Source organism: Arvicola amphibius, chromosome 12, assembly GCF_903992535.2.
Source record: "Arvicola amphibius chromosome 12, mArvAmp1.2, whole genome shotgun sequence".
In the NCBI taxonomy this organism is placed as follows: Eukaryota; Metazoa; Chordata; class Mammalia; order Rodentia; family Cricetidae; genus Arvicola; species Arvicola amphibius.
In genome coordinates, this window is record NC_052058.2 from 34,584,636 (window position 1) to 35,738,068 (window position 1,153,433).

Below are 1,153,433 nucleotides of genomic sequence, written 5' to 3' on the forward strand. Positions count from 1 at the left end.
TATAATGTTTTCTACTCTTATTGAAACAATACATAAACAAATGCTTTTCCTATTTTCCATCATTTTCAGCACATCATCAAATTAGTATATCATTGGATTGTGATATGTCAGAATGCTCGGGTTTTAAAAATTGCAGTTTGAGGGCTGAGGATGTGGCTCAGGAGAGTGTTTGCCTAGCAAGAATGGCCTGAGTTCAATCTCAGCACCACATAAAACTGGGCATGGTGATATATTTACACCTATAATCCTAGCTAGCTAGCCCTTGGGAGGCAGAGGTAGAAGGATAAGAAGTTCAAGGTTGGCCTAGGTTTTAGCAGATACCATCTCAAAACAACCAAAACAACAACAAAACCCAAACAACAAAAAACTCCCTACTTCTTGAGTGGCTGATTTGAATTTCATTAAACATTTTTTCAAGGGGAGGCCAGCAAGACAGCTAGTTCGACAACTTGAGTTTGCTTGTTGGAACCCAAGTAAAGGTGGAAGCAGAGAACTGACTACTAAAAGCTGCTTTCTGACCTCTGAAACACACCTGTACCATCACCCCGACTCCCCCGCGCAAACTGTTCAATGAAGTTTGGTCTGTGATTAGAGAATTTCCAATAATTTCTGAAATGGCTGTGAACACACTTCTGCCATTTTATACAAAGTGACATCAGCACAGATGATTGTAAAATAAACATTGGAGTCCATAGATGATCCGCATCCTTCAGTGTAAAATCTTTATATAAAAATAAGCACATGCACCTTATTTGGATACGCATTCTCTTTTGTCTTTACTAAATGGTAAAATTACACATGTACCATGGAATTAAAAGAAAAAAAAACATGAGCTATTACCAGCAAATGATTCATATACCATTTTTGTATGACTGTTCATCCAACATCAAATAAAACTGAGACTCAAATATGTTGGGCTGGTGAGATGGTTCAGTGGGTAAAATGCTTGTGGTCAGGCTTGATAAACAGTTCTATATCTGACCCTAAGGTGGGAGGAGAGACTGATACCCTCAACTTGTCATGGGACCTCGACATGCATGCCATGCCCTGTGCATACATGTACACATACATAATAAAGGTAATAAAAAAGATTCTCAGGTGTAAAGAGGTCATGATCAGAGAAAGCTTAAGAAGCCCTAAGCAATTTAGATCATTATAATACCATAATAATGTGAATTCTCCACCCAACCTGGTCTTCTGCACCATCTGTTGGGGGAGATGCTGACTTGGAAATGAGCCCTATGTGGTCCTCTGCTGCTGCAAGTAAGTTTCCTTTTTTAGTTGCTCTTACCATCTTTGCATTCAAGATTGGGTGAGCCCAGTTAGAGTCACACAGGGGCAGAAAGAACCAGGATCAAATCCATAACTGTCTGGTGCCCAGTCTAGCTGGGGTTCCAGCACCCCAAGTCATCCTCTTCCTATACTATTAATTTCTTCTTGTGTCATGGGTTGCCCCCTCCAGAGTTTGTCAAAAGCAGGAAACTGGTTTGTTCATGTTCAATACTCAACATCCTACAAGAGTAGCTTCAAACAGCTTTTTCTTTATTTGACCAGATGCTAAAATAAATTCTAATTCATCTTAGCAAGAAAAAGCTCTTGGAAGGTTTGAGGGAGCTGGGTGTAATGATGTAGGCCTAGAATATCAGCACTTGGGGGACTGATTCGGGAGGATTGTGAATTTAAGACCAAACTGGACAAACTGGTGAAACCCTGACATATATACATGCATGCATGCATACATACATACATACATACATACATACACACACACACACATAAAATGGAGTCCCAAGGAAGCAGTAATTTGAAGCACTAGCACTCTAGAAAGATTGTAGTCAAGGAAAATGAAATCTGAAAGGATACCCCAGGGGTGTGAGTGACTGAGAAGCAATTTGCAAGTCAGGCTGACCTTCATGGTGAGCTAGGGATAGAAAACTAAGCAAATTATTAACTTACAGGTAAAAATTGCACAAGAAAATCGATGTGACTTATTGGGTAATGTTTACACAGCTGAAAGAGTGAATGCTGAACAATGTTGCCATGAAAATAATCTTCTAAGATGAACAGTGGAAAACCTAGGAAAATCAGGGTAAGCATAATATTTGGAAATATAGAAGAGAGAGTTGTAGGACCCAGGTGGGCCCTGGTGAGGGGTTTTCATTGAAAATCTTGTTCCTTTTTTTTTTTCTTCTCTTCTTGACAGAGGGCTCAGGAGCGTTGGGTTGGCCTCCAACTTATTATATATAGAGAGTTCAAGGCTGACCTTGAACTCCTGACTCTCCTTCCTCACTTTCCAAGTGCTGGGTTTACAAATGTGCACCACTATGTCTGTCTCTTCATTGTCAAACTTTTGGCTTTTGAAGGTAAACAATTGTTTTTTTGAGACAGAGTCTTACTATGTAATCCAGGCTGGCCTAAAACTCCTGATCTTCCCACCTTAGTCTCCTGGTGCTGGGGTTCATTACACACTTGTGGCCCCAGCCCTGACACATATGTTGCTTTGACACACATAAAACTGAAGTTCATAGCCATGCCTGGTGATGTGAAAGTGTGATCCTAGCTCCACAGGAGGCCAAGGCAAGCTCAGAGCTTGTTTATACTATAGAGTAAGTTCAAGACCAACCTAGGCAAGTTTTATTAAGACTCTGTCTCAAAACTAAAAGAAAAAAAGAAGGGAAGTCAAAGGGTAGATGGGACTGTATGGCAGTGGTAGAAAGTTTGCCTAACACGCGTGAAGTCCTGGGGTCCATCCTGGTATTGTAGCACCACCTTCTAAATGAACAGTCACAGTTAAAAAAAACTCTGAAGGTTAGGTTTAGACATTTACTCTCCACAGTGACGGCTGCCTTTGGGGTGGAACCCACATCCTGAGTTGAACCTTTAGACCATGAATGGGCTTCTGAACTATTTGAGCGTGGACTTTTGCATGACTGGCCACGTGAGGCTTCAGACGGTATTTGGTGACTAAACTGAGATAGCAGAAGATAAACTTGCGAGGGTACAGCTGTCAGCCTTGCGTGGCATCCTGCCGAAAATGCAGCAGCTTGAGCTGAATCCTGCAGGAGTGCACACTACTTGTCCAGCTTCTTCTGCTCTTACACGGCTGTCATCTGGGATGAAAAACCTAAGCAGCCCTCATAAAAATAGCTCACTTGTCCTGATCACTTGCTATATATACACAACTTGGTCAAACCACATCCTGCACGTAGTCTTCGGCTCACTGAACAGCGCTCAAATGGCAAGCATAAGCTACCGCATGTCCAGACAGAAATAGCACACCCAGATTCACAGTAAAGCCATTTATTTTTAGGTGTTATGGGCGACTCAATAAAACTGCACAGAAGGAAAACTAGAATGGAGGAGCACAAGGTTCCCAGCGAAGCCCCGGCTATTTTCCAACCTCACTACTATGTGACGCTGTCTCTCTCATCCTTGGCTCACATTTCAGGGGAGAGTTCCAAGTAGATTGCTAACACTACATTGGCTCTTGTAATGTACCTGGCACAGCCTTCACTACAGCCCAGGTTGGCCTTGAACTATCTATGGAGACCAGGCTGACTTTGAAGTCACGATCTTGCAGCCTGAATATCCCAAGTGCTGGGATTACAGATTCACGCCACTGAGCCTGGTACAGGGTTTGGATTTTAGGTCCTTCCAGAAGTACTTGAGCATCAGTTCTAGGGATCCAGATCTATGCCTGAGGGTCCATAAAGTGTGAATAAGCCACTGCTTACCTGCGTTTTCAAGGCAACACAGAGGGAAAGCACACGGGCTTACTATGGGCCGCTGTGGAATTTAGTGCTCTTTGTACTGTAGCACATGGGCCTCTCAGGCACAGTAGATAAATGTGATGTTGTTAATGCTGGTGCTATCTGTGCCCCTGGCAAAATGACTCATCAGTGATGCCACTGGCCTGAGGTGAATGACAGGGGTGGGGTCTCCCAAGGGCAACTCTAGGAGACAGCAGTCCAGAAGAGCTTGGTTCAGCTGATGAGAAGGGGGCTGGGTTTCACAATCTGTGGAGCCATGCCACTCCCGTCCTTCCCAGTACTTGACAGTGAGTCCCTCTTCTGCAGCTGTGGGACTGGAGATCTGGAGAGGTCAAGGGTCACAGCTAGCAGACAATAGCTAATGGAGGCTTCACTGCCATTTCCAGTCCTCCAAGCCTGAGCTGTAACCATGCTTGCTCCTTGTGTCTGTCAGCTGCCAACTCTAAGGCACACAGGATACCCTGCTGAGCATTGTGGGTATTTCCAAGAAAACCAGCCAACACAGAGACTGATGTGCACTGCAGGTGCCCTCTTTGACCTTCATTTCTGTTCTGCTTCACCTGTGTTTGCATGGAAGTCTTAGACTGGTGACAATTGGTGACGGATAAACAGAAAACCCGGGAAGAAGCTAGCAGAGGGGGAGGAATGAGTCAAGAAAAGCAACTGATTTATTTGTCTTCTCTGGGTTTTCCCAAGGTGAAGTACACCTCCCTGCTCCTTAACTCCCCGCTCCTCTCACCTATCTTCCCCTGCTCTCTGTTCCCTCATCTACCCTTTCCCTTCTATCAGGGATGGAACCCTGAACCTTACAGTTCTAAGCGTACACTGTGCTTCTGAGCCACAGTCTTTTTTCTTACTAGAAAAAAAAATCAACTGTTTTTAGATAGATTTAGTCCCCTGACCAAAACATGAACAAAATACCCATTCATTTTCTTAAGGATGACTTTGTAGACAAAGACAACCCTGATGTTGATGCAAAGCCCTGCACCTTGTTAGCAAACGATTTGCTTGAGGGCCCCAGGCATGCAGCACGTTTTCTAATTGTTCTTAATAATAAAAGCCTAGAGTCAGATATAGGGGTTAATGTTGAAGATCAGAGAAGCAGCCACTAGAGAGACCTTTTACCTCTACCAAATTCTCAGACTGAAGGGGCGATCCTGTCTCTATGAATCCTCAGACTGCATCTCAGACTCCCTTCCTGTCTCCATCTCCTTAGAGCTGGAATTAAAGACCCGTGACTCCCATGTACTGGGATTAAAGGTGTGAACCACCACCACCTGGCTCTGTTTTTCTCTTTGAGACTGGATCAATATAGTGTAGCCCAGGGTGACCTTGAACTCACAGAGATCATCCGCCTCTGCCTCCCGAGTTCTAGGATTAAAGGTGTGTGCTACCACTGCTGGGCTTCTATGACTAACTAGTGGCTTAGTTCTGCACTTTGATCTTCAGGCAAACTCTATTTGTTAGATCACAAAGAAAATATCACTGTGCAGGCAGCCACTATCTAAAAGCCTTATAAGCACTCAATGAGAAAAGAGAGAGTACTAAACCAACCCTAGTGACCTGGCAGTGTTCTAACAAGGTCCCAGGCTGCAGATGTAACTCAGAGCATGTGCTTGGTAGGCCCAAAATCTGGGCTTTATCTCCAGTGTAAATACATATACATACATATACACATGCATACACTCGCATACATATATACACATTGTTGTGCCCGCATCCCCACAGGACCCCCAAACAAAACCAACACAGAGCCGGCACCCGATGCTAACACACTGGGGTTTTTGGTTACAAGTTAGTTAACTCGGACTATAATCCGTGACTCTGATACACCGGGTATGGGAGAACGACCCCGAGGCTTCAGGGTAAGAGGATTTTCAAGGGAAAACTGCAAGTAGGGTGGCACAGAACTTGGAGTTTCGGGATTGGGTGAAAATGTACAACTTTTGAATTTGTTGGTTGGGGTATAAGGGAATTTCAAAACAGTGACTCTCAGCAGATAAAAAATTCAAAACAGCAGCTAATCAGATACCTACAGGGACTCTTGAAGCGAGCAGATGTTGCTTGGATGCCCTGGTGGGGTCACTTTGACCAAAGCTGGTACAGTTTCTTGGGAATGTTATGACTTTTGCTGGGCTGCATTCACCCCCCTCCCTTAGTTAGGTCCTATCTAAAATGGAGCTCTTTCTCAAAATAGAGTTTGTTCTGCTCCTTCAACATACACACATATACACACAATATACATATACACATACAAATAAATACACATACATGCATATACACACGTAACACACATACACGTACACATATAGATATACACATACATGTACACATAACACACATACATGTACACACATACTTATATATGTATATGCATATATACATATAACACACATACCAGGTTGGAATCATCTTTCCTCTTCCACCGGAAAGCTGGTGTAATGGATAGGCAACAGGTGTTATGGGGCCCACCCAAGGAGGGAGGCCTGTTGGATCCAGCAGGCATTATTGAGCCAATAAACTAGATGAGCTCACATGTAGGACAACCCATGCTCGCTGAGCCCCACCCAGATTGGTGACACACAGAATCACGAGTGACAAAAGGACTATTGTTTTTAAGCCACCAAGCCTTGGTGGGCTTTGTCACACGGCTATAAGTGAGTCAGACAGATGCCAAGCTAGATAGATTTACAGACAACATGATTGATCGAACCCACGTGTTTTCCTAACTTCCGAGTCAGAAGAGGCCCACAGAGGAGAGGAGAAGAGGAGGGGCTGGGCAAGTGCAATAGGAAACTGAGTCCATATGAAGAGGAGGGTCAGTTTGTGGCTGAAGGGTCGTTGGCACGTGGCACAAATTCAAAATGCATTTGTCACACAAACAAACCAACTCAAGCGGTGGCCAGTTTTTCTGTTTTGCTCCTCTACAGCCCGTCCACAAAATCCATTCTTCCCACCTCTGCCTGCTGGTTTCTTGCTTATTGTGAGTCATGTCAAGCTGTGTTTGTTCGCTGTGAGTCAAGAGACTTTCTCAGGGCAAACTGTGAAGGTGGGGCTGAGAAGCTGTGGGTCCATCTCTGTGTGTTAAGCACCCTTAGAGCACTGGTAAAATCTGTTCAAATCACCATGTCAATGGTAATTTCTTCGTGCTTAGATTTTAAGCATTCCTGATGTTTATTTTCCTGGAAATAAGCAAAGACATTGGAGAATGGGTTACTTTAGCTCCCTAATTGGCAGCCGTTGGGATCTTCTCTCTTGTTACCTTGGCTGTCCCGGAACCAAAGAACTGCCAAACAGCTGGCTGAGTTGCCCTAAAGCTGCTGGTCATCTGAATTCTCCACAGATCCCTTGAGAAAAATATGCAACAGTTGCAGTTGGCTGCTTTGGCTCCTGGAGATGCTGCCCCAGTCACTACTGATTCCCTCTATGCCGCGTTTTTGCAATGACAAGCCTCAGTGAGCTCTGAAAAGCTCGACAACCAGCCCCAACCCACGAGAGGTGAAGCACTTCCCCTGGTTGACCAGCAGAGGCGCTGCTGAGAGTGCGACTCAAGGAAGGGGCTGTGTTGATTGGTACAAATGTAACCTTCGTTTGCTTGCGAACTTTGTTCTGATTGGTGAAAACAACCACTTCTCTAACTGCATAAACAGGCTCTTGAGTTTACTTTTTGAGTCAGAAGGGAGAGAGCCTCCCTCCCGTCATGTGGCCTTTCCTGCTGGTTTGACTTTAGGGCTAAAATAAAGGCCTTCTCTTGAGTGGTCCTTTCTTGGCCACTTGCAGAAGTGTGGATTGAGACAGTAACAGGAAAGAACGAACAGCATGGCACAATGCAGAGCTGGCCGTGAAACAGCAGAAGCAGAAACAGCCGAGCAGTTGGCGAGCCAAGCCGCGAGAGCAGCAAGGCAGCCACTGCTTGAAAGCTGAAGAAGAGGCAGCTGAACGGTTTAAGAGAATGGCCCGGGCAGGAACACGGGGGTGGCAAAGAAAGGATCCGGAACTGAGGCTGAAGATCGATCGATGGATGGATCTAAAGAGCCAGAAAAGAGAAACTGTAGGCCCCGGTCACTGGAGGACTTTCAGAGAACTCTCAAAGCTTCAGGGCAACGTGGGGAGGCCCTGTTGGTCATGTTGGTCAGAGATTGCTGTCTACCGTGGCCCGGCAGCCTTCTCCAAGCTGTGCAACCGAAGAGACTCCCTCCCAAGCCAGGACTTCCTGCTCTCTACCTGCTCTTATCTTTAGGCCCTGAGGACTGACCTTATCTGGAGGCTGTCTCTAGGCCTAGACGCCTGATTCTTCTCTAGCATGACCCTTGGCATAGTTTCCTACTAGATGCTTTCCTCCTGCACATATGGTAGCTAAGACTTTAATGCAAATTAGGTGATTCCCCAGTTATCACCCCCAAACCATATATATGTATATACATACATATGCTCTGGAATAAAGTCTAGTTGTCTCACTGAAGCCATTTCCTGGGGGGTTATTGTTAAGTTGGTTGGGAGCTTAGGCCCCAGCCCCTTGCATCTATCCTAGCCCCCTGACCCTGAGAGTTAGCACTCTGGACTCCAAATCCCAGCAGGCCAGGTCCTGACCTCCCGGGGTATTTAAATAAGCTCCCAAAAGAGGAACACGCGGTGGTGTTAGGCTTGCAGGGCCTCCCGGTTTCCCCTGGGGCCACCCCAGAGCACAGAACTCCATTAAACCTGGATATCTTTTAATCTGGCTTGTTTTGATTTGGCTTGATTGGGAATTTGCGTTGGCGGAGAGCTTGCGTTAGGAAATATTCCTAACAATTATCTCCATTGTATCTGTAATGATTGGTCTATCTCTTTAAGAGACTAGCCACGCCCACTCCCTCCCCCATCTGCTGAGACAGGCTGATCTTCAGCATCCGGCCTGGGTTCTCTCTCTTTTCTGTCTCCCTCTTGGAGAGGCAGCTTTCGTCGTCTCTTCCTCCCCGTCTCCCCTCCCTTCCATAACCATTAAATAAATATCCAACCTCACTCTGTATGGCATGCCTATCCATGTCTCTGTCTCTTGCCTGCCACCGCATGTCTCCCTGTCCTGGACCAACCACCGCTTGGGGACCTGCAGCTGTCCCTGCCCGGGACTGGCCGCTTTCAGGGCCCGCTGCCTGCCGCCACATGGCCAGCTGCCGCTGCTTGGGGACCTGCAGCGTTTCTGCTGCCTGCCGCCGCCGTGGATCCTGCAGCGTTTTTAATAATCCAGTTCAGTATCCACAGCTGCTATTCCCAGCTTCTCTTCCCTCCACCCTCGTGAACCGGTGGCCAACAATCCTGAGGAAGGAGGAGACCTGTAGGGCAAAGGGCCTCAGTCTTTCAAGGACTGGGAGCTATAACAGTGGCCAGTCAAAGGCCAAGAAATCCTGCATTGCCTGCTTCTGCCAAGGGTGAAGGAATCCGGTTCTAGTCTTGCACTTGAGCAGTAACACAAAAGTAGGGATCCCACCATGCAAGGCCTGCTTGACACCTCTAGAGGGCGCTGCCTGCTGCTGCTTCCTACTGCTGGTGCCAGCTTCCTACCGTCAAATCCAGAGGGATATGGCAGATGTCAAAGACCAGCACTTGAGTTTCTTGCCTAAGCACAGTCTGGTTAGAGGAAAAGCGTTCCGCTTCTGGTTAGAGGAAAAGGGTTCCGCTAAGCTGATGGATAACAAGGGCCTTCGGAATTCTTACTCAAGACATGCTGTGATGGGAAACCTGCCCGAAAGAGAATGTTAGGGCTTTTCAAAAAAGGATTTGATTTTATAGTTTTCAGTGTGTGTGTGTGTGCATGCATGCGTGCGTGAATGTGTGTGCAAGTGTGTGTGTGTTCATGCACATGCTCACAAGTGCCCCTGGAGTACAGAAGAGGGAGTTGGATCCCTGGCACTCACCTGACAGAGATGTTAGGAACCAAACTGTTGAGCTATTTCTCAAGCCCCAGCTCTTCATTTTTATATAGTTGAGGGTGAAGAGATTGTTAGGATTCCCGCATTGCACTGGCCCCTTCCTGCTCCGGCTGACAGTGGTGACCTGTGCAGTGCCCCCCTCCCTGCCTCCGCCCCCAGTCTCTGTGAATTGAAGCTGGACACCTGGTGGCCTCTGCTAGGACCCTCCGGCCCCTGTTGCCTCCATCGGAGCTGCCTGTGCACTGTTGAGGCTGTGCGTTGGGCCGCCATGTGTTCAGAGTAGCTAGCATTTTTTAATGATGGCTGAAAGCACAGCAACAGGATGCGCACCAACAGTGCTGCAGACTGCACACCAACAGTGCTGTGGGATGCACACCAACAGTGCAGCAGGATGCACACCGACAGTGCAGCAGGATGCACACCGACAGTGCTGCAGGATGCACACCGACAGAGCTGCAGGATGCACACCGACAGTGCTGCAGGATGCACACCGACAGTGCAGCAGGATACACACCTGCATCACAGGATGCACACCGACAGAGCTGCAGGATGCACACCGACAGAGCTGCAGGATGCACACCGACAGAGCTGCAGGATGCACACCGACAGTGCAGCAGGATACACACCTGCAGCACAGGATGAACACCAGCAGCACAGTAGACACACACTGGTGGCACAGCGGTGAGATGGCCACTGGTGTCAGGGTCAGATGTGCACCAGCGGCACAGAAGATGTACTCCAGCGACACAGAAGACATACACCGGCAACCCAGTTCTGCAGCCGCTGCCCTGTGCCCTGGAGGAAACTGCGCACTGTCGCTGGAGTAGATCAAGTGGTGAACTGTCGCCGCCCCTCTGGATCTGCCCAAGCATCTAAGAGGACGGCCTACGCTCTCAGAAGGCTACCCTAGCCAATGCCCAGCGCCGAGCAGGAGTGAGGAGTCTCTGTGACTGTTGGTCCACCGCATTCCTTTCTCCTTATCCCTGCCCTTCCTTAATAAACTCTTGCATGGGTTCGTTGAGCTCTGCAGTTTACTTCTCGGGGCACCCATCTTGTCCCAGGATGTGCGCCCACCCTCTTGTGCACCCATCCTCTTGTATTATCTCACTCCAGAGCCCAAAACAACGGGACCAGCTGACCCCAGACTGAAACCTCTCAAAATAAACCATTTCTCTTTTCATGTTGATTGTCTCAGGCATTTTATTGCAGTAACAGAAAGGCCCATACTGTGCAGGCACAGAAACAAATTGCTTGCTGTTGAACCTGGGCGGATGGAGTCTTCCATAACGCTGTGGAGTATTCCTGGCTTATGGAGGAACAAGATTAACCCTCTGTAGTCTCGAGATCTCCTAAGATCAACAAGAGAACAAAACCCACAGAGTCTACTCATAACTCGATGAGGACGGAGGTAATGGTCTGAACTGTGGAACTTGGTGAGGAGTTGACAAAGAAAGTGGGCATTCGGTGAGGAAGAGAAGGCTGCTGGCTAAGCAACACTCTACCAAAGTGTGCAACTAAAATCTTCTGGAAAAGCTGGAAAAAGAACATACACAGATTCCTGCTGACCGCCTCCTGATGTGTTCCTGAAAGGAGAGAATTCAAGGTATACAAGGAACTATACAGAATAACGGAACAAATGACTCCCCTCCCAAACAACAACAATAACAACAGCAAACTACACAGAGAGACGCCATCCTGCAGAGACAGAAGACTTTTGATCTTTTGGGAAATAGTTTCCTCCTGAAATCTATTTCCTCTCTGAGGAATGGATGAGTGTCTTAATTTCTTTTCCTGTTACTGTGATTTGCCGCCTTAACAAGGGGCTGGAGAGATGACTCAGCACTTAAGAGCACCAGCTGCTCCTGCAGCATACCCAGGTCCATCCCACCACTGTGGTGGCTTGCAGTCTAACACCAATTCCAGGGTCTACAGCCCTCTTCTGGCCTCTGCTGGTACTGCACCCAGATGTGAAACTACCCCATATACATAAAAAAATTAAAAAAACCTTTAAAAAATGCCTAACAGAAGCAAGTTGAGGGAGAAGGGATCTATTTGGACTTACAGTTCCAGGTTATGGTCTGTCACTGAGGGGAAGTCGCAGCAGCAGCAGCACTTCAAGGGAGCTGGTCACAGGGCATCCAGGAACTCAGTGAGACGAAGGCTTGCTTGCGGCTTAGCTCCCTTTCTCAGCGGTGGGTTCTTCTCATCTCAGTTAATGCAAGCAAGACACTTCCTACAGTCATGCACAGAGGCCCATTTCCAGATGAGTCTAGGTTCTGTCCGGTTGACAATTAGCACTCACTCTCACAGGGGTATAAAAGCTCAAATCACAGACGGAACTCCAGGCCTTAGAAATCACTTTGCTGGCTGTGAACATGGTCTTCTCCCTCCACTATTGCAGGCCCTGGAGAAGAGCTGGTAAAACAAAGACAGTAACCCAGTCTCCTACGGAAAGGGTGCAAAAGTGTCTAAATAAAATATAAGGGATGACTATAAGTAAAATATAGTCATCAAGGAAACAGTAGTTAAAAAAAAAAAACTTCAGGACGGAACAAACCAGAAACCTTAAGAACTCTCATTAGTATCAGACGCTGATAATTGTGAGTGAGGGAAATAAAGCAGAGGAAGTGTGGTGAGGATCAAGGCATTTTATTTTAATTAAATGTGATAATTGTCATCTTTGTACCTTGGGGAAAATGAAAGAAATCATTTTTAAGAGAATTTGGTATGATTACCTCTATGGCGCCTGCCTGAAAATGCTTGTGAAAACGTTCATGTTCTTTTCAGATTAAAAGCAAAAACAAGGAAGACAGCCAGCTGGAGGCCACAGGCCTGGCCTGTCTCTGGGTGCCTCTATGATGGGCAAGTAAGCATGTTATGGGGGAGAATGGAGAGAATGAGGAGGGGGGCAGTTCAGGGGCCGTGGAGACAAAGCTGAACTGGAGGTGCAACGGCTGAGAGGCCGATGTCGTGGCCTGCACAGCCACCTGAGGTCATGTGATGTCCAGGCCTGTGCTGCTGCCAGGACCATGTCTGGGTCCATGGCTCTACTGCAGCCGGGGTCTGTCTCATATGGATGGCCATGGTCTGGTCTGCCTCCTTGGACCATACTGGATTGCGGGGGGGCGGGGGGGGCATGCTGCCACTGGGTCATACCCATCTGAGTGGCCTGCGCTGCTACCTGAGGCCATAGTGACAGAGATGTGAAGTCACCGGGTTCCCTGGTTTAACTCCATGTGGTGGCTACCTGAAGCGCACTACGCCCGTCTGTGCTCTATGTGCTACCCTACAGTTCGTGAACGGGCAAGGGGATGGAGACTGAAACATACAAAGACACACAGACAGTGACACGGGTCACCCTTGAAGCAGGAATGTCCCCCTTACTGTGTACCAAAGCCACTCATATAGAGATCCTTAACTGATAGCCACGCCCCAGCCAAACCCACCAGAAACTACTCTCCTGCCATCAGGAACGCCCGAGGGTCTCGTGCTCAGAGCAGCTGCAAGCATTACAAGTTGTTTACTAGTAATTCAGGATGAGGGGAGGTCACAGCTCCCGACAGCGACCTTTGGTTGTCTTTATTGTTGCTTGTCTGTGTACCTCTCCATGTGTGTTTGTTAATTACGTTGGTTGGAGGAAAGGCAGTATTAATCCCAAAGATTTGAGGAGGAAGACCATGGACCCAAGCTTTTTTATTCCTGTACATGGGCTACCTTCCTCTAAGGCAGGGTTCAAGAGGTCATCATTAGCTATGGAGAAGATAAGGTTTTTAATCTTAATTCGCGTGTTTGGAGAAACAACATAAGCACAAACAAGTTGATCATCGTGACCTTTTGTCAAGCAAAGACATGGTTACAAGGTGGTCATAACAAAGTATTCATAACAATAAGTGGTCATAATAGCCTCTTGAAACAAAGACACAGCTGCAGTTTCCTGGAACAGGCAGTACAGGTGGGGCATAGCTCAGTCCTTGAGAAACAGACCTAATCATAAACAGAAATGAACCTAGTTTGTCTTTATTATAAGATGGTTTTCCAGCCCATGATGGAGGCAGGTTGGTTCATCAGGAGCCGCCATGGTAGAGGAAGTGAGCAGTCCCAAGACACCACTGAAATATTTGCTAAAATATTTCAAGGAAGGTTTTGTGGAGGAGGATTGGTGTGGTCTCCGTCTCTTTGGGGGAAACTCTGGACCCCTGTGAATTAGATTGGTCTTCCTTTGGGGTCGGGTGGCCCAAGGACAAATCTCTTAACCTCCAGGCAGCTCAGGCCATTTGCAGTGTGGTGATTACAGACTCTGGCCACCCAAACCAACTTTCTTACATTGACCAGTGGCTTTCTCTGGTGCAAGGCCCACCCCGTTGACTTAAGACCTATGTCCTCTCACTGGGCCAAATCCGCTTGGTTGGCCAGTTCTCCTAGAAGAATCCAAATGTTTGTTCTCTCTGTCCTGCTGGAGGAAGCCGACGTTCTCCCTAATGGCTCAGCATGGCTGGGGAGGGGGAGTGGTTCTCACTACTGTGCTGGGGGGGGGGTGCAGTTTCTTCTACTTGGGGCCCCAAGAATCACTCGCTGGGTTTCTGAAGCGCCTCTGGGAGACATACTGGGTCCTTATCACCCCCACAGACCCAAACATACCCGAAAATCAGCGAGTAACTGACATTGCTTTTGCTATGCAGTTAGCCCCAGAAACTAGAAAAGACTTCAAAAGCTGAAATAGTTTGAGGGTGTGAATAATTTTAGAGATCATTCAAAAAGCTTATAACTGTGACTCTGTAAAAGAAAAACAAAATAAGATTGACCTGAGCAGTAGCATCAGCTCTCAACGAGACTCACAAGAGATCTTAGAGGCTGAAGCCAGGAATGCTGGGAAACAAGGAGGCCAGAGAAGAACTGGTGCGCTTCTTGCAAGCAAAACGGACCCTAGAAAAAGGAATGCCCAAATTGGAAGAGGAATGAGGACACCTGTCCTTCATTTAGGTGAGAAATGTCAGGGTCAAGGCTCTGTTCCACAGAGCCGCCAGGAGTCCAGGGTAAGATTAAAAGTAGGAGGCAAATTTGTTAAATTCTTGATCAACGTGAGAGCAGCCCAGTCAGTTCTGACAGAGCCCCTCAGACCAGTTCATGTACCTCATCAGAATACTGTCCAAGGGGCTCTCTTTCTCTGGATGACCTCCTAGATGAAGGACTTGGGACAAGGTACTGTGACCACCCCCCCCCACTCCTTCTTAGTCATGCCAGACTGCCTCTATCCTCCTAATTGGGAGAGTCTATTACAAAAACTACAGACAACCATATCCTTTGAGGAGGCCGTTGCCTTTGAATCCGACCCAGTCACTACCCAGAATTCCTGTGACATGTGACTTGTATTCTTCCTACCAAGTCCAATATCTGAAATTAACACTCACACTTCAGGCTACCTGCAGGATTTTCAACGGTGACTGAGACTAACCCACCAGGATTGGCCACTCACTGAGCACCCGTTGCCAGCCAGTTACTAAGTACTGCTATCCCAGTATGTCAGACAGTATCCTGTGAGCTGGGAAACCAAGCAGCGATTGCTTAGCACATTAGTAGGCTACCCTTGCCATTCCCCATGGAGCAATTCCTCTTTCTGGTCCAAAAATTGGGCACCAAGGGCTACCGACTGGTGCAGGATCTCAGAGAGGTCAACAAAACATTGGTATTATTCACCCTACAGTGTCTAACTTCTACACCTCCTTGAGTCTCCTGCCACCAGAGAAACAAGTATATACAGTTCTGGATTTGCAAGATGCCTTCGCTTGCCTCCCATTGACACCAGTAAGTCAACCCATTTTGCCTTTGAATGGAGAATCTTGAGCAAGGATTTAAAGACCCCCTGACTTGGACTAAGTTGTCACAAGGGTTCAAAAACTCTCCCACTCTTCCTTGATGAGGCCTTGGGTGTTGACCTCTTGACTTTCTGGCAAAAGTATCCAGAAAGCACCCTGTTACAGGATGTGGAAAACCTCCCATGGCTTCAGAAACCGAGGAGAGTAAGAAGGCCACTGAGGGCTTGCTAGGGACTATCCAGGGCCTAGGATAGCGGGTCTCAGCCAAGAAGGCCCAACTCTGTGTATCCTGCGTCACCTTCCTAGGGCACAACTTGGAAGAAGGCAAGAGAATGCTTTTCCAGAGCCAAATCTCAGCCATCAAATGGATCTCCACGTCCAAGACAAAGACACAGAATTCCCGGAGGCAGTTGGGTACAGCTGCTTGTGCACACATGGGTTTCCGGAGCTGGCTAAGCCATTATACACTTGTACTGGCAGCATCCAGCCACCACAAGGGACCACAGGGGACTACAGGGGACTAACTCCAGACAGCTTTAGAGGCCTTGAAGAAGCCTCCATCTCTGCCCCTGCCCCAGCCCTCCCAGATGTCTCTACTTGTATGCATGAGTGAGGTCTGCAGTATCACAGCTGGGTCTTTGAACAGATAGTGAAACCCTGGAACAGGCCACTGGCATACTAGATCAAAAGACCAAATCCTCTTTCTGCTGGTTGGCTACCTTGTTTTTGGGCAGTTGCCACTATAGCCATGTTAGTCATAATAATAAAAAAAGCTGACAAAGCCGGGCGGTGGTGGCGCACGCCTTTAATCCCAGCCCTTGGGAGGCAGAGGCAGGCGGATCTCTGTGAGTTCAAGGCCAGCCTGGTCTACAAGAGCTAGTTCCAAGACAGGCTCCAAAGCTACAGAGAAATACTGTCTTGAAAAAAAAAAAAAACAAGCCAAAAAAGAAAAAAAGAAAAAAAAAAGGCTGACAAATTGATTATGGGTCAGAAAACTGTTCCTAACAACCCTGCTCTCTGTAGAGGCCTCCTGAGGGGGACCCCAGAGAGGTGAATGTCTAATGCTCAAATAACCCATTATCAAACACTTCTAAACCATCTCCATATCTGATTTTGTAAAACTTCAGTCATGGACCCAGCCAGCCTGCCGCCAGAAGATAACCCAACAGAGTCTCTCCATGATTGCCTGAGGTGACTGCTGAGATCCAACCTATCAGACCTGATCTAACGGATGTCTGGCTATGAGAAGCAGAAGAGGTACTGTAGACTGATGGGAATGGAATTAGGCACGCTGGGGCCAGAGTTATCACCTTGGATGGGGCAGTGTCTCAGCCAAGGAATGTCAGCATGAAGGGCTGACCTCCCGGTGTTAAGTCAGGTCCTCACTTGGGGAAGGACAAAGCCATCGCTGTGTACACAATCAGTATGCATTCGCCACAGTCCATATCCAAAGGGCCCTCTCCTCACCTCAGCTGAAAAGAAAATTAAAAAAGCAAAACACAAATCCTGGCCCGACGAGGGGCCATACGGCTGCCGTTGTCTATTGCAAAGGGCATCAAAAGGGGTTTTCCCTGAGGCCCAAGAGAGGTGGGCAGCAGACTTGGCCACCCAGAAGGCAATCCTAGAACCATGGGGCCTCTCCAGATCTTGGTTATCTTGCCCAAACCTGAACTTCTCCAATGCCAAAACGGCAAAAGAGAAACCAATGGTCAAAATGGAAGATGTCAGGCAAGACACAAATGGGTGGCTCTTGCCAGATGGGAGATCCATACTCCCTGCTACGTCCGGAAGAAGTCCCCAAACTCTATTAGACCACCCAACTGGGGACATCCACACTGCTGTTTCTCAGGCCCAGATGTTACATTCCCCAATCTCGCCAAAGACATCATGTCCAGATGTGCTACTTGCACACATATAAACCCCAAGGGAAAGAAAAAGCCACCAAGGGAACCTGCACCTGAGAAAATAGTGAGAAGTGCACTCTACAGAAATAAAACCCACAGCTCTTGGGTGTATGTATTTGTTAGTTGATATGGGATTCTCCTCTGTATGCTGGGAATACCACTGGTTAATAAAGAAACTGCTTTGAGCCTATAGCAGAGCAGGGTAGTACAGAGCTGGGGAGGGGGAACTAAACTGAATGCTGGGAGAAAGAAGGCAGGTCAGGGAGAAGCCATGTAGCCCCTACGGAGACAGATGCAGGAACTTTACCCAGTAAGCCACAGCCTCATGGCAATACACAGATCAATAGAAATGGGTTAAATTAAGATGTAAGAGTTAGCCAATAAGAAGTTAGAGCTAATGGCCAAGCAATGATTTGATTAATGCAGTTTCTGTGTGGTTATTTCAGGGCTGAGCAGCCAGAAACAAACAAGCGACTTTCCTACTACAGTTAATTTTTATAGAGATCATTTCTAGATGGGTGGAAGCCTGTTGGGAGCTGTTGGGGGCTGTGGACCCCCAGACCCTGAATTTCTTGTAAACAACTTGTTTTCCCTGCTCTGAGCAGCATGCAGCTGCTCTGAGCAAGAGACCCTGATGGCGGAGTGGTTTTTTGTTTTTTGTTTTTTTTTTTTGTTTTTTTTTTTTTAAGATAGGGTTTCTCTGTAGCTTTGGAGCCTGTCCTGGAGCTAGCTCTTGTAGACCAGGCTGACCTTGAACTTGCAGAGATCTGCCTGCCTTTGCCTCCTGAGTGCTAGAATTAAAGGCGTGCACCACCACTGCCCCGCGAGAGTGGGTTCTGATGAGTCTGCAGCTGAAAGATCCTGAGAGCTGGGGCTTGGCCAGAGCCCTATATAAGCTTCCCCTGAGCACAATAAACTTGGCATTCTTGTATCAAGGATGACCCATGTCCATGTCTCTCTGTCTGTGTGTACCTGTGTTTTTAAGTTTCCAGCTTAGTTCCTTGTTCGTGTACCGTCCTGGTGCGTACTGTCTTGTGGGGGCATGGGCATTACAGGCGTACTATGGTAGAGTGTAGGACGGACATTGTGCTTTATAGAAGCCTATCCATCCAAACAGAGACAGCCTGAGTAATACTAAGAAAGTCCTCCAATAGTTAATTCCCAGATTTGAGTCATCTCTCTCCCTGGGGTCTGTCAGTGACCCAGCCTTTGGCCAGTTTCCCAAAGTTTGACAAAGGTCCTAAATACTCATTGAAAACTACATTGCGCCCATAGGTTGCAGAGCTCAGGACATAAAAAAAGATAAATAAGACCTTAAAAAATTAACGAAACGTGTCTTTAAGACCAGCAAAAATTGGGCCAACCTCCTACCATTTACACTTCTAGAGGGCCAGCTATACTCAATGTTGTGAGGGTTTCACCCCATTTGAAATTATGTTTGGGAGCTCCCCCCTTCCCCCGCAACAAACTAAAATCTGTTCATGTGGCAGAAATTACTAACTGTTCCCTCAAGTCCTTACAGGCCCTGCAACAAGCCCGGAGGACTATTCATCAGACAATTCAAGGCACCATGCCCTTGTCCATGTCTGAGCATGCCCACAAGTTCCAGTCTTACAACCTTGTGTGGGTAAAGAGAATCCTGACCTGGAGCCTGGAGCATTTATGGAAAAGCTCAAACCCTGTAGTCTCCAGCACCCCTACACAGTGTCACCCCATGAACCCATCATGTCCAGCTAAAGGAGGCTACAGAAAACCAAGACAGATGGGTCACCACCACTACCAGGTCCTCTGGTCTTCTAAGGCTGAGACTGGCAGGGGCCTTATGACTATGGTTGTCCTATTTTGTCTTCTTTGTCTCCACATAGAAAAGGCCCATAAACCCCATAAGCCAAGACCCTGGGTATAAAAATGTAAAACAGAAACTGGGGAATTTAGAGTTAATCTAACGACTGAGACTCAACCTGCCTTCCAGGTGGACTCTGTAAAATATTACACCCAGAGGCCACAAACGAGAATGCTGAGGGGTGGGTGGGTGTAAGGGTTTAGATAAAAGCTATTCTGTTCCCTGGGGGCAGCAGCAGGCCACGAGGGGGGCCAGTCCCACTAGGAGGCCTCTGTGGGACCCAGGTGAGTGAGAGACCTGGTGGGGCAGCAGGCCCCAGGAGGAGCTGCGGAGGGTGAGACACATGGCATGCCATGCAAAGAAAGTTAGTTTATTTAGTGGGTTATGGAGGGGAAAAGAAAGGGGGAAGGGGAGAAGGGGGAAGGGGAGAGGTAGAAGGGGGTAAGTAGAGAGAGATGGGGAGGGGGAGAGAACAGAAGTTACCACTTTGGGAGAGAGACTGAATGAAAGAGATACTACAGGTTGGAGGAGGCAGAAGGGGAGGGATTGGGAGAGACTGGGGGGGGGGGGTTTGTCTCTTAAAGGGACAGGGTACACAGGTGACAGACCAGGCCAGCAGATCATAACAGTGGATCCACTAATGACAAAACTCTCATCTACCTAATACTGTATCTGTCTTGCTGACAGTGTCCTGAACTGCCAAGAGCTGGAAAAATACCATTGTGCTCAGTGGGGTTACAAAACCCATCTCTCCTGGAGGCACAGTGATCCTTCCTAGTCCTAGAGAAAATCATTACAAAAAGCCTGTTATTTTGCTAGTTTCGGGCATGTCTACAAAGGTTAGCGCCTAGCAGGAAACTGGAAGTCATTACTGGGAAACTGACAAAACCTGGAGTCAAGTTCCCCATGAAAGGTCCGGACCCAGACAGTTTACTGTTTACCCCCCTCTTGTCTAGGGCTATCTGGCCCAACTCCCAAACTGGCCCATCTTGGTACCTCCAGAATATGAGTGCCCTAAAGGTAGAAAGCCCTCCAACTCCAGTTTTTCCAAGAATTCTTTTGCCAACGAAGGGGATAAAAGTCAAGGAAGCAGCAGAAACCAATCCCTCAGTGTCCAGGAAGCTGGAAGGAGTCTCTCAGTTCCTGAACCATTCTTGGCCCAACACTGGTCAGCAGTGCTGGCTGTGCGGGACTCCAAACAATGAGCTTCACTTCCAACCCTAACAGCTGTAAATGAGACCAACCTCAGATCATCCTTGGGGACCTCCAAGGGTAGAGTTCTTGCTTATGTCATCTAGATACTCCCTGGAGAGCCCCCCTGTGCAGATTCCTGTAGCCATACACAGCAGGTTAACCCCAGGAATGGCGTTCAGGTGTATTTCCAGACCCCAGAGACTACCTGGCTGGCTTAACCAAATGTCCATCTTCTGAGTTGTTCACACTAACGGAAACCCTGCTCATTCGCATCCTCATGCATGTTGTGCCATGCGTGCTCCTCTATCAGAGAGAAAATGAATAGGGCACACCTCAATCTAAATTCTGGGCTTCCCTGGGTGAGACCAGCTCTCCCTAGTCTCGAGCTGTGAGGACAGGGTACGCTTGGCTCTGCTACAAGTGTGGCTTCAGTCCTGATTATGAGGGATTAAAAGCTTCCCTCAGTGCTCAAGTAAACACTAACCTATGTCATCTAAAAAATTCTATTTCCATCTGGAGGCCCAGCAGGTATACTCTGTAGCAGAGGTTGGGCTTCAGAATTGAAGAGTTCCGGACGTTCTTGGGAAACAAGGAGGTCTCTGTATGGCACTGGGAGAAACTTGTTTCTTCTGTGACAACCAGTCAGGGATAATTAGAGAAAGTTTAGCCAAAAATAACCTCAAGGGGGACGTAAAAATCTAATAACTGGTACCAAACCTTGTTTTGGTCCCCTTGGTTAACTACTCTGCTTCAGCCATGGCTGGGCCATTAATCCTTTCGCTCCTAGTCTTCACTATAGGCCTTGCTTTCTCAAGTGCATACTTAAGTATGTAAAAAAAAATTCTGCTAAATTATTAGTGCCGAGGGGACAATATAATTCCTCATCGCAAGATGAGTTCATGATTTGATTCAAATCCATTGAACCAGTGGGGAATGCAGCAGGCCCTGAGACCTTAGCACAACAGACACCATGTTAGAGGTACCATTCTTACCTTAGATCCCAACATCAGCCAGATGGAAACAGACCCAACACATCAACGAGTAGTCCATAGCTCCAGGATCTGGGAAAGTCCCTAAACACACTAACCCAAGAGTTTCAGCTTCTGTAGTTTTGCTTCTCACTAACTGCTCTTGCTGACTGAAGTGTGCCGACCAGGATATGGTTTTGTACATAAAAGACAGAAACAGTGAGACTTGAGGCTGCTTGATTTGGCAAAGCTTCCCTAGCTGCTGGCTGGCAATGCAGACTTTCTAATTGGCTTTGAGAGTATCCATGTGTTCTCTGGTGGACTTACTTTGCAACAGCACCAGATAAACCCAAGAGAGTGGCCCAGGCCTGTAATCTTAGCATCTAGGATCTGGAGACAGATGGATCAGGAGTATAAGGTCATTTGGTTATATATCAACTTTGAGGCCAGCCTTGGATATATAAAGCTCTCTCAAGAACAAAAACAAAACCAGGAAAATTACAAAACAAACCAAGAGAATAAAAATAGTGAAACTAAAATATTATGCCATTGAAATTATATGAAATATATATGAAAATATATGATTACATAGTTGATTAATATAGTATTTTTAAAGTCAAGCAGTAATACCTGTAATACCAACATGTGGGAGGTAGATGTCTGTGAGTTCCAGGCCAGTCTGCTCAACACAGCATGTACTAGACCAACTAAGGTTCCAGAGTGAGATCCTGTCTCAAGCCCCACTCTGTCCCCTTCCCCCAAAGAGAGAAGAGAACATTTGTGAATTAGATCCCATAGAGAGAGATGGAAAATAAGAAATTGAATAACATCAACGAGAAGCATATAGAATAGAGAAAGATCCTAATGGAAGTTATAGTCAAGAGGAAATCTTTAAAAGTGGTTTCTATGTGGATATTCAATGGGTTACAAAGATGATGTAGTCCAGTCTGTGTAGCTATAACAAAATACCCAAGGTTGAGTGATATTTAAAGAGAAGGGATTTGCTTAGTTCACTGTTCTGGAGGCTCAAGAGATAGCTGTTATACTCTACACTCTGCTGGGTTCTGCTGAAGGGCTCATGGAAGACGGTGTCACGGTAGCGGCAATGCATGAAGAGGTCACGGGTGAGACAGGAAGCAGGGAGAGTTTAGCAGCTAACCTTGTTTTCTGGCCACCCACTGTTCTGGAGTATCAAGTCCTATGACAAACATGAGCCTCTCAGGAAATACCTTTGTGGTGGCCTCATGGTCTTCCACAGGCCCTGAGCTTCGAAGCTCTAGACATCACCATCACACCAAAGACCAGCCCCCGACTTGTAGACCCGTGGAGGACACACCAAACCCAAACCACGACACTGAGCATGGGGATGCCCTTCAGAATGTTAAAGACAAAAGGAAAGCTGACCAGAACAGGGTGGGAGGTTGGGGGACAGAAAGCCACAGGCAGAGGACAGTGATTTGATTCAAGCAAACAGAAGACTGCATTTCAAGGAGGTGGTGCATGATTGGCAGGTCAGGGCCTGAAATGAGGCATGAGAATCAGGAGCTGAGGGCCAGACTGGGTGTGGAAGTGCACACCTGTGAACCCAGCAACTGGAAGGCAGAGGCAGGAGGAACAGGAGTTCAAGGTCAAGGAGTTTGAGGTCAGCCTAGTTACCCGAGCCTCTGTCTCAGACAAACAGACAAACGACAAGCAAATGAAGAAGAGCTAGAGGCTATCGTGGGAGACAGAGATGGAGAAGGGCAGGTATGCCTTCAGAGTGCCTAGGCTTAAACCCGGAAGTGACTCAGCTTAACGTCATCCTAAACCACTGCCCAGGGGTAAGGATGAAGGGAAAATATCGTCTCGTAAGGAATGATGGCTGAGAGTTGGCTCCTCCAAGGGTCTCCCTGAGAACACAGAGGGGTAGATTCTAGATAGAAAAGCCAGTTAAGTCCAGAAAGGAAAAGCAAATGAGATGGGCAGAAATGAGCAAGCATCCCGAGAAGTCCACACAGTCATCTAGTGAACAATAAGAGCTGTGATATAAACGACAGCAATGGACTGGGGAGGTGTAAAGCGAAGGGAACACGCTAGCTGGGGTGTAAGTGTGGGAGATGACCACGGGGCCTGGAGTTAAGTTCCTCTTGAATCTTTCTACCGTGTGGCAGGAAGAAATCCTGGTTAAAATTTAATTTTGCTAAGTGAACATATTGAAAATTTAAGTATGTTTTACAAATAGAAATATGATTTGTAAGTCACATGAAACACAAAGATTCATCACAGACTACACAACAAACCCCACCCAAAGAGTTGGTAGCATGGCACCCATGTAACTGCTAATATAAGCTAAAAAGCATATTTCAAATTAACATTGGCATCAAGAGAGAAATACCGGTGGGTATCAGAAAGTACATAACACTAAACTTGAGGGTAATGCTCCAACTCAAAGCCTTTAGCATGTGGCCTGAGCAGTGGCTCTGAGGACATTTTCGGAAGGACTAAAGAATAGTTTCCAGATGGGAAGCACAGCTGTAAAATATTTATTAGGAAAATATCAGGAACCATGTAGAAATGACTTCTGGTAAATGCCTCTTGGAACCTGCCTTTAACATTGAACTTTTACCCAAGCTTGTAACCAAGTTAATTATATGCTTTGAGATCATTTGAAACTATGTATTCAATCTGTTTACACACTGTGTTCTCAGCAGCTCGTTTAAATTTAACTTGCCTTTAAGAAAACAAAGTAATCAATCTTATTATGCTTTGGGTTCCCCAAGTAGTCAACATTTTATAAAGTAAGAGGGATTATAGTCACGATTTTAAACAGCTGTCCTATTTCTTCATCAGGACCCTTTCATGTCCCTAACCCAGAATAATGTTTGATTTAGATGTGTGTGCATATGTGGGGTGTGTGTGCGTGTGTGTGTGTATGTGTGCATGTGGGACGTGTGTGGTGTGGGGTGTGTGGGGGCTGAAAACAGCTAAGTTGAAAGTCACTTATCACCTGTGATAAATGTTGAAAGCAACATGCGGTAAGAGCAATACCAGCTGTTTGTGGATGTGATGCTATTTTGGGTTAGTAAAGGTCACTTAAGCAACCTGCCTCTTCTCTTGTAAAACTCAGGTAAAGAGTCTTTATTTTCCCGTTATGTGTATTTTTATTTGATGGTGTTTTGCCTTCATGTGCACCATGCCTGTGTACCATGTGCAAGCCGTATCCATGGAATCCAGAAGATGGCATCAATTCCCTGGACCTGGAGTTAGAGCCGGTTGGGAGCTGCCATTGTGGGTGTTAGGAATTGAACCTGGGTCCTCTGGTAGAACAGGTAAGGGCTTTTAACTGCAAAGCCATCTCTCTAGCCCCAGGTAGAGATGCTTTAAGGCAAAAATTCCTCACACCAGGTTTGATACGCTGTTCCATAAATCTTCTATTGGAGAGAGAAAGTAGAGAGATCAGGTCTGGCTCATTCACTTCCTGCTGATTCACCGGTATGGGACTGGTCCTCTTCTCCAGCCCTCAGTGAGCCATTTCCTCAGCCTCTGCCTCTGCCCTCAACCTGGCTCCATGGACAGTGGAGTTTGTCCCTTTGATGCATTTCATTTCCCCTCCCAGGTGATGACCATCTTTGAGGCCCCGACTCCCTGACTCCTGCACACCACACTGGTATAAGGAGGGCACAAAGCCACGGGAAGCCGCTTCTTCTTCCTGCTCAGGGCATCCTCGATCCTCAGGGACCTGTTCCCGGGCCTCTCCTTTCCCTCTTCTCGAAGCTTTCCCAGGATCCCAACACATCCATGAAGCTTAGTCCCCCTAAAGAGGACGAAATTGAACTTCCTCCCATTTTGAACCGCCTCCTGCCTAAGTCACCTGCTGTAGTAGTCACTCGCTCCCCTTCTAATCTTGCTGGGCACCTTTACAGTGTAAATTTGGTCTTCTCCACCTGGCGTCCAGTGTGCTGAGGCCACAGGGACCCGAATAGGCACCCCAGGCCCTGACTTGGTAGTTTCACCGGGTCTCGCCTTTTCTCCACAGCTTGGGACCCGCTTAGTGTTTTGTTCCGCTCGCAGGGCTATCGGATTCTGTGCCCGCCTCTTCCCGAGTCTGACTTCTAAAATTACAACCTTATCCTTTTCCCCATGGCCTAGTTCTTACCCGGCTCTTTCCTGGTCCAGAAAGTCTAAACGTTTGTAACCGGAACCATTAGAGAAGCTGGAGCGTGGGCGCAGAGGCCCATCAAGTCCTGTATCCGGGTCTCAAAAGTAAGTTGGCAAAGTTCCCGGTGGTTTTAGTCAAGACCTCAAACCGATGACTTCAGAGAGGAGCATCTCCCTCCTTCCTACAGAGATGCGCCTCTGTTGTCAGTGCGATGGCTCCACCTGGCGTGTGAAAAGGGAGCTACTCTAAAAGAGACTAGAGAGGCTGAAGGGGCAGGCGAAGACAGGCGGAGGATCCTAAACCGAGACCAGCCTGGGTTACAAAGTGGTCTCCAAAATCCGAGGGCGGACTTTGTAGCTCAGCGGTGGAGCGTTTGTCTAGCATATCCAAGTGTTAGTGCCTAGCACCTAAAAAAGTAAACATCATTAAAAACTAGTTTATGAAATAAGCCTCGGGTGCTGACGCCTTGCAGCTTTTCCTAGTCAGATCACGAATCGCTGAAGATGGCATATAACTCTGTCGTAGTATTCCCATTTTACAGAAGAGGAAGTGTGTTGAAAGAGGTCATATCTGGCGGCGGAGCTGAGAGTACAAACTGGAATCCGGAGTCTCAACCACAATGCTAGCTTCAGCAAGGCCTGCAGCTTTCGCAGGGGACAGCGACAGGCAGGGGTGTCTCCTCTGAGTGTGAACACTGCAAACAGAGACGGGAGGCAGACACATTTGACCATCGCAACTGAGAGACGGCCCTCCTATGTACTCATGGCTGGCCTGGAACTCATGTACAGACCAGACTGACCTCAAACTCAGGGATCTGCCTGCCTCTGCCTCTGCCTCTGCCTCTGCCTCCCCAGGGTGTGTACCACCACGCCCTGCTGCAGCTGCCTTTAATATCTGCCCGCAGGAGGGAGGGACATTTTATACAGGCCCAGCACCAGCAGAGAGGGTCATCTGTCACCAAACCACAGCATTTTTCAGTCACTGGAGTAAAATCTGCTCTTGGCAATGCCCCTGTAAGCAGTTTCCCCCAGTGACTTAAGTGTGAAATCTAATCAGGCTGGATCTCCTTTCACAGATTCCTAAGACTGGGCTGACCCTGCCCTCCCCCCATCTTTTCATGGATGTCCTAACGTTACAAAAGAGGTAGGGTGACTGTCCAGGTAGTCAGATGTCTCTGTCATTTCTAGAGTTTTTGGAAGTCTTCTGCAATGCACTTTATGTTTACTTAAATAGTATTATATTCTTCTGGTGCCTTTGATGGAGTTGAAGACTAGATCGTTATAGTTGCAGTTTTTCTTAGATATGACAGAAAGTACTTTAGGTACAAAAGTTTGGGGTTTACTAAGATAGGACAGATAATGGGGTCTCTTCTTTAAATGTAACAAACAGATGAATTGGAATTCAGTACATTGTGAATGTAATTTTTACTTGATAATTGTTCTTATTGTACACAGTATTACTATGTTAAAGTTAAAACTTTCATTTTGTTTAGAAAAAAATGAAAATGTTGGGGAATATTATTTTATGTTGCATTTGTTCGACTCTGAAGCTGTGATTCTTGGCCTGTCAAACACCCGATGATCTAATAAAGAGCTGAACAGCCAATAGCAAGGCAGGAGAAAGGATAGGTGGGGCTGGCAGACAGAGAGGATTAAATATAAGGAGAAATCTGGGAGACAAAGTTCAGGGAGCAAGATAGAACAAGGAGAAGAGGACACTAGGGGCCAGCCACCCAGTAACACAGCCAGCCACGGAGTAAAAGTGAAAGTCAGATACACAGAAGAGAAAGGTAAAAGCCCAGAGGCAAAAGGTAGTCAGGATAATTTAAGATGAGAAAAACTGGCTAGAAACAAACCAAGCTAAGGCCGGGCACTCTTATAAGTAAGAATAAGCCTTCATGTGTAATTTATTTGGGAGCTGAGCCGTGCCCCCACCAAAGCCTAAAGAGTCAAAGAGGAAATACAACAACATCAACACTGCAAACTGATGTGGGAGTCCCCTCTGTGTGCTGTGATAACAATTAACGAATAAAGAAACCGCCTTGGCCTGTTGATAGGGCAGAACTTAGTTAGGAGGACAGACCTGAATGCTGGGAGAAAGAAGGGCAGAGTCAGAGACGCCATGGATCCACCGCCAGAGATAGACGTGCTGGAACTTTGCTGGTAGGTCACGACCTTGTGGTGATACACAGATTAATAGAAATGGGTTAAATTCAGATGTAAGAGTTAGCCAATAAGAAACTAGAGCGAATGGGCCAAGCAGTGATTTAATTAATACAGTTTCTGTGTGGTTATTTCTGGGGCTAAGCTAGCCAGGCGGCTGGGAATGAACAAGTGGGCCCTCTCCTCCTAAAGCAAACCACCAGGCTAGCCGGCACTCACAGGCACCATCCTTCCAAACACATGTGTTGCTAGGATACGGGCATGGGCCACCAGGCAGTACAGCTATGCAGCTCTCAGCTGTCTGACACCCAGAAAGGATGGAGTTGCCTGAACTGGAGAAGGCAGAGAAGCAGGTTTATAATTGTCTGACCTCCCTGTTGGTCGTGTTGGGCAGGTATTGTTTAGACATAGGAGACCAGTGTTTGCTGAGGCCTGGACTGGATGTCAGGACTGGAGTGTCATGGAGGCTGTGATGTCATCGTAACTGTGATGGAAGTTGGCAGAGGAGTGGTGTTCAGGAAAGTGTGTGTGGCGGGGACTAAGCCTGGGCAGTCGGGGGGTCAGTTTAGGTGCTGTCCCCAAAGTCAGCCACAGAGGGTTTTTGCATTGTTTTGAGGTAGGGTCTCTTTGTAGTCTAGGCTGTATTCCACTGTGATCCTCCTGCCTCTGTCTACTTAGTGCTGGCATTATGGGACTGCACTACACACCAGGCTCGCAGAGAGGAATGGGTGGCCAGCTGCCCTCCAGGGTCAGAGAAGGATGAACAGAGAGCCTTGGATTTAGTCATGTGGAGGCTGTTGGGGACCCTGATAGAACAATGAAGGAGGGCATGAATTCCTCACTAGAGAGGGGATGCTTGTATGTAGTAGGTCTGGACAAACCGCTAGCTGCTCAACACTTGCAGGCATGTCTAACCTTTTGATGCTGTGTCACAGCTTTGTCCTCCATGGAAGTCACCCTTGAGAACTGTACGACTGAGTGTAAGGAGAAACAAAGATACACATCTCAAGTAAGTTCACAGCTGTCGTGCCGGGCCACAGTCGTGGGTGTCCTAGGGTGCATGGGCTCAGGTTGGACACCCCCGTCAGAGAGGGAGCATGCGGAGTAGTTGGAGGGAGGTGGGGGTGCAGATTCCACTGATGCAGATGCTGAGAGAGAACTGCAGGAGGAGGATCCAATGGAGAGGAGCTTCTCTTTCCGGGAGCATGTGCATGCTGTCCTTGGAAATGGAGGCAGAGGCAGGCTGTGGGCATGCAGGTGCGTCGAGATAGGAGCTAAAGGAAGTGCTTCTTTTTTCCTTTTTACTTAAAAAAAAAACTTTTTTCAAGACAGGGTTTGAAGCATGACTAATAAAAATTCAGAGGTAGAAACCGGGGTTCAACCTGAAGGTCCGAAAAGCAAAACAGCCAGCCACTGGTTCTTACCTCTACCTCAGTCCAAAAGGGCGATCCTGCCTCCAGGAATCTCAGAATGAGAGTCTGAGATCTGCCTCCTCCCGTTTTATAATCCTCTCTAGGGTTAGGATTAAAAGCATGCACTACCCAGTTTCTATGGCAACTAGTGTGGCTCCTGGGATTAAAGGTGTGTGTCACCACTGCCTGGTCTGTAAGGCTGACCAGAGCGGCTGTTTTACTCTCTGATCTTCAGGCAAGCTTTATTTATTAAAATACAAATGAAATGCCACTCCAAGGGTTTCTCTGTGTAACAGTCCTAGCTGTCCTAGAGCTTGCTTTGTAGACTAGGTTAGCCTAGAATTTACAGAGATCCGCCTGCCTCTGCCTCCAAAGTGCTGGGATTAAAGGTGTGTGCCACTACTGCCTGGCAATGTTCCCTTTCTTAAACTTGAACTATCATGCTTTTGTCAAGACCATGTGAAGCATACAAACAATTTTATGAAGATGTATAATAGGTACTTATGCAGCCATCACCAGATTCGCCCTCAAAGAGGACAGGACCAACATAGCACTTCCTTCAGTCCCCATCCTGCCTGCCTGCGATGGATGTCTCTTCTGACTTCTTTGACAACATTTATTTTTATTAATTTATTTATTTTTTATTGAGCTCTACATTTTTCTCTGCTCCCTTTCCAATTTACTCAAGAGATCTTGACTTTTTCTACTTCCCACGTAGATTAGATCTATATAAGTCTCTCCCAGTGTCCTCATTGTTGTCTAAGTTCTCTGGGATTGTGGTTTATAGGCTGATTTTCTTTGTTTTGTGTTTAAAAACCACCTATGAGTGAGTACATGTGATAATTGCCTTTCTGGGTCTGGGTTACCTCACTCAAAATAATGTTTTCTGGCTCCATTCATTTTCCTGCAAAATCCAAAAAGTCTTTTTTTCTGCTGTGTAAATGTACCACATTTTCCTTATCTATTCTTCGGTCAAGGGGCATTTAGGTTGTTTCCAGGTTCTGGCTATGACAAACAAAGCTGCTATGAACATAGTTGAGCACATGTCCTTGTGGGTGTGATTGAGCATCCTTTGGATATATACCCAAAAGTGGTATTACAGGGTCTTGAGGAAGGTTGTTTCCTAATTTTCTGAGAAATCACCACACTGACATTCAAAGGGGCTGTACCAGCTTGCTTTGACGTCATTTGAAAAGCACTTTTAGCCTCTAGGGTGTGGTGCCTGCTTATGCTCTTAGTACTTGGCAGGCTACAGTAGGAAGTTTTCAAATCTGAGGCCAGCCTTTGCTACACAGAATGTTTAAGGACTGCCTGTGTTACGTAGCAAGACTATCTCATAAACCAAACCAAACCAAACCAAAGCTCTACTACTATCACACTCAGCACTAAAACCCATCCAATTTCAGCTAGAGTCCCAGCTCATGGGCATGACAGTTCATGACCAGTTTGGGGCACACAGTGAGACTGGTTACATTTTTTTTTTGTGTGTTTTCTTGGGGTCAGGGTCTCTCTATATAGCCCTGGCTATGCTGGAACTCTCCCTGTAGTCTAGACTGGCCTTGAACTCAGATATCCACCTGTCTGTCTTCTGAGTGCTGGGATTATAGACAGGTGCCAGCACTGCCTGGCTCTGATTTATTTTTTCAGACTGTTTCAAAAAGCAAAAGCAAACAATAACCACAGAAAAACCCACATTACAGAGTTTTACTCTGTAAATCCATGCCTAAGATGTTTGGACTGCTGTTTAATTGTTCTCAAGGGCTGGGGGAATAGCTTAGTCTATAATTACACCAAGCATACTCCAAACCATGGGTTCAATCCAGCCCTGGGTACAGAGGAAAAAAATAACTTACTTTCTTTTGAGCCACATTCTAAGTTCTGTTTTCTGTCTCATTTCAGCACTGTGTTTTCTGCAGTTTTAACTTGTTCACTTCATGGCTGCATAGTGTTCTGCTGTGGTAACCGGGAAGCTGAGAGAATACATCTTCAAGGACGTCTAGAGGGCAGAGAGAGCAAACTGGAAGTGGCTCAAAGACAAACTCCTCCTGCAAGTCTTAAATGTTCCATAACCACGCAAATAATGGCTACAAGAGAACACCAAGTGATCACAATTGCTAGCCTGTAGGAAACATTTCTCATTTGAACCACTACATCATTGCAATCCCAAAACACATCACTTTTTTTTTTAAAAAATTGAAAATAGATTATTCTCTCATACAATATATACCCACCACAGTTTCCCCTCCTTCCACTCTTCTCCTGACCACCTCTCTCCCCCAGATCCACTCTCTCTCTGTTTCCCTTCAGATGACAGCAGGCCTCCAAGAGACAACAGCCAAAACAGGACAAAACAGGATACACTAAGACAATGGAAATGTCCTCATAGCAAGGTTGGAAAAGGCAACTCAGTCAGAGGAAAAGAGTCCCAAGAGCAGGCAAAAGAGTCAGAGATATACCTGCTCTCACTGTTAGGAGTTCCACAAAACACCAATCTGACAGCAATCACATATATGCAGTGAACCTGGTGTAGACCCGTGTAGGCCCCTGTGAGCCCTGTTTAGTTGATTCATTGGGTCAGGTTTTCCTGGTATCCTCCATCCCCTCTGACTCCTACCCTCTTGTTAGGGTTCCCAGATCTCTGAGGGGAAGGACTCAATGCAGCCCTTCAATGTAGACTCTTTCTCTGGCTGAGGGTCTCTGTACCCACTCCCATCTGCTGCTGGAGGACACCTTTCTGATGATGGCTGGACAGGACACTGATCTATGAGTTTAGTAGAATATCATTAGGAATAATTTCATTGATTTTTTTGGTCAGTCGTGTTTGATTCTACTCTGGGTCTCTTGGCTATCCAGTCTCTGGTTCCTGGCCATGCAGCCAGTGTAAGGTATGGGATCCCTCTTGTGGAGTGGGCCTCAATTTAAACCAGTCATTGATTGGTCACTCTAAGTTCTGCATCACCATTGCCCAAGCACATTTTGTAGGCAGGACAGACTGTAGGTCAAAGATTTCTCTTTCACTAGCCTGCAGAGTACTTTCCCACATCAAAGAGACTAGAATGTAGGGGTACCTGCATTCTTTATGTTCAATGAATGAGTCCTCATGTCAGTTTTTGGAGAATAACCCTCTGTTCTAGAATCAGCCTGAGTTGTTTGAGGGATCTCCATGGGATCCCCTTGGCCAACAACTCAACTGAATGCAGTACAGTCCCACCAATGGAGGACTTGCCTGGCTACAAAAGGCAGCCAGTTCAGACTCCATTATTAGGAGTCCTCACTAGGGTCATCCTCATAAATTCCAGGAAGTCTCTGTTGCACTAGGTTTTCATACTACACCCCAAAGGCCTCCCAATTTGAGCTATCCTTACACGCTTCCCCTTCATCCCTTCATTTCACAGCTGATCCCTCCTGTTCCTGTCCTCAGTCTGCTGCAAAAGCTGTTCTTTTCATACAAACACACACACACACACACACACACACACACACACACACACACTATGATTACCATAGCAATTGCTTTATCAAGGTAACTGAAGAGCTGAATGTATGCAGACAAGTGTGTGATCCATAAATTGTAGATGCTGCTTCATACCACTGAGCCTACAGAAAAAGCAAGAAGAGGTATAGACATTTTGTATATACCAGTTTGTTTATAAAAGTATAGCATTTTTGGCAAAGAGATGTCCGGACCACTCACATAATCCAGTACCAACAGATACTCAGTGTTTTTTGTGAAAACAGAATGTGAGCATTTTCTACTAACCAGCCTAAGTGAATGACTCTGCCCAGTCCTTGTAAAGGCAATGGGATGTTTTTTGCTTATGTCATTTAGGCCACTGCTGTAGGAAATCCTTCTGCCAGTAGCCTTTACGTTACCAGCCCACTTGGGCATGGTCTCTTATACTATAAATGCTGATGTAAGCATGTGCTTGCTCTCTCTTCTGGCTGCTGGATTTGGTTGCTGTTCTCCATTTGAGCAGAGGACTGTGATTTGAGAGTCTACCACTAAATAACTAACCCTTTATTATATTTTAAAAAAAGCTGTTCTATTTCCCCTTGGCAGGGCGATCCATGCATCCCCCTTAGAGCCTTCCATTAAACTAACCTCTCCAGGTCTGTGGATTGTAACTTGTTTATCATTTTCTTTTTTTTTTTTTTTTTTTTTTTTTTTTTTTTTTTTTTTTTTGGTTTTTCGAGACAGGGTTTCTCTGTGGCTTTGGAGCCTGTCCTGGAACTAGCTCTTGTAGACCAGGCTGGTCTCGAACTCACAGAGATCCGCCTGCCTCTGCCTCCCGAGTGCTGGGATTAAAGGCGTGCGCCACCACCGCCCGGCTGTTTATCATTTTCTTAACAGCTAATATCCACTTATAAGTGAATAAATATATGTCTTTCTGGGTCTAGGTTACCTCACTCAGGATGAGTTTTTCTAGTTGAATTCATTTGCAAATTTTATGATATCACTTTAAAAAAAACCAACTGAGTAGTACTCCATTGTGTAAATGTACCATGTTTTCTTTATCCATTTTTTGGTTGAGGGGCATCTAGGCTGCTTCCAGTTTCTGGTTATTGTTAATAAAGCTGCAATAAACATAATTGAGCAAGTGTCCTTGTAGTAGGATGGAACATCCTTTGGGCATATGTCCAAGAGTTGTATAGTTGGGTCTTGAGGGAGATTGATTCCCAATTTTCTGAGAAAACACCACAATGAGTTTCAAATGTCTGTACAAGTTTGCACTCCCAAAAAGCAGTGGAGGAGCGTTCCCCTTACTCCACATTCACCAGGATGAACTGTCATTTGTGTTATTGAACTTAAACATTCTGACACGTGTAAGATGGAATCTCATAGTCGTTTTAATTTGCATTTCCCTGGTGGCCAAGGATGCTGAACATTTCTTTAAGTGTTTCTCAGCCATTTGAGATTCCTCTGTTGAGAATTATCTGTTTAGATCTGTACTCCATTTTAAAATATGTTGGGTTTTTTTGGTATCTAGTTTCTTGAGTTTTTAAAAACATATATTGGATATTAGCCATCTCTTAGATATGGAGTTGGTAAAATTATTTTCCCACTCTGTAGGCTGTCACTTTGTCCTATTGATGGTATCCTTTCCCTCATAGAAGCTTTTCAGTTTCATGAGGTCCTGTCTATTAATTGTAGATCTTAGTGCTTGCACTGTTGGTGTTCTGTTCAGAAAGCCATCTCCTGTGCCAATGTCTTCAAGGCTGTTCCCACTTTCTCTTCTATCGGATTCAGTATATCTATTTTTATAGTGAGGTCTTTGGTCCTCATGGACTTGAGTTTTGCAAACACATCACTTTAAAACCATAACATTGCACTCTTGCTCCTCAAGGTCCTTGGTCATCTTAAACCCTCCAGCATCTAAGCAAACTGCACTCTCTCAGGACTTTCTGCCCTGCTTTCTGTTCCCTCATCCTTTACATCTGGGTAAAGACAGTAACCATACCACAATACAACATAAATGTTATTCTGTCTTGAATATTTTTTTCCAAAAAAATGACTCCATTGCTTTATAATTTGGGACCAGAGTGATGGATTCTGCAGTAGAGTATGAACTGCTCTTGCAGAGGACCCATGCTGGGTGGCTAATTTCAGCTCCAAGGGACCTGGTCTCTGTCGGCGTGGACCTGTAGTAATGAGAGTGGCAGGCTGCTTCCCGCCACCCAGCTAGCTTTACCCGAAATAATTACACAGAAACTGTATTCATTTAAACACTGCCTGGCCCATTAGTTTCAGCCTCTTATTTGCTAATTCTCACATCTTGCTTTAACCCATATTTAGTAATCTGTGTAGCACCACTAGAGGTGGCTTACCAGGAGAGATCTTAACCTGCGTCCGACTCAGAGAGGAGAGGCATGGCGACTGCCTGAAGCATCTGCCTGACTCTGCTTTCTTTCTCCAAAATTCTATTCTGTCTACTCTGCCTACCTAATATTCTGTCCTATTAAAGGGCCAAGGCAGTTTCTTTATTAACCAATGAAAGTAACAAATACACAGATGACCCTCCTCCATCAATGGACCCACACTCAGATATGAATACATATCCATAATTAAAATTTAAAATTATTCCATCTCTCTCAGTCCTTAGGAGAGGAGCAGAATACAGCTAGATTAGTATGGATGGATCCCAGTCTGTTTCCAATAAAGTCTTGCTCTCCTCTGAACCTCATGATCATGGTCTTTGCTTGTATAGTTTTGACAACCTTCTGGTCTTCCAAGCTTCCACCAGACAGCCCATCCGGCTTGTGGCATCTTAAGGATTTTTCTAACCTGAAGCTTTCAATTCTTCTACATTCCTGGTGTGAGTCACCATTAGGGGCCATGAGGGGCTGCATGGCCAGGACGTCAGAAGGACATCGCTTCTCAGTACCTATCTTATGTCTTGGTGACCTACCTTGTCATCGTGAACAAAAATTTCACAAGAAGCACCAGGTGGGAAAAAATATTTGTAGTTTGAGTGTGAAGAGATTATAGTCTATCGTGGGAGACCGAGGTAGCAGGAAGTCAGGAAGCAGAAAGGGCCTCTCCATCTTTATCTTAAATAGAGATTTAGTTTTGGAAAGCAACCTGTAGTTGTATTAAGAAACTGTCTTATTCACTGTTGCTGGTCACTTAAGCATTTTTACTTCTCTGATATTTCAGATGCCTATTCATCCTCTGGTATTCTAAAACTTTTTTGGATTTATTGATTTTAAATATTTATTTACTTTATGTACAAGTATGATTGCATCTGAGTGTGTGCATAGACACCATGTGTGTGCAGGAGCCCGTGGAGGTCAGAAGAGGGCATCTGATACTGTGAAACTGGACTTATAGGTGGTTGTGAGCCACCATGTGAGTGCTGGCATCTAAACCTAGGTTCTCTGTAAGATCTGTAAGTATGCTTAACCCCTGGGCCATCTTTCCAGCTCCTAATTTTATGTGTATGAGTCTTTTGCCTACATATTTGTATGTGTACCACATGGGTGTCTGCTGTCCCTGGAGGTCAGAAGAATGTATCATATAGACTGGACCCAGAGTTGCAGTTGATTGTGAGCCACCGTGTGGGGGCTGAGAAACAAACATGGGTCCTTTGTAAGAGCAACAAGTGCCCTTAACTGCAGAACCAGATCTCCAGCCCTAATCACACACCCGTATTAAAAAAAATACTATTTTTGTTTGTCCATTTGCCAGTCTGGCCTAGATATCTTTTTGTCTGAATTCCTTGGATTTAACTACATAGTGTTTTATAATACAATCTCCCTCAGAAGTTATTCAGCCATCCTCTTAATCTATCTCAATTCCCTTAAAGTTAGAATCTGTATACTAGCCAGACATGGTAGTCTGTGCCTGTATTCAACACAGGTATGAGATGAGCTCAAGTTTGAGGCCAGCTTGGGCTACATATCAAGATCCTATTTTAACCCCTCTCCCCAATAAACCTTTGCACACCCAGTTTCCCAACCTCCTCAGTTAAGCAGTGTTCTCCCCACACTGCTGGCCGACGATATGTATTACCTCCTTTTCCATTCCGAGTTTTTCCTCCCTGAACAGATGCTTCCGTTGTGCATTGTCCCTTCATCTGGGATCACGTACTTTCTGCCTGAAATACCTCCTTTAGCATTTCCCTTAGTGAATATTTACTTCTAAATCAACCCTCCAAGCTTTTGTTTACCTGAAAAAAGATCTTTATTTCTTCCTCATTCTTGGAAGGTATTTCCCCTCCATCTGGAGTTCCTTTGGTTTCCTGAAGCTGACATTTCACTGTCTCCTGCCTCTGCGTGTGTTTGTGATGCAGACGTCAGCTGTCTCTCCAAGATACCCTTTCTTCTTCATCTGATTTTAAGCTCTTTTTTTTCAAGTCTTTGGCTTTCATCGGTTTCACCCTGCTGTGTCCAGCTATGAATTTCCCACTGACCAGGAGTCCAGGGCCACAGTTAATGGGTCTCTGTTGGTGGGTTGGGTTAGGGTGACGTAAAAGAATAATGACCTTTGAGCATGCGCTGAATAGTTTGACTTCTAGTCGGAAGCACAGATACTAAATACAACACAGTTTTAATCTATGGGCCGTCTTTGAACTCACGATTCTTCTGCCTCAGCCTCCTGAGTGCTCGGGTTACAGACATTGGCCAATGAGCTCAGCTTATTTTAGGTAATCCACAGTGAGGAATGGTACTGAGCCATAACACATGGTACAACTGTACTCCACCATCCTTTGTTCCCTGCATTTGGACAAGCTGTGGATCTCTGTGCTAGTCTCTTTGATGAGGAGAGTTACTCTTATCTGTGGGTGTAAGGGTAAATATTTAGAATACAGTTAAAAGCTATATTGAGTTGGGAAAATGGCAGTAGTAGCTTCTCCTCCAGGGGCTATGACTTCTCCACCCGTGGATACTTGGTCATGTTGACAGCATACGTTCCTTCCTATAGAGGGGACCTTCAGCTACAGCTGATGGCTATGCATACCATTATTCCATCATTGGGGATATCGTGGCTGCCCATCAGTGCTGTAGTTCTCAGGTTTTACAGCTTAGTGGCGTTATTTTCATTAAGAACAACGGTCCAGTGTCGCCAAGATGAGTCGTCTCTTTCTCAAAGGCCTGCATTTCCAGAAGTGGACAGCAGAGAGCAGCATTGTATCACGGCTGCCTCTGGGCGGCCCAGTTGGTCCAGCTTGGGGAGCTCGAGCAGGCGACTGCTTCAGTGTACTATTATTCAGTGTACTGTATTATTCAGTGTACTGTACTATTATCCACTATGGTCATGGAGGGGCTGGTGGGCTCGGGAGCCGCAGACCACTGTCTCCATTCTCACTGGGCCTTTTCGGTGTCTGGTGCTCCGCCACGTTCTCCCCCAAGTGCTACCAAGTCTCCGCTAAGGCTGTCCTCAGAGGATGCTCGTTTCCATTTGAGGTCAAGTCTGGCTTGCAGTCCTAAAGAACAGCTCATCTCGGCAGGGCGCATCCTATGCTTATGTGGTGTCTTTCTCCTGGAAGTCTCCCCTGATCTCTTTATTCATCCCCGCTGGGGCATCCCCGAAGTATGTCTTAGTCTTTTAGGTCTCTTAGAGCCTGGCATCAGCTGCCCTCCACCCTGCCTGCTTCCAGCAAGGGTCCTCTTTCCCTCTGTACCTACCCAAAGTCCCTCCCACCTCTAAACTCTGGACCTAACATTAAGATGTCACACGTCTGTTCCACCCAGTACGACTGTTACAGGTGACCAGGGAATGGCGCAGCTTCCTTGAAGGATACCTTTATTAGCGATTAAGGTCCTGAAATCTCTTGGACCCCCGGGGTTCTTGTCCTATGCAGCCTTGGACCCACACGTTGTCATTCCTGCGGGGAACTGACTTCCTGAGGGGATAGAACGTTGCCAAGGGACTTCACCATTGCCACCTGTGGCACATCCCTTCCTGCAGCAGAAGACAGGTACGGGAACTTCCTCAAGGGGACCGGCCACAGAACCACAAACTGGCAGAGTCCTTCGGGTTCCGACTGAGCAGGAAAGGTGCTTCACGTCAGTTCTGAGATGTACATATTCACTTAACCAGAATAAAAAGAAATGAATAATACCTAGATTTGGGGACAGGGTGGAGACGGTGTGGAGACGATGCTTTCATAACTGTGTTCGGGAGTATATATTGGCTTAAGAAACAGCATTGGAGGGCACTTTTGCTATTATATGTTAAAATATTTAACTATTTCATAATAAATGTTTAAATATGCATATACTTAATAATTCCAGTTCTGGGCATTTATCCTAAGAAAACAATTGCATAAGAGCAGAAAATACTTATATACACATATAAGTATCTTACAGTTGTGTTGTTTATAATGCTGAAAATTGTGAAAAAATGTTCAATGACAAGTGACCAATTAGATCAAGTATGCTCAATCCCATGGGACATAATATGATCAGCTATTAAAAATTGTGTTTCCAGGAAAACTGTATTAAAAAGCTGATTTAGCACATTCCGCTGCCTCCCGGATGCAGCAGCTACTGCTCCAGGTACTAGAGACAAGGGAAGGGTTTACTGTCTGTTGTGGTGCTGGGTGTGTGTGCTAGGCGAGTGCTCTGCCATGGGAATTCCTTTGGAGCCTGCCCTGGAACTAGCTCTTGTAGACCAGGCTGGTCTCGAACTCACAGAGATCCGCCTGCCTCTGCCTCCCGAGTGCTGGGATTAAAGGCGTGCGCCACCACCGCCCGGCAAGATGTTCTTTTTTTTTTGGGGGGGGGAATTCCTAAAAATGGGAGGTTGAGCAATAAAAAAGCAACAAAAAAGTTAAACAACCGGAAGTTCAGGAAGTAACGCTAGTTTTCTAGTCATGAACACAAGAAAGGACAGGTTACTTGCCATGGTTGGACAATCTTGTAAGCCAAGCATGTGGGAGGCTGAGACAGGAGGATCCTGAGTTTGAAATTATTCTTTCTGTTTACAGATGCCCGTTGTCTGCTCTTTCTCTACGATTTGAGTTTTTCTTTAGGTAAATAAATTTTAACTTCTGTTCCTAGTTTAAACTTAATCTCAATAGGCTTCCACTTGGCTGACAGATGCATCTAAACATCAGTTGCTGACTCCAACCTGCTCTGAATGGTGGAGAGCCCTGGACTTCATGAAAGCTGAGTTGGACCAGTCCAGCTGATATGAACATTCCCTGCTCCTTCAATGAAGTCTGATGAGTGTCCCATTGCCTAAATGTCCCGCTTGGATAGCCTTTTAAACCTACTTAGGCCTGGATAACAATGCCCCAATGTCAGCTTGAAGCAGCTGCAGAAAGAAACACATCACCTAATCCCCCCTTGCCCAAAGTGGGTTAAAAGGCTGAGACAAAGGAAAACTCCTGGCATGGCAGGCAAGATAGCTACCTATAGTGTCTGTTAATATACTAGGTCCAGAGTTGTCAATTAATAGATCTATTAATAAAAGTAGTTCCATGCCTCCTTAAAACCAGGGGCATACAGGACCCAAGATTGGATCCTGTCATTGTTGCTTGTGAAGGGGGAAATGTGGGGGCCAGCCATGATAATCTAAGTCTGGGCAGGTCACCCAAAGGAAGTTCTTTACTTCCAACCATTATCACCTGGGACTCTGGCCATTGATAAATTTAAATAAAAGGCCTGAGTCTCAGTAGTTTACCCTGAAGCAATACCTGGTAGCAGGAAAACACCACAAACTGAGATTACCGGACCCCCACCCAAGAGCACACCATTCAAAGGAAAGGATCACCTGCCAGCGCACCTCACCAGGACACCCCTAGACAAATGTCAGCCAATCAGGGGTCCTGAACTTCAGAGACCCCTCACCCCCACCTTTACTACTATAAAAACCCAATTCTAATTGAGCTCGGGGCTCTGTGGATATTCCAATACATGAGGAGAGATCAATTTTGCAAATTTGATTAAAATAAAGGTTCTTTGCTTTGACATATTGGACTGGGTCTCCTTTGTTGGCTTTTGTTGGGACCCACGGATTTGGGCATAACAGAAACCATCTTGGGATACATAATAAGACTAAAACAAACAAAAACAAAACCCCAAATTCAAACCAGCCAACCCTCAATGAAACAACACTAACAATAGCAACTACAACAAAATCAAGGTGGAAGAATCATGAAGTCACCAGTTGGTGGCATCAGTGAAGGTCAGTGGCGGCTTACACCTGAAATGCCTGTATGGTAGCTAATGCATGCAGAAGCTCAACGGGACTCTGGAGCTGGGACTCTGTAGCAGCGAGCGGCTGGGCTAACTCAGGGTCATCCATGTGTGGCTCCTTCAGGTCTGGACATGACCAGTGCCTTCCAAGATCCTGTCTACATTCCAGGTAGGGAGAAGAGAGAAATCAGCATACAGACATTCATCCCTCAAGTGCCCATCTTTTATTCTTTATGGACGGAGCTTTGGCTATCAAGTCCTGGCTCAGGGGTGGTCACAGGGCCACCACTGGATGAAATAAGACCCTGGCTATGGTGTTATGGGCTACAGGGGTGTTCTTTTCCACATGTTCTAAACCAAAGCCGACACCGAAACAGGCTTTTTCTGAATAGAAAGCGAAAAGGTCTTTCTGTCTTGAGAGAAGTAGGGTGGGGTGACTTGCTTACATGGCTTTGGGAAACAGGGTAAGTGGTCTGTAGCTGATCTCAGACACACTTGTCACCTGGGGGCCAGGCCCAGGGGTTTCTTCTTCTGACTCCTGTCTCTCTTGTCCTTGTCTCCCACCCACAAGGCTAAGGGCAAGTGGTGTGGATCCAATGGGGTTCCTCTCTGAGGGATGTTTAGGTGAAAGCCCTACCATATACAGTCCATATACACCTAAAAAGGTTGGGATGTTGGGGATCTCCAGCTAGGGGCTCCATTCCACGCTCTGGTTTCACCCCTCCCGCACCAAACCCCGCCCCTGAGAAAGCCTGCCAAAAGTCAGCCCTTCCCTGGGACTGCTCAAGACGACGCCTACAGGCTATAGAAGACCTGGTAGCCATATTTGCCATGTGATTCCTCTCCTGCCTGAGTTGCCTTGCTCTGATCATCACACCTGGATTTATCAATTCGGTTTGAGTTGGTCTATTGCATCAGCAGTGGTGGGGAGACCCAGCAACCAGGAATCTAATACCTATCAAGAGATGTTCCCTGCCTTGAGATCTGTTTTCTGATCTCCATAAGTCTGCTCATATGGCTGTGCTTGTGGCTTCTGCAGTGGGGACTAATGGGGTGAACTTTTTCCGGGAGCTAGGGTTTGTCCCCAGGCTTGGGCCCTATGCGCCACACTAAGCTGCTCAAGGTTTGGCCCTTAGCATCTTCATTTTGTTCATTTATGGTAACTTTGTTGTTAAATATCCAAACTTGACACATTTTTCCCCTTTGTTGGTTGGGAAGCTGGGTGAAGTCAGCAGGGCCACCTCTCCTCCTCCACAGAGGCCCTGAGCAGTCAGGTTTTGTTCTTGCTTCTGGTGGCTACTAGAATTCTTTGGCTTATGGGTGCATCATTCCGATATTTGCCTCCAGAGTGACACTGGCTTCTGTCTGTATATCCTCCCTCTGCCTTAAAAAGACACTTATGATTGTGTGTAGGGGACATTTGGACAATCCAGGAGAATCTCCTTATGTTGAGATACTTAAACCTGCAGATTCAGAGCTGGTGGAAGAGCAGGGAAGCTGTGCTAGGAATTGTGACTGGGAAGCTGGAGAGCCAGCAAAGTAATCAGGAGGGGAAACGCCAGTCTTTAGGCTTAGACGGCCTCTGGGACTGTGACCTCAAAGGTCTGAATGGCAGCAGGAGACCCCAGGAGCCTGAGCCTGCTCTGGAGATGACCCAAGCCTATAGACTGCAGAGCCTCTGATTTGGAAGGAAGCAAACGCTGTTGTTCCAGAGGGCTCAGACTGAGATGACAGCTCAGAAGGGCGTGTCTGGGGGGGCCCAAGCCTCACTGCCTTGTGATTCTTCCTTCCAGCTCGACACAGCACTGTGAAAACTCCACTGTTCTTCATCAGACTTTTGGAGGCCTCAAGGATGGGAAGGATCTCCCTGGGTCCAGAGGACGAGGGGGTCCCAGAGTGTTTTTGTGGGAACCCTAGATGGCCCGAGTGGTGGTGTGACCCTGCCGCCCTTCTGGCCAGGGCACCCTTTCTGGTTAGCGTTCTGGGGTTCTAGCATGCTTTTCCCTCCTGCCGCCAGGTAACCTTTGGGACTGGTTGGTTCTAATTGCAGGCTCTTGTTCTGTGCTCCAGGTTGGTGACTGTGTGATGGGCCAGAGGCAGGTATTTTCCTTACAAAGAGGAGGTGCTCCCGTCTGGGTTTGCTCACACGTAGTATGATCTTTTTTTCTCCTCATTGGCCCATGGCATGTGACTCCAACAAGATGAAGCCCTTCCCCACCTGGTCTGCCAGCTGCAGTGAAGCCTGTATTATTGACAGAGCCTTCTACAGGGCGTCAGAGGTGTAGGCAGAAGCCAGCCCAGCGGGTCCTGCCCTAGTGGCTCAGAATCCTGCGATGGGGAGGTTATCCTCAGCTGCACTACCTTCACCTAAATTCTTCTCCTCCATAAAGGCAAAGACTAAATCAATGAAGCTTCAAACCATAGAGTAAGCAAGACCAGAGATTGCTGGCCTGGGAAATTTGAAAGCAAAAACTCGAGAGGACGAGAGGGAAAACAAACAAAAAATTACAGTCTTGTAAAAGAAGATGAGGAAAGAGGCTGGCAAGAAGGGTAGAGGAGACAAAGCAGAGTTGGATCACTGTCACTCAACAGATGTACCAGGCAGCTACAGAGGCAATGGAGGAAATAAACAATAAGAAAGTGTCTCAAAAAAAAAGTCTGGTATACCCCAGTATCCTGCATACACCTAGAATCCCATCTTGGGGGCTGAAGCAGGGGGATCTCAAATTCAAGGGTGGCCTAAGCTGCAATGGTGAAACCTTGCCTCAACAAACAAACAAACAGAAACAAAAACAAAGCAACAGTAGAAAACTGGGTATGGAGGTACTTGATCTCCTGGGCTCAGGCCCATTACCAGTGAGCAGGTTCCTTGGAGCCTGTGGGGTAGCACTCTTTCCTAGATGCCAGCTGACCCCAACATGGCTTGACTTGGGTCTCTTCCTTGCCTCTTTCCTGTACACAAAAGGGATCTGGGTGCCCATATCTAAACCTGTAGATTCCTTGGGCTGGCAGGGGTCTCTGCCAGCTGCACCCTTCCGGGAAGTCTGGCTGGCCTGCTCCAGCCAGCTGTGCTGTGCTAGGAGAGAGATGCAGGATCACAGGTAGTCTGGGCAGCTCCCTAGGAGAGACCATGGTTAGGAAGCCACCTGGGCAGGGTCTGGTCAGCGGTGGCCCTACTTGGGCAGGTAGCTCCTCAGGCCTATGCCAGGGTGACAGGCCACAGGGAGGGCCAGGATTTCAGGTTTCCTTTTCTTAGTCTAGCAATGGGCTGGAATGAGAGACTGGTAATGGACAAAGGAGAAATTTATGTTTCTAGAGTGACCATCACAATGGTTGTGGCTTCCAAGTAAACACCTGTGGCCTCTCTCTTTGCCTGCTCATTTCACCTGCAGTTCTGGTGGCCAACTGTGGGCTCCCAGAAGTACTTTAGTGGACAGACCTGATGGCTACCATCTTTTTCAGTCTCCATGTGTGTAAAATTCTACCCCCTAGGAAGGAAGGGAGGGCTGAGCACAGGTCTTCACGGGACACGTGTTATATAAATGTAGTTAGAATCAGCATCACTGAAGAACACGTTCCCAAAGGCAAGTCCTGAGCTACAAGGAAGTACTGATCCACTCACTCTTGATTTCCATGAATACACCTTTGTGTAGTGAGGAATAACTCAAAAAGACCAAGACAGGCTACTCCTACAACTCGTCCCATGCAAAATATACAAGGATAACACCCGAGTGGGTGTACCCCATGCTCACCCTGCTTGCACACTGCCGTGACTGGAACACGGAGAGGATGGGGCTGTTCCTGACCTGGTGGCTTTTGATCTTTGGAGACTCTAAGGGGTGACAATGCCACACTTACCACCATGGAGTCGGTCCCCACAGGAACTAAACTAAATACTGAAGCCGAGGAGACTTTAGTTCCCACTTTCCTACAGCTTTTCAGCCAGGGAATGCTGGTACTTTGCAGGGCTAGAAACTGGAGACAAGGGGATTTTGGACCAGCAGGATGCGCATCCCCCCTCCCATCTCAGGGTCTTAAGGCTTGTTGCCTGAAGAACTCAGTTGTGTGGAACTACATTCGGCCCTGCATCCCACTCTCCCACCTGCAGCTGTGGTGGTCATTTCTCTCTTCTTGCCCACCACGCCCCCTCATCACAGAACAGTGTTCCTTGCTGTTCCTGCAGCCCCATTTCCCCTCTGTTCTGCTGAGGTATTGCCTAACAGCATCCAGCACCCTCCTGGCCCTTCTGAACAGCATCCTGGTTCAACCCCTTTAAAGCAGAATTTGTCGTCGACAACTCAGTGGCTGGCAGCTTGACACTCACACAAATGTACACTCCCCACACAATTCTTTCTTCTCTTCCTGTTTTGGCTCACTAGCAGCACAGAACGCCCGCAAGCCTCTCCTCCCTTGGTAGCCTTTCCGAACTGTCATCTCCTCCCGGAAGCCACAGCTACCTTTACTTTCAAGCTAGGTCAGGGCCCAGGCCTGAAGCTCCTCTAACAGTCCTCTCCAAATCTTTTTATGGCCTATGTGGGTGTCTATCTTTCCCAAGGTGCTGGGAGCTCTAGACAAGGCTGCAGCCGAGTCTGTCTTGGTCCCTCGAACCCAGCTTATCTTGGCGTCCAATTCTTCCAGGCTCGGCTGCACCCAGTTTCCAAGGGACTCAGAATCCCGAAGGGCTCAACCGTCTCCCTGAAATCTTGGGTATGTTAAGTGGAGCTCAGTCCAACTAGAACCTGGGGAGAGGGTTGTGAGCCCGGCTAGCTCGATCCCTCTCCCTGGCTCGATCCCTCAGCAGTTTCACCCTTTATATGGAGGTTCTCCCAGAGGCAGGGAACCCAGAGGCGGCGGGAGTCCGGCTTGGTTCCCGCGGCTGGCAGCGGGCTCTCCGCCCGGGCTCGCCCTAGAAGGCTTCGTGCAGGGTCGCTGTCTGAGTGCGCCGTCCGCTTGGAAGGCTCCTCACGTCCAGGCGCCGCGGTCACGGCTGCGCCGGTTTCCGGCCATGAATTGGGCTTCAGAGTCCGAGCCTCCTGCCCGACTCCCGGCGCAGTGCACCGCCCTGGGGGCGGGGGATGGATGTCCGCCGAAGTCTGCACGGACAGCTAGGGTTCGAGCCCGCCACCAGCCCGCTAGCATCCTTGTGCCTGGCTCAGTGCCCCGGGCCTTGTGGTCTATCTGCAGGCTGCCAAAGTCGAGGGTCAGGTTCCGAGCGCTCCTGTCCGTTCCGGCCACTGCAGACTCGGCTGAAGTCCCCCATCGCCAGAGAGCTCTGAGACCCCCACCTCCCCGAGGGCAATCAGTGGCCGTGCCTCCTCCGTTTCTACCGCGAACCCTGAGACCAGGCCCGCACGGCCAAGCCTCTTCTCGCCGCAGACGGGCCAGGTCCCCACCGCGGTACAGCCCTCGGAGCATCCCCCGGCGGAGAGCGTGGAGCGCCGGGCGCCCCCTCCAAGCAACGAGCGAGCGAGCCCCGCGCGGCAAGGCTAAGGCTCCGCAGTCACGTGGTGGAGAGGAGGGCGGAGGGGAGCGAGGCGGACGGGAGGGGAGGGGGAGCGCCGCCGAGGGGGAGGGGGAGGGGAGGGGGCGTCCTCCGCAGTTCGCTCCTTGCCTGGGCTCAGACACACAGCCAGCCCTGAGCCGCCGCTCGGGCCGGGCCGCCGCCGCCGCCGCCGCCTCTGCCTCTGCCGCCCCCAGAGCCGCTCGAGCCGCTGGAAGCGCCGCCGCCACAGCCGCGGGCCGCCCCCGCCGCGCCGGCCTGGGCTCGGGCTGCGAGCGCCGCCGCAACCGCAACCGGAGCCGGCGCGGGAGCCTGAGAGCACTAGGCTGGGCTGGGCTGGGGCGGGCGCAGGGCGCAGGGGCGGGAGCGCGGGGGAAGACGCACGGGCGGGCTCGGCTCTCCCGGGGAGCGGCCCGGGACTGCACCGGGACCCGCGCCTCCCCGCTCCGCGCTGCCCTCGGCCTCGCCCCGGGCCCGGGCGGATGAGCCGCGCGCCCGGGGGACATGGAAGCGCTGACGCTGTGGCTTCTTCCCTGGATATGCCAGTGCGTTACGGTGCGGGCCGACTCCATCATCCACATCGGTGAGCTCGGAGGGCGGACGGGCCGAGGCTGGGCGGGGACCCCCCCAATAGAGACGTTGATGCGCGGCGTCCAAACTTGTCGGTTCCCCGGGCCGAAGGGCTCGGCAGGCGGTGGTCCCCTGAAGGCCCGCGCCGCCCCGCGGAGGAGCTTTGCTCCTGCCGCTCCGCACTCCTGCGGGCACCTCGCTGCTCCCTGGGGCTCCTGCCAGTGCGCGGGGCCCCGCGGCCTCTGCCGACACTTAGGGCCGCGGCAGTGGGGAACCCGTGGATAGACGCTTGTCGAGATGCGTGCCACTAGCGGGACCGTCAGCAGGCTGGGCCCTAAGGCACAGCCTGAGCATTGGGACCAGGGGCGGACAGAGCTGCGGGGTAGCTAAGTTGGCAGGGCAAGATCAAAGAGGCCAAAGCGGAACCATGTGTGACTGTGGATGGGTGCTGTCAACGTGCCAGTGTGTGTGCACCTGGCACGATGTTGGTGTCACTGTGAGAGGGCGTTGGGGCTGTGTGGGGCCATCCGAGAGTGTGTTAGTGCGACTACCGCGTTCTGCCAGCCTGTTAGAGTGGACACAGTGCTTGCCTGTTTCCCCGGTGTGTGTCTGTTGTAGCTCTTGGTGTGTGTGTGTGTGTGTGTGTGTGTGTGTGTCTTATTGTGACAACTGCAGTTCAATCCTGGACAGTTTCAGAGTTTCTGCCTGGTCTAAGTCTTGGGGCCAGCATACAGTCTGGGTGGTGGGGTGGAGGGAAGGAGCGTGGGCCGTGGGGTTTGGGGCGCCGAGCAGGAAGAGATAGATGGATAGGAAGGAGATGAAAAGCAAAGGAGGGGACGATCAGAGGGGGGTAGTGGTGGGAGTTAGGAGCAGAATGACTGGGGTCTCGAGAAGTTGGGCACGGTTGGGGGACTGACAGCGGTCGCTTTGGGGGAGCCCCTCCGCAGTCGCCTTTCCGGAAGTTGGGAAAGACCAGGGAACAGGGACAAACTGGGGGTTGGGAGGTGTGAGAAAACGTGGCTGATGTTACCTGCGGGGCAGAAAGAGGTGATGAGGGACCAAGTCCCTACTCCAAGGGCTGCAGCGCTTCCCTCCGGGGCCGGGCCAGGATCCAAACCTGCTTCCCGCCCAGGAGTCGGCGTGGGTCTCGCGGTCAGCATTGCGGCTCGCTCCGGTGTAGTGAGGAATCCAGGAGCTGAGCCCTTCTACCCAGCTCTCAGCTCCAGAGCAATTAGCCAAGCAATAGGACCTTGGCGACCCTAGGCGCTTGGCAAAAGGGCTGGGGTGGGGATCCCAGATCAGACCCAACTGATCTATCTCCACTGTAAGGGCAGGGTCAGTGAAAGCGTCAGGTCAGCGGGAGCTCTGGAGGAGCCGTCCTTGCTTTTAGAATGACCGACTGTTTTAAGAGTGATTTCTTCTGGGACTCTCAACAGTGCTAGATCAGAATGTTTAGGGGTATAGGATACAACCCCACCCCTCCAGACATACAGGAAGAGGAAGTGAGAGACCAGAGCAGAGACACATGCAACATCTCGACCATCCAAGATACTGGTTATCAATTCCTTGTGTATGTCTAAATGAAAAACCCTTGGTGTAGGAGAGCAAACTGTGGACCACAGGATCACTTCTGCATTCATCAGGGAATGCAAAGAAAAAAGGAGCACCACTTCATTACTGGGATTGGTCTGGGGACATTTCCTCTTGGATAATTCACTTTGGCTCCTGGGATGGGATTTTATGGGACCATGTCAGGTGCATTTGAGCGGGAGGCTACCTCAGCATGCCACATCTTCTGTGTGGGGCATGACTGGGGCATGTGATGCTTTGGTTATGAAGCCCATGTGACCTGATGGTAGCGTGAAGGATATGCAGGTATAATTCATGTTAACGGTGTGCACGTGTTCCATGTGGGGAGGGGAGCATATCCTGTTTGGGTTACGTAGGGAGGTCTTTAAATTAATCAGAACAGAATCCTGAACTGAGACCGATGGTGCACGCCTCTAATCACACTACTTGTGAAGGCTGAGGCAGGAGGATTACCGTGACCTCAAGTCCAGTTAGGGCTACTGAAGGAGAACCTGTCTCAAAAGAGTATTATAAACATTCTATCTCAATCCTCTCACCACTTGGTACCTAGTGGTCCAGGCAATACCCCATCCCAGGGCAGAAGTAAGGTGGGAAGGGTTCCTCTCCAGGCCTGGTCTTGACCCCTCTTCTCCCTCAGGTGCCATCTTCGAGGAGAACGCAGCCAAGGACGACAGGGTGTTCCAGTTGGCTGTATCGGACCTAAGCCTCAATGATGACATCCTGCAGAGTGAGAAGATCACTTACTCCATCAAGGTCATCGAGGCCAATAACCCGTTCCAGGCAGTGCAGGAAGGTGAGTGGCCACTGAGCCCATGCATGAGTCACTGGGCTGCAGCCAGTGAGGCCGAGTAGCAATGGGTCCAGGCAGGGTTGCTACCCAGTCGGTTGTGCAGAATCTCCTAGGCGCCTGGTATGCCTGCTGCTATGCCAGGCGTGGTGGCGTGTTCTCCCAGGCCTAGCAAGGTAGGGCGACTCCGTACTGTCAGGGAAGCGAAAAGCCTCTATGTACTTACTGCAAGCGGGTCTCCTGGCAGAACTGTGCGGATGAATGGGCGCGTGTGTGAACCTCAGCTCAGGCGCGTGGCTCAGGGTCGGCTTTGTTTCTCGCGTGTTTGTGGGTGGGTGTGTCTTCATGCCTGTGTCGCGTGCACCTCCCCAGAAGCCTCTCGTGGCCTGCAGCCTACAGGAGCTCGGCTCACGGTGCTCGTCCTGTAAGTCCTGTCGGTCGCAGAGCCTGGCTGGCGCGGTTGCACACCCTGTGGGGCCTCGGAGCTTCTGCCCTGCGGGCCCTCGGCTTCCCTCCTCTCTGCCTCACTCCACTGTGTGTGAAGCAGCGGGTTTCTTTGCCGGGCCGCGTTGCCGGGCTAGGGAGGCGTTGCTGCCTGGACCGGAGGTGGGCGCTGTTTGCTCAGGAAAAGAGAGGAGCTGGACTAGGTCTGATGACAGGAAAAATCTTAGCAGTCTGGCCGCGGTAGCTGTATTTCCCTGCAGTCGTCTTGCTGGGACTCCAAGGCAGGGGCAACAGGTGGGCAGCCAGTGAGACCATCACCCTTTGCCGGCTTTCTCTGGTACCTGCACTCGTGGAGTGTTCTTAACTCCATGCAGGCTAAAACAATGGGGGCTGCTGCTTTCAGCATTGGTAGGCGTCTCTTGTCTGATTTCTTCTGGTGCATCAGTGGCAGCAGCTTCCTCTGCCTTTTCCTCCTTGTGCGTTCCCTCCACTCCTCCTGGAATTGTCCCTTCTCTCTTGCTGTTGATTCCTGGTCAAGGACCTCATGTCTGCTCAGCCACACTCTTCCCTTCCTCTTTGTCTTGTTTACCACAAGTAGGGCTCTGCTGTGGTGCCAGTGCCCTGAAGTGCTGAGGACACAAGGGTACAGCTGGAAGCGCAGCATGCAGGGACTTCTTCCCAGAACTGGCAGGGTTGTGGGGTAGGGAGGGGGTGGGGTGACTGAGAATTCTGCTGTTGGTCTCTCCTTGGACTTGCTGGGCCTAGGGTCCTCCCGTCACCTTGGGGATGCATACTGTCTGCCAGTCTCCAGGTACCTTCAAAAATGAGGTGAGTCGCTGATGGATGCGGCCATAGCTGGTGCTGGGATCTTACTGTAGCATGGAGGGCTCTGAAGGCCTCCTGGCTGTAGGTGCATCAAAGGATGGAAAGGTGGCCAGCGCTTGGGGAGGGACTGCCTGACTGTAAGGCTCAAAGGATGAAGGACATTTTCATTGTTCACATCTCCAGTCCCAAGTGCTGATCTATGGTGGTGGTGGTGACTGGTGCTGTTTATTCCGAAAATTGCTGGGGCTGGTGGTGTGGTTCGGTGGTCAGTAACACTTCCAGCTCTTGAAGAGGACCTTGATTTGATTCCCAACACCCATATAGTAGCTTACAACTGCCTGTAACTTCAGTTCCGGGGGTATCCGATGCCCCCTTATGGCCTCTGCTGGTTCCTGCACTTACATATGTGCAAGCAAAACACCTACACACATACAACCGTGAGAGCTGCTGCTTCTGGTACTGGCAGATGTCTGTTATCTTAAGTCCTCTGAAGTAGAGGCGTGGGGTAGTCCCTGTCCTTCTTGAGTGACCTGATCCCACCCACCATCTGTCTCCAGATGCCCTCTGACCTCAGACTTCTTTTTGTGTGCTGTCCTCATGGTTCCTCAGGGCCCCTGCCTGTGACCTTTATCAGACAGGAGTACCCCTATTAAGGCTGTTGCTTCTGACAACTCTCTGTCTGCTGTGAACAAAAGTGTAAGGCATCCTTTGCTCATTCATTGTGCCCCTCAGTGAAGTACAGCCATCTCCACCAGATGAACCCCAGGGACTGAAGGTACTGGTCTTACGTAGGGTTCTACCCTGAGGCAGGCTGCACACACATTGGTGAACCACCCCCAGGAGAGGTCATCTTCATGTCAAGGAGCCGCTGTAGCACAGCTTCGGTTGAATAGTGTCCTGTTGGCGGGAAAATCTCTAGATTTCTGCATGGATCCATTTTGTAACGCGAAGCCCCCAGTCTGCACTTCAGTGTAGAATTGGATGCTCTTGGGACAGGGCTTTGCTGTATAGCTCAGGCTGCCCTTCTATTTCAGCCTCTTGAATGCTGGGCCTATAGGTGACCCTTACTCCATCACCACACTTGGCCGTCACATTTGGTTTTTAACCTGTTAACCAATGGAACAATTTGAAGAATAAGCAAAGCACAGCTATGTGCCCCAAATAGAACTTTGTCCTGTCAACAAAGGCTCTAGCCAGACCTTTTCAGAACCCCCTTTTTGATGGTTGTAACTGGAAAAATGTCTGTCTCCAAGGATGGCAAGTTGGCAGTCTCAGGAGGGTGTGGGAGTATTTCTGCACATCTGGAATGAGGGAGTGAGATGATGGGGGTCCCTGGTTTCTCCGTATAGAAACACTGGACGGGTGCTGTTACTGGGCTGGCACATGCTGGTTAAAACTGGCATGCACTTTCAACCTTGGGAGTGGCATGGGCTGAAATCCATCTTGTTATCCATCTCATGGCCTTGGATAGCTCCAGGGTGCCCACAAGGAAAGAGAGGAGCTATCGGTGGAGGCCTTGGGAAAAGCTGAGCATTGCTTAGCGGCCTTTCCCCTTTGCCTAATGCTTGTGAAGCAAGCATTCAGTTCATTGGGTCTCCTTTCTTGCTTTTCTATGGGTTAATTGCCGGCTCTTGCTGGGTGGCTACTCGAGCTTTTTCTCCATAGCTTGGACACTTACTGCAAGGAGAACAAGGGCATGCTGGGATTCAGTCTTTATCACAGGTGCCCAGTGTGTCCCAAGGGATCTGGAATTGGAGCGATGCTGCCTTGTTTTAATTTGAGAGGCAGCACCCCGACCCGGGGATGGGGGCCTGATTGCTGGAGCCAAAAGATGAGAACTTGCCTCCCTCACCGCATGACCTGGAGGAATCTTGGCCCTGTGCCGAGCTTCTGTTTCTAGATCTGTTAAAAGGGAATAATTGTAGTCTCTGCCTCCTGGGATTATTGGGAGGATTAAATGAGATGAGACGTGTATAAAATTGCCTATATAAGGCCCGAGGTTGGTGTTCAGTAAACACTAATTCCCTCCCTGTTCTCTGACCCAGCTATGGCTGGCTTTTCCTCAGCATCTCTTAAGGCTGTTGATATTTTCAACTACATAGTTTTTTAAGCTAGTGAATTCCTTGAGAGAGGACCCTAAATGACCTTTTCATTTTCAGCTTTTACTAACCCCCCAGTTAAAAAAGGAATGCATGGCCACAATGAACATGGATTACTTTTAAAACGTGAAAAAGAAAGAGGCCAGTACATGCTCATTATATAAAATGTGGAAGGTGTGGAGAACAGCAAGAAGCAGAGCAGAATCCTCCTGAATCCCACTGCATTATTTTCTTCTAGTCTTTTCTTTTCCTTTGTATTTATGAATGATGAGGGCTCTCATTGTGTTTCATGCTCCATACTATTGGCCTTTTCTGAAACCTCCATGAACTAATTGTAAACATTCCTTCTAGTGCCTGCATGTGCTGACATGCACTTTTTTTTTTTTTAAAAAGAAATGGTACTATTTATGCAAAGACATGCATCTTTAAGTATGTCTGAAGAAAACATGAAACTCTCCTTGGATGGGTGTGCTGACCGTAAGATTTATACCTATGATCTCATCAGAATGATCCTAAAAACTCCTTACGAGCACTTTCTTAGGATAGTATGTAGGATATGTGCTTTATGAAGCTCTAAAATTAATAACCAACAGCGTGGAACAGTTAAGGCTCTAAAATGTTGCGTCTTTTGTTGTTGAACTTTGCATTAACCCGTTCTACAAGACAAATAGGAGAAAAAGATACTAATTTGTTGAAAAAGTCATACTGTTTTTCAGTGCCTGCTCAAGCAGAAGATTATGTAAATGCATAAAAGAACGGGCTGCACCCGAGTCTTCTTTTACAGAATTATCTTTTACTGTGAGGAAAAGATGCGAGACGTTGGATACGCTGTATCTGTCATACCACGGAAAGATAACAGTTTAAGGGAGAGGTAGAGGAAAGGAAACTATGTGAGACGATATTCTTAGTTACCAGAAGCACAAGAAAAAGACAAGGTAAAGGGGCTGGGGGCACAGCCCAGTTGCTAGAGTGCTTGTCTCGCAGGCCCAGAGGCCTGGGTTTGACCCTCAGCACCACACAAACCAGGTGTGGTGATGCACACCCTTACTAAGAGCACTTGGGAGGTAGGGGCAGGAGGATTAGAAGTTCAAGTTTATCCGCAGCTACAAAGCGACTTTAATGCCAGCCTGGGCTACATGAGACCTTGCTTTTTTTCAAAAGAGAAGAGGGGGTGGTGGGGGAAGACAAAGTCAAGAGTGGGGATGTGGTGGGGTGCTCACCTACATGTGAGGCCCTGAGCCCAATGCTGAATACCACATTACAAAAAAATCCCCCAAACCAAAAAAGCTAAAATGTTCTAAGTATAGATTATTGTTGACAGAATGAAAGAATGTAATTTAAAAAGATACAGAACCTCATAGATAGCCATTTCTGAAGGTCTGGCAAGCTTACCCCTTCACCTTCCTCCTGGGTGCCCTGGCCCTCACTTTGCCACACTGGTGGTGTGTTCTGCTAGTGGGCCTCTTCGCTGACCACTGCTTCCTCTTTTACTTCTGCTCAGAATTGCAGGGTTCTCTGAGGCCACATCCTGGTATCCCTGAGGGCATCTTCTTCAGGATACTGAAGGCTTTGCCAGGGGCTCTGAGTGAGTGTGACATTCCTGCCATCAGAGAGGTGTGTCTAGGCCTCTGCCACCATTGCACTACTCAGCTGTATTCATTTTCTCTTGGAACAGAACCCGTTTTCACCCCATGTTTAGTTGGTTAAAACAGCACGCACTTATCATTTGGTAACTCTGCAGGTCCCGAGACTGACATGAGCTCATCAGGCTAAGGCCCAGGTGTTAGCAAGGCTGGTACCCTTTGGTTACCCTGGGACGGAATTGTGTCCTTGCCTTTTCCATGTCCCCGGTGCTGTTTCATTCTTAGCTCTGGGCCCCAAGATCCTTCTCCAAAGCTCACAACAGTGAGCCAGGTCCTCTTCTCGTAATATCGTCTGATTCCATCTCTCTCTTCCAGGGATAATCAAGAGTGACATCCCTATTTTAAGGTTAGCTGATTTGAAAGCTTAACTCTATCGGTAGTCTGTATTCTCCTGTGCCGTATAACCAGTGCAGTCCCAGTTCTGGTGACAAGGACACGGATGTCTCTGTGTGCCTGTTGTGTCCCGAGCGTGGTGTGGCTCTCTGCTTTCTTTCCATCTTGTCTGGTACCGCAGTGCTTGCTGCCTTCTCGCTGTGTCTCTAGTGTCACCCAGACTGGCTTGCCCGGCTTGGGATGCGTGCCTGGATTTTCATTCCACAGAGGTGTTCTGCAGGTATCACAGAGTGGGCCTGTGGGGCCTCTACATATTCCCCTGTGCTCTGGGATGACATGTGGCTCCCCTTCTGGGCCTGGAAGAAGCTGCTTGTAGTTAAGGAAGAGCATGAAGGAAGCTTCTGATGGACTAGCCACGCTGTAGGTCCCTGCCCCCTTTCTACCCGGGGAGTCTCTTTCTCAGAGGCTCACCCTCCAGCTCCCATCTTCCACTATGCCTACTTAAAGGCCTTGCTGTGCTCAGTCTTGCTTTGGTGCCCTGGGCTGAGAGAGAGAGAGAGAGAGAGAGAGAGAGAGAGAGAGAGAGAGAGAGAGAGAGAGAGAGAGAGAGAGAGAGGCTTTTTCTGTCCCCTCAGCACTGTTTCCAGTGATGCTTCAACCCTGAAAATGTATGCCAAGACGGCAGGTGCACAAGATTCCTCGTTAGAGTCTGGCTATGTACCAGAAACCATGTAATCCCCTCCCTGGATTCCTCTAAGGCTTTTCTCCCAGGCTTCAGGGTTATTCTCCAATGTTCACTGGGAACATTTCACTGTATGGGCACATACATCCATGCCAACATACATGTGAGCATGCATATCTAAGTGCATGCATGTGAGTCCATACCCTTTGTAATCTTACAGGCTATGTGTGTGCCCCAATCATCTCCCCACGTTTTCTCCCTTTTCCTGCCCTGCTCTCCAGATTGTCATGTGGGTCTTACCCGACAGCTAGTCAGAGGGGTTCTTATGGCCGGTATGGAGTCGGAGTCCACAGTCTAGCGAGGCTCTCCATGCTGCCTCTCAACTGTTGAGTCCACACGTGTGCGGACATCCTCCGGGCTCACACAGTGACACTGGGGCCATTTCTCCAGGATTTTCTTGGAGGCCTTTATGACTGTCCCTTTGTACTTGAAGCCACATCCTGCAGGAGCAGGCAGGGCAGAGAGACAGTTACTATCTTGTAGTCTCTAGGTCAGGACCCAGACTTTGTTCCTTCAGTGCTCTTGTCTTTCCTCTTAGTCGTTCACTCCTGTTCACAGTTTGCGCAGGAAATGTCCTCCGTATGCCCAGTGCTTCTGGGGGCCCAGGGAACCTGTAAGAAGTGGGGTCAAGTGGGATATCTTCAGTGCTTGAGAGTGTGCTCTCAAAGAGAAAACTGGTTTCTCCTTTCTTTCTCCCCTTTTCACTTCATGTCCAGGAGGTGAGCAGAGTAGCTTCACCATGTGCTCTTAGCCTCATGCGCTGCCTCACCCCAGCTTGGAAAGCAACAGGACAACTGCTGACCCTAGCAAACCCTACTCCTTCTAGACTGTTTACGTCAACTGCGGACCCTAGCCAACCCTACTCCTTCTAGACTGTTTACGTCAACTGCGGACCCTAGCCAACCCTACTCTTTCTAGACTGTTTACGCCAGGCTTTTTGTCACATCACAGAGCTGGACAACTTAGCTCTCTAGAAAATAGTTGACTCAAAAGTTAAAATGTTGGGTCTGCATTGCTTCTGAAACATTTCTAGTCCAACTTAATCCAATACCTAGATGCAACTTCTTTTGAATTTTCTACCCAGGGCCATGCTTGTGAGAGGCCGTTGGAGGAGATGGAGAGATGCCGATGTAAAGAGACAGAATTCCAGTTGAATAAGAAGAGCAGGTTCAAGAGCTCTGGCGTCCAGGGCAGGGAGTATAGTTAACGGCGTCCCATTGTATTCTCACGGAAGGCTAAGTGTTCTCATACAAACATGTTTGTGTAATGCCTCCTTGTGTGATTAGCTATATTGAATCATTCCTCAAGGCATATGAATACAATAACTGCAGAGTTTTATATAACAATAAAACAAAACAAAACACACACACACACACACACACACACACACACACGATTCTGCTCTAGGCCTGACCACTGGAGTGGCCACCATCAGTAACACGTCTGTACTGGACTTTCTACAATCTCAGCCCTTGGGCCTGTCCCTTCTCTTTCTGTGCTGTGATATAATATTGTCAAAGTCAACTTAAGAGGAAAGGGTTATTCTGGCTTACACTCTACAGTCCGTCATGGTGGGGAGGCCACAGTGACAGGAGCTCGAGTCACGTGGCTGTGTGTCAGAAGAGAGCAACAAATGCATGCTGGCTGGCTCGCTCGCTTATATAGCACAATCCCACCAACGACTAAAAAGGATTTCCCCACATCAATTAACAAAATCAAATCAGTCCCTCTCAGGCATGCCCAGAGGCCCATCTCTCAAGTGATTCTAGATTCTGTGAGGTTGGCTTCTAACATTAACCTGCTGCTGCCCAGTGACAGCCCTTTCTCTGGGGGTGCTGGCCTGTCTGACAGCTTGTCGGTGTCCCATTCTCTGGGACTCCCTCTTCCATCTCTAAATGGTTTCTGGCATCAGGGACACTGGCCATGGCCATTCTGCCTTTCCAGGGTGCTGCCTTCACATTGTCTTTGCCAGAGCCCACCCTGGCAGCCAGCGCCTGCAGAGGCAGTGCCACCTGCCCTGCGCCGGTTCACAGCTGTGCTCCGCCTGGCTCTTCTACGCCATCCAAGAAGAGATAGCAGCCTGAAAGCTGACAGGTATTACTCCTTCAGGTGGACCGAGGCTGCCATCCATGCTCAGCCGTGCCTCTGTGTTTTCTACACGGCCCATGTGGTGATGGTGCAGAGGCCAGCTATAGGGTGGTAGGAAATGTACTAAAAGTCTATGCTAGGGGCCAGACACTGTGAGCAGCCGCTGGGTAGAGAAAGGAAGACTGCTGTAGCGGTCCCCAGATCAGCTCTAGACCTTACACCGTGCTGTTTTTGTGGGCTGCAGCCTCTGCCCCATATCTGGTGGCTGAGGCTTGTGGCTTGGGTGTCCCAGGAGAATAGGGAAGGAGGTTGGTGCTGACAACATGGTTCATATGGAGGCAGTTTGGAGCCATCTGTGCAGGCCTGGGCTCTGGGCTCTTGTGGGCTATCTTTGCTTGATATTTTAATCTTACTGTAGCCATGCTTGCTCAGAGTGCAGAGTGTCTAGTATGGGCCTGGCTGTCCCAGCTCCATAGGAGCTGACTATAGGCAGATACATGTTTGTTTGGTGGACAGTGGCGGGGGGGTCTGGATCTGAATCTTGAATGTTAAACCTTGTATCTGAACTCCCCCCACTCCTGCCAGGCTCATACGTGGTGCTTGGTTGTCAGTGCACGATCTTTTGAGAATGACTGAATCCTAAGAGCTGTGATCTTAAGTGTGGATGAAGCCACAGTAGCATGGTGTCCATGGGAGGGGGTGAGAAGGAGAGATGGGCCATTGCGGATGCAGGTTTTGTTCCAACTCTGTTTTTTCCGCCTCCTGCCTGCCTAGAGATGAGCCACTCAGCTCTTCCACACAGTACCTTCCAGCATGCTTCAGCGTACCATGCATGGCCCCAGGAGAGAGAGCCAAGTGACCATAGACTGAGATCTTGAAAATAATGGACTGAAAAAAAAGTCTTTCCTGCCCCAGTTCATTATGCCAGGTGTTTTGTCAGAGCACAGCAACTTGGACCAGTTGACTTGCTGGCCTTGTAAAGGCCACTTCCCTCTCTGGGCCTCACTGTCAGCATCTGGGAAGAGTGCTCCTTCTCCCTGGCCTGGCTTCTGTGGTGGACTCCTGCCCATTGCAGAGGCCGACCCTTAGGCTCTTCCTGGCCTGGGGTCACGCACTTCCTTCTGTCTAGCTGGACAAGGTTGTATGCTGGTGCCTCTGTGAGCCCTGAGCCCAGCTCTGAGTCGGGCCTGGGCTCTGGTCTGGGTGTGTCTCATGGTGCCTTGCAAGAAGAGGCACTCGGGTCAAGAGTTTTTTAAGGATCCGCTGAGAGGTGGCTATTGACCACCCAGGAGAAGGGCTCTTTCAGAATACATCATGCTGGCACGATCTTGGGCTTTGAGCCTCCAGAGTTGTGAGGGAACATTTGCTCTGCTTGAAACATGCAGTCTATGGCATGTCGCGACAGCCACCACAGCCATCCCTGCCCTCCCAGGGCCTTGGTACCCGAATCTCTCAAATGAGACGCTTGGCGCAGAACATCTTTGGAGTGGATGGTCTGTGTCCCCCAGGGGTGGGCGGTGCTCATTTCCCACCCAGGTTTATGCTGAGGTCGTCTTTTTGCCACAGCTTTTGAGCATCTAATGGCTGTTACTATGAGCATCTAATGGCTGTTACTATGATCATTTCAGGTTTTCCTGGCTCAGACCCTGGAGCCTGGCTAGGACTACCAGCGTATCTTTTGCTGACGTGCTATTTGTCAATGTCCCTCTTAGAACACAGTAGTCCTGATGTGCCTCGTCGAGGGACTTAACTTGCTGAGCCGCAGCTTTTGCCTATAAAATGGGGGATAGTGGTACCTTGGTCAATAGGTTGTCTTAAGAACCAAATGAACAGAGAACTGGTTTATTTCTGTCAGCAAGGAATGACCAGTCATAGTTACTGTCCTCCTAAAGTCACCTGACCTCTGCAGAGGGATGAGATGATCCCTGGCTTTTGGGACACTCCAGTGAAAATGATGAAGCTCGTTGTCACCTCCTGCTGCAACTGTGGCTGAGTCTCTAGTTTTCAGGTCCTGGAACTTTTTAAGGAAGGGGGTTGTGCTGAACACCCCCACCTGGGGTGTTTGCAGTTGCTCACTTAGCTCTGAGTGTGGATCGTACTCAGACTAGAGCCCAGTTAGTTTTAACATTGGCCAACCTCACCCTTGCCTTCAGAGCACTGGCTCTCCTTCCAACTTCAAGCTCACCCTCAAGGGAGCCTCTGTTGCCTTCACTGGCCAAGGGAATGGGAATGCTCTGCAGGCTGTGTCTAGGCCCTGCCCTTGTGGTTTGACACCGGGCCATTGACGACAGCACCGTAGACTGCAGGGTTGTACCAGTAAGAGTTTGAGATACACCAGGAGTGATGTTGCAACCAGTAGAGTCTGTGCACTGTGTCTGTCTCTTTATGCTCTCATGTGTATTCCATGGAATCACACAGTACGGTTATGTAGAACCTGGGACTTCAATCACTTTTCTTCATTGCAGAGCCTCATGGAAATTTCCAAGTAGCACTTGGAGCCTATCCAAAATATTACCATGGAAAAGGATGTGGTGGGCAGTGGACTAGTGTGGTTGGAATGAGAATGGCACCCACAGGCTCATATATTTGAATACTTGGTCCCCAGTTGGTGGAACTGTTTGGGAAGGATTAGGAGGTGTGGTCTTGTTGGAGGAGGTGTGCCACTAGGATAGAGGGACTTTGTGGTTTCAAAAGCTCATGCTGTTCCTACTTAGCTCTCTCTGCCTCCTACTTTTGGATCAAGATATAAGCTCTCAGCTACAGCTTCAGCACCCTGCCTCCTGGCCTGATGCCTTACTGCCTGCCATAATGGGTCATGGACGCTAACCCTCTGGAGCTGTGAGCCCCAAATTAAATGCCTTTTTTTTCTAAGTCACTTTGGTCATGATATTTTATTATAGCAGTAGAAAAGCAACTTAGACAGCTGGGTGGCACTTGCTCCATCACGGCCTCTTGGCATGTGCTGTTGAAGGGTGGAGGTGTCTATTTACATATCATGCCCAGAGCTGCATGGGCAGTGAGTGTCTCTGGACAAATGCAGGCAGCACAGAGCATTGCAGAGAGAACAAAGGCTTGGAGCCATGGCCTAACCTAGCAGCCCTGCTCGTCCCTGTTAGCATCTCTTCTGGGTTGTCCCTCCCCATCTCCTGCTTGCGGTGTCCCTCCCCATCTCCTGCAATCCCTCCCCCATCTCTTGATGTCCCTCCCCATCTCCTGCTGTCTTTCCCCCTCTCCGGCTGTCCCTCCCCCATCTCCTGCAATCCCTCCCCCATCTCTTGATGTCCCTCCCCATCTCCTGCTGTCTTTCCCCCTCTCCGGCTGTCCCTCCCCATCTCCTGCAATCCCTCCCCCATCTCCTGCTGTCCCTCCCCATCTCCTGCTGTCCCTCCCGATCTCCTGCAATCCCTCCCCCATCTCCTGCTGTCCCTCCCCATCTCCTGCAATCCCTCCCCCATCTCCTGTGCTGTCCCTCCCCATCTCCTGCAATCCCTCCCCCATCTCCTGTGCTGTCTCTCCCCATCTCCTGCTGTCTCTCCCCATCTCCTGCTGTCCCTCCCCATCTCCTGCTGTCCCTCCCCATCTCCTGCTGTCCCTCCCCATCTCCTGCTGTCCCTCCCTAGCCCCTGCTTTTGCCCCACTCTCTTCATTTTCATCACACTTCTCCCCCTAGAGCCTGGATTCCTGAGCTCATTTCCTCAGTGCTCACACTCTCTGCCCTTCCCGTTAGCCCAGTGTTCATGTAGCAGCTACACTATCTGAAAAATCAGTCTGCTCACCTCTCCCACGGAAACCTTTCAAGGGTTTCTCACTGTCATAAGAATAAAATACAGATCCTTTCCTGGGGCCAGCGCGCCTTTAAATACCCTGGCCAAGGCTGACTTTGCTATTTTCTCCCTTGTCACACTTCTTGACTGTGACCACATTGACCTTTTCCTGTCCATCCAACAGGCCAAGCATGCATCTACCCAGGATCTTTGCATATGCAGTGATTGCAACATCTTCAGTGATAGACACTTCATCAGACTTTAGCTATGCATTAACTCTTATCTCTCTGAAGAGGCTCCTCTTGGTTCTTCAAGTATGAGCTTCCAAGTATGGGGATAGAAAATTGAAGCACGATTAATAAAAACTCAGACAGAGAAATTGGGGTTCGACCTAAAGGTCAGAAAAAGCAAAGCAGCCAGCCACTGGCTCTTACCTCAACCTCAGTCTGAAATGGCGATCCTGCCTCCAGGAATCTCAGAAAGAGTCTGTGCCTGAGAGATGTTTCCTCCCGTTTGATAATCCTCTACAGGGCTGAGATTAAAGGCGTGCACCACTGGGATTAAAGCCATGCATAGAGGTGTTCATGATCAGTTGCCCAGTTTCTATGGCAACTAGTGTGGCTACTGGGATTAAAGGTGCATGTCATTGTGGTTACTGGGATATAAGGCTGGGCAGTGTGACTGTTTTTCTTTTATGATCCTCAGGCAAGTTTTATTTATTAAAATACAAGTGAAATGCCACCACACTACGGGAAATTCTCTGTCCAAGTCTTCTTTTCCTTTCCCCCATGCTCTTCCCCCTGATTAAGTTATTAATTTAGTTGTGAAGAGCATTGGAGAACTGTCTGTTTCATTTAGTGCTAACTATCCCAAGATTCCTGGTTGGGTGCTCAGTGGAGGTCCCTGAGTGGGTGACGGGTCACGCAGACATGGGCTCACTACAGCCTCTGCCAGTGTCTGCCATGATTCTCAGAACCACTTGGGGACCTGTGGCATACGACCTGTGCAGCCTGGAAGCTTGCTGTCACAGACACCTGCAGCCTAAGGTCCATTTGTCTAGACCCTTCAGTCCGGATCTGAGGGGGAGAGGAACTATGGGAGCTGCTTTTGTCTTTCCCAGCTCTGGCTGCAGCTGATGGCTGTTCTTGGAGCTTCATGAGGTCCCACAGAAAGAGCAAAGCACCACAGAGATGACCCTAATCCTCAGCAATGGGAGTGAGAAGGTTCAGGGTCCAAGTACACTGCGTGTATAGGCAGAGAGGGTACTGCTTTGTGGGCCTGTGTGCCAGGAGATGGACTTCATTCTTCTCTCCAGCCTAGTAACCTTTTGGTGGACTTTGGAGTCCTCTAAGCCAAGTAGCTTCAGCCTCTACATATGGCATGTGGCTTGCACTGTCCTGCCTACTCCTCTTAGGTGAGGAGACGGAACTTAGGCTGGGGGTGGCTGGGGAGCAACTGTATATCTGGGCCCAGTCAGCCTGGAAGCTGCGAGCATGGTGGGTCACTGGCCACTAGTTCCCACCAGAGTCTCCCTCACTGGGTGCTCCAGGAGCTGATGAGCTGTGCTCCCACTCAAAAGTCAGCCACCAGTGCCGCTGTCCCCTCAGCCTCTGGGAGACCAGGTGCTGGGACCTCCTGGGGGGTGGGCATAGAGGTGTTGATGATCAATCTTTTCCCTGGAGAAACCTTCCTGAGCATCGCTGGGGCTGTGGTCTGCTGTGATAATCTGCTTAGCTCCTGCCGAGATATTAGCACCATTAAAGAGAAGACAGGGAGGTCTGTGGTATGATGGGCACCATCAAGTGTTCCTAGGTACTGGGGAAGTGTGGCCTCCCTTATGAAACGCTGTTGGCATGGATGTGCCCATACTCCCAGATAGCTTCCTGATGCCCCTGTCTGACTAGGCCTTGTGGCTCTGGCAACTTCAGCCTGCGCTTGGCATTCAAGGCCAAGTGGTCTGTCCCCAGTTGAATGCCCATTTTGTTTCTTTTTTCTTTTTTTTCTCCACTCCCATTTTTTCCTTCGCTCTTCCCTTATACCCTCCCCCTGTCCTCCATGCTCCCAATTTACCCAGGAGCTCTTGTCTTTTTCTCCTTCCTAGACAGATCCATGTATGTCTCTCTTAGGGTCCTCTTTATTGTATTGTTTCTCAGGGGTTGTGGACTATAGGCTGGTTATCTTTTGCTTCATGTCTAATATCCACTTATGAGTGAGTACCTATTAATTGTCTTTCTGGGTCCAGGTTACATCACCCAGGATGGTTTTTTCTAGTTCCGTTCATTTGCCTGCAAATTTCAAGATGTCATTTTTTACCACTGAGTAGTACTCCATTGTGTAAATGTACCACATTTTCCTTACCCATTCTTTGGTTGAGGGGCCTCTAGGTTGTTTCCAGGTTCTGGCTATTACAAATAATGCTGCTATGAACATAGTTGAGCAAATGTCCTCTTGGTATGATTGAGCATCCTTTAGGTAAATGCCAAAGAGTGGTGTTGCTGGGTATTGAGGTAGATTGATTCTTTGTTTTCTGAGAACCTGCCATACTGATTTCCAGAGTGCCTGTACAAGCTTGCACTCCCACCAACAATGGCAGAGTGTTCCCCCTCCTGTTTATTTCTTGATGTTCCCTGACTCTACCCACCTGGACATTGGATCCTGCATCTTCTACTCTGCAGGAAGCTTCTTTGGACAATGCTTTTCCTTCTGCCAGGGCTAAGCTACCTCACTGACACTGCTCTGTCTTCTCTATCATATTTCACCTGGTGACCATCAACTCCTTCCAAGTGCCTTTGCTGTCTCCGAGCACCAGTGCCATGACCTCCACACCCAGGACTCAAGTGGCTCTATACACTGGCATCTGCAGAGATGGATCATATGTCTGTTGCCTTGCTATGCGGCTCTGTCTCTAACGCTTACAAACGTGGGCCTGCACACATGCATTTGTGTGTTTGTGGGACCAGGTGAGCTTACTGAACACCTGCGGATGTGCTAATAACCTAGTGATGATTGAGTATGGCAGGCCATTGCCCCAGAAGCACCCTTCCCAAGGAAGCCTAATTGGTGACATGTTGTTGAGGGTGCCCATCAGGATTATGGGAGCAGGTAGCTAAGCCATGGCATCTTGGGCTGGATGGAGTGTTTGGGCTTCTCATGGTCCCGAAGATCTGAGGATTCCCCTCTTCCATTCCTCCCTTTATTCCATGTAATCTGACAGGGATCTGAAAATACCCCCTTAATCACCCTTGCGTTGCAGTTATCAGGAGCCCTCAGACTGGCCAGGCAAGGAGGGATGTTTATTAGGCTCTGTAATGGAGGAGGCCAGAGACTGTGATCTTCTGGTGTGGATGGATTCAGGGCCTCCAAGCGTATTCATATTCCCACTCTTGCCCCTGCTAGCCCCCGGATGGGCTTCCTTCTAGACATCATCCTGGCTGCTGCAGGCTGCTGTCTACCCAGCTCAGCCTGCCAAGCTCTCATGGGAGGTCTCTCCTCATGGGAGGAAGGGGATTATGGGGGATTATTGCCATAAACCTCCTCAGGCTTATGATTGCTCTTTGTATGGCAAGGGAGTAGTCAGTTCTTTCCAAATCAGTTCGAGTGTTGGAGGTGTGCAATGCTCTTCTTACAGTCCATGCTCAGGTACCGCTCCTGTTCCTGGATTGAGCATAAGAGGATTACATCAGAGCCGGGTGGAGCACCCAAGGAAAAGATGTGCTGGTGGGGCCCTGGAGCAACAGTGTGGCTTCGCCTGCAGTGGTGCACAGCGTGGTCTTTCTCGGACTGGCACTGGGCATAAGCCATGCCAAGTTAAAGGGGAGCAGATGAAGAGTCCTGGGATTCACGGGGCAGGATGTGTCTTCTCAGTGGGCTCTAGGGGACCCAGATGTGCTGTCATGAAACCTCTTTTGGGGTAGGCAGGGCTGGCAGTTAGGGACACAGAGATGCTGAGGGGCTGGAGGTGGACAGGTAAGGATGACCTTGGAGCAGAGACACCGTGATAGCATGTGGGCCAGGAGGCATTGTAAGGGCCACTTGGGGCACAGTCAGCTGAGCAGTGGGGTTGTGGGGGCAGGGAAGAAAGTATAGGGCCCGGGTGCTCACCTGAGAGCCCCAATCTTAGAGTCCTGTATGGGTGGGGTTGCCTGTTGTCTCCGAATCCCAGCTCTAACATCGGACGATCCAAACGCTCATTGCTATCTGGGCTCCTTTAGGGACTCCCGCATGCCAGGGTCTGCCTTGAATCATGAAGCACATGTGAAGTGCAGATCTGTTTCCTGGACAGGACACTGGGGTCTTGGCTTCACATACGGGTCTCTTACTTCATACTGCCTTGCTTTGGGCCCTGTCTTCAGCCTCCCCATCTGGGTGACTTTCCTTTCTCTGCTCTCTCCCCTAAATGGGTCCATCCTGGAAGCTCCCTGCAGATTCTGCACCATAAAGAGGAGCCCAGAGACTAGGTCTTGCCTCTGCTTGTCCTTATGATCCTGAGGATACTTCCAGGGCTGCTGAGAATCCCAAGACAGTGGACTATGGCAGTAACAGAACAGAATGCCTTACTGCAGGGAAGGCCTTCACCCACGTAAATAAACAGATTGAGTCAACACAGAAAGAAAGTGGCCAAGGGTGGGAAAGAGGTGGGGTCTCCTCTGGCAAGTAAGAGGGCAGGGACTGAGAGGCAGCCTCCAGCCTGCAGATCCCACTCTTAGGGATGTGACATATCTAGTAGTGACCAGGGCCAGGTCCTCCTGGTTTTCTTACCTGTCCCCTGCAGCCACAGAGCAGGATATGACACACACAGCGAAGCTAGTCTAGAGAGTGCGCTAGCCCAGGTCCCGTCTCTTTTCTACCTATTGGGCTGCTCTCAGAGTCTCTATACTATGCCTTCTGTGGAGATGGTATTGGCTTCTGACAAGGGACTTGATCAGGCTCTCTAGGTGGAGCCCAGATTCTGACACTTGTCTGAGTACCTGAAGCCGAGGCAGGAGCCTGCTTGCTGTACACACGCCCCGATGGAACAGGCTCAGACAGCCGACCTGTTGTATGAATAGCTTCTTGACTGTTGCTGGCAGTGGGTAGGATCAGTCAGTCAGTGACCATGTTTCCCGCTCGAGAGTCAGGATGCCTAGGGTAGGGCTGGTCACATGGCACCGTTCTCTGGCTCCCTGTTGCTGTGAGGCCTTCGCTTCTCCTTTATCACAGCTGCAGATGTGCCCCCATTTCAGAGTAAAATCACAGGTTTGCTCTACATAGCAGAGCAGAGTCCCTGTCCCTGTCTGGACCGTCGACTGTCATTTGGTCTTTCTCCCTTTGTTGATGGTTCTCCCTCCGCAGAGAGAGGGCTCTGTGGCTCAGTGGAAGATGTGGGCACTAGACATTGGTAACTCTGAGATTGGGATTTCCAAAAGATGCCCTCACATTTGGGTCATGTGGCCTTTATTTCAAGGGCCTTGGCCGCCAAACACATCCAGCGGAGCTCTGTAAAGAGCCTTCACTTCAAGGAGGGCCTCTTCTCAGCGTCTCAGCAATATGGATGAGTGGTAAGGTGTGTTCTAATTCACAACTTTATAGAAATTTTAAAATCCTGCAAGATATTGGTTTTCTTTCCTTTGGTGGGATGGTGCAGGCAGTAAAGCCCACTGTCTCCCTGTAATCGGATTTGAATTGTTTTAATTACACAGCCCATATTCTCCCAGTAACACACTATCTCTGTGAGTTAATGGGCTTTGAAATCTTCCTTTGTTCTATACACTGTAGATACAGAATTTTCTGTGAGATGATTTATTTTATATATAGAAATACAGAAGATGAGCCACAGCTTAAGCTGAGTATTGGGAGGTTCAATTATGTTCAAAGAAGGCAGAAGGGTCTGAAGAAAGTCCAGCTTGGGGATCTGGAGATTGCTGAGCATCTGCTCTTTAGAATGGGATTTGAAGTGCTGTGGTGATGTCTGGCGCATCCATGGGACCAAAGGTGAGTCCTTCCTTGGTCCTTCAGTAATAATACTAGCAGGGAGCCCAGGGCCGGGGAGCTGGCTCAGTGGTTAAGAACTGCTGCCCAAGCCTAAGATCCAGAGTTTGCCTCCACGGACGCATGCCCACTGACACAGTGGACCCGACAGCTGCCTGTAATTTCAGCCTCAGGAGGCTGAGATGGGAGGTAGCCAGAGCAAGCTGGCTTGCAAGACTAGCCTCATCTGTTAGCTCTAGGTTTGGCCGAAAATCCTTGCCTCAGTGAGGAAGGCAGAGAAATGACTGAGGATGATTCCTGACAGCAACCTTGGGCCTCTCCATGTGTGTGCACCCATGCGCACTCTTACCCACATGTATACATATATACACATCCCTCTTCCCCACACATGGGGACAAAAGGAAAGAGAAAGGGAAGTTCAGCTGGATGGTGGCAGAGGTGGAAGGGCTGCAGGAAGTCTGAAGCCTCCTCATGTATATAGTGAGTTCCAGGTCAGCAACATCATAAGACTCTTGTCTCAAAAACAAAAAACAAAGCTGGCAGAGCCTCCCAGCACTCGAGAGGCAGAGGCAGAGGCAGAGGCAGGTGGATCTTTGGGAGTTTGAGACCAGCCTGGTCTACAGAGTGGGGTCCAGGACAGGCTCTAAAGCTACACAGAGAAACCCTGTCTCAAAAAACCAAACCAAATACCAAAAACCCAAAAACCAACCACCCCCAAAACCCCAAAATGAAAACAGCAAGCAAACAAACAATAAATAACCCAAGAAAGATAATTTGTTTATTCGTCCATCTATCCACTTCCTGAGACTCCACAGCAGCCTTTGCCCTGAACCTGGACATTTCTAGGAAAACTATAGTCTTTATTCTTAGAGGACTCATACTTCTTAGAGGAACAAATGTTCATGAGTCACAGACAAGGCTTTCCAGTTGTCAGTGGCCACAGGACTGGCTGCCGGGCAGAATGCCTGGGCTTTCCCACTGCCAATTACACTAGTAAAATGCAGAGGGGTTGCATCACCTCCCCCCAGGATGCCATTGGGTAGGGAAGCAGCATGAGTTCCACAAGGCTTCCTGGAGGTTGGCCTTGGCCTCTCTTAGGTCACCCTCTCCCCTCTTTCCTGGGAGCCTGGGTCTGCCCTGGCTGAGCATCAGATCCATGTCTTGCTGCACCACAGACCATCCCGAGGGTTGCAACTCCTCTCCTCTCTTCTAGGCGGGGCTGTCCTAGTCAGGCCAGCTGAGTCAACAGAAAAGGCTCCTAGTGGCTGGTAGGCAAGGTCTCTCTCTCTCTCTCTCTCTCTCTCTCTCTCTCTCTCTCTCTCTCTATCTCTCTCTCTCTCTCTCTGTCTGTCTGTCTCTGTCTCTCTGTGTGTCTTGGTGAGGAAGATGGGTGAAAATCTCCATCTTCATTGTCTTTGTCCTTGGCCACTGGCTTTGGGTTGAGGCAGCCCATGCTGATGACCAGTGTTGATGGTGTGTAGCTTTAAGAGTTGCTTATCCACACTCGGGAGGCAGAGGCAGGCGGATCTCTGTGAGTTCGAGACCAGCCTGGTCTACAAGAGCTAGTTCCAGGACAGGCTCTAAAAAAGCTGCAGAGAAACCCTGTCTCGAAAAACCAAAAAAAAAAAAAAAAAAAAAAAAAAAAAAAAAAAAAAAAAAAAAAAAAAAAAAAAAAGAGTTGCTTATCCAATCTCGTTACTTTTGCTGACTGTGACATTGTAGAGGACCTATATGCCCCATTTCTGGAGAACATGCCGTCCAGTGTGGGGACCGATCAGTCTTCCCCGTATCCAGCACTCATTTCTTGATCCTCTTCTTAGTCTAGAGCCCTTGCTAGTTAAGGTTTTATCAGTGCTGTGGGGAAAGAACAGAATTTCCCCAGGTTCTCAGGGATAGGAAGGGGTGGTCAAGGTTGAGAAGATCATACTGACCGCTGTGTGGCAATGCCTCCTTTCGTCTCATAACGGAACTAGAATTAATGTCCTGAACTTGGACCCTATTGTGGCTTCGCTATCGAAGACTCCCCAGTGGCAGACTCTGTGACCTAGTCTTCTAAATTGAGGCTCCTTGGGGAAAGAATTCAGCTCAGAGATCTGGAGGCCCCTCACGCAAAACCTCTAAGCTAAGGTCTCTTCATGAGCTGGAAGGGGTAGGGAGTGGGTCTGGGCCTGCCTCCACCTGCCACCCTCTGCTGGGGCAGCATCTCCACAGATGCTGAGCATGCGACGAGCGACCACAGATTGCAGACTGTGAGTGAGGTTTCACCACACTCAGCTTCTTACCATGTGTCTGTCTGGCATTTCCGTCTGGCGAGAAGAGGCACAGCCTTGGAAGAAACTGAGGGGGGGGGGGCTGATGCTCAGGCTGCAGGATTGACATGTGTTGGGACCACAGCAGAGCCGGCATTGCCTTGCTTGCGGGGGGCACTGTGGGCACAGGGTCATGTTCTTCTTCTGGCATCTGCTGCCATCATTCTGTCTTGTTTAGTGGGTGGCAGAAGCGTGTCTGTGGCAGTTGGCTCCCAGTACCGGCAGCAGGATTCTTCTGTTGCTAGTCTTCCCCTTGTGTTTAAGGGGACTGCATGAGAGGGTGGACCTGGGGCCTCAGGGACAGTCCCTAGAGCAGGGACGGAGGCCTAGGGGATAAGTAGGGCTTTGCCAGGGACAGGATAGGGCAGCAGTTGGGGTAGGTAAATAGCACGCGCAAAGGCCACGAAGTGTGTGCCCCTCAGGAAATAAGGCAGGAGTGTGTGTGTGTGTGTGTGTGTGTGTGTGTGTATGTGTGTGTGTACAATGGGGCTTGCTGAGTCTGAGGTCTGTCTGTCCTTTGGGAATCAGAATTAGAATGGTGGCCCTGGGTTTATCTGCTGAAAGTACACAGGAGATTTTCAGGGCCAAGGAGCAGGAGGCCGCTTCTGTTCCTCAGCTAGGAGGACAGAGTTGGGTGGGCTCCCTGGAGGTGGAGTGCTGACTCCCCTCCCTCCCTCCCTCCCTCCCTCCCTCCCTCCCTCCCTCCCTCCGCCACTTCTAGTCTTTCCTCCAGGCTTGTCCCTGCCAGCTAGCCTCCCTAGGTTTTCACTCCTGTTACTCTGCCTAAACACCTCCAAACAGGGAGAGCCTCCTCCCTGTCCTCCCCATCCTCCCGAACCTCCCTCTCCTCCTCTTCCTCCCTCTCCCCATTCCTCTCCCTTCTCCCCGTCTCTCCCTCTATCCTTTCTTCTGTGGTTTTATCCAAATTCTACACAGAGATAGCTTCACGAGTCCATGGCTTTTCCCAAGGTCTAGAAAACAGTAATGTCTTCCCTGCCATTTGCCCCAGAGGTGCACTGCCAGGGAGAGGGTGAAGGCTGTTTTTTTGCCTGCATTCTTCCCAAGGACACACTAGGCTCACACTCCTGTTACAGGTCCTGTCCTAAGTGTGTGATTAGCAGGGGTTTCCCTTGCTTGTGCTCTCCTGCCTCTGCCCCTGCAGCCATCCCTCCTGTCTATAGTGGGGTGTCATTGCCATCTTTTGAGGACTTCCTGGTTTGCCAAGATCAGCACTGTGTGCTTTGTTTGGTTTCCAGCCCATGCTTCACAGGCCTCTCTAGGAAGCCCCCCTCCCCAGGTGTTTCTGGGTGTTGTCCACCTGTGTCTTTATAGCTCACTCTCCTCTGGCCAGTCTCCAGGCAGACCTCTGTCAAATTCTATCCTATTTCTTGTCACCCCTCAACATCACGGTCCCTGCCCTGCTTTCCCTCCGCCATCCCTGGGGTACTTTAGGAAGCCAGGGATTACTGTCTTAGGGTATTCTTTCTCCACCCCTGTGCCAGACAAACGGCAGGCTCTCAATCAATGTGGGTTGCATGGCGGACTGAGTTTCTGAGTTGACTGCCTGGCCAAGGCCAAGGCCAAGGGCATTGTAACCTTGTAACTTTTTGGGAGTTCCCTGATAGGTTTTTGGCAGCTCTACCTAAGTTCGCATTTCCTCAGGTCACCGTCTTCCTGTTGTTGTCTCTTGGTCTCTGGCACAAGGCTGTCTGCTTCCACGTATTCTCGTCCATCCTGTGGGTTCCCCATCAGGGTACAGCTTACTGCCCATCCGGTTGCTCAAGGAGGCCATCCTCAAGTGTCCTCTCCAGCAGGAGCGAAGGACCCGGCTTTCTTCCCTGATAGGCACCGTGTGTGTAGTTTTGCTCCCTGGCTCAGCCACCAGTGCAGCAGGCGTGAGCCCCTGGGAACTGCAAGTTAATTAGCGTGGCTGAAATGGTATAGTAATCACCGAGTCTACTCCCAAAGGGCAGGCACAGGTCTACCTCAGCCTTCCCCTGTGATCCCCTCATGTCTGGCCTAGCTTCTCTAACCTAATGCAGCTTCTTTCTGCTCTTCACATTGCTAAGCATCCCAAAGGATTTCTCTCTGGAATTCTACTCTAGACTCCCAGCGGCTCCTAGGAGAGGTATAGGTATGGTCTACAAGGCTATTGTTTCCTCTCTGAAGGACTCACTGTTGATGCATCTGGGCCAGGCTCATAGTTGGGTGCGGGTGTGCGGGGTAGGACAAGTGCATCAAGCTTGTTTCCAGCTCTCCCAGAATTGGGAGACAGAGAGGCAACGCTTTGAAGCAGCTGAGCTTTAGTATTGCCACATATCAGCTTTTTCTTCAAGACAGGGTTTTTCTGTGTAGCCCCGGCTGTTCTGGAACTTGTTCTGTAGACTAGGTTGGCTTCGAACTCGGAGATCTGCCTGCTTCTGCCTTCTGACTGCTGGAATTAAAAGTACGAGCCACCGCTGCCAGTTAAATTTTAAAAAGTTAAGATTTATTTATTTATTTGTGTTTTGTCTGCGTGTACACCTGTGCACCACCTGCATGCTGAGTGCTGCCTTTGAAGGTCAGGAGGGGCTGGATTCCTAGGAACTGGAGTTCCAGGCGGTTGAGAACCATGAACCACATGAAGGTGCTGGGAACCAAAGCCAGATCCTCTGCGAGAGCAACAAGTGCTCTTAGTGACCAAGCCACTTCTCTAGCCCCCATAGATCAGCTTTTGACTTTGAGTTGTTTGCCTAAAGTCTTAAGCTTCACTCTCCTCATCAATGAGATGGAGATGGACGCAGAAAATGGCCAGGCTACTTATGTGAGCTTTGTGATGCATGATCTGCTATGCCAGGAGGTGCCTCCCCAGGGAACGGCCAATCCACCAGCAGGTACCATTCATCAGACACTGGAGCATGCCAGGATGACATGTACCTGGTTTTAGAGTTCCAAGAACTGATGATAGAATAGAGAAGAGGAAGAGGAGAAGGAGGAGCAGGAGGAAGGCTACACTGGACGAAACAATAAAGGAACAGGACAAGCAGTGTGGTCCCTCCGACAGGGACACCTTTGTGCTTACTTTGAGGGTGAGCTGGGCTTGGGCAAGGAGAGCAGGGAAGTACCTTGTGGGTCTTGAGATGACACATCCCGATGCTCTGATGGTGCCCTGTTATCAGAGCTATATTCCTGGGCCGGAAACTTTATTAGTGAACACTAACCATGACTCCCTAAGTATGTGGGACAAAATCCAACATATCTTGACCTTTGGCAAAAGAGGATTCAGGAAAGGTCCCAGATTTTCCAGTGGAATATTTTTTAAGACTCTATGTGACCTCAGGTTTTGCCAGATTCCCTTCATGGGTCATTCATTCCTTTTGCTTAGCAAAAGTAACTAAGGAAACATAACGTGTAGGTACTCCAAGGGAACTGGTCCTCAGGAGACTGTGATTGACTCAACATGATGGGGCACGTGCCTATTTATGCACCAATTAATGCTATCAAGGCCAGGATATCCTGATTGGTTTATTTGGGACCATGTTTCTATTCAAGACAGCAGCGGGGCTTTTCATTGATTTGCTTGGGCTGGTACCTCTGCTCCAGTCGATGAGGTTGTGGAACTAGAAAGTTCCCAAAGGGAGGGACAAGGCTTTTAGCAGATGAACTGACAAGTAGATGGCCTTTTAGGGCTGTGTGGCCTGCCTTTATGGTAGCAATCACTCCTTGGCTTGTCCGGCCCTTCTTATCCTCCCTATGCTGTGTTCAGGACTCTCTGGTCCTCTCCTTGGATATCTCTGTCTTTTTGGCAGGCCACCATCTGTTACTTTTTTAGCTCAGAGGAGTTTTAAGATCGATGCTTTGTGGTGATCTGCTGGTCCCGGGGCATTTGGGCCCTGACTGCTTTTACAGCTCCCAGACATCCTAGGAAGGAGCTAGCCACAGAGTCATACAGGGTAGGCCCAGAGTCTGGCTCATCAGGGTGAGTGTAGCCACACCCTCTGGAAGCTGCTGTCCTGTGTTGTTGAGGCTCAGTTTGAAGGGGCTCCTGCTCTCTCTGTGTGGGCATCTGCTTGTGGGGGACAGATTGTAATTTAAGGACAGCTTTGAGGTTGCTTAGTTTGTTGGTTGATCAGTTGGCCGGTTAGAGAGTGGGCCAGGCAATTAGCAGGGTAGCGTGTCAGGATCTTTCTAGAAACATGTATGAGTGAATGGGTGGTGCTCTCCCATGAAATAACATCACTGTCGGAAACAATTTACAGGCCCATGGAGCCTGGCCTGGTTATGACTGCGGATTGCCTTCTGGCAAATGAGGTTTGTCACCTAATTATTGAGCTTTAGTACCTGTTAGGGAGCCAGCCCGGGAGCCAGCTGGGTGGGGCACTGCAGGGCTCAAAGTCCCTCGGAGACCTGAGGGCACAGGGAGGTCTGAGGCTAGAAACTGGGGACAGTTTATGACTCCATATTGGATTTCTTCTTCATCTGCGTGGGCCGCAACATTCTATGGTCACATTTTATCTTCTCACTGTAGGGATACCCGTGTTCCCATGCCCCGGATGTCCAGTGTTACTGGACACTTGCCTAGAAGTGTAGTTGGCTTGAGGCCAAGAGCAAGGGATTCTAGTGGAGGTGACATTTTGGCCTACACCTGGCATCCTGTGGGCCCTTGCATGTGTGTCTTATGTGCCCTGCACATCCTATTGTAAGAACAGTTGAAGGCGGGCTGTTGAGATGGTAAAGGTACTTGGTACCTCTTGATGCAGGCCTGAAGACCCAAGTTTGATGCCTGGATCCCATAAACAAATAGAAGGAGAGAATCAGCCCCACAAGGCTGTCTCACATGTCTCCACGTGTGTTGTTCCATTTCCACATGTGTGCTATGGCATAGAACCCCGCCCCCAGAACACTAACTGTCAATGAAAGGAACTATTTTTTAAAAGAACAGCAAAGACGCTTCCTTATCTACAGTGCTGGGCTAATCCAATGACCAAGCTCTTGGGAAGGAGGGCAACCTGGGCTGTCTGGGATGAATGCAAGTTCAGAGAGGCGAGACAGCCCTGCAGTCCACCTGCCTCCAGTGTTGGCGATCAGCAAGTGTAACGGGGTGGGGCCCCATGCATCTTCATTTCTTGGATGGAGAGGTTCCAGGAAACCACACTCGCTGGAGAGAGGCCCCTCAAGTGCTTGCTCCGAGAGAGTCCATCTAAAGAATCCATCTGCCCTGCTCCTTCATGCTCCCCGCAGATGGTGGTGGAGTGCAGAAGGACCCTTTCATCCCCTTTGTGGGTGAGGTGGGGTGGGGAGGGAAGTGTATAGCATCCTGGGTTAGAGCTCCACAGTGCATCCCAGCTCTTCTGTGTGGCCATGCAGATGTGGTTTGACATCCCTTCATGGAGCTCCCTGCTCCCAGTCAAGGTGTCTGCCGAGTGGCTGTTGCTCACAGGGCACAAGAGTGTGTGGGAGGGACACCCTTGGCACTGTTCCATCTTCTCTAAGAGAGGAAGAAAACGAAGTGACAGAAAGTCTCAAGCAGAATTCAGCATGGCCGCCTTTTCATTCTGATAGATGGCTCTGTGGCAGGATAGCCATGACCCAGCTGGAGACTTGGAGATGCCACCATAAACGTCAGTATTTAAGGCCCTGAGAAGTCCCACAGTAAAGAAGCTCCTACTCTCTGTGGACTTAATCAAATATGGAATTTTCTCTGGCCTGTGAGCCACTGCAGTGTATGTAAGATGCCCCACAGAGGCCCTATATGTGGAGGGACTCCTCAATAGCCCTGCCTCTCTGCCCAGCTTGGCACCCCGAAGGAGGCATGGGAACTGGATGGCCCAGCTGCACATCAGCCCCGTGGAGCTGACGGTAGCTGCCACTCAGGTTTAGTGGTTACAGCAGCAGAAGTCAGAACTGAATTTTAAGAGGCAAGGAGTGATTTCTACCATGCTCTGCAAAAATGGGGGTTCATAAACACCGCAGCAGACGGGGTGGCTTGCTGTATCTTGTGGCCGGGCAGTGTTCTGGTGACATTATGGAGCAAAAGGCTCTGCCTCAGCCCCACCTCTGTCCTTTGATTGATCTGCCAGCACAGAAGATACAAGTGACCAAGCAAGTCTGTCCTAGCAGAGGTGGTGGCCCTCTAGCCCCCAGAGCAGTAAGAGCCGAACCCTGGCTGGACTCAGGAGGTCTACCCATGTCCCCAGCCTTTTTGATTGGGTCAGGCAGCCTCCATTTCCTCCTCTGGAACATAGGAGCATCCTGCCCTGAACTGTGTGGCCTTAGAGTAAGGACTACATCTTTATCCTCTGGGTCCCTTGAGCTCAGTGCAGATGAAAATAAGAATTGGGTTTTGAAGGATAGTTAGGAGTTCTCACACAGACAGCAGGAGAAGGGCAATTTAGACAGATACTGCTCCGTGGAAGCCAGGAAAAACCTGGCAGGTGACGCGAGCTGTGTCTAGGCAGAGTGTGTTAGTCACAATGGTGCAAGTGACAGGAACTACTTTAAGTCCTATTGGCTAGGGTTCTGTGCATCAGAAGAGATGCCTGGAAGGGAAGTGTGATGTGTACAGAGGCATGGGCTATCCCCACCCCCTATTCTTGGGATTTTGGGATCTGATTCACTTCATCCTGACAGCCAACAGCAGTGGTAAATGAGGGAGATAGAACGTGTTATTTTAATTATATGCTCTCCCCACCTAATTATAATTTTAATTGACATGTGAGCAGGCACTGTGCTCCTCAGAGCAGTAATGGCAGGCTTTCTCCCTGGAAAGAGGCACAGGTTGCTGTCTTCATTAGTCGGACAGATGGATGGGCAAGAGGCCTGGGAGGATCCCAGCATGGGGGAGAGCCTCACCTTGGGCCTTGTGTGAGTGAAGGGTCTTTCCTGCATGGATGGAGCACAGGAGGAAAGGCAGGAATGAAGGGGAAGGAGGAGGTGGCTCACCAGCATCTGGCCCTGGGAAAGTGCTTTCAACACATCTGTAGTATAGTGTTTGGGATTCCAGACTGACTCCAGCCTTCTCTTTTTCTTTGAAAGGCTTCAAGTCTAGAGGGAGGCTGGTAGATGTGGAAAAAAGTAATTCTGATTTTAGGGCTTTATGTGAAACTAGAAGTAAGCAGCATTGATAATAGGGAGGCTTTTGCTCTCTAGTGAAGTCAGGCTCCCTGGAGGATACAATTTGGGGCTGTAAAGCATGGATAGGTGTTGCCTAGACTCTCCAAGACACAGAATTGAAGGTAGAGGTGGGCACTTTAAAGCAGTGTTTGGCACCTTTGCAGGGGTGTGCAGGGGCAGCCTTGGAGTTCCCCAGAGGGAGGATATGGCAGATGAAGCCGTAGATCTCGGTGGGTGAGTCTCCCCAGGGCAGGAGCCCGACCCCACCCTGATGGCAGGAGGTTGAGTGGGGTTGAGATGGTGGAGGCAGGAGAGTGAGTGTGTGCGTGGAGAGGGGAGAGTAAGGTTGGGCTTCTTAGGTGAGGTTGTGTCTCTGGGAGATCATGTTAGTGGTAGGTGGGCTACCCAGACTCATGGGCTAGACAGAGGTGGGGAGTGAGCTGGGCTGTGTGACAGTATGGTGACACCATGTGAGAACAGTGAGTGGCCAGGTCCAGTACTAGGGTGGGCAAGCCCTGAGATAAGGATCAGAGAGCCTAGGGAGACGTGGATCAAGTTGAGCTATGGGTTGGACTACTGTAGAAGGAACGGCGGGCTGTGTCCTGCCACCAGGCTAGCTTTGCCCGAAATAATTACACGGAAACTGTATTCTTTTAAATACTGCCTGGCCCCTAGCCCGTTATCTGTAGCTTCTTATTGGTTGATTCTCATATCTTGCTTTAACCCATATTTAGTAATTTATATAGCACCACGAGGGGTGGCTTACCAGGAGAGATCTTAACCTGCGTCCATCTCAGAGAGGAGAAGCATGGCGACTGCATATGGCGACTGCCTGAAGTGTCTCCCCACTCCTGCTACCCAGCATTCTGTTCTGTCTACTCCGCCTACCTAATTTTCTGTTCTCTTAAAGGGCCAAGGCAGTATCTTTATTAATAATGAAAGTAACACGTAGACACTCCTCCATCAGACTACCGCAGGGGAGACGAGGCAGGGCCACTTGTCCTCTAGCCACATGCACTGTGGACTCCTGGCTAGTTAGTGGCCTGGGGTCATTCGTACCCATGAAACCTTGTTCATTCCAATAGAAGGGGGCAGGAAGGTCCCTGCAATCCTGGAGTGACTGGCGTGCTTAGAACATAGTGGGGTTACAAGCGAGGCCTTGATAGGTAAGAGGAATCTGGGGTGGGCAGTGGGCACATCTCTGGCTGGCAGTGTGGACAGAGCCAGTGAGCTCCTGTCACCTTGTCATTTCACGTTAGATATGTTAGGAGTGATAGTGGTTTTCTCCTCAGCTAAGAGAAGGGCACCAGCAGAACTGGCCCGGTATTCAACTTTTCCTGAATCTTTGGTTTGCTGGTGTTGTCTGTGCATAGTCACGGGGCTCTGGGGGCTCTCAGACAATCAGTACTTAGAGCTGTGGGGAGGATGTCTCCAGATCAGTCTTCAAATCCCAGGTCCTGTGGTCGTTCTCTTGACACATGGAAGAGGTGGAGGGAAGGAGGACGTAGTGGTGAGGGACGTGACAGAGCTAATGAGCCGGACTCTTACAGCTGACAGTAACTGTGATGCGACTGTGTCATAGTTGGGGTGGGGATCTTGCCAGGCACACAGAATTCGAAGTTCCCTCTTGACCTCCAAACCAATGTGCAGAATGTGGATACAATCTAGAGGGAATCTTGCCCAGTGAAACATGGGTATTGAGCAGACATAAAAATGTCTGGGTTTCTCTGAAGTCGAAGCTGTACATGGGTGGTACCTGAGAATTAGGAACACTCGTGAAGGATGACCTGCAGGGACACACGGACAGGGATCCTGCCACCTCGAGAATGAATGTGCCTCCAGCTTCCCCTTGCACACTGTGTGCCTTGTGTGTTGAGCACGTGCCAGCAGCTTACTTGGTTTTGTCTCCCACCTTCAACCTTTAATGCTTTTATTTCTTTAAATGTCACAAATAATCCACAAATTCACATCTAAGATTAAAAAAGACTTAAGAAATAATTAAAGGGAATAGAAGCTCCATTTCTTTTCTCCAAAGGAAATCCACGATCAGCTTTATTCTTTTGGAACATCTCCGTGCATTTCTGTTTACCTGCATACAGATTCGGGTGGTTTTGCTTTGCATTTGTGTTTCCAGTGCGTGTGTAGTGCTGACTGCGCAGGCCCCGCTGCTTCTCTCTTATTCCCAGACCTCCTGCACTGTCCTTTAAACCCAGGACACGATAAACGGGATCTTACCACACGTCTCCCTGATAATAGACGCTTAATGGATTCTCTTAATAGATACTTAGATTCTTTCTGATTTTTCACAGTTGTGAACCATATTGTGATATTGTGATGGAAACTTCTATGCATGCCCAGGAGTATTTACCTAGGTAGATTCTAAGAGCGGGATTGCTTGGCGAGCAGCGTGCACATTGAGGTTTTAAATAGCTTCTGCCAACATGCCCTCCAGAAATCTGAATCAATTTGCACTCCCACCCACCAAAGCAAGAAGAGCACCCACTTTCTCACGTTCTTGCCAACACTTGATATTATCAGCCTTTTAATTTTTGTCAATCTGATGGCTCATAGGCAGTACTTCATTGTTATTTTAATTTGCGATTCTCAAATTACTATGAGTTTTTTTCCTACCTACACAACATATGTCGTGTTAGCAGATCTTAATTGTTAATAAAGAAGTATTATCTTCTTTGACTTATTTATCCAAATAGTTAGCCACAAACACAATTAGCCATGGTACTCCCCGCCTTTACTCAGAGGAGGGAGCAGTGTGCTGAGCTGACTGTGGTTTGCTGAGAGAACCCCTAGTGCTGCCCTCCTGGGCATTCCTTCTGCTTCTTGGTGCTTTGTATAAATTCCTAAGATGCTGTGGACTGAAGGTGGGAGAGCAGCACAATACAGTTTCCTACTTTGACTGTGGTACTTTGGGGATAGATTGCAGGTGTATAACAGGCAACACAGTGGGACTCTTGGGCCCTCTCAGATCTGGGAGTTTAGGTTACTCTGCTTCTGTCTCACTCAAAGTAATAGTGGCACCAAGCCAGAACAAGTGTAAGGAGGCCTGCAAGGAAGGCATTTGTTTTCTCTGGGTACTACTGGGCTTTTTTTTTTTTTCCTTTTTGGTTAGTTTGAGAGAGGCCAGGGTCATCTGGGAACAGGGACCCTCAATGTAAAAAATACCACCAGACTGACCGCTAGGCAAGACTGTGGAACATTTTATTGATGATGTGAAAGCCCCACCCCATTGTGGGAGGTGCCACCCCTGGTCAGGTGGTCCTGGGCTCTATAAGAAAGCAGGCTGAGCAAGCTGTGGGGAGCAAGCCAGTAGCAGCTTTCCTCTGTGGCCTCTGCTTCAGTTGTAGCCTCCAGGGTCCTGCTTTGAGTCCCTGTCCTGACTTTCCTTCATGATGGGCTACAACTAACTATAAGCTGGAATAAACCCTTTCTTCCCCAAATTGCTTTTGGGCATGGGATTTTAACACAGCAACAGAAATCAAACTAAAATACATATCTTCGGAATCAATTTCCTTTGAAATGTGTTTTGGGGTGCCATTTTGCTGGTTGCCTGCTGGCTGGGTAGTTTCTCTTGAGTTCCCCTACCCTTTTGTTCTGGAAATTATCTTCAGTTGTGGCCACATTGTGTGTTGGCCATCAATGAACCTTTCGGCTTGCTGAGTACTGGAGCGGGTCCCGCCTGCTTGGCTCATTGGCTCTCTGTCATTTTTCCCCTAAGGACCCGTCTTTCTTGCTTCCCTTTATTCTGTGTAGTGTCTTGGTGACACTGTAGTTTAGTTTTGGTTTCCTGGTCTGTTTGAACTGCCTTTGCTAGTTTGTTAACATTTTTTTCTCTGATTTCTCTTGTGATTCAGACCTTTCACCATTCTTAAACCTTTCAACTATTTGGTTAAGTAAATAAATGCTTGAAAATGCACATAATTCTTATAAATAGCCATTAGCTCTCTGTCTCTCACAATTACACACCCAAAGGCATGTATGTCTCTGGATGCTTTGAATGCGTTGCACAGTAAGGCAGATCTGTCACCTTCATAGCAGTGGCAGCGCCATCCAGAGATGGAGCACGTCTCCTTATTTACTGGGCTTCCTTAATGCTTTTAATAAAGTTTTTTTTTGGCAGATCTTGCATATTTCTTATTAGGTTTATCCCGAGGGATTTTATAGATCTTTTTTGCTTTTAATATGAATGAGCTTTCTTTTGGATTACATTTTCTAATTGGGAATGCTGGCATACACGAAAGCTATTGATTTCTGCCTATTGATTTTATATCTGGGAGTTTTGCTGAACTCTCATATGAGTTTGAATAGTTATTAAAATTTTTTGGAGCTTATAGGTACACACTCTGATTTCCTGCAGATGATGAGCTTTCTCTTGCTCTTCTCGATGCTCATCCTCTGGGACAATGCTAAGTACTGACAGAGGTGGGTGGAAGATGCTAAGCTCTCACACACGATACCTGCTGTAGGCTTCTGGAGGTCATCACAGAAGGGCGCTTCCTTTTGGTCCCGTGTTTACTAGGAACTACTAAGTTGTCCTCACCCCACCACCACCCGAGAATGCTATTTTGGTTAAATTCAGCAAGTAATTAAATTTAGTTTTTAAGTAATTTAGAATGTCTGGTGTGTTGAGTGATTATGCAAATGAATGTTTTGAGTTAATATTGGAAGGGGTATTCCTTTAGTCATTTATGTTTATTTCTACTGATTTAAATTGGGTAATTTATAATGCCTTTAAAAAACATTTTATTTGTATGTTTGTTGTGTATTGTGTGTGTGCACATCAGTGTCTGTGTGGAAGTCAGAAAACAACTTGTGGTACTGTGCTCCTTCCTTCTACCACATGGGTCCTAATGATCAAACTTTGGTGGTCAGGTAAGTGCCTTTATCTACTGAGCCACCTCACTGGCCATATATGATGACTCCTTATGCACTCCTTTTGAGCTTTTATTGAGATATGTACTAGTTAAAAGAAAACAGTGTGGAATCTCTTAGGTCTCAGAAGAGGGTGCAGTCTTAGAGCCAGGGAACGACCCCAGTCCTCCGGGATGTGTAATACTGGGCAGGTTTCTGGGTGTCAGTGATACCTTTTGTAAAGAAAAAAGAATCATGGAGTCTAGTTTATAACATGACATAAGGGTTAAATTAGTCCGCATATGCAAAACTATAGTCAGAACTTGGAACATGATGAGTGCTTAATAAAATAAATATTATTTAATATATTTATAGATGAGATGTAAAAATCTTCCATGTTATTATTTTTCATCTACTGCACCTGAAAGAAAAATATTGGCATCCCTTTTCTGTGTTTTCTCTGTGTGTGTATTGGTTTGGTTTATTTTGAAACCTGGTGTCCTGTGATCCAAGCTGGCCTCGACCTTGCTATGTGGCTGAGAATGACCTTGAAATTTGGATCCCTTGCCTTCACCTCCTAAGTTCTGGGATTTTAGGCCCATGCCACCACTTCTAAATTTTGCAGGCTGGAGCAGACCACAAGGCCTGTGCATGCCAGGTAAGCGCTCTGCCTCTGGAGCGATGACGTCTTCATGACTGAAGGTTTCCTCTTTCCTTTTTAATTTTCAGAATTTTTGCTTTTCCATTTTGACTCTGGGTTTTAAAGACATAAACTGTTCTGTCTTGGGTGTGGGCTGTCTTTTATCAATATGAAATGTCTTTGTTCCTTGGCATGCTCTCCACCTTGGAGCCTATGTTGTCTGATAAACACCTTTTTCTGGTTATCTTTTGCCTATGGTGTTCTTCTCACCAGAGTATTTTTAACATTTGTGGGTGTTTATATTTCCATCTTTTATAAGTTGTGTCATGATAAGAGAAATCTGAGGTGTTTAAGGGAGGTTTTAGCAGGAATTTAACCTATTTACATTTATTGAGATCTCTGATGTACTTGGAATTTTTCCCTCAACACTTTATTCTCTGTTTCCTATTTATTATTATTTCTTGTGTTATTTTGTGCCCTTTCTTGACTTTTGTTAGATTGTTTGGGTTTTCTTTGTTCCAGTTTTTGTTTTTAAGACAGTCTTCTGAATAGGGCAATCCAAGGCATGATTGTTCCCCTGGTCATGATGTGTTTTACTGTGCTGTAGGCTATTTAGTGTCCTAGGTCCAGGACCTAGCTGTAGCAGGTTTCACTTGTCAGTGTGGCAACTAAAACTTAGTAAGGATTAAAGAGAGTGCTATGTGTTCTAATGGTTTATATTTTATCTTTTAAAGATATATTTAAGCTGATATTCGTCTCTTCCTATAAGATCGTCTCTCTAAGCAAAACAAACTGTGTACTTTAGTTGCCTCTCATGCCTGATCTTTATCAAAACCCAAGATGAAACAGAATGGGATTTTAGTTTAGATTTTAAAAATTAATAGTGTGTGTGTGTTATTGTTGTTGTTGTTGGGGGTTGAACCCCGGGCCTTGCACATCCCTAGCAAGTACTTAAGCACTGAGCTACATTTTTAGTCCTCAATAATTTATCCATTAATTTGAACTTTGCTCGCTACTATATGATTGTATTCTCTTCCCTGCCTTTGGACTTTTTTAGTTGAAGAGTCTCATGTTTTTAGGAATTCAAAGTCTGCACTTGAGTGACCTTCAGTGCATCTGTAAGGTGACTCAATGGTACCACTAATCTCAGACACTTTGCTCACACCCCCAAGAAGCTCTTGTGTCTGTTAAGCCCTTACCTCACAACTTTCTCCCTTCCCTTCCCCTGGCAATCACTCCTCTGCCCTATTTGCTGTCATTTCTCATAGCTGGAATGTACCATTTGAAAGCTCTTTCCCAGTAGGTTTGCAGAAGGTAAACTTACTGTGTCCCTGCATTTCTGAAAAGGCCTGTTTTCCTCCCCACAGCTTGGCAGAGAATTGAAGGTTCCAGCCATTTCCCTCCCAAGCCCTTTGGAAATTTTGCTTCCTTGGCTGTGTGCACCCATTGTTCCTGGTGACAGCTAAGTGCCGTGGAGTGCTCAGGGCCAGGACTTTCTTTGGAATGACTCACTTCATCTTGTTGTCAGGCCTATGAGGTGGGTTCCGCTTCACATAGAGAAGGCAGGAAAGGGAGGCACACTGAGGAGAGTCCCACAGACACTATAGAGGCTCAGACCCAGGCCACTTGGCTCAGGAACTTGACATTTACCACTGTGTCTTCTGTTTCTCTGCAAGCCATCTGTGTTGTTTTCTTTCTGGATTTTTTCCCGTTTTACTTGGGTTCTAAAATTTCACTACCTTAGACCTAAATACCATCTTTTTACATAATCCTGTTTTGTAAATGTTAAGTTCTGTCAATCTGAGAGACTGGAGTCTTTCTGAATTAAAAACAAAAACAAAATACCTAATTTCCCGTGTTTTTTAACGTATCTCTTTGGAATTCTTCCCATTTGGTTGGAGTTAGCTCCTTCCTTCCCTTTCTTGTTTCATCCTTCCCACCTCTGGGCTTTTGTGTTGCTGTGTTGCTGTCTGTGCGAACTCCTTCCTCTGTTCTCTGGGTCGCAATGTAGTCTTTACCTTTTCCACTCTAAAACTTTAGTAATGAAATAGTCAGTTCTAAGATCAAATTCTTTTTGTGTGTGTGGTGGAGATCAAACTCACAGTCGGGTAAGTGCTCTACCACCGAGATAACGCCTCAGCCCAAGTTAATTCCTCTTTTAATGGATGCAGGAGCATGCCCTATTCCCCAGTGTTTTCTTTTCTGAAGGGGTCTTTTGACTTGTTCTAGTTGGTCCTCAGGTGCACTTCTTGTGATGGGCAGGTCTTGATAAAGGACGATTTCGGGTTGCATACCTTTCTTTGCGTTTTCATGCTGGCCTGCCTGTGAAGCTGACAGTCCCCAGCAATGGCTACTGGGGACACTAGTGTTTGGATCTGAGGTTCCACCTTCTTCTGGAACTTACTTTCACTCTGTGAGAGGTGAACTTCCTCTTTCTGGAGCCCAGGTGCCCATTCTTCCTGTTGTAGGGCTTACTTGGTTTTGAATTTCACTGCTATATCACAGCCAGCCAACCCCCTGTTTGATCTGGGTGACTCTGTGTCTCCATTCCCTTGCCTTCCCTGTGTGGGTGGAGTTGCTGCCTCATGCAGCCCTCTGCTGCTGTGTTTTGGGCTAGGTTCCTGTTTCTGGTTTGCACCCATCAATCAGCCTTTGGCCACCAAGCTTCCATCAAGATTTCTGCCCTGTTAAGCAGACCAACACAATACAATCCCATTCTTGGTTTCTAGTATAGGTGATTCTTTTTTTTTCTTTTTTTTGAGGCAGAGTTTCCCTGTAGTAGGTGATTCTTAACCATCTTTTCTTGTGTTTAATATTACTATTATTATTTTTGGTTGGGAAGAAGCTGATCATGCTTTAGACCGCCATTTTGGTTTAATTTCAACTCATTTTTTATGGATGACCTTGTTTCACAAGGAACTTATAATATGGCACACCATTCCATATAATTACAATGGTATAATTATTTTCTGGGCCATTAAAATTTCTTTGTAATTGCTATTTTAATGACTGTGCTATACAACTTCTGGAGCCTTTACCTTAGTTGATCTAACGGTTTTCTTTTTTCTTCCCAACATTTCACCATGGTAGAAATGTTGCAGTGAGCATCTTGTGCCTGGAATGTAGTCTTCCTCAGGGACTGTGTTCTAAGCATGGGTCAGAGGGACTGGCATGACTGAGTTTGCCGTGATGACAAGTGGAAGACATTGGCTTCAGCACTACTGTCATTGACTCGGGGACTCAGTGTGTTCACACAACATGCAGCTGTCCTTTTGTGACAGATGTGTCAGCTCCTCCAGATCCACCCATGTTGTAGGTGTGCTTCAAATGCTTGTTCTGTCCCTATTCTGTGCTGGGACCCTTTGCCCTCTCCCATGTCCCTAGCCCACAGAGACCTTCTTCCCACATAATTCTGTCATGCTTGTGGTTTGTGATTGATCTCTAAGTCAGAGCCAAATGAAACAGAATTTTCTTTCCAGCAGGTCTGGCCTGCAAGTTTGTATTCATTCTTGTTTTACAGTTTTGACATGCAGCTGCGGTGTTCCCCTCACATCTGCCAGGTGCTAGGATGTGCAGGGAGGCCCAGGATAACATAACATGAGGAGTGGTACTGCATAACAGGAGGAGTGGAGCTGGAATGTGTCAACATGTAGTTGTCTTAGTTTAGTAGTGCTATGATGTGGGAGTCCCCTCTATAGGCTGTGATTACCATTAATGAATAAAGAAACTGCTTTGGACCTATAACAGGGCAGAACTTAGGTAGGCGGGGAAAGCTAGGCTGAATTCTGGGAGGAAGAATGACAGAGTCAGAGAGAAGCCATGTAGCCCCCACTGGAGACAAACACTGGAATTTTCCCAGGTAAGCCACTGCCATGTGATGATACACAGATTGATGGAGATGGGTCAAATTTATATGTAAGAGTTAGCCAATAAGAAGATAGAGCTAATGGGCCAAGCAAAGTTTTAAATAATATAGTTTCTGTGTGATTATTTTGGAGCTAAGCAGCTGGGAACCAACAAGCGGCCCCTCTTCCTACAGTGCTAGAGATGAACAGTCTTCACTTGTGGGCAGAAGGCCTCTACTACCACACTGCATTACTAGCCCTGGGACTGCATTTTGGTGACTTGAGTAGGTTGCTGCTGTTACTAAGAGAGTGGCTTGCCCCTGCAGTCCATGCTGTGATGGCAGATCCTAGGAGGGTGTCTGAAGGGGGAGAAGGTAAGGAAGGGGAGGGGAGAAGGGGGAAACCCCCAAGGGCTTCCTGGACACCAGGCCCAGCAAGTGCCACTTAGATGTCAACCATGCCCATCCTTCCACCATGTCTGTCCTTGTCAGTGATGTTTGCAGATATCATGATGATACCATGATGATACCATGATGATACCATGATGATACCATGATGGTTCATCCTCTAGATTTTCTCATTGAACCTCTGAGGGATCTATTTCCTTTGACCATTCTTTTTAAAATATATTTTCAAGTCAAAGTTTAATTTCTTTGTGTGTGTGTGTGTGTGTGTGTGTGTTTATGTTTGTGGTTTGTGTGGTTTGCAGGAGCCGTGGTGAGCTCATGGAGATCAGAGGACAACTTTTGGGGTTTGGCTGTTTGCTAGGGTCAGCTCTGTTCCTTCCACTATGTGTGTTCTGGGTGTTGGACTCAGGTTGTCAGGTCTAAGAGGCAAGCACATTTACTGTTGAGCTATCTCGTTAGCCCCCCTGTGACCATTACTCAATCAACCTATTTTTAATTGACAAGTGGTAGTTGTGTATTTTGGGAAAACACAGAGTGATGTTTTAGCCTGTGCAGATACTGCAAGCAGAGTCCATCAATCCAGTGAGCATGTCCATCACCTCAGTCACTGACCAGATTTCTAATGAAGACATCCAACATAGATTCTTTCAGCAGTTTTGAAATGTGGTGTTCTTGTGGCCACCCTGTAGTACAGCGCTCACTAAAACATTGCTGACAATGCACCTCCCCTCCCCCATCCCTGCTTCTCCTTAGCGGAGATAGTCTGGATCATACAGGATTTATGCCTCTCCGCTTGGCTTGTTTCCTTTAACGTCGTTGGTTTTGTCTCTGTTGTCACAGACGGCAAGATTTCCTCCCACAGATGGCTAAATGGGATTCCTGGCTTTTAGTTGCAGGTAGGTTTGTTTCTTGTGGAAAGATGGGTCTCCTGGGACAGGAATTCTCAGCAGAGGGAAGACACAGCCTTTGCTGTCTTTCCAGATGCCCTATCATCTTACTCCCCAAGGCCCAGAGGAGACCTGAGGGATGGTGGGGTTAGCTAGCTTGAACATTGCCTTCCCCTTCCCAGGGATCAGCTAGCTGGGGAACGGGCCAGGCCAGTCAACCGAGAGTAGATACTACAGGGCCCTGGAGGCAGCCATCTGCATGCCAGGACTAGCTTTCTGCTTTGGAATCCTGGCTGAGTTCCTTGACATTAGCTTTTAACCTCTCAACCTTCGCTCTAACACCTTCAGATTGTGGCTACTGGGGTGAGGCTGGTGTGTCAGAGTGGTTGCCATGCTTCCTAATCCCTAAAGGAGAGTGTCGTTTCTGGAAACAAAGCAGACGATTGCTTTTGTGCCTCTAACCTGCTGTGGTCATTGTTGCCTTGGGATTGACCCTCGGAATCTCTTGTGATCTTATTTATCTCTTCATGGACTTCACCCCCCCCCCCAACCATGTTCTTTCTGCTCCAGCCACACTGGCCTCCTACATGCTTCTTCAGCACCCTTACATGGTCTAGCCTGAGGGCCTTTGAACTGTCGGGGCACCCTTTGCGAGATTCCCATATGGCTTTCCTGCTAACTTCAGTGTCTATTTTCAAGCTCACCTCGGAGATATTTTATATATATATATATATATATATATATATATATATATATATATATATATATATGTATATATATGTATATATATATTAATGTTGAGCCATCTCGTTAAAAAATATCTTAAAATGTTTTTGTTTTTTCATGCCGGAATGCAAGTTCCACAAGAGTGGAACCCATGACTGTTTGGTTCTCAGATGGGTCCCTGCCATTTGGTTCTAAGTAGGAAGGCACTCAGCTGAGTGAGCGGCAGTGTTTGGCAGTTGTCCTGCCTATGGTTATTCTTAGCAAGATGGGGAGCTTCTTTCCTCTTCCTTGTTCCCTCCATTTGCTCCTTTCTTAGGTCTTGAACTATCCCTTTCCTTAGTCTCAGAACTATCCCTAAGGGATGCACCTCAGACGTGGCCTGCGTGGGTTCTCTTATCTTCCAGCCCCCAGATTGTCACTAGATCATCAAAAGTTGAGTTTTTCATGGCAGGAGGCAGGAATCTGAACCCCATACCTAGCCATCAGCATGCACAGGCAACTGGTGTGGACCAGCCCAAGAAGGAGGAGCTGTTGGAGCAAAGGCCAGCATGGACTGTGGGAAGCACTCGCATGGCTGCTGTGTGATGGTGATGACCATGCCCATGTCTGATGTAATATGCAGAAGAGAGCCAGGGAGGATGCGATTCCTAGGCTCAGCTCTGTTCCTTTACTCACTGAGCACCAGAGACACACCCACCTTCCATGTATCCTTGTACTGAAAGCCCCATCCCGTGCCTCAGCCATCTTGAGGATCATGACACTCTGGGAAACCCGGCCCCTGTTTCTTGATAAAACACAAAGTGATATCTGCAAAGAACAGTCAGATCTGTTGAAAGAGCTATGAAAAGCTGTTTCCCTGGTATATGAGAGAAGCCAGGCTGAAGTGCTGCAAGGGTTGGGGATATCAGGAGACGCTGAGACCTTTAAAAGGACCTGATGGGGGTCTCTCAAGGGATCCCTGTGCCCTTAGTAACCATTAAGGCTGACAGTCTTACCTCTGCCACTGGGACAGTTTATAGGGTCATGGCTGTCTAGTCTCATGTTTCTGAGAAGCCGACAGCAGTGGGCTATAGTCCCTTAAGCACCTGGAACTTTTCTTTCTGCCATCAAAGCCCAGGCTACGGGAGCAGAAGGATTTAACTAGGAGAAGGTCCTTGGATGCTGATCTTCTAATTAGAGCTGGGAAAGGCCCCGTAGCTTCCCCAGGAGCAACAGCTAAGATAGTGGGGTAAAGGCCCCCACTGCTCCCTACCTATCTATACTTCCTTCTTCTGGCAGAGGTAAGAATGCCACAGAGGCTCAGGAAAAGCGATTATGTGGAGAATCTACTTTCAGAAGATAAGATATAATTGTAGGCAATTGAAAACACCATCACACGTGTATATCATTACTTTATAAGTGCTTCGTCCTTGGCTCATTCATAACTTCCTAGGAGCTCACAAACCCGTAGGTACCCAGTCACTCTGTTAGGGGTGGAGATGCAGGCTTGTGGGTAAGGTGACCCAACAGGCAGGAGCCAGGCTGGAGGGACAACCCTGGCAACCGAAGGGAGTTGTAGGGTTGATGTCTGAGATGAAAGAATGAGAACGAGCTAAAGGGACAGCTCTGAAGACCTGGGTCCTGAGCAGGGCACAGGGGTGTTGACTGGAGTATAGTGAACCTTCTTCAGAGGGAGAGGGATGGGCACCCAGGAGGATGTGTAGATAGCTGACTGTTAGGGGCAGGGGTGGGAGAGAGCTGGAGGGTGGGGGTGACTGCCTGGGAGGCTGGATTAGAGATGAAAGGCATGAATAGATGGATGGAATATAGTTGGGATACATATATATATATATGTGTGTGTATATACATATATATATACACACATATATATACATGCATATATATATATATATATATGGCTACATGATTGCAGGGAGATATATGTGGGTGGCTAAAGAAAATACGTAGGGTATGAATTGCTGGGTGGGAGGACAGTTGGATGAAGTGGTACATGAGTGGATGTATAGTGAGATGGGTTAATGGAGGCAGAAGGGTGCATATTGTGGGGTAGGAAGCAGATCAGGTGGGTAACATACTAAGTAATAAGAAAATGACTGTGGCCAGCTATGCAAAAATCCAGTTCGCTGTGTGAGTCAGAGGTTGTGTTGGTTCTAAAGAGCTGCCTAAACTCAGACTCCTTAGAGGAACAGTCCTTACCCCACTTCTAGGCCATAGGATCCATGCTCCTGATCCCTCTGCATGACTTCTGCCACCCTGGCCTGGGTAGGCCTAGCTACCTGGGCTCAGGGAGTACTGGCTGGGATGTGTGGATGTGGCAAGGCTGTGCTGGGATGGGCGGGAGGGCGAGTCTGGCCTTTGCTTTCTGGAGTCCCCGCCAGCCAATGTGCTAAGTGCTTGTGGGCATTGCTCTTTAATTTTCCCCACAACTGGGGAGGCTTAACGTGACTTGCTCAGGGTCATGCTGCTTGAGAGAGGCAGGAAGTCACAACAGATAAGATGCTGGTGGCAGATCTGGGCAGGGCAGGGGGAACAGAGTCTGGATTGCAGGCCCAAGCAGAGGGAGGAGCCCATGATTCTATAATTGGGTAATAATTCCAAGGGGTTTGGTGACTTAGCAGTGGGGTTCTGGGCCCAACACTCATATATGTTTTCCAAAGCTTCTGTAGTAAGTACTAGGACACCAGGTGTGGGTCTAGAATGATAGCCCCGCATTCCAAGCTCAGTGTGGAGATCCAGGACAGCTGGAACTTGAATGACGATATTGGAGCGAGAGAATCATTGGGCAGAGTCAAGGTCAGTCTCATAATGGTTCTGAAAATGGCTTGCTTCTACTGTGTCTTGGGTATTCCTTGCAACCCACTTACCCTTTCCTTCTTGGGAATACTTGTCGAGGTTGCCCAAACACAGCAGAAAATGTGTCCTTAGAATGCCTGAAGCTTCTGTTGCCATCTTTGGGCTAGGCTGGCGATTCCTCTCAACTTCTCCTGGCTGGGTATTCCAGCAAGTGTTCACTCTGAGGTGTTAGAGAGGCAGATGCTACCTGACAGGAGCCCCCGAAATGGGCACTGAGCCATCACCCACCACTGTCTTCTGATATCATAGCTGATGTCTTTTGGGGGCCTGCCCCACCTGTACTCCTGGGGGACTGCTTTAATTCTGGGTGTTTGGCTAAGGAGTCCCCTTAGAAACTCATGCCCTCAACACTAGTTGAAGGAAGTCAGCCCCACCTCTTGCTTCAGAGTCTCAGGAGGGAAGAGCCAGATGCCCTCCACATTGGAGGAGGCAGAGGAAGCTGAACTTAGCAAAGATAAAGCAGAAATCCCAAAAAGTAATTTTAGTGCGTTAGGCTTAGATGGGAGACTGTTTCCGGATCATTTAGTTTACGGATGGCGATAGGTTAGTGGTTAGATTAGCAGGAAGCCAGTCAGCTCGAAAGGAGGGAATTAATTTATGAGATTGCAAAGGGGAAAATTGTTTGCAAGAAGTCTAGCGGTTTTGTTGTAATAGCTCCGAGTTTAGCAGAAACAACAAGCGCTGGCAGGCCTAGCTGTCCATCACAGAGCCGGCTACTAGGAGCGCCCATCAGTGGGCTAAGAACACACAAGTGTTTTGGCATGTCCTAGCTGGAGCTGCAGCCTTCCTCTGGCCTTCCTGATGGGGAGACAGCCATTCCTTCCCCCTGGATTTCCTGGGATCTGGCACTGAACTTCTGGAGCCTGGAATCTGGACCGTAGGCTGGGATTGCAGGAGATTTGGCGACTGACAAGCAAGCTCAGGGACGTGGCAGCATCTTGAATCAAGGTCTTATCAGAGGGGAACTTCTGGAAAGGTTGTTCTTCCTGCTTCTTTGTCATGCTGAAAGAGCTGTGGAAGGGATCTGAGTCTGGAGAGTACCCCGTTCAGTTCACAGATGTCCTCTGTGCTTAGCTTGGGAACCCAGGAGATGTCCTGGCAAAGCCAGAGGTATAGGCCTCCATTTCTTAGCCTGTGAGCTAGTATTTAAGTGACCTAGATAGGTCATGTCTCTCACAGCCCTTGTTTCCTCATCTGTTAAAATCTCAGGACTGTGGTGACGATGACCCAAGAAGATGCTTGCAAGGGACTTGGTATGGTCAACCCTAGGGAATGGTAGCTGCTACAATTGTTATGGTCATTATTAATGACAAGGAAGTTAATCAGAGCCTGCCAAGTCCCAGCTAGTGGTGCCCTTCTACTGCATGCCAGTCCCAAGCCTGGACCCACTCGAGGATGTTCCTGTCCTCTGGGCTCCTCTTCCTCCTCTATTCAAGCCCAGAGCAGTTTCTCTGCCCTGAGTTACTTGTTTCCTCTCAGCCCTGAAGCAGATGCTGCAGCTGAGCTTGGGGCTGGGGTTTGAGTCTCCTAATGGCTGTGTGAGCTCTGCCCTGATGCTTTGTTCCTGTAGCTCACACGACCCTGGAGAAAGTGCCTCTGAGTCTGATGTCATAAAGATCTGCTTTGCTGTTCCTGCTGCTCCTTTTTCCTTGGGTGGGCTACCATGAACACAACCCCCGGGGTTTGTCTGTGACATCCCCTAGTACAGGTGTTCTCTTCAGCACAGACTAGGTGGTTGGCACCTATGGGCATGACACAGCAGTTTACAAAGGGCCTAGCTTTGTTAGTTACCTGGTAAGATGCAATCTATGGTGCTTTCCAGAAAGTGGAACATTCTGCTCGCATTGCAGGGCTGGTAGGTAAAGGAGCTCAGATTGGAATCTTCCTCCTGAACCTCTCTCCATCCATCTGCTCCTTGAAAGGCCCCAGGTGTTTGAGGGCTGCCATCTAACTCCCTGTGGCTGGTCTGTGGGGAGTGGAACAAAGGCTTCTACAGATCCAGCAGGAACACCATAAGTTGGAGCAGCTCGAGAGGGAAAGGGAAGCACCCAGAGTCCCCTCAGTGACTAATGAAGGATGTGCTTGCTTAGGGGGTGTGTAATGAGTGCTCTTGTCATTAGCTCTTGCAGAGAAAGGGGCTGAAGGTCCTTTTTTAGGGTGTTTAGGGTGGGGTTTCCAACTGGAGCTCATTTTTCCAGGTTCCACTTAAGCCTCACCACAGACAGCCATCTCTCCAGGTTGAGGGGCTTTCTGCTTCAAAAATGAAATGACTCTGATGTCGTCTGAGCCTGAAGGAGCTAAGCCATCTGGAAACATTTGGAGATAGGCTCGCTTTGTTTCCACCCACATTTAACTTTGCAATAGCCAAGGCGGTCTGAACTTTGCGGAAGTGCTTGCTCAGCAGAAATGCCTGTGTGGTGGCACTCAGCCACAAGGCACTTTGCACAAATTATAAGTGCTGGGAAACAGGGGCCAGCCCTGAGGGAGAAGTGGGATCCCCAGTTCTGCTGATGGGGGTGGGCATCCGGACTTGACTCATGCAGATGACCTTTGGAACCATGGACCCCAAAGTTTCAAAGCCGGCGGCTTAAGGCAGGGGGTGGTCAGTGGAGTTTTGTTTTAGCTTCTAAATTCCAAGCTCAGGTTGATGGATGGATAGAAGGGGTGTGGTGTATCTCTGTTTGTCCCCATTCAGGAGCCTATGTTCTTGAAGCCAGAAACAACTTCTTTGGGTGTGAAATCTGGCGTGGTAGTCTAGGTGTTTCTGTTGCCTGGCTGGAGGCCCAGATGGGAGACACTCATATCTGTGGATTTGGAGGGAGTGACATATTGTCATGGGGCTACATTTGTAACATGATGGAGTATTATAGGAGCAAGCATGTGGGTGGCAGTTACCTGCTGTCCCTTTTGGGTCTTCTGGCTGCCTGCTGGAAGCTAGGTAAAGCACTGGGAAGAATGTGACAAGAGACAGCTGGAGTACACTCAGTGACATTGATTTCAAAGACATTTCTTTTTAGTTGTATATGGTGTGTGTGTGTGTGTGTGTGTGTGTGTGTGTGTGTATTCAGACACACACTTACCTATGTACATGTGTGTAGAGGCCAGATGTTGGTGCTGGGTGGTTCTGTCTGTTGTTCTCTAAGATTTTTGAGACATAGTCTCTCACTGACCCTGGAGCTCACATTTTTTTTTTTTTAAAGTCTGGCTGATCAGCTGGGATTACAGGCTTGTACCACCATAGTTGCTATGAGTGCTTAGGATCTGAACTCAGGTCTTTTATTATTTCTAATTTATTTTTGCGTGTGTAAGGTCAGAGGAAAACTTAAGGGAGTTGGTTTTCTCCTGCCGCCATGTGTGTCTTAGGGGTTGAAGTGAGGTTGTGAGGCTCGGCTGCAGGTACCCTCACCCAGGCGGCCATCTCCCTAGGCCAGCCCTTGGGGGCTCATACTGGCTTAGCAAGTACTTTACTGACTGAGCTCTTTACCCGGTCCCTTCAAGGTGTTTATTTGTGGGAGCTTGTCCTGGAACTAGCTCTTGTAGACCAGGTTGGCCTTGAACTCACAGAGATCCACCTGCCTCTGCCTCCCGAGTGCTGGGATTAAAGACGTGCACCACACTGCCCGGCCCTAAGGTGTTTATTTGTATCTCTCAGCCCTGGCTTCCTGTTTGCAAAAAGGGGGGTAATACCTCCATGGCAGGCTCTTGCAGAGATGGACTAGGGTGTAATGGCTGATGCCTTGGTTTCCTGGCCAGCAGGGGAGGTGATCACCTCACTCTTTTCTGCCTCCCCTCCTTTTGGCCATGTCTTCCTCCACTGTGCCCCATGAGGCTCTTTGAGATGGAGTGGCTAGAAATCTATCACACTCACCTTCCTGTACCCTCTGCTGTCTGGACTGGAGATCTGAACTTGGAGATAACAGTTATTACTGAGCAGAGCCGGCCAAGTTGTAAATTTCTTTGACTTTGGCTTTTGTGGAAGTTCCAAAAATAAATGTGGGGACATTTCAGTCTCCAGCAGCCTGGGGTTCACACAGCATCTCTGAGCAAGACGACAGAAAGATATCTGTCGAGTCTGGCTGGGTCTCAGGAAAGTAGCCACCACTTCTGGAGTTTCCATCATTCTGCACAAACCACACTCGAGGGCAGTGCGAAGCCAGGAGACTACACTTGCTTACACCATGGCCCTGCATGGCATGAGTTTTTAGCAAAGGCACCTGTAGGCTGAGGCACAAAGCTGTGATTAGGCTCTTTGGGACCTAGGGCACATTAGAACCGTCAGCTACACTGTTGAAATCTGATTAATGTTTTCCTTAAAGCTGGGGAGCACCATGGCTCTGGATATAAACAACCCCAGTGTGGCTCTGTCCTAAGAAGCCTTTTAGAGTATGGTCTACTGGGAGCATGGCATCGTGGGGACTGACTTGGAACACTGTACTCTGCCTAGTGGTCATATGCCTGGCTCAGGGCAACTGCTCTGAAGTTGTTCTGGGTCAGGATAAAGTTGGGCAGGGAACACTGCCTGAGCTCAGCTGTGGAAGCAATAGACATGGTTGTTATCTGTGCTGCTCACGGGGCCAAGGCTTCATGCCCTGGAAAGTGGCCTCAAGCAAGGGAACACGGATTTGAGGGATAGCATAAATTTGGGTACATCTAGTTGTGAGGGTAACCTGGGCAAATGGAAGGCTGCTGTCTGCCCTAGATGCCTGCAGGTGGCATGTGTGGTAGGGAGGGCAGGAATAGGGCTCCAGAGGCTGGGCTCATGGAGGGACTGACTTCAAGAACTGTCACAGGATAGACTCCTAACAACGGGCTACAGAGCAAGAGGGACTTCAGTGTAATCTTTTATCTAATTGCAATTTAGAAGGAAGGTTATTAATTCCATTTGATACTACTGGACTTATTTTAGGTGGCTCATAAATGGTGGTAACCATAGAGGCTGGATGTCACATGCCTGGCTTTGGGTTTCTTCTAAACAAGGATTCTGCTTGGGAGAGCAGATGAGGTGGTGTCATCCTTCAGGTCTTTACTCTGGAGGAAAGGTGAATGTGCCTGTTGGAAACCCAAGGGACAAGTGCCCTGCCCAGGACACCCAGCATGTAGTCTCTGCTCCCCACTGTCTGTCTGTCTGTCTGTCTGTCTGTCTGTCTGTCTGTCTGTCTGTCTGTCTCTGTCTCTCTCACCTTTACATTTATTTATTTAAGAATTTTATACAATGCATTTTGAGTATATTCATTGTTTTCTTATGGCGTTGAATGGGACCCAGGGCCTGGAGCACACTAACTGAGTGCTCTCTACCACTGATCAATGTGCCCAGCTTCAGTCATCCCTTTTTATGCGTGTCCCCATTTTTTGCCCTCCCTCCAGTCCTTCCTTAAAAGGACTTAAAAGAGTATTTGCTAGGTGGCTTGACTTGCTGTGCTTTTGCTAATGATTTTGTCATTAGTGTGAGGAGGGGCCCCTTCCTGGGTGGCTGAGAATGGGACCCTAGGATCTAGTCTCATCTGGATCCTGTTTTCACTCTGCTCAATTCAAACTGTGTTCAGGGCTCACCTTACTCTTGTGGTCTCAAGAACTTTAATACTCTGTAAGCTTCCGATCCCCTTATCTCCGCCACGACTTTATAAATCCCAGGAGCCGAGACAAGCTCTCCTAAATCTACCATTTACTAGATCATCTTTCTGCTGACATGGACAACTTCCCATCATAAATAACAGAGTGACTACGCTCTTAGAGACCCTCCAGCTGGTGTGGTCCATACACTTTCAGTTGGACCTCCTCCATCCTCCTTTTGCCGCATGACACACTTCCCTTTTGATCCCTACTACCATGTAGAACATATTCCCACTGAATAGTAACCAAAGACCACTCAGGCCAGGAGTGTAGGGCTTCTGCCAGTTCATTTGGGCAAAGGTGGCCCTCTCTGTCAACATGCCAGGATGCTGTAGAGTAGTCATGGTGGATTTCAGTCATACAGTCACAGATTCTGGAAGTGGCTTTGGGGTTTTGGCCGAGGATCAGGGCTTCATTTCACAGTCTGGGAATGGAAGAGGAATGTCGTTGAGCACTTGGAGGAGGGCTTAAGTTATGTGCCCATGAAGGTAGAGAAGCTGTTCTGGCAGGGTGGGCTGGGAAGTGAGTGTCCAGGTGGAGTGGCTTAGAGGAGGAAAGAGGCAGGACGCTGGAGTGGACCAGGACCCTGGAAGGCTGGAAGGTGGAATTCCCACTGAGAAGGTGGCCGGGAATGGGAAGAAAGAGTGGAGGTCCCGAGGGGAGATGGGGTGTGGAGCATGATTCAAAGGGTCGGAGGTTATAGGCTGTGCTCATAGCATGTTTGGTCACTTGATACAAGCCAGGGTGATTTGGAAAAAGGGAATCTCAACTGAGAAAATTTCTCCATCAGATTTCCTGTAGGAAAGTCTTTGAGGACATTTTTTTGGTTAATGATTTTTTTTTCATTAATGATTGATATATGAGGGCCAAATGAAACTGAATTAGAATACAGGGATTCCATTCAAGTGCGGTCCAGGTAAAGATGGCAGACTTGTGAGTAAATGTGTTCAAAGGTAGGTCTATATTCAGTTCTCTGTCTCTGTCTGTCCTGGTCTCTCTCTCTCTCTCTCTCTCTCTCTCTCTCTCTCTCTCTCTCTCTCTCACACACACACACACACACAGTACTGAAAAATCAAAGGGGCACTAAAAATGACCTTATTTTTCAGTACTGGGGAACCCAGGCTTTGTATGTGCCAGAACAGTGTTCTGAACTACGCCTCACTGAACTACGCCCATGTCCCATGTTTTCCCTGAGAACGGGATTGCTGTGGACGCTGGGGGTTGAGCTCAAGCTCTCAGTTCTGCTTCTGCTTCTTGAGTTCTAGGATTATAGGTATTTGCTACAGTGCCAAGTGTTTCTTTCCTGTAGCTTTATTACTTATAATTGATGACTAACAATGTATGTATTCTTTGGGCATGATGGCACATGCTCATACTTCCAGCTACTCAGGAAGTGGAGGCAGGAGAAATATACATTTGAGAACAGCTTGGGCAATGACCCTGTCTTACAATAAAAAGGGTTCGTAGATTTAACTCAGTGGTAAAGCGCTACCTTGTTTGCTCTGGGCTTACCTTTTTGTTCCACGAGAAGCACATATTTAAAATGTGTAATATGATGTTCAATACACATGTACTTGTGAAGTGATTGCTGCAGACAGGGTGATTAGCATATCTATTACCTCATATATGTATATGTGTATATATATTTGTGAGAACATGTGTAATTCTATCTGCAAATAGAGTATTACTGAACATAGTCGCTGTGTTGTGCATGAGGTCTTGAGAACATATTTTAATAGAAAGTTTGTACCCTTGACTGAAATCTCCCCAAGCCTCCACCACAGCCCTTGGCTGTGTTCCACTCTCTGTTCCTACAAGTTTGCTTTCTTTAGGTTGCACATGAAAGTGAGACCACACAGTGCTTGTTCCTCTGTGTCTGTCTCACTTCAAACATATTCTTTTCTAGACCATCCACAGTTCAGGAAATGGCAAAATTCCCTCCTTTAAAAGGCTAAATAATGCTTCATTATGTATATGTGGACTACATTTTCATTATTCGTCTGTTGATGGACTCTTAGGTTGTTGGAATGTCTCAGCCATTCTGAATAGTACTGCACTAAACATGGGAGCTAAAATGCCAATTTCAGTCCCTTTGGCTCCCCAGAAGTGGAATTGCTGAATTATATGCTAGTTCTATTTTTAGGGTTTAAAGGATGCTCCGTGTTATTCCTGCAGTGGCTGTACCAATTTACAACCCAGTCAGTGGTGTGCAAAAGTGGTGTGCAAAATATTCCTTCCTCCAGATCCTTGCTGAAACTGGTTATCATTTGGGGACACAAGGGCAGTTTTGGAAGCAGTAGATGTGTTTATCACTTAGGCAATGGTGATGATAACACAAATTGTGTGCTATGTACTATGCTGAAAGCCACACAGTTGTATGAATTGATCACATGAGTTTTCATATGCCCATTATACCTCAAAAAAAAAAAACCAGCCCTCCAAAACAAAACAGGTTAAGAAAAAAGAAAGAAAAGTTAAAAAGAATGGGTAGCCCTCAGTTCTCAGCCCTTTGTGTGTGAGCGCGCTGTGGGTGAGGCAGGTCAGCACCTCGGACAGCACCAAGTGAGCCCAGGGCCTCAAGCGGGCCTAGAGGTCCTGGTTCATCACGTGTTCCGACTGACATGGTTCTCTGCTCCTCGCTAAAACTTGTAGTTTTAGGGGCCTTAAATGTCTTCATATTAACTTGCCCTTCAAAATCTTTGGGCCTGTGTTTCTGGGCAGACCCTCATTTTCTAGGCTGGGTTGGACCTTTTTAACCCCTCCCTTTCGCGCCCCTCCCCCCCCCTCCGGCTTCCAAGGTCTGACTGGTGCCTACTGGAAAGGAGTTCCCTGCAGGGATAGGAGAGCAAGTAAGTGGTAGGGGGCTGTGCCCAATACCGGAGGCTGTACCAGCGTGGAGACCTGGTTTCTTAGCTTAGGTGACCACTGATTTATACTCTTCAGGTTTTTTAGACAGTTTGTTCTCTCTCTAGGGAGTGCTGTAATTAGGGATGGTTTTAAAGTAGTGAGAGAGGCGTGGAAAAGCAGCATCTTTCCCATGGCCTTAGCTTGAAAGATCCTGGACCAATCACCAGGGTTCATTAGCATCCACGGACCTTGTGGACGCCAGGGCCAGACAATGGTCAGCCGGGCCATAGGATTCTAGTGCAAGGACTAAACACAGGGCCACAGAACCAGGATTTCTGTTACGCTTGGAGGAGGCTGGCCAGCCATTTGTGTGCAGATATGCCTACAGTCTGCTGGGAAGCCACGCCCAGGCGTTTCCTCTTCTCTGCATCCCACATCAGGTAAAGGCATCATTTTCCATGGCTGAGACATTGCAGGAAGAGTTCCCAAATGTAGAGTAGACTTTGAAATGCTCCCTCTTCTCCAGTTACAATAGTGTGACCTGAGCTAGAATATTGGGGTGCACACTCTGAAACCCACAGCGCTTCTTTGTGGGTGTCTTTTTCTGAGATTTTTAGCTCCGTGAGCCTCAGGTCCCTTCCCTGTAAAATGGGGACACCGTTGCCTACTTTGAAGAACTGTTGTGAAGAACACAAAGTAGAGAACATGCCTGGGCGAAGAGGAATTGAAGTGACCTATCGTCCCCTTTCTGAGTCCCCAGAGGAAATGGATCCTGGCCCTCGGGAGGACTGTGTTCTGGCCCTAGGGAGCATTGTGTTCTGGCCCTAGGGAGGACTGTGTTCTGGCCCTAGAGAGGACTGTGTTCTGGCCCTAAGGAGGATTGTGTTCTGACCTAGGGAGCACTGTGTTCTGGCCCTAGGGAGCATTGTGTTCTGGCCCTAGGGAGCATTGTGTTCATGCCCTAGGGAATACTGTTTTCTGACCCTGAGCGTGGCGAGATGGGACAGGAAAGGACTGTGTTCTGGCTCTAGGGAGGATTGTGCTGAAAGGCTCAAATCCTGATTCTGAGAGCCAGTGTTTCCTCCCTCAACATGAGAAGTCTGAGCAAGGAGCCCCCCACCTAAAAAAACCCCTTCTACTCCTGCCTTAGTCTTTGGAGCCTCTGGGGTGGATGATGCTCTATTCTAGGGCTTGAGAATGAGAGATAGGCAGTGGGGACTAAAAATCCTCGGCTAATTCACCTACATCTCTGTTCTTTGAGTTTTACACAATCATAAAGCTGGGATCAATGCCTGGCTAGGTCACTTTAAGAGAAATAAAAGAAAGATTTATGGGACACACCTCAAAGCAGGCTGCCTCTCAGCATCTTTGCTCCTGACTTTTAGAAAGAATGAGTACATGCATTGCAGATAGAGGGAGGGAGGGAGAGAGAGTAAGAGGGGGAAGAGAGAGCAAGAGAGATGAAGTAAGAAGAAGAAATGTGTTGAGATTAACTGACTGACTAGTTGGCTGGTTTTAAGGTATGAACTTCCATGGTTGCAAGGCTAGGGTGCTGGCAGAGCAGTCTGGGAGAGAGGCCAACAAACTGCAGGCCTAGGAGGGTTGATTGTGCAGGCGGGAATCAGCAAGCAGCCCTGGGGGCAGAATTCCCTCTGCTTTTCTCCTAAATCCTCTATCTGATTTGATAAGACCCACCCACAGCATGGAGGATAATCTGCTTTCTTGAGTTCTATTGGTTTCAATGTTAATCACATCTGAAAATTCCATAATAGCAGCTCCCAGGCTGCAGTGCATCTTGACTTGTGGTGGGCTTCTTCCAGATAAACTCAGCGTAAATTGAAAGCAGTGCAAGTGGAAAATGAGTTTAACACTCTTGCCCCATCAGTCATCCTAGCTTGGCAGCATAGTGTGCTGTGGAATCTTGGTTGTTCACCCTGGTGATCATCCCGACTGGGATCTGGAGTTCACTGCTGGTGCCTCGTGTTTCAAGAGAGGATGGACCACCTACCATTAGCCTGGGAAAAGAGCCAGGTCCAGAATTCAAAGTTGACAAATTGTAAGCCAAACCATTATAAATCGAGGACCATCTGTAGTGTTTGACCAAACTACTGGCCATGGTAGCTTTGCCAAATTGAGACATAAAATTAATTATCACAGGGACTGGGGAGACAGCTAGTTGGTAAAGCGCTTGCTGTATAAGCATGAGGACCTGAGTTTGGATCCCCAGAACTGACGTAAAAAGCAAAATGTTGGTAGTGCATTTCTGTAATCTTAGCTCTGGGGAGACAGAGGCAGGAGATACCTGGAGCCCTCTGGACAACCATCCTAGCAAAAATTGATGGGCTTCAGGCTCAGTGAGAGACCATATCTCAAAAAATAAGCTGGAGAGAGGTTGAAGAAAACATGAGATGTTGACTTCTGTCTTTCCCGTGCACAGGCATGAATGCACACTAGCATGCACACCTGCATATGTAAACACACGATTCCCTCCTTCCCTCCCTCCCTCCCTCCCTCCCTCATAAATTAGCCATCTCAGGTGGATTTTGTCATCATCCAGCTTCTCACCGTTTTCCCTGAGTTTGTGTGAGGGCCAGATCTGAGAGCATCTCACATTGCCAGCAGAGAGAAGACCATGCCTGCTGGTCTCCGACCTCTCCTTCCGTGTGTCCCTGTCTGTGATGCATTACCCTCTTTTCCTCGTGGCCTTCAGTTTTCAGCCTGTAAAGTGCGACTGAGAGCTGGTGCCTTCCAGGAATGCTGGAGGCTGGCTGAGTGCGTGGATATGACAGGGTGCCGGGTCACGAGTCCTTCCTTTAACCTATGGGCTTCTTCCTACAGCCTTAGCACCTCCTTCACTCCTGGGTTGAGGTCATGGGCAGAAGCAGAGTTCAGCTTTGTGGGTGTCTCCTGGATCCATGTCAGGGCCCATGAATAGGTTGAACCTCTGTGAGACTCTGTCAGCACAGCCAGGATTGAGTAAGATACAGGCTCACAGGGAGCCAAGTAGGGCAACTGAGGCCGGGACATGGAGTGTGCAGTGTGGTAGGAGGAGGTGAGATCTCCTGTTCTTGTCTTCCATATTGTCACCAGGCTCCTGACTCCTTTTCTTGGTGCACATTAAACATGCAGCTTTTTAAAAAGAATGATTTTTTAAAATTTTCTGTTCATTGGTGTTATGGCTGCATGTATGTTTGTGTGTGAGTGTCAGGTCTTGGAATTACAGACAATTGTGAGCTGCCATGTGGGTGATGAGCATCGAACCCATGTTTTCTCAAAGAGCAGTCAGTGCTCTTAACCACTGAGCTGTCTCTCCAGCCCCAAACATGCAGCCTTGTGATCCCAGGAGGGAGAACAGAGAATACCAAGTGCAGCATGCAGTTTGAAACCATCTATTGAGGCTGGCAGGGAGGGGGTTCAGTGAAGGCAACTGTGTGAGCGGAGGACTGTTCCCTTAGAATACTCTGGGCATCCCCTCTGAACCAGATAAGGACAGATAGGTCCATTCTCAGGGCCAAGGGCTCAACAGCAGCGAGTGAGAGCATTTAATAGTCCATCTTCTCATGATAGACTGAGAATGTCCCGTGAGAGCATCTAAATGGATGCGGTGTAGGGAATTGGAAAGGGCAGCATATCAAGAAGAAATGAGCAGAGGCTAAGAAGGGAAAATTGGTTGGGTCTTTTAAAGGTCAGTTAAGTCTAGAGATAACATGCTGAGGTGGATCTTAGTGTATTTAGAAAGGCATGCATTCTGGACAAGCCTCATTGCCCGGACTGCCTACATCTGGGCGTCCAGAAGAGTTTAGGCAGGGCTTCTCAGCAGCTACACATGGAACATCTCTTAACAGCTGGCTCTAGTGGAGCGACGGGAGATGTCCCCATGAGAAAGCCCAGTTGTCTTCTCTGTAAAACAGGGTAACAAGACTGTCTGATGGGACAATGAAGAGTAGGGAAGGGACTTGTGCCTTTTCTTGCTGAGTCAGATCCTTGTCATGTGTGGGATGTCCCAAGTAGTACTAAGTACTAAGTAGGGCTAAGGCCTACTCATGTGATACTATGTCTAATGAATAGAATATTTCTTCCTTTTGCTTCTAGCTTTGAAAGACTTATTTTTATTATTTAAATTATGTGTCTGTGTCTGGGTGTAAGTTTACACACATGAGTATAGGTGCTCTAGAGGAGTTGGATTCTCCAAAATCGCCTCTCTGAGGTACCTGTTGTCTCAGTTGTTTCAAATTGGGGCACTAAACTCTTTAGTGCACCTCTATCTACCCATCATCTGGATTTAACACTTGTTAACATTTTTTAAAAATATTTTTATGGTTTATTTAACTCTTTTTTTTTTTTTTTTGGTTTTTCGAGACAGGGTTTCTCTGTAGCTTTGGAGCCTGTCCTGGAACTAGCTCTTGTAGACCAGGCTGGTCTCGAACTCACAGAGATCCGCCTGCCTCTGCCTCCCGAGTGCTGGGATTAAAGGCGTGCGCCACCACCGCCCGGCTTAACTTTTATTTTATGTGCATTGGTGTGAAGGTGTCAGATCCCCTGCAACTGGATCTTCAGACAGTTGTGAGCTGCCATGTGGGTGCTGGGAATTGAACCTAGGTCCTCTGGAAGGGCAGTCAGTGCTCTTAACCACTGAGCCATCTCTCCAGCCCCATGTTAATATTTTTTTTTGCCATATGTCTGCTCCATCTACTTTGTTTTTGAATTACAAAATAAATAGCAGACATCATGACATTTCATTCATTTTAGCTAATCATTGAAAGAAGGGGGATTACATTATTACGAGAGTGAGAGAATATATTCACATAATCTTTACTGCAGTTTGTTGTGATAATTGTTTTATTTTATTATTATTAGTTGTTTTTAATCTCTTGATATGCCTAATTTATATGTTAAACTTTAGTATGGATACATATAAGTAGGGAAAATATGGTACCTATAGTGACCGGTACTGTGTGGCTTCTAACATGTATTGAAGGTCATAGGTTGGCTAAGGAAGAACCCGAGAGTCTAAATAGGCACTAGACTTGAAGATACAGTTGGAGATTTTCGTAACTGTCAAGATCATAATAATAATTATTAGCTGGGCATTGGTGGTACAGCCTTTAATCCCAGCACTCGGGAGGCAAAGACAGGCGGATTTCTGTAAGTTCGAGGCCAGCCTGGTCTACAAGAACTAGTTCCAGGACAGGCTCCAAAGCTACAGAGAAACCCTGTTTCAAAAATCAACAACAACAACATATTTCTTAGCCTAATCTAACACAATTCATATTCACATTTGAGTAGTTGTCTCCGTCCAAGGCCTCTGGGGCCTCTGTTATCCATTGTCTTGCAAGGGTCAGGTATAAGATTATGATGGGATGTGTCTGAGGGTTCACTGTCTGAATGGTTCAGGACTGGGTAAGAGTGAACCTGTTTCCCTCTTTAGAGTTCGCAGAGCTGAAGAGAAGAGCACATGTGTGCAGGCTCAGGGGAAAGATAATGCTGTATAATTTTATATCTTTTTTTATGCTGTGGCTTAGCCACACACCATTAGCACAACAGGAAGGGAAATGAATGGCAATGAAGGGTGTCCGTGGCGGAGAGAGAGGCATGGAGATGACTGAGTGGAGACATTTCAATCTGAAGTAGAAAGTCGAAAGCCACCCTGAGCAAGGATCTGTTGGGGTCCCTCCCACACCTCCAGATTCAGAAGCATCTGGGTCACAGGCCAGCGTTACCTCTGAGCTTCCTTCTCTATTACCTGTGACTTGGTCTCCATGGTGACCGGGCCAGCTGTCTCTTTTTTCTGAGGTAGGCTATTTTATTTCTCAAATAAAGATTTCTTCCCTTGCTCTTTTTGAGAGTGTGGGAGGACCTTTCAGGCTGCATGCACTTGGTCCGTCCAGAATGGACTAGTGTTGCCGGGAGCTGGTACAGCCTTCTCTCGCCTCATGCCGACCATTGTTCAGCTTCATCAGCCTCAGACCAGTCAGCAGGTGTATGGCAGAGGTGGAATGTGAGCCTCCACAACTGCTGCCCATCTGTCACCTGCACTGAAGCTTTGGGTCTGTCTTCTTGAAGCTTCTCCCCTGTCTATGGTTCTCTGGGCCAAACTCTGGGTTCTAAGCCTGTTTTTCATTTAAAGCTATAGGTGGTCGATTAGGGTAGAGCCCAGTTCCTTCTGCCCCATGGTTAACTACAGCTTCATTCATAAGTTTTGGTGGCTCTATTGGGATTTTGAGAAGGCTGAGTTGTGTGGTATCAAAGGCAGGACCGAGCAGAGATGGCGAGGTATCTCAGGATGCCATACAGGGGTTCCCTGCTGGAACATGAATTCCAATATCCCCAGCTGGTGCCTGAACCTACAGATATCACCAAACTCTGCTATGTCCCATCCTATGCATGTGCCCTTGTGACAAAATTCAGTTTATAACTTAGACAACAACTAAAAACTGTAACATTATGGCCGTATACCATAATAAACGTTGTATGAATGGAATATCTCTTTTTTTCGCAAAGATCTCCCCCCTAGCCCGCATCAGAGTGGAAACAAAGGCCTCAATGCTGGCAAATGTATTGGGGAGTCTTGCGGCTGTGGTGGCAGTTGTCAGAGGTATAGGGAGGAAGGTGAGGACACCAACTCCAGATTGAGTCCTGAAAGTGGGACCTTTTCCAGGGAGGTGGCGAGAGCATCTGTGCCATCCCAGAAGAAGCACAACGCCCAGGCAGAATGGACCCCACTGAGCCCTGAGTTCCGGCTGAGAAGGGCCTGCGTCTGCCCACTACCCCTGCTCCCAGCATGCATTTCTACAGCTCACGGAAGTACACCAGTGAGGCTGACTCCACAGCCAAAGAAGAACGCCTGTGTAACACCCCAAAATGCAGTTCCACCAGAGTGGAAATGACAGAGCGGACCCCACGGTTCTATTTTCATTCTGTAAATTCCCTTCCAGTTCTTGGTCCATGGGCATGTTTTTAATCAAAACACAACTGCAGCTTTGGCTAACGGCTTTCTTTATTATACTGTAAACATTTTTTACTGTTGCTACATGGTTTTCGTAATTATCATTTCAATGGCTGCATAAATTGGCCATTAAGTTGATGTTCTCTAATTTTCTTAACCCCTTTCGTGAGAGGTTCAGATGTTGTAAGTCACACGGTGACAAACATCTCCTTAAAGCAGCCCTTTCTAGCTAATGAATGATTTGCTTAGAAAAAGTGAGATGCCTGGGTCGAGACTTTTTATTTTGGTCCTTGGAATAGTAACTCCAAGTTGTTTTCAAAAAGGGTCGTTTGGGTTTGCGTGTGTGTGAGAAGATGGGTCTTAAGATAACTCAACCTGCATTCAGTGCTTCAATGCTTCAATTACAAACCTTTGCTTTCTTTCTTTTCTTCTTTTTCTGTTTGGGCTATTGTAATAGATGTGAAATGATTTCCTGTTTGATTTCTCGAGAGACAGAACCTTCTCCTCCTCGCGTCACCCCATAGGTGGGTGTTCTGTTCAGCTCATTCATCTGGTGGCATCTTGGAGCCTTTTAAAAAGAACCATTCATATGAGCTTTTTACACTACAGAGTTAGCAACACTCTGCGGCCACTTTGCTACAAATGTTTCTCATAGACTATTTTAATCTTAGCTGTGTTGTTTGTTTCTTTTCCACAAAGCTTTTGTGGTTTTTTTTTTTTCAAAGTCAGTTTTTGAGACAGATTCTCACTAAGTAGTCTAGACTGGACTTGAACTTGGGATCTTCCTGCCTGCTCCTGCTGAGTGCTGGGACTCTGGGCCTGCACTGCCACGCCCAGCAGTTTGGTACTTCTGATAGTATCAAATCAGTCATCTTTTTTACTTATATTCTTTTTGCCAGTATGATACTCAAAAAGATATTACTCTTTTAAAAAGAGAGAAATAATTTTTTCTGTTTTTTGTTATTTGATGCACCTGTTTGACCCTTTTATCCCTCTAGAGTTTATTTTTCAGGGTGTGATTGTACACTGTGTGTCTGAATTAATCATGTTTTCTCCAAACTACCAGCATAATTAATTTATTAATCAGGAATTCCTCTCCCCATTGTTTTGTTGGTGGATACTTCTAATACATTAAATTCTTGGTATAATTGGGTCTATTTCTGGATTTTAAAATTCTGATCCTCATTTCTATTTTTGTGCATTTCTCCAGTACCTTGATTATTATTGCTTTGTAATATTTTTATCTACTTCCCTCACATTTCTTTTCCTTTTCAGGAATTTTAGCTAATTTTCTCATCTGTTTATTTTCAAAATTATCTTAGAATAATTTTGCTTAATCCCTTAAAGAAATTCTTTGGAGATTTTTGAGGAAGATTGAATTAAATTTGTAAATTAACTTTTGGGAAAATTGTCATCTTTATAACATGCAGTCTTGCCACCTGGGGACAGTTATTTTCTCTATTTAGTCAAAGAATCTTTTATAACCCCCTATTAAAGTTTACTGGCTTTATGTAGGTCACACACAGCTCCAGTGATGTTCATTCCTAAGTGCTTGTACCCCTTGTTGCCTCTTTTAGTGAGGACTCCGTTCATTTCCCTGCATCCACAGTACAAGGTAAGTGCTCCTAAAAATTCAAAATCCAAAGTGCACCGAAGATTTTTTTTTGCACACAGACATCACGAAATCATAAGTGGAAAACTCTACATCATGAAACTTTACTTCATGCACAAAATTATTAAAAATGTTATGTGAAATTACTTTTAGTCTATGTGGTACATATGGATCATAAATAGATTTTATGTGGAGACTTGGATTCCATTCCCAAGTTGTCTCATTATGTATATATGCAAAGATTCCAAATCCAATAAAAATCTAAATTCTAAAACCCCACTGATCATGGCTACTCAGTCTGCCTGTGAAAGAATAATTAATTTTTAAAATTACATTTTTATTTATTATATAACCAAAATAGCAACGGCAAACTGAAGTGTTAAAATGAAAATGGAAGAGTCACCCACCTTCTTCCCCCTTGCATAAGGGAAGGGTTTAATTTTTTCCTTCTCGAACTTGTCTGTAAGCAGATGAGGGGCACAGCTGTAACCACAGTGGCAATCCGTTTTATACCCTACAACTCGTCTTACATCATATCATAATCATTTTCTCTCTCACCACTGAGATGCTTTGTTTATGGTCTCATTTAGTGCTGAGCTGGGGGCACCGAATATTGGTTTCCAAGCCTTCTAAGGCGTGAATGAAGGTGTTAGAGTTGGGGTCTAGCTGGCAGCCACTGTGTGGAGGCCTCTTTGATGAACCCCCCCACCCACCCACCGGCTGATAGAGCAGGCTGCTTCCCAGCATGACTTGCTAGAGATGACTATATCCTAGCTCCTGTAACCTCCCTGGCCACTGTAGGAACAGGGAGGCAGGCACAGCATCTGCAGGAGATATGGGCAAGGTTGATTTTGACTCCACTGGTTGGAAACTGTCTCTCTCTGGTGCAGAGGAAGGCAGTGCCTTCTAGTGCCTTCCAGACCCCTTTGGCCTTGGTCCTAGGTAGCCATAGAGGGCCTGCAGTTGGCGTATCTCTGTTCCTGATCATTCTTTTTTAAAAATGCTTGTTCGACATTTGTAGAATGTTGTTAGCTACTAAGGGCGTATATGAACAAGACAAGGGTCAGTATGACCTTCAGTATCACTGGACAGAACCCCAACATTCCAGTACTGGTGGGTGCTCAGTACACCTGTACACTGCCTGGTTTAGCTCCACTCCGTTCTGATGCCCTTCTGCCTTCTCTCTTCATAGCTCTATCCCTTTATCTCCTTCCCACGTCCCACTCCCCAGCAGCAGATCACAGGACTTCCTGTGTTTCTCATTGAGGAGAGAGAGATGCCACCAGAGACCTTTCTCATGCTCCACCCCACCCCTGCCTCTTGGCTTGGCTTGCCATTGTCTGGGATGATTCTCTCTGTCCTGATAGCTTTCCCATACCCTGCTGGAGGCAGCTGTTCCCTTGGGTGCTCTGTACCTCCTCTTCCCTGCTCAGTGCCATTGCTCCAGTGAGTCCCTTGCCTTATTGTCCTCATCACTGAGATGCTTTATCTACTGGATTACTTCTTTGTGTGACAACTACATTGGGATATCATTTTTTAATTACAAAATTTATTTTATTTTTTATTTCATGCATAAGTTTACAAGATTTCCAGTCCCTTTGCTTCCTCCATTCTTTCCTTTGTCCCCCGTTTCCTTTTGAATTCATAACCTTTTACACACACACACACACACACACACACACACACACACACACACACAACCTGCTGAATCTATTTAGCGTTGTTCACATGTACACGTATTTAGGGCTGACCACCTGTGATATCCTCTTAAGCAGCCTGGCCTTGACCCTGATTCCTTTCTAATCATTGGCTGTTTCCTTCCCCCTTTACAAAGATGCTCTCCCCCAACCCCATTTTTTAAAAATGTGGTGTTGCAGAGCCTTGTGCCTGCCAGGCAAGTGATCTGCCATTGTTCTGCAAACCCAACCCTACAAGGAAACTATTCAAAAGAACATCCCAGTCCGCCATGCTGTTCTCCCTTTGGCACCCGAGGCAGCGGCAATGGGAGTGTGCTCTCGTGACTCCATCAGCCACCCTTGTCAGCCACGGGATGCTGTTCATGCGGCTCAGCCCAGAGGTGCACAGCCTTCCTCTTCTCTGACCTGCTCCTCTTCTCTGAGCTTCTCTCACCGGAGCCTGTGTTCGGGCGCACTCCTTTCTGCCAGCTCTCTGGGGCTGTTCTGTGGCTGGGTTCCTCTTTTCTCCTCCACTCTAAACATTAGCCTGTCTTGTAGCTCAGACCTGGATTATCTTCTGGGTGACACTTCTTTCCCTGGTGATGACGTCAGTGTGGCCTGCATACTGATGGTTGTCATGTGGCATGCTCCAGCAGGCCTCTGCCATCTTGTACAGACAGGACTCCTGTCCTCTCCACCTAGTTGACTAACAGATTTCTTACAAAGGTCTGCAACAACCTTGGTCCTTCAGCTGACAGGGCTCTTTCTTGGGTCTTTGTTGGGCACGGAACTAATACTTTGGGTCCCTGTATTTCTCTCAGCGTTTCTTTCTGGCCCAGTCCCCTTAGCCCTGCACAGCTACCACCTGGTCCAAGCTGTAGCGCTCACCCTGACTGTTGGGACAGCCTTTAGACAAGTGGTCCTGCTTCTATCTACCCTTTGCCCTTCTCACAGGAGTGACAGACAGGACAAATAAGTCCTTGAAAGTGCTTGGGTTCTGGCCACACCTTTGTGTCCTGCTCTCAGCCATCCTGCTTTGACTGGAAGCCATTTGCTTCCAGTCCCCCCTGGAGCTGCCCTTCAGCTTTTGCTCAGTGATTCCCCACTATGGCACACCCATTCCCCTGAACCAGCTCGCACAGCCCCTGCCTCAGAAGAGTTTCATTCTCAACTGTGACCGTTCACAATGCATCTTCCCATCCACTGATCCCTTCCAGCTGACTTTTGAACTTTTGGTTTTATCGACGCAAGCATTTTCTTCATCTTTCTTTGTCCTTGGGCAGGTTTCATTTGACTAACACAGTAGTCGCAAGGATGCAGAGGTCATTGTTGGGAAGAATGTCACTGGAACAGTTGCTGGGCCAGAGTGAGCGTCTGGGGGCTGAAGGAATGGTGGCTGCCGAGTGTCTTTGGCCTTACTTCCCTGTGTAGTCCAGATAGCACCAGTTGTCAGCCCAGAGCCCGTGTAGGTCAGCACCTGCAACCCAGAGGCTGGGGCTGGAAATCACAGATTGCTTTGTGGAAAATACAAATGGATTTTGCTCTGAGCACTGATTTGGGCTTTTGTTTGAAATGTAATATACAGAATAATAATAAAAGAAAAAAGTCTTTAACATGTAAATGGCTCTGTCAGGCAGAGCCAAGTAATCAAATCAAACAGCTCCTCTTTTCTATGTGCCCTGATCCCCAAGGCATTGCTGGATGAGAAGTGCTTCTGGGGCTTGTTAATGAGCTGCCGGGTGCCCTGGGGACAGGGTATGGGGAGGGGACTGCTCCCTTGCTGGCATTGGTGCTTGTGGCTCCCAGGGCCATAGAGAGACCCTGCAGGGTGAAGGAAGGAAGGGAGTGGTGGCATGTTGTAGGAAGAGCCAGGCTCCAGGGGGCCACTGGCATGTTGGAGGGGCCTGAGGGAGGAAGTAATTCAGGCACAGATGGCAGACTGGACACAGCTCTGTCTGGACCAGCGAGGAGGTGTGTCTGCCGAAGGCCTCTGCTCTTTGAGGTCTGTGGGTGTTTGTTTTTTGAGCCTTTTCTTAGTGCTCCCCAGGATCGAGGACCATATCCAGCTCATTGCTATTCTATAGATGATAAAAGACATTAGTAAATGCTCACAGTTGTGGCTAAAACTAATTCAGGGCACGAGACCATGAGAACTGGGGCAGGCAGTAGGGGGGCCCATCCATCTGTTCCATCCATTTACTTATTCCAAGCTCCCCCCACCCCTGCACACCTGGTCACCCTCACATGCTCCCAACAGACAGACACGCTCATGCACACTTCCATTGTCTTCCCACACAAGCACTCACTACCACCATGCTGTGTACACACACACACACACACACACACACACACAAACACACACAGGTTTGTTCCTGAGAACAGGGAGGAAGTAGGTGGAGGGAGGACTGGCACCTAGGTTCCTCTCTAGTCCCAGGGGAGCAGATCTCTGTTTGCTCCTACGACTCCAAGGAGTTGCCCGGGGCAGCCACTGCTCTCAGAGCTGTCAATTGGAGTTTACCAACAAATGCCAAGGAGCTGCAGTTCCTGAGATCTAAGGCTTTCTGCTGGGGATTGTGTTGCTTCCCTGGGGCTATTGGCTGCAGGGTGACACAGGAATCCATTCCCTCTGTCACTCTGCCCCCCATTGCTCACCTTGGCTGCTGTCACTCCTGAGAACTCTCAAATGGAGTTTATGGATGAGCAGAGAACTTTCAGGCACCAGCAGCAGGAGCCGTATGTGTGTGTGTGTGTGTGTGTGTGTGTGTTTGTGTGTGTGTGTGTGTGTGTGTGTGTATAGGGTGGGGGTTGGGGATGGAGAATGTGGTACCTCTTCTGTTTCTCCCTGTGTGTAGGTTCCTGTCCAACATAGGCTTCCCTGCAGCCTGTGTGTGCAGGATCTTTCTCCCTTGGCCATGCAGTCTCCCTCCCTGCCCAGGATTGTGTGATTATTTCCAGGCTTAGTTGAGCCTGACAGTGAAGAAAGAGGTCAGGCTGTGTCTGGGAGCCATCTTGGGTTTAAATTGTAGTTTGGGGGCTCTGACTGGGCCACTTGACTCTGTCAGCTAGGAAGGATTTCCCTGATATTAGGGCTACAGGTGAATTGCTGCCATCTGTAAAGGTCAGGAGCTGTGCATGGGGCATAGGGCAGGGTACTGGTGTTTACTGAGTAGTTCCTTTATTGATGGGGTGAGTGTGGCTCTCATTCCTGTTATTCTTCCTCCCAGTGGGACAGACACAGCAGCAGAACCCCAGCACTGAGAACCATGGGCAGTTAGAATGGTTGCGGAAGTACTGTGGATGGCAGCCCTTGGCCAGGAGTGGCTTTTTGTTGGGAGCTTACTGGGGAAGAAGGCTCTGTGGGGTGGGTGGACTGGGCTTGGCTTTGGGGAGTCTCACAAGCCTTCTGCTGAGTCCTTTCTGGGAGTGGCTACACTTTCCCCTGGCTTTCTGGCTTCCCTTCCTCCAGTAGCTTCTGAAAGTTGCAAGTCTGTTATTCTCCCTGCTGCGCTGTGGATCTGGGGTTGCCCTGTGCTTGGTTTCTGCTGCGAGGCAACGCTTCTTGGCTTCAGTCCTGGGGCTCACGCTCATGGCCCAGAGTGACCTCACTCCAGAAGAGCCCTATAGCCCTGGGAACAGAGTGGCAGTGACTCCCATGATCTATGTAGCTGTCCTGTAACATGAAACTGTCTGCCCCTGGCACCATTTCAGCATCTCCAATGGAGTCTTATTGGGACTGGGAACCTGCTAAAAGTTATCGTCCTGTTATGGTGTGTTTCCTCTCTGGGGCTGCTCTCTGGCCTGGCTTCAGGACAGTACGGACTGAGGCAAGTCCTCTCTCGATTGCCTGTGAACTAAAGTCAAGTTCGCTGGCAGAAAAGAAGCCCCTCCACCATCCACCCAGCCTCTCCTCGTCTTCCAGCACCGCCACCTTGCCTCACTCCTTGTTTTGCCCCCCACTACTCTGAAAAGACCCTGTCTTCTCACCCTGTGTCTTTCCTGTTTGCCTACCTGCCATCACCTATAAAGGGCAGCTTGACTCTTCCCTCCCTGTGGAGCACCCCAGGCCCCTCAGTTGACAGTCCCCTGGCCCTTTGTAGTCGGAAGTTTTCCTGTCCTGACCGCCTGCTCCCTTGTCCTGGCAGCTGCTTCCAAATTACCACACAGAGGCTTATATTAATTGTAAATGCTCGATTGACAGCTCAGAATTGTTACTAGCTAACTTTACATGTAACCCATATTTCCATTTATGCTTTGTCACATGGCTAATTGCTTGTCACCTCATTTTCTACACATCCTGCTTCCTCAAAGGCAGCTGGCTGGTGTCTCACTGACTCCACCCTTCATTCCCCCACCATGCTCAATCTAATCACCCCGACTATACTTCTCGCCTGGCTCTCAGCCAATCAGCATTTTATTAACAATGAGCATAATCCACAGTACCCCTCAGTGCTCCCAAGCACAAGTTTCTGTTTTTCTTTTTCTTATCAAGTCCTAGAGAGTCATTTGTTTATTTGCCATTCAGTTTGCTTCTGTCTGTCTGTCTGTCTGTCTGTCCGTCCGTCCGTCCGTCCGTCCGTCCGTCCATCCATCCATCCATCCATCTACCTATATGCATTGGTATTTTGTCTGTGTGTATGCCTGGGTAAGGGTGTCAGGTCCTCTGGAACTGTAGTTCCAGACAGTTGTGAGCTGACATGTGGGTGCTGGGAATTGAACCTGGGTCTTTTGGAAGAGCAGCCAGTGCTTTTAACTGCTTAGCCATTTTCCAGCCTCCCCACCCCCAAATTTATCACTTTTTCCCCCAAGATAGGGTTTCTCTATGTTGTCTGGAACTCACTCTGTAGACCAGGCTGGCTTCAAACTCATAGAGTTATACCTGCCTCTGCCTCCCAAGTGCTGGGATTAAAGGCGTGTGCCACTCTACCACCTGACTAGTTCACTTCTTTTTGTGGATGTAGAGAGATATATTAATCAGGACTTTTGGCTGTAAGTAACAGAAATCCAGGCTAAACTTGCTTAAGTAAAAAGAGATTTTTTAAAAAAAGCTTTCTTTTTCAAGCGTGGCTAGGTCTAACAGCTCCATATGACCATGAGGCCTGTTGTCCTTGTGTTCTCTCTGGCTCTTTCTTCTCAGTCTGCTCACCCCATAGGAATGCTTTCCCTGCCTGGTGACAAACATGGCCACAGAAACCTCCATCTCATCTGCTCTTTGGCATCTGGTATTAACATGAGTGAGGGTCCCAGCTTGGGAAGCTCCAGCAAAGTGAGGTGGAACTGTTTGGGGCAGCATGGCTCTGCAGCTCATCCGTGTGCCCATGGTGTGTAGGACACTTAAGTTGGGCTGGGGCTCTTCTGTAGGTCCAGTGTATTAGAGATAGGCAGACAGGAGATTGGAGAAGAAGATGAAGTGGAGGGAGGGCCGGCTAGAGCAGCCCTGAGGCTTGGTAAGCAGGGAGCAGGGACAGTCAGAACCGTTTTACAAGATTAAGCCAGCAGCCATGGGGAGAGTGGGCAGGCCATGAGATGCGGCATCAGGGGCCTGAGGAAGAAAGGTGGAAATGGCCTGTGCTCACCTACGGGGGCAGTGAGTGAAACGTGGATGGTTCAACTCGCTGCTGTTCTAATATTAATAACTATGATTAGGAAGGTGACATAAGTGATAATACTGCCCCATGGAACTTCCTGTCTCTTTCTCATGACTGACTGATATTCCCGGCTTGCAGATATCGCTTGGTCTTCATTCGGCAGTGAAGGGCTGCGGATACTGTAGCCCCCTGCGTTTCCCCAGGCATCACGGTGGGACCACCAGTTGTCTGGTTGACATGGAATGGTAGAAGTCTCATGAGTCCATTCCTCAAGCTGCTCCTTTGACTCCAAGGTCCCAGGGGGAAGAGCTGTGGGAGGCAGAACAGTGAGATTTGCATAGACCATTGTCCATACTCGGGCAGACGCAGAAGGGGGTCTCACTGCTAAACAGGAAGCAGCTGGGTTCTGGGAGATGGGCAGGCCTGCCCTCCTGTGGATTCACTTGCATTATCTCAGAGTAGTGGTCCTGCAATGCCTGCAGTGCCCATGAGGCTGGGCTCAGTTGCTGACTGTTCCCCAGCGAAGGCCTTGGCCATACACTTGAGGGAGACAAGGGATACCGATACTCATTGCTGGATGGAGCTTCTTTCTCTGAAGTTTGTGCCTTGCTGCTTTGGGCTTGGGAGGCAGTGGTTGCAGTGAAGTTTGAGCAGGAGCCTGACTCCTGAAGTACCATGTTCCAGGGACTCTAGTAACACCATTAAGTTGCTCTTCTTCCAAAAGAACCCAGGAGGGCCTGTGGCAGTTCAACAGAGCTTTTTGGCTCCCATGAAGTTTCATTTTATTTGCATCAATTGAAGATCAAGTTTTCAGTGTGGATGTTGATCACATTCTAGAATAATAGCAGGAATGCTTCCTCATAGTCTTGCCTGTGGGTGCAGCAAGTCTTCACGTGCCCATTGCAAGAGGGACTGTCCTCTCTAGACTGCATGCAATACGGATGACAGAGCCAATGTGATCCTTGTAATGTCCTCCCTGGAAATACTGTCCCCTCTTTAGCTTCCTTAGCTCTTTCTCAGTAGCAATTCTTGTGGAGGGAGCAATTGTGCAGGGGACGTGGGAGTCTCTTGGCATTTGCCACAGCACTTGGCTGCGGATTGGCAAGCAGGTGCATCAGTGGTGATCGGTAAGGATCCCTACCCTTCCTCTTTGTGCACATACTTAGATTCAGCCATATGGCTTGGCCTTTGGCAGAACATCTTTGGACTGCTGTGAGCATAGCTACAGGTGCCTTTTTCTAGAGGAGGTGGCGGAGTGACTCAGAAGTGGGCACGTTTGGTGGAGGCAGAGAGTTGCAGAGCTGAGCTGCCATGTGGGATGAAAGAGGAGGAGGGGACCATCATTGATGAAGGAGGATTTTCCTGGGGTTTACGGGCACATCATCTATGGGTCCTGATTACAGCCACCTTCAGCTTGCATGGCTAGGAGAACTGAGGAAATTCTAGGGCAGTACAAGGTCAGAGCTGAAAGCACACAGCCCAGAGTTAAGCTAACTCTGAGATGTCATCCAGTTCGAGAAACCCACCAGGTGGCTCTCATCTTACCAGCTTTTAAGGTCCTGAATTGTGTGACCTTCTGGCCCCTAGGTGGAGTGGTTACTGTCCCTTTTTAAATGCCCTCGTAACACAGCCAGAAGTCATGCATCTGTTTTTCTTACCCAGCCCCTGGGTCTCCCGAGAGTTCCAATAGCATGGCCTGTGGGAGCAAGCACCGCATGGCTATATCTGTGTCCTGGGGACTGGGATCTGGCTAGAGCCCAAGCAAATGGCTGAATCCCTGTTGATGACTGAAGGCCCTAGTTTCTGCCCTATGTGTGTGTTCCTCAGTCCCTTCCCAAGCCCGGTGACAAGCGTCAGTGTTGATAGACCTCTCGTTGGGTGCTTGAGCGAAGATCATTAGGTTCTTCTCAGCAGAAGATAACATAGTTATAGTCATATTGCAGAGGGGCCGGAGTTTTAGAAGCAGTTAAGTTTCTCATGCCCATGGCCAGTACTTGGCAGGGTTCCGGTGCCTGGCAGTCTGTGGTTTTGGATCCACTCTGCATCTATCTGACCCAGTGCCAGGATCTCAACCACATATTGTCTTCTCTGGAGGGTCTGCCTCAAATCTCACCTACGTTCCTTTGGCCATACTCATGGGAGAAATTGTGGAGGGAGTGTCTGATGCCTATGATGGTTTCCTCAGGTTTAGTGACAAAAACAAGCAAGGAAATCATACAGGGACCTGGAATCTTCCTGCTGCCGGTGGAATCATGGCATCCACCTCCTTTATACTTTCAGTCACCTGAACTGGGGGATGCTGGTTACTCCCCATGGCATCATTTCCAAATCTTTTATAGGGCCTGATTTCTAGGCTGCCTTAGGCTGGTGGTCCAGGCTCTTCTTCATATCTTTCTCCTATTATGGAGGGGAATAAATATCTCTACCATGTAGGTTTGTGGTGAGATCCAAGAGGAGCCTGTATCTATACTTAAACAAAATATCCGTTTCCACCCTAGGTGACTGTATATATGCCTCTATACTCCCATCCCTTATCTAGACACCTGCCTTCCTATTATTTATTTAGCCAGATCCATCCCTAAGCCATACCGTACATCTATAATTATACTTATGCTAATATCTTCATCTCATCTGTACCTACACCCATTCTAACAGCTCAACTTTTATCTATTTCTATGTCTCCCTCATCCCTATTCCTATCCCTACACATCATCTGTACCTATGGCTATATCTAATCCACACTGCACCAACACCTACACCTACTGCTTTGCCAGCTTAGCTCAGAATGGAGCCTGGTATTCCGGAACCACTGAGCTGGTGTAGTTGATACATGTTCACTCTGACCAAAGGAATTGGTCTTTGTTAAGCTAGCTGAGCCCATGCCACGCTGTCTGTCCATCTGTCCTGACTGCTCTCTGGCTTACTCTCCGCCTTACCTACAGATGACATGGCACAGGTTTCATGTTTCTCTGGTCATGTCTGAGGGGTCTGGATCTGATTACTTAGGCATGTTGATTAGAAGCTGACCCCTTTGTTTCTGTGACATGCAGTGGCTCAAGTCTCTCAGCTGCATCCCTTTGTGGGTCATCAAGGATGTCACATTGAGTTTAGGGAAGCATGTCACTACAGAGTTTCACTGTGAACATCATATGCCTAGTGAGCCTGTGTATGTCATCCAGGAACTCCTGGGGTGGCAGCTGGAGACAACACAGCAAGACGGTGTCTGGCCCACATGTTGGGAGCCTTGAGCCACCACTCTCAGCTGATGTTGGTAGTGCCTTGCTTTAGCAAAGCAGGGCCTTGCTACGTTGTCGAGTCTCATGTTGCTGGTATGGGGATGGTGGGTGGGATGGACTAGGGGCATCCTGGGCATTTCCCTTGGCCTAGGGAGCGACAGAGGCAAAGGTCCTTGACTACCGGGAGCACACTGCTTGTTTCTTCCTTCCGACTCCAAGTCTTCACAGAGGGAAGGCAGCTGATGTGTAGGCTCTAAAGCCGTCTGAGCAACCTGCGCCCTTGAAGCATTTGCAGGCTAGGAGGCACGGTTGCACTGCATGGCCACAATGTCACAACAGGTGCAGAGGCTGTGCCACCTGCACTGTAGGTCTGGGTAGAGCTAAGGCTGAATGCCCACCAGTCCTTTTCTTTCCCATTGATCCCTGCCTGTCTGGGCCTTCTCTGGCATCTTATATCTACCACCTCTCTCTGATATCATCTCTGTCCTGCCTTTAGCTGCTGCCCTAGAGTGTGGGCACCTCATAGCAGCTGCCATCCTGATTTCTCCTCAGCGTCTGCCTTTGTTGGGCGCTCACTTGGCCTTTCTTCCCGCTCTGACTGCTGTGTTTAGAGCCCATGAACCAGGGGGCATGTGATTGTCACTTGTGACTGTGCTTTCTCTGAATGGTCTCTCAGCGCAATGGCACCAGGTGGCCTGTTGGTCCTCTAGCTGGGAGCTGGCAGAAGATGGGCTGGCTCAGCATTGCTGAGATTGTTCTAGCTCAGCATTGGTGACAGTGGGTGCTGTTTTGTGAGCAGGGGCTCTGGTTTGGGCAGAGGAGCATCTCCAATCTCCTTAGCTTGGAAACAGAACTCCCAGATTCCTGTTAGCTCCAGCGAAGCAGAGCCTCATGGGAAGTGGCCAAGCTACCAGTAGATCCTCTATCTAGAATGGATGAAGTGGCAGCAATCAGATGGGGTGGGCTCCATGTGCAGATACAGATGTAAGCGTGCCATTGTATGCAGCAATGTGTGCACACACACACATGGATTTTTCTGTGAGGACAGGTGAGGGTGGGGTGGCTCTGTGTATCCAGTGTGACCAAATGTGGGGGCAGGTGTATGTGGGTGCAGGTGTGTGGGAACAGTTGTAGGTACAAGTGTACGTGAAAGGGCGGGTGTATACAAGACAGGTGAGTATGAAGGCAGGTGTTTGAAGATGTGCTTGGTGTGTGTGTGTTTGTGTGTGTGCGCACGCCACATAGGCAAACTACAAAGCCACAGCAATCTCCTGAGCTACTTGCCTTTTAAGCCTGTCTCACTGAACTCTGTGCAGCTCTGCTGAGCCCTCTCCTCCAGCTGGATAAGGTGATATGCTTTGGTCCCTTCTACATGTCACAATCTGTGTGGGGTGGAAGCTCTGGGCCCAGGACACTTGAGTCCTCTGCCCTCTCTTATCTTTGTGAGAAAGGGAAAGATGGCAAAGAGGGTCCTGGAATAGAGCCTCATGGTTCCTTCTGCATGGTTCCTGGAAGAAACTGGCCCAGCTAATATCCCCACCTAAGCTGCTATCCTTGACATCTCCGAGACATTATAGTTTTGTTACTTGAGCTCCGTAGTTGATGGCATTCTTTTGGAGTACCCCACTAAGCCATCTTGGTACCTTTAAAATTTTCTGCGTATGTGTGTTATACATATGTGTGTGTATGTCATGGTGTACATGGGAGGTCAAAGGACAACTTTTCTTCCACCTTTATATGGGTTCTAATCAAATTCTGGTTGCTGGCCTTACTCAGCAAGCACCTTTACCAGTTGAGCAATCTCACTGGCCCCCAGACTTTGGTTGTTGTTGTTGTTGTTGTAAAGACTACGATTCATTCTCTCGTCTGGTCACTGAAGTTGGCTTGTGTTCAGCTAATGTTTTGAATGGTATTTCCTTGAATGTTGTGAACCAAAAGCAACAACAACAACAACAACTACTACTACTACTAGCAAAATAGAGTCCCAAATCTCTGCTGGGAGCCTCCTCAACACTTCAGCTCCACCCAGCCCAGGGATCAGCCAGGGTTGAAAGTCTAGGGTCTTCCCCAATATTTTCTGGGCATGCATTAGTCCTTGTGCAAAATTTTGCTTTCTGAGTTCCCTAGCACAAGTGGACGGTTTGGGGGTCTCCTAATTCCCCAGTGAAACATGCCCAGCTTTCCCTCCTAGGCCTCTGTCTAAGTTCCAGGGTAGCCCCCAGATAGATAGTAACAGACAGTAACTTACTTGTTCAAGACAATTTATCACTATGCAACCCAGGATGGCTTTATGGCCCCCACTCCTTCAGTCTTGCTCACTCTAGAATAGGGATGGGTGTCTCACAAAACACACATAGGGTGTCACTACTTTTTTTTGAGGCAGAGTTTCTTTACATAACTCTGGCTGTACTGGAACTCTCTATGTAGAGGCTGCCCTCAAATTCACAGAGATCTGCCTGCCTCTGCCTCCTGAATGCTGAGATAAAGGTGTGTGCCACCACACCTGGCCAAGGATGTCACTACTTGAAGATGTCACAGTGCTGGTGGCAGAAGCCAGAGAGATCAAAAGCAAGAAAAAAAAATGTTACCATGATTTCTGAGTATTTAAAAATTGTCCCTTTCTTATTATCATTCTATTGCTGAGAAAAAATACCTGAGAAAAGTCAATTTATACGGCAAAAAGTTTTATTCCCCCCCCCCCCCCCCGCATGATTTCAGAGAGCTCAGTTTATGGTTGGTTGATCCAATAACTTTTGGGACTTTGGGGAGCAATGCATCTTGGTGGAGGTACATTGTAGAGGAAGCTGCAAAGAAGCAGGAGCCAGAATCCCAGTATTCCCCCACCAGATCGCTGCAATGATCTAACGCCTACAGTCCCCCCCCCCCCAGTGATCCCTGCAGGAATCTAACTCCCACTAGATTAGCCCCTCCCCCCAAGGCTTTACCACCTCCTGGTAGAACCACAGGCTGGTGTTCAAATCTTCACACATGGCCTTGGGGGACACTCAGCTTCCAAACTCTAACAGGTGCTTTCACAGTGGCTGCAGACCTTTGGTGGTCTTTTGGAACTCTTATAAAGTTTGATTGTGGTAGTGTCTTCTTTGCTTTAAAAATGTTTGGAGAGGAAATCTTAGTTCCACCTTTGTTTTTAAAAGATCCTGTCACCAAGTCTACAGTATCTAGGGTGACATTTTTCTCTCTCGGCTCTCTTGAAGATGTGCTTCAGTCTTTGTTATGCACCTTTTCATTTCTGGTAAGGAAGTTGCTGTGCTTCTTATCTTCCTTCTTTTGAACACAGAAGAAAGTCTGGCTGCCTTTATGATGATTTCCTTTATCCTGCCTGATGCGCTTACTGTAGTTTTCTTCCCAAGTTTCTTCCGCATGAAGTTTCTTGAGATGTTAGGATCTGTGTGCTTATAGTGCTGATATAATTTGCAACTTGTAACAAATTATTTCTGTGAGTATTTTCCTCTTTTTTTCCCACCCGTATTCCTAGTTATATGTCTGTTGGTGAGTAACTGTAAGTTTCTCTCCCGCCTGCCAGTTCCCGAATAAACACTCTGAGGCTTATATTAAGTTATAAAAGTTTGGCTGAGCACTGATGATTAACTTGCATATCACCATAGAACCTTCATCTGATGTTGGATGGAGATAGAGACAGAGACTCACATTGGAGCACTAGACTGAGCTCCCAAGGTCCAAATGAGGAGCAGAAGGAGGGAGAACATGAGCAAGGAAGTCAGGACCATGAGGGGTGTGTCCATTCACCGAGACAATGGGACTGATCTAATGGGAGCTCACCTAGGCCAACTGGACTGGGACTGATGAAGCATGTGATCAAACCGGGACTCTCTGAACGTGGCTGACGAGGAGGGCTGACTGAGAAGCCATGGACAATGGCACTGGGTTTTGATTCTACTGTATGTACTGGCTTTGTGGATTTTGATTCTACTGTATGTACTGGCTTTGTGGGAACCTAGTCTGTTTGGATCCTCACCTTCCTAGACCTGGATGGATGGGGGAGGAACTTGGACTTCCCACAGGGCAGGGAACCCTGACTGCTCCTTGGACTGGAGAGGGAGAGAGAGGGGGATGGGGGAGGGGAAGAGAAATGGGAGGAGGGGAGGAGGTGAAAATTTATAAAATTATATAATTTAATAAAAAATAAAAAAATTTGGCCGATTGCTCAGGCTTTTTATTAACTAGCTCTTACTTTTAAATTAGCCCATTTCTATTATTTTATATTTTACCATGAGGCTCCTGGCTTGTTACCTTTCACATCTTGATTCTCCAGCAGGCTGGATGTCTCTCTCGTCTCTGCCTTCTTTCCTGCATTCAGTTTGGCTTTCCTGTGTAGCTATATTCTGCCCTGCCATAGGACAAAGCCGCTTTATTCATCAACCAATAAAAGCAACACGTATTTGCAGTGTACAGAAGGGCATCCCACATCATTGGTGTACTGGAATTATCCCTGGGTTCATTAATGATATAATCTCTCTCTCTCTCTCTCTCTCTCTCTCTCTCTCTCTCTCTCTCTCTCTCTCTCTCTCTCTCTCTCTCTCTCTCTCAGCAGCTGTTCCATTTTGGACAGTTTCTTTGCCCATGTGTTCAAGCTTGTTAATTTCCCTCTCTGCCCTGTCTACCCTGCCGATCTCGTCTCGCACATTCTCCTTTCATGTGCCGCAGCTGGCCTTTCGTCTTCATCTTCTTTTAAAACCTGTTGTTGCTTCAGTCTTAAGCACGGACATGGTGTAAAGACGGCTTTAATACCCTTCTCTGCCTGTTCCGACATCTGTGTAGTTGTTAGTTCAGTTTTGCTAGATTTTTCCCTTCCTATGGATAATCCTTTTCTTGATTTTTCACATAGCAAGTGGCTTTGACGGTTCTAGACAGCGAGGTAGACACCTCCGTATTCCTAGAAGTCCTCGAGCTTTATTCTGGGACGCATTGACGCGCTTACCTGAACAGTCAGGCTGGTGTGCCTTGCTTTCACTGTTTGTCAGAAGGCAGAGCTGCCGCAGAGGCAGGGTCCGTGTGCGCTCCATCTAGCTCATAGCCTGGCAACTCAGAGGTTTCTCAGCCTCACTGGAAACTGACACTGTCCTGTGCTCTGTGTGCGTGCCAGACGCCAGCCCCTCAAATATTAAAAAAAGTTTGTATTTACTTCTCTGTGTGCATGTGTGCGTGTGTCCACAACACACATTTGAAGGCGAGGAGGAGCCCTAGGGATGAGTTCTCTCCCTTCACCGTCTGGGCTCCAGGCTGGAGAGCAAGCACCCCCTCCTGTGGGGCCATCACACTAGCTCTCTCTCCTTCAGATGTTCTTGGTTATTCTTTCCCAGGATTTGGATTTCTCCTAACTCTGCTGCAGACTTGAATGGGACCTCGGAAAACAAGCTGATCTCTCTCTCTCTGGGGGCTTCTCTTTTTCGCTCGGCCGGCCCTGTAGTGGCTGCCTATCTCCCCTAGGTTCACTCTCAGTAGTGAACCTAGGGCACTGGCTGGACTTTTCCTGATCCTTTCCTTGGGTCTTCCTCTGTGACGACAGAAACTCTTTTCTAATTGATTAGCTGGTTAATTAGTATGTTTTAGCTAACATACAAGATCAAATAATAGGTTTCACGGTGTGTTCATCCATGTCATTGTTCTCATACTTACCCTGTTCATTTCTCTTTCCAGATAGTCCTGCTTTCGGGTCGTGTGTGAGGTGTGTGCGTGTGTGAGGTGTGTGCGTGTGTGAGGTGTGTGTGAGGTGTGTGCATGTGTGAGGTGTGTGTGAGGTGTGTGCATGTGTGAGGTGTGTGCGTGTGTGAGGCGTGTGCGTGTGTGAGGTGTGTGCGTGTGTGAGGTGTGTGTGAGGTGTGTGCATGTGTGAGGTGTGTGTGAGGTGTGTGCATGTGTGAGGTGTGTGTGAGGTGTGTGCGTGTGTGAGGCGTGTGCGTGTGTGAGGTGTGTGAGTGTGTGTGTGTGTAGGGCACAGACTGATTTCAACAAAGGGGGGAAGGAGAAAGCCAGTAGTGTCTGACTGAGCAGAAAGGATGTGGGTTCTTCTCTCCCAGCAGGCCTGTGAGGACAGGAGGATTTATAGTGACCAAGGCGTAGTGCAGTGAAGGCGTGGGGTCCTGAAGGAGTCAAGAATGACCTCCGTGTGTGTGTGTGTGTGTGTGTGTGTGTGTGTGTGTGTATGTGTGTCCGTATGAGTGTCTGTATGTGACTGGGTTTTTGCTTTGACATCTCAGTGATCATGGACCATCAGGAGCATTAAAGATGGTTCAACTGAGTCTGCTCATCCCTTCTAGATATCTCGGAGGAAGTGACAGGTTCAAACACCCTCTGGCAGTGTGCAGTTCCCAGTTCTACGAGCTGTTCTGCTGATCATTTAGTAATGCCCTGGGAAGCATTTATTTTCAGCTCTGGGGTTCACAGAAGTGCAGGGACTTGTCCAAGTTGGATGTGACTTAGCTGAAATTTGAACCCATTTGTTCTGCAAACCCTGATATTTCTAACAGGCACCATTATTTTTTCTTATCCTTTTAGAACTTTTCACTAGCCCCACCCAGGTGGGAGCCAGCTGGGGTGTTGGTAGCCTCCAGTTGGTCCCTGACCCCTGTGCAGGCCTGGCAGCTGCAAGCTCTGCCCTCTCAATGCTGGCATGGTTTGGAATATAGTTCGGCCCATGTTGCAGTAACAACCAACCTGTCGTGCTGAGGTTTTTTGCTTGGGCTGCCTGTATACCAGGGGCTGTTGGTTGCATGTTCTGTTCATGACAGGCAGCTCCTCACTCCAGAAAGAGGATTCGAATCCTGGTGATGGTGCCGAGGAGAGAGAGCTGCAGAGCAAAAACTAGCTCTGACCTTCCTGTTTAGAACAAATGTCATCTTAGCTGCGTACACCACACTGGCCACTACAGGCTGTCTACCAGGCTTGACTGAGTAGTGTCCAGGGAGTCTTTGGGCTTGGGTGCCCATAGCAGGATCAACAAACACTGCACCTCCCTGCCAGTGAGGGCATTCAGGGCTTTATGTGAGGTCCAGAGTGAGGGAGTTGGGACTGTACAGTTAGACAGTCCCTGCCCCCTTCTCCTGGAGCTCACTGTCTGGTAGAGGGACGGTCGTAATACAAGGGGGGGGGCGCTCAACATAACATACCAAGCCCAGGGCCGTGGAGTGCTCTAGAGCAGTGACTCCCTCTGCCTGGTGTCTGTAGCTCCAGTTCAAAGATAGGAACGAGAAAGGAGGAGGGAGGGGATACTGCTGTCTGGGGAACAGACGTGCACAGCACAGAGACCCAGAGCAGCGGCTGGGGCTTTACCAAGGCCTGTGTGTCTTCAGCCCTGGGGACCTATGGCTCTGTGTCAGGAAGGAGGGTCCTAGGAGGGACAGGACTGAGAGCTGAGAGTAAGGCCTTCTTTCTTTTGGGCAAAAAATGTCACATCCCTTTATCTCTTTTGCTGTCCACCCTTTAAGCCACTGCTGGCTGTAGAGTTCTGGCTGGTGGGTGTGGCTGGTGCTAGGAACTACCTGCTGGGCAAAAACCTCATCCTCCCCTCCCCCCAAGTCTCCTAGCTGCAGGCACAGCTAAACCCAGCTCCCCTGCCGGCAGCTCCTGCTGTTCACCCTAGGGGGATGAATCAGCTCCATTCTTGGTGAACAAAAGCTCTTGGGTTGCCTGGGAGATGCAGGCAGCAACCCTGTACTCCCTGGAGCTACAGTTCGGTGTCTGGGAGAGATGGGCACTTCACAGCGCTGAGTATGGAGTCCAGTCCTGCCCAGAGGAGAGCAAACTTGCATGACCTATCAGGACCAATGTGATCCCAGGCAGTAGAGCCCCAAGCTCCAGCAGGATTTGGTTTATCTATAACCCTGCCTGTTGATGGTTACATGTCAGGCCTTTGATCTGTTTCTTGGAGCCTTCTTTGTTGAGCGGGAAATTGGGATAATGACACCCAGCTTAAGAGGCTAAGCTATTTTGTGAGGCACTAGGTGGGAGGCCCCCTCATGTGCTTATTGTACACTACACATTTGTGGCTGTCTGCTGTGGCAGAATCCATGCTCTGATGTAAAGTTGAAACCGGTGTGGCACTGAGCCCGGGTGAGGACTGGGTGGCACTGTCGTCACACAGGGACAGTGATTTCTGTACCATTGCTCTTGAATACAAGGACTCTGCAGGACCTGAGGGAAGTCCAGGGGTAGAGGAGGAATCCCATGTCCCAGATGAGAGGGGTGAGTATGGGACAACCTTGCTGTGAACCTGAGGATGCAGGGACACTAAAGCTTTCCTGAGTCATTGGAAGCTGCTGTGGGTGGCTTTGGGACTCCTGGGTGTTATGATTTATGGCGTGAGAGGGACCTTGTTGGAACCCATGGTGAGTGGGGTAGAAAAACTGCAGTGGGTAATGTTAGAAATATTCTTAAGAAGAGCCTCTCTGCTGATGCAAAATAACTCCAATTAGACCAGATTAGATCAAATCAAAGATGCCCACGTTTAATGAATGCAATGCTCCTGGGTGGTCGGGAGCATGGGAAAGGGAATGTGGGGAGACAGAGAGGGAGAGACCGTGCAACCATGTGTTCCTTTTTCTGTCCTGAGTCTATAGCCTGTGGGTGTGGTCCTGACCCTCCATGGGGAGGGGAGGTGGAATCTAGGCCAAGGCAACTCCCGGGGGAGGGGGCTTGAGATGGGGCTTTCCACTCCATTGGTGCTCCATTGGTGCTCCATTGGCGCCCCAAAGATAGATTCCAAGGACTGGGGTGATGCTTCCACTCAACGAAGACTCCTTGGATATAGGGGTGTTAAAGGCTTGGGGCACTATTGACCAATCATCCCAGAGTCCTTGGATATAGGGTCATTAGAGGGCTGAAGTCTCACTTTTGACCAACCAGGTAGGAAACAGAATATACCATCGGATGGAGATCGAGTGTGGAGTTTTATGAAAGGGGGTGTAGGGAGAAGAAGAGAGAGAAAGAGAAAGGAGGAGAGATAGAGAAAGGGACTAGGGAAGAGAAGAGGGGAGTAGAAAGGCAGAGAGCTGCCTCTTCAGAAGAATAGTTGTGGGGGAGAGAAAAGGAAGAGAGTGGAGACTAGCTTTCCTCTGTAGGAAGGGAGAGATTGGGAATGGCTGGAGCTTGTCTCTTAAAGGGACAGGGTACTGACAGGGAAGGCCAGCAAAATTATAACCCAGTTATAACAAGTGGACCTGTGCCCACATCTTGTTAGCAGGTCCTAGAGCAGATGCTGCAGATTGGGCTGGAGACTCTGGGCTGGACCGACACCCCACTGGAGACCTGGTTCTGGGGGTGAGGACAAGCCAGTGCTTCTCTCATCTGTCCCCATCTGAGAAGCTTGGTTCCCATTCACACTTGACAGGGAAACTGTGGGTCAGATTCGGGTGGAATGAGGACAGGTGCCTCGCCTGGGAGTCCTTGGCTGTGAAGTGGTGTGGGATAATTCTGTTTTCTGTCAATTACGTTTTAAATAAACTCTAATTGTCCAGTAGTCAGGCAGGATGTACAGGCGGGACAACCAGATAGGAAGTAGAGGTGGGTCAATGAGAACAGAAGAATTCTGGGAAGGAGGAAGCCCATTCCTCCGCAGTCCTGTCCAGACACTGAAGAAGGAAGATGTGACCTGCCCCGCTGTAAAAGGTACCGAGCCATGTGGCTAACATATACTAGAATAATAGGCTGATATAAGTTATAGGGATTAATAAGAAGCCTGAGCTAATGGGCCAATCAGTTTATAACTTATGTAGACCTCTGTGTGATTTTCTTTGGGACATGATGAATGTGGGAACCGGCAGGACAGAAACTCCAACAAGCAGGGCCTCATGTTACAATAAAGAAGTGCTAGTAACCTGTGAAGTGAATTTAGGGGCCTGGTACGGTGGTTTGGGATTATTGATCTTCCCCCTGCCCCCGTGTGATGGGTCAGGGATGTCTGTCATGTGTATGAGTGTTTTTTTTTTTTTTAATATAGGGTTGGGCATGATTAGAGGGGCATTCTTGGGAGTGTTGTGATGAGGTTTTTAGTGCTGTGCACTGGGCCTTCTTGACAAGTCCTGGTGTCATAGCCAGGGTCACAGGTGTTTTTGGGAGGTAAAGATCACGGGTGAGGAGGAAGGCTAGGCCATCAGTGACAATCTCAGCAGGGCAGCTCCAGGCTTGTGTTCCATGGTGACTGGGCAGCTTGGGCCAACTCTGCAAGTGGATCCCTGGGCAGGAGGAATCTCTGAGGTCTGGAAGTAGGAGAGGTGAGTGGCATGACATAGAGTTCCAGAGGCTAGGCAGGCTGGGGGGAAGAGAAGCTGAACTGCAGATCGCTGACTTCTCAGCTCTTCGGTCGTTACTTGTCATTGTCGCCAGGAATGTTGCACGATGAAAATGAACTGTTGGACAAGATTGATTCACGTGGTGAACAGCTTTTTACCGCTGGGAGATGTTGACTTCCTCTTTGCCAGGGACAAGTGAAGCTCAGTGGGCTGAAGGAGGACAGCCCACTGATCAGAGTCTGTATCGTGGGTGAGCCTGGCACTCCTGTGTCCTTCTCCATGGACCAGGAGGAGCCATAGCTAACCCTCTGAATGGTCACGAGGGGGGACGAGCAGATCTGTGGATGAGATGGCAGGGCTGAGGGTAAAGCTTGGGCCTCCGGCTTCTGACACATCTGGGTTCAAATCCATGCTGGGCCACTTAGAAACCGTAAGGCTATGCGGGTTAGCCTAGCGTTCTCATCTGCAGCATGGGAGCTGTCTCTCATTCTTGAGTTTTCAATCATGTGACCCAGTGCCTGGCCCAGGTGGGTAGGGATGGTGCAGTTGAAATGACTGGAACCGCATGTAATCTAAGACCTGGGTTGCTTTATAGGGGTAGAGACCTGACCACAATCCAGAAGGAGAGGTGAAGGGAAAGAGAACAGGAGGAGGAGGTAATGCCGGGGAAGTGGAGGGGAGAGGAGTGAACATTTTGAAAAGACGGAACCAGGTTTAAGGAGTACTCTTTGGAAGGAAGCTGGACAGGGTGACCATTCAGACAGAGGCCTGGGCCAGGCGGCCTGGGACAGATCAATGAGCAGCCCCTGCCTGCCTCCAATGTGTAGCCAGGGTAGCCTCTTCCTGTTCCTGCTACTTTAGTTACTTAACTAGTCAGTAAAAGCAAAAGGCCAGGCAAGCACGGGACCCAGGCTTCTGTGAAGGATGGCGCCGCTCAAGGGATTCCTGGGGGTTGCCAAGAAGCACCCTTCCCCCCAGAGCTTCTGGTCAACAGAGTACGGTTGGCTTCAGGGGCGGCCTGCAAAGGCTTCCTCATCCGCCAGGCCAAGGAAGACAGGGCTGTGTGCTGCAACCAGGCCTTAGGAGGTCTCTGTGTTGGGCATCTGTCTGCCCGAGTGCCTGCCTCTCTGTTGTTCTGAAGGAGGCAGGGGCTGGGCCTGCGGCTGCCTGGGCAAAGCAACTCCTGCGAGGGACACACGGCCGGCTCCTCTCTGTCTGGTTACAGACTCACTACTTCACGTCCACAGTCTACCCGACCTTCAAAGTCAACATGGGGCATCACTGTCCCTCGATGGGGAAGACCCTGGAAGTCTGGCACGGAAGGTAGAGTGGGCTTGGGAATGTGCATGGCTGGAGATAGACTTGAAAGTGGTATGATGAGGTTAGTTCGGGTCTCCATGGAACAAAGCTGCATCCAGAGGGCCTCCATCCAGGGCTGTGTGGTAGTGTGCTAGGGCAGGGGGCAGAAGGGACTAGGTGTCTCCCAGTTCAGAGGCAGTGTTTCACTTCTGCGGCAGGGAGGAAGTGGGGCAAGGGGCAGAGGGCACACACGACCCAGAGAGGGCAGGCTGGGAGTTCTGCTATGTTCAGGCCACAGAGATGTTGCAGAGGACCAGAAGATGAAAGGAAATGATGGTGATGGGCAAGTCATTCGTGGGTGGTTAAGCTGCAGTGGAGGACATGGGAGTTGTCCAAGGGGCAAGGCTTTTTTTTTTTTTTTTTTTTTTTTTTTACCTGATCCTGGGATTGGCCTCCTCGCTCCCCAGAGATGCGGCTGCTGGGATGGGAGAGGCAGGCGACTGCCACTCTTCCATGGCTCAGCCTGAGCATTAAGGGGAGAACTTAGTTACATAAAAATGATTTATATGAGCATCCAAGGTCACAGTGTAACAACAACACAAAAGCTTTGAACCTTCTGTAAGGAGGGGACCTGGACTCTGCTCCCAGCTCTGCTGCTAACTTGCTGTGCTCTTTTTTTTTTTTTTTTTTTTTTGGTTTTTCGAGACAGGGTTTCCCTGTAGTTTCTAGAGTCTGTCCTGGAACTAGCTCTTGTAGACCAGGCTGGCCTCGAACTCAGAGATCCACCTGCCTCTGCCTCCCGAGTGCTGGGATTAAAGGCGTGCGCCATCACCGCCCGGCTCTTGCTGTGCTCTTAAACAAGTTTCTTACCCTCTCTCGTTTTTATCTGGATCCTCTGTAAAGCTGAGATCCAGGCATTTTCAGTCAGTGGGACTCTGTTCAAATGCGTCCTTTCGTGATACCTTCTCCACAGAGTCCAGTGGGGTGGGGCAAAGGAGACTCAGTGGTCTACCTGTCTTTGTGTTTAAAGTCTGCTTATGTACACCACTAGTCAGTGTTTGTCAATCACCCCTTTTGAGACTTTCTGTGTGCCAGGCACTGTGCTAAGCACGTGACAAATTACTCCCGTAATTTCTACAGCAGCTCTGGGAGAGAAGCTGGGAAAACCAGGCAGGAAATGTAAGGTGATGGTTCAGCGTCGTACAACCGCAATTCCAGCCTAAACTGTCAGTCCTAGGAACTCATTTGCTCTCTGTGCTCTGACGCCTGGGGCCCCTGGAGATTGCAGGAAGAAGAGAAGAAAGTGGCTTCTTTTGCTGAGCTCAAGAAAGCCCCACTGGTCAGGAGCTTATGACTCAGGGACCCCAGAGGCCCAGGGGAGTTTATAGCGGTAATGTGGTCTGCACGGATGTATAGTAATTGAATGCAGGAGTTTCTCTTCCCAGCACACACACTAACCACCAAATTATTTAAGCAGATAAAATGCAGGGGGTGTAATGTCAGATTAATGGATAAATAACTGTCCTGGGTTTTGGCACGGCCGCGGGGCGCGCCAGTGAGAAGCCTCATTATATGTGGCTCTGCCTCGAAGAACAAGCCTCTCGCTGCCACCCCAGCACCGGGCCCGCGAACAGAGCATGAAATTGTTGGAAATGGCTCCCCTTCACCCTCAGAACAAAGATGTTTTCTCCAGCATAAATCGGCTCCGTCTCAGCGCAGGGGCTGGAGTTCCCACAAACTCCCCCTCTGCTGGTCTGGGGAGGGGGCAGTGGGCCTGGGAACACCAGCTTCCTGCCGGGTGAGGCGTGTTCCTGGCTCTGTCACCCAGGCTTCTGGGGACAAGGAGTGCACACCTGTAGAAGTGCAAGCCGTGTGTGGACTGAGGTTAGAATTAGGGCACGTGGAAAGGCAGTGTAGGGTTGTGGGTAGCGCTGGGTGGTTCTCAGTGAAGCGGGGACCCTGGTAGGGAGCAGGTAATGTGGAGGGTGAGTGAGAGCAGCGGCTCCAGCAGCGCCAACAGCTGCTAAACATGGGGGTGGAGCCAGAGGTACAACCCCGCCTCCTCCCTCTCTGCCTAAGCACTGACAGAAGGACCTGGAGACCAGGGAGGCTATTGTGCTGCATTCAGAATCCAGCTGTCTTGAGAGCCTAGCACAGAGAAATGGATTAGGGCAAACCAGCTGCTGTGACCTTTAGAGTTCTCAGTGGGAAGTGGAACACCTGTGTGTTGGTGGCTGCTGGCTGGATGCAAGTAAAGCACTCAAAAGCACCTAGCAAGGCCTTTTTGGGGTGGCATCCCATGTTTTTTCACACCTAGTATCACCTGACCTTGTGGATAGTGGGTTCTGTTTGCCTTTTCTTTCTCCCCTACTCCACCCAAGGAGTTTCTTGATCCATTTTAGAGGTTGGGAAAAGAAAAGAATGTCCTGTACCTGGGCTTGTTCAAATGAGGCCTGGGGCAGGAGCATGAGGCACAGACCTTTGCTGCTGATGGAGCACCGACTAGTGTATAAGGCTTGCTCCAGGTTCGGGGGACTCATGAAGAGAACCCATGAGGTTCCTGCCCTTCCCAAATGTGCAGTCTTCTGGAGAAGGGCAGTTACTGAACACATGCCTGGTGCCAGGTTTGGGGCTCCATGTTCATTAGATCTCATTCTCAGCATCAAAGGACAGATTGTGTCCCCTCTGTCCCATGCTGGCTACTCTGTTGTGCCCTGTTTGTCCTCCGGGGATCCAGCAAGCCCCACTGGCGGAACCCTTGGCACAGATGATGTGGCTTCAAGCTTGATTCTGTCAGATTATTTTGTAAGTCACCTAGCTTGTTGGAGCCTCAGCTTCCTATGCCAAAGTTGGGATAATAATCCACTACTCCTCAGGGCTGCCTAGGAAGCTCCTGGGCACAGAGCCTGGTAGGATGTAGAACACAGGGTGTGTGGGTCCTTGTGGAGTGGGCTTTGCAGCTCCCTCACAGACCATTCCTTAGATCCGAGGAGCACAGACGTGGGCTGGCTAGAGTGGACCCCCCACCCCCACCCCAGGCAATAGCTCCATCTTCCACCTGCCAGATTTTTGTTTAGCTCAGAATTAAAGGCAAAGCAGAAAACACCAAACATCTCTTCCATTGAAAGCAAGGAAGCTGTCTGTCTTGTCAGCTCTGGAGTGGCTCAGCAGGACTCCAAGGCTGGTGCTGGGCCAGTCTGTCGGTGGGGCCTCCCTGAGGCATTTTCCATCACTGTCCTGTCTGTCAGCATGGTTATCACATTTGCGCCAGATGCTGGGGAAGTGTGACCGATACATTCTCCATGTTTGGAGGAGGTGCAGTTCCCACCTTTCCTTCCCCATTCTGTTACAGCTCAGCTCCTAACAGCCATCCCTGTCTTGAGCCCTGGGATGTCCTCTACTATTGGTGTTCCCACAGAGACCAGGGCTCCTGAAAGCTTTGCTGGAGTCCAAGGACCATTAAAGGGTCCGAGGCCCCTGCGGGACGTAAGGACGGGAATAAAGACTTGTCATGAGGTAATACCCACAGCATGTAGCTTAGCAGGCCATGCATGGCAGTGCTGGCTTAAAAGTGGCATGCAGTCATGTGGGCGGTGCTTTTGCCTCCTGGTTTAAGGTCGCAGACAGCAACTGTAGGACAAGAAAAGTGGTTATTGACCTGTCCACTCCACATGGTGGCTCTTGGTTGTTCCATGACCAGATACTGTCTGATTCACACGAACAAAGCTCACAAGAGGCTGATTTATGTTGAAATTATGCCGGCTTATTACTGAGAACCCACAGCCTGTGCTCACATGCGTCCCTCCAGTGTCCAGAGAGCAAGATCACAAGGTGACAAAGACATTTGTCCTCACCAGAGGTGCCAAAGGGAGGGGCTGCTAGGGGACCTTGTGAGTGGGTATCTGGAGGAGGCTTCTTGAGGGTCATTTAGAATCCACCCTCCACTCACCCCACTTTGCTTACCGGACTCTGGGGTACAGCCAGAGACTATAATCTATACATTGGATTGTGATTATTTTATATAATAGTGGGGATTAAACCCAGTGTTTCACTTGTGTTAGGCAAGCACTCTACCTTACTTTTAAACCGGGAGGTGGTGGCATATCTTTAACCCCAGTTTTATTGTTAGTTTTCATTTTTTTTTACTTGAAATATAGAGAATTTTCCTACAATGTTGGCCAGTTCAGTTTCCCTGTTATTTCTTGATAATTTATATTTTCTAGTTAATATGATTATATGTAACTATATATTACTTGGATAATTTAGCAACATTCCCCAATAACTCAGAGAAGTTTAGTTTTTTTTTTTCTTTTGTTGTTTTTATGAGGCAGGGTATCACTTTGTAGTCCAGGGTGGCCTTAAATTCAGGGTTCTCCTGTCTCAACTTCTTGAAGGTATAATTATTGATGTTTACTACCACACCTAGGTAAAGATTTAGTTTTCTGCATGCAAATATGCACAGAGGGACAGTTACCATATTGTATTAGGTAAAATACATATATATATATATATGTATATATATATATATATATATATATAGGTACATACAGACAGTGTGGGGGGAGAAGCACAGACAGTGAGAGCAAGAGACTTAGAGAATGGGAAAGAGGTCAAGGAAGAGGAGGGAGAAGAGGAAAAGAAAGAGGAGGGGAGGAAGAAAAGGAAGGCAAGAAAGACAGCAGCAGAGAGCATTGAGAAGCACTGCAGAGGTTTGGATATTCTTGTCATTTTTGGGCAGTAAATTACTAGAGATGACAGCTAAAAGATCATACTGGAACATTTGCTCAGGGCTAAGGCACTATGGTCATCCAAAGACTCAAATTTATGTCTTCATGGGTTGTCTGGAGCTTTGAGGCCCAGCCTTCAGCTTCATCTATGAGGTCCTGGATGCTTAGTTCTCAGAGTGCACAACTCAGCAATAGTTTCTGTGCACAAAACTATTTAGGGTGGCTGTGTCCTCTTGATTCCTTATCTCAGCTCTTCCCACAATTCCCTGAACTTTCTGAGATGACTATGGTCAGCTTGGATCTGTGTCTGGAGTCTACTTAGGGAATCACAGATCCTGTCTTTCAATTCTTCCAGTATTTCTTTTCTTCTCTGTGTCATCATTCCTCTTGAGAGAAGTCCCCACTCATTGCTTTCTTGCTGCTATATGTGAGAGATTATTGTTATTGTTCAAAATATCCACAGCTTTTCTCTGTAAGACTTCCTAGCTGCCTGGATGATGCCATCCCTGGCCATGTGGCTGGCCATGCCCAGTGAAAGGGGAGTGAGAGTAGCATGTGGTTTCTCTGAACTGAAGCTCCCAGGAGGTGCACTATGGCTCGGCCACTCAGTTTTACTCCACCATCAGAGATGGGGCCCTGCTCCCTTGGCTGGGTCTTGTAAGGAAGATGGTCTGGTATGGAGCTTCAGCCCATAAACACTTAAGCCATTGAACTTTTGGGGTTGTTGGTTATGGCAGAATATCTTAGCCTGAACTGACTAGTACATTTTAAAATCTGTTTTTGTTTGTGCATGTATACATATGCTTATACGCTGTATTTTTATTATATCTTCTGACGGTGGTTTTATTAAGACCATAGAGAATAGTTTATTTTGAAGCCTATTATTCCATCGATGTAATGTATTTTCTTCACTTTTAAAATGACAGGCAGCATTTAATTCTTGTAAAATCTTGTGCTGTTTTTTGACTTTCAGTGTGTGTGTGTGTGTGTGTGTGTGTGTGTGTGTGTGTGTGTGCGCACGCGCACACCATGATGTATATGCGTAGGTCAGAGGATAACTTGCGGGAGTCTGTTGTTTCCTTCTACTCTGTGGGTTCCAGGGATTGAACTCAGGTTGTCAGGCTTGATGGCAAGCACCTTTACCCTCTCCACCATCCTACAGGCCTTCTTCTCCTGCTTCACAATGAGGCTCTTTTAGGATTGGATGGCCCTCTGATGTTGAACAACTTTTTAAGAACATAGACTGTATGCAGACATATTTGTTTATCTGTTTACTTATCTATGTTTCATCTGCTATTCCATCCCGTGTGGCTGGAGGGTCATTCGCCCAGCTGGGGCGGAAAGCTGACCGCGGTGGGGCATACTGACCAGGACTCTGGCTGGTAGAAGGCTGCAGTGGCTGGCATGGGGCATGTTTCTGCTCATTGCTCTGGTGTTGCTGTGGAGGCTTTTTGTTTCAGTGGATTTCAGACTGTTCTAATTGAATTAGGGAGAGAAAGTCCTTGGTATGTCTCCCCAGCTCTTTATCTTCCTGGGGACAATCCTTTTAGGTGTCTGGAGCTGGCACACATGTCACCTTCACACCCAGTCCTTTCCTGTTTCTCTCTTGGTCCCTCAGCCATGGCTTGCCATTGGAATCTCTGTCTTGTATACCTGGCTGGCTTTGTCCTTCTAGTCACTGTCCCCCCCTGAATGCTGATCCCAAGATAGCTCAGCTTTCAGCTGACATTTTTTTGAGACAGGGTTTCTCTGTAGCTTTGGAGCCTGTCCTGGAACTAGCTCTTGTAGACCAGGCTGGCTCTGAACACAGAGATCTGCCTACCTGTGCCTCCTGAGTGCTGGGTTTAAAGGCGTGTGTCACCACCACCTGGCTTCAGTGACATCTGATGTGGCAAGAGAGCTTCTTGCTTTTCTCAGCTTGCTGTCTCACTGATAATGCACCCAACAGTAGCCACACTAGTCTGTTGTCTCCTCTCCAGTTTAAAGGTGACTGAACCCAAGCCTGGTTCTTCAACTTCTCGACTCTTCTCCCCTGTTCTTAAGTCTAACTTCCCACCTGTCTCTGTTGAGCATTGTGTTGCTCAGTAAGGACTACTGTAGACATCTTTTTGGATACCCAATCCTGTGCTAGTCATCCCTGCAATGGGTTCATTATTAATCAGTGTCCTCTGCATCATAACAGACATTTTAGAGGCTGGAGCCCTGAGACCTAGCGCTGGAGACTTTGCCAGTTGTTAGGAACTGTCCTAGTTTGGACTTTGTTATTGTATTTCTGAATCCACCAAATTGTCCTCAGTCAGGTCACATCAGCTAGGACTATGTGGATCCCTTCCTTGCTGATGCCCAGCCTACATCAATGCCTGCAAGTGCTCATGCGGCAGGTGAATTGATCCATGTTTGGCAAGAACCAGGTCATCCCAGGGAATGATGATCAGAGACAGCAGTTGCAGAGAGCAGAACCATTTGTCCGCCTGAAGACCAGGGCCAGAGGCAAGGCAGGGGCAGTATTACCGAGATAAGGAGAAGATGCTGCAGGTACAGAGGGGCTGCCTGATGAGAGCCATCTTTTTATATGGGAGCACACAGACTAGACAGCTCCCCAGGTCAGGCTGTGAGTGCAGGGGAACTGTAAAAGTCCCCCTAGTGTGTGACTCTCACTTACATATCCTACATATCTGTGTGCATTAAATACTCGCTTAGGGTGTTGCACCCCTGGAATGGAGAGAGCGCTGCCGTTTTCACTTGTGGATGCTCCTGTTATCAGGGTAAGCTTAGCTATAGCGGAGTGGTGACATCCACACTGCCTGTGAAAACTCCCCCAGAGACTGGCTAGTTCATCGCCGAAGGAAGCAGAGCCCAAACCCTGGCCAGAGATGTACCCTTAGGGTGACAGGAACTGGAAGAAGCTGCCTGAGCCCTAGCAGTGGGAGAGGTGAGTGAGTGCCCACAGAGCCATCTGTCTGCTTAGGCTTATCTGGGAGGATAGACAGACAGACAGGTAGGGCTTGATGGGCTGTTGGAGAGACCCACAGTGTCTGATACGCTCCCGCATTTAAAAGAAAGAAGGGAGCGCCATCTGAATGGCCCCATGTCTTCTTCAGCTGCCCTGATTTCAGGCTGTCCAGTGACTACGGGGCAACTGTGTGGTGGTTGTCCTGCTGCCACCGTGGAGACAGAGCATGGTGTAGCTCTTTAGGAGGTGAGATGGTGCGTGTTGATGTTGGGCAAGGGCAGGTGTGGCCCATTGACTCTGTACAGGCAAGTGGGCACAGCTTCTCAATCTGTGTCATCTGTGGCTTTTCCCTAATACCTTTGAGATGTATTCCTCTAGGAAGAGTGTGTGGGACACCCCTAGATCTGCAGGGGATTCTCAGTGCAGGTGGTCTCTGGGGCTCAAGGTGGGGGCATGAGAATTTGTGGTGGCTGGAGGAGGATGGGGTCCTAGGCCAAGCCAGGGACTTACAGAGCCTGGTGAGGTGTGTCCATGCCTTCAGGGGAGCCTAGCCATCTTGGAGAGCATGATGGCTTCCCCATTCCCTTGTGTGGCCTCCTGCCTCCTTCCCTTTTGATGTTGGTTCTAGGCCTGGCATGTTGTATGTCTATGTTGCGGTGCGGATGGTGTTTGAGAAGGCTAAGGGTTCTCCAGGCCTGCTTCAGGGTTGACTGTGTGTGTGTTTCTTGGTCTTACAGGAAGGGAGTTAGGGGTGTGCTTGGAAAGGCAGCCAGAGCTCTGTGTGGGGAAGTGCTTTGCACAATAGAACACAGGCCATAAATAATGCATCTGCCACAGAACCATGCCCCAGGAAGCCCAACTTCCAGCACACACTTAGGAGCACATTTCAATGCAGAAGCCACAGGAAGAGCATCCTCAGCTCTGTCTTTTATCATCAGTTTCCAATCAAGAATCACAGCAGCCCGTGTCCTGGGGCTCCAGCCTGCTGCCTGTGGGGAAACAGTTCTCCAGAGAGTGTGCTGCTGAGCTGAGATCAACTCAGAAACAGGGGACCTGCAGCCAGTCTTTGGAGCTGGCCACATGCAGATGAACAGCCTTTCTTAGGGGAAAACAGAACGCTGTCAGCTGGGCTTGTCTGATGTCCCTTGTTTCTATAGTTACAGTAAATGTAATTATCAAAGAGTAACCCTTTGTGGGTTTCAGTGTAACCTCAGATAGCTTATGATATTTACTGGGTTTCTAGCAATCAGGGACAAAATGCTCATTTTGAATTTAACACGAGTAATGCCATTTTCCATCTTAGTTAAGTGTTTTGTGTCATAAAGGAGTTATCTGTATAGAGCCCCTGGTTCTGTTAGTAAATATATTACAAATATTATCTCTGCTTATTTTTCTGGCTGACAGATCTAGTGAAGCCCCAAAGACATGCTCCTCCTTTGCATCTATGGCTTTGCTTGGAGACTCAGCAAATCCAGCATGAAATCATCACAGAAGGGATTTAGGCCATGCACCAATATTTCACATGCACCAGGGACCCCTGGAGATAATAACATTCTCAGGGAATACAAGCTATGTAAACACATTCTTCCACCACAGCACCCCAGTAGGTATCAGGAGATGTCATTTGCCTGCTGACAAAGGTGACGGATGTTGAGTGTCTTTGGTGTAGAAAAATAGTTGTCATTGACTACAGCTTGTTAGAGGAAGACAAGTTTCCTCTGTTCCTGGAAACATAAGGAATTTGCACACCAAAGTAGAGTTTGCGTCAGACCACATCGTCATTCGTTCATCCATTTATTCATAAATGATCATCGCGGTGCAGAGTGCTAGGTGTGTTCATAGAGGGATGTACCAAACGTGCTAGAGTAGGGGAAGCAGCAGGGGCATATGCTGCCTAGGGGAGTCCCAGAGGGCCCCTGGGAAGGTAAGGTTTGGTCCATGTCTTAAGAGAATGTGAGTGGCTTGAGCATCCTGGTACTGAAGGAAGAGGTGCAGAATGGGTGTGAACTTGAAGCTCTTCTGGACAAAACTAAGTCTCCAGTAGGAAAGAGGTCTGTGACTGCCCTGCTTGCTTCAGAGGTCCCAGGGGCAGGAAGCATCCCAGAAGGCCCTGGGTTCAGCTGGAGCTGCGTCCAGCACTGGCTTTGCTTCTTATTGCTAGAATAATTTCAGGTGTGGTCAGAGCCTCATTTTCCTCAAGTATGAAATGAGGACCGACAACCACACTCCCTCGAGGGGGTAATAAGGATGACAGGAAGCAATGCCTTACAATGCAGGTGTCTTGCTCAGGGCGTGTTTCCCTGGCTCTGGTGATGCCCTTGAGTGGCCACAAAAGCATCCAGGCTATGAAGGGCCTGCTTAGCTCTGGCTAGTGCTGTGACGCCTGCCAATAGTTGACCGACAAATTCTAAAGTCCCAGAGCTTTGGTGGAGGAGCTCCTGTGCCAGGGAGCACAGACATCCCCACACCTGGGTAGCAGGATGCCTACAGCTGAAACATGCTTGTCTGGCTCAGAGCTGCTCACTGCTGGGCTTTTCTGGGATGACTTGTGCCAGGGGCTGTGTGGACAGTTCTATGAATGCTCTGCAGACTAGGTGTTCTGTGAACTAGGACTGTGCCCAGGCAGCCTCAGCCTACCTCAGGGGGTAGGGTGAAGGTGGCAAAGGTGACTGGATGATGGATGGTGCCAATTTGAAGCCATTGTCTGTGACAGCTGCTGGCTGTGCAGTCATGGCTTGTGAGTTATTGGGTGTATTCAATACACAAGGGCTGGCATTGTCTATATTCTAGTAGTGGGTAGCTCCCTTTACTTGATCTCCAGATGCAAGGATCAATTTTTTCTGGGTCCAGAAATGGAGTCTGGTTTGAAACCAGATCTTTGAGGCCCTAGAGCCCCCCCCCCTCAAAGGAGGGGCTCCAGCCCTGTCTATTAGTCTCCCCCATCAATTTTCACCTCTTTCCTCTGCCAAGCTCAGGCTGACCTGGTCTATGTTCCTGGACAGCGCTCTCAAGTGCCCAGTCCCACTGGGGCTTCCTTCCAGCGAGAAACGTGGATTTCTCATCTTTGGAGGGAGGAGGGAAGGTTTGGTTATCAGCACCACATTCTAGACTATCTGGAATACCAGGAGACCAACAACCAATACCTCCTATACAGAAGGCCTTTATAACAGGCTCTAGCTGGTCCTTTCACTATACTTGGACTGCTGCTTCAAGTGATAGGCCTCTTGAGGGGTCACATTGGTCCACCACTCGAGAGTCACCCTTCCTGAAGTCTTTAAAAACCCCCACCCATTTTCTTTCTCCTGCCTAGTGCAACTTGTTCCCTCACTCCCTAATCGCTTTTTCCTCTCAGTGTCTGACTCAGCATTTCAAAGAGATCTTTAGAGGTGGGCCATACTCTAGAGACATTTAGGGTCAGGTTTGCCACTCACAGCTTCTTACCAGAAGCCTCAGAAGCCCCTTTCCTTGTCCTGCTATCCTTGGAGATAGTGCGAAACCAAACACAACATCTCATGGTATTGTTTTATTCTCTTTTGTGAATAGATTGAAAGTTTATCCTTCTATTTCTCTACCATCTATGCCTCCATCATCCATCCATCCATTTAATCACCCATCCACCTACTTATCCCTCTATGAAACCCTTTACCATTCTCACACCAATCCACCGCCATCTGTCTACTTACACGTCTATCTGTCCATCCATCTTTCCACCCATCTACACCCATCTATGATACACCCACCTATCCATCTGTTCATCCATCCTTCCATGTGTTTTTCCATCCATCTGACCATTATTCCATCTAGTAATTGGTCCATCAAGTACTTTGTGATTCCTGTAATATTCCAAGAGTTGTACCAGATACCAGAGACCTGAAAATGCACGAGCCATCGTTAGCTGCAGAGGTGACTGTAGAGGAGATAGAAGGACTTACAATGATTGTTTTTGAAGGTGGTGTGATCTGGCAAGTAGGTGCAGGTAGGAGTTGGGGCTGGTGGGTGGAGGCCTTGTATGGAATATGGCTTTAGAGAGGTTGTTGTAGCAAGGGCAGTAGGCCTTGGAGTAAGTGTTTAGGGTATGTCTTTGGACAAGGTGACGTTCTTATATAGGCTACTAAGAGAGAGAGCTGGGTCTTGAGCAGTGGGAAGGGGTCTAGGGGAATCAGTAGCTGATGAGAGCAGGTACAAGACTGATAGCAGAGGTGGCTGCTGCTGGAGGAGATGCATCCAAGACCCTTGTAGCTGAGAAAACCCTCGGGCTTCTTTCAGAGCCACGCTCCCCTGTACCATGAGCTGCTCTGTCAGGGTTACGGCAGCTGAACGCCAGCTGAAGCCGCTGTCAGGAGCTCTTCTTGCTTGTTTCCATTGGGTTGGGCTTGTCTCAGGCACTAGAGAAACCATCGGTACCACTAAAGAGCACCCGTGATAGGATAAGTAAGGTGAGGTCTCCATGCCAGGCTCCCAGGGAGCCTAGGAGGGCTGTGACTTCTCAGGTATCTTAGGATGGCATGGGTTCCTGTGACCAGAGGGTAAAGGGAGTAGTGGGGCAGACCCTGCCTCACCCTCTAGGCTGCCTCCAAGCCCTGGCTAGAGAGGCCCTGGGATGGTTCAGACTCTGGTTATTTGAGTCCAGAGGCATTATGTTTCTGCCCTGTGGTTTGCCGAGGAGGGCAGAGATGAGAAGTCTCTTTGCACTCCTGTGTTCCTCCCTGTCCCTAGCTTGTCTCAGACCCTAGAACTCTGGCTTCTCTTTTGGCTAATTCTGTACTCTGATCCACCTTCCCCTCCATGGCGTAGCAAAGCTTTTGTTGGTCAATTAATGGATGCTCCAACTCTTACTTCAATAATCTGCAGTGATGAGATTAGAATGAAGATATGACTCCTGCCCTCCACGGGATGCCTTGCCCAACACTTCCCACTACTACCTAATTGTGTCTTATGGTACAGGAATCTTTCCCAGCATCATGTGAGAAAGGGGAAAGATGAGTGAAATTCAATGTTTACCCATTGTACTTCAAGGACCATGGGCAATACCCACTCATCACTTGGGACAACACCGTTGGGGGATTTATCTTTTAGGTTAAGGCCTTTCTGTTCACTGTTGGAGAGGGGGCGGGGATTGGGTCTTATAGGTTAAGGCTTTTCTGTTCACTGTTGAGAGATTCATCTTTTAGGTTAAGGTTTTTCTGTTCTGCAGAGGCCACCTAAAGGAAGGGGCCCTAAGCATCACATATAGGTTGACTAGGTGTTATAGAGTAAAGCTAATGGTAGTGAAGACTGTGGTAATACTAATAAGCCTCGATGATAGCTGATCTGGGAGGAGAATGGTCTTCATCTACCTGCTTAGGTCGGGCAGAAGCTGGAATGTTTATGAGCAGCATTCTGACTTTCCCAGAGCCCTGGGCACTAGGTTGTCTCTGGCCACCCTTGCCTTAAAAATTCTTGGTGCCAGCTTGGGACCAGCAAGTAGATAATGTTTCCTGTTTTCTCTCCCAGGGTTATAGGCAGGAGATGGACCGCCAGCTAGTTGGAGCTGGGCACAGGCCTGACAGGAAAGCAAGCCCCAGGCTCCATGCCAGATCAGGTTTCTAATACCTGAGGTCCCCTGCCATCCCCTTGGGTGGGTGGGGAGAGGAAAAATGGAAACACTGAATCAATGCGACAGGGGTCTAATTACCCTGGGTGGCATCAAGGCTCCAATTTTGGGCCCTGGTGCTCCCTTTAATTTGGGATCTTTAAATATTTACCTGCAATGGAGGGGAAGAAAATCTTTTGGGCTGAAAGACTATCTGGCAGCAATGTGCTGAGAAATTCATTAAACCACAGTTAATTAGTGGATGAAAGATACATATATAGCTCATTAGTTCAACCCACATAATTTACAGCTCTGAGGATACTTGAGTACTATCTCACCTCAGACTCTCAAAAATATTGTGTTGAAACAGCATCTAATGTGACTGCTTCTTGGGATCAACAGGGCAAGAGAGGTAGCTGTGACTGCCACATGTCTGTCCATCTGTCTGTCCAGGGCAACGGGGATTAGGGCCCCTCAGCCTGTCCCATTTCCTGCCAGAGCTGGTGGTGGCTGGGTTGGCTGTGCCTCTGCTGCTGGGCACGATTAAGGAGGGAGGAAACTGCCCCCTTGTTGGTGTACCGCTTAGCATGATCGTGCCATGCTGAGCAGGCTTTAAGCTGTATCCAATCTGATTCCTCGTCGGTGGATATTATCCTTGCTTTAATCTGTAGCAGACAAAGGGGGTCCATGTGTCTCTTACCCACAAGGGTTCCTGTTCTGGGCCTCTGAGATGGGTGAGTGGGAGATCTTGGCTCTGCTGGGCACTGGCGCAGCCCAGGATACCCGGCTGCACTCTGTCCACATGCCACCCCCACCAACTTGACTTCACTGTTCCTAGTGTCAACCCACACAGCTTGGAAAGAGAGACAAGGATAGGTGTGCTCACGCTTGTGCACATGTGTACGTGTATACATGCAGGAACATGGATGCGTACAGGCCTATGTGCGCATATGTCTTCATGTGTAACAGATAGGCATATCTGTGCATACCTAGGCAGTGAGCCTTGTGGAAGACTGGATTATATCTCCCAGAGTCAGTGTGGCCTCTCTCAGCCCGACATCTGTCCTTTCTGTACTGGGGACTGCAGTGGACAGAAGGTGACCCAAATCTGACCGGCAGGTGTGAATCCCACCTAATAAGTAGTTTGGCATTTTCGGTTTCCTCACCTGAACTGGCAGCAGTGGTCCTAGCCCAGAGGAAACTTTTTGCAAGTTAAGACACATGAAATTATTTCCTCTTGGGCCTGATGGGGAGCAGACTGTTCTCCATTGCTATCTTTGTCAAGCTGTTTCTCTGAACCTCAACTTCTCCACATGTTGACTGGGGGACTCACAGGCTGGTAGCCAGGGCTGAATGCCTGTTGGTAGCTGACAATGCAGTATCTCCAGCTGAGTAGCTTTGGGCTCCGTAGATGAAGCAGGAAGGTGGCAAGTCTGGCGTTGCTGGGATCCTCAAGCCTAGCTATGGTAAAGGTTAAGAATAATTGAGCACTCAGCACTAGCTAAAGGAACCCTGGCCCATCCAGGCCTCCTTCAGTAGAGACCACATTGCCCACCAGTACCAATTACTATGTGTCAATTACAAATAAAAAGACATTAATAAGTAAAGTCTGTTTTTGTCTACTAATAAGAATAAAGGCCCCTAGGTTGTTTCCAGGTTCTGGCTATGACAAATAATGCTGCTATGAACATAGTTGAGCACATGTCCTTGTGGCACAATTGAGTATCCTGTGGCTATATACCCAAAAGTGGTATTACTGGGTCTTGAGGAAGGTTGTTTCCTTATTTTCTGAGAAATTGCCACACTGACATGCAAAGGGGTTGTACTAGCTTTCACTCCCACCACCAATGCAGAAGTGTTCCCTTTTCCATACAACCTCTCCAACATAAGTTGTCATCAGTGTTTTTGATCTTGGTCATTCTTACAGGTGTAAGATGGAATCTCAGAGTTGCCTTGATTTACATTTCTCTAATGACAAAGGATATTGAGATTTTCTTAAGTGTCTTTCAGCCATTTTAGATTCCTCTGTTGAGAGTTCTCTGTTTAGGTCTATACTCCATTTTCTTTGGATTATTTGTTCTTTAGATGACCAATTTCTTGAGTTCTTTGTATATTTTGGAGATTAGCCCTCTGTCTGATGTGGGGTTAGTGAAGATCTTTTCCCTTTCTGTAGGTTGTCGTTTTGTCTTGTTGACCGTATCTTTTGCTTTACACAAGCTTTTCAGTTTCAGGAGGTCCCATTTATTAATTGTTTCTCCCAGTGTCTGTGCTGCTGGGGTTATATTTAGGAAGTGGTTTTCTGTGCCAATGCATTCAAGTGTACTTCCCACTTTCTCTTCCATGAGGTGCCCCTCGACTGAAGAATGGATAAGGAAAATGTGGTACATTTACACAATGGAGTACTACACAGAAGAAAAAAAAAACGGACACCTTGAAATTTGCAGGCAAATGAATGGAGCTAGAAAACATCATTTTGTGTGAGGTAACCCAGACCAGAAAGACAATTATCATACGTACTCACTTATAAGTGGTTTTTAAACATACAGCAAAGAAAACCAGCCTACACATCATAATCCTCGAGAACCTAGACAACAATGAGGACTCTAAGAGAGACATACATGGATATAATCTACATGAGAAGTAGAAAAAGACAAGATCTCTTGAGTAAATTGGGAGCATGAGGACCTTGGGAGAGGGTTGAACCAGGGATTGGGGGAGATGGTGAGGCAGAGAGGGGATCAGAGAAAAATGTAGAGCTCAATGAAATTCAATAAAAAATTTATAAAAGACATTAGAGAAAAAAATAATAAAGGCCTCGTATTATGCTGAGAGGTGCTTGGCAGTGGGGGCGGGGGAACATGGAGGGTGGGTCCCTTGCCTGGTCCAGGTTCTTTGATAGAATACAGCAGCAGCAGCAGCAGCAGCAGCAGCAGCAGCAGCAGCAGCAGCGTCACAGGAAGAGCGGCAGCTGCATGATGAGCCCAGGTTGCTCGTATTGTGTGCTGGCCACTGTCCCTGGATCTTCCCAGCCCTGGGAAGTGAGTGCTCTTACACATGAAGAGACTTAGTACAGGGAACTTGACCCAGACCGAGGCAGGCTGTGAGAGGGGCCTGGGTGAGGGGCTGTTGGAGAGCGGTGACCATCAGTGCTTAGCCACAGATTCCTCCTCTGCCACTTGGTACTGTGCCTGTGGGCAAGTTACCTTTGTGTGTCTGAGTGTCTTCACAGCGTACTGGATGCTGCTGCTTGCAAGGATGGGTGGAATCAGAGGGAAGCAGCTAGGTTGGTGTCTGGAGTACTTTGATTATTGGGGCGTGCCCTGATGCGGCGTGCTACTGCCGCGATGAAACAGCACAGCAGAAGTCACCTGGGGAGGAGCGGGTCCATTTGGCTCACGCTTCTGCATCCCTGTTCATCTTCCAAGGAAGTCCGGGTGGAAACTCAAACAGGGCAGGCATCTGGAAGCAGGAGCTGATGCAGAGACCATGGAGGAATGCTGCTTACTGGTTTTCTCATCATGGCTTATTCAGCCATGTTTCCTTATAGAACCCATGACCACCAGCCCCGGGGTGTCCCCACCCACAATGTTCTGGACATTTGCACACCAATCACTAATTAAGAAAATGTCCTATAGGCTTACCCACAACCTGATTTTATGGAGGCATTTTCTCATTGAGGTTCCCTTCTCTCCAATGACTCTACCTTGTGTTAAGTTGACATAAAATTAACCCACACAGGAAGGGTGGGGAAAGGCAGCTGGTGCTCATGTCTGGGGACTGGCATATAGAAGTATTTCAGATTTGCCTTACACATGGCCTCCTGAGCTGGGGTTTTGCTTTGTCAGCTGCATTATAATTGTCAATTTACAGAAGCCCTCTAGGAGGGCCTTGTCAGGGCAAGGCTTCCCCTGGGGAACCCCTCCACCAGTGGGGAGCTATCACCACCACCCTCCTACCCTCCTGGATCTCCCTCAGTCCCCCAGCCCAAGGCCCCTAGCAACCATGGTTTGGGTGGAGGGGCACTCTCCCTGCCACCCCATCCTTAGTCCCCATGCCCTTCTCAGCATCATTGGAGGATCTTTGCCCTTGTAAGTAGACAGGAACTTGGTTTATTTATTAATGCATTTTCATTTCTAATTGACACATACTAATTGCATATATTTATTGGTGTGTAGTCTGTTTGATATCACTATCATAAATAGCTGAGAAAAACAACTTCAAAGGAAGAATTGTTTATTTAGGTTATTGTTGTTTTCATGTCTGAAGGAAGGCAGGGTATCGAGGTCACGGAACCAGATAGAAGAGGCACTCACCTCATGAAATGGATGCCCTGGCAATGCTGAAGCAGGCATGGGCAGCCTGTAGTTGGTGGTTCCGTTGGACTTGTCCATATCTGAAACCCAGTATGGACAAGTTCTTCTCACCTCATAGTGCACAGAAGAGCAGAAACAGGAAGGGAAAGAAGACAAGACATACCCTTCAGTTACATACCTTAGTGGTCTCCTGCCTCTCTGTAGGCCTCACCTTTGAACTTTGTTATTACCTCTCAGTCATGTTATGAACCCATGAATAGGCTAATCCATTCCTGAAGTCAGGTCCTTCAGGTCCAACCATTTTCCAAAACTGAGCATGGGCCTGTAGGGGACATTTCACATAAATCATAATAATTGGGTATGCTGTAACATTTCAACACCGGTGGTCAATGTGTAAATGGCCAGATTGGGGTAAATGGCATACCCATCACTTCAAGTATTTATCATCTCTTTGTGCAGGGCACATTCTGTTTTTTTTTTCCTCAAGTAGCTATGCTGAATATTCTAGTTAATTGTTGCCAGCTGTAGTTATCCATCGGAGCCTTTTATGTAAAACAGTCCATGATCCAAAGTGTAATGGCTTTGGACTGTCATTGTCTTCTTGTCTCCAGACCTTTGTATGCCCTTTCTTTTTGCCTGGAGCTCTTGACCCTGTTGTGGCCTTGGTGAATGCAGCCTAGCCTTCAAAAGGCTTCCTTCACGATTTAGTAGATCTTAGGCCCTACCAGGAAGATGCACAATTTCTATCAGACTCAACAAGGACCTGGTACAGGGCTGACACATAGTAGGTGCTCGGTGAAAATGGATGTCACCTCGTGAGGGTGGGGACTGTCCAGACATCCAGAGTAAGCACTGGCAGGCAGGGTGTTCCTCTTCAATATCTGCTAAGTCCAGCAAATCTTCTTGGGAGCGAGCCATTTGCCTTCAAGCTCTTGCGGGCAAAGGAAAGGGCTCCCAGAGGCAGCAGTTGGGAATTTGTCCCCGGGGGACTTTGTATAGGAACTTGTTCTGAGCACTTAAAACTAATGAATTGTCTTGTGGCGTCAAGACCCACTCCCATTATTTGCTGATGAGAAAATTAAAGATCTATTGATATTGCCGTAATTAATTTGAGAAAAATGTGGAAATGACTATGCACACTCTGTCCGGGATGAAGTCAGTGATAACTAGCTCCCTCCATGGAGAGTCCATGGGGAGAGTCCTGTTTTAAGGGCTCTCTGCTGGCCAAGGCTGGGAAGTTCTCTAGACTGATATATGGTGCTTTTCTAGCAGGATTGCTGCCAGAGGGCTGTGCTTGTGTCTACGCCATGGGAGGTGTTTAAGAGTCTCTCACTGTTAGGCTGCTAGGGACAGAAGGGGTTCTGCTGGTTGATATTAGACACCGGGCAGAACTGTATCCTGGAAGGGCTGGGATAGAGGCTAGGTTAGCAAAGCACCATGGCAGGGGATGCTCCCCAGGGAGAGTGGCTGGGAAGGCTCCAGGAACAGTGCGCTGAGAGATGAGGATGAGGGGGAGTTCAGAGTCAAGCGTGATGCAGGTATGGCTGATGGCTAATTTTGTGAACAACAGGGCCTTGATCCTGAGCGTGGGCTGTGTCAGACTGTCTCCGTGTGAACCTTGGTGAAGAGACAGGTGGGCCCTTCTGGGGGTCCTGACTCAGTCTGGTGAGTGAGGTTTGGAGCTACTTCTGGAAAGAACCTCAACTGTATCTTGCAGTGGGCAGCCTTGCAGGAATCCCTCCTGTCACTGTTACATCCGGGTCCCGGATGCTGGTCTAGGTTCCCATCTTGTTGCCTTTAGAGGTCAGGGATGTGGCAGGCCTCAGGTGAGACATCAGCAGGCTGGTGCTCCCTCTGAGTAGTGCTTTCCCTGTATTTACCCTGGTGTATCAGCAGTTGCTCCACGCTAGGGGCTGGGGAACCCAATCCCATAAGGCCTAGAGCTGACCTGAGAGCCCTTCCTCAGGCACTGGGCTGTGTGGAGACTCCTTCACGACACAGTGGCTGCTCTGGGGACTCTACCTGTGTATCACATTCTACGGATGGACGGTGATTTTTCTCCTCTGGGGTACAAAGCTGCTTTTCAGGCTCCAAAGAGGGAGGCAGGCCCTAGGGTATGTCTTTCCTTCTTGTTTATACACCAGGGCCCAAGGTCTTTCTCCTCATTGCCCTGCCTCTGCTTTCCTCTGGTACCCGAGTCTGTTTGGGGAGGGGCATCAGCAGAGTATTGTTACAAGGGAGGAGACACTTGAATTTTAATCTTCAGATGATCTCGGAGCCTTGGTGTGCCTAGCACAGTCCCAGGTAAGGTTCCAGTCTTCAGGAGGTTCGTGTCCCAACAATGTTGTGTGCTGGGTGAGGTGAGGCGCACTGGACGGAAGCCAAAAGACCCAGACTCACCCGTGAGTGAGTTCCAACCACAGTATCTCTGTCTAAGCCTCAATTTCCTTCTGACCAAGCACCACAGACTGGGTAGTAGGTGGCAGACATTTAGTGTCTCTTCATCCTAGGGGGTGGAAGTTCAAGAGCAATATATCATCAGAGAGGCTGGTTTTTCTTAGGTCTGTTCTTGGCTGGGGGTGCTGACCTCTCACCAAGATTTTACTTGGTCGGTCTTCTGTGTGTGTCTGTGTTCAAATAATGATTCCCCTCATCTTGACTTAGTGCCCCTCACCCCATAACCTCATTTTAACCTGATCCACCTGACAAAACCCCGCAGTCACATTCAGAGATAGAGTGTTAGGGCTCTAATGAGCGCTTTCTGGGGAACGGGGGGGAGGGAGCACAGTTCATTCCTGAACACGAGATGATCTTGCTTCATCATGGGATTGTGGTGATGGGATGGACTGTGTCCATGACACAGCCTGTGACTCAGAAATCTCCGTGATTGCTGGTCTCCGAGGCAATGCCATCTTGCCGTTACATAGTATTAAATATTCTTCATGAATATCTTGATGCTGTATTTTTCCGGTGGGTGTGTCGCAGCAGCGTTGGTCTTTCTAGGCCTCCACAGCACCAAGTTGCAACCCCTTCTGTGACCCTGCGAGCTTGATTAGGTGAGCAGCTTTCCCTGGCTTCCAAAATGTGTTCCACATTGGGTCTCTGTGTTCCTGCTATCTCCTCTAACAGGGTACCTGCTCTCTTGGTGCTTATCCCTTGGAGACTCCCTTGGGTATTCCCTTTGTTCTTGCATTCTTCTGAGTAAGACCCAGGGTTGCTGCTAACATGTAGGGTACTCTGGGGTGACTGAGGACCATGCTAGCACACGTCCTCCTTTGTACCATACCTGTACTGGTTCTTCAGGCTAAAAGCAAAGGTTACAAGCCCTGACTTCCAGAGCCAAGGTGGGGATGGCCATCCAGTATCGGCGGCTGCATTTTAAGAAGTCCTATGTGACCAGAATGCTCTTCGCCATGAGGTGTTATGACGAGCTCCATTTGAAAGCAAAGAAATAAAAGTTGAAATACTACCTAAGAGAAAATATTTGCATGTCTCATATCTGATAATGGAATCATATCTGGAACATAGCTAAATCTTACAACTCAATAATAAAGCAAACCACCCAGTACAAAATGGGCATAGGTAGATCCCTCTCTATCTCTGTCTCTCTGTATACACACACACACACACACACACACACACACACACACACACACACGAATATCAAGTAAACACATGGAAAACTCAGCATCACTGTCAATTAGGGATGGGTAAGTCAGCTGACACCCCTGCATACGACTATCACAGACATCATAAAAAAGACAATACCACCTGTTCAGAGGGTATGGGCAACTAGACCCCCCTTCACTTCTGGTGGGAATGTGAGATGGTGCAGGACCTGTGGGAAAGAGCTTGATTGCCCCTTAAGCAAGTAGACATGTTAAGCACGTTACTCTGCAGGTCCACCTCTCGTCTGTGAGGGAAGTGGATATGGACCGGTGCCTTGCCCGTCGATGCCCGAGACAGCTTATGACAGCCCTACCTGGCTACGTCCAGCGTCCGTGTGAGGTGAACAGATAAACACAGCTCTGTGTCAATTCCACGGAATATTCCACAGAAACCAGACAGAATGAAACATGTGGCCTTAAAATGGGGTGAACCTCAGAAACACTCTAAGTGAAAGAAGACAGACACAAAGGCTTACGTATATCTGCTGTATTACTCCATCTATGTGAACATTTCCAGAAAAGGCAAAACCATAGAGACAGGAAGCGGATTAGTGTTGCCTGGAGCTGGAGATGGAAGCAGGGGCTGATGAGACGGGCGGGAGGGAACTTTGTGGGGGAATGAAATGATTCTGAAACTGGATGGTGATGTTTACATGCCTGTGTATATGTGCAGTATGAGTGAATGTCACAGTGTATTATTTCTGCCTCAGTAAATCTGTCTTCTCACAGAAACCTTGCTGGAGTCACAGCTGGTAAATGGCTATGGCAGAATTCAAAACGAGGCTACCTTTAGAGAGCACCATGCCTCTAGTTCAGGCTACAAGGTTTACAGTGCAGTCACCCCTGGGCGGGAGTTCAGAGATGCCTCTCGGCAAGGTGTCAGCCATAGGAGTGAGCTTGTAATGGCATTTGGTTTGAAGGTGAAAGGCACGGAAGCTGGCGCTGGGTTTTTTGGGAGAAGGGATATTTATTTATCTGTGAAACATGGGCAAGGTTGGGGAGAACGAGAGGGGAGCAGGAAGGCTGAGGGGGTTGGCTCCTGCCCTCACCATTTTAGTTCTGGAGCTTCTGGGAAAATAATCCACTGGCATGCCTGTCCCTGGGACTCTGTCCTTCAGAGCTCCTCCCCCACTATTGATTCAGTTGCACCATCAAGGCCCCTGTAGGTGGTGAGCATTGTATTTCGGTGAACTGCATCTGGGCTCATTAAGGAAGCTCGAGGCTCCCTGGGTCTCCAGAACTCTTGTATTTTGCTGATTGGCCATGAGCTGGTACAACCACGGAGGACGTTTTCTCATCTTCCCATTCCCATCATTAGCACTCCAAAGTGGAAAACAAGCCTGGTGTTGACTGCCTAAATATTGATGGAGCGTTGCTGGGGTCAGAGGACCAGGACAGTAAATGAAATTAAAGATTTATACTGTAGCAACAGCCCAAGAAGGTCTTGGGCCAAGACTTGATGTTGTTTGAAGAAAGGGATTTTCTTTTTTTTTCTTCCAGGAAACTTTTTTATGGTAGATTTCTGAAGCTAAGTGCATGAAATTTTAATCTATTTCTTCACACCGTGTCTTCCTAATGTTTTAGTTACTAAGGAGCCCACAGTGAGGGTCTTTTGGCTCTTTCATGCACCTGGAAGCACACGTGAAGATTTGGAGAAAACAGATACCTTTGTTTGGCTCTTTTTCATATGTCCCCCCCCACCCCCCGGGCAGGGGGTCCTGTGTGAAGTGGGGGGAGCTGTGTTCTGTGGCTATCAGTAGGGATCAAGAACAGAAGGGCCTTATAAGTCAGTTGGTATTGATGTCATCACCATTTTGTACTAAAAATGGTGTTGGTGGAGGGGGCAGAGCATTCTTTCTGAGACAGTCAAGGTCTGGCAAGAAACAGACTGAACTGGGTCTTTAAAAGAACATGAAGGGCAAAGGCAAGGAAATCATCTAAGACAGGTGGAGTGCTCTTGGGGCCTTCAGCTGGGGAGCTGTCCCCATTCCTGGTCCTGGAAAGGCAAAGGGAACTTATTGTACAACAGCCAGTCTTGCCATCGTAGGCAGGAATGGAGGCAGAGAGACGCCTCCAAGGTCTCTGGCTGGCCTTCTACCATCTCCTCTCATGTCTGCTGTTCCCATTGGCTGCAGGATTGGAGGACAAGCAGATGTTGGCAATGTTGTCCATACTGCCAGCCTTCCTGAGCATTGGGAGCGGAAGTAGAGGGCCCAGCACACAGAAGCTGAACCTTGGATCCGTGATGGGGGGGGGGTATGCAGTTGATGGGGAAAGCAATTCAGAGGAGAAAGAGCCAAGCGGAGAGGCAATGTCTTGTAAATCTATCCTGTCTTGGTCTGGGGACTTGAAACATAAAGATGTCCCTTTGGAAAGTCAGAGGGGGAAGCTTCTATATACCTAACCCCAAGGGACATTGATTGTGAACTGAGAGTACCTCTAGAACATAGCACTCCTGACTGGGGGCAGGAGCAGGTGGGTGCATGGAGAAGCCCATTTGTCAAGGCATCCAGGAGGGATACCAGCAGATCCTGTTACCCTGGTAGGGAATGGCATCCACACTGCAGCATGGCTGTGGGCACTGACTGATGTCATGTAGCGGGTGCCTCCAGTGTATAGAACCCGACTCCGTACTTCCTGTCCATCGCCCCAGGAGTTAGCACCCTCAGAGGCAGCTCCCTCCACCCCTGAAGAGGTTCCTCTGGGGGTGGCCAGCACTGTTGGGTAGTACTTTACTTTGCCACTGCATCTGGCTTCCTATTCCTGTGGCATGGCCAGCACTACCTGGACCCTGGTGATGGGCTGGCTGAAGTGTTCCTTTTCGGTTATCTTGAGAAATTATCCCGGAGGGTTCTTGGGAGTGAAGAATTTTAGGTGAGGGTATTTATCAGGGCTGAACATCAATAATAAATGCTGCATGATTTTTTTATTAGAAGAGCCGTATCAGTGTGGCCGCTTCAACTTTTTAACTCTCTGGGAAGCGTGAAGTTGCAGCGCATTCTGTGTCGGAAAGTGCCAGCTAATCAGATCCCATTCATATGCAAAACACTCGCTTAGCTGAGTTCATCAAAATTCAGTCTTTCTTAAAAAAATATTTATAGAACTCTCCCTCCCTGCAAAAGACGGTGAGGAAGATGGATAGTGGAAAATACAAATTGTTAATACTCTGAAAAGGAAGCCTTGTTCTGAGCCCTGCTAAAGCATTCCCTATTCTCTGAGAAAAATCTAAGTGGGTATTTGTACTCAGATTGCCCACTTCCCTTCGCTAGATTCATTCCCTGTTCCAGCTGCTTCTCGGTGTCTTTCTCCTTTGCACTCCGGGCTAGTTCATCCCTTGTAATGGGATGGTTTCTGGGTGGGCAGACGCCTTCATGGGAGTCTTTGCCTCAACTTGTCTCCATTATAGAGTCTGGAAAACTGAGGCTCAAAGGTACACTGGGAACCGCCAGCTGGGGACTCCCAGCATGTCATGTCCTAAAGGAGAAGCCTCCTGAAAAGGCTGTGATATCAGATCACTGGGCTGGTTTCCCAGGGAGTGAGAGCTGGGATTCAGGACCCCATGACTTCCTTCTCTATCTTGACTTTCCCTCTATCTTATCATCAAACACCTCAAGAACAGACCATCTCAATTAGGAGAAAGGGGAAACATCTGGAGATGTTGTAGTATGGGGCCAAGCTTGCTTCTCAACTTTCTTTCCTGTCCCGTTGGGTGGAGCCATGGAGAACATGGTGGCACTCAGGTCCCATGCTGCTTCATTTTGGGGGGGAGGATGTCCTAGACTGCCTAGTTTCTTGAGGAGCTACAGTGGCAAATGCATATTTCTGTGGGGGAGTTGTTGCAGACAACAAACAGTGGGGAGGTATAGAACATCTAATGACCCCGTAGAGGGCTAAAAATAGCTTTGTACCCCTTGCTGCCTTTCATGGTGGTGACAGAGTCTCTTTGGAGAAACTTTGGGTAGGTTATTTATGCCACTTGTCACCTGGGAACAGAGACCTGTGAAGATGCCATGACCCTGGTTGTGGGCATCATGCAAAGCTTTGGATGTGGCATGCTTGGACATTGTCCCATTGCACCTGGGACTTGGTGAGCACTGGAGGGTGAGGTAATGATTGACAGGAAGTCCTAGGGGTGCCAAAGCCAGAGTCACGGTCTGATATGCAGAATGACTGTCTTCTGTGATCTGGTGTGTGTGTGTGTGTGTGTGTGTGTGTGAGAGAGAGAGAGAGAGAGAGAGAGAGAGAGAGAGAGAGAGAGAGAGAGAGAGAGAGAGAGAGAGAGTCCCTGACTTCTTAGGAGTCACTCTGGCAGTAATGAGACTCTTCATTTGGATTTTTGAACTTACTAAACTTATTATGGACAGTTTTCTGACACGTGTGTCTCCTGCTATCTGCGACCTGCACCACAGGCTCCTTCTGGAAGCCTGGCTGGAGAGGTAGCACTTCTTCATTCCTGGCCATCACCCTGGATGTCAGGGTGTGTGGCAGCCACACTTCTACTTAGAGACTTTGGAAAGAACTCCTGTTCTAAAAACTAGATCTCTCAGAGGCTGTGATGGAGCTGGGGAAGCAGGATGTGGCAAATGAAGGCAGGGCTCAGACCTGGCCCTCCTGACTTTGCTCACTGGCCAGAGCAGGAAGCAGGTCAGGGAACACAGGTGAGACCTGGGAGAAATCCGGGGAGGGCTCCTGGAGGAGGTGAGTGATAGTTGAGCAGATGTGTGAGTTATGGACAGGCATTTATTAGTAGTCAGAGGAGAGTTCTGCAGATAGAGAAATGGAAGCGCAGAAGTGCACAGTCTGGAAGCAGTGGTTGTTTTGGGGGGCCGTGAGGAACCCAGTGTGGAGATGACTCTGGGCTCATGTTGACACCCTTCCCTTGTACTGTGTCATGATGCAGTGGCTTCTGGGACTGGAGGTGATGAGGTTCCCAGCAGGGAAGAGCTGGTTCTAGGAGTCTGGACCACCAGGACAGCATGACTATCGTTTGTTCTGTCCACAGACTCTGAAGGGAACTTTCCTAAATGAGCTTCCTGATAGGTTCTGGCATCCTATGGTGAGCCAGGCAGCTGTGGCCATGTTATTGAGAGGGTACTCTGAGCACAGGACATCTCAAAGTGGACATAGCCCAGTCTGAGGCCAGTGTTGGTGACCCACAGAAAGGTGTTAAAGAAGGGACTTCCTGAAAGGGGCTGTGGAGAAGGCTTTTAGGCTGTAGCAGGTGCCAGGCCCATGTGGCAGGGCAGGCCTACACTGTGTTCCATGTGCCTAGTCATGCCCAGGACACCATACCCTGTGTGCTGCCCCAGCCCACAGCTAGAGGAGGGATTGGGAGAGGGGCAAGTGTTTAAAAAGAACAGCACATGGGTTCCGAGTAGCTCAGGGCCTCCCTATGAGGAAGAGGACACAAGAGAATCCTGTGGCCCTGCAGCCGCTGGCCAGGTGTCTGGTATTCATTCCAGTAATCCTGAGTTGGAGCTCTAGGCAGTGACAAACATGCTTAGGAATTAAGCTTCCAGGCTGGGAATGACAGGGCCTGCTCCCTGCTGGAAATGACAGGGCCCTGCTGCCTTCTGGACTTGCCGCCAGGGCCACTCTGGGTCCTAAGGATGGTCGAAGCAAAAGAGCAATGCTCCAGTCAGGCCCAATTCTAAGTGCCTTGTAGCATTTACTCAGGGAGCTCTGTGCTTCCCTGGGGCCATTCCAAGCTCATTTTGCTGGTGAGGAAATTAGCCGCTGAGAGCTTACTATCTCCCCCAAGGTCACATAGCTAGCAAAGTAGCAGCTATTGGCATTGTCCTGGAAAGCCTGGCTCCTGGGTCCTAACACTGCACCCCATATTCTGCTAGCATGGTGGTTTGGAAGGGGGATTGACAGCATTGGCCCCAGACTCTTCTAAAGGGTGGGGGCAGCATTGCTCAGGCTGAAGGGCTTAGGTTAGATTGGGGATACTGGAAGTCTGTGACTGGAGAGATGGAGGGATCCAGCAGTGGGGAGCATTAGAGATCTCATAGGGATGGTTCTTAGACCTTTAAGCAGGTTCTGTTAGGTACTGGGCCCTGCTGTGGATAAAGACATGCTGGTTACCCCTCTATTACTGAACACAGCAGTTACCCCTCCACCTCTGGACATGCCAGTTACCTCTCCGCCACCGTCCATGTTGGTACGCCTATTCTGTCGCCTTTGTTCAGGAACTATCTAGACCTCTCTTCCTGATACAGTGATTGAAATGTACGGTATTTTTTGTTGTTGCTGTCTGTCATTGAAGGCATCACCTCCTTCAGATTCAAGAAGCCCTTAGAGCTCTCTCCTCTAGGTGCCAGCTCTTTAGGACAGTGAATTAGTCGTCAGAGCATCTGCGGGGCGTGGTAGGGCCAGAAGAGCACCCACTGTCTACTCCCTGGGAATATATGGTCTTCTGGGGCCTTCAGGCTCTGCCTTGGACTTTGTCACTGCTGGAACTGGGGAGCCAGGTGATTTGCTGCTAGTGTTGGCCCATCTCCTCCTTCATCCTTCACCCTTCAGATGGCACTGACACCTGGCTGCTCTACGATGCCTCGTCAGGATGTCAGGTGGAATTAAGTGGCAGCAGGGCCAGGTGGGTGTTGATTGAGGCTGATTGCTGGGAGACAGCGGCTCCAGGCTACACCAAGCTATTTCCAGCTGCTCCAATTGTCTCCGCCAGGCTTAATCCCTCTAAGTGCCTTTGTGCTCTGACGCCTGGAGAGATGGGGGCGGGGTGACCAAGGCCAGAGCAAGGTCAGACTTTCTCTGATTCTTTATATTTCCAGGCCCTTTCATTTAGCCACCTATGTATTCGCCCAGATCCCGTTCATCCTCCTGCCTGCCCACCTATCCCCTTGCCAACTTACCTGTCCATCTACCCATCCATCCATTCCCCACACCTGCCCTTTCTTTCTTCCTACCTCCTCTCAAACCACACACACATTCTACACGCTGCACACCACACATACAGGCATATAACATTCATCTGTATATCTACCCATTTACCTTTTCATTCATACTCCACACTCGTCCATCCATCCATCCACTATCCATTCATCATCTACCATTCATCTATCTACCATTCATATAGTCCACATATCTACTCATATTCCTGTCCTCCATCCTTCTACCATCCAACATGATATATCCACTCCCACCTATATACCTTCTCATCACCAATCCACCCTTCTAACAATTCGCCATCCATCCATCCATCCATCCATCCATCCATCCATCCATCCCATCCATTCATTCACTGTTCCCTCATCCATTCACTATCCACCCAGCATTCATCTGTTCCCTACCTGTACATGAATCATCCATCCACCCATCCATCCATCCATCCATCCACCCACCCATCCACCCATCCACCCACCCACCCATCCATCCACCCACCCACCCACCCACCCACCCATCCATCCATCCACCCACCCACCCATCCATCCACCCACCCATCCATCCATCCATCCACCCACCCATCCACCCATCCATCCACCCACCCATCCACCCATCCACCCACCCACCCATCCATCCATCCATCCACCCATCCATCCACCCATCCACCCATCCATCCACCCACCCACCCATTCACCCATCCACCCACCCATCCATCCATCCACCCATCCATCCATCCACCCATCCATCCATCCACCCATCCATCCATCCACCCATCCATCCATCCACCCATCCATCCATCCACCCATCCATCCACCCACCCATCCATCTATCCATCCACCCATCCATCCATCCACCCATCCACCCACCCACCCACCCATCCATCCACCCACCCATCCACCCATCCACCCACCCATCCACCCATCCATCCACCCACCCACCCATCCATCCATCCATCCATCCACGAACCCACCCATTACCCATTTGTCCATCTACATTTATTTATTCCCTACTTAGCTTCCACTCATCGCCCATCTACCTATCTATTCATTCTTCAACGATTCATCCAACTATCCACCCACCACCATTTACCGTTTATAGTCTGTCTACCATTCATTACCCATCTGTTTATCCACTCACCACCTAGCCACCCATCTCTCCATTTATCATCTATCCACCATCCACCACTTATCCATCTATCCATTCATTCCTTACCTATCCACCCACTCATCCACCCCTCTACCCATCCATCCATTCACTCATCCACCATCCATGTATCTATCAGTTGCCCCACCTATCCCTCTGTGGTCATCATTACCTTAGCCTTTACTACTGTGTCTCCTAGGTGTTAGGCTCCATGCTGCTACATTGATGTGGATTGGTGTAGCAGTGAGGTCAGTGCACAGAAATCTTGTGATGAAAGGGAGGATGGTCACTGAAGAAGCACTTAGTCTGCTTGGGAACCACAGGAAGAGAATTCACAGGAGTTTGAGTGAGTAGGAGTTTGACTTGGTACCTTTCGGGAAGAATGACAGCATGGGCCAGGGCTCAGAGGGAGCCCTCAATGTGAGAGAGGCTGTGGGACAAGAAGGGACTCAGTAGGGCCAGGGGTTAGGAAGAATCTGAAGAGTCAGGCCCTGACTATGCTGGAGGGTGGTGGTGGTGTCTTAGGTTGAGCTCGCATCTAATGGAGCAGAGAATGGTTGAGGGTCTGAAACAAGGGAGGGTTTTAGAATGATTGCGTCAGGGAGGGCTGTGCCAGAGAGTGAGGCTGGAGGTAGGAAGGAGCAGAAGATCCTCTTTTGGAACCCTGTTCGCCTCAGTGTGGGGCCCATCCATAGCTTCTGTTGACACTGCTCTGCCAGGGTGTTGTGAGTTGGTACCCCTTAATTCTATGCCTAGGGTCCATGGCAGTGCCTGTATCCCCTCTATCCAAGATGAATGGCTCCTTTGAGTGTGTGTGTGTATGTGTGTGTGTGTGTGTGTCTAGCTGCTACTGTTTTCTGACCCTATGCCCAACCTTTCCTCTAGCACCCTCCCTAGTGGGAGTTTCATGCAGTCATGGGATGGGAGCTTCATTCGGTCTTGGGGGCAGCTGGAGAAACAATGTCCCAGGGACACTTCTCGCAGTCATTTTATGTGCACTTGGGGCTCCACTGATACTACTCAGGTAGTTCCACCTCCATGTGTGGATGATGCAGAGGACAAGCTACAAGGAGGGCAGGGATGCTTGCACTCTGTGCCAAGACTAGGGCCTGGCCATCTCTGCTGTCATCTCCAGGTGTCCTTTAGCGATGCTTCCTCACTGGTGCGTAAACTGGTCAAACTTAGGCGGGGGTTGTCTCTGCTGAAGGGCTGCAGGAGGGGTGCCCAGCTCTGCTGAGCCTGCTCCTGAGCCTGCTGCTGGAGGGAGGGAGAGAAGACTTGGCTGGACTTCGCTCCTGTCCAAAGAGGTTCGATTGCTGCCACTGCCTCACTTCCCTGGGAGTCACAGAGGGTGCGAGGCTCTTTCCTTCATCTCATGTATGATTTTGCTAGGGAGCGATTCCTGTAAATACATGTTGGGACTGGTATATATGGTGTGCTCAGGTGGTGTGTGGTGTGCATGGGTGAGTGGAAGGAAATCCCAGGAGTCTCACATGGGGGCAGAGGTCTCCTTTCTCCTGTCTGGCTCTGAGGGTGGATTGGAATGTCCTCTCCCTTTTATGTTTACCTCTCCTTGTTCCTCAGGTCTCGGTATCATGTTCTCCCAGCCCACCTGTGCACAGCAGGGTCTGGACACAGGTACCGGAAAAATAGTAGACACATTGGATCTGTGGAATCCATAACTTCAATAAGTGGTATGTGAGGAGCAGCTCCCAGCTCTAGAAGGGGTCAGAGGTCAGGACTGTAGCATACTTCAGCTCTGATGGGGGCAGAAGTCTCAGTCTCTTTCTGTCTCTCTGTCTCTTCACACACACACACACACACACACACACACACACACACACACGGTTTGCAGAATAACCACACATTAACTTACTGAAGGCCCTTCAGGTCTGGGTCACGAAGAATGTTGTCAGCAAATGCCGATTAACAACTCTCATCTAGAAGTCACTTGGGAACTTCACGAGGGTCTGTCCTGTCGCTCTAAGAGGAAGGAGAGGAGCTTTTAGTGGCCCTTTCTGCTCTTCTCCGTAACTCATATGCCTCTGTCTTCTTGCTTTTGGTTCAGGGCAGGAAGCCTAGACACTCTTTCTATGTCCCGGACCCTGTATCTCCAGGCAGCTTTCAGCTAGCTTTCTGTGCAGAAATATATGCTCCAAGGAGAGTGCAAATTGCAGGGTGTGATATAGAGTCCTCACTGAACACAACTGTGCTTAAACACTGTAAATGTTCATAATTCTCAGCTGTGAGTACTGCTTTCCTTAGCGTTATACCCTCCTTTTAAAAACCACTCAAAAAGTCAACCATTTAAGGGAAAAAAAAAAGCGCTGAGCAGGCTCTGGGCTGCAGCCTTGGCTGGCGCCACAGCTGGGGAAATGCAGGTAGAGAATGGAGACACTTGGATTCCTCTTGCTGCAGCTGCCTGCATGTCACCCAGTCATCTGGTAGACCCATTGGGATTGGCTCTCCTTCTCTTCAGGTCCCTCCCCTATTTTTGCACCAGGATCTTGAGCTAGACTGGCCTTGCCCACCTGGACTGGATCCAAGGCATGAGCTTTATTACCTCCTTCCATAAGCAGTCCCCGCATACCTAGACTCTGGGGACCTTGAGGTGACTTCAGCGTCGTCTGTGGTGGTTTGAAATGGCCCCCATAGACTCAGGGAGTGGCAAATTAGGAGGTGTGGCCTTGTTGGCAGTAGGTGTGGCATTGTTGGAGGAAGTGTGTTCCACTTCACTTCCTGTTGCCTGTAGATGGAGATGTAGAACTCTCAATTCCTTCTCTAGTACGGTGTCTGCCTGCATGTCACCATGTCCCAGGCTAGACCATGTCCATGGCCTAGACCTCTGAAGCTCTGAGCCAGCCCCGATTAGAAGTTTTCCTTTATAAGAGTTGCAATGGTCATGGTGTCTCTTCTCAGCAATAGAAACCCCAAGAAACCATCCCTTGTCTTCCAACAGTTCATTGTCTAGTGGTATAGACAGAGTGTGTGCATTGACCATTAAGGTTGCTTTCTCAGGTAAAGCTTTTTTTTTCTTTTATGGGGGCTGAGATGGTCCCAGGGGCCTCCCTGGAGGAGAGAATGTTAGAACTGAATTTCAGAGGAAGAGGAAAGGGAAACAGGAAGCCATGGTTGGGTGTGAATATACCAATGGGCAGTCTCGTCTTTATGGCTTACTATCTAGATGGGTAGGTGGAGGGAGCTGTACACTAAGCAAATTGTTGTCTCCTCAGGTGGGGCCAGGGTCCTGGGGTTGAATGGAGATGTAGATATAGAGAATGTATCTTTGAGAGTAATGACCTAGGTCTGCTTTGGGGCTCCAGGGTCATCTCTCTTCACAGTAAGGCCATGGGAGCAAGACAATTCTCTAAGAAGGCAGCCAGGGAAGAGGTCATTAATCCCCTTCTTGATACAACTTTTGCTGAGTAGGTGCTAACACATCGGCCCATTCAGACATTCAGTAGCATCAATGAATGCTGTTGCCCCATAGATAGGTACAGAACAGATGTGATTCTGTGTATGACGGGAGTGTGAGGGTGGGGCATGAGCGTGTAGGCATTCTGTGAGTCATAAGGCGATGGGGAGGCAAAGAAACTGGAGTCCATTCCGAAGGAGCCTGTGCTGGAACAAGAGTAGGCAGACTTACTGCTTTCAGGTGATATGGAAAATCTGGTTGGCATTTGCTGGTGCTTGGTCTTCACTTGGCCTTTCTTGACCTTCACTGAGCTCTTCCTTCATCTTCACCCGCTTGTCTTTGCTCTTGTTGGTGTGCAGCCTTCACCTGCTGGTCCCTTGTCTTCATCAGCTGGTTCTGGTCACTACCTGTTAGTTTTTGGTCTGTTTGTGGGTCCCTGGACTTGACCTGCTGGTTCATGGTCCTTGCCTTCTGGTTCTTGATCTTCACCTGCCTGTCTGTGGTCTCTGTTTGCTTGTTTCTGGCCACTTGACTGTTTCTGGTCTTAATTATCTCCTGGTTTCTAGCCTTTCCCTACTGGTCTTTCATCTTCACCTACTGGTTGCTGGTCCCTTCTCCTCACCTGTGCCATTTGGAAGAGTCGGGAGCTAAAGGTTTGTGGAGTTGTATTTACTTGGATTGAACTCAGTTTCCACTGGGTTCTTGCGTGACCTTGAACAAGTGACCTCCTTCACTTACTGTCTTCCTCTGAACATGGAGTCATGAAATAATCTTTATTTCACAATTGCCAAGTGAATGAAAGAGGAAAGGAAGGGGCTTGCCTGGCACAGGGCAGTTTGCCCAGTAATTTACATCCTTCTCTGCTTTGCTCACTGTATCACTGTGTTTCTGCACACGTGTCACTAATTGGAGAATGAAGAATCGAGCAATTGTTTGGGATGGGGGAGGGGGAGCATCTACCTAAGAGGTGGAGCTAAGCTGCTCCTCATGGTGGTGGAGCATCTTGTAGACAGAGCACACAGGGCGGAGGAAGGCTAGAGTTTTAGCCCCTATCTCCAGAATCATCCCCCACATCCCAACAAGTCTACTGGCTGGGGATGACTAGTACCGTCTGCACCCCATGGGAATGTCTCCAAAGTAGCTGGGTGTGCACATCGTGCCCACGCAGCACGTGTATGTGTGTTGCCGGTACATGCTTGGAGAGCCTTTGGAGGGCCATGACATCGCTGCATTTCCCGTTTCCCTTCTGCTGTGGGTCCTGGCAGCTGTTTTTCTGCCATTGTCCATTTGTCTCTCTCATGCGGGATTCCCTCTCTCCAGAGAAGGTATTGGTATGGGGGGGAGGTGTTGCACTTCTATGGCCAGGCCCATGCTTTCTCTAGAGAAGGTATTGGTATTGTGTGTGTGGGGGGTCTTGCACTTCCATGGCCAGGCCCCTGTTCCACCTACTGTACCTTCCAGCCCCAGCCATTTTGTATGGGGTATATTTTTCTAGAGGGAAAGTGTCTCTTGAGGGGGTGCAAGTTACATGATGAAGGTATGGTGGGTGTCTCAGTGCTTCCCCACCCCGACTTGGCATATCCTCTGCCTTCTAGAAGCTGCTGCCTCATGGCATGTGTATCCCAGGCCTGGCTCTGAATAGGAGTGGACAGCCTGTAACCTGAGCTGTGCCTGCCCTCGGGAAATAGAAGTGGCCGGAGCGTGCATCCGTCAGGTGGTGGTGTGAATTTGATTGTGCACCAGGCACCCACCCCTCTCTCCTGTCCTGTATGGATCTGATGCTTTGGTGCTGACGAAGGGTTGTTTGCCACTCCCTAGCTGGGCCCCAGGGAAGGGTGCAGGCTGTGTCACTTGTGTCGACCAGCTTGGAGATTTTTGTGACACTGTTCTTAGATCTTATGCCCTCTGCTCCTTTCTGAGGCCTTGGATTTGACTAATGCTAGTGACAAGCCTCTGGAGTCAGTCTCCTGGGAGCATTGCGGGGCCACCTCTCCAGGAGGTCTTTCACCATCTCCCCCCCCCCCCCCCCCCGCTGTCTCCAGCTGCCAAGTTGCTGGCATTGTCTGGCCCCTGGGTTCAGCTTGGCCTGAGAATGCACGGCTCCGTGGGACTTCCGTGGGAGCAGAGCAGGATGAAGGCTCTGCTTTTCCTTTCCACCCCGACTCACTTCCACACAACTGCCTGATCCCTGGGCACTCAGACTGGATCCCCCTTTCTCTGAAACCTCTGCACACAGCTCAGGTATTGACCGGAGACTGAAGAGCTGACGTGTTCATTTCAGGTTGGGCTGCCCTCCCTGGCTCCTGTCTTGCCTTGTTCCCCGGGTCTACTGCCTGGAGTGAGGCAGAAAGCTGTGCTGGGGTACCCCTGTGAGCTCGCTTTCCTGCCTTGCTTGCTTTCCTCTGTTTGTCACAAGGGAGATTCATACCTGGGAAGAGACCTCACAGTGCTAAATTCCAACTGTACCGCTACAAATGGGAGATTGGAAGGTGCTGGAAATCAAATGTAAGCTGGGCAGGCGCTTCTGACCCAGTCCTTTTGGCTTCGTGGTGATGCCTAGATTTTTGGGCCGCGGTCCTAGGTCTCCCCTCCTCCCTCAGTGCATCTGCCTGGCTCATACCTCGCTGCTGCCCACCCTGTGCACTCTGCCCTCTTTCTTTTCAGGGGAGGGGGCGAGAGGAGTCAGCTTCCCTGTTGTTTTTCCATGGAGCTGCCTTTCCAGAGAAAGTTCTGAGCATGTCTTCTGCTGAAGCTCCCTGCGGCTTCTGGGATCAGTAACGAAGGCCTCAGCTAAGTGTCCAAACCCTCTCCTACGGAGCTCGTTTACCTTTCATCGAGCAATATGGACTCCCCGTTCACCCTTGTGTGCGTGTCCATTCCCTGCAGATCTGCGGAGGCCTCTGGGCCTCGCCTCTGCCTGTTCCAGCTGCTTGCCTGGCTTGTCCCCTTTTCCTGCTGCAGTCTCAACTGCTGCTCTCTTAGAGCCCCCAAGCCACCTCCAGCTGTGCGACTCCTACCCCTTTCCACTGTTGAATCTGGGCCCATGTTCCCTCCAGTATCCTCTAGACAGTTTGTGGGGGTGTAGGCTGGGAGCTGCATCAATTCTGATTTCCAGCCTAAGCCCTAGACTGGGAACACAGGAAGCGAATGGAGAGATTCCTGGCGGGCTCCAGGGGGCAGTTTGATCACTTGCTGGGAAAGCAATGCTTCCCAGTCTGTCTTCGTAAGGCGAGAGAGGTGTTGGTGGGAAAACCAAGCCTCGCTGGTGGCCAGGTTTCTCTTGTTCTCCTCTCAGGGTGGAGAATTTCATTGTATTGTTTTTCAATTTCCCCCAAGCATCTGCTACTATGAAAATTTTCATTATCACTGGCAGAGATCCCCTCTCATCCCTGCGGGCTGCAGGAGAGTCCTGAGTTCTCTCCCCATCTGCTCCAGAGCACCTGGAGGCTGAGCTGGGTAATGTCCCTGGCCAGCTGGGCACTTTCTCAGAAGATCTCAGAGCTTGTGCTCAGCGGGCATCCTGCTTGGCCAGGGATGCTTTGGCTGTGCCCAAGTCACGAAGGCTCCATCACAGCTGCTTCCATGGTGTGGGTTGGGTCAGGGAAGCTGGCTATGGAATTTGGTTTACCTTGTTTCTGTCTTGAGAGACTCTTCCTTCTGAAGGGGTTCCTTTCAGACAGTCATGTCGACAAGGCAGGCGTGTGTTTTCTCTAACAGAGCACTAGCTCCATGGTTTCCGAGACTGTGTTGCTATGATGGCAGGTGGGATAAAGAGCTGTGAGAAGGAGAGACTGGAGCCCTGGGCCCGGCATCAGCCTCTCACCCTTCACCTTCCTCATGGCACCTGGGCACCCTGCTTCGAAGCAGCCATGACAAGCAGAGAAAGGCTGTAGGCATTGTGTCTTGCTAACCAGACCTGGCTCTGGCTGGTTTTGGTCTCCCTTGTTTCTAGACATTGCTGGGGTTCTTTCCTTGGTGACCGGGATTCAGACTCTGTCATTTGGGTAAGGTGGCCACACTGACAGGGCTGAGACATCCCTGGGATTAACCCGAGTGATTTTCCACAATAACGGAGCCTGGGCTGAGCTCAGAGAGGTGGCTCAGCAAGAGCCAGATCCATGCAGCGTGAGACAAAAGCCCTGAGCACAGGCTGTGCAACCCCGGAACTGGAGTCTTGCTCCTGGCTTCCCCAGTTGTTTGCGATGGGGAGGGAAGCTTCATTCTTTGTGTTTCCACCCTCAGAGGCTATACAGCAGCCAGCCACTCTCGTATCTGTGTTCCCGGTGCCCTTTGCATCAGTGCTTGACAAGTGAAAGACTAAATGAATAATGGACACTCCCCAAGGGGGAAATAGTTTAGAATTTACACAAGGCATATTTTGTGCCCTAGGCTGTCATCTCAGGACCGCTGTACGGTGTTTGTACTATGATTGCCATTCTCGTTTTCCTCCCTCCCTCCCTTTTTACAACATAAGGCTGAAAGCTAAGGTTCCAGTGAGTGTGTGTGCGGGGAGGGGGGGCAGCCTGGGCTGTGGGCTTAGTGCAGAGCTGGGGTGGTGAAATCTCTAGTCTTGTCCTGCCGTGGTTGTCCCTGGAAGAGCCTCCGCGGGCTGGCGGATGGAGCTCGTGTTTAAGAGACACTTCAGCAGTCCCACCCACCATCTGGTCACAGTCCCCCGAGGAAGGGCTTTGGCCAGCAAATGCAAGCACAGCTTGTTTGGGCTTGTCTAGGCAAGATGACTTGGAATGGTGGGGACAGTATCCCTTCTTCACTCTCAGCTCTCTTCCCTCCTGTCTTCCTTTAGCCAGAGGACGTGGGCGAGTGAAAGCGCCATGGGATTCCCTTGCCAGTTGTCTTCCTGGCCTTGGCTGCAAGGTACACGGGGCATAGGGACTGATGGCAGCCGTGAGAAGAGGAGCGGCAGACTGGCAAAGGGAAAGCAGCTAAGCCTGTAGAGGTCCCTGAGGAGGGAGCTGCTGTTCCCATATTTAGGGAGTACCGTGAAGTTAGCAGCATTGAGCTTAAGGCTCACATTTAGGGGACTGGGCAGAGCTACCACAGAAAGTTAGAGGATGGAACTGGGCTACCCTAGTTGGGAAGAGCCTAGTACTGGGAGTGTAGGCACAGACTCCACCTGTTTGAGAAACTGTGCTCACTAGGGAGGTCAGTGCTTCAGTCATGGCCCCACCAGGTGACAGGCCATGGAGCAGAAGGCATAGCCACTCACAGTTAGCATGTTTAGGAGGGAGCAAGGTGTATGGGTATCCTTCTGGATGCTCGTCCTGGAGACAGGCCCACAGGGTGACCTCCAAGGTTTACTTGCTAGGTATAGTCATCTTTGGTTGTTCTCATGATGGCTGGAGTACCTAGTATCATCTTGCTGTACCAGGTGCTAGGGACAGAGATGTCCTCAGGTAGCTCAGCCCAGGAAGTGACACAGATCCATGAGCAAAAAGTGACTGTGAGCTGTACTATCTATTGTAGTGAGGAGCAGCGGGCTGTGTTCCTGCCACCCAGCTCCCAGCCGCCTGGCTAGCTTATGCCCCGAAATAACAACACACAAATTGTATTCATTTAAACACTGCTTGGCCCATTATCTCTGGCTAACTCTCACATCTTGCTTAACCCATTTCTAATAATCTGTGTAGCACCACGAGGTGGTGGCTTACTGGGAAAAATTCAGCATGTCTGACCTGGTGGCTGGATCTGTCTCACTGCCTTCTTCCTCCCAGCATTCTGTTCTGTCTTCCCCGCCTACCTATGTTCTGACCTATCAGGCCAAGCAGTTTTCTTTATTAATTAACCAATGAAAGCAACAGATATATAGAAGCCTCACCTACATTAATCTATAAAGCAGGAAGAATGGTTGGAGGCCTTGGAAAGAAGGGGGCAGGCACTTCCCAGGGTCTGGGGGATTATAGGGCTTAGCAGTGAACCAGAGCTTAGAAGGGCACACTGATGTTAACTTATAATCATGAAGCTGCGGTCACAGGAAGCCACAGGGAGCTGCCACAGCAGAACCTCTAGGTTCCTACATGGCACCTGGGAACCAGGAAGTTGCCCTTAGATGTCTGATGGCCAAAAAGAGGGATCAGTAACAAGTGTTTGAGCTGGAGTTGGCCCTGGGAAGGCTGGAAGGATCGGGACTGACCCACCTTTCTTGGAAGGAAAACTACAGATCTGGTTTGTGGGTGCATTTGGAGGTAGGACTCGGGGCAAGCACTGGATCAGGGGCTCTCAGCAGCAGCTGGCCCAATCTCGGGGAGCGGTGTGAGCACCAGTGGGAAAAGAATGCTTTCAAGGCCCCCACTACACCAGTACCCATGCTTGCAGGTCACACCACACATGTCACACAGTGAGAGAAAGCACAAACGAGCTGGAAGCCATGAAGGGATGACATACATGGAGGGATCGCTGAAGAGATCCTGAGGAAGTCACATATAGGCTGAGGTGGGAAAGGGTGACAGCAACTCAGCTAAGCATCAGTTTCACATCTGGGGGAGCCACTGGGATCTAAAACAAAATTCTTGGGTCAGGATTAAGGCCAGGTGTCTGGTGGTCTTGCCTTTCAGGAGATCACAGAGGAGACATGGTGACTGGAGGTGGTTTTGGAGATTCTTGAGGGAGAGAGCAGGCTGAAGACAGGCTCTGTTATCTGGCTGGCCATGAATGTTTTAGCTCGCGTCTGGTTCCTCAGGCCTAGTGTCCAGGGACCTCCGAATGGTCTGTTGCTAGGAGACCAGGCTATTGCCAGAGTTGCCAGGAGAAGAGCTTGGAGGGCAGGTCTTCCTGGAGCCAGCTAAGGAGTGTGGTGGGCACTGCCTGCAGGGGAGGTGTTGCTTCTGGGAGCTGTATGTCCACAGGCACAGGGATACTGCTCTTCCTTTGAGCTAGGTCTAGACTGTGAATGTCTGGTTGAGAGGGACTTGGGCTTTTCTAATAAGAGCTATGATTCTAGAGGTGTTTGTAACCTCACCCATCTCTTCCCCAGTAGAGCCCTGAATGTGGATAATCCTTCAAAGGCCCCACGTGCAAGTGCTTGGACCTCAGGGTGCTGTTGGGAGGCGCTGGGAACCTATAAGATATGGGGCTTATGGGAGTGGCTTAGGTCACTGGAGACATGATCTCAGAATGCGAGGATGCCAGTCTTTGTGGTCTCCGCTGCTCCCCAATTTCTGCTTTGAAGTCTGGCTCTTGCCAGAGGTTCAGAGGGTCAGATATCAAGTAATTCTCTAGACCCTCCAGGAAGGAGAGTTAAACAACACCCCTTTCTCTATAAGGTTAATTTCTGTGCTAGTGGCTAGTCTCACTCCTGTGTCCAAATGACAGACGAACTACTTACGGGAGGAGTTTTATTTTACCCGTAGAGGCTTCACCTGTGTTTGCTTGGTCTCAGGTACTTGAGCAGAAGACCCTGACAGCAGGAGCATGTCACATGATAGAGGAGATTCTTCACCCTTGGGTTGTCAGGAAGCAGAGTGAGGCCAGAACCTGCCTCCAGCTACGTAACTTCCTTCATCAGCCCCCACCACTTAATTCATCTACAGCCTCCCAGCTGAAAACCAAGCGTGAGCGCAGGAACATGAGAGCAAGCCATGACAATGCCCAAGGAATGTCACTGTAATATCAATTCCTGTGCACACTGAATGGAGTTGGCCCCAGGTCCTCAACACCCCCTCCCAACTTCACTGTGCACATTCTGAGAAGGACACATCCTAACGGCAGAAGGCAGGCCTTTTCAGCACACCTACCACACACCAGACATGGCTTTAGACACTACCAGTTGCCTTCTTTCCTCTGTCTTCTGAAAGAGAAATTAAGCAGCTTGGAAATTTCACCCCTGTGGGTTTTGGTAATGCACTCAGCTTGGCTGCCTGCTCTCAGTTCTCTTGTCTAGAATGGGGTATAGCACCCACCCCCCAGGCAGGCCTACATTTCAATTATCTGTGTGGTGGGTGGGCCTGCAGCTGCTGGGCTTATGGCAGGGATTGCCTCTCTCCTCCACCACCAAAATAACAGCGACAACATTTTCCTTTGCTCATTACACTGGGACTCCTTGGCTAGCCTGCTTGTTTGTGACCACACAGGGGTGTTCTTTGGCAGTTTGTGCTCTTTCATTCCTTAACCCATATCCCCAGAGCTGAGTTCCTGGAGTGTCTGTGCTGCCCAGGTCCTACCTGTCCCCTCTGAGCTAGTTCTTCTGCATTGTTTAGGGTTCCAGCTTTCCCATCTTTGGGCTCTATGGATCCAGTTGTCCTCAGGTTGGGCTGCTTGTCCATCCCTTCCTTTGACAGCTCCAGCACAGCCCTGCTTTTCTTGAGGTTCTCAACTTTGGACCTGAGCAGAATTAGACAAAATAAGTTGTGGAGGTCTGCTTGTCTCATCCACACAGGAACAGGCATGGTCTGGATCCAGGAGATGTGGAAGCCCAGGATCCTTCCTCTCATGGGGTGCTCAAGGCCAGCCCTGCTCTTGGACAAGGCTTGATTTCCTGTTGCCTCTGGTTCTCTGGGTCACCTTACCTTGAAACCCTGATATGTCAAATGATTGGCATGCACACACCTGTGCTTCTGTATACGTGTTGTGTCATCCAGTATCCCATGAGCATCTCTGCATCAGACCCTGAGTCTAGAAAGCCGTCTCTGCCTCAGTCTTTCTACTTGGGACCTTAAAGATCAGACAGGAAACAGTGTAATATATGCTCAGTAGTATGTGAAAGGACAAAGTATTCTTAGACTTACAGGAAAAGGAGTGGTTGATTTTACCCAGCAAGCATAAGTCCAATAATTTCATAAAGGAGGAGGGATTTTTTTTGGAAGGGGTTTGGGGACAAGTAGGAAGCATCTAAGGCAGAGGAGGAAGGACACTATAGGAAAGGCAGCCTGCATGTGCAAACTTAGAACGTTAGTCTAAGCACTGAATGCACAGGCTGAGAGCACAGGGCATATGAGTTTTGGAAAGGGCTGGTGTCCTCCTGTGTGTGGATTGAGGGTGGTGGTGGATGCAATAAGTGAGCTTTGATTCCTAGGCAGTGGGGCCATGGCAGATATTTCAGGGCCGTGTTGGATACTGAGCTTTGGTCTGTAGAATGGAGAGCTTGAAAGGTGCCCTGGCATCGCTTATCCCCTGGCTTGACGGAAGCAGAAGTTTGAGCAGGTGGAGGAGTCCGGGGGGACCCTTGAGCTTGGGTTCGAAGAGAGCTGCAGGAGAGCTTGAGCTTTTGAGGTTCTTGGAGACAAGAATGTGCTATGCTGGCATGCCAGGGACTCATCCTGTCCTGATATAACTTCCCCAGAGCAGGCTTCCGTGTGAATCCCGGCCGGGAGCTTGGTGTTCCATTGGCAGAGCAGTAAAAGTCATTAACGAGGAGCGGGAGAGTTATAAATAAGCCGCACACTCCCACCCAGTGTTCCCTGCCTTTCCAGCCCGCGGGAGCAGGGAATCGGTTTTGATTCATTAATTGGCAGAGGGATGAGGCTCCAGAGACCCTGTGGCACCGCTGACTCTTCTCCACCTTCCTTGTTGGTTCCAGGCAGCCCTCTGCGTTTGCTGCTCACCTGCCCTGGCTACAGTCCAGGGGTAGTCCTGTGGGACCCTTTGGCCTTGCTGCTCTTGGCTCCACTCAGCTGGGTTGGGTTTCAGTTCTCTTGTTTTTGCTACTATTCCTTTGTCCCCACTAATCTTTCACTTGGACACCCCTCTTTAGAGTGGCATGCAGATTGGTGTTAAGAATTCCTGGTCTCTTGCCAGGCGGTGGTGGCGCACACCTTTAATCCCAGCACTCTGGAGGCAGAGACAGGTAGGTCCCTGTGAGTTTGAGATCAGCCTGGTCTACAAGAGTTAGTTCCAGGACAGCCAGGACTGTTACACAGAGAAACACTGTCTTGAAAAACAAACAAATAAACCCCCTCAAACCCCAAACAAACAAACAAGAAGAAAAGAATTCCCGGTCTCTGGGTGGGCTTTTCCTTTGAATGTCATGGGCGGTTTGGCGAGCTGGAAAGCTCTGGCTTTTGCCTGTGCAGTCCCTTACACTGCTCCCGCTTTAGGGTAGGTGGTATTATAAATAGGTTGCTGCTTGCTCTGCAGCATGGGCACCGGCCAGTGTCTGAAAGATTGAGCTGACAGGTGCTTTCACACACACACACACACACACACGCACACACGCACACACACACACACGCACACACCACACACATACACCAGAAGTAAGGGCAGGAGACTGGGAGCAGTGGTCATACACTCCACAGTGGTAAATCTTGGTCATGGTCTGAAGCGAATTGCAGTGCAGAAAGATTGGGTACAGCAAAAGTTCTCTGGAAGGACTGGTTACGTGGAGCAGATGGAAGGAGGCTGGGTAGATGGTGTGTGAAGGAGCACCACATATTTCTTGGGAGTACTTGAGGAGACCCAGAAGGCTCAAGAGCTGGATACTGAGGGGGCTGTGTATGCTCTGGCTCCTTAGGGTGTAAGGCGCCTGGTATGGATTGCACGAGGCTGTGGAGACTCTGATAGGCTTTCCGTTTTGCTTTGAAGATGCTGGGAAGCTAATGTGGCTTTGTATGGGGCCAGCACAGAGTGGTTGGTGCTTCACGAGGACCCAGTTGCTAAGATCTGTTTAAGTGGTTAGATGTACGCAGGGCTGCTGCAGAGGGACTAGGGTGTTGGCCAAGGATGAGGCAGTGGAATGGAGGAGACCCAGAGTGTACTTGGGAGATGAACTATGTCAGACTTGCTGAAAGCTCGGGGCTGAGGGGTATGGGGAGAGACTGGTCAAGAACAGGTGACTGGGGATACCTCGCTCCCGAAAGTGGAGGAACATTCCAACACCCATGGGATGTGTGTTGGAACCTGTCAGGTGTGAGTTGTGAGTTTTGTCAGGTCAGGACTGGTTTGGAGTTAGAAACTCAGGGGAGGGTTCTGAATTGGAACAATCACTATAAAAGCTTCCACAGGGCTAGGGTCCAATGCTCAGATGTAAATGTGCAAGGAGGCCTAATGTTTCCATGTCCTTAAGTATAGGATGTGGGAGAAGGCAGAGACAGGCATTTGTAGGACTGCTCTTGGGAACTTCCTTCCTCAGCCTTGGGTGAAACCTTCAGGCAGGGGGCTGATTACTTTGTGATCATCACCTCTAGTTTGTCTCTAAGAGCAAAGCAAAGTTATTAGCTGAACTGCAGCATGGAGCTGGGTTCCAGGAGACCAGGGAAGGAGGCAGTGATGAATAAGGCAGTGAATGACTGGGGTTGGGGATGTGTGTGTGTGCGATGACTTCATGTCCCATTGGGAGCATTGAGGAAGGACCTGTGTGCTCCAGGGCCACAGATCCGGTGCAAGCCTTCTACAGCCCTGCCTCCAAAGCCCCCTGGCCTGTGGTTTTGTTTACCCTTTCCATGTCTTAATAAAAGATGAAAAATATTTATTCTCCATAGATCAATAATTTACTATGAGTTATGACAATACTAAATTTGGTCAATTATTCATGGGCTATCAAGTATTTATAAATGCTACCTTAATTTAAAGCATTAGCCATTAGAATTCAAATATTCATAAAGCCAGTGCCAGTTGAAAGGAGGAAGGGCAGGGTACAGGTAGCAGGGGTGGCTCTGGAGAGAGGGCATGAGCTGCCCCAAGAGCTCTGCCACTGCTTGTGGGCATGGTGGGGCAGGCAGAGGTGCTGGACTCCCTGTGGAGACCATAGCTCCTGGGTGGGCAGGCCTGACCTGGGTCTGCTTCCAGCCTGCCTTTCCTTTCTGCCACCTGCATAGACCAGTTGAGTCTGGCAAAGCAGTACAGAACCATAGGACCCATAGGAGGCTGCCACTGCTCCAGGTGGAGGCTCTCTTGCTTGGTCTTTCTGGAGACATTCCCTTGCTCATTAATGTGGAACCCAGAGGCCAGTTAATTCAGGGTTGCAGACCTGAGACCTCAGGGGAGCAGGGCCCTTAAGGGCAGATTTGGCTTATCAGGGGGAGCATGAGTGGCTGTCTCTGGCTTTGAGACAGTCAGAGTGGCTGGAAGGCAGTAACACAAGGATGATAATGCCCAGCCTCACTGCTGGGTGAGACAGACCAGATTGGAGACTCTCCTCCAGCAGAAGCCCCTGGAGCATTGTCTTACCCACCTGTGGGCTTGGAGTTTCCTAATCAACCCCAGAGAGTGTCCTTGCCCAGAATGATCTCCTTGCCTGGAGGCTGCTCTTTTTTAGCCCTTGCCTACAGGCAGGTACCCAGGGCTCATTGAGCTGAGGAATTCTGTCAGTGGGGAAGGAAGCCTTATACCCACCTGCCTGTTCCTTCCCTGGAATGCCTAGCTTGCTGTGACAGACATTTCTATCCAAGCAAGGGTTGGATAGTCATTTGTGAGTCTTGGATCCTATTTCAGCGTCTCTTTCCTTCGTTGACTATGGAAGGACCTAGTGGCCTGGTTCTGATTTCCTTAATTGTATGGCCCTGGCCACAGGACCTAGGGTGAACATTACCGAAAGTCTGTTCTGTGAAGTGACGTGTCCTACCCAGATGCTCAGCTGTGGTCATCCTCTCAGGGGAGGCTGCTGGTCGTGTGATTGTGAATTAAGAGCTAGCTCCAAGCAGTCTTTGTCCTCCTCATTTCTGGGAACCTAGTGCTACCGTCTGGTTTGGAGACCTCTGTGGAGACCCTGTGTACCCCCGGACCTGGAACTGCTGCTCATTACAAAGCATTTCTACTTCTTTCTCCCCCCCTGCGGATGAGTCGTATGTGCTCAGGGAGCGCTTACCAATCCATCACCAATCTATTGGACCTGCGTGGTGATCAAGGCGGAAATCAGCTTTATGGCCTGTGATACGAGGAGAAAAGAACGATATCAAAGGCGGTTATCCTCCTGAGACCCGTGGAAGCGCTGCTGAGCTCCAGGTGGAAATCTGGACTGTGGCGTTCCTGCCATGTGCTTGACAGTGTGTGGGACCCTACACATAAAGATGGACAAGCAGAGAAATGTCCGGGCCCACAATGTCCTCCCTCTTGTCCTTACGGCGGGCTGGGTCTCTGGATGTCAGGGCAGGACAAAGCGCAGCAGGCAGCAATTCTTGCCCACCTGGAGTTTGCACTTAGAACCCTCTGTGAAGCAGGTGCTGTCATCTGTACTTGATTTGGGGTGAGGTGTGTGGTGAGGGAGAGCAACCCCTCAGAGAAGGTCAGCCCCACAGCAGGTCCCTGCACGGCAGGCTCGGGGTCTGCTCAACATCTCGGCACAAGCGCTGTATGAATTGTGTAACATCCCGTCTCACACAACCTTGATTAAGCTAATAGCTGATTTGGCTTTGATCTGATGTATTTTGATCTTATTATTTTTATGTTAGAAGCCTCCAAATAATCATCATTTCAACAGTGCCCCAATTAGCCGGCCATTCACAGTGGATTGAAAATTGACTCACACTGGGCCTCTCCATTAGCACCTGGGAGAGACTTCCAGCCTTAATAATCCTCCCTGCTCCAGAGTCTGGGTGCTTGTTTTATACCACAGGTTGTCATAGGAGGGCCCTCCATGCCCCTTGAAGGAAGAGGCTGTCAGCACAGGTGAGAGTGGCAGCATGGCTCTAAAGTCTTATGGCTACTACTTTTGAAAAAAAGAAATGAGTTTTGAGTTTAGCTTATGTTTCATCATGGCATCTGATCCCCTCCCTTCCTTCCTGCAGGTCCCCTCTTTTCTATAGTTTATCTCCTAATATCTTCATGTCACTTGTTCTCTGTTTGCCTCTTCCCCAAAGTCGGGGTGACTTTCTAAAGGGGGGTTCTGAGACAGGGCTCTGCTGTGTAGCTTCGGCCGGTCTGGAACTTACCGTGTAACCCAGGCAGGCCTTGAATTCATGACAATTTTTCTGCCACAGGCTCCAAAGTGATGGGACGAGCCTCCACATCCCTTGGTAACAGGTACTTCTTAAGGTCCTGGGCATGACTTGGGTGCAGGTGTTGCTGGGGGTAGATAGGGAGGGTCCCTGGAGAGAGGAAGGAAACTGACGTCTGTTTGGTACCGTCCTTGTGCAGGGTGGAGAAGGCACTTGCAATTGGCCTTCTGAGTCAGTAAGCGGAGCCGCCCATCTCCCTTGACTAGAACACTGAGGCTCAGAAAGGAGCATGTGCCCATGGCCACATGGCTGCTGACCAGATGCACGAAATGGGAACTTGTGTTTATGAGACTCTTACGCTATTCCCAGCTCTGGTGAGGTAGCTTCTGGTGAGCAGTTTTGCACAGTCCCTGGGTCTTCATCATACTGTACCCTATTGGTTTAAAACTTCATTTGAGATTCGGGTGCCAACCACATAACTACATCTCCTCCATCCTGGAAAACCTACTTTCTCTTTCCTCTTGCCAGACCGTAGAACATCTGTCCTGGGAGGATCCAAAGTGCACAAGGAGAGACATATATGCTATTGGTGTGTTGGGCATTTATGTGAAATAGACAGGAGGGAAGGAGCCAAACCTTGGTGTTCAGTGGCATGTATGTACAAATGGGGAAACTGAGGCTCAATATTCTGTGACTTCAGAGTTTGGTGTATATGGATTAGGGAGCTGGCTTACAATGGAAGTCAGGTGGTAACTTAAGAGAGAGCTGGGGAGATGGGTGATAAGCCAGAAGTAACTTGCTTGTAGGAAGTAACTTGCTTGTAGGAAGCAACTGGCTTGTAGGAAGTAACTGGCTTGTAGGAAGTAACTGGCTTGTAGGAAGTAACTGGCTTGTAGGAAGTAACTGGCTTGTAGGAAGCAACTGGCTTGTAGGAAGTAACTTGCTTGTAGGAAGCAACTGGCTTGTAGGAAGTAACTGGCTTTTAGGAAGTAACTGGCTTGTAGGAAGCAACTGGCTTGTAGGAAGTAACTGGCTTGTAGGAAGCAACTGGCTTGTAGGAAGTAACTGGCTTGTAGGAAGCAACTGGCTTGTAGGAAGCAACTGGCTTGTAGGAAGCAACTGGCTTGTAGGAAGCAACTGGCTTGTAGGAAGTAACTGGCTTGTAGGAAGTAACTGGCTTGTAGGAAGTAACTGGCTTGTAGGAAGCAACTGGCTTGTAGGAAGCAACTGGCTTGTAGGAAGTAACTGGCTTGTAGGAAGCAACTGGCTTGTAGGAAGTAACTGGCTTGTAGGAAGCAACTGGCTTGTAGGAAGTAACTGGCTTGTAGGAAGTAACTGGCTTGTAGGAAGAGTACATGAGATAGAGTTCCTGGACCATCAAGTCTTTCACATTTCAGTTTATTTGAAAAGATCTTAATGCAGTGTCTTAGTATTGAAGAGACAATGTAGCAAAGAGCAACCCATTCACCATCATGGTGCATTTGCCATTTGGGTTTCTTGTCTTATTTGAAGTCATGTTTCTATCACACAGTAGCCTGGGAATGGCCTGGTAGTTCACCTTCGTCTAGCTCCATCCCTTCTTGTGTGGCCTCTCATTTTATTATCTTGGAAGCAGAAGCAAAAATCTGTTTCCTAAGTGGATATAATGAGAACAACATGGATTCATACATATCAAATACTCAACAGAGCTGGCGCAGAGGAAATTCTCACACAGTAGCCCTCTTTCCTCCATGATTCCCCACTTATCCATTATTGGAGGATTCTTTTTGCTTTTTAAAAATCAATTACCTATTCATGTCATGAAATTTTGGCAAAATATAGGAAAATAAAAAGAGAAAAGCATTCCCAAATTGCTCTCACTTTGAACATTTTACATTTTTTTCTTTCTGGTCTTTCTTTCATACATATTGAATTCTACTTAATTGACGTTGTAGAATACATAATACATGTATTTTTGTATGATTTTCATGTACCTTTTTTATGACAAGTACTTACCCATATTGTTATGGTGTTTGGTGCACAGCTGTAAAGGCTGTGTGTGCTTTCAGGGTCTAGCACTTCTATACCCACACACCTATTTGCATCTTTCTGAAGGTTTGCAGTGTTTTCTGGGTTCCACCGAGTGTCCTCTTACATTTCCGGATCTAGCACTGTTCCCGTGGTCTGGATAGGTGCCCAGAGAGGAATGAGGAGCACAGGGCATGAAAACATCAGGATCCACACAGTATCCTTGCACAAATCTTTATGAGCTGCCATGATTTTCCCACGTTGTGTACTTGGGGTATGTGTGTCTGTCTGTGTGTGTGTGTGTGTGTGTGTATGTGTGTGTATGTGTGTGTGGTGAGCGTGGCAGAGATCATTCTTGTCCTCCTTGAGCTTGAGGGTCCAAGGAAGGTCAGGTGGCTATAGAGGCAATATGAAGTGCCATGGCAAGGAAAGTGTGGGTATCTTGAAAGAAGGGCTTGGTCACCTCGGGAGGTTGATTTGGTCCTGAAGCAAGAATGTGTATGCAGCAAGCTGAGTTCCAGAGCTGAGGCAGGTGACTGAGAATGTAGAGATAGAATGAGGAGCATTAAGTGCAGGCATGGTGTGCCGGCAAGGTGTCCCCCAGGTAGGCATGCATGTGTGTGAGTGCATGCAGGGGTCCACATCAGATGCTGGCTTCTGTCACCGAGGTAGTTACATCATTTCTTTGTTCCCTTTCCTCCTTCAAACCCTTTCATGCACCCCCATTCGCTCTCTTTCAAATTCATGGCTTCCTTTTTCACTGATTATTGCTACCTATGTGTGTTTGTGTTCCTGAATATACAAATACAACCTTCTAAGTCTGTATAGTGTTATTTGTATGTATGTATTTTCAGGGCTGACCATTGGTATTGGGAAATCAATTGATGAGCTCTTCCTGGGGAAGACTCTTGTTCAGCATTCCTTAGTTGCCTATAGTTTTTCTTTTCTTTTCTTTTTTTTTTTTTGCAACAAATAGACTATTACAGAAAATCACAACCAATACAGATAGACTATTACAGAAAATCACAACCAATCAAAACACAGAGTTGTAGAGCCCAGTTCCAACTGATAGGTCTTTAACATAACTCCTGTACCTAAGGCTTAAGAATCCTTTTGAAAGAAGACATGGAATGGTTGTAAGATCCAGAGAAATGGGGAGTTTGCTTTGAGATTGCAGCTCTAGGCCTGTCAGAAGCTACACTCTTGAAGTCTCACCAACAGGACTTCGTAAATGTGAGCTGAACAATAGACAGGTTAAGATGGAAGAAGCTCAAAGAACTACAGACACCTAAGGAATGTGTTGTCTTTTGTTTCTGGGTGCTGGGCATCAGAACTAAGATCCTTATGACTGTGTGGCAGGATTTTATGCATGGAGCCATCTCCCTCGTCCTTGCTGGGTGTCTTTAAACAGATAAAATGTGATTGGATTTCTGTGAAACCTGCATGGAGGGGCAGAACATTTGGGTGGCTATGAGATCCTTGAGAGACCTCATGCCCTTTGTTTCCCCAACTCTAGCCCTTGGCATGTGAAGTGGAGGCATCATTGGGAACTGGGCCTGAGTTATCACCTATGATGTTCCCCAGGGTGTATGGCAAAGCCCTGGTATGGGAGAAGCTGCCCTTGGTGCCAGCCTGTAAAGGGAACACCCCCCTTCACATATTTTCCAGCCTTTCACTTCCTTCCACTTGGGGTGAGCGTTCTTGTTTTTCGCCTCCTTCTCAGCCCTGTCTGAAGCATTACATAAACTCCAGGGCTCCCACGAAGGAACTGCATTGTCAAAGTTGTTCAAAGCCTACCGCGTGTAGCAGATGGCTCGCTGCCATCCACAGGCTGTGTTTTGAGACTGCATCTGCTTTCCTATACTCCCGCCATCACACAGAGCATCCGTAAGACAGGCTTGCTTCAAAACTGGTTCAGAAAGTTGTGTTGTGGGGACTAGGGTCTTTGTATCTGCTCTGATGTCCCTAAAAAGTGTGAGCTTATGGCTAGTGGTGGTGCCCCTTGGAGTCACTGGGTGACTTCCAAAGTCCAGGCTCCTGGGTGTGTCATCTCAGAAAGTCTCATTTCTCTGTGCCCTTGGTAACTGCCTGAGCTTCGGGTGCCTCTTCCTTTGTGATTGTCAAGTGGCTTTTGAGCAATCTTGGGCTTCTGGAGCCATCCACTTCATCTGGGATTTGATCCAGTATTCTTGTGATAGGACTCAAGTGGACTTGGCCAGGAGACCGAGGCTCCTGCCCACTTCCATTCCTTGTTCTGGGTCCTCTGGGGGTAAGTATATGTCTTCCTGACATCATGATGTCATCCAGGTCTTGCAGATCCAAGCAGTTCAGTTCAGGCAACAATTGCAGAGCACATGCCGTATTCTTTGCCCATGACACAGGACATAAAGATGAGCTTTGGTCCCTCCCCAGCGTTTTGGCTACTGGCCCCAAGGTGAGAAACAGTGTCTAATTGAGAAGGCTACTGGCCCCAAGGTGAGAAACAGTGTCTAATTGAGAGTTCTGTTTGGTGAATCAGGGAGATTTGGGGTGGATCCCTGCTGTACCACCCTTCTTTGACTAGTCTGGAGTTAGTGACCTTTCTTTTTTTCCTCATCTGTTAAATGGGCCTGAGATTATGTAGCTGGATATTTCACCAAGGTTTTAAGTGTTCATGGTGTAAGGTTATCAACAACTAATTAATGAGAGCAGCTAGCCTTCCTGGGCTCTTGGTCTGTGTGGGGAGACATCACAGGGCCACAGGCGTGAGCTGCTGGGTGGAGCCGTGGGAATGAAGCCTGTACAGTCATGGCCCCCGTGCTGATTTCTTCCTGTCTTTTTCCTCTCTTTCCAGCCTGTGACCTCATGACCCAGGGAATTTTGGCCTTGGTCACATCCACAGGCTGTGCATCTGCCAACGCCCTGCAGTCCCTCACAGATGCCATGCACATCCCACACCTCTTTGTCCAGCGCAACCCTGGGGGTTCACCACGAACTGCCTGCCACCTGAACCCTAGCCCTGACGGTGAGGCCTACACATTGGCTTCGAGGCCGCCTGTCCGACTCAATGACGTCATGCTCAGGCTGGTGACAGAGCTGCGCTGGCAGAAGTTCGTCATGTTCTATGACAGCGAATATGGTGAGTCCTGGTGGGTGGGCTGAGGCTTGGCTTTAGGGACAGCTGGGTGCTGGTAGTTTTAACACCAGAGGCTTCAACCAGGGGGCCCAGAACTGGGGTGCCATCAGGGTATAGATCTATGCTGGTGGTCTGAACGGAATCTTCCTCAGGGTGGTAGGGCCCAACCTTGAGCTTCATGAATCAGAGAAGAGCTGCAAAAACAGATCTGTAGATAGGCACTAAAGTTGCCTAGCAACATCACCTTATCATGACAGCTGAAGTTTGAATCATCTTAGAATTTTCAATAAAATATTAATAAACTGCTGGCAGGGATCTGAAGAGCTGCTTACAGGCAGCGGTGGAGGCTGCCTGCCTGGGTCCTCTTGGCATCTTCTCTGAAGGTTGCCCCTCATGCTGGATGCTGGATGCTGGTCCAGCCTTGACTTATTATTTGCATCCACCTCTATCTGCCCTGTTTTAGGGTCTTGGGCTGTGGCAAAGAATGGAAGGAGGGATACCTTAGCCGGTGGGCCTGGGGAAACTGTGTGACTGTGCACGGCTGCTTTGAAGACCTCTTCAGAGGAAGTAAGCATAATTTACTTGCTAGGAAACCACAAGAGTAGGCTTTGGAGAAACCGCTTCATGTTTGGTGACAGCGACTCTGTAAATAGATCAGCTCGAGTCCGGAGATAAAATGGTTTCCATGATTTGTGCTTCAGAAAGGTTTTTCTTGGAGACCATCGCCAGCTTCATGCTATTATGAGACTCACTACTGCAGAAGGGTCTCCCGTGCCCTTCACCTAGTCTTCCTGAGGCTACCACTTTGCTTAGCTGTAGTGCAGCATCTCAATCAGGATTTGACCCTGGGACACCCTGCAAACTCTTCATAGTTTACCAGTGTCCGTGCAGGTGTCCAGTCCAGTCTGCCGTGGGCAGGGATTCCTGTCTGCAGTGTTTATCTTACATGCATGCTTGTGTGGTTACCAGCCGGGATCCAAAGTGGTTCGCTTAAGAATTGCCATGCTAGACCGTTAGAACCACAGTCACCCCAATACCTGGTCAGAGTTGATGGGCACTTGTAAGGCTTGGAAGTCCCCTTAGCTGAGATTTAGATGGAACTATGCAACACTTTAAAGTCCAGCTTTGTCTCCTGGTGAAATAATCCCTTTGCCAAGAATGTAACTAAGAAAAGAAATCAGCATATGTTTGCATTTGCCTAAAGACTCTGCTTCCCTAAGTCTGGGATGCTGTCCTCTGTGCTTGAACAAATAAACTGTTTGGAGCCTTCCAGGAAGAATTGAAAGAGCAAACAGTTACTGTGTTGAAATCAAAATGCAGTAGTGGTGGGGATAATGGTGGCTCAAGGCTCTAGGGATTTTCCTGTCGTGCCCGGGGAACTGGCCTTTCCAACACCTGCTCAGTCTCAGGTCCTGCAGGGGCTGGAGACCTTGTAATAGTACTAATGTGCCCAGGGTATCTCTGAGAAATCAGGCCTTACCCCAGGAAGCAGACCTGGTGGGAGGTGTGGTCACTGCCTGGGTTGGGGCATGTTATACTCTAGGATGCGCAGGCCCTTTCTGGTCTGCTCCTCTCAGGATCTCTGTCCTGCAGACCCCATTCTCTTTGGGGCCTTTTGAGGAGCCACAGCTGCAAGGGCGGGGACAGGAGGCCAGCTCTGTAGCCTGCTCACTGTCTGGTCTTCTGTGATTCCTGGAGACTGAGTGGTGCCTGAGGCGCTTCCAGACCCTGTCCTTCTTCTCACGATACTTTTCACTTCCATGTAACTCACTTAGCAGACCTTCCAGGAAAAGGGTGCTTCCCCCACCTGGGTCCAGCAGAGCTGGCTTCTTAGTCACCTGCCCACCTGTCCTCAGTACACTTGGCTTAGCCTGTCACTAGTGGGGACTTGTCCCTTTTGTCTACTGGACTCCTGCAGAGGTGGTTCTGCCCAGAGGAGTGGCCATATGCTTTTTTTTTCTTTTTCATTGTAGTTCAGCACTGTGCCTGGCACCATATGAATGACAAATTCATGGATGAAGACGTGGGTGTTTCCAATGTTTTTTGAAAAAGACAGAGGAGAGTTGTGGAGAAGGATGAGGGCACTGGGTGGCCTGGCATCTGCTCTTGGATGGGTAGGGAGCTAGGAAGAGTGGTTCATCTTGCAGAAACACTTCTAGCTCATGTTCTTCATCCCACAGCCCCAAAACTGAACAGCCCCCAAAGTGCACCTCTCTGCTCTGATAGGATGCTCTTCCACCTTTCCTGGAGTTGGCTTTAGTTCTTGGCTAAGCCTGCCCTTTATCATTAATCCCGCAAACATGCCCAGTGACATAGCAGCTTTCACCGGATAAATCACTGTGTTGAGAAGAATGTACGTGAGCTCAGGAGCACAAAGCTATGGTTAGGGTGCCGGGAGGCTTTCATGGTATAGGGAGGGACTGGAAGCCCCTCACCGGGTCTGCTGATTGTAGTAGTGCAGCCTGGAAGTGTGTGGAGCACCTCAGAGCTCACCAAAGGCAAAGTCCACCCCAACCTGCCGATGGTGCTGTCCAGGGTCCTGACCCATGTGGTGTTGGTTGCTCTGGAGGTCACAGCTCTTTTATTGCATTCTGTACAGGACCCTGCTGCTTTTGCCCACCCTGGTCATCAACCTCTTAATCTGACAACCTTTGAAGCTAGTTTGTGTCTATAAAAGTTCCTCTGCCACGACTGTTGCTTCTTGGCCTCACTATTCCCTCACAAATACCCCGGCCTGTTTGCCCCCAGAGTCCCATTAGGTAAGCTAAAGTAGACGACGATCACAGCCTCCTCAGCCCTCAGAGTAGCATGTGGTGGACCCACTGGCACTGGAATCCACTGGCCATGGAATGTCCATGTGCCATGGTGGATTCATGTTGCCAGTGTCCCTGTGGTGGTGTAGTTTCAGATGAGCCCAATTAAGAAGCAAATTGTGTGTAAACACTCTTATTCCTCCCCAAGTTAAATGGAAGCAACTTGGGATCTAGAGCCTTTTCAGTGCTGATCTGTAAGTATCTTTACACATTATTTCATTTATGCTACGTTTTACCACCTAAGCAATATGGCTCAGGAGATGCTGTTTGGTGCTAAGGCCCATGCACTTAGCCAAGGTACCATTCTATTTCTTGCTAAGCTTTAGTTTTCTTTCCTGGTGCCCAGTCAATCATAGTCATTGCCAAGCTGGGACTGTGACTTAGAATGGAACCATGGAGCATGTCTCAGGGAGCAGCCCCTCCTTTAGTGAACATCACATACAGACCCTTCCTTTGTGTGTGTGTATGGGGGGGTGAAGATTGATTCTTCCCCATTTCCCCGTCAGTCTCCCTTTAATCTTAGGAAAGTCTTCCCCTGGTAGAACCTGAGGCCAGACCATCTGCATCAAGTGTGAGATCAGAGCAGGAAAGCCCTGAGGGAATTTGGCAGAAAGGCATACTGTCAAACTGGACTTTGAGGATCCCCTGAATGTCCACATGTGAAAGGCTTGGTCCCCACAGGGGTGGTGTTGGGAGGTGCTATGGATGTCCACATGTGAAAGGCTTGGTCCCCACAGGGGTGGTGTTGGGAGGTGCTATGGATGTCCACATGTGAAAGGCTTGGTCCCCACAGGGGTGGTGTTGGGAGGTGCTATGGATCTCTCAGAGGGTAGGTCCTAGAGGAAAGTCCGTCACTCACCAGAGCAAGTCTCTGAGGAAGACTACGGGAACCCCACCTTTGTGTTTGATTCCTCATGTGTGATACAAGCAGTGTCCCCTGTCCTGTTTTTTCCACCATGACTGCTGCACTTCCAGAGATGCAAAGCACCGAGGCTGCCTGATCTTGAACTTATTGCCCATGACTAGGAGCCAAAGCAAACCTTCCTTTTAACATAGAAATTGCCTCAGGTATTTCACTCTGATGACAGAAGTCTGAGTAATACTGGGTGAGAGAGGAGTCTGTATGCATTTGGTTTACAAAATATGAGAGGTGCCATTTGGTACAATTCCATGGAAAACACTCGTGTGCTTGTTGTGACAGCAAAGGGAAAATAGAAGGGAAACTGACATTTGGGATAGAAAATCCATAACATTAAAATACCAAAAGTTTGGATGGAATAGTGCAGAGAACTTTCTGTCTTCATGCTTCAAATGCTGGTGTGTGTGTGTGTGTGCTCGTGCGAGTGTGTGTGTGCATGCGCGTGCATGCATGTGCGTGTACACATGTGTGTGTACACGCACATGCAGGTGCATGCCATTTGCTGATTCACTTGGTAAATATTCATGGAATCTCTACCACATGACACACATTTTCCCTCTTGTTCATTGTAAAGGAAGAAACAGGGTCACTTTTCTCATGTTGCCTGTAACTGGCTTGAAAGCCAGGGCCCAATGTCTCACTTCTAGCATCTCCAGGGTAGGCGGAGTCCTGGAAGGTTGGGAACTGTGATTCTGCAGAAGCAAAGCCTCAAGTCCCTGCCTGAGGGACTACTACATTTGTTTTAAAGTTACCGTGTGTGTGTGTGTGTGTGTGTGTGCACATGTGTGCATATGCGTGCAGATATGTACACTCATGTTTGTGCACACATGACCTGAGGTCAACCTCAGGTGTTTATTTTTTCAATCAAGGTCTGTCACTGGGACTTAAGGCTTTTTGATTAAGCTCCTAGCTAGCCCAAGGACCTGTCTCTGTCCCCCACCCAAGGCTTTCTGTATTGGTGTAGGGGATGGAACTCAGTTCCTTGTGCACTTTACTGACTGAGCCACCTTGACAACCCCTTACAAATCACCCTCACAACACTGGTAGTTATACACGATTGTAATGCATATTCCCAATTAAAATATTAATAATGATAAAAGGAATTCCTGGAACCTAGAGTCCTCAACTCAGATTGTTTTCTATCCTTGTGAGGGGACTGAACTGCAGTATTAATTGCGTGCTAGCCAGTCCCTGGCTATTTGATCGTTCTAGATCCGGTAATAGATGCTGTTTGTTTGGCATCTTTGTGAACCTTGAATATGTGTAATAATGCTTTTGCGGCTGGTTTCCTCAATCTCCACTAGGGCTCTGAGCGTCATCCATTTGATGCAGATATATTAATATTTTTATTGCCTCACATTATATCTAATTTATCTACCTGATCATTAATGGGCACGTGGGTTACTTCCAGGTTTTGGTATTACAAGCAATGCTGTTAAGAACATTTTCATACTTACCTCTTGGTGGTTTGTGATGAGGTTTGAGGATCTATTCTGAGGAGCAGAATTGTGGGACTGCTGGATCAATGCATGTTTTATGGTATTCACATTTAATGAGTCTGTCCCTAAGTGTTCCTTTCTGTATACACTGCCTTTTACCATGCATGTGACTTCTCTATGTCTGCAGGCTCACTGACATCTCCTGTTGTCTGTATATGGAGGATTCTAGTGCAAAATGTTCTATTACTCGGATGCTAATTTCCATTTTCTGTATACGGTCTCTCCACATCTTCACAGGCTATTTTTGTTTTCTCTTCTATGACACGCTTGTTTGTAACTGTTAATTTTTATGCAGAGCCTTTTCTTTGGTGAGTTAAGTGTGGCAAATACTTTCTATCAGTTGCTTGTCTTCATAAACAGAAGGTCTGTATTGTACTGTTGTCAAATGTAGTCATCTTTTTTATGTTCAGCTCTCTTGCCTGTCTTATTTAAGAAGCCCTTCCCTACCCTCATGTCATAATGATAGTTTCTTGCTGAAATCTCATTCTCTCCTTGGAGAAAAGATATTGTCTCCTTGGCATGCTGCCCACATGCCCTAGCCCAAGCAATGCTTAGGTGCTGATGTGTGCTTGCTTCTCCCTGCAGCTGCAGCCAACATCCCTTCCCAGGCGTTGCTGTGACTTAGGACCCATCTAGTTCTTAGTGGTGACTGAGAAAGGTGCACACCCATTTACCACATTCTGTAACAGGGAGGTTAATAAGGTCTTCTTGAAGGAAGATGCTTAAGCAGGTGCATAAGGACAAGTGGAAGTTAGGCAAACAAGGGGAAGTTGGCTCTGGAATGAGTGGGGCGAGTGTTACAGGTAGAGGGAGACCAAGTGAGAAAGCCAGGGATGGGGGAACACCAGAGAGGAGGGAGTGTGTGCATGAGGGCCAGGGATGTGGGGAGCACCAGAGAGGAGGGAGTGTGTGCGTGAGGGCCAGGGATGGGGGGAGCACCAGAGAGGAGGGAGTGTGTGTGTGAGGGCCAGGGATGGGGGGAGCATCAGAGAGGAGGGAGTGTGTGCGTGAGGGCCAGGGTTGGGGGAGCACCAGAGAGGAGGGAGTGTGTGCGTGAGGGCCAGGGATGGGGGGAGCACCAGAGAGGAGGAAGGAGTGTGTGCATGAGGGTCAGGGGCATGGGGGAGCACCAGAGAGGATGAAGAAGAGTGTGTGTGAGGGTCAGAGGCATGAGGGAGCACCAGAGAGGAGGAAGGAGTGTGTGCATGAGGGTCAGGGGCATGGGGGCACCAGAGAGGAGGAAGGAATGTGTACATGAGGGTCAGGGGCATGGGGGAGCACCAGAGAGGAGGAAGGAGTGTGTGCATGAGGGTCAGGGGCATGGGGGAGCACCAGAGAGGAGGAAGGAGTGTGTGCATGAGGGTCAGAGGTGGGGGAAGCATCAGAGAGGAGATTGGAGCGTGTGTGTGGGTTACAGATTGCATGTCTAGATTGCAGGCTGTGGCTAGGGATGAAGCTAGGAAGAGATTGAGAGACCTTACAGACCAGCTCCAAATTCCAGGAAATTCATAGTTCTAGACTTTGCTGCCTCTGCTATGCTCTTGGATTCTGTTTCTTTATATCCAGTATAGATACGTGAGTGCAGATAAAAGGAGACAGACATCCTTTAACCCAGAGTGCTCTGGACCTTCTCTCTCTTCAGGTTCAGATCACTGGCTGCAAACAAAAGGGAGAAACCTATGGTGGGTGGGAACTACAGTCCCGCTGAGGACAAATCTCAGGTCTAGAGTCCACACTGAATTTCCCAGTGAGCCCAACCACTAATCCTTAGCTCCTTACCTGCATGGTCAAGGACAAGAGGGACTTTTGTCCCAGCAGCCCCGCAGTGGTCTGCCCCCACCTCGTGGTGGGTGTGCGCTGCCCCAGACTAGGCAAGCGAGGTGTGTGCACTTGCTTCAGGATGTGCCCAGTGAGTGGCCCAGCCTGATTTCCAAAGTCTGGACACCTGCCTCAGCCGAAGCTGGGTTCAGCACACCACAGGTGGAGTCCTCATTAGTGCGTGAGGACTTGTCGTAGTGTTGTTGGTCACAGAGAGAGGGGCACGAATCTTAGTGTCACTTTTTAGTTATCTGGTTATCTATTCTATGACGTATACATGCAGTGGAAGACAACAGTTTCAAGATGGCAGTCACCTGACAATAGCAGGGTGCAAACTGGGTAGCAATAGCCATTTGCTCTGCAAGCACAAACTCATTGGTGTATGCAGCTCAGCAGATACACACAGCTTCCGGGTATAGATGGCTATCCCTCCACCCCTTCCCCTTACTACTCATGCTTCCTCTCTGAACCCTTAGTTTCTGCTTTTGTGGAAGGTAATTGGAGTTTCTATGCCAAAAGGTAAAGCAGGCAGCAGAGCGTTTAGCGTATGGTAAGGGGCCGTGTGAAGGCGATGAGCCAGAAGTGTGAACCAGGAGTGGCAGTGGCCAGCATTCTTCTTCTCTCACAGTAGTTGGGGCAGATTCAGGGCCCTCAGCACAGCCTTGGCGTAAAGGACTTGGCTCTTTGTCTCTCTGGCTACAGATAGTCCTGGAGGTTAGCAGTTATGTGCCTAGGTGGGGGCAGTCCTGTTGGTTTGAATCCCAGGTCTTTATAGCCTTGTGACATTGGACAAATCTCCCAACCTCTCTGACTATTTAGTGGATGCAGTCTGTATGTGGCTTGAAGATTGGTCATACAAAGGGCTTGGCCTCATGTTATTGCATGCTTGGGACTCAGTGAGACCCTGTACTCAGGAACCTGATTCATCTGTAGCCCAATTGTGGCCCATACTACCCTGGCGTTCCAAAGGTGTCATGGCAAACCTCAAGGGAGCCATTGAGCTCTGGCTTGACTTGTTATGCAGCCTGGAACAAACTATATGTTGGTAGCATTCTTGGTACTTGGTGCGACAGAGAGAGCTTGGAGTCAGCGCTCTCATCTATAGTGTACAGTCCCTGCCCCAAGCTGGGGTCAAATCCCATGTTCTCAAAAGTGTCACTACAGTGTACCAGTGGCTCTGTGGGACACATCTCAGCTGGACAGCCAGACTGACAGTGGTTGCACCTCACCCTTGGTGCCCTCCCATAGTAAACCTCCCTGGAAGAAAGAGGATACCCAGAATCCATGCTGTTCTAACGGGTGCTTCTTGCCAGCAGTGTCTTCGTGCCAGCCCTGGCAGAGCAGACTGGCGGCTTCAAGCGCAATGGCAAGAGTTCTCATGAATAATACCCCTGATCATTACAGCATTAGTTTAAATTGAAGTAATAAATACTCTTTTTTAACAGAAGAAATGAGCAAGTGAGTTTAATTGCTAGGACACCTCCAGAAGAAGTTGGACGGCAACTTTACCAGGACAAGGGTTTGGCGTTTTGTTCTTTGGTCTAATTACAAAGCAGCTGTACTTTGTGGAGTGTTAATTGCAGTGTTTGCCAGAAGATGAAAGTTCATTAGCTCTGGAGTTTCCTTATCCTCACATCAGGTTCCAGAGTGCGTCTGGGGGTGTGAGGAGACGGCTGCTTCAAGCATGGATCCACAGGGGCATGTGAGGCTGTGCTGGCTCTTGCACACACTCATTACGCATCTAGCCCTGAAGAAGTATCCGGATCATGACCTTGGCCAAATCTTTTGCGTTTTCTCTTTTTACACAGCAGCGCTCTAGATGACACACTCACCTGCCAGACCCTCCTCTGGGTCTCACTCTTGTGCATGGGAAGAAGTGTGGACAAGGTGTGTTGATAAGTGTGAAGAAGGCACCGATTGGATGTCGTTCTCAGTGACATTCAATCCACATTGTGTTGTGCGTTGTATCCAGAGTCAGCCATGCCCTTCCGTGCCTTGCTTCTCATGCCATGGGTGGCAGATAACTTCTAGAACAGGTCTTTGCAAACCTTTTCCACACATGATCTCTTTGTGTCTTAGAAATTTATAGAGGTATATAAAATAGTCATGCAAATCAAATATTTACTGACAATAAACTACAAAGAGATTTACTTTTAAAGCTGTTCTGTGCTATACATAGATTTTTACCATTTATTAAAGATGAGTCCAGTTTGTACCTGAGGTAGATTATTGTTACATGAAGAAATATTGGTCTAATATTAGCTACTTACTACAGGACATAGGATGTTTATTTTCAATGTTTTCCAGAGTTCCTAAGTATTTTCATTTTGTACTGGTTAATGTGGTTACAGCTATTTTACATACAGGTAGTACATAATGGCAGAAGTATCTTTATGGATATTTCAGAAAAGGGGAAAACTTTATCCCAGTCTCAAGCAAAAAAACTCACTTTAATGTTTTAAGAAATGAAACTCAAGTCAGAAACGGCAACAGCAATTTCAAAACTGAACACCCTAATGCTGTTGAATCCAAAGGTATACTGGTTTTATATTACCTGCTGAGGAACGCGGCAGAGGAATGTTAAAAGTCCGGGCTTTCCATTGAGCTGTTGCTTTGCTACAGTCAGACACTGCAACGAGCTACAATAGCCTTGATCTGGGATGAGGTGTTTGTGTGATGGTCCTTGATGATATACAGTGATGGCATGCACAGTGCAGAATGTGTGCGTGCGTGCTTGAGTGTGTGTGTGTGTGTGTGTGTGTGTGTGTGTTCGTGTTCGGAACCAAGGCGTTGGGGATATTGTGTGACTCACCGTGGGACAGTGCTCCAGGAACATCTCGAAGGCTTTACACGTTGGATTTTGAGTTAATTTTGGTTGTTGTACATTTAGGAATCTTTTACCATTGCCAGGTTTTCTTGGAACCCTATTGAGGATAACAACCCCCAGGGCAAGGAGCTGTGTGCTCTTTGGTTATTTTGATTATACCTGTGGCCCAGGCCTGGAGAGATGGTGAAGGGGCATCAGGAAGTCAAAGACAGCTTCAGCTACGTTGCTTGTTTGAGGACAAAACTAGAAATCAAAGCAACGAAAATAAAGCTATGTTGTAGGATGCCCATCTTTTAGCCTAGTACTGGGCAAGAACCTCTGATTTGAGATTTTTCTTCATTTCTTGAGAAAGGATGCCAGCTGATGGCACATGACTAAGAAACGTGGGGTGTCCAGGTTTCTCTTGCTTGCTATTCAGCACTTATGGGACTGAGTAAGGACTGTTAGGCACACTGGATCTTGGTTAGCCTGGGGCAAGACAATGTTTCTTGAATCTCTTTAGGAGCATTGGTTCCTGTGGAGGCAGAAAGCCTGGGAACACCCTAAGATGTTTCCTTGTTTTTCCTAAAGGTCCTTGGTGACTCTCGGAACTTGTAGTTATCCAATGGGAGAAATGGCCGCTATCTTGCCCAGCTCCCTGCCATTTGCTCTCTTCCCTGAAGCACCCTGATACTCCTCAGATACTCCAGGCACACCCTGCCTCAGGAGTGATGTCTGCCTGTGCCTTCTGCCCAGGACACTCCCTACCTACCCACATCCATAGGCAATTCTTCTGCTTTGGGGCTGTATTTCCACTTGACACTCCTTCTCCCTTATTTCTTTATGTATTTACTTTGTTTTCAATGTCTTTCATTATCTAAAATGTGAATAATGCGGTTTATTTTAAAATAGTTTGTTATTTTAAATTGACATGTAATTATACTTATTTGTGGGGCACATGTGACATTTATACACATGTATATGATGTTTTGATGATCAGAATAGAGTAATTGGAGTATCCATTTCCTGGCATGAATATTACCAAAGAAATTATGATGCCATTTATCATTTATTTGTGTTAGGAGCATTAAAGCTCACTCTCTACAAGTGATTCTGAAGTTTACAATTAGTTGTTGTTGACCCCAGTTATTCTTTTATGACAGAGGACAATATTCTTGCTATTCACCTCCATCAGGTAAGATTTTAATATTTTGATGTTGAAGAATGCTGCATTTGTACCATTTAGTACAGCAGCTGAAACTTGGTAGGTGCTCATTAAATATGTAGTGAGTGAATGGATTAATTAGTGTCTTGACCTGGCACACTGTCTTTTTATTTTCCTAAGAAGCATATTCTTTTGTGATGCTGAGGACCAAACACAGAACTTTACATAGTATTGGTAAGTCGTCTAACCCTGAGCTCTGCCCTACCCAGACATTTTCTTTCTTTACTTGAGATTTCTAGTTACAACTATAATACCTACCTTTTACCATATCTGGGGACTTCTGAGGGAAGCACCCTGCCCTACCCTTCCCATCTTCTGCAGAAAAGGACCCCCAGGATGACACCACCCGGGAAAGATCGTCCCCAGTTCCCTGGGCACAATGAGTGGAGAAACTGTCGATATCACAGTATGAGGGCGGTGCTGCTGCTGAGGTCTGGCTGATCAGTGTGGCTACTCTCCCAGGACTTGGTTCCATCTTGACTTGACTTTTTCCTGGGCCAAGCTGATGACTCTGTCTGGTATTTCATTTTCTCATTTTGGTAGTGAGGATAATAAAAATGCCCACCTCAGAGGGCTCTTCTGAAGCTGAAATGAAATGACGGATTTGAGAGTGACACAGGTCCCTGTGGTCACAGACAGTTTCTCATTTTCTCACTCCCCCTCATAGCCAGGCTGCTCTGAGCACTCAGCCTGTGGTTCAGGTGGGCACACAAACACTGAGCAGAGCACTCTGGGAGGCTTGGTCTGGCGCCCTGTCACTTCCCATGAAGGCTCAAGGTGTTCTGAATTACCAGGGTGAGGGGCTGAGGCGATGTCTCAGTGGCCAAAGTTCTTGCTGCTTAAACACAAGGACATGAATTCTGTTCCTAGCAGCCACGTGAAGTCAACACAGTGGTACACATCACATCCACAACCCCAGTTCTGGGTAGGGAGGAATACAAGTGGATGGGAGGACAGGGCTTGCTGGCCAGCTCATCTAGTAATATGAAGCCAGACGTTTTTGATTTTGGTGGCAGCTTCCCACCAAAGTCTGTGTGTAAGCTTTGGTAGGGGTGATGCAGCCACTGAGCACCAGAAGGTAGGGGCCCACCTTGATGAGGCCATTTCTACCTGGGCAGCATCGCGTTTCTTCCGCCAGCCTCTAGGAACCCACTTCCTGGCTGGGAGTTAGCTTATAACGAGTCTGGCCTGGCAGCCGGTGATGTGTGTAGGAGGGCTGGGGCTGGGGTTCGAGGCCAACTTCGGTGGGCCACAGGAACGTGGACAAGTGCCTTTTGAGTTTGTGGGTGACTGTTTTGGTTACAGTCTCCCCTTGCTTGTCCACACAGCCAGAGTTGATCTGTGGGTGCTTCTGACAACGCTGAGAGAGGCGGTGAGGTTAAGACCCAGCACACTTAGGAAAACAAGACTGGCCTCGGCTGGGAGAGGCTGTGCACAGTGTGTTGGCTGAGAGGGTGATGGGTTCACCTGTGGCCACATGCTCAGGGAAGCAGGACAGAAAGTGGTAAGAATGGCAGTTAGAGGGAGATAGTGCGCACGGCAGCCAGTAAAGAGGAGAGTTGGATTCGGCTTTTCTTCAGGCAGACCTCTCATGGCCTTGCCTATGCCGGCCTGGAGCTTTCTGTTGCAGGTGGGGGTTGTAGAGCCCTAGGTGGCTCCTCTGTGTGAGTTTCTCTGCCTGGTACAAACGTCCTGGCATCTGTGCCTGTCAGGCGTCCGCGCCGACATCCATAGCTGCTCGCTGAGCACAGCACCACATGGCTGTGTAGCCCGCTTCCCTTGGCCGTGCAGCCATGGATAGCTGGTGCTTGGGGACTTAGAGGGCGGCAGGCACATAGGATCAGCGCCGCCTTGGCCTGACAACGTGAGCTAGACACTGTCTACGACACAGGCTGTGACATGCGCCACCAAGCTGCTTTGGTGCTCGGCACAGTTTTGTGAGCGTTTAGGGAGCCCTGATGAACTGAAGAGGGCCAATCTGTAGTGGAGGACAATTGGGGATGTCAGGTACCTTGTGTTTCTAGGGTGATAGGAACATGAAGAATATTCTATTTTTTTTTTACTTTTGGCTTTGAAATGGTTTACTGTTTTGTAAGTAGTTCACAAAATTATATATATATTATATATAATATACATACACACAAACACACACACGCACACGCACACACACACACACACACACACACACACACACACACACACACACATTTTGAGACAGGGTTTCTCTGTAGCTTTGGAGCCTGCCCTGGAACTAACTCTTGTAGACCAGGCTGGCGTCGAACTCACAGAGATTCACCTGCCTCTGCCTCCCGAGTGCTGGGATTAAAGGCATGCACTGCCACAACCTGGATCACAAAATATGATATTCTTGCTGGAACAAATTTCATTTGAAAAGTAAGTTCCCTACCTCCTTATCTTCCTCTCCAAAGGGAATAAGGGAACTTCCTGGGCAATGCATCATGGATACATGGGTATCCCCACTCCTAGACATGGCACAGTACACAAATAGGCAAGATGATGTTTCCTGTATTTTAAAAAGATTTGTTTTGTTCTGTGTTTGTGCATGTGTGCATGAGTACCCCCCGGTGTGTGTGTGTGTGTGTGTGTGTGTGTGTGTGTGTGTATGTGTGTCTGTCTGTCTGTCTGTCTGTCTGTCTTTCTGTCTGTGCAGGCTCCAGAGGAAGTCAGAGGAGGGTGTTGGTTCCCCCGGAGTGCCGTGAACTGGACTCCAGTCCGCTGCAGAGCAGCAAGGGCACTTAACTGCTTAACCGTGATGTCTGCATCCCCACCTGTACTGTTTTGAGACCTTTCTGACTTGGACTTCTGGGCTCAGCTCCGCGCCCCTGGCTTGTTTCTCTCCCCTGCTGCATATTTGCTGCTCCGCATCCCGTCAGGTGGACAACTGTGGTCTTTGTCCCTTTCGCTGGTTCAGCAGCATCTCGTTTCTTGCTGGCGCACAATGCCATGGCGCACCCCTGAATAGACATCTCTGTAGCATATGTCTCTGGGGTTAGTTGCTGGATTACAGCAACACTCTTTTCAAAGTAGAAGATCATAATAAGGTGTTGAGATGCCAGTTGCCAAAATAAGGCAGCGGGAGGAGAACAAGCCCTGCTCTTGTTTTTCTGCAGGACTCAAAGGATGAGGACTTTGGGGGTGCCATATTGGTGAGGAGACACGTCACCAGGCAGATTCTTGTTTTTCTCCAAAACTCAGAGGATGAGAACTTTGAAGGTGCTATATTGATGAGGAGACACATCACCAGGCAGAAAGTTAAACACAACAGACAAAGCCTGAGAACCAGATGAGGCGAAATCAAGGATTCTCTGGTCTGAAGTAGCTGGGAGAGAAGCAGGTTCAGGACAGTCACCTGTAGTAGCATTGCAGGTGGTGAGGAGAGGCGGTCCCTGTGTGTCCTACCCTTAGGGACCACATCTCTTTACGATGGTGGAGCCAAACTGACATGAGGTGCTGGAGGAGCGGTGCTGAGGTCTCACACATTGCAGCCCTGTGCTAAGGGCTGATGTAAACACACAGATCTAGACCAAGCTGAGTAGCCCAGGCTCAGCACCCGGACACATGGGGAACTAATGTAGGGAATAGAATCAAAACATGTCCAAGGATGGTTAGAGATAGTCTAAGCTGAAACAACAGGCTTCCTCTATGGGCTGTGGCAGGAAAGGTGCTGAGCGCTGGCCACGCACTGGGGAACGTCTTGGGCCAGTGGTCACATGAACGTCAAGTCCTGACAGAAGGCACGGGCTTTGCCTCGCTGCACCTGGAGGCTTACCAGAGACCCTGGGTTCAGCGTCACCGATGGTTCACAAACAGACGACGTGTCCTGCGGAACAAGGACTAAAACATTCGCTGTGGAGCTGCTCCGTGCCAGGCCCAGCCCGCTCCCCATCTCAGTCTCACAGCCACTCAGCAGGGTGGGCCTCTGCCAGCAGCGCCTCTAGTCTCCAGCTGCCAGTGAGGATTTAAATCACAAACACTTACTCTCACCCTCCTGACTGCACCCCTCCCCGCCCCACGAGCTACAGGTGGGTGTGTTCTGGGCACAGTGCCCCGGCATGCAGAGGGAGGCAGGGGATGGGTAGGGTAGTATCTGAGGGTATGCTGGAGTTTGAAGGGGAGGCATTTTTCCGACTGTCATGCCTTCTTATATTCTTTCTGCCTCTTGTCACCCCACGTTGATCATTCACACTGGGTCAGTCACAGCGCAGAGCCAACGGGCTGAGGCCTTAGGCTTGCTTAGTGTTAGGAGAGGCACATGGCTCTCTGGTTTTGCCAGTGTCACTGTCGACTCTTATCCTTTAGATGGAACTCTGCTAGGCTCTGGAAAATTCCCACTTTTTAGTTGTAAGGAAAATAAGCATGTCGCACATAGGTACATAGATCAGCCGCGATGCATGCACACAGATTGCTCTACAACCATCACTCTCACCCGTCTCTAGAAGTTTCTGCTATTGTCCAGCTGATACTCAGCTGCTCGGTTCGGGCCCTGGCGACTGTCGTTCTCTTTGTCTCTATGCACGTGACTGTCCTAGGCTCCTGCGCTGACATTGGTTCAATCGTCTCTTCTGAGTGACCGATGTGGGCCTGCCTGGGCACCAGGTATTACAGGTCCCTTGCTGGCTCATGAAGGTCTCGGGATGGGGGAGACGAGAGGCTAGGAAAGGATTTGGAATCATATTTGTTCTTTTATCACTGCTTCTTTCATGTAGCATAATCCTCTGAAGCTTCATCCATGTTGCGGTATGTGCCAGCTCCTTTTAAGGATGGACCACACCCAACTCATTCATCTATCCTGCCCTGGACACTTAGGGTGCTCCATCCTTCTGTATACTGAGCTTTCTTAGCCCTTTGAGAGTGTATCTCTAGAGCCTCTTGGGTGACCATGTGGAAGTGCCCTATGTTGGTGTACATGCATGCGCTGTGGATTTATGTGCCACACCTCTTAGAGAGCATCCACTCATTCCCCAACATGCCTTCAAACTCACTTTTCTTAAACTCATTGCCTGATTATACCTTGCAAGGCCCTTCCTCCAGAAGTTCAGGCCCCTTTGTATATCTAATTCCCCACTCTCCCAGCTTCTTTTCTCATCTCTCCTGTGTCCCAGTGATGTAGCAGTGTTAGCTGGAGCTCAAGCATGGAAACAACTTTTATTCCATCTCTTGGAGAATGGAAATCCTGGCAGATATTAGCACAGATGAGGAGGAAGAAATGGTCAAATCTGCATGTTGGAGGGATGAGTGGAAGAAATGGTCCTAGAGCCATTGCAAGAACTGAAACCTCATAGAAGCACCACCTCAAAGGGGGCTGGCAGCAAGAGGAAGACCTAGCCACAGTCCTAGGCACTTAGAGTGGCAGTGAATTGCTTGTTTTCTTCCCTCTTCATGTGGTATCTTTACTTTCTTATTGATGGTTGTAACTGGATGGTAACTGAGTTTAGGGTGTGGAGTTTTATTTTCTTCTTTCTTGGAGCAGAAAAATCAGCATTTCACAGGGGAAGCCAGGGATAGGTGTAGGGTACACTAGCTGAGACTTCTGTTCCCAAGGACTTGCTTTCCAGCTCCTGCTTTGCCCTCCCCAAGTGCCTTACTGTCCGGTCCTCTGTCGTCTAGACTCCTTGTTTGAAAGCCTCATACTTCCAGCTCCCTGCTAGACAGGCTGTCTTTCCTCTGAGCTCCACAGTCCTTTCTGTGTGTCTAACACCAGGTCACTGGGTTATAATCACCACATATATATACACACACCTCTGGGCATAAATCTCTTGTAGGGCATAAATCATAAATCTTGTGCTCATGGCTTTGAAACCCTGGCACTGCATGCTGGACCTTATGCATACAGCCCTCAGCAGAAGCCACTGTATATGGTAACAGATGGGATGGGGATAGAGGAAGTGAGATGTTCAAAGGTCTGGGGAATGCGTGAGTGTGTGTACGTGAGTGTGTGTACACTCGTGTGAGCGTGCGCGTGTGTGTGCGCACACGCACACACACATGCATGCACGCACACACACACATGCTCACACACCTGTGTATTCCCATACACTTCAGGTGCTTGTGGTAATTAAATTCAGAGGCGCAGATGAATGTACTCTGTGGCTAGCTATGAATCTTGCTAACAGCCACGAAGAAAGATCAATAAATTTGTCTCCATTCTAAGCTGACATAGATAACTGGAGGGCCAAGGGCAGCTCAGGGTGAAATTCTTTTCGTGCTTTCTTATTAGCCAGGCTCATGTGGGGCAAGGAGGTTGGGGGGGGGGGGAAGAGTGACACACCGTGTGCCCTGCAAACCTATAGGATAGGGCTGGGACCTGTGGTGTCCTTGGGACTTCCTTGAGCCCTCAGATCTTCTTGTTGTACCCAAGGACCCTGACTGCACCTGACTGCAACAGGAAGCTCTGTCTCAGCTTCACGCAGACTCTTGCACAGGGCACAGACCCACAGCAAGGTCAGAGAGTTAGTGAGATCCATGCTATGTCTAGCACAGTGCCTAGCACACTTGGGTTGAGTGCTGTTATTAGTTATTTTCCCCCCACAGAGTTGCAGTTGTAGGCATAGTGAATATGTGTCCCACAGCCACAGGTTAGTTTTGCTAGCCTGCTGGTGCCTCAAGAGCCAGAGGACTACTCTAAATGCTTGTCTCCATCGTTCCCAAACATCATGGCTTAGTTAGAAGGACAGGTAGTGTGGGCAGCTTGGTAGGGTGGGAGATGTGGCAGGCCAGGCTTAGCAGGTCTCTCTTAGTGGGCTGCAGCTTTCATTTTTTTCCATGTGGGTTGCTTCTTGGTGGGGAGTGGGGAGGTGGGGGAACTGGTTTCCCCCTAGGGGTGGTAGCTGCGTCCTTGTGAACCTAAGGATGGCCATTGGCACAACAGAACAGACGTTCTACCCATGTGAGGCCATCTGCCCCTGCACTCCATGAGCGACCTTGCAGGGGTTTGGTATAGGGACTGGAGTAGGGTTTAGATTCAGGTAGGCTTTTCTGTTTCCTGCCTAGGTACCACTGAGTTATCCTTTAATCTGTGCAACGAGGAATGGATACCCCATTTGCTCTAGCACACATAGAGGTCACACACACTCATTCTTCCGTTTACTTTGTTGTGTTGTCACTTATATGTCACTCATCATTGTTCCTAGATAGTTTTCTAGGCTCTGCAAAGGATGGGCAGGGCCTGGAGTCCTGGTGTCTCTACCTACCTAGCCTGTCTCTGTTCTGCCAACCACCCAACTACTGTTCCTCAGGTGTGGCCGTTCCTCTGGGTTGGGGCTCATTTCCCTTCTAGTAGTTAGGCTGAGGGGGTGATCCTCTTGGCACTGACATCTCTAGCCATGTGTCTTATTTAGCAGCTGTGACAAGAAGCTCAGTAGGAGATGGGTGGTGGGGGCTTCTTGAATTATTCCTCCCCTGGAGCTGTTGTATGGAAATGAACCGATAATGGCCAATTCTGTGTGCAAATCAGCTTCAAGCTTAGCTTAGCTGAACAGGCTTGATGCATCCTGCACTATAAATACCTCTCCGGGAACTAGGGCAGTCCTGAGCATGGCCCCAGCACTGCACAGCTGCCAGGCAGATTCATTCTTCTTTTGTGGACTCCAGCATTCTGGCTGTTCCTGGGCAATCTCACTTTTCCTGGCCTACCTAGCCCAGTGCTTGTCCCCTGGAGTGTATTTATTAGTTCTCACCAGACCCTGGGTAGACACAGTTTCCAACAGTGAGAACAACTGAGCACTCCGGCTCTGGTGCAGCCTCTCTTGAGTTCTAATCTCTCCAGTCTTCCCAGTTATTGTGAAGTTGAGTTGCCTGTGGGCATCTACATTGCAGCCTTCTCTGAAAACGGGAGGAACTGACACTGTGGGAGAGCACTTAACATGGAGAGAGGACCTAACCCAGCACACAGAAGGCACCTAACATGGAGAGAGGACCTAGCCCAGCACACAGAAGGCACCTAACATGGAGAGAGGACCTAGTCCAGCACACAGAAGGTCTGCAACAGTTCTTTGATCTTATTGGTCACTCCATTGTGTCAATAGTGAAGCCTCAGCAAGGTCCAGTAACTTCTCTGAGCTCCCAAATCAGCATGCAGAGCAGATCATCAAACCGCACTTTCCCTACAGCAACGCTCAAGAGAAAGGTCTCAGCAAGGCTCTCTGAGGCCTTGTTCCTGAAAGGCTAAGATGATAGACTCTGGAATATTCACCAAATCTGTGTCTCCTGCTTGTGCATTTAAAGTTAACCCACCCAAACAGGTGGGGGACCCTCAGCTCAGTTTACATTCCTCTAAATAAGTCAATCTGATGTGCTGAACTCTTATGGCTTCATGAACCTCTGAGCTCTGTGTTTGTGGGTGCTTATTTCAAGTCCTGGGGTGTCACTCAGAAATAGGGATAGAACGAGGCACTTAATGAGCTGTTGATGTATGGTACATATAAAATCCCCAACAAAACTTTAGCAATAGTATATAAACAGGACAAGGTCAACTTTGTCCAGGGATGCAAGGATGGTTTGATATTAAAAGTCAAATCCTGTGATTTATCATGACAGCAACATTGAGCTTAGTATTTAGAAATGGAACTTTTTAAATTGTCCTAACAGTCTTTAAAGAAGTTTTTTGGCCACATTTTTTTTTCAGATGGGGAAGCCGAGCTCAGATAAATTATTGAGTTATACTAAGAACACCTGGCAAGGAAGGCAAAAGCTGCTGGTCATGTGGCTTCAAGTTGCATTAACATTAACACTTAGAGAAGCAGAAGGTCCTCAAATTAGTTCCTTATCATCCACCCAAGAAGCTAGAAAAATAGATAAAATGAAATCCAAAATAAGAAAGGGCAGGGTGGAAACAATAAAATAGAAAACAGAAAAGCAATATAAAAAAGAAATGGAAACCAAAGCTTTTGTTCATGAAGACAAAATTGATAAGTCTCTAGACCAGTGAATTAGGAGAAATAAAACGATCTACCCACCCACCCACCAATCAACAGCAATATCCTCTAGAGAGAGAAGACATACTGCTCTACAGCAAGAGAGAAGAGTATTGACACCTCTGTAGATGTCACAGACATTAAAATCCCCAGAAAGGTATCCTATGAAAACTAGCATGCTAACTGATCTGACGACTGACCTGAAATTGGCAATCCTTGAAGGTCATAAGTTGGGAAAACATACTAAATAAGAAATAGAAAACCTGAGGAGTTATATTACTGTTATAGAAACTGGACATGGAGTTGAAAGTACCCCAAAGAAAACCTCAGAACTGGGTGTGTTCCCTGTTGACCTCAGGGTCAAGAAACAGGTATTACTGACATACACATCCTCCAGAAAATTGAACAGAGGAGAATACTTCCCCAAAGATTCCTATAAGACCAGTGTTATCCCTGTAGTAAAATGGACCAAAATATTTAAACCAATCTAGACTGGTCTCCTTCATACATCCCTAGTCATCAGAGAAATGCAAATCAAAACAACCCTGAGATTCCATCTTATACCCATAAGAATGGCCAAGATCAAAAACACTGATGACAACTTATGCTGGAGAGGTTGTGGGGTAAATGGAACACTCCTGCATTGCTGGTGGGACTGTAAGCTGGTACAGCCCCTTTGGATGTCAGTGTGGCGATTTCTCAGAAAATTAGAAATCCTCAAGACCCAGTAATACCACTTTTTTGGTGTATATTCAAAGGATGCTCAATCGTGCCACAAGGCCATGTGCTCAACTATGTTCATAGCAGCATTGTTTGTCATAGCCAGAACCTGAAAACAACCTAAATGCCCCTCGACTGAAGAATGGATAAGGAAAATGTGGTATATTTACACAATGAAGTATTATACAGCAAAACAATAACATCTTGAATTTTGCAGGAAAATGGATGGAGCTAGAAAACATCATATTGAATGAGGTAACCCAGACCCAGAAAGACGATTATCACATGTACTTACTCATAAGTGGTTTTTAAACATAAAGCAAAGAAATCACACGAATCACAATCACAGAGAACCTAGACAACAATGAGGACCGTAAGAGAGACATACATAGATCTAATCTACATGGGTAGTAGAAAAAGACAAGATCTCCTGAGTAAATTGGAAGCATGGGAACCTTGGGAGAGGGTTGAAGGGGAGGGGAGAGGCAGAGAAAAATGTAGAGCTCAATAAAAATCAGTAAGAAAACATCAATAAAACATTTCAGTAGTATCTAGTTTGATATTAAAAGTTAAATCCTGTGATTTTTTTTCATGGTAATAGATTTCTAAAGAAAACCCTCATGATTATGTTGTAGCAAAATACATGTTAAAAGATCTGGCATCTCAGAGGAAAAGATACATAGGGATTTGTAGACTCTTCAACCAGGACAAGAGCATGTGTATAACCTAGAGGTAGTACCATATATAGTGAAGATAACCCAAATATCTTCCCTCAGGATAAGGTACTTAAGAGTGTGTCTACTCTTATACATTTTTGAACATTTTGCATAAGTTTTTTCAGTGAAATCAAGTAAGAGAAAGAAATAAAATGCAGAAAAATTAGAAAGGAAATCCTAAAACATTTACTCTACTGAACATATGGTCATATATCTTGAAGTTCAATGGGATCCATGAAAAAACTATTGGGATTATCAAGTGAACTTAATATCATTGCAGTATAGAAATTAATACACAGAAATAAATTGTGGGAGTATAAATAGATAAATAAATAGTACTATTTATATAATAGCACAAAAATCTGAGCTTCTTAGTGATAGGTTACACAAAAATCAACAAGACCCTTACACATACAAAACTATAAGCCAAAGCCGAAGTTGTAGATGCCCACATGGAGAGGCACACTGTGTTCACAGACCGAGAGGCTTACTACTCTTTAAATGCCATCTGCACCCACATTAATTTCTAGATTTAGTGCAATCCCAGTGAAACCCTGGCATATGTTTTAAGGGGTAGAAATTGATAAGCTGTCTTTACAGTTTGTGTAAAGATGTAAAGCACTTAGAATAGTCAAGACTGTTTTGCAAAAGAAGACTACAGAGAGCTAATGCTCTGAATCTCTGGAACATTAAAATCCTACAGCAACCAAACTGCTATGGTATGAGCGTAGATAAAGAATGGTTAGAACAGAATAGATGGTGTAAAAATCATCTGCCTCTTCCATGAACAATCAGTTTTCAACAAAGTTACAACGGCAGTTCAGTGAAGAAGGAAGTCTTGCAACAAATGGTGCCAAAACAATTGAGTATCTGCACGGATGGAAGAGCACCTCAGTAGCCCCCACACCAGTGTAAACTCAACCATAAAATGACTAGGAGAATACAGAAGGCAATGGTTTTGATCTTTCGTGAGGCAAGTCTTGTTAGACCAAACACCAAATGCACAGTACATGAAAGAAAAATAAAATTGGTAAACTAGATTTCATTACAATTAGGAGCTTCAACTTGTTTGTTGGAAGAAACTATTAGGAGTATAAAAAGAGGGAAAAATATTTACAGATCACATATCTGATAGAGGATGTGGGACATGTTAGTAACTCTTCAGATCCAATAATAACATAATGAAAAAATGAACAGAATATTTGAATAAATACTGTGCCCAAAAGCATATATGGATGGCAAAATACTGCATAGAAAGATGTACATTATTATTACCATTGGAACAAAATTAACACGGCTATGAAATGCTACTATATCGCTCCTCAAATTGCTGAAATAATAGTAATAAAAATAATGGCTATGTCAAGTCCACAAGACATGGAGCAGCTGTGGAGCGGCTGTGGAGCAGCTGTGGAACAATCCTGCATTGTGCTGCTGATTTGTAAAATGACACCACCACTTTGGAGAACAGTTTGTCAGTTTCTTGAAAAGTTAAACATATACCTGCCACATGAGTCATTCAGATCCCAGGTATTTACTCAGGAGGAACGCAAGCACAATTCGCACAGAGATGCTTGCAATTGCTTAACTTGTAATATTTCTGAACCTCAAGCTAAAATGTCCTGGAACAAGTGAATGGGTAAATGAATTGAGTATGTCTTTATGATGGATAAGATGGAATCAGTTACTAGTACAAGGAGTGACATGGGTCATTTTCAGAAGAATTAGGAATGAAAGCAAATAGTCAGAGTACACACTGCACTTACAGAAACTCTAGAATAGCATAATCTTGTAAGAAAGCTACAGTGATAGATTGGAGATCAGTGCTTGCTTAGGGACCTGAGTTGGGGACTAGGTGGGACAGAAGGGAAAAACATGAACACAAGAAAATGTATGATGAGTATGTTCACTGTCCTGATTGTAGCCATTCATATGCTGAAAATGCAATTTACCATGCCCATTACACCTCAATAAGGCTGTTAAACAGATTCCACTGCCTTTCCCAGCACCATACTGCCTGCCACGGGGGCTCTGTTTCTGTACCACAGAAACACCATCATGCTCGGGTTCACTCAGACAACCGCATATCCCTTGCAGTTTCCAAGGGCTTGTTAGAGGAGCTGTGTTTGTAACATCCATCACATACGGGAGCCATGCCAGCATGAAGAATTCCTGTCACACGCCGGAGAGAGAGGGGGCGGAGCAGTCAGGATTATGTTGTAAGCAGGAGCTCCAAATGCAATAAGCAATTCAGCTAATAGTCCTTGACATGGGCTACAAAGGAAGCTAAGTGAATTGTGATCTTCTCAACGCTGACGTCATGGCTTTTGATCTGCATGTTACAGTTTTCTTCCTTTATCGCCCCTCTGCATTTGAGTTGATTAGCAAGTCTCTGGCCCATTTGGGAGCCACCAGGCGGGGGACAGATTAGTGTGTTGGTCATGGAACAGTGGTAGGGAGAAGTCCATCAGATGGGCCCAGACATCCTGGTAATTAGCATGCTCCAAACACCAGGCTGCTGCACTGGGCCAGCCTTGGCTGGTCTCACTGTGGTGCAGTTTGATCTTTTCTACAAAGAAATTCATTTGTGGCGATCAATGGGGAGCAGTGTGGAGGTTCCTTCACTGCTGCCTCATGCCTTCATGGCCCAGAGTCTCCCCCTGCATTGGACACAGAGGTGTCCATGCCTGCTTTTCAGGGCCAGTGGGTAGCATCCTTAGGACAAGGTTTCTTGGAAATGCCCACAAACCAGGAATTTTGAACACCTGCAGTCTCGCCCCACAACTGTTGTGAAGACTGAGGACCTGACTGCAGAGAAAGGATGTCAGGGGCCAGTGCAGAGAGACAGAAATGACTGAGTGAAGCCCGTTACTGGGCCCTTCATTTGCACTCGACCTGTGCCAACAGCTTCTAAACACAGAAGCAAAAGACTACCAATCTATATATGCCCTCTAAGTATTCACTGTGTGCCTTCTAAATGCCAGGCTAGGTTCTAGGCTGTGGGAGCTCACACAAGGCAGGTTTCTGGGCTCATCAACTAGTTAAGGAGACAGAGAGATATGCAAGGAAGCCAACCAGAAAAGTAGCATTAGTAGCTCAGTCTTGTCATTGCTTAATGTCCCCTGGTATGCATGACACCCTCTGATTCAAAGGTTCCTTTACCTGGTTCCTAGTGTCTGTAATAGTGCATTGAAATGGTCTGAGGAGAGAGAGAATGAGAAAGAGAGAGAAAGAGAGAGAGAGAGAGAGAATGAATATGAATGTGTGTATGTGTGTGTGTTCATGCACATGTTTCTGTTTCTTTATTCTTTTTGGTGCTAGGAATAAAGCCAGGGCTTCACACATGGCTAGGCAACTGCTTTGCTATTGGGACACATTCTCAGGCTCATGTTTCTGTTTTTATCTCTGAGGACATGCGCTCTCTTATATTTTTGCTGTGAGCCTAGCCTTTAACGGCCGAGCCATCTCCAGCCCGACATGCACGCTCTCTACCAGATGTCCAGTGTGTCTGTGTTCAAGGAAGGAAACATGGGTGACTCCAAAAGCTTCATATTCTCATGGACACAAATGTCCACTTCTTTCTCTGGACCTTCTCCTTTCTAGAGAGAACATTCATGGCTTAAATCTAGAGCTTGTTCTCAGGAGGTGGAGTGAGCTCTAGAAGTGCTGGTGTCTGCCTGAAGCCCACAGACACTGGACCTTAGGGCAGTGGGAGAAGGCCAGGAGAGGTGTACTTGGCTTCTCCCATGAAGCTCCCATGTACCTGGGCTTCTGCTCCAGCCCTTCTCTTCTGGGATGGCCACCCTGCACTGCAAATGGTTATTAACCACACCTTGACTTCTGTGGTCAATTAGGTTCTAATTACATTTGAGGCATAATCAGTATGGAACCCCAGAGTCTCTCCCTTTGCAAAGAGTGATATTGTCACATCTGCTTAAGCAGGACTCTGGGCCCTTCAGTCATCTTGGTCTCTGTGCTATTCATCAGTTAGTTGGCATGAAGGAGAGGTAGTTGAGGTTATCCCGTCAACCTCTTGGTTCTCTCTGGTGTCCTTCATTTGTAATAGCTGAAATTTCTTTTTGTGGGCTCATTGAATGGTATCCTTGCCCAGGGTCACAACCTAGAATGCCCTTCCTTTAGTCCAGCCGGCCCTGCAGGCCATAGGTACCCACATTGCCTTTGTGCAGGAGCTTAGTGGTTCCTGAGGCCCGTAATTGTGACTCCAGTCCTCGCTGTGGGGACTTCTAGAGCCTGTGAAGCTCCTGTCTCTGTGCCTCATGGGGCCCGGGTGAGGTGGATGTGAAGTTGGTGTGAAGGTGCTCTTCTCCCTTGGCAGGAAGCTGCAGGTGAGGGAAAGAGGTTCCTTCAGGATCTCCCATGAGAAGGATCAGGTCATGGCCTTTCATTGTTAGACCTCTCAATTAAAGATCTTAATGAATGTGTCTGTAGACACAATACACTATTTTTGAGCTGGGGAGAGTTCTTGTAATTGACAGACTCAGTATGAACTCTGGCCCCATAGTGCATAAACACATTTATATAAAGACAATGTCCCATGGCCAGTTGGAATAGTGATTGGAGGATGCAGGGAGAAGTTGACTTGGGACCCTACATGTTAGCCTTGGCTCATGAAATGGTTACATGTGTCTCTCTACTTGCAGATTGTTTGACCTGGACCTGTAAGTAAAACTTTGTGAGCTAAAGCTTCCTCCTCTGAAATCTGGGAAGGACATGAGCCACTGCTGAAGTCACTGTGAGCCTAGCAGGATAATCAGACAGGAAGATGAAAACTCTTCCACTGGGATGTCCAGGAAAGGATGGAGGGGGAGGAGAGGGAGAATGGCTGAAGCTAGTCTAAGGCTGGGGACAGGGTACACAGGGATAAGCCTGGCCCATCTGCTTTTATGTGTTTATGTAGGAAGAAGAAAACAGCTGGGTTATTCTGGATGTCTGTACTTTGGGAGGTTCAGGCCTGGGTCTGTTGTCTTGGGACTTCTGTTCTGTAAGGGTTTCGTCTGTAGACTAGAGGTGTCCCAGCATTATCTGATGGTATAGACTCCCTAAGCTTTCCATCTCATCCTTGGCTGGGATGGATGTCCATCACTCTGGTTCTAGCTTCCATTGGCCCAAGGAGAAATGGCTGGCATGAGACCGGAGGATAAGCCAGGCGCAGCCTTCTGCCATGACTGTGTACCCAAAAGCAGCCTCTTGGCTCAACTAATAGAAAAACCATGTCTATGAGAGACTTTCTACCCCCAGATTTCTGGGCTAAAAGGTGCCATGCTAGAGTTAAGTATCCTGGGTAGAAACTACTAGTTGGCAGAGATAAAAACAAACAAACAAACAAACAAACAAACAAACAAACAAACAAACCAGGCTCTTCAGAGTTAGGAAGTCCTGGTAGGGTTTGTGGTGGCTTCCAGAGTTTGGAATGCAGGGCTTGGGTAGCTGAAGGAGCTTATAGTTCACTATGTGTAGAAACAGTGGGAAAGGTACAGGGATGTATTTGTCACCTGCAGCCATTATATTAGCTTTGACCTCAGCCAACGCCTTCTGTGGTGCCCCCAGTCTCAGTGAAGTGGCCCGAGTCCTGATGTGGTACCATGGAACTGCCCAAGTGTTCTCATCAATAGTCCTTGATGGTTTGCTTTAGCTCAGCCCTGTTTGCTCTTACAGCTGCCATTGAAGATGTGATTTATGTCTCCTCTGGCCTCAGCCTCCCTGCCTTTGTTTCCCTCTCCTGATTTATGTGAAGATGGGTATACAGGGAAGTCCAGAGACCTTGAGAGGAGGGAGCAAGATGAAGAGGAAACAGAAGTCATAATCCTTCAATACAAAGTCATCCACTGGGCATTTTGGGAATGCAGTTTTATGAGCTGGTCACGAGAAGAACTGATTTTTGTCATCTTGGGGACTTTTGATTTTAAAGACATGGCTTTCTGTGTGTGGAGAGAGAACTGACTCCCACCATTGCCATCCGAACTCCACCTTGTCTTAGTCACGGTTCTGTTACTATGAAGAGACACTATGACCAAGGCAACTTACAAAAGAAAGCATTTAATTGGGGGCCTTGCTTACAGTTTCAGAGGGTGAGTCCATGACCATCATGGTGGGGAGGGTGGCCGGGTGCTGGAGCAGTGGGTGAGAGCTCACGTTTGACCTACAAGAAGAGAGCGAGACTGGGCTGGTCTGGACTTTGGAAACCTCAAAGCACCTTCCCACCCAGTGACACACCTCCTCCAACAAGGCGACACCTCCTAATCCTTTCTAAACAGTCCACCAACTGGGGACCAAGCATTTAAATATCTGAACCTATAGGGGCCAGTCTCATCCACACCACCACAAACACCCACACAATACACAGATGTATACACTCATAAATAATAAATGTAAATTAAAGAATAGGACATGATCTTGCCTGTATAATTAGCATCAAATTAATTCTCCTGTCTCAGTCTTCCAAGTCCTAGGATTAACCATGTCAGACAAATTAACTTAATCTTTGAAGTGAAGCATCAATACAGATGATTCCAGGAAGCCAGCTGCCTCCTCACTTGAAAAGTCACACGTCACCCACTGTGCCTCCCAAGGCTGCTGTGACTCAGGTGCCTTCTTGGTTGGGGTACAACACTCTCATCACCATGGTAGATGGGCCTGTTTCTCAGCTTCTTTCTTGTTGCTATCTCTTTTTCTGAGTCTCTCTCTCTCTCTCTCTCTCTCTCTCTCTCTCTCTCTCTCTCTCCCCCCCCCTCCCTCCCTCCCTCCCTCCCTCCCTCCTTTCCTCTCTCTTGTGTGCCTGTGTTTACACACACAGACACACCCATTGTCTCTGGATCTCACCCACAGACATGCACACAAACATAGTAAGGACATGGAATGTGCCTCTTACATACATATGCCTGGAACTTCCAGAGAAGAAAAGCAAGTGTCACGTGGGTGTGCTGGCTAGTTTTATGTTAACTCTCTAGAGTCGTCTGAAAGGAGATCCCCAAAACTGAGAGAATGTTTCCGTAAGATCCGCCTGTAGGGCATTATTTTCTTAGTGATTGATGGGGGAGAGCTCAACTCCTTGTGGGTGGCGCCATCCTTGTGCCAGTGGTTCTGTGTCCTGTAACAAAGCAGACTGACGAGCAAGTAAGTATGCCGCAGCCGTCCATGGGCCCTGCATCAGCCGCTGCCCTCAGGCTCCTGCCCTGTTGATGGTGAACAGTGATGTGAAAGGATAAACCAAATAAATCTGTTCTGCTCACGTCATGACGTTTCATCACAGCTATAGTAACCCTAACTAAGAGGGATTCCCCACAAGGTAGGAGAGCAACCCTAACTGGAGGGAATGGGGTGCAGCACAGGACACACAACACATCTAACCATCCCTTCTCTCCAGTAAGTGCTGGAGGCTGGGGTGCTCCGAGGGACAGATATGGATTTTCCTCCTGTGGCATTTTCATGGCATGGGAGACACTTGTTCCTGAGGCCTTCCCAGGGTGGTAAGGGACTGAGTATTATTGGTGGACGCAGTAGTCCAGATGAGACCCTAGCCTGTAAGATGGGGGCCAGGCTATGCTTGCCTGAGGGCTAATACTGGGTCTGAATGTTCCATTCCGTCTCCAGATCCATCCCATTTTGTCCTGGCTAGTGACACCTATCACAAAGTGATGGACTCCCTCTCCCTGCCTCCCCCACCCCACCCCACCCCACGGTTGTTAGACAGTTCTTCCTGACCACTCTTGAACCTGCTCTTTCTCTACCCCATCACTGCCCCCCCCCTCAGTTTTTCTTGATTCCTGCAGTAATCACATGTCAGAGTTTTCTGCTTCGAGCACATCAGCAGTCTCTAATCCACCTTCATGGACTTCAGGATCTAAGCTAATAATCTTTGGGGAGGGACTCTTCTTTGCTTCAAAGAACAAGCACAAATTTTGCATCCTGGCATCTGAGATTGCCGGCTTAGGACCCAGCCCCTTCCTTCTATAATCCCCATCTTTTTTCTGGTCCTCCCAGATTCTCCAACAGTGCCTGGTTTCTTTGGTCCCTAGAATAGGCATAAGCCGCTCTTTGCTGGTGGCGCCACCTCTTGTAGCCTCAGTGCCTTTGCGCACACCAACCTTCAATTTGCGCTTCGTGGATTTAATAGGCTGTGGAGACCTGACTCAGAGAGCACCTTCGCTGCTTTTGTAAGTACCGTTAGACATCCGCCCCCTGTGCTATTTCTGCTCCTCATGTTTTGATGACGACTGTTGTGCTTCCACACTTAGCTATTATTCATTTGTTCCCATATCTTGCCTCCTCCTGCCCCAGACTGTGATGTTTGAAGGCAGGAGCTGTGCTTTGTCCACCTCTGCGTTCTCAGCATCTGGCCCCAGGCCGGGCACAGACCGTGCTCCTCACTCATCACCGTTCGGTCCCCTCCCCCCCCAGATGCGTTCACTCTGCAAATGTTACCAAACTCCGACGCAGGCCTGTGCTGCTCTAGACACAGACCAGGCCAGGGCTGAGCGTCGGCTTTTGCATTTGTGGCGGAGAGATCTGTGGTGTGCAGGCTTGACAAGATCCGCACAGGAGGACAGCGGCTCAGAGCTGATGGGAGTGAGTTCTAGAGAGGATGGGAAGAGGCTGAGGAAGCGACAGTGGTAGATTCGCTAGAGAAGTTTCCTTGTCATGTGAGCAAAATGAAGTGGCAGCTGCCAGAGAGTTGTGATGCCATGAGGGAGGCTTTAAAAGATGCAGGTCTGACTGAGTGTGAGCCTTGATGTACGGAAAGTACAACGGGAAGACCCAGGCCCTTGAGCTGGCGAGAGGAGATAGAGTTGTTGCTCCAGGAATCTGGATGAGCCCTATCTAACTCCCCCTGGGACCATTAACCGGCTGACTATGGAGAAGCCTCAACCCTGAAGAGATGGCAGGGTTTCTCACCATGTCTATGTGCGATGGTGATGATCTCTAGGATTCTTAGCATGAACAGGTACCGTGTGGAGTTGTCTTAGCTCCTTAGCTGTGGTGGCCATTGGCCTTGGAGTCTGGAGAGCCAGGGCAGGGTGGGGTAGGCAGTGGGGCAGATTTGATAGTGGTTTGCTTGAGAGAAAGTGGGGACAGAGTTTCCCTTTCTTTTCTTTTTTCTTTTCTTTTCATCCTCCTCTTCCTCCTCCTTCTTTTTTAGAAACAGTTTTTTTCTTTGTAACAGCCCTAACTGTCCCAGAACTAGCTCTGTAGACCAGGCTGACCTTGAACTCACAGATATCCACCTGTTTCTGTCTCCTGAGTGCTGGGATTAAAGGCGTGTGTCACCACTGCCCAACTGGCACTCAGGGTTTCTGAGTAGCAGTGGCAGTTGGGATGGGGTTCGCAAGCTAGGGGCTACTACATGGACTAAGTCCAGGGTCACATACAGGCCATGAACAGGGCAGTGGGAAGGAGTCACAGCTCAGTTTATCCTAGGGTGGGTACTATGTGGTGCTATGGGAATTGTGGCAGGAGTGAGGGGGAGGCCAGCTGGGAGCCCTGGTGAGAGACACAGGGCACAGTGTAGGGAGCAGCCTAGAGCTTGCTTAGCAGCACTGTCTGTAACATCCGTCCCAGTGGAGGGTGGGAGGAGGAGCTCACAGTCACTTGTTTCACGAGCGAGGAGCTTGGGAGAGATCCTTTATTCACGCGCCCATTCATTCAGCAAGCATTCTTTCATATCTGTTTTGTTATTGACTGGAGCGGCCATCATTGTTTCTTACAGATGGGGAATGAGGGCTCACAAGAGTTAGAAGGCATTGCTAAAGTCCTACAGCAGCAAAACAATTCAGGCACCGGCTGTAGTCTTCTGTTCCACGTGAGACTATGACCGGGCTTGGGATTGATGAAGTACCTGGAATCTCTGAAGCCTGGGCAGGGCGGGTCTGGGGTCCTGTAGGAGTGTTGTGCTCGTGCATGTATGTGCGTGTGTATGCACTGGCTTCAGCTACAGTGATGGTAAGGCTAAGAGTGAGAGAGGGCGTGCACCAACTCTTCAGGTCATGCCAATCTCTGCTGGGGCCTGAATGGGTGTACTCCAGTGACTGTGTGTCCATTGCGGGCATCATGGCATTTGCATGTAGTTGGCGCTGAACTGTGCCGCCCTGCCCTTCTGCTGTGTGGGATTGTGTGAGACCACAGCATCACTGTGTGCTTGAGCCTTGCCCGGAAGTCTCAATACCTTTGCTGCTGAAGGTCAGCACTTGTAGGGGTTCCCAGTACTGGATGTGTGCTCCTCATGGTTGCAACTTTGTTGAAATTGCTTCTCTCTGGCCTGGTTCTCTCTCTCTCTCTCTCTCTCTCTCTCTCTCTCTCTCTCTCTCTCTCTCTCTCTCTCTCTCTCTCTCTCTCTCTCTCTCTCTCTCTCTGTGTGTGTGGTGTGGTCTCCCTGCTGAATGAGATACAGGATTGACCTGGAAATTACCATGCCAAGAGGAAACCTAACAATCTTTATTTTTTTATTTATTTATTTTTTTTTTTGGTTTTTCGAGACAGAGTTTCTCTGTGGCTTTGGAGCCTGTCCTGGAACTAGCTCTTGTAGACCAGGCTGGCCTCAATCTCACAGAGATCCGCCTGCCTCTGCCTCCCGAGTGCTGGGATTAAAGGCATGCACCACCACCGTCCGGCTCAACAATCTTTATTTTAATTCATCTTCATAGCAACCCGTGAGATAGAAATTATCACTCCATTTTACAAGTTAAGAAACCAAAGAACAGAAATGTTGAGCAGCTTGTTCAAAAGCACATGGCTGATTGGATTCAAAGCTGTCGAGGAGTCACGGCGGCCTGGGATCAAAGCCACAGACGGTTATGGAACTTCCGCTGCTGACCATTAAGCTGTTGTCTTTTGCTAGGTTGGATTGACACAGCTAAAGCTACAAATGCCATCATTTATGGACAAAGGGAAAACCGCCCCTCACAGCTTTAAGCGATGCCACGAGGTAGTGGCTGGGTGAAGGCAGCAGGCTAGGAAGATGTCTGAGGGCAGAGGGAAGAGTGAGGGGGTCTTGTGGGGGTGGGTGCTCTCCTCAGGAATTGAGTATACTCCTTCTCTAGCTCAGCATGTTCAGCATTTGCTTGTAGTTCTTGCCTATTTACTAGACAGTATGTGTATGTGTGTACTTGGCTGTGTGCATGGGCTGTGTGTATGGACATGTGCATGTGTGTAGACCGGCTTATGTGCAGCCAGCATTGAAGGAGATGGCCATGATTCTCCCCATCCGTCTATTTCCTGTGTATTGATTTGCCCATCTTTATCTGTCAATTACTTATCTCTGTATCTCCAGTGCTTGGCAGAGAAGGAGCTTAATTAAATGCCTGCCTCACTCCATCTCAGCACCAGTTCTTACTCATATATTAGTAGTAGTGGTGGCCACCACTCCCCGTGCTAACAGAATTCCCCCTGGGTGCAGTGTGTGTGCGTGCCTGTGTGTGTGCGTGTGTGTACGTGTGTGTGTGTGTGTGTGTGTGTGTGTGTGTGTGTGTGTGTAGGGAATAGGGTAGCATGGCCCTGAAGGGTATAGCACAGTTGAAGATCTGTGGGGTGGAGTCAGTAGGGAGCGGAAGGAACTTCCTTCTTTGAAGCCCCCTTTTGGCTCCTCTTTCTCTGCTCCTGTCTTTTCTTGTGGGAGGTTTTTTTTTTTTTTCTGACTGTCCCTGTCTCCTCCCAGTTTGCACTTTTTGTTTGCCCTCTACCTCTCCTCGTCTTCCCTTCCCAGATGAGTCTGTCTGGACTTTAAGACGCGAGACAGCAACAATTCACCCTGGTTATTTTTTGAAACAGGCTGGCCTTGCCTTGCCTCCCCTTCCATCCCTCCCTGTCTTTTTTCTCGTTGTAAGGAAAGTAGAGGAAATAACCCCCAGGGAATAAATGAGAAGAGAGGACTAGCTGAGAGGATAAACAGGCTGATGTCTAGAGATGTTTTGTTTGTATCTGTTTGTGCCTGTTCCTGCGCCCTTGACTGTAGTCAGACCTGCACTGTACACACATCTCCATTTCCGTCTTGTGCTATGCTCTTATCTGACCTCTATGGCACCAGTGACCATGCCTGTGCCTGTAGCTATTGCGATACCTTATGTGACATATTCCTGACCCATTACTATTGCTATATCCTTGTTTCTGGCTTTTTATTATACCCAGAACTTACCCGAATCTAATTTATATTCATCTCCAGTCTTAAATTTTTTTATTTTACTGTGTGTGTGTGTGTGTGTGTGTGTGTACGTACGTACATGTGTGTAAACTGTGGAGGCCAGAGGTAGTATCAGATTCCTTGGAACTGGAATGACAGGTGGTCATGAGCCACTGAATGTGGCTGCTGGGGATTAAACTCTGGTCCTCTGATAGATCAGCAAGCACTTTTAACCACTGAGTCATCTCTCCAGTCCCTCTCCCTACACCTATTCTTATTCTATGTATGTATGTGTGTACATCTGTCTCTCTGTCCATCACACATCTTCACAGGCGTATCTTTATGTAACCCCTTGATTCTCTAATGTCCCATGAAATCCTGGTCTGCTGCCTTGAAGTTCACAGATGGAGGCAGGAGAAAAGTACAGTCGCAAACGAGACAAACAGCTGCCTGTAGAGATGGACTCTATCAGGAACCTCATTTTACAGAAACCTACTAGAAACCCTGTTTATGAGACCATAACTCCTCTAATCTTGGGAATCCAAGTATTGACTGGGCAGTGGAAGATGATAAGGGACTTGCGTTTTAAGGTATGTTCTTTGTATCACATTTTATGATAAAAGCAAGAATCCTCGACCCGTAGCAATGCAGTCACAGTGTGATGAGTCACAGACAGGCTGCCAGAGTTTTCTTCATGACAGCTTACAGGTGTGGTGGTCCAGGTAGGAGGAGCTGCTGTTGGCCAAGGCACACACAGGCCTATGGCTATCTGGCCAAAGATTTCACTTTATTTAGTCAAAGCTACAATAAAAGTATGTAATGTATTTTTTATCTCTAGTTACAGTGGGAGTATTGTTTATTTTTTATTTTAGGTTTTCTGCCTTAGTTTTTGTGGAATCTTAGGTGCTGTTGTCACTGGCTAGTGAGGGGAGCAGATGGCAGAATGGATGGATAAGTAATGAACAAATATTAATGAGACAGAAATCTATCAGTTGGGCTTCCTGGGCAGCTTGCTTTTATCCCTGAATACTTTTGCAAAATTGCATCCAAGTAATGCATTCATTTTTTTTCTAGAGAATGATTCATACCAGGGGATTAAACAGGACATTACTTAGTGATGGGTTTATAGAGGCTTCTGTTGGGCTCTGGGCAGACTGTCTGGCTCTACTCTTAGTGGTCTTCTGACCTTGGACAGAATGAGAATTAAATAGCACCGATACAGTCAACCAGAGGATGAAGGTAACACCCACCATGTACTCAAGGAAAGGAATAGTATTCAACCACTAAAAGGATTGAAGCCCTGATATGAGCTATAGTGTGGATGAATTAACAAGCATCCTGATAAGTGACAAGTGGCAGATACAAAAGGTCACAGGATTCCATTTAATGGATCCAAGTACTCAGAGACAGAATGTGGTTGCGGAAACTTGTGGAGGGGTGGGCACCAGACATGTAGGGGCAGGCACCAGTGAGCAGAATATTTCTTCTACGGATGAGAGGCATATTCTATAACTGAGTGGTGGCAGTGGCTGCACCATCCTAGCTATGTTAAAATCCATTGACTTCTATACTTAAAACTCAGGGTAAATTTTGTGGTCAGTCAGTCATAGCTCAATAAAAATGAAAAAGGCTGCTCCCATCTTACCGAGCTCAGTATTTCACAGGCTATTGTGTGGAGTGTGCAGAAGATTACCCGACCTGATGCCTGGACCTGATGATCCTCAGGTGCTCCCTGAAGTCACTGGAAGGGCCTGCTGATTCCTAGGTGCTCCCTAAAGTCTCTGGGAGGGCCTGCTGGTCCTCAGGTGCTCCCTGAAGTCTCTGGGAGGGCTTTCTGATCCGAAGGTGCTGCTTGAAGTTGCTGGGAGGACCTGCTGATCATCAGGCACTCCCTGAAGTTGCTGAAGGACCTGCTGATACTCAGGTGCTCCCTGAAGTTGCTGGGAGGGCCTGCTGATCTTCAGGTGTTCCCTAAAGTTGCTGGGAGGTCCTGATCATACTCAGGTGCTCCCTATAGTTGCCGGGAGGGCCTGCTGGTCCTTAGGTGCACCCTGAAGTCTCTGGGAGGGCTTGCTGATCTGAAGGTGCTCCCTGAAGTTGCTGGGAGGGCCTGCTGATTCTCAGGTGTTCCCTAAAGTCGCTGGGAGGGCCTGCTGATCCGAAGGTGCTCCCTGAAGTCCCGGGGAGAGCTTGCTTCTCCACTGTCTCCTTTCTGAAATGCTTGCTATGCATCTTGCTATGGAGACTGCAGTGAGTGGTTTAGGTGCCATCGCTGTAGAGTGTTTAATGATCACACACTGATCTGGAATTAAAAGCCTTCTAAACTGCCCTAAAGCAGATTATACACATTGCTCTACATTTTAGTCTTTAAAAATAAATCCCTCTTGAAACTCGGAAATCCTTTGAACAGTCACTAAGGTGGCATTTGAGGCACAGACCCATGCTTCTTTGCCCTCAGACACCCCCATTTCCCACAGGATTTATGCCTATGCCCCTGTCTTGGTAACAACTTCACTGGTTAGATTCTCACCTCCATTAACAGATATTAAACTAATTAGTACCTAATCTAATTGATTCCCCATTCCCTAATTTATCTCTCTTCCTTCAATAATTCCTTAATTGCATAAAATGTGAGCTAGTAAGAAAGGAAACTGACCTATGAGAGTGACAGCATCTGCCAGATGTTGGGGATCCCTTCTCTTAGCTTTAGGCTTGCAAACCAAGTCTCTGGGCTAGAGGAGAAATAACTCATTTCCAAGCCTCTTCCTGTTCATTTTATTGTAAATGAGAAGAATTAGGTTTTTTCCTTTCACTTAAATAGTTTCCTTACTGGTGGGACCAAAGCTCATCTCTCACAGCCCCATGCCTCAAGGAGTTAAAAACAACTCAAGCCATAAAATATTGGGTGCCCCTGTCCTGCTTCCAGCTGTTCAACAGCAGTCCAGGGAACACAGGTTATTGGGAGCTTCTGGTTGACTCTAATATGTGATGAAGTTGAGGCACATCAGTGCCTCAGAGGGAACACGCTCTGAATGGGAGGTGGCAGGCTGAAGGCGCTTAATTAGTGGGAGAGAAACTACAGAGGGTAAACATTTTTCTTGACTTGTGTGTTGGGAAAAACCTATGAGTAAACATGCTATTTTAAACGCTTTGGCATCCTACTGAAAATGGATGGCAAGCAAAGTCCATTCAGCTTTAGAATGCAGACTAAAATAGCGTTGCTTCTGCTCTGACACATTCCCAAGAAGGGCACTTCCTCCTTTGTCAAGTGAGCATGTCTGCAATTGCCTTCTGGTGTGTGTGTGTGTGTGTGTGTGTGTGTGAAGGTTGTGTACAGTAGTCTGATGTGGGATTCCCCTCTGTATGCTATGAATATGTTTTATTACCATTAGTTATTAAAGAAGCTGTTTTGGCCAGTGGCTTAGTAGAGTAAAGACAGGCAGGAAACCCGAACTGAGATATAGAGAGAAAGTAGGCGGGGTCAAGGAGAGTCCATGTAGCTGCCGAAAGGAGAAAAAATGCCAACCGCCAGCCAGAATCTTACCCATAGGCCACAGCCTCATGGCAATACACAGAATAATAGAAATAGGTTAATTTAAGATGTAAGAGTTAGCTAGAAATATGCCTAAGCTTTTGGCCAAACAGTGTTGTAATTAATACAGTTTCTGTGTTATTATTCGGGTCTGGTTGATTGGAAATGAATGCTCAGTATCTGCTTACAGTAGTCGTTTGCACTTGGCTCTAGGGGAAGAAAAGAGAGAGGTGTGCTCCCTTGGAGACAGGCCAGCTCAGAGATAGGAGCAGGTCTGTCCATTGCAGCAGGGGTTTGGAGAGCTCCCAGTTTTGGAGGGCCCTCTGAAGGTGGGTGCTGCTATGGTGTTATCTCTCTGGGCTTCATACTGTATTCAGGTGGTTTGGGCTACTATTTGGCTCACTGTTTGGGAGGATGGCCTCTAGTCTCGGGGCTGGTTTCTGAGGATCCCTAATGGGGCCTGTTGGAGTACCTTCTGCTTGGAAGTTAGATTGACTTTGTGTGACTATGATGCAGAAGTCCCAGTCTAGATAGTCACCTGCATTCTCTGGAGGGACTGTGTGCTCTTCGGACTCACTTTGATCACCAGCCCCTCCCGCTCATCTTGTCCACATTCTCATTGGCTCCTTGTTGTGAAGGGAGCAGTGGGCTGCATTCCTGCCGCCCAGCTCCCGGCCACCTGGCTAGCTTATGCCCCGAAATAACAACACACAAACTGTATTCATTTAAACACTGCCTGGCCCATTAGTTTCAGCCTCTTATTAGCTAATTCTCACATCTCGCTTTAACCCATATTTAGTAACGTATGTAGTACCACAAGGTGGTGGCTTACCAGGAAGATTCTAGCCTGCATCCATCTCGGAGAGGAGAGTCATGGCGACTGACCCACTTCCCTTCTTCCCAGCATTCTGTTCTGTCTACTCCACCTATCTAAATCCTGCCCTATCAAAAAGTCAAGGCAGTTTCTTTATTAGCCAATGAGAGTCCTCCATCAGCTCCCACCCCCTTATCACCTCAGTAATGTCTCTTCCATGCCTTTGTGATGGAGCTGTTCCCATGTGAGTGCTCGTGTTGGGGTGTGCTGAAAGTTGAGTTGCTTGTATTAGCTACCTCTGTGTCTCCAGGCTTAGTTGAAGTTACTTTGTTTGAAGTATTTAGACCAAATGCCATAAATCAGTGCATTATTTACACTTTTGTCTAGAAAGCCTGTTGCTAAGTTGCATCCAGCCTACCACTATGGGCTGGGGCTGCAGAATAGGCCCAGCAGTGCTGGTACCATCCTCTACCTATCAGCCCACAGTCACCGGCACTCAGCTGGATCAGAGAAATGTCCCCTGAGGCTGCTCTACCACATTTGGTCTCCTGTGACCAAATCCTTAGGCTTGACACAAATCCTTGCTGTAGGTATGACTAGTTCCTGCCTTAGTCCTGAGTTGGCCTGGACAACTGCATCAAGTCATCCTTCCTGTCACATCTACTGGCTTTCAATTCCCTGCAGTGCCAGGATGCTCCTTGGCTTTATGTAGCCATGAGGGGGGCATTTGAATGGAGAGCTGAGTGTTTTGCTGTTGCCAGAGCTTGTGTTACCCTTCCTAGTCTAAGTCCCTCTTCCTGCTGACTGGACTGAACTCATTCATGTTCATGAGTGGCCATACCTTCCATGTCCCTTTGGTCTCATGTACTTATCCCATAGAGGTAAGGGACAGGGTTAGAAGGTCCTTATGGAATAGTTCAGTCTTCTTTGTGTTGCCATAATAAAGACACAAGGCTGGTAACACATAAATTAAAAAGGTTCATTTAGTTCATTTAGTTCACAGTTTGGAGGTTGAAGTCCCAGGATCCAGAGGGCAATCTGGTGGCCTCTGGTGAGGGCATTCCAGCTCCATCACACGTGCTAGAGAACTCAGGTCAACACAAGTGGCCAAGTGTCTGGAGTGCTGTTTCTTTAGAACAACCGTTCTCTTGAGAACTAACTGGGTCTTGGGAGAGCTACATTTGTCCCTTCTGGGGATGGTGACTTCATTCCCTGCCTGCCTTCTACTGTGTGGAAGCCTTCCACCTCTGAATGTCATTACAGCAGACACCACACTTCCACCATCTGAGGCTTTGCGGGCCACATTCAAAGCACAGAGGCAGATATTTCATAACGCAAGTGTATGTTTGAATATGTGAGCATGTCTGTGTGTTGTGAGTAGTGTGTATGTGTGTGTGTGTGTGTGTGTGTGTGTGTGTGTGTGTGTGTGTGAATTCTCCAGGCGTGCCTTTCATTGTGGTCCTATTTCCTGACATGGTCAGTCCTGAGGCCTGAGAGGAAGGACAGCTTCACAGGGCACCGTGGATGCTTGGCTCAGAAACCTTCCATTCCATGCAGAGGGATTTCACTCCTAACTAACAGGCTGCTTCTTGCCCCAAGAGAACCCCAGGTTGACCATAAATAATAGTATCCAGGACTGTGGAATGGCCATTTTTTCCCTACAAGATGGTACAGGGGCTTGTGGGAGATTCTAGAGCTCCAGTGAGTAAGGGGGCTTTCTCTGCTTGACCTGGAAGCTGCCTTTTCTGGATTGGGGGGATGCTACTCTTCCTTTAGCCTCTAACAGGGCCCCAGATTCCTTGGTATAGTAGAAGGTAAAGTCTGTGAAAATACCCAGATTCCCCAGCATAAATGCTAGAAGGTTCTGAGCCTGAGACATGGGATGCTAGGTGAAGAACGGCATTGCTCTAGACAGTGTAGACACTGAGTCGGCCCACCAGGAATGCAGACATGGCTGTGGGGACTGATGGGAGCTGCACCTTGGTCCTGTAAAATCCTCGGTTTGGGACTTTGGTTCCTTCTGAACTTATATATATATCAGCAGGGTCAGCTTCTCCTGTGTGGCTAGGAGTAGTGGTGTCCAGGTTGTAAGTCCTGCTTTGACACCAGACATAGCACTGATTGAATTTATTCACTCTTTCTGAGTCTTGGAAATCTTATTGGCAAAATGGGATAGCAATACAGACCTTATAGAGTTCCCGTGAGGACTGAGTGAGCGGACACCTGTAAAACATCATTAATACGGACCCCGAGGCTCAGTTAGTGGCAGGAAGATGACAGTGACAAACAGGAGGCTAGAGTGACAGAGCTCACATTAAGGAGGCTGAGCACAGGCCACATTTATTCCATCGTTGGCTCAGGCATAATGAACCGTGAAACATCTTCCTGCATCTCCAGCCTTCTGGATTCTCCCTCCTCCCTCTGCCCTGACGTCTAATCAGTACCGCTTCAGCCTCATCTGAGGAGAGAACTGTGCTCCACATAGTATTTCTAGGGATGGTCACATGCCTGATCTCACCCGCATCTCTAGTATTTATCCAGTCCCCCACCTCAAAGTTAACTTCCCTTCAAATCCCCAGCTACAGTCTTCCTTAAATCTAATCCAGACTCAGAAATGACTGTTCAATATTGGATCTCCTCTTTTTTATACACCATTGTATCCCCCTTGACCTGTGGGCTCTCACAGTGACTGGCCTTTACTATATTGGGTCCTGATACTCACCCCTCAGTTGGCTATTTCCAGGAAATCAGAAAACAGCCCGTAGTTCCACCTGTAGGTCCTATATAGCCTTTGAACTCCCAGCCTCCAGTCCTCCTTAGTCTGGCCTCAACTTTCCATAAAAGGGTCTATTGATGTCTTCCCCAGGAGGCTTGAGCCAGGACAATTTGATGACCTGCAGGTTCTTTCAGTGACTATTCCACTTGGGTCTCGATCTTCACCTGCTCTCTTCCCTTCTTGCACCCCTCCAGCCACCCCTCCCCACGTAACAAAGGAGAGGAAGGGATTTGCATTGAAGGCAAAGCCATAGGGTCATAGACTCTTTCCCTTCCATTGCTCATAGCTGAGGTTGACAGAACCCTGGTTGGCTGTTCTGTGGTCTTTCATCTTTTTGGGTGTACAGGCTGCCTTGGAAGAGTGTAGTGTGCAAGGTGGGATCCATTTGCTTGACTCCCCAGTTTCTTTTCAGCCCCACTGCTCTTTGTCCCAACTCCCTGGCCTTTGGGCACCCATGATGCTTCTATGAGTGTCTGTAGACTGCTTTTTCATGGCCCATGCCTCTGATGTGAAGGGAGATGGGCCACCCCCCCACCTTTATTTTCTGCTTCTGCAGCCCCCAGGGGAGGGGCTGAATATATGCTGGAATAGAGAGGAAGGGGGAGGGATATGATGTATGAGTTCACTCAGATCCTTCAGGAACCCAAGCTTCCAGCTTCTCTTCTTGCCCTTCTGTCTACGTGGATGCTGTTCCTTATATGCTCCTGTGAATACCTTCTGCAAGCTTCAATTTAAAGCCAGGGTTTGGAAGCTCTTCCTGACTTTATGGGCAGCTGTAGTCTGCCCTGGTTTTATTGCAAGTCACCTGTTGGTTGTGCAGTGGTTGGCTAGTGACACTTCTGTCCTCACATTGCTAGGTGGGTGCAGGTCTGTCTCGCTATGCCTATATTCAGGCAGCTGCTTGATGTAGTGTCTGTATGTGATCAGAAGAATGTGTGACTGAAGCTGGGAGCCATAGTTGGGGCTTCAGGGCTGGACCTGAGTGTTGACCATATCCTGCAGTGCTGCTTGCCTGAGCATACCCACGTGGGATCCTGAAGTCTCACCCACCCCCAGTCTGAGCCTCCTTCTTCCCAGTTCCTGAGCAGTGTTTCAGGTCATTGGGCTGGAGCCTCCCCCAGATTTTGTCCTTTAAAACTCATTGATTTTTGTGCTGACTTTTACAGTACAAATGTCATCGTTAGATAAAATAATTGAAGCGGGTAATCTACTCACTGAGCCCTCCTGGCCTTGTTGCCTTGCCCAACCCCAGAGCTCGTGTGAGCACTAGAAGGGTTTGGGTTGCCAATGATTGCCACCTGGGCTCCAGGGACTGGCTGGCCAGAGAGAGCAGGTCCAGGTAAGGAAGGGGCCTCAGGATGCAGGCTCTGCTTTGTCTTTCTGGAAGCTTCCAGGAGGCAGTGTGGTGAGGGAACAGGTGAGGACACTTGTCCTCCTCGGTCATTCACTTCCCCTAGAGAGCAGGTTAATTAAGAGACGGCTAACAGATGCCCCATGGTCACTGCCATAAACCGGAGCCTCCACGGTCTCCATCTGACCTGAACTTCCCATATGCATCTCTTCTTTGTGATCCTGGGTCAGAGAATGACCAGAGTCCAGTTGCAGGGCTCAATATCCCAGACCCCGACTCCAGCTTTGTGGCTTCCGCTGGCTGCTGACATGCCGTTCCGGAATGCTGTGGTTCTGTCTTCATCCCAGGCTTACTAGCTAAGAGGCTAACAGATGCTCTTCCAGAAACATGCTGAAAAAGTACTGCTCTGACCCATGCTCAGGGGGACAGTTCTCCCTTGAAGTCCTCCAGTTGTGTCTACTGTGGGTCCCAGGAAAGCCTGGCCCACTGAGAGCCTTTCTATGCTGAGCAGGAGCACCCAGGCTTAGCATGGCCATGGGACTTGAAGTCCAGTGCTAAGAGCTGCTGTCACTTGGAGTGCCATCTGCCTGCCCCAAGCCAGAAGGGGGCTGGATAAAGGCCACTGGTCAGGAGTCCCAGGCCTCCTGTCTTCCTTGCGGCCCTGTGCTCTATATGCTGCTTAAAGTGCAATTCTCCAACACGGCAGTCCCTGAAGCATGAGTTGGGAACCCATGGAAGGCTCATACCCACAGTGTACTCTGCCAGGGTACCTGTCTGGGAGGGGGAAGATCCATGCCCCATAGAACCTACTTGTAGTGGCCCATCTCAGCTATAGGTAATGAGGTGGTGCCTAAAGGCTATTCCTAGGGAAATATAAGCTAGGATGATTTATATTTTCTTCCTAGAGTGGGTCCAGGCCAGCATCTCTGCCTCAGCTGCCCCAGCTTCCTCTCTGGTGTTGGAACAGAAAGGTCTTTACCTCCTGTAGGAGCTGCTTTCCTTTAAGGACTGCTCTCCTGCTCCTCTCCCACTCCTCTCCCCAGCCAGTCAGTGACTCAGAGATTCTGTCTGCTCTATGAAGAGTAGGGTCAGTCGGGACTGAGCAATCTTGCAGAACTCAAAAAAGGGCCTGGTTTCTCTGTGAGGGGGTCAAGGACTGGTGCCAGATCTGATTCCCCACCATAAGTCTGAGGCTCTCATCTGTGGGCTCCCCGGTAGTCAGGCTTATTTGGAAAGTAGAGTGGACATATATCTCACCACTGGGGAGGGAGGGCTTGCTATTATCTGTGTCATACGCATGGTATGTGGCCCTTGGTCAAACCTGCGATCTGCCTCTGGAGCTCTGCTTTGGCTTTAGCCTAGCTTTGGCTTGTCCATGCACACCTAGCCTCTGTTGGCCCGTGCACACCTAGCTTCAGCTTGTCTACACGTCTCTGCACAGCTGCTGAGACTGATTTGGGGTCTAGAGCTGCTTTCCCTATTGAAAGTTGACCTCATTTCTCCACATCTGTCCTCTGCTCTGTCCAGGAAAGTTAGCCTCAAGGGGACACACACACACACACTACTGGGGGGTAGTTAGCTGTTATTTACTGGCCCTTATTATTGGCTCTCCATGCTGTCCTTTATAGGCCAATGAAGGGACACAGCACAGTGAAGCCAGGGGCCTTAGGCACCACAATCTGAAGTGGTAGGAAGTGAATGAATGGCATTGCAGGTTGGTGTACTTGGCACAACCATTACCATTTTCTTGCCTATCCCTGATTCTGGCAAAAGCCATTCAGGTGGATGCAGTTCCGTCTCTGCTTTCTTCTCCCATCGTGACTTTCTGGTAAAATGTCCTAGTATCATTTACAAAGACCCCTTTCTATTATCTAGACCTGTCCTTAGACTTCTTCGCACAGGTGGTGGGAGAAAGAAGACAGTGGCAAGTCAGGGGCTTTTCTTCTTCCCAGCTGCCTGTCTGACAAATGGTTGCACAAATTATCCTTGCCTGCCGATCAGTGCACACCTTGCCAGCCCCAGATCTTGGAAGAAAAGATCGTTGTATGTGTGTGGAAATGTGGCCTGACTCTTCTCATGCACAAGAAACTTGTTTCTGAAGATTAGATTTGCAGAACTGGGAAGGGAAATTGGATTTGAGTGGTTTTGCCTCTTACCCAAAGAAAGCTCCTGAAATCGAAAAGAGATTGGTGATGTGCATTCCTGCAATGGAGCTCTGCTCTGCAGTCAGCCTGCCCTTTGTTTTCCGGGAATGTATGACATACCATGTGTGGCTGTCTGGGCTTTTGGTGGTGGGTATGGAGAGGTGTCAGGCCCTTTTCCTAGCTCTTGGAGGGTGGCGTGCAGGGGCCTAAGTAGGGACCTGTCATTTTACCCTGTGATCATCACGTTCTCTCTCTTTAGCCCCCTGGGGTTTCCTGCTAAGTATAGCACCCACTCAGGGCTCTGAGAGTCTGGAGGCCTCTGTAGTATGTTGCGGTCACCAGTGCACACCCATTATTTAACATTTAGTTTCAATAGAAGCAAAATTCCACCCCACTAACATGTCCCCTCCCAGCCTCACTGCTGGATGTCTGGCTTCCATCATTCAGAACAGACCCAGCTGCAGCTAGCCGTCCTGAGCCCTTCCTAGGGAACTGATGGCATTTTCCTTCTCTGAACAAAGTGTGACAATTGAAGTTCGTGCAAAATAAAACACACTTGTTTTTCTGTCTTCTCTATTGATTTGGGTTTAGCAGGAAGAGCCAGGATGTAATTTTTGTTTGATTTTCCTCCTGGTTTTCTAGTGGATAGAGATGTTGTCATCAATTCCTCCCATCTCCGGCCCTCCAGGTGATCCAGTTTCTTTGCTGATCACCCCTGCTCCCGGCTGGCCAGCCACATGGTGCTGGCAAATCAGCCAGAGGATTATTGCTGCTTCCTTTGCTTAAAAAACCCTGCCAAAATCAAGGGCGAGGGCAGTGTGACTTGGAGCTCGGCAGCATCTAGGGAAAAGATAAACTGACGAAGAGCCTTCCAGGGGCCTCCTCAGGGACCCACACCCTAGAGAAGAGCCTGTCAGGGTTCCAGCCTGAGCCCTGGAAGCTCTCTTCACCCGAAGCTCTTCATAGACCTCAGCATTCCTTACACACACTCGTACACACACACACACACACACACGTACACAAACACGTACATACACACACATGTACACACACACATGTACACACACACACACTCTCGGGATATTTCTTATGGCATAGCTACTTATCATGATCCCAACACCTGTTACCAAGTGAGTTTCATCAATCCCAGTTCTTGTACTTGCTTATCCGGACTCAGCTTCTTTAAGGTACTTCTCCAAGGGTCCACTGTTTGTTTGTTCGTTCCTTCCTTCCTTCCTTCCTTCCTTCCTTCCTTCCTTCCTTCCTTCCTTCCTTCCTTCCTTTCTCTTTCTTTCTTGACAGGGTTTCTCTGTAGCTTTGGGACTGGTTCTGAACTAGCTCTTGTAGACCAGGCTGGCCTTGAACTCACAGAAATCCACCTGCCTCTGACTCCTGAGTGCTGGGATTAAAGGCATGTGCCACCACTGCCCGGCTCACTCTTAGGCCACTACCTCATGAGACTTCAGAAATCCCAAGCTACCTGAACTTGCTAGGATGCTAAATACTAACTTTCCTTCTGGAAAAATCCATGTTCTCAGCTCATTTTCTTATGCCAGCACCTAAAAGTGTGCTCACAGCCCAGTTCTTTGCATCCCTAGGGTTTCGTGGCCAGGATGAAAGGACTTTTATATGGCTTCCTTTTGTGGGTTTTACATTGTAGATTAGCCAGTTGGTGATTACTGATCGCGTTAGCTGAGAAGCAGGCAACCTTGGACCCTGGCTTTCCTGAGAGCCAGCTTGGCAAATACTTAAGTAGAACACCCTCATTCTTTGGGCGCTGATTGCAAGGTGTGACCAAACAGATGTTGCCCAATTGACGCAAGTTTTCATTCTCTAAGGGGAGCGTTTGTTTCTAGTGTTCCCAGCCTGTGCTGACTATACCATTCGTGGGGAGCAGTGTTGGAGCGTGACTCCCCTAGATGCTGTCACTCACTACCACTTACACTTACACTTCACCCCTTTGAGATTTCAGGCTATGGATCTGTGAAGATGGGGATACTTATTCCCCTCTGAAAGAACTGGCACGAGTTCTAAATGAGGTAGTACATGGTCTCTGGGTCTGGTACTAGTAGCACTGGGGTTTGCTAAGATGACACTGTCGTCACTGCTTAGCACATCTGGGCAAGCACCTGGGCTTGAAAATGGCGACCACAGCAGGTAACTGACTCCTGACCTCTGGCCTCTCAGTGCTTTGTTGACCAGGGTACTGTCCCCTCCTGTTCAAGTGCTAGAAGGCATACATTGAGCTTTTTTTCTTCTTCGTGTGATTAGGTAAAGTCTTGATGTCATTGGAACTGAAGTCATTCAAAAATATTAGTTGGTCTTTAGGAGGGTTGGGAACTGGATACCTAATAGGGGCAGGCAGATAGGTGGCCTGGATGGGGGGGATGTATGATTTGGAGAGCTCTACACGGAGGAAGGAGAGGCACCTAGTAGATGCTACAAGGCATCTTAGGATTTAGCACGGGTTGATAAGATAGCATGTACCTTTGATGGTCCTGCTATGGAAATCAGACCCATCCTTCCCTAATCTTCCAGTGCAGGAATTTTATATCCAGAAATACAGGATGGACAATGGCTTGTCTGTGGAGATGATGCTAATTGTAATGGTAGTGAATATTATTATGATGGTGTTGGTAATGTTGATGGCAGTTGTGCTGTTGATGGTAGTGGTAGCCAGTGCCATAGGCTAGGCCCTTATCTACCTGGTTTGCATAGACTAATTTATCTAATTCTCATGAGACTTATGTGAATTTGGCACTGGCATCATCTCTGTTTTACTTTGGACAATTTGCTGACTTCCCTGGGGAGAAATTATAGGGCAGGGAGGCTCAGCAAGTTGTCCACTGTCGAGTTGTTTGTAAGGGTGAAACCCAGTGTTAAATCCTGGCTGCCTTACCCACTGTGCGATCCTACCATTCTCCCAAGTGTAGTGGGTAGCTAGGCTGAGCAAGGCTATGTCTTATGTAGCAGGCAACTGTCTAGGACAACTTTGTATAACAGAACTATAACAGAAACCACACGTATAATTTAAAAGTTAAAAGTGAGAAACAGGTGGAGTTAATTTAATATACTTAATTTAGCTCATTATTGTCATTTCAACATGAAATTAAAGTTAAAAATGAAATATTTGGCATTCTTTGTCTTATAATAAGCCTTTGAAATTCAACATCTATTTTGTGCACACAGCCTATTTCGAGTGGATTGGCTCTGTTTTAGAAGCTTGGTGTCTCAGGCTGATGCTGCACTGGACAGTGTAAGGACCGCTTGTCCTTTGTGTTCTCAACATGCACAGCCAGACTGGAGAGACCTAGCTTGCTTCCTGTTTGACACACACACACACACACACACTCACACACACACACACACACACACACACTCCCCAGCCACCCTCCTGGTATGGATCCCAGTTAGAGCCTGTGATAGTTCCTGTGTCTTCTGTTGCCCTGTGGCTGCCGAGGCTCCTCTGGGTCCTTGAACTCTTAAGATGGGCCTGGGGATGAACGCCATGGCACAGAGGGGATTCACAAGATCAGCAATCAGGGTATTTGTCAGAGGCAGCATAGGATAGGGATAAGTTGACTGCTTCCCGAGGGTAAGGGTCAGGGGACATGTGAATTTTAAATGGCCAGTTTCTAGTGATGGTCTCTGTAGCTGATATTCACTCGATTGCTACCCAACATTCCTGATATTGGTCACTAAGTCCTATGTGTTATAAGAATTTTCTCCCTTGGAAGACTAAGAAATGTTTAGCTGCTCCCTCATAAGGACCCAATGACAAATCAAAGATCAGTTCCACCAGAGTCTACCTCGGGGAACCAATGAGTTTGTTGGGTTTATGGAGTATGGGTGAAGGGTTACTGAGAGGCACATGGGTGACGGTAACGTACCTGTACAGGAAAGTCTAGACCCAGCATGTATGGTAGCTTCTATGGGCAAGAGCTACGCAGAGAGAGCCCCCTCCTCAATATCTTCCCCCAGCTTATGTATTCTGTCCCCTCCCTGAAACCCTGAGACCACATCTGATTAGGGCCGCATTGCATACAACTGGCTGTGAGGCTTGGCTGTTTATTCAGGTGAGGGTCCCATGACCTTCATGCTCCCTCTGTCTATGATGGGATGGTCACAGTCAACAAGCACAGCTGTAATGATCCTTTGCATTCAGAGCTCGTGAGTACGGTGGATGTTCCGCTTGGAGGATAGAGCCTCTCAATGCTTTGACACAGGTATAAGATGAACGGGGCAATATTCTGGCATGACTTATCATAGCAGCAAGTTCTGAGCATCGAGGCTGTTCCTGACGGCCATCTTGGGAAGACTGCTGCTATTTATTTAGGTTGTGCTGGTTCAGTATTCAGGAACCCAGCATCTTTCCAGAGACCCAAGTCAGCCTGCTGAGCGAGCAGCTGGATCCAAACCCCTACAGCCACCTTTGAGAAGAGGATGCAACAGCCCCTGGTACCTGTGAGTAGTCCTGAAGATGCTCCTAATGCCTGATGCTGTGGTGACGAGGGTACAGCACACTTTCATTGACATCTCACATTTATAAGTGGAACCGGCTCCAGATTATCCCAGGACAACCCTGCTTCACTCCACAGTCTTGCCATCTACTCGCTTCCACGGGGATATGACAAGTGAGTCAAGAATGTAAACTCACAGGAATGCTCTGACTTTGGGAGAGGGTTCTGAAAGCAGATACCATCAACCAACCTTCAGCAGAGTGAAGCTCAATCCCAGCAGGACCTAGCCAGCTCCTGCTGGGTGCTGGGCTTCTTGAGGACCCACTGTGTTTATGGGATGACAGACACAAAGAATTTACAGACCCCTGTATAGAGCTTCTTTGCCAGGGATTTGGGAGGCTCAGGAGCCTTTGCAGACTGTTCTTTATTCTAGCTCAGCAGGAGTTAGTGGCAGCTTGATGAGAGGCAGGTGGTCTCAAGGCCACTGGGTGTGGGTGTCTGGATTTCCCTTCAAGTACAGCACCACAGTACTTAGACTATAAGTCCTCCCTTCCTGGGTTAATGTGCATAGCCCTGATTCTTAGCAGGGCTCTTAATGTCTTAAAGCCCTCATCCACAAAATTGGGGTGACTATATCTCTTTAAATTCTTATGGATTTGAAGTCGGTCCACTCTGGTCCTGCATAGCAGCCACTGTTTATCTGGATTGCCTGGTGTCTCTATGGATCACCTGTGTAGATTTTGAATCCTTGTATTAACTTTTTTTTTCCTGCTTCTGACAGAAAATTCAAGCAAATCAACCCAAGGAAAGGAAGATTATTTGGCTCATGTTTCAGAGGTTTCAATCCAGTCTTTGGCTGGACTGAAAGCTTTAAGCACTAGGGGGGTGGGGGGATTGGGTGGGCAGAATGTCAGGGATGGCAGAGTGTTCATTCCGTGGGAGCCAGGAAGCAGAGACTGAGAGAGGATGAGGCCAAGGACAACATGCATCTTCCCAGGCTCCAGAGGCCCCTTCCCTCCAGTCAGGCCTTGTTTTTCTGTTCTTACACCTCTCAATAGGCCACCAAACATGACTCTACCATTGATCAGATCAGAGTCTTCATGATCCAGTACTTCCCAAAATTTCACCGGTTTAGACATTGTTTTGGGAATCAAGCTTTCAATATCGGAACCTTTGGTGGACATATTATATTCAAACCACTTCCTCTATACAGTAGATAGGGTGTGAATTCTCCCTACTGCTCCTGTTCCCCTGCTCTATTCGCTGTCCTTGTCCCAGGACTTCCTGTTTCCTGTCATTTCAGCCTTCTCCCTGCTTCCCTTCCGTTCTTGTCCCGTGACACAGAAGCCTTTAAAGTGTCTTCAGTTTTTATTGCCATTCCTGCCCCTGGGATGCTCTTAATTCTTGGGATGGTGAGTTTTATGTGTCTGCATGGCTAGGCTACAGCCCCCAATTACTCAATCAGATGCTAATCTGGGTGTCCCTGGGAAGGAACTTTACAGATTGGTCAGTAGCTCCAATCAGATGACGTATGTAAGAGAGATTATCTTTCATAACCCAGGGGACACTCATCCATTCAGAAAGGCCACGGGAGGAGAATCTCCCTCCATATTGTACTGCCACTTCCAGCCTGCCCAGCAGCTGTGACCGGTGAGCCATCGCCCATGGGAAGAAGTAAATCTTTCCTGGTTTTGTTTATCTGGAAGCCCGGTTGGTATGACTGTTCATTTCTCATTTGCTACCCTCCTAAATGTCTCTGAGGTGCCATCTTGATCTCTCTGATGCACAGTGCGGGAGTTCCTTTCTGGGTGCTATTTCTGATTCTCAGACCTTATCCAGGGGCGCTTTGTCCCAAGAAACCTCTAACAGAACTACCGTCCTGGCCTTTGGTGCTCAGGCCTGTTGGGCATGGCTCACTATTCTTCAAGTTCCCTCTGCCCTCTTCCTTCCCGATAAATACCAGCCACTACCACATGCCACAAGGTCTCTTCTTGGTATGGCTTTTATTGTTTCTTCTGTGCCGAGGATTCCACAAACTGCATTGTAGCCTTGACCTTTAACCCCAGTTCTCAGAAAGCTGGATTCAAAGTGCTCTGGCACTTCACAGTCAACAGGATCCAAGCATAACTGACGTCATCCTCCCTAAACCTTTCCCCCATCTGCTGTGTTGATTCACTATGCCGTCCTCGGGTGCATAGTGTAGAGGTCCTCCCGCCATCCTGCATATCGGCACCCACACTTCATCCCATCATTGGCTGATCGACTGTGCCCCCAGAGCCCCCCAGCCTCTCTCTTCTACTGAAATCACCCTGGAGTCTGGCTTTGACTCTTTCTTGTCAGGTCCCTTCCTCACACCCCTGCTCAATATATTGTCAGTCCTGCCCTACTTATGTCCTCCTCAGACTTTAGGAGCTAGCTCTCTTTTCAGGGGAGACCTTCAACGGACCTATCATCCTGGCCTTTGTTATTCAGATCACCTGGACCTTTCTCTCACCATTCTTTAAGTCTCTTCTACCCTCCTCCTTCCCAGTGGGTACCTGGCACCACCCCATACCTAACAAGCCACCTGCTTTCTTGATCTGCTTTTGTTCTCTTTTGGCAATGGGTTGCAGAACTGCAGCTTGGACTGTCTCACCCAACAGGCGAGGGATGTCTGAGTTCTGGGTTTGTTGCGTCTGGAACTTCACACTGGCCAAAGTGTCTTCTCTTACAACAACAACAACAACAACAACAACAACAACAGCAACAACAACAACAGAAAAAAAGAGGGAAGGGCTCTGATTGACTTAGTCTAAATCACATGCCCTCTCTTGGTTCAGTGCGCTGCCTCCAGTGCGTGGGGAGCTGGCTGCTGTAGATGGCAATTCCCACTGGTACTAAAAAAAACTGGAATAGAACAGGATGTAGAGGCATCCTTAAACCAGAATGTCTGTGGAAGAAGAGAGCTAGGTGGGACAGCCTTGGGCTACGCATACAGTCATTGGCTGCTTCTTCCTGCCCTGTTCACATCTCCCATGATGGGAAAGGCATCATGGCTCATGAGTCAGAACTCACAGGCTCCCTTGGCTACTTGCTGCACAGTCTCTCTGTGTGATCCCTGCCGCAGCCCAGCAAGGCAGCACCCGCCTCTCTCCACCGCTGTGGTCTCGTGGGTCAGCGGTCTTGAGAGTCTGTTGTGCTCTAGACTTCATATTTGCAACCCTCTTTCCCCCGTCACTGCTTCTACGTGCTTTCTCACACCCCCACTTTTGTATAGACATCTTCATATTTACTGTAGTTTTTGTCTCAGTTCCTAGAGCAATGTGCTCAGTGCTGGGTCATTTATGAGAAACGAGGTTTGTTTTGCTTCTTCTGATGGCTTGAACGTTCAAAGAGAAGTACATGGGAATGACTCCTTCAGTAACGTCAAATGTGGTGGATGGGCCCTGTGAGGGAAGCTCATGAGAGGGAGTTCCTGCGGAATATGTGGTGTGACCTGGGACAGACTAACTTGCTTCTCTTAAGATCTCTTTCTTCTCTCTCACTGACTCCCTTTCTTAGTGTGTGTGTGTGTGTGTGCGTGTGCGTGTGTGTGTGTGTCCTTGCACGTGCGCACAGTGTGCTCACCTATGCATGGATGAGTGCATGGAGGCCAGAGGTGGACATCAGCTGCCTTTCTCTGTTGCACTCCATCTTACATTTTTGAGACACGCTCTCTAGCTGAATCCGGAGCTCACTGATTGTCTAGCCTGGCTGGCCAGTGAGCCCCTCCTCCCCCAGCACTGGGTTAGAGGCACACTGTTTAAAGCTAGAGTCTGCATACGGAGAAAACACACATTGTCTTCTGGAATCTGACTTCTTTCACTCAACATAAAAATTTCCAGTTGTATTCATTTTGCTGCAGATTTACCATTTCCTTTTTCTTTATGGTTGAATAAAATTCTATCGTGCTCATGTTTCACATTTTCTTCGTTCTTCCATCTCCTGATGGACAGCCAGGCCGGTTCCGTTTCTGGGCTATTGTGACTAGTGCGGCAGTTAACACGGAGGTGCAAGGATCTCCGTGCTCTATAGACTTAGCGCTCCAGGTACGTACTCTGGAGTGGCATAGCTGGCTGAGATTGTTGTTCTATTTTTAGTTTTCTGAGGAATCTCTGTCCTGATTTCCATAATGGCTGTGCCAGTTTGCATTCCCATCAGCAGTAAGTCTTCCTCTTCTCTCACATCATTCCCAATATTTATTGTGTCTCATTTTCTTGATGTTAGCCATTTAAAAACTTTTTACTTTATATGTATGTGGTGTGCATGTGTCTTTATATAACGTATGAAGACATACATACATGCTTACGTGTGTATATGCATGTGTGGTATGAATGTATGTATGTGTGTATTGTGTATGTATGTGGCATGTTCATATGGGTGTGTCTGGAATGTGTGTATATGGTATGCACATATGTGTATGGGTATATGTATATGTGATATTTATGTATGTTTGTGCACATGTGTGTGTTTGTATGTGGGTTGTGTGTGATGTATATATGTGTTGTATATGTATGCACACGTGGGTAGCCAATAAAGACCCAAGGTTGATGTTGGGATTCACCATCAATTGCACCTTCACCTCATTCATCGAGACAGACAGGGTCTCTCAGTCATACCATGTAGTGAGGAGCTGCGGGCAGGCCTGCTTTTCATCCTGCCCGGCTCCCGGCCGCCTGGCTAGCTTGTGCCCGAAATAATAATACACAAACTGTATTCATTTAAACACTGCCTGGCCCATTAGTTTCAGCCTCTTATTAACTAATTCTCACATCTTGCTTTAACCCATATTTAGTAATCTGTGTAGCACCACGAGGGGTGGCTTACCAGGAGAGATCTTAACCTGCGTCTGTTTTGGAGAGGAGAGGCATGGTGACTGCCTGAGACATCTGCTTCACTTTTCTCTTCCCAGCATTCTGTTCTGTCTACTCCACCCACCTAAGGGCTGGCCTATCAAATGGGCCAAGGCAGTTTCTTTATTAACCAATGAAATCAAACAAACAGAAGACTCTCCCACATCATTTTCCCCTTTTCTGTTTAAACAAAAAAGAAGGCTTTAACATAGCAAAATTACATATAACAAAACAGTTATCAAGTAAGAATTACAGTTACAATATTTATATCTACTTTATCTTTTTTTCATAACTAAGGAAAACTCTAACTATCTATCTATTCTTCAACTCCATCAAAGACTCCAGAAGGACACAATATTACCTAGGTGAACAAGAAGTAAGCTACTTCCAAAACTCTAGAAATGACTGAGACATCTTGCTGCCTGGACAGTCACCCAAAGTTCTTTTGTACCATTGGGGCATCCATCTTCTGCCTTCAGGCCCATAGTATCCAGCAGACATTTCCATGAAGCCGGAAATTTTGAAGGCAGTTCAGTCACTTTCTGCTGTGTCCTGCAGAATATCTCACAGACTCTTTCATGAATCAGGAACCCCGAAAGACCATCTCACCTTTAGGCAAGTTCAGCAGTCCTCTCTCTGCGGGTTCTCTGTGTCCAGTTTATGCAACAGCAGGCAAGAGCAGTTTCTTGCTCAAATGGCTATCAAACTCAATAAGGAGCCTCTTCGATGCCCATCTTCCTCTTGAAGTAGATTGGTGCTGCCAGGAGCAGATGTGTCTCATTGTCATGAAAAGCTCTAAGTTATTAAAACATTAAAATGCCATATTCTGTAGTCTTTGAAAGATATTAGGAATGCCTATTTAACTAAAATATATCTCTATATATCTAGAAAATCTAACTAACATGACTACAAGCTTAACTATTATTGATGATTATTCATTAACAACCTATATTTCCTAATTATACATTACATTTTTAAAATGAACTACACAATCACAATACCTTAATCAAGATCAGAAATATGCATATATATATATATAATAAAATTGACCTTAATTTAAATCACTAAAGCAAAATCCATATCAATACAAATTATCATATCTATATCATATCCCCCTTTAAATGTAAAAGAACATTTATAAACAATATTTGGGAATATGGACATAGTTATTTCTCTCCAAACTGCTTCCTGCTGAATGGGGGCACTGTTAATCAGATCTTTTATGGTGTAACCTGTTTGCTAGATTCATCTCAGTCGGCAGTTGAGCAAAGTAATTTCTTGAGGGTGTTCATAGCAACCTTTCAGGAGGGCGTGGTCTATCATACCATATTGGGATAGATGCAATCCACAGGGTCTCATCCTCTGTGAAAACAAAAGAAGAATCTCTTTTCCAAAGTATCATATCCTTAGATCCGAATTCTGAAGTTAAGGTATTTTCAAAATATCTATGATGGATTAGTTCAGCAGCATTTATAAACAAATATCTTTTAGCAGCTGTTGCTTCTTCCTCAGCATTCAAACAATTCAAAGAGAGCATAATAACATACAGTATCAAGATTCTCTGTGTATTTTCCATCTTTGTGTGGCTTTATTTTAACCTCAGTTTCTTTTATTTTTACTTTTATTTTTTGAGACAGGTTCTCTGTATATCTTTATCCTGGAATAACTCTGTAGACCAGGCTGTCCTTGAACTCTCAGAGATCTGTCTGTCTCTGCCTCCCAGGCATTGGGATTAAAGGTGTGTGCTACCACACCTTGAAGTCACAGAGGTCAATCTACCTCTGCCTCCCAAGTGTTGGGATTAAAGGTGTGTACCACCACACCCAACTACTCTTTCTTTCTTTTTTTTAAGAACTTTAACCTTTAGCTTGCATATATCTTAACACACTATAAACCATTTAGACATTTTCTTCGACTTTGAATCTTTCTTTTATTGTATATCTCTCTTTTTGTGACCACGTGAGTCTTTAATTTACCAAACAATATTGGTAGGACTAAATCCGTGACTTTGGCGGCTGGATCCAGCCCATTCCTTAGCTTTCCAGCTTCATGGCAGAGGTACCGGCTATAGCCAATTTTATTGCCACCACTCTATGGCATTTCAAGGTTCTTGTCAGCAAGCAAGTTGCAGCTGAAAACCTAAAAGCATGTGTTCAGCTTTTCATTAACAAGTGTTTCATAGCAGGACCTCTTAAAAGAGCTGCAGGGTTTTGCAGCTAAAGCTGAGTCAGGAAGCCTCTCTTAGATGAGAGTGCTTGCTTGCCTCTAGCAAACAGAACAGACCCGAGAAATTGCTGCTACCAAGCAAACATGCTTTACTCTAATCTTTCCCAAGCTTTCTCAAGCTTTCTGTGGATTTAGTTATCCACGTGGGCGCCATTAGAGCTTGACAATATGGCTAGTCTTGCTAGCCATCTCACCTTGGGAGAATTCCTTGTCTCTATTTCCATAGGTGTTACTTACTGGTGGCTGCCACACCTACCTGGGATCTACATGGTTTCTGGAGATCCGAACCCTGGTTCTCCCACTTGGGAACCAAACATATAACCACTGAGCCTTCTTTGTAGTCTCTGTTCTCCATTTCGTTGAGGTCAGAGGGGAATCTCAAAAGCAGTTTAACCTGAATTTCTGCATGGCTAAGGATGTACAAGCACACATTTCTTTTGAGAACTCAGACATTTCCTGAGACTTGACCCATGCTGTGAGAAGGTGTTACTCCCTTGTGAAAATGGCGCTCGTGTGACCTGCTTACTTTCTATTGGCCCTCACCACTGCTCAGCACTGCCAATTACAATCCAGCTCCCAGCACAGGCGCTTTGGAGAGATAAGCCATGCTGAAGCCAATTATTATTGTAATCAACAATGCCATCAACTATTTGTCAAGCAAATTCCAAGTAGTTCACATTTGCTATTGTTTAATCTTGGCGTGGCTGCTTCTCAAATGAAGTATTCTTCTCAGATGAGAGAGTGGATGTTTAGGAAGGTTTGAAGTAACTCCTGTAAAGTCAGTGAAGGGCTGAGTGAGCTGTTTCACACCCAGAAAAATCCAGTCCCGACTCTGGATTCACCTCACTCTGAATCCTGCCCCCCCCCAGTGGGGTCATCAGTAACCCTTCGATGATTAGTGCCTACTGTGTGCTGGCTGTTCTCCTGGATCTGAGAGGAAAGTGGGAAGCAAGACGTGGGCACAAATCCGAGATGATTTCTTCAGGCAAAGAAAAGGGACATGAAGAAAAGCGATGGAGTTGCGGTGGTCATGGAAGGGGTAGATCGAGCACCTGATAGCCTACGTGGGTCTCTCTGAGGGAGCTGATGTTTGAGGTGATAATATGCCACATCAAAGGAGGCGGTGAGACGGCTGTCTGATGTAGCCTTCCAGCAGAAGGGGCCACAGCTGAGAAGTATCTGAGGCCACTGAGCTTGGAGCACGCCACAGAATGATGAGCTGTGTGCCTGGAGGGTATGGGGAAGTGGGAGGAAGCCGCCATGTCGAAGAGCAAGGCAGGGCCAGTCACACCAGGTCTCCTAGGTTCTGGTTGCAGAGTCGCTGGGCTGTTTAAGGAAGACAGGTACCTGGTCTGCTCCATGCTGGAAGTCTCTGCCGGGTGAAGAGCTTGGGTGCATTTGGCTAGGGAACTGAGAGGCCAGGCTGAACCTGTTTGAACAGTTTCAGGGACAGATGATAGTGACATCTGGGACAGCAGTGGGATAGAGATAGGGGTTCTGAGCATTTGTGCAGTCCAGGCAAGGAAAGAGGAAGGGGGATTTCCAAAGAGACATCTTTTCCAGCTAAATGGTTTGTCATGCTACTCCTGTGGATGGTGCCATAGCTTGGGTCTTAAGACATCCGATTATAGCACCAAAGATCCACGTCTTAAAACGTCTTGTTCCTAGCCCATGGCACCAGTGGGCGTGGTGCCCGCTTCAGGAGGTAGGGCTTAGTGTGAGGTGTTGAAGCCATTAGGAGTGTGGTGGTTGCTTTTCTTACTGCCTTAAGTACCACACAAGAGGCAAACATAACGAGTAAAGAGTTTGTTTTGGCAGGGAAGATGCTGGGCAGGGGTGGGGTGGGGCTGCTGGTCACATTGTATCCTTTGTCTGGAAGCAGAGTGAGATGAACTGTATTGCTCATCTCTCTTTCTGTCCAGGAACCCATGAGATAGGTCCTCAGTTAGTTATCAATCTATAGGCATGCCCAGTTAAACATCAAACCTTACCATGGCAGGAAGCATGTTCTTAAAGGGAGATGCCAGTCTCCTTGTTCTCTTTTTTTGACCATGAGGTGAGTGGCTTTGTGATGCCACATGTTCTTGACATAATGTGGGACCTTGTCAGCACCCCACCCCTTGTGGCCACCCAGTCATGAACTGGAATCTCTAAAACATTGAACAAATGGAAATGTTCTTTTTATAAGCCAATTATCTCAGGTATTTATTATCAGCAACAGAAACCCAATTAACACAACCCCTCCATAGTCACAAAACCTGGCACACACCTTGAGAGGGAAGATCTGCTCTAGTAGATGCTCTGAGGTTCATTCTATGGAGATGGCTCCATAGGACTCATGTTCTCCATCCCAGAAGTGGGAAGGCATGGAGATGGCTGCTTATCTCATAGCAGACAGGAAGCAGGGAGGGGCTGCCTGTGCATCTGTGAGCGCCCTCCTTTATTTATTTCCTCTTCTTATATTCAGGCCTCTAACCTGAGGGTTGGCGACTCCTAGCCCACCTTGAAATCCGTCTGTAGACACGCCCAGAGCTTTACAAATCTCTTAGGAGCTTCTCAGTCCGATCAAGGTGAAAATTAAGATGAATCAGAAGATGGGGGATGTGCTTATGGGAGATTTAGACTCAGGAGTTCTGGCTGGGTTGGTTCAACATGTATGTTTCCAAGTAAGTAGAGTCTAGAAGTCCTGACACTGACAGATCCCAGGGTAGATTCAGGCTGGGTGAGGAAGGGGTTTGAAAGGACAGGACTGGAGGCTGTTGCTAGGGTAGAAAAGAAGATACTGAGCAGAGATGACCCCAGAGGTGTTGGCCATTGACTCCTGAATCCTCCATAGCTACAGGTGTCCTGTAGTCAGCTCCCTGTCCTGCAGTCTCAGGCTGGCCCCACGCCTGGAATCCAGTCCTGCCGCACTGCCAAGGGAAATTTTCTAGCTCAAATTGCTAGGCTGCCATCTCTAAGCATTTGCTTCCCTTTTCTGACCTCTTGCCTTCCAGAGGTCAGAGCAGGGACTGAATCACGTCCTGCGTGTCTTGTGTGTGTGTGTGTGTGTGTGGCGGGGGGGGGGGGGAGCAGGTTGATTGCATCTTTCAGGACATCAGTCTTAGATCCGAAGCAGGAGCATCACAGCCATTTCCTCTCCTTCCTTCCGCACATCTTCTCCATCCCCCACTTGTACTGGAGAGTTCTGAGGACTGTGAACTTGTCTCCTGGCTTAGTGCTGGTGTATACGGCTGGAGGGAAGGGCAGGAAAGTAGTGATGGGCAGACAAGACTTCTGCCAGGGTTTAGGACACCTCTAGTCAGAGGTGCCCTTGGATCTGTGCCCAACAGCAGGCAGCTGGCGCTCTTTTCTCCCTGTGGTAGGGATTATGATGAACTGCTAAGGTCTCATCCCTAACAGAATTTATCTGGTATTCCAGAATGGTAGGATTGGTTCCATATGCTTTCTGGGGTGTAATTTCCCTCTAACCTGGAAATCACTGTAATTACCGCGAAAATTCTGACCCATGGTCTGAATCTGCATCTCCAGTTGCTTTTGAGAAGTTGGTGGAGAAGGCAGCTGTGGGTTATGAAAGAACCTGTTTGATGCCCTGATCAGAGGTTGCATGGTTACTTCCTGGGAGAATGGCAAGTTGGTTGTCCACCTGTCTAGGCTGAGCCTGATTCTATGGGTGCTGAGTCATTGGTTGCAGGCTGAGGCCGCACTGTCCCGGGGCCACCAGGAGCATTCCCCAAATCTTCTCCTTTTTGTTTGTTTATTTTTTATTTTTATTATTTTTTAGACAAGGTTTCTCTGTGTAACAGTCCTGGCAGTTCTGGCACTCACTTTGTAGACCAGGCTGGACTCAGACTCGCTGAGATCTGCCTACCTCTGCCTCCCAAGTGCTGGGATTAAAGGCATGCACCACCACTGCCTGGCTTCCCCAATCTTCTGTAAGGTGTGCAGCTAGTGATGCTGGCTTAGGAACCAGAGACCTTGCTGAGTGGTGTTTTATTTATTATTCATTTTTCTGGAAGGTGAAAGAGACTGGCAATCATGAGGGCTTCCATGTGATACACATGTTCCTATAAATCAAAGAGGTTGAGAGCCAATGATCAGGAATCTACTGGCTTGAAGTTGAACTGTGGTGCTGACACTCACCCAGTCTCAGCTTCTATTTGTCAACTAGGGACAATGACAGAACTTGGGCCAGGAAGAGAGGCAGGATGCCTGAGAGCAGCTCTGGCATTTCCAGGCCCTTCTTGTGGTTAGTGATGGATGGCTTCATGTCTCAGCCCTGACTTGTGGCAGGCCTGGGTGGGGGCAAACAAGCGTCGAGCACTGCCTGAGTGTTCCTATGTTATCACTTCTGGTTGTAGTGGACAGAAGCGTAGGCTTTTGGTGACAGCTCTGCTAGCTCTTCCTCTTCAGCTTGTACAGCCCAGCTCTGGTGTGGACTTGTGCACCAACCCAATGGGCTCTTGTTAGACCCAAGCATCTGCCTCTGCACAGAGAACTGATTTCATTAGCTAATTCAAACATGTTTTCTATGTAGCTTTACTGAGCTGCTGCTGTGTGCTGGGGTTAGTGATTGGGACTGAGAAAATGTAGCATTGAATAACACACTTAAGATCCTGGGTCACCAGCTCTACCACTCTTGTGTATATACCCAAAGGATGCACAATCATACCACAAGGACACTTGCTCAACTATGTTCATAGCAGCATTATTCATAATGGCCAGAACCTGGAAACAAACCAAATGCCCCTCAATGGAAGAATGGATAAGGAAAATGTGGTACATTTACACAATGGAGTACTACTTAGCTTTAAAAAACGATGACCTCATAAAATTTGCAGGCAAATGGATGGAACTAGAAAAATATCATTCTGAGTGAGGTAATCCAGACCCAGAAAGACAAACATGGTATGTACTCACACATCGGTGATTATTAGGGGTAAAGTCTAGGTTATCCAACATATAATCCACAGCCCCAGAGAGGCTAGATAATAAGGAGAGCCCAAAGAAGGATGTGTGGACTTCCCTGAGAAGGGGAAGTAGAAAAGATCTTCTGGGCAAACCAGGAGGTGGAGGTTGAAGGGATGGAGGAATAGGAACTAGAGGGCGCTTGTTGGGCAGGCTGGGTGCAGGGAGGCAGTGGTTCGTGGGAGGAGAGGTTGGAGACAAGATGGAGGGGCGAGTAACAAAAGAGACATTTGATGGAGGGACCATTTCGGGGTTAGGGAGAAACTTATACCAGGGAAAACCCCAGGAACCCACAAGGACGACCCCAACTAAGACTCCTAGCAATAGTGGTGAGGGTTCCTGAACTGGCCTTCCTCTGTAAGCAGATCAGTGACTTCCCTAGCTGCCATCAGAGATACTCTATCCAGTAATTGAATGAAGCAGAGGCAGAGATCCACAGACAAGCACTGTGCTGAGCTCGAGATTCTTGTGGAATAAAGGGAGGAGGGATTATATGAGCTGGGGTCGGGGGGACAGGAGGTGGGACAGCTGACCTGAGCTCTTGAGAGCTTATGGATGCTGGACCAACAGTTAGGGGGCCTGCATGGACTGACCTAGGCCCTCTGCATGTGTGTGACAAATCATGTAGTTTGATCTCTTAGTAAAGCTTCTGACAGCGAGAGCAGGACCTCTCCCTGGCACTTGGCTTGCGTTTGGTAACCTGTTCCCCTTGCTGGATCACCTCTGAGGAGTTCCATCCTGCCCCGTCTTGATGAGCCATGCTTTGTGCAAGCCCATGGGAGAATGGAGATGGAGGAGGAGTGGATGGGGAAGGGGTAGATAAGAAAAGGGGTTGACGGGGGGGGGGTGGGGGGGAGAAGGGAGGAGAAACTGATTGGTATGTAATGTAAATTAAAATAATGTTATTTTAATAAAATTAAAAAGAAATAAAAAAGGAACCCGGGTCACTATTTAGAGATGCTTGCTGCTGCCAGGATGGACCCCTGCTGTGTGTTGGTTTGGCTCCAAAGTCAGGGCTCCTCCTGGAGACCCGAGCATAGATCACACTCCCTGGGTCCTGACTTCTGTTGTTTTCATGCTTCTGGAGGCAGCAGAACTGGGTGACATTTGAGTCTTAATGGAGTCCCTGGGCCCCAGAGATAAATATTTTGCATTTAAGGGTAGGCTTGGAGGAGTCAATGGTTGAGCATTGGGAGACAGTCTAGAGAAGCCGCTGTATGAATAGGGGTTCCTCTCTTATCTCCCAAGACCCCAGCTCCTGGCAGGAAGAATAAAAGCCTTGGGAGGAGAAGAGGGCCATGTTCATTCCAGCACCCGCACACCATCTTATGGACCCACACACTGGCATTGATCATCCTATTAGTGCACTTGTCTGCATCCTCCTTTGTGCCTGAGAGCAGCTCTGGCATTTCCAGGCCCTTCTGGTGGCCAGTGATGGATGGCCTCATGTTTCAGCCCTCAATTGTGGCAGGCCTGGGTGGAGGCAAACAAGTGATGGATCAGCCTGAAGATGGTATTTTGGAAGGAAAGTTCAAATTATATTTCAGGATAATATCCTGCCACCCGGCCCCTACTCCACATCCCATTTGTAATCTGACCCAAGAGGTTCTGGCGGGAGGTAACTAGCTTGTGATGAATGGGCTGGCAGTCCCATTAGCCCTGCATATCCCGGATCTTAATTAATATAGATAGAGGTTTAATTTGGGATTTCAGAATGTTTTTAAAGCAGTGCTTCATGGGCCTGTAGGGACCATTGACCACTTATGTTTGCTTCTAAAATGGCCTGCGCACGTGGGCCATCACCCCATCTTTATATACCTCCCAGTCTCAGCTGACCACTGGGTCTGATGATGACCAATCTCCGTCATCCATCATCTTGCCTTTCAAGGGACAGTGAGGCATAAAGCTTCTGCCTCCAATGCTGCACTAAGAGGCAGCACCAAGGACCAGTGGAGGATTGAGGAAGGCAGACAAGCCGGGTGTGCAACTCCTTCCATCCTAGAGCAGTTTGTACTGTTTGTCCTGAGTGTGGGTGCTGCCGATCTGGACATGCTAGGGAGAACGAGAATGTGCTGGTTTGTGTTTAAGAGACAGTATATGTGTGAATGTGAATGTGTGTGTTTGTGTGTGTGCGCGTGCGTGAGAAAGAGAGAGAGAGAGAGAGAGAGAGAGAGAGAGAGAGAGAGAACATACAAATGTACAGCCATCCCTATATATTCTGTATTCAGTTGTCAGTTGAAAATACTCAAGAAAATCACAGCTATAACAAACGCGTACAGACTGTTTTTCTTGTCAGTATTCCCTAAACAATACTGTGCAACAATGATTTACATAGCATTTACAGTGTATTAGGTGTTATAAGCCGTCTGCCGATGACTGAGAACACATCACAGGCTCTGCACAGCCTAAATGCCAGTGCTACACCATTTCATAGGAGGATGTGAGAGTCAGGCTTTGGATCTGAGGGGATTCTGGAACCATTTCTCCAGACACCGAAACACAGCTGTGTGTGTGTGTGTGTGTAAGGCTTGGGGAGGATATGGGTGTGTGCTTTGTGAGCTATGGCATGCCAGCGAATGTTTGGAAACCAGTCTCCAAGAAAAACAAGAAGCCCCAATGTGTAACCCCTGCTGATCCCTGTGGTGTAAATTCTCATGCCATGGCTGCGTTTGAGCTAGTCGGTGTCATTGCATGTAAGCTTAGGGCAAGAAGACACAGGCATCACGGTTTCCTCCTTCAAACACAGTATACACACCTAGCCTCAGCACACAGATAAATAGTAAAACTCAGCAAAATTCCTGGGAAGTGAGGATATTTGTATATTTGTCAGTTTTGCTTGTGAAATAATTTATTTAATTACAGGTTTGTATAATTTAATTGAAGTGCTTATATTTAGAAACTCCCAAATTCTTGAAAATTTAATGATGGGCTCTGGCGAGTTGGTTCAGCTGGCTTCAGCACACAATGTATGTACCAGTGAGTGGGAGCACAGTGGGTATGCACGTGTGTGCGCATGGGTGTGGCTGTGTGAGTGAATGTGACTCGCACACAAGAGTGTGAACACATGGGTGGGAGTATACAGATGTGTCGTAAGGACTGTGCAGTGTGAGAGGTCTTCTTTGCACTCAGCATCACGACTGGGACTAAGCTGCTGTATTTCCTGGCGGGATCTCCTACTCTTCCATTTGTTCCCTGTCCACAATCGCCATGAACCATAAGCCAGCATCTGTTATCCCTTGCTCCTTGTGTACTTAGCTGATCTGCAGGCAAAGTGGCCTCCTGTCTGTCTGAGGGCATCTATCCACCTGTGCTGAGTCTCTATGGAGTCCTGCCCAAGCATGACCCTAGCTTGCCATGACATCTAGACTCCTGCCCCTTTGCAGAACTACCATCTGTGATGGTCTCTCATCGCACCTGCCCAACACTCTGTCCTCCTGTGTGTCACACAGTGTCCTGGTGACGACATTATTAGACCTTTTGTCCTCAGAGGTGTGCCCACCCCATCTGTCTGACCCTGGTGCAACTTGATGTCTCTTCCAGGATGAAACTAGCAGATGACTTTGTCCCCTCTGCCCAACACTGCCCACATCTTGCTTCTGACAGAGCTCTGTCCTTGGTGTGGGTATTTACCTGCCTCTCTACAATGCTGTGTTCAAGGATGGTGGTGCAACTCATGTGGCCAGGGAGTTCTGAGGCTCTCTGGTACTCTACAGTGTGGTTAGAATTGGTCCTTCCTCAGTCATGGCTTTTGGGAAGCCGCAGGAAAGGGGAGTTGTGTCTGAAAGCCTTTCCCCTCAGCCTCACTCCCCACTCTGGTTGCTGCTCCCTCCTTCTCCGAGGTGGGTTCCAGAGGAAACAAATTAAAGCCAGGTTGGTGTCAAAAAGTAATTATGTAAATCACATCTGCAAGTTAAGGGCACTCAACACAAGGTCAGGAGGTTGCTGTGAGGATAGAGCCACCAGGGAGTCACAGTCTTTGCCTTGAAATGCCTCATAAAAGCTGGCCTGGGTTGCACATCTCCGGTCCTGGCCCTGGGGAGCACTTTAACACTGAGTGGACTTCAGGTGACTCCATGGCTTTAGCACCCCCATGCATCCTCCTCCTCAGAGTCTTGACCTGCCCTGGACAGGAGGGCTGGCTTGTTGTGCCTGGTCTGAGCTGCCCAGCAGGCCACCTGATGCCCTTCCTATCTAGAAATGTCACTGTGCTTCGTTAGGCAGCACACCAGGCGTGGCAACCCTTAAACTCACGCGAAATGATTCATAGGTCACCCAGCTGGATCACTGGCTCTGCAAAGCTGGGGTCCCAGGGGTGCTGAGGTCTTCTTGGTCTGGAGTTCCCGCCCCTTGTTTGTGTTCAGAATTCATGCCTATCCTATAAGACCCACTCTCTGCTTTCCAAAGGCTGTTTTGAGACTTTCCTTATGGTAAACTGACCTCCTCATGTAGACGTCTGCCCCCTAAGTGTTTCTTACTTGCCTGCCTTCAGTTAAGTTTCTGGTCCCTTTCGCTGACATCTACCATAGAACATGACCTAGATCAGCAGCAGATAGCATGCTGGAGAAAGCCCGAGTGAGGGCTTGAACTTGGCCAATCTCAAACTGTTGCTCTCTGAGCAGTGACAGGATGCCATGCCGCTTTGAGATTGTTGATGGTCCCAGGAATCAGAGGGGCCTCGTGTGTGGGCAGATAACCCTCTGTAGGTCTGAAGAGGTGACACTCTACCTGGGTTTGCTTCTGAGTCGTCTCAGCTGGGTCTGCCGTTTTAGCAGGACGTTTTCTCAGTGGTAATTTACAGGATTAATGAGGCTGCCGTGTTTCCCCGTGTAATGCCAGTTATTAATACTGATCGCAGATTAGTAGCTGGAAATGGAGTATTCATGGTTTGCATCGTCTTGCCATTCTGCAAAGCTGTGTGGTCTCTTGGGAGCTTTATTGTGCTTTGGGTGAGCACTCGGGAGAACTGCTCTTGGGGTTGCCAGACCCAGGTGCCTTAAGGGAGCAACACCTCTCCTGGGAGGCAGCTGGAGTTGCTCCCCAGCTCTGCTTGAGCCAATGACTAAACTGCAAAGTTGACATCATCCAGTAGTTCTTCAGGGGTGCTCAGACCCAGGGAAAGTCTGGTCCACATGGAGCTCACAGATAAGTATCTGCATAGAATGTGTGGACCTGCCTCCTTCCTGTCACACCTCAGGCACCTCTGGCTTGCTGGAGAATTCTGGGCTTGAGCTTCCATTCAGTCTCTTCCTGGCCAGATCACCTCAGAAGACATGAGGCTGTTATAGGGATTAATGAGGTAGTATGTGCAAGTTACTTAACAGAGTGGCACCAAGTCAGGCCTTAAAAAGTTCCTGCTGCTTGCTAATCATCTCAGCTTGGTATCAAGAAAAGAATTATATACTCCGAGGCTCGTGGCATTTATTTCCATAGCTTTGGGGCTTAGGAGTCCAAGGACAAGGCAACAGACCCAGTGTCTGCAGAGTCTTCATCCTGGTTTGCAGAAATCTGCTTTCTCATCGTGTTCACATGTGCAGCAGGGAGAAGCCAGATGAGTCTGGCCTCTGTGTTTCCTGTCAGGGCACAAATACATCCCAGGAAAGTCCCTTATCACCCAAATGCCCCTCCCCTAATCTTTCTCCTTCTGCTTCTGTAACCACCAGGACTAGGATTTCAACATGGGGATTTGGAGGGATGTAGGCATTCAGACTGTCACATGCAGGTAAACTTATGCCTTTGTTCATTCTGCCATGCCATGGGCACACTATTAAAAAGGGCAATGGCGTTCACTTTAGGCTTCCTGAACATTCAAGTGCAAACATGTGGGCAATCACTGGAAAGTTACTCCTGTTTGGGATCTTACTTAAGTTACTGGGAAATCCAGGGAAACAACTGTCTTAGTTAGGGTTTCTATTGCTGTGAAGAGATACCATGACCAAGGCAACTCTTATAAAGGATAAACATGTAATTGGGGTGGTTTAAGTTATTGGAGGTTTGGTCCATTATTACCACGGTGTGACATGGTGGCGTGTAGACAGACATGGTGCTGTAACAGGGGCGGAGTGAGAGTCCTTTTATCTTGACTCACAGACAACAGGAAGTGGTCTGAGACACTGAATGTGGCTTGAGCATATATTAGATCTCAGATCTCACCTCCACAATGACACACTTCCTCCAACAAGACCACACCTACTCTAACAAGCCAACATCTCCTAATAGTGCCACTCCCTTTGGGGGGCTATTTTCTTTTAAACTCCTACAACATCAGAGCTCCCTCAAAGCACAGAGGTGGGTCTAGACTGTTCTTGTCTGGTGGTTTTGGAGAGAATCAACCTGTCTGTCCTTCTATTTTCTCATTTGGGAAACTAAATGTCTCATTCCTCATTGGGTGGGTGAGTAGGGTAGTCTGGATCTTGGCCCCCACATCCAAGGACCTGGAGGCAGGAACTTGTCACCAAGGCTGAAGACTGGATCCCTGAACTATGGGCTGGAGGTGCCAGTTGGGAATCTTGCCTCAGCCCCAAGGGGACCACTGATACAGGACACAAGGCTACCGAGAAATTCCATGCTATCCCTTACCCAGCAGAGCCAGCCAGCCTTCTGAGTTGAAGGACTTAATAGTCCCTTCAGATTTAGCAGGAAACACTGCTAAAAATCAATCCCAAATGTCTTATAAGTGAAAGGTGACAGGGACATCAAACTTTATTTGTGAAAATTCTGAAAATCATTAGCATATTATAGATTCCATAAAAAATATGATCTCACTCAGTTGACGGGAGGGAATTGCAAATCAAAGGCACTATTTATTGCAGTGGGAATAAGGGGCCTTGCAGATTAAAAAAAAACTATTGAAGAAGCCAGAGATCCGCAACATGAAAGACAGTGACAGATAAATATCACGGAATTTTCTACAAATACTTCTCCACTCTGAACAGAAGTTGGTGAAGAATTATTTTATAAACCCATTTTCATTATAACATGTGTAAAATGCAAATCTTGATCATTATGTAAATTAGTTACTTGGTGTAATTTACTTAATTCAAAGCACTTAATGCAGCGTGGTATGTTTTTTCCAGAGTGCCAGCATAGACGTTTATTTTAAATTGTTTTTAATCTCGATCTTCCATCCTGATTATTTTAAATGCTTTCCCCTTGTGTGTGTGTGTGTGTGTGTGTGTGTGTGTGTGTGTGTGTGTGTGTTTAATGGAAGGGAATAGAGGTTGGTGAGAAGTGGAGTGTGTTCTGATCAGCCGATAGCCTCTGTTGGCAAAACCCTAGGCAGGGCATGTGGGGGCCCTGTGTTTAAGCATGTATGTGGATGCGCTGCCGGAACATGCCCACAGGTGAAGCCTTCGGACCCTCTCTCTTCCCAGAATCTCCCCTCCCCTGGCTTTGTGGATGCTTCTGAAACCTGCCAAGAAGAAATCTCCTGGATATTATTGGCCCTCATTAGAGGTAGAATTGTGTCCCCTTTTCTCAGAGTTTTCAATGACAGCTTTTCCCCTTCAGCTACTTTGCAACTTTGAAATTCCCATTATCACAGAGGGAAGAGGCGACCTTTTTAGTCTCCTATTGTGTCATCGGATTGCCAGGACAGACCTCCTTTCTTGACGAGCCTCTAGAACAAGGGAGATGATTTGCTCATTTGAGAGCCCTTCTGGGGGCGTTCCTTATGCTGATGAGAAGGTTGGAAGGGAGCTGACAGCAGGAACATCTATTTTGCAAGGTGCCAGCTGTAATGTGTGCTTCTCACTGAAGCCTGCCCGGCTCTCCTGAGCAAGGTGCTGTACTTGTTTGCAGAGTGAAAATGGGCTCGGAGAGGTGGCCCTGGAGGTCATCCAGTTTGGGGGGGATGGAATGGAATACAGGCCTATGATTATTCTATGCACCTCTGGTCAGGGATTGGCTGAGGCGTGGGTGGGGTTAGTCAAACTAAGCATCTAGAGCGCTGCATCCCAGGCAACCAGACAAGAGGGTGTTTTGTTTTGTTTGGGGTTAGGTCAAAGTTGTCCATGTTTTGGGGGTATAACTTGATGAGGTAATGCATGTTATGTTACACAGTGTCTAAATCAAGCCATGCAAGGCTATAATTAATTCACGCACTGTCTCTTGGCAAGTTTCAAATATAAAATATACTGCCATTAACTGTAGTCACAATTTGCCCAAAGCGTGTCCTAAATTTATTCATTTTTTTAAAAAGCGGAAGTTTGGCCCTCTCATCAGCCCTCGCAGTTTGCACAAATGCCAGCCATAACAAGGCATATTCCTATCAGTTCAACTTTTTCACACTCTCTATATGAAGGAGATCCCATGGTACTCATCTCTCTATGTTTAGCTTATTTCATTCAACATCATGCTCTGGGATTTTCCTTCTTGTTGCAAATGGCATGATTTCATTCCTTTTTTCTGTGGTACATAGCATTCCATCATAAGCAAATTCATTGGTTTACTGATAGACAAATGGGTTGATTCTGTATCTTGTCTGTTGTGAATAGTGCTGCACCCACAAGCTTGACAGTTTCCATACAGACATTATTATTATCTAGCTATGGCAATGGCAGAAGGCCATGGGAAGACAGACACTGAAATGACAGATTGTCATATTAAGGGAGGAGAGGCGAAGCTGGGACGTGATGGGACAGGGATGTCTGATAGTAAGGACCTTCACTGTGGTGAACAGGGAAGGACTGGTAATTAGGGTAGGGCTGGTGGGTGTGAAACTGGGAGCTCCTTGAGGCCAGGGCTGTGGGGCTTTTGCATTCAAATGTTCTGATGTAGTGTCCTACTACTACGTGTACTACGGTACTATGTCTGTAGCATACCGTCTGTACTAACTGTTCTAAAGCGCTGGAGATTGAAACACACACACACACACACACACACACACACACACACACACACACACAGACAAAGAGACAGAGACATGGGTCACTCTTGAAACGAAAATGCCAAGAATGCCTCCTTGAATCAAGAATACCAACTTTATTGTGTTCCAGGGCAGCTTATATAGGCGTTCCTTGACCAATGGCCATCAACCTAACTCTCAGCTGCAAGCCCACCAGAAACCATTCCCCTGTCTCATGCTCAGAGCAGCTGTAAGCACAGGAAAACAAGATGTTTGCTCAGAGCAGCTGCAGGAAAACAAGCCCTTTTACCCCCGGCAGGCAGGGGTCATAGGAAACTCAGGGTCTGGGTGTCCATAGTCCCAAACACTCTGACATTGATCCCAGGATCTGGCTGAGAGCAGTGTTCAGGCAGGATGGGAGAAAAGGTAGAAGAAAGGGGAAAGAGAGGAAGGAGGGAATGGAAGAATAGAATGCAGAGCTGGAAAGCCATGGGGGAAAATAAATTACAAAAGGATTGTGAGCTAGACAGGACTGCTGCTTATGGGTGACATCACAGCAGATCACTGTAGTCTTGCCTTGGATATGGTGGGTGCTTCTTCACCAGGTTCCTCACACCCTGTTATGGTAGTTACTCTATGCTGGTGACAATGACAAAGAATTTGGAGCTGGTAGTGGGGGAAGGGAATAAGCAAAAAAGGAGTTGAGGTACTGGAACAGGGGGCTTAATAAGGAACTTGAATGGGTAAACTCCATCTGGGAATAAATTCAAAGAAATCTATGTTTGGGATCCCAGATAGGAAAGGACTCAGAGTGGTGTCTCAGCCTTTGGAAAATTTGCCAATAATCTCCAAACTCTGCTATCTGTGAACTCCTCCTGGTATGAGGTGGCAGCCCTCATACATATATATGTGTGTGTGTGCATTACAGATGGTAAAATATTCTTTGTGAGTACTCTCTGAGCTTGGGTCTTCCTCAGAGATTGAAATTGTAGGGAAAGCAATTTGAAATGTGTTCTTTCGTTTCAATTACTTTTGAGAAAGACAGTATTTAAAATGTCAGGTGACTGCCTGATCTTTAAGAAGGAGAGAGACCATCACAGATGTCACCCGAGATTTTTGAAAAGACTTCCCACAGATTCACTTCCTTGCCTGACACAGCTTTGCCTTTGATGGTGTGTGGTGTCTGTATGCTTGCTGAAGTCACCCTGGGCTGCAGGCTAGTGCCTTGGTTAGGCCTACAGTTCCATGGACTTCTGTGGTCCTGTCTTTACGTTAGATGCTGAGCCTGGCATGGATGGAGAGATGAGGAAGACCCAGGTCCTCCTTCTTGCACAGCTGCCTAGTTTTACACCTTGTTTAGTGTTGCTCACTTTGAAGGAAGCATAAATTCCAACTTGGGGAACTGAGAGGGTCTCAGAGGGAAGAGTAGTCTGAATTGGGTCCTAATGGAGATGTGAGGCTCTGATAGTTTCAAGGAAATATGCAGGTGCCCCCCATCCCCCTGTGTGTGCGTGATCTCCAGAGAAGGGCAAAGATCTTCTTTTTCTCATCCATGAGCTCCTGATTTGGTGGTGGAGGTAGCTGATGGAAGCATAGAAATGAAAAGCAGGAAAAGCTATTTGCTCCAGACTGCTTCTTAGTCCAAGTTACGATGCATGAGCTTATTTTGTATACATCGATAAAATCTCAAGAAGGCTTTTTGTTTACATGTATTTTGATTGATTGATACTTTTGAGGTTATTAATTTCTTGGCAACTTTTAAGTAAACTTATATTATTGTATTATTCATGGGAGGTTAGCGGCAAGCTATATTATATACATATATGACCTTAAGAGAGAACATTCTAGCACATTACATTAGTGGGCAGATACAAGGAGACCTTATAGGAAGCTGTTATGGAAGATCCTGAGGAGAACTGGTGGTGACCCCAAGAAGACACAGTGAAGATGAGCCAAGGTGTTTAGCAGAAGTGGAAGTGGAGGATGTAGGCCTCTGTTGACAGAGGAAGGTGTGATGTGAGAAGCCAGAGAGGAGCCCAGGATTAGCTGAGAGAATTACCAGGAGTGTGCAAGAGGAGCCTGGGAAATGAGTGGGCCAAGATGGGACCTTTAGTATCTGGAATCCCAGACCGCAGAGGGCTTTGGGTCCAGTCCCCTTGTGGAGACTTCCATTGTGGAGAACCCGGGGAGGATGAAGAGGCAGAGGGTCACCATTTGCTGATGACTTTGGCATGAGCTTTGGAACACAGTGACACAGTTAGAGTCAGATTTTGTTTAAAGTGATCAGTGGTTCCTAAATGGCAGTACTAGGGCATGCTTAGTAGAGAGAAGGGCCAGGTATGGGCCCTTCAGCCACCCCTCGCCTCTGGTCTTCCCTGGTGTCTGCTGACACCTCTTTCCTTTCCTTGATAGTTACTGTTTTGCAGGGCCCAATTCCAGGACAGCAATGCCCTCCTTCATTTGTCATCAAAGATGCCTCATTGTGTAACTCTCCAGGCATTGCTTCTTCTGTCTTGAGTGGTTTCTCTGAGGGGCTTTAGGAGCCTACCACCTCCTCATTGCTGCTTTCTCACGGGGGACTTTCCTCTCCCCACCCCGACATCTGCTCCAGGCCAACATGGGTTTTCTTCAGAGCTTGTGAGTGTGGAAAATTATCTGCTCCATTGTTCATTTGTTCTAGGCCTGTTCTCAGCTCCCCAAATGTAAGTCATGACAGCAGGAACACTGTAGTTCCTTCAGTTTTATTTCCCAGAATCCAGCCGGGAAATCCCACATAGAGAAAGCTCTCAGTGGCTGTCTGAGGAAGGAGGGCATGGGCAAGCAGTGGCAGGAGGGTTGCAAAGACTTCTGATGACCAGGGCCCTTGAGAACCCAAGAGAGGGTAGCAAATCTGGAGGAGGCATTGCAGGAGGCCTGTCTTAGGCTGTCATATCTGTTGTTTGTATGATGCAATTGTGTCCTTCCAGCCTGCTTCCTCTGAGGATGGGACTCACTCACTGCCCCTGTAGAGTGCTGGTACCTCTTTCTCCTGTTTATTCAGGTTCTTGTTCCTTCAGAAAACAAAGCCCTTTCTGAGTAGATTCTGGGTAGGACTGCTTCCTCTGAGGATGGGACTCACTCACTGCCCCTGTAGAGTGCTGGTACCTCTTTCTCCTGTTTATTCAGGTTCTTGTTCCTTCAGAAAACAAAGCCCTTTCTGAGTAGATTCTGGGTAGGACTGATCTGACCACAGGCATCTGCGTTCCTGGGGTCAATGGTGGGTCTGGTTGGAAGAGGTGACATTCAGGACAGACTGCATGGCATTGCTCTCCAGCCCTTTCCTTAGTCGTCCCTCTTGGGGAAATTCTGCCATTTTGAGAAGCAACAGAACAGACAGCAGGCTTTACTGCAGAATGGAGTATGGTGGTATTGCACACTCTCTTGCAAGAAGAACATGACTTTGGTCAGACAAGTGGCTTTCTCAACCCTCTTCTTGGGCAGCAGGTAGGAAGGTGGAGGAGTCTGCTCGTGGTCAGACTGGTTCTCTGCTCCAGCCCTCCCCTAGTGCAGATGAGCTTAGAACTGACCTTTTCAGCCAAGTGGGAGCCGCTGTTGTAGCTAGGGATGATGTCTCCTGGGAAAGCTGCCTTTTGCAACATCGCTAATACCAGGAGTGAAGAACCTGCTGCTGCTAACAAACTTAAACTCTCCCTGATGGCTCAGTCTCAACGGGAGATGCCTCAACAGAAGCCAGAAACGCACTATCAAGGCATGCAAGAATTCTCGGTGCCTTTGTGCCCCACACATACATGTTCTTGCTGTATCTGTGGGCCCTGACACATGCCACCCATTCATGTATCTTCTGTTCCATAAGGACATGAAATAGTGCCATAGAGTGAGAAGGGACCTTGGCAAAGGGACTGCAGGGAACTTTATTCCCAGGCTGAGATTACAGGTTGTGCTGGCACAACTCATGTGATCATTCATATCACGCCGTGGCCCTACCAGACAAACAAAGCCATGTGTGCTTTGATGCTATACATGCCATGTAAGTGTGCAGAAAGATTCTGTGGATGTGGTCACTCTGCCATTTTACCAACTCATTGTTCTCTTAAAAGGTGTCAAGAGGAGCAGGGTCCCTGGGTCTTTGATGCTTGTCAGTTGTGATCATATCTGGGTCATAGGTAAGGCCATGGGACACTGAGAATTATTGGCATTCTGAAGAAACTTCCTGAGGACACATGGCCTTGCCTGAGTCCATCTTCCATCCCTTGTGAACGGTGCTGCCCACAATCTTTTTAAGGTACAGGTCTTGCTCTTTTCTTTGCACCTTTGTAAGGAGTTCCAGATAGAATCCATCCAATGACCTTGGCCTTTCAGTTAGTCACTGCTGCTAATCAAGCTGTCTCCAAACTTAGTGGCTTAGAACAAGAATCATTTATTATTTTTGATGAGTCCATAGTTCAACCTGACTGTTCTGCTGTGTCCGCACTTGTGTCTGGGTTCTGCTGGTATGTGATTGTAGGGCTTGCTTTGGGGCCATCCTAATTCTTCTGTGTGTCACAGCATCTTGTCAGCAGGCTACCCTAGGGCCATTTATATAGTAGTAGCCAAGCCCAAGGGCAGAAACTGAAACATACAGCCACTCAAAACACTGTTTGTGTTACATTTACGTCTGTCCTATAGGTCAAAGCTGTCTGTGTGGACAAGACAGAGGGATATTCAAAGTGATGGGACTAGAGAGACCATTCCCAGGGGCACAAAAGCAGCCATATACTCCACTTGTGGATACTGTTTATACTACATTGGCTTCTGGGTGCTGAGACGTTCTCTGGGTTATGATGGGTAGCGCGCTTTCTTTCTTCCTTCCTTCCTTCCTTCCTTCCTTCCTTCCTTCCTTCCTTCCTTTCCTCCATCTTTCCCTCCCTCCCTTCATTTTGTAACTTTTTTCTTCTCTTATATACTGTGTTCCAGCCACAGCCTCTCTTCCCTCCACTCCCCTCAGTCAGCCTGCTCCTACCTCCCATCGTTCTGTCTCCCCCAATTCACCTCCTATGTTTCCTTTCTAAAAAAAAAAAATCAGGCCTCTTTGGGCTATCAACCAAACACGGCATAACAAGAAGCAATAAGACTCGGTATAAACCCTCATATCATGGCTGGATGAGGCAACCTAGTAGGAGGAAAAAGGTTCTAAGTACAGGCAAAATGGTCAGTGATAGCCCCATTCCCTCCGTTAGGAGTCTCACAAAACACTAATGTACACAACCATAATGCATATGCAGAGAATCTAACTCAGACCAATATAGGGTCCTTGATTGTCACTTCAGTCTCTGTGAGCTCCTCTGAGCCCCGCTTAATTGACTGTGTGGGGCATCTTCTTGTGGTGTCCTCAACACTTCTGGCTTCTACAATGCTTCCTCCCTGTATTCTGCAGGGTTGCCCTGGCTCCATCTAGTGTTTGGCTGTGGGTCTCTACATCTGCTCCTATCAGTTGCTAGGTGATGCCTCTCTGATCACAATTGGGCTAGGCACCCATCTGTGAGTATAGCAGAATACCATTAGCATTTCTCTTGACACAAATTCATCTAAGTTTATCCATACTTCCACAACTGACAGGATTTCATTACTTTTTATGGCTGAATAGTACTCATTTATATTTATGCCCTGTGTTTTTCTCCATCCATCCATCTGTCCGTCTGTCCGTCCGTCCATCTGTCGATGGATACTTAGGTTGATTTCACATCTTGAGTATTGTGAACAGTACTGTAAAGCCAAACGTGTACACAGGCTATTGCCAAAGCTATTGGTTGATCCCCACAAACTGATGGTAAGCCCCATTGCTGAAGACAAAAACCTACATAACTCATTGAACATGGAAAAGTTGAGCTGGTGCCTACACAGAGCCTTCACCCCTCCTGACTAGTGTTCTTGGTACTGGAAGTTACTTCACATGCTACCAAAGGAGAAACAGACATAAACCTGGCTACAAACCCTTTGATTTATAATCATGACCTGCTTGCAAGATGTGCTAGTGAAAGTTTATGGGTCTAACCAACCAATATCTGATTGTATTTAAGACCCGCTTCATAAGAAGGAACCAGTCCTCAACATTGCGTGGGTGGCCAAGATCTGGAGCCTAGATAAGCCATGGGCCTAGAGGAAAACTAAATAGTACTGTTCAGCAAAGGGAACATAGATAGCAACAAAATGATTCCTAATGACATTCTGCTATACTCATAGATCAGTGTCTTATTCAGCCATCATTAGAGACCTCCTGCAGTAGATGATAAATATTGAGACACATAGCTGGACAAGGCCCCAGATAGGGTCCCAGCACTGAGAGAAGAAGCTGACACAAGCCCATCTCTAACTCAGATGCTTTCTTCAACTGATGCCCATTTGTAAGTGAAAACTTAGTTTTTCTTTCCAATGGAGTCTTATTGGGTATATAAAACAATTCTTTTTAAGTTTTTGTTTGTTTGTTTGTTTTCTTTTCTATTGATTTTATTGAGCTGTACATTTTTTTTCTGCTCCCTTCCCTTCCTTTACCTTCCTCTTCAACCCTCTCCCCTCCCCTTCATGCTCCCAATTTACTTAGGAGATCTTATCTTTTTCTACTTCCCATGTAGATTAAATCCATGTATGTCTTTCTTAGGGACATACATTGTTGTCTAGGTTCTCTGGGATTGTGATTTGTAGGCTGGTTTTCTTTGCTTTATGTTTAAAAACCACTTATGAGTGAGTACACATGATAATTATCTTTCTGGGTTTGGGTTACCTCACTCAATATGATGTTTTATAGCTCCATCCATTTGCCTGCAAAACTCGAAGATGTCGTTATTGTTTCCTGCTGTGTAGTACTCCATTGTGTACATGTACCACATTTTCCTTGTCCATTCTTCAGACAAGGAGGGGCATTTAGATTGTTTTCAGGTTCTGGCTATGACAAACAATGCTGCTATGAACATGGTTGAGCACATGTCCTTGTGGCACGATTGAGCATCCTATGGAAATATACCCCAAAGTGGTATTATTGGGTCTTAAGGAAGGTTGTTTCCTAATTTTCTGAGAAATCGACACACTGACATCCAAAGGGGCTGTACCAGCTTGTATTCCCCAGCAATACAGGAGTGTTCCCTTTTCCACACAACCTCTCCAGCATAAGTTGTCATCAGTGTTTTTGATCTTGGCCATTCTTACCGGTGTAAAATGTCATCTCAAAGTTGTTTTGATTTGCATTTCTCTGATGACTAAGGATGTTGAACATTTCCTTAAGTGTCTTTCAGCCATTTCAGATTTCTCTGTTGAGAGTTTTCTGTTTGGGTCTGTACTCCATTTTTTAAATTTGATTATTTGGTTTTTTTGATGATCAATTTCTTGAGTTCTTTGTATATTTTTGAGATCAGCCCTCTGTCTGATGTGGGGTTAGTGAAGATCTTTTCCCATTCTGTAGGCTGTCGTTTTGTCTTGTTGATCATGTCCTTTGCTTTACAGAAGCTTTTCAGTTTTAGGAGGTCTCATTTATTAACTGTTTCTATCAGTGTCTGTGCTGCTGGGGTTATATTTAAGAAGTGGTCTCCTGTGCCAATGCGTTCAAGTGAACTTTCCACTTTCTCTTCTGTGAGGTTTAGTGTTGCTGGCTCTATGTTGAGGTCTTTGATCCATTTGGACTTGAGTTTTGTGTATTTTGATAGACATGGATCTATTTTCATTCTTCTACATGTTGATATCCAGTTATGCCAGTACCATTTGTTAAATGTGCTTTTTTCCATTTTATATATTTTTCTTTTTTGTCAAAAATCAGGTGTTTTGATTTGCATTTCTCTGATGATTAAGGATGTTGAACATTTCCTTAAGTGTCTTTTAGCCATTTCAGATTTCTCTGTTGAGAGTTCTCTTTTTGGGTCTTTGATTCAGTTCCATGGGTCCTCCTGTCTGTTCTTGTGCCAATACCAGGCTGTTTTCATTACTTTATCTCTATAGTAGAGTTTGAAGTCAGGGATTGTGTTGCCTCCAGAGATCCTTTATTGTACAGGATTGTTTTGGCTTTCCTTGGTTTTTTGCTTTTCCATATGAAGTTGAGTATTGTTCTTTCAAGGTCTGTGAAGAATTTTGCTGGGATTTTGATGGGCATTGCACTGAATCTGTAGATGGTTTTTGGTAAGATTGCCATTTTCTACTATATTAATTCTACCTACCCAAGAGCATGAAAGATCTTTCCATTTTCTGGTGTCTTCTTCAATTTTTTTTTCTTTAAAGATTTAAAGTTCTTGTCATACAAGTCTTCCACTTGCTTGATTAGAGTACTCTGAGTTATTTTATGCTATTTGTGGCTATTTTGAAGAGCGATATTTCTCTGATTTCTTTCTCAGCACATTTATCATCTGTGTAAAGGATGGCTTATTTTTTTTTGAGTTAATCTTGTATCCTGCTACATTACTATAAGTATTTATGAGTTGTAGGAGTTCCTTGGTAGAAATTTTGGGGTCACTTATGTAAACTATCATATCATCAGCAAATAGTGAGAGTTTGACTTTTTCTTTTCTGATTTACATCTCCTTTTGTTGTCTTATTGCTCTAGCTAGAATCTCAAGAACTATATTGAATAGATATGGAAAGAGTGGATAACCTTGTTCCTGATTTCAGTGGGATCACTGGGAGTTTCTCTCCATTTAGTTTGATGTTGGCTGTTGGCTTGCTGTATATTGCCTTTATTATGTTTAAGTGTGTTCCTTGTATCTCTGCTCTCTCCAAGATCTTTATCATGAAGAGATGTTGTTTTTTGTCAAAAGTGTTTTCAGCATCTAATGAGATGATCATGTGGTTTTTATTTTTCAGTTTGCTTATATGATGGATTACATTGACAGATTTTCATATGTTGAACCAACCCTGCATCTCTGGGATGAAGCCAACTTGATCATGGTGGATGATGTTCCTGATGTGTTCTTGGATTCAATTTGCCAGTATTTTATTGGGTATTTTTGCATCAAATTTCATGAGAGAGAATGGTCTATAATTCTCTTTCTTAGTAATGTCTTTCTGTGGTTTGGGTATCAGGGTAATTGTAGCCTTATAAAAAGAGTTTGACAAAATTCCTCATGTTTCTATTATGTGGAATAATTTGAGGAATATTGGTATTAGTTCTTTGAAAATCTTGTAGAATTCTGAGTTGAAACCATCTGGTCCTGGGCTTTTTCTGGTTGGGAGACTTTTGATGACTGTTTCTATTTCTTTAGCAGTTATAGGTTTATTTAATTTGCTTATCTGGTCTTGATTTAATTTTGTTAAGTGATATTTATTCAGAAAGTTGTCCATTTCCTTTAAGTTTGTAGAGTATAATTTTATGGAGTACAGGTTTTCTAAATATGACCTGATGATTCTCTGGATTTCCTCTGTTTCTGTTGTTATGTCCCCCTTTGCATTTCTGATTTTGTTAATTTGGATTTTTTTCCTCTGCCTTTTGGTTAGTTTGGATAAAGGTTTGTCTATTTTGTTGATGTTCTCGAAGAACCCACTCTTTGTCCCATTGATTCTTTGTATTGTTTTCTTTGTTTCTATTTTGGTGATTTTAGCTCTCAATTTGATTATTTCCTGCTGTCTAGTTCTCCTGGGTGAGTTTGCTTCTTTATGTTCTAAAGTTTTTAAATGTTCTGTTAATTTACTAGTGTGGGATTTTTTTTTAGCTTTTTCATCTAGGCATTTAGTGCTATGAACTTTCCTCTTAACACTGCTTTCAGTGTGTCCCATATATTTGGATATGTTGTGTGGTCATTTTCATTGAATTTTAGGAAGTCTTTAATTTCCCCCTTTATTTCATCCTTGACTCATTGATGCTTCAGGTCAGCATTGTTTAATTTCCATGTGTTTGTAGGCTTTCTGGATTTAATGTTGCTGTTGAATTCTAGTTTTAAGCCATGGTGATCTGATAGGTAATGGGGTTATTCCAATTTTTTTGTATTTCTGTTGAGGTTTGTTTTGTTACCTAGCATGTGGTCGGTTTTTGAGAAGGTTCCATGAAGTTTTGAGAAGAATATAAAACCATTCTTAAGGCCAGATCCCAGGCCCAGCAGTAGATGGCCAACACAAAATGAATTTAATGGTAGTTTTGGAATTTTTTTTGTCTCACAATACTTCTCTTGAGCATTTTGTATTTTTCACTTTTTATTTTTTTATTTGTCATTTGTTTACATATTATGATTTCCTATTTTGGCATTTTTATGGGATTTCTGTGTGTTCCAGTGTGTATATCCATGCATCTATATATGTTTTTTGTACTCTTTTATTTGGCTCTTTGTTTTTCTGCTTGTTTGTTTATATTGTCCTGTAAAGGTTTTATCTTATTTATATTATTTATTATTATTATTATTATTGATACTTGTCAGCGTCCTTGGAGGGCTATCTGCCGGCAGTATTGTCCTCACTCTGGAGCTTAGTGAAGAGACCCCTCCTGGTGCCTCTTTGCTTCTTACTCAGGGCCCTAAGCCCTAACTTGTATCATGTCTGTGTTTCAGGGTGAGGTTCCCAAATGTACAGACCAAAGTCTTGGCTAGACTAGAGCACAGGTGACTGCAGGCTTACCTGTTGGTTTGCTTTGCCTATCTCTGAAATGGCCTGTAGGATCCTCCTCAGGGTACCACAGTTTTCTTCTTTGGATCATTAGGAACCTGGCTCTCTGGACTACCATGTGCCAGCTTCTTGGACCCAAGAAGGCCATTGCATAGGAATCGTGTCTTTCAGAGTCTCATTTTATTATAGATGAGCAAGTTGAAGAGTGGAAAGGAGAAATGCTTTGCCTGGGTGTTTAAGGATCTCTCAGAATTTCCAGCAGGGCCTACTCTTGGCCTTTCCCCTGTGGTAGTCCTGGGACTACTCCTGCTATGGTGAAGCTGAGACTAGACTTACTGGTAAGTCTGCCTTCCTGTCAAGATAGGAAGCTGAGGGCCTCTATACCACCATCCTGGACACCCGCTCATGTAGAACTGTGTGTGACAGCCAGGAGGAGGCATTTCCAGAGAAGTACCAGGAAATAAAACCTGTCTAGTTAGCACTACATAGTGATTGCAATCTCAGTGACCCACAGGGCATGGGGACAGTGGCCTTGTGGGACTAGATGAGGTACTCCGAATCCTCTAGAGGAGCTGCCCCTGGGATCAGGAATGTAAGGATAAGGCAGTGTCCTAGGGTTTCTCTTGCTGTGATAAAACATCACGACCAGAAAACAAGTCAGGGAGGAAAGGGTTCGACTTATACGTCAACATTGCTGTTCATCATTGAAGGGAAACAAGATAGGAACTCATACAGGGCAGAATCCTGGAGGCAGGAGCTGATGCAGAGGCCTTGGAGGGGAGCTACTTATTGGCTTGCTTTCCATGGCTTGCTCAACCTGCTTTCTTACAGAACCCAGGATCACCAGCTCAGAGATGGCACCGCCCACCATGGGCTGGAATTTCCCACACTGATCACTAATTGAGAAAATATCATACACCTAGATCTCTTAGAGGCATTTCCTCAACTGGGGCTCCCTCCTCTGATGACTGTATCTTGTTGTAGTGATATTTCATTTGTATTTTAATAAATAGATTTTTCCTGAAGGTCATAGAGAAAAACAGTCACACTGATCAGCCTTACAGACCAGGCAGTGGTAACACACACCTTTAATCCCAGTAGCCACACTAGTTTGCCATAGAAACCAGGCTGTAGCGATGCACGCCTTTAATCCTAGCCCAGAGAGAGGAATATAAGACAGGAGGAGACAGCTCTCAGAGAGTCTCATTCTGAGATTCCTGGAGGCAGGATTGCCATTTCAGAATGAGGTAGAGGTAAGAGTCAGTGGCTGTGTGTTTTGCTTTTCTGACCTTAAGGCCGAACTCCAATATCTCTCTTTGGGTTTTTATTAATCGTACTACGGCTTATATGAAGTTGACACCCCAAACCAACCAGCACAAGGAGGTAATGGAAGTATTCTAGGATAGCAAAATGACTTTCCTATTTTGTGTTGACAATTTAGGTTACAAGTGACAGAAATGAAACATGAAGTGGCTTAGGAAGCAGAGGGAACTCTTGGGAAGTCCAGGAGACAGTGTCAGACACAGATGGACGTCAAGGCTTGAATAGCATCAAAATAGCGGCGGTGTCCCCGGCTTATCCCTGCTTGCTTCTTCTGTATTGGTTCCATTCTTGAGCAGTGTCCCTTGGGGGAAGTTGGATTGCTTGTGCAGAGCTGTTGCTTCATGTTTCGTAGAGTCGTACTTAACAACAACAGCGATGCTGGGCGGTGGTGGCGCATGCCTTTAATCCCAGCACTCGGGAGGCAGAGGCAGGTGGATCTCTGAGTTCGAGGCCAGCCTGGTCTACAAGAGCTAGTTCCAGGACAGGCTCTAGAAACTACAGGGAAACCCTGTCTCGAAAAAACAAAACAAACAAACAAACAAAAAAAAACAACAACAGCGACAACAACAAAAACAAAGAAACAGCTCCTGGCCCCTCACGGTGGTAGGTCAGTGAGGGTATGTCATCTTTCTGGGCTCCAGGATCCACTCTGGACTCCTACCCTCAGGTAACTGATTCAATTGACTTACCTCGTGGATAGATGTTCCTTCCTAGTACTGGGGAAAGTCTCAGTGAAGGACCGTGGCCATCTCTTTATCTCTGAATCAGTTGGAACATGAGCTTCTGATTGGATTTGGGATGAGTCACCTCTTGGTACAAAGCAAGAGGAAGGAAGTTCTAGGAAGAAAATCGGATCCTGAAGCAAGACAAGGCCTGTGGTATTGGCTAGGGGTCATCACATGAGATGCTGACATTCAGAGGATTAGAGCGTACCACCCAGAGTTAGAATGGCCCATCCCAAGACTGGGTCAGGTCTCTTCAGGGTAGTCAGTAGTCTTATCTGTCTCTAGAAGTGTCAAGAAACCTCTGATGTGAGGTACAGAGGGAGATGGGGAAACCCGAGGCAGGGTCACCAGCCTGTTTAGCCTGGAGTACAGAACGGCCAGTCTGTCATGTATTGAGACTACACATGAGAAAAGAAAAGGATTACAAAGGGTGGTTTCTGTCATAGTACCTTTCAGACGGCAGAAAGGATTCCCAATGCTAGATGATAACCACTCTATACCCTAGGGCTGGATGCTGATCAGGATGTTGGGTCTAAGTTGCTGCCTTGCAGCCTGCTTTGAATGAGTGAGTAGACAGGAACCCCGTTTCTGCTGGTGGCTGCCTGGGTTGGGAGCATTGGGGTTAGTGGCCCTCCCGGCTAGATCCCTTCCCATTTAAAGATGGTTCTTCCTTCCTCTTCTCCCATGCTCAGATATCCGTGGGCTCCAAAGCTTTCTGGACCAGGCCTCACGGCTGGGCCTCGACGTCTCTTTACAAAAGGTGGACAAGAATATCAGTCACGTGTTTACCAGTCTCTTCACCACCATGAAGACAGAGGAGCTGAACCGCTACCGGGACACGCTGCGCCGTGCCATCTTACTGCTTAGCCCACAAGGGGCCCACTCCTTCATCAATGAGGTAGGTCACGGGAGCCGAGGCCGCTCATGCCTGATGCCCAGGGCCGCTGAATGGCTCAGGTGTATAAAAGAAACACAGGGAACACATGAGCGCTCCGTCCCCAGTACCTGACTATACAGAGAAAAGCCTTAACACGATTTAGCTACTGATGGGTCCCTAACAGGTGACCCACGTTCTTCTCTGTCTCAGAAGAAGCTATGGGGCAGGTGGGAAGCCTGCTTATAGGTTACTGCCCGGATTTTCCAAGTTGAAACCCAGATGTTTTTCCTAGTAGTTTTCTTTTTTTGCTTGCATCCACCTGTAGGGATAAATTGAGTTTCTATCTCTTTGGAGAAGTGGGCCGGTTTGCCGCAGGATTTGTTGACGTTCAGTGGAGGTGTCTGTGGCGTAGCAAGTGATGCCTGGAGTGAGCGAGCGTTCTTCTTTGGTGCTTGTGCTGATTGGTGTGTGCTCCTTTTAAAAACACCTCTATTAGGGATCAGGACTTCCACAGGAAGGCAAGGGAGGGCCTCCAATTTCAAAAGAATCCAATAATTTGAGATCAGACTAGAAAACTGAGCTAGGAGAGCTGGCTGGGACTGGTTCCAGGGGTCTCATGGCACAGAGGTGGTAAACAGAGAGTGGCTGTCAGTCCCTGGGCCTGAGTTGGTTTGCGTGGAAGAGCTGGCTAGGGGTGTGGTGCGTCTGGGAATGGGTGAGGGCCCAATGGATCGTAGGAGTATAGAACAGTGGATGCTCCCTGGGGTTTCCCTCCTGACCCAAGCCACCTTGCCAGCCTACTCTGATTGCAGGTAAAATGAAAGAGAAAGGCTGAATTATACTAATTTCATCTGATGTACTATGCTTCCTTATTCTGCTTCTCCCCTCTAATTAATTATCATTCAGAATGCTACCTCATGCATCAAGAACCAGCACGAAGCCCACTGCTGGAGAGCGTAACACTGGGAACGCTTAATTTGGTGTAGTTGGCCAGCAGCCCTGACGCTCTCAGCTAATCAGGCTCTGATCATGCTGGTGGTCAGCCAGGCTGTGCTGTCCTGTGGGTTCTCAGCGTCCTCACCAGCGCTCTCTTCCCTGTATGCAGTGATTCAGACTCGGATTAGCAGTGCTGACATGACCGGCCTTTCTCAGAATGCTCCCAGTGGTGTGTTTGCAGAAGGTGGCTCACGGGGTGACTCTTCTCTCTGTTTACTGCCAGACTTGGATCCGTCTACCCTGGGGAGAGTGTCCATGGCTTTTGTCACCAGCTTCCCAGCTTCTCACTTTGTTCTAATTCCTTGGCCTTTCTGCTCATCTTCTTCCCTCTCTGCCATTGATCTTCTAGGACGCTTGGGAGAGGAAAGAAAATGGGACTTGCAGTTCCACAGATTCTGGTCCAGTCTCTGCTCCACTTCCTGTCTGTGTGATGTTGATCAATTTGTTTGATCTTTGTGGACTCAGTTGCTGCAGCTGCTAAGATCATGGTGCAGAAAGAGGCAGTGCTGAGAAGCGTTTGGCTGTGCATATACACGTCTATTTTCCATCTACACGAATCTAGGCCTTTCTTGTTTCTCGGTCCCCGAAGGATTTACACAAGACCACAACTGGCCTAAATGTGTTATTTCCAAGTGAGTGATTATTCAGACTCCCGTGATGCGGGGTGCACCGTGCATGGCTTTAGCCAGCTGCCTCTTCTAATCCTCCAGACTGTGTTGGCACGCTGGGTGTTTGGGGGCGTGGCTACAATGGAGTGGCTCCTTCCCTTGTCAGGCAGCTCTGGCTGGAGTGGTGTCAGGAGACTGAGTGTGAAGACAGTCTCTGAATTCGGATTAGAGGACACACCACCTCTGCTTTTCTTTAAGTTACTCTAAAGTCCTAGTCTCTGGTTCCTGGCCATGTCACCAGACATAGAGGAAGCCATCCTTTTTTGATGCCCATGTGGGTCTGGCCCTAGGTGCTCATTTCCCCCTCAGCACCTGTTTCAGTTGTGATTTTAACAGATGTTAAGTGATTTGTATCAAATCATTGTTACTAAGAGGCAGAATGTAATTCCAGTCGGGGTTTGGCCTGTTCCAGAGTCTTCTCTCCACCACTGCTGGTGACTTCAGAGGACACAGTGGTTACACTTTCTGTCAAAGATGCATGTGGCTGTTGCCAGCGTCCCCGAGGAAGATATGCATGGGGTTGTTCCCAGGCCTCATTCTAAGAGTCTTAGTGTGTCTATTAGGCACAGATGGGAAAAGAATCTAGAGACTGGAGGACACTTCTGTCCAGATGTCTAGTCCTGCAAGTCCCCTAAAAGACGGGGAACTCCATCCTGCACAGTGGTCTTGTTATTGCCTGGGGACATTGCTTGAGCTCCTCAGGCAGACTGACCCACTTTCCTCTTTGTTAGGACAGGACGGATGATTCTCGCGAGGGTGACCCCCTTTCTGAATCTTATGACATTCAAAGCACTGTCTAGAGGAGTAAATGGGCTCTCATCTCAGCCCTCCACTTTAGTGAGAGGCCACTGCCGTGTGGATTGGGAGGCACAGAGAAGCTGTAGGGCCGTGTAGGTTGTGCGGCCTTCCCAGCTGCCGTGTCTTATTTCTCCCTTTTACAAGCATGACTGAATGGGAGTGGGTGAAAAGTCAGCCCTGCTGGAAGACTTGCCTTGCCCTAATTGTGAGTCTGCTGATGCGCTTGACGCGTTCATTGTTGTTAGTACCGAGCCTTGCGCACCATGACCTGCTAGGCTGCCAGTGAACCGTGTTGGAAACTGTTTCTCTGAGTAGTAACCCTGCTGAAGCAGTTCACTGCCCTGTGCCCTTGGCCTGCTTGTTGCATGGTACCACTGGATTATCTGTGATTTAACATCATGAGGCACAGTGTTGCCCGGAGCTAGCAGGTTTCCAAACTCTGATCTTGGTGATTGGTGGGAGGGTGGGTTGTAGGAGACCACCATCCTGGTGCTTGCCTGGGTCCCTGTGGGCTCATGGACCCACTGCTATCCATGACTCAGTCTTTTTTTTATTTTATTTTTTCTATTTAAATAACACTTTTTTCATTTATTTTACATACCAACCAGTTTCCCCTCCCTCCACATTTCCTGTCCTCTCCATTTTCCCATCTACCCCCTCCCCATCCACTCCTCCTCCATCTCCATTCAGAAAGGGGCAGACCTCTCATGGATTTGCACAAAGCAGGGCACATCAAGTTGAGGCAGAACCAAGCTCCTCCCCTTACATGGAGGTGGGGCCAGGTAATCCAGCATGGGGAAGAGGTTACCCAAACCCAGCTAAGTGCCAGGGAGAGGTCCGGCTCTCACTTAACAATGAGAAGCCTTACTAAGAGACCAAGCTATACAACTGCATGACTCAGTCTGAATTCCACATTTTCTCAATGACGTTGACATAGTGTCTTTAAAAGGGCTGGGTTTATGGCTCCGTGTAGGACTGTTGGCTAGCATGTACAAAGATTTGGGTTCCACCTGACATCATAATAAAACAGAAACAACAGCAAAGTAGGGTGGTCAGAAGCACCCCTGGAGTAGCTGAGTTTGGAGGAGAGTCTCCCACCCCCATGCTGCCTAGAACAGCTGAGCTGGGAGGGATTACATATGGTATTCTCGTCCCAGGCCTGCGATCACCATACAAATGTCCTTGTGGCTTGCCGAACAATTTCTCCCTCCGGCAGGACGTGCCGTGTTCTGTTCTTGGCCTTGGAGGGAGGGAGGGAAGGAAGAGGGGGGCAGGGAGGCTCCTTCCAGTCACCTTACCTGGAAGTAGGCTGGGCTCACTGTCTCTCCAGTTCGGCTTTGGCACTGGCTGGTGGATGACTTTAGCGGGCTGTGAGTTTGTCTGTGATGTTATCTTCACTCAAGCCTGTCAGCTGGCTCACCAGATGGGCAGGTGGGCATGGGTCTTTCTGCTTCACTCCAGAGCCTTGCGAACTCAAGCAATGAAGTCAGAAGCTGCTGAGAGGGGCTAAGATCAGGGCCCTGCTCTGGAGAGCCTGCTCAGCAACAGCTTCTCGAGCTGTCTTCTCACACAGTTCCATCTGTCGCGTTTGCAGATTTAATGAGCCCCAGCACTGTGGCTTGCTTCCTGCTTCCATGGGGCTTCCAGCTTGGTCAGGGAAGATGGAGATATGAAAAAGTCCTGTTATCCATAGTGGCAGAAGGGATGGAGCAGTACCTTGTGGCCAGGGAGACAGATAGTGACAGTGTCCAGGAGGCTTCCTGGACGCAGCAATAACAAGGCTAGGCCTAGAAGGATGAGCTGGCACTAACTGAATGGATACAGAGGGGCAGGTGACCAGAAATGTCTGAAACTGAGGCTAAGCTGATGGGAGGAAGGACTCCTGAGTCAGATAAGGGAATCAACTCTAGGCAGGATCAATTGAGGGAGGGCAGTTACAGGTCTTAGAGGCTAATGGTCCACAGTCTTCCTGTCTTCATCCCTCTCCAGGTCGTGTTTGATGGGGGAGAGCAGCTGTCCACTGACAGTTGGCTCTTCACTGGATGTATGTGTCCCATTTGTCACTGACTGTCTTTCATCTATCCCTCCATCTATCCAGTCACCTGTGGACCCAACCAGTACTGTCTGGTGGCTCCTGTGGATCAAGGACCACATTAAATACCAGAATACAGGAACGAGCCAGCCTTCTCCCTGAGGCCAACTGGACCACATACTACAGAACATCCTCAGAAGCTAGCAGAGAGGAGGTGACCAAGGGCTCCCTCCCACTGAGGCTTCTGCTAGCTGTGTGTGAGCTCTCAGATTTACCCTTTCACCTTGTCATTGTTTGGGAGCCTGCTTCTAGCTTTCCATAGTCCCCTCTCTCCTTTGCTTCTTCTGTATTTTCTTCTCTTTCCTTTCCATCTGCTTTGTCTAGTTAGAAATGAAAGCCTAGCCAAACGCTTTGTAAAAGACAGTTGATTGGTGCTCTTCATTCACAATGACAGGCACGGTGTTCCCTCCCCCAGTGTCCCATGAAAATCGGGCTTTCTTTCCCTTCTAGCAGGATGGAAAACCATGGGTTGGGGCTATGTAACATTCACTCTTTTCTCATTTGAGAGTCACCCCAAACCTGGCCATCTTTTGGGGGAATAAGTGGGTGTTTCTTATAGTTCTTGTTTCCTGTAGAAAGGCTTATAGCTGAGGTTATCTCGTGTGTGTTTTGGCTGCATCTTTGGCTGCTCAGCAATTCCTAGGTGGCTTATTAATCCAGGACTTTGGTCTTAAACCTTCTGCTGTTGGGAAGACTTATAGTTAGTTGCCTTAGAATCCTATTCTAGGTCAGCGGAGGTCAGCAAATAGCCTGGTCTTCTCCTATAGGTGGAGTGGTCCTCACCCAGATGTGCCATGTGGTGGGAGCCAGCACAGGGCTCAGAGATGAATATATGGGGCTGGATTGGGAGTAAACATTGATGTAAGCAGGTGTGGGAGACTAGTTCACAATATGTATGTATGTATGTATGTATCTATGTATGTATGTATGTATGTATGTATGCACAGAGACAGACAGACAAACACACATGCACACACAATACTTTCTCCCGTTTTCCACTCCCCAACATATCAAGGATATAACCAAAGACAAACCTGTAACACCAGCCCCTCAAACTGGCACAGTCTGTCAGGCACCAGCACACACACAGACAGACACCCCTAGAGAAAACCCACGTTGCAGTGTGCCCCTGTATCAACCAGAGTGGTGACCTTCTGGCGGCAGAGTGGTCCAGGGTGATCTTTGCAATGTTGAGAAGGGAAAGGCAGTGACGAAGTGACAATGGCGACAGGTGACATTTGCCTTTGTGGTTAGGCACTGACAGACTCTTCTGTAGTGGAAGGATGGGAGAAAGATTGGGGAAAACGGCTGTAGGGACAGCTTCTCATTGCTCTGGGAATATCGGTCCTTTTGCACAGGGTGGGTGGACTATGGAGGGTAACAAAGTTGGAAAGGGTCCCCCCCGCCATCAACATCCCTTCCCAGCTTGGCCTCTCAGGATGACAGCATGGCCAGAGCCCAATTTAATCCTTAATGGAAGTGGGTTGACTCCAAGCAATTTCCTTTCTGGTTCTGCTGCAGTGAGTGAGGCCCCCACAATCTGAATATAAAGAGAGTTCTCTTTATCCTGGTTGTTGCAAAGGTAAATTAAGGAGGCACAGTGTTCTGTTGTCCCACGTGGTATGTGCAAACATCTCTCGCTCCAAAACAGCAAATCTCTAGCAGACGACTTTATCACTCAGAGCTAGTATAATTCCATGCCATTTAAGTATCATTTACCAAGATATTTTAAATTACTAATTAATTATAAAAGATTAATTTTGAAACAAGGCCCCACATTTGCATTTAATTATTTCTCACTGTTTATGGATTTCAAAGCCCTGGCACTTTAACGAAAGTGCTGTGAATTGGAGTTTCGTTGCTTTCCCTCAGACCTTCCCAGCAAGAGCGTGAGGAAGGGCGTTTCCTACAGTTTGTCCTGGCGGCTTAGAACTCAGTGTTTATGAGAGGAAGGTTGACCTCGGGGCCTGCTGTCTCCAGGATCCTCCTCCCTTGATACAGAGCTGGCCCATAAGCTTCCCATCTACTCCTCAACTATTTGCTGTGTTTCCCAGCTGGTGACCTGGAGTGTTTTTGCAGGATCCGAGGCTGCTCATCTCTGCTAATCCCTGTTTTCAGGGCCTAGGAAATGGATCTTAGGAACACTGACTTCTGTTACCAGGCAAACACTGTTTATAGCCTCAGCTGAACATACTAAACGTGTTCTTAGTGTTCTTGCCAAGCAGAATGACCTAAGTAAAACACTACTTTGAAAGAACTTAATCTTTGGTTTCTGTTATTTCAAAGGAGAATTTAAGAAATTAATGGGAGATAGTGTATGAAAGCCCATGTTGTTTCCAGTCTGAGTTACCTCTGTTCTCCATGCTCAGGAATGCTTGAGGAAGCTAGCTGCTTCTCTGTGGAGTCAGAGGGAGAGGGAGAAGGGAGGAGGAGGCAGGGGAACCTGAAGCATAGGCCTGAAGGGACCTTGGGTTCTTTCTTTGTCAGGCTATTAAATATCTGAGCAGAATGTTAATCCTTTCTTGTGTCTTGTTAGCAGCCTGCCCCTTCATCCAGGAGGCATGGGGCTCGATGGGTACATGCAAGTGCAGGCAGCTGAGATGACTCAGTTACCCTTTTCATGCACCGAGGCACTGAGAATTTTCAGATTAGAAGGCCTCCTCTGAGGTGGCATGGACGAAGGGCTACATTGGAAGCCTGGTGGGGACTATAGGAAAGCGTTACACAAGGCCGAGGGGAGGCGAAGCTCGGTGAGTCGTCATGGACTCATCCAACAGGCAAAGCTGTTTGGGCTGTACATATTTCTACGGCAGCATCAGAGTTCCAGAACAGCCAATGGCAATGCTCAGGGCTGCTGCAAGTTTCAGACTTCACTCTGTTGCTTCTGCTCCATTCTCTCAGCCAAAGCGAGCAGCAGGGGCAGCTGAGTGAAAAGGCGCAAGAGTAGAGACTCTTGAGTTTTATGTCTGAAGTTACATGGCAAAGGAAAGGAAGTACAGTGTAGAGAATTGGGGGCAGTCCATCATCATCCCAATGTGCAGATGGAAGAAAACTTTACCACCTGCTGGAAGAAAGAGGTTGGAGGAGAGCTGGGGCCATTACCCTGTTTTCTTGCTTTGTTTCAACATTGCCCAGCTTTGGAGGGAGGGTGGTGACAATGGGGTCTAGGATAAAGAGGGATGGCTCTAGCGTTTCTGGATCAAGTTGACTTTTTGTGGACCTATCAGTTGACCGTGTTGTTTCGACAATGCTGGGAGAGCATGGCTTTGACAGAGCAAGGAGTGTGATGGAATTGGCCAGTAGTTCAGAGCAGCTTGTCACCGAAGCCAGTCTCTTTACACGGTGTGCTTGTGGAAGGAGGCTTGTTACCCATGGCAGATGTAGGGGAAGCCATCTTTCTCCTAAACCTTCACAGAGAGTCCTTGAATACACTATGCAAGAGAAAGTGATACAGGAAAGAACTCTGGAAACTTTGGGGGAGCCCAGCAATGTTATTCATGAGGGGTCAATAGAGTTGGGTCAGATCAACTGACCTAAGAGAGCTTCATCTGAGGATGAGGGACTCCTCCCACTTGCTCCCCATTTGATTGCTGTTTTTTTGGGCCCCGAGAGCATTTACATCTTCCTTCTTTTCATGATGGTGGGGGAAAGACATGGTTCCAGGCAGACCTGCCCTATGCCTGTCCCACTGTCTGACTCTGTGACTCCCCATAGCCTTGGCTTCCCATTTGCGCGGTGAGATTACTACCTTTGACTCGTTAGTTTATTCTAAGAATCAGCAGTTTGCCAAGAGGTGCAGGTCTGCCCCCTTCCTTCTCCTCAGAGTCTGCCATGGTTCTAGGCATCGAGGAGGTACCAGGCACTATTGTATGAATGGAGAGCGAGAATCTCAGAACATGCAAAGCGATGGTGCAGCAGGGGAATGGGGAAACATGCTGGCATCGCTGAGCAAAGGCAGCTCTACAGATCTGGTTGTGTGTTAGTGCTTGTCATCAAGGTTGTGATTGTGACCTACCACTGAGATGGTGGACCTGGAGAGAGGTGGGGTATTTTTGGGGGGCTATCGTAACAGGTATATCTACTATGCAGTCTCCACCCATGGCTGGGGTAGCTCAGCATCTCCCTGTCCCCAGTTCATTGTACTCCACATCTTTAGCATTGTTCCCATGTGCCATAATGTTAGGGGTAGGGTGCAGGCAAACAAAAGGCATTATGGTCCATGGCTGGAGTCATATATCTTGGTGCAAAGAAGTTGCTGGTTATACAAGACAAGTATAACTGTGAGAGAAACAAAACATGACAGCAGAATGTGGAAGTGTTTGCCAGGAGAAACACATACATGTCCCCATCTAAAAAGCTCTGAAACACTGGGGGCATGTAGGCAGGCAGTGGTTTCCAACCACATGGGCAGTGCAGGAAAGGAAATACTATAAGTTAAACAATGACACAGGGCAGAAGACTAAAAACACCCCTCTTCCTTCCTTCCTTCTCATCCATATGACCTATTCTTTTCTTCACCAAAGCAATCTGAGGTGTCTGGATGCTCAGATGGCCATGTGATGCCTCTTTAGGAGCCATTGTGGACAAGGGGCCCCTCCAGTGCAGGATTCATGTAAACTTTCCTTGGGTAGTACTTCAAATGGGAGACTTTGAAGCAAGCTAAAGATTTTGAGAATGAGTAAAATCACCTTTTGTAATGACACTGGGTGTAATAGCACCCGTAGCTCTGCTGTGTAGGGCCCCTAGACAGGAATACTAAGTCATGGAGGGAGCAAGTGGGGGGTAAGTTTACTGTATTAATGGAGTGGGGGGTCAGGCAGTAAACAACAGTAACTGAGGTAATGATGACCACCTTGAAGAGACCCTGGGATATCCCAGATCTGTGCTTGTGGGGTCTGAATGAAAATTGCCTAGAGAAATTGGAACAAGGAGCACCAGCATAAAGAGGAGGGAGGGGACAGCATCCTGTCTGCCTCATAGTGGAGCAGTGTTATACAGGAAGCGGAGGGCATTTGTTATTGTTGTCTATTGCCATGTGATAAACTATCCTGAAACTTAGTTAATAAAATAATCATTTTATTAACTTTCATGCTTTACTTGGGTCAAAATTCATTAAGGGATCAGCTGGACAGTTCTGTCCTAGAGACTGTCATGTGGCCACAGTTACATTCTACAAGAATGAGAAGCTGGTGAAGCCGGCAACTGGGCAATCATCTTCACTTGATACTTATAATATGATGGTTTGGGTGTCCTTAAAGCGCTGTGACCTGGGGACAATATATTTTTATCATGTGGCTGATCAGAGTTCAAATATAGGTGATCTGTCAAGCTAAAGGGAAGCTCAGGCATGCCCATCACTGGGTTCTGGAAAAATGAGTTAGAGGATGGGTCAGAGTGGGGGCACTGTGTCATGCATTTGGGATCTGTGGTATGAGTGTTCATGGTGTCGCCATTTGAGAGCGACCTGAAAGTCACTGACAGGAAGCAAATTTTCCTTCCTTCCTCCCCCATTCTCTTCCCTTCTCTTCCCTTTCCTTCCCTTCCTCTTCCCTCCCTCCCTCCCTCCCTCCCTCCCTCCCTCCCTCCCTCCCTCCCTCCCTCTTTCTTCTTTCTTTCTTTCTTTCTTTCTTTCTTTCTTTCTTTCTTTCTTTCTTTCTTTCTTTCTTTCTTTCTTTCTTTCGTCTTACTATATAGCCAAGGGTAGCCACAAACTCATCATCCTCCCATACCAGCCTCTTGAGCACTTGACTGCAGATGTGTACAATGATATCTCACATGGAATGACAATCTTTGGAGCAATGCCCAAAGCAAGAGCCGTGAGAAAGTTGGAGAAGATGTGGTAGAAAGGTGGAGACTCAGGGTGAGGTTGAGTTCCTCATCCTTTCTCTGACTTGACTATACTGTCTTCCCCTTGTCAAAGCTGCTGAGGGTTCCTTGTTTCTCATGGTTTGCCTTTACTTGATATAATGGAATAAAATTGAAGTCAAGAAAGTTTATTGCTCAGCTGTCTCCCAGGAGACTTGGGAAGATGCCTTGGGAAACCCAGAGAACAAGGTATGGAATTTGCACTGTGAATCCAGAATGATATAGCTGTGGTAGACTCAGCCTGAAGGGCAGTAGCAGGCTGCAGACCAGATGTTCTGCTTGGCATCACACACTCCATGACAAAGGCACTTCTTATCAAAAACAATATTTCTTAGTTGGATAATCATGAAGTTAGAGAGAGTAGTTACACTGAAGGGAATATATAAGTTTTATGTCTAAACTAGTAATACCCAGACATTAATTATCCTGTTATAATTAAATCTAGTAATCCATTACATTGCCATATAATGGGATGTAGTTATATAGGGCTCCAGTGAGGTTAATGGAGTCCTGAAGAATAGGATTCAAAATCTAAAGCATAGGAACAAAGACCCTTCATTGCAGGCAATGGTTTTTCAGTCTCCCTTTTCTTCCCAGTCATTTATTCATTGCCAAGTCAACATTTGTTGAAGTGTGGTGCTTGAAAGCTCTTGCCTCACCTCACAGAAACCAAGCAAGTAGAGACAGCATAGGACAGGCACAAGTGTTGTGGAGACGAGGGTTTCCTCCGTGGTTGACCTACCTGACCCGGGGTGGAGGGAGCTCTCTGTAAAAAGCAGTGTCTGCACTGAGTATTAAAGGGCAGGGAGGGTCCACAAGGAAGACCAGCAACAAGAGGACACTCACCAGGGATGTAGCAGGGCTCTGTAGAAGGTGAGAGCATGAACAAAAGATTTTCTAATATGGCAACATCAAAAGGGACATGTGGAGAAGGGGGAGGAGCCTGGAAAAGACCTTGCCTTGTGAAAGCCTGGAATTAACCCTTAAGGTGACAGGAGCCATTACAGCATGGGTGGGGATCTTCCCAGTGCTTCTGAAAGCTCTGGGTGGCCTCAGGAAGTGGAGTACCTTGCATGGGGCATCTGGGCAGGGATTAAAGGTGGTATTGATATGTTGATGAGCACTGAGCTAAGGTGAGGTAACCAGGGATGTAACTACTTCAGGTAACTATTTAGAAATACATTTTGTAGAACTTAAGGTGAGACTCCATTTCATTTTTGAACAAAATTCTAAATTCAGAAATTTTAACAGGAAAATGGGCTAAGATGGTGCCATTCCACTCCACACCCAGCTTTCCTCATTGTTTGCATTTTGTTTTAGTATAGTTGTCATAATGAACACATTTATACATCATTAATTAACCTTCATAGTTCATTGACATTGCCTTAGTTTTTAACCTAAAGTTATTTAAAACTTTTTGGATGCTTTTATTTCTGGTGTATAATTTTCCTTGTTCTAGTTTACCTAATGTTTTTCACATGATTAGATTTGGGGTATGGGCTTTGAGAGGAAAGGCCACATGGATAGACTAGTGCCTTTCTCATTATATCATCTAAAAGATCTGTACATACTGTCAAGTGTGGCTTGTCACTTCTGATGCTGGACCTGTCCTCTCATCAGTACACTTTCAGGTCCCTGTAGTTTCTCCTTTTCCACACTGAACTCTTGAAGATGACCCTGTGTTCAAGCTACAATTGAGGTACATGGTTTCTGCACAAGTCATGTGGAATTCTTTAGAATTAGGGAGTCAAAGTAGTTTTTGAACGGCTGATAGGTTTAGTATATGAGGTTGATGGCGGCAGTACTGGAAATTGTGGTGGTGGTGATGGTAATGGCCGTAACATTATGTAATGTAATGACATTTTAAGAGAAGTGATTATCAAGATGGTGGTGGCAATGGTGGTTGTGATGCTATTGGTGATAGCCATGGCAACTGTAGTAATGGTTGTGACATAATGAAGATTATAGTAATGGTAATAGTGGTCGTGGTGGTGGCGGCAATTTTGATGGTGGTGATGTCAGTTTTGGTGGTAATGGTAGTATCTATGACAACATTGTTATGACAGCTACAGTAATGGTGTTAGAGGTCAGAGTGGTAAGGTCGTGATGGTGATGATAACATTTGTGACAGCCATGGTGTTAGTAATAGTGGACAGGATAACAGGAAAGGATTTCTTAAAAAATCCTTTTTATTTTATATACTTTGGTGTTTTGCCTACATGTATGTCTGTGTGAGGGTGTCAGGTACTCTGGAACTGGAGTTACAGGCAATTGTGAGCTGCCATGTGATTGGTGGGAATTGAACCCAGGTCCTCTAGGTAGAACAGTCAGTGCTCTTAACCGCTTAGCCATCTTTCCAGCCTTGGGATTGTTATTTTTTTTAACTTTAAAAAAAGATTTACTACTAGGTAGTGGTGGCACACACCTTTAATCCCAGCTCTCGGGAGGCAGAAGCAGGCAGATCTCCATGAATCTGAGGCTAGTCTGGTCTACAAAGTGAGTTCCAGGGCAGTCATGGTGGTTACACAGAGAAACCCTGTCTTGAGAAACTTAAAAAAAAATTATTTATTTCCTGTGTATGTGTGTTTTCCTGCTCGAGTTTAAGAGCACTATGTGCATGCAACAGCCTGTGAAGGCCAGATAAATGCATCAGATGGTTGTGAGCTGTCTTATGAGTGCTAGGAACTGAAGCCAGCTCCTTTGCAAGAGGAAGGAGGAAGTACTCTTGACTGAGATACCACTCCAGGTTCTAGGAAGAAATACTTGACTTTTCTTGAGAATTCTTCTTTGAGCTATGCCTGTTCTTTGGTACCTAGCTCCAAGGGATGGTCAGTTGGTGATAAGTTAAAGACTTTGACACCATCTTTGGCTCCCATGGAGTAATCTCTGTCCCTGCTGGTGAGCCCTTACCCTTGCTTGTGAGGCCTGTCTTGAGACTTCAGGTCTGCTCCTACCCTTATAAAGAAGAGAAGGACCCTGGATTTTACTTAATCCAACTTATATAGAACTCACAAGCATTTTGCATGTGTAACCGGCCTAGAACTGACCTCTGGGTGTAGACAAGTCAGACCTTTCCTAGCCCTCGAGGAGTATACCACTGATGTGGGAGTCCCCTCTGTGTGCTGGATTACCATTAATGAAGAAAGAAAACTGCTTTGGACCTATAGCAAGGCAGAACTTAGGTAGGCAGGGAAAACTAGGCTGAATGCTGGGAGGAAGAAGGGCAGAGTCAGAGAGACGCCATGGAGTCGCTGCCAGAGTCAGACATGCCGAAACTTTGCCGGTAAGCTACTGCCACGTGGCCATACATAGATTAATGGGAGATGGGTTAAATTAATATGTAAGAGTTAGCCAATAGGAAGCTAGAGCTAATGGGCCAAGCATTGATTTAAATAATATGGTTTCTATGTGGTTATTTCAGGGCTGAGTGGCCGGGCGGCCGAAATCAACAAGCAGCTTTCTCTTCTTACATACCACATATGGTGACCACCTCCCTCTTATAAATGGTCTCTAGGTCTTTGGCACCCCTCTAAATCTGACCAAATTTCCAGCCTGCCTTTCTGGATACTTGAGATGAACAGCTCCTCATAGACAGACTCTTCTCTGAGTATCTTTGCAGCTTGGGGACAGGCTAGAGAGCAGCAGCATTGCCATTTGACTGTGTATGGCACATTGTGGGGGCAGAGGCAGATTAAAGAAGTTAGTAATTAAACCCCAACTCATGTTGATTTGATTCAGGATAGCAATATGCATTCAGTAGCAACCGTACTTAGCAGTGACCATGCTGACCTCTTTTTGGGTTAGTGTGGCATGGTAGGGTACACTTGTCATGCTGGTGGCATCATCAAGCCTCAGCTCCCAGCTGGCCATATGCCCAGGGGGAGAGACAGCCAGTATTGTACACTGCAAGGCTACTAAGCCTGAACGGGCAGTAGGTTGGGTGTTCTAAGTGCACTTCTCTCTCATGATGTATTTAACCTGTGTTTGGCATTATCAGGACATAGCATGGTGTGAAGCCTTCATCTGCGTAGTGTTAGCTGTTATCATTCCCAGCATAGGCAGAAGAGTGTTAGGACTTTGGGCACTTAGTGGTGGATTTAAAGTTTTCTTTCATTCATTTATCTATTGTTTCATTCATTGCTAATTCAAATATAAATAGTAATACCTCATGTCCCAGTGTCTGTGTAGCATCACATTAGGAAAAAAGACAAAAAAAAGGCAATGGCATCGTATTCTTTACCATTATTCTCTGAAGAATGTTGAGAGGATCCTTTTCATAGCAAAGCGACACTTTTTTAGAGTACTTTTGTCTTGTCTCTCTGCCCCTTTGACACCCACAAGCTGCTTTCTCCCTGAACTCCCCGGATATGCCACATTTCACAGCCAACATGTTTTGGCTTCTCCTCCTCCTTCCTCTTTCTGTGCCTGCTTTTTACCCTCTGTAAAAGCTCAGGAAGACATGCAGGTCCCCATGGTGGGGCGGGTGCAGTACTCAGACCTGCTTTTCTCTTGCTCACAGGTCATTTGATAAAGCCTTGTATTTTGCGGTTTGCATAGAAACATCTGTTCTTTTTGCATAGAAACGTTTGTCCTGGGTGAGGTGAATGCGGTTTTATTATGGCGCCACTGTAGCCTAGGAGCCCTCTCTCTGCACAAGTTGTGAGTAGGGAATGTGAGGACCAATTTCAGGGACCAGCTTCCCTCTGCACGGGCGATAGGTGAGATGATACAGTAGAAAACCAAGCAGGGCTCTCAGTAGACTTTTACCTCAGATGGTTAAGGGTCTCTGTTTTCTGAAACGATGGAAGAAGAAAAGGTAGAAAGTATTGGGACTGTTTATAAAAAGACAGGTCTGGAATCAGCAGACAGCCCTCACAGGCCTCCGGAGGTGACAAGAATGCAGAGTGTCATCTCAGACTCACTGTGGGACTTGGACCAGCATCTGTATCTTCCTGAGCATTGGGTTCTTTATCTGTGGGACAGGGGTCATACTGTCCCCTTGCAGGGCTGTGGGAAGGACTGAGATCAGCCACGTGAGTGCACATTAGGGTATTGACATGCATTGCCCTTACCTCCTTCCCTGCTGTGTCCCTGGATGGACGCGCAGGCCATAAACTCAACCCTATCTGACAGGTACCTGCCTCTACATGGGGCCCCAAAGAGATTGCCCTAATTGGAGCCTCCAAGTTACCTTAGGAGGACTGCGGTTCATATGTCCATCTCATGCCTCCTGAGGTGGACAGACACCCAACACCCTAGCACACCTCAATGTGAGGTGTCTCTGGCCACAGTAGGAGTCTCTGCCACTCTTCAGAAGGTTATGACATAGCTCCAAGGTAAAGAAGAAGCCAACATGAGTGTTATGGACTTGGGAACTTAGGAAGATGTTCCTCTCTCTGCTCTGTGGTCCAGCAGTGGCCACTGCTGGCAGACCTGCGGAGATGGGGAGCTCTGATTAAAGAATCATTCTTTTGTTGAATGGTTTAATGCTGAGAAAGCTCTACTTAGGTTGGTCAAGTGTGTCCTGTAGCTTTAAATGATGAGCCAACATTCTGGGGCCTCACAAAAATTTGATTTCTTCTTCCCCACATCATCCTCCTACTTATTTGAAGATGAAATATATGTACTTGGTATGCCAGACTCTACTCTTTCCCATACTGGCCTTGAGTAAGTGCTTAGGTCCAGTGGGAAACAAAAGAAGTGAGATGTCCAAACCATGGGCTTACATTATAGATGAGAGAGAGGCAGAGACACAATGTTCTACCAAACGGCGAAGAGTCCCATGAGGAACCCAAACCAGCAATGTGTCCTGGACCAACTGAAGCAACTGTTGGTTGATTGGTGGCCTGTCTGGCCCGTTATCTAATTCCTGGTTCCTAGAGTCAAACCTGTGGAAGCAATGCTTTTCTGAAGGAGACCTTTGCCGTTGTCAGGGCCCCTGATAACGTGGGAATAAAACTTGTCATTTTGTGGGAGCAGAAAGAGAGCATCGGCATGGTCTGAGCTGAATGAAAGGGCAGAGAAAGCCGGAGAGGGAAGGCTACTCAGGGTTCTGCAGCCCAGGTGAGGATTTGTATGTGTGTGTGTGTGTGTGTGTGTGTGTGTGTGTGTCTTTATTTCAAGGGTGATTGGAAGTCACTTAAGAGCTTTTATAGTGTGATGACATGACCCATTTTTCTGTTTAGTGACCCCTCTGGCTGGTTTTTGTGTTAAGAATCTAAGCAGTGAGCTAGGACCAATTTTATTTTATGTTCTCCATGGAGGAGATTGGGAGGCTATGTCTTGACAAGTATTGGGCAGACCAGAAGCTAGTGGTCTGGTCTTGGGCAAGGGCTGTGGCCTAACTGCTCAGGGAGGAGAGTGCTACATGGTACCACATCACCAATAAGCCCCCTCCCCAGGCATCTCAGTGCGGGTGGAGTATTATAAGAAAACACATGCCTGGATGCTGATCTTTCATCTTCATCAGCATCACGTTACACTGTGTCGAAGGCCTGTTGTCATTAGGAACAAGGAAGAGCTCAGTTTGAAGCAGAAGGTCTGTGGCACATGCCCCCATCCTCTCCCCTCCCTGCACCTCCTTTGCCTGTGGCTGTCATTAATCAGTATTTCCCTCCTGCTTTCATCCTTCACTTGCTGTTTGTCATTTGTGGAGAAGGATCCTCTCTGTTAGCACATTTGGAAACCTATTTCATTGCTGAGGAGAAGGGAACAATACAGGTTTTCATCTCAGACTAATTATGCCTCCAATACACTGATGCTAAATAAAACCAAGGCGAAGGTAATTGGAAAATCTTGACGTGACATTCACAGCTTTGAGAAAAACAGATGTTCACTTGAGGAGCTGGGAAGAGAATACATATCCCTGTGACTGGCCAATGAGATCAATTCCAGGATTGGCCAGCCCTCAGCCTGCAGACCCAGCATGAGGATTCTCTGTCCAGGAGTCCATCTGGCCCTGGCTCACCTGGCCTGGTCCAGACCCGGAGATTCTTCCCTCAGCCTTTGACAGGCATCTAATTGGATGCTCTGTCCTTAACTGGACTGACATGAATAGTTCCTGTGATGGTTCAGCCAAAGCACTTAGTGGCAGCAAAGGTTTTGTAATAGAGAGTGCCTGACTGCATCCTCATTTCTGACACTCCTCAGCTGTAGGGCTCCGAGCAGTGCCTATGTTCTCTCTCCTGTGTGTGTGTGTGTGTGTGTATGTGTACATGTGTAGGTGTGAAGCCCTAGATATGCATGTGTGGTGGGTAGATATGGTTGCATGTCTTTCTCTGTTGTTTCCCACTTTTTTTGGAAATAGAATCTCTCACTGATCCTGTGCTAAACTAGGGGAAGTGGTTTGAGCTAGATTGTCTGGCTAGCTGCCAAGTCCCTGAGATCCCACCACTACTGTGTTAAGGTTACAGGTGAGTGCCACCATGCCTAGCTGTTTATGTGGGTGCTGGGGATTAAAAGTCAGGCCCTCATGCTTTCAGGACAAGGATCTGACCCTCTGAGTGGTTTCTTTAGCCCTTTATTTACTGGATGGAGGTAGTGCCTCTCAGCACCTTTTATGGAAAGCTTGGATAAGGCTGTGTTTGTACATGCCCAGGACTAGGAGTGTTATCAGTGGTTCCTTTTTCTTCCCACAAAACGTTATTGCTATCTTTTTGTGGTCCAAGCTATGTCTTATTATCAGTGTTTCTTTTGACTAGTTTGTTTATATTTTATTGCATTTGCTTCTTTGTGCATGTGCGTGCGTGACTCTCTGTCTCTCTCTCTGTCTCTCTCTCTCTCTCTCTCTCTCTCTCTCTCTCTCTCTCTCTCTCTCTCTCTCTCTCTGTCTGTGTGTGTGTGTGTGTGTCTATGTGTACCCATATGAGCAGGGTCAGAGGAAAGCTTGTGGGAGTTGGTTTTCTTTTTTCCATCATGTAAATCCTGGGAATGGATCTCAGGTTGTCAGGCTTGACAACAAATGCCTTCATGTACTGTAATGTCTTTTTAGCTCCAGTTTTTTTGACTGTTTAGCATGACTGGATGGCTAGGAAGACTTTGGCATCTGCTATGCCAGGAAGCCATGAACACCAGATCTACTGCCTTTTCCTATGAGCAATTTCAACAAGTGCAGATCACGAAGATCTTTCAGTACGAGCAGATCATCAAGAGAGCAAATATACCATTGACGAGTCTTTTCATTCCTTAAGTCTCCTCTTTGGTTCCTGTCTAGTGAGTGAGACTCCCTGTCTAATGTACTAGACATGTTTATAGGGAGGCTGAGGGACAGCCTGGGTCCAGAGAAGCTCAGAGATTGGGACCAATCTGCATGGACTGCAGAAGTTTCAGAAATGTTTCTTCCCTGTCCATGCCTGGATGTAGTCTTCAAGGGCAGACGGGGACTGTGGCCCACTGAATTATTACCCCCACTCGTTCATGTCACCCTTTTTCCAGATGCTGGTTGTAGCCTCCTGGTAGGTGGAATATAGTTCTTGTCCCTTTGGCATTGGGATTGGCCATGTGACTTGCCTATGGTGTGCACACAGAGATGACAATGTGCTAGTTCTGAGCACGAGCCGTAGGAGATACTGTCTGTTTCTGTGCATCCCTCTTGAGTTTCTAAGAGTTTCATCTTTCTGAAGAGGAAGAACAAGGCTTTGAAAAATGATTGATCCAAGGAGAATGAGAAACATGCAGAAAGATCAGAGCCACCTAGCTGACCCACATACCTACTGAGAGAAGCTGACCCTGTTCAACCAATCCACATAGGTTTGAGGCAACGTGAAGCTTGTTTCAATCTCTGTGTTTTAGAAAGTTTGTAATGCAGCATTATTTTGGCAATAACTAACTGATACTTTGAGCCATATTTGTTTCTGTGCTCCTTACCTCTAACCAAGTGTGTTTGGCACACAAGAAAGAGTATTTTACTGAGCGAGAAAACACAGATTCGAGTATGAAGCCTCTGTCTTGAGTCTGAGGTGTGCTGGCTGTAAGCAGAGGTTCCTCTCCATCTGTTTGCCTTGTTTTTGGGTTTTGTTAGGATGAAAGTTCTGAGGCTAATCCCCGTCTGCAGTGTCATAGCTGAGGAAAAGGAGAACAGACAATAGGTGGCAAGTCAAGGCGTGGAACCCAAGCTTGGCTATGGGATGGCTATCCTGATGCTAGGCAGAAGAAGACAATACATAGCCCAGGCTCTGTGTAGGCCAGAAGGTCACCGGGATATTCCTGTTTCCTCCTTTCTAGAAAGTGGTTGCTGCCTTGGGGTTAAGAACCTTATGAAGGGCCTCTGACAGGCATTTTCCTCAACCTTTTTCTGGGAAGGATGACCTAGCTCTCTTTGAAAGGCTGTTTGTAGAGGTCAGGTGGGGAAGTTGAGTCTGGGCTAAGAAAGGGATGAGCATGGTAAGAAATGCTAGCCCTGGGCTCTTTTTCCTGTGAGAAATGCTCTCTGAGGCTCGCTCTCTCTCTCTCTCTCTCTCTCTCTCTCTCTCTCTCTCTCTCTCCCTCCCTCCCTCCCTCCCTCCCTCCCTCCCTCCCTCTCTCCCCCTCTCTCTCATAGTTGAGGCCTCTGAGGCCTCACAATGCTGGGTCATTTGATAGAGTTTGTTTGCAGAAATAGGGTTTGGAACGCGGCAATCTGACTCCAGAGGTCTATCTTGGGACTGCCCGGTGGTCTCATGTTATGCTACACATGAGCGTAACCCATTGAGTTTTCAGGGGGCACAGGGTCAGGCCCGATACTGCAAACTAGTCAAATGGGATCTGTCTCGTGGACTGCTGGCATGGCAGGAGGCAAGACACATTGCATTCAGGGGGCTCTAAGTTTAATCCAAAGAACCAACGAGACAAAACCCCAAACACCAAAACCTGCTAGTGAAAAATCTCCCCAGGCAGTCTGAGAGGAAGACTCTCATGGCCTGAGTCCCATGCCATACCCAGCAGGGGGGCAGGGGTTGTCCTGGGGAGCTGCTTTGTGAGAGGGAGCCAGCATGGGCAGAGGGGGGCTTGCCCTTGCTTGAGCCTGTGATCTCAAGGAAGAGGTTAATGAGGCCTCTTGTGTCAGAGACGCAATTCCTGTGCTGAGAGCCCGGTAGCCCCGACTCACATGAGACAGAGTGTGGGTGAGCGTGATGCTCGCTAACCGTACCGAGTCTGATTTTCTTTGCACACTGTTTGTGTGCCTCTTTCTGTCTTTGTCCACCATTCCTACTGGTTGCCCTCGGAGGCCCTCATTGGAGTTAAGAAAATGATTGTTTTGACTTACAGAGGAAGGAAACCACCTTAAAGTGTGGTAAGCAGGGAGGCAACTTCATGCTCTGTAAATATGCTCTCTATAACCACACTGGAGGAGTGCTTGCTTAGAGGAGGGACGTTCAGAAGAGTAAAGCCAGGGAGTCTGAAGAGAAAGTGAAACCGATCCATCCAGAGATTTGTTCTATTTGGGAGGCATTTAGGCTGTGCAGAGTCAAGAACCTGGATAAGGCTTCATATGCTGGCGACAGCATAGGGTGATCCAGGGTTCCTGGAGGAGAGCTGGCTAGAGTAGGCTTGGAAAAACCAGTGCAGCAGGTGTTGCTCAGAAACAAGTTGGTGTAAGCAAGTGATCAAGACTGAGCACTCAACAGATGCCCACCGTGGCCTCTGACGTGGGCTCCTTTCCCTAAAGGTGTTGATGGAAGTTTCCCGTACTCAGAGATTTCTTTTATTGAGTGTGTGCCAGCAAAGTAGAGGGATCAAGGGTGTCAGAAAGACTAGAATTGAGGCAGCAGGTAGGGAGTCCACAGCCCTGATGGAGAAAGGTGGGTACAGCCTGACGCGGGTGGCAGGTATGAGGCTGGAGCCTGCCACCAGCCTATCTATAGATTGGGGTGCTGCTTCTCTGCCGAGATGGAGTTGGGAACCAGAACATTGTGTACATGGGTGGGGTTGTGCTCTGTACGTGGTGCAGACGCCACGCCGTGAGCCGGCTGTAGAGTTCCACGGGTGGAATCACCCACGTGAACGAAGCACAGTACCATTAAGTGCCGAGGTGCTTACTCTGTGGCAGGCTCCATGCATGCGTTCTCTGCCTCATCTGCGAGGAATCCTTTTATTAATCTTCTTTTCACAGCTGAGGACTCTCAGGCTTACAGTGTGTGCATGTTTGTGTACATGTCCAGGATTATATTCAGACATGTGTCAGTACCTTCTTGAATAGAAGTGACCAGTCCCAGAGGAGAACCACAGAACCTTTGCTGACAGAAGCTCCATTCTAAGCAGGTAGCCATGATAACTAGCACCTGTTGAGGTTTGCCACAGGCCACAAATTTTGTGCCTTGCCTTGTTGAGTCCTCTAAATTCTATAAGGTAGTTTTTAAAAATCCCTGTATTTAATTTTTTTTGAGAAAGGGGGGCACAAAGAAACATGCACTGGTATAGATTTTGTTTGGCCATAATCTGTCTTGGGGTGGTCCTCAAGGGCTTCCTATAACACTTACAAAGCCTGTATGTTGTACAACTTAAGAAACATAGTTTGGACTATGGCCACTATGTCTGGATAGTTTTCAAGACACACTTCTAATAAAATGTGTGAACAGAGTAGCTGTTTGGGCTGGGTGGGATTGTGGGACTCATGTCCACTCACTCCAGATTCCTGACCAGAATTGCCAGCATGCAGTGTATGTCCTGGATAGATGTGGGGTATGCCAGCACCCCAGGCCTCTTATGTAGTTTATGGAACTGCCTCTTCAAGACACACACACACACACACACACACACACACACACAAACACACACACCTAGAGAGAGAGACATACATAGACAGACAGACACAACACACTCAGACATATACGGATGGACACACACAACACACACAGACATATACAGACGGACACACACAACACACAATAGAAAGTGACACATACACAGACAGACATACACAATACACACACAGACACACACAACACAGAAAGACATACACAGACACACACAACACAGAGAAACATAGACACACACGACATACATACACAGCACACATACACACACACTTGAATCTACCCACTGGACAGTTGCACATGGGACACTGTGAAGCGGTATTGTGGCTATTTCTTCCTCTAATGGCCCAAACAAGGCTTACTCAATGTCTATGAGAGTTTTGCTCTCTTGTTTTGCTGTAGCCATAGCCATTCTAGTAAAATAACGCATGATAGAAAACTTTTAATGCTACAACAAAGCATTTCTAATGTCTCAATATAATTTTGTGGATTCTCCTCCAAGTTACCAGGTAATTCCAGGGGAACCCCTTGTTTTCATTACACACCCCTAGGCACCCCTAGGAAGCCATCCATGCAGAGCTACAGCTGTTTGACTCTCTGCCTCTGGGAATGTCAGTCAGAGAACTTGGAAGTAACTGGGACTGTCTCTTAAGTTTGGCGTCCTAGCTACCCCAAGACATGAAGAATTGTCATTGACACACTGTGTGTCACCTAGGACAGCAAAACTGATGCTCAGTGAGCTGTCACTAGGCCTTGCACCTGGGCTTCAGGCCTAGGCATTCCTGTAGGGTCTGTGTGGGGGCGCTCCTTGTCCCAGTAATATGGTACTGTATTGTGTTTATGTTCACTGCGGGGTTTCCAAAGGCAGCTATGCCACATTCTTTAGCCTACAGTTCTTAGCCCGAAATCCTTACGTTCTAGAACTCAACTGACCTCTGCCAGTTCACTTTCCTCATTATTTCTGAGCTCCTTAACTTTTCCCCTCCATGCTCCATTTCATTGTACCCTTTAATTCTGTCTGCACCCAGACTTCAACCCCTAGGCCCCCCGTGCCGTTAGCCACCACTCAATGTTCCCATCTGACTCGTATGGCTTCCTCACACAGGCCATTTGAGTTCAGTCAGAGCCCTTTGGCCTCTTCTGACCAATGACACCAGAGAGGCTTGGTCAAGCTTGCAGCTCAAGAACAGAGCGTAGACCTGAACTCAGTGTCCCTCCTCCCATCTGCACTTCCCAGTGCACGTGCCTCCCCCACTGTCCACACATCATATCAAAGTCAGGAAGAACTGCCTAGTGCCTGACGCTCATATTTTCCCTGTTCTTCTCTGACCCCATGTGCTCCAATTTTATGTGTATAAAGACTTGTAATCTAGATACAATGCTGTGCTCTGCTTTTCTAACCTAACTCCCTGCCATGCATGTTTCCTGTGTGGTCTCAAAGCCTTTGTAAAAGTTGTTTAATGATTGCATCTAGATGAAGAATTGATGTTCCGTAGCTTACCTGTTGTTTCCTGTTATTGGACATCATGGCCGTCCTGGCCTTGAGTCAATTGTTTTGGTGAAAACCTACATGAGTAGTGTTTTATTGTTCTCTTTGAATCTGTTCTTGAAATAGTCTTTGAATATTCACTGACAGAAGGTTTTCTGGAGCAGGTCAGAGGGCAGAGGGGGAACTGTGTTTGGTGACTACCACCTTACTGACTGTGTACCTTCGTGTTCTTGGCTCCACAATGGGATGGGGACCATCACTTTCAGCCTGGAACCCAAAACTTTCAGGAATCCCTTTCTCACAAGGACTTTGACCCTGCGTCAGTCTGGACTGCCGCTGCGCCCACCACACACTGCTACCTCTGTTGTCATTTCCATGTCCCATGCTTGCTCAGGCCAGCCTTGCTTAGACAGCTTGCTGTTGGTACTCAAGATTTTCCTTTGAGCTCATGTTTCATACTGCGCTCGCTGATCTATCCATCATATGCTTATTTGACTAGTGTCAGTCTCGCCCACTAGATTCTAATCTTTGCCAGAGAGGGAGTATTGCTGCCTCTCTTCCCCAGTGCTTGGCATGCAGAGTGGGCTTCATAAGTGCAATAAGAATGGGAACCACAGCCTCCATGTGCCCACAACAGCACTGCAAATAGCGACTGCTGCTGCTTTCAGCTCGGCTATCCCTGAAGAATATTCTCTTTCCATCACTGAGAACTGTACCTCAGAGGTCCGGGACTCAAAGCAGAGTTTTGTGTGAAGAATAGGAGGCAAGAATGGCAAACATATTCACAGTGTTCCGGGGAGAGTGGATGCATCTGTAACAGAGGGATTGCTTCTGAGGAACTTAACTCTGTTGACTGGGACCACGGACAGAGCGTCCATTCTCTGGGTCTCAGTTTCCTTATATTTGTGCTTGGTGTGCACCATGTTCTTCTTGGTGATAAAGTTATTCTCCTTCATCCCTTTGTCTTTTTGGGCACGTTAAACTTACCCTGGGCCCCATGCCTTTGCCTTTCTCTTAGGTATTTGGGGGTACTATTTCTCATGAAAACACGTCCCATTCAACTGAAAAGCATTCTTTCAACTTACTGGGGGAAGAAAAGGAGCCAAGAATTTAATCCAGATGTTCAGAGCAATTGGAAATGACTATTTTTTAAAAAAATCCTCCAAATGTGGTTTTAATTATGTGAATAAATAATGAAGTAAGAAGTGGGTAGGATTGGTCTGTCAGGTAGATTAAGCTCAGCAGCCAAGTGCAGGCATGTGGAGGCAGGGGACCTGTCAGAGCCCTGTCACTTGCTGGAGGCCTTGCTTGCTTCCAGCTTTTGTGTGCTATATCTTTTTCCTTCCTGTCCTCGCCTCACATCCCAGGCACCTGCACTCCATCACGCCGTCCAGTTGTGGGCCATGCGGACAGGTTCAGTGTGCTGCCTTAGGTCCCAGGAGATTATGTAGTATGATACCAGTCTGGTTTCAGTGACTCCTGAGTGTGGTACATGCTTTAGTGTAGACACAATTGCAGGGACAGATGTTCCATTGTCCTCAAGACCTGGGGGTGTGGTTTGTCCAGGCCACTGAAGAAGGCATGCTTCTTAACATTCATTTGGCTGAGGATTGCTTCTGATATATGGCTCTCAAGTAGCCAGTGCTCCTTCAGTGACACGTTACCTGTCTGATGCCAGCTGGGGCTGCCCTTTAGATTAGCCTGGTGGCAGTCTGCCTGCCTGCCTCATCCTTGAAGCAGGAATCTGTACTTTGGGAGGGAAAATAGGACTCAGCTACACAGGTGAGTCTGAGTTGTGTTTCTGATGTATTGGGGGATACAGTTGTGAGTATTGAGCCTTCTCATTAGGAGCTTAGTACCCACACACCTGCTGAATCCTTGTTCCTAGAGACATGGTAACTTGCAGAACAAGGGTGTAGCGGGGATAGGGGCCCAGGTGCACCCTGGGCTGGCTGGCAGCTTTGCAGAAGGAGTGAGCGTCTCCTTTCTGCGTGGTTTAGAGTTCAACCCTGTGATGGATATTCTCAGTTGCCAGCTGACTACTATCTGGAATTAACGAAAATCCAAGCAGCTGGGCACACCTGTGAGGGATTTTTTCCAATTAAGTCATTTGAAGTGGGAAGACCCTTCTATACCCAGGATCTTTTGAGGTGGGAAGATCCACCTTTAATCTGGGCCACAGCATCCACTGGAAGCCTACATAAAGGACATGGAAGAAGGAAGCTTTTGATCTTTGCCTGCTTGTTCTTCCTGGTGAATCCATTCCTTCAGTGGCATTAGAGCCTGCTTCTCTGGGATTCCAGGATGTATTGAAGACCAGCTGATATCCTCAGCCTCACAGACTGACAAACTACTGGATTCTTCAATTTTCTGCTGTTAGCTGGCCATTGTTGGACTAGCTGGACCACAGCCTGTGAACATGTCTAATAAACCCCCTTCTTAGATCAATGCATCTGGTCCATCTGGTCATTCTATGAGTTCTGTTTCTCTAGAGGACTCTGACTGATACAAGCCCTGTCCTCTATTTCCCTTAGCCTGTTCTTGCTAACTCTGGGAAGTTAAGAAACTGAGAGAAGCACATTGAGGGAGAGATCATGTCTACTTCCATGTTAGAGCCAAGCATATGTGCAGGTGTGTGTGTGTGTGTGTGTGTGTGTGTGTGTGTGGTTTGAATAGACTCCTGGGTCACTCTTCATACATGGACTACATGTATGAAGTGTCCAGGGGAAGGGGCTGTTCTTCTGGGGCCCGGATAGGTGATGAATGAGTGTCTATAGAGAACCAGGAACACCCTGCAGTGTGTGCCCAGCACTGTCACTGGATGACTAATTTATTTCTGGTGTGCAAGACTTGGCCCAGCTTGCTTAGTAATGACTTTCTGCTTCCTTCATGACATGACTGGGGGAGAGGGAAGTGATCAATATGCCTGGGGGGTGTTGCCTTTGTCCTTACTCTCCTTGGGGGTATAGTATATGTGCGTTCTGCAAGGGCTCCCAGCTATTGTAAACACTTTATATAATGGCCGAGCATGGTGTGATGATGTTAAATGAAGTAGGAACCTGTCCCTATCTTCCAGGAAGGTGTTGCATGAACCAGCTGTAGAAAATGACCTTCTGGCTTGTCTGCAGCGTCAATGCTTCTCCACCTAGGCTATAGCTCCTATTACTGACACTTGTTCTTGGGATCTGGGACTCTGGGCATTGAGCCCTTCAGTAGAGCCTCCCTCAGTGATACATGGAGTGCCTAGCCCCAGCTACTGAACCGAGGAAGGCTCAGGGATGGAAAGGCTGTGGCCTTCACTCAACTTTACATGGATCTACCAAGGGTCTCTGAATTGATTACCTGGGCCATCTGGTCCCCAGCTTCAGGGCAGCCTCAGGAGGCAGAGCGGTATCCGACTCTAGCTGTACCATCGTTCCTGTCATTGTCCTTTATGCAGCTTACAAGATGCAGAGGTCTGTGACCTTCCTGTTGGCCTTCCTTCACCTTGTGCTACTGCTCTTTTCTTCTTCCCTTGACCTCATGACTGACTTTAATTGCCCCATGGGAAGGTTCAGTTCTCTCTGTTTGGGCTTCTTGCTTCAGCCGGGCCCAGGCTGAACCCTTCTAGGACTGCGCACATCTATGTTGCTGGAATCATGTGTGAATTATTTCTCGGCAGGAGAACATTGTTCTTTCTGTAATGTAAAATGAGTAGTATGCGCTGGTGAGCAGGACTCTAGAATGTCACTCCAGACCTGCCCTGCATGAACCTATGCCTTCTTAGTGACGTGGGCCTTCACCTTTTCATTAGTTCTCCATGTCCTGGGGTATCCTTATCAAAGCCTCAGCTTTTCATCAGTTCTGCCAGCTCTAGAATCAGATGATTCTTTACCATCCAGTGGTCCCTCCTCTGCTCTAAATCACCATCGTTCTTAGCTGCTTACATAACAACCCCCTGCTTCTCTCCTTGATCTCTAGAGCTTGGTGTTCTGAGGCAACCAAAGAGATCTTCTTAACATCCTGGCCAATCACGTATTTGCTCTACAATTTATTTTTCTGTCTCACCAGGGCAACAGCTGGATTCTCTATTCCAAGCCATGATGGGCGAACATACTTCCTGAACTGCACAGGATGTACCTCATCCAAAGAATGAATTTTTACTTTCCAAATGTACTGGTTTTCAATTTTAAACATTTATTTATTTAGTATGTATGCATGTATGTAAGGGTTTATGTATTTGTTAGTGGGTGCAAGAGTGTGTGTGTGTGTGTGTATGTATGTATGTATGTTTGTGTGTGTATATTTATAGGGGCCAGAGGTCAACCCAAAGAGCCATTCTTCAGGTGGCGTCTTCCTTATTTTCTTGAGACAGGGTCTCTTACCAACCTGAAACACCCAGAATAGGCTACGCTAGGCTGGGTGGCCAGCAAGCCTCAGGGCTCTTTTGATCTCTGTCTCCCAAACTGGGGTTACAATTGTGCAATACCATTCCCAACTTTTTAAGCATGGGTTCTGGAGGATCAAAATTTAGTCCTCATGCTTACAAAGCAAATGCCTTCCTAACCGAGCTATTATTTACTTAATTGTATTCTCGTTTTCTATAGGCAAATGTGCATGCTATCTTAGTTAGGGTTTCTATTGCTGTGAGGAGATACCATGACTACGGCAACTCTTATTAAGGAAAACTCTTAACTGGGGCTAGCTTTCAGTTCAGAGGTTTAATCCATTATCTTTGTGGTGGGAAGCATGGCAGCATGTAGGCAGACATGGTGCTGGAGAAGGAGCTGAGAATTCTGCATCTTGATCTGCAGGCAGTAGGAAGTGAAAGCCCACCCCCAGTGACCTACCTCCTCCAGCAAGGTCACACCTACTCCAACAAACCCAAATCTCCTAATAGTGTCGTCACTCTCTATGAGCCTATTGGGGACCATTGTCTTTCAAACCACTACACATGTAAGTATATTCAAAATAATACTCAACTAGGAATACCCTGATGTCCTCCTATTAGCAAATGGATTACAAACAATAGCGCATATTTACAATGGAATATCACTATTGAAAGGGAGCAAACATTGGGCACACATGGCACATGGGTACACATGGCACATATGCTGAGTGAAAAGAGCCAGGCTCATTAAAAAGAGCCGCAGACTTACACTCTAATTGTATGATAATCTGGAACCAGCACACCATAGGGGCAACCAACTGCCCAATGTTTCCAAGGCTGAGGCTACATGAATCAAGTACCCAGAGCCACGAGGGAAATTTTGTGAGCGATGACATTGTTCTGTAACTTGATTACGGTGTTGGTTACATCACTGTCTAAATTTGTCACATTCGAAGAACTGTACATGGGAAAGAGATGCATTTTCCTTTGTGCAAATTATGCTTCCATCCTCCCTACGCTCCAGCTGCCAGGCTTTCCTCGCTGTTTCTTGAGCGTGTGACAATGTCCGTGAATGTGACTGTGCACATGTGTGCTCCTCTACTTGGAGGCGCTTCCTGTTCCCCTTACTTCCTCAGAGTCTTTGCTCCGAAGTCTCTGTCAGTTGCTGATGAGCAAGTGAGCCCCAGGACTTGCTTGCTTGAATGTCTCCTAGTCTGCTTTAGGTTGGCTGTGTGCCTCATTAACTGATGACCATGTGATCCTCAGGATTCACTTGGGTGAACATCTTCTAGACCACTTTAGGTTGGCTGTGTGTCTCATTCACTGATGACCAAGTGAGCCCCAAGACTTGCTCGTGTGAACATCTTCTAGACCACTGTGGGTTGGCTGTGTGTCTCATTCAGGGTGGAATCCATGGACCCTGCTTTTAGCATCTTGGCTGCCTATGTAGACTGAAGGAGCAGCAGTTACTCAAGGGCTATACTTTTGGTCTTGGCAAGAGTACAAGATTACAAGTCCTTGCACTATTGTGTCAAGCCTTTGCTTGTGTCACATCAGATAGCATACTATTGGCTACAGCAGGTCAGGCTATAGTATAACTCCCCCGTGGGGTTACACAGTGAATATAAAAAGGGCCCCTGATAGTCCCAGTAAGCCCTTCCCTGATCATGTTGCTAAGTCCTTACTGCCTAGCCTATTGTTTCCTAACCTTCCCCTCTGCTTCTTTCCCTCAACATGTGTGACTTTAATCGCTTATTGTACATTTCATTTATTAATCCTATTTACTTTCTGTTTTCTTTGCTGGAGTGAAAGTTTCGCCTGAGCAGTGACATCCCATCTGTTCTGTTCATTCCCGTATCTCTTACTGCCTAGAAAAAACTCAATAAATATTTGGCTAAGTGATTGAATAGGACCATGCTAAGAATTTATTGTGGTGATCTGTGAGCCGTGTTTTCAAGTACAGTCCTGTACATGGCAAGTGCGCAGTAATTGGTGGCTGTTATTACTCTGGAGTGAATGCTCTTGGCAGAACTGGTGATTCAGCTGTGTGTCTGAAGGTGACTCTTATATGGTAAATCTTTAGTTATGGTCTCAGAGATAAGGCCTTAAGGTCCTGGGGAGGCCATCGCTTGCCTGGAGCCAGAAGCTGTCTGAGTTTGCTCTGACCCACAGCACGCATGTGTTCTCCAGCTCCTTCGTGCCAGGGATCAGGTACAAATTTCTTACCCTATACCAGTGATCTGCCAAGTCTGAAGAACTGATGGCATTGCAAGCCCAGCTCTTTGGCAGGGAGAGGACTTAACTTTAACCGCAAACACCCACTAAGGTTCCTTGGGAGCCAGGTGCAGTGCAGGACCTCTGAAATACCAAAGGCTGCCTCTTGCTGTGCCCAGCGACAGTAGCTCCTGAGCGTGGAGACATCGGGGGCAGCTTTCTGCCCCCTGGAAGCAATCAGATCTTGGGGATGGATGGCTGAGCTTGCGGACAGAGAAGATCAGACACACACTCAGGAGCTGCGTGGCTCCTGCTGTGAAGGGAGGCACAGGAAAGGGCATGATGGATGGGATGTGGGACGATTTGTGAGAGTCATCGCATTTGGTCGGTGACCCCCTTGTGAATGACACTGAGTTGGAGGAGCTGGAGGGTATCAGATGTGGAACTTCAAAAAAATGAATTTGACCTTGAGTGGCAGATTCTGGCCTGGTCAAAACAAAGGGCTCGAGCTGAGCCCTCTCTCACTGCCTAGTGCATGTTTTTGCTTTATCCCTCTACCTAAGAATTTGCTGGGTATCTGTTGGTCTCCTATTCCAGACTCTGAATTCTGGCTCCCCTGTGCATCCCCAGGGCACGGCAGGGTGTTCTTCCCCGGCAGTATCAGCAATTGTTTGGAAAGTAAAGAATTTATAGTGAAGATGCTAGGCCAGGCCCTAAACATGGCTTTCAATCTCCTTTAGTTAGTTGGACCCTTTCTCCTTCCCTGTAGAGTTCTTACCCACTGGGGAGGAGAGCTGCGTTATAGGTCTGGATTCCTAACCGCTGGGTTGCTGCCCTCCTGAAACCAAAGGGCACATTCTGGTCCTCTCTATACTACTTAGGATTATTTGGCTCTGAAATTCTCTCTGCTTTGGGTCTTTCCTATCTGTTCTGTAAAGTGGGAACTACAAGTTTTATTGGCTTGCTGAATAGAACAGTTGTAAACACCCTGTGTGTGTGTGTGCGTGTGTGTGAGTAGCATTATGTAGAGCCAAGATGTTATTGGTAATATTGTTTTACATGGGAGCTAATGTCAGTCAGCAAGGAAGGGGACTCGTAATAGAAGAGTTTAGAGACAATAGAGTTTAGAGAGAATTAAATATGCTGATCATTTCCAGTGCACAAATGTGTAAAGAACATGATAAAACAAACCATGGGAAGAAGTGCGCCTGTTAGCAAACATATGGAAAAACTTCACTTGTAATCAAAGCAATGCAAATTAAAGCAGGGTGGCATTTTCACCACTCAGTTAAAGAACCCCCAGTACCAGCTAGATGTTGGCAGAGTGAAGCATTGTCTGTTCTGTACCCTGTAGAGGCATCCCAGAGGAGGGACTTCAATACACTAGGATATGCGCCATAGAGAAAGTTTGTTCCCTTTGACTTGGAAATTCTGTTTCTTGGAATGTCTCTGAAGAAATTACTCAAACCATAAAAATTTTCTGTATAACATTGTTTAAAACAGTTCAAAAAGAAAAAGGTGATTTGTAGAGCCACATATAATGTGTGGCTAGGGAAACAGTAGTATGAAGCTGTCCTGTCTTGGACATGTAGTACACTTGGCATCAGATGAACGTAGAGCGTGTAAGGGAATAAAAAGATGAAATACCGCATCTGTCATTTTGTTACCTCAGGTGAGGTTCTGTAGGGACATTTGCATAGAACTAAATTTAGAAATGACAAAAACCAAAGGAGCCAACAAGGTTGTGTGCTTTCAGAAGGAAAGCGGCAGCTTAAACACTGTTGTTTTAGGAAACGTGTAGTCTTTTCGAATTGGGATGATAGCGTAGTGACCACATTGACCTAAGAATTCGCGAGGTCCTGGGTGCTTCAAAATCAGGGGTGAACGCCTAGCAAAGTATGTTTCCCGGCTGCTTGAGCAGTGCTTTCATCTGGATTGTTACTGGTAGGCCACCCTGGAGAACATTTGCTCTGCATTGCATTTGCTCTGTACGCAAAGCTGGCGTTTTGTTTCACATTTAGTTACTTATCACGATCTATTTTATTTTTCCTAACAAGTAAGCTGAACGTTTTTTTCCTTCTGCTCACAAACGTAAGAGGAAGTCTTATAAAAATTGTGACCATGGTCAATTATCTCCCATGTTAAGGGATAAAGACTACTAAGAGCTTGTTTCCTATCTGCCCATCTTTCCCGCATCCATGGTATCCCTTAATTGTTGCTTATCCTTTTTATAAAAAGCAGAGGTTGGGTAAAAAAAAACATACACTTCCTTTCTCTCTTTTTCATTTGAAATATATGGTAGACATTTTTGTGAATGCTATATAGAATTCTTAGAATAATGTGTATTTTCATATGTTGCTGGTGGGAATGTAAACTGGTATATTTTGGTATAACAGTATTTCCATTAGAAACATCCCTATAAAGAGGTATCTCAGTGTTCACTTGACAGTAGGTGTTGTAGCCCAAGCTGGCCTTTTGGTTTATGAGAAATTAAGAGATGTGTGGCCCTCATGACCTACGCATCCTGGGGGCAGTTACAGAGGCTGCCTGGGAGCTCATTGTGTGAGACATCATGGGTTGATGGGAGCCCTAGTGACACTGGGTGACCAGGACATGTTCAAAGTTAACACTTGAATCTATACGCTGTACTTTCAGTTAGAGCTAGAAGTTAAAGTTGAGAAGGGACAGCCTGTCTGTCAAGCATCCATCATGTGAAAGTGTTTTACATCGCTTTACTTAAGACAGGTACCATCAGGTGGGACTGCGGTCAAATCATAGATCATTACTTACCAGGTCCCATGAAAATCCTGGGCAAATTCCTCCCCTCCTCTGAGCCTCTGATTCCTCTCTTGTGCCATAACAATGCTAATTAGCTTCCCTTAGTGTTAGAGAGATCTGTGAGCAGAATACCACAATACCACATAGTCAACGATGGATAAAAGTAGGAGCAATCATTTCTATTGTCATTAATCAATCTTGGTACTCACTGCAAGCTCCAAATACATCTGAAGAAATAGAGCAGTTGTACATCTTAAGACCCTGCTTTGGTTCTTTGGCCTAGCCTAATTTGGATATAGGCTTTTGGTCTTTGAGTTATGTCCAATTCTGGTGTGCATTGCTAGAGAGCTGTTTGGCAAGGTGGTGATCTCTTTACCACTGCACATACCCAACTAGGGATTGGTAAGAATTCTTTTGGAGCTCTTCAATCTCATAGAAGTTAGGAATGTATTATAATTGTTGTTTTCAAAACTCATCTTGTTTTAGATTTATTTATTTTACTTTACACATATGTATGTTTTGCCTGCATGCATGAATATGTGCTGTATATGTGTCTATTGGATCCTCTGAAACTGGCATTATGTGGTTGTGAGCCAGGATGTGGCTGCTAGAAATTGAATCCAGGTCCTCTATAAGAACCCCAAGTGCTCTTAATCACTGAACCACATTTCTAGCACCCCTATATTGAAAATTTTCAAAGTGCTTCTTGTCATCTAAATGGAAGGTGACTATTCAGCCTTCTTAGGACCATTATTGAAGATAATCTCCTATCTCTAGTGCCATTCTTCAAACTCTGGCAAATTTCAGTTGGTTGCACATACTTAATTTCTTAATTTCTGAACTCTCTATTCTGGTCATTTAGTCTCTGTGTTGTTTTCTGTACACTGGCTTTACTGCATGTATTGAAGACAAGTACTGGGCTGTCTCCAGCTTGATTTGGGGCTCAGGATTTCTTTGGTTATGATTCTACAAAAGTTTTATTATTTTTCTGTCTCTATGAAAATTTTCATTGATTACTTAATGGGGGAGATACATTAAATCTATAGATTGCCTAAAGTAGGAAGGATGGTTTAATATTCATTCTTCCCATGAGACTCCTCCTCCCTCTTCCTTCCCTCCCTCCTCCACCCTGCCTGTCATCCCTCTCCCTTTCTTGCTCTCTTCCACCCTCTTCAATTCCTTTCCTTAATGTGTTATAATTTTCATTGCAGAGATACTCCACTTCATTGGTTAAATTTATTCCCTAGATAACTTATTGCAAAGGAGGAGGGGAAAACCAGATGTACTTATATAGAATAAGATGAATCCTACCATCTCACTATATTAAAAAAAACCAACTCTAAACAGTAAAGGGCCTAAAGCTATAAAAGTGATGGAAAGGAAAATAGATGACACATCTCAAGGCACTTGGAGCAAAGGTTTCTTAGCATGACCCACAAAGCTTAGACACCAAGAGGAAAAACAGGCAAAGGAGAGTCTAATATAGCTAACTAAGAAGTGTCTGTAGAGCAAAGATCACAGTGAACAGACAGCCTGCAACATGGGTTAAAATATTTACCAATTGCTCATTTATTAGGAATTAAGACGAAGTATATATGGACCTTCAAACAACAGCAGTGACAACAACACCCAATCTGTTTGAAAAAATTAGCATTTCTTAAGAAAAGATATGTAAATTGCCGGTATATGTATTAAAATCTACTCAGCATCATCAGCTATTAGAAAAATGCTAATAAAAATGCAGTGAGATATCATCTCACCCCAGTTAGAATGGCTGTTATCCAAGAGGTAAAAACCGAATACTTGTCATTATGTAGAATATGGAAGCTCTGATACATTGCTGGTCATGGGATGGAATGCGGAAGGAAGCTCTTATACATCTCTGGTCATAATAAGGAATGTGAAAAGAAGCTCTTATACATCGCTGGTCATGATTCAGAATGTGGAAATTTTTATACGTTGCTGGTCATGATGCAGAATATGGAAGCTCTATACATCACTGGTCATGGTACGGAATATGAAAAGAAGCTCTTATCCATTGCTGGTCATGATGCAGAATATGGATGCTTTTATACTTCACTGGTGGGATGTAAATTAATACAATTACAGAAAACTGTAGATAGGTTCTTCAAGGTACTAAAAGGACACTTAGCATGCAATTCAGCAGTCCTGTTACTGAGTACATATCGAAGGAAGTACAAAGGACCTGCAGTCCTGTGTCTGTTGTGGCCCAGGCACAATGCCAAGACAGCAAATCAACTGAGCTGTCCATCAGCAGATAAGTAAATAAAATGTGATGTATATGAATATTTCTTAGCCATAAAAAGAATAAAACATCTGTCGCACGCGGCAACATATAATGGGAGAACATTATATTAAGTGAATGAAGTTACACGTAGGGATACAAATACTACATGTTCCCATTCATTAGTGGAGGTCAAAAAGGTCAATTGCATAGAATAAGAAGGTAGGACAGTGATCATTAGGGACTAAGAAGGGTTGATAGAGGCTAGAGAGAAGATCGAGGGTCTCACAGTACAAGTTGATTGGAAAATTAATTCTCATGTCCTGTAGTACAGAAGGGAAAGCGTTGGTTGTAATTCTTGACAGATCTCAAAATAAGTAGAATCTGAAGATCTCTGTCACATAGAAATGATAAACGTTTGAAGAAATGGGATGTGTGTGTTTGCACCAAATTATCTTTAGGTACCCCGTATGAATAGACATATAAATATTATGAACCAATTTAGCATAAAAATAAAAAAGGAATTACATGGCAACAGGGTTCTTTGGCTCATAAAAATCACAAAATTTTAATTTAAACAGTTAATTAGATTCTTAATTGTTGACTATCACAGTGTGTTCCCCATCCATGTGCACAACAATTTGTTTGAAGGGATGGGAACTGCTTCCTGAACTAATGGGATTGATAAGTCTTTCTCCCAAGAATATCATGGAAACCCAGGTTTTCTCAGAGCATGTCCTGGGCTAGAGGCTTGCTGGTAGCCTTTTCGGGTGTGAGTGTTTGGAGTTTGGAGTGGGTGGAGTGCCCATGGAGTGGCCCAGCCTCACCCTGCTGTTGTGTTCATGAGGCAATGCTGTGCCCTCGCACACCGTGGTACCACTGTGGTCTCCCTCGGGAGAGGGCTCTGGGATGGGCAGCACACACATAGCCTCCCATGGAGCGCCTCTCTTGTCCAGTCTGGACACCTTGGAGAAGGAGGCCATCCATTCTAGTCCCCTGAGTTACTTCATATAGCTCAGAAACCAGGATGCTTGCTTCTGTCATTCCTGAGGGCTCATGCATTTGATGTTCCAGCTTAATGGTTGGCATCCTGGAAGCTAGAATTTCTTCTGGTCTCAACTTAAAAGAAAATAAGCTTAAGACATACAGGTATCAGTTCTCATGTAGTTGTATGGATATAATCTAATGAAAGCCAAAAACCACTTTGCTCATGTTTCCCTAATGATCATCCTTGCTGAGCTGGAGTGTAGTATCTTGACTTTGAGATTATTGTTTATGAAATCAAGATGCAGATTGCCATCACCACCGGGGTCCCTGCTGCCACCCATTTAGAGCAACACCCATTTTCTTTCCAACCATACCCTCTCTTAAACTCTGCCAACCCCTAATTCTTTCTCCATTTTAAGAATGGTTCTAGGAATGGCCCACAGCAGTGGTTCTCAACTTTCCTAATGCCGCGACCCTTTAATACAGCTCCTCATGTTGTGGTGACCTCCAACCATAAGTTATTTTTGTTGCTACATCTTAACTGCAATTTTGCTGAATAGTAACATAAATATCTGTAATGACAATATGCCGGATATCTGATATGTGATTCCCCAAAGGGGTTGTGACCCGCAGGCTGAGACCTGCTGGTATCCAGCAGTGCAGCTTCTGGGTTCCCTGGGGTTCATTCAGGTAGTAGTGTGGATCCATAGTCCATTCATTTTTATTGCTGACTAGTATTTCATGGCATGATGTAATACAGTTAGTCTAGTTACTTAAAAGCTGTCCATTTTCCCCTCAGGCTGTGGCTGTTGTAAATAATGTTGGTGTGGGCATTTATGTAAAGGTTTCCATGTGAACACGTTCTTATTTCCCTGGAACAGATGTTCAGGAGTGTAATTGCTGGGTCATATGGCAATTGCACATTTCATTTCCCTTTTAAAAGAATAAACTGTCAAGCAGTTTCCTGAAGTGGCCTTATACTGTTGTTCTCATCAAGAATCAGCGACAAATGAGTAATCTGGTTTCTCCAGAGTGTTTGGGGGTGTCAGGATTTTTTGTCGTAGCTGTTCTGATAGGCGTATGCTGGCAGCTCCTTCTGGCTTTATTTTGCATTCCCTGTTGGCTGATGATATGGAACACCTTTTCATGCACTCTCTGCGTGTCTCCAAGTGTGATGTCCTTGCCTGTTCTCTAATTGGCTCCTTTGTTTTTCTTATTGTTGATATTGAGTATTCTTCGTGCCCCAGGTCCCAGGCCTTTGTCAGGTGCATCTCTGCAGACATCACTTCCTGTTGTCCTCCTTCCATCCATTTGATGGGGACTTGAAGAGAGGTGTTGTGTGTGTGTGTGTGTGTGTGTGTGTGTCTATCGATTTTAAGTTTTAAGAATCTTTTTATGTATTTTAAAGACATACTCCCATTTCTTACTAGAACTTTCTTAGTTTTAGAATTTGCATATTAGTCTGTGATTTACTTGAGTTGATTGTTATACAGGCCTGGGGCCCACTTTAAGGTTTTTTTTTCTCCTATTCTTATTTTGCCTTATGGCTGTTCAATTGCTCCAGATCCGTTTTCTACAAAGGCCCCTTTCATGAATTCCTCCATGTTTGTGTAAAGCTGAGCTTTCTCATTCTGTCAACAATGTGCTGTTCCCTCTTTACTAACATCACACAGCCTTACTTATTGGCACTGTGTAGGTCTTTTTGTTCAGAGTGTATTTTATTCTGTAGCCAAAATTTGCCCAGACCTCATTGCATGGTCCAGTCTGGCTTTGAACTCACGGTGGTCTGCCCACTGTAGCCTCCCATATGCTGGGGTTAGCCACTCCGGGACATGATGTGCATGCTTTGAAACCTAGTAGGTAGGTTATCTCACTCTATTTTGTTTTAAAAATATTTCTTTTAGCTCTTCTTAGCTCTTTCATGTTTCTGAGTACAATTTAGATTAATCTTGTTTGTATCTGAGAATCATAATCTTGTTGAGGTTTTGGTAGGCACTATCTTAAACCTCTGTGTCAATTTGGATAGAATTTACATTTTAATATATTGAATCTTCCATCTACAAACATCACGCTATTCTTTCTATTTGTTTAAATTTCCTTAATTTCTTTTATCAGCATCATGTACCACCCAGTATACAAGTAAGTCGTATACATTACTAGCCTTCCTTCCTCCCCACCTCCCTGCTTTCCCTTTCCTTCCTCCATCCCTCAATTGCAGATGGCAATTCATTCATCAAAGGAGGTATATTTTAAGACCCCTGATGGGTGCCTGAAATTACAGGTACATAGACTATGTTTTTCCTTCTACAAACATACTCATGATCAAGTTAATTTACAAGTTATAATGTTTCCTATTCCTTCCTTCTTTCAATTGCTACTTTTTATTTGGTTTATTTTTCTTTTTTAATTATAATTTTTAAAAATTTATTTTCTTGTTTTTATATACTAACCAAAGCTTCCCCTCCATCCTCTCTTCCCAGTCCCCCTCCCATCTCTCACCCCCACCAGACACTCTTTCTCCCCTGTTTCTCTTCAGATACAGGCAGGCATCCTATGGATACTGGCCAGCCATAGTTATACCAAGGTACAGTGAGAGTAGGCACCCTCTCCACCACCAAGGTTGGATGAGGCAATCCTGCAGGAGGAATGGGTCCCAAAATCAGGCAGCAGAGTCAGAGATGCCCCCTGCTCTCACTTCTAGGAATCCTACAGGAAGACTATGTTACAGAACTATAACACATGCAGAGAGCCTAGGTTGGTCCCATGCAGGCTCCCTGGTGGCCGGTTCAGTCTCTGTGAGTCCACCTGTCCCTTCCTTTTTAACTGTATATTTAGTGACTTCAAGCACTTTCCATTGCTTGAAGCAGGTATGCTGTAATGAGCATTGTATTAGTAAATTATCTTGTCCTACTCAAGCCACTGACTCTAGAAGTGATGCTACCCAGTCCCATTTCATATAGGCATGCTTGTTTCAAAGTGTCCTCCTGTGTTTGCCTGGGGATGAATTGGCTCCCCCATCTCTGGCAGGAAGGAGAGAACAGCAGAACAGCCCAACAGTAAAAATCATCACTGCTGAAAACAGCCAGAAGGCAAGCCACTTCCAGCAGAGGTACCTTGTTTATCCTCTAGTACAAAAGAGCCTGCAGCAGGAGAGAGGTTGGAAGGTGGGAAGCCCTGCCGGAGGGAAAGCTTCATCCCCAGCCTCACTCCTCAACCTCCCAGTGGGCTTTTGCTGAATGTCACATGTGCCTAATTTGATAATGATGATGTCATCTCCATCTGTTGTACCTGTTCCTTTACTTGGAAGCCTCCCCCAGGAGATGTTCTGCTCTGGCTCTCCTGGGGCTCTCTCTGAGAATCATCAGCAGGCTGCCTTAGAGGGTCTTGCCCAGGTAGATTTCTACAGGATGTTTTGAGCACTTGACCTAATGAGCAAGTGCGCTAGTGCGTGCTCTTTCTCCCCTCTCTTCTCCCCCCTACCCCCAAGTTTTCATCAGTCATTCAAAACCGGAATGTGGCTCCCATTGACTATTCTCCTGATAGTACTAAATTACAGGACTGTAATTTTGTAGCTTGAAATATGGAAACAGCACAAGCTTTGTTTTCTTAACAGTTTAACTGGTAGAAGAATCGCTCTTGCTAGGGTTGCTAGCAACCTGGCTATACATCTTTTTCTTCCTTATTAAATGGAGAGCCTTCTTCTTTTCACTTAAGGGACGTCCTTTGAAGCACCTCTCTGGCTGAGTCCAATCATCCAAATGGGTGATCATGTGTTTGGAGCCTGTTCTTAGTAAGACAAAGGTGACTTGAACTCACATACCATGACAGCTGGTCTGATGGCCACTAGGTGACTAATGGTGGGCTATGCTGGACAGAGGTATGATTCACATCCCAAGAGGAGTGGAGATGGCTGTTGTGAGATTTAACTGCGTGTTCAAAACCCAAATTGGTGCATAATTTGCAACTTACGAATTGTTAGTTGATGGTATATTTCACATAGTAGTCTTGGATTATGGTTGAGGATAGTCAGTTAAGACCATACAAAGTGGAACTACAAGGAGGGAGGGTCACTAGTTCATATAAAAAACATGAGTGATTTTTACATGTACATCTAATACCAAGTGGCCTTTTAAAATTTCTTTCAAATTTTCTTGTGTTTTTCTCCACAGTCATCACATTCATAAATAGGAACAGTTATACTTTTTCTCCCCATCAAACTGCATAATTTTCATTTCAAAATTGTTTTTAGCTTAATCCTCCCACCTAAAATTCTGACCACAAATGAATGGCCAGAATATATATTCTTATATTGTTCTCTACTGAATGAACAACAAATGATGTGGGATTTATGTATGCTATAAATACCATTGGTTAATGAAGAAGCTGCTTTGACCTATGGCAGGGCAGAATAGAGCTAGGTGGGAAAACTAAGCTGAATACAGGGAGGAAGAAGGCAGAGCCAGAGACACCATGTAGCTGCTGAAGGAGAAATATGCCTGAACCTTACTGGTAAATCACAGCCTCATGGTCATACACAGATTAATAGAAATGGGTTAATTTAAGATGTAAGAGCTAGCTAGAAATAAGCCTGAGCCAATGGCCAAACAGTGTTATAATTAATATAGTTTTTGTGTGATTATTTGGGTCTGGGTGGCTGGGAAAATGAATGAGCAATCTCAGCTTACAAACAAATGAATGAAGGACACATTCAGTTTTACTTCATCATGGTGTGATGTGAGCAGCAGCTTCTTGATAGGCACCATTTCACGAGTTGATAAAGCCCTCTTTGCTCCATTTTATCAGATTTTTAAACTCATTAATTGTTACTGAATTAAGTAAAAGACCTTTTCTTCATGGATAGGCATTATCATGTGACTTGTCTTCTTCTTCTTCTTCTTCTTCTTCTTCTTCTTCTTCTTCTTCTTCTTCTTCTTCTCCTTCTTCTTCTTCTTCTTCTTCCTCCTCCTCCTTCTTTCTTCTTCTTTGATTTTATTTATTATGTATACAGTGTTCTGCCTGCAGGTAGACATGCAGGCCAGAAGAGGGCATCAGATCTCATTACAGATGTTTGTGAGCCACACCATATGGTTGCTGGGAATTGTACTCAGGACCTCTGGAAGAACAGTGAGTCCTTTTAACCACTGAGCCAACTCTTCAGCCCCAACTAGTTTTCTTCTTTAGCTTCTTAATATGGTGGAGCACAGTTCTTGATTTTACAAATGGAGCCATCTTTGCATCCCCAGCATAAGGGTGGCTTTACCATGTGGTATTGGGTCTTTTTGTATATTACTGAGTTTCAACTGACAATATTTTGCTAAGAATTTATTCATCTGTATTTGTTAAGATTTAATTTTCTTTTCATTTTGTTTTCACCCTCTTCTATTTTGGGAGATATCGTATAGAATCATTATTATTTGCCTATTACAATTCTCCAGTTAAACCATCTATACCTGGCTATTTATGTTTGAGGAATTTAAAAAAAATAAGTCCCCTTATTAGTAGGGGACTATCCAGATTATCTATTTTAGATTTGGCAAACTGTGATGGCTTTTTTTGTGAGAAAACCAGTCCATTTCAAATAATTTGTCAAACTAAGATGAAAAGAGTTGCTTGTGGCATTCCCCTATCCTTTGGATATTTTCAGAGATACATTGCTGTTTTATTGCTGATACTGGAAGTTTATATTTATCTTAGTTCATCATCAGCATTGTAAACTTTATTGAGCTGTTCAGGCATCTAACTCTGTTTTGCATTTACCTGTTTTTAGTTCCCCCTAGTTTCAGGGTTTATCTTTGCTATTTTCTTCCTTCTGCTTGTTTTGGGCCTAACTTTTCTCTCATTTTCTTCTAGGTTCTTAGTATTGAAGCTTAATTTGTTGCTAGTGACTTTTTAAGATGCATGCTTTTAGTCCTACAGATTCCCTGCTCAATGCTGCCTTAGCTATATTCGACACAGTTTGATATATTGGGTTTTCAGTTGATTTCCATGAAGATTCCTGGATTGTTTTTGAGACTTCCACTTTAATTCTTATGCTTTTTTATAGCACGCTGCCTAGAGATTTTTATTATTGTTTGGAAGTCACTGATTTCTAGTTTGATGTCGCTGTGATGAGAGGACACAGTCTGTAATGGTTGAGCTTTCAAATGGGATCTTGTGCTTGGGCAGAATGTGCATTTTGCTGCTTTTTAAGTGAAATAGTCACAAATGTGTATTAGATGCTGGTGGTTAATGGCATTGACAGGTATTCTTATATTCCTGATGCTTTTCTGTTATGCTCCTTCTGTGTCTGGCAATTTCCTTTGCTCTCAAGTATACTTTACCTGATATTAATGAACAAGTCTTGATTTCTGTGATTCCAGTCTGTTTCTCCCCATGATTTTACTTTCACCTTCTTTATTGCTCATCAGAACAATATTCCTACAACAAATGGAGTCTTTTTTGTATGTAGCATAGCAGCATATAGTTGGCCACTTTGTATATGTCCTTGTTGACATACTCATGCTTATATGTGCCATGTTTTTGGTGTGTGTGTCTGTGTGTCTGTATGTCTGTGTATGTGCATGTGCTTGTGGATGCCAGGCAATCTGGGGTGGTACTCCCCCTGTGTTGTTTACCATTTTTCTCTTCTCTTGTCTTCTCTTCTTTCCCTTCCCTCTGTCTTTTCTCTGTCTCTCTCTTTCTCTCTTTCCCCTCCCTCCCTTCCCCCTGGCTTTTTTTTTAGAAATTTTGAGACAGGATATTTTATTTTCCTGCACTTTACCAAATAGTCTAGGCTGGCTGGTTAGTGAGCCCCAGGGACCCTCCTGTGTTTCTTCCTCAACACTGGGATTACAAGTATGTGCCATCATGCCTAGCTTCTTTTAAGTGTGGGTTTTGGGGAATTGAACTCAGCAAGTACTTTGCTAACTGAGTCATCTGTCTAGCCTGTACACCTTCCATTTCATTTATTGGTTTCAGTTTGATCTCTGTGTTTATGTGTTCTTTCATTTTTCTTGTCTTTTTCTGAGTTACTTGAACATTATCTAGAATTCCATTTTGATTTATCTATAATGTTGCTTAGTATACTTCTTTGTCTAGTCTTTGAAGTTGTTTTCCTCAATTTGAACACACACAAACACACATACAGATGTGCACACAACACATAATTGATGGAGGACTCTCATTGGTTAATAAAGAAACTGCCTTGGCCCATTTGATAGGCCAGCCCTTAGGTGGGTGGAGTAGACAGAACAGGATGCTGGGAGTGAGGCAGATGCCTCGGGCAATCGCCATGCCTCTCCTCTCTGGGAGAATCGCCATGAAGTCAGCCACCAGGTCAGACATGCTGAATCTTTCCCGGTAAGATACCACCTTGTGGTACTACACACATTACTAAATATGGGTTAAGGCAAGATGTGAGAATTAGATAATAAGAGGCTGGAACTAAAGGGCCAGGCAGTGTTTAAATGAATACAGTTTGTGTGTTGTTATTTCGGGGCATAAGCTAGCCAGGCGGCCAGGAGCCTGGTGGGAATGCAGCCCAACGCTCTCATCACTACACATAATCTCATTACAGCCTGTTGGTATTGCCAATTTACCAGTTCAAGAGATGTGCAGAGGCCTTCTCCTCCCTTACTTTGGTCTATCCTCTTTCCTATGTATGATTGTCTTAACATATTTATTGCACTTATGTATAGAACCATATCAGACAGTGCTATATTTTTCTTAAGAGGAAAAAAAGTGTCATCCTTCCCCTTATTTTTCTTACCACGTTCTTTCCTCCTTTCTGATGTTTCAAGATATCTTACTCAACAATTTCCTTTCTGTTTTGAGCACTTCCTGAAACCTCTCTTTAGGTTAAGCCTCCTGACAACAAATTCTCTGAGTTTATTCATGTGTGAATGTCTTTATTTTTCCATCACTTTAATAGGATATTTTCAAGTGAATATAAGATTCTAAATGGCAGATCTTTTTCTTTTTAAATGGTGAAAAATGTTATGTCATTCCAATGGAAAATGTCATGTCACTTCCTCAAGGAAAAAAAGCACAGCACCTGCTTCTGACCCCAGTGGTTCTGATGAGAAATATTTTGCCATTCCAATTGTTACTTTTCCTTGTAAGCAATCTCTTGGTGTTTTTAAAACACGTTTTCTCTGTCTTTGTTTTATCAAACACCTGCCTATATATTTCTTGGTGTAGATATCTTTTGACTTTTTTTTTTAAATCCACTCAAACTTCCCAAATCTGTAGCTTTCCATCTTTTGGAAAGCTAAGTAGTTTGTGTTATTACTTCTTCAAATACTTTTTCAGCCCCGCATTTCTTTCCTCTCTGTCTAGGATTCTGATGTCTAAGTGTTATATTCTTAAAGTAGCTCTATGGTTCATTTAAAGATGTCCAGTTTTTCCCCTTGGTCTTCAGATTGGGTAACTTCCTCTCTTAGGTCTTTGCATTCACTGGTTCGTTCCTCCATGCCTCACTCCCCACCCCGTCCACTAAGTTTTCCATTGCTTTATTTTTCAGTCCAAAATTTTCCATTTGATTTTAGAACTTTTGTTGACGTTTTTGTTGTGTTTTGCCTCATATGCTTTTGGCATATGCTTGTTGAAGTATTTTTTTATGATGCTTGTTTATCAAGGTTGTCAGAGTGTGAGCATATCCATCGTTTATGGTGCCTGCTTATCAAGGCTGTCAGAGTGCGGACATAGCCATCCTTTCATTGTTTAAAACTATTGGTATGTTTTCCCCCACTCAGCTTGACTTTCTGCTGATTCTTAGTGTGAATAATGATCATTGTCTCAAACTGGAACATCTTGGGGAGATTTCAAGTTCTGAATCTTACTTATTTATAGCTTCTATTTTCCCTAATTTTTCCAATGCCGTCTGGGAAATCAGGTTGCTTTCTCATAGTTATCAAATGAGGGTAGATAACTAGGCTGCTCCCAGGATCTCTGTTGGTTTGGAACTGGGGGTGGGGCTCCTTGTTCTTGCTGGGCATGTTTGGGAGTTCTACTTTCCCGCTGTTCTGGGAGAAGCTCCACCTGAGCCCCTGGCACGCACATACCCAGAGAGTCTGGGATGATTAGGTGGAAACCCCATTTCTCCCTCTCTCCCCAGACCCTGCCCCTCCACTCAGAAAGCCTGCCAACAGTTAGCCCCTTTCCAGGGCTGCTCAAGACCATGCCTATAGGCTACTTACGACCTGGCTGTCATATTGGCCGTATGATTTCTCTCCCACCCTCCTGAGGGTCACCCAAGAGTGCTTTGCTCTGTTCATTAAGCCTGGATTTATTAATTCAATTTGATTGGCTTATTACATTAGCAGTGGTGGATATCCAATCACCAGGGATTGAGAACTTATCAGCTACCACTGATACTTCCCACAGGGCTGTGGTATGAAGCGCGTGTATGTCCGTGTGGTCCCTTTATTTCAGGGTAGAGATGAATGTTTTCGTGAGGACTTTTCAGACACTGCCCAGCATGAGCAATGAGGACCCTATTTCAGCCTGGTGAATGTGGAAATCCCAGAGTTTTGACTTGGGCTTTGTGAGTTTGAGTGAGGCCGAACCCACATGCCCTGCAGTGTCTGGCCAGACACCAGAGCAAAGTGGTCATTGTGCGCAACTCTGTTCTTTTGGCTGCCTTTCCTGGAGCTGGGGCCGGAGAGAGCAGGCTTTAACCGGCTCTTGCCCTCACGTTTGAACTTCTGAAGTTTCTGGCATGCAGGACCTTCCAGTGTGAAATATCTCATGCAGAAAGAAAACTCATGACGTCATTGTCTTCATCATGATGTCATTCTTTAGGCCCTGTGGATTCCGGCTGCTCTGCCTTCCTTTCTCCACTGTCAATTCTTTACGCCTTTGGGGATTGTGCTTGGACTAGGAAAAAGACTGTTTCTCCAGAAGCAGATTCTTCTCCTCATCCTAGGACAAGCGCTTCTCTGGGCTAGCATCCCTCTAGCAAGGCAACTCTTGATCTAGAACAGGGATTCCCGCACTCTCTTGGCCACATCCTTCATTCTTTAAGCATAGAGATATAAAATTAGTCAACAGTTGCTCATTTCTCAAGCAGGTTTAAAGATAGAATTCATTTGAATGCCGAACAAGTGAATCTGGCTTCTTAGAAAGTGTTTAAGGAATCTCAAGTGGAGGATATTTATTTAGTTCTGCATTAACACTTGTGATCTCTTTCTCCGTCTCTTCCATATTATTTGCTTTCTCTCCCATTGTTGTCTTTTAATTAAGCAATTCCTTCCCAGGATGTTCTTTCATTGAGAATTATTAAAGATGTAAGCCTTCTTTTATCAAACTGCGCGCTGTGCAATTGTATACACTTTACATTTGGCTCTGGGGAAATTTAGGAATTGTGGGAGAGAAGGTGCTTCGTTAATTGATGGAGCAAGATTGTGCCTTTAAATGGAGACAAAGCTGCGGAAGTGTTGGTGGGGCTGGAACAGTCCGTGGTTGTTGGTGAGGACAGAGGCAGCCAGTGTCAGGGCCTTGGCAGACAGTTGCTCCTTCTGTGCTCTCTGCAGTACGTGCCCTGCATGAATCAAAGGATGGTGGAGGTGGGGAAGGCTTGTCTCCACAGGCCTGACCAGGGCCTGCAGGCCTGATCGCAGGCCTAGAATGTGAGGAGTAGAGCTGCCTTTTCACATGGTGTCAGTTGTCCAGATGGTCAAGGGGCAGGGGTAGGGGTAGGAGAGGATGTGGGGGGCAAGTGGGAACTGTCTCCCTGTACTGTCTCAGCTGGGAGGGCCTATGAATAGGGATCTTGGGACAGTGAGCACTGAGCTTCCCTGGTACCAATGCAAAAATTATTTGTCCATTTGAGATACCCAGGAAGTAGCCAGTAAAAGAAGATAGAGAGCCAACCTAACAGGATTTAGGTCTCCTTACAGTATTTCATAGTCTGGGGTTACAGATAAGAAGTACACACACACACACACACACACACACACACACACACACACCTCACTGAGACCCACAACTACTGAATACTCAGTTTTACATATATCATATTCAGACATATAAACCTAACAGAGGTCCCTGGTGGACAAAGACACAGGCTCCATCTCCTAATATAAAGTCGTTCATAGTAGGTAGGCTACAGGAGGTATAGATGGAAGAGATGTACAAGCATGAAAGAGAAAGGAAAAGCTTGATGACCCTCCCCTCTGTAAGTAAATTTATTTTCTAATCTCAATCTATAGCTAATTTCATCTTCAGAGCCTCAGGTGTGTTCATTGCCCTGACCTACACATACAGAAAAGCAAGGAAGGGAAGCTGTGGTAGTTTACAATGTGCATGGCAGATGGTGTTCTGGAGTTCACGGTTCTGGAGTTCACGGTTCTGGAGTTCACGGTTCTGCGATGTCCTTACTGGTGCTTCTGGTGCTCTCCTCAGGGCGGCTCCTGACCACAAGTATGGGAAAAGGCCAAGTCCCTTCACTTCCCTAAGTACCTATGCTAATGTGCAACTCCATCTAGAGCCTTGGTGTGTATACTAACACACACACACACACACACACACACACACACACACACACACACACATACAGACATACACCTCTATCCAACCGGATTTGTGACTACCTGTGGATTCTGCAGAACCCTCAGACGGCCATGGTTGTGAACTCCTGCCCTTGGCTTCATTTTGGACTCTGGTACTGTTTCCCTGTCTCACTTTCCTTTTTTTTTTTTTTTTTTTAAAAAAAAAAGAATAATATTTTGAAATAAAATTTTGAGAATTTCATGCAATGTGTCTTGAACATATTTACCTCAACTCCTTCTAGACCACAGACCACATACCTCCTTCTTACCTACCCAGCTTCATCTTCTCCCTGTCTCTTGTCTTTCTTTCTCTGTCTCCCCCATTCTCCCACATCGGATACAATTCATGTTGCCCACATACTCTTGGGCATGGGGCCTGCCCTTACAGAAACTGACCTTTTCCTCTTCTAGTAACTACCAAGTGCCAATGGCTCCTCAGCTAGGACTTCACCCCCACCCCATGCTTAGGTTTTATCTGATTGCTGTCTCACTGTCTCTGAAGACAGGGATACGACTTCTAATTTCAAATCTGTTTGTTTGCATGTCCAGTGATCCAGTAGGTGCAAAAGGGCTTGGCAGATGGCCTTCACATGTTTACCCATCTGCAAATATGTCAACAACATTATTTACTTGTTCTTTGACAGTTTCATATATGTATATAATACATTTTTGTTGTTTTTACCCCTGATTGCCTTCTTTCATACTTCCTTTTTCTGTTGAAACTCTTTATTTTTCCAGAATTTCCTACTTGCATGTCTTTTTTTTTAAAAAATGTGTTACTCGCTGAGTTTAATTAGGAGTGCTTACACGAGTGTGGCGAGAAGGCTGTTTCCTGGAGCATGGGTAATTTAGCAGCGGCTACAGCACGGAGGAAAGTGGCGCCCCTTGCCCAAGCCACCATTAACTGTCGGTGATGCCTCGGGGAATGGTGAGGCTTCATTGACACTTTCTGTTCCATGACAAAATGTTGAGGGGCCCAACTTGTGCATGTATCCATGTCTTCAGTGAGTTCAGGTATGCGATGGCCATGTCGCGCTCAGAAGATGTCCTGTTCAACAAACCCCGCTTGTCTTGTCTGTCTTTCTGTCTTCCCTTCCGTGATGTTCCCTGGGCCTTGCAGGAGTGGTATTGATGAGTCATTAGGGCCGAGGACTCCACCATCCCTGTTCTCAGCACTTTGATAAGTTTTGAGTCTCTGCATTAGCTACCACATGTTTAAATAAGAAGCTTTTCTAATAAACGGTAGGCGGGGTGCTAATGTGTGGTTGTAATCTTCAGTATTTAGAGCATGTTCTCATGTTCACAAGAACAAGGCAGCTGAGAGTGTGCCCATTTAGCAAAACAATAAATAGGAATGGGTTCCATTCTAGGGTCTATGACTGCTCCAGCCACCAGCTCTTAACCACGTTTATAGTAGCCGTATATAGGGTGGGCCTCCAATACAACCATGGTTATCCCCATAAGGTTAATGCCATTATTCACTAATGGGTATATCTTGCCACACTGGTTGTTTTTGTAGCTCGGAGGGTTCATATCTGGATAAGGTTGATGACCTTTCTCCTCTAGCGCTCTTACTAGCGCCTTCTTACACTATGAAATCTAGCGATAGGGGAGGAAATTACCATTTCCAATCCAGATTGAGTTTCTTCATGTTTTGTGACCAAAATGTGTGCTCTCTTCAGCAATAGGCTATTACCATCAGTCTGTTGTGGGTAACCAAGAACCTGTATTACTTGGGGGCCTCTTAGACTCTCTGATCAACAACTTGTAGGAGATAGACTATGTCGGACACTGGAATATTTGTTTAATGCTTATGTCTCCCGGGAAGAACATTGTCCCAAAATGTAAGGTACTGCCATTTAAAGTTCCTCTTAATAAGCTTATAAACTAATTGGTTTCCGTATGGCCTTTTCATTCAGTTACTCCCACTCCTGTGTCCTAGTGTGTGATATCATTCCCACTAACCCCTTACAGCCCACTATTCTCATTTTCACTGTAATATCACTTATATTATACTATTACATTATTACATATACTATTTATTATATATACAATATATATTATAACACATATACCATTATATGTTTATAGCATATATACACTAATATATTATATTATACTATTATATTATATTACATATACTATTTATTATATATACAATCTATTATAACATATATGCCATTATATATTTATAGTATATATGCACTAATATATTTTATTATACCATTATTCCTTAAGGTCTTTCTTCCATCCCGTCCTTCCCTTTTAAGACCCCTTTCTATCTAGCTTTTACATGCACTCCAAGTTCATCACAATATTGTAATAACACATAACTAAGATCTGTATATAAGAGAGAACAGCATAGCAATTTTTTTTCTGGGTCCAGGTTACCCTACTTTGCAATGTTTTCCAGTCCTGTTCATTTTTCTGGCAAATTTCACAACTTAATTTTCTTCTCAGCTGAGCAACACCTTATTATGTGTAAATACCACATTTTGTTTATCCTTTCATTAGGTGATGGGCATCTAAGCTGGTTCCATTTTCTGGCTAATGTGAACAGCAACGAACATGGACAAACAAATGTATCTTTAGTGGGAGCGTCTTCTAAGGGCATATGTTCAACAGCGGTATACATGGGTCATGCGGCAGTTCTATTCTAACTCTTTGGGGAAACTCTATATTGATTTCCATAGTGGCGTTGTGAGTCTACATACCTACCAACAGTCAATAAGAATTCTCTTTCCCACTTTGACTCCTATGTGGCTAATATGGAATTTGAGGTTTGGACCAAAAATGGAAGACAAGATTAAGTCTTAGTGGAACTGTAGATCGGTAGAAGGAGAGACAAGAAACAAGTGGAAAAATAGCAGTGCACCCATGGAGAGGTCTGAGTCTGTGCAGACGGTGACCATAGGGTGCAATGGAGAGCGACAGGAGGATCCAGGAGAATGTCTCGGGGATGGTGATGGCTGAGCTAAGGTTTGTAGTGTGAGCACAAGACAGCTCTGTGGAAATCGAGGCGCATACTCTTCATGGAGAGAATAGGGAACACAGAGGCTCTGAGAGTCCCAAGACTTTGGTGAGTTTTGAGAGTTAGAGGGAGGTTCAGTAGGGCTTAGGTGTGGAAGGCTGTGGAGGAGGTGGGCGGAGGGAAGGCTAGGATGCTGCACGTGGCCCACCATGGAGGCCTTGATGGAAGCAGGAGAGAGTCTGGGTTCTGCAGGATTAATCTGCATCTGGCCTTATACTCCAGAATGTGTGATCAGTCAGAGGTCTTGGGGCCTGATGTCCCCTACCTACATGCCTGGTGCAATTGTGGATGCTCAGGTACCTGTCCCTTGTGCTCTCTTAGACTCCTGGGCTTGATTACATGATCTGTGCACACCCCCTCATAGTTCTGCACATCCAGTTGTGCACACCCCTCATAGCTCTGCATGTCTAGTTGTGCACACCCCTCATAGCTCTGCATGTCCAGTTGTGTACACCCCTCATAGTTTGCATGTCCAGTTGTGCACACCCCTCATAATTCTGCTTGTCCAGTTGTGCTCACCCCTCATAACTCTGCTTGTCCAGTTGTGCACACCCCTCATAGGTCTGCTTGTCCACTTGTGCACATCCCTCATAGTTCTGCATGTCCAGTTGTGCACACCCCTCATAGTTCTGCTTGTCCAATTGTGCTCACCCCTCATAGTTCTGCATGTCCAGCTGTGCACACCCCTCATAGGTCTGCTTGTCCACTTGTGCACATCCCTCATCGTTCTGCATGTCCAGTTGTGCACACCCCTCATAGTTCTGCTTGTCTAGTTGTGCACATCCCTCATAGTTCTGCTTGTCCAGTTGTGCACACCCCTCATAGTTCTGCATGTTCAGTTGTGCACATCCCTCATAGTTCTGCTTGTCCAGTTGTGCACATCCCTCATAGTTCTGCATGTCCAGTTGTGCACACCCCTCATAGTTCTGCATGTCCAGTTGTGCGCACCCCCTCATAGTTCTGCTTGTCCACTTGTGCGCATTACAAACACTCAGCACTTATCTTTTTGGACATGAAGGCCTGACTTCAGGAGGTACCAAGGCCATCGAATAACAGGGCTTCAGATTCAGGGATGAGCAACCTGGCCATCCCTGGCTTTGCTGCTCAGGCACACATAGGGATTCTGCGGTACTGGTACGGTGTAGGTGATGCAGAAGCACTCTGGCTAACCCAGAGTGCAGTTGGTGCTGGGGTGGACTCAGGCAGACAGCTGTCCACCAGGTGCTTGTTCACAGGAGGTCGTCAGTGTTGCCGCCCAAGGTGACTGAGATCCTGAAGCTAATGTTGGCAGATTAATCGTCCTCTTCCCAGGGGTGAAGATAATGACATAACTTATATTCCCTGTGATTTAGTGACAGCTCCTTCATTTCTCAGAATAGCCAAGGGACTGACTATGGAGGGAGGATGGCCTTTTACTAGCTCTTGAAAAAGCAGTATAAACTGTAGCAGTCCTAATCTTGGGCAATGTCTGCTTCAGAAGAAAGGTTTAAGTAACACACTCTTGATAGGAAGGGTCTCATTTGTGAGGAAGAAGTGAATAGGCAGAAGTTGAGCACCTACTAAGCCTCAGTGCTATACAGACTGCTACTGAGACTCTGCACTGTGCAAACCACCTACAATGCATCAGCACTATGCAAAAATACACAGTATGCCTCAGCACTGTGCAAACTGTCCACTATGCCTCATCACTGCACAGGTCTCTTACTGTACCTCAATACTGCAAAACCCTGTGTGTACCATTTGAACACAGGACACAGCTCCTCAATGCTGCAAAACCCTGTGTGTACCATTCTAACACAGGGCACAGTGCCTCAATACTGCAAAACCCTGTGTGTACCATTCGAACACAGGACACAGCTCCTCAATGCTGCAAAACCCTGTGTGTACCATTCTAACACAGGGCACAGTGCCTCAATACTGCAAAACCCTGTGTGTACCATTTTAACACAGGACTCAGTGCCTCAATGCTGCAAAACCCTGTGTGTACCATTCTAACACAGGAAACAGTGCCTCAATGCTGCAAAACCCTGTGTGTAGCATTTTAACACAGGACACAGTGCCTCAATGCTGCAAAACCCTGTGTGTACCATTCGAACACAGGGCACAGCGCCTCAATGCTGCAAAACCCTGTGTGTACCATTCGAACACAGGGCACAGCGCCTCAATGCTGCAAAACCCTGTGTGTACCATTCTAACACAGGGCACAGCGCCTCAATACTGCAAAACCCTGTGTGTTCCACATGACCACAGGACACAGCGCCTGTGTGTGCCACCTCCTCACAGAAGTGGCCATATAGCCCTGATGGGGCAGTCTAAGCACACACAGGGGCAATTCCCCTGCTGTCTCTCACTCCCTGTGACAGCCCCCTGTGCTGTTCTCAGAGAGAGCAGCTTGCAACAAGAGATATGTTAGAAATGACTGCATGAAAATATAGTGTTAAAGGGAAGAGGAAAATTTCAATTTCCAATTTCAAGTTCGGCTGGCAGCTGGGTGAGGTGACATTTGAATCCACTTACATTTGCCCTTTCGCTCAGTCACGTCACAAATGTTGCTGAGTGCCTACTATGTATTTGGCTTGGCGCTTGGTGTGGTGACGGGACAACAGCCCGGCGTCTCCTGTTCTCTGCACTCCTGGTTAGTGAGTCAGAGAGGCAGGCGAGTCCTCCCTGCGTCCAGTCGTTAATGCAGGAACAGAGGCAGGAGCCCAGAGCTGTGAGACCTGTGTTTGCGTTTTATCTGCCCTGCAGCAGGGTGGGGTGCGTTGGCACTGGGTTTCAGCAGAGAAGGCGGGAAATGTGAGCAGAGGTAACAATGTGCACAAGGGCACAGGGCCGTGCATAGGGGAGCACTGTGTGGTGGGATGTCAGCGGTGGGGTAGAGTCGGGGAGATGTGACCGGGTTGCCAGGTTGGGCTGGGTGGCAAATAGGGTCTTGCGTATCGTATGTAGGTGCCACATTTTTTCCTATAGGTGATGGCATCAGAAGAGATAGTGAACAGGCCAGAGGCCTTGGGTGAGAGTCCTTTGAAGCTCTTTTTTGGCAGAAACGCTAGCAGTGGATTAGAGTCTGGGGACCAGTTAGAAGCTGTCACGGTGCCCCAGGTGAGATGGCATGGAGGAAGCAAACGGGCTCGTGAGGAAGCGTGATTGATTAGAGGGCCTCCACCTCCTTGACTCCTCCATGCTGCAGCTACACTCCTTCCTTGAAAGTGCCTGCAGGAGCAGCCAGTGCATAGCTGGGCTGCAGTTGGCCCCTGGGTTCATCCAACTCCCTGCCTGGTCACCGTAAGTGTCCTTAGTGTTGCCCCTTGACAGTCCTATTGCATTTGCCTGGGCACTTTATACTGTGTGTTCCCTCTACTCAGATCTCCATAATGTTTCTCTACATAATGTTTTGTGTTTTCCTTTTTTAAAATTTTTTTTCTTTAAAATCAAGTAGGCGTTGCTTTTGGAGTTTCGGGTTTACAGAAAAGGGAAGCAGAGAACACAGAGAGATCCACCTACCCCTTCCCTTTGTCTTTCCTTGTTTCTCCTGTTATTAATGTCTCACATCACTGAGGCAGATTTGATGGCCTGTATCGATGCACCGTTAACCACTGGGGGTATGGTTTACATGAGGGGTCAATCTTGTGTGTCTGTTCTATAGGCCCGAATAAATGTGTATCACCATGCGTCTCCCAGAGTTGTTTTACTGTTTTAAGAATGCTCCACATTTTTCTAGTCATCTCTCTGTCTTCCTAAACCCAGGGCAGCCATGGTTTTAGAGTGTCTGCCTAATTTTGTGTTTTCTAGATTGCCATTTATCAGTGATCATATGTCCTTGTCAGAACTGGCTTCTTTTGCTCAGCGGAAGCATTTTATATCCCTCTGTGCCATTTCATGGCTCGATAGCTCATTTCCTTTAGTACTGAATAATATTCCATTGTCTGGATGTACCACAGTTCATCTGTTCACCTGTTGAAGGACTTTTGGCCAGCTTCCAAGTTCTGGTGGTTTTGATTGAAGCTGCTTGACCTTTTAATTAACCATGGGAATGGGAACAATGAGGACAGCTGATTTTTGTCTCCATTGTCACACTCACTGGCTTCTGTTACTAGTCTCACAGATGCCCCAGTTTTCTGCATGAACACCATTGTGCTACCCCCAAAGGATGCTGAAACTAGTCCCTATCTCCTACTGCTGGAGAGGAACTCTTAAGTGGATCTGGAATATGCTCTCATGCTTTGTATCTTTGCGCAACTGTTGGCATGCTCTGATCCTTGGACTTGCTTGCTCTCTTGGCAGCCTATTCCTTCCTTCCTTCCTTCCTTCCTTCATTCCTTCCTTCCTTCCTTCCTTCCTTCCTTCCTTCCTTCTTTTCTCTTTGTGTGTGTGTCCTCTGGGCCTTTCACAGAGAAGCTTGCTGTGTTCTGCTCTGAGCTTCCTGTAACTGTCTAGGTAGAGCCTACAGGGCTATAGCAGGATAAAACCCTGTCTGCCTCCTGTGGCTCTGGATTGTTCAATAATAGTCTGTTAAATGATTGGATGAAGGGGTGAGTGAATGAAGTTGTGTTTGTTTGGTTTTGTGTGTGTGTGTGTGTACATGCTTGTGCCACAGCATGAGTGTGGAGGTCAAAGGACAACTTGTTGGATTCGGTTTTCTCCTATTGTACTGGTTCAAGAATTGAACTCTTCAGGCTCGGTTAGCCATTTCTTGAATCCCATTTCTGGTGTTTCCTTTAAGCAGAACTCTGAAATAGTTATCCACACCTGCTGTTTCAATTTCATCTGTGGCTAGTATTAGCTGTTACCTTGACCAAAGAGACCATCACCCTGGAGATGGGCCTCTTGGAGCATTTGTGGGAGATTATGAGGTGACTTGTCAATTTAGGGGTGGTAACATTCCCCAGGCTGCTGACCTAGTGAGTTGTAATAATGGGAAGATTGAGTTGAGCGCCAGCACACATGCATTTCTGTTGCTTGGTTGCCACTATGACTTCCTACAGTGATAGACCTGAAACTGTGAGCCTTTAGTTGCTCCCGTCAGAGGGTTTTATATAGCACCAGGTAAAGGAAATAAGGTGCCATCCCTTTCCATTCTCTCCCTCAATGTTGCTGGTGCAGACAATTGCAGTGCCTGGTCCTCACATTCATCTCTGTCAATGTTCCCATTCCTCAGTTCTTCAGCAGGCTGAAGTGTCAGAAAATTAGCATGGGAACAGCTGCCACTCAAAGACTGTGGGTGGGTTATAGATAAACCATCCCTAGTCCCTGAATGCCCGTGTGTCATAATCGCCATTTTTTCCGCTGAAGGAACCTGCCGTCACCTCTGTGTGTTTCCTAATGGCACCCGTCACCACCTGCCTTCTTCCCTTCCCCAGATCACCTGCCTACTCCCTACCAACTGTGTATGTGTCTCACATGGTTCACTTCTGGGGACCTAGACTCAGAACCCTTCAATCAGCTATGTATACGCCCTGCCAACCATTATGCTGAAACAGTTCCATTCAGTCTATCAGTCATTCTCTGTGCGTCCTCTCCTGCCATCCTTCAGCCTTTGCCCTCACTGGTTATGTCTTCTCACCTAGACGTTGGGATTCCGCTCCCCTTGGGTTTCCTCATACTCTGCTGCTGGTCCTTTCAAATGCCTTTGCTGGCTGCCTCTCATTGTCCTGGCCATGGTACCCACTGCCAGGGAGATCATCCAGGTTACACAAAGGAAGGGACACACACTTCAAAAAGAGCTGGAGTTAATTCACCATTGCTGTTAGGTCAAGGGGGAGGTGACACATTTGTCAAGAACCTGATAAGTGCTGGGTACTTTATACCTCTTAGCTTTAGCAGCTTCAAACAGCATTTCTATGGCGAAGGTGCTTTTTTAACAGTTCAGAGGGAGACACAGGCTCAGAGAGGCTTAGTGACTTGGTCACGGCCATCTGTGGTTGGCACCAGGACGCTGCCCCTGGGCTGTCTCGTTCTCCCTGCTTTATGGAGTTTTGCTTGAGATATCCAGCTACAAAGTAGGTCCTGGCTTCTTAATTTTTTTCTGGTTTGATGGATGTAATACTCCCTCTAGGTCAGTGCCCTATGCCCTTAAATCTGATGGAGTCCTGATGTCTTGGAGGAAAAGAGAAGGCAGTACTGAGCTCCAGAAACTTGCAGGTAGATTTTGCCTTCATGGCCAGGAGTGTTCCTGAGCTTACTGGAAATGACAGAGCCAACTTGAGAAGTTTCTTCCTAGAATTGTGTTCAAGGGTAATCAGTCCCCGCAGTCCATCTGCTAAAATAGCGCCAAGTACTTCAGAAAATGACTCCAGACAGCGTCTGTTCTCTGCCTCACATGGTTGAGGGTGAAGATGGGGTGGCCAAGAAGTTTCAGGGGGCATCCCCAGTCACGGTTCCAAAATCTGAAGCAGAGGAGCCGAATGCCAAGGAGGAATCCCTTCCTGCCGTGAGATCAATTGAGCCGCTAGGTTGACACCCATTTCCTGGTGGGGCTGTGTTGTCTGGGACAGCTACATTCTAGATGCTTCTCTGTATCTGTTGAGCTTGCTTCCTTAACTGAGTTGCTATATGTCTGGGCACAGGGATAAGTCCAAGGATGCTGCCAATCATGCTTTCGTAAGTAAGAGTTGCTTTGCAGCTTCCCTCACTGCTACTTAAAATACAGACAGACCCTGGGGTTTAAATCGCAAGGCCAAGGTGCCCAGCTCCTGTTGGGGAAGGCAGAGATCGAATACAGCCCTGTCTCTTTCAAACCTTTATGCTTTCTCATGTACCCCAGCTAGCCCTGGGTCTTGAATTGTATTTGAGGCTTGGTGAACAGCGCAGGGGACACTGTTGAAGACTGTATTCAGTGCTTCATGTCGATCCCATGTCTTATCCTCATTCAGGGGAGATGGAGGCCATGGCATGAGCATTTAAAGGACATGATGGCTTTTAAGGGAAAAAGTGTGACCCCCTGACTTACAGGACAGAACGGAGAAGTGGTTGGGATGCTGAGCAAGGGAGCAACTTGTGCAGAAGCGGGTGTGGACATAAATATTTATGTTCCCTATGTCTGTGCCCAGGTAGCCAGCTGCTGACTCTCTATGGGAGGACATTTCCTATTTATCTATTTTACACTTTGGGGTCTTTGCGGTAGAGAAGCAGTTGTGTATTTTAGAAGGAGAATAGAAGGAGAACAGATCAGTTGTGTTGCCCACTGAAACTGTCCCAGTGCTCTGCCAACCATGTCCTTAGAGTTGTCACTGCTTCTTAGCTCGTGAGAAGTATGCGCTGTGTGATCGTAGCCCTTTTTCTGTGTGAACTTGGAGATAAACCCCTAGGCATTTCCTTGGAGATGTCTTTGGCTGCTCAGGGCCAAGTCAGGCTGGAGAGAGTTGTCATCTCTTGAAAACTCCTTTAAGCATGTTGCTGGATTCCAGCTAGGTCCTCAGATGGAGAACCTTTGAACTTTTATATGAGGCCAGGCTCCTTGTTGGTTTGTCTCACTCCTGAGTTGTCTGCTACCCTTGCACTCTAAGTATGTATCCTCAGAAAACTACATGGAGGCAAGGGCACATCAGGATGGGGGAGACACCTTCCTTCAACACCAGTGAATCCCTGGTCACAAGCATCCAGTGTTTTTGTTAAGTTGGTCTGCAGGAAATCTCATGTATTCCAGGCTTATACTTAACTACATGGCTGACTCTGGTCTTGAACTCTTGATTCTCTCTTGCTTTCGCTCTCTAAGTAGTGGGATTTTAGTGTGTGTCAATAGGCCTGGGAAATGTCTCTCTTTATATTAGCCTCCTCCCCAGTAACAATTTCCATGAAATCATGGATTGGATATGCCGGCAGTGAGTATTTTCCCAGTTAGAAATAATTAAAAACAATACACAACAATTAAATGTGTCTATCTGCACAGTACACAGTGTGACCCGTCATCCAGTTTGCAGTGCCTGGTAAGAAGGTGAGAAAAGAAGCCAACCCTTCCCCTGGCATTAAGAGACATTTTACTTTTATTTTTCACGAGTATCTCCTTGCTTCCCTTCCTCATCCATTACCTTATTAAGCACACACTAGTTGCCAGGCCTAGGGCAGGACCTAGGAATATACATAGGAGTCTTAGTTCTCTAGGGAAGAGAACGACACCAAAAGTTATGACCTGTGGGGAGGCTGGAACATCCATTGATGCTCCATGGTATCTTTTGCCTTCTGGTTTCTTTGACATTCTCCCACATTCACGGTGTGATGGTGGCTCTTGATTGTCAGCATATTTGGCTTGGGAAACATCTACTTAGTGATTAGTGAAGTGCCCCTCTGCTGCCTGGGAGGGTGTTTCCAGAGTCACTTAGATTGTGAAGACTCTGAAGTAACCGATGGAGTCATCTCTTGCTGATGGACTTATAGCACGATGGCATCATTGGGACATGGTGAAAGTGAAAGGATTGGGCCTGCTTGGAGGAAGTAGGTCATTCAGTACTTATCCCTGGGGCTGCATCTTATCCTGGTCCTTTCCCTTACCGCCATTTCCCTGCTTCCTAGCTCTTGTGATTTGCAACACTGCTTGTACACATCCTTCCCGCCACAATAGGCTTGTTCATTCCTTCCCGCTGTGATAGGATTGTATACATCCTTCTCGCCATGATGGATGACTCCTTTGAATCTCTGAAGAGAAACAGTTCAAACTTTAAGTTGTTCTAGCAAGCCTCAAGTCCACTGTACTTTCCCTGGGGAACTTGCAGGTATCTGTCTCTGCCTTGGGAATTGGCTTCCAAACTAGTTGTCTGCATTTTGGGGGGAATGCGATGTCATTAGCTATGTCTGGTCATGTGTAGGGTATCCTCAGAGTAGTCTGTGGTCTTTTCCTATTCAGCACAATTGAGATGCTTTGTATAGCACAAATTTAATGTCTGCTATGGAGGCTGGGAGTCCAGTATTGGGGTGCTGCAGCATTGTTTCTATACAAGGGCACATGTGAAAAGCACATGTCTCAGCTGTCACTGGCATCTAGTACTTAACTCTCACTTTTGAAAAATCACCCCGCCCTCTGTCTCTCCCCAACATTCTCCCTGTGTGTTTCTAGCCCATTCCATTGTGAAAGACATCACCAAAATAAGTTAAGTTCCACCTCGATGACCTCATTACACCTTGATCATTTCTGTTAAGTTCCTACGTCCATTCCTCAAGACCCGCATACACCACTCCTGGGAATCAGTGTGAGGGAGTCTAAGGTAATGTCCCACAGAGATATCTACACACCACATCTGTGCTTACTATAGCTCATTTCACCTTGCTCCAGTTGTGGAATCAGCCCATACTCATCCCACAGATGAACGGAGAAGAAAAATGTAGTGTGGATCTACAGTGAGTGGGGCTTTTCCAAAAGATTGACAGAATGATGACTTTGCAGGCAAATGGGTAGAACTGGAGATCATCTAGATCAGGTGAAGACAAATATCTTCCATTCTTTCTCAGATGAGGGAAAAATGAGACTATGTGGGAAGAGGAAGGAAATAGTAGTAGGTTGAGAGATAAAGAAGGGTAATAGGGAAGTATGGTCAAAGAATATGACGTGTTTATAGGAACATGCCACACTGAAGCTTCATTTTCTATTAAAATTTTAAAAAGTGGGAAGGTATGTAAAAAGGAGAAGATTTTGATTAGATTCTATCATCTCAGACCCCAGGGGTTAGATTCCCGCATATGAATACTTGGGAGTGTGTGCGGCTTAATATAGTCAATGACAGTTTGCAATTGCTGCTTCCGGGTCTGTGTGGCTAGATGGAGGGGGGACGTGATAGAAAACGTTTATGGTGAGCACGGTGGTGAGCTGAGCCCGTGTTCTGTACCCGTGTCTTACTGTGCAGGAGTTAGGCAGAGGCTAAAGCTCACGTGTTCATTTTATGGTGAGCTGAGCCCGTGTTCTGTACCCGTGTCTTCCGGTGCCGGAGTTAGGCAGAGGCTCAAGCTCATGTGTTCATTTTACGCATTTGGACATTCACTTTGTGTGACTGTAATCTTATTGTTCACACGTTCCTCATTCCCAAGGTGATTCCGTCATTCACACATTTATGCACTTTATCCACCCATTCACTCACTCACTCACTCACTCACTCACTCACTCACTCACTCACTCACTCACATATTAGTTCTCACCCCCTCCTTCCAGCATCACACTTCTGCTCTATTTCTTCCACACAAAGACAGACGGAGCCACGTCCTTCTCTGCTCCAGGAGAGGAGGTCAGCCTTTAATACCCCGTCCCACGCTGCTCTCAGCGCTCTTCAGCGTGCACAAAGCTTTCGGCTTTTTCACAGTGAAGCTGCGATGGCTTCTACATTTGTCTGAAGTGGTGTCATTTTTTTCTGGGACTGAAGGAAAATAACGGTTTGGCGAGGAATGGATGTACAGGCCGGCGGAACACTTGACTTCTTCTTGGGCACTTCTGCACAGAAGAAGAATAGGCATGTCCTCTGCCTTCCTCCTTGCTGTCTGGATGAGAGGTGGGAGCTGTGTGCACTTATCTGGTGCAGTGCCTGTGTGCTGCTGACCCAATTGTCCATACCTCCTTGAGCAAGGCTCTCACGCTCTCAGCCTGGCGAGAGTCTGTGCTCCTTTGTCCAGGTCCTGAGAGATACTTCTTTTTGGTGCTGGGCTCAGCTCAAGATGACTTTGGGTGGTGCCTTGCCTTAGGGTTTCTGTGCTGTGAAGAGACACTATGAAGCATTTAATTGGAGTTGGCTTACAGTTTGGAGGTTTAGTCCATTATTGCCATGGCTGGAATCATGGTGACATGCAGGCAGACCTGTGATGGAGAAGGAGCTGAGAGTTCTAGATCTCGATCTGTAGGCAGCAGGAAGAGACAGTGAGCCCCTGGCCTGACTTTGACATCTGAGACCTCAAAGGTCTCCCCCCATGACACACTCCAGTAAAGCTACACCCACTCTGCCAGGGCCACACCCCCTAATAATGCCACTACTTGTGAGCCAGTGGGGACCATTTTCTTTCTAATCACCACATTCTACTCCCTAGCCCCCAGAGGCTTTTTAGTCATATCATAATGCAGAAATGCATGACTTTCAGCTTTAAAAGTCTCTGTATTCTATAAAGTCCAAAGTCCAATGTCTCCTCTGAGACTCGTGTCAATCTCTTAAAATATCCCTCTTATAACAATTCCCTATAAGATCAAAATAAAAAAAAAACAGATCACATACTTCCTTCATGTGATGGCACAGGATTTAAATTACCATTATAAAAGGGAGGAAAGGGAGCATAGTGAGGAAATACTGGACCAAAGCAAGACCAAAAATCAGCGGACAAACTCTAAACTCTGCATCTCCACATATGATGTCAAAAAAAATCTCTTCAGATCTCCAACTTCTTTCAGCTTTGTTGACTGCAACACACTTCTTTCTCTTGGGCTGGTTCTACTCCCTGTTAGCAGCTCTCCTCAGCAAGTGTCCCATGGCTCTGGCATCTCCAACATCTTGGGGTCTCCAAGGTAATCTAGGCTTTATGTTCACAGCTTCATACAATGACCTTTCTAGGCCTCCATATGGGATACCCTGACACTAAATTGGTCGCAGTCTCTTTCTTTAGTCTCAGAGGGAGGTTCTTTTTTCCATCCTTGATTTGAAAGCCAGAACCACGTGACTGAAATTGCCAAGTTGTGCTGCTGGGGCTGCACGTGTTCTTCTCATTTAAATACATCCTCACCAGCTTTCTCTCTCTTTTCCATGGCTTCTTTCACCGCCTAAACTTGCCTGTCCTGAAACTGGATCTGTAGACCAGGATGGCCTCAAACTCCAAGATCTACCTGCCTCTGCCAACTGAGTGCTAGGATTAAAGTCATTAACTACCACACCTGGCTCTAAGCTTTTATTTAATTCCTTTTTACAAGTTGGAACCTCACCTGGGTGGGATCTTTCTCTGAAGTCACTACTCCCTTTATTGCATTTAACATCAGGATTTTCTTTAATCTGTTTATCTCCTTGAACTCAGGACTTAGCTCCTTTCTACTTCCTGGTTTCCCTTTTCTCCTCAAATTGTACATTTTGGAACTTTCCTGCTCCTTTTCATTACAGATATGCATATGTTTGGCCACCGATAATCACACCATACAGTCCACACCAGGCTGTTTTTGAAATCTCCTGTGCAGATGCAATTAATTTAAACCTGTTCAATTTAGTCTTAGGCAGATTTTTTTTGGACAAGGTAGAAAGCAATCACATTCTTTACCGAAATAACACAAGAATAGTCTCTAGGTCACAAACTAACATTGTTCTCCTCAGAAACCTCTTGATCCAAACCCTTATAGTTTAAATTACCCTCAGCACCACTCTCTTCCATGTTCCTACTAAGATGGCCCATGAAGCCCCACTTACTGCTTTTCTACTCCAAAGTCCTAAAGTCTACATTCCTCCAAACCAAAAAATGGTTAGGCCTATCACAGCAATACCCCAGTCACTGATACTAACTTCTGTCTAAGAGTTTCTATGCTATAAAGAGACACTATGACCACAGAAAGTCTTATAAAGTTGTTGGGAAACAGCCTCGACAAAAATACCACTTGCCAAGGTAGAGGCCTGGGGATTGAGAAATATAGTAAAGAATATGAAGACGGGAATAACAACAATAAAACGGAGAAGCATATAGTATCAGGAGGGAATTTCAGTGAGTACTGAAACTCACCCACGTTTAATTTCCAACTGCTTAAAATGTCCCTGACCCCAAAAGGTAGGAGTAAGAAAAAAAAAACTGCATTAATATGATACAAGGAAATGAACATACCAGTTGAAGTTTGTGGGCCACATCCATAGTTAACATTCTGTTGCTAGAGCAAAACCAGTTGCACGCACAACCTAGACTAAAACATTTTGTAGGCAAACCCCTCCCTGGGTGAAATCCAAAGTTATTAGCATAAGAGAACTGGAACTTAGTTGAATCCATAGACTTTTGTTTGAGGTAGAAGCACAATAACCTTAGAGGAACTAGAAGTAAGTACCAACTCTCTGACCTTTGGTCATCGTGGAAATAGACTCATATTTTTGGGCCACCACATAAAGTAAAACATTTAGTTGAGACTGGCTAATAGTTCAGACATCTATTATCATCATAGTAGGAAGTATGGTGGCATACAGGCAGACATGGTGCTGGAGAAGGAGCTGAGGCTTTTACATCTGGATCTGAAGGTGGGAGAAAGAGACAGCTAGTCACTGTCCTGACTTGAGCATCTGAGACCTCAAAGCACCCCCCCCCCCTCCCGCCGTGACACACTTCCTCCAATAAAGCCACACCTACTCCAGCAAAACTGCATCTCCTGATAATGCCACTCCCTGAGAGCCTATGGGAACCATTTTCTTTTAAACCACCACAAGCCACATTGTGACCTAGAGCTCAGAGTAGGCCTGGGGCCCTTATTGTGCTCAGAGCAGGGCAGGCATCAGTTTCCTTTATCCTCCAGGATTGTTCTGGCAGAGGCAAGAAGAGAAGATCTCTGTTTGCCATGCCCCTAAGGTACCTACTAGACAATGCTCTCTCTGGGGTAGACAGCCAGAGGCAGTAGTTCTGTGAAGAAGGCATTGGCTCCTGTCTGAGTGCCATTTTCCCAGGATAGTGTCTCACTTCACCCTTAGCAGTGTGCAGTTGAGAATCAGCAGGGTTTTTATGCTGTGTGGAGCTAGACTTTGAGTGCAGAATGAATCCGATCCATCATCAGCCTTGTGCTGAGAGGGAGCTTGTGTCTCTGTCTGTTTATGGTCTGTATTTGGCTAATATTTCAATGAGACTTTATTTCACTCATTGAAATATCTAGGGGTGTAAACGTCACCTTCTAATGCCCTTCAACAAGCAAAGGTCTCTTTTTCAATTATCAAGACCTTACAAACTAGAAACATGAATGAAAATTGCTATTCTCTATTTAGTCCTCATTCTGAAGCCTCAAAGCCGCCCCCTGGATGAAACTTATTGGGAAGTTTTAACAGTTCTCCTGATGCTTTCAAATGGCCTGGTTTTGGTTTATATAGACAATGCAACAGAATTTGAAAGCTTTTGTTTCCCCCCATGTGTTGCATAGCTGCTGGCATGCATTTTCTCCAGACTGCAGTTGTGGGGGGAGCAAAGACAGGTGAGCCACTTGTTTTCAGACACCAGCAGAGGGGCTCTTGTGTCTCCTTGTGGCAGACTGATGTCCCAGAAAGCACTGATGACAACAGCAAAAACACAAGCTCATAGGGATGAGGGAGTGCTCTGTATTGACCACTGCTCAACCACATTCTTTCAGGTGTGGCTTCACAGGTAGCTATGTGTCTTGTCTGGCTTCTGCCTGTGACTTAGCTTGGAGACTTATTTATTTATGCGTAGCATCCTAGGAATATATTTGCTACTACTTCTGACATTTTCTCTTACATTTTTGCTTTCTTGCTGTTTATTTTGGTTTTATATTTTATTCAACTATAGGTCATTATTTTCCCTGTTATTTTGGAATGGATCTGTGTTGGTTTATGCATATAGTGTTGTCTTTAATTACTTCCACTACTTAAGACCTATTTATATTTCCCCAAACATGCCTATAGTTCTTTATTCAACAGAATAAAAACAAATTGACAGAGTGGCTATTGACTCCTCTGGCTAAAATGAGGAAAAACTTGTTATTGTCTGAGAAAAGAAATGTGGTAAGCTAAAAAAATGGGAAGGCAGTGTCTTTCCCATGAGTCTTCTTTTAGTCTGTAGTTGTTACAAATCGTTCAAGTTTCCCCACACATCAGTTCCTTGGGTAGTGATAAATCTTAGTTTACCATTTTCATCTTTGTCCAAGTCATCATAGATTTTTCTAGAGGGAGGGTGGTTGAGGTATGGATCATGGCTAGACACTATCATAAACTTAAATGTCCAAAATATAAAACTTACCTTGTCATTTCTCTGCATAAACCCTCTCATGGTTCCCAGCTGCCCTGGAGCTGCTCTTCCTTTGCAGCTCTTCAAAGTGCAGGCTGCTCTCTCTCCATCACTCCGCAGTACTTGCACCTTCTCCCCATCTGTCAGGTTCACAAATGATCTAAGGTCCTACACTTAGCCTCTTCCTTGGTCTCTCTTCCTATAGATGTCTCCATTTTCTGGTCCCTTCCACCTTACCATTCCTTTCTCTCCTTCAGCATTTTCTCAGGTATTGGACGTCCTCTAGAAGCCCATTTCTGACTACCTCTTTACAGGCTAGGAAGCTCCCTGGTTGGCTGTCGGGACTTGGTACTCCATGGCCAGCTTCTACCTTAAATTTTGATCTTTCCCAACGTTTGTGAGCTTCTCACAGGTCATCGTTTTGGCTCCCCTCACTATTCTAGGCACTCTGGTAGTCCACCCTGTATACACTTGTAGGATGCTCTGAAAATGTCATTTGTACCCAGCAATAAGAAAGTGGCCATCTTGATGTAGTCAAAAGGGAGGCTTATGGGTCTAGTGCAACAAGGCTTAGGACAGACTGAAGAAGTTGCTTGAATTTAAAGACAAGGGCTGCTTTGGGTGGCCATTTATTTGAATGAATAGTTTTTGAGCATCTTTTGCTCCGTTGCAGTACACCCGAGAGGGTGTAGTGCATCCAGACTCATGTGGGAACTGAGGCTCAGAGAAGGTAAGAATGTTGCAGAGCTTCTGCAGCATTTCTGGTAGAAGTAGGTTACTTCCATGTGTCACCAACTGTTGCACTTGAACTCTGGGCATTTATACAACACTGACATGCTTAGCCACACTAGAGGTCTTCTCTGCCTGTGTGTAGTATGTGTGTGTTCTATATTTGAGTTGAATCCTCAACAATTTTTCTTGCATTTTTAAATCATTCACAATACTTTAATATGTTCACACAAGCTAAATGAAGCAAATAAGCCAGGGGTTTCACTCCTAGAAGACGTCTACCTAAAAATTTTGAATTTACTTGCCTTATGCCAGCGTGAAGGCAGAGTAAGGTCTAGAAATGGGTCCCAGGGATACATAGGAGTGTGCTTTAGGGAAGACTCCCATATGCTGAGACTCTTTGTGGACACTGGCCTTTCAACTGGTTCCCCTGCATTAGCTGTTGAGGTCTCACAGGGTCAAGTTGAGACTGAGGGATTCTTGTGGATTTGTTTGCACAGGGTTGAGTTCTTGGCCTTGCCCTGCCTGTGGATGTTTGTTGAAAGGTGACTTACACACGTGAATTGATAAGAAAGGCAGGCTGTCAGCAATGAGCAAGGAGCGGGAGGCACTTTCTCTGTTATAGTGTGTGGTTGAAATTCTTGCTCTGCAGGCTCTAGGATTCTGGGCAGTTGGGTAAATGCTCCCATATCTGCTGAAAGATGTTCTCTTAAATACTGTTTCATATCATTTCTGTGCAGTAATGGAGGTGAGGTCCCTATGGAATGGGACTCTGGTATCAGGGAAGATGGATACTAGAAAAAGGCCTGGAGTCTGTGCCTCTTATAGCCTGTCCAATGTCTGAGATGATTTCCTTAACTTAAGCATGTATACTCCCAGGAAATAGTCTCCGTCGGGGAAGAGTTGGTCTTTGGAGGAGACTCTTCAGTACAAGAGCAATAATACATGGTGTGACCCACACAGTCTCTCTATGCTCCCAGTGTCGTGACTGCTTTGGTTTCTGCTTCTGGTGTATGCTCTGCCAACATATAGTGCCATCTTTCCAGCTCCATGTCTGCTGCTTCTCTGACTAGCCTGTCTTGGAGAAGCACAGAACTTCCAAACATGTTTCTGAGCCAGACAAATGAAGGAAGTAAGCTAGGTATGCAGGAAGAATAAATAAATAAACAACACTGACTCAAAAGCCTTCCCAGTCTATGTGCCTTCTGGGAGGTGATTCCACAACCACAGTTCTTTCCCTGGTCTTCTGTCTTTCTTCTATTAGCTTAGTTCTTTTCCTAGACACAGAACACGCCCTGGCCAAGGGTTCCTTATGGATCAGGTGGCCACACCCCTCTTCTTTGCCTGCTAACTCTGATGGACTTCCTGGGTCATATGCACCATGGATGACCTTTTCTCTCCATGGTGCCTCAGTGTATGTAGAAAAGAAACCTCTGGACCACAGAAATGTAGATGCTGCTTAGATGTGTTTGTGTAATAACCAACTATTTTTTCCCAGGAGAAAAGATTCAGCACGAACTTTCTAATGAAGCTTCCTGGCTGACCACTTCTTGGGAATAGAAGCTTTCTTGACTGTCTCCCTGTGGTTGCCCTTCCCAGGCCCCCAAATTCAGGGATGCTTATAATTCTGCTTACCCTGGACCCTGTGCTCCCATGGGCAGTCTGTGGTGGGAGAGCAGGTGTTCTGTGGACCTGGCTCAGCTGCGTGGATCCTTGTTCCCAAATGCAATTCTCACTAGGGGATGTAAACACTTCCCACACTCCATCCTTCATGTTTCTGTCCCTGTCTTCCACAACCCTGCCTTCTCCAGCTGGCCACATACATTGCTCCTCCTTGTGGTATCTTTAGGAAATTGTCAGGCCACGTCAAGCTGGGGAAGGGACTGGAGAGCAGATTGATATGTCTGACTGTAGCCGTGGGAGGCTAGACAGCTGAACCTTGGGAAGGGGAACAGTAGATACAGATTGGTGAGCGTGTGAGGGAGGGAGCTTCCCACCCCCAATCCTGCTCACACAGCCTCTGCCTTTTAGCCTCAGGGCACCAACCAATAACTAATGTTTGCCTGGCAATGGTAGCATACTTCTCTGTTGGTTCATTTAGACTGGGTTAGAGTACCTACCTTCTTAGGAATAGCTGTGTCCTTAGGTGACACCGTTGAAGCAAGCTACCTCCCTGAGATGTTCATCACACACAGCTCATTTTAATTAAGCAAGAGGGCATGTGACAGCATCAGCGGCCACTGTCCCTGGCAGGAGATTCTTCACCTTTATCAAAACTGCTGGCTCCTTTAGGCAGGGGCCCCATGTGGAAATATTTGCCTCAATCTGTTATCCAGTGAAATACACATTTGAAATTAAAATAATAAGGTTTGTCTTATAATTGGGAATCAGAATGGTCTCAAGTGGTGTGTTCCTTGCTAGGGGATATGTATAGGCTCCCTCTGGAGACAGCAGTACACAGAATGGCTATTTGACAAAGAAGGGAAGCTCACCATGCTTCCGGCTGGCCCATCAGCTTGTCCAGCCTCATGTTATCTTTTCAGATCTGTGTCTTATTCAACCCCATCCTCTCTTTGGCTTCGCATTGCTCCTGATGAGCACAGTCACAGTGTGCTTTAGGAACATACTCGCTTTGACTTCACCATCAACCAGATGTGGGTGGAGTTTAACCTTTGCTATCGAGGAACCAGGTGACCATGGCCAAGTCATTTCCTGCCCCAGAACCTTGGTTTCCTTATGTGTGAAAGGTGACACAAGGACTTACATAGGGAAGTTTCTAGATTAGGTATTTGGAAACTTGTAAGATGGTACCTGAAGTAGAATGGTGTTCAGAAGTGATTTCTTTCATCTCCTCTCCTTTTTCTCTTATCAATGTTGTGTCCTTCAGATGCAGAGCCTGGCAGAGCCTGCTGTATCTAGGAAGAAGCTCCAGTGAGATCACTGAGGATATGAGGCCATAGCTGAGCTCTGACTTTGCCTGGTCCTAGTGGGAAACCTGGAATGGGAATGGTAGTCAGTTAACTTGAAGCAACGGGCTGAGGACTTCTGTTCCAGGGTGGGCATTTATAAACTATGTGTCATCTTTGGAGAAGGGCATAGGCTCCTTACACTTCTGGGTGAGACAAAACCTAAACTCAGGGCTCTGAGATCCATACCACCAAACAGCTGAGTGGCAGACACACTGGCTGGGGACACCCAACATCTGCTGTTGCCCCCACCCCATTTTTTTGAAACTTTTTATCCTAAGAGTTTTTATATCAACTATAATCATATGCATAGTAACATTAAAGGAAACCCAATGTCTACAGATTATCTAGGGCATGGGAGGTGTTGGAAGTCTTTAGCCCTTCTGGGTGAGGTGTTTCATGCTCACACAGCTTGACACCCTGCTTTAGTATGTCCCGTGCACACCCTGTGTGTACTAGAGATGCATTTACTCTGCTGCCATCCTGGGATCACCTCCAAAGTGAGAAGTTCCCGAGTTTAATTGGCCAGCCTCCCGCTTGTGAGGAAAGAGCGTGGCTCTGGGCTGTCAGAGCCAGTCCAATCAGCATTTGCTAAGGTTTATTAACACCTTATCAGTGCTCGGGGTGGCTCGGTGTACACTTCCTCGTCAGTGGCATTATCTCACCCCAGGAAATCTGAAAACATTAGGCAGCGCAGCCATCCAGTATGCCTCATTAGCTGTTCAAAGCGCATGCGGTTTGAGGGCCGTGGTGGTGGGGGCGGTTAGTCCACCAGCTCCCTGTGGTACTAAAGGAGGGTTGATTGATCGTCAGGTCTCACCTGGAGGGCGTTCAGCTCCAAGGGCATCTGGGCAGGTGTGACAGTGGCCCACTGGACAGCCAGGTGACGTTTGTGCTGAGGCTCCTCTCTGTGCCCTGTGGCTTAGAGACTTCTCGGTTTAAGCCACTCTGCGGTCCCTCCAAGACATATTTCCTTAGAGGGGAGGAGGTGGCTTGAGGCTAGGAAAGAGCGCACAGAAGTTGCCGAGTTAGGAGAATGTGCACTTGAGCTTACAAGTCCCTTACTCGCCCTATCATTATAGGGAGTGTGAACTTGGGTGCATTTCTGTTTTCTCACCTGGAAAGTGGGGGACAGTCCCCAATAGGTAAGCATGAATCCCCTGGCATATGATCTGTTGTGATGTTTCAGACACATTTTAGCAGCTGAACTGTTAGTAACCGTTTGTTACTGTTTCAGTCTTCAGTGTGATCTTGAGGTTGTGGGAGGAGAGCCGTCCATCCGGATGGGAGCTACCTATAGTGGAACTTCTTTGAATTCTCTCAAGAAAGGGGCTACAGGGCTCCGGCCACAGCAAATAACTTCTCTTCAGAATCTTACGTTTCAGTCAGTTTAGCCTCCTGCTGTGTGTGGGCAATTGCACCATCTTAATTCAGCTCTCCCCCCTCTTAAATCTGCCTTTTCAGAATGTTCTGTCATTAGAAAATGCTTGTCAGCTGAGTGACTATTTGGGAAAACAACCTACGTGACTTCTCTAGCACGCGAAGAATTTAAAAATAATGGCAGGAGATTAGCCTTCGAGAGAAGGCATTGTTGAGAAGGAGGGCTGCTGTTCAGGACTGCCTCTCAGTCCGTACGGTTTCGTTAATAACACCCTTCATGCTATAGCCCTGCACATCTAGAAGAATCTTGAGCGATTAGCAGATGCTGTGAGCAGGAATGACTTCATCTTCTGCACAAATGCTATTACTTGTGGAGCTGCAAGCATTCGGTCTTGCCATTCTTGTGTCCATGGAGGACTGAGGCTGCTTTGAGGTTATTTTTCTCTATAAAGAAGCATAGATCATCATTAAGTAAGTCAGTTTAGGTTGGCAGGAGCCCTCGACCCCTGATGGACTGGGTCTGTGCTAGGCACTGGCAAGGGCAGAATCAGAACTAGCCCTGCCCAGAAGGATCTCACCATACAGGAAGATAGTCCACAGGGCATACAGCACAAGGGCAACATGTGATCATGAGCTTCATAGAGCTGAGCTTTGCTGGGAGAGGATGAGGGTAGGTGGGCAGAAGACCAGCTGAGGGCACAAACTACCCAGAATGCTCTGGAGACAGTGATAGTAGGTCTGGGACCAGGTGTAGGAGTCAGGTCTAACCCATTTTCAGGCGCTTTTGCTAGGCCAAGGAGTACACTTAAGGTCAAAACTTTAAGGCAAAGGTAGCAGTCCCAGTTAGATCTCCAGCAGCCTGTGGGGAAGGCTAGGTGATGGCGTGTGTGCCCATGACCGACTGGGAAACACACATCAAAGAGAGCAGCTGCTCCTCAGCCATAGCCTGTGATTGCCACATGGGGACGTGGGATGAGTGTTACTAGATCTTCTGCATGGTCTGGAAGGATTAAAATCTAAATTTTTCTAAATGTAGAATGTCCTTATCTTCACAATCCCTTCCTTTGGCTAGTGGATGCATTTTTAGTTGGTGACCTTTCTTTCCAAGAATAAGTGGGAATGCCAGGTGGCCTGGGTGAGAATGGACGCTTTGTGCAGAGCGGAGTGTGATTGTAAATGTGTAGAAGCAGGAAATAGCCTGACTGGGGAGATGGGAGCCCTTTGATTGGCAGGGGCATCTGGGATCCAAGAGGGAAGAACAGCGGACAGTGTGGGGAGGCAGTAAAGGGCCTGCAGCAGGAGTCTGGGGAACATTCAGATTTAACTGATGACTCCAGCGTGGCTGGCTTAGCCTGTTGACCTTAGTTCCTCAATTCTCTGGAGGGAGAAGAGAAGCAGTTCATCCCAGATGGCCTAAGTAGCAGTCTGAGCCTAGGCACTGTGGACTCAGGAGCCATGCACTGTCTGATGCCTCTCACCTATGGGGTTTGCATTCCATCCAGGATAGCTTTCTTGAAGGGATCCTATGGGTTTATGATGATGCTTCTCGGGAGGGCTCCTTGTCCTGCGTATTCAGGAGAGGAGATGGTGTCCTTCCACCCATCACCCATGTGATGGTCAGAATCACATTTGTCTTGAGAAAAATCTGGGGTTTAATATGAACACTGAGAAAGTTGCTGACTTTCTAAAACTTCGTTCTCAGCTATAAAATGGAGAAAGCTTTCATGAATATGAATGAGATTATTATTATTTAATTAATTTATGTTACAAACTAATGGATGTTATCTTGGCATCTTTCATACATATTTGTGAAATTATTTTTACCATAAATATGCAAATAGGTTATTTTGAAAACTATGTTTTTACAAGACTGAACATAATCATGGCAGAGAAAATAAAAGTATATATAGTCATAAGTTTAAAAAATGGACTTTGGAATATAGCTCATTGGTAGAGTACTTTCCTTGTATATATAAGAGCTGGGGTTTAGTGTCTAGCACTGTCAAAACCAAAAACCAAAAACCCAAAACCAAAATCCTCCACTAAATAAAATGATCTAACTCTCTGCTACTTTCAAATATGTGTAATGAACATTTGGCATCTGCTTTTCTAGATTAAGGACTGACAAACTCTTTCTTAAATTTTTTAAATGATCAAGTACTGTATGTCATCTGCGTACAATTTCTGTCACAATCACTGAACTCTACAGTAGCCATATACAGTTAATAAATTACAAAGTGTGGATATAGATAATAAAACTCCATTCATAAAATAGGCCCTGTAGCTTTAGTTTGCTGACCTACATTTTATTATTCCTGCAAATCTTATGTGTATATGTGAAAGTATTTGTATTTTTCTATAATTTGATTTTTCACATAATAATACTCCATCAACGCCTTTCCTATACACATATGTTAATTTACATTTTTTTCTGAGGGCTGCAAAGTATTCCTTACAATAGTACATGTGGTGCCAGTCATCCTTTATTTGGACAGTCTTGTGCTGTTGGATGCTTTTCAAGTTTGTTCTTATTAAAACACAACTCAAGGATAAGATGTGTATTAAACCTTTTTATACCGACCAGTTCAAAAATCTCTGTAGACTCTGGGCACTGCAGGTGTTCAAGTGCCACTCACCGTCCTCTGGGTCTGTCTTTTAGACGCTGGGTCTGAGTTTTACATCAGCCTCCTTCCCAACAGGCAGCTCACAACCAAACCCTTCCTATTTTACAGTGAGTGATGTGTGTTTCTTTAAGGTCTGTCAGTGCACCAGCTTAGTGTGTAGTTACAATGTCCCTGTCTACACCAGCTTACCGTGTAGTTACAATGTCCCTGTCAGTGCACCTGCTTAGTGTGTAGTTACAATGTCCCTGTCTACACCAGCTTACCGTGTAGTTACAATGTCCCTATCTGCACAAGGAAGCAGATGTCAGTCTTCATGTCTTCCTTGCTTTTGGAGAGTCTGCTCCAGGGCAGCTCTCTCAGTGGTCCTGCACAGCACATACTGCAAACAGCTGGTGGTATTATTTCCCTTAATCATGGCGATGGTGGTGGTAGGCTTTCTCTGGAGGGAGGTAGAGGACTCCAGCCTTTTCTTTTCTGGGCTGTGGTTGTGACATCCTCTTGTACTAAACCTTTTATCATCCAGCCTCACAGGTTCTGGGAAGAACCTTTTTCCACCTGAAGACATTCCAGGAGCATGAGAAATTAGATAGTAATTATATAATACTGTTTGTTCCCAGGGAGCATTGGGAAAGAAATCTTTGGGCACTAGAGGCCTCTTATGTGGCTAGTTACATCCATTGAACCAAACCAGAGTTTGCAGTTTCATTCCCAGTGTCTGGACACAGGGTTTTTGCATGGACCTGGAAGCCATGGCCTCTTTACTTTTAGTTCTGAAGGGGAGGTGAAGCACACAAATAACAAGAGTGTGAACTGAGCTTGAGAACTGTGGTGTAGTGGCTTTCACCTATCCTCATGGTGGGCCCTTTGCCAGGTACTTTGCATGCAAATAAAGACTGACTTTCCATTACAGCTCTGCAAGGTGGGCATTTATCTGAGGGTAGAGTCTCCTGAAGCAGACCTTGAAAAGAATATACAGGAATACATGATTTCTTAAGGAGTATTCAAAAGAGGTTGGAGAAAAATGAACAGGGAGGGAGCAGACATGGAAATGGTGAGACTTCAGGAAAAGTTTCAGAATGACCTCTGACCTCTAGGGATTTCTTGAGGGTCAGGTGTGCATTGGGATATGATTTCCCCAAGGCATAATAATACATACCATCAAACCCACAGCCATCATCTTAGGAAAGTGTGTGTGTGTGTGTGTGTGTTTGTATGCTCTTCTCTCCCTTCCCCTGGATGCGTTTGTGTGTCTATATGTATTTAGCTCATCCTTGGGCCCTTTTATGCCTAGATACTTCAGTTGCCAGTGTGTTGACACAGGTTTCTGTCCTGCCAGGTCCCGCAGTTGTTCAGTCCCAAAGAAACACACAGAGGCCTACATTAATTATAAACTGGTTGGCCTATTAGCTCAGGCTTTTTTTTATTAACTAATTCTTACAGTAACACATAATTCTTGTCTGTATTAGCCAGATGGCTTGGTGCCTTTTATCAGTGAAGCATTCTCATCTTGCTTCCTCTGTGTCCAGGTGACGACTACAGACCGAGCCTTTCCTCTTCCCAGAATTCTCCTGTTCTGGGTGCCCCACCTATACTTCCTGCCTGGCTACTGGCCAATCAGCATTTTATTAAACCAATATAACTGGCAAATCTTGTACAGGGTACAAGACCATTGTTCCATAGCATTTCCCCTTCTTTTTTTTTCCTTTTCAAAACAAAAACTCTGAATCTAATCTCCTTTGTTTAGTTTTTTTCCTGACCATTATCCATAACAACTTGTAACCTGCACTCTAAAGACAGACATCCACAATCCATTTTTTTGGGGGGGGGGAATGTGGGCATAGTTCTTTAAGCTACTTCCTGCTGATTGGGGGCTGTCAATAATCTTATGAGGACCTAAAGAAAATTTAGCACTATGGTCAAGTCCTGGCTGGAATATTCTGTGAGCCTTGAATATCTCAGCCAGCAGTCTTGGGGCTGTTCTGGATGTAGAACTCAGGGGAAACTGCAATAGAGATCCTCTGAAATGTTGGATCATCTGGGCCATCTGCTCCTATCAGAAATATTTTCAGGGGGTCTTTCTTGATCAAATATAATTTTTCTTAACCCAGAATAAATCTATAGTCTCTCATTTCCTGTGGAAGCAAAGCAAAACCCCTTTTCCAAAGTAACATATCTTTTGACTTAAATTTTGAAGTCAAAGCATTTTCGAAATATATATGTTGGATTAATCATTGTAATCAAATGTCTTTAAGCAGCTGTTGTTCCTTCCTCAGTCATCAAACCATTCAAAGACAACATAATAACATACAGTATCCAGATTTTTATATATTTTGCATCTTTACATGGCTTTATTTTAAACTCTATTGCTTTTATTTTTATTTTTAATTTTTGTTTTTTTGAGACAGGGTTTCTCTGTGTATCTTTGGCTTTCCTGGAAATTACTCTGTAGACCACACTGCCCTTGAGCTCACAGAGCTGCCAACTCTGCCTCCCAAGTGCTGGGATTAAAGGTGTGTACTACCACATTTAACTACTGTTCCTTCTTTCCTTCTTTCCTTCCTTCGTTCCTTCCTTCGTTCCTTCGTTCCTTCCTTCCTTCCTTCCTTCCTTCCTTCCTTCCTTCCTTCTTTCCTTCCTTCTTTCTTTTCTTCCTTCCAGACCAGTGGTCAGAGGGATGCTTTTTCTGAGCAACAGTCCTCAGTAGGTACTGGGCAATAGAAGTAGAAACCACAATCTTTCCTTTACTAGAATGTTACCATTCCATCTTTCAGATGACGTAATTGAGGCACAGAAGACTGTAATAACTCATCTGTAGCATGTGGCTTGAGGCTCAGCCTGTTGGGTTCTCTTCGTGCTGCCATAGGAAGGGAGGTTGAACATTCGGTCTTTGAGGAACCAGTTCCTCAAAGGGACAAATTCTTGGAATAGGAGCCATGGTTGGAGCCTGAGAATGACAATGACAGCATTCTGAATTCTTTCATGGGGAGAAACTAGGTGTGACCATAGGGGGCCTGTATGTCCTGTGTGATGAATCCCAGGTAACCAGTAAATCTGCAAGAACAATAGTGGCTTTGTCTCCTCTTGCTAGGCAGAAGGTACCATGGCATCCTCTCACTGGACCTGTGGTTACACATTGAAGACTTGGCATTGGCAGCTGGAAGCAGGACAGATTGCAGGGGCTGAGCCAGATGGTATGGCTGCCATTTTGAAGGCTGATGTCAAATATGAAGTAGCTCCTTTTAGACAGAAAAGGAAATTCTGGACTGAGATGTAGGGACAGAAAGAAAGGAGAGAAAGACAGTGCCAAAGCCTCCTGCTTGTGGGTGACTGACTGCATGACCTGGCAGAGCCAGGCCTATCTGGCAGAGGAGAGTTAGGAATTGGCATTTAATTCTCTTGGGCTCCTACTCAGATTGGATGGTGTGAGCTCTTCAGCCAGAGAAGCCAGTGCTGAGGATATGGACTGCTCAATGCAGCTATGAGAACCCATATTTAGGAGGCAGAAGGGGGAAGAGGGAAGAAAGTGAAGTTACCAGGAAAAGCTGATGCTATGTGTGTCAAAGAAGATTGTGGCACTTGCCGGAAGGGTGATTCGTGCAGCAGGGAGAGCCTTGCAGAGTGGCAGCTAATCCGCCCTGTCCCCCTGTGAAGAGAGTGCTGTCCTGCTAGTGGCTACAGTAAACTCCTGGCTCTGTTTGGAAGTAGCTGTTCAGAGAACCTTGACACTCATGACAGGAGTAGTTGCCAGGGGACAGTGCACAATCCAGTCTGTGGAAGCAGTGACCCGCAGCCTAGAGCAGTGGGATCCTCCAATCCGGGCCAGTGCTGGGTCTCCACTACAAGGTCTGAGTGTGATACAGCTTGGAGCTCTGCTTATCGTGAGCTCAGGGGTACTGTGGGTATGTTCAAGAGATGGCATGCCACTGAGACCAGGCTATAATGTGGGTGCGCATAGGTCCCACTTCTGGAGATACCTACATGGGTTAATGGCACAGCCATAAGTATGAGGCAGATAGGGCCCTGTTCTGGTAATGGTACCCATTATACCCATATGGTTGAGCTGCTTAGCCTCCAAGTATTTCTAGACCAGATTCCTCACTAATAGAATGGTTATGTCTACCCCTCAACTTTAGACAGCTTTATCAGGTTGTCTGGTTTGTGGGGCAAGGTCTGCCTGCTGGGTAGACCTGGGTGAGTTTCCCACTTCATTACACAACTCATTCCCATGAATGATGGACTCCAGAGTAGCTCCTAATAGGAAGTGCATCCTGCAACTTTTCCAGTTGGAGGATCCCATACAGGGGTAGGGGGTCACTTGGAGGTGAACATATAAACTTGTAGAGGAGTAAAGGAGGGAGTCAGATGTCTATTTGTAGCATCTGATTTATTAATTTAGTTGCATACAGATTGAAATTCATATGTTACATAAAATAGTATGTTAATTTAGAAATACCGCATCTTCCTCCTCTTTGCAGTATATAGAGCAGTGTTAGCCAACGCCTTGCCTTTGTCATTACCAGAGTTACTCTGTGCCATGTCTAATCCAGCTTTCTGGGGGCTCAGAATCTCTATTTCCACTGTGGCAGTTTGAGAGCCAGCACTTTGTGCGTCTGTAAAACTCTGTCCCTAGAGATTTTATTCACTCACCAGCCTCATTTACATAACATTAGGAGAGGGTTTTCCAATTCTTCTGTAGGTGTGCACATTTGTCATCTCCACAATGTAACTACTTACGGTATTGCATTTCCAGGTGATTTGTAAAGGGCTTATTTAGAGCTACATCCCCAGCTTGTGATCCTAAGGCCAAATCCACGAATAATTATCAAATCGAGGTTAAATATCTTTGCCTTCTCCTTTAATGATTCTATCAGACAATTTCACAAACACCCAAGAGTAGCATTGATTGAGGGTGTTTCAGGCTAATGTCTTTCTACCTAAATGGTACCTTGTTTGTTAAAATAAAGTAAATGAGAGACCCGAATATCAATTAGAGAGAATTTACCAGGAGTTTGGGTATAAATTCTCTTATTCTTTCCTTAGAGGGTGATTTGAATGTTACTTTGCCTCTGCTTGGTCAGGGAGAGCAGCAATGGTTGAACTGAATAAATAAATAAATCTAATGTTTTCCTGGGCGCTTGCATCTGGCATTGTGCCCAGCACATAGTAGGTGCTCCTTTTGGTGCATGAGAGGTGCTCATAGTGGTCCAGTTTTTCCCCCTTTGCTATGTCTCACTCTACCTTTCCATTTAAGAAGTGGCCAGCCAGGGTGCTTTAACCCACCAGCCCCCTTAGAAGCAAGACCCTTTGACATCTTACTGCACAGTGGGACACAGGATCTATGCAGTCTCCTCTATTAACGCCCAATTTTTTAATTCTCCTTTTTTAGTTCTTCTTGATTTCACTTCCTCAATAAATTGATTTATACTCTACTTTTGGGTCTAAGTGTGCTTCTGAGGGTACCCAATCTCACAAGGAGAGCAAGCGTAGGGCCGTCAGACAGAACTCCTAGGCTAGAGCTCCTACCACCCTTATCTATTCAGCATCCAGTAGAAGCTGAGAGAGTCAAGGTATCTGAAGATCATGGCTAATGGTGTGGATGAAGGCCAAGGTGGCTGGATCTTGTAGACTATATTGGGAACTGTTGTCATTTAAGAAGAAAGGAAAGCCACAGCTTGGTGGCAACCTGAGTGATGACATTAGTTTGGGAACCCAGACTTTTTGCTGGTCATTGAAAGAGATGATCCCAGGACGGGAAAACCTGGCACATCTTAGAATCTTAGAGCTGAGTCTACAAGGGCTATGGAAGGCAGTGCCCTAAACTTCATATTCCCGCCTTGAATCTTGAATGCTCCTAGAAGCCTACTGCTTAGTTTTTTTTTTTAAAGGCTGCTTTATTCCTTTATCAACATACCAGAATTACCTACCTTCTCTGAGCTTTGCCAACTCTATAAAAAGCCCTGTAGGACCCTCACTACCTTATTGTCGACTTCCTAAGGCCAGTACAATACTCTACTCATCTAGTGTCCTCAGAGCTGCAGAACCACAACCTCTGGCTGGCGCTGAGCGAACTCTGTCTTCTGTATGGTTCCACCCCATCTTAAAGGCTGAGGGCAGTGTTCCAGCTCTGAGGGAAGCATGCGGCATCTTGGGATGCTTCGTGACATCTTTGAAGCTCTGTCTCCGCAGAGCAGATGGGCCTTGAGCCCTAGGGGCTCTTTATTGCAGTGTGGCTTGAAAGTCCTCAGAGACAGCTGCCAGGTTCCCATATGCATAGCATCAAAAAAAACCTCAGTGAGCTACAGTCTGCTGCAAGAGGCAGAGTGAGGGGTAAAGAGAGGGAGAGGAGGAATTTTATGGCCTGTAAAGGTGCTAATCCTATCGTGAGCACCTTATCCTCTTGGCTCTTTTACTGCTAATTACCCCCCCCCCCAAAGTTCCTGTCTTGGGAATGTCCAGGGTAATGCAAACTCATTCTGTAGTTAGAGAGCTTCTCTTGTCTCCAACCTGAGTTGACAATAAGAAAGAACACACTTGTGTGCAGGTATTTATTACTATGAGGAGAGAGTGAGACTAACGGTCTGCACACAAATTTGCACAAATAACCCCAGAATAGTTTTCGTGAGTCTGCCAGTTGGCCAAGTGGTTTGGCTTCGCTAGTGTAGTTTTGTTGATCTTGGGACCCACCACTCATGTCTGTGGTTGTTTGGAGGGTTACCTGGATTGGGTGATCCTGGCAGGGTGTCTTTTCTAGTTGTCCTTGCCACACGGGCCTCATTCTACCCAAGGCCAACCCAAGCCAGTTCTACAAGACGTTACAAAATGACACCAGCATGGCAGGCACGTGCAAGCACTCTTGATGTCTAGGTTTGGAGTTGGCACACAGATCATCACTTCTGCCTCATTCTGCCAAGCAAAGAAAGTCTCAAAAATCTGCCCAGTTTCAGGAGTGAAATTTAGCCTTCGTCTCCCAATGGCAGGGGCCATAAAGTTGTTTGTCAGAGAGCTTGTACTAGAGGGGGAGGAGAAGCTGGGCCGCTGTGTAGGGAGTCTTTCCCACTACTAACTACATATAGTCTTATTGATGCACTTAGTTAAGATTGCCTATGTTACAGCAGTGGTTGGTAAGTGGAAAATCGTGGTCGGTTACAGGTGCAATCATGCCATTATTAGATCAGTGAGTTTTCAGAAGTAGACCCAGGACCAGCCACTCGGGAGCCAGGGCTAAGATGAGAAACAGCTGTCAGCAGGCCTGAGCCTTTGCAGACCACAGTACTCCTCTTCCATACCCCTAAGAAAAGCTATGGGCTGATGAGGGCCCCTACTTAAGCCGGGAAATTGGTCTCGACCAGTCCAAGTGTTCATCCCCAGGTACGAGTCCTCTGACGAGATGCAGCCCAGCATAGTCACAGACCAGCCCATGCTGGGCTCGAGAGGAAGGCCCTCTTGCTCTTGCTCCTATCTCTGTTTCTTAGGGTGTCCATCTTGCCTGTGAGATGCGCCAGACCCAAACGCCAGACCCTCTGTAGGGGACAGAAACTCCTTCTTGTCTCCCTATCACTTCTGGCGTGTCTCACCTTTGGTTGGCCAATAGTGTTCTCACATCTGCCTTAGACAATAGCCTTTTAGGCTCCTTTTCTGTGTTCTAAGAAGGTGGCTGTCATATTGACTGAGTTTTCTGCCCTGCCCGGTTCCAACAATCATTATGTCCCAAAGAAATCACACAGAGGTCTACATTAACTATAAACTGATTGGCCTAGTATCTCAGGTTTTTTATTAACTCTTCCAACTTATATTAGCCCATTATTCTTATCTGTGTTAGCCACATGGCTCAGTACCTTTTACAGCAAGGCAGTTACATCTTGCTTGTTCTGTGGCGGCTTCAGGACTGCGGGAATGGGCTCCCTTCTTCCCAGAATTCTCCTGTTCCCATTGACCTGCCTCTACTTCCTGACTGATTGTCCCGCCTCTACTGCCTGCCTGGCTACTCGCCAATCAGCGTTTATTTAAAATATAATTGACAGAATACAGACCATTGTCCTGCAGCACTGTTGTGGTAATGATCACTACGTGAGTTCTGGGAGCCTAGACTAAATAGACTAAAGACAGAGATCCTTGGCATGGTTGTGTTGTGGATTTGTTTCCTTGTGGTTCATGCACTCCTTTACTAAGGTTAAATTTAATCAGGAGGTCTGTTTGTACAAATCAAGGAAGTGGAGGCACTTTGGCTCTGTCTTTGTGTGTGTGTGTGTGTGTGTGTGTGTGCACGCACACACACATATGCATACATGCGCACACATGGACAGTGGTAGGAGGGCATGCAACAGAACTTCTGAGCCTCTTTGTCATGGCCCTTGCTTTCAGCACCCTCAGAGGTAAAGTCTGGTTTCCTCACTGTGATTTGGAAATTATTAAAGTGGAGAGGTTAGACAGGGAGATATCCAATTGGTCAGTTCTCCCAGACACCATTCAACTAAACTGGGACTTTGCTTTTCCACTTTTTCTTTTTTATTATTATACAATTAATACATATTCATTGTAAACATAAGAGAATACACATATGCAAAAAGAATAAAAGTCATTCATGACACCCCTACTAGAGATACTTGTAGTGAATCTGTTGGCATCTATCTTTGCAGCTCACAGGAAACATCTTTTTGGTACTGTTAAATATGTTACAACCTTAATTAGGTGCTTATTTGGCATTGCATTGTATGGAATGCCATGGTTTAATTACTCATTTATTTTTGAACATTTATGTTGGGGTTTATCTATGCACCTCAATCTTTGAATATATTTGTAATGATTTCCTTATAAGAGATTTCTAGTATGAAGGGCATTCATTGCCTATTAAAATATTCTGAATTATGGAATAGACGTATGCACACAGGAGTTTTATTTGACTTATATGAATAGTTAAAGCACATTCTGGGATGTACTTGTAGACGTCATTCCTTCACAGTCACAGTCCCTTGCATCTGTCACCTCCCTTTTGTTTTAGTACCAATCTACAACTATCCTTTGCCCCATTTTCTCTGCATCCCATGTAATTCTAGAGATTTTTTTTTGGTTTTTGCGATCTCTATGATTTTCCCCATTAGCATTTATTTGTTTTTAGCATGTTCATTTAATTTATGATCATGAGTTAATATGTTCAGAAATCAGCAGGCCAAAGTGTGGCAGTTTGCAAGCTCTAGTGTGGTTTGCATCTATCAAATTATTTATTTTGGGGATTTCTAGATCTTTTTTTATAAACATATGGGTGTAAATTTATGTACTTTGACCTTTTAATGCTAAAGGGGATATGTTATGCATCCCACTGTCCTAGTTGGCTATTACTGTAATAAAACCCTGTGACCCAAAACAGCTTGAGGAGGAAAGGGTTTGCCTGACTTGCATGTCTGATCCCAGTCCCTCCTTCAGGGAAGTCAGGGCAGGAATGCAGGCAGGAGCGGAGGTGGGAAACAGGCTTATTGATTTGCTTCCCGTGGCTTGCTCAGCCTGCTTTCTTACACACCCCAGGACCACCTGCCTAGAGGTGGTGCCTTAGTGGGCTGGGTCCTCCTCCATCAATCATTAATCAGTAAATGACTCACAGACATGCCCACAAGTCAGTTTCTCAGCTGAGGCTCGCTCCAGGTCTAGGTTTGTGTGAAGTTGGTAAAACTAACAGCCCATCTACTTATTCTTTGTTTTGCTTTTTCACTTTGAAACATGCTTAGAGATCGTTCTAGATTAGTTTATGAAGGGTTTGTCCATCCTTTTAATCAGCTGCAGATATTTGATTGCATGTTGTGCCTTGATCTTTTAAAACACCTCTCTGATGACAATGTTTAGACCCCATCCAATATTTAGCTATAAAAAAATCGAGGTGCATAGAATAACCTTGCAATTAGGTCAGTTAGCTTGCAGTCCTGAAAGCACATCCATAGGATGAGTTTCTAAAAATGGCATTGCAGAGTAAAAGGGTTTTTGTGTTGGTAACTTTGATAGACACGGCAAAAGTTCTTTCCCAAATGTCTGTGCCAGCGTGGTTTCAGCCTGCAATGTGTTAGTGTGCCTGTTTTCCCATAGTTCTGTCAACAGAATTGTTAAATAACTCTAAGACTTTTGCCAATCCAATGCATAAAATTAGTAGGAAAGCGTCGCTTTCATTTGCATCTCTCCCGAGTGACACAACGCATCTTGCACACGCTCAGGAGCTACGTGTGTCTTGTTTTCTGTCAGCCATGTGTTCCAGGATTTTGCCCATTTTTCTGTTGCTGTCATGGAGATGTGTGTAGCAGGGATTTTTATCTCTTGATCATTGGTTTAGTTGGAAATATTAAACTCGGTTGGTTTTGGTTTTTTATTTTGTTTTTTCATAAATATTTCTATTTATGTATAGTAAATTATTGATATCTTTTATGGTGTCTGAGCTTAGGTCATAGGAAAACAATAATCTTTTCAAAGTTTAGAAAGATGTAAATTTTTTTCTTGTAGGTACTTATTGTTTTATTGAAAATATTTAAATGTAAAGTTGAGGGTCTGGAGACATGAATTAAAAGTTAAGAGCAGTCCCTCCTCTTCCAGAGGACCAGGGTTCGATTTCTAATACTCATGATTCCTCACAACTGACCGTAGCTCCAGTTCCAGTGGATCTGATGCCCTCTTCTGCACATATGTGCACACATACATACATGCAAACATACTTGTATGCATAAAAGGAAAATCTAAAATTGATTAGTAATTTTCCATATGTTTAATTATCTCTTTCTTCTTTGAATATTTCATCTTTGCCCCAATGGTTTTTTATATCATTTTATAATATACTAAAATTTATTTTATTAGACAGGTATTTTAATCTAAATATACTGGTTTATTTTAGTCTAATTTTATGAGTATTTTACTACTTCTTATGCATAGGTTTCCTGTACCCCTGCTATTCTTTTTTATTTTCTTCCATAACTTTTTCTACCATTTGAACTTTAAAAATTAAACACCAAATGCTCCAAACCAGTCTATGGGTATTTTATTGGGGATATATATCAATTTAGGGAAAGCCAAAAGCCCTTGTGATGATCACTGCATAAATAAGCAAATGAGTTCCCATGTTTTCCCTTCTTTCCCTGCTAAGAGCTTTCTGTGTATAGGTTTACATATGTCTAAGCCAGTTTATCCCTAGGTGTTTAGCTTGCTATCTTTTTGTTATTATTATTATTATTATTATTATTATTATTATTATTATTATTATTATTATTATTTGGTTTTTTCAAGACAGGGTTTCCCTGTAGTTTCTAGAGCCTGTCCTGGAACTAGCTCTTGTAGACCAGGCTGGCCTCGAACTCAGAGATCCACCTGCCTCTGCCTCCCGAGTGCTGGGATTAAAGGCTTAGCTTGCTATCTTTTTGAATTGTCTTTTTTTTCTTTATATTAAACCTTTAGTCTTCTTTTGTGTATGTATCTATTGACCGGACAGTTCTCTCTGTGTGTTCCTGTGTTTGAGGCTGCAGGTTGACACAAAGTATCTCCCTGGTATCTATCTTGTTGCTGAAGACAGACTTCCTCACTGGCCCCAGAACTGACTGCTTCAGCTAGGTAGGTTAGGCACAAGCTCCAGGGATTTCCCCATCTCTCTCTATATTCCTAGTTCTAGGATTACAGGTGCAACCTGTAATGCCACCATGTCTGGCTTTTAACTTGGGTTCAGGGATGTGAACTCTGGCCCATATGCAGCAAACTGTTTTCCGGCTGAGCCGTGTCCTCAGTCAATCCCTTCATACTGATTTTGTATTACACACTTAACTCAAATTTCAATTTCTTTCTTACAAGAAGCAAATTGACATTCCTTCATTTACTTCTGAGTGTTCTTACCCAAAGTGAGCTACATTTACACATTTTAAAATGTACTTACTCATCATTAAATGAGCAAATGTTCAAATCGTATAAAATAAATGACTACTCACATAACATATATCACAGTTTTGAGCATGTTAACTTTCCAGTAAATTTTGCCAGCTGAGAAGTTCTGTGTCTTACTCTCAAAGCTCTTGTGTCTAAATATCAGAAAAATGGTCATTTCTTATAAAACACAACTGCCAAGTATCCTCCCATCACCCCCCCCCCACACCAAACGTGTTGACTTGATATCTCAGCGGTGCCTGGATGTGAGATGCTTGGAGAGTGGACACATGTGGGTGGCTAACGCTTACAGGAACACACCTGGGTTTCCATGTGTGCACATATTCTCATTTCCCCCCTGCCAGACGGGCTCAACAAGGGTGGAGCAGAAGATCATCTGAGAGTGCATCCCCTGGCAGGTTCTTAACATGCACAAATACAGTCACGTTCGCAGTGGGAGCAGGGCATCACCTTTTAAAGCTCAGGAATAGGCAACATGGACGTGCCGTTAACAAAGGCTGTGACAGCTTGTGGGGCTTAAGTGATGATGAGGAGAAGGGCAGAAGGGTTGGGGTAGGTTGCAGGAAGGAACAAATTGCAGAGAGCAATTGTGTGTTTCTGAGAGATTTGAACAAGCTAGACTCATGGATGGAATTTGGTCCCAGAGGTACTTGAAACTGAACCATTCCTATCAACAGGTCTTGACCCTCAGGCAATAGGATCTCTAGAGCCACTCCAGTTCTTTCTGGTCAAGTTCCCACACCTGGAAAATGGATGGATTTTTCTGAGTGCCACTGAGACAATTTCTGTCTTGTGTAGAAACCAAGTATGTCTGTGCTTGGTTTGCTCACTGTCCAGTTCCCCAGGATCGCATCAAGCCAAGCTTTTCCTGGACCATCCAGTATCTGTGCCAGCGCTTGTTCTTTTCATTCAGGAGATTATGAGTCTAAGAATTATAGTGGGGATGGTACTAGAGTGCTGGGATTCAATCTTAAAACTATTGTGTAGGATCAAATGTTGGGTCAAATCTAATGGGGCAGAATTTGATATGAATCAGTATAATGTGTGAGAGCTAACTCCACATTGCAGGAATTGAATCTGTGCTGTGGAACCATGATCTTTTATCCTGTCACTTGCATTATTTTTAATAAAATGCTGATTGGCCAGTAGCCAGGCAGGAAGTAGAGGCAGGGCAATGAGAACAGGAGAATTCTGAGAGAGGAAAGCTCAGTCTGCAGTCGTGACTCAGATGCAGAGGATGCAAGATGTGACTGCCTTGCCGAAAAAGGACCCAGCCACGTGGCTAACACAGACAAGAATTATGGGCTAATATAAGTTATGAGTTAATAAGTAGCCTAAGATACTGGGCCTATTAATTTATAATTAACGTAGACCTCTGTGTGATTTCTTTGGGACTTAATGACTGCGGGAACCGGGCAGTACAGAAAACTCAGTCAACAAATCTGTGTCCTGTGGTAGGAGAGGGAGAGCCATGCATCAGGTAACTTAACCATGCCCCTGTGTGCCAGTCTAATTGCCCATATGTGCTTGGCATCCCAGGATCTATTGCCAACACAAATTTACTTCTCACTTTTCCATTTACCAGCTAGTGGCTTTGGGATCAGGTTGCTTAACTTTCTTGAACCCCAGCTGTAAAATAAGGATGCTTTAGTGGTACCCCGCTCATGATCAAGAATGAGGAGGCAGCGTATTTCAAGTGCTTCATATCAGGCTCCTCAGACAGAGGCTCCCTTTTCTATCTTCAGTCTTATATTAGTTCTCTGAGGGAGAGGAACTACTAATTTCATTTTACAGAGAAGGAAACTGAATCCTAGAAAAGAGAGAAAGTTAAAAAATATTCAGATCTATAGGGCTCTTGTGAACTCTCCAGTGTGTCCTCGTATCTTAGCTAGGGTTATTATTGCTACAAGGGGACACCATGACCAAGGCAATTCTCATAAAAAGAAAACATTTAGCTAGGAGCTTGCTTACAGTTTTAGAAGGTTAGTCCTTGGTTGTCATGGCAGGAAGCAGGCAGGCATGGTGCTGGAGTAGTCACTGAGAGTCCTACATCCTGATCAGCAGGGAGCAGCCATATAGAGAGAGACACTGGGCCTGATTGATGTGGGAGGGTCTTCTGTTTTAATAAAGATACTGCCTTGGCCAGCCCTTAGGTGGGTGGAGTAGACAGAACAGGAAAAAGGAAGTGAGGTAGATGGCTCAGACAATTGCCCTGCCTCTCCTCTCTGGGACAGATGCGATGAAGCCGGCCGCCAGGTCAGACATGCTGAATATTTCCCGGTAAGACACCGCTTGTGGTGTTACATAGATTATTAGATATGAGGTAGTCAAAATGTGAGTAAGAGGCTGAAAATAATGGGCCAGGCAGTGCTTAAAAGAATACAGTTTGTGTGTTAATATTTTGGGCATAAGCTAGCCGGTGGCTGGGAGTCGGGCGGCAGGAAGCCGCCCGCAGCTCCACTCTCCTCTGTTGCTTAGGGTCTTAGCTGGCATCATCCTTGTGGATTCCTGGGAATTTCTCTAGTGCCAGGTTTCTTGCTAACCCCATAATGGCTCCTTCAATCAAAATGTGTTTCCTTGCTCTCATCTCTGCCTTTCCTCTGTCTTGACCATCCCATTCCCTCATGTTCTCTTCCCGCCTCTTCTCCCCTCTTCTTCCTCTCTTCTTCCCCTTCTGCTCTCCCCTTTCCCTCACCCCCATGCTCCCAATTTTGTCACATGATGTTGTTTATTTTCTTCTTTCCAGGTGGATCTATATATGTTTCTCTTAGGGTTCATCTTGTTATTTAGCTTCTCTAGGATCATGGACTATAGGTTCATTATCCTTTGCTTTATAGCTAGTATCCACTTATGACTGAGTACATACCATGTTCATATTTCTGGGTCTGGGTGACCTCACTCAGGATGTTTTTTTTCCATAGTTTTATGCATTTGCATGCAAATTTCAAGATGTCATTGTGTTTTTTTTTTACCACTGAGTAGTATGCTGGAGAGGATGTGGAGTAAGGGGAACACTCCTCCATTGCTGGTGGGAATATAAGCTTGTACAACTACTCTGGAAATTAGTATGGCAGTTTCTCAGGAAATTGGGAATCAACCTACCTCAGGACCCAGCATTACCACTCTTGGGCATATACCTAAAGGTTGCTCAATCATACCACAAGGACATTTGTTCAGCTGCGTCCGTAGCAGCATTGTTTGTAATAGCCAGAACCTGGAAACAACCTAGATGTCCCGAAACCGAAGAATGGATAAGAAAAATGTGGTTCATTTATACAGTGGAGTATTACTCAGATGATGAGGGCTTTTGAAACTTCAAATCCCTATCCCAGTGGCATACTTCCTCCAAGAAAACCACATTCCTAACCCTTCCCCAACTGTTCACTAACTGGGGACCACACATTCAAACAAGGATATCCATGGGGGGTCTTTTTCATTTAAACCACCACACCTAGTCTCTCATATTTTTACGATTTTGAAATATTATAATATGTAATATTATCATATGACAAACAGGGTTAGTCTTCAGTGCCATGAGCAAAAGGCTAGCTAATACAGCATCAGGTTATGTGAACCTTCAATACTCCATACTCCTGCCTCCCATCCTGTAGTATATTTTCAAACACAATCTGGCTCAGAAAAGAAGAGGCCTTTGTCATTACCTAGAAATTGCCACAGACTCTTTCCCCATTGAGTCTAGGCCTCAGTCCTGAACCTCCCTCCCACTGACGTTATTTTGTTTCCAGGTCTTTTTGCACAACCCTGCCTGCCTTTGGCCCTGGAAAAGCTACTCTGGGCTACCTGGCAGGTCTTTTTGATTTAGAATATTAGGTCTCAGGAGTTTGGGTCCCATTTTTCTTGAGGTACTTGTATGGCTATGCAAAGTTGTTGTTTGACATTTTGGCTCTTTTGGCTTTGGGGAGGGGCACCACCCACTTCCCAAAGAAATCACACACAGAGGCTTATTCTTAGTTATGAATGCCCACCCTTGTTTCTTGCCAGCTTTTCTTAACTTAAATTATCCCAACTAACTTTTTGCCTCTGGCTCTTTATCTTTCTCTATTTCTGTATACCTTTCTTTACTTCTTTCTCCGTGGCTTGTGGTGTTGCTGAGTGGCTGGCCCCTGATTTCCTCCTCTCTTTGTTTTCTAGTTGCTCCTCTTCTTCCTGATTTCTCCTTCTATTCATACTCTCTGCCTGCCAGCCCCGCCTATCCTTGCTCCTGCCTTGCTATTGGACATTCAGCTCTTTATTAGGACCATCATGTGTTTTAGACAGGCAAAGAATCACAGTCTCACAGAGTTAAGCAAACACAGCACAAGCAAAAGCAACACACCGTTCCGAGGGAAGTGAGTATATTGATAGATTCATAATCTCGGGCAGTGGCTGCGTCTTTATCTTACTTTTGAATAAGACTGACACTCAAGTGACCTTGGTGGGGGGGTTGCAGGAATCATTGTCTCTAATAAAATAAGTATGGTACTTCACTTTGTATGCCTGGGAACTTGAAGTGAATGTGAATTAGAGCCCGGGATTTATGAGCTCTGATCTTGGAGCCTTGAAAAAAGTCTGGCTTTTTCTGTGTTTCCTCCAAGTGCGAAAAATGGACACATGTTCATTTTGGTGCAAGGATGGTAAACTTTAGGTCACAGACAGGAGAGTAGAAAGCAGAAGCCCGCATCACCACGTGGGCTGCTCCTAATGAGTACAGAGCAACCGTTATTTCTCTCCTGGGAAGTTCTAGTTGGCCAGAGAACAACAACCTCTCAAATGCCTTCATCAGCACAGTTCACGCCCAAGTTCTCACTAGCCCCAGAGAACAGAGGCTTGCTCTTGCAGCCAGCTCCCAGCTTGTGGTTCTGTGGCTGTTTCTATCTAATTACACATGTAATTCCATTTCCCAGTCTTGATTAAAAGTCATTTTTCTCCCTGGAAACCACATCTCTGAGTGCTTTTGCTGTGCCGTGGAGGGCATCGGAGTGGTGTGCGTGAGGATGAGAGGCCATGGGGACCAGCGTGGTCAAAAATTACCCCCCAAAATCATTTCCTGCAATCATTGCTGGCTTCTAATTAACCCGGAGTGTCTTTGATTTCCTTAATTCTTAAAGTTTATTTCATAACAATTTGAAAATGTGGTGAGGAGGCAGCTTAGGAATTCTGTTTAGACTGGGTAATGTAGCGGTGCTCCCCCCAAAGTCCTAATTAACCATGAAATTGTACACACCACCCTGTTAGTAACAAGTCCCTTAATGTTCCCATTCACTGGGAGTAATTGCGTCATTTCTCAGGGCTGGCGCTCTGTCCCAGGAAGGGGCCAGCACTATTAATCACCTAATGCAGAATAAGTGATTTTTCAGCTTATGTTTTAATAAAGGGCGATCGGTTTGGGCCTTGAAAGCAGGAGCTGGCTCAGCTCCACCCATGCGGATTACTCTTTTGTCTCTTGCCAGGCTCCCCTCTCCCATCAGGGTCCAGGAACTCAGGGAGCTGAGTCATTTAGTTGAATGAGTTTCCTGCTGGGGTGCTGCCTTCGGTGATCAGCTCAAGTTTGGTATTTTCAGTAACGGAGGCTGAGATTTCAATGAGCTTAACTAAGATTAATTGATTCGGAGTATGAGCAGCTAATTATTTTCAATGTACTCATTCGTTTCGACGAGCGGACAAACAGTAGCAAGCCGAGGCTGCAGAATCACCATCTCTGCAGCACTGGGAGAGGCCCTTGTGGTGCAGACCTGGGTGGAATTCCCACTGGGTCACTTGCTAAGCATGCGATCTCAGCAGTTATTTGATCTCTCTGCACCTTCTTTGTCCTGTTGATGAAGGGAGTTTAACCATTTAAAGCACTTACTGATATAAATACCTTGTTTAGAAGTGATTGATGGCTGGGAGATTTTATGGGGATCCTTATCATAAGATGAGAAAAGAACACCCTCTTCCTTGACTGGGTCTCTTGTCAAGAGACTGATTCTTTTGGCTGTCACAGGGAGAGAAATCTAGGTGGATAAAGGCAAAGTTACGGTTTAATCGTTGTATGTGTTCTTCATCAAACCAACTATTGGGGGAGATAGATTTTGAAACGATAAATGGAGAGGAGAATTCTTAATTGCCTATATGATGTGGTCATGTTGGCTCACAACTACAGTAACAACCTCATTGTCCTATCAATGAGCAATAACAACCTTACATGAGACGGCTAGGCCCTCCTCCAGGTTGGCAGGGTGTTTTGCAATCACTTGGGACCTAGCATTCCTCCTGCCAGCCTGATCTCTCTTCCTTGATCCTGATTCTATATTTTCCTAGGTAGTCTCAAGAGCTCCATACACTCACCTTGCCTTTCCTTTACAGGACAGGCTATGTTCTTTCCTCAAATTCTTGGGCCCATGAACCCCCAGGCTTATGTGGTTCATTTGTTGCTGTAAGAAATTGTCAAATACCCTCATCAGGCAATTCTCGTCATAAGAGAGATCCTGGTCTCACTTGTCAAGGTAATTTCCCCCACACCATTACTCTATTGATCTCTGTATCATATGTTCATTTTGCTCTGCAGCCACTGCTCCGTAATATGTGGATGGAGCTTACAGTTCCTAGACCTCTACCCACCAAGTGCTTACAGTGGTTGGGAGTGACGCGAGGCAGAAAGTCAAGGTTTGAATCCCAGCTCCGCCATTAACAGCTGCAGGTTTTTGGCAGGCTTCTTTGCTTCCGTGCTCGGGTTTTCTCCTGTGGAGGATAACAGTGTCTACTGAATTGGGCTGAGGTGTGGATTAAGAGGGTTAGTATACATACGACTCCAATAACAGTTTCTGGTGCATGAGAATCCTTGCTCACTTTGTGCATAACCCACTTTCACTGGTTTGGAGGCTCCTGGGGAACAAGGATTAGTGTTGCCAGCACAAGGCATTTCCCCTTAATGTGTGATAAATTAGGGTGGTTGTTTCTGGCACTGATGTGGGGCCTAAATATGTCCTTGTTTTGGCCCAGGATTTATCGTTGCAGCATTCACTTCAGCAGTCAAAATAGCATTTACTCTTAGTGCATGCAAGAAACTTACGACCATAAGCTGTCAAGTTCTACCAAAAACTACAGGCTCTGACTTGCCCTTTAGCAGAGAAATGTGACTATGTCAGGCCCCTGGAAGTCTGGAAATCACTAGCCTGCCTGTCTCCTCCCCTCTGCTGCTTACACATCTGAAAGATTTGGGGATTCTGTGTGGGTGTGGATTGCCTGTAATAGCTGTTTTTGTGATTAGGTTTTCCTTTTTTGAATAAGGTTTCCCTTGGGAGGTGAGGTTTCGGGACCTCTGGGAAGACTGACCTTGTCATTTACTCTCCATGCACCAGAGAAGAACAAGAGCAGACGGAGCCGCTTTTATGAATACCTGGTTGTGCTTTTCTAAACAAATGGGATCTCTCGTTTGGATCGGGAGGGTTTCCAGCCTTCCCCCCTAGGCAGCCATAACCCCATGTAAAGTTTATTTGCTGACGTATCAACACGACTTAGGTCAATGCTGGTTTTAAGTGTGGGAGGCGGCTTTGCCTGAGAATTAAGACAAACAGACTTAGGAGCTGTGGAAGGCTCTTGATTCTGTTGCTCTTTCATTCCTCCGGCATGTATGTGACACTTACTATGTAACCAGCACCTGCTAGACATAGTGGACAGAGAATCCAGCATGGCCTTGATCTTTTCTGTCCTTGAGAGCCCTGCTGTCAGGAGCAGTGACTCTGACCCGTGTTGGAAGTAGACATAAACCGGTATAATATAGAACATGGAATCTACTTTCTTACATTTCGGTGCACATCGTAGGTAACGTTTACTAAGTCTGCCAATGATCATCCCAAATAGTTTCATTTTCACTTTCTGTTGACATAGATCAGTCACCTGACATGAAGTTATGTCACCTTGCAGGTAAAGATCTCACTGTCTGAAGTCCTCGAAAGTGCCACTTTCTGTAGCTTGGTGGAATTCGTGATAAGAGCTAACATTTGGGAAACAGAAAGGGAGGATGTGAAAAGTTGGTTTCCTCAGAGTGCTCAGGACTCTGGGCGATGGATTATTTACGATGTAGTGTGCCGTTCCAGAGTGGGTCTTATTGAATTCGGTTGAGCTGAGTTGGCGAGACCGGATGCAGAGCTGAGCTAGGTCACCTATAGCCTGAAGCCTGCTCACCTGTGCCCTCACCTGCCTCTGTGCCCCTGGAGCCCATCCTGAAGTAATGAGGGCCGCATGGAGGGGCCTGAGGCAAGAGGCCTGCAGGAGAGCTGCTGGCTCCGGCCCAGGGCAGAGGCTTCCCACCTCCGATGTCCTTGGGCTCCCTGCTTCCCTCCTCAAGGTTTGGCCCTGCCTCTTCTCCATCTAACATTTCCCACTTCATGCTATAACTATACTACTAGGGTGGAGAGGGATTTTTTTCTAAGTAATGGTCCCTGGGTCCTGTGTTTTCTTTTTCTTAGTAGATATATATTTTTTTAAAATTAGTTTGTAACAGACACTTAAAATATAGAATGTATATTTTGTGGGATACCGTGATGCTTTTGGTATGTGTATATAATGCTTATATCAGGCTAAACATCCAGGAACTCAAACATTTGTCATTTCGTTATGATAAAAATCTTCTCATTTTTCTAGGCCTTTGGAATGAAAGTATAGAGCATTTGTCTAGACTGATTTCTCTGTAGTACAATGCCAGGACTTCTTGCTTCTTCCTTCCTATAGCCCAGAGCCCACTGGTCAGCTTTTGCTCACCCTACCGCTCTCTCCTCTTCTCTTTCCCTCTGGCCCAGCTTCTGGGAGGAAAACCTTCTAAAGGGTCTACAGGAACGACTTTTCTTTCTGCTTGTGGCATATCACCCTTTCCATGATGACCACCAGTTCTCCCCACACGGTCATCTTTTTCTGAGGCTCTTAGGGGAGATGGAGGGAGAGGGTAGAGAGGGAGGGGTCCCAGCCCAGTGCTGAAATGATGATGCCCTGGAGGACAGAAGCCAATTCACTTTTCCCTGGCTGAGGAGAGACTGTAAACATGGAGGCATACCGCCCGCCTCCCCCGTCGGTCTTAGAAAACCGGGACAGTAATCTAGCAGGAAGGGATTGAGGGGGGCACTCTAATAACCCCCAAACTCACAGAACCATTGATAAGACTTAAATGAAGCTCTGTAAGCCTCCTCTGAGTACCTTCACAGCCTCTCTGTCCTTGGGCTGGGACTATCAGAGAAACTTTATGGAGACCATATGGGGTGCCGCCACTGGGCCTTTCCTGGTCCCTTGGATAAATCTGGCACATGGGAAAGAGACCTTACCTGCTCAGGTGGAAGGGCCCTAAGTGGCAGGCTTCAGCTGTCTGGGGCAGAGATGACACGCTCACATCAGGTGAAAAGTGACGAGGACAGTTTGGGCTCCACTAAAGCTTCATCGAGAAGCTCTGACTTTGTATGCTCTTCTGATGACAGAGCCGATGGCCTAGACATTGCAGCGTAACTCCTCGGTCATGGCTTTGGTTGCTTAGTATTCTCCGTTACACATTACAGGAGCTGCAGGCAGAAAACAGATTTTATGGACCTGAAACTGAGGCTTCATGGCCAGTGGTCTGTTCAAAGATACAATGACATTGTCAAGACAAAGCAGGTTGGATGCAGAGCTGGGGAGTGTGACTCTCATGCACTTTAAGATAGCTAGGATGCTTCAGTTGTTCTCAGCTGGCTTTTCCAGCTACCAGCTCCAGGTCCTCACCCTTCAACAGCATTTGCCTAGAGTCCCTTGTTGCCCACTTGAGACCAGTGGTGGTAATGGTACAAGGCACATGCTCTGCTTACTGGTTGTGGTACCTGTAGGACTGCAGGCCTTGCAACTGGTGGGTCCATAAGGATGCCCAGACTTGTCCCAGGACTCATTCTGGGTCCTATCCCATTGCAGGAAATAGATGGCAGGAGAATTGCCGCCAAATAAACGCGTGCATTTCTCAGGAACTTTGTGCACGAGCAGGTGGAGTGGAGTGATCGCTTTCAGTGGGTACACAGTTGATGTCCAAATCATAGGTGACGCGTGCAAGTATGTGAGAAAGTGGCAAGGACAGAGATAAGTATGAAGAAGCTACAGCAGAAGAGAAGGTAGAGAGGGAGGCAGAGCTGCCGAGAGAGCAGTGGAAGCTGCATCCAGATACCCCAACCTATGGCTCAGAGAGCATCTCAGCCCAGCCTTTCCCAGATTCTACCACTTCTGTGGCGGGCCTTCCTGAAGTGGGGCAGATGGACTGTTTTGTTGACTGCCCCACTCAGTGCTTCCCAGAGTGCACTCTGTGCGGTGGAGATGAGACAACCTTGCCTCCCAGTGTTTCTTGGCCCAACTGGGCACGAGGCAGCAGAACCCATATGTGTTTTCCTGCCACCCACATTTTGCTTCTGGGGGTGAATTATTTATACCCAGTTCTTCTGAGAGCACCGGACCTATTTAGAAACATCTGCTTCATTGCTAGACAACATGCTTGTTTGGGTGCTGAATCCAGACGTGAACTTGCTGCTATTTCTCTGGGATGTGCCTCCTTCAGGCTGTACCCAGAGAGATTCAGCTGTAAGTCTGGGCTCCACTTAGCTTCCCCAGTGAGCATTCTGAGAATAGCCACAGCATTACAGCCTTCTCTTAGACCATCTAAAGGATGGTCTTGTTTCTTTAGAATCTTTGAAAACTCAGGGAAAGAGAACAAGTGGCTTTCCCTAGTGAATTGTCTCTCTTTCTACCACTCTCCTTGTATTTCTGGTCCAGTTTCTTGTTCTGTGCCATAAGAGCTTGGGTATTCCCGTAGATGCTCTCTAGACTCTAATCCATGCCTGTATCAGTAAGGGCGAAGGGTGAGGCTGGGTTATAGAACGGTTTAGAAAGCAACACTGGTGGTGCTTTGCTGACTGCTTGCCTTGTGCACGCTACCAGGATGATTTTGGCTTGAAGTAAGGTATGGGATTAAAAATCATCGTGGTGAAGAGAGGGTGGTGCTGTGGCAAGGTGGCACTTCCGGCACTTCTGGCACGTGAGCACTAGGATTGCACTAGGATTGCGTTTCAAGCGCTGCAGCATTTATTAGCACAACATTCTCTACAGACACGCCCAAGAGTCCTGAAGGAGGAAGTTCACAATGGGCTCTTTGAAAGAACCAGGTTGGTGGTTGGTCTGCTAGGAAGCCAAGGTGAAGGAGAGTCCCAGAGACCAGTATTGGCTATGTACACTGACAAGAGGTCCTAGATTCCCGCCTGCTCTTTCCCGGGTCTAGAACACAGCACTTTGATCCCTTCGAGGAAAGAACAGAGCCTGTCCTGGGAATGTGAGATTGTGGTCTTGGGTTTGATTTAACTTAGCCCAACTTGTCCTCCCTTGGGAGAGCCACTCCTATGCACCTGTTCTCATTCTGTCCCTTTAGGGATGTCACACCGGAAACTTGAAGTTAGCCATGGCAGGAATATTACTGTGCTGCCTTGCTGTGTCAGTATACCCAGGCTGGGTGGCTTTAACAGCCGACATTTATTCTCAAACAGTTTTGCAGGTTGAGCTCTGAATCACAGTGCCAATGGATTTGGTTTCTTATGAGGCCTTTTATGACTTAGAGGTAGCTGCACTTCACATCACTGAGGTATGTGTGTGTGTGTGTGTGTGTGTGTGTGTGTGTACGTGTGCATGCCCTAGTTGTCTTTATATCATTGAGGTGTGTGTGTGTGTGTGTGTTCTCTGTGTATGCATGTCCTAATCTCCCCAGTAGTCATTGTGGATTATGGCTTACCTATATAACCCAGTTTTAACCTAAGTTTTTCTTTAAAGACTCCCTTTCCAAATACAGCCACATTCCAAGGTCCTGAGCATTAGATCTTCAACTCATGAATTTTGGAAGTCACACTTTAAAACAATGGGAGGGAATTAATACACAATGCAGGGTTCCCTGCTGCAGAGAGCTGGGTGTTAAACCCTGGCCAGCACAGTGCTGGCCAGAGCTCTCACAGCCCAGTCACCAGTGACCTTTTGGTATGTACACATACTGCTGTGAACTTGGCTAGTCCTCCAAGAGAAACCGTGTTTGAGATTCGGAGCCAGTAAGGTTAAGTAATAAACTCTTGGCTGTCCTCAGAGGAATACATGTCTTTGAGGCATGCATGGACCTGCCTGCAAGGGTGCCAGAGGTCATGCCTTCTTCAGCCTTCTCGGGATGTGCATCATAAAATAAGAATAGTGACTTTTTATTATTTTTCTTTCTTATATTAGTGTATGATGTTTATGTATGTGTGTATATGTGTGTGTGCATGTTTGTGCACACATGTACATTTGCTTGAGTTCAGGAACACATGTCAGAAAATAGCCTTCTATGTCGGTCCTTATCTTCCGTATTGCTTCAGACAGGGTTTCTTCTTTGTTATTATCTTCTGATTAGCTCATGGGCATCCAAAGAGGCTCTCACCCGCTATCTCACCATAGACGTGCTTGAATTACTGAGATGTGACACTGTTTTCAGCTTTGTTCAGCTTGTGCAGACTTCGGGTGCTCATGTTTGCACAGCAAGTGCTTTGAACACTAAGCCATCTTTTTGGCCCAAAGAGTAGTGACTTTTACTAGCCCTTCCTACGGACTAGGCTCTGGCCTACATTCATTTGTATGAAGCATCACCTTGGTCCCTTCAGTAACCCTGCCAGGTATTTCTGTCTTTATTACTACATCCATCCCCCCTCCCAGACACTCGACTAATGCCGCACAGCTAGTACGTGCTAGGGACTCTCGTCTACATGCTTTTGATCATCATGCTCCAAGTCTCTGGGGGTCCAGATTCTCTGCTGCTTTACACATTCCAAGTAACTAATTGTCATTAACTCTCTCCAGAGGCCAGATGTTGGTTCTTGACAGCTTTTCTTCTGCTTCCAGGAAAAGAAGTAAATCTTTGTAGCTTGAAGCTTCGATGGTTGGTTTGATGGTAGCTTTCTCTAGCTGCCTTGAGCCCTTGTTTCATCTCAGAATGTGGTATCAAAAGGGCACCTTTAGAAAATCCACTCTGATTGCATAAGTACTTTGAATAATACATCTGTAATTTGTGACATATATTCTCTAAGCAAAATATAGTAAGCCATGCTTCAGGGAACACACTGTGCTCTTGTACTAATTAATTTGTCAAGTTGTAGCTAATTATAAAATGCACTGTTGCTTATTTTGATTTGCAATGTAGCCTATATTGTTTTAGCCACTGAGTGGGGAGCTGTGGAGTGTGGGGGAGTGAAATGTTTCCTCTAGCTCAAGAAGCTGTGGGCTGGTGTCTGAGCTGCCTGCGTCATGACTGTACATTCCCACCGATCCTCGCTGTGCCCTGTAAAGCCAGAAGCCATAAGTCTCCATCTGTCAGCAGAGCAAGCACCTCACAGGTTGGGCTGAGGCCTTCTGTTTCTAAGCCATCAGGCAGTAGGCTTCCACTGGCCGCATGAGAGTGCTCGACCCCCAGGAAGGCCAGGATGTTGATCTCCAGCTGGTTCTCCTTAGAGCTAGAAGTGACAGTCTCTTGTTGAAATAGTATGGTTGAAGTACCAAGGACTGGCTTCTAAGACACCTCAAGCTTTGGAAGATCCATCATGGTTAGGAATTGAATGGCCTTAGAGCTTGGTTTTGTCAACAGATCTAGAGACACTTTTCTACAAGAGATAAACTCAAAGCAACTATTCAAGGAAACTGCTGTGTTCTTCTGGGCTGCAATTCCCCAGGTAGTATCATCTGGCTTTGGAGAACAGACAGTTACTGTCTCTGAGTGGCCTGCCACCAGTCTGACAAGGGCTGTCTACTCTAGACTTAGGGATTTGGGGGGATTTTTTCTTTTTATGACTATTGCCTGAGTGCCATCACCTTCTGATTCTTTATGCTTTTTTTCCAAGGGGGTATTCCAGGCTGATCATCTCTAAATGGATTATTTAGTTCATTGGCTGAGGTGCCCAATAGCTATGCCCTTTGTGGAAACTCTCAAGTCCACTTGAGGTCATCTGTAGGAGGCTCTGCCAAGTCATCCAAAGGCTCCCACTCTTAGTGTCTAATAACGTTCTGATGATTTTCATATCCTCCCAATCCCTGACATGCTCTTCTCTCAGAGCATCTGCTCTTGTCACTGTTAGTGTGCATTTCACCTTACAAATGTGTTTATTAGCTATATGGATATGTTTATTTTATACTCATCATCTCTTCTTGCTGTGGAATAATGCTCCTGTACACTGTAAAGATTTGTCATTCATTGTGATTTAATAAAACACGGATTGGCCGGTAGCCAGGCAGAAAGTATAGGTGGGGCAACCAGAGTAGGAAAATTCTAGGAAGAGGAAAGGCAGAGATATAGTCATCATCCAGAAGCAGAAGAGAATGTCATACTGAGTAAAGGTACCAAGCCACATAGCTAAACATAGATAAGAATTATAGGTTAATTTAAGTTGTAAGAGATAGTTGATAATAAACCTAACAATAGACCAAACAGTTAATAATTAATATATGCCTCTGTGTGTTTATTTGGGACTGAATGGCTATGGGACTGGGCAGGACAGAAACTTTTGCCTACAAATGGTGCCCAACGTGGGGCAAGAATTTCCCCAAGCCTGAAAAAGCTTGAAAAACAAAGGAATCTAGACAGACAAGAACAGAGTGAAGCACAGCTTCTTGGTAACCATCTTTACTCTGGTGAGCTCTGTTTGCTTGCAGTGAGCAGATGAGTTTAAGGGAGGCTTTCTGATTCAGTGTTAGTAGCAAAAGCTTCACAGCTCTTTTAAGAGGCCCTGCCACAAAATACTTAAATGATGCTTATGAGCAGCTGGTGACATGTTTCTTGGTGATGGCATGGACCAAGAAACTCCACAAAGTTGTGGCAATAAACATGGCTCCTTCCTGTACCTCTGCCATGAAGCTAGACTCTCAAAATGCTAAGAAATGAGGTGGAGTCAGCTATCAAAACTGCCACTTTAATCCTAGCCACATCACTTAGTAGATTAAAGACTCATGTGGTCAGAAAAAGATAGAGATATACAGTAAACATAATCCAGATGAAGAAAATTTCTAAATGGTTTACAGTGTGTTTAAAAATATACATAAGTATGGGAGAGAAAAGAAAAATGATAGAGAAAGTCCTTAAAAAAAAGAAACAGAGTAGTCAAGTGTAGTGGCACACACCTTTAATCCTAGCACTTGGGAGGCAGAGGTAGGCAGATCTCTGTGAGTTCAAGGCCAGCCTGATCTACAGAGTGAGTTCAAGGACAGCCAAAGCTATACAGAGAAACCCTGTCTCAAAAAAATCAAGAATTAAAAAATAAAAATAAAAGAAATAGAGTAAGATGGAAAATGCACAGAGAATCTGGATATTGTATGTTATTGTGCTGGCTTTGAATTGTTTGACTGCTGAGTAAGGAATAACAGCTGCTAAAAGACATTTGACTAAAAATGCTGCTAGATTAATCCAACCTATATATTTTGAGAATGCCCTGACTTCAAATTTTAAGTCAAAAGTTATGCTATTTTGGAGAAGAGGTTTTGCTTTTTTTCTACTGGAAATGAGAGGCTGTGGATTCATTCTGGGTTAAGAAAAATAATGTTTGATCAAGAAAGACCCCCTGAAAAATCTTCAATAGGAGTAGATGTTCCAGATGACCCAACATTTTAGAGTACCTCTGTTGCAGCTTCCTCTGAGTTCTACATCCAGAACACCTTCAAGATTGCTGTCTGAGATGATCAGACCTCACAGAATGCTCCAGTCGTGACTTTATCATAATCCTAAATTTTCTTTGAGCACCAGTACACCCAAATCAGCAAGAAAGTAGCCTAGAAAACTATGCACACATTCTGAAAAATGGATTATGGATGTTTGTCTTTGTTTAGAGTGTTGGTTACAAGTTGTTATGGATAATGGTCAGAAATAAAGCTAAACAAAGGAGATTAGATTCAGGGTCTTGTTTTGAAAAAAAGGACAAATGCTGTATAATAATGTTTTTGTATGCTGTAAAGATTTGTCATTTGTATTGGTTTAATAAAACCCTGATTGGCGAGGCAGAAAGTATAGGTGGGGCAACCAGACTAGAAGAATTCTGGGAACAGGAAAGGCAGTCATCATCCAGAAGCAGAGGAAGCAAAATAATGCCTTACTGAGTATAGGTACCAAGCCACATGGCTAAACATAGATAAGAATTATTGGTAATTTAAGTTGTAAGAGGTAGTTAATAATAAGCCTGAACAATAGACCAAACAATAATTAATATATGCCTGTGTGTGTTTATTTGGGACTGTGGGACCAGATGGGACAGAAATTTCAGTCTTTATTTTCCCTTCTGCACCATCATATTGTATTGTTCTTAGCCTGATGCCTAGACTAACGAACGTTGAGACCCAGTGTGTGTTCAGTAAAATATCCATCGAATCCATGAAATATTTAGCACTACGTGAACTCTGGTCTACCTCACAGACCCTCTCTGTGCTGCCGGCCTACTTTGAACATAACTACAATTCATAGTGGATCCTTCTGTGCCAGGATCTGCAAATATCAGGAGGGCTTAGATACTCCCTAGCCTCTATCAGAAGGCACTTGATGAAATTAGACAGCTGCAAATGTAAAATGGATGTGCAGGAATTCTTTTTTGTCGCTTATAATTAACCACCTTTTGAAGCTCCATCCTGAAGGATTGAATTAATTCATTCAGCCTGATAAGGAGAAGATTGGACAGCTGTATGGATAAGAATAGCATCCGGTAACATGGAAGGTTCCCTTTCCAGAGAAATCCATGTCAGAGCTGTTAGTAACATCTCCCACCCTCCATGATGGACAGGTAACAGACATAGAAGAACCGAAGAGTTGACATAAAGGCTGTTGCTGAGAGTGTGAGTACAGACACCACCTTTTGACCTGTCCACCTTCACCTAGGGCATGTCAGCATCTCATGTCCAGATAACTGTTACATGAAGGCTAGCTATAAGCTCGTGATAATTTTATGTACCCATTTACCTACCCATTCACCCACTAAGTCCCTTATCTGTCATCTGTCTGTCTGTCTGTCTGTCTGTCTGTCTATCTATCTATCTATCTATCTATCTATCTATCTATCTATCTATCACATGTCTTCCTTCTATCATCTTGCAACCATTTACTCATCTAATTATACATTCATCCATACACTTATATGCTCACCAATCTATCCAACCACCTATACTCACCTATTTATAAATCAATCTCTTATCTATTCATCTAACTACTCATGCATCTGCTCACTTATGTATTCCTATCTCTTTAGTTCCTTAACTGATTCATCTATCATCCACCCACCCACTTGCCCATTATTCATCCATTCAGGCCCAGTACTGGGATACAAAGATGAAGAGATATTTGAGGCTCTTGTTCTCAGCAGCTCAGTCTAGCGGGGGAGATCAATGAGAGACTAGATTATCATAATTGTGATCTTACCATGAATGTTATTATGGAGGACTTTCCACATGTCATCAGAGTCCTGGAAAGAGCCTGTGTTAGGAAGTGGATATGAGAAAGCAGTGTAGTAATGTGGAGAGACAAGGTTTGAATACTGGCTCTTCGGTGCATGGTTCCACTGTGGGTAAATCACAGCCCTCATGGAGCTTCATTTTTCTCCCCTCTATAATGCAGAAAAGCTCCTTGAGTATCCACTAACAAGGTCTTGGTGAAAGGTTTGGTAGGTGACTACCATTATGGCTAGGGTGTGTGTCTCAGCTTGGTACCTTTTTTCATTTATTCCGAGCTGAAGTCCTCTTTGGTTGATTTTTTTAAAAAACAGATCCTGTCTGGTGACATTTATATACAGTCTGCATGCTCACACTTGTTCACAAATACAGAATTCAAAACTTTGAAAGCAGCGTTAAGAGTCTCTGTTTTCCTGGGCTCTCCTAAGGACAGCTGTTTCTATGATATCATTAGCTGTGTTAGCGCACCTATAAGGACCTGATTTAAAAATTGAATATTAACAGCAATTCGGGAGCCTTGGGACTTCTATTTGATTATTCTGAAGGGTAAGTTTACTTAGTATAAGCTACTTTACAATTCTGAGATTGTAAATTTGAATACCCTTTCTCGAAGACATTTTTCAATGAGGTCAGGTAGAGAGGCTTAATTCTCATTTTCCACAAGAGAGGCCCCAGGGTAAATGAGGATAAGATAGTACAGAGCAATGACCTTTGACCCACAGCCAAACCCTGCTTGACTTAGCAGGAATGTCCTTAGTGCCTTTAACACTAGGAGCTGCTGGTTAGGGGAATTGGTGCTCATGCTGAAATAGTGATGGTTACCATCTGCATCTTGCCATATCCCCAGGGGCCTATTAGCTCTGTGGGTATAATGAGAGAGGACTACCATTCCTGCAAATTTGGGTACCTGGGTAGCTTGGGGACCTGACTCAGGTAGAGATAGCTGTGGTATGATTCATCAGCCCACAACCTTGTCAAGGACTCAGCAGCGTCTTCCTACCTGGGTGTCCTTTAGGGCTATCCAAAAGCCCAAATTTTTTCAGGGAGAAGCCATAAAAGTCACAAGTGGTTTCCCCATAGGCTTGGGTTGGACCATTGAGAATAAAGTCTGTGCTCAGCTTCTAGCCTTGGACTATTGAAAATGAAGTCTATGCTCAGCTTCTAGCTTTCTCTCACTTCGCTTTTTTTCACATCCATTAGATGATGCGGAAGGCCAAAACATCAGTCACATTAATGGACCTCCTGTTGCCTGCTTTTCTAGCTCTTTCTCCCTCTGAGGAGCCTGCTGAGCAGGGCACCATGTGCTCATGAGCTCTTAATAATTGTTTGATGATGATAATTAGATAACGGGCAATTTATTACCATAACATTTATTTTTCACGTTTTTTTTTCTTGGAAGTGGTATCCATCTTTAGTTCTTCTGCTTGACTCAGGACAGCAATAGCAAGTTCAACAAAGTCTATGGTCTAGAGTGTAGTCCAGGTGGCCCTTTGTTTGTCCCAGCCATCCAGCTAGCTTAACCCCCAAAATAATCACACAGAAACTGTATTCATTCAAATACTGCCTGGCCTATTATCTCCAGCCCCTTATTGGCTAACTCTCACATATTATTTTAACCCATCTCCATTAATGTGTATCACCACTTGACTGTGGCTTATTGGCATGAGTCTAACCAGCCTCCGTCTCTGGCAGGAGAACCATGGCATCTGCCACACTGCTCTTCTTCCCAGCATTCAGTTCCGTCTACACCACCTATCTAAGTTCTGCCCTATCAAAAGGCCAAGGCAGTTTCTTTATTCAACCAATAAAAGCAACACATAGACAGAAGAACCTCCTATACCGCCAGAGAGGCAGCTCACTGTTGAAGAAAGGGAAGAGGCATGTGAATTGGCTACCTCTGGCAAACAGACATTTGGGCTGCTCTCTCTTCTAGCTGTTTAAATTTGGGCAAACTTTCTGGCTTGGAGTATTTGTAATGTTTCTTTCCCTCCCACTTACAACTATTGAATGTGCCTTGTGCCAGTTAATAAGCGACATCTGTGAGCCAGACCAAACTCCCCTTCATCACACAGCTTACTGTCTGATTAAGTGGGATGGATAATGACCACATGACCACATAGACGCATCTTGCAGTTATAAATATCACAAAAAAAAAGAGCCAAGATGGGGAAGGAGGACGGAGAGGCGGGTGAGGGGAGCCCTGCTGGTGTGGAGACATTTGAGAAGTCTGGAGTGGGCATGAAAACGAGCCACTGGAACCTTGGAGGAAGAGCAACCAGGAAGAGTTACCAGTCAATGTGGGGTCAGGGTGCATGTTGGGTATACTCAAGAGTTACCTAGCATCCAGTTGATTAGGGCTCTGAGAAGCTTTCTAGGGAAATTAGATTTTACTGCAAGTTAGAAGCCAGCAGAGAGTTTGGGCAAATCTCCTGTGGCAAACAGATAATAGCAGGACATAGAAAGGAAGGAGGCTTTAAAGAACAACATTGGTGCAATCAAGGGCATGGCCAAGGGGCTAGAAGGAAAGTCTCTCAACAGTGGTCATGTTTTAGGTGCATTTGAAAGACAGATTATAGGAATCTGAGTGCATGGGTGTGGTGCCAAGAGAAAGAGAAGTCAAAGATGCTGCCATCACTTATGACGGAGCAAGAAGAGTGTGTCCATTTGATGGGGTGAAGGGATGATGAGTTGGCAGTGGGGGACATGGAACTGAGGAGTTCAGCTTGGACTTGTAAAAATGACTTGCCTCTGGCATGCTTGTGTGACGTGTGGAGGATACACGGGACTGCAGGCACAGCTGTGGGATTGGCTGCTACGTGACTAGTAGAACGCTGTGGTCACAGATAACTGAAGGCTGGAGCGAGGCGAGAAGAGGTCTGGGCTCGGAAGGGCTGCTGTAGCGCCTGAAGGTGGGAGCCCAGGTCAACCAGCTTTTCTGCTTCTCAGAATTAATGGGAAAGTTTTGACTTTTGTATCTTCTTGTTTGGAAGTCTATTGGAAGATCTGAGACTTTAGAAAAATTTAAGTCTGGCTAATTTGTTCTAGATGGCGAGCTCTTAATTTTGTTATAAACCTTTCACTTGTACTTATGAGTGTGCCTTTTCCTGTAGGTACCTTCTCCCATAAGAATGCTCAGAAACAAGGGCGGGTAACAGACTCTTGGGCTGTAGCTGAGAGGCTTGCTAGAGGGGAGCCCTGGCTGTCTGGAGAGTGTTTTATATGGCAAGTACTGAACCCCTAACACTCAACCTGTCCGAAGTCCAGCTCTGCCTTATGAATATGCACATGAGTGCATTGAGGTATTTTAGCTAAAGGCAATTGAAATTGCTCTTAGAACATTCCAAGCAATCTTCTAACCCCTCTTATTTTCTCAGGAAGGTCAGGATCTGCTCAATGGGCTGGTTCTCCTGAAATTATGTGGTAAATCAGGACACACCAGAGACCCTGGCTCCCAGGTCCTTGATCAGGCTCAAATTCCATAGCTTTGCAGTGTTCCGCACCCTTTCTGAAATAGAGGAAGTAGAATTGCCCCACACATAGTAGCAACAAATAGAAGTTCTGTTTATTTGCAGTTTCCATGCTCCCAGTGTGATGGGGCAGAAGTACAAGGATGGGCTGGGAGCAGGCTCTGCAGACTCGCCATTAATTATTCTATCAAGAAGCATTGGCTGTGACCCAGGAGGCAGCTTCTGAGGCACATACACCTGGTGTCTGAGTGCCAGCTCAGTCTCTCATTAGTGTGATTGGAGACAAGTCACTTCACCTCTCTGAGCTTGAATTTTCTCGTCTGTGTATCAAGGGATGTTATTTCTTACTTGCACGGCTGCTTGTGACGATCCAGTCAGATAACATCCACAAAGGAGCTGGCTCAGAGCAGGGCATGAACGGAACGCTGTGCTCACACCCCTTCTCATCTGTATGCAGCGGACAAGAGATTCATGATGACAGTAGTTACAGGTTAATGATTAACAGTTTCTTTAATGACTATTGTAATATGAGCCTTGGTTTTATGTCAATAAATCAATTAGGAATTCTGAGCCGAGGGGATACATGGCAGTGTTTGATGCAGAACAGATACAGTGTGTATAGATAAAAAGCCAGTGGCTAACATCCTTTCCTGAAGAAATCTTGGTCTCACCGGGACATCAGGAGGCAAAGCTCTGTATTCTCTGTGAATGATGTAGGTTTCTTCTCTATGATGACCCAGGTCATTGTCAACACCTCCTAAAATCTGGAGTGATATTTGTTCCACCCATTAAAATTAGGTAAGGAGTTCATAACGCTAGGCACAGTAACCCACAAATGGCAACAATCCAATGCTCACCAACTCTGTAGTGAATAATAGAATGTGGTACATCCATGCAATGGAATATTACTCTCCCATAAAAGGGACAAAATCCTAATGTGGTTTTGATTGGATGAAATTTGAGCTAACTGTGTTGCATTGAAGAAGAACATTGTGTGTTCTATAATAGGCTAGTTTATGCATACAGAAGCAGCTCAGTGTTTATGAGTGGCTGAAGGCAGGAGGGGTGGACATGGGGTTTCCAATGGAGGTGATAAAAAAATTCTAGAATCGGATGGAGATGTTAGCTGCACAGTAATGTACATAGCATTGTGAATGTCTTTATTCCACTAGAGGACTGTTAGGAATATTTCCTAATGTGAGTTCTCTTCTGACCAAAAATCCCAATCAAGCCGAATTAAAGAATATCCAGGTTTTAATGGGATTCCTGTGCTCTCGGGGGCCCCCCCCCCCCCCCCCGCGGGGAACCAGGAAGCCACCAACGCCACCATCGGGATGGGGGTGGGAGAAGAAGGAAGAACACAAGGGAGCAGTTTTAGTAGACTGGGGGAGTGGCCAAGGTTTGTCAGACTGCTTTAACACACCTCCGGGGAGGAGTCAAGGTTTGGAGTGCACAGTGGGGGTGGCCTCCAAAGATGGAGGCCCTAGACTGGGACTTACAAGGACATGCTTTGAAACGGCTACCATGGTCAATTTCATGTGATGCAAATTTTGCCACATTTACAAGATAACCAGAGGGCTGGGCCAAGGAGGTGTTTTTCATTTTCTCTTGGCACAGAGATTCAAACTGTGTTTGTTTCTGCACTGGGGCAGGTCCTGTCACCCCAAATATCAGTCTCTTGCCTACCACCATAGCTAGTGCCATTTATTGAGCTCTTAACTGCACTCTGCTGGGTCTGAGCTGCCTTCTCCTCATTGGGTTCACTTCTGGGTCCCCAGTGGCGGCCACAGTGACCAGCAAAGGGCAAGAGCTGCGTGTGTTTGTTAAGGGTCATTGGAGTAGATGGCCAGTACAGGAAATGGCTTTCTTTGACAGCCATTTCTGCGGGATTTTAACCACAGTGAGCCCGAGTTCCTGTGCTGCTTGGCATCCGCAGCTCATCAGGCAGTTGGAAATCATTTATATGTTCAGAAATGGACACTTCAGTGTTGTAAATTTTAAAAATTAACAAACTGGCAAAGGCTCAGTGCACTTCAAGTTGTGGCAGTAAGCAGGCATTTCATGTTTGCATACGTGCATATCTTCGATATTACCCATCAAATGCAAGCATATGTCTATAAGCTACCATCTATATGCAAATACTTTTTGCTGTGGTGCTTTTATCCCCCGCAAACAGTGTGAAATGTATATAAATTATGCAATAATGCAGATATTGCACATATGTTAGCTTGAGCTAATTGTTGTCAAAATTCTGGGTTTTCATGGGCTTGTATTGGGCATGTGTATATTCTTGCAAACCTATAGATTGGGGCAGCAATGGTCTCACTGCAGCAGAGTGGGAGCCCTTGGTGGCACCATAGGAGTGGCTTCCTGACCCAGGCCACAGAAGGTTCTAGGCCTAAAGGCCTAACTTTTAGGTCTGTGGCCCCAAGCTCACTTTTATGTGGGTGGGTGGGTTTTGAAGCATAGTTGCCAGTTAACTGAAATCCTTAGACTGTTACTGTTAGCTCACATTTAGGAGTCTAGCTGGTTGCTGGGCTAGGTTCTCTACCCCGAACTGGGTTGTGTAATCTCTACTTGTAGACACAGCATTGAACACAAGTATTAGATTCTGTCTTGGGTTCAAAATTCAGATCCACTTCTTACTAGTTGTGTGACACATGATGAAACACTCAATTCTCTAGGACTTTCTCCCTTTGCACAATAGTGGCCCCTCTGTCAAGGCTTTCAGGACAAAAGAGAAGTGTATGTGCTGTCCTTTAGTGGAGCCCTGTGTCTGTGGAATCACCATAGGAAGGTTACATGGCGGGGAGTCCTTTTTACAAATTGGTATTAGGGATTGAAACTAGGGCTTCATGCATGCTCAGCAAGCATTAAGCTGAGATCCTGCTCTTTCAGCTCTTTACTTTGAGAAGCGGGGGGAGGGGGGTTCTCACTAGTTTGCACAGCTGGGATTATGGGCCTACGTCAACTGGACCCAGCTGGAAAGTGGAAACACTGCTTATTTTCTGCATTAAGCAAGAGAGGCCAAATGTCCGGCAACCAGAATAAGGAGCCGCCTGGTCCTCAGGGTGGAGCATGTGTGCCAACAGCAGACACAGGTAGACCCTGGGTATAAGGAATTACCCTTGCATCAGGTACTACCTGGTTCATGTGTATTTGCTTACTTAGTCCTCACCTCCAAATGCAGCACTGACACTGTTATTGCTGACTATAGCCTTGGAGGGTGGCTGAGACTACCTGAGTGGAAGCCATGTTCCTTGCTCAGAGCTAGTGAGGGAGCCAGGAACTGAGTATAAGCGTATGTGAATTTGAGAATTCAGCTCTTAGGCTAGCTCTTCCAACAGGCAGCCTCTCCTCAAATAGAGGAGACACTCTTATACTGAGACCCTCTTATCACGTGCTTTGGTTTAAGGCAGTTTCAGGCCACTGGCTGTGTTCCTTGTTTTTGATCATTGGGTCTTCAGGACCGCCCTCCCCACGCGCCCCCCCCCCCCCTTTGCTGTAATGAGCCTGGAATAAAGAACTCTGGGGCACAAATACTGTCATAAGATGCTTGGCATCCCCATTCCCCCATTTTATCATTGGATAGTTTTTCTTACTTCTGCCTTGGAAGATGGGGTGAGAATCCCCACCTGCTGCAGGAGGTCCCCAACATACCCGGACTAGCAGTGAGTGATAGTGTAGGGAACAGAGCAGGGAGAGAGGTCTGTTTGTCAGCTGGAGAACTGAGAGGTCCCCAGGGATGCACCATGGGGGAGGGGAAGGAGTCTGGACTGCAGCCAGCCTGAGAAGTGGGGTTCAGAAGTGGGACACCTTTTCCTGGGAGGAAAGGTGCTTAGCTTAGATCTGCTTACTTGGTGGAGCTCGACCCATCACATCATGGTGAGGTTTCACTACAGCCCCTCAGAGAACACTGGGTACCACTTTGCACATCTCACAAACACACGTAACCAAGCATATTTTGGGCTGATTGAAGTTGTAGGCATGTTACCTGGGGGAAAAATAGATCTCTTCTCACTTGATGTGAGATGGACGAGAGCAGCAGAGAGGCCCCACAAACTCTGTCTGCACACTGTGCTCACTGGGGCCTGGGCGCTGCCTGCCTGTCATCCTGCTTCTCATCCTCTCTTCTGAGGCCTTTAAATGGGTCACTCACACCAAATGCCTAGGGGCGGGGGAGTGGAAGGGAGATGGCACAGGGGAAGCAGGCACTTCTCCGTTAGATGCTAACCCCTTTGTAGAAATTGCATGCCCATTCTGAGAACTGGGTAGTCTCATCCTAGACAGTGCAATCGGATCATTGCTCTATTGTGGTTCATGGGCTGCCAGAGTGTAGCGTGCATGCAACCTATCCTCCATCCTCTGATGGAGGTGGGAGCTTTGACTACTGAAAAACCCTCCTTCCATCTTCATCACTTATAGACACAAAGGACCGGATTTCTGCTATGGTTTGGTTTAGTGGTTTAGTTTTACAAGTGTCTCCCATGGTTCATATATTAGAAAATTGAGCCTCAGTATAGTGAGGCTGAGCGGTGGTAAAGCCTTTAAGAGAGCTAGACCAAGCTTAGAAAACTGGCCTCTTATTTTGCTTTTGCTTTCTCTCTGGCCAAGGGATTTCTCATTCTCTTGTACCTTCTCCCATTCCCAAGATGCAACCCACTATGAGATTCTTGCGACCTTGAAACTGATGCAGGTATTATACCTTTGACTGTTCATCACAATGAGCTAAATATATTTATTTTTATTTGAAAGTACCTAGCTTCAGGCATTTTGTGGTAGCAATGGCAATGGGTGCATAGTCTTTGGTTCAGAGGCACTGTAGAGGATGGAATGAGAGGAGGGATATGCTACTAAGTCAGACGACCAGCGAAGACTTGCTTGATATATATATCAAGTAGTTGTGGTTATTTTTATATGCTGCTACCTCCCTGTCTCCCTCCTTCTCTCCCTCCCTCTCTCCCTCTGATTACAGCCAAAGTGAGAGGCGGTGTAGCTCTTGTGTGCAGCACAGAATAGGAAGGAGAATTCATCTGAGTCACGGTAAGAGGACAGATGTCATTCAACTCAGGGAGGCAGTAACAAATATGATATAAAGTGAGTCTGGGATGAGGCTCAGATCCTTGTTTGCATATATTGGGAAGAATCATATAACACATACCAGAAGAATGTCCCAGAAGAGACACTGAATGGAACCTTGGGTTTTTTCAATGGGCTGTGCTTATATGGTATACTTATTCAGGGATTCTCAATAAACAGTTCACATGAAGTGCCAGTGTTAAGTTAGGGGTTTGTATGGGCAATCTGAAGGAGCAGGGGGCAGGGGCAGGTTGTTGGAGACAAAGCTGTTGAAGATAAGAAGAGTAAATGGGATTCTATCAGTACTTAACCTATGGACTTGAGATTTCTATGGCACGGTGCTCTCAGTACTTAACCTATGGACTTGAGATTTCTATGTCGTGGTGCTCCTCAGTACTTAACCTATGACTTGAGATTTCTATGGCATGGTGCTCCTCAGTACTTAACCTATGGACTTGTGAGATCTGTGGCATGGTGCTCTGTGAGGTGCATGTGATGGTTCACAGGGCACAGCTAGGCTGCAGGTCACACGAGTAACTAGTGTGGCTTACAGTGGCTACCATGATGACCCTGCTTTAGTTTTCACAGTGTGTCTAGGGTCATGCCTTTTCCAGTGGCCAGAGTCAGCATTAATTTCACATGAAGGGTCCCTGTTGGCCGAGTCATTCAACTGGGCTAGAAGGATTCTTAGACCATGCAGGAGGTGGGAATGTCAGGATGAAGTCCTTGAGTGTTGCAGGTGGAAGGGGAAAGGGCATCTGAGGCTGCTCTGCACAGGAGTTGGTGACTAAGCTCCGTGGGCCTCCTTGAATTATGCTTGGTGTTTCTAAGAGTAAGGAAACTCGTTTTCATTACCAGCCATTCTCCAGCAGACTGGTGGCATTGAAGTAAACCCTCCTAGATATTATAGGAAATAAAAAGTATTGGCACAGCTTTTATTCCACCTATGAAGATAGCCATTATGAACAGAGGCCTTCATTGGCTGACCTGTGTCCCCCTCTGCCCTCGTTCATGCCCCTCTTTGTTTATAGCATGGGGTCACTAGCCACAGATGACTAGCCAGGGCTTGAAAGTGTCTGCTGTTATGGAGGTCCTGGAATTTTAATAATATTTAATCTAAATAAATTTAAATCAAAAGAACTTGATACTTGATTAGAAAATATTAACTATGTTTGGAAACACTTGATTATGTGTGTCTACTTTTCTAAAGATAACTTCTTTGAAATCTAAAATCAGATGAAGTATTTCTGCTGAAAATTTAGCATTTTGATTGCTGTGTCTTACAAGATTTCAGTACACTGGTTTATAAGAAGAATGTAAAATATCTTACTAGTAATTTTTCATAATCTCCAAAATATTTTTAAAATATTTATTTTTTCTTATTAGTAACTTTTAGATTGATTACACATTGAAATAACGATGTTAATATATTTGATTAAATAAAGTGTCAAATTAATTTTCCCTACTTCTACTTATGGTGACTACTAGGCAATTTTTGATCAAATATATGCATGAAGAGTATTTTCTCCCTCCTTTTGGTGCATATGTGTGTTTGCACATACACATGTGTGTGGGGGTATATATGACATTTGTGTGTGTGTGTGTGTGCATGTACATGTGACACTACTGGGGGGGGCAGAGACAACCCCACAAATCAGTCCTCACCTTCCAACTTGTTTGGATTAGAGTCTCTTTGTCATTTGCCCCAGGGCTGCCAGGCTGACTGGCTCAGGATTCTTCTGTCTCCACCTCTCTACCTCTCTGTCCCAGGAGCACTGGGATTACAGGCATGTACTATAACCAGGCTAGAGATTCCAACTCAGGGCTTCAGGTTTGCACAGCAAGCCCTTTATCGACTGAGTCATTTCCCTACCCTGCATACACCGTGTTTCTGTTGGACAGGGATGTTCTGCCCTTTGCGGGCTCGCCTGTCAGCCGTCACATCCATCTTAGGGTTCAGTTCTCCAAAACATTGGGAGGTAGTAGCTTTATGCTTTACTCTGTGGTGACAACATGTGAAAAAAATGGGAGGACAATCAGGCTTTAACCAGGTATCAGCTGTAGTATAAACTAGATTGTGTGTGTGTGTGTGTAATGTATATGTGTGTCTCATACATTGTGAGGGTGTGAGAGGGGCAATAACAAGCAGGGCACACATATCTGGGGCAGAGAGTATATGGAAATGCTATACTTTCCACTCAATTTTGATATGAGTTTAAAACTGCTCATAAAGGTTATTAGGGAATGATGCTTGATGTTTTTTCCAGAAACCACAGGCTACCAACGAAGTAAACAAAATTCCAATACCAGGTATTGGATCAAGTTGTTGGCTAAAGGAGGGGTGTTTCAAGCACCCTAAAACAATACAGCATATTGCTCTAGTTCCGTGGTCACCCACGAGAACTTCACGCTAAGACTCTCTTGCCAAAGCTACTACACATTTGATCACAGGCTGTGGAGAAGTCAATTGATACTGACTCAGAAGAATCCTCTACTGACTGCCTTTTCTAGTGCCTGAAGTGCTATGCAGGTCTTAGGGGAAAGACATAGTAATAGTTTTGTGACCTCTGCAAACTAAAATAATGACTAGATTGACAAGATATGCACATTGTTCAAATAGTGGCATGAATGTTATTTGTATAATCAACAGCTTTCTATCTGGACAGTAGGCATAGAAGACAGGAGGAAACTCATGTCTAGTACTGCAAACATGGCCAAGAACCCCAAGCTGGGGAAGTCATAGGACCTAGGAGAGGTTCTACTAATATTATTTTGCTAATGCAACATAGTATCCAGCTGTCTTCTTAATACTTATCCTTGCACCCACCGATTGGTGCATTCTTACCTCTCATTGGAAAAGTTCCTTTATGCACTGGAAAGTGATTTACACAGAGAACCACAACATGTCAGGGTGCAGACAATAAATGATGCAAAATATTGAGGCCTAGATGAGACGTCTATATCCTCCCTGTTATCCCACGAGGCTCAGGAAACATCTCAGAAGAGGTGGCAGGACATTTGTAAGAGCCAGAACTTGCTTTTAAACCAATGTGTTCCAGACATGACTGACATGGCCCTTGCATTCTCATGGACCATGTTTCTCCACAAGACCCCCCAAGATGAAATCAGTCAACACTCCAATACGCAGAGGGAAGGGGCTTACAAGATCCCACTTGAAGCTGAGGAGACATTGGCTGTGGAGGAGGAAGAGTCAATGATAGGTTGCCCATGCTTTAGTGGGTTCCCTAGGCTCAGGTGTGTCCTGGCAGCATTAATTGAACTCAGTGGGCCTATTGAACTCAATGGGTCTTTGCAAAAGATAAGACGAGGTGCTGAAGTTGGAAAGGGGAATGTATGGGAGAGGGTACGGGTAGAAGTTGGAGGAAGGGATTAAAGGGTGGGAATGATCTAAATAAATTGTATTCATATATGAAATTACCAAAGGACAAATAACATTTCAAGGCCAATGTCATGAATGGTGGTGCTTATGTATAATCATAGTACTTCGGAGACTGAGACAAGATTAGGTTCAAGACCAGCTGTGTCATATAGTTTCTTTCCAGTAAGCCTAAGATGCATAATGGGACTCTTTCTAAAAAAACAAACCAACAGACTCTAAAACTAAACTGAAATAAGTCCATCCAAAGTCCCCAGAAAACTTCACCAAGGCCGGGTGTGGTGGCGCATGCCTTTAATCCCTATACTCGGTAGGCAGAGGCAGGCGGATCTCTGTGGGCTCGAGGCCAGCCTGGTCTGCACAGTATGTTCCAAGACAGCCAAGACCATACAGAGAAACCTTATCTCAATGTGCCCCTCCCCCAAGAAACAATAAACTTCAACCGGAAAAAAATGGTAAGAAAAAGCAAAGAAGCAAGCGAGCAAACATACCTCAGCGGACACCACCTTTGGGTACCATTCCTACCTTCTGCAGGAGTTATCCCTTACCTATGGGGATGTTTCCAATGTTAAAAGCACATGAGAGCGTCCTCGAGACTGCTCCTTTCAGCCCAAATTGAGCATCAGGGTGGAGCCACCTGGTCACAATGAAGTCTCCCACCTGCCCCCCAGCCACCAAATTCCTCCTGGGGAACCCAGAAAAGCTTAGACAGGGAGAGGGCACCGTTTCTTAATTTGACTGGCTTCTGTCCGACAGATCAAGGCTTCAAATAAAGTGGCACAATTATGAGCACACTTCTCGAACTCTTTGATCAGGGACAGAGCCTTTCCGTGTGGAGTGGCTTTCAGCACTTTTATCCTCTGCCCAGGCAGTCTGGTTCGGGCTGTGTTCACCTCATTTGAGAATCAGAAACAAGAACAACCTGTAAAGTGGTTCCTAAGAGTTTGTGGTGAGGGGGTGGGGGCGGGCTTGCAAATATTTAATTTTTAATTTTAATTTAATTTTAATTTTTAATCTGTGTGTTCACTTGATATTTACACCTTCCTGTATGTGTGTTATATGTCAGCAGACATTTTATTTTTGTAAAGGTCTCAGAATTTTGAGGGTGCTGCTCTCATGAGGGTTTCCCTTCTCCATTCAGGGCTTTTTGGTATCCTTACTATTTCCTTATCCTTTTTTTTTTGTCTCCTAATGCTAGTTGACATGATGCTTTGATAGTTTGCAAATTGTGGGACCAGAGCTGATAATGGTGCATTTAAAAAACACTTTCTTTTCCCTTCCCTGTCCTGTTTCGTCTCTGACTCAGAGTCACCTTAGCCCTCATTCTAACAGGCAGGAAATCCAAGCTTACAGGCCTTTAACGAGGTCACTGAGCAAATTAGTGCTCAAGGTAGGAGCTCCATCAGCATGGTTCCACTGGGTCCTACAGACCAGGCAAACACCAAGCCATAGCATGGGACAGCTGTATTGGCTTAGTGTTGTTGTTGTTGTTGTTGTTGTTGGTGGTGGTGGTGGTGGTGGTGTGTTTGTTGGGGTGGGGGAGGGCACCTGATTCCCAGCCAGCAGGTTCAGTGGCCCTGTCTACCACAGGGCATCCTGGGTAGCCAATGCAGTCGTTTCTCTCCTGTACCTTGCTCAGTTTGGTTCTTCACAAACGTGGGTAGGGTTCCCACGCCACCATCTAACGTAAACCGATTTCTTTTCTACCTGGAAATAGGTTTATCCCTAAGTGGATCGCGACCCGTTTCAGTCCAGCCCAGGATGCTGCCAGCTCCGAGGAGAGCATGCAGAATGTTAAATGAGCGCCGTGGATGGGACACCTGAGACATGTCTGTGTTATAAATGGGTACAAATTGAATTTGGCTGGAGGTGATGTATGACATCTGTCACGTTTTTCCCCCATGGTAGGACAGCTAGAGGAGATTTTATTTTATTTTATTTTTTCTGTGTTGGCATTTGCAACCCTTCAGCGTGTTTGGGCTTGCTGTTTCCTCTGTGTGGTTACTGAAATAGAGCTGGCAGGACACCAGGGCTGCTAGTAACCTCGTCACAGTCGCCAGGGTGCTCTGCCCCAGGCAGGGTGACCCAGGGACTGCCTGCTCAGGGTGTCATATGGTTTTCTTTTGCTTGCTGAAGACAGAGCTTGGATGAGAAAGGCCTCTGTTTGAATTCTGCTCTATTAGCCATCCAACACCTTGACTGTGTGGCTTCTGCTTTATCAGAGAAACGAGTGCTGATTACCCCATAGGGAGCTCCTGGGAGGATTAAGCGAGCAATCTAAAAATCCTTCCGCTGGGTGGCCACTAGTGTGGTCTACTGTTTTGCACGTCTAAACTGAAAGTGCAGTCTGTACCTACTCACCCTGATGACTGGGGTATCCTTGGGATTGGGCTGGGGTGAAGAACAGATAAAGAAGTCCTTTTTATCCTGATGTCTGCCCCTTATCCCCTGCTGGGAGCCTAGGGTTGCTGCTTCCTCATGGATGCCCAAAGGATTCTGGCCATGCTTATGGGAACGTGTGGCTGAGCGTCCTTACCCAGGACGCGTCACCTGGCCTGGAGTGCAGGCATCTGTAACAGAATGACAGAGGAGGGCTTCTAATTTTCAGAACTCGAGAAGGCGTGCTCGAGTCTGCAGAGCCTTCTGTGGCCTCAGTGTGGCCCTGAGTGGGTTTCAAGGCAGCCTCCTTGTCTCGCTGCCTGTTTCTTGCTCTGTGCTGTCCTAGGGCAGGTATGTCTGCACTTTGATCGGAAGTGTGCCTTGTGTGGTAACAGGCCCTGTATACTGCTTCAGTTTGACTGTCTGGTACCCTGTCCTGGGGCCCTGATTGTGCATCCTGACTTAGGAATCACCATGTCCTTGCCCTGTATTCAGAGTAGCTTTCCGGGAGATTTTTGTGGACTGGTTGTACATGTTCTCTTGTGGCTCCCCAACTGTGAGAAAAGGTTTGGTTGCATCCTGGGAAGGAAGAGGATATCATTATGTGGGTGCTGTCAGGACCCTGGGTCTGTGCTGATGACAACTGTGGATCATATGCCAGCCTCCTGCCATTCTGCCTCTGACCCTGCAGGGAGACAAGGCTGCCCCTCTTTAATGGCAGCCAGAGTCATGGAGATGGTGTGCCTTAACACTTGGGCTGTTTGCTTAGGCTGCTGGGCTCCCAAAAGCTAGCGGGAGGTCTGGAAAAAAATCCCCTACAGCGACCTCTGTAGTTCTGGCAGGCTAAGGCTCTGCCCAGCAGAAGGCATGGACACCTGCAGTCAGTCACATGGGCACACCGAAGCCAGCTGTTTGTTCTTGGCTGCAGCGCAGTAATAAAGAACCTAGGCTGTTGGAGTGACAGACAGTTGTCATGCTGCGTGAGAATGCTGGAGACGTATGGCGACAGCGCCACTCCAGACATGTTGGCATAGGCGGCTGTCTGTCTTGTAGCATTTGCTGATGCTTCATGTGAGCCTTCCTCGACTCTCCGCACAGGGCTGTGAGAGGCTAGAGCGTGCGTGGGAGGCTTCATGTATGTCTGCTGCAGGTGCTCACGGAATGCTGGCCACGCTGGTCTGTCTCAGGAGGCAGGCTTCCGATGCCAAGTCTTGGCTATGACTTCTCGTGTACAGGAGCTGGTGAGAAGTCTATGTCCCTGTGGCAGACGGGTGTGGCCCTTGGTTGATCATCTGCAAATGGCAATAGAAGCTGGGAGACTGCCCTTCTTGGACATGGCCATTGTTCCAGATGGATTCACATTGGGGCTGTGGAGTGGACGCACAGCCTTTCAGTGGCTGGGTGATAGGGTGGGTGGTGGGTATCGGTAAGGATGGAGCGGGGATCTGGAGCGGCAGTAGAAATAACTGGAGAATCTGTAGTGGGAGTCGTTGGGACCATATGGGAGGCAAGAGGGCTGTTCATGGCATGGAGTTGGGGTTCTGATGGTTGGTTCAGGGATGGGTGAGATGCTACACAGGCCCCGGGCACTGGAGTGCATCTCAATATCCTCCTGCTGGAACTAGTGCCACCAAAACATCGATTGGAGTCTGTATTATAATGTCACCTCTTGCTCCCTTTCCTCTCTCTGTGGCTTTGTAAAGACCAGGTAGTGCTTTCAGTTTTACTCCCCCTTACTTTCTTCCTTTTTTTGAACCACATAGCTTCATTTGTTACTGTAACATACTCAGAACAGATAGATCACTTGCATTACCGGGGCTGGTTATATTGAATCATAGACATGACTCAAGGATAGAGGACATTGGAGATGTCAACTAGACAGTGTCTTGGATGCTACACACACACACACACACACACACACACACACACAGACACACACCTATGTCTTGTCCTGGATCTACACAGCCAAATGCACAGTGGCTCATTTGTGCCTACTCAAGGTGCCTGAAGAATTCCCAGTTCTACAGATGGTAGTAGGTGGTTTGGTGCCTAGCTTGCCTTGGCAGGCTGATGGTTGCATCTCTGTAACAAAAGTCAGTAGTCTGGAATGGTATCATTGCTTACCAATCTACCATAAGCCCTGTGGTCCTGCCTCCCCCAACTATTCCAATTATGTGTTTAGCCACTTGCTAGGCTCCATTGGAAATGAAGAAGAAAGAGAGCAAAAGTTAGGAAATGTGATAGATGACCCTTGATACTCATGCCAGAAATTTTAATTTTGGTTGTTATAGATTAATGGAAGATCTGGGACTTCAAGAGCAAAGGTCTCATTATAACCAAGTAATAGCTGGGGTAGATTTAGTACTAAGGAATACGTAACAGCAAGTCTATCCATCCCCTGATCTCTGCAGTCATGTTCATGTAAACCTTTTCTGGGGTCTCAGATCCTTTCCATCTTAGGGTCTGGCAGGCAGATTTACTGGCATAAAGCAGCATTCAGGATAGGCTTGTTGGATCAATGCATAAGCCGCTGCTAGACTCAGGTTAATATTGATCTTCACCAGGATACAATTTCCTATGGACATTGTGTGTGGGATCATATCTTCAACTCTGCACTCCATGGCTTCTTGGCTACATGGTTAGAGACATTAAGGGGTTCATTATTTTGTGAAGAGACAGAATAATACACATAAGAGAATGAGGCAGGCTTATAGCCAGTCATTCTTCAGAGTCCTTGCATATAGGATGTCACAGAAGATGAAAGGACATGCAATGGAGCACAGGGAGGCCCATGGCCATTCATTCACTTGATATCGCTGCATACCATTTGAGAACTGTGTGCAAACTGCTGCTCTTGGCTCCTGAGGGATAGAGGAAAGGAGACAGAATGAGTCTGTGTGCATTTTGGAGAGGAGCTGCAGAGGAAGCTCGTTTCTAACTACTACATGATTAAACATGAAGGCTAGCTTCCTTTGATTCCTCAGTGTGCATTTGCTGTTCTAGGCCTCTAGGATTTGGAAACAAAGATGTCTGATACACCCGTGACACACGCTGTTATGTGAGGTCAAGCTGAGCCCTTTGCTGAAGCCTCCTCCTTGCTTCTGATGGTGCTGCTGAGGTTTGGTTTCTGGAGAACTGTCTTCTGTGGCTGCAATGGTCCAGACTTACTGCTGGGTGACTGGACTGTTCTCATAGTGTTCTTAACTGCTATGTTGTCTCATCTCTTAAGCTTCTTGTTTCTAGATCCACCTCCATTGCCCCATCTTCCTTTATCCATAGCCATTTGCATCTTCTGAAATCATTTTATTTCTGTTTATTTTCTCTCCATATTTCTGATAACTGCCTAACACTCCCTTGTCTCCTACCTGTAGGATGTTCACAGCAAACAAGGGAAGTCAGCTTCACCCTGGGCACTGGGAATCTCTCACAATGCTTGGGAAGTTGAGAGAATAATGAGAAAATGGGGGGTCTATCTCCCTGGGATCCCCTCTTACTCGAGAGATCCTTCTCACTTTTCCTTAAAAAAATCTATAGTTGCTCTGGTTTATGAAGAAGAATAAAGCCACAGGAAACAACTAGAGGAGTCTGGGCTGTAGAGAGCACAGTTAGGACACACTGGGCCATAGTTTGATGAGATAACAGGACCGTGGGCTGTTTCTTCTAATCTGCCTCACACACTCACCATGGCTGGACTTGGCTGCATTGCCATGCCATTATTGTGCTTTCAAACCCATTTGTTTGTCTATTTATTTGTTTGTTTGTTCGTTCATTTGTTTGTTTATAGACAGATCTCACTATGTATCTCTGTCTGTCCTGGAACTCACCATGCAGAGCAGGCTGGCTTTGAACTCACAGAGATCTGACCGCCTCTGTCTCCTGAGTGATGGGATTAAGGGCATGTGCCACCCTGCCCAATTCTGAGACTTCTTTACTCTGTCTTATTTTCATCTGTGTTAGAGGGGTAGGCAGTAGGGTTCCTAAAGCATTCCTGCATGGTGTCACGTGACCTCTATAGAGTGTGCTGCTTGTGTCCCTCCCATCCTAATCAAGACTGTGCCGTATAAACTGATGTGGGGTGACAGAGAAGTGTCTACATGGATAGTAAAATTCCATGCACATAATTAGCTTTTTGGTTCAGTGAGTTTGGAAACATCTAGTCTATACTGGGCAGCACACACTGTCCACAAATACGGTTTTCACATGTAGACACTTCCCCACCTTAGGCTGAGTGTCAGGGCATGGATCACAAAATGACCACAGTCTTTTGCCAAAGAGGACATTATTTGACTCCCAAGACATAGGAATAGCTAGCCTGCTTCTTGTGTGGACTCCATACAACATCTTGACTAAGTGTAGTCATTTTGCATCCTGTGTGATTGGAGCTGAGAGTTAAGGCTGTTGAACTGAAGTGTGGACAAGGAAGAGAGCCATATCCCTGTGAAGACCCCACTCACAATTGCCAGACAGCACGGCTTGCTTGGGAAAGGTCTTCTGTCACACCTGATGACCTCAGTTTGACTTCTGGGAGCCACCCACTCGTAAGATCCTAACATTATACGAAACTATGAGTCCACTAGTGTTCACTGTGGCGAATCAATGAGCATGGGTGAGGGGTACCATCAGGGAATGTCCTGAGAGCCGTGGTACTGCAGAGTCTATACCTAGCATGGATGATAATGCCCTGTAGTCTCGTAGATGGAGGGTCCTTCTCCTGGTCTTCTTCTGCCTGTATACTTTAGCCACTCCCCAGGTCCCAGAACTGCTGAAATTGTCTGCTGATTTGCAGACAAATATTTGGGGGTGTGATAAGATGCCCAGGTTAGGGTCTAAGATAACTCCACTCCTGCGTGGAAATGATGTCAACAGTCTGTAAGCCTCATCATGTTGGATTCTATTGAGAGTCACAGCTGATCTCATGAAAATGGCTGCAGTCTGGCTTGGAGGATAGCCTCTTACAACACTAAGATTTATCTAGCTTGTGGCAGAATACCCAGAATAGCATTTTACCATTTATTTTGTAGACTACATTCTGACAAACCTCAGGACTCTGAGACTTCAGAAAACATAGTCAGTGTTGGCGGTTTTCTGTATTTTCATAGAGGTTATTTATGTTTACAATGCACACACACACACACACACACACACACACACATATATGTCTTACCGTGTACTCTGTAGCTCTCTGTCTTTTTTTCACAATGCCATCAATACATTAACCAGCATGACATTTTAGTAGATGGTCAGATCACCACATTTTTATGGCCTATGTGGCTCCAAATCAGAAAAGTGATATTCTGCTCAAGTATATCACTGAAGGCTTGCTATATACCTTTTGGTTAGTGTTATAATGGGGGAATGAAAAGTACTGACAGATCAATAATCCTGTCCCAGTTTCTGGGGTCTGTATTGATTTGATCTAATCAAGAGACCATATTAGGAGCAGAACATACAATGGGAGTTACTACTTAGTTAAGTTTATGACCATCCACTGCCCATCTCTATGAATTATTATTTTGTCCATCTGCCAACCTTGAAGTTACATGGGGCTAGGACTATAGACATCTGCTTTTCACCAAATATTTAACGGTGGGGCTGTTTTCTTGGGTTCTCTAGGGACAGAGCAATGCTTTGTTGTGGTATTTTTGTAGGAAGAGAGAAGGGTTTTCTGTCTGCCCTTTATACTTTCTTGGCCCCTATTAGAGAGTCACTTGGCAAGTTCATTTTACTGCTGAAGATGTCCATTTCAAAATCCACCCAGGGAACAGGACAAACCATTGAGGAGGTTTGAGGGCCCGCTGTACTCATGCTGCTGGCCAAGGTCAAAGCTGTGTTTTACACTTGGCCTCTGTGAGGTGTTGAATGAGAACTGTCTCCCACAGGCTAAGGTATTTGAATATTTGGTTCCCAGTTGATGGTGCTGTCTGGGGAGGCTTAGGTGGTGAGGCCTTGCTGGAGGAAGCATGCCACTGTGTTTGTGTTTGAAGGTGTATGATCTCTTCTTTATGTTTTTGTGTTTGTGTCTGAATGAGTTTATGTGCACAACAGAGGCAAGACAGTGTTTGAGCCCCTGGAGTTGTGAGCTTACTGATACAAGCACTAGGAACTGAACCTGTGTCTTCTACAAGAGCAATAAGCACTCATAAGCACTGAGCTCTCTTCCAAGCTTAATCCTTTTGGACACCATGCCTACTCATTTCCTTCAAGGTGCCACCTCCCAAGGTTTTCTTCCCTTCCAGTGCTACTACACTGGGATGGGCTCCCATTTCTGAGCTCTGGTACAGGCCTTTCTAGTCTCATCCAGGTACACAAATTAAGTGAGGCCTTTCTGGGTCATCTGTCTACTTTTGTTTTGGGGTCTCATGATCAGTTAGCATCAACAAGCTCTTCATGTTGGTAACAGCCTTCTGACAACTTTATTGGCTTTGCTGAGTTTTCTAGGTATGGGGCTCACTATGATTTATGTCAGGATGCTTGCACGTGGCTTTCAACACTCCTCCTCTGTCGAAGTCTGGGGACATTTTCAGTTTCCCTTGACTGCCTGGTGGAGAGAGTGGCCTTCAGGAGTATGACACTGGGTGAGTGGGGGTGAGAAAGCTGTAGTGAATGCAAGCATTTCTTTCATCTTTAAATTTTTTTCTTTTATGTTACATCAAAGACATTCTGACATTCCAACTTCATCTAGCATTGATCACTGTTTGCTAAGTAGCTAGATGAACAATTTAAACCACCCCAGCATCTTGTGTGAGGATGTGGACTGGTGTAGCAGGACCATCCAGTTAACTCAGGCATTTCTCATCCCCTCCTGTGAAGTCCCTCAGGTTCTACACCTACACATCCATCCTGAAATAAATTACCCACGTCCTGCTACACATTTTAGAGAACAATCCTTTCCCTCCCAAGTTAAAGTTCGAATTGGCCCTCTGAGAGACGCTGGAATAAGACTTTACTTACAGAATCAGAGTTCTGTTATTCCAAAGTGGTGGTCTCAAAATGAAACTCTGAAAATGCTCTCTAACCTGACTCCACCCTCCCCATTTTTTCTTTAAGATTTCTGTTGACTTTAAAGTGAAGATCAAAATCTTGAACTTAGTATAGCACTGCCCGGCATACTCTTGGCTTTATTTGTACACACACACACACACACACACACACACACACACACACACACACTTTCTCTCTCTCTTTTTTAACTTCTTAAATTTTAGTTTTCAGAAATCAATATAACCTTTACTTCCTCCTCCCAGCTCCCCTTCCTGTCAACATGATCCAGCCCCCTGGCATCCTGTTTCCCCTTCATCACCTTGACTTTGATTTATAATCAAACGTACAGTGTTCTGACTTCCCAGTGGAAGATTTTTCACCTTTGATAACAAGCAGGCCACAAGAAAGTAGGCACCATGTTGTGCTTGCTTGATGCTGAAATTGAAGTGCTCAGTGTACTCTAGCATGTTGGTGTGTGTGTGTATACCTTTATGCATGTGGGTACATATGTGTGTAGAGGCTGTAAGGGAGCGAATCAGATGTCTTCTTCAGAAGATCCCCCCTCTTTAGAGGTGAGGTCTCTTTCTGATCTTAGAGCTCACAGATGGGCTCTGTCTGCCCAGTTCGGGGTGGCAGATGTACAGTGTTATCCTGACTCTCTCTCACATGGGTGCTCGGTAACTGAACTCGGGTCTACTAATGGACCATCCCGTCAGCCTACTATTGTGGTTGAGTAAGAGATCCTTAAGAATGCCAGGTGCACTCAGCGATGGCTTCCTGGAAGAAGACTGACCTAGGAAATGGCTGAGTTGGTTTTTCTGTGGGTGTTTGAGAGCTAGTTGTCTGGGGTTTTTGTTCTAGATCCTATTCTGGCATGATATTCATGCTGGATGGTTAAGTGTCAGCTTGACACAAGCCAAAGCCATCTGACGGGGACTAGATGGGAGGTGAGGGAGGGAACATGATGCAGAAAGGGAGGGAACACTGTGGTTGGTATGTAAAATAAATGAAAAATGTCATAAAAATTATTTAGACAAAAAAGAAAAAGGAAATGCCTCCACAAAATTGGGCTGAAAACAGGGCATTTTTTTTTTTAAATTAGCGATTGATGGAGGAGGGCCCAGCCTCTTGTGGGCAGTGCCAACCCTGGACTCTATAAGAAAGTAGGCTGAGTAAGCTGTGAGGAGCAAGCCACCATGGCCTCTTCATCAGTTCCTGCCTCCAGGTTCTATCTCTGCTTGAATTCTTGTCCTCACTTCCTTCAGTGGTGGACTATGATGTAGAAGTATGAGCCAAATAAACCCTTTCCTGCCCAACTTGCTTTTGGTCATGGTGTTTTCTCATAGCAAATAGTAACCCTGACTAAGACAATATTCAAACCTGAATCAAGCAATTGTGATTTTAAATCACTGTCTAGAATTAAAGAGGTAGCAAGGTAGCATTTTTCTATTAACATTTTGGAGACTATTGATTTTTCAGACTTTCTTGCCTACTTGTCTTCTGCTATTTATTATCCACCTTTATAAACCTTCCTTCCATTTTCTCCACTGTGATGTTTAGTGCGTAGGTTTTTGGCTATTAAGTTACCCTAATTAGGTTGAGTTAGGGAAATTTCAGATACAGAGCAATAATATTTTATTATCCACAATTCTGTGTACTATGATTTAAGTGTCCATGATCAACCACTGTTCAAAAATACTAACTGGAAAATTTTGGAAATAAATAGCATTAAAACTGCACACTATTTATATGGGTATTTTGCCCGTTTGTATGTTTGCATACCGCATGTGTGTCTGGTGTTGGCAGAGGTCAGAAGAGGACATTGAATCTCCTCGGACTACAGCTACAAGCAGTTGTGAGCTGCTGTGTGGCTGCTGGGAATTGAACTTGAGTTCTCTGGAGGAACAGCCAATGCTCTTAGGACTGCAGCCCCACCAGCCATCCTTTAGCCACAAGCCAGGGGTTCAAGGTCATGATAGGGGAACCCACAGAGACAGCTGGTGAGCTCATGGGAGTGGATGGACTCTGGACCAACAGTTAGGAAGCCTGCATGGGACTGACCTTGGCCCTCTGCATGTGTGTGACAGTTGTGTAGCCTGGTCTGTCAGGCTCCTAACAGTGAGATCAGGACCTGTTCCTGGCACTTAGCTAGTTTTTAGGAAGCTGTCCCCCTTACTGGATTACCTCTCCCAGCCTTGATGCAGGGGGAGGAGCTTAGTCCTATCTCAACTTGATGTGCCCATGGGAGGCCTGTCCTTTTGTGAATGGAGAGGAGGAGGAGTGGATGGGAAGCTGGGTAGATGGGAGTGTGTGGGGGTTAACTGGAAGAGAGGAGGGAAGGGAACTAGCCAGTATGTAAAATAAATGCAAAAAATGTTAAATAAAATAAAATTATAAAAAAGAAAAATTCAATTAAAGAAGTTATAAAAAGAATTACACACTATGAGTACCATGGTGAAATCTCACAGTTCTGCTCTGTCCTGTCTAGAATGTGGGTCACTCCTCTGTTCACAGTATCCTTGCTTTCTGTGCTACTCACCCATTAGTCTTCTAACAGCAATTGCAGGTCATGCTATAGCAGGGATTGTGTTCATGAAACACTCGCTTTACTTAATAATGGCCCCAAAGTACCAGTGTGGTTCTTTTGTACTTTTGTTCCTTAGATCATTGTGACTGTCGTGTGCTCATTGTTAACCATTCACTATGTAGTTTATAAACTAAGCTATCCAATCTGTGTAAGAGGAGCAGCCAGTATATGTAGGCTTCATTGCTCTCTGTGGTGTCAGGCTTCTTAGTGTCTGTGGGTTTTGAACTTATCCTTGGGGTATAAGAGCAGACCGCCACGATGTGTCCATGTCCACAGCTCTCTAAAGTTCTCTTAGGAGTGTGAGAAGCATTTCCAAAGATGAGAACACAAAGGGAAACTGGGAAGGTGAATTCTAGTACAGCTTGCTCTTTTGCTCCAGCTATATTTCCTTGCCTTTTGGAAGTGATGCATCCCCTTTTATCACCGCTGTTTCATTTGTCCAATAAATTCCCGATTTTCCATCTTCAGTAGCATGGCCTGGCTTTATCTCAGGCAATTGGTTCCAGCAGACAGACTGATTAGAAGGCATTTCCTCTCCAAGTTCTGTAGCTCGATATTTGTGTTAACTTTTATCATCAGGGCCATAGAATTCTCTCTTAGCGCTGCCTGAATGCATGCATAAATACAAATGGCTACGGACAAGCCTCCATCCTCTGCCATGTGAATCCCAATTCATCTCACTTGGATGCCATTGTAGAAATTCCATTTAGGTATTGGTCTGAGGAATTTCATAAGTGACTTGCTGTCTTAAAAAAGTTATTCTACAATGGATATTTAATTCATGTGTAAGGATGAGATCATCATCTGTTTGCCCTGGGAATGATTGGTGTCTTAAAAAAAAAAACAAAACCCAAACCAAAACAACTCCATTTTTTTTTAATGTTTCAAACTTTAGAACTGAAGTCATGATAGTCCCCGGTTTGTGGTACGCTCATCGTTGTGGTGTGTGACCATAGTTCATCTTACAGCAATCCGAATATGATACGGTCTGACAATGGGATGCTACTGCAAATGGCGATGGGAGTTGGGCACTGTGCCAGGATGTTCCTTTTCTGAATTCAGAAAGGCTACAAGCCTTTCTATACTTGCATCTTGCCAGCATGTGGGAGAATTTCTAAGGGTGGCATTCTAAAGTGTGGGAGATGCTCTTGATGGACATATTCCAAAACACACGGAGCCTTTTTGTTTGTGTTAACAGAAGCTTTATAAATGGTATCTTTCTGGATTATATTTTGTTTGTTAATTAATTAATATATAATATATTAGACAGAGCTTGCTCTGTAGCTCAGGCTATTCTTGAACTCATTGTGTAGCCAAAGCTATCCTTCAACTCTCCTTCCTCTCCACTTCTGTCCCTGAGTGTTGGGATTTAAGTGAGAGTTCATTACATCCAGACCCTTAGTAGCTTCACCGTCCTTGGCTGTCTCCTTTCCTGGGTGTTGATGGGTGTGCTTTGCTCATTTTCTGCTGCATTGAAGATAGTTTCCTGTCTGTAAACAGTGCCCTTCATATCTTGTTGATAAGAACTCACAGTCAGATCTAAGTAGCGTTTTCCGTTTGTCTATTGTACTTGATAGTTTCAATTCTTGATTTTGAAACAAATTCATTCACTATTTATTTTATCTAATTTTAAATTTGTTTTTTTAAATCCTTTCCACCTCTAGCTCTGCTTTCCTTATTAAATGAGACTAACAGCAGCCACATGTATATCTGATGGCATGGTAATTGGTGACTTTGTTGTGGCTCTTTTCTCTAAACAAGAGATAGGTGTCTCATAGTCAGTCAGTCTACTAGCTCTCTGTCCGTCAACAGCTTCTCTGCCAGAAAGAGCTGCAGGGCAAGTGGATGAGTCAGAACTTTCCAGAAAACTGAACTGATGGGGAGGGGGAGGACCAGAGGGAGAGAAGAGAGGTTTTAAAAGAATGCGATGGGCACGATTGCGGCATGTAAGATCTACGTGGTGGCATTTCCAAAGGGCTCCCTGGCACAAGGTTGGCCAACATCACTGGGCTTTGAAATCCTCTCCTGTCACGTGAGTCTAAGTGGAGTGTTGCTTTAACATGGTTCCCTATCTTTAAGTGTTTGGGCATCTCTTTGGATTCTTGTTGGCTATTAGTCACAGAACTTTCTAGATAGAGTGCTCTCCCTGTGCCAGTGCTTGTGTACAGCAGCCTCTTACCTGTGGTTGCACCTGTGCCGCTGGGTACGGTTAGGCTCACTTGGGGCTCCACAAACCAATTGTCCCACGTCCTGCTTGGTGCTGGTGCCACTGGCATTTTCAGGGAGCTTCTTGAGCACCCAAGGAGTCTGGAGAAGCTTGGCTTCCCTGATTAGTGACTGAAGTAATATTCTAAATAGAGCGCAAATGCCAGAGAATTAAAAATACTTTTTGTTTTTGAATAAGAAGCTGCCATGTTCCCAGGACAGCAGGGCTATATCTGGAGGAGCAGCTGCCAGCTGTCTCATGGGCTCCCCTAGCCAGCTGATGTGCCAAGGGCTCCCCATTTTCCAGCTCCCCAACTTCCCCCCAAACAGGCCTCTGCAGACAAGGGCTGGGGGAGCAGCTGCCTCCTGGAGCTTCCTCATCTCCACGTTTCCACCGTCTAGCTCAGAGCCTGGCATGGTGCAAATGCAAGTTGTCACTTGGGAAATGAGTGTCTCCAGTTGCTCTTGAGGTTCCGGGCTGCTTAGGCTCTAGGCTGCTTGAGCAGGGGGATAGCTTGTGATTGACTTGGTGAAAGGAGTCAGTGTGACTGGAGGACAGTCATCCATTGCTCTCCAGAATGAGTTGGGGGAGCACCAAGGTCCATGGTCTCTTGCCTACTGTTTGAAGGCACTTAAGGCTGAATTCTGATCAGTTTGTCTGCCTTTTTCCTATTTATCTCTGTGTTCTCAGCACAATATATTGATGTGGATGTGTTGTGTGCTCAATGAATATTCTCAGTGTGGTGTTCAAATGCAAGCTTTGTATCTGTATACTTAAATTTTTAATTACTCTACTTTTCTTAGGTATGCATAGCTCAACATAGTCCCTTTAAATAAAAGATCACAGCAATAAGTGTGGCTCCTTCTTCCCTGGGTCTGGGGTGCCATAAGGAGAGAGAGAGAGAGAGAGGGAGATCTGTTTATACTCCTCCCAGGGCCTGTAACTACCAGGATAATTTCATGAAAAGGCCAGGCGGTTAAACTAGGATTTTGCTGAGACTCAGGAAATTGTAACACAGGAGGATACAAGTGGAAAAAAAGCATTAAATTTTACATCTGTGAGCCCTGGTTCTAAAACTTTAAAAAATAAGTGCAGCCTGCCTTATATAAAAATGTGCAATCCCTGGATGGGCCCTTCTGCTTTTTTGAGCAGTTCAGAAGGGTCATAGAGGATAAGGGGAGAGGGTCTACACTGCCAGTCAATGTGTGTGGAGCTAGTTGCTGTTAGTACATGGAACAAATCAGGGCTGACATTGTTGTTGTGCCTTTCCTTTCTTATTTTCTGTGAAATCTTGGTGTTTTAGGTTGACTTGTATCCCCTCAGTGACAAGATGAGAACACAGCCCTGGTACTTGCGGATGTGGCCTTGTGTGAAAGTAGGACCTTTGCAGTTGTACTCAAGATTCCCATGGCCCTAACCCCACCTAACAAGAAGAAAAATGTCAGAGTAGAGACACCCAGAAAGAGAGTGCCATGGGATCCGACACGTTCCAGCCATGGAGCTGAGGCACATCCTGCAAGTGTCAAGGGCTATTTCAGGACTGTTGGCTGCTGTGCTGTGTGGCAGCCACAGGTGCCACTGAAGTAGACTCTGCCTTGCAGCAGGTGTCCTTCCTTTGCAAGACCAAACTCCTTTAGGGAATGTTTCATAGGACTCACAAACACAAGGAGGGGTGGCTAAATAGGGCTCTAGGCTCAAGAGGAGCAATTTGAATATGAAGTCAGGTGAGGTCCTCATGCGTTTACCTCTGCTTCATGCCCCATCAATGTATGTTCCATGTTTTCTAATTAGAATGGGGTGTTTGCTCAATAAGTAAGTTTTGACTTAAAATGCTCTCATTGAAGATTTGACAGCAGTATGTCTCATGTGTGTTTTACCAGTTTTCACTTATATGTTGTGTGTTGTAAAATATATGTAAACGAGGTTGCATGAGTGCATGGGGTGCATGTTATAGTTAGGGGGTGACTCTAGGGAACCATGGAGCCTAGGGATCAAGCTCAGGCTATCAGGCTGGCAATCCCATCTGCCCATGCCATGCTGACTTTCTGTCTGCTTGTCTTACTGGCACTTGCAGGTTGGAGTTTTAAGTACAGAACAGTTAACCCGACGTTTCCACTCCTGCTCCTCTCATGCTTTTGCCATTTTTCCGACTTCGAAGTCCTGCCAGTCACTCATCTGTTCATCATGACAGTGTTATCATTTTAGACTTCTGTATGAGTGCAAGTGAGCAGCCTGCGTGGATGACTGAGCCAATAAAGTGACTTCTACAAAAAGTCAGGGCTTGAGATCCGTGCAGAGCGGCACGTTAAAGTGGGTGTTGTGGACATCAATAAGCTTGGGCTGTGGGAGAGTGGAGACAGGAAGGTTTCCAGAGCTTGCTGGCCAGCAGTCTCAACCGTTGGTGAGGGCTGGGCTCAGTGAGGGACACTGTCTCAGGAAATAATGAGAGAGTAATCAAGAAAGACACCTGGTATAGAATCTCCACATATGTGCATGTACTCACAGAGACACAGGCTCACACACACACTCCACACACACACACACACACACACACTCCACACACACACTCCACACACACACACACACACACACACACACACACACACACACACACACACACACACACAGCCAAACCAGCATCAAAACAGCAAGCCATAGAAACAAGAAGCCATGGATTTGAAAGAGAGCAAGTAGGGGTATATGGGAAGGCTGGAGGGAGTAGGGAAGGGAAAAAATGACATGATTTATATTATGATCTCAAAATAAAGGAAATAAAAAGATTGTCTTCTTTCAGAGTAGTGTTTCTAAGTTCATTTAAGTTGATACATGTAACAGAAGTTCATTCCTTTTTAAATTGTGTTTCAGCTAATAGAACAGAGGTAATATCTACATTCATCTGTTAAGGAATAATTTGGGCCCATTTTGGTTGTGTAGATTATGAATAGCACAACTAAAATCACTTTTGTGTATATTTTTAGTTAAATTTTAATTGTGGTATGTTATAGTTTTCTTTTCGTATAGTTTCCTGTGGACTGTCTTTTTGATCCCTAGGTTATTTATAACTATATTTTCAAGTTTTTCAGCATATTCTTGTTATATTTGTATTACTGAATTCTACTTTGAGCTCACTGCCATTAGATAATGTATTTTTATGGATCATTTTTTTTGTCAGTATCTGTCTTAGCATATAGGCTATGGTATTCTTGGCAATGTTCCTCTTTACTTGGTAATACCTGATATTCTGCTGCTGTGTGAGAAGTATTGTATATAGGCCGGTAAGGTCTTCCATGTAAATGGAAGTATTTTATCATAGCAGTGAGGAAAAGCCTACAAAATCAGTATTAAACGTCTTTAGGGGAACAGAACTGATAAAATTCATATATGCGTGATTAAATGGGATTTATTACACTAACTTACACAAAAGGGGCTGGGTCGCCCTAGAGAGGATGCCTGAATAGTGGAGAGGCCGATCATCTCCTCGGTTCATGAGGCTGGAGGCTTCAGCAGTCTCAATCTGGTGCTGAAAATAAAGACGCTTTCTGGGGAGTCACTGGTACTCGGTCCTTGTCGGAGGACTGAGGAGCCAGTCTTTGAGCACTGGAGTGATAGACACTCTTGGTCACGTGAAGGCAGACAGGCAAGCTTACTTTCTCCCAGACTGTAGAAGGTACTGCCAAGGGCCCTACCTTGTTAATTCTTCCCTGAAGTGCTTTCTTCACAGGCCCACCCAGAGCGATGGTCTTCCGGTGACTCCGGATCCCATCCTGCTGACACAAGATTCTTGGCATCACTTACTTCGTACAGAGAATGTTTACTTTTTGTTCTTCCAGGTTAGGTTCAGACTACAGGTTCAGTTTGTTGCCTGTGTGCCTGTTCCCAAGGCGGGTCAGGTGTTCAGGGCGTTAACAGTTGTTTTCCCCTTCGGTGCGCCACCCAGTGGCCAGTCTGGAACCTTTAAAGTCTGTTCCCAGTTTCTTGATGCTGATAAACGGATCCTGTTCCCGAGTGAGCACCATGCCTTCCTCCTTTCGGTTTCATGGCTACATTCAGAAGACAATCTGCGTGGGATGTTATTACTTCATCATCCCCTGCCGTGGTTCCTAACCAGACATGCACATCCAAGTCAGCTGTTGCACATTTCCCTCTTGAACGGTGTAGATGGAAGAAGGCTTCGCAACCCCTTCTCATCCTCGACCTGGAGACCCCTTATAGTCAGAGAGCAGTGCTTCTCACGCTGCGCTCCACGACCCCCTTGGTTGAATGGCCGTTTCACGGGAGTCACCTAGGACCACCAGAAAACACAGATGCTTGCGTTACAGTTCATCACAGTAGCAAAGTTACAGTTATGAAGTAGCAACAAAAATAATTTTATAGTTAGGGATCCCCACAACATGAGGAGCTGTGTGAAAGGGCCACACCATCAGGAAGGTTGGGAACTACTAGTCAAGAGGGAGGCCTTGGATGCTAAGGAATTGCTATTAGTTGGGGGAGAAAAGACATCGTGCTCCACACTAGCTGGGGACCCCTCCACGCTTTAGGTACTTTTTAGTGGCTTACCCACCACCCCCAACCAATCTGACAGCCGGCCAGTTCATCGGAATCCCATGACTAGTGGCAGGCTAGTCCAGACCACACTATTCCGGAATGATCCACGGGCACTCTTGTTCCAAAGGCAGCTTCAATTTTCTGTGAGTGTGGCATTATTTTCTCTCAGTGTATGGGTTCCATCTCTGGAAAATTACTTTTAACATAAAAATCCCCAAGTCTAACATGAACATAAATGACAAGAATGGAAGAGACAAACACACACCTTTGAAAATATTTTTATAGGAGACCTGTGAAGCCAAGCAGGTCTAGAAAGGGCAATTTTACATTTGCAGTTGTTTGAGGCAGGTCTAAGCTGGAAGAAAGGTTCAAAAAATACAAGCCCAGTGACATTTGTACTGAATATGTTGTCTTCTTCTTAATAAACCTCACATTAGGTACTTTTTATTGCTCTAATAACTTTTAACCGAATTTAAAAGTAGGGGATTCTGGTTGGGAAAGGCAGATCTTTAAAACAGAGAATCACATTATCTGCCTCTACCAGGGAAGATGGAGCCCAGAGTCTCACTGGTGTGTGAGCCACTGTGTGCATTGGGATGGCTCAGCATTAATGCCACTGACGTGCAATTGTGTGCTGAGTAGTCCGGTTTCATAAGTACATGTGTGTATATGTGTGCGTGTGCATGTCTGTGCATGCCTGCCTGTGTACGTGTGCCAGGTGATCCAAAAGGATGGACTGCTGTTTCCTCCTGCCATGACTTCCTCGCACAGCCCTTGGTATCCGAGGAGTCTGCATCTTCGCACTGCACCAACCGCAGATCGGAAGTGAGCGCGAGTCTACGATGGCCCAGTCTGCACTGAACATGTGCAGATGTGTCCCTGTTGTCATTGTCTCCTAAACAATACAGCACAGCAGCTATTCACATCACATTTGCATTATTTAAGTTATTATGAATAATCGGTAGATGAACTAAGGTATACAGAGCGATATATTTGGGATTTATGTAAATCCTATGCCATTTTCTGTATGTGGATTCTTTTTTTTCAATGTTTTTTAGAAAACCTGTGTGTGTGTGTGGGGGGGGGGGGTCTCAGAAATAGTACCCTGCAGATACCAAGGGAAAGATGTATCTTCAGGGTCTGCTCATGTCTATGACTGTCACTGAGCCAGTGGCTGGAGCTTTGTGTGTTCCTCTTCTTCTGAAGTCATGTATGTGGTTTAAGGAAGGGGATAATGGATGCATAGATTACAATGGTGACTGGCTGCATTTTGAGCAATTTCATTGAGTCTTCCTGAGTCTAGATCAGTCTTCACACTCAGAAACCATCCTGAATTACCTCTGCCATCACACAGATGCCAGCATTTTGTGATCCTCGTGGCAGCCCCCACAGGACAGGCTGCCAGCCTGTGGGCCACTGACCAGCTCGTGTAGTCCCAGACACAGGGTCTGTTTCTAGCGTGGGAAGAGCTCTTTAGGGACATTGGGCCAAATCTCCTTCTGGGTTCGGTTTGCTCATTTTTCTTCGCTCCTCTTTGGTGGGCTTGAAAAATTGAAAGCAGCTTGCAGCCCCTGGCCCAGGACATGTTTGATTAGCTGGCTCATTGTGGAAGATGGCTCAGTGGGGTAAGAGTCCAGCAAGGTTAAAAGTTGCAGTGTTCATCTCAGTGGCAGGGCCACCTGCTGTGTATGTGAACTGGTCACTCAGTGGGGCAGCTGCGTGATGGGGCTCAAGCTTACTTTTGTGGCATGCTACCATGCAAGCAAATATTTTCTATGAATCACCAGTCATAACCAAAGCGTCTGCTGGCTTTGACTTTGGGCAAGTCTCATTACTTCTCAAGCCACAATTCTTTTCTCATATGATAGACACATAATATAATATCCACTTTGTGGTTTCGTCATGGTAGTTAAATAGGCGAATGCTTGCAAACATGGTTAGCTGGATGGAATAAATGCTAAATATATCGGACCGATGCCTTTCTCCCTCGTTTCTTTCTCCTGCTGATAATTGTGAGATCCTGGTAAGAAGCCTAATTTCTTGGAATTTTTCCTCATGCGATAAATGGAAATGAACTGTGTCCTCTCCTTTTCGGATTTGTCAGAAGTTTAAATGGGACAAACTAATGTCCTGGGACCCCTAGGCTGTCAGTGGAAATTGCTGGTTATTAATTGCTAACAGCAGATCATTAGTAGTAGCCTCCCTGACCCTGTAACACATCCATACTTCTGCATTTTTTGCTATTAATAACACACAAAGGAAGGTCACTCTTACACAGTGACTCGCTTCAGTGAGGCTGTGTCCTGGGACCCACTATACCATCGACCAGAGAATTCCAGACCTGAGTTACAGAACTGAGTACTCTTTCCCCCTGTGCATCTGTCAATCCCAACTACCCGTGCTCAGTCAGAACTGCTCCAAACCTTCACGACACCCATCCCTGCCTGCTTTTCCCCTCTTATACCTACTTTTTCCCTCTGAAGCTGCTGCTCTGGGACCAGGATGCTCCCCCTTGCCACTTCTTTTCTCTTTTTTTCTTTTGAGTAGAACCCGATTGTGTTCTCGAGTAGCTTGCCAAGTTGAAGGTCTTCATTCCTTCCCAGGATGCCTCTTCCTCTGTCCACACAACTGTCTGCAAGTCATCTCTTTTCGTGCTGCGAGATGGCAGGGCTTTCTATGTTTTGTGTCTAGATCTGTCTAGACTTTGTCAGTTGTTCCTGCTAGCTTCTCCCCATCTTGGATGCCAGTTCACACTCCTCCTTCATTTACCCTCCACTGAACAGCCCGACTCACTCTTCCATCTCAAATCGAACTTGTGCTTACTGACATTCATAGTGTGGCCTCTCATGCGCCCTACCTTCTCATCTGTATAAATTACATTTCCCACCAATAGAACCTTCTCTGCCTGTGTTAGAATCATACCCTATACACAGTCACTTTCTGCAACCACAGCATGTCCTGATAATGCAAAACTTAACAGAACAGCCCCTACCACTTGCAGTGCCCCGCTGAACATCACTCTGTGGGGTAAGACCCAAATCCAACCCCACGTTCTTTTTTTTTTTTTTTTTTACTTTTATACATCTTAGTTTTTACTTAGTATTGTGACAAAAATCACTAATTTATGAAAATAAGCATGAAATACCTGCTAAGATTCAATCAAGTTTTCTTCACATCAGACCTCGATCTGTAATAAGTCTAAAGGCCAAACTGATGCTCATGGTAACATTTTCATGATACTCATGAAAAAGGAGTAGCTGAATCGGGAAAGTCTGGGATATTTTTATATCTCATAAGCCATGAGAAAAATAATATTTTAAGTAGAGAACATTTTGACAATTTCATCATGCTTGTATTTTTTTTAAAAGATTTAAAGATAGCTTCATGTCTTCCTACTCGAAGGCCATGGTGTTGGTCCATAATAATCTCTGCTTTACCCATTTAGTTTTCTGTATCCAGTTCCCTTGTGATATTTACTGGGTAAAACTGAGCTTGGCCACCCTCCTTTGCACAGAGTATCTGAGCATTGCGAAGGAAAATCACAACTCGGAATGCTGCTTTCACTTTGCATTGTTGTTATAAACTGTGCTTCCCACTTAGCTCCCTAAACCCTCAAGCTGCGCTTCACATGCCCTTAACCCCTCGTACTCCTCGCTCTCTTGCTGCTAGGAAGAGATGGCTCAGTGGGTAAGAGCACTGGTGGATCATACAGAGGACCTGGGTTTGATTCCCAGCACTCACACACGACAGCTCACAATCACCTGTAACTCTAGTGCCAGGGGATTAGATGCTTTCTCCCAACTTCTCTGGGTGCCAGGCACATATGTGGTTCATGAACAGACAAACAGGCAAAACATCCATGTTCATAAAATAAACAATCAAAAATACTTGAGAGAAGCATCTTAGAAAAGAAATATTTATTTTGTCTCATATTTTCAGTCCTTCATGGTGGGGACGGCACGGCAGAATTCACAGTGGCTGGGACATGCGGTAGAGTCTCCTCACAGTTTGACGAATCAGGAAGTTGAATGCTGTAGTGAGAACGGGAAGTAGTATAACCTTCAAGGCCTGCCCCCATTGGTGGGCATCAGCTGGTTGGGACTCATGCCCCAGTATAACCTTCCAGGCCTGCCCCCATTGGTGGGCATCAGCTGATTGGGACCCTTGTCCCAGAGGTTGCTTAACCTTTTAAAAACAACCTTCTCTCTGGGGACCAGTTGTTCAAATACAGGCTCCTGTCAGGGACATTTCACACCCAACTCACACCTAAATGCCTCCTCATCTATCTGCGTTGGCTTGTTTACTTTAGTGCTCATTGGCTCTCCACCTGACCTTCATCCACCAGAGGAAATGCCCTGCTTTGCTATAGACAGTTGCATCCTGGGGTCTCAGATACCCCCTTTTCCATGACAATACTTTGCATTGTATTGAAAGACATTCTTTCGCATGTCTTCCCTGCATTGCTGTGTTAATCGATATTCTGCAGCTACAGTAAAGTACTGGATGCAGGCCATTATAAAAGATAGAGAAATTCATTCAGCTCACAGTTTTGAAAGATGGAGGTCTGAGACTTGTGATCCCATGGCTTGGCCTCTGAGGAGGCTGATGGATGCTGGCCATGGTGGGAGTGTGTATGGAACACATTGTCACATCTCCAACTAGGGCAGAAAGAGGATGGTGACTCAGGTTTGTTCCTTTTGTGACAGAGAATTCAAGAGGCTGAAGAACTAGTAAGAAGTCATATGTGAAGCATCTCAGAACGTGTCCTCAGTGTCTGGATGACCTCTCTCTAGGCCCCACCTCCCTGATGTTTTTCAAACCACTTCCTAATAGTAACACCCAAGGGCTCAAGTCTTTGTGGAGTAGATGTACACAATCACCAAACTCACCAGAAGCCAACTTGTCCATTGCTTTTTGCTTTAAAATTTGGTTTTAGAATTTTCTAGCTAAGCAAAAAAAAATCCATGTCCTCAGGGTCTTCCCATTAACACTCGTCTGAGTTCTCTGTCCTTTTGTCTGCTTCTTCACCGACCACAGAGGCTACTCTGTCACCCTTACCTTCTGGAGATGAGCTTGCGCAGACCGACTGTTTCCATCTTTCATGTTCACTGCTTGTTTTATCCTCTTTGCTCTTCCTCGAGTATCTGTCTATGCTGGGAACCACCTCCTTGCCGCCATCTCTTCTTTTGTCCTCTGTGTTAGCATCATACCAGTGCCTGTCCTAATGTGAGGCCATTTTTTGCAATCTTCTTCACAGATTGATGCATTCCATGGAACTGCAACTGTCCCTATGCCCCAAGTGGAGTCCCTGTTCCTTCTCTTGTTTCTGCTTCTTCTCTCTGGATCTCATAGAGACCAAAGGTTCTACTCAAAATGAGACATTCACTGTCACACTTTCCCTCTGAGCCTTAAATCTGCTTGATTGTCACACATATATCTCAGCCTTGACATATGCAAAAGAGAACTCTCCAAACTTATTCTCCCCCAGTGTTTTCAACCTCATACCCATTTCTGGAGTTTCCCAGTTGCTTGAACACAAAAACTGATGTGGGAGGGTCTTCTGTTTTGTGATGATTTCATTGGTTAATTAATAAAAAAACTGCTTGGCCTGATAGGTCAGAACATAGGTGGGTGGAGTAGACAGAACAGGAAGAAGGGAGTGAGGCAGATGCCTCTGCTCTCTGAGTCAGACGCAATGGAGCCAGCCGCCAGGTCAGACATACTGAATCTTTCCCAGTAAGATACCACTCGTGGTGTTACACAGATTATTAGCTATGGGTTAGTCAAGATGTGAGTAAGAGGCTGAAACTAATGGGCCAGGCAGTGTTTAAAAGAATACAATTGGTGTGTTGGTATTTTGGGGCATATGTTAACCAGGTGGCCAGGAGCCAGGCGAGAACGCAGTCCGCAGCTCATCACTACACAAAATAATAATCATGCCTGATCCTGATATTTTCTATGCATTCTTTATTCAATTCAGTGGGTGTACCAACATTGTGAGGAGTATGGGTTAGACAGAGGGTTATTGGAGCATCTCCCCTCACTGACAGCAATCAAATGATTCCTGAAATCTTGCTATACTTGCCTCTAGCCCTGGTGGGTCATAGGGGGAAACAGAGTTTCTGAAGAAGCAAACAGATCATATTAGAAAGTCAAGCTTTCACCCAGAGAAGAAGGATTACCCATGCCATGTTGACCAAGGAGGCAAGTATTAACTGGGAACATAGAGAGCTTGTACTTTTTAATAACTAAAAGTGGCTTTTAAAGTTATAGGTGTCCTTCTGGGACCGGAATATAAAACTTTAAGGAAAGATTTTCTGTTTTGCTTCTTCTGGGTTCATATCGTTCAAGAAAGCAGTCACAATAAACTTGACTCCATTATTTCCTACTTGAGATTTTTATTAAACTTTAAATAAAACCAGAACTTGCATAGAGCTCACCTTCTTCCTGCTGAGGGCTTTGTCTTCTTCCTTGACTCATCCTAGCTCTGGGACCTTTGCAAGTGATCTGATTCATAGCATGATTTTGACTTTTTTTTCTCATTTTCAAAAGACTGCCTTGGCAGAAAAGCCAGCCCCAGAGCCCGACTTGTCTTTCTGCACCTCTCTTTTAGTGCATGTCTCCTGGTTACTTTTTTTGGATTACCCGTTTCACTATGCGCTGTCTCCTTTTAATGACTCTGATGGCAGATGCTTTAGCTAGCCGTCCATCACTATGACAGAATGTCTGAGGTCATCAGCTTGTAAGATGAAGCCTTATATTGGGTTATGGTTTGAAAGTCTGCAGTCCATGGTCACATGGTGCCATTGCTTTGGGCCTCTTGCAGTACCAGCATTGCAGCGAGTGTGTGGCAGAGGAAGTCTGCTCACCTCATGCAGTTGGGAAGCAGAGAGAGAAAGAGAGGAGAAGTCAGAGTCCTATCTGCTCTGTCATGGTCATTTCCCAGTGGCCAAGTGTCCTTCTTCTAGGCACCACCTCTTAGAAAGGTTCCTTTACTTCTGGTAGAGCCGTGGGTAGGGCTTTAACACATTGACTTTTGTGATACTTCAGGTCCAAACTTTTAAGAAGTGATGGTCACTACTATTCTCTCAGCCTAACATAAGCCCTGGCATGTGTTAGAGCATAACAGATATTTCAAAAATTGAAGTATAAAATTCATTTTACTTAATGTCTTACAAAAATTTTAAAGGGCTCTTTCTTTTCTAGTTTAGGCATGAAATAGCAAGATCTATCTATCTATCCATCCACCATCTATCTATCTATCTATCTATCTATCTATCTATCTATCTATCTATCTATCTATCATCTATCATCTATCTATCTCTATCTATCTACCTGTCTGTCTGTCTGTCTGTCTGTCTGTCTGTCTGTCTGTCTGTCTGTCTGTCTGTCTATCTATCATCTGTCTGTCTGTCTGTCTGTCTGTCTGTCTGTCTGTCTGTCTGTCTATCTATCATCTGTCTGTCTGTCTGTCTGTCTGTCTGTCTATCATCTATCTATCTATCTATCTATCTATCTATCTATCTATCTATCTATCTATCTATATTGATGAACAGAGAAAGTAGTAGCTACTGAGAACCAATGACACTTCGTTCAGTGTCATTGAATGGTTCCTTTTAAGACAATATGATTGACAAGCTCATATGCTTCTGAAGCATTTGCAAAAGTGTCTTTATAGGTTTGAGCTATTATAACCAAATACCCTAGACTGGGTAGTTTAAAACCAACAGATACGTATTTTCACAGTTCTGATCAGAGTGGTGACAGATTTCAATGTCCGGTGAAGGGCCATGGCTCACAGATGGCCATCTTTTTGCTGTGTTTGCCCCTGGGTGAAGAGACAAAGGAGTGACCTGGGGCTTGCTTTGTAAGGACACTAATTTTATTGTCATGTTTCCACTCTCATGACTAAGTATAGTCATGAGACTTCTTAAAGGCCGGACCACTCTGAGGATTGGGATTTCTACATATGGATGGGAGCATGAGCAAAGGTTTAAGCCTTACCAGTAAGAAATAGTGTTTTCTTTTTTTTTTCCGAGACAGGGTTTCTCTATAGCTTTGGAGTCTGTCCTGGAACTAGCTCATGTAGTCCAGGCTGGCCTCGAACTCACAGAGATCCACCTGCCTCTGCCTCCCAAGTGCTGGGATTAAAGGCATGCACCACCACCACCCAGCCCAGAAATAGTGTTTTCTATATTCTTCCTGCAGATCACCACTATATTATATGCTTTTTATTATTTATGTGTATACATGCAAGGGTAGATATGTATACATGTTCATGTGTGTGTGCAGTTGTATATGTGTTGTGCAGACATGCACAGCAGAGTCCAACCTCAACTGTCATTCCTTTTCGGGTTCTGTCACATTATTTTGTGAGAGAGGGTTTCATATTAAGACCGGGAGCTCAGTGGTCAGACTAGGCTGGCTGGGCAATGAACCTCAAGACATTTGCCTATCTCTGTCTCCCAGTGCTGGGATTATAATTGTTCTCCACACCTGGCTTTTTACATGGGTGCTAGAGATCAAACTCAGGATGTCATGCTTGCCTGGCTAACACTTTGCAGAATGAGCTATCTCTCCAGTCCTGTATTACATGTTTTTATTTTCTGGTTTTATAACACTTAACTATCTTGGGACCTGCTGATAAGAAAGAGACCGTTAGCAGACATTGCATGTGGGAGCTAATCTGAAGCCCGCACCACAGCTGTCTCTTATGGAATTGTTAATGGTCAACACACTGTTCCTTTACCCTGTTTACTGCGGGGCTGGGTACCAGACAACTTCAACAACCTCTGACTCCCCAGAGCCTACTGGTAATATTCATAGCAGTGTGTCAGTCAGGGGTCTCTGGAGGCATAGAACTAATAAATAGAATGAATATATATATATTCATTAATAAATAGAATTATTAAATAAGAAATAGAATGAATATATATTCATCCTATTAGTTATGTTCGTGTGTGTGTGTGTGTGTGTGTGTGTGTGTGTGTGTGGTTTATTAGGGTGGCATATAGGCTATGGTCTAGCTAGTCTAACAGTGGCTGTTTACCAGTCAAAGGTCTAAGGATCTAGTAGTTGTTCAGTGCATGAGGCTGATGCCTCCACTGGTTATAAGTGTTCACTGGAATCCTGAAGACCAGGTTCAGAAGGCACGGTGAGGGGTTCACATTTTCCTCCTACCCCTCTGCCCCCGACTCATACTGGTCTTCTCAACCCTTGGGGCATGGTGCTCCTGCGGGCAGATGGAGATCTTGAAGAGATCATGTTTTCCTTGCTTGACCTCATTCTATGGCCTGTTGAGCCCAGGGATCTAGGCCGTCCCAGCTGAGGGCACTAAGTTCTAAAAAGTATGAAAATGTCACTTGCCCTTGTAAATAATTAACTTGATAATAGAGCCTCTGCCAGTAGTTACAAATCATCCAGACTGAGGAGCTGAAAGAAGCACCTCTTGTGTCATGTATGACATCACATGCTCAGTGCCCATTCATCCGTAACTTTCATCCATGTAATACCAACCGAAAGTGTTCCAGGCTTTGTGCTAGCAGTGGGGATTACAAAGTCAGGTGTCTCTGCCTCTGCCTGCCAGCATTGGGCGTGCCAGTCAATGACTGCCTTTCCCTCTGACCCTGACGATATGAGGCATATAGAGAGGGCAGAAGAATGGCGCTCCCAAGTCCATTGGGGGTGGTTGGAGGTGAGTACCTGGGTGTGGGTACAGGGAAATGCCAGACATTAATTTCATTGTCCCTAGTATCTTCTATTGTTTCTTCAGCTTTTACTTGGTGCCAGCCTCTGTTATGAGCACAGAGGTTTTGTGGTACGCAAACCCAACATATTTCCTTCCTTTACGGCCTTTTTCAATGTGTGTAGGAAATAGACCTTCAACAAACCATCACCCTCTTACACCAGGGAGTCACAAGTTCAGGTGCCAGTGAGAGAATCAGAGGATGTGAAGGTGTGAGGTCATGCTGTTTAGGGCTCTGTCCAGATGCACACATCTGGTCTGGGGAGGCTCCTGCCGGTATGGCACTTACTCTTGGGTCTGAAGTATGACAGTGGCGAAGTCAGTGATGGAGATGGGCATCTCAGATTAGGCAGAAACAAGGATGAGTGGAAGGACAATAAGGCAGGAGATGAGTGAGGACCAGGATGGGAGTGGGAACAGGGAGGCGGGGCTGAATGAGGGAGGTAAAGCCCCTCCCATTCAGAGGAAGTTCAATCGCCCTAAAGAGACAGCATGGGTGGCTGGGCGAACTCTGAAACCTGAGTGCCCAGGGGCTGCCCTCCCCAGCATTTGGGAGTCCCACAGTCCTTCTTCCTCCATACTGGTTTCTTTTGCAGCAGCCTTATGGGGGCAGGACTCGGAGCATGGGCAGAGGTTCTCAGGCATCAGCACCCCTGGGCAGGAGATGCCACTGTGTGGACAGGGATGTTCCTTTAAAAGTACCGAACGGGAGGAGTGGCAGTGTCCATTTTCCGCAGAATGACCCGACCAAAATGCACACCGTGGACAGTTCTCTTTTCTCAAATGAAACTTTCCAAGAGAAGGAAGCTTTTTCGTGTTGGCTTTTACAGCATCTTCAGTGTAATCCTTTGGACTTACACAGTGTTACACATACACTCATTTAATAAATGAACTGCATTGTGTTTTAGACATAGATTTTGTGCAGACAGTGCCGAACCAGGGAGCAGGGACGAGGTTCAGATGACAGGCCACTCTATCTTCCTCATCTCTGTGGGCCTGACTGGCTCGCTGATGCTTGCTGAGACCTTTCCTCTCTCCCAGCATGGCTGGCAGAAGGGACCAGGCTGCAGTCAGAATTTGGCAGCAACTGTAGGCTTCTGCAAGCTGCTGTATTTATCCAGTTGTTTTTCGAAGCTCTTCCCATCTGGCCCCCCTGCCAGGGCTGTCTCTGCAGCTAATGCTAGTTCTCCACCAGAGTGCACAGCAAATGTCTCTGACAACTGCCTGTGTTATTATTATTATTTCCTCTCTTGGACGGACTGCTTTGGTGCCCACCGAAGGCTCTCCCACGGCATCTCGTCTGGAAATGCTCTGGGCTTGCTTTCTGCAGGCAGCTGCTTTAAGACAAAGGTGGTTGGTCAGAGACAACTCCATTACCTTCCAGGCTTTCCTCCACTGAATTTGGGCTGCCTCAGATCTAGGAGAGTTGCTACTACGGAGTCCTTCGCATCCATTTATGTACCCACTTAGTGTGTCTGTAAGTTAAAAACACCTGGGAGGCATCCAAAACTTTTCCCTTCGTCCTGCTTAGCGGTTCCGAATTTTATTAAACGAATGATTTATTGAGCACCTCGAATGCAATAGACATTGTGCCTGGCACTTAGCCTCCAACATCTTGTTTTATTTCTACCGCATCCCGGTGAGGTGGTATTTCTTCTTTGGGGGAGTAAATTAATGCTTTGAGAGATGAAAATGCATAATTAAATTTTGTCAGGGATTGTTTTAGGATACCAGGCCTTGCTCCTTTCTCCCCGTGAGCTTGACCTTGTGGGCAGTTGAAGGCTGCTAACACTAGCTGGTCTTTTTCTTTTTCTTGGGAACGAGGTAGACAGAGGTAGGAGTTTGAGTTGCATTCCATCTGATTGTAGGACTCCCCCAAGTTTTGGATAAGGACTTGGAAGGAAGAAGGAGGTTGGTAGAATGAAGATGATCATTATGGAGAAGATGTTGGACACAGAGCCAAGGTTTTCCTCACTTGGTGGTGAGTGTGAATGCATGTGTGGCATTCCAGGGACTGAGCTACAGTTCTAGGGCCCTAAATGTTAACTCTATTCTAACAGTGGTTCCTATAAGGGAAGGCCTTTCCCTAACCAGTGAACTTGATATGCCACATGATAATCCCTACCACCTGCCTCTGAAGGCCACTGTCAAGTTAGATGCATAGTAGATCCATCTATTTTATAGTTCAGATTCAGATCTTTGTCTGTTTGACTCACAGATGTGAGAGACTGAGGCAGGCAGTAACTTGATATTGGTACTTGCATCTGTAGAGTTAGGTATTAGAAAGTGCCCTAGACTTTTAATCAGAAAGCCCAAGTTTAAACATGAGCTCTGCTGCTTGTTTCGTGGCCTTGGGCAAGTCATGAGAACCCCTCTGATTCTCTGTTCTCAGCTTCCTGTCCTGCAAATTGAAGTAGCCATGCCTGTCACTACAGTGAGTGTATGTTAGTGGCTCTCACTTGGGGGTAAACCTATCTCCAGGGGAACATCTGGCAATGTCTGAAGCATTTTCAGTTACTACAGCTGAAGTAGATGGGATGCCACTGGATTCTAGTGGGTAGAGCCCAATGATGCATTACCCATCCTATAAAACAGAGGTCAGCCCCTCAGGGAACCAATCTGAAGTGTCAGTAGTGCTGGATTGAGAAACCATGGTGTGAATGGTGAAGTACCACCTAATATTTAGCACCCTAGAGGGTGTTAATTGAGAATAATTGTAATAGACCTAGCACTAGATCTGGAAAGTTCCTTGCTGGGCTCCCACCCATGATTTCCATACGCTATGGCTCAGTCCTGGAAGCCAGAATGGGGCCAAGAATGTGCCTGTATGCTTTTGTCAGAAGTCTGATCCAATGCTGATGGGCAATGTTTCCTTGCCCCTTGTGGTTCTCATTCTCACTGTATTATGTTAAAATCTCTAAGAACTTCCAGGGTCTGTGTGGCATTGAAATTTCTCTTTAAAAATTTTTTCTTTAAAATTTTTCTTTCTTTAAAGTCTTCCTTTCTTTCTTTCTTTCTTTCTTTCTTTCTTTCTTTCTTTCTTTCTTTCTTTCTCTCTCTCTCTCTCTCTTTCTTTCCCTTCTCTGTCTGTCTATCTATCTATCTATCTATCTATCCATCCATCCATCCATCCATCCATCCTCATCCTCATCCTCATCATCCTCCTCCTCCTCCTCATCATCATCTGTCTGTCTATTGTGTATGAGTTCATGTATGGCATATGAAACAGAGTATGCCTGGAGGTTAGAGGACAACTTGTGAGAGTTGACGCTTTCCTTTCACTGTGTAGGTCCTGCGCATCACACTTGGATCACCAGGGTTAGTAGCACGTACCTTTACCAATGAGCCATTTGTCTGACACTGACATTTCTTCCCACATGTTGGGTTATACCTGGACTTTGTCCAGGTGAAGTCGCTGATGTGGAATTCCCCTCTGTATGCTGTGAAAAGTTTTTATTACCATTAGTTAATAAAGAAGCTGCTTTGGCCAATGGCTCAGGCATATTCCTAGCTAGCTCTTACATCTTTTAATCAAGTTTTAGTAATCTGTGTATCACCACAAGGCTGTGGCTTACCAGGTAAGGTTCTGGCTGGTATCTGTCTCCTCTCGTGACTTTGCTGCCATCTTAACTGAGAGCCAGGTCAGATGATCAAGTTCTGCCATCTTTATTGAGGTATAACCCTGGTTCCCTGGTTTACTTATGTTTTTGTCTCTAAACTCCTCTTGCTGACTCTGTTGCATGTGTGTTTTGCACAATGGCATGCCTTTGGTAAAGCCCACCAAGAACATCCATGTCACCCAATTTCTGTTCACTCTGTGTGTGTGTGCTCATACATGTAACTTAAATGCACCTATGTTTACTGTTAAATGTTATAATTGTGTGTTCATTGTATCTCATTCCAGACTAGAAAGCACAGCTCCGCCTTCTTTCTCTCTGCATTCAGTTTAGTTTTCCCACCTAGCTATATTCTGCCCTGCCATAGGCCATAGCAGCTTCTTTATTAACCACTGGTAATAAAACATATTCACAGGATACAAAGGGGAATCCTACATCAGTTGTATATCGTATGCTTGCTGTTATGGGATGACCTTTGGGGCAGCAAGCCCTAGGGTGTCGTCTTTTCTGCATAAATAGCCACTTAAAAGCTGACGGGGCAGGGTCATACCCTCTCTCACTTTTTTGGCTCTGGTAGTTGGACCCCAGCACCCCTGGGCAGAACTACAGGACACAACAGGTAGATCACTGAGGTGTCTAATCTATTCTGTATCAGTGAGTGTTTATCTGCATACCTAATTAAATTCTTGAGACCCTTTAACAGATTCTGGTGGGTTTGCATAACAGCCTGTTTCTTTTTCTCCTCCCTCCTTTCCTGCTTGTCTTACCCCTAGCTCTGGGATGACAGCGTATGTGAGCATGTGTGGCAAAGCCTCAACAGAGGTTTTCCCAGTAGCTGTAAACCCTCCCCACAATGAAGACCTGTCCGCAGGCCATGGCCAGTATGTAAGACCCAAGGTAGGAAGCTGAAGACTGGTATGGCTAAATCACACATGGCCTGGGTCGTCTGTCCCTCTTCTGGCTCATCTGTCCCCCTTCTGGGATGCCTCTGTAGGTCTCAGCAGCACATTTTCTCCTGGCCTCTGGAAATCTGTGTTGTTCTCAGGCTCCAGATTGGCTAATGGGACTGACAGTTGAGGGCTCCAGGAAGAAATGCTACCGGTGTTTCTAAAGTGTTTCCAGGGAGTCATAAAGTGCCAGGTTGTCTTTTTTATGGTGGTTCTTAAGGTCATGATTTAGGAGATTTGTAAGTTTTTCTGTTTTTGCTGTAGGGTGCTCTTGTGGAGGTCTTTGGACCGCCTCTCAGCAAGTCCCCCTTCTAGTGACAACTACAGTGGAGAAATGTTAAGGGACACTGGCAGAACAGGGAAAGTGTCACTAGGGAGGGGGCTGGTATGAGCCAGGTGCAATGAAAAGTCAGTGTTTTCCATCCTTTGCTCTGTTTCAGAAATTCATGTGACAGGAGAGTGCCCTACTGTGCACAAGTAGATGCCAAGCCTCAGAAGTGTCTCGTGTTCCTGATTATGCTGTCGCTGAGCTAGGCTTGCCATCTCCTCCAGTGTGACACCACCTAGCCATGTCCTCCAGTGTAGCACAACCCAGTCATCCTCAATATTTACCCAACTATATACACAGAGCCTTGGATTAACCTTTGACCTGCTGGAGCACCTAGAGCCCTGGTTCTCAGCCTTTGGGGGGTCTAACGACTCTTTCATAGAGGTCACATGTCAGATATCCTACATATCAGATATACAATTCAAAACCGTAGCAAAATTACAGTTATGAGGTAGCAACAATAGAATTTTATAAATTTTTTAAATAATATATTAAAAAAATAAATTTTTTAAAAAATTTTCTTTTAGTTACACACACACACACACACACACACACACACACACACACACACACACACACTGATTGTATTTATCTCACTAGCCTCTCTTAATACCCTTACACTCTGCCAAAGCTTTTGTTTGTTTGTTTGTTTTTAGAGACAGGATTTCTATGTATAGCTCTGAGTGTTCTGGAACTTGCTTTGTAGACCATGCTGGTCTCAAACTCGGAGATCCGCCTGCCTTACCGCTCAAGTGCTAGGATTAAAGGTGTTCACCATCACCACCCAGCTCCTCCTTTCACGCCTTTTTGTGTGTGAACCTCGGTTTTATGAGGGTTGTCTGCCTAAGCATGAGTGAAAAGATACTTGAGCTTTGGCAGCTACCACTGAGGACTCTGACTACCCCTCCCTCATTCACCTTTAATTGCTTATACTTCCTCAGGGAGGGGTCGGTATCATGAATCCTTCTCTATTAGTGATGGGTTATTGACAGTAATGTCTTGTGCAGGTTTGTGCAGGTAGACTACAGCCACTGTGAGTTTCTAAGGGCAACAGCTATGTCATGTTCAGAGGACATCATTTCACTTCACTGTCCCCATCCACTGGCCCCTCTGTTCTTCCTACGCCTTCTTCCAGACATTCCCTGATCCTTGGAAGGGTGATGCAAATGTTCTGTTTAGGTTTGCACACTCAGCAGTCTCTTGCTTTTATCCCCTTGACCCGTTATGAGCTGCCGCATTCATCACCGTGTGCTGCAAATAGAAGCTTCTTTAACCAGGGGTGAAATTAGCACTAATCTATGAGTTATTAGCATAAATATTTAAAAGGCAGCTTGACAACTTGTCTACTTAGCAAAACATGACTGGTGGGTTTTCCTCAGAACTTATGATCTCCCTAGACATGGGCTTCTGGCCAGATATATAGTGCCAACCATGATCTTCCTCTAGTGAAATGGGCTTCAGATACAATCATTGGCTGGTTGCCCCATAGCCATCTTGCCCCTGTTGTACCAATGGGCACATCTTGCATGGCAGGTAATTATTATAGGGTGCAGGATCCAGAGCTAGATAAGCCCACTTTCCTGTTAGCCTAAATAGCACCTTCTAGCACTGGGAAAGGTAGCCAGCAGGGAGGAAGCTTCCCATCTAGTTCTAAATTTGTTTCTCTGTGCTTTGTACCTGAAATTGTGTTTTCTTCAGCATTAGGGTCTTGTCATCTAGTTCTGGTATACAACCAAGAGCAATGTCAATAGCCTGCAGTGTTCGAGGGGACTTTCAACTTCTCTGACCAACAGCATAGAGCTGTATTCCACCCTGGCATTGGGATTTTCATGTTATAACCTATGGCTTCTGAGAAAATCCTCCTACACCTACACAACAGCTCTGTTTTCTATCCTTTTTCCCTCGAGTTTGTCAAGCAAGCTTGTATTTTGCTTGCATTGGCTGCCCCCTCTAAATAGACAATACTTTTTGCAAATGGCTACCTGGCTCACCTCCGTATCTCCTTGGCTCCTCTGTACATCCTTGTATTTTGTTTTTAAAAGTAATACCCTTCTCTTCTCTGGCCTCTATCCTACCTTTCTTCAGTTTGTTCCAACTCATATGTTCATTGGATGGTTTGTTAATTGTTTTTTCAACATGAGACAGTCTATGCGATTTACCCGTATACCCTCCAGTTGACAACAGCACCTGCATGCCGCAGGAAGTCATCCGGGGGAAGGAAGGACTGGAAGAAATACAAAGATCAGAGGGGTGGTGAGGGTAGGGAAATGAAAACATGAAACAAGAAAGGGGAGGCCATATCATGTAGATAAAACCTCCAAGAATGAGCATCCAGGAGTGGGGCACCAAGCTGCTACACAGCCTGGGGCAGGAAAGCTGAGCCTGGAAGAGCTTTGGCACCATCTGAAGGAGGCCAGCATGAAGCTCTTGGCCAAGCTTCCTAGCAGCCTCTGGGCTTTCATCAAAAGCTGGGAGGCAAGGCAGCCCTTGTGAAGTTAGGATCCAGGCCTCCAGCTGGTTCCAGATTCTTCTTCAAAGGCTAATTCACATGGGCTTTTCCCTGGAGTGACTGCGGTTCTTGCCCTTCACTTGCATATTTCAGGGCATAAAATAGAACAAAGCTAAACTTTGTTTTCTTTGTAGCTTCATGTCCAGCTCAAAGCAGGAGCTTGAGGAAGCTGGTCAGACCTGCTGAGGGGGTGGAGGGCAGGCACCTAGGTCACAGTTGGCTGATGGTAGCACATGCCTCACGGAGACTGGCCTAGAATATGGAGTAGTTACCAATTCTCTGTACCTATGGGCTTCTATAAGCAGTGGGCTACCAAGATTGACATTCACTTTCAACTTGGTTCTATAGCTTAAGTGGAGGCTAGTAGCCTTCACATGAGGCTCATTTGAAGGAAGGGAAGAGACCACTGTTTTCCCTGGGTGTCACAATGGCTAGAACCAAAAAGGTATTTTATGATCATTTCTTGAGTCTTCACTCTGAAATGGATTCCACATTCTCTCATGCTTTCTCCAGAGGAAGAAAGTAGAGTTGGAGGCCCTGCCCATTGTAGTGAGAGCTGCGGCCAGGCCTGCTTTTCATCCTGCCTGGATCCCACATGGCTAGTTTTACACCCAAAATAACAACACACAAACTATATTCATTTAAACACTGCCTGGCCCATTAGTTTCAGCCTCTTACTCACATCTTGATTAACCCATATCTAATAATCTGTGTAGCCCCACGAAGTGGTGCCTTACCGGGAAGATTCTAGCATATGTCCATCTTGGGCCGGAGCTTCATTGCGTCTGGCTCAGAGAGGAGAGGCATGGCATCTCTTTGAGCCATCTACCTCACTTCCTTCTTCCTGTTCTGTCTACTCCACCCACCTAAGGGCTGGCCTATTAAATGGGCCAAGGCAGTTTCTTTATTAACGAATGAAATCAACACAAACAGAAGACTCTCCCACATCAGCCCATCTTTTCTGTTGCTAGGATAAAATCCTTCCACAGGAAAATGACAGAGCCCCACATAGGTGCACCTGACTGAGCTCCCAAGGTCCTGACGAGAAGCAAAAGGAGGGAGATCATGAGCAAGGAAGTCAGGACCGTGAGGAGCGCGTTTACCCATTGAGACGGTGGGACAGATCTAACGGAAGACCACCAAGTCCAGTTGGAATGGGACTGATGGAACAGGGGACCAAACCGGACTCTCTGAATGTGGCTGACGGTGGAGGAGGACTGAGAAACCAAGGACAACAGCGATGAGCTTGAACTCTACAGCATGGATGGGCTCACTGTGAGCCTTGTCAGTTTGGTTGCTCACCTTCCTGGACTTAGGGGGAGCTGGGAGGACCTTGGACTTAACATAGTAAAGGGAACCCTGATGGCTCTTTGGCTTGGAGAAGGAGGGAGTGGGGGTATGGGTGGAAGGGAGGGGAGGGAAGGGGGAGGAGGAGGGGAGGAGATGGAAATTTTTTTAAAAAAAATAAAGAAAAAAAAATCCCTCCACAGGAGCCACTTAGGAAGGAGGGGTTCTCCTGGCATACAGTTGATTGTAGTTCAGCAGTGCAGACAGATCACAGAGAAAGAACCTAGGGACATCTGTTTATGTACCAGTCAAAGCCAAGGAGCAGGAGTGGTCAACACTTATCCTCAGCTCACTTTTTATACAGTCTGAGATCTTAGCCTAGGGAATGGAGCCACCAATGGTGGGTCTTTTCGCTTCAGTATTAAATGGTGCCACCATGATGGGTTTTTTTCACTTTAATGGACTGGATCAAGGCATTTCTCCATGGGCATACCACAAGGCTTTTCTACTGGGTGATTTTTGATGTTGATGATTGAAATGAATACTCATCATGAGAATTTCCTAGTCAGTTCTGGCTTCCTTTAAGGATCAGAGGCAGGATCTGATGCCCTTGGTGTGGGACCCCAGACCCAGTGTTCATTGAAAGGGCCACAGGAGTCAGATCCACTCTCTCTGTTCTGCTCATCACTACCTCACAACCGCCTCAATCCAGGAGCTTAGGTAAGATATGGACATGTTTTCTGGGCAGATGGAGGAACATAGAGGTTTGTTTGCTAGTCAGAAACTACCCAGAGCTGACTTGTAAAAGAGGACTTGGTTTTCTCCTGTACAGCTCCCAGCATGGATGTGAGGAAGAGCTCTGCTACTGAGGTTTCAGTATCAGAATCATAAGATTGGCTATGTGCCCTTGGATGATTCATTTCTGGGTTTAGAAAATTTACCTTCTCCTTTATTCTATGGAACTAGAATTATCATTGTAGCTAAATCTCTCAACATGCCTATCCCTTATACATGGTAGGTTTTCAGAAAGAAAAAAGATGTCATCCAAGATAACATAATGCACTTAAGTAACCATTGTTAAGTTTTTCTGTTCTTAAATATTGGGCACCTACTATGAGTCTGGTACTGTCCTAGGAGCTGGGAGCACAGAGGAGAAAGATGGACTTGACCCTCTGCAGGGACCATGGCTTATGAAGGATGGGCAAGAAGGGTTTGCCTCTGTGAGTTGGTGAGAAAAATGGAGTTGTCACCAGGTCTAAGTGAGTCCTGTGTCGGGAGAAAGGCTTAGTGTTCCAGGAACCGGGCAGCATTTGGAGGGAAATGAGGTCAGTGCAGTTTTGTTTCCTGCCTCCCTCAAACATAATGGGCAGTCATCAAGGCTTTTAAGTAGGTTCTGCCATTATCAGATTTGTGTTCTGATTGAAAAGTTCATTCCAGCTGCTGTGTGGCACCTCGAAGGAAGTGACAATTGTGGAAGATTGAGGACCAGCAAGGAGGCCACTGTGCTGTTTTGGCAGAAGATAAAGGTGGCTTGGAATAGGGCACTGATGGATAGGTTCTCTGCCCGGCTCCCTATGTCTCTTTCTGAGCCCTGCAGAAGAGCAAGGACATTGGTGCAGTGACCTCTGTGGCTGATTGAATTGTGCTTCTCTTTGAAGGGTATTTTGGAGTCCAAACCCTGGCACCTCAGCATGTAACCAGATTATAGGTGAATGTGAGGTCATCGGGGGAGATCCTCCTTCAGTGTGACTGGTGACCTTAGTGAGGAAACATTTGGAAACTGAGGCAGGTCTACAGAGGAGATGATGTGAGACAGATAGAAGGCGGCATCTCCAAGCCAAGAAGAGAAGCCTAGAGTCTCTCCTTCATGCTCCTCAGAGAATCTGGCTCCACTGACAGATCTCTCGCTTTCACCCCCAGAGCTGGAAGGTTGTAACCTTTTGTTGCTTTGGCCTCCAGTCCGAGGTACTTTGTTATGGGAATCCTGGTAGAATAACATGCCATCATCTCTTGTAGATCTGCAGGGTTGGATCTCCAACCTCTTAGCACATTCAGATTTCATTACACAGATGCATATATGTGGCCGATGCACATCTGGGTCCCGTTATACAGATGCATAGATATGGCCGATGCACATCTGGGTCCTGTTATACAGATGCATAGATATGGTGCATGTTCTCCAGATAATGCTGAAGAGCACTTGGGCTAGACACTGTGAGCCAAGAGCACAGATTTCACAACCCCATGCCCCCATGACCATCCATCCACAATCTTGGTCCTTAGGATACCAGGAAACTCTACACATGTCTTCATATGACTCTAGACCCCTTTAAGAGCCCATTTTCCGGCTGGGAGTGGCTGTGTACACTTGAACTCTCAGCACCTGAGACTGAGGGAGAAGGGTTAGAAGTCAAGGCCAGCCTTGGGGACATAATGAACTGAAGAGTACTCTGGGCTACACGAGACCCAATTTCAGAATAAAAAAGTCCCCTGACAAGGTGGCAGCTCACAGGATCTTTTAAGAAACTCACATATGGAGTGAGAGAATGGGGCTCTGCCATTGTTGGTTTTGTAAGACACTGATTAATGCCAAGACTGTTTGACACAGGTAGAGAAGAGAGTCAGAGCCACCCTGCCACACTCAGTGTGGGGCTTATAGACCTTCTTCAAAGGGGTATGTTTTCCTAATTTAAATAAAGGAACCCATGAGCTGGAGCTGAGAGAACCCTCTAAATCAGGAGGCTTGTGGTGATCCCAGCTTACAGTAGAGCAAGTGTTTAGTTCCTTCTTGAGCTTACTGCTCCTCATAATATTTGGAAGGCCATTTTCTGAGATTTGGGGGTGTCTGCTTCTCCTCCCTAGCAGTGCCATGGATGCAGCAGTGATGTTGCCTTCCTGTTCTCACTGCAGGAAGGGCAAACCTGTTAATTCCGATGTTTGCATAGCTGTATTCCCCTCCCCTGGGCCGTAGTTTATTATGCTTTATTTATGTTGTTCCAGTTGATTAAATATGTTCTTTATGGTAAACTACCCCAGTCCCTTTAGAGAGCCTTTTCTGAGTACACACAATGATTTCAGGCTTTGGAAGGACATCTCCGGGTTCTCTAAGATTCTGTAGCACTCAGATAGTCAGAGGTAAGGAAAATGTCAAATGATGTTGAGCCTGGACACCAAGGATGTGGGTTTGGGGGATACTTCTCTGATCATGGGGTAGAGGAGGGGGATACTTCATGGATTATAATGCTTTGCACAAATTCCCATTTTGACTAGGAGCACCTGCTACCTTGTGTTTAGTTTTTTTTTTATTAAAAATTTCTGCCTCCTCCCTGCCTTCCATTAACCCCCCTCCCCCTCCACTCCTCCTCCCTCTCCTACCCAGAGAGCAGCAAGGGTTCCCTGCCCTGTGGGAAGTCCAAATTACTCCCCCCTCCATCCAGGTCCAGGAAGGTGAGCATCCAAACAGGCCAGGCCCCTCCCAAAGCCTGCATGCATAGTAGGATCCAAATACAGTGTCATTTTCCTTGGCCTCTCAGCAGCCCTCATTGTCCGCCATGCCCAGGAAGTCCGGTTTTATCCCATGCTTTTTCAGTCCCAGTCCAGCTGGGCTTGGTAAGCTCCGAATAGATCAGCCTCACCATCTCAGTGGATGGGGGGACCCCTCGCAGTCCAGACTTCCTTGCTCATGTTTTCCCTCCTTCTGCTCCTCATTTGGACCTTGGGAGCTCAGTGCGGTGCACCAGTGTGTGGCTCTGTCTCTATCTCCATCCATCACCAGATGAAGGCTCCCCCACGGTCCTGACCTTCTTTCTCATGTTCTCCCTCCTTCTGCTCCTCGTCAGGAACTTGGGAGCTCAGTCCGGTGCACCAATGTGGGGCTCTGTCTCCATCTCCCTTCTGGGTCCTTGGAAACAGTCCATTTCTGTCTGGCCTGTCACATCAGGAAATTTGTGAGGCACAAGGCAAGTTTTTCTGAAGAACATGTGGCACAGGGGCGAGGGGATGAGGTTTCTTCTTAGGTGGTCGCTGGGACATGGAGACTCAAGGCCATCTCTGGGATGTCAGCCTGGCATGAAGAATGTATATATATGGGGATGCCACGGGGAAGTTGGCAGGTGGGCCAGGTTTTCTGATAAGGAAGCGAATCCCTGGATGAGCCAGAAATCTGGAGGTTCCTTTAAGTAGTGGGGACTGAGAAGGAGACATCATTTTTCCTTTTTCTGCATTTACTTTCTGCTGAATTTATTCCTGTGCCATGAGTTTTTGTTTCTTCAGTTTATTCTGGGTTACCTTTTGCTCCTGTGCACCCTCCTCTTCTGGCTGTGGAACAATTTGTTGCTTTCCAGTGAGGATTGTCTAAGGGTGGTAGGGAAGCTCATGTGTGAGGTAATCCAGCCCTGAACTCTGTAAGTTCTTCAGAGAATGCTGGGTTCTCTGTTTCCCGTGGTGGGTTCAGTGACTATAGACTCTGCATCTAAACCCCGAGGTTCAGCGTTACTTGCTATAGTTTTAAGCATGTTCAGTAAAAGTTCAGCATGCATTTTTGATCACAGACTCTGTTTTCCAGTCCCAGTGTTTGGCACGGACACACCTTCTGACTCCACTGAGTGGCACACATGACTTCCTTAAAGTAACATCTTTCCTATACTTAATGGCTTTCTGGATATGCATACCTTTGATGGCTAGGGGGCTTTTAAAAGTGAACACAAAGATTTGAAACTCTTGATTTGCATGATTTTGTAGGCTTTTCTGAGTCAAGGCAAACCGCCTTCACAGGGCAACCCAGGCTCTTAAAGCAGAGCCATCATTCTTCACAGAAATCCAGGAGTGGGCTTGGTGAGCATCTTATAGAATTTACAGATTTTATTTACTTTCTATATGACAATAGGGACAGTCTATCCTTACCCAATCTGGGGCCACCTCTGCTCCTAGGGGTAACAATTCTTTATTGCCTGACGTAGGCCACACTAGAGGTCATGATTCACTGAGGTCAAAGTGTCTTTGAAAAGTCAATCCTGTGTACAGAAATTGATCACAGTTTGATCTCTGTTTGTTTTGTTTTTACTTAACAAAACAAAACAACCCCCCTGATAATCAATTAGAGAAAGTAAATGCATTTATGTTAATAAGAAATAAAATAGAGACAAGGATAGCATTAATGTGTTCCTAAGAAAAATAAAGTACCTAGGCAGAGGCTTCTCTTAGGCCTTTGCCACCAATGGGGACCTGGGATAGTAAACAAAGAGGCACTCGAGTCCCAGGAGAGCTCCCTCAGGGCTTCACAGCTTCTCATAGAGAGCACACACTTTCTCCATGATACCTTTTGGAAGACTAACAAAGGAAATTATACAGATATGTTACTATTGCCTGTGAATAGCGAAGAAGCCACTAGTCTCTTCTGGGCAGCAGAGATTTGAGTCAGGGTGGTCTGTGAGGGGCTGTGAGGACTTGCCGGGCAGTCCCTGACTCTGTAAGCGTAGTAACCTTGGACTGAATGTTAGGACCTGAAATTTGGGGTCCATGGTAGCCACTAAAAGTTGAACCTCACTTACTGTTCACAGAAAGGACACTCGGCTCCCCCTGTTTGTAAATGCTAGGTTCACCCCTGAGATAACTCCAGTGACCGTTACCTCCTCTGAGGGGCTTCATTAAACATCTGAGGTTCATTTATTTCTTTATTTCAGAGGATAAACTGAAGGCTTTCTTTTCTTTGACCTTAAACATGGAGGGGATAAAACAACCCTCTGGTCACATAGATCAGAATGAGGCCCAGACAGCTGTGGGTAAAGCATTTCTTATCCTGGGCCTCTGTAAAAGCCCCCCCCCCCCCCCCCCCCACCAGAGAGAACCCAGGGCTTTTGTCAGAACAAGAGGAGATGCTCTTAAAAGCAGAAATGTGGAACAAAATGCGGGTAAATGGGAACCACCGTATGCAGAAGATGGCAGCTGCCGGGATGTGTGGAAGGATTTCAGGAACTGAAGGGGGTCACTGTTGCTTTCGTGGTGTACAAGCTCTCCAGGTCGTGTACAAAACCGACTGAGTGCAGGGCTCTTAGAATTTGTTTGCTTGATGGATGAGGCTACTAGCTTCCTCCAGCTACAGAAACAATGCATCAGAGGCAACAAGGTGAAGTCTGACACGGAATCATTGAAACTATTTCATTTGAATTCAAAAGGCCAATCACAATGTTTGCTCTGTAATTAAATCCAGGGACAGCAGTTGGCATGGACTGTACTCTGGATGCTATCAGACACAGCGCTGAGCTTTCTTTCCATGTTATGTCACTAAGTTCTCATACAGGGTGACAATCTGTTTCTCAAGGGAAGGAAACTGAGACTTGACCTTTGTGGGAATTTCCCTAAGTCATGGGGGTGTAGAAGACTAATCTTTATACAGCAAATATTAATTTCTATTTCCACATACAAATGGATAAGCTGATTACCATATCTCCTTGATAGCGGACCCGGCCGTACACCTGCTTTGACCAACGCCATGTGGGCCAATAGGCGTGTACAAGTTCCGAGACCCAATCTTAAGTAGTGGGCCTGTTTTATGCTCTTCCACCTCTAACCAGGATGAGAACAAGGCATAGCTATGTAGCTTCACATGTGAGAAATGCATCCTCAGCCTTGTGTTCCACCAAGAGTTTGTGGCTACTTGTCACTTAACAACACTGACTGATGCATATTGTTAGTTAAAAATTGAGCTTGCATTCAAACTCATGTTCACCATCTCTTAAATGAATTTCTTTGGGTGAAATAGGATAAATAATTGAACATATTTCTGATAATGGTGTTTTGAAATAGAATGACCCCATAAACTCATATGTTTAAGAATTTGGCCATCATTGGTGAAACTATTTGGGAAGGTTTAGGAGCTATGGTTTAGTTGGAGGAGGCATGTCACAGTGTTTTGAGAAGTTTGAGATTTCAAAATACACCATTTCAGTTCAGTTCTCTTGTCCCCCCACCCCCCCGAACTTGTGCATCAGGACGTCTGATATCAGTTTTTCCTGACTCCGCGACTCTGCTCAGCTAGGGTCCTCTCAATCCATAAGCGCCAGGGAACGTCTTCTTTCATAAGTTGCCCTGGATGTGGTGCTTTATCACAGCAGCTGCACGTGCCTGGTATGTAGTCCCTGTTATAGCCTTCGTGCACCCGCCTGTCTGTCTGTCTGTCTGTCTGTCGTGTGTGTGTGTGTGTGTGCGCGCGCATGTGTGTGTGTGTGCACGTGCGCATAACAAGCTTGTTCTGTTATTTGCGTGTGGAGGTCAGAGGACAAACTCAGGCTGTCAGGGTTGGCAGCGAGTACCCTTTAACCACCGAGCCATCTCACTCGCCCTGCCTGCTACAGCCTTTCAACTCATTTTCAAAAGTATAATCTCGATTTTTAGTTGTAGCTCAGTCCTTCTCTAGATCTCAATTAGGTTTCCATTGGATTTTTACAAAATGACTAGAAGATAAAACTGGAAATAGGAATCTGTTTCCAATAGAAATCCTCCGAAAATAGGAAATAATGAAGGAAGCCATTATTAACAGATTTGGAACACATAGCCCCGCAGTAATTAAATCAGGGAGCTGCTGCAATGCAACCTAAGGAGGGCAAAGGAGGATTCTATCTGTGGGAAAAGGAAGCCTTCTAGAGTAAATGATGTTGGCAGGACTTATTCATTATCTGGGAAAATTACAAATAAGCATTAGTAATTCTATTAAAGAATTAAATGTATTTAAATCTCAGAAAATAGCAAAAATTGATTAATATTTTCAGGCAAATTTCCTACATTTTCAAATGGTAAAAATATTAAAGAGGCAGCTAGCTGCAACTTTATAAGAATTAAACTTTAAGAAGGGAAACTAGAAGAACATCATGACGGAGTGAAAGGTATTTGTTGCACAATGACAAGCTAAAAATATTTGCCAAGCCTCATCCAAACGAGTGAGACAGCATCAGCACCCCGATTTTAAAATAGATAAAGGTGTTAAGGACGCTGACATCAGAAGAAACAAGTTTCTGTCTCATCTTTACTGCGCCTGGTCTTGGGTTAAATTCCAACATTTCAACAACAAACACCAAGCAGATACCTATTGGAACAATCAAGGAATCACAAAATGTAACAAAACCCATTGACTCATTTCAAATTCACCACAGCTGATGAAAAATTATGATAATATTGTTAAAGTCGATAAAAGTGATACCTTCCTATGGTGCTGGTGATCATGTCAGTTTGAAAAACCATGTTGCAAAACATACTTAAAATTGTTAGCGTGCTCATGTATTTGACTCAGTAACTTCCCTTTGTAGAAATTCATTGTAGCAGCATGGCCTAATGAGAAATGCATAGCGATATAAGGATGCTATTGCCCCGATACAGCTCATACCGAGAAATTAGAAACAACCTACGTGTCCAGTGCAGGGCTAGCTAAGTAAGTTATGGAGCAGCCATACAATAGACTATTCTATAGCCAGAGAAAATGGCTCTTGTAAAGACTACGGGAAAATATTTATGCTGTTATAGTAAACATAAAATAGCAAAACTGTATCTGTGGGATAATTATAAGTACATAAAAATTAAACATTAAGTGTCGGTAGCTTGAGGACCCTGGACCTTGGTGATTGGTGGGAAATTGTCCTCCTCCCAGTGGTGGGATATTGGTGCTGGGATTGTGAAACTGTAGAAACAGGAAAATTAACAGTAGTCACATTAATTTTTTTTGAAGATAAGAAAAGACTGAATGAGAACAGTGGGGCCTCGCCATGTTGATTGTTCCCTGTGCGCGACACCATCAAAATTGTGGGCCTGTCAAAAATTAAAATGGGAATACTTTCTCGCTGTAAAGACATGTAGTGTGAGATGCTTAAGACAGGAGGGAACAGAGATACAGTAGAGAAAACCTCCAGTGTTGATTCCTTAAAAAATTAACTTTATATTATTTAATCTATTTTAATTTTAGCCCTTTAAAGGTCACAGTTTGGTAAATCACGTAAGCGACAGAGGCAAAGACTTCTTTATTACTGCCCATGTGCACAGCCATGTTAGCTACCGCCCAGATTTTTGTAGTCAGCTTTCATGCTCTTGCCTGGTGGTAACCACTGTCTTTTTCCCCTTCTTAACGTGAATAGAACTACACAGTACGTATTCTCCCATGTCTGACTTCTGACTGGCAGTATAATGTCTTTGAACTTGACCTTTTTTACTCTCGCTGTGAGTCCTTCCTGGGTTCTTTCTTGTCAGGTATCTTTCTGTCCTATGAACACAGTGCGGTTTATCTATCCATTCATTACCTGATAGATGGCTATTTAATTTTTGCTATTAATCTTTTTTCTCTGGTGGTTTACTGGGCATCTGCATGCCTTTCTCTTGCTACACTGGATTATAAAATAATCAGTAGATGGGGTCTAGCCTTAGAACCTACTGGCTGGCATTGTCCACAAGCAATTGTGGCAACTTTTGCTCCAGTCAGCAGTGTATGGGGGTTTTAGATACACTGTATTTTCAGCATCGTGTAACGTTGTTAGTCTTTTTCATTTAGTTTTCCTGAGCCGCTCACTGCAGTTTTATTTATTTTTTTTATTTATTTTTTCCGTTTCTTGCTGAGGGATTTCTCACCTTTCTGGTGGCCATTTGGGTCTCCTCTATGGTAAAGCTTTTGTTCACATCTTTTAATTCTACTTTCCCAATTAACTTGATTCACTTCCCATTTTTTTTTTAGTTGGTCAGATATTTTTCTGAAAAGTAACAAATTCTGAATACCAGCATCTTATCTGAAACTTGATGGTCTGGGAATTTCTACGAATGAAGTAGGTCACTAAATTAAGAAAAAAAATTGAGAAAATGACATCAATTTATAACAATACAAAACCAATAATATTTTGATTTGACACTCCACAAATCTTATAGCATGTTACAAACAAAATAATTAGTCATCATAACAAAGATATAATAGCCACCTGGAATATCTAATCTTTCTGCTTGTGTTTTTCATTTTGGCCAGCTACCTTTTGATGGCCAACCGTCATTAATTTTTAATAACGTACTATTGATCAGCATTTTTATGGTTGCTTTGTTTTGAATCCATTTAAGAAATCTTTGCTTACCTTCAGGTCATGAGTCTGTTTTCCTTTAGAAGTTTATTGTTTTAACCTTTTGCATTAAGATCTAAACAGTGAGTTCAGGGAGAAGGAGCCACTGGGGAATCTTGGCCCCATATTTACCTTCGATTTGTTAACTTTACTCCAAGTCTGCATCCTTTTTCATGCTATTGCAAATTGAATTGTTTTATGAATTTCGCTTTTATTTCCATGCTATTTTAAGACATAATAGCTGTTGTGTACCGACTTTGTATCCTGTGGCATTGTTCAATTAATTCCCTGTTGTAGTAGTTATTTTTGTGAATATCTTAGACTATTCTTAAGTAGTAACAGTTTCACTCCATTCTCTCTGTATATCTGGGCCTCTTTTATTTCTCGTCCCTGTATTTTTTCATTGTTTGTAATTGTTATAAATTTCATGATAATGTTGGGTTTTAGAAGCTGAAAGAATGGATATGCCTTTGTTATTTTTTATGGCATCTTATTCCTTGATTCTTCTCTCTCACACACGGAGGACCTTCTGAGTCCTTTATTATTTTCATATGTTGAAATGTTTAAATCTGGAAGCTTGTAATTGGGTCATTTGTCAGGGAGCACATCTCTGGATCACACAGATTTTTTCTCAGTATCCATTGATTGCCTGTAACTCTTTACTTAGGGGCGGAGCCTTGTAAGAATTCCCCCATCTACATTGATTTGCTGACTGATTTTGTATCTCAAAGGGAAACACTGAGTTTCCTCTCAATAAGAATGGAGTTGTCCTTGGATGTTTCACATGTGACTTCTGCCAAGTTGAAAAGGTTTGTTCCTATTCCTACTTTTTGAATATTTCTGGTTTGGGTTTGGCAAAACATGAAAGGCTGTTGGACTTTGTCACATGCCTTTTCTGTATATTTTCAGGTAATTTTGTGGTTTCTATCTTTCTATTGATAAATGTATTACATGGATTGATTTTCAGACATCAGGTTAATTCTTCATTCCTGGACTACATCGTTTTCTTGGCTATCATGTGTATTTCTCTTTATATGCGGTGGGAGTTAGTTTGTTAGCATTTTGTCTTCTTCTCATCTTGCCATCAGGGCACGAGCAGTGCTTTCATCAAGTTAATTGGAAAGTATTCCCTGTTTTCATTTTCAGGAAATGTTTATGGAAGGGCTTTGGGAAACAGGCTTAGCAGACAACCTTGCAGGTCTCCTCTGGGGCTTTCCCTTCACCTTGGCTCATCTCATTCAGCATCCCCTCAACCTTTCCTCTAGGCTTGGTGTGTGGTGGTGCTGGTGGGACATGGTAGGGACTTGGGCACTGAAAGCAGGGATGTAGTGGAGCAAGGCTTTGGTCACTCCAGGGTCCTCCTCACTGCTTCCGTTTGTGCTTTAGTCTGCCTATTTTCATTCTAAATGTTCTTCATTTCTCATGGCAGTTCAGCTTACTGTTTTGTTCTTTAAGTTCAATTTAGAGGGACACCTTTTCACATTGTAGGGCAGGTATGTTAGTAAAGGACATCTACTTGTGTTTGTGAATATCTTGATTTGTATCTTTACTTTTGAGTGATAGTTTTGCTGGGTAGAGAATTCTTGGTGGACATTTTTTTTCTTCTTTCATCATTTCAGATATGTCTCTGAGCTGCCATTGTTTCTTATGAGAAGATGGCAATCTTTGCCCTGTCTTTGATGAGTCATTTTTCTCTTGCCATTCTCTAGAGCCTGATTCTTTTCTTCCTGACTCATATATGATGTACATGTTATTGTGTTTGGTGGTCCTGCAGGTATCTGAGACTCTGTCCCCCAACTTTTTATGTATGTATGTGGTTTTATTTTTCCCTTCTCCTTCCTCTCTCTTCCACCCATTGATTTTAGTGGTTTTTTTTGGATAGAGTTTGCTATATGCTAGTCTCAAATTCCTGATCCTCCTACCTCAGATTTCAAATGCTCGGATTACGTGTGATTGCTGCCACATCTATATTACTCCTCTTCACCTTTAATTTAGTAGGTTGGATAATCTCAAGTAATTTATAATCAAGTTATTACTGATAAATTTTTAAGTTTGTCTGTGCTGTTCAACCCTTGTTGGTTACTTTTTACTTCAGCTATTCTAGCTTTTGAATGCCATAATTTTACTTAATAGCTTTTAATTCTTAAATTTCTATGTCTTTATTGATCTTCTCTAGTTAAAGAGCTACCGTCGTTGCACTTTCTTTAATTCTTTAGACATGATTTTCTTTAGCTCTTTGAAAATGGTTCAATGGCTGATTTGAAGTCTTTGTTCACTAATTCCAACATCTAGGCCCTCTCAGGAACAGATAGTTTCTGTTGAATACAGTTCACCCTTTTCATGAATGTCTCATAAATTTTATTGACAACTGGGAATTATATATATATTACTTTGGGACTTAATTCTTCCCTTTCTAGGCTTATTGCTGTTGCTCCTTTTCTCCTCTTTCCTTTTTTCTTTCTTTTTTTTTTTTACAAAAATAATAGTTTTTGTGGTCTTGACGTTGCCGTATGTATTTATCTCTCTCTAGGGTGTCTCTCTATTCTTTATAGGATGCATTCATCATAATTTCCACTTAGGTAACTTATTACTTGTTGATGACCTCTTAGATCTGTATTTGAATACAATGACTAATAGTTTTTCATCCTTTCCTAAGGGACTTTGTATGTATTGGGGCATGTTTTTTCTGCTCGGACAGGAGCATTACTGCTATGTGGGTGTCAAGGTCAGAGAGAAGGGACTCTGGGCCTTCCTAAGGTCTTTCCTGGGTAGGGTTGCAGTTGGCCAAGTCATGCAGCCTTCTAAGAATGTGTGCATGGTGACCAAAGCTTTCTACAACTTACTCTCCATGTTTTCCTTTTAAACTTTGGCCAGGATGTTGTTAGTCATGAACATTGTTGTATCCCCAGACAATGTGAAGCTAAACAATTGTGTTGACTTCTTCTGACTAATTCCCAGAGATAGAACTTTTCCTCCGAAGTGAGATTCTGCCTTGTTGGGTGGCAGTGGGAGGACCTTGTAGGGAGCTGCATAGCAAACTATCCCAGGGAATGGAACTTTCTCAGTGGCTTTCCTGTTTCCCCTTATGTATCTATAGGGGTGGTGGTTTTCACTGCCACCGGCCTTGAGAAGCTTCTGGCCCTTAAGGATTCTCTGGAACCAGGGAGAAGTTGATGGGGACAAACCAGTTAAATGCCCAGCTGATGTCACACCGGTGTTCAGCTGTTTTCTACAAATAGTGCTCCTTGTGTTGCTTGAAGCTTTTAGTTGATTTCCAGTGTTCTAAAGTGGTAAGAGCCTGATGCCAGAGTTCAGTTTCTTTGAGAGGTGAATCAGGATTAAATGAAGCACTATTAATAAAATCTCAGGACAGAAATTGGAATTCAACCTAAAGATCCGAAAAGCAAGACAGCCAACCACTGTCTTTTACCTTGACCTCAGTCTAAAAATGGTGATCCTACCTCCAGGAATCTCAGAATGAGACAGTGTCTGAGAGCTGTCTCCCCCATTTTATAGTCCTCTCTAGGGCTGGGATTAAAGACACGCACCACTCGATTTCTATGGCAACTAGTGGCTACTGGGATTAAAGGTGTGTGTTACCATAACCTGGCCTGTAAGACTGACCAGTGGGACTTTTTTATTTTCAGATCTTCAGGCATTCTTTATTTATTAAAATACAATTTCAGTGCCAGTATAGAGAGGTAATGGGACTCTTGGCACGTATTTGAGTAGCGGTCTGATTGGAAGGTGCATGGGAAGTGAGTGACCAGAGATGATGCCCTAGAAAACAGCTGGCAACCTGACTAGGCAGGAGGGTGATGGTCAGCATTGAGGAACATGGCGGTGATGGCAGATGAAAAAGGGAAGGAAGGAAAAGAGTAGAGAGAGAATTCTGGAATGGAATCCCTGGGGGCCAGTGGAGGAGAAGGTCTGAAGAATCACTATAGTTTCTGAAGAAGTAGCTTTTTCTCATGAAGAAGGACTTGGGCTCTAGACCTTTAGGAACGTGTGTCAGAATCTATGATGTGTCTGAAGGAGGGGAAGTGGGCAGAGCAGAAACATTCTCAGCTCTGATTTCTTTCTTCCAGACTCCCCTGGTAGCACTGGACACTTTGTGTGTGTGTGTGTGTGTGTGTGTGTGTGTGTGTGTGTGTGTTTGCCCTGCCTCATTTCTCAGTGGAACACTCCTTATGTTATATTAAAAGTTATCTGCCTGGGTGCCTAGCTTTTCCTCTAAAATATGAGTTCTATAAGCCTGGGAACAAACTCTTGCTCTTCATGCCATTACCAGCTTGTCCTAGACAGGCACTTAGCTGCTCTGCATTGAACTGCTGGAGGGTGTGGGTGTTTGGAGGGAAGAGAAGGGGGCAGTCCAGTGCTGAAGGGTTCTGTTAGTTTCTAAATTCCCCTCCAAACTGTGCTTCCTAAGCCTGAGCAGTGTGTTCAGTGTCTGCCCTCCAGAGCTGACTGTCCACAGACGGTGGTCACTGTGCCTAGCGATCATTGTAAGAGTATACAGCATCGTAGATGGATACTGAGCAAGGCCTTCACCTCAGCACGGCCAGGTTACCCTAGGTACACCTTCACATACATCAATACGTGTGTTTCCTTGCTGCTGTTATGTGAACCTTTGATTCCTCTCCCAGTTTCTATTGCCTTTTCCCAGGCTCGGGGGAAGCCTGTGAGCTGATGTTATAGTGGGGAGAGGCCACTGAACCAGGGCTCCCAGACTGCTTAGCAACAGTAATATCTTCCTGGAACAGGGCTCTGTCCTTATGGTTAGGCATGATGTTGTGATAGCCTGGCTCTAATGCTTAACTAGAGCTTCTCTAGAGCAAGGGTAGCCTCTTGAGCCTCACACGTTTCTCCAGAGCCACCATTTGCATTCCACAGCTTGCAGGCAACCCAGACTGGCCTGGACAGAGCATCTGAGATATTTACCTCTCAGTCCATTTGGGAAGCTGATATGGCTTCAGGCAGTAACTTCTCTGGGCAGGATTTTCAAGTGGCACTTTTGAACAGTTGTGGCATTTTCCAGATGCTCAGCAGTGTGCTGCTTTGCTGAGCTGGGACTTTTTCTGATTTTAGAGATGGACAGCTTTAGGCTATGTCCTTAAGTAGAGATGTAAAGTCGAAACAGGAAGAGAAGGCTGTAGGGAAGGACCACCTAGGTTTATCCGTAAGATGCTGAGCAGTTTTGTAGGTATGAGAGATGAACCTGAGGATGCTTAGAAAGAACCTGGAAGGAAGGAGGGAAGGAGGGAGGGAGAAAAGAAGGAAGGAAGGAAGCAAGACAGGGACAACAGATAGTGTGGCCTATGGGTCCTGTGGTCTGTCGCTTCAAGCCATATGCTTCCTTGTGCCTCAGGGCCAGGGTGGAGGACACCCCCATAGCTAGTCTGGGCTCCATTGTGCTCCAAGGGTCACTGGTGGGTGGTGGCAGTTAGTCTCTTTATAGCCTCCAGGCTGACAGAAAGATGAACACTTGCTCGGTACAGCTAATGAGGCTGGTGCTGGCTGAGAGAGGGGTGGGGCAGCCCGTGTGAGTGAGTAGAATGAGTGCCATGTGATAATAAGACCCTACCTTTGGGGAGCAATTTAGTGTTTTCAGAGCACTTTCATATGCATTATTTCATTCTGTCCTCAGAGAGATGCTGAGGACATGTTCCAGCCGCTCCGACTGTTGAGAGGAGGAAATCTGGGCTTACAGGGTCTTGGTACCCAACCCATCTGGGACCCACTGCTGAGATTCTGGCATCTGCCTCCCAGCCCTTTGTTCTTGTACCAGGACAGCAACACCAGAGAGCCATTGGCCAGCTGGTGTGCAGAACGGATCCACCAGGAAATTCCCACTCTCTCGAGGCTGCACTACTAGAAGGCTCTGTGGAAGTACCTTCCCCAGAGGAAACTTGGAAGTCTTCAAAGGGGGAAACAAAAGCGTTATCTGGGAGAGATCAGCACTCAGGTAGAAAACAGTGGCCCAATTTGGTAAGGCAGGCATGGTGTTGGAAGTGACTAAGCCAGTCCCGCTCATTTGTTTGGTTATTCATTTCACAGAACCAGAAATTGGTAATGCCAAGTGTGGTTCATGGTCCTGAGGGATAGGGCAATAAAGGAGAGACAGAGGTACATATAACGTTCATTTTCCTAGTGTAGCTTTGCTGTATGGTTGCATGTCGCCATCCCCATTGGAGATGTAAAGAATCTGCATTGGAGAAGGGGGCCTGGAGAGAAACTCCATACCTGTAAGGCCTGCTATACAGATGTCTGCAATCATCTCTTGTTTTCCAGGCCCTAGGCTGCCCCTGTACACCCGTAGCTGCCCATGTTGAAAGAAATGCAGGGCATAGCAAACTCTTGAGAGATGCTCTTCTTTATTATTAGAAAGATAGCTATAGATGAATGTTCTTACCCAGGGATGGATCCTAAAACATCACATTGCTAGAGTCTTTGAAATTCTACTGTTTGTCAGGTTTTGTTTCACTGTGACAAATATGCAAGCAACACGCACAAACAAAAAAATCCTAAATAGAAAGGGTTTACTTCGGCTCACAAATCCAGAGTCTTAGGTCTACTGTGGTGTGGAAGGCACATCGGAATAAAGCAGCTCACGTATGGCAGCCAGGAGGCAGAGAGGGGAGAGAGGAAAGAGGGGAGATGGGTCTGGAAGAAAGGGGAGAAGGGAAAAAGGGAGAAAGAAAGAACAAATGTCTATGCTGGCTTATTTACTCTCCTTTTTTTCTACCTGGTCTGCCATCCCTTGAATGCTATTACCCACATTCAGCCCAAGTGTCCCCATATTAATCCTTTCTGGACACATTCTCATAGGCATCCCTAGAACCTTGCTTCACACATATACTAGGTCCTTCTCCGTCTAGCCAAGGTGACCATCATATATAAACCATGTGAATCTGATCTGTGGAGATGGGAAGCCCGTCCATGGTTGCCTGGGGGCGGGGTGGGATGGGATGGGGACTGGGCATGCTATAGATGTGATGCAAGATACAGCATCAGGGTGTGCTGTCATGATTAGGGCTGGCAAGTGCGCAGCTGTGTGCACTTGCCCATCCAGGGATTCACTGGGCCACATCCCAGGGAGCCCTGGCTATGCGACGTCTTACTCCACATGTTTGCAAGGCTGTGAGAAGGGAAGCCTGGGGTTTCCCAGAAGTGAGTCTAGTGTGACCAGGGCAGGGCATGGGTCTCACTGGGCAGTGTGGCATTAGTCAGAGTTTCCCAGAGGAGCAGTGATAGCAGAATCGATGCACACACAGGAAGATCTATTGTAAACAATTGGGTCATTCAGCTGCAGATGGCGGGGGGGCATGTACCTTATCTGTGGTCAGTAGCCTGGGGATCCGGTAATTTCTATGCCATCAGCTCTGGTTCCAAAGAACAAAAGTTTTAGTTTGAATCCAAAAGCTGGAAAGGCCAATTTCTTAACTCAAGTACCCAGGCATCTAGGCCTGCTTATTCTGTTCTGTGCATGCCTTTAATTGATGAGCCTGGCTCACACTTCGGAGGATTGTTCACTCAAGATATGCCCTCCCAGACACACACATAATAATGTTTGACCAAATGTCTAGCCATAGTCCAGTCATGTAGACACATGAAATGAATAATCACAGAGATACCAAGGGGAATCGAGACAGTAACTTGGTTTGGTGACTCGGTCCCACACGCTCATTATACTAGGGTGCTTGCGGTTGCATCTAGGCCTGCTTATTCTGTTCTGTGCATGCCTTTAATTGATGAGCCTGGCTCACACTTCGGAGGATTGTTCACTCAAGATATGCCCTCCCAGACACACACATAATAATGTTTGACCAAATGTCTAGCCATAGTCCAGTCATGTAGACACATGAAATGAATAATCACAGAGATACCAAGGGGAATCGAGACAGTAACTTGGTTTGGTGACTCGGTCCCACACGCTCATTATACTAGGGTGCTTGCGGTTGCATCTAGGCCTGCTTATTCTGTTCTGTGCATGCCTTTAATTGATGAGCCTGGCTCACACTTCGGAGGATTGTTCACTCAAGATATGCCCTCCCAGACACACACATAATAATGTTTGACCAAATGTCTAGTCATAGTCCAGTCATGTAGACACATGAAATGAATAATCATAGAGATACTAAGGGGAATCGAGACAGTAACTCGGTTTGGTGACACGGTCCCACACACTCATTATACTAGGGTGCTTGTGATTGAAATTGAAGGGAGAGAGTTTGTAGCAACCCATAGTCCCTGTCTGTGGAGACTGTGCCAGGTGAAAGAGATCATCATAAGTAAAATGTCAGCTATGGAGGTCAAACTAAAATTGTAGTGATGTCTACCAAGGAGCCATGTGTGGTCCCAGGAGATCCAGGTGACGTGAGCCAGCAGGAGCTCAGAAAGGTGGCCCCGGGACTTTGTGTGTTTTCCTGGCTGTCTGCTTGTTGAACCAAAGCTGTCCCCAAGCTCCAGAAGCTTCCCAGCCTCCTTTAGTCATTTCCTTCCTGTTTTAGTTAGCTAGGGGAGGTCCCTGTTTGGAGCAGGGTTTTCTGGAACAGGTGACAGATTTGCAAAGTGACTTTGACTGACCAGTTATCCTGATCACATGAGAGACAGACATCTCGATGCCAGCTTCCTTTTCCTCAGCCTCTTCGTATCACTGAAAGAGGGTCAGTTGGGGAGATGGGTTCATCATCAGGATGGCTCAGGAGTGGGGAGCCAAATCAGCAGCCTTTGGGGTGGGTGGGTTCTAACCACAGCTCGGAATAAGTCTTCTGAGTGGAGCCTGACTGCCAGGGGACTCTGAGTGCTGAGACACCTTTACCTTGTTTTCACCAGGGAATAAATCAAACCTTTCCTCCTTCCAGATGTTCCCTGCTGTGTTCTGGGAGAGATCCTGATTGTTCCTGAGGTCTGGTGTGTGTGTGTGTGTGTGTGTGTGTGTGTGTATTTCCTCTCTAAAAGCCCTGTAGCTACTTCCCATTCCAGCTTCATTCTCTAGCTTTTGACAGCAATTCTTTGAATTCCCAGATTCCTCCCAATTATTTTCTGACTGTACTTAGAATGGATTTCTATTGCTTAAGCAGAAGGACCCAGTGGTGGACGCTTCAGGCTGGAACGGTTTCAGGCTGGCGTTTTCCATTCTACCTCCTCGCACACCGATCACCTCTTGGAGGAGAGGGTGTTTCCAGCTGAGAGCTCAGCGAATATATTTTGCTTAGTTTTTGTCAAGGGGGTTGATCTTGTACTTTCACTGAGTCCTTGGGCAGCTTAGCAAAATCGGACTACAGGAGTGAGCCCAAAAGCAGGCTAAGAGGCTCCTTCAGGGTCCAAACTACACTTAATCCCTGACTGCCCTCATTTGAAAACAGAAACCCTGAACATCTATTTCCTACTTTTTCGGACATGACATTTCTGTAGCTCATCTCTTTGAAGATGGAAATATCCTCATGAACTTTGAGTGTCAGCAGCTTAGAAGTTTCCGTGGAAGAATGTCGGGGAGATTTGGGCTGGCAGGGACTGGGTGTAAAAGGAATTGTTTTGGAAAGTATTTGATTCAGCTAGCTAACGCCTGCAAGTTCCGTGGTGCCTTGTGGTAAGAGATTTCCTGTAGTTGTCTAGAGCCAGGACTGGCTCAGGAAAGGCAGGTCACTGGGAGAGGGATGGTACAGTGGCTTATACTTTGATTCAGGAAATTGTTTTTACAATGAGACTGCACATTTGAGTACTAAAGCCTGGGTATATTGGCTGTTGAAAGACAGAGGCTAGTGAATGAAGCCGCACACTGGCTTGAGCATCATGTACCCATAGTAACCGCACCAGGATTGTAATAGTCCTGAGACTTGGTTTTGCTGGGGTGCTGGGAGGTGACCCCCAGATGGTTTGACTCACCAGAATCTGCTATTCACGTCACATCTGACCTTCTTTCTGATTCTGAGAGAGGGCTGAGGATCTCAGTGACTGTCTCTTCTCTTGGGGAGGCTCAGCTGGGGAAAGACTTGGTGCTTAGAGTTGGAAGGAGGAGCCCTGCCATAGGGCTTCACTCTTCAAGCTGCCTTTGGCAGACAATGGCACAGCATAGGTCATGGAGGGGGATCAGGAGGCTGCTGGCCAAACAAGTGAGTCATGGAGGAAAGGCACCCGGCAGTGCTGCTGATACTCAGGTAGACCTGCCAGTGGCTGGCCGGAGTTTTCTCTCTGTTTATCCCAGGCAAATCCAGGAAGTGGGAGTTGCCTTTCTCCCCCTTCACTATTCTCCATATTTTCATGTAGAAATCAGGGAACTCAAATGTTCCCTGTTGTTCCCGCGGGAAGGCACACATCCTCCAGGGCAGGGGCCAGGAGACCCCTTACCACACCCACTGGTGTCAGCGGCATGACTCCCGAAGGCAGCCCTTCATACAGGTCCCCAGTGCTTCAGCCGTTGCCTGTCATGGCTGCTCTTGGCAGGTGGGGTACAGGCTCTGAAGGGCTTTTCTGCGCCTCCACACCCTGTTTGCTCAGGGTTAGAAGCTCCCCGCTCTGGTGCTGACCACTCATCACCATGTGCCGGGACTTTTGCAAGGAGGCTTTTTGTCCCCACTCCTGTGGGTGAGTAAATTCCTCCTTGTACTACTCCAGGAACAGGGAGATGGAGTCTTTTCTCAAGTCATGCAGTGGGAGTCCCTGAGGGCGTGGGAGTCTAGTGATACCTCTACTGCACAAAGTTAGGAGGCACTGGGAGCTGTTCAGCCATTTCATGTTCTTGTCTCCATAGACGCCAATCCTCTAGAACATTGTAGAGTATTAGAAAAGGAGACAACAAAGACTCAGGGGTCTCAAGGCTCCATCTTCACGGTCTCCTTCAGTTTTTACAGCAGTGTTGGCAGCTGGCTGACGGAAGGACCGACTGAGCACTCTGGATTACGTAGTTTGTGCTTGGGTTCATGCCTTTACGGTTTGTATCAGTACTGCTTAACGACTGCCATTAGAGTTTTGAGTTTGTAAAACAAACCAGCAGCTTGTGATTATTAGCAAGAGGCATGTGACACTGATTTTGCTGTGTCTTGTTGGTTCCAGACTATGCAGTTCATGAGGCAATGCGGGATGTGGTAACATTAGATCTGAGGACAGTTTTCTCAGATATACCAAGGGCCAGCGGTGTTTATCTTGAGTTGACTCCGTTATCAGAAAGGAGCTAGGAAGGTTTTCTTCCTACTTAGAGCGCTGATGAAAGAGCCATTTGTATTTCTCGTATTTATGATTCATGCTTTCATGGATACCTAATTTCTGGAGATGTCTCACGGCTGCAAGTTACTCTCAGCCCATTAAGTAGAGCCCAAGATGAGGAGACTGGCATTTCGAGTCTCCGGCATGCCTGTTCATGCAGTGCCTGGCAGCTGCTGGCTTGCTGTGGAAGCTGTGGTAAGTCCTTCCTGTTGGATTTCAGACTGACCTCTACATCCTTTTCTGTAAGCATCCTCCTGTCTGGAGAGGCTGCTTCTGTATTTATCCTAACACCCTCCCACCCCCTGCGGCCTTTCCTGGTGTGGTTCATTGTGGTCAGCACTTCCCACTGGCTCCCCTTCTCCCCTCTGTGTGCTGTGCCTGCTACAGTCCAGTCAGTTGCAGTGGCACCTGTAAACTGCCGCATGGCCACAGTCTCCCCTTGTATCTGACTTGATTATGAAGTGTCAGATTCCAAGTTTCGAAGGATTTGTTATTTGGAGATTATTTTGCCCTCTTTTGTAAATTAATTTCCTCTCCTGCTAAGGCAGCCAAAGCACCGCAGTGATTTTCTACCACAGAGAGGTAATGAGGCTTAGGGGAAAATGCTTAATAGGAAAACATTGTCCCACACTGCGAATTAGGAGCTCTGGATGGAGAAGCAGCCGATGAATATTAAAACCAGACAGTGTGATGTTTCTGCTGAGGGTGTGTGCGACAGGGCACATGCGTTATCCTGGAAGAGTTTTGTCTGTGCCTTCATGCCTGCTAGGGAGGTCCAGTGAGGGACGGTTAGCAGGCTAGCACAGCCCTCAGGTGTGCAAGCAAGGGGAGGGGGCTGTGCAGAGTGCTGCTGGCAGGCTGGCTTTGCTTCAGTGCCTGGACAGGGTGGGCAGGGTAGAAAGAGACCGTTTTTCATTGCACGTAATCTGGAAGACTCCTCTCACAAAATGTGCCCTCCCACAACTAATGCTTCTCCCAACGTGATAGCCCAGAGAGGTGGATGAGAGAGAACAGGGAAGGAATTCAATTTGCAAGGTTTTCTTTCTTTCCCCTTCTTTCTCAGCCTCTCCTTCTGTCTCTGTTTCTTCCCCCGTTCCTTTGCTCTTTCTGTTTCTGTGTATCTCTTGGTAGATATCTCTCAGCAGAAAGTTTTATTCACAGAGGGAACCAAGTTTTGGAGAAAGTGAACATGAACATCCTTACAATATAGACTCCACCTGGACCCTGTCCTACACCCCACTGGCTTTTCCTTAGCATGACTCTGGATGTCTAAATACATATTTCCTCATGGGTGAGTTCAGAAATTTAGCCAATACTGGAGGATCAATGAAAGAAAAGATGAATTTCAAAAACTGTAAATATCTGCGTCTAAGTTTTCTTCTGGAAATACCTAATAATAATAGGCCCCTCTTGTTGTTCTCTGTACTGTTTTAAGGTGCTAATGTATTCTAGAAATTTCCTTAGTCTGGCTGCTCCTGGCTTACTGAAAGTCCCCTCCCTCCAGCACTCTTTTTGTTTCCGTTCTGTCCCACATGCTTTTGTTTGTTTGTTTGCTTTGCTTTGCTCCTCCCCCTCCCTCCCAGGATGCTTCTTCCATACTGCTCTGTGCTACAGAGACAGGAGAGGAACAGATCCACAGCTGGCATTTAAAAGGCGTGATGGGAAGCAGGGCTGTCAGTGGCCTTAGATGGCTTCTCTGGGGTGTAGGTAGATTCCTGAACAGGAAACTCAGAAAAGAGGACTGAGAGAGGTGGGGCACAGAGAGGGGAGCTCTCCATGCTGACTGAGGAGAGAGATCAATGCTTGTTCCTCAACCTTTTGCTGGGGTTGAAATGCTGGGAACAACTTCTGGGCACCTCTGAACTCCCTTTTGCTCAAAGAAGTGCTGAAGGAATGAGTCCTTAAGCCGCCAGAGAAAGGGGCTCTGGGCTCTGCCCAAGCATCTGCTGCAGTTGTGTAAATAAGTAGCTTTAAATCAAGATAGAAAGTGTGACATGTTATTGTTAGCCGTGGTGAGAGAGTGTGTTAGAGGGGAGGGGCAGATTATGAAGGCTTTGGTAGGGGGAGGTGAGCCCATAGCATCTGGGATGACCACATGGAAGAAGCAACATAGGAATTAACTGTGGAGGTCTGAGCTGTGGCACCCCTGAGGGAAAGGTTCTAAGTGAAGCCTGAAGCCTGCACAGGTAGAAGTGCAGATGGGAATAAGCATACAAGCGCCCTGAGTTAGAGGGTCCAGGGTTGCATGTTTTGCCCCCACCTCCCTGCTTGTCCTTTTGCATGTTTGTTGATCTGTTTCTCTCTTGTTGCATTAATTTATCCATTCAACAAACATGCATATAGAGTCTGTCAAACTCTCACATTCGTTTCTTATGGACCCGAGGTGCTGGTCCTTTTCAGGATAGGCAGGCAGGGTGGTGGCTCGCAGTCCCAGTCCAAGGAGGTGAACCAAGTCCTACATTCATCAAGAAACTCTATTAGAAAGATTTAGTTTGAATGTGCTGAGACTGGGCTCTCAGCTTTGCCCCCATCACTGAGTGGAGGGATAGAATGTTCCAATGACCATTTCAATGTAGAGCAGAATCTCTCTCTCTCTCTCTCTCTCTCTCTCTCTCTCTCTCTCTCTCTCTCTCTCTCTCCTCTCCATCTCTCTCTCTCTCTCTCTCTCTCTCTCTCTCTCTCTCTCTCTCTCTCTCTCTCTCTCTCTCTCTCTCTCTCTGTGTGTGTGTGTGTGGAGGGGTATCTAACCAGAACAGGATGAGGTCATGCCATATTCTTTCCCCATGGGACAGTAGCACCACTCAGGCCTCCAACTGCAGATGGGTGTCTCCCCTATGTCAGGGACTCTGGAGGGAGCACTATCCTGTGATGAAAGTATCGTGTGTGGGATAGGGTGGGGTGGGGGATAGCAATACCAGTTAAGCTGGGATGGCAGTTGAGAACACTGTGAACCCTGGGTCGGACTCCTGGACTCTATCTGTGGGCTGCAGAGAGTGACTGACAACAAGGCTTGGGCAGATCCTTTGTAGGCAGCTTATGGGAGCATAAAGTTAACTGACTTTGAAAACTGATTGACTTCAAGAATGAAGCAGCTGGGTAGTGGTGGTGTTGCATGTCTTTAATCCCAGCACTCAGAAGGCAGAGGCAGGCGGATCTCTGAGTTCAAGGCCAGCCTGGTCTACAGAGAGAGTTCCAGGACAGGCACCAAAGCTACAGAAAGAAATCCTCTCTTGAAAAAAAAAAAACAAAAAAAAAAAAAAACAAAACAAAAAAAAACAAACAAAAAAACGAAACCCAATACTTAGTCATCTCCTGGGCCTTTTGCTATCTTTGTCTTCTCTGCTCCTGCCTTGGGTCCAGAGAGCCCCACCATGTCTAGGCCTGTTGTGTGTAGGAGCCTCAGGTGTGGGGATGCATCTTGCTTTTTTCTGGGTATTTTCTGCTCTCTCTTATTAACACTGGAATTCAGTTGCCCTCATGTTGAATTTTTGTCCTCTCCAAAGTTTGCTGCTAGGATGACTGGGATGTCTTCTCTCAATTCTGTTTTCACTTTCTGAGTCACATATCCTCAGGTCCAAAAGACTAGCATCTTCTCCACTTGAAGTCTACCCTGTGGGACTTCCTTTGTGCTTTGGTCTGCTTTCTGCTTCTATGACTCAGGGAGTTATTGATCATTAATTTATAAAATTCCTTCTATTCTCTGTGAGTGGAGAGGAACTTCTGCTGGTCTTTTTTATTCACCCCCTGCCCATCTTTTTCTATACAGAGAGAGAAGGGGAGAGGGAGGGGGAGAGAAAGTGGGGGAGAAAAAGAGGGGAGGAGGTCTGTTCATTTAACTTCACTCATCAATGTAATTTACAACTACCCCTGTGCCTTAGTTAGGGTTACTGTTGCTGGGATAAAACACCATGGCTCAAAGCCACTGGGGGAGGAAAGGATTTATTTCACCTTCCACTTGCTGGTGACACTCCACTACTGAGGGGAGTAAGGTCAGAAACTCAAGGCAAGAAACTTGGAGGAAGGACCTGAAGCAGAGGCTGTGGAGGAACACTGCTTACTGGTTCAGCCAATTTTCTTATATAACTCAGGATCTCTTGCCCAGGGGTGTGGTACTGTCTCATGGGCTGGACCCTCCCACATCCATCTAATTAATCAAGACAACGCCACAGGGAGCTGACTACAGGTCAATCTTTAGAAGGCATTTTTCTCAATTAAGATTCCCTCTTCCCAGCTATGTCTAGGTTTGTGTCAAGTTGACAAAAGGCAACCAGCACTCTCTATAGCATTGAAATGATTTCCAATTAAAAATGGAGGCACTGAGTTTTAGGCAGGTTAGATAATCTGTACAGAGCCCAGAAGTGGCACCCAGAAGTTCTGGGTGGAAGCAGAGGATTTGATGGAAAGATTGTGCTCAGCAGACCAAGAGCCCCTTGGCAGCCCCATCTGTAAATAGCAAAACAGTAGAAGCAGCGCAAATGAAAATGTATGGAGAACTGGATAAATAATTTAACATTTATCCATAAAACAGAACACAATGCCGCTTCCAAAAGACTAAAATGGACTTATATACACAAAGGGCATCCCATGATCTTTTGCTTCATGATAATAAGAAAGCACATTATATAATATCATTATGATACGATCCTGTTTCTGTTGAGTTTATATTTAGATACTTAAACAACATATAGAGCCCACCTAGAAGAATGCCCATTTGAAAGCAAATGCTCTCCGAAAGAGGGTAGAAATTTTTCAGTTAAAATGTAATCAAAGGTTGTTATACACATGTTAACGATAGCCACTGTTGTCATAGTTCAACAGACTGCTCTTGATGACCCCACCTGATGTGTGAAGGAAGGGTTGGTCTCCCCCTAAGCCCTGCAACGGTAGCAGCCCCTCCCAGGAGAAGCAGCCCTTTTCTTCCCAGGAGGGACACATCCTCTGCTCCTCTCTCATGGCTTCAGGACTCTATGGTTGTGTTTTCTGTGTGAGCTTAAAGCGTCTTTCCGTGTTGCTTCTACCTGCCCTTGTTAGCTCTAGTGTCTTAAGTGCACTGCATTGGATTAAGACAACTTCCCTTTTTCCTATCCTAGGCTCTCCTTTAACCCACAGAAACACTGATTTCCTGAATTTTCTTCAGCTTAGTAGACTTCTTATAAGGTGGCACAGTACCTTCGTTGCCAATCAACACTCGGAACTTCTGTGATAGCCCCCCAGGTGCTTCTCTTTGATTTCTAGTTAGAACGAGGCTTTTCAAAACTCTTCTCAAAACTCTTTTCTTTCCTATTTGGCAAGAAAACTGATTTCGTGGCAGCACTTTCTTCTTTTGCTGGGACTTCAGTTTCTTCTTATATTATTTACTGAGCATTTTAAGAAAATTCTGTGAGGTCAGCACATACACACTTGTGTGTGTGTGTGTGTGTGTGTGTGTGTGTGTGTGTGTCTTTGCTCTTGTGCCTTCCTATAGAAAAATGCCAATGCTTGCCAAGTAGGATTGTTCTACGACACACTGGAGAGCAGCAACAGTGCCCTGGCACAACTAGGGCTTTAATAAAAGATTAAAATATTAAAAAATTATGTGTGTGTTTGTGTGTGGATTTGTGCATATGACCGCAGTGACCACAGAAGCCAGGAGAGTGTGCCAGATTCCCCCCATGTTTTACTGAAGATCCTGGACAGAATGCCTAAAAACCTTGAAGCTAAGATAACTTTGCTTTCATAAAAAGCCATTTCAAGTTTGCTGACTTTTTTAGTGATAAGTTATGCCATTGGAGAACTATGAGGCAGATTTTTTTAATTAAATGTAATAATCTGCCCCATGGATGTTGCAGCAATGCATGCGAGAGTAATAGTTTTGTAAGAGAAGCTTGTTCTGAAAAAGCATTTCAGAGATAGATATGTGGAAATATTTCTGTTGTTATTTGGTTCTTGCTGGAAACTGTATGTGTCTCTCAAGAGTACTAATTATTTGAAAGCCTTGTATTTGCATAGTAAAAAGAACTTCCTGGGAGGTAGGATTCTTAACCTGTATATTAAAAACTCCCACACTGGCGAGGCTGCTGCGTTTTCAAGGTGATTATTAACACTATGAAAATTCCAGACCTGCAGAACAGAATTTTCTGACACCTGTATCAGAAACTTCCAAAATAATTAATTTCAGGGTGCTTGGAGATGAGTCTGTGAACACATGACCCTCTAGGATGCTTAGGTACGTTTGCTTCTAATGTTTGGATAGAAGGAAATGTACATGCCATCTTTTTGGCAAATTCTATGATATTTAAGATTGAGAACCTCTTTAATATGGAGACACGGAACAGAGTTGCCCCTTTCTGCTATGGTAAAAATTAGAATCAAGTATTGAAATAATAAAAAAAAACTTAAGCCATTATTTTAAGCTACAGCATCACAAATGATTAGACACTATTTTTAAGAAAGATTTTTACAATTAAATTGAATTTTTTTAAATAATGGAGGATCTTTGTCTCTGGATGTTGATAACTGTCTGTCATGGTTTTCCTCATTCAGCTCATGTTTAGGTTGTTATGCTGGTGGATTCCATGGGGGTAGCTTCTGACATTCCTTGGAAACACAGTCTCATAGCAAATTTCTATTCCTCTGGCTCTTACAATTTTCCCACTCTTTCTGCAGCAATGATCCCTGAGCCTTAGGTGCTGGAGTTGTGTTGTAGATATATCTACTGGTACTGGATCCCACAACCCTGCATTCCAGTCAGTTGTTGTCTTCTATAGTGGTCTTTCTCTATTGCAAAGACTAGTTTCCTTGACGAGGGGCTAGGGCTACACTTGTGTAGGAATAAGAATAAATTCTTGGCATGTAGTAGGATTTATGGTGATTTAGAGGTGGTGCTCCAAGGTCCACGACCTCACTAGCTGTGGTAGTTGGTTAAATTTCCAGTACTTGGCATGGCATCCCTCGTATTGAGTGGGTCTTAGGTCCACTCAGAGAGCTGCTGGTCATCATCAAGGTGTGCATGCTACTGCACACTTAGGGTTGTTGTACCATGCTGGTCACTTTTGTTTCCTTGTCAGAATAACTGGGTAGATCTCTTGGTTTTTTTTTATAGCATGGATATTTTACTTTTTTTTTTGGAGCCTTTAAAAAGAGAATTATGACCCAAGCCTGCAGGAATAATGGTCCTTCCTGAATGGTGAAGGATCAAGTGGGAGGGCAGGGGAGGAGAAATAAAGATGATGAGGAGTAAAGGAGACGGAAGCAGAGCTGAGACCAGGAGGCCTTGCATAAGGTGATGACTTATGCCAAGCAAGTTTATTAAGAAGTACAACATCATCTATACCATTTGTGGGGGAAAATCTGCCAAGGTCAGTAGAGAGCTAAGTCAAACGAAGTTGGCAAAGAGCACACAGGATACACAGACACAACTGCGTAGGGACTGATGACGATAGCCCAGAGTCAGATCCAGTTAGGTCCCCAGAAACTATGAGGCACTGGCTCTGGCATCAGACAGGCCTTGCTAAGTTTGCTCCCGGACAAGGACACATAACTAAAGTTCCCTTTGTCCGTCCTTCCTTCCTTCCTTCCTTCCTTCCTTCCTTCCTTCCTTCCTTCCTTCCTTCCTCCCTTCCTCCCTCCCCTCTCCTCCTTTTTATTGAGCTTAACATATTTCTCTGCTCCTCTGCCTGCCTTTCCCCTCCCCTTCATGGTCCCAATTTACTCAGGAGATCTTATCTTTTTCTACTTCCCATGTAGATTAGATCCATGTATGTCTCTCTTAGGGACATACATTGTTGTCTAGGTTCTCTGGGGTTGTGATTTATAGGCTGGTTTTCTTTGCTTTATGTACTCGCTTATGAGTGAGTAATATGATAATTGTCTTTCTGGGTCTGGGTTACTTCACTCAATATGATGTTTTCTAGATCCATCCATTTGCCTGCAAATTTCAAAGATGTTGTTACTTTTTCCTGCTCTGTAGTACTCCATTGTGTAAATGTACCACATTTTCCTTATCCATTCTTCAGATGAGGGCGGCATTTAGATTGTTTTCAGGTTCTGGCTGTGACAAACAATGCTGCTATGAACATGGTTGAGCACATGCCCTTGTGGCATGATTGAGCATCCTTTGGTTATGTACCCTAAGTGGTATTGCTGGGTCTTGAAGAAGGTTGTTTTCTAATTTTCTGAGAAATCTCCACACTGATTTCCAAAGCAGCTGTACCAGTTTGCCCTCCCACCAGCAATGCAGGAGTGTTCCCTTTTCCCCACAAACTCTTCAGCATAAGTTGTAATCAGTGCTTTTGATCTTGGCCATTCTTACAGGTGTAAGATGGAATCTCAGAGTTGTTTTGATTTGCATTTCTCTGATGACTAAGGATGTTGAACATTTCCTTAAGTGTCTTTCAGTCATTTTAGATTCCTCTGTTGAGAGTTCTCTGTTTAGGTCTATACTCCATTTTTTAAATTGGATTATTTGTTCTTTTGATGACCAATTTCTTGAGTTCTTTGTATATTTTGAAGATCAGACCTCTGTCTGAAGTAGGATTGGTGAAGATCTTTTCCCATTCTGTAGGCTGTCATTTGGTCTTGTTGACCATGTCCTTTGCTTTACAGAAGCGTTTCAGTTTTAGGATGTTCCATTTATTAATTGTTTATCTCAGTGTCTGTGCTGCTGGAGTTATATTTAGGAAGTGGTCTCCTAGCCAATAGGTTCAAGTATACTTCCCATTTTCTCTTCTATGAAGTTCAGTTCAGTATAGATGGCTTTATGTTGAGGTCTTTGATCCATGTGGACCTGAGTTTTGTGCATGGTGATAGATGTGAGTCTATTTTCATTCTTCTACATGTTGATATCCAGTTATGCCAGTATCATTTGTTAAATATGCTTTCTTTTTTCCATTTGATTTTTTTCTTCTTTGTCAAAAATCAGGTATACGAAGGTGTGTGGATTAATATCCGGGTCCTCGATTTGGTTCCATTGGTCCTCCTGTCTGTTTTTATGTCAATACCAGGCTGTTCAGTACTGTAGCTCTGTAGTTGAGTTTGCAGTAAGGGATTATGATGCCTCCAGAAGTTCCTTTATTATACAAGATTGTTTTAGTTATTATGTGGAAAGAGGACTTTTTAAAAATCTAGTCTATTGGTATTTTGTAAGCTTCTTTTATCTTCATAGGCATATCTTTCTTTACTTTGGGAAAATTTTTGTCTATGATTTTGTTGAATATATTTTCTGTGCTTTTGAGTCTAACTTCTCCTTCTTCTATATCTATTATTCTTAGGTTTGGTCTTTTCATGGTGTCTCATATTTCCTGGATATTTTCAGTTAAGCTTTTGTTAGATTTAATGCTTTCTTTGACTAATGAGTCTGTTTCTTCTGTTGTATCTCCAGTGCTTGAGATTCTCTATTCCATCTCTTTTTTTTCTGCTGTTTATGCTTGCATTTGTGGTTCCTGATTGTTTTCTCATGATTTCTATTTCTATGATTTCCTTGACTTGTGTTTTCCTTATTATCTCTATATCAGTTTCCAAATCTTGAATAGTTTCTTTCATATGTTTTATTTCTTTTTCTTGGTTTTCTTTAAGTGATTTGTTGATGTCTTTCAATTTTTTGTTTGTCATTTCCTCCATTTCTTTGAGGAAATTTTTCATTTCTTCTTTAAGGGCCTCAAACTTTCTCCCGAAGTTATTTTTTAGGTCATTTTTCTCATCTTCATCTATATTTGGTTTTTCAACTCTTGCTGTTTTATGCCCACTAGATTTTCCTGGTGCCATGTTGTTCTTTGTGGTGTTGCATATGTTCTTACCTTGTCTACTCATCATTTCCTCTAATTGGTGTAGTTGGGGCTTTCTGTGATTCTGGTGATCAATCTTCCAGATGCCAGTGGATCCAAGCTCCTCATGGTGCAGTCAGTGCCACAGTTCCAGTTACCCTGTTGGTCATTCTATGTTCCTGGAGGTTGCTCAGCACTCCTGTGGTTTGCTATGCTCCCATGGAGTTCACTGTCTCAGGCCTGCTCTGGCCTAGGTTGCAGGCTCAGACCTGTTTCTGTTAATGTCCCTGGTCTGGATCCGCTCCTGGACCCGCAGAGGTTTCTCGTTCCTGTCTACTTCCTCAGAAGTCCCAGACTCATACCTGGGCCTGCAGAGATTCTGGTTCAGGCCTAGTTCCTCAGAGGTCCCAGACTTATTCCTGGACCTGCAGGGTTCCTGGCTCAGGTCTACTCCCTTGAAGGTCCCAGACTCATCCTGGACCTGCAGAGGTCTCTGGCTCTGGCTCTGGCCTACTCCCTCAGCGGTTCTGCCCCTGTACCTGCTCCTGTGGAGTTCACTGTCTCAGGCCTGCTCTGGCCCAGGTTGCAGGCTCAGTCCTGCTTATCTGGAGTACGCTGCCTCAGGCGTTCTCTGGCCTAGGCTGCTGGCTCAGTCCTACTTCTGTGGAGTTCACTACCTCAGGCCTGGTCTCTCCGTTGTTCTTTCTAAGAAAGGCTTGGGCAAGTTGGGCTCCCCACAATATTAATTTTTTTAATTTTTAATTGTGTGTATGTGAGTATACACATATGAATGCCAGTGCACAAGAAACCCAGAGGCACTGGATCATCTGGAGATGGAGTTACAGGAGGATGTGAACCACTTAATGTGGGTGCTGGGAACCAATCTCAGGTCCTCTGAAAGAGTAACAAGTGGTCTTTAACATGAAGCCCTATCTCTCTAGTCTCCTTTTAGAACTTTAGTCTAACACTGAATTTTTCATATGTAATACACCTTACATAAAATTTATTTATCCTAGAATTATTTATTAAATTTACTTATCGGACAATGTATACTTTCCCCATTGGGTTGTTATTCTAGTTTTGTTATCTATAAAGCTCTCACACATAATTTATTGCTGGGTGCAATTTGCCAATATACCTTGATAGAACAATTCCATCTCTAAACATTTGTTCTCAGCAAAAGTCAATCAAAGAAGCAGGTGAGTCATATATAGGTGTTCTCTATAGCACTAAAGAGTCAAAGATTGAAAATAATGACTCTCTTTTCTAAACAAGTAATTAGATACCCAATAATATCATAGAATGATTTTCAGCTATTACAATGGATATAGATTATACCAGTGTCCCAAAGATGTACTGTTCAGTGCAGAACTCATATTGCACAAAGTCTAAATGGGATAATACATTATTATATTTGTAAACTATGTTTCTCATTCCTTATGCCTATGTACACAATACAGTATCTAACTTTATGAAGAATTACCACATTTCTTTTTCCAACCTGTGTATATCTGATCATTCCTCCATTCTCTCCCTTCCTTAAGTAGTATGTGTGACTACAGCTCAGAAGTTAGTGTTCAGTCTTGAATTTGTACAGTAGACACACTACCTGTGATAAAAATTCTGGTTGGAAAGGAATGCTTTGGCAGTCACCAGAGAATGAGTTGAATACTCCAGGCTTCAGGTTTGTGTTCTAAAGCTTGGACATCCATGCTTGCAGTCTGTTGGGTTCACACAGAGGATAAAGATAATATAGGACATGGAAGAAGAATCCTCTTGCTCCTGGTGTGAAATTGGTATCTGAGAACTGGGTGTCACTGAGGGCCTCCTGGCATGGGCACTAGAGACTGATGAAGGACTCTGCAGAGGCAATACCCTCACTTACATCCCTGTGCCAAGCAGCCTTAGCTTCACAAGCATAGAAGTTGGCAGGGTGGGAGTAGGGGAGCTGCCTAGGCAGATAGGGCCTGTGATAACCTCTTCTGGGTAAGTGTGGCATAACATCCTGAACTTTTAAATGTTCACCTTTATGAAATAAAGGAACTAAGGCTGTTGGACCAGAAGAGATGATACATATGAGTGCCTCAGAACACCAAGTTTGGATTGATGGGTAGATCTTAGTAACTTGTTTCTTGTAATTTGTCAGTTAGGATAGACCCTGAAAACCAAGGGCAGGAAAACAGTACCACTTGGCTTGGAGTGACCGAAAAGACCACAAGTACATGGAGTATCCACCTATACCATGGCTTATCTCAGTGCCATGTGAGAACATTTTCATCCTTAGGATGAAATTCCAGGGAGGAGAAAGGTGAGGATTATGTAAGTTTATTATTTGTTGTCATAACCAAATATTAAAGACTAGGTATTTATAAAGCAAAGTGGTTGTAGGCTTTCAGTTTGGGAACCTGTGAGTCCCAAATCAGATGGTCACTTCAAATCAGTTATCAAGGAAGGTCTCGTAGCAGATGGTATCTCAATGGCAGGAGTGAGGGAGAGATTATTTGGTGAGTCAGGAAGCTGATAGAAATTCCATATTCAGGTTTATGACCTTCACTAGTGAGCCATAATTCCTTCCAAGGGGATGGGCTTCTGTTAATTTCCATTTTCATTGCTTTCCATTAGGACCCCCACTCTTAAAAGTTCTACCACTTCTTAGTCTTGCAACAGTATTGCAATCATTCTGAACTGTTGATGTAGCCATTGAGGCTGGGCTTCTTACAATCTGTTGGTCTCTGCATTGTGTCCAGTTGTGGATTCCTACAGTGGTCTCCATTTTCTGTAAGAAGATTCTTTGATGAGGGGTGGTAACTATTCTTTGTTGTGGGAATAGGGATGTCTTAGAATATAGTAAGGCATTATTCTGGTCTAACAAAGTGCAGCAGTGGATTCTTTCCTAACGTCATGACCTCACTAGACTCAGGAAGCTGGCTAGGTTTCTATTACCTGGCATGATTTCTGCCCATTGAGTGGGTCTTAAGTCCAATTAGACAGCTGTCGGTTGCCACTGATATGTGAGTGCCCCTTCTTGAAGCTTTATGCTTCTCATGCCATGCTTGTCATTGTCACGGTTCATAGGTATTGAAGCTGGGTAGGATTGTTGGAGTGTTTCCATCCCTTGGAAGCCTGCATAGTTTTTTTTTTTTCTGAAACTATCTAAGCCAGACCACAGGGAAGGAAGAGGCTTTTTAGTTCATATCTAGCTGAGTCAGCTGAAGTCCCATGTCTTTTTTTTAAATTAATTTTTTTGTTTATTTTATATACCAACTACAGTTTCCCTTCCCTCCTCTCCTCTGATTTGCTCCCCTACCTCCTTCCTACCCACCTCCTCCCACTGGCCATCCACTCATCAGTAAGGGCAAAATCTTTTATGAGAGTCAACAAAGTATGGCATATTGAGTCGAGGCAGGACCAAGCTCGCCCCGCTGCATCAAGGCTGAGCAAGGATTCCCGCCATAGGGAATGAGTTCCAAAAGGTCAACTCATACACCAGGGACAGTTCTTGGTTCCACTGCCAGGGCTCCCACAAACAGACCAAGCTATACAACTGTCACATGCAGAGGGTCTATCTAGGTCAGTCCAATGCAGGCTCCCTAGCTGTCTGTCTAGAGTTGATGAGCTCCCAGGAACCCAGGTCAGCTGTCTCTGAGGGTTTTCCCATCATGTTCTTGATGCCCCCCACCACTTTCTGAGTCCCATGTCTTATGTGTGTGGTTTCCTTCAGCAATAGGGACCCACCTTCAACCTCGGAGAGGTGACCAAAATTGATGATCTATATTGTTTGGGAAGTCACTTGGACTACTCTGGCTAACCCTTTGAAAAGAGATTTCTTATGCATAGTACTGGGGCTTGTTATTGCGTTTATGGCTCTTATGGAGAGCAGTTGTGTTATTGCAGTGTTCTTGTGGGGAGCATTTTCAGTCCAGTGGCAAAGATATATATGTGTATGTAGTGTTTATGTATGTATGTGTGTGTATGTATGTGTATATATATATATACATACTAATATGCATTGTTTATAATTATATAATTTTAGGTAAATACAAAATAATATGATTCCTTATCACGTTATCAGATAACCTTGGTGGTATTTGTCCCTCCTTCTCCTTCTGTATTGATCTCTCGCTCCTTACTGTTTCTTTCCCTACTTCATCATACCTGGTCCTGTTATTAGATCTTCAGGCTCCATCTCCTCATGATCCCTTTAACCTTCCTGGTTTCTGTCGTTACTCCATTTTAGACACTCACATCTGAAGATTCAGATCCAGGAGTTGCAGATGACAGAGGACATGTGGTGTTTGGGTTCCCGGGTCTGTTACCTCCCTCACTACAATCTTCTCTAGGTTCACCCATCTCCCTGCAGATTTGACTTTTCTTTATAGCCGAATAGTATTTCATTGTATATTGGTGTTGTACTCTGTTTTCCATTCATCTGCAGAGGGGCATTTAGTTTGTCTCCCTTCCCTGACTATCATGAGTAGCGTCTATGAACACGGTTAGGGAAGTATCTGTAGTGTAGGATGTCTAGTCCTTCAGACCTGTTCCTGGAGTGGTGCAGCTGGATCAGATGATGGATTTACTATTTTTAGTTTCTTGAGGCTTCTCTATACTACTTTCCAGAGTTGTTGACTCCAGATTGTGTACCCATTGATAGTGAATAAGGCTTCTTCTTCTCCACAGTCTCACCAGAATTTGTTGTCAGCTGTTTTGCTTATCTTGGCCAGTTTCACTGAGGTGAACTGAAATTTCAAAGTTGTTTAAATTTGCATTATCCTTATTGCTAAGGATGAATATCACTCTTTGAGGTAGTAGCCTTTTTTACTTTTTTCTATTGAGAATTTTCTGTTTGGATCCCTAGCTTATTTTTTTAATTGGGTCATCTGTTTCCTTGACTCTTTGTTTTTTGAGTTCTTTGTATTTTGAATATTATTCCTCTGTCAGATGTATCGCTGACAAAGTTTCTCTCCCTTTCCATGGGTTTGTTTCTTCTTCACCTGATTATTTCTTTAGCTGTACAGAAGAAGTGTATTAGTTTTATGAGGTCCCAGTTGTTGATCGTTGGCCTTAATTCCTTGGCAAACGGGACCCTGTTCAGAAAGTGCTATCCTATGCCTCTGTCTTGTAGAGTGATGCCTATGTTTTCTTCTAGGAGTATTTACTGCTTCAGGTTTCCAGTTGAGGCTTTTGATCTACTTGAATCCAATTTTTGCGGAGGGTAATAGACGTAGGTCTAATTCTTCTGCATGTGGACATACCAACTGTTGAAGATACTTTTTTCCTTCCAGTTTATATATTTTTTTGCCCCTCTGTCAAATATCCCATGGCTATAGTTAGAAGTACTACTCATTGGGCCTTCCACTCTGTTGCATTCATCTGCATGTCTGTTTTTGTGGCAGTACAATTAAAAGATCACTATAGGTCTAAAAAATATCTCTTAAATACAAGTACATTACAGCTTCTGCATCTATGGCTCAGGGAATATTTCAGAAGAGGGGGCAGAAAGACTAAGAGACAGAATGCCAGGAAGAAATGGCTTCATAAGCAAGACTGGAGCAACAGCAACATCAGTGGATGAGTTAATGTGAAAGGGGGATGTGCTCAGAGTCCCACCCCTGAACAAAGGACTGCAGGTAACTGCCGACTGCTGGGAGAAGAGTTACTGTCTCCCAGGAATGAATCTGCATATTAGTTATCCAGTGCAGAGCGGTCAACCTTGAAACCATATAACAACAAAAATAGACTCAGCAGGTCATATGTGTGTGTATACATATATACATATATGCACATATACATATATGCATATATACATATATGCATATATACACATAAACATACACACATACACAAATACAACATATATATGTATTTGTCTATATACCCCTATTGTGGTGATTTAAACGAAAATGGTCCCCATAGGCTCATAGGGCACTTTGAGCAGATATGGCCTTGTTGGAATAGGTGTGGCCTTGTTGGAGGAAGTGTGTCCCTGAGAATGAGCCTTGATGTTTCAGATGCTCAAGCCTGGTATCACTCTCTCTTCCTTCTGCCTTCTGATCTGGATGTAGAACTCTCAGCTACTTCTCCAGTACCATGTCTGCCTGAGTGCCACCATTCCTCCAGCCATTATGACAATAGAATAAACCTTTAATTCCATGCCCAATTAAATGTTTTCCTTTGTAAGACTGGCTGTGGTCATGGGGTCTCTTCCCAGCAATAGAAACCCTAATGAAGACACATATGTAACAAATATAATCAAAGGAAAGGAAGCTCATACTGAGCATGAGAAGGGGTGGAAGGGGTTAAAGGAAGGATATCTTCAAGGGGTTGGAGGTAGGAAATGGGGGGTGATATAATTCTATTTCAATTAAAAACATAAAAATAAGAAACAGATGTTTGTACATGAGCCCTTGTGAGATAATCCACGTTCTTATTATCCAGAGCATACTGTGCATTGCTGGCTGCTTTGTGTCTGTGACTAGGTGCAGTCGAAACTCCGGAGGTGCTCCAGAGGCTTTGGGATTCTGAAGGAGCCCTCTTCTGCACAGCACCTGGCTCTGTGGCCTGTGAAATTCATGCCTTCTGCATGGGTACTTAGATCGGTGCAGCAAAACATCTGGAAGAATTCCTAACGAGCTGTTGCCAGTGGTAGCAGAGTTGAATTCTCTACACTTGAACATGGATCACTTTTGCAATAAAAATGCAAATCTAGAAAAATATTTCTAAGTATGCCATGTTCATTGTAGGCAATTTGCAAAATATGAAAAGTAATTTAAAAATTAAATCATTTGAATTTCTACTATGTGGGAATAACTATCATTAATATCTTTATTTATTTTATCTCATATATATGCATATCTATTTAATGCATATAGATATGCATGCATTCAAAGTATATGTATTTTTTAAATGAAATCAGAATTGTATTGTTTGAATTTATTATCATCATCATGTATATTTTTTCTTCCAATGCAGCTAATGAGCAATTTCCTTTTATTAAATATTCTTTGGATCTGCTTTAGAAGTTCTACATTCAGTGAGGTTTATGCTGTAATTTCTAAATATGGATGAGGAAGTGAGGGTTAGAAAGGTGAAGCAAGTTATCCAAGGACAGGCAGCTGGCAAGCAGTGCACCTGGGATTTGAACCTGTGTTTTTTGCTTATCGAAACCAACCTTGGCAGGGACGGAAGAATAAATGAAGAAATATGATAGGCTGTTGTAAAGTACTTGCCATGTACGGGTCTCTAATAAATTCAGTTCTTCTCCCACACCTTCCTGGTCTTATCCTTCATTTGGAACCCATCCTCGGGGACAGTCTGTGGGTTCAGGAACCCACCCTTGGGGACAGTCTGTGGGTTCAGGAACCCACCCTTGGGGATAGTCTGTGGGCTCAGGACTCTATCCTTGGGGATAGTCTGTAGGCTCAGGATTCTATCCTTGGGGGAAGTCTGTGGATTCAGGAACCCACCCTTGGGGACAGTCTGTGGATTCAGGAACCTACCCTTAGAAGATGATCTGTAGGTTCAGGAACCTGCCATTGGAGGCAGTCTGTGGGTTCTGGAATTCACTATTGGGGGACAGTCTGTGAGTTCAGGAATCTACCTTAGGGATAGTCTATGGGTTCAGGACCCTATCTTTGGGGGCAGTCTGTATTCAGGAACGCATCCTGGGAGACAGTCTGTATTCAGGAACCACTCTTTGGGGGCAGTCTATGCTCCTCCTTGGGAGTGGTCTGTCTCCTAACAACCCTGCTGCAAGAGCTTGTTGGTGGAGCTGCTGTCCCTCAAGCTCCTCTCTCCATGGCCTTGAGCCTTGAGCCTCTGCTTTGGTCTTTTTTTGCCCAAGTTCTGGCTCATGTCTTCCCAGTCAGGTCCTGGCACTGTGCCCCCCAGGTGTCCTGTCATTCCTCTAGACCCATAGTGCTTTTGTTTAGGTCACCCAGTAACACAATGGCCTTTTCTCAAAAGAAAAGATTTAAACAGTACAGTTGGCCAAAGTTCTCCTAACGCCGCTTGTCAGTTTCAATTTGAAGGAATGAATCCAGTGACTTTATTGTGGAAATAGTAACTGGGTTTCAGCTGCGAGAAGCTTCAGGTCTATGAAATTCAGACAAATCATCCCAGGGATCTAGCTAGAGCTATAATTCACCCAGGCATAGATGGAAATAAATGTTTTTTGAATTTCTTTTCTGGAAGCTACCCTAGACTTGAGTACTCAGAATTCACACCATGGCTGTGGAAAAGACTGGAGAAGACAAGACGCCAGGAACTCTTGGGATCTGTGGCGGGCAGAGAGCACTCCTTTGAGCCCGGCATCCTAAGAGAAGAGCTGAAGAGAGCTAAGCAAGATTGTCTACCTTTTGAAGACATCTTCCAGGCTCAGAACAGTCTCAGCCTCATTGAAGGCAATAATTAAACGAAGGCAGATGGCTGGGTGAAGACTGGATTAAGACAGAGATGTCAGAGTTGGGGTGTCTTCCTGAATACACTCAGATTAGTTAAGGGGTTGTAATGGGAATTCCTCTGAGAACATTGCACCCTGTCACAGAGATAGAGTTGTAATAATATCTGTGCCCTAACCTCTGGTCTCTCTGGCTATTTCACATTCCTGGGGCAGGACAATTAAGGCTGAAAATGGAATGAAGGTTGCTAGTTAAAGCAGCTTTTACCATGAAACATCATCATGAACTATTAACTGGACTAGAGACAGTCTAAAGGGTTCTTAAGAAGACAGGTAAGGCACACTGAGAACAGCATAGAAGGAGGGACTGCAAGCCAAGAAATGTGAGCCATTTCTAGAAGGTACAAGGAAGTGGCCTGCAACCTTGAGCTTCTATCTTGGGCTCTTGCTTGGGCTTGTTGATAGGTCCACAAGTTTAGGGTAAACTTGTCCTGATTGGGGCTCAAGTTTGTCCACAGGCTGGCTGGAGAAAAAACCTTCCAGGCCTTTAGGCCTTTGTCTGCAGTCAGGGATAAGAAGCCAGAAGTTTGCCATCTTTATTGTATATCTGTGGCTCCTCTCCCTGTCTGTCTGCCCATCAGGAATCAGCCGGAGTCCTAGTACCCCACATTCTCAGGGGCATGTGGTACTGTCATCACACTGATTTAACCTAGTGAGGCATATACCAGACTCCTATATAGCCGGAAGTGTTGCTGATGCCACTACAGGACGCAACTCCTTCATCATCTAACGCACTAACGTAGATGTTATCTTTTCCATGACTAGTCAGGAAATCTCAGCATCAGGAGGCTCAATAAGACCCACTTCAGTGTGGGGTGGGCTTGGGAAAGCACAGACTAGACCTTGACCTAGGTGTTGCCTCTGGTGGTTCAGCTAAGCTGTTGGAAAGATGGCCCGCAATCTAGTGAATCTGCCTTTGCAAACCAGGTGGCTCTGCCTCTCAGCAAGGGACCTATCTGCTGAAGGTTGGGTTGGCCTTGAGACAGCCATTTTGGGGTTCACCTTGGGACAGCCATTTTGCAAGGCCTAATTTCCAAGGGAACTAAAACTGTCAAAATCCATTTGAAAACCAACTAGCCTCTGAGGTACTTGGGCAATTGTGCTTGAATTTGCTTGATTATATTTTGCTTGATAACTATTTTTATGAACCGTATGTGTGCATGCATGCGGCCATACTTATACTTCAGTACTAAACCCAAAACCTCATATATACTAACTGGTTCTCCACCATTGAGCAATCTCTTGAGGAATCTATGTTTCAAATGAGATTTTCATTAATGTTCTTTCATATGGCTTTTTTGGGTTGAGTGTGTTTTTATTGCTGATATCATCAAGCATTAATTTTTTAGGTTTTTAGGGCCAAAGGTTCAGCAACTATCTGCTTGAGCCCATCTGGGGATGGTCAGAATTGGTTTCTGACTGTTTCCGGTTGTTGATATAGCATGATTAATGAAAACCCAGAGACAGATATTGGGGTTCAACCTGAAGGTCAGAAAAGCGAAACAGCCAGCTCTTACCTCTACCTCAGTCTGAAATAGCGATCCTGCCTCCAGGAATCCTCAGAATGAGACTGTGCCTGAGAGCTGGCTCCTCCTGTTTTATATTCTTCTCTAGGGCTGGGATTAAAGGCATGCACCACTACTGCCCAGTTTCTATGTCAAACGAGTGTGGCTACTGGGATTAAAGGTGTGAGTCACCACTGCCTGGTCTATAAGGCTGGCCAGTGTGGCTGTTTTATTCTGATCTTCAGGCAAACTTTATTTATTAAAATACAAATGAACTATTACTATAGTTGATATGGGTAACATCCTGTAGATGGCTGCTGAATATGACTAGCTAGGACTGGAGAATCTCAATTTCATGGCCTCACTTTTCTCGTTTGTATTATAGGCATTCTAGTCAAAACTGCCCCGTGGGATTGTCAGGCAATTTAAAGTGATAAGTCATATATAATTCTTTGAGCACACTGCATAGTGTATATTAAGCTCTTACGTATAAATGCCCATTTCTCTCATTGTTTCAAAATTTTAGAAACTTTCACACAAAAGGTTGGCTCTGCTGAAAGTTCTGTCAAGAGGAAGGGCACACTCTTACTTTGCTGAGCATTTCGATGCTGGAGATTCAGTGGGGATGGGTGTGATGGAACTTCTCCTTCATTGTTGAATCTTACTGAAAGATTAATGTGACCTAGGCAGTCCAGCTTTCTCTTCCCCCTCCCTCAGGCAAGATCTGTGAAGTCATAATTATAGTGGAGACATTCAGAAGTTCTGGAGGAGTTGTCTTGGTTGGTGACTTTGGAAAATGTAGATTCAAAAGTTTGTCACTCATAGAAGGCTGACAAATTTGGCATGGGGGGCGGGTCTAGGTGCTGCTGGACAATTTATGCTTTCCATGAGTGTTGACTGAGACCCATATGGATGGGTCTAAGAAATTCCTTTTTCATGGGTGCTGATCTCTGCTCTGTGAGATGTTTAGCATGATTCTTGATCTACTAACTAGACACTAGTAGGTGCCATGCCCCACCCCTTTCCCTTTATGGCCATAGAGAAAGTATGTCCAGATATTGCATATATTCCCTAGATTGATCTCTAGTTCTACAGGCTAGACAGGGATATCAAGGAATTTTTTTATACTCAGTTCCCATATAAATATGGTAGCTCAGTAGAGGAAACACCAAGAAAGAGCTGGCAAGGCAGGTGGATATTGTCAGTCTGACTCTGAGCACAAAACAAGGCTGACACGAGCCAAGGGAGGGTTTTGGTATGTGGCAGGACCTCATCATAGTGTCTTTGCTAGCTACAAAGCAGCAGTCCTGGGTTTGGAATGGAAGTCAGTATTCTCAGTACTAGTTTGAATCTGCAGTGGCTAGTCGGGATACTACTTTGCCTCTGTGGCTGATGACTTCAAACTGTTTTTACATTTGGCTTTCTGTGTTAGGTTGAGCAATTGGCCCATCTTAATGCTTACAGTCTACTACTGTCTCTGGGATTTCTGCAATTTCTTTAGATGAATTAATGGTGTCTAGATTATATCCCAGATCAATAAAGCCAGGATTTCTGGGAGTGGGGTCCAGACCCAAAAGTTTTCAGAAACCTTCAGGGTGAGTCAGACGTGCAGGGGATGAAAAGTCTCTGGGACAGTAAGAATCACCTGCATGAAGGTTTGAGTGACAAACTAGGGTATAGGCTAGCGGAATTCTTGAAAGTTGCTTTCTGCCTGGGCAAGGTTCATATTAGGATAGTCAAGAAATGCCCACTTCAAGAAGTCAAAGCATTGTTTTATCTTATAACACTAGCTCCTCATTGAGTTGTGAAAACAACATAAATTAAAACGAACTTATTAGCTGGAATCTGGGTGCCAGAAGAGATTTTATTAATGCTATTAAAAAGTCACTTTCCACTAAGTATGTTTTATTTGCATAGCACAATAACTCAATAAAATATTTGAGGTCAACTTTTGTTCTGAGTTGGCTCTGGCTCTCTGGACTAGATTCTAGACTCTGGGTTTTAAGGTTCTGTGCTTTCATTTTTCCCTAACTGTGAGTCACATTCAACTTCAGCCATGGCAGTTGGTTTAGTTTGGTGCCGAACAGATCTTTGCAGTACCTGTCGTGTGTCAGCACGTCTCAGAGGTCTGGAGGCAGAGAAGTGAGGAACCTGAAAAGTGCGTGTCCAAGCCTCAGGAAGCTCACACTCAGGGCTGCAGGCTGCTCATTCCTCTGACCAAACCCACGCTTGAAGGTGCAGGAGAGAAATGTGAGGTATCGTGAACATTTCCTAAGGTGCCTAACAAAGACAGAGCCAAATGAATTTATAATCCACCACAGGGGATGATGGAATGTCCTTCCTACGGGACCACATGGAGGATAAGGCAGTCTGGAGCAAAGGGATACATACCATGGCAGCAGTTTCAGCAAGGTCTGGATATCATGAAGTCAAGCCACCTAGACTGTGTCATCTGTCATGAGCCAGCAAGGAAGCCAACCACTGACGCTATGGTGTGAACAGAGCAGAGGGAGCAGAGGACAGTTCTGAGTACCCTACATATACCTACTAGGTGATTCTCCTTCTAGTAGTATGTGGGGTTGGGGGGATCTAGGAGACTAGGCATCTGCCAGAGATCAGTTGAGCACAAAGTGACCAACACCTTGTGCTAACACAGTGCTTGTTTCCCTGGTATCCAAAACGGGAGGGATTGTGAAACGGTTCTGGGAAAAAGAAAGGCTGTGCTATTTTTGCACATCTGAGTAGAAGGGAGTTGTAATTTCGTGACTCAGCTCCATCTCATGCCATCTATTCCTGTGTTTGTTTTCACCGATTCATTGAAGCGATGTTTACTGTGAGTGCCTTGGGAGGACTGGGATTTGTCTTGGGCCCTGGGGCTGACAGCATTCCACGGAGTCACGGAGAGTCTTCTCCTCATAGACACGAGTTAACATGAGCAAATGAGGGGCGGGCATTTGTTGTGCTGCTGCTGTCGCGTGGACATCAACCCTGTGAGCTTTATCGCCAGTCTTATCATGAGGCTGAAGAGAAAACTGCACCAGATCCAGGCATGGCGCCACACCTGTAATCTTAGCACTTGAGAGGCTGGGGCAGGAAGATCGTTATGAATTTCTGGGTAGCCTGAGCTACATGATGAGTTCCAGGCTACCCTGCACTACAGAAAAGCCTCTGTCTTAAATTTAAAAAAAGCCTTAGTCATTGTTATGATTTGATTGTAAAATGCTTCCTGTAGGTGCCTGTGTTTGAATGATTGGTCTCCAGTTAGAGGTGCTGTCTTGGAAGGTCACAGACCTTTTAGGAGGTGAGGGTTAGATGCAGGAAATGGCTTAGTAGAGGAAGCTGTTGAGGTTCACAGCTGTTGAGGCTCACAGCCATTGAGACTCATAGCCATTGAGACTCAGATATTGAGGCTCACAGCCATTGAGGCTCATAGTCTGACTCTCTACGCTGGCTAGAGGACTCCCTTGGCTTCCTAGTTGGTACCACATGAGAACATTTCTTTTTGGCCCCTGCCACCCCAGCCTAGGCTGCTCCAGCTTCTGAAGGGCATCAGCTGTCCTTCCCTGTGCACTGAGGTCTCTGAAGCTGGAGCCCAAATAAACTCTTCCCCTCTCAAGTTGCTCTGGCCAGATGTTTCATCACATTGGTGAGAAAAGTCATTAATGTAGTCATGGCAAAGCCTCGCAGTTTGGTAGATTTGGGCACACCCACATGCACAAGCATACATATATGTATAGCACATGCATACACAAATGCACACATATGTGTGCACACATGTACACACATGCATATACATGTACGCACATACACACAAACATATACATATACATATACATATACATATACATATACATATACATATACATATACATGTACACACATTTTCTATCAGCATGATTGCAAGCTTCTCCCATCAGCTTGCCCTGCTGATGCTGAGTCTCAGAAAGCATGTCTTTAGAGCTGACGACCCCTGAGGGGCAGGCTCACTTCTAGCAAGTCCAAGAGGCAGCCTGTGACTCTGAAAGGGTAAACCATGGCATGGATTTTCTCTGAGCATCAGACTGTGGAAATTTTGCAAACTGACCATGTATGCAGCTTTTGTACCAAGCTTTCCCTTCAAAATGTAAAGGTGTGTGTAAGACTAAAAACAAATGAATGATAGGAGAGTTGTAGGTCCCGGTGATCTAGGCAGAAGGACCAGCTCTAAGTCCTGAAGCTACCTGCTTGGCTATTGTCCACTGACTGTACTAAGTCACAGTTGTTTTGATAATTGGAAATGTAATAATGAAAAGATGTAAGGCCAGGAATCCATTAAAATGAATTTGCAGATAACCAAAGGGAAGAAGAACCTCATGCCAGAAGACAGGTGCTAAGAGAAAACTGTCAAGTTGACTTTGGCTCTGAGCTTCCTAGGAGGCAATGCAACAGATAGAAGAGGACAGAGCTCTCAGCTCTCCATGCTCACCACAGAGAATGCCAGGCCACTGGGAGAGGGGTTACCACTTTTTCATCGTTTTTATTTTATCTTATTTTATTTTAGGCTTTGGAGGCATTTATCACATGAGTTTCTAGATAAGGGACAGGGAACAATATAATGGATAGTGTCTTTGCTTGCAGTTTTATAAACAATGCAAATGTGATTTGTATGGCTGCTTCTTCTATCAGCCCTGGATGGAAGCCAAAGCCATAAACAATGTGGTATTTCTGTGCAGCGTGAGTTTAACTGTGGAAAGCTGAAATGGTATCATCCATGGGAGTTTCCTATGGATTTGGCTTGGCACAGGGTAGAGTTTAAATGCTTTAAAAAATTTGGTGTTTCTTAGCTTTTCTAGTTAGCTTAACTTTAAAGATGTAATTCCAACATCATCTCTTTAAAGAAACAGTTCCTGGCTACCTGAGGCCATGTTATGTGCCCTATTGTGCGCTCATATAAGTCTCTGTGCACCCTGCCCCCAAAGTGGCCCTCATCATTATTCTTATTTCTGTGTCTATGTTGAATGATAGGTATGACATCAGTTCTGTGACACACAGTACAATTTCATGGGTGTCAATTTGGCATCTCTCTCTCTCTCTCTCTCTCTCTCTCTCTCTCTCACACACACACACACACACACACACACACACACACGCACACACACACACTCACACCAACAAGGTCTTATGCAGAGAGAACAGAGTTCTAGCTTTGGTACCAGATTGCCAGGTTCAAACTTGAATCTTTATGATTAGGATATAAATTGTTCTCTATCATGTGTGTGAGTACTCAGTCCTTGGCAAATTTCAGTGTTTCAGGAAGCTGCAGAACTTTTAAGGGATGGGAGGGACCTGGATGGATGAAGTAGACAGCTGAGTAGAGGAGCCAGCCCTTAGGGCTACATAGCAAGTCTGCTGCTGGCCCTGTTCTCTCTGATTCCTGGTCTGCCAACATGTGAGGAAATACCACCTGCTCTTCCTGCCATCAAGTTGCCCACTGCCATGGGTTTCTCATCATGATGGACTGTGTCACTTCAAACCATGAGCCAAAACAAATTCTTTCTTAAAGAGAGAACTTCCATTTTTAAATTTTATTATATTATTATCATACCCATTATTTATTATTATTATTTTACCCATAGTACCCCCTGACTCCTTTTAACTCCCCCATAGCTTCCTTTCAAAAGCAGCTTAGGGGAGGCAGTTTTAGTTTGGCTTTCACAGTGTCAGGGAAGTCCTGGCAGCAGACACTTGAGACAGTCACACTGTGTCCACAGTAGGGAAGCAGAGAATGGTGTGTGCTTGTGGGTAGCTAACCTCCTTTTCTTATAGCACACGCTCCTGGCACAGGGAATGGTGCCACACACACTGTGTTTGTCTTCTTACCCAATTAACATAATCAAGATAATCTCCCACAGGCACAGCCAGAGGCTCCTTCTAGCTGATCACAGGTCTCATCAAGTCTATAGTTGAGATCGGCATCACTGCTGGGATTCATGTGTGAGAGAGGTTGTGATTTTTGTCTTCTGAGTCTGGGTTCCCTCTCTTAAGTATGACGGTGTCTAGATCAGTCAATGTTCCTGAAAACTTCCTGATTCCATTTTTCCTTACTGCTCAATAAGACTCTACAGTATCTGTGCACAGCATTTTCATTTACCTGCTGACAGACATCTCTCTTATTGGAGGTGCTTTATCACGGCGATAAGAAAAGGACCTGACACAGAAATGCAGAACAGGGGTGGGTGTTGTTATTGTTGCTATAAAAAGCCTTGCCATTTGGTTCACAGACCTGGAGGGCTGGTTTGTGGATAAACGTGCAAGAGGTTGGCATTGAGGGCTAAAGAAGCTCTAGAATGTTGTAAACAGAGTTTCATAGGCCAGTTTGGTTAGAGTGAAGATCAGAATATTGATAGAAGTGTTGATATTGAAGGGCGGGACTTCTGAGATTTCAGAGAGGAACAAGGCCACGATCAGGAACTGGACTGAGACCTTCACAATAACTTTCGCGGGAGCATCTAGCTATGTTCTGTCAATGCTCCGAAACTGTGAGTGAGACTGAGTTCAAAAGTGAGGGACTAAGTCGTTTGGGGGAAGGGATCTCGTGACAGTGTGTCGTTCAGGAAGCAGCGTGTTTACTGCTCACTGATCTTAGACTTCCAGCAAGAGTGAGAACAGAGAGTTAACAGAAAGGTAAACTGTGAAATCTGACAAAGTACTGCTCAGGGCAAGGTTAACGTTGCAGACGCACTGGGTGCAGACAAAGGGGCTATAGTTGCAAGACTGACTAGAGCTGTGGGAGAGAAAGCAAGTACTTTATGCCATGCAATGGGGACAGGGTCTTGAGGACAGGATCTCACCCATTCAGAGCTCCAGGGTTTAACAATGAAAAGTCACTTGAGAAAAAGTTCAGTTGAAAAGGAAAGAGCGTGTCAAAAGATCACCAAAATTACCTGACACAGCAGTGGCATCCTCCAACAGTCACCGCACGGCTACTGCGGTGATTAGAGGCCTCCTCAGTTTTGGTAAATGGGAGTTGGGTGTTCTGTCAAGCAGGCAGCAGAACTTGGGGATCATTGTCTATGTGGTGCTGGTTTTACAGGCCTGCAAAACTCCTGAGTAGTTCAAGGTTTCAAGGTCAGATAAATTTGACCTGAGGTTCCAGAATGCCACTGAGGGCTAGACAGATGTGCGAGTGTTAGATTTTTAGCAAGGATGTCCTAAGAGGGGCATGATGCTGGGAAGGTAAGGCCCAAGTTGTAATGTAGATCCCAGGACACTGAGATGTCTGGTATATGGGATGCCCCCTGGGAAAAGCTACAGGCACTCAGTGCAGAAAGTCTAAGAGAGACTTTGTGTGCCATAGATAGCAGGGTTGTAGAAGCTGAAACTTCCAAGCCCATTGGAGTCTAGATGATGCTACTGTAAGCCTTGATACTGTACATGGGAATGTGGAGGCTTGATGAGGTCTGATATGATCTGACTAGCCTTTCAGATGCCTGTGTACATTCCAGACATAGTGGACTTCTCAGTGTGTTTTGTACTCTAACTGCTCTTTGCCCTGAAAGCCACATAGAGGTTAGAAAGCAAAATTAGCTACTATTCATGACACTTCGGCCAGACTTGATACTTAGAGTGGGTTTGTTCCAGGCATAGTAAGTAAGGGTATGCCTTCAAGAGTATTCCATTATTCATTTTTGGTCCCTAGTTTGACTTGTGGCATCACCTGAATGAGTTGACTGCCTTTGTGCTCCTAGTTTCTATAGCATGAGATTCTTCTCGTTCCTATTTTGAGCATATTATAGGAATATGGCTGAGAACATTTTGTCCACAATCATATTGTTACTTTGGGAAGTTGGAGATGCCTTACTCTTTGTTACCTTTTAGGACTCTAGTCATATCTGTATTTTTGTAAATCTTTCCAGTCACCGTCCATGTCCCTAAAGCCTTTCCCACTTTCATAGTCTGCTCTCAGTTCTTCCATCACAGCCCATACCCACAGCATATCCCCCTTCCACAGAACACATGCACTCTTGTCCCTCCTCTGTCTCCCCTCATAGAACCCAGTCCAATTGAAGAAAAATGTCATCTGCAACCTCTCTGTACCCTCCAAACTCACCCTGGTAGAAGACAGAATGCTTCCTTCTGTGGATGTTGAAGCATCCCAGGTCCTCTGTTCTGTAGATTTTAAAATCATTCATCCCTCCAGAGAGATGTATTGATCAAAGTGAGTCAGTATGTTTGAACTATTTCTTTGAACAGGCTGTTATAAATCCCCAGCCCCTGTGCCATCTATCTGACAAGGTGTCAGTCCTAAGGTTACTGATGGATCCTCCCCTCCTCTTACCGTGGATAGCCTGACATATGCTCATTTCAGTAGGTTGTTCAATGAAGCTATTGGATAAGAATCTGACATCCTTCCCCTCTAGGAGTGATAAACAGGCCTGAGCCCAGAATGGGCTTGTGGACTTGATCAAGAATTCTCTAGAAAATTGTGTCTGTTCTACTGCTGGATCCCAAGGAACACAGAGGCCCCTGGGCCTCATGGCTGCAGATGAAAGCGAGGAGAGTCATCCCTTCTTCCAATGTCTACGAAAGTCGTTTCACCTTTTTAAGGCTCAGGAAAATGCATTCATGTACAACATTTTGGTGTTTGTGTCTCAGCTGGTTTTCAGGATATGGTGAAAAAAACAACAACATTCTTTTTCAATTTTAACTTTGCTACCAAGTTGCTGTCTTCCATCAGCCTGGTACAGACCATGGAACATCTGCATCCTTCCCATTTCTGACCTCTATGTACAGACTAAACATACATGACTTTCAAATCCCAAACTCTAAAGGTTCTAAGATCCTACTTTTTGAGAGCACAGACATCATATAAACTGTGTAAAATATTCCAAATCCCCAAAGGCCCATAAATATGAAGATCTACAGGGATGTTCACCCTTGACCATCGGGCAACCTTAGTTGCCAGTGTCGTAACCCTGCACTATTTGAGTAAAAAGACATTTATTGACTCTGATAAATGTCATTATTTATCATCTTTTAATTAATCAAGTAAATTGGATTGCCCATTTCTTCCTCTTTCCCTCCCAGAGCATTTTGAAAGGACAGTAAGTAGTTACATTCTTGTGACTAACAAAGGTACATAATAGTGGATGGGAACTTGAGGCCAGATATCAGAAAGCAAAAAGTAGAGAGCCAAGCATGGTGGCACGTGCCTATAATCACAGCACTCTGGACAGGGGATCACTGTGATTTCAGATCAGTCTGGCCTACAGCATAAGACCCTATCTTTAAAAATAAATAAATAAATGAGTAAATAAATAAATACATGAATAAGTATTTAAGTATGAAAGAGAGTGGAGGAAAGCTAAAGCAATGTGAAGATATTATATGTAAATGCTGATAATAAGATGCTTTCGGGTGGGTGTAAACTGATTCTGCTTGTAAGCCTCTGAGATTCTCAGCAGCTGGACCTTGGAAAGTGGGGAAAGGCAAGTGACAAGAGAAAACAGGAAAATAAGCATAGGTTTGCATATTGAAGAATGTGGAACAGAATCTTCTCTTCCTTGTGCACGCTCAGAATGCTGGTAGCTGGAGTATACTTGTTACAGTGTGGACAGGTGCCCAGAAGTCCCCCAGCCTCCATAAAAGACCCATGTGCTGAAAGGCCTAGGTCTCCAGCTCCTAAATAGCGCTACTGCGAGACGTGATAGCACCTAAAAAGGTAGGGTCCCACGAGAGGTCTTTAGGTCCCTGGGTGTGTGCCTCTGAAGTCAACTGGTAGACCCCAGGTTCTTCTTAACCTCTCTTCTACCTTTCTTTTGCTTTTTGAGACAAGAGTTTGCTATGTAGTCATGCCTGAACTAGAATTCCCTCTATAGCCCCCATTTGCCTTGAACTTGTGGCATCCTTAGGCCTCTGCCTCCTGAGTGCTGGGTCTACAGGTGTGAGCAATCACATCAGGCTCCCCTTTGTCTTCCGTTTCTCACGCCTGAGGTGAGTGGTTTTCCTGGTCCTACAGCAATGTGGGTAACTGCTCATGGACTCAGCTCTACAGCTGTGGAGGAAAATAACCTTTTCTCCTTATCAATGATGATTTGAGCACTTGTTGTAGTGGTAGTGATGGAAGGCCGACTAACACAACACCCTTCAGGATGCTGAAGAACACTTTTCTGAAATAAAATAGCACAACTGTACAGAAAGGATATTGTGAAGAAGGGCATCTTTCAAGGCAAAGGATGCTGTTGTCTCCTTGCGGTTTGAATGTGTCTCTCAAAATCTCAAGTGCTAAAAGATCAAACTAAAGCTTATGGTGGTGATGGTGGGTGCTTGGGCCTTGTGGAAGAGATCGGGTTGTAGGGGAGCATTATCCAAGAAAACTGGTAACGCCATTTCTTTCTGAACCATGGTCTATGAATATGAGAGTAAACTATTGTAACAAGAGCAAAGCCTGGCTCCTGATTCTTGCATGCTACTTTCCTTGCTATGTGCCCACTTTTCTTACATGTACTTCCACCATGAGACCACCTGCCATTTTGTGTCACACCCCAACCCCCTGTCAAAATGACAACTACATTCATCTCCAGAACTACAACCTAAACAAACTTCTTTTACTTAAAATATTATTCAGCCTTAGGTATTTTCTTATAGGAAATAGACTAAGACAGAACTTACTGGCCACAAGCTACATCTTATGCCCTTCAATAAACTTTTTAATGTCTCACTTTAAATATGGAAGATTACCAATGAACCATTATATTGTTGGCATACAAAAGGGTTCCACAATAGCTTGGAATGGAGTATAACAAAAGTTTATTTATTTGGGTATAAACTCACAGAAAGAATAGCAATCCACAGTCCTCTGCATGTGTTGGGAAGTGGAACCGAATCCAGCAGCCAAGAGGATTGTGCACACTTTTTGTCTGCATTTATAGTATATGAGACCACACCTAAAGTGGGCTGGTATCTTAAAGGCTATTGCCTTAAAGAGTTCCCACAGCACTTCCCCCTTTTGTCTAAATAAGAGAGTTCTAGGCCTAATACAAAATTATATACAATAAGAGCAAATATCAAATATTGTACAGGGAAAAGAGGAAGCAAAAACATACATAAAAATTAGAATTACAACCAGCATGAACAACATCAAACAAGAAACATATGCTAACTATTTCAATAGTTATCCTATCCTAAGGCGTCTAAGTCTTATATTCAAAATGGCATGGCTAAGTTATAAGAGGAAAGTAACTATGACTATCTAGTCTTCAACCGCATCAATGACCTGAGAAGGGAAATAATATTACTTGAATAAACAGGAAGTGCAATTAAGCAACTCCCAAAAGGTGCAAGAAATCACAGGGACAACCAGCTACCTGGGCAAGCACTCAAAGTCTCATTTGCAACATTTGGTGCAACCAGCTTTGGCTAAGGTCTAGAGTATCTGACAGACAATTTTCAGAGACAGGAAAATATGAAAAGCCATCTTACCCTGTCTTATCAAGGTTTGACAGTTGTTTTGCTTGTATTCTGTTTGTCCATCATGCATTTTGTCAAGGCATGGACAGTTCTTTGCTCAAAGGCCAGTTTTGCCAAGAAGAAAAGAAGCTCCAAGTATCTTCAAACATTCTCTCGGGAATAGATCAGTGCTGCCAGGAGCAATCATATCTCATATCAACAGAATCCTAAGTTATTTAAATGACATATTCTACAGCTCATCGAAGTGTTTGAAGATTATGTATCTATATGGAATGTAATCTCTATGCATCTAAAGAACCTGATTAGTCTAACTATAAGTATGATAAACACGAATAACCTGTAATTCTTAAACCTATATAGCTAAAAACTATGGCTTCATATTAAAAAAATTAAGCAATCTTTAAACAAATGTGCAGCAAATGAGGACAAAGACCTCAAAATGTAAACAATATATACGTATCTTGATCATAGGTAGAAATGTATAGTGCAATATAATAAATATATCCTAAAATTGCATCAATATACAAAATATCTTAAGCAGAGGTAGAAACATGCATGCTTACAATATGACAAAATAACTTTGCATAGATGAATAAATATTGTAAACAGATATAGGAGTATATTCAATATAACAAATATAATTTGAATTTGTATCAATATACCAGAATCTATACCAATGTAAATTGTCTATAAATAATAGCTCACAAGTAATCTCACTATTGCACACTATTATTATTAGTGTGAATAAGCTCTCACTAATCTACCTATTGTCTCATCCCATCCTTTATATATTTTAGAAATACCTCTTATGTGAAACAAAGAAGAAAATCATATTGAGAAAAGAATCTAGGATAAACTGACCGACATGAAAATTTCCAAAACCCTATTAGTAATAGATTTACAGAGATAGAGAAACTAGGAAGTAGCCTTGGTCACATAGGCACAGGAGACCACTTTCTAAAATATAACTTCAGTAGCACAGAAACTGAGAGCAACAATTAATAAATGGGACCTCTTGAAACTGGGAGGTGTCTGTAAAGCAAAGGACACAGTCAATAAGACAAAATGGCAGCCTACAGAATGGGAAAAGATCTTTACCAACCCTACATCGGACAGAAGACTGATCTCCAAAATATTCAAAAAACTCAAGAAACTAGATATCAAAAGAACAAATAATCTAATAAAAATGTGGTACAGACATAAACAGAGAACTCTCAACAGAGAATCTCAAATAAATGAGAGATACTAAGGAAATGTTCATTATCCTTAGTCATCAGAGAAATGCGAATCAAAACAACTTTGAGATTCCATCTTATACCTGTCAGAATGGCCAAGATCAAAAACACTGATGACAGCTTAAACTGGAGAAGGTGTGGGGTAAAGGGAACACTGCTCCATTGTCGGTGGGAGTACAAACTTGTATAGCCCTTTGGAAATCAGTTGTGGCGATTCCTCAGATAATTAGGAATAAATCTACCTTAAGACCCAGCAATACCACTCATAGGCATATACCCAAAGAATGCTCAATCATATCACAAAGACATGTGCTCAATCATGTTCATAGCAGCATTGTTTGTAATAGCCAGAAACCGGAAACAACCTAAGTGCCCCTAAACTGAAGAATGGATAAGAAAAATGTGATACATTTAGAAAATTGTGTACTACTCAGTGGTAAAAAAATGACATCTTGAAATTTGCAGGCAAATGGACAAAACTAGAAAAAAACCCATATTGAGTGAGGTAAACCAGACCCAGAAAGACAAATATATTATGTACTTACTCATAAGTGGTTTTTAGACATAAATAAGGCAAAAAATAACAGCCTACAGTCCACAACCCCAGAGAACCTAGACCACAAAGAAGACCCTAAGAGAGAAATACATGGATCTATATAGGAGGGAGAAAAAGACAAGATCTGAGTAAATTGGGAGTGTGGGAAGCAGCGGGGGTGGGGGGGGGAGATGGTGGAGTTGCTAAGTGAATCTATCAGTTTTTATGATAACCAAAAATCTATCTATATGAAACTCAAAAAAATGTATGAATGTACCTCTTAAAAGAAATGTCTATATGTCAGTCTTCAGAAAAATAATGTCCCACAAAAGGCCTAAAAGTTAGCAATTGCAGGTCCCAGCAGAAGTGTCTCGGGGTAAATGACTGAATTAGAGGCCAGCGCTGTATGTGGGAGGTGGGAAGTGAATGCTGTGGTTGGCTGTTTCCAGGGCTGTTGGATATTAAAAGCCTATATTATATGAGGCAGTAAACATTTTGAAAAAGATATCATAGTGCTTGTGCAAATAAATATAAATCAAGGTAATTAAAAAATAAAACAAATAGAAGGAAAAATAGTATGATCATAATCTACAGCTGAGTTGAGACGCAAATAATGCCAGCATTATGAGGCAAAATTTTAGTTTTATATTAAAGAGTCTTATTGAAATAGAACTCACCCATCACACAGTCGTCCTCACAGTTCTAGTATGATCATAGGGTCCACGCCAGTCCACGCCATCATCTTAGACTGTTTCTCCTAGTGGTTCTTAGCAGGTTTATTGAGCTACGCATCACCATTTCCTGTTTAGAGTATGGTAATGAGACTCTGTAGCCATCAGTAGTCATTCCCCATTTCTCTGTCCAGATCCCCTGTCCTCTGTCCCACATCCCTCTTCTTAGGATCCCTGGCAATCACTTACCTACTTCTTACCTCTTTGTATTTGTTATCCCGGATATGTAACTTATGTGTACATAAAATAGTATGTTTTGACCAATATATCCTGATATCTCTGGTAAATACCTCTCTCTCTCTCTCTCTCTCTCTCTCTCTCCCTCTCTCTCTCTCTCTCTCTCTCTCTCTCTCTCTCTCTCTCTCTCTGTGTGTGTGTGTGTGTGTGTGTGTGTATGTGATATGTGATATGTGTATGTACAGGTGCACGTATGTACCAGAACACACATACATGGAGGCTCGAGGTCATTGTTAGTTGTCTTCTTCAATTACTGCCCACATTGTTTCTTGAGATCGAGCCTCTCGCTGAACCTGGAGCTCACTGACTAACTGGATGGCCAGTGAGCAGTGGAATCTCTCGCCTCTGTATCTCAGCACTAGGATTATGTACGTCCTGACACCCCCAGGTTTTTACATGAGTTCTGGGGATCTGAGGTCAGGCCTTCAGCCTTGTGTAGCATACACTTTGCCCACTTATCTATCCAGTCCCGTTCTTCCTCCCTTGTGAAGCCAGCTTTTTGAGCTTCCATGTCACCTAACATGTTCCCCAGGCTAATCTATGTGGCTATGAACTGAAGATTCTATTCTTTAAGGGTTGAATTGCATGCTTATCCATGTGTATGTGGGTATGTGCATTCTTATCCATTCCTCTCCCGATGGACACTTACACTGTCTCCGCATCTTGACTCCTGTGAATAGTGCTAGCATAAACACAGCAGTGCAGTTTTCATTTAGAAATTGTGACACCACTAGATTGGAAATATTGGGAAGGGGAATGAAAAGGAAGATTTGTAGGAGAGATTTAAATCCTCATTATCATATCTGGAAGATAATACATAATGCTAATGTCTAAAATGGATCATCCATGTACAGCAGTAGGAATATGATTATGTGTGATTCAGAGATATGGAAATAAATCATATAGAAAGAGTTAAGAATTAGAATGTTTGTCTCTACAGACCAGGTGGCAGGCAGACTGGCAACTGTCATTTGTCAGTAGCTGGCCTTTTTAAAATTAAAGATTTCAAAAATACTAGCTTTGTAAATTATGATTTTAGTATAGAATAACAGGTTTATAAACCATTGTCTATAATTGTTACATTGTGCCTTGAAATTACTCAGTTTATTCTCACTTTTAAAAACATTTGATTATGTTCCTACTTAGTACATTGGTATTACCAGTGTTTGATATTCGGGTTTTAAAAATAAGTGTTGTTTTCCCTATTGTTGACACTACTTTTAAAACTCAGTTGGAGTTGATAAATACAAGGAATTTACTCAAATTATTGGGCAGCAAACACAGTGGGTAGAATGTTAGAGAATGAGATCCTGGGGACTGGGGGATGCTGGACACAGTTCTGTCACCCCAGATGTAGTCTGCATAACACAGACTTGGTCTACTTTATGTTGCTGCAGTAATGCCACGGGTTCGGTAGTTGAAAGAAAAATAAATGTATTCCTCACAGCTTGGACATGGGAATCCAAGATCAAGGGTCTTTTAGTCATTGTGGTGCTTCATGCTGTGCTGTTTTTTGGCAGGAGGTTGAAGAGTTAGAAAATAGGTAGAATGTGGGTAGAGAACCAGCTCTTATTAGGATCCACTCCCTGGATAATAACGTGATCTATTCAGTCCAGTCTTTAGGGTCATTTCTTAACACAGTTACACTGGAGATTAAGTTCCTTACAAAACAGTGATGATGTATACACAAATCAAGGATTCTGATTTTAGATATAGCAAACATACTACTGTCATATACATATCCATCATGGGCCTAACCTTCTTTTTCTTTTCAGACCAGTGGTGTTCATTTCTCATACTATTGGGGATATGCCCACAGACTCCAAGACTATACTAAGATCCAGCCATCAATCTTGTCTTTTTCTCAAAGTTTCAAGTTGAAGAGAATGGAGGCAAGGAGATTTGAAAACCAGAAAAAGGAAGGAACAGTTCTCTGGTTGGCTTTATACTTGTTTCCGACCACATACTGTGCTAGCCTCAGTGATGTTTCTGCTGGTGAACTAAGGGTGGAGACATGAGCGGTCCCTGAAATGGTCTGAGAATTTAGAGAGAGCAGTGGGCTGCTTTCAATAGAATGGCAATCACAAGCAACTGAGAAAGAAGTTTTCTGTTAGGCCCGAGAACCTTCTGTATTGGTGCAGGTCATATAAGGGAAGTGTGTGCTCCTGTACAAATGCTGTGTGGAAACCTAGAAGTTAATAAATAGGTCATCTGAGATTGAACATGATAGAGCGGAATATAAAGGGTATCATTGCTGGACTGGTGGCTTGGCAACAGGGAAGTAATAGTGAGGCCACTGTGACCTGTAAAAGTTGGGGGGTAGTGTGGCTCCTGCTCTCCTGCTGTTCCCTGCCTGGCTCTCAGTTTTCAAGGTCACAGTCCCACAGCTAGAGCTGAATGTGTGTGGAAGAAGCCGGACTCTGCAGACGAAGGTGTTACTGTATCACCGGCCCCTGTGCTGTTCATTGCCTGGATTACTTACCATTCTCAAACTTTTAAGATTGCCTTGTCCAATTGCCTGTCTCCTTAGGAAGTTACGTCTGAATCCACCATCTTCCCTGTTGAGCCTAATCTTTCTTTAGATGAAGATGAATATAGAAGTAATGGTAGATTTCTTTTTTTGTATCAAACCCTAGTTGATTTTCTATTAAGGACAACACCCTCTCCATATTCTCTTTGTAACACTTTCAAGACGCATGCTCTCCTCTCCAGCAAATGATCCCTGCCATGCTGGGGCCCCCTCAGCGCTGTTCTAGACCACGGTTACTGCTCAACTGATTTGCCAAATGTCCCTCCTGCCTGTGACATTCACCTTCAAGGCCAGCCTTATCTCTATGGACTCCAAATCTGACTTTGGACTTCCCAGTCTGATTTCTTCCTCTGGGTCTCCAAAGGCTAGGGCTCTATTTAGTCCCCTGTGTTTTGGTAACATTAGTGCCTGGTGCTTCACCAGTGTGTTTATTTAACAAAGAAATCTAATATCCTGAGAGAGAAGTTTGCTGAACGGCAGGCTAAGCCAAGTTTGACGAGTTCTGTGTCATGAGGACTTGCCTGCTAGTGTGCTTGTGATTCTCAAGGTGGGACTGACAGATACTAACCACATGTTTTTATTTTTAAAAGAGACTTTTAAATGTTTACTTTTTATTTATATGTATCTGTGCCTATGCTATGTGTGCTTGCCTGTGTAGGTCAGAATAGGGAGCTAGAGTTACAGGCAGTTGTAAGTCAGTCAGCATGGGTGCTGGGAAGCAAACTTGGGTCCTCAGGAAGAACAGCAAGCAAGCACTCTTAACCGCCAAGCCATGTCTCTAGCCCCAGATCTTTAGTTTTACAGGAACCTTTTTCTATCTCCTAAAAACCTTCCTGATCCCTGAAATACAATTCAGGAACTCCAAATTTATAGGCTCTGTTGGTCAGTGTAAGACCCTGCAGATGGGTCTGACTGTGTTCCAGACTTTTGCTCTTGGCTTGTGCTGTGGCTCCTCCTACCTCTGACTTTGAGCCAGAGGATAATCAGCATTGAAGATGTACCATGTGCACTTTTAATTGACAAACGATTGGGTCTTAGGCAGAGAAATACTGTATCTGTATCAAAAGGTAGCAGGTGTATTGAAGCCTGGAGCAGTGGGAGAGACCCTGTGAGGACAATGCTGTATAATCCCACGGCTTCTTTCCCATCTCCCTGTGCAGCTCCAAGCACACACTTCCTGTCCTCATGTGTGAGGCAGGAAGCAGTTCTAATGTTGTGGAATATTTAGATAGAGCTGTGGCCAGATGGAACAGGCTTGGCAAGTGATGATGATTTAGCCAATGTATCCATAGACGAGAGTGAAGCTCCAGTTGAGGGCCGTGGAGGGTTTCACCCCCTTGAATACTTTAAGAACCAAATCCTTGTTCACAGCTCGTGAACATGACTCAAGGGCAACCCTACAGGACTCAAGGCTCTTCTCTGCCTCCAGGTCTAGTGTGTTGTTTCCTTGGGAGACAGGCATTCGTTTTTCTCTCCAAAAGTAGAGCATCCTTGGGTGGAGCTTTTACAGGTGCTTTGTGGGGACAGTGGAGAAGGCTGCTCGAGCTGGTGGGGATGCCACATAGGACTAAACCTATGCTTATTTAATGGCTGCTTCTGTTCTTATTAGCTCTAGGAGCTGAATGAAGGGTCTTTTAGCTTTTCTGGGTGCCCATAGGGCTTTTGGCAAACCCGCAAGCCGTTCCCAACTCTATAATTCAGTTGTGTGTCCCTTCATATTTTGAGAATGGCTGTGTGTAAAACATTACATCTTTCTATATTGTTCACTCTCAGGAAGAGAGATTGCTCCTTCTCCTGATACTCACTGAATTTGCAAATCTTTTCCATGTTCGTCAAGAAATCTCAGCTCCATCATAGCCTCCTGGTCAGCTTGGCAACAGAAGTTCAAACTGAGTGCCAAGGTTACCTATGTGAACTGCAGTTTATGTATAGTGTCTCTGACCTCTGTCCAGCTTCCCACTAGCCCACAGGTGCCTCTTTGGCTTTCCAATGGCCCAAATTAGAGCCAACTTTTCCTGAGCCAGACAGCTTCTTCCCCAGCACAGTCAGGAAGAAAAACATTCTTGTCTCTAGAAGTGAATATATATATATTTCTTCTATTCTGTTCTCTACAAATCCAGGCTCATAAAAAGAATACAAATTACACCTGGCAACTCTTATCAGCTCAGTAAAGGATTGCTACTTTGCTACTTTCAACTTTATTGCTTTAAAAAGTATTCTAAGGTTTCCATCTTCTAAAAACAACTTGGATCAAGAAAGGAATTAGAGCCATGCTCAGGAACTGCTGCAGTTGCTTGTGGATGATCTGAAGGGCCATGGTGATAGAGACTGATGTTTTAATTGAGCACATCGAGGTTTTCTTTGTAACTGATTTTTTTCCGGTCGATAGCCCCACCTGGGGCCTGGGTCTCTGGAGCTGAAAGCTACACATGGGAGGGCAGGCCTCTGGTGTGTGATGTGGCTCAGAGATGGAAAGTAGGGTTATCTTGCCCCACACATTCCCCTGTGTGCTTCATTAGAAGCATCTGATGCTGCGGGTACTTGGAGCAGCAAGTCTTTGGATGCAAGCAGCGCCCCTGTAAGCTCCAGTTTGAACATGGAACTACCCATGAGAGAAAGAGAGAGATGAAAACATTGCTTATCAGTCTGGACTTTAAGTTGCTTGTTTCTGAAAAGTCATTTGAAGTTGGGAGTTGAAGAGCAAATGTATGAGAAATGGCTCCAAGCCCCACCTGCCACCCAAGGTCTATGTCCCCTGCCCTGGACTGGAGAAGGACCAAGTCATTTGATGGCTCCCAGCCCACACTGCAGAGGTTGGTGGCTGCCCTTGCTAAACCAGATCAGGGCACAAATAAGCTCAGAAGTGATTTGTCTTACTGTAGATTTGGGTCCTCAAAAGGGATTGCATGACAGCATCCATGTGGCCAAGGGCCTGAAAGTCTCTCTTGTTCATCAGTAAGACAAGATTGGATAGAACAGTCAGGCTCCTGTGGCCTCCCCTCAGGATACAGACGAGTGTCAATGGGGGCAAGAGCATGGGCAGCCTTATTTGGTTTTTGTGCCCTGCAGGAGGTGGGGAATTATAGATCACTGATTAAAGTCCAAGCATCCATCAGCCAATACTCATTGGCAGTGCCCGGCTCCACTCTTCCTAGTTGATCTCATTACACAGATTGTGCCTGCAAGCAGACTCCGTGTCATTTTTCTGCTGATATTAGTGTTTCCTCATAAATTGTCCGCATGTAGCATATTCTTTTTATTACAATGAATTCCACATCCGGCATAGCCTTAGAACCTGTCTCTATTTCATCTGAAGGAGCCACAAATGATCTGTAATGAATCTTCCTCCACTGGAGGCTGGGAACTGACACTCCTGTCTCTGTCCAGTACGGACTGGACTGCCTATTTATCTCAAACTTGGACAACAGAGTGTATGGAGTCAGTCGAAAGATAAGACTAGAAAACATTTCACTCTGTTCGAGTTTACATGTATTTAGTCACTTGATCTTTTTTTCCTAAATCAGCATAATAGATATTCTGAGACTTTTACTCTCCCACCTTGCTCTATGCAGGGCAAACTTTTCGTGGGATCAGTTTTCCTGATTCTTGGGTTTCTTTTCTGTGTCCCTGAGATTTCATAATGCTCTAGAAGAAATGTTGGTGAATTGGAAATATGTGACACAAGGTGAGTCTGGAAGGGCTGGTGGCTTGAAGGAGCTCAGGGGATCACCCTTGGAAAGACCACGTGGGTCCATCTTAGAACTTGGTGGAACCAGTTGTAGGAGCCATGAGAATAATTTTAGGATTCTGTTATAGTTTGCTTTAATTTCATTTTCTTTCTTTTTTTTTTGGTTTGGTTTTCCAGAGGGTTTGTGTAACAGCCCTAGGCATCCTGGAACTAGTTCTGTAGGCCAGGCTGGCCTCGAACTCACAGAGTTCCCCCAGCCTCTGTCTCCCCAGTGCTAGGATTAAAGGTGTGAGCCACCATCGCCTAGCTAGCTTTAATTTTTAACTTGAGGCAGCTTTGACAAATCTGAGAAGAAATCCTCTACTGAAGAGTTGACTACATTAGACCATCCTGTAAAATTGCAGGGGGCTGTCTTAATTGCTGTGGGGGCCCCAGCCACTGTGGTAAGCAGCATTCTCTGTCCAGGTGGTTCTGAGCTATGAAAGGGTAAGCATACAGGCAGATTGCAGATGATTTTTGCTGCAAGTTCCTTCCTTGTGTTCGTTCCTGCCCCGACTGCTCTCATTGATGGACATAGAAGCCAAGTAAACCATTTCCTTCCCTCAAGTTGCTTTGGCCAGAGTGTTCTATTGCCACAGAAGGAAAGAAACTAGAAGAGACATTTTCTGTGAAGACAAGATCCAAAGAAGTTCTGGAGACAAGACTTAAGTTAAGTGTCTGGGCCTGAGTCTTTAGACAGCAAGAATTTGGGGGTACAGTGGCTCCAGGTAGTTCATAATATCTGCTCTTTCCAGTCGCCTTATTGTTCTGGACATAGCTTCTCACTCTCAGGATTCATGGTGGCTGCTTAGCTGGTTTTCTTGTAAACGGGCTCCTACATCAATGAAATCACCCATCATCACCCATCCCTGAGTAATGCAGATCATGCTTTCAGTGGGTGATGTTGCATGGGCAGACCTTTTCCTAACAGCGTGCGGCTGTAGGGGCAGCAGTGAGTCTTTAAGCTAGCTCAATGCCTGTCCTTGGGAGAGTGCCAGGCCTTAGGCTCCATGGGGGGAATGTTCTCAAGTGGTAGAGTCAGGTTTTCAAAAGATGCTAATTGCTGACAAGCTTTCATTATCCCGGGCTGCCAGTGTTGGGAAGGGGGGGGTTCCTAGATAAGTGGCCAACAATTAATGCACGCATAAATTATCCGTGGCGTTTGTACTTTGTAAAATAAACCCTGAGCAATGGAGTTGGAAAGCTTCCATGTGGAGTTTTTTTCCACTCCATTTACTAGTCCTATAGGCTAAGATAAAGGGGAACAGGCTCACACCTAAGGAACCAGTGGAATAATGGTCTTGAGCTTACGAGGACAAATTAGCCTGGATACAGGCACTGCTGCATGTAATGGTTTTGTTTCGAAATGAGACAAGCAAACAAATAAACATGAAAATAAACAAAAAAATTCTTATTTTGTTTCCACTGTCGTGGGACATGGGCTAGGTTTTCAAGATAATATACTTTCTCAGACAATTGTTTTGGCCTTCTGGGGAGCCATATGACTGAGGTTTGAGTGTACCGACTCGGGCTAGCATTCAAATCCATTCTCTGTGAAACATTCTTCTACAAAAATCTAAGTCTGCATAGAACAATCCGTTTTCCATTGTGAAATGGGTACCTATTTAGATTTTTAGGAATAAATGACATGCATGGGTTATAAAGTAGAGGAGATGCTGGATTGAAGTGTCCAGGAGGAGTCTCAGAAGTAGGCTCCCACCGGCCTTAGAGATGCCTCAAACTTGGTTCTGTATTGCAGTCTCAGGACACAAGTGTGTCCTGGTGTAGGCGCATCCTACAGTGTGCTGAGCACCTGTGTTCTCTTGCTTCCGTATGGAAGTGATCCTCATCACCTCATGATCAAGGGACATCTGTCAATCCCCTCCAGCCTCAGTCTTGGCATGATGCTTGATACTTGCCATTTCTGCTATGCCCAGGAACTGCTTTCTGCCCAGTGCCTGCTTGGGAGCCCAGAGCTGGAACATAGCCAGAATCTCTTTCTCTATGGAGGCTGCGGATCAGGGTGGCCAGAATGGCATTCACATGTCTCATTTCCGAGTGGGCCCACAGGATGGCGTGTGGGAAAAAAATACTGGAGGTTCACATCAGGCTGCTGCTTATGACCAATGAGACACCTTCCCATCTACCCTTAGCTTTCCCAGGGGTGGGAAGAACAGTTGCTCTCTGCTGTTTTAGCCAGGGTCTGTCTATGGCATTATACTTTCACCTCCAAAGGCTGACATGTTGGTGTCATGTGAATGTCCATACAATCTATACATATATGGGCATGTGGGTGCACACTGTGTACCTTCCACCATCTGTGTCACCTTCCACATCTGTTGGTTTTTTTCTGTTACCACCATCTTCTGCTGCCTCGCTCTGATCTAAAGGGCTAGAAGAAAATGAACTTGATCCCTTTGAAGTCCCAACTCCTCATCTTGTTTTCCAAAATTTTGTGTTTGCTGGTCTTGACAAGACACACTAGTCAGGCACATAGGCTCTGGTCAGTTCGGCAGTGCCTTGTAGGATTCATGACAGTGCACAAGGACTATCTGCATTGGACCAAAGCTTTGAGCCACTGTAGCAATCCCTCTGTGTTCACTGAAACCTAGGACCTGGCTAGGTCCATGTGTAACTCCTGTAGTTACTTAGGTATCTTCCCTGCTTTTTCTTAAGGATGGGACCAACAGTCATGGCTGTTGCTCCAGGGAGAAACCTAACTAACTTGTCACTTGACGGAGGTGAATGAGAAGGTCATCTCTGAGCATAGGCTATCTCACCGACACCCCAAATACACACTTGCAGAATATAGGAGCTACCATCAGTGTATTTGTTTGAGTCAGCTCTTCTCTGTAGATGCCTGCCGTGCTATGTGGCTGGAGAATTCCATGTTGGGCAAGAGAAGGGAGATACCATGCTGGGCTTCTCTGAGGCCTCTGGGAATATGGAGGAGACATCACCTTTCAAAATACACATTGTATTTTTCCCCTCAAATCACGGTTTGACCCTATAATGGCAGAGGCATGGCATTTAGTGGAGTTGTGTGTTTAACAGCATCAGGACAGATGCCAAGGCATGGTTGGCAGTTCTTGTCTGTTAAGCAAAGGAAAGAAAGTATGAGGGATGATGCATGTGGCAGAGGCTCTGGAATGATGATGGAAGAGATCCCAGAGTGACTCCAAGGCAGAAGAAGCAGGGGGACGGAAAGAGGAGGACTTTTGCAACGACTGATCATGTATTGAGCTCCTTTCTAGATTGGTAAAACGACACATAACGTCATTTAATTCTTAACATTGCCCCAGGCTGGAGCTGTTGATTTCAGATTGGGATCCCAGAAGCAGACTTGGAGAGGAGCAATCAGATGACAATTATTTATGGAGTATTCCCAGAGGAATTCAAACAAGAAAGCCAGCGGGTACTTGGAGATGGGGAAGCAGGGAAATGAAGGATGCCAGGTGACGTAGTTGTGACCTCATTCCGTAGCTGGATTCTGGGAACAGCTGAGATGACACTGAGAGACATCCCCACCTGGGGGCAAGGCAGCTGAAATCTGCATCCTTGGCAGCCTCGGTTCTTGGTTAGGGTATAAATTCCCAGGTAATCATGAGTGCCACGAACAGTTCTGGCAGCCGGAGTCTTGGGTGTCTGTGGTTGAGAATTAGCACACCGGCAGTTTGGGTAGTCAAATATCCCACTATGGTGTGAGGGGCTTTAGGTAGCATACCATAGCATGGTTAGTACTCAAGGGCTGTTGGCCACAAAAATGTGCTTGGGGAGGTGATACAGATCACCAGGGAGCAGATAGGAAAGGCTCCCCTGTACCACACTTGTGCCACGATGAAAGAAGGACTTGTTTCTATCTGCCACAGACATATATGGGAGGAGAAGGGAGAGGCTGGCGCTTAGAAGGGGAACCAACAGTGATGAGCGGGACCCTACCCTCTGGTCTGTGAGCAGTTAGGACTCATCACACGGAGCTGGCAGCTCTCCACTCACTGCAAAGGGAGGCAAGTGTAGCTTTGCTCAGTCTGCAGTAGCTGCCCTTTCTTACCACCCATCCCAGTCTCCGTGTGAGCTGTGCCCTCTGGGAAGAAAAAAAGGCTGTATCCAAGTGCTATTTATCTCACGTGGGAAAAAAGAGGCTTAACAAATTAGCTGTTGCTTAATTGGTGAGGGAAAGTAGGACAGGGAAGTTGGCCAGCCTTCCTGCGGGGTTTTCTGATCAATTCTCTCTGCCAGTCTCTTCCATGGCTAAGTCTGCTAGCAGGTAGGAAGACTTCTTAGGAGAGCCGTGTTCCCACACACTCGCTAGGATCTCATAGTAATTGCCCATGGTCATTGGCAATGCTGGAATCTCTCAGCTGTCAAATGCACCTGCACCTTGATATTCAAGGAGCTATAGGTTCCGTGGGAAAGGTTTCAGCGTGTCAAGGTGCAGGTCGGAGCTGGAAAACCACGAGGGTGTTATGCAGGTGTCTGCTTTCAGCCAGTTACAATGATTTAAAACACTCTCTGGGGACTCCTTACTGTAGTCTGACTTGGGGCTCATTGCGGTGGATGTCAGTTCAGCATTGGGTTATGCCTCCCGCTCACGGTCACCCTCCAAGTCATTTCTAACTTTTCCAGCCACTGTTGACATTGCCAACCCTGGGGGACCTCTGATGGGCCTCGTTACGCTGAGGCAGCCTATTTGCCTTATCTGTAAATGTAGAAAACTTTGTTTTTCTGCTGTGTTTATCTTCTCTGATTACTAGTAAATCTACTCTTAGATGCTGCAAAGAGCAACTTGAACTCTTCCCCAAGACAGTTCTTCATTTGATTAGACACCTCTACTGTCCTGCTCAGTAAGGGTTCCTTGTTACTCATGTGGCTGTTGCCTTAAACTGTCTCACTTCGTGCCTGGGATCTAGGGTGAGGTTCCTCCCATCGCTGGGGTGGCTCACTCAGATCAACACCAAGGGTAGAACCAGCACCTCAACTCTCAGCCTTTCCATCGGTCTTTAGTCTCTACTGCTTTCAAATTTTATCTCAGCATTTGCTATTTTCTGTTTTGAGTTCAGCCTCATTGACCTCCCCCTGGTGAGATTCAGTTTAGCATTCCAGCCTTTGGGACCTTATGAAACCCTCCAAGTTCTGTGTCATATGCTAATTTGATATGCAAGTTGCTGATGGAAAAATGAGCATTAAGGAAGTGCGGAAAGGTTAAGGGTTGAATGCAGCAAGGGCCCAGCCATGTGTTCAGAGTATTTAGATCACTGTCCAGTGCGTTTTCTTCTTATCACCAAGGTCTTAGCTATCTAAAGACATCTGTGGTTGTCTGCATGTAGAGAAGAGGGGGACTCTAGGCTGGGTGGCCAAGACTCCACCCCAGGGTGCTCTCCTCTCACCACTCACACTTCAGGGTCCTCAAGAGACGTTGACTCTTGGGTCTTATCGGTGTCTCTTGAGACAGCCTCTCTCCAGACTTGCAGAATGGGATGGGGAATATCTCAGGGAAAAGCACTATGGTCCACAGATGCCTCTGGCCTCCTTGAGGCTTCCTTCCTTCCAAGGGCATAAACTAGTACCAAGAGCTTCCTTCCTGAGGTTGGCGGGGCTCTGTTTATCCAAGGAAATACAATGTTAATTGAGTAAGGCTTCTGGGACCAAAGGATACAGGATAGACGTGAGCACTTGAAGAATGAGGGTGAACCTCTGGAGTGGCCATTCTCTTATCTCTGTTTCCTGTGAAATTCTTGGGACACTTATGAACCTCATTCTCTGAATTTCCCTCTTTCTGGCCTCAAGGGTTACATACTTTTGCAGACAGGTAAGGGGCAAGGGTTATCTGTATTTTATACATGACATCACTAGACAAATGATAATGGGTAGGATTATTTCTTCCTATTTTAGACTCTTGCCTGGGGTTCACAGCCTGGTACTCTCTCACTCATAGGCTATAGAGAGGTCAATCCCTGTTCTTCAACCCCAAGCATACTTTTCTGTTCCCATGGAGCTAGGCCCTAAAGGAGCTCTGTGCTCTGATAGTGTAGGTGCCTCAGCACCACGCATGCCTGAGAACTTTGCTAGCCACACACAGGTTGTAGTCACAGGTGTATGTTCTGACACCACTACACGTACTTTCTTAAGTACAATCACCTCTGTACATACTGATAAGAAAATGTAAATTTGATATATCGATAAGTTAGCAATGAGATTTTTGCCTGATATGCATTTCTTAAAGTGAATTTAACTTAAGCATCTGCCTGATAGGCATGGATAGATATGTATTTGTATGATATGACTGTAGAAGCTTCTGGAAGGGGTCACTTCAGACAGCTTCCAGGGGTTAACTCTGGAAGAATAAATGGGGGAGCTTTTACGACATTAGCACATTTGTTTAAAATGAGAAAGTATTATGGGGTGAGTTTAATTAAGCATCTTAATTTGTCTATATTTTTAAAATCAAGAGTAATAAAAATTACATTACCAAAATGTTAAAAAAAATGTAAAAAGAAAAGGAGTAAATCTGAAAGTGCTTTCCCAGGTTCATAGATGGCTTGGCGCTATGCCCGGTGCTCAGCAAGCTCTTGGCACATGCTCACCGTGAAGGTTCTTGCAGGACATGCTTGCAAATCATCAGTCCCTTCCAGCTCTTTTCGTCTGTTGGCTTTCTAACTCAAGGAGAGAGAAAGTTCCCGTAAACACATGCAAGAGAGCCAGGCACGGTGGTGCATGCCTATAATCTTAGGCCTTTGGAGTTGGAGGATCAGGAGTTCATGGCTATCTTGGGTATACAGTGGGTTTTAGACTCGCCTTTGCTGTATAATACCCTTTCTTAAATAAAAGCAAAACCAAACAAACACCTGGACAAACAAGCTCAAAGCATGCAAACAAAACAAGGGACTGGATTTTGCCTGCTGCTGTCTCTCACTTGTTCATATGTCGGGCTATGTTGATTGAATGCCTGCTATGTGTGGGTGTCAGAACAAAGTTCTGGGACACAACTGTGGCTTGTGAGACTTTAATCTTGTCCCCACCCAACCTGGCGGAGAAAATAGAAACAATACAGTCACAGCCTTTCACACACAACAGCGGTAAGTGCTGTAGCAAGGTAGTGCAGAGAGTGGTGGGGATGGACCCCGTCCTCAATACCTGGAAAGAACCCAGCTCTATGGATCCTAAAGAGAATGCAAAGGAGCTTTACAGTTTAGCGAGGATCTTCTGTTTCCTGGTGTTTCTCAGCACAGCAGGACGAGCTGCCATAAATCCAATCTATCAGTTTTCTAGTTCTGTACTTTTGTGTGTTGATGATGCTATCCTTAAGTGCCCCTCTGGAAAGGAATTTGCATGCATTCTTGGGGAAGGAAGACTTTGACTGTACCTGGGGTCTGTGGTAACTGTAGGACTGTCTAGGGCCTCTAACCTTGCTCCTGGCCATTGCAGGAGAGCATGGAAGGACAGGGGAAAATAAGATATCTGTGTTCAGATGTGTTTCTCTTGTGGCCGAGGCAGCCAAAGTGGGCTTTGGGGGGCTTGTTCTGTGAGGAAAAAATTCTGCAGAAAAAATGGTTATAAAATGTCATCCCAGCCATCGTCTTGTGTGTCTGCCAGCTTCTGCCTTGCTTCTGTTCATGTACGTTCTTGTTCTCTCTGCAGGCTGTGGAGACTAACCTGGCTTCCAAGGACAGCCACTGGGTCTTTGTGAATGAGGTAAGAGCCCCAGAATGGTGATGGGTGTGGGCTGCCTGCTGTCGAGTTTTCCCACTGCCCCATGGGAAGACTCAGAACAATCTTTCCAAGTCTAATCCTGACATGGGGCCTGGAATGGATCCTGGAGTTCCATTTTGCCAAGGCAAGAGGGCAGAGAGCTGGCCTTGGCCAGTCAAGATGCTTACCTGGAGCACATGGTATCCAATAGAACAATCCAGTCCATGAGACTAGCAAATGTCAGAGAAGTGATTTCAGAATTAGGTAAAGGGGTAAGGTGAGGCTGCTAGTCAATTAGGAGCCAGGGCCTTGGAGCTTAGACCAGGTTATAAAATAAATACAGACGGCAGCAGGAAATAGGCATAAGTCCTATGAGTCCCTATCTCATGCAGAATATTACAAGCGTGAGAGATCATTATGTGTCTGAGTGTAAGTAGGAGTGTATATGTTTCTAAGTGTGTACATGTGTGAAATGTAATGGTTTGCATATATATGCATGTACATATATGTGAGGAGCACTATGTGTGTGAGAACATGGTATGGTATAACAGAGTATGTGTATGAATTGTGTACATATGAGTGTTGTTACTGTGCGTGTATATTCATGTGACTGCTTATGTGCAAACCTCTATATGTACAAGTGTGTATTGTGAGAGTTATGTATAGGTTTGTGCATGTGGATATGTGAATGTGCATGTGTGACTGTATTAGGATGTATGTGTGAGTTGTTTGTCACTGTGGGTATATCTGAGTATGAAAGTGTGTCAACTGTGTGTTTGTGTGTGCATACATGAATTGTAAATGTATGTGACTATATGTATATGGGTGTGTATGTATATCTTTAGGTCTGGCCACCCCACTAGTTTGGCCTTAGGGGTGAATGGAAGCCCGAGGCATCAGTCCTGGGATAAAAGGTGTGTGCCACCACCACCCAACTCCCTGAGTTATTACAACAATGAAAACACGAGCTAGCTCTCCCTAAGAAGACCATTTATTATTATATCATCACATTCATCATTCATAATGAGTATTAAGGACCTCAAAATAAAATAATTTTGGAGATTCACAAAAAGATTTTCCCTGTTCACTCTTTAGAGATTGTGTCCTGCCGGCCTGTGTTGAAGCTATTACACGTGCCCCCATCTATACTGAAAAACCCCCTCTGCCCACATACTCTTTCAGGAAGCAGAGTCAGGGCAACCTGTGTGGCCTCCACATGCTGTTCGTTGAGAGCAGATCTGTAAATGTTTCTTGGTTTTGTGTTCAGTGGGGGCACAGCCTACAACTGCTCCTAAATTAGCTGGATCAATTTCTAATGGCTTCATTCTGGGAGATCTAAGGTTTATTATGTGGGTAATTTCTTCTTTTTATGATGTGTATTTCTTTATTAGCTCAGGCCTAATATGGCTGAGATCCATTTTGGGTGGCTGCTGTTAATAATGGCGCAGGTAGCATCACACTCTAACTGCTCGCCAGGCCCACTGCTATGGTTTTCCTCTTTGAGTCCACATCTCATGAGCTCCCTGCCTACATGGACCAGCTGGAGACACAAGGTACCGCCCCTTTCGCTTAGAGCAGTTCTGTAACTGTGCTGGTAAAATTAGGAGAGGGGATGTGACTGCCCCCACCCTGATCTTCAGAACCCGCTTGAGGCTCCATTGATCCTCACTAAGTTTTGATTCTCAGAGCTTTGCTGCTTCTCTTCAGGCTCTTCAAAGCCCAGTGGCCTTTGTTCCAGTGAAAGGAAGCGTTCTGCAAGTGTCCCTGAAGTCAAATGTCTGGCGCTGGTTTTCCTTTTTGGATCACTCCTCCACAGTGAATAGCCAGTGTTTCTCTGTGGCCAGGCTTCAGAAACCTACTATTTTACATTTTAAAGATCCTTTTCTCTTACCTCTTCTGCATCCCCACCCATTCATCCCCAGGCCCTGTCTCTCTAGCGTGACTCCCTCTCCAGGGCTGAACACCAAGTATGAGATGCTTTGGGGTGCCTCCTACCCTCAGGAACCTAGGTATTTTGTAGGCAGTAGCTTGAACCCAGATCTTAGAGTTCCCAGGCGACAGGGATAGAAAGGGGCACCTGTAGAGTCAGCAAAGGAGCAGCCACAGGAGGAAGTCTGTGCTTCACCACAGAGAGAACTCACGTGGGCTGGCCACAAAGCACAGGCTGATCTGAGAGTTCTGAACTAGACACGTCTTTCTTCAGAAGTGAGGGGATTTGGGAAACCCACTGCTCTCTTCAATCTTCTGTCCTTCTCCAGGAAGGCTCTTTCCCTTGAGAGGTACAGGACAGCAGCCAGTGTTCCTTGTCAATCACTTTTCAGCTTTTAACCCCTGGACCTGCTCCCCAATAGCCCCACTAGGGAATTGTCGTCACCCCTACTTTACAGGCAAGGAACCAGAAGTTGCCAGAGTCGAATCAGTTCCTCAAGGCCAGGCACAGATTGTGTGTTGCCCATGAGATTCATTTTCCCCTGTTTTTTTGTGTGTATACACATTTTTGCCCATGTGGATGAGTTTGCACATGTGTGTCAGCATGTGGAAGCCTGAAGTTGCTGTTGGGCATCAACTGCAATTGCTCTTCCACCTTATTTATAGAGGGAGGATCTCTCAGCCAAATGCAGAGCTCACTGATACAGCCTGTCTAGCCGGCTCGCTCTTGGAATACTCTTTCGGCCTTCTGAAGCAGAAATTACAAAGTGGGCTGCCATGACTACCCAGAATTTATGTGTTTTGCCTATTTATTTATTTATTTATTTATTTATTTATTTATTCATTCATTCATTCATTCATTCATTCATTCATTTATTTGTTTATTTGAGAATCTAAACTCATGCTTTCATAGAGATGCTTTAACCACTGGGTCATCTCCACCTTCCTGCCTGTAGAGTTCTTTATGAAGATTGTCTAGCTCCAAATGGTATAAATGACACCATTGTGCTAATGGCTTTTCAAAGAACCAGAACTTGCAGTCAGTCTGTTTCTGAAAAGCCAGTCAGCAGGGCTCAGGTACTCATGACAGTAGGGACACTCTTTGGCTGACCTTTGGCCCCAGAACATGGACATTCTTAAAGACTTCAGTCCACAGGTGGAGGCTCTGCTAAAGTCTTGACCCCAAGTTCAGATGTGGCATATGGTTAATGGCAGAGATGCTCTCTAAATGACGTTTCAGTTTATCCACTGGGCCAGACCCATGGAGAATGTTATTTACTGTTTAAGCGTGGTCCCAAAGAAAACACGAGCCCGACTCTTCTGCTGGCCCTGTTGTAGCATTTTAAGCACTGCAAAATTTAAACTAACCAATACAGAGCCACAGACAAATAGTTTTCAGTTGCTGATCTCTGTATTATGTGTAGTGACAAGTAATAAAATAAGGAAAACAAAATAAAAAGTCAGGGGGGACAAGCATTTGATGAAGACTCACTTCACAACCTCAGCTCTAGGATTTTCTCTCTCTCTCTCTCTCTCTCTCTCTCTCTCTCTGTGTGTGTGTGTGTGTGTTCAAGTGTGTATAGGTCCATGTATGTTCAAGTACACATGCACATTTGTAAATGTTCATGGGAAGGTCAGAGGCCAATTTCAGGTGTTGTTCTTTGAGTCCCATCCACTTTGAGTTTTGGGAGGCAGGGATTTGCTCTGGCTTTGAGCTCACCAAGCATGCCGGACTGGCTAGGTGAGTCCTTAAAAGTCCATCTGTCTCTGCCTCCCCAGTGACAGGGTTACGAGTGTGCCACCACCCTTCTGTATTTGATTTGCTTCATGTATTTTTCTGGATTCAGGATAAGCATTCAAGGATACATGTTTTTGTTTGCATTATTTTTGTGGTGGGTTTCTTAATACATCTTGTTCACTATTGAGTAGTGTTACATATTACAAGCCTTTTTTAGTTTTTGTTTTTGAGAAGACAAAATTGCCTTCTGAATTTGTGCACGTCTCTGGGAGATTCAGTGATGCTCTGGGTCCTAGTATGGGACACTGGCAAGCAGATGTAGTTTTGGCATAAAGTGTATCTTTATTGATTGATTAAGTTTTAAGAACATAGGGAAAGTGAAACCAATCATTGGACAAGGTGGCCAGTATACTGTGAGTCCCTTGAGGACATGGCCAGAACTAGCTTATCAATGAGTCTTTGATGCCTTGTGGAGAAAATAGATTGCCGAAAGGTCGGATTGAAGGTGGGTCAATCTTTACAGTGAAGAGCAAATGGCATTGATGAGCACTTCACAGTCTGTAGCAGAGGAAAAAAAAGCAGTAATTAAAGACCTGAGCCTCAGAGATGGAGATGTTGTTTTATGCCAGCTGAGCCTGGATGTGTTTGGTGGCCTCTGGAACTTCTGTTTCAGGCTGGAGTGAGAGCCTTCTCTCCATTTGGATTTATCAGATTCCAAGTAAAATGTCTTTATGGTTGGCCAAAATACACATGCTGCCCTTAGTGCCGGCTAAACTCTGGACAAGGAGGATAGTGCCTTCCTACGAAGCTTCATCCTGGCAAGAGACAGGTACTTTGTGGTCTGTTCTCTTGAGAACTTTCTGCAGAAAATCCTTCCATGGGATTGTGCAGTGTGATTCTCAGGCTTCTGAAAGACTCTATGTGAGGGGGAAGGTAATTGCTCCACCTGATGCTTAACAGCAGACTTCTTTGGGTGCACTCTTGGAGACATGTTACAACCATTACAGAGTTGGATAGACATGGTTTAAGATGTTTAATAAATAATGTACATGCTTATGGTATTTGAGCTCAGGGATGGTAGGTGGTCAGGGCCCAAGAAAAGGTAGGTTTCCAGAGGTGGGGGAGGGCATAGTTAGCATTACTCTCCCACTGTAGTGTACACCAATGACCCACATGGCCTTGTCCGTTCTAAACCTTGTTCTTAAGCTCCAAACTCAAGAGACTAGCTGCTTTCCTGATCCCCACCCCCCACACAACATAGGACCTTATTGTCCATCTGAAGGTCACTGTGTCTGTCTCAGAGTTCCTGTTCCGCCTCCAAACCTATGTCCTGCTAGTGTTCCTGACCTCGGGCAGCATGCCATGCTCTGGCTGACCCTAGCAGTATAGAGTAGCTCACATTTTGTTGCCTGCATAGCCTGCTGCAGGATGGCTCTTCCCCACCTTTCTACTGTGTTTTACTGCTTAGTCTCCCATTGTCAGGGCTCATGCCTGCAGGGGAATGGTGGCTTCTCTTATTTCCCCAGGAGTATTCCATCTGCTGTTCCCTTCCCAAATCTTAAGCCATCTTAAATCCCTTACAGGGCTCTGCCTTGTTAGCAGCTGACGCATATGCCCATCTCCCTAAGAGCCCACAAGTGAGGGCCTGAATCTCATTCCTGATTCTTTTCTGAAGGAGTCTAGCATAAAGGACTCACCAGAGGAGGCATTTCTGATTAAACCTCCTATCTGTCTCTTGCTTGCTCACCTTGACTCTTCTTGTCTGATTGCCTAAATGCGGAGGAAGAGGCATTGCTAAAAAGCTCAGTCTTCCATGGCCTCAGGAAGCCATGGTGATTATCTCCTTGAGCGACAGCCAACAGCTCCTCTTTCTGCATTGCACCCATTTTTTCTGAGCTTGTATTATGGTCAAAGGGAAGCAGTGCTTCACCAGAGGACCCCAAAGCTCTCCTGGCCTTGGACCAGGTCTCCGGTAGACAGTGGAGTAGTCGGGGTAAGCACTTGAGGAACTTCTTGCAGAAATTCCAAGACGTACGCTGGGGAAAATGTGTTGTTCATCTACAAGAACTCTGTGGGAATAGATTCTGTGATCAAAGGGTGGATCACACTGGAGCTAAATAGTGTGGCCAGACACCCAGGAGGCAGAGGCAAGTGGATCTCTATTAGTTTGAGGCCAGCCTGGTCTACATAGCGGTCTTTAGGCCAGCCAAGGTTTCACAGTGAGAACCTGCCTCAAGACAGATAGACAGATAGACAGCCAAGCAGAGAGTTAAATAGTTAGAAATAGGTATCTCCCATCCAGGCTTGCTGGGGCAAGTGCACACCATACCTTTCCACGTACAATACAGTGAACATTGGCTGCCCCTATGCACTTGATCTCACCACACATCTTATGTGCTTTTGACCTCATGTGCTCACTTTCGCTGGAGTAGGTTATGGACGGGTGGTGCAGAGACCATCTTTAAAGGAAGTCCTGTCTGTGGAGCTGCTCCAACTCGCCCTTAAGAGGACTCTATGCTCCAGTAGGTGCCACATCAGCACGTGGACCTTCTCAGTGCCCTCTCCCTAGGATATTCTTTATGCTTTTCCCTCAGGCCCTACCCCATTTAATTGCTTTCACCGGCTGCTGATCATCATGAGGATCTGTGGAGCAATGGGGGAAACTCTACCAACAGTCAGGAAGGCATGGCTCCAAACTCCCATGACTACCCTACCCAGAACCTCTATGGAGGGTAAACACATAACTGTGGGCTTAGATTACGCTTTGTTAGTGTGGGAAATGATGCCAAGACTAACTGAAGTAAGCAACAGAGGAACACATGAAAGCAGTCCCCTAGCTTTAAGATTTGGGGATGTTTATAACCCTTTGTCTATCTGCATTGCTCAGACGAAGGGGTTATTTTTTTCTTCCTTTCATTTGGAAGACTTTAATTTTGTTTGAGCATTAAGTCCCTGTACTGTTTGCCACCTTTAATTTTAATTTAACATCACTCAATGCCAATTGGTTTGTTGTAATCTATGTACGTGTTTACCTTCATAGCCCCAGTGGGGAGCCTTAGAGAACATGGCCACAGCTTGCCCTTCTCTGACGTTCCAGCTCAGAATCCTGTAGTGAAGAATAGGTGTTGCCATTTGTCAGGCATTAGCTGCAACTAAGAACTGTTTTGATTTTTTTGTTACATTTATTTTGTATGTGAATGTGTGTGTGTGTGTGCTCGTGCGCATGCCAGAGGACAATTTGTAGGACTCAGTTCTTCCCACATAGTTCTTCCAACTTAAATCATCAGGGTTGATGGCAAGGGCCTTCACTCACTAAACCATATCTCTGGCCCAGCACTATTTTCGATTAGTGTTAGTGAAGTTTGATATACAACAAATGGACATATTTTAGTATACACATTAGGTTTGATATAATGCTTCTTTACTCATGAATCATAATTAGTGAAGACAGTTCACATACCCACAACACACAAAGGGTCTTTGTGTGTCTTCGTATTCCACCCTACATCTCTCTGAACTTTTACAACTCTTTAGGCAACTACTGATGGGTTTTTAGTACCATGCTGGTTACTTTGTATTTCTAATGACACAATCTAGAGTTGTATAGAATGAGGGATCCTCAGTTGAAAAGTCACCTCTATCAGATTGGCTTCTGACTGTGTGTGTGAGAGAGATTGTCTTCATTGATGATTATTGCCGGAGAACCCAGACCATGTGGGCAAGGGCATTCCTAGGCTGGCTGGGCCTGGTTGTCTAAGTAAGCTAGCCGACAATGAGGAAGTGGAGAAGCCAGAAAATATGTAACTAAGCAGCATTCCTATATAGATTGTGTTCCATGTTTTTGCCTCTATTTCTGCCTTGAATTCTTGTCTGACTTCTCTCAATGATAGACTGGCCTGGAAGTATAAGATGAAATAAATTGTTTCCTCTCCAAGTTGCTTTGGTCTTGGTGCTTATCACAGCAACAGATCAGGAACTAGAGCAGTCCCTGGTGATGATATCTAACTTCTAGAGATTTGCATAGATAGAACACTTCAGTATCTATTTTTTATTTTCTTTTGATATGGCTTTCTTCAAGTGTAGGTATTTAAAAAATAGAAGTAATTTTCCCCTTTTATTGATGAGTAATATTCAACCGTATGAGTAAATCACATCCAGAGATGGGCATTTTGCATCTCGATTTTTTGGCCAGTATGTCTAATGCTATTAGTGGTTGTCTTAGTCACTGATCTGTGGCTGTGAAGAGACACATGATCAATGCAGCTAATATAAGAGAAAGCATTTAATTCGGGGCTCACTTGCAGTTTCAGAGATTTAGTCTATTATCATGAAGGCATGACGGTATGCAGGGAGATACTAGAGCAGTAGCTAAGAGTTATGTCCTCATCAGCATGTGGAAAATGAGAGTCCTGACTTGGGCTTTGAAATGCACTTGCTCCAACAAGGCCACACCTCCTAATTCTTTCAAATAGTGCCATTCCCTGATGACTAAGCATTCAAATATAGGGAGCCTATGGGGGCCATTCTTCTTCAGACCACCACAGGGATATGCATGAGAGGACTTTGCATGAATGTGTGCTTTTATTTTATAGGGAGACATAGACTGAAATTTTAGTCATTATACTGTTTCATAGTTCACATTGTAATTTTAGTTTGTGTTTGCCTGATGATGGATGATACTGAGTATCTTTCTGGTCTCTCCATCCTGCCTTCCTCACTTTCTCTCTTCTTGTTTCTCTACCTCCTCTTCTTCCTCAGTTGGTGAGGGTGGAACCCAGGACTTTGCACATGCTAGACATGCATTCTGGTGATGAGCTGTCTCTCCATACACACATCTAATTATCTGCCTGAGAAAATTGTTTGCTTAAGTATTTTTTAGTGTGCTAATTATACAGAGCAATGAGTGATATTGATATTTTATGCATGTTTCAATCTTCTTTATTTTTTATTGTGTTTATTGAGCTATTCATTTTGCTCTCCTCTTCCCCTCTTCCCAGCCCCATGACCCCCATGCTCCCAGTTTACTCAGGAGGTTTGTCTTATTCTACTTCTCATGTAGATTAGATCCGTGTATGTCTATCTTAGAGTCCTCTTTGTTGTCTAGGTTCTCTGGGGTTGTGAAATCTAGGCTGGTTTTTCTTTGCTTTTATATCTAAAAGCCACTTATAAGTGAGTATATATTATATTTGTCTTTCTGGGTCTGGGTTACCACACTCAATATGTTTATTTTCTAGGTCTATCCATTTGTCTACAAAGTTCAAGATGTCATTTTTTTTTTTACCACAGAGTAATACTCCATATTTTCTTTATCTTCAGTTGAGGGGCATCTAGGTTGTTTCCAGGTTTTGGCTATGACAAACGATGATGCTATGAACTTAGTTGAGCACATGTCCTTGTGGTGTGATTGAGCATCCTTTGGGTAAATATCCAAGAGTGGTATTACTGGGTCTTGAGGAAGGTTGTTTTATAATTTTCTGAGTAATCGCCACACTGACATCCAGAGGGGCAGTACCAGTTTGCACTCCCACCAGCAATGCAGGAGTGTTCCCTTTGCCCCACAACCTCTCCAGCATATGTTGCTGTCAGTATTTTTGTTCTTGGCCATTCTTTCAGGTGTAAGATGGAATCTCAGAGTTGCTTGGATTTGCATTTCTCTGATGGATGTTGAGCATTTCCTTAAGTATCTCTCATTCATTTGAGATTTGTCTGTTGAGAGGTCTCCATTTAGGTCTGTATCCCATTTTTTATTAGATTATTTGTTCTTTTGATATCATATTTCTTGAACTCTTTATATATTTTGAAGATAAGTCTTTGTCCAATGTGGAGTTGGTGAAGATTTTTACCCATTCTGTAGGCTATGTTTTGTCTTGTTGACCGTCCTTTGCTTTACAGAAGCTTCTCAGTTTCTGGAGGTCCCATTTATTGTTTCTCTCAGTGGCTGTGCTAGTGGAATTATATTTTAGGAAGTGGTCTCCTGTGCCAATGTGTTAAGTTTCTGTCTGGCAGACCAGTCCAGTGGTAAGAATGGGGTGTTGAAGTCTTGCACTATCAGTGTGTGGGGCTTAATGCATGATTTAAACTTTAGTAATATTTTTGTTTTTTGTTCTTTTTACATATGAGGGTGCCTTGTATTTGGGGCATAAATATTGAGATTGCTTAAATATTTTACATGTTTTGTTGAATTATATCTTTTTTCAGTGAGTTTTGAAAGATAATTATATTTTCAATGCCAAATTCTTTACTAGATAAATACTTTGCAAAGATTTCCTGCCAGTCTTTGGCTTGTTTTCCACTATAACAATGTCTTTATGAATGGCAGACCTTTTTATGTTGGTGAAGTGCAACTTGTCAGTTAATTCTTTTGTGGATTGTGCTTTTCGTGCAGTAACTCAAAAACTTCTTATCATCCTATTCTGTTCATATGTTCTGTTTTCTTTTTTTCTAACTTTATGCCAATTGCACACTCTTTGTCTTGTAATTGCTTTATAGTAAGATTTGCAATCACATTTTGCTATACTTCTAACTTCTTTTTAAAAGTTGTTTTGGCTACATGAGGCCATTAGATTTTTTTTTTTTTGTACAAAGTTTGTTATTGGCTTGTTCCTGATTTAGTTTGTCACCGATACAGAAACGATGCCTGCGGTTTCATTTTTGCTTACATTTAATCTACGCTAGAATTTGGAAAGAACTGCCACATTAACAGCATAGATAATTAATAGCATAGATAATTCTTATCTACGATATATTTCTCTCCATTTATTTAAAATTTTTCTCAACAATAGTTTATTGATTTTAGTGTTTGGACCTTTAATATTTTTGTCAGATTTTTATGGCAATATTTTATGTTGTTGATCAACACCACTGTAAATTATTCTTTAAAAAACTTCATTGTCTAATTGTTCATTGATAGTTTGTAGGAATACTGTTGACTGTTATGTACTGATCTTGTGTCTTGGGACCCTAACTTTGATACATTTAGTAATTATAGTTCCTTTACAAACACACTGTGACAGTTTTCTGCATTGAGTGTCATGTCCTTTGGAAATGCAACAGTTTTAACCTTTTCTCTATGTTTGGATGCTTCATGTTTCTTTGTCTTTCCTGATTGTGTTGATTAGCGCCTCCAGTACAAAGATTAAAATGGTGGTAGGATTAGATTTTTTTTTCTCGGTCTTGACACTGAGAAGAAAATGTGGTGCATTGCTGTTGAGTGTCATATGAGATACACGTAGCTCATCAGACCAAGGAAGTCCTTCTCTTTCTTAGCTTGCAGAGGTTTTGTATTCATATTAGATTTTGCATACTACTCCTTCTGAATGTATTGAGATGATTATGTGACTTTATTCTTTTAGTTTGTTAATATACTAAAATACATGAATTGATTTTCTAATTTAAGTAATCCCTAAGATGAAACTTAATAGTTATAATAATTATCTTTTATATTAAATTTCACATTTAATTTAGGAAAATTTTGATTAGAAAGTTTCTCCAGTGTTCATAAGGGATTTTGGTTTCTTATTCTTCCTTCAAATATATTTCTTTAGTTTTAGTATTGGTATAATGATGACTTCAGAATGTGAGGTGGGAAGTATTAAATTCAGCTAGACTTTTTCTTCTTTGACTTCTAGGATTTCTTATGAACATGGCTTAGGCCATATTTACTTTGTAGGAATGTTTTATCTACACATTAACCTTTTGTGTAGCCTTAGAGCTATTTTTCTCGAGTTAGTTTTGGTAATTTGGTATTTTGACTTAGTCAAGAGATTCCCCAAATTTCATCTGAGTTATCAAACTGAGAACTATAAAGTTGACAATGATTCCTGATTATTTTTTCACATTGGTTGAATCTGTAGATATAAGAGCACCTTTATTTTTCATATTCATTATTTGGGCCTCTTTTGTATTTTTCCAAATCTTTCGATTTATTGGTGTTGGTTCAAAAATCATTTTTTTAAAAAATTTCATTGATGGTCTCTGTAGTTGTTTTCTGCTTCCTTCTATATTTTCTCTGTGTTCATAAAGGATTTATTGTTTCATTTCTTCTTCCCTCTTGCTTTCTTTTGCTTTTGTCTTTGTTGTCTCTTTTTCCTGCTGACCTTGGCTCGTTCTCCACAGGAGAAGATGAGGTTGCGGAGGCTTTCTCCGGTGTTATGTATCTCTTTCAGTGACTTTGTGTCAGCACAGACATGTTGATGTATATTATTTCATTAGTCAGCTCAAAATACCTTCCATGTTACTTTTTGGTTTTTTCTTTGACCCTGGATTATTTATAAGTGTGTTATTTTGTTTGAAATATCTGGGGACTTTTCAGTGATCCTTTTCAAATATAATTCTGGCATGATAAGAGAACATAGTTACCAGTGCATGGATCCTTTTAAATTTAGTGAGACTGATTTACAGTGCAGTGTATCATCCATTTATGTATGTATGTATGTATGTATGTATGCATGCATGCATTTATTTATTTATTTATTTTCATGGTTAATGAAAGCTTGAAAAGAATATATAATCCTTTGTTACACTGAATAGTTTATATATGTGAGTCAAGCCAATTTGGTTGATAGTTTTGTTTGTGCTTTCTGTGTCTTTGATGTTATCTTTGTATATCTGTTCTAACAATCATTGAGATACTTATTAAAATATTAAGTGATAATTGTGTTTTATTTATTTTACCATTTTATTAGTTGTTGTATAATATATTTTGAAGCTTTCTTACTAAGGCATAAACATTTAGATTTTCTTGATTAATTGACGCTAAATCATTATTAAATGACTTCCTTTATCCTTGGTAATTTTCTTTCCTCTGAATCATACTTCGCCTGTTGTTAGCACAACCATTCAATAAGACTTCAAACGTGAAAGTACTCCTTGATCCACAGCCTTCCAAATGGCATGGAAATAGCATTAATCTGATTGTGTATCTCCAGCAGGGCTCATGGGTAATCAGGAGCATTGTCAATGACAGTGATATTTTGAAAGAAATTGTTTCTCTTAAAGTGGCTCTTGATTATCTAAATACGCAGTAAAACAAACCAGCAGACTATCATACCATACATGCATATATATATATGTATATATTTGTATGGTATATTCATATATATATGTATATATATATTTAAGATAAATGAAGTCAGGATACCCCAAAGATATCATAACTTCATGTTTTGTGACACACTACTTAAAATGGCAAAGATATGAAATTAACCTAGGTACATATGATTGAATACTATTATCTCATAAGAAAATATGGAATTCTGGGGCTCTGAGATGACTTGGAACATAAAAACCTGCCTCTGAGACTGACAGCTTGACTTCATCTCCAGAATTCATGTGGTAGATGAAAAGAACTGACTTCAAGTTCTTCTTTGACCACCACATGTGTGCTGTAGCATGTGCATACCCCCTTCACAAAACACACATACCAATGAAAACAGGTAATACTCAAAAAATTAAATTCCTTTCATTTGTAGATAAATGGACACATTTGGGAGCCATTAGGTCAAGTGACATGAAGTGGCACATCTGTCTGAAATAAAACGGCAGTTACTAAAGCCAGGGAGCTTCAGGGGTGATGAAAAGGAAAACTGGGCAGCTGATACTAAAATAACATTTAACAGAAGGAAGTTCTGCCCTTCTATAGGCTGAGGGGATGGATGTTCATAATCACCTGCTATTGTTTTATGATAAAGTATGATAAAGAGAGACATTTAAAGACTGTAACAGAAAGAAATGATAGGCAGATTGAAATATTGATTATGCGTACTATTATATGTGTCTAGAATTTACATCATAATTTACAAATTATTACATTTGAATGAAAACTATAATTGAGCTACAACAGTAGATACAACATGCTGCAAACAGATGTGCTATCTTTCAGGGTTTGATGTTCCGTTTTCAGGGTACGGACAGAGTAGATGTAGTATAACTCTATGGATGCTAGTACTTTTTTTAGTGATACATGAGGATGGACTTAGCTTCAAGTCATCAAGGGCATCAGCCCCTAATAGGTAAGCAACATGTCCTGCACCCTCATCTTGCATGTGGATGTTACAGAGATGGCTTATTCCTTCAACTCCATATGGCAGTTTCTGCTTCCAGCCTTTGTTTTGGAACTTGCTTCTCCATCTGATTCTTTATAGAACTGAGCCTCGTTAGGCTTTTTCTTAAGAGGATGTTGGTTTGATCTTGAGTCCCCAGCACTGAAACTTTCTCCATATCACCAATAAATCTGTTTCACTTCATGAAGTGTTATTGTTTGAATGGCTCTTTTAATTTCAAAAATTTGTCCTTTGTATTTATAACTTAGCTGTTTGATATAAGAGGCCTAGTTTTCAGCCTTGCTTGGCTCTCTGTATGTCATTCTCATTAACCTTAATCACTTCAAACTTTTCATTTGAGATATATGTAATTCTTCCTTTTATTTAAATGCTCTAAAGTAGTTGTACTGCTGTTAACTGGTCTGACTTCAATATTGTTGTGACCTAAGGAGAGGGTCACAGACAGTTGTTAGAACAGTTACTTATTAAGTTTGACATCTTAAATGACTGATGTTTTAGTGTCCCAAGTAATCTTCTAAGTGGTATCAAAGCTCATGGGCCATAGACTACTAAAGCAAATATAATAATAAGGAAAAGCTTAAGATTGTGGCAGGTACTGAAATATAACAGAGACAAGTAGGAACACATATTCCTGGGAAGAAAATGGTGCCCAAAAGCTTGTTCTACCTAAACCTTCAATTTATAAGTATTGTCTGATCTTTGAAGCTCAATAAACCAATGTATACTACAGCAAGCTCTGCCTGAATGATAAGGGGGCACAATATGAATATACCACATTATTGGGGGGTAATATTGGGGAAAGAATCTGTCCATCTTCAAAGCAGATGCAAGAATTGCTGGATTGTATCTCAGCAGCAGAGTAATATGTTTAACTGAGATATTCTATTTGCAGTTGATTGACGCTGTGGTGTGGAACCCCAATGTATGGGGGGTAAGTAGTGGCTCTTTAATGCCTCATAATGTACTTTTAAGGTATACTACCTCACATACAGTATGAGGAGACAGGAGCTGAAGCAGAATGCTGCTTACTGACATACTCCTCTTGGCTTGCTCAGTTTGCTTTCTTATACAACATAGGATCACCTGTACACCTTTAATAGATTGTACCTTCCTTTCTACATAGATCATTAATCAATAAAAATGTCCCAGAGACATACCCTCAGGGAAGTCTGATTGAGAGAATTCCTCAATTGAGATTTCTTTTTCCCAAATAACCTGAGTTCATGTCTACTTGACAACAATAACTAACCAGCATGTGAGCAATCTGATGGCAGCCCTTGTTTTTGTTTTACTATTATTAATCTCTGTGGTATTTTAGGGTTTCCTTTCTTTCATTTGAATTTCATTATGTGTATGTGTACCTTGGATTTTTCTTTTCTTTTTGGCCTTTATTGTTTAATTTTGTTCATTATTTTTGCACTTCTTATACTTGTGGTTATATAGTTCCATCAAAACTTTCATAAATTGTTTCTTTAAAACATAAAAATGAAATAATGTATTTCTTCAATTACTTTTTCTGCATTCCTACTCTCTTACTTAAGGATTTCTGTTACACACAAAATAGTCCCTTTGAAGTTGTCCTCCGCATCAAAGATGTTCTTTCTGTTTGTATCTTTGTTATGTGTGTGTGTGTGTGTTGCATGCTTACTACAACATATCTGTGGAAATCAGCGTACACTCTCTGGTCTTGGTCCTTGCCATTTGCCTTGCTTGAGGCAGTTTCTTCTTGTTCAGTGCTGCTTGCACCGCACTAGCTTGCTCCCGAGCTTCTAGAAGTCCTCCTGTCTCTGGTTCCCATCTTCCCATTGGGCACTGGGATTAATGCCATGCACTGCCGTGTTAGATGGATGTGGGGATGGAGGTCTAAGCGTAGGTCCCATGCTTACACAGCAACACTTTACTTGCCGGTTTATTTTCTCAGTCTCACATTCTATTTTATTCATATTTCCCTCTGTTTCTCTTTACATAATTTTTATCATATGTATACAGCTTTACTTATCTTTTCTTCTTCCATATCTAATTTGCCATTATTGCCACATAATGCTTATTCTTCTCTTAGCTGCATTTATTTTTTAATCTCTAGAGCTCTGAGCAGCAACTTTTAAAATCTATATTGCCTGCTCATATTTTTGAACATGTGTACTATAATTATAAGAGCTGCTTACAGATCAACATCTGCTAGACTAATTTCAGTTTCAGTTCTAGGACAGGGCTTATTAATTCGTTGTTTACCTTCCTTTTGCTTACGTGCTTCTTTTGTACATGCCTAATGAACTTTGCTCGAAGACCAAACTTATGGCTTGTACCTTGTGAGTTTCTGCCTGTTCTTATATTTATTTTTCTAAGATGTCTTTCTCAGCAAAGACATTGGTCCTCTGGACCTTGTAATTTATTGGATATTTTCCAAGTTGGCTTTCATCTTGGGCTAATTATTCCACACCTGTGAAGCTCAACTCCCTGGGAGTTTACTTCATGCACACAAAGCACACACTTTTCCAGTGTGGGTACTGAGAAGATGCCCTTTTCCCAGGCCTGTGGAAACTTCCAGACACTGTTCTTGATAATTCTGTGGGTTGGATGTTTCCCCCTCACCCAGTGACTTCCATACAGGCATCACGGTCAGTTCCCTGGTGAGTGTTCCTGGGACTTTTAGGCTCTGCCCGTGTTCTTCTTTCTCTATACACCTGTCTCCTCCTTAGTCTTCAGTCCTGTGAACTCCAGCTTCCTCTGCTGCCCACTCTCTCTGATCCATACACTTAATGCATGCAGCCTCTTGGCGTTTATTTGTTTCCTTTCCCCTGCTTTTCAGTGGTGGGACAATTCCCTCCAGACAGTATTTTCATGGCTTCTTTTCTTTTTTTTTTATCTTGAAAAATTCCTCCTAGACTTATTGCCTATTGTTGAGTATTTTAAAAATGGTTACCACACCAAATATTTTGTGTAGTTTGGTTGGTTATATTGGGAAGAGTGATAAATCTAATTCTATTCTCCATCTTGGTTGAATATAGGAGTCATTCCTATTTCATTTAATTCATATCCCTTTCTATAAGACACGGAATCTCAGTACATTGCCTAGGTGGTCCTCATCATTCTGGGTTCAGGAAATCCTGTTATTTCATTCTCTGATGTAGGCACGAGTACATGTACATGCTTCTGCACTTGCATGAAAATATTTGAATGAGATAAGACAAATGATGAGATACTAGCTAAATATAATTTATTTTGTATTAGATGTCGATAGAAAGCTTCTTGGATGAGGAACGTTTGAGCAGGAGCTGGAAGAGGAGAGAGGATGAGGAAGTTGTGTATATGAGCAGAGGATTAGCACCTGAGGCCTGGGAGAGAATATTAGCCAGGAGATTCTGGGCAGGAGCCTGGCAACAGGCTCTAGAAGCCTCCTGGGTTCTACATTAGCTGGATGGATGAAGAAGTAGCAGAGAGGAGGCCAGATTGTGTAAGTCAGTGTGGTGTCTGTAATACATGTAGCTTTTAATCTATGTGGAATGAAATTGAAGAAAGAGTTTTAAGCAAGATAGAGAACCCAAGATTTAGTGTTTATGGCCACAGACATTTGGACATTATTATTCTGTAGGAACCATCAGCAATCTCTGAGCCCCTGAAGTGGCTCTCTCAGGCTACACAGAGAGTGGGGTTAGTTGGCAGGACAAATATGCCATTAGGTTCTAGCTCACAGTTTTCGGAAATGTGCACATGAGTTTGGCTCCATGTAGTGAGGAGTTGCGGGCTGTGTTCCAGCCGCCCAGCTCCCAGCTGCCTGGCTAGCTTATGCCCCGAAATAACAACACACAAACTGAATTCATTTAAACACTGCCTGGCCCATTAGTTCCAGCCTCTTACTCACATCTTGACTAACCCATATCTAATAATCTGTGTAACACCACAAGTGGTGTCTTACCGGGAAAGATTCAGCATGTCTGACCTGGTGGCCGGCTTCATGGTGACTGGCTCAGAAAGGAGAGGCATGGCGATTGTCAGAGTCATCTGCCTCACTTCCTTCTTCCTGTTCTGTCTACTCCACCCACCTAAATCCTGCCCTATCAAAAAGCCAAGGCAGTTTCTTTATTAGCCAATGAAAGTCCTCCATCAGCTCCAATATTCCCTATTGTTGTGACCTGGGCATGGCAGATGGTTTTCCTTTCTTTCACAGTCTTCCTTTCCTCCCCTGTTTATAAGATTCATAATTGTCCTCTACTGGACTTGGGTGGTTGAGTTGACGCACAGGAAGTAGCTAAATGAGTGTGGACTTGGACAGTTAGCAAATACTCTCAAAAGATGGCTCTTTTCCTTAGCAAGGATGTAATGTCTTGTAGGTAATTTTGCCTATGTACTTAATAGAGTAAACTTATTTCTTAATAAAGTAAACACCCAGTGTAAGGACCTGACTCTAAGTGTGTACATTTCTTTCTCAGGAGCACATGGGGCAGAGACTTGATTCTTGCCTGGATGAATCTGAGCTGCAGTATCAAGCTGTATTCTAGACTTGCTAACCCTAGTTCCATCTTTGCCTTTCAAACTCCTGCAGACCTTTTAAGACTCAACTTCAGTTACCATAGCCGCCCCTAACTTCACTTACTGTGATGCCATCCATGGCTTTTCCAACACCCTGTATGATATTAACTGATTCTTTATCAATCCTTATTCTTTATATCCTGCCTCCCTATCATGACAAAAGACATAGTTCATCACATAGGTATTGAATTGCACTGGGACCCCAAGGCTGCTCCTATGAATCTGTGTTCCCCACCCTCAGACAGCTTGGAGCAAACAGATGTCCATATATCACTAAACTCCAGTGAGCACAAGCTATGGGGTGGTGTAGCTGGTCCTTCTTTCTATGTGTTGCTTATATTAGTTAATGAATAAAGAAACTGCTTTGGCCTGATAGACCAGAACTTAGGTAGGTGGAGAAGACAGAACTGAATTCTGGGAGGAAGAAAGCAGAGTGAGAAGGAGAAGCCATGGATCCTCCACCTGAGACAGACGCCGGTTAGAATTTTACTTGGTAAACCACAGCCACGTGGCGATACAGATTAATAGATATGGGTTAAATTAAGTTGTAACAGTTAGCCAATAAGAAGTTAGAGCCAACAGCCCAAACAGTGATTTAATTAATACAGTTCCTGTGTGATTATTTTGGGGCTGGGTGGCAGGAACAAACAAGTGGCCCTTCCTTCTACAGTGGGGGCCTTTCCAAATCTTCTGCTACTCAAGCTGAAATTCCTTCAGACAGACAACCTACCATTGCTGTAGAACCAGACTCCATGTTTTTAGACATGAGTCAATGGTTCCCAACAAACATATTGCCATTTTCCAGAGTTTTGGCAGAAGAATGCTTGGGAGAGGGAGTGCTGACACTTAGGGAGCTTTAAAAATAGCTTGAATTCCCACAAGCAGCCAATGTATCTGCAAACTCAGGGTTAGCGCCGACCTTTCTACATCCCTATCCATCGCTCTTCCCATCGGCGGATGCTGGCAGATTCAGATGAACTTGTTGTTTGTGCCAGAAAGGCCCTATTATCTGTGCCTTCTACCCTGTTATTACACCTCCTTTGCCATGCTTGATAATCATTATTCGTCACACAGAGAAAGGGAAGCAAGCACGCCTGCAAGCACGCACACAAACATACAAGAGGCTGCTGCCTCACACGCAGTATGGAGAGCACAGGCCCCTGGTGGAGCTGCCCAGGGAAGGCCCTTTTAAAGCTGGAACACAAGCAAAAACAGAATCAGGAGACAGTTCAAACCTCTAGCACTGATCAGTATAAAGTATTTTGAATAATATTTGAGGGCATAGAGAGACGGGGGCCTCAACTTTGGTTCTCCTTTCTTCTACTTCAAACCAGGAGAAATATGTACTGAGACAGCTTGTCTTAAACCTGGGTAGAGAATTCCAAATGAATGCCATGTAGCCTTAGAAAGGGCAGTAACATCACAGCCATATCAGTCTGAACATGGTTGGCCTCAGAAGCTAATTAGGGCCAGACCTGGTTAATACATGGATGGGAGAAAGGGAAATGAGATGATTCTTCAGTTGTCAGGTGGTCAGAGTAGAATGCATTCTCCTGTAGCCCCAGAAAACAGCTTGTAAGTTGCACAGAGGGGCTGCTCCTTTTCTGGCTGCGAAGGAGCTAGCTATTACTACCTTTATGCCTAGCATTCTTCCTGGTTAAGAATTGCTAAGGAGCTTACCATGTAAATCCACTGGTGTCTGAAAGCCCTGTTCTTTATTCTCTATTGTGGGGAGCCCTTCTGTATATGTGTTGCTTTGATTGGTCAATGAATAAAGAAGCTGCTTAGGCGTATGGCATGGCAGAATAGAGCAAGGCAGGAATTCTAAGTGGAGATAGATGAGCAAAGAAGGTGGATTCAGAGAGACTCCGTGTAGCTGATGAAGGAGATATTCGCCCTGGAGCCTTACCAGTAAACTATGAGCCTCATGGTAAAATGCAAAATAATAGGAATTGGTTAACTCTAAGATGTGAGAGTTAGTTAAGAAGAAGCCTGAGCTAATAGTCCAAGCAGTGTTTTAATTAGTATAGTTTCTGTGTGATTATTTCAGGTCTGGGTGGCTGGGAAAGGAACAACGGTCTCCACCTATAACCCTTAGCTTTACACTTCTCATATTATGTGCTCTTCTTTGGATGCTATATAGACAATTTAAAACAAAAAAAACACAAAATGGTCTATGTACTCAGGGAAATGATGTCAAATTTGATCTCTTATAATTTGTTCTGTGATCTCGTGAAAGATATATAAGGTCACCCAAGTTTTAAACCAATAGGAACAATCATAGAAAGATATCATTAGATCCAAGTAGTGGTTATATCTACAAAGGAAAGCATATCAGTATACTGCAGAGGCATCTGCACTCTCAGGTTGACTTTATCATTACATTATTAATAGACAAGCTGCAGAAGTTGCCTAAGTACCACAAACAGATAAACAGATAAAGAAAATGTGGCAAGTAGACCCAAAGGAAAACTATCTGACCTCCTTCTAAAAGAAGGAGGTCTTGTCATTTATGACAGCATAGTTGAACCTAGAGGATATTATGCTAAGTATTAATAACATGCAGAAAGATGAGTGTCACATGATGTAAATTGTATGTAGAATCCAAAAAAGAACTCAGAGGAGAGAGTAGAGCGATGGTTATCAGAGACCTGGGTGGGAGTGGGGTTTGATTAGATGTTGGCCAAAGAATATAAAATATCAGACTGTATGAACATCTCAGGTGATATAATATACAGCATAGTGACTATAGTTAATGACTACATTACATACATGTATATAATATAATATCATAGCTATATATAGTTGCTGAAAGTATGCTGCAATAGAAAATTATGAGAAGAACTGGATATGTCTATAGCCATATTTAGCCATCCCACAATGTATCTGTATAAAATCATGCTATATATTACAACTGTGTAGAACTTGATATACCAATATAATTAAGGTAACAATAGTGATGGAAATACAAAGGAATATCTCTGTGGACTCTATGTGGGATCTCAAGTTATCCAATGTGCTTTTCCTGTGTTTGAAAGACCCTAAGTCTAGGCCTTTCTAAATAGCCATCAATCAGCCTCACCTCTTTGATACCCGATTCTAGGTATAAAAGTCTATAAGGGCTGAAGAAGCCTGTAGACTTCTTCCCCTGACCTCTCTGGAAACATTCTTGGTTCTGTCACTTTGATCACTTTAATTTTCAATGTCACAGTAGATTGCTTAGCTACCTGTCATAGCCACTATTTATTTTTCCTGAGACAATGTCTTACTATGTCACATACTATGTGGACCAGTCTGAATTCCAGCTCACAGAGATCTACCTGCCTCTTCCTCCAGGTTGCTGGGATTAAAGGAATGTGTTATACCGAGCCTTATTTTTTTAAAGAACTGTCTTATGAGAAAGAAGGGCACAAACTTTCTTGAGCATAAATAGTGAATCAGCGAGTGGATGGTTGAAGAGGGATATGGATAGAGGGAACACAAAGAAAAATAGCTCTAAGTTTTCCTGCTTAGTCTGTAACAGTAAAACAAAACAGAAATTAATATATCAATGAATCATCCTTTCAAAAAGCCACATATTTGTAGATTATTCCTCTAATGTAGGAGTTACTTCTGTTTGTGTGTTGCTTTCATTGGCTAATGAATAAAGAAACTGCCTTGGCCTAGTTGATAGGGCAGAACTTAGGTCGGTGGGGAAGACAGAACTGAATGCTGGGAAGAAGAAAGGTGGAGGAGGAGAGAGATACCTTGGAGCCTCCAGAGACAGATGTGCCAAATCTTTCCTTATAAGCCACTGCCACATGGTGATACACAGGTTAATAGAAGTGGGTTAAACTGAGATATGAGTTAACCAATAAGAAGCTAGAACTAATGAGACAAGCAGAGTTTTAATTAATATAGTTTCTGTGTGGTTACTTCAGGTATAAGCTAGCCAGGCAGCCAGGATGAACAAGCTGCTCCTTCCCCTGCGACACTCTAAAGAGATTTCAATTGGCCAGTTCAGTTGTGTGAAATCCTATTGTTTTCAATTAATAATACAACATTAGCATTTTGGCATGTCAGTAAATAGCCTTTTAGATAATATTTAATGGTATTATAGTATACTGTCATTTGAAGGAATAACATTTTATGCAAATCTTCATTGTTTGAAACATGTTCTCTAAGTCCTCTGTCAATAGTCAATAACTTTCTACCTCAATCCCTTGACAGTGTCTTTAGTGAAACCTTCCAATTGTTGTGTTTGATTTCTGAAACAAAACTTGGCTTTAATACTTAAAGTGACAAGGAATTTTACGTTAACTAGGAATAAACAAAAACGTCAACACCGCCAATAATGAAAGGCACGTGGTGTGGTGAACCAATAAAAGGAAATGAGTTGGTGTTTCCAAAAGGTCAGTAGAATTCTATGCTACTTTTGTTGCCTTGGCAAAATATATGACACCAATAAATTAAGGAAGGAAAGATTATTTGGCTTCTGGGTTTAGGGGTTTTGGTTCATGTTTGTTGGCTCCACTGTTCCTGGGCCAGGCTGGGGCACAGCATCATGGGAGAAGGGCATAGTGAAGCTTCTTACCTCACAGTAGTCCAGAGCAGAGAGAGAAAGAGGAAAGGGACCAGGCTAAGTTATACCCTTTGAGGTTGCACCTTCAGTGACCTTCTTCCTGTAAGTAGGCCCCACTTCCTAGTTCAGGTCTGAACTCATTTGCAGGTTTACTTTGTCATGAACTCACAGAATGACATTGTCTGTCAGCACCCAAGACTTTGGGGATGCTTTATGCTCAAATCACAACAAAGGTGGTATAAATAGTCTTTATGATTAAATCCTAAGGATCCTGCTTATGAAGGTTCTATTACATTATGTGTGGCTCCTCAATGGTCTGATCGAAGGCCTTGAAGAAGACTTCCCATGGAAAACAGGTTCCTTCTTCACCCTTACAGAAGAGAAATATTCCATGTTCTTCTTTGGCGAAAGAGATTTCTGTCACAAAATATTTCCCACAGTTTGACTTCTCGGTATTTTCCATATTCTCCTGACAGGTGAGAACTTTTGGAGACAGAGAAATTGATTGTCAGTCATTTTACTTGGACAAGAGGTTTCTGGGTCACGTATGTCTGTGAGATTTCCTATTGTGAAATCTAAGTATCTCAAACGGAAATTTCAGTTTAACGAAGTGGGTCAGCTTCACACGAAATGCCATTTTGTCTTCCCCAAATACCTGCATCAGGAAGACGTCCTCCATCATCCCTTGAGGTTTGTGTCGCTAGGCTCACACCACAGAGCTGTGGTTTGGATTTGATTTGCCTTCTCCGGATTCATGCAGAAAGTTGGTCCTTCATGTGACAGTGGTGTGAGGTGGGCCCAGGGAGGTGACTAGCTTTTTGAAATGGAGTAATCCCTTTGTTCTAGTAATGGTTTCCAGCTCTCCTGGAAACAGGCAAGTTGCTACAGAGCAGGCCTTAGTAACACAATGCCCCTGCATTTTACCCCTTTCCCAAATATGTCTGTTTTCCCCTTCTGCTTTTCATTATTTGTGAAGCAGAAAGCCAGCTGCTCGGAAGCTTACAGGTACTGTCAGCTCTTCTCGACTTCCCTTCCTCTAGAACTAGAAGACAAAACTTAGTCGCCCGTACCAGCTATGCTGTTATAGTGACATAGGATGGATGAGCAGACTGAGACAATTGTGTGCTTCAGATGAGAAGCAGTCTCAGCTCGATGCCACCTAGTCCGGGAAATGTGGTGACAACTAGGGTATGAGATTATCAGATGTTGGGCAATGGCCACAGTGCCAGAGTACTCGGGAGGAAGGGCTTGAGGAGATTCTCCGGGCTCTCTTGCTTCAAAATCTTTAAGCTGAGGAGAGACTGGGCCGCCTGAGTTGAGGTACAATATAATTTCAATTTTGCTTGCTAGGATCACTCTGAAACTTACCTTGAACATAAACTACAAAGGTTATGGTGGGAAAGGGAAGTAAAAGGGGAAAACTTGGAAAGGTTAAAAAGTTCCTTGGTGATGATGGTGGCTTGGACCAGAGTGAACTGGGAGATGTGGGAAGAGTCAGTTATTTTCTGAAATTTTACTGACATTTGATGAGACCAATGTATGGGAGGGGGGTGGGCATTCCTAGAACAAAGGGCAAAGCATCACTGTTTAAAACAAAGTTGGTATGTGTGGGGTGAGGGTCATTTTATATAGAAAGTTTTTTTTTTTATTTGATTACAGTTGGTCTGATTCTAGTGTTAATAAAAAGAATGTCTTTTCCTCTTGGGAGTCTTTGCCAAAAATTAATTGGTCTTCAAATTGTAGACATAATCGGTTCTGTTTGATTTGACCTGTGTTTTATATTTCAACTGATGATGGATACTCATAAGAACTATACATTTTGGTTGGTCATAAAAGTAAGTGGGGTAAGCTGAGAATCTTTAATATTTTGGGAAACTTTGTCTTTAGTCTTCTGTCCCTTTATGTTTCCCACATAACTGGAGTTATGACAAGGTGTGTGAGGCACGCAGACCACAGAAATTTCAGAGGAATTCCTTCTCAGGTTGCTAGTAATTCCTCTCCCTGGTTCCTGATTTGCATTTTCATACACTTTAACTCATCATTTTCTAGGAAAAAGTCAGCTAAGCTTTTAATTTAAATTATGTTGAAACTAGAGATTTTTTTTTCAGGGATAATTGACTTCTTAGTGATACTGACCTGTGAGAGGGAATATTTTCTTATTTATCTCAGTCTTCAGTTATCTGTAGCAGCACTTTATAGTGTTAAGTGCATGCCATTCTGTTAGATTCATCTCCAAGTATTTATAATTTTCAGACCTATTGCTTTTCAATTTAAACTTGCAATTGTATGTTGTTAGCTTTTAGAAATACTCAACCTTGCTAATACTCAACCTTGCTAAACTCAATTATTAGTTACAGAGGTTTTCTTTTTATATATTTACTCTGATTTTATATATAGACTAACGTGTCGTCTGTGATAAAGAGAACTACATTTTCTCTTGAATCTATATCTTTTATTTCTTTTTTGTTTTATTCCTCTTTTGGTTACTTGAACTTCAGTTTAGTGTCAGATAGAAGTAATGGAAGCTTGCTGGATCTGTGTCATCTTGGAAGCTGAGCATAACTAGGACTTGGTGCTCAAGTAAAGCAACAGGAATGGACATATGTGTCTTCCTATTCCTACAAGAAATCATTTCAACCATTAGTTATGCTATAGGTTGAGCACAGATACCTTTGCTTTTTATCAGATTGAAGAAGTTTTTTTAATTCTTAGTTTTCTGAGATTATTTTAAAAACAACTGGATGTTGGATTTAGTTGAATTCTTTTTATAGCTATTGGGATGATTACATGGGTTTTCCCTTTTTAGTCTATTAGTAAAGATAAATAAGCTGATTTATTTGATTAGTGAATTAATAAACTATTCAATAATGTTCCTTTTCAATTGTTGTGGTCAAAATTACTGAGTATATTTCAACATACTAGCTAAATAATTTTGAGTAAATTTTATCCTTTACCTTAAAATTCATTCATTTTCTTCTATTTCTTCATCATGTGCACTTTTCATCTCAGACATTGAATATTTAATTTGTAAGAATTCAATTTTTATCGTCCTCCAAATCACATACAAATTTTACTTTATTTACTTGAATATATAGTATGGATTTATAATATTCATACTATGTGTTTTAAATTCCTATTCTATTAATGCCACCACCTATATTGTTTCTAAATCTGTTGCTATTGATTAGTTTTTCAGTTATGGAGTTGTATTTTACTGCTACTTTATATGCATTGTAATTTTTGATTGAATGGAGAATATTCTATTTTTAATAAGACATTTTATTTATTTTTGAGAATTTCATTATATACTTAGAATGCATTTAAATCATATTTTATTTACATCCATACCTTCCCTCCAACTCCTTTCAGATTTCCCTTATGTCCCCTTCCAACTTTTTTTTTATTTAAGAAACTGACTAAGCACCATTAGTGCATGCGTATGATGTCACCCACGTGTATATGATCACCCAGGGAGCATACATGCCCTTAAAGAAAACTGACTCTCCCTTCGCCAGCTGCCATCAAATGTCAATTGCTCTAGAATTAGGGGTGAGCATTATGTGCCCCACTATTGTCTATATTGGAATGTTAACTGGCTTGATCTTGTACAGGTCTTGTGCTGGCAGCCATGGCTGCTGAGTGTTCATTTGTATAGGAGTATACATGTGTACACAACACAATTTGACCCTAGTCTTCCCCAGTGCTCTCTGACTCTGAAAGTCTTTCCACATCCTCTTCCATGAATACATTGTAATTCTTTGGGATTGGACACCAGATTCATTTTTGTTCCTTTTTATAGCTCCAGTCCTTGGACACAGTTCCTCTTGGGTGTTTCAGTCTTTTAAGATTTACTTTGAACTTTTGTTTGACAGACATATCTCTTCAGTATGTCTAAGTGGACCTATAACTTAGGATAGCTATATCTGCTTCTTTTCGATGGTCCTTTCCTAGACTGAGGTGGTTTCTTCATGCACATGTGCTAATAAATACTCTGTGAAAGATTCAAATAGAATTCTTTACAGATTTCTGAGGGGCCCTTTCTGTTTCTCTCTACATGGTGTTCTGCCTTATTATTCCGAACTGCCCCAAACTTCTAACGCCTGAGCCTTTTCTTCAATTCATGGAGATGATTACGGTCCATTCTGTCTTTCCCTTTCCTGTGCTACAACAAGAAAAGTTTCCCTAAGATACTCAAGCCCACTTCATTGGCTCTTCTTCTCTCGGACATCATTTTCCATCTGTGCTAGTTGCTCAATGTCTAACCAATGTTATTTTATTTATGTTATTTTAGTTGATTAAGGTGTAGGTAGATTCAGTTGACATTAACCCCACATGGACAGAATTCATACTCTTAGTCACCATTCTACACTTTTGGTCTAAGTCACCATCAAACACTTTCCGGTTTGCTTTTGTTACTACCATGAAACACTGACCAAAAAAAACAAGAGAGAATGAAAGAATTTGTTTGGCTTCCACATCAGAGTTTTTCACTGAAGGAAGTCAAGGCAGGAACTCAAGACCTGGAGGCAAGAACTGAAGCAGAGGCCATGGAGAGTACCTGCTTCTCATGGCTTGCTTTATTATACAATTCAGTATCATCTGTTAAGTGATGGCATTGCCCATGGTTTATTGGGCAATATCAATAATTAAGCAATAAAATATACTACAGACTTGCCTACAGGAGGCAGCTCGTCCATTGAGGTTCCCTCTTACCTTATCCAAGATAACTCTAGTTTGTGGCAAGTCAGCAAAAGCTAACCAGCACACACATCTTTACACACTTGCTAAGGATTTTGCAATGTTGCATGCAAACCTCTTAACTTCAAAAACCACACTACAGTAGGGCTCTGGGCCATGGGAATTTATTTTTGAATCATCTTTGGAAAAATATTCAGGGTAATATTTCAGAATTTTAAATTGTAAGTGCAATTAAAATTTACAGTTTTCTATCGACTCCTCAGGGATTAAAGACAACTAAGAAGTATTAATGTGAAGCATAAGGTCTCATTTTCCTAGTGGTTGGGAGGCTTGTGCACAAATGCAAGGAGATTTAAATATTCCCCTGGGACAAACAAATAGGTATTGCAAACAAAATAATTAAAATGGTTTGTAACAAGCCAGCAGATGAGTGCTGTGAAGGATTGGCTGGGATTATATTTATTTTTCTGTTTGAATATCTGCCTGGGGAGTAAGCTGCAAATTAAAGGACCCAACAAGCTTTTAAAATTTTAATGACAGAATGAAAAGTGCTGGCTTTGTGCTCTAGAGATAGTTCCTTAGGTCATAATTTTAAATATTAAAAAAGCGGAGTTTCACTCTGTGTGAGCGTGTCCATAGTAATGAAGAATTCCCTCCAATTGTCTGCGTTTCCTTGCATCCCTTCTTGGCTTGCTCTCTCCCTGACCTTCTCTACTTACTTCATGTGTACCTCCCTGGCCTGGTACTCTGCACTAGGAAGCCAGCAGAGTGTAGGACACATGCTTGCGGAACTGGTCTGTTTGAACTCTAGCCTTCAAGGGATGATGAATTAGCGTCTGTAGTTTCCTTCTGGTTCTGTGTGTGCATGAGAGGAGGCATTGAATTCACAGCATTCCTGAAAGTGCATCGCAGTTCTGGACTGCATTATAAAGGACCCGAAGGAGCATATGGATTTCAGATCAGAGCTAATTGAACTTTGCTTGTGCAACTCTTGAGAGTCCTTTTCTGGGCTCATTTCTACATTGCTCTGCTGGGAGTCAAGAGTGGCAGGAAAGGTCTCCTCTCTGCCTCTGACTGCAGAATCCTATTACTTGAAGGGCTTCCTATTCAGACTCTGTCCTGATGTGTTGGACTTCGGAGACTCTAGATTTGTCCTGCCTTCCAAATGCCAGGTGAAATTATTTTTAGCATGTCCCTGAAGTTATTTTAGTGTTCTTAAACCTTGGGTCTCGACCTGCACAAGTTTACATTTTAGATGCAACTTTGAGCATACCTCAGCACTATTGCATCCGCAAAAGTGAAGACACAGTTAGCAATTGCAGCAGTCCCATTTAGAATTTCTGTGAGTATTTCAAGTATTCGGAACCCATTGCAATGTGGGGAAAGTGCATGAGTAGGGTACCAGAAATTGAGCTAGGAGAATTTAGAATATTCTAGGTTAGTGGGAATAGAAAGTTCATAGAAGATCAAGCCAGAAAAGGGGAAAAGAGAGAAATAAGAGAGAAAGGAAGGAGATGGTAAAGCAATAGAAAAGAAGAAAGTAAAAACAGGAGACAGGAAAGAAGAGGGTTGGCCAGGCTATGCACAAATCTCTTGGCCACATAGGCTTCTCTACAATCCATCCATCCATCCATCCATCCATCCATCCATCCATCCATCCATCCATCAATCTATTCATCCAGGAGATGGCTACTGAGAATCCACAGTGGATGCTGAAGATATGTGAGTCTCATTGGAGGACAAATGTTCACTTTGAGTTTATAATCAAATATAATAAGGACATCCAAGATAAATTCAAGAAGTAGAATATAAGAACTATTCAACATTCAGAGATCACCAATTCTCTTTGTGTATCTCTTACCAGGATAACACAATTTTTAGATACTCTAGCAGATCTTGAAACTTGGTTTCCAGCCATAAGCAGGGAACCTGCTTGGTGGCTACATCCCAGATGTTGGTCTTTAGGAGTGACCCAGTTGCAAGCTGACGGTCTGGGGCAGCCAATGGGTATGTGATGTGGTGTAATCAATGGGACGGGTACATAACTCTGTCAACTCTTTCCTGAGCAGTTTAGGGTAGGGGACAGGCAGAGTTGGCTTTGTAGTAGCAGAGACCATTTATTTCATTTCTATAAATAAGCTGCACTCTATTTTTAACATTGACCCACTTTATTTAGGGGTGGAATGGTTGCCCTATGGATGTGATGTCTTGGCAGAGAGTCAAGGAGATGTATCAGAGATGAGGAACAGGACAAAGCCAAATGCAGTTTGGCGTAGTCTGTTCTGGCATCCTTTGGGAGTTTGATGGAGGCTGCAGGAGCAATGAGGCGGTAAGAGGGAAACAGAGGAGCAAGCTGGGGACATCTCCCTGGACACCTGGGAACCCCTTTAGAGTCTAATCTCTTGCCTACCTTCAAATGGCTCCCTTAATTAAAATATATACTTCCCTTATTCCATATCCACTCTTCTTCCATCCCAACTGTCCCATTCCCCCAAGCTCTCTCCATCCTCCCCTTCTCACTTCTCTCTCCCCATCTCCCCTTACCTCCATCCGGCCCCCACCCCCAAGCTCTCAATTTTTGCCTGGCAATCTTGTCTGCTTCCAATATCCAAGGGGATAGCTACATGTTTTTCTTTGGGTTCGCCTTCTTATCTAGCTTCTCTAGGATTATGAAATATAGGCTCAATTTTATGGCTAGAATCCACTAATGAGTGAGTACATACCATATTCATCTTTTTGGGTCTGGGTTACCTCACTCAGGATGGTGTTTTCTATTTCCATCCATTTGCATGCAAAATTCAAGATGTCATTGTTTTTTACTGCTGAGTAGTACTCTAATGCGTATATATTCTACACTTTCTTTATCCATTCTTTCATTGAGGGGCATCTAGGTTGTTTCCAGGATCTGGCTATTCCAAATAATGCTGCTATGAACATAGTTGAACAAATGCTTTTGTAGTATGATAGGGCATCTCTTGGGTATATTCCTGGGAGTGGTATTGCTGGATCCTGGGGTAAGTTGATCCCAAATTTCCTGAGAAACCGCCACACTGATTTCCAAAGTGATTGCACAAGTTTGCATTCCCACCAGCAATGGATGAGTGTTCCCCTTACTCCACATCCTCTCCAGCAAAGGCTATCATTGGTGTTTTTGATTTTAGCCATTCTGACAGGTGTAAGATGGTATCTCAAATTTGTTTTGATTTGCATTTCTTGAGGAGAGGGGGCCTGAACTGGCCCTTTACTATAGCCACACTGATGATTATCTTGCATATCACCATAAAACCTTCATCTGACGTTGGATGGAGATATAGACAAAGACCCACATTGGAGCACTGGACTGAGCTCCCAAGGTCCAAATGAGGAGCAGAAGGAGGGAGAACATGAGCAAGGAAGTCAGGACTGTGAGGGGTGCGTCCATTCACCGAGACAATGGGACTGATCTAATGGGAGCTCACCAAGGCCAACTGGACTGGGACTGATGGAGAATGTGATCAAACTGGACTTTCTGATGAGGAGGGCTGACTGAGAAGCCAAGGACAATGGCACTGAGTTTTGATTTTACTGTATGTACTGGATTTGTGGAAACCTAGTCTGTTTGGATCCTCACCTTCCTAGACCTGGATGGATGGGAGAAGAACTTGGACTTCCCACAGGGCAGGGAACCCTGACTGCTCCTTGGACTGGGGAGGGAGGGGGAGTGGGGACGGGTGGGGAAGTGGAAGGGAAATGGGAGGAGGTGAAAATTTGTAAAATTATATAATTTAATAAAAAAAGAAAAAAAGAGGGAAACAGAATACTTTGACATGGCTGAAGCAGGTCTATACTGACTTTCAAAGATTATAGACAGCTGTAGATTTTGAGTTGGAAGGATAGGGGACTTGTTTTAGCTCTGTGCTAGCCCCATTTTGTTCCATTAAATAACCCCCCTGAACTGCATTAAGAATGCATGGAAGGATTGTTTTCACATTTTCAGATGAATTTCAAAGAAATATAAAGTTTTGTTGAAGTTATACAGCTCAAGAGCGGTGAAGCTAGGATTGGAGGCCAAAGCTATCTGATTTCAGATCTTGTGCTCTCAGTCCATCACTATACATAAATAACGAGGGCACAGCAGACATTAATGCACCCATGAATCACCTGGGGATCTTTTTATGATGCTGATTCTTATTAGGTAGGCACAGGTCTGAGATTCTGCATTTCCAACAAGTTCCCATAATGTGTTGATGTTATTGGTCCCATGGACCACATTTTGGGAAGTAAGGAGATCACCTGCAATTTTTCACATCCTACATAGAGTGGAGAGATTCATGCTCAGCTCATCAGTTTATAGGGAAGAACTAAGGAGGCAGGGTCTGTCTCAGGTCAGAATAACTCCTTGGAAGTTGTTCTACCCGTTGTCGCTGGTCCAGAAAAATGTACCAGCACTGAGCGCTGGCAGCAGTTCTCGTGCCCTCTCCTCATCAAGATGTCCTCATCTCTCCGGAGCTTCAGCTCCTCCAGACCTAAGTACTCAGCAGCATTCTCAGCAGCACACACATTCCTGAAGCCTTATTGACTTCAGCCAGGCAAACTCTCTTATCACTACTTTATTGAATTCTTCCTGTATTTCCTCAACTTCTCAACAAGGCAGCCTTGTCTGTGAAATTTCTCTCCTATCATTAACTTCAGATTACTGATGCCATGGCTCTTAAGGGGGACATAAACTTTAATTATTCCCCCAGAGATGGAATCATGCTGATATCACACAGCTGTTTGGTAGATCTGGGTCTCTTGGAGGAACAAAACACATAATAATAAGGTGGCTGCATAGTCCAGTATGAGTTTAGCAATTTATATAAATGCTTAATAATAAATTCCCCTGGTATTAGAAGGTTCCAACATTTTGCTATGGTCTTAAAGGTCTGACAAAAGAATATTTATATGTGAATTTTGCATCCAACTTGTCAAAATGCATATTTTGAAAAAAATACATCCTCATTTTAATTGCCATTTAAAAAAGTATCTCCTTATAGCTTTTCCCTCTTTGCTGTGTGTCTTGGCTTGAGTAAGACTTCTGCAGTGATTTTGTCTGGTTTCAGTCAAATGTTTCTAAGAAGCATGAAAAGTTACAGGGAGTAATATAGTGAATACCCACATTCTTGCCTTTCAAATTTTCTAATGTTGCAAACCTTAGACTTTTAGAGACTGACCATGTCACAGACAATGAGACACTGCTTTGTGTCCTGTTACAGATCCTATTGGATTTCATAGTATCCTGGTTGTTTATACATATACTAACAGGAAAATCAAAACCTGCTCTCTTGAGGGTCAGAATTTATCTGCTCATCTTAACAAGGCTGAGTTATCCCAGAAGGTTTCAGGGCATGATGAATAAGAGGCCAGGAGTAGGATACACAGACTAGGTGTAGGGGTACATACCAAATCAAACCCCCAAACTCCCAAAGCAGGGACAGAAAGGGTGTGAGTTCAAGGGTGGTTGAGTGACAGTTGCCCGTTTGTGATACATAATAAGACTCAATCTCAAAAAAAAAAAAAAAACCCAAAGTGAAACAAAACAAAACAAAAACCAAGGGCTAGGCATGTGGTTCACCATTCAAACATTATTCTAGAATACTTGAGGCCTTGAGTTTCATGCCCAGCACTTCAGTGTGTGCATTTGTGTTTATAAATATAAAGAGTGCTCTTAGGGCCTTGCTCTCTGCAGTTTGATGCGTTTGCCTTTAGGTTAAATCATTCGATGGCTCAGAAAGGTCATAGAAAGTGGCCACCTAAGGTAGATTTTGTCAGGGTTTTACAGACCTTCTCAGAATCTATGTAGGAAAAACTACCATTTCCACAATCAGAAATGGAATCAGAATGCCTTCTTGCCTAACACCGCCTAAAATAGGAAGACCAAACAAGATGTGTCTCTGGTTCAGAGTGCAGGTTCACCTTCTACTACCGTAAACTTCAAAGTGGGAGAAAAGCATGCAGTGGAATTAAATGAGCATGGGAAGGGGATGTCTTATAGGCAGATTTGCTATTTTCATCTATTCCTCACTGTTAGCCACTTTCCTGCAGCAATTGCATGTGCTTTACACCTGAATTTCCCTGATGCTATTATTTGTATGCATGTATGAGTGTATGTGTTGGTATGTATATCTTCATGTATACTTTTTTTCTGTTTTCTTAGCTATATTGTATATGTCTATGGATAATAATGCAATACAGTGAGCTTATTCTGTTCTTTTAATAGCTACATAGTAGTCCATTTAAGCTCCATTGCTTCTTTGATTCTTTTTTTCCTGAGGATCACATCAGAGGCCTGAATGGAAGTAAGAAAAGGTACCCGAGTCTGACAGATACTATTTTGTCTCCAGCTTATCCTGTTGGAGTTGTTATCATTTGCATTCTTCCCAGAGTGAGTGACAAGGAGCACTTTAAACACTCTCGTAGCCTCCATATCAGTTGTTGGTGATCTGTGTTTTTGGAGGGAGCGTAGAGGCTTCCTTTCAAAGTCCAGTACAGCCTGAGGGATTTCTCTGCAGGGAAATGCACACAGTGCTCATATATGGCACCTTTTTTCTTAAATAAAAAAATCCTGTCAAGTCAGCCATAGAACCTGGCTGAAGACACATGTTTCTCGGGAACAGAGGCAATCAGATCTCATTCTCTTCCATCGTGTGCTCCACGAGAAGGACAATTTTGCTTTCAATCAGTGAATTAAGTATGTGCCTCCTGGGAAAATGTGAGGATTGCCTTTGCTTTAGAATTCTTCTTACTTTCCTATGCTCTTAACTCATTGAAAGTGAGGTAGAGATTTGTAGAGTTTCTTAATAATTTATTTGACTTGAAATGCATATTTTTCTAAGCTTCTAGTGTGCATTCTTGCAGAATCAGAGACCTGGGTAATTTTATTATTCATTGCATGAAGCAATTTCTCACTCTTTCTCGTATCCATAGACGTTTTCGTGGGAGCATGTTGCAAGGGCACAAAGCAGTCTTGTTTTGCTTCCAATGATTGGCAAGAAGAGCTCAATAGCTGTGTTAGCTGGGAGCTCTGAACCTCATCTCTCTGTACTTACTATAATATTCTTTTTGATCAAACTATAAATAAGTTCTTCTCCTATTGAAAATAGAAAGAGATCTATTGGTATATTTCTTCTCTTTCTCTGTAGCTTCTGTCCATAAGTGTTTTAAAATCAAAATATTAACTATTTCTAAAGATTATCTATCTGCCCACACCTTAGTCCAGTGAATAATAGGAAAGAGAATTTATGGGTGGAACCTCCTAGGTTGTAGGAGAAGATGGTAACAGATGGGTATATTTTGGAAAAAAATATGGTCAGGTAGGACCTTACAATGTTTATCTTCTTGCATCCATGATACAGAGATGAGGGGTAAGCACAAACAGGTTTTGATCAGGTGTGCTCGGTTTACATCCTCTTAAAATAGTGTCAGTATCAATATAGTTAGGAAAGGGAAATCAAATGCAACAAATACGAGTTGTAATACTAAAATGATTTCTCAGCTTCAACCAGCCACACAGCTAGGGCATATGGGGAGCAGTTTGAAACACAGTTGTATGAATCAGAATAAAAGAATAGGTTCACAAACAAAGAGTTTAAATCCCATATGAAAAGTTTAATAGTATGTTTTTATGAAAGATTAGTCTGAATAACACTCCCAAAGGGAAAAGGGTCCCCCAAACAGCTGAATATAGCATATTTTAAAATATTTTTAACTAAGTCTCAAGAGTAATAACCATGAGGCCAAACATAACGTGACAATGGAAACTCAAGAGTTTCTTTTAGTGAGTTGGTCAAACTGTAGAAGTCTTGAGCTTTGGTCCTGAGAGCTCTCTGTGGAATATGAGATCTGAGATCAAGCTAAGGACCAATCAGGTGTGGTGTCTAATGAAAGAGTTCCACCTACAGTTGTAAACAGCTGCTGTCTATCAGAGCTGGTAAGAAATGAAAACATAGAGCAGAAGGAGGTGCAAAGCAGCATTCCCTATTATGATTTTGGAATTGGATGAAGTGAACACATTCTTAAGTCATGTAAGTTTGACCCAATGTCATAACACCTCTGTTGTCCAGCCGAGGTTTGAGGAAAGGTTAGTTTACTGTGGTTGTACAGTAGTTGATAACCCTTTTCTACGTAGAGTAGAAGCAAGCAATGTAAATGCGAGTCTGAATCAAAGAGCTCTGTATCAGTTTCCTTCCTGTTGCTGGGATAAAAATACTCTGAGAGAAAGCAGCTTAGGGGAGGAAGGGGTGTCCTTAGCTCACTCTTCTGGGATACAGCCTGTCACATGGGGAAGTCACAGAGGCAGGAGCTTGGACAGCTGGTCATGTCATAGCCACAGTCAGGAGCAGAAAGTCACTAATGCTCCAATGCTGTCTTCTTACTTGGCGCTTAGCCAGTGTCCCTTATTCATTTGCAGTTCAGGCCCTCCTGCCCTGGGAATGCTTAGATGCACACTGGACTTTCAAAGTCAAGACCTCTGTAGATGTGCCCACAGACCAGCTTGATCTGGATAATTCCTCAGTGGATGGAGACTTTTGAGGTGATTCTATATTGTGACAAGTTGACTTTTAAAATTAATGATTACAAACCCCTAAAGGCATTTTATGGAAAATTATATGTATGTGGAGAGAAGTCAGGAGGATGAAGAAGAAGAGGCAGTAAAGAAGAAGTTTGTATGATGAGATCTAGGAAATACTATGTAACATAGAATAAATATGTTTCAAAAATAGAGACTTATAATCTGAACAAAGAACAAAAGACTCAAAGAAAGCCAAATTCAGAAAGGAATGGACTGGTCACCAAATGTAATAACTAGAAGTTGGAAACCTAAGTGTCAAGTTGTTCAAAGAGAAGTAATTGGTGTAGTATAACTTATGAAGAGGGTATCTGAGGTATAGTCCATAAGTGAGATAGTGACACAGGCATAAGGAAAACAGAATAGCAATATTTAATGTACTTTTGAGAAAAGAGCGGGCGTTAGAGTCTTAAAGTAGTAAATGATATCATGGCTGATTGCTCTTAAAGAGCATTGAAAGAAATCTAGTGTGATCCAGGATCAAGAACTGATTCAAAATAAAAAGTTCATACAGAAGCACATCATACAGTGACAGCATAGGACATCAAAGACAAAGGACAGCCTAGGCTCTATTCAGAGAGCACAGACCATTTGCAAATGACTTTAGTGTCTGTACATGATAAGGAGATGTCCCACATGGAGAATTATCGACAATGGTGTTTCTCTGGCAGAAATGAATATTTTCTAAAGAGACCCTTTAGCTATCAGACTACTAAAAGAAAGGGCCCCAAGAAATAGTAATTTCTCTTGGAATCTTATTATAGGAGGAGAAAAAGCTGATTCAGACTGAGTGAAAACCCTTCTCTTGGAAAAGAGCATTATAGCCTCTGGCAATAATAGGTCTAAGGTAGGTAGGGCCATGCCCTTACCAGGACTACTTAGATGTGCATATTCCTAGTCCTTTATTTGCACTTTGACCTCATTTGAGGACACAGAAGGCAGACTAAAGGTACTTACTAGACTTCTTTGTACCTCTTCAATGTGGCCATATTGAATAAATCCTCCCCTTTGCTATTAACTTGGTTATTCTGATCAGCTTATTGAGGATGGATATCCATATCTGCCTCTTGGGGAACAAACTGGCACCCCAAGCTTGGTAACAGTGGCCATACTTGCAGTTTCAAAAGGGTGATTATAAAAGCATATGACAAACAGTGAAAATAAAAGAATGGGTAACAAATATCAGATAGACAGAAGCAGCAAATAGAGAGCAAATGGTCATTGAATTTGCCGCTTACAACATGTAGCACAAACAACTGGAGGGATCCTACTGGGAGAGGAAGCAAAGTAACACCCTTAAACCAGATGCCTAGGAAACCAAGTAGAAGTCCTCAGCAAAGCCGGAGGAAACCTCCGTGTGCTGGGTCCTTGTTGAGAGGTTTCTAGCACTGTCGAGTGCTCCCTCCACGGATGAACTGGCTTCCTGTTCTCACCAAAGGCATCTTTATACCGTGGGATAAACAACAGTAACCTCTGTTGGGAATGGTTTCTTTTCCAGCTGTTCTCAAGGGTACAATGTCTTAATCCCCCATAGCCATTTGCTGTTTTTCTTTCTTTCTGTCCCAGAGTTAGGGAACCAGTCTGCCCTAGGACAGAGAATTTTGGACACTTGAATTCAACATTCTGAAGTCTGGGACAAGATAGCCCTCTTTGCTCCAAGTCTACTGTCAACAGGTTTAAACAGTGCATGGCAATTTACCAACAAAATGTTTATCACAGTTGAATGATGGCCTGCAGAGAGATTCCATGCCAACCCTGAAACCCGTGAATGTTTCTTAGCATAAAGCCTTTTACTAATGCCATGAAATTAATGATCTTGAAGTGAGGACTTTGGATTATTCAGATGGTTTCTAAATGCCTTCCTTACCTTGCATCTTTATGGGAGGCCGTCAAGGGAAATTTGACTGTACAAAAGAGAAACTGTGATGATTAACCTTAATGACCGACTGGCTGGGATTTAGAATCTCTTAAGGGTCGCATTTCTCAGTATATCTGTGAGGGCATTTAGTGAGGTTTAACTGAAGAAGGAAGAAGGACCCACGCTGAATGTGGGCAGCACTATCCTGTGAACTGGCCTTCTAGAGTGATTAAAAAGGACAAAGTAAATGGACAACATCTTTATTTGTCTCTTGATTTCCTGACTAGGAGAAGTCTGACCTCATGCTTGGTGGACTTTTTAGAAATTATTTTAAGGAAGAACTTAGAAGAGTTTGGAGCTATAGGCTAGAGAAACCCTGGAATGCTAAATGTAAAACAGCATCCATTGGGCTATTCTGCTGGAAGAATGGAAGCTCAGAATGTCGAGAGAAATATCAGACAATGGTGACCCAGCTTATGAGACTTTAGAGTAGAGAAAGGGCTCTCCTAGGAAGACTTGAGACTATTGATGTTACAGTATGGCAAAGAACCACAAGATGTTGTATAATAAAGAACCACAGATATTAGAGACACTGTGTTATTTTCCTTGTTGGATTGGGTCTTGCTTTGGCCTGTTCTTTCTTTGCTAAGCTCCCATTCTAAATGGGAGTATTTGCTGTCTGTCACTGTAAACTGGAAATGTGTAACTTGTATTTTGATTTTATAGTTTGTTTTAGGCCTGAGAAGGGACTTTGGGTTTTGGACTTTAGAATACTGTTGATACTGTTGGATTTATCAACAACAATTTACACAAAAGGGCACTTGCAATGATATACTTTGGACAAAGGAGAAAAATGTCAAATGTAAGGACTAAAGTCCAGAAAAGAATGTGTAACTGATACATACACATAGTCCAATTACACATATCTTATACAAGTACTTTTATAAAACAGTGGGGATATTGTACACTGGAAGATCATAAAGAAAGACAGAATTAAATGCTGGACATTGTTGGCACATTTGCTGGTCTTCTGGAAATTGGGGATAAGCACCAAGGAAGAAAAGTAAATACCGAACAGTTTCACACCTAAGTATATTTATTAAAATAGATAAGAAAAATAATAAAAACTAATATAAAAATCTAATTTTCTAAAACATAAATAATTGGAAATAGTAAAAAAATCATTACAAGTTTGGAAAAATGGTAACAAAGAGCAAAATTTATAAAGCAAATAATATGATAGAAATAAATCCAAATAGTAAATAATCATAATCAGTATAAATGATTATAATTTCTACTTACATCTCAGGTACAGGTATGAATATTTCTAGTGTATTTTATTTACACGTATTCCAACTTAGATGTTGCAAGGAGAAAGGCCGTTTGGTCATTCTTGCCTGCTCAGCCCTGAAATAACCACACAGAAATTGTATTAATTAAATCACTGCTTAACCCATTAGCTCTAGCTTCTTATTGGCTAACTCTTATATCAATTTAGCCCATTTATATTAATCTGTACATTGCTACGTGGCGGTGGCTTACCAGCAAAGTTTCAGCATGTCTGACTCTGGCTGTTCCATAGTGTCTCCCTCTCCACCTTCCTTAGTTCTGCCCTATCAACAGGCCAAGGCAGTGTCTTTATTCGTTAATGGTAATCATAGCACACAGATGGGATTCCCACATCACTCAAACATGAGGCAGATAAAAATAAAAGGAAAATAAGGCTATGAAAAACGTGGATAAATAACCTTTCTACAAATAGTATAGCTATAGTAACCACAGACACAGGAAACTGTAAGGCAAGATGCATTCTTAGATATAAAGAGGATATTTAAATACTAATAAAACCACCAGCTCAACAGGGAGCTAGACTTATAATCTTGTATATAACTAATAACAAATCTTTAAAATATGTCAAGAAAACACAGACAGAATTCAAGAATAAACAAAGTCCTGATCTAATGGACCTGCCAACAGATATTTGACACCAGCAACTGTATAGCAATGCCTTGTAAAGCAGGTATGCACAGTGCCCACAGAGCAAGGCTGTCTAGGCCTAAGCTTAGAAGGGTTTAAAGCCTGACCCAAACATCCCTCTCCTTGGAGAAAAATGTTGGTAGCACATGACAAACCTTATTTAGAATAAATTTAAAAACAAGAGAACCATAAATCACTATGCAAGAAATTTGCCCAATGGAAATTTAACAAACCACAAATACAGGAAAAAAGACATAAATGATTCAGAAATGCATGAGAGATACTCAACCATATTAAGAATTAAAATAGCAAAAACAAACCCAAGCATTATTCCAATCCATACTCATGAGACTGGCATATCTTAGGAAGTCATATAATATATAAGGTGTGCATGAGACTGGCATATCTTAGGAAGTCATATAGTATATAAGGTGTGGGCAAGTAGGCAAGACTAATGCTCCTTTGCCATACATGATTATAAATTGGTACAACTCCATTAGGAATTTGATACTTTCTAATAAATTTGAGCATGTTCCTCCTATTCTTTTTTAAAAAGTTATATTTATTTTCTTTGTTTGAATTTTTGTCTGCATGTAATGAATGTCTGTATACCCATTGCATTAGGTGCCTAGGGAGACCAGAAGTGGATTTAGATTTCCTGGAGCTGAAGTTACATACAGTGAGCCACTATGTGGGTGCTGGGAATTTGAACCCAGCTTCTCTGGACGAGCAGCCAGTACTCTTAACTTCTAAGCCATCTCTCCAGTCTCCTTCCTATTTTCTTATCAGGATTCTATAATCCTAGGTATATGATATATACAAGAGAGATTCTTGCATAAGTGCATGAAGGTGCATAGGAAATTGTTCATAGACGCCAACAAATGAAGCATCCTAAACATTATCAACAATGAATGAATAAATGATGACTTTGTCATATAGTATTGTCACGCACACCTTTGAAAAATTAAATCAGAGCCACTCCCATCGCCATGGATAAATGTCAGAACTCTAATGTTTGGCTAGTTGTTTCATTTTTAAATAATTATTTATTTCTACTTCGTGTGTGTTTTGCCTACATGTATGTATGTGCACCATGTGCTTGCAGTATCTTCAGGTCCAGACAAGGGAATTGGGGTCACCGGATCTGGAGTTACAGATGGTTACAAGTCTCCACATGGGTTCTGGCTTCTAAGCACTGAGCCATCTCTCCATCCCATGAACAAGCTGGTGACTATTGGGGTATTATTTAGAGTGCTCATGGAGAGCCCAGAGTGTTTGCTACTTGAGGTGTATTAGGGCTGGTTTCCTGTACAGTTACCGAGCTCCCAGATGACTCTAAGGTACAACAGCGTATTAAAAACATGATGTTAAAACACGATCAAAAGCATCCATATTGCGCAACATATACAAGCCTAAGCTCCATGGAATCTAGGCTCTTACATGACAGATGCTGCTTGTGGCTAGACGGAAGGAGTGGGCATGAGAAACCATTCAGCTAAGATGTGGGCATCATTTTACTTCTTAGTTTGATCGAAGATACAGTGAATTCATTTTGTTGTTCATATTTAATGTACAAATCGATTAGGCATATCTCACAGTGAAAATTATAACTTACAATATAAAAAAATTCAAGCCTGTTTTGATCCTTTGAACTCCTGCGAGCATCATATGATATATTGCTTTTTTTCCTTTCTCCTCTCCTAGTTTATTCCACAGTGCTGCTTGCATGTTGCCCTGCTGCTTCCCTTCATCAGCAGCACTATGAATATGTGCTGAACTGGGACAAGGGGAGTTTGCCCTCCCACCTGCCCATTTAAATTGGCTGCTTATATTTCCCTCTGTACAGGAAGACTGGAGTTTGGGGTCTCTTACACTGGGACATTAGCATACATTCTGGTAACATCAGGGCTAGGAGGACAGGAGTAGATCCTGGCGTGCAGCTGCTGGAATGAACTGCTCATCTATATTCAGAATTAGGGCAAGGACGGAATTCAACCCTTTTAGCTGTCTGTAAATAACTGAGTGGACTCCCAGGTCTTCCTTGCAGATATCTCCGGATTGGACAAGAAGGATAGTCTAGAAGCACAGGGAGTGGGATAGGAGTCACAGAACCATGCTGTGAGCCATGACCAGTGGAGCAGAACTGGGTGAGAGATTACGGGAAAGTATACAAGGTTCCAGCCGATCCCCACTGCCAGGGAGGCATATGGAAGCTATTAGGTTGCCATAAGACTGTGCCAAGTCTTTATGAGGTCCTGGGCAGGCATAATGGAAGAGGAAGTGTTGGCAAATCAGGGCCGATGGGGCAAGCATTGAGTACCCACCACAGGCCATAGCACAGTATGACTTAGCTACTCACTATAGGTGAAGCAGCCAGTTGGCCTCGAAAGTACTGGGCCACCATGTAGGTCAAACCCATAAAAAATTTCCAAAATGTGCCTAGAGTATGGTGGTAAGAACTGGGTATTTCTGCTTGTCCTCCTGGCGGTTGAAGAAGCAGGAGAAGCTTAGTAAAAGGATTTTTTTATAAAATAGCTGTTGCCTCTATAGTTGCATTTTTCTATCAAAAATATGTGGGAAAAATAAATGGCATGAAACACATTTTTTTTTGATTTGCAGTTGTGTTGTCTCTGACACCTTTATTCACAATTCCACTTTTGTAGTTCATGACACCTGCGTTCCTCATTTCTGCCCTTCTGCTGATTTGTTTGTTTGTTTGTAGAATCTCACTCTAGGCCAGGCTGGCCCATAATTGAACAGGTAGCCCAGGATGGCCTTGAACTTGCAGCAACTCTTCTCCCTCAATCTCCCTAATGCTGGGATGGTAAGCGCGAGCCCCTGTGCCTGGCTAGTATCATGCATTTTCTAGATAGGAAATTTCCTCCCCAAGTCCTCTCTGCTTCTAGTTTAGGCAAAGTCAACGGCCTACTTGTTCCTCTTTCTTACATCCCTCATCCCTTTGAGATTAGGCTGTGATTTCTCTCATCCTCTAGCCAATGATCTTGGAAGGACCTTAGTCTCAGGGCTGCTAGAAGAGAACCGAGTGCGCATGCATTCTGCCCACTTTGAAGCTCTCTGTGTACAGGGACTGTCCCTTCTGACCGATTTCTTCACTTCTGATTCCCTCTTGGTCCCAATCCATCATGAATCTAAATTTCGGTGGCATGGGTCTAGATTCACGCTAAATAGCATTTTGACTTCTTTGAGATCAGTTAGGTCAGTACACTTCGGAACCGACACTAAGAGCAGGTGGATCTTTGTGCTTTGTTCCTCCCAATCTAGCAAGTGCTGTCAACTGACCGGGTTCCACAGATCCACAGCGGCAAACCCAAGACAGACCCTAAATGCTTGATTTAGCGCCTTAGCCCTTAAAATGTTATGCTCTCATTTAAATGATTTTGAAATCCCAACCACTAATTTCCTGCCTGGCTGGCTGCATTTGTACTGCCACAGGGTCTCAAAACTAGAATGGCTCATCTGTAAGAGGAAGATTTAAAGATTATTTTAAAATACCACTAATTTTAGTTAAAATGTTGACTTGGAGCCAAGCATTGATGTAGTAATTTCTCAGAGACAGTGAGCCTGGGATGTCCTTAGTCTGCCTGCTCCACTTCTGGAACACTGGGTGAATACTGGTTTCCATGTCTTTGTTTGTAGTTCAGCTGTGGGCCCAGCCATGAAGCCTTGTCCTCGCCTCTCTGCCTCTGCCTCCTCTGTTTGTTCCTCCCCAATCCTTGCTCCAGAAAACAACCAGAAATTTTCAAAAAGGCCATTTTGATTATAGCATATTTTTTCCCTAAATTTTTTCAAGCTCATTGCTACTGCTATGGAAAATGCCTGCTTTCTCTGTTGCTGTCGTTGTTTGTTTGAAGTGGAATGGATGGACCCTGTTGTTCCATCTGCCTCTCCTCCATTGATACTTCTACATGGAGCCAAGTCTATCTACTTGCTGTAGCCTTTATAGCACCAGGTTCCCAGCTGCACTTTGCCCTCAGCACAAGCACACACTCATACACATGCACGCATGCACACACATGTGCACAGACACAGACAGACAGACATACACATACACTTTCTTTACCTTTGTTCATTCTTTGGCTCAGTTTAAGGCTGATTTCTTGTAGAAGCCTCTTTTGGAGTGGTCTGCCTATAAGCAGCTCCCTTTTCAATTCCTAAGCTTGAGGATGAAATGTCATAATAATTGGATCCCCCTCATCGAATTTCTAGAGTTGCTTTTTGAGTATGGCATTAAAGAATGCATGTAAAACACCTGGTGTGCCAAGATCTAGCAGAATCAGTTTGCTCCACAGTAAAGGATTATATTTGACCTCTCCTATACCTTGGTGACACTATAGACCAGACCTCTCTCGGAGGGAATGTTCAGTAATGCTGTTTGGACCTAAAGGATGGTAAGTATTTTATGTAAAGAATCAGCTAATGAATTGTAGAGCCTGGGCCTAATCCTTTGATGTCTTCAGCATTAACTGTTTGGGCTTTTGGCCCGGATGCCTCCTAGTGGCTTTTTTATTCATGAGGGTATAAGCATGGATCTGGTTATTTCTTCAGGAAATCAGTGACCCCGAGATCCTGGATCTGGTCCACAGTGCCCTTGGCAGGATGACCGTGGTCCGGCAAATCTTCCCATCTGCGAAGGACAACCAGAAATGCATGAGGAACAACCATCGTATCTCTTCCCTGCTCTGTGATCCACAGGAAGGCTACCTCCAAATGCTGCAGGTCAGTGCACATGTCTCCTCCATGCAGGGGTCACCTACCACACCCTTGGTCTGAGACAGGAGACATGCTGGGCCTGCTAGGCTCTAGCTGAACACAGTTACCCACCCACTTTAATGACTAAAATGCTATAATTTGCTGAAATGGAAACCAGTCAGCTGGACACAAGTACCTCATAGTAGCATTAGTGGTAATTAATCCTGGTACCAGCAGGCAAGGCCTGATTAACTCACAGGTTACCTCTGGTATTTAAAAGTTACATGATTGGGGTAGGATAGATTGCTGTCTCTTAGGCCTCTATTCTGAGTGCTTTGTGGCAGGGCTGGAGATGGAGACTTCCTTGAGTTTTTCCTTGTAAGAAGTCACTTACACAGACACCATGCTTTTAAAACATTTGGCACAGTCTTGGCACATTTGCATGATCTCCTCCAAGCAAAAAGGCCAGAGAACAGGTTTAGAGCATCGCCTGTTGCTGTACCTCTTCCTAAACAGGGGTGTAAACATTTTGTTCGTACTTCAGTCATTGTCTTGGTATATGTGTGGTCTTCATCTTCTAGCCTTGTGGCCTTGGCATAGTAGATAGGTATTCTGTGTACAGATACTTTGCTGTGTAGATCTTTGAAAACAGGAAGCTAGTGTGGCTAGTGCCCACTGGTTTCCCTGCATCCACATCAACATTTGGAATATGATGAACAAGAACACTTGATGATCTTTAATCAGGAGTTTGGATCAGTGCTAGCTGTGTCTGCCCATGAGTGTCAGCCTTTCTAAGGACCTTTTGGTGTCTCCACATCAGAGGGTCTTCATAATGGAGAGGGGACCATGGGAATCTTGGGTGGGCTCCAGAAATATTTTATTAGTGAAAGCATAGAATCCAACTTTATAATCTTATGTTGTCAGAGGAAGAAGAAAAACATCTTGTAGATGTTACACATGAGAAACTAGTTCTCAATGGGCAGGAAACACAGGTGACACTGGTTACAGTTGGGGCGCCTTTCCTCCCTTGGTGCCCACTGTGCCAGAGAGCACATTGGCTAAATTGGCATGATAGAACAGCTAAGATTTTCCGAGGTGGTGAGGATTTGCTTAAGAGACTGAAGCATTGGTCCTCAACAGAGCCATGAACTAGAGACTTCGAGCTGTGGGCTAGAAAGGCCTATAGTATAATTTTGTTTTGCCTTCTTTTTCCTGGAAAATGGAAGAGGTGACAAGGGTCAAGTGAGCCCCTATCACTGGAAGCATGTCTGCTTATTCTCCCTTTCCATGTTGATACGTGCGAAGTTGGACAAGGGGCCGGGCTGTATGAGTGTCCCCACTCTGTCAGGGGGAGAGGGGAATGTTTTTGCTGGCTGGACCTAAGTTCATGTCTCTCCTTCCCTTGATGATTTCCCAGGTTCCCGTTCCCTTGATGTGTTTTATTCATCTCCAGCCTATGTCATCCTGGTCCCTTTCCTACTTCCTATCCCTGTGCCTATTTTCCAGTTTTCATTAAGTGAACTACTTCAGTTTTCCCCAAAGGAGGGTCACTTTCAGTCATACAGACAGGGGCAGTACAGGATGTGGCAGAGGAAAGAGGTCTACACTTGTCAAAGTTCACAATGGCTCTCCTTGCTAGGAGTTGGTACCTGTAAGGAGTTCAGACCTGCTAGGTACAAAGAGCCTGCTTTCTGGAAGAGAGAAAGGGGGTTTTGGGGGGATGAGAGGGAAGTTCAGTTGATGGCATACTAAAGTGGTGATTACCCACACTTGTAACAAAGGCTCTGAGCTGCACACTTCAGGGCCCCTCCCTGTCCTTGTTCTTTCTGAGACACAGGTATCACATAAGGAGAAAAAATAAAGAACAAAATCATAGAGACCTGTTTATGGCAGTTGTGCCACCAACACCACCATTACTGTTTAGTCAATTAATATTCATTTGTTATTCTGTGCCTCTGTTTCTTGCATTGTCAATCCAAGACATGAAAATCTGCTACCGTAAAGAATAATTATCAAAAGTAAATGAGAGAACTTGTGGAAATTGTGTAGAACAGGACTGATCTGTTAGGAAAGCCATCAGTATGGGAGAGGTGGCCAGTATAATATAAGTGTCCACAGAAAGGCTGAAGATGCCCACATACCTGTATTTGGGTAGCTGAAAACATCACCTTGTATAGGAGAGCAGTTACATCCCCTCCAGTCCCGGATCAGAAGCTTTGTGCTTCTCACTGCCCACATCCCTCATTCAGCTGCCTTGTCTGAGGAAGACAGAGCATGTTTTAAATCCATTTAGCTCTCCATGAAAGACCCTGAAGGCCATCAATAAGAATATATGGGATGACTCTGCTAATAACCTGGGACTCGAGACCCAAGTTAAATGGTCTTTAGAAGCCTCTTTATAGAGAGATAAGTAAAGCACTTTATTAAAGAAGGATCTCTCTCTCTTTCTCTCTCTCTCTGTTTCTCTCTTTGTCTGTTGTATCTACATTCTTCTGTGGGGCTATGATGGGAGGGGAGAGTGGATTTATTTACTCCTCTGCCCAACACTTGGGAAGCTTGTAGATTCATCTCATTTACAAGCCATTCGCTTCAAGTTTTCTCAGAAACTATTACCACTTCTTTCCTTCCTAATGACAGTGTAGAAGGCAAACTAATTTCTACTAGCCGCTAGCTGTGAGATTTATCGAAAAGACTCTAACATGCTTAGAACAACCAACTAAAGAAAAAAAGTGCTGTCATGGATTATTAACTTTGTCTTGATGAAATTAATGAAAATCCCCCTGGAAATGGAGCTCCCAAGTCCGTTTTAGTTCCTTCCCCAGATGGCTGCCCTTGGGACGATGATCCTAAGAATCCAAGGATTGTAAAAGCATAGGGCATTATTGCAAGGTCATCCATCTCCAGGTTTCTCTACCGAAGTGAACTGGTCTCAGAGACTCTGTCTTCCTCTCTTAGCCTTGTGGTCCGGGATTTCTGTTTTGAAAAGCCAACCAAGTACTATTGCAGCAAATCAATTTGGTTGCTATTTAGTACAGAGAAAGTCCCTTGGAAGAAAAATACCTAAGTAAGTGGCTTCCAGCGACTTCAAAAGGCATTACACTTGCCTGTGTGCTCTTGTTTATTCTTCCCTACAAAGCACTGCCTGACTTGGGTGTTTCTCGTTTTTGTTTTCTTGACAAGTTAGTTTAGGGCTTGGCTGACTCAGCCAGTAATAAAAGTGATAACCAGTCCCTCAGAACCCTGAGAATTTGCTAAGATTTCCCAGGCAGCCTTGCTCAGGGAAGACTTGCTATTGTGCTCTGTCATTAGAACTGCCTCTCCCAGTGATATTAGCTTGTAATTGAACTAGCAGAAGCATTATCCCATTGGCACCCCATGCATTCAAATGTGCTTCCAGAGTGTGGTGGGCTATTATGAACTGCCTGTCTGGTCATGATGCAGTCTGATCTAAGCTGTGGGGGGCCAATATGATATTGTCATAAAATGTGCTCTCCGATTGGAATTTTTACATCTCTGTGTACTTAAAAGTTGTGGGATAGCCTGACAGCATCGCCCCTCCCTCTGGCATTCAAGTTGCTAAAGTACATCACAGACCCGCTAGCCCCCATTTCCTAGAAGCTTCCAGTCTTTCCACTTGTCATAGGTCTCTGTCAATCTGGTAAGAGGAGCTTTTCCTCTGACACACTCCCCAGGCTTCCATCCCAGCTACCTAAGATTTCATGTCACTTCCAGTGCCTTACTTAATGGTAAAGACTCCAGCTGGCAACTGGGCAAGGGCAGTGGGGAAGGCTTTGTGAATCACGCGCATAGGTAGTCTCTGCGGGTCCAGCTGCTTACTGCTCTGGCAGCAGGTGTCCACATGTATGTTTGGAGCCGAGAGAGGCTTGTGTGGAGACAGATGCTCCTTCATCTTCTCTCTTCTGATTCAGTGGTGTACAGCGCCTCCTCCCATCCCTGACCCTGGGCTACCATCTGCTCTATCCTCTGATCTGGCCGCAGTGACCTCTCAAGACAGGTGGGCTTGCAGAAGTTTGGCACAGAGGCTTTGCCTGGGGATAGATTGTTCATGCTGGGGCATCTGGATGTCAGATTGCCCTCCCAGCTGGACCCTCTGTCCACTGCTTTTCTGACATTGCTGGCCAGCCGGAGTCCATCTGCAGATTTGGTCAGAGGTCAGTGCCTGCCGTTTATCTCTATGATGTCTCCACGAACAGCCCACTTTGCTTGATTAATGATAGGGGAAAGAGACCACTGGGCTCTTTAGGAGCCTGGAGGAAATGTGGCCATGCTTAATGAAAATCTTGCATTCCCAGCGCTCTGGATTGTGAGGATAATGGGCCCGCGAGAGATTTCTGCTGGCTTGTGTGACTCTGACCTTGGCCTGCCATTCATCTTCCTCTTCCTTCAAGAATGATTCTCACCCTGATAATGCAATAGACAACCATCTATTCCTAGAGCATGACGGGGACACAGCTGGAGTACCCTAATAAGTCTTGCCTAGAATCTCAGAGTTACTAAGAAGACAAGCACCAAGCGCCAGGAGGCAGACAGTCTGGCTGCATGGTGTGGCACACACATTATCCTGACCTGTTCGAGCCCCTCCTTTCCCAACCAGTAGAGGTGGCAAAGGACTCAGCCTGCTGGCATCCACATGGGCTTACATGCAAGGCCTGTCTGGGGGTATCAGCATATTTTAGGACAGACCCTATGTGGCATGGCCTCAGGTCCCAATCTTTTCAGTAGAAAGTAAACAGGTCGCCTACACCCTCCCTTGTTGGTGTCTGGGTGGGAAATGTCTCCTTTCCTGGTTCCATTAGTGTGAGACATCCATACCTGGACAAGCTGCTTACTGTGATCTCAATGATGTGTTCTCTTAAAATGCCAATATTGAAACCCAGTTCCCAGGGGATTTGGTCGTAGGGCCATGGGAAGGCGATTTGGTTGTCAGGGTCGAGCCCTCACCAACAGGCTGGAGTGCTCCATGAGTGAGGTTAGGTCGGGACATAGGAAGGAGGTACCCTAGGAGCCCGGAACTAGATCCTCAGGAGACACTGACTGTGACAGTACCTCAGTGTGGGAGTTCCACTCCCTGGAAGAGTGATGGCTCCGTGCTATTCTGCAAGAGCAGTGTGGAGGCCAAGCTAGTGTCACCACTGGCTGAGAGAGTGGCTTTGCCATTGCTTCAGTGTCGATCCTTCTCAGGAATACTTCTGATTTCCAAACACTGTTCCTTCTTCCCCTGTGCTCTATTCTCTCCCCTTCAAGCCGGACCCCTTATCTTTCCTCTGTTTGTTCCTCTGGGCCTTGACTATTTAAGTAAATTCTTATTTTTTTCATGAAGATCAATTTAACAATCTTTCTAGTGGCCTTTGTTCCTGCTGACACAGGTATGTTCCCAAATTAAACCTAGCTACTCATGTATTGGGAATTCTGTGCTAATGCCTACGAAAAAAAATAGCATCGATATTTCTTTCATCTTTGGGCCTTAGTTAACTTCATGTAATTGGTCTCTAATTCTCCGGTGGTCAAGCAGGTCCTTTTGGGTTTTTCAAGAGTTATGGACCCCATAGGGATCATGGCTGAGTTCTTTTATCTGCTTCCTGGATATGTCTCCTACATTTCTGGTTTCCTTTCTCAGAACCAAGTTTCAGTACAGATAAAGGAAATCAGAAATTTGTATCTTCCATCATATCTCATGAAAACCCTGCCATGGGTTGTGACAAGCAATGGGGGTGGAGGCTACCCATCTGGAGCTCCCGCACCTTCCTTGGTATAGCCTCTGTCCATCATGCCTCATCGCTAAGAAGAGGCATCCTTTGTGAAAATAACTTCGTAGCTCCTTTATTTCTTAGAATAGTTTTAGAATGATCTATTGGACTTTCATTAACTCAGAGAAATCTATCGAAGCAGCTGTGCGGAATGCTTAAGTCAGACACTTCACAAACATCTTCATGGTGTGTTCTCCCAAACACCTTAAAATTGGGAATCGTGTTTATATTTTTATTGGAGAGAATGTCACATGCAATGGGTCCTAGGAAAATCATGGCTGATGTATGGGGTGAAATTGGAGGGGGACCCACCAGGGCATGACCCTTGGAGTTGCCATGTGATAGGATGTTCGTAAAGGATCAGCTAGGCAGAGTGTAGCAAGAAGGCCTGGGGCTGAGGGACAAGGGGACCAACATCTACCATCTCCTGAGGAAGAAATGAAGGGGCCTGAACCATACTATGTCAGCGGACAGTATAGTGACCATTTTAAATGGTTATTTAAAATTACATCCACTGGTCTGAGGCTGGAGAAGGTTCTGTGTGGCAGAATATAGGACATGGTGATTCCTATAGGTACTGGGTTTCTGCTGACCCTTGTTTTCTCAGGTTCCCCATACCTGTGGCATTTATGTTGAAGGGTCTCTGAGCCATTAAGCTTCTTCATGAAGTGCTATGATGCTTCCCTTTTGGGAACCTGCTCAAAGCAGTCTATAGCCCACCAGAGAGTCCTCTATCTCCATCTGTATGCTCTGGACCTTCTCTTACTAGTCCATCCATGAAACACCAGAGACAGAGAAGTGGTCTTTGCCTCACAGAATGGCCTAGGGCATTCATCCCTGAGAAGCCTGTCTGAGGCGTTGGCACCACGACAGATATGGGTGTGCTGCTAGGAGGAGGTCAGGACATGTTGGCAGGTCCAGGTGAGCAGACACAGGTGGACTTACTGACCAGAGCTGATCTTTGCCTAGTTTTCTGCCCTGTAAGCTACAGGAGTCAGATGTAGCCCCTCCCCCAGCCTTTGAAAAGAGGTATGGCCAGGGAGCCTCAAGGAAGAAGATGCTAGCAAACAGAAGTTAGTTTTCCATGGTCCACATCCCCATAATCTGTGTAACAGATCACTGCTGGGCTGCAGATACTGAGGACACCCTGGGCCTGACCTGAATTGAAATCAGGAGCCTGCCTAGGGCCTTCACTTGCCTTTCCATGTTTTTCTGTCTCTGCTGCTGCTAAGAATGAATATACATAGAAAGATCTTAGAAGGAGGCTGTGTGCACAGGGTTATTACCATCTGCATTTCATGGGCGAGTAACCATGGATTTCACATTGCACTTCTCCATGAGTCCAGATTGTTCTGCCCAGATCCACAAAGTCCCCTCAAAACCAACAAGGAGACTGAGTCCCGTATGTAAAAGCAAAGAGCCTTTATCTTATACAAGCTTGCAAACTCGGTCTCTCCGTGTGTCTAATGTGTTGGAATAATCGAAGAGCCCCGAGCTCAGAGAAAGCTGGGTTTTTATAATAGGAAAGGTGGAGGTGAGAGATTTCTAAGATTGGCTGACTTATGTCTAGGGATGTCCTGGTGACTGTGTGCTGGCAGGTGATCCCATCTACAATGGTTGGAACATCAGGCATTTCCTTTGGATTATCTGTTCTTGGGTGGTGCTCAGGTAATCCCAGTTTGTGGTTCTTCCTACAACCAGGTATTGCTTCAGGGTAAACAACTGAGACTCAGGCCTCCATTAAACCTATCTATGGCTGAGTCCTACACCGGCAGGTGATAGTGGTTGGAAGTTAGGAACTTCCTTTGGGTGGTCTGTTTCTATTAAGCTTAACTTGGCTGGCTGAGTCCTACACAGATCACATTGTACTTTGTTGTTATCAAGACAGATCTATGAGCATTAAATTGTTGGATGTCACCCAGCAAGTGAGTATGAGAAAAGATTTAATTCTGTGAACATTTATTGAGTGTCAGCCACTCTCATTCATGCAGTGCTGTAGACACGAGCAGTGAGGGTCAGGCGGTGACCAGATCTGGCCCAGGTTAACATGCATCCAAACCTGTTGATGATTCTGTCAGCCTTCGAACTGTCCATTCAGCAGCCTGAGAGCTGTAATGCACAATCACAACTGGAAGACGAGCGTGGCATATATCCATTGAGTGGCTAAATGAACATAGTTCATCCCCAGAAGCTTCCTGCCCATTTAGAATAGAGCACCAGGTTCCCCAAAGACCTTGGGCTTTTGTCTGAGTCCGTCTTTCCCCCATTCCAAGTGCACCCTTATTACTACTCTGACTTGGTTCTAGATTTTTTTTTGTTTGGCCACCATGTCTCTGTCATGTCTGAGGCTGTGATCTGTGTGACCTCTGTGAATCTCAAATTTACCCTCATCTGGAATGATTTACTGGTTCCTGTCACTTTGTGCTACAGTGACTGTCCCTAGACCAGTCATTTCCCTGAACCCACTCAAGCATGGCTTTGAGGATGCTATGCTTGTTTTCCCTTGGCTGAGGAAATCTCTGTTTTGCGGACTCTAGCACTAGCCTGAGCTGCTGTTGGCCCTTCATTTCCTATGGGTGAGTATATGTGTAACTGGAAGTCTCTCTGCTTCCAAGCTCTCCTAGGCATGAGTGGCACTGGTAACCTGCCTTGAGGGAAACCTCCTCTTCACTTCCCAGCATCTGAAGAGCGCTCTGAGCATAGTCTACATTTCTACCATCTTCTCTGGCTCCTTATGCACAAAAACTGCTTCTCTGTGAGGGCAGGGCCTTCCAGCTCTCTGTATCCCTAACATGAACCCTCTACTGAATTCTGATAAAGTAGATCACAGAAGTGTGTGTGTCAAGGTTGGAAAATAGATGGTAGATACACAGACCAATATTGGAATGTCAGTTTCTGCCCAGGGCTGGGCAGAGTCCTGAGACCTCTGCACAGGAGAAGGTATACAAGTAAAGTAGGTACGGCTAGCAGTAAGGGATGTGATCAATAGGTTATTTTAGTAGGTTCTTAATGAGAAACAAATGAAGGAAGTTCCCTCCCAAAGTTGGAAGCAGAACATCTTTTTCTCCTAATGCTTTATATTTGAAGAATATAGATGAAGCATTAGTATGTGCATTCTTAATAAAAAAGACCCATCCATTCATCTGATAGCCAATATATCCTCCCACTCCCAACCTCCGTCCTATATCATATGCCCACCATCCATTCATCCATCCATCCACCCATCCATCTATCCATCCATCCATCCATCCATCCACCCATCCATCTATCCATCCACCCATCCATCCATCCATCCATCCATCCATCCATCCATCCATCCATCCATTTCAACTGTCTTATCTATTCATCCATCTACTCATTCATTTATTATTTTTCATCATCCTCCCACCTAGTATTTTATCTACCAACTCATTCATCTTCCCACCCATCCACCCACTCATCCATCTATTTTTCCACCCACTCCTATCTGTCTGTCTGTCTAGCATCTTTCCATCTATGTGTGAGTATATCCACAGGGCATTTACCAATCAAACACTGAATACCCACCAAACGTGTGTCCTTATTTGTGACATGTTCCAGAGATAAGTACTCAAAGAGCTTGGAGTTTAGTCAGGTCAACATGTCCGTGAACTGTCAACATAGAGAAGGCTGTGGAAGGGGGAGGTCTATCAATACCTGGAAAAGAACATTTCTCTAAACTGCTCTTTTAAACTAGACTCTGTTCACTCTCCCAAGCAGGAATAATAGTGGGAGAACTAAAGGCCTTTTTTTGCCTTTCTGATTCCTGTTCTGCCTTTCCTCTTCATTGCAGGCCTCTTGGCATTCCCACATTTGTTGAGTGCCTTGATCTATTGTGATTAGAAGCGTTGGGGGACAGGAGGGTCTACTGAGTGTCAGCCGGGCCCAAGCTGAAGCAGCACTGTAGACTTCTCTCTGATGTGGGAGTGAGTCCACAGATGTGGTCCATGAATGTCTGAAGAGATCTTCATACCATCAAGGACTCTCATCTTCTAGTTAAAGCCTTTTAGAAGAAGAAGAGAAACAAAAACAAAATAACATGATAAAACCCCGAACTCCATTCCAATTCATAGGTGACTCATATTCCCTTGTAAGAGCATCTCCTTTACAAGTTTGTATTCTAGAGGTGGAGAAGAAACATCAACACAACCCTGCAGAGGTAGGTGCTCCTGGGGGCTGTTTTGCTGGTAGAGTTAGGAAGCTGGTCTTGTTCATTGAGAAAACCTTCCTCTAAGCTTGAAATGCTGGCGACATAGTCTTGTTATCACTTTCGCCATGGGACAAGAACAAGTTCCCAGTGGTGAGAGTGCTTGATGTCAAATTTGTGTGCTTCAGCCATCTGAAGAGTGACAGCCATGACCTTGGCATGTAGCTTCGGGCTGGGACCTCTGCTATGGTAGCAGGAACAATCGTATGAGTACATTCTGATCATTTTTCTAGTATCCATCCAGTTTTCACGCTTATGTCATGAAATCCATCGTAATCACAGCAAGGACACAGCGCAGTGGCAGACAGACCCAAACTTTCATTATTGGCTGGCACAGAGGAGGTGATCAGCTCAGTTTAGATGTGTTATAGAGGATGAGCTAGCTAGTTTGAGCTTGTACAGGCCTAATACAGCAGACATTTTTGATGTTCTACATCTCTTTCCTTTGGTCTACTTCTGACTTCAGCTTCAGTTGTGAGGGATGAATCCTGTCCAAGTTTTTATATAGGAATCTGATTCTGTGACTTCATGTTAGGATTAATGACAGATAATAATACATGAGGTCCTGGGGTAGTTAGGGAAGGGTGTATGATGAGGTAGAAGTAGCAGGGGCTCTTCTTGTATTACAAGGAGCCTGTTTGTTCTCAGGAGTCCTGTGAGGTCAACATTGCATCCTATTTCTCTCCATTTATATTCAGTGATGTTCTTCTGAAATATTTTTAACAGGCTTCTTATTACTTAGGGATGCAAAGATTGGTCTCTTTGACCCAGTTTGTCTGATTGATTATGCAAGATATCAATGAAGGACCCCAAACCTGTCCAAGAGTATATGTTCCCCCCATACCACACACATGCAGACACAGTACATCTCTTTACTTTTTCTCTTCTCCTTTGTGCTTTGATGTCTTCTTGGAGAATGAAGTATTATGAGGAGAATTCCTTGAGAACAAGGCTTCTCTCTTCCATATGGATGGGCTCCTTCAGCTTTCCTTAGACTATGGCACCCAGTCTTCCAGCTCATCCAAAGCCAGGGGGTGAGCCAAACCCTTCCAATCCTTGGATTGATGAAGAGGTTGGCTCTGTCATATCGATGCTGCTCTTTACAGCAGTATTCCAGTTTCTCATTTGCCATGTCCATGGAAACCTGCCTGAGATGAGGAGGGAATGAAGAAAGGGCAGGCACACGTACAGAAAAGCTGGGGTCAGGGGCTCTGATGGAGTGGTACCACCTACAACAACAACCTAGAACCCCAGTGCATTTATTATGTACAGCATTTATGATGTTAGCTAGTCAGAGGACAAGGTCTCTGCAAGCAAGGGACTCTCAGACTGTAAACACTGGGAGGAAGAAGCTATAGTTGTTAGTTTTTTTTTTTTTTTTTTTTGTTTTTCGAGACAGGGTTTCTCTGCAGCTGTAGAGCCTGTCCTGGAGCTAGCTCTTGTAGACCAGGCTGGTCTCGAACTCACAGAGATCCACCTGCCTCTGCCTCCCGAGTGCTGGGATTAAAGGCGTGCACCACCACCGCCTGGCTTATAGTTGTTAGTTTTGAACACACTGGTCAATAGTTTGTGAACACTTGTACTTGCACACACACTGCCACATTTGCTCTTGAACCAGAGGAAAGCTTGGTCAATTCTAAGCCTGGCCTGTTTGGGGAGGGCTTTGGCAACTTCCCACAAGCCTGATGCATTTGTCCTTGACATGGCTATGCGTGTTCTGACAATACAGATTTATTTCAGGCTTTATCTGTTTTTTTGTTATTATTGTTGTTTTCTTTACATCCATTCAGGGCTTCCTCAGCTCCTCACACTCATAACTCTCACAAGCTCTGTGCTGGAGCTGTTTCCTGTATGGGTCAGTTTCAATGACATTGGCCAATCTAATTGACAAATCCTGGATGCATCCAGGATGGCACGGCCCACCAGGCATAGGAATCTCTGCCACTTCCTCACTTCTGTACCATCATCCAGGCCCCTAGTCACTCTGGATCTATCAGTGGCTGGGGTGGTCTTGCCTATTTCCAGGCTCAATCACCGGCTTTCTGTGCATAGCTTCATCAGTACCATCTATCTCTCCAGCTCTTCCCTACTGCTTCTCCTTAGCTTATACCAGATGGCTCTGCATGGCTGCATCGTGGCCTCCTCTAAATCCTTTCCGATCATATTGTTAGCACTGTCAGAATGGATGGAGAAGTCAGCCAACCATGGCCGTTGGGCTGAATCTAGCACACTGTCTATTAGGAGCATTTGCTTATGAGTCACCTCTTGATTCTTTCAGGTTTTAACAGCAGTGTTGAGCAGTGGTCAGATGAGACTGCAGGACCTTCAAAGCCTGGTTTTTACTATCTAGTCCTTAACAGAAAAGTTTGGTGGCCTTTAAGACCTCTGTGGAGACTTTGATCCTTTATACTTGTATGCTTTTACACATATTAGGCCATCACTTAGCACATTCGTCTTTATCTTATACTGCTTTGTGTCCTGTTATCTCAACAGGTGATATACCTGCTTGCAAACCTCAATCATCATGCTGATCACACTGTTTTTCCTTGTTGCTGTGTGGATGTGCTCCTACTTCTATTCCTGAGAGAGATTATGTATTCTCTTAGCCTAATGTAACCATTTCTTAGGTTGTGCTGCTAAAATAAAAAAAAGGGAGGGAGGGAGGGAGGGAGGAAGGGAAGAAGGAAAGAAAGAAGGAAGGAAGGAAGGAAGGAAGGAAGAGAAAGAAAGAAAGAAAGAAAGAAAGAAAGAAAGAAAGAAAGAAAGAAAGAAAATACCATGGAGCCAGAGGTTCCATGCACACAAAGCTCACAGAACTGGAGAAGATACTCTTGCTTTCCACACCACCCCAGGCTTTTGCTCCTCACCTCATTCTTTGGAAATGCATCGGAAGAAAGAGATTCACTCTCTTTTTCTTTACAGATCTCCAATCTCTACCTGTATGACAGTGTTCTGATGCTGGCCAACGCCTTCCACAGGAAGTTGGAGGACCGGAAATGGCACAGTATGGCAAGTCTTAACTGCATAAGGAAGTCTACCAAGCCATGGAATGGAGGGAGATCCATGTTAGACACGATTAAAAAGGTATGTGTCGGGGGCACTGCTTTGTAAACTTGTACAAGGCTAGAGACAAGTCCCTTGATGTGTCCTGACTCAGTTGGTATGAAGTTCTTCTGTAGTGTGTCTGTGTATGTGTGTGTGTGAGAGAGAGATTGCCTGAGTCCTCTTCATCGGCTTCTCTTTTTGTCACTCTTCCTTTGCCTTTTTGAAAGCTGATAAACTGTGGTCCAGGGACATGTTCTTCAAATGTTTCTATGTTTTCAAGAGATCTGGCTTCAGAAGGTAAATGACTTGCCCAAAGTCACAAGTAAGTGAAGTCATAGCTGCCCGTCTGCCCAACACCCTTTCTTTCTGCCACTTTTCAGAAAAAGCTCATCTTGGTGGTATGGTCATATGTTGCTTATTCAGGACCTGAGCATGCAGATGTATGTGTGAATGTGCATCCATCCGTGCCCATGTGTGTCTATGCATTCTGCACATGTAGTATGTCTTATGTGATAGAGAGTGGCAGTGTATCAGAGAAGAGGTTCAAAGTGAATTGGGGTAACCCACAGGAGAACTGTTAGAGTAACGGGCTTTTAGGGGCTCCAGATGGGTTTTTAGGGGAATCTACAATGCCAAGAGCCTTATCCAATAGATTGTACATGGCTTTAGTTGCAATGGACATGTCCCAGTGGTGCTTTAAGTTTACTGCAGCTCAGAGAGAGCAAGGCCTCTCCTGGACCAGTGCACTTTATGGTGTTCTCCATGCTCCTCGAAGCCGTAGGCAAGAAGATTGGGTAAGGTCCACACCCTACACTGAAAAGCAAAAGGGAGATCGTCACAACTTGCTCAGTCTCACACTGTCTAATGCTCCTCTAGACCCCACTGAACTGTAGAGAGACAAATACAATCACATTTAAATTTCAAGAGTAGCACAGTGCTGCCACGTAGCAATAGCTGTAAACACACTGCTGTAGTAATGGCAGGTAAAAGCCTTTGGGATTTCTTCTGTAAGATTAAGACATTTATCTTGCTTTGATGTCCTAGGACTGTTAATGGCTCTGTCCTTGCTATAGCCACTTATATCTGTTCCCTTCTTGGTCACTCCATTTTCTACCACACCAAACTTTTCCCACCTCCATTTGGCTTTTCCTCCTCTTCTGCAGGGACACATCACTGGCCTCACAGGAGTTATGGAGTTTCGGGAAGACAGCTCGAATCCCTATGTCCAGTTTGAAATCCTTGGCACAACCTATAGTGAGACCTTTGGCAAAGACATGCGCAAGGTAAGCCCCGAGGTCGTCACATCCTGGTCGTCTTGCCTCCATGTCTCTGAGGACAGCAACAGCTCTAGTTGGTTCCTCCTGTTCTCAGCAAGGGATGCCTGCCAGAGGAAGCCCTTCCCTGTTTCTCTTCTTGGTGCTGCCATTAATGCTGATGTTCCTGAGAAATTTCCAGGAGGAGGCAGAGAAGATTCAGGCAGGAAATGCTAATATCCCAGACCTGAGTCCAGCAGGGTTTCCTGGGAACTATTTCAGAGTCCATTGACTAGTGGGGAGCTGTCTAGATGCTAAGGGGGACCACAGGTTTCCTCAGACTTGAGAAGTCAGCCTAGCTTCTGAGACAAATGTGAATTGTGGCTGAGGATGGGGCCAGAAGGTATAGCCAGGGTGTCTGCCAGACTCAGGGTTGAAACAAAACCACCTAGCGTTCGATGAAGAGGGAAATGAAAGCCAAGAGAGTAGGATGGCTCAAGGTATGGCTTGGCTTTTTAGTTTGGTGCATTACTGACAGTCCAGAAGCATATTTCCAGTGGTACTGATGGACATCTAACATGTCATTATAACAGTGGAGGGCTTGGCAGAGTATTCAATAGACATCCCTCAGATAGGATCTGGATGAGCCTGGCTGGGGCTTATAGTGGGTATGAAGGAAGGGTGGAACCTGATACCCAGTGCCTGGTCTACTCAGCTGCCTTGTAAGCTTTTCCAGAAAAGTTTTGTGCAGGAGGACCGTGTGCTTGTTGGGGCCAGAGAAGCCAGTGTTCATGTGTAGGAACTCAGTCCTCTTGGGAAAGAATGAAAGCATTCATTGATTGGTCTACCCGTGGAACAGGCTTTTGTAATCACACCTAACCTTTGCCATACACTTTGTGTGTGTGGGGGGAGGGATGTCTCCACCAGTGATAGTGCTTCAGAAATAAAGGCTATCCTTGTCAGAAATGAAGCCTTAGCAGGTGATGCATAAACTCTTATCAGAGAGACTTGTAGACAAATTAGGGACAATGCAGAGATAGACAGTTTAGATGATAATGATGCACCACTACCTGGGTAGAGGACTTGAATCTCCTTTCTAAAGGATCGGGGAAGAGGGGTGAACTGTGGAATAGTGAAGAAATGAGATCTGCAGCACACGAAATGGGCAGTGACAGCACCATGGGAGAGCTGATTCTCCGGGGAAAGGCTACTGTGTCCTGGAGTCCCAGCATAATGAGCAGAATAGGGCCTCTCAGCCATCCTGTATTGGAAGATGGAGTTATAATTTGGTCATATCAATCTAGGGGTGGTGAAAACATATACATTGATGACATCTTAGAACCTAACAGTTTATGGTGTTACCAAGAAGGTTAATGACTGTGCTGCCCCACCCAATAGAATTGAAGTGTGGTTGCCAGTGTCATGGAGGCTGAGGCTCGCTTATGATATCTCTGAGGAACTGCCCAAACCTGCGACACTTGGTTGAGGGCGGGAGGTGAATAGTTGGTGCTGGTCTGGGCAAGACTATAAGAAAAATTGCTTCTGGTTGACATTTTCATCTGTTCAGAGGACAGAAGGAGAGGGGACCTCATTCAGCCACTCTGCTGTGATTGAGGAGTATGGTAGTCTCCCGAAACCGCTATTGACATCAGCACAGGACATGGGTACATGCCATCCTTGAGTGCTACGAGTATGTGCCATCCTTCTAAGTTAGGAACTCTAGAGTCTTGTCTGCTAGTTCCTTCAGTATCTCTCACCCCATTCTTTTAGCTCGGCTCCAATCGCAAGGCTCCCAGAGTCTGTGAAGTGTTGACAGTGGGTCTTCTGCTTCCTCTTAGACTGCTTATACTCAAGTCCCATGAGCCCCCTGCTTGTACCCTACCAGCCTCTCCAAGTCCTTGAATGAGGGGGAGCGTGGTGTGCTTCACTCCCCATTTCAGGTGTCTGGGCCTTCCGTGTTGCTAAGGCAACATCCTGTAGCCAGTGGGAGCTGGAATCTCCTGGTTATAAGGAGCTTCGGAGCAGGAGGGCTAGATGTAATTGAGTTGGGAGGGAAGCTGATTTTCAAGTGGGATTTATTTTAAAATGTATTCTTTTGTCATTTTAAAGCCTGCCCTTAATAACTGCATATCCCAGTTGTTATCTCTCTGCCTAGCAGCTCATCATCGGGAATGAGAAGCTATGTGGGAGGCAAGGAATAGGATTTACTATAGCAAGCATTTGCTGATATGCCCCAGAGTGTATACAAGAGTGATGGGATGGGCTTCAGGATGAAGCAAGGAGAGCATATTGGGAGTAGGTGTCCGGGGCATACTGCAGCCTTGGAAGGAAGAGTAGGGCTTCAGTGTCCTGGTAGAAAATAATGGGAAGCCAGAGTGCCTTAGGAATATGATAAAGAATATTGATAGAGGGTCAAAATAACTGGGTGTAGATGGAGCTGCGGGGCTGGGTCCCACCACCTGGCTAGCTTTACCCAAAATAATTACACTGAAACTGTATTCTTTTAAACACTGCCTGGCCCATTAGTTTCAGCCTCTTATTGCCTAATTCTCATATCTTGCTTTAACCCATATTTAGTAATCTGTGTAGCACCACGAGGGGTGGCTTACCAGGAAGATTCTTAACCTGTGTTCATCTTGGAGAGGAGAGCTATGGCGACTGCCTGAAGCGTCTGCCTTCTCTCTCCCAGAATTCTGTTCTGTCTACTCCACCTACCTAATTTTCTGTCCTATTAAAGGGGCCAAGGCAGTTTCTTTATTAACCAATGAAAGTAACACATAGACACTCCTCCATTAGCTGGGAGTGGGTGTAAGACTTGAGGGTAGTTTCGGGATGTTCTGAGCCATCAGTGACAATGTAAAGACTTGTCTTTTGAGGAACTCCATAGATGATACTTTTCTGTGGCCCCTTACTACACATGATCACCAGGAGAGCCAGCTAGAAAGATGGCTGGCCGCTGCTTGCTGGGTGCAGTATGTGCATTCCTGCCAAGATGATGCAGACCACATATATTTGAATTGAAATGCAACAAAGGCTAATAAAAACCAAGAGCTTTCTGAAGATTGAAACTGTGAGGAATCATCTAAGTGAGGGAACATAGAGATATTTTTCTTAGACTAAATACCTTAGAGAGACCTCCCTGGGAGGGTGAGTCACCCAGCCGCTTTAGATTAAGTGGCATAGGGAGGCAGGATTACTCAGCCTCTGTATAGGAAGAAGTGGGTGATGGCTTTTCCCTGCAGGCTACTGGACAGATACTGATTAAATTATCTAAACCAGGAAGAGTGTTCTTGTTGAGGGATCACTGAATGGCCAAATCAAAAGTATATGAGGTAGTTCACAGCCAGCCTGCTGTGAATTACAGACAGGTGTTAATCTTCTGTTACTGGGATTGGCCTGTGTCTGCCAAGGGGGCAGTGTTTGCAAGGAGGTTTGTTTGGCTGGTTTCCACTGTCTATTCAATTGGTGACTTGCTTTTTCAGGCCTCAGAACTATTAAAAGTCCACACATTTTCTCTTGCTGTGATACTCTTTGGCAAACAAGCAGAAATATCCAAAGGACAATAAGCTAGTCTGTATAAATGTCCTTAGGTTATGACATGAGCAGGGACAAATACATTAGAGGCCAGTATGGCAAAATTTCCCAGGATGGGAATATATGGAAATTGCTTGGCAGAGAACAGGAAAGAGTGTAACAGAAACCATTGAATATGTACTGAATACAAGGGTACATTCTAAGCATGGGTCCTTATTGTTGCCAAAGCCTTTGGGTCTTCCTGGTCCCGCCTCTCCTGAGTTTCAATGGCCCCTTTTCCTTGCATGGGTCTTCCTCAGACAAAATTTCTGATAATAATCCTCATCCTCAGGATTCTTTGCCTGTGAGGCACCGTTAGAGTAATTGTCCTACCTGGCTCTTATTGGGGAGAGTGTTCCCTTTGGTTGGTCCCTCAGCCTTAGCCACGGGAGGTCATGCTTCTTTGAGTGCAGAACAAACAGACGCAGCTCCCAGCTCCCTGCTGCGTAGTTTTATGGGCTACAGCATTTTATTACACAGAGTGCCAAAAGCAAGGTAGCCCAGCCCTTCCAGGTATATCTGGGATTGCTCAATTCAGTGTGCCAGGCTTGTGCCTAGCTCTTCTTACATGCCCAGGAACGGATTTCCACGATTTAAAAAAGACCCAGGTGTGAATTGAGGCTTAAAAACATCACTTCTAAATGCGATTTTCTACTGGGGGCTGTATTGGTAAACATGGATATTAGATCCTGCCCTTTGCCCCAAGCATGGTGTTCCTGGATTGTGACACCAGCCGAAGCTCGGAGGACCATCTCCCATTACCCAATCACTGAGAATGCCTGCTATTCTCTACCCTGCTGGCACTGGTGTGGGGCCTTGTTTCCTTCTATTAACACAGGATCCCATGTGCAGCAGGACTCTGGGAAATGAGCCCACTGCCTACAGGTGCTTGGAACTTCATTTCCCTGGGTGGCATCCACTTGATTCATTGGCTCAGTAGAGAGTAGTAAATTTGTTTGCGAGAAGGGTAGGGAAGAAGGAGGAGCATCTACGCAGCCTGTGGGGTTTGCTTTCAGACCTATACACTAGGATTGAAGAGACCCTGGGGTCGCTTTAGAGAACTTGAGGAGAGAATTGAGTGAGAACCAGGAGAGGCAGAGAAAGTGTTTAGCTCAGTGGCATTTAAACTTTTCCTCTGGCCTTGCAGGTCTGGTCAAGCAAGCTCTTACTGGGATCTGATATATTAGACAACGGTAGAGGATACATATTATGTTTGCAGTAGGCAAGGAACTTGGGTAGGGAGATCTGTACTTGGTTTTGCAGCAACTCCTCTCTGTCCTTCATAGCTCTATGGTTTGATGTACAACTTTTTCTTTTTGAAAATTGAGGTTCACAGACTAGAAAATCTTAACAATATCTGTGACCATGCAAGTGCCTGGAAGGCAGAAGGACAAGAGGGGAGGAAGAGGAGGGATGAGGAGGGAGGAAGGAAGAAGGAGAAAGGGAGGGAATGTCTTGGACACGGGGCATTACAGTTTTGTGATTCTGTCCCTCCTTCTAGTTCTTCCATTCCAGTGTCCCTTCTCCCTTAAGCCAGCGCATTAGGGCATTGCCATCCCTTCCTGCTGGCCTGGGCTCACTAGCTTCAATTCCATCACTTCAGCTTGGCTCAGCCTTCCCATTCCAACAACTCCCCAGGGAGAGGGGAAGTCTCCATCCTCCTGTACTGTTTCATGCTGCTGCTTTTATCTTGTCATCTCTGGTTCTTTATGACAGCTGGAGGTAGACAGGAATCTAACAGTTCCACCGTGATGTGATGTCCCTGGGAGGACCTTGTGGCTACTGATAATTCACAGAGTAATAATTGCTGATGGTACAGCAATTGCCACGCCATAGGATCCCAGTTCTCCTGGGCTTCAAAGTGTCTCATTAGCATTTGCTCCCTCTCTGCCACACAGTGTTACAATTTATCCCTTATTTTCAGAGTTCAGAAGTTCCAAGTTGTAAGGGCAAGTTGAAATGGCACCTAAGAGCCGGGGCCAGCTCTGAAGACAAAGCAGACCTGCCTTGATCTGGTGATGCCAGGGTCTGGAAATGAGCACAGCAGAAGGGAGGCAGCTGTGTGCTGAGCTGGGGCTCCAGGGTCTAGCCTGGGCATCCTGAAGTGTCTCTTGTAGTTGCTTCCTAGAGACTTCAGGTCGTGCACAGTGAGAAAAGAAGAGGAGAAGGAGAAGGGAGGAGGAGGAGGAGGAGGAGGAGGAGGAGGAGGAGGAGGAGGAGGAAGAGGAGGAGGAGGAGGAGGAAGGAAGAGGAGAAGAACAACAGCAGCAGCAAACTTTATTCTGTCAGACTAACATTCATGCAGCCTGTTTCCAAGAAAAATGCCAACCAATCTGAACCAGTGTGGGAGACTTCCTTCTGACAGAGCAGTGGACCGAAACAAACGCCACTGCTTCATCCCAATAGAGGCCCAAGGAAGAGATGCAATTAAGTATTTCATTTTAAGTAACATTTCATCAGCGGGTGATCATTTAAGGTAGAATGCTTTGAAAATACAGATAAATGAAATGAAGGATATTAAAGTCAATTATATTCTCTAAACTAAGGAACAAAGAGCTTTGGATTTTTGGTGTCATTTGTATGTGGGTTTTCTCCTCTCCCTCTCTGTAGGGATATGGGGAGTGATAGGTATAGTTTACAAAATTGTTGTTTATTACATACATATTTTAATGCGCTGCCTTTACCATTTAGTGGCATATTGGGAATATTTTCTTATTTCTTAAAATGTTCTTTACAACTATGATTTTTAAAAATGCAAATGTATCACTAAACTTTTGGTAGGCTATTATACATTTAATCTTCCCATAGGACATCTGTTAATGCATTATGACCAGGTTGTTAAAGAATGATATCATAACAAACATAAAATACATGGGATTTTTCATTATATGTATATTTTTTCTTTATTATATGTTTTAAGAAGGGAGTTTACTAAACCAAGGATAATGATTATTTTAATATGCTTCATACATATTTTCAAATTGATTATGGGAAAGCTTAGTAATTTTCACATTCATTCATATAGAAATCTGTTTAATTCTATGCTAAAAATTCAGTGATGCATTAATTTTATATCAATATAAGGATAATGCTACTAAATTTGCATTTTATGGTTAAAATATAATTATTGATCATATATTTTCACATTTTAAAAGTTATCTCTAAAATCCTTTGTGCCTTTATATTGGGTAAGGAAATGTTCTTGTTAACTCATAAAAATCACTTCTCTTTAGAAGGGAATTGGTGGTTATTTGTGTCAGATATTTGTCTCAATAAATTGCTTTCTTCGGGATTAAAGGATATCTGTACATGACAGACACAATTTTATGTGGTCAAATAGATTTCTTCACTCTGGTAGTTTTCCATGTTTATAATTTTATCTGATTTGCACAGATGATTCCATTTACCCAAATTTTCTTCTACTGAGTTTTATAGTCTGATTTTCTTTTTAAGAATATATTAGGAACAAGTTTGGAGTTAACTGTGATGGTATGGCTCAGCATCCATAGTGTTTCACTAAATATATATAAATATGTAAATATATATAAATATGTAAATATATATATATATATATTTACATATTCACAACCCTATATACAGAAAATACTAGAATGGTCATCTTAGTCTGTGCTATTCTAAGTTTGTATCTCCTCAATAGTTGATAATTTATTTTTTGTAGTCATTTTCTCTTCTTCTAGATTAAATTTATTTCATTTATGTACATTAGTGGATGTGCATGTCTGTAGGTAAGGAAATGGCCCTCTCCAGACCTCCCCACACATTAGAAAAGGCATGGAGCTAAGGAAGCTTCAGGCTTGCTCACTTCAGTACCCAGTTAACAGCTCCAGTCTTACTATTTTTCTATTTGGCCAACTCTCTGAACATTGTCTTTAGTCTCCTTAGAGTTTTGGCCTGGCTGTGCCAGTTCCAAGGACAGCAGCCCGTGGAAGAAGGCTGCTGCCTGCCGTTGGTCACCTTGGTGAGTGTGACATGACATGCTTTCCCATGCTGCCCTGGTGTGTGCTTCTCCACCGTGGAAATCTGGGTGTGACTGTGTCTTCCATCATTGCACAGGCTCTGTGCTCTTCTTCTCCAGGGTTTTTTGTTCTGCTTGCATTTAGCTTGATGAGGACCAAGAGAACTTGTTCTTTTTGAGATCTTTTTGAGATCTCTGGACAGAACACAGAAGAGTTGGGGCAGGCGGGGATTTAACCGTGGACTTCTCTGATGTAGCTGTGGGTTGGGAGTCCTCACTATGCTATTTGCAACCATTTTGCCCTGGTTTCCACATTTCATTACATTGTTTTTCCTGTCTGCCTCACTGAAAATCTTGGCAAAAAAGGCTCTACACAGTATTTGCAAACAATTAAAAATTGCATGTTGGGACAGCTCCCTCTCATCCTGCTATTATACACTGCAGTCGGCCTGTAATTCTCCATGAGACCTCACAAAGGTTCTTATATTTCATCCCCATTCGGCATAAGACTAGGTTTGCTTAGTCACTTCTGCCGTGTTCCAATGAACTGATTTATGCTATCTCTCCCGCTGACCAGTTCCTGGTATTTGTTTTACTCTTATTTTTAAAGCTATCATCGGAAATGCTCAATAATTTCCTTTTAGATTGGCATGCTTTAGAATGTTTTGTCTCGAGTAGAGCTGTGCCTGAATCCTAGTTGTTTTTCTAGTGGAAGCAGAAGTATAAATACACTGAAATGTGTGTACCTCTCAAGTGCACCCTTGTGGACTTTAAGAACGCAAGCATGACATTGTCACCAACACTCAGGACCAGACCCCGGATGTCTGCAGCACCCATGGAATATACTTTGTGTCCCTTTCTAGTTACCACACCCACCATTGGTCTCCTTTTTACTTTCTACTATACTTAGTTTTACAGTCAGCATACCATCAGATTCTCTCTGCTCTTGGAACTGACCTCCTTTGTGAAGTGTGTTTTTGAGAGCCATAATCATCACCATAAGCAGTGTTGGATCATTCTTTCTGATTGTTCTTAAAGGGAAAGTTTCATTATTGCTCAGGTATAATGAGACCAACAAAATGATAAAACAAAATAAAAATGACACAATATGAAGACGTTTCTCATCGATCCCAAGAGGAGAAAGGGACACATAATACTGGAGGGTCACATGGTATGTGACAGATGGGTGTTTCTGAGGACGGGGGAACATGGGAAGTTTCCGGTACTGTTTCAAGGTGTATTTGGCTGATCTTGGTTCTTTGTTTTGCATTAACAGTTATAAATAGCATGTTCCTTTATCACAACAAATCTGGATTCATGACTAAGATGTGTGATGGAGAGTTTTATATCAACTTGACAAACTAAGGTCATTTGTGAGAATGGAACCTCAATTAATAAAATGCCTCCATAAGACTGAGCTGCAGACAAGCCTGAAGGATGTTCTCTTAATTAGTGATTGATGGGGGAGGGTTCAGCAATCATGGGTAATGCCACCCTTGGGCTGGCTGGTGGTCTTGGGTTCCATAAGAAAGCAGGCTGAACAAGTCATGGGGAACACACCAAGCATGGTCTCTGCATCAGTTCCTGACTCCAGGTTCCTGCCCTGTTTCAGTTCCTGTCCTGACTTCCTTCAGTGATGAACACAGATATGGAAGTGTAAGCCAAATAAACCCGTTCCTCCCCCATTCGCTTTTTGGTGGTGGTATTTCATCACAGCAATAGAAACCCCCACCAAGACAGGTTGCACTGACTCTCCATCACTGTAGGAGGCACTGACAGCCTCTCAGTACAGAGCAATTGATAAATTAATGACTCTAGCGTACCCTGCAGTCTGCTTACAGCCTCTTTAATTTCTCTCTGGAAGCTGCAGATTTCATGGCAAAGACTTAGATACCTTTTGTTTGATTTATTCCTAGATCTTGATGCTTGCTAGGTACATTATATGTAGCAAATATTCACAATCATTTTTTACTAATTTATTGTATGTGAATAGAAATTTATTTGGTTTCATGTATTAAATTTGTTTCTAGTATGTAGAAGGAGCAGCAGGCCTCTTCCCACTGCCCAGCTCCCGGCCGCTGGCTAGTTTTACCCAAAATGATTACATGGAAACTGTATTCATTTAAACACTGCCTGGCCCATTAGTTTCAGCCTCTTATTGGATAATTCTCACATCTTGCTTTAACCCATTTCTAATAATCTGTGTAGCACCACGAGGTGATGGCTTACTGGGAAAGATCTTAACCTGCGTTCATCTCAGAGAGGAGAGCTATGGCGACTGCCTCACTGCCTTCTACCCTGCATCCTGTTCTGTTTACTCTGCCTACCTAATTTTCTGTCCTATCAAAGGGCCAAGGCAGTTTCTTTATTAACCAATGAAAGTAGCACATAGACAGATGACCCTCCTCCATCACTAGTAGACTATATTTGTTGATTTACACTAAAGAATTGCACATATATCCTTTGGATAAAAACTCAACATTATACCGATTACATAAATTTGCTTGCATTCACTATTTCAGATAAAGTACATTCCCTTAGATTCCAATTTTCTCATAGTTTTAAAAATTAAGATAGTTACATTTTGCCAAAGACAAAAGACAATTTTAGTCTATCAAGGTGATTATATAATTATAAACTTTTAATTCTTACTTTTTCCCGATAGCATGATAAATTATGTTGACTAATTGTTTTTGATGCTGCTCCTTTATCTTTTGTGCATCAGGCATGCCACCCTACTTTGAGGATTTAAAACAGGCTTTAGTATTTACTGAGACTGTTATTCCCTAATTTCTCTTCCATTTCATAATATTACTTGAACTTTTGTTTTGAGGTTAGCATAGATTCTCCTGCAGCTGTAATGAGTGATAGTTCACAACTGTTGTTTTTCCATAACAGAAGAAGAACATGGGCAGGAATGCACCCCATGGATATGGTTCAGACCTCCACTCTCCTGCTTTCATTTGTGTTTGTGTGCACTCATACATAATTTTATTCTGTGCAGTTGATGTGTTTGCTACCGCAATCCAGTCAGAATATTTCTCAAGAAATATTACCATTATGATTCCTCCCATTGCTTATTTATTATTGCACATCTTTCTTCATGTGCCTCTGCTCTGTGTACTTCTAACAATGGACAGCCAGGCCTGTACTTAGATCCTCCATCTCTAAATGTTTGTAATTTGAAAAGTTACATAAACTGAAGCATGCAGTATTGTGATTAAAATTCTGTAACCAGCTTTTGTGATTCAGCATAATGTCCTAGAGATTCATCCCATTGCTTCCTTCATCAATGGTTCCATCGTTCTGCTGTTTAGTGCTTTTCAGAGAGGTAATGGCCCAATGATTGTTTAACCTTTAACCTTTCAACTGCAGAGGACTGTCTAAATTCTTTGTAATGTTTGACTCTTCAGAATGAAGCTGTTATGAAGCTAATGTGCAGGCTGCCTAGGATAAATGCCTAGGATGCTGCTATTGCTGTGTCCCGTGGAAACTGTGTGTTCAGTGCTAAGAGGACAGCTGTCCTGCATGACTGCCCATCCATACTCCAGTGATGCGCTGTGACACAGATAACTTCTCCCCAGCCCCAGCGGCCTTTAGTGTTACCACTATCCATTTTTTTCTTTTTAGCTTATAATGATGAAGAGATATCTTACTGTGGTCTTGATTTAATTTTTCTTTCCTAATGACCAGAATATTCAGCCATTTGTGTGTGCTTAAATCTTTATCTAATTATTTGCCTGTTTTTCTAAGTGGATGCCTTACTTTGTACTATTGAGTTTTGACAGTTCTTTATATATTCCAGATATTAGTCTTTTATTGGCTGTATGGTTTATAAATATTTTACCTGTTTTTGCATTTTCAGTTAGGGATTTTTGTATGAAACTAAAATTTGGATTTTGATAAAATTTAACTAGAGCTCATATTTTTAGTGTCATCCTAAGAATTTTTGTTTGTTTTGGATTATTGGATGTTCTTTTCTGGTTTTTTTTTTTTTTTTGAGACAAAGTTTCTCTGTGTAGCCCTGGCTGTCCTGGAACTTTCTCTGAAGAACAACCTGGCCTTGAGCTCAGGAAAAACTGTTGGCCTCTGCCTCCTGAGTTCTGGGATTAAAGGCATGTGCCACCACTGCCCATTTGTCCTGAGTGTCCTAAAATTCTCTATGTAGACCAGACTGGTCTCAGATTCAGACATCCTGCCTGCGTCTGTCTCCTGAGTGCTGAGATTAAAGGTGCATGCTACCATATTTGGCACCCTAAGAATTATTTGCCTATCCTTATAATCCGAAGATGCTTCTCTCTTATGCTTTTCTTAATATATTAACATTATATGTATACAGTTATCTCTATCATCTATCTATCATCCATCTATCTATCTATCTATCTATTATCTATCTATCTATCTATCTATCTATCTATCATCTATCTATCTATCTATCTATCTATCTATCTATCTATCTATCGTCTATCTATCATCTATCATCTATCTATCTATCATCTATCTATCATTTCTATCAATCTATCATCTAAACTTTGATTTGGGGCACAGCTTAAGACAGCACTCGGGAGGCAGAGGCAGGCGGATCTCTGTGAGTTCGAGACCAGCCTGGTCTACAAGAGCTAGTTCCAGGACAGGCTCCAAAGCCACAGAGAAACCCTGTCTCGAAAAACCAAAAAAAAAAAAAAAAAAAAAAAAAAAAAAAAAAAAAAAAAAGATAGAGTGGGTTTGGTAGACAGAGGTTTCTATTTTCTGTAGTTCTTAAAGGAGAGGAATAGGGTGAAGTTAACTATGACTTTCCTCAAATGTACCTAGAGGTAAAAACTGACTTTTCTCAAATACCGCTATCTACTGAAAATGCCTTACCTGGGCTGTAGCCCATCAGTTATGAAAGAGTTATATACACCGTGCTAACACTGTTACCCACTTTGAGCTGCATTGTTAGTTGTGAAATTTTGGTTGAGGTTTGTTTTTTTTTCTGTTAGCAGTGTCTTCATCTTCATTTGTTTAAAAGGCTACTCCATCTTCCACTGAATTGCGGTTGGATTTTCCCATAAATCATTAGGTATGTTTGTGTGTGTTTACTTTTGGGTCTTGCAGTCTGTCTCACTGTCAATGTGCTAGAGTGTCTGCCACTATCACTGTGTCTCAATTGCTGTAGCTTTTGTTCATTATTGGGTCATATTTGCCATGTTGTATATGTCATAGACTAGACTAGGATTTCTATTCAAAGTCCATAAGATATAATCAGTCTTAAATTTCCTTAGTTGTACTGTATCTCTTTTCGACACTCAGTACTAAATTCATTAAATATGTTTAAAGCATTCATTTGTCTCCCATCTTACGGAGAACACTGTGTATGATTTCTTTAAATTATATACATGTTTGATAGGCATCTTCACTGAAGCCATTAGAGTCTGGAATTTTCTGTTTTAGGAGATTTAAAATTAAAATATTATTCTTGTGTCCAGTTTTATGATGGTTGAATTTTGGTTGAAAATACACACACACACACACACACACACACACACACACACCCCGAATAATTTCTTCCAAATTATTAAATTTATAACTTTTCGTATCATTAAGTAGGTATAGCATATGTAGCAATGTCTTTGTGTTCTTTCTGTGATTATATCTTTTCTATTTTTTAATAACTTAGTCAGAAGGTTTACCAGTTTGGGGGGTGCTTTTTGAGTTACCTCCCACCTTTAATTTGCTTGTTTATTTATTTGTTTGTTTATTCAATGTATGTATGTGTGTGATAAGCATTCTTGTGGAGGTTAGTGAACAATTTGTGGTAGTCAGCCCTCTCTCCACTCTGTGGGCTCTGGGGACTGAACCCCAGTAGGCATTTCCACCTGCTGAGCCATCTCACCTCTTTATGACGTTTTGAAGATATATCCTTCTGTCTTATTTTTTATTTTGTTGTTTCTCCATTTTAAGTTTTAATACTCACTTCTTTTTCAGTTATTACTTTTTATTTTTTTGACCCTTTTGGTTTTCCTTTGTTTTCCCTTTTCCTGAATTCTTGAGGTAGAGTCTTCAATTATTTGGGATTGATGGCATTTTGTAATGAAAGCTGTCAGTGCTATGTATTTCCCTATACTGGAACAATTTTAAACTTTCATTTTAGTATGCTTTTTATTTCATTTGCATTCAATTCTATGTTTTCTATAGATTTCCTTCGAGACTTCCTGTCTGGTGCATGGATTACTTAGGAGTGTAATGTTAATTTTCACATGCCTAAGGAATTTCCATCTCTTCTTTGTAGTATTGAGTTCTTTTCAGATTCTATTACAATGTAAGAGCCTAACCTGTGTGCTATCAATGCCTCAAAATTTGTTGAGTTACTTTAATGACCCAGGACATGGCCTATTTGATGAATATTCAATAAGCACTTGAGGAAGCATATGTTCACCTGATACTTGTGGTGGGTGTTCTGCCTCTGTGTTTAGACAGCATTGACTGGCTGAACTGTTGAGAATGCAATTACCCCGTTGACTTCTTTCTATCCAGTGTTATGATGGGGTTCTTGGCTCCCTACCCCCACTTAATGAACTTATTACTTTTCCCTTGGCTCTAACAGTTTCTGCTTCATGTATTTTTAGGATCTGTTATTTGAGTATATATATATAGTCTTATCAGATCATTAGGTCTCCCTTGTGGATTTATCCTTTTAAGCTTGTGTACTATCCGTGTTTCTTTCTGGTAATTTTCTTTATCTGCTACCACCATAGATACTTCTCCTTTATTTATTTATTTTTTGAGATGGCGTATCTCTGTAGCTTTGGAGCCTGTCCTGGAACTAACTCTTATAGACCAAAATGACCTTGAACTCTCAGAGATCCACCTGCCTCTGCCTCCCAAGTAATGGGATTAAAGGCATGTGCCACCACTGCCCAGCTTATATTTCTCCTTTAAAAATTAATTTCATATGATATATCGTCATATTATGTGACTTTAAGACATCCTTGTCATTGTCTTTAAAGTGGGTTTCTTATGAACAGCAATAGTTGAATAATTTATTAAATACACTCTGATAATATATGTAATTTATTGCTGTATTCATGTCATTAAAAATGAAAATAATTCATCCAGTGAGGTAGCTCAGTGGATAAAAGTCTGTCCCAACAAATCCTGATGACCTGAGTTCAATCCCTGGTACCCACAGGGTGAAACTCTTGTGAACTGTCCTCTGATCGCTACAGACTGTTTGGCATGTGTGCCCCTTCCCCAATATATACACACGCGTGCACACACATACACATAGATGGACATACACTTTTAAATGCAATAAAGTACCTAATAATACTTGTAATAGGAAAACCAAATGTACTCATATCTGGAGAAAACCGCTTCTCCCTCTTTCAGCAGCCATTAATTACCATTAGGGGTGAGACCTAGTGAAATTTCCTTCACCTGACTTAGCTGGTCTATTGCTCTTGTCATTATGCAGATCTTGTTTAGGTGCCTGTATTGTTGAGATTTCATGGATGTAGCTTCCTTGTCTCTAAAGAAACTCCTTCACAGCAGGCATCTTCATCTTCTGGTTCTCACAATCTTTCCACAACTCTCCCATGATTTCCCCTGAGTCACAATATAAGGGTCACTTTGAAGATGTATCAACTGTTGTTGGGCAGCCTTTGGTCAGTTATTCTCAGCATTCAAAAACATTTAAAATTTTTATATCATTTCCTCCTTCTCTGTCCTCTTTTCAATGCCTCCCTGTTCTCTCCTTCCAATGCATGCTCACTCTTTCCCTCTCAAATTGGTAGCCTCTATTTTTGATTATTATTGTTGCATATATTTATGCATTAATACATAGCTGCAATCTGCTGAGTCCACTTATTGTTGCACGTATGTATATAATTTTAAGGCAGACCAGTTGGTGATGCAGAAACCATTAGTGGCTTTATCTTTGAAAAAGACTAATTCTGCTTCCTCAGAATAAATTCCTTAGTAATTTATTGCCTGCAGTTCTTTGTCTAGGGCTGGGGCAATTTCCCTCTTACACATGAACACATCTTCTGGTGATGTTGTTTTTCAAGACTTGCTTAGGGAGTCATATCTTTGAGATACCATGTATGTGGCTTTCCTAGGAGACACACTGTCACAGCATATTTTTTGGTCCTTTGACTTTTCAGTCTTTTCTGCCCCTGATTCCACGATGTCCCCTGAGCCTTAGCTACAGGAGTTGTGTTCTAGATCTGTCTGGGATGTGTGGGCACTGCACGATCCTGTGGGATAAAAAGGCACTAAAGGTTCTCCGGTTCTGTTCACTCTGTTGGTTGTTTATTTTGTATACAGAGCTTTGTAATGAAACTGCCTTTGCCGAGCTTGCTATCATTTCCCCAGATATTGGAGTTCTATTAATGAAGTCATTATCTCTTCTTATAGCTTGAAGTGTTTTCTTTATAGTTTCTTGTAGATCAGTGTTTCTAAACCTTCCTAATGCTGCAGCCCTTTAATGCAATTCCTCATGTTATGGTAACCCCCGCAACCATAGAATTATTTCATTGCTATTTTATAACTGTAATTTTCTGTTGTGATGAATCATAATGTAAACATCTGATATGTGGAATATCTAATAATGTGATCCTCAAAGGGTTCCAACCCACAGGTGCCACTTACTCTTTAAGATCTGATTTACCCTGTTTTTGTTGTTGAATATTTTCTTGCTGTTTTCTGGTGATTCATATTTTAAAATTAGTTCTTTTTTCACATCTTTTATCTTATTCATACAGACTTTCACAGACTTTTTAATTATTCACAGAATTGTGAATAACTCAGATTAAAATATACATTTTGATTCATTATAATTAGGTGCCATTTCCACCCACATGACTAATGTTGTCAACATTAACCTCTTTAAAACTCTACCTCTTTAGACTTATGGGTAAATTGTACACTTGCTTTAAATGCTATAAGATATTGTTATTATGTTTAGTTACTATTATTCAGTTACTATTTAACTATTCTGCCCTAGATACTGACTTTCCAATTATTCTGACTCCTTCCTCCACCGCATGCAGACATGAGCTATAGAAATTACACCTGAAAATACAGTTTTCTTTTGCCTTTTGCCCCATTTTCCTCTGGTCCCACCATCTACTGAAGAACCCCCTTCAGGTTTGCTTCCAGTGCAGATGTCTTCAGTGCAACAGGTTCTCTCTGTTGTGGTCTTCCTTGTATCTGTATTCCACACTCACAGGCGAAGGCTCTTTTCACTAGGTTCAGAATTCTTAGTTGATGCTTTCCTTCCCACATTTTAAAGGTATAATTGTCTTTTCTGTTATCCTACTATTTCTGATGATTTTAATTGAAAGTTACTAATTCGGGTGCTATTAAGTTTTCAGTAACGGTGCCATATCTAGGTGTAGCTTTCCTTTCATTTCTTGGGTATAATGGAATTAATCGATTCTTTATGTTTAAATTAATTATTACTTTTGCACAATTTAAGCCTGAATGCGTTAATTTTAGTGCAGTCTTTCTCCTCTCTCAGAAAATCTAGTTGTATCTGCAACTTGTGTTATTTTTCTCTTTTTCTTTGTTTTAAGTCAACACATGCCATTTATCTTCTATTTCCTTTAACTCATGCATATAAATTATAATTATGTTCTAGTCATCTCTTAAATCATTCACATTTTTCTGTAATTTTCTTAAACAGGATGCCACATAATTTATAACCTTATTTGTAGACTATTTCACCATTTTCCTTGGTGTATTACAATGACATTTAGCAATGTACAGAGTCATAACTGAAACAAAAATTTCACACATACAAATGCACACACATGTATAAGTACACATCTATGTCAATATATACTTGTAGCATGATAATATTTCATTACAATCAGTATTTCAAATCTTAGCATCACCCGAAAATCTCCCTGCCCATCTATCCCACACATTCATTCTCCGTCAACCACCGTTTTATTTTTTACTATGACAAGTTCATTTGATTTCATTTTAGAATTTCATAGAATCTTGTCTTCTCTTTTGTCCTTTTATTCAGATTGAGCATTTTGCGATTCTATGCTATTTCCTTTTGTTATAAAATATTGCCTTCTGTTCCTTACAGGGGGCAAAGCACGATTTATTTATATGGTTTTTCTGTTAATGGATATTTGTGTTGTGTTTAGATTTTTTTACTACACCAATAAAGCTGCTACACATATTTGTGTAAAAAGACTTTGTGTGGACATAGATTTTACTTATTTTGGTAAATATCAAAAAGGGAGAATGCTGGGTCATATGGCAGGTTGATGTTAAATTGTAAAAAAAATTCCAATCTATTTTCCATTCCAACTATTCTATTTTCAGTTTCCCCGAGCAGTTTAATAGAATTTGAGTTTTTATGCATCCTTGCCTACACTTGGCATAGACAAGCTTAAATTTTCTAATCATTTAATTCCTATATAGAGTTATGTCACTGTGGTTTTTTTTAGTGTGTTTAAAAATAATTTCATATTTCTCAGAAGAGTTGCAAAGACAGCACAGAACATTACTGTGTACAGTTGCCCCAACTTCCTCTAATGCATTTGGCATGACAAAGCATGTCAAAACCAAGAAATTAACTTTGAAACAATGCTACTGACTGTGGACTTTAGCCTGATTTTGTCTATATGCATAGTAATGTTCCTTTTCTGTTTCTGGATCTTTTCTACGAAGCTGCATAGTCTTTAGTTATTCTGATTTCCTGGTGTCTGCCATCTAAGACCTTTGACAGCTTTTCCTTGTTTTGTGTCTGTGATCCCTATAAAGAGGAGTGATCCGGTGTTTGCAGAAAAGCTGAAACAATATTTCAGGCCTCTCCACTTTGAGTCTGTCAGAGATTTTTTTGTTTGCTTGGATGGGAACTGTGTGTTTATGGGAAGAACTCCAGGGAGATGAGGTTCTCTTCTTCTCGGTGTATTCTGCCCATCTCCAGAGTCTAGCCTATGTCCTGTCTATCAGATGTCCTATCCAATGACATTTGATACCCATGTGTCACTGGTGATGCTACCTTGATCACTTGTCTAAGGTGATGTCTAAGGCTTCTCCAATGTAAAAATAACTGTTTTTGTTTACATGTGTTAATCATTAGAATCAAATCTGTGTCTGAACCATGTCTGAAGGGAGTTAATATTCATCCTTAGTATTTGTAGTATGCAAAAAGTAGCTACATGGTGCAATCATTGCACTAATTAGTAACAGTCTAGGGGACTACGAGGATATTCTTTCAAACCCTACAAATATTCTGTTTGCCCTTAAAAGTTTGCCTACTGATTTTATCGTTTGTCTGTGTTCTGTCTGAAGCATTCAGGACTGCTGTGTTTCAAGGGTCCTTTATATTTCTTTGATTACTTTCTCATTACTTAATGTTTTTGTATAAAGAGGAGTTTTTTTTTCCTTTTTCCATGTGCTTTTCTAACCTCCTGCCCCTTTGAAGACGTCTTTATTTTCTTATGCTTACAGTACTGAGAGTATGTCTTGGGTTTTCCTTGCCTCTGACATAGACGTAGAAATTTCTCACAGAACTCAGGTTTATTTTATTGAGGACTTGTATTTGAAGACTAAGACCTCAGTGATGGGTATGTCTACAGTTACTGACATATCAGTGCTTTCAAGATCTTTCAATGGACAGAGGAAAGAATTACATGTGTGTATGTTATTCCAGGTAGATTCAGAGGTGTGCATTTCTGTATCCCTCTTATCTGTCATTTATCTATCTGTCTAACTCTCTCTAGTAGCTACTATCTAATTGTCTGCTTGTTGATCTTTATCTGTCTTCATCCTCTGTGTGTACTTTTGTGAATGTTCACAAACAGATGCAAATACACACACATATGCATGCGTACGTAATTGTGATTTCCAAGTCAGTTGTGAAGGCCTCATTATAGCCTTCTCTCCTTGCTTATTTGTTATTTCATTTTCTAACAGCTGACTATATGGTTCCTCTTGCCTGCAAATTATTACTTAGGGAGCCCTTGAATATATGTAGCACCAGATTCCAAATAGGCTTGTGAGAGACAAATTGACCAACTATAGAACAATGTTTAACTACGGTCCTTTTGGTATTTAGCCTCACAGAATCCAAGCAAAACACCATTTCCCAGAGCTCCTTAGTCAACTCCCTTTTCCCTGACTGTCTTCAGTGAGGTTGTGCCTTACATTTATAATGGGATTACATTTGTGTTCTCACAGTTCGTTTTCCATCCTGGGATCTGCTGACATTCTGCCTCTAATTTTTGTCAAATTATAAAGTAAAGCTTATGGCCCGTGGTCTACAGTTCTATATGTGTGATGAATGCACAATGTTGCATATCAACCAACAGGAAAATGTCAGCACTCTAAAAATGGCCAAAGGCTTTCCTTCCACACTTGCCCTCTATCCGCTCAACCCTCTGGCAGTTCAGTGTCTTGTCCCTACAGTTTTGATGTTTCCAGAACTTCATATGAATGTGTTACGCAGTTTGTGGGCCTCTAGAATTTGTCTTCCTTTATTTAGAAAAATCTACTTAATATTCACCAATGTTGTTTTGTAATTTAATGTCTGTTTCTTTTATTGTGTAATGGTATTTCATTCTGTGGGTGTACCAGTTCATTTATTTATTCAGCTGTTGAAGGACATTTTGATTATTTCTAGATTTTGGAATTTCCAAATAAAAGTGTTATTAACATTTGTGTAAATACTTTTACGTGAAAATAAATTTCAGTTCTCTGGAATAAACCCTTTGCTGTGGGATTGAGGGGACATGTGGTGAGTGTGGATTTATTTTCGTAAGGGATGCCAAACCCTTTATCGAAGAGTCTGCACAGTTTTGCGTGTGTACCAGCAATGAATTGATATGTTTTATGCTTCACATTCTTCCTAGGATTCTGCATTCTCACTTTTTGTTAGTATCATTCATTTCAACCATTCAGATTTGTCATCTGTGTGCCATCTTGGTCCTCTGTCCATTTGACTGTTGTGTCTACTTTCAAAGTGCATTTATTTTGGTTGATTGTTGAGGAGAAACTTGATTTTCTGTGTATTCTTTAGAATGTTTTTATCTACTGTCTTTTTTTATTTTATGAGAATGTATACGTGCCTGTGTATGTATATGTATACCACCGCGTGCTGCTCTGGAATCCAGCAAGGGCACTGGATTCCCTGGAGCTGGGGTTATGAGCGTTTGTAGGTGACCTGCTGCAGGTGCTGGAAACTTAACCCAGGTCCTCTGCAGGGGCCAAGTGCTCTCAGCGGCTCAGTCATCTCCCCTACCTGTAAATGGATCTTGACACAGTTGTCCCGTAGCTATGTGTCTTAAAGCTAGTCCCATTTTTCACTTGCTTCTTAATTCCCGTAATAGTTTGTTCTTTAAAGCACGGGTTATTTGAATGTTTGTACATTACAAATTTTGAAATTTTTGATATGTTAGGCTTTTGGTGTCTTATCTATATCCTCTATAAACCTATGAACATTAGAATGTTTTCCTATATACTAGACGTTTGAAACTTTTATGTTCAAGAATGTTTGCTATATTGCATGCACACACACACACACACACACACACACACAGAGAGAGAGAGAGAGAGAGAGAGAGAGAGAGAGAGAGAGAGAGAGAGAGAGAGAGAGAGAGAGAGAGAGAGAGAGAGAGAGAGAGAGAGAGAGAGGAGGTCAGGAGGAGAGGGTGGGGGTGGGGGAAAAGAGAGCCATTTATCCCAGAGAAAGGAATCCAGGCTACCAAAGTAATAAATGAACACAGGTCCAACTTGGTAAACCAAGGTGCTTTCATTGTTTTGTTTTGTTTTAAAATTAGGAATATGTGTGAAGGATCATGTAGAGAAGCAGGGGTGACTCAGACGCAGTTATATCATGGAAAAGTTCACCCCAACATGGGTAGACTCACAGAATACCCTGAAGCTCTCTGCTTGTAGGCAGCTAGTTCACCATTGTAGGAATCCCCTCCAAGCAGCTGGGTTGGGCTGTCTTCTCCCTCAGGAGAGGTTTACTATTTTCATAAGGTTGTGGAGGGCCAGTTTCAGTTCTGTGGAAACTGCCAGACAGTAGTGGTCCTATCTGGGTTGTATGTTGTGACCTTGTCCAACTGTCCTGTTAGGAAAACTGTAGCTTTGCTGTGATTTACTAGGGTTTCTCCATAGGAAATAAATTCCGTCATGAATATTATTCTTTTCTTTGTTTATCTCTCTGTCTTCCTCCCTCCCTCCCTCTCTTTCTTTTCTTTCTTTCTCTTTCTTTTACTTTCTTTCCTTATCTTATATTCAGTCAGCATTCCAAGAAGATGGTGTGTGGAGATTATTACTATTACTATTATTATTATTATTATTATTATTATTATTATTATTATTATTATTTAGGTACCCTTCTCTGCTTTCAGTTTTTTTCTTAGGGAGAAGGCATTTGCTTGACATTATTGTAGGCTTGTTTTCTAGAAACCTCCATTAGGTAAATAAAGTCCCCTTCTGACTTCTACTTTATAGGGAGAGGTTATTTTTTTTTTAGATCATAGTTTGATGTCTAATTTTGCAGACTACTAAGGATTGAGATTATCTTATGTAAATCTTTCTCTGTAGGTTTTCTAGCACTATGGAATGGTGGTTTTAGTGGTTGACTTTTTTGTTGATTTTCTTGCTATGGAAAGAGGGTGTCGTGTATCCCAGGCTGACCTTGAATTTATTTTGTAGACAAGGATGACCTTGATTCTGCCTCTCCCCTGGAAGTAGTAGTGGGGCTTCAATCTTACACAGCCACACTCAGTTGGAACCCAGGGTCTTGCATGTCTATTAAATGAAATGTCCTCCAGTTTCCTTGTAATCTCTGTTCTGTTTATTAGGCTATACTGACCTCATAAAATGAGTGGCTAAACACACATTGTCTCTGTGTATCTGAGAGAGTATGTTTTATTTGTATAGTTTCTTCCCGCCTACTGATGAAGCCATCTGGGCCAGTGTCATCCATTTTTGAAGTTGTCTTTTTTTTTAACTGCACAGTGGTGTCTTTAATCCAGACTGGCAGGATATTTGGACTTAAGCAGACCTTGGCAGTTTGTGTCTTTCAAGGAACTTCATTTGAAGGTCTGTAGTAATTTGCTTAGTTCATTACAGATGTTGGAGGTATTTGTCTTTTCTATTTATTTCTTGGCCAATATAGCAATAGATTTATCAATTGTATTGATCTTTTCTAAGAACCAGCTTTTGACTTCATTGATTTTTCTTCTATTGTTTTCCTATTTTAAACCATAATGATTTTTTTGTTGCCTTTATTATTTTGCCCCACTGTTTATGTTTAATTTCTTCTTATTTTTTCGTTTTGGTTAATGTGGAAAAGTTGCTGACTGATTTGTGTGTTTATTCTTTCTTTAATAAAATAATTTAATTCAATACATTTTCTTCTATATCCTGTTGGTTACATCCACAAATTTTGATAGATGTTACTAGTACTTATCCATTTATTTAGTTACTTTTTAACTTTTATTTTTATTTATTTTGGGGGCCCATTTACTTTTATTTTTAATCTGTCTGATATTTATGTTTTAATTGTGGCTTGCCTAAGCAGCATATGGCCAGCCAGGGCCTTTCTCAACGTCAGCATCTGTCTTTAATGGGAATGTTCTGAATATTATCATTTTATGATGTCATTAATAGGGCTAGATTTTGCCTAGAATATTATTGATATTTTATTTTATTATATCTTCAGTTTCGTCCTCCATGTTTCTTGTTTTGTCTTGGGCTATCTGAATATTTTTATTTAGTTTTTGCTCTCTGGGTGGTTGTTTTATTTATTTATTTATTTTTTTTTTTTGCACTAGTGCTCATGGGATTATCTAGAGTTCATCTTCACACCAAATAAAGAAAACCATGACTCTCCCTTCTCATCCTTACATTGATTATTTGTTATAACATGTTGGCTATATCTCCATCCATTGGAAACTGCTAGACAATGTATTTTGAAGTGCTCATTGGTTGCATACATTTAAAAAGGCTTAAGACAGAAGTCAGAGGTTTTACATATTCACTGTTTACTTTCTTCTTTCATTTCTGATTCCCACACTCTCCTTTGGTATCATTTTCCTCTGGAAGCAATTTATTATATGGTTTTAATACTGTGACATTGGTGGGGAAAACTCCTTTCTTTTCCTCTTTCAGAGAATATTTTAACTTTAATCTTTCTTGAAGAATATTTTCACAAATAAAAAATTCTGCCTATCCTTCCTTTGGTCAGTGCTCTGTGATTCCGAGCGGCTATTCTAGCTTTTCTGGCTTGCGTATGCTCTCCTGAGAAGTGTAAGGTCATTTTAATCTTGATTTTTCTGGATATGATGTGTTCTTCTGGAGATGCCTATAATAAGGTTTTTTTTTTTTTTGGTTTTCAGCAATTTGGATATGTCTAGACATTAGATTTCTTTGTGCTTATGTGTTTTGGAATTCATGAAGTTGAAACTTATAAATGTATATTCTTCATCTGTCTGAGGGAATTTCTATAATCATCCTTTAAATATTTTATCTGCGAGAAACTCTCCCTTCTATAGAGCTGTCCTGGGACATATGTTAGAAATTTAACGTTGTGCTGTAAGTCTGGAGACCCTCTCCATCCTTTGGTCTTTTTGTTAACCCTCTTTTATCTTTGGTTTGAACAATTTTGATGCCATGTATTCACGTTCATTGAATACAAAGAAGTAGACGAGTTTCTAAGGTATCTATGTATAGGTACTATGCTTGCCACCACCTTGATATCCATATGAGACCTCTTAAGGGCAACATAGAAGGAACAGAGGGAAAAAAATACCAACACACCAGTACCATCACAGAGATGGATGAGGGGGAGAAAGAAGAGATGGAGTAGGGGAAAAAAGGGATGGGAGAGAGGGGGAGGAGAGGGAAGAGAGTATATATATATATATATATATATATATGTATGTGTTTTGATGAGGAGGAGAAGGGAGAGAGAGAAAGAAGAGAGACAATGTGTTCATGTGTTTTGGTCAGCTTCACCTCCTACTCCTTTTATTTTAATTCCTTCCCTATTCCCTCATCACTTTCCCCTTCTTTCTGTGCTCTTCTTTTAAACCTACTTAGTTTACTTAGTGCTACCTGTATATGCATGGGTATAGAAACAGCTACTAGACCCTAAGTAGCTTTCAGGAATTCTGTCACTAAAGAAAATGGCCTATCCTACAGCAGTCAATAGCAGTCAATAAACTGTCAGTAGCTCCACAACTACAGGTAAGCCCTTTTCCCATCTGTGCTTAGGTTTTGGTTGGCTTGGTCATATGCAAGTCTTGTACATACAGTCACAGCCTCTGTGAGTTTATGTGTGCAATGACCCTATCATGCCACTCAAAGCTGTGTTTTTTCAGTTATTCACTACCTCTACTTCTTACAGTCTTTTGTTATAGAATATTATTTTAAGATGTGTTAGATTTGTCTATGCTGTGAAACATTTGTTTTAATGATGCAAAGTTGTGTTACATTCTTTTGGGTTGCATTTGTTTAACTCTGTGAAGCTGTGTTACTTGCTTGTCTGAAATACTTGATGGGTCTAATAAAAAGCTGAATGGCCAGTGGCAAGGCAGGAGAAAGGAGAGGAGGGACTGACTGGCAGAGCTAATAAACAGAAGAAGAAAAAGAGGCATCCAGAAGCAAGAATAAGATCAAGGAGTGAGAAAAGAAGGGGCCAGCCGCCCAGCCACACAGCAATGCACAGAGTAAGAATGAGAGTCAGATCACAGAAGTAAGAAAAGGGAAAAACCCAGAGGCGAAAGGTAAATGAAATAATTTAAGAAAATCTGGCTATAAATAATACAGGATAGCCAAAACAATTCTGTGCAATAAAGCAACTTCTAGAGGCTTTACAATCCCTAACTTCAAACTCTACCTCAGAGCTACAGTACTGAAAACAGCTTGGTATTGGCATAAAACCACGCAGGAGGACCAATTTGAACCAAATCAAAGACCCAGATATTAAACCACACACCTACGAACACCTGATTTTTTGACAAAGAAGCAAAAATTATAAAATGCCAAAAAGAAAGTATATTTAACAAATGGTGCTGGCATTACTGGATGTCAATATGTAGAAGAATGAAAATACATCCATATCTATGCATGCACAAAACTCAAGTTCAAATGGATCAAAGACCTCAACATGAAGTCAATCACACTGAACCTCACAGAAGAGAAAATGCAAAGTACACTTTAACACATTGGCGCAGAAGACCACTTCCTAGCTATAACCCCAGTAGCACAGACACTGAGAGAAACAATAAATAAATGGGACCTCCTGAAACTGAAAAGCTTCTGTAAAGCAAAAGACATGGTCAAGAAGGCAAAATGACAGTCTACAGAATGGGAAAAGATCTTCATCAACCCCACATTGGATGGCCGATCTCCAAAATATACAAAGAACTCAAGAAATTGGTCATCAAAAGAACAAATAATACAATAAAAACTGGGGTACAGACCTAAACAGAGAACTTTCAACAGAGGAATCTCAAATGACTGAAAGATATGTAAGGAAATGTTCAATATTCTTAGCCATCAGAGAAATGCAAATCGAAAAAACTCTGAGATTCCATCTTACACCTGTAAGAATGGCCAAGATCAAAAACACTGATGACAACTTATGCTGGAGAGGAAGTGGGGTAAAGAGAACACTCCTGCATTGCTGGTGGGAATGCAAAATGGTACAGCCCCTTTAGATGTCAGTGTGGTGATTTCTCAGAAAATTAGGAAACAATCTTCCTAAAGATTCAGCAATACCACTTTTGGGTATATACCCAGAGGATGCTCAATCGCACCACAAGGACATGTGCTCCACTATGTTCATAGTAGCATTGTTTGTCATAGCCAGAACCTGGAAACAACATAAATGCCCCTTGACCAAAGAATGGATAAGGAAAATGTGGTACATTTACACAATGGAGTACTACACAGCAGAAAAAATAAGGACATCTTGAAATTTGCAGGTAAATGAATGGATCTAGAAAACATCATATTGAGTGAGGAAACCCAGACCCAGAAAGACAATTATCACATGTACTCACTCATAAGTGGCATTAGACATAAAGCAAAGAAAACCAGCCTACAATTCACAGTTCCAGAGAATCTAGACAGCAATGAGGACTCTAAGAGAGACATACATGGATCTAATCTACATGGGAAGTAGAAAAAGTCAAGATCTCCTGAGTAAATTGGGAGCATGGGGACCAAGGGTGAGGGTTGAAAGGGAGGGGAGAGGAAGGAAAGGGACTAGAGGAAAATGTATAACTCAATAAAATCTATAAAAAAAAGATAAAATAAAAGTAAAAGAAATAATCCAAACTATGTTCAAGCATTTATAAGTAATAATAAGCCTTCTTGTATTTATTTGGGATCTGAGTGGCAGGTCCCCGAAAGAGTAGAGTTAAAAAAAAAGGAAATAACAACCAACAACAGTTCTTCTGCATCCTCTTTTGTGATAAGCCCCGAGACTGAAAAGTTTGATATGGTATAACATTTAGAGCTTAGCATGCCACTGTCTTTTATCCTCTGCATATTGACAATTGTAACCCAACTTCTCCAATGAGGGTTGAGAGGTGCACTAATTCATGGGCGTAGACTTAGGGGCAGTCTGTACTATTTCCTTTTCACAGAACAGTAGCATTAGATTCTCCTCTGGGAGATTCTTTTTGAAGTCATCCATTAGTTTATCATTGCTCCTCTTATAGGAGTGCGTTTTTCTGTAGCTGAAGATTTCCTATGCCTCTGATTTTCAATAGTTTGTCCATAACGTATCTAGGTATTTGTGGGTCTGTGTTGTCGTAATGGTCATTGCTACGGTTGTAGGCATCTCAGCTGGGTAGAACTATTGATTGTTTCTTCCCTCGGCAGCTAATAGGTATTTCCCATACTATGAGAGCTGGTTTTCAGTAAGGGGTCATCCAGGTCAGATCCAACTCTGTCCTTTGTGGTATCTTCACCAATAGCAGCCTGTTACCTTCAAATTCTGGGACGTGGCCGGGTGGTGGTGGCGCACGCCTTTAATCCCAGCACTCGGGAGGCAGAGGCAGGTGGATTTCTGTGAGTTCGAGGCCAGCCTGGTCTACAAGAGCTAGTTCCAGGACAGGCTCTAAAAAAGCTGCAGAGAAACCCTGACTCGAAAAACCAAAAAAAAAAAAAAAAAAAAAAAAAACCAAAAAACAAATTCTGGGACGTAACCAAAGGCAATATTGATAGCCTATGGTTGTAGACCAAGAACTTGCAAAAGGAGATTCCTCATGCCTTGTACTAGGGTTTTTGTTAGGTAGCTATGGTTACTGGGGTAAGTATTATCATTCTTTGCCAGGTAATTTACATGTAAGCAACAACATAAAACCTCTGGACCTGCATTTTTGTGTTGGAAATTTTAGACTATAAACTCAGTTTAGAATTCTAATTTTCTATAGTATCAGTTTTGGTAATTTGAATCTGAAAATACTTTTCTCAAATTTATTTTCCAAATTTTGTAGCATACTAGTTTTATAACAGTCATTTAAATTGTTATTTTCCTCTCTGTGGAGTCTGTCATGATTTCTGTCATGATTTTTTTTTTTAGTCCTTAACAAGATTGTTAATGTTATCTTTTCAAAAGCTAATTTATGTTTTTTCCCTTTATGTAGTCAATTTTATTGATTACTCCTTTTAAATATTTCACTAATTTTATTTATTTTGTTTAATTTCTTTTTCTCTTGTCATTTTATTAAAATTTTTGTGTGTACATATTTTATTAGAATTGTGTATGTGTCTGTGTGTGTGTGTACTGTGTTAACTATATCCTCCAAACTTTGATATTCTACAAAATATATACTTTTGGTTGAAAATATTTTCTAATTTTCATTAAAATTTTGACCTATTGAACTTTTATGACTTGATATTTAAATTCTATTACTCAGGTTTATTTGAAAATAATTTCAGCATTGATTTGTCGGTTAATTTTACTTTGGCCACAGAATATTCTCAATGTGATTTTTGTCCTCTAAACTCAATGGAGCTTGTTTGGTAGAAGCAATAGTTAGTTTAGGTGAGTGGAGTGTCTGTATAAGTAGGTGTTAGACTTAGTTAGTGCTCCATTAGTGCCTGCTAGGTAAGGTTATGACTAGTGGAAGACTTCCATGTACTTAAAATGCTTTGACAGTGTTTAAAAAGGCCAATTGCTTAAAAAGACTTAAACTATGTCAGTTTTGGTTTAGTATATTTATTCTTTTATTAGACACAGCTTATTGTGACTGCTTAATGAATTATTGTTATATAAGGAAAGAAAGCCCCTTTTGTTTGCTGTGAAGTGTAATTAATTATTTGTTTAAGGTAATCATTACACCATCTTCAGTGGCTGGCCTTTAGAAGTTCATTGTTTTATCTTTTATGAGCTTAGCCTTTGCAGTATTTTGTGTTATTATGCAAAATAATGGATTTCATCAGGCATACACACACAATTTAATCTTTCTTAGATTGCCAAAACTATTATCTTTACTGTGCTCCCTCCCTCCTCCTGCTGATGTCCTCCCTCCTCCTGCTGATGCCCTACCTCCTCCTGCTGATACCCTTCCTCTTTCTGCTGATACCCTCCCTCCTCTTGCTGATGCCCTCCCTGCTCCTGCTGATGCCCTTCCTCTTCCTGCTGATGCTCTCCCTCTTCCTGCTGATACCCTCTCTCCTCCTGCTGATACCCTTCGTCTTCCTGCTGATGCCCTTCCTGCTCCTGCTGATGCCCTTCCTCTTTCTGCTGATGCCCTTCCTCTTCCTGCTGATGCTCTCCGTCTTCCTGCTGATACCCTCTCTCCTCCTGCTGATACCCTTCGTCTTCCTGCTGATGCCCTTCCTCCTCCTGCTGATGCCCTTCCTCTTCCTGCTGATGCCCTTCCTCTTCCTGCTGATGCTCTCCCTCTTCCTGCTGATGCCCTCTCTCCTCCTGCTGATACCCTTCGTCTTCCTGCTGATGCCCTTCCTCCTCCTGCAGATGCCTTTCATCTTCCTGCTGATGCTCTCCCTCTTCCTGCTGATGCCCTCTCTCCTCCTGCTGATACCCTTCATCTTCCTGCTGATGCCCTTTCGTCTTCCTGCTGATGCCCTTACTCTTCCTGCTGATGCCCTTCCTCCTCCTGTGGATGCCCTCCCTCCCTCCACATGAATCTTCCTTTGGATTTTATATCCACATTCTCCATAAAGAAAACACACAATGCTTCTTTTCCTTGCCCATTAACTTCTCTAGTCTTAGGCTAATTTCTACCTATCACATAGTCCCCCTCTACTTCATGTTCTATAGTTTTGAGAATCTATAGTCACATATAAAAGAAAGCATGTATTAGTCTTTCTTCCTTCCATGACACTTCTTATTAGCCAGTCACTACTCCCTTTAGGTTTTTTTTCCTCTTTTGGCCTAGTCCTCTTTCCATCAGATTCTGAGTATAAGCAAATATATGATATTTGCCTTTCAGGGTCTATCTAGCTTCTTTTATTTAACATGATGATCTGTAGTTCTGTTCATTTTCCTACAAATGATGCAATTCTTCTTTATTGTTGAGTAAAACTCTATTGTGTATATACACCTCATTTTCTTTATCCATTCATCTGCATGTAGGTATCTAAGCTGGTCCATATCTTGGCTATTGTGAATAGTGCCATAATAATGGTACGTTCAAATATCTGTTGCATATTGACGCGGACTCCTTCACTTATGAATTGCACTGTACACTCATGAGTGTTACAGTTGTCATTCACAAGTTCTATTTTTAATTTTGTGATCTTTTTCTTTAACTTTAAAAAAATTTTTATAGATAGCATATTTTGTTTAAAAGTCCCTTTCCAGCAATCTTTATCTTTAATGTTTATTTACATTTAATTTTATTATATAGTCTTATATTTGCAACTTCGTTATATGACATTTTTCTGTTTTGTGACCTAGAATTTTTAGTTTTTATGTATTTCCCTTTTTTACATTATTACATAGCTTTTCATGACTACTTTATTACATATATTTAGTTATCTTGGATATTAAAATTTCCTTTTGTGCCTATTCTAACACTTGGCCTTTTAAATTTATTACCTCCTACCTAAGATGGTTCTTAACCTGTGGGTCACAACCCCTTTGGGGTTGGGTATCAAATATTTATATTATAATTCACAGCAGCCGCAAAATTATAGTTATGAAATAGCAATAAAATAATTTTATGGTTTAAGGATCACCACAACATGAGAATCACACATTCAGAATGTTAAGAACCACTGTAAGTTCAATATATATATATACATATATATATGTATATATATATATATACATATATACAAAATTATAATGTGTAATAATCCTACACACATATATTTTCTGTTTCTACCATACTATTCTTTGTTATATTGTCATTATTTTTTATATTTAGTTTTCAGACCAAGAGAGTATTATTTTAATTTTCTTAATATACTCAAAAATTTTAAAGTGGAAAAGGATATCAGTTATTTCTTCATCACTCTTTATTGCTTTGTTAGCTTCACTGGTAATCTTTTCTACAGCCTTTGCCATTTTTCTTGAACATTTTCTTAACCTTAAAATAACTTTAAATGTCTTACATGTGTATCCACTTACACGTTGTGTAACGTGTGTGTTGAGACAAGAGATTGACTTTAGATTGTGGTCCCCAAGACCCATCTACCATGTTTCTTTGATAGTGTCCCTCATTGACACACAAGTAGTCCAGACTGGCTGTCCAGCAAGTCTTCGGAATCCTCCAGTTGACACTTTCCAGGCAGATGTGGACCACCTTGCCTAGCTTTATATGGGAGCTGGAGATAAGAATCACGTGCTCATTTTTATGAGTCAGACAACTAACAATTAAGCTATCTCCAAGATTTCTCTACATCTTTTGATCACCTTCCCATGTTTATGAGTCACTTAACAATTGAGCTATCAACAAGATTTCTCTACATCTTTTAACGGGACTTTATTTTAATGGAATTTAACATTATTTTTGATGGTAACTTTCCTCCATCTTTTTTTCCCTCATTTTTCTTTTTCTTGGAGTTGTAAATCTGTGGCAATTTTTTTATCATTACTTCTTCGATATTTCCTATTTTGTTCTGGGTGATTCCTATACTTCCTCCAGTTTAGCAAATTTTGTGATTTCTGTATTATGTGTATGTGTCCTCTGTGTGTGTGTTATATAAAAGTATAAATTTGGTACACTTTGGAGTTCTGCTAAGACCATAGATGTGTCCGCATCTATTTATCTTCTAAAGGTAATAATCCTACTCTTCTGTTTTAGCTATTGATTGTTGACACGTTTAGTCCAGCGCTTTGTTTATGCTGGAAGAACTAGGTTAGTAGGACGATTGCTGTGCTGTGGCTATGATTAGGATTCATTTCCAGCAGCGTTTGAAGTTTTTCCTTTAAATGTAAGATATGAAACTGCTGGAGATAACTATTGTGAATAATGAGTTCGTATTTATATTTCACCCCTTATGTATATTTTGTGTCTCTGTTCATGTGTGTGTATATATGGAACTTCATGTTTGTGCATGCCCTCATATACATGGACCCACACACGTGGCTATGTTCGCTCACATGGAACTGTACATTTAAAAGTTATAGGTATAGTATCCCAGTTTCACTTATTGGGAGTCCTTTCCCTGACGATTTATCATATCCCTACCTTCACACAGATGTGTTTCCACATGCATGTGAGTGTGCCTGTGTGTGCATGTGTGTGAACTTCTGAGTTCTCTCTTCTGTTGTGATTGACAATTGGTCTGTCACCCTGCAATGCTGAATTATTTCAGCTTCTATGACTTAACAATAAATAATAAAATCAGAACAAGTTGGGTCTCTATTGCCAGTGTTTCTGGAATGCCTGAGCTGCTGTAGTTTCTTTATTCTTCCAGTAGCTTGTAAACTGATTTTAAAATCAGTGGTTCTGTTTGGAGAGATTAATTTAAAGAGAACTGCCATCTCTACCATAAGATTCCCTTTCTTTCTTTGATCACAGTTTAATATTCATTGTATGAAGATTCTTTTGTGGACTGTAAGTCATTTTATCATTTTTCTCCATGTGCGTTTTGATATCTTAAGATTTATTTATGTTTTATGTTGTTTTAAAAGGCATCTTTCTAATTGGTGCATAAATATGCAATTGGCATATATATTATGCATCATATATACATTATTAATCCATCTTCCTAAATTCCTCTCATAGAGTTACTACATTCTCACAATTTTCCTATTTTATAAATAGATAAACATATAATCTCAAATAATGACCTGTGTTTTCTCATTTATGATTCATAGGTGTTTGTCATTTCTTTTCATAACCATATGTTCTAGAATATCTATGGCAATATAAATACAATAGATAATAGTAATCATCCTATCATACTTATTATTTTCTTTGCTATTTACCCATTTATGATCATGATTATTAAATGTACCTTGTAGATATTTTTAGAATAGCAAACTTTTTTGTATTCCTGATATTGTAATTCCCATTATGAAATACAACAGAAAGCCTTTTGTGCCTATGTGGTAATGTTTTTTTCTCCATTCATTTACTTAATCCAATTTGTATGTTTCTGAACTTAGTTATTTTGAATTATGTTCCAGAGATTTCACTCTATTCTACATCCGCGTGTGAATGGGACTCTGATCCTCATCTGGTGCTGTGTATGTTTCCCCGGGGATCAATTTTATACTAGATTCATAACATGAGTTGGAGTCTACTTCCCTTTCTAATAATTTTAACAGGAAACATGCTTGAAAAGGCAGTAAAAATTGATTGTAAAACTGCCAAGAATTTCCTTGTGGGCAAATTTTAATTACTGCTTTTTATGTCTTTAAAAGCTGTAGAAATTTTCATGTTTTATTTCTTCTTAAATACTTTTTATATTAATCTTTACACATATCTATTTTTTAACTTCCAAAAAGTTATTAGCACAAAGAAGCTAATAATATTCATATTTAGTGTGCTGGCTTGGTAATTGTGTCACTCCCATGATTTAATTAGAGGCTTACATTTTAATTCCTCTTAAATTATTTACTTCTATCTCAAACCCTTTCTATTTTAACAGAACAAATAGCCCGAACTTAGGGGCCATATCCTAGCGCCAGAAATTACTGGCTGTGTCATCTTATCTAAATTACCAAAACCGTGTGTTTCAGTAACTGACTCTGTAAAATGGGAAATAGTAATTGCGCCTACCTCATAAATTGCCACAAGGAATAATGCTTACCCCTCTTCATAGTATGTGCTTGGCACAGGTGATGACATGTAAAATTTGTTTCGTAAGTAGATGTCTTGCTCTTTCTCCCCTTTTTGTTATGTTTCTGGGGTTATTATTGCTCTCATTCTAGATTCTTACACTGTGTTTCTCTTCAAATAAAAGAATTTAAGCTACATATTTGTCTCAAATCATGGTTCTTGATACATTCTGTATGTTTACAGTGTGGTTGTTATTTCTTCAATTAGTCAATTGTAGCTGTCTAATTTCATATTTCTGATATACTTGAGATAATCATATAAAATTATATGATATGGTATGAATCTCAACTCATGTATATATCATACACTGATCATAGCAGGGTAATTAATTTTTTCTAGTTAGTTTTGAATTATTCCATTTCATTTTTCTATATTAAAGATATTTAAAAGCATTTTAATTTTTTCTATGTATATGAAAATGTAATAAGTGCGTTTTGCTACTTAAGTTTAACTTTTTTCCTAATTTAACTTTAATTGATTCTTTGTGGATTTTACATCATGATTCTTAATCCCACTCATCTCCCCATTCCTTTGCATCTGTCCTCTGCCCTTAGAACCTCACTCCACAAGAAAATAAAAGAAAATTTAAAAGAAAAAATGGGAAGGAAAAATCCCATCATGGAAGCTGCAGTGTGACACATGAGTCACACAGTATACCCATTAGTTCATACATCTTTACTTGCAAGTGTTCATTGCAATGAGCCATTGGTGTTATCCAATGCCTCTGGTTTCTGCTACACTACGGACACTGGTCCCTCAGTGGGACTCCTCTTGGATATCCTGTTGTTGTCCTGTGTCATGGAGATCCTGCAGCATTGGATCTGCAGGACCAGCCCTTTCATATGCTCCCGTGGATGACAGATGTGATGGATGTGGGGAAGTGACACTCATAGCCCTAGTTCTGGGGTGGAGTGGCAGCTGGGTTGGTCAGCCTGCCAGCTCTCCTTCATCCTCACTACCAGGGCAAACTTCCCTTCACCACCCCAGCTAGCTTACCATATGCAGTAGGCAGCAAGGGCGAGGGCTGGTCCTCCTGCTCTCATGCCCTCTGGGGCAGCTGACCCACATCAACACCACCAGGGACAGCTCTTCTATGTTGCCCAGGCTAGGTACAGGGGCCACTCTCCTGAGTGCTGCTGATAGTGAGAGGCAGGGCAGCTCTCTCTCCTGACCTCATGGCCAGCTTTCCCACCTGCCATGGGTAGTGAGGGTTGGGAAGGAAAGAGAGGGCCTTTTCTCCACCCACATCACTGTATGGCAGATGAGCAGAGCCAGGTCTCTCCTGCTCACATCACTTTAGCCTGTGAACGGGGTCAGCTCTACTCTGCTTCCCAGGCGAGATGCAGCACCTGATTTCTTGAGTTTTGCAGCTTATGAGAGGCAGGGGCAGCTCTCTTGCCTACTGCAGGTGGCAAGGGGGAAGCCATCTTTCTCTTGCCATCCCTACCATATGGCAGATGAGCATTTCAGGACCAGCTCTCCCACTCATAGGACCTCAGGACAGGCTTCCCCATGCCCGTGCCATCAGGGTCGGTTCTACTGTGCTGCCCAGGTGAGGTGCAGGGCCTGTTCTCCCAAGTGCTGCAACCAGTGAGGGGCAGGACCACCTCTCTAGTCCTCCTAACTTTAGGACCAGCTCTCCCACATGCCACAGGTGGTAAGGGGCAGGGTGGGGGGGGCATCTGTACCTTGCCCATGCCACTCTCTGGAAGAGAGGGGTATGGGAGACCAGTTCTGCTCTCACCCCCTCAAGGCCAGCTTGCCTGCACTCCTGCCAATAGGGTCAACTCTGTCTTACTACCCAGGTGAACTGCAGAACCCACACTCTCTGGAGTACTTTGTTGAGGGGCAGGGCCAGTTCTCCCTAGTTTTGCAGCTAGTGAGGGGCAAGACCAACTCTGTGTAGCCCTATCCTCTTGGCCTTCAGTGGCCATAGGAGCCAGGGACATCAAAACAGACCCTGTAGCTACAGCAAGACCATGGACCCAGACATGGCACCTGGCAGCAACCCAGGCCCAGGACATCACCATGGCCCGGCTGGCAAGCAGGCCACATGCCTTACCCCATTCCTCACTGCTTTCCCCTCTTCAGATCAGCCTCTCTCTGCAGGACATGGACTATTCTGTCTCTCTCTTTCATACTCCGTCATATATTTGATATATTTAATATATTTGCTCACTGTAATAGAGCCTGGCACAGGGCGGGCCCTTGTTTTCTCTTTGCTGCCCAGGGCAGAGAGCCCCAGGTGGGCTTTAAGTTGTAATTTTTGGTCCAGACACTCACAGCTTGGTTTTGTGTAATATGAAATCAGCTTTTGGAAATGAACTCTATGTGTCTGAGAAAGGTCTGGATGTTTAAGTTAATTCTGAGTTATATGCTCATTAAATTGGCTGTTCATGTTTTCTGTATATTTGTCGATTATTTGATTTGTGTGACCAATGATTATGGATATTTCTTAGTATTTACTCACATAACTCAATGAATAATTTTTTCTTAATGCTCACAGGCCATACCCACAGACCTCTTCCATTCTTTCTTATTACCTCTATTTTATGTGCATGTGTGTTTGGCTTACATGTGTGTCTCTGTACCATGTTTATGCCTGGTATCTGAGGAGGCCAGAAGAGGGTGTCAGATCCCTGAAACTCAAGTTACAGATAGTTGTGAACCAGTGTGTTGGCTCTGGAAATTGAATTCAGGTCTTCTGGAAGAGCAGTCAGTGTTCTTAATGGCTGAGGCATCTCTCCAGCTCCTACACATTTTTATTTCAATAGTGCTTCTAACACGGCTGCTTGGGCCAACCTTGTGCTTGTTCATTTTGGTCTAGGCAGTCTTTGAACTTGAAGTTCTCCTCCCTCAGTCTCCAGGGGTATTGAGATTACAGGGTTGTGTCCTCAGGCCTAGCTTTGATTCTGTGGAATTCTTGATAACTTTTGAGGTTAGAGTATCAGGTGTATAATGTTTTAGACACATGGTGTCTTGTCCTTTTTTGTGTGTGTTTTTGGAAATATGAGGAACTTAGCAGCTTCACACCCTTAGCTTCTCCTCACCACTCAAATAACGTTATCTTCATTTCACTTTGTATGTATGTCCTTCTTCATGCACTGTTTGAAAGTGCTCTTAGATTCTTAAAAGAGAAAAGTGAAGAAAAAAGATATGTGTTTCTTTTCATCTACTTCATACACTCTTGGTAATATCTACTAAGTAGTTTCTTATTTGGGAACTTTCTCACAAAGTCTTGTAAAGTGGTTTTCTAAAAGAGTAATCTAATGCAGCTTTATATGTCCAAAGACATATATTTCCATGGCATTTGGAAGACTTTTTGGCTGAATATAAAATTTCAGGTGTCATTCTTTCATCTAAATGTCTTGAAATTTTTTTTCTATTGTCTTATTAAATCCAGTGTTGCTGTTGAGAAGTCTGATGTCAAATTATTCTTTCTCTTTGGAAGCTATAAGATTACATCTTTGCTCTTGTTTGGATATACTTAAATTTCGCTGTGATATCAACTCAAACTTTCTCATTTCTCTGATATATTTCCCGTGATGATCTCTATCCTTCATGGCTAGTTTTATGTCAACTTGACACAAGGCAGACTTATCTGAAAGGAGGGAATCTCAACTGAGAAAACTCCTCTATAAGATCCAACTGTAAGGCATTTTACTAATTAGTGATTGATAGGAGAGGGCCCAGCCCATTGTTAATGGTGCCATCCTTGGGTTGGTCATCCTGATTAATCCTTGGGGTGTAGGTCAGTAAGCAGCACCCTCCATAGCCTCTGCATCAACTTCTGTGTCCAGGTCTATCTCTGCTTGAGTTCTTGTCCTGACTTTTTTCAGTGATGATAGTGTATGTGTCAACACAATAAACCCTTTCCTTCCTGAGTCGCTTTGGTCATGGTGTTTCATTGCAGCAAGAGCAACCCTAACGAGGACACTATCCACAACATTTCAATTCATTTAAGTGTTGGGAATTTCATTTCCAGCTTTCCTTTTTCCTATGCTTTTCTTTCCTCCACCATATCTCTGCTCTTCTCACAGATGGCTTCTCCACTCGTCTTCACCGTGTCCTGCTTGCCTATGATCCAGGAAGGCTGCTCTCATTATTCTGTGCCGCTCTAATGCCATAACCAGAGAGATGGAGGCAGGTGAATCCTGTGAGCTCACTGCATAGCTCAATCAGTTAACTCCAGTTTCAGTGAGTTTCTGTCTCAAAAAGAAACTCGAGATGGAAACAATTAAGAAAGACACCTCCCATCAACTTCTGGATTCCTAATGTGTTTGGATTTTCTAACACACATGTGCATACAAACGTCAGGCAGCACACACAGTACATTTCCTAGTTTGTTTTGAAGATGTTGTCTGCTACATCTTACAGTGTTCTTTCCATAGTCACCTTCTTTGTATTACTACTAAGCAACTGCAATTCATGTTGGGATTTGTTCTCTATCTGTCTCAGAGTTGTGCATTGCCACAAGAAACTACATTTCCCAGGATTCTTTGCTCCATGGCTTGTCTTTATTTCCCCCCCACTTCTTGTTCTATTCTGATACAGAAACAATTTTCCCAGAATGGATTTAGAATATGTCTAAAAATATGTTTCAAGAAACATTAGTTCTTTAGGAGATAGAGTTCTGTTAAATGTAAATTTACAGTCCTTTGTATTCACATGTGTTTGAGGAATGCACTAAATTAAAGAGAACCAAAGCAGGATTCTTTACTGAGTGGCATCTTTTCAGCTATTAGTAGCTCCATAGCTTCTGGAGAGGGGGATAAGCCATCTCTGAACATCATCCTGCAGGACTGATGCTCTATGAAGCAATCTTGGTGATTCATTGACGTCACTGATTGAGGGAAATGTGGAAAGTTACATGGCAACAGGAATCATAGCAGTAGAATCACTGTGTGGCTTTGGTTTGGCATAAAACTTGGACCTCTGATCTTAAGAGGAAGCACGGAAGGGGCAGGTAGGTTCAAATATACACCTGTGTGATTCCAGAGTGGTAATGCTGTCCTGACTTTTGGAGAAAAGAATGGAGGGCCCAGTGATTTAAGTTTCCCTATCCATATCCATCCACTGTGTGCGCCAAAATATTTGTAATAGGACAATGACTAACTAGTTAGGCCTTCATCTGTCTATGTCCTTATCATTTCTTTGTCTTTATAAATATTTTATTTATTTATTTATTTATTTATTTATTTATTTATTTATTTATTTATTGAGCAGGGAAGGTATCATATGTTATTTTATGTTAGAGACCTAAGAGGCTGATAAATCACACTTTGGGGCAGGGAAAACAACCATTTGAAAGCAGCACCCAGTGTATGCTTTGGCTGTACCCAGATTCTGGTTTAGAACTAAAACTTTGAATTCATTACTATTTAACCCCCACCAGCGATGGATTAAAAAAATAAAAACAGACACTTCTATTAGATTACCTAACAGCTATTTGCCTTAGGCTGTTTTCTATTTCTCTAACAAAATATTGGAGGTTGAATTCTTTATAAAGGAAAATAAGTTTATTTTGATTTATAATACGGCAAGCTTAGAGTATGATGCCAGCATCTTCTGGTGGCAGCCTCCTGGTAGATAACATCACGTGGCAGGAACTCCTGATAGAGTGACTGGTGAGCAAACACACGTAGGAGAAACTGAGGCACTGTCACAGGCTTGTTTTGAAGCAGCCACTCTTGTTTATCGTTTCGTTCTGTGAGTGAGAAGTTGCCCCTGAAAGTAAAACATAAATTCCTCTCTGCACTGTTACACTAGGGAATCCAATTTCCACATCTTTTTTTTGTAGAGACAAGCTACTGTACCATTATTCTGTCCATCAATCCTTTGGACACTAATGTTAATAATCAGGTAAAGGGGGTATTCGACAAACATGCTCCCTGTGTGAGAATTGCTTTCTTCCTGGGACACCCATCTCATCAATATTTTGGCTGTGATGTCACAGCCTGTCATTCGGAATGTGCGCAGACACACGCCGATGAAACTCATTACTATCTTCATTGTGAGCGTGATCCTGGTAACATTCCCTGCCAGACATGTTTCCTCTGTCGACACCGAGGCTCCATACTTCAGTACCAGAGATGGAAATAGTGGGGCTTGTGTTTCTCTCGTAATGTTATAAATCATATAAATGATTAGGTTACTGGTCACATTAAGAAGCTAAGATGATGGGTAACAAACTTGATATTTAAATTATTATGGCAGGTTGTGTGGAGGCTAACTAAATAACCTCGGCAGGGGAAAATCTCTAGCCTTCATTTGGGCAAAAACAATCCACCGGAACACCTGTTCTGACGGAGAGATTAATTTGGCTTTTCCAAAAGTGGCTCTGAGCAGCATGGCTTTGTGGAGATGCGTCCCGGAGGAAGGGCCCTGGGGAGAGCTCAAACCGGGAAGCTCCCTATATTCAATCTGTCTTAGCGTGATGCACGTCACACATTAGCACATTAAAAGTCTGTAGTAAAGAAATCAGTTTAATTTTTTTGTGCGTGTGTTTTTATCTTCCTGAGTTCATTTGTCTTGGGGCTTTTGCTGTGGCTGTTGCCCAGTAGTGTACCTGAGCCCCTCTCTGGAAGCCTCACCAGGCTGAATTATCCCAGCCAACATCACTGAGTTTTCTTTCTCTGTATGGATGGTTCCTACTGTAGCAGTGATTTCATATTTCCTCTCACTCCTCACTCTCTGCCTGGAACTTTGCTCTCTTTGCAGTGACAGGAATAGCTAGCATTATAGAGTACGGAATAGGCTCCATCTAATCATGGTTAGTACCCAGGAGCATAATAAAGACGCATAATAAAGAGGTGGGGTCTCTGAGTGAGCAGTAGGCATCACGCACGTTGGAGACGGCATGCAAATACTCTCGGGTCAGGAACCGGACTCTCATCTTTCACTGACATCATTCTTGACCATCTTCCAGAATTGTGTTGGATTTTATGGGTGAAGTCGCACATTTTGTCTCCAAGGACTTAAAATAGAAAGTAGCCATTAGTCCAGTGGAGAAACAAGGGCCCTGTTCTGCACAGGAAGACTACTAAAGATTTTAGGAGAGCAAGTGATTGATAGGTGGAACTCAGGGAGTTTGACCTAGAGAGTAGTACGTCAATACTGTGCCTGGTGGACTGGAGATGATTTCTGGGCAGTAGGCAGCTAATTCCCAGCTGAGAGTTAATTAGGTCCCCACAGCATGCTTCGCAAAGCTCTACTTTGGGATGAAACCATACATAGTTGCTCTGACTGAGGCACTGGGTGTGCTGTGTCGGGATCATGGACTCCTTTTAGATATGCCGACACAAGGTAGGCTTGGAGAGGCCACAGGATCCATTATCCCTGCCAGAACCCAGAGAGCAGGCATATTTCCACTCTTCTGCAAGCAACACCCATGGTTGACAGTGAGAGCCAGCCTTTCCGTTTGCCAGACGGATGCTGGATCTTGTATAAGTTCCCCAGAGTTAGGAAAGGCAGGTGTGGCAGAGATCCAGAGCAGGAGACAGAGTGGGCATCTGCTTTATCCTGCGTCAGCCACGCTGTGGTCACACTGAAGGGCAGGTCCTTCTGTGTTTACCTTTCCTTTCCTTTCCTTTCCAAGCCTCATCCTCGGATGCACACAGACTTAGGATCCCCAAGACTTTGCTGCAGAACTCTCTAGAATGCTATTGCCATTATTCTTTCGGGACCCCAGGAGCAGGAAGCTTCAAGGGGACGATGACTGAGAGCTTCCCTTGTGAAGTGAGTCAGTGAGCCTGCCTTGATTCTCCGCACCTCTGTGTGACACAGAGCTACAGCTGTCAGTTCATATAGCCGGCACCTCTAGGAGGGGAGAGAGCCGAGGGTTTCCGTAACTCTCAGTCGGTGCAGGATATCTAAGCAATAAAGACTGCACCGTACCTGAGGACAGATCAGTACATTTCAGAGCAAGGAAACTGATTCTGGTACCAGTACTCAATGCCTTCACAACGTGCAGGGCCAAGAAGAAAAAAGGGCGCTTAGCAATCACCAAAAGGCACCTGGCCAGGGCTCCCTCCTCTGGTGGAAATGTCAGTTTGGGATTTAATTTGAGTCACGTGGCATCATCCAGACAGCGGCTCTGATGGCTACAGCTTTTTCCTTACTGCTGCTGCTGTCGCCAGTAGGAGCTTTGTGTATCAAGATGGCTTTTTGATGACTTTGATGGCAGAGCATGCTTAACCTTCTGGGGAGTGATGAGTTCCGGGGCGCAGGGATCCATGCTCCGCGGAAAAAGGTTGTGTGCAAGTCCTGCCTCACTGGCTGACTGGCTTGAGTGGAGGTCTTTAGCTCAAGGCTAGGGCCACATTTAGGCTTTCATAGCCCCAGGCAATGCTTCATCTCTGGACGTTGCTCCCTCAGCCCCTCTGTCTGGCTTCCTGCCCCGGACTCAGGGACTAAGCTATACCCTTGCCTCCTAGGCTGCTTCCCTTTCCCTGAACTCTGGCACTAGTCCTTCCTCTGTGACTTCTAAATGGGTTTCTGGATCCTTCGCTGGCTTTGTTCTTTTTCTAAAACCCACTGTTAGCATTTCATCTCCACCCGTTGTTTAATAATCACTTCTTTGAACTCCAGTATCTCTTAGATTTCTTTTTTTCCTTTCAGAGACCTTGTTATCTATAAATTCTTTGAGGTTGGGAACATATTTGTCTAAACTCTTAATCTTTTTTCTCCCTAAGAGATAATTCACCACCATAGTGTTTACATTTCTTCATTTACATTTCTGGTACTCCTTTTTTCCCTGGGCCGGTTTCTCCCTGCAGCATTAATTTGGGGGCGGGCATTCTATTTACATATTTGCTGTTGTCTCCTTCCTGATTATCATCCCATCTCTGAAGAACTATTAGCAGTTGATAGGAGAGTCACTTTTCTTTGGGAGTATGGCCTCTATTAGGTTTCTCATTCCCCAGTGGATGAGCCTACACCTATGGGCATATGGCCAGCATCAATTGGACTCAGTGGGTTAAAACAATAATTAAAAAAAGAAAGGTGGCTGTAGAAGGGGAGCCATGGAGAAAGGCACCCATGTTCTTAGAAAATTAGGGCCCAAGGAGTACCTGTTCTTTCTCTCACAGTGGTGGAAACTGGCTGCTTGCTATCTTGGGATCTTCCATTCACAGAAGAGAGGGAGCTGGGATACAGGGCATTCTGTGTAGCTCAGGACAAGGGCTAGATGATGACAGTGTGGAGGATGAGGATGGCATGGTAGACGAGGGGGATGCTGAGTAAGATGTTCCACACAGCATGTTAAGGCTGGGTGTCAGCAGCCACCTTCTTCTCAGTCTCGGGATGCTTGTTCTAGGAGTATTCTTTACCGTGTACCCTTAACCATGCCAGAAAACAGGCAGGGTCAAAGGCCTGGCCATCACTGCCATGTGGCTTCCGGTCTGTCCCTAGACAAGGCCCGCCCCACACCCAGGTACTCAGCATGTGCTGATTCTCCATGTTGGTGGGTCTTGAACCCTCCTCTCCAATCCATACCATCTGCTCTCCTCTTCTCTGCGCACCAGGGCATCTCTGTGATTCGTGTGTTCCCTGCTAGTTCTGCTTCTCCCCAGTAGTCTCTCTGCAGAGGCATATCTTATTTGTTCTTTGCAAGCCCTGGCCCCCACTTTTTAACCTGAAATAGGCCCTGGGTGTAGAGCCAGTCCCCCTGAGAACAATTGCCTAGTAACACATTGCAGGAGCTTGGCAAACTATATCATATCATTTAATCACTCTGCTCAATCTGTGTTTATTGGGTTTCTGGTCTTTGCCCATCATAGGATTGGGTAATAGGAAATGGTGGGGCATGCAGGGAGATGCAACCTTGCCCTGCCACATAGTTGCAGCTGATGGTTGGTTCGTGCCCCCCTTGTCTACCAGTTTAGTTCTCCTATGTGCTCTGGTGGAGGAGCTGGGTCTATAAGAGAACATGCAGAAATGGTCTCAGCCCCACTTCATAGTTCAGATAGTAAGGAGCTTCAGGTCCAGCTTCCAGACCAAGGATCTTCAAAATCAAGGCCTGAAGCAATATCAGCCTATGGTGTAGGAGGTCCTTCTGTATTTGTGTTGCTTTCATTGGTTGAATAAAGAAACTGCCTTGGCCTTTTGATAGGGCAGGACTTAGATAGGCGGGGAAAAGAGAACTGAATGCTGGGAGAAAGAAGGCAGGCAGAGAGGGATGGCATGAATCTCCGGCCTGAGATGAATATAAGTAAGAATTTTCTGGTAAGCCACAGTCATGTGGAGACCCCTTTTAATAGAAATGGGTTAATCAAGATGTGAGAGTTAGCCAATAAGAGGCGAGAGCTAGTGGGCCAGGCAGTAATTTAATTAATACAATTTCTGTGTGATTATTTTGGGTGTGAGCTAGCGGGGCAGCCAGGACTAACAAGGAGCCTCACTCCCTACTACAAGCCTAAGGAACAGAAGAGGACAGAACTCCCTGCAAATGCAGGGAAAGGCATGAATACCAAGGGCACATGAAGGTGTGATGCTGTCACAGTGCCCTGGTATCTTCAGTGAGGGGAAGTGAGGGTAATGGGTCCTACCCTGGGACTTCTGTGAAGTACACTAGTTGGTCTGTACTTTAAACATACTCTGCCCATGTGCAGGGGTGGGGGTGGGGTATCCACAACTGGCTGAGGCTGTGCCTGGGCCACTGTTCATCTCTTGCCAAGCCTCTAGTTCTCTTTAATAAGCAATTCCCAAATTATACAGGGTCTATCCTTCTCCTGACCATGGGCATTTCTGAATGAACTCAGTTTCCCTCTTATTCCCCTGAAGACTGATTGTTGGCTCTTTCTCTTGTGGCCAAGGAATCACAAGGTCATAACTGAAAGGGTCCTATCTCAAGCTGGCTGGGCAAATATAAGAATTAATCTAGCACAGGGATTGTGCATTAGTGCTTTGTGACGTGTACTGGTCCCCAAAGGGGACAATCTTTGTCCTGGGCACTATAAATTGAGCTCAGACAGGGATGGGGCAACCCAGGATTCCTCATTACCCTTTTGTCTTAGAAGTGCTGCCCAAATCTAGAGGCAGACAGGCCCTTCCACTTTGCCATACCCCCAGCATCTCTCCTGTGGAGGATGAATCTGTACGTAAGCAATGGGGCCTTTGCAGAACAGCAGCTCTGGCAGGTGCCCTGGCTGCAGAGCCAGCTCAGCAGTTCCTGCTTACACAGTCAGAGTCTGTAAATTTGAAAATAGATCATAAATACACATGCGGATGACCTAAATCCAGAGTGGGGCACCCTGGGGGAAGACGGAGCTTGTTTATTTTTATTTATTTAGACCATACCTCATTTCCAGAAAAGGATTAGTGAAAGCTTATCCTTTTGCAGAAATACTTAATGCACAACTGGAGATATTTTTCATGTTTTTCCTAATTAAGAAATGGAGGAAATCAGGGCAAGAAGAAAATGAGGGCAGTTATCCATGATGGAGCTGGTGGAAAGATAGGTAGGCGTACATCATACACATCCCACGCTGTCCCCTCCACTACTGAATTCCCTGCCCATTTCTTTCTATCTGCTGAGTCTTGGCTGGGTGAACAGCCTCCAAACAGCCCAAGCCCTCCTTGTTGGTGTAATCTGGTGCTCATTGGCTCTGGTGACAAGGGTTGTCAGATACTCCAAGTCAGCCCTAGTGAGTCCTGATGCACCTGTATACCTCACTAGCAAAAGTGAGTGGCAAACAGGACTTACTCCAAGGCTCTCTTAAGGAAAAAGCAAATCAATGGCCCAGGGAATCCCAGATACTCCGGCCTGAAAAAGCCTTCAGTTCATGACTTGCCTTCGAAGCATTACCATTTGTCTTTTTGCAGTAGAGAGTAAGTTGAAACGCTCAGCCAGCAACTCTGCCACTAACTTTCTGAGGCAGCACCACACTAGGAAGTGCAGACAGGAAAATGGGAAGATGGACTAGTCTATATTTTCTTGAGGGTCCTGTTTTTTAGGAGAAATAGTCTATAAGCAAGAACACACCTGATCAATAGTGTCCCAAACTCTGACCAGGCAGAGGAGCTCTTGTAGTGATGGGGAGGGCCATGCCAGTGGTAGGATGCTCTTGTATATTCTCATCTGCAGACCGTTTCTGATGGGGCCAACATACAAGTACATACAACAAGTACAAGTAACAACACACAAGTGCATACATCATACAACTCCTAAGTATGGAGTTGCAGAAAGGCACATAAAGAGCCAGGGGAACTTCATTCCAGGCTGGGGAAAGAACAGCACAAAGAAAGCTTCCAGGCATGGCAAACCTTGAGAGCTCTCATAAGAGACGCACAAGTAGCTATGATTGTGTCTGGGGTTTGAATGGCTGAATACAGAGTGAAGATCTCATTTTCTCTCATATGATTGGTAGTTCCTGACAGGACTAGGAGGAAGGTGAAACAGGAGCTAGCCTGGCCTGTGGAAGCCCTTCAAGATTTGAGGATATGAGATGGGACAGAGTACCAACGGCAGGGGAACCCACATCCTCTTAGATCCCGGGATCTAAGTAGTGACCAGGGCCAATAGCTCTCATTCAAAATCTCTCAGAGGATTGGGATATGGATGGAAGTCCACGCAAGGGATCTGCCAGCCATTATTGCCTCAGTTTACCCATCAGTGATCGTCAGGAATTCTCTAGGAAAGATGGTAGTCAGCCCAATAGTGCATTTATGAGATGAAATAAACCTTTTTCTGGTTTCCATCACCAGTGATGTCTGAATGATGAAGTTCAGACATATCCTACTTTCTCCTGTCAGTGAGCCACTGGGCACTGTGGGCCGATGCGCATCCCACGTAGAGAAGCTACCCTCATGGGTCCTGCTCCTGGAGAGACAGGATCTTGACACTCTGACACATTACAGCTTTCTAAGACTCTGCATCCTACAAATGTCTCCAAGGTGAGGGGAGTTACATGTGTTAGGCATGTCGGCCTCTGGATGTCTTGTGATAGGAACTGGGTTCCATTGCGGGACAATGCGTTGATACCGCTGAGGCTCCCAATCTACACAGCCTTCCCCTCTGTATATCTATCATCTGTATGTCTGTTCAGGGCTTCCCCTCTGTATATCTATCATCTGTATGTCTGTTCAGGGCTTCCCCTCTGTATATCTATCTGTATGTCTGCATGTCTCTTCATGGTACACCTGTACTCCAATGCCCTCTCTGGAACACAGAAACCAAAGGGCGGATGTTTGAGTTCCAAACAAAAGCAGCCCAAGTGGGGATCTGGAAAGCTTAGGGAAAATGTTGAACTTGTGTTTGATTTTACTTGGTTGTTGTGAGCAGATTCTTTAGCCATGAAATCGAGACTGGGGTTCCCACCTCTGTGGGGGTGAGGCCACACTGGATTAAAGGGCTGCTGGTTTGTGTCCACCAACTAAGACTGTATCACAGGAGTACAATTGCCTCCTGAAGTCGAGTACCTGTGCTTCAGTGTTGTGCCCAGCTCAAGTGCTTGACCAGAGAAACACAGGGTTCTCCCTCTCCCTCTACTCTCTCGCCACTTCACTAGAACCCATAATACTATCCTCTCTCCACCTAGTACCTACATGAGCCTTGCCTCTAAGAAGACTCCCCGCACCTCCGGCCCCAACCCTACTGAAAAGTTCCCCATCTGGAAGAAGTAAATCAAGAATTGTAAAAGGCCAGATGCTTCTAGGCATCCAATAACTCCTGACTTTTTCATTAATTCATCAAGTCTTAATTGGTGTCTGCTGGGTGTCAGACACTCGGCTAAGGGGTAATTAAAAGGCAAAATAACTTCTATTTTCACGAACTTTATCGTCTCTGGAGGGTGACCAGTGAGCAAGCAGACGCTCGGAATGCGACATGCAGTTCAGAGTACTGATGGGAGACAGGAGATGAGAGCTTCACCAGGGCTGATCCCTGGGGAGTACTTTGGGAGCAGACTCTCCGAGCCATAGAGGACCTTCTCAGACTCCGGAATGGGATGTCGTCATACTTGCCATGGTACCTATGATAAAGAGCGGTGGAAAGGGGCCAAGAAAAGGGCCTTTCCAGTAGACAGCATACTGGGTGTGGCAGGGAGCAATTTGTCGTGGGTTATAGGAAACATCTAGCTAGTGGGCAACTGCTGGGCTGGGCATAGCTTGGCATCGATATGATGTACACTAATGGGTAGCCCTAAAATATTGGGGTATGGAAGGGGAGATGGGGCTGGTTGGGCCGGAGGTATTCCGTACTCTCCAATTAACCTGCTGAAGGATACGAAACAGGCCCCAAGGAAGGGGGGAGTAATAATAGATACCTTGACCTTGGAACCCAGTATGCAGAAGGGGCCTTGCCAGTGACAACCCTGCTGTGCAAATCAGATGGAGGGCCAGTGTAGATGCTGTAGCCAGAGTAAATCGATTAGATTGGGGCAGTAAGAATGAGAGCCCCAGCAGGCCTGGCTAGGCACCAGAATGGCCAGGGCAAGAGAAGGGGCAGACACTGTTGCTGAGATACGCCCCTCCAGGCATTGTCTGCCCTGGACATTGTCTGTGATCTCACTACGTTATCCCATGAATGGGAATGACTTCTCCAGCTGACCTGTGTAGAGAATAAAGCTCCTTACCAATGTTACTGCCGTCCTTGTTAGATACAGGACTGGCAGGTGTACATGACACCAATGCAGACAGAGACCAGAACAAGAAGACAGATAGGAGGACCCCTACCAATCAAGCAGTTATATGGCTTGAATATACCAGGCAGGGCCAGCTTTGCCACAATCGTGGTATATATGTGGGCATGACCTCGAGGCGGGAGGGTGAGAGGCTCTACTCCTTAATGACTGGTTTATTTTCAGGTTGATTGCCCTTCCCTCCTACCACCTCTGCTCCATGACCCTGCCCTTTGCTGTGGGTCCCTAGGAGGTCATAGCGGCATCCAAAGCTCACAGCGTGTTTATTGTGTTCTACACAAATCTCCTTCAATCAGCTAGTCTGTCTGGGGAGGGAGGGAAGGAGTGGTAATCTAATCGGCCCTTTCCCTGTCTATAATTACTGTAATCTATAACAATAATTACAGTCCATTTTATTTTAGTACCACTTATCTAAATGTGGATGTGCACTAGTGAGGCTGCCAGTAGAAAAAAAGCCCCTTGGTGAGGAGGTGGCAGAGTGGAGAGAGAAATGGGGGCGGTTCAGCCTCCAGGCTTGAGCTGTTGTAGTATGGAACCTCTGAGCCCTTTGCTGCCCTCCTAAGGACACCCCACTCTCTCGTAGAGTCCAGCTGCCTGCAAACAGGTAGGTTCCTGAGTGGCTTGGAAGGAAGAAGGGGCTTCAGGTCCATTCTAGACTTCAGCTGCTCTTTGGGGGAAGGGAATACCTCAAGCCTAAAATGAGAGCAGAGAAGGGGCCCACACAGGCCAACTCCAGCCACTACAATATGGCTATCAATCTCTTTGGGAACAGGGATAACATCATCCCCACCAAGCTTCTCAAATGCTAGATGCAGCATCTGGTGTATGGGGGAAGGCTAATGAGTATTTCATGAGCAGTATGTATGTGATATAACAAGACACTGTGTAATTTAGCCTGGCCCTTGATTTGGACAACGTTCTCTGAGTCAGGCCTCAATGCCTATAGCATTTGGGGATAGATCATTGCTTGAGGGAATGACTTAGTTTAAAAAATCAGTTTGTACACTGTAATATAATGGGGACCTTATATTGGAAGGTTAGATGAATGTAGTGTGTGTGTGTGTGTGTGTGTTTGATGTAGATGTTTGTGCACAGTGAATGTGTGTACTGTCTACTGCACAGTATCTGTTTCCTGTGTACAGGCACACACATAATCCTCTCAGTCATCCTTGGTCCTAGACTTGCATGACTTCTTGCCAAGCAATGTAGGGTAAGGATATCTGTAGCACTATTAATAATAACCCAGAGACAGAAATTAAGGTTCAACCTGAAGTCAGAAAAGCAAAACAGCCAGTCACTGCCTCTACCTCAGTCTGAAATGGCAATCCTGTCATCAAGAATCTCAGAATGAGACTGTGTGTGAGAGCTGTCTTTTCCTGTCTTATAACCCTTTCTAGTGCTGGGATTTAAGGCGTGCACCATTACTGCCCAGTTTCTATGGCAAATTAGTGTGGCTACTGGGATTAAAGGTGTGTGCCACCACTGCCTGGTCTGTAAGGCTGACCAGTGCAGCTGTTTTACTCTCTGAACTTCAGGCAAGCTTATTTATTAAAATACAAATGAAATATCACTTTAGATATTCCTTTTCAGCTAAAGTAAAGCATCATGTATCTCCTGGAGGTAGCATGGCTAGGCTTAACAAGTGTCATTTGTCACATCTCATTGAGCAGAACTCAATCACTTGGCTGTGTGAAAGTGGAAGGGAGATTGGCAATGGAGCCTGAGCATATGCTGAGAAACAAAGAGAGACATACACACACCACCATCACCACTGCCGCCACCATCACCACCACCACCAGCTATGTGGGAACCAGCTAAAACATTCGGCGACACATAGATCTCCTGGGCATCACTTAGTGCTTTGCCTTTATTCTTTCAAAAAGCTTGCACACAATGATGTTGTAGCAGACCTTCTATTCTGATCTCAGTCAAAGATTGGACTTCACCAGTTGATGATTAGTGGTGGTAAAAACAGGCAAATCTGAGCCCAGGCTGCCTCCAGCATTGCCCACAACCACCTGAACCATAGTCTAAGAACCAGGACAGAAAAAAAAAATGCAGAAATCACTCCCACTGTAGATAGGAGAAAGGAGAAGTATAGTTGGATTTTTACTCTTAGGGGCCCTGCCACTCAGCTCCCAGATAAATACATAGAGACTTATTCTTATTTATGAATGCCTGACCTTAGCTTGGCTATTTCTAGCCAGCTTTTCTAACTTAAATTATCTTGTTTCTCTTTAACTACATTTTACCTCTGAACTTCTTATCTTTCTTTATTCTATATATCTTTCTTTACTTCTTACTCTGTGTCTGGTTGTGTGAGAAGGTGGCTGGTCCTTGGTGTTATCCTCCTTCCCTCACTCTTCTAGAGACCAGATTTTTCCTCCTATTTATTCTCTTTGCCCACCAGCTCGCCTGTTTCTCTCTCCTGCCTGGCTATTGACTCTTCAGTTCTTTGTTAGACCAATCAGGTGTTAATGGCAGACAAAGTAATACAGCTTTACAGAGTTAAACAAATGCAACATAAAAGAATGCAACACATCTTTGCATCATTAAGCAAATGTTGTACAGCATAAACAAATGTAACACATCTTAAAATAATATTCCACAACAGAGAAGTGTTTCCCTGAACTCTGTACAATGCAGGGCTTCTAGAGAAGCCTCTGTGAGTGCCTCTGCTTTGCCATGGACTCAGCTCTGCTCTCTACAGAACCCCTCATGTTCTCTGTGTCCCTTGATCCTCTCTTTGGAGCTTTGGCGGCATCTGTGGCAGGAGAATGTGCACATGGACTTGTGGATTGTTTATATAGTCAAGGCTTGTGACCCCTCAAATACTCAAACAGATAAACATAACCCAGTGTTATCACGAGAGTAAACAATTACTTAATGAATATCTACCATGTTTCTAACATGTTTATCTACATGATGCCAGGCCCAGAAAACCTCCACAATGATCAATTCTTCCTAGAGAATTCTCATATTTCAATTTTCTCAAAATACGTATTGTCCTATTTTTCCCTAAAAATTCTTGAGTTCTTTTCTCCTCAATAGAATATTTTATTTTGAAAGACTAATATGTTAGAGATCATGTGCCTCACAGTCTTCCATCCAGGAGATTACATGGAAGGTAAACATTGTATGGCCTTGTTCAGATGAGTTTCCCTGTATCCCATGATGCTGCAAGTATGTCTTGCCCCTTAGTCAGCTATCCTGTACAACTTTAGTCTTTGTCTTAGCTTTTCTTGATGTTTTTCTTCCCTGGGTGCTCCCAAAAGGTTTTATTTTGACCTACTTAAGTGTTTTATGATGTTTTTATATTTTCAGAGTAAGATAGCTCTGACAATACTTAATGAAAGAATCCCGGGGATCATAGTCTATGCATGTGTACATACTCATAAGGCCTTGGAAGATGGACTGTCTAAGCCAATGATACCATTCAGATCACCTCCTAGTAAAGGCAGGATTTGGTCATAGTAGAACCTTTACTTATGTAAGAGTTGTCTCTCGGTGGTTGTGGCACATGCCTTTAATCCCAGCACTTGGGAGGCAGAGGCAGTTGGATCTCTGTGAGTCCAAAGCCAGCCTGGTCTACAGAGTGAATTCCAGGACAGGCTCCAAAGCTACATAGAGAAAACCTGTCTCGAAAAAAAAAGTTGTCCTAATACCCTGCTGTGTTAGTGCTGTTCCTTGATGCTATGACAAAATGCTTGTCAGAATATCTTTAAAGGATATTGAATATCTATATTAACACACAGTTTGAAGGGATCCAATTGATTATGATGGGAAAGGCATGACTGTAGCATCCTACATGGCTCAGGAAGCATAGAGAAATTAGACCTGAAAGTAGGGCCATGCTATATAACTCATAAGGCCCATCCAGTGACCTAGTTCTCCCAGCTGGGCACCATCTCCAAAGGGCTTCACAATCTCCCAGAACATTGTCACCAGCTAGGGGCTAACTATTCAAACAAATGAGACTATGGGGCTTTTGCACACAGACCTTGACGTTCCATACCTGGCCCCTGGCCCTATAGGTTTATGGCCATCTGATGATGCAAAATACATATACTTCAGCTTCAAAAGATGCCGTAGTTTTTCATACCAGCACTGCTCAAAGACTCTCAGGAAACTCAACACTGCTCTAAGACTCTCAATGAAACTCAAGACTGCCTCTTCACCGTGATCCCTGGAAAAACCAAGCTGCATATTTCCGGTACTCAGAGGGATAGAGTGAGCAGTCCCACTTGAAAAGAAAAGAATGGAGGCAGAGAAAGGAAAGGCTGGATCATGGGAAGATTGGTACCTGGCATCTGTGGCGGCAGCATCTGTGTTGCTCATTGTGGATAGTCTACCCATCTCTGCTGCCTGTAGCATGTAGAGTTTCCATCTCTTGGAATAGCTCTGTGTTGTGCTTGCAGCTTTCCTGGGTGGGTTTATGATGGTATCGTCCAACATCCTGGAGTCTCCATTACCACTTGGTTTATGTACACACCTTCATGTGATAGCATCTCCAGGCTTTCTTAGGAGGCATCTGTCTTTGCCATATATTTCCTGGCCAGCAGCATCTTTCTGAAGTCTTGGCAGAAGCCTCCATGAGTTCCATTGCTCTTCTGCTTTGGTTTGCCTGTAAAACTAGTGGCGCATGAGCAATGTCGAGGTCTGTTTCCAGCTTGAGATTTAGCCCATGCCTAGTAAAATAAAATGGCCTCCAATGTATAGGCAGATGAACCCATGAAAATGGTTTCCTTGAAGTTGCTTTTCAAGCTGGGAACCCATGGAACTGAATTCTCATCAGGCACTCTCTTTTCATATGAATTTGCTTTTTCTATACTATAGTCTTAGACTGGTAAGATGTTGGTCTCTAGGTGCTGTTCCTATTGTCTCTCTACAGAGTTCATGAGTTTCCTATAACCACACATGTGTAACACTAATAGTTACTGGTACTTTGTCCCTGATTGGTCTGCAGGTTAAATTCCCTCTTGTTCCTTTCTCACCCAACTGTAAACTTCTCATATCTTTCTGTTCCACTTGCTGCTTTCTGTCATTGCAAACCTGAGTAAGACCAATTAGTAGTATCCATTATACAGCTTCCTTAGAGTTTCCTCTGCCAAACAAATTAGTCGGCGGCTTTTGAAATCAGTCACACTCAAACTTTTAAAACATTTGCAGAATATATTCAGGTGCTTTGCTTTAATCTGATACAAGTGACCTCTAGCCTAGGTAACCCGAGTAATAAAAACCCAGAGGCAGATATCTGATTCCTGATGTAGTACTTTGATTTCTCAGGAGCCCAGCATCCACTATCTGTATTTTCCTTGGTGTTGTGGCCTTCCAAGCATCCACAATTAAGCATTGCCTTTAGCAATCCAGGGTTTTCTCATCTGGGGCTCCAAACTCTTCCACACCCCTCCCAGAAACTAGCTCCAAAGGCCTAAAAACTGCACAGCTCTATCATAAAGTCAATACTTTTCGATGTCATTTTTGATTTTTGTTGGTTTTATGTGTTCGTGTGTGTGTGTAAGCAGATAAACATGTATATCTGTATGCATTGGAACAGAAGGTCAATGTTGGACATCATCAGTTGCTTGCCATCTTAGTTTTTGAGACAGTATCTCTCACTAATCCTGGAATTCACTGATTAGGTTAGACTGGACAGCCAGCAAGTCCCAGGAGTCTTCTTATCTGTGCCTCCTTTGTCCCGGGATTCTAGGTACATGCAATCATGGCTGGCTTTTTCATGTGGGGAGATAAGGATCAAACACAAGTCTTTGTCTGGGTGGCTAACGCTTTACCACCTGCGTCATCTCCTGAGTCCCAACTGCCCCACTTCTTGGGATCGATTTTATTTTAATTACTTTGCTCATCACTGTGGAAAGTTAGCTGGCAAAAGCAACTGAAGGGATGAAGGATTTACTTTGGCTCATCATTTGAGGGGTTATAGTCAATTATTCTAGGGCAAGAGTGTGGTAAATAGCTCAGTGGTGGCAGGTATATAACACAGGGTTCCCCTACTTTCTTGTGTCTTAGAAGAAGAAATGGAGGAAGATGATTGGCAGCACTCAGTCCATTCTCTTTCTCTCCTTTGCACTCAGACTAGGACCACACCCAGAGGTTGGTGTTGTCTGCATCTAGGATGGGTCTTCTTTTAGTAATCTCCAGAAATATCTCCTGTACACACCAAAATGTATGCTTCACTAATGGTCTAGTTATCACCCTAATCTAGTCAAATTGACAATCAAAATTCACCATCAAACTTTCTAAATCTCCATGCTTTATATTCCCTGATATAAAGCCATTCTCTAGTAGTTTGTGGGATAGTGACAGCAAAGGACTTAATTTTTTGTTAAATTTCTGTTTTAAAAAATTAGCCCCAAATAACTCCAATTAGTGAATATGAAAGACAAGAAGTCTTTTCTCCACTTTGTTTTTAGTTTTGAGACAATATCTTATGTACTCTGGCCGACCTCAAACTCTTTAAGTAGCCTAGTATTGTCTCTAGACAACCTCCTTGCCTTAGCCTTCCAGGTGCTGGTATTATAGGACAGGACTTACCACTGTACCTAGTTTCTCATTTCTTGACATTACAAAATATGTTTTATAGTCAGAATGTGTTCATAGAAGTCATTCCCAGTGTGCCCAGCACCCTCAGCAGAAGATTTGAATTCTTCATGCTTTGCCGAGTAAGGGGCAGGGATCTGTCTCCATAGCAAGAATACTGTTATGGAACTTGTCCACTAATGGAGTTTGGGTCTATGATGTCCAGGGCATTCTTTGATCATAGTGCTCACATAAGCTCTAATTATTCAGAGTGACTTACGGACATGATGAGTGTATGACTGGCAGGGTTTCTCTGTTCCCAAAGGTCTGACTCTAAGGAGACGCCGAGGGAAAGTGTGGTGCAGTCATTGGAGGCTTTCCTAGTCCACTCCAGTCCCTTTATGTTACTTCTTTTCTTTTTATGACACCATGCCCATGCATGCTCTCCTTGAGTGTTTCAGTGAACATTGTAAACTGCCTATATTCCCTTCTGGAAAAAGACTGAAAGACACACATACTTTGTCTTACACATAAATGTTTCTAGAATTTTCTGAGGAAGCCACTGTGACCATACCAATCCATGCCCTGAAGTAGACACATACCTGGAAGGCACGTAGACCAACAAGGGCAGGGAGACTGCAGTGCAGTCAGGGAGGGAGAGGGTTAATAGCTGTTCTCTTAGCTTGGATTGGTTTCTTTTCAATACTCATTTGTCTTATTTCTATAAGTTCTTTGAGTTTTGCCCAGTTATTCATTTAGTTTTTGGCAGTTCTCCAACTTTATTTGAGATTTAGTAGGTTAGTTCTCATCCACATTGACTGTCTGTAGATTTTTGAATGTGGTAATAGGCACGTAAGTTACCAATGTGTAGAGTTTGTTTGGTGATTCCTCATCCTCATTACGTTTTCTGGACAAACGTACCCGGATACAGTATGGAACATTCTTTATTCCTTTGGCCCAGACAGCTTTATTGAGCTGGTATCAAGCCGCACATCTGGAGTCCCCATCTCCTTCACGGCAAAGTTCCGGATTTCCTTGAGTGCCCTAGGAGCATGCTTCTTGAAGCCCACGCCATGGATGTGCTTTGTGAATGTTGATGATGTACTCTCGGGTCACCACCTCGTTGATGGCAGAACGGCCCTTCTTCTCGCCACCCTTCTTTGCAGGAGCCATTCTGCCGGGCCCAATCTAGAAAAGCCAGTTATTCATTCTTTAATAAGGCAAAAAGCCTTTTTGGTGTCCACTTTACTTAAAATTTCAATGCCCCAAAATGCCTAATATCTCTTATTATATAAACACTCTGAATTGTTTTTTCTTTTTACTATTTTTATTTTATTTTAAAAAATACAAAAACCCAATTTCTTCCATTTTACATACCAATCACAGTTCCCACTCCATCCCCTCCTCCCATCCCCTCGATCTTTTCTCCCACCCCACCCCCCATCCACTCCTCAGAGAGGGTAAGACACATTACTTTGAAGAAGGCCTAAAGCCCTCCCTACTATATCTAGGCTGAGCAATGTATCACTCCAAAGAGAATGGGTTCCAAAACATCAGTACAAGCAGTAGGGATAAATCCTGGTGCCACTGCCAATGGTTCTGTAGTCTGCCCCAGCCATACAACTGTCAGCCACATTTTGAGGGTCTAGTTTGGTCCTATGCTGGTTCCTTCTCTGTCCAGCCAGGGTTGATGAGCTCCCATTAGCTCGGGTAAGCTGTTTCAGTGGGTATCCCCATCATGGTCTTGACCTCTCATATTCTCACTCCTCCCACTCTTCAACTGGACTTTAGGAGCTCAGCCCAGTGCTTTGCTGTGACTCTCGGTCTCTGCTCCCATCAGTTGCTGGATGAAGGTTCTATTGTGACATGTAAGATAGTCATTATTCTGACTACAGGGCAAGGTCAATTCAGGCACCTCTCCACTATTGCTTAGGGTCTTAGCTGGTATCATTCTTGTGGATTCCTGGGAATTTCTCTAGTTCCAAGTTTCTTGCTAACCCTATAATGGTTGTCTCAATCAAAATATCTCTTCCCTTGCTCTCTGTCTCTGTCCTTCCCCCATCTCAACTATCCCATTCCTTCAAGATCTCCCCCTCTCCCCCTCCCCTTTTCCACTCCTCCCAGCTTCTGTTCTCACTTCTCCCTGATCCTCCTGCTCCAAATTTTCTCAGGAGATCTTGTCTATTTCCCCTTTCCAGGAGGATCTATATATATATTACTCTCAGAGTTCTGCTTGTTACTTAGCTTCTCTGGGGTCATGGACTGTAGACTCGTTATTCTTTGCTTTAAAGCTAGTATCCACTTATGAGTGAGTACGTACCATGTTCATCTTTTTGGGTCTGGATTAACTTACTCAGAATTTTTTTTTCTAGTTCCATCCATTTTCATGCAACTTTCAAGATGTCATTGTTTATTTTTTACCACTGAGTAGTACTCCATTGTGTAAATGTAACACAATTTCTTCATCCATTCTTCAGTTGAGGGGCGTCTAGGTTGTTTCCAGGTTCTGGCTATTACAAATAATGCTGCTATGAACATAGTTGAACAAATGTCCTTGTGGTATGATTGAGCATCCTCTGGGTATATGCCCAAAAGTGGTATTGCTGGGTCCTGAGGTAGGTTGATCTCCAATTTCCTGAGAAACTGCCATATCAGTTTCCAGAGTGGTTGTATAAGTTTGGACTGCCATTAGCAATGGAGAAGTGTTCCCGTTATTCTGCATCCAGCATAGGTTATCATTGCTGTTTTTGATCTTAGCCATTCTGACGCATGTAAGATGGTTTCTCAGAGCCATTTTGATTTGCAGTTCCCTGACAGCTACAGATGTTGAACATTTCCTTAAGTGTCTTTTAGCCATTTGAGATTCTTCTGTTGAGAATTCTCTGTTTAGATCTATACCCCATTTTTAATAGGATTATTTGTTATTTTGATGTCTAATTTCTTGAGGTTTTTTAATATATATTTTGGATATCAGTCCTCTGTCTGATGTGGGATTGGTGAAGATCTTTTCTCATTCAGTGGGCTGCATTTTTTGTCTTATTGACTGTGTCCTTTGCTTAACAGAAGCTTCTCAGTTTCAGGAGGTCCCATTTATTTATTGTTACTCTCAGTGTCTGTGCTATTGGGGTTATATTTAGGAAGTGGTTTCCTGTGCCCATGCATTGAAGGCTACTTCTCACTTTTTCTATCATGTTCAGTGTGGTTAGATTCATATTGAGGCCTTTTATCCATTTGGACTTGAGTTTTGTGCATGGTGATAGATAGGGATCTATTTTCATTTTTCTACAGGTTGACATCCAGTTATGCTAGCACCATATGTTGAAGATGCTTTCTTTTTTCCATTGTATAATTTTAGCTTCTTTGTCAAAAATAAGGTGTTCATAGGTTTGTGGATTAATATCTGGGTCTTCGATTTAATTCCACTGGTCAACCTGTGCTTTTATGCCAATACCAGGCTGCTTTAATAACTTTAATTCTATAATAGAACTTGATGTCAGGAATGGTGATGCCTCCAAAAGTTCCTTTATTATACATGATTATTTTGGCTATTCTGGGTTTTTTGTTTTTCCATATGCAATTGAGTATTGTTCTTTCAAGGTCTGTTAACAATTGTATTGGGATTTTGATGGAGATTGCATTGAATCTATAGATTGTTTTTGGTAGTATTGCCATTTTTATTATGTTGATCCTACCTATCTAAGGACATGAGAGATTTTTCCATTTTTAGATATCTTCTTTAATTTCTTCTTCAAATTTCCTTCTTGTTAAATAGGTCTTTCACTTGTTTGGTTAGGGTTACCTCAAGATATTTTATGTTATTTGTGGCTATTGTCAAGGCTAATATTTCCCTGATTTCTCTCTCAGTTTCTTTATCATTTGTATATAGGAGGGCTACTGATTTTTTTAGTTGATCTTATATCCTGCAACATTACTGAAGGTATTCATCAGCTAAAGGAATTTCCTTGTAGAGATTTTGGAGTCACTTACATATACTATCATATCATCTGCAAATAGTATAAGTTTGACTTCTTCCTTTCTAATTTGAATCCCCTTGATCTTCTTTGTTTTCTTATTGTTTTAGCTAGAATTTCAAGAACTATGTTGAATAGGTATGGAGAGAGTGGACAGCTTTGTCTTGTTCCTGATTTTGGTGGAATTGCTTTGAATTTCTCTCTATTTAATTTGATGTTGGCTATCTGCTTGTTAGATATTGCTGTTATTATGTTTAGATATGTTCCTTGTATCCTTAATCTCGCCAATACTTTTGTCATGAAGGGGTGTTGGATTTTGTCAAATGCTTTTTTAGCATCTAATGAGATGATCATATGGAATTTTTCTTTCAGTTTATTTATATGGTAGATTACATTGATAGATTTTCGTATGTTGAACCATCCCTGCATCTCTGGGATGAAACTGACTTGATTTTGGTGGATGATTTTTTTTTGATGTGTCCTGGATTAGGTTTGCCAGTATTTTATTGAATATTTTTTGCGTAAATGTTCATGAGAGAGATTGGTCTGTAATTCTCTTTCTTGGTTCAGTCTTTGTGAGGTTTCCTTCTCAGGGTAACTGTAGCCCCATAAAAAGAGTTTGGCAATGTTCCTTCTGTTTCTATGATGTGGAACAATTTGAGGAGTATAGGTATTAGTTCTTCTTTGAAATTCTGGTAGAAATGTGTACTGAAACCATTTGGCCTTGGGCATTTTTTGGTTGGGAGTCTTTTGATGATTGCTTCTATTTTCTTGCAGGTTATAGGTCTATATAAATTGTTCACCTGCTCTTGATTTAATTTTGGTACATGGTACCTTTCCAGAAAATTGTCCTTTTCTTTTACATTTTCCAATTTTGTGGAGTACATGTTTTTATAGTATGGCATAATGATTCTCTGAATTTCCTCATTGTCTGTTGTTATGTCCTTCGTTTCATTTCTGATTTTGTTAATTTGGATATTTTCTCTCTGCCTTTTGATTAGTTTAGATAAGGGTTTGTCTATCTTGTTGATTTCCTTGAAGAACCAGCTCTTCATTTAATTGATTCTTTGTGTTGTTTTCTTTGTTTCTATTTTATTGATTTCAGCCCTCAGTTTGATTATTTCCTGTTGTTTACTCCTCCTGGGTAAATCTGCTTCTATTTGTTCTAGAGCTTTTAGGTATGCTGTTAAGTCACTAGTGTGAGATTTCTCCACTTTCTTTATGTGGGCACTTAGTGCTATGAATTTTCTGCTTAGCACTGCTTTCATAATGTCCCTGAGGTTTGGATACATTGTGCCTTCATTTTTATTGATTTCTAGGAAGTCTTTAATTTTTTTTTTATTTCTTCCTTGACCTGGGGGTGATTCAATTAAGCACGGTTCATTTTCCATGAGTTTGTAGGATTTCTGCAATTAGTGTTATTTAATTATACTTTAAACCATGGTGATCTGCTTGAGGTTTGCTTTGTTACTGAGTATGTGGTCAGTTTTAGAGATGGTTCCATGAGGTGTTGAGAAGTAGGTATATTCTATTGTGTTTAGGTGAATGTTCTATAGATAGATGTCTGTTAAGTCCATCTGAATCATGACATCTGTTAGTTCTCTGTTAAGTTTCTGTCTGGTTGACCTGTCCATTGGGAAGGGTGGGTGTTGAAGTCTCTTACTATTAGTGTGTGGGGTTTGATGTACAATTTAAGCTTTAGTAATGTTTCTTTTACAAATGTGGGTGCTCTTGTATAGATGAACCTCTTGCATAAATGTTCAGGATTGAGACTTATCTTGATAGATTTTTCCTGTGATGATTATTATTTGTCTGTCTCCATCTATTCAGATTTATTTTTAAATTGAAGTCTATTTTGTTAGATATTAGGATAGCTACACCTAGTTGTTTCTTAGATCCATCTGTTTGGAAAATTTTTCCCAACCCTTTACTCTGAAATAATGTCTATCTTTGTGGTTGAGGTGTGGATCTTGCTTTCATATCCATTTTCTTAGCTTGTGTCTTATGTAGGTGAATTGAGTTTATTGATATTAAGAGATATTAATGACCAATCATTGTTAATTCCTGTTATTTTTCTGTGGTAATGTTTATGTGTTTACATTCTTTGTGGTTTGCTGGTAGGAGCTTATCTGTTGCCTGTGTTTTGTGGGTGCAGTTAGCTTTTTTGGGTTGGAATTTTCCTTCTAATACTTTCTGTAGGGTTGGATTTGTGGATAGGTATCATTTAAGTCTGGTTTTGTCGTGGAACATCTTGTTTTCTCCATCAATGGTGATTGAAAATTTTGCTGAGTATAGTAGTCTGGGCTTGCATCTGTATGCTTTGGGACAATGGTCTGTGCCCTGTCACTTGTATTTTAAATAAATTCTGATTGGTCAGTAGCCAGGCAGGATGTATAGGTGGGGAGACCAGGCAGGAAGTAGAGACAGGGCAATGAGAAGAGGAGAATTCTGGGAAGAGAAATGATGGAGGAGGGTCTTCTATCAATCTGTTGATTTCATTGGTTAATTAATAAAGAAAACTGCTTGGCCTGATAGGTTAGAACATAGGTGGATGGAGTAGACAGAACAGAATGCTGGGAAGAAGGGAAGTGAGTCAGATGCGATGAAGTTTTGGCCCAAGATGGACATATGCTAGAATCTTCCTGGTAAGCCATCACCTCCTGGTACTACATAGATTATTAGATATGGGTTAAAGGAAGATATGTGAGAATTAGCTAATAAGAAGCTGAAACTAATGGGCCAGGCAGTATTTAAATGAATACAGTTTGTGTGTTGTTATTTCAGGGCATAAGCTAGCCAGGAGGCCAGGAGCAGGGCAGCGGGAATGCAGTCCTCAGCTCCTTCTACAGAGAGTCAGTTAGCAGTCATCAACCAGATAGAGAGGAAGCTAGATAAAGAGCAAGCAAGATGTGACTGCCATGCCAAAAAAGGTACCAAGCCACATTGCTAACACAGACAAGAATTCTGGGATAATATAAGTTATAAGAATTAATAAGAAGCCTGAGTTAATAGGCCAATCAGTTTATGATTCATGTAGACCTTTATGTGTTTATTTGGGATTAAATGGCTGTGGGACCTGGTGGGGCAGAAACCTCAGTCAACAAATGGTGCCCAATGTGGGGCTGACCAAATCCACTTAAAAGTCTGAGAGAGCTTGGGAAGTTATTCTAGATAGAAAAGAACATAGTTAAGCACCACTTCTTGATAGCAGCACTTTCTTGGGTGGGCTCTGCTTGCTAGAGGCAAGCAATCTCATTTACAGAGGCTTCCTGACTCAGCTTTAGAAGCAAAAACCGTGGACCTCTTTTAAGAGGCCCCACCACCAAACACTTAAATGTATTTATGAGTAGCCAATGGCATACTTTTTGGTATTGGCAGGAACCTTGAAATGCCATAGAGTTGTGGCAATAAACATAGCTCTGGCTAGTAGCTCTGCCATGAGGTAGACTCTTAGAAAAAAAGCTAAAAATGGGCTGGATCCAGCCATCAATGCCACGGCTTTAATCCTGGCCATGTTGATTAGCAATGAAAGACTCATGTGTTCAGAAGAAGAGAGATATACAGTAAAGATAAATTCAAAGATGAAGGAAACCTCTCTTGTTCTGCTCTGTGCAGTCACAGCCTGTGCTTCAGCGTCCCTCTCATGGTCCTCTTTGTGCAGTAGCAGCCTGTGTTCCAGATTTCCTCTTAGGTCACAGAGGATAGGAGAGTTTGAGGGCAGAGTGGGACTTGTACCTTACAGGGGCCGATCAATGGGGTGTAGGTGTTGGAGCAGCCTACCTTCAAGAAGCTTGCCTGCTGGCTGGCTAGAGAAGCTGAGGCAAGTGAGGAAGGGGCCCAGAGTTTTGCCCTGGTGTTGAGGGTCTAGAAATTGGGGTGCCACTCCATGTGGGTGATCGCTCACTTCTTGGTCCTCTCTGTACAGTTGTAGCTTGTGTTTCTGAATTGTCTTTTTTTGTTGTGTTAAAATGCCATGACCAAGGCAACATTTTTTTAAAAGCATTTTTTGGAGCCTCACAGTTCCAAAGGGTTAGAATCCAAGACTATAGGGGCAGGGAACATGGCAGCAGACAGGAATGGCTGCGGAACAGTGGCCAAGGACTCACATCTCAGTTTACAAGCAAGAGGTAGAAATTGCTAACTGGGACTGCCATGAGCTTTGCCTGTCCCAAGTGACACACGTTCTCTTACATGATCATACCTCTTAATCTTTCCCAAAACAGTTACACTAACAGAGAACCAAGCTTTCAAAACTATGAGCCTATAGGGGCCACTCTCATTCAAACAGCTATGTAACGACACACCTTAGTGTTCTAGGGCGTTACCAGGATGCAAGATCCTATATGAACAGAAGGAGAGGAGGCATGGAGAAGAAATGAAGAGAGATTGAGAATAGAAATGTAGGCAGAACCATTGGCCTTACAGCTTGAAGCCCATGCCATGAGAGGAAGACCATGCCTCATACTGCCTGGATAGCCAGGAGCCGGAAGCTGGGTAGTTCAGAGACCTAGGAAAGAATCAAATATGACTGGCCAGAAAAGGCAATGAAATTATTTCTAATGACATTCTGCTATACTCATAGATCAATGTCTAGCCCAGTTATCATCAAAGAGGCTTCATCCAGCAACTGATGGGAATGGACACAGAGACTCACAGCAGAACATTAGGGGAGGAATAGGAACCGGAGGGGTCTAGGGCACCGAGAGAGTACAGGTAGGGCTCATGGGGGCTTGCAGAGACGGGAGTATCAAACATAGAACCTGCATGGATCTGTGCTAGGTCCTCTATGTGTGTGGTATAGTTGTGTAGCTTTGGGGTTCCTGGGGGACTCCTAACAGTGGGAGTGGGGATGTCTCTGGCTCTTTCACTTACTCATGGGACCCTATTCATCCTGTCAAGTTTCCTTCCCCAGCCGTGACATGAGGGCTTGTGCCTAGTCATATTGTAACTTGTTATGAGTGTTCAGTTGTTATCCCAGGAGATGCCTGCTCTTTTCTGAGGGGACATGGAAGAGGAATGGATCTGGGGGGAGAGGAGACAGAGAGGGGACTGGAAGGAGTGGAGGGAGGGGAAAATATAACCAGGATGTAATATATGAGAGAAGAATAAATAAAAGAAAAAGCAAAATGCAGGCTGGGGACTTTTAAGAACTGTGAGTTGGTGAGCTACAGTCCCTGGAGAGGTAATGGTACAAGCTCCAGTGTAAAGACTTTAGACCCAGGAGGAGCTGGTATTTTGGTTTGATTCTGAAGGCAAGAAAATGCCAGTGTTCCCATTTGAAGGGCATCAGGCATAGAGATTTTTCTTTTACTTTGAAGGGGGATGGATTTCTTGTTCTGTTTTAAGCTTTACCTGAGTGGATGAGTCCCATGTGCATTGTAGAGGAACGCTGCTATGCTGTGTACTGATTCAAATGGCAAACTGATCCAAAGCACCCAGGACAAGGACTAAATATCTGGGCACCCAGTGCCTCTTCAAGTCGATGCACCATGGCAGTCATCGGGCTAACATGCTGTTCATTTTGACTTGTGTGGTTTCTGTCTGTCTCCCCACACGAGGTAGCAATGGAGAGAGCAGTGTAGTGGTTTGGCTTGCTCCAGTTACTGTTTGTCCTCAGGGTTTAGAAGTCCTGCCATACTCAGTAAACATTTGCTAATGAAAAGAAGAAACATTGCTTTCAAGCTCTCAATATAACAACAGCAATAACAATAATAATAATGACAATAAAGGCCACCTGCAGAGGTCTTGTGGAGGCACTGATATCAGTGTTTCAAGAATTTCCTCAGTTAGGGTGTAGAGATTCCTGTGTGCATGTCTGTGCACACACCCCTCCTTCCCCCCACATTGCTGGTCTGAGTGTTAGTTGTTAAGCCTTGTAATTAGTATTGTTACGGTCAGTATCATTTTGTGCTATGCTTGTGGCTCCCCAACCCGAGTGGCTTTTCAGTTTGGGAATATTATGAAATTCTTATGAGGACATTAATTTGGATTTATTATAATTAAACTTTTAATTTGTGCCTTTAGGAAGATTAATTTCGAGACAAAAGACTAACAAAAATAGGTCAAACAAACGTTTAGCTATTGGGAATGACTGATCTACTAAAGAACCAGCAGCATCTACAGGACATTTGGGGGACTACTGATTTAGGTGTTCTTTTAAAGACCACACATCCCTGAGTTCAAATCTGTGCCCGCTTCTTATTGGCTTGTGACTTTGAACTAGATTTTAAAATATGCAATTCATCTCTGTTTCTATGTAGGAAAATGAAAAGAATAGTTTTTACTTATTAGGCTTAAATTGTGATCCTTTGAGGCTGAGCAGATGGCTCAGTCAGTGAAGTGCTTGCGAACAAGCGTGAGGACCTGAGTTTAATCCCTGCACCCACTTAAAAAGTCCAGTGTGTATCTGTACTCCTAGAGCAGAGGAAGGCAGAGGCAAGAGGATTCTTGGGGATTCCTGGCTGACCAGTTTGGTAAATCAGTGAGAAATAGGTAACAGGTTCAGTGGATGAGTTCAATTCCCAGCAACCACATGGTGGCTCACAACTATCTGTAATGAGGTCTGGTGCCCTCTTCTGGCCTGCAGACATACACACAGACAGAATGTTGTCTACATAATAAATAAATAAATATTTTAAAAAATAAAGTAGAGAAGGATTGAGGGAAACATTTGACATCAACCTCAACCCCCCCATTCCACATGCACATATATATAATTGCGCTCGCGTGCGTGCGCGTGTGCGCACACACACACACACACACACACACACACAAATGGAATCCATGTACGTCAATGCAAAGCACAAGTCCAGGCATGAATTAAGTATTTTTTCAAAAGTTTTTCAAGGGGCAGAGTGATGGTTCAACAGTTAAGAGCACTTGCTGCACTGGCAGAGGACCTAGGTTTGATTCCTAGAGACTACATCAGGCAGATCACAACCCTGTGAACTCCACCAATTCGGGAGGGGGGGTCTAATGCCCTCTTCTGACTTCTGCAGGCACCAGGCACCCATGTGGTACACATATGCATCTACTCCCACATAAATGTAAAATAAAGTAAACAAATATTTAAAGTTTTAGTTAAGAGATTTAATGCAATGAATTCATGTGTTCTCGGGCAAGTCCTAGGAAAAGTACCCCACGAGCTAAGGGTTAACTACTTTCCAACATCATGGAAGCATTTTCTTCTCTGAGTTGCTTATTTTCAACTGGTCTGTCACCACCATATAGTGCAGCTTATATAGTTAAAAGTGTCATATTTTACAAAGTAAAAGGTTATGTATTTGTCAGAAATTTGCTATGAAAATAACCATATGGATTTTGGAGGACAAAAGATGTTTTTCTGGCAGTACTTCTAGTGCTCATGGGGCATCACAGGAACATAAGAGGTGTCTCAATATTTGAACAGAAGCGTTCTTCCCTAAATAATATTATGACTCATGAATCCAGGGGATTAGCTTTTGCTTCTTTCTAGTGAAGAAAAAGTTATCCTTGATTTGATATTGATTTTTACAAACTAGTTCTTCTGCTTTCACAGTCCATATGGAAGCAGAGATTCAGGTGCAGGCTCCTCACCTCACAGGTACCTTCCTGCTCATGTTACTTTCGGTGAGGAGCCTGGGGAAGGTCTCAGAGTTCTGCAAGCACTTTCTTATTCTACTCTTCCAGTGTCCAAAGTCGACTAAGTGCTCATGCAAAAGACCCATTGCCTGAAAGTAGTGCATGTTCAGAGCCACTGACCGTCCCTGTCAAGCTCCCATCTTCTCTGACCAGCTGTGTCTAGGCAGCTGCTCTGTAGTGTATTGGGTAGCATCGGGAGTCATTACTGGCTGCTTCCCCAGGAGCAAACTGATATGAGAACATGCCTGAAAGGGGCAGCTTGGACCTCTTTAGACGATATAATTAACCTCCTCACATTTCCGCTTGTAGAGCGGATAACACTGTCAAATGCTGTCCAATCTTTCTCGTGTTCAACATGCTTTAATTAAAACAGAAAAGCCTGGGTTGGGCAGAAAGGAGCGCCCAAGTCTGTCTTTTCTGATTTGCAATAGAGTTGCTCATTCTCTTGGTCTCTGCCTTGAACCACATGGAAGCAGTGTGTGTCTGCTGTGAGCACACAGTAGGTATGTCGAGAGCACACCGCCGGTTGCCCCTAAACACGTGGGAGCAAAGACACACGTTAGGAAAGCTGAGCAGATTGTCATTGTGCTTCACAGATCTCTCTCTCTCTCTCACAAGCAAGTTTGGGAGTTTTCTTGTAAAGTTGGGCAGAAGAACAAAATATGACCATGCCTCTGTTCTCTGTGCTTGCCTGGAGCCTTCAGAGAATACAAAACACCAGCAAAGAAGTCAAGGTGTTCCTGGGCTGGGTCTCTCGAACTGCACATTTCTCTTCCTTGATGGCAGCTGAATTTTTTTTTTCACTTTTTTTTTTCTCCAGCAGCCACTTGGGATTTTTATAAACAAACAGAAGGCAGAGGGAAAAGTATTTTACTTCACTGAGAATATGTTGAAAATGACATCTAAGACATTTCTAGGACTATTCTGTATTTAAGTGGTTGGTATTTTCTCATCCGTCTCTCCACCTTCCTGCTAAGGAAGACTGTTTTTCAGGCATACTGTTTGTTACATCCTCTTCCCTGTGACTATATCAAGCCCCAAGATCATTCATTGACTTCACCTCTAGCTCCTTGCTTCACTAAAACAAATTTCCGAGGTCTTTATTTTGCTGAGAATTCTTGATTTCCTATTGACTCTAAGTTAAAATTCAAATCATTTTCACAGCAAGTGTAGCATGCAGTCTCTGGCCCTGAAGTTATTTTCAAAATGTCACCCACACAGTAGAATCTGAGCTTGCTGAGGTCAGAAATCACATCTATTCATTCAGCTGAGTCTTCTGAGGGTTTCTGACAACAGATAGAGAAGAGAAACACTCTACATATTTCTGCAGGTGTTTATTTTGAGGAGTATTGACAAATTGGGCTCCCATAGCCATATTGCTAGGTGTCATCCACTGTCACCACCCACCTCAGCCTCACTGAGTTGCCTGTTCATTGGCTTGTCACTTCATGGCCCACTCTTTATCTAGGGACTCTATTGGCATTTCCCTTCAGAGCTGGTACTACACGTAAGTGGACCGTAAGACTCCTTTCTTCCTCCATGGCAACAGTGATTGCATCTGTTCCTGATTTTTACCTTCCATTTTCTCAACTTTTGAGATCCATGTGGGCATTTCCTCTTCCTACAGGTCAAATGAGCAACAAAGTCTGACCTTGAGATAATCCAAAACTGGTTGAGTGAGTAGATGTATTTCATGACTGTGCTGTTGGTTTTTTCTGTCAACTAGACATAAGCTAGCATCATCAGAGAGGAGCCTCAGTTGAGAAAATATCTCTATGAGATTCATCTGGAAGGCATTTTCTCAACTAGTGATCTATGGAGGAGAACCAAGCCCATGGTATATGGTACAATTCCTGGGCTGGTGGTCCTGGGTCCTATAAGAAAGCAGGCTTAGCAAACCATGGGAAGCAAGCCAGTAAACTTCATTTCATGGCCTCTTCATCAACACTCCTGCATCCAGGTTCCTGCCCTGCTTGAGTTCCTGTCCTGACTTTCTTCAGTGATGGACTATGATATAGATGTGTAAGACAAATTTACCCTTTTCTCCCCACCTTGCATTTTGGTCATAGTGTTTCGTTGAAGCAATAGAAACCCTAATAGACAATGACAATAGTTATGAGCAGAAATGAACTTGGGAAATGAATTCAACCTGTGCTTATTTTGTTGCCTGCTATCTCACTTTGGGGCAGACGTCAGCACATGAGGGTGTATTATGACAACTAGTGTTCTGTCTCTAATGCTGAGGAGCAGATTGTACTGAGTTTTGGCCGCCAACAGTTCTGATTCTGACTTGTCTGGAATGAAGAGATTTCTTGGGAGTGGGGCTTTAGTTCTCTTATCCTGAGTTATGACCAGTTGGAAAATCTGTGCAGCAGATGAAAATCAAGTCAAGTGGGGTGTTTGCTGCTATCTGAATCTTGGCTGCCTTTTTAATTAGAGCACAATTTTTATGAAGACAGATGTTAAGAATGTCAAAGACATAAAGTAAGACAGCAATATGATATAGGTCTTCAGACCCTGATGTATGTTAGAATCACCTGGGAGTATTTAAAAATCCCCCTTAAATCATACACTTAGGGATGACAGCCAACATCAGTTTACAGTAAAGACTTCTAGGGTGCTTCAGAGTTCACCAGAATTGGAACCCATTTTGGCAGGAGTTATGAGGGCATATCCTAGGTGTGAGCTGATTTGCCTAATGGACAAAATACTTTTCACAAGATTTGAGGGTCATGGAAGAAAGGAAGAACACAAGGAAAGAAGAAGCCTTGGCCCTTGGGAATACCTCTTTAGACCTACTGCTGATTCTCAAAGTACCACCAACTTCATGGTCTAGAGAGTCATTTATTATGAAGAAGGGCAAAGTTGATAGGACTGTTGAGACAGTGTCTGTCTTTGGCAGTATTCTATTAGTGTGAAGCGACACCACGACCACAACAACTCTTAGAAAGGAAAGCATTTAACTGGGGCTTGCATACAGTTCAGAGGTTTAGTCTATTGACATCATGGCAAGAAGCATAGCTGCATGCCAGCCAGATGTGGTACTGGAGAAGTAACCTGAAAGTTCTATACCTAGATCCACAGACAGCAGGAAGAGAGAGCCACTGGGCCTGGCCTGAGCTTTTGAAGCCCTAAAGCCCACCCTCAGTGACACACTCCAACAAGGTACACCTCCTAATACCTGTCAAGTAGTGTCTCTCTCTCTCTAATGATCACACAGTTAAATATATGAGCCTATGGTGGCTATTACTAGTCAAATGCCACCTGTGTTAATATGAAGGGGTAGAGATGCAGAAATGGAGGTGGAACTCAGGCTGCTACCTCTTCTTCATAGTATGGGAGAAATGGTAAATTGTTGATATAATTTACCATGTTTTCTATAGTCTCTTTTGATTTATTAAGTAGTGATCATTCACAATCAGAAATTAAAGGTAGCTGGAATCCTACTAGAAACTGCCTTTCTCAGCTCCATGTGCCTTAACTCTTGGATAAAGACTAGGCCACACAAAGATTAGTGTGCTAAGGCTTTGACAGCATAGCAGGGATGGCAAGATTTTGCCAAAGCATGGTAACCAGTCCCTTCCCTGCCCCACCATACACAGCTTCATTTGCTCAATCCAGAGAGCAACTGATCATGTAGGCCATCCTCCTCTGACAGAACCAAAGCAGAGCATAATGGACTCTTTTCTTACCATGTCCTCTTTTCATTAATAAGACAGATTATTTTAAAAAATGTTTTATGTTAAAATTGTTTTACTATTGTAACATTTATTTACTGTGTTTTCACATTTGTAGTTAACCTACTTCGTTTGGATTTTTCCTTCTAGCACATTCTGTGGTGCCATATTAGTTGATAGGATAGATATAGTTTAAATTTGGAATCTCTTATTTTTTCCAGTTATGAGGACTGAAAGTTTTTCTGGGTATCGTAGTTTGGACTGGCAACCATGGTCTCTTACAGTCTGTAGCATATCTGTCCAAGCCCTTCTGGGTCTTAGTCTCCATTGAGAAGTCAAGTGTTATTCTATAGGTCTGTCTTTATGTTTCTTGGTCTTTTGGTTTTGAAGCTTTTAATATATTTTCTTTATTCTGTATGTTTAGTGTTTTGATTATCACGAGGTGAGGGGACTTCTTTTTTCTGGTCCAATCTGTTTGGTGTTCTGTATGCTTCTTGTACCTTTATAGACATCATATTCTTTAGACTAGGAAAGTTTTATTCTATGATTGTGTTAAAAAATATTTTCTGGACCTTTGAGCTGGGATTCTTCTCCTTCCTCTATTCCTATTATTTTTAGGTTTTGTCTTTTCATAGTGTCCCAGATATCCTGGATGTTTCGGGTCAGGACATTTTTTAGGTTTAATTTAGTTGATCAATGTATCAATTTCTTCTATCATATCTTCAGTGAAGAAGATTCTCTCTTCCATCTCTTGTATTTTGTTGGTAAGTTTACCTCTGTAGTTCCTGAATTTTTAAATTCCAGAATTTTTCAGTTTGTGTTTTCTTTATTGTTTTTATTTCTATTTTTAGATCTTAAATAGTTTATTTCCTTTAATCATTTGTTTTTTCTTGACTTTCTTTAAAGGGATCAAACTGAAGGCTCAAATCAATAAAATAGAAACAAAGAGAACAGTATAAAAATCGATGAAAAATAAGGACTCTGAATCTAATTTCCTTTTTCCTGACCATTATCAACAACAACTTGTAACCAACACCCTAAACAAAGACAAACATCCATAATACACATTTTTAGAATATGGGAGTAGTTTTCTAGGCTACTTTCTACTTACTAGGGATACTGATAATCTTATGGGAAACTAAAGAAAATTTAGGATTATGGTCATGTCCTGACTGGAGTATTCTGTGAGCCTGTATCATCTCAGCCAGCAATCTGAGGCTGTTCTGATTGTAGAACTCAGAGGAAAATGCAACAGAGGTGCTCTGAAACAGTGGATCATCTGGGTCATCTGTTTCCATTGTACATTTTTCAGGGGGTCTTCCTTGATCAAACTTTCTTACTTATTATTTTTCTTTACCCAGAATTAATCTTTTGTATTAAATTTTGAAGTCAAGGCATTTTCAAAATATATATATATGTTGGATTAATCCAGCAGCATTGATAATAAATGTCTTTTAGTAAGTGTTGCTTTTTCCTCAGCAGTCAAACAATTCAAAGACAACATAAAAGCATATGGTCTCCAAACTTTCTGTGTATTTTCCATCTTTATGTGGGTTTTTAAAATTCTATTTCCATTATTTTTAGTTTTAATTTTTGTTTTTATTTTCTTTTGAGACAGGGTTCCTCTGTTTTCTTTGGTTGTCCTGGATCTTACTCTGCAGACCAGGCTGGCCTCGAACCCACAGAGATCTGCCTGCCTCTGCCTCCCAAGTGCTGGGATTAAAGCTGTGGGCCGTCACACCCAACTACTCTCTTTCTTTTTTTAAGGATTTTCTCTATCCTTTTTTTCTCTCCAAGCCTTTGTATATTTTTAAACAACTGTAAACCATTTAGAGGTTTTTCCCCCTTCTGAATCTGTCTTTATTGTATATCTCTCTTTTTCTGACCATATGAACCTTTAATTTGCTAAGCAATATGCCTAGGATTAAAGCTGTGGTTTTGGCACCTAGATCCACCCCACTCCTTGTCTTCCTGAGAGTCTAACTTCATGCAGAGGTACTGGTAGGAACCACGTTTTTTTTTTTTCCCCACAACACAGTGGAGTTTCTAGGTCCATGCTATTTCCATGAAGCATGCTACTGGCTGCTCATAAATACCATTTAAGTGTTTGGTGGCAGGGCCTCTTAAAAGACCTACATGGTTTTTGCTGCTAACACTGAGTCAGGAAGCCTCTCTTAAAGCAGAGGTACTCTGTTTGCTGCCAGCTAACAGAGTCCATGAGAGACTATGCTACTATTAATATCAAGAAGTTGTCCTTGACTCTGTTCTTTTGTCTGTCTGGAATCATTTTTGGAAAAGCTTTCTTAGGCTTTCTGTGGAAATTCTTGCCAAACATTTGTATGAAGAGTAGAGCCCAGAAAGCAGTCAGGAGAGTCAGAGATATCCTCTGCTCCCACTGTTATGAATCCTACAAGAAGACCAAGCTACACAACTGTAACATATATGTAGAATGCCTCGATCAGTCCTATGCAGGTTCCCTGGCTGTTGGTTCAGTCTCTGTGAGCCCATATGAGCCCAGGTTTGTTGGTTCTTGGGTTTTTTTGTGTGGTGTCCTTGACTCCTTTGGTTCTTACAATCCTTTTCCCCCATCTTCTACAGGATTCCCTAAGCTCTACCTGATGTTTGGTTGTGGGTCTCTGCATCTGTTCCTATCAGTTTTCTCTCTGAAGATGATTGGGCTAGGCACTAATCTATGAATATAGAACAATATCAGTAGATATCATCACATTGACTTTTTTTCCCTCTAGTCATGTTTGGTTCTCTTCTAGGCCCTTGTTCATCTAGCCTGTGTGTCCTGGTGCTTCAGTCAGTGTCAGGGGTGGGTTTACTCTTAACCACAGCAACCTTTTAAAAGAAAAACATTTAATTGAGGATGGCTTACATTTTCAAAGGTGTCTTTCATTGTCATCATGGTGGGAAACATGGTAGTATGTGGGTAGACATGGTGCTGGGGAAGGACCTGAGAGTTCTATATCAGGATTGGCAGTCAGAAAGAAGAGACTGCCACATTAGGCCTAGCTTAAGCATCTGAGACCTCAAAACCCACTCTCGGTGACACACTTCCTTCAACAGAGCCACACCTACTTCAGCAAGGTCACATTTTCTAATAGTGCCACTCCCTATGGCTATGGGGCCATTTTTATTAAAACCAATACATGATTCAATATAAGGCAATCAGTAAATATAATTCATGATATAAATAAACTGAAAAAACATATGATTGTCTCATTAGATGCCAAAAAAAGCCCTGGACAAAATCCAATACCCCTTGATGATAAAAGTCCTAGAGAAATTAGGAATATAAGGGGCATACCTAAGCATAGTAAAGACAATTTACAACAAACTGGCAGCCAACATCAAATTAAATGGAGAGAAACTCAGAGCACTTCTGCTAATGTCAGGTACAAGACAAGGCTGTCCACTCTCTCTCTATCTATTCAGTATAGTACTGAAGCTCTAGCTAGAGCAATGACACAGCTGAAGGAGATCAAGGGGACACAAATTGGAGAGGAAGAAGTCATCTCTGTTTGCAGATGATATGATAGTGACCCTAGCATTCCTACCAGGAAACTCCTACAGCTGATAAACACTTTCAGCAAAGTGGCTGGAAATGAGAATACCTGAAAAAAATCGGTAGCCCTCCTATAAACAACACCCTTCACAGTCGCCTCAAATAATATAAAATATCTCCAGGTAACACTAGCCAAGCAAGTGAAAACCTTGTGTGATACTGTAGAATTCAGGATCTTGTGCTGTGTAAGACCACTGATGGATTTTTCTCTCCCAGCTACTTACATAGTACCGTCTGGCACCGTGCCAGCTAGTCAGAAGGCGAGATTTACATTACTTTTGGGTATATGTGCATGCAAGTTTGTTGCCTCTCTATTCACAATAGTTAGGACATGGAATCAAACATGATGTCCGTCAACTGGGATAAGGCAAGGGTGGTCAGTTACATGATGGACTGTTACTCAGCTGGAAAGAAAAGTGAAATAATGAAATGTTCTTGTGAGTGGGTGGAACTAGATAAACTTAGAAGTTACCCATACATGTAAAGACAAACTCCTCATGCTCTGTTATATGTAAGTCATTGCTTTGACTCTACTGTTTTACATGTTTAACCAGGAGTACACATGGAAGCCAGAAAATTATAAAGAGGTCACTGGGAGCCAGTTCTTTAACAGAAGGAGAATTAGTACAATCCAGGCAAAACGAAAGCCTGGAGGAAACCACTGGCTTATTCAATATGGAGGGAGGTAAAGAATGGGGAACCAAAGTGTTGGCAAAAGGCTCAGCCAAAATGAAGGGAGCGTGAAATCATTACATTGAAGCCTATGACCTTTCAACTCAAGAAAAACTTTCAGTTAGGGGGATAGTACATTGAGAAGTGACCACACTAGACTTAAAGAGTTTAGTGGGGATATGGGTTTTGCTGGGAATTGAAGGTTAGCTAAAATTAAGACACACAGAAGCCTTATGGGAGTCTACTAGTTGGCAAACTAGTTAAATATACATGCACAATATATGTGTATTTATAGATTTTAATTTCATTTAGATGCATCTAATTCGTTGACCTTTACAGAACTCAACTCTATTGTATTACATGCACTATTTGAAGAGTGGGTCCCAGTTACTATTTCTCCATGGTTGCCCAGTTACTGTAGCTCCTTGTGTAGGGTAGTTGATATTTTACACGTTTTTAGGGTTTGGCTACTGAAGCCAAACACCCTCTACTTTCATTCTGTCTTAGTGGATTTTGGTTTGAGATTTCCTTAGATGCTAGAACTTTTTGCCTAGCCTCTGGTGTTTGTGGTTACTGTTTTATTTTATGTTACTGTGAATTTCACAATCTGTTTATCAAGCTTTTGTGGTGTGCCTCTGTTACCAACAGGATTCTTGTCTAACAAGGAGCCATGTCAAGGCTCAATTACCTGAATATTTGTGGTCATGGCCTCTATGAAGCAGCCCTCTGCCTTTTGTGAACAGGGAATTCTTTATGAATCCTCATACTTTGCTGAATTCTGCCTGGTGATTCTACTGCAGGTCTGGACGGGCAATGGTAGACTACTGAAGCACCAAAGGTGGAGTTGGGGCCCCATTTGAGAAGGAAAGCTTTGAGAGAGAGGGAAGAAGCCAGTTGTCAACATATAGAAGTATAACTAAAGAAATGCTTCTCATTTCCCTATCATGCCACATGGTCCCCTTCCTTCTCTTCCACACAGCTAGTCTTGCTGCTAAAATGATGAAGTACAGCTAAAATCTCCAGCAAAATGAAAATGATGTGGGACTTTTGGGTTTGGGTTCTGTTAACCTACTTACACATTTTTTCTGAAGCTTATTTTATTTTTGCATAATAAGCATGCTTATTGAACTCTCTCTCTCTTTCTCTCCCTCCCTCCCTCCCTCCCTCCCTCCCTCCCTCCCTCCCTCCCTCCCTCCCTCCCTTCCTCCCTCCCTCTCTCTCCACACAAGTATAATTGCCCATGGAGGGCAGAGGTGTTGTATGCCCTAGAGATGGAGTTAAAAGCAGTTCTGGGATAACAGATGTGGCTTTTGAGAACTGACCTGATGTCCTCCGCAGTAGCAGTACATACTCTTAACCGCTGAACAATCTCTTCAGCCTTTCTCTGAATTTTTAAATGAATTTGATTCACTAAACAATTTGAGTCAATTAATGAAATTGAAAGAAGGATGAGAAAAAACAGTGGTGGAATTGGAGCCTCAATAATGATGAGAGACAAAGGATTAATAAATAAAGGCTGGTATGGATGATGGTGTGGGAGGAAAATAGACTCATATAGATGAAAATTGTATGAGTTTGTGTCCTTGCCACATCGCTCACAAAGCTACCTGTACCTTTCCCAGCAAGCCAAAAAAAAAAAAAAAAAAAGGAGAAAGAAGATGTTGCTTACATCTTTTGCCATACAACCAGTATCTGTATATGAGGAGGCCAGTTTCTTATGATCCTGAGTTCTGGGCCACTGCTCTGTTAAAGAACAAAATTCTCATTATAAAGAAATTTTAGGTCTCACTGTAATTTGGAAGTCACATATGTGGATTTGATTACAGGAAGCAGGGGGAAAGTAGCCAGACACATCCTCACCATATGGATGAAAAAAAAATCCTCTTTCTAACTAGCTTTGCAAGAAAAGAGAGGCAGGTTTTGAGACACAAGAAACATATGCAATTTCAGAAGTTGTGAAACCATGAACATAAAATCAGGTATGAAAGTGAATATTTATTTAGTATGAAGGGAATCATCATGCTAATCTTTAAAGAAGGAAGACGGTGTGGTTCAGAAGCAGTGTGCTTATCTAGACCTAGCTTGTGTATAGTCTTTGATTCATACCTTAGTGTGTGCTCCTGTGTGCACATACTCATGGACACATACATGTACTGCTGGGTACACAGTTATGTTTTATCTCCCCCTCATCTCCTTTTGGCTGCTCATTGAATCTGTCTTCCTAAGATGATCTTTGGGATTTAAGTTCTACAGAGCAAGTAAGAAGATATTTAAATCTCTCTGCTGGTAAGGCAGACTGAAAATTGTCTAGCAGTTCCAAATAGTCTGATTTAGCGTCTCATCATTGCTAGTGTGTTGTCAGTTTGTGATTATTGTAAAACTTGAAAAACCTCCCAAGTTACTTTTATACATGAGGTGAAAGATTTGGTCCTTGCCTCATTGTTAATGTGATTATTCACACCTGGAGCTCTAGTACACCCCCCCCATACTCCCTGGGTCAGTGTTTGCATGCCATGGGCAGCCGTGATGCTCTTCATCTGTGCCCCTGTCTGGGATGAGTCAGGTGAGCCAGGATGAAAGCAATAGAAACAATTTCTAGCTTTCTACCCAGGGACAGCCAGGAGAAGTTCATGTTGCTGATAGGACATTAGGTCATGTCAGTATGCCCCATTAAATCTACACCAAGCATATCCCAATCCTAGCTCCCTGTGTTTTCATTCAAGAAATTGTGGCTAAAAGTAAGTCACCTGGAGTATGGGTTTTCATCAACTTCAGAAGAATCTTTTAAAATGTCACAATAGCAAAGGCATAATGAAATCCATTAGTCAGGTCCTCCCCTTGCTTTCGGCAGGGTTAGGGCTATAGAAGGAGCCTTGAAGACCCAGTCCTCTGCTTTATGCAATCACGCTGTAAGATGAGCCATTTGGGATGATTGAGAACACTGTCCAGGCTCTTAAACAAGGAGTTGGTGGCAGCTGGTGCACCCTAGTGTTGCTATGGACTAGCTATTCAACTTCTTCGGTCCTCAGTTTTATCATTTGAATGTTGAGATATTAATCATACAAGGATAAAAAGCTGTTTTGAATATTAAATGTAAAATATATCCATTGTTCTTTTGAATATCTTACATTCTAATAAATATCAGATAAAAATAAAGGTGTCCTGGGCAATAGCAAAATATGAAAACAAGATTACCACTGAGACTTGTCCTGTCCTCTTTGGCCAAAGGACAATTGTCACTACTATATGTATCTGACAACCCTTCACATTTAGAGACACATTGAATTTTAAAAGTGTATGACACTAGCTTGTTTTCCGTGAGCCCCTTCTTGTCTTTGACTTATGTGTGGTGGCTGATGTGCAGGTGCAGGCTAGCAGCAAAGCAACTGGAGAAGCCCCTGCATTTGTGAGGATGCAGCAGAATTCTTGACTGAGTGCTGAAGATGGTAAACTTGAAGCCGCATCAGACAGAGTCAGGAGAAAAGTCCAGGGGCCTGTTATCCCCGAGGACAAGGGGAACATTAGTCTTCCCCTGTTTATCATCATATCCTGGATCTCTAGGGGACCTGAGAATCACCTGGAAAAGTCCATATGGCTAAACTTCTCTACTCCAAGAAAGCCGACTTTTAAAAGGCTCCAGACAATCCATTCATTCACCCTGGACTTGCTCTGTCCTCACGGTACTCAATGAGGGCTTACAAATCCTGCCAAAAAAGGGCTATTTAGGGTCAAGTGAAGGCCCCAGGTTATTTCTGAAACCTTGTAGTGGATCGATTTGTTAGGTTTAGCAGTGCATCTACTAGAAACTACACTTATCAGGGGGATTCTATTGTTCTTTAAGAAATTTATGCCAATTACTTTGCAACTGGAGCTTGAGGGAAGAACCAAACTGTATATGCCAGGCTTTATGTTTTGTTTTGTTTGAGAGAGGTGGGGATATAAATAGGAAGTTGGGAGAGTAGGGAGTTAGGAGGATCAGGGAGGAGGAGAAAACGTGATCAAAATATATGGAAAGTATTTTAAAAAAACCAAAACCAACCAAACAACAAAAACCAAACCAAAACTAAAAGCCAGGCTGCTCGTCCTGGGCCTGGACAGGACTTAATTAAGCATCGTTGGTCATTCCAGTCTCACCGCAGAGAATGACTCACCCTTTCAGAGCCTCGTTGTCTTGCTCTGAACCTAACTGGATTCCCATGGGCAGAAAATATATTTATTTAACTTTTATTAAGAACTAATGGGGAAGCCTCCAGCAGTCTCCAGAGGTGCCCCGTCTGTGGCCTCCCCTGTAATTTATGCATTATTTAATCATCAGATTCAGTCTCGCAGAGACCAGGCTGGGTTTTCCTCATTTTCCACCCACTCCCCCATGCAGAGATGAAATTATTCCCTGAGTATCCCGGATCACGAAGTGGTACCTTTTGGAAATGAGAGGATAATGCTGTTTATGTATGAGTGCAAGAGAATTACTTTTCTCGTCTGTAGTAACAGTGATTAAGTTGAAATGTCAGTGCTGATCTTACAGCTTTGAAATGTTATACCTATTCAAATCTGCCCAGATACTGAGGATTCTCACAGATGCAGAGGATGTTGTTTAAAATATGGGAGTCGCCAAGTCACTGCATGAATGCCAACTGTGTTCCCCACTTCTGGGGAATGAGGTAAAAATGTGTGTGTAATGAATAGGCTCCATGATGGTAATGGCCGCCATGGTATTCTGTCACCTGGGGTTTCCGTAGGTGATTTGGTACTGGGATGAGAACCTTAACATTTGAAAAATGTTTACTGAAGTAAGTTGTGTTATATAAATCAAAGGGGGTGCAAATATGCTGTATAGGGGAGTCTGGTGGGAAATACAGTGCTTGACTCAAGCCTACAGAGGATCTGTTGACGGGTGGGGGCTATGAGCTGAGTGGGCATCCTTGGGCTTTTGGGTGGGCTGAGTGGGCATCCTTGGGCTGTTGCATGGTTCTGTCTCCTCTTTCAGGGAGTACAGAGAAGAGGGCAGCTAGGAGCAGGGCATAGGGCAGAGATCTGCAGGGAAAGAAGTGGCCAAAGATCACCCACAATAGAGACAGAAACTCCAGCGTGTCCTGCAAGCCTCTTTCTCTGGCCACTGGAGGTCGTTGCCTGTTTGCTGGTCACCCCTGCTTCTTTGCCGTAGATGTTCTGTGTTCTGCCATGTTTTTCGTTTTGTAGGAAGAGATGGAGATTTTAATTCCATAGGTACATTTGTGAATCCTAGTCCTTCCATCTGAGAGGTATATAGACCCTGGGGCATCTCTAAGGTCGTCTATATTAAGCGGGGGTGGGAAGGTTGTAGAAATGCCCACGGCCGAGTAACATTCCGCTTTATCTGTGAGGACATATGCATCACGTTTCCAGCAAGTCGCCAGCTACACACCAGGCACTTTCCCTGTCCTCCATCCTCGGGGCCACCCATCTGCACATTAAGATTAGGGTTCACATGTCATCCACCTCGTATTTCCTCATCGTTTTTCATGGCAGAGTCCAATGCACCTTTCCGAAGGTCAACAAAAAGGGATAAAACAATCCATTTCCTTTCCCCATGGCGTGTAGTGTATAGCCTAGGGCTATGGAGTTATGGAGAATGTTAATGGCAGGATGAGGCATAGCACCTGCATTGGAACCACTCATGGACTGACTTGTATGCTCTAGTTTTACAATGCGATATCTGTGACAGTCCTGACTGTATCTGTGGATAGGAGCTCCTCACCCCAGGGGATTCTAATTCTGCTAGATTTTACCAGCCAGTGACTGTAACAAAGAAAAGATATATTTAAAGTGTGTATTAGGGATTCTGGTTATTATAAATTACATTCTTTGAAGTCTCATTTAGATCCAGGAACCAGACCACATCTGGAAGGCTCTGAGGGCTAATCCTTTCAGAACAATGGAGTGTCAGTGGTCATTTGGAAAAGTAATTATACCAAATTTAATTATCATGTGTGTGCTTCATTGCTGCGCACACCCTGAGTACAGCAGGGGCTGGGCTGTCCCAGCACGAGTTCTGGCCTGAGGACTGTGGTGCAAAATTCCACTTGCACACAGGACTTGATGCATACAAAAATCATAGGTAAAATGTGTGGGAGGGGCTTGGGGCCCACTCATGAGACAGTTGAGACACTTGGAAAGACTTTGCAAGGTTTTTATCACACTGGAGAAGAACAAAGTGCATATTGAGTAGGCTGACAAAGAATGTTTCTCACTTTTGTTCTCTGTCCTTGTGGTATCCCCACATCTTCCGAGCTGAAGAATTCAGTTTGGAATATTCAAGCAGAGTGAGCTACTCATTGGGACTTTTTCTCCAAGAGCCTGTTTGAGGGAGTAGGGGGAGGAGGGTGACACAGGAACTGTTTGATTGACACTTGGACTTTGGCAGCATTTTTCACAGCATGCCCTATTGAATGATGGCCTTTTGGAGTATCACGCCATTTTTTTTCTTGGTTTCCTGACTCCCATTTAACTCTCTCCCTTGGCTGGATCATGCCTTTCAGAAATAACTCTTTTCTTGGGGCTTCTTCTGGTGACCCTGCTGGCAGGCTGCCCTGCACCTATTTGTAATTGCTTGTGTATAAGCCTGTTCCCACTGTGCTCTATGGTACTGGGAGAGCTGTGACCTCACCCTGGCTCAGGATCAGCTCAGACCAGCTCCCACATCCCAAGTACCTGCATTGAAACAGCCCTGGACATATTTGTTAGAATGAATGATTAAAAACCGGAAAGTACAGGAGTCAGTTCCCCCCTTTCCGCTCATCCCTGTTGATGCTGAAGCCCCAAGCAAGCAGTCTTCAAAGCTGCTGTCATTGGTTTGGGCTTTATCTGGAGATAAAAACCATTATGTTTGAAACAGGGCTCTTCCACTTGATCTGTGGCCAGGGGCTAACTGGTGAACCTCTCTGGGGCTCAGTAAGGATTGCAAAACTGACAGGAAGCATCAGTGAGAAGACAGCTGAATAGTGTATGGCGGGTACTCTCTTTTTCCTGACATGCATGTGAAGTTAGTTATTTTTTGTTTATATGGCTGAGCCCGGTCTTTATATTCTTGAGGACCGGTCTAAGAATCTCTATCAAGGACACAGAAACTGAAACCTTTCATGAAAAGTTACAAGTACCCTTAGGTTAACCAAGTTTAAGAAGCCAAAGCCTCATCCGCTAAGTGGGAGGGCTTAGTGAGCTGTCCATGCTGAAGAAATGCTTCTGCCTTCCAGCTGAGAACTTTGCTGATTCCGGTAGAAATGTATGGCCAAGCTGGAATTCAGGACTCATAGTATGGAGCTTTTTGTTGCAAGGGTCTTTTCGCCAAAAACTAAATCCTTCAGGTCGCTACAGTCAATTGGAAGGGTTGCCCCGGGGATGATCCATAATTACCTCTTATGTCATGTTACAGAACTCTTAGGGACTATGAAACTGTAAAGCAGGGAGATTGTGTTTGAGGGCACCTAGAATGTGTTGCAAATGGACACTAATTACTTGAGCTGTTTTACTGGCTAGTGCAAATCAGGGTGACCACCCTCAAATGCTTCTGCAAGACAAAGGCAGACTTAATGATAAAAGGGTTCAGGATATCACATGATGTTTGTTGACTGCTTCCAGCTCATTGGGCAGCAATTAAATGGGATATACCCCAAGTGGGTATGTTTCTAAAGTGGCCTGGGAGCCAGAGATGTAAGCACATTTACTCAGTCATCCTAATTTTGGAAGTAACTTGAGAAGTAGGTGATTGTGTCCCCACTTAGATGTGAGTTGCCCAAGTCATTCTGGCAACAACACAGAAATATTTAAAATTCACGGAGCATATGTTCTGTGTCAAGCCCTTAACTAATTCTAGCTAGGCAACATTGCCATCTGTGTAGGTCAAAAACAATGGCACTTTTCCTATGGATTTCATTTGTAGATGGCTGAACATAAGCATTGCTCGACTCCAAGTTTTAAGTTATAATGCCGTCTTCAGTGTGTAAAATAGAATATACTAAACTGGGTGTCAGAATACTCCTTTATATCTTTATATAAAATAGAGTATACTATAGTGGATGTCAGAATGCTCTTTTATATGTTTGAAATAGCATCGCTTAAAAGTTGCTATCATCAAGGGCTCAACTAAGAAGGCTCTGTAGTGAGGAGGAGCAGGCTGTTTTCCTGCTGCCCCGCTCCCTGCCGCCTGGCTAGCTCAGTTGGTAGAGAATGCGACTCTTAATCTCAGGGTTGTGGGTTCGAGCCCCACATTGGGCACCATTCTGTAGTGATGTGAGAGATGGGCTGCATTCCTGCCCGGCTCCTGGCTGCCTGGCTAGCTTATGCCCCAAAATAACAACACACAAATTGCATTCTTTTAAACACTGCCTAGCCCATTATATATAGCCTCTTCTTGGCTAACATCTTGACTAACCCATATTTAATAATCTGTGTAACACCACAAGTGGTGTCTTACTGGGAAAGATTCAGCATATCTGACCTGGTGGCTGGCTCCATCGCATCTGTCTCAGAGAGGAGAGGCAGGGCATTTGACTAACTTCCCAGCATTCTGTTCTGTCTCTTCCACCTATCTAAATCCTGCCCTATCAAAAAGCCAAGGCAGTTTCTTTATTAACCAATGAGAGTCCTCCATCAAGGCTCAACCATGAGGATTTGAAAATCTGGTGCTATGAAGCAGTGTAGCATTGGAGACTCCTGCTGGTATGAATGCCTTACCTGGCATGGCGGGGAACCCTGGGAAGCAGAAGTTGCTTTTGCTCTATTAGGTTTAAAATGTCATCACTAATTAGCAAGGATTGCAGGAGGAAGCGCTCCCATACCAGGCCTGGGATTTAACTTTATAGACATAAAATTGAAGGGAAAAATACATTTTCCAAGCACACTTTAAAAATAGTTTCCCTTGGAAATTAAAACCATTAAATGTACATTGTTATGCAGATCCGTATTCATGCTTTAAAGAAACAATGTTGCTTTCATTTAATTTGTTTCTCTAAGACCTAATTATGGATTGGATAAAAAACATTATTTTTCTATCACCCTGCAAATCACCACCCAGGAGGGAGCTCTGTTCTGGTTAGCAAGGGTTGTTTCTGAGAAGTTGTTAGTAAAGGAAGTCAGGGGAGGTCTTCTGAGAAGATGCCGGTTGTTCATTGAGAAACTAGAATTTGAGTGGATGTATTCTAGCAATGTGCAATGGTGAGAGCTGGCCAGGGGCCATCTCAGGTCTTCTCTCAGTAGCAGAGGAGACGTTGCAGGGCCCAGGCTGCTGCTTGCTGGTCCCACAGTCACCAGAGTGTCTGAGGCCTGTCGCTCAGCTGCCATGCAGAGAGCACCAGGGTTGTGGCAGGAGGGACAAGCACTAGTGCCCTTGGCTGGTATCCAGGAATGGAAGTGGAAGACAGTCTTGGGAAGTGACTTGATCCATGGCCAACATTCAGTCACTGAAACTGGCTCTGGATACACTACAGACTAGCAACGACTCTGCCATGTTTACTGTGTTGCTGGTATGATCTCCGGCAATGTCAGCTTATTTACTCCTCACGAGAGTTCCCGGAGGCAAATGCTGTACTTATCTCCGTTTTATCGACAAGGGATTTGAGACCTTCAGAGATTAAGGAAGAGGTGAAATTGGATCAGCTGGCAGACGTCTATCCCACCAGCTTTAACCATTCTGTTATACTGCAGGTGGGTTGCTTTCAACTTGACAGGTGCTGTATAAGCATGGATACTTTTGTTTCTGTTAGCAGCCCTCTGAGGGAGGTATGACTCATATTAACTGTTATTCTGGTGGTTCCTGGGAGTTGTGTATCTTACCTGCCTATATAGTTCCCACCCTTTGAACATGGGTTTACCTGTGACTTTGCCTTAATCACTGTCATGTGACAGAATAGGGCCTCAAACTTCAGATCACTTTTCCCAGTGAGGAATGAGTGACATTTGTCCTGTTAATGTCTAGATACCTTAGACCCCTTTGCTCAGAATAGAGCTATGAGGAGGGAAACTAGGGCCCCAGATGAACTCCCAATGGACAGTCCTGCCAATTAATTAGCCTTGCAAATTAGGTCATCTTGGGAGGAGATTGTCTAGCCTTACAGTCATTCTTGGCTGGTGCCACACAAAGCAAAAATGAGCTGTTGTCTAACTTTGCCCAAGTTGCAAAAACTTCAGGAAATAAAGTAAAATGATTAAAACAATTGCTCTCTTAAACTGCAAACTTTGCAATTATTAGGGAATATAGCAAATGTAGTTGAATCAATTATTACCTTCACAGATGAAAAATATGAGGTACAAAGAGGTCTTGGGCTTGCTCAAAATGATATAGCAAGAGAGTGGCCGATGCATACATTGAATTGAGAGATGGGGGCTTGCTCACTTCACTACAACCATTGGTTCCTTCAACTGGAGCATCTGTGAGATTTTGCTCAGTGCACAAAGGTTGTCACTGTATGAGGCTGTGAACTGAGTGCTGTGATATGGACGTCTCAGGTCTGTCTACTCAGCCTTCTTCACTCACCCTGTCTACTCAAGCCTTCCTCTTGTGATTGGAGTTTCCACTCCCTTCTTAGGTTAGTTCCTAATGTAGAAGAACATTGCAGAGAGAGCTGAATTGTCAGAATATCAGATTTAAAAAAAAAGATATCTGTATCCTAATTAATAAAAACCCAGAGACAGATATTGGGGTTCAGCCTGAAGGTCAGAAAAGCAAAACAGCCAGTCATTGGCTCTTACCCCTACCTCAGTCTGAAATGGTGATCCTGCCTCCAGGAATCTCAGAATGAGACTGTGTGTGAGAACTGTCTCCTCCTGTTTTATGTTCCTCTCTAGTGCTGGGGTTAAAGATGTGCACCACTACTGCCTGGTTTCTATGGCAAACCAGTGTGGCTACTGGTCTGTAAGGCTGGTAAGTACTTCTGTTTTACTATCTGAACAACTTGAGGCAAGCTTTATTTATTAAAATACAAATGAAATATCACTACAGGTGTATTGTGTTATGCCATAGTGAGTAGAGAAGATCATTATTCCATATCTACCTTGCAGGTAGAAACACTAAGACTTGGGGATGTGAGGAATTTGCTCAGAATCACCATGCATCTTTGGCTGTACTTCATACACAGAAGAGGGGACAACATTAAATTCTGTCTCCTCTTTGCTGCTCCCCGCAGGCTCAGTCATAATATTTGAGCAGTTGCCAAACTCTATTCAAATCGAGCCTCCTACCCTCCTTTCAACAGCAAAGTCAACAACCAGCATGCCAAGGATGCTTTGAAGACGCGTGAGACCACATGGATTTGGCAGCCTTTTGTTGTGACTGCTGGTCAGGGACCATCATGTTCATTTTTCTGTACATTCCAGCCCTCATAGTGGCCAGGAGGGAAGATTTTCTGCCTTCGTCCCATCCATGCACATATTGGACATCAGTCCCTCTCAGCATTTGGAGGCTTTCACAGAACTACAGCATTTGGGCCAGATGACTTCTTGAAGCTGTATTAGAATTTGCCCCTGGCTGTACCACAAGAATTACTTTTGCACACACAGCACAGGCAATTAGCAGGGAAGTGTTCTTCAGCCAGGTGGTGCCCATTTCTAAGGAAGAAACCACAAAAGACAGTATCTTTGAGGCCATGCCCAATACCAGTAGAGAACAGGTCACTAGATAAGCGAGCCTTCCGTCCCTGACTTTCCATTCTGTTGAGCTGGCCTGTTTCTCTTGCCTTAGAGCCTACAGTTAGCTCAGGCACATCCTAGCAGCTAGCTCCTTGGAGAAGCAGCATTTGCATAGCTGAAAGACTATAGGCATATTCAGATAAAGAGCTACCCACCAACAATTCTTTAGGCTGATCTGTCCTCTTTTCTTGTGTCCTCATTCCTCAATGAGTCAGTAACAGTGCCTACCTCATGTTTTCAGGACTAGAGAAGTACACATATACAGAACTCAGTGCAGCCCCTGGCATCTCCCACGCATATAAATATCTGTTGGACAAACTGATAAAGGGGCAAGTAGTTCAATGAATGAGATTAACTGAGACATTGCTGGATGCCTTTGCATGTTGTGTGAGTGGGGATGGGGAGGGGAGACAACCATAGTTAGGGAAGTTTTTTTTAACTTAGTTCTAATTGCCCAGTGCATGTAAGGTGTCAATACCCTTGAGGCTGTGGGAAGGGTTCTGATACGCCAGAGTTCCACTGCAACATGGTAGAGGTGTGATAACTGAAGCCCTGGCAGAGAGGAAGAGGAAGAGGGAGAGGGAGAGGGAGAGGGAGAGGGAGAGGTGATTCACAAAGCAAGTTCCTTCCGTTCTCACTGGCGTGTGAGATCCTTGGACAGCCTGGATGGCACAGCCATTGCCACCAGAGTTTATGAGCTTTTTTGGCTTCCTAGACTTGGAGCAGAGGTGCCAGAGCCTGGGAGGTGAGAATGGCCTCCTCTGCTGCTCTGGGAGGCTCACTGCTGGCAGTAGAGTTTTTCCCTTCATCTCAGCAGCAGGCCCTGGTAGCAAGGTGTTTATGACCTTTGTTCCTTCCCCAAGCGAGGCGTTTGCTTTTTTGCTAGTCCCCGACTTCTTCAACCAATAGCACACTGCAGCCGTGACTTTGAAGAAGCGTGTAAGCCTCAGAGGTCTACATGGCTTCTGCCTTGCTCTCCTAGACACTGAACACCCCAGGAAGGAAACGGTAAAGAGGAAAAGAGGTTCTTTCACCCCACTGTTGGTCTATCAGCTGATGAGGTCCCAGAAGTGTCCCCATTAGTTCACTGAACTGTAAGAAATACTAAAATGTAGCTATTTCAAGGCACCAAGTTCAAATATTCGTTCATAATTTAATATGTACTGCTGGGAGGTCTTGTGTGTCACCGCTTTGTCATGTCCAGAAGACAACATTTTAAGCACCTTTCTCCTCAATCTGGCTGCTCCACCCCCTCCACCTCCCCTCCCATGTAGCTCCCGGAGCCTTGGAGGGAGTAATGTAGATATGCTATTTATTCATGGACACTCAGTAACCACTTGTTTCCAGTGCTTTGATGAGTTGTGAGTCTCTGCATTCAGTGTTATTACTGCAAACAGGCTGAGAGCAGCCCTAGTTGATATAAATAGATATAAATATTTATAAACATAAATATTTAGGGGGTGGTTTCAGAACATAATCATTTAGCAAAGCAATGGTCACTGTTTTTTTTTTTTCTGCAATAAATAATGGAAACATTTGTCTGCAACCTCCCTGACCCTAAAGCTAAGCCCCTTTCTGCCTGCCCCTCTATTAGCACATAAAGGAGCCACCACAAACGTAATAGTAGTAACAGGAAGAGAAGCTGTGATGAGAGGCAGGATCCCCCTCAGCTCCAGGGTAGGTTGCCTCAGCACAGTGAGCTGTCCCTGTCAGAATGGCTAGACTGACTCAAAAGCATCTTTGAGAAAAACAGTAACAGTCGTGAAAAACAACTTAGTGCCGCCGATAAGCAGTTGTATGTACGGACTATGCTCTCAACAACTCTCTATGGCTTGTAGGCATTAGCTTCATTATTTTTTTCAGAGAAAAACTGGAACCAAGTTTGCCCAATCAAGGTCACATGGTCTATACAGACACGGCATGCTGTTTGAACCAAAGTTGGATTCCCAAGCTGAGTCTCTATCCATTTTGTTCTTTCCCTCAGCCCACTTGATGGAGCTGATGGGAAAGGGTCTTTGAGGGTAGGAGAATTTCTTCCACTCCCCTTGCTTTTCACGTACTGTCCCTTTAACAGCAACGGCCTCTATATCAGTTTCTCCTCCAGAAAATCCTCTGCACATTCTAACAATATGATATAATTTTTCATTATATTCATAATATTTCATTATGTTATTTGTCTTACTTTTCCCCAATCTTGGAGACTCATGGGATAACTTTTCTCCCTGCCCCCTAAAGTACATTCTCTGAGCTTTCTTCTTCCATAGCCCAGGATTTTAATTATGTTCTTCCATTCAGCCTTTCTCCCTTCCAGGCCATAAATTCTCTAGGACATGGGTTATGCTCCATTCATCTTTGTGACCCGGGCCTGTCAGATTCTGTCAGGTGGTAGACTCTAATGAAGGCTTGTTTAATTAACAGCTATTTTGATGATTTAGTAGAAGGAACAGCTCTGTGAGCCATTGCTTGGATTTGGAAAATAACCATTCTTGAGGAAATCCCAGCATCTGTTGATCACCCAAGCAGTCAGGCTAGTGGTGTGTGGGTTTCGCTTCCTGTGGATACTCCACTGCATCACTGATCCCTAGAGTGAGATGCTGCCTTTCTGGATGGTAAAGTAGACAATTAGAATATTAAGTTATAGTTTCCCTTTAAAGCTTGCTCAAGAATATAAGCTTTGCAGTAGCCACTGTATGGATGAACACTGATGCTCGTAGGGAAATGGATCCACCATGAAGCCCTGGCCACCATGATTTCCTGACAACAGTGAGTGTATTCAAGGTGGCCATGTAGGTGATTTAAAGGAGAAATAGTGCCCAGCCCCCATTGGTTCATGGACTTAAGCACTTGGTCCCTAGGTACTAGTAGAGTTTGGGTAGGTCATGGAACCTTCAGGGGATGCAGCCTTGCTGGAGGAAGTATTTCACTGAGGGGTGGACCTTGAGGATTTATAGCCTCACTCAACTTCCTGTCGCTTCTCTCTGCTGTTGACTGGCTATGTGACCAGTAAGCTCTCTGGGTCCTGCTGGCATGCCTGGTCTTTCTCATCACTATGGACTGGATCTCTTGAGCCAAGCCAGATGACTCGTCCCTGAAGTACTTTTGATCATGATATTTTATCACAGCAACAAAAATGTGATTAATGTGGTCCCCTGGGCTGAAATAGAAATCTTGGTAGAACACCATACCACCCTCCTAGAGCATGATGGGAAGGAGGCCAAGAGCTGCTCTGAGACTGAATCCCAGTCTCCCCACCCCCACTCAGTTTACACTTATACTTGGGAGACTGGCCAGGGAATCTGGTTTGAAAAGGTTTGTTGTCTCTCTTAGGTTCTAATGAGGTATGAGGCTTCCTGTATTACTCTCTCTTGTATGTAGCTTCAGGCCTTAAAACCATCTAGGGGAAGTCTAGGCAGATGTATTGGGAACAGAGTATCCTACAGCTTGAGTTAGAATCACTGGACCCTTTTGTTCCTTGTCATCTTTTTGCTGTGTAATGACCAGGAAGTTGGCACATTTGGTTGGTCTATCATTTTCTCCTTTATAAATGCTGTAAGTGGAAACTAAATGTAACTTGTATCTTCACAGTGGATCTCCAGGCCTTGGCTCTGGCCTGACCTGCTGTGTTCTGGATAATCCCCTCACTTAACTGCTGTGTGCATTCCAAATGCCAGTGTTTCTCAACTACATGCCGCAGAATACCATTTATTTTTTATTTTCAATCTGCCACCAAAGCCACATTCTCATGAAGATGATTTTTTAAAGCAATAAAATAAAAACTACAAGATGCAATGGATCTAAGGATATGATACTTTAGAAAAGAGATTCTTCTTTTATTTTTACAGAAAATGAGACCCTGTGGATTGCTTCTATCCCAATATGGTATGATAAACCACGACCCCCTGAAAGGTTGCTGTGAACACCTTCAGAAAATTGCTTCACCCAACTGATGACTGAGATGAACCTGGCACACAGGTTACACCATGAAAGATATGATTAACAGCGTCCCCATTCAGCAGGAAGCAGTTTGGAGAGAAATAACTGCGCCCATGTTCCCAAATATTGTTTATAAATGTTCTTTTACATTTAAAGGGGGATATGATATAGATATGGATAATTTGCATTGATATGGATTTTGCTTCAGTGATTTAAATTTAAGGTCAATTTTGTTATATGTATATGTATTTCTGATACTGATTAAGGTATTATGATTGTGTAGTTCATTTTAAAAATGTAATGTATAATTAAGAAATATAGGTTGTTAATGGATAATCATCGATAATAGTAAAGCTTATAGTCATGTAAGTTAGATTTTCTAGATATATAGAGATATATTTAAGTTAAATATGCATTCTTCATATCTTTCAAAGACTATAGAATATGGCATTTTAAATGTTTTAATAACTTAGGGCTTTTCATGACAATGAGACACATCTGCTCCTGGCAGCACCAGCTACTTCAAGAGGAAGATGGGTATCGAAGAGGATACTTATGGAGCTTGATAGCCATTTGGGCAAGAAACTGCTCTTGCCTGGACTATTGCATAAACTGGACACAGAGAACCCTCAGATAGAGGACTGCTGAACTTGCCTATAGGTGAGATGATCTCTCTGGGTTCCTGATTCATGAAAGAGTCTGTGAGACATTCTGCAGGACACAGCAGATAGTGACTGAACTGTCTTTGAAATTTCCTGCTTCATGGGAAAGTCTGCTGGATACTGTGGGCCTATAGGCCGAAGATAGATGCCCCAACAATACAAAAGAACTTTGGTTGACTGTCCAGGTAGCGAGATGTCTCTATCATTTCTAGAGTTTGGAAATTGCATATTTCTTATTTACTTAGGTAATATTGTGTCCTTCTGGAGTCTTTGATGGAGCTGAAGAAGAATAGATAGATAGTTATAGTTGTTTTCCTTTGTTATGATAAAAGATAAAGTAGATATAAATATTGTAACTAATTTTTGCATGATAACTGTTTTGTTATTTGTAATTTTACTATGTTAAAGTTAAAGCCTTTCCTTTTTGTTTAAACAGAAAAAGGGGAAATGATGGAGGCGGGTCTTCTATCAATCTGTTGATTTCATTGGTTAATTAATAAAGAAAACTGCTTGGCCTAATAGGTTAGAAAATAGGTGGGTGGAGTAGACAGAACAGGAAGAAGGAAGTGAAGTAGATGGCTCAGACAATTGCCCTGCCTCTGCAACCAGATGCGATGAAGCTCCAGCCCAAGATGGACGTATGCTAGAAACTAAATGGTAAGGCACCACTTCGTGGTGCTACACAGATTATTAGATATGGGTTAATCAAGATGTGAGTAAGAGGCTGAAAATAATGGGCCAGGCAGTGTTTAAAAGAAAAAAAACTAAAAGATGCAAAATACAACTTCCTCCGTCTTTCCATTAAAGAAGCTCATATATTCTATCAAAATGTTGGATATTTATAAGCACCCACTTTAGATTCCTCTTCTACCATCTGAAGACCTGGAAACACATTGAGGGCTGGCACTTGCCTACAGAGTGTATGTTCTAAGCAGCACTGTGATGTGGAGTGTGGGTGGGAACCCAAGGGAAAACTGGGCACAATGCAGATGGCTTTGCACAGAGCCTCGGGTTTTATTTGATTTCACTAAACTATAGTGTATTGTAATTCTTGCTTATGCTTATGATTTATGGATAAAATTCAAGTTTTAACTAAAATCACTCATAGTAGAATTGTGTGGGGTTAAAATTATCTGTTAACAGTTGGTAGACTGAAGACAAATATAGCTATCAATATGATAAATGAAGATGACTGTGGACATTCTGCTAGATCTTAATCTGAGCTCCCTGTAATCCTCAAGTCATACTGCTTACATCATATTATGAAGCAAAACAATGCAATCATGTTCTAATATTATAGGGAGATGCTTAAAAATTCTGTATTACCAATAAAATATTTAAAGTATCAAACTAGAATGCTATTGGTTAATTAGGCAGCACCTTGCTTAAAGTATAGTTTAGGCCTGAATATTCACTAATGACAATATTACCTATCAGATCTAACAAGACAGTCATGATGTTATTAATATATTTTACCAGTGTTTCTACTTTTAAAAACTATATTAGATACATATACGTTATGACACATATAATTTATTTGCATATATAAATATATCATTTATAAATAAGCATCTGTCTTTTGTGCCAGGTTTAATATTCTCTCAGAGAGGTAGTGTTAGAATAATCAAAGAGCCACTGATAATGTGCAGTCACCTCCAAGGCTTTCCTGGCTTTGAAGTGTTTAGCTACTTCTCAACTTTTATCCTACAAGCAAAGGCCAGAATTTCAGGACCTCCCCCCAGCTGAGATGTTGAGTTCAGTGCTGTTCCTGAGATGTGGTTCCCACCAACTCTTACTCATAAAGGGACTGAGGGCTGGCAGTGTGTGTACTTTGGTCTTGCACTAATTACAGAGATCATAAAGATACACTCAAGGGGCACATCGGCTCCTTCCACAGTTTATCTATTGCAAGCTTCATTAAAGAATGTGTATTAGGGAAAGGCCATTTGGGGAAGACTGATGTGGGCTGTCCTGACTAGTTAGGGGAGGCCGACTGGCATGAGTGTGTGGCTGACATTTGCAGCCAGTACACACTCCTGGTTACATAATGACATAAAGAAATGCTTTAAAATTATGATCTCGTTTTTCTCATTATAAAACAAGTCAAGCTCATTGTAGAATGTTTTAAAACACATTGCATTTGGAAATATGTGCTGAACATTATTACAAAAATAATAATTGGGGCTGGAGAGATGTCTCAGTTGGTAAAATGCCTGCTACACAGTAATGAGGGCCTACGTTCTGCAGTCACATAAAAAAGTGGTTTTGTGCATGCCTGTGACCTGATTCTGATTTGGAAGGCAAAGACAGGTAGAGTCTTAAAACTCATTGGCTAATTCATCTAGCCTTTGCTGAGCTCTGAGCTCAGTGAAGAGACCCTATTTTAAAATACTAGATGGGGGGCGGGGTCAGTGAGGTGGATCAGCATGTAAAATCACTTGCTTGTATAAGCCCAATGACCTGAGTTTGATTGATGAGACACTCAGGGGAAGAAGAGAACTGACTCCCAAAACTTGTTCTGATCTCCACATGCACACTATTGGATGTGCATGATCTCCTTCAGACATATTCACATCACACACACACACACACACACACACACACACACCACGATGAATCAATTTCTAAAAATGGTGGAGAATAGTAGAGGAAGATACCCAACAATGACCTCTGGCTTCCACATGCATTTGTACAAACATACATGCACATCTTCATGTAAACAAACACACAGGCATACAAACATGTACTCACACATACATATACACACATATACACTGAAAAAATTATTAGGGCTAAGGATGTAGAGAGAGTGATTGCCTGACATGTGCAAGAATTTAAGTTTAATCCATCCCTGGAGAGAAAGACAGCCAGAGCAGATCTTTATTAGCTTAGTAAGTTTGGATCTATGTATATGATCCATTATCTATCTTTCATATCATATTTCCCCATACCTCGTAATACACACACACACACACAGACACACACACACAGACACACACACACACACACACACACACACACACACACGCTAACCTATACTAACCAAAAAAAGCCACTGAGAAATTGAACTGTGCTAAGACCAAAGGGTCTTAGAGTATTTTCTTCCACGTTGCCAAAGGAATCAGACGAAATAGCTGAAACCATACAGATTCACTGATGTGACAGGCACTGTCTCAGTGGGCATGACAACAGCTCTGCTGTTCCCAGGCTGCAGTAGCTATCTATTCTTATTTTGAATGCTATCTTCCTCATGTCACATGTGTCTCCTGCACAAGCCATTCCTAAACTCTTCCCCAGACCTGCCTTTAAGCAATGTTTCTTAGACCCAACCTGAATCTGTTCTAAGATCTTCCTGCTTCATGTGCAGGGCACTTATCTCCTGTAGAGTGTCACTGCTAAGAGAAGGGAGCTATGAGCAAGACAGCCAGGAGCAGTGATGTACAAGGCTCTGCAAGGCTTCCTGCCCCATTTAGTTGTTTTCTTACAAGTTCTTGGCTCTTTTCTCAAGCTTGCAAGACTGTAAGCACCCAGAGTACGCTTTCGTCTTGGGTTCTTTTAGTTCCTAGTCTCTCTTACCCTCAACCCACCAGCACATCCTGTTTTTTATGAACTAAGCATTTCTCCAATAGTTACAAGGTTCCCTTTCTCATTATCACAAGGCATTTGGGATCATGACATTTTCTCATGTTAGTAACTGATGAACTCTGATAACAAAAACATGGCTAATAGACATCCCTAATAATGGTGATTATCTCTAACAATCATTTTATTTTTGAGACAGTCTTGCTCTGTCACCCAGGGCAACCTCATATTCACTGCCTTCCTGCCTTAGCCTCCAAGTGCAGGGATTACTGATGCTCCTACAGGCACTTTTCAGGTTGTTAATGTTATGTATAGGGGGACTGATTTAACCTTCTTAACAATTCTTACACAATTGTATTTTTGGTAGTTCCTCTTTTTGTTTGCTTTTGATATTGTGTTTAGTTCCCTGATGATCATCATTGTGTATATCTTTTGTATTTGATAGTCATATATGGAATTTTTCAGTAGAAAATTCTCTAGAATTGTCAGTACTTGTCAAGGGATGTGTTTGTTGTGCTTTGAATGTCTAGTACCCCCAGTGGAGAACGTTTGCTCAGTAATAAATTGTTCTAATCTCACTGTATCACCACTAGGTGTGACACTCTGAAATAGTTTTGTAAGCTTGCAGCTTGCAAAATGTTTGTTGTTGGCTTGAATGTATTTCTATGTTTGCTAGATAGTTGACTGTTATCTTCTGTGGAAGATTTTATTCTTATTTCCTTTCTTTTCTTTTTCAATAGTTCTATATATCTTGTGTTACAAAATATTTTGTCTAAACTCCTTATTTCTGTAAGAACATATCACAGTGTGTGATCAGATGCTGAAATTCCTAGCTCGCCATGGATAAGAAGGGTATTGCATCCCTCTGAATTTTGGTTGAGGGAAATCTCCATTATTATGTCAGTTTCATGTCAGCATTCCTGCATATCCACACATATCACCTCTCTGTGTATGTATGTTTTTACTGAAATTTGGCTGATAATAGAGATCGGTATGGATACCTTTATTTTCAGTGATAACATTAGTGATAGTTGTGCTGGCTAATTTTTAATCTCAACCTGACACAAGGTAGAATCTTCAGAGAAGAATCTTAATTGGGAAAATGTTTCCATAGTATTGGCCCATAGGTAAGACTTTTAATAGAGTATTGATGTGTGAGGGCTCTGCTTCCAGGTTCCTGTCCTGTCTTTCTTTAACAAAGGGTTGTGACTTGGAAATTTAAGCCTAATAAATCTTTTCCTCGGTGAGTTACTGAGGTTCTGATGTTTTATCACAACAATAGAACCCTAAATAATACAATAACATTAGCTCTTATCATCTGTATGTTCTGTGCCAGGTGCGTTAATAAGTGGGATGGGTACTACTGAAGTGCGTCATCAAGTAACCTGTACTCCAAGGAAAAGAACTTGACCAAAAAGGCATAGAATTTTTAGCAATCAAGTAATGATATGATATGGAAAATTTCTTTAAGCATACTTACTATCAGAAATGAAACAGGAAAATAGAGAGGGACTTCCTAGGGAAATCTGTTTAGACAGGTTTGACAGGGAATTCATTTCACAGAAAGAGAATGGACATACGCAAAAAGACAACTGGTAGTAGTTCTAGGGTAAAATGACACTTGTACATCAGCTGGAGATAGTTCTGGAATGTTCGAGGAGCAGAAGGCAGGTTAGTGCAGCTATTTTTAGTACCTGGATGTGTTGAGATGCAATATATTAGCTTCTGAGACCAGAGCTTGTAGTTTGTTGTAGGTCACATGTAATAATTTGGGCCATATTTTAAATGGGTGCCAAGAGAGCATTTTAAATGAAGGAGTGAGAGGAAATGACTTGCTTCTAAAATGTCTTGCTACCTGTTATGTGGTAGATGAATTATGATCCAGACTGGCCAAGCTGTTATTTTGAGAGTCCTAACACAATAATGGTTTGCTTCTTGTTCACACAGCTTAGCATGGCTAGATGTGTCTCAAAGGAATATCTTCTCCATGCGTGGATCCAGGCAACATCTGTCCTTTGCTCCACCCTATCAACATATAAGCTCCAAGATAGCCACTAAAGATAGAATTAAAGGATAATTGTATACTAATATGTCCTGGGCTCAAAGTTATGATACCGTTTTGCTTATATTTCATTTATTAGAAATCAGGCATGTTTCCTACTACTTCACTGAAAACAGAGCATGCGGATGTCAGGGTAAAATGTTGATACCCAGTGCATAGTAAATGCCTGTAATCATAGGAGGCCAGCAAAAAAATCAAGTAACCGTTATAGAGCAGTTCCAGTAGGCGAAGTGATGGTGGTGACCGCAGCTGGAGAGGCGGTAAATGGGACAGTTCAGTTTCAAGGTGTACCAGAGACAGCTGGCAAGTGGGCTTCACATGGTGATGAGATTGGGGCAGACCTAGAAGTCTTTGGCTTAAGCAACTTGGTAGATGATAGAGTTCATGATGAAGATCTGAAAACCAGTTTACATTCTGAAGCGTGTCTGAGGAATTAGAGAGCCAAAAGTTCAGTTTACAGATTATTGTCTCCGGGTTGTCTGTGCTGTCTCCAACAGAGATATCAAGCTGGAGCCTGAATATTTGAGTCTGGAGCGCAGGGAAAAAATATGAGCCAGCAATGTAAATTTAGAAGCAATCAGAACATTGGTGAATTTTAAACTTCACCGAGACCTCATCAATGTTATTGTGTTTCCTGTTCTTAGTAAAACAAAGTGGCTAGAAAGAGTTCAGTGGTTTCCTCAAGGTCATTGTTAACCTGTGATTGAGGTAGGATTCAAATTTAAATGTATGTTCTATCTCAAGGAGGTATTTGCAAATGATAACTTCCTGGGAAAGGGAAAATCACTTTTCTGCAATGAAATGTCACTGTGTGTACCAACCACACTTCAGGGCAAGCCCTATGCCCAGGAATAGTTGACCAACACAAATGGACTCTATGGGGTGTGTATGTGTGTGTGTGGGGGGGTGTTTAATATTTGTTTTGCTCTGTTTCGTCTTATTGATTTTTTATTTTTGTTTTAGCTTTTTCTTCTTTTATTGAACAACAGAGATAGAGAAAGCATGAAGTTGGGTGGGCAGTGAGGTGGGGAGAATCTGGGAGGAGTTGGGAGAGGCTAAATAATATGATCAAAATATATCATATTAAAATTTTAAATAATAAAATAAAATAGCTAGGAGAGAAAATGGCAAATATTGCCACACAGACAAGTAAACAAAGGATGTATAATATATTAATTAATATGATTTAATTATCCCATTTTTACACATATCAAAAATCATAATGTACTCCACAAAATGTAGTTATGATTTGCAAATTTAAAAATCCGTGAATTTTAAAATGTTTATTAATACAACATCCTCTTTATAGTCCATCTTAGGGCTCTCAGCCTTTTCTCATGTATAGTTTTACGCTAAAGAGATTAGATATTAAGAATCCATACCTTCCTTCTTTCAATTGATGATAATGGGCCATCAGTAAATCCATTGGTTGAATAAGGCCACCTGTTATTTCTCAGTAGTGTAACTACAAGCTACCGTTGTGAGCTTCTTCACTCTAACAGTGAGTTGTGTGTAGCTTCTCGGTATCAGAACTCTGTGAACATTGTGTTTCATTGCATCCTCTTCCATTCCTCATGGTTTGGTTGAAAATGTGCTGAAGTTTGGTGTAGACGTAGGGCTTTGGAGGTCACACATAGGCACACACTCAGCTGCTGGCAGTGGTGGGACACACAAACCGTGGAGCCCATAGTTTTTATTACTGTGACTTATTTCCGGTCTGTCGCCTTATAGTTCAGCAGAATCAAGTCTCCATCACATCTTACTGAAGATTGTGTTCATGCTTTTCTGTTTGTACTGTTGTAGAAAGAAACAGGGTTTATCTTATTCACATCCAAATTATCTATATATCTAAAGAAGACTCACTGGGACTGAAATAAAATGCTATTTATTATTTATGATTGTGAAGTAGAGAATTAGAAATGGGTAAAAGCCACCTTCCACCTCCTACGCAACCTCAGATTATGAGCTTGTTTGTGTTTAATATCTCCTAATATTGTCAAAATTTTTATCTCTTGATTCCCATTTCCCAATGTCACCCTCAGTTTTATATAGTGATCATTCTCAGAATGCATTTTATCTCACTTATTATCACCCTAATTATTGTTATCTGGGTGTACTGTCTGGTTTTATGTCAACTTGACACAGCTAGAGTAATCAGAAAGGAAGAAGCCTCAATTGAGAAAATGCCTCCATGAGATCCAGTGATAAGGCATCAATAGTGATCAACGCAGGGAGGGCCCAGCCCACTGTGGGTGGTGCCATTCCTGGACTGGTGGTCCTGGGTTCTAGGAGAACTGAGCAAGCCGTGAGGAGCAAGCCAGTAAGCAACACCCCTCCATGGCCTCTGTATCGGTACCTGCCTCCAGGTTCCTGCCCTGCTTGAGTTCCTGTTGTGACCTCCTTCAGTGATGAGCAGTGATACAGAGTGTAAACCAAACAAACCCTTTCCTCCCCTGCTTGTCTGTTGTCATGGTGTTTAGTTGCAGCAGTAGAATCCTGACAAAGACACTGGGTAAAGATGATTATCTTATTCTGGTGCTTTGTGGGTAAGAGTCACTTACCTTCAAAAAGATCAAGGGACCTCTGAAAACAAAGCAAAGAGGAAGAGACGAAGGGGGAGGTGCTGAGTCCTGTCAAGTTTCCAAGTTAAACCAGAGCAATTATGTAGCTCTAAGAATGTTAAAATGTGAGGAAAATTGGAGTTGGCAAAATTCTGAGCTCAAAAATTTCAGTGGGTTCTGCGTTTTCTCAGCTGCCCTTGAGTTCAGGTGAGATATTTTGGAAGGCCTTGGGAGTACTCCTCTTTCCCTTTCCCTGCCTACCTCCAGCTCTCCTTTTTCTTTCTTCCTCCACTAAACAAGCATATGCTGATGCAGATTCTACAATGTTCAGAGGGAGCATTAAGTGAGGGGTGTCCAGTGGCCTTACACTCAAAAGTTCTAAGTTCACTTCCAATTCAGATTATTTACTAGAGATAGAAAAAGACACTTGGACCTCAGTTTTGATATTTTTAATTCTTTCTTTATATCCCCATTCTTTTCTGCCCCCTTCCTTCATCTCTCACTCTTTCCTTCCTCCCCACCTGTCCTCCCTCCTTCAGTACTGAGGATAGAATTGAGAACCCCTCTCTTTGAGTTACATGCCCAGACCATCCTCAGTTTCTTACCAGAAACATTGAGGCTAGTAATTTCATTTTTACTTAACTCATAAAACATACCAAATGCTCAGAGTTCTCGCTTGTGACAAGATTTGTGTGTTATAAACATATCCATCATTGTTCAAGAGGCATTATTTTAGAGGCCTGTGAATACAGAAGGGATAAACTGGCCCCTGTTTATAGGATGAGCACAAGGTCAAATACATCAGAGACTGTTACTATCGATGCATGACAAATGATCCAAGCATTTGATGGCTTAAAACAGCAATAATTAAATTATATTATATCCTATTATAATAATTTTATTTTATTTTATTTTATCTTACAGATTCTAAATGCTTGGCTGGCTGATATTTTGCTCCTTGTGACACTTAGTTATACTCAGGGGGGCTCCAGAGGGTTCATTTGCATGACCAGTGCCTTGATGAAGGGTATTGGAAGGTTGAACTCATCTGGAACTGTCTGCAAGGGCACCTGCATTCATCTTTTTCAGCACTGAGACTTTAAAACTGTTGAATTGCTCACGTGACAGCTGGCTTCTCCTAGAGTAGGCATCATGGGAAGATCACATGTATCTTCAGAAGTCATGTGATAGTACTTCCTCCAAAACTTACAAATTATGAATGAAACTAGTTTTAGAATGCTGGGACTTCATTCAATTATGAATTTGGCTCAATGTCCAGAATCTTGCCAGACTGAGGTATGAAGATCCTTGGTTACAGGTTATTGTTGCAGTGTAGGCCCTTCAATCCGAAGGCCTCTGTCTAAAGAATTAAGTCATATGATTCCCTCATGCTCAGCATGCAAGGTAGGGGAATGATGATAAAGGTAATAAATATTCCCATCTGTAAGGCAGGAATTAGGCACACCATAACCACAGGCCCATTGTATTCTGATATCCAGCTGGACCAAGCTGGTTAGCCCTGTGGTTAGAACCTCTTGCTGCTTTGAGGACACTTGTCTCTTGATTCCAGCATTTGAGATAATTCACTCTACTTTCTATGTGATACTTACCTTCCCATTAAAGCTACATATTTTGATTTCTGGTCATCTTCTCAGCCTTTTTTTTCTGCCTGCAAGAGTTTGAGAACAATTTCATTTTGTATTCTCTCAGTTCAATTTAGTAGACTTAGTGCTTCTGCCAATATAAGTCCTTTAAGAACAGGGTGGGCTTATTGTTAAGTTTGCTGATTGATGGTGCACCTATGTTTTTCTTTGAGACAGAATCTTCTATTTCTTGAATTTCCTAAAGGATTCTGTGGAGTTTTAGAAGTTCTGTTGTCTGAGAGACAATCTATGATATACACCCTTTGATATCTCCTTGCTTCACTGTAAGATATCCAAGACACAATCTTAAGTACTTGTGAGGTCTTAGGAAAGATTTTACAGTCAACGCTTACTTTCCTGGGACTGCGTTGTTTTTTTTCTTTTTTTCTTTGAACTCTTCAGGATTTGATTTTGAATTGATACTATTTCTCATTATTGGAGATTTCTATAAGAAGAAACAGGAATAAAAATAATTTTATTTTTGAATCCAACGTATCTTGGGTTCAATATATCATTTTTAAGTTCGGCTTTGAAGTAGACTTTCTTTTCTATTTCAGATGTGAAGTAGCTTTGTATTTGTGCATAATTATAACAAGTAGCTATGAAAAACAAAGGACTATGGAAAATTCTGCCTATAGTTTTCAAATCCATAAATTTATTTATTAAACCTCCTACCTTCCATATTAATGCAGGAGGTATTGTTCTCAACATTTTTATTACTTTGTAACAAAAACAACTTCTATTTCATCTTTCAATATTTTCCCTTGAATGCCTGTAGACAGTTTCTTTGCACTTTGTATTCACAGGAAGTTTTCCATAGCATCCTTCTAGCAATTTCCTCCACTTGTCTCAAAGCAATTGTTCTTATTTTATAATTGTTTCTTATGGTTATACCATATTGCCACATATCAGGTTCTGCTCAAATAATTATAAGCACATTACAAAACTTAGTATCCTAAGTAACATCTTCCTTAGAGCTTATGGTTCTGTATTTCTACAGTTTGGACAAGACTCAGCTTTTTAAGTCCTCTGATGGTGTCAACTAAGGTCGTTTGGTGGTACTCCCTTGGCTTGTGGGCTAGTGTTAAGGATTCAAGATGGATGCCACATTTCAGAGGGCTGTGCCAGAGGTCATTGGAAGGTTGTTCTCACTGGGGCTGTCACCTGGTCTACCGAAGCATGGTGGTCTCAGTGTTGTACTATTTATGGTGTGTATGGAGAACCTAAAGGGTTCCCAGTTGCCAGTTAATTAGGGTAATTCTATCTTCCCGGAGGGTTTTGACAATGTCTGAGATAATCTTATTGACACCCTGAGGGATGCTATTGGCACCTAGTTGATAAAGGTTAAAGATGCTGCAAAATATTTTATAAGCCACAGAATAATAAGTCCTCCATTATAAAAAAGACAAAGAATTGTTTGGTCTGAAATACCAGCCAGTGTGAAGGGTGAAGATCCTTATTGTAGACTGAGTATCTCAACAGGGCAGAGAGTTCCTGGCATTCTCTAGCCACACTTCAAAAGCATGAAGTATGAGGTTCAGACCAGATTGAAAGGAGGGGCATTTGACTATTTTGCTATTATTTTTGTTTGTTTGTTTTGTTTTTGATATAGTGTCTCACCATATACCCCTGGCTAGCCTGAAACTTGCTGTATATACTAGACTGGCCTTGAGCTTACAGAGACTCACTTGCTAAATTCTACTTTTGATAGGATGGAGATGTTACGTTATAGAAGAGCATATAATAAATATATAATCTAGGGGCATAATCCTTATATGATGGAGAAGTGTATGGAATGACCAATGCCAGAATAACCTTTAGAAGATACAATAGGAAACAGCAGCTGATTGGGAGATCTGAATGGGACATATGCCATGAACAAGGTTTAGCATAATGCCTTAAGAATGCAGGAAGACCTGTCACATTTGCTCAGGGGAGAAAATAAGTTTTCTCAAACATGGCAAACAACTTAATAAATGACAAATTAACCCTTGGAAGAAAGATAGCTCTTTGGAAATGTGATCTGACAAAGGGCTGAATATTCAGGACAAAGGAAACAATAGAAATAAGTGCACTGAGAGTCAGGAACTCATAAGTCATATCCACTTTGCATACTCCAACCTACAGTGTCATCAGTCAAGTTCATCAGAACCACTTGGACCTACAGAATATTTCACCATAAAGAGCATGTGACCATAGAAGCCTTGGAAATATATTGTCCAGTCATTTGTGGGAAAGCTTGCTGATCCCTAGGTAGATCTTCAATTCATTCAATGGATATTTTTTAAACTGTGTGCTGTGGCCCAGAAATCATGTCAGATGTTTAGTATGTGACCGTGAGAAAACCAAATATCCCATGTAACGTGAAGGTTGTTTTTCACAATTGCAGTGTTTTAGATTGTGAGGAAAATAGCCAAAACCTGTGCTTGATAATATTGCAAGCACTTAGAATAAATGACCTAGAAAGGTTTTATTCAAAGTAGAACTCATCAGGTGAGAGCAGCCAGATGAAAAAGAGCCAAGCATGGGATGTGAGTCAGAGAGATAAGCTTTATCAGGGATGAGAAGGAAGGCTGTACCAAAGTTCTTTAACAGGGGGGACCTTTGCTTAGTAGAGAAAATGACAGGCAGCCAATGTCACTGGCTTGGGGTGGGGTTAGAGGGACAGGTGGAAACTTAGCATTGATTACATTTAAAGGATTACATTTATATGGGCCACCTCTGAATGAGTCCTTAAAGTTTTGGAAGGATTATTCATATTTAATGAGAGAAGATGTGAGTTTTAAAACGGAGATGACAATAAAATAATCTCCATCTTACAAAATAAACGGAGAGCTCTAGGACTTTGTAGAGGTTAAATAGACAAGAGTATTGGTAGGTCCAAGCTCTAGACAAGATATAATAGTGCTGTGAACCAGTTGCCATGTTCTCAAACTTTACTGGGCACAGTTAGACACTGATTCTGTTTACTTAGGATGGACTCAAGGTGATATTCACATGGTTCACAGACCTTGCAGTGCTGTGGGAGCTACTTTTGCTCCTTCAGCCAATAGCCTTTGAGATTCCAGCCCACCACTGGGGTGTGGTGTCTCTGCTCTCTCTCTCTCTCTCTCTCTCTCTCTCTCTCTCTCTCTCTCTCTCTCTCTCTCTCTCCCCCTCCCCCTCCCCAGATTCCGCTTCTGGCTATCAGATGCTTTTCCTGGTCATGTAGGAAGCTGTTGTCTAGGATGGTGATCTTTAAATTTTTTCCCTTTAAATAAATAACCCTTTTATTAATCATAATTCCAAATTGGTGTGAGATTGTTTTGTGACTTACTCAATTAATTGGTGCCCAATGTGGGGCAAACACCATCCCCCCCCCATCCCCTACCCCATTCGGCTGCCTGCCACCAGGGCAGCTTGGCTCAAACAATGACAAAATGCCTTTTTTTGTTGTTTGTTTTTCGAGACAGGGTTTCCCTGTAGTTTCTAGAGCCTGTCCTGGAACTAGCTCTTGTAGACCAGGCTGGCCTCGAACTCAGAGATCCGCCTGCCTCTGCCTCCCGAGTGCTGGGATTAAAGGCGTGTGCCACCACCGCCCGGCTGACAAAATGCCTTTTTAATGAGCCTTTTTTTGGTGGATTAATTAATTAACTATTCATTAATTGTGGTGCTAAGTAGTAAACCCAGGACCTTGAGAATGCTAGGTCTTTGCTCTTCTACTGAGTTATATCTACTGCCTTAAATGTCTTTTATCTGACCTGTTTTACTAATATTTTCCCACAATTCAAAGTACTAGTTTTCAGCAGAAAATTATTTGGAAGAGAAAACATAGCTAAGAGACTTGGAGTCATAGTAAATAAGTCAGCACTGAAGGAGCCAGCCTTTTGTAGAGCTTCAGATACAGGATATACCACGGGGTTGCTAAAAGCTAGAATTTTCAGGAAACATGATATCACAGGCAATAATGAAGACATGCCCAGGGGTTGATGAAATGCATTAATTTCCTAATAAGATTTTTTTTTTTCCCTCATGGTTTATTTTTTTTTATATTTAAAAATTTCCATCTCCTTCCCTCCTCCTCCCCCCTCCCTCCCCTCCTTCTCCCCTTTCTCTCCCCTCCTTCTCCCCCTTCCCTCCCCTCCCCTCCACCCATACCTCCCCTCCCTCCCTCTCAAGGCCAAGGAGCCATCAGGGTTCCCCACTCTATGCTAAGACCAAGGTCCTCCCAACTCCCCCCAGGTCCAGGAAGGTGATCGACCAAGCTGAGAAGGCTCCCACAGAGCGAATCAAAATGAAGAAGCAATAGTTTCTGTTTTAAAAGAGAGGTAGTCTTTTTCTGAATAGCTAGACATGAAATTTTAATATATCGTGTAGAGCATTACCGCAGCTCTACGTTAGGACATTATAGATTTGGCAAAGCGAGATGCTTACTGCTGAAGATGTGAGGGGATTATAAGAGTGAATTGTAAAGGACAGAGTAAGAATTAAAGAACAAAGGGAAACAGAAGCAGCCAGGGAGAAGAGATGGCCCAAAGTTTAGAGAGTTTATGGAGGGAGAGAACCTGCCTGACACTTTGTCAATACAGAGATTCATAGAACAGGCTGGCAGAAAGTAGCTTGTCAGAAAGAAGACTTGTGACTAATGTGCACAGTAGAGTTAATTCTAGTCAGTGCAAACCAGTGCTATTTAGAATGCTGGTAGTATGGGTTTGAGTGTTGCATAGACATGAGAGAAAGAATTGGACTCTCATGAAAGCTATAGATAAAGGTATTTAAACCAAGAAGAGAGTATATCCAGTTAAAGTAACTTGCGGAAGATCCCAGACTCAAAAGTGGGAGAAATGGGGTTTCAGCCAGGCCTTCTGAGGCACCATTGCTAAACATTCAGTTTATTTGAGGAGACAAAACCAATACACCTAAGGCAATTAAGGAGAGATACAAAGCCAACCTTGCAGCCATAAGCTAGATCACTGTGTAGTTTCAAAATGAAAATCGCTTTATTGTTTTTCTTGTGATTATAAAAGCAATGTTTCCTCTCTGTAAAACAATTCCCACATTCCAGAACTTTGTTGTGCCAGAGAGAATGTTCCCTTGCAAGCTTATTGCTCCAACAATGCCAGAAACAGCCACTTATAGCAGCCTTTGTGTTTAGGCAAATGTGTGTATCTTCTCATGGAATGAAATGAGCATTAGAAAAAGTTAAAACATGCTATTTTAATATTATATAATTACCATCCTCATGGAATTACTTTCAGGCAAAGCTGCACTTAATTTTGTGTGTGTGTGTGTTAGTTTTTTTTTTGACACAGAATCTTGTTATGGAGCCTAGGCTAGCCTTGAACTCATGAAGCTCTTCTTGCCTCAGCCCCCTCCTCAGGTGCTAGCAAACGAAAGTGTGTGCTACTGCACATGGCTTTCTGTTGTTCTTGATCATTTAAATGGGCGCACACCGTTTTTCTAGATGGATGAGTGTATCCATTATATGTCTTGTGCCTGTGACAATACTCTTGACCAAAGCAACGCCATGAAGATAGAGTTTATTTCACCTCACAACTTGAGGTCGATAGATCATCTTGGTGGGAAACTTTGGGATGGTTGCTCACATCACATCCACACCAAGGAGGCAGAGGGGAGGGGGAATGTCTGTGCCCAACTCAATTTCTTCTTTTTATTCAATTCAGGACCCCAGCCCATAGGATGGTGCTGCCCATGGTTAAAGTTGGTCTCCCCACTTTAATTAGCCTACTCTAGGTAATCCCTCACAGGTACATCATACCCAGTGGCCTAAATCTATATAATCCCTCACAGAACTGCCCACAGGCTGCTCTCCTAGATTGTTTCTATCCTGACAAATTGATAGTCTAGAATCATGTCAGGTAATATCCTGGTTACTTGGTACCACCAAGCTCTGTGTAGTTAAAGCACCGTCACTCAACTGTGGCATCATGGGTTGCTTAAGAATCCTTCCCTCTAATCATCCTTGCCAAATGGTCATAGATGTATCAGATGACAAGTTGGTCCCACTCTCTAGCACATGACTTCATCATTTTCAAAATGTTTATATGAGCACTTAGGCAATTAGATGCAATTATCTGTATCCATTTGATGTGTACAGATAAATGCATGTTAGTGTATAATTATCAGGATACTCAAAATTTAGAATATTTCCATCACCCACAAGAACCCCTGTTTTCTATTGCATGTTATACTTTCCTTCTATTCCCAGCCCCAGGCAACCATGGATCTATTTTTTATTACCTGTAATATTGCCTTTATGAGAATGTCATATACATAGAATCATGAAGTATGGAGCCTTTTGTGTCTGGCCTCATTCACTTACTGTAGTGCTTCTGAGCTTTATCCGTGTTGATGCATGTGTCTGGAGCTTGCTGCTTTCTATTTCTGAGATAGTATTTGGTTGCATAAAATATACCACAGTTTGTTTATCCATTCGCCAGTTGACCAGCTTGGAGCCTCTGTTTTATTTTGCTATTCTATGAAAATTCTCACACAAATCTTTTTATGAGAATATTTTACATTTCCCTTATAGAATGCCTAGAGACGCATTTGCTGGGTTGTGTGGTAAGTGTATGTTTATTTTGTAAGAAATTACCATCCTGTCTTCTAGTGTAGCTGCTGTTTTACATTCCAGATCTCCAATGGTCTTTGGTAATATCCATCTTGGATTTGGATTAGTTTAGTGAGTTTTTCATTTTCTTATGATTCAGAAGGAGAGCATACACACTTATTGTATATATTAGGCTTTCAAGTGTGTTCTATGTCAAGACAAATCCTTTCTCTACTTTGGAAAATTAGTGTAAGTTTTGTTTAGATATACCCACTGTGAATTCTGCACTGAGTATATGTAGACTCAACATTGTCCCTTAACTCTTGGGTGCTCTGTTATGATTTTTTTTCCTTCATCTTTACTTAGTGGGAATTTGGTAATATTTGTGATTTTTTTGCCTATGTATGTATCTTAAAGTATTTCAGTTTTGCTGCAACTGCCAGAGGTAAACAAAAAATAATATTTCACGATATACATAGGTCAAAACTTTCTAAACAGGACTCTAGTAGGACTGGAAACGACCCTAAGAATTGACCAATGGGATTACTTGAAATACAGAAAACTGTACAGGAAAGGAAACTAGTGTCAGAGTGGATAGACTATAAAAAGGCAGAAATCTTTGCCATCTATCCTTTAGATGGGGTAGCAGTAGTATCAATAATCTATAAAGAACTACAGAATTAAATGAATAAATCTTCTTGTCAGCAAGTAGAGTAGTGAGCTGAGCAGGTACTTCCCAGGCCAACAAAATTTTTTAAAAAATGTTCCATACCCTTGGCCGTCAGAGAAATACAAGTTAAACCCGCTTTGCCTACTCTGGACTCTCTTCAGAATGTTTAAATCTTTAGCCTTTTAAAACTGCTTAGAGAGTCTATCCCACCTCAGTGAGAGCATCAGGAAAACAAATAGCAACAAGTGATGGCAAGGACGAGAGGAAAGAGACCCTCATTACTCACTGGTAGGCATTGAACTAATGCAACCGTTGTGAAAATCAGAATGGGAGAGTCTCAAAAACTCAAAACCAAATAACAAAGCAAAACATAACATAGAACTACCACATGACACATGACCAAGAGACATCAGTCTTGGAAATTTACTCAGTGACCCTAAGTCCTGTCATAGAGACAGTTGGACATCTGTGTTTACTGTTGCATTGTTCAGAATAGCTAGGAAATGTACTAGATGCCCTTCAGCAGATGAGTACACAAAATTCATGGAACTCAGAAGACAGGTCAGTCAGTAGGGTGCTGCACAGGTGTGAGGGTCTGAGTTTAGGTTTCCAGAACTCATGTAAAAGGTCAGGTATAGCAGCAAATGTTTTTAAGAGGACTAGCGATCCAGAGGCAAGAGGAACCTTGGTACTTTTTGACTAGTTAGAATTTCAGATAAAGATGTTGGTTTCAGAAATAGGACAGAGGATAACTAGGGAAGACATCTCACCCAGTTTTGATGTCTGGCCTCCACATGCATACGTGTGTGTGCACAGACATAAATAAATAAGTGAATAAAAGAACACATGGTAAATAGACATAATGGAATTTTATTTGGTCATAAAGAAAAATGAAATCATGGTAATTTCAAGAAAATAAGTGGAGCTGGAAATTTATATTAAATGAAGTTTCTTAAATTCAGAAAGACAAATAATGCATTTTCTCTCATATAAGATTCTATATTTTAGTTGTAATATTTTTATATATGCATGTATATGTATATATATGTATTTGACACAAACATGTATGTGCATATGCAAGAGTGAGTGTAAGTCATGAGGCTAAGTGGAGACCATGTCAGAGAGGTCAAGGGGAGGGAGAAATTTGATAGAAGGATTTCACCAGTGGCTCTGTTGGTGTTGTCGGTCCTTCCATCCTCTTGAGCTCTTGTTTCTTGGGCTTTGGACTAACAGGCTAAAGTTCTGGTGTACCCCTTTCTTCCATGGTGAGCCTTATGTCCTGGCAATAGTGGTGCTACCAGTTTTTCCCATCTTCCTCCCGAGCATCATTGGACAAGGTGTTATTTCTCTTCTGTTGAAGGTTTGTCATGAAGCTTCTCTACATCATGGTTCTCCTCCTACTTCACTGTTGTTTCTGATTCTGGCAGTTCTGGCCTCTGAACAGGCAGTTGAATTCTGCTGAGGCTCGCTTTAAGATAGAGTAACTTTCCCCAAATGCTCAGTTCCCTGCGCAATTGGCCTTGGTTGAGGGAACTTTTCTGTTCTCCTCTGTTAGAGTCCTATAGCATGTCTCCTCTGTTATGTCCTATAGCATGTCTGGGGGCTATAGGAGGAGTGAGTCCCGTCCTATAGCATGTCTGGGCCTTTAGGAGGTGTTTGCCTGCCCCTTTCTCACTGACTGGTGACTTCTGCAGTTCCTCCACACCCAGTCTTAGTGGCCCTCATGTGCTAGAATTCCCCATGTGAATCCTCCAGTTAGATAATACTTTGGGAATCTTGGTCACCCATATTAGCATTCTGTTCTCAGATGCTAGCATACTGCTTCTCAGTTTCTGTCTTGTTTCTAAGCACGTCTTCCCTGCATTTGGCTTTGTTTATGACTTGTAATTGGCAATTGGCTGAGAATGTAGCTCACTGGTAGAGTGGTTTCTTATCATGTATGAAGCGTTTGATTCAATCTTCTGAACCCCTTTCCTCAAAATAAATGACTTGTAATCAATTTTCTGAAACCATTGCCGGCTAAATGTCCAGTTCAAGCTCGCTCAAGATAATGGACTCTTCTTCACCTTGTTCCCCATTCAAGGCTATGATCCTTTGAAAGATACACCAATTCCATTTGTTTTCCAATACAAGCAGGCAAAAAAAAATGAAAATCACAGAGGTCATGTTACTTTAGGAAAGCTTCTTCAGTGAAGCAATAAACATACTGTCACTAACATCACTGAATCCTCTGTCCCACCTGATGCCAACTTCACTGTGCTGGTAGAAGTTATAGGTTGATAAGAATAGAGTTGATGTAGGACATTAGTTCTGGTGGTGCCATTTGTATGACGTGGCTATAAAATGAGCTCTTCTAGTCTTCTCTTGAGACTTTCCTACAAGATTTGGTAGCAGTTGACAATACAAGTCTTCTGTCTATTATAGTGTTGGATATTATGAACCCTGGGATTTGTGGTTAAGTGAATGAACGTTCTGCCTTCCCTTCCCTTTTCCCTTTCTTTTCCTGGAATCCTCCCTATCCCTGCTCTCCCTCCCTTTCTACTTTCTTGCTCAGTTCCTGGAATGAGCCAGGCTCTGAAACTGATCTCTAGGCTATAAAGTAGTCAGATTGTCTCCATTTTCATCCCACCTCCCTGTGAACAGAGAAGGACACTTTAAGATACCTCTGCAATAAAGCTATAGATCATGAGGTCCAATCTTCCAAAAGAAGCTTGTTCAGTTTAGGGTTAATAGCCCTGGGTTTACAAAGAATGGAGCCACAAAGTCCCAAATCCTCACATCTCACCACTTACAACCTCCAGCATGACGAGCACCCCAATTGACTCAGGAAATCCATTTTTCCGAGACCAGTGACTTATGAAATTTAGTCTCCATCTGACGGATCTCTGGAACAGTTGTTTGTCATAATCAGATTCTGAGCCCATATATCTCCTAGCAGGCAACAACTGTTCCACAACCCCTGGCTCCATCCATGTTTCTGGCCTGGGTAGAGTAGATCTCCGCAGTGAATGAAAACTCACACCTTATCACTTAGCAGCAGTACTCGTCTTGTTTAGCAGTGCTGGAAATTAGTTTTTCAGACGCTGGTCGTGACAGCTCAGCTGTCAGAAGTGGGTGTCTATGACCATCAATTCATCTATCCCATACACAAAACCCTGTCTACAAAATGCAGGCAATGTACTTAGGTACAGATGAAATGGTTGGGAGCTGTGCGACTGAGTGTCAGAGTTTCCTGAGTGAAGGGTCTTTCCTGCTTCCCATTTATCGACTTGGTCAGTCTCATTTGACTCTTACTGGCTAAGACATTCTCCTTGCATTCTGATCAGGGAACATCAGATGCCCTCAGGGTGGAGGTGGGGGCAGTTTCCTCCTAAGTTGACTGACTGCGAGCTTGGGAATTATTTTTAAATTCCATTAGGTTCTCTCATTGGAACTATCTTGATCTGTCCTGGTCTTGTAGATAGGGTGTTCTGAGACATTGCCTCTCACAGAAATTGTGCAAACTCCAGCTCTGGTCCTAAGATTTGGGCAAGAACATATAGCTTTGTTGAAATAGTCTTAGCCGTGGGCACTGGGCTTCTAGTCTCATCTGAGAGAATAATAAGCTTTCTTGCCCAACATGAAGGATCCTGAATCCTGGAACATGGCTGCACTTTGATGTGTTTGAAAGACAGAATTTGTGTTTCACTTTGAAGTAGCTCTTCTTCCTTAGCAGGCTACAGGATGCCTGAAGGCCAAAGAGAGAAAGTTGATATTAAGAAAAGAAAACAAAACAAAAAACCCTTTAAGTCCCGGGCACTTTCAGAGCCAAAGATAAAGATGACAAAAGGCTTGGAAAGTTTTCTCTTTTCCTTTTCTTATGATGTCCACTTTGATTTAAATGTTCTTCCATCAGATTTGACTAAAGACTAGCAAAAATGTTCAATGTCATTCCACTGTTTTTTCTTTTTTAATATTTATTTATTTATTATGTATACAATGTTCTGTCTGTGTGTATGCCTGCAGGCCAGAAGAGGGCACCAGACCCCATTACAGATGGTTGTGAGCCACCATGTGGTTGCTGGAATTGAACTCAGGACCTTTGGAAGAGCAGACAATGCTCTTAACCTCTGAGCCATCTCTCCAGCCCCTCATTCCACTTTCTTAATAGAGAAGGATTTCCTATCTTCGTGGTCTGGGTACCTGTGGTTACTTCTCTGTTTCCAGACCCACCGAGTTTCAGGAGCCCTTCTCTAGCATGGCATCTTTAGGATAGGAGATAATGGTAAATTATCTGTTTGCCTTCTCTAGGAGATGGGGCCCCTTCCCCATAATTCCTTGTAGCCAGAACCTGGATTTATTTGGTTATTTGTTTTAGAAGGACCTTAACTTAATCACAGGTAAGAGTCTAGATGTACCTTTGACTTTCAGTCCCAGAAAAGCACGTGATAGAATTTTGTGCACTCATTGTGCTAGTTATTGTCTATCAAAAGCTCCCTTTCCCTTCCTGCTTACGTAGTGAAAATCTGATTAAAAGAAGATGAGCATAACACAGGTAATAATGGCTGTTTGCTACAACTCTGCCTACATGCAGCACATCTTAACATACTTTGTTTCATTTTTTATCAATACTTTTTTCTGTACACATAATTTGGGTTCTATGGAACACATTTCTAACCCATTGGTGATTCTTAATTAAGCTATTATATGATAGGTTATTTCAAGATTATTTTATTCCTTTAACAAACTCTCAACTTGGTAGGCAGGAAGTACAAATGTATTCTATTTTATAACTAAGAAAATGGAATCAGAGTAAATATATTGAGCAAACACTCATTGATGACCTTCTGTGTCTCAGGTGTTCTGTGGTCTTCCACATAAATGATGAAAACAGCTACAGTATATGGCTCAGTCATAAAACCTGCTGATCTCATACCTTCAAGCTGCCATATTCTCCAAATCCACACCAGCTATAACCGTTCGTTATGGAGAGGAAGCTGCAGTGGTGTCTGAGGCAATGCTGGAACCAAGTGGTGGGAAGGAGCAAGGCCAGCTGCAGCTATGGTCCAGAGAGGAGAGCAGGGAATGAGATCCCACAACTGCCCCAGAGACTTACCCTGAGTCTATGACTCTGGAGGCCAGTTCTAGTGCAGCTTTGCATAAATCCCAGAGACTACGAGAAACATTAATTAGCTGTGATGAATACAACATGCTAATGTATGATAATAATGCGTGCTATGTTTGCACCTTGGCGTCAGGGGAGATGGGTGTTAGGAATGATTAGTGAAACCGCCACAGCTTTTCTGTTATTCTAAAACTATTCCAAAGTGAAAGTGGTTTTTAAAAATGAATCATAATTTATCAGATCCTGAAGGAGAGATATAGCATCCTAGACAGAAAGAATTGAACATAAGGCTCAGGAAGGCACATGAGCATGAAACAGAATAGAATTCCTGGGGTTAGGGTATACATGGCTATCTAAACTGAGTGGGCTAAAGGTCATAGTGGAGTTGGGGGTTGGGAAAGCTGTTCTTTTGGGTCATACTTATGAATATTTGAAGTTACTCTGTAGGAAATGAGAATTTACTAGAAAATGATAATTTACATACTTTGTGTTTTGAATCTTTTTGTTGTTGTTGTTGTTGTTTTGTTTTTTGAGACAGGCCTTCTCTGTAGCTTTGAGCCTGTCCTGGAACTAGCTCTTGTAGACCAGGTTGGCCTTGAACTCATAGAGATCTGCCTGCCTCTGCCTCCTGAGTGCTGGGATGAAAGCATGTGCCACCACCGCCTGGCTTGTTTTGAAATATTTTAAAGATGTATTTATTTGTATAAGTATTTTTGTTTGCATATATTTTTTGTACCATATGCATGCCTGGTACCCATGGAAGGTGGAAGAAGACGTTGGATCCCCAGGAATTGGGTTTAAGGATGGTTGTGACTATCCTTTTCACATGTGGGTGCAAGAAACTGAACCCTGGTCGCTTACAAAAGAAATACGTGTTCTTAACCACTGAACCGTCTCTCTCAGCCTGGTTAATTGGTTTGAAAGATATGTTCTAACACACAGAAGATGGACCATAGGAGAGTTGATAGTAAAGAGACTCATAAGGAAACTGTTACAATGTCTGGGCAGAGTTGTGCTGCCAAAAGTCTTGTTGTGGGGAGAAACAGAGCATGGATGGAACAGCATTGAAAGATAGAGCTCTTGTTCAAATGAGCTAAAACCTAAGTGGGCAAGGGCTTTATTCTGTGCTCCTTTTTGCTTTTACTCTGAATTCTCACACTCAAGTATAATCTCAATAAAAATGAAGCCTTGCTGATGAAGGCTAGGCAAAGTGCCGTACCAGGTGCTCAATCAACCCAGGGTATAAAAGTGCTAAGATGCCTCTTCCCTGTGCCAAGGATGCTTGGCAGCAGCTGTAGAAATCTAATGACAGCATAGGCTAGAATATCCAGTTGACGCATTCTTATGTCCAGATTGTCTTCATCATCACACTGAGTCATTATGATGGTAAAAGTCACCTCCAGACACCACCCACACCCAGAAGCAGCAATTAGGCAGCTCCAGTGCCAGCTAAACAGTCATAGGATGCAGATGCAGAGAGCCAAAATGCACACCTATCCCTGGCCCTTAGGTTCATTGTGTAGCACACAAAGAAAACAGGAAACCACACCCTTGACTGAGTTATTACTTCTGTCTTTGACAAACATTTAATTTTGTTTGTTAAAGATTGTGTTTATTTTTATTCGATGTGTATGAGTGTTCTGTCTCATGTGTGTAAGTTTACCACATGTGTTCAATACTTGTGAGGCTGATGAGGACACTGGATCTCTTAGAATTGGAGATAAAGGCGGTTGTGAGCAGCCATGTAGGTTCTGGGAAAAGAACCTGGGTCCTCTGCAAGGGCAGCAAGTGTTCGTAATTGCTGAGCCATCTCTTTAGTCCTGGTCTTAATTTTTAATCAGCTTCATGAATCTGAGTCTGAGTACTATTTTTTGGAACTATGGTGGGAAATAACCCTGTTATTTCCTTCTCTTTGTTTCTCTTCTCAGAGAATGGTACCATTAAACATCCTTGATGTCTGATTAGAATTCTGGTAATCTCAATTTGCTCTTCACTTCAGTGTGTTATAAGTTAATTAGCAGTTATATGGGGCTCTTTAGAGCCTATGCTCTAATTCAAATTATTTATTCTCTGCTGGCATACATCCTATTATTTAAGATGGAGTTGATATTAGTAGATGTTGGGTCCAAAGTGACACTAAGAAACACCAGACTTCTTTTAGGCTGAATATGGGATTCTATATCTCATTCTGATGGTGTTGTTTTAATCTTGGAATTGTAGTATCTCTCAGCTAGAATGCTTTCTCAACTTCTAAAAATGTTGCTTCTTAGGGTTAATTGTCAGAACTCCAGAGAGTGCTGGGAGAGTAGACATATCTTATGTACAGCTTTGACTGTTCCAGTAGGGCCCCGGTGGCACTTATCTAGAAGAATGCGTCTGGAGTTAAACAGATATCTTGTGCTTTGGTTCATTAACCCCTTGCTATATAAATTGAGGTCAATGAAGCACCAGCAACAGAGCAGCACCTTGAAGCTTTTTAGACATCCATACTCTCACCAGAAAGTACATAGAAAAGCCATGGGACTTGCACATATCTATAGTTCGAGAACTACCAGTTTAATTTACAGTAGTGGCTTGCAATCCTTGCTGAATGTTAGAAACATCAGGAGAACAAACCTATCCATATCTTGTCCACCACCAGCCAATTAAATCAGGATCTCCATAGATGGAGCAAGGTTTTAGCATGTTCAAATCTCCCCATGAAAGAGCCCAGTGAGACACAGCTAAACTAGTGTCTCAGGGTGCATTAATATTCCCCGTGACCAGACCTCAAGTTTCTGATTTAGTTGGCTCAAGATGTGTCTGTTGTCTGTGTTGTTCATTGGCGACACAAGGATTTAGTCATTGTTGTTGAGACCTTGCAGTCATGGTAGGAAGGAAAAGTGACTCTTGAACACGTTTTCTTTACTGTTTCAAAGCCAGAGTCCTTTCTATATCCTTAGCAAACATATCAAAGATGCAACAAAGTACTGGATACAGCCTAAAGCCTCATAGAGATACTGGCAGATACCAAGCAGATATACTTGGCTATCAGCTTCTATCTATATACCATAGAAAGTTATAGAGCTTGTACTACAGCAAAAACAGGCAGAGAGAACTTAGCCCTTGGTGTCGTGGCCGCAGGATGTTACATAAGCCATGTACTGGTGTCTTTGCTAATTACATTATCATTCTACCTCAATTCAACTGGTTGTAGTACCATCAAAGGGAAAGTTAAAGGCATAGTGGGAAACAGAGTGACATCACAGCCATAGAGGACAAAATAAAATCAGGTAGAAACATTTATTCCAGAGGCAAAATCCTACTAATTGTCTTTGTTTGGGGGAATTTTGGAACACTGGACCTCCAGGCGACATGATAGAGGAAGTAAAACTTACTGTTTGATGAATCTCTGTCCTTTTAATGGTTTTGAGATACCTCTGGGTCTCGAAGAAGCCCAGGCTGTTGCCGTCTGCCTGTCTCATTCAAGATTCCAGTTTAGCAAGAGCCCCTAAGGTGTATATGAGACTCTTCCGCCCCTTACTCTTCCCTGTTTTATCCACAGCTGGCGACCTGGGACTCGGAGAAGGGCTTGAATGGCAGTCTGCAGGAGAGGCCCATGGGCAGTCGCCTCCAAGGACTGACTCTCAAAGTGGTGACTGTCTTGGTAGGATCATGGGGATGTCCTGGGAACTTCATTTTCCAGGTCTCTGACTCAGAGGCTACTCTCTGGCTAATGCAGGGTTGGGGAGGGAATGTTGAGGTTTCCAGAGTCCTGTTATTCAAATAATTATGTGGGCCCACCTAAGGGAGAGTGAGAGGGAAGAGTCTCTCCAGGGACTTCTGGGACTTCTAGGGGAGATCCCCAGCATATAGAAGGAGGAGCACTGATGCTGCTCGGCTCCTACAATGTCGATAGCAGGTTTTCCAGAAAGATGCCTGTGGGAGGACCTTCTCCTGCTGGCCAACACTGCTGAGGATAAATGTGATAATAAGTGTGCAGAAAAAATGTTAGTTATATTTTTCTACATTGTTTTTCTAGAATCATAGACTGTTATAATTGTGAGGCTTAGGTTAATATATTTTAAAATTTAAATATAAATATAAAAATATTTATATTTAATTTAAAGTGTTCCCATTTGGGGGTAACCCAGACATGGCTCAACTCCATCATTTCCACCCAGAAAACTCAGAAGCCTTTGTCTGAAATCTTTCTGCATCCCTTATATGTATACCATGAATGAGCCTTAAACCCTATTTCTTTTAACTAAAGGAACTCCATTAGCATTACCAGGGGACACTTTGCCCTCAGCCCCTTCATATTAAATTTCACACAACAAGATATGATATGAGTAGATGTTTTCTAGATGGTCGCCTACCTCCCAGGGCATAGATAGTCTGTAGGTATGAACTCAGCATGGTTGTGGATTCATGATCTTGGGGTTTGACCCTTCCCCATCCGTTGACTTATGGTTTAGCATTGTCCTGTTAATGGGCACTTATTTTCTAGTGCAGCTTGCTGGATGAAATGCTGTTTTCTCGCTGTCTAATATCACATAGTTTTATGTCCATGTATTATTCTACATGAAAAGTGTCATGATTCTTCTGTGGCGACCATAGATGGTATACCCTAAGGACAGAGTCCTGTGTCAGTATAAATTCTATAGAAGAAGGAAAGAAAAGACACCATTTTATTGTGGGGTCTGAGGGTTAGGATAGAGGCTTGGAAGAAATACACAGGACAATTAAATCCTCACTGCCCCATGCTGACCTGCCGGCTGGAGCACTACTCCTGTGCACTGTACCTTGACTGTCCATAAAGTGCTCTTAGAAAAGGGCAGGGGAGTTCAGTCTCTGGGTAGAAATTGGGTAAATACCAACATTACTACTACTGTCATTGCCATTAATATCATTATTATCCACATTGGATTGGAACCTAGAGTCTTATGTATGCTAAATCTGAGGGAACCTCAACAGTAGGACAATGATCTATCCCTGGTGCATGAGCTAGCTTGTTGGAGACCATTCCCTATAGTGGGATGCCATGCTCAACCTTAATACAGTGGGTAGGGGCTTGGTCCTTCCCCAACTTAATGATACAGACTTTCTCCATGGGAGCCCTTTACCCATTGGGAGGAGAGGTTGGGGGTGGGCTGGAGAGGAGGTGAGGGAGGGTGGGAGGAAAAACTGTGGTTGGAATGTAAAATTCAAGAAAAGAATAGAAAAAGAATATTTGCTTTAGCACTGAGCTATGCCTCCAGCCCTAATACTAACATTCTGATGTTACAGTTTACTAGATTTGTCTCTGTACCAATATCCTGGAAATATATGTCAATTAAACTGTTGTTGGTTTAAAGAATATTCATTCTATTTTCTATAGGAAGAGCCTTTTGTGATGGTGGCTGAGAATATCCTTGGACAGCCCAAACGTTACAAAGGGTTCTCCATAGATGTGCTGGATGCATTGGCTAAGGCTTTGGGATTCAAGTATGAGATATACCAGGCCCCTGATGGCAGATATGGTCACCAGCTTCATAACACCTCCTGGAACGGGATGATCGGGGAGCTCATTAGCAAGGTAAGTTCCAAGATTAGGCCCACAAAGAGGGGCATTCTAATACGTCTCTAAGTGATACCTAAATTTGACCCCTTAGGGCTATGCCAAGGTGCCCCTTTCCTCTCTGTCTTCCATGCTGTGCCTATTTCTGATCTTTTATTTTCTCATACCCTGTCAACCCTGACTTTTCCCTTCATGTATATTACTCATTCCTGTCCAACCTGCCCCTTGTAATAAACCTTCTCTGTAATTCACCTTCTAATAAACCTCTTCCATTCTTGGACTGAAGTGGGAAACTTGCTCCCCCCATCCCCCAGTCAATGAGTTCTGCCTAGTGCTTGTTCTTTCATGTCTTACAAACTACAAGTATAGCGTACACTTGTGCAAATGTGTGTGAGTGTGAGTAGACCTGTTCACGTGTTGGCTTTGTTGTGGGTTGAAGGTGTGGCATCCCCACATATATTACATTTCACATTGTGACCTTTCCTCCTATCTGTGGTGTAGTATGGAGGCCTCTAGTTTGTTCCTGGCTGCTTAGCCTGAAATAATCACACAGAAACTGTATTAAATCACTGCTTGGCCCTTAGCTCTATTGGCTAACTCTTACATGTTAATTTAACCCATTTCTATTAATCTGCATATCACTACATGGCTGTAGCTTACTGACTAAAGTTCTGGAATCTGTCTCTGGCAGAGCTACATGGCTTCTCTCAGATTCCACCTCTTTTCTCCTAGCATTCAGTTTCATTTTCCCCACCAAGCTCTGTTCCCCATAGCTCTGCTATAGGCCCAGAGCAGTTTTTTTATTAACTAATGACATTCACAGCATACAGAGGGGAATCCCACATCACCTCCCCCTTTCTGTTTTAACTTTAACATAGTAAAATTACATATAACAAGACAGGTATCAAGCAAGAATTACAGTTATAATATTTATATCTACTTTATTGTTTATTATATCTAAGGAAAACTATCTATCCATTCTTCAACTCCATCAAAGACTCCAGAAGGATATAATATTACCTAAGTAAACAATAAGTTCATTGTAAGTAACTTCCAAAACTCTAGAATTGACAGAGACTTCTCGTTGCCTGGACAGTCACCCAAAAGTTCTTCTCTATCATTGGGGCATCCATCTTCAGCTTACAGGCCCATAGTATCCGGCAGACTATTCCATGAAGCAAGAAATTTTAAAGACAGTTCTGCCTATATTGGCAGTTTTCAGTCACTTTCTTCTGTGTCCTAAAGAATATCTGGCAAACTCTTTTATGAAGCAGAAACCCCAAAGGATGCCTCACCTTCTTTAGGCAAGTTCAGTTCTCTGTGGGTCTTGCATGTCCAGTTCAACAAGAAGTCCAGGCAAGAGCATTTTCTTGCCCAAATGGCTTACAGATTCCGTAAGGAGCCTCTTCAATGTCCATCTTCCTCTTGAAGTAATTGGTGCTGCCAGGAGCAGATGTGTCTCATTGTCATGAAAAGTCTTAAGTTAGTAATTTAAACACTTTAAATGCCATATTCTGAAGATATCTGAAAGATTTGAAGAATACCTATATAACTGAAATATATCTCTATATATCTAGAAAACCTAACATGACTACAAGCATGACTATTATAGATGGCTCTCTATTAACCTATATTCCTTAATTATACATTACATTTTTAAATGAGCTGCACAAACACAATAACTTAATCAAAAGCAGAAATATATATACACAGTATAACAAAATTGACCTTAAATTTGTAGCAATAAATCAGGATCCATGCCAATGCAAATCTTTATAGCATATCACCTATTAAATGTAAAGAAACATTTGTAAACATTATTTGGGAATATGGGCGTAGTTCTCTCCAAACTGCTTCCATCTTTTTATTGGGTGAAGTATTTTGGGGGGTGTTCACAGCAATCTTTCAGGGGGTCTCGGTCCATCATACCACATTAGTCTGGAATTAATCTATAGGTTCTTATCTTCTGTGAAAACAAAAGCAAAAGAAGAACCTCTTTTCCAAAGCAACATATCCTTAGACCCAAATTCTGAAGTCAAGATACCTTTATAACATGCTGGTTTAGCTTAGCAGCACATACAATGAAATGTCTCCCTGTACTTAGCTCCTTCACAGTCAAAAAAATTCAAAGAAAATACAATAATCTGCACAATCCAGACTCTCTGTGAATTTTCCACCTTCACGTGGCTTATTTTTTCTTTACTCCTTCTAATCTATGACTGTTTGTATCTGAGCCCTTGATATGCAGGGAGGATGCAGATTAACCTTGAAGGATGAAGGGTGTCCTTGGTGGGAAGAAGGCCAAGTGCCCTTTTAAATTACACGTCCATTAGTGTTATGGAATTTTGACTGGAAAACACAGGTAGAAGCAAAGGAGATTAAGTTTAGCCGGGTGGTGGTGGCGCATGCCTTTAATCCCAGCACTCAGGAGGCAGAGGCAGGCGGATATCTGAGTTCGAGGCTAGCCTGGTCTATAAGAGCTAGTTCCAGGACAGGCTTTAGAAACTACAGGGAAACCCTGTCTCGAAAAACCAAAATAAAAAAAAAAGGAGATTAGGTTTGCTAGGTGAAATGGTAAGAAAACAAGCAAGTGTAATTTGTTGGAAGTGAAGATACTTAACTGAATTTTATTGTCTCAAAGAATGTTCTAGGAGATCTGGCCTAGGGAGGGACATCTGTGAGGTGAGGGAGGAAATAGATAACAGGGTGTCGGATTTCTTCTCTTATTCTCAGGATTCTCAGGGGTCACTCTCAAATCCATTGCCTCTGAGTAGATCTTTGAAATGGCAGAAGGTGAACCTTGACCTAGGGTGGAAATCAGCAATGACCCGAAGGTCACCTCTTGCGACCTTCTTTGTCTTTCAGAGAGCAGACTTGGCCATCTCCGCTATTACCATCACCCCAGAGAGGGAGAGCGTTGTGGACTTCAGCAAGCGCTACATGGACTACTCTGTCGGGATCCTCATCAAGAAACCCGAGGAGAAAATCAGCATCTTCTCCCTCTTCGCCCCCTTTGATTTCGCGGTGTGGGCCTGCATTGCAGCCGCCATCCCTGTGGTCGGTGTGCTCATATTCGTGTTGAACCGGATACAGGCTGTGCGGGCTCAGAGCGCTGCCCAACCACGACCTTCTGCTTCTGCCACCCTGCACAGTGCCATCTGGATTGTCTATGGAGCCTTTGTTCAGCAAGGTGCATTCCCAGTTTTCTGTTGTCTGAATAGCCCTGGGGGCCTGAAAAAGCTTATCCTTTGGTAAAATTCTCAGATGCATATCACAAAAGTCATTTCAAATGTAATTTTATTTGATCTCAGGACAGTGCCAGTATCAGGTTGTATTCAGGTTTTCTAAACACTATCAGGTAGAAATTAAATAAAGTAACAAAGAACTCAACTTTCATTCCTGATTCTTGATTTTAGATAAAATTTACTGGATTTCAGGGCATTTTCCTCCCCTCTCAAGTTAGGTTGCTTTTTTACGCACATGAGGTTGTCAAAAGGAACTTTGATTAAATATCAACATAGCGTGTAACAATCTGTAAGTGGTATTTCAGTGACTCTTGAAATACAGACTCCTCCCTTCAGGAGGCTTGGTGGCACTTCGGTTCTGTGGTGAGCTTCAGGATTGTGCGATTTTGACCAGAAACAAATTGCAAAGTCCTTAATGTCGATCTCAACTCTGTGTGCATCATGGCAAAATCCTTTCAAGGTTACCTAAGGAGAGTGAGGAGGGAGAAGCTTCCTCTCCCACCACCCAAGGGACCAGAGAGAAATAATTGGCCACAGAGAGGTAGCTTCTCGCTGAATTTTACAAGCAATGCTTTCTGAAAATCCTGGAGGGGAAAAGCATCCAGGGAGGGCTGAATATTAATAAAAGTGAAATGGAGATCTTATTTCTCTGAGTTAAAAGTAAGCTGGAAGACCTCCAGGTAGGAAGAAATTCCTTATTTACAGAATTCCTAAGTGTACTCTATGTGAATTTGAGATTGCCAAAGATCTTACATTGAGCAGTAAGTTCTTGCCACAATGGGATAGAATCTTCCAGCTGGAAGATTCGATGTTATGACAGATTTCTCATTGCTAGATTCCAGTCCTAATTTTTCTGCCTTTTACCATCCTCTGGCCCTTCCCCATATTAGTGGTTTTAATAACATTTCCTTAAAAAAATGTTCAGTGCACAAATGATAGGAGACTTTGACCTTGGCCAAGGAGGGCAGGATCTTGCGGGGAGGGGGAGATATTGGAGTGAGAGGAAGGCACAGCTAACCCCTCTGCATTCTGCAGGTGGCGAGTCATCTGTGAACTCTGTGGCCATGCGTATTGTGATGGGCAGCTGGTGGCTCTTCACCCTCATTGTGTGTTCCTCCTACACAGCCAACCTCGCTGCTTTCCTCACAGTGTCCAGGATGGACAACCCCATAAGGTATGTCTGCTCCTCCTTGACCAGCATCATTTCTAATGTAGTCTTGCTGAGGCTGCCTGATGGCATGGAGAGAGACACGAGGCCGAGAGAGACTGGGCTCTGAAGCTAGATATAGAGAATGTTTAATGTGAGAGGATCCTCCATAGTCGTATTTTATTGTAGTCAGGGTTACATAAATATATAAATTAAATTATATTTGTCTGAACATTTAAATGCTGATTATAAAACTAATAAACTGAAAAACAAAATTAACAAGTTAAATTTCCTCAGACCTTTAAAAATAGATTGTAAACTCATTTAATCAAAATTTTATCAGCATTCATTTAAAATTAATTAAGATCACAAGTCTAATATATTTTCAGATCTCCAAAGATCTCAAAATTATTTTTTAAAAAACATGCCAGTTGGGCTCTGGAGATGGTACAGTTGGTAAAGATGGCAGTTGCCAAGCCAGATGACCTAAATTCAATCCATGGCACCCACATGTGGAAGGAAAGAAACACATCCCCCAAATTGTCTTCTGACCTTTACATGCATGTCAAGGTGAATATGTGCACATGCACACACACACACACACACACACACACACACACAAAACAAATTTTTTTGCTTATATTCATAAAATTATAACAGTTTTATCAAGAGTGAATTCTTGTTTTATTGAATTAAAATATAATTTCAGGTATGACTTTCTTCCTTCATTTTTGAAAAAAATGTTAAAATTATACAATAAAAGAATAAATTCTTTGTCATGAGGGTGCTCTTGAAAATCCCTTGATCATGACCAGATTCTCAAATGCAGTGCAAATTACCAAAATAAACAAACAAGCAAACCACACACAAGGACAACAACAACAAAAAGGTATAAAATAAATGAGTATTAAACCTGAAGGTACCAAGGTAAAGGCAGGCGTGGATCTACCCAGTATCTAGCAGGGTAGCATAATGGTTCCAATATAGCCTCTCTCCTGGGCTCTGCTGTGGATTTCCTGCTTTCGTGATGTTTTTAGCCCACTGTATTCATCATCAACCTATTGGTTCTTTTGTTCTTCTCCCTTGTGGAGTCTTCTGTTGCAACCTGTTTCTTTTGTTCCCAGCTGCCTCTTTAAGAGTTCAGATCCCTTGACTAGGACTCAAGGTTCAGTTTGATTTTATCTGATATCATTATGAAGCTGACATTTTAACTGAGGTAGTTATAGATTCATATGCAGTTGTAAGACATAACACAGAGGTCTCCTATGCTCGGCCTCGTTTTCCCAATGCAAAACTGTAACATTGTATTACAATCAGGTATTGATATTGATGTGATTGACTGGTTTTATTTAGATTTTCCATGATATATGCTATATAAATAGAATCATGCACGTTGACTGTGCTTTTTTAAGTCAGCCCGATTCCTCCGTGACTTTCTAGGTTGCTGGTATAGTCATAGTTTGCTGCCTCTCAGTGATGAGTGCAACATGCACTACAGTTTGCTAGATCATCCACCCATTGGAGGACATCTGAGCTGCTTCCGGCTCTTGGCAATTATGAATAAAGCTGCTATGAATGCTTTTGTAGGTCCTCGTGTAAACACAGTTTCGTTTATGTGTGATCTTTGCACAAGAGTGCAGTTGGTAGGTTGTATGGCCATTGAATGATGAGTTCTCTAAGAAGCTGTGTTGGCATTTAGAGTTGTTCTCACTTTTTATTTCTTTATTCTGATACGTATGGAGTGATGTTTTATTCTGGGTTAAATTTTCATTTTCCTAATGAGCAACAATGAATACTTTCTATATGCCTATTTACTGACACCTCCTTGTCCGTAAAATATCTGATTTTACATTTTACTTCTTTTCAATTGGACTGTTTGGGTGCTGCCATTGACTTTTGAAGGTTCCTTGGGCGTTTCCTATTTATATCTTGTTTACATGTTTTATTAAATGTTCTTCTTCATCTGATGCGTGATTTGCAAACATTTTATTCCACCCTATAGCTTGCATTTTAAATCTTTTAACAGGATTGCAGAGCAAAGTTTTCAATTTTTATGAGGTCTAATTAAGAACATATGTCTTCCTGGGTCATTTATGCTTTTGACATCAAACCTTAGCCTGGCCTAAGACTTTGAAGATTTTCTCCTTCCTAAAACCTTTATAGTTTTATATTTTTTCATTAATTTCTGTATTTGGATTGAAGTTCAGGTTGCAGTGGATTTTTCTGAATTCACTCATCCACGCATCATTTGTTAAACAGTATAGACTAGGTGTGATTGAGAGAAGCTACGACGCAGCATCGTGCTGGAGACCAGCCCCTGCTCTTGAGGGGACAATAACTTAAAAAAAAAGGCATACCAAGAGTGCTGTGGGGAAAGGGAAGGTAGCATGGAGGTGAGGCTGTTTCTTCAGATGGAGCAGTCTGCAAGGCTCTCCCACCCAAAGAGAATGGTGTGACTGTGTGTGTGAATTGTGATCAAGATCAGGAGAGACATGGTAAGCTGTGCTGTCAGGTTTGGAATCGGAGGCTTAGAGGCTTTGTATCTTAATGTTTCCAATCAGAGTCACTCGCTGCTACCAGATATGGACTCAGTGGCTAAGCAACAGATTGGGAGTGTTCATTGACAGGCTTATTTAAAAAAAAAAAAAAAAAAAAAAAAAAAACGCCATGAATGTATTTCCCTTTTAGAAAAGAAAATTTGAAATAAGCAGTTTTAACTTTCATTTGGAAAGGAGTAGTCTCTTGCATAGAACTGTTTATCAGCCAAGCTACCTCTGCCGGGAACACTGCAAGTGCAAAGCCTTCAGTGCTCCCAAGGTGAAAGGCTGTCCCTCCCATTGACTATACTATATATCGATATAATAAAGCTAAACAGCATATCCACAGATGTCAGTTCTCATGATTACCTTGTGGATGTGTGTTAAAATCTCCAGTTCTAGCAGTCAATTATAAAATCTGGTGTCTTTAGCTATAGCCATCATCATGTTCATTAGATCTGCAGAGCATACTCATCATCCCGTAATGAAAATCTGTTCTCATTTGTGCCCAATCCCTACCAGTCACTATTCTTCTCTCTGCTTCCACAAGTTAGACATTTTAAGACCCTGCATCTAAGTGAGATTACAAAGAAATATTTGGCTTTCTGTGTCTGTTTTCTTTGTTTTAACTTATCATAACGCCCTCTAGATTTTCATCAATGACAATGATTCTTTCTTTTTAAATTCTGAGTTACATATATGAGTTATACCAATATCTATCTGTCCTGTTGATCATCCTGCATGTTATAGTCTCTTTAACCATCCTTCCATATGGGAAGTTTTAGGTTGATTCCTTATCTTGCCCATGGAGAAAAATGCTGCAATGAACATAGGAATACCAATTTATCTTCAAGATTGCAACCTCATTCCCTTTGGTCATAAACTGAGAAGTTGGGTTATCAGATCATACAGAATTTCTAGATGGAATTGATGAGAAATCTCTTCACTCATCCATAGTTTCTATACTAATCTGTTTTCTTACCAACTGTGCACAAAACAGCCAATAGGTAGGCTTTGAATTCTATTTATTTGAAATTAATACTATTGAACATTTTATTTTCGTCTACATAGGGCAATGCATGTTTTGATAAGCATTTATTCAGTTCCCTCACTCATTTTGTTGTTTTTTATGCAAAATTTGGCTGTTTAACTGGCCGCAAACTTGCCATCTCTTTGTCTCAGCCTGATGAATGCTGAGATTAGAGATCGTGTCATCATGTAGAAATCCAGCTGTTTGTTTTCTTGCCGTTGAATCATTGTTTATCTATTTTGAATTTAACATATAACCAGATGCATGGTCTTCAGATATTTTATATTCCTCCACAGTCTATTTATTTTGTAGATTGTTTTCTGTGCTAAAGATTTTTTAGCTTGTTATAACTTTATGTGCATATATTTGCTGTTATTATCTTTACTTTTGGGGTCATCCAAATAAAAAATAAAGTAAAATCATTGCCAAGTCCAATAGCAAAAAGCTTTCCCCAGTTTCTTTTGGAAGTTTTATATTTTCAGATTTACAGTTTAGGCTTTATTCATTTTGAGCTAAATTTTACACACGATGTGAAGTGTTTTTCTTCTATGCATGTGGAATACCCAGCTTCCCCACACCAATTATTGAAAAATCAGCCTACTCCAACATGTATTCTTGGCAGCATTGTTAAAAGATCCATTACCTATGACTGCACAGGCTTATTTCCAGGTTCTCTGTTATATTATATTGATCTGTCTGTATCTTCTGTGCCAATATTATACTGCTTAGGTTGACTCCAGTTTTGTAGGTTACTTTGACATAGCTAATGGGATTCCCGCATGCTTGTTTATGTTCCTCAAATTGATTGGGTATTCAGTGCTGATGAGCAGGGATTTCAGGGTTATTTATTTTTTATTTCTATGAAGAATGACTTTTGTTTTTTGACGGGGTTGCTTTTGTTTTATCAGTCACTTTTGGTAGTTTTTTTTTCTTTTCTTTTTTGAGAAAGAGAGAGAATTGTGGTCTAACGTAATTAATATTGAAGAATTTTGCATGTGGATTGATAAAATGTGCATTTTGTTGCCATTGGATTGATTTTTCTGTTAATCCTTTGTGTCTATAATGTTATTTTAGCCTGATCTTGATTTATTGACTTTATGTCTCAATCTATATGTTGTCAAGTAGGGTAACAAATATTTCTACATTTCTTAAATTGCTATTTATCCCTTCAGTTTTATTCATAGTTTCTTAATACACTTATGTATTATAAATTAAGTTATATAAATGTGATACATTCTTGATGAATTTATTTTTTATCATATGATTTTCTTATCACTTGTGACAATTTTTGATTTAACATCTCTTTTGTCTGAAATGAGTACAAATATACCTGTTCTCTTTTGTTTAAAATCTGCATAGAGTCTTTATTCTATTTTTTTTATTTACCTGTCTTTGAATTTATAGAGAGTCACTTATCTATAGCATAAAGTTGGTTAATAGAAAGTTATTTTCTTAACAGTACTTTTTAGTAGAATATTTAATCCATTTATATTTAATATAATCATTGATTAGGAGAGATATTAACCATTTTGCTGTTTGCAGCATATTTTATCATTTGTTTGTTTTTTTCATTAATTTTTTTGTGTTAAATATATTTTTGCTGACAATTTTAATGCTTTTGATTATTTGTATGTATTATATTCTTTGAATATAGTTATTGTACATATGTATGTTCTAGTCTTAGTTTTGGCATAGACATTATAATTAGCATCAAATTTATAACAGCCTAATTTGCATTAATAGTAACTTTACACCTGTAGCATAATAATTATGTACTAGTATGGGTGTGATCTACCCCCCATTCTCTTTATTTATTTATTTATTTATTTATTGATTGATTGATTTATTTAGATGGGGGTCTCATATAGTCCAAGACCTCACTTACACTTACAATTCCAAATTTGTGAGTCTTTTCTTCAGAACCCCATAGTTTAGCTAAATAACTTTTCTTAACTCTGAATGCTTTCACAGTATGCCTTCTTTCTGGAAGCACCAGCTCTTAGCTTGAGTCCTCATATCTCTTGAACTTTCCTGGACAACTTTCAGTTCTTCTTCCACTTCTGTTCATTCTGGGGAATGGCTTCCATTTTTCTGACTGGTTAAGCTATACTTACATATTTTTTATTTCCTATCTGCCTCCCTCCCTCTCTTTGAATGCCTCTCTTATCGTTAGTCACTGCTTTATGGATTTCGTTCTCAAGTGTTGTTATAAAGAGCCCTCTCTCTAAGTAATTTAATTTACTTTCTTAACATTTCATTTTCTCCAGCAGGTGCTTTCCCACACTGTGCAGTATTATGAAAGCACATTGGGTGCTTTTCCTGTTGAGGTCTTTCTTGTGCTTTTTAGGTTGTCTTTGCTGTTTGCTGTCCTTGACCGCTGAGAACCCTTTCCATAGAGGGCAAGTAGGCTTCTCCTTGGACCTTTTAGTAGCACACCGGGCTGCAGTTTGCATTGTACATTCTAGTCTTTGCGGGGAGTTTTTGAATTCAGGTAGAGGGGTATAAACTATAATTTAAATGCCAGCAGCTACTGTGGTAATTTCCTCTAAAAATTTTCTTTTGGCGTTTTTGCCTTCAATGTTTGTAGCATTATAGTTGATCTAGATCCTGTGATGGTTATAAAGTCATGTGTAGCTTTTCTAACTTCCTCCTTGCTGTTACTATTTTCTCCATTTTACTGACAAATTGCTGTTTGTCAACATCAACTGCCCATGAGCTGGGTTTCTGCATACCGTGTTCTGCAGATCTCAGTGGTATCCAGGGGCTTCCTATTGTTCTACTTTAAATGTATCTCTGTGTGTATAAGAGGAAGCCCTCTGTAATGATGTATTTTTCAAAGCAAGGTGGTCCCTCATTAATTTCTGTCCTCTGGAAATGTCTTAGTGCCTGCTAAGTGGGTAACATCCTTACTTGTACATGGTATATCACTCCCTGAAATTGAAAACACGGCCTGGTCAATGGGGTAGGAATGTGTGACAACTGTCTCTTCTCTTCCTATCAACATTTTTCTTATTAATCAAATTAACCTTCAATCTACATTTCAGTCTAGCATATAACAATTTGGCACTTATATTCCATCTGTTCATGCAAAAATTGGTAATTGCTACCCTAGCACTTGGAATTCATGCATTCCTTAAAGGTACACATAGCACTGATACCTAAAAGAGAATAAGTTCCACTTGGAAACATGGATGTATTTGACTACTTTGAGCGGTGGGACCTGTTCATCTGCAGGAAGGCACATTCCTGCCTTGAGAGGACATAGCTTGCTTTTGTTTCACTACAAAAATTTCCATTTTTGTGATTATTTCTATCCCTGTGTCAGTTTGCATATTATCATAATCTTGGCAGAAACATTGGAAATTTTGGACTTGGAAAAGGGTTTCACAGCCCAGCTCCCTTATTTTATCAGTGCCTGTATTCTGGAATGCTTGTCTAAAAGCCCTAGGTGAATAGCACCCTATGTTAAGAGGACTCACACTCCGCCCAGAAATTCCTTTTGGAAAGTATCAGCAGAAGCACCTGCTCTTGAAATTGTGCACTGTGTTTGCCGTGAGCACGGCCATTGATACCTGACTTCCTGGGTTCAAATCCTCTTTGCCCCTCTCTAGCTGTGTGACAATGTGCAAGTCGCTTAACCCTGTGTCACTTCCCACTCTCACCTATATACAGGAGTGACAATTATATCTACTACACGGGGTGTGGAAGGGACTGAATCACCACCTGCTAGAGCTTTAAACTATGATTATTTTTGATGCTGATGCTGATAGGGGCCTTGGTAGCCAAACAGACAGCCTGGATCTGGAGTCCTGAATAGAGAATAACTCAGAGATGTGGGAAAGAAGGCAGCTGTGTAGGAATGTGTAGGAAGTAAGTAACTCTGTTGGCGATTGGTTTGATCCTTGTTTTTGTATTGGTAGATTAGAGAGGCTGGAAATGTAAATGTTCGCTTATCTACTCATTGAATTTGGAAGCATGGATTTGTAAGGAAAAATGATCAAATGCTTCCTCCAGTTATGTCCTTGTGCTTAGATAGTAGACAGTAGGCACATGACCCAGCAATCACAGTCCTCCATGCTTGCCCAAATTAGTGGAAACTACACAGCAACACAAATAAGTGGGTAGCTTCTTGAGACATTTCCTTTTGCTGTATGGCACAAACTGGTCTGGGGATCATGGTCTTCCCGCTTTGGTCTTCTTAGGCCATAGACTTACAGGCCTGTTTCATCATGCTGAGGATGATTGTGGATCTTTGCAGTAACTTCCTTCATTTTTAAGCCTGTGAAGCAACTTAGATACTCTTTAAAAGGTGAATGGATGAATAAGCTGCAGTACATTCCATCATGAGCTGTGATCTATCACTGAACTGAACAGGAATAACAGCATGTGAACTGAGTTAGAGTATAGTTAAGTGCATGTTGGTGAGTGAGCGCATTATGATATGTAGGAATATGTATGTATTTCAGTGATGGCCAAGATGGATTGTTCTATGGACACTAAACTTTATTCGTGGTTCATTTTAGATGTAGATGTGGGGATTCTAGTTCTTAATTATTACATATAAAAACACTGAGTTTGAACCATAGTTAATAGTTAAATATGCACTCATTTTATTTTGCATGCTCTTCTTCATGGAACCATGAAGCTTTACTGCTTTTGGTATGCACTCTTTATGCTGCCTCTCGATTCATAACTCCCTGACACTGATCGTCTACAATGTGGTTACACTCGCATTGCTGTCTTTGATCCTCAAGGCACTGAGGTGCATACGCTTTGACTCCTGTGTGAGTGGATGGCTCTGAGTATTGGTGAGCATCATAAATCCTTTGTCCTCATGGTGAGGTCAGTGACAGCCTCACTGGTGTGAAGTGGAAGCTTAGACCTTGTTACAGATAGCCTGAAGCAGAGCCGGTGTGAGATGAGATCCCCAGTTGACTTGATTCACGTTACAGCTCAGCACTTAGTGCTTCTAGTTAATAAGAAGGAGCGTCTATGTATTTCCAGTAGCATGAGGTGATCAGCCATGTCCAAAAAAATGTATTGTAACACACCTACAAATATTTTCCTGCCTTTGAAACCTGAAAAACCTGAAAAGGAAAGTGACATGCACTAATGGGACACGCGAAGAAGAGATTATAGGTTTCTTCACATGTTAGGGTTGATTAACAGGCAAGAGCCTAGAGCTTCAATTATTAACAACTGGAAGTCAGAAAAATCTAGAAGCTTTTTAAAGCAGACAGGCACAAGTGCATTGACAGGGAGGGAGAAAGACACAGCATGCATCTAGTACGAATAAGAAAGCCAGCAAAGTCACACCATGGATATCGTTATTGGTAGTTGGGGACACTGCATAATGATCACTGAAATAAGTGAACCAAAAAGAAAATGTATGTGGAACATTAAAATTTTTGAAAAAAAAACTTGGGACAGATCTAATAGGAGAAATAGAAAAGTCTAAAACAGTCAAATCTTAACCTCATTCTCCTAAAAGTGCATAAGTAGTAAACTGAGCTCCCAAGGTCCTGATGAGGAGCAGAAGGAGAGAGAACTTGAGGGAGAAAGTCAGGAACGAGAGGGGTGCGTTCACTCATGGAGACGGTGGGACAGAACTAATGGGAGATCACCAACTCCAGTTGGAATGGGACTGATGGATCATGCACCAAACCCACCAAACCCGTCTCTCTGAATGTGGCCAACAGCGGGGGCTGACTGAGAAGCAAAGGACAATGGCTCTGGGCTCTGATTCTTCTGCATGGACGGGCTCTGTGGGAGCCTTCTCAGCTTGGTCGATCACCTTCCTGGACCTGGGGGTTTGGGGAGGACCTTGGTCTTAGCATAGAGTGGGGAACCCTGATGGCTCCTTGGCCTTGAGAGGGAGGGAGGGGAGGTATGGGTGGAGGAGAGGGGAGGGAAGGGGGAGAAGGAGGGGAGGGAAGGGGGAGGAGGAGGGGAAAGAGGGGGGAGGAGGAGGGAAGGAGATGGAAATTTTTAAATATAAAAAAATAAACCATGAGAGAGAAAAAAAATAAAAAAAATGCTCTTTAAAATAAATCCCTAATAGCTTTTTTGTTTAGTGATTCTTTTCTCATAAATAATAGCAGAGCGACAAGACAATTAAACTTACTAAGCCGCTACAATCTCAAGACCACCTGAGGTTTATAGAAGAACCGGGTGACCATTCCACACCACTGACGCAGTCCTTACCAGTTCAAAGAGCAAAAGCTACTGAGCTGAGAGGGAAGGGACAGTGGACATTTCAAACCCACCACGCTTGTATAAACCACTGCACTTGCGTAATCCACCATCTAGAAAGGGAACTGTGAAAGTCAGTGATGGAGTGAATCTTTACTCAATCTCAAAGTAGGTCGAGGAATGGGGCACAGGCTTTTGTTGCTGTGATTGACAGATGAGTGACAGCAAACACACCGTAAGGAACTGCAGAGGTCAGTGCAACTACCGGAGATTTACGACACGCGAAAAGCAAGGTTATGACCACATCCCCTTTTGGCTGAAAAGTTGGATATGCATTGTGAAGAATAATAAATTAGCACAGCCTAGTCTGTAGAGACACCGGAGAAGGCTTGTTGAACGCTACCCGATGGAAACTGACTGAGGCGTCACAGACAGATCCAGGAAAACCAATGCTCCATGCAGCCTCTTGAGCGCAGTGGGAAGGGTCCAGTAAGGAGCTGTGGGGAATGACGGTGTGCCCTCTGTGCCCTGGATTGAAGAGCAATATTACCTGTAAGTGAACCATCGACGTCGATCAGTACCGCTTCATGCTCCCATTGGAAGCCGGCCTTATTTGGGCTGTGAAAATACTGGATGTCGACGAACTTTGTACTCCAGCCTCCACATCGGTCCTTACAGACCCCAGTGATGGTTGTTATTCCCAAGGCCACACAGTCATGACGGTCAAAATTCATGAAGTGTACAGAGGACACAGTCAGACCCCATTCCCAGTTCATCAAGGTGACCAACAATTTTGGCATTTTTAATCACAGCTCCATTGGTTTCACCCCAACCTCCAACATAAGGAGCCAGAATCCTCTTGGTCTCAATCCCAGCCTCGTAGTTATTCACTGTAAGAAAGTTGTGGAACTGCAGAGCCCCTCCATGCACCCACTCGGCTCCTTTTTGACAATTCCAGACAGTGAGTGAATTAAAGACAGCAGGTACAGGCACTGTAGAAGTACAAGATCCTGTTTGCATGGGGAAATATTCTTCAAAAATCCACAGCCCAAACCACCCTTGAGAATGAACAGTATTGTTAAAGAATTCTCCAAGAGGAATTCTTTTTTGGCAAATGTTTCGGTCATAGGATGGGCCATCCGGGTGATCATTCATTCTGTACCAAAAGCCAAAGTGAGTGCCACCAGCAGCCACATTGTGCCGTATTGTGTTGTTAGGGTTGGTTACCCAAAATGCGGCTGGAGTCACATCATCATTTAGGAGACTAGTACTTTGTTGTACAAAGATGGCCAAGTTATACTGTAGAATATTGCCATGTTCAATGCCATCTTCTATGAAAAATGCTCCTCCCTTTATATTATATATAATATTCCTCTCAACAAGAAGGTGATGTGTATTGTGGATTGTAACAGCTCTGTTGTATGTTTGATGAATTGCGCAGCCTCTTACATAAGACTTGAACTGTAAATCTCCAAGTAGGTGCCAATGTATTGGGTATCATCCCAAACGGAAAGCTTGGCCAGCATGGAACACCTGTCATGCCAGAAATAACTGTTCAGTAACTTGCTGTTTCAAAATAATCTCCAAGTTCATATTAAGATATAAATATATTTATATTAATATCCTCCAAAAAAAAAGTAGTAAACAAGTTTATTAGGTTATGTAGATCTAAACAACTCCACTAATTAACTGGACACAATTGGCATTTGTAGGACATTTCAACCCCAAACTCCAAAATCAACATTTTTAAGTATGCACAGGCATTCAGCACAAAAGACTTTGTCATTGCGGAACTAAAGAGTAGTCTGACTTTCTAGAGGGTTTTCTGTCATTTGCAATACCATTAAGTTAGAAACTAATGGGAATAAACAATCTAGGAAATACACAGTGAAATCTATATAACACAATTCTGAATAACCCAAGTGTCAAAGGAAAAGGCACAAAAGAAATCTCTAAAATGTTTCTGATTTAAATAATAATGAAAGCACACTATGTCAACAACTGTGAAGTACAGCTAAAATAATACTTAAAGGTAAGTTATCACTGTAAATGCCTATAAGAAATTTGTTGCTTTGATCAAGTAGAAGATTCTTAGTTTTTTCCTTAACAAGACATAAAAATAAGGAGTAAGCTTAGATAAAAAGAATCTTGAATAAATAGGATTGATATAATAAATAAATTAGAAAGCCTGGCCCCACATCCTTTAAAAAATAAAATGGATATATTGTGAATGAGGCTAAGCATGGTTACACAGGTCTAAAATTGCCACACTCAGGAGACTTAGCAGCAGAAGGATCATGATTTTTTTTTTCTTTTTTCTTTTTTTGGTTTTTCGAGACAGGGTTTCTCTGCAGCTTTAGAGCCTGTCCTGGAACTAGCTCTTGTAGACCAGGCTGGCCTCGAACTCACAGAGATCCGCCTGCCTCTGCCTCCTGAGTGCTGGGATTAAAGGCGCGCGCCACCACCGCCCGGCTAAGGATCATGATTTTGAGGCTGTCTTAAGCTACACAGCAAGTTACTGCTCAGTTAAACAGTGAGACTGTCAAGAAAAAACAAGGGAAGAATCGACCAAAAAAGTGAACATTGTCAATATCACATATGAAAAGAAGACTTTCTAATAAATTCTCTACACAGTAAGAAGATGATAAAACAATTCTATGATATAAAACAAAATTTTATATAAATAGAGATGAGATAAAAGGAAATTTACCCCTTAAAACAAGATGTTAGTTTTGTAAAACAAATGCCATGCTATTTATTAAATTCTAGGACAACGTATTCTCATGGGTGGATTTCATCCAACACTCAAAGAAACAATACAAACCACAAGTTCTTCCAAAGAATCACTTTTAGGAATACATTTAATTAAACTGCCATAACTCGAACACCAACCCCTGTAGTAAGAGGCTGTTTATTCATTTCCAAGCTGCCCAGACTCCTGAAATAATCACATAGAAACTACATTATTTGCAATATTGTTTGGCCAATAGCTTAAGCATATTTCTGGCTAACTCATATCTTAAATAAACCCATCTCCATTAATCTGTGTGTTGCCATGAGGCTATGGCTTACCTGGTAAAGTTCCAGTGTCTGTCTCCAGTGGTGCTACATGGCTTCTCCTGACTTCGCCTTCTTTCTTCCAGCATTCAGTTTAGTTTTCCCTTCCTATTAAGTTCTGCCTTGCTATAGGCCAAAGCAGCTTTGCAATTAATGTAGTTTCTATGTAATTATTTTGGGAGTCCAGGAAACTGGGAAATTAATAAACGGCCTTTTACTGCAAATTGGTGCACCAACATGGGACTGACTGAATCCATTAAAACCTGAGAAAGCTTAAAAAGTGATTCAAATTCAACAGCCACCAGCTTTCGTAACGTCATGGGGGACTTGCTGATGTAGGTCAAAGTGGAACCATGAATCACCAGACTTCAGATGAGCCTAGGATCTGTGTTGGACAAAGCCTTTCAGTGTTAATGCAAAATAGCTGGATTAGGAAGAATGAGAAAAGAAATCTGCATAGGTAACTTGTAGCTACCTCATGGTCACTAAAGTTTGGTTTTGAATACTCTGGAAAAAAAAGTAATTTTAGACACAAAAGAAGAGAGGTAAGCATGGCTTCTTGGTAGCCAGCATTTTGCTGGTGGTGTGCTGCAGCCCCTTTAAGAGAGGTCTTCCTGATTCAGCAGTAGCAGAAAAAAAGCCACATAGTTTTAAAATGGTAGCTTCCTGGGGCATGCTGCCAGTACAAACTCTGACGTGGTCTGACTATGGTACATTTAAATGGGTTTTATAAGCAGAGTACTACATCTTGCTTAATGCTGCAACATAGACCAACTGCATACTTGGAACTGGGGTGGTGTGTGTGGCTTGCAGAGGCAATGAATATGCCTCTGACATGTTAGAATGGGTGGAGCCAAAAGCAATGCAGCCTTGACCCTAGTCACACTGTGACTTAGCATTTTAAAAAGTGCTTCTGGACAGAAAAGGATTTCAAATACACAATAGGACAGATTCAGACATAAAAGACCTTGAAATGAGACACAGTGAGTTTAAAAAAATGTATGTAGGCTTGGGAGGGAGAAGCCATGTAGCCTCACCAGAGACAGATGCCAGAACGTTTCCCAATAAGCCACAGCCACATGGCGATACACAGATTAATGGAGATGGGTTAAATTAATATGTAAGAGTTAGCCAATGAGAAGCTAGAGCTAATGGGCCAAGCAGTGATTTAATTAATACAGTTTCTGTGTGGTTATTTTGGGGCTGATCAGCCAGGAACTAACTAGTGGCTTCCTTACATCAAACCCCAGAAAAAGATAACACAAGAGAAGGCAATATCCACCAACCATCAATATGCTTAGATACGGAAGCCTTCAACAAATGCTAACAGGCCAAATCAGCAATGTATAACAGTGATAGCACACAATGCCTAAGTGGAGTTTTATTCCTTAGATACAGTTCTTTAAACAGTTGAAAACAGACCAATGTAATTTATATAAATAAAATACTGTAGCATATCACATAGCCATCTCAATACAGAAATATATTTGGTAGCATATGCTTGTAATCACTGCCCTGAGAAGGCTGAGGCAGGAGGATTACCAATAGTTCGATGCCAGACTAACCCAATATAGTGGGGGTTTCTGGTTATCTGAACTGAGCATGAGACCTTGACCGAAAACAAACAACAAAAATAACCTAAAATGATAAAGAAACAAGGAGTGAAAAATCCATCCATAGTTTGACGAAAGGAATGAATAGAGAATTGACTCTAATGTCTGAAATATTGTTACTTTTCTCCCAGGATCAGTAAGAACAACCAGAGGTCAGTGCCTGAGGTTCAAGCAATGAAGGAAATAAAAAGGAGGGAAGAAGAGATGACTCGGTAATTAAGAGCACCTGCTACTCTGTAACAGGATCCAGATTTCTTCCCAAGCACCCATATAGCAACTTACAACCTTATCTAATTTCGGTTCCAAGGGAATCAGCTCTCTCCTCTATATACATATATGCAGGCAAGCCACTGACATAAAGAAAATAAAAACAAAATATTCCTTTAAAGTTTATTTTAAAAGAAGCTGGAGCCAGGCGGTGGTGGCGCACGCCTTTAATCCCAGCACTCGGGAGGCAGAGGCAGGCGGATCTCTGTGAGTTCGAGGCCAGCCTGGTCTACAAGAGCTAGTTCCAGGACAGGCTCTAAAAAAGCTGCAGAGAAACCCTGTCTCAAAAAACAAAAAAAAAAAAAAAGAAAAAAAAAGAAGCTGGAAACAGTGGGTTTTAAAGTAAATCTTCATTTCATGGTAGCCTGACAATGTTTGTAGAAATCCTAAAAATCTGCTAACCAAATTCAATAAATTTCATGTTTCAGGAAACATTTGCTGTACAGTGCAACATTCGCTTACATATTCAGGACCAATAGCTAAAAAATAGAGACAAAGAAACCCAATGATATTACAGCAATGTCCCTAAATAAACAAACAAATTTGTAGAGATGTTCTTCATAACATATGTAAGGTTGTACACTGGCTATGAAATGTCACTGATTGAAATCAGTTGTATTTTAAAAATGGACTTCTAATATTCATAGAATATTAGATTGAGAAACGTTGTCGCAAAGGGAACCCCCCATAACTGTGCTATAGATTCAGCTCTCCTCAAAATCAGAGCAGGATTGCTTTAAAAGGAGGGACTGCTGGATGGTTCTTGAGACCAATGATTAGAATGTTGAGCTTCATGTTTAGGAAGTGAAACAATCTCATTTGGTTTTTCAGAGCTTCAAGCACGGTGGTGGCTTTCTTTGTGTCCCATCTCTGATCTGACCTCTCTTGCTATCCCTTTCCTGGCCTCTTTTTGCCCCTTAAATATCACGGACAGCTTCGGGCCCCCGGTCATCACATATTTTGAAAACACTTTCTCTCTGTTTTCGCCTAGCCAGATCTGACTGCCTTTAAGTCTGCTCTTCTGTCACCTCTTCGGCTCTGAAGACATTAAGTGTTTGTTTTTCTCCCTTGTAAACCCTGGAACTTTTCTTTCTTAGTAGTTATGGCACTATGTAACCACATATTTACATCCTTAGTTTTTAAATTTTTGACACATTTAACATACTATTTATTGTCAATTGAGTCTATAAAAAGACAGAAATGTGCAAGTATAAAAAGAAATGACACACATATATAAAAGACATCAAGGTTTATCTACAGAAGAGGTAAAGGAATTATGAAGGATCTAGAAAATAGTTAACTGGGTTTGAACTTTTAATACTCTTACATCGGTACCAAAGGTTCCAGGCATGCACCACCAGGCCCAGCAATGCCTACTTTCTATATTTTTTTTTCAAATTAAGTTTAAAAGATGAAAAACAGTCCTAATTTGGAATAATCCTTAATTTTATACTGTTCAAACACCTGAGTAAACAGTTTTTGTCTTTATAAACGATATACACATACAGAAATCACTTTAAAATAATGTGATAACTTTTATTTTTAATAATTTTAAAAGCAAAATATAGCTAAGTTACTTCCCATTTCTTTCTTCTAGTCATTCCTGTGTACCCTGACCCCTTTGATCTCTCTCAAACTTGTGAGCTCTTTTTATTTCTACATTCATGTAACCATATGGCTGCCCATAGAATTGTGTCAGGTCATTTTGCATCATCATATGTGTGATGATTTTCTTTATATTACTTTTTAAATATGCATCCTTACCTCTCCTTAGTAAGCCCCATGGGGCCAAAGACTTAGTTGTGTTTCCTCTTTGTGTAACTAATGCTTAGCACAGTGTATGGCACAGTGTATACCATGTCAAGTGGATGAATCCATCACCGAAGGCAGACATGTTGCTTTTGGTTCACAGGTAAAGAATTCTGAACATTGGGTAGGATAGTTCAAGACAGAGTTTAGTTCAGGATGGAGAAACAAGTTGGAGTTGAATAAACAGCTCTGGGAGGTGATGAATCATGTACCCCCAAGGTGTGTCTGCAGCAGCTGGCAGAGCATGAGCATCTCTTACAGACCAGGAAGCCATGCTTCTTGTTCTGCTCCTCGGCTTTTCCACCAGTTAAAGCTCTGCACGAAGTGGGAAGCTGATTTGGGTGTTATTTGTTTAGTTTATTCCTTTTTATTTTTAGCTTGAGGACAAATGTGTATGTCAGGTGTATACACCAGAGCCCTGCTGGGCAGCCTTGACAAGACATCTTTTTGTCTAAAGGTCAAATGAGAGATTTTCCATATCTTTTGTGGGTTTTATTTTCATTCTTTGATTGCTCCTGCATCCATGCATCCATGCACATTGTGAAAAGTGTAATCTTCAGTGTGTGTGCTCTTTCACATTGCAACAGTGAGATCTGCGAATGGAAAACACCCAGATTTTATAGCTCGGGTAAGTCATACATATGCACAAACTAGCTGTAAAATTCGTATTCCTGCTTGGACATAAGAATTCATGATATATTAGTAAGAATTTTGTTACTCAGGAAAACTAGCTCCCTAGGGGACAGATGGAGTAGGGAATGCCCCCTTTTCTCACATCACATCCAGAACTATATCATTCAATTGTCCAAGGGTATCCATTACCATGGTTGAAAAAGACTCTTGGTTCTTAAGTCTGCAGACAGACAGAACCCTTGCAGACTTCCTCTGTAGATCATCAAGGTCACTGTCCTTTATGGCTAATTGGATATGGACATGTCCAAGGTGCCAAAGAGCCTCAAGTTACTCTTTCTCCCACTTCCTCCTAGAAACAAACGAATGCATATTATATATTGAGCATTTCAGTAGAAAAATCTGTGTTCCCAAGTTCCCCCCCCCCCTTTCCCTGTTATTAATACCTTGAGGTGCTGCGTTTATCAACACCGCTTAGTCAGTATTGACAGGTCATTATTGGCTCAAGGCCAAAGTGCACTCAGGACTGATTATTTTGAATGCTCCATTCCCTGTGCTTGACATATGTGCAAGGACACATATCCATCATTAGAGCTTCATGCAGTTCCATTGCAAGTTCCTGTGTTCTACCGATAAATCTTCCTCTTATTGGCATTAATTACTGATAAGAAGTTAGGGACCACACACTCTACAAATACTGTCACTAGAGTTCATCCATTCTAGTCCCCAGATCTCTCATGTGTCATTTTATACTCTGCCGTGCCTAGGTCTTGATGACTAGTTTATTACAATAATCTTTTGGCTTGACTTTCCCTCTTCTCTTTTTGTTACTTTAAACCTTTGTTTGTATTGCCAGTAGAAATATCTTGTTTAAACAAATTCCGGGGCTTCAGCGATTCCCTGCAATGTTTAGTATATTGTTGAGCATCTGTAACATCTCTGTTTGCAGCTGCATGTATGTGCTGCGATGCTGCAAACATCCACGTATTGAGTCTGTTCATATTCTTTATAAGTACTCAAGAGGTTGGATTTTCAGTACAAGATTTTTGTTGCCCACCCCCACCCGTGTGTGTGTGTGTGTGTGTGTGTGTGTGTGTGTGTGTGTGTGTGTGTGTTTGGATGTTTTTTATCTTACAGTGCTTTCTTTCTTTCATTGTTTTCTATGGCAGTTCCTACACAAAATTTGATTGATTGGATTTTAATTGTTATTATATATTGTCTGTTGGTTTCCAGCGCTGAGCTTTACAAGTTATTACTCTCAATTTATAGGATTTTCTCCTTCATTAGTCACAACTTCTTAAAAACAGACATTGTGTCATATTTGTGTTAGAGTTTTCCATGCCAAGCAAAGGGCTTGGCACATAGCTGTTCCTTGTGGCATTTAGGAAGAAATGCCTAGGCAAAAATGAATGCGCAGGCAAATGAACTGGTGTGGCATCTGCTACTTCAAGGCAGGAGATGATAATGTAATAGCAACGAGAATGGGTTTTAAAAGCAGGGGTGGAGGCTTGCAGAGAGGTTGTGTAACTGGAGACGCTGCTGAGGTGAGCTGCCATGGTTGTTTGCACCAAGTGGTGTGGAAGCCCTGAGATGGAAACCGTGGTGGCCTGAGGTAAGACAACCTACCATAGACTGTGCAACGGGACCTGGGTCCCAGGATCCTCTGACACGAGAGTGGGCTAGAGGAGCAAGCTGCTCATCTCTGATGGTCGGTGGCTGGGTAGCCATCTCTCTTCTAGAAGGTCAGGGATGCTTGGCCTTTGGTGACTGTTTTCTCACAAACTCAGGTTGAGTAGCTTGGGAAATGGGAAGAACATTTATAACAAATTTTGAGCCTTGTGGAACTGTTGACATTTTTGAAATAAGAGAAAGGAAATAATTTGCTGCTGCTGATGCAAGTAATGGGAGATTTGAGAGACGCAAAAATGGTCTCCAAACTGACAATAGACAAGCAATGAAAAATGGAACAGGCCGTGATTGGCAGTTATCATAGCCTATAGAAAAGCAGAATTCTAAAAATTTCAGAAAAGGGAAACCTTTTCTGTCCAACTGTAAGATTCAAGATTTAAATGCCTCAAATAATGAGGGAACAGTTGTCTGGTCATAAATTATCACAAATCTCAGTGGGGAGGGACAGCAGGCATATGCTAGGGGTCTCAACACAGAGTCAGTTGCCACATGGAAACATGGAAACTGTAGGTAATGATGAAATAAAACAGGGATATCCTCTTGAAACTTTATGCAAATAGTACCCCATTTTGCGTTTCAACTCAGGAAAATCCCTTTAAAAAATACTTTGATAGAATATATTTCTGAATTCTAGTTTTGACTAAAACCAATCACAAGCAGAGAGATCGGTACTTACGGAATACTGGGATGTAATTACCACAAATTAAAACAGAATTAGCACTGTTGATTAAGAACCATTGGGGTCAACATTTGTGTCAGTATAGGGACTTCGTGCCTGTGTAACTTCAGTTGGCTACTCTATGGGTCTGGGCCTTAATTAGCTTTCTTACCTACAAAATAGACACGGTGATACCAATTCACTGTGTACTGTGTCCACTAATTAAATTAGATCATATGGGATCCAGCACGGTGCTGGCATTAAGTTACTGCTCAGTAAATACACAACTCCATCTTCCCTATGGTGCCCCTTCAAGGTTTCTTCCAGGTTCAGCTGAGAAACTATTTCAAGACACTGGGATATTGCAAGTGCATGCAAGTGCACTGTTGATAACATTTGAGAACTGTAATGCTGTCGTAGGATTGGGGAGAGGATATTTAAGCAAAGTAACTTTTTGAAAGGTGGCTTTGACTCCTTATTGAATATTTTATTTGCTAAGCCAGTGAATTGATGTGCCACTGTGCCGACATTTGTAAATGATTTATTTGGAAGCAGATGTGTGAACACCCAGAAAAAGAAAAAATGACCCCTATGTAGTAGCTCCAGTTCCCTGAGAAGAAATCCTCTTATGCTAGGCTCACCTCTCTCAATTTGTGTTTCTTTGATAGGTTTGTTATCTTGAAATCTTAATTGTATCTTGATTTCAACAATGTTTGGTAGTGTCACATAAAATCTTATGGATAGGAAGGAAAATGGAGTAATATAATTAAATACACTTATAACTGGCTTAAAAAAGTCCCAGGATATTGTTAGGTGAATGTTTATGTTAAGATGACAGATGGTTTCAAAGTTGAATTGTAGATAATGTTGTCCTTAGAATATTTTTGTTTAATAATCACCAAATGCATAGTAAGCCAGCAAAAGACATACTGATCAATTTCAGAGATGGCATAATATTTGAAGTACATCCATGTTTTATGTTGAGTGTATTATCGTAAAAGTAAATAGTTATTAAAGATAATTAAATTTAAAGCACCAAAAGAGAAATTTATAAAGTATAGATATACAAGACTGTATATTTCAATATGTAGTTGCATTTTATTGCAAATTTAATTATGGTAAGTTCATATGGGCATAGCTTATAAAACCTTTCTCCAAACAATTTTGTTAAGTTGGGCATTTTTCCAGCTGACAGGTTTTATGGAAAATTTGAAAATCATTTTATGTATTGTTTCTATGTACTTGGGTTCATACCTTTAATTTAATTCTTGATTGGTTTTCAATAGGTATCTTCAACAATAAAATGGGTCTTTTCTAAACTTTTATGTTTCAGTTGATGTATTTTACAGGTGCTTCTGTATACAGGAAGGGAACTTCAGTGGTTGGATCAAGATTTGTAGTCTTTACCATGCAGGAACCCAAGGAAAATAATGAATGCTTTATTTTTCTTTCTGTAAGTTTCTTTCCCTTTCTTAAAAAAGACATTCCTAGAGGATATCATTGACAGAAGTTTGTTGACCTGTGTATAGTACAAATGCTTCTGATTTCTTTTTTCTGGATAGCCTTGTGATGTGGTGAGCATCTTTATTATATGATTGTTTTCTTGCTTTTTTATTGTGCTTGTAATGGTATTTCCTTTTTTAATGATCTTATTTTTGATTATATGTGTCTGTGTTTGTTCATATGAGTGAGTTGCCTGTAGAGGCCAGAGGAGGGCATAGGCTCCCTATAGATGGAGTTACAGGCAGTTGTAAGCTACTTTACATGGTTGCTGGGAACTGAACACAGGTCCTCTGCAAAAAGTAGATGCTCTTAACATTTGAGCCATCTCGTTTTCCTTCAGTAATCACTGGTGATTACTTACGTCTTATCTTGACATAAACCTCAGCTGCTTCTCTCTTCTGGTACTCTGTTCTCTAGACTCTGCAACTGCCCTTTTTAATTTCATTCTCCTTGAATTTCTTTAATCTTTTACTTACGGTTCAGAGTGAAAGTATGTTTCTCATAAAATTTCCTGTGGTTTATTTTGTGTCTCTTCCATGTGGTATATATTTGAGCAATTTCAATACCTGTCCCCTCTACAGCCCCTACACACACAGACACAGAGACACACACACCACCACCACCACATACCCCTCTACACACATACACTCCTACACAAACACATACATACAACCCTGCACACCTTACAAACACACCCCTACACACACACTCCACATACACACACCTTACAAACACACACACCCCTACATAAACACACCTTCATGTGTACACACACACTCCTCCACACACCCCTCTACACACACACCTTCAGACATACCCCTTACACACTCACACACTCATATACACACACACCTCTACACACATACACACACACTTCACACACATTCCTCCACACACACTCCTCCACACACATTACACATACCTTTACACACTTGTACACACCCCTTACACACACATACTCCTACACATACCTACCCACACCTTCACATACGCATGTACACACACACACACACACACACACACACACACCTTCACACACACACCAGCACCCCTCCACTTTATTGATCTTGTTCTTGTGATCCCACCCTGTTTACTTCTCACATCTTACTGTTCTCTTCTTAGACCTTTTGGACCAGTCACAAAACACTTGTAGAGACATGGCACCTTGGCTGTTTTACAAATTTGTAATTTTTTAGAGTTATCCTGGTATTTTTTTTCCTCTTGATATCTTAGACATTAGAATTATCCAAGAGAAAAGGGTGCTAGGGAGAAAACATTCTTGACTGAAGAGCTTGAGATGCTAATATGTTGACTGATAAAAACCAAGATTATAAACGATATCAACAGGAATGGAACAACGTGCTGGAACTAGCAAGGTGAATAAATGAAGTTTGACAGGTTGCCTAAAAATAATGTCCTTTAACTACAGGACTGGGGAAGCCTGCCTTGGTTCATTTCCAGAGCCACACATCCTGTTTGTCATTTCGTTCACTTGATGCCTTTCTAGTGCTGGCCATCTGAAAGCTTCAGTTCTACCAAATGCTGAAAGAGCCACACCTGCTGCCCAGGCCGGCCCCCAAAGCCAGCTGCTCAGTGATGAGCTTGTTAGCTCCATTCCAAACCATCCACCAGCCCTGTTCCCTAGTGTCAAAGTGTTGCCATGCAATGTCCTGGTCATTTAGTCACCCTACCTTAGACCATTCTCATTTCTCTCAGGAGATAATTGATCACCCAGGGATTTCTGTCTTCCTCATAAATATTCTTCAAGATAGCTGCATTTGAGGAGCAAGGCGTCCACTGGCCTTCACGGTTTCCTCTCTGTCTTGCACGTGTTTCGATCTCTTCTATTCCTGAATCCAGCGTCTCCTAAGTATTCTTTAAACAACTGGGTCAGACTGGATCAGATTTTCTCCCCATGCCTTCCCTACTCATAGACTCTCCTTAGAAAGGTTACCAAGGCCTCTCTGCCTCAGCAGGTGGGAAGGAGATAAGACCGCAGCCCTCGCCTGCCTGTGCAGCTTCTCCCAGGCCGCCTCGCACACACCTGGCATCTGGATCATAACAAATTGTCTCCTTTCTGTACTTTCCTTTTCTATCCTGGAATACTTTACTCCCCTCCTCTTCCTTAAATTTTCCCTTTGAGAGAGAACTTTTTCAAGAGCACCATGCTATGCAAATCCTTGGGTACCTGCCAAACTCTGAAAAACCTGGCTATCTGGGCTCTCCCAGAAAGTCTTACATGCTGGCACTAATGTGCGTCCCTCTATTGAAACTTCACTATTGACACATAGTATCACACACACACATGCACACACGCACACACACACACATGCACACTCACACACACATGCACACGCGACACACACACATGCACACTTGCACACACATGCACACTCACACACACACGCACACGGGCACACACATGCACACTCACACACACGCACACACACATATGCACACGTGCACACACACACACAGTCACTTCACTGTCAGTAAGCGAGTCATTTCTGAGTTAGTTTCCACTATTCCACAGCTCCTTTGCTTCCCAGTAAAAACTGTTTTTCTTTCATTCTGTTTTGAAGACTTCTAATGTACTTGGTCTTTAAAATACTTTTTCACATATTATTTTTCTACCATATTGTACTTTATTTTCACATTCTGTTTTAGTATAATAATGGTTGCATGATTTGATGTTAATTTTCCTTACCCTTTTCAAAACATTGAAATTTTAAAAACAACCAAAACACCTTGCCCTCCCTCATTTAATCAATACCCATTTGAAAAAGAACTGAACTGAGGTGATATTGCATGTCCATGAATAGATATAGAGAGGTATTCTAACAGCAGGGTCATACACTAAAGCTATTTTCAGGGAAAATATATTTATTTTTTCTGCCTCGAGAAAAAAATGACTGAATGCATGGACAAGATTGAAGATGCTGCTAACTTTTTATCTGTATTTCTTTGTCACGAGTAGTATTGGTTGCTCAGTTATCCATGCACAGCTGTCATGTCAGATCTGAGAAGCTGACAGAGTTGGCATACTTCTAACTACCTGCTTACATTTTGTGTCTCTCTGCTATGGAAAATAAGAGGATTATCATATTGAAAGAGCTCCAATTTCCTTTAAGTATCACTTCCCAATTTTAGTTATTATATTTACATTATGAAATTCTGAAATCATATTCCCTTTCTGTAAGTACAATTAGCACAGTTTGCTAAACATGCTTCTATAGGTAAATGAATTCTAGACTACTCAATAGCTGTCTTTTTATTATAGTTCATATTTTATTAATTTTCTTAGTTTTCATACAAACATTTAAACACAAAGGTGTTTTGAAATCACAAACACTTTTATTCTGAATCCCACATAACAAATATTAATGTTGCAAATTATGTTTTTGAAAAAGTAGATATTGTTTTCTACATAGTTAAATATACATAGGTGTAATTTTCCATTCCATCTACCTGTTTTTATTGACATGAATTCTATGTATTGAGTTGACAGGATAAATAAATACAAATTTTACCATGTTTAATATCTAACTATAATTAAAATATGTAATTGTGTTATGTATTTTACTGTCAACATCTTTGACATATTTTTATGTGAATATACATTTAATGTATTCAATATCCTAATATTTAATATCATCAAAATGAATAAAATAATATTCAGCTTTATATAACTTTTCTAAAATTGAAAATCATTTGCTTTTGTGATCAATATTTGGTACTTACATTTTAGATGACATTCATTCAGATAATGAGGAGTCTTTACAACCATATTATGCTTGCCCACACCTCTACTGACATTACAGCATCTCAGTGTGATGCCAATGCAACAATATTGACAGGGCTGCAGCGAGCCTTCTAGCCTGTGCCATGGATGTGTTCCTTGGGATACATACCCCGTAACAGAACCGCTGGGTCATTAGGATGGGCCTGTTTAATTTGATCAGATATTGCCAAATTACTCTCTAATGTGGTTTTGTAAATTTACATGGCCAATTCCTATGTATGTGAATACACACTGTTTATCAACATTTTGAATATTTGATGAATTCATAGTTTTAGATTTTGAAAGTCTGGTGGGCACCATGTGCTATCTTCTGACTGCATTAATTTGTAATTTCCTGATTTCAAGTGAGGCCAAGCATTTCTCTGACTTTATTTTACTAGGGCTTCTGTGCTTTCCCTATTTGCAATTTTCCACTTTTGTTCAATTGCATCCATATTGCATTTATCTATTACGTCCACACAGATACTTCCTTCTAGTCTATATATTTTATTTCACTTCCTATACACTTCATTATAGGAAGGTTTATAAATTAACATAGTCAACCTTATAAGTTATTCCCTTTGAGGTTTGTGCAATTTGTGTGTTCTTTAAAAAAAATCAGCCCCACCTCTAAGTCATACAATTTGTTTATAAAACTGTACATTATTGATTTTTGCACACAGGTCCTTAATCTGTCTTGATGATGTTTGTGAGAATATCATTAAACCTATATGGCCAAACAGTTTTAATAGGACTGCTCATTTAAAAGCCCATGATTTCCCTTTTGATCTTTACATTTGGTTAAAAATAACTTACCTTTACAATCATTTATATTTTCACAAACTTGTGAAGATGGAGTACAGGGACCCCCATCCCCCACATGCAGCCTTTGTTTGTTTTCTCTGTTGTGAACAAGTGAAGTCCAGTGTTAATCTATCACGATTAGCAAAGCCCAATAGTTATTTGTATTTTCTTGATTTTTCCCCAATGTGCATATAGAAGAGGCTTCAGTCCAGAATCACACACTCGCCTTAGTCTCCCTGGGTACTGACAGCCTCTGTGGTGCCCCTTGATTTTCATGACCTTGGCAGTCTTGTGGTTTTGAAGAATGTTCCTTTTGGAGTTTATCACTTTTTTCATGCTTAGTCAGGGGGTGTGAGTTTGGCAGGGAGGTCACAAAGGAGAACCACTCTCAACCCATCAGGTCAGGACTACGTGTTATAGACATAATGGTGTTAACTTTGTTTTCTTGGCTAAGGCAGTGTTTGCCAGGTTTTTCTAACATATAAGTACTTTGGCCTATTTGCCATATTCTAATGTTTGTAATGAGTCATTGAGCCCAGGTCTCCAAGAGAGTTAAAATCTTCTGCTTCTCAGAGGTGATAAGGTCTAAATATCTTATTTGTAATTCTTCATTAAAGATTATTTCCCATTCTTTTTCTGCTTATTTACTGTTATTAATTTACATTCATATAGACTGAAGAATATTTTATTCTTCAAATTAAGATGTTGCATTGGTTTTGTATTCATACTGCCTCAGTTTTGGCTGTTGGGAGCTTCTTTGCTTGACTCCAAGGTCCCTTTGATGTTCCTTTATTCTTTCATCTCTTCCTTCCTTTCTAGCACTGTGAGAACTTTATTCATTGCCTTAGCCCTAGCATCAGTGATTTCTCCAAGGAGTTTCTTTTCTTTTCTTTGAAAGTATTGCTAGATGAGAAGACATAGGTACTGAGTATGCTTGCTGCTACTCAGGTATCAGCACTATTGATTTTCCTTAGAAGTTAGAGGAGGTATAGTGACTCATGGAGTTATATCTATAATTTTTAAATATCTCATCTATGCCATTATTAAATTAACAATGAGTTAATACTATTGCCCCAATGCCTCTCCCATACTGCATGCTAGATGTTCCTCAACAGGAGATGAATAAAAGCAGGGTACATTTACACAATGGAGTATAACTTAGCTACTATGAATGAAATCATGGAATTGACAGATCAATGGGTGGAACTAGAAAAATCATCTAGAATGAAGTAACCCAGACATAGAAATAAAATTTAATATGTATTCACTTATATGTGAATATTAGCTGTCAAGTTAATGATAACCAAGCTTCAATCCATAGAACTGCAGAAGTTAAGTATAGAGTATGGGACTTGGGGAGACAGATAGATTTCATTAGGAAAGGAAAATAAAATAGATAGTTGTGGATGAATGGAAGGGAGGCTGGATGATCATGATCAAGTTGAGAGGGAGAAGAGAAGGAGAGGGAAGATGGGGACAGGGAAGGAGATACTGGAAGAAACAACTAAAATTAGAGGCATAGTATGGAAACCAAATACAGTAGAAATTTCCATATATATATATATATATATATATATATATCAAGACAATCTAAATGAAATCAGCAAATAATGAGGGAGACAGCACCCCAACTGGATATTTCTTTTTTTATGTTTTTTTCATTATTTTTTTTCTTTTTCATTATTTTTTTGATCATTTTTTTATTAAAGATTTCCATCTCCTCCCCTCCTCCTCCCCCTTCCCTCCTCTCCCTTCCACCCATACCCCCACTCCACCCCTCTCCAAGACAAAGAGCCATCAGGGTTCCCTTCACTATGTTAAAAATAGTCCTCCCAGCTCCCCCTAAGTCCAGGAAGGTGAGCAACCAAACTAACAAGGCTCACAGTGAGCCTGTCCATGCTGTAGAATTCATGCTCATTGCCATTGTCCTTGGTTTCTCAGTCCTCCTCCACCGTCAGCCACATTCAGAGAGTCCCGTTTGGTCCCCTGTTCCATCAGTCCCATTCCAACTGGACTTGGTGGTCTCCCGTTAGATCTGTCCCACAGTCTCAATGGGTAAAAGCACTCCTCACGGTCCTGACTTCCTTGCTCATGATCTCCCTCCTTTTGCTCCTCATCAGGACCTTGGGAGCTAAGTCTGGTGCTCCTATGTGGGGCTCTGTCATTTTCTCCATCCAAAGCCAGGTGAAGGTTTTATGGTGATATGCAAGATATTCATGAGTATGGCAATAGGATCTGGATGTTTCTGGCACCCTCTCCTCAGCTGCCCAAGGACCTAGCTGGGGGCGTCTTCCTGGACACCTGGGAACCCCTCTAGAGTCAAGTCTCTGCCAACCCTAGAATGGCTCCCTTAACTAAGATATATAATTCCTTGTTCCCATATCCACCCTTCCTATATCCCAACCATCCTATTCCCCCAAGCTCTTCCCATCCTCCACTTCACACTTTTCTCTCCCCATTCCCCCATCCCCCCATCCCACCCCACCCCCATGTTCCCATTTTTTGTCCGGCAATCTTGTCTACTTCCAGTATCCAGGAGGATAACTATATGTTTTTCTTTGGGTTCACCTTCTTATATAGCTTCTCTAGGATTTTTTACGAATTATAGGCTTGATGTCCTTTATTTATGGCTAGAAACCAATTATGAGTGAGTACATCCCATGTTCATCTTTTTAGGCCTGGGTTACCTCACTCAAGATGGTGTTTTCTATTTCCGTCCATTTGCATGCAAAATTCAAGATGTCATTGTTTTTAACCGCCGAGTAGTACTCTAATATGTATATATTCCACACTTTCTTCATCCATTCTTCCACTGATATTTCTTGTCACCAAATGAAGTTTCCAGTACTGGGAATGAGTAACATCTAATTGAGTTGTTGGTCAAAGGGGTCCCATGAGAACCCCCAAACAACACAGGTTGTTGCCAAGACTATAGATAGGTTGCTCTCCATAAACTGGTAGTAAATCTCCATGGCTGAAGACAATACCTACACAACTCAGTGCAGATAGAGAAGTTGAGCTGGTGCCTACCTAGAGCCTTTACCCGTAAGTGTCTTTGGTACAAAAAGATACTCTGAATGCTACCAAAGGAGAAATGTAAACACTAACCAAACCACAGACCCTTTGGTCTACAATGGTGTCATATCTGCAAGATATGCAAAGTACATTGGTGACACAAGGCTTGTGGGAGTCACCAACCAGTATCTGATTTGACCTAGGTCCACTCCATGAGATGGAACCCATACCCAACACTGCTTGGGTGATCAAGAGCTTGAGATTGCATTGCTTAGGTACCCAGGGTAAGACCAAATACTACTGTTCTACTAAAAGATCATAGCAGTAAAATGACTCCTGGTGACATACTGTTGTAGTCATAGATCAGTGCCCTATTCAGCCATCATCAGAGAAACTTCCTCCTGAAGTGTATGGAAACTAATATAGAGACCAACAGCTGGACAATAAACAGAGAAGGAAAGACCATGGAATACTCAATCCTAAAATTGAATGGCCCCATCAAATGTCTTACTCATACTCAGGGAGCCCTGTTAGAGAGAAGACAGAGAGAGTGAGGAGCCAGAGGGGATGGAGAACATTGAGAAAATAAGGCCCTCTACATCAACTGGGTTGATGTACATGTGAACTCATAGAGACCAAGGCAGCATGCACAGGGCCTGCACAGGTCTGTATCAGAGGGGATCCTAGGGCTGAAGTGGGAGAAATGGACACATGTCCCCATCTCAAACCCAGAAACTAAAAATTCTGTTTAATTTTTTCTCTTATTTTGCCCCGTGTGCCCTTTGACTGTGTATTATTGCTTCCAGTTTAGTTTTTTTCTAAAATGAGATTCCTGAGTGTGAGTGGGTATGTCTCTGTGGCTGTATCAATTTCTTGTGCCTTTTCTTGGGTTCTTCTTTTCCTTTTGTATATTTGTTTTGTCCTATTCCAACTTGTTAGTTTTTTTATCTTATTTTATCTTATTATTATCCCTGGTTATTTTCTAAGGAGAGACAGAATGAGTGTGCATCTTGATTGGAAAGGAGGTGAGAAGGAACAGGGGAAACTGATCAGAATATACTGTGTGAAGAAAAAAATAAATTTTCACTAAGAGGGAGAAATGAATACCTAGTTCTTAAGCATTTCATAGACTACTGTGGTTAAGCTTTTAGGCCAAGGGTTTTCAATGTGAAGAAGTCATAAAACATTGGTCTAGTTTCTTTAATACTTGTTTGGCTACCCAACCCTTCTATCATGTCAGATTTCATCAGGGATGATCAATGTTATTCCAAGAATTGTTCATTGCCAGTAAGCATGAAAAGCTAGTGTCCCAAGGACTACTTGATGACTTTTGCCACTTCTGCTTCTTCTAATAAGAAATAAAGAAAATATTTTTTGTTTTTAGATGTGTCCAACATTTTGGCATCATGACGCAATTTTGTCATATACGAAGTTTGCACTCAAGATCCATGAATCCAAGTATAAAAGAAATCACACACACACAAATCCCATGCTTTATGTAAAGTTTAAGAGTTTAGTGTTGGCTGCATTTGGTGTGATCTGTGGGCTTTAAATTGGGCACACTAGCTAGGTTTTATCTAGTAACTTAGTTATTTTTGCTTTTGTTGTGATAGACGTGTCTGACAACAGCAGCTTAAGGGAGAAAGGTTTTGGCTCACAGTCTGAGGATGCAGTTTCTTTTAGTAGAGAATCCTGTGGGTGGGAGCATGAGGATGCTACTCATATGGCATCAATCGCCAGGAAATAAAATGCTTAATACTGGCACTCAGTCCTCTTTCTCCTTGTTATCCATTCCAAAATCACAGATGCCCATGCAATAGTACTGCCTACATTCAGAATGGGTCTTCTGATCTCAGTAATCCTAATCTAGAAGTTTGTTCACAGGCATGCCTAGAGGTTACCTAAATCAAAACCACCTCTCACAGACATGCCCAAGGTTTGTCTCTTAGGAGAATCTAAATCCTATTGAGTTGACAATTAGTATTAATCATCTCATGTAATAAACCTTATATTGTCCGAAGGGTTGTTCTCAACTCATAGTTTTGGGAATATTATCCATACTCTGTGCCAAGTCTTAGAGCACACTGACAATTACTGTAAAGATCCATTTATATTCTTGCCATCAGAACAACACTTCAAGAAATTACCCTCTTCATATCAAGAGATCCATTCTTGAAATGGATTATTTTCATTGATAGAGACAAAGAGTTAACCTTGTCTATACTGACACTCAGCCCTCAAACCATGATTAAAGATAGTCTTTGCCTCTGCCTCTAAAATACATACATAATTGTGTATTTTTTCTTGCCATTCTTAAAATAGACCGTTAGAACTTTCTAGAGACTGATATCCCTATTGGTAAGAAGGTTTTTTTTAACATGGTGAGGAAGAAGATCTGCTGGAATTGCTATGCACCTGATGAGTAGGGTGAGCTGGGTTTGAAGGCCACTGGCCTAGCCTGTTTCCATGGTAATGGAATATTACTTAAGTCCTAATTGTAAAAATAGGTTGCTTTAAGTGAAACACCAAGGAAAACTGAGAAATGAGGTAGAAATGAATCATGAGGGGAAATGCAGGATATGCTTTATATACATAGAAAGTGAGAAAAGGCCACAACAGGAAGGTCTGTCTAGCTCCACGCCGTCTGCCCTTGGGAAGAGTGCCACAAGGCTTATCTTCTCTTCTGTTTGAGGATGGATCTCAGAACAGGTAAGCCTAGGATTTTTGCCAAGTGCCTGCTTCTTGTGAACATAGTGGCACCTCAGAACCAGGTACTCTCTGTGTTCATGGCTTTCTGTGCTGAGACCCTGAAGGCCTGCTCAGAGGAGCCTCAGCCTTTGCTAGGGAAGGGCAAATGAGGCTCTCTTGTCTTCTCCACATGGCGATCAGAAGTCGTATTTGTTAGTTTCCTTTTTCACCTTGTGGAAAAAAATCTCTGTTGATGTGGGGGTAGAGAGAGAGTCAAGAGGAGCAAAGTTCCTGTGACCCATAAGCAGCAGTGTGCTGGAGCTGGCTGGTAATCTTGGATGGTATCACAGGGCCAGCTTAAATTCTTTGGTGGAGTATTTATACCAAGCTTATCAGCAAACTCTCCAATGCAGGACCATTCATTTATATTTCAAGAGTCAGCTGTTGAGGCCTTATCTATTACAGCCCACAGCCCATAATTGATGCACACCATTTACTTTGTAGTAAATGTTTTACCAACACAGTCTCCTGTCTCTTTTTCCAACTCTGCATGGCGAGCAATGTATTATTGCCAGTTCAGTGGAGAGGAAACAAGATCTTGGAAGGTGAGAGACGTGTTCACTGTTGCTGGCGGCCCTAGGGGATCTGTTCCTGGGCTGATCCTGAATCTCTCTAATTGCCGCATTACCCTTTCTGTTTACTCAAAGCCTTGCTTGGGACCTACTGTCACTGAAGGGAAGCCATTTCTTAAAGGGCATCTTTAAGATTATCTTTTTTTCCCTCATCAGTCTCTACTGGTTGCTCTCTGATGCTTCTCCATTCCCAAGAATACAGTAGAGAGGGGGCTAAAGGGTGCTTCCCCACTGTTTACTGTTCTAAACAAACAATTTTGAATGAATCTCATGGGATATGCGTGACTTGGATTCAAGGCTGTCTGAGCTTCTACTGTGTGTAGCCACCATGCTTAGCATTTCCTGGGGGAGTAGGTCAGAGTCCTGTCCTTGGAAAGGCCCCTTTGCAGGCAGCCTGCTGATTAACAGGCATTCAGAACAGTGCAGTGATGTGTCAGATGTGTGGGCTGAAGGCAGCACGGGAGAAATAATTATCCTCAGCAAAGCCTAGAAGGGAGCTGGGTGTGACAAAGGTGGAGGTGTAAGGCTAAGAAAGTGATGGTGAATGGGGCATTCCAGGTAAAGAGGCAATGGATGCTGGGTAAACCAGGAGCAGGGTTACAGAGTATCTTCTGGGGAATCCTTGGGCTGTGAAGGAGACAGGTCTGAGTCTCTGCCCTAGAAATTAACAAAGCCTGAGTACCTTGAAAATTCAAAATCTATTTCATTTATTTTTTACTCCTTTCTCAGAAATAAATTGCAATACTTTTACTTGCTTCAGTGGGCTTATTTAAATTGGAGAATTTAAAAGACCACACTCTTGCAAATGTTGGATGTCCTCCTTTATATAGAGGGGCTGCCTGAGAATCTACTCAAAACTCCTTTCCTGCCTTCCTGACTTTAGATTAGGTGGAAAATATGGGACCAGAGAGCCCAGAGTGATGAACTTGTATGTTAGGTTGTGTTGGGTCCCGGAGATACTTTAATATAAAATGAAGAATTTCTGTGATAAGTGACAGAAAATAGGAGTTGGCCAGCAGCAGCAGCAGCCATGCATTTGAGAGATGCAAATGTTCTGGACAAGATAGGCAAGGGTTGAGGTTGATGTCTCCAAGGTTGCTCAAATGGCTAACAGCGAATGAATAACAGACAGCTAGTTAGTGGACTGACAATGAAAAACTGTAGACTCCAAAATCAAAAGACTTGGGTGGGACCTCGGAAAGGAGTCACTTTTAGGATATAGTAGAGGAAGAGGGGGATCTATGGATATGAGGGGCGGTAAGGTCTGGGAAGCTCAGACATCACGATGAATCAGAGAATAGGTGTTGGAAGGATGCGTAGGTGCAGAGATGGAATCTAGAGGTGATGTCAGAGTCCTCACTAGGCAATGGTTGAAACTAACCCTTCTATATCTCTGAAAATTACTCGCATTATGGGCATAATAGGAGAATGTTCTGTCCCTAGCTGTGATGAGGCATTCAAGGCTAGAAAGAACACGGGTCTAATGTCAAATGAAGTCATCAGCATCTTTTGAGAGCCTTTCTTCCTCTTGATGGTTATAGATTATCAACAACGATGCATATTAGGCAGCTGAATGAAGCATTCTCCTTGTCCACTGGGACAGAAATATTAGATAGAGTCTATGGATATAATTAACCAGAGTTGAGAAATAAGGATATGCTGTTACTGAAAATGCTAGTAGTGAGAGATGACAGGAAGAGGGATTAGCTTGCAGTGGTGGTGGAGGCAAAAATCAGTTAGCGGAAGTAAGTATCCAGCAAGGCTAGGAGGTTGTAGTTGTTTTAAAATCATCAAATGTTTGGACAGAGAAGCTAGAGGCAGAGCAAAGAGCAACTGATAATTAAAGCAAAGTGTCAGGAGTAACAAGAGAAAATAAAAAGAAAATTGAAATTAAAATAGAAAAGAGAAGCAAGGAATCTGTGTGCAGGGGTTCCTTGAAGTGATGAGGTTTCTCCATAGGCTACCAATTCCAAAAGTCCAGTTTTAGGTGCATGTTTGGGTATGGAGGGTTTTAGAATTTTCCTCTGCCGAGGGAAATTATAGTTGCTAACAAGAGAAAAGCCAAAGAGATCCACGGCCTGGGCTGTAATTTTCTCTGAATACATCTGAAGGTACTCAGTGGAGAAGTCTGAGTACCAGTTCCTGGGATCTCGCTTTTAAACTTTACCTTTAGGACATTCATGAAGAAATGTCCTTCTCTGTTGTTACCCTGTGTAAAATGTCCGCCTGGGGTTCTTTGGGCAGCAGGAGGATTCCCCTTAACACCCCAAAGGGACCTGAGCCTCCTGCTCTTTTGAGAGGTTAGTGAAAAAGCCATATTAAGTGGTTCTCAACCTGTGGGCTGAGACCCCTTGGGAGGTCTAACAACCTTGTCACGGTGGACACCTAACATCATTGGAAAACACAGTTATAACAATGTGATTCATAACAGTAGCTAAATTACAGTTATGAAATAGCAACAAAAATAATTTTATAGTTGAAGGTCACCACAACATGAGGAACTATATTAAAGATTGATAGTATTGGGGAGGTTGAGAACCACTGACTTATGTTGATTCAAGTCTGGCCAGAGAGCCTTCTTCCATTCTGTTGAGAGACTTCAGAGTTTTGATGTAGGTTGAATCAGGGAGTGCCAGTGGTATCAAACTAGAATCTTCGGGCTTTGAGTGTCTTACAGAACAATGAGACGCAGCAGCTCTCCAGAGCATGTCCCAGTCCAATCCTTTCTTCTGCAGTCTTAGCCCTTGGTATCTTGGAAGGCTCAGGTTCTAGTACTCTCTCCAGCTTCTTGTCTTTGCATTTCAAGGTGGAGCGCTGTCAGCTTACTTGTCTCACACCTTAGTGTTAGAAGTCGATCGTGTTCTCCTTATGCCATCACTGGTCATGCTGTTGTCACCCACTGAAAGGTCTTTGCGGTTACCTTATTTGAAATATTTTCCATTTCATCTGCAGCTTAGCTCATACGCACTACATTCTCAGAGAATGTCGGGATTAGACCCGAGGTTCACTGCTGCCCCACCTACCTGAGGTTCTTTAAAAGTGTTGAGAGGACAGCATGATGGGGCAAAGAATAAACCCTGCTAATTGACAAATGTGAGTTTGTATCTTCTTAGCTTTATTTCCTTTGGCTCCTAGATAGAAGCATTAGTCTTCTCCTCAGAAGGTTAATGGACAACCATGTGAGTGCCTTCAGCTCATGATAAGGTCATTGTTTAAGCTACAACACCATCTTAATCCCCTTTCCTCCATTCCCAATTACTGATGTGCCCTTGAACATGCTCAACTCTGACCTCCATTATTCTTAATTTAGTCACCTGGCTGATTCATGTCAACCCCCAATCTGCTGTCGTCTGGTCATTTCATGCTGAGCATGCAACCCCAGTTGGCATCCCGGTATGCTAATAGCCATCACACCTATACCTTGATCTCCATTACAACTTCCCTGGACCAGTCCCACCTTCTCTTACATGATGTTGGGCATGTTGGCATTTGAAATTTCATCTTTAAAATAGGTTCTGGATCTAGATGATGGCATGCCGATGTGGGGGTCAAAGTACTGACTCAGAGGAGGTATCTCATTCAGTCTAAAACAGTCGAGATGGCACAGAAAGTGAGTACAGTCTAGACCGAGGAACTAAAAAAACTGAATTGTTAGGTCACCTACAAACAGCCAGTCTGGGATCAGATTTTCTTCTATGCATTATTTATTTTGTTCCTTCTCAAAACAGGAGAATGATGGTTCTGATAACTCTGTCTGCTATTAACTAATGGCAAGTCCAGTGACTAATTGTGCTTGAGTCTGATGAGCAAGTGAGATTAATTGTCCTTGCGAAGACTTGCTCTTGAGGACGTACAGGAGCACAAAACTGCAGGCATGCATAGAGCCAGCCCTGCGGAAATGTGGAGCTTTATCAATCAAGTCAGACATTCTAAGATTAATGAGGGCTTATGATGCGCTCCGGCTTATGCATTATAGTTTTCTGGAAATGGGAGCCTGAGCTTTCTCACTTCATCTGCCAGCCCAGGGATGGAGGGCTCATTGGATGTCATGTCTTCATGGCATGTGGAAGCTGAAGGCCACTGGCTGTTATCTAGGATCCCTACAAAGAAGGCTTCTAAGGATTCTTGCACAGATCACTCATTGGGAAGATGGAGAAATCTCAAGTGAAGCATATTGAGGAAAATGGAGTAAGATGGGAGACGAGTCCAGGAACAAGAGTAGAAGAGTGCAAAGAAAAAGTACATTGGCTGGACACTGTCCAGCCAATACGAGGAGAGCTCTGAAGTACTACGTATCTCACACAGTTGGTCTTCTCCTCTGCTAGGGCAGGAGGCTGTCACATCACCCCATGTCCTTCTGTCACTGGCTATAGGTGATAAACATTTCTAGGGATAGCAGCTCTTTTGGGTGGAACTCTTGCATGTCAGAGGCCACCACTCACAGGAGAGATGGACACATCTTTGTGTAAAGGACTCTAGATCAAGCACCAGTAGTATCTACTGCAGGCATTGCTGATCTGCCTGTCATGAGCTGGGGCTTAAGTTGTACCCATGTTCTTTGTTGACAAGAAAATGCTCCTGATGGACCTCTCCTTGCAGTGCTGTAAAGCTAAATTATTTACTAAATGTGTGAACACAGGTAGGAGAGATATCCCAACTTAACCAGATGCTTTTTGACCAAGCCTAGGATTCTGAGGCTTGGATGCATATCATTAGTTCCCATTAAGAACTTCATGAACAGGTCCCAGCCTTCACACAAAGTAAATGGAATCCTAACACTACCATTGTGTGGTTCCCTGAAATGAACTACCCCCCCATCAAGCCTGTCCATCCTCGTAATGCCTAATTTTGTCTGTGTAGCCCAATACCATCTATGTCTTTGTAGTATTTTTTATCAGAGGCCCAATGGTCATTGCAAGGACACTGTCCTTCTTATCCCTGAAGTTTGAATATTGAACTTATTGTTTTTATGATGTTGCTCTTCTGGGCTAAGAAAATAAGTATGAAGAGTAATAAAGTTCATCTTTCATCCCACAAGCCTTTGAACTCCCTTGCTTTGTCATATCATCAAACAGTGTCCATAATGAACTAGAGGCAAGACTGGGGATCAAAGAACCCTTGTGTGAAGGTGACACATAGACTATGTCATTGTTCCAAACATCTTTTCCCAAGAACCTCAGACTTTCCCTGGAATTGTGATGTAAGTTCACACTCTTGTACCATGTTGCCACAACCTGAGGTCACCAGGGAAGCTGATTAACCTGGGGAAGCTGGAGCAGACGGGAAGGAAGAGGAACTGAAGAAAGCACTTACTTTTAGGCGTTCCGCTTAGGATCAATTGACAGCCTCAGTGCGTTCCATCCCTGTCTTGTGGGCACATATTCTTCCACCCTGGGGAAAACATGCGTGTTCCATTTCTCCCAGGCCTTCCAGTGGTATGAATAATTTTTCAAAAGATTCTGTAGGAATAAGTTCTCTTTTTTTTCTTGGCAATTTTCCTCGGGCTAAATGACACAGACCAGCAGCATCAAGGCTGATGGACAGTCTGTTATCTCCTCTGGAACAGCTGTAATAGCAATGCACATGAACCCAGAAATGAGCTCTAAAAAATAATTTTCAATAAACGCCAATGGAATACATCAGCATGCTAGGCAGCCTGATTCTCTAAATGCCTGAGCCTCAGGCCTAGGGTTTTGTCCTACGTTTATTTCTCCCTTGGATAAAGGACCTAGAATGTCTTTGGCTACGATTTACATTAATAATGAATGAGCTTCCTGGTAGTATACACTGGCTGTGTTAGCAGTACATAATCCATTTGCCTCTGTTATGTATAGATTTGTGCAGCAGTTTGAAAAATTTAACATGTTCACTTTTAAACATTATATAAACACTGTGTGTGTGTGTGTGTGTGTGTGTGTGTGTGTGTGTGTATGAAGATCAAATGACAGTTTTCATGAGTCTGTTCTTTCCTTCTACCATGTGAGCCCTGAGAATTTGACTTAGGTCTTTAGGCTTGACAACATGCTCCTATACCCACTGACCCATCTTGTTGGCTGAACATTGTTCTACCAGCTCTTCAGCTAACTGATATGAGAAAGATTACATGGTCCCCCAAAACACCACCTGTTACTTTGCACAGCTCTTAACTGCTAAGAGCCTCTGTTGCTTATGTATCACATAAGGATAGTTAAACCCAACTGATTTTTATGACAGTCATCTTGATCAGTTGTTGAAATATATATGATGATTTCCAGAATATTCTAAAGTGCCTTGTGAGCTTTTCTTTTCTTTTTATATATTTTTTGTTTGGTTGGTTGTTTTTATTTTTTTAATTTTTAATTTTTATTTTTCAAGTCAGGGTTTCTCTGTACCTTTGGAGCCTCTTCTGGAACTCACTCTGTAGACCAGGCTGGCCTCAAACTAACAGAGATCCACCTGTCTTTGCCTCCCGTGTGCTGGATTAAATGCATGTGCCACCACCGCCTCGCTCCTTGTGAGCTTTTCTAATCCAACATTCCCCGAAATTAGGCTTTATACTTTTTCTTCTTGAAATTGAGGTTGTCCAGTGCGATATGCTAATGCTCTTCCCATCTATTTGGTCATCACTTAACACCCAGTTCCTGGGTGTGTGGTCTGCAGAAGGCTTTCTGAGGGATGCTGCCTTTGTGGTAGACCAAACTGGAGAATGATCCAGAGTGAAAGATCCACACTTAATGTGAAGGGGAATGAACTGGCTTATGATCTGTGACTCTTGGAAAAGTCACAACACAAAATCCAGAAAAGAACCAGGGAGAAGGACAAGTTCACACACCCATGGGGAAGATGATAGAAGGAGAGAGGTAGAGGCCACACTTGAACTGGGACCAGCTCAGCAGCTACAGGAGAGGGGCTACAAAGAAGACCAAACATATTTTAACAAGAATGAAATTTGGAATACATTTGTTGGGAAGAGCGATATGAGTGGAATTCATAGCTCAGATAAAAACTGAAGTAATCTCTTTAGAACTAAATCAGGGGACTTAAATAGTGGAGACCTAAGAGGATCCTATAGTAGCCGGGCATAGGGAAGGAAGTTGAAACTAAAAGATAGCAGTATAAATGGAAGCAGCAGGAGAGTAGTCAGTAGAATCCTATTGACTATGCATGTCAGATGAAGAGAAGGAAATGACCTTTAAAGGATCCAAGACTTCACTTCTTGGCTGTTGAGACTGTGGCAGCATCTTCACAAGTCACATGGAAGTCAGTAAGTAAGCTAGTTCCAGAAAAACAGTGCCACATGGAGAATGGAAACTATTCTTTTGGTACCTGGAGGTATTCTTGCCAAGACTACACGAGAAAGATGGTCTGAGGATGAGACAGAAGTAGTGGTCCATCTAAGTAGAATGAAACAGAGAAGATGGAGAGGTCACAAAATGGGCGAGCAGAGATGAAGAAGAAAAGTGAAATAGTATCATAGAGGTAAGGGTGTTGGTAAGGCAGTTTCCAGGTATGGTTTGTGGAACCCACAGATCTGCCAAGCTCGTGGGCTCCACTGGCAGAAGGTGAGGGAGATAGCTGGAAGTGAGAAGGAGGTAGAGGTATAGGCCCGAGGCTCTTCAAGTGTTTTCTCTGCTCTCTGTACTCTTAGCTATACCTAAGTTGGTTTTCATAGATCCAGGAGACTCTATCTTATTGTTCTTTGTACTTTGCCTTTGAAACCTAGAAACACTGCTTCTGTCTCTTTCTTGGAGAAAGCATTATTTCCATCTTGAAAATCAATATTCTTTGAGTTTATTGTTTAAGATAGAACACAAATGGATTTATGGAACAGACCTTCCAGACCTTATCCATGGTGATGAGACCTTTGTATCACTCTCTTTCTATTGTAGGTCTTGGTTCTTATTAAGCATTTAATGCTAAGTTTGGAGCTCTGGCCACACTGTTACCCAAGTGGACTTGCAGTTGCTCCATTTCCCTGAGACAGACAAAGCCAGTGCAAACCAGTTGTTTTCTTTTAAAGAATGGTGCAGCAAAGTGAATTTCTCAAATATACGTTTATTTTTTTTAATTGATTTTTATTGTACTCTACATTTTTCTCTGCTCCCCCCGCCTCTTCCTTCCTCCTTCAAACCACCATGCTACCAATTTACTCAGGAGATCTTGTCTTTTTCTTTCTATTTCCCATGTAGATTAGATCTAAGTAAGTCTCTCTTAGCATCCTCGTTGTCTAAGTTCTCAGGGATTGTGGTTTGTAGGCTGGTTTTTTTGCTTTATGTTTAAAAACCACCTATGAATGAGTACATGTGATAATTGTCTTTCTGTGCCTGGGTTACCTCACTCAAAATAATGTTTCTAGCTCCATCCATTTGCCTGCAAAATTCAAGATGTTATTTTTTTCTGCTGTGTAGTACTCCATTGTGTAAATGTAACACATTTTCCTTATCCATTGTTCAGTCGAGGGGCATTTAGGTTGGTTCCAGGTTCTGGCTATGACAAACAAAGCTGCTATGAACATAGTTGAGCATATGTCCTTATGGCACGATTGAGCATCCTTTGGATATATACCCAAAACTGGTATTGCTGGGTCTTGAGGAAGGTTGTTTCCTAATTTTTTGAGAAATCACCACAATGACATCCAAAGTGGTTGTACCAGCTTGCATTCCCACCAGTAATGCAGAAGTGTTCCTCTTCCCCCACATCCTCTCCAGCATAAGTTGTCATCAGTGTTTTTGATCTTGACCATTCTTACAGGTGTAAGATGGAATCTCAGAGTTGTTTTGATTTGCATTTTTCTGATGACTAAGGATGTTGAACATTTCCTTAAGGGTCTTTCAGCCATTTTAGATTCCTCTGTTGAGAGTTCTCTGTTTAGGTCTGTACTCCATTTTTTTATTGGATTATATGTTCTTTTGGTGTCCAATTTCTTGAGTTCTTTGCATATTTTAGAGATCAGACCTCTGTCTGATGTGGGGTTAGTGAAGATCTTTCCCATTCTGTAGGCTGTCGTTTTGTCTTCTTGACCATGTCTTTTGCTTTGCAGAAGCTTTTTAGTTTCAGGAGGTCTTATTTATTGTTTCCTTCAGTGTTTAAATATATTTTTAAAAAATAGAAAATATTTCTTTAAAAATAAAAGAGAAAGATAATTCAATAGACTAACTTGAAAAACTTGCTTTCATCACATTAAAAAAAAACAAAACGTCTTTTTTATGATACAATTTTGTCTGTATTCTTCACTGTATGCCAGACCAGAGTAAAATATGTTATTTTGATCTTTCCCCAAGCTCTCGGTTCACTGATTATTCAGGATTTAGACTCATATTCACAGAAGTAAACTTGGTTGAATGATCTTCCCTTTTATCGGTGTGATCCCTCATGAAACAAAGGTGTTAAAGTTGGATTCCAGCAGGGGTGGGATACAGGAAAAGGCCCTAGGATCAGATCATTGTGGGAAACAGAAGCCCAACATCCTTCCTTACACAGTTTGACCTAAGGATTGGGATAGTTAGGATCCAGGAAGCAGGACAAGCCATGAAAAGCAAGTAGGGTTGGGACCAAACTAGAGTACAAGGAGACATCCATGATGGAAAACAGACCAGGAGCTGTAGGAGAGGGTGATGGTTGTGGAGGATGAAGCCAGAGGCTTCCAAGGGTATGAAAATGCTCAGTGTGCCTAGGGAAATATCTTATTTCCCTAGCCGGCATGTCCACATTGGAAATCATTTATCTTTTGTGCCCATCACTGCAACCCCTAAAGGATTCTTTGGAGCCTTGAAGATCCCATTTGTCCCCCCTAAGTTGTATCACACTAGGTTTTCTACAAGCATCAAATGGACCGTGATCCTTTGGAGTATTCTGTACAATTCATGGCATGGGGCATTGATTAGACTAGGAACTTGGCTACCCATCACTGGCTGTACCCTTCACTCTCTTTACTGGTCACCTTGTTGAATTCTCAGAGAACTCAAGGCCCTGACTTTGGGCAGTGGTTATGGAATTGTCATGAGCCATCGAAGCTCAGGTTAGCTCGGTTAGGATCACATGCTTGCTTAGGCCTGGAGAGGTCATTTAGCTGTCACATGATGATAAGGTATTCCAAACATGAACAATACTTTCCCGACACCTGGCTTCACCAGTGCACTCCACGGCAATCCCCATTTTTCCTCTGAGAACTGAACCCTTTAGCCTATACCCCACTATTGTGACTTAATTTCCTGACTCATAGGGAACACCAGGGACTGTTAAGAACACAGCCACCATCAGTCAGGATGGTATACACTGCATCTGAATAAGACTGTCTTTCTGAAGTGGAAGTAAACCCAATCTTTAGGTACTGCCAGGTTCAGTAGCCATTCCTCAGTCACTCTGCAAAGTTCTTGAAACGTGAGATAGGATTTTGCCATGGTCATTCATTATGTGCTCTTAGAAAGTGTCCCTTTCTGGGACTCATGGTCTTGGTCTAAAAAATGAGAGGATTTTACATAGTTTTCTAAAGCTTGCCCTCTCCCCTGACATCTTGTGAGATGCTCAGCAGCTTGGCTCTAACTTTCACTCTCCACAGTCCTCCCAGTGAGAGAGCCCACTCAGCATGAACTGTGGAAGTGGCAGGAAGAAGGAGCCATTTCCTGTGGAGTGGGGAAGCAGGGTCACACAACAGGGCAAGCAACAGAACTCAACTGAACCATTTGTCAGAGTTTATGCTCACGTTCTGCATAGTACTGGGACGTTCTGAACCCACAGTGTTTTTGTGGGCCACTTACTATGTGTTTGTGCTGGGAACACACTGGGAAAGAAACTAGACCATCATGTGCCTTCCTGGGGCTAAGCAAAGGAGCATGGTTAGAAGTATCTGCTCAGGAGTCAGATTCCCTGAGTTCATATGAGGGACCAGTATTTAACAGAGGTGGGAAACCGAGAAAGCTAATTAACCTTTTGAGCCCCAGATTCCCATTCCGTAGATTAAAAATAATGATAAGCCACCTAAAAAGATTGCTCTGTAGATACAGTACTCCATCCATGCCACTTGGCAAGCCCCTCTGATATGTTGTTCCTTTTAATATCCTACTAAGGGAAAAAGCAAGCAAATAAAAGTGTGTGTGTGTGTGTGTGTGTGTGTGTGTGTGTGTGTGTGTGAAAGAGGGAGGGAAGAAGGAAAGGAGAGAGAGAGAGAGAGAGAGAGAGAGAGAGAGAGAGAGAGAGAGAGAGAGAGAGAGAGATTCAGTAAAGGAAGATGATGCTCTATGTCTGGATGCTTCCAACAGTTTGGAGGTCACAGAAGGGTGCTATGGAAGGTTGTCCCAGGAAGAATATTATCATATTCCCCAGTGTGGATTTACACTCACGGTAGCCATGTTGTCCCTTTGGCAACTCTAGGAGCAGAGGATGGGAGTCTATGCTACCTTTCTGCTATAAATAAGATTCGGTTTTTCGCCTTTTATCTCTTGCTGTATCCTAATGATTATTCTCTGCGTTCCCTTAAACTAGGGCAGTGGCACTGATGTTGTCAGAAGAGTGAGATCTGAGAAATATTGTGGGGTCAGTCTGATCATGCCTGTTGGGATATGCCAGATGAGAGAAAGGCTGAAACGAGGGGCAGGCAGCCGAGGTCCTGACTCCGCCATCTGACTGAACGATGATGCTAGTGCCGAGGGAAGAAGCCAGCTCACGTAGGCACAGTAAGACCCAGTGGGGCCTGATCAGCGTTAGATGCTCTTGGATTTTTAGGTAGAGCCCCCCAACAGGTCAATGACTGGTGAGGTGGTCAGGATGAACTGAGTCCGAATCCTCTAGAGTATCTGAAGTCAGGGCATACTCTGGTTCTGTTGCTATAGTTGGCAGTGAAACTAATATATGGATAATAGTGAAATCGACCTACAGAAGACAATGCAAACATGAGCATCTAAACTCATGTAGCCTCCTCTCGTGTCCCTAAAGTTAATCCCAGTCTAATTTCTTACTTCTCTTTCCAGGGTGGCCAAGATCTACACTTCCCTGAAATGGGGGCCTCTTGGCTAGATAGTTGGAACCCCAATTGACATTTTGCTGGTAAATAGACAATGGGGTGGCCTTTCAGAAGGAAGTGCCGAGACTAGAGGAAGGCTTCCCCAACACCTCTCAGGAGAACTGCTCTGATACTATTTCTTTGGTAAATACATGCTTCCTCTCCCCTAATCTAGTCTCTTCTATCAGAACAGTGTGAGAGAGCGCTTTAGTCCCAGTTGTGAATTCTGTCAAAGTCACCTTGACTAAGTCACAATAGGCCTCAGATTTATGACCTGAAAAACGGCATCACTCCACCTTTCTCAGGATGCCTATGCTCCTGAGGATGACCCTGTGTTTCAATAAATCCTTTGAAAGTTAAAGACACCCTGTATTCAAAATTCTCTACATGCTACTGTTGCTCAGCATATTTAGACAGAACTGAGGCTATCATATAGCCTCTTTCTATCTTGGTCATGTTTTCTACTGAACACATACCCTTTGGTATTACTATAAAGTTAAAGAATTGTATGATGAACTGTTATTGTAAGGGCGTCTGTATTCTGAAAAATGGTATGTAGTAATATTTATTTAATAACAGCTACTTCACAATACTATTAGGAGACATTTATGAAAGTGATAGTCTAATTTGTACATATTCCATGTAAAAGCATTTTTATTACAAATATTGTCAACTGATAGTTGTATGAAACCTTAGATAAAATTCTGTAGCTATATAGGGCCAACAAAGTGGTGTGTGTGTGTGTGTGTGTGTGTATGTGTGTGTGTGTGTACGCATACACATAAACACATACATGCATGCATGTCCTAATTGTGTGATATAACTATGGGCTATCAGGTAGTCCTTCTTGTTTGGATTTTGGAAATGTTTGCCAGAATCTGAGCTGTGACCTCCAGGGCTGAGCCATGTACATCCCTCCCACCCTCTCCTTAGAGGAATTATACTGGCAGTGTGCCTTGCTTCCTAAGACACTCTGGAGATGCATATTTATGTATTTCTAGTCATCACCCCAAGAGCTCAGATTTTCCTGTCCTTGGTGTCACTTTAATTAATATACTCCCGTGTGCTGGGTGACAAAATTAGGTTGCAGGGGTGGCAGGCGTTTATATCATGAAAGGAGAGAAAAAGGTGTTTGTACCGTTTTTCTCCTCAAGCTCTGCTATTAATCTCTGCAATCAATACTTCTTTATTTTTGGCTCTAGAAGCCGGTGGGGTAGAATCAGACTGTCAAGCCATTTAAGGCCACATCTGCGTAAGTCATAGAGATGGTTTGTTGCTTTCACTCCCGATGAAAGCATGTGTCCCTGGCCAGATGTGACAGGGACAGTCTCTGTGATTCTCATGCCAACTTTATGATGTTTGATTTAGGTAAAGTGCCTGGAACCTGCTGGGACTAAGTTGTTATTAAACACCATCTGCAGTTTTCCCTTTAATTAATATCCTAAGAATTAGGATCCCATGCTTTCACTGCCATGTTAACCCTTTAGGATTGCAGTGTGAAGGGAGGAAAAATGAAGCATAAACCCAGGTGGTTCTTTAAAGGTCCTAATGCATGTTAAGCCTCAGAGCTCATCTCTAGCCAGGGGTCTCTGAGAATTTCCTTTTGTGGAACGAAACTGCAGAGTGGCCCAACAGTTAAGCCGCTTATTGCAGTATCATTTATATCAATTTCCCTGATCCTTTAAGGGAAATAATCTTAGCAACAATAACAGTATTTCTACTAATAAAATAGTAGTAATGATGACATCAACAATAAGTATCATTTATTGAGGTATTGATGTTATTTGGCTGTATTGTGAAATATACTGTACACTTAAATATGTATTTACTTACACCATTCTCCATTCTCCATTATGTCCCCTGTGGATATGAAAATCCAAGAGCTTTCAAGTCATTTATACAGAATGGTATACTGGTTTGCATATGACCTACCTGCATTGACTTTTGTATTTTAAATACTTTCTAGATTATTCATGATACCTATGCAATGTAAATGCCATTCATGTAGTTACTATTGTATATTGTTTAGGGAGAGGTAACACAAAAAATGTCTGTACATGTTCAGTATAAAAACATATTTTCCAGATTTCATCCACTTAAAGTATGCATTTGGAGAGTCAATAGTGTGTACATATTATAGTTTTGCAATATAACTATGTGCTAGAACTAACTGTTGTCCAAGAATGGTATAATTTGATTTTCACCACACTGAACTGCTATTGCAGATGCAGAGGCAGAGAGCCAGTCCATGCATCTGGTTGGAGACAGATTCAAATGTAAGCTTTTTTTCAGCCAAAGATGGCACTTTTCACCACCATGTATCGCTCCACAAAACCTATTCAGGGTAAAACATTGAAAGAAACATCTCCAGGAAGAGAGGAGGCCTGTTGTATCCTCTTAGATTTCATTTCCTCAGGACATGAAGCCTTAGCTTCTGCTACCAGTGCCTCTGACAACCCCAAGAATTCATGACCCTCCACAGAGCCCCACCTAACTGGACCAGTTCCCCATGTACAGCTGAGATTGGCTGGGTCTGTGCGAATGTGCCGTCTAGCCATGTGCCTCCCAAATCATGCACATACTCAGACAGCTCATGTATGAAAGATGGAGCAGATTGTGAAGGCTGAGCTGGAAGGTTCATCTAAAAGTGAGGCTTCTTCAAAGGACAATGGCGCTGGGCTCTGATTCTTCTGCATGGACGGGCTCTGTGGGAGCCTTCTCAGCTTGGTCGATCACCTTCCTGGACCTGGGGGGAGTTGGGAGGACCTTGGACTTAGCATAGAGTGGGGAACCCTGATGGCTCCTTGGCCTTGAGAGGGAGGGAGGGGAGGTATGGGTGGAGGGAAAGGGGAGGGAAGGGGGAGAAGGAGGGGAGGGAAGGGGGAGGAGGAGCGGAGGGAGGGGGGAGGAGGAGGGAAGGAGATGGAAATTTTTAAATATAAAAAAAAATAAACCATGAGAAAAAAAAAATAAAAGTGATGCTTCTTAAGGGAAGAACATTCTGGAGTCAGGCCCCATGACACAGAATTCATGGTTACCCGGATATCAGCTACAGTACCACAAACAAACATACTTCACAATTGCTTCTCCTGTATGGTTTGGCTTCATTGTAGGGAAGTGGAGATGTTTGTTCCCACCTCTTCTGGAGTTTATGAGGAGTTACAGAAGGCCCAACAAATAGGCATCCTTTAAATAACATACCTCTCTCAATGGAGCTCCTTACTTTCTGATATCAGACTACCATGCAAGGAGTTGAGACCATTGGTCAGGATCTCCCCACCGATCTGTGCCCTGCCCTGTGGCTGTGCTGGACTCTAAGACTATGCAGTTGATAAAATCCTCTTGAGGGCAAGCACTACAAGTGAACTTGAGTTGGAAAGTACACTGGGCATATTTTACTCTCCTAGATACGTCACCTCACAGGGTAATTTGTTCAGTTGCAATTGTTTGTCCACCACACGGTCATTGACTACACTCAGTATCTGGAGTTGCTGAGCACTGGTAAAATAACAATGCTTCAGCAACGTCACCATGTAAATGACTGCTCATCCATTCGTCATCCGTGCATTTCTATAAGGAGATCAATTGTTCCTGTGTAGTCATTGCTGTGTTGGTTCTAGAGATAAAAAGATCAATGGGAATACACATTGTCCTTCAGGAAGTGGCATTTGGCATTCAGAGCTGAATCTGAGTCCCTCAACACGGTACAGCAATACTGCTGTGATAAGGGATCACTCTATCATTTCCAGATGTAGACTGAGTTACTCTTCTGGGATAGCCATGATACAATACCATAAAATGGGTGCCTTAGATAGTAGAAATGCATTTTCTATCATTCCAGATGCTGAAAATTTGAGTTTAAGATGTTGGTTGGTTCTGTCTATTGGCCAGGAGGAATCATGTGTTCTTTACTGCTCCTATAGCTTCTGATGGTTGCTGATCATCTTTGGCTTATTATTCATGAATTACCCCAGTCTCGGTCCTTGTTTTCGTTTTGTGAATTGTAAAATGCATCTACACATATCCAAATCTCCTTTAGTAAGTTCATCAGCTGGGCTTTGGTTTAAATGTGAATGGCTCCAATAGACTCTTATATTTGAATACTTGGTTCCCAGCTGGTGGACCTGTTTAGGAAGAATTATGAGATCTGCCTTACTGGAGGATCTATGTCACTGAGGAGGGTAGTGGGTCATGGTGTCTTATCACAACAGTAGGAAAGCCACAAAGACAAGTTACATTGAAATTCTGTGTACCCAATGATCTCACTTAGGCAGTCCAGATATCAGTGTTAAGTTCAGTTCAACCTATAACATGGGAAGAGATTATCTTCCATGGAAGCATAGATTTGGAGATATCTATGTGGAGCTGATTATAATATGAAGAACTGACTGCATGTTTATAAACACATGTTCCTGCTGGCAGATGGAAGAGACCAGAGGAGAGAGAGAGAAAGAGCTATGAGCTTAGAGGGGAAAAATGTAGTCGGGCTAGAAGAGAAAGTATAAAATAATGCTGGGTGACTATGTGTGACAAGTCCTGCCTGGTGTGAGAAGCTGTACTTGGATGTATAACTTCAGCCTGGCAGCAGTGGGAAGCCATGAAGTGTTTTCAGTAAGCATCGTGGTTGAGTTTCATTCCGCAGAGCATCTTGTCGCTGCTGTATGACAGGATCCTGTATCTCCTTCAACAGGGCACCGCTTCCTTCTGTCAGCTTCATTTATGCCTCAGAAGAATGCTGGCTGCGGTGCATCCTGACATAAGGGAGCCTGGCTTCTTTCTTAGAGAGGAGTCCTGATGTTTGGAAGATGACAGCCTGTGTCAGCGTGCCATTGACCTCCTCGGGGAAGTTTGGAGGGATATAGGGATGGATGGGATACAGTGGTCAGGCTTGAAGAGGCACACTTCCTGAGATGGTCCTGCTTGCTCCTGAGCTGCCTGTCACTACCCCCACCCCCACTGTGTTCACCTTGACTACTGTGTTCACCTACTGTGTTCACCTACTGTGTTCACCTTGCCAACCATCTGAGCCCTCTCCTTGGGACTTTCCTAAAACCCACAGTCCTGGATTTCTTCTAACTTTTCTTCTCCCTAGGAAAGGCATGGTTCAAAATGTAAGTACCCCTGTTTATTTTATAACTAAAATATCTAGAATAGGACATAAATAGCAGGAACGGGAGAGTAGAGACATGGCTCATCAAATTATAAGGAGATGTTTGCTTGATAACTCTTGGGATGTGGAAGTCCAGATCTGCATACATCCTGACCTGGTACATCTGGGAAGCCCAGGAAGCATGGAAGGCAGCATCCATCCCACCTGACATAGATGTCCTGTGACCATGGCAGAGAAAGAATTCTCCAGAAGACCTTGCCTCTAGATGGCAGTGATTCTGGAGGAAAGGCTATTGGGAGAACTTTCCTAGTAACGCAGGCCTGTGTGGAATTCCAGAAGATGCATTGCCTGTCCTGAAGAATGACAGGCAACGCTTGCCAGAAATGGAAGATCCTCTTCAGCTCCGGGGAAGGGTTGGCTTAGTTCTGGCCATGTGATTTGTTTTTGTGCATCCATTGTTTTCCATTCCAAGAAACTGTGGGAGAACCCTATGCGGCTAAGCTGGCCAAGCCCACAGCCGCTGCAACTCATGCCTTTGGAAGTATGAATTTGCTTTGCTCCCTGTGGCTATGGCCTTGTTGTGACTTGGGGAAAAGCTCACAGGTCTCTGCTTCTGGAGAATAGCTGCCAGTGCCCTGCAGGGCAATGCTACCACTGTCTGGAGAAGCTGCGATTTAATTGTTCAAAATCTGTGTGTGATCGCTTCCCTATGGTATGTCTGAGTCCCAACAGACAACACAATGAGATTCCAGTTTTCCAAGAAAACAACCCTGTTTCAGAAAAAAAAAACAGTCCATGATGCTGTCTTGTTAGAAGGAAAAATCCTAAACAAGGTAAGGTTTTTCGTTCCAGCCCCAGCTGCAGGATGATGAAATGTCACAGCGGGAGAACTGGTGAGCATCCTATCCAGTAGTTTCTACTGCAGATATTAATACGGCCAGACAAAGAATGTAAATGTCGTCTACAGGCAAGGGAAGTGCTGGACCCACAGGTGCCCAGAAATCATAAGCCATTGAAAACACCCAAGTCCAAACAAGCACACCCTGTTCTAGCCAGTCAACGAGCCTGTCGCACACTCTGGCCACTTATAACTACTCTAGAGGCTGATCTCTCATTTGCCTGTCAGGATAACTGACAGTCACGGCAGCAGCCAACACTCGTGGAATGTTCCCACAGCTTTGGCTGGATTCACTCAATGCATGAATATCTGTGTTCTGGCTGCAGTGATACTAATATAGCAAAAGACCACAGGAAAGACATAGTTTGTTCAAGGCCACCGAGCTTACAAGTGGCAAATTGATATTCCTAACCCCAACCTGTCATTGCTGCCCACATTCTGAATGCCCATCCTGTACTGCCATCCCATCAGGACACTACTTGGATCATTGATATACTGTGCTTCCTGGGCAAAGTACCAGACTCCCAGGAAGGTAGCATTTGCACTGGGCTATGAGGCTTTCCTAATAATTTCTTGCCTGTCAAGAGGATACCAGAACAGACTGGTTTCCATGCTCAGCATTTTTTCCTGGGTGAGCTGGTATAAGTTAAGGGGCCAATACTGAAGGACTTTGATAGCTCCCAGGATTGCTAGGAGAATAAAAGAGAAAACATGATCAGACTTAGGTAGATCTTGGTGCCTACAAATGTCTGTGCCCTGCCATGTATTTTGCCAACAGTTTTTCTGTGACTCTATATAGTTCTGTAGCTCTGTGTTTGATTCCCTTCAGGCAGTCTGTTGATGGACTCTGGCCCAGTTACTGTCATTGACTGGAGAGAATGCCAGGATATGTCTTAAGGGACTTGTGGAACTCCTGGGATAGTATGGTTTACACTTGGCATGGTGTCACAAGAAACATCCATAACTGGATGGTCCATGACTTGGGCAAAATTCCTAGTTGGAGCTGGTTAAAGATGAACTTCCATTCACCTTCTGTGTGCAGGTTTGAGAAGGCATGGCCTTAGGTTAATCAGCCAGCTCACCTAGATCTTGGCTTGGGCCAGCTCCCAGACCTCATTGATGAGGTGAGAAACTAGCCCATCAGAGAAGGAGATTCTGAAGATGAGTTAGCCTGTCATTGTAAGAGCATTTGTTTCAAAGTTTGGCTCCTTCCGCCCTCTGAACTCAAACGCTGCCTATCAATAGTAAACATACCTCGTGTCTCCTCACCTCATTTCCTGGGTTTGTTACCAGAATCAATAATCCTGTACAGGTAGCTTTTTTCCTGCACACTGATTCAGAGTGGTTACCGTCTCATGGCTTTACATTTAATTACTGCTGGTTTTGTATTGTTCAGTAATAGGCTCCTGTGTGCTAGTGTTTGCTTTCAGGCTTGGCCACAGGGAGATACCTTAATTTGTTTTCTTCCACCATGAGTGCTGACTGCCCAGACCTATGTAGTTTATAAAGAGACCTAAGACTTCTGAGCTGTTATTGTGGCTCCAGCTAGCATGGACATGAATTGGCCTCCTGGGAGTTCCCATTCTGGCATTCCTCCTTTGTTTTGAAATTTCTCATAGGAAATGGCATCCTTCTGGCCAAGTGTTCAGGTCCTATTGTAATACCTTCCTTGCCAGTCTCTTTCTTCTTCCTACTTTGAAGTGTATTCTCATGCCTACAGATACAACTAGACCTGGACATGTGTGTCTGTATGTGTGCACTGCACACCTGTAAGTACAAACTTACTGTTACTCAGTAGCTTTGTTCTAATGTGCATATGACCTGTTTTCTCTTGAACCATGCCCTTTCCATTGCATGGGACACGGCACCTGCTTATCTCTATTCTCTGACCCTCAATTGTCTAAGCAGCACTGATAGTTCATCATTTTCCCATTATCTTTGAACTTCTGCAGTTCCATTGTAACTATCTTCTAAGTATTTTATGGACAATTGTCTCTGGATCCCGTACTTGAAACTCCTTCATTATTTACCATTTCTGTTCTTCTTAATAAACCATTAATGTTTTTCTGAATATTCCACCTTCACAGATACCCATAATTTGAAAACACTGTTACCTCAGTATGGGGCATTTTGAATTGCTCTCTTATATGTGTAAAGTCTATTTTATCTTAAAGTTTAAACCTTGGTCTCTCATTTCCCACTGACCTTCTTTCTTTGCTCCAACCTGTAATACTTTGTTGCCTGTGTGGAATCAGTTCAATTTTACATCCCTGCACCTCTGCGTTTAATTCTAATAGCATGGTGTTTTCCATTATCTGTGTGCTTCCTTGCTCTTTCCATTTGCATTAGGCTACTTACTATTGCCGTTGGATGGTACTGGAGGATACAAATTTTTTCCCCAAGTCATCTTGACCTACTAGTTCTACCAGTTCCTGGATGTCTCTGGGCTTCCATCTCTTCGTCTTTAAAGTTGGGGTTGGGTTGTAATAATAACTTCATGAAAGAGATACTGCCAAGGTTAAATGAAGCAATGCAAATAAAGTATTAGTAGAGAGTTACTGGGAGTTGCTGTCATTAGATTGTAGATGGAGCGGCGGGGGCTGCGACCCGCCACCCAGCTAGCTTTACACCTGAAATAATTACACGGAAACTGTATTCATTTAAACACTGCCTGCCCCATTAGTTTCAGCCTCTTATTAGTTAATTCTCATATCTTGCTTTAACCCATATTTAGTAATGTGTGTAGCACCACGAGATGGTCACTTACCAGGAGAGATCTTAACCTGTGTCTATCTTGGAGAGGAGAAGCATGGCGACTGTCTATGGTGACTCCCTGAAGCGTCTGCCTTCTCTCTCCTAGAATTCTGTTCTGTCTACTCCGCCTACCTAATTTTATGTCCCATTAAAGGGCCAAGGCAGTTTCTTTATTAACCAGTGAAAGTAACACATAGACAGATGACTCTCTTCCCTCATTTCCCTTTTTCCTGTTTAAACAAAAAGGAAGGCTTTAACTTTAACATAGTGAAATTACATATAATAAAACAGTTATCAAGCAAGAATTACAGTTACAATATTTAGATCTATTTTATCTTTTATCATAACTAAGGAAAGCTATAACTATCTATTTATTCTTCAACTCCATCAAAGACTCCAGAAGGATATAATACTACCTAAGTAAACAAGAAATATGCAACTTTCAAACTCTAGAAATGACAGAGACAACTCGTTGCCTGGACAGTCACTTAAAGTTCCTCTGTATCGTTGAGGCATCCTTCTTCAGCCTTCAGGCCCATGGTATCCAGCAGACATTCCATGAAGCAGGAAATTTCAAAGACAATTCAGTTACTTTCTTCTGTGTCCTGCAGAATGTCTTGCAGACTCTTTCATGAATCAGGAACCCTGAAAGATCATCTCACCTTTAGGGAAGTTCAGCAGTCCTCTCTCTGCAGGTTCTTTGTGTCCAGTTTATGTAACAGTCCAGGCAAGAGCAGTTTCTTGCCCAAATGGCCTCTTCGATGCCCATCTTCCTCTTGAAATAGATTGGTGCTGCCAGGAGCAGACGTGTCTCATTGTCATGAAAAGCCCTAAGTTATTAAAACATTTAAAATGCCATATTCTGCAGTCTTTGAAAGATATGAAGAATGTCTGTCTAACTGAAATATATTTCTATATATCTAGAAAATCGAACTAACATGACTACAAGCTTGACTATTATTGATGATTATCCATTAACAACCTATATTTCCTAACTATACATTACATTTTTAAATGAACTACACAATCACAACACCTTAATCAAGATCAGAAATACATATACATATAACAAAATAGACCTTAAATTTCTATCAATAAGGCAAAATTTATACCAATGTAAATTATTCATATCTATATCATATCCCCCTTTAAATGTAAAAGAACATTTATAAACAATATTTGGGAATATGGGCGCAGTTATTTCTCTCCAAACTGCTTTGTGCTGTATGGGGGTGCTGTTATTTAGGTCTTTCATGGTGTAACCTGTGTGCCAGGTTCATCTCAGTTGGCAGTTGAATGAAGTAATTTTTTGAGGGTGTTCACAGCAACCTTTCAGGAGGGCGTGGTCTGTCATACCATACTGGGATAGAAGCAATCCACAGAGTCTCATCTTCTGTGAAAACAAAAGAAGAAACTCTTTTAAAGCATGATATCCTTAGATCCAAATTTTGAAGTTAAGATGCCTTTAGAACATATATGCAGGTTTGGCTTGGCAGCCCATTTAATAAAATGATTTTTTTGTACTTAGCTCCTTTACAGTCAAAAAATTCAAAGAAAACACAATAATACACAGAATTAGATCCTTCCTCTAGCATATCCTGTGATGGACAGGGAAGCAGATGTAGCAGGGGGGCAAAGATATCTTTGAAGAAGGATATGAGGGATGGAACCCAGTAGGAGGATAAGAGACAAAGGGTATTTCCTTGAAGAGGAAGGTGCGTCCTGCTGTGCCAGGTGGAAGGGAGGGAGGGCCCTGAGGGCCCTGTGCTTCACAGCCCCTTCACAGCCTCCTGGGAGGGTTGTTACTCTTATTTGCATCTCAGTCACATTTATGACAGGCTCAGAATGAATTAAGAGTCCCAGCACTGATATATTAAAGGTTAATGGTACATGCTGTTTTTGTACTCATTTGTGGCAGCAAATTATTTGTGAGGGTTGATAACTGGGAACCAGCCCTGTTTTGGCATGGAAGCTCTCACTGAATGACAGGGATGCTAGAGTCAGGGAAGCAGACAGCGGCTGACTGATGCTGATTTCCACTGAATCCTTGAGAAAGCTTCAACACTTGACTTTACCCTGTTACCCCGTGAAGAAGCAGGGAGGGGTGATCTGGGATCGCTGCTACTTTTTCAGTCCTTTGCTGAGCCCCCAGCTCTGATATCACAGTTCTTCGATTTAGTCATCCAAGCCATTGATAAGCCTTCACCCCTGAAGACGAAATGGGTGTGGCCAGTCCACAAGGAAGACCCTTCTCAATAGTATTTCGAACTTAGACATTTTGAAGGCAAGACCTAACTAATGTCTCTCTCTTTCTTCTCTCTCTCTCTCTCTCTCTCTCTCTCTCTCTCTCTCTCTCTCTCTCAGCCAATCTCTGAAAATCTCTCAGTCCTCAACAAATGGAGATAACTCATCAGCCAAGTTATAGATACTGGTGATATAGCAGACAAGCAAGTGGCCAGGTCTCATCTCATTCTTAGGGCAAAACTGACATCAAACACCTTTTATCAGGTTGGGGTACATTTATTTTTATCATACACTTTAAGGGGTAGGTATTTTATACATGCTTGTCAGCAAAGGCCTCTTTGAGACAGTGACATTTCTCAGAGATTCAAGACAACCAGGAAGAGCAGCATTTGGCTGAGATGGGAGAATGGAAGGATACACAGGCTTGTTCTGGGTTTAAAGGTTGGTACCTAAAGTGTGAGTGTGAACATCTTTAGTTTGGGAACACATTAGTCAACTCAATGGAGTTGTTACTTGGGAAGTTTCTAGGAGCCAGTGGGGGCAAGTTAAGGTAAGTCCAGAGTGTAGAGAGGTGTGTCTCGCTAGTGGACTTCAGATTCTGGCAGATATTTGTACCAGAGAAGAGATCTGATGCTCAAGCTCCAGAATACTCCAGAACTCAGTCTGCAAAAATAAAGAACAAGGAAAATGCATGAATAAGGAGATTCCTACAAGAGAGTTCTGAAACCCACAGAAAGAAGAGCTTTAGGAAGGAAAAAAGATCATTTGTTATATACTGCTGATGTGGGAAGGAGAGGGATTCTATAGTTGTAAAATCATTGACCTTGAGAAAATCATCTTTTGTTTAGTGGTTAGACAAATGGGTAAGTCCAAATCATAAGAAATGGGAGAGGGTTATGGAAATGATAACCATAGATAACTCTCTAGAGGGACTTGGTGGGAGCTTGGAATGAAATGCAGTATCAAGGTTTATTTCTTTATTTATTTTTAAGATAGAAGATAGATGTGCTTTCAAGCTCATGGAAATGATCCATATAAAGAAGTAATTTCATAATATAAGAGACGGAGGTGACAACTGGAAGAGCAATGTACTTTAAGAATATAGGCAAGTCCCAGACCCAGGAGACAAACATGGATACACTTAAGTAGGAGCACGAGAAGAGGTGCCAGCACAAAACGTTGGGTAGATTTTCTGTGGTTTAGAAAAGCCGAGCACTTTAATAAAGCTAAGTTCTTTGCTGATGGCTTTTGCTTTCTTAAGAAATAATAAGCAAGGCCATTTTGTAGGAGTCATCCAAGAGACTGGGAGGATCAATTGTGCAGAGAAATTTAGAAGATTGTCCGGCAGCATCAAGGGTCCACTTGAAAGCAAGGAGGTTAGTGGTTCTAAAGTTAGACCCTTTGCCATGCTAGCTTCCAGTCTGGATTTTTCGTTAGCCATGTTCAGCCTTTGAGCTTCAGGCATAGAATAGGTTTAACTCATAGCTGCTTCTTCTACTGCTCTCTACCAAGTGGATGTAGTTCATGCTCAAGGGAGCTCACAGTTGAGTGAGAAACATAGAATACATGAGGTGCAGTGGGTAAGTATCAGGACAGGATTCAGCCTAGAATATAGAAGGAGACATGAATCTAGTGGATGTGGGCTCATCCTTCCTTCCTTTCTTTTTTTATCCCTCCCTTCTTTCCTTCCTCCCTGCCTTTCTCCCTCCCTCCCTTGTGTGTATTCATGCTTGTATGTATTCATGTTTGCAAGTGTGTCTGTACACATATGTATATATGAGTGTGCATGAGTTTGTGCATGCACACGAAGGCTCAAGTTTCATGTCAGATATCTCCTTTGATTGCGCTCTACTTTATATAAAAGGCAAGGTCTCTCAGTTGAACCCAGCGCTCACTGATTTGTGACATCTAGGCAGTCATCTTGTTCCAGGTACTCTCTGTCTCTGTTGCCCACATGTTGGGATTTCAGGAAGGCCACCCCAGCGACCCAGCATTTATCTGAGTGTTGAGGATCCAAACTCCAGTCCATAGTAGAAAGTGCTGTGGATGAGCCATCTCCTCAGCTCTAGGACTGACTTGTTTTATAAGATGTGACAGTTGAGATGATTTCTTGGGTACAGCTTAGCAGGCAATGTGCCTGAAAGCAGACTGGAAGATCTGAGTGAACAGGGTTTCCTACACACTAGACTTCTCAAGCACAGTATCCTGTGGCTACTGGGGGCAGCAACTATAATTACAGGAGGAATGAGTCTCTTTCACCAAGGACAATAGAAGCCTGCAGGCTTGACTTAGAGAAAAAAAGCATGATTCTGCCACGTGCACAGCCTGCACTCTCTACCAGGACTGCGGTTTCCTAATCTCCCTGAGGTTATTTTCAGATCTCACATCATTGAACCTGGTCCCTTCCAGGGTCCAGGCCTGGATTAATCTGATTGAAAGTAGCTGGAGTGGAGGAAATGCTAGCCTGCCCGGTGTGGGGATTTTATCACGGAGCGAGCCCTGAGTGGGGGAAAGGGAGAGCTGGCCTTGTAATTTCTAAGTTCTTCTGGGCTCTTGGGACTAAAGACACAGCTGTGTGAATGAATCTATTTCGCCAGAGGTGCAGAGTGGACCTTTGGCAGACTGCAGGAAGAGAGGCTTTGTCTTTTAGATGGGTCTTAACTGGCAAGCAGGCCTAGCCAGGAGGAAAAGAGGACGTGGAAGAGAGTGTAGAGCTAAGTTCGGAGTTCAGAACTGGCATTTGCATATCTGAGGGATTTAAAAAATCGTTAGGGTCACGTTTTTACATATAATACAAATGCAAATTTTGCAGGAAGGTTTTTGATAGAGCTGGAAGCCTTGGAAGTGCTCTTTGCTGGTCCTGTCCCTCTTTGTGTTTTTATGTTTACTAATGATTATTCTTCATGAGAGGTGAAGTAGATACTGTTTATAAATGTTGAGAGTTGTTTTTCTTGTTTCTGAACAATTTGGGGGAAGGTACCTCTTCATCACAAGATACAATGTCTTCTTTGAGAGTTACTTTTCAAGATACAAAATGGATGCTTACAGAAAAATGGCGCTAAAGTCTATAAGCCAATGTTTTCTAAACAGCTACATGTATAATAAACCTTAATGATAAATTAGCCATAATAAAATAATTAAAAAGTAAAGTAATTTTTAATATCATGCTATAAAAGTTGATAAATAAATTATTATTTTCCACTTAATAGATCAGGTATTTGTTGGCTGCCATTTTTGTTTTCGCTTTTATTTTCTACACTTGTTTTGGGCAGAAGCACCTTCATCCTGGTGTGGCCCTTACTTCGTTCCTAGGACAGTTTTCCTGCCCGGGAATTTACCTCAGCTGTCACTCTCCTCCCTGGGTAGATTCAGAAATGAGACAGACTTGCGAGTGCTAGGATGTTAGTGGACACATCTGCACACAGGAGTAAAGACTTCCATTTGTGGGGATGTGTGTGCCCACCCTCCTGCATCTGTAGGCCACTGCTCTCCTGTAGGAAGAGTAGTAAGAACAGACCTTCTGGAATTACATCATGCAGTTCTAGGCTATGGCATTCCTGTGGTTGTTGAAATCTGCTTTACATGTACTGTACATTGCTTCTGCTTGTGGCAACTGTATTTATCTTCATTGCCAATGTAAATATTTCTGTTGTCATGCAAAGTGGTGTTTACAGATTCTGTATTATTGACTTTTCCCCTGTTGGAAACACATTTATCTCTTTGTTAGTGAAAATGTATCTGGAAGTAGTGACAGTGATTTAGAGGGAAGGTGTGGGGAGGAAGCAAGGCCAGAGGCTTCTGGGGAGACTGTCCTTGGCTGAGACAAAAGGGACACTAAACAACTCCTTAGAGGCTGGTGGGCAAATGGAAGAATCTGCTCACAGGACTAGGACGCTTGATATGCTCACCCTTGTCAGCTTTCCAATGGGGAAGCCCCACCTCCCCATCCTCCTGCCACCCTGGTCAGCAGCTCAGGGTGGGAGACGCAGAAAACAAGCTCCAAAGAGAGCTTTAGTAGAGCCATTGAGCGGAACACATTGGCTCATCTGTAAACTTGAAGAAGAGAGGTAGGCTTTGCCCTGGGAGGATTTCCAAAGGAAGGAGAAAAGCAGAGGTGCTGGAAGTCGCAAGATGTACGTGCTTGCACTGTGGCATTTTAGCAGCTGACTAAAACCCAAGGGGCCCAGGACTGATGCTTCAGAAGCCATTTCTCCCCAGAAATTCTTTGCCCTGGCTTTGTAGTTTTCTAGGTGGTCTTTTTGAAGTAGAAGCCATTTTGTTCACAAAGCAAGTTAGAGTTTTGGTGTCTCCACGCTCTGTTTGAATTCAGACATCCCCTAGACATCCATTAGGTATCCTGGATACCTGGACTAGGCACTACTGATGTGGTGGTGATAGGAAGGATTGCTCCTTGGTAGGGAGATAGAAATAAATTGGGGTATGGACTGATTTCCTTGGGACAGGTGCAGAGCTCGGCTTTGATCATGTGATCCTGAAAGCCGACGTTTTCTTCCTATCCATGCTTTCTTCCCACAGTGTGACCAGCCTAGTTACTATTCTGTATTGGCTAAATACATTAAGTATAACCTCAGAGGCTCCAAAATGTGTCAGTGATACATTGAGGAAAGACATTTTTAGCACTTCTCCTTAGATTAACTTGATTGAGAACTAGCCGAAGTTTGAATTCTCTGCTTTTCTCCCTGTAGCTTCCATTGGTCTGTAGTTTGTAGTGATTTGCTAGTTTGTAGTCTGTGTCTGATCTGTGAATTATGTTTGTCCCGATTGCCTGGGTGACTAACAAAAGGCTTTGCTTTGCATTTATTGAACAGCACAGACAGCATTGCGTTGGGAAGGAATGAGGGATGCATTACAGAAAAGTTTAACTGAGTTTTCTAAGAGATTAAGTTACTGACCCCACTGACCCTAACTGACTCAGCTAACAAACAGTACTGCAAATGTGCTGTCATTAAGCAATGTCTATAAGCTGCTTCCAATGCTTATGAGTTGGTTTTGTTGTACAAGGTTACTCTTGACCTGTTGGCTGTTTTCTACAAAGGCTTAACTCCTACCGACTGCTCTGAATTAGAGGCATGGAAGAGTCCATAATTTGAGATTAAAACTCTGCATTAGTTTAGGCTCTGTCATCTGATTACATGACAAATCCGAGGCAAGTTACATTGTTGCATTGTTCTCTTAAGGACAGAATAAACAAATAGGTGTATATACTGCCGGATATCTAGCTAAGTCTTAAGTGACCTTGAGGTATATCATTACCTCCACTGTGAGGTCCAGCCCAAGTCCAGTCTTTTAGAATATAAAATGTAGCAACATACCACCTTTAACTCTGCCATGTGGGCACAATGGTTCAAACACAGGGGGCTACTTGTTGTCAGTCTAACAGAAGAGTAGACACATACTAAACACGTACGTATGAACACGCACATACATCTGTGCTGGACGTATGCCTGTGATTGTTCATATTCATCATTCCTGAGAAACGGGGATGACCTACGGAAGCTCAGACCTCAGCTGTTAAACGTGTTGCTTTGGTCTATGTTTCTAGAACTTAATTCATTAGAATCACTTGAAGAACTGTGAAATCGCAGCTGCCTAGCAGCAGCCCCAGAGTTTTTGAAAGGTTAGATCTGGGATGATGATCAAACATTTCCATTTCTCCAAATGCTAAGGGGGCTGCCGAGACTGCAGCCTCAAAGACCCCATGAAAGCTGATGGGGTCCATCAGATGGATAGCTGATGGAGTGCGTCAGATGACTGGGATTTTCTGAGACAGGACTGCATCCAGAGCCGCCAGCTTGCTAAAGCTAAGCTCCCTTCTATCTGGCTAGAATTGCTCTGAGGTGGGCATCCCAGGTGAACTGCGTTCTCTCACCTGTCAGGACCCACAGAGGTAACTTCTCTTCCTAGAGTGTCCTACTCATTGGTTCTTCCTTGACTGCCTCCACCCAGGCTGCACAATTCAGCCAAATGCTTCTTTAGGGAACCCTTTCTGAATGTCTGGCTCGCAATTTAGTGGCTCCTCGCCACTTAGTTGTCAAGGATGCCCCATTTGTACTGCATTTCACTCCCATTTACTGTTTGGTCAGTGCCGTTTTGTTTGTTTTTATTTTTCTCCAGCTGCTCTTGTATGTTCTGTTGTAAACCTCTGGGAGAGTCTCACTATTCATCTCTTGTTTTAGTTGTCTCTGTGTGTGACCTGTTAGGCATCTAGCAACTGTTTGGGGCAATAGCTGGTGCAGCGACTTTATCTCGCACAGTGCGTGGTACGCACGGGATTGACAGGAATCTGACCTGTGATGAGTGCGCGTGCCCTCCATCTGTCTTACATTGTAAGAGCCTGGACGCTTGTAGTCACTTCTTGCCAGAAAGAGTGGCTTCAGAAAAGGTTACTTGTATGTGCTGCAAGTGCAGCTCTCTCCTGGTGAAACTCCTTTACTTTTTTTTTTTTTTGGATGGGTGTCCTATCTGCCCTCAACATCTGCCTCTTGCTGATTGCCAATGCTGGCTTGGCAACCACATTGACTGGCTGTCCTTGCTCTCCATTATCCTTCCCTGTATGCCCTTTCCCAAACTCTGCACTCTGACAAGGGGACGACTGCCCAGGGAGGCGATAGTTTTGTTGTATCCTTAGGTGGGCCCACCTCTGCTACCCGTTTTAGGCTTAGGCTTTCGGGAACACAATGATTGACTGTGCTGTGTCAGCCAGGGAAGAGAACTTGGAATTCTTTGCTGATTGAGTGTGCATCTGAGATTGGAGAGATCTCTGCTTCCCAACTTGCAGCTGTGGGAGGGGAGAGATAGGCCAGGCCGTGAGTCAGAAGGTAAAGCTTCGCAGGAGGAAGAGGATGCTCGACGAAGGGGAAACAATAATCTACACTGGATCAGAAAGGAAGAGAGAGCCATTAACATTCAGGCTGCCTACTTGTTGTCCCTGATGGTCCCCGAGTCTCTGTCCAGGAGCTCCATCATAAATAAATACACGGGATGGAGGAAATCTCAATTTCAAATGTGGAGATAATGCAGGCGATCAGAGCTTCCTGGAAGTTATGCGTTCATTCCGTACTTGTAGAAACTGCAGTAATTTAGAGTAGTTCAGTATTTAGACTCAACTGTGTAATTCATCCTGATGTTTCCCATTCATCAAAGCCTGTGTTTGTTTGTATTACCATGAGAAAAATTAAAAAAGAATGTAGGAGAAAGACGATTTCCCCTCCTTTTATTATAGGCAAATTATGGCAGAGTTACAACCCTTGGGGCCCTTCAAGCAAAGGAACATCTTGCTTCAATTAGATATAAATAATGAACAATAATTAGAACGATTTCTTCATCAAATTTGTTATTTCATGTCTCCTTTCATCTGCAATGTATTGAGATGAATCGCGAGCTTTGTTTCTAGCCCACATAGCAGGACCAGGGTAATGCAGTGGAGTGTGCCACCACACCATGCTGGCCCTTGTGTGCTTGCTGTGCAGGCTGCTGTCAGCCCTGGGCCCAGGGCCATGGGGTAGTGTTGGAACTGCTTCATCTCCAGGCCTCCAAAGTCTTATCTCTGGTAGGACTCATACACAGAATACTAACTCAGCTCTGGGGCACTGACCCCATCAGGTACCACTCTTTGTCCTGAGCATAAATCCTCCTTAATCCTCAGTAAGAACCCACTGCTGCAGGCTCAACCTCTAGCCCTCATCTTAAGGTTTGGAAACTGAGGCACAAAGATATCAGTGAACTTGCCCAGACCCATCCTATTAGTAATGGTAGGGCCTGAAAAGAAGACAAGCAGCCAATCTTCAAGCTGTGGAGACAGCATAGAAATACCTGGGCTGAGGATGACTTTACAGCTAGATTTGTAGAAGTACATAGGTACATAACTGAGATAAAGGGGCTCCCGGCTAAGGGAGAGCCATAGCCTGATAGCTATGGGTGGCATCTCTTATTTTCAGGTTGGTACTGGTGCTAAGTAGGGACAGGGAAAATCACTGGACATGAACAGAAATTGTACAAATCAGCCAGCCTGGCAAGATTGGTTGGTGTGTTGGTTAGTGTTTTGTCAAATTGACACAAGTTTGGAAGATTTGGGAAGACGGCCACTCAGCTAAGAAAATGCCCCTGTCAGATTGCTTGTAGGAAAGGCAGTTGGGGGGGGGGGGGTTATTGATTAATGGTTGATGTGTAAGTGTTCCATCTACTAGGGCTGGTTCCATCCCAGGGCAGGTGGTCCCGGGTTGTACAAGCTAGTAAGCAGCATGCCTCCACGGTCTCTGCTTCAGTTCCTGTCTTCAGGTTCCTGATCTGTCTTCACTTCAGAAATAAAGGCATTCCTTTCCAGCCTCCTTTTGGTCAGATTGTGTATTACATCCATAGAAAAGCAAAATAAGACAGTTGGGTTGCCTCTTCTGGTGAAAGACTTGGTAAGAGGTACAGGTAATGGTATGGTTTGATAGAGGAGATACTGAGAATTTTGGAAGAGAAATAGATAAAAGCTGATCTGGTCAGACCCTGGAGAGAAAGCCTGAATTTCCATTGGGACTTTTAAAATTTTGTCAATTGGCCTGGTATATGGCATTCTAAGTGTCATGATAGGCACGGCTTTTCAAATAGCAAACAAGAGTACTGTACTAATTCATTCATCCTTCCTGCCTCACTACAGAGGATTCCTGACTTAGCAGTGGCTCAACTAAAGTGTCTTTGATGACCTAATGGGGTGAAAATAACAAGCACTAAAAACTGTATTTTAAATGTTGAGTTTGGATCTCTTCCCAGGCTAGTGATATATGGAAAGATTCTCTCTTGTGGGACTGGGTGGCAGCAGTGACTGGATCTCCAAGTGGGCCAGGTGATCCCGTGGATTTAAACTGATCCTCTATAGTGTGCTGTGTTGACAGGTTTATATATGCGTGTGTGAGCACACACATGTACACATATGAAATAAGTAGCGGATATCTCGTACTTTATTTACTGGAATTCCATGTATGATAACATGAGTGATGTAGACACAGTAGAGTTAGCAGCTGTATGAACACATGTTCAACTTAGTGGCATTTTCAGTTCAGGGTGGCTTTGCTGCAGAAAGTCGGGAAGTATATGCATTTCTCTTTTCAGAAAGAAGCCTTTTTCTCTGAGCCCTGTGTAATTGTCTGTTTCCAGGCTGCTGAGGGGACTTCCCGAGATACTCTGGCCTTCTAACCCGTGTCTTGCTAGAACCACTCAAATTGGTTACTAGGTGCTCAGCATCATTAATTGGCTGGAACTCCAGCCTATCTGCAAGTTTTGGAGGAGACATCTGTTAATTGATTCAGGATCGTAGTGTGTGTTTGTGCCGAAGTAACCCGAAGTCTCAGGACTAGTCATCTGCATCATCCATCCTGCCCGCTCAGCTTTTTGGTGCGCAGGGCAGAAACACCAGTAATTTGTGTTTTGTGCTGCCCTGACTCTGTTATACTGTGATTTCTTGCCTTTATGTATATTTCTGTAGCTAGACTTGAAGCTTGCTGATGGCAGGAATCATTTCTGACTTACTGTTTCATGCCTTGATCTCAATACAATGCCTGGCTTTATATGCTCGGTCACCTTACTGAGGAAATGTAGCTGAGACATTTGGATGCTGGGTGTGAGGAATGTGGTTAATGGGTCATTGTAGGACTTAGAACTCAGGAGGGGCTCACAAGCCGTTTTATCCTTACAATGTGTAGTATGCAGCAAGTACCAATCTCTCTCTCTCTCTCTCTCTCTCTCTCTCTCTCTCTCTCTCTCTCTCTCTCTCTCTCTCTCTCTCTCTGCCTTTTAGGACGTTTCAGGACCTGTCCAAGCAACTGGAGATGTCTTATGGCACTGTGCGGGATTCTGCTGTATACGAGTACTTCAGAGCCAAGGGTACCAATCCCCTGGAGCAGGATAGCACTTTTGCTGAGCTCTGGCGGACCATAAGCAAGAATGGAGGTGCCGACAACTGTGTATCCAGTCCTTCAGAAGGCATCAGAAAGGTAGGCACAACTGGGATCAGGGTGCAAGAACTGGAAGAGAGGCCATGAATTGTATCATGCTTTAGACCAGAGATACCTTCCCAGAGGCATCTGCTTGTAGGTAATCCATCCTCTTATTGCTCAAGTTGATGCTCACTCTTAGCTGTAGAAGCAGAGGAGCTGTGCAGTAGATGCTGTCTAGGTTTCTGCGGGAAAGTTGGTCAGGAGAGGGCAGAGAGGTTAAAACAGAGCCTCGTGCCTCTCTCCACATTTGCAGTTCATCTTGTGGCACCATGAACCTGCCCCTTACAGCTGAAAGCACTTGGTGAAAACAGAGCTCCAAATGAGCAAAGAGAACCTTCGGGACAGGTGTACCCATGGCGCATGGCCCGAGATGCTAACACAGGGAAGGCCACATGGAGCAGAGATGATCGATGAACATCTTTGGGCTGTACTATGGAGAAGGGGTGTTTTGCAGATGGTGGGAAGGACAGTGATTCTGGGACGGAGCCTGTACTGGAGAGGGAAGAGGCCAGAGCCAGAGTAGAAGGTCAGAGAAAGCCTGTCGTCTTCTGGTTTGCCTTTCTGTTGTTATAAACACCATGGCCAAAAGCTGCTTGGGAATGGAGGGCTGTTTTTGTTGTTTTTCATCTCCGGATTCCAGGTTACAGTCTGTCTTTGGGGGATGTCAGGCAGGAAGCAGAAGGCAGGAACTAAAGCAGAAACTACAGAAATGCTGCTGATTGACTTGCTTCCCTGGCAAGCTCAGCCAGTTTTCTTATGTAACCCAGGACACATGTGCCCAGGGATGGCACCATCCACAGTGAGCAGGGCCCTCCTATTTAAGCTGCCAATCAAGAAAATATCCTCACAGACAATGCCACAGGACAATCTATTGGAGTCAATTCCTTAATAGAGGTTCCTTTTCCTCAGGTATCACTAGGCTGTGTCAAGCTAACGATAAAATCTAACCAGGACAGTTACTGTCTTGAGTAGCTTGTCAGACATTGTTCCTTTAGCCAGGTTCCTACAATGACTTACTCTGAGAGTTGCTATATCATCCAATGAAGGTCGGAGACACAGAGTCTCACTATGATTAGACTCAGACTCCTTGTCTCCTTGGCATAGAGACTAAGGATTGAAATTTGTTGCTATGTGTTTAGTCTGTGACTTTTAAAATTTGATGGAAGAAAAGTGGTGTGATAAATGCAGGTGTCTTGTGAGTGACTGCTGCTGTTGCCATTGGCATCCTTCAGTCCAGAAATCCTAGCTTGGGGCAGCCACTGTCCCTAAGGTCACTTATAAACTGTGAGTGGCCCCAGGGCAATACTACAGTCTTGCTGCCCAGCAGCCTCACCGTTACCTCTTATCCTTCTCTCTCTCCCCTCCCTACCTGAAGAATCCTGCTATCACCCCAACACACACGCACACGCACACGCACACGCACACACGCACACGCACGTGCACACACTTTAATCCTCCTCTTGGTGATTCAGAAACCTTCTGGCCATGCTGCACTGTGCCAAGGATGTGAACTGAACTTGGGCAAATTTCCGTGGCCACCTACTGACATTGCTATACTCTTCGTGAGATTAGCACCACACCTTCAAACCTTCCAGTCCCATCCATCCCAGGGGAAGCCTAGGACATCGAAAAGGAGAGGTCTCAGCTCTGTGTGGGAATCTTCGTATGTCCTGGCAGAATGTGGTTTTTGTTTCATGGCCTCAATGTGTGCTAGATCCTAACTGGGAATACGTTCTTACACATCTATTTGCAGGGACTTAAGAGTCTATAACATATGTGGTAGATTTTTTAAGTCTTTATATTTAACCAGAATAATAAAATGTTATGTAACTGTGCCCTTATCATGCTTACAAGATTAGCCCTTCTTAATTCCTACTGCGCTATACAAGATCTCCAGCCTTGTGCTCCTAGGTTCTCTTATATCTGTGACATCCAGTTTGTGGTGGCAGGTGACTTCATTTGGAGATAATGAATACAGAGTTGACTAACTGCCTTTTTTTTTCTTTTTTCTTTTTTTGGTTTTTCGAGACAGGGTTTCTCTGCAGCTTTTTTAGAGCCTGTCCTGGAACTAGCTCTTGTAGACCAGGCTGGCCTCGAACTCACAGAGATCCGCCTGCCTCTGCCTCCCAAGTGCTGGGATTAAAGGCGTGCGCCACCACCGCCCGGCACACTAACTGCCTTTTTTGTGAGTATGAGGCCTAAGTGAGCAGCTTGGAGTTCCTTTTCTTGACCTCTGTATCTCAGAAAGAGTCAATTCTCATGGACGATCTTACAAAGACGCAGTAAAATAGCACTACATTTAGTACTTCTTAGAAAGAAAAGGGTAGCTAGTTATCAGGAGACATTTTAAGGATGGAATAGTTACAACACTTGTGGTCATATATGATGACTATCAAGAATATATGATGTAAAAAGAATATATGATGGACTTCTACAAACCAAAAAGGAAAGCCCAATCAATTTAGTGAAAACTGGGCAAAAGTCTTACACAGGCGTTTCCCAGAGAAGCAACACATATGGCCAATAATCACAGAAAGAGATGCTTAAAGTCGTTAGTGTTTTATGAAATGCAAATTAAGATCATAAAGATACATCATTTTACACCAATTAGCCTGGTGCAGAATGAGAGGTGGTAGAGAAGATACAGTCTAACAGGTGCTTAATTGTTGGTGGGGTTGTACTCAATACAGCCCCTTTGGAAAAGGGTTTGCCATTCTGTATAGAATGAGATGCCATGTATTCTGTGGCTCCACTTCTGTGTATCGGCCAAAAATTAATGTCCCCACAAACTCCTGGAGACAGGAAGGGCCATGGTAACATTAGCCCAAACCCTGGAAACAATCCAAAGGACCCATAACATGGAGAAAAACATCCGCAATAAAAAGGATGAACTACAGTTGCCTTGAAAGGTGTAGATGAATCTTCGCAGTGTAATATTGAACAAGAATGCATTATAGGCAATTTCATCTGGGTCAACTAATAGAAAATAACATACCATCACCCCGTTTTGAAAAATGTATAAAGCACTCTGAGATACACATCCAAAGTAATGATAAAATACAAGAGTCACCATGGTGATTCTGCCGATGGGAGACATGGGGAGCAGGAAGAAGAACAGTTTCTTACTGTTGGAGTAAGTCAATGTCACTGTTAGCTGTTGGATAAGCAGTGGTTTTATTTTTTTCATGTCGCACAATATTAAGTAGTAAATGACTCAGTTATCAAAAAGAATCATGAACAGATATCCTAAAGCAAGGTATATATGATTAATATAATTCTATGCATCTATCTGCTCATCCAGATAAATCCATACAAAATCAAGCCAACTCTGGCTCCAGATGTGCCCATCCTTTCCTGTTTAGTCTGTATGCCGGCTTTGGTGTCGGACAACCAACACATACCATTAAATCCCTCTGGGAGGGGGCTGGAGAGATGGCTCAGTGATTAATAGCTTTGCCTGCTCTTCCAAAGGTCCTGAGTTCCCAGCAACCACATGGTGGCTCACAACCATCTGTAGTGAGATTTGGTGCCCTCTTCTGGCCTGCAGGGATACATTCAGGCAGAATACCATATACAATAAATTAAAAAAAAAAACCTCTGGGAGGTGACAGATCTGGAGATCAGTCATGGGGAGATGCCACTCCCCTCAGCCCTAGTCCATTGTTCTTGCTCATGAGTAAACAGTTAAAGATGCAAATAAAGAGTCCTTATCCAAGCTCATTGTTTCAAGATACAGAACATTGTTCTTTTGGAATCTTTATTATACTTATGACATCATCTTATAAAACCTAATCTGGCTTCAGGGTCACAACTTCCTTCCCTTCCCCCCTCCCCCACATTTGAATCTCCAAGGGGGGAATTGTCTGCCAGCACTGAGAAAATAAATGTTCAGGCTTTTATAGTCAGGGTCATAAAAATGAGTTTTTAGTATTACCAGAAAATGAAGAATGTTACTTTTTTTAAAAAATTGGAAAAGAGCTCTGATTCCCTACCAGATCTCTTCCCTTCACTGGTTCGTGTGTAAGGTCTGGACAGAAAAGCTTCCTCTCTGCACTGTGGAGCTATCCCTCCCTGCATGAAGATGTATTTGGTAACCTTACGGGTCGCTAGGCGACAGCAGACCAGACTACCTCTGGTTATGCTCTAAGTGCAGACCATGTCCCTAATGTCATAAGTATAACTCTGTAGGGAGAATTGACAAGTCGGAAGACATGGGCTGCAGCCCAACCTCCCTTAGAAGAGCAGCCTCTCCAAACGCCAGTCAGAACCTGCTTGCTACTGATCCCTGCAGACTGCCCTTTAAGGCTAAGAGATGCCTTCCAAGGGACTTTTTCTGGAGCTGCCGTTAGCCACAGAAGGACAATCACACTTCTAATTTCCAGTTGCTCTTTGGTGACTCTGGCGCCATTTCCAGACAGTGTGCAAAAGTGGAGCCATATCTAATTGCTACTAAAGTCAAGGACCTTAGTATCCGGGCAAAGCTGGGGAAGTGCTATTGTTTTTTATTTGGAAGTACTGCAGCTTTTAATGACCTGAAACCAGCTTGCCTAGGATATTGCTTAGAAAGAAGCAATCCCTTTTCTACAGTAGCAGAGCTGGAAAAGTTTTGTCCTGGTTGCCCTGCAACTGAGTTCTACTGCTTCTTGCCCAACACTGCTCAGGCAAGGAAGAACACAGGCTGTTCTGGGCTGCAAGTAAGACAGCAAGGAACAATTCGGAAAGAGAAGGAATTTTTTTTTATTTATGAAAAGACTACAATGCTTATATTTTGCAAAACTGCCAGTCATCTCAATAAAATTGCACTCTTCCTGAATGAGTCATTTGTTTGCTGTCTGCAGGAGCCGTGGCAGATGAATTAAGCCCACAGTTCCTGCTCTCTGTTAGCAGGTTATGAGCCCTAGGTTTCTCCGACAGAAGAGCAGGGAAAACGTGGCCAGGTTGATTTTTCGGCTTATGACTTCATAGCCTTCTCCTGGAAGGGAATCCTTCTGGTCCTGAAGGATGCGTGGTAGAGAGAGGGGGTGAGGCAGCCTTCGCTCTTCTCAACCATACATACTTAGCAGACCAAAGGAAGACTAAGGGGTCACCATTTTCTGCACCTGCAGGGTAATTTTGTTGAAATTCTTTCTTAGGTTGTATTTTGAAATTAGTTTCCACACATCCTTAGTTTTGGCTCAAGCATTTCCCATGCCCTCCTCTCCCCTATCCCACTGTACCATCAATGCTTAATCCTTTAGCTCGCATTATTCTTCCCTCTTTCTTCTTTTCACATGTGTTCTAATATCATCTAACTTATTTTTCCTTTGATTTGGGATGCATGATAGTAGACTTCTATGTGGCTTTTCACATTTCCTTCCTTTGAATTATGCCTATTTTTCACCTCCTGATTTCCACCAGAGTCACCCACTCTTCTCTGCATAAAAGCCTTTCTGCACCCAGCATTCCCACCTCACAGTTAATTTGCCCATAGCCCCACCCCCACCCCCACCACCAAGGATCCGAAGACAACAGAAGAGTTCTCACAAAGACTGGAGGACTAGGGCCAGGTGCTGGGAAGTGCTGTGTTCTAGACAGGAGCAGACTATTGCAATCATCACAAGATCTATCAAGCTGGTGACAGTTCCAGCATAGGTGGACAGATGGTCTCCAGAACAAAGCCCTCACTAAGAAACTATTGGCAAAGGATAGTTGTTGGGGGAAGGAGGATCACTATTTATAGAGGATGTGGCCTCTAGTAGATTTCCCATGCTCCAGGGAATGCCCCATATCCATGGACTTACCTAGTGGGTTGTGAAAAAAGAAGGTACATGAAGTTGGGAAGGAGGCATGTTATGGAGAATACAGGGAGTTGGAAGGAAGAAATGTGGCTATATTATGATCATATTTCATCATACACATATATGAAATTCTCAAAACTAAAGAAAAATGTAAGAAACCATAAAGACTCATCAAAGATTGGCAAATCTATGCCATATGGTTATAATCCAAATATATTTTTTGTAAATAAAATGTTACTAGAAGATGTCTCCACCCATTCATTTAGATTCCATTTCTGTCTTATATCTTGCTAATTGAGCAGAGTTGATAGAGACCATATGGCTTTTAAAGCCTAAAATAATTATTATCTATTAGTTTACCAAAGAAATTCATGACTGTTGGCTCAAGCAGAGCTGTGTATCACTCAGTTGCTCATAGGCACTGCTAGTTACTCATCATCAATATTCTGCATGATCTGGAAGTTTATGGGGGCCTAGAAAGTGCTGTAATCTACCTCTACACCATTGTAGAGCTCATCAGTTCCTCAAGTGGCTCATCATCTAGTGCTCCACCACCCAGGAGCTCATTGGTACGTTTAGCAATTCATCCTCTGTGCACTACCCAGCAACTCATGTTTTAACCCTTGTCTAAATTCGGGTTTCTGTTGCTGTAATGACAAAAATTCACCTGGGAAGGAAAGGGTTTATTTGACTTACACTTCTACACTGTAGTCCATCACCGAAGGAAGCCAGGACAAGAACTCAAACAGGGCAGGAAACTAGAGGCAGGAACCAATGCAGAGGCTGTGGAGGGGTTCTGTTTACTGGCTTGCTCCTCATGGCTTACTCAGCATGCTTTCTTATAGAACCCAAGACCACCAGTCCAGGGATGGTACCATTTCAATAGGCTGGGCCCTCCCTCATCAATCACTAGTTAAGAAAATGCCATTATAGGCTTGCGTACAGTCCCATCTATGGAAGCATTTTCTTAATTGAGGTTCCCTCCTCTCAGATGACTTTAACTTGTGTCCAGTTGACATAAAACTATCCAGCACAACCCTATACCATGTAGGAGTTCACAGACCCTTTGACTAGTTCATAATTTAGTTTTACACCATTGTGCTGTTTACAGCCACATCTCATAGTTCCTCATCTAGCTCTGCACTATTCAGGGTCTCCTGGGTACCTCTAGTGGCTTTGCCTGTGCCTTTACACCTTCTAGTAACGTGTTCACTGTGTGCTTTTTTGTTGTTGTTGTTCTTTCCGGTTCATCTCAGGTGACATAAGAACTTCTCCCTCACTATACTATAACCAAATTTTGTGCTAGCCTGGTATAATCTCACCTTGGCATCCCTTGCACACTCTCTGAGCACCAGGCATGGTGCCAAATGACTTACACACACTGTTGTTTACATCCTAAATAGGCTAATTAACTTTCACTGTCTCCAAAATGTAAAAGTGGGACTTTAACCTAAGAAAGCATGACTGCCCAACGTTACACAGACAAGAATGGAGCAGTCACTAAGCCAATGTTGCCTGTTCACACAGGCTAGCCCTGCCATTCCATTCCCTTAATGTGTTTGCACTTCACATACAGGGCTTTCATTTCCTTTCCACGTGCATGCTACACTAGCAAGCTATATGCCTAGCTTCCATTTTCAATATTATCCATCCTTCCGTGTGTCATAGCAAAGGTTATTTAGATGTGTGGTCTTATTTTTCGACTCTTAAACTATTAAAAATTATCAATCAGAGGGATTCTGAAATGCAGAATTGAGCTCCCAAGTGGTTCAAATTTATATGATAATAACTATGTCTCATGAAGCTAGACTTTAATGTTGCTGGCGGGAATATATATTTTTTTCTTTAGTTCAATCAGCTCCAGCAAGTGACATCCAACATAACCCAGTGTCTGTGCAGTGCCATGCTGATCTGGATTGTCAAACGACTAATCCTTTCCATAAATCAGATCTAATATTTAATAACATTGTCATATGGAATATAGTGTTGATAGTTTAAATGTCAATCTTTACAGCTCATTGAGTTTTTTGAATAAATAAATGAGTAGCTTGTCTCGGACCTTGTGGCTAGAGACAGTAATTTTTCAGGGAGGGAAGTAGTTTTTGAGGCCACAGTCTTCACAGTATTTCTTTTCTTCTTGGTGCATATCACTGAGGTCACGAAGAAAAAAAAGAAAAAAACCACAAGGAGAATAGAACACACATCTTCCTTATTTCTCTGTCTATCTAATGCCTGACTGGGTACACCTCTCAGTGCCTGCCTGCAGTGGTTCCTGCTCTCTTCCTTTCTGCTCTGTGATGAGGGTTGCTCTCACTCTGTGCACTCCTTGCAATGTCAGGGATCAGTTCTGTGAGGGGTTGGGGAGGTGGTCCCCAGAAGCACTGCAGCATTCCACTGGAAGACTGGAAACTTTAGAACTCCATAGCACCCACCTGTGGCAGACTAGGTAATAGCGATGGCTGTGTATGTGACAGCATCCTGGTTTTGTGTCATAATGGAATTTCCTACTGAGAAGAGAGGCATACTTCTCCCAAAGGGGTACCTCTAGTGCTTTTTGGGGATGCTTGATTAAAAGACCAGGATAGTTCGGCATAGATAATAAGAACAGGGCTGGCAAGATACAGGCAGTAGAAAGCAATAACTACTGATACCTAACTGCATGCTTTAGGACCTAAATTATGTCCTCCATTTGCTTCCAAGCCAGTCTGGTGCAGTTCTCTGAGCATCCTTCTTTCTAAGCCACTCACATTGGATGATCAGTTTTTCATTTCTATACCTTTTGTGTCTGCTTTGCAGCACTTTATCCATTTTACAGGTTGAATGGTCTCTTTACTCATTCATTTATTCATTTATTCCCTTATTCGCTCATTATAGAAAGGCAGTGTGAGTGGGTTTTGCCTAGGAGTTCTACATGTGAGTATAAACTGCATGTAATTTAATCTGTGGCTCTGAGCAGTTGAATTCACCTTGTTGAATCATTGGTGAGACTTCCGGAATGTCTGCCCAGCTGCGATGTTGATTTGCCAATGTGTACAGCTGAAAGAAACCAGTGAGGAGTGTAAACCCAGGCATTCAGTAGATGTCAGGACCTTGTCTTAGCATCTGCCATAGGAAGATGAAATTTCGGAAGAGAAAATTAAGCAAAGACAAGCACCCCTCAGGCTTTCAGGAGGAACGACTGGCATACATAGAATAAGATGCACACATATGTTGTTTACCTCAGGAGTTTAGGCAAAATATACATTTCCATCACCTTCAAATGTTCTCTAGTCATGTTCTACACACAGAATTTGCAGGATTACATTTACCTTTCTCGTGGTTCCTAGAAATGGATTCAGAATATAAATACTCATATTCACCTTGTGTCACCCAACAAAGTTTCTGTAAGACTGGCCTATGGCACTGTGATGATCACTTTGTAACTGTTCTTCCTTTTGTCTTTGGTGTTTAGAACAGTATTCCTTTTGAAGAATAATTCTCAACTTGTTTATCCACTCTGCCTGGAGCACATTTCCAGTGTTGACAATAGAGAGCTGTTTTTAATAGGGCAATATACATTTTTACAGAAGTCTTATGTGGAGTTGGGTTTCCATTTTTCTTCGCTGGATGCATAGTGGTGGACCTGCATGGTCATGGAGTAGGTGTGGGTCTGTTATTGTGTAGAAATGCCTGTCTGGTGTTATGCTGTTTCATACACCCATGGGCAACACACTGCTTATGTAAGCTCAGATTTCTAGACATTCCAACCAATATTAGTGTTGCTAGTCTTTGTGACTGGCTTTGAAGTTACAGTCAATTTTAACTTTTTGGCTAAATCCTAGTCAGTTCAGTGGGTGTGAAGAACTACCTCATTGGCTGCTCTAAGTTGGTGGCTACTGATGTTAACTGTGTTCATGTGCTTATTGGACAGGCATGCATCTTCTTCAGAAGTGGGAGCTCAAGCCTTTTGGTAAATTTTATTGGTCTTTTCATCTTTTCAATGCCGATTTATATGAATTTTTAATATATTCAGACTATAAGTCCTTAGTGAAACATAAGTGCCACAAATATAATTTCCAGACTGTAACTGGCCCATTCATTTTTTAATGGTGTCTTTTGAGAAGCAGGAAATTTTAATTTTGATAAAATACTATATATAAGTTTTTAATTTTTTATGGTTAATACTTGTGTCCTGCCTAAAACCTATCACCTAATCTAACATTCAAAGTTTCTTCTAGAACTTTTAATACTTAGTATCATTTAATACTTAGTATTAAAGTATGTTTTATTTGGAATGAGATAGCTGTTCAGATTTATCTATTGTCTATAATATATTCACTTAAATAGGTATCATTTGCTAAAAATAACAATAATCCTTGGCTAGCCCAACACATAGCTGAGATCTCTTGATAATCACAGGCAATATTCATGTTTCTCTGTTTCCTGATTCTCTATGTCTGCTTTTGACCAGTCAGCTCTAATACCAGTACAAAAATGATAACTGTAGTTTTACAGTAATTCTATAAGCTAGAAGCACGAATATTTTCATCTTCTCACATAAAATTGTTTCTGCACCTCTGAACTCCTGACTTTTATTTAAATCTTAGAATTATCTTGTCAGTTTCTTCAAAAAATTGTTGAGATTTTGATAGCTATAACATTTAATGTATGGACAAATTAGATAAAAATATATCTCCTTATATTACTGAGTCCTGAATATGTTTTGCTCTGAAAACCAAAATTAGCTAAATTTTCCTTCATTGATCTTCTTTGTTGTTTCCGTTTTAACTTTAGCTTTTCTTAAAACCATTTTTCTTCCGTTGATTTTTAGTTATGATTTTTCTCTGTACTCATATAGTTTCTTAATATTGGGCTGTAGATCATTAATTTTATATGTTTTCTTTCCTAATATGAGCAATAAATCTGCTTACTTTCAGCACTCCCTACAAGTTTTTAAATTTTATATATTTTTAAAAATTCTCATTAATTTAAAATTATGAAGGATCAGTAGATTGCAATAATGTACTGTGCATTTTTTAAAAGCTAGAGGGAGGAGTTAGAAAGTGTTGTCACGAAAAATGATGGATATTTAAGGTGGCAAGCATGTTTAACTTGATTTGAACATTATGTAGCATGTACAGGTATCATGCATGACATAGTCCCTCATTCCATGTGCATACTGTTGTTATGTATCAGTTAAAATTTCAAAATAAAAATATCACATTAATCATTTTTAGATGAAGAGGTGAGGTTTCACACTAAATTTAATGTCCAAGTGTCCCTGCTGAATTCAGTGGACAGAAACTAATGGCTGTGTTTTGGTTTTGAAAAGACCGTGGGCACAGAGCAGGGATTTCTTTTCTGAGCGAGTGAGACTGGTGTCGTCCTGGAATGGTTTTATTGGGCACACACATTGTGCAGTCCACATGTCTCTGTGCTTTTCTGTTTTGTAGAGAAAAGCATAAGACTGCAAGGGAAAACGGTCAAGCAGGAAATGAAACACGCAGAAAGATAATGGAATTCAGAGAGGCAGAAAAGGAAGCTGAACTCGGGGTGAACAACGCCCATTTGTATCTTCACTAAACAAACGTCCAGTTCCCTTGTAGGCGGATGAAGGTGATGATCTTTTCCCTGCTTCACAATTGCTGTCTTCTGAACCCCTTCTCCTGCTCGTAGGCTTCAGTCTCCCAAGTTCTAGAGACCTCGGCAACTAAAGGTTCCTGAGCTCCTTTTCCCAGCTGTAACTGTGTGGTGCACCCAAACTCCACATGCACAGCCATCCCCAATCTGTGGCAGTATTAAAATAAGTGATTTTAATAGCAAAAATATATAGGTTTACACGTACAGTTATGCTTATAATTCACATATAGTATTTAATTATTAAGAAAAATGCTAAAAAAAAATAAAATGAAGGAAGGAAGGAGGGAAGGAGAAAAGGAGGGAAAAAGGGAAGGAGGGAAGGAGGGAAGGAAGAAAGGAAGAAAATGCTAAGCCCAGTGAGATGGCTCAGCAGATAAGAGTCACTTGGTGTGCCAGCTTGAAGACTCGGGTTAGATCTCTTCAGACTGTACAGAAAGGAGAGACGAGTTCTGAGTGTTGTCTTCTGTGCATATGCCCTCACCCGTGTGGTGCCCAGACTCACACATCACACATGCACAAATAATAAAATAAAATTTTGAAAAGTTAAACTGAGCCAAAAAATAAAACTAAAATAAGCAGAATAAGCCAAATTTAATCCTTTTTACCACCACCTAAATCTGAATCCAGGAATTTCTATTTTAATCTTTTGTATATTTCTACCAAATGTTTACATACTTATTATGTTTTAAAATGTATTTTGGCTTTACTGTTGTAAAGCTAGGTCACGTTGTCTAACTAACACTTTGTTAATTAGGTATAAGGAAATTTACCTAAATTTTCCCTTCTTGGTTCTCATTTGGATAAACTCGACTTTTTTGCACATATAAATATTGTAAGGAACATTTTCATGCCTAATGTCTTTTTTCAACAGTTACTAGATTTATTTCTGTAGGTCTAATTTTCAAAAGCAAAGTCATAGTATAGAAAAAGGTATGAATGTTTAAAATGCCTTTGCAAAATAATGCTGAGTGTTACCAAAAGCAGAGGTTGAATGAATTATAGAAAATCTTATTTGAGGGAATTTTTAAAAATTCAAAAGTGTGTGAGTCCCCTCAGATTTGGAATGGCAGCACTCTGAAGAGGGAAGCAACAGAATTCGTGAGCCCCAGGCCAGCCTGGGCTGCACTGTGGGACTCTGTCACAAAACAAAACAAAACAAAACAAACAAAGACAAGAACAAGAGCAGAGCATCCCCTAAAAATTCAGATTTCATCATCTTTTTCCCCATTAAATCTTTGTGAGTTATTTTTAGGGCAAATAATTTTTTACTTTTTATCACATTTTATTTATTTCGGAGTGTCTGTATGTGTATGTGTGTGTATACAGAAGTCAGGTAGAGGTCAGAGGACAACTTGCAGAAATCTGTTCTCTCCTTCAACCATATTGGTCCTGGGGAATGAAATTCAGATGCTCAGCCTTGGCAGCAAGCCCCTTTATCCCGAGTCATCTCACTGCTTGTACTCTCTTTGTCTTTGTGTACGTTCGTACGCATGCATGTGTTCATGTGTTTTCCCCTGATTTTATTCATTATTCTTGGAACTGCACTGTTATTAAAACCATTTTCTGTTACATACATTTACCTCCCTGGACAAGATTAGGCATTGCCGTCATAAACTGTGGTGCACAAACTGGGGCTCATTGGAGGTAATTTACTGAGATTATGGTTAAAAGTCTACAGTTTTTCAAGGATGACAAACGATACATAGGATACACATATAAGCCTGTCTTAGTTGGCGCTCCTATTGTCGTGATAAAACACCATGACCAGAGCAACTTATGGACACAATGGTTTATTTTGGTTTACAATTCCAGGTAATAGTTCATCACTGAGGGAAATTGGGGCAGGAACCTGGAGGTAGGAACTTATCTTGAGGCCAAGGAAGAGTGCTGTTTACCTCAGGGCTTTCTTTGCCTCTTTTCTTAGCCCAGAAGTGTTACTGCCCACAATGGACTGGCCCCTTCCACATCAATCATCCATCAAGAAAATGCTCTAAAGACTTGCCTATAGGTCAATTCTATGTATGCATTTTCTTGATTAAGAGATTAAGAGGTCTACTTCCCAGATAACTCTACTTTGTGTCAAATTATCATTAAAATAAGCCAGCACGAAGCCTCTTCCCCAGATACATATTCTGTGATACTGTTTAAAGTGTTTCATATCTTTGTCCATTTATGATGCAGCGGTCGGAGGGGATTGGAAATAACCAAAATAGCCTTTTTAGAATAAATCAGTTTTAATAAAAGGAGAAAGTGGGGTACACTTACAAAGCCGAGGTTCCAACAACGCAGAGAACCAAGCGGAAGAAGAAGGCAAGCGGAAGAAGAAGGGGCCGGGCCTATCCCAAACCCAGTTCTTTTAAAGGTATCTTTTGCCCCTGGAGCGGCCACGCCCCTCAGACAAGGGATTGGTCAGCCGCCCCAACACATTTATTCATTAGTTGACTCGTTTCCTAGTGGTGAGATTAATTAATATGTAAAAGTGGATATTATGCATTCAGACTAACACCAAGAATCAATGTAAGGCCAAATGGAAGGTATAAGTTTGATTTGGAACCAGATATTATTGCCTCCTTCCTATTTTAGTCAGTGACTTCCTGACCTTCCTTGGGTCCCCAAGCCATGTTGGGACAACATGGAGATTCGTACTCTCACTAACATTAGAGAGGCCTAGAATGGACAGGAAGTGGGGTGGCTCTCCAGGGACGTCCTGACAGGCTGAGTCTGTAACCCACCCAGTGCTTAAACTTAGTTCTGCTTCAGTCCCACATCCTCAACCTGAGACTCTTAGAAACGTAGTCAGAACGATGCCTTGGCTTCCGCCTGCCACTGACATGACTCTTGTTACTAGCATCCGAGTGGTCCTCTTCTCAAAGAACCTAACACTGTGGTCACTGTGGTGAATGCTTTTTTTTTTTTTTTTTTTTTTTTTTTTTTTTGAAGGCCAGGCTGAAGGCTGGCTGTCTCCCAAGCTTTAGTGGAAGCACCCACTCTTCCGGCCCCTCCCTCTTACTGCACTGTGGGCCCAGTGAGATATCATCCACTCCCCAGTGCCCTGCCTGGCACAGACCTCAGGACACAGCTGCTCTCCAGTGAGGCTCCTTTTTATGCTGTTGTCTGTCCCAGGAATGACCTAGGGGAAGGTGGACAGAAATAACACAGGAACTTTTGAAATTACGCATGCTTTTAAAAAGCAAACAAACTAAATGTTCAGTGAATGAAAAGCAGAAGTGCATAGGCACAGTCATGGACATTTCTGTCTTACGTGTGAATGAGCAGGGTAGCTGGGGTACCTACAGAAGGATAACAAGGAGGGCTGTGATGGTCAAGAAAGGGCCGAAGTCCTCTGCCCTGGACCTAGTGAAGCTTGCTCTCTCTCTCTCTCTCTCTCTCTCTCTCTCTCTCTCTCTCTCTCTCTCTCTCTCTCTTTCTGAAGCTTTTTAACATACAACTGGCTGATTTGGCCCATGTATGACCCCTTACTGCTTTATTCTGTTTGATGGTGATTGGTTTGGGATAATACAGTCCAAAGATCAAGGAAAGCCCCCTCTGAGTCTCCCTTATTAAATTACTTTGCTTTGGGTTTTGAGCATTGCCAAGCAAATCTCGTTATGAATTCTTCAATTACTTTCTTTTGCAATTTTTATAATTTGGTAGGGTTAGCTCAAACCAATATCCATGCCATCATGCTAACTTTGATTATTTTCAAACTCCTCATTAGAGGAGGTAGGAGGATGTTGACTCCCCTTAAATCTGATTTTATTTTACAGATTTCCTCTGCTCTGTAATTTGCTTTGTACTCAAACTTGATGTGCTTCCCCTTAGTGCTGGCTGTAAATGTGGAAATAGTCCATCCTATTTGTTCCACTGAATATTATTGCTTTGGGTTTATGACTTAAGTTTTTGCATTTTGAAGGGAATCGTTTTGTTATTTGATTACATAAAAATCAAGGAGCAATAGCTGATGAAAACAATTTTGATTTATTGCGTCAGCTAGCTTGTTGGCCATTTTTGCTAAGCTTATTTTTATCTCCATTTTCTTGCCATAATGTTGTTTGTCCAGGAGCAAAAAGAGAGAAAGGGAGGACAATAATACTTCCAAAGAAAGTGGGTGTGGGTGGCACGGGCTGATATACCTCATCTTCACAGGGGCGCTAGGGGCCGTATTTGCACTGTTCACATTTTGCAAATGCGAAAATGGCAAACTCAGTAGGATTTCATTTATTAATAAAATTGTTGAACTCCTTCCATCATCCTGTATTTTGTTAGTATCACCATCAACTTTCTCAGAAGAAATAGCGACTTTACATACAAAATGGGTAGATTTATTAAAGAGTTGATAATTCTTTACTCTCCAACATCATAGTGGCATTAAGATTTGCTGGCAGCCCTATATTTTAAAACTGTAGTGTATGTGTGTGTGTGTGTGTGTGTGTGTGTGTGTGTATCTGTGTGTGTATCTGTGCGTGTGTGTCTGTGTATCTGTGTGTGTGTATCTGTGTGTGTGTATCTGTGTGTGTGTATCTGTGTGTGTCTGTGTATCTGTGTGTGTGTGTATCTGTGTGTGTGTGTCTGAGTATCTGTGTGTGCATCTGTGTGTGTGTGTCTGTGTATCTGTGTGTGTGTGTATCTGTGTGTGTGTATATGTGTGTGTGTGTGATAGAAAGGATAGGGAGGGCACAAGAGCGTGGAGAAAGAGAGAACAGAAAAACAGAGAGAATGAATGAATATGAAGGAATGTGAGAGGGGGGTTACTAATTATCAAATTAGGAGGGGCAGCAAGAATAGCAGGTATACCAAAATAAGTGTGTATCTCTCACATCTGTGTCTTCTCACAAAGCAAAGGACTTGGGCCTACTCCGTGACGTTCAAGTTCTAGACCTCAGTTATGTGGAAAAACAATGAAAAAAAAATTTTAAGCAGTGTCCAGAGGCCACATTCCTGGGCTTCATACGGAGCCTCCATCAGGATAGTACAGACTTTAACCATGCATCCTAGTCAGATCGGCAGTCAGCTACCTGGTGTACTTCCAGCATTCCTTCTCTTGGCAAAGCTGTGGGCCTTGTTCAGCTGTGCAGAATGGGAGACTCTTTATATCTTTGTAGTCAGTTGTGACCTATTTCGCAGTTCTTCAGTGTGCTTAAAGGGCACAGTGCAAGCTATGTCAATCAAGGCTGACATTTTAGCAAAGGCCATAAAGGAATTCTTAGCTGCAAGTGGGTTAGAGGATAAGGCTCTTGAACCTAAACCCCAGGCATAGTCATCCTGCCACTGATTGTGAGCACATGGATTTTACTGCTTCTCTCTCTACCCAGCATCATCGGAATTGCCGTGACTGAAAACCTGTGTGACTGGAGAAGCATCAAGGGGAGGTTTCTTCTAACGGCCAAACCTCTCTACCCTCAGGGTATAGTTCTCAGGTCTGATTTGAAGTTTACCTCAATGATGTCAAATGCTCACTTATAGAAGCGGTAGCATGATACAATGAACGGACTATGATAATTAAGTCACAACAGCTAGGTTTGGTGTTGGCATCTATCTTTAACCAGTTATGAGATCTTGGACAGGTTAATGAACTCATAGATACCTGCATCCTTAGATACCTGCTACTTACCTAGTTGGGTTTTGTGAGTAGCCTTCTATTATTTTATGTTTTCATGTCATTTGAAATTACTTCTTTATTCTGGAAGATCAAAAAGAAAGTCTCCTTATTTCCAGAAGAAAGAGAATGTTCTTGCACCTTTCATGATTCTCTAGTGATTGGTTGCCCAAATACTCACTGCTACCTCTATGGGAATTTTGATGCTCATAATCTCACTTCATTTCTTCTTTCTTATACACACACATTCATATTTACACATGTAAACATATGCACAGTTACATTTCTACACATATAATTTGCACACCCACATAATTCTTATTTGCATATCTACTTATATACTTTTACACATTTAAGCGGCTCGCACACATCCACACACAGAGTCACACATATACCTCTTAGTGTTTTTTTTTTTAAATCAGAGGACCAAGGAATGCCACAGTTACACCTTGCAACAGACCTTTCTCAGAGATATTTATTGGGGGAGGAGAGTACAAAGGGCCACCTTTGAGTGGGTGTGAGGGGTGAGTGTATGCTGCCACAGGCTTTATAAAAGGTCCATGACTTATGGCAACAGTGGAAATGTGTTGCATTCAGCAGCTGGTGATGATGTGGCTGCTAGCACTTTGTCACTGAAAATGGGTTCGGGAAGCATCTGGTTCTGGAATGCGGAGAGTTCTCAGTTTACCAAAAATACCCATACACATTCATGTACACAGGCATTTCCACACACATAACAACATACATATTCACCCATTTTCCCACATTTACATACATCGATACTTAAGCAATTCTCATAATACACTCACATGGACATGCATTCTGACACATGTTACCATATGTACACACCCCCACACATGCATTGCCATATACATACAAACGTTTATACACCGTCATACATCCCCCTCACTAAAACATGTACACACACAATTCTCACACACTTGAATGCACACATTATCACACATGTGCACCCTTGCTACACACGCACATGCAGAATCATAAAATGTGTGCTGTGGCGTGGTGAAGGTGGCAGATGACTGATAGGTTGAGAGTGGGAAGAAAATGTTTTTCATTCCCAGCTGACGAATGTCTTCTGAGCCCTTTTAGGGTTTAACATAGGGAAAAAAGGCAGAGGAGGTGTCGAGCCCTCACTGTGTCCCAGGCACAGTATTCTGCACTCTGGAATGGAATGTGATGGTAGGTCTCTTAAAATCCAATCAGCTCTTGAGAATGTAGGTTCGCTTCCAAGCTGGAGGCGACAGGAGGACCTTCGTCTGCCACCATTCTCTACATAGGGCTCAAGATATAAGACTGAGTTCCTAAAACTTAGACCCTCTTAGACATCTGCAATCACAAAGGAAAGCCTTGCTTCGCTCCAGAAGCATGGGAAGAAGAAAAAAACTTAAATATTCTCCTATAATGGCATGACTCAGAGATGGCCATTGTTACTACTTGGTAGTTGATTCAACTCTTTGTAAATATGATCCTTTGACGTAGTCACTGAAAAGAGATGTCATTTGTTGAAACAACCTGTTCTTTACTACATATTCTAGTATTAGCTGTAACTTATTTATCGAAGCCCTAAGCATATCGTGTATGTTGAAGTATTTAATCCTCATCTGAGCTCTGTCCATTTTATAACCCGTGGAACCAAGGCCCGCGGCGTTAATCAACTTTATCTCTATGCACACAGCTGGCAAGCAATGCACCTGGGATTCAAACCATACACTGAGACTCTGAAGCTCCTGCTAATTCATTAGCTACAGCTCCATCTTTTATTATTTTACTTTTTTTTTGCCCTGCACACTTTTCTCAGCAATCAGTGCACTTTAAAAACAATATATTAAAAGAAAGATAATATTTCATACTGTAATGCTATCATTTACCTACCCAATTTTCAAACATTGGGCTTTTAGCTTCTAGTTTCTTGTTAGTTTAACATGTTGCTCTGATTTTTTTTTTGCACAAATATACTTTCAGCATCCAAGTAATTCTATAAACTGAATCCAAAGGGGTGAGCTGCTGCATATGCAGATTTGAAAAGCATGCAATTCTCCTCACCAAATCGCCATTCTAGAAATATCATGCCAGCCCACGCTCCAATATCAGCAAGCTATAAAATTTTCCTTTTCTCTGCAGATGGTCTTTGGGTTTTCCTGGTGCCTCTTGTGATTTGGCACAGTGTGTAATGTAGGTATAGCAGCAGCCAGGGTTCAGGCTGTGCCTGGCAATGCATTTCCATTGTATGAATATGACTGTAAGAGCTCAGTCTTTAGATAGTCAAAAGGCCTAGTTCTGCCTATAGAGAGAGTCAAGAAAAGGCAGGGAGAATGTTCCTTGGGCAGCTTAAGCAAATGAACCTGCATCAGCTATCCAAAGAATCCCTAGGAATAGCACCTACCTGTGTCCTTCCTTCCACTAGAATGACATAAGTTCCATGAAGCATCTTTGCCTGCAAAGCTGAAGAAATACATGCGCAGTTATCCACATGTAGGCTGTAATCAGCATCCTCTCCTGGGAATTGGTCCAAGGGCCAATTTGATGTATCCTTTGTATTTCAACAAATAAAGTTTGCCTGAAGATTAGATGATGGAGGCTTCCCATTAGCTAATAAAGAAACTGCCTGGCCCATTTGATAGACCGCCCCTTAGGTGGGTGGAGTAGATAGAACAGGAGGAGGAAGTGAGGTAGAAGGATCAGTAAGATGCCACGCCTCTCCTAAGTTAGTCAGACCACCGTGCCTCTCCTCAGAGAGATGCCAGACGAGATGAAGCTCCAGCCCAAGATGGACATATGCTAGAATCTACCTGGTAAGGCACCACTTTGTGGTGCTACACAGATTATTAGATATGGGTTAGTCAAGATGTGAGTAAGAGGCTGAAAATAATGGGCCAGGCAGTATTTAAAAGAATACAATTTGTGTGTTGTTATTTCGGGACATAAGCTAGCAGGTGGCGGGAAGCCGGCCCACAGCTAATTACTACAGAAAGATGTGAATAAGAGGCTGAATATAATGGGCCAGGCAGTATTTAAAAGAATACAGTTTCTGTGTAATTATTTCGGATAAAGCTAGCTGGTGGCTGGGAGCTGGGCGGCAGGAATGCAGCCCACAGCCCCTCCACTACAATTAGAGTGCAGAACTAAGCCACTAGAGGCCAGGCACTGGTGGCACACACCTTTAATCACAGGACTTGAGGGACAGATGGATCTCTTGTTAATTCAAGGCTATCCTGGGCTACACAAAATTGATCCAGTTTGAAAGAGAAACAGAGCTCACACAAAGATGATCCCAGCACTTGGGATCCCACACCTTTAATCCTAGTACTCGGGAGGTGGAGACAGGAGTGATATGGCTGGGTGGAGAGAGGAATGTAAGGCAGGAGGAGACAGTCTGAGAACAGGATTGCCTCTTTGGTTTGAGCATTGGTAGAGGTAAGAACTCTCTAGAGACTGGCCAGTGTGCTTCTCTGATCCTCCATGCAAGCTTTATTGGTTAAAACACAAATAAAATTCCATTACACATAGACCTGGGGAATCTTTTCTTTAATCTCCCTTTCATGAGTTCAAGCAGGGCAGAGAAAGCAAAGATGTCTTTGAAGATAGCTGGAACCCATGGTGGTCTGGCTCCATGGTTCATTTATTTGGAATAAGATGCTTTCTCTTCCAGAACCCTGGTCATGTCATCTGGAAAAGGAGTGTGAGACTCTACTCTTGAGAATAATTCCGTGGCTGAGAGATATTGGACTTCTAAGTCGTGATCCCTAGTAACTTGTTCCCAACACTGCAGATGCCCAGCTCCTTCAACATCTCTTTCCAGGGTCTTTGTAAATGATTCTGGCAGCATCAGTATTCTTGTTTGATTGACAGAGCATCATGGTATCACTCACCCTTCTCTACGCATTTAGGATGAAATAGAAGAACACAACGGTGTTCTTAACTCAAAAGCTGATGGCCCTGAAAGTTGGCTCTCTGAGTAAGCTTCAGGAAGGATGGAAGCAATGGAGCAATACATGGCAATGCAATCTCATTTTATTACCAGTGTGGTACAGGGGAGAGCAAGTGAGTCGCCATGCTTCAGCTCACTTGTGGCTGTGTCCATGATGCCTGACCTTCCTCAATATTATAGGCTGATTTTATTTTGAAAAATGTTTAGGGTGGGGCCAGGCAACCTCTTGTCTCTATTCTCAGCTTTAGCCTTCCTGGACCCTAGAGAGGAAGCTGGGATCTGTTTGCTAAGGTAGTTCAGAGGAGAGAAACCATGAGTCTTCCACTTGCCATTGCTTTGTATTCTGGTAATGGAGTCCCACGTGCCCTTGACTTTACTGACCTTATTGATTGGCAGAGATATTCGGCTTCCTCTCCCTAACATCCTCACCCATGTGTTTTTCATGCTTGAGCCAATTATTGTTATTTTGTTCTAATTAATTAGTTAATCAATGTTGTATGTTGGGAAGGAGAAGAAAAAAATAGCAAGTAAAATATTTAGAAGCAGGCTAAGATTTGAGGAATATATTCCCAAGCGCTTCAGGGTTGTGTGTGTAGCTTTTCTTCCATCTTTGAAGTTAGCGTGTGTTGCACTGATCTCATATTCATAAACCATCATTTATTAACTTATTTCCCTGACACTGAATAGTTAAAATAGTCACATGTTTGTTTTAGTGTCAGTTGTGAATACTGAGTTACTTTTTAGGTTAAATTCCAATTTGCCAGGATAAAAGATATAACTTTAAATGTCCACATTATATAATGCTGCATTACTTTCCAAAGTGCTATCATTTTCTGGTGCTAGTAACCATGAAAGATAATCCCATTTTTGCAATAATTCCACTGATATTGGTCACTATTAATTAAAAATCATACTGTAGAGCCGTTTGCATTGTATTTCGAGGCAATATTAACTTTGCCATCTCTTCTTTAAAAAAAAATCTACTGATACCTTCTCCAGCACTTTAAAGAAGCTTGGACTTGTGTCCCAGAACCCCAGAGCTAACCCTAAGGAGCTTTCTGGGGTCATGAGAAACTGGGGAACTGGCTGTGTATGCCCATCTAAGCTGTGCATAGAGGCAGGGGCTCGAAGAACATTAGACTGCATGGACAGCCTTTGTCTGCTGCCCAGCTTTTCAGGAACTGAATGATACATGTAAATCCGCGATTAAAAATTCAGAATACATTTGATAATATAAATGGACTGCCAGCTAAAGGTAATTCAATCCAGTGAAAGGGTGAAATAAGTGCTTGGATTGGTGATGTGTTAATAGTAGAACAAAAGGCTGTAGTATCACTTTGATCGTTTAGGCATTATGAAGTAATGGCAACACTCTCTTTCTGGACCACCCACAGCCTGTCATGCCTGCTGCAGACACTGCCTTCCCTAACTCACCACAGCCTCCTGGGAAGTAGGAAAAGGACCATACTGAAAGACACAGGCAGAAGGAAGTAAAAATAGGAAGTTGTAAAAATAGTGAATTCAAAGATCCATTGGGACATTGAGGGTCGGGACTCTGGGATACTGCCGGGAGGTAGTTTGGTTCATCTTCTATGTGAATGTTGCGTAGCTGAAAACAGGCTACATTCCTGTTTCTCTTCAGTCTTCTCAAGAGTCTAAAACTATCCCTTATTGAAAGAAGTCACTGTAATAAGTCATTAACACTGTATCCTAGGGTGAAAGCTTTCTGAATTGAGCTCCAGGCATGGAGAATGGAGAAAGAGTGTAGAGACATTGTCCTAATGTAACAGGGGTAAGCTGAATGAGGGAGCAGAGGGGAAAGAAACACGGGCGTGGATTATAAATTACCTTCCCACTGCGGTGGACCATAGTGTCTGGCTCAGGCAGCTTCAGGAGGAACACTATTTTAGCTCTCGGTTTCAGAGGACTTTGGTTTAGTGAGCTGGGGAAGAATGCCAGAGTGTGTCTGCTCATTAGTAGAGGCATGTGTCAGTGGTCCTTCACATCACCTGAGCCAGGACGTGAAGAGTAAGGCAGGAGCCGGTGCCTGGGTAAGGCTTGCTGCTGGTAACTTATGCATCCATCAGGACCCCACTTTGCAAAAGTTCCAAAGTACCCTAAAACAGCCCCACTAGCTAAGAAATAAATGTCTAAAACACATGCCAGTGGGGGACATTTTACAGTCAAACCAAACACTCAGAAGAGAGAGAGAGAGAGGGAGAGAGGGAGAGGGAGAGCGAGAGAGAGAGAGAGAGAGAGAGAGAAAGAGAGAGAGAGAGAGAGGGTTGTGACAGGGGGACAGGAGAAAGAGAAGAGTTTTGGCTCTTCTGGAGTTTAGAAACTTAAAACAGTAGGTGTCTCCCATATGGTCAAGCCAACCTTGTATCCAAGCAGCATTTAATAAAGAGGTAGAGTCCTAGTTATTAGGATGTGTGTAGAAAATTTATTCCAACCCTACAGAAACTACATCCTGGAATTTTTAAATCAAAGGAGGAAATCATTCTACAAAGATCAAGAGTGGGGTTTGCATGTGGGTTACAGAGCTATGACTGGTATGAATGCCTTGACATGCGTACATGTATATGTATGGATGTGTGTGTGCAGCAGCTAGAATTTATCACTGGGTATCTTTTTCAATTGCTCTTTGTATTATTTTTAAGCCAATCTCTTTCACTGAGACCTGGAGCTCACCAATGGGGCTAGACACGCTGGTCAGCAAGGAATGAGGAACCCTGTCTCTGTTTCCCTACCAGTAAGATTGTAGGCTCATGATGTTGTCCCCAGCATTTTCCACAAATGCTAGGGATCTGAACTCAGGTCCTCATGCTTGCATAGCCAATGTTTTACTGGCCGATCCATCTCTCCAGCTATTTTGACATTTTTCAGTTATATCTGAAATATTCACAGTGCGTAGTCGCATTGATGATGGCATGATGATCTCATATAGTCTTGATGATACACCAGAAAGATTATGGAGATACCTGCACACAAAAAGTTCTTCTTATGGGGAAATTTTGGTACTACATTTTACTCAGCATGAGACTAAGGGAGTGCGCCATGGAATTCTGGGGGTACTGAGAAAACAAGATTTTTTTTTTAGCTAAAATTATGTTAAAAATATGTTGTACAGAGAGATCCAGACTCTGGCCTACCCCTTTGCAGTTGGGTCCTGTTACACAGACTTTTACTAGTCCTTATGCTATGGTACTGTCGTGTAGATCAGGAATCTAACCACATGTTTCCTTGAGCAAATAAGAAAGACCTTGGTTAATTTAGTCTGTGTTTGCAAATAGGGACATTGAGTCTCTGGGATCACTCATCTGCTCAAGAAGGCAACCACTTACTTGTGGAGAAAAGCCTTAGTGTGTAGCATGGAGTGGAGGCAGGGGCATTGTCATCGTGTTTTCTGATGCTGTGCCCTGCCTGGCCTAGTCCAACAGGGCTGTAAATGCGGGCTTCTCCCACATGTCTGTGCTTGCCTATCTGTGAGTCTACACACTTCATGCTCATGAACTTGTGGCCTGAAGAATTCCAGATGCCCCTTTGGAATGCCCACAGGGGCTTTTCTAGAGTCAGTTTCCGGTTAGCCTGAGCCAGTTTCTTTCTTTCTTTTTTGTTTTTTAATCTTGAAATATCACTTGAGAGTTAGAAAGGAAGCTGATCTTAATTCTTCCTTCAACATGACATGCCCTTTTGAAATCGTACAAATAGCCGTGTCTGATTGTCATGTTGAATTGCGAGCATGGATGTGAAATGTTTCCTAGTCTAACTAAAACCAAATATTAGGTCATAAGTTAACATTTTGTGGATAAACTTGGTACTAAGAGGTTGAAAATTTATATCTTTTCATAGAAAAGCTTGTTTGCCAGTGGAAAAAATTTACAAAGTCTGTTATCTTCCTATGTGGAGGGAAAGAGATGTGTGCACTTTTGCAACCTGAGTCAAAGTCTTTTAAGACTTCTGGGATTGGATTGACCAAGGAATGAGGCCTTGGTGTAATATTTGAATTGCTTCCCCTGGAGAAAGGTAATAGGTGGCATAGGTGTGTGTCATTTCTTACAAGATTGTGTGAAAGGCTGCAGGAAGCCAATTCCTGATCCAAAGATCACATTCTAACCTACAAATATTTGTGATGGAAAGAATCTGATGGGAAACAAGACATCTTAGGTCATGGGCATTTAGGGTCTTGAAAAAAGAAAAATCTTGCTAAGTGTGATGTTGTATACTTGTAAGCCCACTACTTTGGAAGTTGAGACAGGATGATCATGGGATCTGTGCTATAGAATAAGATCCGTTCTCAGTGCCTAAATTCCCCCACCCAAAAGAAAAAGAAGTAGAAGCCTGATTTTTGCCTGAGCATCCATATACTTCTTGGGGAAGCTTAGGGGAAATGAAAAGCCAGCAAAAGCAGAAACTGGACCAATGCCCTGGACAGTACCAAGAAGCCTACAGCTTGCCAGCTTGGTTTAATTTTGTATGTGGTGCTTCAGCCCCATTACCAATCCTTTACCTATGCTTTATAACATCCAATGTGAGCCATACTGGGAGGGGCAACAAGGCAAGAAGCATCTGTGTGCTCCACAGAGAATGGAAACTAGGCACTTTGAAACACTGAGAATGTTATGCAGTATTTTAAGAAAGCCAAGCGACAATGTCTCCTTTGAAGAAGAAAAGCTGTTCACAGTCTTCCTGAATGCCCAAATTCTAGTCAAAGTTAGAATCACGGCTCAAGATAGAACTGAGTGTGGAAGGGTTTGAGGGGTAGGACTTCAGCTGTGGATGCAGATAGATCCCCAGTAATAGAATCTACAACCATCACACTGTTTGAAAGTACTGATGCCTGAAGCCTCCTGTGTGTGAGTGATGCACACGTGCACAGCACAGTACAGCACAGCACAGCACAGATATATGTGAGCATGCTGGACAGTTTTCCACGCCTACAATCCCAGCACTCTGGAGACTAGAGCAGGAAGATCAAATGTAAAGCCAGCTTAGGAAACATAGTAAAATCCTGCTTCAACTCCCCCCTCCCGCCAACAAAAACAGAGAAGACGTGTGTGTGTGTGTGTGTGTGTGTGTGTGTGTTGTGTATGAATGCATGCATTTGTGCATATGCTTATCCTCACGTAAATGTAGTTAAAGGCAAGTGGCAGAAGCATTGCATGTTACTGTAACCATCAGGTTCCTGTCCTTAATGGGTTCCTACCATTCATAGCAAGCCCTAACCTGTTCTTTTACTTGCTATTCCATCATGACTACCCAGGGTCACTGAACCCATACTCATGTTCACAGTAAGCAGGACTTAGCAGTTGGGTTCTTAATAAAAGTCAGTGGACAAAATTTATAACAGTCCTCGAACATCTGTATTCTCCAGGGAAGAGATTCTTCCCTACCCCTGTGGTACTATCATGTGCCCCCGACAGTTCTGCTTTGAAAATCTTAGGCCACTGAGTGTTACTCCCTGTACTCCGAAGGGGTGAGTGTCATAATGTGGGAAGTGAATCTCTGTGACCCACCTCCCACTCTTCCACTCTGCCTGCTCTGTGAACCTGCTACGATGAATGATATCATCTGGTATTGTGTTCACAATCCACAGGAAATGCTAGGAGAATTTGTTGTGGAGTTTGAATGGGACCACTTAGAGGGACCCCTCCAACTCAACCATTGAGATGCCCCACTGCTTCAAACTCTTGTGGCCAAATAGCTCGGTTGGACTTCATGGTGATTTGGGTCTTTCAGGCCAAGAAGGGGAACTACGCCTTTCTGTGGGATGTGGCCGTGGTGGAGTACGCAGCCCTGACAGATGACGACTGCTCCATGACTGTCATCGGCAACAGCATCAGCAGCAAGGGCTACGGGATTGCCCTGCAGCATGGCAGCCCCTACAGGGACCTCTTCTCCCAGAGGTAGGCACAGTCATCAAGACAGTTCCAGCAGCCTTGGGACCTTGGCAGCTGGGATGGAAGGATAACCTCCTGTTATGACTTAAGAGCCAGAATAATTTATTAGTCCTCACATCTTCCTAAGCACCTCAACACTTCCTTTTGGGCCTTGCATAGGTACTGAGATAAAAAGTAGGAAGTTCATGCTCCTTTTCAAGAGAGGCAACACCGTGGGTGGGACTATGATGTGGGTAGGTGATACCAGTGCAGAGTCCAATTGGGGTATTGGGGGTGGGAAAGCGCAGAAAAGGGCATCTGATAGGTCCCAGAAGGATTTCTCAGAGGTAGTGAGAGCAGAGACACAAAGGAAGAGTCAAAGGAGTCAAACAGATAAATAAATTCCGAGTAGGATCTAGGAGACCTAGAAATCTCTTTTTAAAGTGTGTCTTCAAAGTGTGAGTTGTCCATGTGGAGATGCAAAGAAGAGAGTCAGAGAAGCAGACGTCTGTCTCCACGTCTGCCACATGTGACCTGATGGAGCCTATTGACTTGCATCCAATTTCCCGGCTGAAGGAGATGCTGCTGTCTACTGGGGCAAGATCTAGACCTGGCCCTTTGTTTGTGACAGGAGGAAGGACAACCTCACGTTTCCTGTATTCCCCACTCTCTCCACATTAAAACATAGGCTTCTGGGTTTCTATGCCACCTTCTGAGAGTTAATTAATTCTGATTTATGCTCATTAATATTAGAGAAACTTGAGAGCATTTTAGAGAAAGAGGCCATGGGGCTAAGGAGACAGGAAGTGTTCAACCTTGGGGAACTGAATGGGTGCCTCCATCAGAAACCAATGTAGCATGTCTACTTCGTATTCATGTTTCATCTCCCATGTGGTTCCTAGGATGAGCTTGTCCCTTGAGCCTGCTTAGCTCTAGACTCTTGGGCACGATGAAGTTATTAAGAGCCATTCTCTTTTTATTCCCCCACACTGGTTTTTGTCATAGTATTTCCTATGGTCTGAATGATCCGACTTTAAGCAGGGAAGGTAGAACTGAAAGATATAGGTAAATTCAATGGCTGTTTTTTAGCAGGCAGTTTACCAGCAGACACTCTATCTTGTCTCTAAAGAGGTCTAGCATTGGACCCTCAGATTGCATATATCTGTGATGTGGTATCCCACTGATAGAAAGAATTAGATAGCAGTCACTGAAAAGGAAAGGCTCTGCCCATCACAACCAATGAGAGGTGGCAGAAACATTATCATAGACAAGTCCATTCAGTTAGGGGTAGCCCTTAGTTGCCTGATCAACAGATGAATTCCAGCATTTTTGTGTTATCCACCTGAAGGATATCCAAGTGGATATAGTAGAATTGTTGAAGATCATCTCTTTTCCATTCTAACTCAGGGCGAAAGGGAGAGAGTTCTGGCCCTTACACTTGCAGCTCTCCTGAGCTCTGATGTGGGGCCATGTTACTGTTGAATCTAAAAATCCCACTGCCTGTCCTATCCTGGAATTCTCTATTGGACCCTCCTGCCCAGGATCAGTAAGCCTTGGCTCCACCCAACAAGGCTGAGAAGGAGGGTTTGCAACCCTAGTCAGTAGCATGCTTGCAAAATTTGGTGAAGGGGTAGGAGCAGTTAAGGGAGGCTTGAGGCTCTCTGCAGAACTTCATCAAGCACGTGTTAGGTCCCTCGCTCTGCCCTCTGGAGCGGAGAGCTGTGAAAACAGAGAAGTATTTCTCAGTTGCTGAAACTCAAGGTATGGCTTCTCTTTGGAATTCAGAACACAATGGCTTTTCTGAAGAATACGCATGTTTGTTTTCTTAGATGGGAGGTTCGAGGTGATTGCACAGACCATCAATCTGCAAACACCACTCACTGTAGAGCAGATGGTAAGGGGACCTATAAGGCCAATGTTGCAGCAGCACCCAAACAGTGAGTCTCAAGACAGTGCTCATGGATGTATGGGACCCGTTAGTGCGAAGTTGGAGGCCCATGAACTAGAACTGCTCAGTTTTCTTCTGTAAATCTGCAGAAATGAGTCAATATACTACCAGTATATTAGAGAAAGAAGAGAGGGGATGTTAGTTAGGAAGCTTGGATCTCTGCTGTGCGGTCAAATGATCAGAACAGTAATGAGGTTGAGAATGTCAGTTGAAAATCCTCCAGATGGAGAAGACAGACATGAGTCAGGGAAGTGGAGTTGGTCCCCTCCACTGCCAATAGCCACTTGCCAATAGCAAACAGAGCTCCTCCTACTGTCAGGATCTACCCACAGAACTCTGTAATTGCTGCCCCCACACTACAGAGTAAAAAGCCCAATCTCTGGACTTGAAATCCCACCAATCTCCACCCTGGAAAGTTTCACCCTGAAAAGTTCCACCCTATCCCTAAGAAACACTATATAAGTCCTTCCGTCTGTTCAGCTCTCAGCTGTTTCTCACCCGAGCAGAGGCAGCCACCCTTCTGATTTTTCCTTCCCGATAAATCTCTTGTGTGAGATTTGTTGTAATGTGTGACTTTGTGGTATTCCTTGACTCCCAACTGCCAGGATCCCTTTCTATCTAAGCTGCAGTGCTTACAGCAGAAGTAGTTAAATGTTCTTTACATGACTTCATAGGTTAGTAGACCACAACCAGCATGGGGTTCGGGCTGGGCACCAGAGAGGAAGCTAGCTGTGATACAGGTCTGTACAGATCTTTTTTCCTGCATGGCTATGGAGTCCTTATGAAAGTCTCTATTGGGACCCTCTGGCCTCTCCCTCCCATTACAGTGGTCACAGAAACAAAACTGAAATGTTCAGACTTGTTATTCTTCTTTTAAGAAAAATTTACCCTTCATAGTTTCGTCAGAAGACGATGGGTTCCAAGGACTGTGCTGACCTCCTGCAATATTGTTATTTGTCTCCACAGCACAGCTTCCCCATGAGCTGGTAGCCTTCCTCCTTCCAACAGACAGGTATCTGCTCTTCAGGGGAATTCTCCAGTCATTATTTCTAACCCTCTGCTGTCAGCAGGTCTAGAAGAGGCTCAAGTCCATTGTAAACTGCCTTCAGCTTGAATGTGCCTCAGAGAAATGAAGGGAGCTAATCAGGGGGCCACACGCCATGCCATTTGAGTGCGGGCCTACACTATATAACTAGCAGATCCCAGGCTTATCTGGAATTTCTGTGGTCGCCTTTCCCTTCATACTAGGTCTCAAGCTATTTTTTTGCCTTGGAAGAGGCTAGGCTGTAGAAGTAAGTGTATGTGGTATGGGGGTTACGTGCTAAAACAGTCTTTCAGACCACAGCATGCAGAGTGGGCATTCAATAAGTGTTTAGCAACGTAATAGCCATTTATTGAGCACCTACTGTGTCGCAGGCTCCACTACTATTGAATAAAGCAAAGTACCTGCAATTATATCTGTCTGGAAAATAGAGCAACTGGCTTCAGGAAATGGCTATTATCGCTCTGGCTCCTCATAAGAAGGAGTATAGATTGTTATAGTGCACATTAGTTTAGCCTCGTTCTTGAAGGCACTCCGTGCACATGGCTTGTTTGTCCTGTTGTGTCTATATTCATGCATTCTTGTTTCGTTCTTTGTTTTGTTTTACTCCCTGTTTTCCTGTAAATCGCCACACGTTCTTTCTGAAATAGAATGTGCCGTAAAAAGATGCATACAACTGTAAGGAGAAAAAGTCAGAAAAATTTAAGCAGCATGCCTGATATTGCCCAGAAATGGTGAGGAGATCAGATCCTATGGTCCTTTCAGGGCCTTACCATCTCCCAGGTCAGAACTTGACCTTTGGATAACAGCCTGTTGTCACAGAAAGAGCATGCCCCTGCCCCCAGTTCAATAATGGCCCAGAGCTGAAGAATAGCATTGACACTTTCTAGTTACATCTTTGGGTCAGTCAGGTAGATTCAGTGCTCAGGCTTCAGGAAGTAAGACAAGCATATGAAGCATTGCTCCGCATGCAGTTAGGCAGATTCAAGGAGTGCAAATGATTTCTCCCTGCGGTGTTCTCTCAATAAGAGGTAGCTCCTGACTTGATAAGAAGCTGCTCAGCAGGGCCACCCAACTGCACGACTACCATGCAGTTCTTACGGAACCTGTTACTATTCACCGGCTTATAAGCTAATGGCCACTGAGATGGGTATCTAATCGCAGATATTGGTAATGAGAGAGCTGGGGTTGAGAGGTTCAGAATCTGGATTAGAATCAATCTCTCTCTGTGACACATCTGTATCTACAAACAAAGGGGTCTGATGTCTTCGTGAGGAGTCAGCAGTACTTCAGTCATGAGTCTCCTGGACAGGCTGATACCTGCCTGTCAGTGTCTGTAACTTACATTAAGCTCGCCCTACTCACCCCAGCCACCAGAGACTTAACAAGGCCAGTGAACAGCCACACAGCTTTGGATGACCAAAGCCATGCATGATAGTGAGGTAGACACTGTAGGGTCCTGTTCATCATCATCCACCGTGCCATTGCAGAGAGCTGTGGTTCCCAGGGACATTCTGAGCACAGCCACAAAACACAAAAATGCACATGTAAATCAGTGACCTCAGGGACCATGTCCTTCCAGGCATGGCCACGTTCTAAGCCTTTCGGGATTATCATTGCCCTGATTTCTTGCTGGATGTTTTTATATTCTCGCTATGGCCCTTCCAGCTTAGTTTGTGTTCATTATTCAGCAAATGCATTCACACATTCGTTGACAGGACAAATATCTGATAACAAGTAGCTTTTGTTTTGATATCTACTAAGCTTGCGCATGACAAACATAGAAAGCTGCAGCCCTACTCATTAGAATGGGAACCACAAATCAGTGAGGCTTAGCAGGATTTGGCCTTCATCCAGTAAAACACAGATGAGATCAAAGTCTACTCTGTCCTGAGATGGGTCCTTCACAGATAATAAGAGGCTACACCATGCTGGCCCATGATAGAGACAGGACCTGGGATACACTCAGGCATAATATGTGGGCCCAGCCTCAGAACTATAGATGCAAGTCCAGTGCAGAGACTATACAACTGTCGAGTTGAGCTTCTGCAGTTCGTTAACTGCATACGCCTGTGAACTAAATGCATCTCCATGGACCAGACTCATAGATAAGTACCCATCAGATGGAAAGGCTTGTCTGCTTTGAATCTGCAAGCCACCCATGATACCTGGCCCTCTCACTGTGCAGAGCTCAAAGTTACAGAAGGAGCACACAAAACACCACAGTGGTAGAAGCCAACATGAGGACTTGTCCCACCATTATGCAGTCAGACCCCCCTCTCACACTCTGTTAGAGCGCATCTCTGTGTGTCTGCTTTTTCGTCTTCATCCTATGCCTCCGTCTTCCTCATTCACCATGCCACAGCTTCACTCTGTGTTGTGGCTGGCAAACTGCAATGAGTCCTTTGTACCAGACAGGGTATTCACACCTATTCCAGTGGTTGCCAGCCTCTGGAAAGGTATTTCACTTCTCTGTGCCTTGATTTCCTTTGCTATAATGTAAAACAATAGGACTACTAATCCCAGAAGGTTGGCCTCTAAGATTCAGAAAGATCTGCTAGGTATAGAGGTTGGCTACACACTGCCCAAGGACCTAAGGAAACAACTGGACCACCACTGTTGCTGCATGACCCATCGTCCTCCAGGCTTTCCTCCACTGCTGTCTGCTCCACACACTCCTCTTGAGGCTGCAGTTAGAAACCCCTGGCACGTGCGTCTCCCTGGCATTTCTCCGCTCGTTTCCTTTTGTCCATCACCGCTTCGGTCTTCACACTGACCGTTGACATGTGCATCTTTAGACCACAAGCTTTGGCAGCTTCCAGCATCGTTCTTGGCACAGAATCTTCCTAAATGAAATGATGGAGAATAACATGAGTCCCATTAGGACAGACAGGGTAGACAAATGGAGTTTCACTTTTCCAAAATGGACAGGACAATAAGAGCTTAAGAGTTTGGATTTTTTTCCAGATTTGAAATACTTACATGTATGTAATGGAATAACTGGGAATGGGACCTAAGTATAAACATGAAATTAATTTATGATTCATATGTATCATTCACATATAGTCTGTGTGTAATCTTATGAGATGTTTTAAATAAGTCTGTACATGAAATAAAGTTTGTGTTTATTAGCATGTAAGTGGTCAAATGTGGAATTTTCCATTTGTGGTATCATGCAGATCTGCAAAAAGTTTCAGACTTTGAAGTGTTTTTTCCAGGTCCTTGATTAAGGATGTTTGACTTTCAGATGTTAAAATTTTATGGACAGCTTTTCTTTTATGACTGTGAGCATACTAAATCTGCATTCCATGGGTTTCCCTAGTTCATGTCTGCATGCCCCAAGTTTATCCTGAGAACTTTCTCAGCAATCCACGTGAGGGACCTGACATACTAAGTCGCTGAACCATTTGCCACTGGTTCAGGGGACGGGGAGAGGGAAAACCTACTATTGTATGTTCTGAGGGACGCACTCTGGGTGCGTGGTGAAGAAGGCACTGGGGAAGAACCCAGCTCTGAGAATTACTGTGATGCTTCCAGGGTAAGCATGGGAGGCTGTTGACAGGACCCGATGGCTAACCTGAGGAAGTCAGTGGCTCTGCTTCACCTGTGTTGTGTCTTACAGGATCCTGGAGCTGCAAGACACAGGGGACCTGGATGTGCTCAAGCAGAAGTGGTGGCCGCACACAGGCCGCTGTGACCTCACCAGCCATTCCAGTGCCCAGGCTGAGGGCAAATCCCTTAAACTGCACAGCTTTGCTGGGGTCTTCTGCATCTTGGCCATCGGCCTCCTTCTTGCCTGCCTTGTGGCTGCTCTAGAGTTATGGTGGAACAGCAACCGGTGCCACCAGGAGACCCCCAAAGAGGTTGGTGTCCTTATAGTCTTGCCATAGTACAGAGGCAGGGTGTCTCCCTGGGCCATTTATTTGGTGGGTGGCTTTCTTCTAGTTAGTATTGATCAGAGTCACCTTGTCTTGACACGGCAGCATTGGATATTGGGGGAATATGTCACATTTCATTTTGTTTATAAAGCAAGAGAAAATGCAGGGGGTGTTTTCATGTTTGAACAAAGTGCCAAGGGACCAGCCATGGCCACTAAAGTCCTGTATTTATCTATAGAGCAGGTACAGCGTGGGCAGCGCCAGAGAGCCCTTCCCCACCCTGCCCCACTCATGTGCTTCCACCCTGACCTGGAGAGACCACCTGTAGGGTAAGAGAGGAGCCCGCATTCCTTCTTGGTTCTCTTTGGTGTCTCACACACAGTCATAGGTCCCGTGTCCCCAGTAGGCAAGGGGTTCCTGTCCACTGTCTCCCTTTCTTTTCTCGCCCCCCTCCCCCATTCTCACAAGGCCTAGCCTTACCACTTTGGGAGAAACTCCAGACTCTAGGTTCTGGGTATTTCTCTCACTATGTATACCAGCCACTGTGATTCTGTCCCTGGACACATCCATCTTGTTGGGGATTTGTTCTTCAAGGTCATTTTCTGATTTGGTTTTTTAAATGGACCATAAAGGGAATTCCCCTAAAAGAGGGTGTCAGAGAGCATCGTGTTGTGATGATGCTTTGCCAACAGAAGCAAACATAGGCATCTATAGGACAAGCTCTGGTCCTCCATCCATGTGTGGTCCCTGCCTGCTAAACACACGCGGGCTTCATCCAGGATCAGACTTTGGCTCACGGATTCTTCAGAGGCCTCTGGAGATAAATCTCCAAGAGGAAACTGTAAAGCAGCTGGCGTTCTGTCCAAAAGCAGTCGTTATTAAGAATCCTGCCTGATGTTCCTGGTTTCATTTGTACTGGAGGCTCAGGTGACCACAGGTTCATTATTTGTCTTCAGAGGTGGGAGGTCAAAGAGAAAAGCAAAGCAAACTGGGACAGGAACCACAGACAGGTAGGAGCGGGGAAGAGGTGAATGATCTCACGCAGCCTGGTATAGGCAGGGAACTGGTACCTCTGTAGCAAAGATGCCTGGCATCTCTTTCCAAGAACTGCTTGTCTGGCTGCACCCTTACCCATCAGTCTGCAAGGGAGTCCTTGGCAAGGAAGGCAATGGCTGTCTCCCTGTCCCTCTGACAAGGAAGGCAATGGCTGTCTTCCTGTCCCTCTGACAAGGAAGGCAATGGCTGTCTCCCTGTCCCTCTGACTGACAGGAAGGCATTGACTGTCTCCCTGTCCCTCTGACAGGGAGGCAATGGCTGTCTCCCTGTCCCTCCTATCCTCTATTCTTTCAGTCAGTGCTTTGCTCTCTAATGGCATGCACTGCTGAGTCAGCGCTAAAGTGCCCACAGGAAGGGAGGGAGGAAGGAAAGAAAGAAGGAAGCCTGGCTTTTCTACCATCTTGAAGGCTCTCCTGTAATCCCTGAACCACAGGAAGGAAAGGGGGAGAGGAGTTTAATGGTTCTACCCAAAGTTGTATTTTGTTAAGTTGGGAAATGATTATTTATTCAAAAGGGGTTTTTTTTTTTATATTTAAAAAGGAAGGGACCCTGACTTACTAATGAGCAGATAAAGAAGAAGCCCCAGTGTCCTCGGCAACTGCAGAATCTTGTCAGTTCCCCCATACCAAAGCTAGGGCACCTTTCCTGCTGCCATCACCCGGGGCTTTGGACATAAAAGCATCTTCAGACAGGTATGGTGGGTGGTCCCAGGGCCCCTCTAAGGAGGAAGAGGAAAGATGGGACAGACAGAAAGGACACTGGTTGACCCACATTGTATCCCCACCTGTGCTGTTGTCTTGTTCCATGTCTGGGCTTTCTCCTTAGTCATCCTCTTGGTTTCCCCTGTACAAATGCTGCACAGGTCAGGTTAGCAAGGGAGGTTTATTTTCATGTCGGAGGGTCTTGTCTACTTTTATTCTTTTACCTTCATAGCCCCTAGTGTGGTGATCATTCCAGATTGGTCACACGGAGTAAGAGAGAGAGAAACAGAGAGAGAAAGATAGAGACATAGAGACCGAGAGAGACAGAGACAGAGACAGAGACAGACATAAATAAGATGGTTCAAGCAAAGAGAGAACACAGAAGATGAAGGGATGTCCAGCTTGTGAAAGCACAAATTGTTTGCTTCTTCCCTGGCAGGACCTCTTCTTGCTTTCTCACTTCTGCATAAATGTACACTTGCTGATAGGAGAGAATACATTTACAAACAATTTACACTTCCACAGTGTGAGCCCCTTGCCTGGCTCTCAGCCTGCATCCAGACAGAGACGAAAATGACAGAGACATAGAGGAAGCACAGTAGGGGCTGCCCAGCCTTTGCCTTCTGTTGCTGTTTAAATGGATTGCGTGGAAACCTTCCCCTGTTTTTATAGGTTCTCAGCTTTCAGAGGAAGTTTATACCACTTCCCTTCTTGGTTTCATTAACAATAAGGTCCATGTGGAGCCCTTTCTTCCCTTCAAGGGTACTTCTTACCCATGGGCAACTACAGCACAGCTCACCAGCCTCCATCATGGAGATTGGGCTCTCCTGACCTAAGCAGTAAGAACCACTACTGCACAGAGCAGGCCCGGCCTAGCCAGCATGTGGTGGGGTAGCTGGGGGTTATGGTGTATAGTGATTAGTAAATATTCCTGGGGCTTGAGGAGATGAGTGTGGAGACTTGAGAAACCAGTAAAAATCACTGAATTGGAGATGAGATGAAAAGTTGTATTTTGGAGAAGCTGAACAAAGTAACAGGAAGTAAGGACAGGAAGGAAAAGCCAATAGAAGAGCCTGAGGAAGGAGCATGGGTCTACTTCCAGTGTCTCAATGCCAGGGCAAGGGGTTTGAACCTTATCATCTGTGAACAGAGGATGGATGTGATGGCAATACTTTAATATTATATCTTTAAAACCGTGGTGAAATAATAAAGGTATTTAATTTAGATCCCCTTCACATTGCTGCCGTTCCATGTTTTATGGAGCAGCCTTGCAATTAGGCGAGGCTGGCTGGAAACTCTTGGAATGTTTCATTTTGGGATACCAGCTATATTTCTTAAGAGCTGAAAAAGCTGTCTTTGGGTGGAGCCCAGGCTGTGTTTAATGGCTTGTGCTGTCATGTCTTCCGAGTTTAGACACCTTTTGGGGGAAGGGTTGTAATGTGCATTGAACCTCTTAATATTCATGCACATTTGAGCTCATATTTTTTCTGAGGAATCAGACAATTATGTAGTTACCCAATGCAGGTGAGTGCACCAAGCTCTTGGGGACGCAGTAAAGAGCCACTCACGAGATTTATGGGGGATGTGGAATCATCGCTCTGAGAATGAAATATTCATGAAATAAAGATGAGAACTGCACAAATGGGAGCTGACATGAGGATTGAGGGATGAATCATCCATCACAGGGCTGGAAGTTGGAATTCTAGTTTCTCCCTGTCTTGCTCGTCCTGCCCTGTGTTTCCATGGCATACACGGCCAAGGAAGGCCAGGACAGCTATCCAGCAGTGGCAGCATAGCAGCATCTCTCTTGTTCTGTGGGGATGGCCTTCAAAGCTTCTCCCCTACGGGTGACTGAATACTAGGAGTCCTCGCTTCAACGCCATACACCGCTTTGCCTCCACTCCTGTGCTTTACAAATTGCACGCTGTCTTCTTAGCCCTTGTCAACAACATTTAAGGAAGGCTTCCTTATTACCGGAAGAGTATCACTCAGAAGCGACAATAACAGAGCTGGCACAGGGAGGATACAGCTGCCTCCCTGCACCTGCTACCTCCCGGAGGCAGGCTTGTCACAGTGCAAGGACACTGGGCTCTCTTGGGGTGTGCAGGATCATGAATTTCTACCTAGTATTTTCTAGAAGATTTTGAGAATAAGGAATGAGATTCAATTCTTCTCTGGGTCAGGTTCTAGAAAGTAATCTCAGGACTTGTTTTTTCTTTGTTTGTTTTTTGTCTTCTGTTGAAAACTGAGACGAGGTGTCAGATAGTTCAATACATCCCAGAAATTAACCCAGAACATTTCAATAAGAAGCATGGAGCACTTCCACACCACTGAGTACCTCAGAACCAGGTCCTTGGCAAAGCCATCTCTGCCCGTGACCACTGCCCGTCTCCTTTGCTGTCAGTAACTTTTTACCTTTGTCTGCTTCAAGCCAGCCAGTAGCTCCTTACCTCTGCATTTGAATCGCTTTGCCCATTCTCTGGAACACGGGAACTCTTGTTAGGGGGTGATGAATATAACTGAGGTATTGAACATTTTCTGTGTGCCAGGAACCAAAGATGAATGTTTTACCAAGAACATTAGCTCATCTGGTCATAGGAGCTCAAATGTAGTTATTGAATGAGCAAACCAGTCTGGGCTCCTATAAAGAAAATGCTATTAAATGTTAAATTGTTGTATAATCATTGCAGCTGGATCAATGACTTCCAGTTTTGGCTGCATATCAGAGATGATCAATTCTGGAGCTTTTTAGAAGTACAGATGCTCGGCCCCAGTTTTCATAAGACGATCTGGAAAACTATACTTTACAAAACTTCCGCATTCATTTCTGATATCCTGCCAAGGGTTAAAACCTTCCATCAACTTTCTGCCAGGGTATGCAGGAACCTTCCATGATGAAGAAGGTGAGCCTGTCATGGTAGAAAAGAACCCCAGGGTTGGATCTCAGTGGACATGAGTACCAGTCCCAGTACTACATTCTTCATGTGTCATCTTGAGCAGGTCACTTCACTGCTAGTCTCTGCTCATGCATCTGGGTCCTGCTGCTCCTATCTGACGTATGAAGGGCTTGTTGGTTGCCTCTCATTTCCCTGACCAGAAAAATTGGAGAGGGAGGTGCTCAGACACTCCCCCACAATGCTTCACAGGATGATTGATCATCCCCTGAGCTCATTTAATTGTCTCAAAATTCAAACTCTTTTTTTCCACCTAATCACAACTCTCAGACCCAAACTCAATTTCTAGCAACATCTAAGAGGAATTGTGTTGGTGGCATCGCTCCCATCCATTGGGTACCATTTACCACCTGGTGGGTCTCAGTGGTAACAGGAGAATGTTTCCAACAACCCGCCAGGTCAGGTGGGAGGTCCCTGAGCCCTAGTTTTATTCCTGCCCACCTTAAAGTGGGAGATGTTGGATTCCAAAGTTGGTTCTAATGAGTCCCATGTGTAACATGCTGTTACACAGATGATAGTTTAGTTAATTACCGTTTTCCAATACACTGTATTATTTCCACATTGCTGAACAGTGGCTTAATTACAGAACTTTATCTCTGCTAGAGAATGCCTCAGAGAGGTTCCCTGGTAACCTCACTTTCTGCATCTGTCGCCATCCTTAACATGGGGTGAAGAATGCAGAGCTGGAATCCAGTCGATTCGTGGGTAAATGCAGTCAGTAAATTTTATTTCATATTCAGGGATGTTTGACTAGGTCAGTTGCCTACGGTAGATTAATGAAGGCAGCCATAAGTTCCCAGATCTCTTTCCACAGCTGTCATTACCTGGCTGAACACTGAAGCCTTGGGATAATGAGGATGTGAACTGATGTAGTTCACATTTTTTTTTAAAAAAAAGCCCATTATTTGATTTGCATAACATTATAGAATGCATCATTTTGTCTGAAAGAGGGATAATTATTCAAGTCACTCCTGCTGTTTTCCTTGTTTAAGCTGATTACTTCTTCCTTTCCTTGGTCAGAGACATATAAGATCCAAGGAGACATGACCTTGCTTGTGCTAAATCTGTGGCCTAGGTAATACGAGAGAACAAAGACCCCAAGCAAGCTGGCCCTGTGCTTCTTGCCCCTCCGTTCTAGCTCTCAGGCTAAGCCACAGAAGCAGGCAGCTTAAGGATGCTGAGACTCTGAAGCAGGCTGCCTTCAATTTCCAGGGAGGTCAGTAGGCATTTATGCCAGTTCTGTTCATTTTCTTGCAGACTTAACCAACCAGTACAGGGTACTCCTGATGGACCCCTCTTCTCCCTGGGCTTATCTTGGTCTTGATGTTACTGGGATAATAGAATTTGAATAGAAGGAGGGCCAACTGGTTTGAGGAAGTTGGATTCTTGACAGCCATTTGGCACAGGAAGCTCTCTCTGGAAAATTTCTTCAATTGGTGTGAACATTTTCTGTGTATCCTGACATAGGAAGGCTAAAGGCTAATAGATAACCACAATTGGGAGTTGATCTGCCCTGCATGGCTTCACACTGCTTACAACGGATTCATCCATTCTTAATTTGAGGCAGGAAAAAAACTACACTAGGTTAAGAAGCTATTCAAGATCTTTCTTTCAGCTTATACAGACAACACAAATCACACTCCACATTTCTTGTTGTTGTTGCTGCTGCTGTTGTTGTTGTTGTTGTTGTTGGTGGTGGTGGTGGTGTGTGTGTGTGTGTGTGTGTGTGTGTATGTATGTGTGTGTGTGCATGCAATTGTGCTTTGTTTTATTTTGGCTTTGCTTTTGGAATGTTTTGGTATGTTTTTAAGATAGAACATGAAGGTGGAGAAAGATTTGGGAGGAATTGGGAGGGAGAATATGATCAAAATATATTGTATAAAATCCTCAAAATTTAAACTAAGAGAAATACCCATTCCTTGGGTTAGTCTTTAATATGCTGATGTTACTTGACCACACAGCTGCATTAGAAGGTTAGGTTATTAACTGTGCCCTCCCTCCACTCCAGACCGCTACTGCTTCCCATTTTGTGCCTTGAATGTCAATGCTGAAGGCTCCAGATAAGAGGCGTCCTTTGCTCACATTTTTCTTCCCAGGACTTTGGTTGAGACACCACACCAACCAATGTTTGTTGCTCTGGCATTGGGTAGAGAGTTCTGTTTCCTGTCTGTCTGAGACTCTCAGATCTCTGTCTCCCTGGGGCATTCTTTTACAGGAAGTTCTCCTATCTCTTTGTTTCCAAGGCCTGAAAAACAGGACCTACCCTCTGAGCACCTGCCCTGACCCAGTACTTAGCTGACTCTAAGGGAAAGGTCAGGGCTCTCCCTTCAGCTGTCAGAATCCATAGTGAACACAACTGGAGCCAAGACAGCTTGATTCTTGCCTGTTGCAAATAGTCTTCCATTCCAGATGGGCGCCTTACGGTACTGAATTATAAAACAGAAAGGAAGAGAAGGCAAGGTTATGTAACTAACCGGTTCTTTCAAGGAAACCCCCAACATGGCTCATCAGTTTTCCTTCTCCTGAAACCATAGGCTGTAGAGAGAGCACTTGGCTTGTCTAGTCTTCTCCAAGTTTTGCTGGCTGTAGGGAAGAGAATATTGTTGCCTTGAACCCTAAAAGCATCTGAAACTCTGTCCCAGTATCTCCACCTTCCACCCTTTTTGTGCATTTTGGGATGAAAATAATCTGTAAATTGAAATGTTCACCAGCTGAGTTACGACGCTGACTTTGGTTGGTTCAGACAAAGGGGCCATATCCCATGTCAAAAAGCTACATTGCAGATCAGGGCAGCTGTGAAAAGGCTGAAAATCTAAGTTTGATTATGAGCAGAGCCAGAGCTTATCCTGAGGCCCAGACCTTGAGAGCGGGGCCACAGCATGGATGGTTGGGTATGGTACCACAGCTATTGGATGAAACTCCACCTATCCTCTGAGTCTTTTTTTTTTTTTTTCGGGATTTTCACCATGTGCTAATGACCTTGTTTGTACGATGGTTCTGTCTGTTAACCGGGGAATGTTATCTGCCACCCACACCATTATGGACTGAAGGCAGCAACTTGCCCAAAGCAAGTGACTCCCTAAAGATGAAACATGGATTATTTAAGAAGCCATCGTGGTGGTGGCACACACCTTTAATCCCAGCACTCAGGAGGCAGAGGCAGGTGGATCTCTGTGAGTTTGAGGCCATCCTGGTCTATAAGAGCTAGTTCAAGGACAGGTTCCAAAGCTACAGAGAAACCCTGTCTTGAAAAACAAAAACAAACAAACAAAAATTCATCAAAAATGAGGGAATCCAAGTCACTAACCCCCCAAATAATAGGCATAAGATACTATCTTAAAATTTTTATATGAAGAATGGAAACATTTCTCTTTATATAAAGCAAAGAAAAAACAAGAAAGACAGATAAATCATACATTGAGGAGAAAGTTGCTCCGTGCTAGGTCAACCATGCTACAAAATAATTAATAAATCACTTTGATCTTGTTTGCTATATTTAATGTGCCGTGGTTCAACTATGATAGTTCCCGTTTACCATGGTACAATAGCAGCATGCAGTCAGCAGAAACTACACTTTAATTTTTTAATCTTTTTCTGGGCAAACACTTTGTGGTCCTATTTTCTGACAACACTGAGAAGCAGCAGAGAGCCGCAGTCCCAGCTACGGAACACAAGCAGAAAATGCCAATGCTCTCCAGTGGGCCATATTGCTGAAGTGAGGGTGCCTGGTACTTATGGTGATTACATTGTTGACTTAGGCCATTTTCAACTGGCTGTGAGTCTGTTAATATTTAACACTGTTAATTGAGGAGCACTTACAGCTTACAGATCCTTGAAGGCGCTAAGAAGAGAATCTTATGAATGGTATTGAGACAAAGTAGTGGATAGCATCTCACCCATTTTCCCCCACGTTTCTTTGGCACTTGCTATTCAGAGGTATTCTTATCGCAGAAGCAGCTTCCCGGCACTGATGAGCTGAGTCATACTGGGCGGTTTCAGATCACTGGAATCCTGGGTGTTATCCAGTGGCCATCCAGTTACTTCCAATGTCATTTCCATTTATGACAACAAGCCAATTTCCACAATGTTCCCTCACCCTCTGCCCAGTGTGCTCCTTTATTATTCAGTTTCTTCCTGGCCTGCAATGAGTTCTTCATTGTCTTATGGATGTTGTCAGGGTTCTTGCTGCAGGAGATGTTCTGGAAACCACTGTATGTGCCTTACCAGAAGCTAGGCCCAGTATGCCAGCTTTGAACTCATGGGCATTTAGACAGCAGTGATCTCATTTTCTCCATGGCAAAGACTGTTGAGTCAAGGAATGAATGACAGGATTCTCTAGTTCTTTGCCCACCTGAGAAATGCTGTCTTGAGTCTTCCTAGTATTGGCTTTGTGATTGGCATCATGAAAAAGGAGGAGGGCTTATGTTCTTGATTCCAAGTGACCTCCTAATTGGGAGCCCTGTTGCTTATCCCCATAGGAGCTCCAAATAATCAGTCACTGGGATAACCTCTGTTTTGCATGATAATTTTTTTTCTTTTTGGAGGCATATCAAAGCCTCTACATCTTGTGGTGTTTCTAAAATACCTACAACCTAAACAGAGGTTCTATTCCTCTCTCTCATGTGTTCTGAACACTAGACCACTGGCAAGATTGTATTTTAGAAATAAACCTTGACTCTATTTTTTCTTGGAGTCTGACTTCTGAAAGGGCCAGCTGTAGCCACCATCTTTCCTAGAACATTGGCACCCACAGAGCCACAATTGGTCCTGCAGCTTCTACCCTCCTTTGGGAGGTGGTATAGCTATTTTCCTGGACACTTGTCACTTGTCCACTTCGGTGGGGTATGGGGTGGGACAGAGGGAGCAGGCAACATTTCCTTTGAGCTTTCAAGCACAGCAACCACCTTGATTGATTTTAGCATTAAAGATGTAGCATCAGTTTACTTGAGAAGAATTAGTTTTTTTTTCTTTCTTTAGTAGATAAATAAACTAAAGAGTCTTGGGTGAGAATCGTCCGTTTGGGAAGCCTCAAGTCCTCTTGATACCTCTCTGCCCCTGCTCCTCTCCCCACTTAAACACCATGCCCTATTTGCCAATGGGGCATGCTTTACCCTCTGGAATGAACTAGAGATACTACACACACACACACACACACACACACACACACACACACAAACTAGGTGGTCAGGTAGTTCAGTGTTTCTTTTTTTTTTTTTGACTTCTCGGTAACCTCTAACACTCGTGGGGTTGGTGACTCACAAGGCAATGGAATTACTTTGACCCTGTTCCTCTTTGTGTAAGGCAAGGGTGAATGCATCAAGCCTAGGAAGATGTGAATTCAAACTGCAAACGCATGGGGCATATTAGGGATCAAGATCACTTCCTCTATTTTGCTGACACTCTATTTATCTCTTCCTGCTTCAGCCAGTTCTTCAGAGCATCTTGTTATAGGGTTGCCCTGGGTGTGCCAGACATTCTAGGCTGAGTGCAGTGTGGAAGAGAGAGGCTTCTGATGCCTGCTGTCGGGGTCATCATTTTACAAAGATTAGTGTTCTTGGGTATGGATTCCCCAGATAGCCAAGGGTTTACCATCTGATTGAGGGAAGGTGGGAACAATGAGGGATACTCTGTCTGGCAAGCTGAACAGACTAGTAGCTCCAGGTATCCGGATTTAGCAGCAAAGCTGACCTCAGTCCACTCTACGGATGTCCTTTGACCTTCCTGTCCTTTCTCTTCAGGACAAAGAGGTGAATCTGGAGCAGGTGCACCGACGCATAAACAGCCTCATGGATGAAGACATTGCTCACAAGCAAATTTCCCCAGCATCCATTGAGCTCTCTGCCCTGGAGATGGGGGGCCTGGCTCCAAGCCAAGCTTTGGAGCCCACACGGGAGTATCAGAACACCCAGCTCTCGGTCAGCACCTTTCTGCCTGAACAAAGCAGCCATGGCACCAGCCGGACACTGTCGTCAGGGCCCAGCAGCAACCTGCCACTGCCACTGAGCAGCTCAGCCACCATGCCCACGATTCAGTGCAAACACAGGTCGCCCAACGGAGGACTGTTCCGACAGAGCCCTGTGAAGACCCCAATCCCCATGTCCTTTCAGCCCGTGCCTGGAGGCGTCCTTCCAGAGGCTCTGGACACCTCTCACGGCACCTCCATCTGACCGTCGCCTGCCCTCTTGCCCGTCTGCCCACCCACCCGACCAGCAGAGCTTTTTAATACAAGAAAATGACAACACAGACCACACACACACACACACACACACACACACACACACACAAGGACTCTTTCATTTTTCTTGTACATAAATGTAAATAATGAGAGAATGGAGTGGGGTAAAAGTGTATTTTGAATATTCCCAATTTTCAAAGTCAGTAAAAAACAAAAAACCAACAAAAACTGTATGAATGACTTTGTAAATTTTGTTCTATATGAATAAAAAGGCAAATTACTTGTGATCATTCTGAAGTGCCAAAGGAGCCCCCTGTTCCTGGACCCTTCTGAGGCCAGGAAGGACCATCAGAGAAGAAGCTCCTGGCTGCTGGGGAGGAAAGAGGACGTGGAGGATCCCCGAATGCCGCTTGCAGCTGTGCCAACAGCTTTCCCTCTTGTCCTTCCTTACAAGTCCCTCATTATTCCTTCGGTGTCCTTGGGCGTATTCAGTGTGTGCTGAGTCTGGAGCCCATGTTGTGTGGACCCATCTGGTCCCTGACCTGTAGGCTGACCTGTCTTAGACATGGCGCTGGACAATCAGGCTCAAGATGCTAAGGTCACTGTGTGTCACAGTGTGTAGCAGGCAACTGTCCCCAAGGCCTCAGAAAAGATGCCCATATTGAGGTCACAGTCTCTGAGGCTTTGATATCAATGTGTTTGGACAGCATATTATTAGATTTTTTTTAAACAAAACTCTTTTTCTACTTAGGAGAATCAATCAGCGACAGACTATGGAAGGGAGGACAAACCCCATCTAGGCAGTGGTGGGACTATCCTGAGTGGGACATTCTTTCTTATAGGTTGAATTTGTCATATGGATTGTAGGATGGGGGATAAAAAACCAGGTAAAGACTGTTCGCTTAGATTGGGGCTTATAGCTCTGATCAAAAGAAAAGTGTAGCTACAGACACAGGGAGTAGAAGTATTGTGGACACAGGTAAAAGGCTTCTACTGAAATGAGTTAGGGGAATTTTCTCCAAATTACGGGGAGATTGAGGATAAACAAGAAGGACCACGTAGGGAATTAGCTTGACTCTTTCGAGAAGAGTCCTAATGAAGCTATCCATAGTCCTTGAAGACATGTCTTTAGCACTTTATAAAGTTGGCTAAACAGGACCAGATCTCAGCACTAGCTCTTTCTCCAGAATTACTGTGTTTTCAACACCAGGAGTCCTCAGACAATAAACCAACCCACAGCAGTGATCCTTCAAGCTGGAAGCATCTTCTATCCTCTGAGATGGTGAATTTGCAGGGAAGTCCTGTTTGATAAAACTAGGCTAACCTAAGGATCTTCCCTCTCTCCATTGCCTTTTGTGGGATAACTAAACTGTAGAACCAGCAATGATCCCTCAGGGGGAATCTGAGCTCTATCACTCTAAGCTGCTTCCTCCCATTTTGAAGACCAAGGTGTCTCTATCTCCTGCACTGCTGGGATGTAGAACATAACCCCATCCAGTTCCAAAAGTATGGAGTTGCTACCCGAACTACAAATTGAGGTGTTAAGATCTTGGTCTCTAGTTACAGAGAAACACACCATTCTGTCTATTACTTCTTCTGTACTTCTCTATATTTTTATAGAGTTAGTTGAGAGATATATTCATGGAGGTAATTACTGGCCCAGGATGAATCTATTTCCCAAAGTCCCTAATGATGTTAACGAGTATAAAGAAGTTACTGTATCACAGAGTCAGCTAAAAGCACCAGAACAAAACAAGACAATGTTCACAGTTCTGTATCATTGGCCCCTGGGAATTCCATGATACTAGTGTGACTGGAGTTTTATCAGCATTTCTCCAGTCAGTGTGTGGACCGTGGAGACAGGTGTGCATGGCAAAGCCTAGGTGGGCTGCCTAGCTTGCATAGCTTTGGTTTCGTTTCATCAGCACTTTGGGCAACTTGCACTGGAGGGTTAATTTTTCATATATATAGTCATTTAAAAATCAAACTCTGGTCTCACTGCCTTATCTTACACCTGTCTGTATCCCAAAGATGACCTAGTTTCCTTGGTATACCATGGATATGGATGTCTTTGCTTAGGAGTAAGAGTCTCTCTCTCTCTTTCTCTCTCTCTCTCTGTGTGTGTGTGTATGTGTGTATGTATGTATGTGTATTTTAGAGAGAGAGAGAGAGAGAGAGAGAGAGAGAGAGAGAGAGAGAGAAGGGAAAGGAAAGGGAGGAAGAAGAGAGGAGAGGGAGAAAGAGATTATCTTTGCAAGAAAAGTATAATGCTTCTGGATGTTCCAGATACCTCCCAGTGTTCTTATTACCATATTTGTGTCATTTTTTAATTTCCCTACCCTTGGCATGAGGGGAAACGATTGATATCAAGCAAGTTATCTAGGGGGAGGACAACAACAAAGCCTAGATTCTCCCGCCCCAGCTATCTGTGTCAGCTCAGAATGTATCTTTTTCATGCTTTGCTCTGTGGATTTATAACTCTGTTTAGACTCTTCCATACATTTTAGGTATATTTTGTGCCTTCAGACACTGCAAACAATAATCAGCATTTGGATTAAAGTTGTTTAATAATAAAACGTGTCTGCTCCTAATGCTCTTATTCTCTGGGATTAAAGTGCACTCTGTTTCTGGGTGTGCTACAGTTTAGGTATTGAATTCTGTCTGCCAGTGTACACAATTGGTGGCACTCTTCTCCCCAGGTGGGTCTCAGGTTGAATGGGGATAGACCACACCCTCTTTATCCTGGGTATAGCCAGTGTCCATGGATCTAAGCCAGCAGGCAGCAAGAGGACAGCCTGGGCACAGTTCCAGACTCTGGTTAGTTGATCATCTTGGTTGAAAAAAGTGAGTTTTTGGAAACTTCTTGGGGGGAACTGGGCCGTGACACACAGTGCATTATGGGTATCTTTTCTCATGCCAGTTGCCTGTATTGCTTTTCTCATCTCTGTGTTCCCTCTGGTTACAGAGCACCCTTATAGCTGCATGCTTAAATCTCACGGGACCCCAATCTTGACTTCTCAGTGTTTGTATGCCCTTTGCAAGGTCTGTGTTTTCTTTCTCTCAAGGACATACCCCTCACCCCCACTTAGTTATCTCCCTGTTCTGGACTTCTCTGCTCCCTGCCCGATGTCTGTACTTCTCAGCCTCACTGAAACATTTCAGTCTTCCCTTTGATGTTTGGAACTTCATGGAGAAAAGAGCTTTGGATAAGTCAGGATGAGCTGGGAAGGTCGGTTTTCATGATAAAGATCTCAACTTCTGGAAATCCAAGGAAGAATACCATGTTGGGCCCTTGCTCTTCCACCTTTGCAGTAAACTAAGTTTCTCCCATATAGTGGGCAAGGTCTTCAGAAAGGAGATGGGACTCTCCCATATTTTCTAGAAAGATAGCTGGGGCCAGACAAGGGAGGCTGTAACAACCCTCTAAACTGCTTTCTTAAGGGGGAAAAAAAAGTCCCCCTCCTAAATTCTATACAAATCATGTCAAGGCAAAAGTAATTCCATACTTAATCATATTTCTTCAAGCTCTGACAGGAGCAATGACACCCAAAAAAAGAAAAGGACTGCCAGGTCTAATGGCCTTAACACAATGGGTATTTACTTTTTGTGGCCTCTGCTTCTTCATTTAATGCCCACTTTGTTTAGTATTATATAAGAAGCCATTATACAGAGTTCAACATTTTTACATATTATAATTACATCTTAAGTGTAATTAAGCATCCTACATAATAAGAGAGGGACAATGTCTGATATGGTAACTTGGCTCTCTTGTGCCTCTGCCTTCATTTTCAGTAAGCCTTCATTTTCAAAACTGCATGCTCATGATTGAGTGCCTGTATCTTAAAGCCTTGTATTGTGCTCCTAGGTTTAGCAAGACATGATCAGATAAAGCTTAATAATTTTAACTTCTCGTTTTAATCTAAACCTTCCCTGGCTGCAATCATAGTAAATGAGGCAGCATTTCTTTTCTAGCACTTAGAGAATTCTCATTTTATACCATTACTTGTTTGTAACAAATGAATTTATACTTTATTCTTATCCTCAGGCCCAGAGATTCTCGATAATAGCTCTTTTCCTTGTCAATAACCTTAATCATTGCTTTATTTTTCTCTCTCAGCAGTGTTTTAGTCAGAAGAGACTATGAAAGAATAGGACATAGCCCAGATGTAGTGAGTAAGTTTTTAGGCACTGCCTACCAAAGGGGAAAGGGTAATTGTCAGTAGTGTCTAATAACTGTGAAGCCCCAGAGTCTGAACTGCATACTGAGCTCCAACGGCAGCAGGAATCTTCTTTGCAGGAAGAGACCCTCAAACCATGGAAATGTAAAATGACAATGGTCAGACTCTGAAACAGGGGACATCAAACAGGACCCCTGACTACTTAGGTGAACAATTAAATGATATTCAAAGTATATTCAGTGGCTGGTAGATTCTAACACGCAGTTTGCAGGAGTAACTAGGTGTGAAAACTCAAAAAGCAAAAATAAAAAAGTGTTCACCGATATAGTGAAACTTACTGATACTCAAAAATACATACCTGGACACATTGACCTAGGGCATGCTCAGGTACAAGCATTATGTCTATGCAGACTTGTTTGCCCTATCTAGTGCTCGCATGTAGCATTTAAAAAGCAAGGACTTGTGGGCTTGAGTGATGCAGAGCTGGAAAACAGGGTCCAGAGGAAGAAAGATGATGCTTGCGGGCATTTCTGCCCAGTGCACAGCTTCAATATAACAATCAACCAAGGAGTGCTGTGCAATCAACTGCTAAGGAACAAGGCTTATCTCTGGGAAAGAGGCTTCTTTCCTGCCGGCCCTCTTAGGGCACACAGCCAACCCTGTTGTTATGAATCCCTTAACTCTCTTACTCTAAAATCCTGGATTTGCAGGCCAGTGAGACGACTCATATAGTGCAAGTGTTTGCTGCCAAGTCTGAAGACGGCAGTTCAGTCAACACTGCCCCAAAGTGGAAGCAAAGAACCAACTCTTGCAAGGCATCCTCTGACCACCACACTAAGCAGATAAATAAACAAATGGGATTTTAAAACTCAATGAAGAATTTATAGATCCTGACTTTTTACCAGAGTCTCCGAAATATGCATAAAAGCTCAACCATTCTTCAAAGTATTTTGTTTCTATATAAGATATTCAATCATATTCACATCAGTAACTATTTTATTGATAATGTATCGATTTCCAGGAACTTTACCTTTTATACAGAAATTCTCTTCTTTTTAGATCATTGGTTCAAGGTAGATATTGTTAACTCAGAGTTATGTGTAGGAAAATTTAAGTGTGTGGTCTCAGAGTCGGCGAGCATACACTTACTCTACTGATGATGCTATAGTGTTTGCATCGCTGGATGCAGATACACTTGTGCACTGGGCCTAGGTTGGTCTTCTCTGTCCCAGAGTATAGTGGCATGGGCACCAATGGGTGGCCTTAGCCTCTATATACACTACCTTGTCTGTGGTGGCCTCTATATACAGGTAAAGGTGATGACATAGTGGCTTATCTGGATTGTCAACTTGATTATACTGAGGAGGACATAGATTAGTGGAACATATGTCCCTGTATGTCCAGAAAGTATTTCCTAAGGACATCAATTAAGGAGGAAAACATGTTCTGGATACCTGTGGGTGACTTTGCATAGATTGGCAGCCTGCGTTTAGTACAGGAAGAAGAAGAAGACAACTCACTCTGTAACCAGTCTGTTTCTCTCTCCTTAGCCACCTTAATGGATGCTGCTCTGCTCCAGCACACAGTCCCTGCTACGGAGGATTAGAACTGTGAGCCCAAAGAAACATTTCCTTTTTTAAGTTGTCTAACTAAGAATTTTGTTGCAGCAATGAAATGTCTAACACACAAAATTGGTACTAAGGAACTCAGGCCATTGCTATGATGAAACCTAACCAGGTGATTCAGAAGCCTTAGGAACTGGTTCAGCATGTGGTGGAACAGGTATTGAACCACTTAAAAATGCAGGCGAGAGAATTTCTAGAATGTTGGAAGAGGGGCTTAGTGATTCTGGTGGGACTTCCAAAGACCAATGTCAATAGGATTGCAGACAGTGAACACTGGATTTATGAAGTTTCATATGAAATTGAAGACTATTATAACTTAAAGAAGAGGCTATTCATGTTAAATGCTGGTGAGGAACGGCCTGCATCTTACCTTTGTCACAAGACCTTGTTAGGGCTACCCTTAAAATGGATAAGCTACGTTATATGAGAAAAGAAATCTCAAGGCATACCAGCATTCAGGCTGCCATGTGGGTATCGGTGGCTGATTTTAGCCAAGTCCACAATGATAATGATGAGCAGAAAGCAGAAGAAAAGTCTGAGAGCTGGTGAGACGGTTCAGTGGGTAAAGGCACTTATGCCAAGTCTGATACCCGAGTTTGATTCCTGGGACCCACATGGCAGAAGAAGAGAACTAACTCCTACCAGTTGTCCTCTGACCTCTATAAGTGTGCCATGGTACACATACACACACATGTGCACACACACACACACACGTGCGCACACACATACACACACAGTGTAAATGTAGTAAAAACATCTTTTATGAGTCTGAACAGCTTGCAGTTTGTCCAGGAAAGAAAGATATGTAAAGTTGGAACCCAGGAAAGTGTGTCTACTGAAGGCCGTTAAGGAGAATACATCTATTTTGCCTTGAACAATGATGATGCCCAAGGGCATCTCGGGAATTGACTGGAACCCACCCATCTTAAGCTCCATGGTGTAGAGCTTTAACTTATTTGAAAGACGAGTTTGTTTCGAAAGAGAGCTCTGGAAACCCCACATGCACAAAGCCATCTAAAAAAAAATATTTCTCAGTGTTCAGCAACCAGCCACTCAGAAGTCACTACAGCTGTGACCCAACGGGGTCTAATTACTGCTCGGCCTTGTCAGTGACAGACCTTAATGTCCTCCATTCGATGTTAATTTTGTGTGTGTGTGCGAGGTTATGTAGGCGATCTGCGAGGCCATCAAGGAGTCAGGATTCCTGCAGACAGTCACTGAGAAGGCAGTGTGGAAATGCAAGGCTGGGGTCAAGGTGGTGATGTTGGGCATTAGAGTGGGAAGGAGCAGGAAACATCTGTTTGATAAGGAAAGGACATGAGCATACCCAACCCAAGAGAGAGGACACGTAGGCTGTAACCTGCAAGGGGTTACTTCTTTGGAGCCTGGGTCCCATTCCACATCGTCAAGGCTCCAGATTCCATCAATGGGCTCTTAAAAGTTAGTGCTTCCCTGCTGGGTTTGTAGCCTTGCTTTGGTCCCACTCCTAGTTTCTGTTTAAAGTTTCTACACCTATGGCTATTATCCCTTTAACACATGCTCCCAGCCTCTGGGCTGATGCCACCAATATTCTTGGTACACCTTTCCCTTTTACTAGTCCCTCTTGGGAATACCCTCATGGACATACTGTAGTGTGTTCCCTTTGGAATTAGACTGTGTGAGTTATGCCATTGGATCATGAAAATGTGTAATTTGTTTCTGACTAAAAAGGAGCTATGGGATATGACTTTGTCTTTGGTCTCAGAGATTACTGGGGTTGGGGTTTTGAACAACGTTGAAACTGTTAAGATTATAGCAACTCTTTGAGATGACTTGGTGAATGTTATATGTGAAATGGATACTAGCATTTGAGGGACAGGACTAGAATGTAATGTTTTCAAGAGGTGTGTTTTGCTGTCACAATGGTGGAGGTAGATTTACTATGGTAATCTTGTTAGCCTAATGGGATGGAAAAACAGTTAGGAGATCAATAAAATACAGCTCTGGGTGTATCTGTGAGAACATTTCCAAATAGAATTAACTAGCCACAAAAAGACACTCTCTGGATGTATGTAGTAGCATCTCATGCACTGGGGTTCTTTGTACTTTATTCTTAAGTATAAGAGAAAGGAGAAAACCTACAACTTCTCTCTCTCTCTCTCTCTCTCTCTCTCTCTCTCTCTCTCTCTCTCTCTCCCTCTCTCTCCCTCCCTCCCATCTCTCTCTCCATGACATGATGTGAACTGATCTGTTATACCTGTTTTTCTTTGACATGATAGAATGAAATCTCTGAATCCATGGGCCCAAATGAACCCATTCCTCATTATGTTGTTTTGCTTAGGTATTTTGTTTTAGGAACAAATGGTCTGACTAATACAGTGTGTATCCGCTTGTGCCCTATAATGGCTGGTATTTACTAAAATCTTCATTTCTGTCCTCAGAGTTGAATTGGGTCAGGTATCTGTTCCCCTGAAGCTACCTCAGCCAGAAAGGACATTGGAGTATTCCAAGCTTACCCAGAAGATAAGTGGTTCCTCCAAGCGTCTCCTACCATTGTCTATCCAAGAAGCATCCTGTTCTCAAAAAACAAAGCCATGTATTAGTTCAGGGGAAACCATAGGGCCCTCCAGAGGGATTGAAATTCTCTCATGTGTTTCAGGAATCCTCCTGAAGTCCCCCAAAGACCTTAGAAGTGTCAAAAATTCTTAAGGAAGTTGTAAACATTCTGAACACACTTTCTTTTCCATAATGGGGTTCCTAATCTTTCAATGAAATCTTAAAACTTATATCAAAGTTTCTGTCCTTAAGTGTTGATGTTAGGCAGTCCCCTGCATCTTACTCTCCCTGTTTTAGGTATAATTCCATCTGGGTGTTCATTGGAAGTGAAGAACAATATGGCTGCCACAAACATGAGAGGACTGTAGGAAAAGCATCACAGATAGAGCCATTAGGACACTGAATAAGGAGGACAGATCCCACTGTCAGGGCACAAGGGAGCCATGCAAGGGAGGTGCTGTTGCCTGATCCTGCAACAAAGGTCAAGATGAGATGCAGAGATAGGTAAAGATTAGCAAATTGCAACAAAGTGTGTGTATTAAAATATTCCAACAAAGTCCATATTTTTTGATCCTAAGTTAAAAAAAATGAAAAATGTGAGGTAGTAAAGTCTAAAATCCTACTTCTGCAACTTATAGTGACAGCCACAACATACCCTATCTTAATCTGAATCTCACCATTTTACTAATATAATAATGCTAATAATCTTTTTGGTTTTATTCTATAGTTAGGAACCTCAAAAATTCGTAGGCCTCAGTGAAAGTTTATTCTATGCTAGAATATTTTATTTCATCTCATTAGAGCTTACTACTATCATATATGGTTATCAGTGGGGAAAAATGAGGTTCAGTGACATTTTCCGACTTGCTTACATAATGTATTAGTGAGGTTGGTGGCTTCTTGATGTGGGATTCCCCTCTGTATACTATGAATTTGTTTTATTACCATTGGTTAATAAAGAAGCTTTTTTGGCCAGTGGCTTAATAGAGTAAAGCCAGGAGGAAAATCCAAACAGAGATATAGAGAGAAAGTAGATGAAGTCAAAGAGATGCCTTGTAGCTGTTGGAGGAGTAAGGTGTCAGCCACCAGCTAAAACCTTACCGTAGGCCACAGCTTCATTGTGATTCACAGATTAATAGAAATGGGTTAATTTAAAATGTAAGAGTTAGCCAGGAATATACCTAAGCTACTGGCCAAGTAGTGTTGTAATCAATATAGTTTCTGTGTGATTATTTGGATCTGAGTGGATGGGATGAACAAGCAGTCTCTACCTACAGCTCTGACATTGGCAATGTCTTCCACATAGCTCTGGAGTTTCTTGTGAGTGTTTATTTCCCAGATCATTGTTGATACCTTCTTGTAGCATGGCAACCCTCTAGGGATCTGTTTTGTAGGAGTAGTAATCCCATTTATGACCTCATTACCTCTGAGGTCCTGCCTCCTAATAGTTTCGGGGAATTAAGGTTTCAACACACGAAGTTTGAAAGGAGCTGAAGAACAGAGATGCCAGGTTCCTTTACATCTGCAAGTGTCAGCCCAGAGCCTGGAACACATGGGTACTTACTGGTTTCCTTGGCCAGAATCCCAAGCAAGAGGAACAGGAAAATGCATCCATGCCCCTTGGATGAGGTTGTAACTGCATATCAATGTGTGACCTGGTTTTACATTTTGCTCTGGACTTTACAGCTGTATGATTTTCTGATTGAAGTGATGGGACTGAATTTACAAGGCTTTCTGCGATCCATAATGGCTCAACTGCAGCTTCCCTGGTCCATAAGCTTCGTTCCTCTGACAGCTGAACCTTTGGTGGAAACCAGACAGGTCCCAAATGACAGTGCTGAGTGACAAGCGGAGCTTCACTTGTGCTTGTTTCCAAGAAGCAAAGTGAAATTTCTTCCTGCATCAGGGAGGAGTCTAATGAGCCTCCATGAAGGGTAATATAGTTTTCTACTCGTTCAGTAGGTAGACTGAGAGCAGAAATGATGTGCGAGATCCTTCTGTCTATGTGCTGCTTTTATTAGTTAATGAATAAAGAAACTGGCTTGGCCTATAGCATGGGAGGAGGAAAGCAGAGTTAGAGAGAAGCCATGGAGCTGCTGAAGACAGATGCTCAGAACATTACCACGTAAGCCACAGCAACGTGGCGATATACAGATTAAAAGAAATCGGTTAAATTAATATAAAAGTTAGCCAATATAAAGCTAAAACTAATGGGTCAAGCAGTGATTTAATTAATACAGTTTCTGTATGATTATTTTGGCTCAAAGCTAACCAACAAGTGGCTGCTCCTCCAACACAGAAAGACTTTATTTAGTCTCTGTCACTTAGACTTGGATATTTACAAGAGTATCCACTGTCCTGGCTCTGCTCCCTCTATTGTCTTCTCAGGTCTAGGATGTTTCTGGAGCCCTGAGTTCTTTTGATGTTCTTGTAAGGTACCTTCATAAACAGACCCTCATAATGAGTGCTTCTGTAGTAGTTGACATACCCTGAGCACCAGTCTTTGGGCATAAGGTGTCAGTCTTGGAGCTTGGCTAACAATTTCATCTGCACATTTTCGTACAGAGCACTTGCTTCCTACTTGGGCAGAAGTTAGATTTTTTGGTTGGGATGGAGGGAAGTAGTGTTTCTGTTCATGCCCCAGGACTGGTAGTGCTAACTTTTTGCCCCATCTTTGCTTTGCTGGGATCTCACTGTGTCATCCTCTACCTTCTTCCCTATTCCTGAGACCCGTTTCCATGTGTTTGTTCACAGGTAGCAAAGGACTAGTAGCTCGGCTTCGCTGAGGGAAGAATGTTTGACTGGAGCAGATCAGTCAACATCCTCTCAAATTTCCAACAAGCTTATGGAGGAGTACAGAGAAGAAGCCAATTTGAATTTTGTTATGGAGCAACATCTCTAAAGCGAATAAAAGCCTTGATAGCAGCCTCCAGGGTGCAGTCTGAGGGGTAAGAGTCTTAGTCAGTAATATGCTCTGCACAGTAGACCTCAAGGAAGAGCCTTAGGTGACAACCCTTCATGTCTGCCATGGAAACTATTCTTTTCAGGTTTTGTGGAAAAAATAAAGTCACACGTTGGGGGCTACAGAGAATATGTATGTTGGGATCATTTTGCAGCTTTTTTTCTCCCTGTGTTTGTATTTTAGCTTCTTGAACTTGAGGCATTCAACCCTTAATGGTTGAATTATTAGCTTTCTTATTCAATAGCTTATCATTGGTTCCAGCTAAGCTACCTACCATAGACAGCCCTTCTTGTTCCTAGCAGAAAGCTGCATTTGGGATGCACTACAGGTAGCAATTCCAGATGGAAAAACAAAGAGATGGCCTCTTGACAGTGAGGAATTTGAAGAGATAGTATCCAGAAAGATGAACACAGGCGAATAAAAACCACGATGAGAGTAGGGAAGCAAGTCTAAGTCCTGAGCTTTACCACTTAAAGGCTTGGAGTTCTTGTCACTGTGAGAAGGCTGCTGGCCAGAGCTGAGTCCTGATCTAAGAATGAACCTCCAAGGATAAGACACAGGCACAAGCTATAGGAACAATGCTCTGTCTACACTGGTCTCATGACTTTGTCCTCCAGTCTCTTGCAAAGCCCAAGAACAAAGGAATCCAGTGGTGGGATTCATGATGACCAGATTCCTGGGAGCAAGGTAGAAAGGGATGATGTATCTATGTGAGAAAAGAGAAAAGGAATGAAAGGATTGAAAAAATAAATTTCACTACACAGACTCAACTGGTCATGACCTCACTATATGGCCCATGCTGGCCTCAAACCTACGAGCCTCCTACCTCAGCCACCCTAGAGCTAAAATTACTGGCTTCCACCAACATGTCTGCTGAAACAGTTTAACATTGCAGGGTAGAAGGAAAGAAAGAAAGGGGGGAGAGAAAGAAAAAAAGGAAGGAAGGAAGAAAAAAAGAAAGAAAAGGAAATAGAAGTTCACATAGACTATATATGTCAATCATCTCCTAGAATCAAATCTTTCTTCCTCTGGCACATTAAGAAATACATCCTTTATGAGCAATGAGGTCAACATTATGACAGAGACACCCACTGAAACAGTTTACCTGAGTTAATGGGAGCTCACCAGCTCCAGCCGGACAGGGAAATAATCAGCATAGGACCAAAGTGGACTCCCTGAATGACAGTTGTATGGCTGGGGTAGATTGTGGGGCCACTGGCAGTGACACCAGGATTTATCCCTTCTGCTTGTACTGGCTTTTTGGGAACCCATTCTCTTTGGAAGGATACCTTGCTCAGCCTGGATATAGGGTCTTACCCTCTCTCTGAGGAGAGAGGGATGTGGTCATGGTGGGGAAGATGAAGGGAATGGGAGGAAGGGAGGGAGTGGGAAATGGGATTGTATGTAGGGTGAAAGAAGATAGTTTGTTTTCTTTTTGAAAAATAAAAAATAGCTTTAACACAAAAAAAGAAAGAAAAGAAAAGAAATACTTTCTTTAAAAAGAATAAACGCAGAAACAAATTCAGAGTCAATTGCGTGGATTGCTCAAGGTCGCTTAGAGAGTCTACCAACCCAGATAAAGCATGTGCACTTTCCACCCGAATGCCTCTGTGTTGAGGAGTTAGACATAGGATAGAAAAGCACAGAGGTAATTCCATAGACCCGGCCTCCCAACACTTGTAACCTTGAGGCTGAGAGGACGTAAGTGCATAGTGTATGCCGTTCATGGAGAAAGCGCTTATTTGCCTTTTCATACTGGGGTATGTGACTGTGTTCTCGTGGAACTGTAATTTGTGAGACTTCCTCTGGATATTACGCAGAAGAATATGGAGGCATGGAGCTTAACACCCCACAGTGTCTTGAGATCAGTCAGGTGTTCGTTTGAAACAAGGTTCTGCTATTTTCTTGCTACATGACCACAAGTAGGCCCATCAACCTCTCTGAGGGTAGCTTGCACAGATATGGAATCTGTACAATGGAGACAGAGATTCTGTCCTAAATGATGAATGGGTAAAACTGGGAACAAAGCACCTCCTGCTGCCATTAGTGCTTGGTGTAGATCAAGTGTGCAACCCACAATGACCATTCTCGGTACAGGAAATATGGTCACAAAGTGCCCAGTTCTAATGCTATAGTGTTAAAATATGACTAAAAAAATCTAAAATATATGCAGAAAGGCACACAAATCAAAATTACACAGCTCAATTTATATTAACAGGGTGAGTTCTCTTGTGTAGCCCTCAATCAAAACAAGAATAAAATATGAGCAGACCTCTCAAGGCCTTACTGTATTTCTCTCTAGGTGACACCAAAGCGCGTGCTACTCTAAGATTTCTTTGATTATATATATAGGCAGGGTCAGTTGTATTTTTGACTTTTTCTTTCAACATTGACTTAAGAGATTTACCAACATTTCTTCATGAAGTTCGTTTTCATTTCTGTAGAGGATTTCAGTGTATGAATATACCATAATTCATGAATTCTAACATTAGCAGACTTTTGATCTGCTTTTGTCTGGGATTATTATTATTGGACCAACTTCTGTACTTGTGTTGGGTGACTTTGTGTGTGCCTTTCTGTTGGGTCACTGTCAGCAGTCAGCATATGTTAGCAGAAGCCACTGTGTTGATTTCCAGGCTTTGACTTCAGTGTCAGAGAGCTGCTGTTGTCCCCAGTCTTTCCAGCGCCTTCCATCATATATTTTATTTTCAAGTCATGCAGGGTGTACAGGGAGCCTAATTGTGGCTTTAATTTTTATTTATAGTGATTATTCTTTTGTTTGTTTGCTTGAGAAAGGGTTTTACTGTATAGCTCTAGCTATCCTTGAACTCTTTGTATACACCAGGCTGACCTCGAATACATCTGCCTCTGCCTTCTGAATGCTAGGATCAAAGGTGTGAGCTGCTATGCTGGGCTTATTGCAATTATTCTTATTTGGACGTGTGTGTGTACATACATATATGTATGAATATGTATATATGTATACATATACACATATGGAAAATACATATAATTTATATCTATGGAAGATATATAAATATAATATTATATATACATTCATTCATTCATACATACATATATTGTGGTCTGTCTCTTTTCTTCCATGGCTTGCTTTTTCTACATTTTCTGTTTCTGATTTCTTTAGATGAGTGGAAGTTGTGAATCTACCTATAGCTTTATGGATCAACTTTGCCCTCTCACTAGAATGTAATTAATTTAGTTTTCTTTGATGTTTTCATGCTTGAATTTTTAAATATTTCTGAATCAAATACTGGTGATTCAGAAATTGATAAGTAACAGAAATCTATTTCTCACAGTTCTGGAGTCTTGGAATTCCAATATCAGAGGTCTTTGCAGGCTCAGCTGTCTGATTAAACACTGCTGTCTGACTCCAAGATGGCTTCTTCTTGCTGCACTTGCAAATGAGCTGAACACTGTGTGAAGCTCAATATGTTAAGGGCTTCAGTTCCACTCAGGAGCAAAGGAATGCTTATGACCTAATCACTTCTTAAAGCCCTAACCTCTGGATACCTTCAAACTGACTATTAAATTTTAATAAGAGTTTTATTTATTTTTATGTATATATCTGCATGACTGCATGGGGTAATGTGCACTCATGGTGTACAGGTGCCCATGTAGCTCAGAAGAGGGCATTAGATACCATGGAACTACACTTACAGGCTCCTGTTAGTCACCTGATTAGGATTCTGGGAATAAAACTGGGTCCTCTACAAGAAGAGAAAGTACTCTTAATTGCTGAGCCATCTTTCCAGTCCAGCTATTAAATTTAATGCTTAAGGTTTTAAGAAGACATATTCAAACCATAACTTCATGTATTCACTATTCATATAGTTTCAGTGCCGTTAAAGTCCTCTCATGTTGTGCTCATATTTTCATATTTATCCCAACCCCATTCCTGGCTATACTTATCTTTTTACTCTATACTATTTTTATGATGTGGAATTCCCCTCTGATGTTGTGAATATGTCTTATCACCCATTGGTTAATAAAGAAGCTGCTTTGGTCTACGGCAGGGCAGAATATAGTAAGGTGGGAAATCCAAGCAGAGAAAGAAAAGGAAAGAAGGCAGAGTCAAGCATATGCCATGTAGCTGCTGAAGGATAAAGATGCCAGAATTTTACCTGCAAGCCATAGCCTCATGGCAATACACAGTTTAATAGAAATGGGTTAATTTAAGATGTAAGCACTAGTTAGGAATATGCCTGAGACATTGGCCAAACAATATTGTAATTAATATAGTTTTGTGTGGTTATTCAGGTCTGGGTGGTCAGAAAATGAAAGCTCAGTCTCCGTTTATATTTTCATATTTTTAATTTTAATATATATGGACTCAAATAGTTGATTTTGAAGAATGGCTACTTTGATTTATCAAGTTACATTTAAGAGCCTCCAGTGTCTCATCACACCTTGGGACTTCATTGATTTTTAGCACTAAATATTTATTCCATTGTTGAATGTGCCTATTGTGTTTGCTTTCTACTGCTATGATGAAGACCATGACCAAATACAACTTGGAGGAAAAGCGTTTATTTCAGCTTATAGTTGTAGTCCATTATGAAGGGAAGTCTGGGTAGGAACTGTTGCTAGAGCCATGGAAAAACACTGGCTTGGTCTTCATGACTTGCTAAATTTGCTTTTTTATGCTACCTAGGACCACTTTCCCAGGACTGACACTGTTCACAGTGAGCTGGGCCCTCCCCTTTCAATAATTAATCAAGAAAATGTTTTACAGACTGTGAAACTGGAGACTGCCTACAGGCAATCAGGCATTTTTTTTCCTACTGAGGTTCCTCATCCTAGTTAATTCTAGCTTGTGTCGAGTTCACAAGAATAAACCAGTATAACGCTACAGTTCATTTATTCATTCAACTCTAGTAGAACATCTTGATTCTAAATATTGGTATGTATAAACAAAACTACTATAAATATTCTTATGCTGTTTTTATGGACATTAAGTTTTCAAGTAAGAACTAAGATGTATAATTTTGATATCACCATATAAAATAGCCTTTAGCTTTGTAACAAGTCACCACATTATATATTGCAAAGTGGCCTTACCTACTATTCGTTAGTGAGACTTCCTTTTGCTTTTGATTTGCTGCTAATATTGTTTGGGATTTTGGAAACTTTAAATTATGTAGTGCTATCTCATTGTGATTTTCATTTGCATTCCCTTAAAAGCATATCATGTAGACTATCTTGGAATACACTTTTTTGGTACTTACATATCTTCATTGATGCGGTGTTCTTAGCGTTTCTTTTCCCAAATTTAGTATTTGTGTTTTTCATGTATTATTGTTAAATTTAAGGTCATTTTAGCCAGATTATGGAGCATGTGTTTAATACTAGTCCTTGAGAATTTGGGAGAGGCAGGAGGAGCATGAGTTTTAGGCAAGCCTGGGTGGCAGGTTGAAGCCCACCTCAAAGAGAGAGAGACGGCATGAGAATGTCTGCTGGTTGGTTTCTTTCTAGTTTGTTGTCTATTTGACCTAAGCTACAGTTATCTGGGAAAAGGGAACCTCAATTGAGGAAGTGCCTCCATCAAACTAACCTTTAAGCAAGTCCGTGGAGTATTTTCCCACAGACTTATGATCAATGTGGAAGGCCTAATGAAGTTGGTGCCACCGTTAAGTAGTGCCCTGATTTATATAAAAAAGCAAATTGAACAAGCCTCAGGAAGCAAACCAATAAGCAACATTCCTCCACCGTTTTTTGCCCCAGTTCCTACTTCAAGTCTTTTGCCCCAACTTCTCTCAATGATGAGTTCTAAGTCAAATATTTTTCTCCTCAGGTTGATTTTTGGGCTGTATTTTGTTCCAGCAACAGAAAATAATCTAGGAGAAAGATTATTTACTTTTCTTGTCTTATTGAATCGTCTTTAATAATGTTGAAAAGGAGTGATAAGAGAAAGTGTTTTTCTTTTATGGCTATGAGAAAGCTTTTGATATCTCATCATTTAGGATAATACAGTTCCTTTCTACCCTTACAGTGCTGTAAGTTTTAATTATGTATAGATGATGGTTTCCCTCAAATACTTTTTATGAGTATGTTGATATGACCATACATATTTATTAAAATTCTAACTTAGTCACAGACTGAATGATATTAGTAACAAATCACATGTGAAAATGGAACGAACCTTTTCTATCTAAGGTAAGTAACATTTAATAAGCAGGTCATTTTTATGTTGCTGAACTCAGATTGTATATGGCACATCATGATCAATATTATTAGTTTCTTGTAAAATCAATCATATGGTCCTGATGGCTTCATAGAATGAACTGAAAGCATTTCTCCAACTTGTCTTATGGAAGATTTTGTAGAGTTTTAGAATAATTATTTCCTCAAATGTTTGGTAGTATCCAATGGTGAGTTAATCTTGGTGTTGCTATTTGGAGGTGAGGCTGATAAATTATTATTTTATATTTTTCATATTATTACTTTTGTTCAGGTTGTCTACTCTTTTGTATGAATTTTGGTAGATGAGTGAGAAATTTGTTCTATTTCATGTGGGTTATCAAAATTCTGCATGTAGAATTCATAGCATTCTTTTTAAATTGTTCTCTTTTATTGAAAATATATTCTTTCCTCATTTTTGTTTTTAGCCTACCAACAATTTATCAATTGTTTTCTTTTTTAAAGCATTGGCTTTTGTTTTTGCTGATTTTCTCTATCGACTTATTGTCTTCAACCCCATTGATTTCTGCTTTAATTTTTATTTGCTTTGTTCTTACAGTTGATTCAAGTTTCACTTCCTTTTACCCATGTCCCATGGTAGAAGCATATGTTGTTCACTTTCTAATCTTTGTTTCTCACACACACTATCAATCCTGTATGATTCTCTGCAAGCCTGAGTTTTGCTGCATCCTGCATGATTCTCTAGAAGTCTGTTTTTTTTGCTGCATCCTGATGTTCTAGAGAAACTGCATTTTCATTTCTTTAAAACACTTCCGACTTTCTCTTGAGATTTCTTCATTGACTCATGTATTCTTCAGAAATGTGCTGTTCAGTCTTCAAGTGTTTGGTATTTTCCAATCTCTTCCTACTATTGATTTCTAGTTTAATTCCACTGTGCCTTTGGAGGAAGCACAGAATAGCTTCCACTTATTAAATGTCTCCTCCTTAATACACCCAGAACTTGAGCTATCTGGGAGTTCTCAGTTAGAACTTGAGGCGAATCTTCACTTTGTTCTTGTTCGATGCAGTATTTAGATGTGAATTTTCTGCTGCAGACTAACTCATGGGGCTACTGATTCTTGTCACATCTTACTGATCTGTAGCCTGTTGCTCCTACATATTCACCTTAAAGGAGTGCTGAAGTCTCCAGATAAAATAGTGAGTTAATCTATTCCTCTTTGAAATTCTGCTAGTTTTTCTCTCACATATTCTGATGTTCTGATGTTGGATGCATGGGTGATAAGAGTTGTTTTTGCATTTTGTTAATAAATTGCCTTATCATTATAAAATGACTTTCTCTATCCTTCATAAGTCATTTTACTGATGTATGCTCCAAAATTAATACAGCTTCATTCTTTGGATTGGGATTAACATATTATAACTTTCTCCATTCCTTTACTTCTAATTTATATATGCTTTAAATTAAATTTGAACTTCTTCAAGATAGTATTTCATTAGGCCTTGTTCTCTTATCTACTCTGACAACATGCCTTAAAACTATATATTTAGATCATTAGGTTGTAACAAATTACTGCTATGGATGGGTTGTTTGCCATATTTGTTAGCTTTATTCTTTTATTTTTACTTTCACCTCTTGTGATTTTTTATTTGAACATTTTTATATAACTCAATTTTCTGTCCATTCTTAGCATGTCATTGATACTTCTATTTTATTGTTTAGTAGTTTTGCTGGAGTGTGTGATACATGTTTATAACTAATCCAACTTTGCTTCCAGATAATGTCAGACAAGCTCATGACCTTACAGGTCACCATAAGTTTTAATAATTTCTCATTATTATTCTCTGTATCATCACTTTAATTCATGTCATTCATATATAAGGTATAATTATTAAAACATTGTTGCTGGTATTATTTCATATGAAATATTGTCTTTTAGATCAATAAAAAATAAGTATATAAGTTTTCATTTTACCTCTACTTATTTCTTTCAAATCTTCTCTTGCTTATTAGATATATAAGTTTCTGATCTATGTCATTTTCCTTGTCTCTGAAAAACTTCTTTTAGCAAGTTTTGCCAGGCAGGTCTACTGGCAATAAATTGCATCAATTTTTCTTTGTTTTTAGAAGTTTTTATTTCTTCTGCACCTTTGAAAGGTAATTTTGTTGTATATAGAAGTCTAGGTTGTTTGCTTTTTCTTATTTGTTTCATCTCAATATTTTAAATGTTTCACCCCTCTCTGAATTACATAGCTTCTAAGGATAAGTTGGATGTAATCCAAGGAACAAACTTTGCTTGCTCCTGTATAGGTAAGGGGTTGTTTTCCCTCCGTCTCTGCTATGTATTTTTTCCTTTATTTTTATTGTCTAGTTTGAACAAGATAGTGCTAAGTGTGACTTGGGGAATAAGACTCTTCCTGCCTGAAGTTCTCTGAAATCCTTGGGTTTGGGATCTGCTACCTGACATTTATTAGAAGTGCTCAAATGTTATTGCTTTATTATTTATTCTGTTTATTTGTTAGAATTCCATTATTTATTGACTACATGGTTGGCAATTGTTGCACAGTTTTTGGATATATATATATATATATATATATATATATATATACATACATACATATATATACGTATATATACACATATATATATACGTATATATATATATATATAGAGAGAGAGAGAGAGAGAGAGAGACTTGTTCGTTCATTTCCTGACAGCTCATACCCAAATAGTCATATAGAAACTATACTAATTACAACACTGTTTGGTCTATTTGCTCAGGCTTTTTATTAAGCAACTCTTACATCTTAAATTAATCCATTTCTATTAATTTACATATCACCACTAGGCTGTGGCCCACTGGTAAGATTTGATCATCCTTCTCCTTTGGCAGTTACATGGCATCTCCCTGACTCTGCCTACTCTCTCTGTATAGCTCTGTTTGGGTTTCCCATCTGGCTCTATTCTGCCCTGCCACAGTCATAAGCAACTTCTTTATTAACCAATGGTAATAAATCATATTCACAGCATATAGAGGGGAATCCCACATCATCTACCCTTTTCTGTCTAATTAAAAAGGACAGTTTTAATTTTAACATAATAAAATTACATGTAACAAAACAGGTATCATGCAAGAGTTATAGTTACCATATTTTTTGTGAGTCTAAAGTTTCATATACAATTTATCTATTATCCTATCTAAGAAAAACTATAATGTTGTCAATTCCATCAAAGACCCCAGAAGGTTATGATATTAGCTAAATATACAGGAAGTACATTGTAAGCAACTTCTAAAACTCTAGAACTGACAGAGATATCTCACTGCTAGACAGTCACCCAAAGTTCTTCTGTAACATTGGGGCATCCATCTTCAACCTACGGGCCCATAGTATCTGGCAAATATTTTTATGAAGCTGGAAATTTGAAAGACTGTTTTGCCTATATTGGCAGTTTGCTGGTCACTTTCTTCTGTGTCCTGCAGAACGTCTGGCAGTTTCCTTCATGAAGCAGAAACTCTGAAGAACCATCTAACCTTCTTTAGGCAAGTTCAGCAGTCATTTTTCTGTGGGTCTTGCATGTCCAGTTTATACAGCATACTATCAAGCAGCCCAGGCAAGAGCAGTTTCTTGCCCAAGTACTAGCCTTGCAACATTGAAAGAAAATTCCATAATGAGTTTCTTCAATGCCCATTAACCTTTTCTGTGTATCACCATGAGACTGCAGCCTACCATCAAGTTTCTGGCTTCCTTCTCCTTTGGCAGCTACATGGCATCTCCCTGACTCTGTCTATTCTCTCTATATATCTCTGTTATGATTTCGCACCTGGCTATTCTGCCCTGCCATAGGCCCAAGAAACTTCTTTATTAACAAATGTTAACAAAATATAATCACAGCATACAGAGGAGAATCCCATATCAGATGTCTCATCCTATTTTTTTGTCTTTTTCTTCTCTGTTCCTTGTGTTGAAAGTTTTCATTGACATTTTCTTAAATTCAGAGATTATTTGTACTTAGCCAGATGTAATCTACTAATGAGTTATTCAAAGATGATCTTCATTTATGTTTTTGGTCACTATTATTTCCTTTTGAATCTTTCAAAAAACAGTTGTACATCTCTACTTTCATTCTTTGCCTGTTCTTACATGATGTCTTCTCTGTTGTACAAGAATCATAACAGATACATTTGCTATCTGGTTTTGTTTGTCAGCTTTAAACAAGCTAGGTTCATCTAGGAAGAGGGAGCCTCAACTAAGGAAAAAAATAGCTGTATCAGAGAGGCCTGTGGCTAAGTCTTGTTGTATTTTCTTGGCGAATGATTGATAGGGGAGGACTGTGACCACTGTGAATGCTGCCACCTCTGGACAGGAGGTCCTGAGTTCTATAAGCAAAAGGAAGCTGACTTAGCCAAGGAAGGTCAGCATGCTGTGTTCTCAATGGCCTCTTCTCCAGTCCCTGCCTCCAGGTTCCTTCTCTGACTTTCTTCTTTCCCTTTGTGATGAACTGTAACCTGAAGGCCCTGTCCTCTCCAAGATGCTTTTGGGCATAGTCTTTATTGCAGCAGTAGAAACTGACCTAGAACAACATATTAATCATAGTGCTTTAAAATCCCTGACCTGATTATTCCAATATCCCTGACATGCATGAGATGGATTCTGGTGCTTGCTTTATCTTAATGCTGGGTTTTGTGCTTTATAACATTTTTGTTGCAAAAGTGAAGTGATATGTTCAATAAAAGGGACTTTGATAAAGAGGCCTCTAGAAATCTGGCACAGTATATGATGGTAGGGTAAACATTCCACAGTCATATAATCCAATTTCATTTTTGTGTGAGCCTATCCCATTGGCTATGAACTGTATGAGTGCATCTCAGGTACCTTCATCCCTTCCAGATAGTGGCAGATACTCAGTCTTTGAGTCATGCTGAAGTGCTATATTTCCTTCTCTTCTAGTTGTCTAGGCTCTGATGAAACTCCAATATTTCAGACTTGAAGAAAATCATTTGTCATAGTAAGACATCCATTTGTGAATGGAATACTCTGACATTTTCCAACTGTTGCTCTTCCTCTGCTACTGCCCAAAGCATGAAAGGAGGTTTCTCTGATACCCATCTTAGAAACCAAATAGAGCCCCTGGAGGTAAAAGTCATGAAGCCTGGGGGTTCCTCTGTGTTTGCCACCTGTAGTTAGTACCTCAGTTAACAGTTTTCTACTCTGAGCCTCTCACAACTGGTTTAACTTTTTTACCCTGACCCCTCCCCACAGAAATTTCTACATTCATGTGTTTGTTGTGGTGAGTTCTTATTCCCTGTTTCAGCTTGTTTAACATTTGGGGTGGAATAATTTACTCTGTGCATGTACTTCTAAGAAGAGTTTTTGTTTCTTTTTTCAGTATAGTGCTTGTTATGATGAAATGATGATTATCAAGCTTCTTATATTGCTATATTAGTGATGTAGGTGTGTCTTCTATCTATCTGATGATTTCATTGGTTAATTAATAAAGAAACTGCTTGGCCTGATAGGCTAGAACATAGGTGGGTGGAGTAGACAGAACAGAATGCTGGGAGAAAGGAAGTTAGTAAATCGTCATGCCTCTCCTCTCTGAGACAGTCACCATGACTCTCCTCTCCGAGATGGATGCAGGCTAGAATCTTCCCAGTAAGCCACCCCTCGTGGTGCTACACACATTACTAAATATGGGTTAAAACAAAATGTGAGAATTAGCTAATAAGAGGCTGAAACTAATGGGCCAGGCAATGTTTAAATGAATACAGTTTGTGTGTTGTTATTTCGGGTGAAAAACTAGTCATGCAGGAGTCGGGTGGAATGAAAGGCAGGCATGCCCGCAGCTCCTCACTACATATTAGAAGTACTGTGTGTGTCTAACTATATTGTGTTGAAAGTTGGACATTGAGTGTGAACATTTGTAGAGTCATAAATGCTAGTCTCAAGCTTCAGTGACTCTCATACGGTAGGCATCTACAATGAGATAAATAGCCTCCATTATTCACGGATGGGACTGACTTGAGCCTGTGTTTAATTTCTGAAAAGATCATGTTTTTTTGGGTGTCTGCCAGCTTCTAGCTGTTTGCCTATGGGGATCACTAATGAAAACATTCTACTAGCTCCCCGCTCCCCTCAGGTCTTATTCTCATCTGCACGCTATCTTTTCATCATTGTCAGATAGATAAAAATCACTGCATACCATTTTATAATCTTTATTTTCCTTCTGCTTCTTAGTGCTCTTTCCTATACAATTTAAAAACAACCTAATTCCTTATTAGGAAAGCAGGCACATCATATGCCTCTCACTGAGCTCTGTTCATCCTGTAAGTTTGGATCCCCAGGATCTGAATGCCCTCATTGACCTAGATTATAACTTTTGTTCCATTAGATTTATGGAAAGTTCAACTTAGCTGATGATTTTATTGGGTTCTGTTCCATCTTGGGGTGTGGTGGGCATCTGGTTTCTTTACTGCATACCTAGGAGGCAACTGGTAACTGGGAAAACCCCTTGTAGCTCCCTGGAGGATTGTAGCCCTCAGATCATGGCTGCTTCAGAAATTTCTTAATACCTACCCGCAGATGTTTCCTTTTCTTTTAAGTCAGCCTTTCTAGCTGTTATTCTTGGAAATATCACTCTTAATAAATGGAAATGAAAGTCCTGGGGCCACTTACTTCGAAGACGTAAAGTTTGTCAGCAGATGTTCATACAGCTTCAAGATAAGAGATGACACAGAAAATGCTAGAAAGTTCCCTATGGGCAATGCTCACCATCAACACTATGAGGTGATGGATGGCTCAGTTGAGCAGCTTATGCTTCTTGGAATCATTGGCAACAATTCATGTGAATAGATGAGACCACCCCATGCTTTCTTCAGTATCATACCCAGGAGAGTGAAGAACCCACTTGTCTGTGGATGGCCGTGGAGAAGTGGCATCAGGGTGAGTGTGGGTAGAAAGAGATTCTTTGTAGCAGGCTTTGGAGAAGACATCATTACTGGGACAGATAAACTCCATTATCTTTTACACCAATGGTAACTCCAGTGTTGATGTGTACTACAGTCTAATTTTTCACTGTGCTGTGGTGTCTGTGTTTCTAACATTGTGTTCAGTAACATTACATTAACAACACTAAACTGGCTTTGATGTAAGCCTTTCCACCACAGCAATCAATAAGCAGAGCAAATCAGAGCTTTGTCTAATCCAAATGGCTGCTTAGCAAACACTAAGAAGCATCCTCTCCCGGATTCTAGTTCAAGCTCTGCTGATCATCGACAATGACTGGTGACTCAGTAACAGACCCAGTGTTCAACTCTGACTGTGTCCCACCACTTGGCTCTCTCAGAAACACTTTGGCACTAGATCGCAGAGGCTAAGAGGGGTTTTCTGTGCCCTGCTTAAATCCACATGGCAACCAGGTTCAGTCTGACCCCCCCTAAATCTTTGTTTTAGCCACTATATTAAACACCCTCCCATCAGCAGTAAAATCTGAGAGGCCAGATCTTAGCCTAAAAGGGTTAGCAGTTTTTCTGTTACTGAGAGCAGGCCAAACAGTGTGGTAAAGTCTAAGGGTTGATGCTGGAATTGAGCATGGACTGGACCCACAGGAGAAATGCAGAGATCCTGAGGCAGGCCCTCTGGGTGCACATTCAGCAAAAGTTCAAGTTGTTGGAAGCGGGGAGGCCATAGCTAGTCTTAGGTCCCTCTGACTGGCAGCTCGGTGAGACTGATTCAGTGTTAGCAGGTATATGCCAGCCGTCAGCAGAAGTCCACCCATGGGATCTGGGGGAATGCCACTGCATTCCTAGTGAGGGTTTTCAAGAGGAAGATATGGGCTTGGAGAGGCTATCATTTCAGTTTCAGGCAAGTTTTTAGACTCATGAATGGGAATAAATCAGGGATCATGCTAAGGAAGTGATCAGAATAGTACTTGCATTCACAATGCTAAGTGGGCACCCAATTCTGCCGGATGGAGAGACAGATACTTAATATTGGGTAACAGGCTAGTGAAAAACCACCCTGCCTCTGGCCTGTCCCCAAACCCAGGACTTTAACTTCCTATCCCTGTGATTCAGTGTTAATAGCCAAGCAAGACTTCGTGTCCCTCTATACTTGGGCATGAGCTCACTGCACATGCTTCACCAGCTCACCGTGCATGCCCCCCAAACCCTATAAACCCCACCTACTCTGCCCAGCGCACTGCTGTCTCTGTTCCCACTCAGAGGCAGCCACCATTCTCTGTTCTTTCCAACACATCTCTTGTGTGAGGCTTGTTGATGGTGTGACTCTGTGGTATTCCTTGGTTCCTAGTAGCTAAAATATCCTTGTGCCAGAAAATTCTTTCACTTTGTCCTTACAAAGACCTTGCAACTAGAGGACAGGGGCCATCCCACACTGAGAACTGAGCAAGCCACAGCAGGTCCCAGGGATCCAAGATAAGAGTCGGAAGCATCAGGTGTGATTCTAAGAGTAATATATTCAGGAGGCTAAGTGTGGATGAACATGAACTTGGGACATTTCCTGTGTATCTTTAAGATGAAGGAAATAGTTTCTTTACCTCATTTTTTTTCTTTATCAAAAGACAACTATATCTTTATTTTATTTTAATAGCCAGAGATATTTCAGATTTCTCATACAACTGTTGTATGATACTACACCTATAGCAGGAGTGAGATAAACAATTTTCTATTCACCCTAGAAAGCAAATTGATGACAGAAAAAGTATGTATACCAACAATGACCAACTTGATGAACCAATGATTTTTATTGAAGTCACTTACAGAGATATGTGTGAGGTGTTACAGGAGGAGAAATGTCTCAAAGATGGGTGTATCAACAAAATCCCACCCAAGCTTGTTTGAAAGTTCACAAAAGCTAAAAACCTAAAGCATACTGTACACTCTGCAGGCAGCTTAGCAAGCTGGACAAGGTCCTGTGTAGGTTATCTCGGTTGTTCTGAACCATTTTAGGCATCTTAGCTGGTCCCTCTTTCTTCCTTTCTACTCTTATCCAAGAGTAGACTCATTCAGTCATTAAGATTGGAGACGGAGGGGTCTACTGAATCTCATCAGTTTCTGGGACTTGTTAGTTATTTTGATGTGTTTACTTACTTCCTGGATTAAAGGACCTCCCTGTAGAATAAATGTTTCACCTCCCTTAGAACATCCTGCTGTTTCAGCTCGCTATAAACATCCTGTCTTAAAATATTCTGCTGTTTCATCCACATCTTTTTTCCCATACAACATTTTTTTCTTTTTGAGACAGGGTTTCTCTATGTCACAGCACTAGCTGTCCTGGAACTATCTCTTTTAGACCAGGCTGACCTCAAATTCCCAGAGATCTGCCTGCCTCTGCCTCCCGAGTGCTGGGATTAAAAGCATGTGCCACCACCTCCTGGCTTCATACATCTTATTCTGAATAAGTTTCCTTAAAATGGAAGGGTTTTAACTGTAGAAGAAAGCTATATAATAACAGACTAAGAGAAAATGAATGCATCTGGGAGAGCTTAGATGTGTGGGAAGAACCCGGAATAAACCAGGAGGTAAAACAGATTAGACATAAATCAAAATTAAGAAGATACAGCAGGGCTGTCTACATTATCAAGCACCACAGCATGGGGGGCTTATATTCTTCTGAAGATGTAAAGATGTATAGAGACCCTCATGATTATCAGCATACACTGTGGAGACCAGGATGAAGATGGCTTCCTATCTGTAATTTTCAGAGACAGTCTGAATTCACACCTACTACACTAGCATTGAAAGGCATCATTCTACTTATGGAGAGGGCTATGTATGATGCAATCTCTCCAGCTACAGTCAATGTTGTGGTTAGTTTTGTGTCAACATAGCTGGAATCACTACTCTTTTGCTTTGATAGATTTGACACAGTGATAGCCCATATGTCACTGTGAAGCCATTATTTGAAATCAATAGATTGGGGGAATCTGACTAACTTACTTTTTATAGGTGGGCTTTATCCAGTCAGTTGAAGACCTTAAGAGTAGAAAGCAAAGATCTTCATACCACGAGGAAAGGGGGATTGTTTTCATCTGTAGTCTGCCTTTGGATACTGTGGCGACACTGAATCCAGTCACCACCAATGTCTCCCTTGGGTCTTCAGACTCATATGCTTGGAAGTATTCAAAACCATGTGATGTAGTCAAATAAATGTGTGTGCACCTGTCTATCTGTCATCTGTCTGCTGATGGTCACCTTCTGTTGATCTGTTTCTCAGGGGAGCCTACTACAATAGATTCATGTATAAGAAGATATGGAAGAAGTGTTGTGTCTAAAAGATTTCTTATTATGAGCAAGGTTGTGCCTTCCATATCCATTCAAAATGGGGTGGGAAGGTTGTGGAGGCAAAGTTGGAGGTCTCTTTTCCTTTGGTCCCAAGCTTTTTTTGTTTGTTTGTTTTTTGAGACAGGGCTTCACTATGGATTTGGAGCCTGTCCTGGAACTAGCTCTTGTAGACCAGGTTGGCCTTGAACTCACAGAGATTCACCTGCCTCTGCCTCCTGAGTGCTAGGATTAAAGGCATGCACCACCACAACCTGGCTGGTCCCAAGTTTTGTTGAAAACCTGATTCTGAGCCAGAGCAATAGGAGAGAAGATGGAAGAGACAAAAAAGGATGAAGGATGTGAGAAAAAAACAAGTTGTTTTCTTTGTTGCACCTGCTTGGACATCTGTATACTGAACAAACTCAGCCACCTGTCTTCTCTAGTTCTATACTCAGAAAGTGGAGCATAGTTAGAGCTTCAGAAGACGGCAGACCGCTATGTTTATAAAGTCATGATTCCCAGTCTCAAGGAAGTCTGGGAATCCTGTTTGGAATTTTGGCCAATTCAATCTTTACAATTTCTAGAAACTCTTCCTACTTTTCAAATACATAAACACACTTCCTTTCTCTTACTCTGTGTTTTTCAAGAAATCATTTTTGAGACTGATCAACATACCCAAGGTTGTAGGAAATAATACGGATTCCCTGTAGTCTTCATCTAATTTTTCTCCACTGATAATATCTTGCAAAATTACTGTGCAGTACCAAAAGCAGGATGCCATGATTGAGAAGGTCAAAACTGAATCCCTCCAACTCAGCAAGATTTTCCCTATCAGTCTTTGGGTTTACTTATTGCAGCCTTTGCTTTCTCAGCCTCTAGAAACACTAATTTGTTGACTTGGGGGAATGTTCCTAATAAGAGATAATGTGGTATCTATGTTAGTTTATCCAAATACTTAGTAAAACTCACTGGTGAAAATTTCTGAACAGTATTGCATTTTTGGGGGGGGGAATGATGATTAAAGGATTAATTCAAATTTAGCAATAGTTGTAAAGCCAGCGGCTCATTTCACATTGGATTGATTGTAATTTGTGTATTGCATGCTTATTGACACAACTCAATAAGCTGTCCAAGGTGTCTTTGAGTTGTAGGCACTATTTCTTTATTTCCATCATGTGTCTGCAATGCCTACCATGTATTAAATAAGTCATTCTTCATATTGGAAATTTGTTTGTTTTTTTCTATTTTTCTTTGCCAATATTTCTAGAGATTAGTCACTTTTATTGATATCTCAAAGAACCATATCTTTAGTTCACTGATTTTCTTCATCACTTTTGTATCAAATATTATTGGTTATTATCTTGAATCTTTCTTTGAATTTGACATTTCCTCCCAAGTCTTGAGGTGAATACATATGTTATAATTTCTCTATTCCTAATGTGTTCCAGTTACCTTTATATCTCTTCCTTCTTAAGTACAGCTTCAGCTGTGTTTTGCAGATTTTGATTTTCTAATTCAATGTCTTTCAAATTTTCTATAGAGAATTTCTCTTTGATGTATGGGTAATTGGAAGCATGTTATTTAGTTTCTAAGTGTTTGGAGGTTTTTCCTGCTAAATTTCTGTTACAGATTTCCAGTTTGATTTTCACTAGTATCAAAGAAAATTATATACAACTAATTTATTAAGGTTAATTTGATGACTCAGGGTCTGGTCTATTTTCATGTATGTCTTGTGATTACTTGAAAAGAGTATATAATATATCTGTAGTTGTTGGATGATGTGTTTATGAATTTTGATTAGATCCAGTGATTGAGAATGCCATGCCATTCAGTTCTTCTAAATCCTTGTTGACTGCTGTCTAGATGTGCTATTGATGTTGTGGAGTTACAATTTCAACTTTTAATTTATCTGTTTTCCTTATATATCTCTCAACGTTTTCTTTTGTGCAGGCAGGCCTATACATAGCTCTGGGTTTTTTGTTTGTTTGTTTGTTTTTGTTTTTGTTGTATAAACTCTCATTTAAGGTTGCTACATCTTCATGGGTTGACTCTGTCTAAATTATATAATAACATTATGTCTGTTAACAGTTACGTTTGCTGTAAATACTTTATCTGGTATTGGTATAGGTGTACTCACTTCCCTTTAATGCACACATGATATTCATTTTGTCACTGTGAGCATAACTATGCAATTACTTATATTTCACATTTCATATTTTCTGACAGATCTTACCTGCATGTAATTTTTTAGCATAGCAATTATTTTTAAAAAGCTATGAATGGGCAAGTAAGACTGCTTGAAACCAAAAGAAAGTTAGCAGAGAAGACATGAAGGATAGAAGAATGGAGGGAAGGAAGAAAGGAAAAGGAAGGAAGGAGGAAGGGAAAAAAGAAGGTATATTCTTGACATCTTTTCTTCAACCACCAAGTATAGTTTAAATTCAAGGGATAGGAAAAGCTATTGTATGGACCTCTTTTTGTTTTCTTGCTTGCTACAGTTCTTGCATGGTGTTCCAAAATTCTTTCTTTTAAACGTGTACTATGTATTGAGAGAAGTTCTTTTGTTTGTTATTTAAAGATAGATCTAGTGATAAATTCTTTTCTTATTTTCGTTTTGAATTTAGCACTGTTGAGTGTCTCTTATTTACCGAGCTGTATTTTGCTGGGTATAGAATTTTGGGTTGACACTTTCGTTATTTTAGCACTGGGGAAATTTTACTTCTTTTTTTTTCTTCCAAAGTTTCTAGTAAGAACATACCTACATTCAAACTGTTTTTCTTTCAAAGATGAGGCATTGCTGTCATAACTCTGAAGATAATTTCTATGCCATCAGTTTCCTACTATTTGACTATACTGTACATATTCTTGTATTAATTTTGGCTTGTCTGGCTTAGATTTTACTCAGCATCCTAAATCTATAATTTTATAGATTTTGTAATATTTTGAAAATTTCCACCCAATATTTCTTTGAGCATCTTTCCAATGATAACCTTGGTTACTTCTTCTGTTATTCTGTTAGCATGAAGATTAGATGTCTTTTGTATTTTCCCACTAATGTTTGAAGCTTTCTAAAATCAATTTTATTTCTTTTATTTCAGGAGGTTGAATTTCTATGGTTATATTTTTAAGCTCACAGATCTTCCCCCTCTAATCCTTTCAATGTTCTATAGACACCATACATTGTTATAGATTCATTTTTGCCTATATTATTATTTTTTCTGCTGTAAATTTCCATTTGACTACCATTTATATCTTCTGCTTTCTTGTGGAAGCTCTCCTATTAAGACTTTCTGTCTTATTGTATTTTTACTTTCTGAGCTATGACTTTCACTGGAGGCCAGACTGGCCTCAAACTTGACATTTTCTTATTGCAGCCTCCTGAGCAGCTGGAACTGGAATTACAGTGTGTAGTATCATACCCATCTTTCTTCCTCTTCTCTTCTTTTCTTTCATCTTCCACCCACAACTCTTGTCTCTTTCCTCTTATTTTCTCCTTTGTTTCAAGCATTTTTAGTTATTTACTGGAAGCATTTATAGTTGTGTTACAACTCTGTCATATCCTCCTGCCATCTGTCATCTCAGTGCTGGCATCTACTGGCTATCCTAGCTCATATACACTGATATTATTCTGTTTGGCTTTGTGTATTTTTTTCTTAAAACTGGACATTTGGGGTATTGTAAGAATATATGTTCCTTGAGTCTTCTGTTATAATGGGAAGATTCCACTCACTGACATTGCTCTGTCTCAAAAATATATGGGTGTTTCCTGGTTCTTGGAGTCTGAGGGTGAAAGTCCAGATTCACCACTTGGTTTCCTTTGGCTCTCCATGTTGGGAGAATTTCTATTATTTCTAAGTTGAGACAAAAGTTTCATGTCTATACTTGGCCTTACTGACACCAAGATGACATTCCGAACTTGCAACAAGTCCTCTAGTACCACTCTAGTGTTTAGGTGACATAGCTCTTTTGTCTCAAGACCTGACCTTCTGTGTTAGCACCTCAGATTAGAGAAATCTTCCATAATTCCCTATACTCAACTTCATAATTATCTTGGTGTGACTAGGTGGAGGTCATAGTTCTTTGATGTTTTCCTATTGTTTTATACAAAGTCTTCTGTCTATCTAGGCTGATGCTTCCTGACACTTGGCCCACAAGAAAAGACTTTTGTTGAGACTTTTTAAAAAATCTGAACCTATTGGTATTTCCTGTTTTCCCTTCTTCAATTCTCTCTCTCTCTCTCTCTCTCTCTCTCTCTCTCTCTCTCTTTCTCTCTCTCTCTCTCTGTGTGTGTGTGTGTGTGTGTGTGTGTGCACTGCTCTGCTCTTCATATTTAAAGCCCTAGCCCAGTCTCTTCTGTCTGATATTCAGTCTTCTTCCATTTATCTTGTATAGTGTGCAGGGATGCTAATTGAATAAGGAAAAGTTTGTGGGTCCCATATTTTTGAAAGCAATAGTTCTTGCTCACTTTGTTTCTTCCCACATCAACTTTATAGAAAAAATAAAGATGACAGAATCAACTGTATGAGAATTCTTTCTCTTCTAGTTATAAATCCGTGAATGACTAGCATCAATCCCAATATCTCTCTTTTTTTCTACAACAATAAAATCAATTTCTCTCTGAGAGCTCAGGTCACACTTGCCTAGATCCTAGTGTCTATCTGCTTCTGCTTCCTAGCAGCATTAAAATTCACAGCAAAGATTTCTCCATTCTCTCATGTATAGATTCTTCCTGTTAACTAGATTTTCCTATTAGCTTTTAATTGTGTTTGAGCCCTTTCCATTAACTACAAGTCCAGCCCTGGCTCCATATTCGCCTTTAGCTCTTACCTCCTCTTTCATTAAAATTCTTTGAAGAAAACATTCTGATTTGCCACTTTCACTTATTTCTCAGCCATTCTAGTGTGCCTTTGGTTCTGACAATCCCACTTTCAAGTAACTCACTGAATACAGGTACTTCCAGAAGTCTTTCTTGAACTTGAGGGAGCGCCGATGGTCACTTCCTCCTCAAAACATCTGCCTTGGGATTCCATAACCTATACAGTCCCCTGTTCTCCCTACTTCTATAGATATTTCTTCTGTTTGTGTTCTGTACTCTTTTCCTCCTTGCTCAACCATTCATAGACTCAACTCTCAAATCACTCAAAACTCAAAGTTTTCTCCCTGCATAGTCTCACTAGCACCATGACTTCAGTGATGCTCTGAAAGCAGTCAGCACACACATTGATATGCTGTCTTCTCTCTCCCCTAAGTTCCAGACTTCTAACACATATCTCCTCCTGGAAGGTGAGAAATTTCTGTAAATCAGTTTTCAAGAATTGAAATCAAAGTTTTCTCAATAGTACCCAGCACCATCTTTTATTACAAACCACCTTCTATCCTCTGAGTCATCAAGCCCCCTATAAAAACAAATAACCTCTGTAGGAATTTGATAAAGCATATTTTCCTTTATTGTTTTTTTTCACAGTCATCAGACCCTTGTGTCCCATTGTTTCTACTTTCTAAATGACATACCAGTCTAGCCACAAGTCTTCAGACTCCATCCTCTTATACTATTATTCCTATTATGACGTAGGTGTAAATACAGTGCCCAATCAATCCCCTGCTTTCATTGTTTCACTTAAACAAGCTAGCCGAAGGCCATGCTATAGCCAAAGTAATTTTTCAAAATTCAAATTTGACTATCTCATCTCTCGTTGATTGTCTGTCTGTTATCTATCTGTATTCCTATCTCATACTTAATTCTCATAACTGTCTTCATTGTCTCAACACTGCTACTATAATGTAGAGAGACATACTTCCTTTATATGGCCTAGGCTCTGTATGACCTACTTTTTCCCCAGTACAGTTGTATTTTGAACAATTTCATATTAATTTCTACTTTAGTCACACTGGATTTTCAGTAACAATGATATTTTATAATGTCTCTATCGCAGGTATTTGGCTACATAACTCTACATCGGCTTAATTATTTGTTCAACTATTTATCTTTCAGCTTTCACTTGTTAACCCAATCATTATTTTCTGATGTGTATGCAAGTTTTCATCTCACTGACTTTATTCATATCCACGCCCCTCCATGAGGTGTTAAGAGCCATAAAGACAGAGTCTATCACAGATTACACCTCCTTCTACCCTGTACATATTACAACATGCTAAGAAGTTGAAGAGGAACTAGCTGAGTGCAGAAGGGACCAAAGGAGTGCTGTGACCTCCATGTATGACAATCTACTATTGCAAGGACCAACTCACTCCAGGAGACCAGAGCTATTGTCTGGGGAATCCATGATGGAACAATTTTCCTCATGTGGATAAGATTTCATAAAAATTTTGGGGAGTGAATGTGTGAGATTTTATCAATAGAATACACTTCTTTTTAGCTGGGCATGTATATGGGAGTAATTGATAAGGGAAAATGTAACTTGATTCTTAAATTTCTATATCAGGAGACTTGATCCAATGTTAGCTAGTATCATTAACTATGCAGAGGCAGTGGACTTATTTTTGACTTGTAGTTCTTGGGCCTTTAGCTAAAATTTGGAGTTGAAAACAAAGAATATTGATTTTTTGACTCATTAGCTTACATATGTCCATGGTTTGAACCTGATTTGAATTGTTCCCCAAAGGTGCTATACTGGATGCTTAGTCCTCAGTGTGGCAATGTCGTGATGGTAGAACCTGAATGAGGTGGGTCCCAGAAGGTTCATCAGTTTATAAGGGAACTACTCTTATAAGACAATAGCTCTGGTCTCCTGGAGTGAGTTGGTCCTTGCAATAGTAGATTGTCATACATGGAGGTCACAGCACTCCTTTGGTCCCTTCTGCACTCAGCTAGTTCCTCTTCAACTTCTTAGCATGTTGTTACCCAACCAGGGTGCTATCTAAGGCAGCCAGACAAATGGGGCTGTTCATTCTAGGACCTTGAGTCTCTGAAATTCTGAGCGATAAAAAGCTCTTTTCTTTATAAACTACCCACCTTTAGGCATTCTGATGGAGTAACTCAAAACAGATTCATGTGGATAGTATTTGCCTTTACCTGTTACTCAAATCTCTTCAGAGGGTGAGAGTGAACAGAGGAAGAAGAGAGGGTCATAGGAAGAACTTGAGTATCCATCCAAGACTTAGTGTATCCTGACAAAATGAGAAAATGGCCAAGAGAAGACCCAGAAATCACTCAAGACTAAGAGTGTGCCCTCACAGAATTCAAGGGAGGGAACACTTCTAAAAGAGGCCAGGAGAAGCACTATAGAAACACCAAGTGTCCACTAAAGTCAGCAGTCGAGAGGGACTGGGGGCCTTGTCTAGGGTGTCATGGAAATTTGTCAGGGATTCAGAGAAGAACCATTGACTGTAAATCTACAGACACAAGAGGAACTTCCTGGCAAGATAGGCCTGGGCCTTGTGACTAAGTGTACTTGCTCCTGCTGAAGACCAGGACTCTCACCATGCAGCTAATAGGTAGAGACATAATGAGGGCACGGGGATTTTCAGAACAGAGCTCAAGTTCATGTTGAAGGATTTCAATTTTCTGGTGACACAGACTGCTTATTCATCAGCTGAGAGAGAGTAAGAATGAGGTGAAGTCCTTCCTGGTGGTAGGCTGAAAACTAAAACAGGCTGAGAGACCTTACTGAGGGGAATAGGAAAGCAGGGCAGGGTATTTTGACTGAGACAGGTGGCTCTGTGATGTGGGAGAGTCTTCTGTTTGAGTTGATTTCATTGGCTAATAAAGAAACTGCCTGGCCCATTTGATAGACCGCCCCTTAGGTGGGTGGAGTAGACAGAACAGGAAGAGGAAGTGAGGTAGAAGGATCAGTAAGATGCCATACCTCTCCTAAGTTAGGCAGACTGCCGTGCCTCTCCTCAGAGAGAAGCCAGATGTGATGAAGCTCCAGCCCAAGATGGACGCACGCTAGAATCTACCTGGTAAGGCACCACTTTGTGGTGCTACACAGATTATTAGATATGGGTTAGTCAAGATGTGAATAAGAGCCTGAAAATAATGGGCCAGGCAGTGTTTAAAAGAATACAATTTGTGTGATGTTATTTTGGGTAAAGCTAGCCGGTGGCTGGGAGCCGGGCTGTGGGAAGCCGCCCGCAGCTCCCATCACTACAGCTCTGGGCAAGAGAAATTTAAACATGTGAAGTAGATTTTTTAATTAATTAATTAATTTTTATGATAGTGGCTTTTACATTCCCAGGGCAACAAGGAGAAACAGGTGGTTATGCTAATGCAGGCCTGGACATTATCAGAGTCGTGCAGAAAAACCATTAATGAATCAGGGGACTTGAGGGAGTTGGTAAACATGTAGTTAAAATGATTGACAACGGCAACTAGGTTGCCAAGAAGGAAGAGAAGCTGGAGGCGGTTGACAGGCCTGGAAAGATCAAGGAAGACTATAAACCAGCCTCTAGAAGCTTTGCCTTAGTGTGACTTTACCAGGGATGGTGATAGGAGAAACTCTAGTCAGGCAGCGAAAGGTTAAACTAGAGATTACAGAAGAGAGATGAAAATGTGAAACTGTTAAAAAAAATCATGTACTTTGATGTGAGACACACCTGTGTGTGAGTCTTGTCTCTTAGTTATGAGCTGTGTGAACCTGGAGCTCAATTACTTAATCTGTAAAGTAGAGATAATAATAGCACCCGTGTCAAAAGCTGGTGGGGAGAATTAAATGGGATAATGCAGGAAAAGCACTTAGCACAGTCTGGGATGTAGTAAGCTTGGCAGGGGTGGGCGGGTATTTATACTCTGCCTTTTGTGATGATCATGATATGACCTCAGGGTGTGGCTGCAAGTGAAGTGGCTGAAAATGTGCAAAGGTACCAGAACCTGGAGTGCAGAATGCTTGGAGCTGAGGCCGGAGGGCTGTGGAGGCTCATTTGTATGACTGTTTTAGTGGGTAAAACATGCGTGCTCTCTTTTGTTACTGACCTGGTTGCTAAGCGATAGGGTGGAAATGCTGGTCTTGATGAGTACTTTCCTTCCAAAGATACCGAGAGAAGGTACCACCAAGGTTCCGCCCAAATGAGAACCTTTCCTTCATAAAAGTCCTTTAGCCACCCAAGTTCACCTTTGTGTGAGCATAGCAAAGCCCAGTATGTAACAGGGCATCGTTTGCATAAAGGGCTTTCAAGGTTGTAGCAATGAAATCTTTTAATTGCCTGGTTTTCCTTATCAAAATCCTTTGTTAGTTAGTCAAATGTACTTGCAATTATGAGACAAACAGCAGAGACCAGTAAGTAGCGTCTCCCTTTGCTTATTTAGATAGTTGACTTCTTGGAGTCAAGCCATATTGATTATTGAAAAAGCTCCGTTCAACTGGAACTAGAGTGCACGTTCAGCGCTGGATAATCAGGGAGGATCCAGGTGAAAATGAGGCTAAATATGGGTGCATCCCAGGAGCACTGAGTCACCACCTCTCCTGCCTAGGAGGAGAGAGATGCTGGTCCTCGCAAAATGGCACTCAAGCTGCCCCTGTGGTCTCCACTATGTCTAGACCCGCAGGGTTCCTTGATTCTCCTGAAAATCCATTAAACCCTATGAGCCCTTGTTCTGAGCCCAGTCTGAAAGAATCAGGGATACAAACTCATGGTTCTCAGTTTCAGAGAAGAAAGGAAAGTAGCCATTATTAATCCGTTACCACTTAGCCAATACTATCCTAAATTGTCACCGACAGCAAATTATTTAATCAGGCAAAGGGAATCAGACACCAAGAAATAAATGTCTTGTCTAAGCTATTAACACAATTGTTAGGGAATCTAAATGCTCCTCATGTATAAGCTTTTTTCCTTATAGTGTGTGTGTGTGTGTGTGTGTTTGTGTGTCTGTTTGTTTCCAGAATTGCTTCAGTGCCTATTAGAAAATTTAAACAAACAGTACATAAAGAATTATTAATTTTTACCGTAAGAGACAGGCTCTGTGTGTTTCTCTGTAGCTTTGGAGCCTGTCCTGGAACTAGCTCTTGTAGACCAGGTTGGCCTAGAACCCACAGAGATCCTCCTGTCTCTGCCTCCCAAGTGCTGGGATTTAGGGCATTTAGCATCTTAGAATCTGTTGGGGAAGTGATGATTCATATCACCAAGGCATATCGTTTTTCTGCACCTTAGACACTTCAGTGAAAAGATGCCATAGAAGCCATAAGAAACCCTTGGGAGGGGTTGGGAGGAGCTGGGCTGAGCCAGGGCTCAGCAGCTAAGAACCCTCACTGCTTTTGCAGAAGACTTAGTTCCCAGCACTGACATGGCTACTCACAATGCATGTATCTCCCATCCTAGAGTATTTGGCATATTATCTTCTTCTGGCCTTTGCTAATGCCAAGAATGCATGTGTACAATACAGAGAAGATAACAAATAGTCATACACATGAAATAATGCAAATAAATAAAAATCTTAAGAAACCTGGGAAAATCTCTAGATGGCACATGGAAAGGAGAACATGGAAGTTTGCCTTTGGATCTAGGTTGTTTTTGTTTTTTTGGTTTTTTTTTTTGTTTTTTTTTCAAACAAAATGTCTATCCATGTTGTAACAAATGACTGTATTTCCTTCTTTTTAAGTATTAACTAATATTACATTGTAATTCTGAGTTTATCATGGGTCACATGAATAACAAGTCTTAGAGGAAGAGGGACAAGGAAGTAAAATCATGGTGTATTTGATTCTCTGAACTTCTCTAGAGCATCATTTTATCATTTTTCTTATTTTGAAATAAAAATCAATTATTTTAAACATAGGCCATTTGTTTCAAGTTAGACAACAGCAAAGTGGAGTGGAATTTAAAAACTACGTAGTAGGGGCAATGCGTCATGTAAATGGAGGTTTCTCTGATCCACCCTGTCCTGTAGCCACTTCCAAATAATCACTCAGAATTTATATTAATTACTAATGCTTGGTCAATAACTTAGGCTTATTTCTAGCTAGCTCTTACATTTAAATTAATATATGCTTCTATCTATGCTTTGCTGCATGGCTCAATACTTTTTACCTCATTTTCAACACGTCCTGCTTGTCCTGCTTGTTAGACTGTTGGCTGGCATCTCTCCCTACTCTGCTTCTCCTCTTTTGAATTCTCAGTTTGCTTGTTCCTCCTTATCTTATCTTGCGTGGTTATTTGTCAAACAGCTTTTATTCTTAGCCAATGAGAGGAATGCATATTCACAGCATGCAGAAAGAGTTAAACACAATTGATCGAATTACCTTGCCAATTTACCTGTGAAAGTATAGAGTCAGGCACCTTCTGTGTAGCTGTTTTCTTCTAATTGGACCATTCCCTTTCTGGAGGAGGAAAGAAATTGATAAGACTCACAAAATTTGCAAGATCGGAAAGCGTAGGAAGTTATAAGAGGTAGGAGGACCCCAAGGTTATAAATCAGTGAAGTACGGCTCCCTGAGAAGACTGTTGCTGTAGGAATGTTTACAGCTTGTAATTACCCGCCTACTGGGGCGTGGCCTCTTATACTAAGTATGGGGCTGAACTCTCCCTTTTCTCCTTCCTCTTGCTCCTTTCTGCCAGCGCGTGATTCAACGGGTCAAGCAGAGAATTATGATTTGTGTGTTTACCCCTAAATAAATATCTATTTCTCAATTCTGAGCTAGTGTGGGATTTCTCTTAAGCATCCCTCCGTCCCGTTTCACCTGGCGGTTCCCCGTGACACTTGTGGTGGATTACCCCGCGCGACAGACTGTGGTGGAATTGCCTAGGAGCTATGCAGAGAGCTCCAAGATGAAGCTTCTCTGAATGGTCACTTATGCTTTGGTGCACTATTTGTTGATACAGGTTTGCCTTTGACTCACCCAGGCTACGGAGAGTGGCTGCAATAAACCCGATGACTCAACAAACTATTTTTGGGTGTGATTGTTCTTTGGTGGCTTCTCAATACCCTATTTGGGGTGAACAGATATTTGTTCATGTACCTCCAGGAAAAGCCATTCAACAGTACACTTTTATCATCAAAATGAATGGCTGGGGCTTTGGTTGGATGCATTTGAGTTACAAAATGTGGAATGAATCTCAGAAGAGCTGACCTGCTTGACTTTGATTTGATTTTATTTTTTAAGAAAGAAAATAACTACTTTTGAATTTCTGTTAAAGAGAGAGCTGACCAAACATTCAAAGCAAACAAGACAGAGATAAAATGAAATACAATCTGCTGTAGTCATGTCCACTCGTGCTTAGCCAGGCTAATTTCTTCTACTATGAACAAGGATAATTGTCTCAGAAAAAAAGAAAGTGCTGTTGGTGTTCAACATGTTTCAGTGAAGGTGTGAGGAAGCATCAGCAGGGGTAGCACTGGTAACAGTGGTGGCAGTGGGGACGGGAGTGTCACACATGATTTCATATCTGCTATAATACAGAAACTGATCTTCCCTCACTGGAATACAAGCCGGTTTCAATGGTTAGTGAGGAACGCCATCTCCAGAGACAGCCCAAGGGGAAGTGCTGAGCTGAACCCATGAGAGAGCCCTGAAAAAGGACTTTGGGACCTGTCGCCTCCATCTTGCCTTGATGAAGAAATCCCCAGCTAGACTGACTTGGACACTGAGCACCCCATCATTACAAAGGACACCTCCAAGGAAACAAATGAATTGAAGATGCTGCTTTTTAAGTCCTAATGCTTATCATTTGTTTTCATTTTTTAAGGAAAAGATAACAGGGAAATACTTATGAAAGGATAGCTAATAATTGTAGAATTTTAAAAGATCCCTCCAAATTCCCAAAGTAAAATTTTAGTCAAACGGATGTTAATAATACATGCAAAGTCCTTTGGTAAAAATACTTTTTTTTTGGGAAAAAAACAGAATTTCTTACATAAATACAAAGTAACAATTTACTGTTGAGTTATTTATCAATTTAAAGCAGGGAAAATATATGGTGATAACCACAGTAATCAAGTAGACATAACTAGAACATCATTTTTGTCTCAATGTTGTATAAAGGTTATAACAGTGTCTGAAATATTGTCACAAATTAAATTACATATGAATTACATGTAAATATATTCATTATCAATGTAAAATATTAATACTAATCTTTAATCTTATCTTAGGTGAAACCAAAGGTCAAGTTTAACTAAAATGTAAACAATAAGGTATGCATTAAAAAGCATCACAAGAAATGTTTGATCTTGGAACCCCAGGTAAGCCCCCCCACTGGCAGAATGCCAAAGGTTCCTCAGAGCCCAATCAGCCTTTCCCCAATAATCCCATCACTATATCCTGGCCCACAACTCTGGCTGATGCCCCCAGCTCAACTAGAGGCCACACCAGTTCCCAGAAACCCGGAAACCCAGAGGCAAAGCTGGCACCAGGAACACCAAAGGTCACAAAGGGTGCCAGAGCCTGAGAAGAGGTACCGACTGGACCAGAAGACTCAATGGCTAGCATAACTGCAGGACACTCAGGCCAGAAGATCAGAGAGGGAATAGAAATCAAGGTTAAAAAAAACCCCAAACCGTCCAACAAATACAAATTCAGAAACCTGTACCCAAACTTATAATTACTCCAAATCCAGATGCCTAGAGGCCAGCATAAGAACACAGTCAAGAACAGCTAGGAAAATATGTCACCACCAAAGCCCAGCTATCCTACTACAGCAAGCCCTGAATATTCCAACATAGCTGAAACACAAGATGATGACTGTAAAACCAACTTTATGAAGATGATAGAGGTACTTAAAGAGAAAATAAATGAATTCCTTAAAGAAATCCAGGAAAATACAAACAAGCAGTTGAAGGAAATGAATCAAATAGTTCAAAACCTGAAAATTGAAATAGAAGCAATATAGAAAACACAAACTGAGGGAAACCTGGAGATGGAAAATCTAGGTAAGCAAATAGGAGCTACAGACACAAGCATCACCAACAGAATACAAGAGATAGAAGCCCAGAGATGCAGGGATGCCTCAACATACCAAAGTCCGCCAATGTAATACACCATATACATAATCTGAAACAAACCAAACCAAACTATTATTTCATCAGATGCTGAAACCCTTTGACAAAAACTATCATCTCTTCAAAAACCCAGTATAGCTAAAACAATCATATACAATAAAAGAACACCAGGAGGTATCACCATCCCTGATTTCAAACTGTGTTACACAACTATAGTAATAAAACCCACATAGTATTGGCTTAAGATTATAATATTACCTTTCAAGATAAGTAATAAAGTAATTGGCTCTTTGTGATTGCAAAATGCAGCTTGCCAGTAAAAGATGTGATTGAGAAGAATATTTTGCTTGCCCTCATGGTTAAGGGATAACAAGTTGCTTGGGTATAGATGTATATGGATTCTTAGGATAAATTGTTTTTCACCTGTACAACATAAAATGTTTAATCATCTAAGGGATATAGAAAACATGCTATTTTTTACTTGTATTCATTCACTTGGAAAACTGAATGTAACCACATTGTAATTTTTATATTACCTGAAAGATTTTGCTGTGATATATATCAGCTGCAAGGAAAAATATAGAGATAGAGTTAAGGGAAGTTAAAAATGAGTTAGAAGGAAAGAATGAGAGAGTTAGAAAGAAAACATCAAAAGTGAGAGAGTTAGAAGGAATTGGAAAGGAAACATCAATAATAAAGATAGAGTTAAAAGGGAAACATCAATAATAGTTGGTGGAGGCTGCTCATTTGTTCCCCACTGCCCAGACCCAAAATAATAACTCAGAAACCATATTATTTGCAATACTGTTTGGGCAGTAGCTTAAGAGTATTTCTAGCTAACTCTTACATCTTAAATTAACCCATTTCTATTATTTTATATTTTACCATGAGGTTCGTGGCCTATTGGCAAGGTTCCTGATGGTGACTTGAATCTTTCTCCTGTAGTGGCTACATGGTTTCTCACTGAGTCTGCTTACTTTCTCCCAGCATTCACTTTAGTTTTCCCATATAACTCTATTATGCACTATCACAGGCCAAAGCAGCTTCTTTATTCATTAACCAATAAAAGCAATACATATACAGAAGGACTTCCCACACCAAACAATGAGAGAAAGAAGAAATAATGCAAAAGAAGAATAAAGGAAAGGTCTGAAGGAAACCATCGAGAGAGTGGTTAGTGTCTTTTTCCCCCTTAAGCCCCTCAGATAAAAATGTCATAGTATACACAGACTCCCTGGTAGATGCCCATTGACCACTGTGCTGCTGGAGGCTGAACCGCTTAGGCAACTAAACCACTCCTCCCTTGCTGGGAGTGCGAACTAGTATAGCCACTATATAAATCAAAACGGCAGTTCCTCAGAAAATTTGGAATCAATCTAATTCAAGACCCACCTGTACCACTCTTGGGCTTATACCCAAAGGATACTCTATCCTATTACAAGGACACTTGCTCAACCATGTTCACTGAAGATTTAGTCATAATAGGGAGAAACTGGAAACAACCTAAGTGTCCTTCAAATGAAGAACAGATAAAGAAAATGTGGCACATTTTCACAATGGAGTACTACTTGGCTGTTAAAAATGACATTATGAAATTTTCAGGCAAATGGATGGATCAGGAAAAGATCAACTTGAATGATATCAACCAGATCCAGAAAGACAAACATGGAATTACTCAACTATTAGTGGCTATTAGTTGTTAAGTAAAGTATAATAATGCTCAACCCACAGACAGACCCAGAGAAGCTAAGGAACAAGGAGGGCTTAAGGGGGGAGGGATGCATGGGTCTCCCTGGGAGAGAGAAATAGAATATATTCTGTGTTCCCAGACAAATAATGAGGTGTATTTTGTGTCCCTTGCATGCATATGTTCCTGTTTCAAATAGAAGTTAATCACTTGCTATGAGTTCCCATGGGTGGCAGCGCCAGGTCTCCTCATGCAATGTCCAGTGAGGGGCAGGGCTAGGTATCCCAGGGCCAGTGAGGTAGGACTGACTCAGCATGACCCTCCGATTTCAAAACACACGGTTCCTATGACCCCTGTGGTAACACGGGCCATGGACATCATCACAAACTCCAGGTCAAGTAGGAACATGAGCCCAGTCATAGCCCTTGGCAGTAGCTCTGGAGCTCCGTAGCAGAACATGCCACCCAGATCAGTATGGCCCTGGTGGCAGCAATGCCTTTCGACACCAACATGGCCCCAAGTGATTGTCCAGAACCCTGGCATTAGCATGACCTTCAATGGTATCAGGACATCAGCACTGATCCTGGCTGGAGTAGAATAATAGACCTAGATGTGTCCCTTGACAGCCATTCTGGCCAAGATAGCATCATGGTTACAGGTGTAAGCACCTCTCTTAATGATGATTTTCTTTTTCTTAAAAAAAAAAAAAAGATGATAGAAGTGACAGCGGCCACTGGCACTCCAGAGATCCATGGAAGTGCTACAGATCTCAGTCAACAGAGTTAATGAGAACTGGAGAGGAGCTGTCTAGGTCCTGTCTGCAGAGTTCCAGGGAGCTGTCCAGCAATGAGGGTGCTGAAGGCCTGAAATGTCATTGTCTGCTGGAAGTCTCAGTGCCCAAGGCATGTTGAGGAGCTATTAACATTGCCCACTTCGAGTCTGATAAAACCAGGTTTTGTTTTTTGTTTTGGTTTTTTTGTTTGTTTGTTTTTGTTTTGTTTTGACTGAGAAAGATTGAACTCAGGGTCTGTGCATTTGTGGCAACTACTCTACCACCAAGTTACAACTTCAACTAGTTTTTATATCTTTTCCCTTCCTTCCTTCCTTCCTTCCTTCCTTCCTTCCTTCCTTCCTTCCTTCCTTCCTTCCTTCCCTTCCCTTCCCCCGTCCCTCCCTCTCTCTCTCTCTCTCTCTCTCTCTCTCTCTCTCTCTCTCTCTCTCTCTCTCTCTCTCTCTCTTTCGTGATTTTTCAGACAGTCTTATGCATTCAAAATAACCTTCAATGTCTGATCTTCATGCTTTCATGTCCTGAGCTGGTGGGCTCATGATAAGTAGGTGGCACTATACCTGTTGTATGCAGTGCTGGGATTAGAACCCAGAGCTTTGTGCATGTTGGGCAAGTACTTTAGCAACTGGACTCTATCTCAGTCCTTGTTTTTACTATAAATACTTTTTGAAGAAAAATTAATTTATTTTTCTACATATATAATTGATATTACCCAACAATGAATATTTTTCCAATTAATTTTTATTTCTTTTATCTTTCTTTTTCCCCTCTTTCTTTTCCTAACATATTTGACCTTCATGTTATTAGGGGAAGGCATTCAGTATTTCACCATTAAGCATGGTGTGAGCTAAAGTGGAGGTTATTATTTGGGTTTTGACTTTGTAAACATCACTTTTGTCAGATGAGGAATCTTTCGTGCAGTCCTGCTTTCCTGAGTTACTATCATGAAGAGGTTGTAAATTTAATCAAACAATAGTTTTCTCCATTTACTGAGATGCTGAGTTTTCCTTCCTCGCCCTTTGGATATGGTGAATTATATCCCCAACTTTCAACTGTTAAAATATTCTTGAATCCCTGCAATCAATTGAACTTGGTAATGATTTATTACCTATTTTATTTATGACTGGGAAAGATTCACTAATATTTTATTAAGGATTTTGTGTTTGTGTTCATGAGAGGTATTGATTGGTAACTATTTTTCTTTAAATGTTTCCTGTTGGGTGTTAACATTTTTTTTGTTTGTCAGTTTTGTAAAATATGCTGTGAATGTACCCTTTTTCCTTTTTTCTCTCATAAAGCTTGTATAAGGTTTGCATCATTGGATTTTAATTTCATTGGGTTTAAGGCTTTTTTGGGTCTAAAACTTTCCTTGTAGAATGATTCTTATTGAATCTCAATTGTTAATAGTTATTGGTGTTTTTAATAAAATTAGATTTCGTATTATATTGGTAGTGGAAAGTTTTGACTTTTCAAGAGTGTGCTTATATAATTAAGGTTAAGGTCATTTATTGCCATAGCTGTTAGGATTTCTGTGGAAGGAGGTGTGCCTTGGCGGATTGATGAGGGCTCAGGGATGCCACAAGGATCACATCATGCAATATGTCTCATGAAAGAGATTTATAGGGGGGCTTAGTGCAAGTCCACCTCTGTGTAATAATGAGAGAGAGAGAGAGAGAGAGAGAGAGAGAAGGAGGGAGGGAGAGAAGAGGGTGTGATGATGCTGGGAACCTTTTAAAGGGTACATATATTGCATTTGGTGGCTGGTGATGATGAGGCTACTGACATTCAGTTGCTAAAGGCAGGATGTGGGTGGGCACATGGTTCCTGACAATAACACCCTTCGTATGTCCTTATTATCCTTCATAAAGCTATATTATTGTTGATTTGATTTCCCTTTTATCCTCTACCCCACTTACTAGATTTTTGTCCAGTTTTATGACTGTCTGACGCATTCTACCATATCGTTCCCCCTTATTCTATTGTGTAATCTCTAATGATTGGAAATGCTTCTGACTACTTATTTGTTGGGCAGTTTGCTCTCCCACCCATATGTTTCTTAGGATGGAAAGCAAAATAACTGATTTCAGTCTTTTCTTCTTACTGAGGTAATTATTTAAATCAAGTCAAGTCCTTCCAAATGCTTTAGCTGTATCTCACTCTTCCTTTTTGCTGCTGGCAAAAGTGATTTGAGAGAGAATGGGTTTGTTGTGGCTCACAGAGCCAGGTTTAGCCAGTTGGTGTGGTGTGGCAGAGAAATGACAGACAGTGGCAAGAGCGTGAGGTAGCAGGTTGCCTCATATCCTTAATCAAGAAACAGGGAGAGCAGGACAAATGTGGTAGATGTAAAGCCACCTGGGACTGTACTTTAATTTAACAGGAAATGAAGAAACCAAGAATATAGTTTTCCTTATTAAAAAATCCCTACATTTTTCTTTTTAATAATCTTTTTTTCTAATAATTAATTTCATCAAAGTTTTCAAATTTATTCTCTGAAAGTTGATCATAGTACCTTTTAGTTTAAAATATGATATATTTTTATTTCTGAGTTTTAGTATGTGTTCCTTTATATCTTTATGAATATTAAAAATTTTAATAATTTTAATTTCACAGAAGAATATAATTATAGAGACTGCAAATCATACCCTGGACTCCATACTAGGGCCTACTAGGGACTACACACTAGACCTGGTATTTATACTGGAAGCCAGAGTGGTCCTAGGGACCCCAGAGAAGATACTGCCCACCACCTGCTAAACCCCTTTAAGCCTGTCCAACAACCCAGATTGCACTCCCACCCCTAGCTTCCATATCTTGCTTTAATACTTTGGAAGAAGACTTCAGCTTTATCAAAGGCCAGGCAAGATCTAGGAACTCCAGGTAAGACACCACCCAGCTAATACTCCATCAGACCTGCCCAATAACTCCAAACTACACCCTGTCATCTGGGCTCCATACTAGAGCCCACAGCCCCAGCAGCCTTATGGGAGACCAGGCTGGTCCTAGAAATCACCTGTAGGACACTGCCTACTGCCCACAAAACCCATTTAAAGCCTCCATTTAAAGCCTGCCTAATAATAATCACAGACCACACACACACACACACACACACACACACACACACACACACACACACACACACACACTATAGCTCCATATCCTGTTCTATAACTTCAAAAGAAGACTTGACCTTTGTCAGAGGCCAGGTCAGATCTATGGACCCATAGAGGGACCCAAATCCCCAGAAGAGATATTCTACTAGACGTGGAGATATGCTAGGCACCAGAACCCTTGACCATTTAGGCCAGAAGACAGAAAGAAAGGATAAACAAAAGAACAAAACACAACCTAATAAAGACAAACACAGGAATCAACACCTAGACCTATAATCATCCCCTAATCCAGATGTGTAGAAGGAGCGGCGGGCTGCGTCCTGCCACCCGGCCGCCAGCTAGCTTTACACCTGAAATAATCACACGGAAACTGTATTCTTTTAAACACTGCCTGGCCCATTATCTGTAGCTTCTTATTGGTTAATTCTCACATCTTCCTTTAACCCATATTTAGTAATCCGTGTAGCACCACGAGGTGTGGCTTACCAGGAGAGATCTTAACCTGCGTCCATCTCAGAGAGGAGAATCATGGCAACTGCATATGGCGACTGCCTGAAGCATCTCCCCAACTCTGCTTCCTTTTTCCCACAATTCTGTTCTGTCTATTCCACCTACCTAATTTTCTGTCTCTTAAAGGGCCAAGGCAGTATCTTTATTAATAATGAAATAACTCCTCCATCACAGATGCCCATATGACAATGTAAGATACATTCAAGGCCATACTTTTTAGGTTATACTCCAAGAGGCACATTCCACAACCTACCCACACCCAGTAAAACCCTAGAGACCTGGGAGCAGCATTCCCACACCCCAATCATCCCAAAGGAATCTGTGAACACTGGAGCCTTGGCCCTAACTATACGCAGAGGAACTTCAGAGCCTTATCAGTGTTCACAAATGGCACAGACCTGCCTGCACCTTGAGGAAAAGCAACCACCTAAGCAAACTCATCCAGGAGGAGTAGATGACAGGAAATAATCAAACTGAAGGATGAAATCAATAAAACAGAAGCAAAGAAAACAATGCCAAGAATTAATGAGACAAAAAGTTCCTTCCTTGAGAAAATCAGCAAGATAGACAAACATATGTCTAAACTAACCACAAGGCAGAGAAAATGCAAATTAACAAAATCAGAAATGAAATGGGGTACATAACAACAATAACAGAAGAAATTCAGAGAATCATCAGGTCATACTCCAAAAGCCTGTACTCCACAAAATTGGAAAACTTATAGGAAATGGACAATTTTCTGGATAGGTACCACATACCACAATTAAGTCAAGACCAGATGAACAATTTAAATAGACCTATAACCCCTAAGGAAATAGAACCAGTCATCAAAAAGTTTCCCAAGCAAAAAAAGCCTAGATCCAAATGGTTTCAGTATAGAATTCTACCAGAATTTTAAAGAGCTAATATTATGCTCCTTAAATGGTCCACACAATAGAAACAGAAAGGAACATGGCCAAACTCTTTTTATGAGGCAACAGTTACCCTGGTATCCAAAACACAAAAGATGCAACTAAGAAAGAAAATTATAGACCAAGCTTCATCTACTCCTCCTGGATGAGTTTGCTTCTTTTTCTTCTAGAGCTTTCATTGTGTTGTTAAGACTCTAGTGTGAGATTTCTCCGGGTTCTTTATGTAGGCACTTAGGGCTATGAACTTTCCTCTTAGCATTGCTTTCAGTGTCCCATAAGTTTTGATATGTTGTGTATTCATTTTCACTGAATCTACAGAGTCTTTAATTTCTTTCTTTATTTTTCCCTTAACCCAGGGTTGATTTAGTTGAGCACTATTCAATTTCCATGAATGTATTATTTTTAAATTGATGTAAAAATAATAAAGTACTGGCAAACTGAATCCAAAAACACATCAGAAACATCATCCATATGTAGATTTCATCCCAGAGATACAGAGATGGTTCAACATATGAAAATCTATCAATGTAATCCATCATATAAACAAATTAAAAGAAAAAACCCACATTATTATCTCATTAGATGCAGAAAAAGCCTTTGACAAAGTCCACACCACTTCATGATAAAAGTCTTGGTGAGAGCAGTGATACAGGAATATACCTAAACATAATAAAGGCAATGTACATCAAGCCATAGCCAACATCAAACTAAATGGAAAGAAACTCAAACAATTCCATTAAAATCAGGAACAAGACAAGGCTTACCACTCTCTCCATATCTATTTAATATAATACTCAAATTTCTAGCTATGGTAATAGAACAAAATTGGAGATCAAGGGGATACAAATTGGAAAGGAAGAAGGCAAACATTCACTATTTGCAGATGATATGATAGTTTACATAGTGACCTAAAAATTCTATGAGGAAGCTCCTACAGCTGATAAATATCTTCAGTAATGTGGCAGGAGACAGATGATAAATGGGTTGAGAAAGAAATCAAAGAAATATCACCATTCACAATAGCCACAAGCAACATAAAGTGTCTTGGGGTAACTATAACCAAATAAGTGAAAGACCTGAATGACACAAGAATGTTAAGTCTTTAAAGAAAGAAATTGAAGGAGATATCAGAAAATGGAAAGATCTCCTATGTTCTTGGATAGATAGGATTAATATAGTAAAAATGACAATCTTACAAAAAACAATCTACAGATTCAGTGCAATCTCCATCAAAATCCCAGAACAATTCTCCACAGACCTTGAAAGAACAATAGTCAACTTTGAATGGACAAACAAAAAACCCAGAATAGGCAAAACAATCCTATACAATAAAAGATCTTCTGGAGGCATCATCATCCCTGACTTTAAGCTCTACAATAGAGTTATAGTAATGAAAACAGATTGGTATTGGCACCAAAACAGACAGGTGGATAAATAGAATCCAATAGATGACTCTGATATTAATTTACATACCCATGAACACCTGATATTTAACAAAGAAGCTAAAATTATACAATGGAAAAAGAAAGCATCTTCAATAAAAGATGTTAGCATAAACTGGATGTCAACATGTCAAAGAATACAAATAGATCCATACCTATCCCCATGCAGAACACTCAAGTTCAACTGGATCAAAAACCTTAACATAAATTCAGTCACACTGAACCTCATAGAAGAGAAAGTGGGAAATAACCTTGAATGTATTGGCATATGAGACCACTTCCTGAATATAACGTAAGTAGCATTAGACACTGAGATTAACAACTAATAAATGGGACCTCCTAAAACTGAAAAGCTTCTATAAGGCAAAGGACATGGTCAACAAGACAAAACAGAAGCCTACTAAATGGGAAAATATCTTCACCAATCCTACAGAGGACTTATATACAAAGAACTCAGAAACTAGATATCAAAATATCAGATAATCCAGTTAAAAATGAGGTACAGATCAAAACAGAATTCTCAACAGAGGAATCTCAAAAAGTCAAAAAGCACTTAAATAATCGTTCAACCATCTTAACCATCAGGGAAACACAAATCAAAATGACTCTGAAAATTGCATATACCAAATAATTAGCAGGCAAGAATTCTAGTTATAATATTTAGCCCATTTACATTTGGCAAATTAAGGGAAATACTCCATCATCTATCCTATCTTTGTGAGTCTAAAGTTTTGTATCTAATTTATCTTTTTTCATAACTAATGAAAACTATAACTATTACTACTTGTCTTTAACTCTTCAAAGACCCCCAAAGGTTATAATAGTACCTAAGTAAACAGGAAGTACATTGTAAGCAACTTCCAAAGTTTTAGAATTTACTGATAGAGACATCTTGCTGCCTGGACAGTCACCCAAAGTTCTTCTATAATGTCAGGACATCTATCTTCAGCCTAGAGGCCTATAGTATCTGGTAGACTTTTCCATGAAGCAGAAAATTCAAAGATCTGTTCTACCTTGTTCTAGCAAAGTTCACCAGTTGCTTTCTTCTGTGTCCTGCACAGAAGGTCTGGCATTTTCTTTTGTGAAGCAGGAACCCTGGAGGATCATCCAGGATTTTGGAATGTTTAACAGTCACTTTTTTGTGGGTCCTGCATGTCTAGTTCATGCAGCATGCCATCAAGCAGTCCAGGCAAGAGCAATTTCTTGCCCAAATGGCTACCCTTGTCCCATTGAAGGCAAATTCCATAACTTATTTCTTCAATGCCCATCGACCTATCTTAAGGCAGACATGTCTCACTTTTGAGAAAATTCTAAATTCTTTTAAAGCATTTTAAATGCCAATTATGTAGGTCCTTAAAGTGCTGAAGATTATCTACCTAACCAAAATATATCTAGAAAACCTAACTAACATGACAAGTTTTGCTATTATAAATGACTATCTATTCATCTGTACTTTTAAATTATATATTATATCTTAAAAGAGTTGTACAATACCTTACACAAGAGCAGAAACACATATACACATTGTAACAAAATTGACCATAAATTTGTATCAATAAACCAAGATCTATACCAATGTGAAGTATACATTTTTATATCATATTCTGCACCCCACCTTTTTTAGAAAGAGATTGAATGTGACCATTAAACCATTTACAATCAACCCCCTTTAAGTGAAAATAAACATCTATAAAGAATCATTTAGGAATTTGGGCATAGTTCTCTCCAAACTGCTTCCTACTGTTTGTTGGGTGAAGAATTTTAGGGTTCACAGAGAACTTTTATGGGTTCTTGTTCCATCAAACCACATTAGCCTGGAAGAAATCCACAGTTTCTCATCTTCTGTGGAAACAAAAGCAGAAACTCTTTTCCAAAACAACACATTTTTAGGCTCAAATTTTGAAGTCAAGATACTTTCATGTTGGTTTTGTGTAGCAGCCCCAGAGTCAAATGTCTCTCTGCAGTCAAAAAAATTCAAAGAAATCACAATAATATATATATGTATATATGTATGTATATATATATACATATATATATATATACACAATCCAGTCTCTCTTCGTATTTTCCATCTTTACATGGCTATTTTTTTACTCCTTTGATTTATGACTGTCTAAACTCTTTTGTATTACTTTTTCTGTTTTTTTAAAGACTTTCTTTTATAACTGACTATACTCTTTTTCTTCTCTCTACCTAGCCTACGTACTTTTTTTTTTTTAACACACTGTATTTTGTTTAGAGACCTTTTATGTCTGACTCAGTCCTATTGAGTATCTGAAATCCTTTTCTGTCAAGGAGCATTTTATTTTATATTTTTTGTTTTGTTTGTTTTTTTGAGACAGGGTTTTTCTGTAGCTTTGGGGTCTGCCATTGATCTGGCTCTTGTACACCAGGCTGGTCTCAAACTCATGGAGATTTGCCTGCCTCTGCCTCCTGAGTTCTGGGATTAAAGATGTGTCCCTCCACTCCATGGCATGACAAGGAGCATTTTTAAATGGTAAGCAGTGTGGTTTTAAAATGGTAAGCAGCCCTGGATTCTGGCTCCACCTCTCTCAGCCTTTCAATGTGGTGGAGGTACTTTTTTGCCAGCTCCGGGACTGCTGGGTAGGAGCCGTGTTCTGATGTAGGTGTGTCTTTTATCTATCTGATGATTTCATTGGTTAATTAATAAGAAACTGCTTGGCCTGTGATGTGGGAGGGTCTTCTGTTTTAATAAAGAAACTGCCTTGGCCAGCACTTAGGTGGGTGGAGTAGACAGAACAGGAAGAAGGAAGTGAGGTAATGGCTCAGTCAGATGCCACGCCTCTCCTAAGTGAGATAAATCACCATGCCTCACCTCTCTGGGCCAGACTGCCGTGCCTCTCCTCAGGGAGACAGATGTGATTAAGCCAGCTGCCAGGTCAGACATGCTGAAACTTTCCTGGTAAGACACCACTTGTGGTGTGACATACATTATTAGATATGGGTTAGTCAAGATGTGAGTAAGAGACTGAAAATAATGGGTCAGGCAGTGTTTAAAAGAATACAATTTGTGTGTTGTTATTTCGGGTAAAACTAGCCGGGCAGCCAGGAGCCGGGTGGCTGGGAGCCAGACAGGATGAAAAGCAGGCCTGCTCGCAGCTCCACACTATAGGCCTGGTAGGTTAGAACATAGGTGGGTGGAGTAGACAGAATAGAATGCTGGGAAGAAGGGAAGTGAGGCAATCGTCATGCCTCTCCTCTCTGGGTCAGTCACCATGAAGCCAGCCACCAGGTCAGACATGCTGAATCTTTCCCGGTAAGACACCACTTGTGGTGCTACACAGATTATTAGAAATGGGTTAATCAGGATATGAAAGTTAGCCAGTAAGAGGCTAGAGATAATGGGCCAGGCAGTGTTTAAATGGATACAGTTTGTGTGTTGTTATTTTGGGGCATAAGCTAGCCAGGCAGCTGGGAGCTGGGCCGGATGAAAAGCAGACCTGCCCGCAGATCATCACTACAGTGCTCACCACCTCAACTCTGGGATGGAGTATGCAGCACATAAACCCTGTTTATTTGAGTAAAAGCTAAATCTGCCATGCAATACACTGCATGGCCTAGAAATATCTTTGTGTATGGCAGTGGAAATCCACCATGCTTTCCTGCCTCTGTATGCCTAGCAGACCTTATCCAGCTGCTTTCCCAGGTGGGGTTCTGAGTAGCAGGCATGCTCTCAAATACTTTCCTCCTAACCCCAGGCAGGCATACAGGACCCAGACCTGAAGTGGGTTGTAGGCCATGAGTATTAGCCCAGGTCGTTTCAGCGCCATTCTGTAGACAGAGACTGCTTGTTTGTTTCTCAGCTGCTTAGACACAAATAATCACATAAACCTATATTAATTACTACATTGTTCTTCCAATGATTCGGGCATATTTCTAGCTAGTTCTTACATCTTGAATTAACCCATTTCTATTAATCTATGCATCAGGATGAGGCTGTGGCTTACTGGTAAGTATATGGTGTGTCTCCTTTGGCAGTTGCAAAGCATCTCTCTGACTCTGCCTACTCTCTCTATACCTCTGTTCAGATTTCCCACCTGGTTCTATCTTGCCCTTCTGTAGGCCCAAAGAAGCTTCTTTATTAACCAATGGTATTCACAGCATACAGAGGGGAATCCCACATCATTGGACATATACCCAAAGGGTGCACACTCATATGACGAGGATTCAACTATGTTCATAGCAGCATTATTCATAAATGCCAGAGCCTGGAAACAACTTAAATGTCCCTCAACCAAAGAATGGGTAAAGAAAATGTGGTACATTTACACAATGGTGTGCTATTCAGTGCTAAAAAACAATGATGTCTTGAAATTTTCAGGGAAATGGATGGAACTAGAAAAAATGCATTCTGAATGAGGTAACTCAGACACAAAAAGACAAACATGGTATGTACTTACTCATACGTGGATAATATAGATGTAAAGCAAAGGATAACCAGCTTATAGTCTAGAGAAGCTAGAAAACAAGGAGGACCTTAAGAGAGAAATGCATGGATTCCCCTGGGAAGGAGAAGTAGATAAGACCTCCTTAGTAAATTGGCAACATGGGGGAGGGGAGGAGTGGTAGGGGAATGGGGCGGGGAGAAGAGGAGTGGGGAGGAGAATGTGAGGGATCAGGAGGGTTGATTTATGTGAAGGACAGAGAGGGAGAGCAAGGAAAAAGATACCTTGAAAGAGGGAGCCATTATGGGGCTAGCAAGAACCAAACTCTAGGAAAATTCCCAGGAATCCACAAGGATAACCCCAGTTAAGATTCTAAGCAGTAGTAGAGAGGGTACCTTAACTGCCCTTCTGTAATCAGATTAATGACTACCTTAATTGTCATCATAGAACCTTCATCCATTAACTGATGGGAACAGATGCAGAGAGTCACTGCTAAGCAATGAGCCAAACTCCTCGAGTCTGGTCTTAGAGAGAGAGGAGTGGTATTATGAGCAAAGGGGCTAAGAGCATGATGGGGAAACCCATAGAAAAACATACGGACTCCGAATAACACCTTGTGTAATACTGAACTAGTCCCTCTGAATGTGGGTGACAGTTCTGTGGCTTGAGAAATTTGTGGGGCCACTAGCAGTGGATCCAGTATTTATCCTCAGTATTTATCTTTGGAATCCATTCCCTATGAAAAGATAAATTGCTCAGCCTAGATACAGGCAGGAGAGACTTGGACATGCCTCAAGTGATATGACAGACTTTGTTCCATGTGGGATGTCCTTCTGTATATGTGTTGCTTTTATTGGTTAATGAATAAAGCTATTTTGGCCAATGTTTTAGCAGAGTAAAGCCAGGAGGGAAAGCTGAACAGAGATAAAGAGAGTAGACAGAGTCAAGGAGACACCATGTAGCTGCCTAAGGAGAAAGGTCCCAGAGCCTTACCAGTAAATCACCGCCTTTTAGCAGTATATAAATTAATAGAAATGGGTTAATTTAATATGAAAGATCTAGCTAGAAATACACCTAAGCCATTGGTCAAGTAGTGTTGTAGTTAATATAGTTTCTGTGTGATTATTTGGGACAGGGCAGCCAGAAAACAAAAGCCCAGTCTCAGTTTACATTTTTTGGCTCCCTATGGGAGGCCTCAGTCTTTCTGTGGAGTGGAGAGAAGAGAAGGTGTGGAGAGCAGGAGGACAGGAGGAAGAACTGAGAATAGTATGTAAAATAAGATTGTTTTAAAAATAAAAAGAATAAAAAAGAATACAATCAACAACAGCATAGGCTACATGGCATTCCCAGAGCCCACCTATCCTACAATAGCAAGACCTGTATCATTCAACACAGCTAAACCAGAAGAAAAAATGTTGTGAGATATTTGATTACAGTATGTCAAGATATGTCACATAAGAAATTTCAATAGATACAAAAATATGAAATAACTCCCTGTATCTTATCAGACCACCATGGATTAAAGCTGGATTTCAACAACAGAAACAACAGAATGCCTACATGCTCATAGAAACTGAACTGCTCTATAGTGAGTCACCACTGGTCAAGGAAAAAATGAAGAAAGAAACAAAAGACTTCTTATAATTGAATGAAAATGAATGAACAACATACACAAACTTAGGGGACACTATAAAAGTGGTGCTAAGAGGAAAGACCATAGCACTAAGTGCTTTTATGAAGAATTTGGAGATATCTAAATCTATTGACTTAACAGCACACCTGAAAGCTCTAGAACAAGAAAAAGCAGACACACCTAAGAAGAGTAGATGGCTGGAAATAGTTAAACTGAGACCTAGAATCAATAAAACAAAGAGAAAAATACAAGGAATCAATAAAATGAAGAGTTGTTTCCTTGAGAAATTCAACAATCTAGATAAAATCTTATCCAAACTAACTAAAAAGCAGAGGGAATATTAAAATCAGCAAAGTCAGAAACAAAGGGGGGATGTAACAACAGATTCTGAGGAAATATAGAGAATCATTAGATCATACTTTGAAAACCTATACTATACAAAATTGGAAAATTTAAAAGAAATGGACAAATTTCTTGACAGATATCACTTATCAAATTTAAATCAAGATCAAACAATTTAAATAGACCAACAATCACTAAGGAAATAGAAGCAGTCATTAAAAGTCTACCAACAAAAAAGCCCAGGGCCAGACAGTTTGACTGCAGAATTCTACCAGAATTTCAAAGAAGAGATAATACTATACTCCTCAAATTATTCCACAAAATAGACACAGAAGGAACACTGCCAATTTTTTCTATGAGGCCACAGTCACCTTGATATCTAAATTACACAAAGACTCAAAAAAGCAAGAATTATAGACCAATTTTTCATGAACAGTGACACAAAATGCTCAATAAAATTCTGCAAAATAAATCAAAAATTGCATCAAAAAGATTATCCACCATGATCAAGAGGTCTTTACCCCAGAGTTACAGGGCTGTTTCAAACATACTAAATTCTCTCAATATAATCCACATATAAATAAACTGGAAGGAAAACTGGCACATGATCATCTCATTAGATGCTGAAAAAGCCTTTGACAAAATTCTACACTCCTTCATGATAAAAGTCTTGGAGATATTAGGGATACAAGGAACATATCTAAACATAATAAAAGCAATATGCAGCAAGCAGATTGCCAACAGCATTTCAAATTGAAAGAAACTCAAAGCAAATGGAGAGAAACTAAAATCATGCACAAGACAAATTTGCCTACTCTCTCCATATCTATTCAATATAGTACTTGAAGTTCTAACTAGAACAATAAGACAACTAAAGGAAATCAAGGGGATACAAACTGCAAAGGAAGAAGTCAAAGTACCATTATTCCTATACGATACAATAGTATACATAATTGATCCCAAAAATTCTACCAGGAAACTCCTACAGATTATAAACACCTTCAGTCTAGTGACTGGATACAAGATTAACTAAAAAAAAGCCCTTCTATATACAAATGATGAATGGGCTGATAAAGAAATCAGAGAATCAATGCACTTTACAGTAGCCTCAAATAATATAATATACCTTAGTATAACTCTAACAAAACAAGTGAAAGACCTATATGACAAAAACTTGAAGTCTTTGAAGAAAGAAATTGAAGATATCAGAAGACGGAAAGATCTCCCCTGCTCATGGATTGGTAGGATTAACATAGCAAAAATGGTCATTTTACCAAAAGCAATCTACAGGTGCATTGAAATACCCATTAAAACATTAAAATGCCAACACAATTCTTTATAGACATTGAAAGAACAACACTCATATAGAAAAATAAAAAAATCCAGGAGAGCTACAACAATCTTGTATAATAAAATAACATCCAGAGTTATGGTTAAAAAAGGTAATCATTCCTGATTTCAATCCCTACTACAGAACTATGGTAATAAAAACCAATTGGTATTGGAATGAAAATAGACAGGAGGATAAATGGAACCAAATTGAAGACCCAGATGTATATCCTCACACCTATGAACACTTGATTTTCTACAAAGAAGCCAAAATTATACAATGGAAAAAAGAAAACATCTTCAGCAAATGATCCTGCCCTAACTGGATATAGGCATGTAGAAGAATGCAAATAGATCCATATATATCACCCTGCATGAAACTCAAGTACAAGTGGATCAAAACCTCAGTATAAATCCAGATACACTAAACCATGTAGAAGAGAAAGTGGGAAATAATCATAGAACACATTGGCACAGGAGGCAATTTCCTGAACAGAACATCAAGAACACTGGCAGTAAGACTGACAGTTAATAAATGGAACCTCATGAAACTGAAAATCTCCTGTAAGGCAAAGGATACCATTAATAGGATAGAGCAGCAGTCTACAGAATAAGAAAAGATCTTCAGCAACCCCACATCTGACAGAGGACTAACTTCCAAAATATATAAATAACTAGAATAAATAATAAACTAGACTTCAACAAACCAAATAATCCATTTTAAAAATGGGGTATAGATCTAAAGAGAGAATTCTCAACAGAGGAATTTCAAATGTCTGAGAAACACTAAAGGAGATGTTGAACATCCCTAAGCATCAAGGAAATACAAATTAAAATAACTTTAAGATTCCATCTTACACCTGTCAGAATGAAATAAATAAATAAATAAATAAATAAACAAACAAACAAACAGAAGTGACAACTCATGCTAGAGAGGATTTGGAGCAAGGAGAACACTCCTCCATTGCTGGTGGGACCATAAACTTGTACAGCCACTTTGAAAGTCAGCGTGGCAGTTTCTCAGAAAACTAGGAATCGACCTGCCACAAGACCCAGCTATACCACACTCTTGGACACATACCCAAACAATGCCCAATCATACCACAAGGACACTTGCTCAACTATGTTCATAGCAGCATTAATTGTAATAATCAGAATGCGGAAACAACCTAGATGTCCCTCAACCCAGGAATGGATAAAGAAAATGTGGTACATTTACCCAACAGAATATTACTTAGCTGTTAAAAATAAGGACATCAACAAATTTGATGACAAATTGATGGAACTAGAAAAAATCATCCTGACTGAGGTAACCCAGACCAAGAAAGACAAACATGATATGTACTCACTCATAAATGGTTGTTAGCTATAAGATAAAGGATAACTATGCTATAATCTATAGACCCAGAGAGACTAAGTAACAAATAGAGTTCATGTTAGGATACCTAGATCTCCTTGAGAAGAGGATCTAGAAGAGATTTCATGAGTGGCCTTAGGGCAGGCAGGGATGGGAATATGAGCAATGGCTGGGGGGGACAAGGAAAGAGTACAGAAAGAGACTACTAGAAAAAGGTGTGGTCGCTTTTTGCAGTTAAGAACCTGGCACATGGTATTCTCCCAGAATTCTACAAGAAGACTCCAGTTTAGACTCCTAGCAATAACAGATACATAACCTGAACTGTCACCAGATAGGTGTCTAGTGGTGTGCCTCAACAGTACAAAAGAACTTTGGGTGACTGTCCAGGCAGTGAGATGTCTGTCATTTCTAGAGTTTTTGAAATTGCTTACTTCTCATTTACTTAGGTAATATTATATCCTTCTGGAGTCTTTGATGGAGTTGAAGAATAGATAGATAGTTATAGTTTTTCATTGTTATTATAAAAGATAAAATTGATCTAAATGTTGTAATTGTAATTCTTGCTTGATAACTGTTTTGTTATATGTATTTTTACTATGTTAAAATGAAAGCCTTTCTTTTTGTTTAAACAGAAAAAGGGGACATGGTGTAGAAGGTCCTTCTGCATTTGTGTTGATTTCGTTGGTTGAATAAAGAAGCTGCCTTGTCCTTTTGTTAGGGGAGCCCTTAGGTGGGTGGAGTAGACAGAACAGAATTCTGGGAGGAAGAAGGCAGAGAGAGAAGAGAGCTGTCTGCATTGAAGCTGCCAGGTCAGACATGCTGAATCTTTCCTGGTAAGTCATGGCCTTGTGGTGACATACAGATTATTAGAAATGGGTTGAATCAAGATGTGAGAGTTAGCCAATAAGAGGCTAGAAATAATGGCCAGGCAGTGTTTAAATGAATACAATTTGTGTGTTGTTATTTTGGGGTATAAGCTAGCCAGGTGGCCATGAGTTGGACAGGATGAAAAGCAGCCTGCACCACTTACTACAGAGTGGCCCCTGGCTTGCTTGAAGGCAATGTGGACTTACTTTGCCCCTGGAACTGTAAGTGGCTCAGGGGCACCAAATGGCTCTGAGGCCGGAGAGGCTCAGGCTCTGCTCTGCTGTGATGAACTGTGCTGAACTCAGGCAGGAGCTATCATAATTATCATAATAATAGGGCAGTTAAGGTTTAGACCGGGCAGTAAACAGGCAGTACCATATTACCCCTACATGGTGCCCACGTGGATAACTGCATCCACAGAAAGCCTGAGAAAGCTTGGAAAAGAGAAACGAGCCCGGCCCTCATGTTACAGTCTAGCCCAATTATCTTCAGAGAGGCATCATACAGGAACTGATGGAACACATGTAGACCACAGCCAAACATTAGGGGGAGTTCAGGGAATCCTACAGAGGAGGGAGAGAATAGACTGTAGGAGCCAGGGTCACTAGAAAACTCAGAGTCAGCTATCCTGGGCTCATAGTTTCTGAACATACTACTGGAGGAGCCTGCTTGGGACTGACCTAGGCTCTTGCATAAATATAACAGCTGTGTATCTTGGTCTTCTTGTGGGACTCAACATAGGCTCTGTCTCTGACTCTTTTATAGGTTTTTGGGACCCTGCTGCTTATACTGCATTGCCTTGCCCAGCCTTAATACAATGGCAAGTGCTTAGTCTTACTACAACTTGATATGCCATGTGTTTTGATACTCCTGGGAGACCTGCCTTTTCCTAAATAGAAATGGAGGCAGAGTAAATTGAGGGGTGGGAACAGAACAAGGTGTGTGTGTGGGAGGGGGCCTGGGAAGAGACAAGCTGCAGTTGGGATGTAAAATAGGTAAATAAATTTATTTATTTATTTTAAGAAAGAAAACAATTGTATTTAATTCCCTACTCTCTGATCGATCATTAAGTATTTATTTTCAGTCCTTGCTTTATTTGGTACTTAGGAACACTGCTAGGAAGCTGAATAAAAACATAAAGGTTAAGCAAATCCCTTGCTATTTACCATGCTTGTCTTTCTTGCCTTGTGGAGAATCACCTTTTGTCATTTAGAATCCTCTCCATTGCTCTGCATTCCTTTCCTTCCTGCTTTCTCACTGCAGTGAATCTACTTTTCCTTGAGTGCCTCTTGCACTCAGGCTGGCTCATCCATTATTTTATGTTAGTGTAGAGAATGTCTTGTCTGCAGACATCTTGCACATCCTACTTTATGCGATAGGACTATGGGTTGCTTTACATTTAATTTTGTGAAACAGACTGAAAGTTCTATCAATTTAGAAGTAGATTTTGCATTTTCTTACATTTGTGAATTATTTTTCATGCATAAGTAGAGAATTTTGATTTCTTTCCCATGCACGAAAAGGCTTATGAGTTTAATTTCCATAGGAGATGTGTAAGCCATTTTACCTCCTTCCCCCAAAGGCCTCAGAGAAGCAAGCTCACTCTCTATTTCCCAGGATCCTGGGGTGCAAGTATTATTTTCTTTCTGTCCCTCGGGCATAATTCTTCCATGATTCTTGCCGGCCTCAGTTCACTCCCTTTTCTGATTAATTTTCGCTCATTGCTAAGTATTCTGTATTCAAGGTAACAACCAGACCTTACTTTCAAGACTTGACCTACCATGGATTCTGCAATAGACAGGTTCTACATCAGCATCTATGTAGCTTATTCTCTCATTTGCTTTCTTTATGGTCCTATTTCCTTTGCTCTTCAGCACTGAGATAGACAGAGATTTACACTAATACTACTCTCCTGCTCTCCCGACTCTGAGTCTGATTTTAAAAGTCAGATGGGAGTTGCTTTGTGTATTTTAAAAAAGGTAGGTATCAAGGATGGAAATACACATATGGGTATTTCAGACATGTGATCACGACTTGGGATGATCAGGAAACAAGACAAAGTAGCTGAGCTGTGTAACATAAATTTTATTCTGACTGAAAGACAGCCAGTACAGAAAGTACAACCTCTGAGACATCGTGGCTATCAAACAAGTCTGAACAAGGAACGTTCTTGTAGAGTTAGTGTGAACTAGGACACAAAAGATTTTATTTTTTTTATGGTGCAAATGCATGTAGTAGCTGAGGAAGAAATAAGTCTACAATGGGGAAACAATTAAGCCCATCAGCACGTATTGGGTTTTAGTGAATCTGCCTCAACTCCCCTCTAAATTAGAGTGTCCCAAAGTCTGCAATTAAAATATACAACTGAACAATGGCTGAACACTGACTCAATAGCAGAGAGCTCCAAACACTCAACAAAACCACCCAAATTATAGACCTTCGCAGTTTATAAGGCTTCCTTGACTTCCACAAATCAATGTTTTAAAAGACTAAGTGTATATACAGGGTTAGGATTGTGTAGTTATTGATTACTGTGTATTTATTTATCTTAATCTTGTAACATACATATAAAGTTACACATTAATACAATTTGGTCATTCAGTCATCAAATACACAATCCCTTCATGCTTTTCTATCTCTATTCTTCTTTAATGCATCCCTGTAGTGAGGGGTGAGCAGGCCTGCTTTTCATCCCACCCAGATCCCACACAGCTAGCTTTACACCTGAAAGAACAACACACAAACTGTATTCATTTAAACACTGCCTGGCCCATTATATCTAGCCTCTTCCTGGCTAACATCTTGACTAACCCATATTTAATAATCTGTGTAACACCACGAGTGGTGTCTTTCCGGGAAAGATTCAGCATGTCTGACCTGGCAGCTGGCTCCATCGCATCTGACCCAGAGAGGAGAGGCATGGCAATTGCCTGAAGCGTCTGACTTCCCTTCTTCCCAAGTTCTGTTCTGTCTACTCCACCTATCTAAATCCTGCCCTATCAAAAAGCCAAGGCAGTTTCTTTATTAACCAATGAGAGTCCTCCATCACATCCCTAGCTCCATTTTTATCCAGCCATAGGCTAATCTTAGTAGGTAAGAATCTGCATGTTTTAATTTTTAGTTTTTAAAATTAAAATATAATTTTATCATTGCTCCTTTCTTTCCCTTAAAGCCTTCCATGTAAACCCCTCTGCTCCTTCTCAGATTTGTGACCTCTGGCCTCTTCTTCTTGAACTCTTACACACACACACACACATACACACATACACACACACACACTATGCAAAATAATATATATTACACACAATGTATATGTATATATCTACATTATGTGTGTGTATATAATAGTTGTAGTGAATCATACTGCTGTTCTGTTGTTCCCCTCAACTGTCAAGAACACTGAGTGCCAAGATACTCAACTGCTCCCTTCTCTGGGCTACTGTTCTGGGCTGTGTGAAAGACCTTACTCCTGCCCAATCTTGCTTCCTCTCATTAGTCTTTCTTTAAGACAAACACTTTCATAAGAAATCCCTTTTCTTTCAGAGACCCCACTCTAACACATGGGTTTGTTTTATTAGATATGTGAATATTCAGGAGATGTATTATACGAGCAGACAGTAAAAAACAAGGAGACCCAAAATATTAGAAAAAGAGGAATAAGAAGATAGAAGCTAATTTAGTAGCATGACTAAGTGAACATTATAATTATTATGAAAATCAGCCTTTTAGTCAGAGTCATGAAGCTATAAACTTTAGAAAGGAACAGAATGGAAACCCACAGTCAGATGTGGGCATGATTATTTCATCATGGGGATATAACTAGTGCTTAGAACAGAGCTGAAAATGTGGTAGTTAAAAAGAAATATGCAGAATGAATGGAACTCACTATGTGACAGAGCTGACATTGTAAATCATTTGGGAAGAAGGGATTTTTTTTCAGTAAATATTCCAGAAGCAGTAGCTTATCCATCTAAAAAACTACACATTAGATTTCTTCTCCACTCTATAAAAACAAATCAATCCAGTTGATTAAAGATCTAAATGTGAATAATAAAATTTAAAAATGTTAGCCAAAATATAAATATCTTTATGATCCTGATATTAGAGAGTATATCTCAAATACTGTAAGAAAAATGTATGCAATAAAGGGAAATGTGAATTTAAATTTTTAATTAAAAAAAGTTTCTGAATCTTCACATAAACACTATGAAGATCAGCCTCATGCTGGAGAGGTATTTGTAATATATGAAACCATAGATTATTATCATGCAGTGCATATAAAATTATTATAAATCAATAAGAAATCCTTTATGGATAAATGATGGGAACAAAGCAAACCCACAAGAGTCAATAAATAGATGCTATGATTCTCAGGCTCAGAAGACTTTTCATATTCATCAGGTAAATAAAATTAAAGGAATATGACTAATGACAATCCTTGTATGTCCCCTGTGCTGGCATGTCAACAAAGAACAAGGACTGGGCACGTTCACAAGGGTGGGAATGTAAATAAGAATCGCCTGTCTGGAGAATGACTTGTCACTCTCTTAGCAGGTTGCAAACTCAAATGCCACTGGAACAACAATTCTGTATATCTACCCCAGTGGGTGAAACATATACAAATAAGAGCATAAATATATAAACAAACAGCCAGAAAAACCTCATTTCAAAATTATAATAATAAAATTTGAAGTAATCCGTCAATCAACAAGACAATGGAAGTAATACATAGTAGAGTCAATAAAGCACTCTATAGTCAAAATGAATATATCAAAGATAATAGATTAGTTACAGAAGGCATATATAGTGTCGTCTTACTCTACAGAGCTTTAAACATTAAAATATTACTGTACTGATATACATATCAGTACATATATATATATATATATCAAAGATTCGTGTGTATGTGTTTGTGTGTCTATGTGTGTAATACATATATATGTAAAATAGTGTAAAAAATAAATATTCAACAGGGTAAAATCAATTTCAGAATCTGCTTAGAGATGAGAAATACACTGTTGGGTATTCAACTTTTCAATACACGTGTTATTGAATTTTATTTTGTTTTATTTTAAGCTGGATGGAGGGTATGGGGTTTTTGTTGTTAAACTGTGTATTCTTTTTCATATCTGAAATTTTTTAGTTTAAAAAATAAAAATAAAAGTGATTGTACATTGTTTTCAGTACATCTAGTTTACAAAGCTCGTTTCAGCCCAAGGTGACAAAAGCACTCTTTGGTGAATATCCTTATTGAAAAAAAATCTGTTCTTCCTGGTCTGAGACAGTGTTCTTTCACAACTTCAGAGACTGCCTCAGGGGAAGAAGGGAAAGCCTGAATCTAGGCAGGCAGTACTCATGTTTCCTAGACAATGAAAAGATTCAGAGTTCTTCATGACCATATTTGCACTCGTGAGCTGAAAGACTTGGGAGCAAAATTTAACTTAGCGCATGGAAGTCTGAATACTCATATAACATGGTCTGTGTGAATATCATCCTTCCCAAACAGTCTATAATAGGATTCTATCCCTGATCTATAAAGTCCTTCATTACAGAAGGATCAGATCAGTTGATATCTTCACATGTCTTTGAATAAGCAAATGATACATCAAGATGGTCTCAGATTTTATACCATACTAAACTATGTACTGAATGTGTCATTTTATTTTAACTACCTCTACACACACATGATCAAATCGAAGTTATTTAATTAGACAGAAATTATTTCTCACCTATGTGAAATCCAATAAATATATATACATACATATATATATACATATATATATCCAATAAATATATATACATATACATATATATTTCTGATCTTTCCTATTCATAATGTATGTATATATATATGTGTGCATATGAATGGCTGCATCTGTGGGTGTATGCGTGTGTGTAAATGTGTGCGTATGTGTACTTGTACAGTGGTAGTCATAGGTAAAACTGGAATGTCATTCCTCAGCAGTTTTCTAGCTCATTTTTAAAAGATAGGATCTCTTAATGTTATTTGGAGCTCACTGATTCCACTGCGCTGTCTGGTCAATGATTCATAAGGATCCTCCTGTTTCTGTCTCCCCTGAGGCAGACGACAAGTGTGTGCTACTGCTCTCAGGTTTTTCAGGTGGGTATTTGGAACCTAACTTCAGTTCTTACACATTCATGGCAAGCCCCTGACTGACTAAGCCCCTCACCATCCCTTCTTCCTTAGGCCCTTGATGTTATTGTAACCACCATCCAAATTTACAGAGAGAATGTAGGCTCACTCAATAGGGCTTTGTAGACCAGGCCCAGGGGTGACACATGTTACATTTTGATGAGAGATTCCCCTCTGTATGCTGTGAATACTATGGTTAATAAAGAACTGTCTTGGCATGTGATAAGACAAAAGAGTAGAGCTAGGCAGCGGGTGGGGTGGGAGGGAACTAAACTGAATGTTGGGAGAAAGAAGGCCGAATCAGAGAGACACCATGTAGCCCTGCCAAAGACAGTGTGCTAGAATTTTACCCAGTAAGCCACAGCCTCATGGCAATACACAGATTAATGGAGATGGGTTAATTTAAAATATGTGTTATCCAGAAATATGCTTAAGTTATTGACCAAACAGTATTGCAAATAATATGGTTTCTGTGTGATTATTTTGGTTCTGGGCAGCCAGGAACAAATAAGAAGCCTTCCTACAACAAAATTTGGCATAGTTTCTGTGCTGGAACTCAGTCTCAAAATCAGTCTAACAGAGGGAGAGGCTATACATTCTGGGTATATTCAAGGATTAAGGCAATGTCTTTTAGTGACCGTAAAGCAATCTCTACCATGCCTGGAACACCTGTCACTACCTGTGGTACACTAATCATTTTGTTTAAATTATGGAAAAATGTGATGAGATTTAATATGTTTCTTCTGTAGAAGAAAATTTCTTATAACTCTATGACAACAGCAAAGATGGCTCATGTTTTTGTAGCTATATGTAACTAACTACAGTCTTAGAGGACTTGAACTTGGTTAGTTCTTCATTCATTCTCACTCTCTCTTTTCCTCCCTCTCTTCTTTTCAAACTTTCTCCTTCACATGCTTCTCAATTTTCTACTAAACTAGGCAGCAAGAATAATGAGATCAATAAGATGAAGCATTTTAAATCTTCCCCTAAGAAGTGCCTCTTGTGTGGGAGCAGGCAAATAAGCAATCATTTACAGCAAATTGTGACAATGGCTGATAGAATGCATAGAGTATCACAGGAACCTTTATCCAGAAAAAGAGAAGGCTGTATCAGAGCTGAAAATTAAGGCATGACTATAAGCTACTGTGCGCAAAATAACAGCAACAAAGATTCACATGCATTGTTACAGCATGAGAAATGACAAAGAACATGGGTTCAGGGGGTAGAAGCGCCATAGTTACAGCATGAAATCTCACATGGAACCATTGTTATAGCATGGGGGACAGGACATGGAACTACACACTGCAATTTGGCAAACTGATGGCAAATGGTGAAAATAAGCATTCTACTGAGAATTCTATGGAATCAAGGTGTGAGCGGGTATTAGTTCTCCTAAGAGGTAAAATTTTAAACATAAGAGAAGGAGTGATATGACAAGAACTCTCCTTGTTAAAACACAGTCTTACCAATAGGATAAAAATCTAACAGAATCAAGAAGAGAATCACAGGGTAAGGTTCATAATTGATATGAAATACAACAATGGCTTGACTTATATTACTCTGACTGGCAAAGGACAGCAGTGTTACCAAGTATGAGTCACCGGACACAGGCAAAACCCAGAAGCTGTTTAAATTGTGTTCTATTCAGAGAGCAAGCAATCTGCGTATACTGGAGATGAGCATTTTAAAGGATTGTTCTACTAATCTTTAGTCAGAAGATCATACAGATGGGGAAAAGGCAGCCAGCCATTCTAAGGTTTAGTATTGCCCCCTGAACAAGTGGTCAGTCTGGCCCTGAGCAAAATGTCTTGCTCCTTTTTACACTGACATCTTCTCTCTTCTAACAAAAGAAGTGGTTACGCACACCAAACCCACTTTGTCTTGGCTCTCCCTGAGGCTGTCATTTGGATGACAACTATATCAAAGGACAACTTGGAACAAACAATTAGTAACATGTGTGTTGAATATGTCCTATAGAATTGAGTACAAACATGCTCTTATAATACGTAAGTGGTTCTGAAAATATTAATACTCAAAGAGTTAATGCAAACAGGGCTTAGAAACTGATTGGATGCTTGATATTAGAAAGAAGGCTAAGACAGCAATGACTTTCCAGGATGTGTCTTGTATAATTGTACAAACAATTAAAAGAGATATTATTTAACCATTAGGATAAATAATTTATACTTTAAATATAAAATTAATTTCATTTTATGTATTTTAAAAATAGAGGAAACTTGTTGGAAATTAGTTATGAAACTGAAATTCAGAAAAGAGAATTACACCACAGTTAAGATCCATTATTGATTCAATAAGACTAAAAGGGTTCCTTCAAAGGCCATGTGTCCAGACTGAATAGTGACATTTAAATGAAAGATAAAAGAATAAAAGCTGACAATGGAGTCTGTGAAGGATCTGTTTTTTTTCCTTTTAAAATGAGGGATATAATAAAATCTGTAGTCACAAAAGCCAGAGAAGTTTTAAAGTGCCCGGAAGAGGCCAGAAAATCAAGATGAAAAAGTGCCTATTGGACCTGGCATCCCACAAGCCTGTCTTTCTGATTAGAGTCTATGGAGGCATGGAAGGCGGTGAAAGGATCTGGACTGAGAAGCAGCTTCTAAGTGGAAAACGAGATACAATGAGAGTAGATAATTATTAATAAAACCGGATAAAGGAGGATTGATTTTCTGGTGTTTAAGATTTACGTTTCTAAAACTCAGATATCTATGACATGTACATGCGTTGGAGTAAAAGCTTGAGAAGTAATTGCACTTATAGGAAGTAGGAGCAGACTTGGAAGGGAGAGGCTCCATATTAATAGGCAGCAGCAAGCAACCACAGTTCAGCATTGGTGGCTCCATTTGATAGAGTAATAGTTGGAAATGCTGGCAGACATCACAAGACGGCTTCAGCTTCACTTGTGATGTAATCTAACTGCTATGGACTGACAAAGTAGTAGGGTCAGTTACTTAAAAATGGAGAATGTTAAAAGTCACCATTGTACAAAAGGATCTCAGAGAGAAAATATAAGAGAAACATTGAGGATGAACACATACTTCATCAAAATCAGAAAGGATGAAACTACTGCTCTCCTCCAACAATCTCCATGGCTGTTTCCAGCACTGTTCGCTGTGGTGTGCTTTAAAATTAGGAAGGAGGAACGGTTTAGTAGCTGCACCCTTGTGAGATGTTAGGTGGGTGTGGAAGACATGAGACACTCATGATGTAATAGCAGAAAGAGATTAGCCAAAAATATCTCAGCTGATATTATGGAAGGTGAAAAAAAGTTTTACAAGATTGAAGAGTTTCATGACACGGCAATTAAATGACAGTAATTAAGTGCGATAAGAAAAAGAAATGGCAATACTCTTAGGATGGCTGTCTTAGTGACGTTGCATAGTCAACAAGCTGTAAATTACTGTGGTTTAGATAATAGATCTTCAGCATGAGGCATTATGGGGCAGTGGTGGAACCTGTGCAGATAAGGACTAATGGAAGAAAGTCTTGGGTCATTGGAGGAGATCATAGTATTGAATTCTCTTTCACTCTTGCTTGCTTCTCTTGCACAAGAGAAACTCTATTTCATCCTCCTGCTGTGATGTGCTGTACTGACATATGCCCAAAACAAGAGGGACAGTAACCGTGAGTAAGAATAACCTCTTCCTCTTCTAGAGTTGATTATTTTAATTATTTTTATGGTAATAAAATCCTAACTGCTCTTACACATTTATGAATAAATAGATAAGATCATAGTAATATAAGTGCTTTTCTGTTTGTTGTGTGCCTACATTAGTTCTTATTTGGTTTCTTTCATTTTCAAGACAATTAAATTGACATTTTATTTTTAATGTATTATTCCAAATAAATAGACTGTGTTTTTTTTTTTCAGATATTTTTCTTGGGCTTTCAGGGAAACTTGAGTGCTGTACATCATTAGTGTATTGAATTAATGTGATGTGCTTGTTCTAACTGATATTGGATATTATCGCTAAATTTTGCACTTTTCAACGGGGTTCAATCTTTGCTCCATGCACTCATAGGTCTGCTTTTTCAGTAACATACAGAGCAGTTTCACTGCCTTAAAATCCTGTACTCCCTACATTCCTTTCCACCTACATCCTTCCACAGTCTGTGCTAATTACTCCTCTCTATGTTGTCTGTATAGTTTGCCTACCTTAGAAAATCATAGTTGAAATGATACGGCCTGTACTCTTTTCAGATGGACATCTTCCTTAAGTTAATGCCTTCTATGGTTCCTCCATGTCTTTTTTTTTTTTTGCAGCTAGCTCTTTCAGTTAAAGTCAGACTAATGTCTCCGTTGTACAGAATATCATTTTATCTATGCACTGTGGAAGAATAGCTTTGTTGTTTTCAAGATCTGGTGATTAGGAAGAAATCAGTAAGCATTCTTTTGCAGGGTTTAGAGGGACATTAGTTTTCAGTTCACTTGATCATTCTGGCTTACATGGTAAGACAATGTTAAGTTTGTAAAAAAATTGGCCATACTGGGGCTGGTGATGTGGCTCCATGGACAAAGTGCTTCCTAGGTGACTTAATTACTTTTCTCTTTTCTTGACAAAACAACATGACAAACACACCTTATATAAGAAAGTATTTGATTTATAGGCTCCCAGTTCTAGAGGGTTAACGTCCATGTTCATCAGAGCCGTGAGCAGGCAGCAGGAAGTCATAGTACTGGAGCAGTAGCTGAGAGCTTCTATCTTATCTAAAGGCTTGAGACAAACAGAGAGAAAGAGTAACAGGGAAAGGGATAGGCTTCTAAAACCTCAAAGTCCACCCCCAGTGATGCACCCTGTCCAAAGGGCCACACCTCCTAATCCTTTACAAACAGTTCCAACAACTTCAGACCAAGCCCTCAAATAGATGACACTATGGGAGCCATTCTCATTTCACCTATACTATGTAAGAAAGAACATCTGAAATTGAATTCCCAGAACCCACATAGATCAGGACATGGTTGCACATACCAGTAATCGCTGGACTCCTACAGGGAGATAGAAGTGGAGAAAGGAGAATTTATTCAAACTCACAGGCCAGCTAGCCTGGCATATGAAGTGGGAAAACAATCAAACCAGATTCTTTCTCAGACAAGGTGGAAGGCAAGGCCTGACAGCTGAAGTTGTCCCCTGATGACCACATGAACACACACACACACACACACACACACACACACACACACACACACTCACTCACATATAAACAGTGGGTCTAAAGAGAATAAAAGAGATGAAAAATTCACCCAGCTGTCTTCCAAAGTGGCTGCATCATTTCTACTCTTTCTAGCCATGAATGAGCATTACAGTGACTTCATGTCTCACCAGCACCAAAGGTTGTCAGAATCTTGGATTTTTAGCAGAATCTGATAACATATGGTGTTGAGGATTTATTTCATATGTTCACTTGCCATCTGCATATCTTCCTTGAGGAATTAGCTGTTCAAATATTTTGCCAATTTAATGATTTGCTTTTTTGTTTTTTAGTTTTGTGTGTATTTTGGAAATCAGCCATTAGATATCTATTAGACAATTATTATGCCAGACTTTGATGTTTTAAGATCTTTTAACTATATTCTTATTGGGCTGAAGTTCTAATCCTTTAGTGTAACAATTTAAAAATTAATTGTGACTTAAATCCAGCACTCAAGAGGCAGGGGGAAGTGAATTCCTGAGTTCATGGCCAAGCTGATCTACAACAGGAGTTCTATGGCAGTCAGAGATACACAGAGAAACACTGTCTTGAAAATTAAATAGTGATGAGGATGATTATGATAATGATAATGATAGTGTGTGTATGTATGTGTGTGTGTGAGTGACTAGATACTTACATAAATTATTTCTGGGCTGCCTATTTTTGCCAACACAATTCTGTCTTTATACTGATTTAGATGAATTTTAATGGATGCATACCTTTCTTTGTCCAACAAGATCAGCCTATAGAACTGGCCGACCGCTCTCCATAAGTCCCTCGCATTATCTCTTTATACTTATACCTCCCACTCACACACCCTTTTATGAAGCAATCATTTAGATCTGATTTTCATCACAATCGTTTTGTATCTTTGGAGTAGCGTATGAATGAGATAACATGATTTTCAGCTTTCATTAGTAGCTTTTATCACTCATTATACATGAGGCACAGCATTTATGTGATTCACCCTGGGCCTCGTGTATCAGTGATTGTCCCCATTGTATCTGAGGTATATTCTCCTACCATGAGTATGCCATCTTTTGCTCATGTAGTCTTTCACTGAGAATACTTGGGCTACTTTAATTTCGGACACTTAAGAACTAACTGCTACATATGTTCTTGTACAGATTTTTATACAACTCCAGGTATTCATTCCTCTAGTGAAATATTGGGAGTGAGATATTGGAATTCATGATAATTGTATGTTTATTTTAGAAGAAACTAGTCAACTACTTTCCACATTGGCTATATCACTTTATATTCATTCCCACTAACAATGTACAATGTCATCAGGACTAGATGTTGTCAAGAGTTTGGAGTTTGGATATGAATAGGTGGCAGAGGTATTTCCTCATGATTTTATCTGATAATACTGAACATATTTTCATTTGGTTGTATACCATTCACATATCTTCTCTGATGAATTAGTTGACATCATATTTCCCTTTGTTAGAAAAAATGATATGTTGCTTGCTTGGCTTTGGAACTGTTGAGTTTTAAGGTTGTTTATTATAGTTGGAGTTCTTTTTGAGGATGTGCTTTGTACATATTTCCTCCCAACCTATAGCTGTTCATCCTTCAGCCTTGTGTGAATCTAAAATTCTAAAATAAAATTAAAAGTTTAATTGGTTATTTTATTCTTTTATGTCTCAGGATTTTGTTGTCAATAACTATAAATTTTCTAGTTTCTGCATTGTTCTAGGTTATGAATATTTTGTCTTAAGATTTTTAGTTTTTCATCTTGGATTTATGTGTGCAATTAGTTTTGAGTTAATTTTTAAGATGTGATGTCTGGGTTAAGAGTTGTCTGTCTGCCACATCACTCTATCACCACTTATTGGAAGTTTACTTCTTCTGTGGAATTGCTCTTGTAGCTTTGTCAAAGATCAATTGACCATTCTTTTGTGGCTCTCTAGCTAGACATTCTATTCTGAACAATCAATTTTTATGTTTATTCCTTTCCCAATATGACACTATCTTGATTAATATGGACTCATAATAATGTTTGAAAATGGACAATGTGATTCTCAGAATTTATTCTTCTCTTTTAAAATTGTCCTAGCTGGACAATTTAGAGTCAGCTTGTCCTTTACTACAAAGGTCTTGCTATCTTAGTCAATATTGTACTCCTTTGCAGAGGATATTAACATATTTAATATAAAGACTCTTAAAATTCATAAACATATAGACCTTCTTAATTTAGACCTTTATTATTTTTCATCACCTTTGGATGTTTTCAGTAGGTGGGTTCTTTACTTGAAGTTTTAGAATTATTTATACCAAAGTATTTTGGTTTGACTGGAGCTGGGCTACTGCTTTTGTTTGAATTTCTGGTTTTAATTGTTTCATTTTAGTGCATAGGAAAAGGTTTGCTTTTCTATACTGAGGTATTTTTGCAATGTCAAGAAACATTGTATTCTTAGAGGTTTCTAATGTTTATTTTTTCTTTTCCTTGGGAATTTTCATGTTATAATCATGGTGATGTTACCTGTCAATGGAGACAGTTTGGTTATGAACAACAGTGTGAAGAATTTTTCCATGGCAGTGAATAAAGTGTTTCAGTACCATGTTGCACAGGGGTAGTGAGAATGGTAATTTCATCTTTCCAGATGTTAAGAGACTATTAAGTCTTTCATTATGAAGTGTGATGTGATGTTAGCAGCAGGTAAAAATGAAGGTGATGTTTATCTTTTTTGCAATGTTTCCTACTTTGTGGGAGTTGTCTTAATTAACATAGAAAGTCATAAATTTTATTGTGGCATTTTATACATATATATCATACTTTGTTCTTATTACTTCCCATTTTCCACTGCTTCCATTAATATCCATGTCCCACTAGAAGTAAATATTAACAAAATGTTTCCAGCTCTAGGCATAGGTAAGGACTTTCTGGAAATGATTCTAATGACACAGGAAATAATCTCAAGAATCAACAAATAGCATTACATAAAATTAAAAGGCTGAACAGCAAAGGAGATACTGAACAGGATGATGAGATAGTCTACAGAATGGGAGAGACATCTTTGCCAATTATATATCAGGCAGGTTATTTATTTCTAGAATCTTGAAAACTTCAAATTTAACCCCCCAACTTAACTAATAAAGTGGCAGTTTTTTAAAGATAGATGCATAAATGGATAACAAATACTTGAGAGAATTTTCTTTTTTCAATTATAGGCTGAGGTTGAATTTGACCAAATCCTTCTCCATCATCAATTGTTTTAACAATATTTTGTCCTTATTTGGACTCAGTATGGTTTGTCCTTGAAACATTTAAAACCTATAATCAGATTTTTTTCTCTGAGTTGGATCTTATTTTATCACAGTGTACTAAAATATGGTTATTATCACCTTGCTTTATGGAATTTGCTGATCTGTTATTGATTTTACACATTTGGTAAAGGGTTATAATTTGTACTCTTCCTTTATTAGTTTTGGAATGGAGTGATGTGATTTCATAAAAGTGAGTTTGGAATGTTTCTTTTTTATTTTCTGAAAGAACTTTGTTATAAATACTGCTAATTTTAAAAATATTTTGTATAATATGGTTATGTGTCAGAAATTTAGTCACATTTCAATTGTTTTTCTTTCACATGTTTCATTAATCTAATATTTTAATGAACTGATCTATCTATTTCTTCTTGCAAGATTATTGTTTGTAATTTAGAAAGGAATTGCATAGTTATCAAATACAATTTGAATATATTACATAGAGTAGAGTGGACTTTGTTTGGTTATTGTTTTGTGCTTTTTCTGTATATGGCAATACACAGATTAATAGAAATGGGTTAAATTAAGTTGTAAGAATTAGCCTATAAGAAACTAGAGCTAATGGGCCAAGCTGTGATTTAATTAATACAATTTCTGTGTGATTATTTTGGGGCTAAGCTAGCCAGGCATCCGGGACAAACAAGCAGGCCCTCCTTACAATATTCAACCCTTTACCCTGTGGTTATGAATATCCTTGTTAAAGTGTGTTTCTTGAATGTTTAGTGCAATTTTTTGTTTCCTCTAAATATCACTGATGCATTTTTCTTCTTGCTTTTACTGAATGAATTTTATGCTGTTTTCATGGCATATCTTAATATGTGGGATTCAGTGGTTACTGTCACAAATATGGTTACCTTGGTTTCTCAAAACAGTGGAAGTATTTACCACTTTATCTGAAAGTTATCATTCATCATTAGGAAATTTACAATTACACAGGTTCTATTAGCATCCCATCTTTATGAAATTTTATGAAGCTTTGATAACATGGTGTAACTATATACATTAAAAATTATTCCTATAAAGCTGGGCAGTGGTGGCATATACCTTTAATCCACTGGGAGGCAGAAACAGGTTAATCTCCGTGAGTTCGAGGCCACTCTGGTCTATAGAGTGATTTCCAGGACAGGTTCCAAAGTTGCAGAGAAACCTGGTCTCAAAAAAAATTATTCATTTAAGACAAAAATTTATTTTGCTTCAGTCATTGAATATATTTTAAATACTTGAAGTGAATATAATAAGCTGTTAAATTTAACAAAATTCTGCTCTGTTCATAGTATTCTTATGAAATGAATGTGTACCCTTCTGTTAATGTCACAATGTACCCTTCTGTTAATGTCACAAAAGTCTTTGGGATTCTCTTACCCTCACCCCAATCTCATTTCCCCCTTCTGCTGTTGCTGCCTTTCCCATCTAGTGAGTTTGGCATTTTGCTGTTGCATTTTTCAGTTCTATATTTTGTTTTAATTTTTCATTTTGTTTTGTTTGAGACAGGGTATTGCTGTATAGCCCTTGAACCCATGATCCCCTTGACTAAGCTTCCTAAGTCCCTGGCTGGCTAGTATGTGTCACCATATCCAACTTTGCATGTTTTGCCTTTGCTGGTTTTCCTGGTTCATTGTTTGTTTCAAGAGTGCTTACTGATGCTTATTGAGCCATCCGTATAATGACTTTTCTACCATCCTTGACAAAGAATGTTGACAAGGCCACCTTAGCACTTTGCATTTGGGTTGTCTTGCTATGTGTTCATTAAGAGTTTTCTGGTTTTCTGTGCTTTACAAGTTTGAATTCTACCCTAACCCTGCCGCCCAGCTCTCGGCTGCCTGGCTAGCTTATGCCCCGAAATAACAACACACACACTGTATTCATTTAAACACTGCCTGGCCCATTAGTTTCAGCCTCTTACTCACATCATGATTAACCCATATTCATAATCTGTGTAGCACCACGAAGTGGTGCCTTACCGGGAAGATTCTAGCATACGTCCATCTTGGGCTGAAGCTTCATCGTCTGACCCAGAGAGGAGAGGCATGGCAATCTGACTGAGCCATCTACCTCACTTCCTTCTTCCCGTTCTGTCTACTCCACCCACCTAAGGGCTGGCCAAGGCAGTTTCTTTATTAACGAATGAAATCAACACAAACAGAAGACTCTCCCACATCAATATAGCTGATTCTAAGGGTCTTCTTTAAAATGTATGATAGGTAGGTAAGCCAGATGTGTTCACATATACTTGTAATCACAGTACTTGCTGGGTTGTGGCTTGCTGATCTTGAGTTGGTGGGCTTGAACTACACAATGAGTCCCTGTGAGATGAATAAAAAATGCAATGAAGAAAAAAGAGAGGAAAGGAAGAGAGGAAAAAAGGTAGGAAAGAAAAAAGGGAAGCACAAAAAGAGCAAACATTGCTGTTGAATTTTAATACCACGGTTTCACTTGGTTAGGCTCTAGCTATGAATTTCAAGCAGGTTTCTGTAGTTTTGGGCTCAAAGACATTAGCTTACTCTAGTCACGTACAGTGTTGCTCATCTTGTCCTGTGTATGCTTTCCTATGATTATCTAACGTTGGGACAATAAGCAAGCTCAATTTTCCAAATTGCTTGGAATACCCATTAGAACCACACTTATGGCCATGCAGCATAAAAACTGAGGCCAGGATATATAACCCAAGGTTTATTGGTCACGGTTTTCTAACGTTCACACCCTCCATAGACATCTGGGAACAGTAAGTCCATTGGATTTTAAGAGCTTCTAAATGAACACTTCTCTTTCATGCTTTTGCTGTGAAGTCCTAGGGATTTATTTTTCTGTTTGCTGGAGCCTCTGCATCTGTACTTTGTCTTAGGTTAAGAGAACTATGGCACAGGTAACAGTGATAGTTGCCTCATATCACTGGGTGCGAGGCCTTTGAGGGGCTCCTTTTTGTTGCTTGGGGCTGCCCACTAGAGGTAGGAGGAAAAGAACAGAGAACCACCATACAGAGGATATCTGGATTTCCTGCAAGATTTGAGCAGCATCACTGATTCCCCAAGCGCCAAAAGTAGAAATCTTTCCTGCATGTTTCAGGGTATGCTCATGGCCACATCTAAGTCTAATTTTGAACTGCAGTCAGCCCAGGGACTACTAGAGAAATATCACCACACAAATGTAAAACCATCTGCTGGAATTTTAAATTTTGGACTTCTTTCCCAACATTCTTGCTACTATTTGCTTTTCACCACCTTAAAATAGTTTCTATTACATCCATGACTATGAAGAGTTAACAGAGGCATATATATGTGTGTGTGTGTACATGAGTGCATGAGTGTGTGTGTATGTGTTGTATGTGTGTGCGTATGTGTGCATCTGTATGTGTGTGTGTGTGTATGTGTGTATGTATGTGTGTGTGTTTGTATGAGTATGTGCGCACCTGTTTGTATGTGTGTATGTGTGTGTACATGTATATGTTTCTGGTATGTGTGTGTACATGCATATGTTTCTGGTATATGTGTGTACATGTATATGTTTCTGGTATATGTGTACATGTATATGTTTCTGGTATGTGTGTGTACATGTATATGTTTCTGGTATGTGTGTGCATGTGTTGTATGTGTGTGTATGTGTGTATGTATGTGTGTGTACATGTATATGTTTTTGGTATGTGTGTGCATGTGTTGTATGTGTGTGTACATGTATATGTTTCTGGTATGTGTGTATGTGTGTATGTATGTGTGTGTGTTTGTATGAGTATGTGTGCACCTGTTTGTTTGTGTGTATGTGTGTGTACATGTATATGTTTCTGGTATGTGTGTGGGTGTATGCACTGGAGTTTCATTCTTTATTCTTCATTTTTAAAAAGTTTAATGTTGAAATATTTAAGGCTTAGCAAAGTTACCAAAACAATCAGACAGTTTCCATGTTTGTTTCACCTGGCTTTCGCCCAACAACAATACCTTACATACCAGAACATATTTTCAGAGCCAGGAAATAGATACTAATACAATATTACCAATTAAACTATAAGCTTTCTGTTTTATTTTGTTACTTTTACAATGTCTGGTGGTGGTGGTGTGGTTGCTTGTATTGTAGAATGGAATTCACCTTGTCTATACACATTTGCATCAACATCACCACAGTCAATTTATAAATTCTTCCATTGCAGCACAGAAAACACCTAGTACTGCTTCTGCATAGCCACAACTCTCCCCTGTTGCCCTAAGTGCTGGCAACACCAATCTGTTTTCCATCACTATAATTTGGTAATTCCAAGATTGTTCTATAAATGGAATGATACAGTATAGCCATCCTGTTTGAATAGAATCCAATTTTGCCTCCCATGCTATGTGTTCTGTTGCTGTCAGGCATTCAGACATCCAGTAATATTCTTTTTTTTCTGGGACAAAAGCTATATGACACTTCCCTATTTACTGAGAAGGGTCTGTTAAAAATCACACAGCTCCTTATTCAATTATTTTCCATTTCTGAGCTTCCAGTTGCTGGCCTGCTGGATGCAGAATGTCCCTTGGACAAAATGCCCTTGAGTCATGGCTTCAAACCACAAAGGAAGACAAAAAGACAGTGCTTGCCCTGTCCCCAGCCCAAGGGTGGCTTTTTCTGCCTTGATGAGACTGTAAGGGCTAAAGTGTAAGATCCAGGCAGAGCACACCAAAGCTATGTAAAAGGGACGCATATAAACACACCTATTATCCCTGTGGCTCAGTCACAAAGTATTTCAACCACTGATGAGTCTCTCTCTCTGTGTGTTCCCAGATTTATTTTTAGGCACAGTACAACAGATTGTTTCTTTGTTTGCTTTTCTATCTGCTTGTGGTTATTTCTTCCTCCTGAGTGGTTCATCACAGCAACCGTCATAGAGCAATCATCTGTCAGTATGTTATTATTTATTATGTATTGACTGCCATAAAGGATCATAAAGCTTTTCAGGTGCCTATAAAAATACCAGCCACTGGCTGCAAAGCATACAGCCACACTTATGCATTTATTTACTCAGGACTTGGAGATATTAGCCCAAAGACAAGGCAGCCACCGATGGGGAATGGTCCATTACTTTCGGCTTCCTTCTAGTCTGAGAGATGGATGCAGAGCTCGGAAGGATGCAGGTTGCAAAGATGCAGAAAATTAAGTGGACAAAGCAAATGCTCTTAGTGCGGCTTTCACAGGTAGAGCAGCTGGTGCCTGTGGTGGTGGCATGGTGTGGGGAGCTGTGACTTGTCTCTCTTGGTTATGAAAACAAATCTGCTTATCATTTTTTCCAGAAATGAGATGCTGTAGTTGTAAGAGAGAATGGAAATAAAACAGAAGGATCAATAACATGTATTATTGATTGGCTCTTTGTGTCAAGATTGGTCTTGGTATCCAGGTATAGAAGACTGCATTTCACAATATTTTATAGGCAAGCAACAAAGGTGGAAACAGAAGAGAGAGATGATAAATTTGTCTAATGCTGTGGCCAAAGCTGAGCAGGAGACAGGGGAAGGAGAATCAGCTCGAAGGGCTCATCAGTTTTGATGGGTTGTTCAGGACGGCGTGTGGAGAAAAGGGGCTTGGTGAACCTAAGGGATGAACTGAAGGAATATACGGGGACCTTTGAGTGATGGAACTGTTCATGCAAAAGTCCTACCAGTTCATGTTTGGAAAGTGGGAAGAAGATTCCATCAGTGGAACTGCAGCCTAGTGGGCAAAGAAGACAATAAAAATGAAGTCATTGGAAAAACCATAGGTGAAGGTGCATTTGATTCTGGCAGGATGGAGAGCCAGCGAATAAAGCGCTGAAATTATGGAACTGCCTGAACTTCTTTATGAAATAAAATATCCTTTAGATGCTGTGTTAATATGCAGAAAATTAACTGGAGTAGATCAGGGTAGAATGGGTCTATGTAGTACGAGAAGTACTTAGCTAACATACTCAAATCTTTTGTTTTTATGGGATAAAAACAGTAGTATCCCTGTACTAGAGAGTCTGGTGTCAAGGCCTGGGAGATGGTGCACTTGGTAAAGTGCTTATCACACAAGATGAGAACTGTGTTTGAATCCTGGAACATACCTGGGAAGGTGAGTGTGGCAACACTCATGTGTAAGACCTGGTCGGTGTGTGCCAGCCCTCATCTGTAACTGCTGTGCTAGGGTGTACAGGTGGCAGAAACATACAGGTACCTTGAGGTCATGGATTAACCAGCCTGGTTGTATTTGTAAACTCGGGTTTTGAAACCCTGTACCAATATTAAGGTGGAAAGCAATAGAGGAAGACACTTGTTTGACCTCTGGCCTTCACAGATGGGAGTGTGTGTCCATGTACATTGCCATATGCTTACACACATACCCACATGAACACATGTATGCATCACACATATGGATACACAAAATTAGATGGATAGTCATAGAGGGAGATCTCACCACTGGCTTTTCCATGTGTCTCCACACATGAACACGCACATACGCATACAACACGGGAAACCAACCCTAAGTTTCTCGTTCATTGAATGTTTGAATCAGAGTTACTTCTCTTGGGATCTCTCATCTCATCCTCTGAATAGCCTGGGACCATACACCTTGCTTTAGAGAGCAAGAGAGTCTTTGTCTCTACTTTACATTCTCTACTCTTTTCTTCCTTGGGTAACAGCAACCAGTTTGTCTCACTCTGCCGCGTGACTCCAAGCAACTGAACTGCTCCACATCTGCAATGACCAGCTGCCTCCTGGGTGACATCCAGTACACACCTCAGTGATGAGGGGAGGCTGAACCCTCTTGAGATTCTGCTTCTCAAGGCTGTGCATCTTTCCCTTGACAGTCCAGTGTGGTCTTCTCAAATGTTATGTCACTTTTTGCTACCACAACAGACCAAATCCTGCAATTAGTAGTACTCAAAGAACAACACACACTGGTGGTGGCTCATGCCTTTATTCCCAGTACTTGGGAGGCAGGCTGATCTCTGAGTTCAAGACCAGTCTGCTCTACAGAGTGAGTTCCAGGATATTCAGGGCTATGACGCAGACAAACCATGTCACAAAAATAAGTTGTAGGGAGGTAAATATGGGATAGTTGAAAAGATTTCTTTGTGCAAACTCATCTTGATGTCAACTTTCAGTCTTCTTCAGGACTGTTAAAACCCAAGAGTGGAGGCTTTATGGCAGACCAAGCACCAAAGTCCATTTTGGCTAGTTAATGGAAGCTCCTGCACCTCAAAATTCTCCATGGCCAAAGTGAAATGTCTGGGTATGGCATATTCATTGTATTCTCTTCTTCGGAAAATATAGTACCAGGGCCAACTACCTCAATGGCTTACAGTTACACCTGGATTCAAGTCATGGTACTGTCTAGAGTTTTTCCTGGGAGAGGCAATGTGATACAGTAAGAATTTATCATTTAGAGTATGACTACCATGTGCAGAGTCCTAGTTTCAAATAACACTATACACAGCCAGGAAGCTTCTGGGGTTGTATCTCATTTTTTTCATCTGTAAAATTGGACTACTGCTGGCAATACTTATGGTCATGGAACAGCCCAGTCTGGCTGCACTGGCTTTTTCCTCCAGGCTCACAGCTTGGGATACTGCACAATTGCTTTCACTGGAACTGACTGCCAGGGTCAGAAAGGAGGAGAGGAGGCAAGCTGCAGCCTGTGATTGGTCCTGCCTCTAACCTGACAACTCTTGTGATGAGTGATGGGTTCAAGTGTCCTCAGTGCTCTCTGTGGACACAGTAGACTCCGGAGGGAGGTTGTTCCTTCTTGCTGGAAGCAGACTCTTGCCTTTACTTTTCTGTCTTCCATGCTGAGCTGGGAATAACATTCCCAGCTGTCCCCATCAGAACCCTACCTGCATCTGTGGATACCACCAGAGAAGATTTTGTCAAGTTCCCTTTCCAAATTTTTTACACAAGGGAGTGCTCATTTGACCGTGCTGTACCAGGCCATTGGTTGCCCTTCTGGAGAGTCAGAAATGCATGCTTCTTGATTTTTCCCTGGATGAAAATATGGCATAATTTAGAAATCCCTCAAGTTTATTTTTCACTCTTGATAGCAACCCAGGCCTAATAAAAACTTCCCTTATTTTTATTACCTATAAATCCTCCTAATGGAATTAATAGAGAGAAAGTCAGTTAGGTTTCTGTGCTCAAATCACTGTCTTACCCAAAGTCCTAAGCAAGATCAGATTTTGTTATGTATTGTAAATGACTGGAAGCTCATTTATCCTTAAGATAAACCTTGCTGTTTCTACGTTAAATCTTCCTTTGGAATGCCCCCACCTTTTCTGACAGGCTCAGGTGAACTTGAATTTGCATGAGGCAATAGAAGACTCTACATAACAGGAGTGGGCCATGGAGTTAGCCTTTGCTCTGGGCTAAATATCAGGCTGTCACATGATAGGTGCTAGATTACTGTCTGCTTTGGGCATAGCTCGGAAAGGGTAACCATCCTGAAGAGCCTGGTTTTACTTCTCATGTCTAGAAGCAGCTGTATCTGTATGGCAATTCACTTCTGAGGAGCTTGCTATGCAAATTTATGTGAAGACAGCAATGGTTGGTGTCTTATGTGTTGGTGTCTCCCGTTCCCACACCAGTGTTGGAAATAAGGTGAGTGTTCAGTTTCCCCTGCAAAATGAATGAGCACCATGAGGAAGGACAGCCTGTTGGCTTTAGACCTAGTGCTTTGGGATGGTCTGCTACTACACAGACTGTAATGAATTATTCAGCTTTAGCTATGACACACTGGAGCAAATATTTAAATATAAATGCATGATTAATATAAATTTGTAAATCAGTGAAAAAAGAAATAAATATATAGTCTTAATGAAGAACTTTCTTACTTGTCAGCTGTCTTTGGGCTTCTATTACTGTGAAAAGACACTATGACCACAGCAACTCTTTTTTTAAAAAAATTGATTTTTATTGAGCTCTACATTTTTCTTTGCTCCCTTCCCTGTCTCTCCTGTCTCCTTCAACCCTCCCCCAAGGTCCTCATGCTCCCAATTTACTCAGGAGATCTTGTCTTTTTCTACTTCCCATGTAGATTAGGGTCCTTGTTGTTGTCTAGGTTCTCTGGGATTGTGATTTGTGGGCTGGATTTCTTTCCTTTATGTTTAAAAACCACTTATGGGTGAGTACATGTGATAATTATCTTTCTGTGCCTGGGTTATCTCACTCAAAATGATGTTTTCTAGCTCTACCCATTTGCCTGCAAAATTCAAGATGTCACTATTTTTTTCTGTTGTGTAGTACTCCATTGTGTAAATGTCCCACATTTTCCTTATCCATTCTTCGAGGGATATTTAGGTTGTTTCCAGGTTCTGGCTATGACAAACAATGCTGCTATGAACATAGCTGAGCACATGTCCTTGTGGTACGATTGAGTGTCCTTTGGGTATATACCCATGACAACTCTTAAAAAGGAAAACATTAAATTGGGGTGGCTTATATTTTCAGAGGTTTAGTCCATTATCATCATGGTGTAACAGGGTAGTGTGTAGACAGACATGGTGCTGGTAAAGTAACTGGGTGTCCTATATCTTGGCTTGCAGGCAATAGGAAGTGGTCTCTCTCACTGTGTGTAGTTTGAACATAGGAAACCTCAAAGCCTACCCCTACTATGACACACTTTCTCCAGCAAGGCCACACCTATTCTAACAAGGCCCCATTAGTACCACTGCCTTTGGGGATCCATGTTCTTTCAAACAACCACATCAGTTTTTATAGTAACTGACCAATGGACAGACTGTGAAAGTTTGCCTCAGCCAATGAAGATTATCAGGTGTAGGGGTGATGGGAAAGAGCCTCCCTTCACTTTATGAAGGTTTGTTGCAATTAACTAATCATAGACAGATTAAACATGACAATAGACACACGAATGTATTATAGGCTTAGAGGCAAGAGTATAGTGTGATTACCCATTAGTCAGAATTATTTATGAGATTTATATAAAAGCCCCATTTCAATGAGACAGAGAAGAGCTGGGCATGCAGACAAATGTCTGGAGAATAATAGATGATGTAGTAGAGTTCCATGCACTTGGAGACTATGTGAAGGCCGGGGACAGAGTCTCTTGGGCATATTAACTGTACAAGTGGTTATAGATTATTGCATCTGGAATACTGACTGGGACTGAACACTGAAATGGATACTGCTGGGTAACAAAAGTCTGTCCAGACATATTGACAGATTTTATTATTTCAAAACAAGATATGAGTTTAGTTAAAAGAAAACTGGTATGGAAGGTCCTTCTGTCTGTGTGTTGCTTTTATTGGTTAATGAATAAAGAACTGCATTGAGCCTATGGCAGGGAAGAACAGGACTAGGTGGGGAAAGCTAGGCTGTATGCTGGGAGAAAGAAGGGCAGAGTTAGAGAGAAGTCGTGTAGCCTGCCAGAGATGGATGCTGGAACTTTAGCTGGTAAGCCACAGCCATGTGTCAATACACAGATTAATAGAATGGGTTAAATTAATATGTAAGAGTTAGCCAATAAGGAGCTAGAGATTTAAGTCATAGAGTTTCTGTGTGATTATTTCCATTCTGGGTGACCGGGACAAACAAGCAGCCTCTTCCAACAAAAAACCAAGGAAAGGGGCCAGAAATAACTACTTGGTTCCTAGGTGAGTTTATATTTAAAGTACAGACAGAGGTACTAACTCCTTGGGCATTACTCTTGGCGGACAAAATATCCAGTATTTTAGGGGAGAGGTACTTTCTGACTAATTCAAACACACTGAAAGTTATTTTTCCTCCTATTTCTTTTCCCTCTTACCTTTTACCTTCCTCTTTCCCCTTCTCTTCTCTTCCTCCTCCTTCATGTTTGTCTTCCCTCCAGAGAACCTTACAAAGAAGCAGCTGAAATACCACAGTCACCCATCCAGAACTGTTCTGTCCAAACTGTTTTAAACAGGAGATACATGATCTTAAACTGAGGGTGTTTAGAAATGTGCCCACTTCTTGTGTCAATGGGTCTTTCCCACGCAAGTGACTATACCTTTACCTCCCAAAGTTCCCAAATGTCTAGTCTCTGTTCTAAGTCTGTGAAGAGACACCGTTGTAGCCAAAAGCTTTTCTGTGTCCCACCTGGTCACACACCACTTATAAAATAATTCCTCAGAGGCTTAATATTAATTATAGTTGTTTGACCAATAACACAGACCTTTTACTGGCTAGCTTTTATATTTAAATGAACCCATTTCTATTAGTTTATATATGACCATGAGGCTTGTGGCTTGTTACCTCACATCATGCTTCTACAGTGGCTGCTGGCATCTCCCAACCCTGCCTTCTTTCTCCCGGTATCTCTGCTTGGATCTTCCACCTCATTATATTCTGCCCTCATAGACCAAAACAGCTTTATTCACTAACCAGTAAAGGCGACACCTATTCACAGTGTACAGGAGTGCCCACATCACACCATGACCATGGCAACTCTTCCAAATAAAACTGTAGTGAGGAGCTGCGGGCAGGCCTGCTTTTCATCCTGCCCAGCTCCCGGCCACAGGCTAGCTTATACTCTGAAATAACAACACAGAGACTGTATTCTTTTATATACTGCCTGGCTCATTAGTTCCAGCCTCTTTCTCACATCTTGACTAACCCATATCTAATAATCTGTGTAACACCACGAGTAGTGTCTTGCTGGGAAAGATTCAACATGTCTGACCTGGCAGCTGGCTTCATCGCATCTCTCTCCCTCAGGAGAGGCATGGCAGTCTGCCCCAGAGAGGAGAGGTGGGGCAACTGTCTGAGCCATCTACCTCACTTCCTTTTTCCTGTTCTGTCTACTCCACCTATCTAAATTTTGCCCTATCAAAAAGCCAAGGCAGTTTGTTTATTAGCCAATGAGAATCCTCTATCATAAAACCATTTAATTGAGACTTGCTTATGGTTTCAGAGGTTTAATCTGTTATTGTGGCAGGGGGCATGGTGGAACTCAGGCAGACATGGTGTTGGAGAGTAAATAAGGACTCTACATGTGGATCTGGCAGCAGGTAGAGAGAGATGCTGGGCCTGGCTTGAACATTCGGAATCCTCCAACAAGGGTACACCTACTCCAACAAGGCCACACCTCCTAGTCCATGTCAAGTAGTGCTACCCCTTAATGATCCAAGCATTCAAATATAAGAGCCTTGCAAGTTTTTACTGTTTAAACCATGATACCTACTTTCTTGGTTTGTTGGGAAGCTTGCTTTGAGAATTCCCGCTAGCACACTCTTTGCTTGTTGCAAGTACTAAGCATTTCTTCACTGTTTATCTCTTAGCTGTGTTTATGGGCTTTGCCCTCAGTAAGGAACAAATTCACTGCGTTCAGTTACTACATTTGGGCAAAGGCCCTCTCAGTATGTGTTGTTTTTGAGTTCCTTTAGTTTGAACTAAGCAGCCTATGGGGTTACCATCTGAGGGGTGGTGGCCCTGAACTCTTCCTTGCTGTCTGGGTTCCAGCACTGGGTTAAGTTCTCTTGTGCCTGAAACATCCGAGTTTGTCTTAGTGCACTCATCCCCATCCCACCCCGACACTGTAAGACTCAACTTCATCTCTGTTGCAGAAATTCATGTTTTTCTATGATGGTAACTTGAGAAAATAGTCAAAAGACCTCTGTTTTTATTTGATTTCTTCCTCTGTTACTGACACTTTATTTCCTTTTATCCAATTTCCTAACTTTTCTTGCCTAGGGATGTATCTTCTTCAAGAGCAGTCGTGGGAAGGGCAGATGGAAAGGGGTACAGAGTCTGGAGCCAATTTTTCTTTTCTGTAGAGATCATTAAAGGACACTACAACACATTTAATTTAAAGGTCCTGGTAGACTTCATTTTTGATTGTAGAACTGAGCCATAAAAGACTCTAATGAACTCGGCACGCGTGGGTGGTTGTATTGATAGGAAAGGGTAGAAGAAAGCAGAAAGGAAGAGTAAGCGGCAGATTAGTTCTTTCCTGGTGAGGGAAATAGAAAGCGAGCAGGAAAATGACTAGTTAACATCAAGGCATCCAGGTGACCTTTCTGTGTCTTATTAAAATACAGGAAACACTCAGGTGAAAGGAAGATGAAGAAAGACAGGCTTCTTCTGAGCCTCCGGGTCCAAAGACCTTGCTGTGATTTCAGGAGTATCAGTAAGTAATTTTTCCCTCTAAGATATGGCTGAAGGAGAAAGTAGAAAAGGGAAAAGCAGAGGTGTGACTAAGAGGACTTGATGCACAGAGTTTGAAGCTAGAGAGGCCTATGGTGAGAAGAACAGAAAGTGGTCTTTATCACTGCAGCAGGAAATGTAAATCCAAGTCTCCAGATGCAACCTGAGGAGTTTCACCATGAACTTCTTTCTACTCCTAGGTAGCCAACATTTCACTCATGCTGTAGAAAAACCATTTTAGGTTAAGTCATTAAGGCTGATTGCAGGAAAAGTATACATGCTTAAACAATAGTGTTACGAGAGAGGCCTTGAATAGCCATTAATAGTAGCTAAATCTATATGATTTTTTGTGTCATTTGAAGTTACATTGTTCAAAGAATGTGGTCTGTCTCTAAATTAAAATGAGCTATGCTTTTACTCAAAGATATCTTTTTCTCTGTAAAGGGGTTTGCAGGTATGTTGGACAAGTTTGTAGATAAGAAAGGACTTACAGATAAGATAAAACAAGATAAAATGTTCACGAGAATTCTTACTACACACAGGTCACAAAGAGGTCAAAACATATTTTAACTGTAAACATGGCTCCAATCTTGTCTGTGAGTCTTTCTCAAAAAATGCAGGCCTAGGCCGGACGGTGGTGGTGCACGCCTTTAATCCCAGCACTCGGGAGGCAGAGGCAGGCGGATCTCTGTGAGTTCGAGACCAGTCTGGTCTACAAGAGAGCTAGTTCCAGGACAGGCTCCAAAGCTACAGAGAAACCCTGTCTTGAAAAACCAAAAAAAAATAAAAAAAAATGCAGGACTACAGATATGAGAGAAGAGTTAATAAATGTAGTTCATTAGTTGTTTTAACCTTCTTGTTTGAGATAGGTCTTAGAATAAGAAATATTATCTCTGTGTAGGTTATCTTTACAGGAGCCTCTGTGTGTGTACATGCGTGCATGTGCGCATACATATGCAGGTGCTCATGCATAGTGTGCACATAAGCCAGATGCCAACCTTGACTGTCTTCCTTAAGAACGATCCACTTTTTTTTCTTTTTCATCTTTTTTACACCTATTTATTCGGTCATGGGAAGGGCACGAGCATGCCACAGTAAATATGTGGTAGAAACAGGTTAATTAATGAAAGTCAGTTCTTTTCTTCCATCATGTAGATTCTGGTGATTGAATTAAGATCTTTAGGCTTGGTGACAGGTACCCTTACCCACCGAGTGGTCTCTCAAGTACTAGCTTATTTTTGAACCAAGGTCTTAACTGAGAGCTGGAATTTGCCCATTAAGTTAAGCTTGCTGATCAACAGACCCCAGGTATCCATCTTGGCCATACCTTGTTTGAGCTGAGCCCTTTAGAATGGGATGTTTGACATACAGAAATATGAGCTAATAAGAAGTAAAGTTTTGTTTTATGCTGTCAAGTATAGTAATTTATTACAGCATCAACAGAAAGCTAATATATACTTTATCATGTGCAATTAAGTTCTAAACAGAAGAGGTAAATAGAGATTGTGAATAGCCTACTTTAAAATTACAGGGTGAACTCATTTGCATCTTGAAATGGTTCTTAACATTACAGAAGGATAAAAGGTCCCTTTAAGTAGCCCTTATTTAAGTGTTTGTTTATAGATCATTACTTGCTTAACAGAGGAGGAAGCTAAAAGATGAAATGTTCCAAGCTATTGCTGATTAAACAGCAATCAGAAATGAAGATAAAGCATGAGATTATAATATAACAAATGGACATTTACACATTCTTTTCAAATATTTACATTTTATTTAACTAAACAAAAAATTTTAGCATCTCTAGTTTTCTCTGATATATTCACCTTCTTTGGCAACCTGCATCTAACTCAGGCGAGAAACTGTGCAGCCAAGGATACCAAGGACAAAATGGAAAGAAGTTTGTCCTTAAGGTTTAGGCTCTAAGTCATCTTGCTCCTCAATTTTTTCCTGACATAGCTTTGGGGAGCAGAAAATACTCTCCCCCACTCCTGGTGACCTGGCCTGTTTTCACTTTTGATTCTGAGAGGTATTTGATTTTGTTCCTAGGTTTCCAGTATAAAAATTGTCACAATCAAAATGTAGACACCTGTGTCAAACAAAACAAAAAGTAAACAGAATGTGAGGTTGTGAAGGAAGGCATGGTTCTTGTAGATGATTGCTTGACAGTGACTATGAAAAGATTCTGTCAGAGCCACAATCTTGAATAAAGGTCAAATGAAAAATAAAAACAAACAACTTCAAGGACATTTGGTTCATCCTGGCCTGGCATAAACACTCTGGTGCCTAATCCTGTGGTGTAGGATTATTATTTCAAAATATCTGATGAAAGTCCGTGGTCTTTTGGGTCATCCAAAGGGATTTGGCTAAAAGTTACAATGATCTTAGGGCAAACACAGAGGAGGATAAGGGATGGCTAGTAAGGGTTCCAAAGATATCCCGTGATATTTTGGCTGTAGCCCTGCAGCATTTCAGCTCCCCACAATCACAGAGGTTGTAATCAGTCAATTAGTCTCAACAGAATGTTAGATACAGGTGTGCTTGCCTTTCTGGAAACTTCATGGCATGTTATCCTGTTGCTCTGGATTCAAATTTTACCTTCAGGATACTAAAAGTTCTACAATTTATTTTAAACCAAGAAAGCATGTTTTTTCTTTGAAAGTAGTCACATCTGGTGGATATGGAGATATTCTTCATGAGCTATCAGCTTCACTGAGCACCGTACCTGGGATTACCTGCATGTGTTCTTAATGCTATTGGTCTCCAGCTATTCCCAAGTCTTTTCCATAACATGGTTTCTATGAGACAATAACTCATGTACTTAAACATTCTGATTCATTAATTAAAATTCTTTTTTGTCAAACAGGGTATGGTGGCACATGTCTTTAATCCCAGCATTGAGGAGGCAGAGGCAGGCAGATCTCTGTGAGTTTGAGGCCAAAGCAAGTCTGGTCTACATAGGAAGTTCCTTGACCACCAGAGCTACATAGTGAGATTTTTCTCTCAAAACAAAAACAAAAACAAAAACAAAAATCTTTGGCCAGGCTTCTTGTGCATATATTAATTTACCTTACTCTTTTCACTAATATATTTTAATAGCTCAAATAAGAGTTTTATGACAAAATGTCCATATAGGAATAGATCCCAAATTTTTTAATAATTTTGATACTTATTTTTATCCAAAATGGAGCACTGAGTTTAAGGAGGATTCTGAACATAACTATAAATCATTCACAAATCCATTCAATGTATGTTTCACTTGTGCCAATTATTTACCACACATTAGAAATTCATACAGATATGATCAGAAAGTCTTCAGTCCTCTATAGGGCTTATAATATTTATTGAAGAAGAAGATACCTAATGTAAGTAGAAGGGCGTGTGTCTTTAATGGCTTTCTGTCTCTGAGATAAAATGTTGACACTATCAAGAAAGATTTATTTGGCTCCTATTTTTACAGGCGTCAGTGCATGGTTAGTTGACGATAATATTTTTGTGTCTGGTTTGTAGAGCATTATTGCAGAAACACATATTGGGGGAAGTTGTTAATGTCAGGGTAGCAGACGAGGAGACCTGAAAGAAACTGAAGTTTTACTATCCTTTTGTGGGCACACTGTTGGCAGAAGCTCTTAGTATTGTTCCTGTCTGCTCAGCCCCAAAATAACCACACAGAAACCATATTAATTAAATCACTGCTTGGCACTTTAGCTCTAGCTTCTGATTGGTTAACTCTTACATATTAATTTAACCCTTTTCTATTAATTTGTGTATCACCACGTGGCTGTGGCTTACAGGCTAAAGTTCCCAGCATCTGTCTCTGGTGGCTTCAGGGTTTCTCTCTGACTCTGCCTTCCTCCTCCCATGCTATAGGCCAAGCCACTTCTTTATTTATTAACCAATAAAAGCAACACATAGACAGAAGAACTTCCCACACAAGCACATCTTCAATGACCTTACCTCTTCTAAAGAGCCTCTACTTCCTAATAACTCACAAACTGATAACCAAGCCTTTAGACATGGCTCTTTAAGACATAATGTGGAATGATGAAACACTTCTTCCACTGGTTACAAAACAAAATAAATGCATTGTGCAAAATGAATAAGAATCAGCCAGATATCCAGGAAAGAAATGAAGGCGATTTCACATCCTTCTTAGAGTACACATGGCTGAAGGATGCCTAGAAATAAATCATAAGATAATGATGCCAAGGGCAAGCTAATTCTCAGATATTGTTAGACTATGTTCACATAGAAGCTGAGCAGAGAACCATGCTGAACAAAATCCTGGCAGGAAAACAGAGCTAATAGGTGCCCAGATTATTCTTGAACTGGGACTCTGTCTCTTGAAGATGAGGACTAATGTGCATAAAATCACCCCGTGACTGTCCTTGTGAGCAGCAGGCCAGGGGGATGTGATAGAGAGCCCTAGAGATTCCAGGAAAGTAATCCTTTAGCAAAACACATTATTTCTGGTTTTTATGCTCCACACCATTCCCACTCCAACACTCTGGTCAAAGAGTAGATAATGACAATATAGGAGATTCTACTTCCACTTGAAATGACCACAGGAAGAGTAGACAGCAAGACATGTGGGAATTCAGGAGAAAGTATGGCCCCTTAGAAAACAGAGAAATGTATCAACCACAGCTTCCCTCTCAGAGGGTCATCAGACAGTAGGCACCTTGAAAGTTCCTTTGGGTGGAACACACTACAGATCAAACAATGCTCTGGCCAGTGGCTACTTCAGAAAACAACCCTGTGGCATAGTTAGGAATGCAAAATTTTAATATTCACGCTTATTAGCAACAACATACTTCATGACTCATTTTATCCTACAGAGAATATGAGGAATGTAATAAACATTTTGTTTAAATGGCCAACAACTGACTCTAAAGGGAAGACAAGAAAATGATTTCACCAGTTTCGATTCCCACTCCTCTGATAAGTAACTTCCCTTGCATCCCACTCTAGATTTCCTTTTCCACTTTTTTGAGCTCTGGTCCATACTGCTTTGTCTTTCAAGCTCCACCTTCCCTTCTAGGAATATATTCCTGATGCTTCCCCCCCCCCCAGAGCCCTGATGTGGGAGGGTCTTCTGTTTTAATAAAAAAAAACTGCCTGGCTCATTTGATTGGCCAGCCCTTAGGTGGGTGGAGTAGACAGAACAAGAAGAAGGAAGTGAGGTAGATGGCTCAGTCAGATGCCACACCTCTCCTAAGTTTGTTAGATGCCATGCCTCTCCTCAGAGAGCCAGATGCGATGAAGCCAGCCACCAGGTCAGAAGTGCTGAATCTTTCCCGGTAAGACACCATTCGTGGTGTTACACAGATTATTTGATATGGGTTAGTCAGGATGTGAGTAAGAGGCTGAAAATAATGGGCCAGGCAGTATTTAAAAGAATACAATTTGTGTGTTGTTATTTCGCGTGTAAAGCTAAGCATGCGGGAGCAGGGCAGCAGGAATCTGGCCCACAGCTCCTCACTACAGAGCCCAGGTGATATGAATCTTTTCTGAAAACTTTTATTGCATTCATTTCCCTATCCAAGACAGCTGGACCCTTTGCTTGGCCAGTGATATGCCTTGTGTAAAGCCAAAATTTTCCATTCTTCTAGTTGAAAAGTTTGAAGGCCCTAGGAAATGCTCATGAAGCTTCCTCCCTAGTAGCCTCAGGGGTAGGGGAAACTTCTGGAAAGTGTACCTGGGGATGTGAGAGAACAGATTCACTAAAACTTTCTTACTATCTCTCTATAGAGTTTTTCTTTTCTTTCTACTTTGAGTGGAAAGGAACTGAATAGCAAGGAAACCCATTTTGTTTCTTTTTTTGTAGGATGATCTCTGTCACATTTAGGTTCAAGGTATCTACCCTTGCCCGTAGCTTTTAGATTCTTTTCTACAACTTTTATTTCATGGTTGGAAATGGTTTTTAATACCTGTAAAAGAATAGACATTCTTAACATTTGCATAAGACTCTTTAAGGCATCTCTAATTGCCTTGAGTATTCATGTCTCATTTGATCCTGACAACTGTCCTGCATCCTGCATAATCCTAATGATGGTGGTAAAAATTATTAAGAGTCTTAATTCCAGCTGGGCGGTGGTGGCACACGCCTTTAATCCCAGCATTCAGGAGGCAGAGGCAGGTGGATTTCTGTGAATTCGAAGCCATCCTGGCCTACAAGGGCTAGTTCCAGGACAGGTTCCAAAGGTGTGTGTGTGTGTGTGTGTGTGTGTAAAAGAAAGTAGTAAGTATCAGAAGACAAGATCTTTTCTCTCTATTCTTTACTGTGAGTTTAAGATCATTTTCCAAATAAGGATTTTCCCCTGAATCTCAACTAATTCTGATGACCTTGAAAGTAGTGGCTGGAACAGTATTGCCTCTGTGGAGGCAAAAGCTATCCTTGAGCTGGGGTCTGGCTAACCTTCGAGTTCCTCTGCGCTACAGAAGCTAGGGAAAGCATTGCAGAGAAAAACGTTCAGATACCTTGACCTCAAAGGCAGCTTTAGTTGCTATGAGTGAGAAAGAGATAGGAAAGGCGACATGATTTTTAATCCAAGAAGGCTTATTTCATCTGTGGAAATGACATATACTTTATAAGATGTTTAAATTCACGAAAACTTTTTAACTTACCAAGGAGCTCACAACCTGGCAAAAACAACTCTTCACAGTTTCGTGTATTTACTAGAAGTTTTAAAACAAGATGAAGTCATTAGTTTGCAGATGAAACAATAAAGATCACCTTGCATTGTTCAATTTATGGACTGTGATTGGTTTAGAAGTCCAGTAGGACCACTGATCTATGACATTTAGGACTTCTATGTAAATAATTTTTGATGGTGGTATAATTTTTCCATTGTTTGTCCCAAGAAAATTTTCTTAACTAGTCCCAAACTGCACCCTTTCAGGTTATTTTTTTGTGTTTTTGATGTTGCGATCAATACTGAAATAAATCTCAGTTTACATGTGCTGTGGTTTTCTTGCAATAAATTCCTAGTTGTGAAGTTAGTGGTGCATTAATTTCGGGCACTTTTAAGACTTGTTACATAGGCCCAACTTGCTTCTCAGAATTGTTGCTTTCTGGAAAGTTAAGCTTTATAGATGTCTTCTTCAAAATGTGGCCCTGCATCCTACAATCAAACCCAACTTCAGACCCCCTTCTTCTCTTGGAAGTTCACAACATGCCCAGCTATTTACCCAATTTATTTTCAGAGTCTTTCTTCCTCGCACTATCTGAATGGTGCCAGTAGCTACCAGTTGGATTATTTGTACATGTTTCCTAAGGACATGACATGTTACATATTTGGCTGATGATAGTTTCGGATTATGTTGGATGTTATTGAGGTATAAACATGAGCCATAAGAGGAGAGAGTCAACTCCTCATGGGTTCTCTACCTCTCCAAGCTACCAGAAACTCTATAGAAGAGGACTGGGGACTGTCTTCTACCAGAAACTCTACAGAAGAGGACTGCTTACTGTCTTCCAAGACAGTCATTTTATGATCCATTTTGATAGTCTGTTATGTTAAGTTTAACTGAAATTAAAGCACGTATGGTTTAACAGTGAGTCTTTCTCATCTATCAACATGTGTTCTTCTGTTGTTCAAAGTCATGTGTCTTCATATGTGGGAAGGGTAGTGTCGTGGAATAGTAGTGAGGGCCCCAGGCAGTCCATACTCTGCAGTGGAAGAGAAGTACCCTTGGTGGGAACCAGCATTCACAGTGACATAACTGTCAACCCAGGAAAAGGAAAGAAATGAGTCCCATGTCTTCAGATAAGCCTCCAGGTTCAGAGAAGGAGAAGCTGAAACACAAAACTGTCATACCTTTAGTTGGAGATGAGCCTGGCTTCAGACACAGCTCAGAATCTAGACTCAGTAGTGATCACAGGAACAAAGCTGCACCTGACCTCAGGCTCACGGAGTCCAGCATAACCTCTGTCCACCCTGACTCTGACTACAGGAGAAGACATGATCTGGCAAAAACCAGAAACTGTGCTCCAATTAAGAAGACTTCTGTCTGTTCTAATAACATGGCTCATGGCCTTTAGAATATATGATTCAGGGTCAGTGTTTGACCCTGAGCTCTTGTCCCCTTTTCCCAAGATCAGTGAGTATTTTTAGTTTCTTTTTGTCTTATTTAGGGCTTCTGTTGCTATGAAGAGACACTACAACGGCAACTCTTCTAAAGGAGAGAATTTAACTAGGAGCTTTCTTACCGTCTCAGAGGGTTAAGCCATTATCATCCTAGATGGGGGTACGGCAGAAGCATGGTGACTGGCAAAGTAGCATCCTGATCCACAGGCAGAAAGGAAGCCTGGGCCTAGTGTGAACTTTTGAAACCTCAGAGCCCACCCGCAGGGGCACCCTTCCTCCAACATGTCCACACCTCCTAAACCTTTTAAACCTTTCAAACACTGCCACACCCTGATGACTAAGCATTCAAGTATATGAGCCTATGGGGGCCATTCTTACTCAAACCACCACATTTAATGATTTATAATAGCAAGTTTCATTATGACATCTCATACGTGTGGTTATATTCACACTGCTCAATCCTTTCTTATCTCATTCTGATTTCTGCTGCTCTCCTTTCTCTTCCTAATGTTTCCATTGTCATGTCTTCTGTGCTGATAATCACAGCAATCAAGGATCCAAAAGTGCATTGTCTATATTATGTTAGGGAGAAAGTGTTCTACAAAAGTCCACCCCTGCCTTCGGACCCCTATTCTACAATGTTCCCTGAACTTGGAGTGTGTCACATAAATGTCCCATTTAGGACTCAGCTTTCAATTGTTACAGCACCTTGGTCAGAGATAAATCTCTGTAGTAACTCCTATCCCATGAAAAAATAATCCTCTGTGACTAAAGGTAATAGAAGCATTGATCTGTATGCGTAGACAAAATGAGTATAATCAGTATAGTCTGTGCTGTTAACAAAATATCAGTAATATTTTCCTCACTAGAGCCTGAGTGTAGTGGAATTTCAACTGCTTTTTAATAAATAAAGACTGCCTGAAGATCTGAGAGTAAAACAGTCCCACTGGTCAGCTTTAAGCACCAAATTATGCTAACATACACCTTTAATCCCAGTAGCCACACTAATTGCCTTAGAAACTGGATGGTGCACACTTTTAATCCCAGCCTAGAGAGGAATTTAAGACTGGGGAGACAGCTCTCAGACACAGTCTCCTTCTGAGATTCCGGGAGGCAGAATAACCATTTCAGGCTGAGGTTGAGGGTTAAGAGTCAGTGGCTGGCTGTTTGGCTTTTTAGATCTTCAGGTTGAACTCCAATTTCTAACCCTGAGTTTTATTAATTGTGCTTCATATGACCTTCCGGTCACATTCACAGTACCAGCTGAGAATTCCCTTCTATGGAACAGGCCTCAAATTCAATCAGAAAGTGCTTGGTCATCTCCATAGCAGCCTGGTCACTACTGTGTCAGTGGGTGCATCTTACTCAGCATGTAGTATAGCATCTGTCTGAAATTTGATGGGATGACACATGAGTCAAATGTGCTCCAGCGTACATTTATAACTGGAGTGTATCCTCACAATCACCCAGGCCCTCTTCATATGGTTGATGGCTACCAAATGGCAATTGCCTCAGCATGTGATTCCTGGAAAGCCTATGAAGGATAAACCTCCTGCACAGCTCCCCGGGTCTAATAGACCCCTGCTACCTGAGTCCTTTGAGAACTTTTGCTCTCAGTCCACCTCTCTCTGTCTTCTGAAATCCCTTTTTCCTCATCCCCACCTCAGTAAAAATCACTCTACAGAGATAAGACTTACTGAGGTCATTGCTTCTAGTTCAGATTTTTCTCCATGCAGAAGGCTGCTTCTCTAAAGTCAGATGGACAAGCAGAAAATGTGACTCTTCTGGAATGTACTGGATGTACACCTGCCTCTTCTAAAAGCAGGGGGGTTTGATTTGGTGCTAGACAGTTCGTTCTGTATTCCAGATGAGGTAAGCATGGGTGGAGGAGGCTGCCACTTACCCACGACTCCAGACAAAGGTTCTTCATTCGTCTGTTGCTCTTCCAGTGGTTCCACAGCAGCCAGCGTCAGACAGGAGTCTGTACCATCATCAGTTTGCCTCTGTCTCAAGAGCACATGAGTACCTTCAGGAAGGAATCCTGCACATTTCTGTTCCTTACAGGGTCTGCTGATCTGACACCCTCATTTCAAGATCCACCAGGAAGGCAGACAAGAACTCTAAGGTGGGCCTTCACTGGTCCGGTTTGTGCAGCTCACTGGGTTGAATACATGTTGCTACCTGAGAGTGCCAGATTGTGGGCTCTGCATATGCTCCCAATCACCTGATCTCACTAGGGTGCTCGCCTAGGCACTGCTCACAGGGGCCAGGAATCATAGCTATGTTCTTTTCACTAAATAGACCATATTTCTGAAGCATGTGTAATTGCACTATAATAGTTTCAATCTGCAGCCTGAGTCTCAAATTGAAAGTTAGGACTATAGATCTGAGCTTGCTGTGTGGTCTCTCCTCTCCTCAGCCTCTCCTTACCCTGTCCCTCCTGTAACTGTCCCTTGCTGGGGTTGAGGAGCTCTGCTGTGCTGCTCTTTTCTGGACATACTCGGCACACTGATTCCCCCTTTCAATGACATCTTCATTTCTACCTTGCCACTTCAGAAACCCACATATCACTGGTTTGGTGGCCACAGAACTCTTAAGATGTAACCCTTCTTGTTTCTTGTGTCATTGGGGCTCATCCATCGCTTTACAACAGTGCATAATCTAGTCAAGTATTTTTTTTTGAGTGGCTTTATTGATGAATTATGAGGCTTCCAGGGAAGGCTGTTTATGGCCATCACAGCTCAATGTAGTTTCATTTATCATGAGTAACAGCATTTTCCCCCCGAGATAGTAGCCAGACCAGAGTTGTCTAGAATCATACATAGAATATGGAACAACAAAGAACGAACTGGTTTCTTTAAGTTTTACAAACTGCCAACATGCCTAATAATGCACACTCAAACTACAACCTTACACATTTCTGAGGACACATTCAACAAATATACTTCAGACAAACAGAACATAGGGCAGGTCCACTTAGCCAGTGCCAAAATATAGGTGATGGCTTCTTCTAAGGACCTCCTTCCCTTGGCATGTACAGGGGATTCATTCTAGATAACAAATTCTAGGGCTCAAGCCCTTTCTAGAAAATGCAATGTTTGTGTGTATGCTCAGCTGTACACTTTAAGTCATCATCTCTACATGCTATATAAAAACTAAGCTAATGTAAGTGTTTTGCCAATATTCGTTACACTGTATTGTTCAGGGAATATTGTCAGAAACTAGGTTTATATGCAGACATCATTTCCTCAAGTACCTCAAGTACCTTTGATTTGTGTTTGTTTAAATCCACAACTAGATGCCAAGCTTGGGGATAAATGGCAGACTGCAATTTCCTGGGAGCCTCTATTGTTATAAACTCAGCTTTTCCTCATGGCCCAATTTTTCTAACCAATTCAGACTAATTTTGTCATTGTTTGGCTCCGCAAAGCTTCAGACTAATTACTAAGCACATTTGTCTCCAGTGGCAAGGCCTGTCTTCAGCCAGAGGGGACACAGGTGATGAAGAAGAAAGGTAATGCCGCTGACACACTGAAGGATGGCTCACTTGATGTTCAAGGACTGAAAGGAGATTTGGGTCTAAATGTTTTCCAGAACCTTCTACAAGGCTTGCTTTAAACACAGGCCTGTCTCCTAGTCGCACACATTGCACGTGACAGAGAAGACTCAATTTCCTCCACTTGCAACAGTCTCTCAGTTGTTCCCAGTTGCCCCAGAAACAATAGCAAAGGGAGTCAGAGCAAAATCAGATTAAATCAGATCACCTCTGATTTCATTGCTGTTTCAGTTTCATGGATCATAGGTTTAGGTTATTTTAAGAAATGCTGCTGATGGGGGAAGGCAAAGGAGTTCAATATAATAATACCACCAGTAACGTGACCAGGTTGGTCTCAGAAAGCCTGCGCTCGGCCCTCTTGCCTCTTTCCTTCTTCCTGGAGATCTGTTCCTTCTTTCTCAGACCACAAGTGAGCATCAAGGATAGGCACTGGGCACTGGAGACAGAAGAGGAACAAGGCCAGCACCCTCCCTAGTTCACCAGTTGGTCCTGAGGACACAGAGACTGAAGTAGGTTTTGGATCAGGGCCCCACAATACCTGTGGGGTAACGATGAGTGTGCACTTCTCCCTCTCTGTGATTTGAATTTCTGCCCTATAATTTCTGACAGTTTGTCATTCAGACTCATATTATAAAGAGGAAAGCCTAGCCGGGTCTGCTACCTTGGAATCACAGCTGCTCAGAAAGCTGAGGCAGAGGATTGCAATTTCAAGACTTCTCTGGGTAAAGAATAGCTGTGTGTGTGTGTGTATGTGTATGTGTGTCTCTGTGTCTGTATCTGTGTTTGTGTGTGTCTTTGTGTCAGGATGTGAGGCATAGGATATAGATCAATGTGTGAGAGCTTACTCAGCATGTGTGAAGCCAAGTTTCAATCCCCAGTTTTTTAAAAAGCAAAAAGAAAGAAAAGAGAAAACAACAAAAAGGTGAAGCCCACAATTTTCATTGCTCTTTTAAGTAATATTTGTCTCTAATGAGCTTTCTTCTAAGACACAAAATTCAAGCCCATTCCAGAAACCACCAAAGACAATAGATCACATTGACTAAGGTCTCATTTAGTTCTAGAACTGGTACAATGAAAATCACACTTTTTTTTTGCTACTGAAACCTAAGGGATTGATTTGGTTTAGTGAGGACAGCAAGCAGCCACAACTGAAAACTGGGGTTCTAAACAGGTTATGCCAACTTCAAAGTACAAACCTTTGACTACCTCTTCAATCTGCCAAGAAAAAAAGGAGGGCCTGTTAACGCCATTATAAGGCAATTTTGAGTAATGTCCTTTCTTTATCCCTCATGTTTTCTTGATTCAAATTACATTGTGCTCCATTTCCAGATCAATAGTCAATAGCATTGACATTGTCTTACCTTGTTTCACATTTCAAGGTTTCACCAAGCATAAAGTGTTTAATTTTATCCAGGTTGTTTCTGAGAGCCGCTGAGATTGCTTTTGATCTGAAAATATTGCTAACAATATCAATAGATTTGTGGACATTGCAACGTCTGTGCCTCTCTTGTCAAGGTAACATCGGAGAGAATGAGAAGGACACAACCCTTCCTGCATGCTCCATGTATCACAGAAAGGGAGGCAGGTGTCACCCTTCACAGCAAGTGAAATAGATATCACACATGTAAGTCAGTGGAATAAATGTGTATTTGGATTAGTACCATGAGTAAAGTCAGAAGGGTCTTGTGATAGGGATGAGAGAAGAGAGAGACAGGAAGTGTTACCTTTGTAAAATGACCCATGAAGCTTTGAGAAGCTGATATTTAAGGTTATTTCTGGACTTGAGGAAGAATTGGTATTATGAAAAACTGAGTCTTTTAAAGTCAAGTAATCTTACAGGTGCACATATTTACACGAACAAGTTTCCAGGCCCTAGAATGCACCACAATGCCCCTTAAATCCAGGGGCAGATGCCCCGACCTGAACCTGGCCATTGATGGCAATGTTTTCATGCTATGCTCAGTCAAACTCCTGTTAAAGTTTCTAGGCAGAGAAGAGTCAGGATGTTACTGACATATTTAAGTCTTGGTTATTGTGTAAAATTGGAGCTTCTGATTAAATAACTGATAACAAAAATAAATAACTTCCATTATTCAACGATACAAGAAAAATAACCAGTGCCTAATAAACACATTCAAAATCGCCAATACGTAGGGAATGCAAAAGAATCAGTGATAGAGTTCTTACTATCCATTAAGGTGGCTATTGTCATACAAATAGATGTCTGTATCAGTATGTCCTGTGAAGAACTCAGCTACCAAGTGAAAGGGAGGAAGTATAACTATTGAAAACAGCAAGGCAGAAAACAAGTGATTTCCTGGGGGCAGGACAGGAGCTGGAGTCCAAAATAGAGAAACATGAAGGGGCAGGCATGAGGATTTAAGGGTAAGGCACTAGCACATAGGGAGAGCTGAGCTCTGCATGAGTCCATGTGGGCCTTTATGAAGAGGCAGCCTGTGCAAACGATGGTGCAACTCTTGAGGCACTGTTGCTGTAACATAGAGGATGAATAGACACTGGGCTTAAAGGATGGAGTTCAGAGACTCAGTTAAGTAAGGTAGAAGCTTTGGAGGCAAATTCGATTTTTTTTCTTTTTTATTAAAAATAGATTCTTTTCTTATCCCATAGATCCTAATCATGATTTCTCCTTCTTCTACTTCTCCCAATTCCTCCAATCTCCATTCTTTTCTGGATCCACTAACTTTCTGTCTCTTCACAAAAAAAAAAAAAAAACAGGCTTCAAAGAGAAAATAATAAAATAAAGTGTAATGATATTAAAACAATGATTGCATCAGAACTTAACAAGACAGGCAGAAAGAAAAGAGCCCAACAGAAAACATAGTAATCAGAAGTCCACATGTTCACACACTCATGCGTCCCATAAAACCCCTAACCTGGAAATGATAATATAGAGGACCCGGGACAGATATGTACATGCCCTGTTCAGGAGGCTTTAGTCTCAATGAGTTCACATGAGCCTTGATCTTTGTTGATTTATAGGGCCTTGTGTTTTCTTGTTTGTTTGTTTATTTGATTTTGTTAGCCTCCATCCCCTCTGGTCTTATACACTTTCCACCTTTTTTCTTCCTCACAAGGTTCCCTGAGCTCTGAAGGGAAGAATTTGGTGGAGACATCCCATTTATGGCTGAATAGTATAAGGTCTCTCACTTTGTGTATATTTGGTCATGTTGCTCTTTATTTTCTCCCATCTGCTGAAAGAGGTAGCTTCTTTAATTATAGCTGAGCTGAGCAATTTTTTTAAATTTACATCAGTAATACTTGGTATTGGCCTAGGTCCTGGGATATCTCTAGTCTCAGGTTCTTCATCACCCACCCAGTATCAGGTATGGATTTCAAGTCATGGAATGGGCCTTAAGTTAAATCAATTTCTGTTTAGTTACTCCCACACACTTGATACCACCATTGTCCTAGCACATCTGCTGGGCAGGATATCTTCCATTTGCTTACTCAATAACTACCGTCTGTGGCATGGTTATCATGGAATCAACAGCTATTATCCACATATAAGCAATGATAAACCATGTTTGTCTTTCTGGTTCTGGAATGCCTCACTCAGGATGATTTTTTTCTTTTTCCTTTGTAATTAAAAATAGATTCTTTTATCATACAATATATCCTGAATACAGTTTCTGTTCCCTTCACTACTTCTATTTCTTTCTCACTTCCCCTTCCTCTGGAACCACTCTCTTCCTGTTTCTCATTAGAAAAGAACAGGCTTCTATAAGTTACCACCCAAACACACAAGAAAGAAAAATAATATGATAAAAACAAAAACTATCATATGAAGGGTGGAGCAGGAGGGAAAGAGCCCTAAGAGCAGGCACAAGACTCATTCATTCACACACTTAAGATTCCCATAAAAATACAGGGATGACTTAACTTCAGAATGGAAGTCAGGAAATGTATTGCATTGGGTAAAAGATTATTTCTTTGTTTCTACCAGAAATAAAAAGCTATAGATTTCTTCAAAATTAATAAAGTTTAGATTTGACTGGAGGAGACCTTCTAAAAAATCTTGGTTATAAACATGAAGGAAGAAACCAAGGAAAACTGAAAGACAGGTGACATATATGCTGATTCCTCTATATGAGAACAGCTCTGAGACTGGGTGAGACATGAAACATTTTGTTGCCTATAGAGGCCTCATGACTTATTATTACATGTTATTATTTCATATGGCATGGATGGAAATTTATATTACAGTTTGGTTTTGTTTTCCAAACAGAAATATAAAGTTAACAGATGCCATGTTCCTGCTCAAACATAGAGCAAAGAATCAATCATCTTTACCTGATTTGTACATACTGCACATTCCATACTTGTGTTAATGCAGATATGAATGTTACCTTTAAAGATCTTTGTGTTTTCAGAACAAAAGATCAGAAACCAATGAACACAAGACAAATAGCCCAGGTGATCCAGTCTCACAGAATAACTCTCTTGCCATTTATTAAAAAATCTCTATTCAGAACAAGTTCAAAGCAGCTAACTGAGTCAGTCTAGCCTCATAAACTACTCCAGTCAGGACACCAGTTTAGCTTTGCACTTTCCCATTGCACACAGATTAGACAATAAATGATACAGCTAGTTCATCCAGGACATGGCCATTATCTCAATTCAATCGGGATCTCCTAAAGATTCCATCACCTCCAGATATCAGGAATTAATTTTAAGAAAATGATGCCTACATTCCTGAGAGATGGGTTGGTTGTTTTTTGGTCTTTCAGTGGGTTATGGATGTTTGTTATTGTTTAGGGATATCAGTTGCAAATTGTTATTGGTCATGGTTGGAGGGAAATTATGTAAAGGAGATTAAATTCAGGGATCTCTTTCTGAAAAGAAAGAAGGAGATACAGGAATGATAGGGTAAAAAAAAGTAGACTATTAAATCTATTTTTAAATGTAAAAGCATCTGCTAGTCTCAAATATTTTACATTGGTATGGATTTTTGCATTTTGGTACAATTTAAGGTTACTTTTGTTACAACATACTGTTATATCTTTACAATACACTTAAAACTATAAAGTTCTAGTCCTTGAAAGCTACCATTACAAACTGTTTAGGATAATTAAGGTAACAATCAAACTTGTAGTTATGTTAGGTATGTTTTCAAGGTCAAATAGAGATGTACTTTGGATAGATACATGGTCTTCAAATATTTCAGAGATCTATAGAATATGGCATTTAAAATGTTTTAGTGGCATAAGGCTTTTCATGAAGTGAAAAAAAAGCATCTGCTCATGGCAGCACCAATCTACTTCAGAGAAAATGATGGGAATTGTAGAAGATTAATATAGGGTTTGCTTTAATTGTGGCAAAGTCAGCTACTTGTCAAAAAACTGCTCTTACCTTAATTGCTAATAGTATGGTCTTCAAATTGGACAAACAGAACACAAAGGAAACTGACTACTAAACTTTGTCAATATAAGGTAAGCTAGTCCTTCAAAATTCCTGCCTCACAGAAAAGTCTGTCAGATATTTTGGGCCTGTGGGTTGAAGATGGATGCTCTAACAATGCAGACAAAACTTGGATCCAGGCAGTCAATTGTCTCTGTCATTTCTATAATTTCTGGAATTGCTTGCTTTGCACTTCCTGTTAACTAAGATAATATTTTATCCTTCTCTGGTCTTTTATGGGGGTGAAGACTAGATAGTTATAATCTTACAGTTTTCCTTGTTACTGAATTCAGAAAAGAGACTCAGAAAACAGATATAAAGTTTATATAGAATGAGAGACAAAAAACCGAGGTTGTGCATCTAGGAAAATATTTTAAGGTCCAAAAAGATATTTTCAGGCTGATAATACAAGTTATCATAGAAAGTGATTCAGGTATAAAACTTTGGACTCTCTAAGATAAGATAGATAGTATAGTACTTTCTCCAAAGTTGTCAAGATAGTCTAGACATGGTAAATGTAATTCTTATCTGGTAATTATGCTTCTTGTACATAGTTTCACTGTATTAGAGTTAAAACATTTCCTTTTTATTTAACCAGAAAGGAGAAAATGTTGTTTGAAATGAAATGAAAAAATAAAAATCATTTTGTACACTGTGAATATGTGTCTCTGCCAAGGCACCTTTGACTGGTTTAACAAAGAACTGAATGACCAATAGCTAGGCAGGAGAGACTAAGCAGTACTTCTGGACAGAGATAGGAACTCTATGAAGGAGAGTGACAGAATTAACAAGTAAGAAGCAGAGGGAGTCAGACTTTGAATAGGTGAGGTAACAAGTCACATGGTAAAACATAGATAAACATAGATGGATTAATTTATAGGAACTAGTTGGGCCTAAGCCTAAGATAAGGTCAAGCTTTCATACTTGAGAGGAAGTCTCTCTATCATTATTTGGGTGCTGGCAGTCCATGGACAATCTGTCTACATGTAGAGCTATAGTCTCATAAAATTTTGCTAGGTGGTGTAGGTCATTTTAAGTTGCATATCTGATTTTGTTTTAACTTTCATAAGTGGTATGTATCAAGAAAGTTATTCATTTCTTTTAGAGTTTCCAACTTGGTACAACTTAGGCTTTTAAAGCATGTTCTTAAGATTTTCTAGAGTTCCTTGCTATCTGTTATTTCCCCCTTTTCCTTTCTAGTTTTATCAACTTGAATATTCTTTCAACACATTTTAGCTTATTTGGATAAACATTTGTCAATGCTATTGGTTTTCTCAACTCTTTGGGTTATTGAGTCTTTATATTGGTTTTAGTTTGTTTGTTTGTTTCTGTTTTATTGATTTCAGCCCGTGTTTGATTATTCCTTGCTTTTTACCCCTATGAGGTGTGGTTTATTCTTTTTGTTCTTTTTGCTTTCAGGTATGCTGTTAAATTCCTAGTGTTAGATCTCCTTGATTGTTTTATGTAGTTACTTAGTGTTATGATCTTGCCTCTTAGACCAATCTTCATTATGTCCAGTTAAATTTGGGTATATTTTGTATTCATTTTCTTTGAATTCTATAAAGTATTTAATTTCTTTTTAAATTTATATCATGACATATTTGCATTCATAGCATATTGTTCAGTTTCCTTGAATTTGTGAGCTTTCTTTTGTTTGTTTCTGTTGTTGTTGATAACCAGCTTGAATATGTGGAGGTCAGATAGGATGCAGGGTGTTGTTTCAATTTGCTTGTATCTGTTGATACTTGATCTGTGTCTGAGTATGTGGTTAATTTTGGGGAAAGTTCCATAAGTTGCTGAGAAGAAGGTACCTTCTTTTGTGTTTGAGTGAAATGTTCTGTAGATACATGTTAGGTCTACTTGGATAATAAGCTCTATTACCTCCATCTGAGGGTATTTTCTTTTCTGGTCCAGTCTATTTGGTATCCTGTATGCTTATTATAATTTCATAGGCATCTCCTTCTTTAGGTTAGGGATATTTTTTCTATGATTTTGTTGAAATATTTTCTGTGGCTTTTACCTATCTTTCTTCTCTTTCCTCTATTTCTATTAATTTTAGATTTGATTTTTCTATATGGTCCCAGATCTCCTGGATGTTTTGTGCCAGAAGGTTTTTATATTTAATATTTTCTCTTCTTTGACAGATGTATACATTTCTTCTAGTGTGTCTTCAGCACCTGAAATTCTGTCTTTTATGTCTTACATTCTGTTGGTGAAGTTTGCCTCTGTGGTTCCTGGTCAAGCTCCTAAATTTTTATTTTCTGATTTCCCTCCATTTGGGTTTTATTTATTGTCTTTATTTTCACATTCAGATCTTGAATAGTTTTATTTATTCATTTCCTCCACTGTTTGTGTTTTCATAAATTTCTTTAAGATATTTATTTATTTCCTCTTTAAGGACCTCTCTCATATTCACAATAGCTATTTTAGGGTCTTTTATTTGTGTCTTGGCTACGTTGAAATAATAAGGAGGGCCTGTTGTGGTAGCATTTCTGGGCATCAGTGGAGACATACTACAATGGCTGTATGTATTGTGTTTCTATGCATTCAGGATTGGAAAGATTATAATTCTAGACGCTGATATCTGGTCTTTTTTGAGTGGATGTTTTGTTCTTTGGTTTTGTTTTCCTCTTTAGTTCTTAGGAGAGTATGTTGGCTGTATGTTGCCTGTTAGGAAATTCTTCTGGGGTCCTGATAGATGTGTCAACTGCGGGTTCCAGGTGAAATTTGTTTCTGTTTCTCTCTCCAGAATAATGAATCATGTGAAGTAAAAAGGTTAAACAATCCTGTTCGGTTGTAATGGGATCAGGTGATATTGAAACTACTTGCCATAACAGTGACAATACTCTTCAGGAGGTCATAACAGATCCAAACTTTATTCAACTTAACACAAGATGTGTTGTAGAATATTATTTTAAGATGTATTACTTCTGTTTATGCTCTGGAACATTCATTTAATGATGTAAACGTGTTTGATTAAATAAAATTCACCTGCAGTCAGGAGGTTGAGTCAACAACTTGCTGTCAGGAAGTGTTAGGGGGAACCAGGTGGAGAAGGGTTTTCAAGGAGGGGTGTGGAGAAGTGGCAGGCCTTCTGGGGAGATGCAAGAGGAAGAGGAGATGAACTACTTGCTATTTAGCCTCTCTGAGGAGCAGAATTTCACCTCAACCTTTGAATCATGAGTTCCTTAGAGAGACAGACATTTAGTTAAGTTCCTTTAGTAGCTTTGAAAGAGTCAGAATTCCCTCAGACTATGGCTTTTGCAGCCTAACTGCTGCTAATAACAGCAGAGTTGCAGTTGCTGATTAAGATAGCCATACATTAAAAGGCAGCAATAATTTAAAAAAGAGGACAATTGGTGCACCAGTGGGTGATAGAATCACATGGAAAGAAGGGTCATGCCAGGTGGCTCTGTTGCATCTGCCATCTGAACATATCCACATTAGCAGTTGGCTGTCATTTGCCTGGAGAAGTCAACAGAATTGGTAAGAGATTTGGAAAATCCTTTGGGAAAGTAGGAGAGAATTAAATAATATTGAAAAGATTTTTCTATTTTAAAATGGGAAACATAATAATGCAGGGTGCTAGGGCTCTCTCTATATACTGCTACCTTAGAAGGCTTGATGTTAGAAGCAGAATATAGGAAGATTAGTGATTTAACTAACACTGATATAATACTGATAATACTTACTATCAATATGATAATTAATAATAATTTTCAATAATAGCCTTGGTGTTTTTCTATGGTAATATGACAAGTGGAATACTTAGGATTCAGGCCTTAGAAAGATTTACTAATTGAAAATAAATCAAAAATGCTCAAACACAGACAGAGGAATTTAGAGCAAACTTTACTGCACCGTTGCATTGTAAAACTGGAGAGAAATGGTCTAAGATTATTAGAACAGCAACTTTAATACATTCAGTTATTGTAAAACAACAACTGCCAGATAATATGCATCCCCATAAGTGTGTAGAAGTAAATTGGAATACTGGAAATATGTTAGACTTATAGAGATTTAAGGAAGACATAATTTCATATGGTATGCATTCACCATTTGTAATATAGATGTCAAATTTATGGGCAACTAAGAATAGAATTATTCCACAAGACTGGAAGGATTTTGCTTCAGCAGTATTAGAAGCTGGTCCTCAATTACAGTGGAGAGCTTGGTGGAGAGAGGAAACCAGGGCCTTGGAACAACAAGGTAGGACTAGAGGTCATGTGATTTCTCAAGATCAAATTTTTAGTGAAGGTCAGTATGCTGATCAAGGACAGTCATAGATGATTCAAGCTGTATATAAGCAGGACACAAAGTTGTTGGTATTTCAAAGGTACCAACAGACCTACCTTTAAAATGGTTGATTGACAAGCCTGGTTGGGCAGAACAATGGCCTTTGACAATGGAAAAATTACAAGAATAATTACAAGAATAACTTAGAATAGCTAGTAAAGGAGCAGTTAAATGCTCAAGATATTAAAGAATCAACAAGTCCTTAGAATTCTGTATTTGTTACTAAAAAGAAATCTGGAAGATGGAGGATGATAACAGATCTAAGAGCCATAAATAAGATGATTAAACCAAGATTTACAGCCTGGATTTCCCTTGATTTCATTATTACCTAAGGAATGGCCTCTTATAGTGACCGATTTAAAAGACATTTTTTAACATTAACATTCATTAAAACAAGATAGAGAAAAATTTTCCTTCATAGTTCCTACTTGTAATAATTCTCAGCCTGTTAAGAGATATCAATGGAAGATTCTTCCACAAGGGACATTGAACAGTCCCACTATGTGCCAATATTTTGTACAACAGTCATTAGAAATGATTTGTGTAGTTTCCTCAATCTATAATTTACCATTATGTGGATGATATCTTATTTGCTGATTCAAATGTAGATACTTTAGAAAATATGTTTGAAGAAGTAAAGAAAATTGTGCCTTGCTGGGGATTACAAATTGCTTCTGAAAAAATACAAAGAGGAGATTTTATTGATTGCTTGGGATATAAAATAGGTTTACAAAAGATTCAATCCCAAAGGGTACTAAAAGGAGAGATTTTTTTGCTGTTTTCTTATTCTCATTTTTATTTTTGTGTTATTAGTTAAACTTTCTGACATTCATAACATAAACCAAGTTTAGAATTGATTCCCATTACTTTTTTTTCCAGCAAGGATTATTACTAAAACCATGATTTTTCTCCCAAACCTTAATTTTCCCTCAATCCAGCAATTTACATTTCTTTCAATGATTCCAGATAACAACGTAGTGCAGTTCATGTGCATTGATTCAGATTTAGGAAGTATTTTCATCTTCAGCTTCATTTGCTTCTCTCCCCTCCCACCCAGGCCAAAGTAGGCCTGAGGCAAAGAACTTCCCCTTGGGCTGGAGCAGGCCTGAGGCAACAAATTCTACAGGCATGGGAATGAACCAGTTACATAGCCTGGAGTGAGTCTGAGAAAGCAAGCTCCATGGGAGCTTGCAAAAGGAGAGATTTTTTTTTTTTTTTGGTTTTTCGAGACAGAGTTTCTCTGTGGCTTTGGAGCCTGTCCTGGAACTAGCTCTTGTAGACCAGGCTGGCCTCGAACTCACAGAGATCCGCCTGCCTCTGCCTCCCGAGTGCTGGGATTAAAGGCGTGCGCCACCACCGCCCGGCAAAAGGAGAGATTTTTATGATAGTCTTAATGACTTTCAAAAATTGCTGGGAGAAATTTTTTATGACCCATTGTTGGAGTAACTGCCAAGAACTGAGTAATTTTCTTTAAACCTAAGAGAATGATAAGGACTTAAATAGTCCAAGAGAATTAGCAGTTAAAGCTGAGAGAGAATTGTCTTTGGTGGAAAAGAAATTACAGGGTGCTCATGTGGATTGTTTGGATCTGGAGCATGATTGCATTCTAGTTATTTTACCCTATACTCATTCCCCCAACCCTCCCAGCTACCGTCTTTTGAACCCCTCCTATATTCCCTCCCAAGTTGATATCCTCTTTTTCCTTATTAATAGTCCACATACACACACACATAAGTATATACTTGACTCAGTGGGTATACATTTATATATTATTTTTGTTAAAAACAGAAAAGTGTCAGATATAAAATAGTATAATGTTAATATAAGTAGATAATTTAAAATTCATATTATTAGTACAATAAAGTCATATATACACATACACATGCATACACACAAGTGTAAACACACTCTCACACACGAACACACATGAACACACACACACACACGTAGAATTTCCCTTATCACACAACCTTTTCAAGTAAAATATGAGCAAAATTTCATCCCCATTTTAGTAAAGCATCATTAGTCTGATTCCAAAGCATAAACATATTACTGAAAGAGATAGCAGTATGCCTATATCCCTACTGATGTGATGTTTATGGGAGTTAATAGAGAAAAGAACAAGAATTTTTTATTTTGTTAGTGGCCCTACACCAAAAAAGGGAGAAAAATGACAAGAGAAGACATAAATGGAGATTATCAGTATTGTACACTTTAATCCAACCACAGAGACAAGCAAAGAATGAAACTGTAAATTGGGTATTGAATGTTCATGAAGACTTATCCAGCCTCAACCCTAATTGAAGATGGCAGAGGTTTCAAGTAGATGGGCCCTACTGAGAGATCTTCTGGTCATTGATGATGTGTCATCAAATGGGATTGTGTGCCATTGGTCTCTTTCTCCTTCTCTGGATTTCTAGCCACCTACTCCTGCAGCATGACATCACAGATTCAAAACAATGGACCAGTTCATCATGACATGAAGCCCCTAAATCATGACTCCCAAAGAAGCCTGTTTCCATTGTAAGCTGACAACTATAGGTATTTGTTGCAGAATTACAGGAGGCTAACACAAATGTAAATGGTATCCATACTCTAAAAGTTAAACAGAAGCCCAAACTAATCCTGTCTGTTCTTCAGAAGAGAAAGAGGAAATCCATATGAGGCCAAATATTAAAGGATCCCACTATTAAATGACTTTACAAGCAAAATAGCCACCTCATTTTAAGAATTCATCATTAGCCTGATTTCAAAGTAGAAACATGTTACTGGAAAAAGGAAAAGAAAATGGGAAAAAAGAACAAAAACCAGTAACACACCAATATCCCTATAAATAAAATTTTTAAAATACTTACCAATTGTATATATTTAAGTTTATTTTTTTCCATTCCAAATATGGACACAATTTCTCTTTCTACCCTTCATTGAGTTTACCAACTCTTTTGTTTGTTTTAAGGCTCATAAGGGCATTGATTCTAATTTATGTTTTGTTTCAATATCATCGCAGAATTTAGACTGAGTTAAAGCTTGTGAATGACTATTATGCATATGTTTCATTTTATTTTCAATATCCCACAGTTATTTCAAAAGACTGAGGAGCACAAAAATGCAACTATCAAATTAGCTTTATTTATTGTATTCAGTTTTCCTCAAACTCATTTGCTATTTTTTGATCCATTAAAGATTGAGAGAATTGACTTAGCGTAACTTGATTATGGGACCATTACTTTATTTTTATATTAGCCTTTTCTATTTGTGTTGATATGGTGTTATTCAGCATAATCACTTCATGGCATCTATGGGAACAGTTGTTATCAACAGTGCCATTAGTACTAAAATCACTTCCTCTTGATGTCTGGCTGCAGCATCTGGCTCCTGTAAGAAGCCTTGCTTTGCTTCCCAGCTTGTCTTTCTTACAACCCCTCAGCCACTTGAACTTAGTTCTTCCATTACTTTTGTACTGTTCTTCTAACATGATGTGTTGAGTCATGTTCTTCCTTGCTGGATCATAAATCCCTTGAGAATAAAAGAGGAACTTTGTTTTCTTTAGAGTTCCAATTCTTAACATCCTGTTCTTGAGAAGGAACCCAGAATATGTTTGTTGAATTGGATTTGAAAGAAAAATGGCAAAAACTCTATGCATTAGAATTACTCATTGTGTGCCAAGGAGAACGTGCTGCCTATGAAATCAAACAATAGAAATACAATTGAAAAACAAAACAGAAAACTAGAAGAAAGGTGTACCCTTCTCTCTCACTGATCTAAGCAACTCAGAACACAAGGCTGCTTTTGCAGCTGTGTAGTGGGAGGTCACTACTATGAGCAATCTCTCCATTTTATAAGGAATAAGACAGACAGGCAGGCCGCTGTGGTCAGAGATCAACATCTGGAAAAGACATGAATGTTCTTGTTGGGTATGTGGGCACTCACTTGTAACAACAACACATGGAATCCCGAGGCCAGAGCATCATGATCTCAAGGCTCTCATGAGGTAAACAGCAAGTTCCAGAACTGCCTGAGTTATGAGACCCTGTTTCAAAACTGAAAGAATGTTAAAACAGTGTTTTCATTTTTGTGAGGGACACCAGACACAGAGCTCAGGGAAGGTCTTTGGATGAAGGCAAAGATAAGGATGGTTTGATGGGCAGCAATGGCTTCTGGGAACCCTGCACAGCTGCTGTTGGCCAGCTTCTGACCTGAGGATGTCTAAGGCAACCTGGACTGTAGCTTCAGTAGTTTCTTTTTGAAACATGTCTTGAACTCCTTCTCCAGCCTTAACCCTGTTCCTCTCTTGTGTACCTCTGATGACCCTTTGTACCTGGTGAGCTGGGGAATGGGATGAGAGCTGACTAAACAGACATTAGCAGTAGATCCTGGAAATCCTCGATGCTTTGCTCCATCGGCCTCTGTGATGCCCTCCATACTCATGCCCTCCATACATCTCGCCATTTCAAGCCTTTCTGAAATCAACTTGTTTTAACTCCACTATGAAACCTGTAATCTTACCTGAGGAAAATTAATAATGTGCTCTAACATGCAGACAGTAGTGAAAATTTTTGCTAAAGTATGCATTTTCCTAATGGTCTGGAACATCGTTAATAGAAAGGTCAAAATTTTATCCTCATCCCTTTGTTTTGTATTTGGTATCTAGTGTTTGGAATGTAGTAATCGACTGATACATATGAATTTCTTGGAACTGGACGGCTAGATATATTAACAAACTTATACCTGGGGGGAAGGCGCTTCATTCTGGACCATTGGCCTTTATGTAAATGAGTCTAATGGTTCTGATATTCAGCACTTTGCCCATTATGGTTGCATACCATCTAAAATACTGCCACCCACCTGTACTCACTTTTCGAAGAAGTAGTCTCTTGTGTACATCGATGATGTGAATTCTGGCTCTGGTAAAATAGCACGTCATCTGCAGGCTCTATGCTAGGATTTAGCAGCAGAGCCAATGTTAGGATTTAGCTGCAGAGTGCCTTGGTGTGTTGGGACCAAGGCATGTAACAAAGATTACACCAGGAAACAGATCTTATGCAAGGGTGGGGAGCATGAAAGACCATTTCAGAGTATGGATATGATAGAGAGATAAAGGAGACAGGGAGACAGACAAACAGACAGACAGGAAGATCAAACAAAATACAACATCCTTTCATGATAAAGGTCTTGGAGAGAGCAGGGATACAAGGAACATACTTAAATAGAATAAAGTCAATATATAGCAAGCCAACAGCCAACATCAAACTAAATGGAGAGAAATGCACAGCGATCCCATTGAAATCAGGAAGAAGACAAGGTTGTCCACTCTCTCCATATCTATTCAATATAGTTCTTGAGGTTCTAGATAGAGCAATAAGACAACAAAAGGAGATCATACAAATCAGATGAGAAGAAGTCAAACTCTTACTATTTGTTGATGATGACAGTTTACAAGTGACCCCAAAAATTTTACAAAGAAACTTCTGCAACTCATAAATACTTTCAGTAATGTAGTAGGATACAAGATTAACTTAAAAAAATCAGTAGCCCTCCTTTGCACACATGACAAATGTGCTGAGAAAAAAATGAGAGAATCATGTTCCTTCACAATAGCTACAAATAGCATAAAATATCTCAGAGTAATGCTAACCAAAGAAGTGGAAGATCTGTATGATAAGAACTTTAAATCTTTGAAGAAATAAATTGAAGAGAACACAAGAAAGTGTCCCATGCCCTTGGAGTAGGTAGAATTAACATAGTAAAAATGACAATCTTACCAAAAGCAATCTACAGATTCAATGCAATGCCCATCAAAATTCCAGCAAAATTCTTCACAGAACTTTAAAGAATAGTACTCACTTCATATGGAAGGGTAAAAAACCCAGGATAGCCAAAACAATCCTGTACAATAAAGGAACTTCTGGAGGCATCACAATCCTTTACTTCAAACTTCACTACAGAGCTACAGTACTGATAACAGACTGGTGTTGGCATAAAATCAGACAGGAGGACCAATGGAACCGAATCAAAGACCCAGATATCAATACACACACTTATGAACACCTGATTTTTGACAAAGAAGCAAAAAATATAAAGTGGATAAAAGAAAGCCTATTCAATAAATGGTGCTGGCGTAACTGGATATCAATATGTAGAAGAATGAAAATAGACCCATATTTATCACCATGCACAAAACTCAAGTCCAAATGGATCAAAGACCTCAACATAAAGACATCCACCCTGAACCTCATAGAAGATAAAGTGGGAAGTACACTTGAACACATTGGCACAGAAGACCACTTCCTAAATATAACCCCAGCAGCACAGACACTGAGAGAAACAATTAATAAATGGTACCTCTTGAAACTGAAAAAGTTCTGTAAAGCAAAGGACATGGTCAACAATACAAAACGGCAACCTACAGAATAGGAAAAGATTTTCACCAACCCCACATCAGTCAGAAGTCTGATCTCCAAAATATATAAAGCACTCAAGAAATTGCTCATCAAACTACAAATAGTCCAGTAAAAAATGGGGTACAGACCTAAACAGAGAACTCTCAACAGAGGAATCTGAAATGGCTGAAAGACACTTAAGGAAATATTCAACATCCTTAGCCATCAGAGAAATGCAAATCAAAACAACTCTGAGATTCCATCTTACACCTGTAAGACTGGCCAAGATCAAAAACACTGATGACAACTTATGGTGGAGAGGTTGTGGGGTAATTGGAACAATCCTACATTGCTGGTGGGGGTGCAAACTGGTCCAGTCCCTTTGGATATCAGTGTGGCAATTTCTCAGAAAATTAAGAAACAACCTTCCTCAAGACCCAGCAATACAACTTTTGGGTATATACCCAAAGGATGCTCAATTGTGCCACAAGGACACGTGCTCAACTATGTTCATAGCATAATTTGTCATAGTCAAAACCTGGAAACAACCTAAATGCCATTTGACTGAAGAATGGATAAAGAAAAGTTATTACATTTACACAATGGAGATTTACACAGCAGAAAAAAAAATGACATCTTGAGATTTTTCTAGCAAGTGGATGGATCTAGAAAACATCATATTGAGTGAGGTAATTCAGATCCAGAAAGACAAATATCATATGTGCTCACCCATAAGTGGCTTTTAGACATAGAGCAAAGAAAACCAGCCTACAGTTCACTATCCCAGAGAAGCTAGAGAACAATGAGGGCCCTAAGAGTGAAAAGCATGCATCTAATTTACAGGGAAGTAGAAAAAGGCAAGATCTCCTGAGTAAATTGGGAGCATGAGGACCATGGAGGAGGCTAGAAGGGGAGGGGAGAGAAAGGGAGGAGAGAAGAGAAAAATAAAAAAAAAATGAAGAAATCAAAAAAAAGAGTGACCTGAAATGGGGGGGGCGGGGACTTTTAAAGGGTCAGTGAGTAGCGATGACACCGGCAGGCCAGCAGAGTGCCTGATTCCTAACACTTTGGAGGTCAACAAATAAGGAGTCTGGCTTCTGTTTTAATGTGATCCTAAGCCTGGTTTGGTTAGCTTATAGTTTTTGACCCAATTTATTAACAACAGAATACAGTGATTAGTAACTCCAACCACATTCAATATAACCAAGTTCCTATACTGTTTTTCTCCTAACAATTTTTATTTGCGTGACGCTCTGCGATTTGCAATGTTCTTGCCCCTGAGTGTGCTGGAGATTAAAGGAGGTGACAGGCCACCAATCAAAATTGCCCTGGAGTTTGTGCTAGGAGCTTTTCCCTGCATTAAACCCACCGATGATGGGTGAGCTATGTCCATGAACAAAAGAGAGCTCCCATGGGTCCTGAGCACAGTTTAAGGCCTCCAGGTTGAGAAGGGTATAGTCTTTGGTTTTCTGGTCCAGAAGTGGTCAGAGCTGAAAGGAAGCATAAGAAATTTGCAACATGATGTTGGTAGGATCATGGGAACAAAACAATCTCTAAACATCCTCTGGGATGCGAGTTCCTGAGCCATCACAGTGACTGAAGCAAGGGGGAAGGCAGGCTTCAGGCACCTGGGCAAGACGACTTGAAAGAGATGCCTTGAACGCCGTGGTGGGGTTTTGGTCTCATGTTTGCTTTGGTAGATGGATCCCCACACACCAGTATAAGATCTTGTGATGGACTGGGTGATGCTGGGGCATGCGGGGAGACACTGGAGATTGCCAACAGTAAGTACAGAAAAACAAATCATATTTAAAACAAATCAAACAGCTTTTTAAGATGAGTTGGCCAGGGGCAACTCCAGGCAATTGGCTGCACTGGGAGCTCATGGAATAATAACTTAGCCTCTCCCTGTCTGCAGCGGCCCAGTCACTTTCATGGTTTCTTAAATACATATTTAAGAATTTGTCACATTTTCTTTCTAGACAGTGTGCACATTAAGATCAATGGCTTTCTCTTAAGTCCTCCCTCCTTCCTGAAGGGATCTGGGCCTGGGCAATCAGCAGGGGCTCACAAACTGTTCGAATTGGGGAGAGCTCCATGGAAGAATGCTGTGACTTTGTAGTGGAGTTTTTGCAAAGAGCACAGTGGGATGTGCCTTGCTTCTGTGAAGGGAACTTGAAATGCCTTCCATTCGGACAGGCCAGATGTCCTGGGAGCTTTTCCTAGTTCTTGAAGCTAATGACGTCCTCTGCAAATACAACCTCAGTGCTCATGAATCCTTCCAGTCATAGATCCAGCCCCCACTACAGAGCAAGGAAAGTTGCAGGCCAGCAGCTGCCCTGTGCTTAAGGCTCATGAAGCGTATTTCATCTCTCCTCTGGCTAGTAGTGCAAGTGAGCATCGTTCTCCCTGCTGCCTGGCTGCCTTATCCTCTTCCCTGTAGTCTGGTGTACCTTCTTGGACTAGCAACTGTGTGCTCTAGCATGAGAAATCTGGCTGCCTTCACAACGGTAGGATCATTACCCCCTACACACACACACACACACACACACACACACACACACACACACACACACACGCAAACATGAGCACATGCACACTTCTAGTGTTTGATGTTATTTTCTGTGACTTCTATATCACTAGATAGCACTATTGTTACATTCCCTGGGGCTATATTCAATTCTAAGTGCAACGAACTTTGCCTCTGACATTCTCTCTGTTCGTTCTTGCTATTTCGATCTGCTCCTTTAGCTCACATCTGATCTTCAGTGTGTCTCTGGTTCACCTCTAGGGCCCCATCACTCTGCCTTAGTACTTCAGTGCCTGGGACTGAAGAAGCCTTTTGTCATGCTAAGGCTGTCCTCTCATTGCCACCACCCAGCAAGTCAACTCTTAACCATATGTTAATTTCATAAGCCAGCAATCACACAGTATTTATATCCAATACTTGCTTTGAACTCACACAACATTGAACTCAAAGTCAAAATGCAGGCAAGTAAGGTAAGCAATTATGGAGTGATTGATTTTAATTACAATCTAGAACTACTTGGCTCTAAGCCCATTCTTTCTCTCTGTGATGACACCCTCTGTACCTCTGTATGATCATCACACTCTGTGCAACGCTCCTTCAGCTTCCTATGTGCACCGTGATTCTCCAGGGACAGTTCTCTTGTTCAGAATGTCAAGTGTAGTTGATTTAGATGAGAAGTCTAAATCTTCCACCTAGAGTGACATATTCACTCATGACTCTGTTGCCAGCGGTATGATTCTGTATGACAGATTCCCTGAAGTTGCAACCCTGGCTCTTGCCTCTCAATCCATGTCTTTTTTAGAATCTGTCTTTCTATCTAACACTGGCTTTGCAGCTACCTAATCCTACTTCTGTCTCCTAGTATTGTTTCCTTCCTGGATGTTTATCAGTGAAACGATGTCTGAAGGCAAACAGAGGAGTCCACCTTAGTGCCTGTCACAGCTATGTCTTTATTTAGTGTCTACATAACAATAATAATAAGTTATTGGTTTATGGACAAAGGGGGAACAAAATGTCCATCTGGCTTATAATAGGGCACCTGAAAATGATAGACCCTCTTCCTGTCTAAAGCCCTGGGTGTTCATTTGGCCTATGAAGTGAGATGGAGCCTTAAGCATCAATTCATACTGAATGAAAAAAGAGAGAAGGTGGAAAGTAGAAGATAACAGGTTAAAGTGCTTATGTATATAAAGACGGTTGTAACTAATAGCTTCAACCACAGTGTGCACAGCTGCCCCAGGATATGCTTTGCACCTAGGCTAGTTTCCTCCGTGGTGCATTTCCAGCTCTCCCTGCCTTTTTCCTGCCCCAGATACAACTGAAATTCTTTCCCTGAAAGGTTAAGGCTGTGTTAGTCTGTTTCTTGTTGCTATGACATATACCTCGGCAGAATAACTGATAGGAGAAAGTATTTATTTTGGCTGATGATTTAGGAGGTTTCGACCTCTGGTTAACAGCATTCCTCCTTTATGAGTATCCACTTAGGCAGAAAATCTGGGCAGAAAGATGCAGTGGAGGGTGTTGCTCTTGTCATGGTGGCCAGGGAGGCTGTGAGAGGCAGAGAAAGAGTTGGAGCAAGATACTCGGTAAAGGCAACCCCCATAACTACCTTTTCTCACTTAATCCCACACCTTAGTATGTTTGCCTTTTTCCCCAAATAGTGCCAACAGCTGGGAAGATAATCCTGTGGTGGACATGTCACCTTCACTGTATCAGAAGGGAACTTTTATTACCAAAGATGTTGGTTTTTAGTAGTCCTGCTTCTATTGAATTGTCATTGCCTTCTATTGAGTCTTATTTCTAGAAATTGCTACTTCAGGCAATCCTTTGAGTTCCAGACATATTTCCTGACTATTGCAGACATAACTACATTTCTGTTTTATTGATAGAAACATCCCAGTTCTTATCTGTTAATTGATATAAATCACCCAAGTTAGAAGAAAACTTCATTTTCTGCCAAGATATTCAATAGTTTGTTGAGGAGATTCCATAGTTTACAACTTAATAGGGTTGCCAGTACTCTTTGAATTTTTTTTCCTTTGAAACAAGGGCTTGTAGGGTCAGAGCTACCCAGGTCACAAGGACTGAAATTCTAAAAGCTCTGAATTACTTACCTGGTGACTTTCTTTATGGTACGGGAGGTGGTGTGGCACTGGGAAAAATAGCATGTACTGGCTGCTGGAAGTGTTCATAGCATCCCTAGGCACTGGTCCTAACTCACAGCATACTGCCACCTAAATGAGGTTTTCAATGAGGTATTCTGTTATTCTTTTAGGTCACCCGTGTCTAGATTGTGGAGTATGAGCTATGATCAAAGAATTTCCCAGAAAAAGTCAATTGGCAGACTGATGTTGCTGTTTTAGAGAGATTTTGACCAGAAAGAATGCAGTAAAGGAATGGTAATGTAGTGTTAGAAGAAAGACTTCAATGGAGATGGCACGTGCACTTTGAGAGTAAATATACACTCACAAAAAGATAGCTCTGACTCTGTCTTCCCAGACCTGGTCCTCTAGTCCTGCCCCTAGCTCTGCAGCAGTGCGCCAGCTGCAGCCCCCTCCACGCACACATCTCCTGTGGATGCCACTGACTATCACTTCCTAACTGCCCTTCCCACTTGTCGCTCTACTCCAGCCCCCACCTTCAGCAAGTTCTTCCTGCCAACCTAAGAGCCACTCTTCCCAGAGAAATAAATAGGACAAAGACAAACCAACACATCTCCTACTGCTACTGAGATCCAATCCCCCAGTCTCATCCCCTGCTCTATAATTGAAAACCTGCTATGGTCTCCTCTTCTTCTTTGGTCCCATCACCAAAGATTATAAAGACTTTCTCCTCCAACATTCCTTCCTCCAACTCATCACAGCATTCCAGACTCCAATACCAGCAGGCATTGCTGATGAATACATCTGCTGAACAGGCCAGGAAAACAGGGAATCCCCAACCATCACACTCCCTGGAAATACAGAGAGGAAAAGGAAACCAAAGAATAAAACACCCACCTAACAAAGATGAATACAGAAATCAAAATCTGGACCTATAATCATCCCAAATCTAGATGCCTAGACACCAGCAGAAAAACACAATTAAAAACAGCCAAAGAAATATGTTTTCACTAGAGCCCACCTATTCTACAAAATATTCCAACATAACTGAGTCACAAAAAGAATATATCAACATTTATGAATATGATAAAGATATTTAAAGAGGAAAGTATAAAAACCATTTTCAAAGGAAAATAAAAGCAATTAAAAGAAATAAAACTGTTCAAGACATGAAATTGGAAATAGAATCAATAAAGAAAACCTAAAGTGAAGGAATTCTATAAAACAAAAATTTAGGAATGCTAACAGGACCTAAAGAGGCAAGATTCACCAATAATATGCAAGAGAACAAAGAGAAAATCTCAGGCGCTGAAGATACAATAGAAGAAACAGATAACATCAGTCAAAGAAAATGTTAAATCTAAAAAACACCTTACACTAAACTCCCAAGGAATCTGGGACATCATAAAAAAGACAAAACCTAAAAATAATAGATATAAAAAGGAAAAGAAACTAAGACCAAAGGCTTGGGAAATGTTTGCAACAAAATCATAGAAGAAAATGTCCCTAACCTGAAGAACGAGATGCCTATAAAGGTATAATAAGCACACCTGATAACGCAAAAAGACTTTAGAAGCCAGAAGGGGCCATGACAGATGTGCTGCACATTCTAAGAGACCACAGATGCCAGTCTCGATGACTATACCCAGCAAAACTTTCAATCACCATAATTGGAGAAAATAAGATATTCCATGATGAAGTCATATATATCTGGAAATCCAGCCCTAAAGAAGGAAAACTGCAATCTACAGTAGTTAACTACATCCAAGAAAACACAAGAAATAAATCTCACAACAGCAAAATCAAAAAAGGGACACACACACACACACACACACACACCAGCATGACTATCACCAACAATCACCACCACCACCAACAACAATACTACAACCACAAAGACTGCCACCACCACTACCAAAAATAAAATAACAGGAATCAATAATCATTGGCCATGGATATAACTTAGTATCAACAGTCTCAACTTTCCATTTAAAGGACACAGATTAACAGAATGAATAAAATCATGATCCATTCTTCTGCTGCAATCCAAGAAATATATCTCTACACCAAGAACAGACATTACATCAAAGTAAAAGATTGGGAAAAGATATTCTATGTAAATGGACCTAAGTAATAACCTTGTCATACCCAATTTAATATCTAACAAAGTGCTTTCAAACCAAAACTAATCCAAAGAGATAGAGAAGGACACTGCATAAAATATCCAGGGGGAAAATCTACCAAGATGACATTTCAATTCTTCACATCTATGCCCAAAACACAAGAGCACTCAAGTTTGTAATAGGAACACTACTATATCAAAAATTGCATATTGACTCTCAGACACTGGAAGTGGGAGACCTCAGTACTGCACTCCCACCAATGAAAAGTTAAGCTAGACAAAAACTCAAAAAAGAAATACTGGATAAAACAGAGGTTATAAAGCAAATAGACCTAACAGAATTTACAGGACATTTCCCTTAAACATAAAAGAGTGTATACCTTCTATTCTGCACCTCATGGAACGTTTTTCCCAAAACTGCCTACCTACAGTTTCACAAAGATAGTATCAACAGATACAAGAAAATTGAAATAACTTCTTACATCCTATCAGATCACCATGGATTAAAGTTGGATATCAGAAATAGAAAGCTTACAAATTCATAACTCTCTTCTGGGTGAAAAACAAAGGGTCAAGAGAAATAAAGAAATTAAAGATGTTTTAAAATTCAACGAAAATGAATATACAGCATACCCAAATATATGGGACACAATGAAAACTGCTCTAAAAGGAAATCCAGAGACATTCTCTAAAGATATGTACTGCATCAAATTGAAAAATCTAATAGAAATGGACAAGTTTATTGATAGATATACCTTACCAAAGTTAATTCAAGAACAGATAAAGAAGTTAAATGGACAGATAACTCTAGTGAAATAGAAGCAATCATTAAAAACTCCTAATCAAAATGAGCCCAGGGCCAGATGGGCTTTAGTACAGAATTCTACCAGGCTTTAAAAGAAGAATAAATGTCTATACTTTCCAAATTATTCTACAAAATAGAAACAGGAGGAACAGTGCTCAACTCACTTTATGAGTTACCCTGATACTCAAACCATATAAAAATTCAACAAAGAAAGATAATTACAGACCAATTTCCTTTATAAACAATAAAGATGCTTAATAAAATACTTACAAACTGAACCCAAGGACACATCAAAAATATCATGTACCATGATCAAGTAGGCTTCATTCTGTATATGCAGGGTTGGTTCAATACATTACTATCAGCAAATGTCATCCACCACATAAACTAAAAGGAAAAAAAGAAACCACATGATCCTATGATTAGATATAGAAAAGGCTTTGACAAAATGTGAGATCCATTCATGATAAAAGTCCTGGAGAGATTAGAGATACAAGGGACATACCTAACATAGAAGGACAGTTTACAATAAGTCTATAGCCAACATTGACCTAAATGAAGAGAAACTCAAAGCAGTTCCACTAAAATCAGGAACAAGACAGGCTTGTCCACTCTTTCCAGATTTATTCAATATAGTCCTTGATGTTTTAGATAGAACAATAAGACAACTGAAATAGGTATAGGCTACAGTTTTGAAAGGAAGAAGTCAGAATATTTTATTTGGAGACGGTATGATATTATACATATATGACCCTAAAATTTCACCAGGGAATACCTTCAGCTGAAAAACATTTTCCAAAATGTGGCTGAAACAAAATTAACTAAAAAGAAAAATCACTATGATGGGGAAAACCTTGTTAGTCAATTGTCTTTAAGAGGTGGATCTAAGTTAAGGCGTGGCACTCCCAAGGTGCTCTCTCTTTCTGGGTGATTCCTGCAGGACACAGCAGAACTCGTTTCTTGTTTCATGAGTTTTTATCCTTATAATAAATACAAATATGATTGTTTTATCCTTTACCTAGCCTGGTTATTTCCACATCACTAACCCTCCTATATACAAATGACAAATGAACTGAGAAAGAAATCAGGGAAATAACACCTTTCGTAATAGCCTCAAGTTATATAAAATATTTTGAGGTAACTATAACCAAGCATATGAAGACTCATAATATAAAAACTTTGAGTCTTTGAAAAAAGAAACTGAAGAAGATATCAGAATATAGAAACATCTCACATGCTCATAGATTGGTAGGATTAACATATTAGAGATTGCCATCCTACCAAAAGCAATCTACATTTTCAATGCAATCTCCATCAAAATTCCAACCATTCTTTACATACCTTGAAAGAACAATACTGAACTTCATATGGAAAAACAAAACAAAACAAAACCTCAGGATAGCTGAAATAATCCAGACCAATGATAAAGAACTGCCAGAAGTATCACCATTACTGAATTAAAGGTGTACTATAGAGGTATAGCCACAAAACTGCATGGAATTGGCATGAAAACAGGCAATTTGATCAATAGAATAGAATTGAAGAGCCAGTTATAAATCCAAATATATATGGAAATCTTTTTTTTAAATTAAAAAGCCAGAAATATGCACTGGGAGGAAAAGACAGCACATTTAGCAAAAAAAGTACTGATCAAACTGGGTATTTCCATGGAGAAGAATCCAAATGGACCCACACTTATCACCCTCATTTTAAAAACTCAAGTCCAAGTGGATGAAAGACTTCACCATAAAACCAGATACCCTGAATCTGACAGAAGAAAAGTGGGGGAAGAGCCTTGAATACATTTACGCAGGAGACAACTTTCTGAATAGAACACCGATTGTGAAGGTACTAACATCAACAATTAATAAATGGAACCTCATGAAACTGAAAACTTTGTGTAAGGTAAAGGACACTCTCAGTCAGACAAAGCTGCAGCCTACGGAATGAGATTTTTTTAAAATCAAAGTCATGTCTGATAGAAAACTAATATCCGAATTATATAAATGACTCAGTAAACTAGATATCACCCCCCCCCAACAATCCACTTAAGAAATGGGTTACAGAGCTAAATAGAGAATTCTTACTAGAAGAAACTTACATGTTTAGGAAATACTTAAAGAAATGTTTAACATCCTTAGCTATCAGGGAAACTCAAATCAAAACTACTTCGAGATTCCATCTTAACACTTGTCAGGTGGCGAAGATCAGTAATACAAGTGACAGCTCATGCTGGAGAGGATGTGGATCAAGGGGAACACTCCTTCATTGAGATGGGAGTTCAAACTTGTACAGGCACTTTGAAAAAAATATGGCAATTCCTTGGAGAGTTGAGAATCCATCTACCTCAAGATCCATCTGTGCCACTTGTGGGCACATACCCAAAGGATACTCCATTCTACCACAAGGACACTTGCTCAAATATATTCACTGTAGCTTTATTCAAAATAGCTAGAAAATAAAAAACAACTAAGATGTCTCCCTGATGGAGGACTCTCATTGGTTAATAAAGAAACTGCCTTGGCTTTTTGATAGGGCAGGATTTAGATAGCTGGAGTAGACAGAACAGAATGCTGGGAAAGAGGGAAGTTAGTCAGATGCCTCAAACAGTCACCATGACTCTCCTCTCTGAGATGGATGCAGGCTAGAATCTTCCCAGTAAGCCATGGAGCCAGCCACCAAATCAGACATGCTGAATCCCAGTAAGACATGAACTCATGATGGCATACAGATTATTAGATATGAGGTAGTCAAGATGTGAGAGCCAGTAAGAGGCTAGAGCTAATGGGCCAAGCAGTGTTTAAAAGAATACAGTTTGTGTGTTGTTATTTTGGGGCATAAGCTAGCCAGGCGTCCGGGAGCCGGGCAGGAATGCAGCCCGCTGCCTCATCACTACATCTCCCAACTGAAGAATGGATAAACAATATGGGGTACATTTACATGATGGAGTATTAGTTAGCTATTTAAAAAATGACATCATGAACTTTGCAGACAAATGAATGAAACTAGAAAACTCATCCTGAGTGAGGTAAGAAAAAGTTAAAAAGATACATATGGTATGTAATCACTTATAAAGGAATATTAGCCATTAAATAAATAATTATCAAAGTACACTTGGTAGATCTAGAGAGGTTGGGTAAAGAAGAGGTCTCTAGGGGCTACCTATGGGAGAGAGAAATAAAATAGATTTTAAGGGTAGACTGGGGGCACATGATGTTAGAAGTGGAGGATCAGGTAGTGGGGAGATTAGGTTGAATCTTATTGGTAGGGAAGGCTATGAATTCACACTTGGAAATTTGTGTTTTAAGCCTAATTTAGGCTAAATACAATCAAGCAGATCAATCAGAGATTGATTGTTTATTGGGTCAATACCATGCTCATGTTTATTACAAAAACTTGAGTTTTGGTTGATAATGTCTCCTAATTCGTGGTGCCTTCTTTTGCTACCTGGTCTTGTTGTTTAGGTATATAGCCACAAACCTTGGCCAGGGTTGATGACATAGTTGGTAGTCATCTGGAAATTTAGTGTACATGCCTGTAAAGGACACTGTGCTGAAGTAAAAATATTAGAACAAAATGAAAATGATCAAGGACCAGTAAAGACACTGAAAATATGGAGTCTTCAAAGACAATGAAGATAAATCTATTAATATTAAAGACAAAGAAGGGAGACAATAATTCCTACATTTTTATTTAAAAACATAACAAATGACTCCAATTTGGCAGAGCCTGGACATAATTTAATGACAATGAGCAGCAATAATTTTTTTTATTCCAAGGTCCCAGTATCCCTTCCAAATATCACTCTCCAAGGCAGCATAGACATTATCATTAGAAGAAAGAGACTAAAACACGGGGAACAAAGAGGGCATTTATCCAGATCTGACCTAGAAAGCAAAATGGTTGGGACTTTTTAGATAAATAGTGTAGCATGAATAATAAAAACCCAGAAACAGATATTGGGGTTCAAGCTGAAGATCAGAAAAGCAAAACATCCAAGCCACTAGAGAAGTCTTACCTCTACCAAAGCTGGGTTACGGCAGACTGAGCCCAGAGCCTCTGTCTCCTCCTGTCTTATATTCCCCCTTTAGTGTTGGGATTGAAGGTGGTGGCTCCCTAGTACTGGAATTAAAGGTGTGTGACACCACTGCCTGGCCTCTAGTAGCTTAGTTTTACTCTCTGGTCTTTAGGCAAGCCGTATTTATTAAAACATAAATAAAATATAACTATAAAATAGACTGGGGGACTATCTGGGAAGATATGGATTATGTAGGCTATAAAGGCTACAGAGGCCGAGAAGACATAGAGGGCAGCCTTCCTGACACACTGGACATTCATAGCATACAAAATAATGCCAAGTGATCAGCAAAGCTTTTATAAGTGTGACTCACAGAGACAGTAATGTATTGGCTTGACTCTCAATTACGTCAGGATTTTCGCACCTGCTATTCTGCCAGGAAGAAAAATGGACACTCAAAAATGTCCATGGACAAATTCCTCAAGTTATGAATATATTCTATTACATAGAAAGTAGAATTTTGCATGTGTGGTTGAATTAATGATTTTGAAATGGAAACTTTACTATGGACTATCTCAGTGGGCCCATTCTAATCATAAGCCTCTTCACCAGTAAGAGGCAGAACTGTCTCAGTAGGAAATGGATTAGATGTGCTTCTAAGCTGGCCCTCTAGATAGAGAGACCATGAACTCAGGGATACAATTTGCATTTAAAACCTGGAAAAGACACTAAATGGGATTCTCCTCTAGGCATCCTGAAGACCCAGACTGGACAACACTGTCTTTAGCCCAATAAAACTAACCTAGGGCTTCCAACTTATACTAGAATAAAAAAATAAGTTGATCTGACTTTAAGTCATTAAGTTTATTTTTATAATAACTTTTACAATAGTAATAGGAATGGCCTCACATAGCCAGGCATTATGAAACCGGTAAAAGAGCCCAAATTCTCTTATAAAACTAGCAATGTTCACTTTTTAATACTGGTTTGTTAAACAAGCCTGTATGAACCACCCTAAACTGAGCACAATTTACATTCAAAATATTTCATCTATTCATGGGATTATAAGTTTATAAATAGTATTATAAGAAATTATTATAATTGAATGTATAGCTCATGTAATGGAGAGATTTCTACTTATGTGGACTTCATTTATTTGTCATTAACTAATCAAGTAATTGAGTGTCTTGGATGAGCCCAACATTGTTGTATTTACTGAGCAGTCTTCAGTAGAATAACCAAGAGATCTATTTTTACTAGCATATTAAAAATATATTCTAGCTGGTTGCTGGTGGCACATGCCTTTAGTCACAGCACTTGGGAGGCAGAGGCAGGAGGATCTCTGAGTTCAAGACCAGCCTGGTCTACAGAGTGAGTAAGGACAGCCAAGACTACACAGAGAAATCTTGTCTCAAAAACAACAACAACACTATGTTATATTATGATGTTTTAAACTTTTGTTTTTGTTGTTTCTTTGCCACACTTTCTCACTCCTCCCCTCCCATGAACCCTTTTAGCTCTTTTAGACTTTTTTTCTATTTTCATGTCACCTGTGACCTTTCTCCTACTTCCCTTTTCTTGATGGCCCCTCTTTCCTCTCATTGTCTCCTATCTAGTACAATCATCTGTATCCAGAAGGGAGAACCTGCACTTATATAAATACAGGCAGAAACATTAATTTAGGATCCACATATGAGATAGAATAGGAATGCTTTGTCCTTTTGAGACTAGGTCACCTCAACTAACACAGTACTCTTCAATTCTATCCATTTTCCTACCTGTTCCATAACTTCGTTTTTATTACTAGTTGACTAAAACTCTATTGTGCTTATTTGTCACTTTTTAACTATCAGTTCTTGTGTGTGAATAGTCCAGCAATAAACATGGATGTGCAAGGATCTCTAGTAAGATGTAGAGTCTTTTGGGAATATGGCAGGCGTGGTATGTCTGGTTTATATGATAGTTCCATCTTAATTTTTGAGCCACCTCCATACTGAATTCCATAGGAGTTGTTCTAGTTTATATTCCCAGTGAAGGGCTCTCTAATATGCTCAACCATGGCAAACACGGCACCAACAGGTTTTGCCCTTTACCATTCTCTCTCCCTTGCTAAAAACCACTATTCTACGTTCACTGTCTTAGTCTCAAAGGTCTTGTTCCTATGTGGAGATGTAATTCCTAACACTACACCCTGATCCCAGCACTCAATCTCTTCTCTCAATGCAAATAGACTGTGAGTCTTCTTGTTCTCATAGAATACTGGGTTATTCTGCTCAGGTGGTTAGCGTTACCAAGGAAAAACAGCATAATTTTGACAGTATCCACCTCTAATTTCCCAGTCTAAGAACACTGTCTTCCTTTGGTTATTTTCCCAAGCCAGCTAATTAAAAGTGTCTTCTCCCTATGAGAAAGCATGATTGACAACCACCATCTCTTAAACCTACAGCTGTTAAACAATGTGTTTCTTTTATCCTAACATTTGCACTTAAAATGGATGGCCTGTCACCACTCGGTGAAATTATCTGAGCACAGCCTTGTCCATGGTGTGATGCTTTCCTAAGCCCTTCTGGGACAGGAGTATCAAGCCCTCCCTGGTGCGCTTGCGGGGTCAGCCACAGCAGAACCCAGAATAATTGCTTAATACAGTGCCATCACTATGTTGCATGTAGGCAAAGTCACCAAGCTTTCCTAGGAAACTGGCAGCTTTTCATAAGAGTTTTGCCCAGAGCAGCTCTCCAGAAGGGACAGAGATGTCCCAACTCCACGGAGGAAAGAGGATTACAAATAAATATCTGTCTTGTGCCAGATCCTTCGTGGAAGATTATACAGAATGCAAAAGTCAGCTAAAATGCTTTATTTCATTAAAGCTTACATTTCATTATCAAACAATCCTTGTCTCATCAGTATGATCTTTCTTCCATTCACCTTTCTCCCTGAAACTGGCCATCTTGGAGCCAGATGACTATTCAAGGGCAAGTCCTTGACTTTCTATCGATTGACCTCCTCTTGGACAATGTGATAAACAGACTATCATTTTCTTGTCACTCCTTCGCTACTCTTTATTCATCTGCTTTTATAGATACCCGATGCTGCCTGCCCCTTTGATATGTCAATCTCCCGAGAGTCATTCTGAGTTTCTTTCATTCTTTTTTAGCATTTTCCCCTGGCAGCTCAGCCACACCCACAGAACCAGATGCTAACCAAATGTTGAACACTCATTCCCTGGAACATTTATGCTTTCTCCAAATTCACATATCTATCGGTTACAGACAGGTGAGTGCTGCCTTTGTTCTCTCAATGCTCACAGTACCTAAAGGACATTTTGCATTATCTGGTCACTTTGCAACCTAAGCAGACTTGCCCAGGTAATTATAATGAATCTGGAGCCACAGTATCTAAATCTCCAACTTATTTCCATAAACCTTAGCCAATGTTAGGTTTGAATTAGCAGAAATTCTGATCCCATGATAAGGCAAAACACCTGTAGCTCCCTGATTAACAAACTGGTATCACTTAACCTTGTGAGGTGTTAAGTTTATCTGCAGTCACATTTCCAGTTTGTTAAATTTTAGATTTTGTGGAGATGGTTTTCAAATTTAAAAGTTACTGAGATCTGAGATTCTCATGAATTTGGTTTCATCTTCTACTGAAATAATATATAATTTTTGATTACTTCCTCTTTGTAAAAACATTTCTAGCTCTGTAGCATGTTGTTAAGAGAAGCCGAATATTTCTCTCTCTCTCTCTCTCTCTCTCTCTCTCTCTCTCTCTCTCTCTCTCTCTCTCTCTCTTTCTCTCTCTCTCCTCTCTGCTACCCTCCCTCTCTTTCTCTCTCTCCTCATATGTGTATATGTCCCTTTGGGTTTGATGTATACATGAGTGTACACATGTATGTGCAGTTGCTCTCACCCATGTGTGCATATATGGAAGTCATAGGTCAACATCGATTGTCCTCTTTTATACTTAGATCTTACTTTTGAAGAGAGTGTCTTTCAGTGAGCCCAGAAATCACTGGCTATTCAGTGAATACCCTGAGATTTGTCCCACCAACTCTGGTATGACAAGCATATTCTTCAGCTGGCTTTTATGTAGGCACTGGGGATCCAAACCCAGGTTCTCATGTTATGCGGCGAACACTTTACCCAATGATCCATCTCTTCATCCCCTCTGTCTAATTATTAAAAGTGTACTTCATTGACTCCTGTGTATTTTTATTTAATGAACTGTACTGGCTAATTTTATGTCAACTTGACACTGGAGTTATCTAAGAGAAGGGATTCTCAACCGAGAAACTGGCTCCATAAGATCTGACTGTAGGGAATTTTCTTAATTAATGATTAGTGAGAAGAGAACTTAGCCCATTGTGTATGGTGCTACCCCTAGACTGAGAAGGCCATGATGAGCAAGCCAGTAAGCAGCACCCCTCCGTCACCTCTGCATCAGGTTTCTGCTCTGCTTGACTTCCTGCCCTTACTTCCTTCAATGATGGATTAAAATGAGAAAGTGTAAGCCAAATAAACCCATTCATAGCTAATTGCGTTTGGTGTTTCATCACAGCAATAGAAACCCTAATTCATGAGCTTTGTGAAAGCTGATTGTAGTTGGGAATGGGGAAATTAAAATGGATTTTAGCCACAATGAAAAATAAAAAAAAAACCAACCTTTATTTTCATTTTTTTTTGAAATTCTTATACAAATAAGAAGTCACATTCCATTTCCCCCCTTATTCTCTCTCCTAAGGTGGCCAGTGAGAACTCTGAAAGGCAGAATGTTGTGGAATGTTCGTTACATTGTGTGAGTTTATCTGTTGTGAACGCTTTAATAAAGAATTTCACAGGTCAATAGCTGGATAAGATTAGGCAGGAGAGTCAAACTTAGAATTCTGGGAAAGAGAAGGGCAGAATCTGGAACTTGTGAGCAGATGCGAAGAGAAGCAAGATGGGCATGCTGTATGGAGAAAAGTTATCAAGTCACATGGCAAAACATAGATAAGAAATACTGGTTAATTTAGAAAGCAAGAGTTAGCTAGTAACAAGCTTGAGCTATTGGCCAAGAATTTATATTGATATTAAGCCTCTGTATGACTGCTTAGGAGTGACTTGCAGGATAGAAACTTTCACCTACAGAATGAAAAAGACATTGCATATCAGTTAGCTGCCCTATAATTCAGTGGTTCTCAACTTGTGGGTCATAATCCCTTAGGTCAGATATTTACATTATGATTTATAAAAGTAGCAAAATTACAGTTATAAAGTAGCAACAAATTATTTTATGGTGTGGGGAGTAGTCACCCCAACATGAGGAACTATATTAAAGGGTCTCAACACTATGAAGGTTGAGAACCACTGCTATAATTGGAGGAGCAATGTATCTTAAGTCTTTCTATTCTACTGAACAGTAAAGAACAACCCAGGCCAAATATTTTCCAGATTCCTAAAGTTGTGGGACAAGACATCCTGGCAAGAACAGTGTTTCTTTGCCAGGTTGGACGGTGGTCCCTCTGACTTGACGAGAGTGAGCTAGTATTGACTGCCAATTACTGGCCTCACTGTTGTGTGCTGAGGAGAACTTGACACACAGCAGTGGAGTAGCAAGTAATTAGCAGACTTTACAAACTCATGCTATGGGCTCTGCCAGCTTCATTCACACATCTCTGAAACAAAGCAGTGAAGTGGTAAAGACTCCAAACCAAACATTGTGTCATCTCTCTTCACTAAAGGCGATGTATGTAGATAGATGTGTGAGGATACTGTTTCACTAAATACAAACTTCTTTGTTAGTTACTTTTGTACGATTATGGCAGAATACTTGGCAGAAACTGTTTATGGAAGGACAGAGTAATTTCAATTTATAACTATACATGCTTCTGGTGCCTTGTTGGGTTGGGGGGTCAGGCATAGTAGAGTTCACAGTGGCAGGGGCATACAGTAGAGGCTTCAAACATTACGGTGGACAAGGAAACAGAGAAAAACTGAAAACAGGTTTCTGGCTATACCTTTTAAAGTTCCCTTCCCTAGTGGCTTACTTTGGTCAAAATACAAATTTGGGAGAATATGTCAATTCAAATCGTAACAGTGTTCATTACAAAAGAATCTTTCACATATTCAAGTAAGGTAAGAAAATTATAGTGGCAGCATGTTCTTTCTTCAGCCATCTTCTAACTACCTCAGCAGCCCATGAACAAATGGTAAGAGTGGCAAAGCAAACAGACTTCCTCTCACGAGATTCCTATTATGTCTCTAAGTGCTGAGTATCCACCCTTGCAAAATCATGTGACACTGAGTCCCAGATCTAGCCCCTTTCACTAAGTGACAGCAATCCATTGCAAGTGACCTTTGTTTTATTTAATATTTTTCAGTTTATCCATTTCATTCTGTTGAATAATTTTTTCCTTTTATTGAAAATAGATTCTTCCCTCACACAATATATCCTGATGCAGTTTTCCTTCCCTGTACTCTTACCAGTTTCTCTCCACCTCCCTTCCCTCCAGAACCACTTCCTTTCTGTCCATCATTAGAAAAAGAACAGGCTTCTAAGAGGTAACCAAATACGGTAAAATAAAATATAGTAAGATAAAGCAAAATCTATTGTATTGAAGTTGGACACAGCAACCCAATAGGAGGAGAAGGGACCCAAGAGCAGGCAGAAGAGTCAGAGACCCCCTTGTTTTCACAGTCAGGAGTCTCATAACAACACTAAGCTAATAGATATAACATACATATATGTAGAGAATCTGGTGCATACCCATATATATCCTGTACTTGCTGCTTCAGTCTCTGTGAACTCATATGCACCTTGCTTAGTTGATTCAGAGGGTCTTGTTCTCCTCATGTCCTCCATCCCTTTTGGCTCTTGCAATCTTTCTACCTCCTGTTCTGGGGAATTCCCTGAGCTCTGTGCGAAGGTTTTGATGAGACTTCCAATTTAGATTCGTTTTCATTAAATTCCAGAAAGTCTTTAATTTTTTTTTTCATTTCTGTCTCCACCCATTTTTTCATTTAGCATAAATGTTCATAATTGTTCAGTTTCCATGAGTTGTGCTATAGTAGTGTTTCTTTTACAAAGTTGGGTGTACTTGGGTTCCAGGAGAATATGTTAAGAATTGAAATATCATCTTGGTGGATTTTTCCCTGGATATTTATGTATTGTTGTTCCCTATCTCTTTTGACTTGTTTTGGTTTGAACTCTATTTCATTAGTTATTAGAATTGCTATAGAAGCTTACTTATTAACTTCACTTGGAATACCTTTTTCAAACCTTTTACTCTGAGGTGATGTCTATCCTTGATGTCGAGGTGTGTTTGTTGGATGTATCAGAAAAGCCGACCCTGTTTCTGTACTCATTCTGTTAGTTTATGTCTTTTTATTGGGAAATTGAGACCATTGATACCGAGAACATTTAATGACCAATGATTGTTGATTTCTGTTATTTGATATTGTTGCTGGTGGTGGTGGTGGTGGTGGTGGTGGTGGTGGTGTGTGTGTGTGTGTGTGTGTGTGTATCCTCTCTTTTGTTTTTGCTGGTGTGAGATTATTTTCTGCGTCTTCATAGGTGCAGTTAACCTCACTAGATTGAAGTTTTCCTTTGAACACCTTCTATAGGTATGGTTGTATAAATAGATATTGTTTAAACTTGATTTTATCTTGGAACATCTTATTTTCTCCGTCTATCATGATTGAAAGTTTTATTGGATAGAGTAGTCTGGCCTGGAATCTATGGTCTCGTAGAGCGTGCAGTCTGTCCAAGCCCTTTTAAGCTTTAAACTTCCATTGAGAAGTCAGGTATAATTCTAAAAAGGTCTGCCTTTATGTTACTTGGTCCTTTTGTTTTGCAGCTTTTGAAAGGTATGTGTGCTCCAATAGCTTTCTCTGCCAACACAGTAAACCAGAGCAAGCTGAATTAAAAATAAAAGACCAGGTTTATTGCACAAAGCACTCCCTCGTGATCTTTCCAGGCCCATAGGTGAGGTGGGGGAAGGGGACAGGAAAAAAATCACATGGCTGATCTAGAAAAGGGGGCTTAAATACCTTGTTGCTATAGTCTTTAGCAGCTAACAGCTTTGGAGAAGGAGCCTGAATTTTTGGTGCTTTTCTTCTGAGAGGGAAGGGTGTTGAGAGAGAGGAGTGGGGTGAACTGGAGGGAGGTTCCAGCAGAATAGCTTTTAATATTCTTTCTTTGTTCTGTATTTTTAGGGTTTTGATTTTTATGTGCCAAGGGGACTTTCTTTTCTTGTCCAGTCTATTTGGTATTCTGTGTGTTTATTGTACCTTCATAGGCATCTCCTTTAGATTAGGAACATTTTCTTTGATTTTGTTGAAAACATTTTCTGAGCCTTTGAGCTGGGATTCTTCTCTTTCCTTTGTCCCTATTATTCTTAGTTATGGTCTTTTCATAATGTCCCAGTTTTGCTGGAAGTTTTGTGTCAGTAGTTTTTAGATCTAACATTTTCTTTGACTGATGTATCCAATTCGTCTAGTGTATCTTCAACACCTGCGATTTTTCTCTTCAGTCTCTTATATTCTGTTGGTGTATCTCTGTAGTTCCTGTTCAGATTCCTAAAACTTTTATTTCCTTCTAAAATTTTCATTTCCAGAATTCCTTCCATTTGTTTTTTTCTCTAGGGGTTCTATTTTCATTTTCAGGTCTTGAATGATTTTACTTATTTCTTTCAACTGTTTGTGTTTTGTTGGATTCCTCTAAGGGAGATTTATTAATTTCCTCATCATTTTTTTTTGTTTTTTTTCAATCTTAAAAGGGATTTCTTTATTTCCTCTTTAAGGACCTCTATCATATTCATAAAAACTGTTTTAAAGTGTTGGGATTCATCTCTTGAGAGTTCTCTGTTTAGGCTTGTACCCCATTTTTATTGGATTATTTGTTCTTTTGATGACTAATTTCTTGAGCTCTTTGTATATTTTGGAGATCAGCCCTTTGCTGTGGGAGCACATTGTGCTCCTTCAGCCAACAGTCTTTAAGATACCAGCCAACTTGGGCATGGTCTTTTATAGTTTAAAAAGCAGTGGAACCATACACCTGCTCTCTCGATTCTGGCTCCTGTTCCAGCTGTTGGATTCTCTTCCTGTTTGTGCTCAGAGGACTATTGTTTAGGATGGTGATCTGTAAGTTTTTCCCTTAAATAAATAACATTTTTATTATTCTAATAATTGTTTTACAGCATCAATTAGTGCCCAACGCTCTCTGTCCAGTGAGGGGTTGGTGAAGTTTCTCTCCCATTCTGTAAGCTGCAGTTTTGTCTTGTTGACCGTGTTCTTTGCTTTACAGAAGCTTCTCAGTTTCAGGAGGTCTCATAAAATTGCTGAAAGACACTTAAGAAAATGTTCAACATCCATAGTCATTGGAGAAATGCAAATTAAAACAACCCTGAGATTCCATCTTATACCTGTAAATATGGTCAAGATCAAAAACACTGATGACAACTTATGCTGGAGAGGATGTGGGGTAAAGGGAACATTCCTGTATCTCTGGTGGGAGTGCAAACTGGTACAGCCACTGTGAAGATCAGTATGGCAATTTCTCAGAAAATTAGGAAACAACCTTCCTCATATACCCAAAAGATGCTGACTCATAGCACAAGGTCATGTGCTCAACTATGTTCATAGCAGCATTATTTGTCATATCCAGAATGTGGAAACAACCTAAATGTCCTTTGACTGAAGAATGGATAAGGAAAAGATGGTACGTTTACACAATGGAGTACTACACAGTGGAAAAAAGATTATCTTAAAATTTGCAGACAATGGATGGATCTAGAAAACATCATATTGAGTGAGGTAACCCAGACCCAAAAAGACAAATATGTACTCACTCATAAGTGACTTTTAGACATAAAGCAAAAAAACCCAAACCAAACCAAAACAAAAACAGCTTACAATTCATAATCCCAGAGAACCTAGACAACAGAGAGGACCCTAAGAGAGACATACATGGATCTAATCTACATGGGAAGTAGAAAAAGACAAGATCTTCTGAGTAATTTGGGAGCATAGAAATCATGGGAGAGGGTAGAAGGGGAGAGGAGAGGAAGAGAGGAGAGCAGGGAAAATATATAGCTCAATAAAAACAATTTTTAAAAAAGTGTTGGAGTTTTGCTTGTTTGTTTTTTCATTATTTGTTTGTTTGTATTTCAGGTATGTTGGAATATTCCTAGCATGCTCTTGTAGAATAGATGGACTATAGTGCAGACATATTGCCTTGACTGTTACTGATTTTGTTTTGATGCTGGCATCTAGGCCTCTGGGTTTGTGATGGTTATAGATCTTGGTGTTGACTTCTGGATTTGTCCCTGTCTGATAGGTTTTTATTCCTTGCTTTCTGTTTCCTCTCTGGACTTTTGGAGAGAGTGATGGCTGTGTGCTGCCTGTTTTCCTGGCCTGTGTTCTCAGGGAACATCTGTGTTGGGGTTCGAGGCTGGGATACTGGCTTTCTGGCAGACTTGGCCTGCAGGTTAGCAGGGAGTGCTGCTGAAATTGAGAGCTGGATAAAAGCAATGGATGGATGAAGGGAGGTTAGAAAGGGAAGATCTGTGGGATCCAAGCAGATGGAAGGGGGCTTTGAGGGGGTAAGAAAGGCTGCCACAGATGTTTTGCTGCATAGTTAGGCATGAGACTGTGGGACTGGGTCTGGGAGAATAGAAAGAAAGGAGATGTTTTTGAATAGGGAAGACAACGAAAATAACTACAATATAGAATGACATTAATAGGGACAAGGAAGTGAACGGGATGCTACTGAAACAAGTGGCTTTAAATGTCCACTCTGAGGAATTTCCTTTAAAGAAAACAATAACATATTTGATGTGGGGAAGAGAAGTTAGTGTATAAGGATGAACATGAGCACATGTGCTACGTTGGAGAAAAATGTAGGCAGTTGAAGGCCATAATGTGGCAGAATGTCGGCTATGAAGAGAGCAATGCTGAACATGGGAGCAGGCTTTAATACCAGATGATGCAGACTAGATGGTTTCTCAGCTTTTAGGCTATGACACAAGTCAATTTGAAGAAGGGGAAGTCATAAAGTATTTTACAGTTTAAGATGAGAATTATGGAGGAGTAACATTAAAATCTGTCAAATGAGGAAAGTCAGGAAGAAGGATATATTTAAGAGGGAAACAGAATTTCAGATATGTAATATGTGACAGACCCATTGAATTATCAAGTGGAGCCACAGAGTGGACATTTTGATTGACGGATCTGGAGTTTAAGTGATGAGTCAAAAGTCGATGGAGTTATTCGTGATGTTAAAGCTCGATTCCCATTCCAGTGTGGATACTTTCAGTGTCAGACCTGTGACTTTGATGCAAAGAGTAAAAGAAGAAAGGAGAAATGGGTAAGTCAAGTCGCATTTGCAAGTTTCTCTTCTCTCAGTAACTAATAAAAGAGGTAGACAAAGGAGAGTAAGAAACTGAATGAGATTTGAACAAACTGAATCAACAGAGCAGGTGATACATAGAACAATGCTTTTAATAAATGCAAAATAAGTACTCATTATACTTCACAAACACTGACTATGTGGTGGGAAAGAGAAAGGACATCATGGTCAACACGTGAAAGAAGATAGCTAACAATGAAAACTGGAACGCTTTCTCACCTAAGCTGTAGTATTAGGGGGAACATTCCTATGAAACGCTTGTATCCGCAAACAAGGAGGAACAAATTCAGAGTAAATAAAGATGTGAGCTTGGTGGCTTGGTGCTTTTGGAATTTTTCCCTAGATCACTAGCCCACTTCCATTCTCAGAGGTGTCTTTCTATTTCTTAATGAACTATCTCTGTTTCTATTAACTCATTGTGTATCCCTGGGACTACTCTTTGCCCCCAGAATATTTGATAAGTATCCCCTTCACTCAAAATGTTCATGAACGTTTCCATCTGCTTTAACAAAGACATCCAATGCAGAGTGGTGACAATAAATGGGCATCTTTTTCCTTTTCTTGTCTTTCTTCTCTTCCCACAGCTCAAGTGATAAGGAGCCTTTAAATAGCCAGACTTGTCTAAAGAAGCATGGATCTCACAGGGAAAGTACGTTGCCATTGTCATAGGACCACTGACCAGCCAGGGTGGCAATACTCAGGCAGCTGCATGGGTCCACAGTGCCAGTGGGTCTATAGGGCAATAGCATTTTCTCTTCCCATCATTTGTTCTCACACCACCAATCCTCTTTTAAGCCTTCCAGAGGCCAGTCAGGATGATAGGAAATGGCAGAATCCTACATGGCTCCAGTGCCACAGGTAGTGTGGTAGCTTAATGTCACCTACAAGAACCCATGGCTCTGCATGTTGACCTGGCCTGGTGGAACTTAATTAACTCTGCTCATAATATCACACTGCTATGATTTGTTTAATTCTGTTTTAGCATCCTCTAACTACTCTCAACCTCCCGGCTCCACTTACTGTAGACATTACTACCACAGAAGAGTACAGACCTGACTCCCCAGGGACAAGCACATTTCCTTGACCATTAGAACCACAGCAGGGAGACTATGCCTGCTTAGAGGGTTAACCTGAATGGCAATTTAAAGCAAACAAGCCTTCCACATAAACAAGTTTGGGGCTTTTTAAAATGTCTTTTGATGGAGGCCTCTTATTGGTTAATAAAGAAACTGCCTTGGCTTTTTGACAGGGCAGGATTTAGATAGGTGGAGTAGACAGAACAGAATGCTGGGAAGAAGGGAAGTTAGGCAGATGCCATGCCTCTCTTCTCTGAGACAGATGCCATGGAGCCAGCCGCCAGGTCATACATGCTGAATCTTTCCCGGTAAGCCACCACCTTGTAGTGCTACACACATTACTATATATGGGTTAAAGCAAGATGTGAGAATTAGCTAATAAGAGGCTGAAACTAATGGGCCAGGCAGTGTTTAAATGAATACAGTTTGTGTGTTGTTATTTCGGGTGTAAAGCTAACCATGTGGGAGCCAGGCGGGGCGAAAAGCAGGCCTGCCTGCTTTTTACTACAATCTTTGTCTTAGTCGGTGCTCTGTTGCTGTAACGAGACACCATGACCACAGCAACTCATATAAAGGAAAGCATTTAATTGGGGCTGGTTTACTGTTTCAGAGGGTTAGTCTATTATCATCATGGTGGGGAAGAATGATGGTATGGAGGCAGACATGGTACTGGAGAAGCATCTGAGACTTCTAGATCCAGATCTGCAGATGGCAGGAGGAGAGAGTGCCACTGGGCCTGGACTGAGCTTCTAAAACCTCAAAATCCACCTCTAGTGACACACTTCCTCCAACAAAGCCACACCTCCTAATTGTTTCAAGTATTGTCACTCCCTGATGATCATGTGTTCAAATCTATGAGTTTATGTGGGGCATTCTTATCAAACCACATTCCACTCCCTGCCCTCATAGACTTGTTACCATATCATAAAGTAAAAATGCATTCAATCCAACTTTAAAAATTCCCATAGTTTATCACAGTATCAACACTTTAAAAGTCCAAAGTTCAAAGTTTTTTTCTGGGGCTCAAAGCAATTTCTTAACTGTAACCCTATGTAAAATCAAAATGAAGATCACATACTTCTAATATATAATAGCACCAAATGTACAGTACTGTTCCAAAAGGGGAGAAAGGGAGCTTATGAGGACATTCTTATCAAATAACTACTTAAAAAAATTTTTTCACCTTCTTTCTGCTGCAACTTAAAGGTTTTATTAATTTAAGTTTTGAGAATTTATTGTATGAGTACTGCATCTACATCATTTCCTTGAACCTCATCCATCTAGTTCCTCCCATATTCCCCAACTCTAATGACCACTAATTCTTTAATTATTATTGTCACACACACACACACACACACACACACACACACACACACACACACATACACACACACACATACACACACAGAGAGAGATATGCATACACAAAAATCTCATAAGCATAGCTCCCCTGTGTATGTGTTTCTATTGCTGTGGTAAGACACCATACGCAGAAACAATTTGGTACAGAAAGGGTTTATTTTAGTCTGTAACTCTCAGGTCATACTCCATTCCTAAGGGAAGACACGACAAGAAATCAAACTGGGCAAGAACCTGGAGGCAGGAGGTGGTGGAGAAGCCTGCGAGGGGTACTACTAACTGCATTTATCCCTCATGGCTTATCCAGTCTTCTTTCTCATAGGTTCCAGGACCACCAGTCCAGGGATGGAACCAGAAACGAAGGGCTGGGTATTCCCACATCAATTGCTAGTTAAAGAAATGTACTACACAGGCTTCCTTACAGGACAATTGAGTGGAGGTTTCTTAATCGAAAGTTGCTCTTCCTCAAATGTTGCTACTTTGTGTCAAAGTGATGTAAAACTAGCTAGTGCAACATATATGTTTATGAATACTCAAATGTATTTCTCATATGCCCTTGTGTTTAAGCCTAAGCAGCCAGGATTGGATAATCAGAAGTTTCATCCTGAAGAAAACTAATTTTCTTTCCTCAGCAGCCATTAATTGATTATAGCTCTTCATCTAGGTGTAGGAAATTGTGAGATTTACCTCATCTTTGCTGGCATGTTAACTGATATTGTCTTTCTCCAAGTCTTGTTTAGGAAACTGTATTGTTGAGATTTCATGAGTGTAGTATCCTGTAATGTCTGCAAGATACCGTTTTGAGGCAGGAGTCCTGGTAGTCTGGTTCTTACAACTTTTCACATTTATTTATTTTAAAGAGCTTTGTAGGAGAACAATGTTATTTGACTGAGGTGAATGAAGGAAACTCATTGGTACTCATAGAAGGTAATTAAGTTTTGGGTGTGACTAACTGGCAATTAATTAACTCAAACAAGGGAAAGGGTAAGTGGAGTAATGTTAGTGACCCAAATTAGTGTTTCTGACTCATCTTATAATCGGATTCATCTAACAATGTTTGGGTTGAACTTATGAGGAAGAGAGCTTTAACCCTTCAGATGTTCTTGAGGATCCTGAAAATAATTGGCAGGGATGCCTGTCTATGTCCAGAGGCCCTGTTTTTTTTACCTCCTTGGAGTTCCATCAATTATCGTATGTTATGATACAGACTCAGGGATTTTTAAAAGGTTGATCCTGAGACTTTAGAGAAAAGAATATATTTTACTGTAGCTCTCCTGACCCCAGCACAAGCAAGGCAGAACAAAAGTTTGACCAAAGGTTGGTAGGTTAAATTATAATATCATCCCTACAACTGGTTCTATTCTGTAGGAATCAAGGGAACTTATGTAAGGCCCTTATAGCTCTCTATGAATATAGTAGCGTACAAAGAAAATCCAAAAGTAAGAACCTGAGATGTTTTAGATGCTCTCTGCCTGTATCCAAACTCAACTTTTCAAACAGTAAATAACTGTCAACAAGAATCAGATAAAGTAGGTTGTCTCACTCCTCAGAGATTCACCCACTTCCATATTCTCCCTTTTATCCAAAGTCATCAAAAGGGAAGGCAATAAGTCTTGTGGAGCACATAACTGTGGCACTTGGTCACCTGTCTATTCTTATAACACCCCATTTAAGGGGAATGACTGGACTCTCAGAAAACACTGGAGGCAACATTCCCTTTTCAAACAGGGATTCTCCACAAAGCAAAGAAAAACTAGAAAGCTATTCTGTAGACCTCCAGAACTTCACTGGGCAGCTACAACACATTAATGTAGTTATCCTAAATCTGAGTCCTATCTTGATATTTTTCTGTAATCATGAGATTCTGAAACCTCAAGTTCTCTGACCCTGTGTCACTATAGGCTGTCGCTTTCCTGATACCTTCCAAATAGCCTGAAGTACTTCCTTGTTCCAGACCGACAACTCTCTTTTTCTGTTTATGGCCTAAAGACTTATCCAAGAACTTAATAACCCAAATAACAATCTTAATACAGAACTTTCAAAAATATAGAATTCTGAGGCTTCACCAATTCAGGTGTTAGATACTGTCTCCTCACTGAGACCTAAATGAAGGGACCAAAGCCTGACATGATCACTTTATAGAACTGAAGGTGCCCAATAAAAGATGAAAAATAAAAAGACAGCCTTACAGTGCCCCTAAGAGTTAGACTTATTCCCTCCAAATATAAGCATAGATAAAACCATTTTATCTTGATGCACTTGTATCTTATATGTTCAGAACTATTCCAATTGTTTCCATGCCATTCTTTGTAAAGACAACACAAAAAAGTAAGGTGAATCTTGAGTTTTAAGTCTTTGACAACAGAAATTTACACTTAGAATGTGTTTATAAAACATGATTATAATTTAAGAGGACATACTGGTAAACGTTGAAAAGTTTTTTTCTGAGATATTGAATAAAATACTATTTCTCACCAAAATAAGAACATATTGTTCCTGTTTCATGTGTCTAGAATAAACTCAATGCCACAACAGACAGTAGCTTATGTAACTAAAAACCTAAAAACAATTTCATTTCTGAAGGAAGATTCACTGTGTCAAAACAGTTCATAATATCTAAGAAAAGCATGAAGCTTTGTAAGAGGTTAGGTTAAGAAGGTAGCATTATTGGTGTGAACTTTAGAAAATCAAATAATGTAGTTTTTCACACTATCAGAATAAGGAAGAAAAAAATATGATTGTTGAAATAGATAAAAAGATGGTGATAAGATATAACACCTATTCATCTTTGATGTCTTTTCATGCTAGGAATATAAGAGGATCATGTTGATCTGGTTAAAGTTATCCATAAAGAGAATTCTTCCACACATCATACCTAAGGGCAGCATGGAGGCAATAAACAATATAACAGTATATAGCACTACAGTATTACATAATACCTGATAGTATTATATAACAATAAAGACCTAATAGGCCAGAGAAATAATAAACAACTACATTCAGATGTACTCATATAGTATTCCTGATTACAGCAAAGGAGGAGGTAAAGCATATTTTAAAAAGTTTTTTTGTATAAAGGGTAATGCACCAGTTGGACATCAAGTTGAACAAAATGAGATTTTACTACTATTTTGCATCTAATAGAAAAATAGATTTCAGAAAGCAGTAACATTTGTATAGCTTGTAAGAAAATAATTCTTTTAGAATAAAATATGCTTATTTATTACTGTAAAATGGGGTTGAAAATAACAAGTTCTATAACTATAACAAAATGTTGAAAAAATTCTGTAGACCAGGCTGGTCTTGAACTCACTAAGATTGCCTGCCTCTGCCTCCCAAGTGCTAGGATTAAAGGCGTATGATTTTCTTGACCTGATTATTTGAATTGTTTGAGGTCCAATAACTAACCCTAAATGTGGGCTGTTGTCTGCCTATGTAAATGCAGACAAAAGAAATTCAAAAGAAAAACTTTACCGCATTTGCTTTGCTCACTCTGAAAAGTCTAATCTGTCCTGCTGCTGCTGCTGCTGCTGCTGCTGCTGCTGCTGCTGCTGCTGCTGCTGCTGCTGATGTTTTTCTTTGCTGAGAGCAGACCCAGCTTTATCTGACTTTCAAAGTGGATTGAAGAGTAGCAGGTTTCTAGGAATTCTCTATGCCTTCAGTGCCAAAGAGGGACTGCTGGCCCCAGCCTCATGAGCTGAGGAGACACTGGTTTCTTGGCTTCTGTAGTGCTAAGGCAGCCATTGCTGGAATACATCAGAAAATCCAGTGTAATAAATCCCCTTTGAATATGTATTGATTCTACAGACTTTGCTCCTCTAGAGAGCCTTAAATCATCATATACAGAAGGTTTATCTACCTTTATCAACTTCATAATGAAAAGTAATTGACTACCCAATAGAAAGCATAGAAGGGACCTAAGGAGTACTTTATCAAAGCATTGTCCATTTGTCCTAGAAATATATATTTAAAGTACTTATGATTGTGATTGTAATCAAAGAAAATGTAATCATATGTAATATAACATTTACTAAACTAAATGACCATTGGCACTTAGAAATTAGAGGAAGTAAAATCATGAGTTCAATACTAGCTCAGGTTTATCTCAACCAAGATCTTTTCTTATGGGAGCTCACCAAAGCCAGCTTGACTGGGACTAAAAAAGCATGGGATCAAACCGGACTCTGAACGTGGCAGACAATGAGGGCTGACTGAGAAGCCAAGGACAATGGCACTGGGTTTTGATCCTACTACATGTACTGGCTTTGAGGGAGCCTAGTCTGTTTAGATGAACACCTTCCAGGACCTGGATGGAAGGGGGAGGACCTTGGACTTCCCACAGGGCAGGGTACCCTGACTGCTCTTTGGACTGGAAAGGGATAGGGAGGGGATTGGAGGGAAGGGGAGAGAAATGAGAGGTGGGGAGGAGGCAGAAATTTTTAATAATAAAAAATTAAAAAAAATAAAAATAAAAAAGATGTATGAGAAAATATTAAAAAAAATTAAAAATAAAATGGGAAAAAATCACCAAACAGTTTTACTTCTTACAGAAGATTAATATCTAAAATGTGGAAAAAACTAGTAAGGGGAAGTTTGTAGGAGTTGAAGTTTGGTGAGGAGAAAAGGGAAATAAAAGAGGGTGAGATCCTGAATGTTATCAGAATATGTTATGTATATGTATGAAATTATCAATGAATAAATTAGTAAAAGAAAACAACACCAAACTCAAACAAAACCTCTAGTATTTCTAAGTAATAGTAAATATGACGTGCAATCGACTCCTACGAGTAGGAAATTAAGTTGCTCTCAATATTTTGGAAAACATTTGTCATTGTCAAGTAAGGTCCATGCTTCACATTTGTGTATCTAGCTAGACCCAAATAAGTGTCTAAAGATGTGTACAACGAACATATGCAAGAGTGTTCTGAGTGACATTATTTATAATTATTCTAAAATAGAAACAACCCAATGCCCATCAAAAATAGAATGATTAAACAGATATCTGCTCCTATAATTAGGACTTTTTTTAACCAGCAGTAATCTATAAATTACAGCTTTCTGTTACAACAGGGAAGATTTTACAGCACTAATGTTTTGACAGGAAGAAGTTACACACAAATAATTTCATACTTGTCTTAATTACTTTTAAATTGCTGTGAGGAGACACTATAACCAAGACAACTTATAAAGGAAAGCATTTAATTGAGAGCTTGCTTACTGTTTCAGAGGGTGAGTCCATGACCATCATGGTAGGGAACATGGCAGCAGGCAGGCAGGTATGGTGCTGGAGCAATAGCTAAGAACATAAATCCTGATCTGCAAACCAGAAAGGGAGTCATGGTATGAACTTTTGGAAGTTCAAAGCCTACTCCCAGTGACACACCTCCTCCAATAGTCCGTCTAATCCTTCCCAAACAGTGACACTATCTGGGGACCAAGCATTCAAATATATGAGCCTATAGGGACTATTTTAATTCATATTGCACAATAGCACATCAGGCAATACTAAGATACAGTATTTAAAGAAATCTAGAATGGTGGTATAATAATTTGGATATCACTAGCTAATATGTTTGAGTATTTGGTCACCAATAGGATGCACTGTTTGGGTGTTGTGAAACTTTAAAGATCCATGATTTAGCTAGCTGTGAACAGGTCATGAAGGTTATGTCTGCTTTTGTTTATGGATTGAGATCTCTGTTTCCTCCTCTGTCAAGATGTCTATGAGCTGAGGATAGGTCTTGAAAGTTATATCTGCTTTTGTTTCTGGATTGAGATCTGTTTCCTCATCTGTCAAGATGTCAATGAGCTCCATAGGCCAAGCTTCTATCACCATGGACCAAACTGTTTAAACTACCCTGCCTTCATCACCATTATTGAGAATATAATATCTCCTGAAATCCTGAGTCCAAATCAACCTTTCTCCTACTGTTTCTATTAGATATTTTATCAATGATTCAAAGGCAACTAATATAGATAATAAAGTCACAAAGCATAACTCAAGTTAGGAATATCTACAATGGGTTGAAATTACCTCCCCAAGTCAATAGAGTGTCTAACAAGCACCCATTGTCATAGGTGGGGAAACTCTCTTCAAGTTGTTAGCCAGAAGACCCCAAGAAAATCCCCCAAACAACACAGGCTATTCCTTTGGTTCCTTCCCAGAACCTGAAAACACTGCACATCAGAGACAGGACTTAGAGGAATCAAGTTAGAACTGGCAAAGAAGCGCTGTATGAGCACTAGTACTCATAATAACAGAAGGTGCTATATGAGCTGCCAGGGGAGAGGAGGAATCCATTTGCCAAGCCAGGAAGCTTGCAGACTGAGAAAATGACCAACATGGTGCAATATCCCCACAAGGTACAATAGTGGCACTTATATCTTGAGAGTCACTACCAGCTGTCTAATTGGACTTAAAGTTCACTAAATAGGAAGGGATTAATGCCTGGTACTATAAACCTTGCCAGGTACCCATGACTGGATATGGACTGTAGAGGAGGCTCTACCATTACTACTTTCCTAAATTAATGCGTCTCCTTGATATAGTCTAAATACCTATTTATTAGACTATCCACAAATAATTATCGTCTCTAACTCTTGGTTGGGGAAGCTTCTTTTTGTGGCAAATACACAGTTGTGCCGGATAAAGAGTATAACCGATCAAGAAGTGCTCAGTTGCAATTGATAACATCTACAATGAAATTTCCATACTTAAGGCCCAGGAAACTCCGAGGAAGAGATAACAGAATATTATAAGAGCCGAAAGACAAGGATGCCTATGCTAGCTGGTATTTTCTAGACATGACATGAAACTGCACCAATGAAATCTCAGCAACACAGTTGCCTAAACAAATCCTATGTAATAGTATCACCAGTTGACATGCCAACACAAATGCAGCCTCACTCACATGGCCTCAGCCTGAGATGAAGAATTATAAGCAATCAGTGGCTACTGAGTGAGGAAGAGTCAGTCTTCTCCAGGGATGAGTCCCTCATAGGACATCCAGTCCCAAGAGGTCAGCCCTAAACTCCCATACATACAAACAACATCAAATGAAATATATATATATATATAGTATATTGTATATTGTATATATAGCATAATACATACAAATAATACATATCATAATGCTAATAAAGAAAAAGGGGTCATGAGTCCCTTTTTGGCAGAAGTACATGGAAGAAGTTGGAGGGGGGGAGAGGAAGAGGCAAAAATGATATAACTGTAGTACTCATGTAAGAAATTCTCAAAAAAAAGTTTTAAATTTTAAAAGTAGAAAGGAAAGTGAAAAAAAATCTCATTTCCAGGAGAAAGCTATAAGGCCCAAAGGTGCAGTAAGCTGACATGTGTTTCTTGAGCTCTCCTATGCTAGAATAACATTTTTCATTTATTATTCGGGTCAAAAATTAGGTTAAGCCGGGCAGTGGTGGCGCACGCCTTTAATCCCAGCACTCAGGAGGCAGAGGCAGGCGGATCTCTGAGTTCGAGGCCAGCCTGGTCTACAAGAGCTAGTTCCAGGACAGGCTCTGGAAACTACAGGGAAACCCTGTCTCGAAAAACAAAAAAAAAAAAAAAAAAAAAAAAAAAATTAGGTTAAAAAATTAGTCACTCAGTAGGACAAAATCTTTAATATAACTAGTCCTAAGTGTTAGAAAAAATCCTAAGAAAAAATCCTAAGACGGGGCGGTGCAAAGAAATCCAATTAGGTCATATCAAACAGAATTAAAATGCCCATTGTTTTATTAAATATAGCTCTCTTGGGTGGCTGAGTGCATGGCGGGGGAGACAGGAACGTGGGGAACACATTCAAACCCAGAACCACTTATGTGTTTTCCTTCTGGGAGCCCACTTGAATACCTTGTTGGAGCGGTTCTAACCCTCCCGAGGAAGGGGTCAGGACCTGGCATGCTGGGATTTGAAGTCCAGACCAATGCAACTCCCAGGCCAGGGGTCTGGGATGGATGCCAGGGGCTGGTATTACACTCCCGACTTAACACTAAGTCATTCTGAAGTATTGTACAACAATATCAGTTTCAAAATAGGCATCAAATAATGCAGGGATAGTGTTCTTTTCAGGAGTCCAAAGGCAACTGAGAAGAAGCACAGAGTGTCATCATGTATTCGTTCCCTGGTGGGGGAAATAGCTATAAATGATGTCATTGCAACGATGTAGTAAATTCTGAACATTTTCCTATTAGCTCTAAACTTTGCATTGTATAATTGTTTGTATTAATTCTACAGGTGTGCTTTGTTCATACAACATCCTGTCTGTGTTCCAAAGAGATCAGTGCTACTGCAATTGAGAAATGGAAACATTTTGCTTTATGTGAAAACTCATGTGAAGTAAGAGGGTTGTGGTGAAGGTGACATAAATAATATTGTCAAGGTGAAAAAAGAACAGTGACTTCCTGTGGCACCGGGAGAGTGTGGAAAGTCCGAGAGGCTTTCTGCACTGCGGACAATGGCTTTTTAAACTTTTATTGAGTCTTTTTGTCTTGAGTAATAATTACTCGATTGTTAACTTTTTATAAATGTGTGTCATAATTCCAGTTTCCAAATGTGATCTGGGGGCAGGGAAAGAGACAGATAAAGAACCTCGTGGGAATGGAAGGATGGTTGGTGATGGAGAGAAATAATGAAAAGCAAGAAACTATTTACGGAGCACCTTTCGGAGATTCTTTATTATACAGGGAAAGAGGGAAGCAGATGTTAAGGGAATGTGGGTGTCAGAGAATTTCTTTTTTAGATAGATACAGAATATGTTTTTATAGTAGAGTAATTCAACAAAAGAGAAAGGGACAAGAATGGTGTTGAATCCAGAACCTAGTGGCCAAGGTAATGAACTCGTTTGATTAATATCTTCATGCCTTGAAAGAATCTCACCAAATACAACAACAGCACATGTGTAAGTATGCAGGAGTACACACATGCTCTCTCTCTCTCTCTCTCTCTCTCTCTCTCTCTCTCTCTCTCTCTCTCTCTGTCTCTCACACACAGAGGAGGGAGAGGAGGAGAGAGTGTGGGGCTAGGGGGAGGGGATTGGGAGAGGGAGGGTACAGGGAGAGGACAGAGGGAGGGGGAGGAAGATAATGTCTTGATTGAACATATCCTTACCTTCTAAGCAAGCTTCCCTTCCCAGCACATATCCTGCTGGGATTGCATATCCATTTATTTAGGCTGTCCTCCCATGAGTCAGTATGTGCTATGTATTCAGTATGAATTTTTTTCTTTCACTCAGCCCCTGGCATAGTGCCTAGCATCTTATAGGTGTCATTTCTGAATGCATGAATACATGAGTAAATGCAGGTTATGTGGAAGTATTCTTAGAAAAATCATTTGAAGAAGTCAGATTTGTCATGAAGAAATGTTATTAACAGTAATGCTCCTGCTCACTGATCAACTGCACTAATGCACTTAAACCAATAGATCTTGTATTCATTTAGCCAGCCATTCATTAATAAAAATACAGTTACTAGCAATGCTATACCAGGTATGCAGCCCTGTGGGGAAGGGAAATGATCAAAGAAATCATTTAGTTTTTGTGTGAGAGGAGTTATATGGAAACAACCCTGGATTTGTAGTTGTGTAGTTTAAATTTAAATTCTGTTTTATGTCTTTACATATTCCTTGGCATTAGTCAAGTTTCCGTCATCTTTTAGGCTGCTCTTTTTTCATCAGTGTGATGACACAGATTCATCCTTTGCAGTGTGTTGGATTGCATGTGACAACCTATTTAAGGTCTATTAGGTGATAGTGCAGTGTGCTCTGCTCTTCATTAAGAGCTGAGCAAAAGGCAAGTCAGGGATGGGGGAGGTCATTTAGCATTAGAGGTGCTGTGCACAGGCCTAACATCCTAGGTGTCCCTGCGTTCCACAGGTGGCAGAAAAGCACTGGCTCCCTCTGAGATTTGTCCTCTTATCTCTACATATGTGCTGTGGCGATTGTATACACCCATATATACATAACACCCACAGAGAGACACACAAACACACACACACACAGACACACAGACACACACACAGAGACATGCACAAACACACACAGACACACAGACATACACACACACATTCAGAGAGAGAGAGAGAGAGAGAGAGAGAGAGAGAGAGAGAGAGAGAGAGAGAGAGAGAGAGAGAGAGAGAGACATTAAAATTACACAAAGATCTGAGGCAGGAAACTAGGGCTCTAAGTATCGTGAAATGTTTGCATTGATGAAGCCGAGATGCTGATGTTTTAAAACAAAAAGCCTTTGGTTTAATCTCAAGTTCTTCGGGCAATAATACAATGTTGCAGCTGGGAAGGATTTAAAATTCATATAACCCAAATATCTCTTTTGAAGGTGAAGGCTCTAGAGCTCTGTGAAGGAAACTTATTTCGGGTCCTGAGCTTCATCCTGGGGTTGAGGACCAGTATGTATCTTAGAAACAGCTCATTTCCTCCTCCCTTGCTTGTAGGGGTTCTCTGCTGGGGTGCTAACAGGCAAGCTATTTTGAGGCAGGAGTTGTATAAAGAAAAGCTCACAGCAGTGCCCAGTCTTGGTCCTGCCATTGTGTAGGCCTCCTGTGATGCCGCTGTCCTTCCAAGGCACTTTGTGCCAGCAGGAATGTGAAGCAAGTTGTGAAATTCAATTAATTCTCCAGCCAGCCCACATACCTCCCTCCAGGGCTGGCCCAGTCAGGACCAGGCAGCGCTAACAGCTAGGTTTGAAAATGAGGTTTCCAGCCTCACTCTCTTCCATTCCAGCAGCAACTTCTTAGGTTTTCTCTCTTCCCTCCTTCCTCCCCTCCTCTCTTCCTCCTCCTGTATCCCTCGGTCTGTCTTTCTGTCTGTCTGTCTGTCTACCTGTCTCCCCTTCTCTCTCTGATCTCATAGATAGCAAAACTGATAAATGGGGATGCGTTTTCATAATTAAAAACCAAGTTGGGTTTTAATCATGAGAATGCTTTTGTTGAAGCTGGGAGACAGTGGCTTGTCTCTGGAGCTCTAACAGAGAAACACAAGTAAGCAGTCCTATAATCTGTAAGTAAAGGATTTCCAGCAAACCTACACCAAAATGGGGTCACTAGTTCTAGGCACTGTGGATAAAGGGATGAAGGGCATGGTTATAGCCTACTTTCAGTGGATGTGGTGAGAAAATAGAGTCTTCTTCCCCTGCTGTAGCAACAAATACCATAGAAGGACAGTAGGAAGTAATATCAGGATCTCATAATAATTTTGAAGCAAACCCAGTGGGATTTAGACCCAGCAAGAATTGTGGGAAGAAATTATAGTCTTCTTTTCTGTATTTTCCCTCTGTGGAGTGAAATATATGTTCACATTCTGTGGACCAATGAGCACAGGGAAATAATGTTTCATCTCAGACATTCTGCAGGATATTTATGCATCTGTAGATTGACTGTGGAACTTCAGGTCAACTGGCATGGCAGATGTTCACTTTGGAGGCCGAAGGGCTATGGTTTAAAGCTCAATCTTATCTTTGTTTTCATGATGTCACTTTTAGAGATAGGAAACTTGAGTATAAATCCCTCATCACCAAGAAATACTGAAATGAGTTAGGATGGACCATTAATAAATTGAACATTAGGATTGGCTTTTTTTGTTGTTGTTGTTGTTTTTTTTTTTGGTTTTTTTTTTTTTTTGTTTTTCGAGACAGGGTTTCCCTGTAGTTTCTAGAGCCTGTCCTGGAACTAGCTCTTGTAGACCAGGCTGGCCTTGAACTCAGAGATCCGCCTGCCTCTGCCTCCCGAGTGCTGGGATTAAAGGCGTGCGCCACCACCGCCCGGCTAGGATTGGCTTTTGCCCTTAGAAAATGGTTTTTAGTAAATAATTCTGTTTTTAGCCCATGTCAATTCTTTCATGATTCTAGCAGAGAATGTCATGAGAGCTGGTGTGGTATGACACCAACAACTTCACAGTGAGTTTTCTATCTTTTACCTCCAACTTCCTGTTGTCTCATGATTATGAATATCTGGAAACAAACAAATGAAAAATTAAAACTACAATGTTAGCTCAGCAAACATAAATCTTAGAAAACTTCAGTTTTGGAATAAGAATTTGTTTCTAAACAGAGTACAGTGAATAATCTAGACTCATATTGCTGTTGTCAATGAGAGATCATGGTAGAAGCTTAATCCTGCCTGGAGATTTATAAATAGAGAAGAACATTTTAAAAATAATCAGATATTCTTGGTATTAGCAGCATGGGCCACCAATCCATCTATTGAGTCTATTCCAGCTGCTTGTTAAGTACAGTCTCTGTGCTTTGGAGTCAAAGAGACTTCTCAATAAAAGTGTGACTGTGCTTTAGTTTGTGCTTTTTATTCTGTCTTCTTCTGGTGGGGTTGGGTTACTTACTGTTGGAGATACTTCTGTGCACATAATATGTTTACTGCTATGATATCCTCTGTTATTCCTACCTTGGTTGCATTTCAAACTTTTGGTATGTTCTACTTAATTTTCATTTGTTTTAAAGTATTCTTTTAAGTTCCCTTTTCAATTCTAATTTGACCCATTGGGCACTGGGGTTTGTTTTCTAATTTCTAAAATTTTGTGGATTTCTAGTTTTATTCCATTGGGCTTAGAAAAGATACTGGGTAAGTAAGTTTCAGTCTTCTCAAATTTATTAATAATTGTTTATGGCCTAACTTTTGGGGTATTCACCAGAGAACACTGCTCAGACATGGACTTAAGCCAATAAAAAGTATTAGCATTTTTCATGATCCAATACAGAACTGAGCCTTTCTCAGGGTGAATGTTTAAGCACAAAAATCATTTTCTGGGACTGGGCAGTAGTGGTGCATGCCTTTAATCTCAGCACTCAGGAGGCAGAGGCAGGCAGGTCTCTGTGAGTTCAAGGCTAACCTAGTCTACAGAGTGAGTTCTAGGACAGGTTCCCAGGCTCCAAAACAACACAGAGAAACCATATCTTGAAACCAAAAAGAAAAAAAAGAAGAAAAAAAATCCAGCAACAACAATAAAAACAATATACCCTCTAAAAAATAAAAACAAAACAAAACAAAATACAAAAAACTCTTAAAAAAACAAACCAAACAAAAAATATGTTCTGGGTTGACATACTTAGTTAACAAGAAACGGAAGTAGGTATGTTTAGAGACTTTTCCAGAACTATGGACTCCGAAGGATTGATTAGGTCTTTGTTTTTCTTTTGGCAGGTAGAACTGACTCCATGCTAAGTTTTATACTCTGCATGATGCTTCCATCTTGGAGTCAGCTGTGCTAAGGTTTCAGGGCCTACTTAGGTCTAGGATTCTGTTATATTTCCCACTGGTCTTAGTGAGTAAATCAAATTGTGGACTTACCTGTTCCTAAAGAGGTCCTAAGGACCAATTAATTTTACCGAACTGATACATAATTGGCCGTATAGTTTAAGAATTAGAGCTCCAACAGTAATTCAATCAAAATGAGAATTAAAGACCCAACTGGTGGTTATATTAGAGCTAGCCTGGAGGACCAAAAGAACAGGAACTGGTACTAATCTATCTGATTAAAGACTTTGTCTTTCTCTCTTTTTTTGAGTTTTTCTTTTCAACCATGAAATGATTTTTGGTTTGTTTGTTTTATTGTTTTTACACAGATGAATAGAAATGGGTTAATTTAAGATGTAAGAGTTACTTAATAAGATGCCTGAGCTAATAGGCGAAACAGTTTTTTAATTAAAACAGTGTGATGATTTGGGTGTGGTCAGCTGGGAAACATAACAACAGTCTCCACCTACAGTCTATTTGTCATTTGTATGTAAGAGGGCTACTGATTTTTTGAACTAATATTTTTTTTTTCTTTTTTTTGGTTTTTCGAGACAGGGTTTCTCTGCAGCTTTTTTAGAGCCTGTCCTGGAGCTAGCTCTTGTAGACCAGGCTGGCCTCGAACTCAGAGATCCGCCTGCCTCTGCCTCCCAAGTGCTGGGATTAAAGGCGTGCGCCACAACCGCCCGGCTTTGAACTAATATTTTTAACCCATTTACTTTTCTGACAGTGTTTATTGGTTGTAGGATTTCCCTGGTAGAATTTTGGAGGTTGCTTGTTGATGTGGGATTCCCCTCTGTACACTGTGACTATGTTTTATTATCATTGGTTAATAAAGAAGCTGCTTTGGGCCTATGGCAGCACAGAATAGAGCAAGGCAGGAGTTCTAATTAGAGATAGAGGAGTAAAGAAGGTGGAGGCAGAGAGATGCATGTAGCCACCAAAGGAGACAGATGCCAGACAGATCCTTACTGGTAGGCCACAGTAACATGCTGATATACAGATTAATAAAAATGCATTAATTTAAGATATAAGAGTTAGCTAACAAGAATCTTGAGCTAATAGGCTGAGCAGTGTTTTAATTAATACAGTTTTTGTGTAATTATTTCAGGTCTGGGCAGCCAGGAAATGAATGAACAGCCTCTGTCTACAGCTTAGGTAAACTATCATATCTGCAATTTTTGATACTTTGATTTCTTCCTTTCCAGTCTGTAGCCCCTTTATCTCCTTGTCTTAATTGCTCTAGCTAAAACCTCAGGTACTATATTGAACAGATTTGAAGTAAGTGGACAGACTTGTCTTGTCCTTGATTTTAGCGGATTTGCTTTGTTTCTCTCCATTTAATTTGATGTTAGCTATGGGCACGTTATATATTGCCTTGATGTTTAGGTGTGTCCCTTACATAGCTGATCTCTCTAAGACTTGTATCTGGCTGGTTTTATCTGACCTGTTCTTCTAACTGGTGCAGCCTGCACCTGAGCAGCTGAAGTCTATTCAAGCTGGTGCAGCTTGGGCTGGTTGTGGGCTCTCAGAATGCACCTGAGAGGTGGAAATCCACTGGGGTTGGGGCAGGACCCAGGACCCCACAGCAGGTCCATGAACAAGCTGGAAAAGCGTGGACATGGGAGAGGAATTTGGGGGAACAGAATCCAGAGAGGGGTACAGTTCTGGTGGTAGGCGGGTCACTCATGGGTTCTGCAAGTTTATTTTTTGTAATTATCCATGATATGTATAGAATTGTAAACTCTGTATTGCTATCTCACAAGATAGATTCCTATATATTTCCTTTTCTCTATTCAACCTGACACTTAAAGTGAGCATCAGTAAATAAAAGTCAAGATCCAATATGGATTGTTGGTCTGTAGTCACACTAGCTAATATCTTGTCTATTTTGGGCTTCTTCAATTTCCAGCCCAGGCCTGAGGGCACTGGGGGTTAGACCATGACCCTGTATTCATACTCATGGTGCAAACCACAAAGCTGAGGATGAAGTAAAGGTGCAGGGAGTGGAAGGGTATGAAGCCAAATGAAACCTTAATTTCAACAGATTCATAGTCCAAAGATATTCCATTTGATAGCCACATCTGTGACTACAACTTTCTTGCTTGGTTGTGGTAGATCTGTGGCGTAATACCGGGTAGTGAAGTGCTTCGAGTCTGAGAGCTCATGCAGTTGTGCATCGCTTCGTAATGAGTACAGTTCTAAGATACACAACATTAGGTAATCTCCTCCTAGAGTGTGCTTGCCCAAACCTAGATGATGTGGTTTAGTCACCCAGCCTGTCCTGCTGATGCAATCAGTAGATGCAGTAACATGACCTGTTTAAGGCTGCTGCTAGCACAGCATGCAATTTATTAATTTATTATTTATTAGTCATTATTTATTTATTTAGAGTGTTTGTATGTCTGTGAATACTGGAGGTCAGTCCTGGCTATTGCTTCTCAGGCACTGTCCACCTTACAATATGGGACGGGGCTCTTATTGGTACTCTCACTAGAGCTCACTATTCACCTAGATTGCCCGGCCAGCAACATCTAAGAGTCCTGTTACTTCTGCTTCCCAAGTGCTAAAGATGTGAGCTGCCCTTTCCAGCTTTTTATGTGTTTCCTGGAGATTGAACTCATGTCTTCTTGCTTACAGGGCAAGATGTTTAATGGCTGTGCTTCATTCTTGACAAAACTCTATATAATCAAAAGGAATATATTATAAAAATAATTAAAAAACATACACAGACACTGTCCATAGGAAGTGGAGGGAATTGAAGGGCAGAAGCAGATATGATACCGAAGTGTAAACTAAGTAGAAAATGTAAATCTAAGATCAACAAAGTAAGAATAAATCATGGAGTGGAAGAAGAGGAATACAGCAAATAAGGAAGCTATCAATGAGCACACACGAGGCATTTACTATGCATATACATATACATACTTTATACATTCATACAAAGATTCCATGCCCTAGTCACTTTTGGAGATGAATACATTTACCCATATTTGACAATGTGTAAAAATGAGATATAAAATGGTCAAATTACTTATCCAAATTGCCACATAATATCTTTGTATAGTAGTTTCCTGGGCTCATTGTCCAGTATGAAGTTGTAAACTGCATGTAATTATCATGAGAATTCAGTCTTTACTCTTCATCTTGATCTGTTGAAGAATACAAGCACATCACACAGGGCCATTTAGCCTCTGTTTGTCTGAAGTGTGCTCCTGATTATATTAATGCTGTTATTATTACCACACTTTGCCAGTAGCTGAACAATAATGACGTATCCTTCTCGAATCACAAATATCTGATTACAGATTTCTGTGGTTTTAGTGTTTCCTCCAGATGTCCAGGTATTGGAGCCTCAGTTCCTTCACAAGCTGAAGGAAGCAGATAGACCCTACCGGCAGATGTTTGAATCATGAAGATGGAACCCTTAATAGATTAGTTCTTTTCTCAGGGGAGTTCAGCCTGTGTATTTTTCTTTCAACATGCTCAGTTCACATTCTGGCTTTTTCTTCATGTCTAAAGCAACATGTAATCATCACAAAGTACAGCCAGCTGATACAAGATTTTCTTGCTTCCAGACCATAAGCCCAAACAAGTTTTTTTCTCTCTTCCTCTCTCCCTTCTCTCACTTTTAATCAATTGTTCAGTCTCCATTGTTCTATAAAAACAAAAAAAGACTGAACAAAGCAGCAGTATTATCATTGACCACTTAGTCCACATGATAGTCATGGTTTCTCAATTTTCAATAAAATAGTTTGCATAGAAATATTTCAAAACTATATATTATATGTCATTTTACATTATCTTCTTCACATACCATTTATTTATTAGTTTTTAGTATTGATGGAGGCTTTACATTTTATTAATGTTCATATATCAATAAGTCATTTAATGACATGAGTGTGTTCTGAGAAACACATTAGGGGATTCTTTCATAGTTTGAAAAGCATAGCGTTACACAAACCAGTTGTATATGATAGTTGCCTGATGTGGCATATTGATTTAGTGTAGCAATATGACATTCAAGAGGAGACTGGAGATGCTGCTGATGTACCTTAGCCTGTTGTATTACCTTAAAATATTTTTGTATAAATAGAAGGAGTATATGTTCAAGTAGTGCTAAGCCTAGTTTAGAAAGCCTATAAACCAGTAGCGTGTTCATTAATTTCAATGTCAAGTAGTATGTACTGTTTGTAAGGGTATGAACTTGATTTTACATGGTGGTAGTGCAATGGACTTGTGTTCTCTAGCATTACACTAAGCCACGAATAACATATTGTGCTATGGTATCATGATAGCTATAGTAACACTAGACAACAGGGATTTTTCAGCTTCATTATCATCTTAAAAGACATGGAAACACCCTTTATATAAAGTCTATCAATGACCAAATTGTCATTATGTGCACATGATACTAATTGCTTGCCACATTCCCATCCCTCCCATCACCCTCTGTTCCCACCCCCACTCTACTCCCGACTCTGATTCTGTTTAGCAATAGGTAGGTCTCTCATGAGTGTCAACAGATCATGGTATATCGAGTTGTAGTAAGACTTAGTACTTCTTCATGTATTACGTCTGAACAAGAAAACCCAGTATGAGGAGTAGAGTCCCAAAAGTCAGTAAAAGAGTCTGACACAGACCTTGTTCCCACAGCTTACACTGAGAGGACACTGAACAAGGGAAATACTTCTCCATAGCTGGTGGGAATGCAAACTTGTACAGCCACTTGGGAGTCAGTTCAGAAAACTGGAAATCTACCATAAGGCCCAGCTATACTGCTCTTGGGCATATACCCAAAGGATGCTCAATCATACCACAAGGACACTTGCTCATAGCACAATTGTTTGTAATAGCCAGAACCTGAAATGAACCTAGATATCCCTCAACTGAAGAATAAATAAAGAAAATGTGGTACATTTACACAATGGAATATTACTCAATTGTAAAAAACATGGATACCTGGAAATTTGGAAGTTGTTACACTCTTGTAGAGAAATTTCACTTGGCACTATTGGGAATAGCATGAAGGTCCTTGTGCCAACAAATCTCCCAAGAAACCAGGAATATTAAGCATACAGAATTGTCTTTTTAATGGGAAAGATAAAAAACCTATTTTTCCATCCAGAAAGTTGAGAATTGGAAGTCACTGAAAGCCTGGTTATCTGCATTATCTCTTGGGCCAGGCCATAACAAGATCTTACAATGAGGACCAGAAGTGGCTAGTAATCTAAATGACCCTTATAGCCAGAGATTCCCCCCTCAAGCTTCCACCCATGATCAGAGGTGGCTAATAACCCAAATGACCTCTATGACCAAGCTAGAGCCATAGACCCTTAAGCTAGTATAGGTTAGCATCCCTAGAACCCATCTTCTTGGAAGAAATGGTATGTATCCTGAGTTGAGTTTGAATGTAATTGTGCTTTCTTGTGCATTGGAGACTGTGTCACAACAGGAATCAGTTTTCCAATTACACTGGACTTAAATACACTGGGAAGTATTTAAGTATCTCTAAAGTCTGATCCAGGTTAACAAAGTCACTCTGCACCAAATTCATTCTTATCTCTTCCCAGGGCTTATTTCCCTGAATGACACCTGCAGTGACCCCCACACTCCAATATTCATTAACTTATTCATGTAATTGATTGTGTTAGTAGGGACTAATCAATATTCTTTTATTCACTGGCATATGTATTTCCCTTTACTAGTCTTAGAGATTCCCTTCACACTGTATGTACTTTTATATATGTATCATAATATGAAACATCACACTGACATTATAGAAATAAAATTATTGTAAAGTAAATCTATAAGAATTTTATAAAAATGAATCCTGTACAATAAAGGTACTTCTGGAGGCATCCCTATCCCTGACTTTAAACTCTACTACAGAGCTACAGCAGTAAAAACAGCCCGTTATTGGCATAAAAACAGACAGGAGGACCAATGGAATCAAATTGAAGACACAGACATCAATCTACACACCTACGAACACCCAATTTTTGACAAAGAATTTAAAAATATAAAATGGAAAAAAGAAAGCATATTCAACAAGTGGTGCTAGCATGACTGGATATCAACATGTAGAAGAATGCAAATATATCCGTATCTATCTTTATACCCAACACTCAAGTCCATATGCATCAAAAACCTCAACACAAAAGCAACCATACTGAGCCTCATAGAAGAGGAAGTACACTTGAACACACTGGCACAGGAAACCACTTGCTAAATATAACCCCAGTAGCACAGACACTGAGAACTACAATTAATCAATGAAATATTCTGAAACTGAGAAGTTTCTGTAAAGCAAAGGATACAGTCAACAAGACAAAACGGCAGTCTACAGAATGGGAAAAGATCTTCACCAACCCCACATCAGACAGTGGGCTGATCTTCAAAATATACAAAGAACTCAAGAAATTTGACATCAAAAGAACAAATAATCTAATAAAAATGGGGTACAGACCTAAAGAGAGAACTATCAACAGACAAATCTCAAATGACTGAAAGACACTTAAGAAAATGTTAAACATCCTTAGCCATCAGAGAAATGCAAATCAAAACAACTCTGAGATTCCATCTTATACCTGTCAGAATGGGCAAAATAAAAAACATTGATGACAGCTTATGCTGGAAAGAATGAGGGGTAAGGGGAACACTCTTCCTTTGCTGGTGGGAGTGCAAACTTCTAGAGCTACTTTGGAAATCAGTATGGTGATTTCTCATAAAATTAGGAAACAATCTACCGCAAGTCCCAGCAATACCACTTTTGGGTATATACCCAACAGACATGTGCTCCACTATGTTCATAGCAGCATTATTTGTAATGTCCAAAATCTGGAAACAACCTTGATGCCCCTCAACTGAAGAATGGATAAAGAAAATATGGTATATTTATACAATGGAGTACTACTAAGTGTTAAAAAAAATGACATCTTGAAATTTGCAGACATATGGATAGATCCAGAAAAAATCATATTGATTGAGATAACTCTGACCCAGAAAGACAAATATAGTATGTACTTACTCGTAAGTGGCTTTTGGAAATAAAGCAAAGAAAACCAGCCTACAATTCACAACCCCAGAAAACCTAAACAACAAAGAGGATCCTAAGAGAGATATACATGGATCTAAATAGGAAGGAGCAAAAGATAAGATTTCCTGAGAAAATTTGGAGCATGGGAGTCTTGAGAGAGGGTAGAAGGTAAGAGGGGAGAAAGGAAGGGGAGCATAAAAAAATGTAGAGTGCAATTAAAACAATAATTTAAAAAAAGACAGCACAAGTTGAAAGCTTAGGAAAGTTCATAAAGCCTGCAACCCCAGCTTCCCAGAAGAGTGCACAAAGAAGCTGTGGCAGTAGAATTGGTTTTTCAAGAGTAGCGTAGGTGACTCTTTGTCTCCTAAACATTGTGAGACTGGAGCTGTAACAGTTATAGACCATATATCTAGCATGTACAACTCCCTGGATTTGAGCTTAAGAGCTAAAATCAAAGTTCAGAACAAAAGCAAACCCAACAGAAGCAGAGGTAAAGCCTTCTGCAGTCAGATGTGCTAACACAAGTCTGCAATTTAAGCACTCAGAAGGCAGAGGCAGGATAATTGTGCGCCAGGCCAGACAAAACTGCACAAGGTTTGTTTCCAAAGAAAAGTAAAAGAAAACTTTGGTACCAAAGAATAGATAGATTCCACCAGCATATTAAATACATTAGACTTTGGAACTGAGTCGGGTTTCTTCCAAGGTGTGAAGGTATTTCAAAACATGGAACTATATCGGTGAATTCATGCCAGATCCCTTGCCTTACACTGACTGGATTGACATGGCTCTGGATGGCAGAAAGATGATGTCTCTTCCTAGCAAACTTCATCTACCAAACTTCCATCTAACCTCAAGCCTAGTATATACTTCTCCACTCATGTTTATCGGTCAAGGCGTTAAACTACCAAGATTCAAGTAGCACTGAAATTTAATAGTTTTATATTTCCTTTCTGCTTGCCTATATCCCCAAGAACATCTAATTTGAGCTTTAATATGAATATAAATGTGTCCTAGCAATGCTGGAGAGATAATGATTGTCCCTCACAGGAAAATGCTCACTGCGGTGCTTTATCTAGTGGCATCTCAAAGATTCAGGAGGCTCCCTGGGCTATCATCCATGCTGGTGATAAATAGTTCTATGCAGCATCTTTTGTGACATCTTAAAACTAGCCCAAATTGCCTACCTCATGCCCTTGCAAGTCTTTATTGTATCATAAAACACACACCTTTTAACCCCATATTGTTTAAGAATTTCTCTGTTTTCAAAGTGCATCTTCATGCTATTGAATTTCTGCTACAGCTGGAGCTGTTGAAGTATCACTGTGCGTTAAACTGCCATCAGCTCAAACTCCTTATGGAGTCTTCCCCTTCTCTTAAAAAACAGATTCCATATGTCCTGTTAGTGCCAATCTCTAACAGTTTTCTGAAGATGCTCTTTTCAGGGCCAGGAAAATATCACTGTCATTCTAGACCTCAGTTTGCTCTTTAAGACTGCCATTGAAACTATCCAGGTCTACTGATTGAGGTAGTGATTAAGGGGGCACAACCTGACATCACATTAACTAGCAAGTTCTTTGTCCTATATCTGCACTGCTCATCTGTAAACAGAAAAAAATAACAGGAGGTGCCCACAGGGACATTTTACTTATTACATTCATCTTTGTTTCTGTACTTACACCCAGAAAGCATTTATCAAGAGTTAGCAGTCATGGTGGTTATTGAAGCTCATGACATCCTGACATCAAAGCCTCTCTACTACCAGCTAGGTCACCATCACAATTTCAGGGCTGTGGCATTTGACTCCATCTTCTGCTTTTCTGTAAGACCTAATATCACAACTGGTCACAGACAGACATATCCATCAAACTCCCTGGCACCTATGCTCTTCCAACTTTTGGACCTTACCACTCTATTAAATTCTAGTTCCCTGCCTGAGGCCACCTCCATGCCAAATGTTCCATCAAATCCTTCCACTTAGTTAGAAAGCAATCTATCTCTTTACCAACATCTATCCTTTATCATTAACCTTTCAAAGTAACTTCCTTCTCTATAATGCATTCATTTTACTAACCTCATTCTCTTTTCCCCTCTACATGGACATACGATAAGCTCAAATGAGAAAAGTACCCCTTTCACTTTTCCATGCCTCGAGATACCTTCTATGCCTCTGTTAAGTAAACAAAAAAATGGTGCTGATGCAGATTCATGTCCACCAATATATTTCCGTATGTGTTCGCTTCACTAAAGTTTTTTCCTCCTTCAATTTGATATAAAGAATACAAAAATTCAAGGGCACTTTTCTTTAGTTCTGCATTTGGTGGGTGCTTGTTCTCCATACTTTAATAATGTCCAACTTACAACTGAAAACTCACATCAAACTGGGTAGTGATGATTTCCTTAATTACTTATCCAACAGTCAACTCCAACTTTAAAAGAAAATATATTGAGTTGAGTATTCAGTCAATCTTCCCAGGATCTTATTTGGATATATAGTCTCTGCTGATGTAACTAGTTAATTTAAGATGCTAGATTAAGAAAGATACGAAATTCAGTGAATGGTTTATAGATTAAGGCCATAGGTTCCCATTGAGACATACAGTGAAGAAGACCATAGGATAAGAAAGACAAAGATTGGGGTAAAACACAGAGAATTAAGGACTGCCAAGGGTATCTAGAAAATGTCAACAGCTGTAAAGAGGTATATGTCAGATTTTCCTCAGAGCTTTCTTTTTTTTTTTTTTAAAGTCAGTAGACTCTATATTGCTTCTGGGGTGTAGGGCTCAGTAGCTCTTGGTGGGACGGGTTCGTTTCCTCTTCACCACCACAGGCTTCTGGCTTAGTAGGATGGCACTGGCCTTGCGGATGGCCGCCATGCGCAGATCGGGGCGGTGCCTGTTCTTTCGGATCATGTGCGTGATGCTGCTCAGGGTGGCCCGTGCTTTCTTGTTGATGGTGGACCTTACTTAAGAAGTAGCTGGTTTATGCAGACCCGATCTGTGTTTCATGACCACCATGACCCCTTTGCCATCGGCCGCAGGCTCCACTCCCACTGTCTTTCCGTGAATCAGCCGGTTGTAGCGGAAGGAGTTGTGGGCTTTCAGATTATTGGGTTCGGTGTTGCACGTCTGCTTATTCCTCTTGATCAGGAAACTGGAGCAGTTCCTAACAACCATCCATTGCAGATGCACAGACATGGCAGCACCTGCTCTTCTATGGCGGACGGAGACAGAAAAGGCTCCTCAGAGCTGTCTAAAGCAAAATCTTTGCTGACACTGTTTTTGAACCTCTAGTCCCCAGAACTATTCAAAACAAGTCACCATGTTCTAAGTCACACAGTTTGTGACTTTTTTTTACAACAATCTAGAAAATAAACATCAACAGTGATATGATTTCCAATTCATGATTTAATTTCAAGGCTAGAACAAAGCACAAGATGAGCTATCAGGTAATAACTGTTGAATGAATGGTCAAAGCAAGATGGAGAGATTACCCATGAGCTTGGTGTTAGGACAAGAGCTGATAATTAGAGGGAACTGGAGATGCTTAGTCTAGTTTGCTGAATTACTGCAGTGGGTCCAGAGACTAGATTAGAATAGCTAATCTACAGAAGAGCCATTTGCTGCAGGATGACCAAAAGCCAGGAAAGAATAGATTTCTCTTACATCCAGAGTTGTTGTTGGGGTTTCTGTCCTGCCCAGTTCCCACAGTCATTAAGTCCCAAAGAAATCACACAGAGGTCTACATTAGTTATAAACTGATTGGCCCATTAACTCAGGCTTCTTATTAACTCTTACAACTTATATTAGCCCATGTGGCTCAGTACCTTATTCAGCAGGGCAGTCACTTTTTGCTTCTTCTGTGGTTGGGTCAGGACTGCAGAGGAATGGTCTTCCTCCTTCCCAGAATTCTCCTGTTTTCATTGACCCGCCTCTACTTCCTGTCTGGTTGTCCTGCCTCTACTTCCTGCCTGGCTACTGGTCAATCAGCGTTTATTTAAAATATAATTGACAGAATACAGACCATTCTCCAACACCAAAGAGTAAGGGAAACAAAGTAACTAGAGTGTCACAGGTGAACATGGGTATAATGTGGACAGAGCTGTAGAGTTGGGAGAAGACCACAACATGTGAATGTCAAAGCCAGGCAATAGGACGAGCAGTTGGGGGCTAACAGAATAGCAGGAAAGAAAAGATAGTTTCTAGTCATAAAGTGAACAGATTTAAATACAGAAAAAATCATGCACAGCAAGAGCCTATGTGGAGAGAAACAGTGGTTACCAGGCCCCTTATGATCCTGCAAGCTTTGCCTTTGTTGTTAGAAATTTGCCTGAAAATCTGGGTACCATTTGTGATTCAATTACCTTCACCCATAGGCGTAAAGAATTGGATTTGTGAATAAAATTTTTCTTCTTGGCACTTGGGGAAAACTATCTCCCTAATTTACAATTTTGGCAAAAATCACTTAACTCATCTTGTTTGAGAGCCAAAGCCTAGCTTTCCTGTTCTGTTTGTTTTACCAGTAACTGTTATTAAAACTTCAGGCCAGCTATTTTTCTGCTTCCTTTGTTTGCTTTGTCCTTATACAAATGCATGCCTGGGCTAGAAGCCATTCTTTCCTCCCTTTTTCTAGAATCCTAAACCCACACAAATAAAGATGCTGTTTGGCAGAATCGCACACGAAGTCGCCTCAGTAATTTGTACAGCTATTGTAAGCCAAGCAGGCACAGTAACTTGGGTCCTTGTTGGAGGCAACATCTTCTATAAATCTGCTGTTCTCTCTGAGGCTCACAGGTGGGAGAAACCCAGAAACTTCCCTTTGAGTATTTGAAAATCCCATCTGGGTACTTTAAGTTGTCTGCATCACCTGCTAATCTGTTGGCAGGCTATGTTTAGGAGTGTCCTCACTGATGGCATGCCATATTTAACCACAGATTTGGCAAATGAAGCAGAGAAAGGTAAGGATTAAGGTTGGTTTGCCACAGGGGAGGCTAGAATATGGAAGCAATCAGAGTAACAACAGTGAGACATTTTAAAACTGATATTGCCAGGAATGGTAGTTCATGCCTATAATTCCAGTATCTTGGAGGCTGAGGCAGGAGGATTACAGCAAGCATTAAGCCAATGCCGAGTATATAATGAGTTTGAGACAAGCCTGGGTTATAGAATGAGACACTGTCTTAAAATTACAAACGCACAAAAGGATAACTTAATTTGAAAATGTAAAATGTCACAGGTTTGTGGAAGAGAAGGAATAACACATTCCCAGGCCAAATTCCATCATGGATGTAGTGGTGGTGGTGGCTCATGAGATACCATCATGGTCTGAGAAACTATTGGCAATTGATGGCTTTGGGGGAGGGAGGGTCAGTGATGTGGAATCTACATCTGTATTCTACCAGACAGTTCCACATCTGTGCACATCCATAGACTCAGTGTATAAGAAAAGGCATGTGAGGTTGAGATGGAAAGGTAACTGGGAATGAGGTAGCGGAAGAATTAGAGGGGAAGGAACACAGTTGGGTTTGATTAACACATTGTATGCCCACAGGAAACTTTCAAAGAATAAATAAATAGCAACCAAAGTCAAAGTGCTACAAAGTGGCCACACTCAAACTGTTCTGGTGTAGGAGGATCTTCTGCATTTGTGTTGATTTCATTGGTTGAATAAAATAGGTGCCTTGGCCTTTTGATAGGGCAGCCTTAGGTGGGTGGAGTAGACAGAACAGAATTCTGGGAGGAAGAAAGCAGGCAGAGAGCCGCCTCCCATGAAGCTGCCAGGTCAGACATGCTGAATGTTTCCCCATAAGCCATGGCCTTGTGGTGACATACAGATTATTAGAAATGGGTTTAATTAAGATGTGAGAGTTAGCCAGTAAGAGGCTAGAGCTAATGGGCCTGACAGCAATTTGATTAATACAGATTTCCATGTGATTATTTTGGGCATAAGCTAGCCAGGTGGCCAGGACAACAAGCAGCCCGCCAGCCTGGGTGTAAGCCAGTCGGGTGGCGGGACGCACCCATCTACAACAGATTGCCTCATACTACACTGTTCAGAACAAGGCAGTGGGCACTCTCACTGTGGGTGGAAGGAAAATATGTCTAGCAGAGAATTCTGGTCAAGTTGGGGTCATGCTTTTGCTTTGGACCCATAGCTTCTGCATCTAGAAATTCAACCATTGAACAATGAAAATATTGGAGCACATTTGTGCTCCTGACCATGTGCAGACCTTTTTTTCTTTTTGTTTCTCCTTAGACCATATAACAACCATTTACACTGTGCATTAGATTTATGCAGAGGATAATGTCCACAGGCCTGCATGCAATAGATGAAAGGAACGCTCCACGCATTTTATATAAGAGACTTGAGTATCTGCATATTTTGGTGTTTGTGGAGGTCCTGGAACATATTGCTTCCAGAAAACACATGATGACTATTTTACATAGCAGGGTTAAAACTAAGAATGCTTATTATGCTCACCCCATGCCCTGAGCACTGCTGTGAAAGCTTCATTTGTGCTGGCCCTAAGACTAGCATGACAGAGTTAGAGCCATCATTTTCAGTAACAGATGAGGAAATCAGAGCATGTTCATACAGTTCTGGGACCACAAATCTGATATGGCCCTAGAGCATGTCTGCCTAACGCCAAATTATATTCGTTCTTACACTGTTTGTTTGCCTTTGCCTGATGGCTCTTTGGGATAGCATAATGATGCATCATTGGTACCCTGGGACTATTTTCTCAGGATCGCAAGTGGAGGTTGATACATGAGTTGGCTAAGTAAACAATGAGCTAAAATTACATAATTTAAAGTACTTTATATAATGTAATGATTATAATACTACCATAGTTGATAAATCAAATTATGCTTTTCAAAAATATTTTCATAATTTCTTAGACAAAATGATGTCTTCTGTGTTCAGTAAAGTAAAATTAAACAAGCATTATATCAATTATGTGAAATAGAAAAAATTAAGCAGAACAATTTATTCTTGAGCCACCACACATGGATATCTTAATCAGTTTTGTAAGGCACCCATGACATTGGCATTTTTCTGAACATTATATTTTAATATGAGCTTATTAATTATTTGTCAAATAGAATTGAGTGAAAAGATCAAACATATATTATAGGTTATACATTTCAGATTGTTGGCAGGTTCAATTAATCTCTCATCTCTGTAGTCCATAATTTTTGTAAATGAGAAAGTGCTCTTTACAAGTGCTAATATATTTGATAATTTCAGAGAAAATCCTGCTAAATAGAGCTGATTCATGAGTCTATTTTTTAAATTAAAATTGATATCTATTTTGGACCATATATTTTCAGACACTTCAATCAAGTGTGCTTTTCCTTGAGAAATATTTTCACAACCCAAATCTCATCAAATAAATTATGTATATTTGTAATTATTTTGACTGTTTCACCAAGTGCAGATGTTCCAAAATCAGAAAATCAGAGGTCATCTAAAATTCATTCTGTTTTGTTGTTAAAAATCAATTTGCTGAAATGAAAACAAGATCTCTATTAAAATATCCATTTTAAAGCTACGATAAGAGAGAGCTGCCCTAGCATTGGACACTGAGTTCTGCACACCATTTGAATTCTTCCCTCACTTTGTTTAGTCTCACTCTTGCTTTGCAAGATTAAATTTAAATGTCTCCTTGTTTACAAGCTCGGCTTTCAAAATTTTTCAATTTGCTAAAAGCTCCAAAGCTGATTTGGGGAGAACCATTTGTTGCATGTACTTACCGAAGATTTATAGTTGATTTTTAATAAAATGCCTGCCAACTTTAGAAGACTCATTTAAGCACTGTTCAATGCTACTGCAGGACATTTGAGCTGATTCACAAAACACTTCCTGAAAGGCTCCAAATTTTTTGAAATTTAACTGGTGTCAAGATAGAAAGTTAAAAACACATGCTGCCAAGCCAAATTTCATAACTAAAGTGTTTGTCACACAAATTCTGTCATTCCATCTTCCTGTGTACATGAAAACAGTAATGTGTTTTGAGTATTGCTTTTATCTCTATCCTTAGGCAATCGAGGCTTATCTAAAACAACCAGGAATTCTGTGGAGAAGTTCCAAACAATTTCAGGTGCTGGTGTTTGTTTCACAGATCCGTTAACCCAGTCAAAATGTTCCTTAAGGAAGAGCAGGAGGCCAGGCGTCACTAAAAGTTTCCTCTATTTGTTTAACAAAGTCATTATTCAGACTGATTAAAAATAAATAAATTTAGAAACACATTCACAACAATATAAGATGTTTCACCTTTAGTAGAATGAATTTTTTTTTCTTGAGACAGGGTCTCATGTTTCCTTAGGCTGATCTTAAACTTGCTGTAAAGAGGAGTTTCTGATCTTATTGCCCATACCTTCCAACTGCTGGGACAGAATGAACTTTGTAGCAGTTAAATTTTTTTTAATGGGAGCAATTTTGACTAATTACTGGATTTAATTTAGGTAATTATTTTTTTGAAACTTTGGACTTGGAAAAGTCCCACTTTTATTTTTCTGTCAGAGACCCAGTGATCTATGCTGTACTGCATTATCACCTCTGGAGGAAGAATATGCTACTGTTAACAGAAGGAGACACAAAGTAATTTTATGAGGACCATCGTGGATTCTGGAGGTTGTGTGTGGCCCACTTGAGTGCCTGCTTTGAACAATTTATAAAATAGCCCACAAAGACCATTGGCTTTAAGGGAGAACAGAGATTGTTTTTGTAGCAGGGATGGTTCCTGCTTTGCCGCTTATCACTATAGTGCGGCAGATTCAATTTAATTTCAAGTGCTTTTGACCCATAGAGACTCTCCATGAATGTCTTGGCAGAACATGATGGGAAAACTGTGGCACAAACGGAGCAAAGGCAAAAATGCATTTTTCAATGAAAAAAATTGTCACTTTCTTTTTGTACTTCAGTTGGATAAAAGATACCTGACATAAAGCCCCCTAGTATAAAACAAACACTTCAGCCATATTTGACACACTTAGAATGTTATATTATACCAACTCCCACCCAAGTACTAAGCAGGGTCAACTTGCTTAGTTTCTGAGTCTATATGAGATAGGGAGCATTCAGGCTGGAACAGCCTTAGACTGAAGTTATCATCGCTATTTAACTCAAAATCATTTTCTTTACCAGCTATTCTGGGTACTTCTAATGAGAGTTTTCTTTTAAATGTTATATTACAGGAGACATGAGTTTCATAATGAACAGTACCAGGTTTATGATAGCTTTCTATGGATTATTGGCCAGGAAGGTGACACAGTCCCCCAAAGGAACAGACACTATTGTTATGTGTTCTTTATTGCTCATAATAAGTAAGTGGCAACAGTTTGTTGCTGAGGTTATAACCCACTTTGGCTACATGACATTGAAAAATCATCTTCAAACTGACTATGAATTTTTTCCTTGATAGTGAGATATCTTGTTCTATAAGTTGCTATGGGGATTCTGAGGTCAAAAGACATTGATGGCTTTATACAACACAGGAGATTGTGTGCTATAATACTGAGCTACAAGACTAAGTTCCCACCATTACAGTTGTGGCATGATAGTTATGGGAGTAAGTTGCTGCTTACTAATTGCATCTGGAACCTGATATACAGGAAAGAGTTTATGTCCAGTCCTGTAAATTTGATCAAAAGTCTGTAATTGGAGAAATCATAGATTTTATTGGGGAATGTATTGGTATTTTTTTCACTGAGTGCTCATCCTATAAAACCACTTATTTAATACTTTCTTTATAAAGTAAATAGTGGATAATGCAGAGACTCATAACTTCTCAAGGTTCTTAGAATAATGGACTGTGAATGATCAGACATAGATGGGTTATCTATATCAGCCTTTTCCCATGTGTGGCCCAGGAAACTTCAGAGAAAAGTTGACAAGTTTGTATGAGCTGGAGGATAGGAAGGAGAGTGTGAAATGCCTTCCAGATATTGATATGACTCTTGGACACTTCACCATACCGCAGCTGTGGTTGCTTGCATAATACCTATAAAGATCAAGTCATTGACAATTCCAGCGTAGTGGTGAGGACATGGAGTAAGGGAAACACTCACCCATTGCTGGTAGGAGTAAAAACTTGCATACACAGTATGGAAATTAGTACATCAATTCTGTAGGAACATAGGAACTGATCTACCTCGAGATCCATCTATACCATTCTTGGACATATACCCAAAGGAGGTTTCATCCTGTCACAGAGACACTTGATCAACCATGTTCATTGATGCATTATTAATTATAACCAAAATTTGGCAACTACCTAGATGTTCCTCAATAAGTGAATGGATAAGAAAATGTGAGAGATTTACACAATGGAATATAACTCGGCCATCAAAAAAATGAAATCATCAAATTCACAGATAAATGAATGGAACTAGAACAAATCATCTGAGTGAGATAACCCAGACATAGGAAGACAAATATGGTATACATTCACTTGTATGTGGATATTAGCTGTTAAGTCAATGATAACCAAGCTACAATTCTTAGAATCAGAGGTTTTGAATAAAGTAAGAGACTGAAAGAGGCAGGGCAGATAGATCTCCCTAGGAAGAGGAAATAGAACGAATATTTATGGATAAATTGGGGCAAGGAGAGTGGAGTGGGAAGATCAAGTCAGGAGGGAAAAGGTATGCAAAGGAGGGAACACAGTGAAAGACAGCTAATATTAAGTGTTGTTTGAGGGGTAGTTAAAACCTAACACAATGGAAAACCTAATACAACAGAAGCTTCCTAAATTATATACATACATTGAGGTAATCCAAATGAACTTGAATAATAATGGGGGAGACAGAGTCCTAACTGAATATCTCTTGTTAGCAAATGAAGCTTCCAGCACCAGAAATGGGTTATATCTAACCGAGCTGTTGGTCAATGGAGTCCCATGGGAACCCCTAAACAATTCAGGATATTACCCAAATTATACATTCCTCTCCACAAACTGACAGTAAGACCTCACTGTTGACAAGAAACACCTACACAAATCATTGATCATAGTGAAGTTGAACTTGTGCTGGCATAGAGCCTTTATCCCTAAGTACCAGTGTCTTTTTGGAAGGTACTCTGTGTGCTTCCAAAGAAGAAAAAGAAACACTAACCCAGCTATAAAATCTTCGATTTATAATGGTGTCCTTTATGCAAGATATGCTCGAGCAATGGTGGTGTAAATACTGTGGAAATAACCAACTAATATCTGATTTTACTTAAGGCACACTCCACAAGATAAAACTCATCTCTTATATTGCTTGGATGACCAAGAACCTGAGACTAGATAGCTCAGGGACCTAGAGTAAAACCAAATACTACTACTCCACTAAAGAAACGTAGCAATAAAATGACTCCTAATGACATTTTGCTTTACCTATAGATCAGTGTCTTATTCAGCCATTATCAGAGAAGCTTCCCCTGCAGCAGATCTAAAGACATAGAAAGATTCACAGTCAGACATTATGTAGAGGTGAGATACCTTGGAACACTCTATCAAATCCTTCCCATGTGGCTCACGGAATCCTGTAGAAGAGGAGGCAGAAAAAGTGTAAGAGTCAGAAGAGATGGAGGACATTAAGAAATAAGGCACAGTCAACAGGACCAATGCACATGGGATCCCCCAGAGACTGAAGCAGCATGCACAGGGTCTGCTCAGGTCAGTACAAGCCAGGGTCCAAGATCTGAATGGCGAAGTGGAGTTACGTACCCACACTTATCCCAGAAATATCTCCAATCGGTAACAACTTGCAAACGGAAATTTGGTTTCTCTAAGCCAGTCTTTGGGTAAACTTTTAATGGTTGGCGACATGCTTGACCACATGCTCAGTCAGTAGAAAATGAACTCCAGGACAGTTGGGACATTCCTTTTCTCTTATGGGCTTTTTCTTTCTACTTAAAAATTCGTTTTCTTTCTTTATATTTAATTTTTACTTATATAGTTAGTGTTTTTCTCTCTTTTTACCCAGCATACCATTTGTTATATATTATGGTTCTTATAAGGGACAGAAAGTGGGTGGATCCAGATGGGAGGGCTGGTGGGGAGGAACTGGGAAAAGTAAGAGTGAGAGAATCATAATCAGGATATTTTATGTAAGAATTTTTTTGTTGTTTGGTTTTTTGAGACAGGATTTCTCTGTAGCTTTGGAGCCTGTCCTGGAGCTTACTCTGTAGACCAGGTTGGCCTCAGACTCACAGAGACCTGCCTACCTCTGCCTCCTGAGTGTTGGGATTAAAGGTGTGTGCAACTACTACCCAGCCATCATCATCATCATCATCACCATCACCATAATAATAATAATAATAATAATAATAATAATAATAATAATAATAATAAAAGTCAAGAGGGAGGTTGGTTGGCAAGTCTTTGGATAATTGAAGGGAAGTGATGAGGGATGGATAAGATCAAAGTATGTTGTATACGCCTATAAAATATTATTTAATTTTGGCTTTGTTTGAAGGGCATATTCCTATCCATCAAGCAGCCTTTTCTTCCCAAAGTCACTGGAAATTACCTATCTTTTCTCCTTCTGCCTGGAAGTATTCATTAAGGAAATGTTTGCCTAATTCTAGACTTGGTGTGTTTGGCTTCTTTACTTAGCACAGTAACTTCATAACTTACCTCTGCTGTAGCCTGAGTCAGCACATACTATGATGAATCTATTCATCTTTTACAGAACATGTGGCCTGCCTGATTTTTGATTTTAATTTTGGGGGGGATGTACCCATCATTAAAAGAGCAGAGTCATACAGTCATTCTATTTAACTTTCTGAAGAATTGACAGAGGCTAAAGCATTTTGCACATGCACTAAAAATGTGCCATGAATCTGGGATACCACCTCACCAACTCTTGTGATTTTCTGTTTGTAAAAAATTTGCCAGTTCAATGCATCTGAACAGTTACCAATGTTCAGGTTTGGTTCGTAGTTTACTGATGAATAATGATGTTGAACATCACTTCATGTGGTTTATTGGTTGCGTGTATACCTTCTTTAGAGAAATGACTAAGTCTTTCACCTAAATTGAGCATATATTTAATCCTTTTAAATGCTTACATTTATATTTTTGTTTATAAGAGCTCTTTAAATAATCTTCAAATCATATCATATAACATATAGCTGATTTCTCATTATTAGGCTGTCTTTTTAGTTGATGTACACACAGATGATTGAAGTCTACCAAAGACTGACTGCATGCCCAGTATACCCTTTTACAAAACATATTATTTTGAGATGAGGGTTTCATAGTTCTACTCAGCTGCCCAGGCCATTCTTGTATTTGAGGACTGCCTCTCAATCTCCCGGGTAACTGGTATACCAGATCTATGACACCAGACTTAGTTTGGATACATTTGATTTTATATGTAGAAACTTGATAATGTCTTGTTATTTATTGCTTTGTCATGCACTTGGTATCATATCTAAGAATTCATCACCAAATCCAAAGCCATGAAAGATAATTTAAAAGTACCTTTATTTTTGTTATTAATTCGTATTTAATTAATTTTTGCATTTGTGATGTGGGATTCCCCTCTATATGCTGTGAATACCATTGGTTAATAAAGAAACTGCCTTGGCCTGATAGGGTAGAACTTAGGTAGGTGGGGAAAACTAAAATGAATGCTGGAAAAAAGAAGGGCAGAGTCAGAGAGAAGCTATGGAGCCACTGCCAGAGACAGATATGCTGCAGCCTTGCTGGTAGGCCACGAGCCTCATGGTAAAATATAAAATACTGGAAATGGGTTAAATTAAGATGTAAGAGTTAGCCAATAAGATGCTATAGCTAATGGGCCAAACAGTGATTTAAATAATACAGTTTCTGTGTGATTATTTCAGGGCTGAGTGGCCAGGAACCAATAAGCTGCCTCTTCCTCTAACACATTTGATGTAACAAGGAAGTAAAAATGATTTGATTTTAGTGTTGTTCAATTGCTTTAATGTTATTCATTATATAGATATTGTCCTCCATACAGGGTCTTTGTTCTAGATTAAACATTGATGTACATAGACATCTAGGTTAATGCCTTGGGTTCCTTAAATGTTCTGTATGTACTCTTATGCCAGTGCCACAGTAGTTTCTATAGCTTAGATGTAAATTTTGAACTAAGAACATGAGTCCACAAGCATTTAATCTTTTTGCCTTATATTATCTTACCTATTTAGGATGTCTTGAAATATGCCTTTGAAGGCTGTATGGTCCACTTCTTTAAGAATAACTTTTGGAAGATTCCTATAGCTCTGTTTATTGGGACTGTATTCACAACATCCAAGATATGAAACTAGCCTAGATGATTCCAGTAAACAGATGAATTGACAAAGTAAAAATATTCGCATAGACTTCTTTTAGTCATAAATAAGAATAAATTGCCGGACAGTGGTGGCACATGCCTTTAATCTCAGTACATGGCATAATGAAATGCATTACATGGTACACCTATTTAAAAATAGTTGTATGCAGATATGCTTGCTCATGCTTGCAAAGCAAGAACTCAAGAGGATAAAGCAGGGGTTGCTATGAGTTTGACATCATCTTGAATTAGATGGTTATCCATGCTGGGGTGACTCAGTAGTTAAGAGTGTTTGATGTTCTTGAAGGGGACTCAAGTTTACCACCTAGTACCTCTTTCAGTCAAAACAAGTTTTAGGTTAAAAATGGCAGTTGAAATGTTGACAGGAAGTACACTGAATTTGTGTGTCATTTCAAGTAATGTTTTGATATATAAGCATTCCTAATATATGTATCTAATGTACTTACATTTTATACTTTGTTTTAATTTCTTTCATAAAAGTTCTGGAGATGTCAATGTGTTACACAAGTCTTTGCATCCTAGCTCAACTTCTGTTCCCAGGAAATTTGTTTTTATGGATGCTACTATAGGTGGAACTGTCTTGTGAATTTCTTTTTTTTGGTTCTTTAATACTGGTATATTAAAATATATTTTTCACAGTTTGATAATATATACTCTGAAATGTTCAGGATTTTTTTGGATAATGTCCATAGCTTTTTATAGATTCTTTGCCATTTATATGTGTAAGGTCACACCACCTCTACCTAAAATTAGAGGGACTTGGTTTCTTTTCCAGTTTATATACCTTTTGTTGTTGTTGTTTTCATGCCTAATTACTCTTGTTTGAACTTTCAGTACAACTTGAAATATTTACAACACTGAAAGCAAGTATCCTTAACTTTTCCCTTATGTTAGTGACATTGTCATTGCCTATGGTGTAAGCATAGGTTTTTAGAAATCTATAGTACATATTAAACTTACCTATACTCCTGGGTTTTTTCTAAGTGCCTTTTAAAATCACAGATGAGGCTGGAGATTTAGCTCAGCAGTTAAGAATTTTTGATGTCCTTGCAGAGGACCAAAGTTGAGGTCCTAATACCCATGTCAGAACAAATGTAAGTCTAACCCTGGAGGATTTAATGCGGTTTCTGGCCTTGATAGGCACCATACACATGTACACACACACACACACACACACACACACAGGAACCAAAACCAATTTAAATCGTTAAAAAAATAATGAAAAAGTAAAGTATTGGATTTTTCAAAATACTTTCTCCATTAATTGAAATTACTATTTCCCCTTCATTTACTTGAATAATGTATTGTATTGATTGGTTTTCTTATGTTAAGCTACTCTTGCATTTCTAGAACAAATCTCACTTGGCTCATAGTGTATAATCCTTTTAATGTTCTTGATTTAAATTTAGACCACTGTACTTTATGAAGCATTTTAAATCTATAACAGGCAAGTTTTCTACTACGAACTAGTCATGTACTATTTTTGCTTGTTTGTTTTTGTTTCCTTGTGTGACAGGCTCTTTGAAGTCCAGGCTAGCCTCAAACCTAATACTCCTGCCTCTGCCTCCTGGAGTAGTGAAATTACAGGTGTATACCACTTTATCCTGAAATGTTTTGCAGTCAGGGGACTCCTCTGCACATGGCTTCTGCTGAATTCAGGAATTTTTTATGTTGATTTTATTTATATTCATTCATTTACATTTTTTAGATTTCTGCTGGGATTTCTTTTTTTACCCACTGCTTGGTTAAGGATGTGTTGTACTTCTCATCCCTTTGTGCCCTTTTAAAATACAAGCTGTCCAATACTTAGTAGTTTTTAATCTATTCTGTTGTGGTAACAATACTTTTTAATTCAGTTGGTCTTGTTGGTGAATAAATATAATATGTCTTTTCTGGAAAATGTATCTTCTGCTGCTTTTAGACTGAGTGTTTTATATGTTCCTGTCACATTTCATTAATATGTAGTATTGTTAATGTCCTCTGCATCTTTATTTACCTTCAGTCTGTATGTCATAACCATCATTAAAGGTGGTGTATTCAAGTCTTCAAATATTACTGCAGAACTGAGTTCTTACCTCTTCTGTTTTCTTCTTGTTTGTTCCATCTTTGCTTTGGTGCATGCATTTTGTAATCATTATGGCTTCTTGATAAATTGACCCTTTAAAAGACATACAATGTACTTCTTTGTGCCATGCAGTAGTATTTTACTTAAGGTTTATTATATTTGGAGTTAACACAGTTACTCTAAGACTAATTTGGCTGTCATTTGCATGTAATATATTTTCCATCTTTTCACTTTCAACATATTTATGCCTGAGTTTGTCTATTTTCTATCTCTACAACGGAATAGAATGAGAAGAGTAATTTATAATGAACATAAATGTATTTTATACAGTTCTGGAAAATGGAGTGTTCAAACTTAAGGAGATGTCATCTGGTTGGGACCTTATTGTGTCACTCCATGGAAAGAGATAAGAAGAATGATAGAGCAAACACTAGAGAGCAATAAATCATAAGTGGAGAAGTGAGCGCTTTTATAGTTAATATTATTCTGTTCATCAGGATGGAATCCTAATGTTGTAACCACTCTGTAAAGGTGCTACCTCTTACCAATGTGGTAGCAACTAAATTTTCAAACATAAGCTTTTTAGCTACAGATTCAAAGTGCCATTATAGCCCCTCGTTATTTGTGTCCTTCTTACAGATCTCTTTAATTCTATCCCAATACCTCAAAAATCGACATATCCTAGCACCAATCAGAATGGCCACATACAGGCTTATCAACTCACATATGGTTTTACAAGTTAATGATAAAGGAAAATCATGTGAAATGGCAATACGTTGTCTCATTTTGTGTATCTCTAAGGCCTCCATGACTCATAGAGAGATATCCATACCTGTTACTTAGACTCCCATTAAATAATCATGTCCATTGGTATCAGTGTTCTGCACCCATGTAGGATGCTTAAGATCAAATGTTCCTTTCTATATTGTAATATTATTAGCATACATGCTAACAGATTTGTATAAGGATTCCTCATGCACCTTAGTTTTGGTTAACCTACCCTCTACACCCAGTGTCTTCTACCACCTATACTTATTCCACTTAAACATTGGACATGGTGTGTTTCCAGTTTTCATGATGGATGAGTTCCAATGTCCTTCTAATTATAATTTCTCCTTGGGTTGCAAGATCATAGGTTCCTATATAAAGTTTTCCTATCTGTTCAGTTTTGGTAAAACTTTCCTCCTAATATCCCCTTTTACGTTTCTTTAACTATACCACTTCCCCTCCCAGGGATTTGTCTCTAATTGCATGACTTCTTCATGTACTTCAAGTTAAACATACAGAAGATTCAAATCTAAATCCACATATGAGAGAGAACATGTTACATTTGTCTTTCTGGAGTCTGGATGACCACAGTATAATTGTTTTTAGTGTCATTTACCCATATTTTTTGAATTATTTTTCTTTATGGCTGAGTAATATTGCATTATATATTTGTCTGACACTTTCTCATCCATTCATTAGTTGATTCTATTTCCTAGAGTTGCACATTTCACTAGCGGGATCTTTGGTAATTTCACTCTTAACAGCATATCTTGCCAAGATCATCAGAATATCCAATACATACTTTGACATATATTTGTTGGCTTATCTGTCTCCATAGCTGATGTGGGATTCATTGAGCAGCCAGGAACAAACAAGCAGCGTTCCCACAACACGTAGCTCCTTTCCTTAAATGTCTGCATAGTTAATAACTCATTGATGTCACCAACACTGACCACTTATGCCCTCCACAGTGAAGTAAAATCCATACCTGGACCATTCTGAGCCATGAATAGGAAAGGAGAAGAGATATGCATTAGAAATTGGGGAACGGAGTTCAGAGGCAGCCTTTGTACTGACTGTTTTTTTGTGAACTTGACACAAACTAGTCATCAGAGAGTAAGGAACCTTAATTAAGGAGATGCTTCCATGAGATCCAGCTTTAAGGAATGTTCTCAATTAGTGATCCGTGGAAGAGGGCCCAGGCCATAGTAAATGGTACAATTCCTGGACTGGTAGTCCTGGATTCTATAAGAAAGCAGGCTGAGCAAACCATGGTAAGCCATAAACTTTTCTTCCCAACTTGCTTTTGGGTCATGACATTTCATCATAGCAATTGAAATCCCAACTAAATTAGCCCTAGAGGTGAGTGCTAAGGTTGCAAGGGGGCATCTATAGAAACCTTACCTCTGAAGCTAGGGATTGTTTCAACTGTTTCTAAACTAAGAATTGAATAATGGGTCAACATCATTCATAAATGAGGGCTTGAATTCAGATTCCCCAGTAAAGTCAGGTATGAAGGAATGTACCTATAATCTCAATACTAGAAAGAAGAGAGAGGAGGATCCTAGGGGCTTCCTGTCTATTCAATCTAGTCAGCCATGAGCTTTAGGTTCATTGAAAGACACTATATCAAAATGAACACTTGAATAAATAAATAAAGGTTGAAAGTAGTAGAGGAAGACACTGAGAAATGAGTTGCATGGCACATACAACATGCAATACAGTCTACACACAAATAAGCAGAAAAATAAAAAAAAAGATTTCCAAAATGGTTTCATGATCACTTCCCACTGTTTTAAGGAATATAATGTTTATCCATACCAGTATGTTTAGTAAGCAGTCAACTGGTCATACCTTTAGAATTCTTGTCTGAGCATGCTTTTGTATTCTTTACATGCTCAGGATAACCATTCAGAATCATTTAACCCACCCTTCTTATGCTTAAGTATGAAGTGTTGACATTTAAACACAGAGGTATTGAACATTCAACTACAATTACCACAATAATACACACATAACCAATCCCAGTTTGGTTATAAAATCTACTTAATACCACAAATAATATCTTCAGCTTGTGTATTAAAAGGAGGACAGAATAAGAACACTTTAATGCTATAAATTCCATTTTAAAATAATATGTCTCTGTCCCTTTTACTGTACACAGCCATATGGAGCTATGAGGTTTTCTGTTTAGATTCCTCTGCCAGATATTCTAGACAGTTACTTTTGAAGTGGTAGGACCCAGACACAATTATTCCAAGTTCCACATAACAAAGATAGCCTTTACCTCAATTTCCCAATAACGTCCTATTCCATTTCATCCAAGTCTTCATGACAATGACTTTTACCATGTACATTTCTGATTGTGATCACTTAAGCAATTTACAAGATGTTCTGGGCTTCTCGTATATTTCTTTTTCCAAGACCTTAACAGAATTGCTCTTGATGCTCCATTCACAGCTATTGAGGCTTTTTCTAGCCTATTTCTCTAAATTCTTCCGGCCTGTAATCATTCATTTCAAAATTTTCTATTATCTGTTATAGCCCATCTTTTCAGTACCAAATTTCTGTCTTGGTCCATTTTGTGCTACTTTACCAGTCTACCATAGACTGTATAATTTATAGTGAATGCGGATTTACTTCTCACAGTTATAGAGATTAGAAATCTAAGATGAGGCAGTTGACATCTAGAAAGACTTTTTATGTTTTTGCTGTCATTCATGACAGGAAGCAGAAGGACAAAAAAAGGTCATGAAATCAAAATTTTAGTATTAAGCCCTCTTATAATTGGTGTTATTCCATTCACAGGGCAGAGAGTTCTTGTCTTTATTACTGCTTACTGATCTCCCTCCTTAATATGTTTTCATTGAGATTTACATTTCTGACACATGCTTTGTTAGGAGGGAAGAGTCCATTGAAACAATAGCATTGTTCTCAAGTCAAAATTAAACTTCCTATAGAAAGCATTAATTCTGTTGTTTTTAAAATTCTATTTTATTGTGCTCTATAGCTTGACTGGAGAATTTAATCCATTGGGATGCATTAAATAATCATTAACTAAAGAATATTTATAGTTTGTTACTTGCTTTTTATCTCTTTTTTTCTTAAATTTTTTATCCTGTTTTTGGGTTTGTCTGAATTTTGTAATATACTCTTTGACTCTCTTTCCATTTCTTCTTGTGTGCATATTTTTAGATGTATTTTTACTGGTTACCATGGATTATAATTACGGGTTATTATAGGAGGTTACAAATAACATCTTGAATTTATGACAATCTGGTATTAATTAATATCTACTTTAATAATAAGTACAATATCTGCTCCATATAACTTGATCCTCACTATGCTGTTGTTATAAGTTACATCTTTACATATTGTGTTCAATAACACCGATTTATAATTATTTCATTCATTCATCATCTAAGTCACATAGAAATGAAAATTTACCTTTGTCAAAGATATAGTTTGTTGTGCAGCTTTGAGTTGTTATCCAGTGTCTTTGAATTCCTATTGAAGGACTTGGAACAGTCTCAATTTGGCTTATTGGGACATGCCTTCATTTGGAAGGGTGCCTTTATTGCCTTCAAATTCTTAGTTGACATTTCTCCCTATGTCATCTAAACATGACATCTTGCTATCTTCTTGCTTTTTTCTTTTTCTCTATTTAAATTGGTTCCTTGTTTTAGTGAAAATTCTTTTTATGTGGTGGTTTGCTTTTCTCTTAATGCTTACTTTTTAGTGTTCTTATTTATTTGTTTTATGTATATTGGTATTTTGCTTTGCTGCCTGCATACCGTATGCATGCAGTGCCCACGGAGTCCAGAAGAGAGTGTTGGATACTCTGGCACTCAAGTTATAGACTCCTCTATGCCACCAGGTAGGTGTTGGGAATCGATCCCAGGTCTTCTGGAAGAGCAGACAGTGCTCTTAACCACTGAGCCATCTCTCTAGGCCCTTCTCTTGTTACTTCTAATAAAATCTCTTTTTGAAAAAGGCCTGTGACAATTTGATTAATATATGACTTACGTGGATCTCTCCGTTGACTCTATTTAGATATCATTGAACTTCTTGGGTTTGTAGACTGATGCATTTCATAAAATATTAGGTATTTTGTCATGATGTAAAATGCTATTTGTCTTTCTTCATTTCTCCCCCTTTCTACTGTGATTCTCTTCATATGTGAGCCCCTTAGGACTTATGAACTTTCTCCATTATTTTTGTTGTGTTTCCTAGACAAGTTAGCCACAACTGTTCTTCCTGTGTTTAGGTGCGTTAGTATTTATTTTGCCTATTTAGTCTGGCTGCTGAATCTTTCTAAGAAAATTTCCCCTCCACTTTTTATAATTTTCACACGGTTTTATTTCGTCTTTCCCTCTTCAGCAACATTCTCATGACTGCCGGTGCCTGATTTCTTCACCTTCTTTGCACATGACTTCCTGTTGCTTTTTGAAAATGTTTTAGAGTTCTCTTAAAGTTCTGTCGGCCAGGCTATGGGGAAGGAGGGAGTTGCGCACCTGTAATCCCAGCACTCTGGAGGTAGAGGCAGGTGGATCTCTCTGAGTTTGAGGCCAGCCGGGTCAAGAGAGCAAGTTCCAGGATATCCAGGGATGCACAGAGAATCCCTCTCAACAAAACGAAAGAAACAGGCCAGAGTCTAAACTTCTTTAAAGATGTTTTTGTCATTTGTTTCCCTTCAACTTTTCTTCGTAAAATTTTCTCCAGTTGAAAACACAGAAGTATTGTTTTCTGCAGCATTTGTTAGAGCTGATGCCGGAATTGGAAGGGTTAACTGGATGACATAGGAACCTGAAAGTCAGATCTGCTTCCCGTCTAGGTTGTTATTTAAAACTATCCACTTTTTTAAGCTTTGAAAAATATTTATTTTTAATCATTTTTATGTGTATGAATGTTTCACCTACTACATGCGTGTATGTGTACTACAAGCATGTCTGTGCCCACAGAAGACAGAAGAAGACTTTGAATCCCCTGCAATTGTACTTATGGATGGCTTCGAACCATCATGTGGGTGCTGGGAGTGGAGCCAGAGTCCTCTGCAAGAGAAACAAATGCTCTTAGCCTCGTAGCTTCTCTCCAGTCCCCTGGTTTTCCAAATGGTGTGTGTGTGTGTGTGTGTGTGTGTGTGTGTGTGTGTGTGTGTGTGTGTGTGTACGTGCGTGTGCAGCACGCGCAAACTGATGATTTCTTTTTGGTGTTGTCGCTGTAGCATTTGAGCGTTCAGCTTGTGTGAAAACAGTGTTTAACACATATTTCCTTGCATATTGTTAACACTGAAATCACAAGAATACAACACATTGCCCCTTCCTGACTTTTCAGGCTGGCTTTGTGCAATGACATTCCTTCACTGTGACAGGTTGCTTTCCTGAACAGAGAGCTTGCCCAGCAGAAATTAGTCAGCAGAGAAACATCATCTCTTTTCTGAGCATGCTTTCTGTTCCAGACACGCCTCTGGTGCTTTTTTCCTTCTCAAACTCCCTCCGAAAACTATCTTCCCAGACTTTTCTTCAGGCTTTAGGTTATGCTGTGTTTCATCTGGGGCCTCTTTCACAGATGCACTAACTAGATGGCAGTTGTTTGGTTCATGTGAATGAGTACTCTTGAAGAGAATCATTCTATAATCAGGTTGAAAGAATTACAATGTTGTGAATGTTTGTGACATTTTGTCTTTCAGACACTATATTCTCAGCAGTAAATCTCAAGAGTAGAAGCAGCTAGAGCAGGAGAGATGAAGGATACATGAGGTGTAGGCGAGAGAGGTTTCCTGTGACCACCAATGCCCTCGCCATCTTTCTTTAATGTTCTGTCTGCCTATAGCAGAGAACTAGGTGGGCCTCAGTGTAGTCCTGTTCGATGAGGAAACAGCCAGTTAGCTAGAAGAGTAATTACAATGGTTTCTTCCATTGCAAACAGGATTTTCCACTGTGGATGTGCTTGTGTTCAGTGGAGGATCTCTAACTCAGATGCAAATTTGTTTAAGTATCCTAATGTGGCTTCCAGAAGTGCCGTCTAAGGATTTATAGAATGCCTTATTCACTATCCTTTTATCCAAGCATTGTTTCTGACTCTGGAATACATTTATACATTGCTTTCCAGAGTAGTTTTATTAAAAAATATGCCCCTGCTGGAAGTAGGTAAGAATCTCCTCTGATACACATCCTCATCATTATTGGTTATTGTCAAAGTCCATTTACACATGAACAGTTGCTCATTTTCTAGTAAACCTGAAAAATGAGAATGTGGTATAGTTTAGCAGTTCATTTCATCAGTACACATCCTGAAATACTCTGGAGAAAGTTCGTGAGAAAATACGTGCATTAATGTTTGAAGCACCATCAGCAAGGGGGAGCAATTTATGTGTATGAAACAGTAAGAGAAATAAAGAGATATTAGTATATCCACACAATGTAATATTGGGCATCAGTAGAAACAAGTGAATTATAGTTACAAATTGTGGTGTGAATAAATCCTCAAAATATCACATTGTGCTGAAGAAGTAGCCCAGAAAATAGTCAACATTATGATTCTATTTATGTAAAACCAAAGAAGAGCAAATATAAATCTGTTTTTAAAGCAATGTAGATAAATGTCAGAATCTATGAAAACAGAAAGGGGTGGTTAGCATAAAATTTCTCTGAAAGGGTAATGAAACCGGTAAGCCACACAGGAGCTTCTAGGATATTACCTAGCCTTGTTAAAGCTGAAGGGAAAGCCTGGGTTTGCTCACTTTATTATTTTTCCTTATCTATGTTTCCTGGAGAGTATAATCTGTTTCATCAAAGCATCTCCTCTTTCAGGATTTGACAGAATTCAAAATATTCCAGGCTGTTTGTCACTAGGGGAACACCAAAGTTGTGAAGGAATGTGTCTCTCTTTCTGAGCCAGACAAGATGCCACATCATCACTAGAGAAGAGTTCTTCTTCTGTCTAAAGGATGATACAAGTGAGTGTAAATCCAGGGAAATACAAGCAAGCCTTCCCTACTGGGGCATCTGCTTGAGCTCTATGAGAGACTGGGGTCTGGAAATGAGCAAGAAGCCAAGCAGCTACCCCAACCAAGGAAAAGAGACATCTTAGATAATAAAAGGTTTTTGTCAATAGTTTCCTTCTACATTGTCTTGTGCAAATAAGGGCTTTGCAATTTGTGGACAGTCATTGCTACTACAGATGACTGGGGAGTGTTTGGTCCTGACTCTCAGTACCTGGGCTCAGCTGCTGCAACTCACCAGTCAGACTAGGGAGATGCTCAGAAGAGAACACCTGGCCTGCATTTGCAAGAAAAATATGTCTGCAGCCTCTATGCTACAACTCTGCTATTTCATGTAAGGCCTAGGTTCCTGCATCAGCCTTCCATGAAAGCACGAAAAACATGGCTCCTGTTTGGCCCCTATCCAGAATCTGATCATTTTATGTCACTCTTGGGTGGTCCCCAACTGTTTCAACATGACATTTTGGTGCTTGTTTTTTCTCTCTTGTCAGCCAAGTTGGAAGATGGAGACAGCATGGATTGTTTGAGTCAGTGTGGGAAATGGAAATCACCAATCTAGTCTGGTGGTTCTCAAATTGGATTGTGCATGAACTTCACCTGGATGGCTTGTTAGAACATAGAAGTTTTGGCTTCTCCCCCACGACTTTAGAACCAGCGGGTTATCAGTGGTTCAAAAGTTGGGATTTCTATCCATTCTCCTGTGATTCTGCTAATAGTCTGGAAACTTTCATAAGCATATTTGATTTTCTCCAGAGCTTGGAAGTTTGGAGAAAGCAGAAGCCCCTCCCATGCTAGAGCATCAGTTCACAAGTGACCTGGATGTGTGCTTTCCTGGATTCTGCAGTCTGAGACTGGGTATTGGCTCTTACAAACCATTGGTGATTCCAGTAGCTATCTGGGCTCATTCGGGTCCATCAAACAGTGGGAAATGATAGGAAGGAGTCTGGAGCTGGGTTTCTTAAAATGAAGCTTTCTATGTACAATTTGTAATTATCAAAGTTTTATGTGGGGTAATTGTGAAGTGACCCTCTGCAGGGGAGGGGAGAGGCTGGCTCTGAATTCTCTGTGGGTGCTTCTCAGTTCTAATTTCTTATTATAATGAAGACTGATGGGTAATGGGATCAACATTTTGCTCAAGGGCCTGCAAGTTTCTTTTTAGGAACAATTTCCCACTGTGGCACATTTGGTCTGTGAGGAGAGGGTAGCTGCTGGAGGCAGATGTACTGACAGGAAGCCAAACCCAAGATGGCCTCCCTGCATGTGTGGCTGGCTCAAGGGAACCACCTGTCCTCCTTCCTACCCAAGGTGAGTGTAGAACAGCTTGGGCTGATGGCTGTCCCCAGATACATCCCTACAGGGTGGTCTCTGTGGAGGAATGAGATTCTATTAAACTTCAGTCATCCCCTGAAGCATCTGAGGGAGACAATAATAATCTTTAGATCTAGCCCTGAAATTTAAAAAAATTACTTAAGAATAAAACATGCCAGGAAACTTTGCAAAAACAGTCATAAAACACAAAACAAAATGCTAGGCTGGTCCCAGTCAATTAAGCAAGCTGGGATAAAGAAAAAAAAAAGAGTATTTCCTGAGCGTTTTCTCTGTACTCTGTAATTGAAATACCTTCACTAATTTTCACATTCAGGCCAACACTGGAACCTGGAATTTGTCATTTTAATTATATGTGGAATTAAGCCAGGGTCAGAGAGGATAATTGATTTCCTAAAATTTGGCAAGTGGCTGAGTCTATGGTGTCCAAACTGGTCAGGCTCCAGAATCATGTTTACACCACAGGACCCTCTTTCCTCAATGTCAGGTCTCATTTATAGCAAAATATAGTAAGCCATCACAGAACTAAATGTCTATATGTAACAAACATGTCTTGAGTTGTCTGCAAAGAGCCACATGTTGATCAAACTCCATATTCTCATCCTGGTTCATAGAATATTCATCTTCAATATTACTTAGAAATCAGAAAATGCTAATTTATTCCTAATCATTTCTATCCCCAGCCCATCCTTCCTGTGCTCTTACCCTTTACCATCCCTCTATCACACATTCATGAGTTCAACCATCCACTCGATAGTCGTTTATTGAGAAGTTCCTGTTCTATGCCAGCCATTTTTTTCATTTTGATTCTAGAGATACAAAATTGCATGAGATATATAGGTGTTTATGGACTTTTCTACTTGGAAAAATATATCTGTTTTGATTTTGTCTGCTGAACGTGTTATAATGAAAAATGCGCTACACTGAGGGGTTCAAGAGTATTTTGTAGGAGACCTGCTGCTAAAGGAATAGTCGCAAAAGTTCTCAAGGGAGAGAAAGGTCAGGTTCTACCAGATAAGTTACAGAACAAGAGATACAGTACAGAGGGGAGAATATTCCAGGCCCAGAGAATAGCACCTGGGAGTGTGCTGTCATAGGAAGGCATGGGACAGTTTATAGAGCAGTGTGCTGTCTAGCGTGCCCACCATGGGGAAAGTCAGTTAAAGGTTGGCAATGTGTTAGTAAAAGCTCTGAAGGTTGTGGAGGGCTCACATGTAGTTCTTCTGCTTGGTAGCTCAGTCTAGGTCATGTCTCTCTCTTGAGTCCCACTCTGACATAAAGTACAGATTAAAATGCCTGCTATTCCAGACCGGCAAAGGATTAAACAAAGAGCATATAGAACAGAATCAATTCAAATGGGCTCAACCACCCTCTACACTGTTCTTCCTCTCACTGTCCCTTGCGTCCTTTTTACCTTCATTAAAAGGTCTGTGCACTCTAAAACCTAGAATCTATGCTGTTCGTTTGCTGTATGGAAATAACTCATCAGAGGAGAAGATTGTAGTGACAGAAGCGCTAGCCTGGTAACTTCCTGCGGATGGTATCCTTATTCCAGAGGGGCAGGAAAAAGATTGGGAACTCTCTGCCTAAGAGTAACAGTGGAGGAGAGACTAGTAGGAGCAATGTTTTCAACCTTCCTTGTGCTGTGACCCTTTAATACAGTTCCTTATGTTGTCATGACCCCGAACCATAAAATTATGTTGCTGCTCCTTCAGAACTGTGATTTTGCTACTGGGAGGAATCATTGTGTAAGCAAGTGTGTTTTTCTATGATTTTAGATGACCCCTGTGAAAGGGTCATTTGACCCCCAAAGGCTTTATGGTCTCCAGGTTGAGAAACGCTGGACTAGGAGAATCCAAATAGCATCAAGTGTATCTAATCTAATGGTTAAAATAATGTTTTTTTTTGAAAATATTCACATCCTAATCCTCAGGACTTTTAAAAATGTTCCTCAAATGGCAAACAGGATGATATAGAGGTGATTAAGCTAAGGATACTGAGATAAGAAGATTGCTTGGATCATCTGCGAGGTCCAGTATAATTACAGACATCCTTACAAATAAAAGGATTCCTCCTTTTATTTGTAAGTAGTGGGAGATGCTGCTGGCTATAACAGGCTAAAGACTTTTGGGTACTTTCTTCTCATGCATGGCTAGGGTCTTAAACTATAATATAAAAGAATTTCAGAATGGTCCAGTATGAACCAGCTTTGGGATTTATTAAGAAAAAGAAGTAGAATATATACTTTAGATTTAAGTATAGGGAGGGAAAAGGTAAGGGAGAGAAAAAGAGAGAGAAACAGAAAGATGAGTCAAGTGTCAATAATAATTGTGTGTGTGTGCACATGCGCGCGTGAGTGCATATGTGTGTGTGTGTGATAGTATGACTTTTGAAGTTGCATAAGTATTTTCTAACTTAAATTAGAAGTATATGAGCTGGTGTACTTGTCTTATCATCAGTAATTTTTTATGTTAATGTAACATGGCTTATTCAGTGCCCTGTTTAGATTTAGGAGATGAGAGAACATTGCAGATAAGGCTAAGCTGACTGGTTGCATACACCTGGGGGCCTCAAGTGTATTCTTTTTATTGTTTTACCCCTTCGATTTGGAGTGCCTTTCAGAAAAGGGAGTATTGTCTCTGTAGACACTTCTTCACAATGGTTTTGATTTGTATTAGTTGTATCAAAAATCTTGAATTTCATCCAGTGATAACATAAATCAGATCTCAGGCTTGGAGGAGCTTCTTTTCCTTCCCATGTCTTATTACTTTTCTGTCTTTCTATCCTATGTAAACTGTATTCAGAATAAAAGAGTAAGGAAATCATTAACTTGTCTTTGAAAGTGAGTGAAGGGGCCACAGGACAAGGAAGGACAGCAGTCTGTACATGCTGGAGAAGGCAAGGAAAGGACACCCCTTAGAAGCTCAGAGAAAATGTAGAACCTAAGGAACTACTGCCTTGGTAGTAGTTTCTTTTCTACCCATTTCAGACTTGGAAGATGACAAATTAATGTTATTTTAACTTATAAAGTTGTGAAATTTATGACAGCAAAAAAACTAACACATTTCCAAATTGTTTTTCTTCATTTGTTACATTTATGTATCTATTTATCTATCTATCCTCTGCCTGCCCATCTGCCAACCAGTCCATCTGTCCTACCACCCATCCATCCATCCATCTATCTATCTATCTATCTATCTATCTATCTATCTATCTATCTATCTATCTATCTATCTATCTATCATCTATCCCTGGATGGCCTAAAACTCACTATGTAGATCAGGCTGGCCTTGAACTCTCAGATCCACCTGCCTCCAGAGTACTGGTACTAAAGGCATGCTCACTACCTCCAGATAATTGGAGAAATTGTGAACTATACCAAAAAAGTAAGTGAGCTCCAAATCAGAAAAGATCTGGTCTTTCCTTCATAAATTCATTCACCTTAGTCTTAGAGTTTCTCAATGTCCAGCAAATATTTAATCTGGTTGTCAAGTTATAAGCTTTGGTGTTGACTCCCTCCATCCCAATCCTCTGAATGTCTGCCATTGTATTAATCAGCTGAACTATTGCCATGCCAGAGTGTTTGAAGTCAGATACAGCCTATTGCTAATTGGTCTCTAGTCCTAATTTTCTTTTCTCTGTTTCCAGTCCTTTACAAAACCCCAGTGTAGTTTCCTCTATTAAATCCTCTCTGCTACCAGATTCCTCATCTCTGTTTAGATGCATAAAAATAACTTAATTCCACAATTGGATTGTCTCTCTCACACCAAGCCATCAGTACCACAGGCAAAAGCATATTTTTAGCAAGCTAGTTAAGAAATTTCTACAAGAGCTAGTTCCAGGACAGGCTCTAGAAACTGCAGGGAAACCCTGTCTCGAAAAACAAAACAACAACAACAACAACAAAAAAGAAATTTCAGAGACAAAACTCCTTTCCCTTTTTTACCCACACCTTGTTGAAGTGACTGTGTGCTTGGGTGTTGACCTCATATTGTGGGGTTTTTTTTTGCAAGTAAACAATGGAGTTTTTAAACTCCATTGTCCATAGCTATTTTCTCTCCTTGCTGTTTGCCTTTTGATTAAACTTCTGCTTCCACGCTTACTGTCCTTCAGGCTGTACCATCAGACCTGGATCCCTAGCAATGACGAAACAACACCTCCTTGACTGAGCAAGTCGTTCTCATTCACCTATAAGAGATTAAACATTTAATGTGTCTCCCTGTGTCTCCTCTTACAAATCATTTGTCTCAATTTGGCACCAGTCTACTTTTTCATATTAATCTTGATTCAATTTTCTCCCAAGTGTTAAGTGCTCTGTGCTGTTCCTGGCAATGTACCAACCCTTGACTACACCTGCCTCCATTATTCTAATTCTCCACCTTCATTCAGACTGTGTTCCTGCTACTCTGACCCTCTTTCTATTGCACCACCCCATCTTCCCTCCAGACCGAAAGGAACTATTAATATCCTTCCAAACCATAGGAGATCACTATTTACTTAATAACAAATGGTTTTCTTTTTTGTTTTCATATTTATTTATTTATTTATTTACTTACTTACTTACGTACTTACTTACTTATGTATTCTTTAGGTTCTGTGTCTGTGTGTTGTATGCTTGTGTGTTTATGATTTTGCCCATCCATGTGGGCTCATGTGGAAGGTAGAGGTTGATACCAAGAGTCATCAGTTTTCTCCCCTAGACAGGATCTCTGTGGAGCCTCAAGTTCACTGCTTTAGCTAGATGATCTGGCCAGTGAGACCCTGGAATCTGTGCATTTCTCGTTTCCCAGTGCTGGGTTGACAGGTGCATGCGGGGCATGCAACACAGGGCTGTAGGCTTGAACTGCAAGGACTTTACCCACTGGACAGTCTCCACAGTCTCTTCTTTCCCATCTTCTGAGGCTGAATATAAGAATGTTCTCCTTGTTGCAGCAAGGGCTAAGCCATTTACTATTATTTTGTTTCTTTTAACACTTAAAATTTATACCATCTTTCATGTGAAAAAGTATTAGGGACACCTAGCTGAATAGTCATAATTCTTGTTTGTTTCCTTTTCTTTTCTTTTTATCTTGCCATCTGGGATTACATCCTAATTTTCAGAAACAATTTCTTCTTCAGTGGAGATTAACCTGTTTGAATCTCTATTTTGCTCCCTGTGCCCCTCTCTACTGTACAGTGGGTCCCGCAAAGTTGAGCTCTATGGACTGAATCAGTAGCTTCCTTTGCTGAATAATTTGGTTTAGACTTGTCCAATGGGGAACCCCAGAAGAAGAAAAGACAGTGTCCCATTGCAGGTCCAATGATATCACTGTGATATCATGTACTAAAGGTTAAAGCTCATGTTAGGCTCTTATTTCTGCAGTGAGGTATATCTTTGTAAGCAAAAGGCTTATCCCACTCTTACTGCCCAAAGGAGAAAGACGAAGACCCTTGCTTTATTTTCCCTGAGCCCTGTCTACAGTTTTGCAAGTAGTCCTACTTTTAAGTCTCTAATTTCAGCAAGCTACTCCCTCTCAGCCAGGTCTCTAACAGATCCCACATTTCCCCATTATTTTTTAAGGTCCTAGCTTCTTCTCTAGATCTTTCTGTGCTGGATCAAAACTCTCAGCAGATTCCAAGAAGCACTGATGAAGGAAAAGGTAGGCTGTGTGCAAGCACACGCCACTCTGCACTAATAAAGTCATCGTGTATCATTACCACCACTTTTATGACCTTCTAGGACGGCCACCAGGCACCTCGGGGTAACCCCAATGCCCAGTGCATGAGACTCCTGGGGGAAAGATAATGGGCTCAAGCTAAATTAGAACCATTACGGAGTGCTTAGTTTTTCTACAGCAATTGGAGCTCTGACATGCCCTCTGCTAGTGGCACAATAATGTGCTTCGGTCACAGAATGTCATTTTCCCCAAACCTCACCGCTTTCCTCTATGTGTTAAAATTTTCCAACTGTGAACATGGAAGTACCTGGTTGGCAGGGCAACTTCCCTGAAAAGCAGGGTTAGAGGAGGCAGAGGGAAGGCAGCAGGTTCTGGGCAAGTGGAATCTTAGCTCTGAACTGAGACTAAGAAAAGTAACATCCCAGGAAGAGAAGGTCTTGGCTCCCCTTCAGCTCCCAAGGTGATATTCATACTGTTTATAAAAAAGAAAGAAGTAACTGGGACAGATCCAGGGACATGGCACTATGCTAAGTAGGGGACTTTCCTGAGGGAGCTGGTGTAATGGAAAGCCAAAACTGGTAGATAAGAGTGAGGGAGAGCAGCTCTGAGGTAGAGAAAGAGACCAGTCCTCTTATGGCCCTAACTTACAGCATGACTGATTCTGTGTTCCTGCAGTTGTGCTATAAGTATTGAGGTCATTGAGGAGGATGTAAGTATGAAGATTCTCAGGCTAGGTCAATGGAGTCAGAACTTCTGAGGGGCCCTGCATTCTCCCGTGATTCCCTGCTGTATGCTGAAAGCAACCTAATTACAAGTCTGAAGTTACAGCCGTTGCTGGCCTCAGCATCTGCTGGTATGTGTTATGGCCAGTGTAGAAGTAATGGACGCCCTTCCCCATCTCTTCAGAAAGCAGGCACAGCCATCAAAGGTACAAAAGAAGAGGCCTGGAGTTTTGGTGTAGGGGATGAGAAAGATTTTATAATGGAGACAGAGCTCAGTCATCTCATAGTTAATTCAGAGAACCTTTGGTTTTTTAGTTGGGCTGTGGCTGGATGCCTGGAGTCTCACAAAGGATGTGCCAGGGTGGGGCAAAGCAGACAACATCGCTTTAGATAGCTTGTATCTGGAATGTCCCTTGGGGCCACCTCTTACAACTTGTTCGTCTGCCCAGTGTTATTGAAAGGTCTTAAAAACGTGAGAGCTGGGACTATGAGTAGATCTTTTGACTGTAATGAATGTGAATTTGCAGTGGACTTTACCAGCTGCTGGTTTGTCTCCTTAGTTACTAAGCAGAATGTATTTGTCTGCCCTATGCTCCCATCATGGCTCAGTGCCTCATTGTGATATTTAAAGCATTGGGTCCAGTAGGCTGAAGCCTCTAAAACTATGAGACAAAATAAACCTTTCTACTTTTAAAGTATATGAAGGGTATGCTTCAATAACAAAAACCCAACTAACACAATCTCCCTGTGTTTTATAAATGCCTCCACCCCCAGTCCTCTCGAGCTTCTTACCTCAAGCTTAAATGGAGGACTCCAGGCCATGTCTTGTTTCTAATTCTAAGTCTGCTGAGTTATATCATTGCTCCCTGTTTATCAGAAACCCTGCTGCTAAAAACCTTATAAGTGGAACCTGGTAGATGTTTGATCTCCACCCACAAAGGGCTGCTTGAGGAAGCCAATCAGCATCTCTAGTCATGAGCAAAGACTCTGGCATCAAGCAATACCTCATAATGTAGAGGCTGTGGCCAAAAGAAATAAGATCACAGATGAGAGCCCCCAGAGCTTTTATAACTCCTGGACTATGTTAGGGGAATGTAGCTGTGTTTCTATCAGTTGGTTGATGGCATGGGAGGGACAGTGACAGTTTAGACACATACATACCAGCAAAATTCAGTCCTGCATCCTCTGAGCCCCTCAAGATGGTGGGTGATTCTTTAATTGAGAATTTAAATTTTTTATTATTATTATTATTATTATTATTATTATTGATGTTATTATTGTGTATGTGTGGTATATATGTGTGTGTATATATACATCCATATATAGGCATGCATTTGTCATAGGAAGTGTGTGGAAATCAAAGAGCAACTTTTCATGAGTCAGCTCTTTCCTTGCCTCGTATGTCCCAGGTTCTAAAATCAGTTTGTCTTCCAAGTTTATATGGCATGCACTTTTACTTGCTGAGACATCTCACAGGTCCTCACTGGGGATTATAAGTGGCTGCAAAGTGTTAATTATGTTATAGACTTTACTATGCCTGGATCAGATTTACTCAAATATATCCTCATGATATTTTGCAAAAAGGTTGAAGAATGATGACATCAGGTAGTACTAGTTACTCATTCTTCCTGTAATTTGGAGGTGAAATGCCCCTGTAAATCTCATGTGTGAGGGGCCTCATAGGATACATGCACACAGAAAATGAAAGCAAAGCAAAGCTCTTTCCATACATAGCCCTGATCAGAGTGGACAAGTGCAGTGTGCTTGCCTAGACTTACATTGACTTTAGACATGCTCTCTGGTCATAGTCGTCTGAAAACCTAACTCTGTCTCAGAACGTTATTCACAGTTTTAGAAACTCACATACACAGGGAGATACAGGAAGGGATGCTAGAGAGAAGCATTAGTTACATAAGATAAATGCTGGGTAACAGAGTGAAGGATAGGGGCTCATTCTCACAGAGCCTGTGAGAAGTTGAGAAAAATCTAAGATACATTGATTTTTTTTTAGAGTTTGGATAAGCTAAAATCACAAAGTAAAAAAGGTGTCCTAAAATATAAATATTAATTCTTAAACAGTTAGTTCTTTTAATAAAAATAATGCAGAGAGCTAATCTAGACTTAAAACAACACACATGTTCTGTCAAGGATGGTGGTACATGAGCAGAACGTGTATTTATTTAAAGTTAAATGAAGACTATGTCTCCAACTTTCAGCTGGTCAATTAGCTCTATGATGAAGCAAGTAATTATATTTGAACATGACATCTGAAGTGTATTTTAGAAGGTTTTATATCATCGGGAGCATTAACTCAATGTCCCTCTCATATTGCCAACCTCATGGTGGTTCAGAGCTGTTCTCACTGTTCTCTTTGAAGTGAGGCCAAGAAGACAGCAGAATGTTGGGTGAGACACTGTCATTAGCTCTTTAGCAGCATGGGACCATGCGTATTGGTCAAGTCTGTCCTCCTAGAAGAGGATGACCTCCAGACCAACTCACCCCAAAAGGTCTGGAGAGTAGGAAGAGGGACATTCCGTTCTTCTCCTAAAGTAGCAGAAGCCTCACCCTCAGCATCAGGGAGTTAACAGTTAACAGCCTTTTGTATGAGGTCACACAAAGAAAAGCTACACTGCAAGGGAGCCAGGAAAGGCCAGTTTGTGCTGTTCTGTGCAGACCAGCTTCATGGCAACCTATAAATGGAGGCAGAGCTTTCATGTCCTGACCACACAGTCCTAAGTAATCACACAGAAACTGACATTAATTACATTAACTGTTTGGCCTATTGCTCAGGCTTATTACTGAGGTGCTATTACAACTCCAATTAATCCATTTCTATTCATCTATGTTTTGCCACGTGGCTTCATGACATCACGTGTTTTCTAGAACATCTTGTTGAGCTCCCTGACTGTTCGGTCTAGACCTGCTTCACTGAGATGCCTGGAAATGACCAAGCCTGTCAGCTCAGCTTCTTGATCCAACCATATATCCAAGGCACAGGCAGCTTTTGGTTGGATTATTTTGTACAAGATACCATTTTCCATGGGTTCCTTCCTGGCTTTCTCAATAGCCCTAACACCCACCGTCACTGGCCTGACAAAGCTGAGAAAAATTTAAAGATATTTCGAGTTTTTAGATTTTCTTAACCACTACTGTTTCTTTTGGTTAGAAACAGTGACAGACACCTGGCTGCTATTTCCTCCTGTGCTGTCTATTGTTCTTGGAGTCGGTTGCAGAATCTCCCTGCCTCTTTGGGCATCAGAAGGCTTGCTGGCAGCCTCCCGAGAAGGCTCCACAAAGGTAGGCCACAACAGGGCTAGCTTTCACTTCTTTGGTGACATTTCCACTTGCACTGGCCCTCTTCTCTGCAGCGGTGCTCTGCTAATGCAAGGAGAATACATTCAGCACAGAGCGCCCTGGAGAGCCGTGGAGATAATAATGCCACTATTCATTATTTTAAAACAAACATAATTTGGAGTGTGGATCTATCTGGAAGTGTGAAATTGGTTCCTTTTAAAGAGCAACTGGCAAGGGAAGAGCATGTGACTAGCCCAAGGGCAGAGGATGCCACCTGGGGCCACCAGTGCAGGTTTTCTGACTCCCGGCCATCCCTACAGGCCCAGCTGCAATCACAGTTAATGTGGGAATATAGTAAGAGCAACAGGCCATGCATTGAGCACCTACTGGGTACTCTAGTTGCTCAATGCCATTAACCCCTCTGACTACCCTGTGCATTCGATATTATTTTCCTCATTTTCTATAGGTATCTCCTTTTGAGAATCACAAAAGTTGAGATATTTGGCTCACGGTCAAGTACTTAGCAGTTGAAGACTGCTCTAATTTCAAAGCCAAGGTCTTTCTATAACATGTTGTTATGGGTACAGTGATCACACCTAAGCTGAGAGACAGGATAAGAGTATGAGAATTTAAGGCACATAAGAAGAGGCCCTTCCCATTGGGGAAGTTAAAGCCAGATCACACAAATTGTACCAATGCAGGCACCAACAAGGACTTTATAATATTGGACAGCTCTGTCCTGGTTGTCTCATCTGTGAAAGGGGCATTTCAATGCAATGAAAGCTTTGTTCTTTATGTTTCCTGTGCTAAAATTGTATGTCAACCAGAGCATTTTCCAGTGATCCGCTCGGGTAATAAATATAAGAAAAGGGACTCAAGCTATACCCTTATAGCTGGAGTAGGGTTTAAAGAGAGGTTAGCCACCATCCCCACCTGACTGAGAGTTCAAATATAGATGTATAACAAGAAGTATCTGTTTTGCAATTATTTGTGTACCAAGAGCATTTTTCTAAAGTCCTAAAGAAATTTCTGCTTCTGTTTTGTAGGAATAGAGTGTTAGTAACCCCCATTATTTTTTGTCCAATACAAAGTGATCAACCCTGAAACCATATACACATAAACAATAAAAATGGGCTCAGGAGGTTATATTTATATAGTCGCCCACACATATACATATATATGCATAAATAAATATATATGTGTATCTAAAAATAAAGGATGCTGTCAGTTTGAGAATTGGGAGGATATGGGAGGGGCTGAAGAAAGGAAAGGGAAGCAGGGAAAGTGGTACAATTCTATTTTAATAAAAATGTTTAAAAGAGACCATTGAACTGAATTCACAATGTTGTGCTTCAAAAATTGTTTCAGAGTTTGTGTGGGCTTCTTGGAAATAGACGGCAGGTTTGGATCTGAAGTTTCGATGTGGTCTTACCCTATGACCCAACTCAACAGTGGCTGTGTGCACAGATCGGAAAAGCTTGGCTTGAATTTGGACTGTGCTGCATTCAAGCCAAAGTGTGTGTACATCCTGGACAACGTGCTCACCTTCTTGGGGCTTTGGTGCTCTTCTGAGTAAGAGTGAGACTGTACTGAAACTTAAGAGGAGCAAACACATGAAGTCTCAGAAGTGAGGCACTGACACAGTGTCAGGTCCAGGGTCTCTTTCCTCACTGCATATACCGTCTACCTGGAGAGATGCTTCTGACTCTAGATCACATTCAGTGTAGCAAGGCTGTGAGAGCATTATCACTTACAGCTATTTGAGGTCATGGGCCCTTTAGAGAATACAATGAAAGTGTTAGCCTTTTGCCTGGAAGAAGAATCACACTGGGCTATCAATGTTGGGGTACAGTTTTAGGAGTCTTCTTTCTTGAATCTCACTCACCCTGCAGCCCAGGGGTCTTCCTGCTCTGAGAGCTGTCTGTGACACAGGCCAGAGGGAAATCTGTTCTGTTTCTGGGAAGGCACAGAGAGAAGAGGTCAAAGTCACATGGGCTGCCTCCTGCTTGTCCTAATTGATGCTCTTGTGCTTACACTAGAATGTGCCCTCGTTCACCTGCGCTTCCCACCCTCCCTAACTGGCTCCTCTTTAGTGATCTCTGACACCAGCAGGAGCACAATTAGTCAGAAAGAACAAAAGCAGCGAGCTACCTGGACTCTGCTGTGGCCTCACCAGATGGTCTGGCTTGGTTGTTTTTACGTAGCTTCCTGGAGCACGCTGAGGCTGCCAGATGTTCCACTCCAGAGCACTCCCTGGTCTACTGAGGTGGCCTTGCTTCTCCCTGCTCAGTTATCCTGTGCAGCTACAATCATCTGTCCTCAGGCACATAGCTCACACCAAAGCCAGACATTTCCATCATCCCGATCAATGTTCCTTTATTCATGACCTGACAAAAGAGCGGAATAGATCGCTGTGCTCCACCTGGGAAAAGTCTCTTGGTTTTCAGCCAGCTTCAGGCAGGTGAATCCTGGCAGCCTGGGCTGGGAGGCATCACTGAATGTTGGGGACTGTAGCAGTTGACTTGCCCAAATGACCTTCTTTGGGCACAAGTGTTTTGAATTTGTTTCTGATCATCTGAATTTGTGTCTCCTTGAGTTCAGAGACTGTGTCCATGACACCTGGTAGATGATAATACACACTGACCTATCCATTGTTGACTTCCTACTAGATGCCAGTACATATCACCTTTGTCCTCTCTCCTCACCACCCTAGTTTATGTTGTTGCTTCACTCCTCATTTACACAGATTCATGCTGCAGAAGTTTTCATTTTCTTAATGGCTACATAGCCTTTATCTCTCTGCCTTTACCCCTATCTCTCTCTCTCTTGCCTATCTCATTGGCCTATTATGTCTTTTTTTATTAGAGCTTACTATTCTCTGAAACTCTATTTCTTATTTATGTCTCTATCTGTTTGTGATCTATCTCACTTGCTAAAGGGAGAAACTAAGAGGCCATGCCCCTGTCTTTCTTGTTCACATTCTATCCCCAGGACAAGTTGAAGCACACAAAATTAGTTCTGTTGAAACAAATGTTTATGGGAAATGCAGCAATATATTGTATACTTTCAAAACTACCCTCTGGCATTGTTTGTCCAGAAATTTATCCTTCTTCAAAAGAGGGATTCAGGAAGCTCTGCAGACCAAGGGACAGAGGTCAATTATATTTCTGAGATAACACGTGGTGCCACAAAATTGGATAACACAGTGTACTGCCTACAGAGATGGAGTGCAATTATTTTGGCCATGTCTGAGCTTCCACATCTTATCATCTTCTCTTCCTTTTCAAACTCATCTTTACTCAGAGACATGGGACGTCTGAGTCCTCAGACATGGATTTCTGTGCCATGTTGTGTGAACTATTGGCCAGTTGTTGCTGTGTGACAGTGTTGGAGCTAAGCATACTTGTCACACTCTTAAGGGTTGATGACATGAAGCAAGAATGACTCTTAAGTCATTAAGATTCTTTAAGTTCATTATATTCTCCAGAATGTTACCAGGAGAGCTAAGCTGGTTCTGGCCATAGAAAATCTGCACTGGTGATGATGAAGAATATGAAGATCATAACAGATGAGGTATATGCAATACTTAGTCATAGGATTTTATTGCATTGTGTATTAGGAATAATAATATAGACTTAGGGATCTCAGATAAGGGAGGGTTAGGAAGTTAGAAACCCAGGACTTGGATATATCTCTGAAGTCAGTACTTTTTAACTTTATCCACTGTTTTGTGGGACTTCCGTTTTAGATAAGGGATGGAGACTAGAATAGAAGGAACAGACTTGGATAAGAAGAAGCTGACTGGAAAGTAGTTCCCACAGGAATTGAAGTTGCTGAGACCAGGGACTGAGAAAGAAAATGTTGAAGTTTCCCCCAGGCATTGATTTTGACCCGAGAGGCATAAACAAAAATATACAAAAAACTAGGGAAAGGCTCTGCAGTAAAGGATGGAAAAGTATCTTAATATATGTGCCTGAGAATATGAAAGCAATTCAGGTCAGGATAGAGCATGTGTCCTCCAGAGTAATGGTAGTGAAGAAGCTCAGCCTTGAGTCTAGGAGGAGCCAAGCTGGTCACTAGGAATGATAGAAAACAGCTTGAGGTCATGTTGTTTGTAGCACTGGAGAGGCAGCGCTAAAGGCCCAAGGAAACTCAATAAAAGTTGGGAAGTAATTTAGAACTCTTATTTTACAGTGTTGTCTAGGATGCCAGTTTAAGATGCCTGCTGCAGAAATTTGAAAGGAAAATTACCAAAAATTAAGCCTACAATATTACTCATCACAACTCCATGCCTTATCAACTTGATACCTAAATACATCACCTTTAACCATAATCTCCCACCTCTTTCCCATAGACTTCTGATCATAATATAAAATGCAATCCAGTTTTAAAAGTCTATAACTTTAAAAATCCAAAGTATCATAACTGTGAGCTCCTTTAAATGAAAAAGAAACTAGTATACATGTAAACATATGATTACACTGAGTAAACACCCCTGTTTCAAAATAGAAGAATGGGAGGACAGCATCCTGAACCTCAGGTAAGACCTCCCCCAAGTTCACTTGTGACTACCCAACATAACCCGAATGGTCCAGGCTCCAGCTTCGATGGGTTCATATGTTCCAGAGTAGAGCATGTGGATCAGAAATGTTACTCAGAAAAAAGCAGAGACACAAAAGAAACAGATAGAGACACGGGGTAGCTTCAGGAAGGTCTTCAGTCAATACTGAAGTAAGCCTCAAGTTTATTTTTCCCAGTCCTTTTATACCCCAACCAGAAGGGGAGGGCAAAAGATTTCTTTATCAGTGGTACAAAGAACAAGCAAGGTAATTATCATCTTAAAACCCAAACACAAAGTAACCACATCCTAGGTCAAGAGGTCTGTTAGTAACCCCACCACAAGTCAAACCTGTCCATAACCTTGAAGGAACAAGACTAGCCCTGAACTCTCTGGCTTTCAGTCAATGTGGAACAGGTCCACTTCTGTGGGCTCCAGCACCCAACCATCCCTTCTCTCCTTGTGATTACATTCTGGCCCACACTTCTGGCAAGTACATTCTTTTCTTCCAAAGACCAGACCAGTAAGTACCCTGAACTCCAGGTAATATTGCCCTCTCACTCCCCCTCCACATCTTTTCACCATATAGAAGCCCACACCTCTGGCAGAAGCCTTCCACCCCATCAGAGGCCAGGCCAGCATCTGAACCTTACAGAAGCCCAAGTGAGATCAGAAGGCAACATATACATAGCTAGAGCATCAGTAGCAACTCCCTGCTAGACCAAAAGTCATCCAGGTCTTTAGAAGCCCAGCCTACAATGGACAGAGACCATAAACTCAATTAAAGGGCATGGGATCCAAAAGACCAGAGAAGAAACAGAAACTAAAAAAGAAAATATCCATCCAACAAAGACAAATCCAGAAATTGGCACAAAGACCTATAATCACTCTACATCCAGATATCTAAGGCATAAGTGTAAGAACACAAACAACAGCAACATCCAGGGCAATATGTTACCATCAGCATCTAGCCATCCCACTAAGCCAAGTCCTGAGTATTCCAAGAGAACAGAAGCACAAGAAAACAATCTTAAAACCAAATTTATGATGATTGATAGAGGTCCTTAAAGAGGAAATAAAATAAACTCCTTTAAAGAAATCAAGGAAAGGACAACCAAAAAAAATTGAGAAAATTAACAAATCTCTTAAAGAAAGTCAAGAAAGCCAAGAAAAAAATAACCAAACAGTTAAAGGGAACTATTCAAGACATATGAAAATCAAAATAGAAGCAATAAAAGAAAGAAAACCTGAGGGAATTTAGGAATAGAAAATCTGGGTAAGCAAACAAGAACTATAGATGCAAGCATTACCAAGAGATGGAAGAGATAGTTTCAGACATGGAAGATACAGTAGAAGGAATAGATTCATAGGTCAAAGAAAATCTTATAGCTAATAAAATCCTAAAAGAAAATATTCAAGAAATATGAGAAATCATGAAAAAATAAAACCTAAAAATAATAGGGATAGAAGGAGAATAATTCCAGTTCAAAACTAGAGAAAATATATTTAGTAAAATTGTAGAAGAAAATTTCCCTAACCTAAAGAACATGTGTATAAAGATAGAAAAAGCTTACAGAACATCAAACAGATTGTATCAGAAAAGAATGTGTCTGATTCACCTAATAATCAACACTAAGTGCACAGAACAAAGAAAGAATATTAGAAGCTACAAGAGAAAAAGGCCAATTAATATATAAAGTAAACTTATAAGAGTTATATCTGACTTCTCAATGGAGACTCTAAAAATCCAAAAGGGCATGGATAGATGTCTTGCAGATACTAAGATACCACAGAAGCCAGCCCAGACTAATACACCTAACAAAATTTTCAATTACTATAGATTGCTAAAACAAGATACTTCATAACAAAGTCAAACTTAAATAATTTTTATTCACAAAAATAGCCCTAAAGAAGGCAATAGAAGGAAAACTCCAGCCCAAAAAAGTTAACTATACCCATGTAAAAAAATTTACATATAACCTATACCAACAAAACCTATACCACCAAAACAAGAATAACATAATAAAAGGAACAAAATCAGTGGTCATTAATATCTCTCAATAGCACTGTACTCAATTGATCAATAAAAAGTCACAGCCTAAAAGAATGGATATGAAAACAGGATCTATTCTTCTGCTGCATACAATAAATACAGCTCAACATCAAAGACAAACATTACTTCAGAGTAAACGGTTGGAAAAAGATTTTGTGAAACACAATTTGGTACAATACAGAAAGGATTAAGAGAGGATTGGTCAGCCACCAGGCAGGACACCCCACTCTCTAGGCCCTCCATAATGGGGCAAAACCCCAGGATCCTCCCAGACCTGCCTCAGCTTCTTTAGCCAGCCAGCAGGAGAGTTTCCTGCAGGTAAGCTGCCCCAATATCCACCCCAAAACACCAGACCATGCAAGCTACAAGTCCCATCCTGCCCTCCTGCAACCTCATTGGAACTCTGAAAAACAGCCTGCTACAATACAGAGTGGACCAAGAGAGGGAACCAGGAGAGCAGACCAAGAGAGCAGGCTAGGAGGACCTCAGTGGTTCCCTGAGACACAGACATTAACAGTATAGAGAAGACCAGGAACAGATCCCAAATACACAGTCACTGCAAGGATTGGACTAAGACTTGACGACACTGCTGACATCAATTGAAGGAAGACATGGATAGGTGCCAAAGCAAGAATTCATCCAACATCCCAAACAGCAACATGGTAACACCAGAACCCAGTGGTCATAAAGCAGGAAGACTTGATCATTCTAACCCAAAAGAAGCAGAAGAAAATTATTTAAAATATAACTTTATGAAAATAATAAAAACCTTTAAAGAAGAATTTTAAAAATCCCTTAAATGGAGGAAAAGAAAAAATAGAAGAAATTAATAAATCCCTCAAAGAAACCCAAGAAAACCAAGAAAAAAACAATCAAGCAGGTGAAGCAAACAGTTCAAGACTTGAAGACTGACATAGAAGCAATAAAGAAAACACAAACCAAAGGAATTATGAATATGAAAAATCTGGGTAAATGAACAAGAACTACAGAGGCAAGTATAACCAACAGAATATAAGAGATGGAAGTGAGAATCTCAGGTGCTGAAGATACTATAGAAGAAATCAATTCATTGGTCAAAGAAAACATTAAATTCAAGAAATTCTTAACACAGAACATCCAGGAAATCTGGTACACTATGAAAGACAAAGACAAAAGCCCTTTATGATAGAGGTCTTGGAGAGATCAGAGATACAAGGAACATATCTAAACATAATAAAAGCAATATAAAGCAAGCAGATAGCCAATATCAAATAAAATGGAGAGAAACTGAAAGTGATTCCACTAAAATCAGGAACAAGACAAGGCTGTCATTTTCACCATATCTATTCAACATAGTTCTTGAAGTTCTGGCTATAGCCATAAGACAACAAAAGGAGATCAAGTGAATTCAAATTGGGAAAGAAGAAGTCAAACTTTCATTATTTGCAGATGATATGATAGTACATATAAGTGACCACAAAACCCCTACTAGGGACCACCTATAACTGTTAAATACCTTCAGTAATGTGGCAGGATACAAGATCAACTCAAAAATATCAGTAGTCCTCCTATATGCAAATAATAAAGAAGCTGAGTAAGAAATCAGAGAGACATCAGCCTTCACAATACCCACAAATAACATAAAATAGCTTGGGTAACACTAACCAAAGAAGTGAAAGACCTATTCCACAAGAACTTTAAGTTTTGAAGAAAAAATTGAAGATACCAAAAAATGGAAAGATCTCCCATGTTCTTGGATAGGTAGGATCAACATAATAAAAATGGCAATCCTACCAAAAGCAGTCTATAGAGTCTATGTGGTCCCCATCAAAATCCCAACACAGTTCTTCACAGACCTTGAAAGAACAATAATCAACTTCAAATGGAAAAACAAAAAACCCAGGATAGCCAAAACAATCTTGTACAACAAAGGATCTTCTGAAGGCATCACTATCCCTGACATCAAGCTCTACTATGAAGCTACAGTATTGAAAACAGCTTGGCATTGACATAAAAACAGAGAGATTGACCAATGGAATCAGATTGAAGACCCAGATATTAATCCACACACCTATGAACACCTGATTTTTGATAAAAAAGATAAAATTATACAATGGAAAACATGTAGAAGAATGAAAGTAGATCCATATCGATCTCCATGCACAAAACTCAAGTCCAGATGGATTAAAGACCTCAATATAAATCTGACCACACTGAACTTGATAGAGGAGAAAGTGGGAAGTAGCCTTCAATTCATGGGCACAGGAGACCACTTCTTATTATAACCCCAGTAGCACAGACAATAAGAGAAACAATAAACAAATGGGAACTCCTGAAACTGAGAAGAGATGAGAGCAAGGAAAGAGATATCTTGATTTAGGGAGCTATTATGGTACTAGCAAGAAACCTGGCTCTAGAGAAATTCCCAGGAATCCACAAGGATAACCCCAGCTAAGACCCTAAGCAATAGAGGAGAGGGGACCTGATCTTGACTTGCCCTATATTCAGACTGATGAATTTCTTAATATCACCATAGAACCTTCATCCAGAAACTGATGGAAACAGAGGCAGAGACCCACATTATAGAACTGGGCTGAGCTCACAAAGTCTAATTGAAGAGTGGGAAGAGTGAGAATATGAGCAAAGTAGTCAAGACCATGATAGATACACCAACTGAAACAGTCTACCTGAGCTAATGGAAGCTCACCAACCCTAGCCAGACAGGGAAGGAACAAGCATAGGTCCAATCTATTCCCTTTGAATGTGGTTGACAGTTACATGGCTGGGGAATCTATTTTTATCTTTGGATGGATAGTTTGTTTTCTTTTTGAAAAAAAATTAAGAATTAAAAAACAAACAAAAAAGTAAAAAAATTCAATTAAAAGGACCTAACAAGCAAGTGAGTATAATTTTTTTATTATCTAACAAAATAGATTCCCACCAAAATTCCTTAAAAGAGATAGACAGAGGCATTTCCTATTTGTCAAAGGAAAAATCCACCAAGATGATGTCTTAATTCTGAACATCTTTGCCACAAATGCAGTGGCACCCACATTTGTAAAAGAAACATTACTAAAGTTTAAATCACACATCAAACCCTACACATTAATAGTGGTAAAGTTTAACACCCTACCCTCACCAATGGACAGGTCATCCAGCCAGAATGTAAACAGAAATAATGGAACTAACAAGCATTATGACCCAAATGGACCTAAAAGATATCTACAGAATATTTCTCCCAAATATGAAAGAATATACCTTCTTCTCAGCATCTCATGGAATTTTCTCCAAAACTGACCACATACTTAGTCATAAAGCAAGTCTCAACAGATACAAGAAAATTGAAATAACTTCCTACATCATATCAGACCACCATAATTAAAATTGAATTTTTCAACAGAAACAGCAGAAAGCCTACAAACTCAGGAAAACTTAACTCTCCACTGAATTACCACTGTCTCAAGGAAGAAATAAAGAAAGTTATTAAAGATTTCCTAGAATTCAATAAATATGAAAGCACAAGATGCCCAAACTTTTGGGACGTAATGAAAGTGATGCTAAGAGGAAAGTTCATAGCACTAGTACATGCATTACAAAGGAGTTACGCAAGTGACCCCAGCATTTTGGGGATGCCAGCACCATGGATGACCAGCAAGAACAGCAGCTGCGGTGGAGTAGAGCCAGCTGGAGTCTAGAAGACAAGCTGTGTGTGCTGGAGGGTGGGGCTTGGAGAAGCGACCCCAGCCCCTTGGAGGAGCCCAGGAAACAGTGAGTGAAACCTACAGTTCAATGTCGAGTTATTTACACTGTTAGAATTTGGTTTTTCTTGGTTCAGATTGTGATTGTGTCTCGGTTCTTCCCTCTTGAAGAAAGTATTTGACTTAGTTTTGATTTTTACAAACTAAACAGCTGAAAACCTTAAAAAAAAAAAATTAGACAATTCTCATACCAGTGATTCAACAGGACACCTACAAAGTTCTCGAACAAAATGAAGCAGACACACCCTATAAGAGTAGATGGAAGAAAATGATCAAACCAAGAGCTGAAGTCAGTAAAATAAAAACAAAGAGTATAATACAAAGAATCAATAAAATAGTTGGTTCTTTGAGAAAATCAACAAAAAACAAAACTTTAGCCAATCTAACTAAAAGGCAGAGAGAAAATATCCAAATTAACAAAAGCAGAAAAAGAAAAGGGGTACATAACAATAGATACGCAGGAAATCCAAAGACGCATTAGTTCATACTTCAAAACCTATACTCCAGAAAATTGGAAAATCTAAAAGAAATGGACAATTTTCTCAGTAGATTTCACTTATCAAAGCTAAATCGAGATCAGATAAACATTTTAAATAGCCCTACATCCATCAAGGAAATAGAAGCAGTCATTAAAACTCACCCCAAAATAAAAAAGATCAGGGCCAATTGTTTTCAGTGCAGAATTTTACCAGACTTTCAAAGAAGAGCTAATACCAATTTTCATCAACTTATTCCACAAAATAGAAGCAGAAGAAACATTACCAAATTACTTTTATGAGGCCACAGTCACCATGATACCCAAGCCTCACAACACAAAGGAGAATTATGGACAAATTTATCTTATAAATACAGATGCAAATATACTCAAAAAGTAAATGCAAACTGATCAAAAGATTATCCACCCCATCCAAGTTGGCTTTATCCCAGAGATGCAGAGATGGCTCAACATGTGAAAATTTGTCAATGTATTCCACCATGTAAACAAACTAAAAGGCAAAACACAATCCCAGAAAATCTACCAGGGAACTTCTACAGCACAGCTGGTAAACACCTTTAGTGAATGGCTGGATACAAGAGTAACTAAAATTAAAATAAAAAATCAGTAGCCCTCCTATATACTAACAATAAATGGGCTGAGAAATAAACTGGAGAAACAACACACTTCACAATAACTACAAAATACAGAAAATATTCTGGTGTAACTTTAACTAAATAAGTAAAAAACCTGTATGACAAGAATTTCAAATTTTTTAAGAGAAAAACTGGATAAGATAACAGGAGATGAAAAATGGCCATCTTGCCAAAAATAATCTAAAGATTCAGTGAAATTCCCATTAAAACTCCAAAACAGTTCTTTATAAACCTTAAAAGAACAATTCTCAACTTCATACATAAAAAAAAGATGACTAAAACAACTCTGTAAATTATAAGAACTTACAGAGGTATCACCATTGCTGATTTCAAGCTCTAATACAGGGCTATATTAATAAAAACTGCATGGTATTGGCATAAAAACAGACAGGTAGATGAATTGAAAAGAAGTGAAGACCCAGAAATAACCCCACACACCTATGGACACCTCATTTTTGATAAAGAAGCCAAAATTATATAATGGAAAAAAGAAAGCATCTTCAACAAATGGTGCTGGTCTCACTGGCTGTAGGCATGTAGAAGAATGCAAATAGAACCATATCTATTACCCTGCACAAAACTCAAGGCCATGTGGACCAAAGAACTCAACGTAAATCCAGATACGCTGTGCCTGATAGAAGAGAAAGTAGGAAATGGCTTGAAAGCATTGGCACAGGAGACAACTTCCTGAACAGAACAGCAAGAACAACAGACACTAAGGTTGACAATTAATAAATGGGACCTCATAAAGCTGAAAAGCTTCTATAAGGATAGTGTCGTTAGGACAAAATGGCAGCCAAAACAATGTGGAAAAAATCTTTGCCAACCCTACATCTGACAGAGGGTGATTTCTAAAATATATAAAGATGTTCAACGTGACTGAAGAAAAATGTTAGTGTATTGATGCCTAACAATATTCTGCTTTATTCATAGATTGGAGACTAGCCCAGTGGTCAGCAGAGAGGCCTGTGTGCAGCAGAAGGATGGATCCTACTTTCATAGCCATTCTGTTAGCCTGTGTCTTTTTATAGGTGAGTTGAGTGTTAATATTAAGAGATATTAATGACCAGAGATTGTTAATTCCTGTTATTTTTCAGTGGTGTTATTTGTGTGTTTTCCTTCTTTGGGGTTTGCTGGTGGGAGGTTACCTATTGCCTGTCTTTCTGTGAGAGAAGCCAAGTTCATTGGGTTGGAGTTTTCCTTCTAGTACTTTCTTCAGGGCTGGGTTAGGTATTGTTTAAATCTGGTTTTGTGATGGAATATCTTGTTTTCTCTGTCTATGGTGATTGAAAGCTTTGCTGAGTATAGTAGTCTGGGCTTGCATCCATGGTCTCAGTGTCTGCAGCACTTTTGCCCAGGACCTTCTTCCTCTCACGAATTCCATTGAGAAGTTTCGTATTCTGATAGGTCTGTCTTTATTTGTTACTTGGTCTTTTCCTTTGAAGCTCTTAATATTATTTATTCTGTATGTTTAATGTTTTAATTATTATATGCCAAAGGGATTTTTTTGCTGTTGTACCATTCTATTTGGTGTTTTATAATCTTGTACCTTTGTAAGCATATCCTTCTTTAGTTTTGGAAAGTTTTTTTCTATAATTTTGTTGGCTATATTTTCTGAGCCTTTGAATTAGAGTTCTTCTCCTTCTTCTATCACTATTATTTTTAGGTTTGGTCTTTTCCATGTGTCCCAGATTTCCTGGTTGTTTTTGGTTAAGAATTTGTTGGATTTAATGTTTTCTTTGACTGATGAATCTATTCCCTTTATTGTATATCCAACACCTGAGATTCTCTATTCTGTCTCTTGAATTCTGCTGGTTATGCTTGCCCCTATAATTCCTGTTCATTTACCCAGATTTCCATTTCCAAAATTTCCTGGATTTGTGTTTTCTTTATTCCCTCTATTTCAGTTTCTAGCCTTGAAGTGTTTGAACTATTTGCTTCACCTGTTTGATTGTTTTTCTTGGTTTTCTTAACTTTCTTTAAGAAATTTATTGATTTCTTCCATTTTTTTGTTTTTCTCTTTCTCCATTTCTTTGGGGGAATTTTTTGTTTCCTCTTTAAGGGCCTCTATCATATTCAGGAACTTATATTTAGTGTGGTTTTCTTCTGCTTCTTCTGGGTTAGGATGTTCAAGTCTTCCTATTGCATGACCACTGGATTCTGGTGTTGCCATGTTGCTTTTTAGGTTGTTGAATATGTTCTTGCATTGGAACTTACCTATCTCTTCCTCCAATTGGTTCAGGCAGTGTCTTTGCCTCTTGGTCCAATCCTTGCATTTGGTGTCTGTGTCTCAGGGAGCTGCTGAAGTCTCTGGGGATGGTTGGGTTTGGGGGTCCTTTTAGTCCTGTTCTTGATAGAGCCATTATCCCAGCCCTGAAATCTCATGAGCCAAACTTCCATTCTTCAACTCTTACATGTTCTTATATTCCAAACTCCCAAGAGAATGATAAACTAAGTACTTATTCTAGCCTTTAGAGAATTTTTAAACTAATATTTCATAATTTTTTTTACAATCCTCCTTTAAAAAAGTTTCAGATGCATAAAATTGCATGGTTAGGTTTATGGTAGCTGTGGTTTCACCTCTGGATACCAATTTCTGTTTTGTTTCCTGATGTTGTGCTCAGCACTCTGACAAAGTCAACTTAAAGGAGAAAGGGTTTACTTTAAATTTCCAGATTACATTCTATCATTTCTAGGTTACAATTCAGCACTGTGAGGTAAATTGTAACAGTGGAAGCTTTATAGAACATGTCACACCACATCCATAATCAGGATGGATCCATGGATGCACATAGAAAATCACTCAGTTTGCCCTCTCTGTTTATATAATCCAGGATCCTCTGATTAGGGAGTGATCTTGCATACAATTAGGATGTGTCTTCCCACAGCAGTTAATTCATCCAAGGCATTCCCTCACATGCATTTTTAGAGGCCTACTTCCTAGATGTCAGGTTGACAATTAATACTAACTAATTGTCCAGTGTAAGTAAGCTAATAAATAAAAGATCAAAGCATGGAAACCCAGATGCATCTATCTCCTAAGCTAGAAAAGATGTATGAGAATAATCAACTCTTACCAGCATTATAATATTGACAAATATAAAAGTGATGTGAGAGTCCCCTCTGTGTGCTGTGGTTACCATCAATAAATAAAGAAACTGCCTTGGCCTGTTGATAGGGCAGAGCTTAGGTAGGTTAGGAAAAGGGAACTGAATTCTGGGAGGAAGAAGACAAAGTAAGGGAGATACTATGAAGCCGCTGCCAGACATGCTGGAACTTTGCTGGTAGGTCATGACCTCATGGTGATATACAGATTAATAGAAATGGATTAAATTAAGATGTAAGAGTTAGCCAAGAAGAAACTAGAGCTAATGCCAAGCAGTGGTTTAATTAATACAGTTTCTGTGTGGTTATTTTGGGGCTAAGCTAGTCGGGCAGCTGGGAACTAACAAGCAGGCCTTCCTCCTATATAAAAGTTAACATAGACTTGGGGAATAATATTATTAGCTTAAGTGATACAGGAAATGGTGTTTTCTCCTAAAGGTATAGCAATATACATTTCTTTTTCGCTACATCAACCTTTTGTTTCTATGTGCTTTTCAGTTGCTCTGCCACTTCCTCTGTGATGTGTAAGACTCTTCCAGCCTTCCTTTCCTGGTAATAGAACCTTGTCTGTGTTATCCTGCTTCTTCTCATTTACTGCACCACAAAGAAGAGCTTCCAGTTTGCCTTCTTACGCCATCAACATAGAGAGATCTTTTCTTTTTTCTCTTCTAGTTGACATTCTTTCCTCTTCTTATCTTTCCTTTTTTCCCTCTGTCCTTCTTTCCTTCCTTTTTTCTTTTTTTCCTTCCTTCCTTCCTTCCTTCCTTCCTTCCTTCCTTCCTTCCTTCCTTCCTTCCTTCATCTTCTCTCCATTTTAATTATTTGCCAGATTTTTCTAAGCCCCTCTTATATGAAACACAGTGTGTCAGGTATGGAGAATGATGCAAACCTATTTTCATGTCTAATAAATACCTCTTTACTCTCAAAAAACTTAAACAACTAGTACATTTTTATATAAAGCTATATACTAATAGTAAAACTGTCCATAGATGAAAAATCCAGGTGAGAATTTAAGAGGATTATTGCAGAACTTTTGAATGGAAGCACATTTTAGAAAAGAAAAACTGAGACTTTATAATAAAAACTCATATAAATGTATACAAAATATATGATATGTTAGCAGCCCTCTTTCACTTGGAAGTGAAAGGATATAGTGGAACTGGCTTAAGCCAGAAGAAAAACTTGAGGCCTTTGTAAGCAGGCAGAAATCCAGATTTCAAATGGCACTAATGGTCAATTTTCTAAATAAATCAAGGGTTACTACAACTCAATATGTGTGCGACTAAGTTAAATAGTGTGTAAATATGTGGCTGTGCCTTTTTAGGAAAATAATCTCAGTGTATTAAAGGCAATTGAAAATGTTCATTTTTACTTTTGGGGTGTTTAAAATAAAAATATGGGCACAACTATGTTTATCACGGGAATATGATCTATAATACTAAAAATAATCAAAGCATAATGAAAAGCTAAGCTAAACATAGTCAAAAGGGGGTTGACTGACTAGGCTGCAGATAATTTTTACTATCAAATTTCATCCCACTACTGAACCAAGTATGTTAACACATGTTTGTAATCCAAGCACTTGGGGTGGGGGGAGCAGAATGATCAATAATTTCAGGTTATCTTGATCTATTTAGCAGGATCTGTCTCAAAGCAAGTGAAATTTAAAATATATGCTACAATTAAAAGGATCAATGCTGTGTATGTGTGGGGGTCAGATATTAAATGTAATTTGAGGGTCACTAAGTGAAAGAAAATTCAAGTTGCAAAGTCATGTAGATAAAACAATTATGTTTCTGTTAACATATGTGTTTGTGGATGTGTGTGCAGTCTTTATTTATTCATAGAAAATGTAAAAATGAAGGCACAGTGGCCTAATAGCTAATTCTCATCAACCCAGTCACGTGAGTCTAAGATGCTTGTAAAATATTGTACATACAACTCTCAGTTGAGAGCCAGTAATATAAGACTGGAGAGATGTGGTTAAGAGCTTGTCCTGCTCTTGCAGAGGACCAGAGTTGGTTCCCACATTGGGTGGCTCAAAACAGCCTGCAGTTCCAGTGCCAGGGATGTCTGACACCTTCTGGCCTCTGATGATACCTGTACTCATGTGCACACATATCCATATAGACTCATATACATATACATAACAAAAATTAAAAATAAATCCTAGGACAACAACAACAACCAAAAAAAAAAAAAAAAACAGTGATCCATGGGAACCATAAATATAAGGAGTTTTAGTCTTCCAATTAGAGGGAGTTTATGGACTTAAGACTCATCTTGCAAATAGGGAAGCAGGCTAACAAGAGTAGGAGAGATGAGAAAACAGTATGAATGACTTATAGCTGATTTCATGAAGAATAAATGAGAAAATGCACTTGGTACACATTGCGGGACTGAAAAAAACTCTCAGTTTTAATTGTGATAAGGGGACAAACTACATGTTTTTCATCTGTGTTATAAATCAGCATAACTTCCTTTCATAGCCCATTGTTGTCCATTTCATGCAGGGCCATTTCTGTTCCTCAATTTGGGCAAGTCTCGGTTTCACTTTCGGCAGCTGCAGCAAGTTGAGTCATGACAGGTATTTTTTAAACAGCCACGAGACACTTATTGAAGTGAGACAACTTGGGGACATTTTCTTGAAGTGCAAATTGGCTAGCAGGCATGGGTTCTAGGTGGTTGTATTAGAGCCAAAGGACATGTTAGTTTTCTCAGATGCCACTGAGCAGCATAATAAAGGTTGTTTCGCAGGCTTCCAGCACACAGGGGTTGTTTGATTTCAAACTCCACCTGCTATACAAGCAACTGGGTCCTTAACCTTAAAAATGCCAACATTTACATTAATGTGAAGTGAAATACAAACCAAAGAAGCTTGCAGAAATCAGCAGGTGTGACGGATACACAGAAGATGCTCTATTTTCACACTTTTTCAGTCTCCAAATATATAGATTGAGGGAAGCAGGGTATACCACCCAGGAGTCTATGTGGGAAGACACTGGTCTGATCAGAGAACAGCATGGAGCTTGGAAGGGTCAGGATACCAGAGCGTAAAAGACGGGTAGGATGAAGCAGAAGGCTGACCATGAGCAATTGCTAGGGGAATTCTAGATATGAGGGTGCAACCAGGATCTCTATAGTTAAGCCGGAGGGGTTGCACTGGGTAAATAAAGAATGCTTCTCAACTCCGCCACTACCCACATTTCTGTGGCCCAGAGCTCCCCTCTTCCCATCTCTTTTCTTCTATGATTGCCTGACCTAGGTCTGGGAATCTCAGATTCTTTTTTATAAATTTTCTGTAACATGGAAGACCAGTTAACAAGTACCTTAGTCTTTTCAGAGTGTATCTCATTTATTTTCTGTTGCTGTGATAAAATACCATGACCAAAAGCAACTTGGGGAGGACAGGGCTCATTTCGGTTACGCACTCCAGGACCAGTTCATCACTGAAGGAAGTAAGGAAAAAAAACTCAAGGCAGGAACCTGGAGGCAAGAACTGAAACAGAGACCATGGAGAAGTGCTAATTCGCATGTTTTATTTGACTTGCTTTCTCATATAGCCTAGGACCGACTACCAGTGACAATGACCCTGGTGGACTGGAGCCTCCCAGGTCAATCATTAATAAAGAAAATGCCTCCACAAACTTACCTAAAGGCCAGTCTGATGGAGGCCTTTTCTCAATTGAGATTCCTTCTTTCCAGTTATCCCTGGCTATGTCAAGTTGACAAAAAAAATAACCATCATGAAATGCCATAAGAAACTACCACATACTGGTTTAAACAATAGATATTTATTTTATTTTTTATTTTTAATAATTAATTAATTTTAAAAATGTTTTATTTTACTTTTTATTAATTAATTTATTTTACATTTTGACCTACCTCCCCTCCCTTCTCTCCTCTCATTTCCCCATCTCTGCTCTGCCCCACCCCAATCTCTGTATTCACTCAGAATGGGGGCAGGCCTCCCATGGGCATCAACAAAGCATGGCATATCAAGCTGCCATCAGACCAAGCACAAACTGTTCTAAAGGCTGAAAGCATAGCTTGTGAATGTTGGTAGATATGATTTCCCTTAAGTTCTCTTTCCTTGGCTTATAGATGGCTGTCTTTTCCCTATGTTTCACATGATCTTCCAAGTATGTGTGTCTTTGGCCAAGTACACTTATTTTTAGCAAACAACTTTTTTTCCCAAACTCTTTTTTTATTGATTTTATTGAGCTATACATTTTTCTCTGCTCCCCTCTCTGCTTCTCCCCTCCTCTTCAACCCTCTCCCGTTTTTAAAGACATAAGTCATGTTGGATTATAGCTAGCCCAACCATATGAACTCATTTAACTTTGGCTATACCTTTAAAACCTAGTTCTAAATATGAATTTTTGGGGACAGGAGGTAGAACTTCAATACATAAATTTCAGGAGGTCATACCTCATCTTAAGACATTGATTTCTTTCAGAATATTTGTCCTTTAAATACAATTAAATGTCCAAGATCATCTGTGTTTCTCTGTATATGTCTGTCTGTCTGTGTGTCCAAGTATATGTGTGAATGAGTGTGTCTATGTGAAAATATTCATGAATGTGGAAACTGATGTAAGATGACTCTTTTTATCTTTGATAATACATTCCTCTTAGTTTAACAACTAAATAAAATCATCTCCCATAGCCATGTACCTCTAAGGAAGATACTAATTATATCCTTTGAAAAAATGCATAACAACTCCAAGGATATCACACAGAATAGCTTTGTCACTTGCCTCCATCAGTGCCCTCTAACTTGGGCAGAAGAATTTCCCAAACTGAGCATGAAGTTATAGTGGGTGTCTAGGTTTGTCAGTTGTCATGTTCTCTGTTTCCGAAATGTAAGGCACAACTTACACAATACTGACATGGATCAGACTCTCTAGAGGGCTTAGTCCATTGGCCTTGTGTGGCATCTTTAATTCAATGCACAGTGTAGATACATATAGTTATTCTCATGTTTATCATTATGTGACACACATGTAGCAGGAAGTATGCTAAGGGATATGCAGGTGTTAATGTATTAGTCCTTGTATTAGTGTCAACCCTATGAAACAAATATCTTTGACATTCCCATTCTACAGATGAGAAAACTAAGCAAAAAAATCAGAGAACTCTGAGGTCAAACAGCCAGTGACTGCTCTCACATTTGAAACTAAGAATCCAGGACATATTTCTTCTTCACACAGTCCTTGGCAGGGCAGGACAGCTATCTTCATCTGCCAGGTAAGGAAACACATGTACAGTTATTTGGTCCCAAGGATGCCCATCTCCAGCCACTTCTTCTGCTACTGTCCCAGTCATCATGAACACTCATAGCTGGGCATACCTGCTTCTTAGGATCAACATTCAATAGCATATAAAAATGGCATGTTCACTTAATGAAGTGGAAAAAAATAGGTAGTTAGGTGACACTTGTTTCAAAACTTGGCTTCCTACTTTCCGGTTCTGTGATCATGATCAAGTTACTCCTCTAATTATCAGTTTCCTCATCATAAAAGTATGTGTAAAAATAACTGGATGAGATTGAGTCTTAAATGTTAAGCCAATTTTAATTTAACCCTCATGAAATTGCTGATGAGTAATGCAATGAATTGATTGCCCTTCAACTGTGGCTTATCATGTGGCTGATCAGTACTCTCCACTCTTGAGACCTAGGCTAGACCCCTCCAAAATGACAAACATTACAGTGTAGTAGGTTTAAACTTCAAGAGCCACTTTACACCTCAATGTTTCCTCTTGAGCTCCTATTGCTTCATAGAGAACAAGTCCAAGTTAAATCTGCTCGAAAATGAAAAGAAACACTGTATAAAACATAAAAATTCTACATGAAGTCATTGTAGGCCAACAAGACTGGTCTATTGACTGCAGATGCATAAGCAAGCTAGGCCAAGATCAGTAAGACACCTAGACATACTGTAGACTTGTGAAAAATAATACATGGCTATTAAGTTACAAATTATAGTGTGGTTTGTTATGCCGCAATAGCTAACTAATACAGTTAGGTATTGGTTTTATTTGTACTATTTAGTAAATGCTCAAAAAACATTTCAAATACTGTTCTCTTGTATATGCTCTCAAGTCATTCATGAAAGAAAGTCCATGCAAGCTACTGTAGGTAATTCCAACAACAAACAGGAAATAACTGTTTGTTTCCATGTGTTCAAATAAAACTGTGCTTATTCATTGATCTTGTTCTTGCATCAATATTAGCTGATGTCTTTGTATGAAGGCTTTATTAAATTTGATTTTCTCAAAGAATCTGACACTTCTTTTGTCAAACAGGCCATAATTTAAATGTCATTGAAGTGTTGGGCAAAATGATTAGCAGCTTTCACCCCAAATAACCAATCTAAGAAGCCGAGGTCCAAGAAGACAATTCAGGGTCTCTACTTATATTTCCTGAGTGCACTTTAAACACTAGGGCCTCTTTTGTCTGGACATTAGGGGCAAAGCCCAAGTTTCTATGACAACCAGTGGCCTCTAAGTAACATTGGTCTGTAGGGTTTAAAGCATTTACCAAGCCTGCTGTGATTAGAACAGAGTGTGTGTGTGTGTGTGTGTGTGTGTGTGTATACAGATATGTGTGTGTGTGTGTGCATGTATGAATGTGTTTCTCTCTCAAATTATGTTTCACAGAGGTAAGATTAATGATATTTTTCTTCTATGAAGTTCTGATATGTAAGATATATGTTTTTGCTTACTAAGTGTCTCACATCATAGTAACTGGGAAGTGGCTAGGGCAAGATGTAGCTCCAAAGGACTTGCCATAAGTGACATACTTTGTCCAGCTAGACTCATATTCTAGTTTTCCCTGTCTTTCAATCATGCGATCATATGACTCTATCAAGGGGTTAACCCATTCGTTAGCTCAGAGTTTTCATGATCTAGTGGTCTGTGGTAATGCCATCCCAAACACACTCTCTGGTGGGCTTTTCTGGTGTTCCTTGTGTCTTAATCCAATCTATTTTGACAATTAAAATTATTATTTTATTTATGGAATGAGTTACTATTATATCTGTATAATTATTAGGCACCTGAATCGGTTCAGTTCAACTCCATAACTTTCTACCTGAGTGATCCCAAGTAATTTTTTTTAACATTGATGAGTCTTAGAATATGCACAATAAAACTTCTAGTACTGTTTTCTATCTCATAGTGCTGTAGGTAGGAATTACAGATAGATATTGATGAAATTGGTATGTGTAATATACTAAGAGCACTACCTGACACACAGGAGGCACCAAATAAATATCACCAACTCTCCATTTGTGCCTGCATTTAAATCATTCAGAGCAGTGATTATTTGGCAGCTGTAGCATCAGAAACAAGGACGTAAAAGCCCCACTTCTGAGTGGAAAGGCTGACTTGGAAAAGGGACAGTTACAGGTGACACACACGGGCAAACTCTCCTGCTGTGAGAGCAAAGATCCAAGGAAACCTCTAGTTCCTTTTTGGTATAGGAATTAGGGGAAGTCTCTGAGAATGCAGCATTTGAGTTGAGTTTAGAATAGAAGGGTAAGGAGGATTTTGACAGTTGGAAAGGTCAGGTACTCCTGGCAGAGGGAAAGGTCTTGAAAAGGGGGCAATCTAGGGCTGGCTTTCTATTGTTGGGAGAATGGAGAATCTGAGCAGGCAGACACTTAGACACTCAGGAGACAAGTGTCAGGGGAGGAAGCTACAAAGTTTAGAGACTGAAGGAGGTCCCCAAGCTCCTGGAGATGGTCTTATTTCCTAGTTCACCACAAGAAGGGGAGGGAATTAAAGCTATTTTGTATGCTGGGAATATAATTCCTCTGGAGACAAGAATTGTCATTGATGGAAAGTCAGCCTTCATGGTCCTTTCTGAACATCATTGGAGGCCCTGGGCGTACTGTCTGGTGGTTGGTGGGGGGGGTGTATGAACCAGTGGTAAATGACTGTGTGGTGGAATTAAAGGAAGTGAAAATGGGAAAGGAAGAGATGCTGGGCTGAGCCAAACCTGGCGTGGTGGGTGGGGAAAAAAAGAATCCCAGAGATGTCTCCTTCTGTGAGAGATTCTAGGGCAGGGAAGGGGGCTGTCCTGGCTGCTGGGAGATGTGAGGCCTTCTATGGTTTGGTTTTAGGTTGATTTCTGAGAAAAGCTGTCATGCTTGTTCAAAGAAAAGCAGCTGTGCAAACAAAAAGCCCACAGCAGATGCGTCTAAGAGACATCAGGGGCCAGGTGCTGGTTCTAGGGTAGAGATGTATAAAGCACAGAGGGACAGGAGACATCAGTAAAGCGAAAAGGCAGAAATCTGTTGACTAAAGACAGACTCTCCTTTAGAGGCACAAAACTAAAGGAAACATTGAGCTTTAGAGCAGGAACAGCACACACTTTTGAACCAATGTTGTTTAAATATTAAAGAACAGGGAGACACCAGCTGTTTCTCTTGGCTATACATACATGTCATATGTCTCTATAACACTTACATGTATAATTATTTTTTAAAATGCAATATAGAAGATGCAAAAATGTACAGATATTTGCATCTTCAGAGGGAAACAAGGATGGCTCATTTTGAGGCTATTTTGAAACTGTGATCCTTAAATATGTAATAAAATTTCATAGCAAACTTCCTTGTTCAGTGATGGTTTAGGTTTTCTTTAAAACTATAAATAGGTTGGTACCAGTTCAGGGGATGCCAGGACTGACATATATTTACTAAAAGTGGAAGCGGGCACTAGGAAAGACCTAGAAATCCCAGTGTGCCAGGAACAGATGAACATATTTATTTGTGTCACTAAGAATAAAGGAATGGCTCACCCATAATTCCATGAATGAAAGGGAGACAAGCTGGCAGGGTTATAGCAGTTCCCTCAAGAAAGTCAAAGTGGGGCTTGACATATGACTCAGTGGTTAAGACCACTTGCTGCTCTTGCAGAGGAGTTCAGTTCCCAGAGCCCACATTGTGTTCACAACCATCTGTAATCCCAGTTCCCAGTGATCTGACGCTCACGTCTGGTCTAGCAACAGGTATGCAAATTTATGAGGCATTATAGGCAGTTTCATTAGGGATAAACACAGAAATGAAAAGTCAAGTTTTAAGGTCATGGCTGCAAAGTCACCACTTGCCTTCTGGGGACCACATACTCTGTCATTCTTCCAATTAATTTTCTTTTTGTCATCTTTTCCAAATCATTTCCTATGCACCAGCATGCTAAGGATGCTTCATGCCTTGGCTCCATCCAAATGTGCCACAGAAGCAACAGATCAGATCTTTTCATCTAAGTTCAGATTCCTGGAAGCTTAAAATTTCCTTGCCTTGTCACTACACATTGGGCACTGAATGGGGTGACATCCTGTCAATTATCAGTATCTGAGAATGGAGAAAATTTACATGGCACCAATATAACTACTGTGGAAGAGGCCCAGAGAGAGTGGAAGGAGGGGACACACTGGGATGGTATTCATATGTATGAAATGTATGAGTGCCAAAGAAGATTAACAGAGAAATATCCAGGTGTTTATTGGGCAGCATTGATGGAGATTCCAGCAGCTTAACATAAAGCCTCATGACAAGGACTTTTAGCTCACCTTTTTCTATGAGCCATTTTAGGCAATATAGATGGTGGTCCCTAATTTATGAGCAGTGGATATTATTAGTGCACTGATGTAGTCTGCTTAATTAATTAATTAGGAAGTGGCAGATATCTCTTACCCAAACACTAACCCTCTGTTGCCAGAGCTTACTCTTGGGAAACTCACGTCCTTTGGGAATCTGGAATGTGCTAGGTAACTTGGAATAGCCCCACCAAAGTGTCTGGTCCCACATCTGCTTTCTACTTCTGCTGCAGTAACTGCTCTTCAAGCGGCCAAAGGGACACAGATGACTATTCTGGCAAAGTCAGCTTGGGGCCGGAAGGGCTTTGGGGAAAGTGGTGGGTTCGAGAGAACAGTGAGACTACATAGGTAGGCTGAAGAATCCTATCTGCAGCAATCACCGGGTCCTAGCTATAGACAAAGACCCATATAAGAGGATCTTCTTTTATATACAGTGTATATGTACATATCCACACATGTATATCCTTAAGCAATATTCACATGTGTGTGTATCCAGTGATCTCTCTTCAACAAGAATCTGGCATTCACAGAGCCAACCAACCTTGGATGAAAAATACTCTGAAAGATGTTTGCCTGAACTGAAGATACATGAAATGCTTTCCCTTGTCATTATCACTTAAAATACATGACAGCATGCAATAACAATTAATGAAAAATGAAAGAAGAGGCCATGGATTTGAAAGAAGAATAATGATCTGGATATCTGGCACAGACTATGCACTAATCTCCTAGAGTATTGTATGTGTGTGTCTGTGTGTTTGTGTGTGTGTGTGTGTGTCTGTGTGTATGTGCATGCATGCCTGTGTGATGTGTGTTAGGAGTAATGAGTACTGAAAATATATGAGATAGGAATCTGGTGTTACTTTTGTCTTTGCTGCCCCTGCAATTCTCCACAAACCATTCAGTTTCTTAGATATTGTGATAAAAAGTGAAAAGAATTATTGACATTAACAGGTGACATGAGAATAATCTTATAGTAGCTATGAACAAATGTCATCCACATATTTAAATTGATATAAACTATTATTAAACTAGGTATGTAGGTAATGTCTCTATATTCATTCATATACATACAAAAAATAATGGGATAGCTATAAATTCTAGTACACATAGAGATTTTATATGCATGCATGGGTAGTACTAGTAGTCAATGCATTCATATAAATACATGCATGTATGCTTAAGTAAAAACAGACATGGTCATACACTACTGCACTTTCAGAAGTCTCCTATCAGACATATACATATATACACACCTTTAGATTATAGATGAATGAACATATATGTGTATTTATGCATGTAATAAAATTCACATTTCACATAGTGCATATGTTTATTTTCTTCTAAGACATGTTTATTCATTACATGGCTTTAAAAACAACACTTCAATTGCTCACTTTATTACCCATCTATTAGGCTGTGTTGTTACTTTTTAGAGGGATAAACATGCATGCTTTTCCCCCCTCTAGTCTATGGGTAATGGAGAAAGTAATTGTTTCATGGCAAGGATACAAGATGGATAAGGCTTTCTTGCCCGAGTCACATCTCAGCTTAGCACACACAGCCAGCCAGTACTTTGCTTTTCTCTCCTAGAGTCTTAGCCTGTAGTGTTCATTTCTGAAGCTCAGCCCTGATCAGAACAAAGTGTTTTTCCTTTGTGCTATATTCTGGGGCGACCCATCGAGGAGAGATGTGCTTTTTTTATTCTTGTGTATTGTGGAGGCAGTGGAAGGGTGGACAGGATTGTGTTTAAGATGTCAGAGTCCTCTCCATCTGTCTGCAGAGCCCTGAAGTCCTGGGGAAACTGGATGTGTCTATCATGTGCCCATGTAGCTATTACACAAGCTTTTAATCAGCACTGCTGCTGGAGCTTCTAGGGCCTCTCTGCTTTGCCCACAAAGCTCTGGCCACAGGCCTGTGTACTGCCTGGATCTGCAAGCTCACCTTGGAGAAGAGATTCAGCATAAAGGACTCAAGCTGTAGCCAGAACTGGTGGGAAGCTGATCTTTTCCCAGAAACAGTTATGTTCCATGAAGAAGGCCAGCAGGCGACCTCATTTACATGGTCTCACTTCCGTTTGTAAATTATGAATGGGATGAAGAGAGAAGACTTTGATCCATCAAATTTATGGACTCAATAACTGTTGCCATTTCAGATGGTAGGGATCCCTGGGGATTATTTTTCCACGTATGCTTTGGTAGCAGCGCTAGAGAGAGACAAATGCTTACTATTCTGCCGTATTTATGAAATGTCAAATGTGCTTTCCAGTGTAATTACATGAATATTGAATAGCTTTGCTGAAATTTACAACTTGCCACTGAGTGTTTGGGCATGTGTCTTGCCAGCACCCCTTTCCCCCTTGTAGACAGGATATCAGCTCTGGATCAAAGAACCCAAACGTAATGAAATCCAAATTTCTAGCCTGCCATTGCCTGTACAGCTGGACAATTTGGCTTGGCTTTAATAAGTACCATGAAAAGGGACGATTTCAAACCCAAAAGACAGATTCATCATAAACAGGGGGCTGAGGTGACAAGGACTATCCCATGACAATTCTCAACAATAATACAAAAGGTTTTCTTATATCTTCCCCAGACTTTGGAACAATAGGACCCAGATAATTCTGTGGGGAGATGAGTTGTCCTGTTGGTTTTTCCAAATCCTTATCTTACTCTCTGATTGAGCAGAACATTAGAGGCCCTGAGTAATTTCCCCCAACTGTACCTGAAGAGGAACTATAGTGAATTTTGAATCCATAGATAACAGCTGACTTACGATAGGAAGTATATTATATAGTAGCTATTACTTCCTGTTGTTTCAGCTCAAATAATGTTATGAGGTAGTCTCAGTTTTTGTTTCTTTTTAGCTAACGGCAGCCATTCATTAGAAATTTTAGTATTACCATCTCAAAAGGAAATCTTAGACCCCCTGCTTGCTTAGATCCCATGGTGACTATTTTTATGTACCACTACTTTTCCTTATGACATTGTCACCGTACTTTATGTCTCACCCACTGTCTTGATAAGCCCTGTGATCCATCAGCTCATTTCGACTCACTCTATCTTCAGTTCTTCACATCTTTTCTGAACCTCACTGTCTTAAACATGCTGCTACTTTTCCTCAGAGGCTCCTTTGCCCTTTTACACTCAACATACCCACATACTCACTAAAGTGTAGCTCAAATGATAAGGACACTCGATCGACACAGAGAACAGACTCACCAAATACACACTCTCTTCAACCAGACACCCATAGGTATGGATAATATTTAAGAGCTGCATAAAATCTCTGGAGTAGTGCAAGAGAATCAGAAGCTTGGAGCAAAGAGAATGGGTAAGAAGGTGCGAGTTAAAAGGGATCAATCATCAAGTGATGGATGAAGAAGGAAATGACAGACATAGGATCGCAGAGGGGTGAAGATTATTTTACTGTGCCCATATTACAATCGGGGATCCAAGGTCCAGGTAGGGAAGAGTGATCTGGAAACAAGATGTGTAACACAGGAGAACACAGAAGGAAAGAAAATTTTATTATATGGTATGGATCATTGGAAGACATCAGAAGTGAATTAAAGAGAATTATGTCCACAATACTAAACCGCTCATCACTATAATTTTAAAGCCCATACAACTTGAAACCCACCTTTGCTTTTATTGGATAATGGGTTCTAAGAGTCAGTTAAAGGTATTGCAGTCCTAGCCGTGAATTTCTTTCTGAACACAATTATAGGGTTCCTCAGTAATTATTCTTCTTTCTCATCCCATTGTACTTCGTCCATGCTGAGAGGGCTCCCAATAGACGTAGAGAAGCTCTGCTAACCTCTGTGCTGCATTCTTGTGCCTGACATCATCTACCTTTGATTTGGCTCTGTTATATCCTATCTCCCTTTTCATTTGCCTATCCATTAAAAACTGCCACTCTGAAGTCTTTGAAGCATCTCTGCTTAGAAGTTTGCCTATTCCCGTCCTCCAGGTTTTAGATACCTTTAGGTTTTAGAGTCAGTGAATCTTTTCCCTGTCTCACCTACTGATGTTCTATTGGGGGACATTTTTAGGGAACTCAACATAAACATCACAGCTCCTAGTTAAAAACTTGAATTGTTTTGAACATATACTGCATTTCAAAAATTCCAAACGTCCTCATGTGTATAAATTTCATCCATGATGGGCTCCAAGGATAGGTATCTATAAAAAAGTGGGGTCCAGGTTTTTCCTCAGGCCTTTCTCCAAATTGGCAATACCCTAAACCAGGAAAGGATTGCATATATATTTTCATAATTTATTACATATTCATACATAGTTATACAACTATAAGTATTCATACACATGTGAATATGCATGCTACTATTTTAATATCTGCATACCATAATGTGTGTGTATTCATAACTTCAGGTGGTTATATTCATATACACACACACATGTATAGGTCTGAATATTATAATCTCAAAAGTAAAACTTGAAGCTCTAGTTTGCTTTGGTTACAAGGTCAAATGCCCACGAAACACTCATGGGAATAAAGGCATTAAATAATGGAAAGACTGCTCAGAGGAAATTGTATAAGATAGAAAAGAATCTCTATCTATATATCTATATCTGCAGTTACATGTCTGTAACTATTCACACAGAATTATGTATATGCTAGTAAAACCTATATATTACAATGTATGTGTATTTATAGCTTCAGGTAGCTATATTAATGTATTCATGCATATACATATACATATTTATATATGTATATATACCCAAAGTACATATAAATCCATAAGTATAAGCTGTATAACTATAGGTATATATTCAAATAAATATTCATATATATATGAATATTATATATATACGCAGCACTAGTTTGCACTAAATTGGGTTATGATTAGTCAATCTTTTTGCTTATAACAGTGAGCTTTATGAGGTTAAACAAATAAGAAACATGGCAAATAACTTCCAATTGACTGCAAGACAGACTGATTGTTCACTGTCATATCAAATTGGCCAAAGACACTCCAGAACTATGATCAAAATATGTGGTTGAAGATCAAGTGTGTTGGTACCAATGAACCTTCTTGAACTTCCTTTACAATATGATCACACATCAGAGTGGAGACTTTCTATGACATCATCTCTGCCAATTAGCAGTCTCTCAAGATGACATTGGAACTTACTTACCTTAGCATTTTTAATGAAATATACAAAATCTTCCATGCAATGTGTTTCTTTCTTTTCCCAGAGCATATGTTTGATTATATTGTCATGAGTATAAATAAAAATTGACCTTGCTAAATTGTATGTACACAGATTTCTTCGAGTTTTTCTACAAAAATTACTACTCCATTTTTCTTCCTGAATTTTGAAAGAGCATAATAAAATCTTCTCTAGTTAAACCATCCATTGAAAGACAAAGACATTGTTGTTTCTTTTGTTGGACTTTAAGCTATTATATAACACACGGCCACTATAAATACATATGTACATTGATATTAAAATATAAAAATTGTATTCACATGTAAGATCTGGCTCACTCTGCAGTGTTGGTGTTTATGTAGGCAAAGGCACAGCACTACACAGGGTACTTTTACTTCATCTCCAGTAGTTAAATGTCTGAAGGTGGAGACCTCTCACTTTTATGATGTAAAGAAGAGAATATGTGAGTTGAAACTATTGAGTGATTCTGAGGTAAGTTTACTCTCCCATTCTGAGAAAGACTTTCCCCTCTTCTCCTGAAGTACAAACATACTGTACTATGTATCATACAGTACTACAGTAACCAAAATGATTTAAGGCATCCTCCTACAATATCACCCCATTTTCTCTGAATCATCTAATTCTCTCTTATCATCTTGTATTCTTCCTTCCAACCCTCCCTATCTGGTGATTCTGCAATTTAGTATTCTGGGCTATCCAGTCCCGCTTCACAGCATCAACCCTGTCTAGTCCTCAATTCCTCTTCTATCTTATTACTCCCAAATTCCCAGAATGTATTACCCATAGGTTCTTCTAGTATTTGGGCTCAGGCTTTAGTCCTATTGGATTTGGAAGAAAAAAACAAAACCTCCATGTGTAAAACTTGATGGTACAAGGAGTGTTCATCCAGTAAGGACTGTACCTGAAAATCTTTATTTCCATGAAAACAAATTTCTTTCTGAAGACCACCTAGTCTCATTTTTTTTGGTCCTTAATATTTTTTGGAAGGACAGCCTTGGCCTCTAATGCTAAGGGAACAGTTATGCATCTCCTTACTTTTGGTGACAGTTAAAAACCATTCTGGTATCAGTACACAGTAAGTATGTTATATTTAACCTTGGTACTAAACTCAAATCCCCTCATAGTTAATCTTTAAAGCATTGTATGGTATACTTTGCTCTTCCTACTGAGAACCTGATAGTCATTAACAGTAAGGTCAATGTCTGACTTCTGCCATATATTTCAAGAAAAGCAACACGGAGAAAAAAATGTTAAACTCCCTGCCACAGGAGCAGTGGTTTCTGGGGCTACCGATTCTATGCAGGAACAGTGAGTCAAAGCTGTGCTCTCAGATACACGCGGTCTGTTTTCATTGACTGAAACCAGATAAAGACAGAAAAATATCTGTGTCCAGCTGTTGACATCAGTGCTGGGTATCTTGTAAGGTGTAACACCAGGAAAGGCTTCCAATAGGCAACACAGGCTCTTATTGATTGAATAATAAATTTCCTTAGCAAAAACACATAAATGCATACATGAGTTTACAAAAACCCTGTCTTTTTCTTGTTTTATCTCACATGCATCTCTTTCAGAGAAATATTGTGGTAATTAATGGGAATTAGAGAAAATACAGTATTTTGGCAACGATCTTGTGAACAACATGATTGAAACAATGCAGTTTGGTCAAGGGGAAATTTGCTATGAGCGTTACTTCCAGAAACTTTATTTGTCCAGAAAAACCTGTAGAAGAATAGCTGTGACCACAAAGTCCCATCACGATGGATTTAAATTCCTTGAAATTTAATGTGCATGTGAGTTACATTGATAATTTTGTTAAAATTTGGATTTTAATCCAGTAGGTTTGAGAAGAGGTGTGAAGTTCTGCATCTTAAATAAGCATTTGAGAGATGCTGAGGCTAATGATCCCTTATACATGTCTGAGGATATTTGTAGTGTCTAAGGACTTCTGGGAAGCATGGCTATGGTGGTGCCGCTGGCTGACATCTAGTGGGTAGAGGTCAGGAATGCTGCTAATGATTCTGTAATGTGCAAGACAACATCACCACAAAGAACTACCTGCCTTATGTTATCAACACTGCTGTGGTTGAGAGGCCCTGCTTAATGGGAAATAGGTTTACAGACTGTGAACCTGTGCTTGAACCATAATTATTTCACTTCTGAACTTCAAATCTCCTTTCTTTGGAAAGCATCCTAAGGAAGATCAACAAGTCCCTGCATAGGTACATGCCATTAATGGTTAATTTTTATTATTAGATCAACAACATTAGAGGAACTGATTCCTTGCTGATCTATGGGGAAAAAAGCTGTCATTGTTGAATACTTATTATTACATTCTACGTATTTTGAACATTTAAGATACAATATCAGGGTCATTTAAGATACAATGTCATTTAAGATACAATTTAAGATCATTTTAAGATACATTTAAAGTTACAAATTAAGATACATTTAAGATAGAATATCAGGGTCAGGGACACAGGTAAGATAGTACTGAATCTATAATATTAGGTTTCCAACAAAAACTGGCCCTTCCATCACGAAGTAAATATTAACAGCAGATGGATTCACAAATGAACAAATATAATATCCAGCTGTTTTGTGGAGAAGGCACGGGCATCTTTGATCTTTCCACTTGCCGTAGCGTTTTCTCCTTAGTATAGTCCTTGATTTTTACTTTAAATGTATGTGTGTGTCCTTTTTCTTGTGATTCTGTGGGCTGTCTTTGGTTTGTTCTCAGAAAGAGGCTAGAGGGGTCCTGCCAAGGGTGTTTGACAGAAGTTGGCTGAGCCTGACTAGTTCCCAAGTGGAGAACATAGCTAGTTAACTGGGGTTTAATCTTCCCCAGGCACCTCAGCATGCTTTTTCTGCTATATTGAGTTTTCCCTATGCATATAAAATAAGGAGAAGAATGAGTAAGTAAGTGTACACACACACACACACACACACACAGAGACACACACACACACAGAGAGAGAGAGAGAGAGAGAGAGAGAGAGAGAGAGAGAGAGAGAGAGAGAGAGAGAGAGAGAGAGAGAGAGAGAGTTGGGGGTAAAAGGGTGAAGAGGGGAAAATGAAATAAGAGAGAGAATTCCATCAATGTCTCCATAGTTAAGTCTTAGACTGACTACCTACTACAAAGAAAAAATAAGCCAAACAGATGGCACAGCTGGAAAAAATTGTCTGTGTTTTACAGGGTCTATAAAAGCTCTTTATCATCCCAGCAGGAATGGGCAAGAACCTGGCAGAACATCAAAGTGCTCAAGAAGAATGTTGAGCATCAGCTTGACATGTTGGTGAAGATTTCCAGAATCATCTGCATCCCTTGCCAAAGATTCTGCATGTTGGCCATATGTCCTCGAGGTTGTCTTTTTCTGCTTCCTCCTTGCTTTATCTCGCTCTTCTCCCGCTTGTCTGCCTATAGAATTTCACAGAGGCCTTTAGCCTAAAGCATCACCATCTTTTCCAGATAGAGTTGATTGGGACAGGGTGTGTGGTGTGGTACAGAAGAAAAAGTTGGGATGTTGGAATGACATCACCAGGATGATAAACAGGATCCAGCTTCTATTTGTACTCACAGCCATAATTCATTATCACAACAGGATAACAGACACAATTAGTAGACTAAAGTAGCCTATGTTTTGAATGAAATCTGAGAGGATTAGCCACAAGCTTCCAAAATCTTTTTCCATTGCTATCATACAAGACAGACTTAATTTTATCACAGGTCTGAGAGGCCACTGATCAGGGGAGTTCAGTAGTGATGCAACAACCAGTGTTTTTGGTCCCACGCTGACCACTTAAGCAACTTCCGCTGAGGGTACATCCAAATTCCAGACTTCAGAAAATGCAGCCTAAGTTACATTTTGTTTTGCTTTGTTTTTGGCACAAGAAGTTTAGCCATAGCGAGGCACGGTGATTAGTGAGAGGTAGGAATCCCCTAATCATAATAAGTGTGAGTTCCTAAATATGACCCAAGAGCACGTCCTTGCAACAGGTGTTATTTCAAGGATAACAGTTTGGACCTAAAATGCTAACTGTTTTCAGTACTGTGATGTATCTATGCTTCCAGGGGCAGTTGGCAGCTCAGCTGGATCCCAGGGCTGCAGAGCTCTTGCAAGGTGCGAAGGGGTTCACCTTCCCCCACAGAGCCTGAGATAGCAGGTTCTCAGCCATACTGACTGCAGTCTTTTAAGACACAGTCTCATGGGGGAGTGCTGCTCCCCAGGGTTAAGAGGTTATGGCAAAACAAAGGCAATCCCTTCTCAGAACCTTCTCTATCTGTAGCATCAGCTGCTCCATTTTCCTACACTTTGGATCAGAACACTCAAGGTTTTATTCTTGTAAGTCAAAGGGTCTTTTTGAAGGATGGCATGTAAATTTTTTTCTTTTCTTTCGTTCTTTTTTTGTGTTTTGATTTGAAAGCTTGTCTTTAACTTTGAAATGGAAAGACCTTCCCTCTGCTAAGGATATTTCTTCCTTATGATTAACTCTGGTGAGCTTTTAATGATCCCTTTAGGTTTCTCATCTCACATCCCCTTATTGCTTATTTTCAGTTTCTCAAAGTTTTCTTTTATTACATTTGTAATTGTCTATGTTAGTTTTTGTGAATACTGAACATTTGTGGCATGAATCTCCATGTTGTGTCTAATCATATATTTCCTAAATTATCCTTCTATTCACTTGTGGATGTGTTTACTCATGCACTGTGCTATTAGACAGTATAAATGCAAAGATAACTAATGTATAGTGTCTACCATTCAGCATCTCCAAAGTGAAATGACATGAATCACCATAATAAACAGTATGTTAGAGGACATAAAGGATAAGGTGGTATGGGGTTTAGTATGATATGCGATTAACCTTATTGTTTGCTCCCCTGACTTGCTTCTTTATTGTTATTAATTTTTATTGCTTTTACTTGGCTGATTTTGATATCTGTGCTTTGAGGTTTTTTCAAAAGCTAAAGAATTTTATATTTTCTGTGATAAGATGATTAACTATTTCCTAGTGGTCTTAAGGAATTGTGTCCTAAACTCAGGTCCAGGCAACACAGACTAGTCTCAGATGAGAAGACTCGAAACGTATCATTCTCTTTCTCCTGTACTTTGGGCCTGATAGTGTCCTCACTCAGACCCAGAAGCAGCAAGTACAACAGGAGAAGCTTGGTTCCTTTTTTCTTACTTTCTGTTGTACATTAGTATCTGGAACTAGGGATGGAGAACAAGGCTCTGGAAGCTTCCAGGAGAAAGCCTTAGAGATGTCATGACTGCCTGGCTGTATCAAGGGACTCCAGCTGGGATGCAGCCAGATGACATCACAGCCTGACTGTATCAAGAAATTTCATTTTGGATGCAGCCAGAGGGAAAAAGTGAGTTGCTCCTGACATCTGCCTCCAGTGCCCTAGTGCTCATCTGTTATCTCCAAAACCCCACTTATTCTACCTGCAGGATGGAGAAATGAACAGTGGTCTGGAGAAATGGTTCAGTCATTAAAGGCAAGGCTCACAACTGAAAACATAAGAAGCAAATTGGTGTTACGGAAGAGGAGGTATGTCTAAATGTGGAGCATTCCCCCTGTGCAGTGGGAAGGACATGACTGAAAGGAAAATGTCTCATGGTCCTCCCCTCTTGGAAGCCCTTACTATCCCCAAAATGGCCTCTGCTGTTGCTGTTCATGCTAACTCCTTGAACTGGATGGCTTAATAGTGATGATGTTGAAAGTGGGGAGAAACAGATTCTTGAATATCCAACTTATTTGGCTGCCTCTCTGGAGCTCTTTTTATTAGTTTTTCAACAGATTACTTGAAAATTAGTTTCTGCTATAAAAATAAAATTCCTCTTAATGCAATTGGAGCCCCTAGGGGACTTTTCTGTTCAATAATAACCCATTCCAAATACTGGTTTCTTTTGGTGTGTGGATGTTATAGTAAGATATCTAAGTAGAGACAGAGACAGACTGCCTTCTACTGAGTACTTAGCACTCACTAGGTCATAGAATCGATCTTTATCTTGGTAATTTTCTTTGGTTTACAAAACTAACCAACCAATGATCAAATACTGTCCTTGCCTAAGAGATGTTAATGCCTGGAGTTGGGGGATCAATGCTTGAACAAAGACTGAGAGTTTCATTGGCTTTTGACCAACTGCCACTGGGAATATATATTCATCTCTCAAAGGCCAATTTACCTTTCATCTGCATATATGATATAGTATCCTTCCTTTAATATGTAGAGTTAAGGTTCTTTCTTGTTAGAGTTTGAAAAGTCATTGAGGGACAAGTGACTCTGACCTTACACTCTCAAATGAAAGTTCCTCTTCAGGCTCTTCCTTCTTCACCCCCTTACATTTTTCTGGCTGGGATGTGTTTAAGATGCAGTTCTATTATGAATATTTGAAAGAAGTTGCCAGTTTCCTTGAGCACTGCTTTATCTGGAACTGTTGTTTTCTAGAGTTTTCCATTGCATTAACACGTTTGGACAATTTAAAGAAGAAAGTATTTTCACTAAGGCCAGCTCTCTCTATTGTATCTACAGACATCCATTCTTATATTTGCCTAGACCCAGACATAGTAAGAAAGGTACACTGTGAACCAGATAGAATTTTTTCGTAGGACAACACCCATATCCTAAATTAAAATCCATATTTCTGGTTTTATTTATTTGCAATTGCATTTTATCTTTTTCATTCAGCAACTGTGTCAATCTTCATCAGAGGAGAAAGTGGAGATGAAATGATTCTAGAAATTAAACTGTTTCAGAATGCTGTACCACCTCAGTCATAGTGGGTTTTTGATGTTGTTACTGTTTCGTGGTCATCCAATAGCTCATAAATTGGATCCGCTCTTTGCACGGTTTGTAACAATGTAGCAGGGATTACTCATTTCATAGTTTAGTATGATAGATCCATTTTATTCCCTAATGCCATCAGTAGAAAGCACCTTGTTTTCAGGGTGTTTCTAATGCACTTGGCACTAATATATGGGGCCCAAATTTAGAAAGCATGAACTAAGTAAATGTTGTCACCTCTTCTATTTCTTAGCTCTTAAGGGGGGAGTTGGGAGGACCTTGGTCTTAGCATAGAGTGGGGAACCCTGATGGCTCCTTGGCCTTGAGAGGGAGGGAGGGGAGGTATGGGTGGAGGGGAGGGGAGGGAAGGGGGAGAAGGAGGGGAGAGAAAGGGGAGAAGGAGGGGAGGGAGGGGGGAGGAGGAGGGAAGGAGATGGAAATTTTTAAATATAAAAAAAAAATAAACCATGAGAAAAAAAAAAAAAAAAGATTCTTGTTAAATTTTAATATGCAGATGGAAGCAATGAGAAATCTAAAGAGAGAATTAAAAAGCTTCTTTCCATCCTTGCCACCTCATGCCACTCTGAACACTCAAACTTGTTGGATTAATATAATCAAGTGTCCAGCTTTGATATACAGAATTTAAAATATGGATTTAATAGGGTAAGGCAGAGCCCAGCCAAAGTCTCCATTGGGAGAGGTCTAAGTGGAAGCAAAGATCACACCTCTGCAGGCTCCGGGAGCTGGAGGGGCGGGTGAGCCTCTCTGTGGAGCTGATCTGTCTGCAATCACAGTTCCTCCACTCAGAGCCAAGTGCCATCATCAGGCACGTAGGCGTCAAAAAGCAACGAGGCCCTAATTAAGGAGCTGCTGAGTTTCTCAAGTAGGCCTGGGCTGCTGCCATTTTGGGTCTCATTCACACTAGTCATCTGAAGGGGGCAAGGCATGTTGGACATTCTAATTCCCAGCCAAAATGCCCCATGATTGGGCCCTTTCCTTCATTCCTAATTCTAACTGTTGAAACAAACTTCCAGTTACTTGGGAAAGTAGTGGAGGTCTATGGGGATGGTTCTTCCAGGTGGTGAAGGCCTCAGGAGGAGGACACCGCTGCCTACGACTGAGTAGCTTGTATGCATACTGACACCAAGGAGCATGCCTAGGAAAAGGGAGCACAAGAGAGACACTCCTGTCCAAACCAACTGATTTCTCAACAACAGAGAGACACTCCTGTCCAAACCAACTGATTTCTCAACAACAGAGAGACACTCCTTTCCAAACCAACTGATTTCCCAAAAACAACATGAAAGTTGAAGTTGAAATATGGATGGAATTTCAGCTCATGAAAGGTTCTAGCAGCAACCCTGGGGAAGAGAGCAAACACCTGCTAAGGAGAACTGTTCTCATCACGAGTCCTTCTTTTCAAGATTTAAAAAAAAAAAAAGACAGAAAGAAATTAAAATAAAAGTGGGAGGAAAAGCCTGAATGACAGTTTTCAAAACTGGAAGGGAAGATGAAAACCAGTGGGGTTTTTAAAGATAGAATTTCTTGCTGAGACACAGTGTCAAAATTTTCATTATATCCATTTCAAGTCAGGCATTTATTACCTTTCCAGTAACTATATATCTCCTGGAATGTTCTAACTGTGCTTTGCCTCTTAATTATCCGTAGAATTTGCATTTAAACCAAGTGAAAAGGTACTATCTACTCTTCAGCTTCCCTTGGTAGTTTCCATGGTAACTAAAGTGTTTCCGTGTGGTTGGATGAACTGGAATGTCTGCTTCCTATAACGTTGGCTTCATAGTAAAGATCTGTCTCCTCCACTTCACTGAGACCAGAGAAGGAAAGTATCTAAAGTCCGCTGACCCCTGTCTGATTTCTATGGAACTATTGTCACCTGAGACATCTCTCATTATTGCCCCTTGGGGACAGGCTTTTGTGGCTGACTTCTCCCAAAACAGTGAGCTCCAACTGCTTAGTTCTGCATTATGATCCTACATGGGCAGATCTGGTGTGTACTCCCCTTCCCCTGTCTCAGGTCTCTACATTAGAGATTGGATGCCTCTCTGTTTAGTGAGTAAGAAGGAAGATTAAGCAGCAGCATTTTCTTCCTTTGGCCAGAGGGCACACATAAAGGTGATCATTAAAGTCAAGGTCAACATGAGACGGAACTTTGCTAAATATATGGAGCTGGTCATCAAAGGCCTAGAGTCCAAGCCTGGGACAAAGTTGGTTCAGCCCTAACAAGCCAAACAAAAATAACAGAAAAGTTCATTTGTCTCTGGGCATTTCAGTAGATCCTTTGTCAGTGAAACCCAGTGGTCCTAAGGTCACCTTTTGCACAAAGAAAAATGAAATAAGTTTGCAGACAATACTTGTTGGAAATTGAAGCTTACTTTGTCTTGCATGATATGTAAGGGAAGATGCAGGCTTCTGAGCCCTTCTATCATGAAGAAGGATGCTTAAAAGAAATACCACACTAGCTCAGAATTGAGTATAATAGACGGTTATTTATTTAGGGGTAGACGCACAGATCACAATCCTCTGCTGGAACAGGGAACAGCAACTGAATCCTGCAGCTGGAAAAGAGACCAGACATGTGTTTTATATTGGCATAAATAGTATAAGAGGCCACTTGCTAGTGGGCAGATAACTAAAGGCTACTGGCAGTAGGAATTCCTACAGCATTAACATGTGTTGTTGAATTTGTGAAGTATGAAGGTATGGAGGGGGAGTATAGCTGTCTTCATGGCTCCGAGTCTCAACAGTCTGAATAAGCTAGACAGGTTTCTCCTACATCCCAAGGACCAGAATTCTTTATATCCTGCCTTAAAGTTCTCTACCAATCATTTCTGGAAAAAAACCCACATCTTAGAGTTGCTGCAGACCAGTTCAGAATAAATAGAGCAAGTCAGGTTGAGGTGACTGAGAGTCTACCAAACCACAGGGGTTGTAGGACGTGGCCAGAATCTGGAATTTTCTACCTTTGTTTGTGTGGCTGGTCTTTAGTGGCTGAGCCATCTGTCCAGCCCCGAGTCTCAAATTTTAGCTTGTTCTGTTTGACTTTTCTATTAGTTAACATTCCCAGGTAACTAAAGAAGGAAAAAGGTTAAAAAAAGATCTCATCCTCTACTTAAATTAATCCTTATTGAAGTCTTCAAAACAATCTATGTTGAATCAGAAGCATTTCATCTAGTTTATCCTAAGGATTAGCTGTAACTGAGCACAGGAGTATGCTACTCTTCGGCTGTATAGTTTTGTTTTCTCCCTTTCGAATGTTACACTGTACTCACTTCAAATATCTCAATTACAAATGTATATTTTATTCAGTCTGACTGTCTACGGCACATGGAGACTATTGCGCATCCCCTCAACACAACAATTTTCAGCTTCTGGCTTAGTCCCCAGGCTACAACAGGGCCCCTTTCTTAGCTTGGCCTGTTTTCATAAGATTCAAACTGAACCACACTGGGACATGCACATGTCTTAGGATTTTCCAAGGTAGTAAAGATGAAAACAATTTAATCATTGAGATTTGTTTCAACTCTGTCTGAAAAGAACTGCCTCCGCAGATACATACACAAGGGAAGGGTTAGAGACCCGTGGAAACCTGTGGGCACGAAGGCAGAGAGTCCTATCAGGAACTGAGAATTAAACCACAGACTTGTATATGCCATTGTCAATTCTTCTCTCTTTATATAACTGTTTGGATATAGAGCTTTCAGTGGGGGCTCTGTTCCTGAGGGTTTACTCTTCTGTATTCTTGCATCTGACCTTAATGTCTTCCATTTTGGTTGTTACTCTAAAGGGATTCACAACAATATAATTTTATTGAAGACTGGTTATAAACAGGCTGGAGCCTGGCAGTTTGTTTAGTCTTATCTTGAAGAATCATTTCGGGCTGCAACCACTGCAGTAGCATTATCAGAATCCCAGGATAGATGTGAACTTTTGCGGAAAATCACAGTCCCACAGAAGCAGTGGCGAGGTCCCCATGGCCTTCTCGTGATCGTCAATTCCACTTTAGGGTTGATACTTTCAAACACGTTCTTGAGTTCAGGTACTTTGTTAATCATTGTATTTTAGGTAAGAACAGCTAATGCAATTTATTTAATATTTTTTGAGTGAGTAATAGATTATTATTATTTTGATCTTTTTTTGAGATTGTAATGAAATTACATCCTTTCTTCTTTTCCTTTATTTCCTTCAAACCCTCCCATATACTATTGCTTGCTCTTTTTAAAATTCATGGCCTCTTCTTTTACACACACACACACACACCTAGCAGAGACGAAGACAATTTCCATGGTATTATTGACTGTGGCCTCTCCACTTTCACACGTTGAAGCCCTAATTCTCAGTGTGACCATATTTGGAAAAGCAGCCTCTCAGTAAGTAATCAGGGTTAAATAAGGTCACGAGGACCAGGCCCTGCATGCGTTAAATTAGTACCCCAAGAAGAGACACAGTGTTTGCACATACTTTCCCCTTTCTCATGTTTTACATTCTACATGAGGACAAGCAAGGGAGGGCTTTCTACAAGCAAGTAGAGCCCCAAATGAGCACCAACCTTGTTAGAACTTGATCTGAGTCTTTTAGCTTCAAAACTGTAGGAATGCAAATTGAAAGAGCGGTTTAAGCCACTCATTCTTTGGCACTTTCTTTTAGCAGGATAAACTGGCTAACACACACACACACACACACACACACACACACACACACACACACACACACACACATATTTACTGAGCAGTCTACATTAGAAATGGAACGTCCACTTATTGCTGAAGATACCACATAGCTGAAGTGTAGGAAACAGCGGAGTCAAGCTGCATCTGAGCTGGGAATCCCCTTACTGATGGCTAGCATTTGTAATGCTGGCAGGTGCTGCACAGGCTACTGGGGGAGACTTATCATCCATGCCTTTACTCACCTGGGAACCTCTTGTGGTACAATATCAAGCCCTTCTGGGAAAGATGCTCCAAATGATGTGATCATGGCATGATTCTTCTAAGGGTACCACTGCTTTCTCTTTGGATTTAAGGTCCACTCTAAAAAGGGGGAAAAAGACCATGCCAAGTACGTCTGATAAAAAGCTTATGGTTAGGAATGTCATGCACCCTAGGGGAATCTACTACTGATTGTTGGCTTTATGGACAGAAGATCAAACTCCTGTATAAATATTTATGTTTATACTAGAGCAACTCCCAGCCTCTGTCAGAGAAGTGCTTTTTGGCAATGGTGATGGTTAACTCAGAGATTCATGACTGGTCAGAATGCTGAGAATAAGTGAGTGTTGATTGCTAAGCCCATAACAGGACATACAAGACACATATGCCATCAGGGAGCATCCAAGAAGATAGGAGCGAAAAGACTGTTAGGGTCAGATGATGGGCAGGAATACTATGTGACACTGTTTACAGACATAACATGGCTGTTGCAATCACAAATATACAACCACCTACATGAGACACCACACACACACACACACACACACACACACACACACACACAAGAAAGTGGGGAACTAACTGAGGCGGAAGATGGTCAACAACACTGGGAGAGGGATAATAAAGAGTAATGGAAGGTAAATTTGATCATAATGCATGGTATACATGTATGATCTTATCACAAATTAAAAAAAATCTTAAAAGAAACAGACTCTTTTTCTTTAAGAGATGGCTGAACTTGCTTACATGTGATTTTATTTCTGTTAAGCACAGAGCCCCTGAGGAGGAGAGGCTCCTTCTAGCAGAAACCTTTATTTATTCTGATAGAAAAGGAAAATAAAAACATGTAGCGTTATCTAGAGAATGAGAGCTCTTCTCAGCAGATTTGAAAACCACTGCAGCACCTGGAAACTACATTTGCTCTCGCAGCAAGAACCCCAAGCATCTTTGCTGGCCCTAATTTGTTTGTGTTTTTCTGAAGTTCTACAGTACTAAAGAACGGCCATTCTTCCACTTCCCCTTGTTCATGGGATACCTTACTTTTTGTTTATCTCCCAGGGTCTACCTGTTAGGAAGTGGTGGTATCTGATGAGTCTGATTTTGGCTACTTGCTGATGTGGAAGGTCACTGATGCCCAGGTAGAGACAACAGGCTGTGAAGGTTTCCGTAACAGAGAAGGCTACTTGTGTGTGCATCATAAAGGAGGAGAGCTAACTCTCTGAGGAAATGAAGCAGAGAATGTTAGGGGCTGCAGAAAAGTCACCTCACTGTCTCCTACAAACTTGTATTCTCATGAATTGGCCTCATTTTGTGATAATACCCTCCTCCTCCTGACATGTGAAAATGACATTAAAAAACATCTGTATAATAACAAGGAAGCTGTGTCTATACCTTGAAGGCAGAAGACTCACTCTTTGGAAAATAGGACACTATACCTAGGAGGGTAGATAGATCCAGATAGATGTTCTGTAAAGTCTACAACTGGGCCTCCCTATCCCTTGCTCTGACCTTGGGATGTCATTGTCTTTAGCTTTGAGCATCATCTTTACAGGGCCCCTTTAGTGAACCCTTCACTGGGCCTCTTTGATCTCTAGGCCAGAGTGTGTTACCTGAAATATTCATTGGTGTCTGAAGAACCCCTAGTGTCATAGCCCTTTTGCCAGGCTAGGTCCAGAGAGAAATCTCTGGGTGAGCCTGTGATTGAAGTTGCCTTATTTTCTCTGCAATGCGTCAACACCACTAGGTCTGCCTATATGGAGCACCTATGAATTTGCTTCTGACCTGCTATGTTTAGCAATTGTGTGAACTTGCCATCTGTGGGTCTCTGTAAAGTGTGTTTCCTATTAAAGAGGTTCCTGGGCCCCTGTGATTCTTGCTTGTGTGTATCCCAAACAGGTCCTTGCCTCTGCGACTAGAGTGGATTTCTCCTGTAGCATGTCTGCACTTGTCAGCCATCTCTTAGGCTTTGTTGGGGGAATCATGATGCTCCCAAGGGGAAGCGACTAGTATTGTCTGGCATGAAAGCTATCAATTCATGCTACAGAGCGTCTAGACCATCTCTCAGAGGGCAGAGTCTAAGTTGCATTAGGAGGATAACAAAGAACAGCTGATGGAGGGAGAAGTAGGCAGCGTTCACCTCAGGCGGTGTTGTCTGTAGAGAATAAAGAACAGTACAAGTCTCTGCAAATCAACTGTATAGTGAGGTAGCTGAGGAAAACGCATAATCTTCCTGCCTCAGCCTCCTGAGTGCCAGAATGTGCCACCATACTCAGAGATTTTGTGATATAAATGACAACCTATTAATCAGTTGCTTCAGTTATTTTGGTTGAAATTTTATTACTTATTTTTAAGGCACCAAGCAACATGTATTATTTAGTTTGGATGCTACCACGAAACATCATTTGCTGGGTAGCTTCAAAAAGGGAAATGTGTTTTCTCAGAGTTTTGGAGATGAGATGTTCCAGATCAAGGTATCCCTATACCCAGGACTGGCTTCCTATCACGCCTGACTTTTGACTCACAGATGGCTACCTGCTCACTGTGTTCCATGTCTTGATGCTTGTGTATGGTTTCTTTGGTTTCTGATGGCTTCTTTGGATCTGCATTTTCTCACAACGACACTAGTCAGATTGGATTAGGATCCCCTCTGCTGACCTCATTTTAAAGTAAGTACTTTATAAAATATTCTATATGCAAATAGAGTAATATCACAAGGAATAAGAGGTTAGGGTTTTAAAATATAAACCAGGAGAGCTCATAACTGTATTATTTCTATACTCCATGAATTAGAAATAATTTCAGTAATAAAATTTTTACCCCTGATTTTTTTGAGATAAGTTCTCATATAACACATGAATCCCACTGAGTCCAGTTCCTGAGTGTCTGGATTTTAATACAACCACATCCGGTTTTCATCCCTAAATAATTTTCTGGTCTAAGTTATGATCAATTGCTTCAATTACTGTTGGGTTTTTAATTACTTATTTTAAGTAAACATTGCTTTCAACAACATCCACATTAATTTACAGAGACATCAATATACATTTGGCCCCTGGCACACAGACCCACTACACATGTTTGTGTTGAGAACATTCGGAATCATTCAAGCTCATCTGGCGTGGGGGATGCCTTCCACCCTTGTGTAGCTCCACACGCCTCTAATAAATAGAAGATTGGAAGTTAGGGTGGTTTTGAAAGCATGCTGATTGATATAGCTTGAGCTTCTTCCATTGAGGTTCTGCTTAGATTTAAAAATAGTAAACATAATTGTAGACTTACTTAGGAAAAATCACAAGGCATTAACATTCAGTGCAAGATTTTCCTTTGTGTATTTATTTCACTTCGTTTTTTTACTTCAGGTCATTATGACTATTGTGATTAATATTGAGACTAATTCTGTTACAAGAGAATGAGAATGTTTTCTTTAAAAAGTTGCTGCCTGGTGACTCTTCGTGCCAAGACAGCAGTTGACACTGGGTATTTGGGGTTTACAGAGGAATATAGATTAAGGTGAGGACATTCAATAGGCAGAATCTAAACAGAAGACCTGAAATTCGGGGTCCGGTGGCATCCTTGCAAGTGTGCATACACTCACACCTGCACACCCAGAGTGATGACAGCCAAGACCAGATTTACTGACATCAGTGATATTAAACAGACTCCATTCTAGGTGGGTTCTGATCATGCAACTGATGATCTTTTGTACAGAAAAGGCAGATTCCAAGTATCCATACTGATGCTCAGGCCCAGGCTCGGTTTGTGGTGAGAACCACTCAGAGACTGTCACATCCCATTTGCTCCTTAAGGTAGGCAAGTATTTTACTTTTCTGCTAACAATATGAAAGCACACCCCAAAGCAGGGTTCATACAAACAGAATGCGAACAGCTCTTCACCTTTAGGGAATTCAGTGCTCAGAGAAGCCCGAAATACAACCAAGTATACTTCATATTCCACCAAAATTCACCCTCAGACAGTGAGGAGGGATTGTGTGTAGTTTTGACTGAGCACTGGTTGTAGAAAATGTCATTTGATGCTTGGTGAGCCAACCTCACGAAGTGTCTAGCTGGGAGCCATCATTATCAAGTCCCAACAAGGTCCTACATCTGAAGGTCTAGGATGGATAATGGAGATGGGATGTTCTAGATACTGAAAAGAATTTGGGGCAGAAGGAGGGACAGGGGTAAAGGTGACAGGAAGACTTGGTATAGAAAAGAAATCAGGGTGTGTGTTAACTCTCTAGTCGTCATGACTGGTTGGTAGCTGTCAGAGCTTGTGTGGCCTGTGAGAAGACTAGTAGTCACTGTCACTAGTTCAGGACACAGTGAATTACTTTAGTCACACACAGAAGAAGGTGGGCATAGAGAAGAGCGTCCCGGAAGCTTCACAGGTGTGGCAGGTTAGTGCTTAAAATGAGCTGGAAGCATGCACAGAAATTGAATTTGGACAAGATCAAGGGAAGTGCTATGCATATTCTAGGAAGAAGCCTTTGAAAAGTAACATGGTCACATGAGGTAGCCTCAGGTAGCTTGCAGAGAACTTCAAACATCACTTGTATAATTAAGGTGGGATGAGAGCCTTTGGATGAAAACCAAAGTACAGAGATGGTGCAGGCCCTGAAGCCACATTCCAGACTTCCTGCTGCCAGAGAGGGAGTCCAGGTCAGATTCCATGTTCTAGGTCAGTCCTCAGGGAGTGGGTATAGTGCCCCACCATCTGACTGCCCCTGGAATTGGGGCAGGACAGCTCCTGCAGATGGAGAGATGAGAGGCCCAGCAGGTAGAAGGCCAGGCAAGGAAGCAGGCTTCTGTAATCGCCTCTGTGGGGTGTATCCTGTGAAAGCAGAAGGCAGCTTGTTAAAAATGCAGGTTGAATTAAGCTCAAGGCGTTATCTCCTGTATGTCCTCTGATCCTGGGTTAACTTTCTTCAATTACTGCAGGAGACAAGAAAACGCCCAAATGAGCAGGAGGCAGGAGGAGGCTGGCACTCTTCACCTTGCTGAGAAGGAAATGTATGAGCAAGAAGCCCAGTCTGGGGGACATGGATTCATTCCTGAGCAAATTTAAGTCAACAGATTGGCCCAAATCTAGGGAATGCTCATTAACTCTACCTGAGGCAGTAATTCTCAGGGACGTGAGCACTTGCCAGCCTAAGACTACTTAGGTCACCTGGCTTTATTGAAGGCTTTTGCTTAAAATGGAGATCTTTAAGAAACATAATTTTTCATGCTATTCAAGCATATGTACACTGAAGAGCCTTTGAAACGAAGTCACAATAAATGATACTCATCAATTACCAACGTTAAGGCTTGTGGTTCAAGCTTTCCAAATTTTACAAACTCTCTCTGCCCCCACATACATGCACAAACCTTCAAACACACATACATGCACAAACCTCACACACACATACATGCACAAACTTTCACACACACAGGCACAATCTCATTGATTTCACACTTTTACCTTTCTCATCATGACGAGAAGACCCTGTTTGAAAACAGGTTTACAGATTTATTCATACCCCATCCAACCATAAAGCATAAACTGCTGTTCTGGGGATGCAGTAGAGATCCACAGTTGCCCTGCCCTGTAATGCACAAGATACAACAGACAGGAAGTACAAAGCCAGAAATTTTAGCCTTGGGATTTAACAGGGCTGGGTTCATGAACAAGAAAAGAGGGTCAACTTAGGACTGGAGTTGAACCTCCAAATCCAAATGACATGAAGCCCGTGACCAAAGGGTTCAAGGAAAGGCATATAATTATTTTTTTTTACATTTATTAGTGTGTGTGTGTGTGTGTGTATGTTTGGGCACACATGAGCGTATGAGGATGATACTGCATGTGTGAAGGTCAGAGACAACTTGCAGGAGTTGGTTCTTTTCTTGATTGTGGGATCTGGCCAGATCAAACATACAAAAAAACAAAAAAGTCTTCTTCGACAGATGCGTGGGAATACACCATAATAGAGTAAACCAGGAACAGAAAGAAACCAGTAGGATGCTATTGCTCTAGCCCAGGGAATAAACAATATAGGTGGGCATTATTGGAGATGGAACAAAACACAAGTCTCTGAGACTCGCTTGGAAACACACCTACTGGTCATGGGTATGGATGCATGTGAATTATCAATTACCTCTTCAAGGTTCCAGACAAGCTGGTCATGTTTATCAACATTGGCTCAGGAGAAAGAACACTGGCTTTTCAGTTGCCCCTACCTCTTTTTAAGAGGGTGGTGAGGATGAAGAAAGGGAAAACCATTTCGAGTGTTGGCCTGGACCATGGATTTGGGGAACTGGCTACATGTAAGGTCAGTAGGGGCCCTGGGATGAGTTCTACAGCTAACAATAGAAAGCAGTCGTTATGAAAAAGTTAGGAGATAGAATAAGAACACAGATTCATGCAGGAAAAGAACATAGAAACTTACCTTCCATGTAGCTAAACATAAATGATTGCGTGACTTAGGGTGGGAATAGGGGGTAGTATGAAATGTTATACCTTCATTAAAGGTTACACTTCAAAGTCTGCATTTTGAGAGGGTATAAGGCCTTCTTCTGATGCTGAATCATTCTCTCCCTGAGCAATGTGGCCAAGGATTGGATTGAAGGTAGCCCTATGGTGGTCACTGTTGCAAAGCTATAGTGTTTTTGGAGGATGGGAAGGTTGGGATTATTAAATGTAGTTTTCATGTATGCTATTTTCTGCTTATACTTGTTTTATCAGGGTATAAAGCCATCACTAACTATGGGGCATCAACATCTATATTCCATATCTTCAATTTTTAAAATGGTTTCCACAGAGTGGATTTATCATAAATTATCGAAATCCTTTACCCCCTTCCTCTGTCACACACACCTGGGTTGGGGATATTTAGGCTGTTTCCAACTCTGATGGCAAGTCTTTGCGTTTATACATGAGTAGTATTAAAGTTAATTCTTAGAAGCAGAATAAAAGAACAAAATAAACACTAGTAAATATTGTAGTATACAGTGAAGGATAGCTTTCAGTATGTTTGATTAAGACACTGAAGAAATTAGCTTGCGTGAGTTCCATTGGTAGTTAGCTCATAGCACAACAAAGCCAAGTCAGAAAGAACTTAAAAAGCCTTTAATAAACATGTATTACAACATATGTGTTGTGACAGTGACATTAGAACACCTTTTAGGGGCAGCACTGAGGTTAAAACTCCCTGACCCCCAGGTTCCTAGAAGTTTTTTAAGATGTGAGACAATGTCATAGCCACTTCATTAGCTCATCTGAATGTCCATAACAGTCTCTCTTCACTGCATTTTTTTCATCCATTCTAGGCTTTCTCCATGGTCCCTTTTCACCATGGCCTCATTCATCCCCTTCCTCTTTTCAGTGCTGGACAGCTCCTTTTTCTTCTCAGTCTCATGTCTTCCCCTACAGTTACTGATGACTACAAACTGGCTCAGTGTTTCTGAATGGGCTTACCTCAACTACGTGCTGTGAAGAGATACCACGACCATAGCAACTCTTTAGAAGGAAACATTTAATTGCTGTGGCTTGCTTACAGTTCAGAGGTTCAGTCCATTGTGGCAGGGAGCATGGCAGCATGCAGGCAGGCATGGTGCTGGAGAAATGGCCATGCGTCCTACATCTTGCAGGCAACAGGAAGTTGACTGACACACTGGGTGGTTTCCTGAGTTTATGAAACCTCAAAGCCTGCCCCCACAGTGACACACTTCCTCTTAAATGGTCATACCCACTCCAACAAAGCCATATCTCCCAACATTCAAACTACCACACGCCCATTTTCAGGTAGTCCAAGCCAATTCTGCAGGAAAAAAAGTTAAGAGAGATCAGACATATACATGCTGTGTTCCCTTTGTATAGGGACAGAGTTTAACTTTGACTGCCTTTTATTGTAATGCAAAACTGCTCTCATAGATGTAGATAAGGCCATTCATAGAACTGGGATAGTGTTGTTAGTATCAAAGGAGATGTAAAATCTCAGTGCACATGTCCTAAGCATAGAAGCTGCAAAATATCTCACTTCCTGACTGTGAATAAAGGGGAGGAGAGGAAAATGGAGGGAGGGAGGAAGGATAAGGCAAGAGGCCTTTCTGGATTAATGCTTTGTAAATGAATCATTATAGTCACAAGACAAGAACTGAAGTTTGAGAGGTGAAGGTTCCATTTCTGCCTTACATCAACAGTGCTCCAGGAAATATTCACTTTTTTTTATAAACTTAGAATCCTAGAATACTTTTTTGGAGCTCTCTTCATCGTTTGTTTGTTTATTCTTTTCTCATATACATCATGACCACACCCTCCCTTCTCCCCCATATCCATTCCTCCTTCATTTACCTTCATAAAAGAGCAGGCCTCCTAAGTATATCAACTGAACATGGTATATTAAGTTACAATAAGATTAGACATATACTCTCATACCAAGGCTAGACAAGAAAACCCAGAGTAAGAATGTCCCAAGAGTTGGCAAATATGTCAGAAAACCCCTGCTCCCACCATTAGTCCCACAAGAACACCGAGCTATACAACCATGATATTCTGCTATACTCATAGACAAGAGCCTACCCAAATTGTCATCAGAAAGGCTTCATCCAGCAATTAATGAAGCAGGTATAGACATCCAGAGCCAAACATTAGGTGGAGTTCAAGGAATCTCACAGAAGCGGGGAAGGAAGGATGACAGGAGTCAGAGGGATTGAGGATACAAGAATCAACTAAGCAGGGCCCATAGAGGCTCACAGAAACTGAAACAACAATCAGAGATCCTAGAATACTTTATAAAGACCAAGTCTCACATATCCTGGGCTGGCCAAGAACTTGATTCACATCCTATGGTTGCCTTGAATTTCTTCTGACCTTCAGCTTTCGGGGGCTGGGATTGCAGGTATGCACCAGTTTATGCCATACTAGATATCAGACCTGGAGCTCTATGCATGCTAGACAGATGCTCTAACAATTGTGCAGCATCCCCAGTACCCAGATTTTTAGAAGAGAATTGTGTAGAATCATAGAGGGCCATGAATTAGACATATACTCCTACATTACAGCCAACAGGCAGCTTTCAGGGGTGGGAAACATGGCCCAGCACCCAAAGCTTTTTTCATGCAAACATCAGTTGTGAGGCATGGAGTTCTGATCCTCAGGCCCCTGTGCATACCAGGAGTTTGTGATGGTAAGCTCTGATCCCCAGGTGCCCCTGTGCATGCCAGGGGGTTGTTATGGTTCACTTGTAATTCCAATTTGAACAGTCGAGGCAGGTGAATCATCTGAGTAAGAGGGAACAATATGGAAAAGCTCTAGGCTTACCCAGCATAGTAGGAAACACCTTCGGTCCCAGCACTAGGGACACAGAGGCAGGTGGATATCTGTGAGTTTGAGGAAGGCCTTGTCTACATAGTGAGTTCCAGGACACTCAGCACATGTATGCCCATGTTGACATATGGGTGAACACACATATGTGTACATACATACCACACATATAAATATACGTACATTTGAAAAAAGAGAAAATAGGCAAATTTATAATTACTGTCCAAAGGAGATCTTCATTAAAAACAAAGAACACGAGTTTGTAATCATCTTCCATATTGGTGAAGAATGGCACTTCCTTAAAAGGAAACTGAGGCTGAGTGGAATCCATGGTGCATTCAGGTGCAGCCTAGGCCATTTTCCTATGTGTATGGGCTTGCTCAGCATTGTTGCCTGCAGATGTTCCCTTTCCCATCTAGACATGTATTAAGTGAGACATTTGGATCCCAAGACTAGGTGGAATTATCTGGCTCACTTTAATCACTGAAATGTGAGCAGATAAAAATGTTCTGGCCTGGCTGGAGGATGCAATGCAGCTTGAGATCAGTGATGTCACTTCCTCTCATATCCATATCGCACTATCAAAGATGTCAGCTGCTCTCTGAATCCAGATTGAAAAGTTGCAGGTTTGGGGCTTCAGGGAGACAGTGGGACTGATTGTCCTTTTAAGGTGAGAGAGTTCTTAGAACCGTTCCTAGTGTCACAGATGAAGACACCAGTGCGGCATGGGCTCTGAGCAGAGTTGAAGACCATGTGGCAGACTGGAGGTCCCTTTCAACAGGTTTCAGAGGAAGGGGAGGATTACGTGCCATATGGTTAATAATAGTTCACAGCACTTGTTTGCAATTAAGCTGTCTCTGATGTCTAGATATTGGGAGTATAGAGGAGATCTTCTATGTTAGGAAAGGAATGTATGACCTAGAGGAAATGGGCAAGTGGGAAGGAGAGGTATGTTTAATTAATGTCCATCCATCACAAGGGTTCTACTGTTGTTAGTCCATGACAGCTTGGAGTCTGTGAGGTAGGCCCCTGTGCAGGGACAGAGAGACATGGCTGCTGGTAAGAATGGCCTGAACAGCAACCCAGTGTGGATGCTAACACAGGCCTCTGGATTCTAACAGCAAGGTCTTTATGAGTGTGTATAGATAATATACAAATGTGTGATTTGAAATCTCAGATATCTGAGGCTGTTTGTAAGTGCAGGGTATCTTAAAGTGTTATCTATTGTTTCCTTTTCTGCCACTTTGTCCTTTGAAGTTTTTATCTCACCAAATGTTACTGAATTTTTTTATTGCTGTTACAAGATATATGACAAAAATATTAAAGAAAGCAAGTTTTTATTTGGGCTCTGAGTTTGAAAATATATTTCATCTTGGTGGGAAAGGCTTGATGGCAAGAAGTTAACACATCTATCTGGTCATTTGCAGTTAGGAAACAGTGTGAGATCAGTGCTGGTGCTCAGCCTACATTCTCCTTATTATTCAGTTCAGGATCCCATCACATAGCATGTGCTGCCTACATTTAGAATGAGTCTTCTCACTGTAATTCATCTTATATAGAAACTTCCCCACAGATATGTCCAGAGGTTGGCTTCCATGATTCTAAATCTTGTCAAGTTGGCAATCCAGACTAACCACCATACCTGTGTTACAACATGGCCCAATCAGCTTCTGCATGACCTGGGTATTGCAGGATATTTGATCGTACCAAGACTGTTCATAAAGTTAACTTTGGATAGGGTGTAGAATCAGTGTCTAGCTGGCCAGAATTAGCCCTAGAGAAGCCAGGAATGTGGATAGAGTGATACACAGGAAAGAGAAGGGAGAGACTTGAATTTTGTGTAGGGTTTTCAATCTGGGAAGTGTGGAGATAGGGTTAGTTGGTCATTTCTCTGTCACTTTTTTGATCTATCAGGATTTTACACCAATATCTGACTCCGGAGTTTTTATTTGTAATAGAATAACTTAGATAAATACCTCATCTGGCATTCAACATGGAACATGAGATTGCAAGGCAGCTTCTGAAAAAGCCATCTCTACTGCTACCTGAGGCACAGCTTCCCACCACTGGGTCCTCTGTGCCCACCTCTCATTCAGTTCTCTTCTCCCCATGAGCTTTCCCTGGGTCTACTCCCTGGGCTGCACCTGCAGCAGCCTGGCCAGATCAACACCCATTCACTTCCACTTAGGGTTCTGTTGCTGCTGTTGTTGCTGCTACCACACACCCTAGCTCCTGACTTTGTAGCTGCCTCGGCTGGGAGCAAACTGAAGAGTCAGCAGATCTGATGAGACACCTGGGAATTCTTCAAGAGAGAATTAGGTTTTATTTTAAAAATTTACCCATGTTAAGAATGGGGAATATTATTGCAATGCAGGGAGCTAAGACTGTGTATAGTTAGTTCCATGCAGATGGCTTGAAAATGGAGAAAACAAATGAAAAAATTATCAACTTAGCTGTGATTGATATAATGTCAGTTATATTTACTGTTTGGTAATTCATGCATTATCCTTAAAAAGTGGTTTTATAACTGCATCAAAAAGAAATATTGGCTGATAATAAGACATAAGCATTAGAAAGACTTGCTATTGATAAGATACAAGATGTAGAAAGACCTACTAATGGAAGTAAGGCAAATATCCACACACAGACAGACAGAACCTATCACACAATTGCATGATGAAACTGAAAAGGAGCAGCTCAATGTTATTGGAAAACCAAACTTAGTTTATCCAGCTTCTCTACAAGAGCAACCACCAGATGATAGGAACTCCTGAGGTTATGCGGAAGTTAAATGAAATCCTGTAGAAATGTTAGATTTGAGGAGATTTAAAGAAGTGGTCATTTCATATGGTATGCATTCACCCTACGTGAAGCAGATGTTGATGTCTTGGAGGACACAGAACAGAATTATCCCCCAAGACTGAAAATACGTGGCTACAGCCATATTGGAAGTTGTTCCTCAGTTACAATGGAGAACATAATGGAAAAAGGAAGCTACGGTCATTGAGCAGTGACATAGAGCTAGAGATATTGACATTTCCCAAGAACAGTTTTTGGGTGAAGGTTAAATTGTGAAGACAGTATGAATTTAATGATCACATCTTGGCTTTATGTCATTTAGCACCTTTGAATGCTTAGGACAAGGTTTGCTGGAAAAAATCAGGAAAGAGGACTAAGTCATTTACAAAAATTATACAGCAGCCAAAAGAAGCCTTAATTGAGGTTTTTTTTTGTGTGTGCATGTGTAAGGATTGACTTCAGATATAAATAGAATAATATCAGATCCAGACATTAGATAAATATTAATTGAATTTTTGGCTTTTGAAAATGCTAATTCAGAATACAAAAGGATGATTAGGTCTTCAAAGGCAAGATCAGCACCCATAGATGAACGGATCAGAATTACAGCTGATATTGGATTTCACACTTACGATGCTACTTCGATAGAAGTGATTTCTAAAATTAAAAAAATCAAAATATCAGATGTTTTAATTGCAATAAACAAGGTCATCTGGAAAAGGATTGTAGGCAAGAACATTCCTAGAAACAATGATATTTCTAGAGATAATCCAAACTGAAGGCCCCGACCTACTGGAGTAGGCAGAAAGTGTGGCAGAGGCTGACATTGGACTAATGAATCCAGATCAGTAAGTGACAAAGTAACCCTTTGGCACCAGAAAATGCCTTAGAGGGCATCTTGCAGGTCAAATATCAAATTTGGTTCGATCACTCCTTGTCAGCATTGGAGAAACTCATTCACAGAACAATTAAAACACTTAATGACTATTATTAAAAAACTATATAGCTTCAGTAGATAAAGCAAAGTTTTCAGGAAAGACCATAAAACAGGTATTTTGACAAACTTCTATAAATGATCAAAAACCAAAACTGAAAATACAATTAAGTGACAATGTTATTGAAGGCTTGGTTGACACAGGAACAGATATAACAGTAGTTTCACCAAAATCTTTGTATCCAGATTGGCCTCTTCAGGAGGCTTCTAAGTATTGGAACTTTATTTGAAACAAAACAAAGTACAAGATGGGTGAAGTATATAGGGCCAGATCAGATAAAAAAAAATCAAAGCCATACATGGCTAACACAGCAATGAAATTAGAGGGAAGTGGTTTATTACAGCAATAAAAAAATACAGATTGACATTCTTCCAATCTCTGAAACAAACCATAAAATAAATAATACTTCTGAGAGCAATATTAAAGGTATTATCAAGGACAGGCACTGACTGCTTGGGTTGTACATAAGCAGGGCACAACAACTGTTGATCTTTCATAAGTACCAACATCATGATTTTTAAAATGGTTAACTGATAAACCTGTGTGAGTGGAACAATGATCTTTGACATCAGAAAAATTACAGGCACTAGAACAGGAACACTTAAATGTTCAGCATATTAAAGTATCAGCCATTGACCAGTCTTGGATTTTTTTTTGTATTTGTCATTAAAAAAATCTGGAAAATGGAGAATAGGACAAAATTTGAGAACTATTCTTAAAGTGATCCAGCCAATGGGATCTTTACAGCCTGGAATGCCCTTGCCTTAAAAAAAAGCAAACTTTTTTATTATTATACCTTTAAAAACACACTTTTTATTATTATACCTTTACAAGAACAGGATAGAGAAAAATTTGCCTTCGCAGTGCCTATTTATAATAATTTCCAGTCTATTAAAAAGTATTGGTAGGAAAAAAAGGTATCAGGGGAAAATTCTTCCACAAGGGAAGCTAAACATCCCTACTCTATGAAAATATTTTTGTACAAAAGTCATTAGAAATAATTTATAAATGATTTCCTCAGTCTATAATTTACTATCTACTGATGATTCAGATATCTACTGATGGATGATATCTACTGATGGATTCAGATGCAGATACCCTAGGAAAAAATGTTTGGTGAAGTAAAGAAAATTTTATCTTGTTGAAAATTACAAATTACTCCTGAAAAAAATGCAGAGAGTCTATTAATTACCTAAGTATAAGAAGCTTACAAAAATTAAAAAAATTCAACCACAGACTATATAAGTCAGGAGAGATCAATTATGATCTCTTAATGATTTTCAAAAATTGCTGGGAGATATTAACTGGCTACTGCACACAATCAAATTAACAACCCAAGAACTAAGTAATTGATTTTAAACCTTGCAAGGTGATAAGGACTTAAATAGTGTAAGAAAATTATCAGCTGTGGTTGAGAGAAAACTGGCTTTGGAAAAAGAGAGTTTGCAGGATGCATGTGTAGATCACTTGGATATAGAACTTGATTGCATTCTAGTGATAACCTTCTGCTTATTCTCCTACAGGAATTCTCATGCAGAGTGAAGATAATATCTTAGAATGGACTTCTTTACTATACAGAATAAAAAATTAAAGATATATGTAGAAAGGGTTTCTGAACTGATTGTGAAAGGATAATTGAGACTTTATCAATTAACACTAATAGGCCCAGCAGAAATTGTTGTGAATGAACTTTATTCCCTGGCAATACTGAGGCATACATGGGCAGCTCATGTATGTTGGTTCTGTTGAACTTGTTTATAATGGGTTTCATGGTCTAAGTTGATTAGGACAACTGACCAGGTCTCCTCCTCAAGAGGGCACCAGATTTCAATACAGACGGTTGTGAGCCACCATGTGGTTATTGGGAATTGAACTCAGGACCTTTGGAAGAGAATGTGGTGCTCTTACCCCTGACTCATCTCTCCAGTCCCTTTTACTAATGCTGAAATTGCCTCATTATAGGCAGAAAATGGACATTGGTAAAGAGTTTGTCAAAGTATTTTGGGAGACATTAGCAATAAATATCCCAAGAGACTTCAGTTTATAAAAGAAACTAATTGGATTCCTCTGCACATTGTATGTGTAACACCAATTTCTGAAGCCCCTACATTTTATACTGATGCAAATAAATTGGAAAGGCAGGTTATAAGTAATGGAAAAATAAGTTGCTCAAAGACCTTATGATGTGGTTCAAAAATCAAAATTATATACTATTCTCATTGTATTATTAAATTTTCAAGAACCTTTTAATATAACTACTGACTCTTGATATGCAGAAAGGGCTGTTTTGCACATTAAAACCATTGCATGTATTATAGATGATTCAAAATTAGTTTTCCTGTTTATTCAATTACAACAAATAATAAAAATTAGAAATTATCCTTTATATATAACACTTATAAATCTCATTTGGGTCTACCAGGTGCTCAAGCACAGGTAATGATGAAATTGACCTGCTATTGGTAGAAAATGTGTTAAAACCTTCAGAATTTCATAATAAACACCATATTAATAGCAAAGGTTAGAAAAATATCCTAGATCCAGAACTTGTATGCAAAGGTGAATATCTTACTTGTGAATAAGATGGCTATAAACAAAATACAGATCTCAAAATACAGGTCTTTGCTTCTGGCAATCATTTCTATATCCCCCACCAATTTAGAAAGAAAGAAAAACTACAAGCTATATGTGGAAAATTTCTTACATGTATGCAATAAATTTTAATCATATTTGATATGGGATTCCCCTCTGTATGCTGTGAATGCCATTAGTTAATAAAGAAGTTGCTTTGGGCCTATTACAGGGCAGAATAGAACAAGGCAGAAATTCCAAGCAGATAGAGAAGGAGAGAGTAGACAGAGTCAAAGAGATGCCATGTAGCCTCCACAGGAGACAGATACTGGACGTTGGACAAAACCTTACCAGTAGGCCACAACCATGTGGTGATATACAGATTAATAGAAATGGGTTAATTTAAGATGTAGATGTTAGCTGGGAATATGCTGTAGTAATTGGCTAAGCCATGTTTTAATTAATATAGTTTCAGTGTGATTATTCCAGGTCTTGGCAGCCAGGAAACAAACAAACAGCCTCTGCCTACACATATCAACCTCTAATCCCAGTGTAAGTCCTTCTAGATCACGTCCCTGACATTTCCCAGTTTTAATCCCATGTCCTCCTTTAATATTTCATTGAGCCTATAAGTATTGTCCTTATGTACATGGGCCTGACTCTCAGTTGGAGTATGGGAAATCTTCCAGGGGTCACTTCTCTGAAGAAAACTAACTTTTGCTACTACAAAAGACTTCAATTGCCAAAGCGAGGTAAGAGATTTAATCCCAGAATTTGTAACTTTCCTTAGTCTGTGTCTCTGCCCACTGTAGTTATAGCCACAAGTATGGATAGTTTCTTCCTCATGGCTCAGTGAAACTGTAGTCCCTGCACAGTGCTGTGGGACAATGGTAGGGTACCCTGTCACTTGCATTTTAAATAAATGCTGATTGGCCAGTAGTCAGGCATGAGGTATAGGCAGGACATCAAGATAGGAAGTAGAGATGGGAAAATGAAAATTCTGGGAAGAGGAAAGATTCAGTCTGCAGTCGTCACCCAGACACAGAGAAAGCCAGACATAGAGCAAGCAAGATGTGACTGCCCCGCCAAAAAAGGTACCAAGCCACGTGGCTAACACAGACAAGAATTATGGGCTAATATGTTATAAGAGTTAATAAGAAGCCTGAGCTAATAGGCCAATCAGTTTATAATTAATGTAGACCTCTGTGTGTTTATTTGGGACTAAATGGCTGTGGGACTGGCAGGACAGAAACCTCAGTCAACAGCTCAGGAGAAAACCAAGAAGCTCTAGTTTTTTCCTAACAGTAGTATATCCTCATGACCTCATCTAAACTTAATGTCCTCCACAAAACTCCATATCTAATTATCACATTGGGTTGTAGGGAAAGTTATAATATGAATTCTGGGAGGATATAAATGTTCTTTCCACAACAGAATATCACCAAGATATTCTGCATCACTGTATTCAACACCTAGTTTATGACAACAAGTGAAAACTTTATGCATTTGTGGAACATCTAGCTGACCTGTTGTGCCCCTTGCTTCACTGTGAATTTATAAAGACAATATTTTTCTTTGTCCCCAATGCCTCGCTTAGCACATACAAGCTGTTCAAAATTTCTGATGCTCTTTTTACTCTTTTTCTTGTTGAGAGGTGTGGCTCTGTGTGTGCACATGCACAAGTTTGTATGTGTATATATGTTGTGTATGCTGTATATGTGTGTATATAGTGTGCATGTATGGTGTGTATATGTGTGTGTCCGGTGTGTATATGTGTGTATGTGTTTCTATAACACAGGAATATTGCCCTACCTCTTTGAAAGGGCTGACTTGATCATTTATGGGCCCACTGAGAGGCAGATGTCCTAGGGAATAATATGTTTTCACCATTTTATGCTCTACTGTTTTCATTTAGCTTTATTTCATATTCATTCCAAGTTTGAACATCAATCGAATATTTTTTATTTAGAAAGTAACACAGTATTTCTTTATGCTGATTTATTATCCTTTCCATGTGCTTGGTAATTGGATTATTTACCAGGTTTTTTTCTCTCTATTTTCCACTGTATTTCTGAGTACTTAAAATTTTATTTATTTCTCTTCAGGAGAATTCCTTGGGATATAATTATAGAAGTAGAATTTCAGGCTCAAAACTATGAAGAATTTTAAAGGCTTTAATACATTGCAACAGATTTTACCTTAGAAAGATTGAACCCATTTGCCATGCCCCAAATTGTGGCAGTGGTTTCTATTTCCCCGCCGTCTTAACAACAATGACTTCAGACATCTTTAAAATCAGTTCGCCTTGTTTTGCTATTGTCTTTATGTTGGTCGTGCCTTTTCACGGGGAAGGAGTGGACTCATAGCAGATCCATTTTCTTCTACAGCTAGTTTTCGTTTCCAGAATTCTAGAAATGTGATTTTATCAGAATCTCTATACATGGATTCTGCAGTTAAAGAAAGAAGAAAACCAGATTTAAAATGGCTGAGCCATCAAGTGCCTTTACTTAGTGGGGAACTGTTCTGTTTATCTGGACTTAAGTCTTTTGCTTTCCTCTTGGTGTCCATTTCAGCTCCTTGCTAGGAGAAATCCTACTGGAGCAACCATACCACTTTGTTCTGTGCATGGAAATACTATACTAAATGGTTAGTCTTCCTTAAACCTGAAGGGACTTTCTCAAAAGTGACTGTCATGTCCCTGTGTCTTACTCAACTGAAATGGAATGCAAGCCCATTTCTGAAATAATTGTTACATCTAGTCCTTGTTATATTTTGTCTGCATTTCTAACCTGAGACCAAATAAGCCATGGAAGCAGCAAATTGATATTGGGTTACTAGTTAAGCCAATTCCCCCAAAGCGGCAGGAACAAGCTGTCTGCAAAACTGGAACATCCGAGTAAAATCAGGAGGAGACCAGGGAAGAAGAATTGGATACTAGATTAATAGCAACAGCTTCCAAGTAAACACCAAAATATGATCATGCTCAAAAACCTGAACTCAAAGAGAGTAAGACATAGCAGGATATAAAGATATACAATGAAAATTACAACTGTCAAAGAGAAAATCATGTTATGTTGAAAAAAAACAAAACACAGTCTCTGTGTGACAATCAAAACTATTTGGTCCACTTAACAAATAGAATAATATATCAAGTTTGCTTATTCTTAGCAATCCAAGTGTTCAGGATGAGGACATTCATCTTACCTGCTTTTCCACAGGTCAGAGCTAGGAGGACCAGCAAATTGCCTCTCCTGACCTGGGTTTTCCAGTCTATGGACAGTGTATGGGAACAACTGATTTGCCCATGAAAAATGCCATGCTAAGAATTCCTCACCTGCTTCAGTTTTGTAAGACCAAACACAATAGAAATGTGCCAGTTTCAGCGTTCAGGGTCATTGAATTTAGAACTCCCAATTAAACAATGTTTCTGGGTCACATTGTATTTTCCAGAACATCCATCCTGAGAGGGCAGTTTGATTATACTTTAGGAAATATATATCTATTCTTGGGTTGCTCACTGCTGTCTGATGTCTTCTCAATGATTCTGTCTGAGCTGCAGAGTCTCCCTCTCTTCTCAGTGCCTAAACACATCCTCAGGGCTGGGGTCTATTGTCTGTGTTCCATCCCGATTGAAGATTTCACCTCTATACACACATATTGAATGGTTCTCTTTTATGCTTTCTTCAACTTTTGATGAAATTTCTGTTTTTTAATATTAAGAAAAAGTTATATTTGACATCAATATATATTGGAAATGTTTTATAAATAATAAAAATTTAACTGTCCATTTTATACACAAATACCTGCTTTTAAAAGTGAGACTGTCTTTGAAGATCCTGTTAGAATATCTTGTCTTTCTTTATCTATGCCATACCTATCATTTATTTGCTTTTTGGCCCTCTCTTTGTGGGAGTTCTTACCTGTCTGATTCACTCCTAGACTTCCAACCCCTACAGGGTTAACATGAAGTGGATGCTCAATGAATCAAATGTTTCTCTAAATCAAATTGACTTTTTTTTAACAGAAATTATTTGTGACTAAATTTGTTTATTATAGAATGTATGTGTATATATTCAGTGTGTATATATATATATATATATTTCTCTGATTTCCAAAAAAGTATTGTCACAGTCATGTTCACACACACACACACACACACACATACACACACACACACACTGAATGAGTAATAATTTAGGAGGAAGAGAGATAGCTGAGTAGTTAAGAGCATGTACTGTTCTTGCAAAAGACCTAGGTTCTCTCCTTAAGCAGGCTTATTGGATGCCTTGCAATCATAAGGAGGAGCTGGCATATCCTGCCTCTGAGGGTGCCTGCACAACCTCCCCCATGGAGACATACACACATGCATTTTATTAACAATAAAATAAAATATAAAAACGGTCATTTAAAAAATTAAAAATAAAAGAATTGTAGTTTTGGATAGAGATGTTACAGAATCTGAAAATTATTTTTGGTTAGACTTATTATGGAAAATATTGAATTTCTAATTTGTATTTGTTACTTTTCTTTTGGTTGTGACAAATCACAATGACTAACACCACTTATAATAGGAAGTATTCAATTGAACTTGCGGTTTCAGATGGCTGAAGTCCACGTCGACAGAGAAAAGGCATGGCAGCGGGGACAGATGAGAGCTCACATCTTAACTCCTTAGCAGGAGGTAGTGAGAAAAAGCATGCTGAGAATGGCCTGTTTTTGAAAACTCAAAGTCCACTCCCAGTGACTGACTTTTCCCCACAAAGTCACATCTCCCAATTCTTCTTAAGAAGTTCCATCAACTGGGGATCAGTTATTCAACTTATAAACCTATGGGGACCACTCTCATACAAACCACCACACAACCTATTACCATGGATGATTTGATTTATTGATATCTGTCTGCAAATTTTTGGGCAATGCATTTAGTGTTCTGTGTATAGGAATTTATCAAATTTTCTAATGTATATTAACATAATGTGCATAAGATTTCTTTAACTTCAAATTCAGGTGGTTCATTGCTTTTATTCATAGATACACTTGATTTTTTTGTGCATTGATTTTTAAATCTAATGATCTTCTTGATCCCTGTTATTAATTATAATAATTACATATATGCTTGTGTATGTCCATTACTTATCCCTATATCACTCACTCAAATACAGTCTTACTTCTTTCCATCTAACCGTGGTCTAGTACAGTGTAATAGATGGCCTGTAACTTCCCATATAAGACCAAAGGGAAATGGCAAAGCAGAGCATCTGTGCTTTGATATGAGTCTTAAGGAAGCAACATTTAATCTTTTAGGATTAAGTACGAGCTGGCTATACATTTTCACAGATATTGTTTATGATTAAGAACATTCCATCTGTTATGGTGAATATTTATTGTTACCTTGACAATACTTAGAATCACTACAGAAACAAACCTTTCTGTTTGTCTATGGGGGAGTTTCTAGATTAAGTTCATTAAAACATTAAATGTGGTTGAGTTCATTCCATGGTCTGCGGTGCTGGTCTGAACAAAAAGGTGAAGGTGAACTGAGAACCAGCATTCATTTCTTCTTATTGACTGACAGTGGATACTGTATGACCAGATGCTTTTCACTTTTACTTCCAACCATTTTCTGCCATGATGGATGGGACTCTCAAACTTTGAGACAGAATTGACTGTTTGCTCCTTTTGTTGCTTGGTCAGGTTTTCATTCACATAACCTATTACGTGATAACTTTTACTTTTATTTGCTGACAATTTCATATATATATATATATATATATATATATATATATATATATATATATATGTTGCTTTTCTTCCTGTCTTCTCTTATTTCTCTTCCATTTCTACCAATTCCTCTCCTTTCTTCCAAATTCTTTTTTGTATTCACGATCTTTTATTAGTTATGTAGATCAAGGGAATAGGATAGAGGTTTCATATATAAGTCCATGCAGCTATAGCTACCTGATTTTTGACAATGAAGCCAAAATATATGCTAGAGAAAAGACAGCATCTTCAACAAATGGTCTTTGAAAAACAGCACATTAGAATGTAAAAGAATATTAGATTCCTATATCAAATTCTGAATAAAATTTGACTCCAAGTGATCACAGACTTCAATATAAGACTATAAAAATGCTATAAGATACCATAAAAACACTATAAGAAAGTGTAGGGAATATGCCTCCATATAAGTATAGATGAAGATTTCCTAAATAAGCGTTTGATTGCAGATGAAGTAAGACCAACAATCCACAAGTAAGATCTCATCAAACTAAAAGCTTTTGTGCATCAATGTATCTTGTTAATGAAAAGAAGTAACACACCAAATGGGAGAAAATGGGAGCAAGAAGGTTCGTTCCTGCTGGCTAGGTTTTATAAAATCAGATGATGCTATGCAGAGTTTGGGGGGAGTAGGAACTGACATTTCACTCAGTTATGAAACTTAAGATCTGTAATATGAATCTACCAGGTGAAATGTGCCAGTTGTTATAATAATGTCCCAAACTGTTATGGCCTCGCCAACTGCTTCCTGGTTATATTTGAGAGAGAATTCATCCCTAGTACTGTAAACTGTATCCACACCCTATGGCTGAGGGGATCTTGGACCCTAGAAAGGAAGTTCCTACCACTACTTATCTAAATTAACACAGCATCAAACTACTTGCTAAATATATTTTCTTATACCCACGGACAGAGGCTAATCTCGGACTTAATCAGAGAAGCTTCTTTTTGCCATACACCAAGTGAAACAAGCATGCATGACTGCACAAGCTACTGAGAGTCAAGGGTGATGGAATGCTCATTCTGTATAAAACACTTGTATCGTAGCCATAAAGTTCACAGAATACTGCAGAGTAGGGGGAAGAAAGAATATATATAAAATATAACTTATTTACTTGCTACATACCTGTTCATATTGTCTATTTTCCCTTCTACTCTTGAATAATTTGTCCCTAAGAATTCACATTTCCTTAATTTGAGGATATAGATGCAGGGTGGTGGTGCATGCCTTTAATCCCAGCACTCGGGAAGCAGAGGCAGAAGTATCTCTGTGAGTTTGAGGCCAGCCTGTTTTACAAGAGCTAGTTCCAAGACAGGCTCAGGCTCCAAAGCTACAGAGAAACCCTGTCTCGAAAAAACAAAACAAAACAAAAAAAGCTTTGATTCTAAAATGACCAGTAGTGATATTTATTTTTTCAGCTTTGATTTTTAAGAGTTTGTCTTCTCTACTTTATTTTGGAAGTTTAGGTAATACTTTGTCCATTTTGTTTATATTCTCCAAGGAAAATCTGTCTAGTTCAATAATACTTTTCTTTTGTTTTTATGTATTCCATTTCATTGATTTTCCGTATGATCTTTATTATTTTCTTGTTTCTTTTTACTTTGGGTTTATTTTTCCCTTATTTTTCTAGTTCCATAAGATCAAAGTTCAGATCGATGACTTGGAACCTTTTTTCTTTCTTAATATTGGTCACTAAAGTGATAAATTTACCGTTTGCCAGGCACAGCCGTGCATATCTGTAATCTGCTTGGTTGGGAAGATGAGAGAAGAGGACCCAGGACAGTCTAGAATACATAACAAGCCCTTATCTATAATACAAAATAAAGCAAAATTGAATAAATATTAATAAAATGGATGTCTCCCTCAGTAATGACGTAACTGTGTCCTTTTTCTGACAGCAAAGGCACCACAATCTGGCCTAATTCTGAGGCTGTAGCCTGAGGCGTTCTCTCAAGGTGCTTCATGCAGGATTCAAGGTACTACTGCAGGATTTCGACTTCTACTGCATAAAAGAATGTCAGAATTAAGAAAAGCTGAGTTTTTTGAGAAAGGTAAGTTGGGGTTGCGGGTTGGAGTTAAAACCACTGGCTGCTCTTTCAGAGGACGCAGGTTCATAACTGTAACTCCAGGATTGGACACACTCACACAGACATATATGCAGGCAAAACACCAGTGCCCATAAAAAATTAAATAAATTATTTTAAAAAGGAAATGTAAATTAGTGTACTAGGAGGTGATGAGAGATAGAGATAGAGATAGAGAGAGAGAGAGAGAGAGAGAGAGAGAGAGAGAGAGAAGGAGGGAGAGAGAGAGAGGAGAGACTGGTCCTAGAGAAAAGCTGTTGGTTATGCTGTTTTCTTTCAAGTCTGTAATCTACCTTGTGTTGCCATAGTTAATATCATCATTTATTGACACTGAAACTCAGCTTTGGGATGAAGATTATTGGTTCTTCATGAATCCTCAGTCTCCTGCATCGGATTGGGATTGCTGGGGTACCCAGCCTTATGTACTGTGTAGCAGCGACTAGATGTTCAGCCACTCTATGGGGAAGACAGCCATTGTTGGACTAGTCTAAAAAATTTTGTGGCTTTTCAAGTTGCATGGCTCTAAGAATGTAATGACCACAAGTTGAGACTAAACAAACACATTTTGAAAATTAAGGTAGAACTCATGGAAAAGTTTATTTTTCTTTTCTTAAAGAATTCTGTTGGTGAGAAGTGGCATATGGGGCATGCATTGTTCAGACTTTGGGGTGGGAGATGTGTCGGTTACTTTGCTGTTGCTATGATGAGATACCGTGACCAAAAAGCGACTGAAGGAAGAGAGGGTTTATTTTAACTGGCATTTCTGGAGGTTTTAGAGAGTTCATAATGGTGTGTGAAGGTATAGGTAGGCAGCAGGAACCAGAAACTGACTGATCGCATTTCCATCCACCCATAGGAAGCACACCTTGTTTAAGGCCCAAACAATGTGACCTTTGAGTTTAGTATTGTTGACCTTTCTCTCCCGTGTTGATTCAAATGAAAAATGGCCCCCATAAACTGATGTATTTGAAAACTTGGCCCCCAGTTGGTGAGATTGTTTGGGAAAAGGGTTAAGCAACCTTTATGCCGCAGAGCCTTGCTAACAAAGAAAGAGACTGGGCATGGCCTGAGGAAGTAGAAAGACTTGTCCAGCTTCCTCTTGCAACATTCTTGTGTTGCTGTGGTAATCTCCATGGCAGGTGCAGCCCTCCTTCACTGACATTGTTAAACAGCCAGCCAGAAATGCAAACCAGACATCCAGGTGAGAGGTTCCTTTCTCTTCTCATGGTTAGTCCTTTAATTTTCTGGTTTTTGGTTGTTTGTTTTTACTTTCTTTGAAGCCTACCAATTTTAATATGCTTTCATTGTCATTCTGGTAAAATGTTTTTAATTCTTGCTTTTAGTTGCTTTGCTGTTCTGTTTATTTGGGTGAGTGGATTACTTAGAAATGCACTGTTTGCTTTTCTCCCAGATGGGGTTTTGTTTTCCAAACAGTCTTTTTGGTGAGCAGATTTGTTGAAACTTCCAATGAAATCTAGTTTATTATTATTCACTTTGGATTATTCCTTTTAGTGACCTCATAAGAATGTATTTAATACTCATAATAAACTGATTAGCACACTGAGATAGAATGTGTGTGTGTGTGTGTGTGTGTGTGTGTGAGAGAGAGAGAGAGAGAGAGAGAGAGAGAGAGAGAGAGAGAGAGAGAGAGCTTTTTTCTTTTTTCTTTTGTTTTTTGAGACAGGGTTTTTCTGTAGTTTTGGATCATGTCCTGGAACTAGCTCTTGTAGACCAGACTGGCCTCAAACTCACAGAGATCTGCGTGCCTCTGCCTCCTGAGTGTTGGGATTAAAGTCGTAAGCCACCACTGCCAGGCTAAGAGAGAGAAATTTTTAATTCATAAGTATATTCTTGCAGGTTTTCTATAACATATCTTTAGTTATAATTTATAAATTTAGAGTCATCATCCAACTTAATTATATAGTGGAGGGGTAAAGTGATGAGTTTTTCCTTAATGTGTTAAGTAGGTAGTTAAAAATGAACAGGTTTAAGGTCATTGAGGATGGACCGCCTTCTTCATAATCAGTTTAAGACTCCAGTTCTTGTGTCTCTATCAGCAAATTAATTTTGCAAATGAAGGGGAGTAATAAAAGAGGGGGAGCATGAAATATGCTTAAAATTAAGTTGAATATATCAGCTAGGCATTAAATCCATGCTTATAACCTAATTATTTGATGCAAAATCAGAAGAATCAAGAGTTCAAAGCCAGCCTCAGCTAAGTATGGAGTTTGAGGGCAGACTGAGCTACACAGTATCTTAAGAGAAAAATGTGAAAGAAATGGGTAAATTTACAGATTCATCAAACCACCAAAGTTAACCAAGAAGAGATCAAAAACCTATCAGACTCATAACAGAGGAGGAGATTAAAATAATAATAATAACAATTATTATTATTTTAAAAACCTTCCTATAAAAACAAACCAACAAACAAAACTGAAGCACAGATAGATTCACAGCAGAATTCTATCAGACTTTCAAAGAAGATCTACAATTAGTATGTCTTAATTTATTCAAAAATAAAAATAAAACCACAGGGAATACCCACCCACAACTTGTTCTACAAATCCAGCACTACTCTAGTACCAGAACCAGGTAAAGATACCAAACACTAGGAATACAGATCTATACCCTTGATGAATTCAGATGCAAAACCCTCAGGGTCCAATTTTTTGCCATTGCTTTTGAGATTTAGTCCTTAGGTCTGATGTGAGTATGTTAACTGATATTCCTAAGAACATGGTTCTACCTCTCTGTCTTTCTCATCCTCCCCTTCTCCCTCCCCTCCACTTCCACTCTCCTCCTCTCCCCTTCTTTTCTCCTTTCCTTCTCCTTCTCCCTCTTGCTCCTTCCCTTTCTCTGCTAGCCTTTCTTGGAGTTTAATAAGCTTCAAAGTCTACATATTCTTGTCAGGTTTTTGTTCTTGTTTTGTTTTTCTGAAAGGAAATCTCATGTAACCTAACGTGACCTTGAATTCCCTAGACAGTGGAGGGTGACATTGAGTTTCTAGTTTTCTTGGTGCTACCTCATAAATGCTGTCATGACTGCCCTATTGTACCTGGTTAGTATAAAATTTGTAATGTTGTGGTTTAGTCACCCACAGAATAGGATGCTTCCCTCCTTTTTCTTTGCTGAAAACAGAAAACACGGTGGACCTGACAATGTCACAGACACATCAGAGGATCAGAAGGGTGTAAACATTTCTAACTGCCTTGATGGAAATTCTAGGGAGAGTTAGCCAACTTCCAGAACAGATCTCAAATGGCATGAGAGGTGTGGACAAACTTCCAGGAAAAGGGCTGAGCCTTCCACAGAACCTTCTGGAAGGTTGATTAACTGCTGAGATCTTCAAAAATTATGGAGAGGCTGGAGTTTTGCAAGTCCAGAGCCTGATTAAAATTTATGCTGAACTATCTTTTGCCCCCATATTAGCCATTTCTTTCTCACCTCTATTTTAGACCCAAAATCTTTGTGACTATCAGGTGAAACTTTGTGAAATGTGTTAATTCAGGAGATTCTAGTTTCCAATGACCTAAAAGCCAGAATCATCAGTGTCTGAGGCTACAGTAGAGCCCACTCTGCTGTGCATCAATCCACCTGTCCTATCTCTCCACTAATATATTTGAAAAGTTCTTTGGTTTATAACTTTCTTTGTTCCTCTGCTATGAAAACATCATCAAACTGTTGCCAAGTTGGAACATGGAATTTAAGGTTATCAAAATCCTTTTCCTGGGCCATATTCAGCCATCTTTGGCTCCTGAATAAACTGTCTCTTATCCCCTTTGAGGGAGAAGCTGTGTTTGTGTCTACAGAAGGCAGGTCAAGAGGATTGGCCTGTGGTGTTCCTAGTGGTTAGAGATTAGAGGTCAGGATGTGTGTTCCTGCCCACAGCCAGGACTGCATGGCATGGCTTCTCTCTGATGCAAAAGAAGGGTAGAGTGAGGCTTTCTTATCTTCTTGCCTGATGTAAAGATAAAGGAAGCAGAGGCTTTGGGATGAAAAGCAGTCAGTGATCAAACATCCAAAATGACATGAAACTCACAACATGTCACAGATTAGGAGCATTTAAGAAATTTTTCTTTCCAAGGGCTTAAGCAGAATGAGTCTACCTTTCCTAGAAGTCATTAATTACCAATAGATCATCATCTCAGGGCCTTGTGAAATTACCCCAATCATGTTAGCCTATCAATCAGTTGATGCTGTCATTTTCCAGGTCTTATTTGACCACTGTATTGAGACTCTGTAGATGCACCTTTGCCGTCATATATAGAAGATACTGTCTGACATCGGGTTTCTTGGTCCAATGGCTCTTACAATCTTTCTACCTCTCCCTCCTTGATGGTCTCTGAGCCTTCAATAAAGATGTTATCCTATCCTACATGCTCAGTCCTGAACACATATACATAAAAGCAATGCTAAATGGACTCACCATATTAGGCAGAGGTGGGCACAACTTAATCTTCCCCCTTTCCAACATTTCCACTTTGTTTCCATGCCTAGCTTGGATTTGTATTGGATTTCTTTTACAAAGTCAGGTTTCAGAGTCTCTGTTTATTCTGAGTCATAAGACTATGTTCCTGATTTTCTAGGTATATAACATTTAAAACTGTCATTTTGAGGTTTAATTGTTGTATGTAAAACTCTCCGTATACAAAGCTCACAGTTTGAACTGTGACTTCCTATGCACTTGCAAACCCACTGAACTGGTCCAGACAAAGAACAGATTGATAGCCTCAGCCAGCTCCTTAGGTCCCTTTGTATTCTCTCCTCTTGTCCCTCCCAGATCCACTTATCCCTTCATCATGTCGCCTACAACTTAACTGCTACTAAGTCTTGGCTTTATTTCAAATGGAATAACACAGCATACATGCAATGATGTTTTGGCAGATTTTCTGACTCCTACCTATTCCTCAGCATAGTTATTTTGAAATTCAACATGTATTCCTTACTTTAATTTTTTTGTGTGAGTGGCTAAGAACTATTCCATTATACATGTTATGGAATTCACAGATAAAACACAACTTATTTTGTAATTTGTTCACATATACTCAGATTTCTGGCTTTTCTTGTTTTTACAAAAAAAGATTCTATCAATGCCTATGTAAGAAAATAATATGTTTTCACAAATGATTCTAATTGCAATTTTCAGATCAGGTAGTATATAAAACATTTTAAGAAACTGTCAAGTTTTTTTTCTGTTTATTTGGGAATTTATTTCTTCTACATTTTCTAGTTTCACAAAATATAGTGAAGATCCCTCTTTTGATATTTGTTGACCCATCAGTTCCTCTATCCAAACTGATTTATTTTTCTATCAATGCTTCATGCTATAATGTTCCCTCCAAACATTGCTTTGGAAGTTCCCCACAAACCCTGATTCTTACATGTTTTTTTCTCATTCACTTCAGAATGCCCTCTACTTTCCTTTCGATTTCCAACACTTTCACACAATCGCTACTGAGAATCATGTCATTTAACATCCAACTATTTGGGCATTTTCAAAACGATACATAAACATTTCCCATTTCAATGCTGAGGGACCAAAGCCTGTGATATGCAGAGCTTGAGTCTTTAAAGTTGATCAACCTCTATTCTATGGTCTTGGGCATTGATCTGTCTCACTTAAAGTTCCCCGTTGGCTTAACCCAGGTGCTGATTTTGTGTTGGGAAGTGAAGAATAGTTACATGAACAAATGTCAGTCAGGATAAATTGTTGCTAGGGTTGCTTGTGACTTCACATCCTCATGCATTTACTGTCTAGTTAATTTATCAATTATTGAAAGAAGAACACTGAAGTCTGACTATAAATGCAGATCTGTTGATCTTCATAGATGAGTTTTTGATTCATATATTTTGAGCTCTTTTATTAGGTGCATAAACATTTAGAATTGTCATTTTTCTTGATGAATTGACTCCCTTCTCATGAGGAAATAAATTCCTCTATTACTAGTAGTGTTCTTGGCTCTGATATCTACTTTATCTAATGTTAATACAGCCACTCTAGCTACTGACATTTAGTTTCAACATGGTATTTTTTCATTCTCTTTACATTTAACCTATTTGTGTCATTATTCTGAAAGTTATCATCTTGGAGGCAGAGTATATTTTGATCTTGCTTTCTCAAACCCTGGAACAATTGTTACTGTCAGTTTGAGAGAACAGTTGACTTAGGCCACGTGCATTGAATGTATTCATTCATGTTTCAATTTAAATTATTATCTTATTTGTTTTCTCTTTGTCTTATTTGGGTTTTCCTATTATTTCTTCTTTCTCTTCTTTTTTTGATATATTCAATATTGATCTTTCCATTTTTTTTGCTAGCTTAAAAACTTTCATCGTGTATTGCCATTTTACTGGGTTTAGGATTTCCCGACCCTCCTCTAATCTTGTGCTCTTAGTTGTCACGCCATTTCATATTTACCAGGAAAACTTAATAGCAATATACAAGTTTAATATTTTCAATTTAAAAATCTCAAATATAAAAGGCTTCAAAATTCATAGGCCTTGATGTTGATTTGACATCACGAGAGGAAAACTGTATGTGTCCTCATGACAGCTAGTTGAAAGGGAAACTCAGGCGTACCGCAAACACCGTATAAAGCGACTTTCAAACTATCTGCATAAGGTGTAGATGAACATATTAGTGCCATGTTTGTACTTGAGACTCATCTCCAACACGTCTCTTTTGGTGTTTAAAAATATTTCTAAATCTAGCAGTTCCGGCCCCAAGGGTTCAGACAGGATGTTCAGTCTGTCCTCACATTTCCCCCGCTATCCATGCTTGCCCTGTTTTCTTGTCAGCCATTTTACTCTTGTGTAATTAAATACTTCTCATTGTCTTGTCGTTTTTTTCTTACTGGCCAACAACATTGTGAACAGGAACAATTTCTTCTGTGTTTATCTACACATTAATCATTTCTGGTTTTCTTTTGTTCTTTTAAAAACAAATCCGTACTTTAGTCAGGCACCGTTGGCCTTTTTCCTAAGGGATTTCCTTTCATGTACTTTGGAACACAGCCCTGCTGGTAATGGAGTGCTTTGTATGTGAAGAGAAACTCTGTTTTTCCTTTACTTGAGGAAGTTTTGTTAAGCTAAAAGTCAGAATTATTACTTAGAAACGTCTCAATGTTTTATAGTTTTAAGATGATAGGAAATCTGCTATTATCTTTGTCTTTGTATTTTTGTACTTGGCCTTACCCATCCTTTTGTCCTCTTGTCATATGCTTGATTTTTTTCTTTATCCCTGGTTTTAAACAGTAATGTTAATATTCCCTGTTTATCTGTTCCCATCTGTCTTTCCAGCTCCTACCCAAAACACCCACCCCAAAACCAATCTCTGTTTGAACTTTCTTATCTTCTGTGCTCATTACTAAAGTTAAATCAAAATTAAATAAGCAATTTAAATGGATAAAAGATTCCTAGTGAAATATAAGCAATAATTAAAATTCTCCCAACAATAACTAAAAGCCCAGTGCCAGTTGAATTCAGAACCAAATATACCAAACTTTCAAAGACAAAATAGTGCCAATACTCCTCAAATTATTACATAAAATAGAAATTAAAGGAGCATGATCTAATTTATTTCATGAACTCTTTATTACTCTGATATTAAAAACCACACAAAGATCCAACAAAAAGAGGAAAATGTGAGAAAATTGGAGAATAATATTTTTATAAACATAGTATAAAATTTCTCTATAAATGATTTCCTAATTAAATCCATGAACACACCAGAAATATTACCCATAGTCAAGTTAGCTTTGTCACAGAGATGCGGGGATTGCTGTTCAACATATGTAAATAAATAAACAAACATAATCCAATACTTAAACAGACTGAAAGACAAAAACCACATGATCATTTTATTAGATGAAAAAATTGCCTTCGACAAAAATCTAAAACCCCTTCATGATAAAATTCCTGGTGACATTAGGAGCCGAAGAGGTATATTTCAACACAATAAAGGTAATTTAAGTAAGCACAGCCAATACCAACCTAATGGAGAGAAATTTAAAACATTTCCACTAAAATCAGGAACTAGACAAAGATGTCCACTCTTTTCATGCCTATTCAATACAGAACTTGAAGCCTCAGCTAGAACTATAAGACAACCAAAGGAGATCAAGGACAAAGAAATAGGAAATGAAGAAGTCAAACCAAAAGGAAGAAGATAGGATTTTATTCATAAAAGACCCTAAAAACTTCACCAAGAAGTATCTTCAGCTGATAAACATTTTCAGCAAAGTGGAAGAATACAAAATTAACAAAAAAATCAGTAACTTTCTTATATACAAATGACAAACAGAGAAAGAAATTAGGAATGAGTGCCTTTCAATATAGAATCATAAAACTTTTTGGGGGGCAACTAACTAAACAAGTTGAGAGACTTATAAGAACTTTAGTATGTTGAAGAAAGAAATTGGAGAAGACATCAGAAGATGGAAAGTTCTCCTATCCTGATGGATCAATAAGATTGATATAAAAATTGGCTACCCTACCAAAAGTAATCTACAGATTCAATGTACTCTTCCTCAATGAAGCAACCCAGAGTCCAATAGACAAGTGAGGTCTGTCTTCTTCTATATGTTAGTGTTAGGTTTTAACGCTTCAATACACATGCTGAAAATCTGTATAAACACACTGGTGAGGGACTGAGTAGGGTATGAGAGAAATCAGGGTGAGGGAGGCTTTTCTAAGGAAGGGGAAGTTGAATATAGTGTTATAGAGAGGCAAAGGGAAACTAACAGGTGGTTTAAATGGAGAGGGGAGTGGAAGAGAAGGGTAAAGGAGGACATGGGAGGGACAAGCAACACTAAAGGTTATTTTGTACCGGCAAATGTACCGGCAAGTGCCGGCGGTACCGGCAGTTGTAGGGGTTAGGGAATAACCACGATAGTCCTTTTATAATTAATCAGTTTTAATACAAGGGGAAGTAATACAAGGGGAAATAAGGGAACTTACAGAACCAAGGGTCCAGCGGAGCAGAAGGTACGCGGGGGAGAGCAAAACGGGGCTCCTTCCGGCGCGCCGATCCTATTTAAGGGTATCCTACTTCCCTGGGGCAGCCACGCCCCTGAACGCAGGGATTGGGCCAGCTGCCCCAACATTATTTGAAAAATCAAAACAAAACGTGGAAATAGAAGACTGTAGAAGATTTCTAAAATAAATAGGAATTGTTTGGATATGCTGCAACTGACAAGATGCCATCTTTGGAAGAACCACCATGAAGAAAAATTGTCAAGTTCCTTTGTCACAATGAGCATTTGTGAGATGGAAATTGCATAAATTTCCATTGGAATGAGTGGAAACCATTGAAATGGTCCAACACTGAGGGAAACAGAAAGGGTACCTTCCTTGCTGTATAATTCTTTTTGTAAGATAATTTGTCATTTGGCTCAGGAATAAAATAGTTTACAACAGAGAGGGCAGTGAAATAAGTAAGCAGAAAGAGAAACATCAGGAGAGAGACGGTGGCATTCGTCTATGAGATTCCTATAGTTTACGTGAGATACGCTGCCCTACCCACAAGTGAACTGCACAGTTAGTGATGCTGACTCCACCCACCAGCAACCAGCCAGCACCCAAAGCCAGTATGTCTCATCAGCCACTTAAAGAGACGACACTACCCACCCTCCCAGAAATCCATTCTACCTGAACATGGGAGCACATACGCAAGTTAGAGATGGAATTTTTTTATGCATTTAGAAATTTCCAAATATAGATTTTCAATGAGTGCTATGGCAATTTGTTAAAATACCAAAATGAAATATCTTCTCATTAGTGGATAGGAACCGCTGATTGACTCCGGGAATCAAGGAAATACATAACTCCAATTTCTGCAAATACCACTGCCTAATTGGGATGAAAAATGATAGTGTGATTAATTATGCACAGCCAATGATGACCTTCTTCATTTGGATTCATGAATTTCTGTGAGCCACCTTTTGCAGATTCTGCACGAATCAAAATAAGGTGAACTTGGCACCAGGCTTTTGTATCTCTGAACCACCAAGAGTGAAGCAAATATTATTAATAAATAATGATGCATAGCCAAACATACTGCTCTTATTGAGAATTTATTACTGTTAATATTATTTATTTTTAGAAGGTGTGCTGTGTACTTAATATATAAAATAAAATATTAAATATTGTTTACTTCGTATTCATGTCACTTTCCCCTTTCCATTTTGTAAGATCTATAATGTGCATAATAAAATTTTTATTTATATTTACAACTGCAATTTATTCTATATTCTTTATTAGAGTGATGTTTTGAATAGTAACATATATATGTAAATATTAGAAGGGTACATATAAAGTTTGTTATGTCAGTATACTTTATACTGTTGTATATTATTGATTGTAGGCATTAGTCTTCTGTAGAATTTGTTAGGTGGAGAATCAGACAAGCCCAGTGAGACTTGCGTGATCTGGAGAATCAGCTATTAAGCCTTGTCCTGCTCTGTGGCACAATGTATTGGCTCATGAGCCTTCTGAGACTCACATGGATTTAGATGACTTTAACGCTGTCGAGTTACGAGACCTAAGAAAAGTGAAGGCCTACAACTTTAATTTCCCCTTTAAAAAGGAACACAGAATAATATTCAACAAATTGCTGAAGAGATTCGGTAAATTACTGCTTGTAAAGCAATTAGAGTGGTGTGTAGGCTCATTAGTACATGCCGCTATCACTGACGTTACTGCCAGCAAGAGTGAATGCTAATGCTTACCCCACACCTAGGAAGTGCCAGGGATGTGCCATTCTATAGGTCTCTACATGTGTCAATCCACTTAACAGTCATTAAAAAGCAACAAAAACCAGATGACAAATGCATTCAAAATTCCAACTTTGGATAGAAGCCAAGGACACCTATTGTTCTACAGCAGGGTGCTGTCACTGCTTTCTGTATGAGAAATCCATACTCCTGGTCAGAGAAGATGAATGGGTTGGGAGCTTCATTGAGATAAGCTTGAAAAAAATAGTTTGTCTAATTGTCCTGAGTCAGATAAAACTATCACATGAGGTTATTTTCCTGCTTTGAACACCATATTTGACCATCAAAGTCTCATTTGTTTCTCATGAAATGAGTAATTTAGTTCTAATATTAAAATCTACTTTGAAATAAATGATTTTGGCAGTATAGAAATTATTCACTTATTCATATTAATAAAAAACAAACTAAATTAGTATCTTTTCGCTCCCTCCCTTCTTCCTTCTGTGTTTGTGTGATTGAGTGCGTTTGTGCACACATATGCACATATGTGTTTGTGTGTTTGCATTTAATAATGCCAATTAATTATGGAATGCTTTGAGCCATGTCTATTTGATCTCAAATTGTGATGGGAAAATTCCATCTCTACAGAGATAGAAAGTGGAAGGCGGTACAAGAAGGAACTAAGGAAATCACTTTCCCAACATACTGGTGAATCCTCAACCAGTGACCTGTGTCCTGCAGCTAGTTCTTATGTCCCATAGAACTCACAACTTCTCAAAATAACACCAGCACGTGATGACCAAGTATTCAAATACATGAGTATATGGGTCAAGTTTAATATGTTAATCACGACAACGGCTTTAGCCTTTGTTAGTACACCACAATGATGGCTAGATTGGTAATACATTGTTGAGTAGCCAACTGATGGACATTTCTAGGATCTTCTCCACTGTGAGGATTTTCCCTTTGGAGGAATATGTAGTTGGTTCTCAGGTCTGAAGATAGTCTTAATGGTAAACATTAAAATGCATTAATGGAAAAACATTGAAACATAAAATTTTAACTACATAGGCTATCTCTTTCAGGGTCATCTAAATCTTTACCTGAATATGTGTGCCCTCTGAGGATGGTCAGTTCTGAATGAATCTTCAAGTTTTCCTCCAATGTGAAAACAAAACAAACCAAAAAACTAAAAAAATGGCCAAAAAAAAAAAAAAAAAAACAGGCCAAAAGAGCTTTGGCATCATCTAGAGAGGGAAGAGAACCAGGAATTCTGCGATGTTTGCAGCTCTTCCCGGTTGTGTTCATTGGTCCTTAAAGACTCATCTGTGCTCGTCTCTTTTTTAAAATTCATTTTCTTACCTTCCCACCCTCATTATTTTCTTTCTTCCTCCTCTCTCACTCACACACTTTCTGTGTCTTTTCTTCATGAATAGACACCGAATAAAGGTCAAGCTTGTTAGTACTGACATGTCTGATGCTTGTGAAAGAACTCACTTCTGATCTGGGGAATCTATGTTTCTATACGTAAGAGCCATGGCCTTCATGGCTGTAACTGGGCACATGAGAAAGAGTGTTATTTCCCAAGGTGCCTTAGAAAGAGCTCTAGTGGTTTACACAATGGCAAGGCCTTCCTACACAACTGTGCTTGAAGCCAAGAACTTGGATCCCATGGTGCTTTCTTGTGCTTCAGATGCCTGCTCCTTTTCAAGGAACTTTCTCCTGAAGTTTAGGACAAAATCTGAATAGTTTGTGAAATGATTTTCTTATTTCATATTTGTGCAGGACCAAGGCCATTTTGTAATTCCAGCTATGCACAAAATGTAAGCAGAGAAGATAACTCAGGAGCCAGTAAGAATCTGGGTGAATCAACCAGGAGATTCATTTGGAAAATGAAAATGAAATTGTAATGAGATATTTACAGTCTTCTGAGGAGAAAAAGATATGTTTGCTTATTTTATTGCTGAATTTTAAAGAATTCTTAAAGTATTTCTCTCTGATGTTGCCGTAAAATTCTATATTTAAGACTCTGGATATACTTTGTATTTTCACTCTCAGACACAGTAAGTGCCATATTTTTGTACCTTCACTTAACACAAACAAACAGAAACAAAATCTTTGAGCAGTTACAGTTTGTTGTCAATTGTGACTATGTAAGTTATACAAAATGTGCAGCATAAAGGAAGCTGATATTATCAAATAGTGGTGACCAATGTCAGAGTGTATAGGATGCTGCTAGACATAAAAGAGGGAGAATGGTCATGAAGAAAGATATAGATTTTATTCTATACACAACTTAATCATAGCCAAAATTAAAGACCATGAATTCCTACCTAGACCTCAGGTATTACATGCTGCTAATGCTTCCCTGAAACCCTGCCTTGGGGAGATTACTAAGGCAGTCTTTAACCCATGGCTCAAAACAGAGCCAGGGAATCCTTTCATCATAACTGACTCCAATTGTCCCTTGACCTCTGTGATATTTGAATGAGAAATGTCCCCACATAGGCTCATGTATTTGAATACTTGACACCTAGTTGCTGGTAATGTTTGGGAGCGGTTATGGACTCTTTAGGAGATAAGACCTTGCTAGATGAACTATGTCCGTGTGGGCATTCTTCCAGAATTTGTAGTCTTGTCCCACTTCCAGGTTTTTTTTTCTGTCTGTGTGGTTAAAGAAATAATCTTTCAGTTTCTTGTGTATGCGGCCCCACCTTCTACTTCCTGACTTGCCTCCCACTTTTATACGCTTATTTCCACAAGCTGCTTTAGATCGTGGTGTTTAATTACAGCAACATAGAGAAACTGGTATAACCCTTGACACCTCGCTCTTGGATATCAAATTCAGTATTGACTTGCTTGGGATAGAGCGCCTCACCACCTGGTGTCGTCGCTCTCTGCAGTTTTGATTTCAGGTAAGTATGTCAGGTAGACCTTTGCGTTTACTCCATCTGGTGTTATGAGTTAAAATATAACCTTCTATGTTACTTTCCTCACTGTTTTTATGGCTATCTAAGGAATGTGGCACATGAAGCATCTTGCTTGGTATCCTCTCAGAGGCATGCGATTTCTGCATTTCTCCAAACTTTCAGGAATAGCAATGATAGAAAGGCTTTGAAATGCAGATGCAGAAGATTTTACTTGTTTTTTTTCCTAGACTGACTCCTGGCCAAACCTCAAATGTTGTTTAAATTTGCATAGTGTTTTTCTATTAAAGTAGAAATTTTGTCTACAATCTCTCAATAGTCAACATATAGTTAAACACAGCTTGGTTTATCTCCCCACATGTGCGTGCATGTGTGTGTGTGTGTGTGTGTGTGTGTGTATCACACACATATATGGGGAGATAAACCAAACCATGTAACACACACACACACACACACACACACACACACACACACACACACACTAAACAACGTGCCCCTTCCCTCACTCCATGAAGCTCAGTCTGGCCTAGAGCTCATGATTTACCCGAACTACCTCCAGGTACTGGGATTAAAGGCATGCATCATCATACTTGGGTTTCCCCAGTTAGCTTCATGTAGAATTTTCCTACCTATAATTTCTTAAATTAAAAAGATTTATAGAATTTTAATTCCATTGTTCGGAACAGTCTGATGCTTTGGTATAGAGATTTTTGTGTTTCAAGATCTCCACTCTAAACAGTGTCCTTAATGAAATGACACCTTCCAATAAGATGTGGAGTTGGTAGACAGATGTGAACTGCCACTGACGTCTTGTTTTTATTTGGCCAAGTTACTGAGAGTCATCCACTTGTGCATTCTTTATACTGTTCTCTGGAGCTGTCATAGAATAGTGTATAGGTTGGCAAGTGCTAAATATCAGTAAGCTTTCAATGTTAATAAAAAGATGTACAATTGGCAATCCTCAGGGGCCATTACAGTCTTCTCTCTGGTACGTCTGTATATATATATCCAGGAAAATGTTAAAATGTTATAAGGAAAAGTGGTAGGGGAGGAGAATGGAAGACAGGCACAGTGGAGATGTAAGAAGGGGGAAGGGAAATGGTAGAAGGTAAATCTTAGAAAGGAAAGTTGAAAAGGTTCACCACTCCCAAAGGAGAAGCCCAGAGTAGGTGCAGGGAAAGATCTGTAAGGAAGCATATCAGTCAGACTTTCTCATTGAGTGACAACGATACCCAACAGGACAACATCAGGGATGAAGGGTGTTTTTGTTCTCTGTTCCTGGTTTTGTTCATTCAGAGCACCTGAAAAGACAGCATCATTATGATTGGTAGGTGCATTCAGAGTTCTCTTCTCTGTGAACAGGAAGCTTGCAGGGTTCTCTTCATGGTGAACAGGTAGCTTCCAGGATTCTCTTCATGGTAAACAGGAAACAGCCACATCTCACCTCCTAAAACAAGTCAGAAGTTTCTTTCCTCACCTCCTGACATTTCTACAACCTCTTAAAATAGGAATTCAATGTTTAACAGCTGAAGCTCGTGGAGATACTTTACACTCAATCCATAACAGCACATAAGAGAGGAAGGAAAGAGTGGTAGAGAATTAGGAATCCAAGGGGTGGAGGAGAACAAGCAAGTCGTTAGACTGAAAGTGATTATATCCTTCTGATGGCTTCCTAAGTAGGGAAAACTGGAATAAATTCTATAGTTTAAATATTACAAATATGGACTTCCTTGTCAGAAGAGAGGCATTGGTACCACTGGGGCTATGTTACTTTCTGGAGATCCTCAAGGAGAATTCATTTTCTTACCTTTCAAATGATGCTCAGCTTGTGCTAAGAGTTCAGTACTGGTAATGCTAGCATTGACTGTCTCTCCCAATCACTCTTGCTTCTGCTCCACCCTCTTTCACATCCCACTTTTAAGGACACAATGCTCTGGGCTCATATGAACATTGCAGAGTCATTTTGTCATTTAAAGGCAGCTAACTCACAATCATAATTTCATTTGTAACCTTAATTTCTCTTTTCTACTTATCCTAACATGTGCAGTTTGTGGTGATGCATATGTAAATATAGTTGTAGAAACAATACTGGTAGTATGACAGGTTTTCCTGATTTCCAGACTGCTCTGCCCAGAAATCAATCCCGTGTATGTGTGTGCATATGTCCTACATCTCGGTGTTTTTCTTGATTAAGGAATATATAAATTTATGCAGGTGTCTGTTCTCCCTCTGAATAACCACCTTGGCTTATATAAAGAAAATTCTCATATTCTAAGAGCATTATGCCAGACGAAGGAATATTTGATCCATGGGGCTGAAAATCAAGGCTAGAGTTAGAGATAATTTTCTAAAAGGAAAAGATCCTAGAAAAGAAAGCATATCAGAAATAAAACTTCTTAGCTCTTTCTGTTTTCTCCTTCTTGGAAAAAATTCCTCTTTCATACAGAAATAGACAGTTTTGTGGTGTATTAAAATGGCTACTTAGTTACTCAAATTAGTATACTCATCTTTTAAAAAAGAGTATTTATCATCTATCTGTCTGTCTGTCTGTCTGTCTATCTATCTAATGTGTGTGTGTTTGTGGGTATATGTGTGCTCTCTTGCTATGGCACAATGCCTGGAGGTCAGAAGACAATGTGCAGGAATTCTGTTGCATGGGTTCCAGAGATCAGTCTCAGGTCATCAGGTTTAGCAGCAAGTACTTTAACCTGTTGAACTATCTTACTGGCTCTATCTATACTTTTTCATTCTACTAAAATGAGAAACAGTATAGTTAATAAAAAATATGAAATTCACAGAGTGAACAGTTTTTGATGTTCATATTCTGCACTAGAAGATTTCAGAGTTGCATGTGTTTAAATATGTATTTATTATATACTCTTTTACCCAAATATAAGTCAATGATGCATAAATGTAAAGTTATAGCCAACATCTTTTCAGTAATGTATGATTGCAAAAAGTTTAGCATAGAACTACATAATATTTATTTGTGAAATATAATAATTTCTAGCATTTACTCTGAAGGAGATAAAGAACCAGGAATAGACAAGGGTGATAATAAACAAAATTTTTATATATAACCAGAAATCAGTAGAAAGATAAGCTCTCAGTGAGCATATACAGGTCCAAAGTTACAGGAACAAATAATTTATGAATTCACTCTGTAAAGCCATGAAGGGCACCTAGAAGACTGAGATATCTGACTTTTCAAGTTGATAACACTAGCAAAAGAAAACATAGGTAATAGTGAAAAGATGTCAAGACATTGAGACATTTCTAAATCCCCAAGTTCTGGTTTCTGTGCCTGGAGGATCCCAACAGTAGAATATGCTGTATGGTGTGAGGATTTTTATTAAAATTTTTGAATATGAACTAAAATTTAATTAATTTATTTGTGTAGAAAAATGTACTAGGCATCCAGTTTAAAAAATCCAATAGATATAGTTTAGTGCCCAAGGAAGAGAAATTCCTGAGAACAAAAGTGATAGATGATAAAGATATTAAGGATAGCTGATATATAAAAGATCATAATTATAAATAGATGTATGTGTATATAAATATGTCTAGTAAAACATAAACCAGAAGGCTCATGCTGCTACAGCTTTAAGCCAGAAAAGCAGATTATCTCCAAAGAAAAGAAAGAATATGATCTCATATAGAGATCATATAATATGATATCTAACAGGGTGTGACAGCATACATAGACTCCTAGGGAAGTAGAAGACAAACAGGACAAAAATTCTTATGTTTAGACGAAGATAATCATTCACCTCTTAGGTTAAGGAAGGATATGTATGTGTGTGTACAGACACATGTATGTGTCTGTGTGCCTGTCTCTTCTCCAATGGAGAAAAATATAAGAATATATGAATTAAATTTATCAAATGATAATTTAACTAATCATTTATATTAAAGAATAACAAAGAAGAAGCATGATGAACAAAGACCCTGAAAATACTTATACATCAATTTGCATATATATCATTTAATTATGTTTATATGGTAGAAACTGATAACATGACCCACTGATAATTTGTACTCTAAAACTCAACAGAAATACATGAAATAAATTATATAGAACAATAGGGTAAGCTATAATGACATGAAAATAAAAGAGTTAAAAATAACCTCAAAGATGACTTAAGTTTCGTGGTTTCAAATTGGCTAGAAATTTGAGTATTTTCTTTTTTAATGAAGGTGTTGTGCAGTATTTGGAGATCGACATTTGTAGAAGGAGGCCCACTTGTTTGTCCCAGCCACCCAGAACCGAAATAATCACACTGAAACTTTGTTAATTAAATCACTGCTTGGCCCATTAGCTCTAGCTTCTTATTGGCTAATCTCTTACATCTTAATTTAACCCATTTCTATTCATCTGTTTATCACACTTGGTAGTGTTTTACTGGCAAAGATTCGGCATGTATGACTCTGGTGGCTCCATGGTGTCTCTCTCTCCACCTTCTTTCTCCCAGTATTCAGTTCCATCTTCCCCACCTACTTAAGTTCTGCCCTCTCAACAGGCCAGGACAGTTTCTTTATTTATTAATGGTAATCATAGCATATAGAGGGGACTCCCACATCAAACATTTTTATTATAATTTATTATTGATATATTAATACAGTAAGGCAAGTTAATAGTGTTATCACTTAGAGGTAATTGGGCAAGGAAATATTTATATGGTTGGCAGGCTAATAACTGAGATAATTAAAATATGGTAGAATTGTAATTTATAAACCCAGAGAGGTCAGGTAAAGAGGAGGGGTCTAGGCAGGGAATAAATGGACCTCTCTGGGAAGGGAAAATAAAATAAGGTTTAAGTGTGGAGTGTGGCAGATGGGACAGAAGCATGAGGTGGCAACAGGTTTTAAGGTAGGAGAGGGAGATAGTGCAGGGAGAGATAGTTGGAATTGGGGGCATTTCAGGGTGGGAACCTAGTGTAGTGGAAGCTTCCTGGTATCTATGAAGTTCCAATGAGGACTCCTAGTAATGGGGGATATGGAATCATACTGGCCATCTCTTGTAGCCAAGGGAGGCTTCCAGTGACAGGACTGGGTTGCAATCAATTGCATTCTTGGCTGTCCAGGGAGTCCCATGAAAATCTCCAAATAACCCAGGTTATTGCTAAGACAAAGAGTTGTTTTTGGCAAACTGACAGAAGGATCCCACTACCAATGGCAATACCCACACAACTCACTGAACATGAAGAAGTCGAGCTGGTGCCTACATGGAGCCTTCATGCTACCTTCTACTCCTCTTGGTGAGGGAAGGTACTTTGCAGGCTACTAAAAGAGAAATGTTGACACCAACCCGGTCACAAAATCTTAGATCAACAATTTGTGCTACCTCTAAAATATTTAGGTCAGTGGTGGTACAGAAGTCATGGGAATAGCCAGCCAATGTCTGATTTAACTCAAGACCCACTCTGTGAGAAGGAAAACAAGCCCCACACTGCTTGGGTTACCAAGAATCAGAGACTAGATGGCCCAGCGATCTAGGATAAAACAAACACAACTAGTCAAAAAAATCAATAAAATAATGCCTACTGATATGTTATACACATAGATCAACATCTTATGCAGTTATCATGAGAAAAGCTTTTACCAGCAGCAGTTGGGAAAAGATTCAGAGACCACCCCCAGACATTATGTAGAGAGATAGTCTAAATTGGAGGTCTCCATAAAATCCCTCCCCTAAGAGCTCAGGGAATTTCATGGAAGACGATGCAGAAAGATTGCAAGAGCCAGAGAGGATGGAGTACATCAGGAGAACACAGCTCTTTGGATCAACTAAGCAAGGAATATTTGAACTCACAGAGATTGGAGCAGTAAGCAAAGGGCCTACATGAATATGCACCATGTTCTCTGCACATATAATAGCTTTTAGCTTAGTTTTTTTTAATTAGACTCCTGACTATGAAAACAAATGAGTCTCAGATTCTTGTGCCTGCTCTTGGGACTCTTTTCTCACTGTGTCCAATTTTGATATCATACCTTTTGCTTCATTTCATTAAAATTTATTTTGTTATGTTTGGTTGTTCTTAGAAGCCTGTTCTTTTCTAGTGAAAGACAGAAAGGGAGTGTTTCCAGAGAAGAGGTGTTGTATAGAGAGGGCCAACTTTTTCATCCCAGCCACTCAGCTATCTTGGCCCTGAAATAACCACATAGAAACTGTATTCATTAAGCTTCTGTTTGGCCCATTAGCTCTAGTTTCTTATTGGCTAATTCTTACATCTTAATTTAACCCATTTTTACTAATCTGTGTATCATCACATGGCAGTCGTTTACCGGCAAAATTCAAAGCAGTGTCCATCTCAGGCAGAAGATCCATGGCTTCTCCAACTCTGCTTTTTTTTTTCCACCCAGAATTCAATTCTGTCTTCTCCACCTACCTAAGTTATGGCCTATCAGGCCAAGATAGTTTATTTATTCTTTAACCAATACAAGCAACACATAGAAAGGAGACCTTCCTATAATAAAAAGGAAAATAGGGAAGAGCTGGGAGAACTAAAGGGAGGGTAAACTATATATAATCAGTATACATCATATGAGAAGAAAATCTATTTTTAGTTTAAAAATGTACCTCAAGGGACATTATCAACTATTGTAAATTTATATTGTGTTTGCTGTTGTATGAGAGATAGTTATATCATGTTTAGGGGTTTTTATGAGCAAGTTGTTCCCATTTGGAAATTAAATATGACATAAGGAGATAGAATCGATCATGGGTCAAGTTGACAATTGGTAGACGTGTGATGTTATTCTTCAGTTTCTCTTCTTTAGGAATCAAGCTAGATGGTTGGTGTTATAGACTGACTATCTTCCCCAAAGTTCATGTGTTAGCAACACAATCCTCAAAATAGTAGCATTGATAGGATAACCTCTAATAAATTATCTTATAAGGGCCCTGTTTCCATGAATAGATTAATACTATTTTCAAAACAAAACAAAATTTTGTTTGATGGAAATTATCAAAAAAGCATATTTTATTTCTTATACTATATACATTGTTTTTCATTTACAAAGTTAAATAACATCCAAGATATCAGAAAGTTGAGATGCTTTTAGCTTCTTTCCTTGTTTAAAATCTTGTAAAGTAAAATATCAAGTGTAAAACTAAATGAAAATCTAATATTATGGTAATTAAGACACCTTTCTTAAATAATTTCAGATGTAAGATGAGTACCAGACTGGAAATTTATACTAAGTGAGCAAACTGCATGCTGACATTTATATGATAGTGATATGTACAACTGTAGGAGGTGGTAATGATATCTTAAATTATTTTTTATTATATAAAAGCCAATAGAAAAATACATTTGAGTATGTCACAATAAAATGTTGAAAATACCAAGTGATACAAGAACTTGAAAGATGGGAATTAATTAATGCTAACAACTAAAGCTGCATAATGTAAAGCAATAGAATACATAATAAAATGAATAGAATCTCAACAAGCTCAATTTATGAGAAGACTGAAAATGGAGCAGCAGCAGAACTCTTAGGCACATGAGGTAGGCTCTACACAGAGAACAGAAAAGCTGCGAGCATAACATTTAGCATTAAGTGCAGAAACCAGAGAAAGTGTGTAATGCTCTAGAAATGTGAGAAGTCTCCAAGCTCACAATGGCCAGATGAGTTGATGCTCATTATTTCCCACTCACATACCAAGCGACTTCACAAAGCAAATGCCATTTACTGAAAAACTACCTAAACTAAACCAAAGCAGCAAGGCATCAACAAAAGCAGTATAAATTATGAACCTACAAGTGCAGTTACCTGCTCTGGATCTGTGTAAGACAGGCCCTGTCAACAAAGTCATGGAACAGGGAGCAGGGTAGGGTAATGCCATTTTAAAACTTGGATAGATAAGTTTTCTGTGCTTAAAAATTATTCTCTTATGCATCACTGTTCTTAACCAGCCATAAACTGTACCAATAAAAAACAAACAAGCAAACAAAATTTTAAACAATTTGCAGGGCCAGATGTACCCACCTATGTAACAATGATGCTACTCCTATGGGAGCCACCAACCACTTTCTGATTGGATCTGAAGCCCTGCCATAGTAGAGAACCTAGGTCTTGTACTGTAAGCCCAATTACTAACTCATTACTAAGGAGGTTTTAAGCTTGAGGAACTAAATTGAGATAGCATCAAATTGCCTTCTAAATGACTATGTTAAAATCCATAGAGAAAAGCATTAATCAAAGCTTTTCTTTACAGGGAAGTGAATGCAGAGACTCATGGATCAGCAGGATGCTAGGAATAAATCAGAATTGAGATCTCAGCTTCATATAAGTCATTCACATCCCTGCCAAAGCTCAGGAAACTTTGCAGAAGAGGCAGCAAGAAGACCTTAAGAACCAGAAAATAGGATAGAGGGTCATGAAATTCCAACATCTAAATTTAAAGCAACCTTTAACTGTGAACTTACAACTGTTCTGGGTATGCACAAGACACAGGTCCTGTCAACAGTCCATCATGAAGTGGATTCTCTAGGCCATAACCCTTCCTGATGAACTAATAGCTACCAGAAGTTTCTTATGCAGGGAGAATTGTTGTAAGGAGGGGCTGCTTGTTTGTCCTGACCACTGGCTAGCTTTCACCTGAAATAACCACACAGAAACTGTTTTGATTAAAACACTGTTTGGCCATTAGTTCTAGCTTCTTATTGGCTAATTCTTACATATTAGTTTAACCCATCTCCATTAATCTGTGTATCACCACATGGCAGTGGCTTACCAGAGATTCTAACCAGCACCCATCTCAGGCAGAGGATCCATGGTTTCTCTCTGACCCTGTCCTTCTTCCTTCCAGCATTCAGTTCTGTTTTCCCTGCCTACCTAAGTTCTGCCCTATCAAAAGGCCTAGGCAATTTCAACATTCATTAACCAATGAAAGCAACACATAAACAGATGGACCTCCTACCCCAAAGAATCCTTGATTTTTGTTGTGTATCCATTGCTGAGTCCACTGGGATCTAATGGTGGCCCTGAAATCACAGGCACGCTGATAGCCTTTGTGTGTCACAAGGTTAAAAAGAAAGAGACATAAACCTGGGGTGGTGATTTATAGCATGGAAGAGAGTGGACGGTGATGGTAGCGAGATGGAGGTGGATGGGGCTTGAAGTGATCAGTATGCCTTGTGTATATGTGTGAAAAGTCAAATAAAAAATCTATTAATGAAGAAAAATTGGATGTTTTTTTGCTACGTAAGTAGCTCCAGCTAACTTCAAACTCATCCTTTCAAATGCTGGAATTATAGGTTCATAGGTTCATTCTACCACGGCAAGCATTGGAGGGTATTTTTGGTATAGTGTTATCAAAATTATGCCTCCCAAACATAAAACAGATAATTTTAAGTAAAGAGAAAGTGCACCAACAGATAAACACAAATAGTGAAGATGAATGCTAAAAATGTGATTGTTGTTTCAAGTGGGTCTCCAAACCTGGGAATACAAGCAGATCTGGATTCTCTCCCAAACCAGGACAGGCATGCAGGACATACTATGAGGGCAACTTTTCAATCCTTACATAATACTTTGTCTCTGTGAGGCAGCATGGGCAAAACCACAGAGCAACCTAGATCAGGGAAGTAGCAGGAGGTTTGGGCATTATGTGCCAAAATGCTGAGACGGCACTAGGCATTTACGGAGTCATGTGGTGCTGCAGCTCTCCTTTCAGACACAAAGCAAAAACCCATGAAGCAGTCTTAGTCATACCAACAACACTCAAACACAAACCTCCCTTCAGGACTATAACCACCAATCATTTAATAATAAACTATTCCATGATAGACAGAAACCATATTCAACCAGTGGAAAGCATTGCACCAAGTAGAGAAAATAAAAGGGTTACTCTGTGTCCTGTTGGATAAGGGATTGAGAGAGCTGGTGAGAGGAAGGTAACGTAAATATGAATTAATCCTACTAGCAAAACTCTGATAAGTATATATGTTAAAAAATAAAGTATAAATACTTGAAAATAGAAAAGGAACTAACTTCTTTCAAATCCTTTTGACTTTTGAAATGTAGGATCTTTAAGTTTGACCAAAGCTTTCTTGCTCACCTCAGGTGGTTTTAACTTGGGAGTTGGTGTGTCTGATATTCACAGATAATGCAGAATGTCCACCTACTCAGGCGGGTGCTTCTGAGCTCTTGTCTTGCAAATTCGAAGAACTGAATTTGTGGATCACAGAAGGCTGAATTCAGAAGGCAGTAGTTTTACTATAGTTTCATAGGTAGGGACTAAAGGGACGTCAAAGTCCCAAAGAGTGGATCTTCAGAAATGAGATGGCATTGAAGTACTTGTCTATGGGCGTTTTATAGAACTTATCAAAGAAAATAAGGTAGGGTTTGGGGAGGGAGATGAGCTAGTCATTCCTGTTGGCCCAAACATGACATGTCCAGGTGCCTTCTCTTTTAAAGGCAAAGAGTGTTCAAAAACGGTGCTTACTTAGGAGAAGAGAAAAAGAGGGGAAAACAGACTTCCTTTCTATAATCCCTTACCAAACCCATTTTGTCCTAAACATTCCTGGCACCCAAGAAAGAGAGGAAATGCCTATGTACATTTTATTTCACACTTATCCCCAGAAAGTTTTCTGGGAAGGGAGAGAAATAGTGGCCCCTTTCCTTCTCCTGTGGTGTTGAAGCCCCCCAAAAGGGGTTTATAGACCTCAAATAAGACAGAAAGTTAAACTCTGGGGACTAAATCTACCCCAAGGGGATCATGCCCAAAGGGCTATCACTGTGTCCTCTCATGGGCTCCACATACTACCAAAGAAATTGGTCTTTTTGTGTGTTCTTAGTCTCATTAATAAAAGAAACTAAAGATGAATTCAAAGGAAATTTGAGGACAGTTTGCTAGAATTTAAGAATAGAAATGAAGATCAGCAGGAAGCTGTATGTCAGCAAGGAGGAGATGGAGAAGAAGAAAATAGAAATGAGACAGACTCAACTTCTCATCACTTTAGCACAGAGGGTGATCTCCTGGCCAGATAATTGACAGGCCCAATCCGATTAGCTCTCCAGGCATGAAATAATAGTATGTAGTATTTTAATCATTGGAGCAGATCTGAGTGTTATGTCTCTACCTGGAAACAAATGTAGATTCCATTATTTTGACCAAGACGAAATACCTTTCTCTTAACAGGCCTCAACAGAGCCCAGGCAGGTCCGCTTTTATCTATGGTATTTGAAATTATAAGAAGTGGAAAAGTTGGTGTTTACCTTTCTAGTGTTGCCATGAAAGCAGCTGATCCTGAAGTCACAAAACAATCCCACACCAGTTCAGAATTATGAATAATAAAAGGGTTATTTATTTAAGGGGATAACTTACAGATCACAGTCCTAGACAACAGTCCTCTCAGTGAACAGGAATAGAGTCCAGCAGCCGGAAGCAGGAGCCAGAAGCAAGAGAATAGGTGCACAATTACTGCTGCTTTTTATAGTATAAGAGACCACTCCCAAGTGGGCTCTAAAGGCTTATGGTTGAAGAGCAGAATGTGCTCCCACAGCACCATCCAAAGTAGCCCATGAAGAAAGTTTCCATCTTTAATGACCTCCAAGGATGTGTAGCTGCCCAACAGAGAAAAAAACGTGACACAAGTCCCTGAAACAAATGTGGTAATGAATATATAAAAATTCAAAAATGGTGGTAATAGTGGAAATGTAATGGTAATTTAAGACAATAAAAATCATTAAAAAGAATTAATAATGTAAAAATAGTTGCTAATGTGTAAAATTTGTGCACTAAAGTAGGTATTTCATGAACAAAAACTAAACAAAGACTAATTAAACATAATTTGAGATAAAACCCAAAACTCCAAAGCTTTTTGTTTGGTAAAAAGAATAATTAATCATGAAGATAATAGATAATAATTTTTATGCAACCAGGAATACTTCTTGACATACATAAAGAATAAATGATTAGTAATAGAAAACAAATTGGCAAAGTTAGAAATAGTGAGTTTATTGCATCTTGCTCGCTAATGATGGTATGTAGAAGTAGACCAAAGTAAATGTCAATTCTTGGCTTGTAAAACATTTATATAAAATAGAATTTGAATTCTCTACATATTGTGTTGTTTTGTCAATTTGAACAATGACAGGAACTTATTTGTACAAATATTACTTTGAACTTCACAGTAGCATCCATTTCAGTTAATATAAGATACAAATATTGCTTTTGAGTTAAGAATCAAAAGAAATATCAAGATCTCCTGAGTAAATTCGGAGCATGCGAACATTGGGAGAGGGTAGAAGGGGAGGGGAGAGGCAGAGGGGAGCAGAGAAAAACGTAGAGCTCAAAAAAAATCAATAATAAAAGAAATCTTAACAAGTTACAAAGAGTGTATATCATGCAATCTATATCAATTAAGCAAAGTGCACTAAAAGCACTAACAAAAATATAATGTATAGGTCCAAAACTTGTTGTAATTTCTAGTTTTATGTGTTGGTTTGTCTGGTCCATGGAATGTCAAAGAAATCTGGAGGGTACGTCTAACACATGTGTTGCTAGAGAGATCCGTATTAAGTTAGTGACCTGAGAAAGCAGATCGTGCTTCCCAGGTGAGGAGATATCATCTCACCCTCTGAGAGCATGCATAGAATAGAGGGAGGTCTAATGCACTCTCCCTCTTGTGCCCCCACATGGATATCAATCTTTTCCTAGATGTTCCTAGCACTCTGGATTTCAAACCCAGATTAGATTCTTTATCATTCTCAGACCTTGAAATCATACTCTTTACTTCCTTGATCTTCAGTCATGGCCAGCAAGTCTTTTTAGTCTTTTCAGAAGGGTCTTTTTAGTCTCCATTATCATGTGGGATGATACCTATAATAAGCCACTATAAGTGTAGATCTCCAATATTGCATTGGTAGTGTTTATTTGGAAAATTATGACTAACAGTAGTAAATATTAACAATATATGGTCTTAAAATGAAATACTAGAAGTAAAGTACATTTAGGGCTCAGAGGTTCAAAACTTATATAAGGCCCTGTATTCCATCTTTATCACAGAAACACACACAAACACACATACACACACACACACATTGTCTGTCTACATACACATATATACATGAACTGACATTTCTATGAAAAAAAACTAGAATAAAACATTATCCATCAATTGAACAAAAATCTGAAAGAAGATTAAATGGCAATAAGGAAAGTTTGACACAAAAAGGAGAACAAAGATAACAAAAGCAAAATAAAGATTCTTAAATGTATATTGAAATATATATGTGTGGAGCAATGTGTTTGGGGTTATTATACCTCTAGATTAACGTACTTTGGATGGGGTTAGTTATATCTTAACCATGGGGAATTGACTAGTTCATAATTCTCTGCAGAATTTGACTACCTCATAACAAATAATCCCTAGAGCCTGTACATCAAAGGTGAAAAAAATTAACCATGTTTATATTTTTTTGTCTAGGAGTGAAAAGAGAAAACAAAGAAAGGAGGTAAAGGAGTCCAAGGGTTAACTTTTTGGAGTCATTAGTCTGCAAAAGGGGTCACCTTGATTATTTCTTATTATGTTACAGTTAATACATCCACCACATGTAAATGATACAAATATCTTCAGATTATAAGGTAAACTTAAAAAATTGATTTTTACCGAGGTTACAAACCTACAACTTTGCTTTAACTCAAAGGTGCATGCTTTCTTTGTTATTATATAATTATACCAAATCTGAAGGCAAATTAAGTTGACTATAATATTGGTGTTCCATACATATATCTGCAGTGAATTTTTTAATTTTTCAAATCATCACTGAGAAATCTTAGTAAGGGTTATGGTACCCTTGGTGATGGTGATTTTGATATGGAGCTGAGAAAGAGAAAGTTTCCCTTTAGGATGAATGGAGTTGTCAAGGAAAATGCACAAGTCAACCTTCAGTCATCAACCAGCAATTGTAATATGAAACAGTTGAAGGCATTTCTAGGTCTCATTTGATAACCAAACTCACTTTGGCAGAATATCAGTTAATTTGTTAAATTTATAGCTATCAAGTAATAGTGAAGTACAGTTTGCTTGCCTTCTTGCTGACTTGAATGAAGGTTTGAATTTTCTGTTTTAATTATATTTCAGATTTTATTGCTACTATATATATGTATATGCATACGTATTCACACATTTGTACATGTGCATTGCAAACATAAAATAATTTTTAAATTCAGTCTTACATACAGTATATGCACACATACATATGTAGAGATAATGCTTCAAATAACACTAAGTAATTATAAGTGGTGTCAGTGTATGTCAAATGTTTAGACATTATAATTTGCTGTCTCATGAAATTAAAGAAAACAAGTGAATCAATAAAAGTTAAATAGAAAATCAGAGAAAGCTGCTCTATCTCAGTGACATCAGTATTAGAAGTTGACAAATATATCTCCATAACACTAATATAAATACAACTCAACTCATCATCTGTTGACTTATAATGGATTGGTGCCCATTTTTGAACAAGAACTGCCAGGTGGTACAATGTTATTTGATGTGTACAGGACTGAACGAGATGGAAACAGGTTGCTTATCATTTCAATGTAGTTCACAGGTCAGAGAGAATAATTATGAGTCTGGATAATATATTACTTTTTGAATCTTCTTCATCTTTTGTTCTGTATTATCAAGTTAGGGTCTCATTTTGCAGCCCAGGCTGGCCTTAAACTCATGGTACTCCATCAACATCAGCTTTCTGAAGTTGAATTACATAAGTGAACCATCATGCCCAGCTGTTTATGGGAACTTTGATGAAACTGTTTGCTAAACATTATTTTTGGGTTTTTTAGTATTTAATAACCATACAAACTAAATCTGTTTAATTTTGGCCAAACTAGCATCTGATTCTACCTAAATGGGCGTCCTTAGTTTAGGGATCATTATAATGATAACATTTAACAAAAAACAAAATTATGTATTTAGAATGACCAAGACATTGTCTATACAGGTGCCCCTCAGCTTATAATGATTGAAGTTATATCTCAAAAATATTATTGTAAATATAGAAGAACACAATTACTTAAAAATGCATTTGAGAAACTCAACCTATATAATACCATTGCTTAGTTTACATTATTACATATATTAGCTTACAGTAGAAATATTTAATGTAAAGCATATTTTTAATAAAATATTGAATACATAATGCAGTTAATTGAATACTGAAAGTGAATAAATAGAATTGTTGCATGAATACATGTTTATACCATTATGAAGTAAAAACCCCTTAACTCAAACCATCATAAGTCATGGTAAGTCAGGGATCATTTGTAATGAAAGCTGTTTATATTATACTTCCTGTGTCCACATCAGTGTATTTCCCATCTCACATACTCTTCTTCCAATGAGAGATGAATGCTTGCACATTGCATATTACAGTCTATGTTCCATTCTCTTAAATATGGCAAAAGCTGTTTAACTACCATGTCAACTGAGTTAAACATTAACAGAACTCACAGTAAATGACAAGGACAAATCAGAAAACTGAAAACCTATCCTCTTCTCTTTCTCTTTTTCTCTCTCTCTCTCCCTCTCTCTAATACTCCCTCTCCCACTCCTTTAGGATGATTTTGGTTGAAACCAGCTACCATACTATAAGAAACGACCTAGAGACACTGAAATCCTTGCTGATAAAACCATTAAATACTGGATGTAGGACTCAGCTCCCAGCCTGGAGTCACCTTGGTTCTACTGAGCAGAGGCAACTTATGGGGAGCTGTGCAGAGATTATAGGCCATGACCCACTTGAGTGTTGTTTTAGCTGATTAAGTTTTGAGTGGGTATTCTAGGTGCTACTAGCTAATGAACAGTTGATCACCTGGTATTGGTTATGGGTCAAGATAAGCAGAATCTAAAATATAAAACAAGCTTTGCTTACCAGGCAGTAGTTGGAAGGACCTAAAGGAAGTCTAATAACCTCACTGTGGACTTTTGGTGACAAATTAAAAAGAAAAAATGATGAGAATCTCAGAAAAGGAAAGAGAATCCATTAATTGACCTATGGAAATCTAGTAATGAGTTAGCTGCTCGATGAGGCAAGTAGACAACGAGCCAAATAAAATGACTGGTTGAATTAGAGAATTATGGGCAAATGGCTGAAGGTTCCTTGGTTCCTTAGCACGTTTATAATGTAATGTGAGAGAAACTGGGGAAATAATTGTTAAATACAAAGGAGCCAGGTTGTGCCAGTGTTGAAATAAAACTTTGTCAGTGTTGAGTGCCAAATTTCAAAGTTCAGGAAAGACCTAAGAGACAAATTCTACATGGAAGATAACATGCCTCAGGACTTTAGACTGTCTCAGAGAGCCACTCAATCAGAGAAAAAGCCTCCCAGGACTTTTCCAGACAAGAAACTGCTTTGTAAGCACCATGCTCCAAAGCTGACTGAGACAGAAAGTCTAAAATCGAGAAAACCTTTTCTTAAATAGATCCATACATGTGGCTATTTATCTGTTACAGTTGATTATAAATTGATTCATGGAGAGTTTATAAGATGTAAAAAGAAGTGCATCACTCTGAATGAAGAAATAAAGACAATGCAAAATGTAAATGGGCCTTTGAATTTCCAAATTAGTAGCTTGAAAACAATTTGGGAAAAATGCAACTACAAAGGTCACATATGACTTGCAGGGTAAAATTGAGGGTAATGTACAGGTCTGAAGATGTAATAATGCAGAGTCATTTCAGGCAGTAGGCTATTTCTATTTCCAAAACCTCCATTCTACATTGTCTCCTGGTTTTCTGAATTATCAGAGAATGGAGCTATTGCCTACTTTGCAGTTTTCTCATCTTTATATAGGAAGAGTCATAGCTAACAGATACATTTTCCACTATTGAATGTTTAGTAGACAAGTTGACATAACACTTCTCTCAATTCATAAGCTGTCAGACTTCAAGAAATTCTTTATTCCTTGAGAGACTTCACCTAAGGTGTCCTTGTTAACAACCAGAGATGATTCAATTACTTAGAATCTGCATCTTTAACAATTCTTTAAAAAGTATTGGCATAATGACCAAGAACCTGAGATATGGGGTAGATCATATGCCTCAAGGGAAACCTACTTCTGTTGGCAGAGGCTATTCCCAGCTGCTCAGTCCCAAAATAATCATACAGAAACAATATTATTTGCAATATCGCTTGCCCAATAACTTAAACGTAATTTTAACTAGCTCTTATATCTTAAACTAGCCCAACTCCATTAGTCTGTGCATCACCATTAGGTTGTGAATTACCAGCAAATTTCAGCAGGCTGCAGCAGAGGCATCTGTCTCCTGTGGCAGCTACATGGCTTCTCCCTGACTCTGCCTACTTTCTCTCTACAACTCTGTTTTGATTTTCTGCCTGGATTTACTCTGTTAAGCCATTGGCTGAAAGCAGCTTTATTCATTAACAAATAAAAGCAACACATATACAGAAAGACTTCCCACACCATTTCCACTTTTCTGTTTAAATAAAAGGAAAGTTTTAACTTTAACAGAGCAAGATTACTTACAACAAATGTTATCAAACAAGAATTATAGTTACAATATTTTTATCTTTTATTATAATTAAGGAAAACTGTAACTCTATCTATTCTTCAACTCCATCAAAGACTCCAGAAAGATATAATATTAACTAAATAAAGAGGAAGTACATTGTAAGTAACTTTCAAAACTCTAGAATTAATACTACTTGGACAGTCACCTAAAGTTCTTTTGAAACATTGGGGCACCCATCTTCAGCCCACAGGCCCATAGTATTTGGCAGACTTTTTTATAAAGCAGGAAATTTCAAAGACAGTTCCATCTATATTGGCAATTTGTCAGTAAAGTTCTGCAGAATATCTAGCAGACTCATTTTGGTTTTTCATGAAGCAGGGACCCTGGAGGATAATCTCACCTTTAGACTAGTTCAGCATTCATTTTTCTGTGGGTTCTGCATGTCCAGTTCATACATTATAACATCAAGCAGTCCAGGCAAGAGCAGTTTCTTGCTCAAATGGCTAGCAAACTCTGTAAAGTGCCTCTTTAGTGCCCATCAACCTCTTGAAGTAGATTGGTGCTGCCAGGAGCAGATGTGTCTCATTGTCATTAAAAGTCCCAAATTTTTAAAACATTTTAAATACCATATTCTGCAGTATTTGAAAGATCTAAAGAATATTGATCCTTCTGAAAATATATCTCTGTACATCTAGAAAACCTAATGAACATCACAACAAGTTTGACTGTTACAAATGACTCTCTATTAACGTACATTTCTTAATTATACATTACATTTTTAATGAGCTGCACAAACACAATACCTTAATCAAGAATAGAAATATATATATAACAAGACTGATCTTAAATTTGTATCAATAAACCAAGACCTATACTAATGTAAATCTCTATAGCATATCCCCCTTTAAATGTAAAGAAACATTTATAACAATTTTTGGGAACTTGGGAGTAGCTCTTTCCAAACTGCTTCCTGCTTTGTGTTGGGTGGAGTCATTTTGGGGGGTGTTCACGGTGACCTTTTGGGAAAACCACGATTAGCCTGGAAAAATTCCACAAGTTCTCATCCTCTGTGGGAACAAAAGAAGAACCTCTTTTCCAAAGCAACAAATCCTTAGACCCAAATTTTGAAGTCAAGAAACCTTTAAAATATATATGTTTGTTTAGCTTAGCAGGCTGTACAATGAAATATCTCTCTACTTAGCTCATTCACAGTCAAAAAATTTAAAGAAAACACAATAATAAACATAATCCAGACTCTCTGTGCATATTCCATCTTTACATGGCTTATTTTTTATTACTTTTTCTACAAGTATAGTATTTATTTTATTATCTTTACTCCTTTAATCTATGATTTCTGTACTCTTTTATATTACATTTACTGTCTCTTTACTCTTTTTCCTCTCTCTCAAGCCTATGTACATTTATCTAACACTGTGACTCATTCAGAGGTCCTTTTTAAAATCTGAATCTGTCTTTATTGTGTATCTGTAATTATGTCCTGACTAGGAGTGTCTTTTATTTTTTCTATTAAATGCTAGTGGGCATAGCTAGGACCAGCTCTGTTGTCCTGCCTATTTGCTCCATCTAGTGCAACATGGTGGAGGAATGTTCACTTCCTCTGAGAGCCATTTTCTCCACCTTAGAATCAGGGTCTCAGTGGATCTCTGTCACCATTAAGCAATTTATAAGCTGCTGCTCACAGACCCCATTTAAATGCTTCAAATGCTTCCTAGCTGGAAGAGCCAGAGCCATTTGTGCTGACAAATCAGGAATCCACTGTTTTTAAAGAAGCCACATCAGGTTTTTTGTTTGTTTGTTTGTTTTGTTTTGTTTTGTTTGTTTTGTTTTGCTCCTAATGCTGAATCTGGAAAATCTCTCTATCTTCCTTAAAGGAGCCATGTCAAAGGAGCCATGTCTTGCCACCAGCAAACAGAGCCCATCTGAAAAAAAATGTGGCTAACCTTTGGGGTTTTTTGTGTCTATAATTAATGGAGGACTTTCATTGGTTAATTAATAAAGAAACTGCCTTGGCCCTTTAAGAGGACAGAAAATTAGGTAGGCAGAGTAGACAGAACAGAATTGTGGGAGAAAGGAAGCAGAGTTGGGGAGACACTTCAGGCACTCGCCATATGCAGTCGCCTTGCTTCTCCTCTCTGAGATGGATGCAGGTTAAGATCTCTCCTGGTAAGCGACCACCTCGTGGTGCTACACGGATTACTAAATATGGGTTAATTAGCCAATAAGAGGCTGAAACTAATGGGCCAGGCAGTGTAATTATTTCAGGTGTAAAGCTAGCCGGGTGGCGGGATGCAACTCTGCCGCTCAATCAACATATAATTTCTTTACAAGCTCTTTCAGGTTTTATGTAGATTTAGCTAGCACACACTGGCGCGCCAATCTGTTGGCGAAGGTTGTTAGTTTGTTCCTGGCTACTCAGACCCCAAATAATGGAACAGAAACTATATTACTTAAAACACTGTTTGGCCAATAACTTATGCATATTGATAGCTAGCTCTTTTATATTAAATTTCCATTATTTTATATTTTACTATGAGGCTTGTGGTTTACCGGTAAGTTTTCAGCGCATGTCTGTCTTCTCTGGAAGCTACATGGCTTCTCCCTTACTTTGCCTACTTTCTCCTAGCATTCAGCTTAGTTTTTCTGCCTACCTCTAGTCTGCCCTGCTATAGGACCAAAGCAGCTTTATTCATTAACAAAACACATTCACAGCATACAGAGGGGAATCCCACATCATACTTCTATTATTCAACTTCTCTGTGTCTTTCTATTACAATTAATGTATATCAGCATTCTTATGTGTTTTGTTTTGTTTTGTTTTAGTTATATATAGTTTAGGTTCATTTGTTCAACTGGGGCTTACTGAAGCATTCTATTACTGTCAAAACAACAGGCAACTTCCTGTCCTTCGTGATTGTGAAACCACCACACAGTAAACTCTTCATTGTAACAGTGTCTTCTTGTAATGGACAATTTCTTTAATCCTTTCTGGAACCAAAAACTAGTGACTCCTAACATACAATAAAATTTTGATCTATGAAGTGTTTTATTCTCATTTTTATTACTACCTTTAACAAACAAAAGAAACTATTTCCCTTGTTCTTCTGAAGACTGCTTATTTCCTTCTTTGTATTTCTTCATTTAATAATTTAAATTATACTTATTGTCTTTGAAAACACTTCTTTGATTACTGATAAAAGTGAAATTGTCTTCATTGCTTTATTATAATGTTTATAATTTATACTACTTATGTTATGCATTGCCCCTTTTCCCACTTATTTTTTTCCTACTAAAAATGATAGAACCAGCCCCCAGTGAAGCTTGTGTTTAAAGCCAAGATCACCAGACTTTAAGGAAGTCGTGTGACAATTTTTATCATCTGTAAAACTCATAGAGATGCGGTCTCTTAATGTCATAATGCTATACATGTGTAAGTATATGCACAAGAATTTTTGGGGTGCAGCTGGGTGATAGTGTGCTTGTCTAGCATGCACATGTTCTAGCCCAATGAAAAAATTATTGGTGAGAATAGTACTATCCTTATTTGGTTTCTGATGTTTACAGGAGGAATTCCCTTGCTTTACTGTTGCCTTAAATAGTAATTTTTAGTAGATGCCAACTTTCAGAGTTGTATAATAATATCAGGAAGCTTTTTGTTTTTTTTTTCTTGAAATCAGTTTTATTTTGTTTTGTTCTCCTCCATTGATACATTGATCTGATGTTCTGTGACAGTGAAGCCGCTGATATTTAATGAAAGGGGTGGTTTCATGTAGACCAGGCTATGTAGTGGAGAGCGATTTGAACTTCTGATTCTCCTGCTTCAACTTTCAGAGTGCTGGGGTTACAGGTGCATACCACCACGCCTGTTTTATGTGGTACAACGGACCAAACCCAGAGCCCTGTGCACTCTAGACAGGTACTCTACCAACTGTTTTACAATCCCAACTCAGTCATTGACTTTTATTAAATAATTGAGGATTTCTAAATCTATAGATATTGATTTGTAGATTTCTGTTTGCATGGCGCTGCTATAATTTGATATATGGCTTTTAGAATCTTCTCTGGCAAATTAAGGTGGTTTGTTTATTCATTATTGAGTATTAAATTGTGTTTTGTTGTGTAGAGATTTTCTGCTGCTGAGTCTTCTCAAGGGCTCATTTTTGGCATCGGTAAGGCCTGAGGCCTTACTTGCATCATCCCATAATGCATTCACCAGCTGCTTTGCACGTTCTCTGTTATCAGTTTTTCCGTGTCACTTTGTAATGATGTTGCAATCTAGATTAATGTTTTGTGAAACTGATTTGTTCTATGAAGGGCCAGATTAAGATATGCCATCTGTTCTGTTTGGTTTCAATTAAGCATTTCTTTTGAAGTTCCTGTGGCATCTCCTTTCTTCCTTTTCACTTTCAGGTTTCTCTAGTTTTATTATGATTTTGTTTTTGAATACCTTTAAAAACACAAAATTTCATGGTCCTATTCTTCATTTTAACCAGTTCCAGTATCATTATCATTATTATTATTACTACTATTTTAGTATTAGAGATTAAACTCAAAACCCTATGTATGCAAGGCAAGCACTCTGCCATTTAGCTATATCTCCATGCCTTCATCGTCCTTACTCTTAAACAAGTGTAATGTTTAAATTAATTCTTTGAGAATTTCAAACAGGAATATAATGTATTTTATTTATCACATTCACTCCTTATATCTCCCCCTGCTTCCTTCTCAATGTTCTCCTCACCTCCCCCATACAATATGTCCAACTTTATGTCTTCCTTTTCCCTCTGTGTAACCTACTGAGTCCACTTTGTGTTTCCCATAATATTCTCACAGGTGTGGGGTCATCTACCAGAGGATGGCTAGCCCGATGGTGGACATATCTTTAAAATTATTGCTCCACCCCTGTCCCGGCAGCCATAAACTATCAATACATTTTTAGGTAGTGCGTGGAGTGGTGTAGAAAGTCCTTCTGTCTATGTATTGCTTCTATTGGTTAATGAATAAATCTGTTTCAGCCAATGGCTTAGCAGAATAGGGCAAGGCAGGAATTCCAAGAAGATAGAGGAGGAGAGAGTAGGCAGAGTCAGGGAGAAGCCATGTAGCCACCAGGGATAGATTCCTCTGCTGGAGACTGCAGAAACTTTGTAGTAAGGCCACGACCTCATGGTGAGGCACAGATTAATGGAGATGGGTTAGTTTAGGATCTAAGAGCAAGTTAGAAATACGTTTAAACTATTGGCCAAACAGTATTGTAAATAATATGGTTTCTGTTTGATTATTTCAGAGCTTAGCAGCTGGGAACAAACTAACACCTTCCTGCTAGACAGTGGAACATTTGACACTCTCTCCCATTGTTAGCTGGCTTAATCTTAGGCAGGCTACCAAGGTTGCTATGATGTCACGAGTGCAGGGGTGCTGTTATGTTCTCAATATTGTTTCACTCTGGTTCTCAGTGACCTCTGGCTCTTACAGTCTTCTTCCCTTCCTATTCTTAGCCTTGTAAGGAGGGAATGTTATATACTGATGCCCCATTTCATCTGAACACTGCACAGGCCCTTATTCTATGTACTCGAGACAGTTGTGAGTTTCTGCATTAACCATAACCGGGTGCACAGAGAAATGTCTCTGATGAGGTCTGAGCTCAGCCAATCTCTGGTTGGAAAGATACAAATTGAGTAGAAAGTTTAACACTGTGTCCATTTAGCAAAACAAAACAAAAATAAGACAACAGTTATCTTCACTCTAGGGTCTAAGAGCTACTCCTACACCATGTATTCTTAGCTAGTTTTATAGTCCCAGACATGGGTTTTCTCCTGTAGAGTTGAGCCTTAAATCTACTCACGAGGGAGCTGTTTATTCCCTTAACTATTTGTGCCACTATTGCACCCATAAACATATCTTTACAGGCAGGTAATTATTGTAGCTCATACTATTTATAGCTGGGTATGAATACTGAAGATTTTTCCCCCAGAGCCCTTCATAACACCTACTAGTACTATGAAAGCTAGTTTGCGGTTACCAGGTCCCTAGTAGCTTGATTTCTCCATATTCTGCTGCCAAAGTCTGTGGTGTCTTCATCAATAAGGTCTTACTATCAAGTCATGAAAACCACTAAGAGCAAATGCAATTGGCTACATCTTCATTATACCCCTGATCCAAGGAGAGTATTTCACATTGGGATTTTTATTTGACAAACTATATCTTCTAGGATGGATACTGTCTCTTATGTAGGATAAGTACAATTAAACTTTTATTCACATGCACACACACACACACACACACATACACTATGTTATATATATGTATATATGAAGCTTATAAAATATGTGTTAACAAATGACTTTTCTCAACCCCTTTAGTGTTGGTTTTCTTCCCACACCTTTCTTCTCTGCCCTGTATTCATCTCCTCACGCCTTCATTTCCGTTTCCCCTTCACGTCACCTGTGTTCTTCTATCCTCTTGTCATTAGTATTTTTAAGCTCAGATTTTTTTTGTCCTTAAATATTTAAAATGTAACGTTGCTATTTATTATTTTAACACAGTAAACTCACTTTTATTATTTAAATTTTCTGCAATAGTTAACTCTACATGAGGAGTTATTATAGACTTCTCTGAGATGAGGCCTAATTTACTGATTGCCCATGTTGAATTAGGCCACCATTTAAGCATCTGTAGTATAATTTTGAATGTGAAATTTTATTACAACTTGGAGATTACATGAGTAAGATGTAGATACGAAGAAATACAGATATTAGTAAAGAACAAAGATAAGCCTTAAAAAAATCAATCCTGCAGAAATACAAAAAGGGACATACAGAAAAGGTTAAGCAAATATTGAATATTGGTTTAAGTTTTCACTGTTCTAGAATCTTCATTAACACATTGCTCAAATGCTTGATTCTATCGTGTCTTCCTTCTTTTCATTCTCTTCCACTCCTCATGTTAGACTATGTCAAAGTATTAGTTCTTCCCTTTCCTTCCTCTCACTTCCCTTCCTTCATGCCTTATTTAGCTGGTTATCCCCTTTGTTTGTCCATACAACTGCAGGCTTAGAAACATCTCATGCCTTGACTATTTATCGAGTGTTGGAGTCAGCCTAGAATAAAAGCATTCAGATTTGGTTTCATGAGTGCAATTTTGTTTATTGCAGCACATTTTTTTTCCAAAGTGGATCCATAATTAATAGGAATCGAATGAGAAATAATTTGGTTATCTCTTTTATTAAGAAACTTTTAAATATAAAAAAAAATAAACCATGAGAAAAAAAAAGTCTAAAAAAAAAAAAAAAAAAAAAGAAACTGTCTTTTGTATTAGATTTTTTCCACAGACAATAACATGTTTTGTCACCTTCAAGAAAGGAAAATAGATTGAAGCATTTTTCCATGTTAATTTGATCTAGGATCCTTTTGAGAGAACATTTTTCAATATAACAGATTTTGAGAAGCGCTCATTCATACTACTGTGGTACTCGTGGTTTGGGATCCTGCCAGACTCAGAAATGGTGACACAAAATTACCTCTGAATTTGTCTACATGCATTGGGAAACATTCTGGGATAAACTACAAGCAAATCAAAAGGTGTATTTGTGTGTGTGTGTATGTGTATGTGTGTACATGCATGTGTGTGTAGTACTATTTAAACTATAGACTATATAGTTCCTTGCCATAGTATAAAACAAAATTGCCATAGTGAGATTTTTGTTTCACATATATAATGAATTACTACATAGAGAATGGCTACTGGAAGATTTAAGAGAGAATTATAATCATTATTTTAAAAGCAGAAATATAAAATAAAATGTAAAAATTACTGCAAGACTGGATTTTGATTTTTAACTTTGTGATACCCATGGTTTACCTTTATAGGAACCAAACTCTATCTGAGCAGGTAAAATGTTTAATAAACGGAATCACCCTCAGTCTGTATGCTACTGAAGAGAAACTGAAATGAGAATTTCTATGTTCTGTAAACATGGAAATCACTAGGACTGACTAAATCTAGGAGAAGCCAAACCTGCGAAAACAAAGCAAATCTTCAGCCAGAGATCTTTATTTCCAACCCAGAATATTATTAGACTATGTAATTTCATTATTTTGTGATGACTTCAAATTTATAGACGATAATTCTTTATAAGAGTATTTTTAGCCTAGCATGAACAAATGTAACAAAACTTTTCAAATGAAGTCTAGTTGTTATATTATTTGCTTATAGAATCTTAGCAAAGTTTCTTATTGAATGCCAGCCCTGTTCTTCATGACGTGTCATAATTCTCCCACAGGTCTTGATGCTATTGACACAAGGACAATGCCAACTGCTAACCTGTAGACTTTATTCATGTCTCTCTTCCACTACAGTTAATTACATTCAGTTGTCATGAATCTTTAGTTTAAATGTGATGATCCCTCATTTATTACTTGCCATGATGACCTTGCCAACTGTCAACATGTGTTGGTCAGGTAGTTTGCAAAACCTCTGGTTTATGCTTTTTGATGTGCTTAGATCTACTAGACATTTTGGAGAAGAGCACCAAAGGGGTGATGGCATTTTGTGTCACATTATGATCAGAGGATGCAATGTCAATGTGACAGGCGATGTTAACCTTGATCTCTGGGTAGAGATCATGTCTGCTTTGATTCTGTATTTTAAAGTGATAGTTTTTCCCTTTCCTGATTCTATTAAATGTGACTTATCACCTCCAGCACACATGAAAGGCGTGAGGAGTCTGGCAAAGCAATTGGAGACATTCTAAAACCATTTTCCTGTTATTTTATGAACATCTAATAAATGCATGAAGTCATTTCAAAAGGAATAATCACTTCTCTGAGAAACATTTTTACATATCGGAAACTTTTTTTCTGACTTTATGCTTGTCTAGTTAAAAATCAATGCTTCTCAGAGGTAATGGTCAGTTAATTCACAACTTCTGTAGTGAGGCTAAGCTGTACTTTTGTGATAGAGTGGGACTCATTTATCAAAGTCTACATTGTATCTTAGGTCTCTGAGACACACTGATTCTCCACATCATTGTGTTATCAGTTGAGACAGTAATGTGTAAATCCCCAGCTCCAATCTTATATTTTTCTATCATTTCAAATGCAGATTCCTTTTCAGATCCACTCAGATCCCCATACCTCTGAGTTCTGTATGTGCAGATCCAAAGGCGGGTATTGGACAATTGTCCTCCTTAGATGTGCACTGCATTCTTGTCACCATTCTCTCAACAATGCAGCAGAACAACTATTTACTCGGCGCTTACACTGTGCTGGGGAGTCTAAGAAGTCAGATGATGACGATGACTGTATCTGGGCAGGTCTGCACGCATCTGCAGAAGGCAGAATTTTACATAAGAGCCTTGAGCAGTCACACCATGGATTTGTAGGGGATTCTGTGATTTCCTGTAGCTACAGAAGGAGGGCCGCAGTTTGAAACTCTGTTATATGTAGACACATCTAGGAGTAACCTGCCGTCTCAGAAAAATGTGGTTTATCACTCATCAGTTTCCATCTTTGTCTCTGGAAACACTCCACGTTTAAAATTTTATTTTGTGAAATTAATAAATCATATGTTGCTTAAAATGGGGATATACTAGGTAAAGTTCTGGTGTCTGTCTCTGGTAGGGCTACATGGCTTCTCTCTGACCCCACCTTCTTTCTCCCAGCATTCAGTTTAGTTTTCCCCACCCAGCTAAGTTCTTCCTTGCTATATGTCAAAGCAGTTTCTTTATTCATTAACCAATAAAAGCAACACATAGCCAGAAGGACTTCCCGTATCATTTCTCCTTTTTTGCTTAAATAAAAAAAGAAGATTTTAACTTTAACATAGTAAAATTACATATAACAAAACAGGTATCAAGCAAGAATCAGCCTTGTGGTGATATACAGATTAATGGAGATGGGTTAATTTAAGATATGAGTTAGCCAGAAATATGCTTAAGCTATTGGCCAAACAGTATTGGAAATAATAAGGTTTCTGTGTGATTATTCAGGGCTGAGCAGCCAGGAACAGACAACAACCACCCTGATCCAGTGTTTTTATCATAGCAACAGAAACTATAACTAAGACAACTCATCTTGTTAATTTTTGCCACCAACAGATACCTTGTTAGTTTCCAATAACTGAGATATTTCCATATCAGTCATCTAATAACTGAAGTAATCTTTTACTGGTATAACTGTGTAGTTGAAGAGTCAATGTACTTCACACATAACAGACTAATTCTCTGCCTATAATCAGTTTCTGATGCTCTCTTTTCACAGTGGGAAAAAGGGAGAAATTGGATGGTTGAAATTCAGAACTGTAAAAACTCAGTTATGAAATTAAATAATGTTTAATGACATTAAAAATGATAAACTAAAGATTTCTCCATTTGATTGCATTCTAATTTAAAATAAACCCATGTGCTTATGCAAAAAAATGGGGATATATTCTCCGCAAGACATAAGTAGAAATTTCAACATCTTTTAATGACAAAGTCAGTCTCTCCATGTGGCTTTTTGAGCAGTTAAGACACTTGAAAATATGAAATATTTGAGACTGATGCTAGTATAACTGCACTTTGTTTCATATTAATATGTTTTAGTGAAGGGGGATACAGTGATATAAAAAGTGCAGCACAGCAAAGCCTAAGCCAACAGCATGGCCATTTGCTGCATTTGCTGCTAAGTTCTGCATGCTGGGCTTCATACATCCAGAAGCAAAATAAATCTATCTGCTCCAGTATTACCACAAATGTGCAAGCATGTTGTCATGATGCTAGCATGGCTACCACTCAGCTAGAAAATAGGATTTTAAACATGCCTTTAACTGGACATAGTTTATCCTGCAAGGGTTCATGTATGGGAAACTTTTATAAATGTGTTTTTAATTGAAACAGAATTAAATCACTTATCTTATTCTTCCATCAAATTTTACCCTTTCCTGACCCCTTTCCATGCTACCAAACTCTTTCTTTTATTATATTTATATATGAGGTATGTGAGGACTATATGTGTATATATTCCTCCTGTGTTCTTTTTGTTGTTTCTATGTACATGACTTCATGACTGACAAGTCTTTATTATACAATAAATAAGGGGATAATCCTTAAGAAAGTCTAGTTCTCCTTTCAGAAGTTGATAGTTGCCTATAGTTCTTGTCTGTAGGTAGAACCCCAAGAAAATTGTCCCTTTCTTGTTGACATGTTCATTGTATTGATATTGTTGAGTCTTGTTTATGAAGTCATTTCTAAGAGAGACTGATTAGTTTTGTTCTTACAATTTTTCATACCCCTCTTCCTTGATGTTCCCTGAGTCATAGATACAGAAGCTATGATGTAGATATATCTGTTAGGGATAGGATACCCATAATTCATTAATCTTTGCATTGTGTCTCAGTGTGGTTTTATGTGATAGTCTCCATTTGCTGTAAAACGAAACTTCCTTGATGAAGGATGGTAACTACATTTAACTGTGTTCTTGAGGATGAGATTCAGAATATAGTAAGGAATTATGCTGCTATAGCCAAGTGGTCACAGTAGGTCTTTTTCTAAGGTCAGTAACCTCAGAAGCTCTGGGAAACTAGCTAGGTTTCCAGTACCAGGCCTGATTTCTCTCCCATTGAGTGGGCCTTACGTGCAATTAGACACCTGTTGGTTGCTACCAACATGTGGGTACCATTTATTAAATCTTTACAGATATCTTTCCATGTTGACCATTGTCATCATTCATAGGTGATGCAGCTGGGTGGCACTGTTTAATTGCTTCCCACCCTTGGCAGCTAGCATAATGTTTTCTGGAACAGTGGGAGCTGGATTGTAGGAAAGGGGCTTTCAAGTCATGTCTGGTGTGAATAATCTGAGTCATGTATCCCAAATGTGTTCTGTCTTCAGCAACAGGATCCTTCTTTTAATCTCCAAGAAGCAACCAAGAACTACACTGATCATCTATAATATTTTGGGAGTCACTTGACTATGTTGGACAAACCTTCAAAAGAAGGTTCTTCATATCTAGTACTTGTCAGTCTATAGTTCTGGTGAGAGCATTGGTAGCCCAAGTGACTTAACCCCCAGCCCAACTTACATGTTTTGTGCATACTAAACTGTAATCTTATGCAGACACTATTACAAATTGGTCCATTTTTGAGGGAAAGTTCTCATGTGGTGTATAATTATATAGCTACTCATAATGGTCTGTCCTGTTCCTTTAAGAGACAAGCCCCATCCACTCTATCCTTCTACAACAAGTGGATCTTCCTTCTGCTTCCAGCCTATGCTCTCTCTCCCCCCCCTCTCAGAAATAGCTTCTCTTCTCCTTCTTCCTCTGTTTCTCTTTCTTTCTGCCTCTCTCTCTGCTCTTCCCTCTTTGTCCCTTTCCCCCTCCATAACCCACTAAATAAATACCCACTTTCTCTGCATGGTGTGCCTATTTGTCTGTGTCTCTCACCCACTGTGGCTCCTCAGTTCCTCATGGGACAAGTCTCTCACCTGCCTCTCATCTGCCTGGGACCCACAGAGGTCTTTAGTGGTGGGACTCACTGCCCCTTGTCGCCCACTGTGGTCTCTAACTGTTGCTGCCCTAAACCACCCACAGTGGCCTGCTGCATCCCTCAGAGAACTGCAGCTTCAGCATTTTATCATTACACTACTGTGTCTTTCTTTTTTTGTTTATTTGATATGCATTTTTGCCTGTTAAATTTAAACTACTTATTTGATATTTTATAACTTAAACTAGAACTTTGTTGTAGACATAGCAGGGTATTGTTCTTTTATCTAATATAACAATCTCAATATCCCAGACAGTTCATGTTTACCAATTACATGATGACCATTATGATTGAATTAATGTATACATGTTAGAGCACTGTTTTCTGTTTGTTCCATCAATTATTATACTTTCTGGCTGGTTTCTAAGTATTTGCCATTTTCTTTTCCTCCATGGACTAATTTATACTCTATCTCTGACTCTTCTCACCACCGTCTGTAAGAGTTTTCTTATTCATTTTGACTGTTATACATGCTATGAACTTAGCAATGTGTTTGCCTTAGAAAGTTGAATATCATCTTCTACAAATGAAAATATAAGTCAAATCTTTAGGTAATTCTTTCATTTCCAGTTATCACTTTTTCTCTGTTACATTTGAATTTTTACTTGCATGTTGCTTTGGACTCTGGAATTTTTATACTTCTTGTTGAATTGTCTGTTATGAATTATTATCTTGGGTTTTGTTTGTATGACATCATCTTGATTTCTAATTCATTTAAAAATTTGCTTTTAATATTACCTTTTCATAATAAAGAAATAATATTGTTGTTTATCAAGACAGTTTTTTTTCAATTTAAAAAATTTTAATATCTCTGGGGTATACATTTTCAATGAAGGAAATATTATTTCTAATGGGGAACATTGGTTTTAGGGGTGAAATATCCTACTCTTCTTTGGCATAAAGTATACAAGCAGATATTTAAATCAGTCTTCCTTGGTGTTAAATTTATTGACAAGATAACTAGAAGAACTTCAGGAAATGCTTGCTACAGTCTTGGAAGCAAACAATTTGTTGAGAAACATTGTCCTAGAGCAGAGTCCACATGTGAGACTGTGGGATCTTGCTATAGATTTGTCTTTGTTTAAACAACTGTGAACTATTTTATGTAGCAGCCATAATAGTTTACATTCCCACCAGCTTTGTAAGAAGGCATCTCCATGTGTTCCTCACTTCTAGATCTTTGCTTTGCCACCTTAAAAAAATCTTTTTGATGAGTACTGTTTCCTTACTATTGTTTTATTTTGTATTTACCTGATGTTCAATATCAGTCAACACGTTTCTATGTGCCTATTGTCATTCTCATATCATCATTGGTGAAGTGTATTCAAGTGTTTTATGGTTTAAAATCAATGACTACTTTCATAGAAATTTCTTCTTTACTGAAAAATGTCAGCAAATCCATCAATCCTACAAGCTACCTGAGTTCCTCGATTACTGTTGTACATGTGAGATGGTTAGTAAGTGTCAACTTGGCCAGATATAGGGAGTGAGATGGGCCTCTTGGCATGCTTGTGCAGGGTGATCTTGATATGTTCTTTGTGGTGGGAAGACCTGCCTCCTGTGGGTAGCATGGATTACCTGGGCAGGGAAACTGGACTGTGTAAAATGGAGAAAGGGAGCTAAGCACTGGTACACATGCATGGTTTGCTCGTGCCGTTTGCTGCCATGTGACCTGCTGCTTTTGAGCTCCTGCTGTCTTGACCTTCTTGTTTGCTTTAACTGTACCTTTAAACGTGAGAGGGAGTTTTAGTCAGAGAATTAATACAGTAACAGGAAAACAAACCAAAACAATGTGTTAGAATGGTGATATGATACATTTTATTAATCAAAATTCATAGTTTACATTAAGGTTCATTCTTTATACAGTCCTATGGACTTAAATAAATGTACAATGTCATATATCCATCTTGCAACATTGGACAGAGTAACACATATTCATACGTAATCCCTCCCTAATACAGAATCTGACGGGCACGGTCATCTTTTACTGTGACTGTTTTCTTTTTTCCAGAATGTCATGTAGTTGAAATAATTCAGTAATAAACATTTTAGACTGGCCCCTTTAGCTTATAAATATGCATCTCTTAGTGGTTTGCTTCTTTTTTGATGTGGAATAATATTTTACTCTGTCATCATTCATCAAATGATAGACAGCTTGGTTGCTTCTTATTTTTCAAATTGTGAGCAAATCCACTATAACCTTTGGTGCATAAGATTTTGTGTGGACTACATTTTCAATGCATTCTCACTTGTTTTATGAAATAAACACAACTTGATATCCAAATCTGACAAGGACTTTGTGTAGAAGAGCCATCTGTGTGAGGAATATAGACATAAAAGTTTCTAAATACCTATTAAGCAAATGTAGTGTTATGTAAAAGTAAATGTTCCTTTTAACTAAGTTCAGTCTTTTATATCAGGAATTGACATTTGAAAATCAATCATGTAATTTACTACATTAAATAGAATAAAGAAAGGAAATAATATAATCATCTCAAACCTGTGCTAAAACCATTGAAGGCTGAAACAAGATATTACCAACAAATGATGAAACGTGTGTGTGTTGTATGCCTATGTGTATCAATGTGTGTTGTATGTGTGTATATGGTGTGTCTTTGTGTGTATATGTGTGGTATATGTTGTGTATGCATGTCTTTGTGTGTGTATGTGTGTGTGTTGTGATGTGTATATGTATATCTCTGTGTTTGTGTGTGATGTGTGTGTTATGTGAATGTGTGTGTGTTTGTGCATGAACACATGCACAATCACATACATACTGGGCCTATCAATTCTTAACAAAATGTTATCTTCACCTTATATTTTAGTTATATGTATGGATGTGTATCTGTGTGTAGTACATGCACGTGAATACAGTTTGCTGCAGAGGTCAGTGGTTCTCCTGAACTTGGAGTTACTGAAAGTTGTTGACCACCCACACTAGGAAACAAACTCCGGCTATTTGGAAAAGCAAGAAACTCTCTTAAGCCATTTTTTTCAGCACACCTTCCTTTGGTCCTTGAGTTCATAAACAAATCTTCAAATTTTAAATACAAAGGAAGTTTAGCTTCCAAGATCAATTGTAATGCTTTTGGAAATCATGATTTCAGGGATGTAGAAGAAAGGAGAAGTCATATGCCAGAACAAAGCAGATGTTGCAGAGAAGTGGATAATCCTATAAGTAGAATGCTACTTCTTATAGGATAAAGAAGAAAAGTCCAATCATATGGATCCCAATGATAGGATCAAATCCAGAACAGAAATGGTAATTTGTCTGTACAGAGAGCTGAGAGGTCTCAGAATCCTTCACACTAAGGTTTTCCCAAATAAAGACATGCATGCTTTCTTTTGGGCCACCCAACCAGCTCCCACATCATGACATGGAGACATTATTAGTTATAAATACTCAGACTTGTATTATGCTTGCCCCACTAGCTCTTATAACTTAAACTAACTGGTTTCTCTTCATCTACATTTCCCTCAGGGCTCTCTACCTTTTCTTCATTCTGTGTATCCTACTTTGTGATTGTCTGTCTGGCCACAGGACTCTCCCTCTCTTTCTCCCCCATTCTCTCCATTTCTCTTGAGCCTAGATTCCTTCTCCTATTTATACTTTCTGCCCACCAGCCATGCCTATCCCTCCTCTGCTTAGCTATTGGCCATTTAGCTTTTCATAAGACCAATCAGGTGTCTCAAGCAGGTAAAGTAATACATCTTTACATCACTAAATTAACACAGCATAAACAAATGTAGCACATCATTACATAGTTAGTGTAATATTCCACAACGTTGTTCTGTACCACAAGAAGTAAGGCCATGGTCAAAAGGTAGACTCCTTAGGTCAAGGAGTTGGGGATGTAGCCCAACTGTCTGTCCTAGAAAAGGATAGTAATGGGAGTTGAGAGATGAGGAAGAAAGTTTTATGTGTGGCCAGATATATAGAAGTCAAACACATCACTGTTCTATACCTGGTCTCAGTGTTTCATACAGCACAAGACGATTTTGAGGAGCCATCAAAATGTACAAGATGCAGGTAGCCCTGACTGACCCTTGCATTTTTGTGATATGTCACTTTTAGTTAGAGAGAAAAATACCAAAGGATACAATTTTCACAGAATTAAATTTGTGAATCATGAACATCTTAAGGCCAAAGGCCTATGTATGGCAAAGTGCATGAATTTTGAGACAAGCCTCGAATCAATGGAAAACTGTGATTGTCATTGAGGGTGAAACTGAGTCAAGAATGATCATCAGAAAGGAGGTTAGACACTGTCATCATCTGTCTTGGAAGGAGAGTTCTAGAGCCAGTAACATCATGGAAGCTGGAAGGAGGGGAATACGTTCTTACTTCTGGAAGCATGGATGGTTTATTTTTTCCGGCTTTTGAGTTAATACCTAACAAATAATGATGAACACTGGTTTATTGAGTCCCCACAGAGCTCTGCACTGGGTCTCAGGAGCCTTGCCACCATCACCACCCTTCAGAATCACTTGTCCCTCAGCTCAGCACCTACAAGGCGTCTCCCACCAGTCCTGGATTTAGTAGGTTGCAGCTTTCTTAGGGATATATCAAGTTGTTAAAAGTAGATGCCAGAAAATGAGATTCACGAAAGGTGTGAGTGCACATGTTCGATCCTCATAGCAACTCTGCTTCTAAATAACAGGAGAACTTGGGTGACACCAACTGAACTTCTCAAAATTTGTCAACAAAAATGGACTCTTGGGCCTGAATACTGATAACTGGAATGCCTACCAGGACCTTCAAATATAGCTTGGCTCTTTTTTATATAATTAATTATCAAAATATGGAAGCCAATATTTATTGTCCTAAAATAAGAATGGCCCATATGCTGGATTTAAACATAGAATAAAGTTTGCATATCTGGCTCCCCCTTCCCTCCAAATCTATCCCCTCTGGGCTGACATATTTTTTGTTTGCTCTGAACTTGGAAATAGAATGTTTGTGGCTCCGAGGTTCCTTTTGTTTCCTTCTTTTATAGGAACAGTGTAACATACACTTCTATTTTGGATAGAGCCCTTCTGTTTTGAAAGTTTTGGAAAGAGAAAGGCCTGCGGCCCTTTATCAATACAACATATGCCAGTGAAAAGCAGACAGTTTGTTCCTGTAAAAAAAAGGTATGCTTGTCTTTAACCTTTAGGATGCTATTATGAAGGTCAAATGGTTGCTAGAATTTCAGGGGAGACAGATATGTGAATGGATAAATAAGCAGTACTGAAGAAAGTCAGGTGGAGATTTCTTTCTTGAGGGTATGAGTGTGAAATAGGAATTGGAAGGTAACTTAGCAGTGTACAAGCTAGAGAAGGCAGGGTGCTCCATGTATACAGAGAAGAATGCAAGCTGAGGTGCTCCCATGCCAGGCACAGATGTACACAGAGGAGAAAGCAGGCTGAGGTGCTCCCATGTCATGCACGGCTGTACACAGAGGAGAAGGCAGGCTGAGGTGCTCCCTTGTCAGGCACAGGTGTACACAGAGGAGAAGGCGGGCTGAGATGTTCCCAGGTCAAGCGCAGGTGTATACAGTAGAGAAGACAGGTTGAGGTGCTCCCATGCCAGGGACAGAGGGGATGCTGAAGAGGAGCAGAAGCCTTCCACCACCAAAAGTGGGAGCATTTCCTCTAGAGGACCACTTGATCCATGCAGAGATTATCATGTGGTAATGAGAAAGATTGATGCATGCAATACTTGAACACTTTTGTGCTTTTTTTTTTTTTTGTCAGAAACCACCCTTTTGGGGTGACTTCTGCAGTGATCCTGGCTGTGTGGGGCTCGTACATCTCAGGGTAGGAGCACACAGATTATAAAATGTTAAGTAGGAGGAACAGAGATAAGAAAGAATCACAGAGACACAGCATAGTAAAGGGAGGGTAACTCAGTGAATACTGAATGCTCAATTCATCTGTGTTTATTTTCCATATGCTTTATACCCCAGCACAAAAAGTGGAAGCCAAAAACAAGCTGCTTTACCATGATGCAAAGGACAACTAGAACAGTGACTTGCTTCAATACTTCGAGTTGTCAAGTCATTAATCCTTGAGAAAAGCATTCTGTTCTTTAGGCAGTGAACCCACCCTAGACCAAGAATCCTGAAGGCAGCCATTTCCTAGGACAAAGCTTCTATTTCAAAAGAAGGAACAGAAAGTGTGCTTGAATTCTCTGACCTTTGGCCGGGGTGGAGTGGGTCTACCTGTGTGGGCCATCTTAATGTCCAAAACACCAAGTAAGCACACCCTCGCTCAAGGTTTGTAGCCACAGTTACTATCAACAACTCTGAGCAAGCTCAAACTCTCTGACCTTCAGACAAGGTGGAAATAGGCTCACATGTTTGGGCCTTCACAGGTTTCACTGGTTACCTTTGGGCAGTAAGTGTAGTTAAAAGTACCAGGACTGAAGACTCAGTCAGAAATTATTAACTGTGGGGATTGTGGACACCACGTCTGTCTTCAGTGCTTTGTTCTCTTTTGTGGGATGGAAAAATGACAACTATTTTGTGCATATTAAATAGGGAAAACGAGTAGCATGCACCAAGAAAATATAAAGTACAAAGTGGTTGTTTTTATTATAGCTGCTACTATTACACAGTGATTTTAAAATATGAAAAGAAGATAGGCATTCTCTATGAAAACCTTAGGCCACCCCACTCTGAGCATCTTTTCCGGAACACTGTCATTATTTTTTATCAGTTTGTATAGGATATGTTTCTTTTCTTTTCCATTGTTTTTTTTATTAATCAAGTAATCACCACTCAAAAAAAATGCAATCTATTTATACCTCTAATAACATGTGGTTAATGTGCCAGTTCCAGCTGTGTGATACAGAGCCTACACTGGCTATACTTGTGGGTAGGCTCATTTCAGGACACAAACACACATAGATGGCTGCAAAGCTGTTACTCAGGCTTTGCTTTAGCCTCTCTGTTTGAAAATAACTAAACTGCTGAGCTGAGCCATGGAATCAGAGGATCTTAGACTCAGGGTTGTCCTCAAGAAGAGCGATTATTTGGTCGGGGGTTGTGTTTCTCTTGCAACATTGTTGACAAGCCTCCTTCTTCCCTGCTTTTTTATTCCTAGGCAGCTTTCTCTCTCTCAGAGGGTAATCATTTTCTCTAGGAGCTAAGAAAGCCTATGTCTTCCTTTTAGTACAAAATGAAAACCTCAGCCTGTGAGGAGTTCATTGTCTTGCCAGCTGGGGTAGTTTGAATGTAATTGGTCCCCATAATCTCATAAGGAGTGGCAATATTAGGAGGTGTGACTTTGTTGGAGCATGTATCCTTATTAGAGTAAGTGTATCACTGTGTGGTAGGTTTTGAGGTTTCCTATGTATGCTCAGGATACCACCCAGCACTTCCTGTTGCCAGCAAGATGTAGGAATCTCAGCTGCTTCTCCAGCACCATGTTTGCCTGCAATGTCACAATGCTCCCAGCCATGATGATAATAGACTGAATTTCTGAACTGTAAGCTGCCATCTCAATTGAATGTTTTTATTTATAAGAATCATTGTGGTCATAGTGTCTCTTCACAGCAATAGAAACCCTAAAACAGCAGCTCTGGATTCCATGAAGTTGAATCTGATCCTTTTGATCCTGGGGCCTTCATGACTTCTTAACAACATTCTGGTTTGTCTTTCTTGTATTCAGGTCTTTCAGGGTGGCCATTTCCATCCTGGGGGCTCTGAACTGGAGTCCTGTGCAGAAATGAGAAGTGTGTGGTAGTGGCGTAGCAGCAGACAGGATCAGACAGGGCACGTGAGAACAGATTTCTGACGTGTAGAATGGGGACACATGCCTACCTCCCAGGCAATTGTGAAACGCTGTAGCCAATGTGTGTGTATTTTTACCTTCTCCTCTTCTGAACCCACATGTTGTAAGAAGAAATGTACATTGAATTAGAATATGGGGCGATGGCTTGTGAAAAATCACAAGTTATAATTTTCTCTGGTTGCAGATAGAACCCAGTGGTGAAAGAGACAGAGAGAGTTCCTTTGCATCACATTGATATGTATTTTCCAAAAACTGTTTCAATATTGTGTGGCCTTTCAGCCACATAAAGAGGTTGACATTCTTTTCACATTATAGCAGTTTTGATCTTTGAAAATTTTGAATTTAAACAAAATACACATGACCTATTGTTTATTTAAAATAAGGGAGAAATAAAAGTATAGTAAAGCAGAAATTTAAGTGGCAAACACTTTGAGAGATCTCCCTTTCTCCACCCTGGGCTACAAAATAAAAACAAGATTTACAGTTGTGGCTTCTTACCATTGTTTGGTTATATGTTTCACCTTTTTTGAAAGCCATCAAAAAATAAGTCCTCAGCAAATGATTTGAATATTTTATTTTTAAAACAAATTATGTTAATGGTCTATCAGGCACTAAACACAGTGCTGGCTGAATTTAATGTTTCTTTCTTTTGTAATAATAATGTCATTCCAATGTTTGGTAAGAATAAGGTCTCTGAATTTATGAAAAAGAAGGAGGAGGAGGAGGAGGAGGAGGAGGAGGAGGAGGAGGAGGAGGAGGAGGAGGAGGACAGGAGGAGGAGGAGGAGAGAGGAGAGGAGAGGAGAGGAGAGGAGAGGAGAAAAGAAGAGAAGAGAAGAGAAGAGAAGAAGAGGAAGAAGAAGAGATTCATCCAGGTGCATTGACTGGTCCATGGAAGGCTAAGATGGAAGCACTAAGCTAGGGAGGAACCTGTGAGGGAAGCTAGTGATGGAAGGCAAAATTCATCCCTCCAGGAAAGCAAGCTCATACCACCTCCTTTACTCCCAAGGATGGAATGTCAAACCCTACTCTGAGGCTGAATATTTATTTTTTTAAAGATGCAAGGACTGTGAGATCCCAGGATTTGGAGAGGTCAAATTTCTAGTGTCAGTGAATATGGGATTCACTTCATGGGTTCCAGGCTGATATGAGTAAAGCTGAGAGCTGGATACCGTTAGAGCAACAAGGCAATGCAGAAATTCTTATCTGAACATCACTAGGTTAAGAAGTCCCATGAACACACATATGACAGTAGCCAGCAGGGCTCCACGTGTTGTTCACTTCTTCAAGGAGGCACCCAGGGTCTCTGTCTTCTTGTGGTCACCTCTGCTCTGTTATTGCTACAAGAAAGGTCCTGGCTATCCTGTCAGATGAGCAAATGTCCACAGCACTGGGCCTCATTGTCAAACTTCTCCCTGTGGCTTGTAGATTGTCCCCAGACACCCAGGTTCTGGGGACAGAAGAGTAGGACCACATGGAACAGCTTACTTAATGATAATGGAAAGTTTTAGTACTTCTATCTGAATCCTCAGCTCCCCACCCCCAGTACCATAGTCTTTCCCCTATTTAGATAAGATGCTCACCGAGGGGTGCCAAAGACTAATGATTTTAGTGTCAGGAGAGTGGTATTTTTTTGATGATGAAGAGCTTCACATAACTGTTAAGTATTATTATAATTAGGGAGCTAAGCAGATACATTTATCTTGCATCTACTAATTAAGCAGGGAAGTAAATTAATTTTTCCCTATCCATGCTCATTTTGCATGTTGGTTATTTTTATATCCAGTACAAGGAGAAAAACCTTATCTCTTTCAATATGGATTATATATGCTTTGCAACTCTGTCCAGCCAATTTAGATAAAACTAGATCCACCCCAGAGAAATTTTACTTGGGGTGGGAGGAGGCTTCCTTGTCTAAGTGAGTTATAAATAGCTGGCAAATAAATAGAAAGTCCCAGCTGCTGTATAATTAGTGTGAGTCACTGTCCTCTTGGTTGAGAGTGTGTGAGCCAGAGAAGGAGGAGGGACAAGGGGTATTTAGGTTGGGCAGGAGAAGGTTTTAGTTGGGAGGACAAGTGGTCTGGGTCTGTGTACTGTTGGCTCTCTGCTGGGTATTCCAAAGACAGGCAACTTAGAACAGTGAGGGCCCCAATGATCTCTGGTTCTTTGAGATAATGCAGGAGAAAAGTAACATCGATATTCATGAATCCCCCTAACAGAGACACTTCATTCAACTGTGCTGGTACCTGTCTATGGTCCTCTGCTAGCCTAGACTACACAGTGAGTTCCAGGCCAGCCAGGGCTGCATAACAAGTTCCTAAATGTATCCACAAAATACACACTGTCTGCTTTTCACGTTCTCTTTGAGACCCTATTCTCCTAGGAGATTCGGTTGTAGCCACTTTATAGTCTTCCCAGTGTTTCCCCCAGTGCAATAGCTTCTGCAAGGCTGGTGCTTGGTTCTTGGTGGTATCTCGGTTGAAAAGCTCCATTATCTGGGCAGGAATCAGTTTCCCCAGTAAAGGCAAAGTTGCCTAGGTGCGTGCAAAATCTGCTGTACTCAAAGATGTTACTGGAGTACAGTGTCAGTTTTAGTTATGGAGTAGCTATCACTCAGATGCTCTATTCATCCTTCCTATGCACCATCTGCATCACTATTTTACACACACACACACACACACACACACACACACACACACACACACACAGCCCAGCTCCTGGAGCCAGTCAGAGTTTTGCTACTTTGCCTTAAGGATACTGGTTAGTCATGCCATCCCTGTTCTGTTACTGCTGTGAGATAGTTACTGCATGGAATTTAAATAGATGTCAGTTTTAAGTGTGAACCTTATTGAAGTACCTGGAAGCAAGGACCTCCTTAAACCATGTGCTTTGGGTGCCTAACTTGCCTCATCCTAGTTTAGGTCAGCCTTGGGTAATTAAATGCATTAGTAGTTAAATGAGTATCATACATTCAATAACAGTCTCCCAAAGATGTCCAGGTACTATCACTTGCTCCTGTAAATAATCATATATGTGTATAGACACATACACACCTATGTTTAGAGATGTTAAGTTACATAACAGAGATGGGGTTATTGCCTGCATTCTTCGGGTTGCCCTAAATACAATCACAAGTGTTTGGTGATGTTGTATGCTTGTATATATGTAAATGGATGGAAATACGTATTCATGCCCATGGAAGCCAACAGTCAAACTTAGATTGTTCCTTAAATGCCATCCACCTTGTTTGGCGAGACAAGGGCTTTTCTTGGTCTGGATCTCAATTTGTCTGATTGGGGGCCCAAAGGATCCTCCTGTCTTTGCCTCCCAGCTTGGGGTTGCAGATACACGCTGCCATGCTTTTTATGTATGTCTTGGGGATTCATATCTGGTTCTTAGTCTAGTATGGCAGGCACTTTAGCAGCTCGTTCATAGATGTTTTAATAGCAGGGAGACGAAGGGATGCTTGACTGCAGGAAGAGGCGAGTGTGGGAAATTTCATGAACATAGTACAGAAAGAAAGATTTGAAGACTAAGCTGGCTGCTTTGAAGATGAACGGAGCCACTGAGGTGAGGATGGATAAGGTAAGAACCTGCTTTCCTCAATAACCTCTGCTACTGCCTCTTTCAGGCTCCCCAGAGGCCATTCTTAGAATCCATACTGTTGTGAGAATAACATTTTTCTTTCTGCTTTAAATAACAACTTTGGGGCACCACCTTCAAGTAGCCCATTTGTGGTGCCAGAAATGAGTATAGCAAGCCAGCCTTACCCCTCCACCTTTAATTTCTCCCAAGCCACCTTAGAAGCTTGGGACGAACAGTCAGAGAAATGGGCTGGAGGACTGTGGGCCACTTAGCCATAGTCTAGTTCTCGGCTTCCCCTCTGACTTTGTTTTCCAAACCATTAGCCAGACATTTGGCTTCAGTTGCTCCCAATCTCAGGGTTGACACAGGTGGTGAGTTTGGAAGGTCCAGGAAAGGAATCTTGGTAAATAGCACAAGGCGCTTTAATTCCACAGGGGCAGCAAACAAGACATTTTCTACTCTAAGACATTTATTTGATAAAAGAAGGCCAGCTCATTTCCAATATGTAGATTAGTAAACAAAGTACAAGAGGGTTAATTTATTTGCTCAGCTCTCATCTCATAACAGAAATTCTTTTTTCCTCCTAACCTTTGTTTTTCTCCTTCACACAGGGAATTCAGAGCCCTCCCCTGGAGCTTACGATATCTGGAATTTAATGGCTGCCACTTATAATAGCCTGGAACAAGCGGACATGGAGTCCAAAGACCTTCTCCCACAGTGGCCTTTTTCCTTATAGACAGGGCTTGCTGGGTTGTGGGGAGTCCTCTGTGTGAAGTGGCCCTGGGCTCTCAGCTTGCTGCCTGTAGCTGGTCTCCCATGACTTCTCCTTGTGTTTTGACACATGCCTGTTCACCTTTCATGGCTCAGACAGACACATTTGCTTTGTATGTGCCCCCTTTCCCTGCTCAGCAAGACTGAATCCCAAGTACCTAAGCGGCCAAACTTCAACCGATACCCTATAGGCAGAACGAGGGTGGCTTCTGGGTCCCTAAGGCTCTCACACTCCTTGCTTTCTCCCTCGCCATGGCACGGAATCTATAATTTCCCAATTCTGTGTTTTAGACTTTAAGTGACTGGGCTTAGTGCCTGGTCCAGGAAGGTCACTCAATAAATGTTTGTTCAATGAGTGAATGAATTAATACATAAATATAATAAAGCAGAATGTGATTATTTCTAGGAAATTAATTCTGGTGTCTCTGAGGAGCACCATCATCGAAGACTTGCCCCTGGGGTGAGCTAAAGCTGAGCAGAATGCTTTGGAGGATAAATTCCAGGCTGACCCTTGGAAATGAGGTGAGGGAGTGCTACGGCGATTTTTCCTTCTTGGCTTTTATATTTCATTTCAGTAACCACATCCCATCTCGCCCACAGTGGAGCTGTGTGTCTCGCCGAGCACATCGCCTCAGAATGAGTGCACCTGGGAGATTATGCGGGGAATTGAAGATGAACATCAATTTACTTGGGCCTGAAAATAAAAGTTTCATGGCAAGAAAAATCAGTAATGCGAATCTTCCTTTGAACTTGGAGGTAGACGAATGGGCCCGTCTAAGTAGTGGCGCTTAAAAAACATTCAACAGAATCCAGGGAGTCGGAGAGAGAAGGATTTTGACCAGTGCCTGGTGGGGGAGGGTTGGGGAGGAGAAGCCTCAAGAAGACACGCAACTCAGAAAGCGCCACCTTCTCCCATCCTTCTACTGCATTTCTCACTGTCACTCTGAGGTCGACCCGAAGAGTCCATGACTCAAGAAACTCAGCATGTCCCTTAAGCCTTTCATCTTAATGATTATATGTCTCACACGAAAGATGTTTCCATTTTTAAAGCTACCGAAGACCCGAAAGGTGTGAGCTGAAGAGAAAAGGGCTAGCGGACTGCAGAACGGGTTTCAGTTTGGTTGTAGAAAAACAAGCTCACAAAATATGTTTGGCTTGAGAATAAGTCAATATCATGTACTGTGTAAGGTTTTCTACCTCCTCATTAGTGAAAGACAGAGACCTAACATGTGTAAATCAGAGAGAGTAGGAACAGTCTGACCTCTGTGATCAGAGGACCCTTAGGCCCGGTCTCAGCCTGTCTCTTGCTGAGTGACAGGGTGACAGAGATGTCGGAGTGTCATCATATCTGACACGCGTGAGCCTAGATCATAAATCATTCTTTCCCACGATCCCTTCTCTACCAATTCAGGTTCAGAAATACTATTGATACCATTGTCTAACATGCTAATGGTTTATTATATGTTTTATTATTTTAAGGTCGTAACATCGCCCTCCCTGACCATTTCCCAGGAAGTTAATTGTAAATTCTCTGGGTTAAATTACAGAGCTGCTGCAAATGTTTCTATGTTCTTTCACACTGTTCTTCAAGCTTAAATTATAGATTTGCCTTTCCTTTGTACTTCTCTTTTTAGGTTTGAGGACATTGAGGAAAAATATTGAGAGTCATGCCTGCAGGTCACTGTCATTGTCCCTGAAATACTTTTTGAATCGTACTATCAGAAAATAATGATCTTGGGGTTGAAGAGATGACTAGCAGGTAAGATCACTGGCTATTCTCCCAGAAGCCCCTGTGCAGGTCCCAACATCAACATGGCAGCTAATAATTCTCTGTTACTCTAGTTCCAAGGAATCCAACTCCTTCTTTTGGGATCTGTGGGCACCGGACCTGCATATGACAGATGGATGTATATGTAGGCAAAACACCCATATACAAAGAAATGTAAATAATCTTAAGAAAGAAAATAATGGACTATAGATGCACATGTGTGCACACACATGTCCACTGTGAGCTTATGTTCACACATAAACACAAGCACTGTGAGCAGATATGTGCAGATTTGATAAGCGGCTTCTTGGGCAGTGTCAGGCTCTCAGCAGTCACTGTGTAGCTATTATCTTTCCTTCTCTGAAAACTCTTGATAATTTGAAAGTAGTTTCTTATAAAAAGCTGTCACTTCTGACACTGATGCAATTCGTCAGTGAACTATGTGAGACGGAGCAGAGCTGCACTCAGACAGGCTTCAGGAAGCAGTGGGCTGACTGCAAGGAAAAGGGCCATTTTGGAGAGTGTAGGCATGACTAACTTGATCTCCAGTCTCTGATCTGAGACAGGATGGGACCCTTTGTGCCTGTACTCTGGTGACTGCTACGAAGCCAGTCGCTTCCACAGTCCCTGTGGTTTTTCCCCATATCTTTGGCTTACTTGCACAAAGTATAGTTACGGCCATATTTTGCATAATCTGGTTCTGTCTGCACTTACGTTATACATCAGAAGTGAAATCATTTTTGTTTTTACAGAGCAAAATAAAATAGAAAAAAAAGAATTTTCTTAGGCTGTGAAGGGCGCATCTGCTGTGGACACACAAGGTCAAGGCTGGAGAGAATCTTATTATCTGTGTGAATCCATGGCTGTTTTGCATTTTGAGTATAGAAGGTAAAAGTACATGTTCCAACCTTTTCAAAGTATTGGAAGTTTCTAAAAAGAACTTTAAACATTGCCCTGAATCTTTGATCCATAAATTCAACTAGCAGTCTGTGAGGTAAGATCATTTTGATCTGAATTCAGAAACAAAATAGTCACAAAAGTTTTCAATGGAACATTTATAAAAATCCATAAGGTCTAAGTTTTCATGAAAAGGACTGGTTAGATGACCACTTGATGCAATCTGTTTCCTTTTATAAATGTTCATAAACTCTTAAATTATTTATGAGATTTCACTAGCATGTATCAATTGTATGAAATAATTTCCCTTGTAAAATTTCTACAAAAGTATATAATGTAATTATTCCTTAATCTCTATAGTTAGCATGCAAAGTAAAGAGATTTATTATGGCATATTCATTACTACTCATATCTTTATTTTTATGATCTCATTAATTATTATTATATTTGTTGTTATTTTTATAATATACTATGCATCACACTGCAGACTATATTTATTCTTCACCTTCCCCTTCCTCTCTCCTGAATCCCTGTTCCATATTTGTTGGACCTCTTCCTGACCACTATAGTCACTGTCTTCATATTTTATATTACATATATTCTCCCTCTTTATTTTAGCTCCCTCCCCATCTCTTCTAGCATCTCTTCCACCCCTCTCATGGCTTCTCTTCTGTTTTCATCGCACACTCACATATGTGCACATACACACACACATACATATATGTATATATATATATACACATGTGTATTCATGCACACACACACACAAACACACACAAATCTAGGGTTTGCATGTAAGGGAAAACACTGTCTTTCTGAGTTCAGCTCATTTCACCCAATGTAATGATCTCCAATTGCCTCCCACCTGTCTGCAAATAATATGACTTCATATCTCTTCACATAAAATTCTCTCTCTCTTTTTAAATCTTCTCATCTATTGGTGGACATCTAGGCTAGTTTCATTTCCTGGCGGTTGAGCTGAGTTCACTGATAAACGTGGCTGCACAAGTACATCTGCAGAATATTGACACAGTGTGTTTCAATGTATGAATATAGCAGTGGCATAGCTGGGTCATATGGTGATTCTATTGCCAGATTTCAGAAAGAAAATTTAAGTCAGGCATTTGTGGCTCAACCTTTAAACCCAGCACTTGGGAGGCAGAGGCAGGCAGATATCTGTATTAGAGACCGGCCGGAGTTACAGAGTGAGTTCCAGGATAGGCAACGCTGTAGATAGAGAAACCCTATGTAGTTGGAGAGTTCTATTCCACCTGGTCTTACAATAAACACACAGAATCTATATTATTTGTAGCACTGTTTGGGCAGTAACTTAAGTATATTTTTGACTAACTCTTATATCTTAAACCATTTCTATTAATCTGTGTATTGCCATGTGACTGTGGCTTACCAGCAAGCTTCCATCCAGCATGTTTCTGGCAGTGCTACATGGCTTCTCACTGACTCCACCTACTCTTTATATACATATCTCTTCCAGCCTGGCTTTACTCTGTTAAGCCATTGACCAAAAGCAGCTTCTTTATTAACCAATGGCAATAAAACATATTCACAGCACACATCACCTCCATATCACCTCCCATTTTCTGTGTAAATAAAAAGGAAGGTTTTGACTTTAACATAGCAAGATTACACACAACAAAACAGTTATCAATCAAAAATTACAGTTACAACATTTATATTTAATCTTTTATCATAACTAAGGAAAACATAATTATAACTATCTATTCTTCAACACCATCAAAGACTCCAGAAGGAGTCAGTAAACAGGAAGTGCATTGTAAACTACTTCTAAAACTCTAGAATTGACAGAGACATCTTGCTGTCTGACAGTTACCCAAAGTTCTTCTGTACTGTTGGGGCATCCATCTTCAGCCTACAGCTCCATAGCACGAGCAGACTTTTCCATGAAGCAGGAAATTTCAAAGACAGTTCCCACTATATTGGCAGTTTGTCAGTCACTTTCTTCCTGTGTGTCCTGCAGAATGTATAGGGCAATGGGGTGAAATGTTATCCACAGTCATTTCTAACTTGCGTTTCTATGATGGCTTAGGGTATTGAACAGTTTTCAAATATTGCTTGACCATTGTATCTGGACTTTTAATAAGAGTATATTTAGTTCATCATGACACTTATAGATTAGATGATTTAGGTTTTTGGTATTTAGCTTTTACATTTCTTTGTATATTCTAAAATTTAACCCCCTGACTCATATGCAGTTGGTAATGATATTTTTTCTATTCTGATATTGTTGCATCCGCTGCTCTGCAGAGCCTTTTGATTTCCTTTAAATTCATGAGCCAGTTGTTGTAGTTTTTCTGAACCATGGAGTCTTCTTCAGAAAGTTCCGGACTGTTCCAAAGCTTCAGGTCTCAAAATTTTAGACTTATTTTAAAGTGGATTTTGTGCAGGGTGAGAGACATGGGTTGAATTTCACTCTTTTTTAAGATGAATTTCCAATTTCATCAGCATCATTTGTTAATGGGACACTTTTATCAACATGTGATTTTGAGATCTTGCTGAAATTGTCTTGTAATTGTTTGAGTTTATTTTTGTTTCATCTCTCCTATATCATTGGTGTGCCATTTATTAGTTTCTGAGACAACATATCTGACCAAAGGTGACATAGGTTTACTTTGGTTCATAGTTTGAAGGGCTACAGTCCATTGTGGTAGAGAAAATGTGAGAAAGCTAATCACATTATGCATACAGTCAGGAAGCAGACAGACAGGAGTGCTCAAGCTAAGCTTGCCTTCTTCCTTTAATTCATCCCTGAACCACAGCCCATATGATGCTGCTGCCCACAAGCAGGGTAGGTTTTCCCTCTTCAGTTAAACTTTTCTGGAAATAAATCTAAATCTACTCAAATTAACAGCAAAGATAATTATCACATTCTACACACCTATTTTTGTGCCAGGAGCATTCTGTTTTTGTTACCACTGCTCTATAGTATAGTTTTCAGATAACATAATACTATAGTTTTCAGAAATGATAACTCTAGCCTTGCTCCTTTTTGTTTGGAATGCTTTTGCTATTCAGGTCTTTTTGAGTGTCCACATTTATCTGGAGAGATTTTCTTTTTTCTAGATTTGTAAAGAATATAATTGGAATATTGATGGAAATTGGTGATTATATTGAAACTGTAGATTGATTAGGCAACAAAGTCAGTTTTGCAGCATTGATTCTTCCAAGTCTTAAGCAAGTGAGGTCTTCAATCTTATAGTGTCTTTTCTAATTTTTGATTTGTTACCTTAAATGTTTTATTATAAAGGTCTTTTACTTTTGTGGTAAGGATCATTCTTTTCTATTTTATATTTTATACAGGATATTTGGAATGGTAATTTCTGATAACTGGAGGTCAGTCCCAGAACACATAGAGAAAAATTAGAGAACTGGCTCTTACAAGTTGTCTTTTGAAATGCATACCTACGTTATGATGTAACAGAATGGGCATGCACACACACACACGTGCACACACATACACAAAGAAATAAAAACTAAAGATGGGATATTTGACTCACTACTATTATTACTTGAGAACCCATCAGATTTTAATGCTCATTAGTGTTTGTCTTGTAAAACTTGGAGCCCAACAATAGATACAAAATGGTTCAACAGTTATAGCATCTTGAATTGTTCCTCAATCAGGAGGCATTTGTCATATATTCTTCTTCTAACTCATTTTGATCTGAAGTTTATTTATCAGACATCAGAACAGATATGCTGGTCTCTGTCCAGCTTCCCTTGGCTGAATAGATTGAAGTCTATTCTTTACATTTTGATTTGGGGAGTTTTTGCCAGTGAGATGTCCTTCTTGGACCTGGCAGATGGATGGACCTATTCATTTTGTTAAATTTAACCTGATTTCTTTATTGATTCTTTGGAAATTTCACATCATACCCCCTAAATATGCTCACCTCCTAGTCACCCTATATCCTCCTATTATCCCTACAGTGTCCCCAAAAGAAAATTTTAAAAATCAAAACAAAACAAGATAAGGCAATTAAGCAAACAAATAAAAACAAGAACAAAACAAAACAACAAAAACCTCTTTACTTCTCCATCTTTCCTGCCTCTCCAATACCATTTCATTCATCCTGGTGGAGCTGGAAGCAGTGTGTAACATAGCATATACCCTTTTGTCCTATCAACTTTAGTAGCAAATGTTCATTGCAGTGAGTCACTGGTCTGTTTCAAGGCCTCTGGTTTCTGAAACACTATCATCACTGGATTCTCCCTTTAACTCCTCCAGGATATCCAGAAGCTGCCCTGAATCATGGAGATCCTGTGGGTATGGATTATAAGCTTCATGGGTCAACCCAAGAACCAGCTATGGGCCTGAGTGGTAGGTGAGTTGGTCATCCCGAATCATAGGGGCCACCTGCCTCAGGTGAGGGTATAGAGCCAGCTCCTCTATGTCTATACCATCAGGGTCAGCTTTAGGTCTTCTCTGGTGAGGGGTGGGGTGATCTGTCCTGAGCCTAGGGACCAGCTCTCCCATGAAGGTCAGATCCAGCTCTCTTGCTGCAGTGTCCAGAGAGAAGCAGGACCAACTTTCTCAGGGACAGTAAAAGTTAAGGACAGCTCATGGTAATTTCATCATGCATATTTCCTACAGTCCCCTGAGGTGATATAAGCCACAGACATCAATACAGATCCCAGCTGAAACTGGACAATGGACCTAGACACAACTCTCAACCACAACTTGGGCCTGAATGACCTCCTAGCTCCAAGGTGGAAACATTGATTCTGGTCAATGCATAGTCCCCAGACATGGCTAAGGCCTCAGGCTGTAGCCCCAACCCAAGGCTTCCTTATGCCCTTTGGCTTCAACACAGACCCTGGCCACTGAGGACCATCAGCCCAGAAGTGATCCTTGGCAGCAGCCAATCCTAGATGTCACCTACTGTCACCATTGCCCTGGGTAATAGTAGAAGACATTGAGATTGGGCCCTCAGACACCAGCATGACCCCAGACTGTGGGCATCTGCATGGCCTTCCATGGTAACAGGAGCCTTCGACATCAATGCAGACTCTGAATGCAGTAGGAGCACCCAGATAAGGCCCTCAGCTGCAGCTCTGGCACAGATGCCACTGTGGCATTGGGTGGCAGCGCAGGCCACTCAGATTTGTATGGTCCCAGCTGCAGCATGGCCCTCAGATACCAACATGAACTCAAGTGGCTGATCTGACCCTGGTCATCCACATGACCCTTGGTGGCAACAGGAGACACAGATGTCAACCTAAACACCAGCCACTATAGGGCCACAGACCCAGATATGGCCCCGAGCAGCAGCCCAGGGCTCAGATGACACCTTGGCACCAGGTGGAATCACAGACCACCCAAAAATGTATGGTCCTGGTGGCAGAATGGCCCCCAGACTCTGACAGGACCACAGGTTGTGGCCCAGACCCTGGGCCTCAATGTGGATCTTAGTGGAAATGAGGACTGAACTTCAGCACAGAACCTGGCCACAGGAGGACCACAGACCCAGAAATGGTTCTTGGCAGCAGCTACAGTCTGGATATCATCACCATGGTCTCAAGGGGGCAATGAAGACCTCCCAGATTGGCACAGTCCCATCAATAGCATAGACCTCAGATACCAATATGGTCCCAAGTAATGTGTTAGACCCTGGGAATCAGCATCCCCCTTGATGGCAATGGAGCCAAGGACATCAACATACCCTGACTGCAGTAAGGCCATGGACCAAGACATGGCAGCTCAGGCCTGGATGACACTATGGCCCCAGGTGGTGGCACAGGCCAACCAGATCAGCTGGCTCCAGTGGTGATCCTTGGACACCTTTATGGCCATAAATGGCAGCCCAGACATTGGGCAACCTTGTGTCTTTGGGTAGCAACATGGGCCATGGATATTCACACACACCCTGGCTGTGGTAGGACCACAGAGGCAGACATGACTCTACAGCAGCCCAACCTGAATGCCACTATGGCCTGGATGGCAATCAGAACTTCCACTTCAGCCCACTCTTCAACGCCTTCGTTTCTTCCTTTCTGCCTCTTTCCACAGCACATGAACCATTCTGCTTTTCTTTCTCTCCAAGTTCTTCACCATATATTTGCTCATTGTAATCAGTGCCCAAAGGTGCCTGTGGATATTTTCCTGTCAGCCCATCCTGGGCCTCGAGGGCCTGGCTGGCCTGTGGCTGGCTAGCACCTGCCTGAGCAAATGGATATATTCTTAAAATGCAATCAACTAGTCCTTGTTGGTAAGTTAAAGTATTATGATTTTTTATTATTAGATATTATTAAGATAGTTATTAAAATAATGTTACTAATCATCATTAACATTTAAAAATAAATCATCATAAAATATAAAACTATTTTGACATATAAATATTAATAAGTTAGTAAGATAGTTCTTGAGTGATATTTATTCTTATTTTTTTTCTGATTTTCTTGGATTACTGTTTGCTTCTCTTTTTTTACCCTAATTAGTATTTAGCTTTGCTGGTTACTGGGTTGGAGAAAATGAATTCTTCCCTTGTGCTCCTTGTTTATTTATTCCTCTTATGAAATCTGTTTTGTGTGTGTGTGTGTGTGTGTGTGTGTTCTTAGCGTTGAGACTATTTCTCTTCCTTCTCTGTTAAGATTTCTTTAAGTGATTTATGCACTACAGGATGAACTGGTCATGAAATGCCTTAGTTTAAGCTTATCTTGAACTGTCTTTATTTTTCCACCAATGTTATAAGATAGTCTTTTGAAAATAGTAATCTTGACTGGCAGTTCATTGCTTTGGGGGCTTAAAATATGTTGCTCTGTGTTTTCCTAGCTTTTCAGGTTGCTGACAAGACATGGTTATTTATTGCATTTCCTTCTTTCTCTCTCTCTTTCCTGTGGTAGACAAAACAAAATAAATAAACAACGACCACAACAACAAAAACACACAAATTTTGGCAAGTCTGTTTTCTCCTACTACATGTAGGTCCAAAATCCAACTCAAGAGATCAGGTTTGGTGACAGTTCTCTTTAGCCACTGAGCCATTATTTCTTTGGATTTTTTAAAACAACGACATTTTAAAAACAAAAGCAACAGTAAAAATATTATTAAAAGTACAAAGCACTCCATCTGTTACAAAGAGAATCTTCCTTGATGAAGTATGAAAACTTTGCTACATGCATGTCACAACAATTAATGAAAAAAAAGAGACCATTAATTTAAAAGAGAACAGGGAGGCTATATGAGAAGTTTTGGTGAGAGAAAAGGAAAGGGGAAAATGATGTAGTTATATTAATCTCCAAAATAAAAGAAATAATAAAAAAAATTAAAAAACAGTAAAATTGCAATGGAAATGATAGGAAGGTAGAACATGGGGTTTAAAAAGAAAAGAAAAAGATAAACGATTATACAATAATGAAGAATAAGAAAAAATGTTAGCTGATTGTATGGATACAATCAGAAAATAAAAACAATTTTCTTAAATATGAAACAAAGCTATAGCTAGAAGTTTGAGAATAAAAGTACAGAAAGCACAGTGGTTGTAGAAAATAAAGATGAAATAGTGAAACATCTTCCGAGCCCTTGAAAATTGGAGGTAGCATGTTTTGTGCACGGTGGTAGCAAGGATTTAGTTCTTTTTTAATGGACATAGCAAGGAGGCAGCGTGTTTTATGCAAGGAGGTAGCAAGTTTTATTTGTGCAAGTAGCAAGGAGGTATCGTGGAGGTGGCAAAATTACTTGATCCTGTGGACTCTTTTTTTCCTTGACTAATGCTGTTGCCAGGACTTTATTGGACTCTCATTTGATGTCTGCCACAAAAATCTTCCTTCTTTGCATACTAGAGGCTTCTGCTGGTCATATTATCACTGTAGTCTTTGATAAGAGGAAGGTTCTCACTGCACCTCTGACTATATATATGACAGATATATATCTGACCAGATATATATCCCATCACAGGAGTGTCTAATGCTCCAGCTGTAAGAAGCTATCTCCCAGTAACAGTGAGAGAATGACAGACAACCATAGCACTGAGATATGTATAAGTAGGGAATTTGTCTTCAGACTTTCAAAACCTGCTAAGTGCTAATCACTCCTTCAGAGTGATATAGTTTGTAGGTGTCAGTATGCCAGGGAAGCTTGAGAGTTTTCTATAGCAATGAATGACAGATAAATGCCTCCAGGTATTGTGTACCCAGTAAGTATATTACTGGTGAGACCATTATCCTCAGTCTTGATATTTGCTTCAGCAACCCAAAGCAGGGCTACCTTTCTCTATGCCCAAGTTGAACCTGTAGTTCTTGGCTTATCAGTGCCTGGGCTCTCCGTCTCTCCCTAGCTGCCTTTCCAGGTTATCTCTCACCTTGGGGCTGAGGCAGATTTAATCCAGTCTTTCTTGACTTACAGTTTTTCCTTCTGTTCTTAGGTCTCCACGGTGGCTTAGTTTCAAACAATTTGTTAACTTTCAAGACGTTACCTGGGTCTTATCTACAACATCACACACAGACACAGGATAAGACTGCCCCTTGACTGATGACCTGCACACTTGAGAAATCACTGTCTCACCAAAACTTGTAACTGTTTTTAGAGGCTTGGAAGGGTTGTGGCTTGCCCTGAAGGTATGTGTCTAGTCTCTTCACTAGAACCTCACCTTTAGAAAGAGTCTTTTGCTACACCGTCACTTGCTGCTACTGGGGAGCCAATGACGACTGTTTTGTGGCTTCTTTACTGATCACGTGTCTTTTCCTCTGTGCTTATCTGGGATCCTCTTACTACCATTGGGAATTTCTCATGTTTTTTTATCTTTATCTTTTTGAAATAGGTTCTATATATTTTTTTGTTCCGATTCTTCTACTTTACCATCAGCTCACAGCTTACCAACTTGTCTGAAAATCTTCCTACTTTCTCATAAAAACGTTCCTTGATCATATTTATCACTTATTTTTCTCTCTTTTCTCCCCACTCTCTCTCCCCCTGTGTCCTTACCTTTCCTCAAAGAGAAGCTTCCATGCTTTTCTCCCATCTCAAGAATCCATATGAGAGAAAACAGTAAATCTATGTATGGAATTGCTAGCTTGGATGATGTAATATCATGCCACCTTGGAAGCTTTGTAGGGTTGATCCTGGTTAGTGCTTGTGTAGGAAATAAGCCAATACAAAATTTATGTACAATAAAGCTTAACATATAATTTGCCAATGAGCATAAATGATAAAATTTACTCCATAAATATGTCCACACATGATAACTATAATATAAACCTACATGTTTAACTTTTTTAATTATGTGTTTCAAATTTTTAATGTCCACATTAATTATTTTAGACTAAAAATGGACACTTACCCTATAATCTTCTGGGTCCCTCTTACACTTGGGTTCATGAACTGATATTGAAAAAAGCCCGAGAACTATGATAGGATAGGGATAGGATAATAAGCAGGGCTACACAGATGTGAGGTTCAAGAAGTGGGTCTGTGGTAGTCCAATTTGTTAAAGAAAGCATTATAAATAGAGCATTAATTTGCCAAATATCAATTAACCTCATGCCTCTTTTGTATATGTTAACACTTCTTTTTTCAAAGATAGAAAATGGTAATTACCTGGTCTGCAAGTCTCAAATACAAATAAAGCCTTCTATTGACATCTTCACAAATGACAGCATTTGGGAGATACAATATGTTATCTAATTAGAGAAAAACCTGTAAAATACCATTGATCTCTTTTTTCTTTAGGGGACACAAATATATATATATATATATATATATATATGAAAATGGCATCCAATTCAGGAGAATTGGTATAGTGATTATTCTTCACATTCTAGTGATGCTTTTCCCCCTCCCTTTCTTCTGGCTTGCATGTATCCCTCTGAGAAAGCATTCTTCTTTGTGAATGAATAAGTGCTTATACTCATATCCACTGCTTGAGTTCTTCATTTAGAAACCAATAGTCAATAAACTCAATTTTAGCACTACCGGTAAGACAGAAATGCAACATAGCATCGCTGTATTCCAAATAGTACTTTTGTCTTTAGGTGACATCTATATGGTAATCTCTGCAATTATAATTTTGGAAGTTTTCATCTTAACTTATTCACAGATTCATTAAGTTAAGTGCTCATTCTTTTATCCAACAAATATTTGTTGAAAATTCTAGAGAGTACTTATGGGGAACACTTGGCAAGCTGTTATAGCTATCAGGACTATGAAGAGCAACTTGACGATTGGTATGCATAGTCTCCTAGGTGCTAGAAACATGGTACTTAACCAGTTAAAGCCCTTGCTCCCATAGGACTTAATTTCTATGAGTAATACACAACAAAAAGTATCCCAATGTATTAAAATGATGTGAAATGTATATATATATATATATATATATATATATATATATATATACATTTCACATCATTTTATATATATTAAACATATGTCACAATAACTAAATACATGTATGTGTGTGATATATAATAATCTAAGCAATGATGATTGATAAGTGTATGTGAATGTGTACACACACACGTAATGTGTATGTGTGATTATGCTTCTATCAAGTCATACATTACCCATACAATTGAGTTCAAACTCTAGTTTCGGTATCAGTTTTATGAATCTCGATTTCTAAAAATGTAAAAGACTATGTGGTATTGATCTACAGAAAAACTATAAATAAATATTGGCTATTATTGTATTAGTAATGTAAGAGGTCAATAAAGTAACAGACCACATATGTCCAAATATATTATTCCAGAAAAGAAAAGGAAAATAGGATAAGCAGATGGAGAGCACCAGCACCATAGTTTAGCAAAGCTGTCCCTCTGAGAAGCTGATGTTTGAGTAGAGAGCAAAATAAAACAAAAATAGGAAAGCATGAAAATGACAGAGAAAACTGAGCCCCAGAGAAGACAAAGAAAGGCAAGTAGATTGGAGCGGAAGGGGTTAGGATCAGAGAAGAACACTATTTATCTATACAGTGTGCTCTGCTTTATTGTCCGTATGTTCTCTGTTTAAACTGGATGCAGAATGTTCTTGCGGGGTCAGGAATTCAGAGAGTCACCGAGAAACAGTGTCCCAGGTCTGGACTCTTAAAGAAAGAGAGACTTGTGTGAGAAATAACAAGTCTGCTCCTACATAGGAGGGACTTAGAAGCTGCCACTCCATCTGAACAACAGTTAAAACGCTAAACACTGTGGAAGATCAGCAATGCTTGTTAGTGCTGTTGGAGAAACGAGGTCACAGGGTAAACATGTGTCCTGACAATCAGACAGACTCACAGACAGATGAGGATAATACAGTCTTGGTAGGTCAGATATATAAGGAAGTAGTAACAGAGAAGAAAAGTGAGGGTGATTGTTGAAGGTTGGTTTGACATGCCTGAGATACAAAACATCAAGTGAAAGTCAGCCAGTGTGGGAGGCACTACACTACCCTTCTAGGAGGTTCGTCAGGTTATTTTGGGAATATTGCAGAAAGATTCCTCATTCTCCTACAGAGACTAAGGAACATTTAAGCTAGGGTTTACTGGGTTTACCTGGCCTGCTGGTGGGGGAACCCTCAAAGAGTGGCCTTTCAAACCTTCCACATAGGAGAGGGAAAAACTGAGCCTACTCACGTGTCCTGTGTAACGGGGTGGAAACAGCCTACATGACAAAGCTACAGCTTGTGTATGTGGTGTGTGTGTGTGTGTGTGTGTGTGTGTGTGTGTGTGTGTGAGAGAGAGAGAGAGAGAGAGAGAGAGAGAGAGAGAGAGACAGACAGACAGGCAGGCAGACAGAGACACACAGAGAGAAAGTGTATGTGTGTGTGTTTAAGAGAGAGAAAGACAGAAAGAAAGTGTGTGTGAGAGAGACAGACAGACAGACAGACAGACAGACAGACAGTGAAGAAATGAGAAAGAAGTTTGTGTATATGCATGGGGGATGCATGTGATCATGTGAATGTGAAGAAGCAGGATATTAGAACATTCTACTGGATTTCTTTATATACCTCTCTTTACTTTGTTCCTTTGAACAGTGTTTCTCACTGAATCTGGAGCTAGACTGACAGATAACAAACCACAGCAATCATCCTGGCTGTCCCCACAGAATGCTTGGGTTACAGGCAAGCATAGTGCAAACCTGGTCTTTTACATGGTAATGGGGGTCAAACTCAGATCTTTACGATTGTGCAACAAATGCTCTTGTTCCTGATCCATCTCTCTAGCTCCTGCATTTTACTATGTTATCATTTACAACACTTTTTAACTAGCATAATTGTTACACTTTCTTCATCAATATAGAGGTGTCTTGTCTTTTTCCTTTTATGGAAAGTAGTTTTTTTCTCATATATTCTATCCTATTTGGAATTTTCCTCTCTCTGCTCCAGCTCTTCTTCCCTCCAGATCCACTCCCTTTACATTTGTTATTAGACAAGATCAGAGTCAACAAGCAAGCAAGACAAAATAAAATATAATAAGATGAAGCAAAAATTATCATATTGAAGTTGGACATGGCAACTCAACAGGAGGAAGAGTCCCAAGAGAGGGCACAAGAGTCAGAGACCCACTTGTTCTCACAGTCCTATAAAAATATCAAGTTAATATTTACGATATATACTCAGAGGATCTAAAATATACTAAAAAGTAGAATCACATTTTGAGAGGAAACAGAAATCATAAGTAGTAGTTCCAAACATGCTAAAGATGTTGTACTTACCAGGTTATATAACTAAAGTAACTGCAATATATAACTAATGGGAAATATACACAACAAATAGGATAAGATAGATGATGTAAGCAGAGAAATGAAAACTCTACCATGAACAAGAAAACATGTTAGGTGTCAACACCAACCACTGTAGTAGAAATGAGAAATGTTTTTGACCATTTAATTAGCAAACTGGATACAGACGAGGAATGATGAGACTGAAGGGATCACACTCCAGTGGATGGCCACACATCCAGGAGTTTATGGGTAGCATAAATTGGACTTGATGTCTGTTTGTAAGCTTTGGATGACACTAAGTTGGGTGGGCAGGTGCTGATAAGTTTTTTTTTAATCAAAGTAACACAAACTAGAGACTCCTGAGTATCATTTGAGGATTGCCTCTATCAGACTGGCCTTGGCATGTCTGTAGAACTTTCCTGGGTAATGATGGATATAGGAGGGTCCAGTGCTCTCTGGATGTTGCCACTCCTGGGGTTTATAAGAAAGCATGCTGAGCAACCCATGGGGATGAGTCAACAAGTAACATTTGTCCATAGCTTTTTGCTTCAGTTTCTGGCCTGAGTTCCTGCACTGAAATTCTTCCATGATGAATGTAAGCTATAAATCAAATAAACTCTCCTTTCCAAGTCACTTTTGGTCTATGTTTTATCACAGCACCAAAAAAGTAAGCTAGGATAACAGGGGAGTTGGGAGTTCTTACATACTGGAAGAAGTAGGGAATGATTATGAACAAAATACATCACATGAAATTCCCAAATAATTAATAGAAGACTTGTATAATTTCCAAGCTAAAAAGGAAAAAAATTAATAGTTTAAATAAAGAATAGATTATAAAATACTATGGGATAATTACAGATTTATAATATGTGCAAAGCAGGGTACTAGAAAAAGGAATCATTACATGAAATAATATTGACTAAGAATTCTTCTGAAGTAAAATCAGACAACCATTGACTCAGGAAGCTTAGAGATGATGAAGAAGCATAAATGTCCAAAAATAAAATGAAAGAAAATCTTAGAAAAAACTGGAGTGGAGAAACTTACCTACAGAAGACCAGATTTAAACATTACATGTGAATTAACTACTGTAATTATGCAAGCAAGATGAATATGGAGTGAAATTTTTCAATGGATAGAGGAAGAGCGGAAGAAATGAGGAGGAGGAGACAGCAGGAAGGAGAGTAGAGAATTATGTAGTTGCAACATTGTTCTACAGAAACAAAAGAGAAACAAGAACTTTCTCATGCAAACAAATTTTGTGGTAATGTCTTCTTTGGTTAAAAAGAAGAGCTTCGAGACAAGAATTATAATATGACAGAATCATGGAGACATAAAGGAAAATCATGGGCCAATGCATAATCGAAATTAAATAATATATTTGACTCTTGGCTTGAATAGATAACAGTTTATTCAAAATAATGCCAGGGACAATATAAACACACACACACACACACACACACACACACACACTCACACGCACACACATATATAAATTTATATGTGCTTATATACATGTATATACATATCCAGCGATAGTTAATTATGCATATTTGTTTATAGACATGTAGAATAAATGACAGCAATGATAGAAGTAATGTTAACAAATTAATAGTTTTTACATCTTGGCCTTCTGGTGCAAGTTTGTCATCTTAGCATTTTCAAACTTGAGGCAGGAGGACCACAAGTTTAAGATAGCCTTGCTACAGAGCAAATTTCAAGGCAGCTTGAGCCAAACTCAGAATCATTATAAGGTAACTGTAATGTTGTAAAGTAAAATTCTTATTTGAGAATATAATTGGCTGAGTTATATATTACAAACTCCAGGACAATAATTCTCTGAAAGAATTGCAAAAATCTCTGTACTTACAAAAAAAAAGAAGTCTTATAAAGCACTGAATTAAAATAATAAGAGACAGAAAAGATAAAGAAAACAAAGGAGCATGGAGACAAGAAATAGGATAAAATACTACATAATAATGCATATCATAGAGATTATTACTCCCATAAACTATTTTATGTATCAAGAGTTTAACCTCACCAATCAATAGTCAAGGCCTGCTGGGGCATATGGTGTTCAGCTATCTCACTCTTGGGCATATACCCAAAAATCTTTATATCTTTCAACAGAGATACCCACACATCCATTTTCTTGTTGTATTTTCCACAATAATGAGGAAATTGAATGCAGTTAGATATCCACAATAGATGAATGGAATAGGAAAGTGTGAATACATGCACCATGGAATTTTTTCCAGCCTTAAGTAAAAACAAAATCATGAAAATTTTAGGAAAATGAATGAAACTGGAAAGTATTATACAAAGAACAGAAACCCAGATTTCAAAAGACAAAAGTGCCTATTGTCTCTCAAGCAGATCTATGCTTACACTATTTATGTGAATTTGTAAAATTGGGGGGGGTGAATGTAAGTATAGGCTATGAAGGTACAGTGGAGATCACAAGTGAATAAAAGGATATAGAGGAAGAGGGAAAGTGTAAGAGGACACATGAGACATGGCAGGGAGGCAGAAAAAGTAGAAAGATACAATGATGGTCAAGGAGAAGAGTGGATAAAAATGAGAGGATCAGCAAATGCATATATATGTGTGTATATACATGTGAATATACATGTATAAAGTTCAGGATGAGCTTCTTACAGACACTATATAATTGGATATTGCTTTTGGAACAATTGTAACAAACCTCTCTCTGTCTCTGTTTCAATCTGTCTATCACTATATGTAAGCATATAGTGAAATTTTTAAGTTTTCTGTATTCTTAGTATTAGATTCCATTATAGAAATGCTTATATTTTAAAGATTCATTTTATTTTAGTTTTATGAGCATGAGTACTTCGCATGGCATCTGAGGAAGTGTACCTGTGTGTGGTTGGTGCTCACAGAAGCCAGAAAAGGGTGACAGATCCCCTGAAACTAGAAATATGGGTGGTTGTGAGTTGTCAGGTTTTGCTGGGAACTTAATTCAACTCCTTTGCAAAATGAGAAAGTGCTCTTGAAGACTGAAGTTTCTGTTCCCCTGGTCCCAGAGCTGTTCAGTCCCAAGAGGCATATGTTAATTATAAACTGTTAAGTCCATTAACTGAGGTTTGTTGTTAAATAGCTCTTACAGCTTAATTATCCCATAATTCTTATCTATGTTTAACCTTGTACTTTAGTACCTTTTCTCAGTAAGGCATTCTCATCTTGCTTCCTCTTCTTGTTTCTTTCTAGAGAAGAGTGCAAGACTGGAGGAGACAGTGCCAAGTCAGTCCCATTCTGAGGATTCCTGGAGGAAGGATCGCCTTTTGGACTGAAGTAGAGGTAAGAGCCAGTGACTGACTGTTTTGCTTTTCTGACCTTTAAGTTGGTTGAACCCAAATATCTGTCTCTGGGATTTTTATTAATCATGAGTCATGCTATTAACCACTGTACCATTTTTCAACTCCAATATGCTTGTGTTTTAAAGAAGAAATATAAAGAATTAAATATTTTGACCAGTATAGCAAAAATAAAACTTAGCAAAAATATGTAGGCTGTAACAAAAGCAGTGATTAGTAGGCAATACATAGCATTGAATACACATATTAGAAAATAAGAAACAGCTAAAATCAATCATTCTAGAAACCAGAATAAAAATATTTGAAACCTAAATTAATAAAAAGAGAAAGATACAAATTTATGCAGGAATCAATGAAATTATAATCAGGAAATAGAGAAAATGAATGAAGACAAAATTTAGTTCCTTGAAATTATCAATAAAATTGACAAACCCCAGTCAAGATAATTAAAGAATTAAAGGCACAATTCTGTAACACTATGAAACGACATCATTTGGATGCCACAAACCTTAAATGAAAGAACATGAGGAATAACTCAATGATTACAGACTTGAACATCATAGCCAAACAGACCAATGAATTGAATGGCACAGTATGTCAAAACTCATCAAGAAGAAACACACAAAGAGCGAAGTTCCATCTCTTCTATAATTATATTGGTAATTGATAACCTCCCCAAAAGAGAAAGAATCGGGCCCAAAGGGATTCATTGACAAGTTCTACTAAACATTTAAAGGAGAAGTTATTCAGTTTTTTTTTTTTGCCATGTCTACATAGACTTCAAAGAAATATTTTCTATCTCCTTCTATGAGGGCAAAATTAGCCTAATACTAAAACTAGAATAATATATTAAGGCAAATATAATCATAAACCAAAACATGAACATAGATGCAAAAAGTTCAATAAAAGCAATTAAAATACAAAATTACTTAAAATGAATTATAGACCATGACCCATTGAGGTTTGTTCCAGATACAGAAGACTGGATCAACATTCAGAAGTCAGTTAATCTATTTTCATATCAACATAACAAAAAAGAAAATAATAACATATGATTGGATCAATAGGTTTAAAAAATATTTGTCCAAACGTTAAGACCCATTCATCATAGAAACTCTGAGCCTTCTAAGAGTAAGATGGGACTTCCTCAATGTGACTAAATACATATCTATAAAAGTCTTACTTCTAGCATCATACTTAACTGTCAGAAAATCAGTGTTCCCACCTAAAACTGGGAGAGACAAAACTTTAACCTTTAAAAAATATTTTATTAATGCTTTAAGAATTTATTTTGAACACATACACTGCCCTCAACTTATCCTACCCAATTTTCAGGTTACTTCTTTTGTTTACTCTTCTTTCCCCTTAAGTCCTGGTTGTGTTGGTTGGCTACTTTTGGAATTTGGAAGTATTCTGGTGTGTGATTCACATCATTAATAACAAAAATCAAACAAAGCCAAAATTCTGACTTTCCCTCTTCTAGTAGCTGTTAAATGCTAGTAGCTCTTTAGTTAGCATAATCTTTACTAATTCCTTTTGACATTATCCTAGTAATCCTGGTTGACGCAGTCAGCATGAGGAGGAAATGAAAGACCTGTAAACTGGGAAAGAAAACCATCTGTTCATGGATGACACCACCTCCTAAGTGGAAAATGTTCAAGAATTAAATAAAACTGTCCAAGAACAAATGTGTAATTCTAGCCAGAGTCTAGTTTACAAGGTTAATGTAAAAAAAATTGCCATTAATGTAAGGAATGAACAAGTAGAATTTGAATTTTAAAACATAAACATTTATTAGCATATTCAAAAATTAAACTCTTATACTTAGTAATAAATATAACAAATTATGTATGAGAACTATGAGGGAAACCATGAAATTCCAGTGAAGAAAATCAAAGAGCAGAGGGGAAGAAGCCCAGTAGCACTGGGAAAAGGACTCAATCATGTCAACACAAGTTCTTTTCAGCTTGATTTCTTAAGATATCCTTTCAACAAAAGAATAAACAAAGTAATGACAAAATGATTCTAAAGTTTAATCAGAGAGTCAAATGACCAAAATGTCTAATTCAACATTGAAGTCAAGTAGCAAAATTGGATTGCGGGCAATAGTTAACTTCAAATAAACTTCAAATAAACTTCAAATAAAAAGTTACAGCAATCAAGAAAATGCACTGCCGGTAAAGGAGGCAAGAAACATACAATGCAACATAACAGACAACACAGGCACAGATCTATGTAATTGTGGTCAATTAGTCTATGACACAGGAATACATGCACAACAGTGAAAATATTTTTAAATTTATGATGGGACAACTAGACAGCACATGAACAAAAGTGAGTAAAGGCAGAGATTTTATACCTTACCCCATAGTTAACTCAAAGGTAATCATAAACTTAATTGCTAATTACATAACTGGAAAATAACACATGAGAAAATCTCAATACTTTCTGCATGAGATGTAGCATGTAACACCTGAAGAAATAGTTAGGAAGCTATACTGCATCAAACTTAAGAACTTCTCCCTTATGATAGACTAGGATATTGTATTAAAGCAACATCAAGAATGAGAGGAGAAGATGCAGACAAGAAGATACATCTGATAAAGGACCATCTCTAAAATATACAAATTACTATTAAAATTCAAAAATAATATCTATCTTGACTGGAAATGGACAAAAGATCAGGGCTGACATATCTCCAAAGAACTTCAAGAGGTGGTAAATGAGCATATGAGTAGTTTCTCAATATTACAAACCATTAGTTAATTATACACTGATACATGATGTACTTTTGAATCATAATGGCCCACATTCAAACCCTGGCCCCAATAGACACTGCTGAGAATATGAAATGACAGGAACTCTGAATAGGCTGAAATGATAGAATAGAGCAACCCCTTTGGAAGAAGACAATTTGACAATTTATCACAAAATTTAATTCTGACCATATACTCCAATAATTATACCCCTTGATATTTATATTGCCCGAAATATTTTATTTACCTAAAGACCCATGTGCAGGTGTTTGCAGCAATTTAATTTTAATCATCAAAACTAAGAAGCCTCCATAGATGACTGTAGTATACGTGGTTTTGAAAGGAAATACTCCACCAAGCCACCAAATGGCACAGAGAACATCCAAATCCAGGTGACTGTGTGAAAGAAGCAGTGCATTGCTGAGTTCCAACCTCTTGGCATTCTGGCAGAGGGGGAAAGCCAGCAGTTGGGATAAGAAGGTGTAAGCACAGGATGCTGAAAGGATTCTGTGGGATGTAGTTGGTTGGCATGCATAATTACATATTTGTCAAAATTCATAAAGCATGTAATTTTAAGGATGAACCTTGATGGAAGCCATGTTTTTTTGGATGATAATAGTGGAAAACTTTGGGTTCGTAGATTATAATAAATATATACCTTGGGTAAAATTGTTGATAGAATTGTTGGTTATGCATACGAGGAGATGTTATCACAAAATTTAATTTTGTAGGAGAGCTCTTTTTGTGAATCTAAAATTGTTATGAAAGAAAAAGCTTATTTAAAAGAAGAGTAATGACCAAAGGCAGCTGTTTCTGTTTTAAATATGAGAAAACCAGGATTCAGGCAGATTGAGTCCCTTGCTTTGCAAAGCTAGTACTTAACAGAGTCAACGCTACTGAAACCCAATTGTATATGTCTTCCAAAGTCATTCTAAGTGCCCATTGTCCTCCCTGGTGCACCCTGGGAGCACATTCACACAGTAACAGAAGCTGATCTCTCACTCTGGATGATGAGTCTAAAGCAGGGAAGAACACATTGCATCCTCAGTACCCAGTGCCTGGCTAGATCAACAACAACAGGTTGCATCGTAGAAAGCACAAATGGAAGCAGAATTTGACCCATGCCCAGTGTCATTGGCAATGGCCAGAGATACAGTAGGGATGCGTGAGATGAGAAAGAGTATAGATATATAAGCTAAGACCAGGAAGCTCATTTCTCCTCAGGACAGTTCTTCAGGCTTTGGGAAACAGAGGTGACCAGGGCAAGGATGGCTAATGCCACTCATGTATCACTAATCCAAGAAACTTGATAATCTGTTTCTGGAACCTTGTTGTTGATAGCGGGAGTGGTCATCTTTTGGTTTTGTCATTAAAGCCTAGATCAATCTTTAATAAACTGATACCTGGAAGACTGAATCCACTCTGTCATTTCTACCAAGGAATATTGTAGTAATGATCTCAGGACCTTTGAAAGCTGAAGTTGTAGCCATGCTTAAAACTGAACCTTAATAATGGCTTTTTTTATTGGTCTCAGTATAATTTTGACATGGGCTAATGAGGCAATATAAATAATCAGAGACCATATTCATGCATTTCTGAGCATCTTTGAAATGTGATACTTGCTGCAACCTCCAGTAATTGCCAATTCATTTGAGTACTTACTCTATTCCTTTCATTGTGTAAGATAGGCATCTATCATCTTGTTGATTAATGAAGACATTGCAGAATCAGGTAAAGAAGCTAGTAGTGTAAGGGTTTCTTTTTCCCACTCCAAATTCTATGGTTCTTATGATGATTTGCTTGCATGATGATTGTATTTGTCCTTTGGCAATGAAAACAGATCGCAAGATGTTTGTCCAAGTCACAAAGTGACTGAGGACACTGTACAAGCCCAATCAAAGTCTTAGCCACAAGTTGGAACTAACAATGAGCAAATCCCTAAGCAGCTGGATAATCTCAGTGCTTAAGGTTTTGAGCTATCATGTATTTCTTGTCCTATTTTGCTGTCTAAACTCTTCATACCCTTAATGGGAATGGCCACTCAGCTTTTTAATGGCATCCTAAACTGCTCGTCACCTTCCTCCATAGTTTATGCTGGGGCCCCTTTGAAGTGGAGACACGCTGCAATTATTGTTTCTTAAGAAAATGTGTCATGGTATTTTGTTGTTGTTGTTCATGGAAGCCAAGTTATCTCACTGAAAGATTGACATGCCAAAGAATGGGCAAATGGAAGCTCGTTTCAGCCTTTAAGCTGCTCTTCAAAAGCATTGTGAGGCACCTGCTGAAAGAGACGTTAGTGCTGAGAGCCGGTGGTCAATATCACCACAAAGAGATGAGATAAGGCAAAGGATTTAGCAAAAGGTTAAGGAGAAGTGAGCCTCTTTGGATGCCATGGAAATAATGTCCAAGGTATTTTCCCTGATTGCTGAGGACTCACAAGTGCTTTATAGATTTTAAGCTGTGTAAAGTCTCAGGGGTGGGAAGGGCTTCTCAAGTACACTCTCAGTGCTGACATCCTGCGTTTCCATCTGTCAGGATTTATGTGCTTGGATTCCCTGTACTCACTATCATTATAATAAGTATTTCCAGCATTCTCTATTTTCATTTCATGGAACTATTCAGCTTGCTTTTAACCAGTGTCAGGTGCTGGAGAGACATCTCAGCAGTTAGGAACATTTGCTGTTCTTGCCGAGGACACATCTCTGGCTTCCATAGCAAACATGGAGAGTCCCAACAGGGGTTCTGACACTTGGCTCTAGCCTTCAAGGGTACTAAAATACATATAGGAAAAACACTGATACAAAAACTTAACTAATGTTTCTAGCTATTATTAACTAAGATTTTTAACTACGAAACATTTTTGTATTATAGATATAAAATTATTAGTAAAATAATTCAGAATATGTTAAAAGAATTGTGTTCAGAACGGACAATATATTTGAAACTTGATAGATAGAACTCTCTTGTTCTTGTAAATTCGGTGCCTTAGTATAAGACACAGGTCAAGAATATATTACCATTGTTCTGCCCACTGGATTGTAGCTTACTCATATCACCTCATAATTCTTAGTAACATCTATGAATCGGTGATAACTTCAGTGTATAGTATCAATAAAAGAATCAATAGACAAATGGATCTTCAACATGTTGTGCACTATACATGATAGGGTAAGTTTCTCACTAAATCTCTACTCTCTTTCTACGACTACTGTGATGGAAGCAGAGTCAAATAGGCAGGGAATCCTGCCACTTGCTTTTACAAGGGAACCTCCCTCTTGTTACGAAAACAAAATGTACCCCCAACTCATCTTTCACCAGAGTGAAACTAACCCAAGATGAAGGGTCTTCTAGTTGGGCTGACAAGATGAGATGGAAAATGTGACCCTTTGAGTGGACAGTTATTGCTACATCCACTGTGCATGGCCCTGGCACTGGAATCTATCACAGGAGGGGCTTAGGATTCCTGATCACTGATGAATACTAGGTTTCTGTGTAATTTACAAAGAAAACCATCAGATTTCCTCACACATTAGAGCAGACAGTTTTATATGCAGCTCAGGCCACACAACTATGAAGCTAAGTCCCGGTAGACTCCACAGCATCCACAGTCCTGTAGCTGTCAAAATACACTGGGGATGGTGTATTTTCAATTTTTAAAATGGATATTTTAAGACAATTGTATTTGTGTGATTTGCTTTCCCCTTTCCTGATTTTGTATTACTTGTTTACAGTAAGGGATGCTCAGCAGATTTCTCTTTGGAGACTTATAGTTGTCTTGATTCAAGACTATCACTGCTTGCTTCCCTCATGTTCTCTTTCTGAAACACTGGAGATTAATCTTCCTACTGATTCTGTCCCCACAGAACTGTGGACAGGGATATTTATTATTATTATTTTTATTTATGAGTGTATGAAAATGAAATTCTATCAGTCCATACACATGTCACTTGGGAAAAATTATCTGGGGCTGGAGAGATGGCTCACAAGTTAAGAACATTTGTTGCTCTTGAGGAAGACCCAGGTTCAGTTCTTAGCACCCACACCGCAGCTAACAACTATCAATAATTTCAGTTGCCAATAATTCACCACCCTCTTTTGGTTTCTACAGGCATTGCAAGAACACAAGAACAACATAAATGCACACAAAACACATAAAATAAAAATAAATATTTAAAATAGAGATTTATAGTTTGCAACAAATTGGTATTTCTTATCGCATAGGCCATAACATGGACCAGGCTATAGATTCACTTTAGTTCATTGTCAGAGTTAGAACACCCACGGAACTTCATCTTACATACTCATACACGGCAGGTTCATTTTCCCATTGATTACTTTAAACAGCACAGGAAGGGGTTAGTTGTTGTAGGAGGTCACTTGTTCGGGCCTAGCTGCTTGGCCCCAAAATAATCAATCACTCAGAAACTATAATATTTAAATCACTGCTTTGCCAATCACTTAGGCATATTGCTAGCTAGCTCTTACACTTAGCATTAACCCATTTCCATTATCTTATATTTTATCATCAGGCTTGTTCCCTACCAGCAAGGTTCCAGCTGGCAACTTGTGTCTTTTTTCCCTGGTGGCTCCATGGCATCTTATTGACTCTGTCTTCTTTCTCCCAGCATTCAAGTTAATTTTTTTCACCTAGCTCTACTCTTCCCTATCACCAAGGCAGATTCTGTATTCATTAACCAACAAAAGCAACACATAGACAAAAAAGGACCTCCCACACCAGTTAGAGAAGTGCTTCAGAGGTTAAAAGGGCTTCCTACTCTTGGAAAAGAAATAAGACCTTGGTTCCTAACTCCCACATGGCATGGTTCACCACTACCTGTAACTCTATCTCAATGAGATTTAAGGTCCTCTTCTGGCCTCCACAAACACTGATACACTCATATCATGTACACACACACACACACACACACACACACACACAGAGAGAGAGAGAGAGAGAGAGAGAGAGAGAGAGATAGAGAGAGAGAGATAGATGATAGATAGATAGATAGATAGATAGATGATAGATGATACATAGATGATAGATAGATAGATAGATGATAGATAGATAGATAGATAGATAGATAGATAGATAGATAGATAGATAGATAGATAGATAGAATTAAGCCAGTACAACTAAGGCCAGGTAAAATAACATGGTGCAAGGATACCTAAAAGGAGGAAAGAAACAAATATTCACAGAAAGTCATAAGGGCATCAAAATCCCAGATTTAGGGATAGGTTTACCTCCCAAGGAGGCCTCAGAGGGTCCTAAAAGGATAAAGCCTATTTTTACTGCTGCTGGATGCATTTCAGAACGGGATGCTAAGGCCCTATTGCTTCAGATGCTGAATGTTTTGGCTATAAGGGAAATAACAGGAGTGAGCAGAAAGTGTACCTACCCTCCCTGCAGGCTAGCTCACGTGCCCTCAGAAGATATTACTGAAATTTCTGAGGATAATTATGACTCAAATGCTACTCAACTGTGGATTCTGCATGCTTCATTATGGAAATGCCTGCCTCTTAAGATATGTCAGTTTATGCAATAGTGGCACAAGTGGTTATGGATAAAAAAACAGCTTTCTGATTAGATTTAAATCCTACTCTATAAGGGAATTTCACAGCTATTTCTGGGAAATTAGACACAACCTGCCATAGACCCTAATAAAAAGTAAATGCTATTGATATATTGCTTAAGGTTCTCGACACTTGCATTTGTTCCCACCTTATTACTGTTGTCAGTGCTTATTTGGGTGTTTCTCTGCTGTTCATTTTCTGACTTTTCCTCATCAAAGATTTATAAGAAGAGAAATGCCAACAAGACTTGCCATCACCCATATCTTGGAAACAAAATGATGAAAAGACACAAGATTCTACATCAAATTAGAGTTACAGGGCCAGAGTCAGACTTCTAGGTCACCCTTTTCAAGACTCAGGGGTAGTTGTAAAAGAGGGAGCAGAAAGAATATGGGCACATATTTGGCTGTGTAAAACTACAGACAAGATATTTTCCAATCAACTTTAAGATAAAAGCACTATCTAAAGAAAGATTGTATATGGATCTAAATTGAGAAAATAGAAATTCTTTTTTTTCTTTTTTTTTTATTAAATTATATAATTTTTCAAATTTGTCACCTCCTCCCCTCCTCCCATTTTCCTTTACCTCCCCCATTTCCCCCCTCCCTCTCCAGTCCAAGGAACAGTCAGGGTTCCCTGTCCTGTGGGAAGACCAAGGTCTTCCCCTTCTATCCAGGTCTACAAAAGTGAGGCTCCAAACAGACTAGGTTCCCACAAAGCCAGTACATGCAGTAGAATCAAAACCCAGCGCCATTGTCCTTGGCTTCTCAGTCAGCCCTCCTTGTCAGCCACATTCAGAAAGACCGGTTTGATCACATGCTCCATCAGTCCCAGTCCAGTTGGTCTTGGTGAGCTCCCATTAGATCAGTCCCATTGTCTCAGTGAGTGGACGCACCCCTCACGGTCCTGACTACCTTAGTCATATTCTCTCTCCTTCTGCTACTCATTTGGGCCTTGGAAGCTCACTCCAGTGCTCCAATGTGGGTCTCTGTCTCTATCTCCATCCATCGCCAGATGAAGGTTCTATGGTGATATGCAAGATATTCATCAGTGTGGCTATAGTATAGGGTGAGATCAGGTGCCCTCTCCTCAGCTGCTCAAGGAGCAAGCTGGAGACATCTCTAGAGTCTTGGACACCTGGGAACCCCTCTAGAGTCTGGTTTCTCAGGAAATTCAGGATCAACCTACCCCAGGATCCAGCAATACCACTCCTGGAAATATACCCAAGAGATGACCTATCATACTACAAAAGCATTTCTTCAACTATGTTCACACCAGCATTATTTGTAATAGCCAGAACCTGGAAACAACCTAGATGCCCCTCAATGGAAGAATGGATAAAGAAAGTGTGGAATATATATGCATTAGAGTATTACTCAGTGGTAAAAGACAATGACATCTTGAATTTTGCATGCAAATGGATGGAAATAGAAAACACCATCCTGAGTGAGGTAACCCAGACCCAAAAAGATGAATATGGTATGTACTCACTCATTAGTGGATTCTAGCCATAAAGAAAGGATATTGAGCCTATAATTCATGATCCTAGAGGAGCTAGATAGAAAGGTGAACCCAAAGAAAAACATGTAGTTATCCTTCTGGATATTGGAAGTAGACAAGATTGCCAGGCAAAATTGAGAGCTTGGGGTGGGAATAGGATGGGGTTAAGGGGCGAAGGGGAGAGAGAAGTGAGAAGGGGAGGATGGGGAGAGCTTGGGGGAATGGGACAGTTGGGATGGAGGAAGAGTGGATATGGGATCAGGGAAGTATATATCTTAATTAAGGGAGCCATTTATGGGTTGGCAAGAAATTCTTGATACTACATTTTTTTTTAAAACAGAAGAAAACCCATATTCTTGTAAGGGAATTAATTTGATTGTGTAAACTCAATCAAAATAAACTGGTCAAACAGACAAATGGACCATTTTTAGAGTGGTGGTAATCTCTTGAGTGATGATTATTTGGAAAAGGTAAACTCATTATATGGGTTTTAGCAAATATAATTTATTAATATGAATAAAATATACTATGATTATATATAATTTTAAGTCTAAGAACAGTAAATCATAGGACTCAGGGATAACTGTAGAAGGATAATTGACTCTGTCATATTTCTCTGGGAAGAGACTTTTGGCTGTCTAGAAGTCCCTCTTATGCCTCTGGGAAGTGACTTCCTATCCCATGAGTACCCTGAGTGCTGCTGAGCTCTGTACAGCTGAGCCTTTTCTATCTGGAAATTAAAAAAAGGTATCTGGAAAGAACTTCAGAATGTGTTTAAGAATTCATTTCTCCCAAGTTTCTTGTTAGTTATCATGCTTTCTTACTTTTTCTCTAGTTTCCTTGGACTCATTTTGGTCTGAACATCTTGCCAAGTATATGATACTTTGTGTTTGAACTTCCAATGTCATGCTAACAACTGTGTCTCAAATACTAGACTGGATCTTTCCTTCTCAGTCTACATTCCTTGCATAGTAGGAAAGATTATAACCCACAGAGGCTCATAGGGCATTATAAAATGACCATTATATAATGGAACTGCAAGCATAATTAATAACATCAAAAAGAACTATAATTCAACCAAAACTCTTAAATTTAATCTTTACACAAAATACAAAAGTTCAACCTTACTTTGGCAGCCATGATTTATTAACTGACTTTATTATAGATGCTTATTACCATAGCCAGAACAGAAACACCAAGTCGAAATGACATTAGAACACTAAATAGGAGGTTAAATCATCTATGGTGTAACTTTCTTCCCACTCATGGATCATATACTTGGCAAGATGTTCAGACCAAAATGGGTCCAATGAAATTAGAGGAAAGGTAAGAAAGTATGATAAATAATCCTAGGGTCAACAAGAATACCATAGCCTGGCTCTGAGAAATTTACATTTATATAAAATATTATGCAGGCGCTGATCAGCATGATACCAATAGCTCATATGCCACTAAAATGTGGTTATTGAATGCCAGCAGGGTGACTACTATGGTTTGACTCTGGAATGTTCCAGAAGGGCTTATATACTGAAGGCTTGTTACCTAAGGTAGGGTACCTCTGAAGGATGGGGAAGGTTAGGAGGTGATCCTGTTAAGAGGAGTTACATCACTGAAGAATTCCCTTGAAGGGCATGTTGGGGCACCAGTGCAACAGAGTCAAGTGATCATGACCAAAAATGTCTGAAACACCGAGCAAAAATAATATTTTTCTCTTTCCTTGGACCTGATCTTCTCCAATATTTTGTCAGAGTGATGGAAAATTGACTAGCAATGATTCAAGTAAATGACTCAACAACAACTGAAAGAGGAAAATACAGGAACAACATTGGTGACTGAGCAAGAGGCTGAATATCATCAGCTTGTCACTGAATGAAAGTAGGAACATGATGGGTAGAGGCTTTAGTAAGTGCTCTTATAGGCCTCTTCTTAGGAGTCAAGGAGGAGGATGTTTGCAAGTAGAATATGGAAGCTCAAGAGTTGGACTAAATGTTGGTAAAGGGGTATAATAAGAACCAACAAGATTACTCTCTGTCATACATATACACATGTGAGTGTACACACATGTATGTGCATACACACACATTCACATACTCACTCACATAATAATTCACATACACAAACATGCACATGCACACACTATTATTTCTCTCTCTTTCAAATACATACACACACACACACAACACACACAAAATCAAACACAAATGCATAGATCTTGATTCACATCTAACAAACCTTGAATAATGGCTGAGAGGTGAGCTGGGCCATTAGGCTATGCTTAATATTGATAGGGTTGGCGACCAAATCCACCAAATGATGAATCCATGGATAATATTCCTTTCTTCAGAAGTTTTGTTTTGTTTTGTTTTGTTTCTCATGGCTCCCTTTGTATACTAACAAACATATAAACAGACAACCTCTCAAAAATATTTAACCAAAAGATGAAATATGCAAGAGCATAGAGAAATTGATTATATTGAAAATGTTCTTAAAATAGTTTAAAGTAAAATCTAACCCTGATGCTCTGATTTTTTGACAAAATGCAAAGTAAGCTCCACCATAAATAAGAACCTGGCCAAGTACCCTCAAGAAAATAATCAATCCCACCTCTCTTTACAGTCATTCCTCCCCGAGTCTCCAGCTTTCACAGCTGCTGGACCATGTTCTCTCTACACTCCATTGCCTTTACTGCAATCCTGTCTGGGCAGCAAAGACACGGTCTGCATGCCGTCTCAGAATGCTCATCTTGGTCATTATGTCAACCAGATGCAGGTCTTTCCCAGGCTAAGGGGCTGACCACTTCAGCCTGAGGACATACCCTGGAACGACAGCAGGAGTGGAGGCAGCTTGGCTGAAAGGGAATTCTTCAGATCGGTATGCAATTACCTGTGTGGACTGAGGAGGCTCTGGCTATCATTTCAGAGCGGTGCAGCCAGGAGATGGTCTCTTGGGTTACAGCCTTCAGGGCATGCTTTCTTGGGACTGGCTCTACTTCGCAAGGTTTTGTACCATACCTGGCTCAATTAAACAAGTCTGATTTGGAACTGCAGTTGCGAAGTTTGCTCACCTGTGCCATCGGAGGAGAGGTTCTACTATCCTCCCTAGAACTAGCATATCTCTCCCAACCTTTAGGTTAGGGCAACATAGAACCAGTCAAAATCAGACATAATTATTCCATTTTGACTTAGAGCCAAATGTAGCAATTCAGACTTGAAATATCCTCCTTTTGCTTTCATACGAAATGAATTTTTCTCTTCTCTTCAATTCTGAAGGCTGTATAGGGCCTTTGAACTCCTCTAGAACCTCATTATATCACAGTCCTTAGCTCCACAGCTTTAGGGTCTTCTTTGATATTTATCTGGACTACCCCTTCTATTTCACCACAATGATATCTTCTTTTGTGTAATATGTTTCCAAAAATGTGTATTTGTGTGTCAGCAGGGGAAGGAACCATTAGGAGACGTGATAGCTACCCCCTTAGGAGAGACATTTATTTTACTCTGAATTTCAAATAACAGTAAAGATGGGAGTCTAAGTGTTTTTAAAAGCTAATACCTGATATGATAGTATATTTGCTTTTTTTATTTGGCCATTCAGTATGAAGATCAAGTTTTAAAACTATGAAAATTTCAAGTAATGATGGGCATAAATGGTACTTGGGGAAATTTGCAATTACTGTAATGTGCCTCTTCAGGAGACGTTCTCAAAGTGCGATTGCTGAGTCCAAGAGTGAATATGTATATGTGATCTTTATAGATAATACTTCCAAGGTAATTTTGTTAAAATCTCTTCCAGAATCATCAGACTGTACACTCCCACAGGCACTGCACAAGGTCGCCTGTTCCTACACAGATCTATCATGCGCTACATTGGACAGCTGGGGATCCTTTTCTCTTGCCATTTTGATGGGAGAGAACTAATATCTCATTATAATTTAAATTTTTATTTCTTTTGCATAAACAAGTTTGAACATCTTTTCATGTGATTTCAGGTCATTTGCATTTCTTTTTCTGAAAACTTTTTTGTTTATTGAGTCTTTCCGTAAAGTTGTTGGCTTTGTTCTATTTTTGAAACCTCTCACTTTGCTAGGAAAACTCAGAACTCATTTGTATTATTACAGCTATGTTTTAGTTCCTGAGTACATAATGTGCTCTTTTAACTTGCTTACGGTATTTTTGTGAATATAATGCTTTTCATGATGTATGTGCTTTATTTCATCATAAAACTTCTAGATTTTGAGTAATAGGTTAAAATATTTCTCAACTCACAAATTAGAAATGGTTCACCTAAACTTTTTCTGATAATTTTACAATTTTACTTAAATTTTGTGACCATTTGAAAATCTACATTAGCAGCAATGACAAATATGGTCTTTTGTAAGCCATACTGAAATCACTGATTTAAATGTTTTTTCCCTACTGAATTCCAGTTTTCTTTGTGCTGCTAAATTTCCATGCATAACTAGCTATGCTTTTAGATTCCTTTTTTAAAAAGGTATAATTCATTTTCTCATGTTATTTCTTTGAGAATTTTGTACAGCATATTTTATCATATCAGGTTACAAGGGAATGGAGGTGAATAACTGAAAGAGACTACTAGAAGCAGGGACCTTTCAGAGTTAGGTAAAAACATGGCACAAGGGAATCTCCCCAGAATCTACAAGGATGACCCCAGCTAAGACTCCTAGAAATAGTAGACACATAGCCTCAACTGGATATTCCTGTGACCAGATTGGTACCCAGCTCAATTGTCATCAAGAGAGGCTTTCTCCAGAAACTAAAGGTAACAGCCAAACATTAGGAGGAATTCAGGGAATTCTGTAGAAGTTTGAGGACAAAGGATCATGGGAGCCAGAAGGGTCAAGAACACCACTAGAACAACTACAGAATCAACTAACTTGGACTCATAATAGCTCACAGATAACCAGGGAGCCTTCATGAGACTGACTTAGTCACTCTGCATACATATTATAGTTGTAGTTTGGTCCTCTTGTGGAACTCCTAACAATAGCTTCGTTTATAAAAACCAGAACCTGGAAAGCACCTAGATGTCCTACAACTGAGGAATGGATAAAGAACATATGGTACATTTACACAATGGAGTATTACTCACCTGTTTAAAAATAATAGAAAAAATTGTCGTCAGTTAGGTAACCCAGATGCAGAAAGACAAACTTGTACTCACTCATAAGTGGATATTAGCTGTAAAGCAAAGGATAACCCTGCTACAACTCACAGACCCAGGGAGACTGGCTAGTTTTATGTCAGCTTGACACAAGCCAGAATTCCCTGAAAGAAGGGAAATACAACAAAGGAAATTCCTCCATAACGTTCATCTGTAAGGCATTTTGTTGACTAGGGATTGACTGTGCAAGGCCTAGCCCATCATGGGCAGTGCCATCCATCCCTGGAATGATAGCCCTGAGTTCTATAGGAAGGTAGGCTGAGATGCCGTGGGGAGAAGCCAGTAAGCAGCACCCCTAAGTGGCTTCTACATCATCTCCTGCCTCCAGGATCTTGCCCTGTTTGAGTTCCTGTGCTTCCTTCCTTCTATAATACACTACTGGGTGGAAGTATAAGGTGGATAAACCCTTTCCTCTCCAACTTGTTTTGTCATGGTGTTTTTTTCAACAATAGTAACCCTAACTAAGACAAATTCATACCAGGTGAGTAGGATATGGCTACGACACACCTGACCATTTAGTTATTGGGAGTCTTGTGGCAGATCTTTGGAACTCTGGGATAGAAAAGCCATTGAATGTTGTAAACTCAGAAAGCTGTTCTGCAGTAGGTTGGAGAGCAGTATAGACAATGAAGTCCTCTCCAGAAGGAAGAAAAGACTCTATTAGCGTTTTTGTGTGAAGAATCTGTGGTTTCTGACCAGTTGGAGATGAAGAATAAGTTGTGACTAGCAAGAGACCAACCATTAAAGTGGTTAAGCTCCCAGAAGCTGTGTCCCAGATGTGGCCAAGGTGGTACCGTGTACTAGAAGTCAAACTTGGTAGTGAGAGTCACCCAGGTGGCGCTAATTTTGAAGGCATGAAAGAGTCATTGAAAGCAGCTAAGACTTGGAACTGTGTGCCAGGGTTGAAGTCTCTGAAAAGAACCCAGAAGAACTGTCAGGCAAAGTACAGCCCAGTCATAGCAGAGGATCCCAGCATTTTGGAGACGGCAGGACAATAGGATGGCCTCCAAGAACAGAAGCAGCCGTGGAGTGGAGTCATCTGGAGCCTAGAAGATGAGCTGTGTGTGCTTCAGAGGACAGAGCCTGAGGACCCAAGCCCTTTGGAAGAGCCTAGAAGATCAGGAGTAAATCCCAGACATTGGACATTTAGTTATTTATACTTTTGGAGTTTGGGTTTGCTTTCTTTAGATTGTGACTGTGCCCCAATTCTTCCCTCTTGAAGTTATGGTTATGCTGTACAGCTAAAGAAACCAAGAGAACACAGGGAGTCCTGTCAGAGAGAGGCACAATATCAGTGCAACAAGAGGAGATCAGGGAAGTAACTCTATTTTTAATTACTAATTTTTGACAAAAATAACAAGAATAATTCATGGAACAGGTTTCAATTGGATAACTATAGGCAAGCAATACTATAACCTCATTCAAAAAATCTTACATAACATACAGATTAATGAAAGATACAGCATAAATGTAAATATAAAATGTAAAATGTAAATCTTTTTAAAGAATGACAGAATATCTTGAGGATGACTGGTCAGATAGAAGTGCTTTCATTGTCAAGATACTGTCATAAGAGAAAATACTGATTTAATGGCTATCTGAATTAAAATTTTCTGTCTCTTCAGATATTAAAAAGACAAACTACATGAAGGCCTAGAGAAAACATGTTCAAATTATGCATGTCATGGCCATGGTGACACAGGCTTATAAAACGAGAACTGAGGAAACAGTTACAGGCTCATTCCTGGGGCTCACTGGCCACCAAACAGCCTAACCTATGTGGTAATCCTCAGGAAAAAGCCAGGCGTCTGGGTTTAGTGGCAGAGGCAGGCAAATGTCTATGAGTTCAAAGCCATCTTGGTCTGCATAGGGTTATAGAGTGATAATCCATCTTAACAAACAAAACCCAAAGTGAACAACCTCTGAGGAATACACTCCAGGATGACCACTGACTTTGAAATAAATACATAGGCACACAAACCCACACATAAGTACCAGCTTTCTCTCTTGCTTTGACTCTCTCTTCCTCTCTCTCTAGCACACACACACACACACACACACACACAATTAAAAGTCACGTATGCTGCAGTAAATTGTACTTAGAATTCAGATGCTCCAAAGATTACTAAGGGCTTGCGTCTTAATAAATTCATTGTCATTTTGAAATGAAATATCAGAAGTAGAAAATGCTTTGGTATACTCATACACCCATTTTCTAATAATGCAAAGAATACCTTCTATACACATGTACACGGTGTTTTATAAAATGATGGCGTGTGAAAACACAAAAGGGTGTAATTCCTGAGCCATATTTTAAGTTCTATCTAGTTTATAAAAGAAATTCCACTAATTTAATATTACTGCCATAGAAAAACACTGCAAATGTATTGTCTTACAATTCCTGTGATTCAGGTGGCCAGAGACCCAGAGTAAATATAGCTTGGCTAACATCAAAGTACTGGCAGAGCTGTTCTTCCTTCTGAGGTTCTAGGGTAGAGTTGGGTCCCTTTCCTCTCCCAGTTTGCTACAGTATACTTATATTCCTTGTCGTGACTCATTCCCTTAGCGACAAAGTCAATACTCTCACATCCATATGACTCTTCTTTAGTTGTTCTCTCTCTCCTTGAATATAGCCAGGCAATTTTTTTTTATGTTTTTTTGCAATTTGAAATGATTGTATTGGTTTATCCACATGACCTGGAGTGATTTATCCTCGTCAAGGTCAAGATTCTCATCATCTATTTTTTCTATAATTTACATTTGTCTATCTAAGTTCAAACTGCTTTATTTGTATCAGCCCAAGAGAATTTGGGTTGTTATCAATATTGGGTTGTTACAATTCTCTTTAGTGATCAAATAGCTAAACTGTGTCATACATACTACATAAAGCTATACTTAAAAGTCAAAAACTGTTGACAGTACTTAGCTATAGCTCAAGGGCAATATAAGTAAATAAGGCGGACCACAAAGACCATGAAAGATTCTATTAATATTAACTGGGTGGTGGTGATGCACGCCTTTAATCTCAGCACTCAGGAGGCAGAGGCAGGTGGATCTTTGTGAGTTCAAGTCCAGCCTAGTCTACAAGAGCTAGTTCCAGGACAGGCATCAAAGTTACGGAGAAACCCTATCTCAAAATATTTTAAAAAATCTATTTTTATAACATTCTTTTTAATAAAAACATTTATACAATGTATTCTGGTAATGCTTTTTCCTTCCCCCAACTCCTCCCAGGTCCTTTCTACCTCACCACCCACCCAACACTATGCCCTTTCTTTACTTCTCTTTAAAAAACAAATAAATCAAGAAATATAGATAACAAAAAAGTCCCACAAAAATGTATGCCAAAATATAAATGTAAATACCAATAAGACAAAATATGTCCAGACAAAACAATAAGAGATAAAAAAGTCTACAAAAACACCATTGAGTTTGTTTTGTGTTTGCCAAAATGAGCAAAATATGTATGCACACAAGGTAATTGCTAGGAAAATTACAGATTAATTTACCCTTTGACCCAGCAATTCTACTTCTAGGAATGGATGTCAAAATGTACATTGACATGAAAAAAAATCATATTGTCCTTGTTTCTTTCCAGAACTATTTTAAATATTCATAGAAAGTTGAGGACAACCCATATAGCTATGCAAGACAGGCAGTTATAAACAGTATTATTTCAACATCTTAATTTGGAACTTTCTGTAATATTATACCATCCAAAAATAAAAAGATAGTGCTTGCCTCAGCAGCACAAATACTAAAATTAGAATGATATAAATATAGAAGATAAAATGTGCATAGCTTGCTACCATTTGTCTAAGAAATGTGAGAATATGAAACTTTGTATGTAAGTGCTTGGATGTCTATATTTAACTATGGTGGGGTAAAAGAGAATAAAAATTTTATAGAAGGAAAAAGTTAGAAACTACATTTCTTTGAATATACTTTGTTCTACATAATTGATTTTAGAGTAAGATTCTTGAACATTTGAAAAGTTATATAGAAAAGGTGAAACTAGTTTTTTTCTGTTTGGTGAAACATTCTGAGTAGAGCCAGGATAGTTGACTAAAATCCCAGTCATCTGACTATGTGTCCATAGCAGGATATTCTCTCAGAAGAAATGGAATGAAAACTTCTCAAACTGATACAATAAATGTACTGTGGATAACAGTCCTGTTCTGCTTGTTCCTTTTTTGAAACCATTTGGTTTGTGTGTTGTGAAATTCATCAAACAAGTGTGTGATGTTCTATTGTCTCCCACCAAGTCCTAAAGTACTGTTTTTTCCACTTTCTTTTTATTTTTTAAAAGAAAATATACAATCTTTTTTCAATTTACATATCAATCTCAGTTCCCACTCCCTCCCCTCCTCTTATTCCCTCCACCTTCTCCCACTCCCCACATCCACTCCCCAGAGAGGACAAGGCACTTTGCTCCCAGGAAGGACCAAGGCTCTTCCCATTATATCCAGGCTGAGCAAGATATGCATCCAAAGAGAATGGGTTCCAAAAAGTTAGTACAAGCAGCAGGGACAAATCCTGGTACCGCTGCCAATAGCCCTGCAGTCTGCTCTGGCCATACAACTGCCACCCACGTTCAGAGGGTCTAGTTTGGTCCTATGCTGGTTCCTTCCCTGTCTCGCCAGAGTTGAGCTCTCATTAGCTCAGGTAAGCTGTTTCAGTGCATTTCTCCATCATGGTCTTGACCTCTTTGTTCATATTCTTACTCCTTCCACTCTTCAACTGGACTTTGGGAGCTGAGTCCAGTGCTCTGCTGTGGTTGGTTCTCTGCCTCTGTTTACATCAGTTGCTGGGTGAAGGTTCTATGGTGACATTTAAGACAGTCATTAATCTAACTATGGGCAAGACCAGTTCAGGCTCCCTCTCCACTATTGCTTAGAGTAATCTTAGCTAGGATCATCCTTGTGGATTCCTGGGGATTTTTCTAGTCCCAGGTTTCTTCCTAGCCCCTTATGTTCCCTCAATCAAATCTCTTTTCTTGCTCTCTGTCCTTTCCCCATCTGACTCTCCCAGTCCCTCAAGTTCTTCTCCTCCCTCCTCATCTCCCATCCTCTTTCCCTGACACCCTCCCTTCTTCCCCCACTCCCATGCTCCCAATTTTGTCAGGAGATCTTGTCTATTTCCCTTTCCAAAAGGATCTATATATGTTTCTCTTAGGGTTCTCCTTGTACTTAGCTTCTCTAGGGTCATGGATTATAGGCTTATCCTTTGCTTTACAGCTAGTATCCACTTATGAGTGAGTACATACCATGTTCATTTTTCACAGTCTGGGTGACCTCACTCAGGATGGTGTTTTCTAGCTCCAACCATTTGTATGCAAATTTCAAGATGTGGGAGGGGTTGTTTGTTTGTTTGTTTTTCTGCTGAGTAGTACTCCATTATGTAAATGTTGGTAATCTACTGATGGGCATGCAGCCTAAACCTACCCTTGAGTAGTAGTGACACTCCGTTGGATCAAACTAAATTTTCATTTGCAAGTGGTTCCCGATTGGAGAGAGTTTCTGGTTTCGGGATGGAGGCATGTATCCACTTCACCTTTCAGTTTTAACCCCAGCTGTTGTAGACCTATGCAGGTTTTCTGCATGCTACCCTTAGTCTCTATGAGTTCTTATGTGTGCTGGTCCTGTTTTGTATAGGCTGCCTTGTTTCCTTGATGTTATCTACCCTCTCTGACTCTTGCACTCTTTCTGTCTCCTTTCCTTATGGTTCTCTGAGTCCCGAGGGGAGGGATTTGATGGAGCCATCCTGTTGAGGACTGAATGCTCTGAGGCCTCTCATTCTCAGCATAATGTCTAAATGTAGGCTCAATATTTGTTTCTATCTGCTACAGAAGGACACTTCTCTGATGATGGCTGAGAAAGGCACTGATCTATAAACACAACAGAATGGAACTTTGTCACCTTATTTCTATGTTCCTTTAATATTTGGCTTATCTCTAGGTTCCTAGGCTGGCTACTCTCAGGTTCGTGATCACTCAAGCAGCATTGGGTATGGGTTCCATCTTGTGGACTGGGCCTTAAGTCAAATCAGATACTGGTTGGTTACTCCCAAAATCTTTCTGCCTCCATTCCACTAGAATACCTTGCAGATTGGACAACATTTTAGATTGGATTGGTGTTTACATTTTTGTTGTTTTTTTTTTTAAAAAATGCTGCAAGATCCCTGGCAGCAGTAGGCAGCAGAAATGCTGTAGGTCGCAAATGGTGGTAGCGGACCATGTGGCGGCAGACAGTGGACCCTGCAAGCAGCCAGTCCCAAGCAGAGACGGCTGCCAGTCCCAGAGCAGTGGTTGGTCCCAGGCAGGGAGATGCATGGTGGGTGGGCAGGAGACAGAGAGATGGATAGACATGACATGCAAAGTGAGGTTGAATATTTATTCAGGGGGTTATGGAGGGGGAAGGGTGAAGGGGGGAAAGAGAGGGGGGAGAGAGAGGGAGAGGGAGAAAGAGACAGAGAAGGGGAAGAGGAGAAGTGGGGAGAGAAGCAGAAGCAAAGCTGCCTCTCCAAGAGGAAGATGGAAAAGAGAGCAAGCTCAGGCCAGAAGCTGAAGATCAGCCTGCCTCAGGGGATGGGGAGGGAGTGGGCATGGCTCGTCTCTTAAAGGGACCAGGGACCAAAACCATAACAATTTTTCCCTTGGTAATATGCAATCTTTTGGTGCAAAGAAAACTAGCCCATGGGGAAAAAGCTATAGGTAGGTAACAGTTTTGCTTTTCCATTTAAGGCCCAGAAATGGGGACTTGCTGTCCACTTGTGGAGAGCAACTATAGCCTTGGCAACAGCCTGGGTTTTGTGAAGATGCTCATAGGACCCCTTTAGCCTACAACCCACTAGCTGTAACCCATTTGATTGAAAATATAGCCTGATAAACCAGTAGTGGAGAACTTCCATATCACAGACTTTATTTTTAAGTGACTTTTTTCATCAAAATAACCATAACTGTCTTCAGAGCAACTAATTACAATCATAAAGCATGAAAGATCTAAGAAGATTTTTGTAGAACTGTATCATAGTGGATAACAACTTCCTGACCAAAGAAGAGTGGGGTCATGTTTAAATAAATCTGAAGTCAACTCAAGTATGTTTTAATTGGCCATAAGTGAAGGTAATTTTTACACTATAGCTGGTTTCTAAGATCATACTGAACACAGAAGTAGGTAAAACTACAGGGTACAAAAAATGATTCCTACAGATAAAAAATAATCCACTTTGGTCATCTTTGGAACTTCAAAAGGAAGGGAAAAATTAAACATGCTATCACCATTCCATACTACTAAGTCACCAAAAAGCATACAAGGCACTTCTCTCATTATCAAAGTATTCTAGCTGAAATGGACACAATGTGCCTGTCAAATTGCCTCCTAAATAACTATGATTATGCCATAGATTAGTGTTGCTATTGACTTTGGTCACTGAAGCGTCTTTGTACAGCGGTCAGTGATGACTGCAGAGACTAATAACTTGTCCAAGTGTTGAGAATAAATGGCTGCTGAGAGCCAGGACACAAGCCAAACATCTGTATCACATCCTCTGTCCTAATTTCAGCCTTCAATGTGACACAGACTAGAATCATTTCAGGTCTCTTCAACTAAGAGATTGGCCAAATCAGTTTGGCCTCTGTTTATGGGGGATTATACCGATTGAAGACTGATGTGAGACAAGCCTACTTTGAGCAGAAGCATCACAAAGAAGGGGTCTGAACTATACAAGAATGTTAACTGAACAAGAACCTGAGTGACATGGAGAAGAAAGCCAGGAACCACGGTTCTTCCAGAGTTTCTGTTTGAGGTCCTGCTTTGCCTTGTCTCAGTGATTGATCTGGGAGTGTAAGTGAACCAAACCCTATCCTTTCTCATGTTGCTTTTCATCATGATATTTATCCCAGCAACAAAGATCAACCTAGAACATCCTTCATGGGTCATTGCAGAAGAGAAAGAAAGAATATATGAGTTAGAGGAAGGAAACAGAAGAGGCATGGAAACTTAATTCCAGGTACCGTGATGTTGCTACTGCATGCTTGAGTTCACAGTAGCTATGGTTATCGGCACAAGATCTCAACAAGAATGGGCCTATGAAAACCCTGTCATAGAAGGCAGAAGGGCTGATTGGCCATCACTCTTCACTGAGGATTTATATGTAGCTATCATTGATTTGGGAGGGAGAAAGATTTTTCTCAGTGGTATATCTACTGGCAAGGTGCCCATACTTTATTAATAAAGCTTCACCCATGCTTCTACATATAGCCTTAAGGAAACTCAGTGGATCACAAGATAGCAAGACCCAGTAATCATGAAAGAACAAAGGATTAATTTGAAAGAGGCAAAAAATTAGCATGAGTGGAAGGGGATGAGGGAAGGCAAGTGGGGTGGTGAGTTTGATAGTAGTACATTTTATACATGCACAAGCATTTCATAATGATGAAACCACATTATAATCTCAAAATATAATAAAGTGGAAAAGCACAATTTCCTTTAAAATATAATAGAACATATTTATACATAATTAATTATGCTAATTAAACATGTAAATACTGTTCTAACTAATAAATGAGAAAATGATACCATAGGACACTGGCATCTTCATGACACCTAATAAATTCATACATCTAAACACTCCAATAACTAACTACTGCTACCATTATAGAAATGTCCTAGTGAATATTACACAGTCTCTTATGAAATATGTAAATTTATGTATAGATGAATCTTGAGCCCACCAAAATCAGTTCCAAATCCCACCAGAACTGCAGATCAATTTAGTCAAGATGTGGAGATAAAATAGTATGTTGGACAACAGATGTTTAACAATACCACTGGGTTGCAATTAGCAGAATTCCACTTACAGGAATCAAAATAGGACAAAAGAAGAATTTTCTTTGCCTTTGAATGTAAGTGACAAGGAGAGGCGGCAACTGATTCAGGAGCCTGAACCTGAAAGTCGTGTGCTTACTAATGCACAGTGTATAACTTATTTTCATATCAGTTCAGAGAACATACATGACACCATACTCAAACGAAGATTGTCTTACAAACTTAAGATTTTAAATGGTATTAGAAAAATTTGTGTAGTGGCATTTCATTTGTATTTTAATAAATAAAGCTTGCCTGAGGATCAGATAGGTAAAGCAGCCACACTGGTCAGCCTTACAGACCAGGCAGCCATGACACACACATTTCATCCCAACAGCCACAATGACTCACACCTTTAATTCCAGTAGCCACACTAGCTTGTCATAGAAAACAGGTGGTAGTGCTGTGCACCCTTAATCCCAGAACTAGAGAGGATTATAAAACAGGAGGAGACAGCTCTGGGTCTCAGTCTCATTCTGAGATTCCTAAATAAAGGGAGGATCGCCATTTCAGACTGAGGTAGAGGTATGAGCCAGCAGCTGTTTTATTTTTCTAACCTTCAGGTTGAACCCTAGTTTCTGTCTCTGAGTTTTTAGTAATCATGTTTCAAATTAGCAATTTATTTAACAAATTAATAGAGGGAAATATAAATGCTCCTTAATGTGAGAAGGAAATCTGCAGCATTGTATAGCAAATACCGAATCTTTGAGATCTGGAGTGAAATAACAGTAGTGATTATTTCAGATGAAAACCATAAAATCAGACAGAAAAATGATGATAAATCTCTAAATGATTATAATTATAGTCACTCATGTGTTGTGGAATGTTATTTTAAGATGTGTTATATTTGTTTATGCTGTGGAACATGTTTGTTTTTTATGATGACAAGATTGCTGCATTCTTTTATGTTGCATTTATTTAAATCTATGAAGCTGTGTTATTTTGCCTGATTGGTCTAATAAAAAGCTACCAATAGCTAGACAGGAAAAAGGATAGGTGGCACTGGAAGGCAGAGAGAATAAAAGAGAAGGAGAAGCAAGAGGAGGAGGAGAGGAAGACTCCAGGGACCAGTCACCCAGACTCTACAATAAGCCATGGGGAAAGAAAGAAAGAAAGAAAGAAAGAAAGAAAGAAAGAAAGAAAGGCATATAGAAACAGAGAAAGTTCAAAGTCCAGAGGAAAAAGATAAACAGGATAATTTAAGAAAAGCTGGCAAGAAACAAGCCAAGCTAAGACTGGGAATTCATAAGTAAGAAAAAGTCTTTGTGTGTGATTTATTTGGGAGCTGGGTGGTGGGCTCCCAAAAGAGTCAAGAGTAAAAAACAACCAATAACATTTTGGCATAGCAACATGGGGCTCTCTAATTTCCATAGGACCTGAGAAAGCTAACAAAAAACATGTGAGAAAAGGACAGGGCTCATTTAAGACTGCTGGTGTTCAGTTGGCAGGACTAAGTAGAAATGGCAAGCTAAGTAAAAACCGCTTATGACAGTGTAGGTACTGGCTTCCAAAGACAAGAAGGATGAGAACAGTTTTGGGTCACTCACCTCTGGCCAGGGTCCAAGCTTTAGTGGCTTTCATGACCTGAGAAGCAGGCAGGGTCAGCTGCCAGAGTTGTGCAGAACTCAGTGTAGCTTAGCAGCTTAAATTTTGCTCACATGGAAAAAAAAAAAAAGCTAGAGATAATGCAGTAAAATAGGTCCAGAGAGAAAAAAAATCTCTAAACAGGTTCCAGTGTAAATACAATGGCTGAAGCTTAATAAAGAAAAGAAAATCGGTATAGATAGTCATGGAAAAATAGTTTGAAAATAATAACATCTTTAAAGAGATCATAAGGGTACTGTAAAATAAAAAAAAAGGCCATGTAAGATGGGAAATACACAAGGAGTCTATATCCTGTATAGTATTGTGTTGATTTTGAATTTTTTGATTACTGATGGGCAAAAGACAGCTGCAGGGAGACATGGGATTGTGAGCAGGACTGCAGAATTGAGCCACCTAGATATGTTAGGGCTATCTTAATTTTAAAAATGAAGTCAAAGAATGTATTTGTCAAATGGAAATCAAAAATACTTTGGAAAAGAGGTTTAGCTTTTCTTCCCCACAGTAAACAGGAGCTGTGGATTCGTTATTATAGATCAGGTTATATCAAGGGAGACCTTCTAAAACATGACAGGTGATAGATATTAACAAACATTATCACTGGTCTGCTGAGGACTTAGCCATTATCTCAGTTTTCTCCAGGATCCTAAAGATGATGAAGGAAGGTCATCTGTCTATGTGTTACTTTCATTGGTTAATAAAGAAACTGCCTTGGCCCTTTAATAGGGCAGAAAACTAGGTAGGCAGAGTAGACAGAACAGAATTGTTGGAGAAAGAAAGCTGAGTCAGGCAGATGCCTCAAGCAGTCACCATGCTCTCCTCTCTGAGAGGAATGCAGGCTAGAATCTTCCCGGTAAGCCACCCCTCGTGGTGCTACACAGATTACTAAATATGGGTTAATCAAGATGTGAGAATTAGCCAGTAAGAGGCTAGAGCTAATGGGCCAAACAGTGTTTAAAAGAATACAATTTGTGTGTTGTTGTTTCGCGTGTAAAGCTAGCCGTGTGGGATCCGAGTGGGAAGAAAAACAGGCCTGCTTGTCTCCTCACTACAGAATGGCACCCAACGTCGGGCTAAATCCACCTAAAAACCTGAAAGCTTAAAAAGGAGAGAAAGAGAGTTTAACACAGCTTTTTGCTGTTTGCTAGGATGTGCTGTAGAGAGATATCCTGATTCAGCAATAGTGGCAAAAAAATGAATGAATAAAAAAAGCTGTGCCAGCCATTTTAAAATGCTGCTTCCTGGGCCCTGCCACCGGTACAAACTCTGGCCATGGAGCATTTCTGGGCCCACTCAGAGTCGGGAACAAAGTAGCTGAGACCATGCCTGTGGCTCAGCTCTTCCTGCCTGGTTAGGCCGCCTGATCAGGTCTACTAAAAAATGGCGGTTTTGAAATACCAGTTTCTGGGCTGTGCCACCATCGCAATCTCTGTCTGGCTCCTGTGGGAGACAGAACTTTTGAATGGAGCATTTGGAGTAAAGTGCTACGATTTGTTTGATGGCAAACTGGACTTGCTGTGTGCCTGATGGGGAGCACTATGCATGGCTCAGAGACACAAGCAGCTCCATGTTAGCTGTGCCGTGAGAATGGCTCAGAGGCACAAGTGGAGAGGCTCCACCATGCTGAACTGTGCTGATCTCAGGCAGGAACTGTCGTAATTATCATAATAACAGAGCACTTAAGGTTTAGACTGGGCAGTAAACAGGCAGTATCATATTACCACTATGTGGCACAAGATAAAGTTTTTAAGAAGCTCTCAGCATTTTAAGAAATGCTCGTGGACAGTAAAAGAATTACAGATTCACAATAGGACAGATTCAGACATAAAAGACCTTTAAACGGGTCACAATGTTGGATGAGTATACATAGGCTTGGGAGAGAGAAGAAAAAGAATATAGAAATAAAGTTAATGCCTTAAAAAGGATAAAGTCATAAAGAGACAAAATACATATAGTTATGAATTAAAAGAAGTAAAAAAAATAAGCCACGTAAAAATGGAAAATTCTCAGAGAGCCTGGATTCTGTGCATTATTATGGTTTCTTTAAATTTTTTGACTGTAAAGGAGCTAAGTACAGAGAGACATTTCATTATATAGGCTGCCAGGCAAGACCAGAATGGATATCTTATAGGTATGACTTCAGAATTTGGATCTAAGAACATGATGCTTTGAAAAAGAGGATCTTCTTTTGTTTTCACAGAGGATGAGTCCCTGTGGATTGCTTCTATACCAATATGGTATGATAGACCACACCCTCCTGAAAGGTTGCTATGAACATCTTCAAAAAATTACTTCACTGAACTGCTGACTGAGATGAATCTAGCACACAGGTTATAGCATGAAAGACCTCCCATTATAATAATAATAACAGCACTCCTATTCAGCACGAAGCAGTTTGGAGAGAAATAACTGTGCCCATATTCCCAAATATTATTTATAAGAATTCTTTTACATTTAAAGGGGGATATGATATAGATATGAATAATTTACACTGGTATGGATTATAAGATCAATTTTGTTATATGTATATGTATTTCTGCTCTTGATTAAGGTATTGTGATTGTGTAGTTCATTTAAAAATGTAATGTTTAATTAGGAAATATAGGTTGTTAATGGATAATCATTGATAATAGTCAAGCTTGTAGTCATGTTAGTTAGATTTTCTGGATATATAGAGATATATTTCAGTTAGATAGGCATTCCTAATATCTTTCAAAACTATAGAATATGGCATTTAATGTTTTAATAACTTAGGGCTTTTCATAACAATGAGACACTTCTGCTCCTGGCAGCACCAATCTACTTCAAGAGGAGGATGGGCATCGAAGAGGGCTCCTTATGGAATTTGATAGCCATTTGGGCAAGAAAGTGCTCTTGTCTAGACTGTTGCATAAACTGTACAAAGAGAACCCACAGAGAGAGGACTGCTGAACTTGCCTAAAGGTGAGATGGTCTTTCGTGGTTCCTGACTCATGAAAGAGTCTGTGAGACATTCTGCAGGACACATGAGAAAGTGACTGAACTGTCTTTGGAATTTCCTGCTTCATGGAAATGTCTGCTGGATACTATGGGCCTGTAGGCCGAAGATAGATGCCCCAATGGTACAGAGGAACTTTGTGTGACTGTCCAGGCAGCGAGATGTCTCTGTCATTTCTAGAGTTTTAGAAGTTACTTATTTCTTGTTTCCTTAGGTAGTATTATATCCTTCTGGAGTCTTTGATGGAGTTGAAGAATAAATAGGTAGTTATAGTTTTCCTTAGTTATTATAAAAGATAAAGTAGATATAAATATGGTAACTGTAATTCTTACAACTGTTTTGTTATATGTAATTTTACTATGTTAAAGCCTTTCTTTTTGGTTTAAACAGAAAAAGGGGAAATGATAGAGGAAGGTCATCTGTTTATGTGTTACTTTCATCTGTTAATAAAGAAACTGCCTTGGCCTTTTAATAGAATAGAAAATTAGGTAGGCAGAATAAACAGAACAGAATTGTGGGAGAAAGAAAGCTCAGTCAGGCAGATGCCTCAAGCAGTCACCATGACTCTCCTCTCTGAGATAGATAGGCTAGAATCTTCCCAGTAAGACACCCCTTGTGGTGCTACACAGATTACTAAATATGGGTTAATCAAGATGTGAGAGTTAACCAGTAAGAGGCTAGAGCTAATGGGCCAAACAGTGTTTAAAAGAATACAATTTGTGTGTTGTTGTTTCGCGTGAAAAGCAAGCCCTGTGGGATCCAGGCGGGATGAAAAACAGGCTCGTGTCCTCACTACATAAAGGTGCTTTGCCCACAGACAACAGGAAGCAGTCAAGGAAAACAGCATCCACATTACCATGAATTGATATGGGAGGCTGTTGGCTATTTGGCGGGTTATGGTTATTTGTTTTCATTTAGGAGAAAATAGTATAATGACACAAACTTAAAATTAACTTTTTGCACTGCATATTGGTTTCTACTCTTGTTTAAGGTTTTGTACTTATGAAACTCATTTAAAAATGTAAGATAAAATTATTGTTTTTGAAAGCTATTATTATTGTAAACTATTTAGAATAATCAAGAAATAGAGATGAGTAATTAGTCACTTAATCCAATTTGTACATATTTTCAGTATGTTTTTAAGATCATATAGGGATAGATTTTAGATAGATGGTCTTCAAACACTTCAAAAATCTATAGAATGTGGCATTTAAAATGCTTTTTAACATAGGGTTTTTTTAGAAAATGAGACACATATGCTCCTTTATTTATTTATATATTTATTTCAGAGATGATGAGCATCAAAGAAATTTCTTATTAAGTTTGTTTTCATTGTAGCAAAGCTAGCAATTAGGGAGAGAAACTGCTGTTGCCAGGACAGCATGACAGTATACTGTACAAACTTTACATTCAATACACACAGGAAAAAGACTGTAAAACTTTGCCCAAATAAGGCAGAATACTCATTAAAGATACCTGCGTCACAAAGAATCTGCCAGATATCCTGCAGGACATAGAGGACAGCAACTTATGAATTTTGCCAATACAAGGCAGGATGTACCTTCAAAATTCCTGCTTCACAGATAAGTCTGCCAGATACTCTAGGACTGTAGTCTGAAGATAGATGCTCCAATATTGTAGAGGAACTTTAAGTGACTGTCAGGACATTCAGATGTTTCTGTTTTGGGGTAATATTACAACCTCCTGGGTCTTTGATGGAGTAGAAGAGTAGATACTTGCAGTTTTCCTTAGTTATGATAGAAAGTTAATTAGGTATTAAAATTTGGATTCACTGAAATAGAATAGATAATTGAGTATGTTCTCTGAATATGCTAAATACAAGTGGTTTGAATATTGTAAATATAATTCTTACTTTTTCTGGGTGAAGTCTCCTATTGGAAGGTGGTAACAGTCTTTTTAAAATTGTTTTTATTGAGCTATATATTTTTCTCCACTCACCCTCCCATCCTGTCCCCTCCCCTTCTACCCTCTCCCATGAACCCCACATACCTAATTGGAGATCTTGTCTTTTTCTCCTTTACGTGTAGATATATGTCTCTCTTAGGGTCTTTGTTGTCTAGGTTCTCTCGGGTTGTGAATTGTAGGCTTTTTTTTGCTTTATGTTTAAAAGCCACTTATGCGTGAGTACGTGTTATATTTGTCTTTCTGGGTCTAGATTACATCACTCAATCTGATGTTCTCTAGATCCATCCATTTGCCTGCAAATTTCAAGATGTCATTTTTTCCAGTGAGTAGTACTCCATTGTATAAATGCACCACATTTTCTTTATCCATATTTTGGTCAGGGGTCATTTAGTTTGTTTCCAGGTTCTAGCTATTACAAATAATGCTGTTATAAACATTGTTGAGAACATGTCCCTGTGGTATGATTAGGTATGATTATCCAAAAGTGGTAATGTTGGGTCTTGAGGTATGTTTTTTCCTAATTTTCTGAGAAAACATCATACTGATTTCCAAAGTGGCTATATAAGTTTGCATTTCCACCAGCAATGCAGGAGTGGTCCCTTTACCCCACATCCTTTTCAGCATAATCTGTCATCAGTATTTTTGATCTTGACCATTCTGACAGGTATAAGATGAAATCTCAGAGTTGTTTTGATTTGCATTTCTCTGATGGCTATGGATGGTGAGCATTTCCTTAAGTGTCTTTCAACTATTTGAGATTTGTCTGTTGAGAGTTCTCTGTTTGGGTTCATACACCTTTTTTATTGGATTGTTTGTTCTTTTGATGGCCAATTCCTTGATTTCTTTGTATATTTTGGAAATCAGTCCTCTGTTCAATGTGGGGTTGGTGAAGATCTTTCCTTATTCTGCAGGCTGGTGTTTTGTCTTGTTGACCATGTCCTTTGCTTTACAGAAGCTTCTCAGTGTCAGGAGGTCCCATTCATTAATTCTTTCTCTCAGTGTCTGTGCTCCTGGAGTTATTTTTAGAAAGTTATATCCAGTGCCATGCATTCAAGTATACTTCCCACTTTCTGTTCTTTGTGATTCAGTGTGGTTGGCTTTATGTTGAGGTCTTAGATCCATTTGGACTTGAGTTTTGTACATGGTGATAGATATGGCTAGATTTTCATTCTTTTACATGTTTGTATCCAGATATGCCAACTCCATTTGTTGAATATGTTTTCTCTTTTTTATTTTATATTTTTTCCTTCTCTGTCAAAATCAGGTGTTTGTAAGTGTGTGGATTGATATCTGGGTCTTCAATTTGATTCCACTGGTTCTCTTATCTGTTTCTATGCTAATACCAGGCTGTTTTTATTACTCTAGCTCTATAGTAGAGTTTGAAGGCAGGTAGTGTGTTGCCGGCAGAAATTTCTTTATTTTATAGGATTGTTTTGGCTATTCTGCCATTTTGCTTTTCCATATAAAGTTGAGTACTGTTTTTTTGAGGTCTGTGAAAAATTTTGCTGGGATTTTTCTGGGCCTTGCATTGAATCTGTAGGTTGCTTTTGTAAGATTGCCATTTTTACTGTGTTAATTCTGCCTCTCTAGGAGCATGGGAGACCTTTCTATTTTCTAGCATCTTCTTCAGTTTCCTTCTTCAAAGATTTAAAGTTCTTGTCATACAGATCTTCCACTTGTTCGGTTAGAGTTACTCCAAGGTATTTTATGTTATTTGTGGCTATTGTGAAGTGTGATGTTTCTCTGAATTGTTTCTCACCCCATTTATCATCTGTATAAATAGGGATACTAATTTTTTGAGTTAATCTTGTGTCCCCCTACATTACTGAAGGTGTTTATGAGTTCTAGAAGTTCCCTGGTTGAATTTTTGGCTCACTGATGTTTACTATCATATTGTCAGAAAATAGTAAGGGTTTGACTTCTTTTCTGATTTGTAACTCCTTGATCCCCTTTTGTTTTCTTATTGCTCTAGCTAGTACTTAAAGTGCTATATTGAATAAATATGAAGAGAGTGGACTACCTTGTATTGTTCCTGATTTTAGTGGGATCATTGGGAGTTTCCTCTCCATTTAGTTTGATGTTAGCTAAAGGCTTGCTATATATTGTCTTTACTCTGTTTAAAAACATATAGTAATCCTCCTGGATATTGGAAGTAGACACGATCGCTGGGCAAAAATTGGGAACTTGAGGGTGGGGCGAGACGGGGCCAAGGGAAGATAGGGAGAGAAAAGCATGAAGGGGAGAATGGGGGGAGCTCGGAGGAATGGGATGCTTGGGATACAGGAAGGGTGGATATGGGAACAGGGAAGCATATACCTCAATTTAGGGAGCCATCTGAGGATTGTCAAGAGACTTGACTCTAGAGGAGTTCCCGGGTTTCCAGGGAGATGCCCCCAGCTAGTTCCTTGGGCAGCTGAGGAGAGGGAGCCTGAAAAGGCCTGTTCCTATAGCCATACTGATGAATTTCTTGCATATCACCATAGAACCTCCACCTGGCGATAGATGAAGAAAATGACTGAGCCCCACATTGAAGCACCGGAATGAGCTCCCAAGGTCCTGATGAGGAGCAGAAGGAGAGAGAACATGAGAAAGAAAGTCAGGACTGTGAAGGAACCTTCACCTGGCATTGGATGGAGAAAATGACAGAGCCCCACATAGGAGCACCGGACTGAGCTCCCAAGGTCCTGAGGAGAAGCAAAAGGAGGGAGATCATGAGCAAGGAAGTCAGGACCGTGAGGGGTGCGTTCATCCATTGAGACGGTGGTACAGATCTAACGGGAGACCACCAAGTCCAGTTGGAATGGGACTGATGGAACAGGGGACCAAAAGGGACTCTCTGAATGTGGCTGATGGCAGAGGAGGACTGAGAAACCAAGGACAACGGTGATGAGCTTGAACTCTACAGCTTTTACGTGCTCACTGTGAGCCTTGTCAGTTTGGTTGCTCACCTTCCTGGACTTAGGGGGAGTTGGGAGGACCTTGGACTTAACAGAGTGAAGGGAACCCTGATGGCTCTTTGGCTTGGAGAGGGAGGGAGTGGGGGTATGGGTGGAAGGGAGGGGAGGAAAGGGGGAGGAGGAGGGGAGGAGATGGAAATTTTTAATTAAAAAATGAGAAAAAAAAATAAAAAATAAAAATAAAAAAAGAAATGCCCCTTGTATCCCTGATCATGGAGAAGTGATGGGCTTTTTAAAAAGGCTTTTTCAGCATGTAATGAAATGGTCACATGCTTTTTTTTCTTTTCAGTTTGTTTCTATTGTGTATTACATTGACAGATTTCCATACTGTTTGAGAACTGTTTTTATTGTATATAGTTTTAGTATGTTAAAATTAAAACATGTCATGTTTAAATTGCTTTATTGAGCTATACATCTTTCTCCACTCCCCTCTCTTCCTCCCCTCTTCATTTCTTCCCTTTCCCATGATCCCCACACTCCCAATTTACTCAGGAGATCTTGTCTTTTTCTACTTTCCACATAGATTTAAAAAAGCATTTCATTTTTATTTATGCAAAAAGGGGAGAAATGGTTGTGTAAATATTATTTTAAAATGTGTTATATTATCTTATGCTGTGAAACCCCCATTTGTTTAATGATAGCAAAGATTGTATTGCATACTTTTATTTTGTGTTTGTTTAACTCTGTGAAGCTGTGCTAAATTTTCCTGTCTAAAACACCTGATTGGTCTAATAAGAAGCCAGAATGGCCAATAGCAAGGCAGGAGAAAGGATAGGTAGGGCTGACAGGAAAGAGAAAATAAAAGAGAGAAGGAGAAGCAAGAGGAGGAAGAGGAGGAAGACTGCCAGGTCCAACTACCGAACTACACAGCACAGGGAGGAAGAAAGAAAAGAAAAGAAGAAAGAAAGAAAGAAGAAAGAATAGAAGAAAAGGGAGGGAGGGAGGGAGGGAGGGGGATGGAGGGAGGGAGGGAGGGAGGTAGGGAGGGAGGAAGGAAGGAAGGAAGGAAGGAAGGAAGAAAGAAAGAAAGACAGAAGGGAAGAAAGAAAGGTAAGCAGAAATAGAGAGAGATAAAAGCCCAGAGGCAAAAGATAGATGGGATAACTTAAGAAAAGCTGGCAGGAAACAAGCCAAGCTAAGGGTGGGCATTCATAACTCAGAATAAGTTTTCATAAGATTTATTTAGTAGTTGGGTGGCAGGTCTCCCAAAGAATAAAAGAGTAAAAACAACCAGCAATAGTCATAAGATCACTAAATGAAGTCAAATGTTTTTTCTTGAAACTTGTTACCACTCTGTGTGTCTGCAAGGTCATGGTGGAAGATCTATTAACTATTGTGATTTATATTACAGCACATAAAATACCATAGAAAATAAAGTCCAAGCCCTATTAAGTAATAAAAGGCCCCCTTAGTCACAATTCTGACTGCTCCAAGCACATTTCTCCTGTCCTATAGCTCCTTTGTTCTCCTACCTGGAGTTACAGCAGCACATGCCTCTCTCAGACTGCCTATTGCCTGTTGGACTACACTTCTACTATAGTGTTTACAATGAATTATAGTTCAATTTTCCATCCTATGGTTTCACTTAGAAGTCTTTTTATGACTGGTCATGGAACTTTTACAGAGCAGTCCAGTGTTCCCTTTTAACTGGGAAGATAAATTCCTGCGAAAAGCAGGAAATGGAAGCAAGAACTGAGCTCGCGGTGGCAGGAGCACTTTCCATTGCAAGTCCTTATGCTTACTTGTATGAGGGGAAGGAGAGAGCCTTAGAATTGGGAATCTTGCCAGCCTCTTCTGTCACTCATTGCCTGGCCACCCTTCAGAAAATACCCTGATCTTCTTCCCACTTGGATTCCTGCCACTCTGATACAGTGACCCTCTCCCTGACAGGTCCATCTTCCATTATGAGAAGTGAGAGAGAAATATTTTGGCAAACTGGGGGCAGGAGAAACAGGAGGGGAGAGGGGAACCCTAACTTCTGTACCTCCTGCTTCCTACTGCTTTTTTAGTTTTCCCAGCTTCATGGTGATATAGAAAACCTAATGTGTAAAATCAACAGAACTGAACTTGAACAGTAGTGTGTTGCCTACTGGGTCAACTTTTTATTATTTCAATGATCCACCTGAAGCTGCCTTAAAAGCAAAAGAGGCTTAGGTTGCCTGATGATTTTGAAGGTTGGAAGCATCTCCCAGACTCCCACAAGGACTCCTTTATGTCACAACATGGCTGAGTATGCTATTTTCTCCCAACCTTTGTGTTGCCTCTTCTACATTATGTAAAGGCAAGGTCACCAGGATTCAAAGATCTTTGTGACAAAATAATTATCTAGTCACTTCCCAGTGGCCTCAACTCTAAATGTCATGACCATACGGTTTCTACTTCTTGAAACTGTCCACATGAGACTTTTGAGATAAAACTCATGCTCGTCTTCAGTGAACAGCTCATATACAAACTGCAGTACAGACCTATGCTCCAAGGTGGCCTGCTAATAAATGAGAAGAAGAGGGAGGGAGAGAGAGAGAGAGAGAGAGAGAGAGAGAGAGAGAGAGAGAGAGAGAGAGAGAGAGAGATTATGTGAGGAGTGAATGAAGAAATAAAATAAAATAAAAGGAGTAGACATGACTATTCCTAAAGATTTTTATTATAGATATAAGGGAGAAAGCAGGCAGAGGGAAGAAGAGTTCAGACTGAACATGACCAGCAGACCATGAGGAGTGAGATGGGAAGGAGAACAAAACAGGAGCCACCAACCAATAGGTGGCAAGAGGCCAGAAGACCAGAGTAGCCAAAATGACTGTTATGTACAGATAAGGCTCCAGTGAGAGAAATGGAAGCTCAGCCCAAGGAAGGGAGAGGTTTAGAGTAAGAGATGGGATGAGAAATTCTAGGAGAAGCCATAGGTACTGAGTGATCCTGGGGATCTGGCCACAGCCTGCTTTGATGTGGTAATATTCACCTCAGTTAGCCATTTTGTCCAGGCTTTATAGACCTCACAAGAAGGTCATGGAAACAACTGTATTTCCCCACTCATTATAAAAATGTTTTCTGGTGAATAATCTAAGCTCAGAGCATGTGGGAATGTGATCATACAATAATAAAGAAAATATATTTTCTATGCTCAAGAAGCTTCATGCTCTGGGTGCTTACATGAGCCAGTAAAAAGAGAATTATAATGGTGTAAGTAGGAAAATAAAGGTATTTGCTGTTGCTCTCCAAACCTTAATATACAGATAAATCATCTGGGACACTTGATAGCTTTCAGGGGCTGATTCAGGAAGTCTACAACAGTAACAAGATCTCACACGATGCTAATGTGGCTGAGTGGTTGATCCAGACAGCATCCTTTGAAAGGTTAAGGATGGAAGATCTGAAGGAAACAAGGCCTTCTAGATGCAGCAGGACTGATGGACCTATGAGTTCACAGAGACTGGCAGCATGCACAGGACTGTACTAGTCTAAGTCAGATAGGGTCCCAGTGCTGAGAAGAGAGGTGTACATAAGTACTTATCCCTATTCTTGAAGCTATCTTCAATTGCTAATTGCTTGCAAAAAATTACTTTTCTCCAAAGGAGTCTCACTTGGAATACAAACCACACTTAAGGACAGGCCTCATGCCCATCAGTAGATGACCAACACAAAACTCACTCAGTGCTGTTTGGGAGGCTTTATTTGCCTTTTTGTTTTGTTTTCTTTTGTCCTCATAATGTCTGTCTGGGCATTTTTTTCTTTACCCTGTGGTTATTTGCATACATATTATGGTTTCTAGTTTTATCTTTATGGGATTTCTGCATGTGTAAATGTGTGTCTCTGTGTCTATATGTGTTTCTTGTGATTTTTTTCTTTGGCTCTTTTTATTATCTGTTTATTTGTCATGTCATATTCAGGTTTGTCTGATTTTATTTTTTTAATCTTAATTCATTTTACTTTGTTATTTTTTCTTTTATTCTTTTTTTACATGTTCCTTTTTTCTAATGTCTGTGTGTGAGAGGAGAGAAGAGAGAGAGGGGAGAGAGGAGAGAGAGAGAAAGAGCAAGAGAGCAAGAGATAGTATGGATTTATGTGGATGGGGAAATGGGGAGAATCTAGGAGGATTTGAGGAAATGGAATTGTAATCAGAATAAATTGTATGAAAAAATCTATTTGTAATAAAAAGGAAAATAGTTTCTGATATAGATATGAATAATTTGCATTGGTATGGATTTTAAGGTCAATTTTGTTATATGTATATGTATTTCTGATCTTCATTAAGGTATTGTGATTGTGTAGTTCATTTTAAAAATGTAATGTATAATTAGGAAATATAGGTTGTTAATGGATAATCATTGATAATAGTCAAGCTTGTAGTCATGTTAGTTAGATTTTCTAGATATATAGAGATATATTTCAGTTAGATAGGCATTCCTAATATCTTTCAAATTCTACAGAATATGGCCTTTAAATGTTTTAATAACTTAGGGCTTTGCATGACAATGAGACACATCTGCTCCTGGCAGCACCAGCTACTTCAAGAGGAAGATGGGCATCCAAGAGGCTCCTTATGGAGTTTGACAGCCATTTGGGCAAGAAACTGCTCTTGCCTGGACTATTGCATAAACTGTACAAAGAGAACCCTCAGAGAGAGGACTGCTGAACTTGCCTAAAGGTGAGATGATCTTTCTGGGTTCCTGATTCATGAAAGAGTCTGTGAGACATTCTGCAGGACACAGCAGATACTGACTAAACTGCCTTTGAAATTTCCTGCTTCATGGAAAAGTCTGCTGGATACTGTGGGCCTGTAGGCCGAAGATGGATGCCCCAACAGTACAAAAGAACTTTGGGTGACTGTCCAGGTAGCAAGATGTCTCTGTCATTTCTAGAGTTTTGGAAGTAGCTTACTTCTTGTTCACCTAGGTAATATTGTGTCCTTCTGGAGTCTTTGATGGAGTTGAAGAATAGATAGATAGTGTTTTCCTTAGTTATGATAAAAGATAAAGTAGATATAAATACTATAACTGTAATTCTTACTTGATAACTGTTTTGTTATATGTAATTTTGCTATGTTAAAGTTAAAGCCTTCTTTTTTGTTTAAACAGAAAAAGGGGAAATGATGTGGGAGAGTCTTCTGTTTGTGTTGATTTCATTCCTTAATAAAGAAACTGCCTTGGCCCATTTAATAGGCCAGCCCTTAGGTGGGTGGAGTAGACAGAACAGGAAGAAGGAAGTGAGGTAGATGGCTCAGTCAGATTGCCATGCCTCTGCTCTCTGGGCTAGAAGCGATGAAGCTCCAGCCCAAGATGGACATATGCTAGAATCTTCCTGGTAAGGCACCACTTTGTGGTGCTACACAGATTATTAGATATGGGTTAATCAAGATGTGAGTAAGAGGCTGAAACTAATGGGCCAGGCAGTGTTTAAATGAATATAGTTTGTGTGTTGTTATTTCGGGTGTAAAGCTAGCTGTGCGGGACCCAGGCAGGAGAAAAAGCAGGCCTGCCCACAGCTTATCACTACAAGTTTCCAAAATTACTAAATTGATGTTATATATGGAAGTTTGTTTTAATTGATTAAAATGGAAATGAAAGAACAAAAAGGGAAGAAAAGATTTGGAAGCACAGAGGAGTGGCCATTTATCTTGCCTCATGGTATGTGAAAAAAATAGTCTCCTGATAAATTAAAAATGTAAACAAAATTTTGACAGAACACAACTATCTTCATAATGATGATAAAGATAATTAAGGCAAAGACCTAAGCATGCCCCAGGTCCATTACATTTATGTGACTGCAAAGGTTCTATAGAGCTGAAGAAGAAAAATGATTGAATGAGAGATGATAGACAGGGAAGGGCACAGAGTAGATATGAATAAGTAGTGCAACAACTATATATTTTATGCTGAAGATAATAAAAGACCATAGAAAGTGGAAATTATTAGAAAATATTTGTGCCTTTTTTACTCGGTTAAAAATAAGAGAACTAGTCTGTGAATGGGATGCAGAGAATGGTATCAGCCCACTCATTTTATATAGTTATGTATATGTACGTTTATACAGTTTACAGGGTATTTTACATTTTTCAAAATATTTCTTCATAAACATATGCAAAAATATGTGGATTCAAGATTAAGAGAGCCTATGGTTTAGTGGAAGGTGTGAAGCTTTTTTGTATTAATTGAAGCAAAATTTACGTAGTGTAAGTCTCACTATTTTAAGCTGAGCAACTCAGTGCATTCACAGAGCTGGCTGCACAAGGGCTGTCTGTATTCACTCCCCACACATTTTAATCAACCCAAAGAGAATCTAGTACTCATGAAATACTCCTTCCCCAAACCCTTCTTCTCCTACCTTATGGCAATAATGGATCCCTTTTCTTCTCTGTAGACCTATTAGTCTACATTTATTATTGAAATGAATAAATGTTCATGTTCTTCCAATTTTTACATGTCTGGTAAATGGGAAGAAAATAGGGAAAGAAAGTACATGGCTGCTCCTAGGTATGGTGGGGGAGGAAGTTTAATATACAGAGAGAGGGTGAACATAGGTACAGACAAGGACATCTGCTAGAGTTCAGATTGGACATGACCAGACTTAGCTGGGCCAGGTGGAGAGAGGAAAAGAGGAAGAACAAGGGGAGAGTGGAGTCAGCCAGGAGGCCAAAGGTACAAAAGGGTGAGGTAACCAAAATATCTGGACTGTATAGGGAAGAGCCTCTGCACTAAGAACAGCCTATCCCCTGGGATGGAGAGTTCAGGGGAGAGGGTGGGGTATTCAAACCACACCCTGTAATAGGTAGGGATTGAGGAATGCTAAGAGGTTCTCTTTCACATGTTAAAGCCATTTGTCCTTGGCTAGAAACTTAGCATTTAGTTTTGACCCTTCTGCCTAGGTGCCCAAACTCTAATATTATAGATGTGTGCCTCCAAGCCTGACTGGGTAAATAAATAAATTTTGAATAAATCACCTTACATTGCAATTCATTCAAATAGCTCATACAAATTAAGGCACATGAAAATGGAACCATAAATGTGTAGTGTTTTTGACTTGTTTCTTTTACTTAGAATAAACCCAGGTTGTTCAATCATGTTTTAGCATATGTTAATGTTTTACTTTTGGCTGGACAATCTTGCATTGAATTAATATATTACCACTTTTAAAATATCAATTGACACACAGATTGTATTATTTTTAAGTTTGGGCTACTGTTTCTAAGATTATTATGAACATGAATACACAAGTTTGTTTATAAACTTTTTTCAATCCAAGGTTGGTTGAGTTATAAAATGGCAAAACTGTATTTAATCTTTTGAGGCACGTTAAAGTCACTTAGAGGCAGGGAGGGGAACATAGAAAAATGTAGAGCTCAATAAAAATCAATAAAAAAAGTCACTTACTTACTCACACTAGAAAAGTTTACATCTCCAGTAGTAATATCCAAGAGTTCCAATTTATTAATATTTTTTATCAACTCAATTTTTTCCATTTTAAAAGAACAAATATCCAAGTAAGCAAGAAGTTTGTATCTTATTATGATTGTATATTTTCTTTTATAAATATTTTTAAGAATTTCATACATGAATTTACTACATTTAACCACTCACTTTAATCTACATCTTCCAACTTCACCTCCCATTTGGACTTTTCTTCTATAATCTTTATAGTTAAGTATAATGTACTAATTAGGATTGTACAGCCCAGGATCATATATTATATTATCAGCATTATAAAAAATGTGGATATCTGTAGTAGCCTCCATTTACTTCAAAGAGAAGATTCTCTGCTGAGGGCTGAGACCACACTAATCTTTGGCTATGAGAAAATATTCATAATACAGTTAGCAGCTATAGCAGCTTTAGGTATCAGGAAAACAGTAGTAGTAATTTCTCTTCTAGAGTCTATGACTTTTCCAGCTATGGATGGTTGGCTAGATTACTGTACTAAGCATGAATTTTCTCATTTAAGCATGCCTTAAGTCCAATTAGACAGCCATTGGTTTCCTCAGGAGATATAAGTGCCACTATTGCACCAAGGAGGCTATCTTGCCAGGTTGGTCATTGTTGTAGTTGGTAGGCTTAAC

General features: G+C 42.6%; 1 protein-coding gene, 2 long non-coding RNA genes and 1 pseudogene across 3 annotated transcripts; 3 read left to right on the plus strand and 1 right to left on the minus strand.

Moving 5' to 3' along the window:
- Nucleotides 1-27,659: 27,659 nt before the first annotated feature.
- On the plus strand, nt 27,660-33,233 carry LOC119827811. Its single transcript, XR_005287719.1, has 3 exons — nt 27,660-27,701; nt 28,637-28,710; nt 31,013-33,233. It is a non-coding gene; the product is annotated as an uncharacterized LOC119827811 (long non-coding RNA).
- A 13,527-nt stretch (nt 33,234-46,760) lies between these two features.
- Grid1 (glutamate ionotropic receptor delta type subunit 1) lies at nt 46,761-776,612 on the plus strand. The gene is made up of 16 exons (XM_038349621.1): nt 46,761-46,839; nt 49,054-49,209; nt 181,173-181,457; nt 264,303-264,508; nt 485,335-485,388; nt 529,891-530,061; nt 542,950-543,111; nt 544,236-544,355; nt 660,774-660,875; nt 662,589-662,786; nt 665,634-665,958; nt 667,049-667,187; nt 731,851-732,046; nt 758,727-758,893; nt 765,479-765,719; nt 776,184-776,612. Exons 1-16 carry the CDS (start codon nt 46,761-46,763, stop codon nt 776,610-776,612), a joined length of 3,030 nt encoding a protein of 1,009 aa, XP_038205549.1.
- Nucleotides 776,613-940,567: 163,955 nt separating this feature from the next.
- LOC119827093 lies at nt 940,568-940,981 on the minus strand (annotated as a pseudogene).
- A 153,010-nt stretch (nt 940,982-1,093,991) lies between these two features.
- Nucleotides 1,093,992-1,100,391, plus strand: LOC119827213. Its single transcript, XR_005287564.1, has 3 exons — nt 1,093,992-1,094,127; nt 1,095,006-1,095,130; nt 1,100,304-1,100,391. It is a non-coding gene; the product is annotated as an uncharacterized LOC119827213 (long non-coding RNA).
- Nucleotides 1,100,392-1,153,433: the final 53,042 nt, after the last annotated feature.

Coding starts and splice junctions, on each gene's coding strand:
- Grid1 (XM_038349621.1), top strand. CDS start 46,761: ATGGAAGCGCTGACGCTGTGGCTTCTTCCCTGGATATGCCAGTGCGTT. Junction 662,787..665,633: donor TCGGGGAGCTCATTAGCAAG/GTAAGTTCCAAG, acceptor TTTGTCTTTCAG/AGAGCAGACTTGGCCATCTC. Junction 665,959..667,048: donor TGGAGCCTTTGTTCAGCAAG/GTGCATTCCCAG, acceptor TGCATTCTGCAG/GTGGCGAGTCATCTGTGAAC.